The following is a 1045000-nucleotide window of genomic DNA, read 5'->3' on the forward strand; positions in this document are numbered from 1 at the left end:
ACCTTAGGTGAAGCTGACGGACCATACGGTACAACTCCACCTGTTAAAGACCAAACCGTGCTGTTTGTAAACAATCTAACTCATATCTGGTTGTAAAAATTCGTGTCGATTAATCCACCGGCCATTTTAATAGCTCTTTCATAACTGGCAAAGATCAGATTATTATTTAATATTTGTATTATTTATTATATTTATCATTATAGTTGCATAGTTATTATATATTTTTTATTCATTATTATATTTTTATATCTATGACCATATTGGCCCGAATATAAGAAAATGCTTTTTTCAAACTTGAGTCTTGAAAAACAAGGGGTCGTCTTATAATCAGGGTCGTCTTATATTCGGGCCAATACGGTATTATATATTATTATTGTTAATTTAGGTATTTAGTTTACACATTAACATGTTCCAAAATAAGATCAAAATAAATCCATTCACTCCCCCCCCCCATGAAATTGGCACATTTTTGTCAATTCATCACTTTATTGTACAGTGAAGGACATAGATAATATTGCCAAATAGTCAAATGTTGTGCCTTAATTTGATATCACTATTGTCATAAGCATTAAGGGAACAAAAACAGTTCCTTACCTTGTCCTTACTGTGGTAGGGCCTGATGTTGTAGAGACGCGAGGTTGGGAAGAGAGGAGGCGGGTGAGTGAAGAGTTCGCTGCTGCCGCCGCCGCCGCCGCCGCCTCCGGGGAGCAGCATCTGCGCTCACGCACGACATGGACAACACGTGAGCTGAGTGACCCGAGCCAAGCGAGTCATCATGAGAGGAAACGGACGCCCGACCTGCACTTCACCGGACACGCCCCCTTTGAACGCCCACGGCTCCGACTCCTCCCCCAGCAGCTCCGTTCCTGCCGTCTTCCCGCACACTGTCTCAAATCAATGGTACGTTTTGCTCCGACAATGCCGATGATCATAATAATTGAACGAGACGATTACTCACGTTGGAAGCAATTCCTCCAGGAAGCCAAGGTGGCGCTATCATTCAGAATACGACCATCTAAGGGGCGTATGAGAGCAGCCGTTACCATATTGGCCCGAATATAAGACGACCCCGATTATAAGACGCCCCTTTATTTCAATGAGAAAAACCTCATCTTATCTTTGGGCCAATACGATATCATGAGAATTATTATTGTCATCACACTGAACCCCAGTTTACTGTATTTATATCTCAAGGCACCAGTGTACATATATTTACGATGTTCGTTCCTCACCCAGCCAGCATACGAAGGCCTTGGCCACAAGTGCCATGTTCCTCAGGTCCCACACGTAAGGGTAAAGGTCATAGAGCACAGCCCGGTTAGCCCCGCCCACCACACTACAGTGCAGCTGGGCGATGTCCTCACACAGAGACAGGAACCCGGAGGCCCGTTGGCGCCATTCGTCAACCTGTGGGCGCCACGCGCCACCATCACAGACAGGACCAGAAGAGAAGACGTCCAAACTATGAGCTTTTCTACATAGAGACACGGCAACTGTCGAAGGTTTTCGGACCTTGTGAGGTGAGCTCTTCTTGCTGTTGGCGCTGACCACGTGGCAGTTGCTTTTGAGCCAAGTCAGATCTTGGATAAGTTTCTGGGCCGACGGGCCGTGCTCGTGAGGCAGATAATGGAGACCCACCAGCAGCCGCACCTGGGCCTCGCTCAGCAGGCCCTTCCCACCGCAGAGGCCTCGACCCCGGGCCTTAGGTCCTGAAGGAGCTGCGGGCCTGGACGCCGGAACCTGGTGGCTGCCTTGAGCGGGCTGCCTTTTCCCGCCTTCTCGTACCTCGCTTTCCCCTTTGGCCTTGGTGGGTGAGGGGGGGGGGGAGCTTGAGTTGAGAGGGAAGACAGGGAGTTTCGCCACTACGGCGCTCCCTCGAAAGGTGGACGTGCAGTCGGATCTGTCCGGGGTTTTGGATCTAGAGCAGCGCTGATCTGATCGTGCGCTCTGCCGACCTGAGAACATCGTACGTTGGCGAAACCTTCCTAAAAATGACGTTCCGTTATTTGAATCGTACGCGCTGTAGAATATTGACCTGCTTGGAGAGGTTGGTTGAGTTCTTCCATCCAGTCATGCAATGCTGCAGACAAAGCTCTGTCAGGACAATAGTCTGTCTCCTCATCTGAAGAATAAAAACGTCAGCGTTAGTCTACGGGTTCCTCGCTGGCCGGTTGTTGCCTTTTGTCACCTTTTCTCTCCTGGCTTCCAGTCCTGTACCAGTTTGCCAGCGTGTGCAGCGGGATGTAGTTGGCCTCAAACTCGCAGTTGGGATTGAGGAGGAGTCCCCTCAGGTGGCCCCTAAGCCAAGGCTCGCGGCCCTTGAAAGGACCCAAGAAGAGCCGGCGGGAGTCGTAGTCGTTGGCGTGAAGGTTGTCCCAGATGAGCGGCGGCCGCTGAAGCACCGACTCCACCTCGGCCAGACGGTCCACGGATAGTTTCTTTGAGATGACCTTATTACCTGTGAGCCACAGAGGGCACGTTTGGGGAGCTTGGGTCGGGGTCGCCTGGTCCTGATTGAGATACCTTCAAAAAGTGCCTCACCTGTCCATATGACGGTAATGTCGGGAAGCAAATCCTCCCCAACTGTTTGCAGGTAAGGAGACTTCTGCACGCTGGGGGAACACAGAGAACCGCAGTATTCTGAAAGAGCGAGAGGAAGTTCATTCCCGGCCAGCGAAGCTCGCAAAGCGTTTACGTCAGGATGCGTACCGGTGGGGCAGAACAGGAAGACAGGCGGCTCCCCCAAGAACCGATAGAGCTCGTTGGTGACGCTGACTTGAGCGTGCGCGAACGAAGAGAAGGCCTCGCTGTCGGCCTGACACAGCGAGTGATCGATGTCGTCAAAGAGGATGGCAAAGGCCTGGCAACCCAGGTCGGACACCTGGACAGAAGGCAAGTGGGCGGAGTCAAAGCGTGTGAAGCATCGTCAAGATTGAAGTGTGACTTACTTGTTTCAGTTTGCGTTTCAGGAGGGTCAGGTCACACGGGGACGAGAAGACGATGTCCTGACCCGGGGACAGGGCGTAAATGAACCTCAGGCCTCTGGAGTGGGCCTCCGTGATCAGAGTGAGCAATTGTCCTGCGAGGACAGCTTTTCAACATGAAGAAGAAGAAGCGAGACGGGATACTTAGCGCAACGGCAGCTCTTTCTTCTTTACCTTCCTCTTCAGGTGAATAGACTTCCCTCCACAACAGTCTGTGCTTCAGGTCATCTTTTGGACCATACAGGTAAGTGTTCAAACCCCAATTCTGCATCCTAGCACAGAGAAAGCGAAGGATGTTGTTGTCGTTTTTTTTCCATTGGGGACTCACGCACATTGGGAAGTCGTTTATCATGCCGCCCGCTGTCCAGGATTCGTGGAATAAAACATACCCAGCACTTGTGAAGGTCAAATGAAGCTTCAAATCGGCTTCATGGACTAGTTGCTATGCTTTTTGAATCCTCTAAATGGCACGGTTGTTTTAAACAATGAGGTATTGAGAAGTCAATGTACTTTCAGCCCAATGTGCGCCATCTAGAGGAGTAAAAAAAATAAAATAATACAACTGGTTCAGGAAGCTTCATTTTACCGTCACTATGGGCCAGCACCTTGCTCGACACAAAAAAAAAAAAAAAAGCCCCATTTTGCTGAGCTTTATTTGCCCCATAAGGACATTTTATTTGCATTTGTCGTGTGTGCTAGCTTGTATATTACTTTTATCTCATGGCCAGTTACAGTCACTGATGGCAGTTTTGCATACTGCAATTGATGTCCCTCAAATTGTGAAAATAACAATGTTGATTGTCCAATCCAATGTTCTTTACTATAAACAGATTCTTTTTGGAGTCTATGTTCAGAATTGAACATATCCTCTTTACATAAAAACGAATTGTGGTCACAGGTATTAAAACTTCCCCCTAGATGTAGGGTGGCCGCGGGTGGCCATGGCCCCCACCTAGCACCACCACTGAATGTTGACGCATAATCTGTCCTGCCTGCAGTATTGCAACCGTCTTGCTAACATCTGTCAGGTGTTGGCAGGACTGTATTGATCATGGGCTAATTTACTGCAAATGACCTCCTGAATAATGAATAGCATGGAAAACATTCACGCAAACTGTTTCTGTTGTAGGTGGATCTCACTTCCTGAGCAGATGCTCTGATTGCGCAGCCAAGCACCATCCCCGCTCGGTCCCCGCCGAGGCAAACTTACGCAACCCTGAGTAGCTCCTCCGTTTGAGCCTAAAGAATTGGATCTATAAATAACCGCACAGCCCACACTCCACGCCCGGCCGCCGTTACGCCAACACGGTGACGGGAGACACATATTCACGGCTTTAAGTAGAAGAAATGGAAAATGTAGCGAGAGACGTGATTAAGCGTACAGCGTGCCGTTCCACTTACCACTGAAAGAGAAATCTTCTCTGGTCCATAGACCATGGCCTTCCGTAGAAACCTGTAGAAGATGAAACATTTATTTCCACGCAGTAGTCATTTTGGATACCACCGTATCAGTATGCCACTCGTATTCACTCTTCTGAGTACCGATACCAAGGACCGATACCTCCAGTACTTTTGATATGGGATTTAACACTGACAAAAAATGTGAACAGACTTCCATTCGTTGTTTATTATATAGGGTCATTGGAAAGAATTAGCACCGCCCCCCAAGTATTTTTTTTTCCCATTAGATAAATATGTAACTTCTTCAGGCGCATTAAATATCAATCAATGATACTGCCCTAGCGCCAACTACCGCCGACTTGACGTTTTGCTTTAAGTGTCGGTGGCTTGTATCGGCAGCGTCCACGAGTACCCGATACCTCAAAACATGGGCAGTATTGGCCCCGCACAATACCCATTATGCCCGCAAGTATACATACGTACATCAAGTTGTCATTTCTGTTTGTTTTGATCCCTTGACAGTATCTCAAGTCTCATTTTTGCACAGTCAACGAAACGTCATCATTTCACACCATCGTCGCGTGCAGCTTTGCTATTACTCACTGCAGCAAATGAGCAATTCCATCTAAATGAGCAATTCCATCTAAATGTTTCAAGGTTCTCATCCATCCTCTCATCCCATGTTTACCAAAGCCATTATTCATCTCTGGCTACGCGCTTCATCACGTCTGCTATTTTTAGAAACGGGAGCATCTCCAGTGTTTCTCTCCTCCCTTTGTGATGTCGGAATACGTACGGTAGGAGTGTGAACGCGCAGTGTTGACCACACAATACTGCGCTGCTTATATTACCTTTCCTCCGGAAGTTCCATGGAGGGGAGGGGGGAATCTGTGTGTAATGTGCATGCATGTGCAGACCTAATTACTGACAGTACGAGACAAGCCACGACAAAGGAGAGTATTGCTACTATTCGCTACGTGCAGAAACCTAGTGATCAGTTTGTGGTGCAATTTGTGCACCTCCATCCTACTGAGACCTTTTTTTTTTTTTGCGCGTAACGAAATGGCCAACACTAATTGTCTTGGTTACTAGCACTTCAATGCATTTGCATCATCACTATCCCTCTTTGTATTTTATCCATGGCTACCAGCGCCTTTTCATGTCTGAGACCTTCCACATACTATCACAGGTCAGGTGGGACGATCATGCCATGTCTTGGTGCAGGGCTGCATGCGGAGTCAAGGGAGCGACACACAAAATGTAGGTCAAACGGATGGAGAAGGGGAAGAGAGAAGTCAAGCATACGATGTGAGGGATGCTGAAGACCATGGCGCTCACCTTCCACCACGCCGCAAAGAAAGCGCTGCTTCTCCTCCATCCTGCCTCCCTTCCCGCGTCCGAGGCCAGCAGGGAAGCCGTCTTTGCGCCGAATTAACGCTTGAACGCTTCACGCTTCTTCTTCCTCCTCCTTCTTCATGCTCCTTTCCTCACTGTCGTCGCGCTCGCCACTGGATCTCGGTGACGCGTTCAGGTGCTCAACAAAAGCTCGTTCTTTCCTATGCTCGTAGTCGCCTTGCTCGCTGCGCGTTTCCACGCGTGATTCTTTTTGCATCTCAACGCACACACTGTAAAATGAAGACCCGTTAGAATAGAAATGATCAACGAAATGAATTTTGACGTCATTACTTTACTCCTCCCCTTGAGTCGGCAAAGTCTGGCCTTCGGTGGGCGTGGCTTGACTGTAAAGTGGAGAAGTGCACGACTTCCCTTTCCAAGGTGCTGCAAATATTTGCTTGGATTGCCCAACGGAGAGAATTTCCTTTTAAACGTCAAGGTAGGACCAATCCAAAAGTTCATTTCCAAATATCCAAGCTAGAGGCGAGTCAAAATACGCGCCTGATAATTCCACCACAAGCAGGTGAAATGTCACACAGCAGAGCAAACGTTCGCAACATTGGTCATCCGTGCCAGCATGCTGGACTTTGAACAACTTTGAATGTTAGTCAGTGACAAGGAAGTTGCGTTTTGTAACTCGGTGAATGCATACAGGTTGAGCTTTTGGTAACCAGATTCTCGTTCTCACGTGACACCCGAGCACCCCTCATAAATGTGAGCACGTTTTTTTTTTTTCCCCCTGTATCTTTTTGTGCATTTTATTATTATTAATAACAATAGTTCTTATTATTATTGGTGCATTTTATTTATTTATTTAATTTTATTGCGAGTGTTATTTTTCAGGTGCACGGATTTGATTTGCTGTTGTATGTTGACATCTGTCAAGGTCATGGCCTCTCCCAGCACTATCTTGTCAGAGGCGCTGCTCCAGTGCGGCATCTGTCAGGATGTTTTCTCCGAGCCCGTATCCATTCCCTGCGGTCACAGCTTCTGCTTCAACTGCATCACATCCCGCTGGGAGCGCGGCGCCGCCTCCAGCTGTCCCAAATGTGACACGCTTTTCGCTACCCGGCCGGAGCTATGCGAGAACTCTTTCGCCAGGGAAATGTCCGAGCGCGTCCGGGCCAGAAGGAAGCCGGTGGACTCAGGGGTCCAGGAGATGATCCGAGACAGACGTCAGAAGGTGGAGGAGATCAAAAACTGTGTGGAGCTCAGCAAAGTGAGTTTCTATTACGTGTAGCATTGGCATAGTTAAACTATCTGAAGTTCTCCTGGTTTGATTTTTGAATAGTGGACAACTTCAACTTTCATTTATGTCTCCAGGAAAAGGCCAAGTTGGAACTAGAGCGGAGTGCAGAGATCTTTTCTTCTCTGACCCGGGCCCTGGAGAGAAGCTGGTCTGAGCTGCTGGAGACCATTGAGAGGCGGCAGGTTGCAATGGAGCGCTCGGCCCAGAGGCTCATGGCACAGCTGGAGCTGGAGATCAACGAGCTGGAGAGGAGAAGGAGCGAGATGAAGCAGCTCCCTCACACCGACGACCACCTCCTTCTGCAGGTCGGCGGCGATCCCAGTCGGAATTGGCTTGCTCTTTAATTTTTTTTTTTCTATGCCTCAATTTGTGTGTGTCTCAGGGATCTTCAACGTTGTCTTCTAAGTCTCGTCATGACGACGTGGTCCACTCAGACACGTGTGCGGGGATTGTGAGGAGAGCTTTGGACCACGTTGATCAACAACTGTGCCGTTTTTTAAAAACACTTTCCATTCAAGGTCAGGAAATGTTCCCGTTTTTCAGGGGAACTCGTCTTTCGTCCTTCAACTACGTATATTTGTTTTTCCATCCAGAGCATGACATGATGTTGCAGTATGCAGGTGAGCAGATGTCATGACCCAACTTATCTCCGAAGGATGTTAATGACAGTTAAGGTGCTCCTTTGTAGTTGATGTTTATCTGGACCCCAGGACAGCCAACCCGTGGCTGGTTCTGTCCGAAGACGGGAGACGGGTTCAGGATGGAGACGTTGAGCGGGACCTGCCGGACCTGCCTGAACGTTTTGACACCGCTCCGTGCGTGCTGTCCACCGAGGTAACTCGAGACGGAAAGCAAAGAGCGGGACGTAAGAAGTCCAGGAGGCAAGCTGTCTGTTCACGCAGGGTTTCACCACCGGGAGGCACTATTGGGAGGTGGAGGTGGGGGACAAGACGTCGTGGGATCTGGGCGTGGCCCGGGCGTCCGTCAAGCGGAAGGGCTTGGTGACACTCAGCCCGCAAGACGGATTCTGGGCTGTGTGTTTGAGACCGGCCACCGAGTATCGGGCCTGCGCGGCACAAGCACACCTTTTGTATCTGCCCCAGAGGCCAAAGGTTGTCGGGGTGTTTTTGGACGTGACCGACGGGACGGTGTCCTTCCACGACGCCGAGGCCAAGTCGCACATCTATTCCTTTACGCACATTAGCTTCGCAGAGGCCGTGTTTCCGCTTTTCAACCCAGATGTGAGTGACAACGGAAGGAACGGCTCGCCGCTCGTCATCCGGCCTGTTGCAGGAAGCGCCAGTTTAGACAACGTCACCATATAATGTCAACACACTTTATTTATTCATCTATAATATCTAAAAACAAAATCTTATGTTGATGATGCACAAACTCTTTCGTGGAGGACTACAGAAATTAGAAAAGAAATACTGTTGTGAGGCTGAAATCAGTTTATCAGAGTTATTATTCAAAGTAGCTGTCGATGAATTTGATTATCGTTTACCTGTTGATTCATTGATTTATTTTCACACCGCTACTGCCATTCTTTTCCCATCCTTATGCTTCCTAACTGCAAAAAACAAGCAAACAAGAGTGACGTGGAATTATGTAATAATTCATTTGAAGTAATTATTACTCCTATGGTGTTGACTTTTTATTTCATCTTAATTTAATGTCGCTGACTTTGGTGTTTATTTCCAGTTTATATTAAAATTGGAATGCCCGTCCGTCCGTCTTTTGTGGTCCCGTCCAATCAAACCCATTTGCAAAAAGTGTCACCATGGAAACAGACCCCAGAACAGCGCGCCACCCTAAAATATTTCGTCTCGCTGCCGCCAAACTGATCCGGGAGCACGCCATGTAATCTGATTAGTGCACAGGCAGGATTACCCCCTCCCCAGAAGCAGATGGAGCCTTGAGGTGATCACCAAGTTTGCTTTGAGCCAACGAGAGCAGGATGAAGATGGATTAAAACGCACACGTCTCGGAATTGTTCACCAAGCTTGGTGAGTTCCGATATAGCCACTTTTGCGTTTGCTTCTTTTTGTAACGTGACAACGGCAGCACAGTCGTGAACGTGTTTTCATTCCAAACCTCACCCGGGGTTGTGATTGAGGAAAGCTGGTGTGATGTCGCCCATGGTGGACGAGACTTCGGGGGATCTCCCAGTACGGGACGTTGGTCTGATGAGGGGGGGCCTCATGGCCTCAATGCCAGGTTTGTTTCCATTCGTCTAAAGTTGCGAGGTTGCCATTACCGCATTTATGAGCGTGTCTCGTCTGAACAGATGCCGTATGTGATTCAGTCAAGCCATGGAAGAAGCATCACATCATGATTACAAAAGGTGAGGCCACAATATATATATTTTTTTCCAGAAGCTTTTATTGAATGTTGCCGTCTCTCGTCCTTCCAGATCCGCAGCGGCTATTTCGTCTCCCCAGAGAGCAACTGGAGGATCTTTGCCTTAACATGCAAGAAGAAAACGTTGTGCTGAGAAAGCACACACGAGCGCAGGAGCAGAAGATGCGCAGGTGGTCGCCCAAAAAAAAGTATTGAAAACAAAAATCTTAAAATGACCGAGTTGTTGGTTTTGCTCCTCAAAGGATGTCCACCAGACTGATGCGTCTCCGTCAGGCGGGGCCGGGCTCCGGCGGCGCCAAGGAGAAGGACATGGAGGACACGCTGCAGGGGTTGGAAAGTCGTGTGGACACGCTGGAGAGCCAGAAAGTGATTTTGCAAAATAAACTCAGTTTGGCCAAGCAGCACATTCTGGACTTGCGGGGTCGCACGTCTTACAGGTTCAGCAAAGGTAAGCTGCTGTCCTCTCTATGGCAGGGCTTTTTTTTTCCCTATAGGTACCACCGGCCGTTATAACCAAGAAGCAACTCGGGGACCACTGCTTTGACAGAATATTTTGCGCTGAAAGAGGATAGACAGACTATTTATTTGCGTCTCTATGTTTACATTTAACATCATTTGGATGACAAAATTAGCTGGCGAAAAAAGAAATAAAAAAATATTCAAAAAATAAATTAATTAATCAAGTCTGAATAATGGATCAATATTATTATAAATCAATATTATTATTATTCTACAATAATGTTCCATTTCCTATTTCGCGGACCACCTGCAATACCGCTACGGATCACTAGAGGGCCACGCACCACCGGTTGACAATCCTTGCTCTATAGACGTCCTTCCACCAAGTCCAAGGACACTTTGAACTTTCTCACTTTTTCTCCTCCTCAAAGCTACAAAATGTACAGATGTGGATGGCGGAGTCGGAAGGGCGGATCACACAGCCCCGCCCCGATATTGTCCCCCGATGGAAGACACCAGAGGAGACATGGACAAATTGTGAGTGGGGAATGAAATAAGATTTTGCAGCCCCATATACCCGTCCCATACCCCCTCCTCCCTCTTCTCAGCAGTGTGAGCGAGCAGATGAAGACGATGGAGCTCGAGGTGACCGCCCGGACCCTTCGCGACACGCTCCGAGTTAAAGACAAAGAGATGGAGGGAACCGTGAGGGAAATGAAGAGGCAACAGGCGGAAAGGCACAGGTGATGGCATCATCAACGTCGCACTCAGGGTGGCTAATTGTTGGCTGAAAATATTGAATTACGGGAAAACTACGAGGAGTGAGAAAAAAAAAAAAAAAACTTTTGGGTACTTTTCTGCTCAGGATCAACATCAGAGAGAACGTTGACGTCATCTGTTTGCAAAAGGAGCTTTCTGAGAAGAGCGCCACCCTGAGGGTCACGCAGGAGAAGATCGCTGATCTGCAACAGGTGCCGTCACTCTGTCGGCCACAATATCCGTTGCCATAGCAACACGCATCTTCTTCTTTCTTCGCAGGCCTATGAGAAGCAACTGGAGGAGGTCAACGCACACGCTTACAATATCTCGCTGCCGACTTGCATTTATCGTTTGAGCTTTTTTATTTTTATTTTTTTGCAGAGTCAGAAGTCCCTCCGTGAAAGTCAGACTCTTCTTCTGGAGAAAGTGGAAGAACTGAGCGAGGAGCTGAAGCAGGAGCGTCACAGAGCGCTGAGACTGGAGGCTGAGCTGACGACCGCCAGCCTGTCTCTTCAGAACCTGGACAAGGTCTGGAGCCAGCGTGAAGATCTTCATTGGAGGAGCCGTTCAATAGTGCCAATTTTTCCCTTCCAGCTTCAAGAGCATCTTGCAGACCTGGAAGGAGAGAAGGATCGGATAAAAGAAAACTACGACTCCTTACTGGAGAGGTGGGACCACAAAAGATCTTCAGCGTAATGACGACGCCTCATCGCGTTTCTTTCCCTTCACCCAGAACTTTATCGACCTACAACAGCCACGTGGACACACGCATGGAGGTAAACGTGCAGACCGAAGAACCGGAGGAGCACGTCGGCAGGATGGACATCCAGATCCTGGTGGCAACGCTGCAAACTGAGAAGGAGGAGAAAGGCAGACTGCAGTCAGAGGTGGGGAAGCTCAATGAAGAGAAGGAGATGCTGGAGAGCCAACGTGACGGTAAGATGAGTGCTGATAGCAAATGGAAGCCCACCTCTTACTGCAGAGCGTCTTGGGTTTTAGCCAAAGTAAAACATCTGGAGGAGGAGATTCTTCAGTACAAGGAGGAGATATCCCGCCTGCGGAGCAGACTGGACTCGGTCACCAAGGTTCCTAAACAGAGAAACGAAAGACGCACGGCGCAACACGTTCGAAGTCTTTGAGATGATTCCCTCTCTATCTCGTCGTCCAGGAGTTCGACATGAGCGTTGAGGACCTCAGCGAAACGCTTTTACAAATCAAGGTGGGCGAAGCAAACAAAGTCTGGTTCCCCCGAAATTCTCCAGAATCATTCTTATCTCCTCACATGTTCCAGGCCTTCAGGATGCAGCAGGAGAGCAGGGAGGGTTTACGTTTCCTGCGGCCCGACAACGGGAAGGAGGAACCCGAGCCGCCCGACGTCCAAGCGTCGCACGCCGACACCGTGCTGGAGTTGCAGAAAGCCAGGAGCCTCCTTCTGCTGGAGCACCGCATCAGTAAAGACCTTCAGGTGCCTTCACGTGCTCACAACGTTGTGCCCCGCCCCCTTTTAAGCAAACGCCTTTCTACCCGAAGGAGGAGCTTCACATGGTCAAGGAAATGCTGGAGATGGAGAGGAGCCAGCTGAGGACGGCCATGGCAGAGAAAGACAAAGTTTTATCCAAACGAGCTCTTCAGATCAAGACATTACAAGGTGTGTCATCTTCAAACCTTCGTTTCATAGAAAAGCAAAATTCATTCTGTTTTTTTGCGGTCTGAAGGCCAGTTGAAAGCCTTTGCGTACGCTGCCAAGAGTCAAAAAGGGACCGTGCCGCTGCAGTACACGTTGCCCGCCGGAGACCAGGAAGTAGTCCAGACCGTCCAGGAAGACGTTCCCTGTGCTCCTTTGAGGCTCGGAGAGTCCTTATTGGAACTCCACCTTAAGGTAGTAAAAGCTGAAATTGAAAACATGAACGGCTGCGCTGTGTTTCTCATCTGCCGTCTTTCTACTTGAGGCGGCCACCTTCACTCCAGAAGGTCTTCGGCACATGGGCGACCTTCAAGCGGACACGGTGACCTTCTGCACCTACGGCCTTTTGGACTTTGAAGTTCACTCCACGCCGTTGGTAGCGGGCAGCCAGCCCACTTACGGCTTCACCTCCCAGTACGCTTTGACGCCCCGAGATCTGCTAAAGCTGCGGAGCCAGGGCGCCAGGGTTCGAGTGGAGCTCCACCAGGCCATAGGAGGTGTCCGCTTTGTCACGCACGGGAGTGGACACTTGTCCCTCCTGGGGGCCATGCAGAGGAGAGGGGAGCGCGACAATGGCCGTGTCAACATCACAGGTACACAACAAAAATAACAAGAAGTGAACATTTTGGCTAATCAGTTCTTGTCTTAAGGCTTTGAGGGGGAAGTCGTCGGTGTTGTGGATTTCTGGGCCCGTTTGTTCCCGCCCGCGGAGCCCACGGAGGACGTGTCGCTGAAAGACGGTGCCGGGGTCACAGCGACGCAGACAATACCAACTCACACCACCACCTTGGGCTGGCGAGAAGACGGCCACGCAGTAAATCAGAATGTTAACCTATGAATACAAATTTTTAAAAAAGTCTCATTTGTGACTCGTTTGCAGGACTTGTTCGACTACGGCGGCGGGATCCCTAACGAGCTGCTGCTGCTGCTGGACCGTTGCGAGGGTCTCAGCGGGCGATGGCCCGGACTAGTTCCAGACGCATACCTGACCTACAGGCTATACGACCTGCCGCCTCACGTGTCCAAAACGATCGCGGCCACCGCAGACCCGGTATTCCGCGACAGCGCTAGCTACCCGCTAGCAGTCACAACAGATGTGCTGCGCTACCTGCGGTATGCGGCCAGAACGACGTTACAGATGGCTTTTAGGCGGCGCGTCAAAAGTCTACGTTTGTTCTTTTGTGGCCGCAGGTCGAACAGTCTTTGGGTGTATGTGTTTGATGATAGCGATGAGCAGATTCCACCGGCCTACTTGGCGAAAACACCCATCCCGCTGAGAGCGCTGGCGACGGGCAAGGAGATCACAGGTGAGCGTCTTTAGCGATAAAAGCCGACAATTGGCTGCAATGTTGTCCTTTGTAAGCGCCGGGGGATCGGCATCAGGTTCCAAACGTCCATATCGGTTGGGGCCTATGATAAAAGTTTTTTTTCATCTCTAGGCGACTATGTGCTACGTGATCCCGCCGGCGGTCCGCGGGGTACGGTCCGGGTTCTAATGAAATGGAAATATCCCTTTCAACCCCCGGCGGATGCCATCGGAGGCAGCGAGCGGTGGCGGGAAGAAGCGCAAGGGTCACAGAGGCCCATAGCCAAGCCCAGAGTCAAGGTACGGATATCACATTTCTTTCGACTAGTTTGACCAAATGGCTATTCCGTAATTTTAGACGCAGCAATTTGGGCCAGCAGAGCCCAAAACAAGACAGAGGAGGACAAAAGCTTGTGTGAGGTTTCCGAAACGCGACGCCTGGCTACGCTAGCCGGCTAGCGCTCACATCACAAATGCTTTCTGTCGACAGCCCGCCCCCGAGGACGTAAAACCAGTCGGAACCAAGCGATCGGACGAGAGGTCACCCGTCCGACACGACATTGCGCTGACCGCGTCTCCCGATTCACCGCCGACAATGTAAGTCACACCAAGCGCAAGTAGTATATGGACAATTGAACATAACACGCAACACTGCAGATGTCCAGAAACATCTTCCAGAGAGTCGCCGCTAAGAAAAAGTTCTGCCAGTGAAGGCAAGGTAGGAACCGGCAAGAATCGACTCGACTGTAACTACGGCGGCTAAAAAAAAAAAATAATAATGTCTGCACTGTATTCGGATTTTCAGAATATTCCCTCTGTGGATGTGGTGTCAGTGGATGAAGTGGAGGAGCTGGAGGAAGAGAAAAATGAGGAGAGGAGCGAGAGTGGTAAGATCACTCTGACGACTTTCATCAACGCAATCGTGGGAATCACGATTTTTATTGTGCTTTTACTGTGGAGCCGCTGAAGAACTGTCAGAATCTTCGCATACCTCAACCAGCGACCTTCTGATCGTGCCATCCAAACCAAAGAAAAGACGGGTGAAATACATTTCATTAGAAAAGACATTTTAAAAGCATCTCGGCGTAAAATCCGTTTCCCTCCATTCAGGGTAACAAACTGAGAGTGGAGATCCTGTCCTTGACCTTTGAACCCTCTTCGCACGTGGCGCTGGACGATTCGGTGCAGCGCGTCTACGTGGAATACCGGCTGCTGGGCGTCCCCATGGAGACCACCGAGACGCCCGTGTCCCTCCGCAAGCCCAGGGCGGGGGAGGAGATTCACTATAACTTCACTCGAGGTGTGAGCAGGGAAGGGGGCGGAGTCTATGTGTTGCGTCATAGTTTGCTGATTGTCACGTCGCTCTGCAAGTCATCTACGTGGACGGTTCCATGTCTGCTCCACTCAGACGGTCTCTGTACACCATGATGGAGGACAACGACCCCAAGAAGCGCCGGTAACGTATCACACGTTGTTTGAAAAGTGCCAATTTTCTTCACGATTCCGTCACCCAAATTCCAATGCGTGCGTTTGCGCAGGTTAAAGTTCACAGTCGTCAGCGAGCCGATGGACGGGGAGGAGGAATGCGTGGATGTCGGTTACGCTTTTTTGGATCTGCAGGAGCTGCTGCTGACGGGGAGTGACGTCATCGAACGGCAAATTGACAGTAGGCGCTTCTTGGGCATTTTATTTCGCTGCTGTGATGATGTTTGACATTGGCGTGTTTGCTCCAGTTGTGCGTGTGGATGAAGAGCAGGAGGTGATTGGATTCTTAAAAGTGTCACTGGAGGCAGCCAAAGCCCTGAGCGGTATTTATGAAGAGTTTCACCAGCCAGAAGATACCGAGGAAGTCAGCGAGCATGAAGACGAGCAGAAGGAGAGAAATAACATTAAAGTGATAGAAGAAGATGACAGTGACTTCTAAAACACAGATTATTTTTAAACCCTGTGTGTGCCATCTTTGTTCTTGCTGGTTAGTGTACATGAGACTGAACTTTGGTCACTTCACTGTTAATGTTGACGCTTTAATCCCACATAATAAATCGTTTCCAGAGCTAAGGAGAATGAAAAACGGACTGGTTTTCGATGACTTTCATCCTTCTATGCAATCTGTGGCTGTGGTTATGACTTGTTATAGGGAATATAATAAAAAAGGGTCAAACTAAACAATGGCGATGACATGACATTGTGTGATTTCCAACGACCCCTGAAGGCCTCGCAGCCCAATTTTCCAATCACAACCGCACTTGTGGTTGTTGACCAATTTAAAAAACAACAAAAAAGTCGCATAGGCAGGATTGTGTTTTTCCACTGAAGTCATCTTCAACTTTAGGGTCTTACGACACGAAACTCTCGTCTCTTGTCGGATAACCTAAAACGGGACAGAAGAAACTACGAAGCTAACGGACGCTCACTTTAGCTTTTTTGCCCCTCCACCGTTCCCATTATGGTATGTAACGATAGCATCGATGCTCGCGGTCTGTTTAGCATTTTTCTTTTTATCTCTGCCAGTAATTATGAACTTGAATACACAAAAATATCATAAGACATTTTATTGAAAGAGAAAACGGTGTGCGTGTTGTTTTATAACGCTCAAGAAGGAGGAAATGAAGTTCGTGCGCCACCAGCAGGTCAGCCAGCTTTTCCATAACAAGTTCATTGTGGTGTTGGGAGACTCCAGTAAGTCATGAAAAAGCCCAAAAACCGGGCGACCTTCAGCCTATAATTTCAATCTACCGTAATGTCCATTTGTGACCCTAATTAATGTTCGTCTCCCTCTATCTCCAGTTCAGCGGTGTGTCTACAAAGACCTTGTCTTGCTTTTACAGAAAGATGAATACCTCCGCCTGGCACAACTTAAAAGAAAGGCAAGTGATCCCGATCGAGAGATCTCGGTTTAGCGTGTGTACAATTAACGTGTCTTGCCTCCGATTCCTCTCTCAACTGTCTGCAGGGTGAGATGAGTTTTGAACAGGACCGCCTGATGGAAGGAGGTTGCCTCAACTTCATGCACAATGGGACGGGCTACAGGGAGGTCCGGCAGTACCAGTCCCCCCACCACCTGGTCCGTTTTTACTTTGTCACACGTGTCTACTCCGACTACATGAAGAGCATCATGGAGGACTTCTACCGTGGGTTGAAACCAGATTTGGTCATCGTCAACTCCTGCGTTTGGGACATTTCAAGGTAAGTCATAAAGTTATGGTGCTTTTATTTTGGCTTCTTCGTCATACATCTCAGTCGTGCTACGTGCTTTAACCGACCCTCATTGTAGGTACAATTCAAAATGGGAGGCCGGGTACAAGGACAACCTCATAAAGTTTTTTGAAGAACTGCTTTGCGTCCTGCCAGAAGAAAGCTTGGTCATCTGGAACCTCACCATGCCTCTGGGAGAGCGCATCAAAGGGGGGTTCCTGGTTCCTGAGGTACATTCAGAGCAGTAAAACTACTTACAAGGGATCAAATCCGATTTTCTTTGTAAATGAGACAGGGCAGTTTCTTGTCGCTCTGCTCCGAAACAGATCTCGCACAAGGCGGGTCATCTACGGCACGATGTGATCAAAGCCAATTTCTACAGCGGACTCCTGGCTCAAGACTGCAAGTTGGACGTGCTGGACCTCCACTTCCACTTCCGCCACTGTCTCCGGCATCGCGCCGCCGACGGCGTCCACTGGAACGCCCTGGCCCACCGCCGAATAAGCACCCTGCTGGTGCTACACGCCGCAGACGCCTGGGGCGTGGACCTGCCGCTCAACTCTCTCGGTGACGACGGAGTATTGCCCAAAAAAAAAAAAAAAAGAAACGGCTGGTCGTATTCATGCTGACTCGATCCACTTTGTTCTTTCAGCGGACATTTCCGTTGCCCATCTGCTGCCAGGCTTGGAAAGTGAGCGGCGTGTCGGTAAGACACTCATCGACGCCAAATCAGTTGTTTACGCGCTTTCTAAAACGCACATTTGCTGTGGTTCTGTTCCGCAGTGAGGCCGCCTAGAATCAACTGGTCGCCTCGTCCTCCTCTCGGTGACTTTACCAACTTTTACGTGGACCCTGCGGCCCTCCATTATGCCGTTGACTACGCACCTTACTCTCATCATGGCTGGCCCCCGGCATGTGCGTAATGTCTCACCCTGACGGACGTGCAGGTGCGTCGTCCACTCAACAACCCGTGTTCTACTTGTTGCAGATTACCACGAGCCGTTGGTGATGAGGACCAGGCGCGCCAGGTACCAGTACATGCCTTACACCCATCACAGGCCTCATCAGCACTACTAGACTTCAACAAGGTGGACTTTATTCTTATACATGTTTCTGCACATACAGGAATGTGTGCTCAGTTCTCAACCCATGCTCCACTTCCATCAAATTTTAGGAGCCAGTTTTATATTTTCTAGATTCTTGAATACTTTTTAAATGCGCGTTTCATATTAAAGGTACCTTTCCGGCAAAGTAAGCCTTTTTATTTTTGTGCTTATTATGTCTGGGGGAATTCTTCCTGATCAGGGTAAAGTTTTGGACACTGCTTGCTAAATATAGTCAAGTGATCTTATTTAATCTTATCTACATACTGACTATTGAGAAAGCAGACTGTTAAAGATGAAAGATGCTCACTTCCATCCCAAATTACCTTGCAAAGCAGAAAAACAAAAAAAAACGATAAATATTGGAACAATGTTCTGAGGGGGCGTTTAAAAAATAAACGGTTGCATTTTGAATATTAATTACGCAGATAAAGTACATACTTGATTTTAAAACACGTTTCTGGCATTAAAGATGAAATTTAGCCTTAAGTGTCGTACGATTACATTCTTACGGGTTACATGCATGAATATTTATAAAACACAAATTCTACCAAGTGATTTGAATTTTGTACAAAGTATTCATTCCATTTAGTTTTCAATAAGTGGTTCCGTTTTATTAGAGAAATTGTACATAAGACACAGGGAGTGCATTTGGTAGAGTATAAATGCAAAAATGAGCTAATTTCCCCTGTAAAGTTGAAAGAGTGAAAAAGTGTTGACGCCTCATTTGGTTGTTGTAACCAGACAAAAAAAGCGGAAAGTAAGCTGCCTCAGACCATGAGGAGGCGATGCACTTGTTGCAGTTGCTGCTGCGACAGGACCAGACGGTGGACTTGCTCCTGTCCGCGAGTACAAGGAATGGCGACACGACCCACAAACACTGTCCCGTCCGTCTTCTCTCCCTTTGCCTGAGGTTACGAAACACGACCGTTTGTTCATTTGCGCGAGCGTGAGAATGCGTGGATTTTGATCTCACCTTGACGAAAGAAGAGACTGGGAAGGTTGCAAAGTCGGAAGGGGCTTTTGCTCCCGGTTGATTGGACACAACGTGTTCAGCGACTTCACCCTGGAAAGAAAACAAGCATTCAGATGCACTTTCAAGTGTTGCGCATCTCTCTCTCTCTCTCTCTCTCTCTCTGTCTCTCTCTCTCTCTCTAGCTATAGATATATAGATAAAAAACCTTGAGTTTGGCTAGAGCGTTGCTGAGGTTGTGGAGTCTGGTGGTCTGCTCCAGCAGCTGGGCGCTGGCGCTCACTAGAGGAAGATGGAGGGAGACAATGTCAGAGTTGGAGTGGTAGGGAGTGGCCACCAGATGCGTCCACACACCTGACGTCTTCCCGGTGATGTCGACCACTTTGACTTCTGCGCTCAGCTTCAGAAGCGTAGCCAGCAGCTGGTCTGTGCGGCGGTAGATGCCCATATTCAGTCCTTCTGGTGGCACCGAGCTCTCCTTGGTCACTTGGGGCAGTTTGGCTGGGCACAGTGGAGGCAGCGAGGCCAGCTGGGCACTCATCTTCTCTGCCTGGATGGTAAACACACTCTTGCTCAAGCAAATAGAAGCTCCAACCCCCTCGAGAAAAACTCTTATCTCCATTCTCCCAAGGACACCTTAAGTCTGACGTTTTCCGTCTTGAGGCGCTTGATGCCCAGTCTCTGAGCTTCAAGCTGCTGCTGGAGGAGAGGAGAGTCCACCACTTGCAATGGTCCTGCCAGCGATTGCGACATAGCTACCGAGGGAGGATATAAAGTAAGCCGCAATGATTCTGACTTGAAATCATCCAGGCTTCTCAGCTTCTTTAAAAATGTACCTCCTGCTGGTCCCTGAACGGCGGAAGCCATTCCGGAAGCAGGCACACCTCGCAAGCCCTCGATGGTCATCTTGGATTGATTATGGATGCGCTGTTTCAGCTCAGCTTTCTCCGCTTCCAGCTGGTCGATGTCGGCTTGCAGGGCATCCATTGTCTCCTCGAATTCCCTGGCAAAAGGAGCGCGGGTGAGACACTGAGCGCGCCAGCACGGGGGTGGCCCACTCGACAAATGATCCTCTCACTTTTCTTTCTTCTTCAGCAAGTCTAGGTTCTTGTCCAATTTGGTCTGGATCTTCTCCACACGCTCATCCGCATCCTTGGTGGACGTGTCCAGCTTCTTCTCCAGCAGGCTCAGACGGACATTGGCCTCACTCAGCTCTTCTCCCTACGAGACAAAACAAAAACAAAACGATTCTTGAACTTGCGCACCAAGTAAGCCTTTTGGACCTCACCCAACCTTGATCTTGAGGGACTTCTTGAACTCCTTGATGGCTGCTTCTCTGTCCTCTAGCTTCACTCCGAGGCCCTCGGCATCAGTCATCTCGGCTCGGACCGTGGCTGCTCTCAATTCCACGGGAGGACTCTGAGGGAAGAATCGCAAAGTGACCACAAAGTCTCGGATCATTAAAGACCCACCAGGACACACGAGTGCATACCTTTGCCTGTGGTTTGTCCGCGTCGTACTCTCCTTCCTGCATGGCGGTGGCCATCTTGTTCATAGTAGCAACGATGGCGCTGCAGGACTGACGCAGGCACTCGGTGCCGTTGAGCGCGTGAGAGCCGTACACCTGGGCGAGGGACGAAAACCTCCTTTGAAGCCTCAACCTGGTTGCCTCTGCCCCAAATTTTTCCTGACAATTCCTTACCTGCTCCACGGCCTGACACGCCGTGTCCTCCAATTTGAGCGCATTCAGTCCTTCCTGCTCAGTCAGCGGCGCTGACATCTGAGCTCCGGCCGCCGCCACCTCTTGAAGCACCGCCACCACCCGGGTCAGCTGCCGTCTGCACTCGGTCAGCCCCTCGGACACCTGACGGCGAACCACGGCCACTTCTGCTTAATCATTTCTTGCAATGGAGCTTCATTTGAGTTGACTGCCCACGTGTCCTTACCTGTGGTCCAAAATTGAGAGCGGCTGGGGCCCCGACGGCATCGGTTCCGGGCATTCGGCGGCGGATCTTTTTGCAAAACTGCTTGATGTCCGAGCAGGACGTGTCCAAGTCCTTCAGGAGAACAGCCAGCGTGGAGTTCTGCTGACCTGTCGCGAGGAACCCACGCAGACGGGCCACCTCCACTCCCATACAGTCCAGGGCACTTTGAGTAAACTGAGGATCAGAAGGCCAATTCAATCCCTTGCGAAATTCCTGCGAGGTTCACGTCCTAAACATGCACCACCAAAAAGAGACTGGTACCTTAATGTGGTCAGATAGCTGCACGGTACAGTCCTCTTTGTGTTCTGCCAGATGAACACTGTACAATTGCTAGAAGCCAGAGTGAAAATTGCTGAGTAAGTTTCTACTGTCGAGGAAGTGTAGAGCAGCTTCTGTTACCTGGTAATACTTGATGGCCTTGGTCAGCGGTTCCACCTGAACAGTCTCGTCCAACTGGTCTTTGTGCAGCAGGTCAATGAAATAATCCAGAGAGCGCTCGTGGAAGCTCATTTCCGAGTAGAGCGTGCCCATGCGCTTGAAAACCTCCACCGAGCACATACTCAAAGCCCTGCAACCGGACGGGAGAGTTTATTTCTTCATTTATTTATTTTGCTGATGCGGAGATTGACGACATTTGACAACTTACTGTTCATATTTGTGCAAGGTGGCCTGAAGCAAACTCAGCGAGTACACGAGTCCAGAGGCAAAACTGCGTTGTTCTCCTGGAGGCCCTTTGAGAGCGCTGCCTTGGGCCAGGTTCCCGTTCAGATCGAACTTCTCCTGCGCTTGTTTGCTGATCAGCTCAGCCTATGAGGGACGAGCGGGAAGGCTACACAAACGGGACGGACGCGGTGACGGCGTCCGCTTTCGACGGCCTCCCACCTTGCAAATGATCCTGGGGATGAGCAGGAGCACCAGTATGCAGTCGTGGTCCCCGCCGTGACGAAGGAAGGAGTCCGGCATGAAGGAGGTGAGCAGCGCCACCTCCCGGTTGAGCTGAGCCACTTCCATTTTCCTCAGTTCCATCTCGATGGCCTGGTGGACGCACGGCAGTCTTCAGCGCCATGGACTTTGAATCACCGCCGTCCTTGACCTACCTTGGCGTACGCCTTTGTCTCTGCAAACTTGATCTTGAAGTCAAACAGCTCTGCGGGCGGCTGTTGCACTTCGCTACTTTCACTCTGCTGCATCATCAGCTCTTTGTTGGCCTCCTGGCGTGCAAAAACAAACGGCGCTCGGAGCGTCAGGGCGCGGCAACGGCGGCCCCGTCCGGGACGCGCACCCACCTGCAGTCTGTTGGTGAGCTCCCTGTATTTGTTGATGGTCTGCTGGTAATCGGCCACCGTCTCCTGGGCGGCTTCCACCCTCTTGTCCGCCTCACGGACCTTTGCGCCGCTCATGTCTAGCTGCTCCCTCAGCTCCATTTCCGTCTCCCTGGCGTTCTCCTGGAGCTCGTCGTTCATTTCATTGATGGCCTCCTGTTGAAGCAAAGAAGGTTGGCTCGTCACTGACTGACCTTGGCTGTGGACGATATCCGTAAAGCCCGACTGACCAGATCGCTGACGGTTTCTCTCAGCTCCCTGACTTTCTCTTCTAAGTCGAGGTTCCTCTCCGTTAGAGTCTCAACCATCTCCTCTGATCCCAGGGCGGCGTCCACCTGACACACAAAACGCTCAGACACGGAACTCGTTTTGGAACGCGGGTCCGAGCTTCACCTGCTCTTTCAGTTCGTCGACTGTGACTTCGGCCTGCTTGAGCTCCTCCTGCAGTTTTTCCTTCTGAGTCCTCAGGGTCTCCATCTCGGCGTTCTTCTTCTCCATCTGCTTCTGCAGTTTCACGTGCTCCTGTTTCTCAGAGGCAGACAGGTCGCGCATCCTGAGGAGAAGAATTTGTTTCGGTGAAAGGGAGTATTCAAAAGCGATACCTCAGATTGGTTCCTCAACCTATTTACCTGACTAAGGCCTCCTTCAGTTTGCTGTTCTGCTCCTCGAGCTGTTTCACATGGTAACTGGAGGCGGCGCCATCAGAGCCTGCGGGAGGAACAAAGACGCAGATTACCTTTGAGTCGATTCCACAAAGGGACATTTGGGAAACGAGCGTGCAGAGGACAGACCTTTCTCTGAAATGTCGTGTCGAAGGATCTCCAGGTCCATGGACAACTCCTCCACTTTCTCCTTCAGCGTTTCCACCTCCACCTGTAGCGACTCTGCTCGCTCTTCAGCCATCTCTTTATCCAGAGTGGCCATTTCGATGGCATCCGCTGTGTCGGACATCTCCTCCATGTAGCGGTCCTTAGCCTCTTGAGCGTCGCGGGCTTCCTGGAGGAACAACGCTAGCATCAGGTTGGCAAAAAAAATCCACATTTTGATGTCGTAATCAATATTACCCTCTTTGCTTCTTTGAGATTTTTTTGTAGCTCGGCCTGCTGCTCCTGCATTTTGCTCTTCCACTCATGCAGCTGCTCCAGTTGGATCTTGTGCTTCTCCAGCTCCTTCAGTTTGGCCTTGTCTTCTGTGCGCTTGGCTTTCAGCGTTTCCAGCTTCTCCTCCAGATCCTTCACCTGACCCCGCAGTGATTCCTCCTCCTGGGAGTAGCACAGGACACAGGTTGGACCGATTCTTACACCCCAAGAAATAAATTGTAATAAATTATTATTATTATTATATAAATATTGTAAATAAATTGTTGGGAATAGATTTTTTTTTGTTTGGTATCCCTTCCCATTAACCGCAATTAGTGACCCACCTTACTCGGAGTAGCTGGAGCAGAAGTTGCGACGTGAGGCATGAGTGGAGCACCCTGGTGGGGGGACAGGCCCACCTCGCTGACATCACCAGATGACAGATTCTCACGAGAGGCCTGACAAAAGAAGGTGGCGGAAATATGATTTCACCATTCATTTGATTTGGCTAGAGCAAGTATTTGCTCTGCGTGCACTTTTAGTTCATCAAGTACATCCCATCTTTGAGCCAAACGGGCCAAATGCACCCGTGTCCACTGTCGCGCTTCACCACTTCCCGAGATACGTGACGTGGCGGAGCATACCGTCAGCGGCAGGCCGGAGCGGCTCGGGGGACGTAGCAAGAGGGAGGGGAGCGAGGTGGCGGGCGCCAGACGCTTTGGCGTGCGCCACTGCCACGGTACGAGCATAAACAATGTGTTACTATGCGGAAGTGAAAATCGGCGTCCGTTCCGCCCTCAAAACAAAATCCTTCATATGACAGGATGAACTTTGACCATGATCTCACCTTGATAGAACGGCGGGTAGAGGACTGGAGGAGAGGAGGAATGCGCACACGAAACAAGGTAAGAGATTAGCAACAAAGGAATAGCAAACCAGGTGAGTGTCTCTTGACTGGTTAAAGTTAATTAAAAAAAAAAAAAAAAAGCAACATGTCACTTCATGCAACTGTGTCAAAGGACCTCACAAGCTTGCACAAAATAACGTGTGCATGCTTCCACCCAACACAAAGTGTACGTGCAAAATCAACGTGCAAGTCTGAGTGGCCCAAAAAAAAAGATTTTGGAGCCTTGTGCCGATGCATTTTTTTTTTTTTTTTTTAAGGGAGGAGTTTGAGAATATCAATTGTTAAATGAGTGGCGTTAACATAAAGCAAAACACACACACAAAAAGACCTAGAAACATTTCTACCTTCTTGGCGCTTACGGGTGCCTGGAAAATATTTTTTTTAGGAACAAAACAACAACTTGTGTTTAATCAATAAATCATGCGCTAAATGATGATTGCATACCTGTTTACTTGTTTTGGGAATCTCTGGGATATCTGCTGGAGCAAAGTCATATTTCATGAAATTGATTCCTTGTAACTTTTAAAAGTTTACCAATGTAAGACACAAAATGTCCACCTTTTTGTCTGAGGATCCTGGAGGCACCAGACTCGGGAGTGTCGGGAGATGTCGCACTGGAGCCGTCATCGACCACCTGGATCTGCATGCGGAGCGACGCATGACAAATATTAGGTTCAAGACACACACGTTGCCTCATGAGCGCTTAACGCCGTCCATCTTACAAACCTGAGTCTGTCTGACAAATATTCCATGGTTCTCCTCGCAGGTGAAGTAGCGCTTCCCCTGCACGGTGCCGTCGTTCTTGCCTTTGGGCTCGTTGAGGATGACACCTACCCATTTGCCAGAGGCAAACAGGGTCGCTCCAATGAAGGCGACAGTGCCACGCTGGCCTTTTCCGATCACTTCCACCACAGAACCAATCTAGGAGGAAGGAACAGGGCAGGTATTTGGATGAACTGAAGCCTTCATTTTTTTCCCATCAGTGTTTGCAAATGACCTTTGGAGCTTTCCCACTTTCCACAGTTCCCCCGCTGCTCATTCTGCTGATCAATGGGCTCGTTAGCTGGTGGATTGTGGAAATGGAGGACAGAAAAACAATATAGTTAATATACATCCTTACATAAGATGAGACGAGCGATGGTGGTCATTTTAATATTCTTTAAATCATTTGGATCCATTTTCTTAAAATGTTGGGTCAGCAAAACAGCTGATATCATTTGCCAGTCACATGCGGCAGACCACAGTAGGCCGCTTCAAATCTTGTCTCTTGAATTGTCCCAGCTTGCACAAAGACCCCCATTCAAAACGAAGCAGGTCACGCTAGCTCATGTCGCCTAATGCTTTGAACCACAGGGGAGAAACGGGATAGAAAAAACTTTTCATCATACAAGCAGGAGCAAGAATCAATTCGCTTTTTATAAACTTGTATGAATTACACTTTGGTAAAAGTCGTTTAATTTTTCTCTTTTCATCAAGATGGAGACGCAAGATAATCCGAGGTAACTCACACTTCTGAAATGAGGTGAGTCTTTCAAATGGAAACCTTTTTTTTCCCCCCCCAAAGTATTAATTGTGGGGTTTTAGTCAGGACTATTCCGCTGTCTTTCTAGTTACTTACCTGGGGTGTGTAAGAATGCCTCCTATTCATAGCCATGGCAATTCAAATTAAAATAATAATACAAGGTAGTTCCAAATACTCAAATGACTCAACTCAAGTGTTGTTTTTTGTTCATGATGCTTTCCCTTTCCAAGCATTTAGAGGAGTGGCCCAAGTGGCGCATCACTAAACGTCACTATTGAGACGAAAGGGGGGGGGGGGGAGATATTGCACATGTCAACATTGAAACGGCTGTTGAAAATGTTCGTTGACGCTGCAGGGGAGACTGAGGCAAAATCACCAACAACAATTTATGGTGATGAGCTGTATTAACTTGTCACTCCCGTTCTGTCCTGCTCATACTGCGCATGGCAGTGGATTTGGTGTGGTTTCCTTGCCCTGTTAAGTCTGACTGCCTCACCCTTTCACCTAAGTGATATAGAGGTTCGTTTTAGCCGAGCTAGATTGTCAAGGGTGTTATTCACCCTCCATAACCAAAGTGATCTTGGGGTTTATTTTTTAAAATTGAACTCAACCCCAACTGTCATCTGCCAACACAAGGCTTCCATGACTGATGTCGATCAGCAGCACAATTCCATCATAGCTTTCTGTTAAGCTAATGTCAGCATAACCAATGTAACGCTGCACCTTTTTTTCATATAACAAGAGCACTCGAGACACTCGCGGTTTAAAATCACGACTTTTCACACTCACGCTTAAAATACAACCTTTTGGTGTATCACCTAGGAATGTTGATTTCAAGTTATCGTTGCTATTTTTCCTCCTTGTTTTCCTTGGTCGCTTCCTTGCTCCTTTTCTTCTGTTGCCTTTCTTGCGCACTACCGCCACCTTGTGGTGTGGAATCACAATCAAGGAAATTTACACTACAGTAGTTTATCTTTTGTGAGCGCCGTATTACTCAAATAAGATATACAATTACTATCATTTTTGTAGTGTATTTCCACACAATATTCACACAAATTGTAAAATGTTTTATTTATTTATTTATTTATTTATTTATTTATTTATTTATTTATTTATTTATTTATTTGACCAGGTACTGTCTCCTCACTTCCGGTGGTCTGTCATGCACAAAGGTTGATTTGAAACAGCGCCCCTTACAGCGAGCCAATGCATTACACGCATTTATGGCATTTTTGTCTTGTAATTATGTTCAATGCAAAAGTAAATATTATTCTGTCCCGTTTATCCCACTTCACTATTAGCTTTATTTGCGTCACAGGTTGAGTAAATATGCAAGAATCTGTCAAACCATGACTGAGCATTATAATTGCGATCGTGTTTTCCTAAACTAAAACTATAATAAATTGTTTTTGTCCGTTTCGTGCGCGTCTTGTCATGATCTAGAGGCCCAGGCTGAATTGACCAATCAGGCTGCGGAGGAGAGGCTGTGCCGTGTCCCGGTTGGAAGCCACACACACCGGCTTCCACAGCTCCAGACAGATCCGGCCGCGCCGCTCCGTGGTGTGGTGACAAGCGCGTCAAGACAGCGCCTGTCAAACTTGGAACTCTTGAGAGAAAGGTGGAAACGCGTTCAAGGTGATTAACGGTGACTTTAACAAAACTTTGCGTTGTTTTGTTTTTCTTTTTCGAGCTTGAGACGGTTGTTTGTTTGTTTTCAAGCTTACCAAGTTCGAATCGGACTTCCGGGTTTTTCTTGCAAAATAAAGTTACCACCATCGAAATCAAGAAGAAATTTGGGGCACTTTCGCGTTTTATATTAAAAGACTTTTGGACTACGTTCCGGTTTTGCCATTAACTCCCCAGGTAACTTGCAGGTTTCGTATTTGTGGCAGGATGATTTTAAATTCCTTGTCATTTAAACGCTCCGGTATGATTGCAATGCGTATTGTCAGCAAATCGGTGCAAACAAATATTTGCGACGAATTTAAGTCGATTTACTTTCGCAAAGACAAAACTTGTGAAAACTCTTCCAAATAGTTTGGTGTCGAATCAAGGGCGTGGATCTGAATTGTGACACGTTACGTCATTTAGGTTTCATTTCGAGTCTGCACACAGCAGTGATTGAAGTCTTTCAAAACCCCCAAGCGTATTTCGTGCAGTCACTTATTAGTTTGTGCACTTGCTCGATATTATTCCGTTAGAGGCATTTATAAACAGCATCAAAATAAATAGGCTCCCAGCTCACGATTTACACCAAATGACGATAATAATAATTAAAAAAAAAAAGGTCTGTCTAAAGTGTCCCACCACATCAATTCAGCTTATCATATATTATAAATCTCCAATACGTGTTGACACCCAGTCACGATTTAACTTGTGTATTGTTTGGTATTTTAAGGATGTTTCGGCGGTTTGGCAAATTTCTTTTCTTTTGGGAGGAGGAATGCATTGACTTTGCTGCCTCACAGAATTTCGACAAAATTTAAAAACAATTATTGTGTCATTTATAAATTTCTGAAATGTATCATTTTAATGTGTCTGTAAGGCCACACTCATCAAATTCATTGCCTCATCGGAATGTTTTCTGCGCACGTATTTGCTGTTTAGACCATGTCTGACGGAGATCTGGTCAAGAAAATGCTAAGGGTCATCCTCCAAGCCAACAAGGGAGGACTATCGCTGTCCCGCCTGCAGTCCGAGTACAAGGAGCTGACCGGTGAACAGATTCCACATAAGCAGATGGGACACAACCATCTGGACACTCTGCTGGCCAGCATGCCCTCGGTCGTCCGCGTGGACCGCAGCCGCTCTGGGGAGGTGCGAGCGTCCTTGCAAACAGTCTAATCCGGTTGAAGGAGATTTAGAAAACTGAGCCTCGCCGATCAGTCACATCCTCATTGATACAAACAGCCAGCTATCTAATAATGGCTTTTTTTTTTTTTTTTTTTGGTATGTCTCCAGTTGGTGTATTTTGCCTCTGCGGATAAAGAGACGGCCCACGTTGCCAAGGTGATGGCTCGCCAGCGCGGTTCCAAGAAAACTGGGCGGCCCCACGTGGTGAACACCCAGATGAGGGTCAAGCCAACGGCCTTGCTTGTCTTCAACGGTACACTCAAAGTTTTTGGGAGCGTCATGGTTAGATTGACAAAATGAAAATGTCGGAGCTTTTTATATTGCGCTGAGGCGAAAATCTATAAAATCCACAATATTTGTGGGCAGCGTTGAAAGGCACGAGTGTTTGTGAGTAACATGTTCACCGCAATTAACATGCTTTGTAATTCAATCAAATGATCTAATATGAGGTCATCATAGAGTTGCTGCTCACATACTGCCCAGACCCTTCTTAGTTTGGTCCTAACGTTTGCCGTGCCTCCACTAGAGAGTGTGATTCTGCAGAATATACTCGGTGGGGGTAAGGGGGGGGGGGGGGGTCTTGTAGGTGGAAGAGAGAGCGCTATAGGGGAAGAAAACGAAAGGCAGCACAATGCTCGCGTAAGAGCTATCGAGCAAGAATGACAGCGAGCCACGCTGAGAATTAGCCACGAGACAACAGCGGCTGATTCATGCATCAGCCGCTACACCACCCGCAATTTGAATATTCAGGGAGAGTCAGACCTGGATCGGACTGCGAGTTTGCCGACGTGACGCTCGTCCGCTGCTTTTAACATTCGCCGTAGGTACGCATGGCTGTGTCATTGATCCAAGTATTTGGGGTCTCCTGTGTGACACGTGCCGTCTAATTCGATACTGCATCCTCTCAGCGTGTACGTGTGCTTCGATGCAGCAAAACCTCAAACCTCCCTGAGGCAGCCGAGCCACCGCGGACGGAGCGGCGGCAGAGGAGGTGGCGGCGGCGGCGGCGGCGGCGGCCGGGGCTCCGGACATGGAGACCACAGACAATCCCGGGAGGTGAAGGATGGACAGTCGGAGGGCAGGTCCAAGATGGCCAACCAGACCACACCCGGCAGGTAAATAAACCCGCGACTCTTTGGCCAGCCACAGTTGACTCGGAAAACAACCCAGTGACATCATCATCATTGTCCCGCGGCGGTACAATGGGGTGCAAACCTTCCTAATCCTTCTATTCTCTGCTAGATTAACCCATGTAAACCAAACTAGAGTGAATCAGCACATCTAAGGGAGCCCTCTGGAGCTTTTATGTTGACAGCCGTCGGGTTCTATTGCGCAAACCTCCATTCGGTTGTTTGGCAGGAAGTCGTCGAGTCATCACCATGGAAGCAGAAACAAAAACAAAAAAAATGCCGTTCTGGATCTGTCCAATGAAATTTTGTTTGCTAAGACAGGACTGACTTTTAGGTTTGGGCTCCTCACCATGTGACACGGAGCCAGTACTAGCAATTTCTTGGAAAACTAAGACTAAGGTCCCGTGTCCAGGTCGGAAAAGAGGATGACGCTCCCGTCACGCTTTCAGAAGGAGGTACAGGCTCACATTTCCAGAAACACCCAACACACTTGTCGTAAGTCTCCGTTTCGTCTCCTGAGTCGTTATTCAAATAAATCTTCAATCTCGTCCTGATCTTTGTCTGCATCTCAACTCCAGAAACTTCCCATTTGAATGAGAATTTGGACTCGGGCAAAAGCAAAGTGTACAACCCTCAGCAGGTCCAGAGCTGCATCAAGGACATCCTGTCCCTGTACAGCAACGGTTTTTGGGTGTCCAAGCTGCCTCAGATCTACAAAGAGCTCTACAAACAGGACCTGCCAAGCGAGGCCATCCGAGACCTGGAGACCTGGAAGCACATATGCACCGTAAGTTCTTGGGGAATGTCATGCCGTGGTGGTGTGTAATCAGCGTCTTTTGGATTTTATTTATTTTCTTGTCTCTCCAGATCGAGCGAACATGCAGCAGTAACCCGTCTGAGCTGCTTCTCTACCCGGCCAAGGAGCGGACGAGCGGATCCGTTCCTCCTTCAGCTTGTGTCTCTTCTTCCAGCTCCCCACCTGACAAGCCCTCGCAGTACCCCGACCAACGATTACAACAATCCGGCTCACAGCCTCCTTCGTCCTCGTCATCCCCCAGCCCGCCCTCGTCGCCAGGTTCCCTTAGCCCCGAGCTGAAGCAGAAACTGGAGGAACTTCTGCTCAAATATTCCAGCGGGCTGTGGGCCCACGCGCTGCCGAAGCTCTTCCAGGACACTTATAAAGTCAGAACGAAAAAAAACAAAAAGAAAACCACTCCAAACTCCTCATTCCCGTGTGGTGGTGCGCTTGAATGTTTTCTCTTTTCTTGAATCAGACCAAACTGCCTGCGCACGTCCTGGATAACCTTCACCTCCTCTCCGACATCTGCACCGTCGACTACCCGATGCCCGACAACCCCAAGAGGGCCATCTTGTATCGGAGGAACACAGGAGGAGGAGACGAGAACCGTAACAGGAGAAGCTCGTCGGCCAGTGAGGAGGAACAGAAAATGAAGGCGAGACCTTGCGAGCGCTCGGTGCCTCCTCTGCAGATCCCCAAAGAGGAATATCCCTCCGTGCTGGTGGTGGAAGCCACAAACACCAACAAAGTCATTTTGAGGTACATGAGATGTTTTGAAGCGGATGAGGTGGCTCCTTCTCACCGTGTCCTTCTTGGTTTGAAGGTACATCGGTGAGAACTACTCGCAGGCTCAGGAGCGTTTGGAGGATGAAATGAGGGAATTTTACAGCCCGGGCAAGTTCACGCTTTGCTCAGCGCCGCCGTCGGGCCAACTCATAGCCGTCAAAACCGAGGAGGAGGAAGTTCTGAGAGCTCAGGTGTGCGAGCTCTTGGTGGATAAGGTGAAGGTGAGAGGTTAGGAGGTTTTGATTTCAAACACCTGCCCAATTTTTTTTTTTTCTCTTCAAGAATTTCAAATTGCCCCTGCGGCTTTCCAGGTGTACTTTGTGGATCATGGTTTCTCCGAAGTGGTTAGCAAAGGCAAACTTTTCGAGCTGGACGAAAGGTTCTTGAAACTACCTTTCCAAGCCACCAAGAGCAAACTGGCAGGTGAGAGGGAAAATGCCGACGTTTCCTTCGGCATCTATTCTGGAATTTTCTGTGTCCAGGTCTGGAGCCCTTCAGTCAGGAGCCCGCTGTGCTGAAGACTTTGGAGGCCATGGCGAGCGGCCGCATCCTATTGGCCGAAATCCTGCAGAGGGGGCAGACCCCTTTGATGGTCTTGTACGACACGTCGCAGGATGACGACGTTAACATCAACGCCGCCTGCATGAACGCTCTGCAGGACAAGAGCCTCGCCAGTCCCTTGCAGGTCAAAAGGGGGAGGGGCCAACTGCTGCCCACCTTCTCAGGATTTCCAATCTATAAAATCTTTTTGATTTTTTTCCTCAGGTCAACAGCGCTTATATGAATGTGACCGTCACCAGCGTCTGCTCTGATGGGACCATCTACTGTCAGCTCCCCTCCAGAGGTCTGGCCAAACTCAACGAGATCCTCGACAACATCGAGACCTACTTCCACGCGCAGGTGACTTTAAATACGCTCATGGAGCGTGTTGTTGATTTTGTCTGACATTTCAGCCTCTGAAGAGTCTTTTGTGAATGTGTCGCTGGTGTCTGAAATTAGCGGATGGATTGAGATTAGGTTGATAATCTGGATTTGATCCTTGGCCAAGCCACTTAGGCTGTGAGCAGCACGGCCTCACCGCTCTCCTTTAAAGCTTTACGTGGATGTTTACGGAAACGTGGCTCGTCCACGCATTGCAGAGGAAATCTCACCCCGCCTCATTTCTGACTCATGAAATGAATGTTCCTCCCAGGTAACGTCAGAGTTTCTGGTCTCCAGGCCATTCTGCGGCAAAGGATGCGTGGCTCGATACAAAGGCAGATGGGCCCGCGTGGAAGTAAGACTGCGTGAAAAGAAACAAACTGCCCGTATGACAAACTGACAATTTTCTATTTCTTATTTAGATCACAAATCTGCACGGCAGCAGAGTGTTGGACATCCTCTTCCTTGACGTGGGAGTCCAGGCTTCCGTAGAAGTCTTTGAGCTCAGGGAGATTCCACACAAGTTCCTCCGTGACCTCGTGGCCATCCCACCGCAGGTTGGCATGACAAAACAAAACAAAACAAAACAAAACAAAACAAAACAAAACAAAACAAAACAAAACAAAACAAAACAAAACAAAACAAACAAAAAATCAAACAAACAGCAAGTTTGGTCTATCATCGACTCATGTCTAGGCTGTCAAGTGCCGCCTGGCAGACCTCTCTGTCAGCGTAGGATCCTGGAGTCCAGATACTGTCCAGTGGCTTCGGGAGAAAGTTCTCAACACCACTGATTGCAGCATGAAGGTCATTCAGTACTCACGTTTTTTTTTTTCCCCTGACGACGCGGAGTGTAAATGTTCATCATATGTGAAATTTGCACCTGAAGGTGGCCAAGGTGGACAAAAGCAAACAGTGCGTCTACGTTCACCTCTTCACCGACAAGAACTTCCACAACCCAGCTTGTAGTGTCAACCACCAGATGGCCCACTCGGACCTGTTCAAACAGCAACCTGATGTCTATCTGACCAGCCACAGGTGCCTTGAACGCTTTGGAACGACACCTCTGACCATTTCCCCCCTCCACTTTGTCATTCCTTGTCATTTTTGTCATAGTCCCATCAAGATCTCCACACTCGCCGCACCCAGCAAGATTTCGCGCGATGGAGACCTCACCAACGGCAGTCCTAAGTCGGTGGCAACCAAGACTTACCTCCGAAAAATTCCGGCCGGACCCAAAGGACCTGCCGGCAGCCCACCTGGGGCTCAGTCAGGCCCTTCATCCGCTTTCCAGCTGCCACCGTTGCTAACCCTGCCCCCTGCAGGTCAGCATCTCCATTCCTGTCATTTCTGTCTGTACATGACCTGACTTTTTTGGGGGGTCACGTCCAGGGAACAATATGGACGTGTACGTATCAGTGGCGTGCCATCCGGGCCACTTTGTCCTCCAGCCCTGGAGGGATATGTACAAGCTGGTGGTGCTGATGGGGGAGATGATCCTCTTTTACAACCAAACGGACGACAGACCTCTGAGCGTGCAGAAGAATCACATCTACGCCGCCAAGGTGGAGAACAAGTGAGTGAAGCACTTCACAAGTCAACATCACGGAACTTCTGAACGTGTGCACTCTTCCTTCTCTCCGTGCAGCTGGTACCGCGTTTTAGTGAAGGGCGTTCTCAGCAATGGGCTGGTGTCCGTTTACGAGTTGGACTACGGAAAGCACGAGCTGGTCAGCTGCACGCAGCTGCGAGCTCTTCACAAGGAGTTCAGACAGCTGCCCTTCCAGGGAATCACCGCTCAGCTAGCCGGTAAGTTTTGCATCCAAAACCCAACCAAGGCACCTTCCTTTTCACCCGTCTCGGCCCTCAGGAGTGAAGACGAGGCAGTGGTCCGAGGAAGCTTCCATCGTCTTCAGAAACCACGTGGAGAAGAAGCCCCTCGTGGCCCAGCTGGAGGCCGCACAGGAGGCGGCAAACTCCTGGGACAGGAAGCTGATCGTTTTCCTGGTGGACACCTCGCAGCAGGATTGCGACATCTGGGTGCACGACATCATGGCCGAGTTTGTGGACAAACTCCCCGATGAATAAAACTGTGGACAACCTCAGCTTTGCTCCTTGGTCTCCGACAAGAGCTGAGACATTTTTCAAACAATTCCCGGGACTGAAAAGAATGGACATAAGAGACTGAAGGTTAAGTGGAGTAAAATATCGCCCCCCCCCTCCCTGTGGCCGTTTTTGAGACTACATCTAGAACTTGATTGCGTGAGTGCAGTGCCGCAGAAATAGTGTCAAACACGGCTGAGCTACGCCGTTTGAGTCGCGATGGCAATTATTTGCACCCTTTCCAAATAATACGCAGAGATCATTAGAAATTAACCAATGCATGTCAGTTTAAAATGAACGCGCCACATTCCATTTATTTTCTAAATGCTGTTGAAAGCGCTGAGCTGCACTGTTGACTAATTTATTATTGCCTGGAATCTTGCATTTTATTTAACATTAAGATATTGACTTGTGGAATAAAGTCAATGTGACAGAAAATTCTTGTGTGTCCTTTTCCCCCGTAAAAATACCAAAAAAAAAAGCTATTTTGGATTTCTTTATTAAAGTAGCAAAACATACTCAATTTTCTTTACATGTTACGTTAAATTGACTGTATTTTTTTCAGTTATGACAGGCACACAATGTCGTATATGTTGAACTACAAACTTTTGCTCAGTTATTGTTGCAGTGCTGGCTGCTAGCGGATGGAGAGCATCATCACAAACTCTGAAATGAGGAGCAGAGAAGAGACACAACAACTTGATGTGAGTGAGACAAAAAAAAAAAATCAGTCAGCTTTGGCCATTTTCACCTTCAAAGTCAATATTTCCATCTGCGTTGATGTCCAACTCCTTCAGGATCTCCTCCAGCTCTCCTTTCTTCAACTTCTCGCCCAGGAGGCTCTTGGCCGCCTCCTTCATCTCGTCCTGCGTGATCTTCCCATCTCCGTCCAAGTCAAACTTGGCATGACAAAGGTGACTTTAAGGTGTGTGTGCGTTTGTCTAAGATGGTGGTGTCAAACAGAAGCCCACCTGGAGGAATGCCGACTGGAGCTCTTTCAGTCCCAGCATGTCTGCTGTCTCGCCCATCATTCTGGGGCCCATCAGTTCAGTAAAGTCTTCAAAGTCCATCAGCCCGCCCACTAGGGAGGGAAGAATTGCAACATGAGCGGGATCGATTGCAAGTTCTCATCAGCGTGACACAGTGTGAAAGGTCACATGATTAATCAAAATATATATATAAATTGAAAAAATGGCTGTAAAATTTCAGCAAAATATGGAAACAAATTTGAAAAAAAAAAATCTGTGAAACTGCAGCTGTCGACTTTAGTTGTAATATCACAAGCCACCACTTGATGGCAGATGTCTTGAGTGTTCACTGCTCAGACTACTTTTTGTAAAAAAAAAAAAAAAAAAATCAATATCTTTGTTTCACTTCAAAGCTTTTGTTGCTGGCTTTGGATAGAGGATCATTTATATAGGCATTGCAATTTTTTTTCTCAAAAAATTGCATATATTGAGAGCATCCATGCACATATTTCCTCCCTCGCAGATGTGTGCGCACCAGTACGAGTGTTACTTGTAGGGGACCTCAGATTTGGAACAAAATGGATGAAGCCTTAAAGGTCATGCCCTCTCTCTAATTAAAATAAACCCATCATTTTCACTATCAAACCTATAATTAAATCCACCTTTCCATAGTTAGCTGTGTATGTGTGTATAATGAGGTTCTGTCTGTCCATCTGTCTGTCAGTCTGTCCGTCCAGGCCCCGTTATATTATATAAGCTTATACTTAGCTTCACTCGGGGACCCTTTTCCTCACACTATTAAAATGTGTGAAGAATAAAGTTTCATTCATTCCTTCATTCATTGAAATCGTAACAGTATTATACATCTGGTTTGAGGCCTCACTCCTCATTTTGATCTGCTGCACGATCTCCAGCAGTTCCATCTCGGTGGGCATGTAGCCCATGGTCCTCATGCATTCAGCCACATCTTTGTAGTTCAAGTAGCCGTCCTGGTCATAGTCAAACTCCTTGAAGGCTTCCTGCAGCTCTGTAAAAAAAAAAAAAAAAAAAGGCAACAACCTTGAGAGCGTTTCCAGAATTGGATTAGCGCTGTTAAAACTTTAATTGGGCTACTAAAATACAGCAAGCCGGGGTTACCCAAACAATTGTTTTGATTGGCGAGACTTACCGTCTAATTCCCCTTGTGCTAATTCTCTGTCCTGTTGAAAGACAACAAGGACATTTTTCATGTCAAAGCTTTGGTTTTCTGCACATAGCATCCAGCAAGATACATCAGGCACACAGACAGAAGCTGATGGAAATCACCTTTGCTGAAGCTAACCAAGTGTGGCGTTAAGCGGCAGTTAATGTGGGGCTTAACGCACACGGGGCAGTCTTACGGGATCAGTCCGTGTGCTGCTTGACGCCACCATGATGTCTGATGTTCGCAAGCAGCTGGAGTAGTTGTTAAAGAATTTCTTTTTTTTTGGGGGGGGGGGGCATTTATTAAGCGTTAGCATGAGTGGTTAATAGCAGCCTACATGATAAATATAATCTGTGAAAGAAAAACCCTAACCCTAACCCAGAAAATGTGATCATAGAAATCTTGCATTACTATAACACCAAGAGTTTTCATAAATTATTTTTGAGTTGTGTGTTTTTTTTAAGATCCATTTTCTAGCATGCAATTAGGCATAAGCTAACGTCAATGCAACTTTTATGCTATCAAGATGTAGCTTTCGGAATGTAAACTGACAAAAAAAAGCCAATTTAGCGCATGAAAACAACATAAAAAAAATGTTTTTATACGCAATATAATCTGCTAACCAATGTGGCTATTTTAACAAAGTACAATAATAGATCATATTTCTTTTAGGCATCAATATTTTACTTTAGCCAAAATGTTTTCTACTTCCCACTACTGTGCAAATGCTCAAAACGCTTGAAAATAATCAATCCTTTTTGTGTGTGTGTGAAAAGAAAGTTAACTTTGTGTACTCACAGCCCCGAAGACGCTGTTCAGCACAGAGTTGTAGACCTTGTTCATGCTTTCGTTGTTCTTCTTCGACTTTTTGGATGACTTCTTTGGCGTCTCAGACACAGAGCCCGATGGAGAGGCCTGAGACGAGGCCGGTCCACTTTTGCTGTACCCGATGACAACGTACGTGGATGAGCGCTCAAGTCTTTGTGTGTGCACATTATTTGAACATTGTCATTTCCCATTCATTTCCCATTAAGTGATTAAATGAAACATACCCATCGGTTGAAGTGGAGTCTGCAGAAGTTGTTGATGGAGTTCGTTCTCCTACCTTGGACATGCTGAAATAAAAAAGAGAGCTATGTAATGTGTCCCTTGGAGCTTAAACTTTTCTACAATGTCCTTACCTTTATGTGTCCCCTGCAGGGTGAGAAAATGAAGCAGGACTGTGTCCAGAGTTGTTCCTCCTTTCCTGCTCTCTCTGATGTCGTGTCTTTGGCGCCTTGACCTCTTTCTATCCAAGAGGCTTAGCAGCTAATTACCTGGCTGAAAGTGTTGCCAAAGAAAGCAAAACAGGGAGCATTCCGAACCCTAACCTTAACCCTAGCCCCAGCCCTAGCCCTAACCCTAGCTCTAACCCTAACCCTAGCCCTAAACCTAACCCTAGCCGTTTTATGGGGCAGCACACAAGCTACTATGTTGCAATTTTTCCAAGATAAATGACAAGATGTTTGAGGTACCATCAGAATTTGAACTCAGATTGCTGGATTCAGAGTCTAGAGTGCTAACCGTCACACAAGGGCAGCCCTACCTCTAGGCAGACTAGGCCATTGCCTAGGGTGACAGTTGGGGGGGAGGGGGAGCGACTGCAACCACCCAAGAAAAAAAAAAAAAAAAAAATATATATATATATATATATATATATATATATATATATATATATTTTTTTTTATGTGGGTCGGTGATGCACTGGGTAGCACGTCCGCCTCACAGTTAGGAGGGTGCGGGTTCGATTCCACCTCCGGCCCTCCCTGTGTGGAGTTTGCATGTTCTCCCCGGGCCCGCGTGGGTTTTCTCCGGGCACTCCGGTTTCCTCCCAAAAACATGCTTGGTAGGCCGATTGAGCACTCCAAATTGCCCCTAGGTGTGAGTGCGAATGGTTGTTCGTCTCTGTGTGCCCTGCGATTGGCTGGCAACCAGTTCAGGGTGTCCCCCGCCTACTGCCCGTTGACGGCTGGGATAGGCTCCAGCACGCCCGCGACCCCCGTGGGGACTAAGCGGTTCTGAAAATGGATGGATGGATGGATGGATATATATATATATATATATATATATATATATATATATATATATATATATATATATATATATATATATATGCGGTCAGGAAGAAAACATTGTTTTCAGGCGCATACAGTGATTGCAGACATTCGAAAAATCAACCTACAAATATATATATATATATATATATATATATATATATATATATATACACACAGGGACGTGCGGTCAGAGGAGGCTACGCCTCCCCTGCCATCATGATAAGGGGAAAAACAAATTCAATAGTTTTTATTATAAAGTCATTTTCCTTTTCATTTCAATAGTTTTGTATCATTTTGAACCAAAATCGCTGAATTTTTATAGTTATTTTAAAACCGAAGACGGTTCGCTCGGAGGAGCCAACTTCCTGTCTAGCCTCCTCTGAGGATTGCGTAATCACACGGCTGCCTATGTTGACAGGCTATGCCGCTATGCAGTTAGACAGAACTGCTCTCTGTCTTTATGTCGCTGTTTAAGTGTTCAAAAACTGTGGCTATATTAACTAATTTCCGTAGTTAAGCTGGTGTATATAATATCTTGTGGTTTTTGTCATCTGTCTGTAACGTCGTGTTAATTAAGATGAACAAAACGGCTTTGATAAGAGACCTTCACGGAGGCTACAAATAAAGGTTCTCCAGCCTTATGGCAGGGGGTGCTAGTGATCCCGGATGCTTCAAGTTTTTGATTCCATGTGCTTTATTGAGTGTTTTTATGAGTGAAGACTGCTGATTTGAGATTCTAATTAAAATAGTTCAAATTAAATAATGAATAAGCCACGCTAGAGCAGCGTTCCCCAACCTTTTTTGTGACACGGTTAGGCGCTGGATAGTGTTGGCTCGTGAGTGAACGATTCGTTCGAGAGAACTAATCTGTTCAGTGAACGAGAGTGAACGAATCGCTTCCTAAAGTGATTCGGGGTTTTTCCGAACTTTCCGTTCACGAACGAATCGTGAATTGCATTTCCCGTTCACCAACTGAACGGATCTGTGAGTGAGTGAGTGAGTGAGTGAGTGAGTGAGTGAGTGAGTGAGTGAGTGAGTGAGTGAGTGAGTGAGTGAGTGAGTGAGTGAGTGAGTGAGTGAGTGAGTGAGTGAGTGAGTGAGTGAGTGATTTGCATTTCCAGTTCATCGCGAGAACGGATCATTGAGGGAACGAATCCTGACTTTCCCGTTCGCGGACGAGTCAATGGGTGAACTGCCTTCCTTCCCGTGCATCAACGGATCAGTGAACGTTTGACGTCTCCCTCCTGGCGTGAACTATGGAAGCCAGAATGTAGATTTACGATTTGCCAAGGAAAGAAAGAACAACTCACTGAAACACCACTTCCATTATGTTAAAACTTGTCTGGTGTTTATTCCTTGTTTTTATATTCGCCAATTAAAACATAAAAATCAGACATTTGGTTAACTGCTTTATATGACAATATGTATGTGTTTTACGTTGTTATATGAGTTGGTGTCCCCCAAATACGGCACAATGGATTTTTTTCAACCTTTTATTCAAACACAAACACATTCTTGTTTACTTGTTTGTCTGTTGTCTGCCATGTCTTGTCACCGTGGGATAGGGGGGAACGAAATTTCGGTTTCTTTGTGTGTCTTTGGCATGTGGAGAAATTGACAATAAAGCTGACTTTGACTTTGACATTCGGTATAATAACACCATCAACTACAATCCAACAAATACAAAATTAAAACATCAATGTCGGCGTAACGTGTGTCGGTTGGCATAGCAGCAACGCTATCTGTCACTCGTGAATCTTCGCGAACGAACCTGAAAATGGCGGTGTACTTAATAGAGTATCCGAGTGACGTCACAGATCAAACAGCCAATCAGAAAGTGGGGGTGAGGGCGGGTGTGGCACTTTCCACTTTCCGTGAAGCTTTGACCATGATTTTTTATTATTTGATTTGATTTGGGAGGACGATTCGTTGAACGATTTGTTTGAACGAATCTTTTGAGTGAACTGATTTATTTCACTTAAAAGAACTGGAACGCACACCACTAGTGCTGGACAAATTTTACCCGGGGGGGGGATGACGTCAGTGCCTCCGTCACTGGGAAAAAAAAATGTATTCATGATTATTTTCTGTCTAAGTTGTTCTAACTCATTTAAATGCATATTTTTGATATAATTGAAATAATCCACCCTCCATTTTGCAGGCAGGCTTTAACAATTCTATGTTTGAGGCATCACAACAAACACCCACCAGCTTTGGCACACCATGACCACGGCCAAGGGGCTCTCGGGAAAATCTTGCCTAGGGCACCAAATTGCTCATGACACCACGGAAAGTGGTGGTTAATTGTGTGGAAGGTAGAATATGGTTTTATGGAGCAACTCGCAGGAGAATTCTGCCCAGAACAGTGCCATAATAGTTGAGGTTCCACCCAGACTAGAACTTGCCTGTTGTTTGAGATGTCCGTTGTTGAGCGAGGAAAACAAAGATGTGGGGTAACGGTTGCTTCTTTATTGGCAGGATCTCTGGTTGTTTAATGTGCGGCCAGGACACGAGGCATGGCAGCAGATGAGGCAACAGCGCCGTCCCGTGGTCAGAAGCTTTAATACTGCCCGGAAAAGGCGGCACAGCGTCACCTGACCGTTTGGTATCTACGTGTATTGGAAAGTCACTGCCCTGTGTGTGTGTGTGTGTGTGTGTGTGTGTGTGTGTGTGTGTGTGTGTGTGTGTGTGTGTGTGTTGTGTTCGCGCTTTTGACGAAGCAGTCATGTTTATATAAAATAATAAGGCAATTTACACACATATGAAGATGAAAAAGTTTGTCTAAACTAACAGAATATGAACACATTGCTGTTTCTCCCACTTCAGTGTTCAAAATATTTCATTCAACCAAATCCATTGAGAGTTCATTGAAAAAAATGTGCCTTTTGTTTTTAAATTTAGCACCAAAAAAAATAAAATAAAATGGTGGTAGGGATGAACTGAAGAGTTGAGTTGCCACGGTTTGAATCAGTGGAAAAGTGTACGAAAAAAGACCCTGAATCGTAATCAATTGCCTTTATTTTGAAATTTTTGCAACGACAGTGAAAACCCAAATTTTTCTGACAGCAGTGATTGATTAAAACACTGCGATCAGTCATCATAAATGTACGAAGTGGATATAAATCTACATGAGATACAGTGCATTGCAGATGCGGTAACGTAGCGTAGAAATAACGACAGTGAAAACCAACATTTTTCTCACAGCAGCGATCGAGTCGAAAACTGCAATCAGTAATCAAAAATGCGATAACTGAATATAAATTGACAGTGACTTGTAGATGCTGTAACAGACCACAGAAAATGATGGAAAATACTGGATTACCCTTCCAGTGACATTTCTACAGTCGCACACATCATTGGCAGTAACATAGCTCTCTAGTGATTCAAAATTCATTCTTTGTAATCATACACTCTATAGAAGCTTTTTTTTTTTTTTTAACAAGGAGCTGTCAAGTCCCGGCTCGCTTTTTAAAGGCGACGAGGACAAGACAACACGACACGAATAAAAACAAAACCATGAACGATAGCAAGAACCGACTTTGGACTTTCATTCCAGCCTCGAGACTATTCTCGTCTCTCCCGCGCTTACGATTGGGCTCTTTGAAAGCACTGGAATTTCTGTACCTCGTGTTTTGCTCTTTGAGTCAGTCATTTTACAAAAAGGCAGTCAAAGTGAAGTCAAAAAAAGAGCAAAGGACAATCCAAGTCGAGTCGAGTGTAAGTGAACATAGCACGCTCGTTCACATTGCATCTGGACGCGACATCTCGTTGGCTGATAACAGCTAAGCTAAATGCTAAAAACACTTGGGATAAGATAAGTTCTCTCTCCAGGCCTTCGGATATGTTGAGGGCCTAAGCTAGTGATATTTTTTGTCTTTTTATGTTTTTGTGGTTTTTTTTGGTTTTGTTACAATGGTGATACTATTTCTTTGGAGCAGAGTAGGAAGGGCATTCAATCTTTGTCTTCGAGGATGACTTGCTTGCATTGTCAATTTTCTCCATGGGCTCTTGGGCCGTTGGGAACCGACACAGCCAGGCGGACTCTACGGCGCCACCTGTGGCTCCGGTGCGGCAATTGGAAAATGCGCTGTGGGCATTTTGCACATGAAGCTGTTGACTCGGGCGCAGGACATTCGCTTCCATCTTCCAGTCTGAAAGAAAACCATCCATTTCAGTGGAGCGCAAAGCACTTCTTCTTCCCAATGCTCATTGGAGGACGCACCTGCCGTAACACAGCCACGCAGTGTTGGTCGAGGCCGACGCGCTGGATGGGTTCTCCCGCGGCCCAGTGGGTGAAGGTCACCTCGCGGCGGTCCGACCACACCAACGTGCCGGGAAGCGCCAGGTCGTTCAGTCCGGTCCACATGTCGCTGGTTTCTGATGGGAGGGAACAGAGCTCTCATCCGGTTCTCAGATGTCGACGGGGACTGTTAATCAACGGTCGGGATGCGCACCAAGGTGGGAGACATTTTTCACTGAGGCCTGCTCCATCTCGCTGCGGATGGACACCAGTTCGGCACCGAAACCACGACACACCTGTTGCGCATCAGCCCAGTTCTTTTCCTCGTCAAACGTTTTGTAGCAGAACCCGGCAAACTCCTCCCAGTCAGGTGCCGCGCATCTGGGCTCTGCAGGCGAGACCCCGCGTGAGTTGTAGTCGTCATGACAGTTGGCGTGACCGAAACAAATGGTTTTTGAACTCACCCCCGTCCGCAAAGGTATAAGACACACCCAGTGGGTTGTTCAAACTGCAGATAGGAAAGCGGTCATTAGATGGTGGTTCCTCATGGGAGTTTTCTGTGAAAGTTGGCCACTCACTCTCTGGAGGTGAGCCTGTTCCTGGTGGAGCCATAGTAAACGTGCTGCCTGGGAGCGCTCATCACAATGCAATCTCCTCCGATGTCGTTCTGAACGACTCCAGCGTGAATGGCGGCCGCGCAGATGTGCGAGTCCTGCATTTACACAAAGTTGCAATCGCATACAAGACCTCGACCAGCGGGTCAGGCAATCACGTACCTCCGAGTAGACCAATGTTCCAGCGACAATGTATTTGCCACAGCCCGGTGGACAGTAGAAGCTGCAGGAGTTAGGTGCAAGTTGTGAAATTGATGACTGGCCGTCATGGTCATGAACCATCGTGTCGGGTGTGACTCACGTCATCGAATCGGTGAAGCGGACGCTGTTGAACTTTCTGGCGCAGGTGGTCTTATCTGTCGGACAAAAGGCGAGATCATCGCATGTTTTGGGGTTGTCGTTTTGGGACACCAAAGCGGCCGCGGATTGCGTTGCTCACCCTCATGTGGGCATCCCAAGATGTCGAAGCGGAGGCCAAACTCTGGACGATTCTCCAGCGGCAGGATGAGGACGTACTGAGCGAACGCGGGCGTCTCAAGCAGATGGGTCCCACCGCCGACGAACTAGAAATCGAATGTTTCCTTGTTTGTTGTGACAAGATGGGAGGATGAGCTCACGGTCCACTCCATTGGCTCACCTTCCCGTCCGGGTGTTTGGTCCACTTCTTCCTATCGACGCTCAGTCTCATCTCAAGTGGGATGTCCCAGGAGCGAGCATCGGTGCTATTACAGCCCTGGGTCACGATCGCAGTCACCTTCCTCGTGTAGCCGAGGTTCACCAGGATCCAGCTGCCGAGGGCTGGAGGAGGGGGACAAAAGAACGCTCAGGAGGAGACCCAAGTGCCAAGCGGTCAATTTTCCACGCACGATTTTTGGACGGCTTCCAGCAGGACTCCCCGTTGAGGCGGGCTTTTTCCGGGGCGGCGTCTTCCATCGAGGAGGAGGCCTTGAAGGAAGAGTCGGCGACGCTGCCGTCGGCGACGCCCAGACTGTCGAGACACACTGAGGACAGCCAAAAGTCATTACAATTCGGAACGGATGCTTCGAATAAAAATCCGGCCACGGAGCCCCTCGTGGGACTCCTTGCATTGGTTTTCCTGGGAATTTGAGGAGTCCTAGATTCAGTGCAGAGCGGAAGATCGCGAGGCGTGAATCCCACCTTTCTGTTCGCAGCTATAGACCATGTGCAGATATTTGGAGGGGGCAGGGCAGGACGCGTCCTCCAAAAGCTCAATGTGGCATCTTTGCTGGCTGTTGCACAGTTTCCTGTAGCGAGGGACGATGCCTTCCACTGAGCAGGTGGTCTCTGCAAGTCACAACGCGTCGGTGAGTATGAGCATCGACGAACCGAACGAGCATCTGAACGGTCGGTAAGCATTGCTTCAATTTCACGACGTTCCGTAGCAGGCCAAAGTTGTTTGGGGACTTTCAGGAGAAAACCAAGTGAAATACGCTGAATGGGCCTTCAGAGGTCGGCGGACAAATGCTTTCATTGGCCAATGGTGGATGCTCAGCTCTTACCGTCTTCCAATGAGTCGTCGTCGTTGAATGAGTAGTTGTCGTACGAGTCCTCCTGGCAAACGTCGTCACTCCGCCGACCGTAAAAGGCGGACTGGATGCTGATGCGGCTTTGCTTCTGACCCTCAGCCTCGCACACGAGGTCAGCAGAATGCTTGTTGCAGACAAGGATCTCCTTAAAGCCTGCAAAGCGTCGTCGTGTCATTTTTGTCTCTTGTCGTTTGAAGCCAATGTTCAAGGAGACTTACCGTTATGAGGCCGCTGTGGCGCTTTTGGCGTGTCTCCTGCAAGATAAAAGCAAACGACGCGAGTCGGCAAGTTGTGAGAATCGGTCGAGCGTCGCCGCCGCGTCTTACCTCTTTTCTTGCAGATGTAGCCTCTCTTCTTCCGGCAATCGTCAAACTTCCAGCGGTTGTTGCTTGTGAGTAAGGAAAGACAGGATGCACCAGAGGGGTCACCGGGGTCATCTGGAAGGAGACGACAGATGCTCAGCTCCATTCGTCCCAGACAAACATCGATTGGGTTTTGGACCCACCTCCGTCCATGACGATGTAACCAAACGGGGATCCGTCAGTCCATCCGCTGCCGTCTTTCGTGACGTTGTTGTCGAAGCCCAACCACAGAGAGGGAGCGCCCGGCAGAAAAGTGTAGATACCTTTGGAGGTAAATGGTCAACTGAGTTTGAGACAGTCCACGTTGGAGGAATTCAACAGCTCTGATCGCGACCAGACAGACGGACAGCCTACTTTCTATGAATTTCTGTTCTTGTGAGTCGGTGATGCTGAGCAGGTCGCCTCCGTGGCGGAGGCAGTCGTCTCGCGCCTCCGTCCAGGCCTTGGTGGGCTTGCGTTGAATCAGGTAGCAGAAGTCGGAGGAGGATCGCTCCAGCCACCAGCCGCACTTTGCACTCCAGCCTGCAAGCGAGAGTCGAGTCAGTTGAGGGCGAACGGGCGACGAGAGACCACCACATGTCGACTGCCGAGTGGGACGCCCACCTGCCGGCAGAGGAAGAAGAAAGTCTCGGACCATGGCTGGAAGGAAGGAAAAGAGAGGACATGTTAGCACTCTGATGTAGCTTTGCCTTGAAATGTAAAGTGCTTTTCAAATGAAATTTGTTCTTCATGTATGTATTTAAGTGCAAAGTGAGTGGTCGTCATTTGCTGACCTTCTTTACAGATGAATGGCTGAAGATTGGTGCAGGGCCAGTCCTCAAGTTTTCCAGTCTGCGACAAGGCAGCGCAGTCTCCACGTCTGGCCGGCCTGTCTGGGACCCACTCGATCTTGCCCTGCGGACGACACGCCGGACGTGACTTTGGCGCGTTTGGTCTCGCTCGCCACCACCGCATTTGCTCCAAAATGATGAGTCCTCTCTCCTCCCACTCATCCACACTTTCCCACAGTGTGACTTGAATTCATTGGACAATTTCCCTCCACTTAAATCACAACTTGAGTTTCAGACTCAATTTCATATTCTCGAGCGACTTTGACTTGTGAAAATCTGCATTTTAATCACACATGATTAATACACGTCATTTAATTTTATTCTCATAATTTCACAACTTTGTCCTTGTTAATAGCCCATCTGATTAACACCTTCAACGTTTCTCTCTTCTGGTAACATGACGAGCATTCGAACTTTTGACTACTTTTGTAGGCCGCTCGCTCTAAACGTTTGGCTTACCGCAGGAGTTGCGTCGCTCCACTCAAAGTTGCCCTCGTTCTTCTTGAGTCCCACCCAAGATTGCAATCCTCCTACATATGGCGCGTGAGCTTGAGGAAATCACAGAAAGCGAGAAGAGCATTCAAAGGTGTCAGACGTTGGCAAACGCTGGGGGGGGGGGGGGCGACAGCTGGCGTCGGCAGTTTGACCGTGGCGCTCACCAGCCAAGAATTTGCCCTCGTCCCATGAGAGGACGCTGGCCAGGTGACCTTTGGATTCTCGGCAGAACTTGTCGGCATCCTTCCAAGTGCGCTCCATCCTCCCAAAGTGATAGCAAGAGCCCTTGTACAGGAAGTCGCCAGGGTCGCAGAAGGAAGCTGAAGCCGCCGAGAAACACGGATTACAAAACGGCAAGGGGGCGCTGCGGGTGTGAAAAGAAAGGAGAAGCGTGGCTGCCACTCACTCTCCACTCGATGGTAGCCCAATCCGTAGTTTTTGTAGGAACACATCCCTCCCTGCAGGAGGCAGTCTGCAGGAGGACGACGTGATTGCTTTTGTTCCTCCTTTCAGCGTCAACATCGACACGGACGTGCACACTTACCGTCGGGCGACCGCTTGCACATGTAAGCCAGTGAGGATCCGCACGAGCCATGTCTCCACTTGCCAGGCTGACTGTACACACCTTGGTTGACGTAGGCGCAGGACTCAACGTTGGAGCTGTCGGGGAAAAGTGGGGGAAAATGAGACACACATCTGACAAACGGTCCAAATCGGAGGCTTTTCCCATCTTTCTCGGCAAAAGACAATTTTACGTCAATACATGTGCTCTCTCAAATTTCGCAAATGGGTTCCATCATCTCGCCATGTGCCCTGGCTGACAATGAAAGGCCGCAAAGCGGTGACCTTCTTACCTTCCGTCTTGACGCGAGTCCCTGTTGGCGTAGGCCGGGGTCACACCGGTGTCGGACCAAGTCAGCTTCTTTTCTCCCTCTTCAAAAAACTGACACCAGTCCTTGTTGCAGTCCTGCCGAAACAAATCCCGGTTGTCAGTCACCTACCGGCAGCGAGCCAACAGCAGCCTGCGCTCGCGTCTCACCAGATTGGAGAGCCCGATCCAAAAGGGCTCGTCGCCCATTTGCTTCTTCACGAAGCTTTCCTCGTAGGGCGAGACGATGGAGACCAGGTCGCCGCCCTCCCAGAGGCAGTCGTGACGAGCCCCCAGCCAACCGTTGGTGGTCTCCATCTTCTTGTAGCAGTTGGAGCCGTGAGGATTCCATCCGTTTTTGGCGTCACATGATGCCTTGGGATCGATCAATGCTGATAAAACAGCAACGTTAGTTGCCTTGGTCATGTTTCAACGTTTGGTGAAAAGCAGAAATTCAGCAAGCATGAATTTCTGATGGGGCTAATGAACTTTTTGACGACTTGACGGATAAAGAAAAGATACTCAAACGGTTAAAAGAGATGCCTCTGTCAGCAAGAACCGTTCACGATCCGGCCATTAAGACTGATGAGAGCCTCAACGCCTGCATGAAGCTCAACCTCACCGCATATCAACCGGACTACAAAGCCATCAGCAAACCGATGCAGCCCCAGAAGTCTCATTAGTTTTTTTTCTTCCTAGGCTTCAGTATTAAAATGTTATTAAAAAGAATTAGTATACTCAAAAAATCGTTGGTCTTATTTAAAATACATGCATTGTATTTAGCCTATCTTTTTTTTTTTAAATGGTATGGCTCTCACGGTGAATTTTTTTTTTTGAAATGGGCATTTATTTGCTCTGTCCGCCAAAAAGGTTCCCGACCCCTGCTTTAGAAGGACACGGGCATTGAAGGCTATTAGCCTGACAGAATGCAGTCACAAACAGGGCCAGTTTCAAGATGCTGAACGATCTCAAAGAACCAACTCGGGCTGCCACAAGTGATTATTTAGCTCATGGGCTAGTCACCCATGGTCTAGCCGCTATTGAACGGCGAGCAGCTGATCTTTCGCTTACAACCTGAATTCTTTACGCGAGGACAATAAAAAAAGAAGACAAGCGTCGTCATGTCGTTTTTGCCTCGTGTCGCTGGAAGTCACCGTTCACCGAGACTTACCGTCATGAGGCTGCTGCGGCAGTTTTGGAATGTTTCCTGCAAGACAAAAGCCAAAGAAGCGAGTCAGCACGTTGTGAGGATCGGCCGAGCGTCGCCGCCGCATCTTACCTCTTTTCTTGCAGATGTAGCCTCCCTTCTTCTGGCAATCGTCAAACTTCCAGCGGTTGTTGCTTGTGAGCAAGGAAAGACAGGACGCACCGGAGGGCTCACTGGGGTCATCTGGAAGGAGACGACAGATGCTCAGCTCCGCATGCCTCCGCAACGTCCCAGACAAACATCGGTTGGGATTTTGGACCCACCTCCGTCCATGACGACGTAACCCAGCGGGGATCCGTCAGTCCACCAGCTGCCGTCTTTCGTGATGTTGTTGTTGATGCCCAACCACAGAGAGGGAGCGCTCGGCAGTAAAGTGTACAGACCTTTAGAGGTAAATGGTCAAATGTGGAACAGGAGATTGAAACAGTGCACGTTGGCGGACTGCAACAGCTCTGATCGCGAGCGGACAGACAGACGGACGGACGGAAGGACAGAAGGACAGACGGCTGGCCGACCAGCCAACCAACCAGCCAGCCAGCCTACTTTGTATGAAGGCCTGTTCATGTGAGTTGGCGATACTGAGCAGGTCGCCTCCGTGGCGGAGGCAGTCGTCTCGCGCCTCCTTCCAGGCCTTGGTCGGCCTGTGTTGGATCAGGTAGCAGAAGTCGGAGGAGGGTCGGTCCTGCCACCAGCCGCACTTTGCACCCCGGCCTGCAAGCCAGAGCGGAGTCACTTGAGGGCAAACGGGCGACGAGAGACCACCGCACGTCGACTGGCGGGTGGGACGCCCACCTGGCGGCGGAGGAAGAAGAAAGTCTTGGACCTTGGCTGCAAGGAAGGAAAAGAGAGGACACGTTAGCACTCTTCGATTTGCCTTCAAATGTAAAGTGCATGAAATACATCAAAGGCAGGATTATGATGAGGAGAGAGCACGTGGTCGTCATCATCACTTGCTGACCTTTTTTACAGATGAATGGCTGAATATCGGTGCAGGGCCAGTCCTCAAGTTTTCCAGTCTGCGACAAGGCAGCGCAGTCACCCCGTCCGGCCGGCCTGTGCGGGACCCACTCGATCTTGCCCTGCGGACGACACGCCAGATCGATATCTTCTCACACTAGATGTATCCATTTGTCTCATTTCTGAGCCGCATTGTTGTCAACTGCCTGCCAGTCTAAGCCCAATTGGAGTTTCACACTCGAACTTTCCCAACTTTTCGTTCTTCTAATTCAGTCAAACGTTGTCTTTCGTCCTGACTTGGAACTTTTGCCACCCGACGTGACGCCTTCATTCCGGGCCGGAGACAACTGTTGCAGACGGACGGCTCCGAACGTTTGGCTTACTGCGGGTGTTGCGTCGCTCCACTCAAAAATGTGGTCGTGTTTCTTGAGTCCCACCCAGGATTGCAATCCTTCTTTGTAGGGCATGTGACCTTGAGGAAATCAGAAAACGCCACTGAGCACAAGACCAGCATCCAAACTTGACAGATGTTGTTGTGAGACGATTGCCGGCATCGGCGGTTTGTCTTGAAGCTCACCAGCCAAGAATTGGCCGTCGTCCAGTGAGTGGACGCTGGCCAGGTGACCTTTCAATTCTCGGCAGAACTTCTCGGCCTCCTTCCAAGTTTGTTTCATCCCCCAGAAGTGATAGCAAGAGCCCTTGTACAGGAAGTCGCCAGGGTCGCAGTCGGAAGCTGAAGCCGGCAAGAAACATGGATTACAAAACCACAAGGGGGCGCTGCAGGTGTGAAAAGAAAGGAGAGGCGTCGCTGCCACTCACTCTCCACTCGACCGTAGCTGAATCCGTAGTCCTTGTAGGAACACAGCCGTCCCTCCGGGCAGTCTGCGGGAGGACGACGTGATTGCATTTTGTCCTCCTTTCAGCGTCAACATTACAACGGGGGTTCAGACTTACCGTCGGGCGACCGCTTGCACATGTACGCCAGTGAGGATTCGCACGAGCCATGTCTCCACTTGCCAGGCTGATTGTAGAGGTGCACACCTTGGTTGACGTAGGCGCAGGACTCAACGTTGGCACTGTCGGGAGAAGACACACACGTGAAAACGTGCCAATTTGGAGACTTTTCCTTGACACGTGTGCTCGCTCAAATTTTGCAAGCGGGTTCCATAATCTTGCCGCGTGTCCCTCATGGACGCAAAAAGGTGACATGAGCTCCTTACCGTCCATCTTGACCCGAGTGCCAGTTGACGTAGTTCAGCTTCTCAGCGGTGTTGGACCAAGTCAGCCTCTTTTGTCTCGCTTGAAAAAACTGACACCAGGTCTTGTTGCAGTTCTGGAGAGTTCAAACCCGTCCGTCGTCAGTGAGCGAGCTAACAGAAGCTCGCTTGCTTGCGCTTGCGTCTCACCAGATTGGAGAGTCCGATCCAGAAGGGCTCGTCGCCCATTTGCTTCTTCACAAAAGTTTCCTCGTAGGGCGAGGTGATAGAGGCCAGGTCGCCGCCCTCCGAGAGGCAGTCGTAACGAGCCCCCAGCCAACCGTTGGTGGTCTCCATCTTCTTGTAGCAGTTGGAGCCGAAGCGACGCCATCCTTTGTTTGTTTCGCACGTGTGAATGACTGAGGACAGACGGACACATTTTGGGATCATTCCGACGTCATAGCGCCACGCTATTTGCATTCTTCGAGCACCTTGTCTTACCTCGTCTCTTGCAGACGTAGCCGCGCTTCTTCTCGCAGTCGCCGACCTCCGGGCCGCCCTCGCCGCCGAGTAAGGAGTTGCAGCGTGGGCCGGAGGGGTCACCTGGAAGGAGACGGCAGACGCTCAGCGCTCCTCCACGGAAACGGACGTTTTCCGGCCAGGTTTTAGAGCCACCCACCTGCGGCGGCCAACTGGACGGAATCGGGTGAGGATCGGGCCGACCGCTCGCTGCCGTCTTCGACCGTGGTGTCGTTGGTGTCCAACCACAAAGAAGCGTTGTTTGGCAGAAGACCTTTGGGTCAAAGGTCAACACGGTTGAAACATCTCACAGGTGCATGTGCTTAACCGTAATGAAGTGCGGATGACGTCTGGCTCGTGTTCTTGTCGCTGGGGGCCGGCCACAAGCTTTTCTTTGGAATGAAAGAAACTTGGCAAAAAGTTGATGTGAGTCGGTGGTCTCTCCATTTCACTTTCTCCCGCATGTAGTCTTTCATCAAGCGCATCGGACAGCCTACCTTGGACGAAGGCGTGTTCCTGCGAGTCGGCCATGCCGAGCAGGTTGCCGCTGAGGCGGGCGCACTTGTCTCGCGCCTCCTTCCAGGTCTTGGTGGCCTTGGAGTCGATCAGGTAGCAGAAGTCGTTGGCGGGGTTCTCCTGCCACCAGCCGCACTTTGCGCTCTTGCCTGCAAGCGAGACTCGGGTCAGGTCACTTGAGGGCAAACGGTACTTTGCGTATGTGGGCGGCAGGGTGGGACGACCCCACCTGATGCTGATGTCGGCGTCAGAAGAAGCGGAAGAAATTCTCTGGCCTTGCCTGCGAGGATGTGAGAGGGATCAAACATGAGAGAGCGCCAAGAAGACAGAGGGCAAATGACTTGCCGACCTTTTTGACAGATGGATGGACGACGCCCATTGCATTGGGTCGGGTGAGCTTTACCATCAAATGCCAATTTGGAGCAATCAGATGATCTGTATGAATTATACCACGGGACATCATCCTGCGGGGGGAGGACACAGACTCGAGCGGGTTAGTTGTTGCAGTTGTTCCCATGGCCTCCCAGCAAATCCCTTCAAAGTCACTTTATTGATTCGAATCTCTCCAATTCAGTTTCATCACCTCTTTCTCACAATCAGAATTCCGATTGAAAGGTTTCAATGAAAAAAATGTTGCCCTGCAAGACAAGCGGTGGGTGCACTTTCATTCGATCGATCACCATGGTGGTGATCCTCATTGAATCCTCATCGAATGAAAAAACACGTTTGTCTTGCAACACCGCTCAAGGCAAGTCCAATTCAAATCAAACCAAACCATTTGACAGGCAGAGCGAGCGAACGAACGAGCATGCTTGTCCGATTTGTCCTCCTAACTCAAAACAACTTTGTTCCGCTAAAATCCCACTTTTTAACATGACGGCTTCATTCTGGCCCATTGACAACTTTTTGGACCTCGATCTGTTGCACACAGGTAAGGTAGGTCACTTACCGGAGATGATGTGTCGCTCCACTCAAAGTAGACATCGTTCTTCTTGAGTCCCAGCCAAGCCAACCATCCTTGTCCATCTCGTCGCACGTGAGCTTGAGGAGAGCGGAACAAAGACTTGTTGTGAAACATTGCCGGTCCATTGCTGGCCTGCTCATTTTGCCTTGGCGCTCGCTCACCAAACAAGAATTGTCCGACAACCAGTGAGTGGACGCTGGCCAGGTGACCTCCCTCGTCCTTGCAGAACTTCTCAGCCAGTTGCCAGGTTCTACGTGTCCCCTCAAAACGGTAACACGAGTCCTTGTACAGGAACTCGCCAGAGTCGCAGAAGGAAGCTGAAAACCAAGAGAACCTCGTTAGAAAAGCACAAGGAGACGTTGCGGGTGTAGAAAGAAGAAACGTCGCTGCCGCTCACTCTCAACTCGATCGTAACGGTAACCCAAGTCTTTGTAGGAACACGGCCATCCGTCCGGGCAGTCTGCAGGAGGACGACGTGATTGCAATTTTCCTCCTTTCAGCGTCAACATCCCAAGAAGAGACAGACTCACCATCGGGCGACCACTTGCACATGTATGCCAGTGAGGATCCGCACGAGCCATGTCTCCACTTGCCAGGCTGATTGTAGAGGTCCACACCTTGGTTGACGTAGGCGCAGGACTCAACGTTGGAGCTGTCGGGGAAAAGTGGGGGAAAATGAGACCCACCACAAGGCAATTTGGAGTCGATTCTCCTCTTTTCGGATCGAAAGAAAACAAAAGCTGCTCACACATTTTTGGAAAGGCTTCCAAAATGTTCCTGTGCAGCTTGCCGGACACAGAAAGCAAAGAGGTGACCTTCTTACCTTCCCTTTTGACGCGGGTGCCAGTTGGTGTAGTTCGGCGTCATGCTGGTGTTGGACCAAGTCAGCTCCTTTTCTCCCGCGTCCAAAAACTGACACCAGCCCACTTTGCAGTCCTGCCGAAGTCAATTCCGGTTGTCAGTCAACTACCGGTAGCTAGCCAACAGCCGCTAGCCAGCACTTTGGTCTTACCAGATTGGAGAGCCCGATCCAGAAGGGCTCGTCGCCCATCTGCCGCTTCACAAAGTCTTCCTCGTCCGTGGAGGTGATGGAAACAAGGTCGCCGCCCTCCCAGAGGCAGTCGTGACGAGCCCCCAGCCAACCGTTGGTGGTCTCCATCTTCTTGTAGCAGTGGGAGCCGTGAAGAGTCCATCCGACTTTTGCGTTACATGTCGCCTCAGGAATGATTGGTGCTGATGAAAGAGCAAAGTCGCCTTGGTCATTTGTCAGCGTTTGGGGGAAAAACACAAAGTGAGCAAAGAGACAAGAAGGAAGTGGCTGCCAAATTGCGTCACCTGCACGACTGACAATAATACAATATGAGATCAATCAACTGGAACGTAAGCGTTGCGCAGAGGCTGAGATCAACCGGAGTCCAATTCCCTGTTGGCCGTGCACAAAGTTGGTCAATAAAGCCAATTCTGATTCTGAAATCATCTATCCTCAAAAAATCAACAAGGCCCTTTTTTCGTTTCTTCTCACGATCAACCCTTTTCAACATGCTGAATAATTCCAAGGACATGTCAAAGGACGGAGGGAATTCAGTCCACTTCTGTCTGACATGCGTTCGTCCGGCCTCTGCTGTCCTCCCCCCTTGCCTACTCGGAGCAGGGGAGGGAGGGGCGGGCGGGGGGGCGGGGGGCGGGCGAGAGGAGAGAGAGGGCTGCGACCCTGTGTGGGACTCCCACCTGATTCTGATGTCGGCGCCACACGAAACTCGAAGGAATCTCTGGCCTTGCCTGTAAGGACGACGTGAGAGGATCAAATATGAGAGAGCAACCAGAAGACAAAGGGCAAATGAGAGCTCGCGACTTTCTCACCTTTTTGACAGATGGGTGGGTAAACCTCGTCGCAAGGCCACATGCCAACTTCACCAGTCACGAACAATTGGGCGCAGCCGTCACGTTTGTCGTGTCCTGTACGCCACGGGACGTCATTCTGCGGAGGGAGGACACAGCGGGTGGGCGTGACTTGAGCGTGTTAGGTGTTGCAGCTGCTCACATGGCTTTCCAGCAAATTCCTTCAAAGTCACTGTATTGATTGAAATCTCTCCGATTCATTTTCACAACCGCTTTCTCACAATCAGACTTGTTGCCATATTCAGACTGACAAATGTTTCCCTGGAAAATGAAAGGTGCACTTGGATTCTACTGATCACTTCATTGTTTTTTCCATCTCAATGATCATTTGAATCCTCATCAAATGAAAAAACCCGTTTGTCTTGTAACACATTCAAATCAAACCATTTGACAGGGAGAGCATTCTTGTCAGATTTGTCCTCCTAATTCAGCACACCTTTGTTCTGCTCAAATGACACTTTTTAACCTTTGCCCTCTTTTTTGGACCCCGATCTGTTGCGCACTTGTCACTTACTGTGGTTGATCTGTCGGTCCACTCATATTTGCCGTTGGTCCCCTTGAGTCCCACCATATTATAACCATCTCGCGCGTGAGCTTGAGGAGAACAGAACAAAGACTTGTTGTGAAACATTGCCGGTCCATTGCTGGCCTGCTCATTTTGCCTTGGCGCTCGCTCACCAGCCAAAAATTCTCCGTCAACCGGTGAGTGGAAGCTGGCCAGGTGACCTCCCTTCTTCTTGCAGAAATCCTCAGCCGCTTGCCAGTTTGACCGGGGCCCCTCAAAATGGTAACAAGAGTCCTTGTACAGGAACTCGCCAGAGTCGCAGAAGGAAGCTGAAACCCAAAAGAACCTTGTTAGAAAACCACCAAAAGAGGGTGCGGTGTGATAAGAAGCGCCGCTGACACTTACTCTCCAGTTGATCGGAAATGGAAGCAGATTCTTTGCGGGAACAGGTACGTCCATTCGAGCAGGCTGCAGAAAGATGACGGAGTTGCGCTTTTCTTCTTTCAGCGTCAACATTACAACGGGGGTTCAGACTTACCGGTGAGCCGCCGCTCGCACATGTACGCCAGTGAGGATCCGCACGATCCATGTCTCCACTTGCCAGGCTGACTGCTGGACTGCACACCTTGGTTGACGTAGGCGCAGGACTTAACGTCGGCGCTGTCGGGGAAAAGTGGGGGAAAATGAGACACACGACAGGCCAATTTGGAGTTGATTCTCCTCTTTTCGGATCGAAAGAAAACAAAAGCTGTTTTTGAACCTGCGCACACATTTTTGGAAAGGGTTCCAAAATGTTCCTGTGCATCTTGCCGGACACGGAACGCAAAGAGGTGACCTTCTTACCTTCCGTTTTGACGCGTGTCCCAGTTGGTGTACTTCGGCGTCATACTGGTGTTGGACCAAATCAGCTCCTTTTCTCCCGCTTCATAAAACCAACACCACTCGTCGTCGCAGTTCTGGCGAAAGCAATTCCGGTTGCCAGTCAACTACCTGTAGCTAGCCAACAGCCGCTAGCTAGCACTTTGGTCTTACCAGTGTGGAGAGTCCGATCCAGAATGGCTTGTCGCCCATTTGCCCCTTCACAAAGTCTTCCACGGTCTCGTCGGCGAAGGAGACAAGGTCGCCGCCCTCTAAGGTGCAGTCGTAACGAGCCCCCTGCCAACCGTTGGTTGCCTCCATCTTCTTGTAGCACTTTGAGAGGTGAGAAATCCATCCGTGGGCTGTGTCACATGTTGGTCCAGAATTGGTTGCTCCTGATAGATCGGTTAATCCTAATGAAACAGCAAAGTTGCCTTGGTTTGGTGAAAAGCAGAACTTCAGCAAGAATGAAGTCGGCCGAATTGACTTTTTGCCAAATTGCGCCACCTGCATGACTGACTTGGGCGTTAAAGGCCAATTAGCCTGAGAGCGTGAACGTGGCGTTTTTTTTCCATGAGATAAACGGTTTCAAGATGCAGAATAATTTCAGGGAGCGTTACACATGTCTAAAAACGGAGGAAATTCAGTCCTCGTGCTACCACTTGGCCAGGCAAGCTTGTTTTTCTCCTCAAGCGCGGCCCACGTCAAAAGAGTTCGACTTTTTTTTTTTTTAAATTTATTCTCATCCATTGCCAAAAGTTACAAACTAAAATAATATATTCAACAAGGCACATTTTTGTCACGAGATAACACTTTCAAGAAGCTGAATGATTTCAAGGACTGTTGCGCATGTCGAAAAGGGGAAGAAATACAGTCCGCTTGTGTCATTCTGCCGCCACTCGGGGAGAGAACAAGTTTTTTTTTTTTTTTTTAACTCGACTCCTGCCCGCAGGATGGCGCTGGAAGTCTACAAATTCCACTTGCAACTGTTTTCTTTTCATCAATTACCAAAAGCTACTTTGACAAAAAGGAAGACGTGTTGGAATTTCACGTCTCTTGTAACAAATCTTCGTGACTATCGTTTCCTTTGCCCCACCGCCCACACACGCTCCAGTGCAACGTATGTGCCCCCCCCCCCTTTTTTTTTTATATAAGAAAAACGCAATGTGTGGTTGCAAATATTCAAGCCAATAGTGGTGCTGTTGTCTTGCGAACTTACGCGTGTGCACGTCGCTATAAACGCAGACAGACGTTTTTGTTGATTTTGTTTGGAGGGATGGACAAACAAGTGCCACGTTAACATCAAAGTGGATCAAATGATATAGTTGCGTCTGTTGCATGTCCTACTCGATATAAAACATTGTTCGGTGGTAAAAAGAAGGCAGGTAGGGCTCTGGATACACTCCATCTCTATTCAAATGATTATTTGATCACTTATGCTTAGCGCCACATGGAATAAACGACTTTTGTTGCAGACCGGACGGACGTCGTCATTACTCTGAAGTACAACCTTTGCCTATTTCCAAGACAGTATGTGAGGAGAAAAACGGAGTTTGCCTTTCCAACAAAGTGACACGCAATTTTGTCCTCACTGGGGCTCTTTTACTCCCCAAACATATTTGATAAGTGTCTATGTTGAGGACTTGCTGTATAACATCCTCCCTGTGATATTGGGGTTCTCGCATGTTCATATTTAACAATTGCAATCATTTTCTTCTGCTCTGTCACTTCAGTTAAGGAATCCTTCTAAGATTCGTTTCCTCGCAAACTTCTTTATCTCGAGTTGCCGTGCGCATTTGGGCGAGGGAGGGGGGGGGTTGGGGTGGGGTTGGAATTTGCCATTGTGTCTCGCAATCAATGTCAGCTTGTTAAAGAAGCATAAAAATCAGGTAAAAAAGACTCTTTGCGCTCAGAACGCAAAGCTTACGTGCACAAGAGCAAGCGCTGTTACATCCATTTGAAAAGAACTCCATTTGGGTCAAAAAGTGGACCGAATTTGGGTTGAAAATCAAACCAAACTCTTTTGCGCAGAACGGTCCATTTAGTACAAAAAGTCCTCAAATGCCAAAACGCCCCATAGTTGAGACCCATTCACCCAGCTTCCTAAGTCGGTCCAATTTGGAACCCGGCGGCGGATCCGCACTGCCATCCGAAGCGCACACGTTCTTCCAAAGTTATCCATTTTGGTCGATGTACTCACCGTCTGCGCAGCTGTACAACATCCATACAACGCAAGACAGGAGAACCAGCGCCAGGCGCGCGGCCGGCGGGCTCATCATGGCCTCGGCGCTATTGAACGCAGAAATCTCGGTGTGGTGCACGCACTCGTTCCGCTCGAAACAAGGACAGCCGCCCGCTGGACAGGCGCTCAATCGCTCGGCTGCGGCCTCTGCGGCTGCTGCTGCTGCTGCTGCGGCTGCTGCTCGGCCCCCACCTTCGCGAGTAACGCACCTTCGGAAGAGCGCGTTCCCGCGGAGACGCTCTGTACGCGAGCACGTCTTTGAGCGATGCAACGCGATGTCAATTTGGCCACCTTTGTCCAGACTTTGGACACCGCAAGCGAAAAAGGGGGACAAGCTTTGGGGTCACTTCAAGCTACGTTTTAAAGTCAAGCCAAATCACGTGTCAAAGTATTTTTATTTTTTTTTACTCGACATCGGTCAAAGTGGAAACAAATCAGCTCTTGACATCGTCGACTGACTGAAAAGTCAAAAACATTGGCTCACTCAATCAGCCGACATTTTCTGAGCAGGTTGTCACGTAGCAGGAAGGATGGCTTCCTAAAAAGGCACCGGCGCTTTTTAACCAAGGGGGTGTCCGGTGGCGCGCCGGGACCATTTTTCAGCCCGGAGTTTCAAATCCAACCGGCCCAATGGCAGGCGGACAGAATAGTGGAATACCGCCGCCGCCGCGTCACTTGACTCGACTATATTTAAGCGCTGACCATGGGTGTCTATCACAGAAAATAAAAGATGATCCATTTACATCATGAAAATATATCATCACTAGGCTACTGTAGCAGTTGCATTATGGTTTATGTTCAAGATTTTCTTATTCGCCACGTTTGAGCGTGCCAAACAAGGAATTTGACTTTGGTACATCGCAGCCTCTGTTCAACAGTTTGGTGACTAAGAACACTCAGGACGCGTGAAAAATGACAAATATTCCCAAACGTTCCTATTATTTTCCATGGTAAACAGTGTATTTATCTTCTAAAATGCAAGCTAGGAGAGCATCCAAGACTGATATTAGCGTAGGAATTAGCCCGTGTTGTAGCCTAAGCCCCTAACTAAGCCTGGCTCCTGACCATTTTCCTCTGCGGTTGGTCTTCTTGAAGACCTATTTGTGAGCTTGGCACACTTGGCAGCAAAAAGCCTTTCGTGTTCAGCTTTTTTCCGTCCGTCGTTCAATTCACTGGCTCCACCCCTTTGCCTGGTTTGGTTTGATTTTCAGCCTCATCCAGGCATGAAGAAATCTACCCATTTCAGTGAGTGCTGGGGGTGGGTTGTATCGCCCAACTCGACACACCGGGAAGAGAACTGCGATGCAAAACGGGTGTTGTCCTTCCTAATATGGTGACGTTGGAAATGCATTGAATCAAAAGCTAGATTAAAACTTCACTGAAATGATGGCCCTCACCGGCCCCGCATGGGAGCGGCCCTCGACTCTCCCGATTAGCCGGCATGCCATTGGGGGTGTCTCAGGATGCCCCCCACCGCATACACACACACACGCGCACGCACGCACGCACGCACACACACGCGCACACGGACACACACACACACGGACGGAAATTTGCAAGTTGTTGGATTTTCACTTTTTCTGCATTCCCCTCATGTCAGGTTTTATGCATATCACATGAATCACATATCTTAATGCGGCTTTCAACTCAGGCAGCCACAAATGATTATCGTACTAGTTTCACTGGTTAGTTTACCACCGTAGTCGCTATTATATTCTCTCTCGCGTATCACAACAGCGAGCTGCTGCTCTTGCATAACCATTATTTCTGAGTGCTTGAAGTCTTTATGATATGTACAAAAATAAGAAATGACAGCAAGTATAAAAGAACATTCCACTTTGATGGAACTCTGCAGCTTGTACTGGATGTACTCGATGGTGCTGATGACAAAGGTTTCCAGCACAGTGACGCTTGGTTTCATTCAAGGTCATTCATCGGTGCAGCGTCCTGAATTTTACTCTCTGTGATTCCACCATTTGTCTTCTTCAGTGACATACATTCACTCTTGCACGAGAGCACCTCAATGACCGTACGGCTCACTTTTACGTGGCGCATGCATGAAGGCGGCAATCGGCAACAAGCAAATGCCAAAGGTACCCTACTGGCCCGAATACAAGACGAGGTTTTTCTCATTGAAATAAAACTGATAAAGTGGGGGATGGGGTCGTCTTACATTCGGGGTCTAGACAAAGTCTTTTTTCAAACTTGAGTCTCGAAAAAGACGGGGCTGTCTTACAATCGGGGCTGTCTTATAGCCGGGCCAATACGGTAGGTACTCTGCCACCAGGCACAAGACAAGTATCAACTTGGGAGCAAACCTTTCCTTAATATGTACCGGTTAGGCTGTGAGTTAGGTTTCGCTTTTTTTTCTCTGCCTCCACCCTTGTTTCCAGGACATGATGCTCAGGCCCTCTTAGTTTCTTTTCAGGTCATTCAGAGAGAGAGAGAGGTTTCGTTTTCTTTTCTCCGCCACCTCCCTTATCTTGGAGCCTGAATTTGTTCCTGACAGGATGTTGCCGGTAACAAATGTTTCTATTTTCCAGCACTCTCAGGTTGCCTTGCTCTCATTCAAGGTTATCAAAAGGTGCCGCGTCGCCGCCGGGCCAGCACCGTCCCGAACCTTCCTCGATTAGAAATGTTACGCTCTGTAAGTCCACAATTGTTATTTTCAATGACATACACTCACTCATTCACGGGAACACCGAAATGAACTTTTACGTGGCACCTGCAAGATGGCATCGGTTGGCAACAAGCAAATACCAAAGCTGCTTTGCCACCAGGCACAAGACAAGTATCAATTTGGGAACAGACATTTCCTGAATAGACTTGAATCTTTTTCTTCTTTTTGTGCCAGAATGGAATGAGGGGTGCCCAGCTCAGCTGCTGCTTAATTGCAAAGTCCTTTATTGGCCTTTAAAATGAACTCACAACAACAATAAGACAAATAGCACTGCATTTCAGCTCCGCCGCAAAAGGTCAGAAGGTCAATGGCAAACAGGTGTCGCAAATCGGTGTGGGTGTTGATGACAACGAGGCTGGAGAACAAGGTGTCATGTTTGAGTGACTGGACATGTTAAGAGGAAGAACCTGTGCAGCCTTTTTTTTTCTCCATTGCTTGAGTGTCCTTCTCTCCTGCAGTGGTGCAAAAGTGTTTTAGTTGTGCCTGCAGCAGTCTGGAGGGCCTTCTCTTTGGAAGCAGAGACTCAAGCCAAAAAAGGTTGGGCGCTATGCACACCCAGTAACTAATTGGGACATCTAGTGGCGATAGTTGGGATTTGGTTTTTTTTTTTCTATAATATTAGTTTTGTAATGACATCTTTTTTAGCCACGGGCATTTTGGAAAAAAGTGAAAATTGATTGGATAATTTTTAATTGTTTTTTAAGCGGGTGGTAAATCACAATGTCATCAACCATAATATTAGTTTCTGCTCCGATTTAAAATCAAATTCCCAATTTCTTTTTGCCAACAAATCTGTACTATGATTCTCAATGGAGTGCACTTGTTTTTTTTGTTTTTTGTTCATTTTCAAATGGATCGAGAAGTAGCGCAAGGGGGCGGGGGAGCATGCTTCAGCTTAACGGGGTTGTAAGGTGTACAAGAAAGCCAAACTGCTAACCGTTACGCAATGAAATATGCATAACGTGATATGTCCAGAGTACTGGCCCAAACCCCAGTCTGAACCCAAGCCCTAAACCTAGCCCTAGCCCTAGCCCTGTCCCTGTCCCCTAACCCCTAACCAATTCTGGGCAATTCTGGTCCTCGAGGGCCGGTGTCCTGCATGTTTTATAGGTCTCCCTGCTGCAACACACCTGTTTCAAATGATCAGGATTGTTATCCAGCTTCTGCAGACCTTGCTAATTATCTGACCATTTGAATCAGGTGTGTTGCAACAGGGTGACATAGAAAACATGCAGGACACCGGCCCTCGAGGACCTGAATTGCCCACCCCTGCGGCCAAACCCCTATAAACCCTACCTCAACTGGAGTGTTTCTAATTTATGCTACCCTAACCCAAATCACGTTACAAAAACATACTTAACATACAGTCATAATCATAACCTTTATTTTTTGTTTTTGTTTGTGTGTGTGTGTGTGTGTGTTTGTGTGAGCGTGAGTGTGGGGTCGTGTTTTTGTTTCTGTTGTTCTTTTTAATCGTTTTTGTTTTTATATTGTTTTTAAGTTTCTAAAAAATCCATCATTTAATTTATTTTTTTGTTCGGGTCACTGCCAATAGTCCATACTATACCTTTTTTTTTTAAACCCCTTTTTTTTCTTTTTTTTTGTTGTTGCCCAAAACTATTTTGAAGTCCTACTTTGAAACCCTAACCCTGGTGTATGGATTTTTTTTGTTTCTGTAATATTCAGTGGCCATGTAAGTTCTGTTTTGTACCAGTAGAGGGCAGTCTCATCCTATAAGACCAAACCTTTCCATTTTAGCTGTGGCTTGTTAAAATGGATTTTGTGGGCACACAGATTTTCTAGTGTGCAAGCAGCGTGCCGTTGTTATATTTTTGTACGGAGTCATTTTCAGGTGTCCAATTTGCTACTTGGACGAATCAACGTATCTTTTGAAAGGACTTAATTCACACGTAGTATATTTCCTCAAAAGTGAGCGAACAGGACCCTACACCTAAAGTTTTAGCCATATGTTTCCAAACAGTCTCATTGTACTCGTAAAAATGGTTCTCAAGACGTAACGGCGTTTTGTAAACTAGACAAACAGCCATAGATGCTGCTTTAGCTTGAATAATACGTCGATCGCGCCACCATATTGGATGTGTCATTTTGGAGCTTTGGGTGATCACTAGTTTCCTGCTCGGCAATGTTGCGACCCCAACCATAAACCACATCCCATCAACTTCGGAAAACCATGCCTGGACGGGGTAGTGAGTTACGTACCGTAATAAATACGTCTGTCTTTGCATACATCCAAAACGCTCTCATGAGAACCAGGATGGTGGTGGCCATGGTAACTAGGCCCACATTGTTTGGGAAGGATGATCAAGACGCGAACCCTCGTTTTTCTTAAACCGGCTTTGAAAACTACCCACACCCATTCTTACACGTCGCTGGCAAGCACATATTGTTCCTTCGGCTTCCTGCCTTGCATCCTTTTTGATTCCTCACCTGATCTGCAAGCCTCTCCCTCTGCATATGCTTCATAAGTGGTTTTGCCGATGTAAAATATGTTGTTTGAAAGCGTCAAAAGATATCATATGTCATCTTTAAATGAAAAATCAGATAGATCTTGGGAGGTTTGCTACAAAGACTTTTTGAACTTGTCCAGAGCAGTTACAACCTACAAGCCCCTCCAAAAATCTACAACAAATCCAAATACAAAGACATTTATCTGCCGTCCCAATACTTTTGAAAGGCACTCGAGATTTACAGCTATTTATTCATTTCTAACTATTGTCGTTTGTATTGCGGTGAATAGAAAAACAGACCACAGCACACGGAGTAAGAAGTATATAACCAAGTGTATTCCCTCTGTTAATGTACACATATTTGGAGTCATCTCACTGTAACACTTTACAATAACATTTAGAAAGAACAGGGAGATGTTGGGGTGGGTTAGCGTAACAGAAAAGAAAATGTGGCAGCAAGTCTGTCAGTACACAGACGCAAAGAGATAGAAAAAGCAATCATTAAAAAACAGTCAGGTGGGTAAAAGTGACATACGATCCGCCATACAGAAAAAAAAGAAGGACTAAACATAAATGTGATGAACAAGCACATACCCCAATTTGACCAAAGGCAAACCGATAACAAAAGAGCTTTTCCTCATTGCCCAGGATTTTTTTTCTTTTTCGTTTAGCAAACAGGAATGATGGTTAGGAGGGAACACGGTTCTCTTTGTGATGGCAAATATTGAGACATTTCACAAACTTTTTTCGGCTTTTTTTTTTTCTTTTTCTTATCATGGTACATTTGTCTTCTTTTAATAGAGCTGAGAAAATCGGAACACTAGAGTACTTGGGAACTCTCGTCTTCCAGAGAGTCGACAAAGAACCACAAAGGCTGCTCTTCAGTCCAGTCCGCTGCAGAATTCCCATTCTGTCCTTTTTGAAAAGCGAGAAGAGTGACGGCCGCACGGTTCCTGATGCTTCGGACGTCAACAGAGTCATAGCTACACTGTCTCGGCCAAGTCCCCGTCGTTAGCATCATACAGAGCAGAGGGCGACCGGTTGGCGAGCTTTTTTCCCGCTTTGACGGTTGGCATAGAGACAGTTTCTCCGTTGGCCCACCAGGGGGCACCAAAAACACGACACAGACCATCCAAAGGTGAATTTGGCCAACCGTTAGTCTGGAGTCTTCTGCGTTGATATCGCACGTAAAATTGCTACTATGTTTTAGTGGTGTTTTTTTTTTTTTTTTTTTTTTCTTCTTCTTCTCAGAACTCCACGTAAAGAAAAAAGTTGATGTCTTTGTCCTCGATGAATACTACATGCTTGAAACACGGCACAGTTCGCGTGGCGCCAGCCGCCGAGCACCGTAGACATGGCACGAGTGCGAGCGAGAGAGAGGAGAGAGATGGCGAGGACGTGGCACTGGATACTGCTTTCGTGGATACTGGTGGTGCTTCTGTACAGGACTGAAGAAAGAAGTGAACCCAATCGGTTGTTGGCACAGGAAGTAGCGAGAAGTGACTTCCCGGCAATGCTGAAAGTTAGCTTTGCCGTCTCCCTCGAGGAGGGCGGGGATGGCTGGCACAAATGTCGCGTTTCCCGCCTCTCTCGTTCTCTCTCTCCCAAACGCGAGCTGCCGCCGTGCGTCGTGGCGGCGCTCCCTCAAACGTAGTACTCTTTGTCTTTGTTCTTCTTGTTCTTGGGCGCCGTCTTGGTGGCGCTCGGCGGCTTCTCCTTCACCAGGGTGCCGTTGGGCTGCGTGGCCGAGTTGCTTATGTAGTTGCGACTCTGGTCCACCTGGTACGAGCCCTCGTCTCGGTTGCGGTACTTGTACATGGCGTAGAGAAGGATGAGGATGCAGAGGGCGGCGGCCGCTACGATGCCCACCACCATGCCCGTGGTGCTGCTGGACTGCTGCACCTCCACGGCGCCCGGGAGACCTCTCTCGGGGGACGTCGGGTCTAGAGTGGGAACGTGCGGGAAATCGGGAGGGTAGGTTATTCCCGACGCCCTGCGGTGGCCGGGGTCCGACGAGGGCTGGGCCGGCGGCAGCAGCACCTGATCCCGAGTGTTCATTTTCCCGGCCGGGATGTTGTTGCTGCCGCCGCCTCCGCCGGCCGCCCCCTTGCCGCGGGGGCTGAGCTGATCGGGGTCGGCCGTGGGGGCGGAGGACGCGGGCGGGCGGTGGTCGTAAGGGAGGCGCGAGAAATGGCGATCTCGGGGGTTTTGGCCCTCGGCTCCAGGGGGAGGGGGGAGGACGGTCCTGTCGGTGACCAGGGGGGAGTTTTTGTAATAGTCCTCGTCGTCCGACTCGGTCATCTCGCCCGAGCCGTACGCGGACGCCTCCACGTTTTCCTCGCAGTCCTCCTGGTCCATTGGGCAGGGGGGGCGCATGTTGGGCAAGGGGAGGGACTCTTTGGTGGTTTCGAGTAAGGTGAGGAAGGGGCGATAAGTGGTGGGGGGTGCGGGGATTACTGGGTAGCGGGTGGCCATGGAGGGGGGGTCTATTGAGTCCACCGTTATAATGGGCAAGACTATGTCACCTCCTAGGACAAGAAAGAGAGAGCGGAGGGGGCAAGGGGTCAGAAGTCGACACACAACTTGAACATGCCATGAAAACAAAGCATTAGTAGTACAGCACTACAAGTTGACATGATGTTAGTTCTACTCAGTCGGTCTAAGCTAGCTCACAAGTTCTTAAGCACTAACTGCCGACTGAGGTAAACTACTACAAGATGCTAGGACATTGGTTAACCTAAACCTGGCTAACGCTACATGCTATGTCAGTTAAACAAGTCAAAAGGCAGACTACAAGTTAAACTGAACAAACATCAAAATGCACTGCAACTAATCTAGCAACTAAGCTGAGCTAGCACTTCTGATGTGTGTCTGCTGTGATTGGTTGAGAAAGATAGCAAACCACAAGGTTCAGGTCACTTACATCAACAAATTGGCCGCATGATTTTTGCATGAAACAAAACAAATTACAAAAAGAAAGCTGTGTAAGATTGTTCTTGAATAGTGATCAACATCCCCCCTCCCTTCTTTTACCTTCAAACAAATAGCAAACCTCCACGCGTCTTTCTGCCAAATCGTCGTCGCTAATGTGGCTCATCTTGAATTAGCTTAATTTAGAGCTATAGGAGACTTCCAAATAATCAATAGCGTACTAATGACAGCCCCATTCGTCCCTCCCAGAAGCACACGTAAAACAGGTCAATGAGATTCTTAATTAGCAATCGCTAATAGCACTTTTTTAATGATCCAATTTATGATCAAGCCACTCTTTGGTCGTTTGACTTTAGCTAGCCACGGGATGACCGTTCAAGCTCATTTGGTGTCAAATAAAGGAAGCCAATATGGTTAGAACACAACATGAGAGCAGCACATTTTGGGGTGGGTGGGGCGGGAAGGGGGGGTTGGTCATGTCATAGCAACACATGATCAGAAGAAGAAGAAAAAGCATCAAATCACAATTTGCACGGCTTGTTTTTGTTGTTGTTTTTTTTTACTTGGGGTGAATTGGGGGGTCACTCAGAAGGGGAGAAGGGGATGATGGGAAGCCCGCCCGCTTCGGCTCAGCTCAGCTCAGCCCCCCGCCCGAAAACAAACATTTTTCAAATCAGGAAATGCTTTTGTTATCAAGGTTGATGCATTCACAGAAATGTCAGCACACATCCCACCCCACCCCACCCCCCAAAAGGCCTTGTAGAGAAGAGACATGTGAGAGCTGTGAAAGAAACAAACTTCAAGCATATTCTCCTCTCATACTTTACACTTGCGGGAAAGGCTCGTTCCCATGGCAACGACGTTCATTTCCGCCCGTTTGTATTCCCCGGCTCTTGTGTGTTTGCGGGCTGCGTTTCACCTTGACGCCTGAGAGGACAGCCCATCACCTCGGAGGAACAAAAAGACGAGCTGCGCAAAGTACAAGTTGCTCGGGTTACTTTATATATATATATATTTTTTTTTCTTTTTTTCGGTGGCGTGGCGCCGAGTCAGATGGTGTTTCCCGAACGAGACGGTGCCGCTTTGTTTTGGAAAGAGTGTTGATCTGGTGACTCCGCCCTCAAACACACTGAGAGCCCCTCCCCCTCCTCCCCTGTGACCCAAACCCACCGCGCCTGAGGGCGATTCGGGCCCTCGTTACGCAGCTCAGACAGGCCGGGAAACCCGACGGCAGACTTTCGATCCAAACTTGTAATGGCGCGCATAAAGCTACGTTACACGTAAAGAATAATAATGTCTCTCCACCGTTAGCACAAAAGCGATGAAACAGGAGAGACTGTGGGATATTCCGCCTGATTGATTGGGCTTGACTCTCATGATTGGACCTCGGTGGATCCGCACGTTAAGCCGGCATGATGAGACATCTTCTTTATCTGCAGCACGGGCGGTGAAGAGTCACCCACGCTTCTATTTACTCAGAGCAGATGGGCGCTGAGCTGATGCGGCCACGTCGTCCTCCTGACAAACATCGTTAGCGCGCCCGTCGCGCTGGGCCGTTTCAAATATTTACAGCCAAAAGGTTGTCGGGAGTGCGAGGCCTTTGGGTGATTTGGCTGCGATTGGGCCGCAAATGGAAAAATCAAGCACAGCTTGATACCGTCTCGATGACGGCGCTCGTCAGGAGATGTTTACAAATGGCCGCTCATGTGGATGAATGACGGAGTGCAGGGACGTGCGGTCAGGGGAGGCGGGCGAGGCTCTGCCTCACCTGTCATAATAAGTCAGCGTGCCACTTTATTGAGGAGATTCTCAGAGTTGGTCTCCTCCCATCACGCATGCTGAGACGTCGGTAAACGCTCATGGTCTTCATCTTGAATTCCAAGTGCGTGCCCCCCCCCTTCCCCCTCATTAACATTGGTGGGGGTTCCTAGCCAAGGTTTAATTGGCCGATGTAATTACAGCTGGCCAACAAAGTCAAAGTTTAATTAACCTGCCGGGGAGGGCGGGAATTTCACTCTCCGTTCCTGTATTCTATCCCGAGCCACACCACTTGGCACTTAATGAGGTTTAGTGGTTCACAACGCAGCGCTTTCTCCGATTCTCCTCTGCGTCGGTGGCTTCAACTTATTAGCATCCGCTACGCTGCTTTTCTTCCTGCGGTCGAACCTTTCTCTTAGCTTCTGCAGCTCCCGCCACGCAGCGGACTGCGCAAATGTTGAGCTGTCGCTAAATTATTCACTGGGAAACTTCAATACCAGTACGGTTATTTACACTCGTGAAACCGGTACTGAAAGCACTCGCGCTTATGATGCATAAAATTACAATTCAAAAGACCTTGCTGTCGATTCACCGAGTGTCAAATGGCGGCAATACATACAGTACATTGAAAAAAGTCGGTTTCGGCCCGATACCTGGCACAGGTACCACGTGGGTAAATTCCCATGCTGATATGATCTGAGGCACACTTTCAATCTCAGTGTTTTTGCCTCGCTGACATGGATTTTGTCGCCTGCAGGATGCGATAGCGAGCACGTTTGGTATTTGGCCACTAAAACTTCCAAACACCTACAAAGGGATCATGAAAGAGAGAGACAAGCAGCGTAACTTAGCAGTCTGTCTGCTGCCAATCACGACTTGTGTGGGCATATCAGAGAGTTACTTGAGCTTCTCCATGGGAGATTAAGCCCCGGCGTAGCAAACACCTCCGAAAGGAAAAAGAAAATCATTCCAGACTTCAATAAGGAGAGAATCGAGTCTCTATTTCGGTCTCAGACACCTACGGAGCCACCTTGGAGAACGTTACACTCTGAGCTTCCCAGATCTCGTTACCCTTCGTACAAGGGCAAGATGCAGGAAGAGGTGGATGCTGACCGACCGAGCTGCAGAAACCATCGTCTTTATTTGGAACGGGGATGATGGACTTTGTTAGGTTTTCTATTTTCAAAAACTGGAGAGGTTACTAAAATAAAGGAAAAGCGAAATGAATGAGTCAGGTTAAGGTAAAGTCAACGAACCTGACGGGTTCCCCATTGGGCCAGTCCAAGGTGCGTAGCGAGGGTAGCGCAGTCGATTACAAGAACCCCCAAGCCGTACAACCTCACTCGACAGAACGAGCATCAGAACCCCCCGCCGAGTCGACTCACCGTTTCCGGGCTCGCACTCCTCTAAATCTTCGTCATCGCTCGGACACTCGGCGGAAGCTACCAAAACGTCATCTGCATTCTGCACAAATACCAAGAAAGAAGAATTTGATCTTTTCCAGTACAACAAAAAAATCCGTGACTTCGTTCAGAAACTGTTTCCAGCGTCTTGCTAGTTTCTTAACAAGAACTTTATCAAAAAAAAAAAACCCACAGTCCCCTTAAAACACATTGAATTGGATTTGTACTTCCTTTTGTCACAAATGTTGCCCAAAAAAAAAAAAACAGGTTTGCCTCCGAAAGCTTTTATGACATTTATGTCATTTAGATGTGATTCTAAGTCCTACAAGGTTCTGACAGCATATCTCTCGATTTTATTCAAAGTGTCAAAAGGTATTCTTCAAAAAACACCTATGTCGATTTTTCCAAGTTCATGATAGCAACACATGAACATTTTTACCAATTGCCGTGTTAGCTATACAATACCGAATGTATTTCTTGTCACTATTTTTTCGGAAGTCTGGATCAATTGGATTGACGTGATTTCCTGCGGGAAATCATGTTTTGGATTTTGAAATTCTCTGGCAGCATGACCCACCTGCGTGACACTGTCCCGGATGGTGGGCGAGCGCTGTTTCCGGGTGGTGGTGGTGGCCATGGTGGTGGTAGTCTCCATAATGGTGGTGGACATGTCAGCCAGCGGCGTGGTAGAAGTGGTATCGGTGGCGAGCACCGAGGGCACGTCGCCCACCAGGCGCAGGCTTCCCTGCGTCTGCACGTTGGGGTCGCCCTCGGCGGCCAATTTGAGCACCTGCAGCCCGTTGTAGTACAGGCCCGAGATCTGGCCCTGGAAGTGGCGGCCTTTATCGCCGCCGCCGATTTTGATAAACGCTTGGCTGTTAAAAATGGTCAGCTGGCGACCTGAGAGGTTGTGCGGAGAACGGAGGAAGTGGAGGGAATGGACATGACCGAGAGAGAGGAGGGAATGTCGAGAAAGAAGAGTACAAATAAGTCACGAGCACATAAAGTGGAAAACACACTCAACAGCAAAGACAGAAACTCTTCCACCAAGCAGCATCTTTCATGTACATTCAATTAACTTCATTATTAGCTAGCAGAGGACTTGAGCAGAACTGGACTGCTTGGTGGAAAGGTGGCAAGTAGAGGTTCCGTACAAACAGACAGGGGGGGAGGGCACGGGGGGGCTTTCTTGGGAGCAATTTAGGACCACCGTATGGTGCTCGCTGGCTGGACGGTCGACTTGGATTAAGGCGGGGGCGTCGCGGGTCGACCTTGACACTCCAAAGTACACGTGGGGATGGATCTCGTCAGAGCCCAGATGGACTATATTAGATCAGCTCCAGCTTGCTGTTATTGACCTCCAATGCGCCGGAGTCGCGCAATGATAAAGCACCTCTGCCACGGGGGGAAGAGGTGAGACCCGAGCATACCATTCAAATATGGGAGTATGGATAATGGAGGAGGGTTCAAAAAAAATAAAAATAAATAACGTGATGAGGAGGTAATTATAGACGACGAGCCACGGGGCTTTCTCGTGAAATCAATCCACGTGAGGGAAGAGCGAAAGGCATCCAATAGCAATGAGAGGCTGTCATATTTATAGATGATGCAGACTGTGAAATGAGAGAAGCTCGGAGCCCGCCGTCATTTTACACCCCGTGCAGTGCAGTCGGCTCACATTAGTATTTAATAAAGACTAATTTGTCGTCTAAACACACTTGCGATATTGCTTTCTGGTGGCGTTGGAAGCAACCGCCCGCCCGACCGCAAGGTAACGCCGGGCGGGGTTCAATAAGCGCTGTGGGCGCTTCAATCTGCTATTACACCATCTACTGCTGATTACTAAAAGACGGAAAACTGTAGATGGAAATGCTCTATCGATTACCGTTCAATGAGAAAGACAAACTGATTGATAGAGATTTTGATTTGAGCCTCGGTACATCCAGACTGAAAAAGAGGTGGAGCAAAATATCATATGAAGTATTATTGCGCATAAAGTAGTTCCAATCTTTTTTTTTTTTTTTTTTAATCGAGTCCCGGTCTCTGTGGGGATGACCTACTTACTGCCACGTCACGGAACGCACTTGATGACTCTGGAATTGACTGGCTGAGAACAGTGTTTGTTTTGAGCAAGGCTCGGATGAAGTGATCCTTTTATGGCGCAAGTCAAAAACGGAATGAGAGCATTACGAAGCAATTTGGGCTTCGCTCGGCGCATTACGTCGATAAAAAAAAAACGCCAATGCCATGACCTTTTGTGTGTAATATTTGCACTTTGCGACGTAATATTTATTTACACCTTTACTTTTGTGTAGAGCGCTAACAATTTGATTTTGGGCAACCAATCCTCGCCTCCCCTCTCCCTCCCAGATCTTTCATTAGAGCCGACATCCGAATGGTCTCTTTGTTAAAAAAATAAATAAAACAAAAAAAACATCTGACTTAAAAAATAAATAAATAAATAAATAAAAATATATAAATATAAAAAATCTATTAAATAAATATTTTTTTGGAATGTACAATACGTTTATATTTGCGCCTGTAGTTTGCAGTGCTAATATTTTGGCAGCTCACCAAAGAGCCTAATGCGGACCAAATTGAGACGTAAATGCTCTAGATAGCCAATCGCGCGTAGAGGACAAACTAGCTTGCGTCCGTATAGCAAGGAAAGGACAGCTAACAATTTGAGAGCAACCAAAAGTCCTGCTTTCCATTTTCATGCGTGGATTCTGAATGAAGCCCCCGAAGCGTGTCGGAATAATGACATACTTCACCTTGGGGAAATTGCAGGATTGCCATCTTGTAAAGGCTTTTTACATTCAGAACACGAGCTAGCCACAATATTAGCTACACAAGACTCGCATCGGGGAAGAATGCTCAGTCGGACTTAGTGCGGCAGGCCGAGGCCGGGGGCCGAACGGGCCCGGCTAATGCATAGATGGCTTTTGCGAGAAGGTCCGATACCGGCCGCCGAGGTACGCTTGATACTTTTAGCCCTCCACAATCTGCCATGAGGGATTATTTGTGGGAGTGGGGAGATTGGGTGCTTGTCTAACTGGAGCGGTCAGGAAAAAAGAAGAAAAAAAAAAAAAACATCTGGAGGGAGTATTGTGCCTCACTCCCTCTTTCCTTCCCATACGCTCGCGAGGAGGTTTTGACTCTTGAAAGTTGGCCCCGTACTTAATGGCTTTGTGTTTACTCGTAACACTGCAGCCTGAAGGCTTCCATATAAACAAACGCCAACTTCCTCCTCAGATGAAAAAGTCAGTCAGTAGAGAGTACCACGACGGAGGCGGGCGGGCTTCTGACAAAATCCATTACCGACTCTTTTGCCAAGATATTCCCAAAGCACGCCACTCTGTTTTGTAATTAAGAGTGGGACTTTCTTTTTTTTTTTTTTTGGGTGGGTCTTTTTTGTTACTCGGATTTTGTAGTCGAGCACGGCGGATAAATTGCGTCTGACGACCGAGACAAGCGGCTCAACACAGTATCAAGTTAAGAGCGAGAACCCGGGCGAAGCGAAAGAAGCCGAGGGTGCCGCCACTCGCATAAAGTGGGAGGAGCTATTTACGCCTACAATTGATTCGGTCAGCTTTTAACTTATTTGAGATACTTGCTCGTTTTTATCTCCCAAAATGATGTCATGGCATCATCTCAAAGCGCGAGCTTCCGTTTGGCTTTCAAATAGACACAATTCGTAAAAGAATGCCAATTATTTGCTATTATTGTCCCCCCCCTTCCCCCGAGGGAAACCATACCGGGAGCCAAGTTGCTTTTGTCTGAGAGGATGTGAGGAGAAAATGCAGAGGGCAGATGAGGATGACTGATCGCTAGCGCAAAGAGGAGAGCACTGAAAGTTTCTGACGGAACTTTGGAGACTCTGATTTGTTCCCTTCATTACTTCCCCGGAATGGCTGCCGCTTTGGATTTAGTCAGCTGGCAGGGAATGGGAAGGAGACGCTCGGCACGATCTGGATCAGGCCGGACAGGGATGAGATTGGGACTCGGGTCATTTTTTTCTTTTCTTTCAAATGTGCTAATGCTGTGCTAATGCTCTGAGGCACCCGGGGTCGGTCAAAAGGTCGAGGCGCTGATATCATGACGACAAAGCCGGTTGGTAGCAAAAACCTGGACCATTTGGTAATGATCCAAGCTCCTCACCACAATAAGAATCAAAACATTGACACACAAAAACATGCTCCATTTGCTCAGCGGTGAAAACAATAAATGTTAAAGGGACAGCAGTCGGAAATTGGGAGCTGCTTTTCTTTGTTTTGTTTAACCCTCTGAAGACGAAGCACGTCGCTTCTTGGAGGTCTTTTAGAGTCAGTTAGAACTTTGTTAGCTTTTCCTCGAGCCATGGCTCCAATGGGCTTTAGAAGAATTTATAATCGGGTTAAAACTGAGGGCTCAAATCGCTCCGACTTGTCACTGGAGAAGCCCTCAGTGGTTAGTTTGTTAGGTTGGTTAGATTCCGCTTTCATAAATAACCCTTTGAGCTCCGACGTGTTGCCCCGCCCCCTCCCGTCGTATTCAATCGAGTTCACAAATAAGCAAACGCCTCCAGCGATATGCGGCGCGAAAGAAGGGGGGCGGGGCCATTGGTTTATTCCTCAACGCTCTCCTCTGAAGATGAAAGGGAATCATGCATGCACGTTTGGTGGCACGCACAAATCTTTCGGGGAAGCGGGCGAGTCATCTCTTATTGATCCGCCGTTTCGCTCCACTTTCATCTCCCGCGCCGCTCCTGATTGGGATTTGTGTCGGAAGCGGAGGCGACGCCGGGGCCGACAAAGGCCCGCTTTTGTTTCTGTGAAATAAACATGCGGGGCCTTCATCCTGTTTTGCGTGACGCGGAAGGAAGGAGGGAGGGAGGGAGCGATTGTTTGCTTCATTCCGGATGGTGAGATGTTCGTCACTCAAAGGGTTAAACGAGCATCACTTTGAACGGTCCCTTTAACTTTTAGTGACTTTCTGGAGTCATTTGTTCCCTGCGTTCTGTTAATAGTCACATTCATCCAACAAAAGACACAGGGATGACACAAAGAGTCTTTTTTTTTTTTTTTTTTTTTTTAAAGTGTGGTAGAGGGGTTATGTCAGGTTATTTGGGGGTTAGTTCTCCGAAGAGATGCAGTCCAAGTTCAAGGATGCGCTCACAGTGTGACTTTGAATCCCGATTGAATCGTTTTGGAAGACTTAAAAGTTGACTCATTGGTTGGGTATGAGTATGGGAGAAAGGGGCCGGAGCTGCGGAGTCACATGGTTCTGCATCTCTTCCAGAGCGGCGGTTAGCGGTAGATCATTAGTGGAAGTTAAAGTGATTTTATTACCTTTGTCGAGTAGCCACTCGTCAACTACCCGACCGAGGCGGTATGGGATTCTTTGTCTAGCAATAGCCAGGCGCTCATTATCAAAGTTCCCTTTAAGAAATTTGGAGAAAGATTAGGAGAGGTTACAAATAATAATAATAATAATGAGACAAAGAAAATCTGGAAGTTAAAAAAAAGGTTAGAGGTTAGAAGGGCAACATGGCAAATGTTTAGCATCAAAGTTATGTGCGTTCAAGCTTTGAGTTAGGGCAGCAAGAGCTTGAGGAATTTTTCGGGGCTGCTTGCTTCATAAGACGCTAGTTAGCATTAATTTATATGCTTTTCACTCACGGAAGACAGTTTTTTCTTTTATAAATGATTTAGACAGATTGGATTTATAGAAGTGCCCAAGTCTTAAAGCTGTCCCACGTTTAGTACACTTAAATGCATCGGCAGTCACGGAAACACGGCCAGGCCATTGTTAGCATAGCATAGCAACATCATTGCAGGAAAAGTGAGAAAAAAGTGGAAAGTCAACATTCAGCAAGAAAACAGCTTTCATGGTTGTTTCAAGGAAGACATTTTGTTAGTTCAACAGCTCGCGGACGCCCGCCGCCCCTTCTTGAAACGAAATGAGCGCTTCTGCTCGGCAATTAGCGCCTCTCGACAACTCTCGCTCCCGCCGCGCTAACTTCTTTTTATCCCTCGACGCGCTTCAAGCAACCGCGACACGCGGCCACCGGGTCAGATGTCTTAACCGGAGTTGCTGTAAATAATTAAGAATTGTGTGAATGCTAACCAGCACAGCTTCATTTGATATTCTGCCATGTTTTTTTTTTCTAAACTCCACAAAATGATCCAAGCCTTTCAAACGTCTCACGTTCTACATTTCAACTAACTCACAGCATTTCACTTCAGCATGTGCAATTTCTTCAGAAATCACATCCTCTTACCCCCCCCCCCCAAGGAAATTTCAAATCAATCAAAACATCCTCTAATTCAAGGTTGTTGAGCAAGAAGCGACTAATTTTCCTTTTCCGCAAACACCGAGTAGCCCACCCACCCTCCGCTGAAAAATTGCCGCAGTGATCCAAAGTCAGCTGGCTCCCATTCCTGCACTACCCTCTTTTGCTCCCCAGGGGGCTCTCTACCCCCGCCAGCACCATCTGACGGCAAGCCTGCGTCTGTGAGCTCACACGTTGTGAAGAGAAGAATGAAAATTGATGTGGGAAGGAAGGCGGAGGGAGGCGCACAGGTGGTGGGCTACACAGGACGTGATATGAAGCTCTGGAAATTGTTACAGGCTCTTCCTAAGGATCCAGTTCCCATTCAGACGGAAAACTAATTGGGCATGAATTAATTGTGCCGCCTGTTGGGTCTCTGCCAGTTAAAAAAATTTAGATGGCAGTGGGGTTGAACTGCTGCAACAATTTCCAGGTAACGTCCTTAAAGAGCAAGTCAACTTCCAAATTGTCTTTGCGGTAATCTATTCTGTGCAGCCCAGCTCGTTTTAGGATTAATGTTTGGATTGTGGAATATGAATTAAACAGGCACCTGTTTTGATACCTTCTAAAGGGGGCGGCCATTTTGGCACTTGTTGTCGATTGAAGATGACGTTTCAGGGGCCAGAGGTCCCAACCAATCCCGGCTCATCGGTTTTCAGAAACTGAGCTGTGATTGGTTGTGACCCGAGACCTGGCAACTGCGATGTCATCGTCGGTCGACAGCGAGTGTCAAAATGGCCGCCCCCCTGAGATGGATAAAAACATGTACATTTCGCTGCTTAACTCATATTTTGCAAACGAAATATTAAACAAGACTAGTGGGGGCAGATACAACATATTATTGTAAAAAACAGTTTTGTGTTGATTTCCACTTTAACAATGTCTCCTTGGGAAATTTAATACTTAAATCACCCTTCTCAATCCAAAACATTTAACAGAGCATATACGGCTTAAATCCTGGACTTCTCCTTTTTCAGCTAAATTGCACTTCTCCAAATCCTTTTGCCTTTGTCCTGCTGATCCATTCTTTCTTGCTTTCGTCCTTGTCCTTGCCTCATCCCACCGATCCGTCTTTTTTCCTCCTCTTTTTCGACGTCATTTAACCTGGCTCCTCTGTTTTCTTACGGTCATGAATCATCACAAAGCCAAGGGTGCGAGTGTTTGAGGAACAAGTCCGGCTGTCATCTCCACTTTAGGAGCCAGAGGAATAACTCGCCCCTTCCCTGGCAATCTGCCTTCTGTTGGCCGCCCGGAGCAATGGCAGGATTTACCGCCGTGATGGGAGCCATGCTGGGCCCGCATCCCGGCTGCGGATGCTGAGGGGCAGGGCAAGGGCATGCTGATTGACTGGAAAGCACAAAGCCAGGTGAAGGACAGAGAGGAGACGACGCAGAAATTGCTTTTCTGGGATCCGAGCCTTAACGGTCTTGCGAATACAGTGGTACCTTCAGATCTGAAATCGAACGTCCTCCTCATTCTCACACTCGGATTCACTTTCCATATCCTTTCAATGCCCCAGAAGATGCCACGGGTGCGCTGGGGTTCTCTCCGAGGAGCCGGCCGTATATCATGTAGCTCTGCAGGCAGCCAGGTGTCCTTGCGCAGGACACCCACATCGGAAATCCATCAAGCGCGGCGGAGATTACATTGTAGACCGTTGGCCGGCGGCCATCCGGCGGGCTGTCACGGCGGCGGCGGCGGCGGCCTCCCTCCTTGTCAGGCTGGCCTCATTGCCTTCTTGATTTTGGTAACTTTAGATGGATTGCTTTCATCTTCGTGACAGGAATAGAGCAGAGGCTCTGGTGCAAACAAAATGATTCTGGAGCACGGGATATTTGCCTTTCAGGGTTGAAAATGGATGAAAAAGGTTCCAGGCGAGGCAGCGCTTTGTAAACACTCCGCCCACTCCAGCTACGCCCGTACGCTTGCCTTCCACGAACGCACGCCTCTCCTTCCTTAACGACGTGCTCATCTTTCATCTGCGCCGCGCCTCTCAAGCCCACGGCGAGTTTCGATTTATCCATTTATTTTTTTTCTTCAACGGCATCCTCGCCACCTTTCATCTCTGTCTCCTCTGGCGGCACCCCCGCAACTCGTCTAATTTGACCCAAAGCTAGCGTTTCCGCCCTCCATGCCACCTACCGGTCGTCGTGTCTCCCCATCATCTCGGAGCCACGGGCCGATAATTGGACAAATCTTTCAAGTCCGTAGTTGCAGAGCACCAGAAAGCGGACGCAACCAACTCCATGTTTGTCTCCCTTGTACAAACTAAGAGGTCAAATTTGTGTCCCTGAAGACGAAAAAAAAACCCTCACCATGTTATTTACCATTTAAGCTGCACCGCTGAGTGCTTTTACGTTTTTTTTTTCCAAGACAGGAAGTACGTAGTATATCCTCAGGCTTGCCTGCACCTCCCCTGAGAAGGCCGATGGATAGCCGGACCATAATAAAAGGAAAAAAAAAAGCATAGACCAGGTGAGTACATCGCAGGATTTGAAGAAGTCAAGATTTAAAGCGCTGACACTGAGAGTCTGCTTCTGTCACTTTGTCTTCGCAGGAGGTTTAAAAAAAAAAAAAAAGAGCTGGTGAGGGAGCCACCAGTGACACCTGACACACTGGATTAACTGACCGGCTGCTCCTGTGACACTTTTTGTCTGTTCTCTGGCCACAGATGAACGTTGACGCGTGTGCATCACGTCGCGGGGGGAGAAGCGGCGGCGCTATGACCTGACTTGAGGCGACCGACTACGTTGACCCGCTGTCGCTCCAAATCAGCACCTCGGAGCAATCTTCAAAATATTTGGGATTAGAGTGCAGGTTAGGCTGAGTGGCAGGGATGGGGGGGGGGGGGGGACCTTGTCAGCGTCTTTCTTGTGAAGGATAACAGATGTACCCCCCCCCCCCCCCCCCCCGGGAGCTTGTACAGCTCTTAGAATGTGGCCTGCGAAAGGAAAAGAATCCCAAAAGTGACTTTCTGAGAGCGGGCTCACGGTTGTAAAGACATCCCGATGAGAAAACCTTCAGCGGGTCGGACGAGACCGCGGGGGAAAGGCAAATTCACTACTTTTGTTTTAGATTGATGGGAACAATCATTCCTCATGGCGGTATCTTGCGCTCAATCTGGCAACATGGACATTTTGATTTGGACGTTCCACGAGGAGAAAAAAAAAAAAAATGCAATCCTGATAACGATGGAAATCAAATAGTTGCGCGTGTGCTCCCAAAAGTGTCGGCGTGGAGTGTTTTGTTCCACTTAGAGAATCAAATGATGCGATGTGGGTCACAGGAACTGGTTTGATTCGCTTTCCCGTTTTAGCGAGGGAGTCGAGTCTTCATCCGCCGCCCCCCTTGAGGTGTTTGCTCCCCGAATTCTGCTTCTCATGCAACGGCCCGGAAATAGATTGGAGCGTGAACAAGAGGCGCACTTCCAGCCCTCCTTTTCCTTTCCTTGCATCTTCCGGAAACTTCGTGGGCGGGCTGCGGCCTCCAAAAAGCTCAATTTTTGATTCGCTCCGCAGGGGAGCGATTGACAACAACAGCAAAAGGCAATGCTAATGCTAACGCTAACGCTAACGCTTGATACGTTCCAGACACCAATTTGGATTCCTCTGGTGTGGTTTTTTATGTGCGCGACTAAATCCAACCCAAAATGAGTGAGCTCTCTCCGTCTTCCTGCAGCGTGACGGATGAGCGAGGCGAAACACTTTTGTCCACGTCGAAACAAAAGTTTAAAAGTACTGGATCGATCGCTGGCGTGACCGAGGATGTCACATCGCAGTCCCGCTACAACAACTGAATCGAGGCGATGGGGAAAAGTGCAGGACGCAGTCGGTTGACCATTTTGCAAATGTTTTCAAACGGCTAACCCCCCCCCCCTCCTTTTTTTTGTATCGATAACGTCGGGACACCTAGCACGTTTACGTCTTCCTTTGAACAACCAAGCAAGCGGCGGCGGTAAACACAATTGCCAGAGAAATGCAGCGTGCGCCCAAAATAGCCTCGCAAGTGAGGCCTAAATAGAATCGCGCTGCTCGTCGTGACTCATCAAGGATGTGAAATGATCTGCTTTTATCTTTCGGAGCAGGCATGTGCTAAAAGCATTAAGTGCACTTTCCTTTTCGGGTGCGTAAAATGGCGGGCACTCGCACGTTTTGGCTGACCGGGATTCGGGTTTCAAGAGAGTCGGGAGCGATATAGACACGGGCAGGCTTCTTTTTATAAACTCACAATCCAAGCGTGGCCTGGATGCAAACATCTCATCAGTATCATCAATAGATTTCTCCTGCTCACTTAAGAAATGTAACCATGAGTCATAAGAATAAAAACAAGCTTCGAAGAATCAGCTTCAACACCTCGTCCACGTGGGCCAGCGATCGAGTCGGGCAAACCGTTGCATTTCTCCCGCCATTGCGTGCCAAGTCAACGCTTTCCATTCACGTGTAATCTTTGATAAGGCACGACGGGGAACGCCGCTCACCTGACGGGAAGCGCTCGATGACGGGCTGGTTGTCCACCTGTAGCGTGGCGTTCCCACCGCTGCGCGTGAAGCGCACCACGTGGTACTTGCCGTCGCTCACCATCACCGCGCTCTCCTCGATGGCGATGTCGTCCGTTCCCACGTTGAAGATCACGCCGACCCTTCCTCTCTCCTGTGGACAGAAGACGATGATCCGGTTTCACAAAAAAAAAAAAAATCGTCCAAAAATGATTTTGACTTTACGCCCGTCTTTCTTAACTCATTCACTGCCAGCCCAGTTCTTTGACGTCTATAGCCGTCAATGGCAGTGAAAGAGTTGTATCGACTTTATTTTCAAACAAGCAGACCCTGTGTCATGTGACTTTGCTTTAGGTACTGACACCAATTTGTCTTGAAAATCGGAGCTCAAATCGGATCCAGAAATACTCAACTACGATTCAATCGGATTTGTTGCATCAGCTTGATATTCGATTTGAGAATTGTTGAGATGCAGAGTATTCTTCAGGTGGCTGGGGCATGCCCTAACCTTTGCCATCTATTAGCTGCTCGCCGCTTTGAGTCTCTCGCAACTCTCTGCTCACCCCCACCCACAAACAATTCCATCCCCTCGCCATTTCCTGCCATGATTCGGACCAAAGGTCAAAGCCATTTAGGGAGCTGCGGAAGCGGAACGGCGTCTCGGTTGCACTGGTGTAAAGATTATGAGCCATATTAGCACACGGAAGGTCAAACTCATTTGCAAGAGGGGAGGGGTGGAGGGGTCCTCCGGAAGCGTTGCGACATCATCGATTCCGTGTAGCGTGTATATTTTCCGCCTTCCATATTCTCACATTTCCAAGGTGAATTACGAGACGGTTCCCTTGCCGCGCTGCCCCTTTATTCACGGATTAGTAGCTAAATTAAAGCAGCGTGATGCTAACGGAACCATAACGAGCACGTTCATTGAGTAAATAAGCACAGAGGTTGTACAGTACGTTAATGGACGGTGACATCCCAAGCGGAATTACGGGCATCTTAATCCCTATTTGCAGATAAAAGTGTTTATTATTCTGCGGTCAGCTCTGGTTGGGAACCCCGCCGACGCATTCGCCGAATGCTTCCGGGACATTTCCCGGTTCAAGAGTTGGTGAGCTTGTCGGGGCCCGTCGACGTCCGCATCTCGCGGGTCAATGGTCACTGGTCCTTTATAGCTCGAGAGAGGCAAACATTCATATTTAAAAATCTTTTGTTTGGGGCCAGTCTTACTCCCATCTCAAATACATTTGTCACACGGCATGACTCCAAGTATTGATTGATTGATTGTAACGATTTGACTATGCCATCGGCTCAATGTTAAATATAACGTTTGGGTTATCCGGAAACTTTCTGCTGTATTTTAATAGTGGGAAGAGATAGCGAAGTGATCTATCTCGCCTATATCAAGCAGTAGACACTGGATCCATTTTTCCACCGTAGGATGAAAGCCCACCAAGATGGCTCTCCGTTTAGCAGCGCTTGACGGGCACAAATGATCTCAGTCCGTGATGAGGGCCGAACGGCTCAAATGGCAAAGTGCTACTTCGCTTACAGTCGGGAGCCACTTAATCAATAGATTTATGTTATGAACTACCCCGGCCGCAGTCTCGCTGAAACTCAATACCCATCCCGGGACATGAATATAAATATGACCAGAAGGGGGAGGGGTTGGAGTAGCGAGACACGCGGATTCTAAATCGAATGGCAGCTATTGATACCTTTTAGCTGCAAGAATAGAAAAAAAAAATCCTTGATGCGGGATCATCTCCATTAGCGCCCTTCACGCTTAGGCAGCTTAGAAGAATCACAACACCTTTGGCAGGAGAATTAATTCAATCCGCGCTATTAAAACTGTAAATATCAGTCAAACTCGCTCTTCCGTCAGCTTTGTGGCAGATGAGCGTTTGAGTTCTGCAACATTAGCATTCTTCCTAGCGTGATAGCGCCGGTGTCGGGAATATTCCGACGGAGGCGAGCCGGAGCTTTTCTGAGACGGCCCAGCGCTACGTAAGCGTCTCGACGCCGCTTGACGGGCCGGAGGTGTCTACGAGGAATAGCTACGACCAAATCCGCTTCAGATGAAATGAAAAAGCGGTCGTGCCGCGAGGGGGTTCCGCAATGTTCCTTACGTGGTTTCCCGTCAAAAAAGTTCCAATATGACCTTGCACAAAAACAGTGTTAAGGATGGAATAAGAATGAGCAAGCTACGGGCTTTTGTGTGCGTCCTCGGAGATTTCGCAACGATTGCGCAAAGCGGGAAGAGAAATAGTCCGAGGGTTAGACAGAAACATGTTCTGATTAAAAGGAGCTTCAGAAACCTTGATGATCCTTCGGGGATTTTTTGGAGGCGCTGCCATACCTCCGTTTCTGGCAAGGACTAAAAGAAGAAATTTTCGGACGTGATTGATTTCTGGTTTGGTTTAGCGAGGACGTGATTTTTTTTCCGGCCTGATTAAATCTGACGGATTGCCACCACAATTCAATTTGGAAAGTGAAGATGTCGGCAGGTTGAGCTCAACCGAAACAACCGAAGAGGAAAGCGCCGTCGCGTTCATTAGCCGACGGCGCAAGCTAGCTCTCTAACGCCAGTTGTCTGATTTAAGGCTATTCTTAGTTTAGCGATTAATATTTTTGTCAGAACTGCCAAGTGCACTCAGTGAACCTGACGTCTCGGTGTCTTATCGTTTCCCCGCATCTCCTCGGCGAGGGTAATTCTGGCCCGCCGCATCTTATCATCCTGTCAGTACGCAGCCGCCGTGCCTCGCGGCGCACAACAGCCGAGGCGTCGGCTGCCGGCAGAACGGCATCGGGCTAATCTTCCATTCCGGAACGGCGCCGTTACGTAAGGAAGCAAAGAGACCATGTCGCGACGATCGGCTGATGGGAAAATGACGATGTCTGGTCGCAGGCGTGGAGACCCGAGCCAGCGGATGCTTGCGTTCTCTCCCCGCCAACTCATTTGTGTGTTTTGCCATGTGTGCCAGTCACCTTGACGCCGGCCCATATCTCCGCATCTTAATAGCGCGTTATCCATCTGCCTGCCTTCCGTCCCGCGGCAGCAAAGAAAACACGAAATACAAATAAACCGAGGTGAGATCGGTCAGTTGTAAACACACATGGCCGCCAGGGGGCGCCAAAGAGAGATGGATACATTTTACAATGTAAAATTTACATGGACATCTGTATAGACGTCTCACCCGGTTTTAGCGGGTCTCGGCTCCTCGCAGAGGATAAAGAATGTGCGTAAACGACTACTTCAACTATGACAAGTTGTCAGGCACCAGAGAAATGAGACACGCCCCCTAGAGTCCTCTCGTTATTGTCTCCGTAATCCCTTGTAATTAATTTGGAGCTCCAAACTTATTTCCAAATTCCATTTTCCAACAGTGGCATGATTCGTCGCTATCTTCCGGTTGTGCGCAATCTCTTCGTAAATAATTAGCAGGCGCTCGCTTTCACTATTTCCGCGTGTGGCGCAATTCACAGGTGTCTCGTGGGAGTCGACACGAGACGACAACGAAGGCGCTTTGATTGCCATAACAGTGGCGCTATTTTGTTTTGGGGAGCGCGGCACATGTGGAGATGAAGCCCGCTTCCTTGTCATCTTTCATCTCCAGTTTGCACGTTGCGTTTGTCAGGCTAGCGGAAGCTCGTTGAGAGAAGAAAAAAAAAATAAAACCACAACAAACTCAAATGGGAGATGACTTCTTGTTTTCGCTTTTTTTTTTTTTTTCTCCTTTTGATGTTTTTACACTTTGATGGCGTAACAGTGCAGGTAGCTTAGGGCCAGCCGTGCGTTTTCAACTCTGTCGTGTGGCTGAAATGGAAAGGAATGACTGTGACCTTTGCAGGAAATCAAGAGGAAAGTGTTTTCTGTCTCCATTGTTTTCCGCTCCCTGCCTCATTTCCCTTCGCCTGCTCCATCTGCCTTCCTGTCACTCTGCCGCAGAAACAAAAACAACAGCCCGGAATCCTTTTAAACTTGAAAAACTTTCCTCTCTGCCGTATCGGAGCTTTACTTAATAAAAAGTTTACCAAAGTGCTTGCATCAAAACTCATCTCACGAACGACGATCATTCGGACGGAACTTTCCTCGTCGCGGTGAGGCTCAGCGGGGAGACCGCCGAATGAAAAGCAGCTAATATTTGCGCCGCGCTAAACTGAGCAAACATGGATAAGGAGAACACAATTGCTGGCTGCCCGCTGTGTTGTTCTTTCATTTCTCATCACACCTCCACAAAGGGTGGCGGATATATATATATATATATATATATATATATATATATATATATATATATATATATATGTAAAAATAAAAAAATCAACGAGAATAATCGCCTTTGTTCTCGATTGAAATTTGAGCGCTGAGTACTCAGAACACACAAAATAAAAGGTAAAATATAAAAAAATCCGCATGTAAAAAAAAAAAAAATATTTATAAATATATATAAAAAAATACATCTATCTATCTATATATATATATATATATATATATATATATATATATATATATATATATATATATACACACACCTGGGTCTCGCGCAACCACCCGCTGACGCTGAAACATATCAGGTTGTTTTGTTTAATCCATAGGAATCACACACACAACGAGAGAAAGTTGACGAGAAAGTCAGGCAAATGCTAATAATGTTGGCGTTAATTAGCTGCCAATGTGCTTGAGTTGTAAAGGTTAGCACCTGACAAAGATCACAGTCACGCAGTTGACGCCGAATGCATTCTGGGTAACAATGAAGCTAATTGGAGCGCGTGTCAGGATGTCGTCGTGGGAAAAATGTCAACAGAGGACGCAAGGAAGATTGCGACCGTCCTCAGCCAGAAAAGAACAACAAACTTCCCCTGGGCCAAGTTCATTATTCACTTAATTAGAGCGCAGGAGGACTCTCAAATTGGTGTGCCTCAATTTCGCCGCCGTTTTCTTCGCCAACGCTCATGTCAATAAGTGCCTCATTTGCATATTTGACTCAAACAGTACAAATGAAGGAATTGGCCTGGCCGGTCATCTGCAATTAATTGGCAAATGAAAGCTCCCCCGGCGCGGGGTCACATTGCAGCCGTCAAAACAACGACACGACGACAACTAATTGTTTTGCTGTCAATGAATGACTCAAAAGGTCTCACTTTCTCCATTTTCATAATTGCAAAGCCCAATTAGCATAAATAATAACCCAGCTGGCCCCCGTTGATTGTTATCGTCCGTCCCGTCTGCCTTTCGGCCTTTTTGCGTCCTCCCCGCTCGCCGCCGCCGCTGCATCAAGACGGATGACATCCTGTTTGGGTGTATAAATAACCGCGCTGCTCGCTTAATGGCTCTTCATGTGGCAGATAAACGCCGACATTTATATTCATTGCGCTCGGTCTTTGTCTGCGCGTGTCAACGTGCATCGCACGGCAACAAGCCTGCGCGACCTGATCGCAACGCTAGCTCATCGCGGACCACGTGAAAATGCTAACGGGACACAGCGAGTTGGGACGAGGAATCGGTAAATATTGAATTGCCAAGCATTTTTTTTTAAATAAAGAGGACATTTTGAGTGGCAGGCAATTCTGACTAAAAAACAAAGAAACGACCACATTTTCCCACCATTTTTCATTTCCCCAAAGTTGATGTTTTTCTTCTTTATTCCATTTTTTAAAGTGAGCAGCAGTACAACATGAGTTAGTTTCACCCAACTAACCTATTTTGGGCCAAACGCAATGAATATTTTTAGTTTTGGTTTATGACACCATTTTAATGTTTATGGAGTGTAATATTTGATATTTTAGAGCATCTGAAAATGTATTTGTTTTGTTCTATGAAACTTTATGAAGTTTCTTAATACTTCTGTTAAATGAATATGGAATGAGCCCAAGTTGGAGTTTCTAGTCACGAAATGCTCCCAACTGCCTCTGTTTATAGTATGTTTTTGCCCTTTTTGTTTGTGATGCTTGTGTTTGACAGTTTTTAGTTAATTTTTATTTTTAATTTAATTAACACGTTTTATTTTATTGATTTATATGACTTTTTTATTTTGAATTCAATCCATACATTTTGTTTTATTTATTTTCATTACTTTCGATTTGGTTTAATTTATACATTTTATTTCGATTTGACTGTTATATCAACCTGTCCAGGGACTAGAGATGACAATTAGCCTTTGGCTACAATCTGGCATATTTATCTACGTTACATTTGTTCATTCAGTACCGTCCCTAATGTCAATCGTCACTGTTGGCTTCCGTTGTTGGGATTGCCGTTGGCGTTATTTCACGTCAGCGGTGCTCAAAGTGCTAAGACACCCGCACGCACACACAATAGAAACGTGTGTGTGTGTGTGCTATTATTCCCCATATCAATATCTAACATTATCAAGCTAGACCCAAGCAACAGACAAGGATCTGTAGGAGTTAATGGTCCATGGACCGCTCAGCGTTGAGCCTCCGGGCTGCCAGAACGAGCTCACGGGGGGCTCATTGTGATCACGCCAGTGAAGAGGAACAATTTGCAATACGCGACAACTTGTCGCAGCTGGTGATCTGACAAGGCCATCCGTGTGCACGCCAACAAGACGACCATTAAAAATGGGGATGAGTCCATTTAACGCTCCTTTGTCGGTGTTAAAGGTCCGGACACCCCGTGGGTCGTGTTTAAGAAACGTACAAATGGGAAATTCCTTGCCGTGTGTGACGGCGGCGGCCTTCATGGAAACATTGCACATCAAAAGGATGCAAATGCAAACTAATTTATTTTATTCTTCCACATTTGAGTCTTTCATAAAATGTAGATGTGGCCATTCCCACAGGTGCCACATTAGCGGCGCTCGGCAAAACAAGGAAGACAAAAGGCACAGCAGGTCTCCCTGCAGAGCTGATTGGCCATTAATGGGAAGATGGATGTTTTTTTTTTTTCTTCCTCCCACCTCTCTCCGTCAACATTACGACTCTCGCGGGAGGGCCCCAATCCGATGATACATGAACGCTCATCGGGGGAACATTAATGGCGAATGTAACCATTTTGCTGCCATTATTCTCCATAAAGCACAGGTCAGCGCGTCTCGAATGCTCGGCCCGCCGTGCGCCGCGCGGCCGTAAAAATCAGACCGCGGCGTCGTTAGCGCCGAGATGGACGAGAGGATGCCGTGTTCAAGGACCGCGCCAAAATACACCGCGCCGGGTGGGAGTGTCCGTTTTCAGGCCGCCGGGGTCCTTTCCATCAGCGTCACATCAAGGCGTCAGATTGTTTCTCCTCCCGCCGCTCGGCCGATGCCGGCGATTGGAGTCCTGACCCGATGTGCGCAGAAGCGTCTCTATCTCACGCCGGCATCAGACAGCCCATAATGAAAGCCGCAGAGGTCTTCATCTCCCCATCCCTACTTTTCTGACACGGCCTCGTACGTCTTCTTCTCCGCCGGCTGTCTCGGCTCGTGTTTGCCGATCAGTCCGCCGGAACCCCGAGTGCAATCTTGCCCAAAGCGGACTCCGACTCGCTAAATCGTAGCCTCTTAACGAGCTGGCTGTGTGGCGGACAAGTGATGGAGGACATGATCAGCACCGGTGGATGCTCTACTCCATTCCTGTCTACTTTGTGCATCGGAGATGGCGCCTAACCACCTCTTTTTTCCACCCTTCGATAAAATACACCAATACGAGTCATAAATCTTGCCACGGTAATATTATGCACACACGGTTAGCTGCCCAAAAAAAAAAAAAAAATTCCCCTTGCGTCCGTGTATTGTGCTGGCATCGAATGAGACGAGCTTGGGGGATTTGAGAAAAGACGGATCGCCTGGCAGAAAAACATTTGCAAACGTACACGTTGCGCACCTGTCCGTTCCGCAGCATGGAAATATAACTTGGAATATCATAAAGGGGTGAAAAGCAACCATGGGAGAGTTTGCCCTCCAGGAAGGTTGGAGTATAACCACACAATATCATCCTGCCCATCTCAATGGAAGTTCTGACTTCCAAGTTGTTCCGAGTATGAATAAGACAAACTATGGTCATCCTGAATTTCCCCCGGGGATCAATAAAGTACCTCTCTCTCACGCCCCCTCTAGGCAAACTATAAAATTTTGTACAAAGTCTAATATTAGTCATTTTTCATAGAGAAGAAGATGTGACTGTGACTATTGTTACATTGTCCATGTTTTCCACCTCTGGAGCTACCAATGCTAACCGTTAGCATGTCAACAACCTCTCCCATTCATGTTGGCATCGCTTCAATCATACTTCATCTTGAATTTTTTTTAGAAACCAATTTTCTCGGGCGCCACTCCAAGCTTATGTGTCTCGACAAAGTTATTATTTTTTTTTTGGAACCCGAGTACTTGCTTAGAAGTAGCGCAGGATTAAATGAAAGTGGATGCTGCAATGCGGCTCAAATAATCTCCCATAGCACCTTTTTCCTCTGGGCCTTTTTCCTCAATATCGATGTCATCAATGATGCTACTAGCAATTTTCTTTGTCAAGTGGCTCGGGCTTTTCCCCAAAATGATGCTTTTCATTTCGCATATATATGAACAGTTAGCAGTATGCTAATCGTTCGTTAGCGTTGGTGGTGACGAAAGAATATTCGATTTGCTAGCAGGGTCTATGTTTACAAGCGAGTGGTGTCGCCCCGGCCCCGGAAAATGCGGCCGTGTTAGCTTGGCCGCATTTCAACCCCACCTCTGCGTGACGGCGCCAAGCCTCCACTCGCGTTTTGCTTATGTAATAAGCTCCCGCCATCGCTCCAACGCCATCATCGCCGGGGCCCTGACGCTTAAAAGCATTTCAAATGTGGGCAGGAGGAACCGTTTTGAAAAAAAAAGAAGGAAAATAAAAAGCTCGTTTCTCTCGTTCTGCTGTTGTCCTACTTTTAGGGCGGGCGTGCCAGAAAGAAGGAAGAGCGAGACAGAGATGGGAGGAAGGAGAGATAGAGAAAGAAAAGGAGTGTCTGCGAGGATGCGATAATGAAGACAGTTAATTCAGAAGGAGGCGGAGATAACGCCGCGAGCGGCGAGATGCAGTTGTCAGATTTTCTGCTCTGCATGGTTGTCATCCGGGCCGAGGGGTTCGGGACCCGAGCAGGACAGGAGCGACACTTTTAATTAAGGATGCAAAATAACGCTCACTGGCTTTTTTTTTTTTTTTCCAGGTCAACTTGTACTGCGTGGGAGATGCATAAGAGGAGCCTTGGTGGAGCGAAAGCTTTTCTGGCGCTCAAAACACAAGTACAACTTTTCACTGGGCTCCATTTTCTCTTCACGGTTTGTGGATTTTTTTTTTCACTAAATTCATTCACGGGTTGCTCCTTCTAAATTGTGAGCTGCTTTCTTGGAGTAAAGCTGTGGAAAATATTAATTTAATAACGGCCCCAAAAGTCAGATAATCAGTCCTGGTCTTGGAAAGTTTTGATTTTGTAAACCTTAAGACCTGACAGGGCAAAAAAAAATAAATAAATCACATCCATCTCTCGGAACTGCCCCCCCCAACTCACACGCTGCCTTTTGTTTCAGGGCTGTGCCTAAATACTGCACTTTCATCTTTGTTTTTTTCCCCCATCTTTTTATCCGTCAAATCGGCGAGGCACGTGTCGTGCTCCTCAAACTGAATAAGAAATATATATATAAAGTTAGAAAGTCTCTCAAATCGGGCCAGATCAATGGATAAGGCTTGGCAGGCAGAGTTAATGGAATGCAGCTCGTGGCCTAGATTAGGATATTTTTCTTTCTCACCGGGCTACCCTCGCAACACTAGTTGGTATATCGCAAAAAGAAAATCAAAAAGCTTACTACAGTTATTATTTTTTTTGCATACATGCTTACAATTGAAATGTACAGTATTGGTGTTTCTCAAAAAAGGAACGCTCAGCAGTTTGGGAGGAATCTCAAATTGTGCTCGTATGAACGGCAGCCACGTCAGTCCACGGACCCTTCACCGTCCTGACCTGCCATCGAGGACTCATCATAATCGAAGCCATTAAAAAGCCATCATGGAAATGTCAATGCGCTGTAATTTATCTTTATCAGGCTCAGTGGCGGAGGCCATCAAAGCACCTTTTCAAGCTTACGGTCATTAATTTAATAGTCGGCATAACAAGTATGAAGCAAAACATCATCAAAATAATCGACATTCTTGGTCCAGTTAATGACCCGAAAGTCAAGATAGCCATCTATAACTTTCCTTCAAATTGGGTTTTGAAATTAATTCACGTCTACCACTGCCAGAAAAAAATAAATAAATGTAAGTTGGGGCGGGGCGCAAAAAGTGAGTAGCCAGTGTCTAGAAAATCAAGAAGAGAAAATTCCATTTTGGGAGCCCGAACACCGAGCAGCACTTTAAGAGATTAGCCGCTCAATTTGATCCCGAGACAGGACTTTATAAAGTGCACATGTACAATGGTGCCAATCAAAGAGCTCATTACTGGCTATTAATCACAGTTAAGGGAAGCGGATTGCGTAAGTTGACGAGGCTAACGTAGCCGCAGTGACAGAGCACCGACGCTCACCGGAATGGACTTGACAGATCTGGAGCACAGAGATACAGGTTGGGCGGGAAAAAGAAAAGAACGGAGTCAAATGGCACAGAACGGACCGTCTTTTCTAGCTCTCGCTGTATATTTATTGTTTTTAATGGCATTTATATTAATATTTATGTATCAATTACAGAACGTAAACTCAAATTATGCCGAATTCAAATGGTCACTTTAACTCTTCTTGGCTCATCAGTGCGGCACTAATATAGGCTGTTCTTCGCCGAGGAGAACGACTACATGACTCCGCAACAGAAGACGGCATTTAGCGTTAGCATTCAGCTAGTGGACGGAAAAGCAAAACCAAAGAGTAAGTCAAAGCTGACAAATTGCAATTCACTACTTCTGGCAATATTGACAAAATTAAATAAGAAAATAAGCCAAATGTTTCCAGAAGCATTGCAGTTACTCCGAGTTGTGTGCGCTCGCGTTATCAAAAGACACATGACATTTCTACTTACGAATACGATTGCTAAATCCATCGAGTGAATGTTTGGGAAACTCAATGAGAGCTCCATCGCCAGCACTTCCAGGCAGGATGTGCATTGTAAGCGTTCTTGGAAGCAGTAAAGCTTCATCCATCATCTCAAACTCACTTTCGGCCCACGTTGCTTCTTCTTTTACCCCGCCGCACCTGCGGACTCGCGATCCGATCCGGATCGGGACATCGCCGTTGCCTGCCTGCTGTCAGCTTTTATTCAAACGTGTGTGTTCTAAATGCGGCATCTATTAATAGTATCCCGTCCTCGACGTGCTGCTTTGACATTGCAACACTTGCCTTGCTGTGAAGGAAACCTGAATTCTGCAGCGCGCACACACACACACACACACACACACACAAACAGTATAAGCAATTTGTGCCACAAGCCGTCCAAAAATCCATTTATGACTCCACTCAAAGTGGCTCAAAAAGAAAGCTGGGATTAACTACAGCCCAATTAAAAAGTGGACTCGACCCTGTCTAAGTGGAACAAATAAGTGGACTTTAAGTGAACACGCTTGCGGCTCAACGACTTGGCGTGGAGGACATGCTTTGAAACGGCTCAACGTGGTGACCTCTCCAAAAGTGGAAGCTTTGCAGAAGCACAAAGGCAGCAGGACTCGTTGGAGTTTACATGGAGTTCGTTGTCGAATTTGAAATATTTGGTGGGCGGACCTTTTCTGGAGGTCTGAATCGGATGTTGCAGATAAGCAAATCTAAAATTGAAGATAATCAACGAGAACCCACGTGACTTCCCGTGACCCGGATGTTGTCTGATAGCTTGTTGCTAAAGCTAAAATGAACGCGGATTGTTTTGTTGATCCTGCCTCGGCCATTATAAAGCTTCTGAACGCTTTCACCTCAGCAACATTCGGCGCTGCCGGGCACGCAAACACACACAGAGCGAAATAAGATAAATACATAAAAAAAAAAAAGTCCCTGGGCTGAAGATTTATGAGAGCAATACAAGCGATGCTGCGAGTGAACATTATTTGCAGCTTAGCGGTCGGGCGAAAGGTTTAACATTGGCGAAATTGCGCGACGTAACTCGCCATTGTAAACACGACTTCCATTCATGCGTCACTAGCTCCAAAAATAACAAAGAATTCAAAGATTTAGTTTTGAATGCCTGATAAGCGTTTGTAAAGAATTATCGAAAAGACCGAGCGCTCACTTGTGAAGCTTTTCGTGTTTTGCTTCGCCTTTCACGGGTGATTATTAGAGGCATGTTTGGATTCATGCAGGTCTTGTTTATGACACTAAGAGCATATTGATCCAGAACCACTTTGCTTTCACAGGCTGTATCGAGACTTTGAGCAAGGACAAGCATCGAGCATCTCGTCAACTCAACGTTGAAGATGGATTCAGCAATTTAAAAGATCCTTAAACGTATGTTGACAAATTGTAACGGCATTTTTTTTTTTTTGTCTTAGGCCTTCAGCAAAGCATTAATGAACTCATTCACTGAAATCGAATCTTTGACGTCTATAATCGTCAATGGGAGTGAAGGATTGGATATGTATGCGGCACATTGTTGCTGTCCTTTTCTGCATAAATGACATGTTTTTAATCATGGTTTGGTGTCAACAACGCGGATTTCATTGCAAGGTAACATAAGGCCGAAATATTCTCAGCATGCTTTACAAACGTGGTTGACTCGTCTCAGTGCTCGTCCTTTTTTACAAACTGGAAAGAGAATGTGTGTGGTAATCAGAACACGCTCAAATTGGAGATTTGCTAACAAACAAGCAAAGAAAAATGCTACCCAGGCGGAAAACTCAATAGTTTTTTTTTTTCCACGCAGCAATAACGTCAGGCAGGTACTTTGGCTTTTGCTGAAAATGACTGCTTGGTACGGCTCCAAAGGAAGTGAATAGCGCCAGTGATTGTGCTATTCGAAAGCCTAATTGTATTACTGTTGAAAAAAAAAATGGAAATAACAGCTAGTGACGCACTTCAGATTTTGATTTGTTTTCCGTTAGCTTCTTGCTCCATTCAAAATGAATGGACGTAAAAACGAGTCACCAATCTACCGGTTGTTATATGACGAAGAAGGTGAAAACGGTCAATCAGGAGACATTCGGCCATTATTTAAGGTTATGAGCAGGAAGTAGTCAGGCGTTCCTACGCCCATGAATGCAGATGAGACTCTTCCCGCCGGGCATCTAAACGTAATGACTGGCAAAGCGTGAGCGCCGCCGCCCGCCTTCATTAGCGCCAAACGTCCCAAAACATCAAGAAGCCAGAAAGCACGACGCCACTTTGCAAAGTGCGAGCGGAATGTGGCGGAAGCGCCTCAGCTTTCCTCAGCCCATCCATCATGCCCTTTCCAAAGTTTACGAGGGCTTCGTAAAGTGAACGACTGGGATATTTGCTTCTTTCATCAATGGCTCATCTCTTTATGCAAAAAAAAAATCACCCGCATCGCCCGCCCTATTACTTGGTCTGAGAGTGAAAACAACTACCTAAATAAAACACTCCGTGTCAACAGTTCCCAGGCAAGTAGGAGTACTCGCGCTCATATTAAAAAGCCAGCATGGCCTATTTATTGCTTATAAGCCACAAAGCCACAAATAGGCCCCTCTAGTGTGGTATCGCCCGCATTGTAATAGTGCAGAGTTGTTTATAAACAGCAAGAGGGCTTCTCGTAACTTCCCCGGCGGGCCGGCAGGAAGCCAAAAGTCATAAAAAAGTAGCAGCATTTTTATTTTTCCAGGTTTCGGTTATGAAGTGTTTAAAATTAACGACAAGCTAACGCTAGAAGACAAATGTAAGTTTTGCTGGATGGTTTGCAATGGAGCAGGGTCGCTATGGTAACGATAAGGTGTCAAATGACACGATGTTGCTACGGTAACATATAGGCAAGGGCTAAAATGTCGTATTTACTTATTGCTGCCAACACTGTAAAAAGTTGACGTTAAAAGCACTCGGTTCCGAAAGCCTTTGGAAAAACGTTTTCTGACATTTCGTTATCCCGCCCGCCGACGTCACTGTCCGCAGCGATTTGCATTCCAAGATTCTCACACCCGAGGCCAAGAAAATGAAAACGTCAAGGCGATATTAGAGAGGAAAAAAAAAAGGGACGAGCTGCTTGCCCCAGAGGTGCGCTCATACGAGTCATTTAAGACAGAATAAAATTCTTTTTTTAAAAAAAACGACAACGGGGCTATCACCCGTCGCTTCCTGTTGAGCCGAGAATGCGGAATTACGCGGACTGCTGTCGAGCCATCCCGCCGTGCGTCACACTTAACCAACAAACCTTCATTTTTAGCTTTGATCCTGCTTGTAATATAGCTTCGTTTAAATTGTAAATTTGACTTTTCTGAACGGATTCAACTCATTCACTCTCATTGACGACTACAGACGCCAAAAGTCCATTTGAACTTGGCAGGGCAGTGACTGAGCTAAAACACAAAGTAATGAAATGGCCGATCTAAGCTAGACCGCATTTTTGCGACTCACTAGCGCCCCTGGTGGCCATCGTCACCGTGCTCCGCAAACATGAGGACCATGAGAGTCCCAGTGTCAGGTAAATGGACGGTGATGGAAGGCGAGAGTGGCAGGAAAGAGGACAAAGATAAAGGAAGAGGAGCACATAATGGGAAACAGATAAGAAGACTTTCTATCGCGGTGGTGCGCTACTATCAGCTGCGCGCACCTGTGCTCATATTTCTATCACAACGGGAAGGCATCCATCTTGGAGGTCGGGCATACTCTCCTGACTAGAAGTGGATCGCAGTCTATAGGCGTCACTGAAAGCCGAGAAGCACTTATGTGACTTGTCGTCGGACCGCGGCGATCAAAGTAATCACTGTGTCACGGGCAGCCATGGTAACCTCGCTAGCTTGAGGCTAAAAGCCGCTGTATGTTTCGGCCCACGGTTACACACAGATGCCGGTACGTTCTTCGGACGTTCTCTCACCATTTTGTTTGGTCCGCGGTGACATAGTGTAAACGAAAACAAAATGATTACTTTTGTAAAAATGTCCCCCTTCAAGGAGTTGACGCCGCACGCTAGCTAGCTAGCTAGTCTGTCAAAGCCAATGTCTACCGACGTTGGTGCTTTTAAAAGCATAATTAAGAGGACCCAAACACCCGGCGCCGGCTGAAAGGAGTCATTTAGGGGAATGGCTCAGGAGGAACGGCGGCAAATGAAACGTAATTGCGATGGGAGCGGAGGAGGCGGGCCGAGGCACCCGCCTGCGTGGAAGACTGAGCGGCGGGTAGAAACGAGGGGATAAATGAGCCTCTGACGTTTGACAGAGTAAAACAGGAAGTCAGGTGAACTAATGACTAACGGGGGAAGATAAAAGTGGCAGCAGCTCAGCTATCCTTTCAGACGATTTTTTTTTTTTTTGCTCCATAGCAATCTGAAGATTAAGTTGTGTGGCAAACACAAGCAATAACTCACCTGAACAACGTCGGCTTTGCTCATTATGGTCTGTACTATTATTTACTAGCCGGAATTCAAATTGATGCTCCATCAGGGGTCAAAGAGACAATCGAGGGCGGCGACGGTGCGTTTAATGCCACCGGCGTCTCTCCCTTTAATTGTCATTTCAAGTTGTCATTAGCGCTGCTTTTAAATGACCTTTAAGCGTAACATATGAAAGCAATAAAGTCGGACGAACGAGACTAATTGCTGGGCATGGAACGAGGTGTTAATCAGTCTGGACCCTTGCCATGTCAGTGTTGCGTATCAGGAATACATAAATACCACTGATGATACCTTTTTTTTTTTTTTTTTTTTGCTTATCCATAGCAATTTTCACAGATTCAGTTTATCTGCAACGAATCATTTTGGTACATAAAAAAATCAAAAGTCTCAGAACTCAAATGGCGGGCAACAATTGTACATAAGGAACAAATATAAGCTTATTTGAAATATATAATAAAAATAAATAAATCAATTAAAATAAATAAATATATATATATATATATATAAAATCATAAAAAAATAAAATATATAAGCTTATTTCAAACATTTGCAAACGCTTTTGAGCTTTTGCATCGATTTAAGCCCCGCCCCCTCCAGCAATCCAAAACTGAGACTTGTTCTTACCACGTGCAGCTCCAGGTAGTCGCCCAGTCCCTTGGCGCTTTCCACCCTGACCAAGATGGCCTCCTTCAGCTGCGTGCTGAAGCCCACCGCCAGCCGATCTGCCCGCGTGCTCGGCCGGTCATTGGGCGGCCACGTGTACGTGATGAGGGCCCCGCCTCTGCCAAAGATGTAAGTTGTCCCAGCTGTAACACACAGAGCGGGAACAGGAACGTTTACACGAGAGCAATGACGCAAGAGTCAATAATTGATGCTGACCTGTGATTGAAAATCTGTTAAGTCTAACTCATTTCAGGAGACTCAATAGCAAATCGTAACACTCGATTACACTTAATTAGATTGCAGGGAAAAACAGACTTTGAAAAAGCTTTGCACGTCTTGGATAAGGAGTGCTTGGCAAACTTCAAGGCGGTGATGATCTTTTTTTCTGCTTTTAATTTTCCTCACGGCCTTTGACTGGATCATGAGAGGAACAACTGAGAGTCAAGAAATGAGAATCCAGTGGATCTAGTTGACTCAGCTAGAGGATCTGGATTTTATAGACGATCCCGCACTGGTCCAGTCCAGTCCAGACAGGTGTTGGACTAAAACCTGAGAAACAGTGACGTTCTCCAGCACAAAACCTGAAGAACATCAACGTGAGCTAGCGAGAAGCTAAAGCCACCATCTCAGAAGAATGACATCTCCGTCCTCAAAGGGGTAAAGAGTCAAGTCGGCCTGGCGGATTTCAGGAGAGCATTTTTAAAGTCAGAACAGCAGCAATTGGAAAGCTCTGAAAACCATCTAAGGAGGAAAGGAAGCGCGTTTAGCCTTGAAAATAAAATTCTGTCAAGATGATTTGATTTGTGGTAAACACGTACATGTATGCACAAGACTCATCGAACAACCTGAGCTAAATTTATCTTCTAGCCTACACACCAAGCTCATCTCAGTCAAGATGGATCATTTCAACGCACTTCCTTGACACTTTTCTATTTCGACAAGACTTTGAGGGCATCTACTGCACCTTAGGGCCTTTCAGAAAGTGAAGGAAAAAAAAAAAACATAAATAGGCGATGATTTAAAACGGCGCCACTGCTGCCGTGTTGTCGCCGCCACGGGCGTCACGGCACTATCCCCTGCAAAATCTGAAGACGGTTGACCGTTTCAACTACCGCTGACGCAAACGAGGACGGTTCCGCCTCGAAAGCCGTTGAAGTTCTCGGGGTTGAAAAAATAAGGTTCTCGACTTAACCACATGAAGAACATCCTTGTTATCTCCTCGGAGGGCTGCAATCAGAGCTAGCCACGATAGCCGCAGAGCTAGCAAGCCATCAAACAACAGACACAGCAACATCCGCAGCGAGGAGCTACCTGACACTTTCATCATCCAACATTGGACTGATAACAATTTGAAACACGCTGACACTTCCGCCTCTCTCTGCGGAATTCTCCTCTTCCTCCTCCTCCTCCTCGTCTTCGTCGTCCTCCTTCATCCCGGAGTGGCTCAGCCCTTTGCTCGCCTCTTGTTATTCTCTGGCGGCTGTATTATTTCAGTGCTGACTAATTATCGCAGCAAGACAGTGGGGGCTTGGGAAGCTGGGGGGGGGGGCAGAGGAGGGCAGTCATGCAGGAGAGGATGATGAAAGGCAACAAGGTGCAAAAACAGCCAGCGAGCGCTAACGTGACGACGCGGGAGCAAACAGCAGGAGGCGGTGTCAAAAAAAAAAAAAAAAACCAGAAGAGATGAAAAGGGTCCAAAAGGGTTGACAAATAAAAGTGGCATTATTAGTGGCCAAATACTAAAGAGCCCATACTATACTCCCAGAACTCTATTTGTTCAACTCCGCCCATTTTTTTTTTTAACCTTTCACATTTCTCAGCTGAGTCAAATTTGTTTCCGCGTCATAATTCAACACTTAAATATTTAGACAAATGTCGAAGACTGGTCACTTCAAGAATTGATGCCTGTGAATATTGGCATATTGTCTGTCTACAAGTGCTGCACCGCCATTTGTATTCAAATATCTGTCGCTTGAAAGGTTATCACGCCACAGCCAGCAATGCTAATTGTCACTCACTCACTCGTATTTATTCAACTATACGTTAATATTAAGCTAGCAGGGGCGTTCGAAAGTTCTTTTAAATACGACATTGAAATCTCCGAAGCTATAATTTAGTTTGCCAGACAAAGTGCTACCATTTGCCCACTTTATCGTTGACGTCCACCCAAAAGTCTGTCTTGTGCACATGTGACTCGCACGTGCTGAGCACCGTCAGGGAAGTTAATTTTGTCAATTAACAACCCGCGTGCGCGGCATCTGCCATATGTCCCGAGCCTGTCACACTTACCGGTTTTGTGTGTGTGTGGTTCCCTATTCAACGCCGTCACTTTGCTACAAGGGGAACGGGGAATTGGAATCCCATCGCCTCCCCGCGTCCAACCACCTGCTTTGTTGCGATGATTTTTGCCCCCCTACTAGGTTCTGATCATATGTGTGCGTGTTCTCTCCCTAATGAAGCGTGGCGTCTCCGATGAGTAGCATCATCGTGGTGTCACTTTTCTCTCGCAGCTAAACACCTGCCGCTCGGCTTCTGGCAACACCCACCTTAGCGCGTGGAGGAGAAGGCGGAGACAAGGGAGAGGGGGTAAAGATCTTCATTCCCCGTGGTGTCAGAGCGAGATGATTTCAGAACAGAATTTCTCGACGCTCTGGCTGCTTGTCAAACAAAGCGAGTTTCATAATTTGCGAGTCCCCCAACCGATAAAAGCAGGGATCTCGGCGCGGTACTCAATTAGCAATCAACGCTAATTCCACATTGAGGATGAAGACTGGTTTAGAAATAGCGGGGGGGGGACTCATTTTGTGGCAATTAGGCCACATGACGTGCAAGTAAACAAGACAACGCGTGCCAAGGAAAACAAGGAGACTCGCATCATTTGTATTTAAAACAACCACAACGCTTAGCCTTTAGCACGGTAGCTTAGCCTACGGCTAATACACCACATATGTAACTCTTTAAGCATCTGATATTTGAACGTAGGACCGGTGAAGATATTTGTAATTCAAAACAAGGGCACTCACAGTCATTCATTCTTTATCCTCTGCAAGGAGCTAACAGGCGCCAAGACAGACTGCCCCCTGGTGGCCAAGGTGGACAATTCTCTTTAATTAGATCAACTCACTTTTGTTTTTGGTTAACATTAAAGTGCTTTGGTCTTGTTTAAAAAAATAATTTCTTACGCATTAATGAAAAAGTAGAACATAACGAGGAGACCATACGTGTCTTGTTTAAGTCAAATATAGAAGGGAAATCTGCCTTTCTCCACCACTGACCATTTTCATAATGAATTTGTGCTGCACGTCCTTGCAAATAAAGCAAGTATAGCTCTGTCTGACCTTTAGTCTAACCACGCCGACCTTTTGCTAGAATAATGACGGCGATTTCACACCCACCACGACTCCAACTGCCTCCACCCGCTAAAAAAGGGGATGAAAATATTTATTGCTCAAGTTCAATTAGCTCCGGCGCCATTGGCCAGACCAATCAATGTGACCTGCTGTGCCGGAGGATGCTAGATTAATATTTTTATGATGATTTCCCTTCACAGACGTGGGGAAATTAAATGAATAGATAGCAGCAGTAGTTTAGACGAGGCCACAATCACTGCAGTGAGGAACGAACTATATTTTCCGTTTTTTTCACTCAATTAATTGCCTTTCGTCCACCTGCTTTTAAGTTTTAGTTTGCGGTGTTTTACACACTCCGGGGGATTTTGTTCCAAGTGCATGGTGTCCTGCTGAGCGCTGTTCTAATATCCCGTCCATCATGAAGCTAAGCCAACCAAAATATTAGAAACAAGCGCAACGTGCCGTACAGGCAGACGAGCTTTATATAGCTTGGCCTCATTTGCATTCTCTTTCAACGTGGATGCAAACTAACGTTTCTGCGTGGGTTGAAAGCCACTCGACGCCAACATGCCACTGGCAATGTATACATGCCGAAGAAGGAGGCTCTCATATATGCAAGGTACGTGCAATTACAAGCGACACACATTTGCAATTAACTCTTCCGATGACATGCCAGGCAAACGGGCGAGACTGGCAACATCTGCATGAATATTTAAGCAGTACGTGATTAGATTAGTCATTAAGTCTTCTGGTTTCACATCACCATGCTGACCTGCCGATGCATCCTACAAACGCTTGAGGAAAAATAAGAGATTTGGGACGGGGAAGTTCCCCATGGAGCAAATTAAGAGACTATACGGGCAGGGGTGTTGGAAATTTTTGTCAAGGGCTGCATTGTAGTCATCGTGTCCTTTGAAGGGGCATTATGATTATATCATAGGTGTTTAACTCAAGGCCCCGGGGCCAGATACGGCCCGCCACACCATTTTGTGTGGCCCTCGAAGACAAATTTTGCATCAAAATTGTGTCATTACAAATCGTCTTCACTTTTTAAAAATGGAGATATTGTTAGCAATTTTTACTAATGTTCATCTTTTTGAACTTTCTGAACAGTTTTTACGAAAAGTAGTTATTCATCAGCTTGTCGTGTAGCCTATACTGAAAATAATATAAGCCATTGATGGTCATAATGGCCTTTCGAGGGAAACTATGATTACAATGCGGCCGCCGTTAGTTATGAAATCATAGAAGAAGAAAAACTGTTCAGCTATTTAGAAAAAAAAAAAAGCTCGCAAACCAAGTAAAGTTAATTAGCAATTTTTGTATTGATACAAAGTCGATGCACAATTTGTCTTTGGGGGCCACAACCAATGGTGTGGCGGGCCGTACCTGGCCCCCGGGCCTTGGGTTTGACACCGATGCTATAAGGCAACACCTTGTACAATGTCCGAAGCGGCTCTTTGGCAAGTGGGAAATAAAACCCTTGAGAGCGCAGGTTAGAGCAACACAGTTGACTCTAAATTTGTTCTGCTTTGATGAAATGAACAGATTGTGCCTCGGAGCGTTTGGCAGGATAAGGGTTGATGAACGAGAGCAAAGACGGAGAACAGAAAATGCAAAGTGCCGTGTCGGATAGTCCTTGACGCGAGGCCTTTCCCGGAGAGCGAGAACCCGTGTGTCGTTTCGCAGGACTGAGGTCTTCCACATCAAAAAAAAAAGCGGAGGCGGATCAAGTCGGGAGATGAAAGACGGAACATGTCTGTAGTGGATGTGCAAAGTGAATACATCACACGGCGTGCGGATCAGTCCGGTCGGGATTCATGTTCTACCAGTCGACTGCCAACAGATCCAGTTCCTCGCCCATGCCGGATTTGTAAGTTGCTGGTCATTGTGCGGTCGAAATATTTGCAAAATCAGATTGAATATGGAGCCAAAGCTTTTGTAACCACATCAAACTATACCGTAGCCATCTTGATGTAAACGTGGCCACGAGTGTAAAATGAGTTTGTGCCTCAGTAGTCTGAAATGTCGCAATGAATCAACTCCAGTTGATTGTGCTGCTTTTATCTCTCCTCAGCCCATTGCAGTGACCCCAAAGGGATTCCTGGATGCCGGTCTGGGTGGCCCGCCGCTGGTTAAGGGGGGGGGGCAGGGAGAGGCCAGAGTCTAAATAAATGCTTTTTGGCTCAGAGCTCTCCGTTGAACCGCAAATCAAGCTGAAGCAATGATGTGAAGAGACAAAAACCCAAACACCAGGACAGAGCGGTAGATTTAGACCCCAAACTTTTTAGCCAAAGGCTACTTAGCGCGTGTAGGTTTCGCTCTCCTCCCGCCGCGTTTCCTCCCCTTTTCTCACCCCCTTGAACCTTCCCTCCATCCCCTCCGGCCCGTCTTTCGCTTATCTGTTACGTAACCGACCGCTATGTCGGAGGTGCTGAGAGAGGGAGGGGTCCGCCGCTAGTGAGTGAGCTCGGTAAAAGGAGCCCGAATGAGCAGAAAATGAGAACCAACGCGTGTGGTGTGCTCTCAAATGTGCGGCTAGCAAAAGAAACATGCAGGTGGCACATGCCCTCATTTAAAGGGAGAAGAAACTTGAAGATCAGATCGGCAGAATGAGTCCTCTTATCAAGCTAGGTAGGATCTGAGCCGTGAAAAAGGCGTGAGGCTTCTTAAATGACATGACAGCTCAGTTGTGGGCGGGAAGAGAATTTATCAGGATTAAAAAAAAAAAGCGAGTCGCACTACTCGGTGGTGATGTAATGATCTGAAGGTTCATTCAAGGCACAAAAGAGCTATGACGCGTTCTCCAAGGACGATACGATGGGTTACAAACGAGAGCTGAGCTTTGCTAAAAAGAAATGCAGGGAGGTAAACAAAATGGATTCATGTCTTGCCTTGTCAATGGTAACGCATGAATGAAAATTTCCCCATCGTACTCAAACATAGCAACCATTCAAAGCCAATAGTGCAGAGCGGAGACAACGATGTTAAGGCTAGCTCTGCCACCAACTTTGGTCACCATGTCTTCAGCACGCAGAACCAAAACTAACAACATCAAGCACTGTAGTACTTCCTCTTTCCCTTTTTTTTCCCTGTCAACAAATTTAGAAAACTTTCACAGATGTCAAGAAGCATTAGCTTCTGGCGTGAGGCGATGAAGATGAAGGCAAAGACGTGCTAATCCCTCCTCAACGCTCATTGGGAGCTTCCTCACTGGGCACCAGCCCCAACAAAATGCATCCGTGCAGGAGGCTGAACAAGAGCAGCAAAAACAGGTGAACAGAGGATAGCATAGCATAGCATAGCATAGGGCAGGATAGGACAGCATAGCATAGGTAGGATAGCATGGTAGGCTCCCATAGGACAGGACAGCACTGAACAGAATAGGACAGGATAGAATAGGACAGCACAGGACAGGATAGGACAGCATAGCATAGGACAGCATAGGTAGGATAGCATAGGATAGGATAGCACAGCACAGGACAGGACAGGACAGGACAGGACAGGACAGGATAGCATAGCATAGGTAGGATAGCACAGGACAAGACAGGACAAGACAGGACAGGATAGCATAGCATAGGTAGGATAGCACAGGACAAGACAGGACAGGATTGCATAGCATAGGTAGGATAGCATAGCATAGCATGGGTAGGATAGCATAGCATAGCATAGCATAGGACAGCATAGCATAGGTAGGATAGCATAGGTAGGCTCCCATAGGACAGGACAGCACTGAACAGAATAGGACAGGATAGAATAGGACAGCACAGGACAGGATAGGACAGCATAGGTAGGATAGCATAGGATAGGATAGCACAGCACAGGACAGGACAGGACAGGATAGCATAGCATAGGTAGGATAGCACAGGACAAGACAGGACAAGACAGCACAGGATAGCATAGCATAGGTAGGATAGCACAGGACAAGACAGGACAGGATCGCATAGCATAGGTAGGATAGCATAGCATAGCATGGGTAGGATAGCATAGCATAGCATAGCATAGCATAGGGTAAGTTAGCACAGGAAAAGACAGGACAAGATAGGACAGGACAGAATAGAATGTTATTTGAGGACTTGAAGCTGGGGGGGGGGGGGGGGGGGGGACATAGGCTGCCATCGAGGCTGAAAGCTGAATGAAAATGACCAAACCCAAGATATTCATCTTCCTGCGTAGCGCATGGGGCGGGACGGATGACTTGACAGCAGGCGTGAAGCCGGCCTGTTGGGAGCGGGCTGACATTTTGCTCCTTATTTCCTCTCACAGCTGTTCCCGACAAGATGGAGCGCGGGAAAGACCGCGGGAACCCGAGCAAGTAATGGGGAGCTGAGAAAAAAGGAAATGGCAGATTGCCTGGCGCCAGCTTTGCGTCCTCTTTTTGCTCGTGTATTGCCTCACTGGCGTCCTTCTCGCTGGACTTTGCCCAAGTGGACAGAGATGAGGCCATCAAAAGGAGCGAGCAGGAGGGATGGCGCTTTAAAAAAAAAAAGGTTTGCTACAGTGCAGTGGAGTAGAATGAGTCATCGAAAAATGTCCTCCATTTTTTTTTTTAAAATATCGGGTAGAAAGTTCCATATATATTTAGTGTCAAAGACCAGATTGAGATCCTTAACTGGATGTCTTATTAAGCCATTTATACACAACAATTATGAATCAAAGCCCCCCCCCACAAAATAGGTCGTTCTGACACGCAGTACGGATGGCTCCATTACGGAGGCACAGCAAAAACACAAGAGCTTACAAGACAGCAAACAGCAAAAACATCGCCTTAATCTCATTACTTGCTCCCGCCACGGTTACTTTAACCGGCAACTATGGCCTAACATGATAACATTTGAAAACGTCCCCGCAGCTTCAGCCTCGGCACGTCGTTTGAGATGTAAACAGTGCGGGCGGAGGCCGACCGACACCGCGGAAAACAAAAACTCGGGCTTTTCCGCTGACACAACCTCATTGTAATGCAACAAGAGCATTTGCGATGCATCGAGAGGAAGCGGAGGTGGCTAAGCAATGACAAAAATTGGCCTTAATAAGAAATGCAAAATGTTGGCGCCCAGACATCTAACGGTGCAAAGACAACAAAAACAACCTTGACAAAATTGGTCGGTAGCGGAATTATTTATAATATTTGGCTCATCTCAGAGCAGTGGCAGCCATTTTGTGGCCCAAAACTGAAACACCTGCACGGTGTATCTTTAAAACCTGTCCCGCACCCCCGCCCTCGTCTTTTTAATTTGAAATGTTTGCCATCTTGCCGTCCACAGCGCTTCACTTCCTGCCTGTTCTTTGGCCCCGCCCCCATGGCTCCTTCTACCAGCGGGCAGACTTGAGGCCTCATCACCAAACATGGAAACTTTCACTTGCAATTACATCTGCTTTGACAACTTGTCGAAAAAAAAATGCAAATGAGCACTTTATTGCTGCCGTAAGTAAACATGCCGCTCGCTGTCTGTGAAAGTACGCATGAAAGGATTTGGAGGAGGTAATAAAGTCATTTAAATTAAAAAAAAAAAAAGTGATGCATCCATGTCTGGTTAATGTTTCACTTAGCTGCGTCGTCCTATCAAAAGTTTCTGCACAAGGATAACCCTTCGGTGAAGTTAATTAAAAAAAAAAAAAAAAAAAATCTGCCGGCCGCATTACATTTTTCTTCTCCACACGCCACCGGCAAAAAGTGAAAAGGCAGAGCGCTAATTTGAAGCTATTGGAGAGTAAGAGGATTGCACAGAGTGAGGCTCGCTCGAGGCTTAGTGCAGATTTCAGGCCAGTGTGTTCAGTGAGATAGGGGGGGGGGGGGGGGGGGGGGGGTGTCGCCACCGGAACCGCCCGCCCGCTCAAGATTCAAGATTCAAGATTCAAGATTCAAGAGTTTTTTATTCGCCATGTTTGAGCGTGCCAAACAAGGAATTTGACTTCGGTAAATCACAGCCTCTGTTCAACATTTAGGTGACTAACAACAACACTCAGCACATGTGAAGAACGAAAGATATTCTCAAGCATCCCCAGATCTTAAACTCCCAAGAGGGCAAGGGAAAACTCAAAACTCCAGCTATGGGAAATGAGAAACCTTGAGAAAAGTCCACAGATGGGAGGGTCCCTCTTCTAGGATGACCAGGCTGCAATGCATGCAGAGAGGACACATAGTACAAACAGTGTAAACAAAAAAGGTGTGGAAAGCAGGATGTTATTGCACAGTAATGACTCTGAGACTCTAAGAGTGGTGTGAGTTCATCAGAGCGACAGCCTGGGGGAAGAAGCTGTCTCTGTGTCTGCTGGTTTTAGTGTACAGAGCTCTATAACGGCGTCCGGAGGGGAGTAGTTCAAACAGGCTGCAACCTGGGTGCGAAGGGTCTGTTGGGCCCAACGGACCTCATCTACCCATCTCTTTTTTCCAAGAAAGACGGAATGCTACGAAAATATTCTCAAAAATATTTTAGTTACCACAATGACGCAATGAACAAACACGTTTGTCTTACTTAGGCGTGGCCTTGCTCTCAAGATGGCCGGCTCGTGTCAAGACGTTCGAGAAGATACGACAGCAACGTGAGGGCGCCCTTGCCAACACAATGTCAGCGCAGACCAGAGATATGATGCGAGGTTGCCATGACAACGGCAATTCATTTCAGGAAAAAAATGACGAACAGTTACCACTTGAGCTTTGAAAATCTCAAAACGGCGGTATTGCGATGGTCGTATTCTTATATAAGGATGTTTTGAAAATGTGAGCTGCGCGTCTGGTCATAAAAAAAAAAAAGTGAAGACGTTCGAGGAAGTACGAGAATGAGAAACTGTACTCTAATAAAAAGAAAAAAATCCTTAAGGTGATTAGATATAAATAGATGTAAAAGTCAACGCAATAATTGGAAGTGTAATATTTTTGGTACACGATTTTTGGTACGCAATCCCTGACGTGCGTTTTTCGTAGTATTTTGACGAGTGCGAAATCATTTTCAGCGTTTTTATATTCATCCCGTTTGCATTTGCGAGGTGAGGAAGAATGGAGTCCACATGTAGCTCTCAGACTTCCCCCGCAATGCGATGACCTAGTTTGCCAGAATCGGGGCGCTTCCTCTATGTCCAGATATTTGCAGCGCAACACGAGCATATTTTCATGTTTCACGCTGAGACCAGTTTTTTTTTTTTTTTTTCCCAACAGTGGTGTTCATGAGCGAGGCTAGCGTAGACTCATTTATCTTTTTATTTTTTGCTTGCGTCATGTTTTCAGCCTCATCTATCCTCGCTTCTCATTTTGTAGGTCAGCGATGGAGGACAATCGGAAGTAGGAGTCGCAGAATCCAAGAGCTCGCTCGTTGTCGATTGACATTTGCATTTCTCTCCACTGTTCACGACGACGTCCTAGCTTTTTTCGCCCCCGAATGTCAGGTGGAGCCTCACGGCGAGTAATTGTGTTTTTCGTCCGAAGACATCATCATCATCATAAAAGTACGGGCTATGGGGCTTTAAAAAAATGGCGAGGCGTGCTGCTCTCTCGGGGCACTGGAAATACAATTAAATGCTAAATGGGAATAGCAAACGCGCAAATAATTTACAATCCTTGCCGAGCTCGGAGGGCTCGACAATATGAGGACCGCTGATGAGAGCCAATTATCAGAATAGTCTCGCTCGGGTTGCCCTCTTGTTTACCTTTGAAGTGAACAAAAGGACATTGTACTTTTGAAAATACTCTTCGGGTAAAATAAGTCAAATTGGAAGGAGCAGTTGAATTCTGTAATTTATTAAAATACGCTAAAAATCAGTCAAGCATGCAAATATATATTGCTGATGAAATTTATTGTTATTTTGATAAACTGTTACATTATTTCTTTTTTATGATTATTTAAGATTTTGGGGTGGCCAACGGCCCATCATTCCACTAGGTTAGCTCCGCCCCTGCGTTAAATCCCATCTCTAAATCAAAAATAAATAAATAATAAAAAATGATCATACATTTTTTCTAATACATTGACTTAAGAGGGACTGTGATGTGTTCAGAAATCGGACATGGACGCGGCAGAATGTAGACGAAACCACTTTTGCTTCTAAAATCGAATTATCTTCACTCAGCACCATTTTGAAGAGAAACGTGTGGTTTTATTTTCGTCATAACTAGTTCATTGTTATCTTTGCACGTCTAGAAAAGCTGTGAGGTGGCAAACCGATTTATTAAGAGTAGTGACACCTCGTTTTTTCCACACCTTTCTTTCTCACTCCACCCACCTCCTTCAATGTTTTTTTATTTTTTTTCTGGGTGGGCTGTGTCAAATTTCATTTTTAGTATACGCTGTCGTTTGGACCCGGCTGATCTACGCTACGCTCTGCAACCAATTTTGGGATGGGCTCCAGTCTCAATTTTATTTATAGAGCACTTTAACAGCAACCGAAGTCTCTCGACCGGGATCTGTTTAAAATATATCATCCCTCTTCTCTGGCTAAACAAGGTAATATTAGATTTTTCTCAATGTGGTACAGTAAATATAAACGGTCAGAATGCATCACAACTGTGTCGTGATAATGACTGATGAATTGCACGTCTAGGAAAGGCGATTTCATGACGCTTTTATTTCAAGGCACCACCGTGTTCGGTGTGATCTGATCAGCGGGGGAACAAATAGATTTGAGTGCCCCCCCCAGACACTGATGATCGCGATTAAAAAACACCGGCGAATCCCAGCGTGACTCCTCAGATGTATTTCTTGATCTTCCATTTGATCTACATGCCATCCCGTGCATTTCGCCGGAGGAAACATGTGAAGGAAGGAACACGCCGGGTTTTCATTAAACGGGCCGCTGACGGGAAATGACAAGCTCAGCCCTGCTTTTTAATTTAGCCGCTACTGAGGGTTGACGAGACAATTAATTGTGCTTTACCAGACAAACTCTTTGGGGAGCAGGATGGACTGGTTCTGCTTATTTCGCTGTCTTTTTGGCTTTCAACTACTTCTACATTTCTCAACCGATTCAAATTATTCCGACTCGGGCTTATTTGAAATTCAATTACAATTATTTCACTACATGTTTACATTGGAATAATCTAAAAAAAAAAAAAAAACCAATGAATAATGTGAATTTTTTTTGTTCATACAAGAAATACATACTTTATACATAACGAGCTTTTTAATGATCAACTTTTTTTTAATTATTATTTTTTTTTACATTTTTCTGGTCCAAAAGTAACTAGTGTTCTTTATATTTTTTACAATTAAATATTTTCTTGTTTCGAACCAAAAAATGATTTGAATAGTCGTGATTCAAAATAATCGTGATATATATTTTTTTATATTCGAGCAGCCCTAATTCCAACTTCAATATAGTCCATAAATTCACACCTTCTAGACTATTATTTATATAATTATATTCTCTATTATTATAATTATATTCGATTACATATTATATTCGCACCCCCCCTCAAAAAAATCCCCATTCATTAATTCCCAATCAACAATTAATCGTTTCTGCGGTTAATTGAAAAATACTTATTAAATTATATAAAATGATTTTAATAAAATAAATCTGCGCATTCAATTCCGTAATTTGTCATTCAGCATTTCAGGATTCGCGTGCAATACCTCCAGAAATTGCTTCATCTCGTTTGAGAATGATGCAATTGTTTTGCAGACTGCCCCCCCCCCCCCCCCCCCAAATGAAACGATTTGAGTTTTGCTGCCGCTGCACCACCACAGGCCATTCTACATGCACCGTGCTTTGCGCCGCCTTGTTCTCTGCTGCCTTCTCTGGCTCTGATCTCCACGCATAATCACAGATAATCTCACCTCTTCTCTCAATCACTGTGATCTGCTCCGTTTCGTTGTGGTGAGACGAGCGCGAGCCCTCCCGTCACTCTTTGCATTCCAATTTTCTTCCCCCTTCCCGCTCTGCTTGCTATCGCTCGCCGAGCATCTCCAGAGTGAGGTTCAAGTGCCCACTTCCTCTCTAAATTGTCACTCGTACGCTAGAGAGGGAGAAAAAAAAAAACTGCATCTGGGCTGACGCGTTGTATTTGGGCACGCCGATAATAAACTGGGAGTGGAAGGGGATTGGCAGGGGGGGGGGGAGCAATGTCACCGATATTAAAATATCAAGCGAGAGCGTCAGAATGAAAAGCAGCCGCATCTGCTCTACATCAAAGGCCAGGACGGTCAATACGGCACAAATCCCGGCCCGCTCGCCCCCATCCATCCTCCCTCCACCAATCCCATCCCTTTCATCCCCAGGCCAGCCGCCTCCCCAAAACAGAAAGCAAAGGCTCACTTCCAAAAGGGGAGCTGCTTAAAGCTCCGATGGGTGTAAAATAATTAAGGCGCGCGTGGCAGATAATGAGTTTCCAGCATCAGCGGCTGCACGGTATTCCCCCGTCTTATCACCTTCTGCTGTCACTCACTAATGAAGTTGCTTTTTCCAATTACTGCTTCATATTGGAAGCATTTTTTTTTTTTTTTACTGTTTATTTGGAGTGCTGCCTACCTATAAAAATGATGTACACACACATGATTCACCATTAAAAATAATTATGGCTTTGATTTGGAAGAAAAACGGGAAGAATGGTTTGGGAGGGACATAATAGCACTTTGAGTTGATCAAAATATTTCATATGGTTCAAACGTATATTTGACCGCGGCAAAAGTTGCACCAAGATAAAATATGGAGATTTGATGAAAAAAAAAAAGTACATTGTGGAAGAGTGAAGCAACTCATTTAGACTGAGACGTTAATGCTATTCGTTAGCCTGTCTATGGTGTTTTGCGTATTTGTTAGCATCAAGCTAATATGAGCAGTTTTTATTTGATTTTAAACTTCAATTCTGAATGGCAACAAACGAGCAAGTAGTATTTGCTGTTTGGATTTTTGGTGTGGACCATTTTTCCAAGTATCAACGTCTGTCCAAAAATCACTCCACACTTGTTACTTACGATTGAGTCCATTCTTTTTCCTCAAACCCTTCCGCTGAGTTAAAAAAAAAACCCACAATGGTTCTATCTTGAGATGATAAAGGATTATGATAATTACAGCAGCCAGCCTCCAGATAACAACATCAGAGGGGATGAGATTTACTAAAATGCCACATTAGATTAGCCGGTGGCCACTCGCGGCTCGTTTAATCGCCGCCGAGGCAACCCCGTGCGTCTTTGCCTTGCGCGTTACGAATACAACACAGTGCGGAAAGTTTTGTACATTTTTCAACTAAAATAAGAAACGCAACCATGCTATGCTAATATTTGCTAGCTGCTAGTTACCGCGCAGGCCATGTTAGCCTCTTATTTAGTTCTCACTCAGTGGGACTGATAATATTCCTTTTCCGAGCAGTATCCTTCCTGTAGCTATCAATACGAAATTAATAATCTCCAATCGCTTTGATTGCGTTATAATCAACGCTAGCTAGGTGAGCGTGCCGCTACCTGTCCGCCGCTTTGGCAATCTACACTCTGCGTGTCATAGTACAGCGCGCCGAGAGACCCGATTTGTAAACAGGCCCCGGAAAGGTTCTGCCTCCTCCTTGGAGGCTTTCATTCATGGGCCAGTGGCTGCCCATAAATTACAGTTTGGATTAGAATGCAAACACTCGCTCTTATGGCCTTTAAGCTCCCCGGCACACATCGACATGATACAGCTGTAAAGGTTTGCTAATACGCACGCCTGCAGCGTATCGTTGTGTTTTCTTTTCTTTTTGCGAACAAAGCCACATTGATCAGCGATCGAATTAATATACACTCAGAGGGCGGAATTTCCTACCTGGGCCTTCAGCGGGGATTTACCGTCTTAATCCACCTGTTAACGCCGCCACTATCACGTCAGTGCAAATATCCAATTCAACGGCGAAATGGTTTACAGTCAATCTGATCACGTGATAAAAATATTATATTCATTCAAATTCCGCAGCAGTCTTTCCGGGGCAGTCTTGCCTCGGGTAGCCTCCCAGCGACGGGCATGCGAGGTGAAGCGAAAGGCTCGTCTCGATTGTTTGTCCTCTCAGAAGCACTCAGCGCCGCCAATTAAAAATGTCCGCTGGGTGCATTCCAAAAGTTTTTTTCTTCGTGTCACTGATGCCATCTAAACTAAAACTATAGGATGGATTGTGCCATTATAGCACACGCCAAATTTGGAGCGTACCCTCAGGCAAGGAGATGGGTTGTTGAGTCGGGTAAATAAATCATCCAGCTAGTTGGGCTGCGCATTTGCGTTGACTGAGATGACATCAATCAGTAGCTTACGCGGACTCGGATCGGGATATCACCCAAAAAAAACCCCCGAAATTCGAGAAAAATAAAATATCAGCTGAAGCTTTGGAAGTGTGTGATGTTCCCACTCGCGGTCAATTTGGTGTTACTTACTCGTGGTCGGACAGCGATAATAGAATCATGGGCGTAGCCCTCGGATGAGATTACGGATGTCGGAATGCGCGGCGAGTCACAACACAACAGTTTATGCGGCCAATTACGGCCATTGACAGGCAATTTTTGGTGGAGCCGGCAGCCATTAGCGAGCCTTCGCCTCCCGTTAGAGAGTCGGCGACCCCGCCCACTTCACCCGGGGAGAGGGAGTCAGCGTACGATGACCTCTGGCACACTCAATTATGGAATCATAATCCAGGGAGCGGCGGGCACGCCTGACTAACTCCTAATTGCTGCTTTTTTTTTATGTATGAGGTTGACTTAAAGATGGTGCGATGGCGCTTTGGGGAAATCAAGGCCCTTTGCCAGGCCTGTCACTCAAGCGCAATTGCTTCCAACTGAATTCATTTCCATCTTTAAACAGACCGGGTCATCGCCGCGCATTTCCTCAAATTGCCCCTTCCGAATTTGACTAACAGGCACTGTCTGGCATCCGTATTAACTCATTCCCTGCCATGGACGACGTTAGACGTCTAAAAAAATGATTTGAACACAGCTGGGAATGAATGATGAACTTTGATTCGTCTGGCTCCAAACATGCGAGTGTTAATGTTTTTTTTAAGGAGCACAGAAGGAGCAGCATCGGAAAGGTCAAGCTGTGCCATTTTGTGCAAGCCCTTTTCATGAGCAAGCTTGTCGATCAAGGTGCCCAGGCTCAACCGTCGTTTCGGGGGTAGTCACCGCCGGGGTATCCCCCTTCTAAAACCTGACAGCTTGACACGGACAGACAGTAAACACCGTGATTCAAATCCGAGTGTCCAATAAATATCAACTGCGGCATAATTCGGAGGAGGGGCCCAACGCGCAGAATGTCAGCTTCAATCAAATGTGAATGACAGCCTTCGGCGCTGCGATGAAAGCTTTCACCATCTACTCGGGTCTGCTTCCAAGAAAAATGCTCGCCACAGGTTATTTTCTTTTTTTTTTTTTCCTTCTAGTTTCGTCTTATACTCTTATTTTCCACTTTGCTACGGGCCAGCTTGAGTGTAGACACTGAATAATGTGTCAAGTGGCACTCGGCCACCAGAAACCAACCATCTACTACTCGACGATGGCCACTTCAAGCTGGGCTTTGCTGACGACGGCATTCCGACAGGGCGAAATAACGGCGGCGTTGACAAAGTTATACTACTCGTACGAGCGAAGAGACAACAAGAGACAATGGAGGTAGAGTTTCGACAAGAAAAAAATCGTAGGAAATGCTGTTTTGACAGAACCCCTCCTAGAAGTCGGTTCGGTAAGTGGCTACACACACGCATAAATAAATTAAACGCGGAAAGCTCCAAGGCTGGTGACGAGCACGGCCAAATGTGTAATTAAATGTGCCTTCGTGCAAAAGCATGAAGTCATCACTCTGCTCCTTGAAAACACGTCGCCTTGGGTTAGCCGCATATGCAAAGATGCAAAGTGTCCCAGATACAAACGCGGCTAGAAAGTCGACACACCCCCTGTTTAAATGGAAAATCTGAAATCATTTTAAAACTATTGTTTTTCCACCATTCATGTGACCTGCAGTTCAACTGATGGTGGGAAATAAACAGGTTGCATAAGTGTGCACACCCTCTTCTATACCTGGGGATTTAGAATCAAGCAATTACATTTAAACTTGCTAGTATAAGGACTTTTTTTTGGGGGGTCGGGTTTTTATAATGATGTCTTGACAAAAGCGTTTCACCAGAGGCGAGTTAACTTGTTTTTATAGCCAAAGTACAAGTCGACAAAAATACAATGGCCCGCGCAAGGACACATCTACCTCATGCACAATGGAGTACCGATATGCCGAGGTTAAACACTGTCAGCCATTATTTTTCTTTTCCCCGTTCAGCCCGCATTGGGAATTACATTTTGATCCTTCAGAATAACATAATGACAAATACCTCAACCAAGGAGGTTATCTTCATTTATGAGCCATTTTCTTGTTTGCGGAATGACGGATTGAAGGCAAAAAAAGGGTCACACCTGCCGGCCTGATTGCACGCCATTTCCAAACCATTTTGCAGGTTGGCACTAAGCGCCATTGTTGGCGCGTAAAATAAAGTCTTAGCCGCGCGGGGGGACAACACGGTTGCCGAGGAGGCTGAATAATGGGCGCCGGAAAGTCGGCAGCGCTAAATGCTGCCGGGGGAGGGGATGAATTTAGAGCTTGGTTTCATTCACCGCGGGGTGCCGCATAGGCCATTAGCTTTAGCAAGTGGCTGGTGCCCTCTGCATCCGTTACATCTCGTCAAGCGGACGGCCTCTCCGGGATGCCCGCCGGTGTTCCCGCTGCTCTGCGTAAACTCGGTGCTGTTGTCCGGTCAAACATTTGTTTTCTCTAACTTGGCTCTCTCTCAATAAGGAAGGTGCAAATCACAAGCGTAAACAAACACGCGTGTTCACTTAATGAAACAACATTTACTTTTGCCCTGATGAATGCATTACGAGCGCACTTCATTAAAGTGTTGGAACAAGCATAATAAGTCGCGCGCTCGCGCATTACAGTCCAATAAAAACCCGTTACGGCGTTATGAGTTGCTTTTCAATGCATCTGATTTGAAAGATATATTAACAACCGTGTCAGACAAATGGATGTTGAGTATGTTTCTAGCGCAGGAGCACATTTGGCAGAAACGGCTACTCAAAGAATCTGTCGAGATGAATAAGAGCTTGTTTGACGTGAAGAAAATGTGCAAATGTATAGTCGAGCTCAAAACATGACGCTATCTTTTGAATTTTCCAGATTTTTTGGGCTAAAATGTGGCTTCAGAGTGCCTCATTGGTAGCTGCGAGAAGCAAAGAGGAGATTAATTATTAGTATTATTATTAATAAGTGCGACTTGACAGCCAGTGACCGCTTTGGAGCGCCTCGTTGTTGCGGCTTGGAAAACTCCGGGGATTAACCATTTTGTATTGTAAAATAGATGCTTGGATTGACATATTTCCGCAACGCAAATTCCAATTATGTGTTGAAAAAACAAAAACTAAAGTAGCATCCACTTTTCAGGCCTTACCTGTCAAACTCTAGCGTGTGTCCCATTTATCAGATGTTTATTTTCACTTTACGGCGACTTTAAGACTCGGAGTTATACTTCATTTGCAATCGTAAATAGCCAAGTTTTACTTTAGAAATGAAGGTGAAAATATTTACAACGGTTTTTCTTTGTAATGGCAGCGATGTGGAGGGGGGGGGGGGGCAATTGGCCAGCATTTGCATTTGTCGACTCTCCGTGGTGCCTTCACTTCTTTCTTCCTCGCAGTAATCTCCTCCTGTCTTTGTGCGTCTCCTCCTTTGCGTCGCCTTTCTTCATTCCGCTCGATGCGGCGCCTCGCCGGCCTTTGGAATCTCATAAATATGCGAGCGTTGCCGCTACCGTAAAGACGTTAAAGCGCAGCTCAGGAAGCCAACGGTCCCCGTGCGACGTAATCGTACCGAACTACTGTAATCGATGCTCGACGTGCTTTGACGTGTTAAGCGGCGACTTCATTTTCCATTTTTTTTTTTTTTTGAACGATGGAGCTAAAGAAAAACCCATCTTTTTAACTGGGCTGAAAGACCTTTAAAGGTCCATAGACACCTCTTGGAAACCGATTTCGGTATTCTTGCACATGTCAAATACGTATGAGCCAATTGGAAACTAATTTGTAGTGACACATTTGCTTAAAAACACCAGGGAAAAAAAAAAATGCAAGAAGCAGCCTTCCGTTGGCCGACAAAAACGACAACGTAGGAGGAGGCTGGAACAAACAAGACCTGCTCCCATATGGATTCCTAATGCAAGAAGATTGTAAGCAATGCGTAAATTGTGCATTAGGACCAAGTGTCCCATGTTTTGCCATCCAAAGCACTGAATTTTAAACACATCATCAATTGATGATATGATGTAAAAAATAGATCCAAATGATACTTTAGGAGGAAGCATTACTCCTTTCCGAGTTTCTCGGTTTATCCCCACGAGAGCCTTTTGAGTCTGATGATTTATAGATTTTATCGTGAATAATTGCAACAGCGCCAATTTCCTCTCCATTGCCAGCTTGCGTCTGCTTCCACGCCGTTTCCCCGCCGTGCTCCTCCAACCTTGTCTCCTCCGCCTCCTTTCTGCTTCTTTATCTCCGCTTTCTAACCACATCTGTCGTTCTCTCAGCCAAGCCTGAAGAGCAACCTATCTTGGAGGAACAAGCAACATCACTTGGAAACGGAGGGGGAAAAAAAAACCAATCTGGCTTAAACATATTTTATTGAAAGCAACTTGCTATCCAAAGTTTGATTGATGGTTCCATCCATGACGAGCCTAGTTTAACTTCTTACTTATCCATTAAGGAAGTTAAATTCTCCAGTACAGTCATTAGAGTGAAGCCTTAATGACCGTCTGTCACAGCCTACTACCTTTGAAACGTGTGGGAAAAATGAGTTTTAAGACTTGGATAGCCAAATCCCACCTCACACAGGTTTGACAGGTTTTAACGTGGCCAACGTCAACGCCGCCTGCCGCTAAGAGGATCGGACGGCTTTGCAAGTCCCGCACGGGGGCCGAGGAGCAAGCCGAGAAAGAACCTCAAACAGGTTGAACGAGATAGGAAACCTGAAAAAACGATTTTCTACCATGAATATGTTCAAGGGTATCACTTCCTGTCTGTCTGGACAGAATCCGAAACTTGTGACCCCTACCTAATGCGTCATGCTACGCGCTGCTAAGCTAACATGTTAACAGGTTGAACGAGATAGTCGGCTAGGGAAGCTCAAAAACCGATTTTCTACCACGAATATGTTCGTGAGTATCACTTCTTGTCCGTCTGGACAGAATCCTAAAAGTGTCAGACTTGTGACCCCAAGCCAATGCGTTGTCCTATGCGCAGCTAAGCTAACGAGATAGGAAATCTCGAAAAACGATTTTCTACCATGGCTATGTCCAAGGACATCACTTCCTGTCTGTCTGGACAGAGTCCAAAAATTGTCAGACTTGTGACCCCAAGCTAATGCGTCGTGTTACGCACTGCTAAGCTAACATTTTTGCACGGGCATCTTGTAAAGTTTGCAACACCCGAGAATTGGCGTTAAAAATGTTTGCTCCCGTATCATATCTCATCACATTGTGCAGGTGCACCTCAATTCACAAATCAAAGTTGTATTTGTTTGCCTGTCATACTCGAGACATCTCCGCTCGGGCGCGACAACTATTTCAGCAGAACGTTGGCGCCAAAGTTGCGATTACATCGTCAGAGCGGCTGTCAACCGTCAGCGGCGGCAAACAACGACAAGCCCCGTCGAGCTAAAACAAGAGCTAGACTCGTCAAATCGGCCAAAAGTAAATGCGATGTGAAAGAACACGCTTCAAACGTGTCCGTGAATAACCGCCGGTGGCTTTTGCGGCAAGCCGTAGGTCCATTTGCGGCCAAGCGTGCCAAGCATTTTCCCCCCGTATTTATTATTCAAGACAGAAAAAAAGGGAGTGGACACGAGGTCCGGAGAATTCTGCAGTGCGTTCCTCAACCTCCATCCAGCTCAGCTTTGCCTTCCGAGTGGAACGCATCGGTGCCGCACGGAAAATCCATTGGTCAGAATTATATTCCGGAGCTAGAAGCTAGCGCGAGAAGCTAACCTAGCTCATTATTTTGTTGACTGGCTAGAGGTTACTTCCTGTTATTTAAATGTATTTGCCCTGTGAACCAACTTGCCATTTGTTGGAATTGTATCATCAAAGTGGCCATGCATAGTCATCAGAACAAACATCTGGGCCGGGCTCTTTATGGTTTTGTCTGGCGGCAGCCCATTACAAGCGAGGTCGTCCAATGTTAATAAGAAACTCATTGGAAATGCCAGGCAACCGGCGGCTATGGAAAAAAAATATATATATATGAAGGAGTCCCGTGTCATCAGCATAGACGAGATGTTAAGTAACGCGTTGGCCAATAATTGGTGCGGCTTTAAGTTCCATTCATGTTTACTTCTGATTAAATGAAGGAAGGGAGGTCACAATTAAAACGAGGCCTTGCTGACTCCACAGCATAAAATTATAAAGTCGTAAAAGTGTGCCAGGGAGAGAGGGAGTCTCTGCGTTCTGCTGAGACACCATCATTATTTTTGTCACATTGGACCTACTTGAAATGTTATGAATTATTCCTCTGCCCATTTCATCTCCTGTCAGCTCACGTTTCAATTAACAGCAGCGTCGAAACAAATCATACAGAACTCCCCCCAGCCTTGCAAAAATAAAAATTGCCGGCACCTATAACAATGCCATCCAATCAGTCCGAGCGAGCTCAAGTAGGACGAAAGGCGGAGGAAACACAAGGCAAGTGCTGCGATTGCACTCGGCTCTAATGAGGGAACCGGAGAACAAAGATAAAGCCGCTTTAATGCAGCAGTGGGCAGAAAAGAGAGGGAGCGAGGAAGAAAGCAAAGCAAAATGAAAGGAGGAGGTAAAAGGAAATAAGATGGAGGGAGGAAATCTTCTCAACGTGGTGGATAACCTGCAAATCCAGTCCAGTATTCTGGAATTCCACCTTGAATGTAAAGCGAGAGCCGTACCGCAATACGGAAAAGCTTCTTAGAAAAAAAAAAAAAAAAAATGAATCATACGCTTCAGGTGATGCCTTCGTTACGGTTTGATTTGAAAAGTTCTGTTGGGTTCTGCACGGCTGAAGAGCCCGAGAGAGCCAATTAGCAGTGACCAATACGTTGATTGCCGCGATGAGGGAATTCCGCGCTTAAAAGCTCATGGTGTGCTTTGGGAGGGGGCGGGGCTTCGTTTGTGCAGTACGGGAAACACAGGTTAGGCAGAAATGATCGCTTTTGTTTTTCGGGTTCTTCTAAAATAGGAGCGATGTATTTGTCGCGGGCCACAACGTGATTATGTTTTTGATCGGCGGGCCAAATAATAATTGGAATCAAATAAGCTGATTGGAGCACTGTGGTTTCTTTTCTTTTGCTATTTTGTGCAAAATGTTGAAAGCGCTGGACGAGAGGTGGTGGTAGTGGTGGGGGGGGGTCCAGCTTTGTCTCAGCTGGCTCCATCGTCGGTTGCCATGGCAACCACTCGTAGGCTGCCAGTTGGAAGAAAGCCGCCCGTGTTATGAATGTGCGCTAGTCATTGTTCATGCAACGGAGAAACATGGCGTTGAACTTTGACATCATCTACACGGGGGCATTTTTGAAAAATTCTCACTTTTGATCGAGCGCTGATACGCTCGCATCGCAACGGCTTGCAGAGTGCCTTCTCAGATGATGACATGGAAATACGGCATTTAGCTCACGAGCAGCGGCGCGGTTCCATTTCAAATGAAAGTTGACCTTTGGCGGTGCTCGGAGGTGAGCGAGAACACGGCAAACGCGTTGGTGCTGACACGCTACGTTACGCTCTCATGCATCTCACGGGACGCTCTCTGACAGGGCACAAGACACAAAGTGTGCGGCATGACACAGCCACACAGAGACATATGCACTTACATACTGCAGATGTGCTCGCTCCCACCTCGGCGCTAACCGCCCTCCCCCACAAATAAAAAGCAAGGAAAAATTGTGCTGCCTCACGTATGGCCTCACAAAAAAACCCCAAAAAAACTAAAGAAAAATAACCTAAAAAAAACTAAGAAAATAAAAAAAATAAGAATAAATAAAATTAATCAAAAAAATAATACAAAAAAAGATAGGATAAAAAAAAGTCTGGTCTAACAAATGTGGAGGTGCGATTTCAAGTATGGAGATGAATTAATTCTCGCAACTACAAAGTATCGCGTGGAGCCCAACAAACAATTTCTCACCATTAACTCGACTGCAATCGCAAAAGGTCCTGCCGGAGACACGAGAGCAGGAACGCTCAAAGTTAATTGCGCGGCTCGATGGTCCACTTGAGGAAGGTTATTTAGCTGCTAGTGTTGACCTTGCAAGCTCTCATTTTCCTGCCAAACAACAAGGGCCTCCTAATTCCAAGAGGAAGAGGAATGGAGTCCGCTTCGTAAAGGGGGTGGGTGGGGGGGGGGACGACGACAATCCTTTCTGGACGCCGCTGCAACACCCACGCTGCAGACATTCATCAAAGGGGAGGAATTGTTTTGTCTCCACACAAGGGCACAAAAAAATAAAACATCCGAGGCAAAGGGGGGAGACGCACTTGGCGAGGCGGCGGGGGTTGGGCCGCTAATGTTGCGTGACATTCTCTTCATATCGCCGAGCTAGAGGTCACCTCCCCGCGCTGAGAGGAAACGGCGGGAGGGAAATGACGTTTCTCACTGCCAAGCATCAATTTATGCTCCCCGTCCTCCTTTCGACCGGGCTCTCTTTGGGAAATGAGCTTGAAAACGTCAAATTACGGGCAGGAAGCGTGACGTGGATGCTTGCAGCTCAGCATCACGGTGAATATTCAAGCAAACTCATTTTTCAAAACGGCACCTGATTGCCGGCGACGGCCGGCGCGCATCCAGCACTTGACTGATTAATAATCACAAGCAAAGTTGATTTGTGAGCTGCCTCGAAATCGGAGGAGATTGCGGCGCTCGGACATCGGGTCGAAGATGGTGCAAACGATATCGGACACGATGGGCAATATGTGGATGCTAGTGATAGACAAAGCGCAATAAAGAATCCATTAAGTTCCACTTAAGCGGCGGGAGCTAGTTCTTTATTACTCGTCAATAGCACTGACCTTTGCATTGTCTGAATGTCTGCTGGAGAAAAAGCGTTGCGAAGCGCCAAGCTATGACAGTGAAATACAATTATTACCAGGAGAACACTCAGAGAGAGAGAGAGCGAGAGAGAGGGCATTCCGGAAAGGGAAATGGCGCTCCCATGGATGGAGGCGGACCGAGAGAGACCACTCAGCTGCCTCAGCGACCAGCAGAATATGTCAATAAATTAACCCGTCCACTCTCAAACAAAAGCAATGGTGCGATGGAAGAGAAAAAAAATGAACTGAATAAAACCCAGGCGGAAGAAGAAGAAAAAAAAAAATCAACCTAAATTGGAACTCAAAATGTCAGGTTGGATAAAGTTGTCTCAGGCTTGACGGAATATTTTGTCTCTTAAATGAAGCGTGCGTAAAAAGTGCTGGTTGACGCTTGCACTGTCAGCGGGTGGCTGAGCTATTACACAAAGGCCACCAGATAAGCCCCGCCTCCCCCCGCCTCGGTCGGAAGATAAAGGCCCCCCATGTTACGGTTATCATCGCAGACAGATTATACCACCCCGGCCGGCTTCAGCTTTCCCATCTGTAAATCCAAGAGCCGCGTTGGCGCAGGATCGTGCCTCCCTCTTTCAATGCCGCCGCCATTAGAAATGCACCGGCTGCGCTGTGATCAATCTCGTTTACGGCCGCGCCGAGTTATCGCTCTCACTTGACTCCCTCTGAGCCGATATTGACCCGAGCGCTTCCTCAATCCTGAGATGGAACAGGCTGTGACCTTGTCCTCGCCGAACCCAAAGACTCGATTCCACGGATCTGACAACGACGATTGCAAAAACACGGAATATTTAACTCGGTTAAAGACGATGGAAGCACCCCTAAGAATTGTCGGTCAAACGCATGTGCACACAAGTGGTGCGCCGGTGCGCATGAGCACTGCAAAGTCAAGTCATCAGCCATAACAATTGCTTCCGAGGCCCAACTTCAAAATAAAATCATTGTAAGGCACACATGTACACAAGTGGTGCGCTGGTGCGCTACAAAGTCATCAGCCACAATTGCTTCCGAGGCCCGACTTCAAAATAAAAGCAATTGATAGCGGCCGTTTGACGACTTGGCTAGTTCCGGCGGAAACAACATTCGCGGCTAGCTAGCATATTTGCAGTGTTCTAATTCTTTTCACCTCTCTGGTGCTGATTTGAGTATCACGCCAAGCTTAGCCTAATTGCGTCCAGAGCATGTGATCGTTGAGTGGCGCGATGAAGGCCGGATGTGTCCTTGGTTTGCTCCACGAAGCAAGCACGTAGCATGCTCTGGCACACACTTATCCCTGCAGTGAAATGATGAAAGGCTTCAGAGGAGATGGCAGCGGCGCACCATGGAGTGGAGCAGAGTGGCAAGTAGCAGGGGCTCGGTTTTTTTTTTTTTTCTTCCTGGTTCCGTTCCAGTTATGCCTTGACTCATGTCTGCGGCTTCTTCTTCAAAAAAAAAAAAACACCTGGGAGAATATTCATGGCAACATCAGTTTGGACCTCAACTTTGCCTTCACCCCAATTTATTGGATCCACTTTTTTTTTTTTTTTTTTATAATTTCCATCATATTTTACAGATTCTTCCTGCTTGCCAATCTCTGCTATGAAGGCAGCATATGGGGACAGAAGATGAGTTGCGGCGGAAATTGAGGCGACGGATGAGGCGTACGTCAGGCACCGAGTCTTGTCACAGATGTGTCAGCTGGAGACTCAAAGATCCCTGAGCTATGCTAAGTGATTTTTTTTCTCTTATAGTAAAACTTGTGCGGGAGACTCACGGCGAACGAGGAATAATTAAGAAAATAAATCATCCGAGCTGCTCGAGTGCTCGTAAAGCTCGCGCTTAGGACGATAAAGTACTCGAGCCCACCCTATCCCGCGAGCGAGTCGAGCCGCCCCTCCTCGCAGACGGAATAAACAAACTTCCGCACGGACCATCTTGTTGCGACGTCTGGCTCGCAGCGTTCCGTCAAGAAATTTGCATTTTGCCGGTGAATAATTGATGTCAACACAAAGCCAAGCAAAAGCTTTTTTTTTTTCCCCCTTCTATACAATGAAGTGCTACGAGTGCCGAGTCGAGCGGAAAGGCCAACTGAGTCGAGCCGCTTCTTTGGATGAATGATTAATGGCCCTCGCCGCGTTCGCACAATAGGTCGGAAGAAATGGGACAAATAATACTGATAGGGAGCGTCTCGAGCCCTCACTTCCTTTTGTGTCATGAGCCTGCTCTGCTCTTTGCGAGTGAGAGGTCGTATTTGTGCGTGGCAAGGATACTTCCCAGCGCTGAGCTCCAGCGGTGGACGTTCCGGCACGTCCTTCTTGAGCTTCAATAATTCACACATCACAGCGCCCTGTGAAGTTGCGGCAGCCTCGTCTACAAAGCCGAGGTGCGAGGCGGGCTGAAGTCTTTCATGGCCGAAAAGGTGAGCGGGGCCGAGGCACCCGACAAATAGTTTCAGCCGAGGGAGCCGCGCCCATCTGACGACAAACGATCCATCGGTTCGTGACTCACGGCGGGATGAAGAAAACCCGATGAGGGGGCGGATCGTCAACGCCTCGTGCAGGTGGTACGCCACCGGCCCACTTCGCACTCCATTTTAGCAGATTGTAACCGCAAAAATGGAAGACGTCCATCTGCTTCTCATTCGGGAACGCCTCTTGAAATAATCACCCGATGAGGGCTCGGCTTTACCGTCAACAATCGAAACTCAAGTCGGGACACAGCTCCAATCTGTTCTCTCATAACGTCGCGCAGGTGTTGGACGAGAAGGTAGCGTGACGGCAAATGGTAAATAAGAAAAAAAAAAAAAGCAAGCGAGCTTATCGCAAGTGTCCAGGACACCTGAGGCATCCTTTTTTGCTGCTCATCAGCTCGCAGGTGTCCACGCATTGGCTTGTGCGCCTTGTGTGGGGGGGGCGGCAATCATGAATACTAATGGCGCCCCGTGAAAGACTCGGGCTGTGACTTGACTTCAAAAAGGAGACAGTTCGACGCGCGCAAACAAACGGCAGCCGGGAGATAAAGCGGCCATTATCATAACACGGCAGCTTGTCACGTACGCAGCAAACATCGTGAAGGAGGAACATTTGTGGATTTGAGGGCTGACGAGCGTCTGGGTTTTTATTTTCGGGATCAGGACGCCAACACGTGCGGCGGCTGATGTCGTTAGCATTCATGCATGGTTGCGCTAAACAAACAAGACGCGGGGGCTCGCGAGCCCAAACGGTTCTCTCGAATGCGGCGAGCCGGGACGTGGCTTTAAAAGAGGACAAACAAAAGGCAGAGAAAAGAAAAAAAAAAAAGGATCGCAACACCTGCAGAGGGAAATGAAAACAAGAGGTGACTAAAAGCACGACGGAACGCTTAGCATCTTGAACGCTGGCGATTTAGCTAATTGGTGTGAATTAACGTGAAAATACAATTTTTCTCCAATTACCTTGAGAGCATGAGGACGCGTTGCTATGACGACGGCAGCCGGCCCGTAATTAACATCAACAGCAAATATAGAAACGGGATCATTTCCCAGCTTGGCTTGATGTGGATGAGTGGCTGTGGTTACTCTCTTGCTTTTACGTTTCATCTCAAAATACGACGTGTTAATGGCGTGATTATAGTCATTAAGCGGCGAACTGAGTTGGCGTTGCTCGATGTTCTTTTTTTCTATTTTTGTTTTGACTCATCAAAACCCAGCCTCGAATTCAGAGCCAGGTTAGTTCGCTAATAACACATTAGCTCGGGCGCTAATGTTGTGGATGGTGGCTTTACCCCCCACCACGACTACCAAGGACAAACCGACGCAGCCGGCGGTGAAATCCCTTGGAAGCGATCCATGGAACACATCAAAGATTTCCTGAATCCAAATGAGCTATTTAATCCCTTTGGTCCGATGCAGTGGGCCGTTCGGGTCGGATTACCTCGACATGGCAAACATTTCGCTCGCCATCTTCCAATTGGAAATTAGGGTGCACAGTGCATTCATAGTCTTTCATCCTTTTGCATGGATTTTTTTAGGTTTAAATCTTATTCCACATCTTCTATCTAAGGTCCCACAGGGAAAGAAAATTGTCTGTAGATCTCCGATAGACGATTGCATTGCGGCTCGGATTTGACAAAGGGGACATTTCTGTCGCTTTGACAGCGGCTCGATCATCTGTAAATAATTCTGAACCACCTTAAACGGGGAGTTGACCGAGAACCTGGTGGTCCACTTTGCCAAAGCTCCGGTGCTCTTCCATGGAGAGATGAGAACCTTCCAGAAGGACAGCTCTCTCTATAACCTATTGGCCTTAACTTTGGTAATAGAATCATAACGAGCTCACCACTGCGGCTGGAAATGTCATGTCCACACCTGATATTGAGATACACGGTGATTTGAGCAAAGCTTATAAATAGACTTCACTCCAACGCAATTGTATGTTTGTGTGGTGGCGACGGCGTGGGCGTCCCGCTAATCACCGAGCAGACTCCCAGAAATGCCACAGTTCAGCGGTCGACACTCTTCAATTAGCAGTAATCTGCGTGAGGCACTCGAAATTAACGGCTCAGTGGACAAAACATAACAACATTTGGCTGCAGTCTCGTTTTACCGCACGGGACCATATTCTTGTGGTGGATTCACGTCGGAAGCAATTGGGTTCTGATCATCAATTGGCTGTTGGAGATAAATTGTTGCCACTCGACAAATCTGACATTCCAGATATCTACACCTGACATGGTAGCTACAGAACCGTTCCAAAAAGGACAGGGGTCCTCACACATCCGACATTTTGACGCTATCGACGCACAATCCAACGATACGAGGAGAATGATGACAGGTGTTGCACACGACAGAAAGACGCTTGCAACCACTCACGTCCGTTCCCCGAGTCAAGTAGGACTCTCATTTGTGTGCGCCCTCACACAGCCGTTGGACTGGTGTAGAATATGAAACGCACGAATCTGATGCGGCTGTGGAAAACAGCCAAGAGGTCACGCGCGCTGATGCTTCTCGCATCTCCCATGACATGATTGGACAATAATGGGCATAAAATGATGCTGGAACAGGAACAAGAGTGCAGCAGGATGAGGGTGACCGGTGTATGTGGTCATGTCGCCCTTTTTGCCATAGATAGTTTCTTGACGAGCAAATCGCAACCACGGGTCATACTTGGTACGAACTGTTTGGATGGCAAAGAACCAAACGTTAGCCCTCCGGAAGCCGATGGGGCAACTTCGGCCTTCTCTCGGCCTTTTGATTGATCAATAGATGGATGAAGCAATTGCCCGGGCTTATGTACTCAACGTGGAACTCATTACCAACATACATCAAGCCGTTGAAGGCAATTAACTCCTCTCTGACCTGCTAAATCCACAGGTACGGTATTCTCTGAGCGAAGAACCGGGTTCAAAGGCCAAAATGGTCTTACCGTGGCCCCCGCGGGTCAAAAAGGGCATCCGGTTGATGGCGATGGGCACGGTGCCGTGCTTGTTGTGGAAGTGGTGGACGTGGTGGGTGGTGCTGAGGGAGGAGGACACTCTGGCGGCCACGGCCGGGCACGGTAACACCAGCAGGGCCAGCGAGAGCACCAGCCGGAGCAGGAAGGCCGGACTGGCCCAGGCTCCGGGCGAAGCCGCCCCGGGCCTGGGCACTGCCAAGAATCCTCCGTCCACCTGCACTTCCACCTCTTGCTCCATGAGGGCGGGGCCCGAGAGGAAGAGGAGGCCCCTCCCTCGTATACGACACAAACAAGGAAAGAACATCTCAAAGGAATCCGGGGCTCAACATCTCCTGCTCTTCAACCTGGGCAGGTTGGGGAAAAAGCCCCAAAATGAAAAATATCCTTGCTTCAAAAAAAAAATAAAAAATAAATCTCCAAATCTCCAGTCTTGATATCCAAACGTCGTATCCCACCAATGTTCTTCCTAATTTAAATGATATCCAACATTGTTCTTAGAACTAAGCCTCCATTTTATATCCTTGGCAAATGTTATTTTCCGCCGGCCACAAGTCAAGCCTCCATAATGAGGAGAAACATTCCCGTCATCCCTTCGCAACTTTTGTCTGCAGATGGACGATTCTAACGCTGCTCGAATAACCTCGATGGGCTGCGACGCTTCTGTGGAAGCGCGTCGAGAATACAAAGAATCCAGATGTCGGCTTTTGAATCCCAGAAGAAGCTCAGAACCAGTCCGAGATTCAATATGGGAATTAAAAAAAAAAAAAAAAAAAAAAATCAGGACAAGATTCTCAGCTGCCTCCTCGTGCTGTGATTTTTTTTTTAACTGAAACAAAACCAATCAATCAATCTTCGTAACGGAACGCAAAGACCAAGAAAGGACGGTATCACCAGAGGAGTCGCATCAAAGCGCAATCGGCCAATCCTGAGTCTCGGGACGGAGCTCCGTCCTTCCACTTGCCGAGAGAATAATTCCTGCGTTTGCGCTCCGTTTTTTTTTTCCCTCCACCCCCCCTCCTGCTCGCCGGAGCTCTCCAGACGACTCGAAGCTGGTGTTTGTCTCGCCGGAGCTCGCGCTTAGACTGCCGCATTTGCTGTGAAATTCATGCCAATCCGATCCAAAGCTGCGACGGCGAGAGCATCCTTCCTTTTCCCGCTCTGCACACTTGTGCCATCTCGTTTTTTGTTTTTTTTTCCCTCCCCTTGCTCTTCTGGTCAGCTCATTCCCTTCCTCTCCCTTGACGGCTGATTTGCAGGCGGCTCCTCCGCACTGAGTCGGGGCAAGAAAGCGAGCGAAAGGTAGAGAGGGGGGGGGGGCCGGGGAAGGCGGGCTCGGCGAGGTGAACACACTCTCAGCCTTTGAAAACACAAGCGATGACTGTCAGGGAGAGCGGTGTGTGTGTGCGAGGAGGAGAGGGAGGGCGGGAAGAGAGAGAGAGTGGCGATGGAGTGAAAAAGAACGGGAAGATGGGAGGCGCCCCTTCTTTAACATGCATGGGACGAAACGTGAGGGACGCCTGCAGGTCCCGTACAAGCGAGGTCGCACTTGGAAGTTTCATATTGGAAATGTGCTTCACAATGGAACCACTTGATAATTTGTTTTTTTTTTCCCCCTCATGTCGCTATTCGTCGAAATTTATTTGTCGATGTGTGGATAACACTGGGGAACATTTTGAAAAAAAAATTGAGTTGAATTAGATTTTATGATGATTCAAATTGAAATTGGTATGATGATTCCAATTCCATTTTTTTTTCTAGAATGTCAAGTTATTTTTTTATCAGTTTAGTAAAATCCCACTCATTAGATGGAGTAGTAAAACTTGCTATCCGATTATAATTGATTGATTATTGATTACGATTGGACTAGTCACATTTGAGATGCTGATGATAATATCTGAAATGAAACGGAAACGTGGATCCTGTATTTTAAAAACTTGACCTGAGATCAGTTTTGGATTCTGCACCCAAAACGTTATTCTTTTAAACAGGTGTCATACATGACTCAATTAAAATTGTGTTTGTCAGTGTGATCAATATTTTAGGAACAGCTGGTAGGAGGTGTAGCTAGGATTCAATGTTTTTTTTTTTTTTTTTAAAGGCCACACTCTCTCATATTCTAGATTAGAGATATTTATCACAACAACAGACTTGTTCGAAATTCCTGCAGCTCCACATAAAAAAAAAATTCCGACCCATTTTTTCTTCTCTTTGTCATTTGGGTAGTCAAGCGTCTCCTTCTCTGCAACGTCACAGTCGGGCCATGTATTTTATCCACTCTACCGTGTTCTAAGTTTTCATATTTAATATCCCGGAAATTATTTTGACTGATACCTCCAAACAGTTAAATCACTTTGATGCAGAGAGGAGTCATTGCAAAGTGAGGGACGAACAATGGATGCACAGAATAACGGCGATGTGGTGTAGAATGTCCATGTTTAAAAGATTAGTTATGGGATTTGAAGAGGAGCTAAAGTGTAAGTGAGCGGGAGTGCTGTGTGTTTGTGTGTGTGCGTGGGAGAGAGGGCCTTGCAGCAGAGCTGAGCGGAGATGGAGTGAGATTGCGTATCAGATGAATCATGGCCGATAGAGATCTCGGCTGAGACTTGGGAAGGAAGAGCAAGAGAGAGGAAAAATTGCCCCCAAACAATAAAAAAAAAAAAAAAAAACGTCTGCAATGATGGAGGGAAGAGAGTCCGGAATACGAGTGATGGCAAGATGAAAGATCCCCAGGGGAGAACCCGAGGTGCGCTGGTTGCCATCAGGGCCAACGTGAAGTGACACCCGAGGGCGCCGCATCGTCATTTCGCGGCGATGCTGAACTGCTGAACTCAGACAAGGGATTATAATATCTTAAAAAAAAAATACGCTTACGAGCTAGCACAAATGTATGCTCCAATAAAAAAACAAAAAAAAATTGCCTGCTCTGATTGAGCAACAAAACAAGGAATGAAATTCCAAATTCATGATCATATAAATACAAAATGATAAAATGCAAATGACGGCCTCAAGCCATGATCCAAACCCTTGAACATATTTTAAAAGGCCCGTTAAGTCAACCCAACATAAGCTTCCCACTAACAATCTGTAACACGAATCGGTGCGGAAAAAATTTTTTTTTAAACGTTTCTTCAGAATGCGTGCGAATTTACTGCGTTAGGCTAAAGGCGAAGCCATTTTATGCAAAGTAGCTGACAATAAAGTCTTCTATCTTATGTAAAACCGCTTCATAAAAACCAGGCTGTATTGCTTTTCATTAAACAGCGCCGGTATTATTTTTGTATAAAAACAAAAATCTACATGTTGCGTTCAGGGGACGGAGCGAACTGGGACCTCATTATTGGAGAGCTAAACACCTGCTGCCAAGAAGAAAAACAAGGAGCACACACAGAAGCGGAGGTCCAAATGCGGAGGTCGTGTACACCAAATACTCCTTCAGGGACCCTTCAAAGTCCACCGGGAGAACGTGAAGTCATCAAAAGACGACATGATCCCAAACTTTACGTCATTCCGAAATTTCCATTGTCATTTTAGTTGTATGTAGCGCAAAGACGACACAAACAAACAATGGAAGTCGTCAATTTTAAACTCCATTGAGAGGTGTCTGAAAATAAGATTTCCAAGACCTAAAGTCTCCATTTGGAGAAAGACCGAGATCCAAGTGAAATGGGTCGGTGTGAGAGCGAAGCTCTTCTCATGGCCGTCCCACCTGGCTCTAAATGGCACTGCCAATCTTGTGTCAGCTTGGGCGGCACCTCCCTAATTGTCTTTTGGGTAATTACACCAATCTGATACATGTCAGAGCGCAGCTTAGAACTGCTGAATGTTTAAAGAGGACGGGCAGGTGGTGATTAAGATGCCTCATCAGCTCCTTTGCTCAGCCACGCTTGAAGTCGGGCGCTCGAGAAGCAACAAAGTGCTTTCGTCGAGAGGTAGAAGTGACACTTGTTCCCTTTCCGGATGTTTCCCTTGTCGAGAGCAACGGAGGGGGTCACATCCATCCATCCATCCATCCATCCATCCATCCATCCATCCATCCATCCATCCATCCATCCATCCATCCATCCATCCATCCATCCATCCATCCATCCATCCATCCATCCATCCACCCTGACTGCAAATTGCATTTAATTAGATATACACTGATCCCTCGCTACTTTGCGTTTCGTTGATCGCGGCTTCGCTACATCGCGGATCTTTTTTCCAAATTAAAAAAACATTTAAAAGTAAAATAAAACATTTAAAAGTCAAGACAAAACTTCTAAATTGAGGAAACGTGTCTAACCTTTAGGATAATGTAGTATTGCTCCAATTGTTTACATTCCTTTAGAAGTCCGTTTTTGCGTATTAGCACGATCGCGAGTTAGCATATTTCCGCTAACCCGTTAGCTTGCCCAGTACTTCTTGTTAGTGACCGTACTTCGCGGATTTCACTTATCGCAGGTGGGTTTTGGAACCAATTATCCGCGATAAAGCAGGGATTACTGTAGTTCAAATTCATCATTTAAAAAACAAAATTGAAATTGAAAGAAATTAAAAAAAAAAAAAAATTCCTCCCGTTTTAATGAAATAATGAGTAAAAATGGTTAGATTCCATCCATCCATCCATCCATCCATCCATCCATCCATCCATCCATCCATCCATCCATCCATCCATCCATCCATCCATCCATCCATCCCTTAACCACAAGATCCTGACGCTGATCACAGGGAATGAAAATGTCATCTTGGTGTTACGTTTCTCCGTGTCGTACGCAAGGAAAAAAAAAAAAAGATTTCCACTTAGCCTGGGACCTGAGACCATTTCTTCTCACTTTCCATTGTGAAGGTAATAATCAGGATGAATGCTCAAAGGTGGGCGGGGAGGGAGCAGGCTTGCTTAAGCCATCCCATAATAATACCGGTTTCACGGTAATCTCCTGCACGCAGGGAGACATTTTGACATGGATTGCAGGGTTCTAAATACAAAAACGATGCCGAGGAGAGCTGCTCACAAAACCGTGGAAGAAAATGAAAGAAATGATCGTATTTCTCCGGGAGATGGAGCAGCATTTATGAAAATAAAATATCTCATTGAATACAAGCAAAAAAAAAAAAACAAGACAAAGGGAGCCCGGTGTGTATTTGAAGACAATCTATTGTGGTGTCCTTTTAGATAAGCAGCGCAGCAGATTGGAACATTTCCGAGGAACAACAATATGAATTTAGCAGGTCGCCCATTGGGAAGAAAATTGCCGTCATTCAATCAATCCGCAGGCCGAATTTGTCAGGCCTTTTACGAATAATCACAAGCTGCACACAAAGTCGATTAAATGCAGATATTGTCTTACTTTCTCATGAAACTGTTCCGTCCAAACCTTTTTACCACACCGAATCATGACCACAATTTCAAAACGTGCACGGATCGTTAATATGAACGTAAAAAGGGCTTAAGATTGACCCCTGAGGAACACCGCAATTCGCTCACTCCACTTTCATATACAAACTGCGATCTGTCAGTTGCGCCCTGATTCATTTCCACCACATGGCATAAAATCTAACCGATGTTTTCGCCGACTTTGCCGATTCGACGCAAAATAAAACGCGCGCTACATCATTTCGGACAGCTAAACCAGCGCGCATTTGTAAATCAATACGAACCTCTCCTCGCCTTCCCTCCGCCGTGACGTCCCAATACTCTCTTGACGTATATACGATCGGAATCCTCAAGGCTAACACAAACAGCAGCTTTGAAACCTCCAGACTTTATCATTCTCTACCTCTGGGAGGCACTTTTTGTCATAATCCCTTCTTTGGAGTGTCTGAGGCTTCTTCTTATGTCACGTCTTATCTATCGGAGAACACCCTTGGAAAACATTTTACGAGGAAAACATTCCCTCCACGTTCTTCCCTGATGTCGGTCCGTGTGGCTGGAATAGTGGACCGGAACCAGGATTTGGGAGTAAATGTAGCCAGTGACTGCTATCTCCTCAATGTGTCAGGACTCATTACACGGTGTGCACACACAAGACACCCTTCTGCTGGCAGGCAATATTGTCAAGTCACCCCAAATACGCAAAGGGGGGGCCAGAGTAGCACATCTGACGACAGGCTTGCACCTTTTTGTTCCCCGCTGAGTCGCTTTACACTCGTTCCCGATGACATTCCCACGTCCTCACTTTGTTCCGGTGTCTCGAGTTGAAAGAAAATCTGATGTGCATGTGGGCCTTTTGTCAGGAAACTTCTGCGCTACTGACAGCTTGCAGTCAGTGGAGTGAGGCCTTTACAAAACCCCCGACTGGTTTTCTCATAGCAGTCATCAACGGTCACTATGAGTCTTTTTTTTTTTTTTTCCCTCACTAGGATGAATCTTTTTTAACCGCCAGCCCAGATAAAATGGAGTTTTTACGTCTAGAGCCGTCCACGGTCGTGAAGGAGTTAATTGTAACCTCGCAATGCGGACGCTCCTAATTTATCCAAATGCAGCAAATTCAGCATTTCACACAGGGGAAATGAACGAGTCAAAATGTAAGGCTATTTACATAAACCAAAAAAACTTTCCTCTGTGTCGTAGTAAATGAGGGGATTAACATCAATAAAGGCAATTTAAGCAAGACACTCAAAACAACGGTGACAAGGAAAGCAACGGAGAGATATTTCAAAGAGTGCCTCATAAATAAGTTAATGAAGAGTAAGCGTGTCGTGCGAGGAATGTGTCACTGCGGAAAAGCCCGCGTCACAAAGATAGGATGTTGGGAAGGACGTTTTTTTGGCACTTTTGAAGGCTGCCCGAGGCACCCGCCCATTCGACTATTTTTAGTCCTTGCGGTTTATGTTATGTTTTTTCCTATCCCCATACTGTGGCCCTTCCTTAAAAGAGCAAAGCTCGGGAGTTTTTATTTCCTGCGTTTTTCTTACGTTATTTTATTCATTTAGGAAAATTGGGCCATTGGTTTTTCTTTCAGGTTCGTTGCTCTGCACTAGCGCAAATGCAACGACGAGAACTTCAATTGCTACATCACTTTTGTCAGACTTTGAAGGTCAATACATTCCGTTTTGTTCAGTCGTTTATTTTCGGGAGTGCCGCTATGACCTTCTCGATTTGAAAACATCCTTTTTGGCTCCGCCCCCTCCATCATGCTATCGACTGCTCCGGCCAATCAGCAGCAAAATGCTACACTGCGTATTTTAAGTATATTCCTTGGCTAATCTGGACTTTAAATTAGGTACACTTGCTTCATCGAAAATATTTAAGTTATTTGTAATTGTTGTGTGACTCTTATCTGCCACTATTCAGGAAACTGACGATTTCCTCGCGGAATAGGCGGCTCGGAGTACAAATTGTTTAACTCGGTTGCGCGTTTGCATAAAACATGATGCGGCCGGATGCGGGACTCTGCGAAAACATTTCGAGAACAACCCAAGCCCCGCCCGTCATATTCTCTTACATGTGCCGTGCATGACACAATATTACTTATTGATGGGAGACGCTGGACAAGTAAACACATCACATGTACACGCTCAATAATTTAGACGCACTAAGAGGGCTGCGTGAGCATTTTCAAGGTGCGATCCATATTTGGGGATTAGCTTCAGTAAAGACATCCATCTCGACTCCGAGGTGGACGTCAAAATGGAGGATCACTAATCGGACATGATGAGTGGAGACCAACACTTGAAATAATTGCGTGAAGAAAGGCCGGATGAAAAAGATGAGCGATGTGAAATGGTGCGGAATGGAACAAATCGATTAAAGTCGGAATGGTTTTAATTGGTTAAAAAAAAAGTAGAAAAAAATATTTTTTAGCTTTTATTTTGGTTTGAAATAAATAATTTTTGCTGAAATTTTACTGGTGAAATCAGCAAATAAATGTAAAAAAAGTCACTTGTGTGTAATTGTTTTCCTTGTGGGGGGAAAATAAAAAAATAGTTAAATAAATAAATAAATAAAATAGAAATACTGTGATGAAAAAAAATCTTGTATTTATATATCTTGTAATAATTGTATTCCTTGTGGGGGGAAAATAAAAAAATAGTTAAATTAATAAATAAATAAAAGAAATACTGTGATGAAAAAAATCTTGCTAATTCATCCTAATATTTTAAATTTGCAATGGGAATGAATGTTCTGTCCAATGTCTCATTGGGGAGAAATTGGAAAGGAGTGAATCGGATGACAAAATATGACAGTCGATTGCAAGACAAAAAAGTGAAAGAACTAATATTGAGTTTATTAATAATAAATAAACTGAGGCTATCACACGATCAAAGTTGAAATTTCAGCAGGATTCGAACACGGCTAAAACCTAAAAAAGTTGAAATCTTTTCATTTTGTTGACATGCGAGTCTACTTTGAATTTGTTGTCGGGCCACCTCGGAGGGGTCCGACTCTTGGTGCATATTAAATAAATCAATTGAGGCGACTGATCTGGCCTGTTCCTTCTCTTTTGCTTATTTTTACTGCCTCGGCTGACTCAAGTCGCTATCTTTAAATTATTCCATTTGTGATACTGAACTTACTTGCTGCCTCCCTCTTAGTGAGATTTTTTTTTCCCCGTAGCTCTCTCCGCTCATTAAAAAGACAACTTTGATTTGTTTTGGTGGCGACGTTGACGAAATCTTCGAATAGGCTACAATTGAAGGCCGACACCCTCAAAATGCAGCAAAAAATGAATCAGGCTACGTCTATTCGCTGGAGAGTCATCGTGGGAGGAGACTAACCAAGGACAAAGGGGCGGGAGCCGAATCACAGCATCGGTGATTTAGTGCTCCGGCGCCGGGCAGGGGTATTTATATCTCTGCAGCCTCATAGGTCAAAACAATGAATAAATCCATCTTTGATTCGTTGCATTAATGCCTTCCGGACGGCGGCGTGTGAAAAAGAAAAATAAGGACGTCAAGTTGAAGTCTGACACGCCATCAACACCATGACGACCAATTAGCCGTAAGACGCCGGCAGGTGAAAGTGCATCTTTACGCCTTTCCCATCGGCGGCCAATCGGGCGGGGTTTTCCCTCCGAGGACCCGCCGAGTCGCCAGATGGCGTTTACGTCTCTGTTTGTCCGTTTGAGCGCGTCCGCCGGATCCGCGGGGCTTTGGTACACGTGAGAGGACATGCTGGAACATGCCAGAAATTTCACGCTTGCAAACACACACGATGCTCTCGTTAAGCGAGGTTCAATCGCGGGAGCTAGCATTGGCAGATTCCCGTCGCGATTGGTCACCTGGATAGAAGCGGCAAATGGGGACTGGCACAGCATCCCCGGAAGACAAGGTGAGATTTTAATGAGGACATTGGCAAAGCAAAACGAATGCTAATATTTAGCTCTGATCAAAGCCTCGTGGTCGCCGAGTATAATTAAAGTGGCCTTGTGCCCTTGAGTGAGAGTTCCCCGTTATTTGTCCACCAGCAGTCATTATTGTTAATTTCCTAACATGTCCGAGGTTACGCAAGTCATTTAAAGCATCGGTGGAGAACGATTAAAGGCAGCTTGTGAGAAGCACTTGCGGAGGTTCCGTTATTATTCCGTTGCTCGCTGGCAATCTGCTACGATTTGATTTTGAGACGGAGCAGAACTCGAGTTAAATTCAGTCCGCCATTGCACATCAAAGTCACGTTTGCATGAAGCGTTGCCCGCTACCAAATTAAAAATGGTGTGTAAAATGCAGCTGCCATCTTGTGGTTAACTAGTAGAATGCAACGACCTAAGTCGGATATTTTTTTGCATATTATTTAAATAAATTCAAATCAGTGAATATTGAAAAGTCTATACACCGTCTCTTTAAATAATGGATCACTGTAAGGCTTTGGTGCTTGGAAATGTGTCAGCCGCAAAGATTTATTGCGTCCAGATTCATTTCTACCGATTAAATTGCTTTGTCAGCTCATTGTTTTATTTACTGCATCACTCTTAAGACCTTTGAAAAAGAGTTTGTGAAGATAACCTAATAAATTGATATATTTAATTTTAATAAATACATGTCATTTAAATTACTGAAATGAAATTAATTAGTTTAAATATAATTTAGTAAATTTAATGCTTTAAATTAAAATAATTTTGTAGCCGTGTACATGATAGCAAAAATAAAAAAATCCCATCTTGCAGTGTTTGGGTACTGAACCAATACGGAACTTTTTTAATTTCCCGGAAAGTAGTCCTTTCTGAAATTGCCAGGAAGATATGTAGCTTGTCACTGCGGAATATTTGTGAACTCTTTATGTGTAGCTTTGTAAAAAAAAAAAAAAAAACGCATAATGGGGCAGAGCTTGTAAATAAAAATTCCTCTTCACAACATCTAACCTCTTTGCTGGAAAATAAAAACCTCCAAATGCCAACAAGTCGTCAATGGATACGAGTCTTTCATTGCTTCCCACTTCCTTGATTATTGCCGCTTGATCCCGGCGCCAACCCGAGACCGGCGAACCGAGAGCTCCCTCCTCATCGGGCAGACAGCGAAATCTGACTAAGCAGATACTTCCTCGAATGAATTATTCAGTGCAGAAGGAGAATACTGTGATTCACAGTCATAATAGGAGGTCCTGAAATGGCACACGGCGCAGCCTTATCTATATTTCAGAACTCTCATGGCCCTCTCATGGAAGAAAGCGCTGATGGGAAAAGCCCACGCCACGGAAAAACGTCTCGATTTTTAACTCCAAAGTTCCTCTTGTCGGTCCCGACGGGGAGATTCATCTAATATGGAAATGACGGAAGGTGAGGAATGTCACGAGTTTCTCTCTCAAGAAAAATTACATCGGAAGCTTCTTGAGAGGAGAAGAGACTCTCGAGTGGAGCTTGCAAGTGGCGGCGACTATTGTCGGAGTGATACATCAGAAAGCAAAAGCTCGTCTTTTCCACCCACACGGCAAACACTCTCGGGCCTGTTAGCGTCTTCGCTCGCTCGCTCTCTCATTGCGCAGGAAGACCAAATTGTCACCGAGAGGTTTGTGGGAACAAGAGGGAACAAGATGTCGCCGCCGTCTGAGTGCCATCTTCCGCTCGGCAACTTTGCCAGCTTGTTCGCGGATAATTGTCGTACGGAGCCCACCAGTTGTAACGAGCCGGAAAAGTTTGGGTATATTTGCGGGAATACTGAGTGGGCAGAATAACAATAAGCCAGGGGACATTTTTTTTTTTTTTTGGCCGACGTGGGGAATTTAAAATAACCATCTTCTAGTTATTTATTTATTTTTTGCTCATTGAAGTGTTTTTATTTAGGGTCGGGGGGGCGGGGCTAATGAATTGCTATAACAATAAATGTCACATAAGGCTTTAATGCGGACATCATAGTAACTCAATCATGTGACAAAGATAAAGTGCATGAATGAGCTAAAAGACACGTAGGAACAACAAATGTAAAGGCGCATTTTTGCATTACTATTTTCGCAGCGTGCTTCCCAAAATGCGCCAACAAAAGGGAGCACAGAACTAATATAAAGTTCATGAAAATATACAACTCGCCATAACAATAAATCAACAGCCGCTCGCTGCAGAGCTGGCCTTGCGCGTGGTCTCTTATTTATTTATTTTTTTCCCCACTCATTTTGTCGGGTTAACATTAGCGTGACGATGAAATTAGCGTAGCATCTCGGCCGTCGCGCGGCCAGCCATTTGGGAACCCTAGAGGATGCAGTTGAAGACAATGCGGCGGCGGGAGGGTGCCGGTGGTGCGCAGCGGCGTTTCCATGGTTACTACGCAGGGAGCATTTTGTCTGCCAGTCTATTCAGTGAGATTCAATCAGGTATTGCCGCCGCCGCCGCCGTTGCTCTCAGCCAGAAATGATTGTTTGTGATTAACACCGACGACTGCAGATGTGATCTGCGTTCCTCTTTAACGTCCTTTCTAAAGGCATGTGACTTAATTTGTCTTTGAGGCTTTGTTGCCAGCTATTAGGGATTGATTCATATGAAGTCATTATCTCCGTGAGCCAGTTTAAGATTGGCGGGGGCTGTTACGTCAAACATTGTGAATTTACGTGTTATTAAAAATCACAACAGCCGAGATAGTGCTCCCATCGCTCTCAGAGGTCATAATGAAATGGATCCAAATGGACTTTGACGGCAGTCTCACAATCGCAATCCATCGCGGTTTCATCCGCACTTTGATACACTCGTACTCGACCCCAGACTCGTTTCAGGATTCGATTGGATGCCTTCGTTGGATCCAGTCACAGTTCTGATCTCTGGACTGCTCAAAATTCCAATTATGAGATCCATCATTTTATGAACGGGCTACATAAAAGGGGGACCTACTGATTTCAGTAGCGATTAATCGTATTCAATATCGTAGTCTTGCAATTTTCCGTGATTAATTCTACAAAACTACCAAATCAAGTTAAGGTTTGTGATGTCATTTGATTTCTTCCAAATAAATTAGAATTAAAGTAAAGCTTCATTCTGCCATTTAAATTTTGGCGTGTTTTAATGCCAATTTTACTCCGCCCCTTCCTCGTTTAGAGAGGGGGGGGGGGAGTTCGGTGATGATTCTGCATTGACCAACCGGGACTTGTTCCAAGTTGGAGGCCTTGCATCATTCCACTCTCTTGGTGGTTGAACTAACATCGGAAGGGCTGATTTTCAACTGCGGGCTTGTGCTAGCCATTTTGACTTTTGCGATTAAGAGCTTTGAGCAAACTTGGCTTGAAAATAAACAACGCGCGTAAAGTACCGGACAGCACTAAAATGATCAGCGGGTAAATAATGAGACACGTTTCGTAACAGCACTTTCAAACGTTTTACAGCCAGCTTAGTGGAAGACTAAAAAGTCGGTGTAATTATAAAAGCTTTAGAAATGTAGGATCTAGGAACGCCCCCCCCCTTCACACACACAAGCCAGCTGCTAAGGTTGCTAGGCAACAGGAGCAGAGCTTCGGACTGACCATCTTGCTCACCCCAGCTTGCTTTGACCGACCCTGACCAGAAGGAACGACACGAGGCAAAACCTTCCAATGACACAGGTGGCGAAGCTTAGCGCAGCTTTTGCGAGGCAGACGCCCGATTTGTATTCCAAAAGAAAAGCAAAAGCTCGCGTCATTACACCGAGGCGGCGGCGCAGCTGCTATCACTCTCAGAGTGTTCATAACACTTCAGAGTGACAATTCTTCAATGACAGCCAGGTGCTGACATTGATTGAAGAGCTGTTAGCGTCTAAATAAATCCCATTAGCCATCCCGCGCACGACTCCGCCACTGACAAACATGTGACGGCAACACGAGATCCGAGGCAGACGGGAGGAGACGCTAACTGACAGGAAATGTAAGCTGGTCGCTATTTTTTTTTGCGGGGGATCTTTTAAAATTGAAACCCTAACCCTTTTATCAGTACATCAGGGAGAAGAAGACGAGCAACGTTTCGGAAGCTAGCATAATGAGCTCGTATTAGCCTCACTTCGGGGCACAATCAGCTAAATAGCGGCACATCTCCAAGACGCCGTTCCGACGCGGAATGGCAACGACTGCGGAATGGCTGAGCGACGGCCTCCGAGGGTCACCGATTGCTGACGCGCGGGAAAAGTACCTTCGCATTAAAACAGATGCGGCTCGTCAGCTAGCGGGTCCAACTTATTATTTAGCCGTTGATGGCGGGAGGGAAATCATTGGAAAACAAACAGTCGTGCTGAGAAGCTATTAGAGGATGGCAAGAGAAATTTGAATGTTTGAGTAAAATAGAGCGGGCCGCTTGCATAACGGTCGGCGGGCGAGCTATTTCGTGATAATGTTCTCAAATTTTTCTATCTTACTGCCGCGTCAGCCGTCAGCGATCGAGTTCATTGCGGTGTCGACACCAAAAAGAGATGATTAAAAACCAAGATGGCACTCTCGGAGCTGGAGGCTCTTCCGGGCTTAAGGCAGAGATTTATGATGTTGACATCCGACTCGGTTTATGCCCTCGGTCACGTAGGAGTAAGTGGAAAAAGTTTCCGTGATAATGCCGTACATAACCAAATGGAAAGCTCTCGGGCAGTCAAAAGAGGGATTTGGAAGATCTTAACTCGGAACAACTTCATGAGAGAGCGTTGCCTTCAGTCAGACTGTCGCACAATTGATTGTGCGTGGAAACGGGGGGGGGGGAAATGAATCAATTTTTGGCATGGAGTTAACATCCATTTTTTTTGTAGATACTGACTTTTGTTCGTAAAAAAAAAAATTGCGGAAAGAAGAAGGGGCAAATTGACTAGCACCTCAGCCCCCAACCTCCCTTCAAAGGAATAATCGCAGGCAAGTCAAAGTCAGTCAAGCCGGAGCCTCGCTTATGACTAATGAAGTCATTACAGGAAGCCGTGGGAAAGGGAGATCCAGTTGGGCTTCTGCCAGCGAGCATCGACTCCTAATTTGTATCTCAGCGTATCAGTGACGGCGGGGACACGGCTCACGGCGGAACCCGTGAACCCGTCGAGCCGTGACGGGCCGCTGTATGCTCGTCCCCGGGCGAGGCTCTTCGGGCTGTTTTTGGAGTGAGCAAAATTCCAAAATAAAAAAGGCCTCGGCTAAATTGGTTTCACCGCAAGACTGAGTTGTGCTGCGGCGGCGCGGCAACCAGGTGTGAACGGATACTCGGGCTCTCCGCCATCATTTGTCAAGCTGAGACGCTTTCGCCTCAACGAGTTGACGGGCCGAACGGACGGGATCGTGCTGGGATGACGAATAAGTGAAAACAAGCGGGGACCGCGCCCGCTGACATGCTCCGAACGCGTTGATCCGAAAGTAAAGCCGTGAAGGGAGGTCAAGGAATCTTTGGGAGCGCTGATATTCGCTCCGAAAACGTCACGGTGCCAGAGAAGAAAAATAAACAGGCTAAATCTCTTCAACCTCAAGAAGCCTGGAGAACCTCGTCTTGGAAACCTGACACTGTAAATTTTGTGATGGCGGAGAGCGGCCACTCTATTTGTGTATCGTGTTCCGATCTGAAAATGTTGGCCTGGTGGGGGGCCATCGATTTAAATCAGCCAAGATGAAATGGGAGGAGGGGCGGAGAGCTTTGTGACCAGAAGTTGTAAAACATCTCAGGAACGTATGTATTTATGAGGAAGAAGCACGTACAGTGTTTTTTTCATTCCAGGTCCTTTTTCCGAAGTAATTTCCAGAAAAACTCACGAACTTTAACAAAGGGTGGCTTGAGCACAAACGGCAACCATGAATGCGAAAGGCAAACACCGAGCCATTTAGTTGCACGTCGCGGCGCCGGATTTTGTTAGTATTCCATCCGTGTGAGGAATAAAAGAATTGCGAATGCAGGGGGGGCATGTGCAACGTCTTCTTTCAACTGCGCGCAAATTGTCGAGTGCCCTCGCGTTTGCGGCGTCTCCTTCTCTCACGCTCGTCTTGTTTACTCTCTGACAGCCTAATTGGCATGCAATCAATGCCTTACCTGCGCCTCCACAACATACAAAGCCCCGGGAAAAATGAGCAGCGATCCAAGAACCCATTCGGAATCATCAGCTCGCGACGGATGACAATTAGATCCTGTCGGTTCTGGGAATGTTGTGTTGCCGTGTCCGAGGTTGGGAGGAAAATATGTTTTTGTGAATTGCAATGAAGCTCAAGTGCGGGACCGATTTTGCAAACCCCGAATCGTGTTTGCATTGTATCTTTTCCGACCGATACGATTTCGAGAATGAAAGGAACAAAGTCCGGCTTTGCATTTAAAATACACCTACCAATCAAACAGTCGTAGATTCCTGGACGCGAAACCATCAAGGTGCCGGGCCGTGATCGAGTGATGGATCGGCTAAGTAATGGGTGATTAGCGGGGCTCGGCCTGCTGTTGCCTGGGGGCGGATTGTGGGAACGCTGCGGAGGTACGTGCTTGTTGCCTAGTTAGCCTTCCAGCCAGCAACTGTCAGTATTTTATCTGACTGTTAATTACTCGTTACATGTCACTCTTTGGATGATAAAATGGCACAGAGGGGGTAATTGGGATTTTATTGGATCCCAAGTTCCATCTCCGGGGAGGGAGGGAGGTAAAATGGCATATCGTGCAGCAGAAGGAAGAAAGCGCGTAACGATAAGACGAACGGAAGGGTCAAGGCAAATTTTAGAGAACCAAACAGTTTAATTAGGCAACGTGGTCCCATTACTTGTGTTTATGAAATGACTTTCGGGAGTTACTTCTGGGCGCAGAGAGCTCCGACTTACTTTCTGTTTTATTTATCTGATGCGATCGGACTTTTATCCGCCTCTAATTTACGATGCTTCATCTACAACCGCAAGGAGCTATCGTTTTTTTTCCCCCCCCAGCATTCCCTCGGCAAACAATGAGGGAAATGAAGAAAGACAAGGGCGGTCATAAATAAATAAATATGTACGTATATATATATATATATATATATATATATATATATAAAAAATGTATTTATTTATTATTTATATTTGTTTATATTTAGATTTTAATATATATTTTAAATAGACTAAATAAAGAACAAAATAAAAAAATTATATACATATATTAGACTATTTTTGAAAATACAATTTTGTCCATGAAAATTTTTGCAAACATATCGCAGTCGTACTTGTCGTCATTATACTAACGATATATTATTGTGTTTTATGTTCCATCTCACGAACGGTACTTGGCTTCAGCGACGCTTGTTTTTCAACGCGCTCAATAAATTAATCGAGTTGAGTAAATACGTGAACGGCAGCATTAAGAGCGCGGCTGCATGGTCGAGATGGTAAAACAGAAAAACGCTCGCCTCTTGACACGTTCAAATGAGTGTGACGAGCTTCGGTAATTACTCTCCTCCGCTGTAGTTTTGTCAGCAGTCTTTTGTTGCCCCTAACTCTTGAATGTTTATCTAATTTAATGGGACAAAGTCATTTCACATTTGTAACCGTATCAAAAAGCAATTAGAGTGTGACGAGAAGCCGCTGAACAATGTCGGCCATCAATCACGGCTGAGGAAAAAAAAGGCACGAAAAGAGCAACGAGGACATTTTTGCTTGCTTATTTCCCTGATGTGCTGCTCAGCTGAACATGTCATCGAGGTAACAGTTGTAAAGAAAACAAAAACAAAAAAAGGACGATTGAATAAATTGCTAATTATCCGTCTTATTTACCAATTGAAAGTGGCGTAATTATGCACTCCTGCTCGCCACATTGGCGATGAGAGCAAAGAGCAGCGCCCAAGGTGTCATTTTTATTTTCCATCGACTTTCCTTTCACGCAATCAAGATGAATGTGCGCCCACGCCGGCGACGTCTGAAAATTTAATTCATGTGCATGTAAGTGATGGATGGCTTCCACCTTGGGCCCGTATTGACAAGCGCATAACACGGCGGGGACGGTGATTTGGGCCATTATGACATACTCGACTATGGAGCTACTTGGACCCCTGAAAAAAAATATATAATAAGATGGGTTTCAAACGAGCCGCGTTGCATTTTCAAAAATGCAACACTTAACTTTGAAGCAACGACGACCCGAGGCTATTTTGGATCGATTTGAGAGGCAGGACACCGTGAAGAGCGCATCAAGCGCCTCTCAATCTGCCTGCCCCGTCTGACATTTTCTCAGGTTAGGGCATGTATCGACACTCTATTTCCCCCTTTTTCCCTCTGCTATGCTTCCATCTTCTCTGTCTAGCACGTTATTGTACAGGCCATCACCAGGAAGGAGGGGGGGTGGATGCCTCGCTGTCCTCTCAACATGGTGACACTCCCAAACTGCTTCTTTGAGATTCCAGGCACGAAAATATCGGCGTGCAGGGACGGGAGGGCAGAGAGCAGGTAGCCTGGGATTTACCCTGAGGGATTTCGGCCAGATCCGAGCTTTATGATGCGAAGGGGAAATGATAGATCCCGAAACATGAGGGTGGAGGCCCCCCCTCCACCTGCCGTGCTTCTGAACCTCGAGTTCCAGCGTCTTGTCTCCTGGATGGTGAGCTTCATGGGAAGTGGCAAAGGCGGCCATGCATTTTAAAATGCTGTCTCTGTTTTTCAGATCGCTAACTAGCTAGCTATAGCTTTAGCGATAGATAAGATGGATAAGATGGATGGATGGATACTTTATTGATCACCGGGGAGGATATTATTCTTCCTCACCTTCCTTCATTTTTTTTTTGGGGGGGTCCAAACACAAAGACGGAAAAGTGACGCCGCTAAACGGAACTGGCACAAGCCAGCAAGATGATGAAGTGAAGCAGCGCCAAGCACCGCGGCTCTCTCGGCAGGCTTATTTATTATTCATATTTATTTATATGATATTGACGGGCAGCCATCTTGAGATTCTCTTTCAGGTTCAAGTTTCGCAGCTGGCCGTCTTCATTTGGAGCCGGAGCTCCAAACGTATTTTTGTAGCTCGGATTACCAATTTCGCTGTGCGCCAATGCTAATGTCTGTGCCATTAGAGCGGCTGTAAAGTGTTTTTAAAGCATGCCCATTATTCATGCTATGGCCGTTGCTCACTTTGGCTTCACTTCCCTGGACAGCGGCTCGGCCGTCCACCGTGAATGCGTACGATCAATATGCACCGGTTACTTTTTCCTCAGATGACGCAATTTGCCGTCTCCACATGGGTTTGACTTTCCCAAGTCGCTCGTTCCTCTATCGCCGCACCCCCCACGACTTTCTCCTTTATAAATAAACAGCCCGCGTGAGCTAAAGCAACCGAAGCCGATGACTAGCAGTCGCCTTTAAGCCTATGATGAATAATTGAAAGGATTTTTGCCAGGCAGGCATTGGCATCCCGCTGCCACTTAACTGCCTCCAGGACTGATTGCCACACACAAATAAAGCCTCCCAGGAAGTTTCAAAACGTTTTCACGCACCATAGTAAAATATGCAACAATTAAAGAAGTATAGACGCAAAAGTGGAGACAAGCTTTGCGGGTTGTAAATTCCCTCTTGGTTTTGTAATTGGAGCTGAAGCGCTGAACTTTTCGTTCAAGGTACCACCGAAGGATCCGAAGGGGTTCAACAATGTCACCTTAACGCTCGACGACTTCATTCATAGACTTAAAAACATAATTGCGCATTTCTTTCAGGTGCAGCTGTCTTCATTTTCACGTGCAAAGATTTACATGAGTAAAAGCTGCATATTGAAGCAGTCCATCTGGTGATGTTTATTAATGTTGTCTTATGTTCTTATTTCTATTATTATTATTTCTACCTTTTTTGAAATGCATGAAATTTAGTTTGAATGCACATTTTTAGTAAAACAAAACCAAGCAAAGACTACTTTGTGTTTGATCTGAGCCTACCATAAAGCCACTAATTCTATCAAATAAACGCTCTGTACCATTACAAGAAACAATTTTCATTTATTTATTTGAATGGGGAATAATAATGAATAATGAATATAAGAATAAAACCATTCGAAAATATGTCAGATTATAGCTACAAAGTCCCTAGGCAGGTAAATACATAAAATATAATATTCATTTAAAATTTTAATACTTCACAAAGATAATACATCCTCTAGCCTGGTGTGCCTTGTAAATAAAAAAATGTATTAAAAGAAAATAATATCATGAATATAAAGGTTCGAAAAATGTCGTATTCAAAATAATTAACAAAATATCCTTGTGAAATTATGCACAGCAACAAGCGGGACCTGCGTCAGCTAGTCCATGTGCTTTCAAGGACTAAGGTCCCCAATTAGTAGGCGAAATAGGAAAGTGTGTACAAGTGGAATATGTGGAATATTTGAACAGTCGTGCCTCTGCTGTGGGCTGAAAACAGCGTGAATATTTTTTAAGAGCAATATACGTGAGGCAACTTTTTTTCCCTTCCTTATTTGGTCCTTGAGGGCCTAAATACCGTTAATGAAGAGCAAAGGGAAAAGCCGGACTCACCCCATTTTCTTCCTTCTAAAAAGTTTTCTGAGTAAACGTCAAGCGAGTGGTTGCACAAGGCGCTCTCGCCGACGGATCTTCGTCTCCCTTGCAAGATGTCTCAATTAACGCATTTTTTCTTTTTTTTTTTAAATGCAGCAGACAATCCCTAGCGTGTCAAAACTTCAAAAGGAGACGCTCCCTTCCAAAGGACGTCTCGTCTTTGTCTTCCCTCCTTTTCGTTGCCTTCCAACCAGATTGGAAATATGGCCTCGCAATTGTTTTCACCGGCCTCAAATTAAAAGTCGGTTACTTGCGGCCAACTCAGATGAGATGAAGGCAGCCTTGTTTCATTACAACTTTATTGCCGAATTGATCCGAGCCGCGGCGGCCGTCGATACGAAGCCAACACACACCAAACACGAGACGGAAAAATTCTCAAGAAAGGCGCTTTTCTCTCAATTGGAGACGAGGACAAATTTAACATTTGAAACGAATCCAGTTTGAACTGACCTTCACGAAAAGTCACTTACATATAACAGACAACTCCGACTGTTGCAGTCCACCAATATAAACTTGACATTCTAATAAGATAAATCGATTGTTAATCAGTCCAAACCAAGATGGAAATCATTTTCCAACAAACACACCACTGGAGCCTACATGCTCTTTAGGGGGGTGACGGTCCCCATTAGAAAGACCAAACAAGAATGTGTGTACAAGTGGAATACGTAGAGCAGGTGTCAAGCTTATTTTTGTCACAGGCCGCGTTGTCGTCATAGTTTCTTTTGGACCCAAATAAATGTATGAACGCCCCATATTATATATTTATATAGTATAAGCTACAAAACAAACTGACAAATAACTTTTTTTCAAATCAGTCTTTTCGGGCCACATAAAATGATGTGGCGGGCCGTATCTGGCCCCCGGGCCTTGACTTTGACACCCCCGGTGATGCAGAGGAAGAAGATATGAACACTTGTGACTCTGCTGAAAACAATTAAGACCATTAAATATGAAGATATTCAATCCCTTTGAGACGTCATCACAAGCCAGCGACGCGACCCCCTTCCCTTCTCGTCCTCCCACACGCTAGCGACACACAGGCTGATCAAAAGTGAAAAGCTAATGAGACGGAAGTGAAGCCGCCACCCCGCGAGAAGACAAGAGCCAGGGACACAATGGGACGATTGATCAAGCAGAGGGTGGTGAGGCTGCCGATACCGGCGCCTCTCCTGGGAGCATCGTGACAGAAAACACCGAAAGCAATATTAATTATGCACACATTTTGTTTTCAGTCGAAGCACGCGGAGATCGCAGACATGTGTTCCTATGATATTTAAAATGTGCATGCCGATTCATCAAAATTCTCCTTCCTTTCGGCCTGGCTAATTTCCAAAAATGCCGTGACTCCTATCGTTAACGACACAAGCGTGAAATGAAACTAATAAAAAAATATAAAGCCAGTCGGGCTCATGTTAATTAGTGGAACATGCAAACATGGTGAAGCAGCGTTTGGCTGTTATGCCGCACGCAAACATGGCATTGGACATTCTATTATTAATTTTAGTAATCTACATTTATATACCCTACTTTTAAAACTCTTTTGCTTATTTAAATGTTGTACTTTTACTGATGCGAAGCACATTGAGTTACGAAATGCACTCCGTCGATAAATCGGCCTCGTCTTACGATCTCATCAGAGCAGCCGCCTTTTGATTGCAGCATTCCCCTTCTCCCTTCAGGATGTGCGACATGACTGGCAAAATTCATTAATCAAATGTGCATGGGGAAAAGCACTCAAATATAATATAATACAGTCATAAAATGCAGCATATAAAAGAAAAGCCGTCTCCCTGTTGTGTTAGAGTGGAAGTGCTTTTGGGGGTGGAGAAGAAGTCTGCCCTGACTTTTATGTTACAGTCGAACGTTCCTATAATGGATGAGGAAGAAAGTCTTCCACAGATACTCGAATGCATGTAGCCTGTCAATCATTAGCAAAAAAAAAAAAGCTATTTGTTATTTCTCGAAAACTGAGGGGTACGTTCCTTCCCTATGCCGTGAGACTGTTTAACTCTTTCGCGGGGGTTAGGCACTATTTATCATTTATTCATTTGATCTATTTAATTATTAATGATCAATAACCTACGTATATATCTAATCAGATCTCTTCCTCTCTTTTGTTATTGTTTTTGTCGTGCCCAATATTTATGTTGTCTATTTATCTATGTATGTTTATTTTTATATTGTTTATGTATTTGTGTATTTATTTATGTACTCAACTGCTGGCCTCTAAATTTCAATAAATCTAAATAATAATAAATCCATCCATCCATCCGTCTGTCCGTTCAGCTATCTATCTATGTCGCATATCTATGTTGTATCTATGTATATATTTGCTAAGGGTAGTTTCCAAACCCATACTGTGCCCCTCCCTCATAGGAGCACATCTCTCCCACCCCTTTTCTAATTTTCTTTCGATTCTGGTTCCAAAAGGTCAAAATTACCAACTGAATAGAACCAAACCATACCCTGCTGCAGTGAAAGGGGCGGAGCCAGACAAACTGCAGTCTGCTGATTGGTGGATAAAAACAGGAAGATGAGCAGCAGCAAGTCCCACCTCGTTTACCGTGTCACGCTCCCACGCCGAGGATAAGGTTGTATAATTCCGTCTGTGAGACTTAAGCCCAATAAAAGCCTTCCGAGGACACTCGAATCACCACAAGGACGAAACGCGCAAAATTCCACGCAGGGCTTTGCTAGAGGAATCTATTAGAACGACTCCGCGATGGGGAATGAAAGATTATCGCCCTCTTGGAAAGCCGCCATTTATCACCTCATTGGCCTCCGTGTTCACGCCCGCCTCGGCGCCGCCGTGCTCATGCTACGGAAAATCCATTACTGGTCTCGCTCGGCACAAGAGGCAAGATAGTTATAACGAGCAGGAAATATAGGGAGACTTGTGATTCCGTGCAGAAGAAAATGGCCCTAAAGATATTTTACTAATTACTGTGAATCGTTTGCATTTTTTTTTACATTCACATGAGATCCCAAAACGTGAATCTCATTCTCAGCCATATAGATTTAATTTCTTTCTGCAAACCACGCTTAGAAAAAGATGCACTGTTCTTTCGTGATAATGACTTTCTTTTTTAAAACGAGCTAATGGATAAATGTCTGGATATTTTCACCACCATTTCAAGTTTCTTGGTAACGCAATCAATTTTGGCATCTGGAAAGCGTCCAAGGCCACACTCAAGGTCGACGGAAAAGTCCGGGAGATGATTGGATTGCTTTGGCGAATCACTATCGATGCGTCAAGATTGTTCGTCGCTTATGAATGCGACGGAAAAGCTAACATCAGCTGAAATGAGCTAAAATGAGCGAAAATCAACTTCGGAATAAACAGGTGAGAAACTGTCAGCCATTTTAGGCTTGCCAAAGAAAACCCCCGATACCAACACTTCCTCCATTTTGTCTACTTTCAGCACTCGCGAGAGAAATTACCCAGAGGACCAGAGGTGACTATCGGAATCTAAAGAGCGATTCGACTGATAAGACGCACCTGAGATATAATTCAAGCTTGATTATTTGACTCCTCTCCTCTCTTCCTCCCCATTCCAAAATGGAGCCCAGGGCTTTCGTGACGTTTGCATTTGTCTTGAGTGGTCTCAAAGCAATTACCAAGCCTTGTTAGTTGTCCTTTAATGCACTTTGCGGCTTAAAAGCCATCCCCCTTCTTTAATTAAACCCAAGAAGGCACCGCCGCTCTGGATCGACAGCGAAGCAGAAACTCATCAAGAGCAAAGCAAAAAGTTTCGGGCGGGTGAATTCCGAGCCTGTCGAAGATAAAAGGAGCAACTGGGAAGGGATTTTTGGGCTAAGTCAACATTTCCCTTTTCAGCCAACAGACGTGTCCTTTCTTTTGCGTGCTCAAGTGGATGCAAATTGCCAGATAGACGCCACCTCCTCAAAGTGCGCCTTCGTCGCTGCCCAACCGGTCGGCGTGCGAACGATAAAAGCATGCCGAGCAATTACGCCGTGCACTCACGTCGGGTTGAGCCTAACGAGGCGGCCGGTAATTGCAGGGCCGCCTGGAAAATGGTGGCGAAGACGAAGTCGGAGGCGGGAGCATCGCTCATCGGAAAATGCGCTGGAGAGCTCAGCTCGCCAGCAAGACGTCTGATTTAGTTTGCCATTTGAATGATCCGCTTTGAGAGCGTAACAGCCCGTCCTTGTCTGTCCTTGGGTGTGCCTAATATTGTGACCGGCCAAACTGCGTGCATAACAGTAATCAGCGAGGGCACGGAGATGGAATAAATATGGCCGACAGCTGACTTCACGAAATGCGTACTTGCCCTAGCAGACTCAAAGAGCTTTAGAAAAAAAAACTAAATGGGGAATCACCCAAATGGTCTTTCCCCGTCTCCCTGGAGGCCTGCATCTCATCTTCGCTTCTTCTGGCTCACGGGAAAACGTGAAAGAGAATCAAAGGTGAGCGCATGCGCATCATTTCCGTTTTAAGTGGCTTCCAGGAGAATAAGACGCAACACCAAGGGGCTCACTTAGATAACTGCACATAGACAAATGGATCACAGCAGGCCGCTATTGAATAACAGTGGCTTCGCCGCATGTGTGACTGCCCGTGTGGAAAAATCAAGACGTTCCTGATTTTTGCATATAGCGGCCATCGCATATACACTGAGCATTGATCACTGCATAAAGTCACAAAACTGCTGTTATTCCAATCAAATGAGTCAATTGCACTAATTTGCAACGCCATGTTCTCTTCACGCAATAAATATTATTCCCTCATCGGTAAGAGCCCACGCTATCTTTGAGTTTTCTTAACATCGTTTATTTTTTTGCTGTCTGTTGCCAAGACAACACGACGAATGAAAATCCGTTCTTAACTGCTGGATAAAAGTGAAGAAAAAATATATATACTGTTGACGGTGTAATACAAACAAAGCAAAATTGTTGGTTATTAAAAATGCGAACGGGATTCTTCTCTGCCGGATTTAGAAGACATTCGTTTTGACTTTGAAAGGAGAACGTCTTCATCTTAGCACTCATCATTTTGGACAAGCGGAAGCTCGCTCGTATCCTGTGCAGGGAGCTTCTGTGATTTATTTGGGCAGCCCTGCCTCCCTGCTTCTCTGCTCATGAACGACCACAAGCTCGGCGTGCAACCAACACTCTTTATTAAGTCATAAAGCACAACTTCTGTGTGTTTGCCCGCAGTAAGACAGCCAGAAATATGATTTTAGGCGGAATGCGCAAATAAGTGTTTCATAAGCGACAAATAGAAGGAAAATAGAATTGAGCTCCGAAACGTTCCCCGTGTCGGCAAAGACAAAGATGACTCAGAATCATCTGATTTGCGGTCGCTCGTTCATAAATGTCACCACATCGAACATCCTACCTTGAGTTCCAGAGGACAAATCCCGGAGAGCGGGCCGACTCAGACACAATTTGTCATGAGTCAGCCGTCGCCAAGGACAAAAGGCCGAAACGTTTGGCGGGCGAAGCAAAGAAGGCCAGGAAGAAGAAAGAGCCGGCAATAAAGAGAACAAAGCGATGGATTAACCCAGCTCCATTTTGGGGTCAAGTGGATGAAATATGCTTGTGAGGGATCCAAACTGGCAGGGTGGACGCCAAAAGACTCCAAAGCTGTGACGACCCCACGAGGAAGGAAAACGTGTAGTCTATCTAACACACACCTGAAAAATCGTGTGTGTGTGCATTTTCGCAAATGACCCGACTTACCTGGGAGGCCCTCACGGGTCTTTTAACTTGCTTTCCACTTGTGCTTAAACCATTCATGCTATAAATCAGAATGTCAACGTTGCCTGTGGATGTTTATCAGAACCTAGCAAAGCAGTGGTACTACACGTTCCCCGCAGGGCATTGACACAAACACGCAAGAAAAGGAAAGAAGAAGAAAAAAAAAAAGTGAGGGACTCACGGTCATTGCAAAATGAGCCTCCGTAGGACGTCATGCTGCAGTCGCAGTTGAAACCCTCCCATTGCTGGAGACAAACCCCTTGATGGTAGCAGGAGTCCTCCGTACAGGTGGTACTTGGTCCTAAAAAGGAAATTAATATATTAAAAAAATCTTCCATCTTCTCTACGCACACTCGTGGCTGACAATGAGGCACTCTAAAGCGCAGATTCTCAAATCAACACAAAAGCGTGACCTTTTTCTTTGGACTCACTTTTTTTTCCGCCTCACAAAATCGTGCCCCAACACGAAGGTTTGCTCTAAAAATAGAAGCTCGCTGGGCTGGGATTGTTCTGAAACTATCAGCATTAAAAAAAAAAAAAAAAAGACGACGCACGCACACATGCGGACGCTTCAGTGCCAGAGTAATTGGCTAGTCAGTAGAACAGATATCGTCCTGAAAATTCAATTAAAACACATCAATACATGATCCAGGAGATGTGTTCATGCGAGATACTTTATACTTAAAGGAAATTAGTTTCATTTTTCTTTAAACTGCGTGGCTGGCTAATTACTCGGCACACTCATAAAAGTTTCCCTTGGGGTGGTAATTAAACATTGTGTCATATTAAATGGAAGGGGGGGGGTGACTATTGATCAGCCGCCCGAAAAGTCGCAGTCGTCCACATTTCGAGCACAAATATAAATGTTTATGAAAAACAAGGAGGAATAAACAAAATGGCTGTCCTGATAAAAATGGGCTGCTTTTATATGTACACTTATATTTTTATACTTTTTGTCTTATACACTTATATTTTTCTACTTTTATACTAAAAGCCTGTTGATTTTCAACAGCAACTGACAAAAGATAATCTCATGTACTTTCAAAACCCCTTGATCAAGAACTGTGTAAAAGACTCGACAGCAAAGAACATTTTAAGGGAAAGGTTTTCCGTGCGCAAAGCCAGCCTGATCTCTTTTGTTTTACCTTTGGCTGGCAAAAAAAAAAAAAAAAAAGTCAAAAGAGGACAACGGTGTTTGCATGGTAAGAGATGCGTTATCTTTATCAAGGCACCGTGCAGCTTGAGCTGGACTCGCTCCACAGACACGGACCGAATCTCGCCCAAGGCCAGTCGGGGCCCAGTTCGTTAAAAAACAGCGGCTCAGCTCTCTGGCACTGCCGCCCAAGCGTTAATATTAGCATTCGTTAGCATTTAGTGGCTACTGGGAGTTAGCTTTGTGGAGTTCTTAGCTATGTATGAAGTCAAGTACTGTATACCTGTGGGCAGGTAATGAGCAGAAGTACCAACAAATGGAAAATAAAAAAATGTTTGATCAGTGCCGCACTGTTTCAGCCAGTGTGAACCTGGGGGAAATCAAGACTGCGCTCTTTGACGCTGAGTACGCCTTCGAGACGGGGTGGAGGCATAAAAGACGGGCTATTGCCAAAATCCAGTGAGATATCCCAGATTTGAACCGACGGACACATACGGCTGGAGACTGCGACGGAGAAAAAGCAGAGGTAAACACGCAGGAAATGCAAGATTAATGAGGCGAGCGGCGAGGGGGGCGGCGGCATGGCTGAGATTAGCTACTCGGAGAGATTCTTCGCTCATGCAGGTTTTATGGCGCAATAGAGGGGATTTACAGATGACAGGGGCTTAGACTGCAAAGGCTGCCCGCGGGTTTGGGAGAGCATGGGCGTGGCCACGGGTGTATATCAGTAAATAACATCCACACAAGCGCTCGCTGATGCCAGGCTCGGGGGATACGACTCGGGCAGGGGAAAAATAACATTTACTCGGAGTTAATCAGGATGGAATAGGACTGGGACGGTATCAAATCACGCACGTCGTCTTTTATTTAGGCAAGCCACATACCTTCGCAGCCTCGATCCACCTGGCCCACCCTGTGGAGGGCATCTGCAATCATGTCGGGGAGTCTCCCGTTCAGGTCCACGGAGGCCAGGCAGCCCTGGTAGCCATCCCGGGACGCAATTAGCTTGGGCAGATTAGTGTACATGCTCTTGATCACGCCACCGATGTACAGCTCTCCTGCAAGACAAAGTACATCAACATATGCATAATTTAATACAAATTGAGATACAAATGAACAAAGTCATGCAGGTTATATTTCGGACACGTTTTGTTGTCATGAAGCCATGCTAATTGCTAAGCTAACCTAAAATTGACACAGTTAGCATGTCATGTTTAACATCAGAATCGTGCTTGGATCATTGAGTCGACTTTTTACAGAAGTCTGGCTGGGGAAAAAAAAAAATATATATATGTATATATATATATATATATATATATATATATATATATATATATATATATATATATATATATATATGTATGTATGTATAAATTTGGTCAAGTCCTTCGAAATGCTAGCGGCAAAAAGCCGCAAGCCAAACTTTCAACTTGCCGCCCCGAGGAAGCAATGAGCCAAAAGGTCAATTATACGTGGACTTTGTGTAATGGAATAAGTCAATGATGTTTGCAAACTTCTCCCCAGAATTAATGAGGACTTGACACTTCATGTTTCCCCGCCTGGGCCTTACAATCAATATAATGAATTCATTAGTCTGATAGAGTGATGCGGTAAACTCACAGCTGGGGGAACCATTTAGCAAATATGAAATTATCTGTATGGAGTTCATCTCCGAAGAGCAAACGGCGCGGGGCGCTTTGTTCCAGACGCCGCCGCTTGACTGCACAAAGAGGAATTGGGCGAGGGTGTGCGAGCTGCAAAAAAATCTTTTTTGGCAAGCTGCTTTGGTCTTTTTTTGTCAATTGCGCAACAAATTCCTTCAAAGCATCGTTCACCTACATCTAAGGCCTTCTTATACTCGAGGAAATTACTGGAGAGCAATACGGATCCTTGGGCCCCAGTTTGTTTTGAAATGAAGGTTGTTTATAAAGTTAATATTTCATCTGAGCGGACCAACTTTGTGCTCCACGGTAAGAACTGTGCGTTACAGTGATGAGTAACCACTTTCCCCGAGTGTCCCGGTCTGACTCCGCTGTCCGAGCGGTGATGAATGCTCGTGCTGCGGAATAGCGCCGAGCCATCCAAAAGGCACGAGCAATTATAGCCGTGCAGACGTCGCCAGAGACCGAACACCTCCGCGTCTCCATGGTTACCGTAATGACCTCTCATGGGCCGGAGGAGGAAATCGGGAATGCTAAGATTCAGAGCTCAAACAGGCCACCTCGTCTTTGAATGTGCTCGACGGGAATTGCCGTCATCGGTGATCGTTGCTAATTTTATGGGAATGGGCAACTGTGATTTGATCATGAAGTGATGACCTAATTCTTTACAAAGCAACACCAGAAATGGGAGCAATTTGAGATCTATTTATTCACCTTCCCCGAGAATTCAATGACAGCTGAGCGAATGCATAACGCCACGACCACATTGCGTGTTTTGCATTAACTACCGTCTTTGCATTCCGGGGATTTCGCACGACTAATTGGTATCAAGTCTTTAACATGCGTACAAAATGAGCAGAATAGAGAGTGGAAATTAGATTGGCTCCTAATAGCTATTGATCACTTTGCTGTTTGCATTCAGTGAGCAGGAAGCAGTTTAAGGTTTGGACAGCAGAGGAATCTTGCAGTTACCGCTAAATAATGATTCATGTCTTCTTGGTCAAGAGGGTTGAGGCATGTGGCGAGAGAGAAAAATAATAATAAGAAAGCTGGATGGCGTGCGGTGCTTATTTTGACATTAGTCAATCAAGTGGCTGGAACAACGACACCGTGGCCGGTTTTGTAAACATCCATTTTGTCATATTAAAGTGCGGCTCCGGTTCCAGATGATGTTCCCAGCTGGTGCAAGCAAGGCTGAATTTATTCCTCGATTCATTTTTCTTTTTATTATTATTTCATTTCCGCCCATTCAGCGTCATCGGAGAGTCAAAATCCCCTGCGGGCTGTTGTGTTAAAACAGCCTTTGTTTTGTAGCGGGAGAAAAAAAAAAAAACGTACCCTAAAGAAACATTAACTCATTCACTGCTAGCATAGTTAAAATGGACGTCTACGGCAGTGAATGAGTTGATACGAGTGAAGGTTATTTATTAGAACTTTTCAGTGAGTCTTTGAAGGGCTTCAAAATGTGTGCGTCATAACACACTTTCATTCCCACTCCATCAAGGTTAGCATTGTTAAGGAAAATTATAACTAAAATTGACCCAAAAAATGATTCACGAAATAAAATAATAATGAAAAAAAAAAACGAAAACTAACTGGAACTACATCTTATGTTTAGAAGACTAATAACCATTCGTGAAAATATCCTTTTTATTTCCTATTTATTTCAGTATTGCTGCGAACAGAAATAGGAAGGTTTGAGAACTTTTCATTCACTAAATAATCCATATTAAAAAAAACTATAACCAATGCTGAAATTAACAAATATTACACTACAATAAAGGATTTAAAAAATTAAAAAATACCGGTATTAACAAACTTGCTCTAAAAGCAAATTACAGTTGAGTTAAAAAAATAATAAAAATCAACACAAAGTGCACTTTGCTTCTTTGACCGGTCGTTTCCATTTACTTTGCGCTTGCCCATATTTGCCCGTCATAGTTGACCTTGTCGTCGGACATTTCACACTTCACACATCCCTCCACTCGATTCCTTTCCTACCACTTTTACAACCGGCATCGCGGCTCATTGGCGCTAAACCTCCCCCGATGGATATAAAGTAGACCATAACTAATTTTCGCCAGGAGTCCACCCAAAAAAAAAAAATTTGAACAAAGATAGTCACATGAAATGACACACACCGTCACGTTTGCCCTATTCCGAAAACGGCCTCGCCTGCTGATTAACGCCGTGTGAGATCAAACCGAAATTGACGGCAGCACGTGAAACAAACGCCCGCCCGGCGCATCGTCTCGTCCCCGCCCGCAAAGTCAGCCATGTCGGCTGGCTGGAGTTGAGACATTCATAGCATCTGACGGCAGGCGCTAATCCAGCTACGCGGCGTGCGATTTGTTTGGCCATTATCATGCAAATGCGTCGGGCGCTTTGACGGGGCTTCATTACAAAGCCTTCACCTCCGTCATTTGCGATAGCACGCCAGGTGCAAATTGAAGCGCTCTCCAAAAAGGAAATTATACCCAGCTTGTATTACATATCCAGCGCAGGCATGTAATGCGTATTTACTCAGCCACATGTAAACAATCTGATTTTTTTTTGGTAAATGAACGATTTATGTCACGCGTATGTTCGACACACGAGACGATCCGGTTATCTTTGGTGGCAGCGTTTTCTTCTTATAACCTGTTATTCCTTTTTTTGCTGACAAAAAGATAGCTGGAAGCTTATTTTTGTTTTTATTTTGCAAGCAATGAGAAACCTGGGATCGCTCACGCACTCGTACAAAAAGACACACACATATACACACATATAAAGCAACTCTCTACCGGCAAGATAAAACTGGGAGAATTGTTTCTCTTCTTTTGATATACAGGTTGAAAAGCATGCCAGGGAGATTGTGGGAATTGCTATATCTGTGTTTTATTCCCCAGACTGCCGCACGCATTCAGCATATTTCTAAAGATGTACGAAATCGGGAGGTAAATTACTCGAATATGCGTCGGTACATTTGTCAAGAGGATTCCTCGCTCGAGCTGTGTTTATTCTGGAGTACACTTGTCTGCCATTACAGCGGAGGTTAATCTCGTTATTTTTTTTTTAATGGCTTACCTTTGAGGTCCAGGTTGCGGGCTCCGCTGGAGTGCTGCGTCACGGTGCGCGAGTCAATCTTGAGCGTGTGCACGTTATTAGCGTCCCGGGACACCACCACATTGTGCCACTGGTTGTCGTTCAGCGGCTTGTCCGAGTTGCCCTTCATTAGCGACGGGCCGTTGCCGAGGTCAAAGACGTAGTGGACGTACCTGGGGGAAGGGAGATGGTGATGATGATGATGACAACGATGTGTGTGTGTGAAGTCTTCCAAATATAATCTCGCTGCTGTCCTCCGTGCCCCTTCATGCCACACCAATTTGTCTGGAGGTGCTTTAAGATGGATGACGCTTCAGTCTCAATGCCTCCATATTTTCCATGTCGCCCATTTGTTTGTCCTTATTTTAAATTGCACATCAGCCACTCTCACATGTGCTTTGGGGACTCAGCCTTGACATACAGCAAGTGTCATTCCGTCGCTCTCCGGCTGGCTGGAAATATTTCTGCCGGAGTCGAGCTGGACGCAAAAGTAGCCTTTCGTCTTAACTTTGCGAGTGGCGGCTTTTCGCAGGCCTATTTTGGGCCGAGGCGATTTGGGCTGTTGCACTCATGACGACGCCAGCGCCAAATCCTCGCCTCTTTTGTCTGCGTACACGGCTAAATAGGGAACACGAGGAACTCAAAGCCTCTTTCCTGGTATCGTCCTAAAGAGCTTTTAGAGGGAGAACAGCTTCCTGCTGAATGCTCACGCACACTCACCCTTTGACCAGTTCCACCACGATGAAGTCGCTTCCATCGCCAGAGTTGAAGAGCATCAAGCCGTCGGGCGTGGTGGTTTTGAATTGGAAAAAAAGGTGCATGGAGGCGTAGGCCTGCAGCGTGGCCAGCGCCAAGTAGCTGCCTTTGGTTCGGAAGGTCACCGGGTCGGCGATGATGTGGCGCATGCCGAAGCGGGCGTTGAGTTCGCAGTAGGAGATGTCGCCGTTTTTGCACTGGTCCAGGTACGGCACGCCGTTGAAGGCCAGGCCCTGCAGGTGGCCGATGAAGTTGGACGGCACGACAGAGATGAAGCGGCGCTCCGTCATGATGCCCGTCTCGATGTTGTGGAACTCCAGACGCGTGTGCGCGCCGGTCATCTGGCCTACAATCGATAAACATCATTCATTAACAGAACGCAGATAATGCCGGCGTGTTGCTCCGCTTCGGGCGGCGTCTGGGGAAATATTGAGCTTCGGGTTACGCGACAAGAATTATACAAGGGTTGAAAATTCAATATTGCTCAGAACAATATTTAGTCTCATTTGCAGGGAAGGAAATGAGACAAACACCGCAGAATGCGGGGATGTGTTTATCGGTTCGCATTTAGTCAGATTAGCGGATTTTTCCGACTACGAGATGCACGAAAAATCATAATTATTATTATCAGATGCGCGTTATGTGTAGAAATTGCAGTTTTTATTTGCTGGAGCAATGCATGGAATAACTTGCCAAAAAAGACTTTTTCTTTGAGACGGCACCTAAATCAAAAAATGATGGTGGTGGCACAGCAATTAAGTTTTTTTTTTTTTTTTTTGCCTCATAAAGCAGGCAGACCTTGACAGGGTCATCCATTGCTCGCGGACGCGCCGCGCCCTCTTCCGATCCCGTACGTTATTTTCTTCAAGTCTGTCCTCATCCTCTGCTTCAGTCCTTTGCCGAAGGCCACAATATGTGACTCGGCCTCATCTTTTCGACATTTCGTCCTTCCACTTGCTGTTTTGGTAGCGACTCTCCTGCCGAGTTTCCGGGACCGAATCCAAATGAAACATTTGCTCTCGCCCTTTTGCAAACGCGCAACCCACCTTCCACGGTGACGTTGTCGACGGAGAGCTGCAGGCTCTTGCCTCTTCGCACCACCTTCACCGTGTGCCACTCGTTATCGTTCAGCTTCTGGCCCGCAAACAGAGTCTCGGGTCCTTTGCCTGTGGATGAGTGATGGAGTGAAATTACGACATTGCAGGAATTGTGTGTGTGTGTGTGTGTGTGTATATAAGTGTGTGTATAAGTGTGTGTCTGTGTGTGTAGCATCAACACGCAGATGTTTTTTTTTTTTCCTTTCTGGCACAGTCGGTGACAAAGGAAGTAGAGAAAACTCAGATAGGTTCACGCCAGTTTTACAACATACATAGTGGAACATACCAATTAAAAAAAAAAAAATTGTGAAGCAAGATAAAAAAAAAAAAGACTTCAAAATAATGAAAAAACAAAATGGCCGCTACTTCATCTCGTATGTTTATGTCTCCATGTTTATATCTGCGACTCAAGGCCGACGAGGTGGCGCTCGAAAGTGGCTTTCACTTAATCATTTCACCCATGAGAAACATCTCGTGCTCACGCGGATGATTTCAATGCAAGAAACCTTGAGCGATGTCCGAGCGCTTCACCGAACATATTGTCAAATAAATTTAACAAAATTACAAAAGGGGGCAGCCAGGTTGAGAGCAATGATCACCGCTCGCCAACATGGAGGCGAGAAATCACAATGGCACTCAACAACACGAGCCCCGGGCACTACCTGGCGAGACGTCACCGGCCGAGTGACTCACGGCCACAAATGGCGGCAGCGGGAAGGCGACAACAACGGCGGCTGCGTAGACATTTATTTGTCCTGGTCACTCAAGCATATGCGAGCAACATGTCGAGAGCGGAGGAGTCACAGCGGGGGAGGGCGCGAAGAGCCAAGTCAAAAGGTTGACGTTTGCCCGGAGGGAGATGTTGATGCTGCTAAGCTAACGAGACAGTTTGGAGTTCAATCAAGAGCATTCGACAGACTAGAAAGACGTTAGCTCTACAAGTGGCTAAATGATATGCTACTTTTTAGATCCTTTTAACGTGTTGCTTTCCAGGATAGCGAGAAAGCTACGAGGCTTCTTGTGCACTCTTCCCATCCACGTTTTTAAAAGGCGCCATTCTACACATTCTCATTAATATTAACGATGACAGCCTGTCATATTCAGTGAAATGGCCTCCGGGCAGTCTCACCTTGTTTGTTGTCCTCATCACTACTTGCTGCAAATAAGCACGTATTCGATCACTACCGCCCTCTAGTGGCGTCAAGAGGTTGAGCCACTGGCCCTGCTATGACGGCTCCCGAGTGCCAAGTCGACTTCTGGCAGATGGGCCGGTTCTGCATGATGTCACGCCGGGCGACCTGGCAAGCATGCCAGCCACATGCGCGCTCTACTACAATTGAGGAAGATTCAAACTGGAAGGGCAGACGGTGAGCGCGTGAGGTAGTTAATGGACGTTTAGTCCTCACAACCTTCACACGTGATTACGCCAGGTCGGCTGGGGGAGAGAAGGCCAAAACATTCCGTCAGGCCAATCATCGTTGACTCCTGAAGAAGTCTGTACACAAGGCTAAAAGCTAGCAGAGAACGTACAGTGAGCCGAATGAACACTGCAATAGCAGCCATTTTATGCAGATTATGCAAAATATAAAAATACAAACTGCAGTTGTGATTGTCATTCTTCGCTGAGGATCAAGAATCCATGCCTGTGCATGTTGTTGTATTATCCTCCATTTGACTTCAAATACTATTTGTTTAAAGCGTTAAAATACCACAACACAAAGTTAGCCCGTTAGCATTAAGCCAACCATGCTAACCACCATACAGCGCTCGCATCAGATTTTCGTTCACAGGTAAAAAAAAAAAAAATGCCCAAGTGACAGCTTGACTGAAACAAAAACAGAACAGCAAGTCATGGAAATCATTCAAAAAATAAAAACATACCTGCCTCTGCGGATGGCAAACAAACACACGCGCACACACACAAAACAACACTTAGGAAATTAAACGAGTCTCCTTGCAGGCAAACACCTGCTCGACTAAAACAGAGCGTCGGCACGGTCGATGAAAATGATTCTAAAACCTCCCCCGTGGTGGAATGTTTGCATTAATGGCGAGCCACTCTGTTAACCGACTGCCAGATTTGAATGTGCTCCGTTTAAAAAGCAGGACGGCTGGAAATTACACTCGAGTCAGGCTGGAAGCGACCACTGGATGGAGGCAAGAGCGCGGCGGCCATTACTGACCACATTTTTACTGACTTTTTACTGCTTTGAGAGAGTACACACAAGTGACCCCGAAGGACTTGTTACATGTGTTTTTTTGTTTTTGTTTTTTTTCCTCTTGCCACTAACAGCAAAGACCCGCAATGGTTACGTAAGGCTGCACAAGTTAACGCGTTGTTGTCTTAACAAAAGATGGGATTTACCCTGCACGGCTCCAAGGCCTCCTTTTTGACGCTAATGCCATTTGGCTCCTATCTTAAGATATCACATTTGCCATCTCGGGCGCATGGCCGCCGGTCTAATGAAAAGCTCTGTGCTGAATTTGTGTGTGTGCGCAAAAAGCCATCCCCAAACCACTCTGTCAGTAAAGACAGAAGAATTAAAAGAAAAAGTGTTTATCATTGTCAAGTAATTGTCATTTTAGACCACAGGTGTCAAACTCAAGGCCGGGGGCCAGATCCGGCCCGCCACATCATTTTATGTGGCCCGCGAAGACTAGAATTACAAATTGTCTTCACTTTTAATATATATTTTTTGACCAGTTTTTACTCATCTGATTTGAAAACGAGTTATTTGTCAGTTTGTTTTGTAGCTTTTACTGGATATAATTTGAGGTGCTCATACGTTTATTTGGGTTGACAGTCCTAATGGCCCTCCGAAAGAAGCTATGACGACAATGCGGCTCGTGAAAAAAATGAGTTTGACGCCCCTGTTTTCGACGATTGCCACTAGGGTAGTCCTGGGAAAAAAGTGGGACATACTGTACGGGGTGGTGATTGAATAGGAGGGGCTGCTGGCAACCATCGTCGAGTTGGCATCCCTGGGCTAAATAACAGCCGCCCATATCTCCTGCATGCAAATGGCGCCCGCCGGAAGACGTTCTCGGCAGCGCTCAAAAAGCGGAGGGGGGTTAATCCTTCTTCACACACTGCGTGAATCCAACTTGCTTCATGATTTCAGATGTTTCCTCCGCCATCTTGTGAGATGCGATGGGCCGTGACAAAAATGGGCCGTGAAATAAATCAACCAATGCGCTAGCTAGCATGCTAGCGACGGATTGATTGAGTGACATGGCCATTGCGGAACATTCAAATTTTTGTCACATTGTCCAAAAAACAAACATGGGAATGACTTCCATGGGAAGCCAAACGTTTTTTTTAAAACTCAGTATTTGTACTCATTGTATTTTAAAGTAGCAATCTGAGTACAATTTGTATCTGCGGTTGTACCTAATGAAGTGGCCAGGATAGTAAGAAACAAAACGGGACTATCTTAATCCTGCACGTCGGTTGTTGAAAATATTGATCTGAGTATCCGATGAGTGCTTTTCCAGTCATCGAGGGACTCGAGAGGCGGTAAATAGTGATAAAAAGCTCATCTTACACGAACGCGTCGATGATCTTTGAGGCATTTTTGACCTTCATGCCAGAATTGGAGCTTCTTAGTAGACTGCAGGTCAGGCTCAGAATTGTTTTGGATTTTTTAGTGTAGTTAGTTTCGGTTCGACTTTTTTTTAGCGTTTAGTTTTTGTTTACAATTTTTGAAAAGGTTTCCTTTAAGGCAGGGGTGTCAAACTTACATCATAGTCATAGTTTGCTTCAAAGGGCCATTAAAATTGTCAAATATTGTATATATAGTATAGGCTACACAACAAACTGATGAATAACTAGTTTTCAAAACAGAGACTAATAAAAACTGTTTAAATATTTAAAAATGAAATACTGAAATCAAATCAAATATTTAAAAATAATCATTTTAAAAAATGAATGGTCATAAAAATTGTTAATCTCTCTATTTTTTAAAAGTGAAAACAATTTGAAATTTTGGAATTTGAGGCACAATTTGTTTTCGCGGGCTACTTAAAATGATGTGGCGGGCCGTATCTGGCCCCGGGGCCTTGACTTTGACACCTGTGATTTAAGGTGTATTAGTTTTCGTTTATTAATAATTTCTTTTTTTAAATATATTTTGTAAAATACAGTAGAGTAAGCTACAATTCTCAAAAATGTTTTTTAAAATTCTTATTTCATTAGTTTTCCTTAACCACGTGTGTACCTCATGTCTCGAGTTTTACCGTTATCTCTAAATCGAATGACTACACAGTTTATTATATTGAGCCCACTGATTATTTATGACATAAATCTTGCTATTTCCCAAAGGTTCAGTCTCCTCCGACGGCGCAATGATTCGAGAGTTATTATGCAAGGCGAATATTATCGGTCGACTCCATCGCATGTGGCCTGGAGTGTTGGTGAGATCAAATGAGCATTAAATAAAAAATGGCTGGCCTCCATCGGAGCGTTAAATTGCCTTAACAAATCAAAACCCAATTCGAGCGTCTCCGAAATAGAGCACACAAGTCGGACGCTGACGCTTGAGCTCGGTGCAACTTTAGTACATATTCGCCAAAGACATCTATCGGATCATCGGATCTGTCCCCGGGGGAGATCGCGGGTTGCCGTGGCAACAAATTAAACTCACTTCGAGCACAACTGTGACTTTCAAGCTTAGAAAAGCATCACATGGAATGCGAAAATCGGAGGAAAAAAAGTGAAAGCATGAGAATAAAATTAATCTTGATGAAACAGCAGCCACAAAAAGTGAGATTAAAAAAAAAAAAAAAGCCGCATTACAATGCAAAAAGGCCGGTCGCCGAATGCAACAACACAGTGAATGAATGATACATGAATGGCGTTGCATGTATTCGAGGATTTGACTCGGCAGGTGGCGGAGGAACATCACACCGATATCGAGAAGGTGTCACATCGCACCTGGATTGCAACAACCTCCATTTTTGTGATCCACCTAATCCAGAAAATCTGATTTAATCCGTATAGAAGGAAATAGAAAACAATATTGCCCAAGTGAAGTTTGTAAAAAAAGTGTTACAAGTATAACCCATGCTTTTATTTTGAAGGTCTAACTTTTGACAGAATGTGTTAGGCAGATTTTGTCCGAGTTTCGAGCGCAATTGTTTTGAGTTTCTGATAAAACCATAAATTAATTACACATTTTTAAATAATTATTATTTTCATTTTTTTACAGAAAACACTGATAAATGTTTGTGTGTTTCCTGGGGGGTACAGTGCCCCCAAAGCCCCCCCCCTCCCCCTAGATACGTCAATGATTGTAAAATACACATTACACGATGCTTTGAACCAACATTGCTGATTCAAGGCCAACTCTCAATATATCTTAATAACCCGATTGTCCAGATACAAGCAGATCTAGTACAAGGTGTTCTGTCATTGCCTGACATCTAGCGGTAAACACGAGCATTGCACCCTTTGAGCAGCCCAATTTAGGGCCCTTAAAATGCAATTGGCTTCATCCAAGAGAACTTAAAAGAATAAAAACAGCCACTATGTATGTGCAAAGACAAACAAGTGTCGAGTTTTTTTTTTTTCTCCACTCTTGTCACCGAGCTGGCACCACTTACCTGCCAGGCAGCGTCCAATCGTGACAGATGAAAAAAAAAAATCACTTAGCAATTATTCTGCCTGCCAAAAAACAATGCCCGAAAGACCATGATGTGTGTGTGTTACATCTTGTACGATCGTGTCAAGTTGCCCTTTTCTGATAAAATGAGGGACGTTAAAGAATGAATTGAATCTATTCTAAAGATGAACAGTTACAATTATATTTCTCTATCCATAATAGAAATGAGTCCGCGGGAAAAGGCATGCAGTTGAGAAGAAAGTCCGCAGAGTAATTGCGCCATGTAAATGAGGTGTCACTGAGAATGGGATCAAAGGGGAGCAGAAAAGGGCCACCGCACTGAATTTGGATATGATGATACATTTGAGTCATAAAAATGGATAGAACAACTTACTGAGGCTACAGTCTATCCTGATACAATCTGGCGGGGAGAGAGAGTGCAATGGTGAGATCAAATCAAAAGAGCAAGAGAAAGAGAGAGAAAGAGAGAAAAGACATTTTACATCCTTCAAGGTACATTCTGCAGACAAGCAACGAGCGCTCTGGGCCACCATCCGGGGACGGCTCTGAGTCAGGATCACCCTTTCACTTCTTTAAGCCTCCGTTCCGCCCGCTCATCGTTTCCGACAGCCCACGCACAGCGGAAGGCAAGTTTGGACGCCTCCAAAGTCGGCTCGCCTTGTTTCTCATGAGGATGACAGCCTAGTGAACGAATATGCCCGATTTTGTTTGTTTACTTATTTATTTATTTATTTATACATTCATATATATATATATATATATATATATATATATATATATATATATATATATATATATATATATAAATAAATAAATAAAAAAAATTATTTATTTTTATTTATTTATTAGGCGGTGAATCTTAGCGCATTGAAAATGTTACGGTATAAATAGAAAGTGCATCACGGTAAGTAGTAAAAAGTGTGTGGGCGATCGTGAGGAAAGATAGCGGAGTTTCTTGAGTGTGTAAAAAAAACGAGTTGCTCAGAGCGCCATTCATAAAAAAAATAAAAAATAAAAATAGCATTAATTTTTTTTTTGACGTCAAATAACTGTTTTGAATCTTTCATTTCGGTTCGCGTTCAACCATCATAAAGATTACATTTGAAAATTGCATCCCGCGGGATTTTGCCTCATAATAGCTTTACAGTAGCCTTTTATAATTCCCACATCTTTGTATTGTCGCAAGCCTCTGAAAAGTCATTTTCAGACTGGAATGGTTTCGAAATTTTCCGTGCTCTTTGGGTTTGACGTCACGCGCGTTTTCTTGTTAGCTCGTTGTCATAGCGACCAGTCTTAAGAGTTCTTGTGCTTCTCAGAAGAAACCACTGTTTAGCACGCACGCCTAAAAGTATCTCAGAGGAAGACAAAAAAAAAAAAAAAAGAGAAAAACTACGAAAGTGAACTTGGGTAGTAAATCTCGCAGAATGCCGCTTTTAATTGATGCATAAAGAAATCTAATTGTGGCTTGAGGTGTTTTCAGTGTTCTCCGGCTAAATGTAAAAAAAAAAGTGGTGCACTTGCCTCCCGCAGCACGTTTGGAACGCCAGAGACGCAAACCCAACAAGAAAGGGTGATCTGCACATCCCAGCCACTTCATTGCACGCATCTGACAAAGCCAAACTTCATCTTTAGCATTAGCCACGTTCCTTGTTTTGTAATCTTACAAAATAGCATCTGCCCATCGTGCGTGCAGGTGAAAGCGGCTGAGTTGTGCTCTCGAGCTGTCAACCGCGACAGAATAGTGGACGCAAACAGCCCGGGGACCAGCACCGTAGCAGGAAAGGGGCGGGGCTTAAATAAAAGTGAATCAAGGCCATTTACAAATTACGCATTAGAATTTTCAGGAGCAGGACATCGCATCTCTATTTTGGAAGTAAAAACTTATCGAGCTGCGGGCAGGTCCCCCCGACAGTTTGATCCGAGGCCGCAGAAAAACAAGCCATTGAAGGGATGAAAAGTTTCGTGGGTGGGGTGCAAATGGGCAGCAGAAAAGAAAAATGTAGAAGCCAAGAAAGGAATTGATATTTCTCCTCGGTTGCCTCAACTTAAAAAGTTGCAGCATTTTCACTCAAGAAACTGCGAAAACTTTTGGGTAATATTAACTTGCTGCGACGCCGAATAATTCTAATCCAAAATGGAAGGTCTGTGATGTCATAAGAGGAAGGAAAAATGAGAAGAGCAAGAGGTGAAAGTGGCCTGCACAGCTTTCCATCTGGAGAAGGCCAATAAATAGCGTCCATCAGACTGACAAGCTGATTTTGTCGACATCTAGTGGTCAAAAGAGGGACTACTTTTTCCTCTCAAGTGACCACTTGTGCCAGTAGAAAGAAAGGTTAGAAAATAAAAGTGTTTTAAAGGTGACAAAATGAGGGATGGCAGGATGGGGATGAAGGGGCGGGGCAGATGACGGCGGCCTACCGAGGTTGACGGTGAGCTTGACGCGGCCGCCGTCCAGCTCCAGCCGCAACGTGTCAGCCGAGTCCTTGGACGTGCTGGCCACAAGCAGGCCATAGGCGCGCTGGGACATGAAACGCAAAGACACGTCCTCGGCCTCCGTGTGCATTGTGACGGGCATGATGATCTTCAGGTACATGCTGCCGTCATAGCTCAGCACCGTCGCCTCTGCGCGGAGGAGAAAATTCAAATTAGTCTCTTGTATATAAAAAAAAAAATGACCGCAAGACCCGCTAAGCGCTCGAAAAATGAAAGAAAATAATTTAAAAGAACTCCCAACTGAACATTTTCAGCCTTCGAGCAGCTGCAGTAATACATCCAACCACTGGGTGGCAGAAAAAGCTCACCAAGGAAAAAAAATCATCCCTTCAAGAATGAAGACGTTTCATCCTGATATGAAAAGAAAATCTTGCTCAACCCAATCATATCGCCGCTGATTGGACCTCAAACGTGCCATCACTTTTCATGCGTGCTTATGTATAACCTTTTTCTATAATTAGTATCGAAGTCGGCTGTTGATGGATGACAGAGGTCAAGGGTAAAATACGTACTGTAGGTAAATATAACCAGCAGTCATTTTTTTTTTTTTACCACAAATAATGTCTCCACTCATCTATGTCAGCATCAAATTACTTTAGGATCAGCCATTATTTGTATCATAAAATGTTATCACTGTTTCATGTGATGTTTATTTGTTTTCCAATCGGGCTGATTCTGGCAGTATGATAAACGAGAGCAAAAATATTGTGGTGTCACGGTAAAAGACAAATGGTTTAAATAAAACCAGCAATTATTCCCATGTAACACAATATTTTTCATTTGAAAGAAAATATAGAATATTTGGTACATCCATCCATTTTTTGAAGCGCTTATCCTCACGACGATTGCGGCCATGCCGGGTTAAGTGTAAATAAATAAAGGTTCTTATTGGTGAGCTACGTTGAGAACAGACCTAGTACCCGCTGGCACCATTCAAGAAATTTAAAAACATCTTTTTTTTGGATAATTTCCATTAACACAGCAAAGAGCCATCGAGTGACTTTATCTTGCTCCCTCCCTCCTCTTGCGATAAAGTTGATACTTTTTGACATTTTTCTTTGATAGAGATATATGAGATAAAAAAAAAAATCTTGAACAAAACAACAACTTTGGAACACACCTATTTCGCAGTTGGCGCCCAAGAATCCCGTGCTGGTGCAATCGCATATGTAGCGATTCCAGCCCTCTTTGCACAAGCCACCATTGCCACAGGGGGCGCTGCTGCATCGCTTCTGCTGCTCACGAGTGCAGAAGCTGCTCACACCCATTGCGCTCTGGATCTCGGCCAGGCGCCGAACATCTCGGCTCTTGCCGTCGATGAAGAGGTCACGGACGCAGCCCACGTAGCCGTAGTTGAGCAGCGCCGTCCACACCTCGGGCGGCAGAATCAGTTCCGTCTTGGACTCGGGGAGGCCGCCGAGGTACATGTCGCTGTCCAGGTCTAAGATCTCGCTGCCTTCCGGCGAGCTGAAGGGCATACTTCGACTGTTGACCGAGATGGACCCTGAAAGCGGGCGAGCAGAAACAGGCAGCGAAAGTGAGACAGCACATCTGTCTAATGTGTTGCTAAATGGAGGAGAAAGAAAGCAGAATGCAGCGGGGGAGCGGGCCAAGAAAAGCCCCCCACCCCTTTCCCCCCCACCAGCTCCCTTTCTGTGATTAACGGCTCTGTCTTCATTTTCTATTAAAAGCCAATTACGGTGGGAGTAGCGGCGAGATCACACGGCGACAGACGCGCACGCTCCGTCACGCGCTTTCTCGTTTACTGCACGCCATTAGAAGGAAGACGGCGTGCGCGCCCAGCGCCGAGCTGTTCATCAGTCACACATGCAGATGTTTGCCATTTGCGCCCGCAGACAGTTTCGCGAGACCGGCTCCGGGTGTGGAAAGAAACAAATAGACGCAACCGGCGCACCGCCCCAGGCGAGATTTTACAATACTTGGTATTTCCATTTGGAAATATTAATTAGGAGTCGCTTTAATTTTTAATCTACGCTTGCTAGCTGTTCCATGTTCAAGGTTGGTCGTCTGGTTATTGTAAATAACGTGCAGATTCATTCATCTGCACAAAATGCTATTTGGATTAGCCTTTGAATTTGGCTTTTGAGTCAAATCCGCAAGAAAAACTATTAAATGTGATTTGAAATTAATGTAAATAAACGAAATATTTAAAGTAAATAAAAAAAGACATATTTAATCAGCAAAAAAAAAAAATCCCATTCAAAAATTGGAAACGTTCCTCGTTACCTTTCCTGCCTTCTCTCTGGAAGTCCACGTGACACCATTCCCCGTCATTGACCTTCTTGTTGCTGGCCTTCAGCTTAGTTTTGCCCGAGCCCATGTCGATCAGTAAGTACAAATAGCCGTCCAGCAGCTCCAAGGCAAAGTAATCGGTCTTCAGCTCCCTGCCGGGCTTCTGCTCTTTGGGCCCTTGAGGGCGGCCGTGGCTGAAGAGCAGCAAACCGCTTGGCTCGGTGGTGCGGAAGTCGAAGGAGACCGACCCCGTCTTTTTGGTGTTCCACTTGGGCAAGGAGATGAAAGACTCGGGGTTCTCAAAGGTGACCGGGTCCAGGGCGGCCACGTCCTCGCAGCGGAAGACCAGATCGCCGTTCAGGGTGATTTTGGGGTCGCGCTGGATGGCCAAGCGGGAGAGCTCCAGCTTGAAGTCGTTATTCTTGTACACCACCTTGAGGAAAAGAGCGGGAAAAAAAACAATTACTTGAATTTAAAAGTAACTAACCGGACGACAGGTCAGATTAGTACTTCCTCAAAACGGCAGCCGTCTTTGACCTTGTGACGATTCGACGGCACAAAAATTCCACAATTTGCTCGATGTTGCCAAAAATGATTTGCAGCAAACGTCCTTCACGCTTCGGACGACTTCCCACTCGGGACGCCGGCGTAGCTCGAAGGGCCCGGCCAATAACGACGACAATAAGCGCGAGAAGGCGAGGGGAAGAAAGAAAACAGCTGACAGGAACGTCGGCGCGTAATCGGCTTCTCGGCGACGTTCTCCAAACGTTGCCTGAGGCCTCGACGCAGGCAGCCTTTGATGAAAGGTGGCTCCATTGTTCCCACTCAAATTGTGTCTTTGCATTCATCGTGGAGTCGGAGCCACGGGCGAAGGAAATTATCCCCGCTTCGTCTTGTTTTCTTATATTTATTCAACGGCTTGCAGACAGCGCCGGCTGTCCTCCAGGTAACGACGCGAGGCGGCTTTCGCGCGTTTGTGCCACGTGTGAGTTTTCCTCTTGAGATGCTTCACAGACGCAACACACACAAACACACACACGCACACACGATGGGCTAAGACATCACTGCATCTGCGTTTTCCCCAGCTGCGACAACTCTGATGCTGAAAATATTAAAAAAATGGTTTTTTTTCTTAAAAATCTTGCTCTCGACAAATACGGCATAAACTAAAACTAACACTGACACTAAAAATATTTTTTAAAAATATGAAAAAGTGAATTTAAACTCAAGGAAGCAATATAATTATTTAAATTTCATACATTTTGAAATTATTTTAAATTTAAACTAATCGAATTAAATATAATTATTTAAATTTTGTACATTTTGAAATTATTTTGAATTTTAATTTAAACTAACGGAATTAAATGTAATGATTTAAATTTCATAAATTTTAAAATTATTTTAAATTTCAATTTAAACTAATAGAATTAAATAGAATTATTTAAGTTGTAGACATTTTATCATTATTTTACATTTAAATTCAAACGAACTGAATTAAATATAAAAATGCACTTTTATTATTCAATTTCTAACAAAAACTCTTATATGGACTTTTGGGGTACCTAATAAAGTGTCCAACAAGTGGAAAGCATGAAGGACTGAGGATTGACGGGATGTAGAGGGCCGAGGTGAACGTGACCCTAAAAAGATGTTATCACACACATTCATTTTATAAAAAAAAAAAAGAAAAAAGTGCAACAGTGGAAGGAGGCTGTCGCCAGAACGTCAATATGAAGTCAAACAGGAAGGCGGGGTGGAGGCAGTCGGGGAGGTGAGCGAATTCATCCACTGTGAGGAATCAGTCAAAGAAATCAATTTTTAATTTAGGCCACAACCGGGATGGCAAAACCGGTGCGGTGACGGCAGCGCTTAGACCGCGGACTTAATTACACTAAAGTGGCCAAGAGAAAAGGCAAAAGATGAGTGATGGAGAGGTAGCAAAAAAAAAAAAACTGAGGGGGAGAAATGAGAGATAGCAAGGTCACCGTCTCGGGCGGCGACTGCGGCAGATGGTGCTGAAAAAGAGAGAAAAAAGAAAACACACACAAACACACACAGTGTAGTGTGTCCATCTCTTCCGTGGCATAGGCGACCGATCAGAACCTTGAACACTGACCCTGAGTGCCGCTTATCTTCACACTCTCAAAGTCACACGCACAAACACACACACATTATGAGTTCGCGCTTTTTGTGTGCCACACACACACACGCACACACATGAAAGGCGTTCAGTGCCCTCTTTTTCGGTGGGACCTCTGCAGCCCCCGGGGTGCCGCCCAAGCGTGTCAAAGGCGTTTGACCACGGCGGTTGCATGAAAGCCTCGCCACGGGCCGGCATCGCCGATAAGACCAGCTGAAACACACGGACTGCCCCCCCCCCACACACACACACACTCCCACACACACACACACGTCTTCCTCAGTCCACACACAGAGCTTGTTAGAGCTTGACTAGACGTTGAGCCCGGATAGCCGCCTGGAAAAAAACCAAGGTCTGTGTCTCAACTACAAATTTTTAGACACCACTTTTAATTCAGTTTGCCGATTCTGAGTACCGATACCACTCAAAATAAACAACAAATAAAAATATCTTTCTTGCTTTCTTTCTCTCACGCAAACAATAGTATCAGCGCCTGGTATCAGCAGCCTCCACGAGTACCCGATACCTCGACATAAAGCCATTGGACCGATATCGATACCTGCTCCAATCCCAACCTTTTATTTGACCAACTTCCTCATTTCAAATTCAACGACCGATGGTCTTCAATAGCCTCCGACATTACTTCGGCTAAATTCTCCAGCGCCCCCTAGGGGAGGATCCCGCCGACACGCAAGCCGAATGCTAAAAACGTCCTTTTCCGCAAGCATAATGAAGTTAGCGAGGGCGATTACGACGGCGTCCATTAAAAGCGACGGCAAAAGTAATTACTTATTCAATCAGCGCGGCTTTATGAGAAAACGCGGCGGTGGCGGCATGTTGCCGTGCCGCTACACAAGTCATTACCTTTACAAGGGCGTAATACTTTCAACTGTGATTGTGCCTCTTGATAGCTTGTTAAACACAGATGTAAAAGCCAGAAAGGGAGAAAAATACTTTATCTTCTTCTCGGTGAGTTTGTTGACGTGTATATTCCAGCGGCACTTTTTTTAAATGAATTGCAACAAGCGCACACTCGTGGCAGACAACGAGGCGCTCTAACACGACAGGGGAAGATGAGTTCAATCAGATTATTTTTTTTTGTTCTTTGGATTCTTTGGACTCACGTCTTTGAGGCAGCCCATGAAGTTGTTACTGACGGGCGAGCCCGGAAGGTCGGCGGTGTTGGGGCTCCCGCCGATGTAGAAGAAGTCGTCCGAGCCGAGCATGGTGTAGTCCTCCTGGGTGTAGCCGGTGGTGGTCAGGATGCCGTCCACCGAGATGGTTACCTGGCAACAGGCATGGCAGCAGAACAGATGAAGAAGCAGGAGGGGGGATATGGAATCGACAGGAGAGGATTTAGAGTCATGAAGACATATATGTGGGGACAAACAGTTGAGTGGCTGGTTTGTGCCGGTCCATGCTTGTTTTGGAAAAGAAAAAAAAAAGGGTGTTTCCCTTTAGAGTGCAGTTGTGTTCTCTGTATTACGCTTGCTCAACGAGCTTGTTTATTTTATATTTATAGTTTCTTTCACGCACGGTTGCATAGTGCGGCTTGCAATTTTGAATGCTGACGTAGCAAAAAAAAAAAAGCAGATTGCTTCCTCCAACACTGCTTACATGATTCAGTTTGCCCGACAACTTGTTTGTCATGTACGTTGACTGTTGTGTTATCTTTGTTTTGTTTTCTGCACTCTACAGGTCCTTCCCACCCAGCTGAAGGTCACATTTCTCGCTTGTTGTTGCTGCTGTACTTCCATTCGAAACAGAGCAACTCATTTTTATGTCTGCTGTTGCTCCCCCGGCGACTTGCATATCGGGAGCGTGCACGTAGGGGCAAGGTTTTTTTTTTTTTTTTCCCGACCTCCTACATGGCTTTGTGAAGCCTGCGGTGAAAATTTGAGGTGTTTTGTTTGTGGTTGAGTCGCTGATTGCTAAACTGCCAGACACCTATGAAGGCCTCCTTATGAGAAATACATTCAAGCAAAAAAAAAAAAAAACAAAGCAGTCAGCGAAAAGGTGCAAAAACATTGCTGCTTGTCATTATGTCAACGAGGGTAAGGAGTTACAACACATTGTTTTTCAAAACAATAAATACAAGCACTTTTCAGCAAAGCCCTAAAATAATGGTTGAAACTCCACACCTGCAGGGGGAGCCAGTGAGCAAACTATATTTGTAATCAATGCATGAAAGAACAAGGGTTGGCTTACCCAAAAAGTTGGGTCAAATGAACAGCCCATAAACAAATATATAATTAAAATGAAACAATTAAAATGAAACAAATAAAATAAATGATTAAATAAAATAATAAAATGAAATAAATTAAATTAAATTATTAAATTGAATAATTAAAATGAATAAATAAATAAAGGAATACATAAATAAATAAATACTATTTGATGTTTTATGGGTTATTTATTTGACCCAACTTTTTTTTTTAAATCAATAACCCTTCAAATTGGAATAAGTAAAAAACAAACTTACCTTTGCTGGGAGCACATCTGTAAAGAAACTTGTCGTCATACAAACGTCATCAGCAATTATTAAAAAAAGACTCAGAATCAAAGAGCGAGCGAGAATGGAGATTCATTCAATAGATGTCTGGCAGATAATCATTTTGTGGTGTATGTGTGTGTCAGCTCCACATGTGTGTTAGTAAAGGTCCAAAGGGGAGGGGCGGGTTAGGGTTTGTTTGCAATCGGTTAGTATTGTGGTCAGTAAGGGCAAGTCAGACACAAAAATGGCTGTTAGTACACTTGCAACAACGTACGTTAGATTTTTTTTTTGGGTTGGTTACAACTGTTATGAATTAGTCGATAAAATGAGTCACGGATTCTTCGCTCAAACCAAAGCCATGTTTGGACTGGAGGTGTTTGATTTTCATCATAAACGTGTCGTAAAAGAATCCATTGAAAAGGAGATGCACAAGCCGTGCACTTAACATGGAATTATGCAGAAAGATGTCACCGGAGAGCACACGGGTGGCAGGAAGCATTCTTGAGGATGTGCACCACACGGACACGCATGCAACCACCAATACAGGATGGGAACAATGTCATGGATGAACTCAACTCATTTTTTTTTTCTAAAGAAGGGGGGGAAGGGACAGGAGCGAAAGAACATCACCGTCTATTTCACCACGCCAAATTATCTGTTACTAATGAAAGAACATCGCAATTGCACTTGTTATGCAACACATTACAAAGTGGGGAGGGGTCAGTCCTACCTCCCCCGGCTCATAGCCCCCCCCTCCTTTTGTTTCCATGTGTGAGGTCATTGTTGCTTTTAGTCGGTTAATATCAAACAGAACCAAACAAAAAGATAAAAAAACAAAACAGCACAGAGGGGGGAAGGTTGCGGCTAACGTGTTGTGTGGCCGTATTGATTATATTAGAAGAATTGATATATGCATGTATATATGTTAGCCAGGATATATACATTAACATATATGCTCAATGTAATCTGGTCTTTTGAGAAAAGGGCGGAGTCATGCAGAAGTGCACGTTAGTGTTAGTATTAATGATGACTCGCTCGCTTGTTCGTTCGTTCGTTCGCACACAGTCCAGATCTTGCAGCGCAAGACACCAAAAATGCACTGATGGCAGCCCCAGTGAAAGACTATCTATCTATCTATCTATCTATCTATCTATCTATCTATCTATCTATCTATCTATCTATCTATCTATCTATCTATCTATCTATCTATCTATCTATCTATCTATCTATCTATCTATCTATCTATCTATCTATCTATCTATCTATCTATCTATCACGTCTGCTTTGGAGTGCCTCGTTGTTGAAAGTGTCCTCACATCACACAGAGAAAGGTGAAAGAGCAAAGTAAGTAAGTAAATAAGTAAGTAAAAAAGTAAGTAAGTAAGTAAGTAAATAAATAGATAAATAAATAATCTGTCACGTCTGCTTTAGAGTGCCTCGTTGTTTGGAGTGTCCTCACATCACACGGAGAAAGGTGAAAGAGCGAGGTAAGTAAATAAATGAATAAAAAAATAAAATAAAAATAAAAACATTAAGTAAGTAAATATATAAATATATAATATGCATTACTGGCATACAGCCATTAGTAGTGGTGAATAATTTTCAGACCAATTGAATATTTCTGGCGGCAAATGGATGGCTTGCCGTGACACAGCGTTTGGAAATCACTGCAATCGTTGAAAAATCTTTTTTTTTCCGAATGAATATATCAACGTGAGTGAATATTTGTGCTATGCTGACATTCACTGGAGGCGCCATCACGGGATGTTTGTTTAGCCGCTTTACAAGTCTGCTGCGTGCGCTCACGTCTCGGGGGTTGCTCTTGGAGAAACAAATCGGGAGAGGGGGGGGGGGGGGGGGGGAGAACTCCAAGGAAAAAAAGAACCCCAAAATAAAACACTTTTCTAAAGCTCAATTGCAATATATTGGACTATAATTCTTCATTTCTCCATAGGGATAGTTGGGAAAGTAAAGAACCAAAGGGGAGGAGGGAAATTTAAAAAAAAAAAAAAAATTATATATAATTTTTGTAGACCTCTTTTGATGCGTCTTTTCAAAGGTAGGGCAGTACTGGATGGCAATAAACAAAAACATGTTTCAAAATATAAAGGAGGCAGAGTTTGGCAGCTACCTGATGGCGGATTGAACGTTGAAAAGCAAACAGAAGAGAAACAGGGAAAAAAAAAACGGAAGGAAAAACCAAACTAGAAGACAGTTAGAATGATAACTACCATATAATGCAGTTTGTTTACCATAGCGTGTCCGATGCCTGCGTGCTACGGGAGAAAACAGGGAAGGGGGGGAAAGGGGTGAAAAAAATAACCAACCGTAAACTCAGGAGAACACACTTTAAGCCCCGCCCCCCCAAAAAAGTGGACGAAAGCCATCTTCTCTCCAAAAAAACTACGCTACAATACTGTAAAAAAAAAACCAAAAAAACATAAAAGAGTCTATCGAGTTGGCTAACGTGGTAATTAATATCCAAATCAAGAAATAAAGAAAGCAGTTGAACCACTAGGCTACAACTAGCGTAAATCTAGAAAAACAAAGGAAAAAAGGGAAACAAGGAGCACACATTTGTTAGTATGTCACGTTGCAGGTTAAGTAGAATGGTTGACATTCCGTGGATGGCGCAGTGTTAGTTTGTGGAAATCATAACTGGGGAGAGGCCAAACCAAAGCACCAATGAACAGAATCAAACTGGAACAAATTTAGATTTTGTTGTTAGTAAAAAAAGACAAGAGTTAGCAAAATTGTGCTGTATGTGTGTTTGTGTGTGTGTTGGGACAATGCACCGCTATATCATGACTTTTTTTTTTTTTTAAAATAGTAATTTCTAAGTGGATCCTTGATGTGAAGGACAATCATTCAATAATCAATCCAATCGGTAATATGACGATCAACGATTAAAGTAAAGGCGTTATTTGCAGACCTCCTAAAAAAGAAAAAGTCACTGTAGGAGAGTTAGCACATGTTGACAGCATTGCCAGGTACCCTATAGGGAAAGATCATCAAAACACACATTGGCTATAAAAAGTCGACACACCCCTGAATGTTTTCCACCATTAAAGTGAACTCAATTAGACAAATTTTCTTGAATGTGTTTGGGAAATTGGAATTCTTGTGGTTTGGTGAAGGTCAAACCGTATGATGGCGCAAACGACACTGCTTGTTACCGAATGAACAGCATACAAACGGTAAAGAATAGCGATGGGAAGTTCTGAACAGGAAAAAAACTTCAAAAGTTCAGAAAAACTCTACTAGAACATCTGAGCTTTATTTTGGGTGCTGACTCCTATTTAACATGAGTTAAATTGTGATAGGTTATTTCTGAGCAGCTGCAATTTTAAGAGGGTGTGCACACTTATGCAACTACATTATCTCAGTTGTTCATCATTTTTAATTGAGTTGCACTGCTTATAGGCCACATTAACATTGGATTTTTTTTCAACACGCGTTTGAAGAGGGGTATGTAGACTTTTGAAATCCAAATGCAATTTGCCATTTTATTATCATCACTATTAGTCTTTACCGAGTCACACTCTCAGCGATTATCGTCGGGTCGTGATTTCCTTCATCAACGACGAGATGTGTTTTTACGCTGCAAAGAATTCGTTATCCGATCACACGTGTGCAAAAGGCGAGCGGAAACGTCACGCAAAGGCGTCGATGGCGAGAAGGCGGGAAAGACGACGAGCCCTACAGTGAGTTCAGCCGCCTGTCTGCTCAGACGCTGGCTAAAAAGCGACTGGCCCAGTTCTGTCACTTGGATGTTGAATCTCCGGCTTGTAAAGTCACATCGGGGGATTACAAGTCGCCTCTGTTGTGTTTCGCTTAGATGAAGAACAAACTGTTGGCTCCCGTTTCCTCCTTTTGCTTTCGTCTCACATTGCGCCACTAAAACCGTCTCTTGTTCTCTCCGCTTCTCATCAGAAAAGCAAACGACGCGTCCTCAAGCCAAAATTGCCTTTCCCATTTTCCTGTTTGGGGCTTTTGGTGTGGAAGAACAACCCCGGCATCATAATCACTTGCGCTTCACCCGCTCGCCACTAGGCGGCGCTCTAACCCTTTGGTCGTCGAGCAGACCTTCATTTGTTGCCCCTCCCTGCTGAGAGAGTCACCTAATTGCGCATTTTGCTGACAGCTACATCACGCTTATGCAAAATAATTATTACAAAAACAGAGCAAAAGGTGGCTGATGACATTTCGGACGAGAATTAAGCGCTACGCAGACATTTTTTTTCATCATTGGATGACACGAACGACATACAGAAATATGTAAAGCAGATTAAAACATGCACGTGGAGACGAGTTAGGGTCAAAGGGCACCTGGGCCATCTGCTAGAAATTATTTGCACACGTTGGCCGATCCAGTTTGTTAGTTCCGGCTCGCCCCCTCACTCGCGGTTTTAAATGAAATTTATGTTCCAGGAAGATCGTCTTTTTAAATATTCTCGAGGCGTGTTTTTAACAAGACATTTAAAAAATACGTTCAACTCACAATGTGCATCACTAATCACAAATATGCATAATTCTGTAGGCGTAAAAAAAGAGTTTTCAACATTCGTCCTGTTTTCATTCTTCTTTCAAATTTACTGAAATGATACTATGCCGCAATCTAGTGGTGGATTGTGGAATTTCAAGATCGTTTCGGCTCGCGAAAGTCATCGGACTCGTCTCGCTACGCTGATCCAACATCGGCGCAGCACGTAATCGGTCTCTACAGCGCGGATACTTCATCGAGTTTGCCGCAACTTCACTCTGTTTGTTTTTTTAATACGCGCGTGCGAGTGGGCCTGTTTTGGCATTCGGAGCCGCCCGCTCCGGCCATTATTAGCTTTGACAAGCCATTCGTTCCAATTACAATTAGCCTCCAAAATGTGAGCTAGTAAGCACGGCGAGCGTAAGTGAAATTGATCGCGTCTCACGGCCGCGCTCGGCCAAGTGATGAGCTCAGCAGCTATTGGGTGTGTAAGCTACTTGCTACACACACGCCTGAAGGCCACAAAAGCTGGTGAAAGCTCTCAAGCAATCTCTGTCATTTGGTAGAAGTTTGAAAAAGGCGTCGAAAGTGCTACGCTGGCTGACAGCTCTCCTCGGTCAAATGAATTAGAATTGCTTACGTGATTGGAATACAGAAAAAAAAAGGAATGTTTTGTATAAAAACAGAATATAGAGATGCATTTTAAAAATGTACTTGGAATGAATCGTACTCGAAAATTTTAATATTGTATACAAATGGAACTGTGGCGCTCTGCAAGACAAAGCAAAAAATATTGACCCAAACAATCTCGAAATTCTTGGTACTCCAATCATGTTCTAAGAAGACATTTCAATCAGCGCCCTGAAGTGATCAAGAGCCTCGAATCTAAGAACTGTTGTTAGTTTGGCAAAGAGAACAATATAGTCAACCTTGCACACTAAATGTAACTCATAGTGACAGATCAGACAAGCGGAGATAATCGTCGGCGGCAGACAGACGGACGTTCCGTTCCAAGTCGGAAGCCAGCGATCCGAAAGCGACAGAATTTCCGGAGGGATTGTGTGTTTACCTGGCGCAGGTTGCGGGTGACGCGTACGTCGTGCCAGCCGTTGTCGTTGAACTTGCCGTTGACGGGCTCCACCAGGGCCTCGAAGGCCCCGGAGCCCAGGTTGATGACCAGCCAGACGGCGCCGCTCTTCAGCGACAGGTTGACGTAGTCGGCCGACTTGCCCGTGTGGAGCATGAGGCCGTTGCGCTGCAGCGTGCGGAAGGACAGCGTGATCTCGTCCGTGCTGCTCTGGATCGGCGTGAGCGACAGGTCGTAGCAGAAGAACTCGTTGCCCTTGAAGGTTGCTACCGACTCTTCCTTTCCTGGGGGGAGGACAAGAAGGCAAGACATTCAAAACACCTCCAAGAAGAATAAAACCTAAAAATCTGAAAAAAAAATCGAAGTCATCACCCAACATTAGCCTTCAAAACGTCTTAGATGATTCGATGTTCTCTGGGAGTCTCCATAACCGACTTGCGCAATCCTCGTTTAGTTTCTCAGCGCGTGCATTTGTACACATCTCCGATCAAATATCTCCAGATGAAACCAATTAGCCGCGCTGATTGACTGCCATGATGCAGCTCGTATTAAAAATGTCTTCCGAATGATAAATCAGTGTGTTTCAAACACTTTGAGATGAATTGATTTGCATTACAGCAAGAAACAAAATGGGGTGAATAGACGAGGAGCTTCCAAAAAACACAACTTCATTGAGGAACGTCTGAGATCTCAACCCAGATGGTTTGAGATGGTGGACTACCAAATCCGGTTTGTCCCGAACGCCCGTATGGGTTTAAGATCCATTCCGGCAAAATCTCATCTGACAAACAACACCTCTTGAAGGTGTTGCCGCAAGCACAACGGTTAAAGATGAGACAACGTCATCGTTGCCTGGAGGGCAAGCCCGACACGCAAACATTTTAGCTTTTACCACGGCTGAGATGGAGAAGCAGCTTCTTTAAAGTCCCATTGTTTCTCTAAATTGACATTTTGAGCTACGCCAGTCAAGTGTGAATTGACGGAGAAAAGAGCCACGAGAGGAGGAACAGAAAGAGATGGATGGAACGGTGGATGGGAAGGAGGGAGGATGCGGGGCGAGGCGGCGTCTGAAAAACAAAAACCCCTTGAGGGAAGCCTCGTGGCGGTGTTGGCAGTGCAAAAGCAGCTATTTACAATCATAGACTAGCTAAGTATGTTAGCGGTTAGCAGCGTGCCGTTTGCCTTTGTGAGCTGATCGCACATTTTCTCTCATTTGCACCTCTTTATTAAACTAGATAAGACGAAAAGGAGACGGCCACCGTCGTCATTCCGAACAACGGGGAGGTTACATCTCCATCGGCTATTGTTTGCTAACAGCGGCGAGGAGATGTCACTTTAGCCAAATTTAATTAGCGCCAACAATTACCACCACCCTCTTAGGTGTCTTTATATACATTTCGCGCTGACGTGGAGACTTAACGTGATAGCTTGATGGAAGTCAGGACCCGCACGAGAGACGAGGCTAAAGTGCCACCGAGGTCTCAATTAAGCTCACAGTAAGCCTCGGCGACATGGAGGAAACTGCCCATTTGAAATGGAGCTACGCATAATAGCCTCTTTATTATTCATTTACTGTGCGCTGTCTGATTGCGGCGCCTTTGGGACATGGCAAGTCCGTTTAAGGAGGTGGCGAGGAGATGATTGCCCGCACACAATGGCTTCATGGAACCTACGTTGGAGATACTACCATGACAACCAGAAAAAGGAAATTCAGCTCCGGAGATTCAAAACCTAGCTACAAGCGTTTCTACTCAATTAGCTTATTTGTCGGGAAAGCGAGTATGAATGTAAACATTTAGCGATACACTGGGTTTTGATCCTATCTTGTAAATTTCCACTTTAGATGTGACTTTGTGTAACATCTTTTTACACAACACGCACTGGACGGTAAGGCCAAGAAAGCAGCGCCTGTCGCAGATGAGGATCCCGCCCGCCTCGCTAAGTTTCTCAAGGGCCACTTCACTTTCAAAGAGCTAAGATAGAGCGGAGGACAAAATGGCCGCCCACGTAGCGAACCTTTGCTCAGTGACCCGTGCAAATACGCAGAAGCCGGTGGAAGCTGGCGGAAGGCAGCTTGTCTGTTGTGATCCGCGGGTATTTATAAAGTGTCTTCACTTGACTCGCACACAACACCACAACTGGTGGTAATAAAAATAGCACAAAGAAGTATGCATATAATTTTTTTTTTTTTTTAAATCAAGGTCTTCCCCAGTGCAACACGTCTTAGCTTGATTGGAACCCCGTGCGAGACCCTCTTTTGCGAAGATGTCCGTCAATGTTTATTTCGAAAAAGCATCGAAAACCTTTTGTGTTATCACAAAGCCCGGCCGCACATATTTCCCATGACGGGAATTGTGAGTTTTGTGGTAGTGGTGTGTGATACTGATTATTTCGGTATCGCCGATACTTTACAATAATTAAGGAAGATGCATCAAATTGCCAATTACCTTTTTTGTGACATTTGCCTTTTTATGATTAAACTGTTAAAAGCTAGGACATAGTTCACCAATGTCTGCATTTTGTTAATTTCGTTAACTTCATTTTTTTCCCCTCGCTCTACATGATCCACTCCCCCGATTTGCATCCTTTCTTAACAGTAAATATAAATCACTGAAGGTCAAAACATACTAAATAGTGCGAATCCTTTCAAATCCAAGTTCACCTACGATTAAGGCCATCCAAACCTTTTATTGGTTCCGAATAAAATTTTCATGTGATGAATCTTTTTTGATGAGGTACAGTAGATGCAGAGGCGGAGGCTTCCGATCAGGCACCCGACTTAATTGCTAAAACTGAAGTCAACCGACATAGTAACGCGTTCGTCAAAGCCGTGACTAAGTGCGGTGGTGGATGTCATGCGTTTCAAGAGCCTTTGAGTACTCTTGATTGGATTCCGTTTTTTATTTTTTTTTAATTTTCCCTCCTCCACCTTTCAATGTTGCTGCAGGTCACATTATGTGTGTGCCTTTGCGTTGATTTCATCTGTTGATTGACAGCATTTGAAGGTCTTTGCGAGTAGCGAGATTGGCACACATGCTATATTGGCGGATTGGCTATTTCCAATGTCGACGATTAAAAAAATATATATATCTATTTGACTAATTTTATCTTTCAATTTTTTTCACAAGTTTTGGCAGATAAGTGCGATGATGTAAATGATGAGGTGCAGGGAACATATGGAAGAATAGTGTTACGTAAAGAAAGATGTCTTGTCAAATATACTCAGCGGTATTTATAAAAAAAGAATTTGACAAACCTTTTCAACAACAGACATTTCATTTCAGTTTCACACACAGCCTAATGCGAATGTACTAGGAATCTTAATGAAGACCAATTTAAAATAAATTAATAAATACAACAATACAAAAAAAAAAGCAGCAGCAGCACAGTGACAGATCTGAGGATGCAGAGGAGAAAATGAAAGAAAATAACACAATGAGTAGTAGCGTGGAGCCCTTTGTTTAATACTCATTGTAGAGGTTACCGTTCTTTTTGGTTTGTTTGCCTGCCTGTGAAAATCATGCTAAAAATATTACACAAGCACATCTGTGCTATGGCTTGAACAATATTTTACGGATGCAAAAGGAGCCAGGAAATAAATAAATAAAATAATTCAAAACAAATATATATATATATTAGTTTTAAATTATTTAATTTTACATATATATATAAAATGTGACATTTCAACATTTGAACAATTTGACAACATTTTGATTTCATTTTGTAAGCGTACGTAACTCGTCGCCATATAAAATCTTGCCTGCGGTTTGGGGCCCCCCACACTGTTTTCGGTTCTGGTACGTTGAGGTTCATCGCAACACGCCGACACAAACATCCACACGCGCACAATGCGGCGATAACCGGCTGGCGTGATCGGACAAATGAGCTGTTAGTTGCTTACTCTCGGGGGTTATTGACAAGAGAAGCAGCAGTTGTGCCGGTGCACTGTTTGTCTAATAACCAAGGCTACGTTTCAATTTCACATCTCACTGAACAGCCTGCTTAGGCTCGTGAGATTGATATGACATCAGGCTCTGCGAGAGACTCTGTGTGTGTCTGTGTGTGTGTGTGTTGTGTGGTTGAGGAGGGACTCACACAGTCTCACAATCAAACCGGCTGAAATTGACAATACTCTGGCACTCCGCTATTGAATTCCAAGTTCTCACTTTCAGCTGCAAGCTAAAGTTTGAATGTAAACAAACAGCTCGTCCAATAAGACGATAAGATATTACTTTATTTTGTCCCACAAGGGGGAAAGAGCTAAAAACGGTTATAATTTAATTTAGCTAATAGAATATAAAGGAGTGAAACTACTAATGAAGGAGAATGTCAACATGTAAAAGAGTTGCCGATTCAACGAACGATTCAACAAACGATTCCACCAACTCACGTCATGACTGAAATGCCGATTTCTTTTTTTTTTTTTTCAAACGGGCCAGCTTGATGCAGAATTAGCAGTCAATTACAAAATCATTAGTCACTCCAGAATGAAATGGCACATTCCGCGTTTGAATTTTATATAATCGGCTGCCACGACAACAATAATCGAAAGATCCCATTTTAGGTCATTGGCACTGACGGTAGTATGTCACGATGGAAAAAAAAAATCGTTGCTTGCATCTGGAGATGACACATGGGAGCTCGTGGGATGGCGGAGGAGGAGGAGGAGGAGACAATGTCACAGTGTCAGCCATTGCCTGCAACAAGGCTGGGCTGAAGAAGAGAGCAAAGTATGCTAACCTTCCATCACTGCTCGCTTCCTCTCATCCCAACGCCGAGCCTCACAATTCCCTCAAGAAGCATTTCCATCACTTTTCGACATCCCTCAACATGAATATTTGACAAGAGAGAGTCTCCACCTCACTACACACACATTTGATCCCAAGCATCCCCTGACAAGCACAATTAAAGAGTAACAGAAATGAACATTGACTGGATTTGCTTTGAACCCCTTCCGTGTTGTGATCTGATTCAATTAGAGCTCTCTCTCGTGACTCAGTCGAAAAAAAAATTGGAAAATATTATCGCCACCCACAAATAAATCGATTATATATAGATTGTATATATAGATTATATATATAAACACATTTATATATATTTTATACATTTTTTATATTTTTTTATATATTTTATATATTTATTTTTACTGAGAATTTTTTTTGATTATATATAGGTTGTATATATAGATCATATATTTATATAAAAAAATATATATAGTATATAAAAACATTTATATATATTTTATATATTTTTATATATTTATATACATTTTTTATATATTTTATATTTTTTTTTACAGAGAAAATTTTTGGATTGGAAATATTTTCTTGCATCGAATTGAACCGACACTTTTCATCTATTTGATCTTTTTTTACGATTAATTCCAAAATGTTACTTAATTAAATATCTGTGGCAAGCTTCACAGACAAACGATTGTGATTAATTACAGAAAATTGTGCAGTTAACTGATCAAAAATGATAATGGTTCTCTGGAGCACACGATGATTCATCAATGTGTCAAACGGCCGCGATGTAGCAAGGAAGTTTTATTTGAGATTCTTTTCTTTTTCTATTCCTATAAGGCAGCGGTCTCACGGGAACCCGCCACGTTGAATCGAGGCCAGCATCGGTTCACCACCGATCCCTGGATGCGTTGATCATCATTAATATGTTTTTCCCAATTTTCGTGTTCCTCCACAAAAGGTGCACCTAAAGTCAGCTCCCATTTGAACGCTATTTGCTATCTTCAGTGTCCGTTTGCAGCATTCTTGCCGCTCCCCCCTTGGCATGTAATCGTCCCCTCCAAGTTTGCCGCCCGCGCCTCAGCACGCCATCGCGGCGCTACCTTTTCTCGGCGGCCCACTTTCCCCCTCCTGTCACAGCTCATTCTCTCCCTCCCACAGCAGCTGCGTGAAGAACAGGCCGGCCATGCCAAGCGCCATTTGATTAGCCTCGTTCTGGCAGCCGCAGTAATTGTCGGGACAAGTCCTCTCTTTCCTCCCCTCGTCCCCGCCCCCCCCTCCTCCCTTCGTCAATGTATCTCTGTCTTTTCTTCATCAACGCCGCCAGATGAGATGCATCCTCATCAGGCTGTTCTGCATTCGGGTTTTTGATTCCTATCCTCCCACATATTCCAGGATCACAGTTTTTAACACACACACACACACATACACGTTTTCCTATTCTGCAGGGGACTCGTGAAACAACCCGAACCAACGGTCACCCTTCGTGCCGGTTAATGACTTTTATGCCCGGCACGCATCACTTGGAACGAGCTTGAGTGACACGTGACATCAGTGGTCATGACAGCGTGGACTGTGAAGGGGGGCAGAAGGAAGTGACCTGGGGAGACACGATGAGCACACTTCTTTTGTCGTCATCCTTCGCTTACTAAGCCACAACCTCTTGTTCGTACAAAGCAGCAACATGAAGTGACCTCTCCCTTACGGGGCCGGACTCCTCCAGCAGAAAACATTTTCTTGGGCAAATTTTGGATAAATAATTCAGGCTCGGCAAGAGTAACACGTCCGGCTCAAACAACTGAAGCCATCACAAAAAACACAACACGACCTCTTTGGCGACGGGAAAACTTCACCCCATTCATTTTTCAAAGTGGGGCAAGGCGGACATTTCTTTTGTGTCCTCTGTGACATCCAAAATAAAAATCAATGCGTCTTGTCGCCCGATGCATTAAACGCCGAATCGATGAGTAATGTCACAGTCATTTTTCCTCATCGTCCGACCAATGGGATGCGACGAAAATACCTGGCGCCGCCCGGGAGGTTGGAATTGAGACGACGGAGCGAGGCATGCTGGGATTCCTCACCGAAAATAAAAACAACCTCACACTTGCTATATCATCACCTAGAAACACAAACAGCTAGTTAAAGAATTTTACCTGCTCATTATCATAATCTTTGTAACTGAATAAAAAAAAAAATCCCAAAGCTTCTCCGCATCTAAACAATATTACCAAGTAAATGTCCCGTATCCCGCCGCAAAATAATTTCGAATCCAATATAGTCTGAGTTCATAATTCTCAAACGGTGTCAAGAAATTGCGTGGTCGGAAAGATATTCAATCATCATAAAAAAAAAGCGGCGCCCTGCAGGAATTCCCATCGACGGCATCGTGCACACTTTGAGGCCTGCACGTGCGTGGCCGGCCCGACAGAGGGATAAACCAAATCAGCCACACATATAAATTGGTAAAAATGTATGAGGGCATCCCTTCAAAGTGCTACAATCATAAAGCTCAAGCCTGTAATAATCCTCCACTCCTTCAATATTTATGGGCCAACGCTCACAATCTCCCACTTCTCTTTTATTATTTGTCAGCAGAGATGATTCAGCCTCCGGAGGCCTGCTATATACACACACACATGGCGAGATTCGAGAAGGAAAAAGAAAAAAAAAAAAAGCCGAGCGACAGGGGCACGGCTCATCATTGCTTATTACACCGGCTGCATCTCTATCGCTCGCCTCGGGTCAACAAACATCTCAGGAAGTGTGGCAGAGGTTGGACGTGATGGCAGGTAAGCAGCTCTGGCAAACATCTTCTGTTGTGCTTTCATATCATTTGCCTGAGCTAATCGTAACGCGGCAGATTGAGACACGGCGGAGATGAATGGTGACGACCGACCCGGCAGAGGAGCGAAAAGCTTATTTGGGTTATTTGCACTTTTTGCGGCGGCGGCGGCGGCGGCGTATGACTTTTGGTCATGATGAGAAAAGTTGTGTGTGCATTTTCTAGGGAGTCCAATGGAAACCTTTGATTCTTATCAAATGTAGCAGTCAGAAATAAATGAACTGTAGACAACACAGACAGATCAGAAGTGTCGCCCTTCAGGAAGATTGAAACCCAAACTGTAGTTTGAAACCCTAGTTTGAAACCCTAACCTTACTTTAAAACCCTACTTTGAAACCCTAACCCTAGTTTTAAACCCTAACCCTAGAATGAAATCCTAATTTGAAACTCTAATCCTAGTATGAAATCCTAATTTTAAACCCTAACCCTAGTTTAAAATCCTAACCCCATTTCGAGACCTTAACACTAGCTTTAAACCCTAGTTTGAAACCCTAACTCTAGTATGAAGCCCTACTTTGAAACCCTAACCCTTGTTTGAAACCCTAACCTTAGCTTTAAACCTTACTTTGTTTGAAACCCTAACCCTAGTTTGAAACCATACTAGATAGATAGTGAGATAGATAGATAGATAGATAGATAGATAGATAGATAGATAGATAGATAGATAGATAGATAGATAGATAGATAGATAGATAGATAGATAGATAGATAGATAGATAGATAGATAGATAGATAGATAGATAGATTGAAGAAATAAAAGATAAAGATAAAAACAGGTACAGAGAGACAGGTAGCTTTACAGAGTAAACATGGCTGACATCGTGACACCGCGTACCTACGCAAAGTCTGCAATCTAAAACGACGTCTCCTAAAGTGGCCCTGAGAGGAAATGCCTTTCAGAAATGAATGCGTGGTGGGAAGGACGAAATTGAGGACCTGATTAAAACGCAAATGGAGGGGAAAAAAAAATGATTTCCTATTTTGAAGGCCTGCCATAATAGACGGAGAAGGTAATGGGGGGAGGGACGGGGGGGTGCTTGCATTGTTATTTGTCTGGTTGGGGCGTTAAGCTATAGCTTCTCATTATAGGACATTCCCAGTTTCTGCTCCACTATCTCCTTTTGCCACCACAGACGGTGAGGACAGGGACTCCTCGACCAGATTACCAAAATGAAACCATCCTAATCTCTCTTCACAGCTAATTACACCCAGAAGAAAACATTCCAACGCAACCGCATCCTTCCCGTCGGCGGAATCGGCCAAATGACCTTGAAGCTCGTCAAGGAGACGAGCCCGCCGGCCGGGGTGGACTCACTTTTCACGCCAATCAAAGCTCCTCGCTGTGAACCTTGGTGAGTTCAACATTAACCCTGAGTCAGATGGTGAGCAGAAGGGTCACGCCCACGTTTGCTGCCCTCTCCTTGTCCTGCTCACTCATCACCTCCAAAGTCCCGACCCGCTCGCGGTGTTTATTCTGAGCCACCCGGGAAGTGGATGGAATGTCACTTGCTTGACATCCATTAGGTCGGCGTCACCCGTAAATCCTCGCTCACATGCGAATACTTTGCCAACGGCCACATAATTACATTTCAAAGACGCAGCTCGCGTTGACCTCCAGGAGGAGCTTGCCATTGTAAATAACGGGCGCCGTAAATCTTATGCACATGTATGCGCCGGTCGGAGACCCGCATGTAGATTGAATCGAATCTCGGCGCGCAAATGTTATCACGAGGTCGTGCGGGGGCAAGGCCATTCGGGGCGCTATTCTCCACCAATCGGATGGCGGCGATTCAAGATGGCGGCAACGTAGCGCCAAAATGGCTGGTCGCCATTCCGATCGAGTTTAATGAAGCAAACTCGAGGTGAGAAATGGCTTTGGTTAAGACTCTGTTGAATTATTAACAAGTCTACGGGCGAGGTAAACAGATGTGAAAAGAAAATAAATGGTGAGAGATCCCACCGGGGGAGGCCAGCATATTTTTGTATGAAGGCCAAGCAAACGAGTCTAGCCGCCATCTTAGAATTTCGTCTGATTTTGGAACTGGGAGTAAATAGTCCCTGGTCTTCACTGGCTAATCCAGACCATCGCACATAACGAGAACCAGCATGTGAGTGATCGGAGTCTAATTAGTTCCTCTTTTGGGTCCATCGAGCGAGCCCATTTGTTGGCTCATAGGTTCTCGTCTCTGTTCCTGCACCTCAAATGGTTGTTTTACTTCAACATATTCTTGTCGAACAATCTTGTCATTTGTGGCCATTTGATTAATAGAAATAGTCCAATTGTATTTCCAGTCTCGTACAGAAGTCTGTCTCCATCTGTTCATCGCATCACTTTTCAAAAAGAGGCAAATAGATCCAAGAATGGAATCGAAAATGGCAGCAGCTGCTAGCGCGGGCTAATGAGTGAAAAAGGGAACGGGAGGCTCTAATTGAGGACATGTTGTTTTCCAGAGGATGCCACGATGAGTGAAAAACATTTTTTTTTTTTCGCTGTCTCTTCAGCATCAAATTAAACCAAGCCCAGAAGACGTCTTGTGGCACTGGTTCGGCCATGGACTGAAAACGGAATCGGTGGATTCAACTAGCTTAAAACAACAAGCTGTGTTTTGAATCAAATCAAACATGCTGGCTCGAGTGAACGATGTTGGCAAATTCCAAAATGGAAATATTCCAAGCGAATAAAAGACAGGTGTTTGACACGTGTGATTTCAAATGAATCACAAAAGTCCCAAAATCAGAAAGTTTTGCTTTGGTGAGCAAAACATTGGCACCTGCAGAACTGGCTGCATCACTCCCACCGACCGAATAAAACGCAAGCCGATGCCAGGCGATGGCACCAATGCCGTATCACCATGGCGACTGGCTGAGCGGTAGCTCGTGTCGCAGCCAGCGGCGGCGGCAAGCCAATGGGACGGACCCCGACCGGATCACAATGGACCCCACTGGGTCGTCCATTGAAGTTACGGAAGCTCAGCACATTCTAAAGCAAATTCCAAAACATCAGAGTTGAGATCCAACACGGAGACATTGGAATTTCAAAAACAGGAGCGAGTATTGATTTATCACCATCGAGGCTGCCACCAGAACCAGATTGGTACCATCGTTTACGTATACAGCGTTCAAACATGATTGCACATTCCTAATTGCCGCCCCGCTGATCGCCATGGCAACAAAGGCTCCGAGCGTCACGTCAGAGTTGCCGTTCCGTTGTACAATCAGTCTTTCCTCCCCCCCTCGCTCTAATTTCCCTCATTAACTCTGAATCAGATATTGAAAAAAGTAAGTAATGCCCTCATTCATTTTTAATAACGTTCATCTGAGCTTGTCGTTACTCAAACTCCCCCCGCTTCGCTTTTTTTATTTTCCAAAACCTGCCACTGGGAGGGAGTTTGGATTCGAAGGCCGCCGCGTTGACGTTTTCAAACGAGCGGTCGCGTGAAAGTGTGACGGGGAACAAAACCATCCGCCATTCCGACATTCGACCTCGAAGGCGCGGCGGCTAAGAAGGTTGCGGATCGTATATCGCCACATTAATCACAGAAGAGCTCAAGACAGTCTTGACTCATCTACCAGCTACAATAGGCCAAGTATGCCGCCATTTTCCCCGCGCAGACGTACGCACTTGACATCCGTCCTTGCTTTCAACTTGACCTCTGCTTGACGTTAGCGAAAACGCCCCCGCGTGAGGCCGTTCGGCCGACGTGCAGCGTTGCTGTAACAACGCTTCCGAGTGTCGAGTCAATAAAACCTCGGCCGGAGTTCTCGCCGTCTTATCAGGCTCCCCGCAGCCTTCGTCCTCGCTAACGGTCAATAGTTGGAATCCATAAGTGAGCGTCTGATGCAGGCTGAGGTGTCAAGTCGTCCCGGTAGCGCTATTAGCGCCGGTTAGCAAGCGCTGGATGTCAAGTGTTTGGTGTGTAGTCGTGATTCCAAGCAGCTGGCCGGCGCCACGCTGTGTTTCTCGGGAGGCGGCCCACTGAGCACGCCCGCCGCATGCGAGCGGCGTGTTGCAATACGTTTGTGCAAAGCACTCTCGGCTGCCCGTGTGATGGATACGCCTCTTTGTGGCACGGGTTAGAAGGCATCCTTGATGGGAGAGGCCAGCCGTTCATCACTCGCCGGCTCGCGCCACCTCCCAAAGCCCCCCCCCCCGCCCCCCCCAACTATCCATTCTCGCCACCTCATGACAAATTGCTTACACAAGAAATGTGTTCTTGGACTTTTGTGCCATTTTTCCTCCTCCCCCCCACCAGCCTTTCTTCGTCTTTTCCCCTAATTGCTTCTTTTTCTTTCTTTCCCTTCGTCTCAGCCTTAGAGCTGACCATCTCTCATTGGAAGCGCCCTGGTTAACAATTTGCCAATGTTTTTCCATTTACTTTCAATCTACGGCCATCTTTGCTGAAGTAAGCCGAACGCTAACTGTGTCACGAGCTACGCTAAGGGCGAAACTCAATGACAAATCACAACGCTGGCGCTGCGGGGACGGTCATTGCGACCACGGCCCCTCGGGGAACAAGACGACGACTTTGAAAATGTCGTGGAATACCATCGGTAGTAATAATGAAGACGCTATCTCTTGCTTCTAAAACATGGACATGCTAATGCTAACGGTTAAGCATGGACCATTGGCATTAGCATGTCCACAAGATATATAATGAGCCATTTGGGCGGTGCGGATTTAATCTTTGAAACGATCGGGACCATCAACTAGGTGTTCTCAAAACTGGCGGCTGGTATTTTGCCCGACAGCGTACGAAAACGGAATTTTCCATGCTTAACTACTTGACATGCTAATGCTAACGGTTAAGCATGGACCGTTGGCATTAGCATTAGCATGTCCACAAGAGATATAATGAGCCATTTGGGCCGTGCGGATTTAATCTTTGAAACGATCGGGACCATCAACTAGGTGTTCTCAGAACTGGCGGCTGGGATTTTGCCCAACAGCGTATGAAAACGGAATTTTCCATGATTAACTACTTGACTTTAGCCGCGGCAGGCACGTGCAAACGCATCTCGGCAGCCTCCTAAAGAAAGTAGATGTTGATTATGTACACACACGTCCCCCTTATGAGTGGCTGCAAAATCATTTCGTCTTTGTTTACCCACAGCTGACAAAGAATATACCCGGGGATTTATGCGCTTCGTCGGTCGGCGAGTAAGTGCTCCCTCCGCCGCAACTCATCCACTTATCTCGCTGACGAGATGTTAAGTGAAATGCAAGCCGGCTGCGGCGTGGCACCTCGCTGTCGCCGCCCATGCTCGCTATTCGCCGAGCAAAAGGAGCCAAATTAGCCTCCCTCGCAGGCAAAGCAAACGACGTCCGGGATGGGAAGCCGCTACCGCCGTCAATAAGCTCGTTAATGGGGCCAGCTTGATAAACGGACTCATTCATCATCAATTTCCCCGGTAAGGCACGACGGGAACGAATTCTCTCCTCTTCAGGCTTAGGGAGGAGGCCGCCCCGTCCTTGATGATTAATTTGAATATACACAGCTACGTCAACATTAATACTGATTGCTGATTAAGTTCCGATCCATTACGCTCGCTCAACCAAGACGCCGTGGCGCCCCGGCCCACCCTTCCTCTTAATCCATTTATTCCTCTCCATTTTCCTTTTGTCTCGTTTCTCCAGGCGCTTCTGAGATTTGTGCGCAGCCACCCGAGGGACTTGTTGACAGGCTTCCCTTGCACCCGAGGTTAAAAAGTCACACACAAACAACAGTTATCGCTATCGTTTTCCTTGCCAATCATCTCCAAAGCGGACCGCCGTGTCACGTTCTCCGGGTTTATTGTCTGGCGACTATTTCAGGATCAGCGCTTAAACATTCGAGATGCGGCGTAAAGGTCACCAAATAATGGAACCTTTTCCCAACAGAGGAAAGCGAAAGATGGACCAATTAACTGGCATCCCTCAAATCATCCTTAATATCCTCAACTTTCCTTCGCGAGGATTTTGAATCGTAAGCATGTGGAGCGCTCACAGCTCCCGTTCACGCGAGGGGTCATTTAAATCAAGCCGGCGAGAAGCGTCGTCTGAGGTCCCTGTTTATCACGCTGTCACGCCGCAGCCATCACGAGGACCAAAACATGATCTCTTCGCGGCGCCGACGCTTCCAAAAGGGTTCTTCATCTCCGAGGTTAGCCCTCGCCGTGACAGCTCGGCTTTTCCCCGTGCATACAAATGGCCGCCCCGTCCCATCAGGTAGACTGGCGGCAGCGCTCTCGCAGCTGGCTTGGCGGCTGCTGACAAGTGGATAAAGAGCCTCGTGCGGGTCAAAGGGATCAGGATCGCCGATCTCGAGAACGACATATCAAGCAGCTTCGTGCGGGCGGAACGTTTCTCCACTGTTGCTTTGACGATGATGGAGTCAACGAAGAGACGGACAGGTCAAAAAAAGGGAATGACGGACAACCTGCATATAAAGAAGATGTGTTGGAGAAAAAGCAATGCGCCATCTCCATCCAGTGTGAAATTGCCCCTCAACTCAAATGGAGTCCGAAAAGTGTCACGCTTGGGCGTTAACGAGGCAGGTGGGACGCCATTTGCAGATTTGGCGAGAACTTGGATAGCGCTACTGATCACAAACTTAACACAGCCACAATAACACACCTCCTGTCTGGCGTTATGAATCTCCGGTTTGTGCACGCTCCTCGTGAAAAAAAGATGCTCTTCAAGGTTCTATTCAACAGTTAATGGAAGGCAAAACTGTTAATGCTAAAGCTACTCCAGCGGTAATTACGCCGTATTGTGAGCCCTCTTCATTCAACGCCAGCCGCGACGAGGGTTTTGTTTTCCCACTTCGGCGCAGGCTTAGAAGGAACATTTACGACCCAGACCGAGGTTTTTCATATGTCACTCGTCGGCTTAGATCGATAAGACGGAGACGTGATCGCCACATTGCTAGCGTTTTCCGCGTCCGCACTGCCGGCTAATTGAAGGCGGTGATAAATCTCTTTTCGCTCCAACTTTAATTAAGTTGCCTCTTTTAATCACTTCTGTCGACGACGGCAGCGCCTTTCTTTTTACTCCCAATTACTCAAAAAAAAGAATTCTGTGATGGTCTAAGATGGAATCCAAAAGGGATTCGGTCTTAGGGGAGAGTCACTGATGGTTTTGGAAACACAAAAAAAGTGCCTTTTGTTTGTTGCTGCCACCTGCGGATGAGAAAGCCAGCCGAAACTATTCTTCAAATCAGTCTCGCCTCAAAGTGTTCTCGACGTCAAGCGTGCCCGCCGGGAGGCCTCATTAGTTCGGGAACCCTCGCGCCACGCATGGACGCACCGACGCCCGCGTGAAAGGCGTCACGCCACGTCCTAAACATTCGTTCACGGTTGACACGAGTTGAGTCAGGTGAGCGGAGAAAAGACACCGACAGATTGGTGGCGCCAAAGAGACAAAGCGGTGAGCGCGCCGGGGAATGGCGGCAAGCCAAAGGAGCAGCTGCTAACGTGCCAAGCGGGGGCAGCATACCTGATGGGAAGCCGTTTGTTGTGAGTGTAGTCATGCTGACCTCGTTCTCATCATGACAAAAAAGAGCCGACAATCATCTACCACTCAATGGAACGGCCATTGTGCTCCCGCCGCCATGGCCGCATCGAGGCAGTACGAAACCGAAACAATACAATATAGATTGGGCCTCTCAGCTCCTCGCGGAGGATAAAGAATATACAATATGATAGTATAATAGTTCCGTTATATTGAATGTCTAAATGTGCTGCTGCGCTTCGATATGTGCTTCCAATCACGAATCAGAATTAGCATTAAGCTAGCAGGCTAAAGATGAAGCGCAGTAAGTTTTTGTTAGCTCAAAGATCTGTTATTAGCATTTGCATTAAACTAGCAGGCTAAAGATAAAGAGCAGTACGTTTCTGTTTGCTCAAAGCTCTATTATTAGCATTAAGCTAGCAGGCTAAAGATAAAGAGCAGTACGTCTTTGTTTGCTCAAATCTCTGTTATTAGCATTAAGCTAGCAGGCTAACAATAAAGAGCAGTACGTTTTTGTTTGCTCAAAGCTCTGTTATTAAACACCAGGGGGTACAAGAAAGTCATTTCCATCTGATTTGAACATGAAATGGCTGACAATTGGCATTTCCTGGGAAGAAAACTGCACGCCGCCCCCGCCGTCAGCAAACAAACACGCCCCGCCGACACAGAGCGGCTCACACGGAGGCTTGTTTGCAACATCACTTGTCGTGAATAGAGTATCGCAAAGCAAATCACGGCGTTATTGTTGACTTGAAAATGACAATCAGCGCTGTATTGTCGGAGACCTCGTTGAGAATGGCGAAACAATAGCGGCAAGCCTTTTCCCTGAGCCACTGCTGACAGTACAATACATTGTCTAGCATATTATACGTACTCGGGCATTTCTCCAATCGTATTTTGGAGAAGACAAATTGTTACCAACGGAAAGACAAGTCGTACCAGTTCACCAAACAATCAAATGTGATTCATTTTTCTTGCCAAAATGGCTCATCATCATGACTCGAGCCGACACATTGAAGCTATTAAAATGAAGCGCAAAAAACATCAAACACAAAATCTTTGATGCAACGCACCAAAGTTGGCAGGCGTATGTTCCTTGTCACTCATCAAAATGTGTACATGCATGAAAAAAAAAAAATACTAATAAATTACTACATGCATACATACATACATACATACATACATACATACATACATACATACATACATACATACAATAATATTAACAATATATGCACGGACGGACACACACACGCATATATATATATATATATATATATATATATATATACATATATATATATATATATACATACATACATACACATACATACATACACACACACACACACACACACACACACAAGTGTGCGCACACACAGACACACACGCTCACACACGCTCACGCACACACACACACGCACGCATACACACGCACACACACGCACGCACACACACACACACAGAAACACTAATACACACATCCATACATACACACACACACACACATACATACACATACATATAAATGTACATTAGCCCTTTTGGTTCCTCCACTGGCCATATAGCGCTTTCACTCAGCTCTCCTCTTCAAGGCTTCTCATGTCTGTTAAGTCGGCCTAATCTTACAACATCGACTCTGTATTGCGTCTCCTTACGAGTGGCGGACATGGCAATCATCACACCCACTCCTCCTCCTTCAAGCGCCCGCTAACCTCAAATCCACATTAAGTCAAGCTCCTGAGTGCGAGCTCAAGACGGCTGCAAACTAAAAGCGCAATCATCAACGGGGTGTTACGTTAATGCCCCAAAGTGTGCTTCAGGACCAGCATCCCTGCAGGTGTCCCTAATAAAGAGGCCAGTCTGTACTGTATTTCCAGCCAAGACTAATTTGACACACTTGAGCAACACACCAACAACGTGCATTTTCAGTCCCAGCACACGTGCGTGCAGATAAAGATAAGAATGCAATTCCAAAAAGGGGGGGGAAGAAAAATATGGATTACGTCTCAGGAGGAAATCTGCATCCTACACACTGCAAAATGAAGCAACTTACACATGAGGATTTGAACAATTTTCTGCCAATGACACTATCGCAAGCTATTTCCGGACACACGTTTTAATTAAATGTCGCGTTTGCATCGTGAAAAAAAACATAAGTGAATGCTTTCGTCACTCAGTGAATAAGTCTACACCCCCCGTTGCTCAAATACTGTTTTTTTGTGGCTTCAAGACCAAGATAAATCATTTGTAAATATTTTCCACCTAGTATGAATACTGCAGTGACTTTTGTGACATCACGCGTACACTAGTGGCAGTTAAAAGCGGCAAATCCTCCCCCGAGAAAACGTCGAGAAATCGTCTCCTCCCTTTTCACAAGTGACGGCGTGTGTCACAGTCTGCCACGCGATCTCATCTTCCACGGCGGAGCCTCTCGAGCTCCGGCGGCTCCACGTCGGCAAATCAACAAGGGTGAGAGACACAATGAGGCTGAGATGAAGTTGAGGGTGTTACGTAACACTCGTCGGCGTCGTTAATTAGTGACACGGTTGAACTCTTACGAAAATAACATCATTAAACTTTGAACATGTTTTGCTTCCAAAGCATCAAATCGACATAGCGGTGAAGATTTTTTTTTTTTTTTTGACACTTTCCGTAATTTGTTGGGTTCACTTTGCTCCTTTGCAGTATATGTGGAGCTGCACTTTATCGGTGACATTACGATGTCATCTGTCCTTTGGAACATATTGCACTTAATTGCTTGATGATCTCACAGACGGCCAATTTTTTTTTGGTTTTTTAACAAGCACATATGTCAAGCACTTTACCTCAGGGTAAAAAAAAAAAAAATAAGACCACCACAGTGTCCACCTGTTGTGGACAAATATGAGACAATAACGCTTTTGTTCGCATCATAAATCTACAATCGTCATTACGCATGGGCCATAGAATCCAGTTAATGACTCACAATATGAGTGACGCGTCGTTAGCGTGAACTGTGTTCTACGAGGACCTGAAGACGAGAATCCCGATCTAACCGCGAGTGACCCCGACCTTGTGTCCTCCATGTTTGCGCTGATAACACTGGGGGTCCACCGGGCCTCATTAATCACCTCCCTGTGTACCAACTCGACATCGACACGGCAAGAACATGGGCGCGTAAAAAGACATTTTCTCTAGTCCCATGTGGAATCTTCTCATGGAAACACTGAAGCGGCGAATTTAATCATGCGGGGGGCAAAAACTCGAAGAGTATTTTTGGCTGTAAGTTGAAGAGACAAAGAATTGTAAAACTAAATACCAAAACTAAAAAAACTCAAATTAAATAGACGAGTTACAAGCTTATACCCGCTTCAAATGAAACAAAGCAACAAACGCGGCCCGTAGATGGCGCTACAGGTGGATTAAATACAGTATAGGCTACAAAACAAACCGATGACTAACTAATTTTGAAATCAGAGACTCGTAAAAACTGCTCAAATATTTTAAAAAGACTAATGGTAATAAAAAGTGCAAGCAATATCTTTATGTCAATTTATAATTTTAGGAATGATAAATTTGTCTTCGCGGGCCACATAAAATGATGTGGCGGGCCGTATCTGGCCCCCGGGCCTCGAGTTTGACACCTATGCCTTAAATGGTACAAATGAGCATCTCTTGAACGGCTTTTTACCAGTGGGAGGGGTTGAGCGCTTGGACCGGACTCCTCCAACAGTAATTATCGCAGGTAGTTCATTAGCGCCCGCCACGACGGAGACGTGACCGCATGCTCGACGCTCGCCGGCCATTTGTTTGTGGCCCTTTCAATCAGGGCCGGCGGCGAAGACAACCGCTGGCATTTGCATGATAAAGAGCATATTTCTAAATTTATTTTCTTTTTTTTACGAGTCTGACTAAAGAGCGCGTTGTGATGATCAAGGTGATGAAAGCAGTTCATAAATGAGGAATGTTCAGATTCACAGCAGGGATGTTCCTCGCCGTGGCGTGTCTGTGTTAGCTCGGAATAAAGCCGCTTACAGAGCAGAATAATGAATTCCCCAACTGTGGATGAATGCATAATACCAGATGTTGGGACTTTTAAACAAACAGCTCCGAGCGCCGCCACTTTTTGTTTTTGAGGTTTGTCTGACTGTTGCCGTTCTGTAGGGAGAAGGCAGAGGAAAACAATGTGTTCTGCTAAATGTTGCCCTCCGCCCGGCACGCCGCTCCCATCCCCCGCTTTCGCTTCCAAATTGCGGATGCGCGCCTCGACGAGCGTTCTCCCGGGGTGAGCGGGCCAATCCTATTGCGGCGCTCGCACGGCGTTCAAGGAACAGCGAGGAGAGAAATAAAAGGCAAACGAGAGATGCTAATCGTCCACCGGGTGGAGAACGCTGTTTTGGGACGCTGAGACCGGCAGATGCACGGAAAGATGTTTACATCGCTCTCTCAATGTCATTTGATGGCATCTAAAAGGCATGCAGATGAAAATCTCTGCTTTCAGCCTGCCTGACTAAACGTATTTAGCCCCGATGAGCCAAAAAAAACAAAAGAAGACAACCCAAAGCTGCAACAGTCACGACTTGCACAACCAAAATGGCCGTCACGACTTTGAAGAGCAAAACTTTTAAAAGTGAGATAAATCCAAGTTGATGCAAAGAGTTTCTCGCCGTACTAATCCGGCATAACTTTGGGTATCCTCACGCGGCAGACCTCTACATTTGCAACTTGTTTGGCAAACATGCCTTTGACAGCATGTGATATGCATAATTGAATGCTAGCTAATATCTATGTGACTTGTTGGCTCATTACGTGCAGCCAACTGCCTAAAGTTATACGATTATACATTCATAGGGACGATGCCCAAAAACCTAATTACCGAAAAAAGACGTAAGACTGACATCAGCAAAAAAAAAAAAAAAAATGAAAGGGGGAATCGCCGTAGGCTGGACTTTTAAACTGAGCTCATCTTGTCTCCTCGCCATTTTGGAGCGAGGCGTCGATACGTTTCATTAGTCCGTCCGTCCCGGGCCTCTTCCTCGTCCGTGAATCCAAGTAATAGAAAGCTAGTCCGCCGTGACGTGTCAGCACATATTCGCTAACGGCCTCAAATACAGTAAAACACGGGACAGACGTTTGGTGTTCGCTTAGTAAAAGGCAGACACAGGCAGACAGGCAGTGTAATAACCTTGTAAACAAAATTAATGAAACACATAATGGCGGCGAGGCTCAGGCAGTGTGCGCCGCGGAAAATTTACATTTACATTGGAAAGCAATGCAGCTTTGGGCTGGAGGACATCGGGGGGATTTAACGTTGTCACGGCGCATAAAAAACGGTAAACACCCGCCGTGGCCGAGTGAATGGACGTCACCGGATAAGGGAAGAAAATTCCAAAAGGAGACTTTTTTTTTTAAATGACAGAAAATAATTCGGAGGTCCAACTAAGACGGCCTGTCATCATCAGCATCAGTCATGTGACTACTTATGTTTCCCTTGTGTTACTTATATTGTATGTCATATTGTCGTTCTTATGTTTTCATATGTAAAGATGTACATGTTTTTAATAAATAAAAATGAGTAATATAATATAATACAACATAATACAACATAATATAATATAATATAAAATAATATAATATAATATAACAACATAATATAATATAATATTATATCCATCCATTTTTTTATACAAAATATAATATAATATAATATAATATAATATAATAAATAAATCATTGCTAAGGTATAGGCACATTTAAACAAGAAGCCAAAGATGGCTCACGAATAGGAAATGAGAAGGAAATGAATTGTCTTACCGCTTTGAGATGAGTCACCTGAAAGAGAAGAGAGAAAAGAAAGATGAGTATGTCGCCTCAACAAAAAAACAAAGAACATCAGATTCACGGGCACAAGGTGCTGCAACTTCCACACAGGAAACCAGTCAATGAGACGCCTTCAAAAGACCAGGAAAGCATATTTTCTGCGTGTATTTACATTAAAAAATTAACATTCCTCACTTGTGCTAGACAACCAAATGAAATTATTTTCCTCCCTGAAAGAGAGACAGTATATTTAATGGCATGGATAACGGTTAAATTATGACAAGCCCTAATTAGGAACGGGCAATTCAGAAGAGTAAATAAATCATCAACGTTAATTGCGCTCGGCCACACATCCCGTCCGCATGCATTATTTCTCAGCGACCCTTTGAAATACCGACTGTCAGTCAAAGTGTCGCTCAAAGTGGAATTAGCATAGCCGTGCGTCGGTTAAGACTTTTGCTGCACCCTTAACAAATCCTAAGGTCCGACGGCGTGCCGATTTCACGAGCATTCCTGAGAAGAAGTCTTTAGTCCGAAGACCTGGAACATCGGAATCCCATGCCAACATTTTGAGCTGACTCCAAGAAGATTTTGAAGGCTTCAAGTCAGAATTGAGGACTCTGTTTTAATCCAGGCTGTTTTAAACCATCCATCCATCCATCCATCCATCCATCCATCCATCCATCCATCCATCCATCCATCCATCCATCCATCCATCCATCCATCCATCCATCCATCCTCAGAGTCGGGTCATGGGTTAAATGACCCCCACCCCCTCAAAAAAACTATTCACAAAAAAAATATATAAATCACAAAGATGGACTCCTTCCTAACTGCATAACAAGACTGTTTTTCAGAGCGTAATTATCAGTATTTTTGCGTGGTTATTTACAACTTTGCTGCTGCAGCGAGAGGCCACGGGAGGAAGCGGCGTTGCCAGGTAACAGCCACAGAGGCGCAGCCTTGGCGGAGGAGCGCTTCGGTCCCACCGAGCGCCGCTTCCCGGCGAGCTTGAGTGGCTCTCGAGATGGAACGGCGAGGCGCCATCAAAACACCCGGCGCGGCTTTCACAAAACGAGTGCGGAAAGGCCCAAACGGTGGCTTAAAGCCAAAAACCAGTCAAAATGGCGGATGGCGCTACATGCTAACTGCTTACACCACAAAGCTTCGGGGACTCGGTAAGGTTAGGACCGGTTTATGGTTTTGGTGGGGGGGGACGATACACCTCCCCATCAATGGGTTGGTGACAGCTCAACCGGTACACCGATCGGGTTTCCTGTGCTCCCGCTAATCCCTTGGATTGGATGCTGAGGCTGCAGCCTGTTAATTTGCCAAATCCCCTTTTGCTGCTCTTTGCTCATCCCTCTCCTCTGATATCAAGTGGCTCGCAACAGGATGCCAAAGATGGAGGTGGTCCAAAGCAGAATTTGTGTAAGCAGAATCCGAGCAGTCTGTTTTAAATCTTTCCTCCATATTTGATTGCTTATTTTATGAAAAGCCCTTTTGCAAAAGTGTGGCAATGCGTAATTTCAGCCTGCCAGTGTGTGCCCGTCAAATGACACAACACTAAATGCTGGATGTGATTTTTTGTTTTTTTTTCGAGACAACAAAATGGAGATTGCAAAAAGGATAAATAATCAAATGGCCCAAAAGCCGTGTCACTCGGGCTTTGGTATTAAAGTGTCAACCTTGTCATGTTTGTATGTCTGTGAGGCATTTAGAAGGGGACACTACATTTAGGTGCAAAGCTTCTAATGGAGGCTTGTTTAATTAGTGGCGAGTTGAAAGCCTCAAGATGGTGGAAATGAAAATTGGAAGTAGTCCCTGACGATGCTCGTCGGCGGCGCCGTGCAAATTTGCAGAGGTTGAACACTGCAGAGAAAAAAACAAACTCTTTTTGGGGGAGCTAAAAACGCAATTTAAAATATAGATTATTGATGTTTTTTGGCAACAGTGTTGGCAAAGCAAGCAAAACAGTTTTTCCTTCTATTTTGAAATTGTGAGAACAATACAATGGACGGCAGTTCTGTCAACAATTTTCACCTCAAAAAAACTTCAAATGTCCCAATTGAAAAAAACTATTTTAAATATTTTTTAAAAATTCTTGAATTTATTTTCATTTAAATTGGTTTGCTTTCTTGAAATTAATTGAATTGATTTTCATTAAATTTATTTGCTTTCTTGAAGTTTTGAGCTGTTTTTTTTAAATACCTAATTAAGAATCTGTTGAGGGGAAAGTTAGGCGGAGCCAATAAAAACAACAGTTCTACCAAAGACTCTAGTCTGGGATTTCGTTTCTGGTATTTGTTGGAGTGAGCCACTACCAAGACTTCATCTGTTGGATACGTACTGTGCAAAGTTAACAAAGCGTGCTTACAACGCCAACGCTTGATTAAATTATTCATTTGAGAGCGAAGCCGACAATTAATCAGCTGGGTCAACGGGATTAACTGGCTCTCGCAATGAAAGCCCCAGCATGTTTAATTTTTTTGTTTTTGTTGTGAAAAAGTGAAAAAGTTTCATCATGCATAACAATCCAAACTAATGCAGGTAATCTCCTGTCCTCGCTATCGTATTTATTTATTTATTTATTTATTTTTAAAAGGCCATCGGAATTTTCCACAACTCCTTTGGGTCAAGTGAGACATTTACAGACGCGAAATGAAGACGCGAGCTCGGGACGGACACGGCGCTTCCCCGAGGCGTCGTCTTGTGCTAGTTTATGAGTTTCCTCCGTCTCCACGTGGCGTATTTTTTTAATATGCTCGTCCTTCTGAAAATCTCTTTTATTCAATTAGAAGCGTCTAATTTGCGCCTCAACATATTTCATTAGGCCTTCCTCCTCCCTCACTGAGGGGATTAGCTTCTCCTTCCTTTTTATTTACGGCATGCCGAGACATCACATTCCTGCAGGAGGGCACAAGTCAGAGCAATTATTTTTCTGCGGGACTTGAACATCTCAGCCATCCCTCCCCCGTAAGAGTGTTAAATGAGCGGACATTCCGTTCCCTCCGCAGCTATCAATTTAGCTGCAATCTACATTTTCCATACCGAAGCTCTAAAATCCCGGCCGGGAATCGAGTATTCATGCTAATGGTGAATCAATGTGGCGCCAAAGCGCTCATTTTGAACTGTTTTGTAACTTTTAAACGTCTGTCCTATTTCTATTCGGTAATGACGGACGTTTGAGGTGTCCTTGAAGGTTTGTTTGGAATCCGTGGCTGGATTTTGATCTTTTTCTTTTCTTGTAAAGCGAATGCGGCATTTTTTTAAATTTATTTTTGTGAGTCATTAGTCATCCCAACAGCTTTTCTCACCTCGCCGCCTTATCTGCTATATAGCGCCATTTGCTACTATATGTCACCCATCTCACGTGCCCCCCCCCCCTTACCCTCCGGTGGCCTTAATTACAACTTGTAAAAACCCGACCTGGATCCAATTTCCACACTGCCCCCAAGATGAATGCCCCACTGGCCAAATTTGATTAAGTTCAGTTGAAATTACGCGTATCAATGTGTGTGCGCGCCTTTTTTAACATTTGGCAAAGGATGGGAGGAAATAGTCGAATTTATCGGGACTGAAACGCATCACAGAGATGCTCAAAGTCGAACGACAAGTGGAGTCAGCATTCAAAATACAGGCAAGGACAAACGGTCACTTTGATTGGCTGTTAGCTAGTTAACGCTAATCAGTCCATCTCCTGGCTACGGCAACTCCGATTGGACAAACTACATTACGCGTACGGTCACTAAAAGTTCCCCAAAAAAATTCTTAGTAGCAACATTTACAATGCAGCTCAGTGAAATACGGGCTGAAAAGAAGATTCTGTTGTTCTAGTTTATTGTATTATTTCTTCTTTATTCTTTCAGTTCACCTCAAACTTTTGTCTCCATAAAGTAAAGAGAATTACAACTTCCTAAACTTTGAATTGTGTTTTGTTAATTATGTCAAGGACAAAGATGTACTCGGGTCAGATTTGTCTTTGTCAATAGTTTTGCTTTTATAACACATTCCCTTTCTATCCATCTATTTCTTTTGTTAGAACAATTATTTTGTTTATTTATTTAGTTATTTGAAGAGGGACAATGCACATCAGTATCGATACAAAAAAATTAAAAATCTAATATTTTTGATGATAATAAAGTTTTCAATCATTATGGATAATTGTATTTATTGTTTACAGTCTGGGATTTACTACAGGGTCGAAACAGTTATGCCACATTATAAAGTAGAAGATCCTCATTAGAGGTTAATTCTACCAAATTTCGGTAAATTCATTTGAAAATGTTAAAAGTTTTAATAAATCAATGAATCTTTTTTTAATAACTTGAAGGTAGGAACTTAAATCGTCGTCCGCAAGTCCTCAAAATTGGTACCAACAGTTCATTTTATTGCAAAGTTGCAGTTCGAGCCCAATGCTACACCAATTAGCATACATTTGGCCGACAGTTGTAGCACTTTGCCAATGGGACTCAAAACTGCATGTAATTCACAAATGATGATGACGAGATTGTTGTTGTTGTCCGGCGCAGCGGCCCAAAAGTGCTAAACGTTGACGTGATTGGCGCTGTCACTTTCCCCAAGCGAGGCCGCCAATAACGCCTGGGAAACGCCGCGCCTGTTTCCGCCTCACCTAAGAGCGGCGGACCGGCAATGACCTTCACACACCTCGCCGCTCAAGGTCCCGCAGCGCCCGCCGCCGCCCAGGCCTGTCAATCAGCATCAGCCCGCCGACTGTAATTACGCCATTGGAATGGACCCGTCATCTCGCACCAGCCGCGATAATGAACTTGAGATTGGTGATTAGACCAGACGGAAAGGTAGAAACGTTTGAATTTGCTTTCATGTCTTCATTTCGGGGTAAATTCTGTGAAATTCATTAGAAATGAACAAAGAGCTGGTGGATCCATCCTCCTTCACAAAGAGCCGCGGCCACACAAAGTCTAGAAAGTGCCCTCGGTGAGCTCCGAGCGAGATGGCTATCGTGACCTGGACCTAGTCCATTACATTGCGGGCGAGATACGAATCGGGCTCAATACTGCCTTCGTTTTCCCGGCGCTATCTTCAAGGAGATCTACATTAGACCTGCTGGCGGACTATCTCCCAAGCCTCGCTTAATTTCGTTCTCACTATGCATCTACCAGACGTCAGAAATAGAACAAATTTTATGGAAACAAAATGGACCGTGGGTGAATAGAATCTGCAATACCAAACCTGAGATTTTAGAGCTTGTAAGAAAAAGAATAATTTTTTTTTATTTCATTATTATAAATTTATATATATATATAATTTTATTTCATTATTATTATAAATTTGTATATATATATATATATATATATATATATATATATATATAAATTATAAATGTATACGTATATATATATATATATATATATGTATATAATATAACTATATATATCTATATATATAGATATATAAATTGCCTGAGTTCTTTGCGATTAATCACATTCTATACAAAATCTCATAAAAATTCAATAGTGGTTTCCGCCTCACTTTTTATTTTAAAGTATCACCAATTAAATGAAAGTGACATTACGTTTGTTGACATGAGCTGTTTTGACAATGCAGTTAAAGAAAATATTTCCTTTTAACCTCAATTTCAAGCATTTACAGTAACCAAAGCAAACTAAAACTCATTAACACTGCCAGGGCATCATGGTTATTCTCTTTGTTTTATAAATTAAAAAAAAAACTAAAATAATAATAATGAAGATGATGATGCCAACGCAATCATGGCCTTATTGTATAAGCAATAACCGGCTTGTTAATTTCAGAAATAGCTTCTGGGCGACTGTCGGAGTGGCACATGAACACCTCGTAGTCTGCTAACTTTCCAAATACGATGAATGGCTGCTGAATTGGAAACATTAATTTTATATAGATGTGACTAAATCCACCCGCAGGCCGTTTCTTTCTATCTAAAATGTTACGCTAACCTCTTTGAGCCACATAAGCATGTTTATGAAGCACTTATATTAAGAGGCGTCTTTTTATTTTTTAGACGGAACTGTTGGCCGTTAAATAAAAACGTGTTGCCTGCCCAGCATGCGGCGGCCGAAGCGCTCTTCCAGACGGCCAGATAAAGATCAGCGGTGACCAAGGCCTGCGGTTCGTCCTTGCATCGGCGGTGAAGGGTGGCCGCGGCTTTAAGGAGACTCGCCATTGATTTTTCCCCGACCCTCTAATATGACGGCTGACGTGATGGCCCCGCGATCGTTAACGGCGGCCACGGCCTCAGCTAAACACACGCCTGGCTACTTTTTCCGTCCGAGCGAAGCAAGGGCATGCAAAGCAGAAATATTTTCACAAGGGTGGGGGGGGAGGGGGAGCAGGTAATTTGCTAATGTGTCAGATGTTCTAAACAGCTTTATTGATTTTTTTTTCTCCCCCCTTTTTGGTTCAAAGCAAAGCATATTAATCCTGGAAACAAGGTGATCGATAGAAACGGCCGACTGGGCAATGTTCGACGAATAATCGGCCGCTTTCCTCTGTAACTGATTTGTATTTGCATGGGTCCTTCGTCCGAGTTGATTTCACGGATCTCGTCCGAGTGGCTTACGGACTCGACACGAAGCCCCCCTTCGGATCGATGATGACCTAATGTGTGATTTCACGTTCATCTGGTTCATTCTACGATCTGGATGCACGCACGGCCGTTGACAAGATTACGGCTGGGATAAACAGCCAGGGCAGACTTTTATGTGCGGAGGAATGCTGGGGGGGGCGCTATGGGGCGGCTGGCGGCCTTGAAGTCTCGCTGGACCATTTGGATGAACTTATCTTTAACCGTACAGAAAATAGTTTGAAGGGCAAATTTTATTGGCATAGAGCAGGAGTTTTCGACTGGTTTTCTCGGAATATTATTTCGTTTTGCACTATACAGGCTATTTATTTGCATGTGTATGTCTATTTTGGTCATCTCAGCTACATTTGACATAATTTGGATACCCATCCAAATTATTATTATTATTATTATTATCATTATTATATTAATAAATGATTCACAAAATTAGCTGGAAAATAAATCAAGTCTAAATAATAAATACATTTTTAAAAATGTTAAATATTTTCCAGTTCCATTTTCGGGCCACCTGCAATACCGCCACGGGCCACTAGATATATAATATATTATATGTATTAATAAATGATTTACACAGTTAGCTGGAAAATAAATCAAGTCTAAATAATAAAAAACATTTAATCAAAAAAAAAGATCCAAATGTGTATTTTCCAATTCCAATTTCGCAATACCAGAATGGGCCACGAGAGGGCCGCGACCTACTGTTTGACAACCCCTGCCATAAAGGAAACGTAGTTTGATCAAACAGTCAAGTGCTTGGCGGCATTCTACATCCAGCAAGTCCTTTTAACATGCCGTCGGACGTTTTTACGTCTCAACGCCAAAAGTTCGGACTTTGCCACCACGAATCACGCGCCGCCATAATAGAAGAGAGGAAGCTTTTCTTCTTCTCTTTCCCTACAGCAGCAAAGGTCAGAACACTCACTGACTCCTGCTCTTGTTCACTCCTTTCGATTTTATGAACTCAGCTTTGACGCTTGCCTTTTTCTTTTCCCGCGGACAATTTGGACTGAGCGTCCGGTGGCGTCAAAAGGTCAACAAATGAGGAGAGCAAAACTGAGAGAGGGAGACAGTCCTGACTTGGAGGCCAGCAGCACACAAATGTCAACACAGTGTAGCCAATGGGACTGGAGCACGGCATTAAAAGAAAAAAGAAAAAAAAAAGTGCGTTGAAAGTCAGAACAGCAAGTGGACTCGACATGAAAACAGTTCTCGGAAACATCACGCCAACAGCGGGCGTTGTTTTTCTTTCTTCTTTTCTCAAATCCACCAGTGAGCTATCGCGAGAACCTGAACGGGAGGGAGCCCTTTCAAAAGATTGCCAAACAAGAAGAATGTCAGCAGAGTGGTGAGAGGGGGAAAAAAAACTCTGCACATTCTATTTTCAATGTTGGTGGATGAGCAGCAAACAAAGTTTCGTTTTGCTATCGCTGTTGAAGACGCAGACAAGAGTGTTACCTTCGGCCCCCGGGGTGAAGTCATCATGGTCAAAGTTGGTCAAGGGTGAAGGTCCAGGACGTTAGCCATAGGACAGGACAAGTGTGTGGGAGGGGCGGCACATTGGTGAAAAACAACAGAGGGAGGGAGGAGGAGTGAGATGGTTGGAGAACATTTAAGAGAGATGTTTAGGGGGTGGGGAAGAAAAAAAAATGGAGGCATTTGAATGGTACAGAGGAAAGGTCAGGAGAAAAAAAAATCTGTTCAAAGGGCTCAGGGCATCCTCGGGCAAGAAAAAGAGAACCCAAAGAAAAAAAGAAAATGAACCCATACCTTGGTCGTTTAACGTCAGGTGCGCCAGACCTTGAAAAGGGAACAAATAGACAAAAAGAACAGAAAGAGGAAGAAGAAGAAGAAAAAAGAAGGTCATAAAAGGCACGGGAAGAACAAAAGCATTGTCACAACGTTGGACTGCAGTTTGTGACAGACATCCTGGGGCAGACTTGGATGTCAGAGTTCAAACCAAAACAGAAAAAGAGCAGAGAGAGAGAGAGAGAAAGAGAGGGAGCGAGAGAAAGAGGGAGAATACCAACAGAAAACAGGCAAACACTTTTTGAGTGAAGTGTGTGAAGGGTTTTGAAAGAAAAAAAAAAGCATTTTTTTTTTATTTGCCGCAACACCCGAAGGCTGTTGCTCTCACAAATGCTTTTTTTTTTTTTCCCTCTGGAGTACTTATGGAACACAGAAAAAAAAAACTGTTTGGCAGAGAAGGAAGGCTTCAGCTAGATTTGTATTCAAATGATTGGAAGAAGAAAACCAACACGACGAGAAGGTCAGATGCGTTATCTGGAGAAGTCAAAGATTATCCACACGCAGATAATGGCCGCCGCCTAAAATGGAGGCGGCGGCGGAGTCTCGCCAGGAGCGCCAGATAAGCGTTGGCGTCCATCCATAAAGCTCAAACTGCCAAACTAGTTTAGCTTTCTAAAAACACATCTGGAATAAAAACAAAAAAACCTTCAAGGTCATTGTTCATAAGAACTAAAAAAAAAATCAAGACGTAGACTGCAGCCCAAAAGCAAACACTGAATATTTGAAGCTATTTTGTGGACAAAAGGGAAAAATAAACTCCAGGCAAAGGGGGAGGAAAAAAGCCCGTCCTGACGATTGGCTTGTCGGAATCTTAAATCTGACAAAAAGCAAACGCAACTCCCCAAACAAAGCGATTGGATTTGACTTGAGGCGAGACATACTTTCAAGAGTCGCTCGGGCAAGTCAACACCATTCGAGTCAACCCGTCTCGACTCAGTCGATAAATAAGACCGACAGCTCCCCAACTTAAAAAAACAGTAATAGCAAGACCAGCAAGAAAACACAAAACCACAACTGGCCTTTCTCTTGCTAGCAAAAAATGTCACCAAAGATTCTCAAGAACCACCAAAGGTTTTTTTTATGGACCGTCAGGGATTGACAAGAACCATCAGAGCATCAGAATTCAAGCGCCACCGTTGCTTCCGAAGCGTTTTTTTTCTTTATCTGACCGCCGACTGGTTTTCTGTTGGCCCTTAACAAAAAAACAGTCATTCCACAACTTTTTGTTTTTAACCCCTTGCTCATAATCAACTCATTTAGTGCCAGTGACAGTTATAGACGTCAAAGATATTAATTGGGCAAAACCTGCGATGAAAAAATGACAAATATAATTATATATATATATATATATATATATATATATATATATATATATATATATATATATATATATATATATATATAAAATATATGTGTATATATATATATATATATATATATATACATAATATCTAATAATATAATATAGTATAATAGTATAATATAATATAATATAGAAAAATATAATATAATATAAAAAATATAATATAATAAAAATATAATATATAATATAATAAGCTGTACGGTCCAAATGGCATCTATGTTGTCGCGAGGAATCAATACGGGAAGTTCTTCAATGACCTTGTGACCTCAATGACCTCGTGACCTTTGCGTGACGCAACAGATGCGTCAGGTCTCACGGCGACAACGAGGAGGCACTCTCGCCACCGCGTCCCGCAAGCCACGTCCGAGCCCGTCCCCGACAGCGGCATGCTAAACAGCAGCATCCTCCAAGGGCTCTTTGCAGCATATGGCCGCCAAGCTTGACATCCTCTCGCTTAATCTTCCTCTTCGTGCCCCGAATGGAAGGACGGCGCACCATTCACGATGCATTCCGGCATTCAAAGCGTGTGGCCGAAAGGCCCGGCGACAGCGAGGGCAAGTTTGTAAAAGTCACATGGAATAACACAAGGAGGAGAAAAGGGAGAAGTTGCTGCACCCTCGGCGTGTTATAAAATCAAACAGCATCTACAAATCAGCGGTTCTTACTCAGCCCGGGCACCGTTAAAGTTTCATCGTGTAATCATTGTCGTACGTCTGGCGGAAGCCAAAAGGTGCCGGCGGGGCCCAAGCGCCGTTTGTAAGACATTTGTTGAAACATGGTTCCCGTCCAAAGTGAATACAAATTCCTTTCAGCCAACTCATTTATATTGCATATAGTGTCTTTTTGCAGCTTAAGTAATATGCAGACGGCTCAAATTTAAAGTGCTGTAATAATTCACAAGAGTGAGACAGCGAGAGGGGAAATATTGAGAGTTATAGAATCGTCTTAAAGGCTTTGCGTGGCTCCCGTTTTTTTTTTTTTCTTTCTTTTAAATTATTAACAGAGTGCGCCCACTTTCTAAAGTTGACTTCATAACTCTTCACATTGGCTAGTACACTTTATTGGTAAATACACACATGAGATCACAAGCCAACCTAATTAACAAGCTCAAGGATGGGAAATTTGGAGCAAATTTTTATTCTTTTTTAATCGGTGTTTCCTGAGCAGATGAGTAGCAACGATGCTATTTGGTATATGGACAACATACCTGTAAAATACATCAATATACCCGTATTTCATTTCTCATTATGCAGTTCTCTGTATAAAAGATCCGCTATGCTAACACAACGTATTGTGATTTTTTTTTCTTCCAAATTCTCTTGCATAAAAAGGACACACACTGCTCAATATTATGTGAAAGAACACATTTTAAAATTATTAAAATAATTATTATAATTATTATATATATATAATTTAATATAAATAATACAAATATAATTATAATATAAATTTATAATAAGAAAATAAAATTATATATATATAAATTTATAATAAGAAAATAAAATTATATATATATATATATATATATATATATATATATTTAAATTCCAGACCGCTTTGGTGTAAACACGCATCGTATTTTCCGTGTGTTGCCTGAAATTCCAAGGGGGACTATTGACCCCCCCCCCCACCACCCCCACCTCGGAAAGACACTTAAGCTTGGGCGCGCGAGACATTAAATCTTTATGGTCACTTTCCACTTTATGCAGCAGCAACAGCCATCATCTGTCAGGTGTAATGCGCTAAGTTGTTTGGAGACCCTCTCAGCATATGCGCCGCTGGATTTAAAGCTTCCATTAGACGGCACCGGCACTGTGTAATTAACATTACATACGACGGAAACATACGACAAACATTGGAAATGTCAAAGCGGGAGGTGCGTCATGTGACGAGGTTGCGACCTAAACTCAAAGCGAACATCTCATCGGCTCCCAGACATCTCCTAATTAAGCGCGTGACGCAGAGTGAATCACTTTGACGCACACATTTTGTTCATTAAAACACAGCTAATATGTCACAGGATCCGTCTGGAAAAATAAACCTCATCACCCGGAGACCGGCGAGAGGGAAGAGAAGCCAGCAGCTGCCTCTCGCCTCGTAATGAAGCGCTTCATAAATAAATAGGAGCTCCATATGTCGTGCCAGCCAGCGAGGGAAGACTCATTTCGGGTTTTAGCCGCTGGAAGCTAACGCTACGGGGATATTGATGATATCGTCACTTAGGCTAATTTACGGGAGGCAGACGGAAGATTCTCGGCGGAACTAACGGGTTAGCACATCCGGGAAATGAAGCACTCATTAGAACCTGCGTGTGCTTTGTAGAAAAGACAAGTTGTAGTTGGAACAACTTAAAAATGTAAATTAGCGACATTTATGGCGACAATGTTAGCTGGCGCGACAAAGCTAGCAAGGTGGGGTCTTTATTGTTGGTGACGATTGCACGACAGCCGATTTTTACCTCAGCAAAGACGACGAACGTAAAATTCTACTTTTGTCTTCTTTTTGCAGGGCCGAGGAAGCTCCAGTTTATCTCTCACAAAGCAATAAATTCCCCCCCCTGACCTCCATTTTCCTTTCATTGATGAGGTCGCAGCTAATCATGCTTTCCCAAGTGCGACTTGGCCAAGACGACCCACCTGCACTTTCCCTCCGTCCCGTTCCTAATTTTCCACGAACGGCAACACGGCCGCCCTTTCCGCTCAGGCAATTTCATGGACTGAATGCCTCTGATTGCCACTTCTGGAATGGCGCTCATTAGTGGAGTCTGAAAGCGGCGAGTGGGCAACAAAATGCATCCTTCCAATGTCCATTTTCTGTTTTTTTGCCCTCTTTTTGCTCCCCTGGAAGTGGTAATTGCCGTGTCAGACGTGATGGAGAGGCTGACAGGGCAGTTAGCGGGGAGGACGTTCTTCACACTTTAAATACAAAAGCAATCAAAGCATTTCAACTCTGTATGAGCGGCAAGGAGGCAACCTTCATTATGCTTGCCGAGCTTTTACGGGATCTGAGCAGTCGCACCGCATGATGTCCACGCCGGGGTATTTATGCCATGTTGAATTTCGGTGCCGTGGATCGGGTCCATTAGCGGATTGAAAGCGAACATAAATAAAGTTGCCTCGCCTCGCCACGGAGCTTTTCAATCTGACGCACCTACGCGGCAAAAGGCCGGCCAGCCAGCCGGCTGGCGCTCCTCTCAGCCGTGCAAGCTCCAATCAGAAAGACACATTAGCGCACAACGACTCCTCGCCTTGAGCCGCTCTTGATGTTTCATGTTTCATTTTGACAACTCTCTCCCCACCCACAGCCGCTCGCGTTCCACTCCGCTAGCACTGACTAAAATCACGTCGGCGGCTTTCTTGGATATGCGGCCATGCCGTGAGCTTTGCGGCTTTGTTTGTTTGTTTGTTTATTTATTTATGTATTTATTTATCTATTTTATTTATTTATTTATTTATCTATTTATTTATTTATTCTTTTAATTTATTTATTCTTTTTATTTATGTATTCTTTTTATTTATTCTTTTATTTATTTATTTTGATTTAATTTATTTGGATGCCGGGGAGCGGTACGCGCTGGGTAATGATGACAATGACACGTAATGGAAAATTAATGTCTTCCAGCTGGGACAATGCGCTCGGATTTGTGGAGCTGCAGGAGAGCTTCATCTTCTGTGAGAAATACTGAGTATGTATATTAACGTGAAATTTATTTTCAAGTATATAAATATGAAGATTATGGTAGTCTCACATTTTTATATATATTTTTTTTGGTTGCATTTGACTCCCGGCTGGAAAATCACGGATGAAGCCAAGAAAAGAAGTTACTAAAGCATCGGTGTTAAACCCCAAGCTCGAGGGCCAGATGCGGCCCGCCACATTATTTTATGTGTCCGGCAAAGACAAATTGTGTATCAAATTCATGTGTCATTACTAAAATTACTAAATTTTTAATTTTGTTTTCTGAATATTTTAACAGTTTTTAGTTGTCTGATTTAAAAATGAGTTTTGTCAGTTTGTTTTGTAGCTTACACTATGATATAATAGGAGGTGTTCATACATTTATTTGGGTTGTCAGTCATAACGACCCTCCGAAGGAAACTCCGACTACAATGCGGCCTGCAACAAAAGTGACACCCCTGTTCTGAAGCGATGAGAACATTTCACATCACACTGATGACAATCGTGTGTGAAAACGAAGGTGACAACTCGACGCTGACATTCAGAAGCCAAAAATCACCTCAACCAGGAAAAAAATAAATAATCATGCTTCTAATTGGCTCCTATTTTGCACATGCTATAAAATGACGACAGATCCGCGATAATCATAATTGGCTGCAGATTGCCTTTAATTACACAAGAGACATTGATTTTTTTATGCAATTAATCAATCTGCACATCAAATGTCACGTTGGCGGCTTGGGTTGTTAGCTGCCAAGCGCAAAACGCCCCGTTACTGGCCGCTCTTTGTTCATCTACCCTAATTAGTTTGGGAAGACGAGTGCTAAACAAAAAAAAGGACTAAGAAGAAGGAGGAAAAAAATTCCCGTGCATATATTCAGACAAACGGAGGCCCTGAATCGCAGCCAGCGGCGGCAAAGCACAGACGAGCGGGAGCCGATCAGGAGAAAATTAAACGGCACTGAACCTTGTAAACAAATATTCCGACAGCGCTCGACACAATGGCGGCGACGTCTGGTGCCGCTGTTGTGTGAAATAGGCCGGCTCTGTGCAGAATGGTTTTTCACGTATGACGGGAGCACAGGGAAAGCGGCGCCGGGAGAAAAAGAAGCAGACAAATCCACAGTGTCAATTTGTGCAGGGATAACAATATAAAATGCCAGAAAGAAAAAAAAAAAATTCTGAAAGGTTTAAAGTTACAAACACGGGAGCGGTAAGCTGAACCTTGTTGGCATGACGACAGGAGTCAAAGAAATATATTTTTTTTTTGCACACATTGCTGGCCTCATTTTAATTTTCTACAAACTTCCTATTTATTCTGTTTTGGGCATATTTTTATCTCATAAGAATGTCAGCATTAAATGCAGCGCTGCCTCAAAATGCCCCCACTAGCTTAATGCTAACACTTGCACGTTGTCACGCTAGCTTAATAAGAAAATGTCAGCCACACTTAAGGAAACTTCAAGTGTGATGTTTTCAGCTCGTCACTCCATCTGGTGTTTGGTTTCTCGCAATGCTCTCTCACCATCAAAATCATCCGTTTACCTTCCTGATCGCCCTCCTCCGCCACTTTTGGCAGGAGATGAGACGATTTCGACACCGCCTCTCATGAACTCGATGGCACCTGCAGCTGGACATCTTAAAGCGGCTCATACCGGATTAGTGATGCTAAACGCAGATGAGAGAGAAAGCAAAATCCGCCAAAATACGGCAATTTACGCTCAAATATGAGATCATAAACTGAAGACGGGCCCGCACTTGCATGCTGATGATTCCATTTCGCTTTTAGTCACATTACAGAAGAGGAAAAAAAAAGCTCAGTGACCGACTAGCATAACAATAAAAACACAATTATGAAGGAATAAAGTCTGCATGAGGATTAACTTTTTAATCCATGATGCTCCATGAATGCTAATATGGCGGCTGGTGGACCCCCCCCTTTTCGTCCCCCTTTCCTTTACTTATTAGACGCTATTATGTGGCAATATAAAAAGATTAATTATGGCCACAAGACAAGAGTTATTACTTTAGCTCTGCCCTAAGCTCATAAATCCTCCTCCGAGCACGGGCGTAAAGTGTACATCAAAGTGTACATAACCTGCGCATCCAAATCGATTCGATTCGTGATTTCGTTGCGAAAAACAAGATTTTTTTTCCGTCTTGACCGTCGACCTCAACTACCTCGCTCAGGAATCCCAGCCGTGTATAATTACAATATGCCAAGAAGGCGTAGATTACAGTCAATCAATTCCCGCAGACGCTTTTTTTTAATTAAAACTAATTGTCAGTTAAAGGTCGTAGCTGAAGGCGGGACAGAGATTAATAATAGCTATAGTTTAGAATACTCAGATCCCCAGATCAATACGTCTTTTGGAATATTTCATTGCTATCAAATAAGGAGCTAATTGTAACTTTGATTTAACGAGCTGGCAGCTTTTCCGATGGATTTGCATTCATCGAGTGTTTTCCCCTCAAAGCGAAGACGCTCGGGGAGCGGGGTCGACATGACTTGATCGAACCCCCCCCTCCTTCAGCGTCCTACAGATATGGCTAGTCGGCGTTTCTGAACGGGGGCCATCTGTTGCCGCCGCCGTTATTCTCCGGGCGGTGTGCCAAATAAAAAAATAAAAAGACCCCAAAATAAATAAAGTGGTAAGCGAGTGGGTATGTGCGCGCACGGAGCACCCGGGGTGACGGGCGGGGGTCATGCATATGAATGAGCATCTGCGCTTGACAGAGAGCATTCTTGTCCAAATACTCGCACGCGGGAGTGCCACGCAACAGGTGTGTGTTTATGCTTGAGTGTGTGCGTGTGTGTGTGTATCCTTCACGATAATGACTCCAAAGAGGATATCTGGGAGGAGAAGCTAACAACAATCTGATGTTGCAAAATGTGCAATGTGATGCAACCAAAGCCAAAGCGTGTTATCATGTCCAACTTGCAAAATGTTTTTTTTTTTTTGGCTTTCTGCAAACACTTTCATTTAAATTGTTTCACTGAATGTCGTCGGTATTGGTAAGAGTGAATGCCGGGATTAGTTTAAAAAGCAAAAAAAATAAATAAGAGCGGTATCGACCCTCCCTCCCGACTCGTTTCTATCCCCGCAACATGGCCGACGTGCACGTGAGACTGGGAGGGCGCTAGCGTGCACGTGGGCGGCCGGCCGGCCTCCCTTCGTCTTATCTCGCTCCGGCAGGCCACTCTGCCGACACGCACTCCAAAGAGCCCCCTCGTTGTCATTCATGGCTTCACACGTCTTCGCAAAATGTCACCGCCGGGGGAAGGGAAGGGCTGGCGGGTTCGAGGAGGAGTGGCAAAGCGCAAAAACACACAAACTCCAAAGAGGAAAGGGTTCCGAGGCCCACGCAGCCGCCGGTTACCTCGGCGGGCTTTCGTTATCTCGCTGGCGACGATGTCCCACCGCCGCCGCCGGACACGTCAACAACTACTGGAGAAGAAATGGGTTCATTACTCAAGTGCTCCAGTATATTATATATCCTTCATATCCTCTCTCCTGACTTTTTTGAGGCATCTTGTAATCTATCATATCTTATAGTAATATAATCTTAAATTCAATATTTTCCTAAAATCATTCAGCACGAGTCTGCATCTTAAAAAAAAATAAAAATAATCAAATAAATAAAATCATATTTGTTAGACCTCAAACATGCAAGCCCCACACCACCTGAGGAGCTTTGCTGAAACTATGCCGGAATATCCACCGTTGCCAACAAGTGCACAAGCGATTGAGCGCAGAGGAATCTATTTCTGTCCGTAACGTATTCCGGATCATTTGCACGCTCTTTCCAGCTCAGCCGAGGAATCCATCGGCTGTCCGAGCGGCGTTCCGTGCATTAGCGTCAGGTGGCGGCTGACAGCTCGCCCGGGCGGCAACAGGCAGCCGGAGTGGAGGCCATCATAAATAATGAGCGCCATCCATTGCGTTACGTGCGCTGCCTCGTAACAGGCCGAGAGGAAAAAAAAAAAAAAAAAAGGCAGGAAATAACAGAAAAGAACCACAGAATGATGTATGAGCTTTTTGGGGGGGAGAGGGGGCGAGGGGGGTTACCTTCAGCATCCTCTGACTAAAACAAACTAAGTACTTAAAAGCCAAACTAGAAATGACAAAAGCTGTTTATAAAACAACTTCCATTATCACTTTTGGGACTAAAGTGATGCACACGGCTGGCGCTGAGTAGACGGACTATTACTACATGATTTAACGGTTGCCATGGCGCCCTCCGTGTAGGCTCTTTTTGTGCATCATACATCGAGAGAAAAAAATAATTACGATGTTAAGTTTCTCCACCTGATTTTCCAGGAGGGTTATTGTGTTAAAATCAAAGCTGCAGCCCTTTTATGCATTCAAGCCGCCAAACAGGCTTTTGAATAGCAATCAAAAAAAAAAATGGCAACACACAAGTGGGAGTCAACAGGAAGCGGCTACGGCGGGCTGATTGCAAGGCCCACTTTACGCAAACAATAAATCGGAAGTCACGTACGTGTCTCGAAGCGTCCGATGCCGACTGACTTGTTAATCAAAGAGCAGGCGGCCACCAGCAGGAGCAAGTGAAGCGGATTTGATTTAAAAGCGGGCCGGTTGATTGGGCACACGCTGCGTGTGCTCTTTACGCCGCTTTTGTATTAGTGCCCATTACGTATTGATTGGTCAGTGTGAGGGGAGGAAATCGAGAGCTACTTGGAATAAATGCTATGAGAGTCTTTAAGTGGCCTTTATGTAAGAAAGTTTGAGGGGGGCGGAGATCCGAGCTCAAGCAAGACATTTGTAGAATTTTTCAGTTGGACGATCTTTTAGGATCTAATATTTATCCAGATGGTTATTTCATTCGCTTTTTTGGAAATAAATGCTTGTAAGTTACGCCCCGGGCCATTTGGATGAGCGGAGGCCAAGCCTCACCCATCTCGAGTGTGACTGGCTGAGGCAAAACGTTTCTGTTGCAAATCTTGGCAGCTTTAGAGCGAAGAGAAAAGGGAAATGTGTGGGTTGGAATTGGAGATGGCATTATTTTGGGACATGAATGCGGAATCTGGGGCAAAGAAATATTAATCAAGAAATTAAATACGCTCCACGCGGGAATCTGTTCAAATCATGTCCTTAATAGCGGAAGCACGTGCAGCGTATTTCGGCTGGTCAGAAATGGCGGTGCCCGTTATTTGCACAGGGCTAAAAGAGCGTCATCAAATATTTAATAGGTGTCTGATATCACTTCATGTCTGCTTGAAAGAGTGTCGAGAGAGCTGCAGACGGAAAAAAAAAATATATTTTTGTTTGAATGATTTGCATCCACTCAAGGTAAATTTTGACGAGTTAGTATTTAACAGGCAAATTTTTAATGACTTTTGAAACAATACTTACTGTCAAACTAGGAGAATAAGATGTGCATTTAAAGTATCTTAGCCTCTTAATGCTAAAGCTAACATACAATAGGAAACGCACATACGAGGCTTTACGCAAACACAAGCAATGTCATATTACTGGGATATATTCTTTCTCCTCTGCAAGGAGCACAGTGTGTCACCACCAGGGTTGTAAGAGTTTGGGATTTTTCATTAGAATTTGTTTTTATTTCAGTTTGATTTTTTCCCCCCTACGGCCATTAAAAGGTTATTAAGGCAAGAGAAGAGCCAAAAAAAATAAAAAATGGAGCCCTGCAAAGTGTTTCTTCTTACTGGGTTAAATTGTCGCACGCACAGCTCTATAATTCAAAAAGGGGAACTTTGGGCATCTAAAAGCAGCTGCAACTTTGATGACGCTCTCTGGCCGCATCTCGAGAGCCGACGACAGAGACAACGCACCCGACGGGCGAGATGCGACACCAGCTCGGCGCCCCAGAGGTTGAAATTTCAAACTGTGGCTTGTTGTCGCTTTGGAGATTCCGCCACTTGGATGTGCTAATGGCTGCAGCCTGCGGGCAACGCCCTCTCGGTGGTACGACGTGGAAATGAAATTATGGAAATAATTGGCAGCTCAATCAGAGACTTTGAACTCTGACAGAAAATAAATTTAGAAACGCCACGTTTAGTTTCTTGAAGGACTGACGGCTTTCCGGCGAACTCTTGACTCGGCCTCTCGTTTGAACTGCAATGTTTTCCTCGTGGCCACGGTTTTAATGCATCGTTGTCGCCATCAGCCGTGGCACGCAACTCTCGCCGTCGCAAAAGCTCCACCGTGGGGCGGAAAAAAAAAATAAGTTCACAGACAGGACAGCAGACGTTTGGGCGACCACATGAAAAGCGCACCTTTTCGCTTTGTTGCCGGCGAATGACAGATTGCACTTTTGCATAAAGAGCATTTGGACTTTTATCCGCTCTCCCTAGCCGAGAGAAGCCAAAGGGGCCGATATACGCCACTTGACAGCATATAATGAGATCGTTTGAGATTATTATGCAACGCCGCATCCTGCCTGGGACCGGCGAGAAAGCGGACTCGCGAGATCCCGTAAAGCGGGTCCACAAAACACCTTAATAGGCTTCCGAGCGCCGGATCGGGTATGAGTTTATTTGGAGAATGATGACAGACGTTCTCAGTGGAAGGAACCGATAACATTAGCTTAACAAATCAGGAAGCTGCCCAAGCAAAGCCAAATGATTAAAAACAACAACAGGAAATCAGTCTTGTTATTACCTAATCAGAGGTCTCTTTATCGCATAGCTGTGGGGAAGTAACAGCACGGGGCGTGGAAGTGAGTAGGGAGGGGAGGGGCGGGGGAGAGGGGTGGCAGGATGCATCAACCTGTTTCTATGCATGTATAAACACCACAATCTGGGTAAATAATTATTCAGAGAGTTTGTGAATGCTGATTACAAGCGTCCCCCGGTTGCGCGTAATGAGCGGCAGACATTGGCTCATCAAATATGGATGAAATGAATGTTGACGCTTTCCACCGTGGCACTCAATCACGGCCGCAGTCAACTAAAGGTGAGCGGCGCTTACGGGGAAAGCTGGCGAAGCAACAACTCGCTCGAGAAGAGTAACAAACGATAGATTGAACGGGGATGTACTTTCCGCTTAGCTTCCAAACAAATTTTCTCCGGTGACAACCAATCACGGCTCAGCGGTTTTCCGAAGTTGAGCCGTGATTGGTTGGGATGTCGTTTCAGTAAGTGACAAAATGGCCGCCCCCTGCGATGGACAAAATGAGGGAATTTTCTTTAATTCAGATTCCGCAAACAAAAAATGAATCAAAACATTGTTTTTAAACGAATCGGGCTAAACAGAACATATTCTTTTAGGCTTGAGTTCCTCTTTAATCAAATTGAGCATTCAGGCAGAGAGAAACTGGAGGATTTCAAGTAACCACACTTGGAAGTCAACCTGACTTCATATCTGATCTTGGCAATCAAAAACAAGCAAACCCAAAGCGAGTAGATTTTACCTTGAACAAGTCGTGATTTAATTCAGTACTGAGATACGATTGCCAAGTTGAGCCCGGCGTGGGAATAAGACTTAAGAGCCAGCCAATCGTTTCCGGAACGTCCCGCGAAATATCAATGGAAATGAAAAAGCCTGGAATCAAGATTGGTGACTTGAATTTAGTTGAGAGCGAATTAAATGTTCTAGCGAAACGTAGCGCTGCATATATTCCGCCGTGGGGAATACGTGTTAGGGGTCGGGGTTACCCCAGATACGCGATGACCTCACATCGTAATATTTCTCGCCTGCTTCAGCACACAGCGGAAACTCCAGGCTATGTTCTGAACTTGGCATGTTTTCCACGTGCGAGGCTCTGACAACTAATTTGCCCTAACATTTCAGCAAAAGGTCAAGACAAGTTTATGAATAGTGATGGAGAGAATAACGGAAGCAGGTAGCTCTTTGGCCTCGGAGGCGCCCGTCAGTGTCCGGGGTTGGAGTAGTCTGCATCGTCCAAGCTAACTAGTGAACTCGACCTTTGCTTAGTTGACTGAGCTGCAAACATTTTGAACGGTGGTCAAGAATCATCCGTACAAGCGACGTCCTTAATTCACCTCAAAACGGTGGAGATGAGGATAAAGCTGTTTTGGCATCTGCTGAACAAGTCCGCCTCATTTCTGATTACTCATCAGAGGACAAGTGACAGCGGAGGAGTAAAAAAGACAGTTCAGCATTTCATTTTCGCCGAAATGTCGCCTTTTGTTTACATGAACTTGCGGCGAGGACGGGAACCCATATCGGGCCGACCTTGAAATGAGCTAATGCGTGAAAATTGCAGAAAGCAAAGCTGAGCTTGTTAAAACAAAGCCGACGTCCGCGGCGCTGGGAGAGCTTTTATAACCTGCCATGACGTCACACGCTGGAAAATTCCATTCATTAATACCAATCTCAAATGAAAAGAGCGAGAGATTTTCTATTTTGGCATAGAAAAGGGGACCGAGTGTGAGACTGTCAAATAAGAACATCAGCAGGTGTGGGCGGCGTGAGTCTGGCATTTCCCTCAACCTTTGGGCTTCGCAGCGAGACAGAAGGCGAAGGGACGGGCGGGAGGATGAACTTTTTTACGCCGACACAATCTAGCCCTTGTGTCAAAGTCGAAAGCTTTGCAGTCGCTGGCATTTCATGGCATAATTGAATCTGGAAAAGGCCGCAGGTACACAAAAGCAATCGTCGAGCACTCACGGATTACTCGGTGTGAGTTTAGTGTGCGTAAAAATTTTTTTTTAAAAAAGCGAGGCGGTTGCATATCCTCAACTCGTTCAGTACCACTGACGGCTTTACGCGTCAAAGATTCATTTCGACCGGGCTGGCGGTGAACGAGTTAAAAATTCCTCAAATGAATCTTTTGATGGGAAATGCATTGAAGTGATACTTTGATACTCAAAGTCACAACAAGTGTCACCGCTGTTGTTGTCCTCCAACATCTGGCTTACAATGACGATCATCAACATGAGCACAATGTTCCGGAAACAAAAGGGAATTTGGGTTAATACCACAACAACAAGAGTACATTTAATATCGTTGCTGTTCTGTTATCTCTTTCTTTTGCCTCCACGCCAAAAGTTTTGGCTTGACGTTGTTTCTTTCTCGCTGATAAAATAAGCAGAAAATCCTTCGTCTGTTCAAACAATCTCATTTAACTACAGGGCCCCACTCAATCCGTAATCCGCTATCTCCAGCCAACACTGACGGGGAGGGCTCCAGCGTAATGATAAACTGGTTACTGTCCTTCCCTGAGGACGGGATTAGGTTGGAGGTCTGATGACTGAGACAGAAAAGATCATTAGCCTTGATCAGATTGATTAAGATCAGCTCGGCAAGGCCGTGACATCCCTCAGCCCGACGTTAAATCAGACAAGCCGACCAGGGTCGCATTTAATCTGCCGTCGGCCAATCGGACGAGAGCTTTCGCTTGGCCTGCTCTCGCTCGGTCCGACCGTCGTCTGAAAAAAGGGGGAGGAAATGAAAAACAGCCTGCCTGTTTTAGCGCCTTTTAAAATGCATGAATCCCAATCAAGTGAGGAAACGGTTAGCGTCGCATTTGAATAATTGCAGCCGGAAAGTCCAAGGGCTCGGATTAGCCGTGCGGACAGCGGCGTGACCGGCGAGTGGGCGGTGAGGTCGCCGAGCCCTTTCCCAAAACGCCCGGCGAGCGCAAAGCGCTTTTCGGCCGAGTACGAGGCGTTTAAATATCGAGACGACATCATTGGAGGACGCAGATGGCTGCGCTCGCCTTGTTTGCCAACCAAAACGGGTCAGTGTCGCAGGAACATCATCAATCCGCACGGCCCAGCGATCACTTTTCAAAAACACCCTCGGGCTTCTCTACCTCGGCGTCATCAATCTCACGGCACCTTTGAACGTGCGGTCAGTAACTTTAATTAGCCGGAGCGGGTCGAAAGGGGGAAGCCCTAAAAATAGCGACCAAGCGTGCGTCCAATTAATCGCCTTCATAAGCACGGCTTGCGCTGGACCAGTAAAATTCATTCATCGACTTTCCATTCGGGAATTGTAAAAGTTGTTTACTTCTCCGGCTGAGTGTTTTCCTTTAAAAGTGAAAACGCCACATCACGTTTCACGCTCCGTGGAAAAGCGAGTTAGACACGCGGCGTACAAAGCCAGACAACTTCAATATAATCAATGACCGGATCTTTCCAAAAATGGCACAAAAGTCACGTCGTGCTCTCAAAGTATGATTCACACCAGACATTCCGACGCAATATAACTCGATATATTTTTACAACGAAAAAAAAAAAACTGGCCTAGCTCTCCAAATGTTGGGTTCCTTGAACCCAGCTGACATAACTCCTACACACATGCAAAGAATGTAAAAAACAGGAATACATTTTTTCCCACGTCAGAACTAAATGAGAAATGTCAGCTCCGAGTCGCCTGAACTTTTTTATACGCTAGCGAGCAGTATTCAAATGACCACAAGCAAACGGCCCGTTTTGAAAACGAAAACACGCACTTGGTGCGGGGAGCGAGAAATGGTGTTTCACAATTTGACAGGCAATCCATCACCCGCAACTCAACGGGACTCAGACGCTCATTTAAGCGAGTATTTGCCACTCAACTGCCGAGATCATATATAGTTGACGTGACCATGTTGTTTGGGACCGACAAGCGACACAAAATGGAGTCCGGTGCCAAGAAAGACACGAGTTATAGGCTAATAAAAGAGAATCAAAAGTAAATCCTGGAAGGAGAGAAAATAAACGGGAGTAGGGGCTGGAGAGTTTCCACTTGTGTCAGAAACGGGTCAATTTTGGAAGTCACTTCAAACCGCAGTCCACCGTGACAATGCACAAGAGCGTGCGTGAGCGAGCGGCCGCCATCGGCAGCTGCTCGACCGCACGGTCGAGGAAGCAAGCGTCGGTCTTACCTTCGACGACGTACTCCTCAGCTTCAGGGGGGGAAGGAAGAATCCAAAGAGGGAGCAGGGAGAAGAAAGAAAAAAAAATGGACGCATTAGTCACGTGTTTTACAGGGACAGACATGTTTTATAAGCTAGCTAGCTTAGCTCTAGTTTCAGTTAAATCACTTTACAAAACACATTTTTTACTGAGATCAAACGCAGACATTAGCAGCCAAGCTAGCTATCTTAGCCCTCGCTCTAGTTTCAGTCAAATCATTTTTTGAAACAAACGCATTCGTCACATTTCTTACGGAGTTCAAACGCAAACATTAGCAGCTAAGCTAGCTAGCTTTTTCAGTCAATTTACTTTTTGAAACAAACATGAAGGCAAAGTCCATATCATTTCAAGGTTGACTCAAGGTTAATTGGCAGACCTTGCCTCTAAACATTCTTTCCCAAGTAGGAATACTTTTCAGAACTAGCCCGAGGGGGAATATCAGTGCACACCTAGCCCGTTTCATTACTCTGACAATCGGAGTTGTCTTTACCAGCCATTACTTTTATCCCGGAGGTGTTTGCCATTAGAATGGATCTCGCATTGCCCGAGGTCTGAAGACGTGTGTGTGTATGTACGTGTACGTGTGCAAGTGTGTGTGTAAGTGTATTTATGAGTATGTTTGTGTAAGTGTGCATTCACGTGTGTTCATTGCTCTGCCAAAAATAATGGAACCAGTAGAGAGCCATTATTTCAAAACAAATCCTCACAAAGTAGACTTTCCACACATCCAAAACCTACTCATGAAAAGCAACACATCAAGAAAATGAAAAATTAATTAACAATTATTAATACTTAATAATGTTATAAGACTTACTACAAAACTACTGAAATAATACAACTGCAAAAGATTTTGCATCGTTTGATTTTATCAGCTAAGGGAAAAAAAAAAAAAAAGAGGCCACGTGGTATCATTTCAGACTTCTTAGAGAAGAGCCGGACAAATTTACTTTTATCAAACAGAAGCTTTGCTCTGAACTTCATCACACTGTCAAAAACTTTTTCTTGGGTGAAAAGTTAATCCGTGAGCGACGGCCTTTACAGATTCCACATTAAATCTCTACGATAAAGGCAAAAAGAAAAGAAAAACCTGCGCCAGACAAATGTGCCTTTGCGGCTCAGACTTCCTTTTCCAGATAAAGAGAGAAATAAATAAATCAAGTGACTGATTTGGATCAGTGCAACGCAGCACATCCAGGATGAAAGGAGCCAAACGAGATGTGGGGTCAAACCAAGACCATGGCGCAGATGAGAGTGATACCGAGGCAGGCGCTTTTTGTCGTCGGGAAGGAATGTTCCGCTCTAGGAAAATGTTCAATAATTGAAGAATGAGCTGACTTTCACCGACGAGGACGTCAACGTACAGCGATTGGGGGAGGCCACCTGCAGCAGAATTTGGTCATACGTATTTTGTCACCATTAGTGGTGGACAAGCCGGCTGCAGGAAATCCAGTCGAAATAGCTCCATTTGTAGTTTCTGTTGTTAGTTTTCGGGCAGCAGTCCGTCTTTTATTTTTATTTTTTTTTACATTATAAATCTGCTGATCAGTGGATGCTTGGACATTGCAAACAATCAGCACCTTTGGGGACGAGCAGAGTGATAATGGCTGGAATGGTTATGGTGGGATTTAAAAATAATAAAAATAATACATCAATAAAATAATAAAAATAAAATAATGAACGTGAAATAATAAAACAATTTTTAATGTACTTTACATTTAAAAAAAATCTCAGAAAGAAAGAAAAAAGAGAAAAAAGAAAACAAAAAGAAAGAAAGCGAGAAAGAAAAAGAAAGAAATACAGCAGAAAAGAAAGAACCAAAGAAAGACAGCAGGAAAGAAGCAAAGAAAGACAGCAGGAAAGACAGCAGGAAAGAAAGAAAGAAAGAAAGAAAGAAAGAAAGAAAGAAAGAAAGAAAGAAAGAAAGAAAGAAAGAAAGAAATACAGCAGGAAAGAAAGAAGCAAAGAAAGACAGCAGGAAAGAAGCAAAGAAAGACAGCAAGAAAGAAAGAAAGAAAGAAAGAAAGCAAGAAAGCAAGGCAGCACTCCCCCCGAGTGTCAGATGATTGATGGCAAGCAACAGGCTCATAACAGACACGGCGGCCTGCAGTGATGTGGAAAAAGATCAAACTGTATTTCATGAAAAATATTGAAAGGAATATTTTCACAAAGGCTTCCATTTGACTAAATTTGCCCCCGGGCCGGAGACTGCGGGCCAGATGGCCGCATCGCTCTGAAGAAAAAGAAAGAAAGAAAAAATACCTTCTGGTAATCTCTTAAAAGGTTTTCACTGTGGGATTATGAGGACCCACCACCCCGAGATCAATCTGCGCCGACTTGTTGCAACTTGAAACGGATTCTCTTTCCCTTTCATCCTTCGCTTTCCTCGGCAGCCATTTACATTGGGGGAGCTTACGCAAGCCGTAATCAGATTTCCAAGAGTAAATTAATTCTCAGCGTTGTTATACATTTGAGACAAATGCTATTTCCACTGAGCTCCGTTTAAAGTGACCTACAAGCCCTGCTGAAATTTTGCTAAATTCATTTTCCAACGTGAGCGGGATCATGTTCTTTTATCCTCTTAAATCCTCTTTCAGATCTTTCGTTAAATAAATTTACTAACAGACGTAAGCACGCGCGTTTTCTTGCACGAACCGAGCGAATCTCTACCGTCCGATTGTTTGTTGCCGTGGTTACTAATTTATGACATCTCCGGATCTCGATTGGAGAGGAATGTTGTGTAGTGAAGGTCATGGCAAGGGGGGGGGAGGGGCGAGCGTCATGCGGGCAGTCTGGCGGTTTACTGATGATAGCAGCACATCGGTATCGACACCCGGCACTCACCTGGGACGGCGCATCTTATCGTTGCAAAACCGGGGAAGACAGGAGAGATGGGAGTATGCGGGAGATAACCGAGGGGAGGAGGGGGAGGGGATGGGTAGATATGAGACGTTAAGCAGCGGCGCAGTTCGACACCTTGGCAAGACGACTTATCTCCCAACCGAATGAGAGGCAGGGACGGGAATGCCGAAAGAAATGTCAGCGTCTCGCCTTATTTTTGGCTAACTGTCGCTTTATGCGGCACAGACGGAATTGTCGGGATATTTCAAGGACGGCCTAATGGGGTTCGTGGGCCACCACGTGAAGTCATCGGCCACCCAAGGTCAGGGCTAACCAAAAGTACTTTTGTCCCCGTCGAGACGCTAATGTGACATTCTCACATATTTGCTTCATGTGGTCCCGCTAGCAAATAAACGACCTCCAAGAAAGCCTCGTTAATGATCCAACGCAAGTCGGCTAACGATGATGTCACACCCACGTTCATTTGTTGGATATTAACCGAGCCGGAGTCAACGTGGTGAAACGAAAATTGAAAAAAAGCCTAGCGTGGCCGTGTAGCGCCATTAATCAATCAGAATCAATAAGGTTCTCGCGCTGACATGGACAAATAAGACCTCAAACAAATCTGATTGAGTCCCGTCCGTCGCTCGGCTCGGACACGTGTCGAGCAATTTGTTGTGAAGATAAGCCAACAAGAAGATCAACGGCCGCTCGGATAGAAGCCGAGGACAAAACAAACACTAAAAAAAAAAAAAAAAAAATAGAACACCTGACACATTTGTTGATCTCCTCTCTCGCTCTTCTCAGCTCTGTTTATTTGCCGCGTTTTTTGGACCCGGAGTCATCCGTCGATACCCCTCGTAAATTGCCTCCGTCGTCGCCGGCAAACAAAAGCCGATTCACCGGGAATGAATCGAGAGAGGAGCTAAAGACTAAAGGGGCAGATTTAGTGACGATTATCGACCGTCCCGATTGAGTTAGGACTGCTTGGCTCGGTGCGTCGACGATTCTATTGTGGAGAAGAGGAAGACACTCAATTCCTGTTTCTTGTTCTCGGGACTTGTAGACGGAACGAATGGAAACGATTCATGTACGCAACTGAGCCGTTGTAAACATTACACTTGAGTCAAATGAAAGAATCGACAACAACATTTCGAAGCTTTCCAGACAAAGCGAAGTTTCATAAGTTTTTACCGGAATGATCTTTTGTAGCCGAGCCGCCGACGCTGCAAAAATCCAAGTAAGTCCCGATGAATAACTAGTTTTGAATCTTGAGACGAGTAGAAACTGCTCATATATTTTAAAAAGATTAATGGTAATAAAAATGACTCGCAATATGAAAACAATTTGTAATTTTAGTATTGACAAATGAAACCGATGTACAATTTGTCTTCGCGGGCCACATAAAATGACATGGCGGGCCGTATCTGGCCCCCGGGCCTTGTGTTTGACACCATTGCGCTAAAATAACACAACTGACTCTTAGAAAGGAAGAGGAGACCCCCGAAGCAGGTCGAGACCAGATTTGTTAGTAAAACATCAACGTAAGCGAGCAGAAACCTCGGGGAGACAAGCGAGACGAAATTATTGTTTTGTTTCATCACAGGCGCATTCATTTTGTTTTTGTTTTGGAGCCAAACAAACCTTTTGATTTTCCTCTGCAAAAAAAAAAAAAATTAACTTCCCACCTCTGCGGCGGCGGCAAAATAATAAAATAACGGTTGCTGGTTTGTTTTTTTTGAAGTCTAATAAATGTTGCGGGGACTTTGGTTGCTTGTTGCGCAACCGCCGGGGTGACTGCTTTTGACGTCTGACTTTGAAATGACTGAACTTGACAAAAAAGGCCTTGGGATGTTGGTTTCATGTTTTAAGTCATATACTTTCATAGTAATTCAATTTTTTGGGGGTGTTTATAAAGTCAAAAGTTCATTTGGTGGTGCAAAAGTGCATCTAGTTTTAAATTTCAGAATACGAAACCAGTCCAGGAGTAACGGAGGGAAACGCGAGACGTCGGCCAAAAGCGTGACAATGACACGCTGACCTTTTGGAGACGCGTCATCGCCTAAGAAGACACCTCGGTGACAGTTTCGAGCTCGTGACTTTAGAGTTGATTGGCGAGAGGAAAACAAAGAGACAAGATGACACGCTTGCGGCAGCCGCTGAGGCTTCACGCCAGATGCCGAAGCTAAAAAAAATAAAAATAATAATTAATAAAAAAAATCTGCTCTTTTTTTTTTGTCTTGCTCGGATCGGGAAAAAGTGACAAACGATCAGCCTATTTTTGTCAACTGGACCTTGAGCTGTCAACGCTTTGCTTTGTTTGATAAAATAACGGGTCGTTTTTGTTTTTTTTTTTAAAAATAGAGTATATGTATTCAAACCCACTTGTGACTTTTATATTTAAAAAAAAAAAAAAGGAAGTCATAAAAAGGAAGAAGAAGTGGGTCATTCCCATAAAAGCCTTTGAAGCTCTTATCGTCAAATGTAATACACGGAGATGAAATGAGTAGCGCCACGAAGGGAAACACATTTCTTTTTTTTTTTTTTACAATGCACTCTTTCAACTGTTAAATTAGTCTTTACAATTCTGGCTCCTTTTTTTAATGAACTATTATTTCATTCCACGCCAACGCTGTGTACAGTACACTAACAAAAGCAAAACCAAACGGAGGGAATTGTTTTGGGCAGTAAAGAAAAAAAAAACGGACTGCTGTGAGTAAACCACTCTTTAAAGGCTAAAGTCGGAAATCTTGTTTCGGATCCGACTGCCCATCAAATGAGAAAAACGTCTCCAGATTGAAGGCTCGCGTGCTTCTGGCAGATCAGGAAAAAATAATCCATGCTTTTATCGCTGCTAGACTTGATTGTTGCGATGCTATTCTGACTGGAATCCCTCAAAAGAGCAATATACAGCCGGAGATCATTCGTAACGCTGCCGTTGGAGTTCCGACCACAGCAAAGACCACTAGAATCCTTACATTTCCCTTGTGTTCCTTATATTCTGTGTGTCTTATCTATTTATATGTTTGTCATATTTTCCTATTGGCCTGCCTGAGGAATAGGAATGAAAACTAGCTTTGTAGCAATAATCCGGCAAATTCATGTCGGTTTTTATTCTGATGTTTATGTATCAAAATAAGTAAATTCAATATATCAAATAAATAAATTAAACTAAATTAGTTAAATAAAAAGAATTATTAAACAAATTAAATCAATACAGAAGACAGATCAAAATAATTATTAAACAAATTAAATCCATACGGAAGACAGAAACAAATAAATCAATCAAATAAATCAATACACTGCCTCCCAGTCAGTTGTAGAATAGATTTTTAAAATACGATACTGGTTTATAAGTTACTAAATGTCTTAGGTCTGGAAGATATTCAAGAAAGGCCGCTAGAATATAAATCCAAAAGCAGACCGGTTTTAATTCGTAGAGCACAGGGTTCAATGCAAACATGGTGAAGCAGCATTTAGGTGTTATGCTGTACGCAAGTGGAATAAAATGACAACAGAAGTTAATTTTGCCTCAGGTTTGTCCCAATGTTTGTTTTGTTTAGTTATAATGTGGAGCACAACTGTGCAATGTAAATAAAGTCGCCTTGGCTTGCCTTGACTGGAAGGATGCGGACAGCGAGATGTTTATTTCATGCGTTCCGCTTTGCAATCAGATTGCATCTTAATCTGATCCCAGTATGCAATCTGCGGCTGCAGTATTTCCATGAAGGAATCCGCTCATCAAGCTGTAATCTCGTCAAGCCCGGCATCAAATACGTTTAGGTTTTGCCGAAGACACGAAAGATACGCAAGGGTTCAACTGAGTACCAGCTATCAAGTTCAACAATTGTGATCTCTTCAGATTGACATGAAAATCCTGCATAGTCAGCAATTTTCTGGACTTTTTGGGGTGGGGGCTGAATTTTTGAATCAATAGTTGCCATTACCGCTGGCTCCGCCCCCTTTCGTCTCATGAAGATGAAGCTGCAGGGTAAAATGGATTTCTTCTCCTTCACTCTCTCAAGCTGCCACATTTTCGTCATTATTTATGCAAAATTGCCTCCACTTTAATTAGCTCAGACGCCGAACATTATTTTTTCATGCTTTGATGGTTTTTGGACTCAAAATGGGCAAATTTGATACATTCTGTTCAGGCTGCACAAAATATATGCAAGAAACCGTACATGCTGATTGGATTAGAAAATAATAAATACTCCAGAGAGCTCGTCTTTTCTTAGAACACGTCTGCAGTTTTACGACGGCGTGCATTCAGTCAGAGGCGGCCTTGCAAACAGTTGTTCTGTTGACAGATGAACGCTTCCGTCGCTTGTACCTGCCAATTAAAATCTGTCCATCTGCCGTGCGGGATGACTGGCACTTTGTGGATTCAACATGAAGCGTCGGGACAGGCGCAGTCTTTGCGTCACATCCCACACAGACAGCTGGCAATCCCGTCTTTCATTCACAGACCAGATTTTTTTTCCTCTTTTTTCAAAGACGGCCACGTGAATCGTTTTCAAAGGCTTCCATCTTGATCTGAGAAGCGGCTGATCAGGCCACAAGCTAACACAAGCTTACATTTGAAAAAGGTCGGCGCCGAGTTGCTGGAGATGAGAGAAGGCATCATCTTTGACCCAGATTGGCTGATGCCGGACAAATAAAGGCGGCTGGCAAATGTCCACGGAGTCCCTGGAGCCCAGACAGATCGCTTGTAATATGCTGCCGCAGATGTAATGCAACAATTCGGGGTTATTGCTTTCTAGTATCGGCTTCGGCGGTGACCCCCACCCACACACACACACGTGAAGGTCAAAGGCAGACACCCGAGCCGGGAGGTGATTCAATTGCCTCAGACTTGATTACGGTCTTACAGCACCCTTGCGACTGCATCATCAGGTGTCATCCATCATTCATGGCGCTGCCGCTCTGCTTAACGACAAACGCTGAAAGCTAAACTTGCACCCAGTCAATAATGGATGAGCGCGGAGGCGGCGTCCCCTCGTCTTGAGTGAAGCTTTGTCCGGATTAGCTCTGACCAAAGTCGAGCTAAAGCGGCTAGCGTGCGTGTTGATGCGGCCAGCGTGCGTGCTGTCGCAACTAGCGTGTGTGCTAACGCGGCTACCGTGCGTGTTGACGCGGCTAGCGTGCGTGCTAACGCGGCTAGTGTGACCCCGGGATCACCCTAATCTGTGCTCTCTTTATCCTCATGCCAACCTTGAAAGGGCAGCTGCCAATATTGCACCGTTATTATTTTTTGGTTCCACCCCACAACTGTTTATTGTACTTTCATTAGCCGGGCTCCGTCATTCTAATTACGCCGACATCTTTTGCGGGGGATAAAAGTTAATGAGCTTTTATGAAATAATGACTTGACCTTTTTATTTATTCATTTCCACCGACGCTTCCCTCTCCCACGTCTCCGCCCCCCTCCATGTTTGGCGGAACTTCCCTCGCGGGGTCCGACTGGCAAACTGTTTTGATAAGAATTCCGGTGATTTGTCCTCATAACTGATATAAGTAAAATTTGAAATGTAATCGATGCACACTGCATTTCCTCATATTGTGAGCATTGATTGGAACTAAATGACGGGGCGGGCAAAGTCCGCCGGGTCTAAACATCTGGTCACCCTAACGTCAGCTCTGGGGTTCAAAAGATAGCGAACGACTCAAAGAAAATGAACCAGATGTGACTGCAGCCTAATCTCGTTCGTTAGCGTACAAGAAGCCATTTGACTCCGCTCGTTAAAGTTTGCGCTTGAGCACATCTTACACCCCGTGGAGGAGTGATGGTCACCGCTGCAAAAGCGGATGCGTCAGGAACCAATCGAGCTATTCCAAATCAAGCCCCTTCCCAAAACCCCGGGATGGGAACGTGACCCGGGAGCAGACGTGCGCATGCTCCGGTCACAAACAAGGTCCGCAGTGCAGCGTTGAGCCTGCGGCCGTGCCGTGGCACTGCGGCACTTTCTCGGGCTTGAGGCCGTTCATTCCGCTTGAGACGTACACATGATCGACCTTAAGCGGTTCACATCTGGGCCCCCAACCCACCCGGTTCTGCTGCCCGTCAATCTGAGACAACGTCTTTGCGGCTTCTCGTCGAGACAGCGGCCAGCGAAGCAAAGAATACAGAAGGAGGGAATACAGAACCAAGGAGCCGGAAGGAGGGCTATAACGACGTGGCCACTTTTTTTTTTTTTTTTTCTCAGTCTGGTTCGCAAGAGTGAATGTGAAATGGGCTGTAGGCGTCATGCAAAGGGACAGCGTTCGGATGGGTCAGTGAGTCGCCAAATAGGACGTTCCCGCAGAATGCGCTGCGGCACACATCCAGATGGGGGGGAAGGGGGGGGGGGATTATTGGACCATTCTAACAGCAAGTGAAAAGGAAATCTTCCCGCTCTTCTCGAGACTTTCTGCAAGGTCTGACAGCTCAATTGTCTAAATGTGACAAAGTTCATTACGTGCTCTGAATATTCCTTTTCAAGATTCAACTGAGGTAAGATGAAATATACGAGACGCGTAGCGAGACAAGAACACGTTGGGTTTTCTCACTTCACCTTTGCCATCGTTACCGGTGTCAATAATTTAGCTGGATCAAATGCTAGCTCCCTCCGTCCCTGTGACACCAAATTTAGCGGGAATGGCGCTTTTGTTTTGACAGGTTGGGCTGATGGCGGGCCCTTCAGGAAGCGTACCCCGCCCCTTCGTCCCTCCAAAATTTCTTTAAAGGAAAGCGGCTCTGTGAGTGACGGATGTGTCACAGACTTTCACTGCAGTGAAAGTTGACTGGTCGGCGGCTTGCTGCCAAGTCGTAAAAAAAAAAAAAAAGCCAAGAGGACCTCTGGAAGACACACAACAGAAGGGACTTGACTGGTCTGTCACACAACAAGAAGCTTGACGTCGCTTAGATCCAGGTCAGGAAGAATCGGGTATGATGTTATCGTGTTTTAGCCACTAAAGCTTTCGAACGTGCCAGTCAGACTGAGATCAAATTTATTGTAATGTGAACGCTCAAACACAAAAGAAAAAAAAAAAGATTTCCTTCCAAAAAATTAGAGAGTGTCAAACTCATTTTTGTCACAGGCCGCATTGTATCTGATGAACTAATTTTGAAATCAGAGACCAGTAAAAACTGCTCAAATATTTTGAAAAGATGTCATCCAAATTGCTAGAAACATCTCTATTTTTTTAAAGAATGAAGACAATTTGTAATTTTAGTATTGACACAAAAAGTGAATGCCAAATTTGTCTTTACGGACCGCATAAAATTTTGTGGCGGGCCATATCAGGCCCCCGAGCCTCAGGTTCGACACCGAATGATTCAAACACTGCTTATTTCCTCGCTGTCTGTTTTTCTATGCTCGTGCAATAAGTGAAGACATCACATGAAATTTTATGCGTGGCGGTTACAAAAATGAACTAATTATGTTTGTCTTTCTGTATTTGTTTGTTTACGTGCTCGTTTATTTCCCAGATTACGCTGCGTCGGCTGTCACATTTCACGCCGGGGTCCTTCGGAGCCACCGAGGAGTCCAGACTGTTATTTCCACCTCGGTGCTCGTCTACCTGATTGCTGGCCCGCTTGTTTCCCTGCTGCCTGCCACCTGTGCCATGCTATGCGATGCCACACACACAAACACACACACACATGGTGAAAAAGCAGGCCATCTCACAGTGGTGACTTGGCCGGGTAAACACTTCCATCTTCAGCGCTTAGGTGTCACGACGAGGGTTTAGTCTTCCGTTTGTTTTCATGTGACAAACATGTTGCAGATCGCGATTGCGCAACCCGACTTAGTTCAACATTAACACCCCAATGGAGGAGGATAACAGGATAAAGCCAAGGTTGATCCTCCACGAGCGGCTTTGTGTGTTGTGGGATTTGTGTGTTATTGTCATGAAAAGCATCACGGCGGATTTCGTTTCGGCCGCTTCGCGAGGACCGAATGGAGTAAAAGTAAAAGCGCCACGCCGCGATCGAAACCGGCGGGAAGTCGGGTCGACTTTTTTTTATTGATGGCTTTAGCCCGACAAAGCCAAAGATATCAACGTCAAGCAGTCCTCGCCGTTTAATATTGCGGCGAATCGCCGTGCGGGGATGATGTGGCTCCAAGTCCACCAGGAAAAATAATCCACTCCTTGTTCCCGCCATTTCCCGTTTGATGGGTAATGAGATAGCGCCGTTTCATCACACGCCGGTCCGGCGTGATTGTCAGCGGCCGACGGCGGAAATGAAACCACAGGGTCCATTTGGTTTCGCAAATGAAAAAAAAAAAGGGCTCGTTTGACCGGAGGGAACTTTCGGGCTCAGAATTCTGAATTCATGAAAAATGTCTTCACTAAAAACACAATTTGCAAATATAATGACTGACTTTGTATGACTTTGTTACGATGACGGAGTTAATTTAATCCATGGCTGCGCAACAAGCATTGTTTATTCAGACGCCGAGACGCGCGCCTTGTCTAGCGTTAATGCGCGGCTTAGCGTCACGTCGCGACAACAGCTGGCAGACGGCAGTGTCCATTGTTGAAGACAAAAAAAAAAAAAACTTGGCACCGGCCCCGGGCATAACGAGATTAACCCTATTTTGCCGTCAACGGCATTTCCAGTAAAATGGTGTAATTCGCAGCATCGGGGATGACCTCGCCTCCCAGACGTATCGCCTGGCAACAAGCCCGCGTAGCTAGCCAGAGAATAAGACGACAAAAGGGCGACCAGTGTCATCCAAAGCCAAAAATGCGTCAGTCTCCGTCCGGTTTGGCAAATAAAAGACTTTTGCTGAAGAGACAGTCAATATTTACCTTTCCTGGCCAGGATAGGTGTCAATGTTTATGCTAATGTGTGATGAATTGCATTGGCTGTGAAATAATATGGCGGCTGTAAAGAGAGATAAATACTGCGGAAGGAAAGTTTTGGCACCTTAAAGTTTCTGGAAAGTGATTTTTTTCCCCCTAAATTTGAAACCCTCCAGTAACTGCCTATATATAATTGTCTTGAGGCTTTTATACACACTGCAACAACGAGGCACTCTAAAGCCCCGACTGTCACGTGAGACTCCGCCCCCTCGCTCTACCACCTCAGTCACACGCACACACTCGTGGCTGACGACGACGCGCTCTAAAGCAGCCGTCTGATGTCCACGCACTCGTGGCCAACGACGAGGCACTCTAACGCGGTCACGCTAGCAAACTATCCAAAGGGAAAAGGCTTTTTTTTTTTTTGAGTGTAGGTATCAAATCGACCAAAAATTCTCTTGACATGGTCTTGAAGAAACAAACTGCAGTCAAATGTTTATGCTGCCCTGAATGAACAACATTGATAATGAAGTCTTTTTTTTTGGCGCTACTAGCATAACCAGCGTGAGATTTGAGTGACAGCAGCAGAAGCAGTTTGCGTTTTGGCAGTCGGTGCTCATTTCCTTTGTAATTTGGTGACTCTGGCGCCACATTAACACCATAGGCGGTCTTGTCACTTGCAAAGCACATTGATTGAATAAACAAATCTGTCATCAGCTTTGATTCAGGAACCAGATCAGAATGCAAAGAGGCCCCGTCGCCACACGAGCAATCGCGACCACTTCCGCGAGTTTGCCAAGTTGGAGCGTCAAGTGGGTGTCAGGCGCCGCCACGCGAGCGAGACCGCTCGCTCGCTCGCTCCTCCACGACTGACAGCGGGATTTAATTGTATCTGACAGACGCTCGCCCGGGCGGCCGTGCACCTCGGAGCCAACCGAGGTCTCACCTGACAAACTCGCGCGAGGGAAGCGCTGGGCTGGAAAACATTCGATTGACACCCTTGCTGGAGGCCACTCGTTTCCCGCATGGCCGGCGTCCTGCGCGGCGGAATTTTGTCGCATTTTATACAAATCGGGACGCTACCACGGTTGCCATGAAAAAGTAACTTACGGATTCAATGTCAGTTACATGACTGCGTTAGCACGTAGCGTAGCAATCGGCATGTGGCGGTAATCGTGGATAATAATCGTTTCCAAACGTTCATTTCATGCAGTTTGTATTCCAATAAATGTAACAGGAGATAAATCATGTCTGGCTTGAAGAAATGTGCGGAAAGCAAACGCGCGGAACAAAACAAACCAGAAGGTCAATTCCAGGATGACAAAACCACTGAAGGACAAAAATTCCCTATTCGCAAATCTCAATTTGCGTATATCAGGCGAGACCTCGGTTGGCTCCAAAAAAATCTGTCCGATCTGTCAAATCGAATCTTAGCACTCGGTGATCATCTATTAAATTCTGAATGAATTATATATTCATTCCTGCTGTCCACTTGTTTGTCGAAAATGAATAAATACATCACCGAACGGGCAGTCGGCCATCATGACCCGATTTACCGACGCCGAGCCAAGAACACGTCTGAAGAAAAATTAAGACGGAGCCAATGTTTTTTTGTTTTTGCTCCGCTGCTCCGTTTCCAAAGGACAAACGTTTCCCGCAGTCACCGAAGCGCCGCATTGCTATTCAGCTCTCAATTGAGCTTCTATCCGCCACGCGGCAATTTGACACGGAGCGCACAGACAGGCGGAGAGGAAGACGGAAAGTCGAGCAGCAGCAGGAGGAGGCTGAACCAGCAGTGACATCATTTTGCGCGCTATCAAGGCTGCCTTGAACAACAGACGCGAGTGAATTAAGCAGCTTTTGTGAAGCTGCTGAAAGGTTGCTCGGCGCTTCCCACGTGGCAACTTGATCGCAATCAGGGCCGTGCCGTCATTACGTTCTGGCCACAAAGCAATCTGTCCAAAGCAAAGAGAGAAGTTGCTCTTCAGAAAATAAGACATATAGGTGGAAATCACTCGTTCGTTCATCCACCACTTTTATGTATTTATCGATATAGGAGAGAATGTGTACCGTCATAAAATGTGATGTGAGTAAAAGTCTGAACGTATCTAACCGTTGCTGTACTTTTTTTGATATTAAGTTGCTTAAATATGCCAATGAGGGGCGAACGTTTGCAACGGTTGGCAAAAGTAGCCAAAGCGAGTTCACGTCACGGTTTATTCGCCAAACATTCGCCAACGGTTTTAGTGTTTTATTGTTGTGAGGAAATTTTCAATATGTTCAAAATTCCCTTGCAAAAAGAAAATAACTGGTAGACCTGCTATAAAAACAAAAACCAAAAAGAGATTCTTAAATGTGTTTTGTTTCGTTTATCCCCCCAAATAAAAATAAATAATTAAATAAAAAATATCACATAATATACATATAGTATATATAAATATAATAATAATAATAATAATAATAATAATAATAAATAACGGTTGCAACGGTTGGTAAACGTAGCCAAAGTGAGTTCACGTCACGGATTGTTCACAAACATTCGCCAACGGTTTTAGTGTTTTTTTTGTTGTTACGAGGAAATTTTCGATATGTTCAAAATTCCCTTGCAAAAAGAAAACTGGCGGACCTGCTATAAAAAAAATAGAATAAATAGGAGAGAATCTTAAGTGTTTTTTTTGTTTCATTTATCCCCAAAATAAAAGAAATAAATAAAAATATAATCTATGATATAAATAAATTTAATAATATTAATAATGATGAATAAATAATGTAGTGGGATGTGAAAATTTTTCTTTAGGTAGACTCAACGAGTATTTGTATTCCGTTACAAGACAAGGCTGATGGAAAGTGTGCCACTGAACTCCTGTCACATCATGCCAACGCTTTTAGCCCCATTGTTAATCAATGGACTTGAGCAAAATCCATTTCAGAATTTGTCAGCGTGAAACGAATAGGTGGGGAGGGGAGCTAGATGTAAGCGCGGCGGGAGCCAAAGTGCTGACAGTGGTCAAAGGTAAAAAAATAAAGAAATAAAGAAGAGATAAGTGTGGGGGGAGAGAGAGAGAGAGAGACAGAGAGAGAAGTGTCTTGTTGGGAGGTGAAGAAGAGATGGAGAACCCAGATAGCCTTGAGAGGAGGGGGGAGGGGCAGCGCCGGCGAGCTGGATGAATGTGCAGCCGAGGCACAAGCACAGAAGATATGGAAATGGGATGTGTCAGGGAGGGAGGAAGGAGGAGGTCGAAAACGTAAGCGAGTTTGACACGAGCTGACAGCACAGGAGAACTTGAAGCAGCTAAAGAGACAAAAGGCCCGCGAAGAAAAGAAAACCAACAGTGTTTGATATCTCTAAACTCCGCCGTCTGCGCTCTTTCAAAGACTCATCGTGTCACATCTATTTCAACCATTCAATAAAAACGAGTCGTCGAAATAAGATGTGCTCCAAGAGAGTGAATCCTTCCTCTGGGCCCCTTGATGGCTTTAAATGGACTTTAACCTCGAGTCCTTCTTGTACTCCATTGGGCCACCTCACCCCGAGGAACTCGATCAAGTCTGGGATATCGTTGCAAAGCCGAGAAAATACCTCGTACCGCTCGAGCCCGTTGTTTTTCTATAAGATCCCGCAAGAACCTGAATAAAATATGACTTTTGGAAGTCGAGACCGAGACAAGATCAAGAACGTATATCTGGGTGAAAAATCACACACACACAAGAAAAAACACGGTGAGCAGGATCTTTTTTTTGGGCAACAAAAACAAATTCCGCTATGGCATTTGTGAAATAGTACGGTGAAACTGCATTCCAGGAAGAAGGAAGCCCAGGCTGCTACCTTTCTCACTGAAAACTAATACAGGCCTGATCAAGACCAAGCGAGAACTGGTACAGGCCTGATCAGGACCAAGCGAGAACTAGTACAGGCCTGATGAAGACCAAGCGACAACTGGCACAGGCCTGATAGAGACTAAGCGAGAACTAGTACAGGCCTGATCAGGACCAAACAAGAACTGGTACAGGCCTGATCAGGACCAAGCGAGAACTAGTACAGGCCTGGTCAAGACCAAGCGAGAACTGGTTCAGGCCTGATCGAGACTAAGCGAGAACTAGTACAGGCCTGATCAAGACCAAGCGAAAACTGGTACAGCCTTCATCGAGACTAAGCGAGAACTAGTACAGGCCTGATCAAGACCAAGCGAGAACTAGTATAGGCCTGGTCAAGACCAAGCGAGAACTGGTTCAGGCCTGATCGAGACTAAGCGAGAACTAGTACAGGCCTGATCAAGACCAAGCGAAAACTGGTACAGCCTTCATCGAGACTAAGCGAGAACTAGTACAGGCCTGATCAAGACCAAGCGAGAACTGGTTCAGGCCTGATCGAGACTAAGCGAGAACTAGTACAGGCCTGATCAAGACCAAGCAAAAACTGGTACAGCCTTGATCGAGACTAAGCGAGAACTAGTACAGGCCTGATCAAGACCAAGCGAGAACTGGTACAGGCCTGATCAGGACCAAGCAAGAACTAGTACATGCCTGATCTCAACTAGTCTTAATTAAAAAAAACTTATAGTCCTCATCCTGTCTAAGATTGAGACAGACCTTCATTTTCAAAACTACCCAGACCCTTTAAAAGTGGCCTCGGGACCAAGATCAACATCAAGAACTACATTATGAGGCCCTGCTACTCAGGTAGATCTACCAAGATGTTACATACTCAATCACCGCTATCCAACAAAACCCGAACAATATATGTACAATAATGTAACAATGAATGTAGGGTCTTGAAAACTGTGATTGGTTTCTGGAAGACGAAAGATACTTTTTAAAGACAGGTTTGGTCACTTACCTTCCTTGCAGTATTTCCCCCTGAAGCGGGTGTGGGTGCAGTCGCATTGAACCTCTCCATATTGGATCGAGCAAAAGCCTCCATTGAAGCAGGGATTCTGTTTGGTACACAGGTACTCCAGGTCGCTCTGGATGCCCTGGCTGTTCAGCAGGGTTGGGGGTGTCTCTCCCACTTTCAGGTTGGAGATCAAGCCCATGAAGGGGGGCTCGTACTTGACCGTGCTGGAGGTGAGCGCCGAGAGGCGTACGTCGGGCGGGATCCCGCCCACAAACAGGTCGCTGACCACGGCCATCTCCTTGCGCTTGGACTTGACCTCCGCCACTTTGGTCTCGCCGTCCACCATCAGGAGGGTCTCCCGGTAGTTGCGGGTGAGCAAGACCATGTGCCAGCGGTCGTCGTTGACCCGGGTTTCCAGGTGTAAAACGGCCGGCTCGGCGCAGTGGATGGCAAAGCGCAGCTGGAGGCGTCCGCCGGCGATCAGGAGCTCCAGAAAGTCGCAGTTGCCGCCGTCGTCCAGGTAGAGCACGAGAGCTTTGCTGATGTTGCTCTTCAGGCTGAAGCTCAACTCGCCCACCGAGCCGGCTTCCCAGCGGCCGTAGCGGGCCCACTGGCCGGGCGCCCCCCCAAACTCCAGTGTCCTCGCTCTGGAGATCAGGCTAACCAGGGCCAGTGCCAACAAGGGCCACCATGGGAATCTCAAGCCCCTTATCATGATTTAAGAGGTAGGATTTTTTTTTTTTTTGCTGCAGTCAATAGATTTGAAATGTGAGTAATAATTATTCACTCTTGGGAGCTACGTGCGAAAAAGCCGAGCAGGGGACTTTCTTTTTTCCCTCCAAATTTCCTGACGACTCAGCAGTTCTTTCCAGATCTCCCCGATCTAATTCTTTGTCCTTATCCTAACTCTCCTTCGCCTCTCCATCAGTTAGTGCCTCTTAGATTCTGAGGAACGGAATGAAAAATAAGAGACGAGGAAGGGGAGGTTGGGGCGAGTTCTTCTTGGTCTCTCTCGGACCAAAGATCTCCTGATTTCAGTGGACAGCCATTTTGGTCTGGGGCGAGACGAATTAGGTGAGTCCCATCGTGATGGGGGTGAGGCAAGACCTGGGAAAGAGAGAAAGAACAGTTTCAGGTGTATTCAGTAAGTCCATGATGCAAATGAGTATTGTTTGGCCTTGACGGAGGTCGGCCCGATGAATGCGGATCTTAAGACGTGCGAATCACACATCTATGCAGCGGGTCATTAGCGATAGCAAACATACGTAGCCTTGAGTCGGGCGCTAAAGTGCTAAAGTTGGCGGCAATATATTTCTGGCGTTCTTTGGGTGATGCTTATATTAATTGGGAAGAGAAGGCACAATCTTCTGCTTGGAATGTAATTTTTTTTTTTTTTATTTGATGCCATGTGTGCCAGACTGATGGCGCGACAAATGCGTGAGCGATCAAATCTGTTGTTTTGGTCTCAGTCCGTCTGTGTTTGCCGACGAGGCAACCCTGTGACATCCGAAAGCTTTTCCAACGAACGGGCTCAAACTGAATATTTGACTTTCCCGTTTTGCTGACTGGCAAAATTCAAGGACAGCGAAGACCGGAGGCATAACGGCGTCTCTGTGGATGAAGCTCATGATGCTTTGATTGTGCTTGCAGCCCTTACGGAGTCATTTCATTAGGGACTTGAATTCATACGAATATTTCAAATATTGTCGTTTGAATCAAACGGAAAGATTTCAGTCACCCGTCAAAAATGTAAAGGACTAAATCCAGCACGTTCCGTTTTTTTTCGTGCCCTGATGCGTCTCAGCTGTTGCCTTTAAAAAAAAGAAAAGACGGCTCTCTCAGTGGCATCACGAGAGGCAAGTTGAGTGAAAGAGCAGTCTACACACCCTGACCCGACTCCTTGTCAAATCGACGCCTCGAGACTGCTGCACGCTCATGTGAGCGAGAAGCGACCTATTTCCTCCCCCCATCAACCCCGTGGGAGACGTTAGCATAGGGATCACCCCCCCCCCTCCCCTCGCCCATCACTTGAGGACTCTATGACCCAAACTGTCCCATTTCATATCTTGACATCATCACTTGTGGCAAAGTTAGACTTTGTAATATCTGACATGTGTAACAAAGCATAAACACCTCCAGATTTTCTTTCAGACTCAACTCAGGACACTGGAATGATATATCCTCGCCACTCGGCGTTTACTTTGCGCCTCGTTTCCAATTCTCACGTCTACAATGGCTTTGAAAAAGTCCTATTGTAATAATCCAGACAAAGACTAAAGGAACTATAGCTCAAACACATATTTACATATTCATCGGTGTGCACAAGCATCAGTGTGCGAGGATTATACGCATTTAATACACACTTACGACTCGAGCCAGACACACACACACACACTCGGGCGCAGGCAGGAGTCATTAATCCTATCCTGTAAGAAGCTCAGCGGGGAAGCATCCGTCAGCATGAGGCCGCTGCTGCCGCGCTCTAATTAACCAGAGACTCACGTCGAGAAACTTTTAATATTCGGCATGGGCAGCGTGCAAAAAAAAAAAAACATAAGTGGCGTCGGGCAAATTTAGGGTAAAAAAAAGTGCCGCTTAGTCATTTCAGGGGGAAAGAAGTCCTGGCAACAAGAAGGGGAAGATTGTTTTGTCTCACCGAAAATAAACAGGAAAGTGAAACCTAAGGAAAAGAGCCCATCTTCCTTGGGGGAGGTAATAAAGTGAACCGCCAAGCTGGCTTTTGGAGCCCCTCCAGATGCGAGCGAGCTCCAGCGGTTGCTTGGATGGGCCTCGTCATCTCTAAGCCGCCAGTAGAACGGCGCCGCTAACTGCTTTTATCCCCGATGAGGAGATGCTAATGAAGCAGATCAAGAGCTTTAGCCTTGCCGTTAGCGCGGCAGATTAATCTCGACTTTGAGCCGCCGCGAGTCCTCGTCGCTTCGCCGTTGCGGCGACGGTACCTTGACGAGGTGACGGAATACGGTTGTATTGTCGTTTCGGGTGCTTTGACCCCATGGTCAATGTTTAAGAAGGCTAGTTTTCAAAATATAGAAAGATTTCCTGAACGTAGCAGGGACATGACGGATGAATCGCGATTGAGATTTTTCATTGGTGTTCATTTTTTATTGCATTTTGCCTTTTTTTTTTTATTCAGTTAGTTGTAATTTGTTTTTTTAAGAGCAAGTTTTTAGCTTTTTGGTGGGTTTTATTGAGGAAAATGCTTTGAGTCTAGTTTTTATTAGTTTCAGTAATAGTTTTAATGTTCTTTTTTTACTTTTTTTGTTATTTTTTTACTTTATCTTTTATTTATTATTTTATTATTCAGTTAGTTGCAATTCGATTTTAGAGCAATTTTCTTTAATTTAGGGTATTTTTTATTGAGGAAAATGCTTTATACAAGTTCAGTTTTTATTTGTTTCAGTATTAGTTTTAATGCTCTGTTTATTGAGTGCAAGATAAAAAAAAAAAGCTGATTAAATAAAGTAATAAAGTCAACTATGATACTCAAACAACTGTTTAGTCTTCCCTCTTCTGTTGGGAAGCACAGCAATAATAAAATAAATAAAAATAAGAAATAAATAAAAAATAAATACATTTAAAATGAAAGCTCATGTATGACATTAATTGACAGACAAAAAAAATGACATTTTCACCACAATTACCCAAAGTCATTTTCATTTGTATTTAATTTGGTTTAAAATAAAAAAAAAAAAAATAGCTTTAGCTACTTCTCATTAACAGTAACAGCCATCCCTGGATGAAGCGAGGTAACATTTCATCGATTTCTGCCACGTGGGGCGAGGTTTGCATGTGGAATGTTCAAGCGCCATCCAAGGCAGCTGGGGGGCAACTCCGGCATGTTTACACGATGCAACTTTATCTCTCTGCGGAAGATACTCAACAACTTCCTGTTGCGATGTTGTGCATGCGTGAAATGCTCGCTGCGGGCGACGAGGGAATATGGCCGATTAGGTTGGAGTGCGTGGGTGGCGCCATGCTTGCGTGTACGTGCGTGCGCGTGCGTGCGTGCCCGCCAGCACGCGTGTGGCTGTCCTGGTGCCCGGAGATGTTTTGGGTAAAAGAGCACGAGGCTCAGTGGTCAGGCCTTGAGACTCTCCCGCTTCCAATTAAGCAGCCCAGCAGCCTGCGGCTTCGCCGGCCTTATCTGAGCCAAAAAGAGGCGAGGGTTTCAGGGGCGACCGAGTGAGACAGCACGCGGCGAAAAAAGACAGAGAAGGCTGGCGTAGATAACAAGACGACGAACTGACAGAAGGGGGGGGGGAGTGGCGGGTGGCCTGGCGCCTTGCCTGCGCCATATCTTTTCAACTTCAAAAATGCTTTCTTTGGTTCCATCCTTCATCCTCACAATAGTTGAAAATAGCCGCGGAGGTATTTTCATTCAACAGATGTCAAAATAAATGGCTTGAAGTGGCTCGCACTTTACAACATAATCAATATAAAACAAAAAGAATTAAGACAATCAAACTATTTAGCCTTTGGAATGCTCCTCCTAGCGTAATGCTAACACACAATTGAATTTTTGTTGTATTTATAAACAGTGTACATCATAAATCTTGGGTTTTACCTTTACTACTATTATTTACCATTATCGATTACGAATGTCAGTTAAAAAAGTCACATTATAAATAATACACACGGTACTGTAGAAAAAATGAATTCATGTGAAGTCGAGAAAGACTATTTTTTGAATAAAAACAAGCAGACATTTATGATCAGTGAAATACAGACTCATTTTTTCTTCAACAATACGTTTTATAAAGATGATGCCACCTTAAATTCACTTCCGAAAAAAATATTGGCCAAACCAGTCAGTTTTATGTTAAGCAACAAAACAAACTAACAAAGCAGGGTTGTCGGCATTGGCTGAAAGTAACAAATAACTTGTAATCTAACTTGGGTCCTTTTAAAAATCAAATAATCAGTAAAGTCCATTCTAAGATGTTCAGGACGTTACTTCTAAAATCAAGTAATCGGTAAACATTCTGAATATGCGGCCATTTATTCGAAGTCGAGACCGTTGCAGCCAGCACAGAACGGCATTTTCAGCAACATCTACCCGGGGAACGCAAATCGTCTTTATCTCTTGTCTCCTCATAGGCCCCGAAGACAACGACAGGGCAAGCATTCATTTGCAAAAAAAAAAAACCTCACATCGGACGATTGGTGACACTTTGCAGCGTCAGCAGAAGTCAAAAAGCAACGAGAGCAAACACGGCAGGCCTGTGAGGAGAAATGACTCGGGGCCTCAATCGTGCAGCTTTGCGGCGTCCGCTCGGATTTCTGCACGGACACGAGACTGGAAGGTGCGCTCCGTGGACAACGTGTTCCTCGTCACCCCCCCGCAAGACCCTCAGCTCATTACGAGCCTTTCAATTCACTTAGTATCATTCTAACGGTGCCGTATTGATCTGCTCCGAGGCAGAACCTCACTGACACTTCACTTGCATGCCTCCTCTGCTCCCATGAGGAGGCCACAAGCGAGGAGCGATGTGATGAAACACGCATGCGATGTCTCCACTCCCCGCTAAGCAAAAAAAAAAAAAAAAAAAAAAACTGAATTCGTTCGCCTCTCCTTTGGCGGCCGCGGTTCTTAATCCGAGCGAGCGGGAGGGAACATGCACGGGCATGGCGGTGTCGCTTTGTGACTCACAAGAGGGAAGTAGCACGAAGGGGGCTTGAGAAGATGCGAGGTGACACGCAGCTTTGTGTGCGCACATACACATATGGACAGGGAAGACACAAATAGGCAACGATGAAAAACACGATGTGTGTGTGTGTGTGTGTGTGTGTGTGTGTGTGTGTGTGTGTGTGTGTGTGTGTGTGTGTGTGTGTGTGTGTGTGTGCATAATGTGCGCATATTTGCGAGCCGCCGGGCAGACGACGTTGGAGAATAAAGAAATAGATTATGCAAGCAATGCTCACTCTTTCTGGATTTAAAAAAAAAAAAAAAAAAAAAAAGGTAATGCGGGGAGGAATTTTTTGAGCAACCAACCTGAACAAATTGCTTCCACTTTGGGGATACCGACGATGGGAAAAAGCTGAATAGACAAAGAATGGAGAGGTGCCCTCAAGGGGTCTGCTTTGGTTGGCTATTTACAGTTTGCGCTTGAGGCAAGGTTGTTCGAGTTAACAAATATAATGAACGATAAACTGCAATGATAATTTCACAACCATTTTGCGTCCAATAATTATGTCACTGCTGCAAGGTGCTGACAAAGATGCTTAAATTGTTTGTAGCACAAATGCTAACAGCGCTATATTTTTTTTATGCTACGTCAGACATCTAAAATGTCCCGTTTGCATGTTTTTGTCTTTCGTGTCACATCCAAAGTGTCACCGTCAAAGTGACTTTAAGAAGATGTCCGCCGATGGATTTCGGCTTGCAATGTGTCAGGACAGACGGGATTAGAGGCAGCTGTACAAAAAAAAAAAACCTGTCGCTCTCCATCTTGCATTTGTTCCTGTTCTCCGATTCGAAAGTCATCATATTGTAACATGAAAGCTTCCCACCCAATCGCGATCATTGTTGACGGTGAGAACAGAATAACGGCGAGCATGGCGAGGCCGAGAAGAACCGAGCCGGCCCGCCACATCCCGGCTCGGAGACCAAACACAAAGGCTTTCATTTACAGACACGTCCCAGGTGAAAGCTCGGGCTAATTCATGGTCTTGGAGAGAGCAGCTCGGGGAAGGATCAGTGAAGGGGATAGACCCAAAGGCGGTTAAGGGCACGATTTTTCTATACCAGTGGTTCCTTCAAGAACATTTTCTATTACAACGTAACATCAGTTTGGCTTCAAAGTAAGAAAAAAGAACATCGTTGGAACTGGAATGACTCCCAAAGGAAACGTAGTTTATCGTCATGTGGCCCCGACGCGACGGGGTCGTAGTGGAACTACATGATGGTTTCGAGTAAAATCCAAGTGGCTGATCGATGCATCATGAAAATTGATTGGCTGGCCGGTGAGTGAGTGAGTGGTCCTCAAAATAGCCTTGTTGGTGGACAAACGCCGACGCGTGATCTCTTAGCTAATAGTTTACATCCATCTCCTGGTGTACATCACACGTGAATATTTCATGAAGCTCGTTGTCGCTGATTGATGATGTGGTTGCTTTTATCGAGACCTTGTCCGGGGAGATTGATTCCGCCGCTGTGGCTGCTATTTCAGGTGTAATTGCATTTTTATGGCAGACTTTATTTTTCCCCACCTCCGCCAAGAGTGTGATGTTCTTATTACATATTGTTTGTTAGTGGGCGGGATTACGCAAGAGCTACTTTACGATAGGGTAGGACTAAGAGTTTACGTTCGATTTTGACGGTCGCAATTACATATCTGTGCGTTGCATTATCGCCAAAACAAGCGCATTTACTTTGACGTAAGAGCTTCTCTCTCAAAGAGGAAGTCAACCCCCAAATTGTTTTTGAAGTAATATACTCTGTGCAGCCCAACTACTCGAAACACATTGTTTGGATTAATGTTTGGCGGCCATTTTGGTACCTGCTAGCGACTGAAGATGACATCATAGTTACGAGGTGACAACCAATCCCGGCTCACCGGTTTTCAGAAACTGAGCCGTGATTGGTTGTGGCTCAGTTTGTGAAAACTTGTGAGCCGTGATTGGTTGTGACTTGAAAGGCAACTGTGATGTCATCATCAGTCGACAGCAAGTGACAAAATGGCCGCCCCCTGAGATGGATAAAACCGTGTACATTTTGCTGCTTATAACTTATATTCGGGAAACATGATAATCAGAATGATGTGTTTAGACTCATGTGCGCACATACAACATATTGTAAAAAAAATTTTTGGACTTCCTCTGCCAGCCCAGTTAAAATAGCCGTAGCCGTCAATGGTAGCAAGAAGTCAATAGCTTCCAGTCAATGAAGAAAGGACTTGTGATAAGACTCAGGAAGCTGCCGTCACCTGAACAAATAACATCAATGAGTGAATCATTTCTTTCTAACAGCAGAAGGTCACCGACAAAAGCCGCGTACACACAAACGTGTGCAGCGAGTGGAAGGAGGGGACTATGGTGACTTTTGCAGTCCCAGGTGAAGTGGCCCCCCCACTGGGATTGACTCAAGCGAGTCGCGGGCGGCGGCTGGGGCAAAGTCGGGAGAGGACGTCGGTGTCGGAGCTGGTTAAAAATGTATGGCCTGGCTCTCTGTGGCCAGACAATGAGTGTCCTCATTCCTCGCCTGTCACCACTGGGAAATTCACAGCAAGGCGAAGACGAGGGCGGGGCTCAGAATGTAAGCAGTTTGCCGAGTATGCTAGCACTAATTGGAGAGGAGGAAAAAGCCCTCTCCAAGGACACACACACGGCCTCTTCCACACGCACCGAAAGAAAGGAAAAAGGGGACAACAAGGTTTTTCTCGAAGAAAAAAATAGAAGCAACGCGGCGTCGGCTTGCCGATTAAACAATATAAGCTAACGCTAATCGTTAGCATCAACAAAATTGATGAGGACACCGCATGGGAAAATGAATGGATGGCTTATCCAGGTGTTATTTTAGGAATTGGGGGTGACCTCATATTTTCTCAAAACACTTTGGTTTAGCAGATGTAGGGTACGAACGGTTACGTGCCGCACATTTCTTTCCGGACTGTGTTGTGACATATTTGAAGGGAGAAGTGGCAACGAGGCGTTATAGATCCAAATGTTGCTATTCCGCCGCTTCTCACTTCCTGGCGTCTTGCGCCAAAGGCTGATTTTGTCGAGGTGAGGAAGAGTTCATCCGAGCAGAAGTTGATGCGCGTTAGTGCCTCCGACTCCAACACATGGCCCCTTTTCAGATTTGTTCCCGTCTCACGCGCGCACAAAAGACTCCCGCTCGACCGTGCGGAGGTTGTCGCTCCGTGACAAGCGCGACCCTCTCTCGATTCGGAATGCGTCCCGAAAGGCCACGCCAGCCGAGGAGCACTGCGGTGAATTTGCCAAACGGGGCCTTGGCGCTCAGGATTCATGTCGACTCATTATGCAAAAGCGACGAGAGGGATCATCTCTTGCGTGTCATGCAATTATCGGTGTGCCATCTAAATAACTTTCTGCCTATCAACGTACTGTGAGCTACGTAATGTGCGCAGGCATTGCTAATTTGTTAATTATGTCATTAATGTCTTCCCGTGAGATGTTTCCCACCAAATCCGAAACTGTCTGACGACTGATAAATCACACTTAAGGAAGCTGTTCTTTCTTTAAAAAGGATTTCGGGCACTTTTCCCACATACATCCGTAATGTAATATACAGTATAGACGACACAACAAACTAATGAATAACAAATTTTGAAATTAGAGACGAGTAAAAACCGTTCAAATAATTTAAACAGATGCATGGTAATAAAAATCGAGCAATAACAGTGAAGACAATTTGCAATTTTAGTATTGACAAGACAATTTGTCTCCGCGGGCCACATAAAATGATCTGGTGGGCCGTATCTGACCCCCCGGGTCTCGAGTTTGACACCTATGGAGGTTCATTAGCATTCAATGTAAAAAAAATAAATAAATGAGTGTGGTCGAAGATAGGGCTTAAAGCAAGCCGCCAGAGGCAGCGAGAGGGACTTGAAGGTTATACGTCGGTTCTGACCCTGAGGGCATGCGGATGAGGTCTTGACAACTCCGCCAGGGGGTCAAAGAAAAAGTGGAGGGAAAGTTTCATTGAATGTTCTATATTTGAGCATGCTTCATTCAAAGCACTGCGAGGGAACGATTAGTGACGGCGGAGAGACGCTCGGTCAAGGTCTGACCATTACTGTTTCAAGCTTGTAATGGGCTCCATTCATTATTCAACAGGATATTTCAACGAGGTAAACTGAGCGAGAGCCGGGCCGCAATGCAATGCGCGGGCAAGCTGCCAGAGGCGGGAGCCGCGACTAAAATGAACGGCGTGCACTTTTTGGAGTGCGGGCAGGTGGTGTGGAAAACGTCGGGGTCAGCGCTTGTACGTGCAAACGTTTCATTAACCTTTGTCATCACGGAGAGCGATGCAAGCCAAGCCGTCACTCCATACGGTCCAAAGTTTAAAAAAAAAAATATATATAGGATGTCACCAGTCCCCATTAAAATGAATGGAAATACTATAATTGTGTTTGATCGCTCTTGTATTTCATACATCCGCCCGGCGACAACATAATACAGATGTAGCGACACACACAAAGGTGTTTCACAACTGATTCAGTAAGGATAAAATAAAATAAAATAAGATATTTACCTATGAGCACTAGTATATTGTCTGTCTACATGTTGCTTCACCGTTTGTGTTGAACCCTCTTTTGGCTTAAAGGTTCGTTAGCATGACTATGGGGTTTGCCATTGTTTGTTAGCATCAAGCTAAATTGAGAAACCAACGTGAAATTCAGTTTAATTTGACAGTAAATCTCAACTAGGAGTAAAATTTGACATGTCCAAGCCTCTTTTTTTGACGTATTGTCTACGTTCTGGCAAACTGCTGCTTGTTGCGAAGAGCGTTGATTCCAATTCAAAGAAAGTAAAAATCATAATTGCCAGAGAAATTTCACAGGTTGCGTCACTCGTATCTCAAGGCACCGCTTTGTGGATCCTGCCGAGAGCTAATTCAAATGTTATGACCTAAATATTGCAAAGGCGGAATAAATAAATTTTAAGCACACTCCACAGATGTCGCTAATAAAGCGGCTATCTAAGTGGATCACGACGCCCCCAAAAAAAATAAAAATCAACGTACAATGGCCCACGGGGTGGAAGTTGAGACGGCCTCAAACGGTCCGACGTGGGGGAATAAAGAGCGTTTCCTTGAACGTGAGGTTATTTATTTACGAGGGGTGAGTGGGCAATAAAAATGGGAGGGAGTGAATAGATGCAGCAATAATCCTGCAGCGCGCTGTCACTAACAGTTGGCACGGCTTTGTGAGTCCCTTGCCTCCCCTACCGGATTACGCACACAAGCACTCTGACGTCCTCGACTAACAATAGCACAATTTTCAATAATCCTTTTTTTTTCGCCCGTTCCCTTTTTTTTTTGCTACGCTGCCTGACTCGGTCGGTTCCCTTTCACTCTGCTATCTCCCGGCTCTCCTTGTGTATTCCATTTTCTGGTCATATCTAAGACTCAATGATGCAGGTCCGTTCCGGGAAATGGATGTCAGACAAAGCGCGTGGAAAAAAAAAAAAGCAACAACAAAAAAAAAAACATAAGTGAGGAATCAATGTAATTGCTCGGGCTAACAAAAGGGGTTTGTGTTTGGCTTTAATGGCAGACGGGCTTCTGAGGATAATGAAACGTTTTCACATGCTTCGCAACACTTTAATTGCGGCGGGCCGGTTCAAGACAAGCAAAAATAAAGCAAGAGTACTGGTAGGAGTCAATAAATGAAATGTTATTTGGGAGAACTTGTTCAGCAGAAAATAAAGGAAAGTACAAAGTTGCATTTAAGGTTTAGAACTGGTCACTATAGTGGTTGTCTGTTTTTCGCCTTTGAAACGGTCTTAGAAGCATTTGGGATTTTTTGTTATAGTAACTTTTTCGCTTTTGTTTTATTAAATTCTGTTTTTTGTTTTTGGAGGATTTTTTTTCTAAAAATTTCTGAAAATGTGTTAAATTTCTGAAATATTTTGCTTGGTTTTTATTGGTTTTAGTTTTTTGTCATATTTGAAGTATTTATCATTTTGCCTTCATTCTTATTTTGTGAAGTTTTTTTCAATTTGAGGCATTTTTTTAACTAACTTTGCTTTAAAACATGCAACGCTTCATGATAGTTGTGTGACAAAAGGCTAATAAAAGTAGCAGGACTGATTTAACTCCTTTATCTGAACACAAACGTAAAACTTAAGCACATTTTAGGTTCTACACGGTTTTACTAATAAAATGGCAGTTGCAGAAAATCAAACTTAAACCGTCTCCAATGTCCTTAAGTACACAAGAAAGTCATGTTTTGCTTTTTCTTAAGCAGTCAAATTTGGACTTTTTAACTCGATTTCATCAGATGCTGAAAAAAACCAAGCAAGTTTTTCAGTTGATTTGTATTCCGAGCCAGGCTGTTTGCTTTTGCGACTGCCAGAGGAGGATTGAACGCTATTCACGCCGGCGTGCGGCGGGCGACGACCATATGCTACTTGAAACTTGGAGATGAGTGCGATTTCACTCCTTGCCCCACTGAAGGATTAGCTCGCTAAAAATACGCCAGCGCTGGCGCGAAAAAGCAACGTTCGCCCACCCGAAACTTGAATATCTCGGCAAACGTGCCAAACGGCGGCGCCGAACTCAACGGCGTGAATGCTCAGCGAGAACGGAGCCCGAGGAGTCGGACCCCCTGCGGCTTTTCTCATCTCCATGCCGAGGAGGCGGGGGGATTGATAAGGAGAGGTCGGGAGACCCGCCGACCCCAGCTCGTCGCGGCCCGCGTTGGAGCGAGCTAGCGAGCGTCTCTGGTCATGAATTATTCCCGCGTACGGGCCTCCCAGAGAAGCTGAGGCAGAGTTGAGGAGCTTTGACTGACAAAGCCTTTGATCCGCCAACAGCCACGATCTCTATGATCAGAGTTTGCCTGAGACGCAACGCTCCCGACTCGCTCTCGCCCGAAGCTTTTTACCTCGATCCGTACCCGTGCTTTCGGTCCCGGCTACATTTGTTCGTGTCCTTGCGTTGGTTTTACACAAAAGGCAGGGACTTCCTTTCGTCAGGTGAACAGAGACGAACTTTTGGAGGTCCCAAGGTGTTCGGAAAGGATCTTTGTAGCCCGAATATATATTGCATATATCGTGGAGATGGACTCTCGGGGTTCGCTTTTCTGGGCCATGGTGTCAACGCCAGTAAGGACGCCAATTTGGCAAATCGCTTCCTGTCGGGGTGTCTAAAGCTTTTCCTCTAATGGCTGCAAACAGAAAAATAGAAGGATGGAAGGAATTCTTCACTTGGGCAAGACTTGGGCAATAATGCTATTAGGTTGGTGACATTTTTAATTTTTTTTTAATACTCACACATCCTTTTAAATAAATAATGAATAAAATAATGGTGTGTGCCTGGCCAAATTTTATTTTCAGTATATGCTGCGGACCACTAAAAAAAATGGAAGGCAGGCCGCAAATGGCCCCCGGACCATAATTTGGCCAGTTTAGGATATGCGCCTGGTGAAGTCACAATTTGATAGCAGAAAGATGATTGACACCTTGGGCCTGGTCAGACCACGTCCAAGTGGTCTAGTAAAACTCGACGCATCTCATTTATGAAATATCCAATTGCATTTTTTTTTTTTAACTACGAGCGGGATTCCACTATGCCAAGACTTAAAAAGAAGGCAAGCTGCTGCCGGTTGTGACCACCCCCACAACGACGCAGACCTCCCTCTGATCTGCAGATTTACGCCTTCACAAAAAATAGAGCCCTGAATTAAATTGGAAAACAACTAAGCATCCATTCATCCAACACTATCTTCGCTGATCTTATAGCTGGAAGGGGAATGATTTTGCAACACTGTAAATTTGCATTTATTAGCTATACTACAGTCTAAAGTGTTTTTCATGAAATTGTATTGTGCAACTAACCCAAGGGCAAGTGAGATAGACAAAAAAAACACAATATAATGATATTTACAACAATACAGACATTTCCCCAAGTTGTTTTGGATCATATTAGGTCGTTTCCATAGACGTGGCAATGCAGAAGAGCGCTATAATAATGTTGCAATACAAACTACAATCGCAATGAATTTCCTTGTGGCGTTTATGAAGTCAGAGCACCTTTTATTAATTGACTTCATCACGCACGCAAAGGTTTGGCCACACATGAACGGGAAATGATGGTCTACATTTTGCAGATGAGAAAGGGTCAATTACGGTGTAATGCAGCATCGCAGTGGAGTTATTATGTTTATATTGCAAGTGATAAGTCAGGGCTGATGCTGTCGGCTTTTATGACTCCACACCCAGCAGTAGTAGCAAAGCAGTAATAAAACCTGCCCTTCTTTTCCGAGTGTCTTCCTACCCCGCGGGGGAAGCGGGGTGGGGAGAAGAAGAAGAAGAAGAAAAAAAAAAAACAAAGTGCACGAAGAAGATGGGTCCCTAAATGCAGAGCAGCAACAACCTGAATAATTCATTCACTTGAAATTGAGCGAATATAATGTGCAGGATCGTCTGCTGTTGTTTGCGGCCACGTTCAAAAACAAAATGGCTCCCGCCGGCGGCGTACAAAGGGGAAGCTCGCAGCGGGAACCCAGGGCAAAAGTGAGCTGGGATTACCACGCTTAACAGGCACGGAGAAAGAAGACGGAAGAATCGTGAGGTCGATCCGACGACCCCCCCCCCCCCCCCAAGAGAGCGTTAAGCCTATTAGCTAATAAATCGGAAGCAAGGCATAGGTGGTCTAATCAGGCCGACCCGAGATGTCAAGCCTTAAACAATTCATAATTTTGCGATTAAACTCTCCGAGCTTTATTTACACGCCACCGGATACTTGACCTTGACGTTATAACACGAGACACGCATCCGGAATTAAAAATGCTGAATTGCGTGGCGCCATGCAGCCGATAACGACGCGGCTATCGTGAAGCGATTATCCGTGACAGACGGCGAGGCGGGAGGCCGTTATGACTCAGCATAATTGATTTAAGTGTGAAGTCATGAAAGCATGACGTCAAGTTTATACCAACATGCCGTTGTGGGGGGAAAAAAAAAAAAAAAGGGAGGGGAGGGGGGAGTAACATGTCATGTTGGATCTAGAACAGCACCTTGGCACTTGCAGTGAAAACTTACTGTAGCGGGAGGGAAGGGACAAAAAGCAAATTGGACTTTGTCACGACACTTTGGTACGAGGCGTGCGCGTGCCAGGGGAGGCGAACAACACTTGTCAGGGCGGCCGGCAGCCTTGTCAAATACACAAAATTGCAAGGGAAACCTCCAAAGCTGCTTAGCAGCGAGCCAGTTATCCACAGCAGAACGTTAAAAAATGTGAATTTAGAAATTTGGCGTTTGGAGATTTTTTTACTGGTTCGTTTATCACAAACAAATGATTTAGGTTTCATTACCTGACATGTTTCGGCTATCACTTCCGCCTTCATCAGAGTCAACTCTATCAGAAAAATATCGATCAAAAATATCAGGGAAAAAAAAAAAACTGATACAAAAATGAAATGTGACGTGGAAATAATTTGTGATAAAAGAACCAGTAAAATACTTGACAATTGAAAACAAGATGAACATAGTACGATTGATTGATCATTTGATTTTCCAGGCCTAGCTAAAACGACCGTATATTTCTCAAACATATAGGAATGTAACAAAGCTTGATTTGAATCAGAACGTCGTTTTTAAAAGGTGGAACTGCATCAAATCAAATCAATTTGTTCCACTTTAAAATACAGTTTTTTAAAATACATATGGAATCAACTTTTATGAGCGAGATAATTCCTGATACATCTACAGTACTGACAGGTTTGTTCATATGCATGTCAAAATGAGTCAAACAGACCGAATCTTAATCCCACTGAATCAAACCGAATCGTTTCACCTCAAAATCGTCATCGAATTATAATCTATCGTACTTGCCAATTTTTTTCTAATCATTCAAATTTGCCGCAGTTGTGGGCGACAATTCAATTTTCACTTTAAAAAATAAAAACAAGATCTTTGGCGACACTGAAATTCACTGCCATTGACGACTTTAGACGTCAAACGTCTGTTTTAACTGAGCTGCCACTGAATGAGGTATAATAAGGTCACAAGAATGTGTTTTATATGTAGACGACCTTTGGGGACAGTATCTCATTCACTGCCATTGACGACTTTCGACGTCATATGTCTGTTTTAACTGGGCTGGCGCTGAATGAGGTATTATGAGGGCACAAGAATGTGTTTATCTCAATGTAGACACTCGCATGTCCAAAAGTCCAAAAGGGGATACTTTCGAGTGCTACTAATTCTGGAGAGCAGGTACATGACTGGCCCATCGGAGAGGGACGGGAATTAAAAGTGGCACCCGACTTCAAGCCGAATGCTGGCCCATTTCACGCACGGGATGGGCGAAGGCACTCCGAGTTGCATATTTCAACAGGAGATTCTTTGGGCAGATGTCAGTGCCTTCAAAGCGGAGCCCCCCGTAACCATTTGAGACAAGGCCCTCGCCGCTTTGCAATCCGCTAATAATTCTCAATGAAACCAGAGCACGGCGATGAAGGAGGAAGGCTTTTTCGGGACGGTGATTGATTTGAAGTAGTCCCTTGAAAGCCGACGGTCGTGAAAAATTAACAAGGGTGTGTCTGTGGCGGACTGATCATGTATTATTTCAAGTGGAATGAAGGATTTTTCTAGCCACAGCTGGGAATGAATTATGGAGACGCCTGTTCACCCCCTCTGGTGTGTTGAACGGCACTCTGGCTGTTGTTTTTAAATAAAAACCAATCCATTCCACTGATGTGTCACCTCACACAATCTCGGCCGCCTCCTTTTTTGGAAGAGAACTTCAGCGAACGTCGGCTGCTGCTATCTGCCCACCTTTTATCCCAGAGTCTCCTCAAGGAGCGCTGAATGCAGATGAAAAGGTACGCAGGATTCCGACATATTTCCCGAGGCCCCCAGAGGCAATTCACGATTGGCTTCTTAGCGTGCTGAACTTGCCGTTCACAAGGCTCATTGTCCGCTATTCCAACAACGGCAAACATCTTGATATCGTCGCAAGGTCGTCACCAGGGAACTGTCGCGTGTCTCAACACATCCCGGCCGATTATCCCGTCCAAGCCAGGAGCCCGACTGATTCATATCGGTGCATTACAAACATTTATTTGATAACAGGGTTAGTCCAAGTGTCTCCAAGGTGTCCGGTCCACAAAACACACACAAGCTAGCTACCACGACGCATACTAAAACTACTCCTACTTCTATTCCGATTTTGAGACGTGGAGAGATTTGGAAAAAAACGCAATTTAACTCACTTCACCACAAGTTTTGCAGATTGCCAACATTCCCTTAAAAAGAAACTTCAAATTACGCATTTAAGGTGCTTAAATGTGCATTTAGCGTCATGCTAACAAACAAAAGGCTAAATATTAGCATCCGTGCTGCGGCATCAGAACCCTTGATGGATATTTGAACACGATTGGCGGAGCATCGATTCTTTATCTTCTGCCAAGAATGATTATCATTGCCGCTTTGTGAGGAGTTTCCGACTTGACTGTCGCCCATTTTGTTATTATCTTTCCGTGTTTTGTAGCTGGCAGTCTGTCAGGCCTCAAATGTTTTTTCCCGCCACAGTCGAACAGCCGCTCCCTCTTCGGCGTTTGGGCGATTCGCGGCGGGAGGGAGCGGCGACGGAAGAGAACTCGTCGGAGGCGTGGGGCCTCTAAAGCGACGCTGATACGCCCCACGCTGAGCCACAGCGAGCATGTCTGATTGAATAAGACCCCAGAGTGCTATTTGCGACAGCAGCTCACACTCTCGACCCACAAGAGTCCAAATGAACAAAATGATTTTCACCACGTTAGGTGGAGCTGCAAAAAATTAACTCTGGTTGCATTGGAAACGAGACTGACATGTGTTGAGTGGGGTTTGCAAAGGGGGAGGGGCTTAGGTTCCTCAAAGAGCCAATGAGAAGCCATTCAGCATTACAGAGTCACCCGTATGCAAATTAGCTTCGCGCTCGCCTCCCTAAAGAGAACTTTCGAACCAAAATAGCATTCCTCACATTCTTTGATGCAATGAGTCGACGAAAATTGTGAATTTTAGGAGATTGCGACGACCTCACGGGGTAAAAGCGGGAGTTGTTTCCATATCGGTCCTTCAACGCAAGCTTGATTAAAGGTCACATTAGATGGCTGAGGCTGAGAAGGTGAAATAATATTCAGATGGATTGCCGTCCGACGCAACGGCGTGAAAGGCATAAATTCGAGTCATTGAAATGTTAACCGAGCTAAACGTCTCGCCGTCATCGAGCGATCAATTCATTGAGTGCAAATGCTGATGCGGTGCAGTCACAGCAATCGCGCTCCACTGATTCTTGTTTGGACTTTTAATGGGAAAGCATCTCGAGTGTCTTTCTATTAGTTCGCTCGCATCTTCGCCGAGCAAGCGGCGGCGTCAGTGACTTCCTTCGTCCGCTACCGGAAGGCCGAGAGAGCGATTCCGAGGTCTCGCATTTGAAATTACGCTCACGTCCAGCTCAATGTGTGCTATAAAAGCAGATCATTTCCATCATTTCAGAGAGCGATTGTCCAATCATTAAAATTGAAGGATGCCTTGAAGAAAATGGAGCTCGGCCCACGTCAGCACCCCCGCACATGTGAGAAATTTCCGTGGAATGTTCTGGTTTATTATATGCGGAGTCAGCGCCTTTGAAAAAAGATTGAACTTCAAGAACATTACATGGACAAATGTTTTTAAATCACGATTATCGTTTACCCTCGCGATACAAACATTGTAGCTAAGAGTCGCCTCAAAAATACCTAAACAATAATTGAATTATAAATACAAAAAATATTGTTGCGAAATTTTTTGATCATATAGTTTAACATTATAAAATATATAAAGCAATGTGACGAAGTTGTGCAACTGAACCGTATTCGGAATTCTTTTGATCATTTTGCATCTTGTACTACAATTACTTTCAAACAGTAAAATGATTGATATTTTAAAAGTATAAAAAAAATTCAGATGAATTTTTCTCAATGTATACGTTTGTATTGGCTCTTTGTCATGTCGAAATCGTTACGTCGAAATATCATAATTTCTCCAATTACTCAATTACGTAAAAAATATTTTCTGGAATTTACTCAAATACAAAAATAGCCTCATTATATTGTCATATTTTCATTGCTCAATAAATTCCTTGCGTTGTTTCTCAAATTAAAAAAGTTGCTCTTCAAATAGAAGTCATTGATTTGCTCTGAAAATAAAAAAAGCCGTTTTCTCGAGCCTTGTATCACTGCACGACCTGGATTAAGACCTCGGGGTTTCATTACTGGGCCACATTTTTACGATGAGGACACCGGCGGCACTTTACAGCGATGGTCCCCCTGCTACTTCCACATGTACTTACAAACACAGACGACATTAAGGCCACATAGTTGACATTTGAAACACTGCGTGCACAAAAATCCCATCGTCCCCAAACAATGCAAATGAGTCAGAGTGTGAGGGCAGCGCCAGCAGAAGCGAGGACCAATAAGCATCCAATTAGGCCGTTTCCATCTGCACACGCAAAGCAACGCAGCCTACAGGCCAACGCCGGCTGCTTCCTGATTTTGGTCATTAGGAAAATGATCAACGTGCCCGGGGATGACGTGCAGGAGGGGGGGGGGTCTTGTTGCCAAGCAGCGTACCGAGCCAATAAACTTATCGGTCATTGACCAAAGCAAGCAGACTCGAATGGCGAGTAGTCAGCTCGAAATGCTTTTTTTTTTTTTGCCCCCCCAACTGGAGTGAGACACAAGTTAAGCTGTGGTTGGGATGTGACAAAATTCAAACCCACCGGAGTCAAAACACCCCTCGAGCTGCAGTCAACTGGGAGTGGGAGTGTAAAAACAACCCCCGCGGGGGGGCTCGTGGGGGGGACAGGCGGCAAAATTGATGTGGGAGGAAGGAGGATGTCTGTTGAAATCCTGCCAGAGGCACATTTGGAAGCTTTTACATCCCATTCAAAAGAAAACCAAACCCATTTTCTTCCCAAGAGGGAGCGCTCAAAAAAATAATGGATCATACTTGGTGTTAGCTTCGGGTTCTATGCTAGCTAACCTGACCTCTGGAGTGAGGTATTCTCGGACCTCGATTGGAACGCTTGTCCGATCAGGACGCTGGATTTTCCCGTGTGTTGGTGCGCAGAGACGTCTCGTGTTTTAATCCTCATTATGCAGCCGGGTGCAGAACCGTCGTAGCGAGCCACGGTCTACCAAAACCGATTAGCCAATGAGCGCGTCGTTTTTTTTTTTTTTTTAAGCGCGTTTGCTGCCACGCAACACTCGAAAATGGTAGAAAACGTTTTTGGAAGGAAATGCAGATGGGGATGAACGAGTGCCAATTTTTCCACACTCGCTCGGGATTACAGTGAATGCTAAGAAAGACGGCCTGGTTTCCATCCAGATCCAGAACTTCGTCGGGATCCAAGGGAACAAAACAGCAAATTACAAGATGATAGCAAGAGATTGGATTGAGATCGTGTCAGCTGGGACGCAACCGCTGCCAAACACACAGCTTGTCATCATTCTCGTTTGGATTCTCAACATAAAAACCTTTGAGCCCATTTTTTGATTATGTTAGCATTGCAGCTAACTGACCGCAATGGCACTAATGCACGCAGGCTACTCCCCCCCCCCCCCTCCGGTGCAAAAAGTGCATCCACGCGATCCGCTCCGCCGGATAAATGACGGCATTTATTTCCAGCTCTCTAAGTGCTCGGAGGGCCTGGCTTGATGGATGCGTCTGACAGCTGTTCAACTTTCTCCAGATTTACACGGCTCGTGATGAGGAGGCAATCATCGCCGCGTCCCGGGATGCGATCTAAATCAAGCGAGATAATGCAGATTGGATACATTTCGGTCTCGTGTGGGACTGGGAGGAAGGGGGGGGGGGGGGCATCTTTAACGCAAACGCATCTCCTTGACCTCAATTCCCCAGTAATGAGGAGAAAACAGTGTCGCGTTTGAACTCAACATCAGGCCGTAAGCTCGGGGTTAATTCAATTATGAAACCTTCACATACCACTGGGCAGAGGCTGTACAAAAGGCAGCTTAGAACATAATCTTGCCTTGTTTACACAGACGGGGTGTCTCAAAGGCCCGGCCGGGATCCGCCATTGCTCCCTCGTGGCTGCGAGTGGGAAAAAAAAATCATCCAATAGCCGGGATCCATTTTAGTTTAATCGTCCATGTATGTTGACGAAAGTAAAACCTGGAGAGTCTGAGACTGAGAAAATAATGAAGGACAATCATCACTGGCGGAGGTAGAGGGGGGCCGCGGGGGGCATCGTTTGCCCCCTTTAAATAATTCAAAAATAATTATAAAATATATCAAATAATAAAAAACTATTTTTAGGGCAGATGATTGACTTTTTTTTAACAGGAATATTCTTTATTTCCACCAGAGGATCATATAATAAATGTTTATCAGCATTTTCTGAAGAATTTGTTTGGTTTGTAATGGTTGTTTTGCGGGCCCCCTGAGATAACCCCATGGGCCCCCCCTAAAAACAAAACCCTAGATCCGCCACTGATAATCACCCACCATAGAATATAATCGGTTTTGGAATGGCGACGCCTTGTCGACAGCATCGAGGCCTGAGGGATTCTCCGTACTCACACGATTGCCATTTTTTCTCGACCTTTAATGTGGTCGTTGGGCCAAAGAATATTCAGCGCCTTTGCATTTTCCTGAATTTGTGTACTTGTATTGGATTCTTTTCCAATCTGCGGGAAAAATCACACGGGAAGCGTTAAACGTCACGTGTTCGGCCTGCTGCGAGCGTCTCTGCGGCTCCGCCCACTTTTGGAGATTCACAATCGGGAGCCTCTGCAGTGAAACGTTTTGTTTCGCGTTGAGCGCGACACTGCAACTCAGCTGCCTGGTTCTCTCCTCGCCTTTGTCATTCGTTCACGGAGGTGTGTGTGTCCCCCCCCCCCACCCCGTGTGCTTTTGGTACCTCTCTCTCTCTCTAATCAGAATGGATGATAGCTGCAGTGTCCTCGCGGCGTCATACCTCGTCCCACAAGTTGAACGCCTTCACCAACGTGTGGCTCAAAAGTATTGGGACGTCATCATTTAGCATTTGCAAAGATGAGGAAAGAAGGCGTCTCACTCAAGCCGCCGTTGATAAATTTACTAATTAGCAGGTGTGTGCGTGCGAGGAAACGCGCTCCCAAAATACATTGGGGGGGGGGCTTGCTCATTTGCATACACGCAATGTCGAGCCACGTGAGCGGCGGAAAATAACATCTAGAGGTGAACGCTATTAGCTAGCAGCTTGCGCGCAAACAGCCACAATAGCATTAGCGTGCCCCGAAGGGCAATAAAGTTATTAAGCAGCGAGGGGACAGAAAAAAAAAAAAAAATGATGAGCACTCAAGGTGAGTCAATGTCAAAACACTTTTTGCTCAACTTTCTCTCTCTGGATTGGAGTCAAGAGGTGGAACCATTTTTTTTCCCCCCCCATTGCAATCATTTTGCTCAGTCAGTCTCCTTTAATATTATTCACCTCCTCTTTTGGGCCAGAGCTAACTGATTGGAAGCAATACACGCTGCCGTCTTCAATTCACCCTGATGGGTTAGCTTAAATCGCTACTACTAAACTGCAGCGGATTTTAAAATCAAACCACAATAAATACTCCAAATATCCCAGGAACATAGCTGAGAAGCTAATACGGCCTGTTGACACAGGTGAGTCGCGTTTCCTTGTCTCTGATTGGTTGCTTTTTCTCAGGCGCAGTGGTTTGTTTAATAGGTTACGTCACTAAAGATTTTTTCTCATCTAAATGAACGTTAATGCCATTTATCCATCATAAAAAAAACATTGGAATGTGTTTTTGAATAAGGAAAAGACCTCTAAAATTTTACAGATTTTTTTTTTTTTTTTGCTTCAATTCACTAGCAATTATCTTGCATGCTTCAGCGAATATTAGCCATTCTACCCAGAGGATAAAGAATCTATTCGCGTGTCTACTGTTGTCTGCCTGTGTTGCTACACGCACGGCAACATAGATGCTATCCGTTAGCTCATTTGATTGATTGATTTCTTAGCATTAATCTGACCGTGGGAATCCTGCAGCTTGATGAATCACAACTAGAACACAGAGAGAAGACCTGATGCTAAAAAAATTCTCTCAGACAAAAAGCCCCTTTGTTTACCATCTATAACCTTCCTCGCGCCTCTCTCGCTCTCTTTGTATGTAGCAGCTGTCTCTGCTCTGTGCCGCGGCCTATCAGGACCAAGGCGCACAGCTAAGGTGACACCTCGGCTGCTGCATCAGCAAACAGACTTCATCCCGCTTTGTCCGACAGGTGGGACCCCGGGGGACACGTGCTGGCCACTTGGCGCATGCATATGCATGGCGCTCAATCTCCAGAGTAGATTACCTCCACTCACGCAATCGGACATTTCCCGATGAGATCCTAATATAGCTCCATGGAGCACTCAATGTCAAAACGACATACGCACATGTGACCCGGCGGTAAGAGGAGCAACCGAAACATCAAACAGCTCCGCTCAGCACGTTTTTCGCTTCCAGCCTAAATTCTTCGGCTCTCGTGTCTAGCGCTTGATATCAAAAGAAAAAGGGGAGGAAAGCCAAGTGGGACTGGGGAAAGGTAGACGAGTGCGAGACAGCGCGTGTGTGTGTGGGCTCGTCACAAGGAGGACTGAGTGCTGTAAATCAGATATAATCATCGTAGACTTGTCCTACATGGCCTGTAAGATCTTCCCACCGGCTTCACGAGAGTCAATAAAGAAATAGTGGGGGGGGGACAGCAGCTGCGTCTAGCTAGGCGCAGAGGGAAAAAAAAAAAGAAGAAAAGAACAGCTCCACGTCTATGCCTTGATGCTGTCCGTGGTCCTGAAGTCTGACAACGGCAAAATGGGCAGCAGTCAACGCTTACAAGTGCCACTTGAAAATAAAAGGCGGCCAACATTTGACACAACGAAAATACTTCATGGACCCTTTCCAGACCGAAATAAATGGCTACGCTAACTCCAGCGTGTTGCTAGTTTTATCAGAGCTCAATCGTCAAACATTCATTTAGGTGACAGGAGCAATTTCATATGCTGTCTGTGTTCTGATACGTTCCCGGGGATCCATTCTGTCAGAATGGGCCGGACGGAGCATATCTGACGCTGACACCATCTGCGTGACACACACACACACGCACACACACACAGCGTGGGCACCGTGTCAAAGCGCCGCATCATTCCAGGAGCTCACCAGGAGAATGGGAGGTGCGTGTCACCCATACGTGCCAATCGCAAATCACTCTGGCCAAATGGTGCGTCACGGTGGCTTGGAGGAGGCGTTAAGTGCTGAAAAGAATCTTGGACTGCTCGTTCTTGGAACGGCAGGGTGGAAATACAAAGGGGGGGGGGGGGGGGGGTCGAGCTTGGAAACCTGCTACGTGCTAAAGCCCAACAATTAGTAGCATTGATTGGGAGCGTGGCTCTGAGCCCAACACAATTTGGGCTCATTTCATTTGCCAGCCATGAATTGCAAAGCGTGATCTTGTAACATTATCGCGCCATTGATTCTCGGCCACTGATTAACCAAATAAAACACGCTGACTCCAAAATTAGCTTTGTGTTGCATTTTTTTTTTTTTTTTTTTTTTTTGAGCCTGATGATAAAACAAATCCATGCTGGACGCCACTGACGAGGAAGCTTTAACGCAGTCACTCTGCGCATTTTCGCTTCCGGCAGACAAAGTAAAGTGCTGACTCAGCGTGAATGTGGCTCGTTTGTCCCTGACAAACGGGGTTGGAGCATCAATAAAGACGGCGCCGACACGCAAGATTGATGCCGCGGATTGGTTTGAAAAGAAACCTGGCCGTGGTCAGACTGGTGACTGTCTGCATTTTGTACGGCGAGACGGCGTGTTTAAAATTCAGCCAGATTCTCCAGCGTTTTGAACAAATTGTCGAATTTTAAATCTATTTCAGAATTTTAAACACACTTGCGGCCAACAATGAGGCGCTCTAAAAGGGCCACGCCAACCCCAAGCTGATGGTTGTCACGTTGGAATCAAAAGAAAATTATAATAAATGACCTAAATGGCCTTCTCTCTCTGTGACGTGCATGCAGTCACGGTTGACAACGATAATAACGATAATAATTTCATCAAATGACTTTTTTTTTCTATTTATGTCAATTGCTTTTTAAGTGTCTTCAAATCTTTTTTGTAAATGGGTTTGAATGTCAATGTATATTCTTGGGTTCATTTTAATCATCTCTTTTATTCATAATTTTCTTATATTTTTTATTATTATCTATTTATTTATTTTTAAAATGTAAATATTTTTTATTACCAGATAATTGGAAGAAATCCACATTGGGGTTTCCATAAAAAAAATAGAAAAAAAAAACAGCTGTATCAACGCAAACAATTACTCCAAAGTCTGCAATTTCTATCTTGGATCATTTACAATCAAAATATTCCACAATATGTTAAAAAAGAAAAAAAAGAAAAAAATGCCCACATCTGTCCTTTGAGGAACAATGTCCACTAATGGAGATAATTGTTGCACTCTTAAATCCCCCATTCTACTCGTTCCAAGTCTTCAAGTGCTTAAGATGTAAAGGTCAAGTGTCAACGTGATAAAAGTGTTGAAAAACAATTAAAGGCAAAATGATAGCTCTTTATGACTTTGCAGTTTCGATTTGAGGGTTCCGTTTGGTTCTCTGTCAGCAAAACGGTGATGCAAACAAACGGCGCGGTGATGCAAAAGTGCAAATTGCGTGGCTGAGCGATATCCCACAGCAACACTCGGATTAGTTTCAAACGCCCACGCCTCAATTATGAGCGTAAAACTCTTACGCGTGTCCCGTATCGCCGTTACACAACCTGCTCCACTTTGCAGTCGCAAAGCCAATCGCAGCTTCCGAATGTCTTTGCTCATGTCGGACCTGAGCTCCTGCCCTGCACGGAAAAGGGCCTTCCCGAAACTGGCATGGGGGGAAAAAAATATATATCGGTAGATCGAAATATCACGGAAAGATGGTGGTAGCGCCGATTTCTGTTCTTACAAACACGCACTTTCTTCCTTAAATGTGCTTCCAAGAATTTTTCTCCCAAAAGCTGAGCAATAAGCTCCTGCAAATATTCCATCTCAGGCGATTGCTGGAGGCTACAAAGAGCGTCTTCATTAATTCATTGGTGGTGTGTGCTTTTTGCAGGGTTACTCAGAAATGGGAAAAAAAAAAAATGGGGGTCTGAGATTACATATTTGAAGAGGGGGATAAAAAAAAAAAACTCATCAAACATTCAGATGTACTTGCGCGCCACGCTGAATTAATTCATGACCCAATCTTTGTGGAATACGCTAGGATGCAGAACCCGGGATTCTTCCGACGAGTCCCTCAACGGTTCCTCAATTAGGAAGACCAAAGGCGCATTATTAAAAGCGGCGCCGCGCTTTGAACTCAAGTGGCGCCATCACACAACGATTTTGCCAAATTTCCTTTGCGGCCCACGATGGAGGAATAATGAGAGCTGGCTGTCAAGTGTCTGCCGAAGCAACAGGGGGCGCTGTAACCCTTAACTGTGAGGCGGTTTAAAGACAAGCTGAAGTCAGCGGGTAGCCATTTTACAGGAAAAACACGCGACAGAAAATAAGATGAGAGGAATTACAATATTTTTAAATTAGGTGGGATTGCTGATTGGCAATGTAAGATGGCCGCCACTGGCTTCACTTCTGACTACGGCGAATTAGCGGCATTGCTAGTCGGTGGTAAAGAGCGTAAGCCCAGCAGCAATTTGAGGGAACAAATTTGATCAGGGTCAATAGAGGGCGCTAATTGATCTCAAAGAAGAAGAAGAAGAAAAAGAATCAAGAAAATGTAAGCGATTTCAAAATTCATCTGGAACGTCTCAAATTTTGACTCATCAAAATACTAACAAGTGACTGGCAAATAACAGATAGGCCCAAGATGGGGCGTGATGATGCTCTTCAAAATATTGTAAATATGACCACGCAGTATCGCGTTTCCATGTGGAGAAAAGGCCGACATCCAATGCAAAAACAGCCCGTGCTAATATGAACCATAGATTTAACCTAAGCCGGAATTTTGCCGCCATGGCAACCCCCAAGAAGGGAAACCTGATCCAATCAATAAGTCCCCACTGAATCCTCGCCCTGGCTTTCTTCCCTCTCAGCCCCCCCCGCCGTTCTCCCTTCCAGATTCATGCACGCAATCATTCAGAAAACAACGAAAGGTCCTTCAGTGTGCATGATGGGCCTTCCTCGCTGTTTCATCAAAAGGAAAAGTGAGAAGACAAGTGCGGCGGGGGGAAGCTGGGCGGGCACGTCTTCCATCAAACGCCCAACGGAGAATGAGTGGAGTAGGGAGCGGGGGCGGGCAAGGGGTGGGGGGGGGTGGGGAATCCGTCATTTTCCTATTGTGTATATCCTCTCCTTTTTATGCAAGTGTGTGCCTTTATGACTCCCTTAAGCTCCTTTAACCTCTCCTGGCTGGCAAGCCGGACAGATGAGCGGGGAAGATGGATGAGGGCCAGGCAGGGAGCGGCAGAGGAGAGAGTTAATGAGGCAGACTGCATGTCTCTCGGCCCGCCGTGCCAGGGATTACAGCGAGATTACCCAATTCCCATTCTCCATTCCCTCCAATTTTCACACTCGCCATCGACGTGCCCGGATGATGAAAAGATGAGACGACGCAGCCTCCATCGGGCCGAGGCTGCAACTTCCAAGCGTGCATGACTAATACTCAACACTGGAGACCGCCGGGCAGAGAGTCATGGGGTGGTCAAATTATTAGGAACAGATCAATGATACAGGGGGCAGCGCAACTGTATACCGGCGTGTGCCGTCGGTGTTACGCAAATTATGTGTGATTATTCTTTTGGGTCTCAGAAGCTTTCAAGAAAAGAAAAAGGTGCGGGGGTGGCGGGGGGTGGGGAGGGGCAAGGGCAACACGATTTCTTTTTTGGGGAGGGGGGGTGAAGGGGCGTGCGCAAAAGTTGTACGTAACGCGTGCGTAACTGCAAGCAAGCAAACAATATGATTACAGTCCAATGAGGCAGAACCTGTTAGATTACTAGCGTGACAACATACGTAAAAAAATAAAAATAAAAACACAAACGCACGCACACACAAGACACTTTTTTGCCGTCATTGGGCACCGATAAATAACACGTGGCTTCGAAACAGATCCCGGCGTAGATAAACGCACAACGGTGCAGAAAGCGTCACGGTCCCTCCAATCCGACAGCCACCGTAAACCAATTACGCACCGTTTGCGTAATGGCAACCAAAACCAAATGCCGTTGTAGCTCGCACCTCTGTTTGCATTGTCTGCCTTCCCCGAACAACCTGTCATCATTAAACCGCAGCAAAGAATCGAAAAGTCCTTACTTACGTTCCTGCTGCAGTCCGCGCCTGATTATTGTCCAATTTTTGAGAAAAAAAAAACACACACACACAAGTGTGGCAGTGTGTCACGCGTGTCTCCCCCGCGTCTTTATCCAGAGCAGATTTCCACAGCGCCCAGCATCAGCAGGCAGCGCAGCGTCTGTCCTTCGAGACAGATGTGAACGCTCCTGGACGGGCGAAGCGCTCCACCTGCAGCGAGAACCGGATGTGCAGAAAGGACGCGAGTTGGCCGCTGCTTTCAAAATAAAAGCTTGGCAGCTCTTGGAGCTGCTGAGAACTTTTATTGTGTTGGCGTGCTGTTTCTTGGGGTGTCTGGTGCACTTCCATTTACTGCCAGGTGGAGGTGCACACGCGCGCCCCTTGCAGGCTGCTTGATGCTACTGCAGCTAATTATTTATCTCCCCAAGAAAGATACATGATAAAAAAATGATCATTACTACGTATTATTGGTTGTAATAATAAAAATAATAGAAATAATTTGTTCATCTGCGATCTGATGAGGACGAAATAAAATGTGTTCTTTTTGCTGTTTTGGTAGTATAAATATGTAAACAAACCTCACACTAGTAGAAAAATACTAGTTAGTTGGGCACATTTTAAATCGTTTGTGAATGCAGAAGGGGGTGCATAACTTGGTGTTCATATAGATGACCTCGCCCAAAGAGAAATAAGCGCCATCAAGGCTGGAAACATGCGATCGAACGCATCTCGTGGTTTATCGTAGTTTTAAAAATTCAAGGTTTCAATAAGCGCTGATGGTGTTAAGACAGCTTCGAGGCAGATGACAGCTGCCTGTTCATATGTTTATATATGAACTCGCCTAAGGAGGGAGAAATAAGCAGACATTTCTTCCTTAATATTTTTTTCCTTGACACGTTTTATTTCTGGAAAATATAAATGTGACATGCTCCTTTACCGGGCACATCAACTTTCAAACGTAAACTAAATAAAAGGCTGCCTTCCACTTGACTGGATGGTCGATGAGTAGCATTGAACCCGCCTCCACTATTGATACGCGAGTCAATAGCGAGTCTTTGGAGAGCCTTTACATTGCGGCGCAAGCATGGCGCCCGGCGTCAGTGCTCAATGAACGTACGCAGGGGCCCGCCATCAATTATAGGAGGGTGTCAGAGACGCGTTGCTTTTTCCAAACCTAAATATAATACAATCGATACAGGGGCCGTTGCTTTATTTCCACTCTGAGAACCCAGGCATACTGTTGACTTTTTTTTTTTTTCTTTTTCTACATAACGTCTTTCAAAATGACACCGGCTCATTTGTGCAGTGTTGAAGAAACATCAAGTCCGCATCAGAAAGGCCACTCGGCGATGTGAATCGCAGGCAAGTGTGGAAATGCGCTAAGAGCATTTAACAAACTAAAGACATTTAAAAGGAAAGTCGATAAAGAATATGACGAGAATTACTAGCAGAAGGTAGAGCGTAAGAACGTAAGAAATCAATTCATTCATTAATCATTTTCAACTTGGTTTTAAAGCATCGGGGTTAACTTCAACTCCGCTTTTTCCATTTACGGCACAACCGCCAAATGCTGCTTCACCATGTTTGCTTTGAACTCCAGGCGACGCTACTTGACTCAAATCCGCCAACCTCAAAAGGCTGCTTTAGTAGTTTTGGGCTTTTAAAGATGCTCCAAGTGCTTACTCTCAGCAATCTTTTTTTTTTTTTTTATTGCCAACGGTAATTAGCCCGGTTTTGCTTTAATTGTAGGACATTTGGGTTCGAGCAGTTATTAAAGTTATTATTAAAAGACTACCATCCTGAAGGGCTGCTGATGATTAGATGATGCGAGATGATGGCTCCCAACATATTTGCCTTTCATGTGCGCAGCGGTGCAAACATCAGCACATTCTGCAGAAAGCTGTTTGGTGGTGTGGCGCACTTCCAGGTGAGTGCAAATAACATGATATTCCACTCCGTCGTGTTCGGGATATTTTTTTTACGCGTTTCACTCAACCAGCTAGTCCCATCGGTGCAGCCTATGTTGTGAGAGGAGCATTCTTGAGCAAAGAGTGTTGTTATCGCCATCATCGCGGCGGCTGGCTGTTAGGAGACACTTATCGCGTGGTGTGAGGGTAAGCAATTACCCCCCCCCCCTCCCTCCCCCCTCCCAAGATGACAGGAGCACTCACGGCAGAGCGAACAAGCTCACAGTGCCGTCACAACATATTGAAATGACATGGGATGGATGATGCTCCTGACATGAATTTGTTTTCACCGTCAAATGACGGCATCGATGCCTTGCAGAGGGAGGATAAAGAATATATGATCTGGACTGTTGTCTGCATGTCAAATTGAAGTTTTTTTTTAGGTTCATGAAAACGAACAAGAATCAAAACTGAAATTGAAAAGCAAATTTTGGTTGATAAGTGCATTTACAAAAATGAAAACGAACTATAACCAAAAGTACCTGTAATTGGAACAAAATTGTCTTTTATTTATGTTAATTCATTACATAGGTAAACTTTTGGGGTTTATGTTAAACTGTCACTCTAAAATGTTTTTTTATGCCTTATTATTTTTGCCTTCAAAATCTCCAGATGTTGACCACTACTAAAATCAAGACTTACGATATTATACTGTAACCTTTGTTTTTCTTGCGCTCAACAAATATCAACTATCGAAAAATTTAAATTAAATCTAATAAAAACTAGAAGCATTTTTTGAAAAAACTAATGCACCGGCTCTAAAAATAAAATGAATTTAAAAAAAAAAAAAAGTTGAAATCATCAAATCAAAAATCCCAAATTATTACAACCCTGACTCAAATACCAGTTGCTCGAAATGTTTTACATACTTTGTTTCCCAGTATTCGTCACCATTAGCGCTGAGCTAACAATCTAAATGCTAACAACAAAACTTCCGGTAACTTTTTGTTTCCCCTCACAACAACTTAACGCATGAACTCTCCAGGGAGCGCGCTTTGCAAACGGTTGACAACTAGACAATAAAATTGAAGAAGCACCCATCGCATGTTTCGTAAACGGCTCTGCCTCACTCGCCTAACGTGGCGGCGTTCTCTTTTTGCGCCAGCACCTTCCTCAATTCCCTCGCATTAGGCTGGCTGGCTGCCACCGGCAAGTGCGCATTTATGTCAGCCGGGCATCTGCAAAGGAAAAGGATGCTTCGATCCCCGGGGGAAAACAAAGCTCTCAAGCAGCGGGGGGAGAAGGTATCGCCATTGGAGCATTAAATAAGGCAGCGCTCAATGTGCCGTGTGACTTTCTTGGAGGGGAAATGACTGTCCTTTTTTTGCCGCCACCCAAAATGAGTCCGCTGTCTCCGATAAGACTGGAAAGTGACATGTCGCAATAGGTCAACTTCTTAATTTTACACCGTTAAAAGTAAAGTAGACTGGTGCGAAAAATATAATGGACCGCAATGAAAAGAATTTAACCATTTTTGCCACGTTGGTTGCTGCTGTTCAACATACAGTACCTGGCCACTGGGGGCAGTATGGTGCAGCCATTCGGATATGACGTACAAGGAGAATGAATCGCTCTGTAAACTGCAATAATATCGGTTCGTCAAAGATAAAGGACATATGGCTGCGACTATATAAAATCTTTAAGTTTCTCAAAAGAACATAAAGACTCATTTTGTTCGGTACCTTATAATCGGTATAATACGGTAATTCTTGTATTTTTTTTTGTGTGTGTCTGCATATGTTGCTCCGCTGTTTCCATCACTGTTCTCTTCCCTATCCATGGCCTTGTTAGTTAGCATTAAGCTAAACAGACTTGAATAGATTGCGTCGTCGTTTTCGAAATACACCACGAGTAGCTCTCCTATTAGAAAAACCTCCAGAAAAAAAAAAAAATTCTAACTAGGGAAAAGGCAGCAAAATATCCCTAAATAAATAAATAACTTTAAATGCAGCATTCAGTGCAGCCGCTGAGTCTTAATTATGTCTAAGGAAATAAAGATTTCCAGCGGTCTGTGAAAGAAAAATCAATTTAAGATGGCTGATAAAACCTCCCACATTTTGTGTGTGTTTGTGTGCGCGTGTGTGTGTTATAATGAATGCATCGAAACGCTCAGCAATGACTCACAAACCACGGCGCAACTTATTTAATCAGCTGTATCAATTTCTAGTATGACTCGGGAGAGAACTTAGCCCTAACACACATTTATAGAGATTCGCCCCCAGCTACAGTTGACATCAATCAAATCCGGATTGATATTGATACTGCGCAACAATCGTCTCACATGCACATTACCGTATGGCGTCATTTTTTTCTTCATTTCTTTCTTTTTTTTCCCACCTGCATGGCTTTGCACATTTCATCAATAAATTTGCAATATTGAACTCGGCGGGCAATTTGTGTGCCCTGCCTTGCTATTTGCAAATATCATTTAATTTGTCCATTATTGCCCAAACGCCATTTTCCTTTCTATCCAGCAGCTGGGGAGTAAATGAGAAGATGTTTATGTGAGACTGTCACTGGAAATCGCATCCTTATAATTGGATGCGGCGGAACGTTTATTTCTAATGGAAAAACTCAACATGTATGACAATTGGATATTTATATTTTGTATCTCGATGGAGTGTTCTTTATCGTACTTGGGAGCCCACCTCACCTGTCTTATCTGTGAAATGAAGCATTCGTGGTGCAACCGCAATTGCATTTCATTGATTACATTCTTCCGTTTTATTGCATGCACGACGCATTGCGAGAAAACAATTTGTCACAACTCGCGGCTGGGAAGTGGAAATTAATCGCTAATTAATGACGGCGGCAAAACTCGTACGTTTTCACACCGTTGACACGTTCCACAATACAAATTGTTGAAGGAAAAAAAACAAAGTCGTGTTTCATGGTCCAATTTGCGGGAAAATAATGGCAAAAATGGTCTAACACTAAATGAAGAGATCATTTTCAGCAAAATTATAAATAATGTAAATTTCACGTTGCTTAATAATAATGAAATATTTGCAATTTTACTGTCATCCTAAAAGTCTCATAGTCCGAGCCTTGACCACAGCACTTTTGTGAGATCTTATTTCATCTCAACACCTGAGGCGAGCTTGTTTAGCGCCGCCTCATCTTGCGGGTGCAGCTTTGTCTCGCTTCATCCGAGAGGATCACTGAGGATTGGGGTGATTGTTGAAGGCCAGCCAAAGACCTTCAAAGCTTCTGGGAAGTGCACGACGCGCTTGCGTTCCCCGCTCTGAGTCTGCTCACCTTTTCCTGGGGGGATTAGCCACGGAAGGCTTGTTTGGCAAGTCGGCCTCCTCGGGGGGCGGGCGGGCGTTCCGACGCCTTGACGCGAGTCTAAAGGTGGACACAAGCTAATGCTAGTGAGCGCTATCTGCCTGTGCCAAGAGTCCTACTAGCGCAATTTTAAATATGCCATATTTTTGTCCGAATTTCCAATAGCGCCAGCTCACCTGAAGCCCAAGTGGGGGTGAGCGGTCTATGAAATGGACTACAAAAAAAAAAAAAATGGACTACAAAAAAAACCAAAAAACATTATTCGCTGTCATTTGAGCCTGCCCGGAAAATGTCAACATTTCAGCCTACAAGAACTGAGAAACAGAAACCGGGCGACCAACCAAAGTATTTGGGTCAAAAGAAGAAGCCAAAAATTGGGTCAGTCCCTTTATGGTTGTTTTTTTGGCCTGAATTTAATTTTACACCTGCCAGGACTGCAAGAAACAATTGCTTCCTTCCGAGATGATTTGTCGCCGCCGCCGCACGGCGCGGCCACCAGAAGCCTGCGAAAGCTCGACGGCCCGCACGCTCATTGATCTCGCCAAGGCGACGGTCTGTGGCAGCCAATGTTTAGCCCGAGCGCTAATAGCCGTCCGCGGCGAGCCTTGGGAAATTAGCTGTGCAACCGAGCAGGGTGAAGAAGAAGCGCCGGGAACCTCGGCCAGTGGAGGAAGAAGAGCAGTCACGCAGAGGTCAGAGGAATCAATGTCCTGCGAGGACCCCTGGGGGCCTTGATGGAGCGTTAGAGTCTGTCTCACCTGCTCCAGTGGCTGCTGGGTAATAGCCAAGGAGGCAGGGGAGGTGCGAAAGGATGCTAAAGGTCGCTCATAAGATGAGCATGAAAGGAAGTCATTTTTGTGTCATGTGTTCCCCGTTTAAGACACACAAAAAAAAAACATCGCCATTGTTGTGTTTTCGCGCCGGTTCTTCAAAACAGCAGCAGCAGAAACAAAACCGAGCCGAGTGTTAATTTTCAGTCATGTTCCGGAAGAAGCTCTCTCACCTTAGCAACAACAAGAAACGTTCGCAAACTCCTCCACTGAGAAACCTTCCCCCGAGCAAACGAGCAGGGTCAGATCGGGATGGTCCAGAAACCCTGCCGAGACTGACCCTGCTCAGAAACGGGACGAGCGGTGAGTCAGACCTCGCAGTTATAAACAGAAGGAGAAGGTATTGAAGCTTTAATAGGAAGACTTTTTTATCACGCTCCAAAGTGACCTCCTAACAACATGTTTAATGACGCTGACTGATTTGACTAAAACACACACACACACACACAAACGTCCTTCCTTTTCCTGGCACTCAAGTTGAAGTCAGCCACGGGCCAGAGACGACGCTCGTTGCTCTGCTAACCGCGTCACGTTGTTGACATTGCTCCCACGGCGCGCCTCCTTTTTTTACCTTTCGACGGACAATCACCCGTGTCACGCTCGTTTTGGCGCGAATGTCGCCATGATGAGCGGATCCGCCGGCCGCCGATGGTCTTTTGGGAACCTGCGGCACCTTTGTTCTGACACGAGCCGTCTCTTCATATTATTTCGATGTGACCCGGACCGTTACTCTCAAATTGCCCTTCCGCACACACTCATCACCTCTGACTCAACACTTTGCGTCCGACACACACACACGCACGTAGAGACGACTACCCCGCCCCCGCCCGGCTGTCAATCACGGCCCCCCGTGGGTGATTTGGCACAGACCTAAAAACAGACTCACAAGGACATACCGTCACAAACTGCAGTCAAACTGGCACTCGTATGAACTTGATTTATCCAAGCGCCTTTTAAAAAACACAGATTCGAAAGAACCCGGGAAAGTAAAATACAATCGCGAGCATAAATATCGCAACAGATAGCAACCGTCATGATCTCGTATAAAAGTGATTGAGGAAGCAAACAGATGCGCGATTATCCCTCGGCGACTTGGTACCCGGTGTAAATTATTCAACGACGGAGGTATCGTACGCGATACATTTATGGAGTGCTAAAAACGAGAAGGCAATGTGAAATGTATACGACGTGCGGGCGGATTGTCGTCGATGCGATCGCACGTGGAATTCTTTCGTTTCCGAGGGACCGGACCGGGCGCGTTAATCAAAACAGTGGGGAGATTTGACAGCAAAGCAAGAAACAAAATGGAGTCGCCGTGTGCGTGATTGACGGGTACGCAGTTTGTGTGTCTATTTGAAATGTCAACACCTCTTGTGTCAAGACGGACTTGACATCAGTCGCACGTTCTCATTAGGCCTCCCCGCCGAGACATTTCATCCTGAGATGTCGGTCACATCTGTATGGATGGATTGCAATTTATTGTAAGCACACCCCGACTATCATGTCCACAACTTGTGAGTTGATTTTCTCATCGCAAAGATGTTCTCTTGAGGTCTTTGAGTGTGACCCTCAAAGAGCAAACTGAAACTCTGATCATGCCGGACCCCCCACAACTCACAGGCACGGCTCACATCTTACCAGTTTGTGCCACAGAGTCAAAGCCAACCTTTATGCAGGTCATTATTAGATTTTTTTTTTTTTTTCCTCTCCAAGTGTGATTGGCAATTCTATCATTCGTCATTGAGTGGAAATTGGTAAATGAAAACCTTTGTATGCAGGGACAGTGGGCATTAATTTGAAGTCGAGTTCAGCTTTTTTTACTTGCTGTAGTCTGAAGCGATGACCTTTGGATGAAAATGATGATTCTATCAAGTGGAGGGTTAAATTGCAAGGTAGCGTTGGCATTTAATCACCACTATGGACTCAAATGAGGCATGAACTTTTCAAACACCCACATAGTTGACAATGGTTACAGATCGGCTAATTTTGGCAGAGGAAAAAAAAAATAATAAAAAATAAGAAAATCATATACTGTATATGCATATATATTCCGTTTTAAGAAATATTCATCCACGTGATCAAATCTTTCACACAAGAGGGGTGCAAGGAACAGTTATCAAGGTAGAAACATAATCCTGGCGAGAGTTTCCCGGTAATTTCTTGTTCGAACACGATGTAGTGTGACGGTCGTTTTTCTTATACTTCAAACGGCACAGGGAAGAAACGTGCGCCGTGTCTCTCATTACGCCCAAGCTGCTATTAGCTCACCACGCAGATCAATTTTCTGCTCGACCTAATCGGGTTTAAAGAGGTGCGACTCTCCTCTCAGTCCATTAGGCTCATTAGGAAATGAGTGAGAATGCAACGTGAGAAGGTAGTAACCTGAGAGAGCAGCTTGGCCTCACTTTCTCGCTCTCTCGCTCTCTTCTCGTGCGAGATACGAAGCCGCTTGATGACTTCAAGCGTGGACTGTATTCTTTTCATCTTGCCTGGCCGAGAGCGCCAGGCCACAATCCATCTTTTCGGCATGCGTGGCAGAGTCCATGTTCAAGTCCTATCTGCGATTGCTTTAAATTTAGCACGGCTGCAGCTGCGATGAAAAAGCGAGCCAGCCGTGTCATTCCGTCTGAGCGTGAATTCCATTTAAAAAGCATCAAAAGGGGCTTAACACTCAGCGTTATTTTGATCCGTCTTTCAAAAACAACAGGCGACTTCTTAAATGTACGACAGAAAGGAAGGGGAGGAAAACGTAAAAATGTAACGCTCATTATTTCTTGACATAGATTGCGTCTGAAATTCAGAACAGGATGTGATCAAAGTGCTTTCAAACATCCAAATTCAAATATGGTTTTGATAATTGCTTTGGTCTTTGAATGCGAGTTTAATCACTGCTGACAAAGAATAAAACAAGTCGCCGCTCGACATTAGGTCAAAGTCTGCTGCTGTGTTAGCGTTATTAAACACGCAGAGGCGGTGGAGAGAAATGTTTGAAAAACAATTGTTCACTTGCTTGTTTGCGAGAGCAACATCGTGCGACAAAAGGCGCGTCATAAACAAAGCGCGTGAAATTGCCAGGCAAGGCAACTATTCCGTTTGCGCGCGGCAACATTGCTGAGTGCTGCATCATCGTGACTCAAGGTTACAAGGTGGAAACAAAACAAGAGATTTACCAACGTTGAGCTCATTTGTCAATAACGTTTCGAACACTGCAAATACAGCACAGCGATGAGGATCATATCAAAGCCATTTTGCCGCAAAAGGATAGATAGCTAATTAGCCAGCTAGCTAAACTGATTGAGAGCTAGATAAATAGCTAGCTAGCTAGATCGATAGCTAGCTAGCTAGCTAGCGAGCGAGCGAGATAGATCAAAACTTTCCCTCACACTTTATTGCCCATTCATCCCTGCACATTGAACACTTTCTTTGAACACACTATTCTTTTTGTCAAATACAAAATGACCTTGTAAAACATGTGAAATTCAAGCTCTTGCATTTTCATTCCCCGAAATACACATTTTCTACTTTCGCAGCACACATTCAAAGAGTGACCAACCTTTTCTATCATTTATTTCATCTTACTTTGATGTTCTATTTTTATTTTCACAAGTCTTGGGATTTACTGGGCTAACACAGGGCCTTGGGTGACGGATTTTGTGCTCATCATATGAAAATGTGTCCTGATATGACAAACGTTTTTAGAAACCCTACTTCGAATACGCCTCGAACAACCAGAAAATTAATTAATGACAATATATGAATGTACTACCATAATAGCAATAAAAATTGCATTTCAGATCCATTAAAATATTGAAGGAATATCACTTCCGGGAAATCAAGCCTAATTTACCGTTGCCGATGGGATTTTATATTAACTGTCGCATGTAGTGAATAAATGTGCAATGTGTGTCATTATTTTGTTTTTTATGCTTTTAGTTTTATGGTAAACTTCAACTGGGGTGATATTTAACAGTTTAAATCACGCTCAGGCAGGGCGGAAACACACACGTGCAATGTTGAAATGGCAGCTTCTAGACAGGCAGACAGATGCAATCATCTAAGCAGGTATCTCACAGCTACAGATGTTTCTGTAAACGTACCAATCTTTGCGCCAGGTGAACGCATTAACAGCGCATTTGCTAGATGGGCAGAGATGAAAGTATAATTGAAGCACATGGGCCGCGGGGGAGACCGATGGACAGAGAGGCGAGATGGAAAATCGGCACGTAAAAGGCCTGACTACAAAAAAAAAGGGAGCAAGAATAGAACTTGAAAGCGGTCCAGAGAAAATGGGATTAGACTGAAACTGTGAGAACGCGAGATAAGGCCAACAGTAAGTAGATGAACTCAAAACAGTCGGACAAAGTCGGGAAGAAAGAGATAGTGGGATTTGTTGTGGTCCGGAAGCTCGCATGAGCCAACGAAAAAAGTCGCACAGATTTGAATGATGAGCGATCGTTACTCTTTTGGCTATTCAAATTGTTTTGTGGTGTGAAACCTACGGCCCGTGGGACAGAGACGGCACATCCAGAGTAGCTGCTATTTTGCAATGAAAGCACCTGTTGTTACCAAATTGGTCCATTGGGGGCGCACTTACAAACACACACATTAATATGAATATTGCAACATGTCAGTCAACGTGATTTCAAAAAGCTTGTCTCAACCGTTCATTATATCGTCATTTACACTCGCGCCGCTTATTAAAGTTGAGCCGGGAAAAACAAATTTACTAGCTGGGAAGAGGAATCGGGGAAATTCGGTGTAGTGGAGAGGAGCGAGAGGACAGAGATAGCAGTGAAAGGCCTTTCCTCGCCCCGAGGAGGGAGTGAGTCACCCAATCAAGCAAGCTGACTCACTGCGGCCCAGAAACAAATATGGCCGCAAGACGTTATTTGGTCACCGTGGTTACGGGGCACCCAGGTTCCTCCGTGCTTGTGAGGGAAGTGGAGTGGAAGCTCGTGGGGCCAGATTTACATGTATATGACAATGGCTGAGTAGAAGCACAGGCGCTGTAATTGCGCAGCGACGAGCACTTATTTTCGATCTCTTGCCAGCGGCGAGCTACGCCGCTATTGACGGCGAGACGCTGAGTGACAACAAGGCCCTCCTCCCACCGTTCCACCCTGGCCGTGTTTAATGAAATTCCTTACTGTTACAGTTGGGGGGGATCTGTTAAGAGATCTGCTGGGGCCAACAAAATCAATGGTTTCAGTGTGGGCCTAGCGCTTGTCCAGTATGCTCTTCGCTCGGCTAACGTGAATACTCGAAAGTATTCAACTAACTAATGTCTGTCAAATATGTCGCGTCTGAAAATGTGCAAATCGCACGCAAATGAACACTCCCGAATTCCAGAGAATATATTTTGTTTGTTTGTCTGTTGTGAGCCATGTCTTGTCACCGTGGGATAGGGGGGAACGAAATTTTGGTTTCTTTGTGTGTCTTTGGCATGTGGAGAAATTGACAATAAAGCTGACTTTGATATTTTTAAAAATGCACCGAAACATCATTAGGAAGAATTTTCAGAAAATAACATCGTTGGACATTTAACGACCTTTTTCGCCATACGCTTTCTGTGCAAAGCTTTAACGTAAGAATGGTCTTGACCCGTTTGATTGCGGGTCCAGATGAACTCCTTGAACTGGTATCAACAGGCTGATTTGCAGCACATGAATAATTAAGGGTGAACCCAGTGCAGTGCTCTCATTTGAGGGAGAACAAATTATGTTCGACATGAATTTCTTACTAACAGGCATGCTTGTTATTGACACTGTCACCACGGGTTACAATTTACGCACTTCGACGTAGCCACGGGATCAGACTTGTTGATGCAAACAAAATAAGTCGACCTGTTTTTTTCCTCTGTCCTAAATTGGATGGACTTCGGTATTGTTATGATAAAGATGCGATTCGCGTGACAGATTGTTTCTGTCCGTTTCTTGGCAAGAAACGTCCTTCAAAATCCATTGGGCCCATTTATTTGATTAATTTTCTCCAAGAACTCAATTTCTGCCAAAAGTAAGAATCGTGACCCCGCTTATCAGCACAGAGGACTTGAAATGTATTTAATGCTATTCCATAACCTTCAAGTCTATCAGCGGTCACATACTGTCCATTGACTATATTTCTCGCCGAGCGTATTGTACGTCTATTACGATAAGAGCGACAAGTCGAAGCATCCTTTATTGGTCGCGGAAGAAGAAGGGATGAGACTAAACGGAACTGATGTAATAAGAGGTAAGGCCCAAAAAAAAAAAGAAAATTATCAAACTGGTTTAGGGTAAGGGTTCGGCTGCTTAATTCTTTTTAAGAACCAATAGCCTAAAAGTTGTGTACTACTGTCACTGATGATCTGTCCTGTCCTAGCCTAGCCTAGCCTGTCCATTTAACCAGCTAACAATGGCTACGTTCACATACAGTTGATAACATTTCTAAATTCTGAATATTGGCAGTATTCAGGTTTTTAAAATACAAATAAATCCCCCGCAGGAATCTGAACATGTCTATTGGGTTTTTGAAATTCCGAAGAAGACCCTGAATAACTGATAATCGAGTTAGCGCCATCTACCTGCAATTGCTACTGCTCTATCTGCAAGGAATCTTTTTTTTTTTTTGAGACTCCCACTTTGATTGAAGCCAAGCAAGCTGACACTGAGATTGAAGAATACCCCCAGAGTTGCTAACATCTCCACCCATTCAGAAGCCATAAAACGGCTAAGCTCTAAATATCCAATCGAGAGTTGATTGTGTCGGTTTTACAGAGGTTGTGTGACTTTCCCCACCGACGTTCATAAAGGAGGAATCCTCAAGCGTGGGGGAGGGGCGACACTCATCCATCAGCCTCACTGTGCTCCGTTCTTGCCGGCGGCCTGACATTGCGAGCCGTACTTACAAATGGATGTGCCACTCTTGCTTCTCTTCTTCAAACCTCTCCCTTGCCAGACACCCCAAGTTGAAAGACTCAAAATACAGCTCACGCCGCGAGTTGAGATCTATTTTCAATCTGCTGCTGCAGCAGGTAAAGAGACATGTGGCTTTACCTTTTGTCGTTTGATATCTGGGTTTGGTTTCTAGCGTGAGGATTCCTCCTCGGAGGACGTCGCAGAGCGCCGTTTGAATCGCGACCGCGGAGGAACAAGCGAGTACAACAGTTGGATGATGGGGAAATAGGATGGGGCTTTAAGAAAACCGCAAAGATCTGAAAAACATCATCGCCTCGCTCCACCGATTGTCTAGAATAATGACTCGCTTCTTCCCTCAGCACTCTTTAGAATTCTGTCCTACAACTAAATTCTGTAACTTCCCTCTCCGGGGTTCTGCACTTCTGGTTGAACGCTACAGAGGGAATCTGGATCCCCGGCAGCGGCAGATGGTTTGCCAGTTCCTCGTCAGCTGTTCAAACAGCAGCCCCGATATGCAAGTGCGGTGGGCTCACGCGAGCCCCTCGGGCCCTTTTCAGACACTGTCAAAGGCAGCAGAGTGTAGCAAGTACGGTTAGCTTCCAATGGATCTCCAGCTATTCCATGATGTACAAACAAACGAGATCCGATGCGAATGCCGTCTTTACCAAAAGATCAAACTCCAGTTCACCGGAGTTGGAATCGTCTTGAAATTAAAAATCGACGGACATTGCTAGCCGTGCATGTAGCAAGCATCGCTTGCGGGCATAATGCACAGAACAGACAGCACGAGGCTCATCATCAAAAAACCTTCCAGATCCAGGGCTCCTCTCAGGAGAGACAAACCAATTAATACTGGCAGCTAAGTCTTATCTTGAGCACTGAGTACTTTTTTTTTGCTATCTCGCTACCTCATTTTCCCTCCGATCGGCCGTCCGTCATTGGCCTCATTTGCGAGAGCCGGTCTGGTTTTAAGCGCCGGGGGTGAGGCTGGGTGGACGTCTTTTGTGTCTTTGTTGCTTGGGAGATTGAGTGTAATTGCTGCATTCTGGGCTAATTAACGGTCCCACGGAGATAAGCCGGCGAGACGGTCTGAGCTGTATCGGTGCGGATTTGCTGATGAAGGGACATTTGCAGGTGCGAGTGCGAAGCAGCACGACAACCGGTCCGACTTTGGAACGCTACTTATAATTAGAGACATTCATTTTTTTGGGGGTGGAGGGGCAATGTGAAAGGTGAAATATTGCTATTCGTTGAAATGAAATCAAAATATCCCCAAATTCTCGTGGAATACCGAAGAATAACAATCGAAAACTCCCAAGGGAATTGCGATCGTTTGTCGGAGTTCGTACGTTCCCTCCCGGTCGTCAAGAAATGGTTTCGGAGGCCCTTAACGAGGGAAAAGGTACATGAAATTACGTAGCTCATTGGTTTCGACATCAAAGAACCGACAGATCAGAGCTTCTTAGATCTCCTTGAGTCGTCAACAACACACAACGCCGCGCTGGAGTTCGCGGCTACGGCAGCCGGCAGCGCTCGGAATCAGAGAAGCTAATCCGCCGGCGACGACAGAGCCTTAATACGGAGGCCGAGGAGGCGAGGGACTGTGTGCTGAGGGATTATGGGTAAGTAGATGAGCAAACATTAAAAACGCTATCACGGTAAACAATGCTGGCTCGAGCGTTGCCGAGGGAAGTCGCTTTTCTTTTCAGAAGGGAAAGTGAAAAGCTTGCAGACCCGGTTTTTGATAACGTGGCGTTGGCTGACGACCCGAGCCCGGCGGTCATTACCTGGCAAAATTACAGCCCAATGTCAAGGCAATTTTCCGATAATCACCCGAGATAGATACTGCTCTTCTGATTTTTTTTGCCGCTCCACTTTGAAACCAAAACGTAGAGCTGGGTACTCTCGGGCAGCGGCGGCGGCGGCGGCGGCCATTATTGCTCACCTCCATCCCATCAAAAGATTCGATTCCGCAATCAGACTCTTGTACTTGAACAAAGATAAGCCTATTGCTTCTAGACCGCGGCTGTCTCCTTGGCTCGGATCCACTCTGCTATGTTTGTACGTTGCCATAGAAGTCTTTGGGTTGTTTTTGTCAGAACCACCGCCCAACGTGTCAGATGGATTTGGAGAAGCGTCTGTCAGGAGAAAAGTTTTCATCTAACAGCAATGCCTCATTATCAGATGAGGGTGACAAAGCGTCGCTATTTGACAAGCCGTTGCCTCCACAGATTGTTGCGTGAAGAAAGACCACCGCACTACCGCCGCCACACCTGACCCCGCCCCTCCTCCCCCCCTGCGGCATTTGTGTTGACTTGTTCTGCGGCAACAGTTTCGCTTTGCTTTCCATCTCCTCGTTCCACTCGCACTCTTTCCGAGCCGCTGGCTGCGGCCTTTAATCGTCGGTGGCACCTGTCCCCATGAGCCATAATGTCCCCCATCCATCAGCGGGGGGGACGGCGGCGAGTATGGCTCCCAATTGCCTACCCCCCCCTCCCTCCCCTTTCCTCACCCGTCACTGATCCAGGCAGGGGGAAAAGCTGCTCACGCTACCACACTAGAGAGGTCGGGAAGTGTCTGATGAAGAAGCAATTACACAATATTGATCTCGACCTATCTAGAGCTAGACTAGAGCGATCAAGAACCGATGGTTGAGCGGTCCACTAAGACCAGATCTACAAATCACGCGCTATTCTTACGAAAGGAGTCAAAGCACGGAAACCCAAACTTGTTTGTTTTTCAATTCTCTGTCGAGCATGTGAATCAGTTATTTTTAAGGTGGTCGACAATGTAAACGCATTCGTGATTCTGTTGATGGAGTAATTAATATTTTTAAATGATTTTATGGAAAACAAAAAACATTTACAGAACGGGAGTTAGAGTGAATCATTGTTTTGGAAATTTTAGCGGGCAACGTAAACATCACACATGGGTAAACATTCCAGATTTTGATACCGAATCAATAAATGTTCACTATTAGCCAACTTAAGAATGATGTCAGAGGTGTGTATTAAAAAATAAACGATTTTTTTTTCCCCCACAGCATCACGAATGCTAATCACGGTAAACGACGTGTTATTCGCCGCACCGGGTGTCATTAAATGTGTGGGAGGAAGAAAAAGCAACGGCTGACAACATGCCAGCTTGAGATATTTCTCTCCGACAAGGTTTTCCCGATTGTTTTTAATGGAACGTCTATATTTAAACAACAAAGGAAATGTTTGCAGGAGTCATTAAAAACTTGACGCTTTCATTTTACTCATTTTTAGTGTCAGCTGCATCTGTTTGGTCTTCAGTCGGATTCCCGTATCTCGAAACGACGATGGGCCGAGGGTCGGTTGAAGACGGCGAGGTCCCGGAGGTCAACTTCAAATCGATCCGGGCCTTTTGTGACCCTGACTAAAGAATCATCATCATGATTCGGGACATTTTTCCACCGTTGTCAAAACGGACCTGGCCTCAGAAGTGAGCCTTTCCGACGTATGTGCTTACTCACACACATGGGCCGACCCACACACACTTTGTTATCCCTAAGTGGTTGATTTTTTTTTTTTTTTTTTTCTGGCCTGTGCATTTCAGGCAACCCCCCCCCCCACCACCACTACTGTGACCGCAACACTCCTTCGCCGCCGCACTGCGCCTTGTCTCATCTTATTCCTTTTGACAGCGGGGTATAAACACCGAGCCCGAGCTGGAGTAAATGGAAGTGAACGGTGTGCGGCTCGCACGGACTTGATCCTTCTGCGGAGTGCCCTGAAGCCGAAAAGATCCAAAACACTTAAGAAAGGGATAGCTGGCCTGCAGGGGGCACACTTGCGTACATAATTAGTTGACTTCTTAACGATGCGGTTATGTGTCCTCTGAGGAATTTTGGTTGCGGAGTCTCTTTAATTATGAGTCGGTGGGTGAAAATATGGCGTTGTTGGGGTCATTTGCTCGTTTTGTGGCGATCGTCCTGGTAAATGAGGTGACTATGCGGGAATCTCAGTTTGCGGACGACTTTTTTTTTAAGAACTGAAGAAGCCTTGTGGATTAAAAAAAAAAAAAGAATTATTAAAATCAAGAACAGTCCATTTGACATTCATGCAGATTGAATTTCATTCGAACATTTTGGTTCCTTAGAGGTTGTAATGCTAATTGGCAGTATGGGTCTAGCATTAAGACATTCACATTAAATCACTGTCTTGATGGCTTAGGACAAAAAAAAAATTAAGCAGTCCCCAAAATCGAATAGCTCTCGTGAAAATGCGTTCTCACAATTATGTATTATTATTTTGGACTCAACAAGGTGGAGTAAAACACCCAGCACGTGTCGAGCCGTACGACTCGATGAGAGGTTTGACTTTTGCAGCTTTTAAATGTCTTTCCGTTCCCGTCATTGGATCTCATTGAATTGCTGATGTCGCAAAGCGAGCGGCAATTTCCACCCCTCCCCCCCCGGCACGCAATTTCGAGTGGCCCCGGTCTCGACTGCAAATGCACCCTAAGTGGTGTTTTACTCTCGGGCTGGAGACACCTGCGGCTTCCTCACATTTCCAAATGGATTATTAAAGGCGGGCGAGACACGATGATTAAGAAAAGAGCAGCGAGTGACTGGCTGTTCTACATAATGTTGCCTTCAGTCAGGTCTGAACCTGCCGAACTGCTGATGAACCTTTGGTGCTCTCCAAAGCCCATCATATAAAGCATTAAGACCTGAGACGCTTTCAATTGAAATCATATTTCATATCCGGCACGTGTCGCATAGAAGGTGCTCTTCTTTGGAATGTGCCCATCGGGCATATACGCACAAAATGAAATTCATTCTCGAAAGATATGTTGACTGCTTGCGTCACACGTTGAGGATTCAACAGATAAAATAGGCAGCGTTGAGATGATTTGGGTTTGTAACACAAATGCTTCACTCAACAAAGCGACCGAGTTTTGCTCCGGGAAGACCTTGATGAGGAGCAAGCTCATTAAAGCGCCACCCGAAAGGGATGGCGTGAATTGCCGCATTCGATGCCCGACCCTCGGACGAAAGACGCTGCGGTGACATCGATTTTCTCAATGTTCATAAAGCCCAACTGAGAAGGGAGATGAACAAGACAGCCTCGGTAAAAAAATAAAAATACAAGACTACCACCGTAATTGAAGATTTAAAATGCAAAAGTGATTGAGTTGCATTTAGACAAAAATGGAGCCATGTGCTTTTCATTGGGATGTCTCAACTCGTCGGTACGGCACTAATATTATTTCTTGTTGAAGGATCATAGCAGTGAGGCACAAATGCTATTTAGCATTAGCATTTAGCTCGGGGACAAAGAGCGAACTTATGTGACGTTCACAAGCGTGACATAACCTCATTTGACTCCGTTGGAAAAAAAAAAAAACGAGCTGTCTGCTTTGGCATTTGAGCTCTTCCAGTATGCGTTTAATTTTTTTTTTTTTTTGATTGACACTCTGAGAGGTATTAACTCAACGGTATGCTTAATTACAGTATTAAGTTGTAACCTGTCAACGATATTGATAATCAGCCGCCAAGCGGTCGTCCATCGCAGACAAATACATCAGTGTCTCCAACTTGTGTGGATGTAGGCAGGCGGAAACATTTGGGAATAAATTGAGAGCGACCAAGCAGGAAAATAATCTGTTATGTGACATAATTCAAATGCTGCAAAAAGCAAAAGAGGGGGGGGGGGGCGAGGACATCTTGGAGGGGGGGGGGGCTAAATAGTTCTGGGAGCCCGGTGAGATCATGATACTTTCCTCGATCCATTGTAACTGGGGCGCCAAAGCACAAATTCATATCTCTTCAGTTGTTGAGATGCTAAACTATGCTGGATTTCTTTTTGGTCATTTTTTCTATTTTTACTGTGTATATGAAAAAAATTTTTAAAAAAAAAATAGTTGACTTTTCATTTCCCGGCAGTAAAGCCCATCTGCCGTGATGCCTCCGCTTTCGAAAGGTTGAGCGCCGACTCTGGTACGCCACCGAGTCAATTGCGTGCCGAGGTAATCTTGTCAAAGTGGTGCACCTGCAAAGGATATTCCTTTTACCTCGCTTCCGGAATAATGCATAGCAGCGGTTTGCGTACGCACACCGCGTGGACTTAAAAGGAGACATTTACTCCAGCGCTCTTCATCTTCAAAGAGAGAAATACAATAAAAATGGAAGCTAAAGAACTTTGGAGCAGCACGGAGAATGGATGACACTTATTTCGAAGCGCCACGTCTCCTCCCAGTGGTCTTCAGACTGACTGGAACGTAATGAAGACAGTCCATCAGTCCGTCCTTTGCTTTATTTGGCCGTTTGTTTACATCTTGCCCTCTGTGAGCATGTTAAACCAGAAGCGCCGCTTCCTCATAGTGGACATTTATTTTGTTGCGAGAAAAAGAAAATCGTCAGTACACCACTTTGTGTTGAAAACAAACCACTTTAGGAGACACCAAAAGCACTCCGAGCGTCTGTTTTGTGCCACGCTGACGTATCTGAACTGACTTTACTTTGCAAGCTCGGCACTTAGACGCAATGGCGTCGGTTCGCACATGAAAGCCGGCAGCACTCCAGGACAAAAAGGAAGAAACATGAAGAAGGCATCAAACACGCCTCCTCTCGATGTTTAAACGTCGAGCGCCCGGGTTTGATCGTATTCGTGGTTTGTCGTACAATGGCTGCCTCCATTCCGACAAATTCTACTTGGACGTGTGATGAGCTAAGCGCCGTATTTATCGAGAAAGACAAAGGGAGGGAGAGAGAGACATCATCTCGTTGATGGGCAGAGTGGCAACCGAAGTTGTTATTATAGATTATAGTTTGAGAGATTAGATCAGGGGTGTCAAACTCTTTTTTTTTTTTTTTTTCCACGGGCCGCATTGTGGTCATAGCTTCTTCCGGAGGGCCATTATGACTGTCAACCCAAATCAATGTTTGACCACCTCATATTATATTCAGTAAAAGCTACAAAACAAACTCACAAATAACTCATTTTCAAATCAGATGAGTAAAAACTGGTCAAATATTTAAAGATATTAAAAGTGAAGACAATTTGCAATTCTCGTAATGACATGAATTTGTCTTTGCGGGCCACCTAAAATGATGTGGCGGGCCGTATCTGGCCCCGAGCCTTAAGTTTGACACGTGTGGATTAGATCAATTTGGTAAAACCTGAGTAGTGCTGGAGTAAAATCCCCTGTGACGATGTAGTCAGATTCCAGGCAATTCGCCACTGAGATGCTCAAAGTGCTAGTTAAAAGTAGTATCCTGAGTTTCGAAAATGATTAAAAGGTTGGTGCCGGAGGATCTCAGAGCTCGCAAGGGTTCAAACGGCAAAGGGAGTTCTGAAAGATACGAAGGCCTGAGAACATTAAAGCTTTTAAAAACCAGCAATAAAAGTTGAGAAAAAAAAAAAAAAAGAGAAAGGATTTTAAAATTGATTTAATATCCTCCCACCTTCCAGTCTTAGTCAGGACACATTTTACCCAATTCTGTAATTATTATAGACATGCTCTTTTTAGAATGACCAGAAAATAATGCATTAGTGTAATCAATTTGGCTACGGATCAAAGCATCCATTAGCGTCTCCAATAATGAGTCCAAAATATCACCCGAGTTTTTCTCCTGTGATGAGGGATGTAAAGAGTTAAAACTTTCACTCTCTGGGCCTCAGGAGGGATGATTAAAACTTGTGTTTTGTACTGGTTAAGATGGAGAAAAATCTCTGACAGCCAAGATTTGATGTCCACGATACAGTTCAAAATAGCATCCCCAAAAAAAAAACAATAAAGGACCTAAAGTTGAACCTTGCGGCCCACCGCCTGTATCTAAACTCACCATTAACTTTCTTTCAGTGAGTTAGGATAAAAATCAGCATCAGGGAGAACGGTGTTGTCTTGTGTGCCAAAAAATTAAACTAATTCAAAATCTTTAGAGCAAATATTACAACGAAATTTAAAATAAATGAATTAAAATGAAAAAATAAAAAAAAAATTTAAAAAAATTACAAAAATTTTCTTGAAAATGTAAGTCTGGGGCGGGAGTTGCTAAAATTGCTCAAATCTAAACAGCTCTTCAGAATTGGCCTCTCGCCAGTCTAAAATTGTTGTTTGAACTAAAGACAATTATTCATGTCAGTACTATGGCAAATGAACTAGTTGTTGGTGTTGTTCGACAAAAGAAAAACACACTTTAAACGCCAAGATAGTTTTTAGCCGCTCCACTTCGACCGAGAAATCACTGAATAAAACAAATCAATCTGGCCGAGAGAGAGCGTCTCTATTTATCGCCGCGTGACAGAGACATATGTCAAGTGAAGGAAGAGTGCGCAAAAAAGTCATTACCATACGTCACATTAAGCGCGCCGATGGTGGCGGTCTGGTGGGAAGAATTGCAGCCCGTTAAAGAACGACGACGACTTTAAATGTCAAAAGAAAGCCACGGCGGCAAAGCCGAGTGGACTCGTGAATTGTTGTTTTCTTTGACAGAAGCCTTTTGAGCGATGACAGCATGAGTGGTGAATTCGGGAACGTTTAAAAACGCCGCACCAGCGTTTCTAGTCAGCTCTCAAGCAGACGACATCAACGAGGAGAGCGGGACGTTTGTCTCTCACGACGAGCCAATATTTACCAGCTATTTTTGAGGGAACAAAAAGTTGTTGTCTCCTGTGGATTGTGGAAACTTAAGACTTGTTCCTCTTCTGTTTTTTTTTTTTTTTTTCCAAGTTAATTTTATTTCGCCGTCTGGTAACCCCCCTGTTGGTTATCGTTTTTCATATGGAGTGTTCCAGGGTTAATTAAATGAATTTTGTTGCTCTGTACTTGTGACATGGCCAATGAAAATAAATTCAATTAGTCCGTTGGTCCTTAAGGAAAAATCAAAATAGGGAAATAGAAATAAAAACAGAAGGGTAGGGCTGCGTTTGTTTGCGAGAGATTGTTGTGGCATTTGGATGTATGGGGGCGGTGGCGCATCAGTCTGCCACCGCATGCGGCAACGTCGACACTTAGGAGGCTTGATGAGCTGGGAAGCAATTCAAACCTCCCGCTGCTGCAAGTTGGCTGCGAAGGCCTCGGCAAGCTCTGCTTGGTGCGTGGTAGAAACTGTTGGGACGGGTGTTGCCGTTGTGGGACAAAGCGTCAACGGAACTGGAGCGACCCATCCCACAGCGACATTTGGAACGGTTTTTGATTTTCTTTTTGACAGGTTTTTTTTTTCCTGATTCTCTCGACCAATCAATGAACCGCGAGGTGTCTAGCTCCGCCCCATTGGTACCATAAGTTCTACTTGAGGTTTGTTTTTTGTTTGTTTTTTAACACTTTTGATGTACCATGGATACATTTGCAGGAAATAAGACAGATAAACATCCTTGACTCTCCACTTTATCTTCTTCTGTCAAATACGCAGCAAATTGCTCTGCCTGTCAGCCTAATTGCTATTTACAGCAAAACATCAACATGCGCACCAAAAAAAAAAAATCCATCAGGGATTTGTGTGGCAGATTCTCTCTGAAAGTAAAACCAGCATTTTCTGAGGTTGAATTAAAGACGTGCGGCATTAAGATGAAAAGCATTCGGTTTTTAGTCCTTTGTTAGTCATCAGCATGAATCATGGCCCGCTCGGAGGCGAAGGTTCACGTTTTGCCCGAAAGCAGAAGAAGACCCTTGAAAAACGTCTGCAAACATAGTCAAGGAGACGAAAAGATGTTGCAATATGGAAAAATGCCAGCTGGGATGCGCAACGTTTTGTTTTGTTTTTTTTTCTTCACAAAGCCGAACGACAATATTTGCTCATTCATCTTGGTGTTTGGGGACGGCTTTTAGCTCATTAGCATGTTTCACGCGTGTGCGCACGTGCGTCCCTGCTCAATTCTGCCACTCACCTACCTGTGGCAGATTTTCCACTTAACATGATAGAAAACGCCTTTGGCCATGAATAACACATTCACTCACAACCTCAGGCGGAGTATTACATGATCATTTGCCTGTGCTGGAATATGATGATAAAAAAAAAAAAAAAAAATGGTAAAATTACCCTTTGGGAAGTGGCGACGCGCTATGAATTTAAGGACTCTGAAGAGATAGAGAAACGGAGGAGGATACAAAAAAAAAAAAGAAGAAGCTGCAGCAGTCAGTCGTGATTTGTGTTCCCTCCAGAATTGTGGTTGCCGGGAGCCAAGGGAGAGAGGAGCCTGTGCTTATCCTTGGGTGTGTGTGCGTGTGTGTGTGTGTGTGTGTGTGTGTGTCATATGCACGTCAAACTAATGGAGTGTCGCTTGCCCGGCAGTGAGCAGGCATCAATGTGTGATTGCAGCTGTGCATTGAAAGATCTCTAAAACCGAGAGACTCGTCAAGTCCTCGAGCTCCAGCAGCAAACGAGACGCGGCGGTAAGCGTCGCCATCCGAGTCAAACGACGGCTGGCTGGCTGGCTCGCTGCGTCTCGCGAGCGTCATTTAGGCTGGAGTTAACAAAGTGGATGTTCAGAGGAGACTTTCCGAAGAAGCTCTCTCCCCGTGAGGAACCTCGCTCCTCGTGTTGCCTGGCGACAAGGTTGCCAGGGAGCAAAGTTTTGATGTAAAGTCAAGAGCACAATAGCGCAAGTCTTCTCTTCTCAGAACGTTTCAGAAGGTTTTGTTGGATTGAAAATGGAGAGCACTGTAGTGGGGGAACACATCTAATGAGACCGAGGATTTTTTTTTTTTTTTTTTTAGGAGGGTCCTACGCTGATTCTTGAAAGCCAAGGCCAGATGGAGAAAAGCAGCAAACCCGGAGATATTTCATGTTTCGCAGTGGCTACCGTTTTGAGTTTGTGTATTTCTTTCCCCGTTGTGGGTTTCTCTTTGTTTCCTTGAAGGTACTACCAGTTTCTATGACGTCCAAACGGTTGGATTAGAAAAAAACTAAATTGGGTCAAAAAAAGAACAGAAACTTTTTAGGTTATACATTTGACCCAAAAAGTTGGGTCAGTTGCCAAAACTTGGGATTTTTTTTATAAATATATAATAAACAATAACCTTTAAAGGTTAAAAAAAAAAAATTCCAATCCACTGTTTGACTACCACTCAATTTTCTGCATTGACCTAGTATTTAGTTTGAAAAAAAAAAAAGAATAAATAAATAATTCTAATAATATTAATATTAATTTTTTTTTTTTTTTTTTTTTAAGTACAAAATGACCCAATTTTAGGGGTTGCTTTGTACCAAAAAACAAAATTGCGTTAATTAGAATTTCGGCCCAATTTTGACACAAATTTGGTCGTTTTGAACCAGAGTCTAGGCCGAATGAATAACACAAATCAAACCAATTTTTGAGGGTTCAATGAACCCGAAAAGGTGAGTCAAATGATCCATTTTTAATACATAATTTGATCATCTTTCACCCAATTTTTAGAGTGTACTATTCCCAAGTTTGGATCCAATCCTAAGCAATTCCACTCTGAATTATTTTTTTATCTTCACCCCATCACTACCTGCATTTTTAGCCTCGAAGACTGTAAGTCAGGAAAAAAAAAAAAAAATCAGCACGATAGATTTGCAGCCCGGACTCATTCAGCCGCACCGGGTTATATTCAAAGCATTTCCAATTCAAAGAGGAAATAGGCCGAGAAATTTCCTTCCTCGTGCCTCCGAGCGGATCGCCTGCTGCCTTGCTTCATAACGAACGGTGGCGCACTCGAGATCAAGCGTGGACTTAACGAGTAGGAAAAAGGCAGCGTGGAGAACGGAAAACTTGCGCCAAGGCTAATAGCCCGCCCGGCAAGAGTACAGACTGTACGCTACTCAACTATTAATGGACAGCAATTGAAAGATCCAACAAGGCTGAATATGTTCCATAAAAGCTGCTGTTGAAAAAAAAAAATACAAACTAAAACATTTACATGTATATTAGTATTGTTTTTTTTTTTGATAGCACTGTGGGCCAACATTCCACATCCATCAAAAGTGGTTACAAAAACTCGACTGTCACCGATGCCGCCGATCTCTCACATTTGGTCCACCTCCATAACGCCAATTTCGCATTTCAACACCCCACCCTCCAGGAATCTAGCAAAAATACTCCATTTGGAGTGGCACGCCCATCCCAGACTTCCATCCGCCTGTAGCAGCCAGAAGAGTTTGTTGCATACAGAGAGGTTGTTTTGCTAATGCCAGACGCTCCCGGGAGGCCTCGCAATTCAAACGGATGTTCCTCTTGTCTCAAAATCTGCATTTTTCATCTGCTGTAGGCCCCGCTGGATGATCCATAGCCGCCTTGCTCTTCCACTCTAACCGTATTTATTTCTCCTCCCTAGGCCAGACAGATGGGAGTGTTGGAGAATAAAAGCGTCACTATTTACTATATTATTTACTAGCCAGAGTGTTTGGCCCCTTTAGCAGGACAAAACACCTCGTCCTCCTCTTCCTCCTCTTTCTTCTCCTCGGCTTACCTGTGCCACTTAGGATTTACGGTCAACAGCTATCCCCGTTAGAGACGTTTATGAGGTCGATCAAACATGTGCGAGTGCCGCAATACATCACAACAGTCATAAAAGTGCATTGAATGCTTGGACAGTTTTTTTTTTTTTTTTACTGATACTGATCATTCCATTGTGTCCTACAATATAAATTCGCCACTCAATTTGGTGCAATATGATAGTTTTCGAGGAAGGGGAACGCATTTGTCGAGATTTTATACAGCCACACACACAAATACACACACGGAGATTATATCTTAGAGTAATCATGAAAAGGCAACGCATCTTTAATAATCAAGATTATCTGTATCAAGGCCCAAGAAGGCAGCGAGTGTTTTATTTGCATGAGGTCAACTTTGTGTTTCTAAATTGTTGGGTGTGTGTAATTATAGGCAGATTAAAGGCGGGAGGGGGGCTTCCAGAAGAGTCTTTGATAGGATTAAGCGCTCAATTCTTCCATTAATCTGTAACCACACTGTTCGGATTCAAAGATGCTAGTCAGGAGTGCAAACTATTTAAATTCTTTGTGTGTTCATTAATTTTTTTTGCTTCTGCTTCATTAATGTCACCTGTATTGATTTTGGTGTTGGATTTGAAAGTTTTGCTACAATTAAATATTCCGGTCGAGACGCCTCCGTGTCAAATGAATGCGGTCGTACAAATTGGCGCAGCCGGGAGTTCTTTGCCGCTGCGATCTCCGGCACATCACGACGGCGAGAAAGTATCATTAGCGAGCGGTGACTTTTTTTTTTTTTATTTGCTCTAATTGAGCCCTATTATGGAAAAATGAAGTGGAGTTAGCAGGCAAGCAGCAGCGTGCGCTGCAACTATGGCAACCACTAGGGGGAAGAAGAAGAAAAAAAAAACGCCTCACCTGAGTGGATATATGCGGACGGCGGAATAATTTACAGTGGCAGAGTCATTTTTCAGTATACGCAGATTGTAATGCGAGCGGAAAAAGGGAAGGAAAGGAGCGGGTGGCCAAGCCTGGCTCGTTCAAGGGTGGCCAATCATCCAATTATCTGGATAAAACAGGTGGCACTTGGTCGGGAAAGCTCATTAAATCGGCATTCAATCACGGCTCTTTGCCGTCACCGCCAATGAAAGCGCATTTGCCGCTTGCTCTGTTGAAATTCTTCAAACAGAGTCGGAGGAGAAGCTTTTGCCTGACACTGAATAATTGGACGCTAGCATCTCACCCGGCTCGCCGTTTGCTCGTCGTTCCTTGCGCGGAACGGTCGGCAGAAATGGAGTCGGTCCGAGCTCGGCCGGCAGAGCACGACATCCCATCTGTTCTGCCGCCGTCTTTTAATGTGCGTCTTTTCTTGCCGCTTACAAAATGGCATCGTCGCCGCCATTGTGCTCGTTTATGATGTGTGAAAGTTCAGTGGGATTTTTATGGACAAAAAGGTAGGACCTGAACCTGAGGCTAATTTTTTTTTTTTTTTTTTGGTGAGTGGGAATGATGGATAAAAACAAAGGTCGCTTTTTTGTTGCTTTATATTGTCAGGCACCATAAGTCAAGAGAGCCGCCTGCTGTAGCGCAACGCTAATTTAGCTGCTACTGCCCTCGATGGCGTCGAAGCTGCTAGGTTCACGAAGAACAAAAATCGTCCGTTCAGAATGGATTTGAGGTTCGGGAACATTTGAATAGCAATCAACGCCACTTCTTCAACATCGTCATCAGCGTGTGAGGTTCACAACGGTTTCACTCGCACAAGGCAGGAAGCGGGCGGGTCCTTTCTTACGCCGGTAATTCTTCGCGACAGCAGCGAGCCGATGCCATCGCGGCCCGTCACAAACAATCTGCGCTTTTCCCGCTGAGGCCGTCGCTGCCCAAAGTAGATTCTCGCCCAAAAAATATCCGGCGCAGAGGAGTATACATGCAGAGACGGTTATCCGGGACAAATACTTGAGATATTTTTTTTTTTTTAACCGTTTAAGAGGCTAGCAAAGTAGTAGTAGTAATGATAGTCATTTTTCATTGAGGATAAAGAATATATGCTCGAGTGTACTTTTTTATTTTCAGTCTACATGTGTTGCACCATCATTTGTGTTTGAATAGCTGCTGCTTAATGAGTTATAAATTAAATGAATTAGCATGCTAATGGATTTTTTTTTCTTTTGCAAGTGGGCCAATCAAAATCACAGGCATTGCTGTATATTTTTGTCCTGGAACTTTTCTAACAGCTCGTATCACTTTTTGCCCGCACTGAGCAGAAAATAAATGACAACTCGGGACCGATGCATTAAAGGCTGTCATTGTTACACATTTTCTCCTCGTGGTTAACATCTCTCTAACTCCCATTTGAAAATGCCATCAGATTGTGGCATCAAAATCCAGAAACTGTGTTAGGACTGGCTGTCAGGTTGGAACCAAGGAGAAAAATAGATCAATACTTAATTTTCTAGCCAGGAGATATGTTCAGGTGCTAATCGGGTGCGAGCGGGAAAGATGACGTGGAATAGCAAGCAGCTGTCAGCGCTAGCGGTCGTTTTTTTTTTTAAATAGCCGACCATCCGTCACTCTCCAGACGAGAGCATTGGCTCCAAAAGACGCTTGTCCCGGTGAGAATTTTTTTTCAACAATGTTCCGCAATGATGCAAACCAGAGAATAAGGTTACTCAAGGACGGCTCCGTCCGGGTGGCAAGCTAATCAAGCCGTCCGGTCGCCACTCGGGGAATGCGTGCGTGCGCAAATGCAAGCGGACGAGACGAGGTGAGACACACACACACACACACACACACCCTCCCTCCCTCCCTCCCTCCCCCCTGCTTCTTACAGTCAAGTCAAAGCTCCACTCAGACACACGAGTGCATATGCAGCTCCTCCAAAGTGGGAATTAATTAATAGTGACACCACAGCCAGTGCGCGTGCGAGGAGCGCGAGTGGTCATTAAATATTATGCAAAGCTTATACCCACACAGTCAAGCCTATCTCCCTCTCAAAGTCACCTCGAAAATCTTAAGAAGCCCTCAATTATCTTATTCGCCGGAGCTTATGGGCGCTAATGAAGGAAGCATGAAGAGGAAATTAGCTTCGTGGTAGGAAATGGTGGAAAACGGCCAGAGATTTATGGGAGAGCGGTCAAAGGGCGGCGTCTCTCGTGAGGTGATGCGGGGTCGCCATGGCAACGAGAGAGACGCGCTTGTCCTCGCGTCAGAGTAACGGCGAGAGACTCCAGGCCGGCCTTGAACGGAGTGAAGTTTCCTCCTCGTCGTGTTCCTCCGGCAGGCAGCCGCAGTCTTGAACAAAGTGACGTGATGCTTCTAATTGGCTGCCCTATGCCACGGATCACATCACACAACCGACGCCGGGAGAGCTCCGGCCATCGCCCCGTTCCACAAATCACCCACGGGAGGGAGCAACGGACGCACAAAAGCGTTCGCGACTTGATATTTGAGCAAATTGAGCCACCGAGCACAAAAAAAGGTTAAAAGGTGAACATTAAGCGTCCCCCCCCCCCTTTCTCTCCTTCCCGTGCCGGCTTGTGTACATCAAGCCGATGAGATCGTTGGACCTGTGAGCAATTGACTCGAAATTGCACGGAGCAGTCAGACAATCCATCGACCCCCACCATTCCGCAGCAGGGGTCACGCTTGACGGGGTCTTTTATTACCTCAAATTAGGCCTGCGTGTGGGTCCCACAGAGGAGCACATCCATCTCTTTGTCCATTTGTTGCTCTCGTCCCGTTAATTGACTTATTTGGCTCGGCGGCGGATTGTTTGGACAGAGAGCGTTGCCTCCGGCAGGCCCACAAATAACGTCGACTCTTATGCACATTTGTTACAAATCACCAATTCGGGGTGAGGTCAGAGAACAGGAAATAGATCAGAAGGCCGAAAAGTAAGGGGAGGGGGGTTTATAGCGTCAACACTGCTAGCAAAATTTCAATGTAGCCTTACTCTGCTAATATCCGGCCTTCCGCCATTCATAAGGACTTTATGAAAGAGTGTAGTGATAAACTGTGACAGTATACGCGTATCCAGCTTCAAAATAAATAACATGACTATCAATAACCAGATTTGAATGTAGCCTTACTTGGCTAATCCCCAGCCTTTCACCATTCTCAAACATTACTAAATCAGGCGGGAATGACAAAAGTGTGCAGTGATGAATTGTCACAGCAAAACAAATACCCAGCTTCAACAAATTCGCCATTACCATTGTAAACCATGCAAAGTTAGCAATGACTGCTCGTAGCATGAGCTATTTGTGACGTGCTGTTTGTTACTATACAGAGCTAGCAAGTTGTTGCTGCTCTGAAACTGCAGAAAAATATAAATTATACATACACGTTATAAATATAAGTATATATATAAATTGTATATACATATGATATATAAATATACATATACACACTTTTTGAGGGTTAAGATGAGCTAGCCAGGTATAGTTGGCTATTCTATCCTTACTATCTCTATTCTTGAAAAGTCCGCCTTGGAAATATATATTTTAATATGGTCCGATCTTAATTTTGGGGAAATCTCACTGTTTTAGTTTTTTGTGCTTTTGTTTTTTTTTCCCCGTCACTATCATTTCACCTGGTCCTAGCAGGCCCCACCCATCTCCCGTTTCTTTGCTTCCTGCATCCGATTGTCAATTCAAGTCAGCACCACTGAGCTATACTCAAATGAAGTTCCACAGTTCTGTAATTTTGTTCCCTTTCCTTTGATGGCTCGTCAATAACCGCGGATAGATGTAATTCATCGCTCCATTAATAAGCCTGTAAATGCATTTATTGACAGACGGACATGACGCCGAGCTGCGAGGCAATGTGGGGTCAACTCAAAATAGATTTCAAGCGCCCGGCGGCTCATTTGCAACGATTGAGCGACAGTGACGATAGCGATAAAATAAAAAAAAATAAAATAAATAAAAAAAGAACACTAGCCTAACAAGCCCCGCAGATGCAGTGTGTCATTTGCGGCCGTGCTCTGTCTCACTTTGCCGCTTGGGACACACAAATTACCCGAATGAGACAGTGACAGAGGTATTAATCTTAAAATGTTTTTTTTTTTTTTTACAAATCTGAAGCAAACCGTAGTGTGTTTGTGCGCAGTGTTGGTCGGGACTGATGGCAGCTGACAGAAGCATGGAGGTCAGCGTCAGACAGAAAGAGCTCCTCTCGTCTGCTTATCTCGCTTTTCCCTCTCTGATAGCAAATCATAGTCCTTTCCTCAACTCAAGCGAAAGGAGGGGGGGGGGGGGGGGGGGGGAGCCCGAAAGCTGAAAGCTGTCTTCATTCGCTACACACATTCTCTCTCTCGTCTGACTCGGGGGGGGCGGTTGCGCTGGCCTTTAGAAAGGCAAACTTGTAATCTGATAATTAACAATCTGCTAAATTTCTCAATGGGAAAACAGTCATGAGAAATGTCTGCCTCGTGCCCGTGAGTCGGATGACCTTTTGCCGAGGCTTGCGATGGCAGGCGAGGCGACTCACTTAGAAGCATTTAATTAGCTCCGCTCACGGCTGTGTGTGCTGCCGACGAGCGGCGGCGGGAGATGCGGCGAGGAGATAAGCGGCGGGAGGAGGAGGAGGAGAGCAATCGTTGAAAAGTCTACAGTCAATCACTCAAACTCCCTCCCTGCAAAACTGGAATCACTGGAAAGTGACAAATGAGAACGGCTTATCGCCATAGTAACCAACTATCCTCATTAACAGTTTCCGAAATGCATAGATATATACGCAAATAGAAAGACCTATATATAGATATAGAATGTATTGATATCTTCAAATAAATATCCCTATAACTATATACACACACACAAAATAAAATCTACACTCTCGTGTTGTGACTCCCATATCACTCACCAGGCCAAGCCCAACCTTTTAAAGCCACACACATTGAAAGTGACAGATTCTACAGTGTCGAAAATAACGATGGCAGCTACAGTTGGACAAATATAAACACCTCGCATTGCTAACTTATTATGCAAAATATATTTTGCGAAAAATATTTGGTGAAAAATATTTGACAGGCCCAGCCCCTAATGTTTGAGTACAAGAAAGGTCATAGGGGAAGGTCATAAAGCTTTAGAATTTATATAAATAATAAAATGTTTGCTACTATGTAAATTCTCATTTATCGCAAATCCCGCACAATAAATGTCAATCGACTTCATACTAATAAACGGTTGAAAGGTTTAATTGGCTAATAAATCAAATTAAATAAATGATAAACTAATGTTTGCTACTTTGTAAATTTGCATTCATCGCAAATCACGCGCAATAAATGACTTCATACTAATAAATGGTCGAAAGGTTAAATTGGATCCGCACTATGTTCTTTATTTGCGCTGAAACGACAACAGGCTCATTGACCTCGAAGCGTCATTTCTCAACAATCCATAAAAAAAAGGGCCAAAAGAATCAGCCGTGTCAATAAAGCGTCATTAAATTGCCACATTTGTGACGGACAAGCGGCGAAAGTTACGTCGGGCGGCATTTGTATGCAAATATGCGTTTAAGCGTGTCTGCCCTTGTGGGGAAGGTTTAATGAAGGAAGCAAGCTTAGGCAGTAGGTGACATTCAGCCACTGCCTAACCTCGGCGGATAGCTTCCCTGACGCCATTTGCGAATGTTAATTGCTTTTCAGACTCCTCGCTCTCCACCCTTGCCCGAGCAGCGGCAAACAAGACGATCCCGTCGCTGAAATATTGCAGATGTTGTGCGAGCGGCGATTGCGGGGGATTAAAAACGGCACAGGTATTCAATTTACTCAAGTGTGGCTGGTTTGAAAAGAAAAAGAAAAAACAAAAAAAAGGCAGAACGATGTCTCGTCTGCCCATTTACCTTCTTTAGCGTCTCCTGGAGGGAAGAGCGCTGCCAGATTAGCATACCCAATTGGAGAGAAAGCTAATCCGTCCAAATATAATTTAGCAAGAGGGGATCCGGCGTGAAAGGCGACAACCTTGCCTTGCGTGAATTTGGATGAGGTGAGATGAATGAAGGAACGTCTGCGATAGACATCTCTTCTATTTCGGGCGGCCGCTTTGAATTGAGCTAATCCGACAAAGTGTGCAAATGAAAACCTTGTCGCTTATGAGAAATCTTAAATATTAAAAAAAAAAAAAAACACACACACACAGAGATATAAAACGTTTTGATTCGGCCGTGGAAGGAAATTTGCCCGGATCAAAGAGATTAGCAGCAAGAGATTCGGATTATGTCTGACTTTCATGCTCAGTCACTTTTTCCCTCCACATCAGGATGTTAAGAACTCACAGTTTCGCACGCAAAGAGGGGGGGGGGCAGATAAGATTTCGTCAAATCTACCTAAATTCGCTTTTGTTTCTCGGGCCTATTAGAAGGATTGCCATTTGCAAAACGAAACGCTTCAGAGGGCCTCGACTTGACGAGCGATTACGGCTCGGAGCGTCCGCGTGTTTGGCGGCGATAGGATCTCGCGACCCCGTGATTGGCCCGAGGCGGCGATAAACCATTTATGACTGTTGTGAATGCGTGTTAATGCAAGAGGCCATTTAGCGGCGGAATGATGTTTAATGGCCTTTGCTAAGTGGACAACATTGCTTGGTCGCCTTCACGGCTATCAGCTGTTACAGCTAACACCCCCTTCTCTGCTTTTATTAGGCTTTGCAGGCACTCTCTCGGCCACCGGCGAGCAAAAGCCATATAAATGCTAACAAAAGACCATTGATTTTGTTTTCCTCCGCGTGTGTGCGTGCGTGCGTGCGCTACATCAATCTCATTAACATGGTGTGCGCAGGGCAAACGCTGCCACCCGAATGGCCTCCTGTGCAAAATAAGGCAGAGTAGTGAACGCCGGTGTCCATGATATGCAATCATTCGAGCCTATTACAGTGCGAAAGCAAGACCCTCGTAAACAAAGCCAGGGGAGATGGCGAGAGCACACTTTACAATGTTCTAAACAAACGACGCCACCGGTTGAGGTCGAGAAGCCTATTAAAAGAAGTTTCTTTCGGGAATGTTACCATCCCGTGTCGTTAGCCTAATAGCGTAATTGCTGAAGGGTTGTTTTTTTTGTTTTTTTTTTTCATAAAACATAGGGGATGGGATAATATGTTCAAAAACAAGTTGCCTCCATTTAGCATCTTGCTTACCTTTTATCTGTCGAGAAAAATAGTACATAAATTCATCAAAATATTTGTTTTGAAATAATTTTTTAAAAAATAGCTGGAATGAAATTAAATGGATTTAAATTGTCATGGCACATGCACGAGTAGAGAGCAAACAAATTGATTTAAATGTTACGTGTTCAAGCGAAATCAAAACAATGACCAGAGCAGAAGATAGGACATGTTCAAAGATCTCTATACACGTGGCTTGGTAGCTATGGCAACCAAACTAGGAAGGATGCTAATCAATCCGTCCGTCCAAAAAGCCTTTTTTTTTTTTCACAAACCAGACAGTGATTGCCCGCATATCTGCTGATCCCATCCAGCTATCCATCCTCATTAGACAACCTTATCGCCGTTGTTCCACTGCCACGTGCGGCCATGATCAATTCCTCTATCACTTATCCAGGACTTGATCAATCTTGCCCTACCTTTTAAAGTGTGTGTGTGTGTGTGTGTGTTTTACGACATCTAATTGGCCACATTGTCTGGCCGTTATTCAGGAAGGTTTTGACTGAAGAAACAAATGCCATGGAGTCAACTAGCGAGCGCTGCCGCTAGCCATAGGCAGCTTCGGAGCACAAAGCGGACATTACGGTGCGTGGAGCTATGAAAGCAAAATGGATCACCTTAAATGCTGACTCCTAAAACCCAAATCCTTTTTTGTGTTGAAAAAGAAGAAGAAAAAAGTCTTAAAAAAAGTTTCCGACGAGGAATTAACATGCTATGTGCCACTATGTTGCTGAGCTACTTTGAAGCGATAATTAGCATTTTGATGAGGGCTACTCAAGTGGATACACCTTTTGTAGCCTCTCTGCTGCCACGCTTGTCACGAAGAAAGTGAGGGAAGAAGACAAGGGAGGTTTTATTTATTAATAGTCAAGTTCCCCAAAGCTCTGTAAAACATCTCGTTGAGCTCCCCGCGGTGGGCGCTGCGCTTCAAAGCAATTAAAAGCAAGGCTGCCAGCATAGGGAGGCGGCCGGTAAAAGAGACGCAAGACCTGCGGACCGATCTCGCTTTATGAAGGTCCCGAGAAAGCCTGAGGATACGCATCTCGGGAGGCTTTAAGAGTAAATGTCCAGACTGACGAGGTGCGGAGAAGGATTGTTACGTTTGAACGAGCTCCGAGTCACAAAAAGCCCATTTCTTTCTTTCTTTGGTAGTAAGTTTCAGGTCATTGTCCATCTGCACTGTGAAGTGCCACCTGAAGAGTCCTGAAGCATTTGGCTGAATATGAACAGATAACAGTGTTTGGTCCCGGGGCGCTTGTACGCGTGTCACCCTGGTGACTTGGGCCGCCTGGCGTCTTATCTTAAGCAAACAGTCTGCAAGTCGGGTTTTCAAATTGGACAGTGATTTTAAATCGGAGCGGCAAATTGTTATTAAATCTATTTTTTAGCATTTTATCAGCTGCCTAAAGTAAAGCTTGTCCTTTTGCAGCAGCACTTGGAAATTGTAACGCGTGCCTTTGTTACATCTCGGCTGGATTGCTAAATGTATTTTAATTTGGCGTCAGCCGATCCTCCTTCAAGTGTCTCCAGTTGGTCCAAAATGTTTTGCCTCACACAACTCATTCTGGACTCCTTGCACATTTTAGACTTCGTTTTTATTTGTCTTGCTATGGGCTCGCACCTTCCCGGTGTCTCAGCTCCTAACACTTAATACAACTTTATCTAGCACATTTGAAAATCCAAAACCCCAAAGTCCTCTCCTCTGACCACAACCATGTGAGCATCTATCAACAGTTTGTTTCATCCAAGTAGGTTCTGTTTTCCATTTTTCTTTTCTCTCCCCGCCACGCATCATATGTGATTATGTTTGATCGGGGAAGAGGAAAAGGCCCGTTCGGATAACTCCTGAGTGTGCCCGCCTTGAAATTGAGCCATTACGAGGCATCTCTTAGTTTCGCTGCTCGTCTGTGGCTGCCGCTGTCGAGGTGGGTTATGCAGATGAATGCAGAAATCTTCTTCTGGGTTTGTGAGGCTTTTGTAAGTGACGACGTAAAAGCGACCCAAATCTCTAACGTGGGCAATGTCGCTTTAAGCATGTGCGTCATCTGCTTATCCTCACAGGTCTTGTGTGAACGCCTTTGTCAAGTTTGAAATTGAGCAAGGGATGAAGGTCAGTTGGACACAAAAGCAGCAAAAAAAAAAAAAAAAAAAAGATTCCATTGTACAGCATAGAAAGCAAATATGAATGCAATCCGTGCAGCATGTTTGATTTCATAGACAAGTTATTTTCATCTGCATTGTGATGCGACTGAACACATACTGGTCCTCCCCCAGAGACTGGCACGGCTCAACATTGCCATCAAGTGGTCACTTTTAGTCACAACCGCCAAAATGCACCTAGCTATTTAGTCAGGGGTCAAAAGGCCAAGGCTCTCGTTTTAAAACATTTGATTCGTTTGAGTGCTTAAAATGTGCCGATTGTAACAAGTAATTATTTTATCATGTAATTGTATTATGATGTAATGCAAATAGATTGCAACAGAAGAATTGGGTTTGGCGACTAGAAGGCAGAGACAGTAAATAAAGATAAGAACTTCATAGCCTATTCGGTTTGAGTGGAAATATATTGCAAAGTGGTGGGGAAAGACAAGAGGCAAAAGAAAATAACTGGTTCAACAGATTCATGGACACAATCCCAGTCAACAACACAAATCCAGCAAATCGCTTGGCTATACCCCCCAACTGAGGGTTTGGGGGTCGAGATGTCATAAGAATAAAAATCATCCCTCATGCAGCTGAGCAATTGTTATGAACTTATTTTTCATAGTAAATAGTACTTGGTAGATAAAAGTTTAAAACACACTGTTAAGTAAGTTTTCCCATTTTTTTGTTTTTAAGTTTTGACATTTTGGGTTGACTTTTGTGGGAGAAGAAAGAAACAGGCAGCAGAGCCTCCTACCGGAGTATGGGCTGAAGTTGTTGACCGAGAAGGGCATCCTTAGGCTCCTTGCCTTCATTGGCGTCTCAAAATAGGACATCTGGCCTGCATGGAACAAACAACAGCATCATAAATCAATTTCAAGCCAAAGATAACAAGATGCTAACAATAAGCTAGCACTTGCCTTGTACAATTCTTACGTAACCTTCAGACGTTCCATTTCAAAGCACAAGGTCATGTTTTGAATACACATAACATGCTATTCATAAGCAGTTTAGTATAATTGAGATGAGAAAAGATGAGATTATTTTATTTGACATAAAGGGAAATTAAATACATACACAAATCAAGTCAACAATGTCCTGGGAATACACATTATCGTTAGCATATGTTAGCATTGTGGCTAACGAGTGTTCGGAAACTCACCAGTTCATTGGATTTAGGAATAGCATACATAAAAAGGTCTCCGGCACAAAAACAGACCGGTTCTAAAAGCTGTAAGGAAAAAAAAAGTTTCAGTAGAAGAAGGCATTATGGTGCGAATAGTCACAATATTTGCAACTGACCTGGTGGCGGGGTATCTTAGCTTCTCCCCCAAACAACACAGCTAATTCAGGTTACATAGTGGCTAGCTGACAGGTGACAGCTCATTTAAATCGTGTCAAGGTGCGTTCAGGTACTGGTGGGAGTGTGGGGTAAATCGATTTTGTAGCCAAAAATTGACACACAAACGTTTCACACACATTGTGCAGCACATATAGTCTTCTGGCAATTTTTTTTCTGATCGTCCACTTCCATCTGTTCAGCGGTCAAACGACACCTTTGCTTAAATGCATTGGCGTGATCAAGGTCTAAATCTTTCCTCGCAATCAAGGTCTCAGCGAGCGGCAGCTATCAATGTGAGGTTATTTCTATCCCGCTGTCATCGGGACGTAATTAGCCGGCACGCTGTTCAATTTCACTTATTTCAAAAGCTTTTTTTTTTTTTTTTTCCTGGATCGATAATACGCTGCAGGCTGTGAACGGCTGTGACGCAAGGGAGGCGTTGATGCAGTTGAATGGCGGCGGGGGAGGGAGGAGGATCGGAGGGCTATTAATCGACCGGCTAAAGGAGATATTGGGTGTTCTCATTGGAGGTGGCCGCACGCTTACAAGTGCAAAGGAGATCAATCAAAACGAGTATTAGGTCGGAGAGGCAGCTTTACAACATGCCTTCGCTTGTGGATCTTCATCATATGAACCCTCACGGAGATGAAAACGCCCTCATTGATTTTTGTACACGTATATATTTAACGTGCGTAATTACAGAGGGAAAAAAAACAACCTGTTATGATGACATCAGCGTTTCTTTTTATTCTTCTGCGCTAACAGGCAGTGGACAAACACCGTTGCACAGACAAGGAGGTGAACACACACACAAAAAAAAAACTTGAAGAATCTGATTTCTTATTAGGCTGAGGTTGCAGTGGAAGATAAATGAACAGAAATAGCCATTGCAAACATTCTTCATCAAGGCAGCAGCAGCAGCTTTTGAAGCGATTCACAGAGGAATGAGCAGAGCAGATGTTCACAATATGGCGCTTGATGGCTGAAAGCGTCTCTGTGGGGAAACAAAATGCTTTTTTTTTTTTTCACACAGAAAATGGACGTGCAACAACAAACACGCATCAAATACGAGATGCATCAAAAAGTGTTGTCCGGTTATTTTGTTTTGTTTCTGCAAACACGGGGATGTTGAGGGACACGTGACACAAATCTAACTTGGTTCGTGGGTCACACACTTGGGCCCCCGCACCGACAGTTTGCACTTGCGTTCCTCGAACACGAACTGGCACGTCAATGGAGGCCAGTGAAGGTGGTGTTGCAAGTGTTGCAGTAGCGGTAAGCGACCACTGGGTGGGAGCAGTGAGTTCTGTCCTGTGACTTTTTCTGAGCTGTTTCGTCAGCTGAAAACGTGCAAACTTCAAGATGCCTGCAAAGTAATGAGACAAACTTTAACATAAGGAAAATACTATTAAAGATTTTATTGAGTTGTTATTGTTTTAAAAAAAAAATCAATTGCCATATGTGGTTTTAAAAAAGTGTCATTTTGGGGATGTTTTGGAATGTTGGAATATGTTCTGGTGAATGTATCATTGGGATTTAATGTGGATTTTATTTTTTTTGTTTGTTTCTTGTCGGAAACCATACATTTTTGTAACGAGAAAAATAATAGCCCGTCTTTTTTAAATTTTTGGAATACGTTCAAGTTGGAATGATGAGAATCAGTCAAGAAATATGAAGAAGCAAGTCAAACAAGTTAGCGGGATAAGATATAATAAAAGGTGTATTATCCCGTGTATGCGTGCAGCATTCACACACTAAAATAAATACGAGCACACACCGCAGTGTTCCTTCTAAAGGGGCGTGGCCTCCTGAGTGACATCAAGACCCTGCCTCCAGCTTCGTTAGATGACTTCAGTGTTATGTGTGCTGATTCTGTGTTTGACAATTTGTCACATTCCGTCCAACGAAGGTGACGTCGTCTCACCTGTTATAGGTGAACATCAAAAATGCCTTCTTCCACCGCCTCTAAATCCTCCTCGGCAATTGCTGGGCATGAAACAAAGAAGACAGAGCATAAAGACGAGGTTGAGTGCTTTATCAAATTGAGAAAAAAGAAAGGCAGTGCATTGTGGGCCTTTTATGTGTTTATCTTGTCACTTTGTAGCAGTGGCCCGGCAGCGGCGCTTAACCCACCGACATAAAAGCCGCCAGCTGGCACGGCGTGCCAGAGACTTTGGCTTGCGTCTGATGAAAAAAAGAAAAAAAAAAAACCCACACACATTGTGTGTTGGTGGCATCGCCGCAGTGAGCCAATTACATTTCCATTGCAAATGAAGCGCCATTGTGTTTAGGACTAGATCTTGCAAAGGCAACATATGCTGAGAGGGAGACTGAAGTGCCAGAGGGCAGTCCGGACGTAGATGAATTTTACTTCAACTTTCGTAAGGGTGACAGTTCCACCTGTGACTGCTCCAGGTGGCGGTGGAGGTCTTACCGGTGTTCTGGAGGTTCGGTGGAGGGTTGGCAGGTGGCGGGAAGCTGTAAGATCTGGCCTGGAGAGCGGGCGGCGTCTCGTGGCTGATGCTCTTGGTTCTTTTGCGGCACTCGACGGCCAGACGGCTACGACAGGCCTTGTGGCAGTTGACCCCGCAGGCTGAGTCCATGGAGGGAAGGGACGGCGGCAGAGAGAGGTTTCGCAAGAGGAGCGTCGGGCGGGCCGTTGGGAGGAGAGGCAGCGAGAGGCGATGGCGACGAGTCCAGGGGAGGGGTAGAGAGAGAGGGTCAGGCAGAGGGACGGGTGCCGACGGTAGGAAGTTACTGCGACACGTCATGCAGACACAGGAGCAGGCACACAAACACACAGCCAGGCCCACTGGACCCGACAACAACTCCGCAAACGACGGGGAGGCTGAGCCACGGACATTTGGGGATGAACATTTGGACATGTCCATCATGTGTTAAATGGAAAGCATTATGTTCCTGACATGTTGAACAAGTTATTCATTTCAATGATGTCCCTGTAGAGGGCGCTAGAGAGCTCTGAGTGGTAAAATTGTTCTTGGTGGTCGTGATGGTAAAATGAAGCTTCATGAACCAGTTGTATTTTTTTTCCTCCTTTAGATGGCGCACCCAGTTCAACATTGCGCTAAAAGGACATTGACTTCTCAAACCCCTTTATTTAAAACAACCGCGCCATCTAGAGGATTAAAAATATATAGCAACTAGTCCATAAAGCAGATTTGAAGCTTCATTTTACCATCACAACTTGGTGTTTCTGATAAACTTGTTTGTGTATATTTGTCAATCTTACCTTTACACTTGTAGCCCTGCTTGTAGAAGCCCCATATCTTCAAAGAAGAAGAAAACAAAGACGTCTTAGAGTTTAAAAGAAAGCCGAGAAATATGATCATAACACACAGACAGAAGAGTTCTTGTATTGGATCTTCTTAGTTTTGAGGTGAGGGACGCCATCTTGATATTCTGAATTAATGCAGCACGGTAAAACATAAGCACAGGTTGAAGCCGAACATGAAAAAGGATCTCGGTGGGACGGTCGGAGGCGGCCGACATCAAGAGGGATGCCGTAGGGGAGGGGGGGGGGGGGGGGGGGGGGGGGAGGAACGGCAGGGGGAACAATGACATGAAAGCAAGATCACACGCGGGCCCTGGAACATCTGAGGAGGCAGAAAATATCCTGACCTCTTCATACACTTTGACAACACACACACACACGAAACACACACGGTAGGCAACAAAGCGAGGACGGGTGAGCTTTGACCTTTAGCATCCGTGCACACCTACTTTTATTTTTCCTCATTAATTTTCCGTTGTAAAGAAATGGTTTCGCTCAATTTTTGTCTGTTGCCTTTTGCAGAGCAATGATAAGATGTTCTCCTCAACTGCTTCCGCTCAGCAAAGTGAAAATGATGTGTCATAATTATCATTGTTTGGTCGAAAGGAAAGCGGGGCAGAGGAGGATGCGCCGCTGACGTGTACTTGAGTCCTTATCTGGCTCGGCTTCTGTTTGGAGAAGCGCTGTCTCCTGCCAAATCCAAAACATGCCCTTTTGGAATACAATGCTCTTGCTAGAGCCCACTCGCTTGCACGGCAAATGTCAAGGGCCACAAATACGTCATCTTGCATACAATTAGCGCTCTAGCCGGGTTGTGAACTCAAAGAACTATTTATTATTTTTATTGTTGTTGTTATTTAGTTCTTACTTAATGCTTTATTTATGCTATGCAATTTATCTATTACTTTCATATATATATATATGGTTTATTTATTTATTATTTATTTATTTATTACTCTCATCTTTGCTTATTGTGTGCAATGTTCTCTTGAGTTTACGTCTGAAAAAAAACTAACCATTCCACATAATTGCAAAAAGAACAAGCTACTGCACTTAATAAAAAACAATAATTGACCTGCAATTATTTTATTTACGGCTTATTTACTATTATTGTTACTCATTTCTTACTTACTATTCTTATCTGTGTTATGCAATTTATTTATTACTCTCTTCTTTGTTTGTTATTTATGCGCAAGGTACACTTTTGTACTATTTTTGTGGGAGCGACTTGACGCAGAATTTCCTGAGGGAGCAATCTAAAGGGCTGAATAAAGTTGACTCCAAGTCTAATTGGCCCTGAGCTACGAAGGCTGCCTTTTGGAAATCAATTCTGAAAGCAGAAGGTGTCAGGGAGTCATTTGGAATCAAGAAAAAAAAAACTCACAAAGCCGGCGCAGTGCTCGCAGAAGGTGGGCTTGACGTAGGTGGCCTCGGCGAAGGTGTGGATGAAGCCCATCTTGCAGTTGAGGAGCGAGCTGGCCCTCATGAAGTAGTCGATCATCTCCTCTCGGCTGAGTTTGCCGTCTCTGCGGATGGAGGCAGCGCTCGGATTAGCGCAACTCGCTAAAGTCAGGGAACCGACCAACGGCGCTCACTGGTTCTTATCCAGATCTCCAAATTTGCTGAGGTAGGGGAAATTGTTCCTGATGGCTTCAAACTCATCTCTGGATATGTGTCCGTCGCCGTCCGTGTCAAAGTTCTTGAAGACGGACTGCGCGGGGCGTGAAGGTTGGAGATGATCGAGCGAGCGATGAAGAAAGAGAAGTTATCCGATATTTCCGATTACCTCGACCATCTTCTCGATGTGCTTCTTGATGACTGTCGGGTCGGCGTTCGGCTTGACTGACACTGCCAACTCATCCATCAACGTGGACTTCGGGTCGGGAGGTGGAGCGGGGTTGGAGTTCTGCTGCAATCGCAAACATCCGTGTGACTTTTCCACCATCCGGACCTCGAACTACCGTTGCTTACCGCTAACTTGCGAGGTTCCCTCTGCAACGACATTTGGTAGATCTCTTCTTCTGTGTGGTACTGGTCTAGAGACACCTGGGATCACGTGTGCTTATGAGAACCCGCTGAAGGCAAGATGGCGGCTTTGCATCTCCGGCAACCCACCGTCAACAGGTTGAGTAGATCCGTGTTGGCGTCCACGCTGGGCGGCGTGTTCTGAATGGTGGCCAGTTCCTGCAGGATGACGTAGAGCTGTTGCGTTTTGGCCAGGTTGACCCGAGTCTTCTCCTTGTCGGTCCAGTCCGGCAGCGCCACGTGTACGGCGATCAGATCCTTCAAGTGAACGCCCAGGATGGGAAATCGGAAGCCGGAGCTTTCCGAGAAACGTTTGCGGTATTGGCTGTAGTTGCCGCATGACGTCACCAGCTCGATGAGAGCGTTGAAAACCTGAAAAGGATCATCTGTATAACCCCGTCGGAACCGGCGGAGAATTTCAGTGAGACGCACCTTGTTGGTTTCGGCGCTGACGTGCGCCTGCGTGTCTTTGAGGCGTGAAATTGAGCTGTTGCTCAGGCCGCCCACCACCGCCATTAACGTGTTGAAGTTCTGCAGCTGCAGGAGTTTCTGTTGACGAGAAAAAGTCAACAATGTTGCTTCTCCAGTACGAGGTTCAAAGGGGGCAGGGCGACAAAAGTAAAAAAAAAAAAAAGGTTCGGCCCAGTTTGTGCATTAATGGAGCGGCATCAAAGTCGTAACGGGTTGTGAATGGCTCGCCGCGGGGGCCCGTGATGCCCTTCAGCCTGCAAAATCAATCTGCTGGCAGCTGTGTGGGAGGTCCGCCCTACCCGAGAGAGGATCAACTCATTCGGGTCGCTCGTTCGCAAACAGAGCGGAAGGCGGTCCCGCCGTTTACCGAGCACCTTATCAAACACGGACCCAACAAGATTCCGTTTTAGAGAGATTGCATTGGCCCTTGTACCTGCTCCTGCTCGGTGTGCGTGTTCCGAAGCTACCTGCAGCGAATATGCAACCCGACAATTGCAGCCTCAGGGAAAGCTGAGAGAAATGTTCAGGCTCTCGTATCCCTTTGTGCTCCCTCCTGCTCAAATGAAATCAACTCCAAAATCATTTTTGTCCCAGCGTGTGTTCCACCAAACCCACTAATAGGCCACTGATTGTCAATTGGTGATTCGTGGCCCTCTAGGTGTCCGTAGCGGTATTGCAGGCGGTCCGTGAAATTGGGGAATCATTGTTTCTAAAAAAAATAATTGGAAAAGAGAGAGAATTGTTTTTTTAAAAAAAAAAAAAATTCAAAACATTTAAAATTTTCAAATTAAAATGTTTTTAAATTTGAAATAAAATTGATTTATTATCAACTATTATTTATTATTATAGACTTGATGAATTTCCCAGCTAATTTTGTGAATCATTTACCCATCCAAATCACATTAAATGTAGCTGATATTCCCAAAATAGACAAGACTAGATGCAAATAAATAGCCTGTTATAGGTCTATCCTCCTTTGCTGCATAATGAAATAATATTCCGCCAAAGCAGTCGACCCCGAGTTGCTCCTTGGTCATAATGGTCTTGGTCCCTTGGAAAAAAACAGTCGAAAACCTCTTTAAACTGGAAGGCTTTTAACAACATGTGGGATCGTTCTGGAACATTCTTAACGGCAGATGAAGAGGAAGACATACGAGCAGATGGCGAAACAGAATGACAAGACCTAAGGAAACGATAGCATCAGCTGGAGCCGTATCAACGACAGCAAAGCGAAGAGCTGAAAGGATGACGAGGCTCCGTCCAATCAGGAGCACCGTGTAAGGAGATGGGACTAAGATGATTTAGGACACGTGTACAAAAGGAGCTCGAGGGAAAATAAAAAGACGGACCTGTGCGACTCTGATAAAGTGCGAGATGACCGAGGCTCTCTGAGGCGCCGTGGGCTTGCTTAGGACCATGAGCTGGATCCACTGGGAGACGCTGTTGAAAAGCGTGATGAAACGTTCCAGCACGGGGTTGTCCACCGTGCAGCCGTGCATCACGAAGCTGTGGTAATCCTGAAACTAAAAAAAAAAAAAAAAACACACCCGCGAATGAGATCAAACCGAGGTCGATTGCGCAATCCCACCTCATGACGACAGGGCCTGCTCAGCTGACCAGAATCTTGCAGAAGGACTTGTACTCCAAGTAGGTCAAGTGCTCGGCTAGTTCACAGGAGTCGAGGTGGTCGAAGAGCAAGGACATTTTCCTCTTTTTGGACACGGACGGGACGCGCTGGGTCACCTGACGCTTCCATTCGTAAGACGGCCTGTGGGCAAGCACAAGGATTTCATGTTGCCTGCTCCAAGTTCCTTCGTGTAGACCGCTGTAGGGCCGCTGAGGTCGCGCCAAATATTTTACGAGCTTTTACGAGCCGAGAACGATAAAAGAAAACCAGACAGAACATTTTGTGGCTTACACGCTCTCGATGTCAATGAGCTGGCTCTGGCGCTCGTTGCCCTCTGTGCTCAGGAGGTCTTTGAAGTCCTTCATCTGCTCGGTCAACTCCGGGTTCAGATTGAACTCGGCGGGAAACTCAGAGATCCAATACCTGTGGAGCGTAAACGCCGTGCTACTTTTTTGCAAAGACTCCGATCCGATCGGCGCAAACGAAAAATTGTTTCTCACTTGACAAGATGGCAAATTTTGCTTCGGTGATCTGCTGTGCAGCCTTCCTCTTGAGACCTGGCAAAAGAGTCAAGGGGAAAACCTGCCATGCTTCACGCTTGCTGGATATTTTGACAGGATACTTATGGACCAACTTGCCGGCCATGTCAGTCGACGGGATGTACCAAGGGTGCATCATGAGGAACATACGCACCAGCGAAGGGTCCCCCAACGCCCCTTTCTCATCTAAAACAAACACGAACGGAAGGTTGTTGCATGTTCACACCATTTTTTTTTTGGTGTTAAATCAAAAATAAATTACAATAATACTAGAATGATAAAGAATGAACGATAATGGAAAAAATAAAGTCAATGAAAATTAAATACATAAATAATATACATAATTAAGTAAATGTGTAAATAAATTGATTTAAATGGCTGAAATGACCAACCAAATGCTTGGATGCCCGCCTCCACCAGGCACAAACAAACAAATAAATAAATAAATGGCTGAAATGACAAACCAAAGGCTCGGATGCATGCCTCCACCAGGTCGTCCACGGTGGTCGACTGCTCAGACGTGGCGGGCTCCATAACCGCCGCCCCTCCCTCCTTCGCGTGTCACACTATACACACAATACAAAGTTAAATGGCTTCACTTTCTGACCACTCTCACGATATGAATTTGCGGTTCGTTGGGAAAAACCGATAATCGCCAAGCTCCAAGGACAGGAAACCACAAGCTATTATCTCGCCCCAAAGCAGCTGCGGTATACACACGAGAATCTGTCAACCCAAATAAATGTATGAGCACCTCATATTATGTACAGTAAAAGCTACAAAGCAAACTGACAAATAACTCGTTTTCAAATCGGACGAGTAAAGACTGGTCAAATATTTCAACAAAAAAAAAATAAAGATGCACGATTTGACTTCGCGGGCCACACAAAATGATGCGGGGGGGGCCGTACCTGGCCCCCAGGCCTTGAGTTTGACACCTGCGGTATAAGCGAACGAGCTCGATGCTACGTTGCAACGGTATGTTGGCGGCACGGGTACGCTCGTCTGTGGGAACCATGGCAACTGCAGTGTCAATCCTGAAGATGCCCCCACCCCACCAACCCCACCAACCCCACCAACCCCACCCGGTGTCTGGCCATGTGTGGCGCAATGAAGCCTTCCACTGTGCCTTCTTTGCTGCGGAGCAGTGGGAGGACACACTCAATTACAGGCTTCAGCGGCTCCCGAACGCACGCACACACACACGTGCACGCCTCTGCGGGCAAATCGTTAAAAGGAGACAATAAAGTCATATTCCCCCGTACGCCAACAAATAAATGCACAGATGGTATCTTTTTCCAAATCAATGGTGCACAGGTTTGATCGGTAGATTATGATTGTCACAATTTCTTTTTAAAGTTAATAGAAAATGGCTGCAATGTGTCAATCATTGCGGCAAGGGTGAGCTGAATTGAGTCAACCGTTCCTCACAACAAACTGTCGCCAAGCTCCTTTTGCTCTTTGTGCAGCATTTGGCATCTTTGCCCTCACTTGCCGTCCGACAGGTCGTTTTTGCGTCTTGCGCGGTTGCCTGGTGATGGCAAGTCAAGTCCTTCGATCCGGCAGATTATAGAGAGCGGTGGGATGGGGAGTAAAGGCATCTTGACAGGTCCGGTCTGGCTGTGCGCCATCTGCCACCCGGCTGGAAAATGTCACTTCAGCTCTGGATTTTCTGCACCGCCCCACTAAATACAAAACACTCATTTGATTTACTAAAGAGTCCAAGGAGTAACATGAGACAGATGGAAACGCGCCTCGGTTGATGACCCATAATGGGCTCATTTTATTTCCGGTACGTAAATACTTGATGTTCACGTGTGCGGCTATTGATTTGCCGCAGATGTCGATCTTCTCGTAGGCGTTGGATAGCCAAGAGCTTCGGTATGTACCCGGTTCTGAAATAAAAGTCAGGCCTGGCCTGCTGAATGATGTGAACGCAGACGGATAAGACGGCTGACTATGAGAGCTGTCAAAATGTACCGATTAATCGACTAGTCATCGATTATCTAATTAATTGACAACTAATTGAAGAACCGAGTTATCGTTTAGAGCCGTTTTACCATAGAATTGTCCAAATCCTCTAGTATCAGCTCAAAAGTAATTATTATTTTTTTTATTCATTCATGCAAAAAAAAAAAAAAAAAACGATTATCATTTGTGTTTAATCAAAAGAAGACATTTGCAAATATCTGCTTTTACTTTGTAAAACTACAACCATACTATTAGCCAGTTTTAAAAGTTTGGTGATTCAGCCCTCTTATTTATTTTTTATCATTAAACAATACAAATACAATTTGAAGTCAAATAAAACTGTATGCGCTATTCGATTAATCGACGGAATCATGGATTCGTTGGCAAGACTAAGTTTGCTTTGTTGAAGCTGCTTTTTACAGCTCGCCTCTACCCAAACCAGCATCGGGCTCACGCCCACGAATCCAAACTGTGAAGCCCGAGACGATGCGTTGCTAACAATGGGTGACTGTGTCAGGCTTTTGTTTTCCGCTTCCTGCTCAGACTTCTTTCCTTTGACTCTTTGCCCCACAACAAACACAGGAAAGGCGTGACCTTGCGTCCGTGTGTGCGCGTGTGCATGTGTGTGTGTGTGTGTTGACACGAGTAGTATGGATGCAATGTAAAAGACTTGCGTTCTCACTTCCTCTTTTTGATCACAACTTCCTTTGTGAAACTCTGACTGCACTTGGAGTTGTGTAGAAGAACAAATGTGAAATGTGCACATACAGTATGGTTTTTTTTGTTTTTGGTTTTTTACTCTGTTCAAGATTTCAGTCGTTTTCTGCTTGCTCTGCAATAAGGTCGCTTCCTGTTTCTGCTGGAATCCACAAATTGCACTCACAAACGTGAGAGGAAATGTTCACTGTTGCCTTTTGTTTTTGACAGCCATTAAGAGTTATGGATCCCAGGTGAATTGCAAAGCACGCTAGCCGTGGCTTTGCTTATCTAACTTTCTGTGTTTCTTCACCATTTTATGCTTGGATAAGCTCTTGTTGTCATGACAGGAGGATAAATCTCAGAATGACCTGGAAAGTGTTTTTTTTTTTTTGGACTGAGCCTGCACAGCCAATTCTGTTTTATGTTTTGCTGTATTTAAAGAATAAAATTTAAAAAAAATGTTTTAGGGGCAGGAGGGCTTCAATGGTATTTTGTAAACAATAGTGAAATAGATCATTTGTAGCAAATTTAGGAAATAAAAATATACAACATAATTTCTTCTAAACAGAAGTAAAATATATCATTTGCAGCAAATTTAATAAATAGAAATATAAAATATATAGTACAACAGAAGGAGTCATTCAAAGCTAGTTTCGTTTGAATTCTGAGTTTCATTTAACCCAACCCACCTGTTAGCTCCTGTTATTGTTCTTCAACCCTCAAAGCCATGCAAGAATTGCAAGCCTTTCACATCGGTGAGACTTTTCAGAGTTCACTCAACTCAAACTCATCACCTCATCCTCAAGTTCCATCTCACTCGTGCACTTTCTTTGTTCCACCTCGTCTTGTTCGCAGTGAGCAGTGCTGATAAACCAATTCCACAGCCGCTGCCCTTTCGACGAATGAAAGCCAAAGCTCCCATAAGGTCAAGAAATGAGCTGATTGAGTCGTTTGCTCTAACTTCTCTCCGCTCTTCCCTCCTCCGCTTGTATTTTCTGGCATTAAGCGGCAACAATGGAGCCAATTAGGGCCCGAGAGCCCGATAAGTGCAAAGCGGGCGGCGCAGGTGGAGGCGGTAAGCCGGAGGTGATGTTAATATCACGGGTAATTGCACTGCAGCACTAGTCGGCAGAAGGAAGAAAAAAAAGATGGCACCGCTTCAGTTTTTGCATTGGATCATGACCATTTATTAATGACTCATTTTGCTGTGTCTTGTTAATCAAATGCACCCCGAAAAAATGTTGTATGCTTCCTGCAGCTGCCAAAGCTTTAAGACTAAAGATTAGCGCTTAAATCCCACTGCTCTGACGCGAGGAAACACATCGGTGAGCAAAGATGTTGCAAGGGAAGAAATGGCACCCAAACGTTTTTAAAATCCCCTGCTGGGTCCTCATCACAACTGCAGTCTGCAAGCAAGTGGTGCCGAATAAGTTACACACTTTCCACACATATTCAAGTCACCGTGACGTCTATTTTACGGCCCGGCATTCCTCCATCCTCTCGGGTGTTTGTGTGGAATGTCGCCGTGTAGTTCTCGGTGGCAACACACCAATCGTGCTGCTGAGCGAGACGAGTGGACTATTCTGCTCGAATTCAACCCGCAATTTATTCCCACGATCACTAATGCGGCGATTTCAAGTCGCTAGATTGTCGTTTACACCTAAAAGTCCATCTGGAAGTAAAAAATAAATAAATAAATTCGCCTCTTACCTTTAAAAGAAGATAGTTCCCATGCCCTTCGTGTGCAGCCGGAACATTGACACCAACTGTGGAGTGAGCAGGGACATTCGCTCCTCCCCAAAGAAAAAGAAAAAAAAAATGACGATCTTTTGGCTAAAGGCGCTTGAAATTAAACTTATCAGAAGTGCCTGCAGAAATGGCCAAAGCAATATATATATATATATATATTTGTTTGTTTTTTTTTTATCGCATGTTGTCGTTTGGTGCAAAAAGCAGCGAGTTCACGCGAGGATGCGTGTCAGCCGTTGCAGTCATCTCGTCAGCGTGCCAAGTCCTCTCCTCCGGCTGTGTAGTGAGTGTGTGTGCGTGTGTGTGTGCGTGAGTGTGTGTGCGTGTGTGCAGCTCGCATTGCAGCTCCGCGGTCCCGCCTCTTGGCGGCGTCACGTCAATACCCTGCGCCAAGCGGCCGCTGCGTGCTTGTGAGTCACGTGCAGCCCGTCCAACTCATCAAATAAATCAATAACATGTTTAAAAGCCGTAAAAAAAAAACTTTGAGTCGCAATGCGGGTTGACTTCTTTTTCAAACGCTACTCATATAATAATCGTCATATTTCTGATTTTCATGAACGTAGCATACCAAAGTCCGCCTTTATCACAAAGTGAAAGTGAAAACGTAGCTGGCAAAGTAAGCGTGGTGTGACGTTAACTATTGAAAAAATGACTTTGTACAAGGCAAAGTATTTTCTTGATCACAAATTTTGATGCCTTCAGTGTGAATCTACAATTTTCATAGTTGTTAAAAAAACTCTGAACACGCGCACACACGCGCACACGCGTCCTGTTCTGAAAAAATGCAAATCCCATCCATCCATCCAGCCATCCATCCATCCATCCAGCCATCCAGCCATCCAGCCATCCATCCATCTTGCTCTGCTTATCCGGGGTTGGGTCGCAGGGGCAGCAGCTTTAGGAGGGACTCCCAGACTTCCCTCTCCCCAGCCACTTCATCCATCTCAACCCAGGGGATCCCAAGACGTTCCCAGGCCAGCTGAGAGACATAGTCTAGAAATTCTGTCCGTAAAAATGATGAACAGAATCGGTGACAAAGGGCGGAGATTTACCATGGATTGAATTTCAGCATTGGGGAGGTTTTGGCAAACGTCCGGGAGGTGGTCAACGCGATTGGGTGAATTTGATGGGGCAACTTTTTTTTTTTCCTCTACTTACTCGATTTATTATATGATTTACAACTGATTCTCTGATTGAACTTTAGCATTGGAGATGTTGGCAAACGTTTCGTTTGGACGCTCTGGAAGGTGGTCAACGCGACTGGGTGAATTTGATGGGGCAACTTAGCATTTGATTTCATCGCATTGCAAGCGGTTGGCTGAATTTGGTGGTGCGACTTTGCATTGGTGTCGTGTACCGACTCGAAACCACAATAAAGTCTTCATCCCAGTTTGTGTTGTTTCTCGAGGAATCGCGCGCGTGCGGCGCCGCCATCTGGTGGAACAATGCACTGCGGCACCTCGTCACACGATCGATTGAGACGACGAGCAGAGCTCGAATGGCCCGTCGCGATGGGTGAAACTCTCTTGCGTGCACTTTTCAATCTAATGGAAGGGACTTTTTTTTCTTTGTGGCCAAAAGACAGGTGGGATTTACATCGACACTTTCTTGCATGCACTTCTCAATCAAATTGAAGAGACTTTTTTTTTTCTTTTTTGCCAAACGACAGGTGGGATTTTTCCATCGACGTATGTTTCAGCCACTCACACCGTTTCAGAGGTCAGGACTTGGTGTGGGTTGAGAAGCTTGCGGAAGGCGCACAGAAGCTCTTGGCCCTTCTGGCCGCCGCTCGTAGCGTTGACAAACACCAGCAGGGGGCGCAAGTCCTCACTCAGCTGGCTGAGCTGCAGTGGCACTTCAACAGCATCCCATAAGTGACGTTTTGTTGCATTGGCTTTTGTTTTTGTTTTGTTTTGTTTTGGGGGTTTTTGGCACTGGCACTGCTCTGGTCTGCCCAACGCATTTCCCCGCCCACACCCCCGGACGATTGGCTAGAGTATTTATTTCGCCGGGTTTTCTTTGTACTTTTGGAAGCATGCGGGCGGCTGATGAACGTCATGGACCAACACAGTAACTGAATCGTTCTTCTTTTTTTTTGCGCATCTTAAACACAATGGCTGTAAATGTAAAAACATCTTTTTATCATTACGATCAATCAATCAAGAGCAAATAATACATTCTCAAAATAGACGTTGGCTCCATCCCTGACTTCAATGCTCACAAATTACACATCGCGAGATTGTTCGGTTATCAAAATAATGGTCGTCTCCGTGCCTGACGTCAAGGTTCTCACCGGACCGACACGGCTCAGGTGTCGCGTCACTGTAATTCCCGTTTTGGCCACTAGAGGTCCCCCCACTATACTCAAAATTGGTGATGAGATCAGCTCTGGTGTCAAAAAGAAATTAGGAATTTAATTTCAAATTGGAGCAAAAACTAATACGGGTGAAGATATTGTGATTTACCACCCGCTTAAAAAAAACAATTAAAACGGATAAAATACATCTTAAAAGTATATCAAATAAATAAAATATGTCATTATAAAACAAAAATTACAGAAAAAAACAAAACAAATCCCAACTATTGCCACGAGATGTCCCAATTAGTTACTGGGTGTGCAGAGTTCCCAACCTCTTTTGGCTTGAGTCTTTACTTGCAAAGAGAAGGTCCTTCAGACTGCTGCAGCCACAACTAAAATACTTTTGCACCACCGCAGGAAAGAGGGACGCTCAAGCACTGGAGAAAAAAAAAAAAAAAAAAGGCTGCACGGGTTTAAATTGATTGTGTGTTTTGTTTTAACAATTGAACCTCTCTCCCTGAAGTTCTTGAAAATGCAATAGGTGCAAACGTACTCAGTGCTCAAAACATCCTTGTTAGGCCCTTTTTGTGCGAAGCAATGCTGGCTGGCTGGCTGGCTGGCTGGCTGGCTGGCTGGCTGGCTGCGTGTGTTTCATTGCAGGTCACCACGGCTGACAGATGGGGAACGCTAGCGGAGGGCACCGTCTTCCTCTTAAAGTGTCCAGTCACTCAAACATGACACCTTGATCTCCAGCCTCGTTGTCATCAACACCCACACCAATTTGCGACACCTGTTTGCCATTGACCTTCTGACCTTTTGCGGCGGGGCTGAAATGCAGTGGTATTTGTCTTATTGTTGTTGTGAGTTCATTTTAAAGGCCAATCAAGGACTTTGCAACGAAGCAGCAGCTGAGCTGGGCACTCCTCATTCCATTCTGGCAGAAAAAGAAGAAAAAAAAAATTCTAATCTATTCAAGAAACGTCTGTTCCCAAATTGGCATTTGTTTTGTCCCTGGTGGCAATGTAGCTCTGCTATTTGCTTGTTGCCAACCGATGCCATCCTGCAGGTGCCACGTAAAAGTGAGCCGGGCGCTCATTTCGGTGTTCCCGTGAATGAGTGAGTGTGTGTCATTGAAAATAACAATTGTGGAATCACAGAGAGTAAAATTCGAATTGAGGAAGGTTCAGGAAGGCAAGGAGGCGCTGCATCATTGAATGACCTTGAATGAGACCAAGACAACCTGAGAGTGCTGGAAATAGAAACATTTGTTACCAGCAGCAGCCTGTCTGAAATATGTCGGGAACAAATTCAGGCTCCAAGATAAGGAAGGTGGCGGAGAAAAGAAAACGAAACCTAACTCTCTCTCACACACACGCACGCACGCACGCACACACACGCACATAGACACACAGTCGGACGGTCATTTAGGTGCTCTCGTGAATGAGTGAGTGCATGTCACTGAAAAGGACAATGGTGGAATCACAGAGAGTAAAATTCCAATTAATGAAGATTCAGGACAGCAAGGAAACGGTGCACCAGTGTTAAATGAAAACTAAGAGGGCCTGAGCATCATATGCTGGAAACAAGGGTGGAGGCAGAGAAAAGAAAGCGAAACCTAACTCACAGGCACACCGATACATATCAAGGAACTGTTTGCTCCCAAATTGATACTTGTCTTGAGCCTGGTGGCAAAGTACCGTATTGGCCCGAATATGAGACAACCCCGCTTATAAGACGACCCCGTCTTTTTCAAAACTCAAGTTTGAAAAAAGACTTTGTCTAGACCCCGAATGTAAGACGACCCCATCCCCCCCCCTTTATCAGTTTTATTTCAATGAAAAAGTCCTCGTCTTATATTCGGGCCAATACGGTACCCCTATTGAGGGGGGGGAGGGGTACCGGTGTGTTCGGCCATCCGCGGACGAGCGGGGGGTGCTACCGGTATGTTTGGCCATCCGCGGACAAAGGGGGGGGGAGGGTGCTACCGGTGTATTCGGCCATCTGCGGACAAAGCGGGGTGCTACCGATGTATTTGGCCATCCGCGGACGAGGGTGGGGGGGTTCTACCGATGTATTCGGCCATCCGCGGACAGGGTCGGGGGGGTGGTTGCTACCGGTGTGTTCGGCCATCCGCGGACTGGGGGGCGTGGCGGGGGCGGGGCAATGACATACCAGCTCTGCCGAACCCCTGGAGCCGACTCACCGAACCCCTGGGGTTCGATCGAACCCAGGTTCAGAAGCACTGGCATAAAGCCTGACATGTGGGGAACGCAGAAAAAGTGACAATCCAACAAATTAGAAATGTCCGTGTGTGTGTGGGGGGGGGGGGATCAGTGACGTGCGGTGAGGGTTGGGGTTGGTGAGGCACAAACGTACTGTATGACGCGAAGGCACTGACTCACAAGTCAGATTTACAAGCGTACATGGTTGTTATCCCATTCTTGATTAAATCTAATATTTTAAACACACCACTGTACTTTTAAACACACCACTGCCGTATTCTTACCTTTACTTGTAAATGAAGTCTTTTTTAGAGTACCACTCCTTTTGAAACGAATGTGTTGTAGTCCGTCCCGGGAGGAACGTAGTTTGAATTAATCCTCGCAAATCTGGCGTTGGTCTTCCAGATTTGGTTTTAAGATTTCTTGCTTTGACTGACAGTCAAGTTTTGAAAACGGTCTTATCTTCGAGATTCTATCCTCCGATTTCAGGCAAAATAAAGCCAAATAGCAACGCGTTAGCACCGAATGTTGTTGTGTGTTCTTCTTCTCTTTTCTTTTTCTTCTTAATTTACTCTCGCATTTACTCGTGTGGTGGCTCACTATCGCCCCATTTTTGAGGCAAAAGTATTGGCTGCCTCAAGGCACGCGCCTTTTCCCGCTGACTGCAAGCACGCGCCGTTTGCACGCGCTCACCACGGCGTGCGTGTGAGTGGTGCACACGCTCACACGCACGCCCTGAGAGGCACTACCTGTCACTGCCTCAGCCTCCCGTTGTTATTTGAACAAGAAATACAGCTATTTTGACGATGGAAATGATCCAAATGTATAGGAAACACACCAAAATTGCATTAAAAGCATAGACCACAGGACAGCTATCGTATTATGTTTTATTATGTTATTCATTTTTGAACAACTTATGGTGACAGCTGAGGAAACCATGTTGAGCCCTTTACCGCCCCTGGTGGCAAGTTGAGGCACTGAGTGCACGTGCCTGGGGGGGGATCCTGAGACACCCCCAATGGCATGCTGGCTAATCGGGAGAGTCGAGGGCCGCTCCCATGTGGGGCCGGTGGGGGCCATCATTTTATCGGCTACAAATTAATTACATTTTAATCTATCTTTTAATTCAATGCATTTTCAATTTCACCATCTTAGGAACTACAACACCCATTTTGCATCGCAGTTCTCTTCCCGGTGTCTCAAGTTGGGCGATGCCACCCACCCCCAGCACTCACTGAAATCGGTAGAGTCCAAGGTAGCTTGTGCGTCTGGATGACGCGAGTTGAAGGGAAGGCGGTGGGGCCGGCCCATCATTTATGGGCTACGACCCAATTCCGTTGAATCAATGTTTGTTTGTTTTTTAAATCCAACAAAATCCACCACACAATGTCATAGAACACCTTTTTTGCATCAAAGTTCTCTTTCCCGTGCCTAGCGTTGGGGTATACCATTGCATGTTCAACCGCCCGCCCCCGCACTCATTGACGTTGGTAGAGTCGAATTGAGCTTCATGACCGGATGACACTAGGCGTACCAAAGAGGTGGAGCCAGTGAATTAGACGACGGACGGACGGACGGACGGACGGGAAAAAGCGGATAAAGCTGGAATACAAAAACGAAAGGCTTTATGCTGCCAAGTGTGCCGAGCTCACAAATATGTTTTCAAGAAGACCAACCGCAGAGGAGGCTTAGTTAGGGGCTTAGGGTACCACACGGGCTACTTCGTAGGCTACTATCAGTCTTGGATGCTCTCCTAGCTATTCACCGTGCATTTTAGAAGATAAATACACTGTTTATCATGGAAAATAATAGGAATGTTTGGGAATATTTGTCATTTTTCACACGTCCTGAGTGTTCTTAGTCACCTAAATGTTGAACAGAGGCTGTGATGTACCAAAGTCAAATTCCTTGTTTGGCACGCTCAATCGTGGCGAATAAAAAAATCTTGAACATAAAACATAATTCAACTGCTACAGTAGCCTATTTATTATATATTTTAATGATGTATCATCTTTTTTTTATTTTCTGTCATAGTCACCCAGGGTCAGCGCTTAAATATAATGGAGTCAAGTGACGCGGCGGCGGTATTCCACTATTCTGTGCGCCTGCCATTGGGCCGGTTGGATTTGAAACTCCCGGGCTGAAAAATGGTCCCCGCACGCCACTGGACACCGCCTTGGTTAAAAACCGCCGGTACCTTTTCGGAAGCCATCCTTCCTGCTCCGCGACAACCTGCTCATTTGCCTTTTTTCCCAAGCAATCCCCCCCTGATGTGATGAGAAAATGTCGGCTGATTGAGTGAGCCAATGTTTTCGACGTTGTCAAGAGCTGATGCCATTTTGACTGATGTCGAGTAAAAAACACAAAATACTTTTACACATGACTTGGCTTCACTTTAAAACGTAGGTTGAAGTGACCCCAAAGGTTGTCCCCCTTTTTCGCTTGCGTCCCCTCTTTCCCATAGCGAATAAAATCAAAGTGGTGTCCAAAGTCTGGACAAAGGTGGCCAAATTGATATCGCGTTCCAGACGTGCACACGTCTCCGCGGGAACGCGCTCTTCCAAGGTGCGTTACTCGCGAAGGTGGGGGCCGAGCAGCAGCCGCAGCCGCAGCAGCAGCAGCAGCAGCTGCAGCCGCAGAGGCCGCAGCCGAGCGATTGAGCGCCTGTCCAGCGGGCGGCTGTCCTTGTTTCGAGCGGAACGAGTGCGTGCACCACACCGAGATTTCTGCGTTCAATAGCGCCGAGGCCATGATGAGCCCGCCGGCCGCGCGCCTGGCGCTGGTTCTCCTGTCTTGCGTTGTATGGATGTTGTACAGCTGCGCAGACGGTGAGTACATCGACCAAAATGTCTAACTTTGGAAGAACTTGTGCGCTTCGGATGGCAGTGCGGATCCGCCGCCGGGTTCCAAATTGGACCGACTTAGAAAGCTGGGTGAATTGGTCTCAACTGTGGGGCGTTTTGCCATTTGAGGACTTTTTGTACTAAATGGACCGTTCTGCGCAAAAGAGTTTGGTTTGATTTTCAACCCAAATTCGGTCCACTTTCTGACCCAAATGGAGTTCTTTTCAAATGGATGTAACAGCGCTTGCTCTTGTGCACGTAAGCTTTGCGTTCTGAGTGCAAAGAGTCTTTTTTACCTGATTTTTATGCTTCTTTAACAAGCTGACATTGATTGCGAGACACAATGGCAAATTCCAACCCCACCCCACCCCCCCCCCCCTCCCTCGCCCAAATGCGCACGGCAACTCGAGAGACAGAAGTTTGCGAGGAAACGAATCTTAGAAGGATTCCTTAACTGAAGTGACAGAGCAGAAGAAAATGATCGCAATTGTTAAATATGAACATGCGAGAACCCCAATATCACAGGGAGGATGATATACAGCAAGTCCTCAACATAGACACTTATCAAATATGTTTGGGGAGTAAAAGAGCCCCAGTGAGGACAAAATTGCGTGTCACTTTGTTGGAGAGGCAAACTCCGTTTTTCTCCCCACATACTGTCTTGGAAATAAGCAAAGGTTGTACTTCAGAGTAATGACGACGTCCGTCCGGTCTGCAACAAAAGTCGTTTATTCCATGTGGCGCTAAGCATAAGCGATCAAATAATCATTTGAATAGTGATGGAGTGAATCCAGAGCCCTCCCTGCTCTCTTCTTGCCACCAAACAATGTTTCATATCGAGTAGGACATGCAACCGACGCAACTATATCATTTGATCCACTTTGATGTTAACGTGGCACAGACAAACAAGTCCATCCCTCCAAATAAAATCAACCAAAACGTCTGTCTGCGTTTATAGCGACGTGCACACGCGTAAGTTAGCAAGACAACAGCACCACTATTGGCTTTAATATTTGCAACCACACATTGCGTTTTTCTTATTAAAAAAAAAAAGAAAAAAGAGGGGGGGGGGGCAAATACGTTGCACTGGAGCGTGTGTGGGCAGTGGGGCAAAGGAAACGATAGTCACGAAGATTTGTTACAAGAGGCGTGAAATTCCAACACGTCTTCCTTTGCATAGATTGCCAAAGCATCTTTTGGTACTTGCTGAAAAGAAAAAAGAAAGAGTTGCAAGTGGACTTTGTTGACTTCTAGCGCCATCCTGTGGGCAGGGGTTGAGTTAAAAAAAAAAAAAAAACTTTTTCTCTCCCCGAGTGGCGGTAGAATGATACAAGTGGACTGTATTTCTTCCCTTTTTCGACATGTGCAACTGTCCTTGAAATCATTCAGCTTCTTGAAACTGTTATCTCGTGACAAAAATGTGTCTTGTTGATTTTTTGGGTGAATATATTATTTTAGTTGGTTTATTTCATATTATTGTCAGTCATGCAGGTGACGCAATTTGAAAAAACAAACTTGTAACTGGGCATGAAATCTTTTTTTTTTTTTTGTAACTACCGGAGAAAACAGTACGCTTGAATTGTTCGGTACCTGTGTTAAAAAAAAAGCGGCGTGACTTGTCAAGACGTCTTCCTTTGCATAGAATGCAAACGTATCTTTTGGCGATAGATGAAAATAAAAATAAAAAGTCGGATGTGGACTCTTTTGACGTGGGCAGTACTTAAGTAAAAAAACAAACTTTTCTCTGTCCAAAGGTCACAATGAAACAAGAGGAATGAATTTCCTCCATTTTTAGACATGGGCAACAGTTCCTGAAATTATTCAGCATGAAAAAAAAAAAAAGCAATGTTTATGCTCTCAGGCTAATAGTCCTTTAATGCCCAAGTCAGTCATGCAGGTGACGCAATTTGAAAAAAACTCATTTTGACTTCATTCTTGTCTGTTTGCTGAATTTCTCCTTTTCACCAAATGCTGAAAAATGACCAAGGCAACTTTGCTGTTTCATCAGGAATAACCAATCTTAAGACATGTGACACAGCCCACGGATGGACTCTTCACGGCTCCCACTGTTACAAGAAGATGGAGGCAGCCAACGGTTGGCAGGGGGCTCGTTACAACTGCACCTTAGAGGACGCCGACCTTGTCTCCTTCGCCGACGAGACCGTGGAAGACTTTGTGAAGCGGCAAATGGGCGACAAGCCGTTCTGGATTGGACTCTCCAATCTGGTAAGACCAAAGTGCTGTTGGCTCTCCCTTGGTACGCCATTGACAACCGGGATTGGTTTCGGCAGGACTGCGATGAGGTTTGGTGTGAATTTTCGGGAGAAAAGGAGCTGACTTGGACCAACACCAGTCTGACGCTGGACTACACCAACTGGGACACGCGTCAAAAGGGAAGGTAAGAAGGTCACCTCTTTGCGTTCCGTGTCCGGCAAGATGCACAGGAACATTTTGGAACCCTTTCCAAAAATGTGTGCGCAGGTTCAAAAACAGCTTTTGTTTTCTTTCGATCCGAAAAGAGGAAAATCAACTCCAAATTGGCCTGTCGTGTGTCTCATTTTCCCCCACTTTTCCCCGACAGCGCCGACGTTGCTTCCTGCGCCTACGTCAACCAAGGTGTGCAGTCCGATACCAGTCAGCCTGGCAAGTGGAGACATGGATCGTGCCAGTCCTCACTGGCGTACATGTGCGAGCGGTCGCTCGACGGTAAGTCTGAACCCCCGTTGTAATGTTGACGCTGAAAGAAGCAAAGCGCAACTACGTCATCTGTCTGCAGCCTGCTCGAATGGACGTACCTGTTCCCGCAAAGAATCTGCTTCCATTTCCTATCAGCTGGAGAGTAAGTGGCAAGGACGCTTCTTATCACACCGCACCCTCTTTTGGTGGTTTTCTAACAAGGTTCTTTTGGGTTTCAGCTTCCTTCTGCGACTCTGGCGAGTTCCTGTACAAGGACTCGTGTTACCGTTTTGAGGGGACACGTAGAACCTGGCAAGCGGCTGAGGATTTCTGCAAGAAGAAGGGAGGTCACCTGGCCAGCGTCCACTCACCGGTTGACGGAGAATTTTTGGGTGGTGAGCGAGCGCCAAGGCAAAATGAGCAGGCCAGCAATGGACCGGCAATGTTTCACAACAAGTCTTTGTTCTGTTCTCCTCAAGCTCACGCGCGAGATCGGTGGAATATGGTGGGACTCAAGGGGACCAATGGCAAACATCAGTGGACCGACAGATCAACCACAGTAAGTGACAAGTGCGCAACAGATCGGGGTCCAAAAAAGAGGGCAAAGGTTAAAAAGTGTACTTTGAGCAGAAGGGAGTTGTGCTGAATTAGGAGGACAAATCTGACAAGAATGCTCTCCCTGTCAAATGGTTTGATTTGAATGTGTTACAAGACAAACGGTTTTTTTCATTTGATGAGGATTCAAATGATCATTGAGATGGAAAAAACAATGAAGTGATCAGTAGAATCCAAGTGCACCTTTCATTTTCCAGGGAAACATTTGTCAGTCTGAATATGGCAACAATTCTGATTGTGAGAAAGCGGTTGCGAAAATGAATCGGAGAGATTTCAATCAATAAAGTGACTTTGAAGGAATTTGCTGGAAAGCCATGTGAGCAGCTGCAACACCTAACACGCTCAAGTCACGCCCACCCGCTGTGTCCTCCCTCCGCAGAATGACGTCCCGTGGTGGACAGGACACGACAAACATGACGGCTGCGCCCAAATGCACTGGACTGGTAAAGTTGGCATGTATCCTTGCGACCAGGATTACTCACCCATCTGTCAAAAAGGTGAGAAAGTCGCGAGCTCTCATTTGCCCTTTGTCTTCTGGTTGCTCTCTCATATTTGATCCTCTCACGTCGTCCTTACAGGCAAGGCCAGAGATTCCTTCGAGGTTCGTGTGGCGCCGACATCAGAATCAGGTGGGAGTCCCACACAGGGTCGCAGCCCTCTCTCTCCTCTCGCCCGCCCGCCCCTCCCTCCCCTGCTCCGAGTAGGCAGGGGGGGGGGAGACAGCAGAGGCCGGAGAGGAAAAGCAAAGGGAGGGTGGCGGGGTGGGATTCCAAGGCCACACAACTGCTTCCAAATGAATTGCCTTTCACTCATCCAAATAATAATACTACCTATCCACATGTAATCAATTGGGTTACGTGAACATTTGACACACGAAATAGAAAAGCCAAATGGAAAAAAAAGACGGACAGCGCACGCACTACGTTATGGCCGCGTTACTGTTTGCGACGAAAGCGTGTCAGACTGAAGTGGACTGAATTCCCTCCGTCCTTTGACATGTCCTTGGAATTATTCAGCATGTTGAAAAGGGTTGATGACGATCGTGAGAAGAAACGAAAAAAGGGCCTTGTTGATTTTTTGTGGATAGATGATTTCAGAATCAGAATTGGCTTTATTGACCAACTTTGTGCACGGCCAACAGGCAATTTGACTCCGGCTGATCTCAGCCTCTGCGCAACGCTTACGTTCCAGTTGATTGAGCTCAGATTGTATTATTGTCACTCGTGCAGGTGACGCAATTTGGCAGCGACTTCCTTCTTGTCTGTTTGCTCAATTTGTGTTTTTCCCCCAAACGCTGACAAATGACCAAGGCAACTTTGCTCTTTCATCAGCACCAATCATTCCTGAGGCGACATGTAACGCAAAAGTCGGATGGACCCTTCGCGGCTCCCACTGCTACAAGAAGATGGCGCCGACCAACGGTTGGCAGGGGGCTCGTTACGACTGCCTCTGGGAGGGTGGCGACCTTGTTTCCATCACCTCCGAGGACGAGGAAGACTTTGTGAAGAAGCAAATGGGCGACGAGCCGTTCTGGATCGGACTCTCCAATCTGGTAAGACCAAAGTGCTGTTGGCTCGCCCTTGGTACGCCATTGACAACCGGGATTGGTTTCGGCAGGACTGCGATGAGGATTGGTGTGAATTTTCGGGAGGAAAGGAGCTGACGTGGTCCAACACCAGTATGACGCCGGACTACACCAACTGGGACCCACGTCAAGACGGAAGGTAAGAAGGTCACCTCTTTGCGTTCGGCGTCAGGCAAGATGCACAGGAACATTTTGGAACCCTTTCCAAAAATGTGTGAGCAGGTCCAAAGACAGCTTTTGTTTTCTCTTGATCCGAAAAGAGGAGAATCAACTCCAATATGGCTTGTGGTGGGTCTCATTTTCCCCCACTTTTCCCCGACAGCTCCAGCGTTGCTTCCTGCGCCTACGTCAACCAAGGTGTGGACCTCTACAATCATCCTGGAAAGTGGAGACATGGCTCGTGCCGATCCTCCTTGGCGTACATGTGCAAGTGGTCGCCCGATGGTAAGTGTGCACGTCCGTGTCGATGTTGACGCTGGAAGGAGGAAAATTGCAATCACGTCGTCCTCCTGCAGACTGCCCGGACGGATGGCCGTGTTCCTACAAAGACTTGGGTTACCGTTACAGACGAGCTGAGAGTGAGCGGCAGCCACGCTTCTTCTTTCTCCGCCCGCAGCGTCTCCTTGTGCTTTTCTAACGAGGTTCTTTTGGTTTTCAGCTTCCTTCTGCGACTCTGGCGAGTTCCTGTACGAGGACTCTTGTTACCGTTTTGAGGGGACACGTAAAACCTGGCAAGAGGCTGAGGCTTTCTGCAAGAAGAAGGGAGGTCACCTGGCCAGCGTCCACTCACCGGTTGTCGGACAATTCTTGTTTGGTGAGCGAGCGCCAAGGCAAAATGAGCAGGCCAGCAATGGACCGGCAATGTTTCACAACAAGTCTTTGTTCCGCTCTCCTCAAGCTCACGTGCGACGAGATGGACATGGATGGTTGGCTTGGCTGGGACTCAAGAAGAACAATGGCAACTTTGAGTGGAGCGACACATCATCTCTCGTAAGTGACCTACCTTACCTGTGTGCACCAGATCGAGGTCCAAAAAGTTGTCAATGGGCCAGAATGAAGCCGTCATGTTAAAAAGTGGGATTTTAGCGGAACAAAGTTGTTTTGAGTTAGGAGGACAAATCGGACAAGCATGCTCGCTCGCTCTGCCTGTCAAATGGTTTGATTTGAATTGGACTTGCCTTGAGCGGTGTTGCAAGACAAACGTGTTTTTTCATTCGATGAGGATTCAAATGGTGATCGATGGAATCAAAGTGCACCCACCGCTCGTCTTGCAGGGCAACATTTTTTCATTGAAACCTTTCAATCTGAATTCTGATTGTGAGAAAGAGGTGATGAAACTGAATTGGAGAGATTCGAATCAATAGAGTGACTTTGAAGGGATTTGCTGGGAGGCCATCGGAACAACTGCAACAACTAACCCACTCAAGTCGCACTCCCTTTGTCCTGCCCCCCTCGCAGGCTGATGTCCCGTGGTATAATTCATACAGATCATCTGATTGCTCCAAATTGGCATTTGATGGTAAAGCTCACCTGACCCAGTGCGATACCCTTCGTCCATCCATCTGTCAAAAAGGTCGGCAAGTCACGACCTCTCATTTGCCCTTTGTTTTCTTGGCGCTCTCTCATGTTTGATCCCTCTCACATCCTCGCAGGCAAGGCCAGAGACATCCTTCCGCTTCTCCCAGTGCCGACATCAGCATCAGGTGGGTGGGCGTCCCACCCTGCAGCCCACGTGCAAAATGCCATTTGCCCTCAAGTGACCTGACCCGAGTCTCGCTCGCAGGCAAGAGCGCAAAGTGCGGCTGGTGGCAGGAGAACCCCGCCAACGACTTCTGCTACCTGATCAACTCCAAGGCCACCAAGACCTGGAAGGAGGCGCGAGACAAGTGCGCCCGCCTCAGCGGCAACCTGCTCGGCTTCGCCGACTCGCAGGAACACGCCTTCATCCAAGGTAGGCTGTCCACAATCTAATGTGCTTGATGAAAGAATTGGAATCGAGGGAGCACCAAACTTTGCCAAGTGTCTTTCAATCCAAAGAAAAGGACACGAGCCAGACGTCATCCGCACTTCATTACGGTTAAGCACATGCGCCTGTGAGATGTTTCAACCGTGTTGACCTTTGACCCAAAGGTCTTCCGCCAAACGCTTCTTTGTGGTTGGACACCAACGACACCACGGTCGAAGACGGCAGCGAGCGGTCGGCCCAATCCTCACCCGATTCCGTCCAGTTGGCCGCCGCAGGTGGGTGGCTCTAAAACCTGGCCGGAAGACGTCCATTTCCGTGGAGGAGCGCTGAGCGTCTGCCGTCTCCTTCCAGGTGACCCCTCCGGCCCAGGCTGCAACTCCTTACTCGGCGGCGAGGGCGGCCCGGAAGTCGGCGATTGCGAGGAGAAGCGCGGCTACGTCTGCAAGAGACGAGGTAAGACAAGGCGCTCGGTCCATTCTGCCCAACGCGTGTCATCAGATCGGAGGACCGAAATGGCGATGGCTCGTTTTTTGGTCTGACGTCAGTGCTGATGCGGGTGACGCAATTGGCTGAAACGGAATAAAAGGCGAGCTCTGCTGGTTTGTGGCAGACCCTCATTTCGCCAAATACAAAAACCACGGCGCTCTTACGTCACAATAGTCCCAAAACGTTGTACATGTAGCAATGATAATAAAGATCTATTCTATTCTATTCCATTCTATTCTCAGTCATTCAGACATGTGATTGGACCAAAGGGTGGCGCCGCTTCGCCTCCAACTGCTACAAGAAGATGGAGACAACCAACGGTTGGCTGGGGGCTCGTTACGACTGCGTCTCGGAGGGCGGCGACCTGGTCTCCATCGTCTCGCCTTACGAGGAAATCTTTGCGAAGATGCAAATGGGCGACAAGCCCTTCTGGATCGGACGCTCCAATCTGGTGAGGCGCAAGCGAGCGGCACTTGGCTGGCTACCTGGTAGTGAGTTGACTGACAACGGGTTTGGACTCTGCAGAACTGCAACGAGACCTGGTGTCAGTTTTTTCAAGCGGGAGAAATGAAGCTGACTCAGTCCGACACCGCTGTGATGCCGACCTACGCCAACTGGTACTCAGGTCAAGACAGAAGGTGAGAAGGTCACCTCTTTGTGTCCGTTCATTGTCAGGCGGGCGGGGCACACGGCCAGATGATGGAACCCGTCTGCAAAACCTGAGCGAGCGCACAAGGACGACGAGCAAGGAGCCTTCCAATCGGCCTCTTTGTGGGATGTGGCTCTGGCTTTTCACGGCTTCTCCCCGACAGGTCCGACGTTGCTTCCTGCGCCTACGTCAACCAAGGGGTGCACCCCAACAGTCAGCCTGGCAAGTGGAGACATGGCCCGTGCGGATCCTCCTTGGCGTACATGTGCAAGCGGTCGCCCGACGGTAAGGGTGCACGTCCGTTGTGATGCTGACGCACGCTCGGAGGAGAAAAACGCAATCACCTCATTCTCCTGCAGCCTGCCCGGAGGGACGGCTGTGTTCCTACAAAGACTACGGACTCGGCGTCAGTCGAGTGGAGAGTGAGTGGCAGCGACGCTTCTTCTTTCTTTTCATAGCTGCAGCGCCCCCTTGTGGTTTTGTAATCCATGTTTCTCGCCGGCTTCAGCTTCCTACTGCGACCCTGGCGACTTCCTGTACAAGGGCTCTTGCTATCGCTTTGGGGGAATGGAGAGCACTTGGAAGGAGGCCGAGAAGTTCTGCCAAGACTGGAAAGGTCAACTGACCAGCGTCCACTCACTGGTCGATGGCCAATTCTTGGCTGGTGAGCGCCAGGGTCAAACAGCCGATGCCATCTATCGTCCCGCAACGTGTCACCTGGTCTGCCGCGTTTGAATGCGCCTCTTGTGCTCAATTGCTTTTTGTCATTTCCTCCAGCTCACGCGCCACATGTAGGAGGTTTGCAATCTTGGGTGGGACTCAAGAAGAACAAGCGAAACTTTGAGTGGAGCGACGCAACACCTGCAGTAAGCGCAACGGTTTGGAGCACTTTACAAAGGTTGTCACTGGCCCGGAATGAAGGTGTCATTTCGGAAGGCTCATTGCAGCAGAACAAATTTGGACTGAATTAGAAGGGGAAAAAACGACATTTGGTCCGGTTGGAGGAAGAGAAAAATGCCCAACGTTGGGGTTCTTTGAAACTAAGATAGTCCTTCACTGGAAAACTTGAATGAAATGATCAAAGCGCCGAAGTTCACAGGTCAGAGTGGGACTTCGAGGAGAATCAAATGAAAACGGTTTGCGTCTGAAACGCAAATTGTGCTTTGACTGGAAAATAGTCGTAAATTGACGACAATGAGATAGATTTGCTTTGAGAAAATATTGACGAGTGGGAGGAAAATAGGACTTTGGAAAAAAATGTGCTCACGTCTGGCGCGTCGTCCGCAGGACAACATCGAGTGGTTCCCAAACAGGCCGGCCCGACGGGGTGACTGCGCTGCCTTGTCGCAGACTGGACAACTTGAGGACTGGCCCTGCACCAAAAGTCAGCCATTCATCTGTAAAAAAGGTCCGCAAATGAGACGAGCGCTCACTTTGCACTTCACTTCACTCTCATAATAATCATAAGAATATTAAAAATCATCATCATAATTAAATATAATCAATGATTACTAATAAATTAATGAATGCATCAATGCACAAATCAATCAATCAGTCAATCAATCAATTGAACGGACAAGCAAATAAATAAGTAAATACATTCATTTATAATGCACTTTACATTTTAAGGCAAATCTAAGAGTGCTAATGAGTCCTCTCTTTTCCTTCCTTGCAGCCAAGGTCCGAGACTTTCTTCTTCCTCCGCCGCCAGGTGGGCGTCCCACTCGCCAGTCGACGTGCGGTGGCCTCTCGTCGCCCGTTTGCCCTCAAATGACTCGACTCTCGCTTGCAGGCTGGAGCGCAAAGTGCGGCTGGTGGCTGGAGCGATCCTCCTCCGACTTCTGCTACCTGATCCAACGCAGGCCAACCAAGGCCTGGAAGGAGGCGCGAGACGACTGCCTTCACCGCGGAGGCGACCTGCTCAGCATCACCGACTCACTAGAACAGGCATTCATACAAAGTAGGCTGTCCGTAGTCGCAATCAGGGCTGTTGAATTCCCCCAACGTGCACTGTTTCAATCTCTTGTTCCACATTTGACCATTTACCTCCAAAGGTCTGTACACTTTTCTGCCGAGCGCTCCCTCTCTGTGGTTGGGCGTCAACAACAACATCACGAACGACGGCAGCGGGTGGACTGACGGATCCCCGCTGGGTTACGTCGTCACGGACGGAGGTGGCTCCAAAACCCAATCGATGTTTGTCTGCGAGGAATGGAGCTGAGCATCTGTCATCTCTTTCCAGGAGACCCCGGCGACCTCTCTGCTGCGTCCTGTCTTTCCTTTCTCCCCGGCAACGGCCGCTGGAAGTTTGACGATTGCCGGAAGAAGAGAGGCTACATGTGCAAGAAAAGAGGTAAGACGCGGCGGCGACGCTCGACCCATTCTCGCAACGTGCTGACTCGCTTCTTTGGCTTCTGTCTTGCAGGAGACATTCCAAAATTGCCGCAGCAGCCTCATGACGGTACGTCTCCTTCCAACAACGGGAGACAAAACTGACATGACGATGACGGCATTCTTGTCTGTTTGGTGAATTTGTGTTTTTCACAAAAAGCTGCAAATTGACCAAGAGAATTTTGCTCTTTCATCAGCATTAACCGATCGTGAGTCACCATGTGACACAGTCAACGGATGGACTTTTCACGGCTCCAAGTGCTACAAGAAGATGGAGAAAACCAACGGGTGGCTGGGGGCCCGTTACGACTGCTTGTGGGAGGGCGCCGACCTTGTCTCCATCACCTCGTCTTACGAGGAAAGCTTCGTGAAGAAGCAAATGGGCGACAAGGCCTTCTGGATCGGACTCTCCAATCTGGTGAGACCAAAGTGCTAGCGGCCGTTGGCTGGCTATTGCTACGCCATTGACAACGGCTTTGGACTCTGCAGAACTGCAGTGAGACCTGGTGTGAGTTTTCCGAAGCAGGAGAAAAACTGTTGACTTGGTCCGACACCGGTGTGAGGCCGACCTACACCAACGCAAACTCGCTTCAAGACTTAAGGTAAGAAGGCCACCTCTTTGCGTCCTTTCATTGTCAGTCAGGGCACATGACGAGATGATGGAACCCATTTGCGAAATTTGGGAGAGCACATGTATTGACGTGAAATTGTCTTTTGCCGAGAAAGATGGGAAAAGCCTCCGATTTGGACCGTTTCTGAGAGGCGTGTCTCATTTTTCCCCACTTTTCCGCGACAGCTCCAACGTCGAGTCCTGCGCCTACGTCAACCAAGGTGTGCACCTCTCCAGTCAGCCTGGCAAGTGGAGACATGGATCGTGCGGCTCCTCCTTGCCGTACATGTGCGAGAGGTCGCCCGATGGTAAGTGTGCACGACCGTTGTATTGTTGGCGGTGAAAGGAGGACAAAATGCAATCACGTCGTCCTCCTGCAGACTGCCCGGAGGGACGGCTGTGTTCCTACAAAGACTACGGACTCGGCGTCAGTCGAGTGGAGAGTGAGTGGCAGCGACGCTTCTCCTTTCTTTTCACACTGTCCAATGTCCCCTTGTGGTTTTGTAATCCATGTTTCTCGCCGGCTTCAGCTTCCTACTGCGACACTGGCGACTTCCTGTACAAGGGCTCTTGCTATCACTTTGAGGGGGTGATGCGAACTTGGGAGGGGGCCGAGACGTTCTGCGGAATATGGAAGGGTCACCTGGCCAGTGTCCTCTCATGGGCCGAGGGCAAATTCTTGGCAGGTGAGCGCCAGGGTCAACCCAGCTATCGCCCTCCCCCAGCGTTTCCCAACGTCTGACATGTTTGAATGCTCTTCTCGCTTTTTGTGATTTCTTCAAGCTCACGCGCCATACGTAGGAGGATTCCAATCATGGGTGGGACTCAAGAAGAACAAGGGCAACTTTGAGTGGAGCGACGCAACACCTGCAGTAAGCCAAACGTCTGCAAAAGTTGTCACTGGCCCAGAATGAAGGTGTCATATCAGAAGGCAAAAAGTCCAAGTGAGGACAAAAGCTAAATTTTCGCAAAACAAGAGGAACAAAAGTTAGACTTTGGGTAGAATGTTCAAGAAGAGATCAATATTGGAGGTGTTAATCAGATGGAGCAATAACAAGGACAAAGTTGTGAAATTGTGAGAATAAAATCGAATGAAGTGAAAAAAGAAATCATATGTGGTTCAAGTGCAGAATTTCACAGGTCAAAGTCGCTCATTTCTGAGAATGTAAAATTGAGTTTGAAACTTAACTTGTTATTTAAGTGGAGGGAAATTGTCCAATGAATTCAAGTCATGCTGTGGGAAAGTGTCGATTAGTGGGAGGAGAGAGGACTCATCATTTCGGAGCATATGCGGTGGCGGCGAGCGAGACCAAACGCGCCAAAGTCAAGTCTGGCGTGTCGTCCGCAGGGCAACATCGAGTGGGCCCCAGACAGGCCGGCAGGACGTGGCGACTGCGCTTCCTTGTCGCAGACTGGACAACTTGAGGACCGGCCCTGCACCAATGCTCGGCCATTCATCTGTAAAAAAGGTCAGCAAACGACGACCACTTACTTTGCACTTCTCAATAATAATCATCATCATAATAATTAATTAATAAGTAAAATTCATTCATGCATAGTAAAAATTTAAAAATAAATAAATAAATAAATGTTTATCAAATTTCATTTGAAAAGCACTTTACATTTGAAGGCAAAGCTAAGAATGCTAACGTGTCCTCTCTTTTCCTTCCTTGCAGCCAAGGTCCAAGACTTTCTTCTTCCTCCGCCGCCAGGTGGGCGTCCCACTCGCCAGTCGACGTGCGGTGGACTCTCGTCGCCCGTTCGCCCTCAAGTGACTCGACTCTCGCTTGCAGGCTGGAGCGCAAAGTGCGGCTGGTGGCTGGAGCGATCCTCCTCCGACTTCTGCTACCTGATTCAACGCAAGCCCACCAAGACTTGGGAGGAGGCGCGAGACGACTGCCTTCACCGCGGAGGCGACCTGCTCAGTATCGTCGACTCACAAGAACACACCTTCATACAAGGTAGGCTGTCTGTCTGTCTGTCTGTCTGTCTGTCTGTCTGTCTGTCCGGTCGCGATCAGAGCTGTTGAATTCCCCCAACGTGGACCGTTTCAAACTCTTGTTCCACATTTGACCATTCGCCTCCAAAGGTATCTACACTTCTCTGCCAAGCACTCCCTCTCTGTGGTTGGGCGTCAACAACAACATCACGAAATACGGCAGCGGGTGGACTGACGGATCCCCGTTTGGTTACATCGTCATGGATGGAGGTGGGTCCAAAATCCCAACCGATGTTTGTCTGGGACGTTGCGGAGGCATGCGGAGCTGAGGATCTGTCGTCTCCTTCCAGGTGACCCCAGCGACCTCTCTGGTGCGTCCTGTCTGTCCTTGCTCACAAACAATGGCCGCTGGGAGTTTGACGATTGCCGGAAGAAGGGAGGCTACATGTGCAAGAAAAGAGGTAAGACGCGGCGGCGACGCCCGGCCGATTCTCGCAACGTGCTGACTCGCTTCTTTGGCTTCTGTCTTGCAGGAGACATTCCAAAATTGCCGCAGCAGCCTCATGACGGTACGTCTCCTTCCAACGACGGGAGACAAAACTGACATGACGATGACGGCATTCTTGTCTGTTTGGTGAATTTGTGTCTTTCACAAAAAGCTGCAAATTGACCAAGAGAATTTTGCTCTTTCATCAGCATTAACCGATCGTGAGTCACCATGTGACACAGTCAACGGATGGTCTTCTCACGGCTCCAAGTGCTACAAGAAGATGGAGAAAACCAACGGGTGGCTGGGGGCCCGTTACGACTGCTTGTGGGAGGGCGCCGACCTTGTCTCCATCACCTCGTCTTACGAGGAGAGCTTCGTGAAGAAGCAAATGGGCGACAAGGCCTTCTGGATCGGACTCTCCAATCTGGTGAGACCAAAGTGCTAGCGGCCGTTGGCTGGCTATTGCTACGCCATTGACAACGGCTTTGGACTCTGCAGAACTGCGACGAGGCCTGGTGTCAGTTTTCCGAAGCAGGAGAAAAACCGCTGACTTGGTCCGACACCGGTGTGACGCCGACCTACGCCAACAGGGACTCGCGTCAAGACGGAAGGTAAGAAGGTCACCCCTTTGCGTCCTTTCATTGTCAGCCAGGGCACATGGCGAGATGATGGAACCCATTTGCGAAATTTGGGAGAGCACATGTATTGACGTGAAATTGTCTTTTGCCGAGAAAGATGGGAAAAGCCTCCGATTTGGACCGTTTCTGAGAGGCGTGTCTCATTTTTCCCCACTTTTCCGCGACAGCTCCAACGTCGAGTCCTGCGCCTACGTCAACCAAGGTGTGCACCTCTCCAGTCAGCCTGGCAAGTGGAGACATGGATCGTGCGGCTCCTCCTTGCCGTACATGTGCGAGAGGTCGCCCGATGGTAAGTGTGCACGACCGTTGTATTGTTGGCGGTGAAAGGAGGACAAAATGCAATCACGTCGTCCTCCTGCAGACTGCCCGGAGGGACAGCTATGTTCCTACAAAGACTACGTACTGGGCTACCATCGAGTGGAGAGTGAGTGGCAGCGACGCTTCTCCTTTCTTTTCACACTGTCCAATGTCCCCTTGTGGTTTTGTAATCCGTGTTTCTTGCCGGCTTCAGCTTCCTACTGCGACACTGGCGACTTCCTGTACAAGGGCTCTTGCTATCACTTTGAGGGGGTGATGCGAACTTGGGAGGGGGCCGAGACGTTCTGCGGAATATGGAAGGGTCACCTGGCCAGTGTCCTCTCATGGGACGAGGGCAAATTCTTGGCTGGTGAGCGCCAGGGTCAACCTGGCAATGCCAGCTACACCCCCCCCCCCCGCATTTCCCAACGTCTGACATGTTTGAATGCTCTTCTCGCTTTTTGTAATTTCTTCAAGCTCACGCGCCATACGTAGGAGGATTCCAATCTTGGGTGGGACTCAAGAAGAACAAGGGCAACTTTGAGTGGAGCGACGCAACACCTGTAGTAAGCCAAACGTCTGCAAAAGTTGTCACTGGCCCAGAATGAAGGTGTCATATCAGAAGGCAAAAAGTCCAAGTGAGGACAAAAGCCAAATTTTCGCAAAACAAGAGGAACAAAAGTTAGACTTTGGGTAGAATGTTCAAGAAGAGATCAATATTGGAGGTGTTAATCAGGTGGAGCAATAACAAGGACAAAGTTGTGAAATTATGAGAATAAAATCGAATGAAGTGAAAAAAGAAATCATATATGGTTCAAGTGCAGAATTTCACAGGACAAAGTCGCTCATTTCTGAGAATGTAAAATTGAGTTTGAAACTTAACTTGTTATTTAAGTGGAGGGAAATTTTCCAATGAATTCAAGTCATGCTGTGGGAAAGTGTGGATTAGTGGGAGGAGAGAGGACTCATCATTTCGGAGCATATGCGGTGGCGGCGAGCGAGACCAAACGCGCCAAAGTCACGTCTGGCGTGTCGTCCGCAGGGCAACATCGAGTGGGCCCCAGACGGGCCGGCAGGACGTGGCGACTGCGCTTCCTTGTCGCAGACTGGACAACTTGAGGACCGGCCCTGCACCAATGCTCGGCCATTCATCTGTAAAAAAGGTCAGCAAATGACGACCACTTACTTTGGACTTCTCAATAATAATCATCATCATAATAATTAATTAATAAATAAAATTAATTAATGCATAGTAAAAGTTAAAAAACAAATAAATAAATAAATAAATAAATGTATATATCAAATTTCATTTGAAAAGCACTTTACTTTTTAAGGCAAAGCTAAGAATGCTAACGTGTCCTCTCTTTTCCTTCCTTGCAGCCAAGGTCCAAGACTTTCTTCTTCCTCCGCCGCCAGGTGGGCGTCCCACTCGCCAGTCAACGTGCGGTGGTCTCTCGTCGCCCGTTCGCCCTCAAGTGACTCGACTCTCGCTTGCAGGCTGGAGCGCAAAGTGCGGCTGGTGGCTGGAGCGATCCTCCTCCGACTTCTGCTACCTGATTCAACGCAAGCGCACCAAGATTTGGGAGGAGGCGCGGGACGACTGCCTTCGCCGCGGAGGCGACCTGCTCAGCATCGCCGACTCACAAGAACACACCTTCATACAAGGTAGTCTGTCTGTCTGTCTGTCTGTCTGTCTGTCTGTCTGTCTGTCTGTCTGTCTATCCGGTCACGATCAGAGCTGTTAAATTCCCCCAATGTGGACCGTTTCAAACTCATTTGACCATTTACCTCCAAAGGTCTGCGCACTTTTCTGCCGAGCGCTCCCTCTCTGTGGTTGGGCGTCAACAACAACATCACGAACGACGGCAGCGGGTGGACTGACGGATCCCCGTTGGGTTACGTCGTCATGGACGGAGGTGGCTCCAAAACCCAATCGATGTTTGTCTGCGAGGAATGGAGCTGAGCATCTGTCGTCTCTTTCCAGGAGACCCCGGCGACCTCTCCGCTGCGTCCTGTCTTTCCTTGCTCACAAGCAACGGCCGCTGGAAGTTTGACGATTGCCGGAAGAAGAGAGGCTACATCTGCAAGAAAAGAGGTAAGACGCGGCGGCGACGCTCGGCCGATCCTCACAACGTGCTGACTCGCTTCTTTGGTTTCTGTCTTGCAGGAAACGTTCCGAAACCTTCGCAGCAGCCTCATGACGGTACGTCTCCTTGAACAGTGGCTTCAAACGACACGAGACAAAAATGACGTGACGACGCTTGCCTTCTTTTTTTATTTTCCTAGCGTAAAGAATTCAGGTTGTAAGCGAATGAAGGTTGTGCAAGATCAGCTGCTCGCCGTTCAATAGTGCCTGTACCATGGGTGACTCGCCCATGAGCTAAATAATCATTTGCGGCAGCCCGAGTTGGTTCTTTGAGATCGTTCAGCATCTTGAAACCGGCCCTGTTTATCTCTTGTGACTGCGAATAGCCTTCAATGGTCGTGTCCTTCTAAAGACTTGTCAGTCGCGGATTGCCAGTCAAGCAGGCGACGCAATTTGGCAAAAACTGAATTGGGTCGAGGGACTGCATTGTTACCTGTTTGCTGACTTTCTGCTTTTCACCAAACGTTGAAAAATGAGCAAGGCAACTAACTTTGCTGTTTTATCAGCATTGATCGATCCCAAGGCATCGTGTGACGCCAAAAACGGATGGAATCCTCACGGCCCCAACTGCTACAAGAAGATGGAGAAAACCAACGGGTGGCTGGGGGCCCGTTACGACTGCTTGTGGGTGGGCGGCGACCTTGTCTCCATCACCTCGTCTTACGAGGAAAGCTTTGTGAAGAAGCAAATGGGCGATGAGCCCTTTTGGATCGGGCTCTCCAATCTGGTGAGACGCGAGCGCAGGCTGCTGTTGGCTCGCTGCCGGTAGTTGACTGACAACCGGGATTGGTTTGGGCAGGACTGCAACAAGGACTGGTGTCAGTTTTTTGAAGAGGGGGAAAAGCAGCTGACTTGGTCCGACACCAGTATGACGCTGAACTACACCAACAGGGACTCGCGTCAAGACGGAAGGTAAGAAGGTCACCTCTTTGCGTTCTTTCATTGTCAGGCGGGGCACAGAGAAAGAAGGGAAAACTGTTTTGCGGGTGTGTATGTTTTTATTATGACTTTTCTCTACAGCTCCAACCTTCAGTCCTGCGCGTACGTCAACCAAGGTGTGCACACCTCCAGTCAGCCTGGCAAGTGGAGATATGGCTCGTGCGGATCCTCCTTGCCGTACATGTGCGAGAGGTCGCCCGATGGTAAGTGTGCACGTCCGTGTCGATGTTGACGCTGAAAGGAGGACAAAATGCAATCACGTCGTCCTCCTGCAGGCTGCCCGGAGGGACGGCTGTGTTCCTACAAAGACTACGGACTCGGCGTCAGTCGAGTGGAGAGTGAGTGGCAGCGACGCTTCTCCTTTCTTTTCATAGCTGCAGCGCCCCCTTGTGGTTTTGTAATCCATGTTTCTTGCCGGCTTCAGCTTCCTACTGCGACCCTGGCGACTTCCTGTACAAGGGCTCTTGCTATCACTTTGGGAGGATGGAGCGCACTTGGAAGGATGCCGAGAAGTTCTGCCAAAAATCGAAAGGTCACCTGGCCAGCGTCCTCTCATGGGACGAGGGCAAATTCTTGGCTGGTGAGCGCCAGGGTCAAACTGCCGATGCCAGCTATCCCCCCCCCCCCCCTCCTCCCAACGTCTGACACTTTTGAATGCTCTTCTCGCTTTTTGTGATTTCCTCAAGCTCACGCGCCATACGTAGGAGGATTCCAATCTTGGGTGGGACTCAAGAAGAACAAGGGCAACTTTGAGTGGAGCGACGCAACACCTGCAGTAAGCCAAACGTTTAGAGCGGCCTACAATAGTAGTCAAAAGTTCGACTTTGGCAAGAATGCTCGTCATGTTCCAAGAAGAGATAAACATTGAAGGTGTTAATCAGATGGGGTATTAACAAGGACAAATTTGTGAAATTGTGAGAATAAATTCGAATGAAGTGAAAAATAAACCATATATGGTTGAAGTGCAAAGTCGCTCGTTTCTGAGAATATAGAATTGAGTCTGAAACTCAAGTTGTGATTTAAGTGGATGGAACTTGTCCAATGAATTCAAGTCATACTGTGGGAAAGTGTGGATTAGTGGGAGGAGATAGGACTCATCATTTTGGAGCAAATGCGGTGGTGGCGAGCGAGACCAAACGCGCCAAAGTCACGTCCGGCGTGTCGTCCGCAGGGCAAGATCGAGTGGGTCCCAAACATGCCGGCCGGACGGGGTGACTGCGCTGCCTTGTCGCAGACTGGACAACTTGAGGACTGGCCCTGCACCAATCTTCAGCCATTCATCTGTAAAGAAGGTCCGCAAATGGCGACCACTCACTTTGCACTTCTCAATAATAATGACAATAATAATAATGATAATGATAAATAAATAAGTCATGAAAATAAGTAAACAAATGTATGTCAAATTTCGTTTGAAAAGCACTTTACATTTTAAGGCAAAGCTAAGAATGCTAACGTGTCCTCTCTTTTCCTTCCTTGCAGCCAAGGTCCGAGACTTTCTTCTTCCTCCGCCACCAGGTGGGCGTCCCACCCACCAGTCGACGTGCGGTGGTCTCTCGTCGCCCGTTCGCCCTCAAGTGACTCAACTCTCGCTTGCAGGCTGGAGCGCAAAGTGCGGCTGGTGGCTGGAGCGATCCTCCTCCGACTTCTGCTACCTGATCCAACGCAGGCCAACCAAGGCCTGGAAGGAGGCGCGAGACGACTGCCTTCACCGCGGAGGCGACCTGCTCAGCATCGTCGACTCACAAGAACACACCTTCATACAAGGTAGGCTGTCTGTCTGTCTGTCTGTCTTGTCGCGATCAGAGCTGTTGAATTCCCCCAACGCGGAATGTTTCAAACTCTCGTTCCACATTTGACCATTCACCTCCAAAGGTATCTACACTTCTCTGCCGAGCGCTCCCTCTCTGTGGTTGGGCGTCAACAACAACGTCACGAAAGACGCCAGCGGGTGGACTGACGGATCCCCGTTTGGTTACATCGTCATGGACGGAGGTGGGTCCAAAACCCAACCGATGTTTGTCTGCGACGAGGCACGGAGCTGAGCATCTGTCGCCTCCTTCCAGGTGACCCCGGCGACCTCTCCGCTGCGTCCTGTCTTTCCTTGCTCACAAGCAACGGCCGCTGGAAGTTTGACGATTGCCGGAAGAAGAGAGGCTACATCTGCAAGAAAAGAGGTAAGACGTGGCGACGCTCGGCCGATCCTCACAACGTGCCGACTCGCGTCGTTTGCTTTTATCTTGCAGGAGACACGCCAACAGCGCCGCGGCCTCATGACGGTAAGTCTCCTTGAACGATGGCTTCAAACGACACGAGACAAAAATGACACGACGATGCTTTGGCAGGCTTTAAGGAGATCCTTGTCTGCAACAAGCATTCTGCTGACCTCGTGTGCGAGGCTGAGGGTCAGAAGCAAAGCCGCATCAGCATCCAGTCCGCCTTTTACGGTCGGCGGAGTGACGACGTTTGCCAGGAGGACGCAGACTCATACGACGACTACTCGTTCGACGACGACTCATCGGAAGACGGTAAGAACTGAGAATCCACCATTTGCCAATGAAGGCATTTATTTGTCCGCCTACCTCAGAAGGCTCATTCAGCGCATTTCACTTGGTTTTCTCCTGGAAGTCCCCAAACAACTTTGGCACGCTCCGGAACGTCAGGAAATTGAAGCAACCGTTCAGATGCTCGTTTGGCTCCTCATTCCAGTGCATCGATGCTCATACTCACCGACGTGTTGTAACTTGCAGAGACCACCTGCTCAGTGGAAGGCATCGTCCCTCGCTACAGGAAAATGTGCAACGGCCAGCAAAGATGCCACATTGAGCTTTTGGAGGACGCGTCCTGCCCTGCCCCCTCCAAATATCTGCAGATGGTCTATAGCTGCGAACAGAAAGGTGGGATTCACGCCTCGCGATCTTCCGCTCTGCACTGAATCTAGGACTCCTCAAATTCCCAGGAAAAACAATGCAAGCAGTCCCACGAGGGGCTCCGTGGCCAGATTTTCATTTTACGCATCCGTTCCGAATTCAAATGACTTTTGGCCGTCCTCAGTGTGTCTCGACAGTCTGGGCATCGCCGACGGCAGCGTGGCGGACTCTTCCTTCAAAGCCTCCTCCTCGATGGAAGACGCCACCCCGGAAAAAGCCCGCCTCAACGGGGAGTCCTGCTGGAAGCCGTCCAAAAATCGTACGTGGAAAATTGACCGCTTGGCACTTTGGTCTTCTCCTGAGCGTTCTTTTGTCCGCCCCCCTCCAGCCCTCGGCAGCTGGATCCTGGTGAACCTCGGTTACAAGAGAAAGGTGACGGCGATCGTGACCCAGGGCTGCAATAGCACCGATACTCGCTCCTGGGACATCCCACTTGAGATGAGACTGAGCGTCGATAGGAAGAAGTGGACCAAACACCCGGACGGGAAGGTGAGACAAGGGAGTGGACCGCGAGCTCATCCTCCCATCTTGTCACAACAAACAAGGAAACATTCGATTTCTAGTTCGTCGGCGGTGGGACTCATCTGCTTGAGACGCCCGCGTTTGCTCAGTACGTCCGCATCCTGCCGCTGGAGAATCGTCCAGAATTTGGCCTCCGCTTCGACATCTTGGGATGCCCACATGAGGGTGAGTAACGCAATCCGCGGCCGCTTTGGTTGCCCAAAACGACAACCCCAAAACATGCCACAAACTCTCGCCTTTTGTCGGACAGATGCCATGACCTGCGCCAGAACGTTCAACAGCCTCCACTTGACCGATTGGCTGACGTAAGTCACACCTGACACGATGTTTCATGACCATGACCGCCTGTCGTCAATTTCCCAAATTGCACCTACCTCCTGCAGCTTCTACTGTCCACCGGGCTGTGGCAAATACATTGTCGCTGGAACATTGGTCTACTCTGCGGTACGTGATTGCCTGACCCGCTGGTCGAGGTCTTGTATGCGATTGCAACTTTGTGTAAATGCAGGACTCGCACATCTGCGCGGCCGCCATTCACGCTGGAGTCGTTCAGAACGACATCGGAGGAGATTGCATTGTGATGAGCGCTCCCAGGCAGCACGTTTACTTGGGCTCCACCAGGAACAGGATCACCTCCAGAGAGTGAGTGGCCAACTTTCACAGAAAACTCCTATGAGGAACCACCATCTAATGACCGCTTTCCTATCTGCAGTTTGAACAACCCACTGGGTGTGTCTTATACCTTTGCGGACGGGGGTGAGTTCCAAAACCATTCGTTTCGGTCACGCCAACTGTCATGACGACTACAACTCACGCGGGGTCTCGCCTGCAGAGCCCAGATGCGCGGCACCTGACTGGGAGGAGTTTGCGGGGTTCTGCTACAAACTTTTTGACGACAAAATGAAATGGGCTGATGCTCATCTGGTCTGCCGTGATTTCGGTGCCGAACTGGTGTCCATCCGCACCGAGGTGGAGCAGGCGTGGGTGAAAAGTGCCTCCCACCTTGGTGCGCATCCCGACCGTTGATTAACAGTCTCCGTCGATATCGGCGAACCGGATGAGAGCTCTGTTCCCTCCCATCAGAAACCAGCGACATGTGGACCGGACTGAACGACCTGGCGCTTCCCGGCACGTTGGTGTGGTCGGACCGCCGCGAGGTGACCTTCACCCACTGGGCCGCGGGAGAACCCATCCAGCGCGTCGGCCTCGACCAACACTGCGTGGCTGTGTTACGGCAGGTGCGTCCTGCAATGAGCATTGGGAAGAAGAAGAGCTTTGCGCTCCACTGAAATGGATGGTTTTCTTTCAGACTGGAAGATGGAAGCGAATGTCCTGCGCCCGAGTCAACAGCTTCATGTGCAAAATGCCCACAGCGCATTTTCCAATTGCCGCACCGGAGCCACAGGTGGCGCCGTAGAGTCCGCCTGGCTGTGTCGGTTCCCAACGGCCCATGGAGAAAATTGACAATGCAAGCAAGTCATCGAAGACGGAGAATTTAATGCCCTTTCTACTCTGCTCCAAAGAAATAGTATCACCATTGTAACAAAAAAAAACACAAAAAAATAAAAAACCCCAAAAAAATGTCCCTGGCTAAGGCCTACAACATATCCGAAGGCCTGGAGAGAGAACTTACCTTATCACAAGTGTTTTTAGCATTTAGCTTCGCTGCTATTAGCCAACGAGATGTCGTGTCCAGATGCAATGTGAACAAGGGTGCTATGTTCACTAACACTCGACTCGACTCGGTTTGTCCTTTTCTCTTGTTTTGCGCGCGCTCGACTTAACTATTGACTGCCTTTTTGTGAAGTTACTGAGTCAAGGAGCACAACGCATTGTTCAGAAATTCCAGTGCTTTCAAATCGTAAGAACGGGAGAGACGAGAATAGTCTCGAAGCTGGAATGAAAGTTTGAAATCGGTTACTGCTATCGTTCACTCTTTGGTTTTTATTCGTGTCGTGTTGTCTTGTCCTCGTCGCCCTTTAAAAAGCGCGCCCAGACTTGACGGCTTTTTGTTTGATTCTAGTTCAAAAGAAAAACTTCTGTAGATTGTATGATTACAAATAATGAATTTTGAATCAATAGAGAGCGATGTTCCTGATGCCTGCGACTGTAGAAACGTCACTGGAAGGGTAATCCAGTATTTTCCAGCATTTTCTATGGTCTCTTACCGCATCTACAATTCACTGTCAATTTATATCCACTTCTCGCATTTTTGATGACTGACTGCAGTTTTCCACTCCATGGCTGCTGTCGGAAAAATGTTGGTTTTCACTGTCGCTCTCTCGACGCTACGTTATCGCATCTACCATGTCGATTTGTATCCACTTATTACATTTTTGACGACTGATTGCAGTGTTTTAATCAATCACTGCTGTCAGAAAAGAATTGGTTGTCACTGTTGTTGTAAAAATTTCCAAATAAAAGCTATTGATTACAATTCAGGGTTTGGCCTTTTTTTCGCCGACGTTTTTCGATTGATTCAAACCGTGGCAACTCGACGGCTCGGTTCATTCTACCGCAAATCTTTGCTCAATTTAAAAACAAAAAGCACATTTTTAAATGAACTCTCAATGGATTTGCTTGAATGAATTTTTTCGGAACACTCGTGCACGCCTGTCTGGGACTGTTTGATTCATCTGAACCAACCCGTATTTGAGACTTGCCTGTCTGGGACCGTTTGATAAATCTGAACAAACTCGTATTTGAGACTCTTGACATCAGAGGCTGGTTGACAAAACAAATACTCAACAGGCACCTATTTATACAAGTAATCACTTGGAAACAGTCATTCCTGCGGCCTCTTGGAAAAAGAAAAGAAATCAATCATACAATTGGTCCCTTCCGGCACTGACAAAAACACAAAGAGTATTGCTTGAGTTAGGGTGAAAATGACACACATGAGCTTGCTGTGTTTCTACGTTGGCCAATCTTCATATTGTCAATGATTCTGCCCGCAGTTGGGCCGTTGCCGCACTCGAAATTGGATTTCATGTTTCTCCAAGTGCGTTCTTTCGCACAAACTTGTCAAACTTGAATTTGACAACCCGCCTTCGTTTGTTTTCTCCCAGTTTTAGAGAACTAGACTGGACGCCCTAAGTGAGAGCTTCGATGCCACTCAGCAGTGATTGAAATCTTATGAAAAGAATCTAATTACATAACTTTTGCCATGCTCCTTAATTTGCAATAGTCCCAATAATGTAGTAATATTCAGGAGACTAGACAATGTTTTTTTTCTGAAAGATTACCCACAATTTAATTGCCATTGCTGTGAAATGTTAATTATTCATTGCTCATACTCCCCTGTACAATATTTCATTCTTAAATTTAGGCTTAAAAGAAACATGCTAAAATTCAAGATATTTGTACTCAAGCCCCTGCATTGACGTTAGACTTTTGGATTTGATTTGTTTACATTTGGTTGCTTGATTGCTTGATTGATTTTTGTTTTTTTCGGAGAGCGCAATGCTTGGTCCTTTACTGAGATATTTATTGTTTAAGATGTCAATATGAAATCTTATATTCTTCGATTGGCATTCCTTATTTCCCTTAATGCCAGGGAGGTCACTTGCGCGTTTATGTGCAGCTCCACGGTCCCGCCTCTTGGCGGCGTCACGTCAATACCCCGCGCCAAGCGGCCGCTGCGTGCTTGTGAGTCACGTGCAGCCCGTCCAGCTCATCAAATGAATCAATAACATGTTTAGAAGCCGTAACAAAAAACGTTTTAGTCGCAATGCGGGTTGACTTCTTTTTCAAACGCTACTCATATATAATAATCGTCATATTTCCGATTTTCGTGAACGTAGCATACCAAAGTCCGCCTTTCTCACGACGTGAAAGTGAAAGACGACTTGAAAAGGGAGCTGGTAAGGTAAGCGAGGTGTTGCATTTACTCAAGACTACTGCGAACCGTTACGACTTTCGAGAGGTGAGGTACGATGGCTTTCTGTGGACTGATTTTGCCAGAATGGCCAGACAGGACGGGGAGACTCGGAGTTTGCTGGAGAAATGCCTCAGGGCAGCAAACACCCCCGCCACTCAAGTCACGGAAGCCGAGAGGCACATCTACTGCAGTGTCAGAGGTTCGAGACTCGACGGCGCTGTTGTGACAGAGACAAGACTGATTTAAATCTTGTCCCTTCCTTTTGCAGATTCCTTGCGTGAGGAGTTGGCTTTGCTTCTCCAAGAGGCCGAAGAGATGAGATGGCCCTTTGTGCCCGAGAAGTGGCAGTACAAGCAGACCATCAGCTCCGATGACAAGAGCAACTTGAGCGAGCTCGTCGGCCAGCATCTACCTCAGCTCTTGGTGATGGCCCCGCGCTGGTGCTGACGTGCCTGCGACCGATCTGACACCTTTTGCTGTGTCACCAGAATATCCTGGAGGCCGCCATTGTGGCTCAGGAAGCCCAAGCGGCGCTCGCCGTGATCTTTTTGGTGGATCGCTTTCTCTACTGGATCGACGAGTCTGGGCAATTGTTGAAGATCAGCAAGCTGCTTCACAAACGTTACCCGGACGCCCCCGTAGCCCCTCAGTTGGTCATACGGCAGGCCCGGGTCTACCTCAACTCAGGTAATTGTGACTCGGGTCAATTCGCTTGAATGATTCGAATCACTTCTCGTCTCCTGTAGGCAAATTGCAGAAGGCCGAGTACATCCTGAGCCATCTTATTATCGACAGCGGGGCCACAGGTGAGTTGAATGTGCGAGCGCCACGTAAGCCGAATGAATCCCGTCTCTCGTGGTTTTTTGGACAGGATGTTGGGTGTACCGTTCGGAAAGCGACCGTGCTCTCGTGCAGTCTGTCAGCCTGCAAGTGCGCGGAATGGTTTTGCAAAAACTAGGTCCGATTTGTTTCCCCGTCACCATCGGAACGTGCGTTTCCGTCATTTTGACACCTGTGCTCGTAGGCCTGTGGCTGGAGGCCGCGCAGCTCATCTGGGCTTCTCTGCTTGGTTACTCCACGTTACCTCGGCCAGATAAAAAGGTGAGGGAGGGAGAGCTGGTTTGGGGACCATTCCGGATTAACCCCGGCCAGCTCTTGTGGTGACCTCACAGGGTATCGGGACCTCTCTTGGCATCTTGGCTAACATACTGCTGTCCATGAATGACAAAGACTTTCACGCCTTTAAGACCACCCCGGACATCGACTTTGTGAGTTTTGCTTTTCATGCTGCTTTTACTTACGTATTATATTGGAATATATATATATTCTTTATTATTAATATGAATGTTAATGTTTTCATTTGTAACCAGTCTTATTTATTCATTAATAACGAATGAATTCAAATAATAATTCAGATTTTATTATTTATTTTGTTTTTGTATGCAGTCGTTGCTCGGCGACGCAAGCCATCGTCTTCTCTCCGCAGCCAAGGCGGCCAAAATGGCGGTGGCGTACAGCCAGTACACGTCGCTTTACGTGTTGACCAATGCGGTGAGTTTCATTGGCACGATAGTGCAGGTGTACCTAATGATGCGGCCACTGAGTCTTCGTTTTATTGTAGACGGCTCAAGGGACCTGCTTGTTGTCGTACAGTTTCTCGCTGGCGTGCCCCCCCGCCGAGAGGACATTGTTCCTCTTAGAGGCCAAGGAGGCATTTGAAGTGGGCCTCCTCAGCAAAGCAGAAGGCGAGGTGGTCACCAGCAAGCAGGAGCTGCACACCTTGATCAAGGCGGCGTATTCGCTCCTTGTCACGCACAAATGGCTTTATGGAGCCTCTGAGGCCGTGACGCGGAGCACGAAAGTGTGCCAAGAAGCTTTAGCTCGTTTTTACCACTACTCCCACCCCGACACTGTCGACAGAGACGCCTTTTGCGCCGAAATCATGCGTCATATATCTCGAGTCAAGCTGGAGTTGCAAGTGGAGCCGTTCGTCAATTCCGACAGCCGCTCTTTTATCCCCGACACCTTCCGCAATGTCAATGACATCTTGGTCGGGTTCACTTCCGACGACTTCTCCAGTGTGCTGCAGAGATTTCAGAAGTATCACTTGTCGCTCTGTACAACCGCTGACTTTAAGTCTAACGGCCAGCAGGTGGATGTAGATGGAGCAGGAATTTGCATCACGGCATGCGGGACCACGGTGGATGTTCTCGACACTGAAAGCGTCGGCGAGGCCGGTAAACCTTCGAGCCAGTGCGCTTCTGATGTTTCCGAACTGCCCGACCGTAGCAGCAGTGTCACGAGCGCAAACAGCCTCAGCTCTTCCTGGAAGAGGCTCTCCGTGACGAGTTCTGGGTCAGGAAGAAGCGCCGTGGGCCATTTTTCCTCCAGTGTCTCCAGTCACGGGTCTGACAAGTTTGAAATAATACAAGCCGATATCCCAACGGCAGACTCGGATGACAACGATCCAGATGGACTATCCTTATCCCAACTGATACTCAGCAGCTCACTCAGCAACAGTTTTGGCTCCAAGTCGTCATGGGAGCACATTTCGGCAAGCCTGGGTTCATCTCAGTCTGCGGGAATCCACCAGCGCGCCAAATCGTTCGAGTCCAGCGGGAGTGTTTTACTCAGGACACCGCAGGATTGCGCAGATAACGATCCAGAGTACGACAACACCGGGTGGGAAGTTTTAGGCCTGCCCAAAGCGCTAGAGAACTTTAAAGCGGATGCTGGGAATTGTAGCTCCACAGAAACCTCTACGGACGATTGTCATGGGACAGCAGAGGAATCGATATTTGGTCCCCAGACGTGGAACCTTGGGTGCAACAGTTGCCTCAAGATCCACAGCCTGGTTCATGTTGCTCCTGCGAGACAGTACTACTTGTCCCAGGAGGACTACCGCAGTCTCCTGGCTGGAGTCTGCCACCAATGTCTGCTGAAGAGACTGAGGAGCGAGAAAGAGAAGTTCAAACTCAAGCGCTACGGCACGACCCATAGTAAGTGTCAAGAGCGGCCGTCGGGCCGGGCCGTATCACTAATGGCAACCACTTGCTCCTCCCACCAGATGCTCTACATTTAAAGTTCTCCAAGGCATCGGGATTGTGGACCGCGAGGGAGACCTGTGTCCATATCGGCGAGTCAATGGGCTTGCAAGGCACGCACAGAACTGCCATCTGGGTCCAGTTCTTACACCAGGAAGAAAGGCTGAGCAGGTCCGCAGAGAAAATGACACACTGATTGCAATATTTTCTGACTCTGCGACAATCCGCAGTTACGTTGGAAAGGACTACCGGAAGCCGACGCAGATCCAGTTTCACCTGAGAGATGTGGAGAGGCAGATGACGGCCCAGTATTACGTGACAGAATTCAACAAGAGCCTCTACGACAAGGAGGTCATGGCCCAGATGTTCTTTCTGCCCTCTGAGGCCCTGCTGGTAAGCCCAAATGATGCCCAGAAGACACGCAAGACAGAACAAACATTCTCGTCTGAGCAGATTTTGGACGGTGATGTCATCGCGGGCTGCATCACCGTGGAGCCTTTCATGCTGGGCCAATTTGTCAAACTCACCAACAACATCAAAAAGAAGAACGACAAACTGCCCGCGACGGAATACGGCCTGGCCTTCGGACACTTCACCTACCTGCACTCCGAGTGCCAGGACGTCGTCGTGGACCTACAAGGTGCCGCATACAAAACCGGGAACGGGTGTCGTTATGAAATGACAAACACCGTTGCTGTCCTCACAGGGTGGGTGACGGCCAACGGTAAAGGGTTGACGTACCTCACCGACCCCCAGATACACTCCACCAGAACCCCTCGCGGCCCGTCCAACCTGGCTAGCAGAGGTATTGCTACCTTCCTGCGGGAGCAACACGGGCCAGAGTGCAACAGCGTTTGCCGGCGACTCAACCTGCCGCCGGTACCCCAACAGTCGTCGTGAAGCTGCTGTCATCCAATCAAATCTTCATGTTGTTTCTGAGTTCTTGACAATAATCAATGAAACCAATAAATAGACCATCACGGACTACAAGCCCGCGCCGAGGAGCTGTGAGGGCGACGTCCGTCTGCTGAACGATCTTAACCGCTTCTTTGCTCGCTTCGACGCCCAGAACAGCACTTGCCCGCTGAAGACCACTCCCCCCCGCCCCCACACACGAGCAGCCCCTGCGCCTCTCTGCCGACAGAGTGAGGAGGGCGCTTGCCGCTATTGACACCCGTAAGGCGGCGGGCCCTGACAACATCCCAGGTCGAGCGGTGAAGGACTGCGCTGGGGAGCTGTCGGGTGTCTTCACGGACATCTTTAACGTTTCCCTGCAGCAGGCCATCGTCCCCTCGTGTTTCAAGGCTGCCACCATCGTTCCTGTGCCGAAGAAACCTGCACCGTCCTGCTTCAATGACTACCGCCCCGTGGCACTGACGCCCATCATCATGAAGTGCTTTGAGCGGCTTGTCATGGAGCACATCAAATCCGTTCTCCCCCCCACCATTGACCCTTTCCAGTTTGCGTACCGTGCCAAGCGGTCCTCTGAGGATGCCATCTGCTCTGCCCTCCACTCAGCCCTCACCCACCTGGAGAGAAAGGACTCGTATGTGAGGTTGCTGTTTGTGGACTTCAGCTTTGCCTTCAACACCATTGTGCCGCAGCGACTCGTCTGCAAACTCGACGAGCTGGGCCTCAGTACCTCCCTCTGCAACTGGCTACTGGACTTCCTCCGTCAGAGGCCTCAGGTGGTGCGTGTTGGCGACAAAATCTCCGCCAGCGTCACGCTGAGCACGGGGGCCCCCCAGGGCTGCGTGCTCAGTCCATTGCTCTTCACCCTGCTGACGCATGACTGCACTGCGACCTACGGCGACAACCGCATAGTGAAGTTTGCTGACGACACGACTCTGGTGGGTCTCATCACGAAGGGCGACGAGACTCGGTACTGGTCGGAAGTTGACCTTCTGACCACGTGGTGCAGGGACAACAACCTCCTGCTGAACGTAAACAAGACCAAGGAAATCGTTGTTGACTTCCGGAAGGGTCACACAAAACACCTGCCGCTGATCATCGACGGTGCTGTGGTGGAGAGGGTGAGCTGCACCAAGTTCCTGGGGGTGCACATCAGTGAGGACCTCTCCTGGTCCGCAAACACCGCGTCACTGGCAAAGAAAGCTCAGCGCCGCCTGTACTTCCTGCGGAAGCTCAGGCGTGCATGTGCTCCTCCGGCAGTCCTGTCTACATTCTTCCGTGGCACCATTGAGAGCGTCCTCACCAGTTGCATCGCTGTCTGGGGTGGCAACTGCACTGAACAGACCTTGAAGGCCCTGCAGCGCATAGTGAATACGGCTGGTAAGATTATTGGCGCTTCGCTCCCCTCCCTGAAGGACATTTACACCTCCCATCTCGCCCGCAAAGCAACCTCGATTGCGAGTGATGTGAGTCACCCGGCTCACTCTTTGTTTGACCTTCTGCCCTCTGGGAAGAGGTACAGGAGCCTGCGCTCCTGCACCACCAGACTCGCCAACAGCTTCTTTCTCCAGGCTGTTAGGACCCTGAACTCGCTACCCCCTTCTGCGTAGCGTGCGGCACTGTTGCGCTATTTTTTCTGGACTGTCTGCTCTACGCTCACTTGCTAATTTTTGCTCCTCTTATTTATTTATTGTTGTGTTATTTATTTATTATTTATTCAGCACGTTGTTGTTTACTTGATTGTCTATTGTGGGCCATGTCTTGTCACCGTAGGATAGGGGGGAACGTAATTTCGGTTTCTTTGTGTGTCTTTGGCATGTGGAGAAATTGACAATAAAGCTGACTTTGACTTTGAAATAGATATGTAAATACACACGTAAATAAAAATATAATAATATCATATGAATAAATAAATATAGCATCAATAAAAATGGTGATTACTCAGATGTGAGAACTACTTACCTCTGTGTTAGCCTCGCAAACAAACACATGACCGAGATGTCGTCTGACTGGTTTGAGACTGCAGGAATCTTCAGGCTGACTGAACAAAAGTCACCTGGAACGTGACCTGAATACACATCAGACGTACCGTAAAACACACGCTCACAAGTCGTCATGTGATTCCTTTATCAGCGATGATTGACCTCAGTGTTATCGTGTCACGCTTCCTGCTAGTCATGTGATTCCCCAACTCATAAAATGTAGACTCTGACTGCATGCTCATCTAGAACATCACAGGTGGTGTGAGGTGGAAAAAAACATCCCCTTAAACCTCACCAAATATATGCTAGCTTTGAGCGCAGTTCTATTTAGTCCCTCACGTGTACTATGTGGGTGGTTTGACTCACAAGCTAGCAATCAATGCAAGAAAGCTAGCAATAACGTTCATAACAGTTATGGCGCCCTTCGATTTCAGTCATAAAAAAGGATCAGCCACTGAGGTCAGAAAACTAGCGAACAAAGTCACTAGCTAGCAATCAAGTAAGCAAGTCAGCTAGCAATAACATTCAAAACAGTATGACATTGTATAGTTTGAGAATGGCCACTGAAGTTGCAAGAAATTGTTGTTGTTGGTGAAATAGCCGCCAAACTCACAAGCTAGCAGTCAATACAAGAAAGCTAGCAATAAGGTTCATAACGCAATGGCATTGTATTGTCACAAATCGGGGAATAGAGGACCCAACAGCAGAGAAACTGTGGCTCAGTCCAGACATAACTTAAATGAAACAAAACAAGGCTCTACTCGTCAAGAAAAAGCTGAAGAAACAGGACGTCAAAAGCAAATAAACACAAGACAAAACAGACTTGACCGTGACTTGGGGAGCATACAAAGACAAAGATCATACCGGGCAGATGATAACGACTCAACAAACACTGACCTGAAAGGAGGGAACAAATTGACGGATAACGAGGAACACCTGGATAAAAGTGGCTGAGGGATCTGATTGGAAGACAAAAGGGGCGGGGCTAATAAGAACCGGTCGATCTTGTACAAAGAAAAACCAACGCAAGGGAACGTAACACTGACAAAAAGCGACAAGAAACATTAATCGAAGTCCAAATCAAAACCAACTAAACATCATGACTTTTATTAATTTTTTTGATGAATACAAAAAATCAGCCACTGAAACCTGTTCTAACTTTGAAATGATATTTCCATAAAAGACATCTTTGTTCACTCTGACTTGATGTTCACACTTCAACAACACGCCTGACTTTTTTGCCCTCTCATGACCCACTACTGAATGAATAAATTAGTTTCAAACGTGTAAACCATACATCATCGATCAAAAGAAGACAAATAAAATAAAAAGCAAAAAGAACGTGAAAGTCATTTCCATTTATATAAATACTAAGTCCAAACATAATACAATAACATGAACAGAGTTGACTTGTCTGAAAATCAATACACACAAGCTAAATATTTGCAATTAGAAGCAAAATATGTTTCAGTATGTGTTGTGCAATATTGTGACTCATTTTTAACAAGGCAAGGTGGCCATTAAACAGCACAAAGAGGATGACCCTTCTCCCGGTTTGACTGCGCTTATAAGGAACTAACTCGATCTATCTCGCTCACTGATGGTTGCGACGGCGCCGTGTGAACATGCAACTTTTTCTCCTGCTCGTGTGCTTTCTGGCAGCATGCGCGGCTCAGAAGCCTCACCCGTGCGGTAAGTTCGTCCGATTGCTTCCTTAGGTGTACTCGCTTCAACTTGGTTTTGCTTCTTCCAAACAGTGAGTCCTTCTCTTCTGAGCGGCCAATTGTCTGTGGTATGTCTGTTCTTTTTTTTTTTTTTTTTTATCTCGGTGTTGTCAAGACGCATGATAATCTCACTCTTATCCTTTTTTGTGCAGTCCACACAGAACGAACAGCTCTGGGCTTTCGCCCGCTTCCTCTACGACGCACTGGGACAAAGAATAAGGCTCCAAGAATTCGGATTTTACCAGAATAAAACTTTCACCTACGATACCCTTCTTCTCTATAGAGAAGTGAGTCATGTAACAATAGTGAATCTCAAAAATATAGGAAGCGAAAACCTGAACTTGTCTTTTGTTCCTTCAGGGCGTCATGTACGAGATAAACAAACGCGACAAGAAGTGCATGAAAAGACCCTTGCAGGGTGACTTCCACCCCATGGAGGTCCCGAAAAACGCCAGCCTTTTGGGTCAGGTTGTCGTGGGGAGCTCCTCAGTCCCGGGTCAGGGTCTTCTCGTCAACACATGGACGGGCGAGTTTCCTGCCAACGGTGAGTCGCCCGACTGGAGATGAAAACATTACCCCCAAAAAAACTTCAATCATCCCACACGTGGCCACGCCTTCTCATTTTGATTCTGCAGCACCTTACTTGTTCACGGTGACTGAATTTGGTTGCGTTCCCGTCTCCACGGCCTTCAAAACTCAGCCGTTTGGATGGATAGTGACGAGGCAAGTTGTGTTTTCTGTCGCGGGGATTTGTTCGGACGATTGCGACTGAGGTTGACTGTTTTTGGTTCAACAGTTTCTTCAACAACGTCATCGGAATTTCCGATCCCAACAAGCTCAATCCTCCGAGCTTCTGCCAAGACGCGGAGGAGGATGAGGAACCGGTGAATTTTGTCAGCTTGCTCCAGATGAAATCAGTGCAAGCACAAGTGAATCACTCGCCTCATCCGTAACCGGAATGGTTCTGTTACACCGTTACGCAAATTTAGCGGATGATTCGAATACACTGCTTCTGTTTTGTTTTTTTGTGGTCATCAATTATTTGTCTGCTGTTTGCTTGTCAATAAAAGAACATCAAAACAATAATTAAAAGAATGAATTTGCCTCAATATTGCACAAACAGGCTTTATGACTAAAGTGATATTGTTATTACTTTTGCACCGTAAACTCAGGCAGTCCAATATGAAACCCTGAGAGAGTCAGGGTTGCACATGAGGGTGAGGGGTCACTTGATAGCAGTAGTAACAAATTGCCCTCAGTTCTCCCACTTCCTGTACTGCGACCGGAGCACCCCGCGCTTCCGTCTCCAGCCACGGCAACCTGGCATCGGGATCCTCGTCCGAGAATTGGAGCAGAGAGCCCGTGTGGCGCAGCGCCTTTAAACACTGCTTCAACATCAGGCCGGCGCTCCTCTTCCCCTCCTTGGACTTCAACATGGCGTCCGTGGTGCCTTTGTCCACGATGAGGTCCACGCTGCCGGGGGGAAAGTGTTTGTGCAGCTGCGTACAGTCCAGCTCCACAAAGTCCAGCTGGGAAGAACAGTTGCCAGGTTGAACAGCTTTAGCTCGCACGTGCTCCTGCATGAGCCGTACGGCCACGGGAGAAATGTCCACGCACGTGACTCGAACCGGCAAGGGACATCGCTGGTAAATGGACGGACCCAATGCGGAAGTGCCGCAGCCCATATCCAGGACTTGAAGGCTGGCATCGGGACCGGGCCTGCTCTGTAGTGCGGGCATGATGAAGTTATGCACTGCCTCAAAACCAAAGAACCACTCAAAGTTTTTCAACGGCTTTCTACTGTTTTCAGCGTAGAAGCGGTCCCAGGTGGCTTTTTTGTCCATGTTTTCAATCATTTGAGCTAGACAGAAGAACAGACAGGCAGCTTATTAACTTATCATTTGTGCCATACTAACTAGTCAATGTTACAAACAAACTAAAGTATTAATAGAGAACAGAGAGCAACGCAAGTTAAACAAAAAATTTGTTACATGTGACACACACGCAACTCCGGGGAACACAAACATACATACCACAAGGTCCTTATAACTTCATTCATGTAATGATTTTTGCTGTCATTTAATTCCGTTTCATTGTATTTATATATTTATTTTTGGTCAATTTTCTTCGATACATAATTTGTATTTAAGACCAAAAGTAATAAGGATAATAGAAAATTCCCATCAATTCAAGAAAAAATTGATATATTGGTATCGCGATATGTAAGTGACTAAAAACGAAGTATTATGATTATTTACAGTTGACCGCCGATATTCGCGGGGACCAGGAAAATCCGCGTATAACTGAAGCCCATTGAAATGCATGAGGTATATTGTGTAAAAGGGGTATATTTGTATTGTATATATTATGCTTTTTTGTTGTTGTTTTACGTTAAAGTAAAACACGCGTTTAAAACGTGCTGCACTTCCGTCAACAGCAACCCACGTACTTAGCATTTGGCCACAAGTAGCATTGCACGAGGAGACGTCACAGCAACAAAAACAACCAAATGCCCCAAAATTGGCAAAAGTAATGCCAATTTGGGATAAAACGTACATGTTAGAGAAGAGTGAAGTCGCAAACATGCTGAAAATATCCTCGAACTTGTCAAAAATGACTTTGAGAGCGGCGCCATGGCTTCTTGTAGTCGGACCTCCTGAGCTGCTGTTTGACAGGAAGGATCACGCGGATAAAAATATAACGGACTACAAAATCCGCCATTTTCAGTTTGGTCCGTGAATAGACGATCTTCGGTGCCGGTCATTATCATGACGAATAACTTGATTTTCTTCTATGATAGGAAGCGTGTTGCCTTCACGCAATAAAAAAGCTAGCTCTGCTTTTTACAAAATTAAAGTTTCTGTTTTTCAAAATATATAGTTTGTTTTTAGAGTAATGTTATATCCTTTTATATATTTTTATTCCTATTTTGCAATCATTTCTCTTGTTGCTAATAGAAAACATTCCAAAATAACAGGAAGAAAATCACAAAAAAACATATATACGTACGCCAAGAAACCAAAAAACACAGTATCCCATAGAACATATTTTTGAAAAATATGTCCAAAATATAAGCGCCCCACAAAAATACTCAAGTAATTGCAATTGTCTCTATGTACAGCACTAGCAGAACACAACATTACTTAAGCTAGTGTTTTTTTTTTTTCTTCAACTATGCATTAGGACCAAACTGCACACAGTACAAGAAATAAGATGTAAATCCCTTTAATAAAACTCAAAATAAAACGCAGTGTAACAAAGGAAAAGAATCCAACAAAGCAAGTCGATAACATTTACAACCACAAAAGAAACCTGTACAACTCTAAATGCCTGGAGTCACTTCTATTTTCTCAAACATGTTTTTTTTTTTTTTTAGATATTTGGTGATAACTTGTGGAGGGGCGAAGTGGGGGGGTACCATGATGTGTACTTGGAACTTTTTCTTTTTTTTTTTCGCTTAGGACGCACGAGTGTCATCTCACATGGCGAGTAACATTCTGCTTCATCCGCGTTTTGTGTGTGTTTGCTATTTGTATAGGATGTCGTAATGGCCCGGTCTGTAGAGGAGGAAGATGCGCGGGTCACCGCCTTCAGGAAAGACGTGATGGTTGACCGTCCCTCCTTCGCCCCTGTCCATGTACTCCACGAGGATGGATAAGTTCAGGGCCTGGGCTAAGGCGATGATGTGAATGTGGTCGCTTTCTTTTGACATAGGCTCCACCTCCTGGGAAGGCGGAGAAGGGGAGCACAGTCAGGAGACGTCATTTTCTAGAAAATGTCAAGAACGATTCTTCAAATGGAAGTTCACTGTACCTGCTGACAAAATTCCTTGACCGAGCGGCCTCCCTCGATGAAGTGCTGGAAGAAGCCGTGCTCCCGCTGCAGGTAGCCCGAGGTGAGCAGTCGCAGATACACCACCACGTAGTCTGACACGTTCTGGTCGTTGAAGGATCTCAGCAGCTCCTTCAAGCTGGGCTGCTTCTCACACAGCTCGATCAGGCTCATGAACTGGCCGCACAGTCAGGACGCGATTTAGGGAATTGCTGGAACAGAGGATCGCTAGCATCGCTAACTCACAGTGTGGTGAAAGTCCTCGATGGTGAACTCGGTGAATCCCTCGTTAACCAGGTCCAGTTTGCTTTTCGCTGCAACCGCTTTAAACCTGAGCAGGGAGTCGACAACATGTACGCGATTTTTTTTTGTGCTAAAATAAAAATGTAATTTGGAATAATATAAATGACCACCATATAGGGCAACAACGTTAGTAAGTGAAAAACAGCAACAGTTTTTATTTATTTGAGCCAGTGGAAAATCCAAAACACTTCACAAAATTTAAAATAGTTTGTTGAGATGCCCAAATTAAAATGTTCTCATACTTTGATGAATTTCACTATCACTCAACTTTATATTAAAAAAAAAAAAAAAGTATCACTCACTTCTGCAGTTCTTTGCTGTCATCTAGTAGAGACTCGAGATGTGCAAAGCCAAAGGCTCTGTAGAAACAGTTGCCGTCTGGTCTTGTCTTGCGGATATATGAATATTTTTTGTACAAATCCTGCGATAAAGCAGCGAAAAAAAAGGATTGGCATGGACATCAACGGGGACACATGGGTGATATTTCACCCACCTTGATCTTGAGCTGATAAACTGTGTCTTCTTCGGAGTACTCCCTCTGCAGCACGGACAGTTCCTTTCTTTCTGACACTAGCGGGTTACTGTTGGCTATCTGCATGGCCAAGCATGAAATTGACAACAATAACAATAATAATTAATTGGAATCCATAAACGTGGGGGAGGGGGACACAGCATCTTCAGGTGAAATCCTCACCTCCTGTTGAATTCTGTCCTGCTGCGCAATTATGGCCTCATCATACGCCAAGCAGTTCACACCTATTACAGAGGGCAGAGTCATATTTGTATATGAATTTCTATAAAAGTCAACTAAGTCAATGTAGCAGTAAGCTAAACGACTTAAATGAGAATGACGTGACATGGAAATATGTTTATTTACAACGTCTGTAAGCTCAAAAACAAAACACGTCGCCCTCCCCTATGTCGTTTTGTTGAAAGTTCAGTACATCGCTTTAACGTTGATTTTATGTTCAAAACCGCGAGACTGCACGTCGCCTGACAAAGTGGCCAAACAAGCGTTTTCTTTGTGCAGTAATTTTAGCATTAGCCAACGAGCTATGGCCCCTTTCTAGTTGGACGCTGCATGTCAACCGCTTTGTCTGACGGAAGGACACCAGCCAAAAAGCGACAAAACCACTCGCGTTGCAAGTGACTTGAACCTCCACGACCGAGAGGGTCTCGCTGCATGTTGTCTTGTGTTTCCACTTTGCTTTTCTCACCCTCCATCTCCCCCTGTGATGTTTCTTGCTGCTCCTCCGCCATCTTAGTTGTACGGATCAGTTTCCTGATTTTTTTTCCCCCCATAACTTTATTGCTCATGTACAAAGGTACAAAAAAAACCTGTGACGTACACCGTTCGGCGCGGTACAAGAAAAAGTCGTATAGATAAAATAAAACGTATCGTACAGCACTTTGAATACAATTTCGTCATATTTACCATAATCACACGTAAAAGTGCAATTTTAAGTGGTACACAAACAAGGCTACATTCTCGAGGCTAATCGCCCGGTACCCAAACATGCAAGAGATTATTCAGCAGGTATAAAAGTGTTTATAAGATGTAACGCGTCACGCCTTCTGCACTTCCCAATATCACCGCTAGAGGGCGCTAAAGACAAGGAATACAAACTATACTGTATTGCCTTTCAATGTGGGTATGGCCAAAATAAACTGTTTTTAGTCCAATTTTATACAAGGGGGGAATTCAAAACACAAAAGGTTGGGGAATTTTTAAGTTAAGCTACAACACATATTTGTAACACAAGTCACATACTAAAGTAAGCAAGTTTCATGTGGGCATATCCCAAAACCCACAGGTTTGTAGTCAAATTGCATTCAAATAGTGTTAAGAAAAAGAAACACAAGATTATAGAAACAAAAATACAAGAGTGAGACAGAATAATACTTCATGTTTGCCAAATTTGGAGTTCTTGCTATGGCACATATTTTGGAACAGATGCACAGTAAACAATCCTGAAATCATCATGTTCCATCTGCATTTTCTCTAGTCCAGTACAAGTTTGTTGCCGACTTGTCCTTGAAACACTTTTTTAAGCGTAAACTGCTTCTTTGCGGATTCCTACACGATCTGGGCCTTGTGCACCAGGGAGGCATGCGGGCTCAAAGCAGTGTGGCCTGTCTCCTGTTTGAACCTCTTGGTGCTATTTGTGAGTTGGCTATGCACCTCAGACACCTGCGAGCGGCTCCTCTGGCTTTCCTGGTCATCAGGATGCTCCCGACTGGCGGGCCCCCCGAGGCCCTCATCCACCTCGTCGTCGTTGTCCGTCGTGGAGGGAGTGGTGTAGTCCGGGGAATGGTGGCGCAGGGACCTGACGGAGCTCCCTGGCCTTGACCATTCCTCCTTTTGCTCCCTGGTGGACTTGATGGGCAACGGTGTCGGCACGCGACAAGGAAGGAACGTTCCCTGCTACAGACGTACACAACACACACAAATGCACAGTTGTAGAATCTAGTTTCATTTGCGCTGTAAGCGATATCGGTATTTAGTTTGGAGTTAACTGTCAAACTAAAGACGTAATAAAGATTTCACACATTGTCTATTTAAATATGAGATATGTTTCGTTTTTAAAACATCATTGGTGGCTACGCTAAAGCTACTGTAAAATCCTATTGAAATGCTAATGGAAAATTAGCATTGAGTTTGGTGACTTCTACTATTCTCATTAGTATTTATTTTTCTTTATTTAACTCGGTAACGGAATTATTTTCCGACTGTTACATCAAATTATGTTTAAAGTTGAATTTTCAAGAGTTCAAGGAATTTTTATTGCCGTCCCAACCCACATTTCCACGCATGGCTCAAAATACAGTACCCGAGGTCCCAGGTTAGACGCTAGACTTGTGAACATGAAACTAGAACAACAAAATAAAATCAAATAAACATGATAAAAATGCGTACTATAAATAACTGTGCTTATTATTCTTTCCCCCTATAATCGCCTAGCGTTAATCAAATGTCATTCGACTGTCTTGCTCACCTCATCGTGGTCCATGAAGCTCTCTCTGACCTTTTGCGAGTTGAGTAGGACCGGCCGACCCAGATTGTCGTACGCACCCCCTCCCCCTTCTCCTGCCCTCCCACCCATGATCGTCGAATGGCTCTCACGACTCGGGGCCATCTCCTAAACAGACACAGAAGATGATTTGCTAACCGTTTTCTTCAAGCGACACTGGCAAGAGAACTCGACCGGGGTTTCTTGTCATGCAGTTGTTGTTTTTTTTTTGGTGGAATATGACAATTTTGAGTGGTTCTAACTACTCTCAGAGTCAGAGAAAGGAATAAAAGGAGCATCAAGTTTGATCGCTGTGACGAGCAGACTGACCCCGAGGGACGACAAGGTTCCCTCCACCCTCAGCGGGATGCTCTCCTCCGTCTGCAATGACAGCAAATAGAATTTTATACTTGCTGGCAAACTTGCTGGAAGTTCTCCCGTCAAACTTTGCCGTTCCCTCAAGAGAGATAAAGCAATGCCTCCTTCCCTGTCTCATCCCGAGTGCTTCATTATGTCTTCAATTCATGTCAGACAAAGAATCACTGACTAAAATCTGACGGTTTTGTCTCCCGAGCAGAATTGGGTCGCGTAGACGGATGGGGAGAAAAAGCGGGATTGTGTTTGTTCTGTGTTGTAGGGGAGAAAAGAATCATTCAGTACCGCTCCTCTGGCATCTGTGCTGACCGAGTTGATCCTCCTCAAAGAAGCTTGCCAAGACAGAGTGCTTATTTCCTCCCTGTGTGCAATCAAAGACGGTGAGATGAGTTCTCCGCTTTTTGTAGAAAGTATTCCAAAAAATATCAAAACTAACTGTACTGAAAACCCCCAGAATATTATGAGCTTGTTCCATACTTCTTCTCGGTCAGTTCCCTCTTGAGCCTCTTGTTCTTTTTCTTGTGGTGACAGGTGACGGTGATGATGACGACCAGCATCAAGAGGAGCAACGCCGCAGCTATCACACCCACGACAACCATCGTCATCGTCTCCGTCATCGCTTGCCTCAGGGGAAACTCTGAAGTAGGGAAGGCGGCAAGTGGTCGAAACGAGGGATAGATGGACGGGGGCGGGGGGGTTCAAAGCCTCGACTGTCGAGGTCTACCTGACACGATAATCTCCACCTCCGCCACGCCAACGCCAACGTCATTCTTCGCCACGCACTGGTAGGTGCCGCTGTCTGATTGGCTGAGGGGCCGCCTGAACGCCAGGGTTCCGTTGGGGTGAGGGGTCAAACCCTCGGGTAAAGCCTCACCATCTCTGCAAATAAAGAAACCACAAGTCGTTACTGTCCAATCTCATTCTTTCCACATCTGTGGTTCTTTAAGGACAATGAGTCCAAACTTCTGGACGGAATGTGGACGTATTTGGAAGTAACCAAATTCAAACTCAAGTCTGAAGTGTTAAAGGGTTTTACTTTAAATCATTTGTAAAAGGCTTCAAAATAAACAAACAAAATAAATAAATAATGCTCGTCCACACCCAAAAAGTATGAATGAATGAACGAATAAATAAATTAATTAATTAAAAATGCTCGTTCAAGCATTATTTGGATTTATTTGGAAGTAACCGAATTAAATCTCAAGTCTAGAGTGTTCGTGTTCTGAATAACATTAATAAATCATTTCTAAAACGCTTTAAAATAAACAAAGAAACAAACACCCAAAATAAATTTAAAACAAAATAAAACAAACAAACAAACAAACAAATAAATAAATAAATAAGGCTTGTCCAAGAGCAAGTACATTTTCTGTTTCCTTTTATGCAACATGCAGTTTCCGAATGAGCATTTTCGAAACAGTCAATGACTTCATCCATTCTGTTCCCCTTTTCCATCAGTCGTCTCGCTCACACACTTTCGGTTCCCTCCGCAATGTGGGCTACCTTTCCCTTTCCTCGCTCGAGGTTGCGTCACCCAGACGCCTGTTGTTGACAAAACCAACAGGTTCGGCCCGCCTCATGCTCGATCGTATAATCGCTAATATGTTGTTGTTTAGGTAGTATGTCAAAAATGTGTGTTTTAAACTGCTCAAAGTTGTCTTCATCGTTTGTAGCGATTACACATTCAAAGGCTAACGATAACTACGATGACGGGCGCGGTAAAAAACGAGTTCACACCCCTGACTTAAAGTGACTTGTACATGTTGTTTTCTCTTAAACGTAACAACATCTGCCACACCCTGATGACTGATATTAATCCCATAAATTGAGCAAACACACGATGACTCGAGTACGACGGGTTCAATGCGCGAGCAATCTGCCACTGTTGATATGTGGCGTCATCACGCTCGGAGTTACTGGAAAAATAACCGACCAGACGCTGAGTCAACAGTTATCTTGGTGGGTACCTGGCCCAGGTGAACTGCTGCGGTTTCGGGTTTCCTCCACTCGTGCAAGTCAGGGCTGCATGCTCCAGGCCCACATACCAGTCCCCGTTGTAGCCCGTCACCTCAGAATCGGGAGGAACTGGGAATGATACGTGCAACCATGAGTAAGGTTGACCTGATTTAGTCGTCCACTTTTCGATCCCACTCACAGTGTACGACCAGTTTGTTTTGGTGCCTGCGTGGGCCCGTTGTGAGAGTCGGATGCCACACCAGACAATCCAGTTTCTTCCCGTTCATTTTTCTCAGAGGGTGCAAGGAGAAGTAGGTGGTGACAGCCCCGTTGGCCCAGGAACGGTTGATAGACTGACCGTGTAGCTCAGTGTCCCATGACAGCTGCGGCGGCGGGCGGGCCAAAGAGCGGCACGACGCCGCCTGCCGGTATGACTGTCCCTCGACCAGAATCACGGGCTCCAGGGAGGAGATCGGGATGGCTGGAGGAGAAACATGATGTCAAATATTTCTGTTAGAATCCCACTTTTTGGAAAATATGCTAAATATCTAACGTTGGCGAAACGAGTCAATAACACTGGTCCCAACATTGACCCCTGTGGGATGCCACGTGTATTTGTATCGACAAAGTGACGAGAAACTCACTCCAGACCATGAGGGTCACAATTTGGTCGAAGTTTCCAAACGGGTAAGAGTTGATGTGGCACTTGTAGCGCCCCTCGTGCGAGACATCTGTGCTGAAGACTACCAAAGACGAGTCCTCGGTCGGGATGCTGCTGTTAAATCGCACCTGGCCAGACCACGCTCCAAAAGCTGGAAACAATAAATATTTAACGTCATTGTTTCATGACACCTTTAAAAGTTGAAGAGATTTGTTTACATTATTGTGGTCATTTGAATGATTTATATCATTTTTGGGGTCAAATTGTTCAGCCCTACTGGTGCGTACCGGTCTGGCCGTCAATGTGGTGAGCCGTGATGATCTGCTCCCAGCCCTCTGGGGTCTCCTTGTACCATGTGACCTGCACCACCAACTCCGTTTCTCCCGGCCGGAAGCGGCAGGGCAGGACCGTCTCCTTTTCGGCCAGGGAGAAGATGGAGTCGTTCGGGGGCCGCTGGACAAATTCTCCTCCGCTCGCTGCAATCAAGAAGATTTTTTTCCAGAGTAATGCTATGAAACTAAGACAATAGACCGCATTGAATCCGTTATTCCAGTTCCATGGAGCAAATATTAGAATTTAGGTTCTGATGGTGTTTAGGTCAGCAGAAGTCTTCCTGGCCTGTAGGTGTCCCAATATTTTTGCGGAACAAGACTAGGACTCAAAGACCATCACGGCTTTGCGCTACCAGTACAAGTGAAATATGTCGCTTGACAAGTTACACGAGACAACGTGTCGTAGCGCATCGTGTCTGGACACGGCAGGAATTAACGACAGACAAAAAAAAGTGTCGTGTGTGCGGCCTGTTTACAAAATGTCTTTGCTGTGCTGAGATGTCACGTGACCCAAACCTGCATCAAACGGGATGACCTCTGTGTGGTCGATACCGACCTTGGATTTGCTTGGCATCATCTTTTCCGATCACAACTGCCTCTACAAATGTGAGTGTTTCGTCACACTGAGAGAAGCAATGATTCACAACGCCGCATTGTGAGAACGGGACAGCATGCGTCAAGCCGAGGAGCCGTGATTCATGCATTTCCCGTGAGCACCGGTGCTCACCACCTATCAGTCTCGCGCCTCGTGTGGAATCCACCGACATATTACTTCATCGTTTTTTGTGTCCATGTGGAAGACAAGGCATGAACACGTTTAATAAATGGGTTTGACCAATGAATCGGCAGGTATTAGCCACCTTAATAATCGGCAAAAATCGGCAATTTTTAAGGACCGATTATGCAGGCTTTTTTGTCGTCGTTTTTTACAACCCTACACTAACACCTTGATTATTCACCCCATTCAAAAAAATCCAAAATATGAAAGAAAATTGAAAAAAAGTGCATATATATATATATATATATATAAACACAGTATATCACACACAGTATATCATACAATGTGACTGTTGAGGGTTTTTTTTTACGCAATAAAAAATTGGATCAACAGCAACCAGTTTTTCCTGATACGTCAGGCAGCAGCATGCCGTTGTTATTTTTTCTTGGCCTGTCAAGAAAGGCTGCTCCACTCAAATGCGTTTTCTCGCCAACGTCCCAAGCGCGAGTACTTTATTGTGAATCTTTAATGACGAGGGGAAACAACATCTTTTTTTTTTTGTTTCCATAATTTGTTTGCGTCGTCGAAAGACGATTAAGAGCATATGTTCAATGGAAGAGGAAATAAAGATCCTACGACAAAGCAAAAAAATGTTTCTTACCAGAGATCCGGGCAACCAGGAGACACAACAAGAGTCCTCTGATCCAGGATGTCATCCTCCCAAGACTTGCTGCACCACTTGAGCAAACAAATCATCAGCCTAAGCTGTTGAACGCAGACATGCTTCTGGTTCCTTGAGTCCAAAAATAGTACATCGAGTTTTAAGATTCGGTCCCGTTTCTGTGGTGGTTTGTCACACACATGGTGAGAGCAGAAAGGCTCACCTGTCAGGGATACACCTGTTTGCATTAGTTGCTCACTCGTGCTTCCACCTCCTCGCCACAAGTCAACTTTCCGGTTTGGCCGAGGCCACAGTTAATACCGCATGCGCTGGTTTTTACTTGCTCATGCCCGGAGGCTGCAAACGAGACACATGTGCCGGCAAACAAGGCACAAAATCTGCCACCTTTTGGTCTGTGTGAACACCTTCTTTCTTCAGTCATAACAAAGTTCAGTGGCACATTTGTATCTTAATTATTGAACGCTTGTTTAATATTTTTTTTAGATTCAAAAACTGGATGCATTTCAAGGAATCTGATCAATTGTGAAGGTTATTTAAGATTTTACAAAAAAATGTGTCCTAGCACTGACCCTTGCGGGATGCCACACACAATGTTCTTCTAGCTTACAAGTGCCTTCTCACCAAATTGAAAATATTGATTGTAGTTTTCAGATAATGATTTATATATCACCATTATCGATTTTGCGTTAGGACTGTAGCCATAAATTTGTGGATTTCCGCCAGTTTTAAAGATCTTCACGTCTTAATATTTGTCACAGGAAAAATGACACTTATCACTGAGATGATTTTTATACAATTTGTAGATCATGCCAGTCAATGCATGTTTGAAAGTTTACTTTCTATTACATAGTTTGCACCCCAGTTGCTCATGCTAATAGTTTGCACACCGGCTAGATGCTAATGCTAATGGTAGGGTGCTTTGAGCATTGCAGCATTCTCTTTTTCTCTCTATGTGTTTATTTTGCTTTCTCAATTTCATTTTGGTTTTATGCAACAACTTTGAGAACAAACAGGAAGCTCTGTATTCTTTGAATATTCGGAATATTGTAAAAATAAAACACATTTAAATTATACTCACAATACCCATAGGCATTTATTCTTAATACTGCGTAAACTTTACAAGGCTTAATTGGTAACTTTTTTGTGACCTTAAATATATATTTCTAGCAGGTTATACTACCCCTAGTGTCCAAGGCGTGTACACCATAAATAGCCCAATAAATTGAAGCAAAAAAAAAAAGTGGTATTGAATCACGTCTCTATTTTTTATTCATAACTGCCCAATAGAGTAAATCAAGAACAAATTCTCAAAACGTGTGACGCAACATTATTTTTCATTGCCTCCGAATTTGCATTGCACCTAAAGCTCGCCAAAATAAGCGTAGGATAAAAACTTTTTTGTGACGCTAAATATATATTTCTACCAGGTTATACTACCCCCTAGTGGCCAAGGCGTGTACACCATAAATAGCCCAATAAATTGAAGCAAAAAAAAAAAAAAAAGTGGTATTGAATCACGTCTCTATTTTTTATTCATAACTGCCCAATATAGTAAATCAAGAACAAATTCTCAAAACGTAAGTGACGCAACATTATTTTTCATTGCCCCCGAATTTGCATTGCACCTAAAGCTCGCCAAAATAAGCGTAGGATTAAAATTACGATTGCGGTCTCCTTTCCTCGTCACTTAACGCTGTCAATTACGGCATATGTGTCCTGGGCATGAGGAGTCAAACCCTGAGAAGACAATGAGCAACAAGTCAATGTGTGGGTGCCAGTAGCTAAAATTTTTCATAGACTTACAGTGTAGATGGCTTCTTGAGAACTCTATCAAAGACAGAAAGGGGAGGGGGCATGTTATCAAAAAAAAAAAAAGATACATTAGTTGTACATGTTTGTGGGCAGAATTTTACCTGCTTGATATTTGCATTCCCCTTGGCATGCTTCTTAAAAGTGCTGATCTGTAGGTCGAACATTAGAATTTACTCATTAGCTTATCATGTTAGTTAGCATTAAACTATATCTTTCACCTTTATTTGTAGGCATAAAACTCCTCCCCTCCCCCTTTTAGGTTTCTTTCACAATCACACAGGAAGTGAAGCCACATCCACAGGCACACTGGTATACTTTTATTTTGGGCTGGCCGCCTATTTATTTGAGTGTGACTTAATTGGGATGCTTTGAAAAGGACAAGGGGGGGGGGGGGGGGATGCTAACCTTGAGTCTGCAGTAGAGCGCAGTCAGGATGATGCCGTACAAAAACAGAAGACCGTCCAGCACATAACAGAGTTCGGGTTCGCCCAGAGCGGCTACAGGAAGAAGATAAAAATGTTGTTTTTAGATGAAATTATGATACAGGTGTTCCTAATGAAGTGTCCAGTGTGGTTGTATTTTGGGGGAGCTCAAATAATGATTAAAGTGGGATCAATTAAAATATAAATTAATGACGTACGTATAGCAATGTTAATTTACGAAACAAAGCGAGTTTTGACTTTTCTAAGTTGAGGACAAAACAAGACAGAAATTTATTCTGTACATTTTCCTGACAGCAAAACTTACAGATATTGTGATTCACGCATTTCAAATTTGATCAAAATTTTAAAATTTTCAGTTCATCCAACTGTTTTTGCTTTTTAGGTCTTGTAGCCAAATTGAAAGGAAATGAATCAGTCGTCACATGACGGCAGTGACATTTGTCTTGGAAAAAGCTTGACTGCTTGTTACTTTTGAATCGTGGCTGGCTAAAAACAAACTAAGTCAGTCAGTCGAGTCTTTTCACCCCTCTACCAACCATAGACAATCACCAACTTTTTTGTTTTGTCCACAAACGATGCCTGATGGTATCAGCTTCTTTTCGCAAATGAGAAAATAGGACAAAATTAAGTTTAACGACGCTTCGCAAACGCTCGTCGCCATCGGTAACCAAAACGCACAACACTCCGCAACTCACCAGCTCGCCCGAAACTCATCCACAAGGGAACGGCCGCCAGAACCGGACTCCTGCGCCACGAGGCCATGGTTCTATCCGGTCCAAAACACGAAATGACACGACGAGTTTCCTGCACAAGAATGACAAAGTGCAAAAAAAAAAAAAAAAAAAGCCTACCAAAAAAAAGACAGCAGAGAGGGGGAAGTTGTGGTCTGAGGGCCAAGTCCGTCTGTCTCATATCTGCTCAGGCCACTCCCTCTTTTGAAGACCAAACCACAGTAAAGTCAAACCTTTTTTTTCTCACATTAGAAATGAGAGAGTCTTCTTTTTGATTGTGACCATAAACTATTTATTAGGTATTTATACATCACAGAACATCAGGTGAGCGGGTCAGAGCTTAGCGGTCCACCTCCCCAAACACGATGTCCTGCGTACCTGTCGAGGGGGGGGGGAGGAAAAAAAAAAAAAAAAGTTGCGGCGATAGAGTCGGAGGCAGCTTTCGTTGATGATGTCGCTTACCAATAATGGCCACGACGTCTGCTAGCATATGTCCTTTGGCCATTTTGTCCAGACCGGCCTAGTAGAGTGCAAACAGTGTCAGTTATCGATTTATCAGCAACTTTGGCAAAGTAAATTCAAAAGGAAGCAGGAAAGAAGAAGGAGACGTTGTATAAATAAAAACAGCACGGTCAGGACTTGAGGAAGTCAGCGTGGCCTCCAGCAAGCAAGTGCCGCTCGATGCCTTTTTAAATATTTCAGCGACGTCTTACCAGATGGGCGAATCCGGGCGCTTTAATCTTGCAGCGGTAGGGTCTGCTGGAACCGTCCGACACCAAGTAAACACCAAACTCCCCCTGGTGAAAAGAAAACACGCAAATAAATGCGAGTAAGCAGGAAACATCACAATTGCTTTGTTTTTTTTTTTACTGTTTGTTTGTTCGTAAGCAGATGCACAAACAAGGCAACTCCTTTTCGTTAAAGGAAACTACACTTGTGTAGTCTGCTTGGGACAGTGTTTGTTTGCCAAAATTTGGTTCAAAGTGAAGTTATGCTAGTTATTGGAGCATAAATACGAAGTCTGCTAACCTGTGTTATGGGTTTGGCCGTGTGATGGAAGCAATAACGTGTCAAACCACTTATTGGTGCTATTGTTTATAGTTTATATATATTATATATATATATATATATATATGGGCTAAAGAGTTTATTATACACGATTATTTCAATAATCACCAGTTAAAGCCGCTCATTTAGATTCGTTTCAAATTCAGTAATAGAGCAACAGACAAGGAATTTTCATACGACTCAGACCGGTTGAGTGAAGTTCAAGTCAATCTTTACGTTTCACAGATAAAAACACACGACGAGGTTGAAGCGTTCTCACCTTGGGGGCTTCCACTGCGGTGTATGTGGCCCCCGGGGGGACCTGGTAGCCCTCCGTGTAGAGCTTAAAGTGGTGGATCAAGGACTCCATGGACATCTGGCAAAAAGCAGCACACATCAGCATCGCCTCCGCCGGCCGTGCTTTGCGCTCGTTGGACTCACCTTCATCTCAGATCTCTTGGGCGGAGCCACCTTGGCATCGTCCACCTTGATCTCGCCTTCCGGCATCTTGTTGAGGGATTGGTGCATGATCCGCAGCGACTGCCTCATCTCCTCCACCCGGCACAGATAGCTGCACGAGACGCGGGTGAGCCGAGGAGTACCGAAATGGAGAAGCGGAGGGCTCTGTCGTTCACGCACCGATCGTAGCAGTCGCCGTTGCTTCCGATCGGGACGTCAAATTCCACCTCGTCGTATTTGTCGTACGGCTGCGACTTACGAAGGTCCCACTTGATGCCAGAACCTCTCAGCATCACACCGCTGACGGAGGAGCAAGAGCGTGAAAATACAGTACGGCCAAAAGATTAATTGGATTTATTGTGCTGGTTGAAAAATACATGAAAAAAAATAGTAGGTCGCAATATTAACGTAGAAAAAATAAAAATGGTTCCGCTCTGACCTGAAGCCATAGTTGAGTGCTTCCTCCGCAGTCACCACACCGATGTCAACGGTGCGGTTCTTCCAGATTCGGTTATTCGTCAACATCTGCAAAAATGGTCGGCAGGTAATTCAGCGTCGTCGCCGATGTCGCATCGCATCTCCAAGACGTGATAACGCACCTCTTCCACCTCATCGATGCGAATGGAGAAGTTCTTGCACCACTGGTAGATGTCGTCCATTAAGCCCAAAGGAAGATCCTGCGACACGGCGAGAGAGTCCGCCAATCAGCGCTCAGGCGCCATTTGCACTTTGATTTGCTTCGGTTACCTGATGAACACCGCCAGGGCGGACGTAGGCGGCATGCATTCTGGCTCCGGACACTCGTTCGTAGAACTCAAACATCTGAGAAGAGGGAAGTCGGAATGTCAAGCGTCTCGGAGTCTCCAATGGAGCGTGTTTTCGACCGCCACCTTCTCTCTCTCCTCGAACATCCAGAAGAACGGGGTCATGGCGCCTATGTCGAGTGCGTGAGTGGTGATAGCCATGATGTGGTTGAGGATGCGGGTCATCTCCCCATACAGAACTAACATTTTGCAACAGAGGAGCAATTGAGTTGCAAATTCTGCATCCAAGGTCCGTTTTGTCAGATGTCACCTCTGATCCACTCAGCACGAGGTGGCGCCCTGATGTTGAGAAGCTTTTCCACAGCCAACGAGTAGGCCTGCTCGTTGCACATCATGGAAACGTAGTCCAAGCGGTCAAAGTAGGGTAGAGCCTTTGGTACAAGGAGGAAATCCGGTGTTTTGACTCCAAATCCTTTCTTTTTTTTTTTACATTCCAAGAGTCGTACCTGCAGGTAAGTCTTGTACTCGATGAGTTTCTCCGTGCCGCGGTGAAGCAAGCCAATATGGGGGTCACACTTTTTAACAGACTCGCCGCTGAGCTCCATTACCAGGCGCAGCACTCCGTGAGCGGCCGGATGCTGTGGGCCAAAGTTGATGGTCAGGTTGGACACGTCCTTCTCGGCCGGAGGATCCTTGTCTAGCCAAACAAATGCAACGCTTGAAAAATAATGAAGGGAACATACTTGGCATTTCCGAGAGTGAAAATGTTACCATTCCATGGGGGTGGTTTCCAGTTCTTATTAATAGCAGTGGGGTACATCACCGCGCCGGCATATTGCTCAGTCCATTCCACATCTGGCTGCCACTGTTTCTCCCTAATAATCAACATAAATGTGTGACTACGTTGCAGTAAAGCGATTAGCTTGATGGCTAGGTGGCTAACTATGGAACTTCTATTGCAGCTACGCGCGTTCATTCGTATTAAAATAATGCCATAAGGATATATATATATATATACATATATATATATATATATTATTTTTACAGTTTACAGGTCAAAATGCATAATTTCGGTATTCTGCGAACGTTAGCATTTGTGTGAGTCCAGTTTTGCAGCACAATAACAGGAAAATGTGTTCGATGTAAAATTCGTGACATTTAGGCTTTGCTCTTACTTACCTGCTTTGAAAGACAGCGCAGCAGGGACTCCCAATATGATTATTTTTTGGATTAAAGATTAATTTTGCTGAAGGACGTCCTAGTTTAGTAAGCGACCTCAACATCGTGGCCGCCATCTTGGCTGTCAAGCCAGCGCTGTTGAGTGACGTCACACAGTTTCTTCTTCGCTGGTCATATGCGGCGAAATAAAGCACACGACTGCCACCGACTGGTAATGTTTGCAAAATCGAATCAAGTCAAGCAGTATTGTTTGTATTTTTTTTTTAAAGTGACACGTCACCGTGTTATATTGTGTAAAGTGACAGTCAAATATGTAGTCAAAAATAAGGAAAGACAGATTACTTATATTTTTAATTAAAAAAACAGTGCTTTTATTTATGTAATACTGTGGAAAAATAATTACATACATTTTTAAAAAATATTGAAGGTAGAGAAATTAAAAAAAAAGTTCGATAACATACTTTTAACATTTTTTTTTTCCTGCTACGGAACAGTACAATAACATAAACATTGGGGTTTTCTAAAGTCAAAGACACAATAATACAGGATACAGTCCTACCAGAGGTATAAAAGTACTAGATCGTGAGAGAAATGATAGACGTATATTGAAACACACCAGCATACAACAGTCCCACGCACACATGAGTCAGAGGCGGTTTGGAGTATGCATGTATCCATTCACACATCTATACAAACACACTGTACAAATTGATGTGCGTGCCAATGCCCACACACTCCATCTTGACTTCTCTCTCTCTCTCTCACACACACACACACACACACGCACACACACTTACTACTACATGTCAATATTGTAGACAGCCTTCACGGAGCCTCGCCATACACATTCTCTTCCGGCCCTTTTGGCAGGCAGACGATGAGAAAGGATAATGTTCTTCCGATAAGGCCACTCAGTTCTAAACCCCACGTGTGTGTTTTTCTCATCGTCCGCACCAGTCTTTTAGTTTAGAGCTCGGGGGTGGGGAAAAAGGCCCAAGCTGAGGAGAAAGTCTTAAAACAAGGTCCCTCACCTGGTTTGTAAAGCAACAGTCGCCAATAGAAGGAGCTTCTACTGCATACTACTGTACATGGTCTACGGTGAAGAACAATATGAACACTTGGCACTAGGTTGTTGGTTTTTTTTTTATACACTGGTATACCCTTTTTGATGGCACAACTCCTCCGACATTTGGTCCATACATACACATCATTTTATGTTTGACATTGACAAAAATAATTCTGTAATGTTAAAAAATAGAATACAAAGCTCTAGTCATGTGTGCAAAATTAAAAGACGACAGATATAGAAGAGAGACGTCCAAGCATGAATACTGTTGATGCAGTGCAAAAAGGATGATGACCTTCCTACGAACAACCACTTTCCCCCGACGAATACGTAGGGGATGAGCCGGTCCCGATACCGATATTAGTCATCGATACTTAAAGCAAAAAAATCTTCCTCGGTGCTACGTTGCAGCCGTTTAACACATCGGTGAGTCATCATGTGCGCTGGGAAGGCAGAAATTGATTCGAATTAATTGTCATTGTGTTCATTCAAATTTTACGAGCCATCAAGTGGTATCGGGACTTGGTATCGGTGAATAAAAACCAGAACCGGTACCGAACTGAAAAAAACAAAAACCGTGGTATTGAGCATCCCTACTACTAAGCATGATGGGAAACGTTGGACAAGAAAAGATGGCAGCCATAAACGACTCCCGCCCTCTGAGGTTTCTCCCAATCACATGTACCGTGTCAGACTTTGAACGAGTCGCGCCTCCGCCAGAGTTCGCAACCCTGCGCCGTTCTTTCACCCCGTAGTGGAGCGCGATTCGTTTTGCCCTCGAGTTGTGCTGCTTCGTGGAAACTCAAGACGCAGTCCGGCAACCCAAAGCAAAAATCCTCGTCGTCCATCCTCGTCATGATTGTGACTCACGCCGTCCGCTCTCGCCGAGTTTCCAAACACGTTGGCCAGCGCGCAGTCGGCCGCCCACACTTTTGTCTGCCTTTTCCGGCACGCGCGTGTGCCGTATTCTGTTCACCGGGGCGTGTTGGTGTGTGCGTGTAAATATGTGTGTGTTGGTTGTAGCTGCAACGCCATGTCGAAGACACTCCTTCGTGCCGCCGGAGCGCTTTCACACGTGAGTCTGCATCCGCTGCGTGTGCCGGCTGTGGGAATAGTCGGAGTGTTGCGACGTGTAGGAGAAGCGAGTGGAGCTGCCGTACTTCCCGAGTCCCGTGTCCGCGCCTGAGGGAGCGGGGCCTCCCGGACCCACGCCCACCCCTGGCCCGGCCACCCCCGATCCCACCCCGTACATCTCATAGGAGGGGCCGGCCTCCAGCGGGGCCAGGCTGGATGGGGCGAAGCCTATCCGGTAGGTCTGGTAGTGCGACGGGTATCCGTAGTTGTCGTACGCTAGCTGGGAGGTGGAGTCCAGCAGGCCACAGTCGCCCGGGAAGTCGCCGGCGGCGCCGGCGGCGGCAGGGGCCGGGTTGCTGGGCGCCTGCTGGCTCTGGCCCCCGCGGGTGAACGTGTTAAACTGCGCGTAGCTGATGTGGGACAGTCTGGAAGGGGGGCGCGGGTCATAGCAGGCCTGGGGGCGGCCCGGGGAGGTGAGGGGGCCCGGCGGGCCGGGCGCACCGCCGCTGGCCGTGGCGCCGGAGCCTCCCGCGCTGCTGCCGCTAATGGACGCGGCACCACCAGGGGTTCCCGTCGGGGAGCGGTAGTCGGAGTAGTGCACGGTGGAACGGGAGGCGGGACGGCCCTCGTCAAGCGTGGAAGCTCGTACGTTGTAGTAGCCGTTGGTGGGATCCTTGGGAAACAAATCAAAACAGTGATACTTAATATTTTAGTCTTAAACGTTTTCACAAAAGTTGATTTCTGTTAGCGTGTTACACGTCCAAGGTCCGTTTTTAGTATTTTTCGTATTTTAGTACTCAGTATTGGGGGCCCAGAAAAAATGCATATGTAAAATTTCTGCTGTATTCAAATTGATTGTGTTCCTCCAGACATTTAGACGGTTTTACAAATCCAATGAAGGTTTGATGGTGTCGTCAAAGAAAGTTCTCCTTCATAGTAACTGCGTTCAAATTCCCCTTCCGCGGCCAGGGGGCTCAGCAGCCCTCAACGTCTGATCCTAGAACCGCCCCTGGCTCCGAGCCTCGCTCTGATTCAAATGGATGAATCAGAGTGGAATCTCGCCAACAAACTGGGCGAAGGAAGACTGACTATTCCTGACACGAGTCTTCCATCTCATCATCTCTCACGTAACCAGACGCCTCACTGGGCCATTGTTTCACAGCGCCGGTGCTTTAGGCAGTCGAGGGAGGGAGCGGTGGGGTGGGGGAATGAATCCCGGCTGTTGTCGGGGTGATCTAACCACCTCCCGGGGTGGATTCATGTCTGCGTTCCTTTAAGACGATCCGACTCGCCTTCCGACCGGAGGCTCGGCAGCGCGCGTTTTGACAGCTCCATGAAAATCAAGTAGATTCATTACCTCGGCCCAACGCCCACAGGCGCAAAATGCAGAAAAGATGCACGCCGGCTCGACTTCTCCTTCCATGTGGTGTTGAATAATGAATCATAATAATAATGACCAAAAAAAAAAAATGGGGAGGGCTCACCTTCAGGTCGTACTCCTGGCGGGTGTCCAGGGTGTCGCTGCGCAGGTCCGACTTGAGCTCGATGTCGTCCTTAAAGGGCTGATTGGAGGGAGAGAAGGACACAGAGGGGAGAAACTAAACGGTCAAAGAGGAGAACCAAACCAAAAAAAGGAGAACAGGAAGTGAGGGAACCAAACGCGACACAAAAGAAGAAAATGGAATTAGAGGTAAAGGAGAAGGCGCGGGGAAGCCAGGTTACGCGCGAGCGCGCAGCTCACCGAGTACATGGCCTTCACCATCCGCGAGGCCGTGGACACGCTGCCCGTGTCTTCCTCCAAGCTGTGGCTCTCCTTGTTTATGGTTTCCACCTTAATGTCCGGCTTTCCCAGCGTCACCCCTCGCCGACCTGGAGGCACAACCATTGCAGAGGTGGAGCTTGTTTGGGTTTTTGGGGTTCATGTTTGTTGACTCACTGCCTTTGCGTTGACGGTAAAAGATGAGTACGAGGATCAGGAGGAAGATGAATAAGAGGATGGTGGAGCCCACCGTGCCAGCGGCGATGATCCCCACCGGGACCTCCTCTGTAAAAAAAAAACCCACAAAGCTCACTTGAGATTTTGATGCTCCTCTTCATTTTTTTTTAGATCATTTGGATTTTGTTGACGTTTTGAAATCACAATTTTTTCAAACGCACCCGCTTCTTCCAAGGTGATGATCATCGTGCCGGGCCCGAAGGAGTTGGAAGCCGTGCAGTTGTAGGAGCTCAGGAAGTCGGACTCCATCACGTTGTTGATGGTGAGGGTGGAAAGGACGCCGCCGCCCTCGGCCGACGTTCGGCTTTGCTCCACCGTGTAGCGCTCCAGAAGCGTGCCCTTCTCCTCCTCCCACACGTTCTCCTTCCACGCCCACACCTGCACGCCATCGCAAACTCGCTTGATGGGATGCGGACGAGCAAAATCTCACCCCGGGTTTACGACCCCTTTCATCATGCTCGAGTGACCCTAACCTCTTTATCTAACGACATGCGTGGACGTGTCAGAAATATATTCACGCTGCACGCCGAGGGATGGGGATGGGTGGGGGGGCAAACTTGGAGTGAGGGGACTTGTCCTCCATCTTTAAAGGCACTAAAAGCAGCTGTATTATTCAGCATATAGTGTATCGAGGCCAGTTAATTATGCATGAGAGCCCACATGTTCCCATAATGTGCCCACTTGTTCCGGAAAAGGAGATTCTTCCCGTTGTGGCGTTTACTGGGACAACTGTTCCTCCCGCCGTCCTTTTTATATTTTATAAATCTTTTCTTGTCCCGAGCTGCGGCGGCCGCATTAGGGGGGGTGGGGGTCCGCGTCGCCAGTCAGGACGCATCCGTCAAATGATGCCCGTGCGATGCAGCTGAGCGGAGAAAGCATCCGGGACGCTTTTCTGACGCACGAGCTAAAATCGGACCGGCTTAGTGTTGCTTTGTTGATATATGGGATGGAGGAGGATTTTTTTTTTTTCCCACAGAAAGAAGGGACAGTGCCTGAAAGCAGGAGCGGGGTCATGGTGCGAAATGGCACAGAGATCCCCCGAGGCCAAAAAATCTAGATTTGGATCGGTGCCGAATTGTTCACCTTCACCCCCTGCTTGTTTTGAAGAAAAATGTCTGCAGCATTTTCTATTCGGGCTCCAGAGCTTTGGAATGCCCTACCAATGGATATTAGAACTGCTACCTCAGTAGAAACATTTAAGACACGTTTAAAGACACATTTCTATGATATGGCCGATTCGGCTGGAGTTTGTTTTCGCTCCCTCAAAACAATGCAACTGCGGCATGCAATTCTGAACTTTTTCCCTCAAAGGCAGTGGCGCAGCTAGAATTTTTTTTTCCTGGGGGGGGCATAGGGCTCCATTAGATTTTTTTTTTTTAATAACCCAAATAATTCTTCAAAAAATTCTGATTAAGATTCATTATGTGTTTTCTGCGGGGAATGAGCGGAAATATGGAAAAAATGTCCCTGAAAAGTTGGAAAATACCAAAACGGCAAAGAAACCTGGGATCCAAGCTATCTCCACCAGTGCTCAAAAAATCATTATTGTTCAAGTATGTTTACATTCCCTGAAGTTCATTGAGTGTATGTCACATCACATTTACGTTGCACGTTGTTTACACAAAACCTCAACTGTAAATTTGAACAAAAATAAAAATGTGTACTTTTTAACTGACATTTTTGGTTGTTAGCATCGCCTTTGGATATTTTCCAAGCCTTCACAAGTATCAAACCGATGCATCCCGTGTTTAAGCGAGAAAACGGTTTGAAATACCACAAAAATCAATCATGGCTGACAGCATGTCAATGTTCCTCTCCTCAAATGGAGAAAAAGTAGAAGTGATGAACTGACTTTGAATCAAAGGTGGACGGGTCAGCGCTACTTACAATCTTATCTGGTGGGGGCGTGCTCGCGATGTAGCATTTCACCTCGCCTCGCTCCCCTCGCACCGCATACTGGATGGCTTTGCTGGAGATAATGGGCGGGCCTGCGTAGGGAAAAGGCAGACAGGCGTTTTAAGCACAAAAATCAGATTTGGACTTGAAAATGCTTTTGTCATTTCCTGACCGTTGACAGTGAGGGTGACCTCCGTCTCTCCGACGCCAATCCGCGGCACGATGGCCTTGCACACGTACTGGCCTGCGTCGGCCTGGCTCACCGACTTCAGGTACAGTTGGTTGCCGTTACTCAGGACCTGCGTAGCGAGCGCACGTCACACGACAAGCCGATCCCGAGTCCATTCATTTCACATGATTTCGCATTTGCTCTTCTTACCATGTTGGAACCTTTCTTGAACCACGTGAGAGTGAGCGGAGGGTTCCCGGCCCATTTGCAGTTAAGGGTGACGTCGGAGTCGACGTCCACCGTTTTGGGTTGAGGCTCCACCAAGAGAATGGGACCAACTGGAGAGGTGGAAACAAATGTCGGAAAGGGAGGTCGCGGAAGGAGCTAGCGTAAGGTTGAGACACTCACAGTGAACGTCCACGAGGATGCTGACGTTGGTCTTTCCCACCGCGTTGAAGACCAAGCATGAGACGGGTTCGGTGAAGAAGGAGTGGTCCGCTTTGGTGGTGAACACACTCTCCCTGGCACCCTGCAGAACCACGCCACCTTTGGCCCACCTAAGCGACACCGGAAGGAACTACTTTCAACCCCTTACTTTGTCAAAATTGTCTATTTAGTATTTTTTCCGACCACTCGGTTGAATAAGATACGAGGGATTAATAATAAAACATGAATATAACAGATTTGAAGAAACAAAATAATTGCCCTCCATAGTGTTTTTCAAGAAAAATGTTTGCTGTTGGCTATGAGACAATTCCATCATGAAATAATTTAGTTTTTGATCGCGTAAAACCCTGAGCTAACATTAGCTAGCTAGCCAAGATAATGATACTTAATATGAATAAAAATCTACATTAATCTGTAGTTGAATACATTTCAGGCTATAAGCAAAGGAGATGAGTCAGTATTTACATTAATACGAAAGTTTTTCTTGTTGTTGTTTACATAGCATAAAAGCCTGAGCGAAAACTAGCTAGCTAGTTAGCATCATTTTTATGTTTAATGTGTAGTTTTTAATTTTGTACTTAAGGATATTTCACGGCATATGTATTTCTAGTTCTGTACTTAAGTACCAAGTGCGAGGACTTAAGCGACCACGACTGGATTTTGAGTTAGACACCCTTATATTAGCAAAAGGAACTGACCTGTAGCCCATAATAGGGGGATTAGCATGAGCCTGACAAGTAAAGGTGACCCTGTCGCCCTCCAGGACCGAACGAGGTTCGATGGACAAAGTCACTGTTGGAGGATCTGTGAGACGCAGATGGCTAAAATAAATTCTTGTTCCTCGCAAAATCAGCACAGTTTTGTTTTTGTGTTTTTTGACTTTTTTTGCTGAAAGGACGGTTAGCGTGCTTACGATGCACATTGAGCGTAACGGTTGTGCTCCTGCCCGCGGGGGCGGCCAGGTTGGAAGCCACGCAGCTATAGTTCCTCCCCGTGTCCATGTCGATGGGGTGGATAGGAAGGAAGCTGCGCGTGGTCACCCTCTTGCGGTCTGGAAGAACCTCCTGAAGCCATTACAGAACAGGTCAAAGGTCACATTCGTCTGCGCGTCTTTCGTCGTTTGGACTCACGGTGGCGCTGACGGCCCCGTCTATAGGCAGCCCATCTTTAAGCCACTCGATCATGGAAGGTGGTTTAGCACCCCGGGACACACAGCTGAGGTTGTAGGACTCCCCCGCGTTGAGCAGAACCTCCGGACCGCCGTCGATCACCGGGTCATCTGGAGGGACTGCACAAGGATGGGGGGGGATTGTGATAGCAATCGGCAAAATACTAAACAACAACAAGGAGGAAAAAGTACTGAGGACGGTGAGCTTGGCCCTCCTGGACCTCAAGGCAGCATCGGGGGCCTGGCACTCGTACAAGGAGTCGTCAGACAGGTCAGCTGACAGGATCTCGAGGTTGTACTGGCCCAGCTCCTGGACCCGCAGGACTCGGTACCGAGGCCAGGCTAGGAAGACACATCTCAAATTTAAATCCTTGAAACATGAATGAATGAATGACCCTCATTTCAATTAATCCTTGTATTTTGTGATGCCCACACATCCATCACCCCCCCCACCATGTCCGCCAGCTGTGCCTCAGCTGCACATTCTCACCAAGAGGTGGCATCGACGCGCTCGGTCACCAAGCAGTAATGTATTTATTTACTTATTTTTGGGGCACTCAAATCGACTCTACGGCACGGTGCACACAATTTGCTGCTCAGACGGAGGCGAGAGCGTGAGACGGGAGCGAGAGCCCGAGTTGTTGGTCCGCTCGCCTCACAACCTTGTGTGTCCTTGCTTGTGCTCGCACGTGCGTGTGCGCCTTGTTTAGACATACATGCATTTGCATGTGTAATGTGGAGGGCAAGAAAGCGTATGAAAAGACCACAGAAGCCACACACACACACACACACACACACACACACACACACACACACGACTACACAAACACAAGTATGTTTTATACATAAATGCTACAATGGTGGTTGTGTACTACAATCCAGCTTTGGCGATTTGGATTTTTTTGAATCCTGATGTGACAGCCAACATGTTTTAAACAATTTAAATTGGGCAGGGTCGTTAACAACCCTCCTTTCTTTGCTGTGTCAAATTTACAAGACATTTATTTTCATTTTATAGAGACTTTTATGTCCTGGAAATTTGATGTAAAAAAAAAAAAAAAAAAAAGCAGAGGGAGGTTATAAGGGTGACTTTGAAAAGTACATAAAACCGGGTTTGGGCCAGATGCGACACTTCTCGTGAGCTTTTTATGCGTGCGAGGTTTATGTCTTTGCAATCAAATTGATTGAGTGCCATAAAGGTCCCGAGAGCGCCCCGAATCGTAAACGACTGGGCAGCCTGGCGAAAGGCGACTCCTCATTTGCATGCGGCTGGCGCGTGGCACGCTTGACGTCTCACCCCGCAGGTCCTCGCCGATGCCAAGCGCGAGCCCATCTTTGGTCCACTGAACAATGCCCGAGTAGTTGAAGACGACGCAGGACAGGATCACCCGCTGGCCCCGCACCACCGACTGGTCTGCCGGTTCCTGGGAGAACCTCGCGGTCCACGCTTGAAGGGGAGCAGAAAAAAAATAAAACACAGGAGTGAGTGGCCAGATGAACCTTTGAGGAAACGTTCATTTCACCCGTGGTTTTATATCAGGCTAATTGACTGCGCTGCGATGGAATGTCGTGATTGCCATCTTTCGTCCATTTTGCGTGGAAATCAAGACCGAGCGTCTCATGCTGACTCAGTCGAGAGGATATCAAAAGGCAATTTCAGCCTAGGGTGTCTCTCGCTCTCTCATCCCCCTTTTTTCTTGTTTTGTCAAGTCTCGGAAGCCCCGCCCCCCTCGTGCCTCACCGTCGCCCCGACCTCACCCCCTTCTTGCTCATTCCTCCCTGTGAGTCATCTCGCAGGCTTCCCGAGCTACAGTGGCCATCATTGTTTGCTCGCTTCGCCTGGACCCCGCGATTATGCCCCGCCAGATGAACCCGAGTGTTGCTGCCTCATGTGGAAAATGGAGCAAATCAAGAAAAGAAAAAAAAAGAGAGAGAGAAACACTATTGTGTGTCTCTTGGATGTCAAGTTGTAATTAGCTGTCCCTCCAGGACAGGACTCCCGCACGGCGCGTCTCGTTATTATTCACTCATTATTATCGTATTCCAGTAGTTCCATGTCAAATTTCGACTTTATGTTTGTAGCCATGACGCCTTTTTTTTTTTCCCCCTCTGTTTCTCCTCCTTGCTGGTTGGAAGGGGGTTCGAGGCGCACTGTCACAATTCGTTTATCACATTAAATATCAAGCCTCCGGCACTTTCTCTCTCCCTCCTTCAGTCGTCATCGCCTCCCACTGTTGCCGTTTCACTTTATTTGACCGCCCAACCAAATTCTCCACCCCCTCCCTCCTTCTTTTCGTCCCATTCCCTCACACTTCTCCCTCGGAGGCCTCCAGAGTTTCTCTGAAGGGCTCCCATCCCTCTCTCACGTTTGACCATTTTTTTGAACCAACTGCCATATGCCTGGCCCAACCCAAGTCACGACCCTCACTCCTCATTCTCCTCGTCGGCTCGCTTATTCCATATTCGAGGAGACTGGCTGTGATTCGCCGAGGTGCATTATGCCCACTAATGCGAAAGAAGGCAGTCATGCAAAAAGGAAAAAAAAAAAAAAAAAAAGGAAAGAAAGACTCCTGCACCAATCACAACAATAGCTTCTGACAGTGCTGCACATTAATATTCTGAAGATAAAGAAGATGTGCGAGGCTACACGCAGGAACGGAGAGGAGGGAATCAGATGCAGATGGAGCTCTGCGGCATGCATACCTCGAATAATTCAACACTGAGCCCAAAAAGGAGAACCGAAAAAAAAAAAAAGATAGGAGCTTTTCATTTGCCAGGATGAAATGAGACACAATTTCCATTTAAAGTCATGCATCACAATTTGATGCTAATTAACAGCACGTGAAGGGCGGCTTCTTTACACAAAACAGCACGAAAAGCCGCTTTTTATACACGCACGGGCTGATCCCCCCCCCCCGCCCCCCCTTTTCCTTTTTTAACGAAGCCGCAAAGTCGACGGCGGCCCGAGGCCAAGCAAATCCTCCCTTCAGCTACCTCGGCGAGGCCAGTTGGAGGTATTCCCTCAACAGTAAACCGCAAATGTAATCCAAAGTCAGCGGATGAACAATCTAGAGCGAAAAAAAAAAAAAAAATTCTGACTCATTTCAACATGTGCTCCTCGCCTTCTCATTTCCATATTATCCACTTAACACTTGTCAACACCACAAAGTGTGTTTGTTTGTTTTCATTCGAGGTGTTAAAAGACAAAAAAATGGAGGCACGGCGTACGCAGCGGAACTCGTAGTCGTCCATGATGTGGGTTATGCTGCAGTGACAAATATAGAGTGTGTCCTGATTTCCTTGAGTCACTCGTGGCCAAGATACCAGCGGAGGGCCCCGTCCACACAAAGAGGTCGCGCGCACACAAAAAACACGCCGCCGCCGCCGCTAGCTGGCGAGCCACTTCCTGTGGACGCACGCAAACACGACCGCAGTCCAGCCCAAACGTGTAATCGACACGTTGAGGCGGTTTGCTGCTCCTTACTGCTGTGAAATGCTGACTTTTGGGGAGGAGTGGAATTTTCAGATCCAAAAAAATGCCAAAAAAATCACTTCATTTGGTTATTAGGGAAACACAAACAAGGCAGTTTGTACCTCAAAGCATCTTTCCTCATAGAATTGAATAGAAATGCTGTTAATTTGTTACAGCGGCGCTGGAAACTAAAAAGTATAACGTGTGGTGTTTTTTTTTTTTTTAAAGACAAACACATAATAGTGTAAGTTGTAAAAACATGCAGTAAATAGATGACATTTCTTTTCTTGTTCATTTTAATGCCTGGGATCAGTAAGGTGTATTATGTGATGAAAATACAGAGAAGGAAATGTGGAAAATTTTGTTGCTATGAGAACAAGTGAGTTTGGTAAATAATGAACAATGCCTTGATATCAGCTAAAAAACAAAACGCTGATGATTTATTTTAGATGTACTAGACATTTAAAATAAACAAGAAGCAGCATGTCAGTATCCAGAGTAATGTTATTTTTTTCTTCGCAGAGGATAAAGAATACGTCAATATTTCACTTGCAAATTAAAGCAAAAAAAATCATCTGAACTTGCATCTTTCATGGTGTGCTGTGAGAACAAATACGTGTCTTGGGAAAGATATTTTTTGGAGTTCCTCCAGCCCAGTCATTGCCAACGTAAGCATCGTTTTGACGCCAGCCACAGCCTGTCAAGCGGACCCGACCCAACGCCGGCACGCCATCACCAGGTGACTCACATTAGTGAGACGCCACGGGCCTCCGAGCTTCAACAGCTAGGCGTTTGTACCTGTGAACTAACAAGAGGGTACAGCAGATGCATGCAAAGACATCTGGAGCTATTTTTAGCCTGCGTGCTGTCGATTTGCCCCCGCATACCCCGGCGCTATGCTGCAAATGTCAACGCTCGCTTGATTTCAACGTTCCTCTCCAGGCTTGCGTCACCTCTTTCTCTCCGTAAGAGTCAAACGGCGCTCGCGTGGATTCCTACGCATCCGTCGCATCGTCTTTGTCTCCGGCCGGCCTCCTCCCTGCTCCCATCCATAAAGTCTCCCTGCCTGTCTCTTGCTTGCACCTCCCCGTCCCATCCAATCCAGCATTGGCTGGATTACAAAATCGGGTCACCATAGCAACAGATGACGTTGGAAATTAGCCAGCCCAAAAAGTTTTTGCACGCCGGTGTGCTCACCAGCGTATTTGGTGGTCTGACAAAGCCTTTCTAATGAATCCGGAACAAATATTCAACTACGTTAAGCCCTCCCTTCAATCTCTCTGGCGCTCATCGATACACTACAAATCAATTCTGCGATGTGCTCGATTCAGCGCAGCCGGCAGCGGCGTGCGGAAAAACGGAGAACAAAGAGACACGGAGGTCCGCAGACGGCGCCGTGGAGGGCGATGACATCATTGTTTCAGGACAGAGTTGCAATCCTCGACATCGTTGAGTCACCCCGACGTGTTGATCGAAAGCTTCGCGTCGCAAGGATGACGGTTTTTGACAATTATTCCTTCTGCTGTAAAATTAAAAGCCAAAGTAATATAAAATAAATCATAATAATAACAATTATTATTATTATAATCCATTGTTGTAAATATTAAAGGATTGTTTTTTTCATTATACATATTTCTAATCATCCAATTAGGAGTTATAATTGTCAAATCATCTTTTCCCATTGAAAGAAATGGAAATACCATTAATCCGTTCCCGAGGATTTTGTACCATTAATCCGTTCCAAGGAATTTTAAGTGAGTTTCTTTTTTGGGGAAAATCTGTTCTCTTCTGTTTGTGAAGTGATTTAAGTTCACTGCACTTTGCTTAAGCGCAGTTTGCTCAAGCTACTTTCACAGGCTCGAAAACATTTTCCTGCTTTGGTTTACACGATTCACGTGGCACGCACTTTCTGCCTCTGTTAATCTGACTACGGGAACTCAACCACATGTTTCCTTAACAATATGGCCGCCCGCCTGGATGGCCATAATAACTCATCGCCATGGTGACGCTATACGGGGACGCAATAATGGGGGAGCCTATGATGTGGAGTGGAAGGGGGGGGGGGCAGTGAAAGGAGGCGTCCTACTGTGCGCACTCCCACTCAAAACACAAAGGTGAATCTTGGGCTGCGTGTGTGTGGAATTTGGGGAGGGGGGAGCAGGTTTTGGACAAAGACGATGTCTTTTGTTTGCCGCATTGTCCGCCCGCTCGCTCCTTTCCTCTGTCATCTTACCTCATAAGCCTCCTTTTTACAAGCAGACGGCAACCTCCCTCTCTCTCTCTCCCTCTCCGTCTTTTGTCAATGACTCCATTCCCTTTCCATCCCTTTTTGTCCTCCAACTACCTTTCTGTTCCCACCACCCTTTTTTTAAATTTTATTTTTCTACCGTTAACAGCATCACCGCAAGAAAAAAGGAGCATTTTAATGTCATGACGGCATTCGAGGCTCCCACCCATTCTTTAGGGTGAAGTGCGCTACAGTATGTGTGCGTGGCAAACCTCTGCCGTTACCATGGCGACAGCCCGTGAGGACCACTGACACAATGATAGAAAAGTGTGGCCATGGCAACTCCAGGATGACGAGAGGATAATATGATAATTTGGCCACGACGCATCTGACACATTACGGGCACATGAATATGCCGGAGCTCAGGAAAAAAAGCCGGGAAGCCGCTGGTAATCCGCTAGCGAATCGTAGCCAACGTGGCTGGCGGCTGACAAAGACTAGTGTGCGGTAACTAAGGGCAACCCTAAGTAACAATGGTCGTTCTCTGGACACGCTTGGATGTATACGCACGAAGCGGCGCGCCTCGTAGCGCCGCAGTCCATGCTATTGCCAATCGATCGCTTGGGGTGGTGGTTCCCGATTGATTTTGAGCATTGAAAGTCACGTTAGAGCGGAATGCTACTCACAAAGAACCCAAATGGGTTGGACAATTAAAGATTTTTTGATGTGATGAAAAACATTTTCATGTTAGCGCCAGTCCGAGAGCGGGAAAACGAAGCATTAGCCTTGTTAGCTTCAGTCGCCGCTAGCCTTACAAACACAGTTCAAACATCAATTTTCGATTGGAAAACGAGATGGCAAAAACATTTAAAGCATTAAACATCGATGCAGATGGAGTAGTAAAGTCGACTCGCGGACTAGTCGACAGATCGGTTCTACCCGTAGTAGCCTGCGGCCTTGTTCTAAAATTAGCACACGGGTGATGGTACTTCATTTGAGAATGTAAACACGTTGAGACTTTTGCATTTTATACTCTTATTAAATCATTGTTGAGAATTATGTCGAAAACATCAAAACTAGCTTCCATTTGCAAAAGTTTAGGGACCCCTGCTCTCAAGTCACTGCCCCCCCAACCTCACGCGATGGAGCGGTGTAAACATCGGTGAGCGACGGAGTACAGCGTGACTATTTTATAAGTGACATCCCGTCGATAAATGATCTCTCCCAAGGTCCGCTTTAATTGAATCCAGTGCAATCTAATTTCATTGGTATGTACTGTCGCTAGTTGCAATGTCATCCGTCACGGGGCAGCCAATAAAAGCCCGGGGCCTCGACCTCGGCGACCTTTTGGAGCCGAGCGAGAGCATTCGTATGGAAAATCTTGCCAACAACGCCGTGCAAAGCCGTCTTCAAGGTGAGAGCTTCTTTGCTGATGGAAGCGGGCTCAATGTCAAAGATTGCGCAAGACTCCACTCGCCGCGTCTTGTGATGGCTTAGGAATTAAATTAGCGACACAAACTTAACTTAGTGGTGCGGACAATTTTTTTTTTGTGGCCAGGGGATGAAAATCTGGAATAAGTAAGAGGAGCAGAAACAGTTTGTGCGTGAGGTCCCTGGCAGTCATCCTGTAATGTGATACTCTGGGGATGACCAACGGTTTTTGGCAAGGGGGGGGGGGGGGGGGGGGGGGGGCTTCCTGTTTGAAATTCCCATCCCCAGATTCCTTCTGAGGACCTTTTGAGAAGATCTGGAATCTGATTTGATTGTCGGTCCCATTCCTCGTAGCCAGCGGCATCTTCAACGTACTTCCGATGGCGTGCGGTGTTTTCAACGAAACAGAGATGACTTGCAAAACACGTAAAAGTCCATTCGTCGGGAAGTTAGAGTCAAGGTAAACGTGACCTCCAGGCACGATTAGGTCGGCGAGGCAGAAAATAAATAAAGCATGCGCACGGCATTTTTTTAATGACCGCCGATGACGGGAGCGCTGGCTTGTTATTAGTTGCGCAACTATCGACCCCCCCCCCAGTGGGTTGTTGTGAGAAGTGTGGAACCGATTTGGGTGACCCCAATGTTACCGTCAAGGGAAGAAGGATAGAGTGAGACAAATACGCGCCACCCTCCAACCCGCCTCTCTCCCCTCGTCCCTGGTGAGGAGCCGAAAGTGGGAGAGCGCCGAAATGAAGTGACATCATCAGTGTCAACCGCATTCCTGCAGGGGGGGGGGGGGGGGGGGACTTTTGAGGTTACAGCACCTCCACCCAATCCCCTGTTCTCGTCTTCAACACGCACTCCCGTCCTTTCTCGAACCCTCCACTCCACCAAGCTCATTTCTCATCTTGCGTTCGCAGTTTTAATTCATGTGCTTCGTCTCTGGACGAGCCAGATCCCCCCCTCCCCATCTCATAACCCCCAGCCTCCCCGCCCCTCCCCTCTCGTCTTTCCCCTCTCCACCGACCAAAGGAATGCAAGAAACACATCTGGAAGCCATTAGAGAGCCAAAGAGAGGAAGGGGTAGATGGAAAGAGAAGTGGGGGCGTAAGGAGAAAGAAAGAAGCCCGAGTGGAAAAAAAACAAAAGGGGAATGTTACAAGTCACTCGTGCAAATCGGGACGGGGCCCATCCTGGCGATTACGGCGCAAAGCCGCCTTTGAAGAAGCAATGGCAACATGTTCGATGTGAATGAGCAGGGCAGTGGAGCTCGAGTAATGGTTCCTTTCTCTTTACAGCCCCCGCCGGCTCCCCAACACACAGAACTCTCCACCCCCCTCTCGACGGAGGAGCCCTCCAGAAAACCTCAACCACCTCCGTCTAATCGCTCTCAATCAGGCTTCAACCACCTGCCCGTCAACAATCCGCCTTTTTCCAAAACGGGGTCCTCACTGTAGAATGTCACCCTGGACCGGGTGGTGGGGGGGGAGGGGTAGGGGGGGGGGTTCAGTCAGATGTGGTTAAGTGTGCCTCTCTTGCTTGAGGGACTCTGCATAAAGAAACCTTTTTAAGGGGCTGTGTTGTTTTTCTTTGCCTCTTTCTTTTTATAACTCCGATCGCCTCCAGCCTGTCAAACACCCCCCCCCCATCGCATTATTGGGGCTTTAAAAGCCGAGGATCTCGGAGCTGTTGGTTTTGCTTCGACCACAAATTCGATCATCGGTAATCTGACGCGTCGGTGGGGTTTTCCGCTGAATCGTCGCGAATGGGATTTACCTTGACGGAACATTGTCGTACGAAGAAAAAAGGCTTTGGACCAACAGGTCGAAAGGATTCAGGTCGATTCAGACGTAAGCGGGCTCCAAATTCTGTTTGGCCACATTTCTGTCTCCACTTCAGTAATCTACTCTCCACAACGTCTGAGCTGACTTGTGTCCTTCTCAGCTACAAAAAAAACACACAAACCAGAATCTTGGGTCACCGCAAGCGGCTCTATGAAGTGAACCACGACCGTCCAGCAAGTTCCTCGGGCCCATTCAGGAGCTACTGTCACCAACTACGAGCTGATGTGACCAGCAAGAAAACACAGCAAAACCATGCTGCTCTGTCCTCAGCTTCCCGTTCCTCTGATCACCTTGGTTGTAGCAGTCCAGTTTTCTGGAAGCCCCCTCCTGCCCACCAAAAGTCTTTCACCACATTATTCTCTGCCTATGTCTTCTTAATAAGCATCCTTGCTAAACTATAATCACAAACTGATGAGGCTAACAATAAGCATACATTCGAGTGCAGTGCCGCAGGTCAAAGCTCTGCCTCGTCCTTAAAAGTGTTCTACAGAAGCCTGTTTGCCCCGATTGATTATGCAGTAACGCATTAAGGGGCTCCTCACCTTGTATGTCGTTTCAAGGCCGGCGACGCTGAATCAATCACTCCTCGACAATCGCATCCTTACAACTTCCAAAATTACGAGCCGCTCCGTTGATAACCACCCAATTGTTAATAAGCCCCCCGAGCAGCCTTTTGCTGCCATGTTTAAATTGCACACTGTGAAATATTTTAAAAATATTTTACATCCCTGCACGACGTCATCCCCGCAACATTGGGCTATCGCGGGAGGGCAAACGTGTGTGTTTGGAGAGTGATAATGGATGACACGCTTGCGGACAATGTGTGTGTGTGTGGGTGTGTGTTTGTCATGTGGACATAAGGGTGGAAAAACATGTGACGTGAACAAAGGGGTGCGTGTGTGGCACTGGTGAAAAGGATTGTGTCCAAATGTGGATTCAACAGCATGGATGGGTGCTGCACCTAACCCACCCTCCACAATTCAGGTGGCAGACACAGTGACATCATCCCTTAACAGAACACGCCCCCCCCCTCCCTATACCTATGACGATAGACAATGGCACGCACATTGGTACCTTCATCAAACAGGTTGCATTTACATGCTCCTCATCTTCACAGCCTTTGTCTCCTAGCAACTGTGACTATTTAATACCTGCTACCACTACAGGTAAAAAAGAAAAGGAGGAGGAAAAAGTAAGGAGGGGGGGGGGGGGGGGGCAAGCGACTGTTTCGTTGTTGCCGCTGCCGCGTTTTATGATGCACGCAGGTAAGGAGGACACGGGAAAGGAGAGGTGAAGAGAGGCGAGAGCAGTGACAAGACAAGCACAGCTGATCAATCACACTCATTCCCGTCACGTTCACGGTTCAGTGCCGGCGTCCGAGTGGGGAGGTTGCATCACTCACACATCTGCAAAGGTCATTCATGCAACGTTAGGGCATCGGCATGCATGGCTTGAAAAACAAAAAAAAGGAATGGAAAAAAAGAGAAGAAAGCGTGGCCTCCCCCCCCACACACACACACAAACTCCCCAAATCGCTTCCAATTACGTCACACAGAATACCAACAGTGCCTCGTCCGTTGTACATTTATCCTCGTTTCCATTTGACGCGGCCCAAAATGCATCCTTACCAGTTTGTAAAGTCAGCAGCAAAGTGAGGAGCAGCAGCAGCCTCTGCATGGTTCAGCCCACCAGGAAGAATAAGTCCAGTATGGGGCCAAAACTCCGTGAGGACGGCATCAAAAAGGCAGAGCTGGACGGGACAGTGAGAGAAAGAAAAGCAGCACTCGTCGCCTGTCCTCGATGTTGCTCAGCTCTTACTCGGCTTTTACACCATTCCGCTGCTTTTTTTCCTCTTCCCCTCCACCTCTGCTCCCTCTCTCCTCTTTCCACTGTGGCGGCAGTCCGCTTACTGCTGCGCACGGATCGACATCAAGTCATCGGATGATCCATTAGTTTCCGGTAACACTCTTCAAAATAAAAGCGAGAAACCACAAACATTGAATGTGTAGAAGAGGGGATGGGCAAATTGGGAGCACATATAACCAACCACGCATGACAAAAATGCCATTTTAAATATAAACAACATAGGCGCAAAATACGTGAAGAATAAAATAGCGAGAAAGGTTCTTGTTGTGTTATAAATCTCCTTCAAATATGACGTAGATTCATTGTCATTCCACAAAAAAAATAATAATAAAACGGCTTGTTTGCAGAGCTCTCATTGTCGTATTATAAACAGCCACTTCCCGTCTTGCATTCACTGCAATTTGCCCAACTTGACGTCATATCCTCATTAGAGGCGCATTCCTCCTCGCTCTCTCGCTCTCCGTCTCTCTCTTTCAGTCTGTCTCATTCTTTGTCTTCTGTCTCTGTTTCACTGTCACCGTCTGCGAAAATGTAATGAAATTCTAATTATTCTTTGATTCTAGTTTTAATAAAGAAGCTGGTGACCGCTTTAAAGAACGACATCTGGATAGTTTGTGTTGTCACAGCAACATACGCAGATGATCTTTGGGGATGTTTGAAAGTGTTTTGGGGGTGAATTTATTACCCTGGTCTACAACGTGTACTGTGGAAATAGAATGACTAATAAAGTTTATTTCAAAATAAAATTATCGCCCCCCCCCCCCCCCTTGTGACGTCATTGGAACCACATCATGAAACCCAAAGAGATGATGTCGAAACTTGGGTGAAATCTTAGCAAGGATAACCAGATGAGTCCACTGTCCACCAATGACGAGTCGTGAAGAATGTTTCAAAAGTTTCAAAACTGATTTCGTGTTTAATTGTGCTCATATCGAGAAGATACGTACGTGCACGTTTTGGTCAGCCACCTGAGTGTCGAACATGATGCTGGGGCGCCGCCTGTCGTCGTCTTGCTGCTCATGCAAAGACTGAATCTGGACTCTTGTTCGTTGAATTTGTTTTAGTCTATTGGATTTCAAAAATGGAAAGAAATTACGAAAGTATTTTTTTACTATATTCTCATTTATTGAGATAATTGCAACAATTGTATTTTGAAGTGGACTAGTATATTTTGTATCTTAGTGTCAATTCTATGAGAAGAATAGACGACAAAGCATCTTTTTACGGAATTCTACTCTTTTATTCTATTATCTCATCATTTTAATTATTTTACGTGTAGATAAAAAAATAAAAAATATTGTCGGACTATCTTTCTATTGGCATTACTCGTGTCCATCACGGCAACCTACAGCATGCAAACGTTTCATCAAAAGATGCAGCCCAAATAAAACAAAGGGGGCAAGCTCAGCGACTCCCAACGACCCATCTCTGCCGGGACTCGAACCCGGAGCCTCTGGATTAGAAGTCCAGCGCGCTATTCCATTGCGCCACAGAGACTGCGTCAAATTGACAGCGCTAAATCACGTTTTGTACGCAAGCGCGTCCGAGGCATCCACTCGCAGCATCAGGACCATTCTGAGTCGCCATATTTGTAGTACCGCAAACGGCCACTAGAGGGCCTCGTGTATTAACGGAAAGGCAGAAAGATGACTTGTTTTCTTTCTTTCTTTCTTTTTTTAGCGACTCCTGCCTATAAAACATGCAGAAAATTCAAAACAAATCATAAAATAATGAATCCCAATTCGCTATAGAACATTCAAATGTGTCGTGTATGGTTGTTGCTGTTGATCTGTCACCACACTGATTTGGCACTCCTCTTCCAGGAAATTAAGGCTGAAAAGTCTGTCACTCTAAAAGGAAGACAAAAATAATTGAATACATTTAATTTAGTTATTGTGTTTCCACTACTTGCTACACCCAAATTATGAGAATTACACATAGTCTATTTACTGTTTAGCTTCAGGCTGACAATGCAAAATACTCTCTTACGTTCTCCTGAATCGTATGGTCAATGTATGTTTTCAAAGCGCAAGATTACAGAGTGGTGGAATTTGATATTTCACGGTGCTGGTCACATTTTAACGTAATTTCGATCTCTTTGTGTGTCTTGGCATGTGAGGAAATTGACAATAAAGCAGACTTTGACTTTACCTTGTTGTTGTGAATATCACTGAGGAAATCCCGAAGTTGGGGCACGTTGCTGAACATGACTTCCCGATTCCTGCACGGGGCAAACGCGATGATGAACAAACAAGCTACAGCACGTCGTTTTTGAATGTTGCCAGAATGTTGCTTTGAGCCACCTTCTGAAGCACACGCACGCCAGCGATGCAAAGCCGGCACACAGCAGCGGGATGATGATGATGGCGGCGTGCAAGATGGCATTGGCATCATGGTCCGCCTCTGCCAGGGAAGAGCACGCTGTTTACCCGAGCGGACCAGGTTTCCGCAAAATGTGTCACGTACCAAAATACTTGATTTTACTCCATTCAGAGTCTCCGCGAAGGCTGCATACTCTCAGGGTCATACGGTACTGACAGTGAGAAACTCGGCCCAACAGTAGCCATGACACTCCCTGGACCATTTGAGTCTAAGATAAGATGGGCAATTTTTGGGAACGACACGGCGTCTTTCATATTATTGCGCTTCCTCTTACCTTTTCCTTATCACACTCAGTGTAATTGATCACAAATTTCCACTGCGGTAGTCTTAAAACATCCGGAGGAGTCCAGCTCACGTTGAAATAACCTGGGACTTTGCTAACGCTCCAGTTTAGGGGATGCGGTGTCACTGAGGTGGGAAAGAGAGTTACACGGGTCAAATATCGACAAAAGAGACATTTGAGATGTGTGACGACGTCGCCACCTAGCACGGGCTTCTCCTGAAAGGTGTTCTCGACGAGACCCCCGTTCAGGGTAGCGTTAAATAACATCAGGATGGACTCCTGGGCTTTGGACTGCAGACAGCAGCCCGTCCTCATGCCATTGGTGAGCGTGTAGCGCGGACACTCTGACAAGGACATGACGCCGGAGGCCACGTCCTCCACCTCGTTCGCTAACCTTGCGCGGATGACAAATGACTTAGTGTAATCACAGCATGCTTACTAAGCAAAGAGGCGGGGAGGTGAGGTAGGGGGTCATACTGATAATAGAAAGCGAGATCCCGAGGAGAGCCGAGAGGCACCCAGGAGCACTGAGTCAGCGCCGACGAGATGATGCTGCACTGCGCATTACTCACCAGCTCTGAGTGGGAGAAGATGAATAATAATCATGGGTCCGAAATGTCCCGAGAAGGGTTTTTTGCGCTCTACCTGGATATGTGACATTGAGGAAAGAAGGCTCGCTATTTGTGTGGTTGCAGGTGGTCTGAACGGAGAAAAACAGGGAACCCCCCTCCATTGCCAGGTTGTAGACTGAAGGAGGTGATTGATGAGTCTGAAATAACAACAAATTCATCTTTTTATTTATTTGCTGCAGAGGTGTCACGGTGCTTTTTCAGGGTCAAAAGGCATCTCAACAGTTTTGCCAACACACACACACACACACAAAAAAACGCTGACTCGAAATTCCGTCATGAACTTACACTCTATTCCTCACTGTTGTGCTCTGCTGTTCTTTTCAACACATTGTATTCACAGTTTGGTGGCAAACGCTCGTGTCCCCACCAAAGTTGTGGTTCAAAGTCACTCAGCCAACGAAGGGTGAGGTTGCCCGGTGGCAGGAGCTGACATGAACAGAAGAGAGGACAGGATCGGGGAAGTAAAACGCACATAAATAGAACCTGAACCTCTTTAGGATGTGACTGTGATTGCAATATGTTTGGAAACTTCCTCTCGCTGTCGCCTTTGGGCCACCAAAGGCCCCTTTGAGTCGCGAGCGTGGACAAAGAAAAGAGTTAAACACGTTCAGGTAACTTCATGTGACGTCACTGAGGGGAAACGCTGTCATTGTAATAATGCTAACAATAATAATAATGACACTGTATTATAGGATATAAATGTGCAAATTCACTTTCTTACCAGTTTGTGTTCGTGACTCAACAGCAACTCAAAAGTAAACTGCTACGGATAAGACTAAAAGTTTCACAAATATCCTCAGCTGGAAAAAAAATAAATCACAACAATGAGATTAACAAATTCAGTCGCGTCTTCATTGAAACATTTTTCGAAGTCGGTCAATAGATGCGTTTAGGCTTCCAAGTAAAGGAAAGGCACAATCATTTGGCGAAATGAGCGGAGTTTCTTCGACCAATGTATTGACCATATAGAATAGAATGCCCTTTATTGTCAGTTTATTATACTAATTAGATATTATAGAATTACAATTATAGCATTAATTAGGCATAGTATATGTTGAAATCGACCAGGGAAAGTACATTTAGCGCAAGCGTTCGAATACATTGCTAAATTCCGAGTGTCCTTGAAGTTAACATACTGCGCAGCGTCCTGTGATTGGAAGCGAGTGAGAGACTCTCGGCCTACGTGGCGGCCACATTGGTGGGGGCAACGTTCGCATTAAAAGCAATGAAAGTAAATCGAAAATAAATCATAACTTGCTTATTTCGCAACATATTTTCACCAGGTTGATTCAAAATTTATACATAAATGTTGACAACTTTAAAACGTGCTTCCAATACAGAACATTAAAAAAAAAGAGCCCAAAAAAATAAATATTACCTCGCAATTCCAGAGATGCAGTTGCAAAGTTGATTATTCCTTTGAAAAGCACTTTAAACGTGTAAGTATTAGAAGTTATGTGTTTGCAAAAGCTATTTTTTAAAACAATGTTTCCTTGAACCTCTAGTACGGTGGATGGTGCAATGTATAAGCAAGATAACAGGCTTAAGACAAGTCCGATTATCTTGAACGTTGTAGTTTGTTTTAGCTGATCAGTTTTTCACATACAAAGGCAGACTACAATTTGTTGTGTACAGTGATACCATTTAAATATATAAATGTCAATAAACTCTTTCCTGAGTTGAACAAGTCAAAGTGCAAGTTGGACAGACAGCGACGACACATTTCTGAAGATCTCTTGTTTTTGTCTCTGAGTGTGTTTTGTCCACATGTAAACTCTTTCAGCAGATTTTTTTTTTGTTTGCTTCCTCCTTCTACAACGGTCAAACATGACAGCTGCGAACAAATCCACTTATGGTGCGGAACAACGCCGCCGTTCTATGCCTTGACTGGGAGTAAGTAGTCTTTGAGGATGATACCGTCCATTTCCTTGTTGTCCGACTTGGACCGTTTGAGCCTCTCGTCAACACGGGAGTTCATCCTGCCGGTTGTGTTTTATTACTTTACAGGGGTTGATGGTTTCGTGAGCTGCCATAATTTTACACGGTTGTATGGCTTCTGGCACAGGCGTGTATAAATTTGTGGAAGCCTTAAAACAAAAAGAACAAAGTTAGTGCTTTGGTTCTTTCGAGCACAATGGATTCAAATCTTTTTATAATTACTTTAGTTTCTGTGCTTCCGCTCATCATCATGTCCTTTAATATCCCTGATGGATCGGGTATGACGGGAAAGAGAACGGCGCTGTGCCTACAAGGACGACACAATATGGCAGTTTGAGAAAGAACGTTGGAGACTGGTCTCGACACGAGATTCGCACGTCCCACCTCCTGAGGCAATAACAGGCCAAAAGGACGCCAGCAGACAGGACGACGGCGACGCCGATGGCCACTGCTGTAGGTGATATGTCGGGCTTGTCCACTTCTGTGGCAGAAAAGAAAACAATCTAGATGCAGTAATAATCTCGATTTAGATGGAGAGACTTTGAATCTATCTGTGTGTGTGTTTCTTGTTGAGTGGTGTGATGTTAATGTGTTTGACCATTTTAAATAAATAAATAAATAAATATATATCATAAAAAACAAAACCCTACATATACACACACACATATATATATATATATATATATATATATAATATATACACACACACGCACACATATATAATATAAAACCTATATTATAATATGGCATATATATGATATATATATATATATATATATATATATATATATATATATATATATATATATATATATATATATATATATATATATATATATATATCAGCTCTCTCAGTTAGTCTCATAAATGTGTAAATCTGACTCACCAACTACAACTACAACTTCAGTGAAGTCGCTTTGTACTTTTCCGCAGTAGTTGTCAATTGTGACTCGTGACCGAAAGTCATAACGGCAACTTCTATCGTAGGCAATCTGCCTCGTCTCTCCGTGTGGAATGAAGCTCTGGCATTTCTAGGAGATCGGCATCAACGGGATGAAAACATTTGGTATGAAAAGATTTGGGATGAGGATTTTTCTTTTCTTTTTGGCTTTCCCAAAAGTACCTCGGGTTCATGGCATTTGCTGTAGCACAACTCGTAGGTCCAACTGCAGTCTTTGAACACTTCTGGGGGTGTCCAGCTCAGGTTCAGCTTGTCACCTTCCACGCTTACATGCAGCTTTGGGGGGTCAACCACTGAGGAAAAGCAGCAGAAGTGTTCGGAACATTCCCATTGTGTCCGTTTGACATCCGTGCAACGAATGGCTGACGGACCTCGCTGAGGTTTGAACGTCTGCATCGAAGCGTTACTTCTCAAGAGCATGCAGATGTCTTCGGCGACAAAGTCGGCACTCAGGTAACAGCCGTCCCTCGCTCCGTTGCGATAAGGCTGTTCGCACTCCTTCAAACTTTGTCTGGTTTCTGGAGAGCTGCCACAAATTCTGTGACGAGAGGAAAAATGCATCAGGCGCTTGATCCAAAATGATTTGTATCTTTTTTCCCTCACCTGTAAGAGAGAGTCAGGTTGACAGAGGTATCACGTGGGATCCAGGAACAATCCGTCATCTCTGCCTTGTGTAAACATTTGAAGTCTTCCACCAGCTGAGCTGTTAAGTCCAAAAAGCAACCAGTGATTAGAAGGTAACACCCTCAAGATGTCGGGCTGTTGTCTTCAATCGATTTGTCATCTCTGCTAGCTTTGATGTCGACTTACCGCTAATCACGTAGCATTATGCTACAAACGTGTCACGTGAAAAATAGATCTCAAAATATCAATGACATCATCAATCTTAATATAGTCGACCATGACAAATGTTGTTCAACCCAAAATGTTTGTTTGACGCTGCAACACAAAGCTCAAGCATCACAGATGACAGATGATGATTGTGTAATCCGACGAAATTTCAACATTGTGACTCATTTTTACCGCTATCGTTATGAATGGATATTGATAGATGAATTAAATTTTTAAAAAATGGATAATGAATGGATAATGAACTTCATTAAAGAAAATGCGCCAGATGTAGCTTCCAGTCGAAATAGTAAAAAATCTAAATTGTTTGTACCTCGAGGTTCCTTGGTGTCAACAATGGCGATGTTAGCGGTTTGGCTCTCGTTCTTTCCGCAGTTTCGCAGTCCTTCGGTTCGGACTTTGAAATTCCAGCCAGAAGAGCCAGCTTCATCCGTCAGAAGAGTCTCTGTAAAATTTGTCCATTCTGTGGAAGACTGAAACGATAAATAACACAACACACATTTGAGTTGTGTAACAACGCCGGGGTCTTAACACAATTTGTTTGCGCAACTTACATTGTGCGGCCCGTATCGGTACTGCACAACACAGCCGTCCAACAGCTGGTTGGGCCTCTGCCAAAACACGTTCACCGTAAATGGGTCGAGCCACCGGTACGATAGCCCCGTCGGTGGAGGAAGCTGACCTATTTTTTGGGGGGGGCAAAAACGTTAAAAAAACAATTTAGGTCGTGTCAGCAAAGATGGCAAACAACTTGGAAATGGGGGCGGCGTGAGATCGAGTGAGTCAGGAATGTTCTGGCGATGTTTTTTTTCATCCAGGAAGTGTCAGATGCTCGGGGACTGCGAGAACACATATTGTAACTTGGATTTATTTTTTCTCGCGCTTTTTGACAGGGGCTGTATTCATATGGGACAGAAATGGAACACTTAAATCTTTATAGCACGTCTTATCAAATTGTTAAAACATGACGGATGTTTTCCTCGGTCAGGCGAGGACGGCAAAGTGCGCAATACCAGGTGTGTCAATTGTAAAACTTTGATAGCATAAACGCGATAATTTCTTTCATAAGGGATAAAAAAACGATGTCAAGATTTTGCTTCAATATATGTGGCCGACATTTAAAATGTGTTTTACCTGCTTGACTCAGCGCAATCGGCAGGAACGAGTGGAAGACGACGGCCAAAATGAAACACACGCTGTCCTCATGTTGTTGCCGCATGTTTCGTACGTCGAAGTCTTCGCTCTTTAAATGTTGTCCGATTTTAAGTCGACGAGGGACTGGAGAAGGAAAACAGGAAGGCAAAAGCACACGGAGAAGGGTTAGAAGGTGGGTGGGAGTGCGCGAGAAGTGACGGCTTGTTCATCCGTTTCGTTTCCCAACTGCGCCGCCCACACAGGCGCAATGCCAAGAATTGCACTTTTGCAAACATTACGCAGTGGTTGAAACCGCATTTGACGTTGTCATTGTGGCTTTACTAAAATGTTTAGTCAATTTTTTTTTTAAATATGCATTTTTATTCGCGTTTTGTTTACTGGCTGGATTTTTACATGGGGAATAGATTCATTTAAAAGTCTGGTGAGGGGAAAATGACGCATTGATTGAAACCGCATTTGACGTTGTCATTGTGGCTAAACTAAAATGTTTAGTCGATTTTTTTTTTTAAATATGCATTTTTGTTCTGTTTTTATTCACGTTTTGTTTACTGGCTGGATTTTTGCATGGGGAACAGATTCATTTAAAAGTCTGATGAGGGGAAAAAGACAAACAAAGATCCTGACCCTGGAATGATAAGCATCAAGCACTTGTAGAATAATTTAACAAGCCACTTGGCATCTTGTTATGAGAAGAAAAGAAAGGCTTTTGTTTGATTTGCTTTAATGGGGAGGGGAAGCCTGTACAGGAACACACGTGACAAGCAGCTCGCTACTGTATACAATGCGTTAAAAATAAGGCAATGACCACACTTGGTCTCCAAAGTCCAATCAATATGTGACAAATATAAATACAAGCACAAACACAGAATGAAATAGTGATGACCAATTTATGTACATCTTGATGGCTATTTTTCAGTGTAGCACTTGTGAAATACCGTTTTAAGAATAGCATACAAGCTCCCCTGTAACTCTCCCACGAGCCCAGTCTTGCACGAATACATGTTGACATTTCGAGCAACTCTTTAAACATGACCCGTGTGTTTACGTGACTGGCAGATAAATTGTTGAATAGCAGTCCAGGCGTGTTTGCAGCTTTGTCAATGTGAAGCAAAATGGTGTCCTGCATAGATCGGAACGGCACACAAGGCAGTCCTGTAATGTGGCGTCATTTGAAAAGAAGGGAAAAAACAAAGCAGTGCATCTGAGCATGACTCCGACTCGACATGCTGCTTTACATTCAGTCACGGCTTGCATCCGGCCAGGGTGCAGCCTCGCGTCCTACGATTGTTTTTAATCGAGAACGTCAACCGAGGTCAGCCGAGGTGCCGCTGATGGCGCGGAACACGTTGAGGGAGTTCTGCAGAAGCGAGCGCATCATGCCCTCCTGGTAGATCTGCAGCCAAACGTGAAAGAAAACATATGGATGTGAAGTTAATAATCAAGTCACAATATTGCATTGAAAGTATTTTTTTTTTTATATATATTTGTATATATGTAGCCCTTACATATTGTACAATTGTATCCCTATATCTATAAGACATATAAACTACATACAGAACATATATATACATATATTTTCTATATCCAGTTTGTCTGATGTATGAGTCGTTGCAGTTCAATTTTACATTTGCACGCTGCAGAATTGTATGTTTATTTTACCTGTCTTCCTTAAAGCTGCCGGTTAGCACAGTTAAGGGGGGGAGAAAAAAAAAACCCCGAGTTAGACCAGTTATTCTTGACACATGGGAGGATGAAGTGATGTGTCAATCATAGACTGCAAAAATGATTGCGCACACACAAACTTGGCATGACTTTGGTGACATTGCAATACAGGAGGGGGGGGGGGGGGGGGGGAATAAAACAACATAGAGTCTTTTCTGCACTGTTGCTAGAGCTCTCTCCGCTCCAAGCGGCGATATCTGAGGTCCAGCGTTACCTGCTCGTGGATGATGTCAGAGAGCTCCTTCACCATGTCTTTGAAATTGGCCTTGAGACCCTCGTGGTACTCAAACTGGTCTTCTTTGATGAGACGCTCATTGATATCCAAAGCCATGCTGCAGGCTTCCACAAAACGCCTACGGGAAGATGCGACGAAAGAAGAGGAGCAATTAACGATGAGTGAGTGACCCATCTGCTGGGCGACTTGCCTGAAAATGTCTTTGAGCTCTTTCACTTTCTTGCCAGACTGGTTGGACTTGCTGTCATCCAGAAAGGCTCGGGCGTAGGCCATGGGGCCGGCGTTCACCTGAAACGACAATAACCTGCGTCAACACGTGACGATTCGCCCCGAGCTGACGCCGGCGGAGCCGTTTGACCTGCACGGAGACGCAGCCCTGCAATTTGAGCTGTAGTTGGATCATGTCCACTTCGGTACCGGAACACAGCTTGCGCAGCTCGGCCGTGCGCGACCTCATCTCGTCGATGGCCACGTCCACCGGCCGCAGGTCCACCTGCTTCTCGCCGATCACCTCCACGCGCTTCTTTACGTACGGGAAGGTGTTGACGGCTGAGGGAAACCGAGAGAGGCGCAGAGTCACACGCTATCTAGAGGAAAACAACAGATAGGAAGTCTCCCGGGGAAAACGCTAATTCGATTCTGGTGGCGGGCTAATGGCCATGCAGCCATTTGCGCACTTATGCAGACAGCGCATTTAAACCACACATCCACGCCCTGATTAAGTCGATATTTGTACTGTACTTGTGAGAACGGTTTTCCTCTTGCACTGCTCCTCCACGCCGCCGTGCTTCTTGCCCGACAGCGTGTACGGCGTCTCAAACACGAAGCGATTGATGTTGTGGCACTTCTCAAAATCCGTCTTCTTCTCCGGCGCCTCCTTCTCCTCAAAGTAGGGCTTGACAAAGGTCACCTGCACGTAGGCGAACTTGGGGTCCAGATCTTTGGGGTTCACCTGTGAGGAAACGAGGGCGTGTTTTCGGCGGGACTTAACTGGCGAGGAACTACGAAGGCACCTTGTTGGAGTCTTGAATGATCTTGACATTTTCCGGCCCGAATTTTTCCCCGTAGAGCGTCAGAAGTCGCTGGGAGATTTCGGAAAGCCCGGTGAGTTTGGGCTCTTTGTAGACGTACTCCTTGCCGTCCTCCTCCTCGAAAAAGCCCTGCGCAAAAAAAAAAAAAAAAAAACGCACACTGGATTGGAGATGTAACGAAATTTAAAGCGGTGGTAGAATGCGAGAGAGTGAAAAGGAAAATAAATTGATTGAAAAAGGCATCCTGTAATGTTACATAAAGAAGTTGATGTTTTGAAATCCTGCTGTTGCGCTTCTTGTTAGAGAACAGGAAGTTGTGCAAAAAGTTAGAAGCATTGACCAATTCGGTCAAGTGAAGTTTTTTTTTTGGTGAGGAGTGTATGTATGGGTATTATATTATTTTATATTAGCTATTATATTTTATTGTAATATATTATTAGCAAAATGTTTTTTTCTTCTTGTAGTTTGATTTGGTTATGTTTTTGGGAGGCACTTTGTTGCAGCATTTAATTCAGAGTCAAAAAGCAACTCACCTGTCCATAGAAGGCAACTCTGAAGTAGGTCCCGAGCAGCCTGCGACCTGATTGGATGACCTCCATGACCTTATTGTAGGCTCTGTGCAGTGTGTTGTACAGTCGGCTCAGTTTCTGCAAGGACGCGATTGCGTTGCATGGGCGGGACTTTGTACACGACGACGTGCCGCAATATTGCCGTTGGGTTACCTCGTAGTCGTGGCGCTTCTCGTAGACGGGGATGGCCAGTTTGGCGATGTGCGTGATCAGCTCGTAGCGCTCGGCCTTCCACAGAGCCTCCACGCAAACCTCCAGATGCTCCACCAGGACTTCCTGACCAGAAGGGACAAATCAAAATGATTCATTCCAAGACGGTCGACGGTCGGCGCTTTGTCAAAGAACCTCTGTGTAATAGACGTCTTGCATCCCCGTGTCTTCCTTCATGGCGGCTTCCTCCTCAATATTAAACGTCACCTTCTTAAATGCGGCGAGGCCGCTGGGGAACAACTCTTGGAAAGCCAAGGCAAAGAGGAAAAAAAAAAAAATTCTCGTTACGCCACAATGACGTTTTGAAAAGATTTTCAGTGGGCGTTTTGTCTCACTTTTTCTGTGCAGGTACTCGGCAATCAGCGCCGCCACGTGAATGTGACACATGGCCGCCTGTGGAGACAATCGCGTGATGTGAGCGGGATGGCAGAAACGTCGCAGAACTACACAAGATGCAATGTGACCTCGGAGAGATCGTTATTCTTCAGGTGCGCGCGGGCCATGCTGTCCAGCCAGGTCCGCCTCAACTCGGGGGTGCTGGCGTAGGAGCGGGCCAGGCTGTACTGCAGATCCAGCAACATTTCCGGGTCTTTCTCGTGCTCCCTCATCTGGGCCGTGGCCATCAGCACCGTACGGATGCGCTTGGTTAGACCTTTGACTTCGGAGGGGAACCCTGTGGACTAAAGAAGTTGACGCTGACATCATCAGTTGCCTTCAAAAAAGTAACTTAGTTGCTATCCTGATTACTTCAAAATGAACTAAATTGGGGTATGAATTGCTTCAGTTCACATTGTGACGTTGCAAAGTAATCAGATTACTTTGTTGAGAGGCGCGTTAGCGGCTACCTTCATGGCCTTGTCGCTGTTAGCAAAATTGTTGATGATGGAGAGCGACTCCTGGAAACGCGAGCTGCCGCTGAGCGCCACGTCGGAGATCAGCTGGCTCACCGCGATGATGATCTGGCGAGAGATGAAGAGGAGAGAAGGAGAAAAGTGGCCGGGCCAAATGCACACCTGGCGCTCGGGTTTTACCTGCAGATGCGTGCGCAAGAAGGTCTTCCTCTTGGTGTACTCGTAGTTGTTCCTCATAAGCAGATAAAGCAGCCCCGAGGCTTCGGCCCTCAGCGAGGCCATCTTGGAAACGCAGCATTTGAGCACCTCGCAGCACAGAAGCTCGCAAAGGGTCACGCGACCTTTGAACAGCACCGAGGGGAACTGACAAGAGAGCATTTGGGGCAAATTTTAATTTTAAATGTGTGCGTCTCGACTCAAAACATACGAGCGGTAGCGAATGACAGCGACGTTCGGAGCCGACCTTGTTCATGAAGGCTCGCAGCGCAGCAAACACGTGCTTGAGGGCGGCTTCTGATTGGCCCACTTTGAGGAAGGTCAGGTAAACGTCAAACACCTTCCTCATCAGAGCGTTGTGGCCGTCGCTGTCTGTCAGCTGGGTCTGACGAGACCACCGGCAAAATATTAGAAACAGCTCTTGATGTGATGTGTGTGTGCGTTCACCTTGAAGCACTGGATGAAAAACGAAAGGACATCCAGGACACTCAAGCAGACCTCGGTGGAAATATTGCCCTCAAGCAGAGCCTGGTGATGGATTTCCGCTTCGGAGGCCCCCGTCCCTGAAACACACACACATGCACAAACACGTTTGAAAGATTACAAATCAAAGTGATCACTAAGTTAACAACTCTAATCGTGAGACTGCTTGCCTTTATTTTTACGTAATATCAACCTTTCCAACCAAATATTTAGGTCGACTACATCTGATGTTTATTTGAATACAGCTTAAATTTATTGCACAGGAGCAGGAGAGCCTTGGAAAAAAAAAAAAAAAAAAAAAAATCAGATATTAAATTGCAATATTTTTTTTTGGGGGGGGGGGGATCACACTATTTATTTTATTATTTAGATTTTTAATGTATTTATTTATTTTATTGTATTTTTAATTTCAAAAAATATTTCTGCTTTACTCAAAAGGCTTTATGAAGCTTTGTTCCAGACTCAATCGTTGGTTTCCGCACAAATTCCATTCCATGTGATAAGTGCCACGCAGCAATTAATCAGCAGCATGGAATGTGTGGAAAACATGAGTCAGCATGAACTTCAACCTTCTGCTTTGCTACGTATCACCTTTTTTATCCTCCATTGCTTTGGATCTTATCAGAGTGCGACACAGGCACAAATAAATTAGAGAGTGAAGCCGTTTGTCACCTATGTTGAACGTGAGCGAGGCCTCCATGGTGCCAAACTGGTTTATTTTGTTCTGGATGACGCTGGCTCGGTTGCAGCGTATGGCCGGCATGGTTTGCGACTTTCTGTCAGGAGAGAACAACTTGGACGCGCACGCCTCCTGACTCCTTGACAGAGCACACAAAAAATAAAATGGGGTAAATTAGAAATAAAGTTTTGCGGCTAAGCCTTACTATGACATCTCACCTGCTGATGTTCCTTTTGCCGATGTAGCGAAATTGAACCAGACAGATCCTGCGACGCAAGTACGTGCAGTTTTAGCGAAGCAATTTCATTTTGTTTACCTTCTTCTGAGGAGCTACTCACTCAAGCAAACTGAGAAAATTCATAACGTCTTGAGGGTTAAGTTTGTTCCAATAGGCCATGAGAGTGTCTGCGGACAAAAAGCAATCGCAGTTTACGTTTCGTGGTTATTTTTAGCGTGTCTCTTTGTGCGGCGTGTCGCCCGTCACTGACCTTCTGACAAGGTTTTGGCTACGTGTAAAAAGGTGAGCAGGAGGCCCTTGATCTCGTAAATGCCAAGTCTGCTCTTGGGTGGCCCGGGACTGCTGCTCATGGTAGAGCCTCGTCTCTGCAGCTGCACAAACAAAGGGGGGGGAGAAAAAAAAAAAATATGACTTGGAAATTCTATGTTGACATAATCAACTGAAAACAGAAGCTAAGATGCAAATGATATTCAAAACATTGCGTGTGAGTCTGTGTGTTTCATCGATGAAAAAAAAAAAAGACTTGAAATTCTATGTTGAAGTAAATCATGAAGCTCAGCTGAAAACAGAAGCTGAGATGCAAATGAAAAGAAATGATATTCAAAACATTGCGTGTGAGTTTATGTGTGTTTCATTAATGATTAACAGCACTGCAATAAAAAATAATAATAAATGACGTCATTTGTCTCAAACAAATCTAGGTTAGATGTTGCTGGGGCAACGCCATATACAGCAGCTATAAAAAAAGACCTCACGTCAATGCTATCTGGCGTCCCAGGATCTATAAACAGAGATCCTCGGGAGTCTTCCCTTCTCACGACATGGCCGTTAAGGACGGGTAGGCCTGGTAACGACAACAAAATCTATCAGCAACCAAAATAAACAATCATTGAATACCTTTGGCTGCTTTCCCGGTATTGACTCACTGTGGTCTTTCTCCAGAGCAGTGCTGGTCCTCCTGCTGTCCGTTGAAGAGCTTGACACGAGGTCGTCTCTCGAGCCCTACGAGCGGCGTGTGCGCTTTGTATAAATAAGCTTAAAAGGTTCTGAAGTGATCCATTTTGAACTCACGCTGATGTTAGGAATGTGCGGCTGGGCAGACAGTTGCGTCAAGTTTTGGAAAAGCAACTCAAACAGCGGCAGGTAGAGCAAGCAGATCCTGGCTTGCTGGTTCTGAAATAAGAACGAAAAAAAAAAAAAAAAAAAAGACATTGACAAGAGTAGAAACGAGGATGAGGTTGATTTCCATCAGGCTGACCTTGAAGGCCGTGTAGCGATCGTCCATGGCGTGTTTGATGAGCAGGTTCTTGAGCGTGCCGACGGACAGTTGCCGGACCTCGGGTCCCAGCTGCAGGGCCGCAGCCACGTCTCGGAGGAGCAGGCCCACCAGGAAGTGGTTTCGGCAGTACTCCTCGGTCAGGCTGAACTCCAGACTTTGATCTGCGATGAGCCCAGAGATGGTAAGCAGGTGAAAATTCAGGTTGAAAACAAAATCAGTGTAGTAAGCATTTAGCAAAGGCTAAATTTTCAAGAAGTTATGTGCAAGTCCTCTTAATGTTGTTGTTTTTTTTTCCCCTCACATAAAAACAATGCAACAAGAAGAAGAATTCAGCTCTATTATACATTTCCTGACACAGGAAATGTATAATTTCACAAGTTTGATGAGCAGAAATCTAAAGAAAGGAAGCAATCGTGTGCAAGGCCGAAATGCTGCGTTAATATCAGAACAGGCAAGTGCATCCAGGAAAAATCAAGCACCCGCTGGAAATGAGATCGAAGCCAGAGTGATTGATAGACGTCATCGGGGCAGAGCTACTTTGAGATAAAACCTCAGCCTAACAACAAAAGTCCGATGTGTTGAACATGGAGAGAAGAGTCCGACATGAAGCGTTTTTGAGCCGTGCCAGAACTACCACTGGCCCTGATTTAAAACAATATTTTAAAAAAATCCAGAATTATACTCTACATGTACTCTCAGTGGCCAAAAAAGGACAGAAGATCTATAAGATCTAAAATACATACTAATTAATAAATATTTATAAATAGTCATTTAAAGCAATAAAAAAAAAAATAATAATAAATGAATGTGTGGGTTTGTTTTTGGACCAAACAACGAAGCATGTAGACCCGGTGGCCAAAATGCAAAGCGCACAGATAAGTTCATAAAACTCTCATCATTGAAAAATTACATATTAAATGTGTTGACTTCATTTAATTTACTTATGAAATGATCAGTTGATCGACAGTCATGTAAACGTCGGAACCCTGTGTAGACAAAATAGATTTGTTTGGAGTGTGAGTGGATTCCCGCAGAAGCAAAGCTCATTTCTTCTACAAGGCAAAAAGCATCGATTCAGCATCGGCACCGTGCGCTCGGCGAGCGGGGGTTAATGGAGGCGAGAGTGCGGGGTGCAGAGAGTTGAAGGAGGCGCCGGTGGTTGCGCGCGGCGGCAGGACGGCGCCGTCAACATCACCTACCTACAGGGCCAAAAAGCTCCGTCGCATACGGAATAAAATCTGACCACAAGCAAGAAACAAAAACAAACACAGACGGCAAGGGTGTTGGGTACAAATGAAAAAATCGGGGAAGGGTTTCATAATCCATGCAGCATTGAGATCAAATTGAGATGAGACGCTGGCTGCATTTGGTGGCTGTTTAAAACACCAAAAGCATCCTCCATTTTGTTGCGTTAACAAAAGCATCCTCCATTTTGTTGTGTTACATTCAAAAGACATTAGGCGAGCGGGACTGTTAATAGCTCGTTGTGGGGATGCGGGTGAGGAAAAGGGGTGTGGCTTTCGACCCGAGTGGAATGTTTTTTTTCCTTACCTTGCACCCTCTGCAGCTTGGTGCGCCCAAAGGCCATGGGCAGGTTGAGTGGGATGAAGTGCTCGTGGTTGCACACGGCCGTCAGAAAGTCAAACTTCATTTCCGTCAGCACCTTGCGAGGAGACAGCGGTGTTGGCGAAGCCGCATGTTCGCTGCGAGAGATTGGGAGCAGGTGTACCTTGGGATCCTTGAAGCTGAAGTGGCACATGTAGTGGTTGATCAAACCAAAAGCAAATCCCCGGTTCATGAAGGTCAGACACCTCTGAGGAGCGAAAAGATGATGTGAAGCTGGAGGAGGAGGCGTGTCGCTAAGCCGCGTGCGTACCTTGATCAAATTGGCCAAGCTCAGGTTGACGCAACGGGCTTCCTCGGGGATCTCCGTGTGGCGGATCGTGATGTGAGGCATGATGGACAGCACCAGGGATTGCAGCGCCTGGTGGAAAGTGTCCGGGAAGCGCTGGGCTCGGGGCATCTGGAAGCATAATTGTGTCAAATTGGGAGGTGTGGACAAGCAGGATTTATCAAAACCCACCTTCATTCGCTGGTCCTCTTGCAGGTACTGGGCCATTGACTTAGCCATTGTTTCAAAGAAGAACCAAGAATACTGCAGATAAAGATGGGGTCGACTGTGAGAAAGGGATTTCCAATACAAGTCTGCCACCTGCTGGTCACCGTTGCTGCAACAGCTCTCACCTTGAGCAGTTTGTTGCTGGTGTTAAAATCTGCCGTCTGCTTGAGAACGGCTGTGACCGCCGTGGCCAGCACCTCGTGGCAATATGGCGCACTCCCGGGGGCGAGCACGTACTGAGAAGAAGAAAAAAAAAAAAAAAACATTTAACGTCTTGAACACTGCGTCCACAAAGCAGCCATACCTTCACAAAAGAGCGCAGGTAGTTTTCCAGGCCTTCCTCGTGACACTTGGATACGATATGTATGATGACGCTGCAGGGACGGAGAAGGCCATCGGATTATCAAACGATGCACGGACGCATTCCGCGCAAACGAGCGATGAACTGACCGGAGAGAGTTGACAGCAATTTCTTGGCCTTCCTTGGCGGCTGCTGAGAGCACTTCAAAGAGCTGCATGAGCACAGTCGGCAGGAAGTGGACCATAACGTGCGTCTCCATGGCGTGTAGGCACTGAGGATGGAGGGATGGTGAAAGTAGAAGCCAGAGTGCACGTATTCACAAGAGTCTGACCTTTAGGTATTTGATAAGCTCCGCCCGGTTGTCCTCTGAGGTGCTCTTCATGAGTTGGCAGTGCAGAAAGAATTTGTGGAGATGAAGGTCCTGTGGAGGGAAGCGCAAACTATAGCAAACCATCAAATGTCCTTCTTGCCACACTCTAAAAACTGTTGGGTCAAAAAAAGAATCTCATTTGGGTTTATTTAAGCCAATTGCTGGGTCAGAAAGGCTGCTTGGGTCATAATAACAATGAAATCTGAGCCAAGACCAACAACCCATGAGTTGACCCAAGTGTCTTTAGAGTGAATGTAGGTCTTTGAAGAAGCAAATCTTTCACCTGAGCGTATATCGTCGAGACAACTCGGCTTCTCATTTTGAATAGTGGTTTTGCATTTTCCACCCACTTGATATCCGGATGGGACTGTGGAGATTGTCGACAATTAATTTTTCGAAATGAAGCAAGACGCAAATGTTTTTTGCCACAAACCTTTCTGGTGTCCTGACCCAGATAGCCGGCAGGCAGGGTCGCAGCGACAGGTAACTGGAGTTCTGTGGACTGCATCCTGCCGTCTTTCAGCAGAGGCAACCAGGAGTGGCCAACTGACGACACACGGAAATGATGAACAACGGCAACGATTGCAAAATCATTATAAAAACAACTTACCCAGCGACTCCACAGCCTCTCTTTTCTTACTGCTGGATTCACAGCTGATATGGTAAAAGGTGAAGAGGATGTGGTGCTTCTCGTGCAAATGGACAGGTAACTCCATCTTGACCTGTGGATCATTTTCCAGTTACTATAGCTGAGAAAACAGCTGAGCACTTTAAGCTAGTGTCAGGTACCCCGGGCTGAAATATGGGCTCGTACTGGCACCTATTGAATTTCAATTTTGAAAAAAAACAATACAAATTGCAAATAAAAGACTCTGAGAACACTTGACAAAATACACAAAAACACACACTACTGTGATTAGCAGGCATTACACGTGCAAAAGTGTGCTCCGTGTGTTGGGGTGAGGGGTGGAGTCAGACCCCTCCCCACCCAAGTTAAAATTTTATACAGCTGCCATATACAATGTCCACAAGGGGGCAGCAAATCGGAGAAATAAAGGCAAAACAAGAAATAAAGCGTGACAACAGAGATCAACAATTTGAGTCGGGATTCCGCGAGACTTTAGACTCATCACATCTTTGTAAGTATTGTAAAAAAAAAAAAAAAAGGATTGTTTTGGTTCCCATGATTTGAAGCAGGTCGTGTGTTTACGTGCGTGTCTGTCATGGGCGCAAAGGGTGGGGCGGTGTGTGTGTGTGTGGAAGGGGGGGGTCTGAAGATCTTAATCCTTTTGATTTTGGGGCCATATGGGGCCTTCTGCCTTATCTCGACTCACTCTTTCACTCCATGCATGTGCGCGAGTGTGTGTGTGTGTGTGTGTGCTCACAGTAAAACAGATTAATTGGATAATCTCAGCGACAGCATGGCAGTTCCAAGGGAATTTGAAGGTCAAAGATCCTTTCTAATTCCTCATACAAAGGCATAATAAATGGTGTGGGGTTTTTTTTCAGAAGCATCTCACCTCATCGTAGAATTCTGGACTTTGGTTGTGGTGCAGGACAGCAGCATAAGCGCTGCTGGTGAAGAGAGAGTCCCCTGGTTTTCCGTAGATGCACTGAAGCACAAAAATACTTCACTGAGTGAGTGAGAGAATTTACGGCTCAGACTGAATGAATCAATAACATGCCATTCATCTTCCGCTTTTCATTGTGATTGGGTTGACATGAGATAAAAAAGAGAATTAGGAGAAGCTTCTGTCTTCCGATTTAAGAAGATGGAAGAGATGTACCGGGAATGTGTTGTTTAGTATCAGCATAGAAAAATTGCAAGACTTGAGTGGTGACAAGAAGTCTGATGAGAGGCCAGATTACCTGCTTCGATATGAGGGTAAGGGGCGGGGCTTCAGATGCCGCCTCGTATCTTATGTGCCAGTGTTTTCATACTGTCACGGTACATGAGGTCAGAAAAAAAAAACGAGACGAGCACAAACAACAATTTGCCGTGCTTTGATGGCAGTTTCCACCCGCAAGTAATTTGACATGGAGAAGGAACCACCGGTGAGCCTTCATTTTGCCCTCTTAATCATTGTTGGCCCCTGAAGGGAAATGCTGACTTGCCACTTTTGCATTCTAAGCTTGTTTTCTTTCACAATTCAGCAAGAAAAATCCTTTCGGCGGCGCTCACCTTCAAGGGGGTTGCGCCCTCTTCATCTGAATCCCGGAACTGCACGCAGACGGCGATGTTTCTCGCCTAGCGGAGGTAAAGCATCCGTGTGAATCTTCACAGAGGAGGTTTTATTGCGAGAAGGGCAAACCTTGGTGAAGCTTTTCTGGTTGTCGTATTTGAGTTGCAGAGGGTAGACGTAGAGTTGGTTCTTGTAGGTGGTGAAGGGGTAGTTGTACTTGGCCTCCTCAGGCAGGAACTCCTCCACTTCCACCGAGACACGCTCGCAGCTGTCTTCGAAGGGCTTCACGGGGATGTAAGCGGACGTCACCGTGTCTGAGGAGGGAAACATTTACAACACCTTTCGTGTGCCTTTTGTTGTTTTGTTTACATTCCAACGGCAGGAATCGCGTACGTGTCGCTATTCTCTCATCGAAATTGCGGAGCTTGGAATTCAAACATATTCCAGATGACATCAGGTGGGTGTGAAAACTTTTTTCAAAGCCTGGGACAACGTAATTCTTATTGTGACTCTGTCCTCCACATTAAGATGGGGGGGTGTCACATTTTTGGAGGGTCAGACATTCCAATTTAACTGGAGGTCAAAACATAAATAAATAGATAAGTAAATAAATAAATAAATAGCTGTAGAATGAAATAAAAAATAAATAAAAAGATAGAAAGACATAAAAATAAATAAATAAATGACATAGCAAGAAATATAAATAAAAAAAAAAAAACAAATAAAATAAAAAATAAATACAAAGACAAAGAAATATAAAAATAAATAAATAGGGAGATAAATGAATGATAAATGCATTCCAAATAATGAAAACAGTTTTCAAGTTCAGCATACAACTTCCCTCTCAAGACGGAGATTGTGTAAGAGACAAAACAACACAACAGCAGTGCACTGCTGCCTCAATGTAGATAGCGTTGCACCATTCCGGACGAGGGTGTGACAAGAACCGCGACTGACTTCAATACACTGTCTTATCTGCATTTCCCTCTCATACTAAGCTTTTTGTCTGGATAAAAGATTATCCCGATGCAAAAAGAGTCTGCTTGCGGTGTGTTGAGAAAAGGAATACATACTTGAAAAATCCGGTGGGACGCACTCAATGGTGACGTTCAGCTGTCCGGGGATGGTCTGAAGCTTGCTCTTGTCGGGTCTAGAACCAAAACCAAGAAAAAAATGAAAAGGGAAAAAAAAGGCAGATATGCATGGGGAATAAATGATATTTAAAGCTAAACGAGCACAGGACTATCCATGACCCACTTCCTGGTGTCAGCCAAGAGCTTGATGATGTCATTCGTGGAGATTTTTCCGCTGTCCTGGCGGTAAAGTGGCGAAAACTTGCCGTCCATGTCGAGACTGCCCTGAGCGTCCTTGAACACCTGCCTGGTGAGGTGACACATAATGGCAACTTTGCTCATCTCAAACTTATTGATGGGCCTCGTGGTCATGTAATTTGGCAATTTGTTGACGTCTTACTTTGCAGCCCAAACAAAGGGCATCCTGTACTGGCCCAGGCGTTGGCACGTCTGTTTAGCCGCCTTCAGGACCTTCTGAGCGGTCTGGCGTGACACAGAGGGCGTGGTGAATATTTTTATTTTTCAGACTGCGAGGCATCCTTGAAATCGACGGCGGCCTTAGAATTAGGTCATGGTCGAATTGAAGTGAAATCAAGTTTGACTCATTCGCTGCGCTCATTGTGAAAATGAAGCTTCATGAACCGGTTGTATTTTTTGACTCCTCTAGATGGCACTGTTGTTTTGAAGAAAGGGATTTAATAAATGGCTTTTAGACATTTATTAAAGAGAGTGCCATCTCAAGGGCTGGATAAATACAACTTGTTCAGGAAGCATCTTGAAGCTTCATTTATATTCTAAATTATAACCCAGTGCATCTAATACATGAAGGTTTCTAAAAATAGATCTGTTCATTGAGGCCTCACCTTATCATCTAGAGCACCTTAGAATCGAATACAAATCACGGTTCAACGCATTTGAGGGTAAACAAAGACCTTGTTGATGTCAGAAGTCTTTATGTACGGCTCGGCACAATTGGTGATGCCATTTTGTAACACCTTCTCCACACGGGCCACCAGAAAGATATCAGCATGGGGGTGGGTTACTGAAAAAATTGCCTGGAGAAGAAAAAAAGATGTCACCATGTTTGCCTTGAACAATTTATGCATGTTTGTACCTGTGTAGGGAAACGCAACAGTGCCTCCGACACTCTCTGAAGAACAGGCAGGCAGTCGCCCCTTCCCGAGTCGCAGCTCATGAAAGGCCTGCCTCCTCCTCCGCTGCCTCCTTCTGAATCCGAGCAAGGCGAGAGCTGGCCGGCGGTGTCGCTCAACATCTCCTTCACACAAGGCGGGTTGAGGTCCACGTGGAAGTCGCCAGAGATCTTACAGTTCTTGGAGATGTCAAAAAGAGCCAGGCTTATGAAGAAGGGCTCCACCTGCAAATGAGCAGAGGGAAGGCTCAGGGTTGTTCACCTTTCAGGCCCACTTAAAATCTTAAAATCAGTATATTTTCCAATCGAATTCGAGTTTCATTCATTTTTGGCTGAGAGCCAAGTGAGATAAATAAAGCAAAAGAGCGATGGCGCACATTGGTGAGGACGCCGTCGCCCTTTTCGCTAACGCAGCCCTGGAGACTGAAGGTGAGATCGTGGCAGCCGACCACAATGCGGCGACCGAAGCGCTCCTCAAACGGCTTGACGTCCGGCTCGATGCCGGAGAAGTCCAGCCTCTGTGGAGAGGAGGAGGAGAAAAGATCAGCTACGAGCAATTAAATAAATAACGGGGCGAGCATCCACTCTACCTGTGTCTCAGGGTCCAGGGAAAAAAGTTTTTGCCTGCCTTCGTTTCGGTTCATCTTATTGAGCTGGTCCGTCTCTCTTGCGTACTACACACACAAACACAAACAGGTTGAGAAGAAACCAAATGAAGCAGTTCTGGAATCTGTATTATGAAGACATTTAAAAAAAAAAAAAAAAAAAAAACCCAACGACAATTAACCAACAATGCAAACCGCGCCCAAACTATTTATTCGTCTATTTCGGTACCTTTGTGAGTTCAGGTTGTAAGTTCCTCCCCAGACCTTCTGGCTGGCTCTCACTTTTGCCTTGGCTGCTTGTGTCATCATCTGATTGGTCGGCACAGTCAGTCATGAAACAGATTAAGAGGACTCCATATTCATTTCTTGTAGGGCTGAACAATTACACGTGTTTACATTTCATTGTCTCATGAAGGATAAAAAAAAAAATTGAAGCGATCCATTTGTGTGACCAGTGGCGGCGCTAGAGGGGCCTCGTCTCACCCAAGGAGCCGTCCAGGGACTCCCCTCCGTTCCTCCTCTCCTGGCAGGCCTCGCTGCTGTTCTGCAGGGCCTGTTTGAGGGTAGCCACCCACTCCTCCATCTCTGCTTCGCTGTCGGCCGCCAGAAAGTGGCTGTAGCGCTCCTGCATCTTCAGCTCAAAGCCGTTCCGCCGCATTTTAGGGCTCTGAAATCGGGGGGGATAATTTTAACAAGGTGGAGGGGACAGAATTTACACTCATATTACAGATGAACAGCTGAAATGAAAGATGTCGGGGCGGTGGGGGTTAATCCACACAAGTAGCCAGGAATAAATGACAAGCTTTCCCATCGGAGCCATTAGCCTGAACAAGTCTCCTCCCATCCATCTCGTGAGTAGCCTCATCCAACAAAAAGCTTTCTGGCAGCACACCACACCACACGCGTGATAAAAAGCAGACTCCAAGGCCCTTGTGTCAAAAAAGAAAATGGCTCCAGCGACCTGAACGACATCAATGCACGAGTCCAGGTAGATGGAGCCTTTGGTTTCCTTGCAGTGCTTCTCATCCTTATACGAGTTGAGGATGTAGGAGCCGTCTGGGAGCTGGGACAGGTCGAAGTATCTTCTCTTGAACACCTGTAAGGATGACGATTGCGGCGTAAGGTTTGTTGTGATTTTGCGTTTGACCGGCGGCGGTGACTCACCCGCATGGAGACAGACAGGCTGCTGTTAATGTTGGCTTTCTGGAGCCAGCCCTGCTTCATGATGCCGCCCCTCAGGGAGCACAGTGACGACGTGTCCTGCCGCAAACAAAAGTCAGCACACTTTTAGGTTGGATTAAAAATTGGAAGACAAAAAATCTGGATTACACTGGTCAAAAGATGCGGAGTATTAGATATGCAAATAAACCTTTGTAGATGGATTGCTCCCAAATAGGACCTTGGTTTGTCTGTAGCACATTAGGTAGTAATAATAATAATAATACACAGTAATATTTATGAATTAAGCAACAAGTACGTGGATTTTTTTCAAAAACATCATAATTAGGCTTTAGAATGCGTGGGAACATTTGTATTACGCAATCTTGTATAGGTCAAACTTGTGGCACAAATCATTTGAGAATTGTTTTTGACTTTATTACACGCTATCTAGTGAATGTTTTTGTTCAAATCTTGCTTTTGACCAATATATTTAAACACATAAAACTTGAAAAAAGTTTCAATAAAAATGTCAAATAGAATTTCAGAATTTTCAAAAAAATAAAAATCCAATTGCTCTAAGAAATCACGATTTTAAAGAACAATTCAATCTGAAACGAAACAAAAAACTGGTACAACCCGTATGATGAAACAAGGAGTCCATCTAGGCGTCTCCCATTTATTTTCTCCAATTTAAAGCCTTTCGCCGTCCAAATCCATGCGCATCCGGCCAGAGGGCAACAAGGGGGAGGATCAATAAGAGCTATTTATAGAACCTTAACAGAGGGCTTCTGGTTTGTCGGCCCTGTCCGACTGCACCCCCCCCCCGCCTCCCCTTACCTCGTCTTTGGCATCTTCATCGACCTCAAACACGTGAGCCGCTAGCTTGTCTGCCTTCAGGCCTTTGCTACGGAAACAAAGAGAGGGAGAGCGTGCTCTCAGTTTTCACTTCAACCACCAAGCCAACTTCCTCGCCACCTCACCTCGGTAACATGCGGAAGTCACCAGAATAAGCCTCGTATTTGTAGTTGATGACATGCCAGTCGGTCTTGTACATGGTGATGCACTGGCGGACGCAGAAACAAAAACACACACACGTAATAACGGGAGCAGGAAAATTCTGCCCTTTGACAGTGACACACACGCCTGGACTAAACTTTTGTTGTTGTTGAAAATAGGGCCTCCTTGCATATGTTAGAGGAAGCTCACCTAAGTCAGTTTTAATAGCGCCTTGTCGAGCGGGTGACAAGGAAAAGACGGATCAGTTTAACAGAGCCTGGCAGACGTCTGCTAAAAATCACACAACTTGAAAATCCTGCCCCACATGACTCATAAAGCTTCGCTAATGCCAAACGCTTTACTTCAATCCCCATGATTGAAAGTCAAGTAATGTTCTTTGACTTCCGGTCTCTTAGCTAGCGCAGATTTTACGAGTTAGCGCCGCGGTACCTTTTTGGCAAACAGACTCCCGGCTTCCCGCTCTGCATTCTGGGGCACGGAGGGAACCACGGTTCGCCTCTGTCGGGATATTTGGGACTCCTGCGTGAAAGCACACACACAAACCAAGTGAGTGGAAAACATAAAGTACAAGCGTCACAAAATTGTCTCTGGGTCACAGCCGTTCTCGGAATAAATCAAAACACATGTGCTGTCTGGCTGCGTTGACCTTATTTTAGAGTTTGGAAAAGTTTGGAAGAAAGTTTGGAAATAATTTTTGGGCCAATTTGGACTCCAAAACAGCAAACTCTATGTTTGGTTTTGGAGCAAAAACGGCTTCATTGGTCGACGCACGATTTTCACAATTGTACACAATGGAGCCAAAACGTTATTACGAATGGAAATGTGATTTTCCGTACAGACGAGGCTCATTTACATTTTGAGATTTTTAGCAGCGTATGGCTCGAGTCAGGTCGATAGCTTTTCCCTCGTGCCACATTGGTTGCCATCCGCTGCCGCTTTAATTTCATTTATAAGACAACGCCTCTTCCCGGCTCACAGAAACAAGACATCACCGAAACATCGTCGACGGGGCACAGCAGCAGGTCTCGTTGGGGGTCGCTGTGGATCTGAGCCTTTCTCTGGAATACCACGGCCTCGTAGTCCAAAGGCTCGATGAACTTGGGTTGCTCCTGGGGGGGGGGGGAGACAGTTAAGATTTAAAATCTGCCCTCAAGTCACAACAAAGGTTCATGTCTGAAATATGAATAAGGAGACAATGAAACACAGGAGGAGATTATAACTTCCACTTTTTGAGATTTCTAATGTAAAAAAAAAACAACCTTGTCAAATAAAGTGCCTGAAAATGACAACACAGTGACTCAGGTAACAACCAATCACAGTTCACCTGCGAGTTTCATCTCGTGATGTTTGCAAGCTGAGCTGTGATTGGTTGATACCTGAACCCTGGGAAAACTGTGATGTCATTTTCAGTCGGCAGCGAGTAGCAAAATGGCCGGTGGGTTTTGCTATTTCATTAATTTTTCACAAATACGATATTAATCAGAATATCGTGAGAGAAGATCAGTTCAAAACTTTCGGTTGGGTAATTGAGACAGTAACTCTAAAACAGCCCAACGCTTCCACGCTTTTTCACATGTTAGTAACACTGACAGCAAGAGTCTGCTGAGGTCGGCGCACACGCTCGGGCCCAAAAGCAGCAGTTCTCCTTCCTGTCATGTGCAACAAGCTCAACCACAGAGCCGCAAGTCACGGGCCAGCTTTGAGCAGCACCAGCAGGCCGGATCATGTTACACGCAAGACGCGGATGGGTCCAGGGGAGGGAGGGGTGCAGTCAAAAAAGAGTTTTAGACTTTTCTTTACATACTTCTTTCCAAACAAGCAGCATATAATGCAAAGGGCACTCTTCATCCATGCACAGATTTGAAGATGATATCAGGGGAGCTTTCCCAGAGGGCGGCAACAAGCGTGTTCAAGCAAGTGAGCAGATGAGCATGCCAGACAAACCTCCGCCGCCACAACAAGCCAAAGAGCGAGTCAGTGTATGAGCAGCAGCAGCAACAACAAAAACACCAGCAAAATCTCATTTGTTGCATCGTGTAGAGTTTTGCCTGTTACCAGTCCTGGAACATTTCTGACACACTTTGTACAATGAATCTCATTGTGCATGCGGACACATGTAAGTGTCCGGTGAATGTCATGATTCACCCCAAAAAATACCCCATAAAAAAAAATCTAACTAATACTAAAAGTAATGAAAAATAAACTAATAGACTAAAAAACTAAAAAACTGAATTTAAAAAAGAAGAGTAAAAAACTTAATAGAAAATTAATTATAATGAAAAGTCCTAAAATATCATAACCCTGGTCCGGAAACACAAATGGCACGTCGAGGCATAGCGACAGGCCACAAAAATGTCCCCGAGAAGCAAAAAGAGAAGCCACTGATGTCACAGGAAGTACGCTTCAGGGAATTCCCACCAAATCTTCTCAAAACTGCACCCGAGGAACTTCATGTCAAATCAAATCAAACAATAGCACATGTGCATCAACTTGATGTAGCTCAACTTTACTACACCGGTACAACATTCTACAGCAGAAGACAAAAGGGTGCACTTCCCAGCTGATCAATAACCAAAGCATTGCTTTTGACACATAGTGGAATTAAATCCATACAGTCACAGTTCTGGGCCAGAAGGGTTCTTCTAAGATTGCCTCAAGGCACTGACCACTTAATCCCCTCATGACTGCAGCAAGCTATGGCTGCTATAAACACATGTGGGGGAAGAAAAAAAAAAAAAAAAAGCTACGTATGAATGAATGAGTGCATGGTCACGCAGTGGTGCTCTGCACCATGTGGCTGAGTCCATCAGACATGACGAGGCAGGAATGTCCAATCCAACCGGCGGACAAAAGAAGCTGCACAAGATTGGAGGACATTCGTTGTGTTTCAATGCACTTTAATGTATTGGACATTTTTGTTCCCGTCCGTTCGATTGTACTTCAACGCACATTTTTAAAGTCCGACGTACAAGTGACAAAAACATACGTATAAATGTGCTGCTTATGACTCACTCTTGGTGTAATAGCTTGGCAAGAAAAAGACAACAAAAATCTTTTTGCTTACCACCGGGTCCACGGAGCTCCTCACCGCCTCAGACACGCTCTGTCGGACTTCCGCTGCCGTCCCGGGTTTGCTCAGCCTCTTGGTGAATTTCCGAACCTCAGACATAGTGACCCAAAAGATTTCGAGATGTATATATATCCACAACGCGTGTCCCGGCGGGGCCAGATGTGGGCCAGCCAGCCAACCAGCCAGCCAGCGGGAGCAGTTTGACGTCGCGAGGCGGGGCGGCCGCTTCTCGTGATGCTGATGAGAGGAGGCCAACAGGGGGCGTGGCCAAGTGGGATGCTTTACTCACACTCGCTTCCGGGTCTCGTGATACGTAACTACTTCTGGTTGTCTTTGGGAAAATCTGTCAAAAAAATAAGAAATACTTGAGGAAACATGACTTTACTATACTAACAAAACGTATCGGAAATATGTCGGGAGCGGGGGTGAATTTCAGTAAATATTTCCCTGAATGTTCTCTTGCTGCCCTCTTGTGGTTGTTTTTGCTCACTACATGCAATTCAGTGTCTCACTGTCGCCAACATTTTTACGTTTGTTTTTTTCCCCCCTTGGATATATTAGCAATGTTAACCAAGTTTTTGAGGCAAGACACATCTTATACTTTAAAAAAAAAAAAAACTACGGCACAGCACCAAACAAAAAAGGTAAATACATGGTTTAAATATATTGAAATTAAAAGATAATTTTACTCACTAATCTGTTATAAGTGAAATCTGGGCATGTACAGTTGAATAAATCTATTGTTCCTTTGTATGAATGACTTTGGGAACAAGTGTACACACAAATCGACTTTTTACTATCAAAAAAAAATTAATCGTTGCACGTTCGTTTCCATGAACAACGAAAAATGGCATATAACTGACACCCACCGAATTTTTGTGGGATTAAAATAAATGACACCCTAAACATTTCCCTCAAAACATTCAATGTACATCAAATTAATTTTAAATATTGGTCAGGGAAAATTGGATGATCTTACACTAATGTTCAGTATAACCATACTATAATACCACATCAAATTTAAAAGGCAGCCCACTCTTGTTGAATGTTTATTTAGTCAATGTGGGGAACAGGGAGAAAGTATACAGTGTAACTTCATGAACAAATATTACAAAGACAGACTCAAATTCTATATAAATATATTAAAACAAGTCAACATCCTGAAGGCTTTTCATGATGTTACCTTTGAATGTTTGTTAACCTCAGGTCAGGGAGTCTCATCACTTGTCATTGTACTTGGTAAATTCCTTCAGAGCCCATTTTTGAATTTCAATTTGCTCTTGTAATTTGCCATACTGCTGAGCCAGGGCCTCAAATTCCTTGCCCAAGATCTCAAAAGAGGACAACTTTGACTCCAAAGACTGTTTCTCTGCCCGGCAGGTTCTCAGCTCTGACTCCAAATTTTTTCTGCAATTCGGGAATAACAAAAAAAAATAATATGCATCACGTTTCTCAAAACAAAGCTGTTACATGCAAGACTCAATATAACAACTCCTCTTGCCTTATTTCTTTGTGGGTAGAAATCGAGTCAACTGTGTACGTTTCCAGCTTAATTGCAACCAACTGAGACCTAAAAAGGATGAATGAATAAACAGATGAATTTTTTTTTTTTTTAAATTAAACCAGGCAAATGTATTAAAAGATTCAACCCATTACATGATTGTTTCCAAGACTAATTCGGATTTGCCCTCAAAGTAGCCCAATTTCTTCCTGTCCAAATCGGTTTGTGTCTTCAAGCGGGTCTCCAGGATGAAAGACTGAAGGAGCTGGATACATTTTGTCATCTCCTGCAGGGGGTAAATACCACGCTAGATGTTTTCATTTGTGCACTTTTTCAAAATACAAAATGTACTATATGCATCTTACAGAAAGGTACAGTTGTGTCTGCCTTTGGAGGAGAACTGTCTTTTCACGGTTGCTTTGCTTCAGATCTTCAACCTTGTTTTTGTCTTTATCCAGTTGTGCGGACAGATTAGACAACTTGCAGTGATTCAGAGAGTCGCTATGATTCTCTAAAAATAAATAGCAAAGGCCACACTCTTAATAGCTACACAAGAAGCTAACAGGATGATCAACTGAAGTGTGAAAAAGGAAACAGACCCCATTCAGGTTGATAGTAGAGAAGAAAATTAAAACACTTTTTCTTGAGATGTTCCTCAAGCACTCCATATACACGCTCCTTCATATTTTGTATATTCTGTGAATTACAAGAAACATTAGCACAAGGAAAATGAAAGTCAGTGTGTTTTGATCACATACTTTCTCAGAAGGCATGAGCGCCATGACGTCTTGGGGGCTCAAACCCAAAATGGAGGGCCGGTCCATTTGGGTGGTGTCGCTGGGATCCAGCTGTCTTGCACATTGGGCCACAAGAAGGCATTTTTCCATGGTCTCGTAAAACTGGTTCATAAAGTACATGCGTTAGCTGCATGGAAGATTCCTGCAGGAAATTGACTCACAATTGCTTGCTCAAATCGGGATGTCTGTTAATCGTGTACCATGTTCTCATCAGGTGGCACACCGGCACGATGCTTCCTGATTTTGTGGTCTTGGATCATCTCTTGAAGCGCTCTGTGGATGCTCTCAGACTGCAGCCAGAGTCGCCGCTGTGGCAGCAGTTTCTGCTTAGCCTGAAGAAAAAAAAAAAAAAAAGAAATACCAAAGATATAACAAACTAACACTTTGCAGGGACTAAAACATACTGCAAATGTATTTGATTCCCTAAATGCCAGATCATACCCTCTCCAGCTCAGTTTTTAGTGGGGCACTGAGTCCAGTTTTATCTACACGATGTGCAAGACTGGTCAAGAGTTCACAGAACTTGGGGTTTTGCCTCAGGTCCTCCTCTGTCATGTCACATAGTAGAAACGAGGCCAAAACTGTGCGAAAGTCCAACAACATAGCGTTATCTCGTTAGCAAGCGTGACTGTATCTCATACGAGACGGTAAAAAAAACAAACAACACGTGTTTGTTTTCTCACCCTGTTTATGCAGATTGTCCTCGCTTCCAAACGTCAATACTCCGGATTCCTCGCTCATTTTTTGACAGAAATCAACTTTTTTTTCAGCGGTGTTATGGAGAGGGAAGAAACTTCCGTATTCAAGTAGCGCGCCCGAACCGTAAGCCTTCCAATTGGCCAAACGCTGGACTGGCTCACCTCTCGCGAGAAGACGCGAGAATGCAACACTCGCGTGAACGTTTTTTAATATGTGAAAAATATGTATGGGAAGAGGACTTTCAACTGTTCAAATTGCTTGTATTGGTTCAATTATTTTTATTTGTAATTTAAATTTTGTTTGCGTTGTCCTTCTGTATTCTTTTTTTCATGACAAGGTGTTCCAATTTTTGCACTACAGTGATAATAAATTCTATTCTATTCTATTCTATTCTATTCTATTCTATTCTATTCTATTCTATTCTATTCTATTCTATTCCATTCTAACTACGATCGGAACTGGCAGATCTTCAAATATCTTGTACTCTCCAATCCCCTATGGAGGTAGATTGGGGTCAAAAGTGAGGTCAAACGCGTGGAACTCGAAAAAAAACGATTTGAACCTGGAAAAAACATCCAAATCTGAAAAGAGATGTGAATCTGAAAATATAAACTGAAAAAAGAACTCGAATCTTGAAAAATAAATGGAGGTGAAACCTGAAAATAAATAATTTATTCAAAGCAAAAGTTCAACTAAAAAAAAAACTATTTTTATTTTGAATATTTTTTCAAGTGTCAAACTCAACACGTTTATTTTCAGTTTCAAGTTATATCTTTTCAAGTACCAGTTTTGTATTTTCAAGTACAAAACCTTTGACCCCAATCTACCTCCCGTATTTAAGCCGTCCGTTCCTTGGTCGAGTGTCTCTAAAATATAAAGTAAAATGATCCTTATTTACGTAACGTATGAAAATGTACTTTGGGAAAATCGTTGTACACCCTGTTTACCTTTTCATAATATAAAGCCTTTTACTCCTTGAATCATTTGATTCAAAGACTCTCGACCAATCATAGAGCAGACTTCCTTAATGGGCGGAGCTTAGTTGGGGGTTTGAGGTCATTCAGCCCCTCACTGATTCACTCCATCGGCGTGAGTAGGAGAGGGCTGCTAGCTCCACGAAGGTGCCACCCAGCGCACCGCAGACGGTTCTTTTCGGGGAGGGGAACGTTCGTGAATATTACCCGGCAGGTTAAGAGACCGGCTCTTCCACAGTTATTCAACAGCACGACTGCGCCACACTTGAGGCACGGAGGCTACCCGCGGCTAGCTCGCGACTGACTTGCCTGGGATCAAGGTGTTGATAGTAGCTAGCCTGGCAGCTAATTAACCGTCCTGCCGGAGCGTCGTCACCGTGCTTCCCAACGGCACGTCGACACTAAGCCGCGGGTCCGTGCTCTCTTCTACGCCGGCGGCATTGAGACGAGTGCCGAGCCGAGCACGTTGCTCCGTAAGTGGCGCCTGCGTTGATTTAGTTGACACCATCACACCCATCTCCCTCCCCTCAGCCCCTTCTCCTCCTACCTCTCCACCCGAAACACTGGACATCCACAAGCGGCCGGGGAGCGGCGAACTGCCGGCGAAGCTGGGGGGGCTTTCGTTACCCGACGCGCACGGAGTCGTGGCGACTTCAGACAAGCACAGCCGTGGGGAGCTACCGACGAGTATGGACGGGCTGGCCGTGGAAGTTCGCGGCTCGAATGGGGCCTTCTATAAGGTAACCTGGCTCCGGTGTAGCTCTTGCTCGCCACAAACAAACTTTTGCCCATTCTAATAACTTAACATGTTTCAAGTTGAACCTGGCAAAGCCGTCACGCGGTCACACGGGTGATATTAACCCGAGTCGAATGGGATTTTCTTGTCAAACGAGGATGCTTTGGCGTCCCGGCACGATTGGTCATTGTGGGGTGGGCAGCTAGCACGAGCTAGGTGCAGCTAACGCCGAGCTAGTTGCAATTCTCATCATGCTTGTCAACGTGATTTGTGCCCACCTTCGATTCGGCCACACGACGATCCCGGTCACGGGTGTCTGTGGCTTTTTTTAAAAAAGTCTGATTTCACGGACGTGTTGCAACTGTGTTATGAGGGGATGCTACGTTTCAAGCTAACGAAATCAAAGTGTCGCTTTCAGTTTCAATTCTGCCGAATGATTAAGACGCGTGGTCACGTGTTTTCATTTTACCACACGGGCTGTCTTTGTGGAAAACACAGACACGTTGATTCCACTAGAGAGGTCACTTTCAAAGGTGTTTGTAAAGTGATTTCGATCCTTTTTGGAATTGAGAATAGTGTGTGAGGGCACTAATATATAATCCCTCATTGCTTTTGTAGTCGTAGGTTTTAGGGTTTCGCTCTCAGTGTATGTCTCTGGATCCTTCCTGCCATGTGCTCTTGAGCACCTCAGCGTTGTTGGGGGTTCTGCAGGCCCCTCGCCTAAATTTACACTCCCTCCGTAGGCTCACCTGTCATCGGCTTTTACCGGGTGACAGTTTGGCCCTGACGCTAATTAGCCTACTTTAGTGAACGATGACTCAGTTTCCGATGTCACTGTGACTTTACGTCGAGGTATATTCGGTCACAAGTCCGACAATACGTTGCCCGTGAACGTCTCCCGCATAACGGCCGTGGAGCAGCTGTCTCACTTGATGATTTACTGTCTTGATCACCACGTAGTCCCAAAATGTGGCGGCTGACTCGAGGACTCGGTGTCATCGTGACAACGGCCCCCACCTTTCGAGTCACGTCAGCTTACGGCATTGACAGTCGTCAGTCTGACGTGAATCTTTGAATGAAAGTATAGATATGTTTCAACCTTTGCAGACTGTGGGTAAATGGCAAGTCATTTGTCTCCTGGAGTAAGCCGGGTACATTATCCGGCAGGTGACCCCACGACCGCTTACGCCCCTTATAGGGTCGTGTCACAATGAGAAGCACGCCGTAGCCACGCCTACCTCTTTGCATGTGTCTCACCATTGCTCAGCATGCGGGGGGCGTCTGCTGAGGTTTGCCACTGCAAATGTTAATTTTAAACCATAAAGAACCTTCTCTTCATATGTCTTGACTGGATGCCGCGCCTATTGTCGACCTGCGGTCTCGTGGCGAGAGTTTGGCGTGTGACGTTTCCACGCTGACAAATATATCAACCCAGGAGCTTGTGTCACCGCTATGTCTGGGCATTTTTAAAAAATATATGTATATATTTCTACAAGCCAAATGTTTATACACTGAATCAAAACATCATCCACATCTCTTTGCCCCTAAATTTGACTATTTCTGTTTTGATCCCCCCACCCCTAATCTCTTAGGGGTACATCAAGGATGTCCACGATGACTCGCTCACCATTGTTTTTGAAAACAAGTAAGTTTGAATCCTTCGATCGTGTGTAAAAGTGGTGATTGAGTTACCGGGACTGGTTCTGGCCAGTCCTTTAAGCGCTCACTACAAAATGTTACTCGTCGCCACCTGTGCTTGGAATGCAGCTGTCCATACACATCTCAAGCCGTACTACCCCCCCTAACCCTAACACCCCCCCCCCCCCGATTCGTGGTTGCTTTCACAATCTTTGCCCTACCCGCGTCACCAGCATCCTCCCACCAGCGTACCCTTTTTATCTACTTGGCTCCGAGTGCGGTGCCCCTAAAAATAGCGGCTGGCTCAAAGTATGCGGGATTGGCAGGGGGGGGAGGGGGGGTGCATGGCAGCCCTGTGCTGTTTTTGGGAAAGCACCCCCCAGCCCCCTTTTACTTTCTCAGCGAGCATGTTAGCTCAACTCAGGCTTGAATGAAACACGTGGTGGGAGTTCATCAAACCTTTGCTTATTTCTTGAGACGGTCATAAACACATTTCAATCACCCCGATGGCGTAATTTATTGAATTTTATGGCAGCCACACAATTTGGAATCCTATTTAGTGTGAAGGCCACGATCCAATAAAGTTTGCCCGTCGGCTGGCTCCGTATATATTTTTTGTTGTTGTTGATTAATATTGTGCGAATTCGCTTGTTGTTGTCCACCGAAGCTGGCAACCAGAGCGACAGTTACCCTTCAGCGACGTGCGGTTGCCACCTCCGACCGATTACAACAAGGAAATTGGCGAAGGGGAAGAAGTGGAGGTGAGCAAGGCCTCCGCCCGCCATTCAAATTTCTACTTAAGCATCATCATTTGATTAGCATCCGCGAATGGATGAGATGTCCTGATTTATTTTCTGTCCTCATAGGTTTACTCTCGGGCTAATGAACAGGAGCCATGCGGCTGGTGGCTGGCCCGCGTCCGAATGATGAAAGGCGAGGTGAATAAAGCGGCGCTTCCATCATTTAGCGTCTTTGAATGGCTGCGCAAAGTATTGCGTTGACTTGAGAATTTTTCTTCTTTGTCTTTTTTTTTTTAAGTTTCTGAGCTATCTACATTTTTTTTTTTTAGACATCTAAATAGGACAGTGGTGGACTCACACTTCATGAAATTCTCCCTATTGTAGAATTTTGTAACTAGTTTCAACGCTATTAGAATAGCAAATAAGTTGGGTTTTTTTGTTTGCTTTTCAGTTTTACGTGATCGAATATGCGGCGTGCGACGCCACTTACAACGAGATTGTCACAGCAGAGCGCATCAGGCCGCTCAACCCCAACAGTCCTTCCTCGCGAAATTCCTTCCACAAAGTCACCATCGCTGTGCCGGAGGACCTGAGGGATATGTGAGTGTGTCTCAACGGTTTTTTTCCCCGTATTGCCGGAGGAGATGCTGACGTCTTCCCAGCGCCGCTGAGTCTCTCTTTTGTCATCGACAGTTGTGCAGGCGAGAACATCCATAAAGACTTTAGGAAAGCTATCGGAGCCAACTGCATCTTCTTCAGTGCCCAAACGAACGAGCTCATAGTGCTGGTTTGTACTTCTTCGAATTCGGGTGACCATGAAGCCCGTATGACGTCCCGCATCTGTAATCCTTTTTGTGTTTTCAGTCTACGAACGAAACCACAATAAAGCGCGCCACCCTCCTCAGCGACATGCATTTCCGCAGCATCCGTACGAAGCTTATGCTCATGTCCCGTAACGAGGAAGCCACCAAACATTTGGAGGTAAACCACACGGTGAACTTGCTTTCTGCGTAAGAGCGCCCGGCCGTTTTGTTTATTCCTCCCGACGGCACCGTTTCAGACGAGCAAGCAGTTAGCTTCGGCGTACCAGGAGGAGGTTCGAGTCAGGGAGGACCTGATGGGGCTCGCCATCGGCTCCCACGGGGCCAACATCCAGCAGGCCCGCAAAGTCCCCGGCGTCACCGCGATCGAGCTGGAAGAGGAGAGTTGTACCTTCAGGATCTACGGAGAGGTACGACGATTGGCTTCCAGAGTTAGACTTTGCCCTTCCATTTGACGTTTCTTTTGTGTGACAGACTCCGGAGGCGGTCAAACAGGCCAGAGAGTACCTTGAATTCAAAGAAGACTACTTTCAGGTACCCAGGAACCTTGTAGGTGAGTGAGAGTACATTCCCAAAGGCGCTCGCGTTGCCGGCGACCACGCCCGACCCCGCTCCCTGATCCCACCCCGTCTCCTGCGCAGGCAAAGTCATCGGCAAGAGCGGCAAAGTCATACAGGAGATCGTGGACAAGTCGGGCGTGGTCCGCGTCAGGATCGAGGGGGACAACGACAAAAAGCTTCCCCGTGAGGAGGTAGGCAGGCAGGGGGCAGGCAGGGACGACACTGCCGGCGGCAAAGAGGTGAATGAACCGTTGCGCTCAATTTTGTTTTTTTTTAATCTCCCCCGTCGATGTTAAAAATAACAAATGTCTTACGTGTGCGCCAGGGTGTAGATGTTCCATGTGCTTTCTGCTTTCACACTGGCAATGTTTTACGTTGGCTCTTGGCTGCGAGCTTCACATTTGCACATGATTCCCACTGACGGTTTGCTCCGTTGCTGCTCCCGAAGCTTCCTTTGCCTCGTTTTGTCCCAAGCCGCATCGAATAACGCCCTTGCGTGTTCGTTCACGTCCTCAATGAAAAAAGAAGACGCGCTCATCGATGCTGCTCTTTGTCTGTGCTTTCTCCGAACCAGGGCATGGTTCCCTTCGTGTTTGTGGGGACGAAGGAGAACATCAGCAACGCTCAGGCGTTGCTGGAGTACCATGTGTCTTACCTCCAGGTGAGCCTGACTGACATGCGCTTCCCTCTACCGGAGATTTTAATCTGACACGGGTCGCCTTTTTATTCTATTTTTTTTAAGTTGGCAGGCGGGCGGGGGGCTTCGTAACTAAGATCCCTCGTATGCCTCCCCTGCCCATCAGCAAACCTGCTGAGTGCGCCACGTTTTGTCCTTACCTCATGTGCTTTTATAAATAGCCCTCTCTGGGGTTGGGTGACCGGCATGCTGCGAGTTTAGATTACACCTATCTGGACCCTCGGCGTCCAAAATTAGCAGCTGACATCCCCCAGCCCCTCCTTGTACCTCATTCCCTTCAGTTCATCCCACCTCCCTTGAAGTACAGCTGTCATTGGCAGACAGCTGTCGCCGTAGACGTACGCTAGACGCCGCCGCGTTCCTCGACTCCGCCCACCGCTTGGGTTCTGAAATCAGAGCGGCAGCCATATTGCGGCGCTTGACCCATACACGACGGCGTGACAGACATGTGTTTGCTGACAAAATGGGACTAACATGCACGCTGTAGTTTGTACCCTATTTATTTTTTATTCATTTCTTGTCAAAATATAGACCCAAAGGAAAAAAAAAAAAAGCTCAACTCAGGCAAAAAAAATTCTTTATAAATATAATATTTTACATTAAACTGTGAAAGTCAAATTAACTGGTTGATTAAATGATTAAGATTAAATGAGCATCTTTTCAAATGAAATGTGCTCTGTAGGGCTGGGCAAATCGTGTGAATTTCATATCAGGCCATAAATAATTGTAGAATTTTTTGTTTTTAAACTATTTAATTTAGGAATGATCGTGTTGGATATTTTAGTGCAAGTGTTTCTTTTCCTGCAAAAAAAAAAAATCTAGGTTTACGTATTTACACTTCTACTGATGTAATATCTAACACACAAACCTGTTTTCCAGGAGGTGGAGCAGCTGCGCCTCGAGCGTCTCCAAATTGACGAGCAGCTCCGCCAGATCGGGGTGGGCTACCGCACGACTCAGAACCGAAGCGCACCCGCCGGAAGCGACCGGGAGAAAGGCTACCTGACCGACGACAGCAGCAACTCGCTGCACACTTCCCGCACCTACGGGGGACGTGGCAGGGGCCGCAGGGCCTCCAACAGCATGCACTCTGGATATGGTACGGAAGAAAAGCGTCACTTTTTCTTTGTCATCTATATTTCCATCTCCGTGAGGTGAAAGTGAGAGCACTATTTCTCCGTAGGCACAAACTCTGAGCTGTCCAACGCCTCCGAGTCGGAGGAAGTGAGCGAGCGCGACCAGCGGCCCCGCGGTATCGGCGGCGAGGAGCGAAGCTCAAGGCGGGGCGGTCGAGGCCGGGGCGCCAACTCTGGACGGGGACGCGGCGGGCCGGCGTCCAAACCCTCCAACTCCATCAGCTCGGGTAGCTCGTCTGCTGCAAAATCTCGTTTTAAACGCAGACTGCGTGTCGTGGCAAAACGGCTGTGCTTTGCCCTCTCCAGTGCTGAGGGACCCCGACAGTAACCCTTACGCCCTCCTGGACGGGGAGGGAGAGCTGGCCGACACGGACGTCAGCGAAGGCGTCGGAGGAGAGCGCCGGAGACGCTCCCGACGCCGCCGTAACGACCAGGAGCCCAGCGTGATGGACGCCGCCGCCGAGTCTGACGGCCAGGCCGGACCCAGTGAGAACGGGCTGGGTGAGAAACTCGCCGGCACTTGCTCAACCCTGCTGAGACTTAAGGTCCCAAATTCATTTTCTTATTTGTACATTTAGATGAAGAGGCCCGACCCCAGCGCCGCAACCGAAGCCGCCGCCGCCGCAACCGCGGCAGTCGCCCCGAGGGAGACTCGGCTAGCTGCGATCGGCAGCCAACTGATAGTGGTGAGCTGAACGTGTTCGATGCCACTTTTTTTTTTTTTATCAAACCGGTACTTTTGATGCATAAAATTTTGATTAAATCAATGACTTTTGCAAAAAAGGTAATCTGCAAATTGCTGGTAAAAAGAAAAAAAAAAAGTCGTATAGTGTTTGATGTATGTGATAAGAACAATCGGCCGCTTTGAGCGATCGATCGGCCATTAAAGACTTGGATCGCCTTTACCGATCACACACTTTTTCCACATCCCTACGAGTTTGTTCCTGATAATGAAACTGTCACAAGGGTGCATTGGTATCTGCCACCATCGCGAGTACTCGATACCTTCTAAACTATTTTAATGATTTAGTGACCGTCGCTGACTACATATCCCGTCCGGAGTCCCAGAGCAGACAGAACCTTCCCTTGAAGGAAAACCACACTGGTCCCGAACCCCCCAAGGTACAGTCAGAAAATGCTTACAAATTACAAGTGTCAAACCTTCAACCAGACCCTGTTTGGTATCTTTATTTATTTTTATTTTTTTCTGCTCACAGGAGAACGGGACCAGCAGCAAAACGGACGAGCAAACGGCTTCTAAGCGTTCACCCAGCAAAGGCACGACACCAGCCGGCGAGACGGTAACGTTGGTCAACGGCGTCTCGTAATGAGTCGGCCCCACCCATCGCGAACCCAAGTCTCGAGCAAGACTCCATGGCAAACTGTCCCTGCTTGCATTAACGTAAACCTTAAACAGATGAGTGAAAAGTACCTGACAAAATTCCTGAATCCATACTATGAGAGTGGAAAAAAAAAATATGACGCATCTTCTTGAAAACCCACGGTGTATGCTATATCCTATCTATCAGTACTTAGTGCTTATTTAAAAACACAAACACACACACACAAAAAAGTAGCTTGCCAAAAAAGAACTGGTGGATACGACTTGAGTTTTAAGGAAAAAACCGAGACACAACAAAAAGGACTAGATTTTCTCGTCTCTCTTCTGTTGGTTTCCTTCATTGTTTATCACTGGTTTGGACTCGGCGGTCTCGGACGCGTCTCTTAACAGCGTTGACGTACGGGCGTCATCTGCGGCGAGTGACACACAAGCGGAGAGTGCAATGCGTCGAAGTGTTCATACTCACAGGCTGGAAATATTGATAGACATTGTGCCTTGAATTTGAAAAAAAAAAAGAAAAAAAACGTTTTTTGTTTTCGTCAGGAGATGGGAGGCGGTGTTCCGTTTTTTTTTTTATTTTATTTTGGTCGCAAGGAGAAAACTGACTGACTTGAGGGAGTGATGGAGTCACAAGAGTGAGGAAGATACAGAACTAGGGGGAGTGGCTGGAAGGGGGTGAGGGGCAAGGTAGGTGCCAAATACCTGATTTCAAGGCACTTTTCCTCCTTCCAAACAGAACGGACAAAATTGCGGTTTCGAGCGGAGTGACGTAGAAACAGGAGGCCCGGGAAATGTAAACGCAGCCCGGGCCTCGCAGCGACGGCAGTACGAGGTGATGCGTCGCCCCCCTCCTCCCCTGTTTTGACATCCAAAGTGTCGGCCGGGGCGCCTTTCGAAACGTGACAAAACTGCAGACTTCAACAGTAGACCTAAAAGAGAAGTAGCCGTTACCTTCCAGCCACAGTCTCGACAAACCGCGGCCGCCCGTGGATCCAGATGCGCACGTGAGGCGACCACCTTCTTGGGTGGGGGTGTATGCACCCATTGGGCAAAGCCTGGGGGACTAAGAACTGTGGGATTGGGACAGCTAAAAAAAAAATGAGACGAGAGCCACGCGTGCGAACACAAACATACGCAAACTAGGCGCAAGAAGCGGTAATTGCCCATCTGGGAGTCCCTTTCGGGTTGGAGGAAGACCAGGACCCCCTCGGTGGCTCTCTGCTCATGTTATTGTTGTCTTGGTTACCGCTCCTTTTTTTTGTTGTTGTTGTTGTTGCTATTTCCACATCTTAGAAAATACAAAATAAAAAATGGAAGTGAAATCAACCCCACCTCTGGAGATGACCTTTTTAATTTCTCTGTCTCGTGGGTTTGCAGTCTATTTTTCTAACTTGCATGACTCGACGGCTAACCATTCGTAGGCGGCGCCTGCCCCGTGCATGCCAAGAGGGGGTTGTCGATCCCACTTACAAAGCCATCGGTTTCATCCAATAGAATCGCTGCTAACGTACACACTGAATGTCCGAGTAGAGCGAGAGAAGGCCGGTCGTCTGTATCCCGGCTCGCAGCTTCCAGAGTCTCCCGGGCAACATTTGGGCATAACGGTAAAGCATCCACATTGACCAAAGGTTTTTAAGAGGCGGACGAACGGAAATGCGGTTGCATCGAGACGACTCTGATGCTGCTTGTTTGACATTACTGCTCACCTGTGTGTTGTGTTTTTAACAGTGTGAGAGAGCACTTGTACCTATTTTTGGTTTCAGTTGCATGTGTGCGAGTTTGTGTACATTTATACCTCATTGTGTGAATACTGTATCCCCTCATGTATCTGTAACCCTCACGTCCCGTTGAAAGACTGCTGGCTGCACTTTGTATGTGTACGCACGTGTGTGCTGGTTGTACAGTTCACTTCTCTTGTCAGATTTTGTCTCTGCATTCGTGTACTGATGGCAATAAAGGACTTTTCATTATTTGGTACACATGTTTGACAAACTCACCCTTTTTTTTTTCCACCCCTGGGTCTGGGGTTTGAACTGATGTAATCATTATTTTAATCTGCGAAGACAAAAGACTGTTAACAGTAGGAAACCAATTTCAGTTTGGGGAACTTCATTTCGATGAATCACAGCAAGCATTTAGGTTTTTCAAATGATCACAAGGAAAGTTTATTGTCCCTGGGTTGCCTTTTTTATTGAGTTATCTTTTTAACAACAGGCCCACTTCAGTGATGCTGCGTGTATTCCGTGAAAGAGCTTCAGTTTAATGAAGTAACTAATAGACTAATTTCATTTTGGCACAAGAAACCCCCTTCAAATTGGAGCATCAAGAAGTCAAGACTGCTTTGATTGCCAGTTGCGTGTGCTGCTTTCTCCTGGACAAGAACTGGAGGCAGATCTCACCTAACATTGAACACTGAGCCACAATAGTGATATGAATAATGAATTGACATTTTTATACGCATTTCAAATTCACCAGGCTGTTGCAACAGCACCCCTGACTCACTTTCGGCACTATTTATTTATTTTTAGGAAAAAAAACCTATATTTAGTATATATATATATATATTCCATTTTACCTGTTGTATGCCAAATTTAATCTCTGCTGATTAACAAATGACCTGTAACTTTTACATTACATTCTATTTTGGCATGACGTTAACAAAGAATGTGAAGACATTCAACAACAAAGCATCAACGCAATTTACGTGCTTAACTGTAAATCACGTTGTGAGAGAATTATGCAATCCACGTTGACGCAGGCGTTTGTGTCACACATGGCGACTTTCCGAGTCGCCTTTGAAAGTATTATTGCCCGGAATAATGTAGTGAGGTTCAACGATTTTGTTGCTAATGTGCTACGCCGTGTCTCCAAAAGTCGGAAATGACGCACGAACAAGGCGACGATAATACTTGGTGCTTGACCAATGACATGCGCGATATTTTGAAAGACACGTTAACCTGCCAATAAGATTTAAGAATTTTATTCCCTCGCCGGTGTGCGCCATTTAGTTCCATATTCCAGCAGTTTCCACTCGGTGTTACCGCGGGCTGTCGAAGACGACTGGAAAGTACGGTTTCTTTATCATTTTAAACCTCTTCTGTGTTTAAATCGAATCCCATGCTGACCCTTTTGACTTATGATTTATAAATCCTTGGGAATTAGTTAGCCTTTAGCCATGTTTCGCGCCAATGTAGCATGATGCTAATGTTAGCTTGCTAATAGCAACCGTTGGTGGCTTGCTAATCAGGAAGTGGCTAACGTCTTAGCCGCTTTATGGCTAGCATGAGTTCTCGCGCGTGAGGCGAATTGTTAAACAAGCAAATACACGCAAAAGCTCGTCTTGAATTTTCTCGATTGTTAATCTGTGACGTTTTGCGCCGCAACTTGTTAAGTTTTCGAGGTCGATGTTCACTCTTGCCGTCTGTTCCACGTGTAGGGCCAAACCCCGGTGCAACAATGGTGAAGCTGTTCATTGGAAACTTAACCGAGGAGACGACTCGGGACGAGATCGAAGCTCTGTTTACGCCGTACGGCACTATAACAGAATGTGCCAAGTACAAAAACTACGCCTTTGTCCACATGGATGACCGCAAGGCCGCCACGAAAGCCATCCGCGAGCTCAACCTCTATCAACTAAATGGCAGACCTATGAACGTGGAGCCCAGCCGAGGGAACAACCAGGGCCCGGTCAAGATCCACATCGCCAATGTGGAGAGGGGCTTTGAGAAAGAGCTGAGAGAGCTGTTTGAAGAATATGGCACAGTCTCGGAGTGTGCTATCGTGAAGAATTTTGCATTTGTTCACATGGCCAATTCTGAAGAAGCCATGGATGCCATAAAGGGCCTGGATAACACAATGTTTCAAGGTAAGCCATTTAGATTTTTGCAATCACAAAGTTTTCCCTCCAAAAGAAAGCTGGAGTTGAAGCCTTTGTTGACTGACTTCTTGACTCAGCCAGTGGTACCTTAGCTTAAACTTTTACATGATAGCACGTTTGTACTGTGAACTTAAATTTTTCAGTGACACAATGTTCGATAATAAAACATTATTCACGGTCAGAATGTGAAGCCTCGTTTAACATCTGTTCTTCACTTCGACCCCAGGACAAAACATCCATGTGCAGCTTTCAAAAAGCAAGCCTGCCTGGGCTATGGGAGAGGAAGATTACGGTCCGCCACCCCCTGGTAGAGGCTTTTACCCGCCTCATCCTCCTCACCCTCCGCGCTTCCATCCCGAGCCTCCCTACGGGGGCCGCATGTCTTCGTACCCCCCTCCGCCCCCGCCGCCACCTCCTCCGAGGCGCCCAATGTACCCCGACCGCGGCTATGGCGAGCGTGAAGGCTACGGAGGTGGGGTGGTGGATTATTATGAGAAATTCCGCGCCCGTCCTTACGGCGCTCCAGGCTACGACGATAGGCGCCCCGGGGCCATCCCGCCGCCGCCACCCCCACCTCCACCTTCAGTGATGGGACGAGACCGCGTCGGCATGGGCTCCCACGAAGGCTACGACCGACGGCCTATCCCCCCTGCGCCCTACATGCAGCGCGACCGCAGCCCCATCAGACGGGCTCCCCATCCTCCCCCGCCCGCTCCAGCGGCCGGAAACGGGTACTCGTACGAGCGCACCCGCTTCACCCCGCAGATGAAACCTCAGCAGTATGCGGCACCGTTCCCCAGGAACAACTTCACGCAAAGCGGTCCTGTCGCTACGCCGGCGCAGCCCACCTATACCAGCTACCCAGCCCCCGGCGTTTAACGCGGAGGTGAGTACAAGATCATTCACCCTGACCTCAAGTTCCTCAAACAGGGTTTGCGTGAGAATCATCGAAACTAAACTAGCTTAAGACTCGTTTGAAGTCAAATTGCGCTTTCGACCATCACCCGGCGAATCTTCCTGAGCTCTAACCGCGGCATCCATTCGGTGCTAGCGAGCGTTCCGAACGATGCTGTGATAAAAGCAAACCAATCTTGCGTGGATCTTGAGTCGAAAGCCCTTCCTTGACGTGTGGTATGCTCTCTCTCTCCAGGTTTAGAATATGTCAAGAACGCCGTCTGCTGATGCGCAAGGTGCTATACGCTCCCCCCCGCTCCCGCACGTCTATGGTGGATTGCGTTGCGTTCGCCGGAGACTTACTGGAAGATACTCTATTGCGGACAGCGACGTTCTTAAAAAAAACAAAACACAAACCAAGCAACCATGCGATTCTTTGTTGCATTCACGTATATTTCTGAGTTGTCAATGCCTTTTCTGTTCCTCTGTATTACTCTTTAAATTCTTAGTGTTTGGGTTTCAGTGCTTAGTTCGGTGTGGCGCATTACAACACTGCTTTTCGGGCTCTTTCACTTGGCCACTCGAATAACGCCATTAATACTATTTACTAAAAATGGGATGTTTGTGTAGACTGGTTTTGGTTTCCCAGTAAGTTTAAAAAAAGAAAAGAAAAAAAAAGGCGTCGAGTGTTTCTCCAGACACACATACACTTGTGGGACGTTTTATAAAATAGATTACTCGTCCGACCTGTACGCATGTCAAATCCAAATTTTAGTTTTCTCCTTATGATTTGCCCGTGTGTTTTCTGTTGTCCCCCTGCGTATCTAGCAACGTTGTGTATGGTTCTAGTTAGATTGCCTTTTTTTTTTTCCCCCCCCTCCCTCCCTCTCGTTTGAAGGATTTTTAATAAACAAATGAAACCAAACGTGACAAGTTTTAACTGTCAAGTCATTGCTCGTCGCAAGCAGAGATCGTAATCGCGGCATGGAGACGCGATCACTATCAGGCCTCATCGGTTTGAAGCTCGACAGCGGGTAGGTGTGGTCAGCCCCGATGCTGAGAAATGACTTGTTTTCTTTCAACTCAATTCTGAGCGCACGTTTTCCGAACTCCGAGCTTTGGCACCTCATAAAAAAATAAGCATGCGATTCGAAGAGGCTCTTTTAATGATCTTTCCGCATATGATAATTCTCAGTACTGCCGGTCACCTCTGAAAACGTTTTTTTTTTTTTTATATGTGACAGTTGAGCCCTTTATGGATTTTGCTTTGGTGTTCTCAGTCTTTGCTCTTTTCAGGTTGTTAGACTCGCCCGGAGACTTCGAGCTCATGGTAGGTGATACTTGTGACGAGCCACATGGCGCAGAGAGCTCAGTTTCCGTTCGCTCCATACTACTGTACGCCGCAATTTAAAAATAAAAAAATGTTGGTTGATTTTAAAAAAATAAATAAATATAAATGGGCTTTTCCTTTTTATTTTGTCTGCAGGCCTGTCTACTGCCTCGAGTCTGCGGTTTTTGAGAGACATGCACTGAAAGCAACTCAGGAGACGAGATGACCTCACAAGAGAAGCTTTTGGAGAGACTTTTTGGCCATTTGAGACATATGCCACTCAGGGATGACAACGCCACACATTTCAAGTTTGGAACTTGCCACAGCCACTTTTTATCAGGAAATAGCCACTCAAACCCTTTTTTTGTATTGTATATATTTTTTTAATAGCTTTTCGTGCCTCGCCTTCAGAGTGAAAGACTTGACCGTGAAGTAAAATTCATCCTGGGATAACTTTCAATCGACACATTTCTGTATTATATTGCATCCATGGACAATGTTCACATTTTAAGGTTTGATAAAAAAGAAAAAAATTATGATTCCTCTTTGTTCTCTGTAGATAGATGTGATTAAAATCAGTCCTGGTAGGTGTGGGATTTTCCCCCCCGCCACTTGAATGTTAGAAATAATGATTACTGTTAAAGAAGTGAAAACATAGGCATACTTGAGTATAAAAATAGTTACAAGAGCTTTAAAACTTGTTCTGTACAAAAAGAGCACAGTTTCTTGTTAGTACAATACAGGAATGATTTAAAAAAAAAAAACTACAGTGTACCAGAAGTGGCGAGCGACAGTGGGTTGTCAAGTGATCGGAACATGGGCTCCTCTTCGGTCTCTATAGGGACCTGAACTGGTTGCTGAGGTATCAAATGTGCGCCCGTCTCTATGATGGGTAAGGTACAGGGATTGCACGTGCCCGTCTCCCTGGAAGGAGGCACGGGCAGCACCTCCAACTCCACCTCGAAGCTCTGCTTGGCCTCACCAGCCTCCCTGATGATCAAAATCTCATATTCGCCGAACCGGACCAGGGTCTTACTCGGGAGATCCGCCCTTTCCAAGAAGTTCAGGCATGTGCCGTTCACTGACACTTTGACCGTCTGAGACAAGTTCTGGAGGCTGAACAGCATTTCTGGGCTCTCAGGTGTGCGGTAAGCTTGCAGGGCCAGTTGTTTGCGAGACACACGCGGGTCAGCCAGGGCGAAGGTGCAAGACTGGGCATCCCGCCCCAAGCGCACAGATTCATCTGCCAGATGTTTGCTTTTGTTGCCCAATGGAAGCAGATGGTAAAGACCTTTATAGTGCTGCTGTGGGTGGTAAAAGCTGATGTGGAGACATGTTAGGAGTTCCTCTTCCGTCTCCATTGTCTGGGACACATTCATTGTACAGAAATCTGAGGGAAGAGTTGATATGAGGTAAGAGCTAAGAATCAGATCAAATATTTGCGCTGAAAAAGTTGGTCTTACCTTAAGTTGTCAACTATATGAAGACGTCTACAGCGTTGAGAATAGCCAGAAATACTGCCACACAAAAATTCAACTTTTTGTGAAGAGGATCTTGTAATCCCTCCCGATGTCGTCACCCATAGGGGGGGTTGGCTGGGTAACTGCGTATCATGTCTGAATTGTCAACAAAAATGTCCGCGATACAGACAAGGGAGGGAAGGCAATTAATTCAGATCATGAAGAGATGAATAGTTACAATCTATTCGACATGGAGCAGAGACTTTAACTTCTGCCTCACCCATAGGAATTCAATCAATACAAAATGTTACGGTCTCTCATAAACCAAAGCGAAAATAATGGGAAGTCCGCGATTGCGCAATCTGGAAGTAACAGTTCTGCATGAAACCAACCTGAAGTCGTTCATACTCGTTACTGAGTTACATCACAACATACACGGTAAACGACACAGGGTTAGTCGAGACTGAAATATTCATGACAATACACAAAATTATTTGATAAAACGTTACATTGAAGAAGCCATTTCCATCACCCGAACAATAGGGGGCAGTGTAGGTATGTCCGCCCCAGTCAGAAGCGGAAGTTCAATTGGCACTTCGCCGGTTTCTGCTCGGGTCTCCTAACAAAAGGTAGGCGAGACTTTAAGATGTATTCTAATGCTTTCACGTGTATTTCTATTCAAACAAAGTTTTTTTTTGCAGGTTATCGTTTATGGGCTGGTTGCTCGTGTCGTTATTTATTTATTTTATTATTTAAAGACGTTAACTTGTGCCATTAGCACGGTAGCCGAAGCTAACAGATTCAGTGAACCTGAGAGTGGCGTGCTATTTCTAAAACAATTATAGCAATAAGCTAATTGTAGCACAACAATCCTCACGGCTGATGTAAACAATCGCTATGCCAATGGGAAACGTTTTACGATGTATAAAGTTTGAATCTCGATGTAAAAAATTTGCCCCGGGTTGAATGAATGGCAGCCATTTTGCGTAAACAAAGGAGCCATTTACACTCTAAAACGCTTAATGTCATCAAGCTTAACATCGATTAATGTCAGAAACCAATTGAAGGGCGCGCGATCGTTTTCTGAATCCACATGCTAATCTTTATCTATGTCCACATAAATGTCAACAATGGCCCCCAAATTTAGGAATTTATGGGTTTTAAGTGTTTTCTTCCCCGATAAAATAATAAGCTTAACATCACTTGATGTCAGAAAACTGCGATCAATTGTTACCAAAATCTATGTGGACATTTCTATCATAGCTGTATAAATAACTAAAAATATCAAAGCTAACACATTGGCATTTTGGATTTTGTGGGGATTAACAGAGATTTCTTACATTAAGTGATGTTAAGCTTTTCTCTATAGCGAACGTCAATGGGGTCCTTAGCAATTTTCAGACATTCGGCGTTCAGTTCTTTTTACACTTGGATCAAAACATATTTTTTATTGTGCTCATCTACCAACGAAAACATCCTTCATCACAAATTATCCATGTGGTCACGCTGTCATTGCGCACGCACTAGTGGAACACACAATTTTTTTCCTCCCCATTTGTTTTACATTTAGAAACAGGTCGTTTTAACATGGTGAAGATATTTGTCGGGAACCTGCCCCAAGAGGCAACGGAGGAGGAAATCAAGGCCCTCTTCTTGGAGCACGGCACAGTCACCGAATGTTCCATCGTCAAAAACTTCGCTTTCGTCCACATGGATGATCGCAAGGCTGCGACGAAAGCCATCAAGGCCTTGCATCTCCACAAGCTCCACGGCTCGCAGATCAACGTGGAGGCCAGCCATGGGAAGAACTACGGCGCGGTCAAGCTGCACGTTGCCAACGTGGAAAGGGGAATGGAAGAAGAACTCCGAGCGTTGTTCGAAGAGTATGGCAAGGTCACGGAATGTGCCATTATTAAGAATTTTGCTTTTGTGCACATGCCGAATTCTGATGAGGCCATGGATGCCATCCAGGGAATTGACAATATAGAATTTCAGGGTAAGTGCTTCCTATCACAGTGATCGTTATCTGTGTTTACCGCTGTTTTTGTCACACTTCACCCCCCCCTTCTGTTGAATGCAGGTAAACGCATCCACGTGCAGATTTCCAAAAGTCGCCCCCGTGACGAGCAGGAGGACTACCCTCCTCCCCCAGATGGTGGCGGGTTTTGGCCCCCGCCTTTCCCGGGAAACAGGCTGGAGCCTCCCCCGCCGGGCTTCATGAGAGGTCGCCCCATGGGCCCCGGTTACCCCGCCCCTCCTTTGCCACCCCCGCCCCCGAGGCGAGCCATGTACCCCGAAAGTCCTTACGAGGGTGATCACGGCGGTTACGGCGTAGTCGATTACTATGAAAAATACAGAGCCCGTCCTTACGGCATGGGTCCGGGTGGTCCACCGCCGCCCCCTCCGCCGCCTCCTCCCCCTCCCGGCGTCTCGCGCATGAACTCGCCGCTTGACCCGTACGAGCGTCGGCCGCCGCCTCCCCCCCCTCCTCCGTCGGCGTACTACGGCCGAGATCGCAGCCCCCACCGCAGAGCGCCAAATGCGGCCTCTCCTCCGACCGGTAACGGCTACGCCTACGAGCGCTCCAGTATCGCTCCCGTTTCCCGGGTCCCGCCGTACGGACTTCCTCGGCCCAGGGACCCTTATGCACCGCGACTGCCGCCTCCGCCCCCGCCGCCTTCACGCTACGATTATTAAGCGAGGCCCCGGCATTTGAAGTTAAGGTGAGAATAGTCGGGAATGTAAAAGCCGAAATGTAAACGCGTACCGTTCGGTCCCTGCACAATGTAGATGTCACGAAGCGAGCCGCATGTGGAGGGCGTAAACTAAACTCTTGGAGAGAGCCGCTCTTGTCCGTGTGTCCGGTTTAACGCCACGGCGAAGCCACGCGATTCCGGTTTGAACGTGCCGAAGCACAGCCAAAGCACACGGTGTTTCGGGCTCTACGCCAACACCCTTCACTCTTATTTGCTCTTTTTCAGGATCGTCGTTCGCCTTCCTTCGTCGCCTCTCGCCACCATCGGATGTTCGTGGCGCTATCTACTTCCTGTCTGCGGCGGAGCGCGTTAATGTTCCCCTGCATTGCAAAGGAACTGAAATGCCGACGTCCTCGTCGATTTTTTTCTTTCCCCACGTTTTGCTCCACTTTTTACACAAATCCCCTCCCTTGATTGTTTCATTGTGATGTAGAAAATTGTAATCCTTGCAGCCGAAATCGTTTTCTTTTTAAATTAGCTTCTAATATGTGACATTTTAGTTACCGGGTCTGAGTCGAAACTGTGAGTGTAAATGTCGACGCGCCTTGGTATTAAATGCGGAGCGGCACTCGACTCTCGACAAAAGCGACTCCCGTTGACGTCGAAACCTGAACGTGCTTAAAACCGCTGCTCGGAGCGCTCCTGTACCAACATACCCTGTCTGTGCACTCTTGTAAATTAAACCCAGCAGAAAAAACACTCAGAGTGGCCCTTAAAAAAATGTGATAATCCCGGCGATCCATGTCCTCGTAAAAATGTTGTACGAGCTGTTGTCATAAACCCCAAAATAGTTCAGCAAAGGCCTCGCCTCCGTTTGTATCCCCGCGCGCGGCAGCCCCGTCACCAACCTCTTATATGTGTGTGTATGTGGGGGGGGGGCAGCAATGACAAGACAAAAACTTCCAAAAGCAGGTAAGTCCAGGGGCATCCACATCTGCTGTAAGTTTCAACCATTTCTACTATTTGTATTCTCTTTCCAGTTGAGGTCCCTAACACTCGGGGCCCAAATATTTGTAGAGACTTGAGTATTTTGTTTTTGTCTTTTGGAAACATCTTCAAATTGATTGCTTGGGCTCACTTTTTTAACAGCTACTTTGGATTCGTTGCTAATTTTCATTTAGGAAATGTTTCATTAGTAGGAAAAAATGCTTTGTAGTTTTACCTGCACGAATAAACATTTTTAAATATATATAAAAAAAACATGTCTGTTGTCATTGTCTTAAAAAGAGTCAAAATTTATATTTGAAGGTGTCAAGTTGATTGCATGTCGACCTGTTCTAATACAATTAAATAAAATATAGTGCCGTAAATATCTTGATTGTAAAGGCTTTTTTTCTTGAAAGCAAAGTATTATGTGAACGTGACACGTGTAAATGTTCTCCTATAATCCAAAAATGTTCAATCAAAATACAAAATCAGACGCCTTTGTTAGACTGATGCAATTATGCCATGTGTCCACAAGGCGGCAGAATCCTCTAAATTTGCGGAACGCGGTCAGATGACGTCAGCAGTTTCGAACACCTCTTCACACGGATTTCGGTATGATGTCGCTGAACTCCAGCAGTTCTTCTTTTAAAAAGACAAATGTGTATACGTGCTCGCGTGTGTTTTTTAACTTAAGATGGGGGGCAGTTTTATTTTGCTTCAACGTTTACATCGCCAACTGTTGGAACATTTTAATTATTCAGCAGTCGGACGTACTTATGTGAAACGTCAAATTAAGTTCACGTCGTTTGGCTATATCGTGTTTTTGGACATTCTAAAATTCCTCACTACAGCGGCATCTTAAAGTGAGAAAGTCAGACGCCGCTGCGAGCTGACGACCCGACAACCACTTTTGGCATCAATTCTTTTTTTTTTTTTTTAACTTTCCACTGCTAGATTGGGCTCGCTTTCAAATGAATGTACTTCCTGTACGCTGCAAGTCATCCAACCACAAATGGGCCGCATGTCTTATTTCGTTGACCCTTGCAAACAATGTTTTAAAATGGAGCAAGCTTTGCTCTCAAAACCGCGTCAACATCCTGCTTAGGGTCGCTGAGAACCACACAGGTTCCATGAAAGACATTAACGACTGTTACTAACTAAAACAAAATACCTCTTTACAATAAATTCATCCGCTGGCATGCAAATGTCCTCACGTCATTTATTCTTTTGCATTAGAATCATGAATAAAGGCCAGAACCATTTTCCAACATTGTCCACTCTTTGTTTTATTATAAGACTCATATCTTACAATGCAATCGGGTATTAAGCGCCGATGATGTTGATCAATCTGCATGTTGGAGTCGCAATCCGGAGTAAACGCTCTCCTCCGGGCCCCTTTGTCTCCTGCTGTTGGACGATCTCATTCTGAATTCCAGAGCCACGTACGGCAAAGCGGGGTCATCCTCGTTCTGTGGGGAGTTGGATTTTGTACGTGAAAAATGTGTGTTTATGCGTTTCAAAGAATCTAATGGACCAACCTCGTCCGTATTGCCGTCCGGTACTTTTAGCTGTGACATTTTCCCTGTTAACAGAATCAAAAGACAATATATTTTTTTACTCCACGTGCTATGAAAAGAACATTGAGTCCAATACCTGAGAACTTGTTGTCTTTTTGTCTCATTTTGCAAAGGAGGACCGTAAGACAGACAATGACGAGGAGGGACGCAAGCAGAGATGCTAGCAGTATATAAAAGGGGATCTTTTCACCTGTGGAATGAATGCACACCATGTGAGATTTAAAAAAAAAATTCTGGAACTTTTCAGGTCTAAGACTTCACCTCTGATTCCCATTTTGGACCCCTTTCCAAACACAATCTCCCCACAGGAGGCCACGGCGCAGTAATACGTCCCGGCGTCGGACAGTGTGACGTCCCGCTTGGACAGCATGTAAACGCAACCCGAGTCCGACGCCGTCACGCACCCGCTAGTGTTCTCTGAGTGCGCGTAAATCAAGTGGGAGTCGCCCGAGGCCTTTCGGAACCAGTAGACCATGTGTCCCCCGTCGCTGGTTCCAGGGTGCATGGTGCAGTTCAGGGTGGCGGACCCACCCGGGGACACTGTGATGGACGTCGGATGCTGGAAGACGGACAGGCGACCGGATTCTGAAAGAGAACTAAAAGCTCAGAGCGAGGAACCACGTTTGGTAAGTGTTCATCATTGCCTGGAATTTGACTGACAGGTTTTCGCCTATTTTTTCCTCCCCAATTTGGTTGTTTTTCTTTGGGCGCGTTTTTTTTTTTTTTACATTTTAAAATGGTTTTTTCCCAAAAACAACCACAATCTCAGTCACTCAAAAATGAATATAAAATACAAATTAATTTTTACCCTCTAATAGCCGTTGGGATTTACTTTTTGTCGGCAATTGATATTTAGGCGAGTTAAACGCCGAAAGAGACGCCATACCTTTTACAAGCAAAAAGATTGCACTCTCAAAGGTTATGATATTGAGTTGGCTCTGGCCGCAGTAGTACATGGCCGTGTCCGAGAGCTCCACGTCAGAAATGCTCAGATGGAAGAAATTTTCTCCGGCGTGTGGTTTTATCCGCTCGTGGCTCTGAGAGATTTGCCCGTAGATGTAGAAGGACAAAAGAACTTGCGGAGGGTCGCCTGCCACCTGCTTGTACCAGGACAGATATTTGGGGCCGGGCTCAAAGTAGCAGGGCAGGGTGACATCGTCACCCAGACTGGCAAAACGCACACTCGCATCTGAAACGCGCACAAAAGCACGTTAGAATGGCTTTGCGATTAAAAATAAAAAATATATAATTTTGTAATGACGGAACTTACGTGCTCTAAAAAGAGCAACCAACAGCACGCTGAGCTTGAACATCCCGTTCTCCGTTGAGACTTCTACCTTAATGGCGGTGTCACCCAAGAAGGGCTTGATATGAAAAACAAGCCTCTTCCTCCAGTGGAAAAAAAAAATTTCTTCTCGGGTCAAAGGCGTTGCAGAAGTTGTGTCGTATGAGCTCGTGCAACAATCTTCAAAATGTAGCCGAGTGTCTGCGTGCGCTTTGTTTTTTCAACATTTCAATAGTTTTGTGGGCTGGATCCTTCTATTCACTGCACAGATGACCCGGACAACACTTAGTTGCAATTATCTTGCAGTGCAAAGGCCATTTATTCATCCGAAATGTCTTCAATTGAGTTTTTCAGTACATAAAAGCGATTTCTGCCCAATTCCAACCAAGGCAATCGTTGCTATTTTTTTCCAAAATGTTATTAGTTTTTGTGACACCAGAGATTCTGCTATCTTAAACTTGCAATGTTTTTGTTTTTTTGTTTTTTGAAAAAATAAATTGTCATATTAAAAAAAAAAGTGCATGCCTACATATCAGTGTTGGCGTGACACACACACACACACACACACACAATTAACAAATACATCAAGTTTAGCTTCGGCCCACTTAAAACCCTGAACTAAATGTGACCTCAAAAATATATATTGTAGTCTGGCACAAAGAGTACTTTATTCACGCAGTACTACTACTTCACCACCCCCCCCCCCCCTAGAATATACAGTAATTATTTTTTTGTCAAAGGGGTCTTTGGAATCTGGCAAAGAAAGCCTTCAGGCAACAAGCAGATTATTTTGTCCACTTTCCTTGTCTGGATCCGGATGAGCTCTGCTGCTCCCAGCTGTCACTTTGCCAGCGTTTTGGCCTCGCCCGGAGCAAGGCAGCGACCTTCTCAGCTCCAGCCGCGCGTCAGCGCACAGGAAAATGTAGAAGAGGGGATCGAGCATGGTGTTGAGACTGGTCAGCCCGTAGCACAGGCGGTAGAGCAAGAAGATGGAGCGCTCCAGCGCGCACGGCTCGTCGGCCTGCAGCAAGGACGCGAATCTGTAGCCGCCTACCAAGTGGTACGGTCCGAACACGACGATGAAGTTGACCGTAATGACCACCAGGACTCCGACGATCTTGCGACGCTCGTGGGCCGACAGGGAGGGAGAGTGGCGCAGGGTGACCCAGATGTGGGCTGACGTGTAGCTGAAAGTCAAGTAAGGGAAAAAAAAAAAAAAAAAAGAATAACACATGATTATAGGATGTAAGTGTTTGCGTGTTCAGGCTTACCCGAGTATGGCGCACGGCAACAGGAAGCCCAGAGCCACAGTGGTGATCTTGAAGTGGGCATAACGGGGGCTGACAGGATACTGCTCCAGACACAGTCGCCGCTCCGAGTCAAAAACGGATGGCAAGAGTCCAGAAAGGCAGAAGAGGAACGTGAGCGTCCACACCGCCAAGCCCGACACTGCGGCCACCCGGACCGTCCTAACCCTGCGGCTGCTCAGCGGGAACACGATGGCCAGGCAGCGGTCCAGCGCTATTAGGCACAGGAACATGACGCTGGCGTAGACGTTGACGTAGAACACGTAGCCCACCAGCTCGCAGGTCAGCTGACCGTACGGCCAGCGGTGGCTGCCCTGCAGGTACAGGATCCACAGGGGCAGGGTGAGCAGCTGCAGGAGGTCGGACAGAAGCAGGTTGAGGATGTAGACTCGCTGGCATCCGCCGCTACCCGAGCGACCCAGGTGGTACAAGCCCCAGAGCGACAGCAGATTGCAGGGCAGGCCCACGGTGAAGACCAGGCCGTAGATGCAAGTCAAGCCCTGGACGTCCGTCTCCAAGGGGAGGCCGCAGCTGTCGTTGGACATGGCGAACGCCGCACGCCTACACGCCGCTTTGCCATTCGAGAATACAAACTTCTGAGATATTCCCGCGGAGGCCAGATTTGGGTTTTGTCTGCCAAGCATCCATCAGGGGACAAACAGCCCCCGCGGCACCGGGAGCAAGAACATCACCTTCAAGCGAACGCGACGACTTTCTTGTCGCTGGGTGACCTGCGCTCAACAAGTGCTGGGAACGCGGCGTCTGGGCCGACTTTTGTCCATTCTTTGATCGTTTCCTCCACAGGAAACCAACGTCTTGGCTTTTACGGGCAACATCCTGAGATAGGAGAACGCCTTTTGGGCTTGGGCAAAAACATACAGAAGCTACAGGTCACGCTACAAGCTGGGAAATCTGACGTTAAACGCGGGAATGTATGTATGTACGTTCGGATTTCGGGAGTTTGCAATATTCGGAGGGTTCAGACAATTGATATCAATGTGAGAATTGTTTCCTGGCACATTAACAACTCAGAGTTTTTAGTTTTTTTATTGTCTGTAAAAAAATGTCTGTAATTTGAAAAAAATTATCATGACCTCGATATGGACAAGGTTATGGGATTTCATGTTCGAAATGTTACGTACTTTGCTGGAAGGGAAAACACAATTGCAATTGTCCTGGGGAAGAATGGCTGTGTGGAGACAATTGGCTTCAGGAAGTATTTTTTAAAAAGGAAAGCTTGTTCATGTCCAATCGCTCATTTTGCTCCCTTGAAAATGCCACCAGACTGATTTATTGATTAAAAAAACAAAAAACAAATCCGACATAATGACTAACAACAAACCGACACCCCTGTCCCAGCATATAGAGACCAACTTGACCTGGTCACCTTTTCTACGCTAACGTCGCTCTGCATTTTGATTCCCCAGGCAGCGGCAATGTCGGGTTCAGTGGTCAAAATGAAACGAGTGTATACCGACAACCAATATCAACAATCAGAATGTTTCATTCGCGTTTCATCTTTCTACCGAACCGCCGACAGCAGACGGTCTTACACATGAACATGGAAATCCACGCAAAAGTCGCGACGACAGCGGTGATGAACAGAACCACGTCCAGGCAGAAGTAGGAGTACCAAGGCAGGCTGTACCCGACTGGCCGCAGATGCGACGCTCCTCCGTGCCTGGTGACGTACTCGATCCAAAAGATGGCGGTCTCCAACGGAGGCATCGGGCGATCGTGGTGGAGACGAGAGAGTCGGCGCATGTTATCGCGGTAGGTCGGATTCTCCAGGATGTCCCTGAGAGCTTCCAGGAAGCCTTCCACGGTGAGCGATTTGGCCTCCACCACTCGGGCTGCCCCACGCACCTTCAGTCGCAATAGGTTGTCAAACTGGTCAAAGAGCAGCGGCAGACCCAGAACCGGAACCCCGTGGTAGATGGCCTCGTACATGCCGTTGGTACCTCCGTGAGCGACAAAGGCGCGGGTTTTGGGGTGTCCCAAGAGGTCATTCTGAGGCAACCAGTCCACCAACAAGGTGTTGTCGCCCAAGGACGAAGGCTTCTCCCCCTTGATCCTCCAGACCACCTTCTGGGGGAGCTGAGCGAACGCAGCGGCGATGGCTTCAGTGACATCACGGGGCAGGGCCGACACCAGCGTTCCCAAAGACATCACCACCACCCCGTGCTCCCCCGAGCTCTGCACGAAGGCTTCCAGATCCGCAGGCAAGGGTTTGGCCTTCTCACACTGGAAACCCCCCACGTAGAACACATTTGGCATGGTCGGCCGCGGGAGCTCAAAGATAAAATCTGACCTCACCAGCCAGATATCCGCCGCATGCTCCAGGGTGAACAAGTCTGTTTTGGGTGGAAAGTGGCGCCGGAACAAATCTGCATAAACCGGGTTTATGTAAAAGTGGAGTTCAATGAGACTGTAAATGTAATGTAGCATGTTCTTAAGCCTTCCCGGGAAATCCATCTGATCGTCCAGCTCACTTCCGGACACGGGGACGTAGGAGAGCGGGGAAGGGGCCATGGCAAAGTGGCTCTCGCCATTATTCATCCAACGCACGTTGAAAACCATCGGCAACTTGAGGTAATTCCCCAGAAGCACCCCCACCGTCAGGCCGGGATCCGTCAGCATCACATCAAACTTGGCCTCTCGTAGCTTTGCAACGAAAGCCGGGTTGTCCAACATCTCGCCGGCTGCGTCGGCCAGAATTTTATGTGCGGTCGCCAACAGGTTTGTGATCAAGCGCTGCTGGTAGAAGGTCGTCAAGAAGCTGGCGGACCGGCGGACCTCGAGAACATCTAAGAGCAATTTATTGTAGTAGTCCTTCTTGTTGCCGTCCTCCAACATGCGGGCGGTGATAGAAGTGTAGAAGGAAGCGTTGGTCGGGATGTACCAGCTGTTGGGGGAGTGCAGCACGGTGAGTTGGTGTCCTCTGGAGTGAAGCTCTTTCAGGATCACCTCCATGTTGATCCAATGGCTGCCGTCCACCGGCACCACCAGGATCCTGCTGCTGTCCGTTCCAGCCGGCCATAGCGACAGGAAGCCCAACGCTGCAAGGAGCACTGCCATAGTCTTGGGAAGTTCCCGGGAGAGACGATCTAACTGCACGGGGAAAGTATGTCTTTTTAGCCACACAAAATTTTAAGCAGCCTATATTATCGGTATTTTTCCGGCATTCTCCATTGTTTTTTTTATGGAAGTACAAATTTGAGTGGAAACTATTTGCCGACCACTGGCAAGATCGGAAGAATATCACAAATTGCATGTCGTCCATGTCCTAATAAGCTAGCAGAGCTAGCTGAGCAGAGCAGTCACACATTTTTTTCAACTTCATACACAAAATGAGTCAGAGTGTCTACAACCTCCATGAGGCACATGGAACTTTGTCCCTGCACGCCCCTTTCCGTTATTATTTTCCAAATGACTGAATGATCGAACCCACAATAGTATCAAGCGGGTAAATTGTGCAAAATGCTCAGGTAGCTCACCTTTGTTGTTTTTAAAAAAAAAACACACTTTTACTTCCCGACTCTGTGATTCCCTGGAACACCAAATACACAACCTGCCAGGTCAGAGTCCAAGGTTGAGAAAGCAATCACTCATGTGACATGTGACGAAATTCGAACAGTGAACGCGAGAAGTCCCACTCGTTTCTATATCGTTCATCATGGACAACAAAAAAGAATGAAACAATTTTTGTCACACTTTTATGTGAGGCATTAAAATTTGTCCTTCCAAGATATCTTTGTGGGCTTTGTGCTCAGACATCCATGACTTAATGTTTAACAGCACCTCCGCATAGATGCTAATTACTAGCCCGCGAGCCTATGGTGTTTCTCATTATTTGTTAGCAGAAGCTACACTGAGTGCTTGCTTTGAATAAACGAGTAATGATCTTTGTTTGACGAGAAGGTAAGCTTCAGCTGAGAGTTGCAGGAAAAGCCTACAAGAACATCCGAATTTTCCTTCGGGTTAATCAGATGCATTTGAACTGCTGTAACTTCCATTTAATATCTTCAAACTTGGAGCAATATATTGACTTGAGTTGCATGGAAAATTCCATGCAGTTTCTTGAGGCCTTAATGAGACCAGGAGAAAGTGCGACGGGAACGGCAGTAGCGCAGGAAATCCCAAAGTCACACGCAAAACAAGGAAAATAACGCGAGCAAGAAAAAGTACGCTCCAGTGATGTTCTCAAGGTCCATCTGCAAGCTAAACTCTCGGGACACTCGCCAGTCCACCAAGGCTTCCTTCCTGCAATTGTCCCACACCTCACGACGGTGACACATTTGATTCCCCGGGTGCTCCTCCGACAGACGCTTTTGTTTGTTTTCTCAGCGGCCGGTCATTTTGCAGCCATTTCACACGATGCTCGCCGTTCACGGAGACAGCTTTGGAAAGTTCCGCGACTTCACTCTTGGATTCCAACACACTTAAGTGATTTCTTTTTTTTTATTTCAGTGCTTAATACAAACAAAACAGAAATATTGACATTCATTGGAATCTTTCATCTTCATTACAAATATTTTTAATTAAACCTGACTATGATGTGCTCTATCAAAACAAGCTTATCTTTTTTTTTTTTTTTTAATTTTTCAACGACGTGACATAGGTCAGGTCTCCAGATTTACTCTACGTGACGTATATCCTAAAGTTCAATCAGCTGTTAGGTGACATTCCAAGAGTGGTGACGTACTCGGACTGCATCAGATATAGATAAAAACACAGAGTCCCAGAATGTGCTCACGGCTCGAGCGATGACGCAAGGGATGAAGACCTCGGGCATTTTTTCAAGGTGCCATGTTGACGAAGGTGATAGGGTTTTTTCTGGTTTGGATTTCCCGGGAGATTTGGCACCAGGTGCACGGGCCGCAGCAGCAAGCGTAGATGCAATCGCTGCAAACTGTACCCTGTGGACGACAAAATGACACTACAAATTGAACCGGGACATTTATTGCTCAATTGTGCAGTTGATAGAAAAAGTCTACACACCCTTGTTTGAATACCAAATAAATCAGACTCAAAAGATTCATTTAAAAACTGTTTCCACCATTAATGTGAGCAATTTTCTTGACAACTGATTCGATTTTTTCCCCCCCAAAAGATCAAAAAAAAAAAAAAAAACAACTGAGATAATATGGTTGCAAAAGTGTACACACTCTCGTAACTGGGATGCAACTTTTGCTATTTTGAACCGTTCATAGTTCCCTCCACTTTGTTTCAGGCGTTTGTGCCAAACATATCTTTTAGAATTAAAATCAAAAATGCTTTCATCACACTTTTAATGATATCTTTTAATCTTGAACTGGGTTTTTAAATTGCAAGTAGGGAGGAATTATCAACGGTTAACAATACGTCAACTATTCCGTTGCGGTTGTGTGAGTACCTGAATGCCGTAGCGTTGGCGTACGGACACCCGAAGGGCGGTGGTCATGGGCGGGATGATCCCGAAGGCATCCAGCAACGGCAAACAAAGACACTCACCGGCGTCGTGCGACGTTTTACACGTGAAGCACGGAAGGCACCAGAAGGCAAAACAACCTGGGTAGAAAAAAGAAGATTTTCACTAAAACAGTGGCCATACAGTTCCACTTTTCAAGACTTGTCAAGACTATCCAATTCTTTAGGCATCTGGGCAAATTCATTAATTTCTCGCCCTAGTTCCTTTCTCTTATCACGCCCGCATGGTGGCGCTCATTAAGTGTTCACGTCACGTAGCGCCTTTTATCATCTAAAGCATCAAGGACAGCTGAACTAACCGTGCCTTAACCCTTCCCCGTAACGCCTCATCTCCAATATGAAGCCTCTGATAGCATTCTCGGCGTTCAATCATGTCTAGCCATCATCGGCTGCACACGCAACACACTCGCTCACATTGTGGCAGGTCGTCGAAGCAGTCGCAGATGTCCGAGCTCCACTGGTTGTTCAGGCTGGTCATGGTGGTCATGGTGAAGGGTTTGGGTTGGTTCATCTGGTAAGACATAGCTGCGCTATCTGCCACAAACAAATGACCACAATTGTGAAAACAGCCAACGCTAACAATTAAATTCAACTTGATATTCACCGCCAACCCATTTTTGACGTCTATAACCGTCATTGGCACTGAATGACTCAAATAGGACTCAAGTTTTCACCAATATGCGAGCATTCCTAGTATTCCTTGGTAGTAAAGATGAAAAGCAGGACAACTTACAAGAGTGGAAGTCGTACGTGTTCCTATCGTAGGAGGCAGTGACTGATGCACGAGTCTCCACACGGTTCTTATTTTATAGACGGTCGTGTCACAGTAACTGGTCGGGCCGGTCCAATAGCGTGCGATAATGAAATCGTACAGAATGGAGCCGACTGATTCTCTTGATTAGATTACCGTTATGCAAAACATATTGAAAGGTGTCAAAAGGAAGCCTGATGCTTGACATATTTGTTCTTTTTTCATTAACGTCATTGTTTATATTCTAATCATTTTCTTCAGGATCAGAAGAGATTTGTGCTGACAATCTGAAATTCACATAAGAAAAAAACATTTTTTTGTTTGTTATTTCTGACCTGCTGATCAGAAAAGACAAAGACTTCCAATAGATGGTTAAATCTCTTCATACCTCCTTCGTTCTGCTGGAGTACCACAAGGCTCAATACTGGGTCCTCTTTTATTCAGTCATGTCAATCAATCACCAAATGCTTGCAGAACTGATTGTGTTGCCTCCATTTGAATACAAAACAGCAAACAAAAATCATTGTTTTTCTCCCGACAACCAGCAGAGGGAGAGCAACGAGGAGTCTTTGTGGGTGGAGAAAAAAATGGATTAGTCTTTTCCCAACTATACCATTTATTCATTTAACTTTGCCAGCAGCAGAAAGTGACGGACAGAAATTTCGAATCCTCTTCCAGAAGAAGGCAGAAGGTTTAAATACTGTTGAAATTCACACAAGAGAAATGTTTATTTTATTTTTCGTCTTGTCTTGTTGCCTTGTCCCGAGAAGTCTGCCCTGTGGTTCAGACCAAGTGCGCTCCCTGCAGGGGAGTCAATGCCGTGTATTTGTCCGAGAAAGAGGAGGAGGACAAAGAGGAGGCGGCGTGAAATGCAGCTCTTCTTTTCAGCTCTCTGGAGATCTGGAGCCAAGATAGCGGGTAGCAGCAGCATCCATACAGGCAGTCGCCCCACACGCTCCCCTGGAAGAGAGCACGAGTGGGAGGATCCAGCCAAAGGTGAACATTTACCTGGACTCAGACAGCATTATAAATCCTCCTATATTTGGATGCAAAGCAGACACATGCTTCAAGTCGATGAAACTATTAATGTCATTACGATGCACGTACTGAGTTTGATATTCATTTTCATTTATTTTTCATCTCAATCCTGCAAAGTCTGAACGCTTGCTCCGCGGCCCACTCCGCCTCCGGAGGTGCCAACATTATCAACCACCTTCTTCTTTCGTGGCAATGCTCCAACTCTACAGCAAAGCCGCCCCCACCTGCATCTTTGTTTCTCAATCCTAGCCCAGTCCGGACTCTAAAAGTCACTGCCAGCCATCTTAATCTACATTAGGACGCATTTCTCAATTAGAATTTATGTAGTTGGGCGGAATCTTAAGGACAAAAACATCTTTGGGCTGTAGTGGAGCTGCGAATATTGTAAACTATGTCTCAACCTCAATGATTTAAAAATTGCCAATGAAGATATGGCTTGACGTGTGTGCGTACCTTTATGCCGTATTTTTCCCTGACAGAGGCCCTCACGGCGAGGGAGGCCGGGGGTACGCAGCCAAGACAGTCCAGCAGCGGCAGAAGGGGACACAGGCCCGCCTTCCTGGCCACCTTACAGGTGAACAGTGGCAGGCAGCACAGTGCAAAACAGCCTGCACAAACACACCCAGTGGGGTCATGGCACGATGATGTCATCAGACCCCCCTCCAGCCAGGTACACTTACAGTCTCCCACGTCTTGATGGCAAGCACACAGGCCCGTGCTCCATTGCGCCCCCTCCTGGGTACGCCAACTTTGCGGCTGGACCCCGACCACATGACGAGACATCTCAAATCATCTTTTTCATGTTGAATGAAACCGACCAGCTTATTGAAAAAAAAAAGAACTCTATAATATTCTACTTGATCAAATAGTTTGCGCATCAGGATTTATTGCTTCAATTCATTTCCTTGCCCTTTCTGGAGTACCAGCCTTAGCCAATGGGTGGCAGTATAATACAGTTATGCAGACACCAGCAAAGAAGACTTTCACAACTACTGTAACTGCATTAATGTCAGTTTTTCACAGAGGATATCAGCTTTATCGCTGGTGTCACAAAATGTATTCAAGTTTTACACGTTATTTTGACAAAATAATATAAGGTGTTGGAAATACAGTGCTCTCTTTGACGATGCAATGTTCATGACTAAACAAGGCAACATTTTAAGGACATGCTAACTACTATCTTTACTTATTAACACACAAGCATTTCTTTAGGCCTCCAGTAACATTCGGGCTCTGACCGGAACTCAGCAGACCCTGTTGACTTTGGTCAATGTTTAGCTCAAGAGTCTTCCATCAGTCATCTTTTGGTGAAAACAAAGCAAGTGGATGTTTAATAGAAAAAAAGCACACCTTACCTGACTTGCATAATCCTTGGAAGTCTGTGTTCCTTTTTGACCACTTTATGTCTTTGTGCTTGTTTTGGTGTCCACACAACATGACACTGTTTTGGGATAAACAACAGCCAGTTCCCGTGTGACTCTGCTGAGCCAAACACTTTGCTAGTTTCTTGTTGGGAACTCTCCAAAGTGTGCAAATGTTCAGATTGTTCACACCTTCAGATGTGTCTGTTGCTCACGTGGATACTGCATACTGTAAAAAAGACTTTTTTTTTTTTGTCCTGGAGCGTAAAACAGTAATTTAAGTTGGAAGAATTTTAAAATATAAACTATTGACAGTTATAGCACTAGTATTAGTTAGCACAACAGAGGGTTTTATCCAAAGCTTTAAATTTTGTGGCACATTTTTCATGATTAAATAAAACCGCTGGTCAAACTCAAACTTAAAGGCCACAAACTTTGATAATAGTTTCAGTTGGGCGATTAAACCAAATATTTTAAGATTGTCTATTGTGAAAATTGGCTGTCTTACACTTACATTTATTCATGTATGATCCCCCGACTTAAACACAAAAAAGACACTAAGCAAAATGATTTAGAGCAAATAAATTGCTTGCTTTGTTTTCCTAACATTGATATTAATAATTCACATTTTAAAGTTGTTCCAACTTTCATGACCGTTTCATCCCCCAAAAGTGCAACTTGTTTTTTTTTTACTGTCTGGTCAGGTGACAAAAGCATCTCATGATTTATAGATGCCGATTGTCAAGGTGTGCCGCTCATTGGCTGAGGCTGAGTCACGCTCGTCGCTGTGACGTAAGCAACTACGCATCACCTCCTACAGTTAAAGTTTGTGCTCAATGACAGCAGGCGTCAGCAGCAGTGTGGCTTGCCCACATCGTCCGCTCAACGACGCGCACATTTTGGGGAGCACCGGGAAGATAAAGCGGCCGGAAAAGCCCACAGCAGAGAGGCTCCTTTAAATAAATCCACTCTCGCCTTCTCTTCTGCGGCGCGTCGAGCAAGTGTGAGAGAGGGAGAGAGGGAGAGAGAGAGAGAGAGAGAGAGAGAGAGAGAGAGCCCCAGTAAACAACAACACGGCTGTGGTGAGGCTCCTTTCATTTTTCGGCGATTCGTCACTGCGGCTTCAGAAGAGGAGGATATGGGTAATTATTATTCGCCATTGAATCTTTGTAAACAGATAATGTACTGATGGAGCGCATTTGAAGCAAGATTTTAAAGGAATGTCGACTGGGTGCTTTTGGTTTGATAAATTGTGTTTTTTTTCCCCCCAACTTTAATTTTAGTTAGTTCGATAGGCTAGAAGGTATTCGCTGAATTTATCTGAACGTGTTTATTATTTGAATTCACAGCCCAGAATTGAATCGTGAGAGCTCTTCCGGAAGTGAAGCTCAGCAACAACAAAGCTCGACTTCTTTGGCTGTGGGGACATCTAGCGGCTGAAATAGTCGCTGCGCCTCCTTGCAGACATGTTTGGCGCTTCTGGCGTCCCCGAGCTGATCCCGCCGGCGGGGCCGCCAATGCAGCCTGGACCCGGGGGCCAGCACGGCCAAGGCAGCGGGCCCAATGGTCCTAACCCTCAGCGGCTTGGCCAGAGGGCCCCCAAGCTGGGACAGATTGGTCGCTCCAAGAAAGGTAAGAGTCAAAGAGTGAATTGCTCTCTGTGGATTTCAAGCAACCGCATAACAGAGCTTAACACATTTGTAGACAGATAATAGAAATTCACAAATATATTCTTTATGCTCTGTGAAGAAAGACGAATATTAGCAAGCGAGAGGTGTGCGATGTAGTGATGTGGGTTCAATCCTGACCCTTTTGTCATTTTAGTGGACTTGGACGACGAAGTACTGGACGACATCATGAACAACAACGGCCAGTGTCCCGTGTCTCTCCCCATGTCCTGAACCAGGAGACCTCCTTCCCAGTGTCTCCATCTCGGCCTGCGGTCGTCTCCAAGCGATGGCGCAACTTGGCCCGCAGAGGGCGCCGGCGGGAGCCTCCGCCCACATTGTAAAATACAAGCAATTGATTTCACCTCATTTCAGACTTTTGATGGCGCCGCACATCCCGGGAGGTCTGCGGCGACCTGCCGACTGAGCTTCGGAACGAGTGCCGGTGAGAAGATGCTGGTTCTGCCCCCTCTTGTGACGACTTTACAGCATCTGGTTGTCCAATGGCTAACCTCCATACTGCTAACACTGGTAGTGTGCCTACTGTATAACCCAGTGAATGAAAGTTTGTTATTTATGACATGAGAACATGTTTTTTTTGTTTGTAAAATGTGAAGTTATGTGCTTTCAAAGAAATCATTTCTAATTGCTACTTTGTCAACTATGAAGTTGTTTGCACTTTGTGGGGATGCCCGTGACGCGTGTTCTTTGCATGGAGCATCTCTTTTTTAAGGGCTACGTCGTCATACTTTTGACACCGCACCGCTGTTGCCTGCATGCTGAGCTGCCCGTGGCTGGATGAGCCTGTACAGTCATGAATGTTTTCGAGTCCCCTGCCATGTTCTTGTCAATCTACTGGAGGTTACGATTTACTCAAGGAGCTGGTGGAAACAAGCTTGTGATTTGCTGTGACAATCACACCCTGACAAAAAGCACCAACTGACTATTAGGATGATCATTATTGTTGTACTGAGATGCTCATTCTTGTATAATGTGACTTTTGTTTTTTTCTTTCTAATTTTTTGAGGGGGGGGGGCTGTGAAATTGTAACACTTTAAAAAAAAATGTTTATTTGATGTGGACTTTGTTGGCTGTTTGCATGAAAGTGGACAACTTTTCAAATCTGCATCCGGGGAAATAAACGTATCTTTATGGAGGATATTGTGGAAAGAAACCATTTTTGACCATGGCGACGTAAGAAGCGACTGCTCTTGTTGCCAATTTTGACTTATGTTTTTCCCTCTTATTTTAGCAAACAGACCACATGAACAAAATATGTTACAATGCCTTTATTTTTACATACTATCAGCTACAACTCAGTTTGTCTTGTATGTATATAAAAAAACAATAATTCCACAAAACACAACACCAGCCTAGAAACCTGGAATCTAAAATCCATCCTACGTTTGGCCAAATAAATAGCTTCCAACCTAATGGCTGATGTGTGACTATAGAATAAATGCTAGGTCTAACATGTATGTGCAAGGGTGGACAATTCTGCAGTCACCATCCGCCAACTTTTTTTTTTACGATCTAATAGTGCACAGGTGTCAAACTCAAGGCCCGGGGGCCAGATACGGCCCCGCCACATCATTTTAGGTGGCCCGCGAAGACAAATTGTACATCAAATTCGTGTGTCATTACTAGAATTGCAAATTGTCTTCACTTTTAATAATACCTTTTTTTAAAAAAAATATTTGACCAGTTTTTACTCGTCTGATTTGAAAACTAGTTATTTGTCAGTTTGTTTTGTAACTTTTACTGTATATAAAATAAGGTCTTAATGGCCCTCCGAAAGAAGCTATGACTACAATGCGGCCCGCGAAAAAAATGAGTTTGACACTATTAAATAGTGTATAGCATTTTTGCTAGCACATGTTGACCACTAGGGCGGGGCGTGACACTGCTGCGTCATAATCAAGCAATTTTGCATAAAGTCTCACTTTTGCGCTACCGTGACGGCCCACACACATTTTCACTCGGATATCTTTGTATAATTCTGACATTCAGACATATTCCTTATTGCTGCTGGCTGGTCCGGAGCGGGAACTAGCTGCTGGGACGGATGGGTACTTGGACACCTGTTTTTTTCTTGGACAAGAAGCAGCTAACATGGCGCCGCCCAAGACGTCGAGGAGGGAACCTCCCCACGCGATGAAAATGGCGGCGCCGAACTCAAACCTGCGGCATCAAGTGGATTGGTATGAAAAACCAAAAAAACAAAAAACAAATATGTAAATAAAAGTACAAACGTAGCTTACTTGGTGTTGACAGGAGTGTAGGGGTTATAGAACGCCCGGATCACGTTGTGAGCAAACCAGGAGCAAGCCACGATGGCGCACAGCCCTAAAAAGAGGTAAAAAAAATATATTTAAGTTGCAGCTCGACCTTGTGTTGGCCAATTTACAGTGCCCGTATCCCAATTTTTATGTGTTTTATTGAGTTTGTACTTCTATTTTGTTCTGCCTCCCGTTAATTGTGGGTGCACTACTACTACTACTACCACAAGACGGCGCACTATTTTATTTAAGGACGTAATCTATTTGAAAGAAGAAGAATGTGTTTCAGTTCAGAGATTTGATATAAGTCAAAACGCCTACAGAAAACAAGTTCATTTTATAATGGACATTTTTAGACTTGATTATTGATGTAAATTGTGAATGAATGTGAGATGATAAGGTAAGTTTGTCAGATTTTTTAAATAGAAACACGGATCCGCACACTGTATTTCAATTATCGCGGCTCTTGCTCTCTCAATATATGATGTGTTTAAATGTGTTTGTATTATTCTGTAAAACACGAATACTTTATTATAATGCAAAAAAATCGACATCACATTTTCTATATTTCTATGTATACTTTTTAAGACCATTGTGTTATGCCAATGCAGATTATGCATGTGAGGTGGAGGTTTTTTTTTTGTCCGTGTGTGTGTGTGTGTGGGGGGGGGGAGGGGGGGGGCAAGGTGTTGCCATCCTGCCATTCCTCTCTGTAGATGTAGATATAGAGCATGAGTACTTGAGCCATTTTTGCAGTTCTCGAGTTGGATGTCATTGAAAGGAGCCGTCCAACTCACCTCCCACTAACAGTATGATCCCTCCCGTCATGGCGGTACGGGCCTTGCGGAGCTTGTCGCTCGCTCCGCATGTTGTGCACTTCATGCCTGTGCAGGCCACGCCCAGGCCCGCCACGGACACGATGATGCCCACGATCATCAGCGCTCGGGTGGCTTGAAGAGAACCTGGAGAGGATCCAATTTTGTTATGAAGAAAACTTCTGGACTGGCCCTCTAGACGCTGAACAAAAGCTGCTTTTATTTATTATGTGTGTGCTCAGCGAGGTTCAGTGCCAGTCGGGCGGCCTCAGTGTCAACTCTTCCTAGAAACGAAACCCCGGGTTACAACGCTGTGGCGCCACACTTTGAAATACGACTGTCGGCTCATCATTTGCCAGCGCTCCCCCCTTTCCACCTCCTATAAAGCATTACACGGCAAACCTTCCTTTGTCTCCGTCCACCTCGAACCAGTCTGTGCCAGTCCGGCCCAGCCTGGCCAGCACAAACAGCACCCTCCTGCAGCGAGGGGAGCCGAGGTGCTGTTGCAGGGCCTCTATTGTTTGAGAAGGTCCTGGTGAACCTTCTGGAAGTGGGTAATGGACCAGCTTCCATTTAAGGTCACTGTCAGAAAGCTATTTATTGAATTATAGTTTTCACTTCAGTAATAAGTGATCACTGATCCAAATCAGTAATTGGATCAATCTATCCGGTCCATTTCAAAATGTTGCTCTTTGTGATGTTCAGTGCCAATCCCCTGCTGTTCTGGACCGACCCACAAATCTGCCTATAAATGACGTCCATTGAAATGCATTGGGAAAAATTAAGAACATTTAAGCAACCGAAAAAGATCTCCTAAAAAACACATTCAGTACATAGAAAATGATGGGGGGGGGGGCAAAAAAGTTATTGAAAATGATTGGGAAAAAATCGGCAGGACAGAAACCAGTCCCTGATGTGAGCAAGAATGTGTCTGCTGTAATGTCTTGCATTCAGTGACATTATTGATAGATCAGCAAATTGTGACAATATCACCGATTTTGCAAAAGTATTTGCCGATCTGATTCAACCCATCAGTACAATAGACCGCATCATAAGAGGCTGGTATAGAAATTGAGATCCGCCTTGGGCGGATGCTACATGTCTCCATGTCAAAGTGCCAAACCTTTTTGGAAAAACAATAAACACCATCCACATAAAAGTATAATCTCAAAATACTGGCGTGACAACTCACTGTCAAGCTGCAGGATGGAATCGTAGATCTTGCACTGGAGCTGTCCCGTACTCTGGAAGGCGCAAGACATCCACAATCCCTGGTACATGGCCACCGCCGTGATGATGTTGTCCCCGATATAGGCCGACATCTTCCACTGGGGCAGAACGGTGCCGATGATCAGGCCCACGATGCCGGTCAGCGACATGAAGAACCCCAAAAGTTGAATCCCCGAGTTGGCCATTTGTCTTTCCCCTAAGGAATCGAGGCCTCTGTCCTAGAATGTATTCGATTGTGCGCAAGCTCTATGCAAAAAGGGAGTACGTGTGTGTGCTCCGAGGGGTCTTCTTGGGGATAGGCATGCAAGATGTGTGTGTGTGTTGTTGTCATGTGTGAAGTGGCTGCCGGGAAATGTTCCCTCCGCTTCCAAGCGACGCAACAGGTTGCCCCGATGGATTCTTTTTTTGTCCTCACGTTTTCATGCTCACGAGGCATTTCAGAGGGTTTGTTTTTCTGCCCCCCCCCTATCAATGCGTAAAATGTGTAGTGACCCAGAATTGCCCCCCCCCCCACTTCCTCCCCCACACATACAATTGAATACCTCAGAGCTGATTTACAGCACATCTCCGACAATGATATTCTAATGAGGGGCTGCAGGAGAAAGAATGCGGAAAGGCAATTAGGAAGACTGACATTTCAGCCTTTCCTGAGGTAACATTTTTAAATAAAAACATCCAAAAGTAATGACTAATGATAATTTCAATGATTTTATACTCCAAGAAGATTTAATTGTTCTGCTCATCATTATTCTTTGTAGGCATTGATAGAAGAACAAAGACGTACTATTTATTCTAAAAGAACAAACTTGTGTGAATTCAGAAATTTGATGTTGCTTTGTGCTGACGCTGATTTTTTTGAGTGCCTCGTCGTCAGCCTCGAGTGCACGGATGTCATGGACAGAAAGGCTTACGAGGGGATCATTTTTCCCCAGCCATCAAATCACTTTGGGTTGGCATGGACGCTTCAGTGCGCCTCATTGTTGGCCATTGGAAATTGACGTGACAACCTGGTCCAGCCAGCGAAGACTTTAAACGACTTGATTTAGAAATTACGTGGAAGCACAAGAATGATGTTAGACCAAGTGGCATCCATTTTTCCAGATTGTAGTCGTAGTCTTTGATTGACAATTGAGCAGGAGTGCTTTCACTTCTTCACTTCTCGTATGTCTAACTTTCCTCAGCTTGATTTCTCATACGGCACATTAGTTGGGAATCTTCTTTCGCAGATATTCAAAGGTCTTCCCCCAGCTTATTTTGCCTTCCAGTGACTCATCCTGACCTTTTGTCTTGCTTTCTACTGCACCTCCGGCGGGAGATGCCTTATTGTTGCCCTGGACGTTCCCCATTTGATGTCGCCTTTCCACGTTAGAAGAGATGAAGCGGAGGAGGGATTGTGGACAGTCTGGGGCCTACCGATGCTGTCGCCATTGGTAACCTGATTTATTTGATGACCTTGACTTGCAAGGAACACGAAAACAGTGCATTGCTCTATCAAGCCGCCCCCCCCCCCCCCCCCCCCCCCCCCGGACTTCTTCTTGCACTCCACGTTTCGCTTTATTAGAGCAGTAAAGACACATTTGACTCACTGGTTGAGAACGTTGTTGAATGGCCAATAGAAGAAAAGCTAAATCAGCCCACAGACAAGAACTTTGAGCATTCTCACATGCAAGGGGCTTTTCCCTCCCTCACATTTCTCTGGCCTCCTGGTCCGAAGTGCACAAGAAGGCGGGCTATTCCGACGATTGAAGTCCCACAAGTGTCCTTGGAAGTTAGCGAGGCATTAACAATAAAGTGCCCACGCATAGCTTTTCCCTGAAAGAAGAAAAAACCCCAACCTTCATACCAGTTGTTTTGCTCCTAAAAGCTTCTTATGCAACAAGGCCCAACTTGAGTGGATTAGCAGCAGGACAGGGACTGGTGGACTGTAGAGTTGTCCTGCACGAGAGGGGCCTTCTTTTGTCCGCGTCAAAAAAAAAAAAAAACACGTTTGCCTGCATTTGTGCGTGCACTGCGCAGCGTGTCTCGGACCCTTCGCTGCACACCAGCAAGCCTGAAAATAGGTCGCTGACATCACAAGCGCTCTGTCAGCCAATTATGTTCCTGGAGTGAGTTGTTGTGCACCAGAAGTGAATATAAAACAAAGATTTTTTTTAATACAAATAATGAATGAATTGATTGAGGTTGACAATATCTATTTGTCAACCAATGGGACTTTTCCAGGATCATCAAAAAGTCACATGTTCTCTTGAGCTGTGTTGGAAATGAAAATGAATCCATCTGGAGGCTGTGGTCTTATGGACGCTTGACAATTTGACGCCCTCTTATGGGAATGGATTGTCAGGTGTGTAGTTGAAACTGGCGTCCAAGAACATTGCCAAAGTGCCCAGAGTGGTGATGATAACAAAAAGCCACAGGAAGAGACGATCCACCACCAGGGCGATGAACTGCCAGTCTTCTGTCATCTGCATGCAGACACATGATCATAACAATCATCAATTTGCATGGTTGAACCTGGTTGGAACATGTTTTGCTCCTCAGACCAACAAATTAGAGTATGGAAGAATGGTGACATCATCATCTGCCCGGCCCTGTGAGGACGTAATTGACATGGGCTAACACAACTTATTTTGAAGGCCCTGGACAGATTAGACTGACATGGCAACAGAGGCTGAAATCCGATCGGACCAAAAAAATCTCAGATAAGAAGGTGCTGGAAGCAGTGCTTCTATGAGAAACTCCGAAAACTAGGGAACAGACTGTTGGGAAGAACTATTCATGGATGAAATATTAGGACCGAGGTCTTGACGAATCACGTTTCTCACCGAATCGTCGATATCTTGCTTCTTCAGCTGCTCAGCCATGTACGTGACGGCAGCGATGGCCGACTTGAGGTTGGGTGGAAGGATCAGACAGAATCCGTCTGTTTCTGGAAGCCTTTGGAGCCGCACTGGAGTCTCGCATCTAGGAAATCACAAGACGTTTCCTCGATGATCACTTGAACTAAACAACTCTTAATGAGTCGAAGAGTAGCTGACCCAGCTACCTTCAAACATATTTTCTACTTTCAACCGGGCAAAACTGAAACTCCAGACATATTTTGGATACATGTTGTTGACCCCTGTGCACAAAAGCATGTGCGTCACGCTGAGTGACAACAGCAGCAAACTCCTCAACCACAAGGTCAAGTCTGAACCTCTGACCTCCGCATACACTCGCGGAAGTCGTGTGAGTGGCTTAGGAATGCTGTGACAACATGTGCTGTAAGACAACAGAACGGGTAAGCAACGATCCTTACGACAGATAAATAATAACACAATAATCCCCATAAATGCTGTGCAAAGATCGCCGCCTCGCTTTGAACGGCCCTGAGAGATAGAGAGAGGATGAAGGAATGAACTTGAGTGTGACACAGATTGCCACCACGCAAATCTTCACACGTCCTCAGCAGGATTAGACCCTGATGCCCAACCAAAATGGCAGCTTAAGAGCTGGCGGCTGTGGCTGGATCGTGGGCGGGGCTTAGCTTGACTGTCAATAGAGGATGTGAGTAGCAACAGCAAAGTCGACTTAATGCTACTTTGTATGACTTTACCTGCCTCTCCAAGGTATAACAAGATCGGGGTTGATCTTGCGGAAAAAGTACTCCCCTCCGGGCTGTCGTCCGTTGAAGCTTGGTGGGGGTGTTTGGTCACAAGAATCCTCCTTCAAAAGACACTCGTCTTGCTCGGGCCTGGTCATGCCGATGTACTTGGGCAGGAAGTTGATGAAGATCTAGAAGTTCAAATGTAGACATCAAAGTTCCTGGCAAATGGAAAAGTTAGGAACCATTCCAAATTGAGGGTAATTTTTTTGGAAAAATTCTGGAATTTTGCAACCTAAATCCTATTAGATGTTCTGGATTTTTATCATATTTATTCACTCTGGAGTAAAAACCAGAGAGGATAAATGGAGATGGTTCGGACACGTGCAGAGGAGGCACAGTGGATCTACTGGTAGGTGGATGCTAGAAATTGAGCTGCTAAGCATCCGACTTACACTGCGAACCCAGCTGGGCATGATGTGCGTGCTGGGTGTGCGGTGGTGCAAGTTGAGGACGACCACACTCAGGATGACGGAGAATGTGACCAAGATCATGGTGAACATCACGTAGTTGACGATGATTGGGATGGCCAGTGAAGTCTCTGGGACTCTGTCAGCCAGCAGCAGCATGAAGACAGTCAAGGCGATGAGAACCGAGATGGAAAGGGTCATCTTTTCTCCTAGGAACCAAGCGTGACAGACAGCGAAGCGCTTTGACGTCAATTTTTTTTTGTAGACCAGAACAAGACAACTTGTTTCACACCTGCTCCGGGTGGAAGGTAAAAGACAAAAATAGCCAAAACGCTCGTGAGAATGCAGGGAACAATGATGTTGATGATATAGAAAAGAGGTTTCCTCTCAATGATCAAGTAGAAGGTGATGTCCTCATACAGATCCTCCTTGACGTTCTTTCTCGAAGGTTTGTGGCATATGTTCCACTCGCCGTTCTCTGCGCCACGACAGGAAATGAAAATGACCAAAAATGACTCAGGAGATGCAAGCCAAATCCGTCACCTACCCGTGAAGGCATTCTCGTCTATGACTATCTCCCGGATCTCCTTTCCGTTATCGTCCAGATAATACTGCAGATCGACTTCCGAGGCATCGTAGGTATACGAGCGGAAAACCATGCTGCAGTTTTGCCAGTCGAAGGGGAAATACGCAACCTGTGGAAGAGTTTGATGGGTAACAAGAGCGACGAGAACGCAGACTGTCGTGACCTGAACAAGCAGACTCTACCTCGATGGAGCAAGAAGTACGGTAGATGGCCGGCGGGAGCCAGTTGACTGTCCCGTCATTGTACACCAAGACGTTGACGTATAAAGCTACGTCAAATTGACCGTCGTTGCTGCGGAGATGACAGAAGACGCGTGACGTTTTCTCCGAGTTATTTGAAACAAATCGAGCGGACACTCACTTGTTTATGAGGTAGATATCGGGGCGCCACACCTTGTTTGCGGGAATCCTCAAAACGTCGATGTTGTCGTACGCCTTTGGGTCCCACGACAAGCGGTAGTCTTTCCACTCCTGCCGACATGTCACATTTTGACCTTGATGCTACAAAGTTAGGATCAGGCTCGTGCGGAATAGCTGCTTTCTCATTTCTCCACATTGTGAGTGGAATCACGATTCTTCATTTGTACTTTACATTCAAGGACCCCAATTTCGAATTCTCATTACCGCCAAGCAAAAGACGAAGTGAGAATGAAGGTAAAACTAAAGTGGGAAATCATTTGTGCTGCATGAAAGGTGACAAGTGAACTTGGCTGGAGTGATTATGCGCGTTTGTACCCTCATACCAGATTCATGAACACGTTGGTCGTCATCTCGCCATTCTTCTCATTCTGCAGTCAGGTAGACACACACATGCGAGGTCAGCCATTAGTCATTTGTGACTTCATTTGCATGTTTGCGTGCGCTTACCAAGCTGACGAGCTGGGACAAAGTCATTCCGACCCGCACCATCACTTTCTCCTCCCAGTACTGAGCTGGTCGTACCTTCAAGTTGTAGTTCTTGAATATCTCCTCATGGAGCCTTCGCTCCGTTTCTGAGGCTCCTGGGCCAACGCACATAATAAATGACTGATGCTAATGCTAGTTAATCATGAAGATCAGAGCGTCACATCATTGGCAACATTAAGTGGTTGATCTATATGCAACCTTGTGCCCGGTTTTGATTTATTTTTCAATGAACCACAAAAACGTGGCGTGATTGTCATGGAAACGCCAGATTGCTACTGAGGCCAACAAAAAAAAAATGAGAGGGTGTGAATAACAAACTAGGAGTCAACTATTAACGCTTAGTTTGACAATGTGGACGGACATCCAAGTATGTCCTCTGATAACAGACCGGACCTTCCTCCCAAAAGTGTGCCGCGACATGATGAGGGGCAGACAAAGAAGGACAACCGGGACGTGCAGAGCGAGTGGTCAGCAGGGCAGGTGCTGGTGGCGTGCGGCGGGTCGCAAAGGTGACTGAGCTAATGTAATTGATATGCAGCAGGGGAGGGGGGGAGCCGGATCAAAGGGATGTCTGGGATACCAGCGCCATCCGGGCCCCAAATAGACTGATTATCAAACAATGATGTGTTAATATGTTTTATTGGATGTACTAGAGAAAATCGTCTCGAAATGTTTTGAATTAGAAATTCATCATTTTTGCTCATTTTCTTTTACGGGCAAATATTATTTCATGGAATCAGTAGAAATCCAGCACTTGTGGTTCTTCCTGTGGCTGGAAAAGTCAGATTGAGACAAATGCAGTCATCTCTTTACCTGCTATGACTGTCTGCGCTTCAATGACAGACATTCACACTCATCATGAAAGAATCATACACCGAGTGTTAAGAGGTCGCGCTTCATTAGCAGATTCGGAGGTGGATGAGTTGCTCTATGCTTCCAACATTAAGGAAATAGTTTGGCAAAGGTCAAAGAACCGCTTTAGGATGAACTAGAGTGGAGGCATTGCCATCCTTGCATCGTTAGGAGTTCTAAAATATGCTGAAGGAACATTTTTGAAAGCAATAATGTTCTTACCGGTCAAAGAGAGGCAAAGGTAAACGATAACAAGTTGGTAGGCTTTCCGATGAATGTTCATTATGTTATTTGGTCCACTCATCTTCTTGCGGTAGTCCAAAGACCCCATGAACCTCCAGAGTTCACCCCTGTGCACCTTCACCCAGATGGATGCGGCTCTCCAGTAGCTCCACTTCAGAAAAGTCAACACTTCCACTCATCTATTTGGCCCCTGTTTTGCAGCTCCAACAACGATCTCCCCGTACGATGCGTTTGCCCTCTTTGGATCATACCTCAACAATGGGGAACCACGGCCTGATTGGGTACTGGTGCTGGGAGTGACGAGAGGCTGGAATGTGTTTGTACTGGGAAGCCTTTGGAGCAGACACCTGTTGGTGCGCACCAATCTGAGAATGTTGTATAGTGTGGGGACAGTTGGAGAGGAACAAAGAGGAAGTGGAGGGGCACTAATTCTGTGATGGGGATGAAGGACTAGCGGTGGGTTAGGCGCCATGACCATGGAGATATTTTTGGGCAGAAGTGCGTGTCGGTTGGGTGAACCGAATATTAGGTATTTCCTGAGCCTCAATAAGACTTCAAGGTGCCTTTTTGGCTAGTACAAGTATGTTCCGGAGCCGCATCGACGGAACCTTTAACCGGACTACGCCACAGTGATTACATTGCGTTGTCTGTCAAGAAGGCCTCGTGTTCTACAGAATAATAATACGTTCAACTTTGAGCTACTGTGTCTTGGGTCAGAGTCTCACGTTTACCTTGCAATGGTCAGGGTCTCCGGAGGGAAAACATAAACAGGTCATTAATCAGCCACAGGTTGATGGCGGCTAAGGGAAAAACATCTCCAGCTCCGCCAGTTGCCTTGTGGCTTCTGCCTGTATAAATACTTCAAGGACATAGGCTCCTTGTGGAGCCACTTGCATGCGCTTTGCTGCCACAGTTTCAGGACCTCACGATCAGCAAGCTAATCTCCCCGGTGCGGCGAAGGCGCTACCGGCTTCTTTACTAAGTCAATTTTAGATTCGTGATTGGGTTTTCCATCTTCCAGGGAAGTCCATGCGTATAGATAAACCGGTGCCACAATGTCTGTGTATATGCTTGCAAGCATTCTGTAAGGAGATGAAACCTTCTGCGTTATCTCCGATCTTTATTGAAAGTATTGTGAACAAAACAAACATTTGCAGGCGACGTACAGTTCGCTGAGATGGAGAGAACAAGGGAGAGAAAAAATAGCAAAAGGTCCCCTATACAGTGGGAATTCCACAGGCTATTCACAGCTGCAATGTAAGAATAGCCTCCCTGTACAAACACACACAAGTGCTTTAAATACAAAGAGGATTAGTTTAGGCACAGGAATATCCATAAAGCATGTGACACACTGCGGCACATTGTGACACATGGAAATGAAAGGCTGGGTCATTGTGGCATCTGCTGTGCCTCATGCGTTTATTTGTTGACACCACGTCGGAATATTTACGCCAGGCCGGCGCACAAAAACATGCAGGAATATTTTTAGCATTGAATCGAACGAGTGGTTCGTTAGCACGTCTGCCCCGCAGGTCCGAGGTTCCGAGTATGAATTTGCAACCAGGCTTTCCTGAGTGGAGTTGGAGTTTGCATGTTTGCTGAAGTTGTGGCTGCTCATCTGTGAAGTGTCAAGATGTTCATTCATATGCATGCAAAATTTGTCTGACCAACGTTTCCACACGTCAGCGGAAGAAACAAAGCTCAAATCTAAATTTTGCTTTCCAACTGCGGTTTAGAAAGGGTCAGTGGGTGCACGATTGAGGCTGGCCTTAGTAAAAATCGCTAAGGTGCCCACGGTGGTGAAGATGACAAATATCCAGAGGAACATGCGGTCCACCACCATGGCCACGTACTGCCAGTCTTCCTTCAGCTGAGAAGCAGAACCAGAGACGCACAGTTACAAATTTTGCATCAAAAGTGAGACAATTCCGATTGGTGCAAATCTCACAGCTTCGTAGTCCTTTTCGGCCTGCAACGCTTCAGCGATGTACGTGATCGCCTCGATGGCTGATTTGAGTTCGGGGGGAAGTGAAAGGTAGCTACTGGGCCCGTCAATAAATTTTTTTAGGTTGGATGTTTTGCCCTCTGCTTGGAATCTGCATACAAATACACAGCCTCAACATCTAGATAGAAATATCTGGCCTGCTTTTACTTTTCCCGGTTTCCCCGTTTGACCACTGACCACCAGAGAGCAGTGTGGCTCTCCCTCTCATGCAGCCTGAGCCTGAAAAAAAAAAACCTTGGTATTCACTTCAAATGCTCGATGAGTTTACAATGCAGTGGTGGTCCTGGCAAAGAGGCTGTGACCTCTGTGAGCTAAGGGGAGGATATGAGAGGGGGGCCTTCTCATTTTGGGGCGTAGCGATAAGGGGAGAGGAAGAGAAGAGACTTGTTGGTTTTTCCTCTTTTGGTTTCCTCCCATCAGTGCTCAAAGTAGCACCTCAGCGAGGCGTAAATTACAATTCATTAGACTAATTCAACTAAAACTGGCGGTGTCTGGTGCCAAGACATGCACTAAATCCAATTAAGTGTGTGTGTGTGTGTTGTGTGTGTGTGTGTGTGTGTGTGCGTGCCTTGGGACATAGTGCGGCCTCATCAAATTGCTCTTACAGACCCTTACCGGGTTGACCTTTTGCTCTTCGCACTCATTATAATGCTTTTTGTCTACGATAATGAAGAGGTATGCAGAAATGACGGTAACCTCATTGTTAATGGGCGTGGCCTCACCTGTTGGGTTTAGGGAACAAGATGGAGGAGTCTGGCTTGCGGATGAAGTACTCGTCGGCGGCCTTGTTGATGGCAAACAATTTTTTCTCCCGCTGAGCAGGCAGCATTTTGAGGGCCAGGGGCACTTCCACTTTGGGGCGCAGCATGCAGAGGTACGGGGGCAGCATATGGATGAAGATCTATGAGAACGGAAGAGGCTTTACCTTTATTTGGACCAGGATTTATGGGCCAAATAAGATTTAATTGGCCTGCATTTTCCTATTAAGACCGGAAGCATTTGTCAAAGTGGTGAATTTGTGGTGAGCGAGAGAACCCATGACAACAAGCATGCTGGGTGATGTGATTCATCTTCTCGACAGTTGGCTCTCAAGGTTACCTTGAGTGACGCTTTGGAGGATCTTCTCATTACATGTCGTAATAAGATAAAAAAATATTTGGATGTAGGAATTTGGATGTGAAAAATCTTCGACTTCAGGAGTCGGCGGGAAAAAGGCTTTCCCCGCAGTTGGTCACATGGCGCGCACTTACCTTGCGGACCCACATGGGCATCATGTGAGTGTTGGGCGAGCGGTGGTGCAGGTTGAGCACGACCACGCTGAGAATGACTGAGCAGGTGACCAGGATCATGGTGAACATGATGTACTTGACGATGACGGGAACGCCCAGAGAGGTCTCTGGAATTTTGTCCGCCAACAGCAGCAAGAAGACTGTAAGGGTGAGCAAAACGTTGATGGAAAGGCCCATCTTCTCACCTGGCGGGTAGAGGAAAATTGACACGATGGCGTTAGTCCAATAATCTCAGCCAAGTCATAATTGGACTTGGGCAAAGTCATAATTGGCGTCAGACCCGTACCTGCATCAGGGGGCAGGTAAAAGTTGAAGATGGCAATGATGGTGATGAGGATGCAAGGGATGATGATGTTCAGCACGTAGTAGAGCGGCTTCCTCTCGATGATCAGGTAAAAACTCATGTCTTCGTACAGGTCCTTGTTCATGTTTTTCCTGCATGGTTTGTGTCTGATGTGCCACTCGCCGCTCTCTGGGGTCACACGGTCAGTATATTAATACGACTCTAAGTTCTATTTATAGAGCACTTAAGACCTGTGTGGAAGCACAAACAGGTTTTAAGAATGGATAGCAAGGGTGCTTGCCTGATGGCCATTAGGAGGTCATTCTGTATCGTAGTCAAGATGACGTCAATCAAGACCGTTATTGAGACGAGACAGTATCAAGGCCTTTTGAGGTCGAGACGGGGAAAAGCCAAGAGTTTTGGACATCGAGATTGACACGAGACTTTTGAAGATCAAGACTGAGATCTAAGACTTTTGCAGATCAAGCACGTCAACACCAAGATTTTTGGAGGTTAAGACCAAGATAAGACCAGAACTTTAAGAGATCGAGACCGAGACAAATCCAAGACTTTTGAAGATCAAAACAAGACCAAGACAAAACCTTGACTGCATGTACCAAAGAAAAATCACACAAGACCAAAGTCCTCTTGATCTCTCAAACAAGATGTTTCGAGAGGCAAGTGTTGCACGTTGCCTCACCGCTGAAGGCCTGGTCCAGTTGGATCTCCCGTATCTCGTTGCCGTTTGCATCCAAGGCGTACTGCAGTTCGATCTCGGTGGAATCGTACGTGTAGGAGCGGAACTGCATGCTGCAGTTCTGCCAGTCGAAGGGGAAATACGTCACCTGGGCGGGAAAAGAAACATTTTGAAGTCCAGTCGAGGTGTGTTGTCAGCCATGAAGGTTATTCTCACCCTAACGCCACAGGAGCTCAGGTAGAGTGCGGGTGGAGTCCAGGTCACCCTGCCGTTGCTATACACCTGAACATGAACATGCAGCGCCACATCAAACACGCCATCGTTGCTGCAAGACAACAGAAACATTTTGAGGAACGAGCAAAAGGACAACATATGCATGACGTGAGCTGCTTTACTTGTTGATCAGGTAAATGTCCGGCAGCCACACTTTGGCAGCGGGAATACGCAACACCTCAATCCCATCATGCTCTTTGGGATCCCATGACAAATTGTAATCCCTCCACTCCTGTTGGCAAAGTTCCTATTAAAAAGTGTCCAGATGGAAGGCACGCTATGAACAAGTGCTTACCAAATTCATAACGACGACAGTGCTCATTTCTTCATTTTTCATATTCTGGAGGATATGACAAATTAGAAGTCAATGGGTTGAGTATTCATGCATGTATTATGTGTGCCTCTGTTGGACTGAGCCCGGACGGCTATTTAAAACACAGCGAGGAATGTCAGGCGGACAGCTGACGGAGGGGAAGGACGCTTACTGGAACCGACTCGACTTATTTTGCCATGTAAAAATACCATCGGGTATTGCGGTTCTTTGCATCCGTTCAATGGAACTCACCATTCCAACAAATGAGGAGAGGGTCATACCCACTCGGACCACCACTCGCTCCATGGGGGTTCGCGCAGGCCGGACCTTGAGGTTGTAGTTCGCCAAGACCTGCTTGGTTAGCGCCTGCTCGACATCTCCTGCTCCTGAAATGTTTAAACAAACAGGTCGTACATGTGTGAAACACAAGTTGGGTCATAAAACTTATTTTCCTTTTAGGAAGAATTAGAGAACGGAACCAATGGAAAGGGTATCTTAATCCTAATTAGTGAGAACATCCAGACCAGAGAGAATATAATAGACACGGTTACCCATTTTGAACTTTTTATGAAGCAATCTTTGGTGACTTGAAATGAGGTCAGAGCAAATTATAGAGCAATTATATAATTGTCAATTCAGCATTTCTTAACTTGAACTTTTTTTACTGCTTGACAGGAAGGTGATGGGAAAGACCGCGACCATCAGACCTCGTAAACAAGGACATGTCAAACCTTCGAGGAGTTCTGGTGGGTCTAGACTAGAGTAACCTAACGGTGCCAACAACTGGTCTGGATCCAACCATGAACACGAGTCAACTCGTCGAGGAGTTCTGGTGGGTCTAGACTAGAGTAACCTAACGGTGCCAACAACTGGTCTGGATCCAACCATGAACACGAGTCAAGTCGTCGAGGAGTTCTGGTGGGTCTAGACTAGAGTAACCTAACTGTGCCAACAACTGGTCTGGATCCGACCATTGAGTAAGTGACCCAGATTTCTTATGTTGTATATGTTTAAAGAAAATGGTGGCTAAATGGTCGAGCTTGTTTAATCAGGATATATTTCATTACGGCAGCCTTCACAATGGTTGGTTGAAATGTTTTCTTAATCGTTTAAATGTTTTCAAGTTTTGTTTAAATAATACACGGGGTCCTCGGTTTATGACGGTCACGAGTTACGCTGTGTTTACGACCCGCGTCTCATATTTCAAGCCTTTTTTCCGGCCTAAGCGGTTTTGTGTCGTAAGCGTCGTCAAGGCGTCGTAAGATTCGTAACCCGTGCGGGAACTAGTCGGTTCCTGCGGCGAAAGAATAAACCGCGATATAGGCTGTGGACCGAGGAAGGCGGCGTTACCCACTCACATGGTATACGCCATTTTGGACTATTGCGTCATCTCTCTCTTGCGACGGCCGTTCCAGTGTGCAAGCCAACCACAGGAATAAAGGTAAGGAATTGTTTTCTCATTTTTTTTTATTCCTGTACTGTTTCATTTTATTACTGTTCCGATTTACCGATTTAGGAACGGATCAACGTCGTAAACCGAGTACCCCCTGTATAGGGCCTACATTTTAGAAAAGACATGTTATTTGATTACTCCGGGGAAATAAAACCTTGCGTAAGACCCCTTTTGCCAATAAATCACCACATAACCTTCGAAATATTTCACAAGATGAGCGAATAGAAGAAAGGGATCATCAACTAATCCTCTCGGCACAATCTCTTCAAGTCATCCAGTGACTTGGGTCCTCTTGTCTTTAGCCCCCTCCACATGTTTTCAATGGGGTTCAGGTCTGGGTACTGAGATGGCCATGGGAGGAGCTTCAATGTAAAACGAAACAAATGGATGGCTGCATAGGCGGCCTTGTGATTACGCAATCCTCAGAGGAGGCTAGACAGGAAGTTGGCTCCTCCGAGCGAATCGTCTTCGGTTTTAAAATAACTATAAAAATTCACCGATTTTGGTTCCAAATGATAAACTATTGAAATTAAAAGGAAAATGACTTTATAATAAAACAATTGAATTTGGTTTTCCCCTTTTCATGATGGCAGGGGAGGCGTTGCCTCCTCTGACCGCACGTCTCTGATACATACGTATAGAGTACATACGTACTACATACATACACAGACGCACACGCACACAGACACACACACACAGACACACACACACAGTACAAGCTGACGAGTGTTGCTTACCTCCCAGTGAACTCAGGCTGCATATGCCGCACACCAGCAGGAGCAAGTCTGCGCTTTTCATAGTGACAGAAACAACAAAACTCCAAATCAAAACAAATGTTTGGTTTTTTGTCCAACCCGTCTGCCGTCTTTTTTGCTCCCGTGCAATTCCCGTGGAGATCTTTAGTGTGACTTTTAGTCCGAGTGGACTGTTGTTGTCTGTCAGTCAGGCCGGACAGGCCATCTGCTGACTGCTCCAATTACGACGGACAAGGGGGAGGCGAGATTCTGTGTGTGTGTGTCTATCTGTCTATGTGCGTGTGTTTCTGTGTGTATATATATGTCCTTTCCGGCCAGTAACTGCCTATATTGCTCATTTGGTCCCGCCTTTATGGCTGGAACCGTTTCCACTCTTTGGGGAAAATATTCTACAAGCTATTTGAGCAAGATTTTCTCTTTGTAATGATCTCAAGACTTTTATGGACATCGAATCAGGACACGGTCATGCCAGTCTGGGCCTTCTTTTCCAAGCAGACAGCCCGTAAAAATAAATGAGAGATGTGGCGCTTAGCGCCGACCAACAACATGCCAGCATCATTTATGATCCGCTCCGGCCACCATTTGGTCGGCGGCCAATTTAATTAGCATAGAAGCAAAAGTGTTAACAGTCAACCGGCGAGGAGTGCATCAACAATAGATCACTCGCGTTTTATCGGTGGAGTTAAATTGGATTGTTTTTTCGGGATCATACGCATCAGCAACAAGTGTTGACGTTATCAGTGGAAAATCAATTTAACGGCGTCAGACACACTTAATTCAATTAAGAACTCTGCCGCATTATTATCGTCTTTTTTGGGGGGGGGATGAACTGAATCTTAAATTCCTATTCTACTTTTATCAGAATTAAAAAAAAAAAAACTCTGACCACCAATGTTACAATCATACAAATATATTAGTTTGTTTTATTCAATTATATTCTTGACTTTATGTAAGTTATTATAGAAATAAATGCATATCATATTGCAAATGCAGGGTGAAGATTTGAAGGGGTTAGCCGAGGCCACGAAGGGCTTCAAGAGTAAATAGAGGCCAAAGTTCCTTTCTGTCCAGTAAATGATTTGGCGCATGCAAGCTTGTTGTCTCGTCTCGGTGTGTTTGGAGCTCCTCAACACACTTGTGTCGTTCTCTCTTGAAGGAAATACGTCTACACAGAGATCGTGGATATATTTTCTTGCCCCCCTTTGTATACAAAAATAGTGTCCTTGTAGCTTTGGACTGCTGGAAGACTGAAGCTTCCATGTCTTCATGATCGGATTTGGAAGACAATGATTTCCTGGTGTAGTATAAAGAACAGCGACAAAAATAAAATCCTTTGTGTGGATGGACGCGGGATTCGATCAAGGTCGACAGCAAGTTAAGGGGAGGTGTGCGGGTAAAATCCCGTGGCGGAGGTTGGTCAGTTCTTCTGTACTTGTTCCAGGTGAGGAATTAGCGAGACGCCTCGGAGGGACCACAATAACCTTGCGATTTTTACTAAACACCCAATCGGACACACGGACTTTGTGCTGCGTATGCTTTGGGGAAGGAAAATCATTGTGTGTGTGTGTGTGTGTGTGGGGGGGGGGGGGGGGGGGGGGGGGGGGGATCTGGCTAGGTGGCTGCATGTAAAGGTCACTATATGTAAAGTATGGAAGCTGGCACAGTGCATTGCAGCTACCATGTCCAACAATCACAAGCTCTACATTCCACACCATATTGAGTTCCGATAATAATTGTTATGATAATGAGAGTGGGCTGGAAGTAGAAGAAGAAAAAGGACAGTGTCACTCTTTTGTCAGAATCACCCCCCCACCCTGCCTCCCCCCCCCCCCCACCAACTGTTTTTTTTTTTTTTTTTGGGTGTTTTCTGCTGCATTGCAGATGTGGCGAAGGGACTCCACCGCAAAGTAACCCACACGCAAGGGCACATACAAATCAAAGCCACTACACGTGAGCTTGCAATATCAATATTAACAACCATCCCTCGTGCTACCCCTGTCACAGACATGGTGGTGGCTGCACCAAGTTAATGGTGTTTATACACACACACGCACACACACACACCCTCGCCACATACAGTATCCATATAGATCCCATCCAGTTTAAGTATTAGCGATGTGGAAACTTCCCTCGCATCCTGGGATGACCCTCACTGCGGTCTGCACTCCCCAGGGAGGAGAGTACAGTACTTGTAAAGTCTAGCGTTTAACCCTCGCCCGTATTGATGCTTTAAATAAAACACCTAAAGCAAAACTCGTGTGCTCTATTCATGATACAGCAGTGCCTTGAGTGTGACAATCATCTTTCCCAATTGTGTGAATTGAAAGGAAATGGCATTTATCCACCTTGGCCACCTGGGGGCAATCGAAAGGGCAATTCATATTGGACGCATGATTTTCCTGTCTGGATGCCGATGCAGCAGCCAATCATATTGCAGAGGGGCGTGTCCTGACTAGAACCCAAATGGGATGGATGCATATAGTTCTTTGCAGAGGATAAAGAATACAGATTGACTGTCCAGTTCTTAAGCAACATAGATGCTAATCATTGCCTATGTGAGCATTAGCCTTAAGCTAGCAGGTACATGGCTAAACTGTGTTGTTGTTTCAAATACGCTTTTTTATTTTTAATTTGGCATTTAACTTCAACTGGGAGTGACATTAAATCGCTTGACGCTTTTTTTTTTTTTCTCCCAAGACTTTTTACTTATTCTATCTGACAAGTAGGCTGTAAATCGAGTCAATCGTTTCTCAAGGCACCGCTGTATACTTTTTTTGGCATCAAAACCCAGAGGTAACGTTTTAGCTACAACGATTCTTGCCTCTTGATTTAACCCTGAAAACAAAGTTCTTTTTTTTTTTAAATAATATTGCAATATAGAAATGTCCCAGCCCTTAGAATGACGTAGTTACCAAAGATGATTTTTTTTTCACAGTTAAATCTTCCGCACCTCCACCCAAGCAGTATCTCCAATCTCCGTATCTCATAGTCTTAATTCTGTTCTCGCAGCGGGCCCGTTTAATTAAACATTTGTGTAATTACTTTGTGAAGAATAGTCAAACATTTAATGGACTTAGTGATCCATAGGGGATGACTGGTCAAACATGGCAACCTGAAGGTCTATTTAGCGATTTAATTAAGGTCTTAAGCACTTCCGCCCGGTGTGAAAGCGGTGTTTTAACAATTACCGGCTTGGAACAAATGTAACAATTATGGAAATATTAAATGGGTTCAGTTCATCGCAACTTTTCTCTCCTTATATCTCCCTTTGCTTAAAAGTGAGAAGATATTTACTTGTGTAAAGATGGAATTAATTATTGCTGTTTTTGTATTTTTTACACAATAGTGGATTAATGGCTATTATTAGGGGGCTATTCATTTCATGTGTGTGTTTTTGGGAGGTTGTGATCAACATCATAAAAAGTGAAAAACTGAGTACAAGTCACAAACTCATCAAATCACACCAGTTGTGGATGGAAGATACACACACACACACACACACACACACACACACACACACACACGCGCACACACAGGGCTTCTTAAAAAGTTGCTGACAAGCACGGAAGACGTTGATGGAAGCAATCAAATTAAAACAGCATTCCACCATTGCACCCGTGATGGTAAATGCCAGGAAGACTTTTTGCTCAGCTGCTGGACCGACTTGGGGGGGAGACGGCGCTTATGGCAAGAAGGGCACACCTCTTGTTGGAGTTATTGCTTCCCATATTGTAGTCACACAGAGGTTAGGACGTGAAGGTCGACAGGGAGGTTATTTTCCTCAGTGTCCAACTCTGTTTAGGCGTCCCCCAGGGGTCCCCCTCGATCCCGTCCTCATTTTTGTCAGCGCTAGGACGACGAGGTTTTGGTTTTGCTTTGAGGGTCTTTCTTGTCGTTATGGTGCACAGGCGAGTCATTGGAGGTCTTGGGCGTTTTCCTAGGCGGACTCTGCTCGGCGACGTCGTGTAGAGACGGCTCTCTGTACATGGCCACTGTGTAGGAAGTAAGAAAAACAATTCATTTGTGGTAGGACCTGAAATCGCCTCCGAATCTTTGCTACCTTCAATGAGTTTGGGTAGAAAATGTGCGGCGCCCTTGGTCTTCTTGACGCGATTTCCCTTCATGACCTGCCCGTCCCGGTTAATGCCGATGTACCAGGCCCGACCCGATTGCGTCTGTCTGTACAGGATGGACGAGTAGGTCACGTAGTAGTTCTCGAACACGCATTCTTTGAACTTGCACTCTGGCGTGAAGTGTTCCTGGAAGACACGCACGCAAAGGTGATAGGTGAAGAATAACACATTTGAGGTACGGCCAACTGGAGGGAAATGGAGCCCACATTTCATCCTGACAGGGTTACTAGACCGAGATCCTGATACCGGGATGCCATTACTTATCCTGCGCTTCACGTGTAACAAACAACGGACTTAGCCCACCCCTCCCCTCCTTCTCCCTCGGATGGTCCAGCAAGCCCACTTTCGGCCTTCAGTACACAAACATTTAAACTGTGACAATATGTCAACCAGCGGTACATCCGCTGCAAAGTCTTGCCCTTCCTGCAGCTCCCACGGTTTCCCTCTCAACGCCCCGTTCCGCTTATCCTTCTTCACGGCATAGCGGCTACGCCACACCCCACCCGCCCGACCGCATCCTTCCGTCATGTTGTAACCTTGTCGGGGAACAAACCAATTTACAGGATTGATTTGGAGCCTTGATGTGACGCTGAGCAGAAAAGACCTGAATAAGGACTTTGCTCTCTCTCTCTTTCTTCTCTCCCTCACTCCTTTCGCATTGACGTCTGCTCCTGGAGCTTTTCTTGAAGCTTCGGTGGAATATCTACACCTGGACAGTACAAAGATAAAATCCCCTGTCCTCTTTTTGCTAACAACTAAGCGTGAGACTAGCAAAGAGAAGAAGTCAACCCCCTCACCCTGGTGGCTGTCAGTTGCACTACTTTGTGTGACATCACACTCATTTAAGTTGCCGCATTATTTACGAGGTGGGGGGGGGGGAGCACATCTGTCTGCCGAGCTTTTACTCTGACATCACGCCATCACGCCAATCTCAGAATATCCTTCTCGGCAAAGGATGAAAGGTCTCTTGGTCACCCCTCGTCAGCTTGATCTTAGCCCGTGCTACTTCGAGCCGACTTGAACTTGCTGCTGCACTTCCTCGACTCTTCAGTAGAGGGTGCTCCAAACTTGCAGCAACCTACCACATCGGCACAGTCCCCAGGCTTGTTTCTGTGCAACTTTTTTTTTTTTTTTGCAGCAAAAGCATGCAGGTGTTCACTGAAGCTTCCCCTCGAGTTGCACCTGTTTGAGAACACGCACGTCGTTACACAACTCCGCTCGTGCGCCAACCACGTGACCCGAGATCGCTCACTTGCAACGGCACGAGAGGCGATGGCGAGAAAAAGAAGAGGGGATAAAATAATTTACCACAAGGCCTCTGGGGAAATGGATTCAGTGTAAGATCTCTGCGAAACGTCAATAAACATTAGGCAAGAAAAAAAAATGGATTACTCTTTGATTGGACACAAGGAAATGTAAGCTAACTTTGAAGTCGCACACATTTGTTGACCACGTTCAAGAGGACGAATGTATTTCCCGGCATCAATAAGGCGCTTGCGAATTATGTGAATGTTTGCTGACTAATGCTTTAGTATTCAAAACGGGGCAGGGCAAACTTTGTGCTCAAGCGCCACATTAAAACATTTTTACAAAATAAAAATGGTTTGTTGCCTTAAATTCTGAGTGACCTCAACTTTTTTTTCCCTTATTTTTTTTTTTTACAGTGCAGCTCGTTCGTGAAACTTAGAAAAAAAAAAAACATATGCACTGGAAATAGTAGAAAAGAAATTCTTCTGTTATTTGAATCTCCCTCATTTACATGACAGGCGGTAATGAGAACAGCTGGAGAGGTGCACGGGTGGTCAAGAAACAGAGGAGGGGGCGGGCGTCCTCACCTTGACTACCAGACCCTCATTGAGCATTTGGGGCATTTCCAAAGGGAACACGAATTATTCGCCCCCTTTCTTCCCCTCGCCACATTTCCCCTCATCCGTCACATGGCTTCTCATCTCCTTCCTTCAGGCCATATGGGTCTTGCCACTTGAGAGGAGACACATTAGAGACGAGGTAGTGTGCCTAATGGGGGTCTCGGTGCTGGTGGCGGGCGGGGTTGGCGTGGTTGTTAATTTGCTTGATTTAAAAGAAAAAGGAGAATCTGAATATTGACTCCGGATACGACTGTTTGAAGAACATTTTTGGTTGAGCTCCACAGTCTTGTTTCATTGAGGTGTTAGATGTGGAGGATGGGAAAGGGAATACGACTGGGGTACCTGCCTGCCAGCTTCCAGAGATTTTTTTTTCTTCTCCCCCAACATGAGTCTCTTCTTGAAGGGAGGAAAAATGAAAGGAAGGGGAGCAGAAGGATGCTGACTCAAAGGAAAAAGAGACTCGCAGTTTGTGATATGATGGCAGGGATGAGAAGGAAGGTCACAAAATAAATCTATTTTAAATACATAAATATGTATATTTATGTGTGTGTGTGTGTGTGTATTTCTCAACCTCCTTGCACATTTCCAATCTCAATATTAAGTCCCAAGGGGCAAAGCTGTGTTCATTGTTTTCAGAGTTTGGAGTTTTACAACTTTTTCCCCTTGTGGTTTGGATGGTGGAGGCCCCGCTACGGGTCCGACCCAATTATGTCTTCCTGCCTCTCTGTGTTTATACCTGACTGCACATGTGGCTTTGCTGAGGGCATGCAGTGGGAAGCCAAATTGACCTGGGTAGGCAGAGTGTGTGTGTGTGTGTGTGTGTGTGTTTTATCGTACAGTTTAACACAGCATGACCGCCGTTCCCCCTCCTCTGTCCTCTACACACACACGCTAGCAGCAGCCACACATAATTTCCCTCTTGTCTCTTCCCAGGAGGCTTTTCCACACCCCGCGTTTAATAAAATGGGCCACCGTGTCCTCAGCTGAGCGCTATTCATTTATTCATTTCATAACTCTGGTAACTGGTGTCGCAGCAAGAGGCCGACTTGTTTTCAATGATTCGTTTTCAATATTGTGTTCCGACTATAAGAGGGCTGATTAATTTTGAAAAATAATCAAAATTTCCCCCTTATATTAACATTACAATTTAATGTGATTTTTTTTTTTCTTTTCTCAAGGTCATCTTGTGTTTTTTCGACTCAAATGATAAATTAATCCATATTAGAATAATCAATATCCAATTTGTTATACATGAATGTTAATGTTTTACATTTTAAAATCAAATAACATTTGTATTAGTGTTCACTCCAGCAACCTCGCAAAATTCACCCAAACAAATTTGTGATATGAAAATGGCATTCTTCTTCATTTCGTGTCAATTTCTGTTCAATTAATTGTTCCACCCCGCCCAGTACAAATTAGCAATCGAAATTCAATTTGCTAATCGTATTGCTCATATGTCAAAGGCGTAAACTCGTCGGGCAGGACATTGAGTGTGACCCTGACAAGATGGTAGAAAGGAGAGCACAAGGACAGCGATGAATAATAAATAAATAAATGCATAAATAAATAAATAAATGAATAGATAAATGAATGAAACACAATGCAGCTGACACAATGCTGTTGTCACATCCCTCCAAGCTAAAGTGCTTGTTTGGAGACGCTCGTGGAAAGGGAAGTAAAGTGTTGAATAATTCACCCGCTGTTTGCAAATACGTGCATGCGCATTCACTGACGTCTTGTCGCTTAGCCGATGCACCTCGGCTACCGTCCATTTGTTACTTGACTTCATCACAAGCAAAAGTGTGAATAGTCCCAAATGCTGCTTTAACCCTTCTTTCTTGTCGCATTGAAAGAACACGTAGGAATAAAAGCTACGCGGCTATGTTGCGCAACTTTGTAAACTGCAGTATTATTTTTCGTAGATCAAGAAAATATCTTTGAGTATTGTTCAATTGTCTGTCTACGTGTGATGTGTTGCTGCACCGTTTGTGTTCGAATTCCCGTCGCTCAACACTCATCTAATTGTTAACTTGGGCCTTTCCCATTATATATTAGCTAGCGATCTTTTCTGAGGCAAAGTTTTCTGGTTGAGTTGAATACACAATGTGTGGATCTTGGAGGTTTTTTTTTTGAAAAATGTTTGCAACGACGCCCCTCCGCACGGTGTCCGCATGGGCCGAATTTTCGCATCGTGAACCTGCCGAGATTTCTAAACCACGTAGAAGCTTTCGTGTGGAAAACATGGCGGACGAGCCAGCACTGTTAAGTTTTTACTACTTTCTTTGTTTTGATGTTACGTCTGCTTCTTTATTTTGTCGTAAACATTTTTTTTTTCCGCGTGCGACACCGGCATCTCTGCACTTTCTTATCCCAGTTAAGCTATCAAGTGTGCCGGTTGAACAGGACACAATGTTAGTTTTAGCAGCGTAACCTTTCCCTTAATGAGGTTGCACTGCTCGGATGGTCAGCCCGGACCGATGACTCGTCTTCCCGCATTGCGGAGCCAGCGCTCACTGAGGCTCTTTTGGATTCATCCTGGGGCGGGGGACAACATACTACTCGCACGTTTCCAGCCGCATGAAGAAAAATGCCTCCCTCCTCAATTTCCTTCCTGCAGCTTTGCCCTCTAGCTTTCATTTGGCGGCTTACACTTGCAGTGAGTAAGAGGCGAGCGAGCAGGTTGTTTGAGGTCGGGACGGGAAACAAAAGCCTCCCCGCACATCCGGCTACCCGCCTTTCCCTGTCATCTCGCAGGGATTTTCTCAAACCTTTTTTCTGCAGGGGTACTTTCCCGTGTAAGATAGAAGTGGGTCACCTTGGCTCTGTTACGATAAAGCCTATAGCGATCTTTCGCAACTGTGCAAAAATGAATGTAGCGGAAATAAATATCACAATCGTTTTCTGGTCTTGACCGAGTCAAATTAGTTTCTTGTTTTGTTCCATACTTGATCTTTTTTTCCCCTTTTAATAAGTTAAAGGACAACCTCAGTCTCAACTGTTTTCCTCAACGTTTTTTTTTCCCGTCTTAAGGTCGGATCTTATCTAGACTTGGAGCTTTCAGATCTAGACCTCGGACTAGGACTGGATAAAGGTGGACTATAGACTAGAGCCCTGACGAATGCACTGATTTGTGAGTGGCCCATACCGAAGTGTAGAGGTAGCCCTCGCTGTTCATGGCCACGTAGAGCCCCGTCTTGGTGCTTTGGATGGCCACGATGCGGAGGCCCACAGGAATCAAGTTGAACTGCACTGTTGAAAACACACGCAAACAAAAAGATCAGAAGGTGGGAGGAATTAAAACACCAGCTGTAATCGACGACGGGAAATCCAAATTTTTTTTGTATTTTTTATTTATTTTTTTTGCACAAGGATCATTCGAAAGCCATTCCATGAGCACGTCAATGCCCTCAATTACGTGTGCGCATTCTCAAGTGAGGGATGGATGGGTGGGTGAAGGATTTTTTTTTTTCCTTATCCTGGAAATGAAATATGGAATACTAGCAAGTTTCCAATCAATTTCAAATCGAGAGTTGCACCGGCATAATAAACGGAGACAGAAAGTCAATCGTGGCTTCAATGAGGGCGGGGGGGGGAGTTTGGGGGTCAGCGTAACTTACTAGGCAAATGGGAAATGCATTGAAGTTTTCCATTCACTGAAATAAAGCGGCCGATTGTGGTAAATGTGGGCTCTTGTTGAAGGAGCCAGCACCTCAGCCAGCGCACGTGTCCCTCCTTGTCTTTCCGGAGGGGCTCGGCTTCTATTTGCCTCATCGATCTCTGCATCTCAAAGAGGCGCTCTTGCAAATGAGCCAAGTGTCACAATGGGAGGACAAATAGAGGGGAGAGCGCAATGGCTGGGAAAAAAAAAAAAAAAAATCCAATGTAGGGATCCAGGCTTTCTTTGTACTGTAGCCTGCCTTTCAAGTCCCGCTTTGACTTTTGTTCGGCCCTCAATAGTTTGCTTTCTTCCACAGTAAATAAGGCCTCACATCTACATCATCGTCACCATCATCACCATTCCTGAATAAACACTCCACCTCTGTTTTATTCAATTCGCCTGGGGAAAAAATAAAAGATTAAAAAAAAAAAAAAAGCGCTTGTTTACTTTTATTTGTTGTTCCCCCGGGGAGAGGAAATGAGAGGGACGGGAAGAAGGTGTTGCCAAATCAATCCCGCCAGTCAATTTGAGGCCTGGAGATCATAGAGACAATAAATAAGCAAGGATGGCGTGGAGTGGAGGTAGAATGGATGGGAGGGGGGGAGGGGCTGGCAGCGAGACACAAAGTTAAGCGATGCAAATGGCGGGATTGTGCGATTTTGCAGGTTGCATTGTGCTACAACTGAGTTAGATGTGAAATCTATTGCAGTGACAGTACAAGTGCAGTGCTGCCTTGAGATCAAACTTGACTAGCATAATGCTAACACACAATGGGAAACGCCTTAGATGGGCCAACACAACTAGCATTACTATCACAGTAGTTGCAAACCTGTAAAAAAAACAAATCGTAGCAACACATGACGATATACTTTATAACAATGCTTATTCTTTATCCTCTGCAATAAAATTACCGATATTACTGCAGCTCTTCTGTTAAGTTTCTTAATTTGTACTGTTGTTTAAAAAAATTCTGTTCAAACATGTTGCCTTTCTGTATCATTTCTTATTTTCTGATATCAGTAATTGGGCAATTTGCAAAAATAATGGATATTAACAATTGATCAATTGATCTCTTTCAATCAAAGCAAAACATTTTACAAAATCATTACTACAAGTCAAAATATTTCAAATCAGGACACATTTGATAACATGTTGCTGTTTTGGGGGGGCTGGAACAGATGAACAGATGAACAGATTTCCATTCATATGAATGGGAAAGTATGATTTGAGTTGTACTATGGTATTGTGGTGGATTCCACGAGACACAGCAGACGCCCCATTTCACTTCAGGTCGTATGCAATTCCTCAAGCGCTCACTCTCACAGTCCTCGTCTTGTTCCTCGCAGTTCTCAAAGCTTTTAAATTCTCTTGTGCTGAATGATATCAAGCACAGGGGAAAGTCGGACAAAGAGACTCGGATGGTGGGTTGGAGAGCGAGCGAGACGTGTTGCAGAGCAAAGACGCAGATAAATAACATTTCCTTCCAACAGCGGGAGATGCTAATTAAAGAGGATAAAAGTCAGAGGACGCCGCCGCTCCTCATGGCTTTCTGATCTACACGCTGAGACTCAATATGGCTTTCATCACCCCAATCTCGCTTTCCTCCCGTCTTTCTTCTTTTGTCTTCCCACATTGTGCACCCGCCTGGTTCCTGCCGCAACAGAGTCGTTTGGGGTCAAATGAAGTAGAAAGCTTAATTGGCCGTGGAAAAACATTTGCAATGCGATTATAGTATTATGCTCATTATACAATCAGCGAAAGGTGGCGTCTGGTGGAAAGACGTAGCCTGGCTAACGCTAGCACGTCAACAAAAAACTCAATCTGGTGCCTTGAGGGATGCAACTATTTACTCGGGAGAAACCCAGCAACTTACTTAACATAAAAAAACACTTAACATAAAAAATATTGATTCAATAATAATAATTTAATAAAAATACATGATAATTTCATAATAATCATTTAAGGAGATTTCAAAAATACTGCTTCATCTTGTGTGTGGTAGAAGCCTCGTATCTTTGTTGTCAATCTCCAGATTCGTCTATGGAAAGGCAATCCTGTCCCTCGGGTCCTTTTTGTCCACGTCCCGCCCGCACTGGCCAGGCAGTCCATGAGGGGAGGTGACAAATAGAGTCCGACAGGTGTCCCCGTGTTTTTGGCCCGTGAAGAAGGGATTGCCTGTGTCATGGTCAGGCGGCGTCACGACACCATCCAAAGTTCTCGTGTTACGCAGTGTTGATTGATACCCACTCGCTGTGTCACTTGCTGAATAATTCTTCGGTGGCGCTTGAGCACCTAACGCCTGTTTTTCTTCATCAGACTCCAGAAGTACGACATGACAAAGACCAATTTCAGCGTCTCTGAATCTGTTTTTCTTACATGCCTACCAAGTACGACAGCCTTTTCACTTTTTGGTCCACTTGACCAATTCCAAACCCCCAAGTAAACAAAGTCCCCACTCAGCAAACAACAGCCTGCCAATGTTTACGTCACGTAAAAAGGACAAGCGGCGGCCCCGCAGCCAAAAACGTCTTAATGAATTGCTAGAATGTAAATTTCACCCGGGCGGCCGTTGCCCCTCCCGCCGGGCTGTAAATCTAACAATTGTGCCAACTTCATGTTTTGCGTCCAAATTGGTGTCGTGACAGAAAAATACTGTGTTGCCACATCAGTGACATCCCATAATAGTGACCCGGCCGGGAAATCAGGACGCTTTTGGTCGTGTAGTGTCTTATCAGGATCAAACCAGGGTGCCCTCATGCATTGATTGGGACCTTCTGATATCGGGTGTGTTCTCCAACTTGAATACTTCTCCCCACCTTTTCTCGAGTGTCGATCAGTTTACCAACACGTTGAACCACCCCACGACGTCGGTATTAGGGAGTATTGACTTACAGAAGGAGCTGCTTTCGTCCTTTGTGCCTTCCATGGTGCCGTTCGGCAGCATTTGAAGGTAGAAGCCGTGTCGGCAGTAGAGCCGCGTGACGATGCCCTTCAGCTGCGGCTCTGCGAAGCAAACACACGAGGGAAGGGTTAAGCGGATGCACGCGAAGGAAAGCCCAAGTTGTGATATTCGCACTGGGAACTGGTCCAATAGTAAAGACGTCGCAATATGTACGGGTCGGCGAGACGGCGCGTCGCCGTTTGCCCTGCGTCGTCGAGCCGATCAATGTGTACCCGTGGCGAGAAAGCAAGATGTGAGGAGTCTCTGTCAACCGATGCTTGCAGTGAGTGGGGCAATCAGTCAATGCTAACAGGATCTCAAAATATCTACAATCTGTCTTTTATTTGGACTATTTCCTCTATTCAATGACAATCGCACCATGTTTGTGTAGTTCACGATCAAGTTGCTGGTTGGAGTCCCAAAACCCAATAGGGGCTCTCAGTTTTCAATAGAAGCGCGGCACAAAATTGCTTGGTACGCGGCAAAGAGTCGCCATCTGTAAATTTTTCGGTCCACTTCAGCTGCGTAATCCACACCGGTGTTCATGATGTTTTGGCGCATTGGGATTCTGTTTCGCAAGGAGCCAATTTGCGGCCGAAATATGAGTTGTGCGTGTCTAGTCTAAGGGCGCTGCAACCTAAAGAGTGGAAGATGTATTAGAAGAAGCGCCGGTGCGCAAATGTTCCCGCGATCAACTTTTAATGAGGAGCATCAACTATGAATGAGAACAGAGAAATACGGGAGCCGCTGGCAGTTTGCCCTTCGTCGACAGCGGGCTTGTGTGGAGGCGTGTGCGCCTAACCCTTTAATTGAAACGTAGCGCCATGTAAAAATGAAAATTCTCACGCTCTTATTCAGCACATCTCCAGCAACAAATATCATTTTCAACACCCTCCTTCATTGTGCTTGAAAAATTAATTTGCAGTCTGTCCCAGAATCTGTCCGCCAACAAATAAATCTGATTGGACACCACGATCTCAGCGGCAAGACTGAATTTCTGGAAGCCGCTGTGGATAAAAACTCATGCATCTGTGGTTGGATGGCCGGACGCAGAAGGTCAAACTGGAGTGTGGTAATCTGTAATATCCTGAGAGTTAATCCCAAATTAAGCCTCAAACCACACATGGGGCCATGTGCCGCTTAGCACAGCTGCCTTGCATGGTGTAACCCCGGGCGGTGGGCGGAGCCAGTTGCTGACCTTCACTACGCTAATCCTGTAATAACCCTGTACCTGAGCATCTCAAAGGGGATATCAATCCAAAATGAATCAAATTCCAGATAAAATCTGTTCTTGACAAATCTATAAAACGGATGAAAATGGATTGAGAAGCGTCTTTGGTCTGTCCGACCGGCGACGCTAATTGCTTCCCACAACAATGTGCTTCTCGGCGCAAACGCTGACGTCTCCCAGCGGCTTCCCATTTGCGCGTTCGATATCCATATGGCAACGCAACCTCCTCCGTCAGCGCCTGACATCTTGTTCTTGCCGCCGACTGACAGCGCACCGTCAACTCTCGTCAAGAAGTATCTCCACGAAGCCGATTTAATTTACACCGGTGGGGATGCGGAACGCCACGTCACGTGTGCTTTCTTTATGTTCCGTATTGTTTAAAAGTCAAACTCGGCCATCCGACGTCTTTTCGTCGCCGCCGGAAAGGTCAACACCGTTTGGGAAAGTCCTGCTCGACTGCGGCCACGTGCGACTTGCAGCAACCACTTCCTGCCGCTTTTCCACAGTTAATAAGCTTGTTACTCCCGACTGACTCCAATATTTTCTCTCTCTCTCTCGCTCTCTTGCTCTCTCGCTCTCTCACCATAAGCACGAGAGGCCCCGGGCTATTAATCTGTGGATACACAGTATGGATTTTACAACTGCTAGTATTTCAACTCTCAGCATTTATGGCATCAAATAGTGAATGCTTGAAGCTAAATGAATGAATGAATGAATGAACGACATCCCCTATTTTGAATGTGGAACATCTGGAGTGATGAGAAGAAATGTGAGGGAGAGTCTTTGCAATTGATGATTTTGAACTAATTGTGATTGGAAGAAGAGTGAGTGAATGATTTAAAAACAAAAAATGACTTCTCCTCTTCTTTGCTCGCTCGATCAGCTCCGCCCCTTGCAGTTGCTTAACACTTGACTCAGTGATGAAGTGCAGTCAAAACCCAAAGTTTGCATCTTGAGAAGAATTTGAACAGTCCAAAGGCATGAATGATGCACACAAGGTCAAGAAAGATGACATGTTAAAATATCTCAAATAAATAAACACTGAGGAAAGCTGCTTGCACACTGGCCGGAGGCTTGGAGAGTGTTGTTGTTTATCTAATAGGATTACCATGATCACATTTATTTTTAATTTCCATTTCATCTTCATCTGAGTGTTTACAAAGCCTTTTTAAAAAGACTTCTTTGTGGTATGGAAAGATTCTGCGTTCCATCTGAGCTGGACACACGGGATGAACCGAGCCGCAGACTTACACCCACTTCAGATCAACGGCGGGAGCTTAGTAAATTTTGATTGTCAACAAATGCTAAATGGTCAAGCGAGTATCTAAAAGTGAATGGACTCTTAAACAAAAACAAATGTGAAGGCAACATTGAGACGACGGGGTCAAACAGTACTCTGAGAGTGATTGATTTAAAGCTTAAAACAAAAACAAAAAAGGACTTTAATGATCGAGTCTGAGCGACAAAAGAAGCCGCTGGAGACGAAAGCGCCCGAGAGCGCGTGTGGGGAGGAAGATAAGCCGCCGGGATAAAGAGTGAGATGGAAAACGAGATGAGAGAGAGAAGACAAAAGCGTACATCAAGAGGGGGAGCCAAGACGCCGTTGGTGACGGGAGGGGTTGAGAGACGACGGCATGTGCCTTCAAAGTGTGTGACGTCACGGGGACTCGGTTCTGGAACTGCCGTCCGAATTTCAACCATCGGCAAAAGCATCGAGGACCAACAAAATAACGCACAGAGCTTCCTTGGCACTTCTCTTTGACGCTTCATCAGGATCTCCTCTTCCAGCCACTGCCGGACTGTGGAGTTTCCCCATCAATCAAGTTGAAGAGCAGGCGTTTTCCTAACAGACAGGAGATATGTCGAAATAGAGTAGAAATGGATTTGAGAAGGTTGCATGTGATTAGATAAGTGCCGAATGGAAGGCGAAGGGGAGGAGATGATATCCGAAGAAAGTGGCACGGGAGACACGAGGCCAAGGACGACCAAGGTCGAGGAGGTCCGAGACCGAGGCGAAGATGAAAGCGGCGCGAGGGGATCCATCTCCTCGCTGTTGTAACACTCAAAGGAGTCAATGAACAGGAACCACAATTCCCACCCATTCCGAGTTTTCTCTCCTTTCTTCAATCCTTTATTTTTTACCCCACCTCCTTTGGTAGCGTCCAACGCTCAGCCGTTTAAAGCAATGTTGTACGTCTCCTCTTCATACAGAGTGCCGACTCCTACCAAGATGGATGGCAATATTCCCATCGAGAGCCGTTAAGGGGCAAATACAAACCAATTTCCTGTCAATAGATGCTCCCCAGATGACACTTGAAGCGCACGACATCATCACTCACTGGCACAAGTGACGGAGACAAAGTGGCACAATAACCATGCAGATAGAACTCGCAGGTGTCGTTACAGATCAGGAGGGTGCGGCATCTTGTTGGACTTTTAACCCAATGGGCATTAAGTCTTGGTTAATTTCTGCAGAAACACTTGTGAGGTGGTATAGTTCATTGGTGGAGCCCGGAGGTTGAGGGTTCGATCCCCAGCCGTTGTCTCCAAGTGCTGTTCTGAAAGGACGGGCTTTACTTTTGCCAGCGTTGTAAGATAAATGTCAAAAAGTTAAATTTAAAAACAGCACCAATTTTCCTGTCCAATTGAAAATCGCTTCCTTAAGATGGAACCAGTAGCAAAAATAATGAAAACAGCAGGGGTCTCAAAACGGAACCCTGTGGAACACCATGCAACACTTGGGTAGGGTGTGACTTTTGAGAGGATTCGGGAAGATGATCTAAATTTTGTGAGGTGTTAAACGTTTTTAAATTTTAGGAAGATTTTTTTTTTTTTTTTTTTTAGTTCGATTCGACACCATTTTTGCTGATATGACTGATGCAATCATTCCACCCAACAGTGCTGATACGAAGAGGTCTCTGATAGGGCTAATGAGACATGCGGTGGTACCTAATGTTTTGGCTGACGAGTGTATGGCCTCGCTCATCTCCCACCTCTCTTCTCCTTCTGCCCTGCTTGGCACAATGCTGAGCAAGCACTTCTTCCTCCCTCATGTCTCTCTCTCTTTCTTCTGTATGCTCGCTCTGTCATAGCCTCTCTCAGAAGCCACAGCAGTGGAACATGGAGCACAATGCTAATCAGGCTACATGCACACGCGAACACATGCGCACGCGCGCACACGCACGTAGGAGCTTAACGAGTGTCAAGAGTCGTCACAAAATTGAGGCGACACTTTCTCTCCTCTCTCCCAAATGAGGTAATTAAGAAATGCCTAACGAGAACTTGTGTGGTTTTGTTGTTGTTTTTATTTTGCTGCAGGTCATATCACTTTCATCGCTTTCATTTGCAAAGTGAACAACCGGCCGGTTGTGCTGAGCGATGTGCCGCAATACATCAGTCAAGCCCACGGAAATGTCAGCCGTGTCGCGCAAGGAAGCGTCTGATCGTGCCTTTGTGGTTAATTGCGCTCTTATTAGATTGCGTGATTAGGATTTTGGGCTCATTTGTCTTAATTTGTCTTTTTTTTTTTTTGCATTCTCTTGCTTTGTCTTCATTCATTTTTTACATTTTAATAGCTTCACTTGTGACCCGCAGATAGTGGCACACTTGATTTGCATAACTGGAAAATATATACAGGGGGTGTTAAAGTAGGTATAGAGTTTTTGTTAAAAAAGAAACAACAGCTTTATTATGTCACACTTAATTTACCAACTAATTTGCTGCTCGTCGTGTCCACTTTTAGTAAACGTGTACTTGAGTAGTTTTGCTATTTGATCATTCCCGTTAGCAAAACGGTTAGCACGGTTTTGCCATCTTCGCCTGCAATTATCATATGTTTCTCTATTTTTCACGACTACTTCTCTTTATTTAGTGACAAAAACTCTTGTCACAGTTGTATCTTATTTGCCGTAAATCTGAAGATTAGTGACTTGGAGGTGCTGTGAGTGTTAAGGCGCAATAGCTAGCAGGTTAGCTTAGCACCAAGGCTTCCCGCAGTGGGAGAATGGATAACTGTTCAACGTGGACACAGTGTCTTTTTATTTGAACAAGAAGGAGAAGAAGAATACATTTGATTTATATAGCGCTTTTTTGGGGGGGCATAAAGAACAGCAATTTTGTTTTTAACAATTCAAGCACCCTCGTGCTAAAGTCACTCATGAACGTTATCTTAATTTGTTGGTAGAGGCTAAATCTATAAAATAGACTAAGTCCACTAGATTTATTTTGCTCTGACTGCGTTTGTCCTCCGAGTACAACCGGATTTGCAATAATGTTGCGACCTGACTGTCATAATTAGTCGTACAATGCCACATAGTTCTAGGTAGGACCACACCGAGGAAACCCCCAGCCCCCCCCATAAAAAAAAAAAAATCTCAAGCATGTTTTTTTTTTTTGTCTGCCCAATCTGTGTGTGGCTGCCTGTGTAATCATATCCTTTGCACCATAGGCTCCCAGTGCAATCTCATGCATCGCTACTCTTTAATTAAACTGATTTGCAGAGAATTTCTCCTCCAGTCCGACCCAGCTTCATTCAAAGGCGTGCAGATCCGCATCGATAATTGCATCGCAACAACAGCTGTATTAAAGTTCGTTCGTTACTCTCGTCGCCGTTCAAAATGTCCCACTCCGCACCTCAAGCGCGCACTTGTCACAACTCCAGTGGAGATCGATGTTCCCCCCTCGGCGGTGTGCCAGCAAAGGCTCCCGCTAGCTCCCCCGGAGTGCCCCCCCCCCGCCGCTCGTCGCACGCAATCGGACGTCAGCGCCGAGACGCACGCTTCCGTCCCTGCCAGTATTCCCCGTCTTCCCTCAGTGAGATTAATCTTAGATATATACTTCGGCAGGAAACCACAACATGACCCTGAGGATGTGTGTGTGTGTGGGGGGGGGGGGGTTAGTTAATATTTGAAGCCACTGTGTCCACACTGAGATGGAACTGTAACATCATTTCCTACTTATATAATATTGCACAGAAGTGTAAAGTGAAGTACAAGTACACTTTTGTCAAAGTGGGCTGATTTTTCTTTTCTCCAGCTTGCAGATGACGACACGAAACATTATCAGAATACATTTTACAATCAAGGTGTACCCCGCAAGTGAATTCAAATAAAAAAGGCCCATATCGTCGCCATTTCCACCTCGCTACTTTGGAACGGCTTTCAGCTCCCGCCTCTCTATTGGCCCATCTCGCCAAGATGGATCTCCTTTCCTTTGCACCTTGGACGCCTCTGTTTGTGTCTCTCTCTCGGTGGGGAAGGTCAGCTTTGGGGACAACATGGAGCCTGACTCCCGTTGTCAATATCTCAGCTTTTTAAAAACCACCACAGATGTGTTGCCATGCTCAGAATGTACAGCAAAGTTGTTGGTGGGAAAATGTTTTGGTGTTAAGGTTTGAGTGGTCTCCGCCGCCCTCACCCCCTCCTGCCCCATCAAAGAAGAAAAATGGACATTTGCTAAGTTTCATTATGAGAATTTAATGCTATGCCATCCCCTCCGCCTGCCTGGGCGTGTCCTTATGCACATCATGTGAAACAATATTTCCATTATGCAAAAACGTGGGATCAAGAAGGGGTGAAGATTGAAGCTGCTTTATTTTGCAGCGGCCCACGTGACCTTTGCTGAATGTCAGCACCCGAGCGCCGGGACGGGCCGTGGTGTCCCACTTCAAAACGGCCAATAAAGCCGAAACGCTTGAAAAAATAATGATGATCCATTTCAGGGAAGGGCTATCCTTCATGACCCAATGTTCCCGAAGGGCCTGGCGGCAGCTCCCTCTCGCTTTGCCCTTTTGTAGCCGCTTCTATTCTCCTATCTGGCATGAAAATGCCTCCTGGTTTGATTTAAGAAAATAATGATGAACAACTGAAAATACATCAAAGAACTCGAGTCGTTAGTTTGCAAAGTCATGGTTGGATTTTGTAAAATATTTGCAAGAGCTGCAAGTTAAGTCTCCACCACCAAGGCAGAGCTTTAATGACCGACTAAGGGGGTGCACCCCCCTGCCCCCCCCACCCGTCCACTTTCCCTTCGCCGCGTCTAATTACATGATGGATAATTTAATGGCGGAGGCCCCAGTTTTGCAAGAAGTTCTGTCGCCTGCTCTCACTCTCGTCTGCACGCAAACGAACTTCTGAGCGAGAGAGCATTGCGGATATTTTCTGTGCGTGCGTGCGTGCGTGTGTGTGTGCGTGTGTGTGTGTGTGTGTGTGTGCGCATTCACCATCAGACGGCTGCCACAGTCTGTCAAGTGAAGGACGTGTCACGCACCTGTGCGCTTGGCGACTACGGGGCGGAACTTGTCCTCACGAGGATTTAGTGAAGTTAGGGTTTAGTTTTTATGGTCAAGAAAATAATTCCCAGTAGAAACGGGACGTGTTTTGTGGGTTCCGTGCAAAAGCAAGCTTTGTCAAAATATTCCATGGCAAAATATTGAGTTTTGTTTTTGAGCGAGGTTTTCTAATCTTATTTCATACTATAGCCTGTGATAATATTTGACTTGATCAAAACAGTAATTGCATACTATAATCGAAAGATTATAATTAATTACAATTTAATGCGTTGCATTGTACTGCTCCTTCTGCTGTGCCCATTTCTGCCTTCGGGGGGCAGTGTAAAACTGTCACACAGGGAAAAAAATATGAAGAAAATGTATCACTATTCTCAGTAAGTTCCGATATTTGTTTTTCCACTGAGTATAAATGCCTGTGAGTATTGTTATATTGTCAGTCTACATGTTTTGCGCAACCAAATATGTTGGTGTTTAAAATGCACCGGTGTGAGAAAACTACCCCCAAAAAATACGAGTTGTATTGTGAATGGTCACCCAGTACAGGTCTGCAAACCTGTCGTAAATATTCATCGTCCAGCGTTTTGTTTATTTTCAAATGCACTTACATGCGCTTCCCGACTCAAGTAATAGACGACGGTTTGGATTGAACATTGATACGCATTTAAACGTGCTTACAGTATGTCTACATTATTCAGGGCGATGCATCTATGTACTTGCCAGACGTGCTATAAGTGCAGAGATGCAAGCGTGCGTGTTTAAATCTTCCAGAGTTCCACAGGGAAGGAAGACAAGGGGAGGGAAAGTCAAAGAAGGAAGGAAGGCCATGCAGTTAGTAATGATTTTTCTTTTTTTTTTTTTTTCTTTTTTTCGTAATCACCTTCGAAAACATTGCTATGCATTGGCCAGTCCCAGCGCGCCGGCTGCCAGCAAATCCGACACCTCCCCTGGGTGCCACGGTCCTCCGTGATCAAAGTAAATGAACCCAAGCGGGAAGGCACACACGCATCAATTTCCGATCGGGACAATTTTCTTCGATAGATAATGAGTGACCGGACGCCATGTGTGTGTTTGTGTGTGGAGAGGTAAACCGGCACTGAAGTGGACAAAGATGATGTATGAGTTTGACAGTGTCGGGCTGGTCAGGGACAATGTCACGTTCATGACCAACACACCGGCCGTGTGTTGACGTGGATGAGCGTCGACGTGCCCGCGTGTCACTGAAGCGCCATCGTTATGTGACACACGTCTGCGCACAAACCATGCGGCAAATTGATTGCATATAAAATGCTAATGCGGGCTTTACTACCCTGATCTTGAACGGTCAGCATTGTCTAAAGGGACTGCGATGCCGTGGATCGCGTAGGATTCGAAGCGCGGCAACGCAACTGTTGGGTCAAACGTAACCCAAATTGTGTATAACGGCAAAACCGGTGCTGGGTCCAAAAAGGAACCCAGGAAATATTCTTATTTCTTCCTCTGTGGAGACGTACAGTGATTTCAAAATGAAATACTTTTAAATTGAACTCTGGAATATAATTCATAAGAGATGAAAACTTTGGACAGAATTAGTTTGACTTAGTTCAGGAACATAAAATGTATCTATATTTCTTTTAATATTCTTTTCAATTTTACTTAAGCGTGATAACCTTGGTGTCGAGGTGGCCGGTTAGAGAAAATCTGCAAAATAAACGTACGATAGACTAAACTGCGATGTAACCCAAAAAAAAAGACAATTTTATAAAACGCATCGTTCTTTCTTGTTTGTCATTGTCATTGTCTTGGCCTCTATTCAGCTTAATGGGTCATTATCACCACCAACTGGTATTTTCCACGTAAATTGAAGTCGAGCGCATGCAGTGAAGCTTACTGCCGCCATTTAGTGGTGGGGGTCTGAAGCACACTCAATCCTCTGTAACTTAAAGATTCTGCCTCAAAGTTTTCCTACTTATCTGATAGCAATGATTGATACTCTCCCCGGCCGGTTCCCTCAAAACATTCTGCGGCAAAACAAACCATCAATCAATAAGCCCAACGCCGTTGGTGGAGGAGGCGCGTTCATCATCACAAACGCTAAACATTTGCATCAAACGCAGCTTCTTTAACAAGGCGCCGGGGAGCGTGGCGCACGACACAAGGCAGTCTTTGTCGTCGTATCGTGCGACTGTTCCTAATATTGCGGCACGCCGCTTCCGTCGACATTGCCACGCTGTTTTGCACCGATCCGTCCGCAACGCCGCCGCCATCATGGAACACAACAGCTGCGGGATCCGTGACGTGGAGCCCCAAAACCAGACGATTTAACGCGAAAACATAACTGGCCCGATAACCTTGAGAAGAGAAGCTAATAGAAAAGGCCACTTGCTCCCCGGTGTGGTTCTGCGCTGCGGGCCGCTCTATAGAGGCAGTAAATAGGCCCAGTTCGATGTGTGCCCTCCAAACGCATTATCCATCGATCGGTGTGTGTTAACGACGGGAGATGATGAATCACCAAACGGGCAGGGACGGGGCGAACCGGCTCTGCTCGGCCGGGATCCGAACCGGCGCCGTTACCCTGGGGTATGCGGTCGCACACCGACTCCAGAGGACAACGCAAGCTATTTCGGTTTGGCTTTGATATCCAATAGGGGGCTTAACATCCTCATTAGATCATATCGGACGCACAAGCGGGAGGGGCGACATTATCTCCCCTCTGCACCCGCTTACTCAATTATCATGGCAGCCCGTCATTTGTTTGTGTAAGCGCGTCAGTCTGCTGAAGTATTAGTTTGGCACGATGCGAACGCTCATCGGAATGCCTTTGTGTGTTTTCGGGAGGCCGCACGGGTCAAGTCGACCTTGGGATAAGACGAGCGGGTTGGCGGTTTGCAATTGCGTAATGAGAGAAGGTATGTGGGTCAGGCCAGGACGCACCAGCACATGGACCACGCGCATCCATCACTCACCCGGCTCCCATTGCTAAGGTGGAGGTGGGCAACCTCTACGGGTCGGTACGATCCACCTGACGCTATTTAGAGGCCTCCATTATTTGGCTCCAAATCGGTTGATTTAAAAAAAAAAAGGTCATTAATTTTTATTCGACTGTAATTCAATAATTGACTAAATATGAACAGAAATCAATAAAAAACATTTACTTTATTAAAATGTGCGTTAGTCATGAATTCATTTGTGAAATTCGAATATAACGCATAAGTTTGAATTTTAAAGCCATTTAAAAAATGGTTGAATTACTTATCTCATGATATAATTTGGAATATTCATCATAATGATTTTAGAAAATATTGGTAAAATGTTCCATTATATAGAAATTAAATAGATTATTCTGTGAAATTGCACATAAAGTAGTTCAGAAAAATTATGGATAAATATCCTGTGATTATTATTCATTGGAATTATTATTATTATTATCAGATATTTAAACATGTGTACACCCTTAAAAGCTGGGTTAAAAATGGTGGGTTACTGTTTTATCCCACATTGGATTATTTTTAATTCATCAGTTTTATCATTTTTAAATAATGTTATAATTCCCATATTGTACAGCCACAGTTGAACATTTATTTTAACCTGATTTAATTCTGATGGCCCAAAAATCAAATATGGTTCTCCCTCCCTGGGTTTCGTAGAAGACGCGCACTTGCACGTATGCATTGGCACATCAACAATCTGAAATGGCTGACCAAACTGTCCGTGACGTCGGAGCAGACTGCTTTGCCTGCGTGATGACACCTCAACCAAAAAATTAGAAACAACCCTCTCTCTCGCTCGCTCTCTCTCTTTCTCGCACGCAGGCACTCACGCACACGCACACACACAATCCAGCTCGACACGGAGGTCTCCGCGGTGTCATCCACACCCACACGTGCACGGCCTCCTTGAGGAAATGATGAAGATGCACATTGCCATACGTGGTACTTAACGCAGACCCCATCAGCGAAGCGGTCAACCTGATAATGCTTCTCGAACCCCGGCCTCCGCACTCAGGTCCCGCCATTACCATAATAAATCCATAAGTGTGTGAAAAACGCCGACAGCAACGTTGGCCGCAACAATGGCTCCGTGTCAGCCTCGCCACCCGTCCCATATTTGATGACCGTAATCATGCGTGGCAGATGCTGCTTGCTCACGTAAATATCAATGTGAACTTTAGGTGCGCATCGGACGCCCAACGCTGGAAAAAACTCCATCGAAATGAATCGACAAAAGATACAAATCACAAGGCTCTCAATAACGACGATTCGTTATTCTAACTGAAGACCGTCATCTTATTCCCTTCTGTTGTATCACCTAACCTTTACCTCTATTTTACCGCTTCCTCGAGAAGGTGAGCTCACTTTGCTGGAGCCAGAGCTTCTTTGTGGCCACAAATTAGCATTGTCGTCATGTGATTTTTCAACTCAACGGGACACACTGCTTCTAGTCTGGCCCAAGTGTCGATTCAAACGACTCCGTGGAAAATGTTGCAGTTGAGCAAAACGTGGCATTGAGCGAGAGTGACTGATTGTGCAATTAGCATGCTAACGCTTAAGACAAGTACGGATGAGGTGCAAGTTGCCTCGAGGGTTGTAAAAGTCGTACGCAAGCGATCGGGCCCCCAGGGACGACAAAGAAGGCTCCCGCGGTCACGTGGATTTATATAACGGACTTGTCACGCTATGACTTAATTATTGAGCTGAAGTAAGCAGCAAGCAAAGCAGACACAACACAAGTTGGGACAGTGGATTTGCAGACTAGACTGGAAACGATCCCGGTCCAGCTTGTGTGCAGCTGAGAGAAAGACAGGCTGGAAGGATTCCCAGATTGAGATTCAGATCTGGCCTGAAAATTACAGCATGGATGTCCTCTGCACTCGGGGATTAATTTGATTTCTGGCCTGAGACCATCACCAAAATGCTGTATGAAACTGACAGACATGGAGCGGAGGAGGTCTAAAAAAAAAAAAAAAAAAAAAAAGTGGCGCTCACCTGGTCTTTTTTCCATTTTCCTCCCTCGACTGCCGCATAATCGGACCTTGGATATCAAAATGAGGATTTGCTTCTGGCAAAGCGACTTGTTGCTTTTCGTGCACGGCTTTCGCTTGCTGGCAATCTGACGGTTGGTCTGGGGGTCCTTGACCTCCCGACGCTGTCGAATGAGGGAGCTGGCAAGGGCGGCCATTTTGCCAGCGCAGGCCCCGCTGGCGGCCTTGTGGCGCCCGGGTGATGGGGGGTACCGTGGGCCACCCCCCTGCCCGTTCACCCAGGGCGACGGGGCAGCGCTACGGTTGTCTCGAGCTGATGAGCTGGAGGGAAATGGATGAAAGGCAAGAAGAGGCACACCCTCAAAAAGCACACAACTGTAACGGAGGCTTGTTGACGATCCCGATCTGGCGAGCCTCGAATGGATTCGTTTGCCTTCTTTTGTTTGGGCATGCCATGTTCTTATCTAAACCAATCCATCAGTTCCACTCCAGTCCAGCCTGTCTCCTTGACCTCCGGGGGAAGTTTGCCTCCAGCATTCGCCCAATTGCGGAATCCTTCAATCGCAACTGTCAACTGTCCTCCTGTCCGACTCGGTGACGGACGGCGTCAAGACGTCCAAGAAGTGCACAAGAAGATGAGACCTGAGGTATCAGCTCGGAAAGAGGAAGCTGCCTGACTTACTCCCCCTTTCCGAGTCCTTCATGCCGTCCTGAGCGGGCGATTGAGGAGACGTGGTAGCGCTCCATCCGAGCATCCTTCCAGAGGTGACATTCAAAGAGTGGACGCGAGAGGAAGAAGAGCAACGCCGACCGTGTCTAGCCCACCATGTCGGATCGAGCTCTCAAAGTCCCTCCGCCGAGTGCGAGCGGAGCCTTGTGTCCTTCAGCCACGCTCGCTGCCTTGCAGCTGGCAGAACGAGGGATGAATGAGTGGAATGAGACACAGCGGGGGGAGAGTGAGAGCAAGAGAGCGAGCGAGAGCAAGAGAGAGAGTGAGGGTGGGTGGAGGGAGTGGCTAGTTGACAGGTATGCAGTCGCCACAGTGGATTGGAGGATCTGCTTCTAGATGGGTCGGGTTAACGGGAAGAAGGAAAGGTACTTCTCATTATCAGAGAGAGAGAGAGAGAGAGAGACCTCCCTGTCTCTTTCTCTCGCTCTCTCACCGTGACCCCGCATCTCCCAACATGACGCATTTTCCCCCCCAAGGCATTAATTTCATGCACTTATACTCAAGCAACAGGTGAGGTGGGGTGAGTCCGTTTTATTGATACAGATTGGATTTCATATACGAAGAAAACATAAAAACAGAATTAAAAGGGAGCTGAATAAAATGACGAAAGAACGTACAGCGCACCAAAAAGATTTTGTCAATCTTTTAAATTTAAAAAATGATTGCAAAAGTATCATTTGAGGGAGACTTTTTGTCTCCTTCCAGCTGTGCAGCATAATCGCTAAATGCTGTTTCACCATGTTTTTCTTTTTTTTGGGGGGGGGAACTCTTGCTTTCAACGATTGCCCAGAGTCTGCAGACTTCCGAGTCCCACTTGGTTTAGATTCAATCGGAAGGTCTTCATCTGTATATTTCTGATCCTAATATTGGGACAAATCCACTCACGGTAAGCAGTGAACATTCAGATATTTTCTCTCAATTTCAAACATTAGATATTCCAAACACTTTTTTATTTTATTTACAGTACGTCTCCGTATTGTAACAAGAGTATTTCATTTCCCCGTCAATCTATTTGGAATGAAAAGGTGTCCGGTTCACCGTCCCAACTACAACCAGTACTTCTTTGGTCACAAAATCAACAATTGAAAGTGTCACAACTCTGGCACCGAGTCTGCGTTTTATAGCCGAGTATTGCTGCTTCCACTATATTCACGCTCGAGAGACGATGATATTCCTGCGCAGCCGCTCTGTTTTCTCGGCTCTCGCATGCTTAGCGCTCTCGACACAAAAAAAAAAGGGCCAGGCGGCAAAACAGAGTCTGAGCGGCTACAACGTGCATGTTATGTTTTGGTTGACGAGCTCATCTTTATTGTCTTGCTTTGAGGTGAGCTGTTTTTTTTTTTTTTTATCTTCTGGGTGTTGCCCGGCTTATAAATCCGTCAACACTGGCGCATACGCCCGAACGTTAAACAGTGGCCGTGATGTCGGCCGGATGCTCATCTGTGTGCTTGCGATCTTTACGGTAGCGAAAGCACACGCGGCGTCCATTAAAAATACTTCTGTCATGCGTCTCGCCGCGGAACGAGCCAAGAACAAGCTTGCGGAAAGGCATCGTAGATCCGGCAAACGTGCAAACTGCCAACCAAATGATCATTAACCGGACCGTTGCGTTTGTCAAAGCGGAAAGCGCGAGGGCCAAATAGGACGCGTACCTCCGCACGATTGTTGACGTGCGCTCCCCGACTGACACGACATGAAGGGACATGCGAGAGGTTAATGCAGATTTGATTTGAGTTGGGAAAAAAAAAAAAAAGATTCTGACATCATGACCAGAGACAGGAACATCCTGGTGAAGGGAAGATGACATAAGAGGAAATGAAAGGAGAAGAAGAAGATGTGTGTACGGTTTTTCTTCTTGGGTTATTTCGAGCAGCAGGCCTCCAGAGGCCCATCCCAAATTAGGGTAAAGGTCGACCATGTCACTCCAAGCTAACGTCCAGCTTACTTTGACATTTTGTTTTTATTGTTGTTGGAGTTGAAAATTACAAACGAAGAATTTTTTGGGGCGGGGGGCAGCATTGAAGTCGTCATTGCCGCAAATTGCATCCCCCAAAATATTCTTTTTGCCAAAGGGGTGCGGTTGGAGCGGGGGCGGCTTAGAATCGACCCGCCGCCAATGGCGCGGCCCACTAAGTCGGCTAAAACGAATGCGAGCGAAAGGAAGAGAGAGAGAGGCAGCGAGGCTGGCAGCCAACGAGGACAAGCCTGGAAAGAATGGAGCCGCTTCCACACTGGAGCTGCGGCGCCATATCGCAGTGAAACAAATTGAGATTAGCTTTCGGTGAGCCGCCGAGGAGAAAAGCGGGATGGAGCAAGAAGTGCGGCCTGGAGATTGGAGCCTGAAAAGTGCTTATTATTATTCGGGAGAGGAATCTTCTCCTTTGGACTAGATTTTTTTGTTGTTGTCAACACATACTTGTTTTTTTTTTTGTTTTTTTTTATATAGCAAAACCTTAATGAGTACTCAATTGTCTGATTTATACCAGGACGGGGCAACTGCCAGCAAGCCCGCTTAATGATGAATAAAAAACTACTAGCAAAAAAAAATAAATCTGTAAATGTGCAAATCTGAACTGCAAAATTGACTGCAGTTTTAAGTTGTCATAGCAGCATTCACCACTAGATGGCAGATGTGTTTTAGTTGCAATGTGACATGCAGGACAACTGCAGCATCTTGGTAATTTGACAATTTTGAGTGAGTTGATTCTTGTGGGGGGGGGGGGTACAAAAGGGATTTTCTACTTTTTTTTTTTTTAGCAGTTTTGTGCCGTCATTTTTAGGCAAGTGAGCCAATTGTCTGTGTGCTTTAAAACCTTTGTTGGATTAGCATCGTGCACCTTTTATACATGCAACAAAAATGTGCCATCAAAAATGAAATCAAGTCTGTTTTGTCCATTTTTAAAATGGCAAGATTGAAATAGAGTATGCTGTCCTATGTGTAAGTAAAAATGTAAACGGCCTCCAGCATTTAAGCTGCCCATCCCATATCTAGATTTTTTTTTTCCTCAGTTGAACTCACTTCCCTACCGCAGAGTTCGATCCGGAAGGCAGGCATCGACAATTATCTCTGCAGGACGACACGCCTGCTCGCCGGGAGGCAATCTCTTCCGCATGGCCCGATTGACAGCTGATCTGCCCCGTAAGGCCTACGTGGAAAGTGGCCACTCGAGGCTGACCAGTTTGGCAGCCGAATGTAGCGATCGAACTCCGACCGAGTCAATATCTAATCTCGTTGTTGCTTGTCATCCATGTGTGCCAAATCCTGTGAGGAACACATCAGTCGTTTTTTTTTTGTTTGTTTTTTTTAATAGCATATAGTGTACCTAATGCAGTGGCTCATTCGTCGAGAGGACATAATGGCTAACGAGGAGAGCCTCAAATCACCCGCAATTATTTTGCCCGTAATGACACTGACTTGGATGTGCTCGCCCTTGCGTTGCTGTAAATCTCCGTGGCGAGCCTCTCCGCTTTGCATCCTTCGAGCGGAGTACGAGCGAGGAGCATCTGTCGTCTGACGTCGCACCTTTGAACCCAAAACACATATTGAAGCCTATCTCAGCGTTTGCGCTGTCATGGTTGTCACGCATGCTAGCCGTGTTGCCAGGGCCAGTGTCTTTATTTTCTCGACCTTCTCTTTGCGTATTTTTATGTCGGTCTAACCTTTTGGCTAATGCAGAAAAAAATATGCGATTCTTCTTGCCGTGCTCCTGCGTGAATGTTCGCTGCGGGCGTGTGGATTTAATTAAACCCTGCATAAATGCACGAACACGCGGCAGTGGGACGCCACTCGCGCGACTAATACGGCGAGCCGTGAAATGCGGCGAGGTGCGATCGCGCCGCTCGGCAGCTTGCACTTTTGACAGTGTCTTTGAAATGAAGTCGTTTGCATCAACTAGGGAGCTTCATTTGGATCAGCAGCACCTTCTGAATAGACTTGAATTTTGGGTATTGTTTAAAAAAAAAACCAAGAAATTCTTCTTTGAAGGCAGAGAAGCTTTTTTGGAGTTTCCTTAAGTAGTTTACGCACAATTGTGCTGACAACCAACAATAAAAGTACGATGATCAGTTTTGCTAGTTACCTTGGAAATATGACTTTACTGATTACATGGTGTAAAAAGTAACTTCACGGATTACTTCCTTTTTTTTTTTTTTTTTAAGTTACTTTAAAAGCAACAGCCCTGCTGACTATAAAGAATATTTTTGGTACTTCATCGGCGAGTTGAAGTAAACCGATATTTGCCAAGTCTGATGACGTGACGGGAAAAAATGAGATTAGTTTTGATTGGAAAACATTTTGGAAATAACCGATATCACCGCCCGCCAGCCCGCCGTGTATGATGCGGTCGTTTATCCGCCGGCTGTTTGAGCGTAAGAAGGGTAGTCGTCGCGGTCCTGCGGCCTTGCGTGTGTCCAAGGTCTGCGGTGATTGATGTCCCTCCTCAGGCTTGTGGGCTTTGGGGATGGCACATGTGACCTCTGCAGATGCGAGTACATCAGCAACTCTCGCCCCACCTGGAGGAAGTCTTGCGCGACCTTCTCCTGCAGCGAAAGGACTACCGCGCTTATCTTCCGACTCCTCGACATTATAAAAAATGTCGGACCATCCCGCCCCTATTTATTCATGGCGTCAGAGCAAAACTGTGGATTACTCGGCAAACACAATAAATTCATAGTGGTCCACCTTTTCATTTGAAAGAGGATTTCGGAGAGACAACGTGTGGATGTCCGGGACGACGGCACGAGGATTAGCAGCAAACTGATGAGAACAGCACAGCGCGGTTAAACAAATCAGGGACAAGATGATGCATGCTCTCAGGCGCTCATTGAACGCCTCGCGTCACGTCACACAGCTGTTTTACTCGCGGCTTTATGTCGCCTCGATAAATACTAGCACGGCCGGGCTGTCGTTTTAGCTTACAAATCAAGAGATGAGCACAGGAGCCTCCCTGTTGCCAAGGTGACGTCACAACGGCGAACCGCTATCGTGTTAGCCGTGAGATGTGATGTCGTAACATCAGACAATCTGAAGAGAGGCGTCGATGTGAAATTAGTCACATCTGCGTGCCCAGTGTCGCTCACCCCGCCCCTCCCCCGGGGGGAGAGCTCGTGAGCTGTGACAAATGACTTTACAAGTGATTGGGGTGTGATTATTGATTAAGGGAATGATTGATCCAGTCATTGACCTCTACTTAAAAAAGGTGCTTAAGGTGACAGATAACTGCATTAAGGTCTCCCCGCAAGAATCTGTAGAAGATATCCCGCTTTAGCACCGAAACCTTTGTTTAGGTTTGTCGTGCGTTTGCTCGACATCATCGTTAGGAACACTCCAACGCATGAACATGCATAAAATAAATATTTCACAGTGAATGTGCTTTCTCGAGTGACGAGGAAATTTTTTTTTTTTTTTTTTTTCCCCCCTTTCCATACACATGTATGTGTGAAGAGCATTGTGCTCTTAGCTCTGCTGTCCTGTAATTGCGTTACGGTGCGCGCTCGCGTGTGACGCTTCGGTTTTCATAACACTCGTGTTTTGTTTGTTCTGTGTGTGGGAAATGCGGGGATCCATCACTATGAATTGATTGCTCGCGTACAAACGCATGTGCTTCAAATTTCAAACAATTATGCAAAAACCGTCAATATTTTATTCATTGAACTTGGCATCCATCGACATTTTGTCATCTGCGAAGAAACAACACAGCTTACATTTGCTGCTTACCTTAGCTCGATGTCAATAAAAGCTGGAAGGGTACTGTCTGTGCGTGCTTGTATGCGTGCGACACACACACACACACACACACACACACACACACACGAGTGTGACTTTCCGCCCGGGGGGGGGGCAAAAGTAATGACGTCGACTTCAAAGATACGCCGTCCTCCGATTCTCAACGACTGTAATTACACGCAAGTTTAATTAATGTGGGAACACGGGGGAGGAGGGAAAAAGAGGACGATTAGAGCAGCGCACTCTGAATTTCTTTGCACTGGCAAAAGTCGACTCCCAGGAATCTCTGGCGGATCCCAAATATGCCTTCCACTTTTGCAACTTCTCCATCCATCTGTTCCTTCCGTCTCATTCGTTTTCTTGCTGGCGGTTTTATGCGTCCCTCTCCACCACTCTGCCCGCTCGCCTCTTCATCATATCCACGACACAACAATCAGCCCGGGGCTATTTGCCAGCGATTTGGTGGGATTCTTCCATCGCAAATCCATCCAAAAACAAAAGCCACCGGCAACCACAACTTCTTCATTCATGCAGCGAGTAACGTATAGGTGGTAACTTATATCCTTCAGACCTAGTTTCTCAGTGACAGGCAGCCGAGTGTTATCCGCTTTCAGCCTGACCTTGTTCCGACCGTCATCACACACAGGACTTCAAGATCCAGAACAATTCTGAATAAAAGAGGCTTCAAGTATTTGTTACTTCTGGTTGAAGTTAACTGTCAAATCAGATGAAAACAAATTGCACTTTGTGTATTCAAAACAACCACATTTTGCCCAAGTCTGTGTAGTTTAATGCTAACAAATAATGCTAACAAATGATTCTGGAAGCAACACGTATTTAAACACAAATAATGTAGAAAGCTAGCAAAAGCTGTAGAGGCATACGTTCATTTTTTGTGGGGGTCAAAATGAGTTAACATTACTGCGGCTGCCTGCACGAGTTGTGAAATTATTTGTTTGCATCACACTGCCTCCAAGTGTCCAAAACGAGCATAGCAGGAAAAGCCGCTCAATTGAGGGCAAAACTTTCAACGCCATTCAAGTGTGGCACCAAAAGAAGAAGACCTCCCTTTCAACCTTAGTCGGGTTCATTCAGTCCGGCTCAGAAGATGAGGCATTGGCTGAGGGAGCATAAAAGAAAATACATTCAATGCATTGGCATTTTTTCAAAACAGGAAGCGGAAAATTTACAAGCTGGAGCGTCATTGGCTGAAATGGAAGAGGAGCAAGAGGCGATTAGGAATCGCCACAAACGGACCAAACATTTGTGTCGTCGTTCACCGTGTTGGCTTTTGGGACGCTTGGCGAAGAACACCGCCGCTATCGCCACCAGAGCCAGGACCAGCGACAGGACAGCGACAGCCACCGCCTTCTTCCTGTCCTCCAACTCCTTCTCAAGCGAGACACGTGAACTACTGTCGGCTATCCCCACCACAGACGCCTTCAAGTTCCTGAGATCTGCAATCTCCGGGGACCTGAAGTGGACCGGCCGTCCTCAAGGACTCTGTCCGGAAGAAGGCCCGGCAGAGGTTTTGTACTTTCTCAGACAGCTCAGGAAGTTCAAGCTGCCACAGGAGCTGCTGAAAACCTTCTACACTGCCATCATCCAGTCTATCCTCTGCGCCTCCATCACTGTCTAATTTGGATTGGCCACTAAACAAGACAAGCACAAATTGCAACGGACAATTAGGTCTGCGGAAAAGATAATCAGGACCAACCTCCCACCATTCCAAGACTTGTACCTGTCCTCCAGGACCAGGAAACGCACAAGTGACCTCCCTGGCATTAACAAAAATAATGTCAAATTGAGAATATAAGATTTAATATTGACTTAAACGATAAAGTTCTCGGTAAGAAAAAAAAATCAATCAATCAAATGAAAACAAATCAGATCCAAAGGTCTAACGTCAATGCAGGTGCTTGAGTACAAACACGTTTCTTTTAAGACTAAATTTAAGAATGAAATATTGTACAGGGGAGTATGAGCAATTAATAATTAACATTTCACAGCAATGGCAATTAAGTTGTGGGTAATCTTTCAGAAAAAATACATTGTCTAGCCTCCTGAATATTATTACATTATTGGGATTATTGCAAATTAAGGAGCATGGCAAAAGTTATGTAATTAGATTCTTTTCATAAGATTTCAATCACTGCTGAGTGGCATCGAAGCTCTCACTTAGGGCGTCCAGTCTAGTTCTCTAAAACTGGGAGAAAACAAACGAAGGCGGGTTGTCAAATTCAAGTTTGACAAGTTTGTGCGAAAGAACGCACTTGGAGAAACATGAAATCCAATTTCGAGTGCGGCAACGGCCCAACTGCGGCCAGAATCATTGACAATATGAAGATTGGCCAACGTAGAAACACGGCAAGCTCATGTGTGTCATTTTCACCCTAACTCAAGCAATACTCTTTGTGTTTTTGTCAGTGCCGGAAGGGACCAATTTTATGATTGATTTCTTTTCTTTTTCCAAGAGGCCGCAGGAATGACTGTTTCCAAGTGATTACTTGTATAAATAGCTGCCTGTTGAGTATTTGTTTTGTCAACCAGCCTCTGATGTCAAGAGTCTCAAATACGAGTTTGTTCAGATTTAACAAACGGTCCCAGACAGGCAAGTCTCAAATACGGGTTGGTTCAGATGAATCAAACAGTCCCAGACAGGCGTGCACGAGTGTTCCGAAAAAATTCATTCAAGCAAATCCATTGAGAGTTCATTTAAAAATGTGCCTTTTGTTTTTAAATTGAGCAAAGATTTGCGGTAGAATGAACCGAGCCGTCGAGTTGCCACGGTTTGAATCAATCGAAAAACGTCGGAGAAAAAAAGACCAAACCCTGAATTGTAATCAATAGCTTTTATTTGGAAATTTTTACAACAACAGTGACAACCAATTCTTTTCTGACAGCAGTGATTGATTAAAACACTGCAATCAGTCGTCAAAAATGTAATAAGTGGATACAAATCGACATGGTAGATGCGATAACGTAGCGTCGAGAGAGCGACAGTGAAAACCAACATTTTTCCGACAGCAGCGATGGAGTGGAAAACTGCAGTCAGTCATCAAAAATGCGAGAAGTGGATATAAAATGACAGTGAATTGTAGATGCGGTAAGAGACCATAGAAAATGCTGGAAAATACTGGATTACCCTTCCAGTGACGTTTCTACAGTCGCAGGCATCAGGAACATCGCTCTCTATTGATTCAAAATTCATTATTTGTAATCATACAATCTACAGAAGTTTTTCTTTTGAACTAGAATCAAACAAAAAGCCGTCAAGTCTGGGCGCGCTTTTTAAAGGGCGACGAGGACAAGACAACACGACACGAATAAAAACCAAAGAGTGAACGATAGCAGTAACCGATTTCAAACTTTCATTCCAGCTTCGAGACTATTCTCGTCTCTCCCGTTCTTACGATTTGAAAGCACTGGAATTTCTGAACAATGCGTTTTGCTCCTTGACTCAGTAACTTCACGAAAAGGCAGTCAATAGTTAAGTCGAGCGCGCGCAAAACAAGAGAAAAGGACAAACCGAGTCGAGTCGAGTGTTAGTGAACATAGCACCCTTGTTCACATTGCATCTGGACACGACATCTCGTTGGCTAATAACAGCGAAGCTAAATGCTAAAAACACTTGTGATAAGATAAGTTCTCTCTCCAGGCCTTCGGATATGTTGTAGGCCTTAGCCAGGGACATTTTTTTGGGGGTTTTTATGTTTTTGTGTTTTTTTTTTGTTACAATGGTGATACTATTTCTTTGGAGCAGAGTAGAAAGGGCATTAAATTCTCCGTCTTCGATGACTTGCTTGCATTGTCAATTTTCTCCATGGGCTCTTGGGCCGTTGGGAACCGACACAGCCAGGCGGACTCTACGGCGCCACCTGTGGCTCCGGTGCGGCAATTGGAAAATGCGCTGTGGGCATTTTGCACATGAAGCTGTTGACTCGGGCGCAGGACATTCGCTTCCATCTTCCAGTCTGAAAGAAAACCATCCATTTCAGTGGAGCGCAAAGCTCTTCTTCTTCCCAATGCTCATTGGAGGACGCACCTGCCGTAACACAGCCACGCAGTGTTGGTCGAGGCCGACGCGCTGGATGGGTTCTCCCGCGGCCCAGTGGGTGAAGGTCACCGCGCGGCGGTCCGACCACACCAACGTGCCGGGAAGCGCCAGGTCGTTCAGTCCGGTCCACATGTCGCTGGTTTCTGATGGGAGGGAAAAGAGCTCTCATCCGGTTCTCAGATGTCGACGGGGACTGTTAATCAACGGTCGGGATGCGCACCAAGGTGGGAGACATTTTTCACTGAGGCCTGCTCCACCTCGCTGCGGATGGACACCAGTTCAGCACCGAAACCACGACACACCTGTTGCGCATCAGCCCAGTTCTTTTCCTCGTCAAACGTTTTGTAGCAGAACCCGGCAAACTCCTCCCAGTCAGGTGCCGCGCATCTGGGCTCTGCAGGCGAGACCCCGTGTGAGTTTTAGTCGTCATGACAGTTGGCGTGACCGAAACAAATGGTTTTGGAGCTCACCCCCGTCCGCAAAGGTATAAGACACACCCAGTGGGTTGTTCAAACTACAGATAGGAAAGCGGTCATTAGATGGTGGTTCCTCAGGGGAGTTTTCTGTGAAAGTTGGCCACTCACTCTCTGGAGGTGATCCTGTTCCTGGTGGAGCCCAAGTAAACGTGCTGCCTGGGCGCGCTCATCACAATGCAATCTCCTCCGATGTCGTTCTGAACGACTCCAGCGTGAATGGCGGCCGCGCAGATGTGCGAGTCCTGCATTTACACAAAGTTGCAATCGCATACAAGACCTCGACCAGCGGGTCAGGCAATCACGTACCTCCGAGTAGACCAATGTTCCAGCGACAATGTATTTGCCACAGCCCGGTGGACAGTAGAAGCTGCAGTAGATGCAAATTGTGAAATTGACGACTGGCCGTCATGGTCATGAAACATCGTGTCAGGTGTGACTCACGTCAGCCAATCGGTGATGCGGAGGCTGTTGAACTTTCTGGCGCAGGTGGTCTTATCTGTCGGACAAAAGGCGAGAGTTTGTGGCATGTTTTGGGGTCGTCGTTTTGGGCAACCAAAGCGGCCGCGGATTGCGTTGCTCACCCTCATGTGGGCATCCCAAGATGTCGAAGCGGAGGCCAAATTCTGGACGATTCTCCAGCGGCAGGATGCGGACGTACTGAGCGAACGCGGGCGTCTCAAGCAGATGAGTCCCACCGCCGACGAACTAGAAATCGAATGTTTCCTTGTTTGTTGTGACAAGATGGGAGGATGAGCTCGCGGTCCACTCCCTTGTCTCACCTTCCCGTCCGGGTGTTTGGTCCACTTCTTCCTATCGACGCTCAGTCTCATCTCAAGTGGGATGTCCCAGGAGCGAGTATCGGTGCTATTGCAGCCCTGGGTCACGATCGCCGTCACCTTTCTCTTGTAACCGAGGTTCACCAGGATCCAGCTGCCGAGGGCTGGAGGGGGGCGGACAAAAGAACGCTCAGGAGGAGACCAAAGTGCCAAGCGGTCAATTTTCCACGCACCATTTTTGGACGGCTTCCAGCAGGACTCCCCGTTGAGGCGGGCTTTTTCCGGGGTGGCGTCTTCCATCGAGGAGGAGGCTTTGAAGGAAGAGTCCGCCACGCTGCCGTCGGCGATGCCCAGACTGTCGAGACACACTGAGGACAGCCAAAAGTCATTACAATTCGGAACGGATGCTTCGAATAAAAATCCGGCCACAGAGCCCCTCGTGGGACTCCTTGCATTGGTTTTCCTGGGAATTTGAGGAGTCCTAGATTCAGTGCAGAGCGGAAGATCGCGAGGCGTGAATCCCACCTTTCTGTTCGCAGCTATAGACCATCTGCAGATATTTGGAGGGGGCAGGGCAGAACGCGTCCTCCAAAAGCTCAATGTGGCATCTTTGCTGGCCGTTGCACATTTTCCTGTAGCGAGGGACGATGCCTTCCACTGAGCAGGTGGTCTCTGCAAGTTACAACACGTCGGTGAATATGAGCATCGATGCACTGGAATGAGGAGCCAAACGAGCATCTGAACGGTCGGTAAGCATTGCTTCATTTTCATGAAGTTTCGTAGCAGGCCAAAGTTGTTTGAAGACTTTCAGGAAAAAAACGAGCGAAACGCGTTGAATGGGCCTTCAGAGGTTGGCGGACAAATGCTTTCATTGGCCAATGGTGGATTCTCAGCTCTTACCGTCTTCCAATGAGTCGTCGTTGTCGTCGTCGTCGTCGTCGTCGTCGTCGAATGAGTAGTCGTCGTACGAGTCCTCCTGGCAAACGTCGTCACTCCGCCGACCGTAAAAAGCGGACTGGATGCTGATGCGGCTTTGCTTCGGACCCTCGGCCTCGCACACGAGGTCAGCAGAATGCTTGTTGCAGACAAGGATCTCCTTAAAGCCTGCCAAAGCATCGTCGTGTCATTTTTGTCTCGTGTCGTTTGAAGCCAACGTTCAAGGAGACTTACCGTCATGAGGCTGCTGCGAAGGTTTCGGAACGTTTCCTGCAAGACAAAAGCAAACGACGCGAGTCGGCACGTTGTGAGGATCGGCCGAGCGTCGCCACGTCTTACCTCTTTTCTTGCAGATGTAGCCTCTCTTCTTCCGGCAATCGTCAAACTTCCAGCGGCCGTTGCTTGTGAGCAAGGAAAGACAGGACGCAGCGGAGAGGTCGCCGGGGTCTCCTGGAAGGAGACGACAGATGCTCAGCTCCATTCCTCGCAGACAAACATCGATTGGGTTTTGGAGCCACCTCCGTCCATGACGACGTAACCCAACGGGGATCCGTCAGTCCACCCGCTGCTGTCTTTCGTGATGTTGTTGTTGATGCCCAACCACAGAGAGGGAATGCTTGGCAGAGAAGTGCGCAGACCTTTGGAGGTAAATGGTCAGATGTGCAACAGGAGTTTGAAACAGTGCACGTTGGGGGAATTCAACAGCCCTGATCGCGTCCAGACAGACGGACAGCCTACTTTGTATGAATGCCTGTTCTTGTGAGTCGGTGATGCTGAGCAGGTCTCCTCCGTGGCGGAGGCAGTCGTCTCGCGCCTCCGTCCAGGCCTTGGCGTGCCTGCGTTGGATCAGGTAGCAGAAGTCGGAGGAGGGTCGGTCCTGCCACCAGCCGCACTTTGCACTCCGGCCTGCAAGCGAGAGTCGAGTCACTTGAGGGCAAACGGGCGACGAGAGACCACCGCACGTCGACTGGTGGGTGGGACGCCCACCTGGTGGCGGAGGAAGAAGAAAGTCTTGGACCTTGGCTGCAAGGAAGGAAAAGAGAGGACTCATTAGCACTCTTAGATTTGCCTTAAAATGTAAAGTGCGTTATAAATGAATGTATTTATTTATTTTCATGACTTATTTATTTATCATTATCATTATTATTATTATTATTGAGAAGTGCAAAGTGAGTGGTCGCCATTTGCTGACCTTCTTTACAGATGAATGGCTGAAGATTGGTGCAGGGCCAGTCCTCAAGTTGTCCAGTCTGCGACAAGGCAGCGCAGTCACCCCGTCCGGCCGGCATGTTTGGGACCCACTCGATCTTGCCCTGCGGACGACACGCCGGACGTGACTTTGGCGCGTTTGGTCTCGCTCGCCACCACCGCATTTGCTCCAAAATGATGAGTCCTATCTCCTCCCACTAATCCACACTTTCCCACAGTATGACTTGAATTCATTGGACAAGTTCCATCCACTTAAATCACAACTTGAGTTTCAGACTCAATTCTATATTCTCAGAAACGAGCGACTTTGCACTTCAACCATATATGGTTTATTTTTCACTTCATTCGAATTTATTCTCACAATTTCACAAATTTGTCCTTGTTAATACCCCATCTGATTAACACCTTCAATGTTTATCTCTTCTTGGAACATGACGAGCATTCTTGCCAAAGTCGAACTTTTGACTACTATTGTAGGCCGCTCTAAACGTTTGGCTTACTGCAGGTGTTGCGTCGCTCCACTCAAAGTTGCCCTTGTTCTTCTTGAGTCCCACCCAAGATTGGAATCCTCCTACGTATGGCGCGTGAGCTTGAGGAAATCACAAAAAGCGAGAAGAGCATTCAAAAGTGTCAGACGTTGGGAGGAGGGGGGGGGGGGATAGCTGGCATCGGCAGTTTGACCCTGGCGCTCACCAGCCAAGAATTTGCCCTCGTCCCATGAGAGGACGCTGGCCAGGTGACCTTTCGATTTTTGGCAGAACTTCTCGGCATCCTTCCAAGTGCGCTCCATCCTCCCAAAGTGATAGCAAGAGCCCTTGTACAGGAAGTCGCCAGGGTCGCAGTAGGAAGCTGAAGCCGGCAAGAAACATGGATTACAAAACCACAAGGGGGCGCTGCAGCTATGAAAAGAAAGGAGAAGCGTCGCTGCCACTCACTCTCCACTCGACTGACGCCGAGTCCGTAGTCTTTGTAGGAACACAGCCGTCCCTCCGGGCAGCCTGCAGGAGGACGACGTGATTGCATTTTGTCCTCCTTTCAGCGTCAACATCGACACGGACGTGCACACTTACCATCGGGCGACCTCTCGCACATGTACGGCAAGGAGGATCCGCACGAGCCATATCTCCACTTGCCAGGCTGACTGGAGGTGTGCACACCTTGGTTGACGTACGCGCAGGACTGAAGGTTGGAGCTGTAGAGAAAAGTCATCATAAAAACATACACACCCGCAAAACAGTTTTCCCTTCTTTCTCTGTGCCCCGCCTGACAATGAAAGAACGCAAAGAGGTGACCTTCTTACCTTCCGTCTTGACGCGAGTCCCTGTTGGTGTAGTTCAGCGTCATACTGGTGTCGGACCAAGTCAGCTGCTTTTCCCCCTCTTCAAAAAACTGACACCAGTCCTTGTTGCAGTCCTGCCCAAACCAATCCCGGTTGTCAGTCAACTACCGGCAGCGAGCCAACAGCAGCCTGCGCTCGCGTCTCACCAGATTGGAGAGCCCGATCCAAAAGGGCTCATCGCCCATTTGCTTCTTCACAAAGCTTTCCTCGTAAGACGAGGTGATGGAGACAAGGTCGCCGCCCACCCACAAGCAGTCGTAACGGGCCCCCAGCCACCCGTTGGTTTTCTCCATCTTCTTGTAGCAGTTGGGGCCGTGAGGATTCCATCCGTTTTTGGCGTCACACGATGCCTTGGGATCGATCAATGCTGATAAAACAGCAAAGTTAGTTGCCTTGCTCATTTTTCAACGTTTGGTGAAAAGCAGAAAGTCAGCAAACAGGTAACAATGCAGTCCCTCGACCCAATTCAGTTTTTGCCAAATTGCGTCGCCTGCTTGACTGGCAATCCGCGACTGACAAGTCTTTAGAAGGACACGACCATTGAAGGCTATTCGCAGTCACAAGAGATAAACAGGGCCGGTTTCAAGATGCTGAACGATCTCAAAGAACCAACTCGGGCTGCCGCAAATGATTATTTAGCTCATGGGCGAGTCACCCATGGTACAGGCACTATTGAACGGCGAGCAGCTGATCTTGCACAACCTTCATTCGCTTACAACCTGAATTCTTTACGCTAGGAAAATAAAAAAAGAAGGCAAGCGTCGTCACGTCATTTTTGTCTCGTGTCGTTTGAAGCCACTGTTCAAGGAGACGTACCGTCATGAGGCTGCTGCGAAGGTTTCGGAACGTTTCCTGCAAGACAGAAACCAAAGAAGCGAGTCAGCACGTTGTGAGGATCGGCCGAGCGTCGCCGCCGCGTCTTACCTCTTTTCTTGCAGATGTAGCCTCTCTTCTTCCGGCAATCGTCAAACTTCCAGCGGCCGTTGCTTGTGAGCAAGGAAAGACAGGACGCAGCGGAGAGGTCGCCGGGGTCTCCTGGAAAGAGACGACAGATGCTCAGCTCCATTCCTCGCAGACAAACATCGATTGGGTTTTGGAGCCACCTCCGTCCATGACGACGTAACCCAACGGGGATCCGTCAGTCCACCCGCTGCCGTCGTTCGTGATGTTGTTGTTGACGCCCAACCACAGAGAGGGAGCGCTCGGCAGAAAAGTGCGCAGACCTTTGGAGGTAAATGGTCAAATGAGTTTGAAACGGTCCACATTGGGGGAATTTAACAGCTCTGATCGTGACCGGATAGACAGACAGACAGACAGACAGACAGACAGACAGACAGACAGACAGACAGACAGACTACCTTGTATGAAGGTGTGTTCTTGTGAGTCGGCGATGCTGAGCAGGTCGCCTCCGCGGCGAAGGCAGTCGTCCCGCGCCTCCTCCCAAATCTTGGTGCGCTTGCGTTGAATCAGGTAGCAGAAGTCGGAGGAGGATCGCTCCAGCCACCAGCCGCACTTTGCGCTCCAGCCTGCAAGCGAGAGTCGAGTCACTTGAGGGCGAACGGGCGACGAGAGACCACCGCACGTTGACTGGCGAGTGGGACGCCCACCTGGCGGCGGAGGAAGAAGAAAGTCTTGGACCTTGGCTGCAAGGAAGGAAAAGAGAGGACACGTTAGCATTCTTAGCTTTGCCTTAAAAAGTAAAGTGCTTTTCAAATGAAATTTGATATATACATTTATTTATTTATTTATTTATTTGTTTTTTAACTTTTACTATGCATTAATTAATTTTATTTATTAATTAATTATTATGATGATGATTATTATTGAGAAGTCCAAAGTAAGTGGTCGTCATTTGCTGACCTTTTTTACAGATGAATGGCCGAGCATTGGTGCAGGGCCGGTCCTCAAGTTGTCCAGTCTGCGACAAGGAAGCGCAGTCGCCACGTCCTGCCGGCCCGTCTGGGGCCCACTCGATGTTGCCCTGCGGACGACACGCCAGACGTGACTTTGGCGCGTTTGGTCTCGCTCGCCGCCACCGCATATGCTCCGAAATGATGAGTCCTCTCTCCTCCCACTAATCCACACTTTCCCACAGCGTGACTTGAATTCATTGGAAAATTTCCCTCCACTTAAATAACAAGTTAAGTTTCAAACTCAATTTTACATTCTCAGAAATGAGCGACTTTGTCCTGTGAAATTCTGCACTTGAACCATATATGATTTCTTTTTTCACTTCATTCGATTTTATTCTCATAATTTCACAACTTTGTCCTTGTTATTGCTCCACCTGATTAACACCTCCAATATTGATCTCTTCTTGAACATTCTACCCAAAGTCTAACTTTTGTTCCTCTTGTTTTGCGAAAATTTGGCTTTTGTCCTCACTTGGACTTTTTGCCTTCTGATATGACACCTTCATTCTGGGCCAGTGACAACTTTTGCAGACGTTTGGCTTACTACAGGTGTTGCGTCGCTCCACTCAAAGTTGCCCTTGTTCTTCTTGAGTCCCACCCAAGATTGGAATCCTCCTACGTATGGCGCGTGAGCTTGAAGAAATTACAAAAAGCGAGAAGAGCATTCAAACATGTCAGACGTTGGGAAATGCGGGGGGGGGGATAGCTGGCATTGCCAGGTTGACCCTGGCGCTCACCAGCCAAGAATTTGCCCTCGTCCCATGAGAGGACACTGGCCAGGTGACCCTTCCATATTCCGCAGAACGTCTCGGCCCCCTCCCAAGTTCGCATCACCCCCTCAAAGTGATAGCAAGAGCCCTTGTACAGGAAGTCGCCAGTGTCGCAGTAGGAAGCTGAAGCCGGCAAGAAACACGGATTACAAAACCACAAGGGGACATTGGACAGTGTGAAAAGAAAGGAGAAGCGTCGCTGCCACTCACTCTCCACTCGATGGTAGCCCAGTACGTAGTCTTTGTAGGAACATAGCTGTCCCTCCGGGCAGTCTGCAGGAGGACGACGTGATTGCATTTTGTCCTCCTTTCACCGCCAACAATACAACGGTCGTGCACACTTACCATCGGGCGACCTCTCGCACATGTACGGCAAGGAGGAGCCGCACGATCCATGTCTCCACTTGCCAGGCTGACTGGAGAGGTGCACACCTTGGTTGACGTAGGCGCAGGACTCGACGTTGGAGCTGTCGCGGAAAAGTGGGGAAAAATGAGACACGCCTCTCAGAAACGGTCCAAATCGGAGGCTTTTCCCATCTTTCTCGGCAAAAGACAATTTCACGTCAATACATGTGCTCTCCCAAATTTCGCAAATGGGTTCCATCATCTCGCCATGTGCCCTGGCTGACAATGAAAGGACGCAAAGGGGTGACCTTCTTACCTTCCGTCTTGACGCGAGTCCCTGTTGGCGTAGGTCGGCGTCACACCGGTGTCGGACCAAGTCAGCGGTTTTTCTCCTGCTTCGGAAAACTGACACCAGGCCTCGTCGCAGTTCTGCAGAGTCCAAAGCCGTTGTCAATGGCGTAGCAATAGCCAGCCAACGGCCGCTAGCACTTTGGTCTCACCAGATTGGAGAGTCCGATCCAGAAGGCCTTGTCGCCCATTTGCTTCTTCACGAAGCTTTCCTCGTAAGACGAGGTGATGGAGACAAGGTCGGCGCCCTCCCACAAGCAGTCGTAACGGGCCCCCAGCCACCCGTTGGTTTTCTCCATCTTCTTGTAGCACTTGGAGCCGTGAAAAGTCCATCCGTTGACTGTGTCACATGGTGACTCACGATCGGTTAATGCTGATGAAAGAGCAAAATTCTCTTGGTCAATTTGCAGCTTTTTGTGAAAAACACAAATTCACCAAACAGACAAGAATGCCGTCATCGTCATGTCAGTTTTGTCTCCCGTTGTTGGAAGGAGACGTACCGTCATGAGGCTGCTGCGGCAATTTTGGAATGTCTCCTGCAAGACAGAAGCCAAAGAAGCGAGTCAGCACGTTGTGAGAATCGGCCGGGCGTCGCCGCCGCGTCTTACCTCTTTTCTTGCACATGTAGCCTCTCTTCTTCCGGCACTCGTCAAACTTCCAGCGGCCGTTGCCGGGGAGAAAGGAAAGACAGGACGCAGCAGAGAGGTCGCCGGGGTCTCCTGGAAAGAGATGACAGATGCTCAGCTCCATTCCTCGCAGACAAACATCGATTGGGTTTTGGAGCCACCTCCGTCCGTGACGACGTAACCCAGCGGGGATCCGTCAGTCCACCCGCTGCCGTCGTTCGTGATGTTGTTGTTGACGCCCAACCACAGAGAGGGAGCGCTCGGCAGAAAAGTGTACAGACCTTTGGAGGTAAATGGTCAAATGTGGAACAAGAGATTGAAACAGTGCACGTTGGGGGAATTCAACAGCCCTGATTGCGACTACGGACAGCCTACTTTGTATGAATGCCTGTTCTAGTGAGTCGGTGATGCTGAGCAGGTCGCCTCCGCGGTGAAGGCAGTCGTCTCGCGCCTCCTTCCAGGCCTTGGTTGGCCTGCGTTGGATCAGGTAGCAGAAGTCGGAGGAGGATCGCTCCAGCCACCAGCCGCACTTTGCGCTCCAGCCTGCAAGCGAGAGTCGAGTCATTTGAGGGCAAACGGGCGACGAGAGGCCACCGCACGTCGACTGGCGAGTGGGACGCCCACCTGGCGGCGGAGGAAGAAGAAAGTCTCGGACCTTGGCTGCAAGGAAGGAAAAGAGAGGACACATTAGCACTCTTAGATTTGCCTTAAAATGTAAAGTGCTTTTCAAATGAAATTTGATATACATTTATTTATTTATTTATTTTTTAAATTTTTATTATGCATGAATGAATTGTATTTATTTATTAATTAATTATTATGATGATGATTATTATTGAGAGGTGCAAAGTGAGCGCTCGTCTCATTTGCGGACCTTTTTTACAGATGAATGGCTGACTTTTAGTGCAGGGCCAGTCCTCAAGTTGTCCAGTCTGCGACAAGGCAGCGCAGTCACCCCGTCGGGCCGGCCTGTTTGGGAACCACTCGATGTTGTCCTGCGGACGACGCGCCAGACGTGAGCACATTTTTTTCCAAAGTCCTATTTTCCTCCCACTCGTCAATATTTTCTCAAAGCAAATCTATCTCATTGTCGTCAATTTACGACTATTTTCCAGTCAAAGCACAATTTGCGTTTCAGACGCAAACCGTTTTCATTTGATTCTCCTCGAAGTCCCACTCTGACCTGTGAACTTCGGCGCTTTGATCATTTCATTCAAGTTTTCCAGTGAAGGACTATCTTAGTTTCAAAGAACCCCAACGTTGGGCATTTTTCTCTTCCTCCAACCGGACCAAATGTCGTTTTTTCCCCTTCTAATTCAGTCCAAATTTGTTCTGCTGCAATGAGCCTTCCGAAATGACACCTTCATTCTGGGCCAGTGACAACCTTTGTAAAGTGCTCCAAACCGTTGCGCTTACCGCAGGTGTTGCGTCGCTCCACTCAAAGTTTCGCTTGTTCTTCTTGAGTCCCACCCAAGATTGCAAACCTCCTACATGTGGCGCGTGAGCTGGAGGAAATCATAGAAAGCGAGAAGAGCATTCAAACGTGTCAGACGTTGGGAGGGGGGGGGGCGATAGTTGGCATCGGCAGTTTGACCCTGGTGCTCACCAGCCAAGAATTGGCCATCGACCAGTGAGCGGACGCTGGTCAGTTGACCTTTCCAGTCTTGGCAGAACTTCTCGGCCTCCTTCCAAGTGCTCTCCATTCCCCCAAAGTGATAGCAAGAGCCCTTGTACAGGAAGTCGCCAGGGTCGCAGTAGGAAGCTGAAGCCGGCGAGAAACATGGATTACAAAACCACAAGGGGGCGCTGCAGCTATGAAAAGAAAGAAGAAGCGTCGCTGCCACTCACTCTCCACTCGACTGACGCCGAGTCCGTAGTCTTTGTAGGAACACAGCCGTCCCTCCGGGCAGGCTGCAGGAGAATGAGGCGATTGCGTTTTTCTCCTCCGAGCGTGCGTCAACAATTCAACGGACGTGCACCCTTACCGTCGGGCGACCGCTTGCACATGTACGCCAAGGAGGATCCGCACGGGCCATGTCTCCACTTGCCAGGCTGACTGTTGGGGTGCACCCCTTGGTTGACGTAGGCGCAGGAAGCAACGTCGGACCTGTCGGTGAGAAGCCGTGAAAAGCCAGAGCCACATCCCACAAAGGGGCCGATTGGAAGGCTCCTTGCTCGTCGTCCTTGTGCGCTCGCTCAGGTTTTGCAGACGGGTTCCATCATCTGGCCGTGTGCCCCGCCCGCCTGACAATGAACGGACACAAAGAGGTGACCTTCTCACCTTGTGTCTTGACCTGAGTACCAGTTGGCGTAGGTCGGCATCACAGCGGTGTCGGACTGAGTCAGCTTCTTTTCTCCCGCTTGAAAAAACTGACACCAGGTCTCGTTGCAGTTCTGCAGAGTCCAAACCCGTTGTCAGTCAACTCACTACCAGTAGCCAGCCAAGTGCCGCTCGCTTGCGCCTCACCAGATTGGAGCGTCCGATCCAGAAGGGCTTGTCGCCCATTTGCATCTTCGCAAAGATTTCCTCGTAAGGCGAGACGATGGAGACCAGGTCGCCGCCCTCCGAGACGCAGTCGTAACGAGCCCCCAGCCAACCGTTGGTTGTCTCCATCTTCTTGTAGCAGTTGGAGGCGAAGCGGTGCCACCCTTTGGTCCAATCACATGTCTGAATGACTGAGAATAGAATGGAATAGAATAGAATAGAATAGATCTTTATTATCATTGCTACATGTACAACGTTTTGGGACTATTGTGACGTAAGAGCGCCGTGGTTTTTGTATTTGGCGAAATGAGGGTCTGCCACAAACCAGCAGAGCTCGCCTTTTATTCCGTTTCAGCCAATTGCGTCACCCGCATCAGCACTGACGTCAGACCAAAAAACGAGCCATCGCCATTTCGGTCCTCCGATCTGATGACACGCGTTGGGCAGAATGGACCGAGCGCCTTGTCTTACCTCGTCTCTTGCAGACGTAGCCGCGCTTCTCCTCGCAATCGCCGACTTCCGGGCCGCCCTCGCCGCCGAGTAAGGAGTTGCAGCCTGGGCCGGAGGGGTCACCTGGAAGGAGACGGCAGACGCTCAGCGCTCCTCCACGGAAACGGACGTCTTCCGGCCAGGTTTTAGAGCCACCCACCTGCGGCGGCCAACTGGACGGAATTGGGTGAGGATCGGGCCGACCGCTCGCTGCCGTCTTCGACCGTGGTGTCGTTGGTGTCCAACCACAAAGAAGCGTTGTTTGGCAGAAGACCTTTGGGTCAAAGGTCAACACGGTTGAAACATCTCACAGGCGCATGTGCTTAACCGTAATGAAGTGCGGATGACGTCTGGCTCGTGTCCATTTCTTTGGATTGAAAGACACTTGGCAAAGTTTGGTGCTCCCTCGATTCCAATTCTTTCATCAAGCACATTAGATTGTGGACAGCCTACCTTGGACGAAGGCGTGTTCCTGCGAGTCGGCGAAGCCGAGCAGGTTGCCGTTGAGGCGGGCGCACTTGTCTCGCGCCTCCTTCCAGGTCTTGGTGGGCTTGGAGTTGATCAGGTAGCAGAAGTCGTTGGCGGGGTTCTCCTGCCACCAGCCGCACTTTGCGCTCTTGCCTGCGAGCGAGACTCGGGTCAGGTCACTTGAGGGCAAATGGCATTTTGCATGTGGGCTGCAGGGTGGGACGCCCACCCACCTGATGCTGATGTCGGCGTCAGAAGATGCGGAAGGATGTCTCTGGCCTTGCCTGCAAGGATGTGAGAGGGATCAAACATGAGAGAGCGCCAAGAAGACAAAGGGCAAATGAGAGGTCGTGACTTGCCGACCTTTTTGACAGATGGATGGACGAAGGGTATCGCACTGGGTCAGGTGAGCTTTACCATCAAATGCCAATTTGGAGCAATCAGATGATCTGTATGAATTATACCACGGGACATCATCCTGCGGGGGGGGGGGGGGGCAGGACAAAGGGAGTGCGACTTGAGTGGGTTAGTTGTTGCAGTTGTTCCGATGGCCTCCCAGCAAATCCCTTCAAAGTCACTCTATTGATTCGAATCTCTCCAATTCAGTTTCATCACCTCTTTCTCACAATCAGAATTCAGATTGAAAGGTTTCAATGAAAAAATGTTGCCCTGCAAGACGAGCGGTGGGTGCACTTTCATTCGATTGATCACTATGGTGGTGATCCTCATTGAATCCTCATCGAATGAAAAAACACGTTTGTCTTGCAACACCGCTCAAGGCAAGTCCAATTCAAATCAAACCAAACCATTTGACAGGCAGAGCGAGCGAGCGAGCGAGCATGCTTGTCCGATTTGTCCTTCTAACTCAAAACAACTTTGTTCCGCTAAAATCCCACTTTTTAACATGACGGCTTCATTCTGGCCCATTGACAACTTTTTGGACCTCGATCTGGTGCACACAGGTAAGGTAGGTCACTTACGAGAGATGATGTGTCGCTCCACTCAAAGTTGCCATTGTTCTTCTTGAGTCCCAGCCAAGCCAACCATCCATGTCCATCTCGTCGCACGTGAGCTTGAGGAGAGCGGAACAAAGACTTGTTGTGAAACATTGCCGGTCCATTGCTGGCCTGCTCATTTTGCCTTGGCGCTCGCTCACCAAACAAGAATTGTCCGACAACCGGTGAGTGGACGCTGGCCAGGTGACCTCCCTTCTTCTTGCAGAAAGCCTCAGCCTCTTGCCAGGTTTTACGTGTCCCATCAAAACGGTAACAAGAGTCCTCGTACAGGAACTCGCCAGAGTCGCAGAAGGAAGCTGAAAACCAAAAGAACCTCGTTAGAAAAGCACAAGGAGACGCTGCGGGCGGAGAAAGAAGAAGCGTGGCTGCCGCTCACTGTCAACTCGTCTGTATCGGTAACCCAAGTCTTTGTAGGAACACGGCCATCCGTCCGGGCAGTCTGCAGGAGGACGACGTGATTGCAATTTTCCTCCTTCCAGCGTCAACATCGACACGGACGTGCACACTTACCATCGGGCGACCACTTGCACATGTACGCCAAGGAGGATCGGCACGAGCCATGTCTCCACTTTCCAGGATGATTGTAGAGGTCCGCACCTTGGTTGACGTAGGCGCAGGAAGCAACGCTGGAGCTGTCGGGGAAAAGTGGGGGAAAATGAGACCCACCACAAGCCAAATTGGAGTTGATTCTCCTCTTTTCGGATCAAGAGAAAACAAAAGCTGTCTTTGGACCTGCTCACACATTTTTGGAAAGGGTTCCAAAATGTTCCTGTGCATCTTGCCTGACGCCGAACGCAAAGAGGTGACCTTCTTACCTTCCGTCTTGACGTGGGTCCCAGTTGGTGTAGTCCGGCGTCATACTGGTGTTGGACCACGTCAGCTCCTTTCCTCCCGAAAATTCACACCAATCCTCATCGCAGTCCTGCCGAAACCAATCCCGGTTGTCAATGGCGTACCAAGGGCGAGCCAACAACACTTTGGTCTTACCAGATTGGAGAGTCCGATCCAGAACGGCTCGTCGCCCATTTGCTTCTTCACAAAGTCTTCCTCGTCCTCGGAGGTGATGGAAACAAGGTCGCCGCCCTCCCAGAGGCAGTCGTAACGAGCCCCCTGCCAACCGTTGGTCGGCGCCATCTTCTTGTAGCAGTGGGAGCCGTGAAGGGTCCATCCGACTTTTGCGTTACATGTCGCCTCAGGAATGATTGGTGCTGATGAAAGAGCAAAGTTGCCTTGGTCATTTGTCAGCGTTTGGCGGAAAAACACAAATTGAGCAAAGAGACAAGAAGGAAGTGGCTGCCAAATTGCGTCACCTGCACGACTGACAATAATACAATATGAGCTCAATCAACTGGAACGTAAGCGTTGCGCAGAGGCTGAGATCAACCGGAGTCCAATTCCCTGTTGGCCGTGCACAAAGTTGGTCAATAAAGCCAATTCTGATTCTGAAATCATCTATCCTCAAAAAATCAACAAGGCCCTTTTTTCCTTTCTTCTCACGATCGTCATCAACCCTTTTCAAGATGCTGAATAATTCCAAGGACATGTCAAAGGATGGAGGGAATTCAGTCCACTTCAGTCTGACACGCTTTCGTCGCAAACAGTAACGCGGCCATAACGTAGTGTGTGCGCTGTCCGTCTTTTTTTTCCATTTGGCTTTTCTATTTCGTGTGTCAAATGTTCACATAACCCAATTGATTACATGTGGATAGGTAGTATTATTATTTGGATGAGTGAAAGGCAATTCATTTGGAAGCAGTTGTGTGGCCTTGGAATCCCCCCCCGCCACCCTCCCTTTGCTTTTCCTCACCGGCCTCTGCTGTCTCCCCCCCCCCTTGCCTACCCGGAGCAGGGGAGGGAGGGGCGGGCGGGCGAGAGGAGAGAGAGGGCTGCGACCCTGTGTGGGACTCCCACCTGATTCTGATGTCGGCGCCACACGAAACTCGAAGGAATCTCTGGCCTTGCCTGTAAGGACGACGTGAGAGGATCAAATATGAGAGAGCAACCAGAAGACAAAGGGCAAATGAGAGCTCGCGACTTTCTCACCTTTTTGACAGATGGGTGGGAAAACCTCGTGGCAAGGCCACATGCCAACGTCACCAGTCCACAGCAATTGGGCGCAGCCGTCACGTTCGTATCCTGTACGCCACGGGACGTCATTCTGCGGCGGGAGGACACAGCGGGTGGGCGTGACTTGAGCGTGTTAGGTGTTGCAGCTGCTCACATGGCTTTCCAGCAAATTCCTTCAAAGTCACTGTATTGATTGAAATCTCTCCGATTCATTTTCACAACCGCTTTCTCACAATCAGACTTGTTGCCATATTCAGCCTGACAAATGTTTCCCTGGAAAATGAAAGGTGCACTTGGATTCTACTGATCACTTCATTGTTTTTTCCATCTCAATGATCATTTGAATCGTCATCAAATGAAAAAACCCGTTTGTCTTGTAACACATTCAAATCAAACCATTTGACAGGGAGAGCATTCTTGTCAGATTTGTCCTCCTAATTCAGCACAACTCCCTTCTGCTCAAATGACACTTTTTAACCTTTGCCCTCTTTTTTGGACCCCGATCTGTTGCGCACTTGTCACTTACTGTGGTTGATCTGTCGGTCCACTCATATTTGCCGTTGGTCTTCTTGAGTCCCACCATATTCCACCAATATCGCATGTGAGCTTGAGGAGAGCAGAACAAAGACTTGTTGTGAAACATTGCCGGTCCATTGCTGGCCTGCTCATTTTGCCTTGGCGCTCGCTCACCAGCCAAAAATTCTCCGTCAACCAGTGAGTGGACGCTGGCCAGGTGACCTCCCTTCTTCTTGCAGAAATCCTCAGCCGCTTGCCAGTTTGACGGGGGGCCCTCAAAATGGTAACAAGAGTCCTTGTACAGGAAGTCGCCAGAGTCGCAGAAGGAAGCTGAAACCCAAAAGAACCTCGTTAGAAAACCACCAAAAGAGGGTGCGGTGTGAAACGAAGCGTCCTTGCCACTTACTCTCCAGTTGATAGGAAATGGAAGCAGATTCTTTGCGGGAACAGGTACGTCCATTCGAGCAGGCTGCAGAAAGATGACGTAGTTGCGCTTTGCTTCTTTCAGCGTCAACATTACAACGGGGGTTCAGACTTACCGGCGAGCGACCGCTCGCACATGTACGCCAGTGAGGACTGGCACGATCCATGTCTCCACTTGCCAGGCTGATGGCGCGCACCTTGGTTGACGTAGGCGCAGGACTCAACGTCGGCGCTGTCGGGGAAAAGTGGGGGAAAATGAGACACACGACAGGCCAATTTGGAGTTGATTTTCCTCTTTTCGGATCGAAAGAAAACAAAAGCTGTTTTTGAACCTGCGCACACATTTTTGGAAAGGGTTCCAAAATGTTCCTGTGCATCTTGCCGGACACGGAACGCAAAGAGGTGACCTTCTTACCTTCCCTTTTGACGCGTGTCCCAGTTGGTGTAGTCCAGCGTCAGACTGGTGTTGGTCCAAGTCAGCTCCTTTTCTCCCGAAAATTCACACCAGTCCTCATCGCAGTCCTGCCGAAACCAATCCCGGTTGTCAATGGCGTACCAAGGGCGAGCCAACAGCACTTTGGTCTTACCAGATTGGAGAGTCCGATCCAGAACGGCTTGTCGCCCATTTGCCGCTTCACAAAGTCTTCCACGGTCTCGTCGGCGAAGGAGACAAGGTCGGCGTCCTCTAAGGTGCAGTTGTAACGAGCCCCCTGCCAACCGTTGGTTGCCTCCATCTTCTTGTAACAGTGGGAGCCGTGAAGAGTCCATCCGTGGGCTGTGTCACATGTCTTAAGATTGGTTATTCCTGATGAAACAGCAAAGTTGCCTTGGTCATTTTTCAGCATTTGGTGAAAAGGAGAAATTCAGCAAACAGACAAGAATGAAGTCAAAATGAGTTTTTTTCAAATTGCGTCACCTGCATGACTGACTTGGGCATTAAAGGACTATTAGCCTGAGAGCATAAACATTGCTTTTTTTTTTTTTCATGCTGAATAATTTCAGGAACTGTTGCCCATGTCTAAAAATGGAGGAAATTCATTCCTCTTGTTTCATTGTGACCTTTGGACAGAGAAAAGTTTGTTTTTTTACTTAAGTACTGCCCACGTCAAAAGAGTCCACATCCGACTTTTTATTTTTATTTTCATCTATCGCCAAAAGATACGTTTGCATTCTATGCAAAGGAAGACGTCTTGACAAGTCACGCCGCTTTTTTTTTAACACAGGTACCGAACAATTCAAGCGTACTGTTTTTTCCGGTAGTTACAAAAAAAAAAAAAAAAGATTTCATGCCCAGTTACAAGTTTGTTTTTTCAAATTGCGTCACCTGCATGACTGACAATAATATGAAATAAACCAACTAAAATAATATATTCACCCAAAAAATCAGCAAGACACATTTTTGTCACGAGATAACAGTTTCAAGAAGCTGAATGATTTCAAGGACAGTTGCACATGTCGAAAAAGGGAAGAAATACAGTCCACTTGTATCATTCTACCGCCACTCGGGGAGAGAACAAGTTTTTTTTTTTTTTTTTTTTTTAACTCGACTCCTGCCCGCAGGATGGCGCTGGAAGTCAACAAATTCCACTTGCAACTGTTTTCTTTTCATCAATTACCAAAAGCTACTTTGACAAAAAGGAAGACGTGTTGGAATTTCACGTCTCTTGTAACAAATCTTCGTGACAATCGTTTCCTTTGCCCCACCGCCCACACACGCTCCAGTGCAACGTATTTGCCCCCCCCCCCTCTTTTTTCTTTTTTTTTTTTAATAAAAAAAAAAATGCAATGTGTGGTTGCAAATATTAAAGCCAATAGTGGTGCTGTTGTCTTGCTAACTTACGCGTGTGCACGTCGCTATAAACGCAGACAGACGTTTTGGTTGATTTTATTTGGAGGGATGGACTTGTTTGTCTGTGCCACGTTAACATCAAAGTGGATCAAATGATATAGTTGCGTCGGTTGCATGTCCTACTCGATATGAAACATTGTTCGGTGGCAAGAAGAGAGCAGGGAGGGCTCTGGATTCACTCCATCACTATTCAAATGATTATTTGATCGCTTATGCTTAGCGCCACATGGAATAAACGACTTTTGTTGCAGACCGGACGGACGTCGTCATTACTCATAAGTACAACCTTTGCTTATTTCCAAGACAGTATGTGGGGAGAAAAACGGAGTTTGCCTCTCCAACAAAGTGACACGCAATTTTGTCCTCACTGGGGCTCTTTTACTCCCCAAACATATTTGATAAGTGTCTATGTTGAGGACTTGCTGTATATCATCCTCCCTGTGATATTGGGGTTCTCGCATGTTCATATTTAACAATTGCGATCATTTTCTTCTGCTCTGTCACTTCAGTTAAGGAATCCTTCTAAGATTCGTTTCCTCGCAAACTTCTGTCTCTCGAGTTGCCGTGCGCATTTGGGCGAGGGAGGGGGGGGGGTGGGGTGGGGTTGGAATTTGCCATTGTGTCTCGCAATCAATGTCAGCTTGTTAAAGAAGCATAAAAATCAGGTAAAAAAGACTCTTTGCACTCAGAACGCAAAGCTTACGTGCACAAGAGCAAGCGCTGTTACATCCATTTGAAAAGAACTCCATTTGGGTCAAAAAGTGGACCGAATTTGGGTTGAAAATCAAACCAAACTCTTTTGCGCAGAACAGTCCATTTAGTACAAAAAGTCCTCAAATGGCAAAACGCCCCACAGTTAAGACCAATTCACCCAGCTTTCTAAGTCGGTCCAATTTGGAACCCGGCGGCGGATCCGCACTGCCATCCGAAGCGCACAAGTTCTTCCAAAGTTAGACATTTTGGTCGATGTACTCACCGTCTGCGCAGCTGTACAACATCCATACAACGCAAGACAGGAGAACCAGCGCCAGGCGCGCGGCCGGCGGGCTCATCATGGCCTCGGCGCTATTGAACGCAGAAATCTCGGTGTGGTGCACGCACTCGTTCCGCTCGAAACAAGGACAGCCGCCCGCTGGACAGGCGCTCAATCGCTCGGCTGCGGCCTCTGCGGCTGCTGCTGCTGCTGCTGCTGCTGCTGCTGCTGCGGCTGCGGCTGCTGCTCGGCCCCCACCTTCGCGAGTAACGCACCTTGGAAGAGCGCGTTCCCGCGGAGACGTGTGCACGTCTGGAACGCGATATCAATTTGGCCACCTTTGTCCAGACTTTGGACACCACTTTGATTTTATTCGCTATGGGAAAGAGGGGACGCAAGCGAAAAAGGGGGACAACCTTTGGGGTCACTTCAACCTACGTTTTAAAGTGAAGCCAAGTCATGTGTAAAAGTATTTTGTGTTTTTTACTCGACATCAGTCAAAATGGCATCAGCTCTTGACAACGTCGAAAACATTGGCTCACTCAATCAGCCGACATTTTCTCATCACATCAGGGGGGGATTGCTTGGGAAAAAAGGCAAATGAGCAGGTTGTCGCGGAGCAGGAAGGATGGCTTCCGAAAAGGTACCGGCGGTTTTTAACCAAGGCGGTGTCCAGTGGCGTGCGGGGACCATTTTTCAGCCCGGGAGTTTCAAATCCAACCGGCCCAATGGCAGGCGCACAGAATAGTGGAATACCGCCGCCGCGTCACTTGACTCCATTATATTTAAGCGCTGACCGACAGAAAATAAAAAAAAGATGATACATCATTCAAATATATAATAAATAGGCTACTGTAGCAGTTGAATTATGTTTTATGTTCAAGATTTTTTTATTCGCCACGATTGAGCGTGCCAAACAAGGAATTTGACTTTGGTACATCACAGCCTCTGTTCAACATTTAGGTGACTAAGAACACTCAGGACGTGTGAAAAATGACAAATATTCCCAAACATTCCTATTATTTTCCATGATAAACAGTGTATTTATCTTCTAAAATGCACGGTGAATAGCTAGGAGAGCATCCAAGACTGATAGTAGCCTACGAAGTAGCCCGTGTGGTACCCTAAGCCCCTAACTAAGCCTCCTCTGCGGTTGGTCTTCTTGAAAACATATTTGTGAGCTCGGCACACTTGGCAGCATAAAGCCTTTCGTTTTTGTATTCCAGCTTTATCCGCTTTTTCCCGTCCGTCCGTCCGTCCGTCCGTCCGTCCGTCCGTCGTCTAATTCACTGGCTCCACCTCTTTGGTACGCCTAGTGTCATCCGGTCATGAAGCTCAATTCGACTCTACCAACGTCAATGAGTGCGGGGGCGGGCGGTTGAACATGCAATGGTATACCCCAACGCTAGGCACGGGAAAGAGAACTTTGATGCAAAAAAGGTGTTCTATGACATTGTGTGGTGGATTTTGTTGGATTTAAAAAACAAACAAACATTGATTCAACGGAATTGGGTCGTAGCCCATAAATGATGGGCCGGCCCCACCGCCTTCCCTTCAACTCGCGTCATCCAGACGCACAAGCTACCTTGGACTCTACCGATTTCAGTGAGTGCTGGGGGTGGGTGGCATCGCCCAACTTGAGACACCGGGAAGAGAACTGCGATGCAAAATGGGTGTTGTAGTTCCTAAGATGGTGAAATTGAAAATGCATTGAATTAAAAGATAGATTAAAATGTAATTAATTTGTAGCCGATAAAATGATGGCCCCCACCGGCCCCACATGGGAGCGGCCCTCGACTCTCCCGATTAGCCAGCATGCCATTGGGGGTGTCTCAGGATCCCCCCCCAGGCACGTGCACTCAGTGCCTCAACTTGCCACCAGGGGCGGTAAAGGGCTCAACATGGTTTCCTCAGCTGTCACCATAAGTTGTTCAAAAATGAATAACATAATAAAACATAATACGATAGCTGTCCTGTGGTCTATGCTTTTAATGCAATTTTGGTGTGTTTCCTATACATTTGGATCATTTCCGTAGTCAAAATAGCTGTATTTCTTGTTCAAATAACAACGGGAGACGAGAATCATGGAGGCTGAGGCAGTGACAGGTAGTGCCTCTCAGGGCGTGCGTGTGAGCGTGTGCACCACTCACACGCACGCCGTGGTGAGCGCGTGCAAACGGCGCGTGCTTGCAGTCAGCGGGAAAAGGCGCGTGCCTTGAGGCAGCCAATACTTTTGCCTCAAAAATGGGGCGATAGTGAGCCACCACACGAGTAAATGCGAGAGTAAATTAAGAAGAAAAAGAAAAGAGAAGAAGAACACACAACAACATTCGGTGCTAACGCGTTGCTATTTGGCTTTATTTTGCCTGAAATCGGAGGATAGAATCTCGAAGATAAGACAGTTTTCAAAACTTGACTGTCAGTCAAAGCAAGAAATCTTAAAACCAAATCTGGAAGACCAACGCCAGATTTGCGAGGATTAATTCAAACTACGTTCCTCCCGGGACGGACTACAACACATTCGTTTCAAAAGGAGTGGTACTCTAAAAAAGACTTCATTTACAAGTAAAGGTAAGAATACGGCAGTGGTGTGTTTAAAAGTACAGTGGTGTGTTTAAAATATTAGATTTAATCAAGAATGGGATAACAACCATGTACGCTTGTAAATCTGACTTGTGAGTCAGTGCCTTCGCGTCATACAGTACGTTTGTGCCTCACCAACCCCAACCCTCACCGCACGTCACTGATCCCCCCCCCCCCCCCCCCCCACACACGGACATTTCTAATTTGTTGGATTGTCACTTTTTCTGCGTTCCCCACATGTCAGGCTTTATGCCAGTGCTTCTGAACCTGGGTTCGATCGAACCCCAGGGGTTCGGTGAGTCGGCTCCAGGGGTTCGGCAGAGCTGGTATGTCATTGCCCCGCCCCCGCCACGCCCCCCAGTCCGCGGATGGCCGAACACACCGGTAGCAACCACCCCCCCGACCCTGTCCGCGGATGGCCGAATACATCGGTAGAACCCCCCCACCCTCGTCCGCGGATGGCCAAATACATCGGTAGCACCCCGCTTTGTCCGCAGATGGCCGAATACACCGGTAGCACCCTCCCCCCCCCTTTGTCCGCGGATGGCCAAACATACCGGTAGCACCCCCCGCTCGTCCGCGGATGGCCGAACACACCGGTACCCCTCCCCCCCCTCAATAGGGGTACCGTATTGGCCCGAATATAAGACGAGGACTTTTTCATTGAAATAAAACTGATAAAGGGGGGGGGATGGGGTCGTCTTACATTCGGGGTCTAGACAAAGTCTTTTTTCAAACTTGAGTTTTGAAAAAGACGGGGTCGTCTTATAAGCGGGGTTGTCTCATATTCGGGCCAATACGGTACTTTGCCACCAGGCTCAAGACAAGTATCAATTTGGGAGCAAACAGTTCCTTGATATGTATCGGTGTGCCTGTGAGTTAGGTTTCGCTTTCTTTTCTCTGCCTCCACCCTTGTTTCCAGCATATGATGCTCAGGCCCTCTTAGTTTTCATTTAACACTGGTGCACCGTTTCCTTGCTGTCCTGAATCTTCATTAATTGGAATTTTACTCTCTGTGATTCCACCATTGTCCTTTTCAGTGACATGCACTCACTCATTCACGAGAGCACCTAAATGACCGTCCGACTGTGTGTCTATGTGCGTGTGTGTGCGTGCGTGCGTGCGTGTGTGTGAGAGAGAGTTAGGTTTCGTTTTCTTTTCTCCGCCACCTTCCTTATCTTGGAGCCTGAATTTGTTCCCGACATATTTCAGACAGGCTGCTGCTGGTAACAAATGTTTCTCTTTCCAGCACTCTCAGGTTGTCTTGGTCTCATTCAAGGTCATTCAATGATGCAGCGCCTCCTTGCCTTCCTGAACCTTCCTCAATTCGAATTTTACTCTCTGTGATTCCACAATTGTTATTTTCAATGACACACACTCACTCATTCACGGGAACACCGAAATGAGCGCCCGGCTCACTTTTACGTGGCACCTGCAGGATGGCATCGGTTGGCAACAAGCAAATAGCAGAGCTACATTGCCACCAGGGACAAAACAAATGCCAATTTGGGAACAGACGTTTCTTGAATAGATTAGAATTTTTTTTTTCTTCTTTTTCTGCCAGAATGGAATGAGGAGTGCCCAGCTCAGCTGCTGCTTCGTTGCAAAGTCCTTGATTGGCCTTTAAAATGAACTCACAACAACAATAAGACAAATACCACTGCATTTCAGCCCCGCCGCAAAAGGTCAGAAGGTCAATGGCAAACAGGTGTCGCAAATTGGTGTGGGTGTTGATGACAACGAGGCTGGAGATCAAGGTGTCATGTTTGAGTGACTGGACACTTTAAGAGGAAGACGGTGCCCTCCGCTAGCGTTCCCCATCTGTCAGCCGTGGTGACCTGCAATGAAACACACGCAGCCAGCCAGCCAGCCAGCCAGCCAGCCAGCCAGCCAGCCAGCCAGCCAGCCAGCCAGCCAGCCAGCCAGCCAGCCAGCCAGCCAGCCAGCCAGCCAGCATTGCTTCGCACAAAAAGGGCCTAACAAGGATGTTTTGAGCACTGAGTACGTTTGCACCTATTGCATTTTCAAGAACTTCAGGGAGAGAGGTTCAATTGTTAAAACAAAACACACAATCAATTTAAACCCGTGCAGCCTTTTTTTTTTTTTTTTTTTCTCCAGTGCTTGAGCGTCCCTCTTTCCTGCGGTGGTGCAAAAGTATTTTAGTTGTGGCTGCAGCAGTCTGAAGGACCTTCTCTTTGCAAGTAAAGACTCAAGCCAAAAGAGGTTGGGAACTCTGCACACCCAGTAACTAATTGGGACATCTCGTGGCAATAGTTGGGATTTGTTTTGTTTTTTTCTGTAATTTTTGTTTTATAATGACATATTTTATTTATTTGATATACTTTTAAGATGTATTTTATCCGTTTTAATTGTTTTTTTTAAGCGGGTGGTAAATCACAATATCTTCACCCGTATTAGTTTTTGCTCCAATTTGAAATTAAATTCCTAATTTCTTTTTGACACCAGAGCTGATCTCATCACCAATTTTGAGTATAGTGGGGGGACCTCTAGTGGCCAAAACGGGAATTACAGTGACGCGACACCTGAGCCGTGTCGGTCCGGTGAGAACCTTGACGTCAGGCACGGAGACGACCATTATTTTGATAACCGAACAATCTCGCGATGTGTAATTTGTGAGCATTGAAGTCAGGGATGGAGCCAACGTCTATTTTGAGAATGTATTATTTGCTCTTGATTGATTGATCGTAATGATAAAAAGATGTTTTTACATTTACAGCCATTGTGTTTAAGATGCGCAAAAAAAAGAAAAAAAAAAAAAGAACGATTCAGTTACTGTGTTGGTCCATGACATTCATCAGCCGCCCGCATGCTTCCAAAAGAAAACCCGGCGAAATAAATACTATAGCCAATCGTTCGGGGGTGTGGGCGGGGAAATGCGTTGGGCAGACCAGAGCAGTGCCAGTGCCAAAAAACCCCCAAAACAAACCAAAAAAAAAAAACAAAAACAAAAGCCAATGCAACAAAACGTCACTTAAGGGATGCTGTTGAAGTGCCACTGCAGCTAAGCCAGCTGAGTTAGGACGTGCGCCCCCTGCTGGTGTTTGTCAACGCTACGAGCGGCGGCCAGAAGGGCCAAGAGCTTCTGTGCGCCTTCCGCAAGCTTCTCAACCCACACCGAGTCCTGACCTCTGAAACAGTGTGAGGGGCTGAAACAAACGTCTATAGAAAAGTCCCACCTGTCGTTTGGCAAAAAAGAAAAAAAAAGTCTCTTCAATTTGATTGAGAAGTGCATGCAAGAAAGTGTCGATGTAAATCCCACCTGTCTTTTGGCCACAAAGAAAAAAAAGTCCCTTCCATTAAATTGAAAAGTGCACGCACAAGCGACCGACATAAGCACACTCAGATCAAGTGTAACCTGCAAATCACCAGGCGAGCTATCAATCGATTGATCAATAGCTTTATTTTCATTCTATCTGTTTTAGGCTCAATGTTTTCTTTTCTGTCCGTTTTTGATACGGCTGAACGCAACGGTCGCTAAATGTCTTGCGTTACGAAAGCTCTCCCGAGGCCATTTGCGATACATAATAAAATACATCAATTTTATAATATTTAGGAGGCCGTACAATGATTTTCTCAGAAAGATTCGATTAAATTTTATTTGCATTATTGTGAAATGTTAATTATTAATTACATACTGTCCTGTATAACATTTGGTGACTGTACGATGGCTTTTCCATAGTTCTTCCTTTGCATATTTATGCTGGTGTACAGCACTTTGATTTGTGTCCATTTTTTCAATTTTCCAAATGTATTAACTTAAACTTCCAACAGTTATAGCCATGTATTCACATCCGCTATAAAACTAGGTGAAGTTCACTTAACGGCACTAACACTCTCATCTTAAACGATCGCTGTGGCAAAGCTTTTGTAAACAATTTGCGGTCTTTCGAATTTCGTTTTGGATGACGAGGGTAAGTTTTGCCCCAGCTGTTGTGGCGCTATAGGACCTTGTATCGGTCTTGTAGCGCCCTCTATTGACTAGAATATGATTTGCAGTACTGCTGTGAACTGTCCTCCCTTCTCATGAAATCCATCATCAATAATAACTTAATAACTAGATGTTTTGTGATTCAAATGGTCTTTATTTATTGATACTTTCAGCTCAAAGTGATCAAGCCCTCCGAATCAAGTGATAAAAATAAATACATTGAATCAGTCATGTTACAGCCCAAAGTGAGAACAATCATAATTAGCACTTTAGAGATACTAAAATGAACGTATCGAGTTTAGTAGTGCGAGTCTAAAAAGCAGCAAGATGACCAAGAAAATAGCGCCGAATGTACGCCGCACGATTTTGTCTTTGTACTGAAAATGCACCGCAGTCGACATTCTGCACGCTTTGGTAGTCACCACGCACACACGCACACACGGTAGCTTAACAATTCAACAGTTAAACACATCCAACTTGTAGAGAAACAGCAGCTTTGTTGCAAGAAAACAGATTCAGTCTTGTAAACTTGTGCCTTTCTTCACCCCGTATAAAATCAAGTCATCACATAGAAATTATTTTACTGGATGAGAGAAAAGACACGACCTTGAGAGAAATGACTTTTGTTTTGTGGGGGTGGGGGGGACAAATGCTGTGGCCGCTTCCTGTGTGCGAGTTGGTCTTTGGTACTTTCCGTTGTTCATCAAAGCGAAAGAAGAGCTTCCGTTTGGCAATGTAAGGATTCTCGGCCCCTGAGAAAGACGACCACAAGAGAAACGTCGGTGGACGTTAGCGAGAAGGGACGCGGAAGGTTCTCTGCCGTTACGTTACATTCGGGTCCATCATTCGCACGCTGTTCTTGCTTTCTGATTGTGAACATTACACGCTGATCATAAAATGGAAAAAGGATCAAGAAGAATCTCCCGTCCCGGCGGGGACATTTTAGGCCCCTATTTTTTGGAGCGTATGGAATTTAATCGGCCCGAGGCAACACTGAGGCCTCGCCGGCATGCCCCCGTCAGCGTCGTTAATGTCGGCTCGTTTGGAGACGGCACTTGTCTTGGCTCCAGCCCGGCGGGATCCGGGCTTGTGGACGGAGTTTCGGTTCCTTCGTCCATCTTCAAGCGACGTTAGTAGAACTTGTCGTCGATGCGGAAGTGCGGCCGGGTGACGTCGTCCGGGTTGAGGAAGACCGAGATGGATTTGCCGGGGTTCTCGATGACCAGCTGTTGCAAACGCTGGGCCAGCTTGTCCTCGGAAGGCGAGATGATGCCGTTGACGGGGTGGTGCCCCGGAGAGCCGTTGGCGCTGCTAGCCAGCTCCTTCTTGAGCTGGCCCGCCTGGCGGGCTTGGTCCAGAGCGGCCCGCAGGTGCTCGCTGGGATCGGAGCGCACGTGGGCTAGTTTCCGGGCCACCAGGAGCGCCTGGCTGTCCGTCAAGTGCTCCAGCATGTTGCACTGTGGCAGGAAGTAGTTGGGGCAGTTTTTACCCAGGATGCAGTGCGCCAGGTCATCCAGGAGACCCAGAAAGAGACGGCCGGGCGTGTCCGAGTCGAGGCAGGACAGATAGGCGGAGGGAAGTCGATCGCAGGCCCAAAAGAGAAGCGTGCGCAGGTGGTAGAGGCTGAGGCCTGCACGGGGACGGGCCAGGATGCGAGACAGCACCGCCTTGGCGGCTTGGAAAGCTTGGGCCATAGGGAACGGGATGCACTTCTTCAACTGGACCTGGATTACAGAACCCAGATGGATGGATCCTTTTAACCCTTATGACCGAGTATCTTTTCTATATATATTTATTTTTTCTTTGAGCACAATAACAAATACTGAATAGTACCTCGCTGCGGGAGAAGGCGAGCCGCCACTCCCGGTCGGGCCGCCCACCCAGCGGTGAGCAGTAAGGAAGCAGGTAGAAGCCCGCGATGGCCTCCTCCTCTGTGATTTTGCCGTCCCAAAAGTGATTCGCCGTCAGCCAGCCTTGAGCCACGGCAGGCCATCCCCGAAAGGACACCACAGGCAGGAGGTCGTACAGCACCCTGCTAGAGCCCGCCTGACCGAGGTCGGGAAACTGCTCGGTCATTTGAAGGAGCCCGACTCGGTTCTACGGCAGTCCCAATGAGCCCACGACCGTACCTGAAGGATGATGCTCACAAGCGGTCCGTTCCTCTCCAGTCGCTCCGGGGTGGGGATGCCCCTCTGGGGGCTTCGGCGCAGCTCGTCCACCGCCTCGCTCACCACCCCCCAGAACCAGTCTGTCACCAGGGTGGGGGAGAAGTAGCACCCATCCAGAGACTGAGGCGAGTCTAGCGACAGGATAGAGCCTTTTCCTACGCCAGGAAAAGGAAGGGATGGTGAATACGAAATTCCTTCAGCTTAGCCTTGCGCCTTCTCTTTACCCCTTTCCCCCTCTTCCTCCTCATCTTCCTCAGCAGGAAGTCCGCTCTCCTCCTGGCAGCAGACGCTCCAGCGGGACAAGATGTTGGAGTCGCACAGGCGCAGGCTGAGCCACGAGTGGCACGGCGGCGAGTGTCTCATGTCCAGCGTGACGGGCTGGTTGCGGTCGTGGAGCTTGAGGGCCGGCACCAGGAGGGTGAAGTCCAGGTCAAAGTCGGCACCTTTGGCATAGTTGCCCAGGTCCTCCGGATTCAGGTCCAAGACGCCCTCCCGTGCACCTCCGGACAGCAGCAGGTATTCATTGGCCACCGGGAGGCGCTGATCCACCTTCTGGACTAAACCTGAAGAAAGAATGGCTTTTTTTTTCCCTCCCCCAACTTGAAACCTCACAAGGATGAGCAAACGGATTTGACGCACCTAACATGTTGAAAATGAAATCTTTGGCCGTGTGGACCTCCAAGGCGGTCTGGTCGCCAAAGCCACCCTGCTCCAGTAGGACCAGCTCCGACACTTGAGTGGACAGCTGCTCCAGGGTCGTGCCCGAACGGAAGTCCACCTCGGAGAGCTTCTTGCCGGGCGCCGGGGAGCGAGGCGACACAGCGCTCATCAGGGACTCCATCTGGACAGCACTGAGGGTTTCAAACAAATACAAAAGACAAGCTCTTGTTTTTGGAAGGTCTGGAAATAATCTTTCTAATGCAACATTGGATTAATTGAAAAGGGTTTTTTTTTCTTTTTAAATTAATAAACGACAGTTAATTTTGGTTTAATGTTCATCCCATTTTAAAAAGACAGGACATTGTTTCAAATTGAGAGTGCAGAAAATCAGCTGAAATATTGATCAATCCTTTCCGAAGTGAAAGCAGACGTTTGCAAATGTGTCATGCTTAATTAACTCTGTAAAATTTAATTAGTCTGCCTCCTTGGAGGTCGGAGACTATTTACTTTACTGAGGGTAAAACTTCGAGGACTTTAATGATAAACGAGGTGTCAATATTTTATATAAATTGGTTGTCAAATCAATTATTTATATATCATTATTTATAAGCAAAAACATGTTTGCACATTTAAATACTCATTGGTACTCTGGTGCTTTTAGGCTAGAATTTAACGTGGGACATTTCAACCTTTTGGTGCATTCGCAAATTCAAACCTAAGTCATCTCAAGTTTTTATTGTTTACTCGACTGTGATTCGCATTGGTGGACATGACATCAAACTACGTGAGCATCGTAATATCCGAGCGAGCCACCACGCTATGCAATAGGAGTTTTCAAAAGACAGAAGTGCAACGTCAGCAACACGATTCGACTTGTAAACACGGCCTCTGCCCCTTCTTAACTTGCTAAATTAGCAAAATGGCTAAGCTAATCTCAAAGCTAATTAGCCCTCTTGGCATGAGTGCACTCTGGCTAATGTGGCTACTTGCTAATAGAGGCGTAATATGCGTGACATAATTGAAGAGAATGGTGTCGACAAACCACAGTCTGCGTTTGACTTGATCCACAGCTGCTCATTTCTTTTATCAGCCAACTTAGCCACCTAGCATGCTAGCTAACTTGACAGGTGGGGGGCGGGGGTGACACGGGCGGGGGTCCAAGTGGGCAGTGGGAACCCTCCAAGCCTCACAATCACGCAAGAGCCAAACAAGAACGCAACCTAAAGCTGGGAAGGAAGCACACCAGTCACACGGCAACTTCCTCGGCGTGGGGTGCTTCGCTGCCTGCGTCTCAGTCCGCCCTGGTCAGCTGTCATCTCCAACAAGTCCTCGATGAGCGCCGCTCGGTTAGAAAACGGCTTTTCCTGCTCGCTCCCCGGGAGAATCCAGCCCAGGGGGATTAAGCGGCGGAGGGTGGCACGCAAGCAAGCTTCTGCTGCTGCTTCTGACTGAGAAGGCGCTCCGCTCCGCGAGGTGAGGCTCAATGCGTGCGCAGGAATGCGTGGATTGGCTCCCACCTCGACTGTTGGTCATACACAATATAATTACGGTCAAACCAGGGATGGACAACTTAAATGTTGGAAGGGGCTTCATTTTTCGCCAGCACTTCCCAATCAATGAGATATATGGCAAAATATGTGCAGACTTGATTTTTTTTTTTAATTGGACCAATTTACGTGTATTAAAATTTCACGCTCAAATACGTGTATAAACGGCCAACTCAACATCAACTAACTCATTGCTCCATCCGGTTGACGCCCACCCCAAAAAGGTTTCTAATTACCAGTAGGTGCCACAAGGTGGCAGCAAAACAATTTTCTATGTGACATGGCTATAGCCCAACTACATGAAGCTCCTCCCCTCACTTCCTTGTCCCCAATGTGCCACAGTTTGACACAAAAGCGGTATTTTATTATTATACATAGCTTGGCTTAATTTATGTACATGCTTTTTCCCTAGAAAATCTAGAGACAGGTGTTCTACACACTATTCTACCTGTACCAAACTTGTGGAGGGGATTTATTTGTCATTTATTGTTGGTGCGCACACGCTTAGGTCATCATCCCTGAGCTGCAGCAAACAGAGGCCAGATGATTGGGAATATAAAAGCTCACATTGGTGTCCGCTCAAGTGAGGAATCATCAATTTGGAAGCTTGCTGGCGCTGACCATCATTTAAGTAGCTGCATGAGGAGCTCACGATCATCATTTGAGACGGGGTGGGGGGGAAGTTGTAGTCCTTAGGGTGTAACTGGAAGATATGGCAAAGTGCAGATGTGCATATGAGATATGAGGCTTCATTTGGCTCCCCGTGCATCTTATCTTACCTAAACCACCCTCGAAGTCTTACTTTAAAACCTGACATTCACTCAGAAATTTAGGTGAGCACATCCACTTAAATTGTTCCGAGTAAGTCATATTTTTATTCCAAACATCAAAGTCTATACATGCATTATTACATTATAAACACGCACACATCCAGCAGGTCAGAGAACGAGCGCCAGCCAGCCCGCAATCATCGCCATGCCTCCCATGGGGGCCACCTTACGAAGGCCGGGGTCTCCCGTCATGGCCTGGTGGTAGAGCGATCCGCAGAACATCCCCATCCCGGCGATCAGAAGAGTGCCGGCCTTTGTTATGACGAAGAGAAGATACGTTAGGATGGTATGGACCAAGATGATGTTGACAGTTAGTGAAGAGAGCTCCCACTTGTGCAATATTCATGACCAACTATGCAGTGTCGTACAAGCTCCAGACAGCTTTTTTTTCTTTTTGGACAAAAACAAAACTTTAGGATGACGCCACATGTTGTAACCCCTGGTGAGGAGCTGTCACTTTATTCAGCTTGCACACCAGAATTCCCATCACCTATTTTGCACATTGAAGGCAAATCGACTTATTTCTAGTTTCTTGAAAAGTTAACTCACAACTGCAGGTTTGCTGGAGTGAGCAGCACCCAGCAGGGCCAGGCTGTGGTAGAAATGGTACTTGTTAGCTGTTTCAAATAGCTGCACAAATACACAGGAAAGAGCGGTCAGACTAAGTTTGTCCATCTGAAAAAACAAATTGTCAATAAAAGAAAGCATCATACCACTCTTTGGTAATCATCAGGGTCACTGTGTTTAAAACCTGCAAAGATAAAGTGAAACAATATGTGAAGCCAACTACAGCCAAAAAACAAGTCGCAAAATTGGATGATATGGAATTCCTACCATGCGCCCCATATGCCCCGAGTGCCACTGCCGAAGCCCCAGAGAGAGCAGCGAGGCGGCGGACAACAACAGCGGTCATGGTCGCTTTGTTTTGAACCTCCCGAGCACAGGAAGTAGGCAAAGCTGTTGCCTTTACGTAATTCTGTTTTGCCAAAAAAAAGCCATACGACCCCGTTGCAAGTCGGTTGATTGTTTACTGTTTTATACTTCCTGTTTTAAGTTAAGAACTAAATCAAGATAAGTTATACCTCCCACTCATGAAAACGCCCACGCGTCGGACATTAACATTGCAAAATTGTAATTTTACGAGGTCTTTGAACGCAACAACATCGCACCGGGAGAACTTACTTCCGCTTCCGCTATTCGATGACGTTTAAGGTAAGTATGCAAGGATTTCATAAACGCCCCATTATTTTAGGAAAATTCTATCTTCATAGATTCAAATTTATGTGTAAGAAAATAACTTCAATTAATTCATTTTATTTTGTTTCAATGCGAACTTAATAGCATAGTTTGAATTCAGATTGATGTTTTACTACACTTTTTTTTTTTTTTTTTTTTAGCCAAGTTAAATGTATTCTTTCGTGCAATGGTGCCAACTTTAATTCACACGATCTCAAAGTGCACGTAACATTAAACATTTTTCAATCAACGTCACTCAGTTAAAAACGACCATTATCTGTCCTGGACATTATAGGGAATGCAATCACCACATTAATAACACCGTGTGCTTTCTTTCAGAATTCACATTTGAAATGTATTAGTCATAGAATGGCAGCATTATAGAAGCCCACGTTCCTCCGTGTGTATGAACATTTAATCTTCCAAAAACTGCCACAGCACCAAAGAAACGGCGCACACGGTTTATCAGTGTGCATGTGTTTGCCAATTAGGGACAAATATTGCTTGTAACCAATTATTGACAAACTAATTCCTGCGGAGAATTTACCAGAGGGAGGCGCTGTTGCGCTTGTAAGCGTGTCAGCATGGAGAGAGCCCCAGTGTCACCAAGCGTCGTCCTCAGGTGACTTTGAAACAGCAAGACCAAGCAATTCAATTAACACATTTTAATGAGAGCAGGATTAGTATCAAGCCTGATATGAGTCACAGGCCGTCACTGTTGACTGTTAACCAAGCTTGCGGAAAAGCTCCTTTTTCCAACTATTCATTTTCTCTACGCTTAAAAAAAACAAAAAAAAAACAACAACGCTAGAATATGCTTTTCTTTCATTGTAATGACCAATCTGGGGCTGATTTGAAAATCCAACTCCCATGTTATTTTTATCTATAACGATTAATAATAAACTTTATTATCAAAGTCAAAGTCAGCTTTATTGTCAATTTCTTCACATGCCAAAGACACACAAAGAAACCGAAATTTCGTTCCCCCCTATCCCACGGTGACAAGACATGGCCCACAACAGACAAACAAGTAAACAAGTATAACAAAAGCGTGCTGAATAAATAATGAATAAATATCATATCAATTATATCAATGTTTATATTTCAACAATACATTTGTTCTCCAAACAAATGTAATGCACAAAGGTGAACAAAAGGTTGAGCCACTTTGTGCGGCAAGCCAATACAATCCAAATCCTGGCCTTGTTTTTTATGTTTTGTGAGTTATGGCGACTTGGAAGACGTTTAACCCGACAAAGCGTGTCACAGCTGTTCACGTCAGAGGTTCACGCCATTCGTGCCGTTCCGAAGGAATTCGGAGGGGACGCTGCGAGAGGCGACAGAGACGGGCCTGTCCACTGACATTTTGTCTCGCTACTCAGGCTGTTGTGAGCTCAAAGCCGACACCGGTCATTGGCATAAACACAAAGTCACACGCAGCGGCCCAAAACGAACTAAATGTTCAACAGAGGCTGTGACGTACCGAAGTCAAATTCCTTGTTTGGCACGCCCAAACATAGCGAATAAAAATTCTTGAATCTTGAAAACGGCCTTAGGTATGCAAATTGTCACGTCAACTAACTGATCTACGTTTGACTGCAAAATGGCTCATTGGTGTGTTGTCCAGTGTCTCCGCAGTTACCTTGCAGCAAGTCACTTAGTTACTTTAGCGAAGTTACTGAGCCTTGATTTTCATAGTTTTTGAGTTAGATTACGTTACCGTAATTGCTGGACAACAAAACGCAACTCAATATAAACCGCACCAGCTAAAATTAGGGGAATATACACATATATATATATATATATATATATATATATATATATATATATATATATATACATATATATATATATATATACATATATATATATATGCACGCGCACACATACACGCACGCACGCACATACCTACTAGACAATATTTGTAATATTTCATTCCTCTCACTTCAAATAATTGTTATGCGTGCACACACACACACACGCGCGCGCACACACACACACACACACACGCGCGCACGTGCACACAGGCACACGCCCTCAGTTTCAGTTCCAGAAGGCTCCCCATGTCGCCGTGCAGGCTTAATTAGCAGCCTGCTTAAGCTCATCCGCATGGCTCTTCAAAGGAGATCAATGCAAATAGATGCCATTTCGCTACTGGCATCAATTAAACCCAAAATGTCCATCTTCTAGTTTTGGAAACTCAAGGGCTTTTTTTTTTTTTTTTTTTTTAAATCATGGGGGAAGCAATGTATTTTTTACATAATCCAGTTTAATTTTTACGCCAACTCCCATCTCGGAAGCGATGCTGTAAGTTCCATCGGCTATATGATGACGAGCCTGCCTAAAAAAATCTGGTTGTTTTGGAATTACAAATAATCTGTCATTGCTTCCCGGCGTACCTTGCGAGAAGGCTGAACCCAAAGTAAGCTTTGATGGTTCCTAAATTCACAAATGAGCAAAGATATTGATGAGGCGTGTCGTGACCAGTGCGGCTCCCTCGTTTAACGCGGCGCCGCTCAGTCGGTGTAATGGAGGCGAAAACGAGGGCAAGTTTTACATCCCCAGCCGCAAGCTTCTATACATCCAAAGTGCTTCAATTAACCGTGCGCTCGGCCTGAATATTTTTATTTTTCCTTTATTTCCTTCTTGAAATGAGCGCACCCTCAGATTTGTCTTGGCTGCACTTCTACGAGGCGGCGATAAAAACCAAGAAAATGAAAGCATCCAGCCAATTTAATACATTAAAAGTCATTCGTCAACTTTGCTGAGCTAGGCTGTTGAACTGGAAAAATTTGTTCACGGGCTTGAGAGTACAGGAAGAAAAGTTCAGTTATATTGAGATGGGGAGGGGGGGAGTGATTACGCAACCTTATAAACATATTAACTAGTCAGTTTTTTCGCGTTTTGATGGCGGTGGGGATGTTCGTTCCTTTGTGGGCGTGTCATGGATTCAACTCGGCGAAAGGTAAATGAGGCTGGCAGAAAACCAGCTTCCTGGTAACGCGCGGGGCACATGGGGCTGAAAGGTTAATGCTTTTTAGAAGATTGCAGTGACCAGCATTTGCAAACACAAATTACCCAATGGAGGCTCCAAATTGAGCTGTCAAGGTCTATTCTCAGTGGCGCTGCGTGAGTTTTAGCGCCGCTAAATAGACCTTGAAACATAAGGGGTCTCAAACTAAGGGCTGGGGACTCTGGAGGATCCTGAAGTCATAGCTTGGAGGTCCTTTCTGTCCATCTATCTATCTATCTATCTATCTATCTATCTATCTATCTATCTATCTATCTATCTATCTATCTATCTATCTATCTATCTATCTATCTATCTATCTATCTATCTATCTATCTATCTATCTATCTATCTATCTATCTATCTATCTATCTATCTATCTATCTATCTATCCATCCATCCATCCATCCATCCATCCATCCATCCATCCATCCATCCATCCATCCATCCATCCATCCATCCATCCATCCATCCATCCATCCATCCATCCATCCATCCATCCATCCATCCATCCATCCATCCATCCATCCATCCATCCATCCATCCATCCATCCATCCATCCATCCATCCATCCATCCATCCATCCATCCATCCATCCATCCATCCATCCATCCATCCATCCATCCATCCATCCATCCATCCATCCATCCATCCATCCATCCATCCATCCATCCATCCATCCATCCATCCATCCATCCATCCATCCATCCATCCATCCATCCATCCATCCATCCATCCATCCATCCATCCATCCATCCATCCATCCATCCATCCATCCATCCATCCATCCATCCAAGCAGCCACAGTGGAGCATTGAAGCGTCGAAGCTCCGTACCTCCGAGCGGGGGCGGCGGAGGGACGGCGGTGGGCCGTTTGGACTCAGCTTTCTCCCAGGCGACCCGTTACCATTGCGATGCTCGACCCGATTCTATCTTGTGGAAGGACATCGCCGTATACGGTGCCTGGTCACGTGCTCTGATGGGATCTGTGTATAGTCCAGATTCTTTCCTCGGTCTTCTGGAAGTGATGTGAACAGGTGTACCGACTTTAATGATATGATGATTAAAAAAAGTCAATCTCAGATGATATCAATTCAACCTTAGCAGGTTTGCCTGTCCCCTTGGCTGTTTGGCGCCTTGCTACAGTGACAAAAGTGGACCATCCCTACTGTGCTATCTGTGGATTACGAAGCAGTGAGTGATATGGCCCAATACCCCTCCCCAATCTTCGAAAGATTTTTATCTGGACTTTGAAGTGAACTCGTCTTATCTAGACTTTGAAGTCAAAAGGCTTGATTTACTCAGAACAGCTCGTTTTTGGATCTGCAAACCTTTCGTGGATCAGGCCCTAAGTGTGATCTGACGATTAGGGGCGTCCATGTCAGGTTGTAAACCCGGCGACTGGTGGCGGAGGCCGACGCTTGGCTGCACTGCTGCCTGTGTAATCACACATGTGCTTGTGTTGCTTCCAGAGGCGCAGGTGCCGCCAACACGCAGCTTTTACCATCTGCGGTGATGAGTTCAGGAACTGAAGCATGCTGAAGGCGATATGATCATCCCTCGAGGACCAAGATGTTTGTTTATGTATGTATTTATTTATTTTCTAATTTATTTATTAATTTTTATTTTCGTTCTCATTTTATTTTTTATTCATTGCACTTGAATTTTTTTTTATTTTTTGGAAAAATACGAAATGGACATCTGTTCCTTTAACGACATCTGATATCACATCGGAGCAAATGCGAGTGGCTGGTGGCGCTAGAAAGAAGAAAAATATAAGCGATTCCTCAGCCCGAATGGTTTCCATCCGCCCAAAGGATGCTGAGGCTGGATCACACGCTGTCGTATTGAGGTCATAGGCAAGCGTTGCCATGGCGACCCGCTCTCGCTCGGGAGGAGGACACTGCGGCGCGTGCACCGCACGGCGGGGGCGTGCCCAGCGAAGACGCGCACGTCACGGGGGCGCGAGCCGAGGCGGTTCACCTCAGCGGCAGGCAAGCACTGACCGCCAGTCGATCAGGAAACTGCACAGATTTCTTTTGGACCCTTCTGGCGTTCCGTCCTAGAAATTGGCGACGACAACGACGACGCGGAGGACTAGCAAAACCGAGCTGAAGCTGAATTGATTGCAGGTGGCTGCTCGGCGATGTATCCGCAGACGCGTCCACGCCGCTCGGCGGTTCTGTTGTGGCTCGACCGGGCCTCGAATTATTGAGCCCGATGTGGACCCAGCTGCCAGGCGGTGAAACGATGAACGAATGTGCTGCCGTCTTGCTGGAGGAGACGACGGAGGCTGAGCGTGCACGGATACGTAGAGCCTCCTGCTGATTATCCCCCTTTTTTTTTTTTTTTTTTTTTTTTTTTTTTATAAAAGACCCATTTTGATTTTAGTGTATGGGTTCAGTCTCCGGTGTCATTAGCCCGGTTCGACTCAAGAAGGGAGGGACTGCTGTCATTTTTTTTACTGGTGGATTCATCTCCCCCTCCTTCATTTCTAAAAAAATATATATATATTTGGACTTTTTTTTTTGTAGACAGTTTATAAACGCTTCTGCTTGAATGGACTTTTTGGCAAGCGGAGGACACAATCCGAGGAGACAAGAAAGGACATCAGTGAGAACCTGGCTCTCCACCAGCACCTGGGGGTCCCAAATTAACAGGTAGGATCAAGTGTTTCACACATCTTCATCGTGTGGTCTCTTTTCTGCTTCTACTGTTAAACCCACACGTGTGTATGTCCAAGAAAGGCTTGCCCGAATAATTTGTGCAATGATTACTCTAATATTTCGGGACGTGTTGACATCTGCCTCTGGCTTCATAGTGAAATGTGTTTCACGCAGTCTTCTTTCTATTCATTCACTTAAATGCAAATTGCCCTGGTCCAATGTTCATCAAGGTGCACACTGCGGCGACGTGTGTGGCACGCTGCTCGTCTTTAACGTCCACGCAGAGCTCGTTTCTTGCCCGCATGAGGAAACTCAAAACAGGAAACACCACAGCTCTGAGGGCACTGTCCCCTAAAACGCAAGCACGCAGCGCACAAATCGATGCACGGCGGCACAAAGAATGGGCCGCATTGATATGCCAAGCAGGCTGCTGTCTGTTGTGGCCCGCTCGGATCAACGGGGGCATGCTAGATGACAGGATTCAGCAGGGACAAGAAGACCTCTGTTCTCATCCGCAGCCTGGCTCTGCTTAATTGGCACCCCCCCCCCTTTTTTTTTGCTTTAATGCAGCTCACCTGCCCTGCCTGGATGGTTACCGCGGCTGTGAGGACAAAAACAGCCGAGTCGAAATCCTTGAAAAAGTCATCAAATGTTAAATCGCAATATTGAGTGGAGGGAGAAATGTAATTAGATTTTCATATATTTTTTAAATGGGTCAGCCAACGTTTGGACCGGGTGTGGTTTCCCCCAAGGTCCTCATGAGGATCCCACGGGCCTGTTCTAAAAATAACTCACCACTGCTTGGATATTGTGATTTTCTCGCTACATTGTGGGAATAATCGTTTGAAAATTTAAACAGCGTTGCATATTGAGACTTAGCTTCTCCCAACCTTGTTAAATCGTTAACATGATGAGTGTCTTCACTTAGAGCAATATCGTAATTATTTATAGCATAAATTGGTTGCCCTTTGCATTAATCAATACTCAAACACTGAAGCGCTTTCATTTTCAAAAAGGTTAGCGACCCCTGGTTTAGACCGTTAATATAACAACACTCGCAGGCATATATTCTTTATCCTCACTAAAAAAAACCTTGGTTGTTTTGGTGTGGAAGCTGCAATGATTGTCCTCAGAAACCATATTAGAGGTGAAAGACCATTTGGTCTATTTTTGCTTTGCACAATAAATATTTATTTTATCGCTCGGCCAAGACTAGAGTGCTCCTTCGCATCATGTAAGCACTTGACGTGCACGCTAACACGTTAGCCGTTAAATGAAAGCGCCTTGCTTCTTCACCCTTCAAGACAATATGGATTTGTGAGACTTAAGTGTGCAGCCAGCGAGGGCCTTTGTGTTTATCGCCTTTGGTCATCATTTCTCGCTGCTTTCCGTGCTCCCTGCGTGTTTGTCCGCCGCTTTCATCGGCTTCCAAAATGAGCCTCGACTGGCTTGTTGCACTGCAGTTTTGCAAACTGAAATGTTGGAGAGACTCGAGCGTTGTCCGTTGAATGGATGTTTTTTACGGGAACGCATTTTTATTGGACGCTGCTATGCCCAAGGAATCGCGGTGGCTTTTTCCTAGAAAAGAGAAAGAGCCTACGGCGAACGACAGAAACAATCAATTGAGCGCTTCCAGGAAAGTCGCGAAAGAAACATCTGATTCAATCTCCGTTGTCCGGCGTTTTATTCGAATTCGCTCATCCTGTCAACGGTGGCTTCGTTAAGAGGGTGGCTTGAACTCTCCGCTGTTCTTTTCTCGCCACCCTGGCTCCAAGCGGCTGACACCGGCCAGGATCAATGAACATTTGTTGGTCTTCTGCTCAAAGAGATAAACACGTGCAGGCAGCGCCACGGACCTCCGACAATCCTGCAAGAAGCATTTCGCGAAAGCGTGACACAGATGCCGAGGTGGCAAGCGGCTGCCGAGATAGCCGATGGGATTGATTGACAGTTGGAAGACCCCCGAACCCCGCCACCACCCTTGAATCGATGAATCGAGTAATCGACAGCTCTTTTAATAATCGTTTAGAGCACAGGTGTCAAACTCAAAGCCCGGGGGCTAGATACGGCTCGCCACATCCTTTTACGTAGCCCGCCAAGACAAATTGAATTCATGTGTCAATACGAAAATTGCAAATCGTCTTCACTTTAAAAAAAACAAAACATTTTTTAAATATTTGAACAGTTTTTACTAGTCTATGATTTGAAAACGAATTATTCATCGGTTTGTCTCGAAGCTTATACTGAATATGAGGCGTTATGGACATTTATTTGAGTTGACAGTTATAACGGCCCACCGAAGGAAACTATGACTACCATGCGGCCCTCAACAAAAATTAGTTTGACACCACTGGTTTAGAGCATTTTTCTTTAACCTACAGCATATGCGGCAAACCCAAGGCCCGGGGGCCAGATACGGCCCGCCACATCATTCTATGTGGCCCGCAAAGACAAATTTTGCTTTGTCATTAATAAAACTAAAAATTGTCTTCACTTTAAAAAAAAAAAAAAAAAAAGAGATATTGCTGGCAATTTTTATGACCATGAAATATTTGAACAGTTTTTACTCATCTCTGATTTCAAAACTACTCATCGGTTTGTTTTGTAGCCTTTGGCAATCATAATGGCCCTCCGAGTAAAACTATGACGCCACAAAAATGAGGTTGACACACCTTGACGTACAGAAAGTCAACACGAGTAGGGAAGGAGAATTTTGGGTGCCAGTCCGAGCTCCCATTTGAATACATCCAAGCTGCAAACGGAACTTTGAAATAAAATATTAGAGCCTTCCTGCCTTGTACGTTTTCACCACCTTAGTTTTAATTTTACGCTGCCACCCCCTCAACGCACCTTGAGCTACATTAAGACTTTGCATCAAACAATTAGCTCATCTCAAGCCCCTCATCGATGCGTCGTAGTGCCGCCGGGCTTCCGCTGTCAGGATGTCAGACCATAATGAAAGCGATAGGCCGGTTCTCACGTCGAAGAATCAGCTCGCCTCCTTTCGGGGAGCCAATTTGAGTGTATGCGCTTCGGCGCGTCGGCGGCTGACAGTGAAGAACGAGCGCCTCGGCGTCAGTGTCCAAGTTTCACGCTCAGCTGATGCCGAGCAGCCCGTGATGCTTGTTGTCACTGTCGCAATCGGCGGAGGATGAACAGCGACACGCGTGTGCGAAAACACGCAAACACGCCAGAGATGCTATCTCGTTTTTTTTTTTTTTTTGGGGGGCATCCGCTTGAAGGAAATGCACATTTTGTTTCGGCCTTGATATTTGCTATATGCGTGTCCGCCGTCCCTCAGAGAAAACAACTCGTGTCGGTTGAACCATTAATCTATGGCGCTCGGAGGCCGGAACATGTCCTTTGGTGACAAATGTTACCCAACGCCAGACGGCTTTTCAGCCCGAATCTGTTTTGCGCAGGTAGCAGTCGGCACGTAAATGTCAGCGGCTCACGCTGAACTTTACTGCGCACGCCTATCTACTTGGCCCGAAGCTTTATCACTCCGGTGGGAAAAATGAAGCTCGCGCCGTGTCCTTCATGAGTCACATCGGCACAATCTTTACCTGAGGTTGAAAGACCAAAAAAAAAAAAAAGCCGACTGTAACGCGGGCGAAGTAAAAGGCGTACGGACTCGCAGTTTAGAATTAGAGGAAGAAAGATGCGGGCTGTTGTCGGCCTAATTAGCCCTGCTAAGGGAGTGTAACCTTGATCACACGCTGGCGGCAAAGCAGATTGCCTCGCTGGGATGCGTGTTAGCGCGTATCGCCGGGAAACAGCTGCTAGGATTGGACGGGGACGCCGAGGCCGGCCGCTCGCTAAGCGGAGTGGTCGCATTCTTGCTTGCTGTTGAGGGTGGAGACGCAGGGAAGAAAGCAAAGTCGAGCTCCCTTGGCGCCAAAGTAAAACCACCTCGTTCCATTTGGGCTCCCACTCCGGGGATTTGGAGGCAAGGAATGGAGGAGACTATTTCAAAGCCTGCAAATTAGGATTTTTTTTTTTTTTTTTTTGCTGCGTGTGTGGGTCTGATTTCTACTTCCACCTCATACACTTTAATCTGGAATAAACATTCGGAATGGGGACCGGGGTTTACATCCTGGGTGCCACTATCCCACCCACTCATTTTAAACACTGCAAGTCAGCAGGATTTTTTTTTCTGCTTTCTGCTTTCACTTGAATCTGGAATAAACATTCGGAACGGGGACCGGGGTTTACATCCCGGGTGTCCAAATCCGGTCCTTGAGGGTCATTATCCCACCTAGCCATCTTAAACAGTGCAAATGAGCAGGAATCTTTTTTTCCTGGTTTCTACTTCTATTTTAGTCTAAACATTCCTTGAGGACCACAATCCCACCTCAATCATTTGAATCTGGTGTGTTAGAGAGGAGGTCCAACACCTAAAACACGCTTGAAAGACCCGAGTTGGTCTTAATCCCGGACAACCGATGCGAAACATGATCTTCCTGACACTTCCTCTTCCTTCCCATTGAGAATTTTGTTGATGTGTAAATATGGGAATCGATCCCCCCCCCCCCCAAAGGTCTCTCCAAGACCGCCCCGTGGATTGCCTCCTAGACAGCTTATTTTTACAGGACTTTGACAAATCCAAAAGAGGCAACGCCGTATTGATCCTCCGGCTGACATCATCACTAACATGAACAATTTCCTCCTGGGAGAATGATTGGGTGGCACCGGTCCATTTCATTTCGGTTTGCGGTGTCCACGGTTGACTCGATGTGCTCAAGATGTAAACGGTTGTCCCGGTTCTCCCCGGCCCTTCCCCTTGTGCCACTGGCCCTCTCCACTTAATTAACCCATTGATCAGGGCGCACATAAATTACCCTTCGAGAAAGGCCTTTAAAGAAGACTGCCGTCTCTTCACGCCTCTCACTCTTCGCAATTTGCTGCCGCGGTGCCAGCGACGTCCCTCGGCCAAACTCAGTTGTATCGTGATTTGCAGCACAATATATTTAGTGTCCGCCCCCTCCTTCTTCTTCTCAAAGACTGAAATGGTGGACATGGGATTCGAAGCAGTTAGGAAGTTGGGTGGAGGTCAATGCTGCTCTTGTACAAGCCCCTCGATTCATTAGGCTCACATAGCGCAACCTTTTCATGGCGGCCCTCATGTGGCTCAAAAGCTTCACCCCCCTCTCTTCCTTCCTCTCCATCTTTTCTTTTTGGCCTGTGCCTGACTCGAGTGGGACGCCGTGTCTCTGCTCGGAGATTTGCTCAATTAGGAGGATCTCGGAGGTCATTGTCGTCAAAGGCCCGCCTCTGTATTCAGGCTCCATCCTGCTTCTTGCCTCTTTTTTTTATTCCTGTTTACATCCAAATCTCACGGAAATGAGTGGATTAGATTTAAAGCACTGCTGGAAAATGTATTATCAAGGCAATTGTACACCCAAGACATCCAATTTAAAAAAAATAGTAAGATAATCGTTGAGGGACTGGCAAAGCTGTGCTGTTTTGACAGTGAATTAGAGCTGACGTTAGCTTGCTAAATTACTGAAATAAAACGGAACCATTCATTTCATACAAAACTGTAAAAATGACTTCCAAAATTGACTTCCAAAAAGTGAATTACTCCCCCGATAATGCAGTTCCAGTCAGGTTCTACATCTCACTTTAGGTTAGCCCTTAGCATAGCTCTTCTGTTTTCTGTGTAGCTTGGAGTTTAGCGGCGATAGCTAGCCAGTCACATCTTGTTGTTAGCTTAGCGCCTAGCATTCGCTTTGTAGTTCCCAAGCACCATTGATCAATTAGTCAATAGATATCAAATGTCTACCTGCATATACCCCTAAGCTAGTTGTTTAAAAAATAGGATGAAAACTGCGTATATGCTAGAAGAACTCCTCACTGGGCTAATTCGGGGTTAGCGTGGATACCATTTAAAGCTTCTTTCCTTTGAGACTGATGTCAATTTGTACACCTAATCAAAACCCCTGTTGTGATGGATTCTTTGTATCTTTCTCAACTTAGCATTATTCTCCCCGATAGCATAAAAACACACACAATGCCACACGCATCCCATGTGGTCGCCATTATGAAAGAAAGTGAAGATTCAAAGATACGCAATGCCCGCAGGGTGTAGGAAAGCGGAGCATGCCCAGGAGGTGCTGGATGCTCTTCCTTCTTGCTCACGCCGTGTACCGACCGCTGTTGCTACGGCTCCTGGGAAACGACTCATTTTTACGCTCTCACATTGTACGAATGTTAAAGTATGTGTATTTTCTTTACGCCGAGCATTTTTTGTGTCACCCGCCGCTGTTGCGTGGATGATGATGGCGGAAATGTTCTCGGGGAGTGTAGAGCGCTTTTTTTTTTTTTTTTTTTTGTCGTCTGGGCACATTAAGTCGCTTAAATGGCTCTCTCCGGCTCCAGCGGCTCGGCCTGTCACGCGCACGCAGGTTTACTAGCCTCGGGTGCATCTCGCTGTCGCTGTCACTGCGGCATGAGGGTAAATATGTTTTGGGGAATAATCGTCTGTGCCGAGTGCCTCCCCGTTACCCCCGGAGTCTTGCCTCGCTGTTGCATTTGGTCATGTCAGAGCCTTAATTCAAGGTCAGTCACGACAGATGCGGATTTGCAAGCCCAGCGCCGAGAACAAGTTGAAAATGACTCTTCCGGGCGTGAGAGGAAAGCGCTCCCTGGGGGGGGGGTTAGGGTTAGGGTTAGTTAAGACTATCAATAAGGCAGTGGTGTCGCTCTATGGTGAACATGCTCAAAAGCTTTTAGACAAAAGCTTTTAGACTTTTTAGTTCATCGGCCTCCAGTTTGCCGTGGAATCGATTCTAAAATCATGCGACGTGCACTATAAATCATTGACTGGCTTATGTCTTGAATGCATTCTCGCTTGGAATATTAGCCCTGTCGGGTTCTGGGTCAGTCGACTCGGGTTGATTACGAGAGCCCGGAATTCAAAGCAAACGTGGTGCCGCAGCATTGAGGTGTTATGCTGCATGCAAATAGAATAAGATACAAAGAGAGCTGCTTTAAAATCCGGATTAAAAATTATGCTCCCCATACTTAAGATCTTCTGATGCATTTCTATAGTCAATTTTTTGAAAATCATGTACGCCATTCAATAATTATGAAGATCTTCTGATGCATTCTGGAGTCAACTTTTTGAAAATCATGTACGTTATTTAATCATTTTAGGAAACTACCTTTTTTAAAATGAAATCCCTGCTTCGTTTTTAAATGTCTTAAATTCTTGTTTTTTTAAATGTCCTAAATTATTCTGCCTTTAGATCTTGTATTTTGCCTTCACGTTTAATTTTGTAACTAAGAAGCAAGTTGAGCGTGAAATGCAGCGTATAAGCAAAAAAAAAACGCCTCGTTTTAACACCAATGGTGCAGCAATACATTTTGACACTCACTATAACACTACTCCCATTCATATGTTCTTTATCCTCTCTGATGATCTGAGAGGAGGCAGCTCCTAGAGCCAGATTAGTTAGCATGTCGCTAACCCCAGCAGAACAGTTTTGCCCTTGAAGTGCTACACGTAAAGGTTCCCTCAGGACCATCCCATAGTCCCAGTGCCTGGATGTCTCTTTTCTGTCAGGACTCCACTCATGCATGCATCAGTGTTTGGAGCTCTTGAACAGTACGGGAAAAACCTGCCTGAAAATGAGGACAAATCCCTCGCCGCATTTACCTCATTCGTCATCTGTAATTTAATCCCATGTTAGTTACATGTTTAACTAGAGGTTACACGGACGTGGGGATGAGCAATGGCTTTTAGGAAGGGGGGGGGGGGAGCTTTCTGTTGCATTAGCGCTCAGCCGCTCACCTCGAGGGAAGCTGGAGACAGACCATGGAGGAGATGACGGGAGGAACTTGCGAGGTGGCTTAAAAATGAGCACGTGCGGGATGGCAAAGGGAATGCACGATGAGGGAGCGTAAAAAGAAAAAAGAGCTGAAAGGGAGAGTTTTGGTGCATGGGTGGAAAAGGAGAGAGGGGGGGGGGCGAGGCTGCGGCAACAAGATGAGACTCTTAAAGCGAGAGGGAACGGACAAAGCTGCAATGCTGGATAAAAGCCCACAATGGAGATTTGATACTGTGAAAGAGACAGAGAGAGTGCATTAGGGAACAAAACTATGAATGATGCATCAAAGGTTCCATCGTTTGAGTTATTGGGGCTGAGGCGGCGCGCGGCGCTTGAAAGGAATTTCATAAAAAAAAAGAAAAAAAGAAAAGAAAGGCGCGTGTCAACACGAGAGGAATGAAGGATTACCAAGATTGGTAGAAAGACCAAGAAAAGATTGAGCAACGGGAGAATAAGTGTGCGTTAGAGGGGTTATTCCTGGACTTGCAGAAAAGTGGAGGATACAATAGATGGAGAGAGGGAAAATTGTGTGTGTGCGTGAAAGAACACGGGTGTGCATTGTGAGAGAAATTGCATGAATAAACTTGGTAAACACCAAGAGAAGTGTGTGCGCGTTCACGTGTGTGTGTGCGTGTGTGTGAGAGAGGGAGAGAGAGGAAAAAAAAGTGGGAGAACACCCTTGGTTTGTGAGAGAGCGAAAGTGAGAGATAAGTTGATTAGAACCCAAGATAGGTCATTACTCAGTCAACCTCTTCTCCCTATGGATTGATCTCGTTATACACACACACACACACACACACACACACACACACACACACACACACACACACACACACACACACACACACAATTGCAATTTGAGGATTTTTGTCTGTCCCACGCTAATCTTGCAAGTTGCCTGTTGGCAGACACCGCTCCACCACGAGACCGCCCGGCGCTACCTGCCCGGCTCGCTAAGTAAAAAAGCCGCGTGTGAAATGCGCCTCGAATGGTTGCGAGACGGTGAGCTCGTACGAGCAGACCGCTGTTCAGGATCAAGGCAGATTGCCCGATCCAACTTTTGTTACACATCTTTTCATCACGTTCATCTCTCAATTTTTCTGATAACTCCGTTCCAGGGCGTCTAAAACCAAATGATACGAAAACCAAAACAGGGAAGCGTTCCGTTGATGTTGCCGGGCAGATGGAGACTGCTTATTCATGAGAAAGTTTGTTTTTTCGTGTGTGTGTGTGTAAAAAAAAAACGAGTAGAAAAATCCAGAAACTGAGGTTCCGCTATATTTTTGATCTGGTATCTTTGCGTTTTGGATTGCATGTGAGACTCTTAAAAGACTGAAAGAGACAAAGTCATGCATACAAATTGCAAATGGAGGATCCTTTCAGACGTACGTCCCTATTTTTATACACTGCCTGGATATAATAGAAGAGCACAGTAGATCCCCTCTTAGCCCAAGGGCACCATTCAAGGACATCTCCAACATGCACTTAAGCATGCTATGTGCTAGCAAGAGCTAGGACACACGTACATGCTTTCGGAAGCTGGCCCAACCCGTCTGACGGAGAATCGCCCGAATCTTTTTTACAATTCCCGCCATTTTATCCCAACACGAGCACACCACACGCACGTCATTGCCGCTGCTCTGCATATTCATCATCAGCGGGTCGTGTGCCAAAGCGATGGCAGCACTCCACGTCTCGCAGCAGGCTAATGCGGCCATTTAAATACCGCTTTGACCCCCACCCCCACCCTCTCCCACGGCACCTCCCTCTGCTTTCTGTCTGCTCCAATTTACTATACACGGACATGTAATGTGCATTTAATGTCATTTGGAGGCAGACAGACCTAAACGGAGAGCAGCGCAAAGGCCAATCGGGAGTCGTTTCTCCCGCCAAAAGAGAGGGCCCGCAAGGTCGCCCGCGGGGAGGGAGTTGACGTTGAGGACGAGAGGAAGGAGGAAGTGTCCGAGGGGGAGCGGAGGTGAGGTGAGGCGCCCTGTGGCGGCCTTGATGACTCAGCGGTGGAAGCCTGCATAATCGGAGGAGCGCTTTGGGCCTCCGCCACTCACATGAAATATTCAGTGAGACATTTTGGGTCGACTTGGCGGGGACAGGCGAAAAGGCCAAGCGTGTTAAAATATATGAAACTCCACTTTGTAGCGACGATGTGTGTCTTTAATTGGATTGACATGGATTAAGTATTCGAAACAAGGATGGGCCACTTCGATGGTGGAGAGGGCGTTAATTTGTCATCAGTGCTACTCTTGGGGACACAAAGCACTCAAACGTCACGAGGTACGATGTTTGTTCTGCATAATCGTTCCCTCCAAATTTGACCCTTGCTCGTACAGCCCAATATAAGCAGCTAGTGTAAACGCAACTATGATGTCTGCCCTCTAGTGGTGGTTAATGATATTACAATTCAAGACGTCATTTAAAAATATATGTTTTATTTTTTTGGATTTGAAAAAACCCCAAACCCACATAAGATTCGACAAACTCACATGCCAAGCTAACAGTTATACTAAATCTGATATTGTTTATTGCCAGACAGATTCATTTTGTTGCTTGCATTTGTTTGAAAAAAAAAAAATCTAAATTAAATTGTAATCACAGCATTGGAGGAAACAAAATATTAATTCATTCTTTTTTGATGATTCGTCATCAATTTTGCTTGGAAATGTAGATCAGTGCTTGTCGCTGCTTGTAACAAGCAGCAAGATATTTTTATTGTCAATGCGTTATTCCAATAAATGGACAAAAATCTCTAGGCATTTTGGAAAGGTTAGAGCCTCTTCTATTTGCTTCACCGACGGACTCTTTTGTGATACCGCCGGGCTCTTTGTGAAACATTTTGGATGTCGACTTTACCTACGATGCCTCTTTATTTATAGAAGCGCGGCGGCGTTGGTCGTTTGGGAGCCTCGCCGACTCCGACGTGTCGGGGCTCCGCCGTGAATAGTAAAGACGGCGTATCGGAAGGAGAGGACAAATGCAACGCGTTTTGCTTCATCAATCCTCCCGGCCTGCCGCTGCAGGCTGATGCATGGCCGCTGCACGTTGATGGCTCCCTCGCCATTTATCTCAATCAACGCGCTTGTCTGTTAGCCATCCAGCTTAAGAAACCTCGGCGAGTCAGACAAATGAGGAAGACACAGCAGGTTTATTAGGACAATAAAACACGTTACAAGCGCCTTGTTTTACAAATGGTTCACGGTGGTGCTTTCAAAGTTGAGAGAGTGTAGCAGACAAACAAGTCCTGGTAAAGTGAGGAGGGGGGGGGGGGGGGGGGTGGACAAAAAACAAAACTTCGGAACATACATGAGAGCTGTTAACAATCTGGCCATATTTGAAGAGTTAAAAAGATGATGACATTTATAAAATGAGGCTGGCATCCTGGCTGTCAAATGAGACTAAAAAACAAATACATAAATAAATGACTAAATATATAAGTAAATAAATAAATGAAATAATAAACGAAAGCACAAATGAAAGAATAAATAAAGAAATAAATGATTAAATAAATAAAAAAGCCCCTGTCATGGTCTTTCGCAGCATGACTTTGGTGCAATACAACTGACAACGAGGCGCTCTAATGTCAACAAACTGGCTGTTACGTTGATTCCCCTCCGTGACTTGCTAGCACTTGCAGCTGACAATGAGGCACTCTAGCGTTGATACTATTTGTAGGAAAGATTTTCAGGCATTTGATCCCCCCCAAAAAACTGAAATGGTGAAAAACAGTTCACCTCTATCATCGCAACATACTTTGCCCACATGTCATTTAATTGACAAACCAGTTTGACAGCCTTTTATTGCTCACTTCTTCATGCCCTGAAGTCCGTAATCTTGTACTTTCGTCTTTAAGGAGAGCGACGAGAGATTATAAAACGGTTTTGCACTCGTGGGCCGGTCAAATTCAGGCTCAATCTAATAAACACGCTTCGCTATCAATGCTTTTCTTCTCCCCTCATGTTCTGCGCCGACCAGCTTAAGCTGCAAAAAATATTGGAAAGCGTCCCCAAATAGGAGGGAGACGAACATCTTGGTGTGGCGCGACGTTAGAAAGATGCCTTGTTCATTTGCTGCTTGGAGACGGAGCAAGACTTTGAAACGACAAGCCTTGTGCGCAGGAGCGTGCGTCCGGAGCGATGGGCCTCATGTGTCCGCTGAACCGCGAAGCTGCGGAAGTAGAAGAGGAAGGAAGGGATGAAGCGCTGTGGGGGTGGGCAGTGTTCAGGTGGTGCTTGCTGACAGATTAGCGGCGAATGATGAAAGTGCTCACACGAGATTTAAAGCTATACTCCAAGGTGAGCGAGCGCTTGTAGGACAAAAAGGACTGACAAGGATTTGGAGGGGGATGAGATGGCAAGATAGGAGCGTGAGACAACATGACACGTACAAGAACCTCGCTAAGTCCCTCCATTTTGATGTTACTTGTCACTAGCTTGGAGTAAATGCATATGCCTTTGATAAATCGTCTTCTTCTGGTAAAAGCTCACCGAACAGCGATTTGGTCGTTTTAGGTCAAGCGAGCTTTTTTTTTTTTTTTTTTTTTAACATGCCGTCATGTCATGTTTATCACGATCGCACGTTTGCTACTGACGACAGTGACAAAGACAAGTTTTGCCAGTTACCTTGAAAAGTAACTCGATTACTCGACTTCAATAATAACGTACCTAAGGAGAGAGCTTCCCGAGAGTCTCATCAGCCCATTTGTAAAATAAAAATAAGTCGTCGGGATATTACGTCATTTTTGTCGTCGCTGGCATATAAAGAGGTAGAAATATGCCGACAAATGCTCTCCCAGTAATTTCTCAACATCAAAATGAAAAGCCAAGATTCACTGCCCAATCTTTGTCTTCTACTCAAAAACTGTGCTAATCTATATATATATTAAAAAAAAAAGTCAATCATGATATTGGTTTACAAGAGGTGAAAAACACCTGACAAACGTGCTCACCCTAAACCACAGGTGTCAAACTCGAGGCCCGGGGGCCAGATACGGCCCGCCACATCATTTTATGTGGCCCGCGAAAACAAATTGCGCATCAAATTCGTGTCATTTCTAGAATTGCAAATTGTCTTCACTTTTAATCATATCTTTTTTAAAAAAAAATATTTGACCAGTTTTTACTCGTCTGATTTGAAAACCAGTTATTTGTCAGTTTGTTTTGTAGCTTTTACTGGATATAAAATAAGGTCTTAATGGCCCACGGAAAAAAGCTATGACTACAATGCGGCCCGCGAAAAAAAAAGAGTTTGACGCCCCCGCCCTAAACTGTTGGATTCCAGTTGACGGCTTAGGACAAAACACTAAAGCTTCAATCGTTGCGTTAAATTAGCATTGGAAGCACACACAAGCACCTCGACAGAATTCAGGTGCCCCCTGCTGCGGGCTCTTCAAATGTAGGTCAGCCACACGCCAACACTGCGGGAAGCAAAAACCAAAGCCAACTAAAATACCCAAATATGACCGATGGTGAAATATAAAATCGTGAGGGTAAATCGGGTGGACGGCGGGTGCGTCGGGCCGCCGAGCGAGCCGATCCCGGTACGTGTGCGTGTTCGGAGGTTATATAACTCATCACGCTGCAATGCTTGGCACGTTGCGTCTATTTATAGCAACAGTTTGAAGGAAGTGTGACACACAGACACACAAAAAAGCCTCAGCCAGGCTTTGTGGGCGGCGCGCAGTCAAATAGGAGCTTTGTATTCCTGTGTTGCGCTCGTGTACTCTCAGCGGATAGAATTTAGGTACGCCTGCACAGATCCTGTGCCACAAATTCTGCTTATGAAAATAATAATCACTTTTTAATATATTTACATACAGTAGTGCCCAAGGATTCTTAATAAGGGAAATAAATTGCTCATATGTATTCATTTAATAAGACTGCAAGGCTCAAGCTTTGCCTCATGGTCCGTTAGCTTATTGCTAACGCTGGTTAGTATATCACAGGTGTCAAACTCGAGGCCCGGGGGCCAGATACGGTCCGCCAGATCATTTTATGCGGCCCGCGAAGACAAATTGTGCATCAAATTGGAATTGCAAAGTGTCTTCACTTTTAATAATATCTTTTTTATTATTTTTTTAATATTCGACCAGTTTTTACTCATCTGATTTGAAAATGAGTTATTCGTGAGTTTGAAAAAAACGAGTTTGACACCCCTGTTAATCACTCTTTTTGTATTTACAGTGGTGCTATTCTAGGGGCCCAAGAATTCTTAATAAGACAAATAATTTGGTCATAAGTATTCATTTAATATCACTAAGAAGCTTAAGCTTAGCCTTTTGGTTCGCTAGCTTATTGCTAACGCTGATTAGCAGTCGTGTCGTACTGCGATAGATTGAACACAAATGATGTCGTAACATTGCTCACAATCGTATCTTCTTGATCCTCTGCAAAGAACTCATTTGAGAGCTGAGCTGTTTTTGTTCTGCACCTCCATCTTTTTTTCTTTTTTTTTGATGTCACACCCTGCGTCTGTATTTGTGCATGGTTGTGTGCGAGTGTGACTTCCATTCTCCTTTGAAGCATGAGGAGACGATGCTCGCCGCCGCCCTCCCCGTTCACACTTCGACTCCCATAAAGGAGTCAATTCGTCAGAGACGTCAGGGGTGCTAACAAACAGCCGACCTCTTGCGCAAAGAGAGATTTTACAGGCGTGTGTTTGTTGAACATGTGGAGGTGCTAAATTTAAATTCAGACCGGAAATCTTAATCCAGTGCATGGGGTGGGGGGGTGGTGGTGGTGGGGGGGGGGTCCTCTCTTCAGTCGACTGTATAATGGACCAGTTTATTTGACAGCTGGCCCCGTCGCAGTGGCCGCAGCTGTCGCCGTGGCGACCGGGTCAGCCAAGTTAATTGTTCTCCGCGATGGTCTATCTCACACGAGCTCGGGCACAGAGTCATCCACGGTTAGCCCGCTAAGCAGAATTTTAACCTTTTAATCGGCGACCCAGCACCCAGCGCCGGAATGTCATCGGACTTCCTTTTTGATCCTTGCAGAACCAACACAGACTCGGTGTTAGAGAGGCGGTGGCTAATGTCAGGTGGCTAATTAAAGTCTGCTCGCGCATTAATTACGGGCCAACTGCAGCATCGGCGGGGCCTAATTGACGCGTCGCCAACCTTTGCTCGGCAGCACTTCCTGTAAGTTGGCTGCTTGTCGGTAGAGTGACTGTTTTTATTTAAATTGAAAAGTATAAATATGCCAGCTCCTTTATATTTTGCAGTAAAGTATTGGTCAGATTGTTTGAGAAGCTTTACTGCTGTGATGGGACGTCACTTGAGTATCTTAATCTTCCCATTGAAGCCTTTGACGAACCTTACGTTTTCATTACCGTAATTCGCGGAGTATAAACCGTGACTTTTTTCCAAAATTTTGAACCCTGCGGTTTATAGTCAGGTGCGGCTTATATAAGATTTTTTTCGTGATTTTTGTGATGACTTGATCACTTTTATACACTCGTAAAAAGACCACTGTTGTGCCGCTTATAGTCCGGTGCGGCTTATGTAAGAAAAAAACTAAAATATCCCTGAATTTTAGCTGGTGCGGCTTATAGTCCGGAAATTACGGTAGTTTTTATATTTGTTTTGACTTTTGTTTTCTAAGTATTCAGTTTTCACTAGTTTATAGAGCAAGTTTGTTAGTGTTTATTATTATTATTATTATTTTTTTATTCGTTTCAGTGTTAGGTTTGTTCTTTGTTTTTTAATTAATTCATCTGTCCGTCTAAATCAAGGCTGTCAAACTTATTTTTGTCGCAGGCCACATTATAGTTACGGCTTCCCTACAAGGACTGTGAAACCAAATGAATGTTTAATCATTGCGTCATATTGTCATATATTACCCAAAGATAGATTACTAGCTTTGAAATCAGATATCAAGGATAACAGTTTGTTCAATTATTGTTCAAGTTTTTAAAAGATAAAACGTTATTACACATGGAAAATATTTTGGTGCAGATTTTAGCCGTGATCATTGAAGTTGACGGACATCATTTGCTTTCACGAGCCACATAAAATGATTTCAGATCTGGCCCCCAGGCCTGGACTCTAACACTGGTGGATTTAAATGATACCAGAAACTAAAACAGAAATAAGAAAGTGTGTTGCGACGTTTGTGACGAAAAGGAGAAAAACAAGAATCCAAACAAGTAGAGAAAAAAATTAAAAACCCTGCTAATTTGGCAAAACAAACGAGCCCCCTCGCGAGTGTAAAACACATCATGCGAGCGATACGCAAACGAGGGCTTGATGTGCCTTTGAGCAAGCTCGCCAGATGCTGCTGAGTTTGGCGGCCGTTTGGGGGGGGGGGTGGCAGAGACTGGGCTAGACAGCAGGAGACTCGAAAATGTTGTGTGATTAACGTTGTGGAGTTTGCCAACTGGCGCGTTTCGCCTTGAGGTGTGGATGGTGCAGTAATGGGAAAGAAGAGGCAACACCCTTTTAACCCCAAAATGAAATATGAGGAGGCTCTTATGTAAAATATATAAAATAAATAATGTAAAATATTATACACAAGCGGTACAGAAAATGGATGGATGAATAAAAAGCTGATGTGGCAGTTTTGGAATCAGTCATTATTTCATGCTTCATTCAATTTGTTGCGCTACTACTTCTGTTGTGCCTGCTTTGACCACAAGGGGCACTATAATTATGTCATACAGAGGAGTCACGACTATACTGTGTTTTTTTTTGTTTTGTTTTTTTGTTAAGGATGAGGACATGTAAATGTCCGTTGCTTCTATTACTTTATATATTTTATATTATAACACTGCTAATTGTTAGCATTTCAATTATCTTTTACCTTCTTTGGTAAAAGGTAAGAAAGTACAAATAAGGCATGCTCAATGTTTTTTTTTAGCCCAGTGTATATCTGATATTTGGCAGAATAAAACTCAGATCACCGATTAATCGAAGGATTAATTTCAAACATACACACCGAACTTTCTTTTTGTCCCTTAATGCTTAAAACAAAGATGTGAGTTTATATCCCAATAAAGTAATTTCCCTTAAAATTGCATGAAATTAATTTGCGCAATATTTGCGTACATACTTTAGAGTGCCCAATTCTCTTTCCGAATCTTTCCGAATCTTTCCTCTCGTGTTTTGACGCTAAAAGCTGGGATCTTGGATCCGCCAGCTTCGTCCCCGCCTCATCAATCACTTATGCTTGCCCGCTGCGAGTACACAAGCTGGATCAATTCTGCCTGCTAAATTAAGCCAATTTACATCGAAACCCTCAGATGCACTCTGCAAGTCTGGAGTTTGACTCAGTGTATTATAAAATATAGCACTCACTTATTTTTGTGGTGGGGGGGTATTTTTTTTTTCCACTCTGAGGGAATGCAGAGAGAAACAAAAGCAGGTGCTGCAGATGCATTCAGTAAGTCCTCCCTGACAGTAGTTGGCGCTATCCTGTGGCATTTTGATGCATCGGTACATTATTATTTGCGGCTGAAAGAAATTTGATCTTTTTTTTGTGGTAAATTAACTTTTATAACGTCAAAGTATGAGTGAGTAGAGTGACATCCCTACTCGCAACTTTTAACTCGCAAGATATTCCACTGGCAAAGCAAACGGAAGACAACGGCCTTAAATTGCTCCGGTGCAATTACGCACTTCTAGATTAAGCAATTAAAGCCAGATCGTAAAGCACAAAGCGAGCGTCGCCATCGGAAAAGAGCTCTAAAAATTGCTGTGAATGGCTGTTCCCGCGCCGTTACGTAAGCGGCCAACAATGTTCTGATGACACTGTAATCTCCCGCGTGCATTTGTGACGGGCCGTGTCACATGAGGATTTGCACTCAAGATTACATGAACGCCTCCGAGGCGCTTGTGCATGCACAAAAAAAACAACAGTGACATCACCTCAAAGGGTTAACAACATATAGTCCAGTCCTTGTGTAGGTTACAGCAGGACAAGTTCAAATAAGTCCAAATGAGAGCGGTGGTGCATAAAGTGAACTCACTCTGCGGGAGGTTTCCTAAGTCACATGACACCGTACCAATGGACGGATTTATTTTCAGCACAGTTCTGTGCGCCGAAAGCATTTTCCTTAAATGAACCCAGTTAAGTACATCTGTCGCGCGTCTCCTTGTCATGGAAGACTTTTCGGAACTCACCTAATCGCTGTTTTGTATTCATGTGCTCTTGTATCTCCACCAGGACAGGACGCAAAGGGATGGAACGTAACAGAACCACGACTGGGACGGCTTTGGATCGTATTCAGCACTGACGTGGCAGAGGCCCGCCCTCCGAAATCCTGCCGCACCCCCTTCCACATGACCTTCACGGGGCGGCGCTTGTCGAGTCTGTCACCCTTGGACTTCTACGTTTTGATTATTCCATAAGCAGCCATGCTTTTATTTCTACTTGCAAGCGAAGGAAAAAGACAAAAGTCCCTAATGGCAGACTGGTGCATGCACTTGGGCCTCACCCTCCTCTTAAATGCGGCCTGCGGTCAAAAGGTGGAGCCCCCCAAGCATCCCGTAGTCACCACAAACTACGGCAAGCTCCGAGGGATCAAGAAAGACCTCAACAACGAGATCCTGGGCCCGGTGGAGCAGTACCTGGGCGTGCCCTACGCCACCGCGCCCATCGGGGACCGACGTTTTCAGCCGCCCGAAGCCCCGGGCTCGTGGCAGGAGATCCGCAACGCCACTCAGTTTGCCCCCGTGTGCCCCCAAAATGTTCACGGGGTGCTGCCCGAGATCATGCTGCCTGTTTGGTTCACGGACAACCTGGACGTAGCGGCCGGGTACATCCAGAACCAGAGCGAGGATTGCCTCTATCTCAACGTCTACGTGCCCACTGAGGATGGTGAGTGCTGGGCTGCTGGGTGGGAGGGACGAGGGGTAAAGTGGGCGGGGACTGACTCTGTGCTAGGCCCTCCCTCCCCGGCAGTCGGTCCAATCATCATTCGTTCACTCACAGCACTTGAATGCGGTTGAAGTAACTGCAAAGCTGTGATTGGCCAATCGGTCTTAAAGGGGAGGGGCTTAGCAAAAAGTCATAAATGAATGACGTTTCATATTTCTCTTGGGTTTTTTTTGGATCATGTGTGCTTCTTACAAGACCAGCGGTACCTCGACGTACATGTTTTTGAACATCTACACAACCAGATCGGAATGATCACTCTCTTCTTTGGAGCGTTGATCCAAATCCAAATCAAAGTTTCATGTTTGACTTGTTTTCCAAAATGAAAAGATGTCGTATCTGATTGATGGCATGATGGCAGCCCAAGATGATGGTTTTCTGGAGTTCTGGTAACGTGTTGGTGGGGGTCATCCCGCCTTGACCACATTTTTTTTTTTTCCCCACTGTTTTTTTCTTCGTCTTTTTGGGAGCCAAAGTGCCTTAATAGCATTCCGATTCATTTTAATTGGGAAAATTGATTCAATTGAATTAAGAGCTTGGTTATGGGACAAATTAAACTTGTAAGCCAAGGTACCGCTGTATGTGGACAAAAATATTGGGTCATACCTCTAACAATCAATTATTAGATGGAATAGACACCCCTTAACTTGCCGCCATATATTCTTTATTTGTCTTTCAATTTTTTTATCAAACATTTTGAGGAGTTCATTTTCTGTCCTGTCAGTCCCTAACTGGGTCACCACAATAGTTTACTGTCACTGGTATGACTTAAAACATGGTCATGAAAGGTCAAGCCGCCTCCACTTTTCGATCCATCAATGTTCACCAACATTGTGGATTTTTTTTTTTTTTTTAATCTACGTACCACAAGTGTGCGAAAAACATTTCCATCTTGTCCGATCGGAAGAGTTCGCATCTTTCTATTTGACTTCTTTCTTTTGAGTGCTAGCCGGCACTTTTTTCCTTCTCAGAAAAGTCTTTCCCGTGGTCTTTTTTCATATTTGATTCTCAATCATATTTATTATTTAGCCTTTCGTTTCTTCATTTGTATTCACGCTGGGTTTGAACGTGACGGGAGATTGCCAATCTTGCTTCAGACATGGAGTCCGGAACGTATTAGGACCTTGTGTAGGTTCTGAAAAGCAGAGTCAGTGGTTTTCCTCATAAATCATAGCAAGGGCTGTTCATCTGGCTCCTGCAGAGTCACGATGGATCGATGGGAGGGAGGGGGTGGTCTGCATGAGGGCGGGGGTCGTTCCCAGCTAGCCCCGAGCATGAAGGCAAAATGTGAGCTTCCATTAGCACACACGACTTTCACTGGAGAGGGCTCGGAAGTGTGAATGACCCACTTCGGAATGTAAATAACAACAAAAGCTGACCACTGCGTTACGAGTTAAGGTGCCCCGGATTCGAATTCAATTTGTAAATCTAACAGTACGGGAGTAGTACGTGTGTCAGCATTTCTGATTTTCTATGACCCTTGATCTGTTTTTGTTGTTTGGTGCTTATTTTGTCCCATAAGATGGTAAATGATCAACGTGTGCTTTTGGAAATGGCCGGCGGTGAACGAGTTAATTAGTTCTCCTTGATTGAGCGTGGAGGGCAGTTCTGCCAGGCGATGCTCCGGAATGTCAACTTGTCATCCCGGCCTCGTTAGCGCCGGGCTTCCTGGGCGTGGTTGCCGCCTGTGCGCTCGTAATTATTCCATCCGCAGCGCCATCCATCTCCGTGCGTCAACCCACATCACACGCCTCTTGCAATGTTTCAATTTCCTTTCGAGATCCCTCGGGAGCAGCTCGATGCTAACGCGGTAACGGAGGCCCGCGGCCGCGCCGATGCTCGCTACGACGTTGCCGGGGAGATGTGTCGATAAGCGAGAAGTAGAGAAGGAAAAAAATACAAATACTTAAAATATGATCTATGCCTGCCGATTCCCCCAAACCGACAAAAAAAAAAAAAAAATCTCTTCTCCTTCTCTTGCTAGTCTTGGTCGAGAAGAAAAATGCACAAAATGGATTTCTGCATTAGTGTGTGAAAGCCCGTCAAGAAGCAAATGAACAACATTTTGCCCGTTGACAAATTGATTAATTCCAGAACTAAATCCACTAACCATTTCCACGTCTTGGGAACTTTGTTGCTGAAACTCCATTTAGTTGAGGGAGAGCTTCTCCTGTCCTGTGTGTCTTCCTGCATTATGTCAGACACGACTTCCTGATCCTCCCCTCATCCATTTAACTCTGAATTCTTCTTGGAGATGGAAACCAATCAAGCTTGGAGAGAGACTTCTCTTTACAAGTGGACTTTATTTGAACATTAGTGAAAAGCTTGAGTGTGTCTGTTTCTTTTATGTTTTGTCATGGATCACGGTCTGGCTTAGTGGACCCCAAGTTGAAAGGAAGAAACTCTTGCTCGTTGAAGACTAAAAGGGTTTGTCGCAGTTGTTCTGACTATCATTTGCATAGCAGTGAAAAAATGATTTCTTAAGATGGAACCCAAAGGCAAAAAATGAAAACAGAAGGGGCCCCGAAATTGAACCCTGTGGAACACCATACGGCAGTAGGGCAGATTGCTGTCAGGCATCAAAATGTGGTCTTACCACCTCGCGCCAAATGAACTTTAGCACAGTTGCCAAGATTTTTAACAAGTTACGTCCTGGGGGTGGAGCTTATGGCACGCGGCCGTTTGTGGGCTTTGTCCTGCGCGTGCTCCATTTCGCAAGTCGACTCGCAGCTTCCCGATCGCCGACGGGTGAGCGGTGGAGAAAGTAATATGACTTGCTTGCTCATCTCAATGATCCATTTAGGCACTGCGGAGTGAATTGACTTTTCAGCGGCACTTAAATAATCACACTATCTGATTTAAGTGCGGGGTGCGAGAAGTACCTCTGATTGTGTTCTATTAAAGATCTCAGGAGTGTTAGCAGCACCGTGTCGCACGCTCCATTTATCCCAATGACCGAACGTATCTCCTTAATACTCCATTTCAGGCACGGATTTGTGAGAATAATAATACCCGAGTTTGATTCAGTCTGTCAGAGAGCTACTGCTTTCAAAATGTGTTTATGATTATGCGTGTCGTTCGCAATAGTGTCAAACACTTTGAATCAACGCCAGCATTATTATCCTTGTCACGCAGGTCTTGCGTTCCATCTTATTAAGATGGTGCAGGTGTTGTCCCCAGCTGCCTGGTCAGCGCTTTTCAAGCAAGTGCAATCGGCCATCTTGCTGTGGACTGTTGATTCAGCATGAACGTACAAATGAATCAAATTGGACAAAAATAAAAGTTTATTGTGACGCTTTCAAGTCCTCACGCAACCTTGAGTGGAAAACATTCCCCAAAATATTTATATATATTTTTTTTATTTTTTATATATATATTATATATATATATTATATATATATATATAATATATATATATAATATATATATATATAATATATATATATATAAAATAAAAAATATACTCCAATTGTGTATTTATATATATATATATATATATATATATATATATATATATATATATGTATATATATATATATATATATATATATATATATATATATATATATATATATAAAATAAAAAATATATTCCAATTGTGTATATATAAAAAATAAAAAAAATATTCCAATTGTGTGTATATATATATATATATATACCCGATTGGAATATTTATTCCATATCCTTGAAATTTAGTCATTCCAACAGTGACCATGTAGTTACAGCTCATTGAGCTACCGTATATTATTATGGGATGCTTTGCTATACATACAGCACTCGTCTTCCACACTCAAAGGGCCGTTTCTTCTTCCTTTCTGATCTTTCTGGAACTGAGCATGATGGTGGCAGTGAATGCAAATCGCCCCCTCCCCCCACTACCCCACCCTGAGCTCCTTACCTCACACACATAAATAGCCTGCACCTCCCACAGTGCTCAATGCAGGGGAGCCTTTGAATCCTTTCAGCACCACGGACAGCGCATACCCAGATACGTAGATATCGGCGGGAGGGAACTGATGACAAATGACAGCTATAGAAGGATAAAAAAAAAAGAAAAACAGCTTGTTTTGAGTTCCCAGGGCACATTTTGTTCAATTTGTATTATAGCTACTTTATATTGCGATTCAGCACCATGGATAGCGCATACCCAGATTCATAGATATCGGCGGGTGGAAACCTCAAACTGTCAAATGACAACTTTACAGGAACTCAAAAAAATAAAACACCAGCTTGTTTTGAGGTCCCAGGCAACATTTTGCTGACTTTGTAGTATAGCTACGAATCAACATTATACTACCTAAAGAAACGAAGATGCGAATAAAATGACGATAAAAACAAGACAACCACAAAGCTGCTGCAGCCGAGTACTCCCAAAAAACGTTTTAAGCTTTCACCGTGAAGAAAACGTCACACAAACAAACGACGGCCATGCAAGAAATAAAACTATAAGATGAGAGTAGTTTTGCAATACGGCGACAAAACTTCCCACCAGAAGCAGACGACAAGAAATCACCGCAAAGTGAATGTGAGCTGTTTTTCATTAAGAAGCCGTAAGTGTAGCCTGTTCTCGTGGGAATGGACAGACCAAATAAATTTGTCCGGCGATTGGATTATTTTGGTCCACTTTATGAGAAATGTCTATGTGCAACTCGTGTTATTGCTTTTAGTACGCCTACTCCAAGGTCCAAACGCTCCAAACTTGGTTCAACCCCACAGAGAAATAAAGGAATATAAATGCTAATTTATTAAAGTGTACCTGTGGTGCTCAAAAGGGGGAAAAATTGTTTAGCAAGAAAAACTGTATCTTTGGTTGCACTTGTTAGAACAAGCTCATAAGAGCTCTATGAACTATTTTTCAAGAGATCTTTGGGGCGGCCATGTTGCTTGGAAGAAGGTTAGCCGTGACGTAGCGGCGTTGAGTCATTCTTGCAATTTTACAGCGTCATACTGATGGAAGGTAAATAAATAATCTGATGTCGAATGAGGAAGGAGGGTTAGGCTAATATGTGTGTATTTCGCCTCCACTGATTAAAAATGTCAATATAACAATTAGCGCTGCATAATATAAAAAAAATATTAATACTCCGATATTGGCCTATTCAATATTTATACATTGAGCTTGCTTATTTTGCTGGCAAAAAAATAATAATTATAAATTATTATAATTATTATTTAATAAATTATTTTGTTTAATTCAATATAATTTTTCATTATGTAATACAAATGTCGATTCTTTGTTGAATATTGCAAAAATATTGCTATATTGAATAATATATTATGTAATATTTTCCAATATTATGTGGAGAGATAAAATGAATGGAAAAATGGCGTCATTGTGTGTTGGCGATGGCAATGGATCTTATTTGCAGTCAGTTTTGGTGTGGGCGAAAGCATGAATAGCGAATCGTGCGTTTGTGCGCGCCGGTTTCCACGCTTCGAAAATGGCTTTAACCTTCACGCCGACTTGATAATTACCACTCTGTAAATGTCATTCCGTCAGCTTCCCCGTCACTCGGCGCGTCTTCCTTGTTTGCTTTTCGCTCACACCCGGTTTCACACGACATGGCCGCCAATATCATCTGTTTACGTTTTGGCTTTTTTTTTTTTTTTTTTCGCCCTCCTCGTTTTCAGTCCAGGATTTAGACTTCCCGTCTCCTTTCTGCCCTTGAGCAGATAGTCATCAATGGGGGTGGTGTCATCTGCTTCATTTAAAGGCTGAATACCTGCACGGCTTAACGTTTTTTTTTTTTTTTTTTTTTTCTAAATGGATTTGACCCAATTTTTTATGGACTGATCTTTAGGCTTATGTCGTGAAATTGGTCTTGGCGGGTTTTCATAATCCTCCAGATAGACAGACATCATTCCATTCAATCCATTGTGTAGGAAAAGAAAAGTCTCTTTACAAAACAGATTTGCTTCCCAATTGAAAAGTGTGTCTAAATTTTTATTACTGCGTGACCGCTAAAATGGAAGTTTCCTAGAAACGTCGATTATAACGTTTGCGTGTTGTGATTTAAAAGCAATGCGTTGATGGAGAGCGCCGTCAAACATTCTCATCAGCTTCTTTAAACGGCATCGTCGTCTTCCTATTTCTTTCTTTCCCTTCTTGATTCCCACCGCTCCTCGTCTCAGACACTCGTTGCAATGTCAATCAAACTCCATCGAGTGCTCGTCTTGTCGACGTGTCGCCAAGCCGGTGAATGTTGCTTGATTAAACGACTCCTTGTGCTACATCACTCACCTTTTGCAAAAAAAAAAAAAAACGCGAGACAAAACAAATAGCTAGACAGAGCTTACAAATATTTTTACATCGTAATTGTTATGTATACATAAATGACATCATGTATATCATATATATATATATATATATATATATATATATATATATATATATATATATATATATATATATATATATATATATATATATATATATATATATGATATACATGATGTCATATATATATATATATATACATATATATATATATATATATATATATATATATATATATATATACATATATATATATATATATATATATATATATATATATATATATATATATATTCAGTGTATATATGGTATATTCATAACTGGAAATATAGGGATATATACTGTATATATGTATATAAATGTATACACATGTATATGTATATATATATGTATATGTGTATATAGTATGTATCAATGTATTTATATGTGTATATTTACATATGTATATAAATGAATATATACATACACACACACACACGCAGGTTTACAATATACATGTGTATATATTTCTATATGTATATATATGTATGTATATATGTATGTATGTGTATGTATATATATATATATATATATATATATATATATATATATATATATATATATATATATATATATATATAGACACACACGCACACACACATACATACATATACACACACACGCATATCTACAATAACGTAGAGAGAGAGAGAGAGAGCAAGATAGAGAGAGAGCGAGCTAGAGATAGATATATAGATATATAGATACACATGCACACAAAATCACTTACTCATTTGTTGTCGTTTTCTTTTAAGGTAACATTCGAAGTTTACGTCCAATTACCAATTGATTTTCTTGGTAGTTTCCTTCCTAAAAGCAGCCAGTGGGCAGACAGGGTCAAATGAAGAATTTTTTTTTTCACCTGCGCCCCTTAATCAGTCGCTCTTGTTGCGTTACGTAATTATTGACCGACTCTGTGAATAATGACAGCGTGTCCCGTCGGACGTGGCTTTTGTTTTTTTCCGAACACGACAGGGATATCGTTTATTCGCTGTGCAGCGGTGTAATTGAAGGTTTTTGGTTTTGTGGTTGACCGCGTGGCGCTATGGCGTACTAATTGACGATTGTTTTGCTCTTTGTGGATGTGATTTCACCGCTTAAATAGCAGCTGTGCGGTTAAATTGTTGCCGATCAAATCAGCTAATTTTCTGCTACACAGCTTTTCTTTTTTTTTTTTTTTTTTTTGGAGAAAGGGGGATTTTTTTTGTTTGTTTAATTGGGAGGTAGGAAGCCTTAAAAACTGTAATCACCTCAGTTGGTAGACACGCCCATCCTGATGCAGCTGCACCAATCGGGGATCGGGCTGGAGCACATTTCTCCCGCAGGAGGAGAGAAGCAAAAGAGGAGATGACGACATCATCAGCTTTCTTGATCTTGTGTCTTTTCTTGTGATGAATGTGTCTGTGATGCATTTTGTTTTTGTCCTCTTTTGAAACAACAAAACACAACAACAACAACAAAACACAAACTGCTTTGTCTTTTTTGCTCTTGCTTCTTTTCTTATTTTTTGGTATTCTTTTTTTGTCTTTTAATTTTTTTTTAAAAACGTTTTTTGCCAGTAATCTTTTTTGAATTTTCTCTTTTCTCTTTTTCCCCCCCTTTTTTTCTGAACCCTAGGTCCGCTCACAAAAAAACACGATGAATCTGCAGCCAACAAGCCTCGAGACGAAGGTATTTTTGATGCATGTTTTGCCTTTTTTCTTGTTTCCAGTCTTTTTTGGGGGTGTGTATGGAAAACACACACACACGCACACACACATACACACGCATAAATATGCTGACTTGAATCAAAAGCCATCGCTAGGACGAACTCCATCTGGGAGTCATTGTGTGTGTTTTCCATCCTCATCACCTTTTCCCAAGCGACCTTGAACGCATCGCGCCACCTTTGTCCCCAAAATGCAGATGAGGCCCATCATGATTGGGCCTCAATCCCTCAGCCCGAGGGTGAAATTGCCACCGGAGTCCGCCAATAAACCCGCCGGCCAATCATATCAGGTTGGTTCAAGGGGGGCATCCAAGGACTTGTTTATCTCCTCGCTGCAGCACTGGAGCTGATCTTATCATCGCTCTTGTTCCTTGAAGGCATTTTTTTCTTCTCAGGTTTTATGAGGGGCAATCTTTTTTTTCCTCTTGGGCAAGTTTGAGGCTTTTTGCTGGGCGGCAAATGGATTCAGAACAGATTTTAACCCCAAGATCGGACTTCATGGGGGGGTGTTGCCATGGTTACCTTGAAAAAGTCACTTAATTAGGATTGACTTTACGTAACTTGATGACTTGATTTTGAAAGTAACTCAGATTAGAAGTTGTTTGACTTTGTCTTCCTATCCTCCATTGGGAAATTTTATGTGGTCGAAACATGACATGACGCATTCGTGACGTTGGAAATGCATATTACGAAATCCCATAATGAGCGTTTCCTTTTCTTACGTATGTGTTTGATAGTTATTTGTCGTGTGTCTTTAGCGTTCCTCCAGTAATTTTTTTTTTTTCTCTGTAAATCATCGTGTAGTTTTGTTCTGAAGGAAAACCGAGAGCAAAAAATATCTGGTTCGATTCCTGACCTTGGAAAATCACTGTCACCGATTACTTGACCGATTATTATTATTAGTCTCCGCTGTAAAAAAACTGGACGGAAAATGTTGTCGTGTTAGAATGTTGTTGTTTTTGTGTGAAATCATATTTTGCTGCGATTATAAATTTGGATCCTCTACGCTATTTTGTAATAACTCCAAAAGGTCATCACGAGGCCGGTCGCGGTTATCACACTCATCACCTCAACGAGCTGCGTTGGTTTCCGACTTTGTCGCCTCCAGCCAACAACTCCCGACCGCGTTTTTAAACGAGCAACCTTATCGAGCTTCGGCGTCGGCGCGGCTCGTGCGTCCTCCGTCCAACAGAAATAATGACAGTCTAGTGAAGTGTGGGAGGTTAGCATTTAGGAATTAATTAAAGTGCAGAAACTAATGACCTACTCCATCTGCTAATCTGCAAACTGTCAACTGGGACTCCCTGAGGTATAGATCCTAACAACGTGGAAATCCCCCGGCAAAAATAAATAGGAAATAAAAAGACTCTTTGATTAATTTGTTTTGCTTTTAACATCGTAAACGAGGTTGCGTCACGGCCTGATTATTTTATTTACAAACGATCGCCGGGCCTTGACTCGTGCGGCGCATGCGTGTGGCTTTTTCCAATAACAGCTGCCGGCGATAAGAATAAGACGCATGCGACAGTTTTAATTACACTGTGATTCTCGCATCATTAAGACATGCTTCTATTTCTAATAATAATCATTTGATCAAATCCCGTCAAGCGATGCAAGTTTATTTGTAGCACAACACTCTTATCGATGGCAAATACATATTGGGTGACAGCGGCAAAGAAATTCAAATGAGATTCATTTGAAAGATGATAATCAAGATAAACCTTCATGCAAGATAAAGGAGAAGATTTTGATCTCTTCATTGTCAATCAGTATATAAGTGTGTGTGTGTATGTATGTGTATATCTATATTTACATATCTATATCTATATATATATTTATTTATATGTGTGTGTGTATATATATATTTATATGTGTGTGTATATATATATTTGTGTGTGTGTATATATATATTTATGTGTGTGTGTATATCTTTATCTATATCTATATCTATATCTATATATATATATATATATACACATAGAGATATATAGATATATATACATATAGATATATAGATATATACACATATATATGTATACATATATGTCTATGTACTGCGTGTGTTTGTATTGCTGTTGCTGTGCTGCGTCGCCACGGCAACAGAGCTCTTCGAGATCCTTTTTACTAGCCTACGTGACATCAGGGCAATTTTCATGTGACAAAAGTTGACATGGTATATATACACACACACACACACACATATATATAGATATATATATTTTTATTTTTTATTTTTTTTATTCTTTTATGGAGTGCTGTTTTTCTTACATTCTCCTTGTGTTTGCTCCTGATTGGATAGTTACTGTCGCAGCAGTGTCCCAATTAAGGCTGCATTGTTGCATTGGAGAAGGAGAACTCTGACAGCCTCTCTTAACGAGAACACTGGCGCCGACAGTCGAGGCTCCCTCTTCAGCCAAATGGAAAATACATGAGAAAGCCACAATGTGGCCTTTTTAAAAGGCGCACTAATCAGCATCTCGAATGTAAATGGTGCACACTCGACTGCAACTTATACATTAGAGAAATGGATTTTTGCTTAACGCCCTGAGAAATTCATCGAAGTCTTACAATATTGATCAAATCTTTTCCACGTAGGAACAGGCAAGCTTCCGTGCTGGTTCTCTGCCATTTTAGACCTCAGAGAGGGAGGACGAGAAGGTTGCATGAGGACGGCGTCATGCCTCATTGCGTCGTCTGCATGTCGACGCAAGCAAATGAGCAAAGTAAGAGAAACGTGCTCATGTGCGCCCTTCGTCTAATTTCAAAGCTGCTTTCTCTATCGACTACGTCAAATCCAAAGTGCTCTGTAGATCTTTCTGGTCCTCACCTTGGTGTTTCAGGGATGTCATAGGAAGGTGTAGCTACTCCCTAAAACCTGTCGCGGTTCTTTTGAGACTGTAAGTAGCGGGGTGTCGCCCTCGCCGAGCCTCAAGCAGTCAGTATTTTTTTTTGTCTATTTGTCTCATTTTCCCACAAAATTCTCATGGGAACCTCCTTCGGGATTGAAATGAAGTTGGTAAATAATTAAAAAAGCATTTTCATCCCTCATTATCGACCGATAAGCAACTCGGCAAGATTCCGGTTTCCAAGCGTTTGGGAATATTTTCCATTACGGGCTGAAAATGTGATTTAACTCGGCTGTCACGCGTGCTTAGAAAGGCAGAATCCACGGATGAAAGGTTTTGTGCGCGAACAAAAGTTAAGCGGGCGGACGTGAACGAGCGGCGGGGGGGGGGTCAGCGTGAGTCCGAGAGGCTTAAGGCTAAAAGAAAGCAACCCGAGACATGCAAGGAAAAGGAGGTTAAAGGATGGGAAACAACTACGCTGGCCGTCTTTGTTTTTTGTAGCGCAAGGAGGGGAGGGGAGGGGAGGGGGGAGTCACCCCCATCCGCTCAATTTGTGGAGTTCCGTGAGGAGTGAGAGAGAGCGCCGCAAAATAAAAATCTGCCGTCGACAGTGGAACAAAGATGGAGGGTGCTAATTAGGTTGAAGTTGAAAACAACATAAACAGTTCCAGTATAATGGCAATTTAAAACATTGTACGTTCCATAACATGACGAAATATTTCACTCACCAGAGATCAATCAGGCTGAAATATGATTAAAAAAAAAAAAAAAAGTAGTAAGTGTCGGTAAGCAGAGCTCACAGCACTACCTGTTTGTTTGGCTTAAATGAACAAAAAAACGGGGAGGAGACAAGGCAGCTCCGGCTCCTGCTGGAGGCTCCGTAAACAAGCAGATATGGATCCAGCACCATGGGAGGCCAGCGAGAAAGCGGCGCAAACACTTCAGCGCCAAGGTGCGCCACAACTCGTGTTCTTCAAGGTGTTATCGAGACTCATCAGAGTGTCGTGCTATTCTTGCCTGCCGCTCCCTATCTATCTATCTATCTATCTATCTATCTATCTATCTATCTATCTATCTATCTATCTATCTATCTATCTATCTATCTATCTATCTATCTATCTATCTATCTATCTATCTATCTATCTATCTATCTATCTATCTATCTATCTATCTATCTATCTATCTATCTATCTATCTATCTATCTATCCATCTATCTATCTATCCATCTATCCATCTATCCATCTATCCATCTATCCATCTATCCATCCATCTATCCATCCATCCATCCATCCATCCATCCATCCATCCATCCATCCATCCATCCATCCATCCATCCATCCATCCATCCATCCTTCTGTCCTTCTGTCCATCTATCTATCCTTCTGTCCTTCTATCTATCCTTCTATCCGTCTATCTATCTATCGATCTACCTATCGATCGGTCTGTCTGTCTGTCTGTCTGTCTGTCTGTCCCTCCGTCCATCCGTCCGTCTGTCCGTCTATCCGTCTATCGCTCTATCTATCTATCGCTCTATTTATCTATCGCTCTATCGCTCTATCTGTCCATCCATCCACCCAACCCAACCCAACCCAACCCAACCCAACCCAACCCAACCCATCCATCCATCCATCCACCCAACCCAACCCAACCCAACCCAACCCACCCATCCATCCATCCATCCATCCATCCATCCATCCATCCATCCATCCATCCATCCATCCATCCATCCATCCATCCATCCATCCATCCATCCATCCACCCAACCCAACCCAACCCAACCCAACCCAACCCAACCCAACCCAACCCAACCCATCCATCCATCCATCCATCCATCCATCCATCCATCCATCCATCCATCCATCCATCCATCCATCCATCCATCCATCCATCCATCCATCCATCCATCCATCCATCCATCCATCCATCCATCCATCCATCCATCCATCCATCCATCAACCCATCCACTTTGTATATGTGCTTGAATATCAATTTGCACACACACAGTCAACAACTGAATTGAAATTTTGCAAGATTCCACGCCTGCGTTGCGCCGCCTGCACGTGTTCTTAGATGGTACATTTGTATTTGATTTTTAAAGGCCAAGTCAGTTTATATGCCCATTAAACAAAGTGACATCCTCTTTAGCTTCACCTTAGCAGGCAGTGTGTCTGAAAATGCACTCTCGGCAGCGTATCCACACACACTCGTACATCTACGATGCAATCAGTCCGGCCGCCCCCGTGATCCATTGTGCTCTAACGATTGGTCTTTAGGCCGGTGCCGCGGCCTGTGGGCCAGCTCTGCCACTGTGCATCTCATCAGGGCCCATTCATCAGCGCACCTCTGCTCCTCCATCACCGTGGCCTCCCGATAACCCGCATGCATGTGACACGGGATTTCGGGCTGAACGGAAAAATGCACCGTAACTTTGAGACTTCAGCCTTAACTTGACCTTTGAACTTGCATATCCAACTGTTCAATTCTTTGCGATTGTTCCCTAACAAAGATGGATGCAGCAATCAATAATATGAATCGTTCTATGCGGAGGATAAAGAACAGAGGTGCTGCACCGTTTGTGTTCAATCCGTTGCTTAAAGTGTTCAAGCGCTGCCACATGGATGCTAATTAGCGTTAAGCTAGCAGATACGTTGTCGTATCTGTACGCTCGATGCTCATCAGTCACTAGTCAAGCAGCAGGATGGCAAGGGGAGTAGGAGGTGGCATCCCGGGGCTTGTCGGTGGGTGGTATGCTGAACACGAGTGTTGGCCTAATAGCGCCGTTGTCTGCCGTTCTGCTCCAGAGCATCCGACTCCTCGGGGTGCCAGCCTTCTGCCATCTAACGCCGTCCCTCCCGCTCTTGTTCAAGTTTGCCGAGCCGAGTTGGCGTGTTCAGCCTCGTTGATCCTTGTTTACTCTTCTCCTTTTGGATCGCTTTCATCTGGAGAAGTTCTTAAGTCCCAGGGCGATTGCCTCAGACTGCCAAATGTTTGTGTTTTCTATCAAAAAATGAGATCAAGATTCTATAAGTCATTTGAAATCTTTTTCCCCTGATTAATATAACCTTTAATCTGTACAATTCAATTTAGATAAAAACTTTTTGAAAGGGAAGGGAAGATTAGACAACTTGCAGAAGTGTACACACCCTCGTGACTGGGGATGTGGCTGTATTTAGAATGCACCAATTCAAAAGTCATGTTAAATTTGAGTCAGGACACACCTGCTACCGGATTAATACAGTTCGGCTTTTTTAGTAGGCTTTTCCTGTCATTTAAAAATATTGAAAGGTTAACAATAATTTCATATGCATTAGATATACAGGACAAACTAGGAGAAAATAAAAATCTAAAATAAGTTATTTTAATTTGTGTATTTTATTTTTGGGAAAATGAAGCTTCAAATTTGCTTCATGAACCATGTATTTTTTACTCCTCTAGATGGCACTGTTGCTTTGAAGAAAGAGGTTTAACAAACAGCCTAGGTGCTTTAAACTCAATGCGGAACAGAGCGTGAAAATACAACTGGTTCACGAACCAAATTTGATGCTTCATTTTTCCATCGCTAAAAATAACATGAATTCCCAAGAGGAAAATTTCAGGAATTTTTAGCAAATACCGAACCATCTGAGCTGTTCTGGTTTTGTACGAACACCACGATGAGCACAGTGTCGTGCAAATGCGCAGCCACACGCTTGGCTTGAAAAGCTCGAAAGCAGCTGCAGGGGATCCGTCTATCAAGCGAGCCGATCGATCTTATTGATTTGCAAACGGCTACTTGAGATGCATCGTTTGCAGAGAACAATATGTCACCGTGTACGGTGAGTCAAAGGGCCATGTCCAAAGTGGATACTCAGCGTCAAGTCCATTGCAGGCATTTCGGGAATACTGTCCTGGCTCCGCATCACATCAATGAAAGTGGCTGATGTAAGGTTACTATGGCAACGGCTTTTCTCCTCATTACGAGCCAGCGTCTCATTGAGATGATTTCAAAAATGTAACTATGAGGCTTCTACGGAATTTGTTTTTGCGTCATCTTGTCGCCGTCCTGCCCAGCGCGTAACAATAGATACGTTTCCTGAAAATGAATCGCTTGGGAATCGACCTAGAAAGATGTTGACGTAACCGTCCTTGCAGCTCAGCGTTTGCATTTGTGCGGAGAGCCGAGGCGGGGTGAGGGCTGTTATGGAAATTTCGGATGGAAGCACAGCTGGTGATCTGTCACGAACAAGGACGACAATGGACGGAAGACACCCAACATTTGATGTTCCTTTTTTTTCTCCTCTTCTCATTCTTTGTCTAGCAAACATAAAGGCTCATGTTACCTTTTCCTGCCATTTTCTGCGCTTTGCTTATTTTCGTGTTTTTTTTTTCATGTCTCGCCGGCCTTGATGTGAAACGATAAATTATCAGAGCTGAAAAGAAATACATCAGCTTGTTAAACACACTTGGAGGAGAAGTTCAAAAGGAAACATTGGCTTGTTTGTGCAGTTGTTATCGACAACTGAAATGACCTCAAGCTATTTTTTTTTTCCCCCTCCAGCAACCGTGAGGAATAGATGCGTGTAAAAAATACAAGAGTATTTTTTTTTTTTCCCCAGCATCCCTCGATGGTAGCGATGGTGCACATCACTTGACAATCAACAAAACTGCTTCCACTGTGTTATTTTAAATTACACCAAATTGTTGCTTTAAAAGTACTCGTGCAAGTACTTTGTGGTAGCGCTGCACTCCTCAAGTGTTGATCCTCATCCAACCTTACAATTTGTTCTTATTATCAAAAGCAACATGTCATCAAAGACAATACAAAGAAGTATCATTGACCTTATTATGAATGATTGCTTGGTCTTTTTGCAGATATTCGCGACCGCAGAAAGAAGCCGGTGATGCTCTTCATTCACGGCGGCTCGTACATGGAAGGCACCGGAAACATGTTTGACGCCAGCGTCCTTGCCGCCTACGGCAACGTCATTGTGGTGACTATGAATTATCGTCTTGGTGTGCTGGGTGAGTCATGAGGCCTTTGTATTGATTGTTCTGTCTAACAGTTTAGATTTTTTTTTTTTTCTTCATTCTAAATTGAGGTCTGAAAATATTTTTTCCGCTTGCAAACGAGAAGCCAAATGTGCTTGCTTCAAACTTTTGATCACCCCCAGCTGAAATTTTACGGGAAACTGACAGAAACAAAAGTGGACTGAGCATTGTATATATTGTGCAGTTTGAAAACTAAACTATTCTTGTCCAGTTAAACCACCAAGCAATTTCGAAATGATCACACAAAGCAGCAACGTAGACAAACTCAACTCATCTCAAACGAGGTCAATAGGACCAAACACCAAACGTTGTGTTTTCTTTTTATTTGAATTCAAAAAGTTCAGTTCCATTCAGGCTTTGATTTCCTCCAGACAGGACACAAATGCCCTTCAGGTCTTTTTGCTTCGCGGAACTTAAATCTGACTGTCATCCACATATACAATGAAAACTGCAGGGGCCCTAAAGTTGAACCCTGTGGAACACCAAATGACAGCGGGACAGAATGGAACTCAGAGCAATAAATAAAATAACAGAAAAGCTAAAGCAAAAAGAAAAACAGCATAGAATAATACTCAGCAGCAGGCAGACGTGCAGGCAGGCTCGTGATCCCCGGCGTACGTGCGCGTCGGGAATTGTGCAGCGTTAAATACGTAACAGGCCGCCCGGCGCCTGACCTCAACGCTGCTCGGCTGCCGTGGTGACAGACGTCACGAAAACCCTCGTCCGAGGGAGCGCGATGAAAGCGAGACAACGCATCTATTTGTGATCAATGGCGGCGGGAGCGGAGGGCATTAAAGCCCGCACACACCAAGATGAGGGTGACAGATGAGAGAAGTGATGGCAGGAGAGAGATGAGAGGGAGGCCAGAGAGCAGGAGGGGGGCGGGTGGGTGGATTTTGCCTGCGATGCTAAAAATAAAACCCGCAGAGCCGCTCCGGCGTGCGGCAGAGCCCACGTTCTTGAGGTGTATGTGTGTCTGTTAGACATTCTTGCATCTTCGGATCCCCGGGCAGTGCGACGTGCAAAATGGAGGTTTGAGAATTGATGGTTTTCATTTTCACACCAACGTGTGCAAACACACACACACAGTCTTCATTTGCTAGCGTTCGTTTTGGCTGCGCTGCTTCCACTATGCCAATGTATTTTTTTTAATCCAATCAGATTTCAGCGTCCATGTGTTGCCACACCAGTCCAATCTGTGTTGCCCGTTATAACTTCAACTATATTAAAAGTGCGAGTTTTTTACCAAATTTCAAACTCGTCCTCATAGGGCCAGAGCTCTGGCTCTTAATGACATCAGTATTTTTCTGTCCTGTGATTGGTTCGTCACAGCTGACAAGCAAAACCTCGATAGCAAACTGTACATATTTAATCATCTCTGGTGAGTATCGAGGTGTTTTATTTTTTTAATAATTTCATTATATTGTTACGTAAATATTGACTGCTCGAGATGATTTTTTGTGCACTTTTGCTTGTGTAGTACTGGACAGCATTGTGAGAACAACCTGACATGACCAGAGACATTTTCGAGACACCCAGGCAGAACAATCTAAGTACATTGGCTATGACACACACGCACAAAATCGATCAATACACACGCACACACCAAAACAAACACAATACACCTGCACACATAACATGCTAAATTCTTAGTCTCCATAGCAACCCCCGCAAGAATTGATGTGACAAGTGCTCTCCACTTAATGAGCGGTATGAGACACGAGTCTAGTACCTATTGTGGCCCTAAAATGCAAAACAACAAAAAATAACTAAACCCACAAACATGAAAATTTAAAATATCAAAGCAAAAAAAAAATAGCAATAAAATCACAATAGAAAATTAAAAAACACAAAAGCAAAAAAATCATCACATAAAAAGATACAATAGCAAATGAAAACACACACACCAAAATGACTAATTAGAAAAAAAACCACCGGATCAAATCATCAATCATCCAGCAAATCTAAAAACCGCAAAAAAAACCAAAAAGCAATCACAACAGTAAATCAAAACTGTCAAATGCTCTTTCATATTTGCGCTCTTTGAGATCCCGTTGTGTTTACTTATTTGTAGTTATGTTTTGCACTTCAGGCCCCCCGTAGGGTATTACACACACACACATGCACGCACACACACACGTGTGCTGTCAAAAGTCGTACTTGTTCAGTTTTGACATTTTCCTCACCGCCAATCAGCCGATCCCCGCAGGCGCTCACTCAACGGCGCGTTTGTGAAGTTTACAACTTTGCTTGCCGCTCATCAGCGCTCCTTCATCGCCGCTCTCCATCGTCCCCCCCCCCCCTCCTGGTGGCCCACTTTTTCGCTGCGGGCGCTCTGACAAAAAATGCCAGTTACGGGACCGATTAGGCGGACGCATTTTTCTCGTGTCAAAGCGTTGTCGGCGGGGAGCTGCCGGCCGCTAATAGCCGGGATTGATCATCATTACGCTGAGATGACAGCGCCTTGAGTCATCATGCATCGCTCCCGGGATGCCCGTGAGATGACGCCCCCCCGCCCCCCAGGGGGATGGCACTGTTATTTAGGGGATTCTCTCACAAGGCTCTCGTGTAATGTAAACAAGCGGAACGAGTACATGGAAGCCTCAAACTCCACAGAGGGAGCCGGAATTAGAACGCCCCACTGCGAGAGGCGGACGCGCTAACCGCGCTCTCTGTTTTGAGTTCATCCCGAGGGTGATTGACGAGGTTCGTCCGTCGGAGCGAGCCTTCATGCGCGAGCGATTTCCCCGCAAAGTTAGAAGCGTGAATGGTCGCCCGTTGCGCCGCAGGTAAACAACATATGGCAGTCAAGATGCTTCGGTGCTGCCCAAGTTAATGTCTCACTGCAGGACGGGACTTGCTTTCTGTTGTTTTTTGACATTGGGTACACCAGCAGCTTAACGAGCAAGCGTGCTGGTTGTAATTGGGCCACAGCGTTGTCATGAATGGCTGCCAATAGAAAGCCTTGTAGTGAGTGATTCATGAAATGTCTGCTAACAAAACTAAAAGGAAGTGTTTTGGATAATATTAGCTAACGTCATTATTCGCTTTACAGTCAAAATGTGAAAGTCAAAATGGTGATTTCGGCTTCTCTCGTTTGTAAAAGCATTATTTTAAAAAAAGTGCCCAGTGGCACGCTGTGTTATTAATTTCCCGACGTTGTGAAAGTAACCCGAATGCACCATGTTAGCGTAGCGTGTACGTGATTGTGCCGAGCGTGCTTTAAACTTTTTAAAAACATCCCGGATAGAGCTTAGTGTCCAACTAAGCACACGAACAAAATAATGACAGGTATTTTATATTTACATATCCAAGTTTTGTTTTTGAAAACATCACCGGTGCTAATGCTAAAGTCAATGTGAAATCCCATTGACATGCTAACTACAAGCGAGCACGGAATTCTGTGAGTCATACTCCTTCAAATAACGATGATCCATACACAAATATTTATTCTTAGTCAAGCCATCATCAGCTTGAATATGGATCTCAGTGATCTCAACCCCACTGACAGTTGACATCAGAACCCGAGACGCGTGCCAGCGGCCCTCCAGCAAATATCTCCTCTTATCTCTGCGTCATTTCTCATTTTACCGCCTCTTGCTCGGCCCATTACTCCGCTCTTCGACTTTTTTTTTTTTTTTTTTTTTTTTTTTTTTAACGTGCGTGGCCAGTTTACACGCCGCTGCATCCATCATGTATGTTCCACGTGACATGGCATGGTTCTACGCGGGAGGCTTTGTACTGGGCGGCAGCCTCGCCATTGCATCTTTATCGGCCCATCAAATGCGGCAGAAAGAGCACCTGAGGCTATGGGAGTATTTGCACGCAATGACTCATGTCATGCACAATACTTAAAAATACACAGATACTACAGACTTTGTGTTTTCCAGTCCAAAGAACACAAAAAAAACAAAGCACCGTCTTACAATGTGACTTTGAGGAAGGGGGGGGGGTTAGCTTTTCTCCAAATGGCCTTTGAGCAGATGTGGGTGTCGGAAGCAGCAAACGGGACTTGGCACCTGATCTGACTGCTTGGCAGTCTTCCTTTCCCTTCCTGCCCTCCATGTCAGGCCAGTCAACGTGACGCAGGACTGCAGGCCCGGCGATAGGAACAGCTCGGGATTCTTTTGCAGATCATACATGCAAAATAAATGAAACCCTGTGTGCATTTAAAAAAACGACACACCTTTGTGCCAGTGCCAGGTTTTGTGATGTAAAAAGATGAGACCAAGATAAATCATTTTCGTTTCCCTGCATTAAGGTCACCTATAATCTATACAACTCAAGGATTAAAAGCAAACAATGTGGTTGCGTAAGTGTACACACTCTCATATGACACGCCTGACAATTAAGTGCTTTGGATTAACCTCAAATCAATTCCAGATGTTTGTTTGACGACTATTTTGATCTTTTCGTATATTTTCTATGTGATTATGAACAGCTTCAAAATGTTACCAAAAAAAACTTCAGTCTTCTGAAAAAATAGTCAACTAGAACATCTGAACTTTATTTGGTGTTAATCAGAGACAATTAAAATTAATAGAATACAATAGAATAGATCTTTATTGTCATTGTCACACAACTTAAAAAGTGCCAACCGATCAAAATAAAAATAAAAATAGATTAAAAAGATAAATACAAGCTAAAAATTTAAATTAAATTAAAATATTGGCGGGTGTGTGCTGACTTGAATTCTGAACACTATCATCCGAGTTACGAGAGGGTGTGCGCACTTCTGCAACCACAATCGATTTGGGATTTGCTTTCCCTCTTGAAAAGACAGAATCACGTTCAATAAAGACAAACATAATATAAGCCATTCTGATATGTTTTTGTTTCACATCGCAAAAGGATGACATACATCTGAACAAGGGTGTGTAGACTTCTTCTATCCGCTGTATTTGGAGACTATGGAACATGAGCAACCTCATTCCTGACAATTGCAGATTCGCGCCCACTGTTGATTTATGCATTAGATCCAACATATGGATAATGCATGAAGCAAACGTAGCCAAATACTGCCCGCCAGCATTCGTGTGTGTGTCAAGTGCTCAAATTCCTTCCGGCGTGCTCTTGGTTTTCTCCCACTGTCTTTGGAAGGTCTGTTTGCGTATACATGTGGAAAAGGATGCGGGAAAACTGTTTATTTCATTATATAGTTTAAAAAAATTCACGATCGTCTGCGAAATTAGCTCTCGCTGCTAAATACGGAAGTGGGCATCAGCGTCAACAAAATCGTTATGAAATTTAAATGTGGATGGATTGTCCTCGTGGGCAGTGGGGAAGGGAAATAAAAGTTTCCGGTGAGATGAGACGAAGGTTTGGTGGATGCGTCGCGATGGAGGGAAGGCAGGAGTTGGATCATCCCGCCCGGTGAGATTGGAAAAGGACGAACGCGGGAAGAAAACGGGATGGCAATCAGCTCTTCTCGATTGCCTCAGGTGTCCTGCGGGAGACATTGATCCGGAACGGAAGTGTCACGGAGAGACCGAATTCATGAATGCCGAGGAGGTCGCGAGCCGCGATGGAACCCGAGTCCAATAATTAGTGGTGCGGCCCGTTTCTGCTCGGGAACTGTAAATCCTGGTTTGTTTCCAGCGCAGGTTGTGGAGGCGGACAGAAGGACAATGGAGGACATCGGCGTTTTGTGTTCTTTCTGGTGACCACACCGTGACGAGATGGAGATATAGATATTTAGAAATTTTGATTTTTACATATATAGAGAGAGAGGGATGGATGGATGGATGGATGGATGGAGGGAGGGAGGGAGGGAGCGATGGATGGATGGATGGATGGATGGATGGATGGATGGATGGATGGATGGATGGATGGATGGATAGATGGATGGATGGATGGATGGATGGATGGATGGATGGATGGATGGATGGATAGATGGATAGATGGATAGATGGATAGATGGATAGATAGATAGATAGATAGATAGATAGATAGATAGATAGATAGATAGATAGATAGATAGATAGATAGATAGATAGATAGATAGATAGATAGATAGATAGATAGATAGATAGATAGATAGATAGATAGATAGGCTGACAATACATACATTGATACATTCATTGATACATACATTGATTCATACGTTGATTCATACGTTGATTCATACATTGATTCATACATTGGTTCATACATACATACATAGACATACACAAGTCTGTGACATGAGCTCATCCAGCCGCGCCCGAGTCACTTTGGCATGCGGCTGACCCCAGCATGACAAAAACGGATGTTGCGGAGCTCCCTTCCTTCCCGTCACCTCTATCTCCCCCGGTCAAGGTTGCTCATGAATTATGAATCCGTCGAAATCATTCCCACCACCGATCCATGATGCAAATGTTGTTGTTGGAATGTGTGGAAAAAACTAATATGGGTTTAGCCTGCTTGATAGTCACCGCAGATGATTACTCTGCTTAAAAATAGACGCAGATGATGGTGATTTAATTACACCAGAGGGTGTGTGCGCGTGTAAATGTTAATTATGTAACGAAAAGACGCCCTCTAAATGGAAGCTCTGCAGCTAAGCATGTCGTGAGTGCGCCTCCCGTCTACCGTGTGTGAATTGAACTCCTGAAATAAATACATTTCTTAAAATGTTTGTAAGAGCCGCAGTTTAGACGGCGATGGTGTCAGTGTTGAGAGACGGTGCGTGTCATCTGTCAAAGTTGCGTCACGGCGTGTCCTCAGAAACCCTCAGCGAGGCCGCGAGGCTGACAAATTGCATCTGTCTCTCGTCCAGATGTTTACGGGAAACGTCGGTAAAAATGCCTCTCGGGCAGGTTCTCACTCAAAGTGAGAACAAAGCATTTCTGCTCGGACATCCCCGGAGCGAGTAGAGGAAATCTTTCAAGTCGTTAATTATCTTAACGCGGCGTCCTGGAGATGTTAAAACCAAAAGGTAAGCGTCTTTTAATGAGACGGCCCAAAGTCCTCCATCTCGTCGCGGAAGCCGACAGCTCTGCGAGGACGCGACACCTCGACTGTAAGACGCGAGGCCACAAAAGCAATCAGCGTGTCCGTATTGTCGTCGTGTCGCTTTGCTTGTTTCATCAAAGCGCCATCTCGGCAGAGTGTGGCGGGCCACTTGTCTCTCAAAGCATCTGCTTCATTTGGAAGGGACAATAGAAGATGTTTGCAGCTTGTGTGCGAGAACAAATACGACCTGCCAGACATATGAAGTCGGGCTTAGCTTGTCTATCTTGCTGCTCAAAAATTCTTGTTATGAAGTCTCTGTACGTGTGAACAGTTGTCTATGCTGCCAAGCATATATATATATATATATATATATACTTTTTTTTTTTTGCACATATATATTTACATGCATATTTGTCTATATAGTATACTACATGCATATACTGTAATATATGTATGTATTTAATTTATATGTGTGTGTATATATATGTATACATGTGTGTATATATATATTATATATATATATATATATAATATGTATCTATATATATATTTATAAAATAAATATGTATATATATATATATATACACATTATATATTACATTATATATATATATATATATATATAATGAAGAGGACAAGCTAACTGTGGCCCGTGCGCGAAAGATCCAGATATATATATATATATATATACACACACATACATTACATTTTATATATATATACATTATTTATATATATATATGTATGTATGTATTATATAAAATAAAATAAATATGAATATATATATACACACATTATATCTATATATATATGTATATATATACATATATATACATATATATATGTGTTTAGATTCCACTTTGCATTCATTGAGGGAGCCTATGGCAATGCGACTTGTTTTGTTGATTGTTTTTGATGAAGTAACTGCCCCCCCCTCCCCCCACTGGTTTGCACTCCACTTTTGTCACAGACCAATCAATCCCCTACTCTATCTTTAATGGGCCCCCATGTCATTCTCTGATTATAATCAGAGAAGGAATGGGTTCTGGGGCTAAATGAGGGATGGTGAGAGGTAATTAGCAGACTAATAACTCCAAGTCGTGACGCGCCGAAAGAAAAGACAGATGGAGGGATTGGTGAACGAGTGGAAGATGGAGGGTCGATGAAAACGACAGCCGCCGAAACCCCATTATCGTTAAAAGGAGGATAAACTATTTATGCTAATACACATTGTGTAATTAATATAGAAAAGAGACATTATTATATTCTTTCATGGATCACAAATGTATAAGGCTGCAAAAAAAGTTAAAAAGTGTCGCATCGCTTTAACCTTGTGTGTCGACTGGAAATCACATATTCTTTATCCTCTGCGTAGAATGAGGAAAATGTTTTTCCCCTCATTTTTAAACCCAGTTTTTGCCGTGATGTGTTTATTAAGGTGGCAGACTGAGAGCTGTCCGCCTGCCAAATAGGGAGCCAGCTTCCCCCTGATAACTTTAATCAGCTCCGCGAGGATGCCAAATAGTGAGCAGCTCTGGCTCGGATGAGTCCGATTGTTCTGAGCTTGGGTGATTTTTGAGATGGACGCTTGTTGGTTTAAATTTGATAGTTCAATAACTTCTGTTCCTCTGCCGCCGACCTTTTGAGATCTTTGGGCAAAAAAAAAAAAAAAAAAAACACTTGTGGCTTTGGTGAAAATGAAACCTCTCCGCTTCCGGGCTCAAGTGTAATGAATCTTCTCCAGCTCGGCATCAGATTGGAATCTAAAAAAATAAAAAACATTTCTCTTCATGTGCAACATCTTTTATAAACTTTTAAGGCAGCTGCCTTGATTTAAATTCTAAATCTGAACATTGTATATTTTCGTCTGAGCTGCCTCGCTTGCATCTTTTTATGCCGCGCTATGAATTATTCATCAAGGCCCTTTCTACGTCTTTGATGGCAGTCGGAGTGTCAGCCCGGCGCTACCTTTCAATATTTCACCAAAGTTCTTTTGACTCGGCACGTTCCTTTCATTCCGAGTCGTATTTTTAACACTTTCTCAAGCTCGGGTGTGACTTGAAGTGTCACCGCGTCTGTCGGGTATCCGTTCATTCACGAGGAATAAAGGCGGCCGGGCGCCTCGGTTCCGGGTCCTTGTTCTCGCTTTTGGCGCCGGCCGGTCGATCGATTGCACTCCAACTCACGTTTACGGCCTGACAATGCATTTAATATCCTTTACGGTGACGGCGACTGATTTACGGCGTCCGCTTTTGACGTGGTTTATTGGCCACCGACTGTACGCCGGCCAGCTGAAATGACGTGAATAGCACTCGGCGGAAAGACGGCTTATTCGGAAGCGTTCAGACGTGGTCTATTTGCTTCGCCGCTCGTAGATAAACGCCCGTACAAGATGTCTGACAGGTGCTCTCGCTTTGTGCGCCGCAAATTGCTTGCTACGTTGCCCATTGTCCTCGGCCGGAAGACTTCTTTGTTATCGTTGCTTTGTCCTTCCGTGTGCCCGCACGACTTTCATTTGTCAGCGTGCTAAGCAGAGCAGGTCAATCGGTGACGTAAATTTGACACTGATTTGACAAAAGTTTAATTGTCATTTCATTGGAATCTGTTATGGTTGTTATGTTTGAAGCATTTATTTTTTTTATTTAATCACAATACATATGTACTGAACAACAGAGTATACAGTCTTGCTAGCTAACTGCTAGCTAGCATTTCTGCCCAATGAAAGGCCGCTAACGCATACATGCTAACGCTGCTACATTGCTAGCATGACTTATTCATGAAGGCTGTATTGGCAAAAACGAAATGTTATCCGTTTAATGTTGTAGATTTTGGCTAATGTTTAATTGTCAAGGTTATGGAATCTGTCGAGAAGAGACTTGTTGAGGAAGGCTTGTGGTGTTTAAATCTGTTTTTTTTTTCATCACAAACCATATGCACTGAATGATAGTGTAGTCTTGCTAGCTAATTGCTAGCTAGCATCTCCACCCAATGAAACGCCACACACTAACATATACATGCTAACGCTGCTAGATTGCTAGCATGACAAATCATAAGCGCTGGTTATATATATATGTATATATATATATATATATGATATATTAACATTCCACCAGGGGTCGCTGTTTCTGCGTTGACTATGTGCTGGTTTCGTCATGAATTTTACATTTTTTTTTTGATCGCTTGGTTTTCAGCAGGATTTATGACACTCTAGTTTTTTTGTTAATCAGAAGGAGCCCAGCCGTAAATGATCAGGCATCATTTATGCAAAGCAGATTAGGCTGACGTGTGACTCATGTATTTGTTTTATTTGGACAGCCACACAAAAGCTGCTCGCTGTTCATGTGCTGGCATGGTTGGCAGATGAGGAAAGACTTGTCACACTTTTTCAATAAAATGTGGCAAAAGGCACGAATGACACAAACTGGACAAGATCCAAGCTCAACAAAATGCAGCCAACTTTGAGCTGGTGGTGGAGGAGTTCCAAAATCTAGGCCAGCTCTGTTCCAAGTTTTGCCGTATTTCATTAGGACCCCGCGCAATCGCTACGCTCGACTTTTAGTCACCACACATGATCGCCATTCTTCATTTATCCGGTGATGAAATCGGTTCAGGTGACGATGCGGACGATCCACTTGGGAGCTCGAGCTCGCTATATGTTCAGCTCACACACATGCAAACGTGTGTGAGGTCTGTTGGGAGCTGGCCTGCTTCCGCTCGCACATACGTTGTGCAGCTTGAGAAGACGTAAAAAAAACTTAAAAGGAAATCCATGGAGAGAAGATGGAAGCACACAGCAGAGGAACGCGCCGTCGTTTTTATAATCCTGCCGTCTCTCTTTTAGCCTGAGAGATGCTTCCTCGTAAATATGCGAGGGCTGAACGATTTTCCAAAATAATCCAATTGCGATTTCCCCTTATATTACGATTTAATATGAGATCTTTTTTCTCAAACGTTCTCTTCCTATGTATTTTTTTAACAAAAATAAATGAATAAATAAATAAATGTTTATATAGTTATATATAAATAAATAAGTAAATAAATAAATAGATAAATAAATAAATGGATAAATAAATAAATAAATAAATAAATAAATAAATAAATAGATAAATAAATAGATAAATAGATAAATAAATAAATAAATGTTTATATAGTTATATATAAATAAATAAATAAATTATAGTAATGGAGGAGGTCGTGAGGAAACGGACGCAGGTCGTCATCAGGGTTTCTTCAAGGTTCCAAATGTTTGTTGTGACAAAAAAAAAAAAACATTAAAACTGTTGGCAAACATCTGGTGAACGTTTGCTACCTTAAATAAGTCTTGACATTAAAGTACGATCATCTTTATTTTTTTTTTTTATACGTTTGGTATAATAAATTGATGGTAGGTACAACTGAAATGGAGCAATGTCTAGGAATTTCAAAAATATTTTTTATTTTTTTAAATGTCCTGAAAAGTGGCCATTTTTGCAATACGAGGATTCCATCCAACACATTTTAATTTCAAGGGTCATCATTATAGATGTGTGCAGTGTGTGCGGTCAAAAGTGCAAATAGAGAACGGTTCAAGAGGCAAAAGTATATTTGCATGGCACACGAGGTCTGACCTTTGTGCCCGCTCTCTTGGAGTCAGATGAAACAGTGTTTCTCTGTCCGGCTCTCACAGAACACCCACTATCCCCCTTTACCTCTCTCTCTCTCCACCCTGTCTCCTTTTTTTTTTTTTTCTTCTATCCGCAACCATTTTAAAGACTATTCACGCCAGGCTTTCATCTCGGTCACTTTTGTCCGAGCGTCTTGTCAGATTAGGATGAATGTGCTCGGCGAGATGCGCTCGAGTGAACTTCTGCGGGTGTTCTCTCGTACTGCTTCCGCCGTCAATGCTTTGTTCAAAGGAAAATAAGATTGCGTCTCTTTATTGATGTTTCATTTTATGAACTCGGGGGATTGTAGCACGCCTCGTCTGAGTGCTAGACCTTCACTGTATGGATTTAATGGGCGACCTTTTGCGGCTCACCTAATGAAGAGTAATTAACATCCATAAAGGGATGAATAGAACATATTGTCTTGTTTAGTGGACTAATCAAAGATATTAAGTAGCGATTATCAAGGCAAATGTCAAAGTACAGCAGACAAACTTTGAGGACTGTTAGACATTAAATTTGTTTGAGGAACAGAGTATGCAGTCTTGCTAGCTAACTACTAGCTAGCATGTCCGCCAAAAGAAACGCTACAAGCGCACAAACATTGCTAACATGATTTATTTATGGAGACTTGATTGCCAAAAACCAATCTGTTTGATTTTGTATATTATGGAATGTGCAATCAATTAAAATATGCTAACGCTGCTACATTGCTAGCATGACTTATTAATGGAAGCCATATTGGCAAAAACAAATCAGTTAGCCCTACACAGACTTGTCTGTGATTTAGGGCTATATAAAAAAAGAAGCTTGACAGTTTGATGTTGTATATTTTGGAATGTACAATCAATTAAAACATGCTAACGCTGCTACATTGCTAGCATGACTTATTTATAGAGGCCATATTGGCAAAAATGATTCTGGTTGTTGTATATTTTGGAATGTACAATCAATTAAAACATTGTAAATTAAAACACCGTCATGAAGGAGAGGCTTTGTGATTCCTTCTTTTTAACATTTGTTGCTAACCACAATTAAATAACTGGCAATAGTCTCCTTGGTGAGAGCCTTGCTACAAGCTTGAGTATTTGTGCGCAAATGATTGACACATCCCTTGGTCCCTCTGTTTGAACTATTTTATAACAGCAATTGAAGTCAGGGCCAGACGATCTTGAGATAAAAGCTAGAATTTCTTCCCACTTTGTACCAACGTGGGCAGGTTGAAAAACAGACAAAAAAGGGTTCGAACATTTTAGATGACAGATAACACGGTGAGAAGATGAGCTGAGGATTATTGAGTCCTTCCATGGGTTGGTCGTGTTTGGGGTTTGAGTGAGGACGGCTGACCAATCGCGGCCTTAAATTTATTTTTGCTCCGAGGGCAGGTTGTTCCACTTCCTGATGCTACGACCTAGCGCTACCGTTTCCACTCAACGATAGTTTTTGCCAAATTTGTGGGTTCTGACACCATGCCGCTTCGGTTTCTGTCTGCAGGTTTCCTCAGCACCGGCGACCAGTCGGCCAAAGGCAACTACGGCCTCCTGGATCAGATTCAGGCACTGCGCTGGCTCAACGAGAACATCGGTCACTTTGGCGGCGACCCGGAGAGGATCACTATTTTTGGATCGGGAGCTGGAGCGTCCTGCGTCAACCTCCTCATCCTCTCACACCACTCGGAGGGTAAAAGCGTCTTCCCAAACGTTTTGGACACTTCTAATTGAGAAACTAAATAGTCCGAGTTGCTCTGGAGTTGAGCGTTTGAAGCTAACTGCGTCAAATTTGAACTCAAAGCAGTGCTGACTTTTGATCCGGTCTGTGTGCCCCGTCCGTGGACTGACGGGGGACATTAGCGCGCATTACCTGGCCCACGCTTCTCTTAATGGTCCGTTGCACTGAGCTTTTGCCCCTCCCCCCTCCATCCATCTCACCTCCTGCTCGCCATTTAGCGGCTACACAAACACCCAGAGGCTTTTTGTGTTATAGCGAGAGGCCCGTGGAGGAATCTACTGTGTTCTGGAGTTATATCTAAGCCGCAATCAAACACTCTTTTCAGATTTTTCAGCTAACCACCTTTAAAATGTTAGCTTTTCTGTATGTTCGCAGCTAATGTTAGCGCCGTACTGATGAGCAGAAAGAGCTGGTGAGACATGGCAATGAAATCAGGTGTAGTTTGTAATAATAATAATATGATACCACTGATTGCTTGACAAGACAGATGAACTGACAGTTTTTCCTCAACCCTAAATGAGCCAAGGCACATAATTTATATTTGAAAAATCTCATTGCACACCAACAACAAAAATGACTAAAATAATGATGCCCGTTAGGTTGATTATCTGCTACGGAAAATAGAAAAAATACTCATGGTAAAAAAAAAAAAAAAATGACTTAATGTGTTGTGGCACGGCGGTTAGGAATCACTGGACGAAGAGAGGCCCCGCCCCTTTCAGCTGCAATTGTATGCTAACATGTATTAACCCGTTGTCTCTTTTTGTGCCGCTCCTCTTTCCTTTAAAAACAAACAAACCAATGTCTTCTTCATTGTCATCACGTCATCGTCGCCATCGTCCTCGTCTCCATCATCAGCTCCTTTCGATGCTATGTGTGTGTTACCCCCCCGGTTTTCTCCGCCGGCGTTGCAGGTAAGGAGTTCCGTCAAGCATCCGCCATCATGTTCCCAATAAATCGTGAGTCACCGGAGGGTCAATAAATGAGGCGTGTTTTCCAAAAGCAACCGTGGTTAAACTGGCAATTAAATAAAAGAGGGCGTCTCACAAAGAAGAACCGGTTTTGAAGAATAGCTCCCGTCTGCTTCCATATTTCCCTCTCGGTGTACGGTAATTGATTTCTGAGGGAAAGGGGGCTCTGCAGCCGTGCTTAATAATTTAGCGGCCGGTGCTCAGACGCGGCGAGGCGGGAAGATGAAGAAGAAGAAGAAAAAGAAGAGTGTTGGGGAAACGAACGATGCAGGCGGACCCCCTAATGAGCCACTTGGGCAGTCCAAGCGACAGAACTCGCGTCGGACAGACTTAAGGACGAAGAGGGAGAGCGACCGCCGCAGTCTTGACACTGCCTTTCCAAATCCTCTCGTTAGCATCGCTTACATTATGCCGCATGTGAAGCGCCATCTGGGAGAAGATTTGAAAATAAATGCAAATTGGCGGATAATTCTATTCAATGTGTCAGTGAAGTCGACAACATTCAAGGTTTTTTTTTTTTCTTCTTCTTCCCAGGCCTTTTCCACAGGGCCATTGCCCAAAGTGGAACCGCCATCTCCAGCTGGTCCGTCAACTACCAGCCCCTCAAGTACACTAAAATCTTGGCTCGCAAGGTGGGCTGCACCTACTCCGAGACGGCTGACCTGGTGGACTGCCTGAGGCGCAAGAACTTCAGGGAGCTGGTGGACCAGGACATCCAGCCGGCTCGCTACCACATCGCCTTCGGCCCCGTGGTGGACGGCGACGTGGTGCCAGACGATCCCGAGATCCTCATGCAGCAGGTAATGAAGATCATCTAGCCGTGACATGGCCGGCGTGGATCATTTCAATTCCGCCCTCGGCCTCTAGGGGGAGTTCCTCAACTACGACATGCTGATCGGCGTCAATCAAGGCGAGGGGTTGAAGTTTGTCGACGACAGCGAGGACAACGACGGCATCTCGGCCGCGGCGTTCGACTACACCATCTCCAACTTTGTCGACAACCTCTACGGATACCCCGAGGGTAAGAAAAATTGAAATAACAATGAAATTAGGTGGGGAGAAGATGAGCGATTAAAGAGGTCCGGCATACGCGGGAGTTAGCCCATCTTGAGGATTATCTTTCACCGTGGTAGGTCTCTGAAGCTCTTTTGAAGCTCTGTGGGTGCTAATAGCATCTCGACACCATCCGAGAGTGTGGCAGCTTCAAATCACAGCGCTGGCAGAACACTTCAAGCTTCCGTCAAACAAAGAAAGCCGCTTGGATGATGCGCTCGCGCTTTCAGAAACGATTGGCTTTGTCGATGATCGGTCTGTTTTTTCTTTCTTCAGGAAAAGACATCCTGAGGGAGACCATTAAGTTCATGTACACAGACTGGGCGGACAGGGACAATGGCGACATGCGGCGCAAGACCTTGCTAGCGCTGTTTACGGACCACCAGTGGGTGGCGCCGGCAGTGGCCACCGCCAAGCTCCACGCCGAGTTCCAGTCACCCGTTTACTTTTACACCTTCTACCACCACTGCCAGACCGAGACGCGGCCCGAGTGGGCCGACGCCGCCCACGGAGACGAGATACCGTATGTTTTCGGTGTGCCCATGATCGGTGCCACCGACTTGTTCCCGTGTAACTTCTCCAAGAATGATGTGATGCTCAGCGCCGTCGTCATGACCTACTGGACCAACTTTGCCAAGACCGGGTGAGCATTGTTGCTTTTCAAATTCCGACAGAGTTGAACTCATCTTCGACGTCAATGTGTCCGTCGATTTTACAAAGCAAGATGTTCAGTGCCGTGACCTTGACGTTCTCTCGTTGGTCCTCCGCCAGGGATCCCAACTTGCCGGTCCCGCAAGACACCAAATTCATCCACACCAAGCCCAATCGCTTTGAAGAAGTCATCTGGACCAAGTTCAACTCCAAGGACAAGCAGTACCTCCACATCGGCTTGAAACCTCGCGTCAGAGACAACTACAGAGCCAACAAGGTGGCCTTCTGGTTGGAGTTAGTCCCGCATCTCCATAATCTGCACGATGAGCTCTTTTCAACCACCACTCGCTCACCCCCCGGCCCGGGCCCAGGCACCCCCAGAACCAGAACTACGGGCCCGCGCACCACCCACCGCCCTTACCCTACCTTCTCGTACGACCCGGAGCCCGACAGTTCGGAGCGTCCGCCCCCGGTGCTCTTCCCCGGCGACACCCGCGACTACTCCACGGAGCTGAGCGTGACGGTAGCGGTGGGAGCGTCCCTCCTCTTCCTCAACATCCTGGCCTTCGCCGCCCTCTACTACAAGCGCGACAAGCGGCACGAGATGCGACGCCACCGGCTCTCCCCCCAGCGGGGCGGTCCCGCCAACGACCTGGCTCACAGCCAGGAGGAGGAGATCATGTCCCTGCAGATGAAGCATTCCGAGCACGACGCTCACCACGACATGGAGCCCCTGCGGCCCCACGACATCCTGCGGCCCGCCTGCCCGCCCGACTACACGCTGGCGCTGCGCCGGGCTCCGGACGACGTGCCTCTGATGACCCCCAACACCATCACCATGATCCCCAGCACCATCACGAGCATGCAGCCCCTTCACGCCTTCAACACCTTCCCCACCACAGGCCACAACAACACTCTGCCCCACCCTCACTCCACCACCAGGGTATAGTAGGCGCTGAGCCAACACAGCAGCGCCACCCACAGGCCAGGAAGACTGGCTGTGCTTCGAACAACCTACAAAGGGGGAGGGACTTCTGGACCTGTGACTCTCCGAGGACATCTCCACCACCTCCGAATTACGCCGCCCGGCTCAAGAGTGTGCGGCGTAACGGGCGAGCTCTACGTTTTGGGCCAAACGGCTCTTCTCAAAAAGTGTCGGGATGTTTTTCCAAGCAGCCCCTTGCCATTTCTTGAAGGGAACTCTCGCCTTTTTTTTCCCCCTCATTTGAATTATTCTTAAGTATTATGGTGTCGCCTACTGTTTCATCCCCTAATGTGTCTTTCTATTTTTTTTTTTTTTTTCCTACATCGGTATCTGCTTTTCCCAAACCCTTTTCCAGTGTTTGTAAAAGGGGGGTGGGGTCAACTATGAGAAGTTTCTGTATCGTATACTTTGATTCAACCAGCATTCTCGGTGCCAAGTTAGTGTTTGCATACTCATGAAGGGCAAAAAAGAAAAGGAAAAAAAATACACAATATTTATTGTCCACTAACAAATGTGTTCTCATGACAAAGTGCCAAACTGGCCCTTGATTGTGCTTTTTGTTTCTTTCACTGCTTGTGTCTTGTTCAGTTGTTGTTTTGTTTTTTTTTGTTGTTTTTTATGTGGAATTGCATTTTGTTGAAAATATAGATATAGAGAAAGTATATACAGAAAAAATATATCGTTGTATATGTGTACAAAGGAGAAAGTCTATAATTGGGTATTTTGCGCTAGGGGATCTATGCATGAATTTTATTCAAAGGAGGGTCATGGGTAAGGGAGGGGGGGGGGCAATACAGTCGCACATTTCCCCCAAACCGACAAAAGCGCTTCACCTCCCTACATCAATTGGAGAAAAAAAAAAAAAAAGCGTGAACGCGGTCGTCATCTCGCCCGTCTCTGGCGTGGATTTTCATTTTCATTTATTGTTTGCTTCAAGTGTGCGAGGTCCGACTTAAAGAGTGTGCGTGATATCGTCGCGTGTTTTCACCATAACTCGGCCCTTCTAATTACCCCATCCTGACCTTGGAAGGTCAAACCAAACTTAAAATGGCAACTCTTAAGCACACGGACGGGTGGGTCGGCCTGCCAGGAGTAAAACAAACGGGGGAAACCTTAAAGCAGCAACATGGGAAGTTGTCCCGATTTTATTTCCCTCCCGTTTTGTCACCGGTGCTGTCGTAGCTCGTGTGCTAGCTTTTAGCCCGTTTCTTTGATTCCGTCTTCGTTGTATTCTGATCCACGAAGGGGTGGCGGAGGTCGAGCGCTGGAGTTTTGCAAGACACGTCGTGCACAATGTGGAAGAGAGAGAGAAAACGCCTTTGTGGTGGAGTCGATGATGACTGCCGTGGAAAAAAGAGACTTTGGAGGAAGCCTTAAATCACAAAAGGGGGACACGCTGAGCTGACATTTCAAGGCATGGCCAGCTTTGTATCTTCTCCGTTTGCCAAGATGAAACTTTTGCTAGGATGTTCGATCCACGCTTTTGTACCCCTGTGAGGTCAAAGTCGGTGAGGGGGCGGGCCACGAGGCGAACGGACTGCGACACTACCTGAAGCAGAAAAAAAAAAAAAAAAAAACTGCGCTCCGGGCTGTTCTTCTTGTCAATTTTATAAACAGCCGCTGGAATCAGACTTGCAGTGTGCAAAGAAGACGTGAGATGGCTAAAGGACTTCCGCAGACAAAAATGAATTAAAAAGTGTACATTTTTAAATGTAAGAATCAACCAGATAAAATATTTGTAAATATTAAGTTTCTTGATAGTTTTTTTTCCCTTTATTTTTATTTTTTTTTAGGGGGAAGTGAATGAACAAAATGCCCAAATTATGTGATAACCTTTGACAACAGGTGCAGTTTGCAAAGAAAGGGCGGCCATGCTACTTTGTTTTGTCCTGTTCTCATCGCATTTTTGACCATGTGAACATTCTGTAGCATCGAGACACTGTAGCAGAAATTCATCATGCTGGTTTTCCAATTCAATTCAAAAATCTTATTTGCCAACAAGTTTCATATTATTTTTATTTGTTCACTTTAAAATTACATACACAATGTGCTGAGTACATACATTGATGTGAAAGTAAAATTTGCCGTTTTGTTTTTTTTCGCCCCACAAAATGGGAAGTGAAAGGAACCCGCCGTTGGTTCACCTTGCGACAAGGCCCTCGATTAGCTCACTTCACATGTTTACATGAAGCCACTTTAATGTGGGTCCGACATGAGGGCTTTGATACCATAAGATGCCTCACACACTCACATGATTACGATCATACAGCGAAACTGTCAGCACACAATTGCCTGTTCCAAGTTTATTATGCTAATAGTCAAACAAAGTCATTTGTTGGAAGCCAATGGCACACGCAAGCACACAATAGCAAACACACACAGGCACATGAACTTCCTGCTCCGATTCCAAAGCAAAGTTGCACCTGTTGTCTATTTTTTTTCCTTGTCTTTTTTTTTTTAATCAGAAACCCAAGATTTGACAAGAAAACATTTGTTAGAGTGGCATTTTGAAAAAAAAAGGTGCTAAAATTTAGAGAAAGGTATTAAGGTGATAATCTTTCTGTTTACTTTAGAAGTTATTATCCACTGTATGCTGTGATACTGATCTGGAAAACATTAAAGTCATTCATAGCCAGTGTGTGCATCTGATGTCTTTATTGAAGCTGCTATTCAAAAATATTATTACTAATCAACATTTTAAAGTGCACCCAACTAATGTCAATTTTGAGGGAAAGCCACCCAAAAAAATTACCTTCCTGCAGACATATTCAGATTTATTACAACATAGACATGAACTGTTCATCGTTTGACAACTCTGAGGCCACAAGGTGGCGCCAGACGTGAGAACCGGAAGTGTAGTTTTAAAGAATTATAAAAAAATATTAAGTGTAGTTTTAAAAAATTCTATTTTTATTACACGCTTGCGTAGCGTAACATGAGTTTCAGTTTTCTTTAATATTATCACTTGCAATAAATTCCCCATATTCAATCTCACTGTTAATTCAGTAATTTAAAAACATTTTTGGTGGATTGTGACAATATGCTACCACGCTACGCAATAACTACAAACAAATTATTAACTATTATCTGCCACAGGTAATAATTAATTTAATGTCAATTGAAAAGCAAAAAACGGACTTTTATCGACCCACGTGCGCGTCGGTGACGCCTTATTTGGTCCACTTCCTGTTTTGGTCTACTTCCGGGTCACGGCTACAATCATGGACCACTTGGCCTAAGATGCTACTGTGCTCAGCGACGTAAAAAGAGCCAATTTACTCTCCAATTATCATCCGGAGGTAAGAAATTACTCTTTAATTTGATGCGAAATGATTGGTTGAGAAGAAAACGCATTTGTTAGTGATTGTTTGCCTATTTTGCGTGCCACCATTAGCTTTCAGGGCTGCAATCTGTCACAGTAGTGACGTCACATATAGTGGTGATTCCATTTTTGTCCCAATTCAGTATTTCGGTTGGATATGACCGAGCCTCGCAATCCGGGGATGTCATCCCTCCCCGCCGTCGCCGCCATGCAACCCTCCGACAGCCCCTGTGCTGTCGACATTGACCCGGTGGAGTACACGCTCCGAAAGCGACTCCCCCGTAAACTGCCCAAGAGGCGCAATGACGTGTACGTCAACATGAAGACGGACTTCCGGGCGCAGCTCGCCCGCTGCCAGAAGCTACTGGACGGCGGCAGCGGCCACCGAGAGATCTGCGTGCACGGTCTGGGACTGGCCATCAACCGGGCCATTAACATCGCGCTGCAGCTGCAGGCCAGCAGCCAGGGGGCGCTGCAGCTGGCCGCCAACACATCCACGGTGGAGCTGGTTGACGACCTGGAGCCGGAGGACCCCGACGAGGCCGCCGAGCCCCTGACGCGAACGCGCAACAATTCGGCCATCCACATCAAGGTTTTTTACCCTGATCCTTTGTGAAGATCCAAGAAGCAGTTGGAAGACTTCTCCCGAGTTGCATGCATGTACGTCAAACATTTATTTATTTGGAGGACTGAATCTGTTTTGTACAGAAACGTTCAACTGCCACATTTAGGCAAAAATAAGTATAATATGTTAAAGTGGCAGCAATACCATATTTGCATGCCCCCCTCCCCTTATTTTTTAACCCTAAATTGCTTTTCATATACAGCCAGTGTACAGTGATTCTTGTATCGCACCGCGTGTTGTATTGAATGTCCACTAGGTGTCAGTAGTTGACTAGCTTCACATATCTTCGATTTTCCTCAAGAGCCCTTAACTTTTGCCAGTGGAATTATTGTGATTATGAACTACAAATAAAAATAGCTCTAAAACATTCAGCGATTTATGAGTTTTATTCTTAATCCCCGCAGTAGTGCATTTACGGAAGTGTATGGCATTCACTTCAGGGATCTCTTTTTGTTTTTATTTGTGTGTGTGTGTCTATATATATATATATATATATATATATATATATATATATATATATATATATATATATATATATATATGTGTGTGTGTATATATAATTTCTGTTTCATGGAATTTTTCTTTTCCATTTTTCCCCCTGGTATTCGAAAAATGTATTACCAATGTTAGGGAAAATATATAAAATCAAAATTATCCTAAGATACACAAAAAAATATGGTGAAAACCAAACTTGAAAAAAAATTCAAACAAATGTGTATGCATTACGCTGCATAAATGTGAAAGCGACACTGTTTTCAAATCAACTTAGTTAATTTGCAAGCAGGAAAGACGAGGACAGACCGCTTGTTTCTTTCGTTTCTTTATCCAAGAATAATATTTTGTATTTAAATAGCAACTTTTACAGTGATTGGACTGGTAATGTGAAAACAGGAAAGGAAAACATGTGCAAACATCCTCAAAAAGCATCTCATACTTGCGCAACAAGTCAAAAAATGAGGAAAACAACAAGGAAAAAATGTCGCCCGGTTTGGAACAGCTGACCATCCATTTTGCCTAAATGACGCAGATTCTGGGGATAGACTGCTTTCCCGCTCGTGGGTTAACTCGCAGGATGTTTTTGTTTCTTTTAGCAGGCTATCACCGTGCAGACTCTGCCTGATTGTTTGTTAGACAGATAATGACGGAGCATTTTCAAAGTTCTCATGTGCTCCTCAATGAACTCTGGCTGCCCCGTCGTCTTCACTTTGAAAGAATGCGATGGCGCGAAGCAAACGGTGGCTTTTCCAAACGTCTGTCGACCACGCAAAAGATAAACGTTGAAAAATACAAAGCTCAAAAGTAGAAAATCTGTATAAATAGTCATTACGCAATGTTTACAACAAAAAAAAAAAAACATACGCAACACGGTCACTGAGTAAAAATAAACACGAGACGAAATACGTGTGAAGGCCTCGTTCACGTTTTGAAGAGAATTATTCTTTGGGTTCCCGTTCCGTATTTCACTTTCGAAAGGTTAAACTGTCAGGGAAGAGACAAACACACCCGCGTGCAGTCCTAACTGGCACATACACAAAAGTGCAAGAGCCACGCTTCTTCCAAAAAGCACTATTGTGGTCAGCGGATGTCCGCGAGGACATTTCAAGGTGCCGATCTCGCCAGCTCTGAATGTTCTTTGCCCTCATTTAGCTGAGTTAAAAAAAAAAAATGGTTGTGGGCGTTGTGCTTTTTTTTTTTTTCTTAATTCCACACCACGTCTAGCAGCTAGCAAGTAGGTCAACAGAGGGAAGGCCTTTCTCTCGCCTCGGCCCAAAGCGGCTAAAGCTCAGAGTGGGGAGACGGGTCGATCAGCTGACGTCTTGCTGACAGGCCTGCGCGTCTGTGAGAAGGTGGTGCACTTTGCCGCGCAGGAAGTTAACGTACGCTTGGAGCAATTCGGCCGCCGTGGACGCCCGCCATGTGTTCTCCGGACCCGCCGAGCTCTCCGGAGGCGTGTAGTCCTTTCAAAACACAAATCAACCCCCGTGTAAATGCGTCTTTCAAAGCCAACAGTTGTAAAACACGACAAAGTTAAATACAACTGAACTGTACGTTGGTAGTGATTCCTTCATTAGCCACTAGAGGGCACATGTGGTTAAAAAGTGTGTTTCTCCTTGTGTCGCGAAAGCAGTTTCCACTCTTCTGGCAAGGAGTCTATGGGAATCCTGGAGCATTTTGTTTTAGGTCAAAGGTCACTAGTGTCGAAACCGCTCCGTGTTTGGTGTTTGCCAGGCTTTTTCCACCCCATCCAAGCAGGCCTCCATGGACCTTGTTTTGTTTGTTCCCTGGGGCGCAGTCATGCTTTGCCCAAAATTTTCCCACAGAGCGTTTGATTGTCCAAAATATCTCAGTAAGATGGCGAAAAAAAAAAAAAATTGATGCTGTATTTGTAGCTTAAAGGCCTGTTTTGAGAGCCTGGCATCATCAATAAAACTGCTAATAGACCAAATGTAGATGTTTTTGAAGAGCGGCCTGTGTACCAGTGCGAGGAATTTCATTGAATAGGAGAACAATTCGGCTCTTGTTTTGAAACACAAAAAAAGCTCAGTGTTTGGCAAAAAAAAATGGAAAGGTCACTGCACAGCGAGCACTCCAGTCCTCATTTGTAGCGATAAAAGTAAGATCGGGGCTCACCGACATGATCGATTTGACCCGAATCATTTTTGGTTGGTTTTTAAAGCAAACACGGTGAACTAGCATTTCGCTGTTATGCTGCGCACAAGTGGAATAAGATGCCAAAAAATCAAATTAAACGGAAATCTCAGCCCACATTAAAAACTGCTTCCCTCCTGAAACCTTCAGTATGATTAAGGCCTTTTTTTTTTTTTTTTTTAAATCACATTTTCTAAAATGTTGTTTCGTTCAAGGCAGAACGAGTGTCCCCCCCCGACTCACCGGGATGTTGAGGCGGTGCAGCACGCCTTTGACGCTGCGCACGTTGCTCACCAAGTTGTCGATGTGAGTGTGCAGCGCCGCGTTGGTGACGGAGCCGCGTAGCAAGCTGAGGGCCTGCTGCAGAAGCCACAGGCCGCACTGCACTTCCTGGGCTTTCTCGGCGGCCTGATCAAAAACACAAGTAAGACACCTGGAGGAGGTCAACGCAAAAAAATATATATATATCAATGGATATCTTACATTTTTCCTCTCCCAGACGTCAAAGTCGACTGAAGTTTGGGGAATGCTGACGGACTGGGAAAGGGTGCATCCATCCCGGCAGGAATTCTAAGGAGGCAAAAGCAGGATTGATGCAACGGAACGGCCGCCGTTGACCCTTGGCCGGATCGCAATCACCCACCATGGCGACTTGGGCGTCTTTGGCTTCTTTGATGAAATGGTTCAGGACCCTCAGGTCGCAGATGGGCCTCAATGGGGATGGGAGGCTTGGGCAGGTCCACTCCAACACCATCAACAGCAAGGCAAGTAGTCCTGGAAGAAAAACGATCATTTGAGATGCTTCTTGTTTGCGGGATTATTCTTGTTTCTTTTGATAGGCAGCTGAAAAATTGTTCCCCAAGAAACATAAAACAAAAAGAATACACAAGCTGCATAACTTAGCCTTTCAGTCTGCTATCTTAATGCACACAGTGTAGCAACATGTTGACCTCAGTGTCAAACTCAAGGCCCGGGGGCCAGATCCGGCCCGCCACATCATTTTACGTGGCCCGTAAAAGCAAATGTGTCAACTCAATGTTTTTTCTTACAATATCAAAACTGTAAATTGTCTTTATTTTAAATAACAATGAGATGTTGCAACAATATTTTTCTTACTATTACACGTTCAAAATAAATTGAATTTTTTTTTTTTTAAACTGGATTTTGTTGCATGCATGTGATATGGGGACCCATCCATTTTTATTTAAGTCATTAATGGCCCCACGAGGGAAAGCATGACTACAATTTATCATCCACAAAGAATATTGGTGCCGTACCGATGATCTGAGAAGATATTTTGACCTCGCGTGCTTCTTTCTCTATAACCTTTTAATTAAAAAAAATTGTTTAACTCGATTTATTATGTAATATTTATAATATTACACTGCAATTTATTCTCATTAAAACATGACAACAATTTGCAATGATGTTTTTTTTAGGAGGACCTACTCATACCATTTTCATTTATTTCATTCTAGATTTTGGTTTGGGAAGAAAGTCATGCAATTTTGCCAGTTTTTATGAAATGCTGATACAATGGACGATTTGAGTCCAGATCAAATGGCTGTCTATGAAGCGATGCAATTGCACGCTGATCCAACCAAGGAGGATTTAAGCCTTGGCTGGAGGTCTGAGCTCTACTCTGCCGTGAAATTGTCGCACACATGATTGATTCTTACGCTGCGTAACCGAAACAGACCGGTTGCAACGAGCCACATTATCCCCACGAAATGTGGCAGGATTTTTGCTGTCATGTGAGCCACATTCTGTTTATTGTGTTGCAGAGCTGACGACCACTCGTTAACTCGGACTTGGCGCTGCTATCCACAACCGGACAACCAGACTTGTAGTAAGTCAGCAAATCTTGGCTTAGTTTATAATTAGGCCTGATTTAAAAAAAAATAATAAAATGTTGACCCCCCTTGATCCCAATATTGTGATTTCGAGGTCCTCATATTCCGAATTAGGCTGGTTCACCTCTGGCTGTTAGCCTCCACGCTAAATGAAGTCTCCCGCAATTCTCGTGGCGGCTGCACCATGATTGTGTTTTTTCGTGAGAGGTTCACCGGGTGTGCTTGGCAAATGAGAGCAGGTCTCCTGTTGTCTTGTCATGTGGGCACTCCGCCTGGTCCTTGTGTACCTCGAGCTGAATGCACTCTTTCACTGCAGCCCCAGTGTGACGTTGATACAGGATCATCAGATGAAGGCGAGATTAAATTTGAAAGACTTGGGGCACAATTTGCCCGTCGTACCCAGAAATGCAATCCCTTTTTTTTTTTTTAGCTTTAATTTTACTTATATATGCGGTGATTGTCAAGAACTTGCAACCAAAATGCCAAAACCGACTAGTCGACTTCAAACTAGGGTCAACTAGTCTGCACTATGTCCACCTGTATATAAAACAGTAAATAGTGACTTTAAGTTAACTAGTCTGTGCTATATGTCCATCCATATAAAATAGAGCAACAATTTAATTTCAAACTTGACTCGACTAGTCTCACGGTAAGCCCGACTAGTCTGCCATTTGACCATGCTCAACTAGTCTTCATTTTGTCCATTCATGTGAAATACTTTGACTATAACTTACAAGTACTGCATAACAGAATTTTGAGTTCAATAAGTTCAATGCTCCTAAGATTTTATTACACGTATTGCAACATAAAGTAAAACTTTTTGTAACACACACGTCTTTTCGTGTTTAGCTTGCAAAACCTTTTTGGACAAAATTGTGAAGAAAAACAAATTTCTTAATGAATGCAAGTTTCGAACTTTCTAAGTGGACTTTAAAATGTATGGGTGTTTTTTTTGCATTGAGAAGCAGGCACTCTACGACTTCAATTTATTTGTGCATGTCATTAAGTTTCATTGCACAGACAGTTTGATCTATTTTGTTCATTTTTGTTAACCCTTTTGATCCTTGATTCAAATTCATCCGCACATGCCTTTTGGAAGTCTTGAACACAGAAAGAAAAGGAGATTTGCCACAATTTTGGAAATATGTAAAAGTCTGATCAGTGATTCGGAGAGAAGGCACCCAGTCCCCACTCTTAATGATTGATGAATTCATTCAGAGGGTCAAGACTTTCTTGAACGTTTACGACGGTGGCAGAGATGTGTGCAAATCATTAGCCTCCTTTGCAAACACAACAAGTGTGTGACTCCACCGTGAGGATTAACTTTGACCTCTGCACCTCCGCCTTGCCTACGTGAGAATGTGCGGACATGCGTTATCACCTCGCGTCGGCGGGGGAATTTAAGCGGCCGACGTGGATCGAATCTATTTTGAAATTGAAGCCGCCTTCACAAGTGGCTTTGGCCAGACGGTGGCAAGCATCCCAGAAGCGCCGAGATGCGCACGTGAGGTTCTGACCGCCTGGCAGGTTCACCCACTCCAAATGTGAGCGTGAGCCAAGGGGGAGATGGCATTTTAACGAGCGTTGCCTCCTGACCTCGTTCACCGAGGATGACCGGCCGGCGGGCGCAAAGTCAGACGCGTCTCGGCCGAGAAGGATTCCCGAGCGTAACCTCTGCACGTCCTGAGTACGTGACAACTTTGTGATCTGCACAGTCAGCGTCCACAACTGACTCGACGTGCGTTCGTTTGAAATCTTTAGACCTCGATATTCATCTTTTTGTAAAAAGCGCAGTGGGTACAGGAGTGAACCTTGAGGGACTCCACCCGTATTCCTACCAGTCCTGCTTTTAGGATTAATGCATCTTTAGAAGATTGCCGTTTGACAGCTTTTCACAAGTATCGTCAAATTCCACAGACTTTGTAGCGGTGGAATGTGTCGAGGTCGGCATGTTTTCGGGAAATAATGTCACTTTGCACTTTGCAGCTGAAGTAGTTGGCCTCGCTATACATTAGGTTGCGTGGACCCCTCACGTGTCTTCCGGGTCCAAAATGGATCATTGGATCATCTCCTTATCAACTTGCATTCTTTGACATTATTTTTTTCCGGCCAGTTTAGATTTGTTTCTTGCCAAGGAGAATTATGTTCAATCAAATTAGGGAGTATCATTTGAATGATCAACCTCAATGAACTTTTAAGAGTCGTCCTCATCTCTAGGACATTCTTGATTTCTAAATTGCCGGTTTTGTGTTTCCCTGCAGAGATTCCCCAAAATAATCTTCCGAGAAAGTCACATTGAAACTTTGCTCCTCTGCACAACTTAATGAAATAATAAATCCCAATATTCAGTGTTCTCCAATGCAAGCAAGCCTTTGTGTGTTAGTACGTCACGGTAACTAACTTGGGGGAAATTCTGGTGCAATTGTGTTCCATTAAAAAGACTCAACAAATCGCTCAGTTTTCACTATTCGAACAGTCTTGGGAATCTGTTGTTCGTACTGCTCACGTGATTCAAAACGACTGCAGCGGTCATAGCATAAATTCACAAGTTGCTTTTTTTTTTTTTTCCCGAAACATGAATGAGCGTCCAAGCGACAATGTCAATAATTCCCTATTTGCGCACACATGTTGTATCTTGCTTGGTCAGGACATGACGCACCTGATCGGACAACATGACGAGGCTCTTCTTCTTACCTCTACCGGTGTTCTGCAACATTCGCACACGGCTGCCTCATCTTTCAACAGCATTCCAGCAAATGCGCATCAATGAAGCCAGCGGCCAGAAAAGTTGTCACCTCAAAAAAAAGCTCCGTGGCGAGGAAGTCTGACCGTGTCATGGAGAGAACGAGACCCCCTCCTCCCTCCCCCAGCAGACCGCGTTTGCATCACCGCTTGGCTGTGGCCAAAGCTTTTTATTTGCCTCAGCACCCCACCCCACCCCAACCCACCCGCCTCCAAACCCTGCAGCCACCCAAAGGCGCAAACTGTGAGGGCGAGGACGTGCGTGGCTTTTCCCCCCCGCAGCGCGTGGAGAGGGGGGGAAAAAAACTCAAACTAATCCTAACTCACCGGGAAAGTCCATGGCGGTGTCCGCATCGCTCACCTCGCCCTCGGCCCGTTAATTGGAAACGAGGCTCTTCGAAGGATCCTCGCCACTTATCCGGTAGGTGTTTCTAAAAAGTCTTCCCTTTTGTTTTTTTGAAATAATTGATGCCCAAGGGGATAATGTTGCATTGTCCGCGCGTGACAATCTCACTGCCCCCAAAAATGTTTTCTCTCATTGTTAAAGGCTTTCGCTCTTTATAAAGAATGGCTCCCAAAAGGTAAATAGTGGCTCACGAAAAAGGTGCGGAGACTTCCCATCCATTGTTTGGGTGCTTTCCATTTGCTTACGCGAACTGTTTTGTTTTTCCCAATTTATTTTTCAAATGAGTCTGGAGAGCTGACAGTCCATTTCGGATGCACCCTCCCTGCCCTTTAAATAGGACTCTTCAATTGCTCTTTCAAAAAACATGTAAATGCACTTCAGTGGTCTTTTCTTAACCCACAAAATATTTCTTTATGCTTTTTAAACATTACAATGTATTGAGCGTTTTAAAGTTGGGTGATTCAACGAAATGTTTTATGTTTTGTCGTTTTAAAAAATGTTTTTTTCCACAGAAATGAATCGACAGAATTGTCCCCTCAACTTGAAGTGAGTAAAAACAACACAGAAAATTACTTTGGAGCAATTAACTACTTGTTAGTGTAGCTGTGCTAACTAAAATTGTTACCATAAATGTCTTAAATTTATATTTTAAAAATGTTCCAACTTAAATGATAGTTTTAGCCCCCCAAAATATTTTTTTTTCCAATTGGACAAGGAAATGAAGATGAATGATGAATACTGAGAATTCAAGGCAGAAAAAAAATCTGTTTTCATAAACATCTCATCCGTCACTTAATATCTTCCGTCTTTGCGGTTTGCCTCCTTTCTAACTTTTTACATTTCTAACTTAAATCCAGTCTGAACCATCCGACCCTATTTTCCGCTACAGGAAGAGGCAGAGGATTCCAAGAATCGTGTCCATGGTTGTCTTGCTAGTGTGAGCGGGCAGTGTTTCTAAAATAGGCGAGACATGATATAGCTACCTTGTGATATGACGACACAAACGACCCACAGTCACACGCGAGAGACAACGTGGCTGTTTTATCGGCTGCTTGCTTTATTTATGCCACGGAAACAGTAAAGAATGAGAATCAAATCCACGTACGCCAACATTAAACCTCGTCGCCGTGCCCCTGGTGGAAGCGCTGCTATTAAAAGGCATCGATCGTTCCGGGAACTTCCCTCTGTGTAGGATGCTGTTATGCAGGAGGGGAGGGGAGGGGGGGGGGGGGGGGGGGGTGCCTGCGGGGTAATGCAATATCACGCACACTTCAGTGACGCAAGTCGTCCACAGCATATAGTCATGATGATTCATCGAGATAGTGACACAATGCAGGAGTTGACCTTTGTCAACGACGGTTCACGTTTGATTGACACGGAAGGGTCACGACCCCGCAGTTTAATTTCAACAATAACCTTCCAGTTCTAATTTGTGGAAACGCACGCACACGTGTGCGTCTCGGCAGCTTTAAAGCGCAACTGCCGCTGCGTTGAAGTTAAGGAGACAATGTTGACAGATTGTTGCAGTTGTTTGCTCTCGCAGCGAGCTGTTTGCTTATGTCTGAGCCAGCGTGGGGAGAGGGAGACGAGGTACGTGCCGTGAGCCATGCTTCGTGATCAGAGGGATTGGGGTGGGAGGTGACGGGGAAGGGAGAGGGGGGGGCGGCGTGGGAGCGTTGCGGTCATGACACGTTAGCCCCGCATTCATTGCGTTAATTGGATTGAAGTTCGTCAGGGGCTAAAGCTGACGGCTTTGCGAGCCACCTCCGGCCCGCTGCCGCCGTTCCTGTACGTCTCCATTTCTCATCGGCAATTGTGGGCTCGGAGCCAGTTAGGACTCTGGCGCGACACAAGACAGGAAGCTGACATAAAAGAATGGAGGGGAGGGGCGAGGGGGGCTTTTAGGGACACCGGAGCCGAGGTAGGAGCCGCCGACTGGGAGCCGGAATTCCTTGTTTCGCCTTCTATGCGTCCATACGGTGACCTTGCTGTGATCCCTCGTCAATGGCCACATGTGAGTGGGCGGGGGGCATTTCAGGACAAGAATCAGGTCGCTGTGATTTCCCTGAAGAGCCAGAATCTCGCCCTGGCTACTACTTTATAATGGTTAATATAGTGGCTATACTGTATGATGTCGTCAATACATCAAACGATGGTCACTCGGGCTTGAACAGACTCCAACTTGAAGTCGACTAATCACTTAGCATCTCGTCTTACCATTAGCCCATTTTTCATGTTTCGATGTCAGTCTGTCAAAATTCATCGCGATACATAACATTGGGTTGTCGGGTTCACTGACACCATTGACTAATCGACTTCAACTCGGCTTTCATCACATTAGTGCCGACAGCCCAAAAAAAAACTCTTCACGGTCGGTAGAAAAACATTGATTTGTATTGATACAAAAACAGCAGCATATCATAACATGGTTGTACCGTAATACTACTTTTGCCTAATCGACTTGAACATCAATTTATCGACCTCTATTCGGCTGTCATTGAGTTATGAAGCAATGACCAAAAAAAAATCATCAGTCGTGCAGCCTTTTATGGTCACTAGAAAAAAAAAAAGAAAAAAGACGGCTTTGTTTGTATTCGTTGTGTAAAATGTAATTAGAGGCGCCCGAGTAGTGTTCCAAAACATCCTTGGCGTCCATGCGACAGACAAATTTGAGTAGCGCCACTTCCTCGTGGTGGAAGCTCGTCAATTGTCACACATTTTCCTTTCTCGACTTCCTCTAAACACTCGAGCTGTGACCTGTGTTCTTCACATCGCTAGAGTGGCTATTGACTGAGTATGGCACTGAGATTACACGTTATGAGAGAGTTCTGTTTAACATCTCCAAAGAACAAACAAAACACTATTTGATGAGCCGTGTCCACAATTATAGTCAGAACATGTCCAAGTCGAGGAAATCATGGCAATGATTGACTTGGATTCTTCGAATGACTCATTCAAAACAGACCTGTGCCCCCGAAAATTGTATTTTTCATTTTTATAAATGACATGCAATTAAAGCTCAGTCAGTTATTGGTGCTCCAAAAACATGAAATACACAAGTAAAATATATATTTTGGGGATGTTTTATGAGACGATGCTGTCAGTCAAACTTACACAACAAGCAGTTTGAATGACATGCTAGCCTAGCTCTACCATTACATCCGGATTGCACCATTACTCAGTTTTGTTTTTACACTCAGGAAGAACTTTAGAATTAAATTGGTTTCAATTTGGTTGGAGAAGCTCTCCCTCTCCAGACAGGGCATAACTACACGTGCGACACAATGCACAGTTATTTAATGCTTTATTTATGCTCCAATGGAAAAATGTACTTTCTATGCTGTTATTATTGTTTTTTCAGGGAGCAATTCAGCGGGAGCTTCATGAGTCAGTTTCTCTTGCATGCACAAACCCATGCCAGGGGATGAACCGAACCAAGGTGCTGAGGGGCCGCCACATTGGCCACTACACTGCTCCCCCCTGCTGGAACTCCAGAGAAATGCAAAGTTGGTGCAAACACCTGGGCAATATTTAATCAATTTCCATGATTACAATGTGGTTATACTTTTTGTGAATTTCTTGTTCGTCCGTTTTTGTTTAATCTGTAGGCGACACTGGTTTATTACAGTTAAAGAAATGGCTTGATGACACTTACCGCCTACATTAAAACTTTTTTTTTCAAAGAAAATATAGCTGATAAACTAATAATAATAATGAAACGGTAATTAAGTTTTTATTTTGTAACCGATAATTATGTTCTTATTTTGTAACCGATAATTATGTTCTTATTTTGGTGTTTTGACGTCATTTTAGGAACAAATATTCGCCGGAGTTTTGCTACAAGGACACGGAAGAAGAATACAGTTGCACCAAAACAGGAAGTCATTTCCGCTTTTCAGACTGAGAAAACACGGTAGAGTCCTTTAGACCAGCGCAATCACACGTCGAGAGGAGAGATGGAAATTGATTGGGGTGGAAGCGCTACTGGAAATGTAAATGTTATGACGAAAGTGACAACTCTTTTGACGAACGTCCACACTGATCTGCCGCTCCCTATTGCAGAGCCTCTTAAAACGAGCCTCGTTGAAGGGGACTACCAGTACTACCACTATGGTTGCGATGGACAAGATGACAGAGGTTGGGGATGTGGATACCGCACCATCCAGTCTATGGCTTCCTGGCTGGGGTCTAATGTGAGACCTCAGGTCCAAAACAAACCTCCACCAAGCATCCCAGAGATCCAACAAGCCTTGGTGTCTATGATGGACAAACCGAGCTCATTTCTGGCTTCCAAGGAGTGGATTGGGACTTTCGAAGCCTCTCTGGTGCTCTCTTATTTTTATGATGTTCCCTGTAGGTTGGTGCACGTCAGAAGCGGAGGAGCAGAGCTGGAGCAGGTCGCCGTGGAGACGCTCCATCGGCACTTTAGCAAACACAGATGTCCTGTTATGATGGGCGGAGACAGGGACAACTCGTCAAAGGGGGTGATGGGGGTGTGCACTGGGGCCGCTGGGAGCTATCTGCTGATCGTGGACCCCCACTACTATGGAGGTCAGCTGGAGAGGGGAGAGGTGCAAAGACGAGGCTGGGCAGCATGGAAAAAATTGTCGTCTTTCAATCAATCTTCTTTTTATAATCTCTGTTTACCTCAGATTGGTGGAAGCATCACTTAAACTAGAAAATGGAACATGTGTGGGGCCTATTTATTGAAGTAAATAATGTAAAAATTTTGTTCAGTTCAATTGTTTCTTTGAAACGTAATGTTAATTTAAAAAATGCACAGTTGACAGTGAGAAAGGAATTACAATACACCCCGAATACCACCAATATGAATGCAACACTGTTTAGGTTTGGTATACGATTTAAAATAGCATATCAAGTACAAGGACAAGATTCAAAATAGTTGAAATACCTGCGACATTTTAGGTTGCTTAATATGTCAGCAAAAGTCATTATCTTGGTTTTTCTCACGCCAGCTTTCGTAATACAATCTGTAAATTGTAGAATTTGTTCGTTCTCCGAAGTTTAAGTAATGATAATAGTGTACTTGTTGATCAACAGTGCCCTCTGTCGACCACAAATCGCTACTACAGGACTAGCCTTTGGTCATGTTAATCCTTTGATTTTGTTCTTTTTTTTTTTTTTTAGCCAGATAAAATTGACCTGTGCGCAAGAAGTTGGAATAAAAACAAAGTATACAATGCCGATCATTCATTTGCTGCAGTGTTTCTTAATACCCAGTTTGAATTAACGCAGTTTAAAACTGCTGTGGCAAATGGGGTAAAAATACTTTATTCGACTTTAAATTCATTTTTCAGATTCCTGTACACCTGTACTACTTACTTTCCTCTAAGTATGAGTACTATCTCACTCAGACATACTTGAGTTTTCTTCCAGAATAGCAGCTTTAGATCTGCTATTAAGAAAACCACATCACTATACGCGTGGCAGGTAAATTGAGCACTCAAAATTGTCCTCTAGTGGGATTATGTGTGTAACTTGTTTGTTTTATAAAATATTTAGAGGAATCTTATATTGTCTGATGGGAATGTCGCCCCTACCAACATGGCGGCCGCATAATCACGTCTGTCTTCATATATGACTTACCGCGTTACAACGAGAAATGAATCACTTCACAGCGCGACATTAAACTTTTTCTCTGGTGTGGTGGCAATACATTATCGTAAAATCAGAACGTATATGTTTAATAGTCTTTGTCTTTCCTTTTTTCACACAAGTATTTGATTACAGAATCGAATGCGAGTACTTTCGCCACCTCTGGTTGGCCCGCCGCTGGTCGGTGTGCTGTCACGTGGTATCACAAGAACGGCCATGTTTCCGAAACACAAACAACAAGACTAGAAGGCAGCACACACACACATACACATACACGCGCACACACCGATGCGACCGTTGGAGGAAAGCGAGGAAGAACAAAAATACGACATTGGCCACGGAGCACGGCTTCCCGGGAGTACCATCGTGTCGAGAGAACGCGTTGACGAGTGTTCGCAGAGCGATGCGTGCAGTAAATCGGCTGTAGGCGACGCAGCCTGGCTGGTGGTTGCGATTCGAAACAAGTGAAGGTAAGCCGCGCTCCGAGTGCGCCTGGTTCCTCATCGCCAGCTAGCGAGGTGGCTAGCTTTAGCCGCCGCGCTGTTAACATGGCGTTGCGATACACTGCTGACTTTTTGGGGCTCCACGCGCTTGCTCTTTTATTTCCCTCTCCTCCCTCGCCCTCGTTTGGACTTTGCAAACGAGCGTTGGACGTTGTCGAGCTGGCGTACGAGCAGGCCCGAGGAGCCCGACACTCCGCCCCCCTTTCCGCCATCATAGTTGCTGGTGTCATTTGAACCTAAAGAGGCCTCGGCCATCGACGCCGAGCTTCAATGCTACTAGCTGCGCACAAATGGCTTTTTGCGCGATAACAACACCCTCACTCGATCTATGCCATCGATTCTTTCACCCCCCCATCAAATACTAGTTTCACAACACCAAACAATGTGCATCGCGTGAGTCACCGCGAGGTATTTGGTGGACGTTGCTGCTAGCTGTTTATTTTGCCACTAGTTCCCATTGAAGGTGCACCAGAGAGTGAAATCGGCTTTTAACGCCGCGTTTTGAAGTCGGAATGCTTTGCAGAAAATCATGATCAAATACAAATGCGATCAAAAAAAGATGGCAAGCATCGAGATTGAACAAAGATATTTTCGCACTCAGTTGTGCTAAATTGTAAACTGCCTGGAAAGTCACTGTTACAATTAATGTAACCCAATCAGTCAATGTCATTTTTTTAAAAATATACCTGTACATACATTGATTAGAGAAAAAAATCAATCGCTCCAAATTCACACTTAATGTTCTTTTGATATCTGTAGTTCCAAGTGAAAGCAAATTTGCAAACATATTTCCAAGTACTGTGCTGTCAAATTGACATAATGTCCTGTTTTTGTAAAAGGGTTAAAGTATAAAATCGTTTTAATAAATCTGATTAATTCATTTTGAAAAAAATGCATTGTACTGTAATGTGGTTGTGGACCGTGTCGGGATCATATTTTTTTACAAGTCGATGGTAGGTCTTATTTTTTTAATGATTATTGTCCAGTCTAAAGTGTTGAAAGTCAGGTGAAAAAAAAATTCCAATACAATGTTTATAAAAAATCCATTTGGAGCTAGTCCAAACAAATGATGCAACCACAGTAATAAATCACTTGAAAGGGGCATAGTCCTGTAATGTGTGCTCTCATTGTCAACAAAGCTAATAAAACAGAGGTACTTAAGATTATCACAAGAAAAGTTGCGTCGGTTTGCTAGCCGACAATTGTGGAACCAAGCTGTTTGATAGCTGATTTAAAAAAGAGCGATGAGCAAAATCTGTTAAGGATTGGCTAACTGGATTTTTATTTTGTTGCCGTAACATTTTTTTAAGAAAAATCGCTATGGTCCAAGAGCATTATAGAGGTCTCTCCTCATTTAAATACAATTCTTGGGCTTCTGATTTCAGTGCTGGCCTGGAAATAAGTAGTTCATTTATTTATTTATTTATTTATTTATTTGTTTGTTTGTTAATCATTTATTCTGTAATAGTTTGTGTGTATTCGTCAGATAAACTGATGCCTTACGCTCAAAAAATATGAACAGGCTGTAATGCATCAAGGCGTTGCTTATCAGTTCTTTTTCCTTTTCGTTCTTTTCCAGTGTCGCAAAGGAAAGGAGGACAGGAAGTCAAGGCGTTACCTGGAGGCTCGTCTCCACCAGTCCACATTTTAGCGAGCGAGAAAGGCGCCGAGCTAAGGGAAGGAAAGGAGGACGAGCACGGGGAAGACGAGTGCGAGTCGCATCTGCTCTCGGCAGCTGTTCAGCAGCCTGTTTTCTTTTTCTTTGTTTTTTTCTTTAGGGCTGTGATTTTTTTTTTTTTTTAACGTTTGCTTTTTTTTTGACGAACAGGTTCAGGTTATACGTTTAAATGTGAGATCAAACTGCTGTAAAAAAGTCAACAAAAAGATACAGAGCGCAAGAGAAAGAACGAAACAAATACTAGCTATTACTCTATTTTTGTTCCATTGATAATTTCCAAAGTTCCTTTTTTTTCTTTTCTTTCTTCTTCAATGTTTTTACAACCTTAACGGGCTGTGAGTAGCAGGAGCTTCCATTCTCCAATCTTGTCGTCAAAGCCCTTCCTTACCAAGCACGGACTGATAACCTGGTACCCCTCAAGCACCTACAACTGGCAGCTATTCTTGTGGATGTGTATTTTTTGAGGTGGGAGGGGGGCGCCCTGTGACCACAGCTTAAGCACCACTCGGCCTTCAAGTCACCCCAAGCCTAACGAAACCAAGCCAGCTCCAGCCTGGTCCTGCCCAGTCCAGCCCCGCTCGCATATCTCTGGACGGGGTGAGCTTCTACGCGTACGTCAACAACGCAAACGTATGACGCTGACCACGATGCTTTTGCTTCGCAGATACTCACTTCTGTGTGGACGTGAGGAATATGACTGCTGAGACTCTCAATTTCGGCCCAGAATGGTGAGGCGGCGCCCGCTAACAACCGCAATAATGCAAATAATGTGTCTTAAAAAAAAGGAAATTTTGTGTCCAAAAATGGTTCAGAATATTGCAATGTCGATATTTGGAAGCTGACTTTTTTAATTTAAGATTTTTTTTTTCTGGTGGCCAAATAAGCAGGCTCAATGAATATGTATCGTTATTGAGGCTTTTATGGTTCTGGAAAGAACGAAGGATGCATGAATTAGTAAAGTGAATTGAGGGTTGATTTTTAAGTCGCCACCGAGGCTTCGTCACTTCCATTTCCGCTGGCGTCCTCCTCGCCAGTGGATGTTTGCGCAGCGATTAATGGGAGGTGTAGCTTGCCATTTGGTCACACTCCATTTCGTGCTGCGGCGAGCGTTCCTGGTCCACGGCCAGACGGGGGAATATTTCTCTCGCTCGCTCTGCACATCTGCAGCCGCTTGCCTCTCACTTCGGGCCCTCTTTCCCTCTGCTCTTCCCAAAAAAAAAAAAAAAAGGCATCATGATTTGAATAGGTTGCTAAAGTGTAATAATCAGGGAAAAAAAAGATGATGAATGTTTGATTAATCTCGTGAGGATCTATTTTTTTTTTTTAACCCAATTGGCTTTGTGCTCTTGTTAACACCCTCTTCCACCACCACCACCTCTCAGAGGTACATATGGTTTAGATGTGGGCCTGTGAGTCAATAAAGCTCCTCTGAGAGGCAAGTGAATGGAGCCATTGTTCAGCTCCCGGCCTTGGAAGCCGGTCCTCCTCCGAGCAGCGTTTTTTTTTCCCCCCCGCCGTCAAATTGGAAAGCTAATATATTACAAAGCAGAGTGCATTCATTCCAGTGTGGGGGGTGACACTTGATTTGTGACAGAATGTGAAGTCAGCGATGGTTCTCTCTCTGTGTGTGTGTGTGTGTGTGTGTGTGTGTGTGTGTGTTTGTGTGCGTGCTTTTTGATCATTGGGATGAAAACGTTCGCAGTTGCATATGAGCACATTTTTCTTGAATTCTTAAGGTGATCTTGTTTATTGTCTCACAACTGATTTTTTTTTTGCATGTGTTGGTTAAAAAATAAATATGAGAAAAGAAAATGGCGAAGGAATTACAATATTGATTGGGGTTATTCTTGACTCAAACCACAAATTGACGCCAATGTTTCTCTGCCCCTCCCAACCCAGGCTCCGTGCACTGTCCAGTGGGGGGAGTGTGACGTCCCCCCCTCCTTCCCCCGCCATGCCAAAGTACAAGCTGGCCGACTACCGCTACGGCCGAGAGGAGATGTTAGCACTTTATATCAAAGACAACAAGGTCGGTTGCGCGTCGTAATGCGCTGGCTTTGTTTCGGGGTCTCCGCTGGTCCCCTGAAGGCAGGCTCCATTGTCGTTGCGCTTAGGTCCCAGAGGACATGCAGGATAAGGAATTTGCTGCTATTCTGCAAGATGAGCCCATGCAGCCCCTGGCACTGGTGCCTCTCACTGAGGAGGAGCAGGTCAGGTTCCGAACTCAAACGGCAGCGACACGCCAAGGTGAGCCTCTCCGTTGGCTGACATTCCTGACATTCCTCGCCCGGTTCTCCCCCCCCTCGCAGAGGAACTTCTCCATGTCTGTGAATAGTGTGGCTGTCCTGCGGCTCATGGGAAAGGGGGCGGGCGGAGCCGCCCCTGCCGGAGCGGTGCGAGGACGAGGCGCCACTCGAGGCAGCAGAGGTGCGATGGCGAGAACGATTTGAAATATCGCAAAGTTAAAAACAGACGACAATAACAAAAATGCGTTGGCAGCTATTTGGGGAAACGGTCAAGTGTCCGTTTCCCTCGTCTTTTTCCAGAATCTCGGTGGAGCTCGCTTCCGATTTAGATGGCTTTGTCACGTGCTTCAGTGTGTGTTTGTGTGTGAACAGGGCGGGGCCGCGGGGAAGGTGGATTCTACCAAAGAAGTATTGAAGATGCTGAGGTTGGTTTCGGGCGAAGCTCTAGAGAGATACATCGTAGCCAGAGCTGGGACGACCGGTAAGGAAGTCTAACAAAATAAATAATAAAAACTAAACAAACCAAAAAATATATCTATATTATTTAATTTTAATTTTTTAAATTTTTATATATATCTATCTATATAAAACGTCCTAATTATTTTTTTTGCAAATTGTTTGTTATTCACAGGAATAAATCTGAAATGTTTCTTCTTTGATGTAGCGCATTTTAAAAACATTGAACAGGACTATTTCAGCCCTTTGCCAGCCTGCCATTGATTTGCTTCCTCGGCCCAATTTCAGCGGTGAGCGTCGATTTGAGAAGCCGCTCCGACGGGAGGTGGGCCGCCCAGGCTTTGAGGAGTCCCCCGGTCCCGGAGGCTCTGGAAGGAAGGAGCACGCAAGGGCTGACAGCGATAACTGGCGTACGCTCCGGGAGGAGCAGGAGGGGGAGGAATGCGAGCCGGGAAGTAATTGGAGACTCGCTGGACCCCGCAGGGACGGTACGATGAACGCAAACACTTTGGATTTCCACACGTGCGTGCGTCATGAGGTCCGAGCCGGAGTGATTTTGTTTTGTCAGATGGCGGTCCCCGCTCAGCAGGCTGGCGGGATCACGGCTGTCCAGGTGAGAGTCGTCGTCGCAAGTTCGACTTTGACTTCGGGGGTCCCGAGAACCAGGGCGGCCGCCGGCGCGCCGGCAGCGACGGGCCGGAGGACGACAGGGACGGCCTGCCCGAGTGGTGCATGGATGAGGAGGATGGAGGAATGGGAACGTTTGACTCCTCTGGCGCCTTCATGCCTATGAAGGTGAGCGTGAGTTTTGTTTCCGTTTTAACCGTCGGTCGAGCGTACCGCTGAATCTTTCCGTTCCCTCGGGTCGCCGTCACGCAGAAGGCTGGCAAGGAGACAATCCTGGAGGACGAGTTGGAGTTCAAGGGCATTGAGGAGGAGGAGGAGGAAGAGGAGAGTCTTCCTGACATGGAGAGAAAGAATGGTGACGGAGACAAAGACAAAGGTGAGATTTAATCCGGTGATCTGCCGCACAGATGTTGTCGCTTGTAGATTTTAATCGCTTTTTTTTTTCTTCTTCCCCTTCCTCCAGAGAGTAAGGAAGCCCCGTCAGCTGCAGTCGATGGGGAGGCAAAGCCGGTGGCGCCTTCCTCCTCCCCTCCCGCCCACTGTGCCCCTCCATCCCTGGAGCCCCCGCCCGGCAACAGTGGCCCAACAGCGGACGCCGCTCAGCTGAGCAACAGCCTCCCTTTAAAGGACAGCAGCCCGCCAAGTGAAGGTACGAAGCCGAGAGCAGCCAGAGAGGCTCATGTTGACATTTTGGTTTGATATCCAATCTGTTTATTTGCGGCGATTGAATGTCTTGTTTACTGAGACAGCTGCTCTCGCTCGATCCGGCGGATGCACTGCTCCGCTCGGCTGACGCGTTCAGCTAAAATTGAGGAGGTGGGAAAAAAAAGAAAAATGAACTCGAGTCCATTGCTTTTATTTGTGTGTCAGATTTGGTGGCTCTGGCCGTAGGCTCCAAGTCCCAGGTGAGCCCAAGCTCCGCCTCCTCCTCAGCGCTGCCTCCACCACCGCCATCTTCCGCTGCTCCCCTCCTCCCCTCGTCTGGGGTCGGAGACACCGAGGATGACGAGGGCATGAAACATCTCCAACAGGTCTGCGTCTCTTCTCAAAAGACTTTCTTCCGGCACGCTTCCACGTGGCGCCGACTCAGCATTTTTGCCCGATTAGGAGGCGGAGAAGATGGTGGCGTCGCTGCAGGACACCTCTTTGGAAGAGGAGTGTTTCACGCAAGCTTTGCAGCAACAGCAGCAGCAGGAGAGCAGGAACACCGCAGCCGCTCTGCCTCTGTCGCACGAGGCCGCCATGAAGTGGTTCTACAAGGACCCGCAGGGGGAGATTCAGGGTATCGCTACGGACGTGGATATGCGCACTCGCCAACGATGACGTAAGAATTAAAAAAGAATGCCAACTCTCGGCTCAGGTCCGTTCACCACGGTGGAGATGTGCGAGTGGTTCCAAGCCGGCTACTTCACCATGACCCTCTTGGTCAAGCGGGGCTGCGACGAGGGCTTCCAGCCCCTGGGCGACGTCATCAAGATGTGGGGCCGCGTGCCCTTCGCCCCGGGGCCCTCCCCGCCGCCCCTGCTGGTGAGACAGCCACCACCGACGCAGCGCCCGCAGCCCAGCCGCGGGCCCGCCGCGACTGTGAGTCAGAGCTCAGCCAACATAGACCATGGGAAGGGGTGGATGCAGAAGGGAGGGAAGATGGTAATAGCTCTCCATCTTCTAAGGCACAACAAACATCCCGTGCATGCCGAAAAGAGTCAGCGTTTGCACTCGCAGACGCTCGCCTCGCCTCGCCACCGCCGACTAACGAGTCCTCTGTCCTCCTCCGCCGTCAGGGAAACTTGGACCAGGAGCGTCTGAAAAAACAGCAGGAGCTGGCAGCGGCAGCTCTTTATCAGCAGCTCCAGCAGCAGCAGTTATTCCAGCTCATTAACAGGTGAGTGGCGGCGCGCCCCGGGCTGCTGCCGCCGCCGGGCGTTTGCTTCAGTCGCTCTTTGTCGCTCGGCAGGTGCAGTGAGCAGGGTATGATGCCTTCGATGAACAGGTCGATGTCAGTGCCAGATACAGGGTCCATGTGGGACATGCATACCTCAGCTTCACAGCCGTCAGGTGCGCGGTGGTCTTCAGAGCCGGGCAAACGTATAGACGGACACTGTGCTTCAAATGCTCTCCCGTACCTTCACGCAGGTGGTGAAGCCAGTCTTTGGGACATAACAATGAATCGTTCTACTCAGGGTCCAACTCTGGAACAGCTTCAAAAGGTTTGCTTTGACGACTTGCTTGATTTTATTCGCTCTATCTTGAGTTCGTTGTTCATGGTTTGGATGCCTTTCGTCCAGCTCCAGCAGGAGAGGCGAGAGGCTGAACTCAGGGCGAAACGGGAGGAGGAGGAGCAGCAACGCAAGAGGAGGGAGGAGAAGAGGAGGCAGCAGGAGGAGCAAAAGAGAAGGGAGGATGAAGAACTCTTCAGACGCAAGCAGGTGACCGATTTTTCCGTTGGTCCCCGCGTCCGTTTCTCCCCACCCCGCCCCACGCTCGACAGCCATAACAGGTTTCCCGTGTCTTGTCCGGGTGTCGTCAGCAGCAGGATCTGATTTTGAAGTTGCTGCAGCAGACTCCCCAGCAACAGGGGCCGGTCGCAGGCGGCTCCAGCTGGAGCGGGGCTTCTTCCGCCTCGCTCTCCAAAGCGGGGAAGGCCCTCTCTCTGCTGGAGATGCAGCAGGAGACCGAAAGACTTCTCAAGCAGCAGCAGCAGCATCAACAGCAGAGAGCCCAGCAGCAGAGGGAGCGGGTATGCAGATATCTCCCATGTCTGCATGGAAAAGAAAAAAAAAATGTCCGTAAAGCGCAATGTCATTTGTTTTGTCTCTGATTTGCAGCACGCGGGCATGTCGATGGGGAGTTCCTCCATGGGAAGCCAGTGGGGAGACGGCGTCGGCATCTGGGGTGGGGCCGGAGGCATGGAGGGCAAAAGCGGCGGCATGGGCATGTGGGAAGAGGCGGTGAAGAACCAAGCCAGCCTGCGCGGCAACGGCAACAATAACTTGGGCCTAAAGAACAGTCGCAGCAGCCCTTCACTCAGGTAACGTTGTCCTTGGGCTGCTTTTTGTTTTCCGTACCGTTCCACTTATCTCGTTTGTGCGGGTGGGCCCCTCCAGTGAGCAGTACATGATGCGTCGCAAGCGCACGGACGAGGAGGAGAAGCTGCTGAAGCTGTTGCAGGGCATGAAGCCTCAGGACGGCTTCACCACCTGGTGTGAGCAGATGCTGCACGCCCTCAACACCTCTGCCAGCAACTCCTCGTCTCTGGATGGTAAGATTGCTCCCGCCGCCGTTCGGGTCCAAGGCGGTTGCGACACTTTGCTCCTCCCCGTCGCAGTTGCTACGATCGTGGCCTACCTGAAGGAGGTGGAGTCTCCCTATGCAGTGTTGGACTTCATCCGCTCCTACCTGGGGGACACAGTGGAAGCCAAAGAGTTCGCCAAACAGTTTCTGGAGCGACGTGCCAAACAGAAAGCCAACCAACAGAGACAGCAGCAGCAGGTAAACCGGGAAGGTAGACTCGACGGCAGCGTTGACTCGACTGAAATGTTTTTCGTTCTCGGTGGTCTCAGCTGTCAAAGGAAGTGGCTGGCCTGAACATGAACTTCCCACTGCAGGTAAACGCCAACGCTGAAAATGTTGCCAAGGACGTAACGTTTGTACCCTTAGCTTGACGTGCCCGCCGCGGCGCTCTTTTCGACAGGACTCGATGCGAGGTATGAACGCTAGCACCCTGCAGTCCATGTTCCAGGCCAATCACATGAGCAAGGCTGGTCTCTATGACAACCAAGGAGGGAAGATGAAAAAAAAACAGCCCATGATGCTGCACTCTGATCCCAGCATCTTAGGTACAGTACGTCATCTCATTTTCTCGTCGGGGTCAGGCCTTCTCAACTTTACCTGATTTATAGTTTGGATTCATACGCAGGATTCGGATTTTCTTTTCGTCGCATATCAGGTGTCATGACGGAACGGCACATTAAGAGCCCCCAACTATTTAATTGAAATTTATCAAAAGCCAAAGTCTGCTTTATCGTCAATTTCTTCACACGCCAAGACACAAAGAAATCGAAATTACGTTCCCACTATCCCACGGTGACAAGCCATAGTACACAATATACATACAAGTAAACAACACAAAAAAATAAAAACAAGAAGGCACAAACAATGAATAAATAAGAGTGATGAATAAATAATAAATAAACAAATAACACAAGAAATCATTTCCTTATATTCAAGCTTTGCGTGAACATCGATGGTCAACTTTTTCCAAGTTTATTGTGGGTCATTTTGAACGCCCTATATTTATGCTCCCTGGATATTCGGACACCCCTACAAAATGATGTAACCCCCCCTAATAGTCCACAGCACATGAGAACATCAGGGGCCCTGAAATTGAACCCTGTGGAACTGTGATACGTTGTTCATTTGTTTCTTAATAAGAAGTCTACTTTTTTTTTTTTTTTTTAAATGACATCACAATACATTGATTGCCTGTGCCTTCTCCCGCCCGCAGGCTACTCATTCCACAATACGGCTGAGTGTCTGAGCCTGAATGAGATGGAGATGGTGGAGGATTACTGATGTGACGCAGCGCAGCAGCAATAGCTACCTGAGGCCTTCTTGTCTTTTAATCAGACAAACCTGATGATGAATGTGCACTGCTAGGGGAACCCGGGGGCTGGGGGAAGGGAGCAGGCCCAAGAGGAGGTAGGAGGCGGACGGGGAGGTGTCGTTGTGGGCGCCACTCCTCTTGTGCTTGTGACACAAAGGGGCTCCCTGCTGCACCAGTTGAGCAGGGGCGACGGGGGGTGGGGGGTGGGAGGGGGCGAGCGTTTCAAAGAAACATGGGTATCCTCTGGCACTCAACATTTTAAGCACCTTATACTGAACTAATGCACTTTATTGAGATGGGATTTGACTTTTTTTTTTTTCCGTCTGTGTGTGTGTGCGTGCGTGCTCAGAATCAGTGTGCATGCGGTATGTGTGCATCACAACTGGAAGTGTTAACACGGGCGGGGGGTCTTGGGGTGGGCGGGGGGTGAGCGTTTCAAAGTCGGGGACCTTTAAGTTGAGAGCAAATCCTTTTTCTCGAAAGACAAACACTGTTGATATTTCTGTTTTGCATTTTTTTACGTTTATATAAAAAAAGTAAAGCTATTGAAAAGTGGATTATAAAAACTTGAAGATTTGCACTTGCCTAAAAAAAAAAGAAAATCCTAAAAAAAAAAGGGGTTAGTCGTAGAAGTGGATATTTTTGTGAATGACTGTTGTGTGAATGGTTCTTGTCTGTAATACACCAGTGTGCACAATGTCTTTTTTTTTTTTAAGTTGCTTACCAATATGTGTGAGACGAAAGTGGCCATTCTTGAGTTGTTGTTGTTTTTTTTGGTTCATGTTTATTTTGCGTGTGTTGACTAAGAGAAAGGGCAAATTGCACAACAAATCCTTTCTCTTAGCAGCTCTTTCTCACCCCCACTTTGGTGACAAACTCTTGTTGTCTTTGAATGACTTGGGAATCACAAGTGACGAAGATGACAAGCTTGTGTGCGTATGTGCGAGTTGTGTACGCGAGAGCGGATTGTTCATTTACTGTCGAAAGAAATGAGTCGAGACTACAGGTACTCATTTTCAATAATGTGCTTTTTTTTTTGTGCGTGTGTGTATGAATGCACATTTGTGCCTAAGAACTCGGGTGCGTGGCCATTGAGACATTAGCTCTTTTTCAGAGTGAGTGTGTGACGTGTGTCAGTGCTCAGCACAGTGTATGTCAAGTGCGTGTGTTCATATATATATATATATATATATATATATATATATATATATATATATATGATGTTTCTAGTTCGATCTGGGGGTGATCACGTTGCCTTTTTTAGCTCGAACTTGTGAATGAAACGTTGGGGGGGGCAAAAGATGCAGCATCTTCACGATGCATGTAAGGTTAGCATTGTTACTTGTTCGTTGTTGCAATTTGATAATGACGAGTTTTCTTTTTGTATGAGAAATATATACAAATATATACATTATATACAAAGTTTAAAAAAAAGTATTTGGACTAAGATAATGAGCACTTGGGGCTGCTATTTTTGTTGTTGTTTTTTTTTTTCCTAAGTTGTGATACTTTTTTTTTTTCCTGTTTCATTCTCGCCATGTGAAGTGTATTTCTTTCTTAAGAAAATCTTGAATGTATTCCAAAAAAATGACAAGAAACCCGTGCTGATATTTTTTTTCCTCAGAAGATTTCAAAAATGGAAACAAAAATACAAGGAAGCTTCAAAGAGGAGTGTTTTTTTTGTTGTTTTGTTTTTTTAAGTACACAGACAGTGGAGGAGAAAAAAGAACTGTGGCAAGATACAGTTGAACACACTGCCTCTACAATCCTGATCGTACTAATGGTGACTAAGAATCAAAAGAAAGGACTATTTCTATTCCATACTGGAGCTTTGGTTGTTTACAAACCACGTGGATATCAGTGGGTGCATTTTTTTTCCCCTCCCTCCCCCTCATTTTTTTTTTTTTTTACCCCCATGTAAAATGGGCAGGGTTTGCAAGGACGCTTCTGCCGTCGCCGACGAAAAATGGACAATATCTGCCTAACTGGAGCTTTTGGACATTGCGATGCACAGTTGGGGAAATCCAAGGATTGGCCTCCATTATTTTTATTTTTTTTTCTGTGTGCGTGGAATGGAGTGCAGGGCGACGCCAGTCGGAGAAGGAACTGAAAGGCAATACGAGTCTTGGGCTCAGTCCTCGCCAGCACTCAACCCTGCCCTTACCGACTCACCTATGCACTTTTGTTCAATTCAAGCTGTGAGGTACCATTTTTGGGGACGGGAGCACAACGGGAGGATGATGGCATCACTGAAAAAAAGAAATTTCCCAAAATGAACTGAAAGACTGGAGCCTCCCGTACATAAACCATATTTTTCTATCATCTTTCAGAGTAGATTACAAGACGGCTTGTGAACGGATGAAGTAGAACTCATGACGCGACATTTATGTAGAAGTGAATGACTTTTTTTTTTTCTAAGAGAAAAAAAGAACTAAAAAAAAACTTTAAAAAAAAAAAAACATCCAAACCCCTCCCCCTGGAGTTAGACAACTCCAACAGGACTCTTAGCAAATGGATGTTGCCATGGCTACAGGATTGAACCATATGAGGTCCAAACCTTTGGCACTGGTAAGAACCCGGATCTCCATGTTGACATCTTGCCGTTTACTCAATGTAACTCACGTTCTGCTCACAGCAGTTTGCCTGCGTGCCGCTTCTTGCCGCATCCGACCCGGCGAACTCGAAATTGCGGACGAACAGAGCCGACGCGAGGACAGCCGATCCGTCTGCGAGCCATGACCATCGTCACCCACCTCGGACGGCCGACTCCGAAGTGGGTCCTAACCAACCAGCAGGACCTGTTTGGATGGCAAGGACAAAAAAAAGCCCGTTTGGGTTCGAGTGGATATGGAGCCTCCACAAAGCCTTGCAGCTGTGCATTAGGCTGGACTGAAGACTTGTACACACACACACCTCACACACATGCACACAAAACACACACAAGACTTTGACATAAGTTAACATTTTGCTCCATGTCACACTGATTCGCCACACACAGTTCAATTTGGGGCTTTGTGAATACTGTACATATTGGTGTTTTTGAGTTTTCCCCCCCTCACAAATTTTGCTTTAATTCTCCAGTTCAACATGCCTTAAAACTGTACAGTCCAATCCTCGATGGTTTCACTGACAAAAGAATTTCAGTCGAACAAAACGGCGCAACAACTTTGCGCTTTTGTGCCGGCCTGTCTGGTTATCTCAAGAACAGAAAAAGCAACTTTGCTTAACCATCGCTTATGTATAGATTTTTGGGCTGGTGGTCGACTGCTCCCCTATTTTTTTTGTTTTCTGTGAAGAATAGTAATGTTTAGATGCGTGGCTGGTGCAGACTGAATTCAAGTGCAAAAGTCTGTACTGTTTGGAGCTGAGCTGAAAGGACGGAAGGTAAATCCATTTTGTTGCCGCGTGACCAAATATCAATAAGCAACATGTCAACCTTGAAGCCAAATTAAACCAGATCATTGTTCAATTTAGATTAAGGGTATGGAGGTATATAGTTTTGCAGAATTTGTACATTTAATGCTTTTGGATGATTATTGTGTGTATCGTGTATTTGATGTATGATCAGATTTCATAGATGCTGCCATTTCCACTAATTGCAGATTTACTTTGAAATAACAGCAATGCAGTTTGGCTGTTAGATTTGTCTTGTACTGGAACAGATTAGTTTGGACTAAGCTAAAATGGATTCATTAGCCAGTCTATCAGGTGAACAAAATTGATAGTTAAGATAAAGCACAGGCCAGTGTTTCTGATCGGTCTTTAATCGGTGCAGCTAACACCGCCGATTTTAAATATGCATATCTGATCATCTGGTTGTATTTGGCATTTCTAAATCAAAACACCACACTAACGAGGTTTTATAAGCCAATCAGCTCAGCTCCTTTTGTATTAGACGATGAACGTTGCAGCGAAAATCAAATTTAAAAAAAAAAAAAATCTCTGCATTATGTTCTCTCTGCTCTCACTAGTCTGAATAAACAAGATTTTGCCTTTAGACCAGTGAGGGTGGGTAAATAGATCATATTGCAAATAATGTTTTCGACGTGACTTTCGCTTTAAAAGATCATATATTATTTTTGGTGAAAACAAAGCAACTGAAAGATGTATATAATTCGGATTGTTTTGTTTGTAGAACAAAATAAATACTAGCAGTTAGCCACTGAAGCTTGTGTGACTGAATACATCTGTCGCTTGAGAAATCACGCACACCAAGCTAGTCTCGCGAGACTTGACGAACGCATGGCTACCCACCACAAATGGCACCTTTCGCTCAGAAAAAAAAAAACACCCGAAATAGAATTAAAGTGAACTAACGCTGCACGATCCTCGGTACAATCCAGTGAAACCTTCGCCTCAACCAGGAAGGAGTATTTAAACTGCGTTTTACAAGATTAGAGGCCGGGAAAAGCCATACATAAATTGGGTGAGTAGAGGAGTGTTCGAATGCTAATGCTAACGTGACGTATTTTGTTATTTGCGCCAACGTTTGAAACAAATGAAAGTGGGCGAATTTTTGTGGTTGGATTTTAGTGTGCACAGCATGCTTGAGACTAACGTGCTTGATTTTGCGGCAAATAATTTAAATTTTAAGGTATCAAAACAAGCACAATGGGCGTAGCTTTCATAGCTACAGGTGGGGTTGGATGGCCCCAGTTGTTTTTCCTGGATTATGAATATATGTATTAAATCTATATAGTAAATAGTACTTGGGCGCGCCGTTAAAATACGTCATTCCTGTCGCATAATTAACGTCTTTGTTAGTTTGAATAAATAAATTAGATTAACTTTATTATTTTTATTTTGTTTGTTTAAGATAAGTACCGTATTATTTCTCAAAGGGTGAACTCAAGTACAATTTAAAAGTAGTAGTTCTCCATATAACTTAAATTAGAGCGAATAAATTTTTTTAAATCGTAAATTTTAAATGTCAACAAATGAAATGCAATTTAAAAAAGGAACGAAACATAAATGCGCAATGTATGTTTCCCCAACATCTCACTTAAAAAAACAAAACATCCAATAAAATAGAAAATTCGAATAAATTTATCATTTATGTCTTTACACCTGTGAAATTTCAACATTTTACCTTAACAGTGATGTCTAAAACTGACTGTTGGTTGTGCAACACATGATTTTTATCTAAACTTAAAAATAGATGCAATAGAGTACGATTGCAATGTTCTTTCTAATAAAAATAAGTCTTGAGTTCATCTGTGTTATAATGCATGTGGTCTCTTTGGATGCAGGCCTGTGGGTGCTGTAATGTCCTCGCCTGTCAGCATATTTCGAAAGCCATACTGCAGGAGGCAGGCAGACCACATCTGTGCGTTTTTGACAACCCTCCGCCAGAGAGCAAAAAAATCATGACTGACGCGGATATTGGCCCTGAAAGCGCATCGGTAGAGGTGCAGGACACAGAGTCAAACAACGAGCCCCCCCAAGAGGCGGCAGTCGGCCAGGAGGATCAGGACGAAGGCGGCCTCACCCCTGCTAAACGTCCCCGGCTGGCTGAGGAGGGGCAGGGGCTGTGCGAGGACTTCCAACCAGCACTCACTGACATGGAGCAAGAAGACCAAAGTAGAGGAACTTTTCTCATTGTTTGGCGTCGGGCCGCTTTTTACCTGGAAATATTTTCTGGTCTTAGCGACAGGAGCCTCCCTGCACGTCACAGATGAAGAGGCGACGACTGCGGGCGGGGGCACCGAGGAGCAGCAGAATATCGATGGTGGCCATGATGGAGAGATGCAGCCTGAGGAGGACAAGTCTGAGTCTGCTGACGGTCCCAATGAAGCACAGCAGTAAGTTGAACCGAGCAGTACTTTTCTGTGGGTTTGTATGAACACGACTCATTTTCTTGTCTGTCCTGCAGCCTTCCCTTCGACTTTTCCCAGACCCCCCAGGTCCTGACGAGTGCCTGGAGTGAATACTGCCATTTCTCAGAGAATTACCTCAAAGGTTGCAAATGGTAATTAAAATTACCGATCAATTCCGCCGTATCCATTTCCGTGTGTGACGTAATCAAAGCGACTCGTCAGGGCCCCGGATGGTTCTTGTATCCTAAGCAACAGTGCGGACAATGTGCTCCGTGTCTACAATCTTCCTCCAGAGGTTTACACCTACAACTGGGATGCCCTGCCGGAGATGGTGAGCATTCCTTAGGTTCGATATTTTCTTCTTACCGTGGCTTACAGAAATGTTAAATATACATTGAAAGACTAAAACATCTTTGTCATTAGTGATGAACACTTAAATATAATGTTTGTCATAATGGTGATACTTATAGCAAAATATTCTTCTTGTTGGTTCTTTATTTGAAACAAATAAATAAGTTTATAAAGTCAGGCATCGCCCGTCAAACTCATTAGAATTCCTCTACTGCCCTCCTCAGGCCAAAGTTGGTATTGCAACCTCAAGTAACCTTGACTGAATGTCAATTACAGTCTTTGTAAAGGCAGAAAAATAATGCCGTTTGGTTTTAGACAATTAAGTGAACACTGACCTTCGACCCCCCCCAACCTTTTTTTGAATAGAGTCCAGTTCTGAAGATGGCTGAAGGAGACACCGTGTATGACTACTGTTGGTACCCCAAAATGAATTCACTGGAGCCCCACTCGTGCTTGTGAGTGCTCGTCCGGTTTCATCCGCGACCTTTGCGGTGAAATGCAGACAAAATATTTGCGTGCTCTTTTTTTTGTCTTTTCTGCCTCCATGCGAGGATCCTGATAAGCTCGTGTTGTTTCGGGCGGCGCTCCAGGCGCAGCAGTAAAGCGACATAATTGGCCACTTCCCGCCACTGAAATAAAGCGGCGATGTCGTTGCGGCTAATTTGCTTTGCGCTAATTAAACGGCAGTGATGTCGTTTTGGGCTTTGCGTGATTACACTCAGCTGGCAGTCAGACCTTCTAGAATGGGGTTTTGATTCACAGCAAATATTTAAAAAATAATAATTTCATGACCTGTCGTCCACAGTTTTGCTAGCAGTAGCCGCGACAACCCGGTCCACATCTGGGACGCTTTCTACGGCGAGGTGCGGGCCAGCTTTCGTCCCTACAACCACCTGGACGAGCTGACGGCCGCCCACTCGCTCTGCTTCTCCCCCGACGGCTCGCAGCTCTACTGCGGCTTCGACAAAACCGTCAGGGTCTTCTACACCGAGCGGCCCGGCAGAGACTGCGAGGAACGCCCCACCACAGGTCGGCCGGAAACCCAAATTAAAATGACGGAACTCGATACTAGTTTGTGCCGGCGGTAAATTGTCTTTAATCAAACGACATCAGCTTGCCGAAGGTCGCCGAACTGTTTGACAGCGGCATCGAGTGAACAGACGGCACCCTGGCATTTCGCATTTCGTCTTCAAGAAAACGTCCTATCAAATTGTCTGTGCACTCACGATAACTTTGGCATTATTCCAAGCACCCTCTAATGATGCGCCTCTCTTTGTTTCCAGCACGTTTGTTTTTGATAATGGCGGCAATTTGCCGCACTCTTCTTGACTGACGACGCTTTGGCCAAAACAATCTGCCGGCGTCTTGATGTAACTTTGAAGCGGTAGTTAGCATAAATTGCGTTGCGGTTAGAAGTCTTTCTGATGCTTTTTGTCCTTTTTCCATGATGAAACCCGCAGCGAAAAAGCAAAGCGGCCAGAGCGGCATCATCTCCTGCCTGGGCTTCAGCCCGTGCCAGTCGCTGTACGCCTGCGGCTCGTACTCACGCTGCGCCGGCATCTACTCCTGCCAGGACGGCTCCCTGCTTGCACTCCTGCCCGCCCGGCACCACGGGGGCCTCACTCACCTTCTCTTCTCGCCCGACGGCTACTACCTGTACACTGGCGGCCGAAAGGTACGCGGGACGGCCCGACTGAAAACGCCCAAAAATCATTCAATTCTATCAGCTGCCATTTTGAATTTTTGAACGGGAACGATTGCCAGGATCCCGAGATCCTGTGCTGGGATCTCCGAGAGCCCGGTCAGGTGGTTTTCTCTCTCAAAAGGAACGCGGGAACCAATCAGCGCATCTACTTCGACCTGGACCCGTAAGTGTCCGTCTGTCCGTTCGCCGTCACGCAAAACGCCCCTCCCACTCGTGTTTGTTGTACTCTGCCAGGTCGGGCCGGTACCTGCTGAGCGGGGGCACGGAGGGGGTGGTGTCGGTTTGGGACACTCGGAACCCTGCGGGTGGCGAGGAGCTGCTGCAGCCTGACTTCCAGTTCCAGGCCCATTGGGACTGCGCCAACGGCGTCAGGTACCCGCCTCCCGCACATTCATGGCAAATTAATTCCTGTAGTAAAAAAAAAACCCATACAGTCTATCAACTTGTTGAGTTTTCATATTCATAATCATTCAAGTTCATTTTTGGATATTTGTTTGGATTTGGATAAATTTCTTATTTTTAATTTTATATTTATTTATTTATTTTGGATAAGCTATTTTATTTTTAATTTTATATTCATTTATTTATTTTCCCCCTTGTGTGTGCGCAGTATCCATCCGTTCCTGCCGCTGGTGGCCACATCCAGCGGCCAGCGGCAGTTCCTGTGGCCCAGCGACGGCGAGGGAGACTCGTCGTCCTCGTGCTCGGACGCCGAGGGAGGCGACGAGGCCGCGACCTCTGCCGCCCGCGCCGATAACTCCCTCAACTTGTGGTGGGCCGGACCGTGCGGATCCCCCGAGGCCCAGGAACAGAGTGAGGAGGTTTCAGAAATGCAGAGCTGAACTCAGAATTTCATCAGGCGAGACCGTGCCAACCGCAAAACGTTTTCCTCCTACGAGGAGGCAAGTGAGGACAATTGGGCGAGAAGCGTTCTATTTTTATTCTTATATTTTTGGATGTGGGTTTTTTTTTTTTTGTATGAAGTGCCAAAAGTGTGCAACTGATCATGTGAGCTTTTTGGTAAGGTGTTGAAAATGGCTACTTATGCAAAACATATTTAAAAGCAACAAATTTGAATCGTCGTTCAAATTGGCGGCCACGGGCTGTCAAGAGCACACAGAAGAAACAATTTTAGCCGACTGCCTGAATTATTTCCGATACTTTTCCGACCGATGGGCAAAATGAAATCTAAAATGGACATAAATTGGTAGTTCGGATTTCCAAAGGAGTATTGAGGCTAACGTGGAAAAAGAGAGTACTTTATTATCAGAAAAGAGAAGTCTACTTAAGTATTTTTTCCCTTCAAGATTTTCTTGTATTACAACATGAATGTCAAATTCTGTGCATGCTTTTATTCTTAGAAATATGCAACTTTATTTGTGCAGTTTACAAATTTATTCTCAAATATACAGTCTATTTTTGCTTTTTCAAATACTCCAGTCGTAGCACTCGCTGTGAGACGTGCCGTTTGCTCTCTCCTGATTTTGAAAGCAATTAAAGAGCATCGCGTCAATGCACTCCGAGCGGGCCGTATTCGAGGCGTCTGTCGACCTTTACGTTGGAAATGTTAACCCGCCACTCGATGCTTTCACCTTTTACCCACCACGCCATAGTCGTGGTCCTCTGGAGTCACGGCTCGGATGAGGGTGTGTGGGGGGGGGGTGCTGCTCTGCGGCGGATGTTGCTTAGCAACCGTCACCGCCTCAGGGGAGGTTAGAAGCTACAAAGAAAAATGAAGGGAGGTGTAATCAAAGATGTTGCTGAGGTCACACTCGGTCGCTGGACACTACATTAGGTACACTTACCCAACCATTGGCTCCAGGCGCCTATTTCGAAAACAACCGTCATAGCCACCTTGAGGAAAAATAAAATGGAAACCTTTGTTGACAGCTTTTTTGTTGATTTTTGTGACCCTCTTGTTGCCAGTGCTTGTGTTTGTGTGTGTGTGAGTGTGTGAGGTGCAGCTCACGAACACACAGGAACAGACTGATGCTGAAGGATAAAGATGTGCAGCTTAGATCTATCAGCTACGAGGCTGGTGAGGGTTATGTGTGCTCATACTGACTCACACACACACACATGCGTGTAGCAATCTCTGTGTGTGTTTCATTCCCATCAAGGTGTGTGTTTTGCTGCTGGAGCTCTTTGTGCTGCTGCACTCATCTTGCTGTGGATGAAAGTCAGCAGGAGACATTTCTGATTTTGTGTTATTTGTATGTGTGTGTGTGTGTGCTTGTGTACAAGACACAAGCCCCTGCAGTCAACCGGGAGGCGATGAAGTCGTGGAGGAGAGTTGAAGGTCGGCCCACTAAAGGAGGCCAACAGGCAGTAATGTGGAGCACCATCATGTTGTGTGTGAAAAAGAAAGAAAAAAAACAGTGGATTGAATTCTACTTAACCGATTTAATTAAAATGTGTCACACCAAAGTTGAATTAAAAATGTAGCTACAAAACTTGCTTCCTGACCTACCACCTGCTTGCGATCTGTCTGTGGCCTAAAATGGCGGCAGTATTCAGTTTGTCCACATGGTGGCAGTAGCATCCCTAATTTGAGAGTATTTTCCAATTGAACCCGGTGTGGGTTCATTTTGGTAAATTCAGGACCTTGCGGGCACCCAAAATCAATTAGCATGTTTTGTTTTGTGCGTGTGTTACTCAAGATTGAGCATCAGCTTTCTCTTATTGGTTTTAGACTCTGTATATGTTTTCAACAGCACGCACGATGAGTTAATCTCACGTCTTTTTTTATCCACTTTTTGAGAGCGAGCTAAAAAGCGTTGGCGTGTCTTTTTTGGATGTGTGGCGGAGGGGCGCTCTTGCTCTTCCATCGACGACAAATTGATGTTTTTCCCTTTTTAGTAAAGTAAAACGCACCTGGGCTCTGCGGTCCGAATGAAGAAGTGTGTGTAAAATAGATACTTTACGACTCGCGCCCTGTTTTTTCTTTCCTTTTCTTTTTTTTTAATTTTCTGTCTTACGTCTGGCTGCATTGTGCTGTGTCGGTGAGTACCGCCTACCAGTCGTCAAACAGGGATTTTGGTCCCTAGTTCCACGTGAGTTTTCACTCCCCCCCACCTTCCCTGCTCGGTTCCGGTGTTCCGGCCCTGGTCCTGTCGGTTCTGCCAGTACGCGGCGAGCCTCCGTGCAGGTCGGACCAATGTCGCGATTGTGACGTCCTCGTGTTTTTGTGCCAACCAGTCGTTGAAACATTTATTGGACCCAAGCTCGCTTCGTAATCCTTTTTTTCTTCTTCTAATTAAACTACCCAGCAAGTTTTTATTCCCCCCAAGCAAAGTGAGGATGCTTTTTTTTTTAAACTCTTGAAATAGATCCTTCCATTTTACCACATTTGGATTGTTTTCATATTTCGTTGAATTCTCAAATTGAGCATTCGTGGATGTACAAGCTGTCTGGAAGAATTGTGATGTGCACCGAATGGACTTGATGAGCGTGGAGATGTGGAGCCCGGTGGCACATTTTTAGCCTTTAAAGCGGCTTGTATTTTTGTTTTTGGGAGAAAAAAAAACATCATCAAGAAAATTTTATGCGTATTTTGGCTGTTGTGTGTTGCATGAGGCGTCGGGGCAAGGTAATGGGAGAGGGTGCACACACAACAAGGGAGCGTTGTTCGAAACTGAGACAATTGAGGCACAAGAAGAAAAACGCTGCTGGCTTGTGATTCATTTGACAACATTGGATTCGCTGGAGTTCTATTTGCGTCCTGGACCGAAGCCATTCGTGTGTGCGCGCAAGGAGCACTAATGGCACATTAAAAGTCATGGGAATGCTGCTGAAATAGACCACAAAGGTTTCTTTTTTTATTTTTTTATTTTTGAATTTTCATTGATCTCAATGCATACCGGGCCCACGAGTTTCTGACTCCCCTCCACTTTTGGAAGTCTTCTTTTTCATTTTTTTGTTTTTGGCAGCATCACTTGTGGACCCAATTTGGAGATGGCGCGTCCATGGAGTGTGAATGGATTGTGGGTCTTGCTGGCGTTTGTACTGGATTTACTGGGAACCACCGCCAGCAACATGGAACCCATCTACTGGAATTCTCTTAACGAGAGGTAAGGATGCGGAAACCGGTACGCATTTTGGGTCCAACGTGGTTCCATTTCTTTTGAGTTTGCCACCCGTGGTGACAAAAGTGGAATCAAAAGTCCTTTTCTGTCGTGCCAGTGAGTTCAAATGTCATGTTTAGCATTTAAAAGCAATTGATGACGGAAGCTTTGAGGGTCACAAATAGACCGCCTGCTTTTAGAGAGAGGAAAAAATCTCCCCTCCGGCAGGTGAAATTCCTTTTGAATGCAACAAGTAAGGAGTGGAATATTAAAAAAAAAAAAAAAAAAGTTCTACAAAGATTCTTACTTTTTATTTGGAGACAGTCGAAGACCTGTACAGTCTGATGACATCCAGTCCAATATCTTTTATCAGAGTCTTTAATCATTTGGATATCAGCTCCGTCCGTCGCAGTCTTTAAAGAAAACCAATATTAGTGCCGTACTGATAAGATATGAGAAGTTCCAAGAACAATACATCCATCTTTTCGTCTGTTATGTGTCTGACTCAGAATGGCATTATTCATTCAAATGGGGAAAAAAAAGATGATTTGAGATATTGATTCAGCTCAAGGCACCACTGAACTTCTAAAAAAGCGAGCGAGATGTGGGAATTTGTTATCAACGCGAGTGCACTTGTCTGTATTTCTTCTCGAACCATGAGCAAATCCTTGAATGCATCTTTGAACATTGCTGCTGGTGCCTTCAGACTGTATCTTAAATTTGCACTTGGGAACTGCCTTTTTTTTTTTTTGTGGAACTGTGTGCTGGAGGCAACGGCCAGTCTGGCTTCTCCCCTTGCCGTGCGGGATGCAACAGTGTACGGGAGCCCCCCCCCCTTCTACTGTGGAGCCAGGCGTGAAGCCTCTAATGAGGGTTTTTGTTGTCAGCAGTGGGTGGATTCAGCCCATAGGGTTGGATGGGAAGCCAAGTTTGCTAGGCCGTTGGGGGTGGGGAGGGGGATTTTTGCATTTCTGGCAAAGCTAACTGCTAGCAGGCTTTTCTGGCCTTTACAGGTGTCTCCGTGCTATTGTTCTCCAATGGAGTTTAGTGTAAGGTGGCCTGGATGGCAATTAGTGGCGGTACGGGGCTTTGACGGCGTACTCTGAGTCATCTGCAAAGGGTTTTGCTCATATATGCAAAGTACAAAGCCTGTTGTACGCCATTGTGTGCCTTCACAAAGCTTAGCATTCATACTTAATCAGCTTAGTCTGTCCTTCACTTTATTTCTTTTTGACACACATCCATGCACTTTCTGCCTTTCCCTTTCCATACTGTCATGTTTTAGAGCTGGGGAGGAAAAAAGAAAAAACAGGAAGTATTTGGATTTTTTTTATTAATCTTAAATTAATTTTCAGGTATCCAGAGTGTTGATTTTCGGATGACATTACTTTTACTACTCTGCCGCTATTGGCACAATGTCGGAAAGATGGGTTGTCTGTTTTCTGTTCGTAGTGTTAACAAAGCTGTGTTTAGCCAGAGATGGGAAAAATCTTGCCACAGTTTGGCTTTAGCCACAGGTGCTTGAGCTCATTCGACAAGTAAACACGTTTGTTTACCTGCCGGCGAGTAGACGCACCTGTGGCTAAAGCCTGTGTCTGCGTTTAGCTAACTTAGCTGGCGTGTTGTCACATAAATGTTGAACCGAAACTCTCCCTAGTCGAAAAATTCACAATTTTCCGACATTCATCTGTGTAATCTGAAAAATCACTTACAAATCAGGGGATTTTTTAATTTGATTAACATTAATTGAGCTTTTTTGGGGGGTCATGTTAGCAAAGCTGGCATTTAGCTAAAGAAGCTAGAATTTTGATTGTATAGATGTTGAGCCAATGCTCCATAGTCCCAATCCCTAAAATATCTGCCCGATTTGGGAATTTTTTTTTTTTTTTTTTTGCATTTCACAACATTAGCAATGCCATTGTTTTGCTAACAACTTTAGCGTTTTGATAGCATCAAAGTTGAACTAGCTAGCTTAGGCTTTAAAAATAAAAACTTTTTTAAAAAATTTGTTCATTTTAACCGTTTACTTGTGTAAAAGGGTTACATTTACTTTAACCACTCTTTTGTTCATTATCAGCAGCCACATAAATATCAAATATTTACTTATATCGAAGGAAAACATATATAGTGTGTTAGTCTGCCACGTAATAGGGAATGATGTGATCTTACCGGGCAACCTTTAATGACTCACTTAGATGATTTCCCAGAATGTGGCGAAATAGATTGTTGAGATGATCTAATGGGGCTTCTCGTTGCCCCCCTGACTTGATGTGACGTGCATTGAGGATCTTAACAGTGAAAGGTCGATTACTTTCTTAAATGGATGCAAAGGGAGTCTTTTTTTTTTTTCAAGTCGGTGGTCTCATCACGCATGTTGTAATACAACAGGGGGGGGACTGTTTCGTTTCGTTTAATCCCCCTCCCTCCTGCTTCCAGTTCCTCAATAATTCATTAATCGCCTGCTAATTGGCACCAGATAAAAGACAAGCTAACTAGGCTAAGTGTTCCTACCGTAAACAACAACGGCAGAAAAATGAGAGTGAGGAGATTTTACTCGAAATCTTTTTGCCTGAGTGGGAAAAGTGTCATAAAAGGTCGCAAAAAAAAAAATCTAACTGTAAATAAACAGGAAAGAAGATGTTCTGTACAAAAAAATAGGTTAATAGGTTCGGATATTCATAACTATTTACAGTCTGTTTGTGGTTTCATCAGTGCATCATATGTAGAGGTGTTCCTAATAATTTGACCGGTCCTTAAACCAAACGGACCGTTATCTTGGTCACGTTTTTTGTATTGCTTCCAATAGGATAGGTGTCCCTAATGAAGTGGTCAGTCTGTGTGCAAGTGGTAGTTGAAGCACTTTACAGCTTTACTGCCTCGTAGTGTGAAAGGGTGTCACTGTGTCACGCAAACACATAAACACACACACACACACAAAACACACACACTCGTCCTAAGAAGGATCATCCAATCCTCCTCGCAGCTTTTTTTTTTTGTGAATGTGATTTTTAGCAAAGAAAAATAATTATCTGTAATAATGTACTTTATAAAAACATAGACTAATCGCATAATTCAATAAAATGTATAAATTGAAACAATTTTTACATTGTGACTTAATGCTGCAATCCAATTGATTGTACTGCTCCTTATGCTGTGCCTGCCTTGACCACCGGGAGGCAGTATAAGACACAAACAGAGAAGAATAGAAATTTTTCTTTTTTTATCTCGGTAAGATGCTGTGACATTAAGTTGTGGGTGGGACTGAGTTTAAATCAAGTTGCGTTTTAAAAAAGTGGTGTATGGGAAAAAAAGTTTTGTGTGGATACAAGTTATTTTTCATAGAAATGTGTTTAAGCCTGTGGGTGTTATCGGTCTGTGTGTGTTGCACCACCGTTTGTGTTCAAATCTATCCATTGCTTCTGAAACTGCGATGATCAATGCTAACCGTTAGCATGTAAGTGGCATTTTACATGGTTTGATAGCATTAAGCTAAGCAGGCAAAGTGCTATGGTTGTTTGAAACGCATAGTAAACCTTTACTAGGAGTGGAAATAAACAGTTTGAAGCCACTTTTCTACAGGGGGGGTTATTGTGCCCGTCTTCAACCGCAACCCTCAGCGCTTCTGCAATATTTAAAGATGATAGAGCGAAGATAGCTCGGAGAGGAAATGCGGTCGGGTAATTCTGCTCGGTTCAGATGGAGTAGACAGACAGAGTGACTGATTGTCTTCGGGTCAGAACCGCAGCGAGCCGCTTCCTGGCCACATGCGAGCGGGTAAAACCTCCCATTCCTCACGGCTGACACCTCTCGCCACGTGCAGCCCGCAGGAGGTTCGACCCGGTGAAATCCGGTAAGAACTTTTTGGGCCGAACTAGCACTTTGATCAGCTCGGCGTGAAGCCCTCAGCGAACTGGCAGCTCTGGAGTTTCTATAATAAGTTGAGGGGAAGAAAGTTGAAACGCTTTAACCTACGTGTCTTGTAGTCTGACATGTAACAGGGGGGAGAAGTTGTTGCCATGGTGACCCATCATTTATGTTAACGCTCTTTAATGGACCTTCGTCAGACGTACACGGACTTGGATGCCTTCTGCTTGACCAAGCTCGAGAAACGGAGAAAGCTAAAGTGGTGTATTTTTCAGAGTCAAACATTATTGCGCAATCCGGATTTTACCATGTGTTGTAATTTATCGCAAAAAACAAAAAAAAAAATCACGTCGCGGAACCTAACTCTCGTTTCATAAATATCTCAAAATATTATTGTTATTATATCGCGAACGTCTCCATGGCAACGCGTTGATGAGCCAGTTTACCTCTCAGCCCCTCTCATCCTTCGGCAGGCTTTCTCAAACGCTTGCCCGTTTGTGTGTGTGCGCACGCACAGTTGTAATTAGCGCTTAAAAGAACGCGGCCCATCTGGCTTTGGCGTTAGCCCGCCGTTGTTACGCCGCGACCTCGGAAAGCTCACGCTCCATTTCCTGCACTAAATATAACCTGAATGAAACCGGTGTCATAAATACGATATTACATTTGGGAGGTTTGTATGCGGCGGTGCTGGGAAAAGCGAAATCACATGATGGTTACGGGCAATTATGTTGTTGTGAAACTCTTCACGGCCTCACGACAGCTTCCTCTGTGTTGGAGTGTCTGAGCAAAGATGTTCACGCATTTCTTCTTCTGCGATGACTTCAACTGCTTTACAATTAGCTTGAAAAAAGTCACTAAGTTACTTCACTGATTACTTGATTTTAAATGGAACTTAGTTGACTCATTGACTGCCATTGACGAGTCAAAAATATTATATTATATTTTTATTGACAGTGAATGAGTTAAGTGATTACTTGATTTACTTGATTTTTAAAAGTAACCGGTACGATACAGACTAACGATACCTCTCGAACATTTGATTTATAAAATTTTATTTAAGTTTGTGACCCAAAAAATGATTCCTGAAGTCTTGATGATGATTCGTCATTAGCGCTAACTTCAGCGAAGAAAAACATTTTGCCTGAAGCATCATGGGCTGGTATCGGAAGCCTCCACGAGTTGCCGATACTTTAAAAATAATAATAAATAATAAATGGGTTAGGACCAAATTACAAAAATACTACTTTTTGTGTACTCTAGAAAAAGTCATCACTGGCCTGGCTCACCACAATTTTGTCTTTCTTTTCATCCCGCCTCCTTCTATCCCCACGCAAAAGAATGCTGTTACAAAAGGTCAAAGTGGGCGGGGTTATCGGAGGTCTCCTCCTTTGGGGGGGGCTTGATGGATGTGTTACAAGCCTGCCAATTCCTTTTCGCTTCTTCCACAGCAAATCTTTGGCTAATTTGTGTGAACTGGCATCCGAAACGGAACTCTCATGAACTTTTCCCGCAACGTGATGACGAAAATGCGATTCAAACTCCAGCGGCTCGCTAATCGAACGACAGCGGCCTTCTCGGAGCGCGGGTTTGAGTGCTTGTCGAGCGTGGGTGTGAGGACTTGTATACGAGCCCGCGTGGGCTGTTTGTGTACACTGGGTTCCCCTTGCCCCCCCCCCCCACAGTCTCCCCCGCCACTGTCATTACTGCTCCCGTTATTTGCAAAACAAGGCAGACAAAGGCAGTTTTGGGCGTGAAAACCACAGAAAGCAGCCAGCACCACTTGACCCTATCAACCAGTGATGAGGTGAGGTGGAGTGGGGGGGTGGGGGGCTTGTAAAGCCAGGGGAGAGATAATCCCTCTAGTAATGCCCCCCCACCCCTCGCCATGTTCTAACGTGGCGCGCTTGGCTGTCAATCACTCAACAAAGCTGTCTGTAAAGGGATTAGGACTCATTGGACTGTCCCTACAACACCAGCCCCTCCCCCATTGCTTTTTCACCCCTTAATTTTACCTCTGCTTCAGCCCCCCCCCCCCCGATATTTTGGTTGCTATGGGAACAATATCACGTGCCTCAATTTTGCTGTCAGAAGTTTGTTGCTCCTTTCCTGTCTATCTCCCGCCATCTTGGTTGTTTTTAGTGCTTGTTTAACCTGAACCGGTTGGCCGACCTGCATGCCGATTGTTTATTTTTCGTTTTTTTTTTGCATGTCATTTGCCTCAATCTGACCAGTTTGACCGGTCGTCGTACGGCTACGGGTTAATCTGCTCCAATCTCGTGCATAATCTAAATACCGGCTGAAAGTTGAGGTTTGACTTTCTGTCAATAATGCCATTTTGAAGTGAAGGCGGATTAAAACAGGTTTTTCCAACCTTCATTGACCTAATACACGTACCTTGATTTCCGAGTGACCCGATTTACAAGATTTTCAAGACGCTAAATGGTGTCAGGAAACTTCACAACAAGCAGCTTGAAGCTTCGACTTCCCATTCGCATTTACTATTTGATCAACTTGTATAGACCTAGCTTAATGCTAACACAAAATGCCAAATGCTATAGACTGGCTAAGGAAACTAGCATTGATGTCACGGAAGCTATAACTTTTTAAACAATGGATATTTGATCAACTTGTATAGAGCTAGCTTAATGCTAACACAAAATGCCAAATGCTATAGACTGGCTAAGGAAACTAGCATAGATGTCACGGAAGCTATAACTTTTTAAACAATGGATATTTGATCAACTTGTATAGAGCTAGCTTAATGCTAACACAAAATGCCAAATGCTATAGACTGGCTAAGGAAACTAGCATTGATGTCACGGAAGCTACAACTTTTTAAACAATGGATATTTGATCAATTTATATAGAGCTAGCTTAATGCTAACACAAAATGCCAAATGCTATAGACTGGCTAAGGAAACTAGCATAGATGTCACGGAAGCTATAACTTTTTTAAACAATGGATATTTCATCAGACACTTTTCAGCAACACATGGAGAGACAATCTAACAATACGCAAAGGCATCTATTTTTTATCCTCTATGTAAAACGACTAACTTATTAACTGGTCATCTTTAATGACTTCAAAATGAAATCCCGACGGTTGAGAATCACTGCTCTGTAACACGGAAATGCAAGTAATGTTTCAGTCTGAATGCAAGCAAAGGCCGCTGGGAACAGGTTCTGGTTTTGAAAGAGTCCAAAAGATGCACCCACGGGGGCTCCTGTGACGCCCCCCCACCCCCTCCCCCCTCTCAACTCCATCCTTCTCACCGGTTTCTTTGTCACACTTGTGTCCATCTCTTATCTGGCCTTCCTCCTCCTCCTCCTCCTCCTCCTCCTCCTCCCTTTTCAAAGCCTGTCGTGCTTTCTTTGAATGCACACACGCAGGCAGGCATCCACTCCTGAAACGCCGGCATATAGTCGAAGGAATAATAGAATACTGAGATAAAGCGTCAAAGTGGGGAATAAAAGGATAAGGCAAGCTGAGAGGGATCCAGAAGCTTCATTTTATTAATCTACTTGGAGAAAGAAGGGGGGAATTTCTCTCACCCTCCTTCTTCACTTCCATACTGGCACACAATGGGGTGATTGGTGAAGGGGAGGTAGATAATCCATCCCGTGCTCCAAACTGCCAAATTAACCCTTTGGTAGCCGTCTTTCCGAGTTACGTCCACACTTTGTCTTTGCTGAATCTTTGTCCTGGTTTCCCAGATTATAACGGTATATTTTTTTGATATATTTGAAGATTCAATTTATAGATTACTTTTATATAACGTTCAAATTTTTCTTTAAATTAAAGATTGTGACATAGTTTGTTAATGCTTTTAAATACTATGATATATTTTACAATACTCTAATCAGTAGTGTTTGCCAATTGGTCACCATGACCTATCTCAGTTGGATGGGGTACAAGAACATTCCAGATGTCTTCTGTTGGAGTGTTTGTTGTGAAAAGTGAGGTCTAGTTAAGGGCCAATAAGTGTTGTGAAATATTAGGATGGGCTGAATTGGGGAATTAGCCATAACGATATTTATATCTGTATGCGACTTGTTAAAAAAATGAGTAGGAAGAAGTTCCACTTTAAATTCATAATTGATGTGACCAAAAAAATCTCTTTTTTTTCATTTTTGTAACAAAAGTAGGAATTATATTTAACGTATTTCCAGCTAGTGGGTCAGATTCTTGTGGTGTCATATCAGTGAACCAAAATATCAGCAATAGTCCTCTGAACATGCATCGTAGGTCGGCCTATACTCGTAAATCTAAAAAAAAAAAAAAAACATTCAATTTTGTCCATATTAAATCAAAATAGTCAAAGCGTAAACGTATTTCTGAACTTTTCCAGTGCTCATCACCCTCGTAAAGTAACATCAGAATGAAAACAAACCATTAGCCATGCTAGCTAGCTTGTTAGCATCCTCAGTAGTGAGTCTCTCATTTATTGAACCTTAAACATTCAATTTTGTCCATATTAAATCAAAAAAGTCAAACCCTAAACGTATTTCTGCACTTTTTCGGTGCTCATCACCCTCGTAAAGTAACATCAGAATGAAAACAAACTGTCAGCCAGGCTAGCTAGCTTGTTAGCATTCTCAGTCGTGAGTCTCTCATTTATTGAACCATTTATGGGCACGCTAAGTCTCATAGCTCATGTCAAGACATCATCATAGACGTTCTTTTAGATCTGCCGGCGTCCTACAGGCGTGACATCACATGGCGGCCCATGACGCGACGTTTGCGCTTGGCAGCTAGCTCCCCTGTTGAAATTGGCCGCGTATCCCTCCCTCATCTGGCACGGGAAGAAGGGAGCGCGTCCCGCGGCGAGGGATTAACGCTGATTTACACCGACCGGCATGCACACACACAAACATAAATACACACAGACACACGCGCTGGTCTTGTTGGCGCATCTTGAAGAAATGCAAAGCGCTTTTTCGCACGAGTTGCTGGCAGTGCATCGGGGGGGATACTATGACTTGGAGCTTCAGGGGTCTCAATTTCGGGGGGGGGTCCAAGGATCCGTATAACTCATTCACTGCCATGGTTGTTGTTTTTCTCAACTGGAATCCAACAGCAGTTATTCATCGAGCACTTTTTTCAAGGAATAGGCATGGAAAAGGTCTTGCCATTTTTTTTTTTTCCCCCCCGTTTTATCGTGTGTCATTTGCATTGAATTATTGATTGTGAATTATCTGAGCTGGACCTCCAAGGGAGCCCAGATTGAGAACCACTGGTGGAAAGCGAGGTCGTGTGTGTGCGTGAGCTAGTCGTGTGAAATGCGGTTTGTGTCGCGGCCCTGTTGACACCGCAGCAGCTCCTGCGTCTTCGCAGATGTGCGTTGCACACTGTGTCTTTGTCCTGGAAGGTGGAGGGCGAGGAGAGAGAAGGGGGAGAGGGGGCAGGGCTGCCCTGGCCCGGCCCTCAACCTGATTGAAAGGTGTGTCTGGCCTTTAGCCTCTCATCTGGTCGCTTCGCACACAGTTTCACACGCTGGGCGGGCCTGGAAACCCAATTCTGTCTTTTCTTCTCGCCTTTTCAAAAAAAAAAAAAAAAAAAACCCCTCCAGCCAATTACGGCCCCCGCCATTCTCCCCTTACTCTCCACCTTCCTTAACAAGCAATCTTGTTAATGTCACTGTGCCTATTTCTCCTCCCATCTTCTCCTCTGCCTCCGGTTCTCTCACTTTCAGGAGAACACATGTTGAGATACACAGAAAAGCCCCAACGTCCATCTCAAAAATGGACTCGCCCGCTAAAAGCCACAATCCGCATATGCTCTAATTGAAGGCCATTATAAAAGCACTGTGGGGAAATATCCTTTATATTTCTATATATTTAAAACGTACTGAAGAAATGTGCCGTATATTTTGGATGACTGGCATTCCACTTCATTCCAGTGGGTAAAACAAATTGACTTACCGCAGCGCTGACCCGGTTGTTTGTTTAGCGACGCACGGCCGACGGGCTGGCGAAGCCCGGACCGAATCCGCACCGCAGCCCCGACGCTTCCCGTCAACCGTATGCGCCGAATAAATCACGTCCAGCCGTCGAGCGCCGTAAATTATGCAAAGGCTTCATACGTGGAAACAGTGTAATTCCATGTTGAGTGTGAATTAGCCTCCGTTTTGCCCTCAGGCGCATTTCTCACTCAACCTCAAGGCCTCATGGGAGATTAAAATGCCAAATGCCGTTCAAGATGGACCTGTGATTTTCATCCAAGTCATGTTGAGAGGCCAGCGGTACCCGAACCGTGTCTGTCCCGATGATTAAGAATTGTGACCATTGATTGAAATAAGAACGTCCACATTACTACACGTAAATGTACCCATTTAATGATAGACGCACCCATTAGCCTATTTATATTAGCCGTTAGCCTGTTTACATTAGCCGTTAGCCTATTTACATTAGCCATTAGCTATTAACATTAGCCATTAGCCTATATACATTAGCCTTTAGCCTAGTTAGATTCTGCTTCTGGTATGGTATTTACAACACAGCTAATGTTGCGGTAAAGTAAATGTAAAATTAAACAAAATTAGACATACACATAGTTTTTAGCAACCTTGCCAAAGGGAAATGATTCAAACAATTCACCAAGTACAAAAAATGAGGATTCAAAATGGCAAAAAAACAAGTCCTTCTCTCCGCTCTCAAACAATGTGATAATGTGCGAAGCCCCGCCCCACTTTGCTTAGCATCTTGCTTATACCTTCTCATGACCACTTGTTTGATCTTCGAAAATGTATCCGCCTAAAACCTCCGGTGGCTTTGCTACGGCGCAACAACGAGGCGCTCTAAATGCTCCTCCTTCAATTGAGTGGGCAAATTCATAAAGGGATGCATCACGTCGCAGGAAACTTTGAACCCGGTGATAAGAGTGCACCGGGAGGACAGACGTGCCGACTAAAAAAACAAATCCGAAGTTGAAGGAATGCGCCCCAGGCTTAACCTGCAATTAGCAAGCTATGAATACTAAGTCGGCCGCGACGTCGCAGACTGCCGCTCGATGCCGTTTGACCGCCGACCGCACGCACGGTCGGGGGCTCCGCCTTTCATTGGCGGCGCGAGCAACAGATGAGGCCGCCTCGGCCAATCGGGCGGCGGATGAGGGTTGCGGGGTGACAAAGCGCTGGCCCGGGCCCCCCTCCTGTTTTTTTTTTTTTTGTGAGCGTTAATCTGCTTTGTGTGCCTGCACGCAGCATCAGCGCTCAAGCGAAGGCCGTGACCTCTCACACCCAGCGGTGGGGATGGGCCGGGGGGGGGGGAGCCCGCCTTCAACGCTAACCGGGGTTCAAGCTTTCGCACTCTGTCGGGTCGTCGCCATAGCGAAATTAGCGCTTTCATACCTTTGTTGCCGATACTGATGACATGGTGAAAGTGAAAGTGTCGGATGGATGGATGGATGGATGGATGGATGGATGGATGGATGGATGGATGGATGGATGGATGGATGGATGGATGGATGGATGGATCTTCTGCAACCCGTTGGCCATCCTTCTTTTTGCCTCCTCCGCAATGTCGCATCGATGACACTCGTCGCTCTCGGCTGTCAATCACCAATTTCAAAACGGATCAGCTCTTTCCCCTGTCACACCTTAAAGAAAAAAAAAAAAAAACACAGCTGCGTAGACGTTAGCGGTACGGCTACACAACATCCTGGGAGAGCCCGTCGAACAAAGGGAGCACTAAAAAGTGTATTTCAACACCCTTTTTAGATTTCGTCTCCGTAATGATTTGGGCTTCTCCAACTTGTCATGTATATTTGACAGTGTGTTTGCGTGCGAGCCCAGCGGAGGCTTCCTTTCCGCAACGCTCCCCGCTCGGGAGCCCGGAGGTTGAGAATGAACACGCACCCATCTGCGCACGCCTCCCCAACCGAGCCGGCTGTCTATTTATTCCTCGATTCATCCGATTCTTTATTTATTTTACACGGCCCTTCCGAATGCAAATAGGGTTTGTATACTCCCCGCCGAACTGGGGCGCAGCACGGGACCCACGGTGTGTGTGAGTGTGTGTGAGTGTGTGTGGGAACCAGTGAGCAATAGAGCCAAAGTCCTTATCTGTCACCAGAGAGCTGCCTGGCTCTCTCTCAGCTGTCAATCATCCAACCCTGGAGACAAACAGTCAGCTTCAAACAGAGGCAGAGAGGTTTGCGGGGGAGGCAGTGAGGATGAAGGGATGAAGGCCTATCGGAGGGGAGGTGCGGATGAAGCAGGGGGGGAGGCAGGTGTGTGTGTTAGAGGATGAGGGGAACTATAGGAATCACCAAAAGGTGCCTTCCTGGAAGCAATACACCTGTGAAGCGCTCCAGGAATTAGACAGCCCCCACCGCCCCATTACTCTCAAGCACGGGTGACTTTTTCACACCGCTTTTAAGAGCTAAAGTGGGTGAGAAGTGGCTGAAGCACACTCCCACGCTTTGCCCGACACACACACACACACACACACACACACACACACACACACACACACACACACACGTGCACACATTCCAACACCGATAGCACTCGGCAATATCTTGACAGGAGTGGATGGTATTTTTTATGACTTGAGGCCGCTCACTTTTAAATTTTTCTCTCTGGTGATTGCACGCTGGCTAAATGGCACACTGCCCTACTCAATCAAGTCCGTTCATAACAAGATGAAATCGTCCATTGAGCGAGAAGCAAACGACGATAACTCGGTCAGAAACTGCTAGCATCCTAAGCGCTTAAAACTTCCGTCAAATCAGAACAAGAAGGAGGTTGAGGGTTGGGGGGGGGAGTATGGGGGGAAGGCAACTGAGACTTTGAGGCCCAAATGGCTTCAAGATGCTGACGTCCGACTAGCATGACAAACTAGAAGCGCGCGTTTAGCGCCGTGCCCGTGCTAGCAATCAGTAGGGTTAGCGCCGATTTGGTGTACCTAATGAAATGACCTTGAGTGTAGTGCCGTAGAGTTGCAAGAATGCAATACGTGTGATTAATATTGCGTTCATTTAATGAAAATTGTAACCAACCCGGAGCTATCAACTTGCAATATCACTGGCTTTGGCTCCGCCCCTTTAAAGGCACTCAACACTTCAACGTGTGTGACTTTTGTCTTGGTTACACTTTATAAAAAGCGTCGTCATGGAATCTAGCTTTCAAGTGCAAAGTGCTCTTTTGCGAGTTTACATCCCACAAGTCTCCTGGCGCATATTTGGCGGTCTCGTGGGACCTCCGATGGATTACGGCGCTCCCTTGACACTCTGGCCCCGACCGAGCCCGACCCGAGCTGAGGCGTCCTTAGCTAAAGTTTCAAACTCTTTAGACCCTGTGGCCTCTGAGGGGCATACAAACACACACACACACATGCACACACACCGGCAGGATCAACGTCTCACCTCACAGGCTATTGGACGATTCCTGTGTGTGTGTTCATGTGTGTGTGTGTCCATGTGTCCACATATGCGTGTGCGTGCCCCAACACTGTCGAGCACAGGGTGACCTAATTAAATTAGCGGGGTGGTCGGCCTGAACGAGCTGAAGCTCAAAGACTCTTCACACGCCAGCTGCCGCCATCCATTTAAGTGTGTGTGTGTGCGTGTGTGTGTGTGTTGACCCCAGCTACACACTTCAACTGGGAAACCCTCAGTGGGGCTTTTAAGTATGGATACACACGCGCACATTCTCACACACACGCACACGGACCCGCATGTCAGGACCCGCAGTGCTCCATCAGCACACACCTCCACTAGAGCGGCTTAATGGGACCAATCCAGACTTGTATAAATCATCCACAGGAAGAAAAGAAAAAACTAAACGGTGATCGCCACAATAAAAAAAAAAAAAAAAAGCAGATGTGGGCAAAGCAGTTTGGAAGTTGTGTGACCACCAAGCAGACGCGGTTGAAAATTCACTTCCAGGTGACCCGCGACGACGCAAAGACAATTTATGCCGTCTTGGACCTCACATGTCTCCAGCAGCGTCGAGATCGCTGAGGAAGCGTTATTTTTTCTTTCCATTTGAAGAAAAACGTGAAATGACTTGAATACAACCGAACTGTGCTTGGGCCAGAGTCAAAATTTCAAACTTCAGAAATAATATCAAACAGCGGGGTGACTTGACTTTATTACACAAACTTGCTGACTTTTTTTTTTTAATCCAGTACTTGATAAATACACCAAATATGAGCAGAAAACTAAAGTCAAATAAAAGGAGCTTTTTCGAAGAAATACAAACTAATGGAAACTGACAGCCCCTTTAAAAATCTAATTAAAACTAAAAAAAAGAATAAAAAAACAACTATAATGCAAAACTGTTCTCATCAACATCTTCACACTTTTTTTTCCCAGTTTTCACCGTTCTTGACTTATCTTATTTATTTCCTTTTTTCTCAAGCTTCAATTCAAGCGATGACGTCAGGTGTCGGGTGTTGATGAGATGCCGAGCACGGAGCGTCTGCGACGCCGAGAGTGCCAAAGAAGCTGTGAACAAAAGTTCCGAGCTGCGGATGCGGCGGCGGGAACATGAAAAAAAAAAAAAAAAAGACACCAGCGCAAAAATTAAATCAGCAAGGGGAAGAATGCAAATGAGGATGATGATGGAAATGACAAAAAAAAGTTTCTCCTGACCTGAATATGACTGCCCCCCTCCCCCAGACATCCTCCTCCCTACTTTGCTTAGTTAGCTTGACACAAAGAAAAAGTTAGCTTGACGCGGCTTCACCTTAATGCGACGCGCTCATCTGCCGCATTGTGGCCGACGTCGGGCGCCCCCCTCAGCGGGAAAACCGCGACATGGGAGCTGAAGGGCGGGCGTGAGTGTGTGTGTGTGTGTGTGTGTGTGTGTGTGCTCTTTGCAAATGCCAAAGCATCCAGCAAGACTCCGACCTGCAAGTGTGCTGTGATTTTGACTAGATTTGACACAGACGCTGCAGCGCTCCCAACCGCCTCCAGTCAGAAAAAAAAAAAAGTGTGTGTGATGACAAGGGCACATTTACCTTCAAAGTCCCTTGGCGCCATCTCACTATTTTTTTTTTAAGCTGTCCTCCTGAGCAGCTTGCTCGAAGAGAGTTAGGGCTGAACAATTAATCAAATGTGGAAGATAGTGATATGCGTTTTTTTATTTTAGTGCAAAACATCAAGAAACCATTCAAATATGTTTGGGATTTTAAATTTTATTTTGTGGGGGTTGTTTTTATCAAATCAGTTTCCCAGCTGAATCTTGAAACCTACCAAAAGAAAGACTCAATTCATTTATTTCAACTGAAGTACTTTTGATCTGTTCACCAAAAACTCGGGTTTCTGAGCAAACATTTCTTTTATGAAAAAGTTCTCAAGCAGAAGAGCGATTGAATACAACCTGACTTTTTTTTTGGTGACACCTCAAACTATAAACCAAGAAAAACAGGAAAGTGAAAAGGATTGTGAAGACAAATTAGTAATTTCTTGACAGATATTTAACTAAAAACATGCGTGTCTTGGATTTAACCACTAGCTGTTTTTTTTTTAACTTGACATCGGCCATTCCTGCCAACTGCGTCATCTTTTCTCTATCGCGACCTCCCACACATTTAAATCCTTTTCTGCATCGCCAGATGATTCCCGCCACCTCCCGTTTGTGCTCCCTTTCTCGCTGGGTCGCCTGCCCGCCACATGGAAGCTGTTAACGGCGCTGTCGTCGCTCGCACTCACCACTAACATTCCTGCGGGCTTCGCGGCGCTGGCTGACTTTACGTCAACCTCTGGCGCCTCTCCGCTAGTCCGCGCCGCTAGCCTGGCCTCGCTCGCTGACCCTCTTTCGCACTTGATGCTGTGTAGAAGATCTTTTGGCAAGTGCTTTTTGTTCAGCGTAAAGCAGAAGTGCTCCACACAATTCCGCGTCTACAATTATGGACACAAAATAACATAGCAACCGACTTCTGAGCTGTCGTTCGCCGACACCCACGTCACTCACCGGGCAGGCCGTGAGACTTAAAGTGCTCAACAAGAAAATTCAATGTCATTATTATAAAACACTACACGCAAATTATTTTTTTTGTGTGTAGCCGCTGATGGTTATACCTGTCGTGTAACGTAATGTAAGATTGTTCATCGTACAATAGAAACGTTCCGAGGGATCCGGGCCAAGCCTCGACTCTCATCAATTTCCGTGACTGCTGCTTCAAATGTTGGTCCATCACACTCAAAGAGCACTTGTGCTCTTCTTCTCCAGGGTATATGCTTCTTTAATGAAGACACTAATAACCATTATGGATATTTCAAGCCGCCTGTCCGGCGCGCCCGCTAATGGACAGCCGGGCTGTCCATTCGGAATAAAACGACATTATCGTCATGGATTATTCAAACGAAAAGAAAAGTTGTAGTTGTACTAAGAGTTCATTAGTATAATATATGATATAATATATTTTATTTTATTATATATATATATATATATATATATATATATATTGTATATTATTATATAATATAATTTATTTTATTTTATTATATATATATATATATACATATATATTTAAAAATATGTATATATATATATATTTTTTTTTTTTTTCTTTTTTTATAATAAACATAACCTCGTCCAAGTTCCTGTAATAAAATACGACTTGCTTGAAATCTTGCAGTCAGGTAAAAACCACATTTGCGGAGGAATAACGAGTGTTGTGTCAAAGAGGAAGGAATTGAATGTGTGTTGTTGGTATGTATTACATATTCCTTCGCATCTGTTCCCCATTACACTTCTGTGATTGCTGCAGCAAAACATTGGAAAATGCTAGCAGCTGCTTCTTGCTTCGTGCCGTTTCTCCACTTCAGCCAGTGATCCGAGCCAGCGCTCAAGCCTGGAATAATATTTCTCCTCAAAGTCGTGGTTTTTTTTCATTTGCCCCTTTTCATCCTTAAGGCGGACATTTTATTGTTATTATTATTACTCCAGGAGATGGAGAATCATGTCAGAAAGTTAATTTAAGGATGTTTGCTTGTGTCAGCGTTTAAAAATGACGTGGGAGCTGGCTTACCCACAAATGAGTGTTCCAGTCAGTGACTATTTTGTTTGTAGTTTTGCAATATAATGGAGAAAATGCCAGATTTTCCATAATGTGTCTCATTTATTGAAGTTCAAATTGATGAATAGACTTGTTATACATTATTACTCGTTTCTCCTGGAGCAGATCGCTCTCCTACCCAATTCGTCGCTCCCCTGCTGTGCATTTGACACTGTGTGTACATTGAATGTGTGTGTCTGTGTGTGTGTGTGCGAGTCTGAAATTACACCATGAGATTAGAGTGGACAGCTTTATGTGGTCGGGACGCTTTAAATCAAACCCGCCATAAGAAAAGATCATTTATCGTTCCGAAGAGAATCCTACTTTGTTGACTCCGCCTCCCGCCAAGCTGTGATGCGTTCAAGGATGAGGAAGCTTGACGTGGCCTTTGAGGTCACGGGATGGTTCCTATCTAAGTGTGGAAAGAATGGAATTTGATTTTACCCATCTTGAGTCTTCTGTCTTGTTTTTATTACTGGAAAGTCTGGTAATTAGGATCGGGGGAAAAGGGTGGAATTTTTGAATCTTTAGGGGCCTCGTCATTCTGCCTTGCGGAGTCTCTTTTCTTAGTGACACACATTAATTCTGCTAAAATGAAAACACACAACTGATGGCACCTGTGTGCCCGGCTCGAACTCCACAATGGTCTCAGATTGCCTTTGTGGAATTTTGGAAATGTTCAAGCTGTCCGTCACGATGATATGCAGAGAAGAGGACACACGAGCGCACCTTGCAAATGTGTCAAGTGGACGGGGAGGGGCAGCTGCGAGGCGGGGGCGGGTAGACACTCATGGAGTCGGGGGTCTTGGAGGTCAATGCTTGGGTGAAAAAATGATGTTTCTGCCCAAAGAAGAAAAGCAAGCCCCTCCTCTTTTCTAACCCCCACCACCTCCAAAAACTCCATCAGTGTCACCTCTGCCCCCCTCCTCAACCCTTCCCACACCACATCGCGTTTCAAAGTGCGGCCACATGAATGGCTCCATTGTTGACGACCGAGGGTAGAAAAAAAAAAAAAAAGAAAGGCGAGATAGAGAGTGAAAGGAAGCCCAAACGTTGCTCAAGATTCTGCTCAGACTCGGGAAAGTTGATCTTGGAATTGAAAATATAAAAATCTGTCTTTACACCGGATATAAAAATCTATAAACACATCGATCCATAGATGGATCATAGATATCATAGATATATAGCGATAGACAACCTTTTGATACATAATACATCGAAGGAAATGAAACCGCTTCTGTTTTTAGGAGAGCAGTCGGAGGCAAGTTTGAGACGCCAGGGAATAAATCGACAGTACTTCCCGTCTCACTATGGACCGCTTCCAAGTCGTGTTTTGTTCACGGCGGCCCGAAAGATGGCCGCCGTCGTTGCCGGGAAGATGGTGTAATAGTCTTCGCATTGTTCCTCTTTGGCTTTCATTCCGAGGTTGTTCAACTTTTAATTTTTCCCTGACAAGCTCAAATTGTCAGACCTCCCTGCGGCTCCGTCGTGTTGTCATTCAAATTTTTTGTGACGCTCGCGTGCTTTGTGACGGTTTATATGTAAGACACGAGGCCCCGAGATAGAAGGAGCGGCGGAACCGTTTGGGCTCCCTTCGGCTTTCCCGTCACGCAGTCTGTCGAAACCTTTTGACGTTTTCATTCTATCTGCCTCCATCGAGTCACTTTATTAGGAACCCTTCCACGTGTTTTTCTTTCCGGGTCCAGGAATCTAACTCGACTTCCTTCCCGTCCCCCGACAGGTTCCGAGACGATAAGGGCTACGTGCTCTACCCTCAGATCGGGGACCGGCTGGACCTGATCTGCCCGCCGCTGGACACGGCCCGCTCCACGCCCGAGTACGAGTTCTACAAGCTGTACCTGGTGTCGTCGCGGGACCAGGCGGACCGCTGCGAGGTGGCCGGCTCGCCCAACATCGTGCTGACGTGCGACGAACCTACGCGGGAACGCCGCTTCACCATCAAGTTCCAGGAGTTCTCGCCCAACCTGTGGGGCCACGAGTTCAAAAGCATGCAGGACTACTACATCATCGGTAAGCGTGCGCGCGTCGGGCCGTTGGTTTGCTGCCGCGCTTGAGTTCCGATTGAACCCGACCGTGTTTGTTTATCGTACTGATGGTCGTTGAGATTATCGGAGCTCCTTTGCCAGAGGTGGGAACTCAGTCATGTAGTTTCCATGCAAGTTTTGAGTTTTCACAATCAGTTGACTTTATTTATTGCATAAATGTATGGATGGTATTTTTATTTGTTGTCAGTGCAGTTCACATGTTGGCCACACAAAGTCAAAGTTCGGTTGAGTTATTTTGCTCAAAAGTGGCGATACACGAGTGACTCATGTCAAGTCAGTCGGCGTCCGTCGTGTCGGCGCCGTTTATTGTTATCGTCTGACTCGCCAGTCACCACAAAGGATGAAAACACGCTTTGCTTTGGTCGATTCGGAGCAGATTGTTCGCACCCCTCGGGGGGACCCGACGATGAGGTCATTGAGGCAAGTCGGGCCCCGTGCGGTCATATGGGACGGAACATTCCGGAAGCCGAAGGGGTGCTTTGTTTTACGCTTTCGTTTTCACACAGGATACAACAAAGAGTTCGGGAGTGAGACTTGTTTGGTTGTCGCCTCCTACGCAGCTCGCAGGCGGGCGGTTAGGATGCGCTCAGGTGCACGCACGCTATGTGTCTTCGCTTCCTCTCATCTGTGTTAAGCAGGAAAAAAAAAGTGGAGCAAAAGGAAATTTGCTTGAGTAAAATGTAACCATTTGGGCCAGACCTTTACGGATTTTTTTAGGCGGATTCCTGTCGTGGCATTTGGCAGAATAAAATCCTGATTGGCCGATTTAAAAAAAAAAAAAATACTAAAAAAAATAAAATTATAATTATATATATATATATATATATATATATATATATATATATATATATATATATATATATATATATATATATATATATAATTATTATATTTTATGCTTATTTATTTATTATATTATTTATTGTTATTATTTATTATTTTTATTTTATTTATTATTTCATTTCATTATTTATATTTTTTATTTTATATATAAAATTTTTATATATATATAAAATATAAAATTTTATATATTTTATATATTATGTATATGTGTTTTCAACTAACAATATTTCTGTGAACTGAGACAAGCGACTTTACAAAGTCAGAGTCAGTGGTCGCTATATTTAGAGACTATTTTTCAAACAGGCCATGCGCGAGTTTAATTCAGTTGAATTTATTTCTGTGGAAGTTGATGCAAGTTAATGTTGGCGTGAAAAAAAATCGTGCGGGGAAAAAATAGTTTCAAAGCTTGTTTGCTATCAGGAGAAATAAAGCCAATCCCACAAGGGGGAAGAAAACAAAAGCAGGTCTTGTTTTGAATAATGACATTTTCTTTTGTTGTTGTTTTTTCTTCCTGTAAGATGAGGGGAGCAACTGCTTGAAATCAGAAATCGGATTTTGCGAAAAAGATCGGAGATTTCATTTAAAGGCCGTATTGCCCGGGCTCTGGTGTGCGATTTAAAAATCGATTGAACTTGATTTGGTCTTTCCCAGAGCGGGTCGGTCGACATTTGAGGCCTTTATCATCTTCACACGCACACACAGAGCACTCAGACGGATCGATTGACAGTTCCGGTCTGATCGATGAAGGCTGGAGGTCACCCAACCCCCTCACCCCCGACTTGTATATGCGAGGAAGCGAGCGGAGTAGCTTAACGCACACAACATCTAGCGCTGATAACTTATTGATAACTATATGCAAGCTTTAATTGGCAAGGTTCTTAATGAAGAACAGCGCTTACGGTGTCTGCTTTAATGAAGCCGCAACGTCGCTAATAACCGGCTCGTTTAATGGCGCGTTTAAAGAGCCTTAGCTACTTCCTTAGCGCCGGCCATTAGAGAGGGACACGCGCCCGACATCAAGCATGTGGATCGAATCGCCAAGCACGACGTTGGACAGATTTTGTTGTATAGAAAGAATATATTTATAACATGCATGTTCTTCCATCTTTAATACTACAGTATTTATTTTTTTTATGGGCGTGCAGTAGCCACACAAAAAGGGGCGGAGTTTTAGTGAGCCAGTTATCTTCCTTCCTGGTTTGAAAAATCAAATCGCATTTCAGTTTGGATCACCATTGTAGTATAAATTCATGTCTGTAGTGGAACGCTTAAACTAGCATACTGGAGTTAGCATAGCGCTTAGAATCTTGAGGGAACTTAATTCCGCACAGCTCTCTCAAAAGGAAAGGTGAAGACTGATCGCTCCACATTTGGGAAGGAACGTCGAAATGTTTTTTTTTTTAATTTTTCTGGTCCAGGGGGAATCTCAAAACAATGAAGGAGTAAAATATCACAATAATCAACACAAGGAACAGAAGCCGCGCAAAGGTCAAAGGTTGCCGAGAAACAGGCATGAGTTTTTAATTAAGAACCTGCTGTGTCGCAAAAAGAAACACTTTTTTCTTTTTATCTAAATAATTGACTAAAGACTAATTATATTCTGAAAAGATTTATGGTCCGTAATTTCCTATCGACAATTATGATCAGGATATTTTGAAATCGGCGCATGAAAAATGAACGCTACGTCCGGGCTAGCTATGCTGCTACGTGATCATCGCTGACAAGTACTAATGGGTTCATTTACAAATCGAGTCGTGCTTGTGGTGTTGGGAGGGATTCTCATCTAATGACTTTGTTTTGGAAGGTCACTAATGTATTACAGATGCCACTGCTTTGTAATCAGATTACTCCAATCCCATTAAAAGTCATTCTTTTCTTCCCGCACCCCGGGGAGGGGAGAGAAAGAGCGGCAAAATTGATTAGTCATACTCACTGATGGATGTTTTCATTCATAACATGAGGTCAGAGTTTATGTAAGCCTGCGTCCTCGTCACACGCACACATTCGAATGGAGACTCGACGAGAGCGGATTTTGCTGCCTGACTTTGTGGATCGCTTCCATTTCGGTTTTTTTTTAGGTGTCAAACTCATTTTTGTCGCCTGCTGCATTGTAGTCATAGTTTCCTTCGGAGGGCCATTATGACTGTCGACCCAAATAAATGTTATGAACGTCTCATATTATATGTAGTTGAGCTAGTTCTAAAATTAGAGACTAGTAAGAATTTTAAAAGATAATAAAAATTGCTCAAATTTTTCAAAAGTGAAGATATTTTGCAATTTTTGTATTGACACATAAAGTCGATGAACAATTTGTTGTGGCGGGCCAAATATAATTACACCATGGGCCAAAATTTGGCCCGCGGGCCAGAGTTTGAGCCCCCCCTGATATAGCACAAAGATGCCGACGCCCACGTCACTCACCGAGCCAAGCCCCGCCTTTCACTGCCCGCAATACAAACACAAAAAGTATCTTATTGCTCATAAGTGCTCGAATAATCGACGGACTGTGCTGATATTTGCTAGCTGCAGCGCTAATTAGCCTGCTGTTTTAGGCTCTTCCTGAAAAGTAATCCGTAGAAATGTATCATTTCTTCAAATGGCTTAAAAGGTGACACACTCATGCGTATGCAAACGCACACCTCGCAGTGAATGATGGCCGTCTCACAGTCAACATACATTTGACCTTGTCTGCATTTGTGTGTGAGTTTGCATCCGTGTGTGTGTGTGTGAGCTCCTTCACTCCCTCAACCTGGCTGCCACTCTCCCACACACACACTTATCTTCGCCACCGCTAACGAATGCACACTCACATCGGCGCACACGGGGGCCTTCTCTGATTATATGCACACACACACACACACACACACACACACACACACGGACGGACGGGTTGCTGTAAACATCCTCGGAAAAGCTCTAAAAGTTTGGCGACTTGTTGCGAGCAGGTCACTCACTGCGGGACTGCAGTGTTGTTGTTGCATGCTGAGACAGATGGTGTGTGTGAGAGTGTGTGTGCGCGCGAGAGTGCTCGTGTGCACGCGCACAGGTTTTTTTGTCGACGTGTTTCGTGATTGCGCATGAATGCGGACACCGCCGTCTGTCTCCCCGCGTGGGCGTGAATGATCCAGCGACCGAAAAAGGACTCCCAGCCGGGCTTTTTATGCAGCGGGACCCCCGGGGCTGCGCGGAGAGCCCGGTTCTGGCCGTCACGCGCCGTTCCACGTAAACAACAAGTTTAAAATGAATAATAGACGAGTGAGAGAAGTCTAAAAAGCGGATTGTTTGCATCTGCGTGTTTTGAAGTGATTAATTGCGGGTGTGCGGTTTAATTGTTTGAGGTTGCGGTGTGTGCCGACAGCATCGGCGGCGTGTTCAATAATGCAGAGGCTGCCGCTGGTTTATTTATCAGGGTTAAGCTGAAATAAATGGCACAAGTGGCGGCTAAGGATGGAGTTTGGAGGGATGAGGAGGGCGAGGGTGAAGGTGAGTGGCAGATGAAGAAGTGCAAGTGCAGTAGACAAAAGAGGAGACGGTGCGGTGGGAGGAAATCTGCACTGCGCACTAAATGAGCGGCGCCCACCACCTCCTCGCCGCGCCATGCCGCGGTGAAGCATGCGCAGGTGCGCGCGAGTGTTTGCGGAGGCCCGACAAATCTATAGCTGTTGAATTTTTCATCGCGCCGAAAGCTTTTTGATTTGTAGACGCTTAAGTGCTAGGAGAAATGGAAAAAGGTCAAAATGACCTCAGCGTGGAAGTTAAATCATGACCGATCATTTGATCAATTTGTTTGGCCAACTTCTTGTCGGTCTTTTTGGAAATGGGTACATTCTTTTGAAGACATTTGGGTTAGACCATTTCAAATGACATTGCTTGGCTGTCCTCACCGTCAGCGGCAAAAAAGTAGTGGTGCTTCGAGATCGTCACACTCACATATTCTTTATCATCCGCAAAGAATGACTAGTATTACTACGGCTCATTGAGGACATTTGATACTGCCCCCTGGTGGGCAAAGCGCACTCACAAGAAGGAGCATCCGTTTCCATTGAACTGAAGCAAAATCTAAATGTCAAAACCAGCTTTTATGGGAAAATCAATCCACATTTTCTTGCATGCTGTTTCAAAAGTGATTTTTGAGTAAAGTTAAACTCTTTCCACTGCCAGCCATTTTCGAAAAAGAGAAGCTATTGAGCGGCAGCTAATTTAGAGCATTCTGACTGATCTTTCAAGGCTCTAAGAGAATTATGTTTAATGACTTTGTGAAGTCCGGTTCATTTATTAGTAATCATCAGTAGAACATGGGTTGGTTTCACCCAAAATTACCTATTTGGGATGAAGAAATGCAGAAAAGAAGCTGGCCAAGACTCTTTTAAGCCCATTAAAGAAAAAGTCGTTGGCGCTGCTCGTTATGATTCTCATTGAAGACATTTCACGTCAATGAGTTAATCAAGATCTGATTCAAAAGAAAAATGTTCATGTTTTCGTATTGCGGGGGAAACGTGACCTCCTTGAAGCTATTAGGATCCAAAATGGAAGCTCATTGATTTCAACAGTCTTTGCCCAGGTGTCTTTCTCAAAGTCCTTTTCACTTGAAAGCACGTCTGCGGTCTCTCTTGAGCATTAGAAGTCATTCATCATCATCGCCAATCCCACTTTCTTCCGATGGCTCCGTTCCACGCTCGACTCACTGGTCTGGAAAAACGGTTATTGAAATTTCAAGGCCAAGTTTCTTCATCGCAAATGACAAATATTGCCTCGGCCGAGCCGAGCATTCCATCCTGGACCTCCATGAATCTCACTTTATTTTATTTGATTCCATTTTTTTTTTTCATTTACTGCCCCCCCCCCATCCAACCTTCCTCCACCCCGCCCTCACAAAATCTTCCATCAGCAATTTGCCGGCCCCAGCATGCAATGCGTTTCTTTGCGCTTCAGCGAACATTTCCAGTTCTTCAGGCAATACGTTCATCTCTCATTTGTGAAAGCTAAAGTTAGAAATAGAATCTGAAAACCGCCATTATATATCCTACAACGAAGCACTGATCGTAACTCGTGCAGGTGTACCTAATATCGCGCGACACCAATGAGGCGTTTGGGGGGCTGAGCTGAAAGTCGGAGGTTTGAGTGATGAAGGGGTGAGAAAAGATGCAAAATGAAACAACAAAAAAAATCATGTGTGGCGAGTGTAAGTAAGAGAAAGTGACAGATCGCCGAGCTGATTTAGGTCAGCAATCAGAGCTCGGCTACTGTCGGCTTTGAGATTGTGGCGTTGTGTGCGCGTATTAAATTGGGAGGGGGGGGGGGGGGGGATGCGTCGCTCCCGCTTAAGGTCACACACACACTCAGACAATTACACACTAAAGAATCCCTTCTTAATTGGATAGGGCCTGGTTAACATTGCGTGATTCATTTAACCTTCGTGCACCGTGTTGCTCTTTCTCTCTCTCGCCCGCGCGCATGCACGCAAACATTTCTCAGCGCTAAAAGAGACAAAAGCGCTATTGTGCGCAGCCAACCTTCTGCTAAGCCATCAAATGTGCAAGCGCAGCGAGAGGCGGGCGGGTGTATAAAACAAGCGCACCTCGCTGGTTGACCTCTGCCATTCGTAGACGGCATTAGCTCACTAATATGGCGCTTGATTTAGTGGACAGGATCACGTAAACGTGACCTCTTGTTGCCCAAGCGGCAACTTTATGGAAAAATGCATGTACACACGGAGATAATGTTGTTATTCACACTCATTATTGTCTAAAAAAACAGACTTTCAATCTTGAGGCAATATAATGCCGCATGCCTCTTCGCAGTTTAATGGAAGAGGTGGAGTTTTACAACGGGTGTCAAACTAAATGCCAATTGGTTTATTTTCAGGAATTTCGCTTGTTTTATGTTGCGAAAAACAACAGAATGATGTGGGGACAGGCCAGTAGTATTGATGTGTTTAAAATTTAGAATTTAGAAGTTATAAATGCCTTAGCCAGTTGTGCTATCAGGCTAACGGCATGTAGCTTAGCGCCATAGCGGCTGTAGCTTCCATTGTATCTCGTCCTTATCGTTCACGGAAATTATGAATGCTTCTTCTCTATGATGGCAGGAACAATCATCCTAAAATAGAATTTTATGGTAAATAAGACATACGTGCCAAATAGATAAAGACTGAGTCGTAGCGCGAGACATGATGGAGCGGGAAGGTCCACCGTTCAAAGAAACAAGGACAAACAATTGGCTACAAATCCTTTGGAGTCGCCGTTTAAGCGTCCTAATTGCTTCCAAACTGCACAAAGGATGTCATTATCACATTGCATATGTGTGCGTGAGCTTCATTAGCTGTTGACTCGTCCTCCACTAATCTTCATTGTTGTCTTGAACGCTGGCTATGTTTCACCCCAAACGGCCGCACCGCCAAGGTCACGACCCCTCGAGCCCGTAGCTGGCCAGAATATCTCATTAGCGTTGTTGTTACCGGTAATTGTTTGTTGTTTTTCGGATATGACTATTCATGGCAAAATGCGGGAGGCGTATGATCTAAATTGGAGGCCTTGGGGGAGGTCTGCTGTCTCTCTTGAGTGTTCAGATATTCTCAGTAGATGCCAAATGAGTCCCCCCCGGCTCCTCTTTAGGCGGCTTAACGTCCGTATTAGCGCACATCTGCTCTTGTTCCGTGCACTTATTATATATTGATGAAGTTGAGGCTGGATAATTGAATAGCACCATCATGGAGGGGTCTCCTTTCTCCACTCGTACTTCAAGTGGATTGAGGGGGGGGCGGAGCTAGAAGTAGGCTTGCCACCCACATGCGTTTTGTATATGCATGCGTGTGTGTGTGTGTGTGTGTTCACAGTAAGACCAATCTAGATCCTAAAATGGAAGCTCACCATCGGCTTAATATATGCAATTAAGAAGCTAATTAGAGTAATTAATTCAGCCGGGCCGGGGCCCAGTCTGGCCCCTATTCACTGCATTGGAGCCGCCATAATCCTTCACACACACACACATGGAAGAACACACACTCATTATGAGCAGCCTCTTTGTGCGCTGCCAGAGAAGTCGGAACCGAAGAAAGAGGCGAAAATAAAAGAGGGAGAAAGTGAAGCGTTGGGTGCGGCCTAATGAGTGAAAACAGTGTGCTAATTCATCCGCAGCGCCCCCCGCTGCTTTTGGGAGGCGCTGCGAGGGGGGAACAGTCGCTGGTGTAGCCAGTGGCATCTTATTTAATTTTTTCCTTTTTTCGCATTGGAGAATGGCTGCTCTGTTTGATTGCTTTAACCTTTATTTATTCCCTCCGTTCGTGTTCCACCTTGCTTGGAAAGTCACCGTTCCGTTCTGGCAGGTCTGTCTTGGGTTGATTTGAAGTTTTAATAAAGATGGAAGTGCTGTTTTTATTCTACTTTACAACGTAAAAAGGCAAACAGTGCGGTTTGTTATTATTCAATGATTGATACACGTGTACTAGCGTGTCTCGCTAGTTGGCCGGCCCGACTTTGTTATTTTTGGAGCGCAATTAGGAAGCGTGTGATGAGGTGCAGATCAGCCCGGCCGACAGGCAGCTTCTACGTCGACTTGATGGAGGAATTTGGATGAAATAAAACCACCTGGAGACCAATTATCATGTTGTTTATTCTACGATACGCAATACGCGAGCGTAGCTTTTTTTTTTTTTAAATGACCCAACCTAAAATAAAAAAAGCAATATTAATTTTTGTGTGCTGCAACAGTTCTTCCATTTCCAGCCAGTCGAAGGCAGATATTTCCCATCTGTCATGTTTGGCATAAAAATGGCTTGCAAAAGAGCAGTGAGCAACAACTTTTGAGGCGTTTGATCCTACGGGAGCGTGTCTGCTGTTTCTCACTTGACCTTGTGTGAGGCCTCACTCAGGTGCTCAAGTGATGAAATCGCACTTTGGCTGTCGGTAATTGCGAGGCTTGCTCGGCTGATTCCTGACGTCGGGTTGAGATTTTGATGCTTGAGGAGAGCTTGAAATCAGTGGTGTTTTTTTTTATTTCATATTTTTTTAATCACTCACTGTTCTTTAAAATCTCACCTCATCAGTGCGGCGCTAATATGCACTCAACACAGAGGATAAAGAATATATGACTGAGTAGATCCTGTCTGTCTATATGTGTTGCTAGCAGGCCCGCAGATGCTATTTAGCATTAGCATTACGCTAGCGAACCTAAGGGCTAAGTTGAAAAGTGAATTTCAACTAGCTTATTTTGAAATAATCAGTTTGCCAACCTGCTGCTTATTGAGAAGTGAGTTGACAAACCCGTAGACAAACTCTGAAAATTGAAGACAGACCGATGCATTAGCTGCGCAAACACACTTACACTTACACAGACGCACACATAGAAAGAAGAAAAACAGACAGATTGCCATATAGCTTGAACACACAGTTTGGAGCAGCCTGCTTTAATCGCAGGGAAGCTCAACAAACATGGCTGTCATCACTCCCTTTCTTTTACTGTTACACACACACACACACAAACGTACACACAGATAGTATATAATTGCACTGTGCCTTCCGCTGTCCATCATCCTGCCCTTCATATTTGGCCCTCCTTCTTTCCACTTTCTTTCTCTCCAATCTCTCCCTGCAGCGGTATGCAGGCACACACGTCAAGATGCATTATTTCGCCTGGCTGCTTCTCATGTATGTGTGCGCGCGCACGTGCTTTCCTCCTTTTGGAAACAATAATAACGGCAGGCGGGGAGGGTAAGCCCGGGCAAGAGAACGCAGACTGGACTGTTGGAGATTAGCAAAACATCTCGGAATTGGACCGACCGCATGTGCAACAACAAGGAGAGCCGTTAACACAACGTGTGTTCCTTCCCGCAATCCAAAAACATTAAATGTCGCAAATACTCCATCGGTGTTAAATATTAGTGGGAATGAGCTAACAAGCGTGATGGCTGAATATTAGCGGCGGAGTTCACGTCATCACTCGGTGCTGCTTTTGCTCCTTTTTTTTTTTGTTTTTACGAAAGGCTAAGCTTTCATGTCAGTGCAGGAACGCTTGAGTAAACAGCAGATGTTGATGAGGGAGGTCCAGATCGTCTTGCCTTTAGCAGGGTTTTGTGACTTTTACAACCTTGGTGTTGGAAATGCTTTTTTGGAAGCTGTAACATCTAACATGTCTCCCCCGCCACTGGGGAACGGGATAGCTTGTAAAGAAAATGAAAACCACTTTCAGATCTGTCGCTAACGCTACGAAAACACACACTAGCAACGAGAAGAGGCTCGGACTAAAGTGAACGTGAATGGAGTCAGAGCTCCTGACTTAAGCCACGCCCCCAATACTACAGCGTGTGTGACTTTTGGCTTACTTATTGATAGATCTCGCAAATCCTCGAAGCTTTGTTAAGGGAGCCACAAAGCCATTTGGCAAATTAATTTGACTAGTGTAATCAAAAGAATATTTTGTTTGCACGAGCGAGTGTACCTAATGAAGAGGCCAGTGAAGGATATCTAGCTTGCTCTGTCACATTTGCACCCTCAATCCCTTCTGCATCTTAATTTAGAAGCCCCCGCCCCCGTCTTCCCGCTTGCTTTCCCTTTTCCCTCCTGATGCATGTCACAGATCGTTCCTCCCTTCAGACCCGCGACCCACTTCCCAAGAAGCAGACTTTCGTCCTTCACCTGGATATGTGCTCCAAATATCCTTGTTATTTATTGAGCTTCATCAGCCACAACGTTGACTCTGACAGCTTGGGAATGTTTTTTTTTTTGTGTTTGTTTCCAAATAAATGCAAAATCGGATCAGCGGGGTTTTCGCTCAAAGGTCCCTCATCCCGCCTCGGCTCCAGCGTTTCTGTGGGCCTGACGCCAATGCTTTAAGCTATGCAATGACAGACAATGTCACAGAGGAGGGGCTGCATGTGTGTGTGTGTGTGTGTGTGTGTGTGTGTGTGTGTGTGTGTGTGTGTGTGTGTGTGCGGTGATGACAGTCTGACAAGTGACGAGGGATGTGAAGCTTGGAGTTGGGTGTCACTGTCTCCCGTTTTTCCCCCTCGCTGCGCTCAAGTGACATCGCAGTACATCACCAGAAGATGTTTGTGTTTATGAAGGAGGCGGCTCACAATGGCACCACCAAATGTCTATTAACCACTTCAATAGACGCACATAGCATGAATTGTGTTTCCATCCATCCATCCATCCATCCATCCATCCATCCATCCATCCATCCATCCATCCATCCATCCATCCATCCATCCATCCATCCATCCATCCATCCAGACTGCAAATTGCATTTAATTAGATATACAGTGATCCCTCGCTACTTTGCGTTTCGTTTATCGCGACTTCACTACATCGCGGATTTTTTTTTCCAAATTAAAAAAACATTTAAAAGTAAAATAAAACATTTAAAAGTCAAAATAAAACTTCTAGATTGAGGTAATATGTGTGTAACCTTTAGGATAATCTAGTGTTGCTCCTATCCTTTACATTCCTTTAGAAGTCCGTTTTCGCGTGTTAGCACGATCGCTAATTACCGTATTTCCGCTAACTCGTTAGCCTGCCAAGTACTTCTTGTTGGTGAACGTACTTCGCGGATTTCACTTATCGCAAGTGGTTTTTGGAAGCAATTATCCGCGATAAAGCAGGGATTACTGTAGTTTAAATCACTTAAAAAAAAAGAAATTGAAATTGAAAGAAATAAAAAAAATATATATTTTTTCCTCCCCTGTTTTAATGAAATAATGAGTAAAAATGGTTAGATTACATCCATGTGAGTACGCCCGCTTTGTTAAAAATTAATTTCCGGGATGCTTCGGTGCAGAAGGAAGTGATCCGCCTCAAAGTTAAGTGCAGATTCCATTTGGAAACACGAGGCTCTGACTTCCACCTGACATTCCGTCCCTTCACTTGCATTTTCTGCTGACTAACTCCACCAATCTGCATATGCACACCGAACAAGACGTGCCAGTGTGTCTTGTTTACATTTCCAGGACGTCTTCGTTTGAATATGTCTGTCCACGTCGACTCACTTCTCACACTTGCCGCTTGTTTTCCATGATGGATTTTGATGATTTAAATCCTGCCGTGTGGATTCTTGGAGCAGCTTGGGACTAAGAAGAAGAAGGAAAAAAAAAAACACATAAGCAGGAGACGTTGGGGAAGAAGAGCTTGACCCATTTCTTCCAGCCCTCCAGTCTATTGGCTGAAGTGATGGTGGTGTGCGTGTGTGCATGTGTAGGAGGTCATGGAAGTAAATATATGTCGCTTCACTTGCAAGGTAGACTGCAGGACATGTAGTTTGAAGCGCACACACACACACACGCTCAAGAATGCCCTCACTGCCCCAGGATGGGAGCGATGACCCAGTTGTGCAGAACATCGCTTGCGACTGTCCTACATGGCCGCCACTTGGGTGACGTTACGTCATGCATCCAGCCAGCCGCTCACTCGGACTCTTTGTGTTATTTGGCTTCTCGAGCTGTGGTTTTATTTGGTCATAAAGAATATATATATATGCCTGCGAGTATTGTTAGATTTTCATCTCGAATTTGCATTGAGTTACTTAAAGTAGTTGTGAAACTCTTCTTAGAGCAGGGTTAGGGTTAGGGTTAAAACTTATTTTTGTCGCGGGCCGCACCACAGTTATAGTTTGCTTTAAAGGGCCATTAGAATTGTCAACCTAAAATAATAAGACTAATAATAATAATAATTAAATAATTAAAATTAATAATAATCAAATATTTAAAAATAAAAATTATTAGGAAAAATGAAAAGTAATAAAAAATGCTAACAATATCTCTATTTTTTTAAAAGTGAAAACAATTGGAAATTTTGGAATTGACATATGAATTCAATGCATAATTTGTCTTCGCGGGCCACCTTAAATGATGTGGCGGCCCCCGGGCCTTGACTTTGACACCCGCGTCTTAGAGGGTTCAGTTCAAGTCGTACTCACCGAAAAGAGCCGCAAACTGTTTAATTTATTACATTCCATTTGATTATATTAGCGCTGTACGATTTTATTGCGCAACATGAAATAGTACCATTGGCCTTGTGCAAAAACACGTTTTTGTTTGGACAGCCCTGACTTTGGCAGGAGCGTTTGAGTGAGTCTTGCTTCTCAGACTAAAGATTTTTAACAATGTGTTCTCAGGAGCATATTCCGAAACATCTGTGACCTTTTTGCGCTCGTCGATGAAACATTAGCCGATGGTGGAACATTAACATACGCAGGAGCTCAAGCTGAGCCGTAACGTGCTGTGACACTGATTTAGTTTGAAATAAACAGCGGCGTGACTGAATTCAGTGACGTGGGGGCCTCCAGCGGTGGTTCAACGCAAACCTCACATCAGCGCTCACTTTTTGGTGCGCAGTATGTGTGAAATCGGGGAGGATTGCGTGACTCGTCTCTCCGAGTGTGTTTTGGTGGGCATGTGACGCATCATGTGGCTTCCAACCTGTGACTATGAAGTCCTATCCGAAATCCTCCACTTTGCTTTGATGCATTCATGAGTTCTCACTGAATGAAAGTTATTCGGAAAAGTTGGCATTCTGTGACTCGTGTAAAGTCCATAAAATCAAAAAATATTGAGGTGAACGTTATATTTTCTGCAGTGGAAGTGGGCATAAGTACATTTTGGATGTCCATAAAATCAAAAAATATTGGGGTGAACGTTTGCTGCAGAGGAAGTGGGCATAAGTACATTCTTGGATGTCCATAAAATCAAAAAATATTGGGGTGAGCGTTAATGTTTGCTGCAGTGGAAGTGGGCATAAGTACATTTTGTTAAAGATTGATTCCAGTTTTCGACTTTAAAAAGGAAGTCAAGCTCAAAATTTTCTTTACAATAATATGTTAGATGTGCTCCCACTAATGTAAACACGAAATTCTGATTGTTTTTGGAATATGAGTTAATCCAACTCAGGGGGCGGCCATTTTGCCACCTGCTGTCGACTGAAAATGACATCACAGTTGCCCGGTCTCAGGTCACAACCAATCACGGTTGAGCTTCAGAAAACTGATGAGCCATGATTGGTTGTGACTGGCAACTGTGATGTCATCTTCAGTCGACAGGAAGTGACAAAATGGCTGACTCTGGACATAGATATAAACAGGCAGATTTTGCTGTTTAATTCATATTCCATAAAAAGAAAACATTAATCAGAGCACTATATTTCGACCAGTTGGGTTGCACAGAACCGATTAGTTGGAAAAAAATTGAGGTTGACGTCTCCTTTAAGCTTTTTATGCCGAGACGAAAACCTCCATAAAATCCTAAATACTGAAGCAATCATTTTAATATTTCCAGAGGGTGGAAGGGGAACTGAGTAGAGATGAATTTTTGTGACGATTGATCACAGCTGAAACATTTAAGGCTTTTTGACTGTTCCACCCATTGCAGGAAAACATGAGGAAATTTCACCCTGCTCTGGAAGAAGTAATGTGCTGTGTATTGAAGTTGGAATGCAAGAAAAAATAAGACTTTTTTTTTTCCTACTCCACCATGTGGAGACCAAATAGTGCCTGGTCTGTTTCAACCAAAATTCCGTTTCCCCGCAAACTAATGGCCTATGATGGCTTCATTAATGCTCACGGTTGAGTTTTCAAGCGTCAGCAGATTTATGAAAACGTTTGAGATGTTTTTTTTTTAAAAAGGGTGGGTAAGGGCAGTCACGGAGCGAGAACGTGAGAGAGACACAGAGAGACGCTCGGCTTGTATGCTCTTCATCATGGATGTGACACACATGGTACTCTGGAGAGGGAGCAAAACAAATTTAAACAGGAAGGCAACTGTAAATTCTACTCGGCTGAATGCACACAGATGCACGCACGCCATCCACTTGAGAAGCTAAGTCGCTTTTGCAGAAGGCGAATTTGCACAGATGGGAGCGCTCTGCACAGACACACACTCGAGCACGCTGTGAACTCGCAAAACTTCGCAGGAAACCGGCCGTGCGGCAACAAGCGAGGCAAGTGGACCCAACGGGCCGGATCCAGGAAAAGAAAAAAAACGGAGACATGATTAGTCGGAGGCAGACCGGCAGGCTAAAAGCATCATGTGTAGGAACAGAAGGGCAGCTGGAGGTGACATGAGTTTAACAATAATCGGCGCTTTTCATAATAATCGTAATTAGCTGGAGTTTTGGACCGGAAAATCTATTCTTTGAGCCCAATTGAGAATCTGTTCTCAATTGTATTACCTGAATTAGTAAAGGGTAAATAAACTGATTGCAATTGTGCTTTTCGGCAACAGAACAAAGACTCTCCACGCTTCGCTTTTTTTAGCCAAAAGTCGATATGAAATGATCATACCTAATAATGTAACTTGTGGCATTTTAATTAGCTTTTACTTATGCATGATTATGATGTTTAATGAAATTTATGATGTTATTCAACAGCGGTTAAAGAAACACAGCAAAATGTGGAAGCTAATGACTCGCTCTCTCTCTCAATATATCTACTTTGTATACTTATAAATATATTTTTTTGTTTGTTTCCTCTCCTGGCGTCTGTGTGCAATGAAGCCTGACTTCACTGATTTGTTTTTTGTGCTCCGAGAGACATCCTTCCTCTCGTCGATCCTCTGGCGCGTCACATCCCCCCCATCACTGCTCATCATTGTCTCAATTACTCATCCCTCCCTCGTCTCCCTTCTTCCTTCCCCGCTTTCCCTTTCCATCTCATCTCAAAATCGCAGCCACGGGCGGCCATATCTTTTCTCCGTTTAGGCTATTATTCGTCGCTGACCAAAAAAAGAAATACACTCCCAAGACGTTGTAGAAAGTATGGCCACAAACTTTTGGGCTACATTTGGCTTTTGGACTGGAACTGTGTCTGTATGTGAGCTTCAAGTTAATTTATTTTGCTCCCAGTTGAGATTTACTGACAATTTTTCATTTTATGTTTAAAAAAGACAAGTGTCCGCTAGCTAATGCTAACGCCTAGGATGCCAATTCCATTCAATTCAATGACATTTTGGCAAATCTTGGTTAATTCTTTAAGCTTCAAGTTACTTTATTTTGCTCCCAGTTGAAATTTACTGTATGTTTAAAAAAAACTACGTGTCTGCTGGCTAATGCTAATGCTAACACATAGCATGCCAATTCCATTCAAGTCAATGACAGGAAATCAACGACTGGCCACTTTGCCCACCCTTGACAGCGTCTCTCCATCATCACGTTGACCTCTTGCGGCCGTCATATCAGCAACACCTTGTCACGGCCAATCACGTCTCGCGACCCCGGCGCGCCCCGCACGGCCTCGCCCACGCCATGCTCGCCTCCCTTGTGCGCCTTCCCTCCGGGTGTCGGAGGACATTAGTGTCAAAGTGGCTGAGGTTGAGTTGACAGCTCCATTTAGTCCTCCTGGCTCATCACTTCAGGATTTCAACAATCTCACCTGCCATGATAGTTTGGTGTTTATTATATTTCCTCCTTTGCATCACTTGGAATCGGAACTTGGCGACGGCGAGCGTGATCCCGTGAATCTATTTTGAGCTGGAAATGCACTCTTGTCGCCTTCTTTGCGAAAGTATGCTTCATCTGTTGACCCCGGGCCACGCTGCATTCCAAAGCCTCCTCGTGCTTTCACACTCTGCATTATGTAGAAATCGAGGCAAGGAGGTGTGACAAGTGAAGTTGCATCGCCTTCACACCTCCCTTTCTTTCGCTCGCCTTCCTTCCTTCCTTCAAAACGTGCTGATGGCTCGCGTGAGGACAAATAACGTTTTTGGAAAGAAGGACGGGGCGGATAGAGTTTTTTTTTTTTTTTTGATGGGCGACTGAGTGCACTTGTGGATGGTTGAGGTGTGTGTCTCACTTGTGAATTTATGAAAATACGCATAAATGAATAAATATATGAAAATTAATCTGGCTTTTTAAAGAATTTGCTCAATTTGATCTTTTTAAAGAGCCTGTTGAGTGAAATCAGAGGTTTGTCTAAATATTTAATAGTCATCTAAAAGTTATTTCTGAAAACCGCCATTTTAGAGCGCCACGTTGTCTGCCATGAGTGCACACGTGTTATGATTGTCCAAAATTGCCTTATATGTATATATTTTTTAAATTAATCCATTGTGTGTGTCAAATTTACTCTCATCAACTTTATTTATAACGCACTTTAAAACAAGTGCTTACGACGTGCTGTACAGCAAGCAGAAATCAGACAGATAAAAATCAAAGGCGGTTAAAACAATATGATTACAATAATATCCAATATGATATGATTCACTTGAAGTTTTATATATTCATGTGACCCTTCAGAGCTGTTAACCCCTTTATAGCGGAGATAAATTTGATTTAATTCACTCTCGCTCAGATAAAATGAGCCAAAGTGGTACTGCGGCTTGCCTTTTTTTTTTTTTAACACTATAAAGACATTTCTGTCCTGGGGTCTTTTAACGGTCGACAATTACACTTTCTAAATCTCAATTCAAGGTAAAAATGCCAGACGCAAAGCTCGGTATTAATCCAGCGTGGCTTGTCCATCCTCCACCATCGTCGGCGTCGCTGCCAAAGTGGTCGAGTCCAAGCGACGCCGGCGGCGTCGTTAATGGACGCCGGCGAACGGCTTAAAATGAGGACTTATTAAAGTGCCGCTCGCCTTTTGAGTTTGACATTTCAAAGTTTCAAGTCTGGCTTTTAAATTGCCGCTTCTGCAAATGTCACTTGTCGGCTCCCCGGGAACGTTGGAGGATACGAGCGGAATTTATTGTTTGAAATAGCGAGACGTCGCGCGACTCGAGTGGATGCTACAATTTGTCGCTAACGATGCCATCTTGTCTTTTGTGTCCCCCGCAGCTACGTCAGATGGGACACGCCAAGGTCTGGACAGCATGAGGGGAGGAGTTTGTGCCACACAGGGCATGAAGGTGGTCCTGAAAGTGGGGCAGAGTGAGTCCTATATTCTCTTATCAGCCCCCATTCTCTTGGTTAGCCTTCCCGCTAGCTTGTAGGTGGCTCCTCTCAGCGAGCTTGTTAAGAGCCGAGAAGTGTCGGATCAGTCGCCTCTAACGAGGACCGCTGACTCCTCTTGCACTTTGGCGCTTTTAACGACTCGCTCGCTGATTTTCCCGCACAACTCACTACCTTACAAACATGGCCATGACCCAGCGGAATTTTTGTCGCCGCTATTTAGTTTGAGAGAAAAAAAAAGAAGAGTTTTCAAACAGAGTTGCACATTCCGGTGCATAATAGCAACCTGTCCTTCACACGCTTGTATTGTGTCGCCGCTATCAGCCGGCGGATCTGCTGAGTCGGCAGAAACGGCTCTTTTAACACGATCCTTTGTGTCACAAGCTAATCTGGTTTATAATAGTTTTGGTTGTTTTATTGAAATTAGTTTAGATTTTTTCTTGAATTTAGTTTGATACCTTCAGTTACTTTTAGATATATTTAGGGATACAATCTAAATGAACCCCCTAAAGGTAATTTTATTTTGGTTATAGTAAATTTGAAAAAGTCAGATGCAGTTTCAGTGAGTTTTCAGTTTGTCTTTATTTTACTTTGTTAACAAAAATGTTTGTGTTATTTTGTTCATTTTTATCAACTCGATTCATCTCAATGACAAGTCGATTGCATTTAATTGCGCTTTCGGTAATTATTCGCAATGTCTGGATGTCGTAAATAGTTGCAAGGAGAAGAACGCCACATCACAAATATGTCTAAAACATGTGGTTGCATTTTTTTTTTTGTATTCAGCAGTAGAGCATGTGCTGGTTTGACCAAAAACACCGGTTTTTGACTAAAGAGCGTTGAAAAAGGACCTTTTTGTGAAAACGTTTTCCCCCACCTTCAATTTATTGTTTAGAATCATTTTGAGAAACCAATATCCGCCAATATCAGGATCTCCACATGGATGAATATCATTCACTCAAGATGTTATTTCTGTAGTGGTTCGCAAACTGGTAGGCCTTCACCTTGGAAAAATCCCCCCCACTGTCATTCTCTCATCTCATTTGTGTTTCAATTCTTCATCCGAGCCCTCGGTCCACTCTCCACTTATTCTCTCCATCTTATCAGTGGTGCTGCTGAAAGGTCACGGCCGCGTTGTTTGTCGTCTCTCGCCGCGTGCGTGCGCTCGCTCGCTCGCACTCCATCGACTTATTTCACGGCACATCTCTCTCGCTGCTCCCTGTCGCATTTACTTGCGACTCACTATTGATCCCAGCAGGCGCCTCTGCCCTCAGCTTGTTGCTATATTGTACTTCATGCTAGCTCCATTCAAGGTTTTAGGCTAGCTCTGTATCCATCATTTTGCTAAAATAAAGGAGATAGTCCCGATTTCATGATTTGTTCTTTAATCGCCATGGCGGCGACGACCCGACGAGGCAGATGGGCGAGATTTAGCGAGCGCAGATTATGAGCCGACCTGGCCTTGTTGCAAAAACTCATATCCTCTCCCCCTGGAATCGTTTCCTTCGATGACATCACAGTGCCGCTCTATGACATCATCAAGAAAGGCCAAACAAAATATCACGAAATGTAATGAAGAAGACAATGTGATGAACACCCGTCCCTCCTTCTGACAGGTCCATATGGGCTGCCTCCCAAGAAGGAGCCAGCTGGACGTTCCACCAACCGGAACTCAGGTAAGCGGCGAACCAAATGGAGATGATCGGCAAGATGGATGCAGGGAATAAGAAAGACAACAATAAGCAGCAGCAGCAGGGAGCGGGGCTTAGGGGGGGACAGATGGAGGATGTGCAGCCGTGACATCTGCGGATCTCTATTTAATTCCATATATTTTCTCTCCATCCGCCCCCCCCCACCGCCGGTCTCGGCCCCTCGGAGCTAAGTGCCGCGGGCGGCCAGTGGATGGCTAATAGCTACATTGGGTAAAGGACAAAAAAAGACAGATAGCGAGAGTGGGAAGAGGGAGGAAGAACGGAGGGGCGGCAAGGAGCCAGGGCCAGACCAGAGGCAACATTTGAGAGAGTTATTACTGTCATTAGATGCTGCAGCCTGGATGGGAGAGAGGGTGGCTGGCGGGGGGTAAGGAGGGAGGGGAGGGGGGGGTGGGTGATGGAGCTGACACGAGCGTGAGGCACGGGAGGTGGAGTGAGACGAGAATAAGTAAAAGGCAAAGAGACAATGGAGATGAGCCATACTTGATGGCCTCGCTCGTCAATGGACGCTTGATTAGGGACACCCTAAGCGGTGCTCGCTGAGGATTGTTGTCTTGGATTGAAGCTCATTAGATTGTGCAGAGAAGGTCATTTTATCAAATAATTGGAAAGGTTTGGTCCCTCGCTCTTGGAATTGAGATTTGACAAGCGATTGTTTTTTCGTTTTATAGGTTACACTTTGGCAAATGAACTCTGAAATGTGACGTGAAATGTCGTGAACGGTAATCCTAACGTGGAGGGCCGATGATGTCATTTGCCGTCAATGGAATTTTTTTTTTATGGGGATGGGTAGAAAAAAGAAATACACACACACTGAAAAAGAAGAAGAAACCTCTTTTGCGTGATGAAAGACGAGAATATAATTTTTATTTTGGTCATTTCTGTTTTGTAAGTCTTGAAAGATCAGTCGGAATTCGCTCAATTGACTGACACGTTTTTTTTTTATGAAAATAAAAATGGCTGTCACTGGAAGCATGAAAGAATTCACCAGTTCAATTTAACTTACCAAACACGTTGACTTGCAGTCTTTTAAGCATCCACGATGACAAATCCCAAATTGCAGCTTTTTTGCAATTTCAAAATGTCATTTTACGACACCGCGATGTCCATTTGAATGGGATTAATTGTTCAGCCTCACTTATGACGACGTTCCCGTCTTGACCTTTCGTATCTGAACCCTTTGAAATCGGCATTAGTTCCCGTCTGTGAGCCACATACAAAGAGCTTGCCGGCTTTTTTTTTTTTTTTTCTCTCTCTCAGTGAGTGGGGAAAGAGCAAGAAAAGAGAGGGAGAAAGGAAAATAGGTGTAGAGGTGACAGAAGAGGTTTTATAATGCAGAGAGCCAGTGAAAGGTGACAGTCATAATGGAGATGGAGAATGAGGGATGTCATTTAATGGAGAGAGGAAGAAAGGCCAGCATTAGCGCTATGCTCGCCCTCAGTCCAGCACAACGAGGCGCGCTGAGCTCCGTCATTACCGTTCCAATAAAGCCAAGACTGAGAGAGAATATGGGAGAAAGAAAAACGGGGAACGCGTGCCAAGAATAACATTCGGCCAATCACAAGGCGGCGACGTGGGGCGGCAACCTCAACCAGCTAGCCGCTCGCAACCGCTTAACGTGCGGTAACACGCGCCGTATCGTTCACCTGCCGCTTCCTCAAATGATTCCCGCTTCGGAAGGACGGACGGGCAGCTTGACGGACGCCCCACTGTGCATGTGTGTGTATGTGGTCAAGGCCCATAGCAGAGTGGTTCTGGTCACATGGCCTGGTGGTAGCGCTAAGTCAACACTGTGTGTTACCTTGATTATACATTGCGGCTTTGCCGCTACCTCAATGTCAGGGTGTTGAAAAGTGCTACAGTCCGAAGCCCGTATTTTGGTTCCCCTGTTACACGTGCTCTATATCTACATCTCCATCTCATCTACATCTACATCTATGTGTGCCAATATCTATCGACTGTATATCTACTGTATGAATATCGATATCTACTGTACATCTATATCTATTTATCGTTATCTGTGTATCTATATTTATATATCTATAGCGATAGTAGATAACTTTACTTTTGCGCTCTTTCTCTCTCTCTCTCTCTCTCTCTCTCTCTCTTTCTCTCTCTCTCTCTCTCTTTCGCTCTCTTTCGCTCTCTCTGTCTCTCTCTCTCTGTCTCTCTCTCTCGCTCTTTCTCTCTTTCTCGCTCTCTCTCATTCGCGTTCTCTCTCTCTCTTTCTCTCTCCTTCGCTCTCTTTCGCTCTCTCTTTCGCTCTCTCTGTCTCTCTCTTTCTCGTTCGCGTTCTCTTTCTCTCGTTCGCATTCTCTCTTTCTTTCTTTCTTTCTTTCTTTCTTTCTTTCTTTCTTTCTTTCTTTCTTTCTTTCTTTCTTTCTTTCTTTCTTTCTTTCTTTCTTTCTTTCTCTCTCTGTCTCTGTCTCTGTCTCTGTCTCTCTCTGTCTCTCTCTGTCTCTCTCTCTCTCTCTCTCTCTCTCTCCCTACTGTATATGTGTGTTTTGCTAATGTTAGCACCTAATGTAGCATTTTCTTTCTTCCAGGGAACTCAACCCATTCAAGAGGACCCAACACCTTCGGGGGCGGCGAAGGCGGCGACGAGAACGGCCCGCTGCAGCCGTCCAACATCGCCCTGATCGCGGGCGCGGCCGGAGGCTCGGCTTTCCTGCTATTGGTCACGGCCGTCATCTGCGCGGTGTGCTACAGGCGGCGACACGCCAAGCACTCGGACACCCACCACCCGCCGCTGTCGCTGTCGTCGCTGACCAGCCCCAAGCGGGGCGGCGGCGCCGGCGGCATGGGCAGCTCCAACAACAACGGATCCGAGCCCAGCGACATCATCATCCCTCTGAGGACGTCGGACTCCGCCTACTGCCCGCACTACGAGAAGGTGAGCGGCGACTACGGACACCCCGTCTACATTGTGCAGGAAATGCCGCCGCAGAGCCCGGCCAACATCTACTACAAAGTATGAGAACTGGACTCTCCGGCCGTGGACTCCCGGAATCGCTCCAAGCCCCGCCCCCAGCAAGCTCCAACATCTCCCCCCCCCCTCCCCTCACCCTCTCACCTGCCACCATCCAACCATGATCAAACCCCACAATCACACTTGTGAGTGTACGTGAGGGTTCGCCGGCTCACCGGAGCACGCTTCGAGGAGATTTCCGGAATGCACCTGGAAGAAGGTGAATGCGGCTTTTGGACTTTCAAAAAAAAATCAAAAGGACTATATTTGAAAGCAAAAAAATAAATAAAAATCAATCGATAAAAGCCCAGACAGTGCTGAAGAACTCCCAGTTGCCACACCTGCCTAGAAGCCAGCAGCCCGCCCCTCAGAGTGCCATCAGCCAATCAGAGACGGGCCCCGCCTCTTCACCGCCAACACCTTTAGGAATTCTCAGTGCAAAAAGAGGAGGGGCCTCTCGGACTCGGCCTCTGGAGGTCACGTGACTTGACCCGGGGTCCGAGGAGGTGTCTGAGCAGTCGGGCCGCGCTGACGCTCAGACTCTTGTATATTTTAATAAAACGTGTGCGTGCGTGCGTGCGCGTGTGACATGGACGTGACTGTGCTCTTTAGACTTGTCTTAAAAATACCAAAACACAAAATAGTGAGCGGATATCACAATAAAAATCCAACAAAGTGAGATTTTTTTTTCTATGGCTATCAACACTTATAGATGATATATATAAATATCCAGTAAATAGATGTTTTGCTTTTATTTTCTCTGATTTTGTTGTATTTTACCAGCTAAAACCACACCTCTGTTGCTAGCCCTTTTTCTATTTTTCACAATTTACCGTAGTACAATCTGCCTTTTATATGCATTTAATCCCACTTTTTTTTTTTTTTTTTTTGGCCACATCCCCCCGCCTCCCCCCCACTAGGGTGTTTGTATATTTTCATAGCTTCTCGTTTGATGATAGTGTTGAAGTTTAGACCTCGTTCGTGGAAGTGTTGAGGTAGAGCCATCTATGATCGCTTTTGTTTTTGTTTTATTCCAAATGTTTTTTTTTTTTAATGTGCTAAGGAGGAGGGCAAAAAGAGACAACGCAGCGCAAAAAAAAAAGGAAAGGACTGTGAGGAAATTGCACACTTAAGAAAAAAGGAAAGACGGATGATGAAGGAGCCAGATGGACGTATTTGGAGTTGAACTCATGCAGCGCACACAACACCAAATCACATCACGAGTGGTGCATTTCAAAAGTACTCCTCTTGTTGTGTTGCATTATTTGTGTACACACACACACTCGCTAATGACTGCTACACTGATTGCATCGTTACACACACATCTCCGCCAATTTGTTTTCAACCAGTGTGTGCGTGCGTGTGCGCCAGACACATGACGGCCAATCGAGGCGTCATTTGTTCACGTGATTAGCGGTAAAGTCGTTTTGTGTTGCTCAGACATGTTTGTGGCTTATGTGTAAACGGGGTTGACACGCACACACACACACACACAGGACACAATGTTGCATTCAGAGGCGCCGTTGAGCGCACACATGCTTAGCAGTAAAATTGTTTTGTGTTGCGCAAACATTTTGTGGCTTTCTTGTAAACTGGTTGACAATGACACACATTCACACACACTCACAAAACTACAATACACACTCGGCAGCGTTTTTTTTTTGTGTGATCCTTCCTTAACTGTATTTTGTATCGGTACCTAACATCATCTACATTTTGTATTAAGATGTGCTTTAATTGTCACATTCGCCCATGTTGAAGATTTTTGTCAGCACGGTTCTGGCCTACATTTGACGGTTTGAAATTGAGTTAAAAAGATGAAACTTGGGAAATGAGGGAGGGGGGGCTCTTTTGTACAACTGCAAAGTTGTGTTTTGTTGTTTTTTTATGTACACTGTTCCGTCTTTTGTCGATTCGAACACGCAGAGAGAGTAGCGCACATGCCCTCCGAGGCCGCGTTGACAACTTTTGCAACGTGACTTGTGTTATGTACAAAAAATGGCTGCCACCTCAACGGGGGGGAGGACGGGGAGGGTGGGGGACGCAGAATAACAAAGCATCCCCCTCGGACTGCCATGTTTTTTTCATGTTTTCACGTGGATTTGAGTGTCTCACTGTTTGTGTTTGACCTCTGGGTGAGTGTTACCTGCAGGAAGGGAGGGGAGGCGGGGCCATCACCTTTGGCTAGTAAAAACGTACGTGTGTTTGTGCCATGCGGCCCCTCAAATGTGACGTGTTGTATTAGAGACGCCTCCCCGCGAGGTGTGTGCGCGCGTGTTATCTCCACCTCTCGGCCATTGTCTCCTCATCACGGCGACCCCTGCAGTGTACCCCCGCTCCACCCTCCCCCTCCCTCTCCCGCCGCTGCCCGCAACGTACCTCTGAAGAGAGGAAAAGATGAGTACATTCCTGCTTTGGAGAAAAAAACAGTTGAATAAAAAAAAAACAAATGTTTAAGCACCACTTTTGCGTGTGATGTGAGGTTGATTTTTGTGTGAGGGTCTTTTTTGTTTAGTTAGTGTGTGGGCGTGTGTATCAGAGGCCCGCCGGCTCTGCCTTTTAGAAGAGGTTCTCTCCTCTTATCGGCACTATAGACTACTCACAGCGGGGTTCCTTTTGGTCGCTCGCTTAATAGCATTGCCATCACACACACTAAACTCTCCCGCGAGTGTTATCAACAACTTATCAAACCCGCTTTCGTTAGTGTTGCCCGGCAACCTATTGACAGACCTGATTTCATTCTCCGCCCCCCCCTTTTTTCCCCCTTTAACCCCATCTATCCGTTGCCATGGTAACAGTTGTCATCTCTTTCAAAGTATCCTCATTTGCCACCAGGGTGGGCTTCAGGGTGACCACTTTGATCGATGGTGTGTGTGCGTGTGAGAGTTGATTACCGGCTGTCTCATACACACACATACACACGGACACACACACACACACACACACATGGCCATTGACTTCCAGCTACACGAACATCCTTTCTTGTCTACTGATGGACACACACCGGTATCAATCCCGCTTTAGAAAAGGATGTGAACATCTGATGCCCAGTTACCATGGCGACCAGGTGTTTGCATCCCGCATGGCGCCTGTTCGGGAACTTTGTTGCACAAAGAGGGTGGCCGCTATTTCAGCGTTTGATGACCTCCAAGAAGACAAAGGCTTTCTGTTTTAGAAGTTGGAAAAGACCCCAGAGAAATTGTGTGGTGCAGGACAGTAATTTATTTAAAAGCGAAACAACAAAAAACATAATTTCGGTTGCGCATTCTTGTGGCAAAACGTTCTCATCCCAGCATGTCAGTCATTTTTGCGGCATGACCCACTCACACCATGATATTTTTCAACTAAATTTAATTAGGAATTACATCTGCTATCTATAAAATTGTGACAGCATCAGCAAGAAAAAACATTTTAAACATGTTTCAAACAAATAAACAGTCGTATTTCTTGAACAGACTTGGTGTTCCTGAATCCGATGAACTTGAACGCCCGCTACAAACCACGTGATATTGTCTTCGTTCCTGATTGGCCGAATGAGTTTGACAGCCTGAACATCTGACACCTAGCATAACTACTAAACGTTGCATTTAACAACGATTATTTGTTCACTTTTGCACACAGAATGCATTTTATGTCAAGATTAGGAGGGCCAAACGGCAACTAAAACCGTCCAAGCGACATTTTGAACTGGCCCTGACGTAATTTGGCCACGCTCAGCTGTAACCGATTCAAACGAGGTAGGTGGGAATTCTTAATTGAGACTTTCCATTGTGCGCGTTCAGCAAAGTGCACATTTGCGGTCTAATGATCCTGAACTCCAAAATTCTTTTACAGCTCGCTCCCAATTAGTTGAACAAAACATTCAGTTTGATTGACATACAAAAAGTTCAACTCGTTTTGTTTTCCCACCCTAAAATCTAATCGTCCGCAACTGAATGGGAACATTTTTAGATCCGTCATCCTTCATTCACTTGAATATCCAGTAAATAGATGTTTTGTTTACGTGCTTGGTTAAACAACTCCTCTACTGTTTGACGTTTTCTTTTTCACAGCCCACTGAGCTCATCACGCTCGCCTGTCACCTTCGCCTGATTGATGCCACAAATCACGCAAGGTAGGCAGTAGGCACTTATTTTATGTTTGAGCTCTCAAAAAATAGTGAGGCGTCTACTGTCAATGACAAGAGGTGTTCAAATGACGTGTCCCGGGGCCATTTGTGGCCTGCTAAAAGTAACATAAATTATTGAAATAAATTATATGGCTGCACTGTTGTTAGTTATTTGAAAGATATTACCAGTACATAATTTTTTTTTAAACCAGATTGCAGCTGATTCAAGCTTAAAAACAAAACCATTTGGCCATTTGTGGCCTGCTAAAAGTAACACCTTACTCCAATAAATTATTGAAATAAATAATATGGCTGCACTGTTGTTAGTTATTTTGCTTGAAAAATATTTTAAAAAAATAAAGTAAACCAGATTGCAGCTGATTCAAGCTTAAAAACAAAACCATTTGTCAATTTTATGTTAAGGAGCGGTTGTCTCCATCTTTTGAATTCCACCAAAGTATTTATAATCGAATTGAGTTACTTTTATAGTCAAGCAACTTTTTCAAGATAACTGCAGCAACACCGCTACTAACTTAGCGCCACGTTGTCGTAATTAGACGAGGAAGAAAAACAAAAGAGCGCCAATAAGCTTGACTGTAGCACAAAATCAATGCTAATAGCCTTCCCGGAATGGCTCGCCGCCGCCGCTAATCCAATGCTGCAATATTGCCCTCAAAGAGGAACGAATGCTAATCTAATGGCTGTTAAACCATAATGAGTCCTCGCCGGGTTCTTTGCGTCGGGCCTTCTAAGGAGGTCCTGTTTCGACTGCTGCGGTCGCCTTATCATTACATGCTCATCATTACCGCCGCTAATCTGTTCTGCTGCCTGCACACGCGCACGAATATTAATGTCGCTGCGTTGTGATAGCGACGTATACACACCTGCGTGCTTTGCGCGCTTCATCGAGCGCGCCGCGGCCCGCTTCCCTAAACGCTCCTCGGAGGAAGGCAAGCGGCGCCAAACCAAGCAGTTTTAAGTCAAATCAATGGAGAGATTATCCGCCCAAATTGGAAAAGCTTCAGCTGCTGGCACGAAACGTCAGGAGTCTTGGCCCGATACGGTTGCCATGGCGATGCCGAAAGGTCAAGGATGAGTGTGGAGTAGAAAATGACAATATTGAAAGCAACAGGCTGCAGACCAAGTTGACTAAATACGCTGGAATTGCTTGAGAGTTTCAGGAATGAATTAGTTTTGAAGATGGCCCACGTTTACTGTGTAACTCGATGGAGCTCTGATTTAGTTTGATTCAATACGCAACTTTCAGGAACAATGGCGGATTACGTTCAAAGCTCCTGAGCATGGAATTTGTTTTTCAGGGAAATCTTCTGCTTCTCACCATCGGCAACAAGTGGAGATAAAGAGTATGACATGTTGCAAAGTTCGCCACGGATGACAAGGTAGGTTGCATTGATTGTATGTTTATGGGCACAAACTTTATTTAAAACTGACAAAGACAATGTTTGTCTCAAGTTTCACTTTAAATGTCTTGATCTATCATGTTTCAAATATATGTTTTTCAAAGTCATCACCTCATGACAAAGTAAATAATGAGGCAAATGTGATTTAGCTCATGAAATGCCAACAATAACCCGAATGAAAACATTCAGTGCCAAGGACGAGTTGAGACGTCTTTGTCAATGAGACTTTTAATTTAGTCGGAAAATATGAAACACGGCATGTATTAATGTGTGTAAAGCATTGAAGGTTTTGTGTGTCACAAATGGGGAAAAAAAAGTACAACAAGGATTTTGAAAATATGACGCTGATGTCGTCACAAAAACAGCCACGGCAAAGTTAGAAAATGCGACTTTCCAAGAACGAATATGGATATGACCTCGTTAGTCTTTCCGCTTGCCGTTCTGATCGCACATGACGACGAGGCTTTGTGGATGAGCCGTGCTGTTTTCCTTCTTCTTCTCATTTGTGCATTCTCGCCTTTGCTCATAATACATAGCGGGGCGCCCCAAAAAAAATATGCAGAGTGCGTCATCACACACCCTCGCTGATTCCTGACATGCCTCTATGGCTTCGCTAGCACGAGGGAGAGGAAAAAGAAAACAATACGGGCGCCTTTCGTAGAAACGCTCATTTGTTGCCCGTTGCTCAAATCGAAGGTATTGCGCAACCGAGATGAGAGCTTGCACGGCGAGTTATTTCTCATGTGAATTTCAAAGTTGAGTTCCCACCTGTGCGCATTTGCACCATCAAACTGTGTCGTGAGAGCCTTTCCTTGAAAAGTTCAAAGCGCATCCCAGCCTCAAAAGGCATCTGATGGAATTCTCATTCCCGGCCGGGAGTGCGAGCGTGATCTGCGGCAGCGGCGCCACGCCCTTTCTGAATGGCGGCAGAGGTGAGCCGCTGCCGCTTTTTCACTCCATCAGGAAGGATTTCACAGCGCAGAGGCCGCCGCAGCCTACGATTAGCCCAGCCGGGTCACGCCGGCGAATACATTTGAATAATTTTTCAACTCGCTCGCCCCTTCAGCTTGACAAGTCCCTTAATCTTTTGCACTTTTTCGATATTTTACGAATAAATGATCACCTGCCAGTGTCGGATCGTGTAAGAACATGGAGAGTAGGGATGAGGGGGCACGATTTTTTAAATATTTTGTTAACCCTCTTCCGTAATGATTTGTCTCCTTTTTTGTTTTAGCAAAATATGGATGACTGTTATTTTTGTTTATTGCTTGTGTTTATTGAAAAAAATATATACGAGAAGAAGACATTGGAAAAAAAAAATCACATACTAGATCGCGATTGTAATATTCAGGAGGGGGAAAATTATGCGTATTTTCCCAGCATGGGGAGTCAACGGCTTTTTCAAATTGCTCTCGGTTTGCAATGTTTGCGAGGCGGCGCATGACGGAGCTTGGCCCACAAAGCTGTCCGTGCGCCGCTGCGATATGCTCCGAAAAAAAAAAAACCCCGAAACGCCGTTTTATTAATACGCAGAACAAATAATACACGCCTGATTTTAAAGTATGCGCGGAGCCGGCTTTAAAATTGCGCTGAAACAACAAATAAAAAAAAAAACATCATCACCCGAGTGACATTTATGTGAAATCTTTCTCCCCGACCGCTCGTGTTAACATTGTTTATCATCAAACATGCGAAACAGAGTGTGAGAGAAAATAAAACACGACCTCCCCCTCCCCTCCCCCAAAGTCTGCGCCCCCTAAAAGTGACGCCTCGGCAGAAAGAGACGAAAGTGAATGAGTCCCCTTTCGTCTCCCCCCCCCCTTTTTTCTCTCCCTTTATTGAGGCAGCTGCACCCTTTGACCTCGACGTTTGTGGAATGTGTGTGTGTGAGGAGTGTTGGGGGGCGGCTGAGTTGGTGAATTTGGGAGATGGCGGCCGCGGAGAGAGAAAGGGAGGGAGAGAGGGAGGGCGAGTACAAAAGCTGTCAGGGCGCAACAATGAGCAAGGAGAATGCTGCGTGTCCAGAGATGCACTGAGCCGTGTTAGTGTGCGAACTGGGCAGGGTGAGGGCACACGTTTAAAAAAAAAAAAAAAAAATTTAAAAGGAGAGCGAGAAGGGAAAAGGAGGTGAAAGAAGCTCGCAGGAGGCTGTTTGTTTTGTCGAGCAAGACTACGAAATAGCGAACTTCCGTTGCCAAAGGAAACCGAACACAAAACCCAGTATTAGTGTGTCTGTGTGTGTGTGTATACGTGCATGTGTGTGCACCAAAAGGGGCCTTGTGTCCTTATACACTGTACCAGTGACATCACTCAGGCTTTACCTTCACACCGTTCTCATTAAGTTGATGAGTTCGTGTGTGTCTGTGTGTGCGCGAGTGCTTGCATGTTTTCAAGTTTGTGTCAGTGTGTCTTTTGTTGGCCTGTGAGGTCTTGTGTGTGTGTGTGCGGGTCACGATATACTCACATCAGGAACCAGTGTACCGACAACAACGTTTGTTGCGCTCTGTTTCAAAAAAGCCGGTCTGAGAGGGTTTGTATATGCAAACACACATATACAAAACACGGAAACGCACACAAACACGACACTGACGCACAATCGTATTGATTCAAGGGTGCGAGTTATTGAAAGTGTTTGGTAACAGCGGCTTTTGCCGCGAGGTGCCTCGAAAGACACAATGACTAAGATTATGGGGAGTCACGGCCACCTGAATGTGCACACATGAACGCACAACGTGCACACACACAGACACACACACACATACACAACGAACTGTACACTGCTTGCACATAGTTAATGCATGAACATGAGCACATCCAAACAAGTGCACTTATGCACACACACACGCGCACACACACTGCAGGCTGGAGATCACACATTATGCACACAAAAACACACAAACGCACAAAACCTCACACTCACCTACACTTTAGGTATCATCAACATTGCACACAACAGCTGCCAGGCTCCTTACTGGAGAAAAAACGACATGAGCTCTTCCTCTACTATTTTCTCCCTCTGTCACCCCCACAATGCCCCCCCCCCCCCCCTCACACACACACACACACCGCTGCCCCCCACCCCTCCCTCCCCCATGAGCGTGTGCGGCACATTGCGTTACATCGAAGCCGAGGAGGGATGAGACGGTGATGGGTTATTTCCTGTCTTGCTGCACATGTGAAGGTCCCTCCGCTCGCCTTCATCATTTCGTCTGTCAGATGCACTGATAGCGCTGTGCCACACACAGACACACACACATACACACACACACACACCATTCCCCCTGTTTTCGCAATTTCTCTCCCTTGGTCAATTAGAAGACATGCAGGAGTTTGTTTACAAACGTCGCCATCGGGGAACGCTAATACTCCCGCCCCCCGGAGACACGAGTGATGTCATAGCGAGCCGTTTTCTCAAAGTTAAAGATGGCGGCGCTGGAGGTGCACCTGCAATTTGAACGTGTACGGGTGTGTGTGAGTTTGTGTGTGTGAGCGGGAGAATTTCAAGGCTTTCTTTTAGGCATTTGCTTTATTTTGTCCTCTCTGCGGGCACGGTAGAGGGAATTTCATTATGCAAATTTGCAGTCGCTGCTGATGAGCATGGCCCCGGGCTTGCGTCTTACACACACACACACACGAACACACACATACACTCCTTGTTGAGCCTACAGACATCAAAACACGCGTGACTGTCTGTGTGGGGCAGTCACGCGTGTTTGTTTGCATCTGTGTGTGTGTGTGTGTGTGTGTGTGTGTGTGTGTGTGTGTGTGCCTGCCTGGAAGAACCTGTTTAATTTACAAACTATTCTGTCTTTATTCTGTACCTTTATATTCTGGTAGGTAGGCTTCTCTATACACACACACACACACACACACACACACACACACACACACACACACACACACACACACACACACACACACTCACACACACGCAAACAGATGCGCAATTCTGTTACTGACATTGATGCAGTGACGTCAGGAGAACATGCAATACACATGCTCACCAAAGGTCAAATTACACACACATACACACTCACTCTCTGATTGATACACAAAAGCCGAGCCCTACCCCATGTGGATGTGACCCCGTGACCCCGCTGTCATACACAGGGCCCATCTGCCACAGAGAAACTCAGAGGGAGGGTGCTTGGGTTTGGTGGGGGGGGTACGTGAAGAGGTCGGGGTTGAATGGGGGGCCGGTACACCAAAGTTAGAATAGAAGAAGAGAAGAATGCGTCTTCATGGTACATTTTGAGTCGGGACCTGGCACAGATGTGGTTTTGGGGGTGGGGGGGGTGGACAGTGAAGAACATGTTTGCCTTTCAGCCCCGGGCTTGTCTTTCCACTGCCTCCTTTTCAACTCGCCGTCCTCTCCGGCCCGGCTACGGTAAATAAAGCCAATAGTCATGGAAGCGAGCTGACTACTGTCCTGAATGTGGAACAGATGAGGGACAGAAGGGGAACAAAGACATCAGGGCCACCACCGCGGGTGGCGTTGAATGGGGGGGGGGTACTCGCTTCTAACGTAGGACTGTAAAAAGTGTGCAGCTGGTGAGTCGGTTTGGGGGCTTTGAATTTTGAGGTGTGCTTGGAAATGGAAGGAGAAAAGCAGAACGTGTCATGCGAGCAAGACAAAGTTGAAACGACGCCGCTTAGGGAGCTTGATTTGAAAGCTCATTCATACAAAACAAATTCTTCTTTACGCAAGCATCAGTCCAGTTTCAAAGACTGCCATCTGGAGGTGATTGGGGATATTACAACTTAAAGTACGACTCCTGGATATTCAAATGTTTTCCTTTTTTTGGGATATTTTTTCATATTTTAGATTATTCCTGATTTTCTTTTCTTCTCCCATTTTTTGGGGTGATAACCTACATAGCACCATTTGCTCTTTGACCCCAGCTGTCTGCAAAACAGCCTGTAAAATTTGCACCGTAAAGTTTTTAAACTCTCACTCCGTTCCATCGTTTTACATGTCCGGCCGCATTAATACTCACTTTAACGATATCCGGTGAAAATGTCGCTTAATTCCATAAATCTTCCTCATGCAAATGTCACAAAAGAGGCGACTATCATCTACGGGGAAGACGCCGTTCCAATTTACATATTCGCCAGTCTTGACTGCATCTGATTATACCGGCGCCACATCGAAATAAACGAAATACCCGAGGTAGTTTTGAAAGGAACAAATGAACAAGAGGAAATGAAGTCCAAACTTTAATACAATTAAGATGTTCCCCAGATTATTTCTCAATTGGAGTCCAAAAAAAATATCCCGGAGCGCAAAAGCCGTTTTTTTTTTTTAGAGACGCGCTAACTACATATTGTCTGTAAAGTGTTTTTATTAGCGCCGTTGCCGTTTCCGTCACGAAATAAGATAACTGTGTTAGAATTTGCGAGCACAATAATAAATATGGACTTTTTTATTTTTGTGATCCGCCGCTAACGTCGGATGTCATTAGATTGCGCAGGTGCTTCAGACAAAACGGCGACGCGGCGCTCGGGCTTTTATTGCGTCTTAAAAGGCTTCGGCTGACGCGTAAGTAACATGCAAAGCAGGTTTGTCTGACAGATGAGTTGTATTTCCATTAGCATATTTCCGCGCCGGTTCTTAAGTAGCCTCCGCAGAGAAGACTGATGGAAGTTGATGTGCTCCACAAAGGCCTTAAATTAAAATAGCGCCTCCAAACGCAGGCGCAGCGTGTCGCGGCCTCCGCTTTTCGGCTCGTAAGCAGCCGCTTATTTTCCATTAGAAAAGCATTTCTGTTCATTTGCCAGAATTGGAAGTTGATTAGCCGTGACAATTAGACAGCAAGTTTGTCGCTAGCGTAGTTACCTCACTCCGAGAACTTTGACGGAATCCTCCTACGACACGTCTCGTTTCCTCTTGCCCCGCGGGCGCTAATTGCTAATGGCCCGTTTCCAGACTTTACATTTGATATACGTACTGGGGGGGGGGCGTTCCGTCCCCGTTTGGGGCCCGCTTGGCGCTAATCCCGCTTTGAATGTACTGTATGTCTTTTCGTGTCGCCATTGTGTAGAAAAGAGCGGAAAGGAAGTGTATAGTACAAGGCTCACGCTTTCACTGACAGGAGTTGAATAGAAGCCGGACATGGGCTGGCAAAATTCTCCAGATCCTGGTCACCATCACACTTAGGAGACCATGCGGGGGCAGGGGGCATGGCTGCTTTAGAGCGCCTTGTTGTGGGCCGCAAGTGCACACGTTATTTGCACTTAACTGAAGGGGAAGTCTCGGTTTCCATGGTGACCATGTGCCTAACCCTAACCCTAACCCTAACTACAAATCATTTTGGGATGTCGTATTTGTCGTATATGAAATGCATATTTTATGTAGAGCATAATTAAATGACTTTTTTTGGTGGTGTTGATAATTTGTTGGCTGTCTGTGTGTGCTAGCGAACGGCCCTCAAACGGGTCAAGGGCCCACTGTTGAAGACCCGCTTCCTCTATCCCTGCAAGTGACCCATTTAACCATTATCTTTTTTTTTCTCATTTTAATATGGGTCAAAGATTTAGAAAACAGTTTTGGTTGGACACAAGTGATGGCTAAAATGGATTAGCAGTCAGCTAGCACACACACGCACGCTCCCAGTACGAGAAATAGCCCGACCCCGCCCAATCCCGAGCTTGAAACTCTAACCACCCCCGCCTTCCAAAATATGAGCATTTTTCTCGAAGAGTTGTCCTCGTGTTCTTTCCAAGCCTGTTCTCGATACCGTATATGAAATATCGAGCGCTTTTCAAAAGACAATGGCCCGCGTTGACACGCGCACACACATACAAAACACCGAGTCTAGCGATTTAATTAAGCGCTACGTGAATAATTCAGTTTGCGCCTCCGGGCTGGAGATAATTATAACGATTGGGATAATAATGTTTGTTTTTTTTATTGTATTAAGACGTCAATATCTCTGGCAGTGCAGATACTCGCCGCCATTTCCCAGCGAAGTTTTCATACGATGTCAGCGGCGGTGTGTGACCTTGGCCGTAGCTCGGGCACGCCGGCTCCCAGTGGAGCTATCAAAGCTTTCAGTGCACACTTGAGCTGATCAATAATATATAATGTGATTACAGCTGTCCTCTACTGTGTGGCTTCCATCAAGTTCTGATTAGACGGTGATTGCCTATTCTTCAGCGGACGTATGGAATCAGCAGTCTATTGGTTGGGGTTGTGTAACCTTTGATGAATGCGTGGGAGACGTAATTGGGCCGTATTGTTGGCCAGGCGGCCAGCGCAATTTTTTTTTTTTTCCTCTTTTATTATTGTAATTTGAATCATTTCTGGAGAGGATTTGAAATCTGGATTCTTCATGGAACAATTCGGTGGGGATGACGTGGGAAGCCGCAGAAGATGTTTCAGGACTTAAAAGTCAACTCGCAAAACTTAGTTATGAAGATAATGATTGCAAACTTTCTAAGCTTGAATGCTACGTTAATTTTATTTTTTATTTTTACGTGTTTTTGGAGCTAATGTAGACAGCACAGTTGTTTTTAGCCGACCCACTCGAAACATTGACAGTATTTCCCGCAATTTTTTTTCCTTCCTCCATTGTTGTTGATGTGGATTGGTAATGACATCATCGACGTGCTGAAAACATCACACGACACCTAAGTGACCTCACTCCCTCAGATGGAAATGCAAACCTGTTCCATCACGACATTTGTTGCATGCCTTTAGCGAGTGTCCTGGATTTTCGTCGTTTATTCTTGTCTGAGTCCCACGAGCGACTCGACGGCCACTTCATTAGGGACACCTCCACCGCAATCTAATGCAGTCACTGGAGCATTGAGGAGGCCCTGTCGAGTGTGTATTTCAAGCATCGATCACTTTCTGTCCAGACACCCGTCCTCTTGGGGAGCCCAGGCCCACAGAGGGCCTCTCCTTCTGGGTTTTCAGGGGGGGGGGGTCCATCTGCGAGGCTGGACATCGAGTCGGTGAGAGCTAATGGATGGCGCACGCGCATTCGGACAACAGATTGGCCCAGTGTGCGTGTTGGAAAGTTGAAGAACTTCCAACTGCCTCTTGTGTCCCCTTAGCGTCCGCCTCATTTGATTAGTAGCCTGAAGGGGCCCTGTCGATCAATAAATGACTTTGGTGGCCCCCCTTCTACAGCCCCCCCTCCCACCCACCGACTCCCAACACACACAAAGACACACACTGTCTGCCGCACTCACACTAATGCGACAAACTGCGGCGCAGCTCATTTAGGCCAGGACGTCAATCATAGGGACAAGCCCAGTCTGGCTATGTAGGACGTCTGCCGGTTTCGGGGGGGGGGGAGCTGAATGCGATATTTTGAGTCCATCTGGTACACAAGATGATGAACTATAACTTCCTGTTCTTTATGATCCATTCAGTTCATGGAGTGTAAACATGAGCAGGTGGACGCATGTCCATCATCTAGCGCTCAATAGATGATCCATTTAGCCTTTTACATTGAAAACCTTAATTGGCTTAAAGCTCACGCACACACGCACGATGATGTCACCACCCATTGTGAGCGCGACCTCCCACTGTCCGAATATTAGGTTAACCGCTGCGCTCAAGGGCACTTTGACACCCCGTGCCGACAGAGCCGCCGGCGTTTTATCATCCAGAAATGTTCCGGCGCGCTCCGCTAATTAGAGCCGTCGTCGCACGACCACCCGCCGCCTCCTGAACTCCATCGAGGATGTAAGTGCAGGACGGTGGAGCCACTGGCTATCCGGGGTAGTGTCTTTAAAAATATATATTTTACGGATTTATAAAATGTCATGACAAAAACATTTTCACAGATGTTTTCAATCTGCTGCAGTATAGCGCCAACTACTGCCGAGGAGGACTTGGATGTCAGATTATTATTAATTTATTTTTTTGGTATCGGTAGCTTCCACTAGTACTCGATGTCATAAATGAAGGCCATCATTGGGCCAGAGCTCGCCCAAACAAAATGGAAGCGTGGCCTTCCACGTGGCGCCCGTCCACCTACGCACTCCAGGAAGCCTTCCTCGTGACCTCACGCACAGCGCTGTCACTCAGCCCGAGGCCCCGCCCCTCCGCACTGCCATCCCACGCAGTCGTCGGTCACCGCCACGTGCCAGTTAACCTCCCTTAACGAGGTGCAGCGGCGGGTCACGTCGCCGGGCTTTATGTCCGCCCACGCCGACTCGGGTTGGTGTAATTGACTTACTGATGGACTGTCTGGGTAGACGTGGTGCTTGGCGAGCGAGCGTGGGCGTGGGAAGGATTGCGGCGAGGAGAAGGTATGGCTTGGCTTTCAGACGGTTGTAATCGTTGCTAATTGGGGACTTCCATGGCTCCACTGTTCCAATGTTTATGTCCAATCAGATTCCGCTCTCTGATTGGTTGCTCGGAGCTAGCCGAGTAGAACAAACAAAATCGCAACCAGGACAGATTTCTCCGATTTCTGACCGGATTCATATCAGGGAATTAATTTTCCCACACCTTTCCACACAAGCCACGCCCCCTTCCCACCTGTGCTGTGCTTCTTCATCCATCCAGTTGGAACTGATGTGTAACCGACGCCGATGATGGACACTTATTTCCTCACTTATCTTTTCCTTTCCTCCTCAGTGAGTGTCTGGGAATGTCGGGGAAGGCGTGTCCCCCCCCCCCCAACACCCCCCCCCCCCCCTCCCCCTTCGCTTTTCAGTGCCGATCATCTTGTGTGAGCAGCAGCTTGACTGCACCGCTGTTAATTTCCCTACTCCCAGCATTAATTAGGAGTTCATAAATTAAGGAAAGGGGCGGAAGGAGAGGTGTTGTCATCAGAAAAAAAAAATTAATTTCTCACTCCGACACACACTGAAGGGGAAGGGGGGGGGGGTTCTGCACAATGAGGATTTATTTGCCTTGGAGAGCTGATGTTGATGTTTTGAACGGTGACGCATTCAGCATTTAGATTCTTTCCATAAAACGCCGCATTCCGAGGGTTGCTAATTGGTACGCACGCACTCCGGAATCCTTTAGCTGCCATTTGCGGCGGGGGGAAAATGTACGTTTCGTCTGCAGCGGGCGCGACAACGCCGTCCGTGCCTTTACTGCGCCGACGTGTTGAGTGTTTTGTTAGCCTCTGGAGCTTTAGCGCTAGCCGCGCGATTTATGGAGGTGCAGTTGCGCAATGACCTCGACGGATGAGGTCGAGTCTCACTCGGTGCTACTCGCAAACGATTCTCACGTTTCGTTTCTCAACTTTACAGCAGTTGCCTGTTCTTCTGGAACACACACACGCTCGTTCAGAGTTTGCATCCGTCGGCTCCCGGGAGTTTTACTCGCCATTTCCTGACTTCAGGGAGCTCCAACGCAATTAACGGACCTCAAGGTCCTCTTGGGTCGGCGGGATAAGATATGACCGATATTAGTGCTGAACGTTGTTTACAGTGATAGATTGCGTGCGCAGTTTCGAGTCAATAAGTTATGATAGCGCCAAGAGGACACTTAGCGGAGAAATGATGTGCTAACTACGCTAGTTTGTTTGTTTTTTAATATGCAGACATTAATTTCCCTCGCCACTCTTTAGACTTTCCAATAAAAGCGTGATTGGCCCAGTGGACTCGCTTGGCCGGCCACTTGGGCTCGAGGGCCTTTTGGGTCGGCCCGCTGGCTAGCAGGCCAGGCTTTGGCGGCGGTGGGCCGTCTGCTGCTTTTGGATGGCTTCTCCCTCGGGATTACATGTAGCGTGGAAAATGGAGACGCCAGGTCTGCCGAGGTCCCCGTTTAGTTATTGATTCGGTTTTGTGTGTGTGGGGAGGGGGGGTCATTCTCCGCCATGGGTTTAAGAGTGACATCTGGCACAGAGTAAAGTCACCACCAAGTTTTTTGTTTTGAAAATTCAGCTCGAGTTCATTTTTAGAGCAAGGTTTAGTTTTTGGAAATTTTAGTTGACTTTTTTCTTCGGATTTAGTATTAGTTTTTTTCGCTACAATTCTCAACCAACTATTTGACCATCTTTATTCTGTATGTATGCGCAGCAATAACAAATTAAAGTAAAATCAAACACGAAAGCCGATGATATTAATTGACAAAGATGAAAACGACGGACATTTTTTACTGTGATTATCGTAAGATGTAGTGTTAGTTACTTTTCATTCTTTTAAAAAAACAAAATTCCGTCAATTTTTTTTTTTTTTTACCCAATTTCAGTTTATCTCTTTGGATTTCATGAACTCGAATAACCTCGGTGGTTGCACGTTCTTAAATTTTAGCCACCGAAGGCTTTCCAAACTCTGCCTCCATTTTGATCGTGTCCTTGACCGAGATGTTCCCTGTGAAAAGTGCTTTTAATTATGAAGGGCGCCGCCCTGCAGGCTGGCAGAGCTCCAAGTGGACAACCACTCACTGCCCCCCTTGCACACGCACGCAAACACACATACACACACTAGCCAATAAAACGTGATCACGTGTTAACACACACTCACTGGTTAATGCCTCGATTCACCCGCAAGCCACTCGCCGTATTTATGTGCGTCAACACAACTCGGGCGATGATGCGCACTCACTGCAGCAGACCCACGCTGTCGTCTGACACGCATGACACGCACATCCACAAAGACGCACACTCTTGGGCAGGCACACAAAGGGGTCCCGGGCGCACACACGGGCCCATTTGCGGTATTTCTTCCATTCAGCGTATCCCGTCCAGCTGTCAGCGAGCTGTCAGTGTGTTGTGTTGCCAGACGAGTGGCCCCGCCCCCTCGCCAACAATAAAACATGCCTTTAAAATGTCACCAGCTCCCCAAAGAGCCCCGGCAGAGGCAACTAATCGATTCGCATTAGTTGTTCAATTGACTTTGGCTTGAACTTAACTCTAAGACTCCGCCTCGCCTCTCCTCCTTCCCTTTTTTTCTTCTTTGCTTTTCTTTCCTCTCAACTTTTCTCCTTTTTTCTTCTCCTGTCCTTTCTCTCCGTTTTTTGTTTCCTTTCCTAAGTATTACGGGTAAAACAAGTGATCTCTGCGCACTTTTGCAGTTGTGTGCGTGTTTTATTTTTATTTATTTTTTTTTGGTTGTGTTGAAACACTTTCGTCACGTCAATCTGGGCGTACGGTGTCCCGCAGAGCGCGCCCTTCTCACTTATCTGGCCCGGCGGTGTTTTCGCAGACGCTGCTTGACACCCAGGACCCCCTCCTTTGGCTCGGGTCAGAGGGGAGGAAAGTGGAGAATATGAGGAAGGGCGAGGGTTAAGCCCAGAGCCAAAAGGAGTCCTCCCTTAATATGGCCGATCATCCCCTTGTGCCTTAGCCTAAACAAATATGGCTGCCTCTAATGAACAACACATATGCATCTTGGACCCATTTGGTCAAATGAACGTCATTGCCAGTTTTTTTTTTTTTTTTGGGCCTTGTCACACACACAAATAAGCAAAGCGGTGCCACGCATGGCCAGAATATGCAAGTTGCCAGCTAGCAAGACGACGGTAGCAACGACTAGTGTTAAGCAGATGGGACATTTTTTTTTTTTCCCCCCTTCCCTTTCCTTTTTAGAACTCCTAATTAGCACTTTGGAGCGTGTGCAGGCTGTCCACATGTGCATATTTTGTGGCACACACGCACCACACTGCTGTATTTTGACTGACTGTGTGGGTGTTGCGCCGCAATAAAAGTCCAACTAAGGGCGCCACATGGGAGCGTTTACCCGGCGACAGACCACTTCTGTCTAATTAGTGTTAAAAAAACACTGACTCTTCGGCAAGTACACGTGTGTTGCTGCTCGTTTGTGTTGTTTTTGCATTGTCTGCTTTCAAAGGCCACGCAGGTCAATCTTGATTAGCATCGGCTAGTTCCAGTTGGCCGTGGGGGCAAAAGTATCGAAACCGTCTCCGAGTACTTGTCGAAAAGTCGGAGTGACTCAACTCCGACTTAAGTCAAAGTAGAACCGAGTTGGAAATGTATTTCAATATTCAAAAGTAATTTCAGTCAAGTCTGCTAGCTTAATGCTAACACACAATGCTAAACCGTATCAATGGGCTAATAAAACTAGCATCAAGATTGCAGTGTTATAACAAAAAAGAGAACTAATATCAAAATTAAACACATGCAAAAACGAAACCCTCCTCTGCTGAGGTGAAAAACGTGACCTTCGCGTTCCCGAAAGGTGCCGAATAACGCAGCACCTCGCCGGACCCGATGGCAGCACATAATCCGAACAGGAAATTACAGCGGAACGCAAGGCTTTACGGCTACTTGGAGACAGACCATTAGATGCTTGAATAGCATCAGACAAAAACCACCTTGGGTAGATTGAACGCTCGCTGCCGAATTTACTTCCTGGTGAGGCGTAAACAAGAGTTTAATTAAGAAAACAAGCAAACGTGTTTGTAAACCGCCGTTTACGTGCAATAATGCAGAGTATTCCAAAAGAAGCATCAACTTTTTTTTTATTTTTTATTAATGCGTATTTGTTGAGTGTGTGTTTTGTCCCATCGGGGTTTCTCATCTAAGCCTTGACATTTTCCGACAATATTGCAGCGTTGAGCCACCTTTAGGTTTCCATAAGTCAAGCTAACACCGGGGACAGAAAAACACGTGTGTGTGTGTATGTGTGTGTGTGTCTTCTCACATTATTACTCTCCATTGTGTGTGTTTGTCATGCGTCATCCCCCCATCGCATGTTACCCCCGCCGCTCTCCCTCATGTTAGTCATCTTTTTTCATCACAACCACACGGCAGCGTAAAACAATATATCCTTATTTGTTATGGTCGACATGTTTTTTTTTTTTTTTTTTTTTTCTCTGCTTCATCTGTCCTTTCGGCCATCGGAATCACAAACGGCCACAATCGAAATCCCTCCCGCTTTAATGTTGTAGTTAAAGTTCTTTTATAGGAGGATTAATGGGCTTTTTCGCTGCGGTATGCAAATAGCGCAAAGTCCCCTTTGCCGAAAATTAAAACAAGATACACTGAATTGATTTACTGATGAATTGGCGAAACGAAGTTCACGGTTCATGGAGTGCTCCGGCTACATTTGCATCGGGTATTCTATTTTTATTAGGCTTGAAATCCCATTGAGGATTGTTAACTTAATAATTAATATCAGTATTTTTGTCTTACCAGAGATGCGAGGCGTTTAGTATCTATTATGTAACAATGGCCTCTTCACCGCCAACACGTTTGACAGAGAAAAAGTCATTAAAATGGATGCGTGATGTCATGCGTGCTTGCTTGCATATCTCACTGCTTTCTGCTAGTAAATAGTACGACAGAACTGTGTGTGTGAGTAGTAACAAAAAAAAAAAAAAGCTTTCGTTTCCTCTAGCGACCATCCGAAGCGTTCTGATCCGGCATGTCTAATAAATCTTCTCGCCGCGCTTTCATAAATCTCAATCGTGAGCTTGCGTGGACATAAAAAAAAAAAATATGAGGGTTCCTCGTGTGTGGCTTTCTTCATGGAGGATGCATTTTGCAAGAGTGTGATGTATAATGTAGCGTGGTGTACTTAGCGGACCCGTCGGCATGCATGCGGCCATGTTTTCAGTCGTTCGTTAATATGCGAGAGGAACAGCTGACGTGACTGATGGCCGTGTTTTCTTCTCAATGATAGCTAACAAAATAGCTAAAGTAAAATCGAAGAAGAAAAATTCTAATTATCGGGTAATGGGAAGGATGCCGATACCAGCCACCAATACTTAAAGGAAAAAAATTTACTTAATTTACTTAATGGCCTTTATTTACATATCTTGCACGCAATAAAAGCTCATTTAAAAAACACATAAGAACTATATACACTAAATAAATTAAAGCATTTGCAAAGAAATAAAAACTGCTAAAAACTAAAAATGAATTTTAAAAAATAAAATTAAGTGAACAGCTGCAACTAAAAGTATTTTTTGTTTTCAAATTTTGCTGCTAGTCTTTTATTTACACATGTGTGTAAGCTAGCTACTAAGCTAGCTTGGAAAAAATTTGCATAGCACTTGCTTCTACGAGCCAAATCCTCATCCAATGGAGGGCCAAATGTGGCCATCGGACTTTACGTTTGACACACCGGTGACCTCATCAAACAACTCAAAACAAATCGAAAAGTGCGCAGTTGAGCAACGAATCCGTACGACCGCAGGCGGCGCCGTTCCAAGTGCTGTGTGGTCCCGTTACTCCCCGGGCTGGAGATTGTGTTACCGCCGGCGAGTCACGTGCAATCAGGATGCAAATGTGAACGAGTCCTAAAAGCCTTCAAGTTGAACATGAGCGCAAAACGGGCGGAGGGGTCCGAGGGAGCGGCGCGGGAAGAGCTGGAGCATAAGCGGTTCCAATTAGCAGACACGGGCCCGTTAATTAGCGCCATTAGCAACAGCATGCTGGCTTGATGCTCCATGTGCTTGTTTGTGAGTGCGTGCGCATGAAAAGTGACTTGTGGATGGGCGGCAAACTACACAGAGACACATTGGAGTGCAGATGTGGCGTCCATTTGCATTTTTGTATTTTTATAAGAGCATTCGCACTCCTGCTCACGCAACATGCACTCAGTGCTGTTGTCAAGTAGGCACAATTAACCCTCAGGCCTTTTACAACCCTTTCAGTTTAGCACATAATCTGTCATTTTTAATTTTTTTTTTCTTTTAATGCTTTTTACTACAGCGTACAATTTTCATGATTAATTTATTTCCCTCAGCTTCTGTAAGTGTGTTTTGGAGTAAAAGTAATTGTTTTTCACGGAGGATAAAAGTTCTGTTTGTAAAGATTGCAATATTGTCTGTCTACTTGTGTTGCTGCACCGTTTGCCTTCAAATATCCGCCACATAGCCCGTCAATGGAGTTCCCCGTTATGTGTTAGCATTAGCATTAAGATAGCAGACGTTAAGGCAGGTATATTGTTGTTTTAAATACAAAATGTATGAACATGAAATTTCTCTTTGTGTTGGAACATGATACGCCAAAAGTATTGGAACGTGTGCGTTCAATCACAGTGAAGTGAAAAGTGACCAAATATGGACATTTGGTTTCCCCTTTGCACCTAGTTCACCTTCACCTTTTCATTTGCTTTTCGCTTTGCACTTAGTCTAGCTTCCCCTTTTCTTTGCACAAGAGCTTCAGAGTATGTCATTGATGATGTTGGCCCAGACGGGTCACGTCGGGTCACAACCGGGCCTACGTACATTTCAAACATCGCCTTCTCACAAGCAAACACCGCTTGGAGAGCAAAGGTGGAACAAAAGGAAAAAAAAAAAAATCAACATCCTCCTCTTGCATGGCAGCTCATTATTTCCCTCTAGTGGCTGGACGCTCTTCTTCTCCCGGCGCGCGTGTGTGTGTCAGCACGTAAATGCAGACAGCGTCTGTCCCATTATGATGAAAAGGCGAGAAGGAGGTCGTCAGAAAGAAGGTCATCCTGCTAGCTATTACAGAGGAAAAAAGAATAATGAGTCGTTTCTGCCAATAAAAGCACCGACGAGACGAGCCCGCGTAAACCAAACTGCGACGGCGTTCCGGCGTCTAAATGAGACACCGTTGCAACCTCATAATTAACTTTCACTGAGCCAAACAGGAAGCGGCGCTCCCAGGTTGTACAAACCTTCAGTTTATATTTATCGTGGAGTGGTCGTGGTCTTCCTGACGTTTTTAATTGCTTCCCACGTAAACAGTAATTGCAACATTTTGCAGCGTTGAGTCATTAACTCCCAAATATATGGATCCCCCGTTGAGGTCCACGCCCCTCAAAATAAACCCAAATTACACACTCGCATCCTCAAATTTGTCTTTGAATTTTATATAATATATGATGTAATTAATAATAAATAATAATAATAATAAAAAATACAAATAAATAATAAAACAATATAATAATATTTATATAATTTGTAGTATTTGTGACGTTGCTTTAACTCAAGATACCGAGGAGCTGCTGTCGCAAATGTCGTATGTCGTTCTATTTTGCGGCTAACTAAATTAGCCGCATTTTTTTTATCTTTAAACACAACACTTTAACTGGCAAGTACCGACAATTTTAGCTAAGTCAATGAATAGCCAAACAAAAAAATATATATTTATAAAGGCTGTCTGTCGAAATGTGAGTTAGCAAGCAGCCAGCTTCCCGAATAGACATCATGAGTTCTTCCTTGGCTCGTTCTCCAGCCAGCTATAAATGTTTACTCTGTATATATATTGTGTAATTCCACGAAAACCCAACATTGTGTCAAAGGCTAATACATATTCAGTGCTTTACATAGTTTGGAAAGGCGAGCCGGCTGCCTCTGAGCTACATCGTTCCAACTAAGCCCGCAGAGAAAAGGGTTAGGAATTAAGTCAAGGAGAGATAGTCGTATTATAAAGTCTCCGAAGAGCAAGATGATCGAGAGAAAAAAAAAAAAATCGCTGCATCGGGCATGTGCGCGACACCTACAAATCTCACACAAGTACATCGCCGGCCGGCTGTCGACGGCGGGCTCGCAGCGGGGCGCTCCGTGCTGAGTTGGCGGATTGCAAATGAGATGACTGACGCAACGGGAGAGCAGACAACAAGATGTACGCCTCGGCTTCGGGAAAACAAAACAGTGTTGACAAAACTTTGAGTCAAGGTGCATGATTTAAATAAAAAAAAATAATGTCAAAGCCACAGAAAGATGATGCACGCACACTCGCGATGCACAACGAGGCGCTCTAAAGCATCGTCGATTTACGACTCGCATTTACACTTTTGTCCTCATCAAATTCGAGTTTGGACCGGTAGTTAAAAGCGAGCTCGTTGGTAATTACGTAAACACGCGTGACGGTGACACAATAAAGCGGCTTTACTACGTCTGCAGTTCCTGACGCGGCCGCCCCGGGACGAGGGAGGGCGGGTGTCGTAAAAGAGAACGGCGCCGTAAAAGCCGATCGCTGTCTGATGTCATCACATCAGCTTGGAAAAAGGCCAGATCCTCCTTGTGGGAATATGATTTATTTTGATAATTCGCCGGACTTGTATTTGTTCCGCATTTCCAAACCCATCCCACACTTATTTTGTTTTCATCTTCACTTCTCCTCATTGTCAGCGTCTACACCTCAGCATCCAAACGCACTCTGACCCGCTCGACCCGTTCATGATGTCATCCGTTCGTCATTGATCACCTATCCAGATATCTCCGAATCGGGTCACTTCTTGACTCCGAAAGAGTGAAATCATCCTGACATGTAAAAACAGAAATGAAAATGATGTACAACGATAGCTGAAGAATGGCGCTCTTGCTTCAGCGTTGCACAACACACACACACGCACACACACACACTTCGGCACACGTGTTGCATGAGCGCTAAAAGGGCTGAGCGATAAATGTGCTCGCAGCTCCGTGGCCTTTAAAATGTCTCCAGTTTGTCATTTAGTGACGAGGACGTGAACTGAATGGGGTCGCGACTCAAACGGAATACCAAGGGAGTCGAGGATGTCGAGGTGGGGGAGGAGGAGGAGGGAGGAAAGAAGAGAAGGCGGATAAGAGGAGAGGACACCAGGGAGAATGACTGGTAAATAAAAGCACGGCTGATGTTTGCGGGAAGGATGTCGAACTGTCTTGTTGTCGTCGGCATCGTGCTGAGAGCCGCTATTTGCCAGATTGAACGAAAAAGAAAAACTGCCAGTGATGAGTCGTTCGGAAGATTCCGACTCACTTAACAGTTAGCTCTGCCCAACTAAACGAATTACGCCGTTTGTTTCAAACAGATACTTAAACGTTCAGTCTGCTAGCTTAATGCTAACGCTAAACAGCATCTATGTTGCAGTCCTATGACAAGAAGAAGAACAACTGACAGATGATCTCGCATCTGACTCTCTACTGCCCTCTGTCGGGCAAAGAGGAACAGATTAGTAGCGTTTCCATTCATTTCAATGGGAAGCGGTGATTTGGTTTGGGATGCTTTCAGTACAATTGAACATTTTTGGCACACTTCTTGTCTTTGTGACCTCATATCCCGTTAAAAACACATACACAACATGCTTTTCTAGGGCCCGTTCAGCCACATGCTGAAACGTGACAGAACGCCCCCCAGCTGGACTCTGATGAGGGCACTGGACCCGCTGTGCCAGTGGGCCCTTATTTGCATACAAATCAACGCCAAGCAGTGCTCACGTGCACACACACAATCACACACACCTCGCCACATCCTGACGTGGATGCAGAAATCATGTCATCTGCCCTTTACACACACAGGCTTGTGGTTAAAGCAGCACTTGTGGTGTGTGAAAAAATTGTCTTGGCTTGTAGACCCCCAAAAACATCCCCAAAAGTGCCCTAATGGAACATCAATATTCTATCTTGTCTTTCGTATAGAGAGGAACACGTATTTGGTTTTGTTCCACGATGGCCCCTCGCGCGTGGTTACGAGAGTTGAGTTTGACACCTGTGCATTATTGGAAGAACATTAAAGTGACAAGAGCATCTGACCTCTGTCACATACAAAGTGAAGAGCGAGAGGGTGGGCTGAGGAAGACGAAAGATGGCGAGATGAAGTTTGAGGAAGGGGGGGCAGAATAAATAATCCCCTTTAAAGGTCGCCGTGGTTTTTCTTGGAGGGGAGGGAGGCGGTTACAAAGAGGAAAGAAAAAAAAAAAGCACCAAGATTTATATGTTAGTGAGGGAGCAGCACTTAAGAATTCTCCATCATCGCCACGGCGACTGGTCACCAGGCAACCGGGTACACAATGGCTGCGGTCGCCGTGGCAACAGCTCGCTCTCCCTCCGCCGGGCGGACGAGAGGGAGACGGAGGGAGCCGAGGGGGGTGAGACAGGTAGACAGATGGAGTGACAGGGGGAGGAGAGCGAGACGGAGGGCCGGAGGTGAGAGGCAGCCGCTCGAGGGGGAGGTGTGAAGACGAAAGGAGGCGCATTGCACCTTGGCAGGTGCGCCGCGTTGGCCAAATGAGTGCAAAAAGCAGAGTGCGAAATGTAATGAGCGATGAATGTCGCGCCATATGTGACCCGGCGCCGGGGGAACCTCGGCTTTCATTTTTCACTTTTACGCATGGCCGTTGATTTGAACACAATCGTTTATCCCGCCGGACATATGCTGCTTTCCCCTCAACTGAAATTGGGCATGTTATAAAAATAAGAAAACAAATCGGATTTTCCATACAATGAATCTCACTTGTGAGTGAAAAAAAAAGTGAGAAATTAAAAGGATGCTTTCTCTGAGTGCGCACAACGAGGCGCTCTATTTTTCGTGGGACTGATTTCCTAAATTTAAAAAAAAATCTCATGCTAAAAACTAAATAAGTTTGTTGAGGTGCTACATCTTGATGGAGACGTTTCATATTAGGGGGAGGAGCTAACTCCAAGTATTATTCAGGAAAGAGAATTATCCGCGGATTTCCATGTTTTTTTTCCGTCTAAAGAATTTTGGTGAATCATGTAAATCCGTTGAGAAAATTATTTTTTATATATGGGGCGGAGCGGCCGGCTAGCTGGCCGGGCAACTTTTTCACATTTGCCATTCTCATCCCTGATAATTGTAAGGCAGACTTCCATTTTGTTATCGTGATTCGGAGCCCAACACGAAGAAATCAACATAGCTTGACGAGTGGCGCGTCAGACCGGGCTGGCTTGGCCGAACGTTTTGCGGTGATTCACAAGAGCAGCTGATGTGACAGCTGACGCTGCATATTCATGGCGGCGACGCCCACATGCGCGGTGACGCCGCAGAACCAACGCCATTCATTGTAAAGATAAAAGTGGCAAGATGCGGCTCCCATCGCTTCTGGGAAGATGAGGTCGGAGTGGGTTCAGGGGAATTTTTGGCCCCGCGTTTGTGAGGTCAGTCGGAATTGTTTCCTCGTTGGGATGATGGAAAAGGATTCAGGCGGATGGGGGGGGCGAGATTTCTTGTTGCTGTGTCATCTGTTGCGCTTCAAAATAGTCAATTTGGACAGAGTAGAAAGTTAATTGTTTTAAAATGTCTGGAGCAAAAGTGGGGGCGGAATCCTCACATCTCCAAAATGGCCAATTTAGGCTAATTAGAAAACGCTGATTTGCATTTTTCTCTAAAGCCTTTTCCGACACTTGAATTTATTTAATAAAGTGTAAAAATACCAAACAACGTTTGGAGAAGCCAATTGCATCGATTAGTGAAAAAAAAAAAATATCCAATTGACCGTATTTGGATATCAGAGGCTTTTTGGTCAACGAAGGTTAGCTACTTAATCAATGAACGACTGGCATGAGCGCAAAGAATGATTGACAGACGCTAGTCGGCATCCGCATCGCTCCCAATTAGTCCGTCTCTAATTCCACGTTGCGCATCAACACGATTTAGTCGTTAACACCTCCGATAAGACTTACCGAAGCCTTCGGGCTCAACAGTACAGGAATGTTGTAATTGTATGTTTGGAAAGTTGCATCTCAGTTTGGATATGTATCTGTGTGTGTCTGTGCGTGTGTGTGTAGTCTTCTCGATAAGGGGTACAGATACGTAGAGCGAGGGTGAGATTGTGTGTGTGCGTGTGTGTGAAGGGGGGGTCGGGGGGGCTTAAAGCTGAAGCTGTAAATCACTTAACCTGGGGCTAATGGGTTTACGAGCTGTATTACACACACACACACGCACACACACACACACGTGTCACAAACACAACTTGTGATGTTCTTTAGGTGGCCTAAACACAATGGATGTGTTTCATCAGTTTGTTCTCATTCTTGAGTCTCTGATTGTCTTCCTCCATGCATGTGAATACTAAAAATAAAATAAAATAAATAAAAATTTAAGCCGCTTTCTAGCACAAATTCATGAGAGAGAAAAAGGCGGAGAACCTCACGGTGGAAGAGTAGCAACAGCTCCACTTACGTGATGATGGGGTGGCTGCGTTGTTGCTACGACAACAAGCAGGAGGTAGAGGGGCTTGTTTGGCAGAGATGTCATTTTCTTCCCGTCGCCGCAAATCCGACGTGTCAGCCGGCGACTCGTTGGATTTATCACGGGGAGAAAATGGCGGACGAGGACGGCTGCTGGAGACGGCTCGGTTAGCTCGGATGACACCGTATGTTCGTCGCGGGGAAAAAAAACTCCGGCGACGCCTCCTAATTCTGTCATTAATCAATCCAGGGTTGGACGCGATGAACTAAAGCAAGAGATGGTGAGCCATCTGTTGCCAACTCTAGTTTTTTCTATTCTTCTTGCTGGTAGGCCCGGATTGGGTAATTTGTACGTTCCGGTGAATTCCTGCCAGGCTAGACTGCAATGTTCACCAAGGATTGGCAACTTGATTCAAGGTAGTCTACGATTTTTGCGGAATTTTTTTATCCCCTCACAGTTTATCAGCATCTTTTTAAGATTTTTTGGGGATTTGGATTGCGAATGCTAACGTTAGCCATTAGCCATATTATTATACCATTGACTGTCTACCTTTGTTGTTGTTAAGTTACAATCATTTTTTTACCAAAATTAGCAAAATGCAATACAACTAGAAATGAACACAAAAATGCAAAAATGAAAGGCTCCTGTGGTGGTCGCTGCCATCTTAACTTATTCACTGCCAACCCATATCTTTGACGTCTATACCCGTCAATGGCACTGAATGAGTTAAAGTTCGCATCAGTTGAAACCTGCAGAGAAAAGAAACCCAGAAGCTAGCAGCAGACTGAAAGGGAGATGAAACGTCAAAAATGCCAACGTGTTCCCGTCAGCTTCCTCCAACAAAAGGATGGCCGCCGGCTATTCTTGTACGCCATGTCGACGTAGATCTCAAATGTCAATATATCGTGCCGAGCGCTTCCGGGCTATTATTTGTGCGGTCGCGTTTTTTTTTCCCCGGCCATCAGTCAAGACGCTATCGCCGAGGAAGTCTGAAAATCAATGCATGTCTTTAAAATTTGACGCCATCCGTGGCCGAAATGATTCATGACGCCAATTGGAGCGAAACAACATGGCGTTAAGCAGCCTCGCTCATTCCCGCACCGACGGACGCTCGTTTGCCAACGTAAGCAAAGATCCGGCTTGGGCGTCCAAGCTGTTGCCGATTGTTGTCCCTCGTTGTTTTTTTGTCACCGTCGCTCATTCCGGATGGGATTAACGAGATTGCGCCTATTCAGACATGAGAGAGAGACGGGCTACCGAATGTTTAGTGACGAAACGTCTGTAGGGGTGAACGGCGCTCTCTTGTTGCATTTGGCCAGGAATCAGACTTCCCCTCTGGCTGTTTCCGTCAGCCTGTTGCGGCCCGTTGCCGTAACTACTCAAGGGCCAACTCCGTCGGCGGTAGCTGGAGGCTTCGGGCTGTCGATCGGTGATGTCATGAGAAGAGTCAAACTGTGCCTCCAGGTGTGAAAATGTGGGAAGGAATCCAGAACACATCACGTTGAGCTGGCTGCTCATGCCGGCGAGCTTCCCTCAACGCTAAGCCCAAATGTCTGGCCCGAGCCAGGGCACATGTCAGTCATTAAAAGTTGAATCCTTCCAGTGTACGCACATTGGAAATATTTTGGACGATTGCAGAAAGTAATCTCGTTTTTTTTTTTTTATTATTATTATTTTTTTTGTGCGTACAGTGGAGAACGAGTGGGACATTTAGACAATAAAAATCGTTTAATCGTTCACAATGATCGATATCACAAGAACATGTTAAAACATTAAAATAAAAAAAGAAAAACATTTTTTGGGAACACAAATTTTGTAAATTACTTTTGGATCAAGCAAAATTTTATTTTATTGATTTATTCATTTATTTATTCAAAAATAATTCAATTAATGGTTCGTTTTTATAAAAAACAAAGTAATTGCAATCGATTTTTTTACAATTATGCCAATTTGTATTAATAATAATAATAATAATTATAATAATAATGATAATAATAATAATAATAATAAAACAGGCCAAACTGCAGACCTCAAAAGTCATCGATTCAAATTTAAACATTCCCACATAGACAGAAAAAAAATAAGAACAAAGTCTCCACTATTCATTTTCTCCTCAAACTATTCTTTCGTGTGTTGAGTCATTGTGTTTAAAAAGTATGTTCTAATCTAGTAAGTTCTTCCACGCTGACACGGCATTCCCTTGATTTATATCCGCCGAAGTTCCCGGCCAACGACCGCGCAATCATCTTGCAGCGTCACTTTTGCGAGCCGCCAGCAGCAGCAGCTCGCTCGAATGTCAAATCGCGACTGTCGGATGCGCCGTCAACGATGTCGTCAATGAAGACGCAAAAGGGGTCGGCGGCGGGAGCGGACCGATAGAACCGTTTAAATCCCGGGCCAAAGTATCGTTCTCATCGGCGCTCTCCTGTTGCTTCTGGAGATAAATTGAGGGCTGCTCTGCTCGCTGGCGTTTTATTGCCTTCCAAGAGAGAGCAGAGCAGAAGCGGAGTTCTGGAAGAAGAAGAAGGAAGCCTCGGATAAATATTCCCGCTCGGCTCACCGGCGCTATTTGATGCCGTCGTCTCTTAAGAGGACTTTGGCTTGCCATTAAGTCTTTTTCAGGCTGCGGACAAGCTAAAAGGAATTTAATTCAATCGCACACACGCTTCCCTTAAACAAAATCGAAACGGGGTCCTTCATCTTTTGAAAACACGTGCGGTTTTGAAGGACGTTGATGTTTGACTACATCGAAACAGACAAAGCCACAAATTCCGAATGGGATTTGTCAGCGGCTACGTAAAGAGATTAGCGTTATGACAAGCAAGTACTTACAAGAGGGAGCTTTTAAATTCAATCATCCGAAAATGAGATGACTTATTTATGTGTACTCGAAAACCATAAAAATAGAGCTCGCTCATCGTTTAGCTCATCTGCATGGCTGACATTCTCTTTCTAGTTATTTATGCCCCAAGAGTTTCGATACAGCCAATTCTTAGTTGGAATTATTTTGAAAAATAAACCAATTATTTCCCCTCTGTGTATCGTGAGTGCAATTCAATTAGCGATTTTTTTCCCTCGTGTATTTTTTAAACAAATGCAAGTAATAAATATATTAAATAAGCAAAATCAGATTTTTTTTTCCACAATTTTTTAATCTGAAATGCAAATAAATTTACTGCAACAATAATTTGATTAGATTATTTTCATTTATTTTTTATTGAGAACTATCCAATTACAATATTGGACTGTTATTCTTAAGCACTCATCCCATCGAGACAGTATTCGAAAAAAATCAAATATCCAAATTAACAAACGCATCGACCAAAATGAAGCGGAAGTTGTTTTTTTCCGAATGGTTGGCAATTGCGACGAAGATTCAAATCTGATTAATCGTTAATCTGTGCAATTTCCCTGACTGCACTTCTTAAGCACTCTAAGACACCATCTGAAAAAAATTAAATCTCCAAATTCACCATAATGAAGTGGAATTTTTTCTTTTTTTTTTTTCTTTCTCAAATATTCGGCCATTGCAACTTCCAATCCGATGAATCGTTCATCTCCGCCTCCCATGCAATTTCCCTGTGGAGTTGCGGCGTGCCCGTGTGCTAAATCTCCTCTTGCGTGTGCGCTTTCTTGTCGTGTCTAATAATAGCAGGCCACCTGCACTTGAAGCGAGATGGCAAGTCAACCTGCAAGCTTCCCCGCCGTGCGCTCGCCCAAATGTTCCGCCGCTGATGCGAAACACGTGTGATGCGTACTCGCCGGAATGAAACGTGCCAGAGTGTGTGTGTGTGTGATCCGTTAAACTGCCCAAATCAAGCCAAGGAACGGACGTCCTTACCGTCACCTTCCGCCCGCACTTGGACCGGCTTTTATTATTCATGGAGACCACAAAAAAAAAACTTTCCTCCAATGCTCCCCCCCTCCCCTCCCCTCCCCTCTCTATTTTTAAGGTAATTTATTTTGCTTATTGGCTGCGTGTTTCGTTGGCCTCCGGGGTTTTCGGCGGACGTCTTTATTGACATTGATTCGGGATGTGTTCATCGTGCTTTAGCGAGCAAAGCTGTACTTATTCACACGCCGTGACGCCATAATGACACCGGTCCAAGAGAACCAAAGCGGCTGATAGCCAATCTGAGCTTCTAATTAAGTTTCCAGGCCTCTCACTTTGGCTTATTTGCAGCGATAAACAATCAAAGATGAAAATAGCGCTTTGGCGCATCATCCGCCGGACGACTGATTTGAGATTTGCCGAGTCACACGCTGGCTTGTTGCCTGCTGCCCTTGCTCGGGAAAGTAATCCCCTCCCTTCAAAGTCAAGCGTGGACCCGGGAAGCACGCGGTCAGAATTGTAAATAAATCATCCAGTTAGGCCCAGACATGCCAGCAAGAGGAACACACACACTCGCACACACACACACCATTCAATGATTGGTGTGTCCTGAGCGTATAGACGAGGCCAGCTGATGAATGAGAGTCTGTGGTTTAATGAAGTGTGTTTATTAGGCGGCCATCGGTGGTTAACAACATGCACGCCAAGTTGAAGGCCTGAAAACGTGGGAGTGGGAACAAAGCAAGAAAATGAATGACAATCAAAAAAAAAAAAAAATCGGTATATCGCTTTACATCCCAAGACAGTCTCTCTCTATCGTTCTCATACTCGCTCCATCAAGTTGTTTGCAACTCTACAAGTTCCACCAAAGGCCATTTTGACGTATTTTTATTTTGGAGCGCAGACGGCCCCGACGCCATAAATCACGTTCACATCCGTCAGCGGCAGCACGTGTCAAATAACACGGCCGACCAGAGGCCCCATTCGTCAAGATGCTGGATTTTGCTGTCTGTGTGTGTGTGTGCGGGGAAAATGCTAAAAATAATGGAGCAAAAAGCAATCAAAACAAAATATACATGACAAATGTTGAAAAAAACTTTACTGACTAGGCGACTATTTCAGAAAGCCTTAAGTAGGGGGTTGCAGTATATATATATTATTTCGCTTAGGTCGGGGTCACGACGACTTTTTTTCCATAGTCAGTGTTTTGTCTTTTTTTTTTTTTTTCCCGTGTTAAAAGTCAGCTTTATAGCGAGAGCCCATAAAAACACTCTTTTAAAATGGGTTTTCTTTTCCCTTGCTGTAAGCTTTAAACTTACCAAAAACATCTTTTTAAAGTATTTTTTAGTGCCTACTTAACCCCACAGACTTTTTCAGCAATTTGGCTAATATTGAACAGATCATCAAAAAAAGAGGCTTTGGGCTGTTATTCTTCAAACTAAAATAAAAGCAACCCGGAAGATTCTGCAGAAAAGGCTCCGCTATCCAATGCTAATTACTAGCATCTACTTTGCTATGCTTTAATCTGTAATGTCGACAGACAAAATAGCGGTATTCATTCATATATTCTTTATCCTCCGCATAGAACAACAAATATTAGTGCCCGACTGATGAGCTCAAGTACCGTATTTTCCGGACTAGAAGGCGCACTGGACTATAAGGCGCACCTTCAATGAATGGCCCATTTTAAAACTTTGTCCTTATATAAGGCGCACTATTAATACATCATGTCAGATTTGTAATCCAAATCAAATCATTCTCCATTTTATCTTTTTTATTTCAACTTCAGATGCAACAGATTACTTTATAATCACAAAATAATGATCCATAATTTAGGAATTTGGTCCATATATAAGGCGCACTGGACTATAAGGCGCACTGCCAGCTTTTGAGAAAATTTTATGTTTTTAGGTGCGCCTTATAGTCTGGAAAATACAGTAGGTTTTATAATGCCAACCGAAAAGTTTTGTATGTCCTGTCTGTTTTGATGATGGCTTGTATATTTCAATAGAAAAAGATGATTGGAGATAGTTTTGAGGATTGAGGGATGTATGTTCTGTAAAACGTTTTGTTGCCGTGACAGCTGTTGCAAAAGCGCAATATAAATAAAGATGTGTTGTCTCGTACATCCTTGGTCAAAGAATAAATTCAATTTGGATCTCAAGGCGCTGGTGTAAAAAAAAAAAATGAACTTTGTGTGGTCCAACCACGCAGCCTCACATTAAGCCTTTTCTCCGTGCACTATAGCTCTGATTCAGACGGGCAAATAAGCGCGAGCCGGGGAGCTCTGATGAGGTCGTTGATACGATGCATGAATGCGGACACAATGCTGAATGATTGCTAATCACAAGCGCTGAGGGATGGCGGGCTGCACAGCGAGGGCCAAAAGTGGTGATTGGGCTTTGGACAAAAAGAACCCAAAAAAAAAAAGCAAGGATAATGGAGGGCATGCATGTGGTCGTGAACACACACACACACACACACTCACATACACACAAGCACGCGTAAACATCATGGGCCAGAGCTCAAAGGCCTTCCAATCAGCAGCAGCCATGATGAGATGAGAGGACCTCACCTTGTTCTCAAAACAAGTCAAATCACAAGTTAACAAAAAACCCCTGAGACCCCCGCCCCTCCCCAAGAGTTATTCTGAGGCTGTCAGCGTTAGCACACACACATAGTATACGTATATAGTATGTATAGTGTATGTACGTGTGTGTATATGTGTGTACATATCAATCGAGATGAATGACGGAATTCGATTAATTGTTCAGCCTTGTCTTCAAGGTTGCAACCACAATTTTGAGTCATTGAGCACCTGCCTGCGTTTTAGTCAGCACACACACACACTCGCACACTCACTATTGTACACTCCCACCTCTCTGAATTACCCGACATTGCAGGTGGGAGAGACTCCATTACCGAGTTGAACTCTAACCCCGCCTCGGCTGCCCGGCCAGAGAAGTGTGTGTCTGTGTGTGTGTCTACGCGGGTGTGTGCGCTGCATGAGCCCTCCGCACTAGGCTCGCTGGATCTTTTTGGAATTCTGGGGAAGTATTTCTATTTGTCTGATCAAGGAGCCGACTGGTTCTCAAACTGAGGTCCCTGGACCACCTGAGGTCCACAAGTCGTAGTTAGCTAGCTATCGGTAAAAGTATAGAATATATATATATATATATATATATATATATATATATATATATATATATATATATATATATATATATATATATATATATATATATATATATATAAATAGACTATATAGATATAGAATATATAGATCTAGTAATTGAAACTAACTGAAAAAGTAACTGAGGTCGTAACTGGTTTTTTTTTGGTGCTCCGAGTTTATTCTTGCGAAATATTTATGGCAGGTATACGCAGAAGTAAGCCACCTACATTTTATTTGATTAATATTTCAGACATGATGGGGATAGCAGCGGCGGGCTGGGGGAAAAAAAAAATGAAAGAGTGATAAGTTTAAAGGCATGACGAATGTATATTTTTGCAAAGCGAGCCTTTAACAAAATAGAGAAGCGTGTCTGCGGCTGCCAAAGGTGTGTGACTGACAAGTCGGAAATGGGAAGCTAGAATAGCAAACGCTTGTTTATTTGACTGGCTGAGATTGGAAGGGAAAAAAAATCAAGACACAGATATCAGACATTTGCGTCTAATCGGAAAAGCAGCTGCGAGCCAAAATATGTAACATGGTAACTCCCCCCCTATCCTTCTTTTGACAAATGTCTAAACTTTTACTTGCTTGGACTTCGTCCCAAAAAATAAGTGATGCAAGAGCTACATTCATATTTCTTCACCTTTGGAACCCTGAGATATAATTGACCTGATTATGTTTGAAACTATAAACATAAAACAAAGAAGACGTACACGTTTGTATTGAAAGCAACGGCACAACTTTGTTGATGCTCAGCAGTTTTCGAAAGCTGAGCTGTGATTGGTTGGGACCTGAGGCAACTGTGATGTCATTTTCAGTCGGCAGCAAGTGGCAAAATGGCCGCCCTCGAAGATGGATGGATGGATGGATGGATGGATGGATGGATGGATGGATGGATGGATGGATGGATGGATGGATGGATGGATGGATGGATGGATGGATGGATGGATGGATGGATGGATGGATGGATGGATGGATGGATGGATGGATGGATGGATGGATGGATGGATGGATGGATGGATGGATGGATGGATGGATGGATGGATGGATGGATGGATGGATGGATTTTACTGCTAAACTCCTATTCCACAAATGCCATATTAATCAGTTAATTAATAATATTAATTACACTAATGGGGGCACAAGCAATAGATTATTGTAAAGAACATTTTTGGCTTCCATTTTAATGACAAGGTATTGTAAATTGTCATTCACTTTTATTGTTCTAAACGTCAATGGAAAGTTAGTTTCTTTCATCATTTAGCTTTTTTTTTTTAACTTAATCGGTCAAATAATCGTCTATCAAAATATTATTTTGCTCCTGCATGACGTAAGTTGCTGTTTGTTCTTTCATCGCACCTTTTGTACCCGAGCGGTAGGCAACATCTGTAGCACGCCTGCCAAAGATGCAGGCAGAATCGGCTTTCCATCGTGCACGTGTACCAAAGAAGAGAAAGACAAACGGTGTAGGGGCGCATCCATAATGCATCGGTCTTCAATGAGCGCGTATGCGTCAGTGTGTGCTGTCATACATCGGACGGGCTGCGCTCGCAATCAGTCGTCATGGTAATTGGGATGCACTTGTCACGAGGATTTTCTCAACATGTGCTTTTTTATGACGCGTGTTTATCCTATGTACCGCATGTTCTAGTATAATAGCAGCGAGTCTAGAGGTGTGATTAATCCACAATTTATCGTTTAGCGGATTGATCGATAATTGTTTGGATAATGATTATCATTTAGTGACCTTTGTGTATTTTCTGCATTGTTAGTTATTAGAATGTTCAATTTCGTAATAAAGGGATGGAAATTAAAGCATGTTTTGAAAAGATCGGATTCGTCGATTAATCGACAGATTAAAATCGACGATCAATGTAATGGTTAGTTGCAACCCTGTTGCCTGACAACATGTTAGCTAAGGCCAATCTGATGACTGAAATGACGAACTTTATGAAACACCTGTAGGATCAATAAACGCCGAACCGATTGATAATCGGCCGGCCAATTTAATCAGGAAATATTAGCTCTTTTTTAATTGCCGATTTTTGCGGAATATTTTAACAGACAATATAAAGCAAATCACCTGAAATTCAAACATTCCCCAACCCCCAAAATAGAAATTATTTTTCTGTATTTGTTGTCAAAATGAATACTTAATGATAGTTTTATCTTGTATTCAAAACTGAAATTATTTTTCTATATCTCTCGTCAAAATGAATACTTTACAATAAAGTTTTATCACGTATTCAAATGTTCATTTAGCGACGCAGGATTATGCATTCATTATCCACTTTTTTAACGAATCGTCCGATTAATCTGTTATCTGAATTTTTTCTCGACCAAATAGCAAAATTGCTTCAAAAATTCCATATCAGTTGGTTACTATCATCCATCAATACTTTCCATTTTCACTTCCTATTGGTGTCATGTTACGATATGATTTTTTTCCAGCCGCATTCTCCCTTGCTTTTCCTTCCACTTCTGCTATCTGTATTCCTCTGTGTGTAAGTGTGTGTATATGTGTGTTTGTGCGTGTGTTGCGTTGACATTTTAGCAGAGTGCCAGCCCGCGGTAATTTCCCCGTAGACTGTCTGCTATCTGCCCGCTCCTCCGCCGCCGCGCTATCCTTCCATCGGGGTTCGCCTATACGATCGTCCATACGGCCGGCCACCTCCATTTTGTCAACATGACCTCAATACGACTCGTCCAGCGCCGTCCGCGGGGTCCTTCTGTCGTCCTGTCTGTCGCTACGAATCTCACTCAGAACCCAACCGTGGACCGCCGTGACCTTTGTCGGACACCACCGCGTCGATGACGAACCGACGGAATCGTTTGTGTTGGATTTGATTGCATTCAAAACAATTCAGCGTTAACTTGACAGGTAGAGAAACGCATGTATCGCACGAAACATTGTTTACGCTCCGATTTCGATCGATGCCGCTTGTCTATCGGGAGCGAGCCTGCACACCGATCCCCTGCTGTGTGTGTTGGTGTGTGTGTGTGCGAGCCAGGTGTAGATTAGCAGGCTGGGGCTCGGGGACTGTTCTCGGAACACAGGCACTCATGTGGGTGGTGGGTCCTGTATGGGGTTAATTAACAATGGATACACACACACACACACACACACGTGGAAAAAAAAGCCTATCAGTGTGGCAACACCTGTGGCTGTCGTGTGTATCTTTGTGTGATATCTCACGTTCTGAGCTGGAACATATCCCCCCCCTCATAGCCGCACCCCCCCCTTTTTGTGGCACAATACTACACAATTGCAGAAAATGAAAATACACATCACGCGACAATACCGAGGCGGCCAGGCACTCTTCTCCAGGGCTTTTGAGCATGGCTGTCACTGTGGCATGTTGTGCTTCACAAAGCCAGGCCGCATCACACTCCTTTGTGTGGAGACCAGACAAAGGTGCCATAGCGCTGATGCAAATGCCCATCCAGATGCCAACCACAATGCACACACACAAATGTTGCCTTCTACACAAATGTACATGCATGAACACACAGCACTAAGGTTTAGCAAAATCATTTCATGAAGGCATTTTGTCAGAAAAGTATCGCTCAATTAAATTCTTTAAAGTTAAACCCACGAGTGTAACAGAGTAGTTTTGAGTTGTAATAAAAGTGTTCGCCACTAGATGGCAACATGATTTTGATTGCATCACAGTCTCAAAACGACACAAAATAATTTCTTTTTTCAGACTATTGAAACGTCATTTGAAGTGCATGAATAGTGACTAGAGGTGATGAGTTGTCAAGCTGCTATTTTGCGTTGACGTTCTGTCTTTAGAAGGGAATGTAAATGTATGCGCCCTTTACCTTTTCCGCCTGGAGCTAATCGCATTTAGCTCGCGGCCTCCCCATACTAGCCTCTCGTTAGTTCGCCTTTTAGTCGTTTGGCACGTCATGCGACTGGAGTGGCCTCCAGCATTCGTGGCCTGAAGCGCTCGGGGGAACGTACGAGCCGCAACCCCGGCGCCTGAGAATTATCGTAAAACAAATAACGTTGTCACTGTCGAGATCTGCGCATTGTGAAAATATTTGATTCCCAGCGTTCCGCCTTCTTGCCAAAGGTGACGTTACGAGCGCTTTATGGATGCCGTAACGAGCTCGGGCGGCGATCGGCACGCTATCGAGTGTACGTCTGATCTCCTAAATCCGTCACGCCCGGTGACGGGAACCCCTGGCTCCAAAGTCCATCCCGATGAGCCGTGGCGCTCTCTCCGCTCCATTTCATTTCTCCAGCCCGGCTAGCGCATATGAAAAAGCGTATATTATTTCTGCGGGGAGGGCCCGGCTCCAAAACGGGCTGCTTTATGAGCCCAGGCTGCGGCGACAGGTGGTCGGGCTTTAATGAGGGAGAAGGCCAAAGGCTGTGGCGAGCTCGCGGCTCGCACGTAGGCAAGGCGGCAAAGGTTGAGATTGTTTTCCAGCACGTCGCTGTCTACTCTTCCTGGGCAGTTTTTGCATTTGGATAGCAAATGAAACACAAGCTAATAAAGGGAGCAGAGCGTCAATAAAACCAACATACTCAACCAATTACTAGACAGGTGAGGCAGATTTTACATGACCTCCTGCTACTTGATTAACAAGAAAAACCAAGATGATCATTTCTTCGCTTGTATTCACATCACACGTTTCTGAGAAATAGTCGCATATCACTGCCATTGACGGCTAAAGACAATAAATATCAACTTTAATTGGGCTGGCAGTGATTTAGCACAAAACACACTTGCGTCGAGGGATGTGTTATATCACTTTTGAGTATTCAGTGATGCCAACTCCCGATGGATGGAGTATTTTTGATACATAAAGGCACAGATAATACATAACAAGTCGCATTGTTAGCTTAACGCATGCTTGCGCCGGCTAGCATTAGCGGTATTTGGCTGTTATTAGCCATACTTCGGATTTTAAAAAGAAGGGATAGGCTAGCATTAGCGCTAATTGTCTGTTATTAGCCATGCTAATACTAAATAACTAAATAACTTTGGATTTTAAAAAGTCTGCCAATGCTGTTGAGGGACGAGGGTCTGAAGCACTTTCTCAAGACAAAAAAAATCAAGGCACCGGCATCTCAAGGCACAGCGGAAACGGCAAGCACTTGTAGCTTGGCAATTAGCACTTAGCACTAACTCAGCACTTCTTCACTTTTGTGTTTTTGCGCTTCCAAAACAACATCTTTTTGTTTTTCCGTGTCGAATTTTTCAATCAAATTTGCGTACAAGCGTGTCAGTGAGTCCGGGCTAACAAAATAACCGCTATGGAAATGAGGCAGCGAGTCTTTCCGTCTCTCTCAGGTAATTATCCTGTTTACGGGCTAAAACGTGCACGTGTGTGCATCCAGGTGGGCGGCGGCGTGCGATTGGTTGACTGTGACAAATGACGTCTTCATTCTGTTCACACTCATGAAGAGATGAGAGAGCAAAAGATCAACATGTACGTCTTCGCCCGTGATTTACTGGAAGTGTGAGGGCGGATGGCGACCAACGCACACACACTCGTTAGTTTAGTTATCCACTTTAAGGAGTGTGTTTTGGTGTGGAGATGTGAGCAATGGGAGCTGACAAGCATGACAAGTGATGTCTCTATCCAGCTGCTTTATAGGCTGTTGCACTCTATGTGTGTGTGTGTGTGTGTGTGTGTGTGTGTTCCCGGGTCATAGCGGCCCCAGGCCTTTTGGACCCGCTTTGGAACAGGGCGGGATGGAAAGGGAGCCGTTGTTACAATTCACACTCCAGGAATGTCTGAGCTCCTGACTTGTCTTCTGGGAATTTCCTACCCTCGCTGGCTTCCTCACACTTGATTATCTTTTGCCTCCATCACCCCCGAGGTGACATGCGGAACGGAGGGGGAGGAGCCTCGCCACACACCTGGTTTGCTTTTGCAGAGAGAAATACGAGAGAAAGAAATAAGCCGAGTTGAGAGGCGGTCATTTGATCCCACCGCTGGGATATTTGAGATTTATAGTCTTTTTTCAACCGTTTTATGATATTCTGTGTGTGTGTGCGTGTTTTTTTTGCGTGTGTGTGTTCGTAACAACACTTCAGATCTCAACAACATTTAATGGTACATTGACTATAGAGCTGGACCACTATGTTGTTTTTTTTCTTTCAGGGTGAGACCGATAACATATTTAGAGGCAATATTCTTTTCAGTAAAAGGAAAAATATAGTTGTCAAAAAAAAAAAAGCAGTTAACAAGGTCAGCAGCATCTCTTAAAAACCTCCCTGAAGTTAACACAGCTTTTTATTTATTTATTATAAGCCATCAGATTTTTTTTTCAAGACTTTGTTAAAATGCCAAATATTGGTGGCAATAACAATAACAGAGGTTAACAAGTTTTAAAAAAAATTTTTAAATCAGGCAAATTTTTTCACCCCCCCCCAAGTACCTGAGGTTTTCATAAAATTAAGATTCATCAGCAGGTAGCAACACATTGCGTTTAGTTTTTATAGGTCAAATTTATAAATGAAAAATTAGATTTTGATGCACTTGACAAACAAAAGTAAGACATTTCCAAAATCGGCATCAAAATTGCCTTTAACATACTTACAAAATGTGTTTTTCTTTGATTAAAATATGTTGTTGACTAGTAATAATTCCTTGTATGGGAGTTAAATATGTTCTGCCATTGAAATGAATTGTAATCCCATTAATCCGTTCTTTTTTTTTTTTTTTTTTTTTAACTGAAAGAAGAATCGATAGGCAGGCAAATGGTAAATCCCAAATGATAGTTTCGTCTTTAAAAGGGGAATGTTTGAACCAAAGAGAATATTTTGCCCATCTGCCGCTGCGGAGGACCTTGCATTTGAAGACGGCGAGCCCGCATTGATGTTGAGTGCTCCAGTCGGATCGCCGTGTTTTCTTTGTGCTGATAAGTGCCTGGGCCTTGGGCACTTGTGTTTTAATTAGCAGCGGGCTGTATGAACAGCGAATTGCACGCTATATCTGTCCTCCTGCTGAATGGTCGGCGGATAGAGAAAGAAAAGGGCAAAATGGCCGAGGGTGGTGGGGGGGGGTTCAGCTGAGGAAAGAAAAGTGCAAGAAAATGGCGTCGGATTTTAGGCATTAAACGCAGAGGCTGTGTTCGGCATGGCTCGCTTATTCTCGACCGCCTAATTGGTCAATTATCACTCGTGCGTTTGTATAATTACAACGCGGCAGCCGGTGGAACGTCTGCGATGCATATCGAACAAATTAATCTGTTAAAATTTTCTTGTTTTAATAGCAATGTACGCGCATTGTTTTACGAAATAAATGCAAACATCGTGACCTTCAAAGATTAAGAGTGCCTCGTCGTCTGCCACGAGTGTGCGCGCAAGAGAAATCAAAAAAGGAATTTTGAAATCTCATTTCATATTCGTCCTTTTAGTCATTCCAATTTCCAAACAGGCTTCTCCACTTTAAAGGCATTGAAATCCAAATCACTTTTTTCTGTGTTTGGCAATTGCAGCGTTGGATATTTTTGATTGCTCACCGCACTTTGCAACATCACAACAAAACGGTCAACTCACTCGGTAGTGATTTGGAACACAGCCAAAGTATTGATTTGCACGTCGCCCCGCTTCCTCCCACTTTCATTTCTTCGCCATTTGGAGTGCGGCGAGGACGGATGGAGGACATGATGGAGAGCAGGAAAGGAAGCGCTCGAAGGGGGGCGTGACAATTCAAGTGCGGCTGGAATGGGGAAAAAGGGAGCTTTAATGGTTGAAGACCAACATGAAATGGACATAGGGGGAGATAAGAGAGGAGCAAAGGATGCTGGGAGGACTAAGGTGCTCTAGAAACGGGGGTTGTGGTCTGCGTGCTCGCCCCCCCACCGCCTCCAAAAGCGCTTGTTATCTCTATTAGCACCTGCTGGGCTAACGAGGGCCCCGCTTCTCGTTGCCAAGACAACGCTTTGCCACCCTTCGCTCATTCCTTATATAGACACACACACACACACACTACCTTCAATCTCAAGCCGCCCTTCCCACCGCTGCATACCCTCCACAGAATAAAAGGAAAGATAGGAAGAGGGTGGTGTTTTTTGTGTGTCTGTGTGTGTGTGTGTGTGTGTGTGTGTGTGCTTGTGAGTGAAGGGGAAATGCTGACAATATAAAGTGAAGGTGTGTTATGAAGCTTACCTATTTAATGACAATTAAATATTAAATTATTTGTTTCTTCTTGTTCATTTCCATTTTTTTCTCTTATTAGCATGTGGCTAATTAGCGGTGCCAAAATGTAAATCAGTCAAAACATATTTTATTTAAAAAAAAAAAATGCTTGCATCAACTCTGCTAAGATTTCATCAGGTGGTCTGGAGCTTTACTTGGATTAATATTCTCCAATGAATCATTTCACAGGTGGCAGCGAAGGCGAACCGCTCGGACGCTTTAGTTTTGCCAAGCGTCGTGCGTTGCGCCTTTTTACCCCAAGTGCTCATTGTCACTCCTTTACGATGCACTCGCCACCCAAAAAAAAAAAAAAGTAATTAAGATCCAGTTCATGCCGGTGCACCTCTTTAATTAAACTGGCAGATGAAAAGAAAAAGATGGCTCAGCTCAATGTTTAGTTTAACAAAACAAATGGCTGATAATAGCGCTTGTGTTGGACCTAAAATGGGCTTGAAAAAAGGAAATCCATGCAAAGCTCCGTCAGTTTCTGCCTTAAATGTCAAGTAACTGCACTCCAACATTCACCCGTCCTTAATCTTCCCCCACCCTCTCGCCCTGATCCTCATGCATGCTGGCTTGATTTTTGGCCGCCTCGGCGAGATGGAGAGCCAGAGAGCCAAGATGAGCGGCTGCGGCGGCCAAATGACAGGGTGCTCGGACACGTTCTGGCTTTTCGGGCCTTCGCTGCGGTGGAAAATGGATGTGGGGGCGGGGGGGAGTGTTAGCACGCAAGCTGTAAAAGGGAAAATAATATTCTAGCCCCAATGTGGGATGTTTTTCTTGATATCACCAAGGTTTGCTCAGACCAACCGTTTAGAGGATGGAAAAAATTTGGCACGATTATTAGCCAGCCAGGCAAATTAGGAATAAATAAGTTGGTCGAAACGGACTCTTTGCTACTAGAATTGACGTTACGTGCTGCTGGTTCTGAAGGCAACATTAAGACACTAATTGGACAAAAAAATAGAAAAAATTAACATCGACATTGGAGTACGCTTGAATGAATCAGTAGAAACTGCAAAAGTGTCAGGTTGTCGACATCGCTTAGTGGCTAGCCGCTAGCTGCTAATGCTAGGAACAGGCGCCGCACTAAAATATCAGCATTATTTTTTTAAGCATATTTAATTATTGATTTCGTCATTTTAGGAGGATAATGTGTTAATGGTGGCATTTTAACTCCAACTGACTATTCAATTTCTTTTGTTAAGACGATTCAAATCAGCCACAAACCATTTAAAAAGAAATGAAAGCCACAGATTTCTGCGTTTTACTGTATTTCGTATGCGTAGCCTTGCTATGGCTAGCTTGACAAACAATAAAAAAAATAAACTTGGCAGAAGGAAAAACATTGATCATTATCTTTTCAATAGAGGCCCTCAAATGACTCGAGGACTCGTTTCACCCCGAGTTGCGAAAGACCGGATGGCTGCACTTTGGATTGTTGTTGTGATCTTGTGTTTCCAGGCATTGCGTTTGCGGTCCCAATTGTGTATTTTTATAATAGTTGTTGAAGCAGCTGCTGCTGTTGTCTGGAGCTTGTTGTTGTCTCACACACACTACTACTTTTCTTCTTTTTGTGTGTGCGTAAATGGCCAGCTGGACGCTCGACCAGTGGCCCTGCGTCCGCAGATAGGCCCGAGATGGATGCCCGCTGCTCTTTTGTGGCGGGCGAAAGAAAAGACAAGTGAGTCAGCAACCCCCCCCTCCCCGCCACCTTCCTTTCGAGCATTTTATGTCCGCAAACATTTTGTTCTTTCTGCTGCTGTGATTTGTGGCGACAGCAGAGAATGGAACAAAAAGAGGGGACGAGAGTACACGAGCAGCCTTAATGCGGCGAGGCACGTCGGGCTGCGGAGCGCCACCCAGATGGACCGCTCTTTATATTGAATGAGCCAAATCTATACAATGAAATATTAATGGCGACAATTTGCGACTTGTGTACATCACCGAGCACAATTAGCGCTGGAGTCACTCTGGCAGAGCACAGAAAAAAAAAACAAAACCTCTGGGGACGTTCGGGAAATTTAGTTGGACCGACATTTGAAACGTAATGTTAAGTTTTCATGACACTAATTTAAGGAAACGTTCAAACTTGGTGGGCCTGAATGATGGAAAAGATGGACACGAACGGTGTAAATGAGAGCGTGTAACAGAATGCAAACAATATCGGCGAGATAAAAAAAAAAAATGGCTTCCTCCATTACGTCGCTAATGATGCCTCCGTTGTGCTAGTGCGGTGTAAAACCGGTTAGCGAGGCAACGTGTGATGAACGATGGATATGGACGGAATTGAGTACAAAGAGTGAGTTGGGTGCAGTCATAAAAAACACTGCGGCACCATTTGCCGCCTCGGGCGCCATAGTAGCGCTAGCGATTCTAAGCTAGCATGAGCTCAAGATGACATTAGCCACGGATGCTATATTGTTAGCATTACTTCTTTGGAATGGAGTGTTGCTATAGAACATTTGACCAGTTTGATGTTTCATATTTTGGGGAATGTACGGAAAAGTTTACGTGCTAATCGCGCGCCGCTTTTTCTCAATTGTTCGGTTTTCTGCTTGGCTAATCTCATGCCGAGTTTTTGGCGCTTGGCTGATGAGGATGAACATTTAATCGGCTAGTTTCAGCAAGTTTCCCGAAATCGAGTAAATCTCAGATCGAAGTATTTGTACTTGATTACTTGTGACCGCCGGGAATGCAGTTGTCTAACACAACAGTGTCAAGCTTCACTTGATTCCGTTCAAGCATAAACCCACCTGAGAAAAATCATATCTTCAAATTAATCTCCTCTCTGCACGCTCGGGTGAGCGCGGTAGTTTTGCGGCCAGCCACAATCGGCGTGAGGGATCTGCTTACGCTAGAGCGGTTTGTTTGATTTTAATTTTTAACACCCTCCCCACCACCACCTCCTCTCCTCTTTTCTCCCATCGCCCTCATTACCTTTTACGTGATTTAATCAATTATTCATGGCCTGCATTGACGAGCCGCCGGGATGCACAACAAACACTTGAGGAGCGCTCCAGCATTGAAGCGCCGGCGCCCCTCCGCAAGCGGGAGCAGACGAGGCCTCGCTTAGGTCCGCGAGTGTCTCCCGAGGACCCTCGTGGAGGCGAGGAATAGACCAAGGCAAGGCGGGAGATGTGGAGATGCGAGGAGATGAGAAGTGGGCACTTGGAAGGAGCGAGCAAGGGGGGGGAGAAGGTGAAAGAAAGGCAGGCGGCAGAGGGCAAACACAGTTGAAGCGCCTGCGATCAATAATGTGCCACTTTTTTTTTTTTTTATGGCGGCGTCTGCTGCGTGGCAACACAAATGAAGTCCACGTCCACCATTGTCCTCTCATATTGGAGCTCCTGAGCGCTGTCTGGGCTTCCAAAAAAAAAAAGCAAAAAGGACTAAAGACAAATAAAACACTGGTGAAATAAAAGTTGGCTGGCAAAGGATATTGTGGGAAAAAAAAAAATCAAATGACCTTCTCGAAGTTTCATCTCACTAATGGTTATTTACCTTGCTGGAAAAGGGCTTCACTTTCTCACCAAAGAGAGGAGGGGGGGGATAAGGAAATATATCAGTCATGTCGGTTTCCCTGGCGACACCTGCTCAGAGGTTTGGCCAGGAAGGGATATAAAAAAAAAAAAAAGAATTACATGTCAATATTTGTTCCCTTGCACTGAATCAGATACATTACATTCTCTTTCGCTAAAGCCAATTCTGCGGTTTTGTGGAGGATTTGTAAAGGAGGGGCAGGGCGGACAGGGAGGATGACCAAACGGCCTGAGAAGGGAGGACAGTGGACTTTTCCCAGAGAGGAACTTGGCAATACAAACAGCCAGTCGAGTCGCCGCCGCATGTTCGTTTGTCAGCATTATGCTCGAAATAACAACCGTACTTTGCGTGTCCATTTTAAAATAGGGTATGCATTCTGGTTATCTTATAAGAACTTGAGATGACCTGAAAGTATTTGGAGAAAAGGTCGTTCGACTTTTCACCACGTAAACATCGGATTTTGTCACTTTCCGATTTCACAATAGGCGATTCGATAGTTTTCCAATCGATTCGAGGATGGTTCGATTCGTACAGATTCGATTCACTTTGACTCAATGGGATTACGATTCAATTTGGTATGGTGTGGCTCAGTTTGAGAGGATATAATTCTTTACTTTTATTTTTTATTTTCACTTTACCAAATACTTTTTTATGGTCATTTTAAAACATTTGATTCAACTCGATTCAACATCCTGTCAAATCCATCCATCGAAATGAAAATTGACGTTCCGTATCTCGCACAGCTCTGTCATGCTCCAGCAATTATTTTCCACGCCTGACAACCTTCTCCCCCGATCTGACCCATCCCGTTTAAAAAGAACAAGCAAACAAATAAATGAGCTGCCAAGGCAAAGGCTAATGAACTTCCAACGATCTGCAATTGACAGCCTCGCACGCCGGGACTCAATAGTTGATCGGGTTAACCCTCGGCGCGCTGCCCGCACCTCCAGGGTGTGCGTCCTTTACGTTTTCGTGTCAACGCTGATGACAGCGGCTAATTAATTGGCAAGCCGGAGAGACTTCCGAGTCGCTGCCATCTGTTTTTACACAAATCCGTACTGTCCGGCTCGAGCATCGGTCATCGAGGGCCGCACGGCAGGAGCGGCCCAGCCTTAGATTTAATTACCCGTGTGCGCTCATGCTGCGTTAGCATTTGGACGCTACATGAATATTTTCCGGCGAGTATTGTTTTGTTGCCGTGTCGCAGTAGCAATTGCATCGTCTCATCATCGTCCACTTTTGTCGCCGATTGTCTCAAGTAGCAATTTTCTCCCGCCACCAAAGATGTTAGATTGCCAGATTAGAGATCATCGTCGTTGGTTTACATCCCCCGTTACAAAGGTTAATTACTGTCGCGGCTAAATTTGGCAGCTCGGTATTCAATCCTTGCTCGCCGTCATAATACTTGAACAAGATTTACGTCACTTCAAAGCATTTGGTAATCCGTGCGCAAATTTTCTCTGATCATATTTGTTTTGGCTGTAATCTGGAAAAAGATCCGATCAATTCCTCCTGTGAGTCTGGTTCTAATTCATATCCGGCCTTTTTATTTCCAAGGGTTCGTCTGCCCGCTTTGGAAACTTCCTGTCTGGGTTTCAGCGCTAAAAGCACGCAAAGGTTCACGTTATCTTTGGCTGGTAATCCTTGGGATTAAAAAGCACATGAAGATTAAATGCATCAAGTCCAGATGTGTTTTTTCTTTCCTAAACCGAGGTCCGAATGGTTTTTTTGAGCGAGTCGCTCCAAACGAAAGCCATTTTATGAAGATTTCACTGTCAAGTCGTTCAAAGACGATCAAAGGCTTATTAGCGTCTTTGGTGTGAAATCAGTAATCTGTGATGGATTATATTATGTAAACATCCCTTGATTGCATCTTGTTAAGCATCCTGGTGTTTTTTTGGTTTTTTTTGTGTTTGTCTTAGTGGAGCAGAAGAAAAGACAAACTCCCTAAGGGATGTTTGTTTGAGAAGTAATTAATTTTGGATTGGCCACAACATTAGGTACAGCTGGACATTTTGATTTTTAATAAAAGGAAAAATGAGTAAATCATATTTGATGTCCGTTTAGCGGAGTGGGTCAAAATTGGGGTTGGATTTATATTCAGTATGTAAAAAAAAAAGTGTAGCTGTGATTGGCGTCTTAATTTGATTTGAAACGTGGAAAGTATTGATTTTTTAAAAAATTGGCACACCACAGGGATGCGTGTTAACAACCCTAAAATTTGTCAGTGATAAACAAACAATTTTAAAAGGTTTTTCAGTTTTACAGTCCCAATTTGAAGAATGTAAAATCTTTTCAACAACCAAAGGGTGTTTAGCTGCCTTCATTCAGAGTTTTTGGATAAAGTTGTTGAAAAGACAAAAGTTAATTCCATCGTGACGGTGTACAAGTTTGTCAGAAGGTTTTTTTTTTCTTTTTCTGTCTAATCTGTCAGAGCTGTGCATGTCAATCCCGCCGTAAATGCGTCGTGGCAGTGACGTTCGCCTCAGGCGTCGCGCGTTGACACACTCGGGTCAAGTCGAGACACCTCGGAATTATATGAGCGCGTCTCTTTTTAGGCTGCTTTGTAACCTTGAGAATGTGACGTCGTTCTTCTCATTTGAAACGCGGCCTTCAAAACCTGGCCTCGGGGGTCTCATTTGGATGCCGCATCCCAGCCAACATTTGACCTTTTCAAAGCCCCAAATGCCTTTTCCTCGCTCCACATGCTCATTTTCCCCAAAGGATATGAATTGCAGATGGCGGCGAGCTTTTGGAGTTATCATTTACATTTTTCCCAAGTGTTGCCGTTCACTTTCAAACTTTATTTTCTAACCTGAGGCTGGCAGAAAGAGAAAGCAGACATTTTATTCTTCCCCTCCTCACACTACCCTGTGAGTCAGCCTTCCTTTTCGCCGCCTCCGCGAGACGTGCCAGACATTCCCGAGTCTGTTTAGTTGTTGTGGAGATGTTTGAGGAAATGGATGCATTCTCGCGTGCATATTTGTGCCGGCATCCCAGCTAATGAGACCCCCCCCCTCCCCCCCGGGTGTGAACGTGACTGCTGCAGCAAGCCAGAATCTCAGATAATATTAAGATATTCTGTCAGAGAGACAAAGTGACCTGTTCAGCCCTCGCTGACATTTTGAAGGAAATCACTTTTTTTGGCCTCTGCCTTGAAAGGGATTTTGCACGGCAGCAGGCGAGGCACGCGATTCCAATCTCGGTAATACGCTGATAGACATCCTCCCTGAAAGACGCCATTTGACTTCATATTGCTGTTAGCCGCACAATACCGGAAGATGCACGCCCGGCGTCGCAAGAGAAAGCAATCATCCCATACTGAGGGGGGAAAAAATAAAAAAATCCTTCACCAAACCCAATAAGGTGTTTATTAGTCATCGGCAAGAAGAAAACGGAATCTTACAACAGACGAGTTAGTATGCTAATTTGTCGCAAGGAAATAATCCGCCTGCTACCAGCAGCATTTTCCACTAAAGAGCTCAGCTTAAAAGCAAACAAGCGATGACAGGCAAAGATGCTTTGTTGCCATTTTATTCTTAGGGAAAAAAAAAAAATTCAACCTATAGAATCGTCTGTGTGTGTGTGTAGGTGTGTGTGTGTATATATATATTCAAATATGTGTATATGAATGAATTAATCTTTATTTCGAACATGATTTAAAGAATAAAAAAAACAACTATGTACATCACTGTTCGAAAATGATATATGTCTATATATATATATATATATATATATATATATATATATATATATATATATATATATAGATATAGATAATTTTATTTATTTGTATATATATATATATATATACAAATATATATATCATTTTATATATATATATTTTTTATATATATATATATATCATTTTATATATATATATATATATATATATATATATATATATATATATATATATATATATATATATATATATATAAAGAAAAACAAAGACTCCCTGGAATGTTTTGTGATTGGCACACTCATTTGGAAGCGCAGGTGTGCATGCATGTGTATGTGCATTAAAAAAAAAATAAAAATAGGTGTCACATGCCAATCAGGGTACAATAGTTGGGCGGTCCCTGGTTCAAAGGTGACAGTAGTGCCCCATCTGGTTGAGAATACACTGTTAGGTGTCGCTATAATTAGTCTAGCCAAGCATATGGGCCCCGATACAATGTTGGAGCGCTGATTTGTCACATGACACCTTCCTTGGAGCAGATGGATGTACTCCCTCTTTCACGTCTAGCGGGGTCGTGACCTTGCGTGAGCGGGTTCGCACACCGGGGAAGCCATGGACGGGCCAGCAATATGCCGTAGAGGAAGCGGAATTTGCTAGTTGAGTGTTAGCTCCAAATGCTAAAAATGTTAGCATTTCTATAAATAGTATTTGATTATTAGCTTTTTTTTTTTTCTACTGTCCACAGGGAGAACGGGGCCTTTATTTTTTTGTTCCGAGAGCACAATTAATCCGAACCCGACGGCAACGTAATGACTCGACATTCTTAAATTCTGCCACGTTTTGATTTGCACCTAATTTCTCCCAAAGCGGCGCCAAACCAAATAAATGTGCTCAGTTAAAAATAAATGTCATGCCGAAGAAAGAAAAGAAAACAAAAATGGGTCAAGATCAAGAAATGGCGGCGATGTTGAGGAAGAACAAATATATTTATCCACCCCCTGTTCTCTGCGGAAAAACAACTTTACTCTGCCGTGTGGAGCGGCGCGGCGCGGCGCGGCGCAGTGAGCTGATTAGACTTGTCAAAGACACCTACGCCACATCGCCGGCAAAAGTCACATGAAATGAAAATCCTTTTAATTGGATTAATGTATTATTAGACAAATGCCACTCGCCGGCTTCCTGTTACGCAGTTTAACCTTGCAGCAGCATACAATCTCAGGCGCACTTTTTGATTAGCTGTATTTTAAAACGATGGTAAATATAATCTCGTCAGGATTGCATTTTAAAGGTAAATCGCACAATCCTCTGACTAGAATTGTTACCTTGTAGCACTATTCAGGACTCCGTCAATAATTAACACTCCAATAAAAGAAATGATACGACAAGATGGCGCCAAATCCCTACTTTCGCCTAAATAAAGCCCTTCAACTCACTTCAATACAGTTCTTTAGCATCAGAAAGGCGCCAGAGATCTTCTTTTGTCTAATCAAAGCTCCCCAACGCACTTCAACATACCAAAGTCCTTCTTTTATTGCTTTGGCCTTGGCAGGGAAACAACAAGTTTAAAATTTGCGGCTGTGCTTCATTTTCTGCATTTGATTTTTACCAGTTCACCTTAACAGATTTTTTTTTTTTTTTCCAAGAACGCCAGCCAGCATTTGCCCGATCAATACGGCATCAGCAATCTTCACCTGTGATCTTTCTCCTCTTATCAAGAGAGATTAGCTTCCTCGCACCACACACACATTTCCTATTTGCTTCCCATTTACTCCTTCACACACACACACACACACACCTTCAGCTGTCAGCACATAAATGAAGATATAAGCACTCGGCCCCTTCTAGCAGTGCCGCTTAATCCCACCCTGCCATCTAATGTGGATGGACACGCGCTGATGGAGGAAGACGTGCTCTCACAAACACACAAACTTGAGCAAGCACGTCACATTGTGTGCCCAAACAGTCAGCGGTGGGAAGTCATTGAGTCGAAGTCGTTTTCTTAATTTGGCCCACCAGATTCAATTTTTTTTTCAAAATGAAGCTCCTCAACTCAGTGAATTGTTTTCTTGGCATAGAGCTACCACCAGATGGCGCCAAAGCAAATAATATTTTAGAATTTTAAATCCGGCAGCATAAATGGCTTGACTGTTCCATATGTGACTAGATGGAGCGTCTGGTTTGGTTCCTCTGTGACCACCTGCCCCCCCCCCAACCCAACCCCGCCCTCACCCCATCAGCGAGGGCCTGCCCGCCGTCGCTTCCATCTGCACAGATCAGTTAATGACTGGCAAGCTTTAATTAGCACACAGTCGACAATTAATGCAACAGAGGGAGAAATTTCATTTCCAGTCACATCCTCTGATTAGAAAGTGCTGCAACAATATCGTTGCATATCATTTGCCCGTAATTGGGAATACCTCCCGGCATATTTCGATTTGTGTGTGTGTGTGTGTGTGTGTGTGCTTTATTTATGCTTATCAGTGCTGTTAAAAATCAGTTTTTGGGCAACAAGCAATTTAATAAGTCAGTATTTACAGGCCAGCAATCAGATTAAGCGGAAGGACAAACTCTTGAGATAATCTGATATTGCGACTAAAAAATGACATGGGGCCTCTTCTGGAATTATTGCTATCGTGTGTTTTAATAAGTTTACATATTTTTAGTAGGACATTAAATAAATATATCTCATCTGGTTTCTGTTTTGAATTTTTTTTTATCCATGGCAGGCGGGTCTGGAACATGTCCCTTCAGGATTCACCGCAGTCTCATCACCTCTGTTTCTCGTCGTAATCGTCGTTGCATAACAGAGACGGATCGGGCACCAGATGTGCAAAATAAATGTTTACACGTTTTGGTTACGAACGTACTATTTATTATTAAGAAGGTCCACTCTCGCAGAAGATTTAACACATATGTTCCAGCCTGCTCCTTGTATGACATCACCGGCTATACCGTACAAGCCCCCACTGTGTGAATAATGTCCTGCCGGCAGCCAAGCTAAACAGTAAAGTGAGGATGAAACCAATCAGCAGTCCCGCTTACGCATCGTTATTCTCGTCGGCACGCCGATAAACGGGCCGGCGCGGTTTTCGTACCGCTGATCCACAGGCTCCTGCGCGAGTCTCCTTTTGGTGCTTTTATTGCTCCCCCAGGTGCCATATCAGCAGTGGCGTGTTTATGTTCACAACAAGATGAAATAGGAGAGTGTTGACGTACACGCACGTCTGGAATGGCTTTTATTATCGGGTCATTTGAAAGAGCCAGTGCAAACAAACATGTGGCACCATTTTTTTTTTTGTCAAAAATATGTTGTCTCGGTCAGGATCCCTGAGGCACCCCCCGCTTTTGTGTCGCCCTAATTGACATTTTGCCTGTTGACTGTGCATCCTTTCAATGTTCCACTCTCCTTAATCACTTTTTCCCCACTCCATGTTTATCATGGATTTTCCACGTCTGATTTAAATCCCCCCCCCCTTTCGGTCTCCGTCCTCTTGAGTAATTGCATTGATGGCCAACAGTGCTGATAATTAATTATGCAAGACACCAAAATTGAGGTGAGCGCCAGGGATGAGAGGCGCTGGTGCCAAATGGTCCACTGTATGGAGGGGCGGGCGGCTGGAGAGGATTGCGACGAGGTCTTTTGGGGCGGGGAGAGGAAGGATGCCAGATGGGAAACAGAACAAAGGGAAGAAAATGAGGAACGGGAGGATGACGACGGGGGGTGGGTTGAAGAACGGAACAAGTGAGAAGTTACGTTTGTAATCGCGATTGGCCCGGACGACGATCGGGGAATTATGCGAATGCGTGCAAAAGTAAAACATGAGCTGCACAGATGGGCTCCTTATGGATCCGGCAAAGTGTTGAAAAGTAGCGTTCGATTATATGATGCACTCTGTTATCGCTGACGTAGCTTACTGTACTGCGAAGCTCATGCAAGGAACCGGTGGAAATTCAGTAAAACACATCGCTATTAAAAAAAAAAATCTCATTAATAAGTCATAAAAATTCAGGTTTTACGCAACATAAAGGCGGAATTCTGCCTTGAGGAAAAGAATTTACACAAAAGTAGGGCAATAATCAAAAGGTCCTAAAAGTCATAACAACAAACCACTTTAACATGAATACGAGTATTTTTTTTTCATATATATTATAAAAGCCATCCATGAGTTTGCCGTTATCTTTCAAGAAAAGTCAAGTGAAAATAAATGTCTAAAGTTTGATACACCGCAGAAAGGAGTTTTGGAAACAGCACTGAATGATTAGAATATATTAATAAAAGATTTTAAAAATATTTATAAAATATTAAAAAATATTTATAAATTATTTAAAAAATATTCATGAAATATTGAAATGCCAAATATTTAAAATGAAGCATGAAAATCATGACAAGTCAATCCCAACAGGTCGTCACGAGACGTTTTCATGCCCAGACAACGAGGCACTCTAAAGTGGCCGCACCACCTAAATATCCGCCTAACTGAATAATTATCGTCAATGTATTTCGAAACAAATCTCTGAATCTCATTTGTTTTTCTGCTGCAGCTACCAAAGTGACCATTTGGTGCCACCTTTTTGCTCCTCCCTCACCGTCTTCCTCCATCTTGTGCGGTTGAAGTGCGACTAATTAAAAGCTTTTAATCAGGACTCCTAATGAGGTGTAATCAGGGCCTCGGCATTCTTCGCCCGCTTGCTCGGTCGGGCTTCTGGAGCTGAACACGGGCAGCTTTCGATTGTCTCCTTTGCATTTATTCCCCCACCTGATAAGATAGCGGCTGTAATAATGTACGCCTGCTCCCCCCCTCCCCCCTCCCTCCTCATCCACCTGCTTAATTAGAGCTGCCCTTTCCCGCCTTCTGTCCACCTGAACCGTCTCATATGTCGGGATTAGCGCACGGCAAAAGTAGGCGCAGGAAAAGGAGAATCATTAAAGTCGTCATTACGCACCAAAGCTTTTTACAAGCGCTCGTTTTATTCTGATTATGACTTCCCCCATTGTTCCGCAAGAAGGCAAAGGGAAATGGGATCCAACTGTAAAAAGAGTGTGTACAATCTTACCCAGACAGAAAATGTAAATGGTTTTGAAAGTGGAAAGCGGCGAGCAGCGGGAGGCCGCCAATGAAACGCTTTGACTACGGGGCGTCCGCCTGGCCTTTTTGTCGCCGCCGTCGTTTAAAACAAGAACGAGCGAGGCGCGCAGGTATGCGCTCGCGCTAGGGAGCTGGCATCTAATCGCAATTAAGATGGCCGCCCATTTTCTCCCCGCGAGCCTTTTTGGAATCCTGACAGAATTATGACGCCTTTTGTTCCACACAAGCTATTAGGCTTTGGAAAGGAAGTGGTTGCCTTGACGACCGTCAATCAGGCCGCAGAATGAGGGCTATTTGCTTGGGGGGGGGGGGAGTGAATCATCTATTTTCTTTCAATCTGTCGCTTTTGTTGCCGGAGATGATGCCCTGTAGGCAAGTCGATTCAAAGTACAGTACGCTGACCACATTATTAGGTACACCACAATCGAAATCGAGAATGTTGTGGCGCTAAACAAACAAGACTAATGTTGAAAAGACAAATCATCTGAAAGAAGAACATAATTGAGGGCCATGCCGGGTCACTTAAGGCAAAATAAACCAATCGGCTCTGTTTTTGCATACAAAACAATTTGGCCCCCAAATTGATTGCACTGGCGTGAAGATCTCAAAAGAGTGCATTTGCACATTGTTGTGACGCGGCGCCAAAGAATAGACTGCGCTCATCACTTGAAGACAATGCCGGAGATGATTGGTAGCCTCCATCTTGTCATATTTAATTTCCCCATATCCATATTTGGGATAATTACGGCTTGCTGTAATAATGATGCGCTGTGCAGCACGGACGAGGGCACTCTTGTTTGTTGCATTTGGGTTTTATGTCTCGCAGTGGTTTCGACATTGAATTATTGATGTATAAATGATGACTTGTCGAGTTTTTATGCACGGCGAAGAAAGAAAAAAAACGCACCGATTGTGGCCATTTTTTGTCGGAATTTGCAGATGGGCGAAAAGGAACTCAATTCAGGGACGTTTAAAAATAAATGAAACGCGGCCGCTTCCCAATGCACCTGTGACCACTGCAGGATTTTTTTTGTTTCTCGCCAAGCCTCAGCGTACATCGTCCTACCTTGCCTGATGCAATTTTGATGAAAGCAAACATGTGCTCCGAATACATTCAAATGATGTTGCGTCAAGTGGGACAGGCGTACCGAAAGCCAAGCGCTAATACCATCACAGCTTGACCCTTCACCTTGACAACGCCGTATATCTCCCGGCGCCCTTGCGGAGGTAATGAACTGGCGCGGCGGAAAAAGCGGGAGGCCAAATCCCTCCATCTTGAGCTTTGCTGGAGCCGATAGCCGAGCAGCTTACGTGGAGGGAGAGCTTTGGTCCGAATTGGCGGGAGAGTTGATGAGATAATGACAATGTTGACATTTGGGTTCCGTCGGCCTCATGTTCGCAAACACGCGGCGCCACCTGTTTATTTCGCAAGATCCACATTTTTATGTGCTTGTCTTTAGCTGGAGCCAATCCCGAGTTACAAGATAATTTTTTGGAATATATTTTGGAATTTTATACGCATCAGAACTGGCCGTCTGCCAACAACTGTGGGATATATAAGTGTGTGTGAGATAGATAGATAGATAGATAGATAGATAGATAGATAGATAGATAGATAGATAGATAGATAGATAGATAGATAGATAGATAGATAGATAGATAGATAGATAGATAGATAGATAGATAGATAGATAGATAGATAGATAGATAGATAGATAGATAGATAGATAGGAATTGGTGAGTACCGATACCATGTATCAGTATCGATACTGATATCAAGGTATCGGTACTCGCATCCTTCTGATAGTCATTTCAGGAACTAGACATTAGAAGATTAGAAAATTGCAGTTTTAAGGAAATTTATTGAAAATTATCTTTCATAGTTTTTTAAGGAGAAATGCTAGTGGTATCGGCACTTAGTATCGGTATCGTGTGCTAGTGTGCTTATTGGTTTGGCTTGGTTTGGATTCAAATTAGTTTGTGCTAGCTTGTTATTTATGCTAGCTAATAAGCCAAATGAAGACTGTTTGCTGCTTGTGACAAAAATATTTCTGAATACAGTTCTTTAATAATTACTCAGTGGATGTCCAAAGAGCTGCAAGCAGAACTAAAGTGACGGCTTGATGCAATTTTCTCAGTCCTCAATACTCCAGCGTTCCTGTTCACGTCCTCCACTCGCTAATAACGTTTTCCCAACGTGAACAAACACTCCTTCCACCGCCACACACACCTCCATCCAGCCTGTGCTCCGTCTTCTGTCTGTGTTCCAGCCCATCAGACATGACAGCACCAGCTGGCTCCTGGCAAAATGCACGTCTGAGAGAGTGTCAGCTCTTCCTCTTGAGGGTCCGCATTTCCGACGCTCGGATCAGTCACGCTGACTTGTAGGTGTGGCAGGTAGCCGAAAACCACCGAGTAGGTTTTCGAGGAGCGATGTTTAATTTCGAAAAAAAACCCAGACTTGCTCCGAGCGACTCATTTCTTCATATGTGGGCGTCGACTGCAGATGTGTGGCCTCGCTTTTGTAGTATTGTGAATCTGCCCTCAAGTTTTGGGACTTTATCATAACATCGGAAAAAAAAAAAAACATGATTCCACCTTACTGGATAAATAAAGACCCGTTTCCTTCTGTTTTGTCTGCTGCGTGAACTTCCACGGGGGCTTTGCGAATCATTTAGCACCGATTGGCAAGATTCCAAATGAATCGCAGATGTGCGTGTGATTTTGTTGATCCCTCACCCGTCCTACCTTTCCACTGCTGTCCTCCCTCTTTCCCTCACCGATCAAACACTTCATTCCATCTGTCCACTCAAATCTCGGCCGTTGCCCTTCAACATTTTGCCCTAGTTTCATCGAAGGAAACAGACGTACTACCTACAGGGTAGCAAAACTCATCCCTCCGCTGCTTGGATCCCACGTGAAATGTGTATTTTCAGGATCCTCAAATTAGACTGCCCTATTTTTCCATTGTTTCTCCTTTGCATCTTTTCTCTCTTTAACTTGGAACAACGTCATGCGAATTGATGAATGTAACAGCTTTTAAAGAGGTTTTAAAGAGATTTCACACTTGCGGAGTCCCTCAGGGTTCCCCTCTTGAGCCCATACAGTTCCCCGTGGACACATACTAATTCAGGCCGACTGTTCCGTTTCAGTACGGATGTAATTTTATGCTGACAAAATATATCCCCCAAAAAAAAAAAGCTGATAGCAGCATTGTGACTTGTTTTGGCCTTGAGTAAAAAAAACAAAAAAAAAATATGGACTGTCTGTCAGTAACGGTATCCTTTCCGCTGCACACTATTTATTCTCTTCAAAATGTGGAGTGCATTTAAAAAGCATCAGAAATAGGGGAGAGTAGGAGTTGAAGCGGAGGAGGTGACAAACTGCAGAGGAAACGGATTGACAGGCAAGAAGAGGAAGGTGAGAGATGTAATTGAGAGGATTGGGTCTACTTTACGCCTCGTCTGGGGCTTCCCCTTTTCAGGAAAGGAACCAAAAGCGAGACGTGCGAGTAAGAGACTACCACAGGTGGGAGGAGGATAGATAGTACATCAGCTGCACGGGATGTTGAAAAAAAAAAAAAAAAATAGAAACAAAGAGAGTTCAGGGAAGCTGACCTAATGTGGCGTGAAGCGGAATAAATGGAGGAGCAAAGTGGGCGGGAAGATAAAGTCAAATAAATGTGGCTGTATGTGCCAATATGGAAGCACCGCTTCAGGCCACCCAGCAGAGCTCATAAAGGTTTTTTTTTTTTTTTTGCCCTTGAGCCACCCGTCTTTAACCTCCACAACGGCCTAAAATGTTCCCTCGCAGCAACGTAAGCAGATAACGCCGCAAAGACAAGCGCGAGAAAACTCAATCGATGCTCAGGCGAGGCGGAGGCAAGATGAGGGCAAGCTGGCCGGGGTGCCGGCCAGGCTAAATGGAAACGGGGCGGTCAGGAGCATCCACTTACAAATCCTCCACTCGGCTTCCACGAGGGCTTTCTTCTTGCTAAACGTTTCCCCCGGGGGCTTGTCGCAGGAGCTTTTCATGAATCACCTGCGCTGTAATGCCGTAATGGCGCGCGGTGCTCATTACCGACAACACCACCCGAGGGGGGCGGCCAGGCGGGGTGCCGTCCCAGGAAGAGATGACGAAAGCGTTCATGTCTGGGATGTCAAGGTGCCGGCCTTCGTGAGGCTTCGCTAACGTTAAATGCTACGCTAATGCGTTTCGTTTTGACAGTTTGAAACCAACAGGAACGAATGATGAAAATAATCTAATTAGTATCATCTTTTTCTTGCTCAATATTGCAATTGCGATGATTTTTTTTCCAAGGTCTTCCTCTCGTTACATTTTTTAAACAAACGCGAGCAATAAACTCATCTGGATTACAATGACAAACCATTTTATGACCTCGTTGCACAAATAATGTTCGTTACAAAGCACACAATAACTTGCTTTGCCGCAAGAGATGGGAGCTGTTTGAAGTTTGACGAGTTGATATGACTTCAGGCGCATGAGTAGCTACAAAAAATTCAAAGCAAGAACAAATATTAAGCAACGGTGTGTTTCGGTAAAACAAACAGAATGTCAGTTAGGGAGTTTGTTTTTTCTTTTGTTGGGCTTTACGATATGAATAACTGTTGATTGTGTTCATTTCAATATAATTTGAATGTATATTGAATATGTATTGTTTTTAAGGATATATATATATATATTTTTTTTTTTTTGGCTTTGCGATATGAATAACTGTTGATTGTGTTAATTTCAATATAATTTAAATATATATTGAATATGTATTGTTTTTAAGGATATATACAGTGTATATATATATATATATTTTTTTTTTTTTGGGCTTTACAATATGAATAACCGTTGATTGTGTTAATTTCAATATAATTTAAATATATATTGAATAAGTATTGTTTTTAAGGATATATCTATATATCTATATATATATATATATCTATATATATATATATATATAGATATATATGTTTTTTCGTGGGGGGGGTCATGAATGTAACTAGATTTTTCCTCTAAATTTATTTTCCTTCATTCCAACGTACGTCAACACAAAAACAAAATGTCATCTCTGACTCCAAGACAACTTATCAAGAACATCTTAAAATCCCAAGATGGCCGCTCAGTGATGACACACCGTTTAGCACATCATATTAGCCAATATCCAAAGCGAACTCTGTGGCGCAGTGAGTTGATGAATTGACCAAGCGTGCATTTCACGCGGCGTGCTTTCAACAAGATGGCGTGGCGTCGCTCGGGCTTCCGAGACCCTCGTTTACCTCCGACGCGCTTCCCATTGTGTGTCCTCTTTTTCTTTATTGTTCCCGTTCCATTCAAGTGTGACATTCGCAAGCAAATCCACTTCACCGTTAGCTTGTTGCTCTGGCCTTTTCTGGAAGCATTCGGGTGCCTGGCGCTCTTCAACATGATGGCTGGCAAATGTGTTTTGTTTTGGATATTTGTGTTTTGTTTCCAAAGAGGCGAGCGTGCGTTCCAGATAGCGCCGCTGCCGATGGCTATCTTTTTTGGAGGCAGCTCTATCGATTTGTCCGTGCTAAATAATTGCTGGGGTCTACAAGCTGTCATGTTCGGGGGATGATTGCTGAGCTGTGGTGCTCCCCAGCAGTTATCTTCCCAAATTCCCCTTTCTGATCCCTCTTTAGCCTCCTTAGTCTATCTCTACATTTATCGATTGGGACCTCGGTGACTATTCCTGTCCTGGTTTTTTTTTTCCCGTAGCGAGTGACATTCGGGGCCAGGAAAGGAAAATATGCGGAGAATACCCAATGAGGACACTCGGAAGGGTCAAAGTTATTATTTGTCTTACGTCAACGGCAGTGTGGCCTGGAGCCCAGCATGGTTTTTGTTTTTTTTGTCCAAAACAAAAAGACGGGCGATTTTGAACTTGTCCGCTAAAAAAAAAGTTGAGCAAAAATAATGATGACTTCTGAAGGACTGATTTTAAAAAAAAAAGAAAAACTGTGAGAAGAACACTAGTGACCTCACTTGAACGTTTGTGAGAACTACAAAAGTTTGTGCCGTTCCCCTTGCGTCTATAAAAACAAAATAAACATGGGTGGATGCAAAATTTTTAGTTGGGCAATCAACTAAATATTTAAAGTTTTGCTTATATGAATTTTCCCTGTACCGTTTTTTCGACAAAAAAAATAACAGTTAACCTAACTGACCCAAACTTAAAATTTCGTAAACACAACTCAGCAAATTGTTTTGAACTCGCGCTAGCATCGTTGCCCTAAATATCAAGAAATCATATTTCCGTATTTCCGAAACCGTATCAGCCCCAAAAAATGCAAGTTGTGTTTTTTTTTGTCTACTTAAGCCCAACTTAAAAATAAACACAGCATGAAGTGAGTCAGAATGGCCTCATGCCCTTCAACGACGTTCCTGTTCAGAGAAGTTAGTAAAACGCAACACTTCCTGTGGCGCCCGTAGCTAAAAGCTCGACAGCGGAGAAGCGGGGATAAAAACCTGAATTATTAACTGTAGACTCGAGTGAACCAGACTCGCTCCTGTCGGCCAAATTTGGGCGGGTGGGGAAAAGAAAATCCCTTTTTCTAATGTTTGCACACATTTTTTTTTTTTTTTTTACACTTACTGGACTCCCATAAATTCCTTGGTGTTAATTATTCCCTGGCTGACAGTATTAAGGTTGCCACGGAGGAGACGGAGTGGAGGAATGTAAACAATGAAAAGTTTACTACTCTGGGAACTTTGGCTGCTATTTACACCCCAGAAAGTTTTGAGCAATGAAGCAACACATTGAGCCGAAATTGTAGACTCGCAACAAAACCCCAAAAAAAGTTAAGACCATGGTTCGGTTTACATATGTGTGGCAAGAGATGTGAAGTTTTTATTGTTGGTATATTGAAAATCATCACCAAGAGTTTTGTTGAATGGGATTTTTTTGGGTGGAGTTTTTTTAGTGATGAAATTGTTGAATTTTGATTCATCAAGCTTTTTTTTTTCAAGAAAATTGTTCCTGAGGTGAATTGAATTTCAAATGGGAACAATCTGAATCAGTTTGGTTAAATATTTCATTGGTAATAAATGCGGAATATTTCTTTGAAAATATTGATTTTCGGGGAAAACAATGAATTTTAAAATGAGAAAAAGTAATAGCCTGAGAGGAATGAATTTTTGTAATATATTAAAATTGGAATGATGTGAATCGGAAGAATTATGTCGAAGTAGATGCATGCCAAAATTAATCGCTGAGGTGGCCCGAATCTGGCCCGGGCGCCTCAGATTTGACACCAGCGTATATATATGTGTGAGCATGACTCCATCTGCTGTATCCATTCGAAAAAAAAAGACAATTTAGCAATATTTCATTGTGCGCACGCTCCAGTGGGAGGGGGAGCGATCTGGATGATGTGCCATCCTAAATAATGAAGTAACAAGTGTCCAGACTGTCTCCCTGGTTGTCATGCCGAACAGCTGCGCCCGGAGCGCTCCACTTCGTTCAAAGCTCCGCGCACGCTTCAGATCCGCCCCGCCCACCGGTCGCACGTTGGATAAATGCGTCCGACTTTATTTTTTACCGAGAGAGCGCCTCCAAAATATACCCCATGCGGCGCCGGTTATTATTAAAGACGGAGGAGTCAGACAAGGCTGTCAAAATGATGTCAGAGCTTGAGTCAAAAGAAATGGCTTCTTCTCCATTTTCCTGATAACTTCTGAGGAAAAGTAATCTAGCATCTCTAGCTTTCCACAATATTTCTATGGAAGCCAAAGACGGCGAGATGTGTTAAATATATCCTCCACGCGTTCCTTTTGTGCCACTTGTCTCCATCTTTTTTTTTTTTTTCTAGAGCTTTTGTCATTGTTTATCATGCACCTAATCTCTTCCTCCCACAAGTCTGCTTATCTGTCTCCGTTCTCGCTCTTCCCTCTCGTCGCTTGTTATTTTCGTGTAAAGCCCGCTCGAATGAAAACGGACAGCCGGTCATCGCGAAATCAAAAATAAAATAAAGAATTTAGTCAATAAGCACGACAAGCGAGGGCCAAGTCCCAAGATAGCGCCGCTCCTCTTCTTTAACCTTTGAGAAGAGCTTGATGAGGGAAGGCTTCATTGATTCCGCTTGGGTTTGAGGTCATTGCCAAGTGAGAGGGACTGGACATCTCTTTGTGGACCGAGACTTTGATGCCAGACAGATGCCAATAAAAGATCACTGTGCGAGGTAAATGAGAAAAAAAAAAATCAAAGAACTTTTGTCGACGAGACAGAGCTGCCACTTTGGATAGCCTTCAGAAAAGAAATTGGAGAGAAAAAAAAAAAGAGGAAAAAGTCACTGTCATTTCGGACTTTTCGGGAGTTTTTCGTTTTTGCGCAGATTTTCTTAAGCCTCTGGAAAGTCAGAGAAGGTTTTGGGAAAGTCACGTTTTGCGTTGTTGTTGTTGTCAGTGATGGAATTAAGCAGACTATGTAAGTCATTAAAGGCCGCTCTGATTGATCTCTTACTAATTGTTAGCCGTCAATTTTCATTTTGAAATAATGACAAGGGGGCATCACATGACTCCATAATCCTCTTCTGGTGGTTTCCTTCCTCTTGTTGCCGCTTCATATCTTCCGAAGAGCACGTAGGCAAGACCCAGCTGGACGTCTGCCCCCGCAACCCGGAAAAACGGCGGGCGGCCCGTCTGAGTCGCGGTTGGCCGGCTACTGATGCTCGTGTCAGTGCATTTGGGTCAGGAGTTAGCAAGGCCAAGCCAGGATGTTTTGAATTGTTGTCAGCTAGCTAGACAGATGTTCGCGTTAATTGTAGTAGCGATTAGCGGACACTATTGTAGTTTATTCTGTTATAAATTGTTACATTTTGATGTTGTTGTTTATTTTAATGAGGAAAAAAAACACTGTCATTTTTTTTTACACTGCATTAATTGGATGGCTAATGTGTGACTCTTTCTGGTGTGCCTGCCTCGGCCACCAGGGGGCAGTATAAACTGTTCAGTGAGATATCACAAATCCTCTCAGCTCATCAGTGCAGCACTAATATGAGTCGTTCTCCGCAGAGGATAAAGAAAGTAGATGCCACTTAGCATTAGCAATTGTCTAGTGTCCTGATATGCTAAGCTTAGTGGTTGTGTTAAATATACAAGGTGTAATTCTCTTTCCGTTAAATATTTTGTGTTGTGCGTCACCACAAGAAACTAGCTCCCACACATTTTCTTTGCTTCCACTCACATGTCTCATTTATTCATAAGAGGCTGCCCTGCCTCTAAATTTGACTTAGCACACGTCGGATTGAGTGCAGGGGAAGCGTGAGTGAAGGTGTGACAGAGACCCTAAAATGGACGTCAGCAAAACCTGCTCCTCCGGGTGGCCCGCTCTTCGTAACCTCGTCGTGAACCGACAGAAGACACTTAGCCCTCGGTTGTGGGCCAACAAGCAGCTTCTCTTTTTTCTTCGTAGCTGCCTTGTTAGCGGGCTCACCGCGGCCCCAAGAACACGTTTTTGACATTAACGTCAGCACTTTGCGGGGGAAGATGGGGAAGCAGCTTTAAACATCACGGACACGACTGGGCTCGGCGGACACAGTTTTTCGACGCAAAAAAAGGAAAGCGGCTGGAAGATTATGTAACCACATTACAGTGTCGTCAGAGATTAGCTTTAGCTAACAAGGTGTTATTGCTTTACTGCAGCTCGCGGACCCCGCTAGCTTAGCATGGTTTTAGCGTAGCGTGTATTAGCATAGCACGTGTAATTTGTTGGTTCCACGTGGCATCATTTCACCTCAAATTTGAGAGCCTGGATGTTTGTGTTTATTAAACTCCTTAGTCAGCTCATGGTTTTGTTAATTGCGTAATTCTTGGTACTTAGACTGGGCTTTTTGTCGGTTGTCGATTCCGCTTCACAGCGACAATAAAAAAAGTCATTAAAATAAAACAAATAAAATAAAAAGTAGAGTAAAATGTAATTAAAATAAAAAAATAAAATAAAAAGTACAGTAAAATAAAATAAAATAATAATCAAAAATTCTGATAATAAATATGGTTGACAGTCATAACGGCCGGCCGAGGGTAACCGAGACTACGACGTGGGCCACGACAAAAATAAAAGTGTCGCTTCTGCTCTCTCTGAATGCAGATGCGACACCCCTGCGACAACTTTCGCTTTTCCAACACTCCCGTCTGGTTCCGGCAAAAAGCATCCGGCTCATCTATGCAAAGCGGCGCCTCGGCCATCGGCGTGAGCTAAAAGCCCGCGCGCGGCCACCACGCCGAAAAGCGACACGGCTTTGAAAGCTTGAGAGGGCTGATGGTGTGAGAAAGGTTTCTTTGAAAAGTGCGGCCTGAAATGGCGTCGCCCCCCTGCTGGGGCCGCGCGCTTGCGATCGCCCACGTTGGACATGAAGGGCCGCCATTAAAAGAGCCAGAACACGTTTGTAGATTGTCGGGCTGGAAGGAACCCGAGGTGAGAGATTCGAACCTGTGACATCGCAGTTGATTCAATTAGACTCGGTGGAGTGCAGATGAAATAAATGACCACCAGTCCAAATCAAACAGTTTGGTGTTAAGGGGATCCGATATTCTGCACTTTGATCGGGTCAGTGTGGCACTTTAGGGTGAACGCTTCCCCTCAGAGTACAGCTTGGCCCATTAGTCGATCAATGTGTGCGTATGTATAGTTTTTTTTAGTTGCTTTTGTGACGTCGGCAGGAAATGTTCTGTGCAACGAGTCGTATGGTATTATTTTTCATATTGCATTTCTGCTCAATTTGGCCCCAAGTAGGCTTTTATCAAGGCTTCCATCAAATCGTCGAAATGAAATTTGCTTCCCATCAGTCCGAGCCAGGCGGTTTTATCCGATTCCACCATTTTGGCGTCTGCGTCAGTGTAATTGATGTGCCCGGGACATTGTGTGCTGGCAAAAGTTCTGCGTCGTTTTAGAATGCAGACTTTGATTAATTTTTGATTTTTTTTTTTTAATGGCTTAATTATTTTTTGTGATTAATTAACCAGCCTTTTTAAACACATGAATATATTAAAAACAACGTTAAAATGTAACGCTTTGATTCGGTAGTACTAATATTCTCTCCAAAGCAGCAGAAACTATCTATGCTAATTAAATTTAATAACAACATCTCATCAGCAGCGTCGAAACGATTAAGATCTGTTGTACATCCCATTAATTAAATCCACGTGATATGTATCTCGGTACACGAGTCGAAGCAATTTTAAAATAATTCGATTCAGTTAATCGAAAATTTTTTCCGATTTCAAATTTGTTATAGTGACCATGAACTGGCCATTACCTTAGGTAAACCTCAAGACCACTCAACATGCAGCACTCCAGTAGAATTCAATTCAAGCGTTCTTTTCTCCTAACTTGCCTGTTAGCATGAGCTTCCTGTTATCCCGCCGTGACTTCCTGTTTGATCTCTCCTGCCCCCGTAGCAGGTAATAGAACAAGCATCGGTGTTTCAGCCACGAGATCCTCAACATGTCTTTTCCCGCCACGCTCGATCCCCCCCTTAACGCCCCCGTGAGACTTTTGAAGGAAGCTGCTTAGGGGGGCGGAGCCAATCAAATAGCGGACAGTCTGCCGTCGCATCCAACATTCATGCTCGGCATCAGAGAGAAAAGGGCAGGAAAAGAGCACCTTTTTTTTTCCTTCCCTCGCAAATAATGCAGCGCCGCATGAGCATTCATAGCCAGGCCTGCCCTCGGAATTCTGAGGGTCTCACAAAGGCTATTATTGCGCAATCCGAGGGATGTTGCCGTGCGGGAAAGATGTGTCACATCAAATGGCTGATGAGGGTCGCCGAGGATGGGACGTAAAAGCGCTTTACGGGAGAATGTTATAACAGGACATGGACACGTTATACATTTTTTACAATTTTCCATTAGCATGTGCATTTTTTTTTTTTCATAAGAAGCAAAGCCAAGGTCATGTGGTTCATTCCAAGATGTGCCCTCCCCCCCCCTTCCAGCGACGCCTGTCATGGCGAGTGGCCCCCGTCGCCACATTGGGAGAAACCCGACTGTCGCCGCGCCGACTTGCTGTTAGAATTCTGATCAGACAAAAAAAAAAAAAGAGGTGGCGAGGTCACAGGGCATCACTCTTCCATTATTCATCATCCGCTTGCTGTCTGCTAGTCCTCCTCCTCGTGTCGTCCACTTTGTTCTGCCGGCTCGCAACAAGGGCAACCGTCAGCGTTTGCCCATCTCAATTTCCCGACCTCGGAAGAAAATAAACATGGACTGAGAAAGGAGTCCGAAAAGTTGCGCTGGACTAGTCTATGTTTAACGACACAAATGGGAAGCCGGAAAAGAAAAACATTGTGTCTCGAATCTGGATTCTCTGGACTGTCATGGCATTCTTGAGCCTAATGTTCTTCCCGGTGTTAGAACGCTTTGACGGAACACACGTTTAAAAAAAAAAATTAAAAAACAACGTTATGACACAAGCTGGTTGAAACTAGGGACTCACCTGTATAGACTTTTAATGCTGATTATAGTCCAATAACCAGATGATTAATTTGAAATTAAATGCAATAAATAAATAAAAAAAATTAAACATTTAACTGTAATGTGTTATTGAGTGAAAATTCAAAAAATTTTTTAAAACTGTCTCTAATCGATGATGATTATAGTCCAATAACCAGATTAAATGCAATAAATAAATAAATAAATGTAAACATTTAACTGTAATGTGTTATTGAGTGAAAATTCCCCCAAAATTTAAAACTGTCTCTCATCGAAACATCATGACATGACAAGGACATTCTCCTTCATTTCCCATCGCAAAGCTTCTTTGTGCATAAAAAACAAAACAAACAATTTGAATTTCTAAGCGGCCTTGAACTTCAACTGATGACAATCAGTAGATGAACTCCTTGAGTTTGGAGATTTTTTTTTCCCCCCCCTTCCCAACATGTAAAATAAGTATTTCCTGTGGTGGAGCACTTGGAGCAGCTCCTCGTGCTTTTAAGGCACAAAAGACCCCCACCCCCCACCCACTCTTCCCATTTGCCCAAACAAGGGGCCCTCCATTTGCACCTTGTTCTGGTTAAAAGCTCCCAGTAAGAGGTTTGCAACACAAGGCTCCTGAGAGGCCACACAGACGGCAAACATCTCAGCATTGGCTCCGCCACCATCATTTATTTACACTTTGTCGCCAAAACTATTTTTCACAATGAACCTTTTGCTTTCCAAAATGCATACCCAAATATTTTTTTTAAAAAAATGTCCGAATCACATCCGTGCACTATATTTGCCGTCGCAGTAAATCGTCTCGCAGCCCATATGAACGTTATTGATCAATGTCAGCTATCCCCCCGCTTTCTAATATCGGGGCTCCTTTATTGCAGCCCGTCTTTACGGAGTGACAACTGAGGCCAAAGTCTGCAGAGTTTCAATAAAGCCGCCATCGCTTGCGGGCTTTCATACGTCCGAACCGAGGGAGAACATATCGGTTCCGCAAAGACAAATAGTTGGGCCGGCTATTGACTGGGCCTTTTTATTACTTTTGTCTGCAACTCGCTTTTTATTTTTGGGGAAAACTCTCCTGTACGCTGTCTGGATTTGAAGTGGAACTGAGAGTGTGAAAGTATTTTTGATGTTTACTTCTACTTAGAATTTGTAAACAAAACAAAAAAAAAAATTCCAACATAATATATCATGTCATGAAAATTATACAACATAGCAAGTCATCCGCTATTGTTGCGGACATTTAATTTCCACTTCTTACGTACCTCAAGAATTTTTTCAAGAATTTTATTGGCCATGTTTGAGCATCCCAAAAAAGGAATTGACTTCGGTACATCTCAACCTCTGTTCAACATTGAATGAATGTTCTTTTGGTTTTGTCTCAGTTAGCCGCATTAGCCGGCTAGCATTAGCCGCTAACTAATCGCTAACGAGCACATAAGGGCGTGTCGTTGGCTATTTGCGTACTCTAGTGACTGTGTGGAATTGATGTTAAAATTATTTAAAGAGGTGTACTATTTGGCTAATTAGGCTAATATGGACCGGATGGTTCCCAGGTTAGTTCTGATTGGGCGTCGCCATCCTCACTTTTTATACCGTACTATCCGTCACCTTGGCTGAGTGTGTGTTTTTGCGCCGTTCACAATCTCCCGAGAGCACAATGTATTCATCGTGGATAATTCCAAAGACTTTTACGTGAAGGACCTGAAGCTGTGTAAGTCTTGTGTAAATCTAATTTTCTCTGGGGATGACAGGAAAAGCCTTCGCGGGTAGACCACTTCCTCCCCAAATCCAAACACTGTCGCGACGGTGTCCTTTCAGATAATGACGAAACCCCGGTGCGACACGTCATGGAGCCCTAAATGAAAGAGATGTGCCCCATTGAGCCCTGTAATGAATGTTCTGACATTGAACATCTCAAGGGGGAGGAGTGGGAGGAAGGGAGGGAGGGAGGGAGGGAGGGGGTGGCTAATTTCTAAGAGCACATTTTGATAGCGAGCATGAGGCTGAAGGTCACTTTGGGTGAAACGTGGCATTCGAATGCCTTTGTGTTCTTTCTTCTTGTGCATCATTTAGCTTCATCTCCAAAAACTGTATAGAGGAGCTTCACAATGTGGAGCAGAGATTGCTTGTCTCTTTCTTACACACACACACACACACACACACACATTAGGGCAGCTGATAAGAGCTTTTGTAGATTTTGGGATAACGACATCCCTGAATACCAAGTGCCTAAAAGAGACCCATGGGAATTAATAAAAATGTCTCCTATTATCTGGCCGCAACGCTTTCACAAAAGCCGACTCTTTTGTGAATGCCTCCATTTAATTACGTGTTGCAAATAATCTTTTTTTTTTTTGTGGTCATTTTTGTGTCCTCATTATGCTTGTGCTTTTTATCAGTTTGTTCCATTTTGTTCTCCTTTTATCCCTTTTTCGATCATATTTACTTTCTCTGTGGTTGTCCTTTCTTGCTTGCTTCCACGCGCAGGTGGCAGAGCAGATGCGACGTTGCAACCCTCGACGCTGGCGAGAAGTGAGGCAGGTGAGTTCTTCTCAGAATCCACCTGTTTTCTGTACAACACAAGAGCTTAACAACTGCTTCCTGTCTCCTAATGGATTCCCGAGAAGCAAAATTGGAAGGCCTTTCAAAAATAAATTGTGAAGGAAGATGAATGCATCAATTACAATCAGAACTAAATTCACATCATTCGTGAGGCTGAAAATGTTCTTGTTTTTTTTTGTCTTAGCTTGTAGCCATGATAACAATATGAAATCTTTTTTTTTTTTAAATATTTTTTTTCTAATTTTCTTCTTTTTTGCTGAAATATAAACTAAAATAATCCTGAGTCACATTAACTATGCCACAGAGGCTTAAATGTGACAATTTCTTCTCGCGATGTCCGCTAGCTTAATGCTAACATATAATGCAAATCACCATAGCCAGGCTAACGGATATTAGCATTGGTGTTTAGGTTATTATATAAAAAAAAGTACTACAAAAGTACCAGAATGTTTTTGTGGCACATTTAAGTGTTAGAAATATATTTTGACATTTTTATAGTAAAAAAAAAAAATAATAATAATAATGCCAAAGTCACTATTCTGTTTTACCTTTGTTTTCACTACACGCACATTTTCTCCACTTTTTGGTCGGAAGCCGTTTTTGCTGAAACCAAGTTGCAAATTACAACTTGCGTGTAAAAGCCATTTCAAGGATTTGCCTCTTAAAAAAAAAAAAAAAAAAATCAAGGTGGCTGCTGACGGCTTTAATTATTATTATTGTTCTTTTGATATGATCTCTTCTTCCAGCTCACTGCAGTGTTGCGGTGATGGTTGAATTCTCATGCTAATTATCGCAATCAGTCCACACAAGCGCAAGCTGCACCCACACACAGCGCTCGCTACCTGCTCCCAGCTACGTGTTCATTTTCCCCCTCCTGGATAATCACGCCGAGATTGGATAATCCTGACACAAATCCTTTTCATTCCCTCAGCCCGCCGCAAATTCTCATGTTTGCCATATCGTTTTATGCCCACAATCAAAGGTGCTTTTTTTTTTCTCTCTCTCAGAGGATTCCCAAATGTGGCTTGAGGGGTAAACATCTTTCTAGAAACTTTCCATGTTGGTCAAAGTGAGGTTGCCTGGTGCGTTCATACGGAAGCAGAGAAAAGCGTGGTCACGTGACTTCATTTTCGACTGGCGGTCTTCACACGGTTTTATGGCCCGCATATTTACATGAAACAAATCCCTCCAAAGTAGTGAATGATCTCTTATGATCTGGCAAAGTGCTCCTTTGTTTTATTTTTTGTTTCCCGCTGTGCACCTTCCTCTCAAACAAAAAGCCAGTCTGATTATTTTTGGACCACGAGATAACAAGATCTGGGGTTTTTTTTTTCCCCCACACGCCGAGGCTGGCAGCCTGAAAGTTGTTTGATCTACAACCACAGGGATGCATTTTTAATTTTGCGTATATTCTCATCATCGTAGCATTTTTCCTATTTTGGATTATTTCCTCAAGCTTTTGAAGTGACACTCTCTCGACACCCATTGCTGCTTGTTTTAGTTTCTGAACTGAGACTAAAACCGTGTGTATATAAAACAACCCCAACTACCCTCATGCTAATGCTAATTAGCATTTTTCTTGCTGTGCAAAAACCGCGCGTAGAGTCGGACAAACAATCATCTATTATTTATCCTCCGCGTAGAACAATTGATATTAGTGCCGTACTGATGAGCTGAGCGGACAGAAGACGGAGAGTTATGAATCATAAAATACTTTGATTGTATTTAATGACGTGGTGTTTTTGTCAAATGCGGGAATATAGAGTCTACTTTTTCCTGATTAGAATGCACTGTACCAAAAAAAAAAAAATGGAGGAAAATGTGTCAATGTGTCGCTCGTTGAGTGATACTATTATTTAATATAGTGGAGCCGAGAAGGTCGAATGGACTTTTGGAGCATATTGTCCTTGAAAAGTGAGGACCATAATAATTTTTTTTATGATGGCAGAAGCAGTGAAAGTGTGATAGTCACAGAAACATGAGGATAAGAAAAAAAAAAAAGTCCTGCCGGGCTTTTTATATGTGTGTGCATGTTTACGTCGCTCCCCGAGGCTCCGTGTTCGTCTCTCGAGGGAGGCCGTCCAAAAGGTCACCACGACGGGCTTTTGATTTGGGATTCTCTCTTCCAAAATGCTTCCTGCCGCTGACTTTTTCTTCACTTAATGAGCCTTCGCTCCTCGCCACCTCTCACCTTTTCCTTTCACCTTCTTTCATGTGTTTCTCTTTTTATTTGTCTTCTGCACATTCCACATCAGCTCAGGAAGGTGAAGCTTGCCGGTGTGTTCAGTCCCGAATAGTTTGCAAGTCCTCGAGATGTCAACATGCTCATTTTCTGCCAAGTGGAGCCTCATTCCACTTTCTCGTTGCCATTTAACTTTTTATCCCAAGTACCACCAAGAAAGGTCTTCACTAATTCAGGTGCCACTAGCAAGACCTACATGAAGCTACGGAAAGATTTTCGACCGAAAGCAGCACAGCAAGGTCATTCGAGTTCACAAAAACTCAAAACAACATGCTTGTTCCCCAAATTAATTCAAACTAACTTGAACTGGATCTTTGTTGTTTCCACTGCTGGCAATTAGTTTTAAATTTCAGATTTTTAAAATGATTTTATTATTATTTCAAAATTAGAAATCAAAATTATTGTATTATTTCATGATTATTTAAAATTTTCCCCAAAATGATTTTCCCTCTAGTTTGTTGATGGCCTAATTGAGCAAATGTTTTAAATGGTATTTTTTTGTTGAGTTTTTATGACGTAATACTAACAATAAGAACTTTGTCAAAGTAACTGAGAACTTTGGCATCAACTCAAAGTGAAAGGGGAACAGGAAGCAAAAAAAAAAAAAAAAACCTGCCTAAAAGAAGACAATGTTGTATCTTGCCGGTTCCTTTCATATGCCATCATGCCGCCGTGACTCCACAACAAAACATCGCTTGTAATTATGTCAACGCGGCAAGCTGACAAGCGTTGTTGTCGCCGTGCACTTTACCTGCCTCAAAACTGTGTCGGGCTGACTCCAAAAAAAATAAAAGGCGGCGTTCGTATTTTTAATTTTTCTTAAAAATCTTCATCGCTGACAGCAGGAACAGGCTGCCGGCTTGCCAGTTTAGTCTGCTTCTCAAAAGTCGTGCACTACAATTGCCAGAAAATTGGCATATTTAGTGGGATGTTTAAAAAGAAAGGGAAAAAAAAAAGCAAGCGGAAGCTTTTGTATTGTGTGCCATTATGTCACCATGGTTTCAACCATCTCCTTTCCATTTTGCTCCTTTTCTTCATGTCTGCTTTGATTGCATCTTCTAGTCGCTGAAAGGCTGCAGGCCAACAAGTTTATATATATATATATATATATATATATTTTATTTTATTTTATTTTTTTTTATTTATATATATATATACATTTATTTGATTTTTTAGATTCGGTTGCAACCCGAAAAAAAAAATGGCAGTGATTGCTCTGTAACGGCCGTTGAGCTGATCATTCTTCTGTTGCTTGCCCCCCGGTGCTCTCCAGATGGGTGCTTTTCTTATTTTTACTTTGTTTTCAGAGAGGCTATTACATGCTGTCTGACACCTCTTCCTTCCCTTCTGCCGGAGATGCCTCGGCTGTCGTCTGCTTGTTTTTACAAAGGTGCGGCAAGAAAGAAATTCCAGATGATGTGCGACTTGCCGTCGCTGATTTTGGGGATAAGTGATAGAGGAGACAAAAAGGGGAGGGGGGGGACATATGCTGTCTCCATCTTCCCTTCTCGTCTTTTCAGGGGCCGCGGAGGACAACGTGATTATGAACTCCTAAGCTGCTTAATGCTGCCGTCAAATGAGAGCGCCGGCTCGGCTCAATTTCCTGCGCGTTGACGCCGCCGGCCGCCGCCACCGCCTCCCGTTCTGCCCCACGTCGCCCTCTCACGCACGCACACCGGCACGCACACGCACGACGTGATGGATTAAAGCGGTCGTGGGGGAAATGAAAGGTGGAGCTCACATTGCGCAAATCACATTGACTAATTACACTGTATGGCCAGTGAGTGAGTGAGTGAGTGAGTGAGTGAGTGAGTGAGTGAGTGAGTGAGTGAGTGAGTGAGTGAGTGAGTGAGTGAGTGAGTGAGTGAATGCATACCAACCACTTTTCTTTATCACTCAATAATGATTGCCAATTATCGAGTGAATGGCGAGCAGGACGAGACCCGTTAAGTCGTGCCCTGAATGTTCTTATTTTCTCCAAATCTTATTCTCCATTTGTATGCTTCCAATATAGTGAGAAGATTTTTTCCCCAAAGAGCCTTTTGTGTCCAAGGCAGGGGTCATAAAGGCATGCTGGCCCCGTCCAACGCCGCAGGGATGAACTGGAGATTAGCGCCACTCTGGTCAACATCAGTTGAATTCCCTGAGAAAAGTGTTCGAAATTGATTTTTTTTTTTTTCAAGTGGATGCTTGTGGATTTAAACACAAGTATCACACATCTCAACTGAGGTTGCTACGGAATACGCCGCTGGGTCCCGCAGTCATGGGAAACCTTTTGCTCGCTATAAATCTTGTTTGCCGCATTCTACTTGCGTCACCCCAGAGAAACATCAAACAATCCCAGAGTTCAATTGCGTGTCACTTAATTCAATCATCACGTTCGGTATCTCGATCATACCTAACCCCTTGGATCGAATCGAAATGTTTGTTTTTAACTTTTATATTTTGTCTGTTTCCAACATTAGGAAGCAAACCTTCCATGAAATTGGTTCCCCAGAAGTTTGCACGCCACGGGAGAGGAGGGGGGGGTCGGCTGGTGCTGAAAACTTGCAAAAGGTGAGAACTTATGTTCTTTTCAACTGCCGACACACGTTAAGTTGTCTGCGCTCTTTCAACTTTTCCCCTTCTTGCGGATTTTTGATTGCCACTTGAAACAAGAATATAAACGACACCTTGGATTGTCTTGCTCTAAGTCACAAGTTGATGACTTGGCCCGTTTTTTTTCGAGCACACACACATGCATGGGCGCTCCGCGCTGTGTGCACCGGCAATCGACCTGATCCAACCAATTAATGGGAACGCTTAGTTCCCGATCAATGGGTTAATGTTGGGGTGGGGAGGGCAGAGCAAGGAAAGAGGGACATTTGTTTCCCGGTGGAAGTTTCACAACCAAAACAGTTTGCTTGCAATCCTGTGAAGAAATAGGAACAGCTTGCTTTCCATGTGTGTGTATGTGTGTGTGTGCAGCCAAGTGATGCTAAGTCGCGTTAACACATCAGAAACACGCTAGAATGATTTTTTTTTTTAAACTATCTTTAGTAAGTCTACAAAGCAGTTAAAGACTCTTGGTGATAAAGGAGCAACAAAGTGCAAGAATGGGCTCTCGTACTTTTGGGGGCACCAGTAGAACTTGAAAGTGTTGATCACACAGCACCTTCCCCTTCAAAAAAAAAACAAATGAAATCAGGTGTTCACCCTCCCCGAGGACCAAAGTGTTTCTTTTACTGTTTATTTCCTCACGTCTCTGTTTATCAAAGATAAACAGATGCGTACGAAAATAAATCTAATTTCCCTCAAAGTTGCAGAGGCCACGAGCAAAGAAAAATTTCAAGCCATATGACGTAGCTCCAAAAACAAAGTGCGGCGTGCGCACGAATCCGCACGTCAACACGCTGACGTGTTTACAATGTGGCAAAGGTAGGGTAGGATAGCATAGCATAGCATAGCATAGCATAGCACAGCATAGCATAGCATAGCACAGCATAGCATAGCATAGGATAGCATAATATAACATAGCATAGGATAGCATAGCAGAGCAGAGCAGAGCATAGGATAGCATAGCGTAGCATAGCATAGCATAGCATAGCATAACATAACATAACATAACATAACATAACAGCATAGTATAGCATAGGATAGGATAGCATAGCATAGGCTAGTATGTCATAAGATAGCATTGTATAAAATAGTATTGCATAGGATAGCATAGCATAGCATAACATAACATAACAGCATAGGATAGCATAGCATAGGCTAGTATAGCATAAAATAGCATAGTATAAAATAGCATAGGATAGCATGGGATAGGCTAAGCTAGGCTAGGACGTACTTTGTATGTGTCTAGGTGTTTTTCCGGTTCAATAAATGGCTAAAACGGGTCTGCAACTCAGAAACTTTGGAACGCGCAGCATCAAGGTATGCCTAAATTGAGCCATGCAGACTTTTTGCCTTTTGACGCCAGAGGTTAAAATAGATCTGTCTCACAGGTTCCCTCTTGTCAAGGCGGTTAATCTAATCATCAGTAACCAGATTACGTGGAGTTTAAATTGACCCCGTGCAGCCACGGGACTGCGCTTCTTCTGACACTTGTGCTTATCCAATCAATTGCGCGTCGACGCCGTATTGCAAAACCAGTGGTAGCTCGGCAGTTGGAAACGGCGCTTGCCACTTGTTGTTTGCCACCCGCCTGTCACCGTCGCAGCCTCCCGTTTCCATGACGACCGTCACATCTCAACCCGGGTCTTCGTGAGGAGTTGGAAGCGGACGCGGAAAGCAATCTGGAAAGCGTTTAACTTCATCTGATGCATTTATGCTAATGACAGATCCCGCGCACGCACGCACGGCGACACGCACGTACTTGTTTTTGAGTCGCTTGTTCCGTGGCAACAGGTGTCAGATGTGTTCAGCGCCGCCCACTTCATCTCATTTTCGTACCGCTTGTGCCACTTATGTCAGCCGCCGCAATGAATGTGCGATGCTGTCAGAACACTTTATCGTTCCCTCCTTATCTCCACACGCACACGCACACAAAACACAGCGCACGCAACGGTTATCTGTCATCTCTCCTGTGGCCATTGCGTGGTCTGCCTTGTCCAACCTTATCTCCCTTCTTGTTGTTTTTTTTCCGTATTGCTCACCACCTCCTGTCCAGGATTGTTTTGCTTGAAGGCCCAACGTTTGTACATTTTAAAAGGAAAAATCATTTTCATATGTGGCAGCATGGTTCCACGTCTGCCTTGATAAACAATGAGAAAATGGATGGATGATTTGTTCCTCTGTATACACGCATGTATCTATTTATATAGATATATGCATATATATTTATGTATATATTTATATAGATATATGCATCTCTCTCTCTCTCTCTCTCTCTCTCTCTCTCTCTCTCTCTCTCTCTCTCTCTCTCTCTCTCTCTCTCTATATATATATATATATATATATATATATATATATATATATATATATATATATATATATGGATTTTCAAGGAATTATCCTCCATTATTATCATCATCTTATTCATTCCTGTAGTTAACTTGACCTTTCTCTCCTAAACAGCTTTGCCTCCTCCGCCTCCTCCTCCTTGTGGCTCCCAAGGAGAGTCATCAGACGACCCCGGTCGGGTCACGGGGGTTCAGAGGTCACCCGGCCAAGACGTCCACGTGCCCGTGTCAAAACACCAGCTGGTGCAACCATCTCGGGTAAGTGTTGTTTGTTTGGAAACTTGAAAGGGCTCTTTCATGACTATTTACGATTATATTCCAATGAATGTTGATACCAAACTATAAACAATTAGAATTATAAAAATATGCAGATAAAATCTCAAACTCCTGGTAGAACATTGCTATTCAAATTGAATGGAAAAACAAAATTGCTATTTTCCTATCAGACATATTTTTTGACTCGGCTGCATGTGAGTTTGAAGCCGGCGCATTGCAAATCATCGTACACACGTGGATTTATATCCAATCCGCAACGATTACAATTCTACCCACGAAAAATGACTCAAGTTGTACAAGAGTGTGTCACCTCGAGTTATTATTGAAGCAGGCGGGGTTTAAATTGCAACAGACTTGCATCAGCAGATTTGCAAACATCTTGCCGGTGTGCGGGTTTTTTTTTTGAAAAAGCAGGTTCGAAGAGCAACTCCCACCCTCCCTTCTTTTTTTGCCTTGAAAGGATAACCAAGTTAGAGAAAGCATTGAACATCTGACGCCAGCGTCCCGCTGCAAAATCCCCCGGCTTCCGCCTGTAGAATTTCGATGGCGAGCGTAGCAGGAAGTAATAGAGATAAATGCGGCGTGCCTGCGAATCCATCACGCCGCTTCTTCGCTCCGAGTCGGTGCATTGGCCCCATGAGCCCGGGTTGAAATGGTTTCGCGCACACATACACAAAATGGTGTTTGTTCTCATCTTGGCTGCTTTCCTCGCAAAAGTAGTCGACGGTCACGTTGGCGCGGCTTTGTATGACACACGTGTGCCATACTGATGTGTTTGCTCACATGACACGTTTGAATCAGCATGTTCCGACACGCCAACGCCGCCACCGCCTCCTCACCGCTATGACAACCTGGTCATTTGATGTCAATATGTCTGCCATTCCTCCTGCGTGTCATCTCGAAGGAGCTGTTCCAATATGAATTGCCTTGAGATAACTTTTTGTTACCACTGACGTTAAAACGAACTGTATGGAATCGGACACGGTTTCTGAAGATGACATACGACCGCCAAGCCTCAAGCCGTGTCCTAAGTGAGCTTCGATTGTCACCGAGTCTTTCTGAGCTAGCTGCTCACCTGCTAAGAAATAACTTTTGGAATCAGCATCCCAATTTTAGTTTTAATCAGCGTTTTTTTTTCTTTTCAAAAATAGTTCCCTGGTGTTCCTATTGAGAAGAGCAGTGTAGGCAGCAGAAGAGGTCATGTGCTCAGTCAATTGTTTTTTTTTGTGTGTGAATTTATTTGTTATGAAGTATTTGAAGTGCTCTTCCCGTATTTTTTTAAAAAAGCCACTTGGCACATTGCTACTCACAATCATCACACAATTGATAGAAGTGTCGCTACGTTATTGCAAAACAATCCCGCTTCTCGTATTTTTTTTTTTTTTTTTATTATAGTACTGAAGAGAGTCATGACCCTGCACTCGTGTTACATGGATTGGAAGTTAGTCAACTATAATTTCCCAAAATGGTGATTGGCTAGAAAAGTGCAGCACGCAAATGGACTCCAGCATGAACTTTCCACTTGATGATCATATGGAACAAGCCTCGAGCTTTGCTGAATGTGGTTTGTGTTTAGTCATTGTTCAGCGACTGGAATCCTCCGTCGCTCGCTTGTTCAAAGTAGCATGAGGAGGTTACGCGAGGCCAACTTTAGCTACGCTTTGCAAGCTAACGCTAGCCCTGCTTCAGACTTGCTATTAATTAAACACAGCTGTCCCGCCTCTGCTAGCAAACAATGTCTTAGCATAGTTTCTCTTAACATTATTATCTCCATACCACACTTTAGCTACGCTCCGCAAGCTAACATTAGCCATGCTCTGCAAGCTAACGTTAGCCCTCCGCCTGCTGCTATACGGGAGGCGGGTTTCAGACTTGCTATTAATTAAACACAGCTGCCCCACCTCTGCTAGCAAACAATGTCTTGGCATAGTTTCTCTTAACATTATTATCTCCATACCGCACTTTAGCTACGCTCTGCAAGCTAACATTAGCCATGCTCTGCAAGCTAATGTTAACCCTTTGCTATACAGGAGACCAACTTTAGCTACGCTTTGCAAGCTAACGTTAGCCCTGCTTCAGACTTGCTATTAATTAAACACAGCTGTCCCGCTTCTGCTAGCAAACAATGCCTTAGCATCGTGCCTCTTAACATTATTATCTCCATACCAGATTGACTTTATTGGAGTTCCAGGAAGTGGCTTGGAAAGGCAAAGCTACTCTTTTGCTAATGAATGCTTTCATCCACTTGCGTATTTGAATGTTGTAGGTCACAAACGACTCTGTTATTTGATTATAATGCAGTATTGTCCTCAATGTTGACAGTAATTCCTTACTTGGTATGTTATTCAGGTTTCCCCTTGTCTCCACTCAGAGGACAAAGTCAATATTCCTCCAGTTTTTTTTTGTTTTTTTTTACTTTTCTGCATATGTTTAGCCGTGTTGGCCAAGCTGACCTGGCCGTGCTCTTCAGGCCACATTGCCGTTTTTCTTTCATGCGATCGTACTTAGGAGGAAATTGGACGAAAAACATGAACCCAAAACAAATCAAGCCTCAGGCATGAAGGCAAGAAGAAAAAGTCCAGATGGGCAAATGTGCGCTGCGTTGGGTCAGACCCAATCAGGACTTGGCTGTGAATCAAAGTGCACTCCTGCGGCATCGCAAACAAAAAGCCCGGTGCCAGTTCATGTTGGTTAACACTTTAATAAAAACTTGATGCTGTGAAAATGCGCTGTTTGCTGAGATCTCCTGATGGATTTCTGGTTGTTGAACGAGAAAGGGAAGGATAGGGCAGCAGCTTCTAACTTGGGGATTTTTCAAACTGGTTTGCCTCACACAAACTATGTCATTCTGGTCTACTAAAAAAATAATATGGAAATGGAAATGCCATTCATCCGTACCAGCCTTCCCCCCAAGAAACATTTTTTATTAAAACATTGAGGAAATGTGTACTCATATTTCAAAAACTATGAAAAAAAATTGAAAACATACACATAATTAAGTAGAATATAAAGAATGAAGCCATTTTCATTTTTTGCTTCATTTCATTGTGCTTCTCCTTCTGGTGTGGGCCTCTTGGCCACATGGGGGCAGTATAATACAGATGGAAATATATGGAGATGCTCTGTGGCTTTTTTCCATTGTTAGTATTGAGCTGAACTGACTTTTCCAAGGCAAAGCTATGTGGTCACTATCAACACACACATGGTGTGGTTCTCTTTGTTTTGCTTTTCGTCTCTTTGTTCTTCTTTGTATTGGGAAGATTTACGCTGTATCCCTGGAATGACTCCTTGGAATATATGAAGGATTATCATCGGGGCCCTTTGCCTCCTTTGTTTGCTCCACTTCACTTTCACCTTCCTCTCCTCTGCCGCAGCCAACTTTCAGACGGCGAGGTTGGCGAGACGCGACGATTAGCCACGCTCCGCTGCTAATTGCGATTAGCGTTACTTAAAGCCGTCTCATTTCATCTGTTGCTAATTAATTGAATTCCGAGCCTTATTTGACGAGCCGAGGTGTCACGTTGGCTTAAAAAAATCTAAGCGCTTGTGTCCGAAGTCATCAAGCCCGAACCTTTGCTTTGCTTTGTGTCTTTTTGGTTTAACTTGAGAGACACGTTTCAGCTTTAAAAAAAATATGTATGACCTGATTTGACCTCATAGCGAGGCAAGCAAGGTGTTTCTTGTCACATCATGCTCTCAATAAAAATATACAAAATAAAAAATCGCTTTAACCGTCCCCAACAGTCATTAAAGTATTCCTTAACACATCACTTGCTTGTATTCTTGGTCCAAGCGCTTTATTTTTCGCTCCCAGATAAAATTAACTGTAAAGATGACACAGAATGGAAGAAAATGAAAAATTGTATCTTCAAACACAAAAATGCTCAACCAAAATGTAATTCAGACCAATATAATCCACTAGCTTAATGCTAACATGTAATACAAAATGCTATGGATGGGCTAACAGAAGTTAGCATAGACTAATTCTAAACCTTCTAAATCTGGACTGTAAAACACATTTTGAAACAAATTTGATTTGTCAAAATAAGATAGTAATGGTTTACTGTGGATCTTTTGGTGCATAGTCGTGATTTCCCCCAAACCTCCCTCAGCCCCTCAGTGAATATAGTACCCTTGAGAGCCATTGGAGCCAAAATATATAGGATAATATTTTCGCACATAAAGTGTTGATTAAAAAGCTGCGGGGCTTACTCAAAAAAAATATATATATGTTGCCAAAAGGTCATGTTGTTCATTTTTTGTGCCTGGAAAAAAAAGATAGAAGCCAACGTCCAGATGCTGGCCAGGTTGTGACGAGTTACCCTCCAAATTCCTTTCGCAAGCTTTTCCCCTGCATGCCGTGCCTTAACTCCCAATGAAATCTATCAAATCCACAGATTGGCACGTGGATCTGGAATTTTGAGCCAGGGATAGATTGCTCTGAATTAAATCCCTAGAAGGTGAGCGGGGAGCGAGCCCCATGTTTGGCCAATGGTGGGAATGTGCGTTCTCTAGGTATGTTGTTGCCGCCGTGCAAACCAGATGAGATGTGAGGACCACCTGGGTTAGAAAAAAAAAAATAGAAAAAAAAAAAAGTGGACTTTCTCCTGTCGGTATCGCTAAGCACGGCTTGTTGGCACGTCTTTCCCCCGCCGCTCTCAGAGAACCGTATGAGGTTAATCCGACTTAGTCTGCAGCCCAATCTAATGAGTTGGCCCGCTCCCCTCCCTTGCGTCATTGCACGTTTAAGCTCCGTACTGGGATACTCACACTGGGAATTGTAATGCGCTGTCATTAGGAGAAGATTTAGCGTCATTTTAGGATCGGTCGATCGGCTGGAGAATATAATTTCTGTAGATATTGTGCGTGAATGTGAAAGCTGGAACTGGAATGAAATCGATGTGAATTGTAAAAAAAAAATATATATATATATATATATTCCTTCCAAGTTATTTTTAAACAGCCAACAGAAATCTATATATATTTATATATTATATATATATATATATATTTTTATTATTAGGTTCATTCTTGGATTTTTAGATGGATAGATAGATAGATAGATAGATAGATAGATAGATAGATAGATAGATAGATAGATAGATAGATAGATAGATAGATAGATAGATAGATAGATAGATAGATAGATAGATAGATAGATAGATAGATAGATAGATAGATAGATAGATAGATAGATAGATAGATAGATAGATAGATAGATAGATCTATATATATAGAAATTTTGTAATTCTGGGAAAATTATGAAATATAAAAAATGAACGGAAATTTTTTTTATAAATATATATGTGTATATATATTTTTTTCCGTTCATTCTTGGATTTTACAAGGGAAATTTTGTAATTCTGGAAAAATTATGAAATGTGTAAGAAAATTCCCCAAAATAAGATGAACCTTTAAGTTAGAAGCGTTTTAAAAATGTGAATTTGTAATACGTCCTCAAAAATTTGCATTATGAAATAATGAAAAATGAAAACTCATTTCCAAAATGTGCTTCATTACCCGACCTCCCAAATTATGTTTTTGCAGCGTTCTCATTTTCCAATCGGCAATGAGAGTCGACTCTCTCCTCTGCATGAGCAAAGCGACGCCTCTGGTTAGCCAAAGCCAGACTGCATTAGCCGCTAATAGCTCGCAGATGACGCTTCAACTCATAAATGTCATTTTCCTCTCGGTGATTTAAGTGTATATCCGTTTACATTCTTTCAAGATTTATACGTCTTTGAATAGCTGCCCAAAAAGAGAATCTTACCATACCAAAAAGAGTATAAGTGTTTCCCAAGTTGATTAAATGAAAGATTTATGTGGGACAAAAGTGAGACGAATGAGCGAGACGTTCTGCTGCGCACGTATAATCATTCACTGATAACTTTCACAGTTTCTTTGTCCACCTCTTCAACTTCGGCCATCTCTAGCAAACTTCTTCTTCTGGTCCTCTTCTGAGTCCTTATTTTTTGCTTCTATTGTTTATTCATTGCAACATTTATAAATAAATTACATTTGATTATCCAGATCTTTAAAATCATTTAGTCTCAGTCCAGTGATCGAAGATAGAAAAGAAAAAGTGTCTATGCAAGCATATTATCCAGCACTGGCCTTAAATGCTCCTAATTATTAAGGCAACGGCTGTTTGCTGACTCGGCAGTTTTATCTAAAAAGCGCTGACTGTTGACTCACCGATGTCAGGGCGACGCCAAAGCAAAGACAATTGTCCCCGTGACCTCGGTGTGATCGATACGACGACATTACCAGCCGTGCCGTCTCTGTGGACACACACTTTGTGCCTAGTTAAAAAAAAAAAAAAAAGGTTTTCTGGAGTCCTGTATTAGGTGGGATTTTATCAAACTTAATATATTCAAAAAATAAATCAACTTTTTGTTCTTGAATGTCTATGTGGCAAAAAAAGCGAATCGTGGAGAGTCTCCGACACCGAAATACCTCCAAATTTAGTTTCCTGAGAAAATTGGATATTGTATTTTCCCTTGCGCTTGACATAATATGCAAAAGATTGCTATTGTAGTTTTTGTACGAGAACTGTTTGGAATATTTTTACGGAGTTCCAAGCAACAGTGAAAACATATCTCAACGTACTTGAATTACAATAATGAACAAAATGGTTCAATGAACGCCTCTCTGGGTGTGTCAAAAGCTCGCGTTTACCGGAGAGCTGCCCGGGGGATGATTGGCAGCAGGTGGGTTTTCAAATGAAAGTCTTGCACCATGCACTGATACATTTTCAGATCCCCCCCCCCCCCCCCCCTCGCTGCGCTTCTCAAGAGACGTATGCCAAATGATGAAATTGAGGAGTCAAGCGGGCCAGTGTCGCCTGCCCTGTGGGCTGCATTCGCTACATCTTTTGAGAAAACGCAATCTGATGCGCTCCGTGTTCCTTTCGCCTTGACAGTCGTTTGCGGAGAGCCTCCGGGAGCTCCGCAAAGCAGCGACTAATGTCTATGTTTGAAGTGTTACAAGACCGTCATAAAGATGCTATTTGTTGGCTTGTCTAGGGCGTTTTATGTTATTTGTTAGCATTAAGTTAAAACTTTTTCGTTGTTTGTTAGCATTAAGCTAAAGAGGCCTTTCTACTGTGTGATTTACCAAACAGATGCTATTTGTTAGCTTGTCTAGGGCGATTTGTGTTGTTAATTAAGTTAAACCTTTTGTGTTGTTTGTTAGCATTAAGCTAGAGGGGCCTTTCTACTGTGTCATTTACCAGACATACCGTATTTTCTGGATTATAAGGCGCACCGGACTATAAGGCGCACCATTAATGTATCATGTCAGATTTTTAATCCAAATCAAATCATTCTCCATTTTATCTTTTTCATTTCAATTTCAGACGCAACAAATTCCTTTATAATCACAAAATAATGATCCATAGTCTTTTTGATTCATGATTCAAAGTCTTCAGCGGGCCACTTATGATAGATTTCATGAAACAATGCTTCGGGCCAGTTTAAATTTAGGAATTTGGTCCATATATAAGGTGCACCGGACTATAAGTCGGCCTTTGAGAAAATTTTAGGTTTTTATGTGCGCCTTATAGTCCGGAAAATACGGTATGCTATTTGTTAGCTTGTCTAGGGCGTTCTGTGTTGTTTGTTAGCATTAAGCTAAAGCTTTTGTGTTGTTTGTTAGCATTAAGCTAAAGGGGCCTCTCTACTGTGTCATTTCCCAGACAGAAATGAACGTATTAAACAGCTCTTGATTCGACTCCCATTAGACTCCAAGAGGTGTATCACCAAGCGGATTTTACACATCTCTTAAAAGTCGGGCTTTAAACTTTATTCCCGCTGTAGCGTAATGTCCTTACAGCAAATCTTCTTTGGAGGCGCCGACGATCGTCGGTGCCTCCTCGCTGATCTGGAGCAGGTCTCATCAAGGCCACCAGCGTGGGTCTAATCTGCTCCCGCTAGCGACCTTTTTCCCAGCCGCCGTGTCGGCGACGAGTCGGAGACGTGCCGTGACTCATCCCTAATAGTGGAGGTGCTTTTCCGCACTTTCTCCTTCCTACTTCTTTTCATTTGCTGCAAACGTTTTGGGACACTTGCCGAGCTGATCCACTTTTATTAGCTCGTAGAGGACACTTGATTGTGGGTTTTTGTCAGAATACTTTGCAATCAGACTCGACGTGTGCAAACGAGTCCTTGGTGCCAGATAGGCAGGTTTGGTGTTTGTTTGTCTTCTCTGCTTGTCCCTCAAGATCCCTCCCAGCTCCCAATGTATTTGTTTTGTCTTAGATCATCCCCTCACACTAAACTTCGTGAATTGTTGATCGGCTGGGCGGCTCGCACTTTGATGCCGGCCTCTGGGAAGAACGAAAAATAATCACCATTCTCTGTATTTATTTATGACTCTTCGGGGACTTTATTAGTGATATTTTTAGCCTGAGTAAGATAAAATGCTTGAAATGCATTTTGCTGTGACGTTCAAAACACGCCGAGGCCTCCCAGAAGATCGAACAGGAAGTGCACGTTGCTGCACGGGCACGTCGATTGTAAGAGCGCGGGGACGCTAGTCCTCGGTCGGTTTTGGAAATTTCATTTGAGTCCTCGGTGGCCTGTGGCAGGAGTGCAGACTGGAGGCGCTCTGTTTTGTCGAGGCTCCCGCAAGCAACACTAAGTGATGAAACTTTTTGAAAGAGTCCTCCTAGGTTCAAGGCTCTCACAGGACCAAAGGGAAAACAAACAGGGATAAGAGTTGCAACCGCTCTCTAGCAAAATAGGCGAAGAAGCAGAAAATTATTTTAGCCTCAGGCTAGATACACCTTTGGGTGGATGTCGAACGTGGGGGGAGACAGACGTCGAGTATATCAAAGTTTGACTTTCAATTGAAATCATATTTTTGAGCTTGAACTTGTACTTTTTTTTTTTTGCATTCCGTAAAACAGGGGTTGTCAAACTCATTTTTTTTTCGCGTGACACATTATAGTCATAGCTTCTTTCGGAGGGCCATTAACCCAAATCAATGTATGAGCACCTCATATTATATAAGTAAAAGCTACAAAACAAACTGACAAGTAACTCGTTTTCAAATCAGACGAGTAAAAACTGGTCAAATATTTAAAAAAAAAAAAAAAGACATTATTAAAAGTGAAGACAATTTGCAATTCTAGTAATGACACACGAATTTGATGTGCCGTAAAACAATCCAAATTACGAACAATTGCGTGAAAAAAAATGTCTAAATTCAAACTAAGATTGCCCCCAAAATACCTTAAGAGGATAATATCCAAGTAATGAGTTACAAGCAGTTAAATTCCAATTAGTCATGTGACACTGATGTTAGAAGGAATGCAACCTGTTTTTTTCTTCAAATTAAGAGTAATTCAATTGAAACATGAAGCAACTTGTGAATTCCCGCCCATTTTAGTGCAGCCAGAGGATGACGACTGACCGAGTGGCGTTTCTGTCCAAACATGTGGCGTTGCCGACTTATGATCAGACCGCCCTCCCCCTTTCATGCTCCATATTTGTCTTCGCACCTAACCCTCTTCCAAAGGTCTCCAGTGTTAGTGTTTGAATTGGTTGCGGCAAACTAGCACACGCCGGACCTTTCCGTCTGTCACTACGCCGCCGTTCTCTCAGGGTCAGACACATGAGACGCGCCCGAAAGCCGTATTGTGGTTTCAAAGGCTGTGAAAAATGCCTGCCAGGTGACCGGCTCCATGTGGTCCAAAGCTTTTTGGTGCTTCTTGAAGTGTTAAGACTTAGAGCCCCCACCTCCCTCCAAAAAACATCTTGAGTGTGTGGAGGAGGTCTGAAGCTCAAAAGGATATTTGACTTTTTCATTTCCTCAAGAGTCAGGCTGTGGTTTAAAAAAAAAAAATAGAATTTGATTGAAAATTGAATCGGACTTGAGTGAATCGTTATATCCCTAGTAATGAATCAAATGTTTGATTCATTCATTCGTTTGATCATTATCAAACGAAACACAAACCACCTAAATCCAAAAAATGAAACTTTTGCAGTTGCTCAATTCTTCTCCCGGGTTTGTGTGACACAAACAAACAAGGACACTCAACGCAACCTCAGCGTGACTCCTCCCGCGATCTCATTACAGCCGTACCCCGGAGCCACAAATTGGTGCCTAATTGGCGACTTGTCCAAATTGACTAAAGCTCATTTGTGGATGAGATTATTTTTACCCTCTCCAACTTTTCCTGCCTCCGTTTTTTTTTTTTCTGCTTGGCCACCGGTTAATTGTAAACTGCCGTGCGTCGCTAGCGTCCAATAAATTCGCCTAGGGGCCGAAGCGCCGAGTCGTAAACAAGTCGTCCAGATGTCGTGGTGGAGTTGTCTCCCACTGCGGGATATAAAAAGTCGACACACCCCTGTTGAAAAGCCACTTTTAGATTTTAAATCCAAACTTGTCGAATGCGTAACATTTAAAGTTCAGCTGTTCGAGTAGATTTAAGTTGTGAATCGGTCGCCAACCGGTCTAGGCTTAACCTCTCGTCCCAAGTCCGTGGGGGGGCAATTGAGAAGCAATTCATATCGGGATGCGCTGACTAAATAATCCAATCGATAACATTTTGCCCAAATTGAAGCGTCAATATCAGCGTTGACAGTGTCCCGCTTGTCTGGGCGCCGGTTGGAAGGGTCAAAATGATGTTGGAACGTGATTAAATAAAAATCTGTTTTTACTCTCTTATTTTATTTTTTCTCCACTGCGTCGGCAGAAAAGGATTTAGTGGAGACGACAACTGTCGTCCGTCTTGTTCAGTTAGCCTACGTGCACGTGTGTGTGTGTGTGCGTGTGTGTGTGTGTAAATCAATTGTAAATGATTGCACCTCTCAATAAGTGATGGCCGCGTCTGGACCAAGGGGAGATGATTAATGATCAGACTACGGATATTATGAGTAAGACACACTGGGATCTTATCGCACACACGGACGCTGGCACACGCAATGAAGGTGAAGCAAGAAAGGGAGACATCAAAGTTAGATTTTTAGCGCCGTCTTTTGCTTTATTTATCGCGTGACATTTAGCAAGGAGTCGACGCTATAAACAAATTGCGACCAAACCACGCCCGCCTTGTCAGCCGGCCAATCAAACGGCACTTTTACGAGCTGGAAAGCGGCGAGAATCTTTTTTATGCCTGGGCAACGAACGGCATGAGCAAAAAAACAAAATTCGCTTTACTTGCAAAAGTACGCACACCCCTTTTTACATTTCGGCTTGTTCCGACTGCAAATTAAAGTATTTTATTTCAATTACATGTGAAAGGCCAATGCAAAATGGATGCCTCCCCAAATCAAAATGTGAAATCCACAGATGGACTCTATTTACTCACAAATTGGCACGAAGGCAACAGGATGCCGAATTCTTTATGCACGCCACATTTTTCAGATTTGTATCATGAGAACAAAAAAAACGTTTTTTGTTCGCGGCTGTAACAAACTGCGGAACGGTTCAAAAGGGACGACTACAAGCCACCGCGTTTTCTCCTCTTTTATGATTTGCCTAACGACATGGAAATGCTTCAAAAGCCAAACGGCAACTTGTTGTTTCTATTGACTGGCGTTCAAGCTGAGCAGGAGTAGATTGGCAGATTTCCCAGGATTACAACCTGCACGCAAAGCCAATTTTCCTAACGACTTGCGCCTCTCGTGTATCAACACAGCGGCTCGCAAGTGCAAAATGGTGGCACAAAGAGCTCCTGTCAAGCCCGCTGCCCAAATGGCTGTTTTGTGCTGTCACTCATTTGCTCCCCAAACATACACTTAAGCGCCTCCACTCACCATCTTTTAATATCTTACCACATAAAGCCCAAATTCTTTTTTTATATCCTCGGTCCGAGGAGTCTTCCCTAAACACCAAATAGTTGCAGACCATTGTGAGACGTCGCCCCCGATTCACCTTTGAAGGCAACTTGGACCTCGCTAGCTTTCGCTCCCTGCGATATCTCTTCATTAGCCCGCCTCTCTGGTTGTTATGTTGTGTTGTTGCGTTATTGTGTTGCACTGTCAGACAAATGGTGGATCTGACCTCTCGCTCTCTCCAGAAAGATGATAGCCATTGATTTGTGTGTCTTCATTGCAAAAGGAACCCGTTTCAACCTTGCACGCAGTGTGGCTCAATATTGCCATCTAGTGTTGGACAAGGGTGGAATTGTGGCTGAGGGAGGAAAGTCAATTGGCCGTTAGGAATTGAGGAATTGAGATGCTCAGAAAGATCTAAAAAAATCGCATCTGCAATTCGAGTCGGTGACATGGTGTGTTAGTGGTCAGGATGGCTGCCTCGAGGTGCTGAGGTTTTGGGTTTGAATCCCGCCGTTGAAGATTGGAAATTGGACATAGTTGTGAGTGGTGGGAAGAAATCACGATGGGCATGACAGCAAATAACACATTTTCTGATTGGCTGTCATGATTAGGATTTTGGATTTGCTGCTGTGATTAGTTTGGAGCTTTATTTTGTGTCTTTTTATTTTTTGATATGATTTGTGTGCTTGACTGTCTCATGGTAATTATGAGCGTTTTCCTAGCTTGCCTGATACTTGCTGTGTCCATCTTTATCCTCATTAGGCGCCGTTGCACGTCGTGTTGCGTTCACTGACATGAATTCGGCCCGACGGTTCCTACGGGTTATGTGGGTCACTGCCACACCGCCTGTGGTAGTGTGTGTGTGCGTGTGTATACAAACAGTATGCGTTATGTCTGGTTCAGTTAAGGGTCAGGAAGTGTTTTGTGTAGAAAAGGCCCTAAAGTCTTTCGTTGTTCTGTCATGTGCTGTAAGCATTTTTTTTACGTTCGTTTGTATTTCCGTACGATATTGGAAAGCGGTAAATGACGATTTTTGTTGGGTTGTGTACGTTACACAAGGATATTGTTAGTAGTTGAAAGTTAGGTGCCGTACTTTGTCTTTCAGAATAAAAGCTTTTTGGTGTCGCACTTCATCGACAACTATTTTGACATTCGCGCTATTGTTAACTTCAAATCATATTCGGTTTCTCTAGTCCTCGGTAAAAGAAAAATGAATATTTAAATTTGGGTTTTAATCAAAATAAGACATTTGGAAACTTCTGAATTTATTTTGGAAAACAATGAAAGGGCTTTTATTTTTGGGGGGGCAAAAGGGCAGATGCTTGAGCACCACCTAGTGGCTTTGTGTGCAAGTGCCTGCCTGTAAACACTCATCCCTAGCAAAGACATAAGAAGTGTCATCTGTTTTTTTAAAAAAAAAAACTCTGAATCTCTACCAAGTTTGGGTGAAAAGAGAAAGGTTATTATTCGAGACAGGAGCAAGAACCCTGCAGTTATTTTAAGCGTCGCTCAAGTGCGAGCAGCCTTGGGTGCTGATTTGAAAAAGGAAGGCCGCTTCCCTTCACCCCCTCACGCTCGGCGCCGCTTGAGGTCAAGCGGCGTATTTCTTCTCAGTCAAGGGCCTGGCTCTCTTTTTCTTGCTTGCTTCGCCGCTCTGCATCTCCGCCGCTGCTCCTTTTTTGCGCTTCCTTTCCGCCATGCAGACAAGTATTCGCCGAGCTCGGATGATGCTGCTGATTTTTTCCGGAGGAAAATATGCGCCTTGGCGGAACAAAGGTTGCGGGACAATGCTTGTGTGTGCGTGCGGCATGAATGCGCTACACGTGTTTCCTTGAGCGCTCATACGAACAGCATGTGTGTGTGCGTGTGTGTGTGTACTTCACAGACGCTCATGTGATTCATGTGCGCGAGTTGTGTGGGATCACATCCAAAGCTCGGCATTGTGTGCGCCTCTGCATGCCTTTTCATCCACCTGCGTGATTCCACCCCCCACAACCCTATTGCTACATGTGTGTGTGTGTGTGTGTGTGTCGATTCATCAGGTGTCACCCCCCCCCCCCCCCCAGCCTGGGGTGTCTGCTTGTGTGATACACACAGAAAGCTGCTGCCGCTGTTGGCATGGCGACGGCAAAGCAGCACCATGATTGTGATTCGAGGCTACCATGGTTTCCCAGCACGCCTGTATGTGTGTGTGTGTGTGTGTTACTACGGGCCTCTCTTTGTTGTTTTTCTTCTCAGAACAGACAAAATAACATGTATTGTATTGTGTTGTGGGTTGTGATTGTTTTCAATGGTCTTTTCTAACACATATAAACAAGCACACGAACACACACTTCATTGAACAAGTGTGTTTGACTCTATTTGCACCTCCACTAGAGCAACGTAGGTTGGCTCTTGACTTCCACTCAGGCTTCAATGCAATGTTTTTTTTTTGTTTTATTTTTGACAATGTGCCAGCCACAAAACAGTGCTCGCAGCAGCTGTCGTTTTGAGATGTTGTTATATCATGTATGACAATTTTATCATGTGATTTCTATTTAGGGCAGCACGGTATTCTAGTGGTTAGCACGTAGATTTTGTATTTTCATTTTTTAAACACTACTTTCTACTTAACATGTTTTATAATCGAACGTCGGAAAAAATCGTTTAATTTATTTTTTATGTAAATTTTGAAAGGTTCACATTAAGAAAACCAAAAACATTCCAGGGTGGAGTTTGCAGTATATCATTTGAGAAACCACCGCGCCCGAAGAAGAACAACCAATCACAAACTAAAGGCATGACGAGATGCGAATCATTTGGAAGTCGTGAAATGCGGTGACTTTTAACCCAGCCATCATTTTTGATCATCATCAGTCTCATAAAATGTAAAAGTATCTTTTTTTTGCGCACAATGATACAAATCAGAGCGAGCCTCATTTTGTAGGCTTCATCGCCAGAAAGGCGACAAGATAATCCAGATGGATACGCTGCTTGTTACGACGTCAACGATGAAATGATGATGAAACAGACGGTAACGGGAGCACGTCGGAGGCGGTCCGTGGAGACAATCGAGATTTTTTTTTGAAGCAATTTAGTGTTTTTGAATGCGCTGACTCAAACTGGGATTCTCGAGAGCCGTTCGAGATCACCTGTTTCTTCGTGCCGCGTAATCGGAGTCCCTTTGCGGTCACGCGGGCTTTGTTTGAGTCGCTTCCCTCGGCTCGCCTCCCTCCAGCTTCCCGTCGAGCGTGCTTTCGCGCGCTCTGTCTTCGTGCTATTTTTTGCCTCGCTTTGAATGCACGCTGATTTCTAAAGTGTATCTGGCGGAATTATCACCGTCTTAATGAAACATCCCGGCTTCTTTTATGTGGAGAGCTCAGGCAATCAGCGGGCGAGATTGAGCTCCTACACGCTGATAGAGACGGCGTATCGGCAAATCAAAGCGATGGATTCAATTAAAAACATCCGGCGTGCCTTTTTGTGTTAGTCACTGACTATTCCTTTTTATATATATATAAGATGACATCCTCTTTTAGACGTTACTAACGAGGCCTTTTGGCCTTCACTTGATTTGTCAATGAAAAATAATGGAGGTGAGTTCCAGAGGTTGGAAAGTTGCTGACTCGACAAAAATACAAGATCAGATGAGTAATCAAACCGAAGAGTGACAATAACGGCTATGACGAATGTGAACGATAGCACCGCGTCGTGACGAGGCACTCGAAAGGTGCATGACGTCATACTTTCTACTAGTTGGAAATATTTTGGTGGGCCACTGATGGGCTACGCTAAGGATGGACAACTTCAATACTGAATATTATTGAGGTATTATATTTGTCCTGCATAATATTCTAATGCCACAAAAAAAAATTCTATTTTCTTTATTATTATTATTTATAATTTATTATATGATTATTTTATATATATTATATATTATAATGTTCTATTTTCTTTATTATTATTATTCGTAATTTATTATTTTCTATTTTATTATTTTATTTTTTAATTAATTTTTTCCTGATTTTCTGTCTGCCATCTAGTGGCGATTGGTGGTATTACAAGTCAAAACTACAGTTGACCCAATTATCTGCATTTTGACACCACATGTTGGTGAGTGACATTTCTGCACTCTTCAACAATTTTTGCATCTAATTGGATTGAATAAAGGTGCCAGTGAGGTCATTACAATCCACTTGCTTTGGGGCCAGTTCGTCCTGTGACCAAGCTGATCCTCATCTAGTTTGCTGCATCTTAAATTTTGACTTAGAAGTGACATCAGCATTGTGTGCGAGTGTGTGTGCATGTGTGTGTGCGCACTTTTGTGTGAGTAGTTTCACACAGGCTGCATTATTTATGCAGCTGCGCTATTGTGCCTCCCAACTCCTCGTTTCTCCTCGCTGTGATGAGCAGATGGGATTTTTTTTTTTTACGTTACGTCGGGAGGGGGCGAGGTAGATGAAGTCGTATATCGCACACAATCACACACTTAAGTCTATTTTTAATCTTTTTTTTTTGTCACCCTCATTAGTTCTCGACGGTTCTTTTGTTCTTTGACACCACGTCTTGTCTATCTATACCTTTTGGCGCTTTCTCGAAGGTTAGCGGTCATTTCATTAGGCACACTTGCACGGATTAACAGAGAGTCAACACGCGAGAGCTGCACGGGAAGACGACAAATATGTAATTGAGGCTCAGCGGTGCTTCGAGCCTTCCTCCTGTTCGTCGTTTGACTAATAGGCTGAATTTGTTGTTATCAGCCTTCACTTTTCATTTACAATAAATACCCCCCCCCCCCCCCCCCCCCTCCACGTCCAGAGGCTCCCTCCTCTTGATTGCACATTATCACCCTCTGCTCTGACACGGACGTGTTGCAGCATTTATCACACTTATCAGAGGGCGTCATCAACATGAGGATCGCCTTTGCTTGTCCCCCAAGGGGGCGGGGGGGTTGCATTTGTTACACACATACAAACACCAAGATGTATCCGGCTACTCGGTCGAAACGCGGCAAATATTTCCCCGGTGGTTTTCCGGTTTAGCACGGCACCCGAGGGTGCACTCCAGCCCGATCCTGTTTAATTGAGTGTGTCTCATCATCTGTAATGGGCCTCCCTTCCCAAGCTAATCAGTTTCAAGTGCTCCTATGCATGCTTGCTACCAAAGAAGTTTGTGTGTGTGTTTTTTTTTTTTTTTCTTAAGGAGTCCAGGTGGGCCTGTGAGTTCTTTACATCATGTTCACACAAATACTTCCCCAAAAAAAATTTAATTAAAATATGTGTGAATGTGTGTGATAAATAAATAGATAATTAATAAATAAATAAATAAATAAATAAATAAATAGATAGACAGATAAATAAATAAATGTGTGTGATAAATAAATTGATAATTAATAAATAAATAAATAAATAAAATTAAATAAAACAAGTGAGGGAATATTTTGCCTTACTTTTTTTCTTTTGGTTAACTTTGAAAGCCAAAATGTATGACTTTAATAATTGAAATCAATAACAGCTGAACAGCATATTTGTTTCTCCTTTCCGACACACTCGTGATTTCTTTGCCATGTTTAGATTCTGCCTGCCTTCTTTTTCCCCCACCTCTCCACATCCCCTTTCGTTTCACACTTTACCTTTTCCCCCGCTCTTTTTCCCGTCCCTCCATCTTTCTTTGCCTGCCATCTTTTCCTTCATCTGACTCAACACCTTGCACTTTGCATGTCTATTTCGGGTCTCCATCATCTTCCTCTCCCCGAGCCAGCATCACCTCCCCCTGGTTCTCATTATCTGACTCCCTCTCCTGTCTGCGTCTCTGCATGGATGTCTTTCTATTCCTGAACCTGTGCCACCCACACACACACACACACACACACACACACACACACACACACACGTGCACGCAGGTGCAAGGTTTGAAAGGCGCTCGCACCCTTGTGCTGTCATTTTCTCCCGCTCTGCTGTCTTCTGCCTCTAGGAGCTTGAAAAGGACGCCAAAGCGGCTCAGTGCAAGGAGGGAAGCTAACTGCATTATCAAGCTTCCACCTCCCTTTTTTTTTTTGGGGCATTTCGAGGATTTGTGGTTGCAAGAACCTCCAAAGTATTGCCCACAACAAAAAATATTCAATTAGGTTGAGCGATGACGACTGACATTTAAGTGACCAATTAGGATATGACACGCTCAGTTTCGGGAACCTTTTGATGAAGGGTTTAAAATTCCCATAGATGTGCTTATTTTCTTTCATGTTGACTTCTTGTAGATGTCAAGCCCAGTACTTTTCTCTAATAGTGTAAGAGGATGAAAAAGGTTTGAGCTGCGAAGCTTTTGAGACCGCTAGCTGCGCTTCAGCGCACTTCCTGTCTAGAACGAGGCGAGAGAAAGCAACGGGGCGTCCGCGTAATGATGTTGTGCGAGTGTGCGTCTCCACTCGATTGTGTGATGTCCAAAATGACCGCCGATACTTGACTTCCAATTTCAGCCGACACTCCACCGGCGTCGCTCGCTTCTCTCCTCGTCCGCCGCCTTCTCGGCAGATCTCTCAATCTTCTCACAAAAGCCTCGTCTTGCCCGAAATGTCACGCTGGAGCTTTGGCTTCTCCCGTGTACATAAAAATGGGGCCGCCGCCTGTCGGAAAAGGTCACGTCGTGAGGCACGCAAATGTGTGGATATCGGGCTTAAGGGTGAAATTCCAAATGAACTGAAATTGTATTACAAGCGTTCCAGGTGGATTTAATGTGACCTGTAAATTTGTGATGCTTAGCTGTTCAATGTTTCAGTACATTTAGCGTACAGTTGTTGGTATGAGGACTAGCGCAGTAGCTTTGTTGGCGTAACGTTAGCAACAGGTATCGCTAGAAGAATCGTGTCATAGATTCATAACGTTTGTTAACATGATTTCAGAAGAGATTAGGTAACTATCTCAACAAGGAAAAGTAATTGCGAACGCTAAATGACACAAAATAAACACCGATTAAGCTGGCGCTTCTTGCTAGCGCTAGCAAGTATTGCTAGAAGAATAGTGCCATAGATTCATAACGTTTGTTAACATGGCAGAAGAGATTACGTAAATATCTCAACAAGGAAAAGTCATTGTAAATGCTAGCCAACTCGTATAGCTAACGCTCAATCACACAAATTAAACACCGATTAAGCTAGCGCTTCTTTCTAAAATGTTTACAACTTATTTTATGGACATGTGCATGATGCCGAGGCAAGGCGGAAGATAAAATTGGAGCTTTTCGTGCTAGCCTGATTAGCTAGCTAACAATGTTACATTTTAGAATCCCAAATTAACACCAACGTCGGTCGTATCCTTCTCATCTGACCCATTTCGCTTGAGCAATTGTCCAGAACGTCTCGGTATCAAGAATAAGGTCGGTAAAGTGGATCAGGCCTCCGAGGGATGATCCAAAGCCCTCAGAGAGGTATTCTGCACCTGGCTGCCGTCGGTGTTGTTTTTCCATCCGCCTGTGCTGTGATGTTCAGCCACCCGTTCATTATCATCAGCGTGAGCGCAGAGCCGAGCCGCAACCCGAAATGCCGGCGCCGACCAGCAGCGGCTCGCCGCGTTCATTTTGTCATCTCGTGATCTCGTTTCACCACCTCCTAATTGCTTTTCGCATTCTTTTGAATTCCTGCTGCCATCTCTTGATCAGAGATGTTTGTCTGCGCAGTGTTCTCCTCACTCCCCGTCACCTGCCCCCCTTTTGCCGGCTCCCAGCTGTGTTGTTTGGGACGCCTCCAACATCCCGCCATCTGTAAACGCCTCACCCGCCGGCATTCGTGCCGCGGCGAGCTCACCTTTCATTTGCTTCCTATTTTGGGGGTGTTCACGCCTCGTGCTTATCGTCTTTCTCAGCTTTATTCAATTACTATTCCATTATGTCTCCTTGACTCTCCACAGCACTTGAAGTTCCCGTGGGGAAGAAAGCAGGAAACAGAAACCAATCAGCATCCAAAGAGCTCGGATAGGATGTGACAATACAAACAATAGCGGTTAAGGGGCAGACTTTGTGTGCTTGTGTGACTTAGTTGACGTTTGAGAGAAGGCTGGCTGACTCCAAAGTGCATTGCAGTAATCCAGTTGAGATCAGCGCAGAGATTACGGTTTTGATGTGTTGCTATGCAAAGAAAGACTTCATCTTTTTTCGATATCTTATGGCAAGGCAGGGCAGCTTTAGACCTCAGAGTATTTCCTTTCTGTATCCAGGACCTAAATTATTTATTTATTTGTTTGTTTATCTTTATATTTTTTATTCTTTTATTTATTTTTTGTATTTTATTTATTTCTTATTTTATTTATAGACCCATATCGGAATTTTAAAATCGTTTCCACAGGTGAGGTGAAAGGCGGAACTTACCTGATGGTGGGATTTGTAGTGATGGCTGAAGTTTGGTGTAGTTGTCGTGTATGTTAGCGTTAGCGTTAGCGGCTTTATCAATGTCTTACCGACGTTCACATATTTCGTGTTCTCTTTTGAAATGCAGATTTTCAAACCGAAATTTCAGACCTAGCGACTCTGATGATCGTCTCATTAGAGTCAAAGTAGCATGTTGCTCTCAAGGGCCCGCAATTAGACCGAGTCACGTCAGAGCGAAGCCTTGATGAAGACGATTAGACGGCCGGGCGCGACGGAGGCCGCCATCCGTCAGCCGGCCCGGTCCCCCCCTCCACCCCTCCCCTCCGCATCCATCACCATTACCACCAAACTTTGCCTCTCCCGGCAAGACTCATTCCACCCTGGCAGCTTTATTTCCATCCTCACTCTTCTGCATCCATCTCATTTCCTGCCATGCAGTTATATATATTCTGGGATAAGTGCTCTCCATGAATCTCACACCTGCTTTCTCCCTCCCCACCAACTTCCAAACTCTCTACGCTGCGTCTCCTTTGTGTTCGTCCGTGCGTCTATTCATCCCTCCCTCTCTCTCGTCTCCTTCCTTCCGTTTTGTCTTCCGTCGTCATGCTTCTCCTTTAATAGGCTCTTTTCTCTTATTGCCCCCTTATCTTCTGCAATTTGACTCGCATCACCTCACCACCATCCCTCATCCAAATCGTAGCGCCATTCTCATCAGCGTCGCCGTGTTTTGCTCCTCGGAAGGCATATGAAAGGCGTTGGAACACAAAAGTTAAAAGTTCCCGTTCTACTTGTCGTTTCTTTTCGGAATTTGATCAGTTATATTTGATTCTCTCGCGTAATATTGGATTGGAATTGTTTTTCCTCTTTCCGCGATGTTTGAAGGAGTGATTTTGTGCCAGGCTCAAAAAAAATCATAACCGCAATTATTGGCATATTGTATCGCTTTAATTATGTGAAGCACAATGACTCACTTTGTGTATATTGTTTGTTTGTATTATGCTGTCCAACAAATAGACAGTATAATGACATCATCAAGTGGCCCTAAAAAGAAAATTAGCATCATAACATTAGCAAGATACATGAAAAGTTGGCATAATTTGACACAAATTCCACTTCCTGCTATCGTTACCATATTAGCAACAAATAGCTTACCACTGTTGCCAATGCTAGCAAGCTAATGTGGCTAACTGATCTTACTGCATGATACGAAGAGACTTATTTTTGTCATGAGCTTAGTCCTAAAAAGAACATCAATAAGTGAAAGTATTTAGAAGTTAGAAGGCAACTTAGCTTTTATTTAATTGATGTGCTGCGACCGCGTCGGAAACAAGAAATGTAACAACGCGACAACTTTATTTCTCATGTGTGAGAGTCAACAACATCTGGCTCGTCTCAACCATCTCCATTCGAAGACTCTTATGTCTATTTTAGCGATGGCCTCGAAGCTGACGCTCTCTCGTCTCGCCCTGTTTTCCCGCCAGCCGCCTTTTCCATCTCGCCACAGTCGAATTACCCTGATTACGATTGTAGCGGTGATGATAATGATAAGCAGGGTAAAATGACACTCTCTCCATCTCCCTCACATGTCCAGCACCCGGGAGATGATGATTGACTCCACATCTGCCCTCGCCTCATTTTTTTCCTCCCCGCCCCGCTCAAGCTCTTTGTTTCTTTTTTGTCTCACTGGGGAAGCGTTTTTTTTTTGTTGTTTTGTTTTTTTACTTCCCTTGTGCTCTCCTCGTAACCCTCTACCGCTCTCATCTAGTCCTTTTTGAGTCTTTTTCAATTTCCCAGCACTCTTTCATCTGTGTTGTTGCGACCTTCCCTCCTGCATCTTACCTCGGCTACTTGCCCCCCCCCCCAAACACACACACACACATCCGAAAGCCCCATTTCTCCTCCTCGGCTACCCACTTTGCTCCCTCTGTCACAAAGCAACATGATCCATTTCCTTTCAGGCACATCTCATTCAGTACATAATTATAGAATTGCTGTGTCTCTTGAACATGTGAAGTGGACAGCACAAAATGGCCTCCTTTAGCGGCCTTTCATCACTGGCGCTTTTCATTATGTGCCTGTTTTCCTTGCTCGCCGTACAAATAAAAGTGCATTCACCTTATTGACACTAATGCACTTTCGAGTTCAGAAAATGTACAAAAGTTCATCAAATGCGGCTTTTTTTTCTTCCTTCCTGAACGAAACGCAAGCTACAAAAGTACATTTGTGCAGTAAGCCAAGCATCTTTCAATATTACATGACAAGCTTTGTTGTTGAAATAAACTTGTCGATATTGAGCCAAGGCACTTATTTACCATCTGACAAAGAGTATATACTGAAAAAAAAATCATTTACGCTCAAATGTATTTGCTAAGTGAATGCGAGGCTGTTTCGTTTTATGTATCTTCTGCCATCTAGTGGAACATCTTTGAATTGCGCTGCCTGTCATGACATGTCGCTGACATAGATAGATGAATAAAAATACAAGATAATTTGGGGACTGATTAAAATGACAAAAATTGGGGTGTTGTCAGGCAATGTTGGTGCACTCTGTAGTCAACAATTTAAAAAATAAATTAAATAGAGATGCAAGTAATTTTTTTGTGGTTTTTTTCGCACTGGTTCCGAATCTGACATTTTTTTCTAACATATTAAGTCTTCATAAAAATAATAGTAATGATTTAATAAGAAATACATAATACAATAACATCTAATTATTAGGGTTAGGTTCAGAAAAAAAATCTGAAACGTCATAACTATAAATTTCAATTGCCAAAATCTGTGTTGCGCAAGCTTTTGTAGGTCAAACTTAAAAACAAAAAATGAAAATACAAAGAACAAAAGTAGATTTTTTTTTTTAAATATGGGTCAAAAAGAAATTTAAGGAACAATAAACCATCTCCGATTCAACCATGCTGTAAATACTATACACTATGTAATCCAGAATTCTCTCATTTGCTGTTAAAAGGTAATGACTCATTTAAAATGCATTAGGGACACATGACATTTTGAGCATTGCTATTGTTGTTATGGCGTCATCGGTGCTAGTGAAAGGGCAAAAATGGCCTGCGCTATTGCTCATTTGTTAACTTAAGGGCCAAGCAATTAGATATTGGGCCGCTTTTGTGACATTTCGCAAAAGAAAAGTAGCCATTTTAAATGAAAACTCCAACGATACGCTCGTAACTATACAACACTGCGTTGAGTCAATATTGTGGGGGAGTTTCATTATCTCGTAAATGTCACGTACATTTTTTTTTCTTTCAAACGCTGCAAAGCTTGTTCTGCTTTTTTTTTTTTTTTTAGTAGCACTTAAGGCACACATTGAAAAACAACCACCACTAACACAGTAGTCCTTCATATTTTTCTCTTGTTACAAACTCCCCCAGCATGAGGATCGATAGTGCCACATCGCCATGGAAACAACATGGATTGACGCGCCATGGAACGGCATCATGCGAGCAGGTGTTGCGATGCGTTTGCTTTGTTGAAAATTAAAACGTCTTCCCTGCAAAATCCTACCCCAAAAAAAAAAATCCTCTCTTGGAACATTTTGTGACAGTCCCAAAACTCCCCCTGCTATTTTTATCTCAAATAAATGTGGTATTGAATGTGACAGTCACTGTGATAGCACATCAAATATTCAGTGTCCCAGACTGTGAGGGCCTCGTGTTGTCTCTGAGTGGAACAAACAAGCAGCTTTGTGCCAGACCAGCGTCATCAAAGTGACGTTCCGAAGACATTTGGAATGCGTTCGTCTCTTTACGGTGCTCTTTGTTGATTTTTTTTTTTTTTTTTCGGCTATTCCTGCGTCAGATCGTTTGAGATTCGATCGTTTGCTTTCCACTTGGAACTTTCCAAAGTAAACAAGGTGAAGCAGCAGTTAGCTGTTATGCTGCGCACACGTCACAAGTCAGCTGCAAGTATGAATGTTGGGTTTTTTTTCACTTTATGGTCATTTAAAAAAAAAAAAAAAGGTTATTTTGTTTATTTTGCTTTTAAATGACTGGAAATATTGAGTTTGCAAATGCATTTAAATAACTGGTGTCAAAAGTCAAGGACCGGGGGCCAGATTTGGCCCACCACATCATTTAATGTGGCCCTGTGAAAGCAAATCGTGCAACTTCTATGAGCCTCACTAAAATTCATACCAAAAGATTTGTTTTTATCATTTTTGCAGTAACGAACAATAATTAACAAACTTCTATCCTTGAGATCCGATTTCAAAGCTAGCAATCTATTATTTTTTTGTGTGCAATATGATGAGACGATTAAACTTTTTTTTTGTTTCACTGTCATAACAGCTATCTGAGGGAAGCCGAATGTAAAAATAAGTTTGACACCCCTGATTTAAATGTTGCCTTCTTTTAGGGATTTGGAAAAAGCTACCTTTGTTCTCTTTGCCTTTGAATGTCTACAGCTTTTTTGTTTGTAAACGCTTTGAGGTTTGGTGAGGCACACTGAGTTGTGCTTTATAAATAAAGTTGCTTTTTGTTTTATATACAAATGTCCCAAAATGGCGGCAAAATAAATGACATGTAACGTGTTCGTTTTTGACATCAAAAGGGCGGGGCTGGTGTCGGAACAAAAACTTAACTCAAAATATCTTATTTTTCAACTTTTTCAAAGTGGATTACAGCAGTCATTTGGCTCATGTGAGATGAAATCTACAATAAATATATCTCCCGCTGTTAGTCGACCTCTTTTTCTAATGAGTTTCCGCATGGCGAAAGAGCAGATGTGATTTGTGGAGAACGAGTCGTTTCCTCGAGTGTCGTAAAAAGTAATGACGTGAAACGTGAAATATGTCCGCCCGGGCGGCGCTGCCGATTCTCACTCTGCCCACATTTTCCATCCTCATGATCTCAACGCTGCAGCGGAGGAGCGCTTAGATAGACGATAAGAAACCCATAAAGGGATTTTTTTTTTTTTTTTTTGTCAGGGCGCAAACAGCAGGCAAGGTGAGAAAACAGAAGAATCTCGGCAATCCTTTTTGATTAGGGGCTCGTTCAAGATGCTAATCTTAGAGGTTACCTTTTGTTTTTCTCTACGGGGAAATTTTCATATGAAGTTTAAGAAACTTTGTTCGGAATATCGTAAACATCAAATTGTTTGACTTTGGTGAGATGATGAATTTGGGGTTGTCTGCTAGCTGTAAACTGTGATAATCAATTTTTTTTATTTATTTTTATTATTTATTTATTTATTTCCAATTTTTGTTTAACGTAAATTCGGGTACGTTAAAGTTCAAAGTGACTATAATGTTACAGTGGCTTTTAGTGACGTAAATTCTTTTATATAATTATGTTAATTATGTTTTTTTGGGGGGGTGAACACGTCTCCTTTTTAATTAATGAATTTTGATTTTTTTATTCAGTTTTTCTGTTTTGACAGCAAAACCAAATAGACAACAACGTGATATAGTTACAACTTTACACAATAAATGACATCACTGCATATGATGAAGAAAATGTTCAGGTTGCCCGGGCAGAAGATTCCAAAGCGTGGGTGGGGTCTTGCCAATGAATGTTTTATTTATTTAGTGTTTAATGACAGTAATTAGTGAGACTTTGTGAAACTTGTAGAAAGTCTGAGAACTTCTGACATCAAAAATGAACATGTTCACGTTATACAGTCCAAAAAATATATCTTCTGTAAGTGTGGACACACGTCGCGAGGCCCACTGATGATTGAACTTGCGAATGAGTCACCTCTCATTCTCCATCCCGAGGTCGCCATTGTTCTCACCCCCTCTTTTCAAAGTGCACTTTGTCTCCACAGGACCTTTCTTCCATCTTTTTCTCCGGCCATTTTCCCCCCTTTTTTTTAATACCAGTGTGAGCCATTCAGACACTTGGTGCTCTTTGCTCTCGCTGACCTTTCCCTCCCACTCTTTCTTCCTGCCGTCACGTTTTTTGCTCCGCTTGGTTGCCCTCGCTTCATTCGACGGCGTGTTCACAAAGTAGCCGCAGCTTGACATTTAGTGGAGGACAAATGAGTGGAGGCAGTTATAGATTGCCACCGCGACGCTCCCGAGGGACGCGGATCGGGCTAATGGCGACATCGTCTGCTCCCCTTTGGCCCACCGATAATCGATAAGCATTTCTTTCTTTGGCCCATCCTTTGTTGAACACAAGTCCAAGTCCAATACGTCAACGTTGGCTGATGCGAGTGTGCACATTAGAGAGTCGCCATTAAATAATTCCAAACAATGTCTTCAAGTGGAAGTCAAACCAAAACTTTTCTTTGCAATAATATGTTCTGTGGCGTCCGAGTGTTCTGGTTAATATTCGATCTGTGGAATATGAATTAAACAAGTGAAATCCACCTGATATTATCCATCTTAGTGGGCGGCCATTTTGCCATTTGGTGTCGACTGAAGATGACATCACAGTTGCCTGGACTCAAAGCAATAACCAATCACTGCTCACCAGTTTTCAGAAACTCAGCCGTGATTGGCCGTGACCTGACACCTGACAACTGTGATGTCATCTTCAGTCGACAGTGGCAAAATGGCCGCTTACTGATTTTGCTGCAACTTAATTCAAGTTATCGGCCCGATACCAAGACCTGATATCGCTACAAGTTATCGGCCCAATACTCGACTAACCTGGAAGGTCAAAAGATTTGAAACATTGACAAGACTGAAGAAAAACACGAGAGCTCTCCAGTGGAACCCGCATGGAACTGTTTCATCGAAGTTAGCGGAAGTCTGTCACTCACCTTCTTTCTTGTTCCCAGTCCCTCACGGGCAATTACATTTGACAAAGCGGAGCGACATATTAATGCGAGCAGATATCTTTTCCTCCCCCTCGGCTCGCCCATGTTTACTTTCTACTCTCTGCCTTTAATGCAGTCAGCCGGTGCCATTCGTGACTTTGACAAAAGTTTGCCTGCTTTAAGGGCAGGCACAGTCTTACTTCTCGCTACTTTCCACCTCGTGACTCCCTCGCGCTTTAAATCACCTTGGGATAATTCGCCCTCCGGTGAGCCACCACATCCAGTGTCAAATGTAATTGGATTTTTCTTAAGAACAGAAGATTAAAAACGTATCTGATGATATACGACTGTTGCAAATGGCGGAAAAAAAAAATTGAACTTTCTGTACCGTCGGTGAGTTTTCCGGCATGCCGGGGCTCTCGTGAAGGTGATTTATTTGTTAGAAGAACATTAATTCACAGAGATTCCAAGCAAGGTTATTAACAAAAATTAATGAAATAACTAAAATTAAGATAAAAGATACGTTTATGTTAACAAAATAAAAACAAATGCTTTGGAAAAGTTAAAACTACATATTACATTTTTATAAAACAACAATTTATATCATATATGAGTTTTGTGCTTCGGTTGCAATGTTGATTTTGCTTATAATTCCACAAAAAAGAATCAAGTCGTTTGAGAATTGTAATTTATTTACTTGATTACAGAAAGTGACCTATTTTTTTATTTGCTCTAGTTAAATGTATTATAAAAACTAATACCGAAGCTAATAAAATTAACCAAAACAAAATATTTTAAAAAAAAAACTACTCCAAAAACTCATTAAAGTGAATTTAAAAAAAAAACTTAAATAAAAACTAACGATAACTCCCAAACTATTAAAAGCGTGATTCCAAGAGGGTCTGCTAATGAACAGAAAGTGCCTGTGAGTGATTCAAAATAATATCCTTTTTTATTATGGGTTTTATTGTCAGGATAAAATAATTACAGCTGAGAGTAAACATAAAAATGATAAACAATAGTGAACGTTAACTCAGAGGAAGACGAGAAAGACCTTTGGTGTAATTGTGGACCTGACGCCCTATCAAGCGTTCTCTTTCTCAACTTTCTTTGTTTTGTCTCCGCTTAATGGCTCATTTGGGTTAGACAAAGTGCGCTAACATGAGAGCGTTTGATTGATTTGGCTTTTTTCCGATGAATCCTTCAGCGTGCGTATTGACCCGCTGTGTGGCTGCTCATCAGCGTGATGATTTATCATCCCAGCGGAGGCCCGGCTGACTGGCAGTCACGATACTTTGTTGCCTCCCAGACACGCCTCGCTGTAACTGGGGAAATGTCACAGCTTTACATCCGGCAAGTCAATTTGAACTTGTTTTTGTTTATTGCCTTGATCTTCTTTGTCCTCCCTCCCTCTTTGCCTGAGATGTCACAGTAATGCTATTGCGCTATCAAGATGAACGATGCTAACTCGGGAGGATGTAATTACAGTTACATGTCACATTAAACGGCTTGTATTGTGAATTCAGAGATTGTTGGGAGATAGATGCTGAAAGCTTTCGAGTGCCTTGGTGTCTGCCATGAGTGTGCGTACGTCGCACACGAGAAAGCAGAGGAGCGAGGTAAATAAAATTGTTGGCGATCGAATAGTAGCTTTAGAGTGCCTCGGCACGGTGCGGAAAAGTCACCCAAAGGTTTTAAGCGGATAAAGCTTCTAATTAGGGTATTTTATGGTGATTTTTTTTTTATTATTCTCTTCCTCCAGAGCTGGCCAACTAAGGCAGTCGAGAGGAAGAGACGTGCAGCACTGGAAAAAAAATAAGATGATTCATTCAAGCCACTGATCCTGTTTTCTCAATGGCGCAATGTAGCTACTGTTTATTTGTGGTGCCACCAGCGTTCTTGCCCCCCCCTCCAAAGTATGTGTGACGTCATTATTGGATATTTTTACATTCACATTTGCAAGGTTAAAGAAATAACGTGTTGGAACATTTCCAGTGAATGCAGCTTTGGCTGGGTGATGACACATTTTGCTGTCTTCGCCGGCCTCCCTTCTGCTATTGACAAACTTTCAGCGCCATCAAGTGATCAGCTTTTGAATTGCAGCGTTGTCAATTTCAAAACAAGGTTGAGATTCGTGGGCACTTAATGGCTTCTTTTTTATTATTCATTGGATTATTATGGTTTAATCATTCACCAGAAATGTTTGCAAGCATCCGCCGCCACTTCACGTCCTTTCTTGTCAAACACTCAGCGGTGTACTGGTAATAGAGGAGACAGATTTTTTTTTTTTTTTTACACTTGAAAAGGGGAGATATGAAATCATGGCCTTGAATGAAGACAAGTGAATAGAGGGCGAGTAATCCTGCCACGTGACATAATAATACTCTCTATTTAAAAATAATTTCAAGTCTGCAGTGTACTTCACTCTGAAGTGTTTAGATGAAGATTTGTAACTGACTGGACTGATGATCATTTGCCCAGTATTGTTGAACCCAAGTAGTGTTTGATGGAAATAGGCAAAAATAACACTTCCTATAGTGTTTGTTTCTGATAGAAAAGAAAATAAAAACGCATTCAAATTATACTCGAACCTAAACCCCTAAAACTGTCACGCATTACACAATTGTGTTGCTGTAACATTCTCTACATTTAATATGTAGAGTGTATACATTTCTCCAGTTTTCTCACAGTTCAGTAAGTTCTGAATCCATATCTGCGTAATTTCAAGTAAAACTGTCATTATGACCAAATGGTGCGTTCAATGGCCAAGTGGCATACGGTAATCCCTCGTTTATCGCGGATAATTGGTTCCTAAAACCACCCGCGATAAGTGAAATCTGCGAAGTACGGTCACCAACAAGAAGTACTGGGCAGGCTAACGAGTTAGCGGGAAGATGCTAATTCGCGATTGTGCTAACACGCGAAAACGGACGTCTAAAGGAATGTAAACAAACATTTCGAGCAATACTACATTGTCCTAAAGGTTAGACACGTTTCCTCAATTTAGAAATGATATTTTAACTTTTAAATGTTTTTTTAATTTGGAAAAAAAATCCGCGATGTAATGAAGCCGCGATAAACGAAACGCGAAGTAGCGAGGGATCACTGTAATTGAATGTTATTATTGGACTCTGTTCTCGCTCAGCAAACAGCAATGCGAAATATCTTGTCGCAACTTTTATTGAGTTTCTCGTGGTCGCAGTGCTTAAACAAGGACAAAGAGGAAAAGCATATTAACAGTAAGTGTGTTTAAATACAACCTTAGTGGTCTTCTTTCTGAATGGGTGGAAAGTGTGGTTGCGACGCTAACGTTAGCTTATTATTTAGCTTATTAGCTTAGCAGGTGCTAACGTTAACTTTGGCATATTGATACGCGTTGTTATTTCGTAGTTTCATTTCCTAAGCGATATGTTTTCTACTAAAACGTTTAGCTTTGCTAGTTCATAGATTGATTGCAAATACTTCAAACTTATTTTTGCTCTCTTTTCAATCCAATGATGTTATTTGAGCTCTGTTCAGTTGTCTATCGTGATTTGGAGTGCAAGACATTTTCCTAACATTGAATTGTATTTATTTAGATCTCATATCAGACAAGACTCACAGAATATTTTAATATGTTTTACTAAAATAAAGTGTCATGATCTTAATTCAGTAAATTCAATATAATAACAAAAGACAAGTCTTGCCTTTATTAATTTGTTCTTTTTAACAGATTTTTACTCGTATTGTCTTGAGGTCTAACAAGTCCCCACTGGTACCATGATTTTTTCTTTTCTTTTTTTTTCTTTTTTTTGGGATTTCTCCAAACGCGCCCTGCTAAGTCCTCTCAAAAAAAAGAAAATATGTAATTAACGGTGACAGTCAGTTTTAGTGGTACTTGAGACCTTGACTTTTTAAACACATGGAACTGTCCAAGCGGTTATCATCCCATTCCCTCACCCACAGATGTCTACAGCTGCATCAAACAAGGAACAAGTTTTGGCTCAGCTCAAGAAGGATCTCCGCTCGTTGCTTGTGTCATCCAAATACGGCTTGGACGCTAACCAGCTGATGCGCGACTACGGCAACATGCTGGGATACCCCATTCCGCTGCAATTGCTGGGCTTCCGGAATGTTCTGGACATGGCCACAGCCATGCCAGACGTGATGTCTGTGACTTACGGCATCAACGGCTGTCGGGTCTTTAAAGGTAGTTGACCGTCGATCGTGTGACGCTTGTGAAGTCTGTAGTCCCGAGTGTACGTCTGTTTCTTCACAGCCGTGAGTGACAAGTCCACCATGCATATTGAGCAGCTGGTGGCCAAGCAGCGTAGCAAAAAGAAGAAGAGTACCGTCCATCATCAACCAGCACCCATCTGGTACCACCAGGGGCGAAACGTTTTTCTTTCGCTCGATACTTTTAGGGCGCAGCTACGAATCCTCCTCAGTCAGGTAATCTGGTGCTTGATGTTAGATGTCCCATACCACATTTTTTCAGATTGACACCACAGCCTACAACTCTTGAGTACTCACCAATACCGATACTAAATTACCGATAAAACTATTTAGTGCAAAGCTGTGCCATTAAAACGGTGATTGTTCCAGGGTCCGCTCAAGTTGTGTAGCTTGAATTGCAGCTACAAGCGTTGCTTTGGCCACCCGGTGATCCCCCACAACTTCGGTTTTAACACCCTCAAAGACCTGCTTGAAGCTGTGCAGGATCTGATCTTCATCCAGCCCATCAACATGAGCTATATTGTCTGCCTGAGAGACAATGTGGTGTCGATGAATCACACTGGATTGTACTTCACGCCCAATTGGGTCAAAACAAAGGCGACCAAACGCTCACACAGCCGCGGAATTCCGACGCGAGGAAAACCGTCAGGTGTGTTCTCTTGCTGGGAATACAGGAAATGATTTATGTTTTCTAAATTCAACTCCCCGCTGTTCTAAATTTTCACCAAGAGCCACTGACGTGTCTGCCCGCGGCGACGGAGAAGAAAGATGGAGAAGCAGATCCAGATCGCGATCAGAAACTGCCGCTGGAGGTTTCGTGCTTAAAATACAAGCAGCGGATTCTTTTTATTTGCTTGTCCTTGTTTGCGCATCGGATTTGAGAATTGTGTCCCTTGTTGCTTGGCAGAAGCCTTCGGGCAAGAATGGGCCTCTCATCGAGAATAGTCACTTAACTGTGCAACCAGCAGAGGGCGACAAAGGACGCTGTACGGTTGTGAGCTGTGACGCGGTTCAAAGAGGTACAGAATGTCCTTTGTGTTTTTTTACACTGCCGCCATCATATCACTTGACTGAGATTGGTTACCACTCACAATTTTTCTTTTGACTGAAGGAGTGAACAGACACATACATAACTTTTCCCCGTTTAGTCGATTCAAGCCAAGTGGGAAACGTTGGCCACCCTGTTACGAACGCACACGAGGACAACTCTTCACCTTGGGAAGGCAAAATCATGGCAGAATATGATCGCTGTCCAACGGAGGCCCATCGAGAAGAGACCAGTGAGGATTCACTGATTCCAGAGAAGGTGGGTGAGATAATATTGTTTGTTCCATAATGCTATTTAGCGGTGAATGACAACACGTCTTGTTTTCATGTCAGATTGCTGAGAAGAGCACAGAAGTTTGTAGCCACCATGCTAAGATCCGAGACGTGGCTCAGGACGTGGCCCTGGATGTCCTTTGCTGTGAGCGTCTCAAGCGGCCAACGCAGCGCGCCGCTCGCGAGATCACGGCCGTCCAGGTGGAGCATGTCGAGTCTCCGGGACATTTCTACATCAGCTTCTGCGAGAGCGACGAGTCGCAGGCGTTGCTGGACATGATGTTTGAGATGAGGTGAGCAGCTGTTTGTACGCACGTTAATGAGCGTCAATTCCCACCGTCGTCACCATTCCGTTTCCTCCAGGCGATTTTATACCCGTCCTGATGTGTTTGAAATCTATCGACTCCCACGGAGATTCGTCCGACGGGGTCAAGCCTGTTGCATGTCGGAGGCGGGCCTCTGGTTCTACCGAGTGGTGATACAGCGAGTTGTCAGCGCCAGTCAGGTGGACGTCTTCTATGTGGACTATGGCAACACCACCAGGGTGGACTCGGACAAGCTGAAGTTTCTCAAGTATGATGACCGGGGGGGGGGGGGAATGCAAGCCTACTAGAAGTCTGAAAATGTCCATGACAAATAAAGTCTAAGGGAACTCACAATCTATTTTTCACAGGACGTGCTTCTCCATTCTCCCGGCGCAAGCAGTCCCCTCGTCTCTAGCTGGAATCAAACCAAAAACTGTAAGCAAGACAGCGTCCCTCCATCCATTTATGATCCAGTTTATCCATGAGCTGGGACTGACAGCATGTTTTTAATTCTACTTTGACTGGAATCAACATAATGTGTGCTTTCATTCTGTTCCAGGGCAGGTGGAGCCCAGAGGCCACGGCTTCCTTCCAGAGTCTTTGCGCCAATCACGTGCTCGCGGGCGCCCTCAAGTGTTACGCCGGAGACGTGCTGCAGGTCTACCTTTGCGACACACGCACAAGCGAAGACGTCTACGTCCACACCGTCCTGCTGAGCCAGGGCCACGCCGTGGCCTGCAGGCCCTCGGACAGCGCCGGGGTTGGTCGCCGATATTTCTGTCGGGGTTTCTTTGTCGAATCTCTCGGCTAATTGTCGTATGGCTCGCTAAGCAGTGTGTCGAGGACAATCCATTCACGTTGTACCTGGGCGACAGCGCGGTCGATCTGCAAGACGTGGAGAAGATGACGCTGGATGATCTCAAAGACGCCGCCACCACCAAAGAGAAGGTTTCCCCTCAAATTAATGATAATAATAATAATACCAGCGATCTAAAAGAGGATTTGTTTTTTCAGGTTGATTTGGACGAGATGCCCGCCTTGGAGCCCATTGTGGAGGAGCAGGTCAGCGCTCACTTCCTGGTTTGATGATAGATGTGCTTGGGTTCTCTTTTCTAATATTGCAAAACATCATTTGCTACCCCGCCAGTACTCACTATGCGTAAATTTGAGCAGAAAGCTCAAATCTATTTTCCTTTCTTGTCAAAGCAAGGGTGCTTACTATTGTGAGGAGATTCCAAACAAGCTGTGGGACACCTTAAACATTTGAACGTCCTCCTAAGATCTGTGACTGCTCCAAAGGTATACACACACACACACACACACATGCACGGTTATTTTATAGTCATTGTGATGCAATGTTTTCCTCTGCTGTCCAGGTATTCAAGTCACTGTTCTTCTGGCAGTTCTGTTTGTGGCCTGACAATTGAACCCTGTCTTATTTAATTGTTGGGCTATTTCAGTTCCTAACATCACTGCTATAAAAGGAATTGCTTTGTATGTTTGACTGTTTATATATTTTTTTAAATTCAAAGCATTGTTTTTTTTTTTGTAATGTTAACATTGTGACATTAAAAGACAAAAATGTGTATGTTCCATATCTGCATCCCATTTGTGATGATACTGTGCATGTAGGTTTTGATCACTAAAAAAAAAAAAAAAAAAACACTGTAAAAAAAATCACAAGACCCAATTTATTTGGTATAGTTTTATATTGATTTAATAAGACTCAATGGTGTGACATTTGCTCCAAAGTGCCATATTATAGCTTCTTCTAAATATAAATGACATCACAAATGCCAAGTGAGTGATCGCTTCCCAAACAAGGAACACCAATTCGCGCTACTGCGTGGCATGTTCAGAATCCCGGAAATGAGAGTGTTACGTATTCAACTTTTTGTAATGATTTTAAAATCACGTGAAGAAAAAAAGACTGTGAAGAGGAGACTTTGATATGTGGAAACAAGCCCAAAACTCGAAAACGAGCAAATTTTATTTCTGCCGAAGTTGAGTAAAAATCCCTTTCGGGAGTGGAACGTCTGAAGTCGGAGTTGCGGAGGAGTACGTGAACGCCTCGCGCTTGGACGGCGGGCAGAGCGACGTAATTCTTTACGTAAAAGCAACATGGATCTGGAATAATTTCAGTCCCGCATTCTGGGCGTCTATCGGCCGAAGCAGAAATCACATCCCGCTCATTATATCTGAGCGCCGATTCTTAACAACGAATAACTGCACCCTGTTTTGACCGCGGGTCGGCCGGTACTGTTGTCAGTTAGCATTGTTAGCACGGAAGTCATTGTCGTCCTCGGCGGCTACCTCGCTCGGTCGCTCCCCGGCGGCGACAATCAGGCGTACGGACAAAAAGACAAGAGTTTCCCGGGGGCGGTGACGGAGCACACGACGCGGCCGCGGCAAAATGGGGGTGAGTGGAACGAGCTGGCACAATGCAAGCGCTGTGTGATGCTGCCGCTGCCTTTGCTTGTGATGGCGTTAAGAGTGGAGAGAAAGCGAGAGAGAGAGAGAGATGAACTTGATGAGAGGGGGGACAGGAAGAAAGGTTCATGGTGGTCGTCTACTTAGCATGCGGGCTAACACAAAGCGAGTACATGTTCGCTGTGAACACCGTCCTGCCCCTCACGTAGCTCCCCTAGCCGCGTTAGCGCCACCGCTGCTTCCAAATTGCCAACCACTAATGCAAATAAAGCCTGGCTGACTGCACCACTGCTGTGCTTGGTGGCGGCGGCGATTTCCATCCTCCACTTGTACTCTGCGTTAAACCCATCCACGTGGTCCCACAGATTCCGAGCTTAAAGCTGAGTTAGTGGTCTTCTCGGTAACATTGCAACTCTTACGGGAAAATGCTCAATGTAAAAAAATTAATAAAACGTGTGTCAGAATATCCGAAAAACCAAAATTCACACTCTCGACTTGTACCCACTTGAACCTGAAACAATCAAAACGATCTCCCCAATTCTTAGAATTTCATGGGTGTTAAGCGTTTTCCTCAACAAAAAAAAAAGTTCGCTCATACCACAAAACTGCAATCTCTGCGGAAATCTCCACTGGCTCTTTTGATTTGCAACAAATATAGCAGTATATATAGTTTAATGTCCATAAATCTAAACATTGAGTAGCGTTTTTAGACTTAGGTTAAGCATTGTAGATTGTCCCCCACTTGCTGAAATGAGATGAAAAATCACAGCGCTTAAAAGTTTGCCCACCAAACCCAGAAAACAGGTAAGCCACGATTTGTCAATACCTGAGCCCTTGAGCACTGTGATGTCATTTTCAGTCGAATAAGACTAGTATGGCAGCATACAACACGTTAAGGGGGGAAAAAAATTGGTCTTGCATTAAAACTGAATTTCCCTTGTGAATAAAATGTCTACTTCTTATAAACACATGACCTACTTTGCTTGTTAGTCAGCTACTCAGCTCAGTTACACTCAGATCGCTCTCCCATCTCATCATCCTGTTTTGATGGTCCCTTCCCAGAGGAAATCCAGCCGAGCGAAAGAGAAGAAAGCGCGGCGTTTGGAGGAGAGGGCAGCCATGGACGCCGTCTGCGCCAAGGTGGACGCTGCCAATAAGGTGACTTGATTGGGGAGTGGGGCTTTGGGGGTGCTCGGTGGCTGCTCCACAGGTACATTGTTACCAGCCGCACCCCATCAGAAGATCTTAACTAAGGTTTATTAATACAGCACTTTAAAAATTGCCACAGCTGCATAGTGCTGTGCAGAAAGTTTAGAGCAATGCAGGACCAAATAGACTTACGGAGAGAGCGTCTTTCTTCTGTCATCAGCATAGTTGTGAAAGAAAATACTGTTTTTCTAAGATGGAACCCAGAGGGCAGCAAATACAAAGGAAACTGCAGGGGGCCCTAAATTGAACCCTGTGGAACACCATACAACAATGGGGCAAAGTGGGACTCAATGCAATCAAGACTCACACCTGCCGTATAGAAACTAAACCACTCAGGAGCACTACCAAAATCAAAAGTGGCCTCTAGTAATGTCTGGAAAACGTTGTGCCATCTTCTCCTAGCTCGACGACCCGCTGGATTCCTTTCCAGCCTTCAAAAAGTATGACAGGAACGGGTATGTATTGATTTGATGTACGTCGCTCCATCCGCAACGCTTTTGTGGTCCTGAAAAATGGATATCCTCCCATCCAGACTGAACCTGCAGATCGAGTGCAAGCGAGTGACGGCCCTCAACCCGTTGTCGGTGGAGTGGGCCTTCGAACTCACTCGAGCCAACATGCAGACACTGTAAGCATGGAATTTGGGTTTGTTTGTTTCGAAAGCGCCAAAGTGAAAATTGACTCCTGCGCCGCCAGCTACGAGCAGAGCGAGTGGGGCTGGAAGGAACGCGAGAAGAGGGAGGAGATGAACGATGAGAGGGCGTGGTACCTGCTGGCCCGCGACGGCGACTCGGCCCCCGTGGCCTTCTCTCACTTCCGATTCGACGTGGAGTGTGGGGAGGAGGTGCTATACTGGTAGGGCGCCGTTTCTTGTCCTGGTGGTCGTGATGTGAAGATGAGGTGAATATTAACTTGTGAACGCACTGCAGCTACGAGGTGCAGCTGGAGAGCCGAGTGAGGAGGAAAGGACTGGGCAAATTCCTCATTCAGATCTTACAGCTCATCGCTAACAGGTGGACGGCGGGAAAAACGTTTGCGCCAGCGCCTCCACTCGCGCATTGTTTATTGCATCTCACGTTTTGCTGCGTTTGCTCTCGGCAGTACGCAGATGAAGAAAGTGATGCTGACGGTGTTTAAACACAACCACGGCGCGTACCAGTTCTTCAGAGACGCTCTCCAGTGAGTACGCCGTCAGCGACCGAGAGCGTCGTGGCGCCGGTCTTGAACCCCCTCCGCTCCCCTCGCAGGTTCGAGATGGACGAGACCTCGCCGAGCATGTCCGGTTGCTGCGGCGACGACTGCTCGTACGAGATCCTGAGCCGGCGAACTAAACACGGCGAGGCGTCGGTGGGTCACAGCCACGGCGGCGGCCACTGCGGCGGGTGCTGCCACTGATGCTTCGGCCTCGAAAGGCAGCGAGGGGCAAAGTTGTGCGAAAGTTTGAGCTGCCACCTTTCTTTGTTCCGGGCCACGGAGGGCGGAGTTTTTGGTCCCACGTCTCGATGTTACAGAGTGACATTTGTGTTTTTTTCTGCTGTAAAATTGACATGCAGTGTGAGCTCCTGTTTGTTTCGTCCCCTTCCGTCATTTCCTTGCTATCCATGACAACAAGCAATTGTTGTCTCATTGTCACTGAGAAAGATTAGAAGCCAGGCGAGCCTTTGCGAAACATCACGTCGTGATCTCGGTGAGTTCTGCCTCATCGCGGCATCGCTGTAAATGCACATCCTGCCTTTTGATTTGTTTAGCATGTGCTCCGTGACGATTGAACGATTCTTTCTATGAGTTTGTCTTAAGTACGAAAAGTGTGCCACAAAAAAAAGCTGCTTTTGAAACTTCGCAGCAGCTCGATACTAAATCCTCTTTAGGCTCACAGGGCAGTTTCTTACATGGAACAATCTCACAGGAACTTGCATTACGATAAGTCATTGCCAACATGCCTTTTCAACGACAACCGCACCCCCGAAAATCCCAGGCTTTAATTTTGAATGAGCGAGAAGTAGCTGGTATGTTTACAAAGCCGACAGGGTAAAAGCGTTTCGAGTGCTTGTGGCATTCTGTTTTAACAAGAAATCCAAGTTCTTGTGAATAATTGTAGTTGCAATCAAAATAGAGCCCAGGACAGAATCCCCTGAAAATATAAGTAAGTGGTGTTTGTAAAAATTGACACCCCCCCGACACACCTTCCAAATAATCAATTTTATGTACTATGACTCCTAATTTGTTACTGATGTGTAGCTACTATTATGACGAAACTTTTTCTTGATCTCTTCTATCCTTCTGTATATAACATAAATGTGCTCTTATGGATCCCACGTTGAAGCAAAACACTTTTTGGAACATGAAACTTTCACGTGAACTGACTTGATGAAACCTGAGACTGATACCTACTGATGCAGCCATTCACAATCATGTAAGGGAACACAAAGTCATTCCGCCTTGTCAGTGTTTTGTTTGTATCCTACACATCCAATAAAGCTGTTTCTCTTTTCTTAAGACACCCTTTTATTACTTATTTAGTCATTATCAATAAGTTAATGTGAACGGCACTTAACTTTCAGGTAGACTGTTTCGCTGGGACTTTTTAACGTGTGACACCCTACCCGGAAGTGGTTGAAAAAAAACAATCCCAATGAATGGGTTTTCTCTTGAAGGGTTTCGTGACACAAATGATGTGAAGTGTTCAAGATTTTGCAAAAAGCATCCGCTAGGATCATCTCTAAGTACGTACATACGTAAACGTGCTTTTATTTTGTGCAAAAACGTCCTGCCAAGATAGCTTTCGCAAGCTAGCTAGCGTTAGCGATGATGCAGTTCGCCACCCGTAACGTCACATTTGTTTATTTACTCATTTTGCCGTGGTTCTCTTTTACCTTTCTGAACTTCGTCTAGATTTATTGGAACGTTTCATCATGTTTCCATCCGTTTCAACTGTTCTTATTGCCAGTCATTTTACTCTGCAGTGGAAAGCGAATCAGCCAATTGAAATTCGTCTTAAGTCATTTGATTGTGTACCTAATAAAGTGTCCTCTCCACATTGTGATGTTTAGGCTACGATGGCCACGAGGATGAGGCTGAAGCTGAAAACAGTGTTTGTGCTCTACTTCCTGGTCTCTCTGCTGGGTCTCATCTATGCCCTGATGCAGCTCGGTGAGCAGACTTCAGATTCCTACTGGTCTATCTTGTTCCAGACCACATGCTGAATGGATATGCTTGTACTCCCCAGGTCAACGATGTGACTGCACAGAACACGATATGCCCAAAGATCGAACAATATCTCGACTGAGGGGGGAGCTGCACCGACTTCAAGAGCAATCAAAGAGGTTGGAAGCCAGCAGGCAACCCCAAAAAACAACTTCCCTGACTACCATCTTTGTCATCACGCCGACTTACGCCAGGTAGCCCCTCCTGCTCCCTTCATTTGTTTCAACTCAACTTACAGATGACCTTCTTGTGATGTTCCAGGCTGGTGCAAAAGGCTGAGTTGACCCGCTTGTCCCACACGTTCCTGCACGTGCCCCAGCTCCACTGGATCGTTGTGGAGGACTCCCAGCACAAGACGCCGCTAGTGGGACAACTCCTGGCCAAGTCCGGCTTGGCCTACACGCACCTCCATGTGGCCACTGCCAAGGAGCGCAAGCTGCAGGAGGTGCAAATCTTTCACAAATGCAATTTGAGTTCAGGTTTGGGTACAGGTGATACTAAACCCAACATCTACACCCTTCCCTTCCCAGGGGGATCCGAGCTGGCTCAAGCCTCGCGGTGTGGAGCAGAGGAACGAGGGCCTGCGCTGGCTGCGGGAGGACAGGAAGGTCCAGACGGTCGGACACAGCCAGGAAGGGGTGGTCTACTTTGCCGATGACGATAACACCTATAGCCTGCAGATATTTGAAGAGGTACGCACGCTGATGCATACCTTGCCTGTAAGGTACCGTTTGGGTGGCACAGTTGGAAAAGAGAAATGTCTCCCACTTTTGGGCTACCACTGATGATGTTGTCGTCTCAGATGAGGAGCACTCAGCAAGTGTCCGTGTGGCCCGTGGGGCTGGTCGGTGGGATGAAATACGAGAAGCCCGTAGTGGAGGGAGGAAAGGTTTGTCTCTAACTCAACAACGAAATGTGACAAATACAAAATGAATAATATCAGTGGATCATTCCAATAATTGAAAGACTTACTGAGTAACATCAGAAACTCTTTTTGGTGGAGGCACCATGCCTATATGTGAAATCATCCATTTTGCCGTCGTTGCTTTGCAGGTGGTCCGCTTTCACGTCGGCTGGCGTCCAAGTCGTCCCTTCCCGATGGATATGGCCGGTTTCGCCGTGTCCCTCAAGCTGCTTCTTGCCAACCCGGACTCTCGTTTTGATGGCAACGCGCCAATAGGGTTCCTGGAGAGCAGTCTCCTGCAGGGCCTCGTCACCATGGACCAACTGGAGCCCAAAGCGAACAACTGTTCCAAGGTGAGCACTTTTAGGAGGATGCCCTTAAATATCCGAATGCTGCAATATTTTTATGGTTTCGCAGGTGCTTGTGTGGCACACGCGTACGGAGAAGCCCAAGATGAAGCGTGAAGATGCTCTGCAGGCTCAGGGTTTGGGTTCCGATACGATGGTGGAGGTCTGATAAGAACGGACGCACACACACAATGGGGAGTCGACCGAGTACGTGCTGTTGGGACTCCCAGTGGAGCTCCGGTTAAAATTCATGCATGGCTTTCTTCTTTTGCATGCCATCCACACTGATGCCTTGAAATAGAATCTCTTTGTGTCCCCATCAAACAAAGTCCAGTAGAATCCAATCAGACAAGACGTCTAACTCACATGAAGCTCCAGTAATAAACCAAGAGTTCCCCTGAGCATCGTTCAGTGCATAAAATAGAACAAATGGAGATGAGTGATGGCTGTGTGTATACAATGTGTTATTTATTTATTGCTGTAATATTTGCTTCTTGCATTGTATGTCATGTCATTGACAAATAAAGTAGGTCAAATGTTGCTGTTTTTTGATGAAATTTCTATTAGGTGTATTTTGTTTGGTTTTGTTCAAGTGGAAACATACACATGGAAGTCCAAGCTACCACAACAACGAATATCAGGTACATGCAATTTATGTATCAATTTAATTATGAGTTTTGAAGGTCTTAATGTTACAGTAAATGACTAATTTTTGCTTGTGCTTTATTGACACATTTTAGGTTGGTGGAAAGCATCACTACCTCAACTGCAATTTCAGTCTGCTTGACGGTCGTCATGGAGATCTGATTTCACGACGGTGAGATTTTGTTGTGTCTACCTGAGCTGTTCGCATGTGGCCGACACACGTGTGTGCACACAACGCCCAACTCCCTGTGTTGACATTTGTCATCTAGTGCGTAGGTGTGTGTTTGGGGCGGATCGCCAATTCCAACCTCCCGAGTTATTCATTTGCCCACGCACTCACATTTTTTGGGACATTTTGCTTTTATCGACAATTATTTACATTCATTCACGTCATTTGTGGTGAACCTCAGGTATTTTAATTGTATTCCTCCAATTACAAAGAAAGACACGCCTTCTCAAAAGTCGGTCAGCTCAGAAACACGTTTCGCCATTTAAAGGCACACAAACATTGAATTGACTTGTCCTACCTCCAAACGATCCCAACCAGGAGATAGCGTTGAAGATTGTATAACTAATCTCTCCCACCCAGTCCCGCCCCCTTTGCTTTTTCTCCAGAGGTGAACACAAGAGAAGCGCACACAGATCAAACCAGGAGGATGACAATCAGCAAAGAGTCCAGGAAAAGTTCTGCGCGGGGTTCCCTCCGAGCCCCCAAGTTCCTGGACAAATCCGGCGGCTTCTACGACCGCCTGGATGAACCAGAAAGTGCCCCGCTGACAGACAATTTGGTGGCGGACTCAGGGAGTGAAGTGGACGACGGTGAGACCCTCATGCGGCGGACACCCAGCGGCAGGTGGAGGAGAAGAAGCTCCAGGAGGAAGCAGAAGCAGGCGTTACCTCTGGAGAGCCCCCAGGTCTTGGAGGGACACCAGGCCCCCGACCGGGGGGACCGGCTCACGCACGTTCCTTCCCAGGAGGATGCCGACGACCGGGTGCTGATCCGAGACAAGACAAGGATGAAGAGGGAGCAAGAGGTAGTCATGAAGGTGGTCAAGAGGAATTCGATGAAAGCATATCGTAAGGTGAGACACAATCCTCGGACTAGATTTGAACATTTTTGGAAACGCCTTAGACAATATGGTAGAAAACTTTATTTCATTTGTTCAATAAAACTGTCGACAGAAGGTTCCCCGCCAACAAACACGATCCTTGGTGGAGGTAATAAATAAATTCCATCCTCGCATGAATGCCCCTTGGTTAAACGTTAAACCCTCAAAGGTTACGTAAGCCTCTTTTGCGGAGGAAGGTTTACAAGACTGGACTATGAATCTGTGCCCTTCCATGTGGAGTGGGGCGGAGGTCTGTCAGCCATGTACGGCCAACTCTTATCTTGATGTCACTCACGCTCAGTGACGAGCAAATCATTCACTTGAACTCGCATTCATCGTTCTTTCTTTTTTTTCCCCCCTCAGGCTGTCGACCGAGCTTTTCGGAGAGGCTGGGAGGCGTTTGTGGCCAACATCTACAGCGTGACCCTCACGCCTGTCAATCCGTCCCAAAAGAAGCATCAGCATAATGTCGTGCTGGCCGAGTTCCAGTAGAAGCTCAGCGATAACGATTGATCTAATCATGATGCCGTATCTCCCAGTGATGGCATGATGCTGATTATTTATTGGAAATTATTTGTTCATTATGTCAGGTTCACTATTTGGAGTTTTTCCGCAGGTTTAGCATGATGAAAACACAAAAGTGTCGATGTGTAACCTTCAAAAAAAGCAATGACTTAATAGTGGACCCATTTTGTCATTTATTTCAAGAGAGACATTTATATCTGACTGTAGCCACTTGGTGTTCCGGTGGACTTTTTTTTTTGTCCATGAGGGGCAAAATGGAGAGATAAAACCATTGATTTAAAAGCAATTTGTTTGTTGTTGTTTTTTTATATGTTAAGTGTTATGCAATGTTAATTTGGTCTTGATGGTTTATAAAAAGCATTGACTGCTTGTGCAAACATTGAAGATTTGCATTAAATAGGTGATGCAGAAAAGAGAGTTATGATAATAAAAAGGGTGAGGCTATGTTTAAATCTGATTACATATTTTAGTTTTATTACTTGATCGATAAGATTCTCTTCACATTGTCACGTTAAACATTGTCCTCCACTCCGCTGTCGTTCATCCTCTCATCCGATAGATGGCAGTAGTTCGCTCCCGTCCAAAGAGCTTTAGAAGAAAAATGTCCTTCCTGTTGATACATGCGACGTATTTCGACAATTATGTCAGTTATATGCACATAAATATATAAACAATACTTCTGTGACGACTCTAGCAAAAAAAAAAAGTTCTACCATCAACCATTTTTCGGCCAGCGTTGGGGATAAAAAAAAAAATGTTGAGGAATGGGCGGAGTCACGTGGTGTGTGCGTATATAAACCGGAAGCAGCCATCTTTTCGTCCTCTTTCTTGGCTTCCGTACGCCGAGGTAAGAAGCAAATTGCCTTCTTTTCATTGTGGGTTCCCCCCACAAGTAGTTTTAGAATCCATTTAGAATTGCATTATTCCGATGGATACTTTATCTAACATTGCAGAATTATTTTATTTGCTCAAAGCTGGCTTCGTGTTGGCTGGATTTCAGTGGGCCGATCGCGCACGTTTCTCGTCCTGTATACTTGTTATAATTTCGACTTATACATTTTTTTGTTAATGGCCTTATTTATATATCTTTAAAAATGTAATCTAATTACATTTTTAAAGCGTTACCTCGGGGTTTAACCTTTTTGGCTCGTTTTGACTTTCTTTCCATCGTCTCTATGATGATACTTTTCACAGACCTGTTCTGACTGACTGTGATTGTACTTTTTTATTCTGACGTGAGACAAGTTTTTGGGAAAGAATTAAAAAAAAATGTTATTTGGTGCCATTTTACCAGCGTGTAGTCCACATGGTTGAGGCTAAAGCTAGCACCTCGTGCTTCTGTCTTGCAGATGCAGCGTGTTGGAGAAGCTACGTTAGCATCAGGTATTGCTGCTTTTAAACTTGGTACACAAATATTTAAATGATGCAATGAAGCATTATTCAATGAGCCTTTTATGTTTTCAGATGGAGAGAGTGCAAGAAGCCGATGGTATTTATTACCACTTTTTCCCCAGTTGTACTAATGATTTGCTTTGATTTGTCATGCTGCAGTGATGTGAACTTTGAACTCTCTCACTGACTCGACTAGATGATAATGTATTGAATTCTGAGTTGCATGGAGCAGTTGTAAACGCAATGTTAGACTATAAACTGTTTTAATGCAAATTGTTTGTTTCCCCCCTTGCAGGATGGTCTTCTGATGTAAAGGTAATTTAAATTTTTTTTCATAAAATTACCATGGCTGCTGTGATGAATTCTAGAACTCTCTCTGGCTGAATTGGTCTGACGATATTCAATTTATGATTCTGAGCAGCTTTCTTTGACTCCTATAAAGTTCAATTTTTAGATTATAACTTTCCCTTCTGTTTGCAGATGGGAAATAATTTCTGGAACTGTTGGGTCAGACGTTGACCAACTGACAAGGTGTGGCTTTGATTTGATAGGAAATGTACATTTGCTGATTTGAAATGATGATTTTTTTGACAAGCATATGGCTGAAATCCATGATGCCAAACTGGATTCTGATTTTATCTGGCTAGCAGACGCTAAATCTCATTGCACGAGTGCGCTTGAACTGAGATCGTTTTCTTCTCTTGTGGCAGCTGCAAAATGGCAAGAGGCACGACGCCGATGCCGCGTCAAACGTAAGTACTTGAATTACTTTTAATGGGTGCAATGATGAAGAAACTTAGCTCACTTTGATTTGCAGTGAAACGACACGAACTCCTGAGCACCCGCCAGGCCTCTTTGTACATTTACCCATACGAGAATCGAACAGAAACTAAAGTCTTTGTCTTTCAACAGGTTGAAGGTGAGTCGGTGTGCAAAAGGCTCATTGGTGCTTGTCTGCTGAAAGTGATGAGACAATATTGGAATCTCGTTCGTCTGAGTACTGATGAGAAACACTAATCTGACAGCAATCGTAATTGATCAGTCACAATTGGAAGTGACCCTTGCCTAACCTAACTTTTTTTTTTTTTTTTCGCGTTTCGACAGGTTTGACGATTTGGTGCACGGCAGCCACCAGGTGAGTAGTAAAGCACACGTAGGTCAACATGGTCAGTGAGTTTCCTTGGTGATGTCACACACGCACGTCTTACGCCATGTGTTGACGCCAGACCTGTAAAGGGGAACCCACTGGTGTTGCCATGGCAAGAAGGGGACAGCTTGTTGGAGTTTCCAACAGTCTGAAAGGAAACTTGCTGTACCGTGTTAACTCGCTTCTTGATGTCAAATGTGGCTAATGAGTGTTTTTTCAGATGGCAGGCTGGAGTGACATGTCACCTGCTGGGACGTTTGAATTGCCTTCATCAGCCACGTTTGTATGTTTTTTTTTTTTTTATATGTATATATTTTTTGGTTCGCAAGAAGTGATTAATCATGTTACCGCCCCAGTCTGAAATTTCATGACTGATTGGTCTTGTATGATCTTGACTAAAAGAAATGTTTAAATGATTAAGTACGTTTCTGGCAATGACTGGAATTCATTTTCTTCCGCAGACTGGAGTGTGACTGCTTTGAAGATTTAAAAATAGTGCGTCGCAAATTTTCCCTCATATGAAACACATTTGAATAAAATTGAAGAAAAAAAAATCCTAACCTGTTTTGTTTTGGGTTTTCACTTTTGATTTATCAAGGGACAGTAGTCAAAAACATTTACTCTTATCTAGACTTTTCTGGTTAAATTTGTATTATGAAATATTTGATCATTTAGATTTGGTCAATTAAAAAGTAAAATCTACTAAGGTTGATCAACTTAATTCATGTACAATCACTGCCTTTTAGATGTATTTAGTCACATGGCTGAAACTGACTTCATTCAACATCATTGGACTTAACTGCTTCACTATATTTCCACAAATGCAGTTTTAATCATTGTCATGTTTATGGACAGGCAGGGGTGTAGAACATACTGGACAGAATATTCATTTTCCCTTAAAAGCAAATATTGGGTCTACTTGTTAAAAAAAAAAAAATAAACTTGTGTACTACAGCCTAAACAATTTACAAAGTATTGTCATTTAAACATAGGAAACTTGTGTGCTCAAAGTCCAATAAGTTAACATTTCAGTCAGCATTGAAAAGTCTGGCAGAAATATCATCCAACAGCCAGTCCATTCCTTCCAGAAGGTTCTGTCCCGTCACTGCGCTGCATCCCATAATGCACCAGTGATGGTTCTTGATGTCATCCAGGCCCAATGTCTGAAAGTAAAACAATCGTATCCATCCTCTTTACACAATGGCAGAAAAAATAAGGCTTACCGCTTGAATTGCTTCTTCTGACAAGGCACCAGGTAGATCTTGCTTATTTGCAAACACCAACAACGTAGCGCCGAGTAACCTCTGCGTAGCACAAATGTCAAATCAAATACAGATTGAAATCGAGCACAATATAGGTGGTACCTCCTCCAGCAGCAGCTTGTGGAGCTCCTGCCTGCAGTCCTCCATGCGTTGTCTGTCCGCGCTGTCCACCACCCACACGAGACCATCGGTGCGCTCAAAATAGTTCCTCCAGTAGGATCGCAGCGACTTCTGTCCCCCGACGTCCCAAATGTTCAATTTGTAGCTACAATCACAATAGGAGATATGTTAAATTGGGCATTCTGACGTCACTGACAGAACACCACAGATGATTTGATGCAATCTGTGACCCAGATGATTGTCTAATCCAGATTTCTTACTCTCTGTGCTCCAACGTGATGATCCTGAAGCCCAACGTAGGTGGGATGGTGCTGATGTCCTCGCCATTCAACCTTTTTACGACGGTGGTCTTTCCCGCGTTGTCGAGACCTCTGGACGAGCCAAGTCAAGGAGGAGAACCTACTCATCCACATTGCTATGCTAATTCAACCCTAAACACAAATGCTTCATCGAGTGTTGATACAAGAAAGCGTTAGCATCAAACAGGATACAGAATCAGTAGTCGCATCTCCCGCTCTTTCTGCTTCATCTTCTTCAGAATTGTCAGCAAACCCATCGCGATGCCGTCCTGCTGGACCAATTCTGGATAGTATTTTTATTTTAGAAATCGCTTATTTTCTTTTTGGCGTGATGTTTTAAGTTGCTCGCGCATAGACGCGGAAGTGGTAGACTAGGGAACCGCCCTTACGCGACGTCTATTGGTCAAATTGGCACTTGGAGCACGTTCATTGGTCAAAGCTTTTCCGGCTGCCCCACTGAGGTTGGCCAATGTGAACGACGACTTTTATGTTGCGTTCGGAATACTGGGAACTTTGTCTTCCTTTAGTTGCATTCACAATGGGATTGGAATCAGGAAAATGTGACTTCAAAAAGGGTACCGGTTACAACAACGCTAGGTAACTTAAGAGATATTACTATTTTTTTCCAAATACAAGTTTTTTATTTGGATTTTTCCCCGTTGTCATTAAATCGAGCATACTCACAGTAATGCATGTGTCGCGTTTCTAATGAAAAAATAGATTATATTTTATTGCTTATTGTTATTTGGGAGTTAAAAAAAACTACAGTGTGCTGACGTGCATGGCTTAATTCGACACACAAATTGGATATAATGACGTTGACACAACACGCTTCTTTTTCTATCCCCACGTCCCAGTCGTTTCCTTTTTAGCTGAGCATTTGGCGTCCTTTTGTACACGTAACGGAAAGCGTGACGTTACCGTTACGACTTGAAAACAAGTGGGCGGAGCCACTCGGAGTGGCGGATTAACGCCGATTCTTTAACGCCTCTTCATTTAAAATAAAGAGAAAGTGAAAGCGGAATTTGGGTGCGTCACCCAGTCAGTGACCCGCTAAGGGATTCCAGTCCAAGACTGGAGAGTTCTATGGTCAGAAGCTGAACGTTCGATCCTGAGGTCCAACTCGATGGTGCCTGCACCAGGACGTCAGTGCACCTGGCTGGGTCATTGGTGTTCCCCCTCCCTTGATGGACGCAACAGAGGAGAGCACACCGGGGTCTGTAAGTTCTCCTTCTCTTTTGTAATAAGACAAATTGAACGGATTCACATTCATTCTTTTTGACAAATTAAGTGTTTTTTTTCTACTTAACTTGATTTGCTGGTCATCTTAAGCAAGCTGTTGTCATGTGAGAACTTTCAGTTCTTTCCACATCCTTCTACAAAGATGAACCCATAAACATTTCATCCTGTTTCCTCCCACATTCCAAAAATATGCATTCCAATTTAGTACTCCAAATTGCCCATAGGAGTGAGTGCATGTGCGGAATGTTATTCGTCTCTGTGTGCCTTGCGATTAGCTGGCATCCGGTTCAGGAAGTCCCTACGACCCTTTTGGGGGACAAGCGATATTGGATTGGTATTGATTGAGCAATGTGCTCGTAGCTGTTCCTAATATTTTGGCATGCTCTGTCGAATAAAAAAAATGTATCAAAAAATCAAACAATTGAGACCCCTGTAATTGCCTACCAATGCCACAAGATGGCAGCAAAGCACTAGATTCGTGACTTCAATACATTTCTGTAAGGCAGCAAAGCACTACTTTTATCCAAAAGAAGCTCCTCAACCAATCCAAATTGAACAGATGCTTTTTAAAACACCGTATAAACTATTCGCATATTCATATATGCTTTCGACAAATCCGGCCTTTGGCGGCTGCGCTGCGATCTTGTTGGCAGGAGTGCGAGGCGGTGGCCAACAAGAGGGGCACCAAGAGACGGCTGAAGAACCGAGACGCTGCCCGGAAGAGCCGCCAAAAACAAACAGAAAGGGCGGACGAACTCCACCAGGTTTTAAGCAATTGGCTTTTGATTTGCCTTGTCAATATGTCCACCGCAGTGTGTGTGTCTGTGTGTGTGTGTGTGTGTGTGTGTGTGTGTGTGTGTGTGTGTGTGTGGTGGGGGGGGGTGTAGGGACGAGCGAGGCCATTTCTTGTAAAGCGTATGCTTTAGAAGAAAGGCTGTCGCTCTCAAATAGCACCACCCTTCCTTCCCCTCTCTCTCTCTCTCTCTCTCTCTCTCTCTCTCCACACACACAGATGACATAATTAAAAGATTATTTAGTCAAAGAAAAGAACAACATGTACTATAAGTGTGGGGTAGTGCAATCGTCCACTTAGAGCACCCAACCTTTTTTTCATCCACCTCACACCTTTTCATTGACAAAAAAAAATCTCGAGGCACACTATCACAATTCAAAAGAATCAATATGACAGGTTTACTGTTTTAGACTAGTGCCATAAATATTGTAATAAAAATCAACATGACCGGATTTTGTGTTTTAGACTAGCTCCATAAATATTGCAACAATAAAATCAAAGTCACCGCACCAAGGTAGTTAAAGCGTCGCTATTATCAAAAGCACCCGGCAGCACAGATCTAAACTGAACGTGTGCCGACGCACCACAACATGAAATCTCAAGATTCGCCAATTAGCCACGCATGTGCCATTAGGAAGTGGCTGACCAGGTCATGTGACCAGTGGTTTGGCTCTCCTGATCTGTAATTGATATTAGACAATTTCCCACGGCACAGCTGAACATCTCTCACGGCACACCAATGTGGTTGGGAAACACTAACTTAGAGAAGTTGACATTCAAAAGTTGTGGTGCGTAGTTTCATCCTCAAATTTCACCCAAAACCCCAACATGACATTTTTGTAAGAGTGTAGTAATCCCCCCCAAATACTTTAAGTAACAACCAAATATTTATGTATTAAAGCTTGGTGTACAATGTACGCTGTACGTAATACCAGTGAGGCATATGCAGATATGGTTTTTGTCCACTTGGGGTCGCCATTCTCACGCTTAAGAGTAGGATTGTGTCTGTGCTTGAATGCGTTTTCGGACTTTATTTCTACACGCTTTCAGCTGATCATAGCGAACATCCGTTGTTGTTTTTTTCTCCCCTCTCTTAGGAGCTCCTGACTCTGGAAGCTTCGAATTCCGCCCTGGAAAAGGAAATCAAAGCGTTAAAAAAAGAGATCCGTCACTACAACAGCGCCCTGGAGCGCCACCGGCCCTTTTGTGTCCTCCGAGGTTCCGTGCAGGTGGACGCCCTCCAGACTTCCACGTCTGTCACCTCCAAAGCGGAGCTTGGTGAAAACCCTCATCCAATGCCCTCATCTGATTTAGTCCCTTCCTCCCTGTTTACACACGCTCCTCATTCGCTGTTTAGCAATGACGCCCACATAGAATTGCCCTCGTCCACCTTCTCCACGCTTCAGCCCGAAGACATCCTCTCAGTCACATCTGAAATGTTTCCCATTGAAGATCCAGGAGCGCCGCCGCTCGACCCGCATAAATACGAGAACGCTTTAATATCGGCGCACACCAGCGGCGATGGGACCTCAAAGCCGAGCCAGATAACGCTCGAGTCCCTGCCGTGTTCGATTCCCGTTGCGCCCAACGCTCCAGATGGATTTTTCCCTTTAAACACACCTTTGGTGGAGCTGTACCCGGAAGAGCTGTCGCTGTCTAATTTCCTGGAGGAAAATGATTGGATTCTGAGTGCGGACAATAATCCCACCACTCTTTAAGGTAAAAAAAAAAAAAGGGCGTGGTGGTCTTTTTTTTGGCCCAAGTACCCGTGGAAACTACAGGATTATGACACGGGGCCTATTTACTTTCACTTGTGTTCACTTGTGTTATTTCCTTTTTTCAGGCGGGGGGGGGACACATTCTATGTTCATTTGCATATTTATTTATTTAATCTCAATGAGTAACACTGGCTGTCAACTGATCCACTGATTTCACAGTTATTTTTTGGTGCAATTTTCGCAAAGCAGCTATCGTGACTGAACTAACTAAATGAAGAGTAATAAAAATGGCTTGATTAGAAATAATAGATTTCTGATGCTTCATTTTAAAGGTAAGAGATAAGTGAGCATTTTCAAACTAGTTTCTGAGTAGGGTTTTATAGTAGGCTTAAGGTTTCAGACTACAATTAGGGCTTCAAAGTAGGGTTTTAAAATGGGGTTATGGTTTCAAATTAGATTTTCGAACTCGGTTTGGAGTTTTAAATTCAGGCTTTCAAAGTAGCGTTTTAACTTACATTTAGAGTTTAAAATTGGGGTTTTCATTAGATTTATTTATTTTGTGGTAGAGGTCTTTTTGAAATATGCTGGGAACAATAAAAAAAAGTCATTGGCATTTCATTGCTTTAGAGATTTTTATTGTATGTGGTCAATGAATTCGGTAGCGCCCTCCAGTTTGAGACGCAGACTGACGCCATCTTGTGGTCACAAGTGGTTCTGTCATAGGATGTACGTATATTGTACATCATTACAAAACGTGTAATTTTTTTTTGTAACTAACAAAAGCTGTTCTGTACATGGTCATTTTTTCAATCAAAAAACAGGAACAAGGTGATGTTTTTTTCATTTGTGATGTCATGATGACTTTGCTTTGAGGATTTGTCCCTGAACTAAGAACTGAACAAGTTCGTTAAGTACGGTTTCAAACTAGGGTTAGGGTTTTCAACTAGGGTTTCTAACTAAGGTTACGGTTTTAAACTAGGGTTTCAAACTAGATTTAGGTTTTCAAAGTAGGGTTTCATACTAGGAACAGGGTTTCAAAGTAAGGTTTAAAGCTAGGGTTTAAAACTAGGGTTAGGGTTTTAAAGTAGGGTTTAAAACTAGGTTTAGGGTTTCAAAGGAGGTTTTAAAACTAGGATTAGGGTTTCAGAGTAGGGCTTCATATTAGGGTTTGGGTTTCAAATTAGGGTTTCATACTAGGGTCAGGGTTTCAAAGTAGGGTTTAAAGTTAGTTTGAACCTTAGTTTGAAACCTAGTTTGAAACCCTGGTTTAAAACCTTAACCCGAGTTTGAAACATTACTTTGAAACCCTAACCTTGTCATTTTTTAACAAATACATACATGTTTTATTTTTATTAATTTATTTTTGGCAAATTAAAAAGTGAGAACAGAGTAGGCAATCAGTGATTTGTAACAAAACTGGCCAGAGTTGAATCTTTCAACCCAGCGCTCCACTATTCCACATGCAGTATGGCGGCAAAATTGACCAAAGTTCAGCAATCAAGCTGGGTTTATGGATATTTTCAATGATAAAAGCCCTCGACGGTCACGTGATTTCACGGAAAGCCAAACTTTAATTTACGTTGTAGTTACGCAGCGCACCAGGGGGCAGCGCTGTTTCAACTAGTGGTTTATTTATTTATATATATATATATATATATATATATATATATATATATATATATATATATATATATATACCACTAGTTGAAACAAATCATATATATATATATACACACGCACGCACACGCACAGTCATATGCGGGAGTCGAACTCATGGTCCATGCACACAAGACAGTCGAGTGTACCACGACACTCAGCCATCCCCACGCCCAGTTTATTATCATACTGACTGACGTTTTTGCCAGGCTGAACTCCGATTGGCTTAAGAGGGACATAATGCAAACGCGTCCTGCGCTTCGCTGTTGTTCCGCGTTCGCCTCTTGGACGACGAGTCGCAACTTTGACCGAATACCCTGCTTGACGAAAATCGAAAAACAACTTGATGTTTACAATGAATTTACTTGCATTTGTTTTGGCTGTGCAAATTTACAGCGTGACGCCTGGTAAGTAGGACTTTTCGGTTTCTTATCCTAAAGATTGACGCTCTTGATTTGGAAGTGACGCAGTCATTATTGTTTATTGCTTTCGTTTTCGCCACTCGTCTGTTGAGTCGTTATTTTAAGTTCTTTCACCTGAACGCCCGTTTTGTCACAGTCATACGGGAATACATTGCTATTATTATAAATGTAATAAAGTTGGAAAACTTGAAAATGGCACAAATCAAAGTGATGTGCCCCAGCATAAATATGCAATCGATGAAATATGGAAAAGCCGCGGCACAAGAATAAAATGTTGTACAGGGGAGTCTTTGCAATTAATAATTAACATTTCACAGTCATGGCAATAAAATTGTGTCTAATATTTCAGAAAAAAAAACATTGTATAGCCTCCTTACATTATTATTTCGATAAGAGTCATCATGTCTCCGTAAATTATATAAGGCAGTTCTTTTGTTCAGACAAGTGACATTTATTTAGAATCTAAATAATCTAAGTGAAGAATCTAAGTGGTTCCCAAACTTTTTCAGACTAGCGCCCCCTTGGCTCCCCAGTGAATTCCTAGCGCCCCCCCCCCTGTCAGCAAAGTCAAAGTCTCTTATATTGTCAATTCCTCCGCATGTCAAGACACACAGGTAACATCTAAAAGTGATTCACTTGTCTGAACAATAGGATTGCCTCATCTCATTCGTGGATTTTTTTTTTTACAAATTAAGAAGGTTGGCAAAAGTTACGTCATTCGATTTCGTTCCTCAGTGGATGTCAGTCACTGCTGAGGGGCATCGAATATCTCCCTTAGGGTGTCACACTGAAATCGAACATATTAACAACCGAAAGAAAAAAACATAGGCAGGTTGTCAAATTCGAGTTTGACAAGTTTGTGCGGAAGAACCCGTTTGGAGAAACATGACATTTCCAATTTCAAGTGCTGCAAAGTTCCATCTGCAGGCAGAATCATTGAAAATATGAAGATTGATTTGATCATGTGTGTCATTTTTGTGTTTGTCTTCCAGTCATTCACACGATCAATTATTTCTCGACGGCCTCTCAAGTTGCAAAGCTACCAGAGTACTGGAACGCCGCGTATGTTGACGGCGTTCAGATTCTGCACTTTGACAGCAACCACAGGAAAACAAAAGCGAAACAAGACTGGGTGGACAAAATCACAGAAGATGATCCGCACTACTGGGAGACAGAGACGGCGGGCAGTATTCGTGACGAGCAGGTCTTCAAAGTCAACATTGAAATCGCTAAAAAGCGCTTCAACCAAACTGGAGGTTTGTTTACGTCCAACCTTCTGCTCGTCAAATGACACTTTTTTTGTCACTGCTGGCTTCTCTCTGATCATCGTCCTCGCTGAATCTTGTGCGCCATCCTTTCAGGTGTTCACATGCTTCAGGTGATGCATGGCTGTGAATGGAATGATGAGACTGGGGAGGTTGATGGTTGGGAGCACTACAGTTACGATGGAGAAGACTTCATATCATTTGAGCTGAAGACGATGAGCTGGATCGCAGCACATCCGCAAGCTTTCATCACCAAACTCAAGTGGGACCAATTGGACGGGGACAATCAAGTCAAGAAGCATGTTCTCACTGAGGCGTGTCGTTCTGAGTTGAAAAAGCATGTGAGCAACGGGAGGGACTTCCTGACCAGAACCGGTACATTGTCCTCTCACGCCTTCTCTGCGTCTTTCGAGCTCACACACAATGTCCATCTTTGACGCTCTTTCAAGTTGTTTCTTTTCCTCCATGCACATCCTCCACTCTTCTCTCCATCTTTGCGCGCAGAGCTTCCCAGGGTGTCTCTCCTGCAGAAGACGCCTTCCTCTCCAATCACCTGCCACGCCACGGGTTTCTACCCCAGGACGTCGGACCTCTTTTGGAGGAAGGACGGCGAGCAGATCCACGAGGACGTGGAGATGGGGGAGACCCTCCCCAACCACGACGGAACCTTCCAGACCACGGCCGACCTGAAAGTGGAGCTGACGCCCGCCGCGGAGGGCCGCTACGAATGCGTGTTCAAACTGGATGGCGTCCGGGAGGAGATGGTCACCAAGCTGTACGCCAAAAGCATCCTGAGCAACGCGCGCATCCAGGGTGAGCCACGCGTCGGACACGGCTCGGCGTCACGCCCACAGTCGTTCACGTGTCTCGTTTCCTTGTGAAGAAGAGGAAGACAGGAAGAAGGCGGTGGCCATCGCTGTCCCGCTGGTGGTCCTGGCTCTGGTGGCGATGGCGGTGGCGGTGGGGGTGTTCCTGGCCAAGCGTCCCAAAAGCCAACAAGGTGAACGACGACACAAATGTTTGCTCCGTTTGTGGCGATTCCTAACCTCCTCTCGCTTCTCTTCCATTTCAGCCAATTACGCTCCAGCTTGTAAGTGAGACGTTTTCCGCTTGCTGTTTTGAAAAAATGCCAATGCCTTGAACGTATTTTCTTTTATGCTCCCTCAGCCAGCACCTCATCTTCTGAGAAGGATTGAATGAACCCCACTAAGGTTGAAGGGATGTCTTCTTTTCTTGGGTGCCACGCTTGATTGAATCATCACATTCCAACTTTATGAAATACTTGGAAATGTTTCTTATTTCAAATTGAAGTGCGACAGTTTTTCAAGTGCAGTGAATTGTAATTGTATTTACTTCACTAGTTCTTCCAAATACCGCTAGAGAGAGCCAATATCCCACAAGTAATATCCGCATCACGCGTTGCTTTTTTTTAAGTGCTTTTTTGTTAAGCGAGCTACTGATTAATTTGATACAAGTGTGAGTATCATTATAAAAATGTGTGAAATGAGGTTTCTGGTCACTGTATTGGATATATAATTTGGCAAGGATAAGCAAGAAATTGATGATAAAGAACACGTCTTTTTTCTGTTGTCTTCTAAAAAAAACATACAAAACACATTCCTATTTACAGAAAAGTCCATGTGGAGTTTGTTTTTGATATTTTTATTTTATTTTTGATGTGTATTTTGATCAATAGACAATTCAACTTTAGCAAGTAAACGCATATTTACATACTTGAGAAGCAACAAGTTGAAGAAAATCTTATAGTTCCTGCCCCCTTCCACATAATAATAAAGTAAAACAAGATAATAAGTGCAAAACTTCATCAAGTACAAACCAAACACCTCACGAGAAAATACATACAGAACCAGACAAGAAATAACTCAATTCATAATATAAAGCGAAATGTCGACACTTATGGCTGTCCATATAATCTTCTTGTTCTGTCGTTATAGATTTTTTTCAATTGGAATATATTTATACAATACTTTATCTCATTGAAAAAAGAAGGCACGAATAGAAATCGATGGAACTGAAATTGAAAGGGTGCAGGAAAACAAATTTCTTGGGGTTATAATAGATGACAGGCTGAGTCGCTGAGTCAAACTATGGAGCAGTGTAAGTGAGGAACTCAAGCAAAGTCCAAATATCCACCAGTTTAAAAAAAAATTCAAAAATGTTTTTTTAGCGGGTACAAGGACTAAAAATGGCAGATGGCTACATAAAAGCAAAAATAAAACAGACTAATAAATTGAAAGTGTCAATCAATCAATCAATCAATCAATCATTTGGCTTTTTAAATCCACATACAGCTCCACAGTGACTTAAATTTGGCACTTTAAAGTGTTATTGATTGTATTTGATTTGTATTCATTTCCCCCCTCCTTTTATGTTTGAAAAATGTTCGGAATAATGACTCATCATCATCAGTTACGCATTCAAATAAATCATCGATTGTCATACGTTCAACAGCTCTGCATTTCAAGTCACAGCCAACAAACAGGCCCCTCCCCCCTTCCCCCTCCCTTCTTGTAATTGCCTGCTACACCGCTAAACACAACTAGCACGTCCCAAACAAGGGTCCGAAGAAGGCACCGGCGGCTCCCCTCTCTTCGGTGGAGGAGGTCGATGATATTAAAAAGGCGTTGGACTTCCTCACTGAAGAAGTCTCTGCTGTCAGCCTGGAGCAGAAAGCTATCCGTAAGCTGGTTGAGGAGCTTAAAGCTCTCCGCATCCAGAATGAGGAAAAGGAAAAGAGAATCACCTTCCTGGAAAGCAGGGTTGCCGACCTGGAGCAGTACACCAGAATTAACGATGTGATCATCAACATCAAAGCCCGGTCATACGCCCGAGCATTGGCCGCTGACGAGGGAGGGGAGCCCGGTGATCTGGATGTTAGCTCCACGGAGCGACAGGTGGCTACTTTCCTGCAGTCCAAGGGGATACAGCTGGACTGCGACAACATCGAAGCTCGCCACCCTCTGCCCAAGAGGAGCCCCGGGGACAAATCCGCTGTCATCATGCGGTTTGAGATCGCACTATTAAAACAAGGAAGAAAGTTGAGAGGAGCCGACATCAATGAGCACCTGACCAAGCGCGACGCTGATATCGCCCAAAAAAGCACGCTAGCTACCTGAAGAAGCAGAAAAAATTTCAACACACCTGGACTACAAATTGTAAAATATTTATCAAGCTCAATGGATCACCGGAGGGAGCAAAAGTGCTGATGGTAAGAAGTACCGAAGAGCTGGACCGATACCAATGATGATCATGCAGGACTGTAAGGTAAACGCCACTCACAACCATAACACACACCGAAAGAAGTCAAGCATGTACACTTGAAGACAACAGGAACATAACTCCGAGGATTAATGAACACGACAATCATTTCAATACACTGACCACAGTTCACTGGATATGGAACATGATATAGACCCGGATAACAACTTCTTCAACTCAATCAACAATAAGAAAAGACAGAGAATTTATCAGACAAAGAACTAAAGAGTCAGAAAATAAATACAAACAATATAAGAATAAACTAACTCATATTAAAAGAGCTGCTAGAAAAGAATACCATCATAAAATATTAAATGATCACAAAAATAACACCAAAGAAATATGGAATATAATGAATACTGTCATAAAAAATGGCTCTCAAAAAAATTAATTATCCTAAATATTTTATTATCAATAACACTGAGAAGTGGCTAACAACTTTAATAAATTCTTTGTAAGTGTGGGACCTGATCTGGCCAAACACATTCCAGATCCAGTAACATCTGAGGAGCAGTGGAATAGTTTAATAGACAGGAATCTGAGCGCAATGTTCCTCAAAGCAGCGGATGAGAAAGAAATGATAAAGATCCTTTCCCAATGCACAAACAAGACATCCAAAGACTGTGATGACATTGATATGACTGTTGTAAAACGAGTGAGTGATTCATCATTACTATCGCAATTTTCTAAAATACTGGAAAAACGTTTCAATGACCAACTGGACAAATTCATAGATGAATATAAATTACTCACTGAAAGTCAATATGGATTTAGATCCAACAGAGCAACATCACTGGCACTAATTGACTCAGTGGAGGATATAGACCTAATAGACCTAAAACAATATACAGCTGGGATATTCATAGATCTAAGAAAGGCATTTGATGCAATAAATCATGAAATATTCTTCAATAAATTACAGCGGTATGGCGTCAGGGGGAAACCATTAGAGTGGATCAAGAGCTATTCAACAAAAAGGCAGCAGTTTGTGAAGTTGGGTGACACTTGTTCAACGTGTTTGGACATTACCTGTGGCGTCCCTTAGGGGTCAGTGTTGGGCCCTAAACTTTGTATGTTATATATAAATGATAGATGCAAGGCGTCACATATTTTGAAGATGGTTTTGTTTGCTGATGACACAAATATTTTTTGTTCTGGTAGTGATTTACACACCTTAACAAGACTAATAAATAATGAATTAAGCAAATTAAAGGTATGGTTGGACAGCAATAAATTATCCTTAAAGTCCCAGAGACATCTTTTTTTCCTTCTTCTTCCAATTAGAACGGAATTTGATAGAATGTATAAAGAGAACACATTTGTCGCATTGGAAATTAAAAATGGACATCGATTACTAAGAATAAAGCTAAAATGAAATGCCAGTTTATCGATCGGGTTCCGCACGCAGCCACACAGGTGGCGCCATGACTGTGACGTCACAAATTGTGCATCCGGATCTCAACAAACCCAAACAACATGGCGGATGATAGCGACAGCTCCGTCTCTAGCGGCAATATTAGCATCTTTTTATCCGATTCAGAAACCTCTTTTGACGCAGAAACATTAAAGTTACTGTACTTTACATATAATGTTTCAAGGAAATAGATAAAATAAATACCGGTGAAATAGTATTGGAAAACAAATTGCAAATATTAATAATAAAAGTCCATAACATATGTAACATTAGTACCTTGAGTCTTGGTTTTGGTCTTTTTCCTGATGTTGGCTTGTACTTTTCTATTTACAAGTTTGGGTGTGTCTGTCTGGCTCACCTGTAATATATACAATGCATCACATTAATATCTGTAAAGTAGATTGCATATAAGTATTAACAAAACATTTGCACATAAATGATAAATATAGATATATTCTTGTGCTATATGTTTAGTATAGTAATTTCTTTGTTATCTAACAATTATACATAATCTTGAGAAAACATCAGAAATTCCATACCTTAAACAGATCAATCTTAAACAGAATGCCACATATTTCAATTACATGTGCTTCATTGATTTTATACATTTATTCTTGTTGGAATGAGCCTTTACAAGACAGTTATTTTTTGATAATATTTTGGGCTGGAGAAGGTATTTTTCCAAGGGTAAAATTCCCCATTTGCAATAAGTGATTTATTTTACCCTTGTAGTACAAAGTGTTGTACTTGTGTGGGTATTATAAGGTACCTAGGTCTCATAAATGGTTTTATAGCAGCCCGGCTGGGGGTGGGATGGAGGCAGGCAGGTGGGTTGTGCAGGCATGTCAAACCGCTACCGCTATCCATTAAAAGTTAAAACAAACCAAAATTGCAAAAAATTCAACAAAGGCAAAGCTCTCAAATCATATCTTTAACACTGCGCCTTTGAAAGATTTCACTGATAAAGGTGCATTATAAATGCTGTATTATTTTATAAGGGGGGCATTAGAAAATTTGAAGCAATTTCTGGGAATTTCTGTCTATTAAAATCCTGTCTCCAAGGACCATATCCAGTCTAAATTCCCAACTCTGGGAACTGAGAAGGATGTCTAAAAAATTCATAATATTCATTTATTAATTATTTCCTGATGAGTGATGTCTGCAAAATATTTATTTATTTACTAGTATTATTCTTGGTACAGAGGCCTGACTTAAATTAGGCGAGGTCACGGTCGTTGGTCTTGAAAAAATTGTTGGGACAAAATCCTTTTTGAGCACTAGCTTGCACCGTGTACTTATGCCAAGTTTGTCTTATTTAGTCAAAGAAAAGAACAACATGTACTATAAGTGCGGGGTAGTGCAATCGTTCACTTAGAGCACCCAACCTTTTTTTCATCCACCTCACACCTTTTCATTGACAAAAAAAAATCTCGAGGCACACTATCACAATTCAAAAGAATCAATATGACAGGTTTACTGTTTTGGACTAGTGCCATAAATATTGTAATAAAAATCAACATGACCGGATTTTGTGTTTTAGACTAGCTCCATAAATATTGCCACAATAAAATCAAAGTCACCGCACCAAGGTAGTTAAAGCGTCGCTATTATCAAAAGCACCCGGCAGCACAGATCTAAACTGAATGTGTGCCGACGCACCACAACATGAAATCTCGCCAATTAGCCACGCATGTGCCATTAGGAAGTGGCTGACCAGGTCATGTGACCAGTGGTTTGGCTCTCCTGATCTGTAATTGATATTAGACAATTTCCCACGGCACAGGTGAACATCTCTCACGGCACACCAATGTGGTTGGGAAACACTAACTTAGAGAAGTTGACATTCAAAAGTTGTGGTGCGTAGTTTCATCCTCAAATTTCACCCAAAACCCCAACATGACATTTTTGTAAGAGTGTAGTAATCCCCCCCAAATACTTTAAGTAACAACCAAATATTTATATATTAAAGCTTGGTGTACAATGTACACTGTACGTAATACCAGTGAGGCATATGCAGGTATGATTTTTGTCCACTTGGGGTCGCCATTGTCACGCTTAACAGTAGGATTGTGTCTGTGCTTGAATGCGTTTTTGGATTTTATTTCTTCACGCTTTCAGCTGATCATAGCGAACATCCGTTGTTGTTTTTTTCTCCCCTCTCTTAGGAGCTCCTGACTCTGGAAGCTTCGAATTCCGCCCTGGAAAAGGAAATCAAAGCGTTAAAAAAAGAGATCCGTCACTACAACAGCGCCCTGGAGCGCCACCGGCCCTTTTGTGTCCTCCGAGGTTCCGTGCAGGTGGACGCCCTCCAGACTTCCACGTCTGTCACCTCCAAAGCGGAGCTTGGTGAAAACCCTCATCCAATGCCCTCATCTGATTTAGTCCCTTCCTCCCTGTTTACACACGCTCCTCATTCGCTGTTTAGCAATGACGCCCACATAGAATTGCCCTCGTCCACCTTCTCCACGCTTCAGCCCGAAGACATCCTCTCAGTCACATCTGAAATGTTTCCCATTGAAGATCCAGGAGCGCCGCCGCTCGACCCGCATAAATACGAGAACGCTTTAATATCGGCGCACACCAGCGGCGATGGGACCTCAAAGCCGAGTCAGATAACGCTCGAGTCCCTGCCGTGTTCGATTCCCGTTCCGCCCAACGCTCCAGATGGATTTTTCCCTTTAAACACACCTTTGGTGGAGCTGTACCCGGAAGAGCTGTCGCTGTCTAATTTCCTGGAGGAAAATGATTGGATTCTGAGTGCGGACAATAATCCCACCACTCTTTAAGGTAAAAAAAAAAAAAAGGGCGTGGTGGTCTTTTTTTTGGCCCAAGTACCCGTGGAAACTACAGGATTATGACACGGGGCCTATTTACTTTCACTTGTGTTCACTTGTGTTATTTCCTTTTTTCAGGCGGGGGGGGACACATTCTATGTTCATTTGCATATTTATTTATTTAATCTCAATGAGTAACACTGGCTGTCAACTGATCCACTGATTTCACAGTTATTTTTTGGTGCAATTTTCGCAAAGCAGCTATCGTGACTGAACTAACTAAATGAAGAGTAATAAAAATGGCTTGATTAGAAATAATAGATTTCTGATGCTTCATTTTAAAGGTAAGAGATAAGTGAGCATTTTCAAACTAGTTTCTGAGTAGGGTTTTATAGTAGGCTTAAGGTTTCAGACTACAATTAGGGCTTCAAAGTACGGTTTTAAAATGGGGTTATGGTTTCAAATTAGATTTTCGAACTCGGGTTGGAGTTTTAAATTCAGGCTTTCAAAGTAGCGTTTTAACTTACATTTAGAGTTTAAAATTGGGGTTTTCATTAGAATTATTTATTTTGTGGTAGAGGTCTTTTTGAAATATGCTGGGAACAATAAAAAAAAGTCATTGGCATTTCATTGCTTTAGAGATTTTTATTGTATGTGGTCAATGAATTCGGTAGCGCCCTCCAGTTTGAGACGCAGACTGACGCCGTCTTGTGGTCACAAGTGGTTCTGTCATAGGACGTACGTATATTGTACATCATTACAAAACGTGGTAATTTTTTTTGTAACTAACAAAAACCTGTTCTGTACATGGTCATTTTTTCAATCAAAAACAGGAACAAGGTGATGTTTTTGTCATTTGTGATGTCATGATGACTTTGCTTTGAGGATTTGTCCCTGAACTAAGAACTGAACAAGTTCGTTAAGTATGGTTTCAAACTAGGATTAGGGTTTTCAACTAGGGTTTCTAACTAAGGTTACGGTTTTAAACTAGGGTTTCAAACTAGATTTAGGTTTTCAAAGTAGGGTTTCATACGAGGAACAGGGTTTCAAAGTAAGGTTTAAAGCTAGGGTTTAAAACTAGGGTTAGGGTTTTAAAGTAGGGTTTAAAACTAGGTTTAGGGTTTCAAAGTAGGTTTTAAAACTAGGATTAGGGTTTCAAAGTAGGGCTTCATATTAGGGTTTGGGTTTCAAATTAGGGTTTCATACTAGGGTCAGGGTTTCAAAGTAGGGTTTAAAGTTAGTTTGAACCTTAGTTTGAAACCTAGTTTGAAACCCTGGTTTAAAACCTTAACCCGAGTTTGAAACATTACTTTGAAACCCTAACCTTGTCAATTTTTAACAAATACATACATGTTTTATTTTTATTAATTTATTTTTGGCAAATTAAAAAGTGAGAACAGAGTAGGCAATCAGTGATTTGTAATAAAACTGGCCAGAGTTGAATCTTTCAACCCAGCGCTCCACTATTCCACATGCAATACGGCGGCAAAGTTGACCAAAGTTCAGCAATCAAGCTGGGTTTATGGATATTTTCAATGGTAAAAGCCCTCGACGGTCACGTGATTTCACGGAAAGCCAAACTTTAATGTAGTTACGCAGCCCACCAGGGGGCAGCGCTGTTTCAACTAGTGGTATAAAAACCACTAGTTGAAAAAAAATCCTATATATATATATATATATATATATATACGCACGCACACACACGCACAGTCATATGCGGAAGTCGAACTCATGGTCCATGCACGCAAGACAGTCGAGTGTACCACGACACTCAGCCATCCCCACGCCCAGTTTATTATCATACTGACTGACGTTATTGCCACGCTGAACTCCGATTGGCTTAAGAGGGACATAATGGAAACGCGTCCTGCGCTTCGCTGTTGTTCCGCGTTCGCCTCTTGGACGACTAGTCGCAAGTTTGACGGAATACCCTGCTTGACGAAAATCGATAAACAACTTGATGTTTAGAATGAATTTACTTGCATTCTTTGTTTTGGCTGTGCAAATATACAGCGTGACGCCTGGTAAGTTGGACTTTTCGGTTTCTTATCCTAAAGATTGACGCTCTTGATTTGGAAGTGACGCAGTCATTATTGTTTATTGCTTTCGTTTTCGCCACTCGTCTGTTCCGTCGTTATTTTAAGTTCTCTCACCTGAACGCCCGTTTTGTCACATTCATACGGGAATACATTGCTATTATTATAAATGTAATAAAGTTGGAAAACTTGAAAATGGCACAAATCAAAGTGATGTGCCCCAGCATAAACATGCAATCGATGAAATATGGAAAAGCCGCGGCACAAGAATAAAATGTTGTACAGGGGAGTCTTTGCAATTAATAATTAACATTTCACAGTCATGGCAATAAAGTTGTGGAAAGCGTTGTGTTAAAAACATTGTATAGCCTCCTGAATATTATTTCATTATCATTATTATATTCATTTCATCATCAAGATTCATCATGTCTCCATAAATTATATAAGGCAGTTCTTTTGTTCAGACGAGTGACATTTTTTTAGATGTTACCTGTTGACAGTTTGGACTGTGAGGAAGACTGGAGACACAATCGAAACTGTCAGCAGGTAACATCTAAAAGTGTTTCACTTGTCTGAACAAAAGAATTGCCTCATATTAGTGGATTTTTTTGTGTGCAAATTAAGGAGAATGGCAAAAGTTATGTCATTAGATTTCTTTCAACAGTGGATGTCAGTCACTGCTGAGGGGCATCGAATATCTCGCTTAGAGCGTCACTGAAATCGAACATATTAACAACCGAAAGAAAAAAACATAGGCAGGTTGTCAAATTCAAGTTTGACAAGTTTGTGCGGAAGAACCCGTTTGGAGAAACATGACATTTCCAATTTCAAGTGCTGCAAAGTTCCATCTGCAGGCAGAATCATTGAAAATATGAAGATTGATTTGATCATGTGTGTCATTTTTGTGTTTGTCTTCCAGTCATTCACACGCTCCGTTATATCCAGACGGGCTCTCAAGTTGCAAAGCTACCAGAGTACTGGGAGGCCGGGTATGTTGACGGCGTTCAGATTGTGCACTTTGACAGCAACCACAGGAAAGCAAAAGCGAAACAAGACTGGATGGACAAAATCACAGAAGATGATCCGCACTACTGGGAGAGAAATACGGCGAACAGTATTCATGCTGAGCAGGTCTTCAAAGTCAACATTGAAATCGCTAAAAAGCGCTTCAACCAAACTGGAGGTTTGTTTACGTCCAACCTTCTGCTCGTCAAATGACACTTTTTTTGTCACTGCTGGCTTCTCTCTGATCATCGTCCTCGCTGAATCTTGTGCGCCATCCTTTCAGGTGTTCACATGCTTCAGATCATGTACGGCTGTGAATGGAATGATGAGACTGGGGAGGTTGATGGTTGGGAGCACCTCAGTTACGATGGAGAAGACTTCATATCATTTGAGCTGAAGACGATGAGCTGGATCGCAGCACATCCGCAAGCTTTCATCACCAAACTCAAGTGGGACCAATTGGAAGAGAGGAGTCAATACAGCAAGAATTTCTTCACTGAGGTGCTTCCTTCTGAGTTGAAGAAGCACGTGAGCAACGGGAGGGACTTCCTGACCAGAACCGGTACATTGTCCTCTCACGCCTTCTCTGCGTCTTTCAAGCAATGTCCATCTTTGACGCTCTTTCAAGTTGTTTCTTTTCCTCCATGCACATCCTCCACTCTTCTCTCCATCTTTGCGCGCAGAGCTTCCCAGGGTGTCTCTCCTGCAGAAGACGCCTTCCTCTCCAATCACCTGCCACGCCACGGGTTTCTACCCCAGGACGTCGGACCTCTTTTGGAGGAAGGACGGCGAGCAGATCCACGAGGACGTGGAGATGGGGGAGGCCCTCCCCAACCACGACGGAACCTTCCAGACCACGGCCGACCTGAAAGTGGAGCTGACGCCCGCCGCGGAGGGCCGCTACGAATGCGTGTTCAAACTGGATGGCGTCCGGGAGGAGATGGTCACCAAGCTGTACGCCAAAAGCATCCTGAGCAACGCGCGCATCCAGGGTGAGCCACGCGTCGGACACGGCTTGGCGTCACGCCCAGTCGTTCACGTGTCTCGTTTCCTTGTGAAGAAGAGGAAGACAGGAAGAAGGCGGTGGCCATCGCTGTCCCGCTGGTGGTCCTGGCTTTGGTGGCGGTGGCGGTGGGGGTGTTCCTGGCCAAGCGTCCCAAAAGCCAACAAGGTGAACGACGACACAAATGTTTGCTCCGTTTGTGGCGATTACTAATCTCCTCTCGCTTCTCTTCCATTTCAACCAATTACGCTCCAGCTTGTAAGTGAGACGTTTTCCCCTTGCTGTTTTGAAAAAATGCCAATACCTTGAATGTATTTTCTTTTATGCTCCCTCAGCCAGCGCCTCATCTTCTGGGCCGGACTGAATGAACCCCACTAAGGTTGAAGGGATGTCTTCTTTTTTTGGGTGCCACGCTTGATTGAATCATCGCATTCCAACTGTATGAAATATTTACATTATATATATATATATTTTTTTTATTCGCTGATGGGAGCGCAACCGGACCCCCTGCAGTTTGCCTACCGCCCTGGTGTTGGGGTGGACGATGTAGTGATTTATTTACCGCACAGAACACCGCTTCGCCCGGGAGGATCATGTTCTTCGATTTCTCCAGCGCTTTTAACACCTTCCAGCCGTCACCGCTCAGGGTGAAGATGGGTGTGGACCAGCGCCTGCCTGGCTGCACGGACGACAGACTTCCTCACCGGCAGGCCGCAGTATGTGAGGTTACATCGCTGTGAGTCTGACGTGGTGCGCTGGAGCACAGGTGTCCCCCAGGGTACGGTGCTCTCTCCTTTCCTTTTCGCCCTGTACACTTTGGACTTTACCCACATATAGAAGTTCTCCGACGACACGGCCATTGTTGGATATGTTTCGAAGGGGAACGATCTGGAATACAGGACGGTCATCAAGGACTTTGCCAGCTGGTGTGAGCACAACCAGCTTCAGCTGGACGCCAGCAAGACAAAGGAGATGATTGTGAGCTTCAGGAGGACAGCACCCCACTTCACTCCGGTGAACATCCAGGGATCGGACATTGAGGTAGTGGAGAACTACAAATCCCTGGGTGTTGGCCTTAACAACAGACTGGACTGGACTGATCACACCCACGCCCTGTACAAGAAGGGCCAGAGTCGCCTCCACCTGCTGAGGAGACTGAGGTCCTTGCAGGGCTCTCCTCAGGACCTTCTATGACTCTGTGGTGGCCTCAGCCAAATATGCGCAAATGAAAAAATGCTTTAAAAAGGCGGGGCTTATTGTCTTGAAACGGATTAAATTTTTTCCATTATTTGTAATAGGAAAAATAGATTCGGAATTCGACCGATTGGCTTCTCGAACCGCCTTCTGGAACGGATTGTGGTCAGAAACCAAGGTTTGACTGTATTTTTGCTATTCTTGTTAAAATCACACTTACATGTGAACTGGAATAGATGATAATAAATTATATTTATAACGCACTTTACATTCGGAGGAATCTCAAAGTGCTACATGGCAAGAAAAAACAAGAAAACAAAGCAAGGACAAGTGTAAAACAACTGGACGACGTTTTGGATGTACTGAAGGCTCTGGAGGCTCTTGCTAGGGATCCCGATGAGGAGAGCGTTACAATAGTCTAACCTTGAGGAGATAAAGGCGTGGACAAGTTTCTCAGCATCCGTCAGGGTAAGTGTGAGGCGGAGTTTGGAAATATTCCTGAGGTGGAAGAAGGAGGTTTTGCAGATGTGTTTTATGCGTGACTCTAGGTTGAGTTGAGGGTCCACTTTCACACCCAGGTTGGTGACAGTGGCTGAGAGGGGGATAGTGTGACCGGCGAATGAGATGCTTGTTAATGGGCAGGTATGGATCTGACGGGGAGTGCCAATTAACATGGCTTGGGTTTTGTCAGTGTTGACTTGCAGGAAGCTGAGATTCATCCACGCCTTTATCTCCTCCAGACGCAGGGAGAGGATGGATGAGGGAGATGGAGGAGACTGGATTGTGGAGGGCGGGGAGGTCGAGTTTGAGGTATAGCTGGGTGTCGTCCGCATAACAATGATATGAGATGCCGAACTTCCTGATTATTTTGCCGAGGGGTAGCATGTCGAGAGTGAAGAGGGTAGGACCGAGTACAGATCCCTGGGGGACACCGGAGGTGACAGTGTGAGTGTCGGAGTTTTTCCCTCCCAGGGAAACGTACTCGGTTCGGTTCGAGAGGTAGGACTGAAGCCAGGTTAGAGCAGTGCCAGAGAATCCAGTGGAGTGAAGTTGGCTATGGAGGATATTGTGGTGGACAGTGTCAAATGCAGCTGACAGATCCGACAGAATGAGGAGTGACGGGGAGCCTGCATCGGCAGCCATGAGAAGGTCGTTGGTGACCCTAACAAGGGCTGTTTCGGTGCTGTGGCCAGAGCGAAAACCCAATTTGAAATTTCTCAGCAATTTTATTGCAGGGGAGATGAGTGTGAAGTTGGGCAGCTACCACTTTTTCCAGAACCTTGGAGAGGGACGGGAGGTTAGATATCGGTCTGTAGTTGGCAAGGTTGTCCGGGTCAAGTGAGGGTTTTTGGAGCAGGCGGGTAATGATGGCTGTCTTCAATGCAGGGGGTACAGAGCCAGACTGGAGTGAGAGGTTGATGACATTGGTTATGAGGGGACTAATGGCTGAGGTTTGTTCTTTAATGAGAGCTGTGGGAAAAGGGTCCACGGCACATGTGGAGGGTTTCATCTTTTTGATGATGTCCTCTACCTCCGACTGCGAGATAGGGGAGAAGCAGCGGAGAGGCTGGACTGTCCCGGGTGGAAGGAAGGGGGGTGGAGGGGCCAGAAGAGGAGAGGAGCTGGGTGCTGATGTTGTCAACCTTAGCGGTAAAGAAGGTCATGAAGTTATCGCCCAGTTGACTTCATCAGACGCAGCTCACTGGTGTACCAGGGGGCTGAGCGTGAAAAAGTTTTGTTTTTTGGGGGGGTGTGGATACCTAAAAGTTTGGCCAAAGAGTTATTGTAATGGTCCACTGCCTTGCTGACTGATGGAAAGCTTGCAGAGGAGGAGGAGAGAAGCTGGAGGTCCTGTGCTATAGTGTCTCGGTTGATGTTTTTGAAATTTCTGAATGAGATTTGCCGCTTGGGTTTGGAGTGGGGGCTTGGGAAAGGCAGTTCCATTTGAATACGTTTGTGGTCAGACACACCGACCTCGTGAACTTGAAGGTTGCTTGTAGGGTCCAGGCGACCGTGAGCCGACCGCGCCGGCCTCACCAACACCGTCCTCTCCTTCCTCGCCAGCTCCGCCCGACAGGGCTTCTCCGCTCAACTTATGGCCCTTTGCGGTCCCGGCAACTGCGGCCCGACCGCTCCAGCCTGCACACTAAAACCAAATGCTAAAAATAAATTTAATGATGGCTAACAAATAAATAAATAAATAAATAAATAAATAAATAAATAAATAAATAAATACAAACACTAAAACGAAACTAATTCTGGTGGAGAAGCGGCGAACAAACAGCGCCAGCGTCCTCTCCCCAGATTACTTCCTCCAAATGTTCAAATAATAAGACATAGTGAAAGCCAAATTGAGCAAATTGGCTATTTCAAAAGTGTGTGTCAAACTGGTAGCCCTTTGCCTTCATCAGTACCCAGGAAGTAGCTCTCGGTTGAAGAAAGGTTGGTGACCCTTGCTCTACACCATGCGTGGCACCTGATACAATTTTGTTTCGTCTCTGCTAGCGGCACTTGTCTTTGTCCTTGTTTCTTATTTAACCTTTTTTGAAATTTTGGCACTCGTTTGCGCTGCTGTAACAAGTAAATTTCCCCGCTGTGGGATGAATAAAGTTCTGTCATCATCATTTAGAAATGTTTCTTATTTCAAATTGAAATGCAGCTGATGCACTTTGTTTAAAACGGGCTGTATCAAAGTCAAAGTCAAAGTCAAAGTCAGCTTTATTGTCAATTTCTCCACATGCCAAAGACACACAAAGAAACCGAAATTTCGTTCCCCCCTATCCCACGGTGACAAGACATGGCTCACAACAGACAAACAGTAAACAAGTATAACAAAAGCGTGCCGAATAAATAATGAATAAATAACACAACAATAAATAAATAAATAATTAAGAGGAGCACAAAAAGAAAAAAACAAAAAAGAGCAAGTGCGCGTACAGCAGACATTCCCGAAAATAGCGCAACAGTGCCGCACGCTACGCAGAAGGGGGTAGCGAGTTCAGGGCCCTAACAGCCTGGAGGAAGAAGCTGTCGGCGAGTCTGGTGGTGCGGGAGCGCAGGCTCCTGTACCTCTTCCCAGAGGGCAGAAGGTCAAACAAAGAGTGAGCCGGGTGACTCACATCTCTGGCAATCGAGGTTGCCTTGCGGGTGAGATGGGAGGTGTAAATGTCCTTCAGGGAGGGAAGCGAAGCACCAATAATCTTACCAGCCGTATTCACTATGCGCTGCAGGGCCTTCAAGTTCTGTTCAGTGCAGTTACCACCCCAGACAGCGATGCAACTGGTGAGGACGCTCTCAATGGTGCCACGGTAGAATGTAGACAGGACTGCCTGAGGAGCACATGCACGCCTGAGCTTCCACAGGAAGTACAGGCGGCGCTGAGCTTTCTTTGCCAGTGACGAGGTGTTCGCGGACCAGGAGAGGTCCTCACTGATGTGCACCCCCAGGAACTTGGTGCAGCTCACCCTCTCCACCACAGCACCGTCGATGATCAGCGGCAGGTGTGTTTTGTGACCCTTCCGGAAGTCAACAATGATTTCCTTGGTCTTACCGACGTTCAGCAGGAGGTTGTTGTCCCTGCACCACGTGGTCAGAAGGTCAACTTCTGACCTGTACCGAGTCTCGTCGCCCTTCGTGATGAGACCCACCAGAGTCGTGTCGTCAGCAAACTTCACTATGCGGTTGTCGCTGTAGGTCGCAGTGCAGTCATGCGTCAGCAGGGTGAAGAGCAATGGACTGAGCACGCAGCCCTGGGGGGCCCCTGTGCTCAGCGTGATGCTGGCGGAGATTTTGTCGCCAACACGCACCACCTGAGGCCTCTGACAGAGGAAGTCCGGTATCCAGTTGCAGAGGGAGGTACTGAGGCCCAGCTCGTCGAGTTTGGAGATGAGTCGCTGCGGCACAATGGTGTTGAAGGCAGAGCTGAAGTCCACAAACAGCAACCTCACATATGAGTCCTTTCTCTCCAGGTGGGTGAGGGCCGAGTGGAGGGCAGAGCAGATGGCATCCTCAGAGGACCGCTTGGCACGGTACGCAAACTGGAAAGGGTCAATGGTGGGGGGGAGAACGGACTTGATGTGCTCCAAGACCAGCCGCTCAAAGCACTTCATGATGATGGGCGTCAGTGCCACAGGGCGGTAGTCATTGAAGCAGGACGGTGCGGGTTTCTTCGGCACAGGAACGATGGTGGCAGCCTTGAAACACGAGGGGACGATGGCCTGCTGCAGGGAAACGTTAAAGATGTCTGTGAAGACACCCGACAGCTCCCCAGCGCAGTCCTTCAGCGCTCGACCCGGGATGTTGTCAGGGCCCGCCGCCTTACGGGTGTCAATAGCGGCAAGCGCCCTCCTCACACCGTCGGCAGAGAGGCGCAGGGGCTGCTCGTGTGGGGGGGGAGTGGTCTTCAGCGGGCAAGTGCTGTTCTGGGCGTCGAAGCGAGCAAAGAAGCGGTTCAGATCGTTCAGCAGGCGGACGTCGCCCTCACAGCTCCTCGGCGCGGGCTTGTAGTCCGTGATGGTCTGAATGCCCCGCCAAAGGCTACGTGCGTCCTTGCTGTCCTTGAAATGGGTGGAGACCTTGCACGAGAACGCCTTCTTCGCTTCTTTGATGCCTCGGGACAGGTCGGCCCTCGCTGTCCTCAAGCCAGCCTCATCCCCTGCTCTGAAAGCCTTGTCCCTGGCCCTCAACAGTCTGAGGACAGCCCCCGTCAGCCACGGCTTCCAGTTCGCGCGAGTGACGACGGATTTCGAGCAAGTCACATCATCGATGCACTTCGTGATGTAAGAGGTAACAGAGTCAGTATATTCCTCTATGTCCGTCCAATCGTTGTAGGTGGCTGCCTGCTTAAACATGTCCCAGTCAGTGGTGTCGAAGCAGTCACGAAGTGCATCGGAGGCACCCTCAGGCCACACTCGAACCTGCCTCCGAACCGGCCTGGATGCCTTTACCAATTGTCTGTATGCGGGCAAAAGCAAAACGGTGAGATGGTCAGAAAGCCCCAGATGGGGGAGGGGGGTGGCTTTGAAGGCTCCCTTTTGCGCCGAGTAGACCAGGTCCAGGAAGCTGTCTCCACGTGTTGGAAAAGGAACATGCTGGTGAAGCCTCGGGAAAACAGACTTCAGGTTGGCATGATTGAAGTCTCCAGCGAAGATGGTGAAACCGTCAGGGTGCGCCGTTTGCTGTTCACTGACGGCCTGGTACAGTTCGCCAAGCGCCGCGGTCCTGTCTCCTTCGATGTTGGAAGGCGGGATGTATACCGCGACTAGCAGAATCGCGGTAAATTCCCTCGGCAGATAAAAAGGACGGCACTTAATGATCACAAACTCCACAAGCGGCGAGCAGTGCTTACATACCATCACAGAGTCCCGGCACCATTCTTCTCGGATGTAGACGCATATTCCACCTCCTCGCGACTTTCCCCCTCGTACAACGGCACGGTCCGCCCGATAGCACGCTAGCCGCTCCAGATGCACCGCAGAGTCCGGAATGTTGTCACTCAACCAGGTCTCGGTGAACACGAGCACACAGCAGTTCCGCACCGTCCGGTTCGTAGACCTCAGCAGGCGAACGTAATCCATTTTGTTGTCCAGCGATCGAACATTCGCCAGAAGAATGGAGGGCACCGCCGCGCACTGCCTGGCAATCTTCTGGGTGTCAGCTCTGGCTTTCCTCAGAGCTGCAAGTGTTTTGTCACTGGGGTTGGCTTTGTAGCTGAGGAGGGCTGATCGTTTACGTGAGATGGCCGGTTCAAGATTCATGATTCCCGCTTCAAACCAATCTGGGTTCATCTTCGTTCTTATTCCAAAGGAGTCGAGGGCAGTTGTGTATATTGCACTTCGCATGTGATTCCATTTTTCTTCTGCACTGCCAGTTGAGCATTTGTTAAGGGCTTGTTCGATGTTAACAGCAAAGCTTTTAATTAACTGAGGGTCCTGGGTCTTGGTTGTGTTTATGCGAGGCTGGCCCTTTGGCTTTGATCTATGAGCTCGTTTGGGTTGGAGGCATACTTTACTAGCGACCAAAGCATGGTCTGTATCACAGTCTGCGCTGTGATAGCTGCGAGTGATGTTGACGCAGTTGAGGAAGGATCGTCGAGTGATAGTGAGATCCAGTTGATGCCAGTGACGAGATCTAGGGTGCCGCCATGACACTCTGTGGCTGGGCTTTGTAAAGAAGAACGTATTTGTGATGCAGAGATCATGAAAGGAGCATAGTTCCAACAATCTTTGCCCATTTTCGTTCACCTTGCCAACTCCAAACTGGCCAATACAGCAGGGCCGAGAGGAATTGTCCCAGCCAACACGAGCATTGAAGTCTCCCAGCAGGACCAGGTGCTCAGATGCAGGTATTTCCCTGATGAAAGTCCCAAGCTCGTCGTAGAATTGGTCTTTTTCCTCTTCTGATGAGGTGAGTGTTGGGGCGTAGGCGCTCACGATGTTTACAAGGCCGGACGTGGTGGTTTCAATGCGCATGATGAGGATGCGGGCGGTGCCCACTGTTGGTGGCGTGCAAGCAGGCAGGAGGGAGTTCCTCACTGCGAAACCTACACCATGCATACGATGTTCCCCTGGGGCCTTTCCTTGCCAGAAGAGTGTGTGGTCTTTCTCTCTGATGCTGCCGTTGGATAATAGCCTGGTTTCTTGCAGTGCAGCAACGTCGATGTTCAGACGTGTCAGCTCGCGGTTGATGACAGCTGTCTTTCTAGCATCGTTTATCTGTTTCGGGTCATTGGTGATCCCTGGACATGAAGTTCTAACATTCCATGTTGCCAGTCTAAGCGCTGGCGGCTTTGATTTATTTTTATTATTGCTTGGTGCATGGATTACAGTCCGCCGTTGGGATTTTATCCAAGCTCCAAGCACCCATTGAAGCAGACGGACTGTGGCGGGTCAGCACCTAATTGGCTAGGGGCTGCCCAGCTTAGGCGGGCGGTAGCTGACCAGTGGGATGCGATGATCCCTCCCACCGTTGGAGACAACCCGTAGCGCCTGAGCTGACGCCAATTGGCTCAGGCTTAGAACTCGTAACTGCTGTCTCCCGAATTGTTTCTGTCACTAAGACAGCGACAATGAGTGACCTATCCAAGGCACAGGCATGGGCATATTGTATGGAGACCTTGGGTTGCCCGGTCGTCAAGATCCCCCTCTCGGCTTTGTTGGTGTGGTCCAGAGAGACAGACAACTAAAGAGTCAGAAGATAAATACAAACAATATAAGAATAAACTAACTCCTATTAAAAGAGCGGCTAGAAAAGAATACTCTCACAAAAATATTAAATGATCATAAAAATAACACCAAAGAAATATGGAATATAATGAATACTGTCATAAAAAATGGCTCTCAAAAAAATTCATTATCCGAAATATTTTATTATCAATAACACATATGCAAGAAGTGGCTAACAACTTTAATAAATTCTTTGTAAGTGTGGGACCTGAGCTGGCCAAACACATTCCAGATCCAGTAACATCTGAGGAGCAGGAATTTCGATTTCTTTGTGTGTCTTGGCATGTGAAGAAATTGACAATAAAGCAGACTTTGAAAATTGTATCTAATCTTTCAAAGAAAATCATTATATAGCCTCCTGAATATTATATAAATAATAAATACTCGAGTTGTTCGAATTGTTTTATTCTTATTAATTTATTTTTGGCAAATTAAAAAGTGAGAACAGAGTAATCAGTGATTTGTAAAAAAACTGGCCATAGTTGAATCTTTTCAACAAGCGCTCCACTATTCCACATGCAATATGGCGGCAAAAATGACCTACGTTCAGCAATCAAGCTGGGTTTATGGATATTTTCAATGATAAAAGCCCACACGGAAAGCCAAACTTTAATTTACGTTGTAGTTACGCAGCACCCCAAGGGGCGGCGCTGTTTCAACACGTGGTTTATTTATATATATATATATATATATATATATATATATATATATATATATATATATATATATATATATATATATATATATATATATATATATATATATATATATATATATATATATATATATATATATATATATATATATATATATATCTTTTCAAGACACGCACGCACGCACACGCACATAAGACAGTCGAGTGTACCACGACTCAGCCATCCCCACGCCCAGTTTATTAACATACTGAATGACGTCATCGCCAGGCTGAACTCCGATTGGCTTAAGAGGGATGGAATGGAAACGCGTCCTGCGATTCGCTCTTTTTCCGCGTCGCAACTATGACCGAATGGCCTGCTTGACGAAAATCGAAAAACAACTTGATGTTTACAATGAATTTACTTGCATTCTTTGTTTTGGCTGTGCAAATATACAGCGCGACGCCTGGTAAGTTGGACTTTTCGGTTTCTTATCCTAAAGATTGACGCTCTTGATTTGGAAGTGACGCAGTCATTATTGTTTATTGCTTTCGTTTTCGCCACTCGTGTGTTCCGTCGTTATTTTAAGTTCTCTCACCTGAACGCCCGTTTTGTCACAGTCATACGGGAATACATTGCTATTATTATAAATGTAATAAAGTTAGAAAACTTGAAAATGGCACAAATCAAAGTGATGTGCCCCAGCATGAATATGCAATCGATGAAATATGGAAAAGCCGAGGCACAAGAATGAAATGTTGTACAGGGGAATCTTTGCAATTAATAATTAACATTTCACAGTCATAGCAATAAAATTGTGTATAATCTTTCAGAAAAAACATTGTATAGCCTCCTTACATTATTATTTCGATAAGAGTCATCATGTCTCCGTAAATTATATAAGGCAGTTCTTTTGTTCAGACAAGTGAACATTTTTTTAGATGTTACCTGTTTTGACTGTGAGGAAGACGGGAGACACAATCGAAACTGTCAGCAGGTAACATCTAAAAGTGTTTCACTTGTCTGAACAATAGGATTGCCTTTTTTTTTGTACAAATTAAGAAGGTTGGCAAAAGTTACATCATTCGATTTCGTTCCTCAGTGGATGTCAGTCACTGCTGAGGGGCATCGAATATCTCGCTTAGGGCGTCACACGGAAATCGAACATATTAACTGAGAAAAGAAAAAAAATAGGCAGGTTGTCAAATTCAAGTTTGACAAGTTTGTGTGGAAGAACGCGTTTCAGAAACATGACATTTCCAATTTCAAGTGCTGCAAAGTTCCATCTGCAGGCAGAATCATTGAAAATATGAAGATTGATTTGATCATGTGTGTCATTTTTGTGTTTGTCTTCCAGTCATTCACACGCGGAATTATTTCATGATGGCCTCTCAAGTTGCAAAGCTACCAGAGTATTGGGAGGCCGCGTATGTTGACGGCGTTCAGATTCTGCACTTTGACAGCAACCACAGGAAGACGAGAGTGAAACATGACTGGGTGGACAAAATCACAGAAGATGATCCGCACTACTGGGAGAGAAATACGGCGGGCAGTATTGATGCTGAGCAGGTCTTCAAAGTCAACATTGAAATCGCTAAAGAGCGCTTCAACCAAACTGGAGGTTTGTTTACGTCCAACGTTCTGCTCGTCAAATGACACTTTTTTTGTCACTGCAGGCTTCTCTCTGATCATCGTCCTCGCTGAATCTTGTGCGCCATTCTTTCAGGTGTTCACATGTATCAGACGATGTACGGCTGTGAATGGAATGATGAGACTGGGGAGGTTGATGGTTGGCTGCACTACAGTTACGATGGAGAAGACTTCATATCATTTGAGCTGAAGACGATGAGCTGGATCGCAGCACATCCGCACGCTTTCATCACCAAACTCAAGCGAGACCAAGACGACGGGTACAATCAATACACTAAGAATTACGTCACTGAGGTGTGTCCTTTTGATTTGAAGAAGCACGTGAGCAACGGGAGGGACTTCCTGACCAGAACTGGTACATTGTCCTCTCACGCCTTCTCTGCGTCTTTCGAGCTCACACACAATGTCCATCTTTGACGCTCTTTCAAGTTGTTTCTTTTCCTCCATGCACATCCTCCACTCTTCTCTCCATCTTTGCGCGCAGAGCTTCCCAGGGTGTCTCTCCTGCAGAAGACGCCTTCCTCTCCAATCACCTGCCACGCCACGGGTTTCTACCCCAGGACGTCGGACCTCTTTTGGAGGAAGGACGGCGAGCAGATCCACGAGGACGTGGAGATGGGGGAGACCCTCCCCAACCACGACGGAACCTTCCAGACCACGGCCGACCTGAAAGTGGAGCTGACGCCCGCCGCGGAGGGCCGCTACGAATGCGTGTTCAAACTGGATGGCGTCCGGGAGGAGATGGTCACCAAGCTGTACGCCAAAAGCATCCTGAGCAACGCGCGCATCCAGGGTGAGCCACGCGTCGGACACGGCTCGGCGTCACGCCCACAGTCGTTCACGTGTCTCATTTTGATTCCTTGTGAAGAAGAGGAAGACAGGAAGAAGGCGGTGGCCATCGCTGTCCCGCTGGGGGTCCTGGCTCTGGTGGCGATGGCGTTGGCGGTGGGGGTGTTCCTGGCCAGGCGTCCCAAAAGCCAACAAGGTGAACGACGACACAAATGTTGGCTCCGTTTGTGGCGATTCCTAATCTCCTCTCGCTTCTCTTCCATTTCAGCCAATTACGCTCCAGCTTGTAAGTGAGACGTTTTGCTCTTCCTGTTTTGAAAAAATGCCAATGCCTTGAACGTATTTTCTTTTATGCTCCCTCAGCCAGCACATCATCTTCTGAGAAGGATTGAATGAATCCCACTAAGGTTGAAGGGATGTCTTCTTTTTTTGGGTGTCACGCTTGATCGAATCATCACATTCCAACTTTATGAAATACTTGGAAATGTTTCCTATTTCAAATTGAAGTGCGACAGTTTTACAAGTGCAGTGAATTCTAATTGTATTTACTTCACTAGTTCTTCCAAATACCGCTAGAGGGAGCCAACATGCCACAAGTGATATCCGCATCACGCGTTGCTTTTTTTTAAGTGCTTTTTTTGTTAGGCGAGCTACTGATCAGTTTGATACAAGTTTGAGTATCATTATAAAATGTTTGAAATGAGGTTTCTGGTCACTGTATTGGATATATAATTTAGCAAGGATAAGCAAGAAATTTATGATAAAGAACACGTCTTTTTTCTGTTGTCTTCTAAAAAAACGTACAAAACACATTCTATTTACAGAAAAGTCCATGTGGAGTTTATTTTTGATATTTTTATTTTATTTTTGATGTGTATTTTGATCAATAGACAATTCAACTTTAGCAAGTAAACGCATATTTACATACTTGAGAAGGAACAAGTTGAAGAAAATCTTATCGTTCCTGCCCCCTTCCACGTAATAATAAAATAAAACAAGATAATAAGTGCAAAACTTAATCAAGTACAAACCAAACACCTCACGAGAAAATATATACAGAACCAGACAAGAAATAACTCAATTCATAAATATAAAGCGAAATGTCGACACTTACGGCTGTCCATATAATCTTCTTGTTCTGTCGTTATAGATTTCTTTCAATTGGAATATATTTATACAATACTTTATCTCATTGAAAAAAGAAGGCACGAATAGAAATGGATGGAACTGAAATTGAAAGGGTGCAGGAAAACAAATTTCTTGGGGTTATAATAGATGACAGGCTGAGTCGCTGAGTCAAACTATGGAGCAGTGTAAGTGAGGAACTCAAGCAAAGTCCAAATATCCACCAGTTTAAAAAAAAATTCAAAAATGTTTTTTTAGCGGGTACAAGGACTAAAAATGGCAGATGGCTACATAAAAGCAAAAATAAAACAGACTAATAAATTGAAAGTGTCAATCAATCAATCAATCAATCAATCAATCAATCAAGCCTTTTGCTTTTTAAACCCACATACAGCTCCACAGTGACTTAAATATGGCACTTTAAAGTGTTATTGATTGTATTTGATTTGTATTCATTTCCCCCCTCCTTTTATGTTTGAAATATGTTCGGAATAAAGACTCATCATCAACAGTTACGCATTCAAATAAATCATCGATTGTCATACGTTCAACAGCTCTGCATTTCAAGTCACAGCCAACAAACAGGCCCCTCCCCCCTTCCCCCCCCCCCCCCCCCCCCTCCCTTCTTGTAATTGCCTGCAACACCGCTAAAAACAACTAGCACGTCCCAAACATGGGTCCGAAGAAGGCACCAGCGGCTCCCCTCTCTTCGGTGGAGGAGGTCGAGGATATTAAAAAGGCGTTGGACTTCCTCACCGAAGAAGTCTCTGCTGTCAGCCTGGAGCAGAAAGCTCTCCTTAAGCTGGTTGAGGAGCTTAAAGCTCTCCGCATCCAGAATGAGGAAAAGGAAAAGAGAATCACCTTCCTGGAAAGCAGGGTTGCCGACCTGGAGCAGTACACCAGAATTAACGATGTGATCATCAACATCAAAGCCCGGTCATACGCCCGAGCATTGGCCGCTGACGAGGGAGGGGAGCCCGGCGATCTGGATGTTAGCTCCACGGAGCGACAGGTGGCTTCTTTCCTGCAGTCCAAGGGGATACAGCTGGACCGATACCAATGATCATCCTGCAGGACTGTAAGGTAAACTCCACTCACAAGCATGACACACACCGAAAGAAGTCACTTGAAGACAACAGGAACATAACTCCGAGGATTAGTGAACACGACAATCATTTCAATACACTGACCACAGTTCACTGGATTTGGAACATGATATAGACCCGGATAACAACTTCTTCAACTCAATCAACAATAACTGCAGTTACTATACTGAATTTAATGGAATCAATAAAGATAGCAAACTGTCCATTCTACATATTAACAGTAGGAGTCTGTATGCCAACTTCACAAACATTAAGGATTATCTTCATCACTTTACTCGCCCATTCAACATGATTGCAATAATGGAAACATGGATCAACACAGTAAAAGAGCTGGAGGGATATGACTTTATACACATAGATGGACCAAACAAAGGTGGAGGAGGAGTTGCGCTCTATGTGGAAAAGACATTAAACGTCAGGGTGATATGTCAATGGTAGTGTTGGATTTTGTCCACAATTTAGGGAGTGCGTTATCTGCGCCTCACGGCAAAAGCCTTTGCCAATCACCTGTTATCCAATTTACTCACTGCGTGCTCGTTTGATTTCTTCAGATTTAGGAAAATGCAAAGACACTGAAGCAGAAATTAGACTTACACAGATTGGTTGAGTTCAATCACAATTCTTGTTCAAAAAGCTCTGTTTTCAGGAAAGTACAATACAGCGCTGGGCCCTTCAAGAGCGGAAAGTCTCCATTCAGAAAAGGCAAAGTCCAAGGTTGTTAGATCAGTTTTATATTCAGTAGCACATTGTGGGCCGGGATTGATGGGCGATGAGTCTTCGGGGTGGGGCAAGTTCGAAGGAGAGTCTGCTTGCATAGGAGTGGTGCTGATTATGGGCGATTCGGTGTGGAGGTGGGGGGCTGTTGGTGTGTGTGTGTGGAGGGGGGCTGTTGTCTTCCATCACGTCTTTCGGGCTTGGCGATCATCTTTGGCCGAGTTCTCGGGTGGGGGCTGTTGTCCTCCCTCCCGTCTTTCGGCCTTGGCGATCATCTTTGGCCGAGTCTTTGGGTGGCTCCTTCTGGCACCTGCTGGTTTTATGTCCACGTGACCTTCCTGTGAACATTCTTCTCCAATCTTGGACATACACTGTCGTACTGCTGGATTCTTTTAATTTTGTCATTTTGTACGAAATTATGTTAGCTTTTGGCTGTGACATCATTAATCTATTGCTGTTCTTTTGATACATCATGTCTTTGCTTATTCTTAGTTTAATCATGCTTCCAACCGTATCTTTTCTTTGTTAGGCAAACTATCTCCCTCTGTGCAGAGTGTTCAGTAGTAATCAAAAACTGGCGTCTAGCATTAGTCAAAACATAAGATACAATCAAGTACTGAACGGTCAAGACGACTCTGGCCGTGTCCATGATTCAGAGAAAAACCATCAGGCATGCATTACACAGTTCCTTAAGGGTCATTAAGCTGTTTAGGCAATATATCAAAAGTCATTTGTTATTTCAAAGTGCTCAGAAATATATCAGATCATAAAGTTATAAAAACCTTTCTCATCACCACTTATCAAAAATGTCTAGTTATGTCTTCTTTATTGATTTGGTGTGTAGGTATAATTATATGCTTAAAATGTTTTTTTTATTTATTTAATATGTGAATATACTTGTCTGCTTATGTACTTTATTCAATGAGGTTTGAGCATATCTGTTTTTGTAGCTAGGCAGAACTTTTTGTATTTTGACCCCATTTCCTGCAGTAGTTAACAACAGATTGAAATGTGTGGAACATTTTTATTCTGGTATCATGCAATGTATATCTCACTAGTGTGACCGGGTCAGGTTGGTGCGGGATCGTTTGGGCCTTGGTCCATGAACGTAGACTCATTGGCACCAGACACATCTGGTTTCCATGAGCAACTGACAACTAGCCTGAACTTGTATCCAAAAATCACGAGACCAACCAGAATAACTTCTCACTGTGCCACTCTTTTTGATAATATATTCACAAATGACATTATAAACAGCACAATAAGTGGGTTATTAGTCAGCGGCATCAGTGACCATTTGCCAGTTTGTATGGTTTTTGATGACAACTAAAAAATGACTCAACCGGCCAAAAAACTGGAATACAGGTGTTGTTCCTCCTTGGTGGTGAGGAGTCGTTCCTCTTTATTCCGGATTTGTGTGTTGTTCTGTCTGAACTTCCCAGCTAGTTTCCTGGTGGTCATGTAAAGTTCCTTGAGATTGTTTTGTGCTGCTGCTTCCTGTGCTTCTTTAGCCAGCGCCTCAATGTAGTTTTTCTTATCCCGTTTGGCACTTTTCCTTACTTCCTTGTTTGCTTCCTCGTAGTCCTTGTGGGCTGCGCATGTATAATAGTTTCCGTATCCCCGGTCGAGAGAATCGGACGAATCTTAGCAATATTACGAAGGTGAAAAAACGCAATTCTGGTTATATTCTTAATGTGCTTTTGAAAGGAGAGCATTTGGTCAAATATCACCCCGAGATTAGTTACAGTATCGCGCAGAGTGATAGTCTATCTATAGTTATAGTGGTTTCCTTAAATAAGCGTTGATAACGAGTTGGACCAATTATCAACATCTCAGTATTATCCGGGTTAAGACGAAGGAAGTTGAGAGACATCCATTGCTTGATCTCCGAAAGGCACGCCTCGATATTACAACGATCCCGCGGATCTATCATCGATAACGGCATATATAATTGGGTGTCATCGGCGTAGCATTGAAAACTAATATTATATTGACGTAGTATGTCCCCAAGCGGAATCATAAATATTAAATAAAATTGGTCCGAGTACCAATCCCTGTGGGACACCACGCGTAACATTATAGAGCTCAGAGGACGTATTGCCATGGACCACTCGGTGCGTCCTGTCTGATAGATAGGAATTGAACCAGCTTAGTGCTGACCCTGAGATACCAACACAACTTTTAAGACGCCCTAATAAAATATCGAAGTCTACAGTGTCAAAGGCAGCACTAAGATCGAGTAGTAACAATACAGACGACGTATTTGAATCCATAGCTATGAGGAGATCGTTAGTCACTTTAGCAAGTGCTGTCTCTGTGGAATGATTAGCTCTAAAACCAGACTGAAAAGAGGCATATCGATTATTGATGAGCATGTAATCAATAAGCTGCTGCGCTACTACTTTTTCAAGAAGTTTTGCGATGAATGGGAGGTTTGAAACTGGCCTAGAATTACTGAGACAGTCCGGGTCAAGATTTGCTCGCTTGAGTAGCGGTTTAATAATAGCGGTTTTAAAGGCTGTTGGCACTATCCCAGAGGAGACAGACAGATTGATTATATTTAAGACGGACGGTCCTAAAATTGGAAATAATTCTTGAAGTAGTTTGGCTGGAAACGGGTCGAGTAAACATGTTGTTTGTTTAGCCGCACTAACCAATTTTGTAAGCATTTCAAGGGACACGCTTTTAAAATTTGAGAGGGTTATCGCATGATCCCCAGCGCTAGTAACCGGCGGAGCGATTGGAATGGTATTCTTGATCTCGTCCCTAATGGATTCAATCTTTTGAGCAAAAAATGTCATAAACTCGTCAGCTGAGTGGAAGGAGCTATCGGGGGTCGGCTGGCGTAGTGTTAGCTTTGCCACTGTATCAAATAGGTATTTAGGATTGTTTTTGAGATGAATGACTTGCGAAAAATAACGAGTTTTTGCTAAGATAAGCGCATCTTTATATTTCAGGAGGCTGTCCTGCCATGCCTGATGGAAAACCTCAAGTTTGTTTAAACGCCATCTGCGCTCATGCTTTCTACATAATTGCTTACGCGTACGTGTTTCAACTGTAAACCACGGAGTAGGCAATCTACGGCGAGTTTTCAGACGTAGCGGCGCCACAGAGTCGATGGCATTTAACAATGTCGCATTGAACTCATTTGTAAGATTATCAATAGGGCCGATGTATGCGGGAAATATGGCGGTTGCCGGCGACAGTGACTCGGATAGCGCAGTTACAGTCATGGAGTTAAAATTACGGCTGCTATAACTCTGATTGCTCTCTTGTCTTTGACAAGGAACTAAAATTTCAAATGTTACTAACTAATGATCAGACAAAACTGTGGTGTATTGCAGTACTGCTATATTTGAGGTTGCAAGTCCTCGGGATAATACCAGATCTAAGGTATTTCCATTCTTATGCGTTGCTGCCTGTACGGCTTGCGTAAAACCAAAGGAATCAGTTAAAGTCTGAAACGCCAAAGTAAGTGGCTCTGACGGTAAATTCATGTGGATGTTGAAATCGCCCATGATAATTATATTATCCGCATTTGTCACTAGATCAGCCACGAATTCTGAAAATTCATCCAGGAAGCCAGAGTAGGCCCCGGGTGGACGGTAAATAACAGCAAGATAAAATGACGGTAAAGCGGTGGACCGGACAGTGAGAACTTCAAACGTTTTAAATACGTTATTCGAACGAGGCCTAAATCTAAGCTCGGAATTTGAGATGAGGGCGACGCCCCCACCCTTTCTTCGAGGACGGGCCACATGCGAGCTCACAAAATTTGGAGGCGAGGCCTCGTTGAGCGGCAGCAGTTCATTCGGTTTTAACCAGGTCTCGCAAAGACCAAAAACGTTTAGATTACGTTCCGTGATGAGGTCATTAACGAGGACCGCTTTCGTATGAAGCGATCTAATATTCATAAAATCGAGTTTAAGTGTAGTCGGTCGATCAGAGTGCGTATCTATCGAAGGATTTTTCCACGAGATGCGAGTAAGATTGTGTTCTCTAGGCCTGACGTCACCTCTCAAAAGTTTATTAGCGCGGTAGCGTTAGTGTGTTTACGTGTACTGTAGCACTATTCAAACTGTCCCGCTCGAGTCTACACGAGGAGCTATGTGCATGCTGGGAGTCTAGCCTAGCGCTAGTTAACTTTAACTTAACAGACTCCAAACCCATCCTAACAGGTGGTCCAATCACCTGTGACCCCGGCCTGATCTAAAGTGACCTGTCATGAGTGGCTCAAACAGTAATCTATATTCCTAGAAAGAGTGAAGGCCGTCCTTCCTCAGAAGGTCGGGGCGGCCCCTGAAGGAGGACCAGTTATCTATAAAATACAGTCCCTGCTTTTTACAGAACCCAGCCATCCATCGATTAAGGGAGACTAATCTACTAAACCTCTCATCAGTGCCTCTCCCAGGCAGGGGACCCGAGACAAATACTCGATGCTGACTCATCTTTCTGGCGAGATCACAAGTCCTCGCTATGTTTTTTCTTTATACTGTACTGTATAGAAGTCTGGGGTCATAATTATATAAGCACAATATATCCACTTATTATTTTACAAAAGAAAGCAATACGGGTCATTCATGGGGCAGGATACAGGGATCACGAAAATTCATTATTCTTACAGTCAAAACCCATCAAACTCAAAAGGTATCGTGGAATTCCGGACAGCACAAATACTTTTCAAAGCAAAAAATAATCTGTTGCCAACTAACATTCAGAATCTTTTCACTGGAAGGGAAGGGGGTCATCATTTAAGGGGAACATTTGATTTCAGGATAAGAAAGGCCCGCACTACAAAAAAAAACATTCTGTATTTCAATTTGTGGAGTTAAGCCATGGAATACTTTGGAGGGGACGCTCAGGGAATGTTCAAACATCAATCAGTTTAAAGAAAAGATATAAAGAAGAAATTATTTTTACAAGGTACAGAAATGAGGGCGTTTGAGTATCATGGGGTGCTTAGTATTTATTTATTTACGTTTCTGTGTTGCTTTTTGTTTGTCATTGTGTTGTTCATGCTGTTTTATTTATTTTTTTTTTTTATCATTCAGGTATCTTTGTTTTGTATTTGAGCTATGTATGTATGTTAAATGTTTGTGTGTGAGATATATGTATGTATTAATATTGTGTAGGTATATGTTTAGTGTTCTAGCGATCAGCAGGTGGATTTAGTAATTTAGTATTTTGTTGGGATAAGTGAGGCAAAATGATTTATGGCTGGGTATTTAGGGATTATTAAAAGGCGGGGGATTAAATAAATTATACTTCTTCCCACTCCTTTTCAGGCATGTGAATATGATTTATGGTTTTCTTTGTGGTTGTATCTTGATTGCTACTCTTTTAGTTTATGTATGTATGTATATGTGTATGTATGTATGTATGTATGTATGTATGTATGTATGTATGTATGTATGTATGTATGTATGTATGTATGTATGTATGTATGTATGTATGTATGTATGTATGTATGTATGTATGTATGTATGTATGTATGTGTATATATGTATATGCATGTATTTTTTCTTGTCTTTTCATTTGTGGACAGTAATCTAATTTTTTTTCCACGTTTGAAATAAACGAAACGAAACGAAACTTCTTAAACAGTAAAGATCTCCATAAGGGACCAATCATTGCAATATAAGAAATAAAAAAATAATAAAATCTAACTTCTATATCGAACTGAAAAAATCTAACTTCAACGCAGGTGCTTGACTACAAATATAACGTCTTAAAAAAGGAAGGGCACCATTCTTTCTTTTTCATTACAAACTATTTTTGTTGCTGTTTTGGTAAATATATCAATTTTATAATTTTTTAAATGTCGATATTCGAAGCAAACATGCAACACACGGTTTATTCATTTATTCATTTATTTGTTACAACACATGCTGCAGGCAGTCCTGAGTGACGTCATCGCTGGGCTGAACTCCAATTGGCTTACCTGAGAGGTAATCGAAGCGCGTCCAGCGCTTCGCTGTTGTTCCGCGTTCGCCTCTTGGACGACGACTCGCAACTTTGACCGAATACCCTGCTTGACGAAAATCGAAAACCAACTTGATGTTTAGAATGAATTTACTTGCATTTGTTTTGGCTGTGCAAATATACAGCGTGACGCCTGGTAAGTAGGACTTTTCGGTTTCTTATCCTAAAGATTGACGCTCTTGATTTGGAAGTGACGCAGTCATTATTGTTTATTGCTTTTGTTTTCGCCACTCGTCTGTACCGTCGCATTTTAAGTTCTTTCACTTGAACGCCCGTTTTGTCACAGTCATACGGGAATACATTGCTATTATTATAAATGTAATCAAGTTGGAAAACTTGAAAATGGCACAAATCAAAGTGATGTGCCCCAGCATAAATATGCAATCGATGAAATATGGAAAAGCCGAGGCACAAGAATGAAATGTTGTACAGGGGAGTCTTTGCAATTAATAATTAACATTTCACAGTCATGGCAATAAAATTGTGTCTAATATTTCAGAAAAAAAACATTGTATAGCCTCCTTAAATTATTATTTCGATAAGAGTCATCATGTCTCCGTAAATTATATAAGGCAGTTCTTTTGTTCAGACAAGTGACATTTATGTAGATGTTACCTGCTGACAGTTGCGACTGTGAGGAAGACGGGAGACACAATCGAAACTGTCAGCAGGTAACATCTAAAAGTGTTTCACTTGTCTGAACAAAAGGATTGCCTCATATTATTAGTGGATTTTTTTTTTTTTTGTACAAATTAAGAAGGTTGGCAAAAGTTACGTCATTCGATTTCGTTCCTCAGTGGATGTCAGTCACTGCTGAGGGGCATCGAATATCTCGCTTAGAGCGTCACACTGAAATCGAACATATTAACAACCGAAAGAAAAAAACATAGGCAGGTTGTCAAATTCAAGTTTGACAAGTTTGTGCGGAAGAACGCGTTTGGAGAAACATGACATTTCCAATTTCAAGTGCTGCAAAGTTCCATCTGCAGGCAGAATCATTGAAAATATGAAGATTGATTTGATCATGTGTGTCATTTTTGTGTTTGTCTTCCAGTCATTCACACGCTCAGTTATTTCCTGACGGCCTCTCAAGATGCAAATCTACCAGAATACTGGAAGGCCGCGTATGTTGACGGCGTTCAGATTGTGCACTTTGACAGCAACCACAGGAAAGCAAAAGCGACACAAGACTGGGTGGGCAAAATCACAGAAGATGATCCGCACTACTGGGAGACAGAGACGGCGAACAGTATTGTAAATGCGCAGGCCTTCAAAGTCAACATTGAAATCGCTAAAAAGCGCTTCAACCAAACTGGAGGTTTGTTTACGTCCAACCTTCTGCTCGTCAAATGACACTTTTTTTGTCACTGCTGGCTTCTCTCTGATCATCGTCCTCGCTGAATCTTGTGCGCCATCCTTTCAGGTGTTCACATGGTTCAGGTAATGAGTGGCTGTGAATGGAATGATGAGACTGGGGAGGTTGATGGTTGGCAGCACCACAGTTACGATGGAGAAGACTTCATATCATTTGAGCTGAAGACGATGAGCTGGATCGCAGCACATCCGCAAGCTTTCATCACCAAACTCAAGTGGGACCAAATGGACGAGTTCAATCAACTCGTGAAGAATCACTTGACTGAGCGGCTACCCTTTGAGTTGAAAAAGCATGTGAGCAACGGGATGGAGTTCCTGACCAGAACCGGTACATTGTCCTCTCACGCCTTCTCTGCGTCTTTCGAGCTCACACACAATGTCCATCTTTGACGCTCTTTCAAGTTGTTTCTTTTCCTCCATGCACATCCTCCACTCTTCTCTCCATCTTTGCGCGCAGAGCTTCCCAGGGTGTCTCTCCTGCAGAAGACGCCTTCCTCTCCAATCACCTGCCACGCCACGGGTTTCTACCCCAGGACGTCGGACCTCTTTTGGAGGAAGGACGGCGAGCAGATCCACGAGGACGTGGAGATGGGGGAGACCCTCCCCAACCACGACGGAACCTTCCAGACCACGGCCGACCTGAAAGTGGAGCTGACGCCCGCCGCGGAGGGCCGCTACGAATGCGTGTTCAAACTGGATGGCGTCCGGGAGGAGATGGTCACCAAGCTGTACGCCAAAAGCATCCTGAGCAACGTGCGCATCCAGGGTGAGGCACGCGTCGGTCACGGCTCGGCGTCACGCCCACAGTCGTTCACGTGTCTCGTTTCCTTGTGAAGAAGAGGAAGACAGGAAGAAGGCGGTGGCCATCGCTGTCCCGCTGGTGGTCCTGGCTCTGGTGGCGATGGCGGTGGCGGTGGGGGTGTTCCTGGCCAAGCGTCCCAAAAGCCAACAAGGTGAACGACGACACAAATGTTTGCTCCGTTTGTGGTGATTCCTAATCTCCTCTCGCTTCTCTTCCATTTCAGCCAATTACGCTCCAGCTTGTAAGTGAGACGTTTTCCGCTTGCTGTTTTGAAAAAATGCCAATACCTTGAATGTATTTTCTTTTATGCTCCCTCAGGCAACGCCTCATCTTCTGAGCCGGACTGAATGAACCCCACTAAGGTTGAAGGGATGTCTTCTTTTCTTGGGTGCCACGCTTGATTGAATCATCACATTCCAACTTTATGAAATACTTGGAAATGTTTCTTATTTCAAATTGAAGTGCGACAGTTTTTCAAGTGCAGTGAATTGTAATTGTATTTACTTCACTAGTTCTTCCAAATACCGCTAGAGGGAGCCAATATCCCACAAGTAATATCCGCATCACACGTTGCTTTTTTTTAAGTGCTTTTTTGTTAAGCAAGCTACTGATTAATTTGATACAAGTGTGAGTATCATTATAAAAATGTTTGAAATGAGGTTTCTGGTCACTGTATTGGATATATAATTTAGCAAGGATAAGCAAGAAATTTATGATAAAGAACACGTCTTTTTTCTGTTGTCTTCTAAAAAAAACATACAAAACACATTCCTATTTACAGAAAAGTCCATGTCGAGTTTATTTTTGATATTTTTATTTTATTTTTGATGTGTATTTTGATCAATAGACAATTCAACTTTAGCAAGTAAACGCATATTTACATACTTGAGAAGGAACAAGTTGAAGAAAATCTTATCGTTCCTGCCCCCTTTCACATAATAATAAAATAAAACAAGATAATAAGTGCAAAACTTCATCAAGTACAAACCAAATACCTCACGAGAAAATATATACAAAACCAGACAAGAAATAACTCAATTCATAAATATAAAGCGAAATGTCGACACTTACGGCTGTCCATATAATCTTCTTGTTCTGTCGTTATAGATTTCTTTCATTTGGAATAAATTTATACAATACTTTATCTCATTGAAAAGAGAAGGCACGAATAGAAATTGATGGAACTGAAATTGAAAGGGTGCAGGAAAACAAATTTATATACGTTGAATCATTAGTTAATCGGATAAACTGAGAAAGGGGAAGGAATCTAAAAAGGTATGCTTTTTTTCAGTTTGTTGGTTTATTGTTTGTTTGTTGTACGGACTTACATATGACACTTTAGTGTTATATGTTTTCTTATTTATCTTTTTACGTTTTAAATATGTTCGAAATAGATATAAATCAATCAATCAATCATTTTGCTTTTTAATCCCATATACAGCTCCACAGTGAGTTAAATATGGCACTTTAAAGTGTTATTGATTGTATTTGATTTGTATTCATTTCCCCCCTCCTTTTATGTTTGAAATATGTTCGGAATAAAGACTCATCATCAACAGTTACGCATTCAAATAAATCATCGATTGTCATACGTTCAACTGCTCTGCATTTCAAGTCACAGCCAACAAACAGGCCCCTCCCCCCCCCTCTTGTAATTGCCTGCTACACCGCTAAAAACAACTAGCACGTCCCAAACATGGGTCCGAAGAAGGCACCAGCGGCTCCCCTCTCTTCGGTGGAGGAGGTCGATGATATTAAAAAGGCGTTGGACTTCCTCACTGAAGAAGTCTCTGCTGTCAGGCTGGAGCAGAAAGCTCTCCTTAAGCTGGTTGAGGAGCTTAAAGCTCTCCGCATCTAGAATGAGGAAAAGGAAAAGAGAATCACCTTCCTGGAAAGCAGGGTTGCCTACCTGGAGCAGTACACCAGAATTAACGATGTGATCATCAACATCAAAGCCCGGTCATACGCCCGGCCATTGGCCGCTGGCGAGGGAGGGGAGCCCGGTGAACTGGATGTTAGCTCCACGGAGCGACAGGTGGCTACTTTCCTGCAGTCCAAGGGGATACAGCTGGACCGATACCAATGATCATCCTGCAGGACTGTAAGGTAAACTCCACTCACAAGCATGACACACACCGAAAGAAGTCACTTGAAGACAACAGGAACATAACTCCGAGGATTAGTGAACACGACAATCATTTCAATACACTGACCACAGTTCACTGGATTTGGAACATGATATAGACCCGGATAACAACTTCTTCAACTCAATCAACAATAAGAAAAGAGAGAATTTATAAGACAAAGAACTAAAGAGTCAGAAAATAAATACAAACAATATAAGAATAAACTAACTCCTATTAAAAGAGCTGCTAGAAAAGAATACTATCATAAAATATTAAATGAGCACAAAAATAACAAAGAAATATGGAATATAATGAATACTGTCATTAAAAAAATGGCTCTCAAAAAAATTAATTATCCTGAATATTTTATTATCAATAACACTGAGAAGTGGCTAACAACTTTAATAAATTCTTTGTAAGTGTGGGACCTGATCTGGCCAAACACATTCCAGATCCAGTAACATCTGAGGAGCAGTGGAATAGTTTAATAGACAGGAATCTGAGCTCAATGTTCCTCAAAGCAGCGGATGAGAAAGAAATGATAAAGATCGTTTCCCAATGCACAAACAAGACATCCAAAGACTGTGATGACATTGATATGACTGTTGTAAAACGATTGAGGGCATTTCGAAACCATTAACATACATCCGTAACCTATCATTTCAGACCGGTATATTTCCAGATAAAATGAAAAGAGCAAAAATCATACCTTTGTATAAAACTGGGAACAAACACCGCTTCACAAACTACAGACCTGTATCATTACTGTCGCAATTTTCTAAAATACTGGAAAAACGTTTCAATGACCGACTGGACAAATTCGTTTATGAATATAAATTACTCACTGAAAGTCAATATGGATTTAGATCCAACAGAGCAACATCACTGGCATGATGAACGCAATAGACCTAAAACAATATACAGCTGGGATATTCATAGATCTAAGAAAGGCATTTGATGCAATAAATCATGAAATATTCTTCAATAAATTACGTCGCTATGGCGTCAGGGGGAAACCATTAGAGTGGATCAAGAGCTGTTGATGTTTGGACTTTACCTGTGGCGTCCCTCAGGGGTCAGTGTTGGGCCCTAAACTTTGTATGTTATATATAAATGATAGATGCAAGGCGTCACATATTTTGAAGATGGTTTTGTTTGCTGATGACACAAATATTTTTTGTTCTGGTAGTGATTTACACACCTTAACAAGACTAATAAATAATGAATTAAGCAAATTAAAGGTATGGTTGGACAGCAATAAATTATCCTTAAAGTCCCAGAGACATCTTTTTTTTCTTCTTCTTCCAATTAGAACGGAATTTGATAGAATGTATAAAGAGAACACATTTGCCGCATTGGAAATTAAAAATGGACATCGATTACTAAGAATAAAGCTAAAATGAAATGCCAGTTTATCGATCGGGTTCCGCACGCAGCCACACAGGTGGCGCCATGACTGTGACGTCACAAATTGTGCATCTGGATCTCAACAAACCCAAACAACATGGCGGATGATAGCGACAGCTCCGTCTCTAGCGGCAATATTAGCATCTTTTTATCCGATTCAGAAACCTCTTTTGACGCAGAAACATTAAAGTTACTGTACTTTACATATAATGTTTCGAGGAAATAGATAAAATAAATACCGGTGAAATTGTATTGGAAAACAAATTGCAAATATTAATAATAAAAGTCCATAACATATGTAACATTAGTACCTTGAGTCTTGGTTTTGGTCTTTTTCCTGATGTTGGCTTGTACCAACCACTTTTCTATTTACAAGTTTGGGTGTGTCTGTCTGGCTCACCTGTAATATATACAATGCATCACATTAATATCTGTAAAGTAGATTGCATATAAGTATTAACAAAACATTTGCACATAAATGATAAATATAGATATATTCTTATGCTATATGTTTAGTATAGTAATTTCTTTGTTATCTAACAATTATACATAATCTTGAGAAAACATCAGAAATTCCATACCTTAAACAGATCAATCTTAAACAGAATGCAACATATTTCAATTACATGTGCTTCATTGATTTTATACATTTATTCTTGTTGGAATGAGCCTTTACAAGACAGTTATTTTTTGATAATATTTTGGGCTGGAGAAGGTATTTTTCCAAGGGTAAAATTCCCCATTTGCAATAAGTGATTTATTTTACCCTTGTAGTACAAAATGTTGTACTTGTGTGGGTATTATAAGGTGCCTAGGTCTCATAAATGGTTTTATAGCAGCCCGGCTGGGGGTGGGATGGAGGCAGGCAGGTGGGTTGTGCAGGCATGTCAAACTGCTACCGCTATCCATTAAAAATTAAAACAAACCAAAATTGCAAAAAAATCAACAAAGGCAAAGCTCTCAAATCATATCTTTAACACTGCGCCTTTGAAATATTTCACTGATAAAGGTGCATTATAAATGCTGTATTATTTTATAAGGGGGGGATTAGAAAATTTGAAGCAATTTCTGGGAATTTCTGTCTATTAAAATCCTGTCTCCAAGGACCGTATCCAGTCTAAATTCCCAACTCTGGGAACTGAGAAGGATGTCTAAAAAATTCATAATATTCATTTATTAATTATTTCCTGATGAGTGATGTCTGCAAAATATTTATTTATTTACTAGTATTATTCTTGGTACAGAGGCCTGACTTAAATTAGGCGAGGTCACGGTCATTGGTCTTGAAAAAATTGTTGGGACACAATCCTTTTTGAGCACTAGCTTGCACCGTGTACTTATGCCAAGTTTGTCTTATTTAGTCAAAGAAAAGAACAACATGTACTATAAGTGCGGGGTAGTGCAATCGTCCACTTAGAGCACCCAACCTTTTTTTCATCCACCTCACACCTTTTCATTGAAAAAAAAAAAAATCTCGAGGCACACTATCACAATTCAAAAGAATCAATATGACAGGTTTACTGTTTTGGACTAGTGCCATAAATATTGTCATAAAAATCAACATGACCGGATTTTGTGTTTTAGACTAGCTCCATAAATATTGCCACAATAAAATCAAAGTCACCGCACCAAGGTAGTTAAAGCGTCGCTATTATCAAAAGCACCCAGCAGCGCAGATCTAAACTGAATGTGTGCCGACGCACCACAACATGAAATCTCGAGATTCGCCAATTAGCCACGCATGTGCCATTAGGAAGTGGCTGACCAGGTCATGTGACCAGTGGTTTGGCTCTCCTGATCTGTAATTGATATTAGACAATTTCCCACGGCACAGGTGAACATCTCTCACGGCACACCAATGTGGTTGGGAAACACTAACTTAGAGAAGTTGACATTCAAAAGTTGTGGTGCGTAGTTTCATCCTCACATTTCACCCAAAACCCCAACATGACATTTTTGTAAGAGTGTAGTAATCCCCCCCAAATACTTTAAGTAACAACCAAATATTTATATATTAAAGCTTGGTGTACAATGTACACTGTACGTAATACCAGTGAGGCATATGCAGGTATGGTTTTTGTCCACTTGGGGTCGCCATTCTCACGCTTAACAGTAGGATTGTGTCTGTGCTTGAATGCGTTTTCGGACTTTATTTCTACACGCTTTCAGCTGATCATAGCGAACATCCGTTGTTGTTTTTTTCTCCCCTCTCTTAGGAGCTCCTGACTCTGGAAGCTTCGAATTCCGCCCTGGAAAAGGAAATCAAAGCGTTAAAAAAAGAGATCCGTCACTACAATAGCGCCCTGGAGCGCCACCGGCCCTTTTGTGTCCTCCGAGGTTCCGTGCAGGTGGACGCCCTCCAGACTTCCACGTCTGTCACCTCCAAAGCGGAGCTTGGTGAAAACCCTCATCCAATGCCCTCATCTGATTTAGTCCCTTCCTCCCTGTTTACACACGCTCCTCATTCGCTGTTTAGCAATGACGCCCACATAGAATTGCCCTCGTCCACCTTCTCCACGCTTCAGCCCGAAGACATCCTCTCAGTCACATCTGAAATGTTTCCCATTGAAGATCCAGGAGCGCCGCCGCTCGACCCGCATAAATACGAGAACGCTTTAATATCGGCGCAGACCAGCGGCGATGGGACCTCAAAGCCGAGTCAGATAACGCTCGAGTCCCTGCCGTGTTCGATTCCCGTTGCGCCCAACGCTCCAGATGGATTTTTCCCTTTAAACACGCCTTTGGTGGAGCTGTACCCGGAAGAGCTGTCGCTGTCTAACTTCCTGGAGGAAAATGATTGGATTCTGAGTGCGGACAATAATCCCACCACTCTTTAAGGTAAAAAAAAAAAAGGGCGTGGTGGTCTTTTTTTTGGCCCAAGTACCCGTGGAAACTACAGGATTATGACACGGGGCCTATTTACTTTCACTTGTGTTCACTTGTGTTATTTCCTTTTTTCAAGGGGGGGGGGGGGGGGGACACATTCTATGTTCATTTGCATATTTATTTATTTAATCTCAATGAGTAACACTGGCTGTCAACTGATCCACTGATTTCAGTTATTTTTCGGTGCAATTTTCGCAAAGCAGCTATCGTGACTGAACTAACTAAATGAAGAGTAATAAAAATGGCTTGATTAGAAATAATAGATTTCTGATGCTTCATTTTTAAAGGTAAGAGATAAGTGAGGATTTTCAAACTAGTTTCTGAGTAGGGTTTTATAGTAGGCTTAAGGTTTCAGACTACAATTAGGGCTTCAAAGTACGGTTTTAAAATGGGGTTATGGTTTCAAATTTGATTTTCGAACTAGGGTTGGAGTTTTAAATTCAGGCTTTCAAAGTAGCGTTTTAACTTACATTTAGAGTTTAAAATTGGGGTTTTCATTAGATTTATTTATTTTGTGGTAGAGGTCTTTTTGAAATATGCTGGGAACAATAAAAAAAAGTCATTGGCATTTCATTGCTTTAGAGATTTTTATTGTATGTGGTCAATGAATTCGGTAGCGCCCTCCAGTTTGAGACGCAGACTGACGCCATCTTGTGGTCCCGAGTGGTTCTGTCATAGGATGTACGTATATTGTACATCATTACAAAACGTGGTAATTTTTTTTTTGTAACTAACAAAAAGCTGTTCTGTACATGGTCATTTTTTCAATCAAAAAACAGGAACAAAGTGATGTTTTTGTCATTTGTGATGTCATTAAGACTTTGCTTTGAGGATTTGTCCCTGAACTAAGAACTGAACAAGTTCGTTAAGTATGGTTTCAAACTAGGGTTAGGGTTTTCAACTAGGGTTTCTAACTAAGGTTACGGTTTTAAACTAGGGTTTCAAACTAGATTTAGGTTTTCAAAGTAGGGTTTCATACGAGGAACAGGGTTTCAAAGTAAGGTTTAAAGCTAGGGTTTAAAACTAGGGTTAGGGTTTTAAAGTAGGGTTTAAAACTAGGTTTAGGGTTTCAAAGTAGGTTTTAAAACTAGGATTAGGGTTTCAAAGTAGGGCTTCATATTAGGGTTTAAGTTTCAAATTAGGGTTTCATACTAGGGTCAGGGTTTCAAAGTAGGGTTTAAAGTTAGTTTGAACCTTAGTTTGAAACCTAGTTTGAAACCCTGGTTTAAAACCTTAACCCGAGTTTGAAACATTACTTTGAAACCCTAACCTTGTCAACTTTTAACAAATACATACATGTTTTATTTTTATTAATTTATTTTGGGCAAATTAAAGTGAGAACAGAGTAGGCAATCAGTGATTTGTAACAAAACTGGCCAGAGTTGAATCTTTCACCCAGCGCTCCACTATTCCACATGCAATATGGCGGCGAAGTTGACCAAAGTTCAGCAATCAAGCTGGGTTTATAGATATTTTCAATGATAAAAGCCCTCGACGGTCACGTGATTTCACGGAAAGCCAAACTTTAATGTAGTTACGCAGCCCACCAGGGGGCAGCGCTGTTTCAACTAGTGGTATATATATATATATATATATATATATATATATATATATATATATATATATATATATATATATATATATATATATATATATATATATATATATATATATATATATAAACCACTAGTTGAAAAAAAATCCTATATATATATATATATATGTATGTATGTATGTATGTATATATATACGCACGCACACACACGCACAGTCATATGCGGGAGTCGAACTCATGGTCCATGCACGCAAGACAGTCGAGTGTACCACGACACTCAGCCATCCCCACGCCCAGTTTATTATCATACTGACTGACGTTGTTGCCACGCTGAACTCCGATTGGCTTAAGAGGGACATAATGGAAACGCGTCCTGCGCTTCGCCGTTGTTCCGCGTTCGCCTCTTGGACGACGAGTCGCAACTTTGACCGAATACCCTGCTTGACGAAAATCGAAAAACAACTTGATGTTTACAATGAATTTACTTGCATTCTTTGTTTTGGCTGTGCAAATATACAGCGTGACGCCTGGTAAGTTGGACTTTTCGGTTTCTTATCCTAAAGATTGACGCTGTTGATTTGGAAGTGACGCAGTCATTATTGTTTATTGCTTTCGTTTTCGCCACACGTCTGTTGCGTCGTTATTTTAAGTTCTTTCACCTGAACGCCCGTTTTGTCACATTCATACGGGAATACATTGCTATTATTACTGCGAGGAAGACTGGAGACACAATCGAAACTGTCAGCAGGTAACATCTAAAAGTGTTTCACTTGTCTGAACAAAAGGATTGCCTCATATTATTAGTGGATTTTTTTTTTTTACAAATTAAGAAGGTTGGCAAAAGTTACGTCATTCGATTTCGTTCCTCAGTGGATGTCAGTCACTGCTGAGGGGCATCGAATATCTCGCTTAGGGCGTCACACTGAAATCGAATATATTAACAACCGAAAAAAAAAACCATAGGCAGGTTGTCAAATTCAAGTTTGACAAGTTTGACAAGTTTGTGCGGAAGAACGCGTTTGGAGAAACATGACATTTCCAATTTCAAGTGCTGCAAAGTTCCATCTGCAGGCAGAATCATTGAAAATATGAAGATTGATTTGATCATGTGTGTCATTTTTGTGTTTGTCTTCCAGTCATTCACACGCTCAATTATTTCCTGACGGGCTCTCAAGTTGCAAAGCTACCAGAGTACTGGTACGCCGGATATGTTGACGGCGTTCAGATTGTGCACTTTGACAGCAACCACAGGAAAGCAAAAGCGAAACAAGACTGGGTGGACAAAATCACAGAAGATGATCCGCACTACTGGGAGAGAAATACGGCGGGCAGTATTCGTGAGGAGCAGGTCTTCAAAGTCAACATTGAAATCGCTAAAAAGCGCTTCAACCAAACTGGAGGTTTGTTTACGTCCAACCTTCTGCTCGTCAAATGACACTTTTTTTGTCACTGCTGGCTTCTCTCTGATCATCGTCCTCGCTGAATCTTGTGCGCCATCCTTTCAGGTGTTCACATGCTTCAGAAGATGGTAGGCTGTGAATGGAATGATGAGACTGGGGAGGTTGATGGTTGGCTGCACCACAGTTACGATGGAGAAGACTTCATATCATTTGAGCTGAAGACGATGAGCTGGATCGCAGCACATCCGCAAGCTTTCATCACCAAACTCAAGTGGGACCAAGACGACGGGTACAATCAATACAAGAAGAATTACTTCACTGAGGAGTGTCCTTTATATTTGAAGAAGCACGTGAGCAACGGGAGGGACTTCCTGACCAGAACCGGTACATTGTCCTTTCACGCCGTCTCTGCATCTTTCAAGAAATGTCCATCTTTGACGCTCTTTCAAGTTGTTTCTTTTCCTCCATGCACATCCTCCACTCTTCTCTCCATCTTTGCGCGCAGAGCTTCCCAGGGTGTCTCTCCTGCAGAAGACGCCTTCCTCTCCAATCACCTGCCACGCCACGGGTTTCTACCCCAGGACGTCGGACCTCTTTTGGAGGAAGGACGGCGAGCAGATCCACGAGGACGTGGAGATGGGGGAGACCCTCCCCAACCACGACGGAACCTTCCAGACCACGGCCGACCTGAAAGTGGAGCTGACGCCCGCCGCGGAGGGCCGCTACGAATGCGTGTTCAAACTGGATGGTGTCCGGGAGGAGATGGTCACCAAGCTGTACGCCAAAAGCATCCTGAGCAACGCGCGCATCCAGGGTGAGCCACGCGTCGGACACGGCTCGGCGTCACGCCCACAGTCGTTCACGTGTCTCGTTTCCTTGTGAAGAAGAGGAAGACAGGAAGAAGGCGGTGGCCATCGCTGTCCCGCTGGTGGTCGTGGCTCTAGTGGCGATGGCGGTGGCGGTGGGGGTGTTCCTGGCCAAGCGTCCCAAAAGCCAACAAGGTGAACGACGACACAAATGTTTGCTCCGTTTGTGGCGATTCCTAATCTCCTCTCGCTTCTCTTCCATTTCAGCCAATTACGCTCCAGATTGTAAGTGAGACGTTTTGCTCTTCCTGTTTTGAAAAAATGCCAATGCCTTGAATGTATTTTCTTAGATGCTCTTGAAATGTTTCTTATATCAAATTGAAGTGCGACAGTTTTACAAGTGCAGTGAATTCTAATTGTATTTACTTCACTAGTTCTTCCAAATACCACTAGAGAAAGCCAACATGCCACAAGTAATATCCGCATCACGCGTTGCTTTTTTTTTAAGTGCTTTTTTGTTAAGTGAGCTACTGATCTATTTGATACAAGTTTGAGTATCATTATAAAAATGTTTGAAATGAGGTTTCTGGTCACTGTATTGGATATATAATTTAGCAAGGATAAGCAAGAAATTTATCATAAAGGACACGTCTTTTTTCTGTTGTCTTCTAAAAAAAAAACATACAAAACACATTCCTATTTACAGAAAAGTCCATGTGGAGTTTATTTTTGATATTTTTATTTTATTTTTGATGTGTATTTTGATCAAGAGACAATTCAACTTTAGCAAGTAAACGCATATTTACATACTTGAGAAGGAACAAGTTGAAGAAAATCTTATCGTTCCTGCCCCCTTCCACATAATAATAAAATAAAACAAGATAATAAGTGCAAAACTTCATCAAGTACAAACCAAACACCTCACGAGAAAATATATACAAAACCAGACAAGAAATAACTCAATTCATAATATAAAGCGAAATGTCGACACTTATGGCTGTCCATATAATCTTCTTGTTCTGTCGTTATAGATTTTTTTCAATTGGAATATATTTATACAATACTTTATCTCATTGAAAAAAGAAGGCACGAATAGAAATCGATGGAACTGAAATTGAAAGGGTGCAGGAAAACAAATTTCTTGGGGTTATAATAGATGACAGGCTGAGTCGCTGAGTCAAACTATGGAGCAGTGTAAGTGAGGAACTCAAGCAAAGTCCAAATATCCACCAGTTTAAAAAAAAACTTCAAAAATGTTTTTTAGCAGGTACAAGGACTAAAAATGCCAGATGCTACATAAAAGCAAAAATAAAACAGAATAATAAATTGAAAGTGTCAATCAATCAATCAATCAATCAATCAATCAATCAATCAATCAATCAATCAATCAATCAATCAAGCCTTTTGCTTTTTAAACCCACATACAGCTCCACAGTGACTTAAATATGGCACTTTAAAGTGTTATTGATTGTATTTGATTTGTATTCATTTCCCCCCTCCTTTTATGTTTGAAATATGTTCGGAATAAAGACTCATCATCAACAGTTACGCATTCAAATAAATCATCGATTGTCATACGTTCAACAGCTCTGCATTTCAAGTCACAGCCAACAAACAGGCCCCTCCCCCCTTCCCCCTCCCCCCTCCCTTCTTGTAATTGCCTGCAACACCGCTAAAAACAACTAGCACGTCCCAAACATGGGTCCGAAGAAGGCACCAGCGGCTCCCCTCTCTTCGGTGGAGTAGGTCGATGATATTAAAAAGGCGTTGGACTTCCTCACTGAAGAAGTCTCTGCTGTCAGGCTGGAGCAGAAAGCTCTCCTTAAGCTGGTTGAGGAGGTTAAAGCTCTCCGCATCCAGAATGAGGAAAAGGAAAAGAGAATCACCTTCCTGGAAAGCAGGGTTGCCGACCTGGAGCAGTACACCAGAATTAACGATGTGATCATCAACATCAAAGCCCGGTCATACGCCCGAGCATTGGCCGCTGGCGAGGGAGGGGAGCCCGGTGAACTGGATGTTAGCTCCACGGAGCGACAGGTGGCTACTTTCCTGCAGTCCAAGGGGATACAGCTGAACCGATACCAATGATCATCCTGCAGGACTGTAAGGTAAACTCCACTCACAACCATGACACACACCGAAAGAAGTCACTTGAAGACAGCAGGAACATAACTCCGAGGATTAATGAACACGACAATCATTTCAATACACTGACCACAGTTCACTGGATATGGAACATGATATAGACCCGGATAACAACCTCTTCAGCTCAACTAATTGACTCAGTGGAGGAAATGACTAACGCAATAGACCTAAAACAATATACAGCTGGGATATTCATAGATCTAAGAAAGGCATTTGATGCAATAAATCATGAAATATTCTTCAATAAATTACGTCGCTATGGCTTCAGGGGGAAACCATTAGAGTGGATCAAGAGCTGTTGATGTTTGGACTTTACCTGTGGCGTCCCTCAGGGGTCAGTGTTGGGCCCTAAACTTTGTATGTTATATATAAATGATAGATGCAAGGCGTCACATATTTTGAAGATGGTTTTGTTTGCTGATGACACAAATATTTTTTGTTCTGGTAGTGATTTACACACCTTAACAAGACTAATAAATAATGAATTAAGCAAATTAAAGGTATGGTTGGACAGCAATAAATTATCCTTAAAGTCCCAGAGACATCTTTTTTTTCTTCTTCTTCCAATTAGAACGGAATTTGATAGAATGTATAAAGAGAACACATTTGCCGCATTGGAAATTAAAAATGGACATCGATTACTAAGAATAAAGCTAAAATGAAATGCCAGTTTATCGATCGGGTTCCGCACGCCGCCACACGGGTGGCGCCATGACTGTGACGTCACAAATTGTGCATCCGGATCTCAACAAACCTAAACAACATGGCGGATGATAGCGACAGCTCCGTCTCTAGCGGCAATATTAGCATCTTTTTATCCGATTCAGAAACCTCTTTTGACGCAGAAACATTAAAGTTACTGTACTTTACATATAATGTTTCGAGGAAATAGATAAAATAAATACCGGTGAAATTGTATTGGAAAACAAATTGCAAATATTAATAATAAAAGTCCATAACATATGTAACATTAGTACCTTGAGTCTTGGTTTTGGTCTTTTTCCTGATGTTGGCTTGTACTTTTCTATTTACAAGTTTGGGTGTGTCTGTCTGGCTCACCTGTAATATATACAATGCATCACATTAATATCTGTAAAGTAGATTGCATATAAGTATTAACAAAACATTTGCACATAAATGATAAATATAGATATATTCTTATGCTATATGTTTAGTATAGTAATTTATTTGTTATCTAACAATTATACATAATCTTGAGAAAACATCAGAAATTCCATACCTTAAACAGATCAATCTTAAACAGAATGCAACATATTTCAATTACATGTGCTTCATTGATTTTATACATTTATTCTTGTTGGAATGAGCCTTTACAAGACAGTTATTTTTTGATAATATTTTGGGCTGGAGAAGGTATTTTTCCAAGGGTAAAATTCCCCATTTGCAATAAGTGATTTATTTTACCCTTGTAGTACAAAATGTTGTACTTGTGTGGGTATTATAAGGTGCCTAGGTCTCATAAATGGTTTTATAGCAGCCCGGCTGGGGGTGGGATGGAGGCAGGCAGGTGGGTTGTGCAGGCATGTCAAACCGCTACCGCTATCCATTAAAAATTAAAACAAACCAAAATTGCAAAAAATTCAACAAAGGCAAAGCTCTCAAATCATATCTTTAACACTGCGCCTTTGAAAGATTTCACTGATAAAGGTGCATTATAAATGCTGTATTATTTTATAAGGGGGGCATTAGAAAATTTGAAGCAATTTCTGGGAATTTCTGTCTATTAAAATCCTGTCTCCAAGGACCATATCCAGTCTAAATTCCCAACTCTGGGAACTGAGAAGGATGTCTAAAAAATTCATAATATTCATTTATTAATTATTTCCTGATGAGTGATGTCTGCAAAATATTTATTTATTTACTAGTATTATTCTTGGTACAGAGGCCTGACTTAAATTAGGCGAGGTCACGGTCATTGGTCTTGAAAAAATTGTTGAGACACAATCCTTTTTGAGCACTAGCTTGCACCGTGTACTTATGCCAAGTTTGTCTTATTTAGTCAAAGAAAAGAACAACATGTACTATAAGTGCGGGGTAGTGCAATCGTCCACTTAGAGCACCCAACCTTTTTTTCATCCACCTCACACCTTTTCATTGAAAAAAAAAAATTTCGAGGCACACTATCACAATTCAAAAGAATCAATATGACAGGTTTACTGTTTTAGACTAGTGCCATAAATATTGTAATAAAAATCAACATGACCGGATTTTGTGTTTTAGACTAGCTCCATAAATATTGCCACAATAAAATCAAAGTCACCGCACCAAGGTAGTTAAAGCGTCGCTATTATCAAAAGCACCCGGCAGCACAGATCTAAACTGAATGTGTGCCGACGCACCACAACATGAAATCTCGCCAATTAGCCACGCATGTGCCATTAGGAAGTGGCTGACCAGGTCATGTGACCAGTGGTTTGGCTCTCCTGATCTGTAATTGATATTAGACAATTTCCCACGGCACAGGTGAACATCTCTCACGGCACACCAATGTGGTTGGGAAACACTAACTTAGAGAAGTTGACATTCAAAAGTTGTGGTGCGTAGTTTCATCCTCACATTTCACCCAAAACCCCAACATGACATTTTTGTAAGAGTGTAGTAATCCCCCCCAAATACTTTAAGTAACAACCAAATATTTATATATTAAAGCTTGGTGTACAATGTACGCTGTACGTAATACCAGTGAGGCATATGCAGGTATGATTTTTGTCCACTTGGGGTCGCCATTGTCACGCTTAACAGTAGGATTGTGTCTGTGCTTGAATGCGTTTTTGGATTTTATTTCTACACGCTTTCAGCTGATCATAGCGAACATCTGTTGGTTTTTTTTTCTCCCCTCTCTTAGGAACTCCTGACTCTGGAAGCTTCGAATTCCGCCCTGGAAAAGGAAATCAAAGCTTTAAAAAAAGAGATCCGTTACTACAACAGCGCCCTGGAGCGCCACCGGCCCTTTTGTGTCCTCCGAGGTTCCGTGCAGGTGGACGCCCTCCAGACTTCCACGTCTGTCACCTCCAAAGCGGAGCTTGGTGAAAACCCTCATCCAATGCCCTCATCTGATTTAGTCCCTTCCTCCCTGTTTACACACGCTCCTCATTCGCTGTTTAGCAATGACGCCCACATAGAATTGCCCTCGTCCACCTTCTCCACGCTTCAGCCCGAAGACATCCTCTCAGTCACATCTGAAATGTTTCCCATTGAAGATCCAGGAGCGCCGCCGCTCGACCCGCATAAATACGAGAACGCTTTAATATCGGCGCACACCAGCGGCGATGGGACCTCAAAGCCGAGCCAGATAACGCTCGAGTCCCTGCCGTGTTCGATTCCCGTTCCGCCCAACGCTCCAGATGGATTTTTCCCTTTAAACACACCTTTGGTGGAGCTGTACCCGGAAGAGCTGTCGCTGTCTAATTTCCTGGAGGAAAATGATTGGATTCTGAGTGCGGACAATAATCCCACCACTCTTTAAGGTAAAAAAAAAAAAAGGGCGTGGTGGTCTTTTTTTTGGCCCAAGTACCCGTGGAAACTACAGGATTATGACACGGGGCCTATTTACTTTCACTTGTGTTCACTTGTGTTATTTCCTTTTTTCAAGGGGGGGACACATTCTATGATCATTTGCATATTTATTTATTTAATCTCAATGAGTAACACTGGCTGTCAACTGATCCACTGATTTCACAGTTATTTTTGGGTGCAATTTTCGCAAAGCAGCTATCGTGACTGAACTAACTAAATGAAGAGTAATAAAAATGGCTTGATTAGAAATAATAGATTTCTGATGCTTCATTTTTAAAGGTAAGAGATAAGTGAGGATTTTCAAACTAGTTTCTGAGTAGGGTTTTATAGTAAGCTTAAGGTTTCAGACTACAATTAGGGCTTCAAAGTAGGGTTTTAAAATGGGGTTATGGTTCAACTTAGATTTTCGAACGAGGGTTGGAGTTTTAAATTCAGGCTTTCAAAGTAGCGTTTTAACTTACATTTAGAGTTTAAAATTGGGGTTTTCATTGGATTTATTTATTTTGTGGTAGAGGTCTTTTTGAAATATGCTGGGAACAATAAAAAAAGTCATTGGCATTTCATTGCTTTAGAGATTTTTATTGTATGTGGTCAATGAATGCGGTAGCGCCCTCCAGTTTGAGACGCAGACTGACGCCATCTTGTGGTCACAAGTGGTTCTGTCATAGGATGTAGGTATATTGTACATCATTACGAAACGTGGTAATTTTTTTTGTAACTAACTAAAAGCTGTTCTGTACATGGTCATTTTTTCAATCAAAAAATAGGGACAAGGTGATGTTTTTGCCATTTGTGATGTCATGATGACTTGGTTGCTTTGAGGATTTGTCCCTGAACTAAGAACTGAACAAGTTCGTTAAGTACGGTTTCAAACTAGGGTTAGGGTTTTCAACTAGGGTTTCTAACTAAGGTTACGGTTTTAAAATAGGGTTTCAAACTAGATTTAGGTTTTCAAAGTAGGGTTTCATACTAGGAACAGGGTTTCAAAGTAAGGTTTAAAGCTAGGGTTTCAAACTAGGGTTAGGGTTTTAAAGTAGGGTTTTAAAACTAGGTTTAGGGTTTCAAAGTAGGTTTTAAAACTAGGATTAGGGTTTCAAAGTAGGGCTTCATATTAGGGTTTAAGTTTCAAATTAGGGTTTCATACTAGGGTCAAGGTTTCAAAGTAGGGTTTAAAGTTAGTTTGAACCCTAGTTTGAAACCCTGGTTAAAAACCTTAACCCTAGTTTGAAACCCTGGTTAAAAACCTTAACCCTAGTTTGAAACATTACTTTGAAACCCTAACCTTGTCAATTTTTAACTGTTTTATTTTTATTAATTTATTTTTGGCAAATTAAAAAGTGAGAACAGAGTAGGCAATCAGTGATTTGTAACAAAACTGGCCAGAGTTGAATCTTTCACCCAGCGCTCCACTATTCCACATGCAATATGGCGGCAAAGTTGACCAAAGTTCAGCAATCAAGCTGGGTTTATAGATATTTTCAATGATAAAAGCCCTCGACGGTCACGTGATTTCACGGAAAGCCAAACTTTAATTTACGTTGTAGTTACGCAGCCCACCAAGGGGCGGCGCTGTTTCAACACGTGGTTTATATATATATATATATATATATATATATTTTAGACGCGCGCACACGCACACGCACACGCACTGTCATATGCGGGAGTCGAACTCATGGTCCATGCACACAAGACAGTCGAGTGTACCACGACACTCAGCCATCCCCACGCCCAGTTTATTATCATACTGACTGACGTCATTGTCAGGCTGAACTCCGATTGGCTTAAGAGGGACATAATGGCAACGCCTCCTGCGCTTCGCTGTTGTTCCGCGTTCGCCTCTTGGACGACGAGTCGCAACTTTGACCGAATACCCTGCTTGACGAAAATCGAAAAACAACTTGATGTTTAGAATGAATTTACTTGCATTCTTTGTTTTGGCTGTGCAAATATACAGCGTGACGCCTGGTAAGTTGGACTTTTCGGTTTCTTATCCTAAAGATTGACGCTGTTGATTTGGAAGTGACGCAGTCATTATTGTTTATTGCTTTCGTTTTCGCCACTCGTCTGTTGCGTCGTTATTTTAAGTTCTTTCACCTGAACGCCCGTTTTGTCACAGTCATACGGGAATACATTGCTATTATTAGAAATGTAATAAAGTTGGAATACTTGAAAATGGCACAAATCAAAGTGATGTGCCCCAGCATAAATATGCAATCGATGAAATATGGAAAAGCCGAGGCACAAGAATGAAATGTTGTACAGGGGAGTCTTTGCAATTAATAATTAACATTTCACAGTCATGGCAATGAAATTGTGTGTAATATTTCAGAAAAAAAAAACATTGTATAGCCTCCTTACATTATTATTTCGATAAGAGTCATCATGTCTCCGTAAATTATATAAGGCAGTTCTTTTGTTCAGACAAGTGACATTTATTTAGATGTTACCTGCTGACAGTTTCGACTGCGAGGGAGACACAATTGAAACTGTCAGCAGGTATCATCTAAAATTGTTTCACTTGTCTGAACAATAGGATTGCCTCATCTCATTCGTGGATTTTTTTTTTTTTACAAATTAAGAAGGTTGGCAAAAGTTACGTCATTCGATTTCGTTCCTCAGTGGATGTCAGTCACTGCTGAGGGGCATCGAATATCTCCCTTAGGGTGTCACACTGAAATTGAACATATTAACAACCGAAAGAAAAAAACATAGGCAGGTTGTCAAATTCGAGTTTGACAAGTTTGTGCGGAAGAACCCGTTTGGAGAAACATGACATTTCCAATTTCAAGTGCTGCAAAGTTCCATCTGCAGGCAGAATCATTGAAAATATGAAGATTGATTTGATCATGTGTGTCATTTTTGTGTTTGTCTTCCAGTCATTCACACGCTCAATTATTTCATGACGGCCTCTCAAGTTGCAAAGCTACCAGAGTACTGGTACGCCGTGTATGTTGACGGCGTTCAGATTGTGCACTTTGACAGCAACCACAGGAAAGCAAAAGCGAAACAAGACTGGGTGGACAAAATCACGGAAGATGATCCGCACTACTGGGAGACAGAGACGGCGGGCAGTATTCAGGCTGAGCAGGTCTTCAAAGTCAACATTGAAATCGCTAAAAAGCGCTTCAACCAAACTGGAGGTTTGTTTACGTCCAACCTTCTGCTCGTCAAATGACACTTTTTTTGTCACTGCTGGCTTCTCTCTGATCATCGTCCTCGCTGAATCTTGTGCGCCATCCTTTCAGGTGTTCACATGTTTCAGGTAATGAGTGGCTGTGAATGGAATGATGAGACTGGGGAGGTTGATGGTTGGGAGCACTACAGTTACGATGGAGAAGACTTCATATCATTTGAGCTGAAGACGATGAGCTGGATCGCAGCACATCCGCAAGCTTTCATCACCAAACTCAAGTGGGACCAAGACGACGGGTACAATCAATACCGCAAGAATCTCTTCACTGAGGTGTGTCCTTCTGAGTTGAAGAAGCACGTGAGCAACGGGAGGGACTTCCTGACCAGAACCGGTACATTGTCCTCTCACGCCTTCTCTGCGTCTTTCGAGCTCACACACAATGTCCATCTTTGACGCTCTTTCAAGTTGTTTCTTTTCCTCCATGCACATCCTCCACTCTTCGCTCCATCTTTGCGCGCAGAGCTTCCCAGGGTGTCTCTCCTGCAGAAGACGCCTTCCTCTCCAATCACCTGCCACGCCACGGGTTTCTACCCCAGGACGTCGGACCTCTTTTGGAGGAAGGACGGCGAGCAGATCCACGAGGACGTGGAGATGGGGGAGACCCTCCCCAACCACGACGGAACCTTCCAGACCACGACCGACCTGAAAGTGGAGCTGACGCCCGCCGCGGAGGGCCGCTACGAATGCGTGTTCAAACTGGATGGCGTCCGGGAAGAGATGGTCACCAAGCTGTACGCCAAAAGCATCCTGAGCAACGTGCGCATCCAGGGTGAGGCACGCGTCGGACACGGCTCGGTGTCACGCCGACAGTCGTTCACGTGTCTCATTTTGTTTCCTTGTGAAGAAGAGGAAGACAGGAAGAAGGCTGTGGCCATCGCTGTCCCGCTGGTGGTCCTGGCTTTGGTGGCGGTGGCGGTGGGGGTGTTCCTGGCCAAGCGTCCCAAAAGCCAACAAGGTGAACGACGACACAAATGTTGGCTCCGTTTGTGGCGATTCCTAATCTCCTCTCGCTTCTCTTCCATTTCAGCCAATTATGCTCCAGCTTGTAAGTGAGACGTTTTGCTCTTACTGTTTTGAAAAAATGCAGATGCTTTGAACGTATTTTCTTTTATGCTCCCTCAGCCAGCACCTCATCTTCTGAGCACGATTGAATGAACCCCACTAAGGTTGAAGGGATGTCTTCTTTTTTTGGGTGCCACGCTTGATTGAATCATCACATTCCAACTGTATGAAATACTTGGAAATGTTTCTTATTTCAAATTGAAGTGCAACAGTTTTTCAAGTGCGGTGAATTCTAATTGTATTTACTTCACTAGTTCTTCCAAATACCGCTAGAGAGAGCCAACATGCCACAAGTGATATCCGCATCACGCGTTGCTTTTTTTTAAGTGCTTTTTTGTTAAGCGAGCTACTGATCAGTTTGATACAAGTTTGAGTATCATTATAAAATGTTTGAAGTGAGGTTTCTGGTCACTGTATTGGATATATAATTTAGCAAGGATAAGCAAGAAATTGATGATAAAGAACACATCTTTTTTCTGTTGTCTTCTGAAAGAAAACATACAAAACACATTCCTATTTACAGAAAAGTCCATATGGAGTTTATTTTTGATAATTTTATTTTATAGGTGTATTTTGATCAATAGACAATTCAACTTTAGCAAGTAAACGCATATTTACATACTTCAGAAGCAACAAGTTGAAGAAAATCTTATAGTTCCTGCCCCCTTCCACATAATAATAAAATAAAACAAGATAATAAGTGCAAAACTTCATCATGTACAAACCAAACACCTCACGAGAAAATATATACAAAACCAGACAAGAAATAACTCAATTCATAAATATAAAGCGAAATGTCGACACTTACGGCTGTCCATATAATCTTCTTGTTCTGTCGTTATAGATTTTTTTCAATTGGAATATATTTCTACAATACTTTATCTCATTGAAAAAAGAAGGCGCGAATAGAAATCGATGGAACTGAAATTGAAAGGGTGCAGGAAAACAAATTTCTTGAGGTTATAATAGATGACAGGCTGAGTCGCTGAGTCAAACTATGGAGCAGTGTAAGTGAGGAACTCAAGCAAAGTCCAAATATCCACCAATTTAAAAGATGTTCAAAAATATGTTGTTTAGCGGGTACAAGGGCTATAAATCCCAGATGGCTACATAAAAGTAAAAATAAAACAGAATATTGAATTGAAAGTGTGTAGATTTATACGTTGAATCATCAGTTTATCGGATAAACTGATAAAGGGGTAGGAATCTAAAAAGGTATGCTTCTTCCTACTCCTTTTCGAGCATTCTTTGTGTTTGATTTTTTTTCAGTTTGTTGGTTTATTGTTTTTTTGTTGTACGGACTTACATATGACACTACTGTTATTTGTTTTATTTTTTATCTTTTTACGTTTTAAATATGTTCGAAATAGATATCAATCAATCAATCAATCAATCATTTTGCTTTTTAAACCCACATACAGCTCCACAGTGACTCAAATATGGCACTTTAAAGTGTTATTGATTGTATTTTATTTGTATTCATTCCCCCCTCCTTTTATGTTTGAAATATGTTCGGAATAAATTCGGAATAAAGACTCATCATCAACAGTTACGCATTCAAATTAAATCATCGATTGTCATACGTTCAACTGCTCTGCATTTCAAGTCACAGCCAAAAAACAGGGCCACTCCCCCCCCCCCCCCCCTCTTCTTGTTTCTTCTACGAGGGAAATAACAGAAAACGACAATATAAGAACAAATAATCAATTACTCTTAAGGAGTAGTATTGACTTCTTAAACAATAAAGATCTCAATAAGGGACCAAGCATTGCAATTTACAAAACAAAAAATTAATAAAATCTAACTTCTGTATCGAACTAAAAAAATCTAACTTCAACGCAGGTGCTTGACTACAAATATAACGTCTTAAAAAAGGAAGGGCACCATTCTTTCTTTTACATTACAAACTATTTTTGTTGTTGTTTTGGTAATTGCATCAATTTTATAATTTTTTAAATGGCGATATTCGGAGCAAACGTGCAACACACGATTTATCTATCTGTCCGTCCGTCCGTCCGTCCGTCCATCCATCCATCCATCCATCCATCCATCCATCCATCCATCCATCCATCCATTCATTCATTCATTCATCCATTCATTCATCCATCCATTCATCCATTCATTCATTCATTCATTCATTGCAACACACTGCAGGCAGTCCTGAGTGACGTCATCGCCAGGCTGAACTCCGATTGGCTGACGTGGGACGTAATCGACGCGCGTCATGCGCTTCGCTGTTTTTCCGCGTTCGCCTCTTGGACAACGAGTTGCAACTTTGACCGAATACCCTGCTTGACGAAAATCGGAAACCAACTTGATGTTTAGAATGAATTTACTTGCATTTGTTTTGGCTGTGCAAATATACAGCGTGACGCCTGGTAAGTACTTTTCGTTTTATTATCCTGAAGATTGACGCTCTTGGTTTGGAAGTGACGCAGTCATTATTGTTTATTGCTTTCGTTTTCGCCACTCGTGTGTTCCGTCGGCATTTTAAATTCTTTCACCTGAACGCCCGTTTTGTCAGTTATACGGGAATGCATTGCTATTATTAGAAATGTAATGAAGTTGGAAAACTTGAAAATGGCACAAATCAAAGTGATGTGCCCCAGCATAAATATGCAATCGATGAAATGTGGGAAAGCTTACGCACAAGAATGAAATGTTGTTCAGGTTAGTCTTTGCAATTAATAATTAACATTTCACAGTCACGGCAATAAGTTTTTTTTAACCCTAACCCTATACTACGGATTGTAATGTTTTTAGTTTAAAGGACTATTCAACGATTCATAAACTAGCAAAGAGCATACGCAAACAACATTGGTGGATGATTTCTGTGATTCCTGATATTTGGTGGATTTACTCTTCCTCGGCCTACACACCTGCAGTGCTGGACCAGCCTGAACCAGAGACAAATGCAGTCTGACTGAGAATATTCAAGGATCCCACTGCACTAAGTTCATCTCATCCCGAACCAGCGGATCAACATGTCCCGGGGCAACAAAAAAAACCATCAGTCGTGATGGAGATTTTGTCACCGTGGAGGCATTGAAAGAGATGATGGCTGAACAGAAGGAGTTCTATGTGGAAATGCTCAACAGACAAGAAGCAACCTTCATGAACTTCACCAAGATGATCATGGAATCTACAACTGCAAGAATCGACGGACTCATGAAAGAGCTTCAGGAGGTCAAATCTAGTCTTCAGTTTTCGCAAGGCCAAATTGATGACCTGAGAGAGATTGAGAAGGAAGTTGGCTCTCTTGAAACACAACTGCAGGCTCTGCCTTCTCAGTCTACAAACGATCAAAACAATGACATCATTTCCAAAATTGACTACAGAGAAAATCAGAGTCGACGAAACAATGTCATTACTGATGGTCTACAACAGGACAGTTCCTCTGAGTCCTGGGCAGACAGTGAGCAGAAGGTCAGAGAGTTCTTGTGCGCCAAACTGAAAATTGACTCTATTGAAATCGAAGGAGCCCACTCTACTGGATCTGTGAAACAGAACACTGGAAAACCAAGGCCAATGGTTGTGAAATTCTGAAGCTACAAAGACAAAGAACTCATCATGACCAAAGCGAGAGCCCATCTTAAGAACACTTCAATTTACGTAAATGAGGACTTCTCTGATCTGTTCAGGAAAAAGAGAGCTGACCTCATTCCTGCAATGAAACAAGCCAGGGAGAATGGAAACGATGCTGTCATCAATTATGACCGGCTGGTAATCAAACCACGGAAGCCACTGCAGGACTGAATCCATGTATCCAAATATCAATGATTTATTTTTTTAACTTTTTTTTTTTTCTCCCTAACAGGTTAACATGACATCGAACATTTGATATAATACTGACCCGGACACAAACTGTTTTTCTAGGTTCTATTGGTATATCTGACTACTATTCTGGGAATGAATTTAAATCCTCTGTCACCCACCAAAGTATGAACAGTGATTTTTCCATCATTCACTTTAATGTTTGCAGCCGGAAGGCAACTTATGGCACTTTAGCTCTATGTTTGACTAGTCTTGATTTCTCTTTTAAAGTAATTGGATTAACTGAAACTTGGTGGAATGATGACACTGCTGAATTGTATAAATTGAGTAACTACAGCCATATTTATAGATACAGAAATGACCAAGTGGGGGGGAGGCGTCTCCTTATAGCTTAACTCTAACATGGTATTTAAAGAGCGATCTGACATTGAAAACTATTTTGTGTCTTCTGCTGAAGCTGTCTTTGTTGAAACGAACCAGTCCATTGTCGCATGTATCGACAGACCACCTAGCTTAGGGGTCGGCAACCTTTTTTACTCATAGAGCCATTTGGGACCGCCCCCCAATAAAAAGAAAGCACCTGGAGCCACAACCCATTTTGACATCATTATATATATGATGCATGTACTATATATTATGCTATGTACAAAAAACTATTGCATTTATGAAAATGAAATCAACAAACTGCTGCAGAGAACACAGAATTTTATTTCTGCATTTTACACTTGGTTGATGCTTAATTTCAAATAAAATACCCGGTGTCTATTTGAGTCCTCGTATTTAAGAAATAAAAATCCAAACTTACCCAACCCACTGAGCAAAAAATGCAAACAGCCTGCAGTCACCTGTCCTCTTATTTATGAGATAAAAATCCAAACTTAGCCAAATATTATCCACCAGCACAGAAGGAACAATGCAAACCAAAAAAATGCGCAGTCTGCTTCTGTCAGTTGTCCTCCTGAATTAAAAAAACGGACTACTTCACTTAATATATAGTTACGTATTTATGTCACTTTTATAGTAGTGTGCTGGAAAAACGCCGGCTGCCAGACGTGAGGGACGCCAGGAATTCGAATGTCGCACATCGGCGGATGTGACGCATATTTTGGGCGGTAAAAAAATTAAAAAGGTTTAATTTTAATGTTACAAGTTTACCATAAATCTTGAAATTCAGAATTATATTTTAAAATGAACAAACTAAAATAAAATTTAATTTTTATAAAATACTGATTATTTTCCAAAGTCACAGGGAGCCACAACAGAAGGATGAAAGAGCCACATGTGGCTCCGGAGCCATGGGTTGCTGACCTATGACCTAGCTCGAGCCTGATTTCAAAAGTGACTTAGCTAAGGTTCTTGACACCATTTCTGAAGAAGGGGAAAAGAAAATGTTATTTAATGGATGATTTAAATATCAACATTATAGAGCACCTGAAGGATAATCGAACGAAGGAATTTATTGATACAATGTCTTTTTATCCTATGATATCAGTTCCAACCAGAGTGACGGAGACGTCTGCCGCTCTGATAGACAATCTTTTTACGAATGAGTTAGGTGTAAGCTGTAAATCAGGGGTTCTGTGCATGGAGGTTGCTGATCGCTGTCCAACTTAATAATATCCAAGAAACACATTGAGCTAACATCAAAAGCTTGTAAATATAAGAGAACAGTTAATGTCACAAACACAGCTAAATTTAAGTCAGTGATCAGCATCCATGGACCGATACCCTTCAATCTGTAGACCCACAAGAATCTCACACAATGTATCTCTCAAGCTGTGTTTAGATTGGTGTCTTCCAAACCTCATCATAACCCCTTCAAAGCATGGAGAACGTCAGCCATCATCAAATCTGTAAATACTAAACATAGATTGTACAAACAATATCTTCTTCGTCCAACACCATATCTGTCCATATCTGGTTATACTGACACACTATATATTTTATAACCCTATATTTATAATTAGCACTCTAGTACCGCCTGCAAATATTTGTTCTACTGCACCTTATTGTAAATACTTAGCCAGTCATATCCCTCATGTATTTTATCCCGCATAGTATAACTCACCTCATATTTACCTGATTGCACTGTACCTACTGCTCAGTATTCGTTTAATCTAATTAATCATGCTCAATTGAAAAAACGATAGAAACAAATTAAATCATATTATTAGAGGAGCTAGACAACATTATTGCAACAAAGAGCTTGCTAAACATAAAAATGACATGTTGTGGAAAACAATGAACTGTATCCTCAATAAAAACAAAAAAAGCAAGAATTCAAGGCTAAAGGAGGGCTCATTTCTGACCCTCAAGAAACAATTTCAAGACATTTATCTCAGAAGTTGGTCCTACTCAGGCCTCAAAGATCTCACATAGTAACCATAATCCCCTCGAATTCATGAATTCTCCTATCCTAGACCATATGAATTTCTCAGCTGTTTCTGAAGATGAGGTTCGGAAGACACTCGCGAGTCTGAAAGATTCTTCACCAGGTTGTGACAATACTGACCGTAAATTATTGAAAACCATCCAGGAACATATTGTACAGCCTTTCACTCATATTTTCAACCTTTCATTAGACCAAGGAACAGTTCCTTCTGAACTCAAAATAGCCCAAATTGTCCCAATTCATAAAGACGATGACCCAGACATTTCCGATCATTATAGACCTATTTCTGTTTTGCCTGCTATATCAAAAATACTTGAAAAACTTGTTTACCGTAAATTAATGGCACATCTCAACAAATACAATATTTTATATACACACCAGTAATGGGTTCAGGAAAAACATACAACTTACATGGCCCTCTTACATTTAGTAAATGAAATATATAGTGCGAGGAATAGAAAGGAAAACACAATAGGTATTTATCGAAGGCATTTGACACGGTCAATCACCATATTCAATTGCAAAAACGGTATCGTATTGGAGTAAAAAAAGAATGCGCTTCTCTGGTTCAAGAGTTATCGACAAGACAGACAACAGTTTGTATCCTACAATGGAACCAATTCTGCCTTACTTTATATGCAATCCGGAGTGCCTCAAGGATCGATTCTTGGGCCTTTGTTATTTTTGATACACATTAACGACCTGTCAAATGTCTCAGATAAACTGTCCGAAATTTTATTCGCAGACGACGCAAGCGTCCTGTACTCTCACAAAGACCCCAACACCGTTATAAGGGTCGTAAATGAAGAACTTGGTAAACTTGCGGTTGACTTAATATTAAAAAAAAAAAAAAAAAAAACGTCATACGTTTTGGTCTCAAATCTCATATATTTAACAAATCGCCAGCAACATATATTGACAACATCCCTACGTGTGTTCTACACGATTCCTTGGCATTATGATTGATGGATCATTGTCCAGGAAATCTCATAGGCTAGAGAGGGTCAAAGATTTACAATTCGTTGCCACTATTTTTATGGGACTTTTCTTCTCACCAATTTAAGAAGGCTCTGAAATCACTTCTCTTCCAACCCTGGGCAAATTACGGCCCGCGGGCCACATCCGGCCCTTTGTGCGTCCCTGCATGAGGCCAATCGTAATTTAAAAAATAAATAAAAATTAGTGTCGTAAGTACAATACAACTATTTCGCTTTTATTTTGAAAGGCGTCGCACTTCCGTGTAGCGTCCGTGTATGTGAGCTGTGCGTGAAGGTGAACAGTGCAAAGTAATGCTGCCCGAGAAACGTGTGCTGACCCTCAGAAAAGAAAAGTTGACAAGGAGCGCCGTGTTTTCAACAAGACATGGACTGCCAAGTATTTCTTCACAGAAATGAAAGGTAAAGCCACAACTCAGGTTTTTCATGTGGCCCCTTGTAAAAAGTAATTGCCCACCCCTGATTTATGGTTTCCTTTGTGGTTGTATCTTGATTGCTACTCTTTGAGTTTATGTGTGTATCTATGTGTGTATATGTATGTATGTATGTGTGTGTGTGTGTGTGTGTGTGTGTGTGTGTGTCTGAATGGCTAACCCAAGGGCGTACGATCCTGATCCAGAAGGATCCTTCAAAGGGTACAGTCCCATCCAACTACCGGCCAATCACCTGCCTCTCCACAACATGGAAGCTGATGTCGGGCATAATATCAGATAAGACCAGCGGGCACATGGATCAATACGTGAGCACTGCTCAGAAAGGGATTGGTAAAAATACCAGAGGAGCAAAACATCAGCTCCTGGTGGATAGAACAGTCACCCAAGACTGCAGAACCAGACGTACCAACCTGAGCACTGCCTGGATTGATTACAAGAAAGCATATGACTCAATGCCACATACTTGGATCACTGAATGCTTGAGGCTGTACAACATCAATGGGACTCTGAGAACCTTCATCGCCAACTCGATGAGACGGTGGAAAACCACACTTGAAGCCAATGGCAAGCCGCTTGCACACGTGACCATCAAATGTGGTATATACCAAGGAGACGCTCTGTCCCCAATGCTGTTCTGTATAGGACTGAACCCCCTCAGCCAAATAATCAACAAGACGGGCTATACCTTGGAATTCCACAGGCAAATGGCAACCTTGACGAGGAAACAAGGAAAGCAGCCACAGCCAAATACCTCCATCGAGTAAGGCAAGTCCTAAGAAGTCAGCTCAACGGCAAGAACAAGTCCCTAGCCGTTAACAGCTACGCCCTACCAGTAATCAGATACCCTGCAGGAATCATACGGTGGCCAAAGGAGGATATACAGACCACAGATATCAAGACACGGAAGCTCCTAACCATGCATGGAGGGTTCCACCCCAAGTCCAGCACCCTGAGAGTGTACACTAGCCGTAAAGAAGGAGGCCGAGGACTAGCGAGCGTGAGAGCCACTATCCAAGATGAAACATCCAAGATCCATAAGTACATCAGGGATAAGGCCCCAATGGATCACGTGCTCAGTGAATGTCTCAGACAATGGGCATCAAAGGAAGATGAGGTGCTGGAGGGACCATCATGGGAGGACAAGCCCCTACATGGGATGTACCACCGAAACATAGCTGAAGTGGCTGATATCCAGAAATCCTACCAATGGCTAGAAAGAGCTGGTCTGAAGGACAGCACAGAGGCACTGATCCTGGCTGCACAAGAACAGGCCTTGAGCACCAGAGCAATAGAGGCCCAAATCTACCACACCAGACAAGACCCCAGGTGTAGATTGTGCAAAGAAGGTCCTGAGACAATCCAGCACATAACTGCAGGGTGTAAGATGGTGGCAGGTAAAGCATACATGGAGCGCCATAACCAAGTAGCTGGAATCGTGTACAGGAACATCTGTGCAGAGTATGGACTGGAAGTCCCAAGATCCAAGTGGGAAACACCTCCAAAGGTGGTAGAGAATGACCAAGCCAAGATCCTCTGGGACTTCCAGATCCAGACAGACAGAATGGTAATGGCGAACCGTCCGGACATTGTGGTGGTGGACAAAGAGCAGAGGAAAGCCGTTGTGGTTGACATAGCCATCCCAAATGATGGTAACATTAGGAAAAAGGAACATGAGAAACTTGAGAAATATCAAGGGCTCAGAGAAGAGCTGGAGGAGGCCTGGAGAGTGAAGACTTCAGTGGTACCTGTGGTCATTGGAGCACTAGGGGCAGTAACCCCCAAACTGGAGGAGTGGCTGAAACAGATCCCAGGAAAAACATCTGACATCTCAGTCCAGAAAAGTGCAGTACTAGGAACAGCAAAGATACTGCGTAGAACCCTCAAGCTCCCAGGCCTCTGGTAGAGGACCCGAGCTTGAAGGGAAAAAGAGACCACCCACGGGGGGTGAGGATTAGTTATATAGATAGATAGATTGATTGATTTTTTTAAGATGCACGCACACGCACAGTCATATGCGGGAGTCGAACTCATGCTCCATGCATACAACAAGACAGTGGAGTGTACCACGACACTCAGCCATCCCCACACCCAGTTTATTAACATAATGAGTGACGTCATCGCCAGGCTGAATTCCGATTGGCTTAAGAGGGATGTAATGGCAACGCCTCATCCGCTTCGCTGTTGTTCTGCGTTCGCCTCTTGGACGACGCGTCGCAACTTTGACCGAATACCCTGCTTGACGAAAATCGAAAAACAACTTGATGTTTACAATGAATTTACTTGCATTGTTTGTTTTGGCTGTGCAAATATACAGCGTGACGCCTGGTAAGTTGGACTTTTCGGTTTCTTATCCTAAAGATTGACGCTGTTGATTTAGAAGTGACGCAGTCATTATTGTTTATTGCTTTCGTTTTCGCCACTCGTCTGTTGCGTCGTTACTTTAAGTTCTTTCACCTGAACGCCCGTTTTGTCACAGTCATACGGCAATACATTGCTATTATTAGAAATGTAATAAAGTTGGAATACTTGAAAATGGCACAAATCAAAGTGATGTGCCCCAGCATAAATATGCAATCGATGAAATATGGAAAAGCCGAGGCACAAGAATGAAATGTTGTACAAGGGAGTCTTTGCAATTAATAATTAACATTTCACAGTCATGGCAATAAAATTTTGTCTAATATTTCAGAAAAAAAAACATTGTATAGCCTCCTTACATTATTATTTCGATAAGAGTCATCATGTCTCCGTAAATTATATAAGGCAGTTCTTTTGTTCAGACAAGTGACATTTATTCAGAATCTAAATAATCTAAGTGAAGAATCTAAGTGGTTCCCAAACTTTTTCAGACTAGCGCCCCCTTGGCTCCCCAGTGAATTCCTAGCGCCCCCCCCCCCTGTCAGCAAAGTCAAAGTCTCCTTTATTGTCAATTATGCATGTCAAGACACACAGGTAACATCTAAAAGTGATTCACTTGTCTGAACAATAGGATTGCCTCATCTCATTCGTGGATTTTTTTTTTTTTTTACAAATTAAGAAGGTTGGCAAAAGTTACGTCATTCGATTTCGTTCCTCAGTGGATGTCAGTCACTGCTGAGGGGCATCGAATATCTCCCTTAGGGTGTCACACTGAAATCGAACATATTAACAACCGAAAGAAAAAAACATAGGCAGGTTGTCAAATTCGAGTTTGACAAGTTTGTGCGGAAGAACCCGTTTGGAGAAACATGACATTTCCAATTTCAAGTGCTGCAAAGTTCCATCTGCAGGCAGAATCATTGAAAATATGAAGATTGATTTGATCATGTGTGTCATTTTTGTGTTTGTCTTCCAGTCATTCACACGCTCAATTATTTCATGACGGGCTCTCAAGTTGCAAAGCTACCAGAGTACTGGGAGGCCGCGTATGTTGACGGCGTTCAGATTCTGCACTTTGACAGCAACCACAGGAAAGCAAAAGCGAAACAAGACTGGGTGGACAAAATCACAGAAGATGATCCGCACTACTGGGAGACAGAGACGGCGGGCGGTATTGGAAATGAGCAGGTCTTCAAAGTCAGCATTGAAATCCTTAATAAGCGCTTCAACCAAACTGGAGGTTTGTTTACGTCCAACCTTCTGCTCGTCAAATGACACTTTTTTTGTCACTGCTGGCTTCTCTCTGATCATCGTCCTCGCTGAATCTTGTGCGCCATCCTTTCAGGTGTTCACATGTATCAGACGATGTACGGCTGTGAATGGAATGATGAGACTGGGGAGGTTGATGGTTGGCAGCACTACAGTTACGATGGAGAAGACTTCATATCATTGGAGCTGAAGACGATGAGCTGGATCGCAGCACATCCGCAAGCTTTCATCACCAAACTCAAGTGGGACCAAGACGACGGGTACAATCAATACACTAAGAATTACCGTACTGAGGTGTGTCCATTTTGGTTGAAGAAGCACGTGAGCAACGGGAGGGAGTTCCTGACCAGAACCGGTACATTGTCCTCTCACGCCTTCTCTGCGTCTTTCAAGCTCACACACAATGTCCATGTTTGACGCTCTTTCAAGTTGTTTCTTTTCCTCCATGCACATCCTCCACTCTTCTCTCCATCTTTGCGCGCAGAGCTTCCCAGGGTGTCTCTCCTGCAGAAGACGCCTTCCTCTCCAATCACCTGCCACGCCACGGGTTTCTACCCCAGGACGTCGGACCTCTTTTGGAGGAAGGACGGCGAGCAGATCCACGAGGACGTGGAGATGGGGGAGGCCCTCCCCAACCATGACGGAACCTTCCAGACCACGGCCGACCTGAAAGTGGAGCTGACGCCCGCCGCGGAGGGCCGCTACGAATGCGTGTTCAAGCTGGATGGCGTCCAGGAGGAGATGGTCACCAAGCTGTACGCCAAAAGCATCCTGAGCAACGCGCGCATCCAGGGTGAGCCACGCGTCGGACACGGCTCGGCGTCACGCCGACAGTCGTTCACGTGTCTCATTTTGTTTCCTTGTGAAGAAGAGGAAGACAGGAAGAAGGCGGTGGCCATCGCTGTCCCGCTAGTGGTCCTGGCTCTGGTGGCGGTGGCGGTGGGGGTGTTCCTGGCCAAGCGTCCCAAAAGCCAACAAGGTGAACGACGACACAAATGTTGGCTCCGTTTGTGGCGATTCCTAATCTCCTCTTGCTTCTCTTCCATTTCAGCCAATTACGCTCCAGCTTGTAAGTGAGACGTTTTGCTCTTCCTGTTTTGAAAAAAATGCCAATGCCTTGAACGTATTTTCTTTTATGCTCCCTCAGCTAGCACCTCATCTTCTGAGAAGGATTGAATGAACCCCACTAAGGTTGAAGGGATGTCTTCTTTTTTTGGGTGCCACGCTTGATTGAATCATCACATTCCAACTGTATGAAATACTTGGAAATGTTTCTTATTTCAAATTGAAGTGCGACAGTTTTTCAAGTGCAGTGAATTCTAATTGAATTTACTTCACTAGTTCTTCCAAATACCGCTAGAGAGAGCCAACATGCCACAAGTGATATCCGCATCACGCGTTGCTTTTTTTTTAAGTGCTTTTTTGTTAAGCGAGCTACTGATCAGTTTGATACAAGTTTGAGTATCATTATAAAATGTTTGAAATGAGGTTTCTGGTCACTGTATTGGATATATAATTTAGCAAGGATAAGCAAGAAATTTATGATAAAGAACACGTCTTTTTTCTGTTGTCTTCTAAAAAAACGTACAAAACACATTCTATTTACAGAAAAGTCCATGTGGAGTTTATTTTTGATATTTTTATTTTATTTTTGATGTGTATTTTGATCAATAGACAATTCAACTTTAGCAAGTAAACGCATATTTACATACTTGAGAAGGAACAAGTTGAAGAAAATCTTATCGTTCCTGCCCCCTTCCACGTAATAATAAAATAAAACAAGATAATAAGTACAAAACTTCATCAAGTACAAACCAAACACCTCACGAGAAAATATATACAAAACCAGACAAGAAATAACTCAAATCATAAATATAAAGCAAAATGTTGACACTTATGGCTGTCCATATAATCTTCATTTATGTCGTTATAGATTTTTTTCAATTGGAATATATTTATACAATACTTTATCTCATTGAAAAGAGAAGGCACGAATAGAAATCGATGGAACTGAACTTGAAAGGGTGCAGGAAAACTAATTTCTTGGGGTTATAATAGGTGACAGGCTGAGTTGCTGAGTCAAACTATGGAGCAGTGAAAGTGAGGAACTCACGCAAAATCCAAATATCCACCAGTTTAAAAAATTTTTCAAAAATATGTTGTTTAGCGGGTACAAGGGCTATAAATCCCAGATGGCTACATAAAAGTAAAAATAAAACAGAATATTGAATTGAAAGTGTGTAGATTTATACGTTGAATCATCAGTTTATCGGATAAACTGAGAAAGGGGTAGGAATCTAAAAAGGTATGCTTCTTCTTACTCCTTTTCGAGCATTCTTTGTGTTTGATTTTTTTTCAGTTTGTTGGTTTATTGTTTTTTTGTTGTACGGACTTACATATGACACTACTGTTTTTTGTTTTATTTTTTATCTTTTTACGTTTTAAATATGTTCGAAATAGATATCAATCAATCAATCAATCAATCAATCAATCAATCAATCAATCATTTTGCTTTTTAAACCCACATACAGCTCCACAGTGACTTAAATATGGCACTTTAAAGTGTTATTGATTGTATTTGATTTGTATTCATTTCCCCCCTCCTTTTATGTTTGAAATATGTTCGGAATAAATTCGGAATAAAGACTCATCATCAACAGTTACGCATTCAAGTTAAATCATCGATTGTCATACGTTCAACTGCTCTGCATTTCAAGTCACAGCCAAAAAACAGGGCCACCCCCCCCCCTCTTCTTGTTTCTTCTACGAGGGAAATAACAGAAAACGACAATATAAGAACAAATAATCAATTACTCTCAAGGAGTAGTATTGACTTCTTAAACAATAAAGATCTCAATAAGGGACCAAGCATTGCAATTTACAAAACAAAAAATAATAAAATCTAACTTCTATATCGAACTAAAAAAATCTAACTTCAACGCAGGTGCTTGACTACAAATATAACGTCTTAAAAAAGGAAGGGCACCATTCTTTCTTTTACATTACAAACTATTTTTGTTGTTGTTTTGGTAATTACATCAATTTTATAATTTTTTAAATGGCGATATTCGGAGCAAACGTGCAACACACGATTTATCTTTCTGTCTGTCCGTCCGTCCGTCCGTCCGTCCGTCCACCCATCCATCCATCCATCCATCCATCCATCCATCCATCCATCCATCCATCCATCCATCCATCCATCCATCCATCCATCCATCCATCCATCCATTCATTCATTCATTCATCCATTCATTCATTCATTCATTCATTCATTCATTCATTCATTCATTGCAACACACTGCAGGCAGTCCTGAGTGACGTCATCGCCAGGCTGAACTCCGATTGGCTGACGTGGGACGTAATCGACGCGCGTCATGCGCTTCGCTGTTTTTCCGCGTTCGCCTCTTGGACAACGAGTTGCAACTTTGACCGAATACCCTGCTTGACGAAAATCGGAAACCATCTTGATGTTTAGAATGAATTTACTTGCATTTGTTTTGGCTGTGCAAATATACAGCGTGACGCCTGGTAAGTACTTTTCGTTTTATTATCCTGAAGATTGACGCTCTTGGTTTGGAAGTGACGCAGTCATTATTGTTTATTGCTTTCGTTTTCGCCACTCGTGTGTTCCGTCGGCATTTTAAATTCTTTCACCTGAACGCCCGTTTTGTCAGTTATACGGGAATGCATTGCTATTATTAGAAATGTAATGAAGTTGGAAAACTTGAAAATGGCACAAATCAAAGTGATGTGCCCCAGCATAAATATGCAATGGATGAAATGTGGGAAAGCTTACGCACAAGAATGAAATGTTGTTCAGGGGAGTCTTTGCAATTAATAATTAACATTTCACAGTCACGGCAATAAGTTTTTTTTTAACCCTAACCCTATACTACGGATTGTAATGTTTTTAGTTTAAAGGACTATTCAACGATTCATAAAGTAGCAAAGAGCATACGCAAACAACATTGGTGGATGATTTCTGTGATTCCTGATATTTGGTGGATTCACTCTTCCTCGGCCTACACACCTGCTGTGCTGGACCAGCCTGAACCAGAGACAAAGGCAGTCTGACTGAGAATATCCAAGGATCCCACTGCACTAAGTTCATCTCATCCCGAACCAGCGGATCAACATGTCCCGGGGCAACAAAAAAAAAACATCAGTAGTGATGGAGATTTTGTCACCGCAGAGGCATTGAAAGAGATGATGGCTGAGCAGAAGGAGTTCTATGTGGAAATGCTCAACAGACAAGAAGCAACCTTCATGAACTTCACCAAGATGATCATGGAATCTACAACTGCAAGAATCGACGGACTCATGAAAGAGCTTCAGGAGGTCAAATCTAGTCTTCAGTTTTCGCAAGGCCAAATTGATGACCTGAGAGAGATTGAGAAGGAAGTTGGCTCTCTTGAAACACAACTGCAGGCTCTGCCTTCTCAGTCTACAAACGATCAAAACAATGACATCATTTCCAAAATTGACTACAGAGAAAATCAGAGTCGACGAAACAATGTCATTACTGATGGTCTACAACAGGACAATTCCTCTGAGTCCTGGGCAGACAGTGAGCAGAAGGTCAGAGAGTTCTTGTGCGCCAAACTGAAAATTGACTCTATTGAAATCGAAGGAGCCCACTCTACTGGATCTGTGAAACAGAACACTGGAAAACCAAGGCCAATGGTTGTGAAATTCTGAAGCTACAAAGACAAAGAACTCATCATGACCAAAGCGAGAGCCCATCTTAAGAACACTTCAATTTACGTAAATGAGGACTTCTCTGATCTGTTCAGGAAAAAGAGAGCTGACCTCATTCCTGCAATGAAACAAGCCAGGGAGAATGGAAACGATGCTGTCATCAATTATGACCGGCTGGTAATCAAACCACGGAAGCCACTGCAGGACTGAATCCATGTATCCAAATATCAATGATTTATTTTTTTAACTTTTTTTTTTCTCCCTAACAGGTTAACATGACATCGAACATTTGATATAATACTGACCCGGACACAAACTGTTTTTCTAGGTTCTATTGGTATATCTGACTACTATTCTGGGAATGAATTTAAATCCTCTGTCACCCACCAAAGTATGAACAGTGATTTTTCCATCATTCACTTTAATGTTTGCAGCCGGAAGGCAACTTATGGCACTTTAGCTCTATGTTTGACTAGTCTTGATTTCTCTTTTAAAGTAATTGAATTAACTGAAACTTGGTGGAATGATGACACTGCTGAATTGTATAAATTGAGTAACTACAGCCATATTTATAGATACAGAAATGACCAAGTGGGGGGGAGGCGTCTCCTTATATCTTAACTCTAACATGGTATTAAAGAGCGATCTGACATTGAACACTATTTTGTGTCTTCTGCTGAAGCTGTCTTTGTTGAAACGAACCAGTCCATTGTCGCATGTATCGACAGACCACCTAGCTTAGGCGTCGGCAACCTTTTTTACTCATAGAGCCATTTGGGACCGCCCCCCAATAAAAAGAAAGCACCTGGAGCCACAACCCATTTTGACATCATTATATATATGATGCATGTACTATATATTATGCTATGTACAAAAAACTATTGCATTTATGAAAATGAAATCAACAAACTGCTGCAGAGAACACAGAATTTTATTTCTGCATTTTACACTTGGTTGATGCTTAATTTCAAATAAAATACCCGGTGTCTATTTGAGTCCTCGTATTTAAGAAATAAAAATCCAAACTTACCCAACCGACTGAGCAAAAAATGCAAACAGCCTGCAGTCACCTGTCCTCTTATTTATGAGATAAAAATCCAAACTTATCCAAATATTATCCACCAGCACTGAACGAACAATGCAAACCAAAAAAATGCGCAGTCTGCTTCTGTCAGTTGTCCTCCTGAATTAAAAAAACGGACTACTTCGCTTAGTTATGTATTTATGTCACTTTTATAGTAGTGTGCTGGAAAAACGCCGGCTGCCAGACGTGAGGGACGCCAGGAATTCGAATGTCGCACATCGGCGGATGTGACGCATATTTTGGGCGGTAAAAAAATTAAAAAGGTTTAATTTTAATGTTACAAGTTTACCATAATCTTCAAATTCAGAATTATATTTTAAAATGAACAAACTAAAATAAAATTTAATTTTTATAAAATACTGATTATTTTCCAAAGTCACAGGGAGCCACAACAGAAGGATGAAAGAGCCACATGTGGCTCCGGAGCCATGGGTTGCTGACCTATGACCTAGCTCGAGCCTGATTTCAAAAGTGACTTAGCAAAGGTTCTTGACACAATTTCTAAAGAAGGGGAAAAAAAAGTTATTTAATGGGTGATTTAAATATTAACATTATAGAGCACCTGAAGAATAATCGAACGAAGGAATTTATTGATACAATGTCTTTTTATCCTATGATATCAGTTCCAACCAGAGTGACGGAGACGTCTGCCGCTCTGATAGACAATCTTTTTACGAATGAGTTGGGTGTAAGCTGTAAATCAGGGGTTCTGTGCATGGAGGTTGCTGATCGCTGTCCAACTTAATAATATCCAAGAAACACATTGAGCTAACATCAAAAGCTTGTAAATATAAGAGAACAGTTAATGTCACAAACCCAGCTAAATTTAAGTCAGTGATCAGCAAGCATCCATGGACCGATACCCTTCAATCTGTAGACCCACAAGAATCTCACACAATGTATCTCTCAAGCTGTGTTTAGATTGGTGTCTTCCAAACCTCATCATAACCCCTTCAAAGCATGGAGAACGTCAGCCATCATCAAATCTGTAAATACTAAACATAGATTGTACAAACAATATCTTCTTCGTCCAACACCATATCTGTTCATATCTGGTTATACTGACACACTATATATTTTATAACCCTATATTTATAATTAGCACTCTAGTACCGCCTGCAAATATTTGTTCTACTGCACCTTATTGTAAATACTTAGCCAGTCATATCCCTCATGTATTTTATCCCGCATAGTATAACTCACCTCATATTTACCTGATTGCACTGTACCTACTGCTCAGTATTCGTTTAATCTAATTAATCATGCTCAATTGAAAAACGATAGAAACAAATTAAATCATATTATTAGAGGAGCTAGACAACATTATTGCAACAAAGAGCTTACTAAACATAAAAATGACATGTTGTGGAAAACAATGAACTGTATCCTCAATAAAAACAAAAAAAGCAAGAAACTATCTAAAGAATTCAAGGCTAAAGGAGGGCTCATTTCTGACCCTCAAGAAACAATTTCAAGACATTTATCTCAGAAGTTGGTCCTACTCGGGCCTCAAAGATCTCACATAGTAACCATAATCCCCTCGAATTCATGAATTCTCCTATCCTAGACCATATGAATTTCTCAGCTGTTTCTGAAGATGAGGTTCGGAAGACACTCGCGAGTCTGAAAGATTCTTCTCCAGGTTGTGACAATACTGACCGTGAATTATTGAAAACCATCCAGGAACATATTGTACAGCCTTTCACTCATATTTTCAACCTTTCATTAGACCAAGGAACAGTTCCTTCTGAACTCAAAATAGCCCAAATTGTCCCAATTCATAAAGACGATGACCCAGACATTTCCGATCATTATAGACCTATTTCTGTTTTGCCTGCTATATCAAAAATACTTGAAAAACTTGTTTACCGTAAATTAATGGCACATCTCAACAAATACAATATTTTATATACACACCAGTAATGGGTTCAGGAAAAACATACAACTTACATGGCCCTCTTACATTTAGTAAATGAAATATATAGTGCGAGGAATAGAAAGGAAAACACAATAGGTATTTATCGAAGGCATTTGACACGGTCAATCACCATATTCAATTGCAAAAACGGTCTCGTATTGGAGTAAAAAAAGAATGCGCTTCTCTGGTTCAAGAGTTATCGACAAGACAGACAACAGTTTGTATCCTACAATGGAACCAATTCTGCCTTACTTTATATGCAATCCGGAGTGCCTCAAGGATCGATTCTTGGGCCTTTGTTATTTTTGATACACATTAACGACCTGTCAAATGTCTCAGATAAACTGTCCGAAATTTTATTCGCAGACGACGCAAGCGTCCTGTACTCTCACAAAGACCCCAACACCGTTATAAGGGTCGTAAATGAAGAACTTGGTAAACTTGCGGTTGACTTAATATTAAAAAAAAAAAAAAAAAAACGTCATACGTTTTGGTCTCAAATCTCATATATTTAACAAATCGCCAGCAACATATATTGACAACATCCCTACATGTGTTCTACACGATTCCTTGGCATTATGATTGATGGATCATTGTCCTGGAAATCTCATAGGCTAGAGAGGGTCAAAGATTTACAATTCGTTGCCACTATTTTTATGGGACTTTTCTTCTCACCAATTTAAGAAGGCTCTGAAATCACTTCTCTTCCAACCCTGGGCAAATTACGGCCCGCGGGCCACATCCGGCCCTTTTTGCGTCCCTGTCCGTCCCTGCATGAGGCCAATCGTAATTTAAAAAATAAATAAAAATTTGTGTCGTACGTACAATACAACTATTTCGCTTTTATTTTGAAAGGCGTCGCACTTCCGTGTAGCGTCCGTGTATGTGAGCTGTGCGTGAAGGTGAACAGTGCAAAGTAATGCTGCCCGAGAAACGTGTGCTGACCCTCAGAAAAGAAAAGTTGACAAGGAGCGCCGTGTTTTCAACAAGACATGGACTGCCCAGTATTTCTTTACAGAAATGAAAGGTAAAGCCGTGTGCCTGATTTGTGGTGCACAGGTCGCTGTGTTTAAAGAATAGAATTTGAGTCGCAAGCCCAACAAGGACTTTTTATCAAACTTCACACCCAGCGATGCAGCGGCTTTGTCATTTGAGGAAAAATTAAAGAAGTTAATTATTAATCAGTACAATTTATTCTTTTTTTTTTATTTGACCTATACACCACAATTTCACATAGCTTACTATAAATATAAACAGGATAATTGTATTCTTCTAATTACCAGTACCAACTATTTAAAATAAATAATTTAGTGCATTTTACAATGGAAGAAAATTGAGCAGGTTTAAGTTATCGTAGGTGTGGCCCTCTGACACAACTCAGGTTTTTCATGTGGCCCCTTGTAAAAAGTAATTGCCCACCCCTGATTTATGGTTTCCTTTGTGGTTGTATCTTGATTGCTACTCTTTGAGTTTATGTGTGTATCTATGTGTGTATATGTATGTATGTATGTACGTGTGTGTGTGTGTGTGTCTGAATGGCTAACCCAAGGGCGTACGATCCTGATCCAGAAGGATCCTTCAAAGGGTACAGTCCCATCCAACTACCGGCCAATCACCTGCCTCTCCACAACATGGAAGCTGATGTCGGGCATAATATCAGATAAGACCAGCGGGCACATGGATCAATACGTGAGCACTGCTCAGAAAGGGATTGGTAAAAATACCAGAGGAGCAAAACATCAGCTCCTGGTGGATAGAACAGTCACCCAAGACTGCAGAACCAGACGTACCAACCTGAGCACTGCCTGGATTGATTACAAGAAAGCATATGACTCAATGCCACATACTTGGATCACTGAATGCTTGAGGCTGTACAACATCAATGGGACTCTGAGAACCTTCATCGCCAACTCGATGAAACGGTGGAAAACCACACTTGAAGCCAATGGCAAGCCGCTTGCACACGTGACCATCAAATGTGGTATATACCAAGGAGACGCTCTGTCCCCAATGCTGTTCTGTATAGGACTGAACCCCCTCAGCCAAATAATCAACAAGACGGGCTATACCTTGGAATTCCACAGGCAAATGGCAACCTTGACGAGGAAACAAGGAAAGCAGCCACAGCCAAATACCTCCATCGAGTAAGGCAAGTCCTAAGAAGTCAGCTCAACGGCAAGAACAAGTCCCTAGCCGTTAACAGCTACGCCCTACCAGTAATCAGATACCCTGCAGGAATCATACGGTGGCCAAAGGAGGATATACAGACCACAGATATCAAGACACGGAAGCTCCTAACCATGCATGGAGGGTTCCACCCCAAGTCCAGCACCCTGAGAGTGTACACTAGCCGTAAAGAAGGAGGCCGAGGACTAGCGAGCGTGAGAGCCACTATCCAAGATGAAACATCCAAGATCCATAAGTACATCAGGGATAAGGCCCCAATGGATCACGTGCTCAGTGAATGTCTCAGACAATGGGCATCAAAAGAAGATGAGGTGCTGGAGGGACCATCATGGGAGGACAAGCCCCTACATGGGATGTACCACCGAAACATAGCTGAAGTGGCTGATATCCAGAAATCCTACCAATGGCTAGAAAGAGCTGGTCTGAAGGACAGCACAGAGGCACTGATCCTGGCTGCACAAGAACAGGCCTTGAGCACCAGAGCAATAGAGGCCCAAATCTACCACACCAGACAAGACCCCAGGTGTAGATTGTGCAAAGAAGGTCCTGAGACAATCCAGCACATAACTGCAGGGTGTAAGATGCTGGCAGGTAAAGCATACATGGAGCGCCATAACCAAGCAGCTGGAATCGTGTACAGGAACATCTGTGCAGAGTATGGACTGGAGGTCCCAAGATCCAAGTGGGAAACACCTCCAAAGGTGGTAGAGAATGACCAAGCCAAGATCCTCTGGGACTTCCAGATCCAGACAGACAGAATGGTAATGGCGAACCAACCGGACATTGTGGTGGTGGACAAAGAGCAGAGGAAAGCCGTTGTGGTTGACATAGCCATCCCAAATGATGGTAACATTAGGAAAAAGGAACATGAGAAACTTGAGAAATATCAAGGGCTCAGAGAAGAGCTGGAGAAGGCCTGGAGAGTGAAGACTTCAGTGGTACCTGTGGTCATTGGAGCACTAGGGGCAGTAACCCCCAAACTGGAGGAGTGGCTGAAACAGATCCCAGGAAAAACATCTGACATCTCAGTCCAGAAAAGTGCAGTACTAGGAACAGCAAAGATACTGCGTAGAACCCTCAACCTCCCAGGCCTCTGGTAGAGGACCCGAGCTTGAAGGGAAAAAGAGACCACCCACGGGGGGTGAGGACAAGTTTTTTTTTTTATATATATATTTATATGCGAGAGTCGAACTCATGGTCCATGCACACAAGAGTCGAGTGTACCACGACATTCCGCCAAACCCCACCCAGTTTATTAACATAGTGTAGGACTGAGTGACATCATCGCCAGGCTGAACTCCGATTGGCTTAAGAGGGATGGAATGGAAACGCGTCCTGCGATTCGCTCTTTTTCCGCGTCGCAACTATGACCGAATGGCCTGCTTGACGAAAATCGAAAAACAACTTGATGTTTACAATGAATTTACTTGCATTCTTTGTTTTAGCTGTGCAAATATACAGCGTGACGCCTGGTAAGTTGGACTTTTCGGTTTCTGATCCTAAAGATTGACGCTGTTGATTTGGAAGTGACGCAGTCATTATTGTTTATTGCTTTCGTTTTCGCCACTCGTGTGTTCCGTCGGCATTTTAAATTCTTTCACCTGAACGCCCGTTTTGTCAGTTATACGGGAATGCATTGCTATTATTAGAAATGTAATGAAGTTGGAATACTTGAAAATGGCACAAATCAAAGTGATGTGCCCCAGCATAAATATGCAATCGATGAAATATGGAAAAGCCGAGGCACAAGAATGAAATGTTGTACAAGGGAGTCTTTGCAATTAATAATTAACATTTCACAGTCATGGCAATAAAATTTTGTCTAATATTTCAGAAAAAAAAAACATTGTATAGCCTCCTTACATTATTATTTCGATAAGAGTCATCATGTCTCCGTAAATTATATAAGGCAGTTATTTTGTTCAGACAAGTGACATTTATTTAGAATCTAAATAATCTAAGTGAAGAATCTAAGTGGTTCCCAAACTTTTTCAGACTAGCGCCCCCTTGGCTCCCCAGTGAATTCCTAGCGCCCCCCCCCCCCCCCCCCTGTCAGCAAAGTCAAAGTCTCCTTTATTGTCAATTCCTCCGCATGTCAAGACACACAGGTAACATCTAAAAGTGATTCACTTGTCTGAACAATAGGATTGCCTCATCTCATTCGTGGATTTTTTTTTTTTTACAAATTAAGAAGGTTGGCAAAAGTTACGTCATTCGATTTCGTTCCTCAGTGGATGTCAGTCACTGCTGAGGGGCATCGAATATCTCCCTTAGGGTGTCACACTGAAATTGAACATATTAACAACCGAAAGAAAAAAACATAGGCAGGTTGTCAAATTCGAGTTTGACAAGTTTGTGCGGAAGAACCCGTTTGGAGAAACATGACATTTCCAATTTCAAGTGCTGCAAAGTTCCATCTGCAGGCAGAATCATTGAAAATATGAAGATTGATTTGATCATGTGTGTCATTTTTGTGTTTGTCTTCCAGTCATTCACACGCTCAATTATTTCAAGACGGCCTCTCAAGTTGCAAAGCTACCAGAGTACTGGAACGCCGCGTATGTTGACGGCGTTCAGATTCTGCACTTTGACAGCAACCACAGGAAAGCAAAAGCGAAACAAGACTGGGTGGACAAAATCACAGAAGATGATCCGCACTACTGGGAGACAGAGACGGCGAACAGTATTAGAAATGAGCAGTTCTTCAAAGTCAACATTGAAATCGCTAAAAAGCGCTTCAACCAAACTGGAGGTTTGTTTACGTCCAACCTTCTGCTCGTCAAATGACACTTTTTTTGTCACTGCTGGCTTCTCTCTGATCATCGTCCTCGCTGAATCTTGTGCGCCATCCTTTCAGGTGTTCACATGATTCAGGTAATGAGTGGCTGTGAATGGAATGATGAGACTGGGGAGGTTGATGGTTGGGAGCACCACCGTTACGATGGAGAAGACTTCATATCATTTGAGCTGAAGACGATGAGCTGGATCGCAGCATATCCGCAAGCTTTCATCACCAAACTCAAGTGGGACCAAATAGACGGGTTCAATCAATACAAGAAGAATTACCGTACTGAGGTGTGTCCATTTTGGTTGAAGAAGCACGTGAGCAACGGGAGGGACTTCCTGACCAGAACCGGTACATTGTCCTCTCACGCCTTCTCTGCGTCTTTCGAGCTCACACACAATGTCCATCTTTGACGCTCTTTCAAGTTGTTTCTTTTCCTCCATGCACATCCTCCACTCTTCTCTGCATCTTTGCGCGCAGAGCTTCCCAGGGTGTCTCTCCTGCAGAAGACGCCTTCCTCTCCAATCACCTGCCACGCCACGGGTTTCTACCCCAGGACGTCGGACCTCTTTTGGAGGAAGGACGGCGAGCAGATCCACGAGGACGTGGAGATGGGGGAGACCCTCCCCAACCACGACGGAACCTTCCAGACCACGGCCGACCTGAAAGTGGAGCTGACGCCCGCCGCGGAGGGCCGCTACGAATGCGTGTTCAAACTGGATGGCGTCCGGGAGGAGATGGTCACCAAGCTGTACGCCAAAAGCATCCTGAGCAACGCGCGCATCCAGGGTGAGCCACGCGTCGGACACGGCTCGGCGTCACGCCCACAGTCGTTCACGTGTCTCGTTTCCTTGTGAAGAAGAGGAAGACAGGAAGAAGGCGGTGGCCATCGCTGTCCCGCTGTTGGTCGTGGCTCTGGTGGCGATGGCGGTGGCGGTGGGGGTGTTCCTGGCCAAGCGTCCCAAAAGCCAACAAGGTGAACGACGACACAAATGTTTGCTCCGTTTGTGGCGATTCCTAATCTCCTCTCGCTTCTCTTCCATTTCAGCCAATTACGCTCCAGCTTGTAAGTGAGACGTTTTGCTCTTCCTGTTTTGAAAAAATGCCAATGCCTTGAACGTATTTTCTTTTATGCTTTCCAGCACCTCATCTTCTGAGAAGGATTGAATGAACCCCACTCAGGTTGAAGGGATGTCTTCTTTTCTTGGGTGCCATGCTTGATTGAATCATCACATTCCAACTGTATGAAATATTTACATTATATTTATATTTTTTTATATTCGCTGGTGGGAGCGCAACCGGACCCCCTGCAGTTTGCCTCCCGCCCTGGTTTTGTGGAAGACGATGTAGTGATTTATTTACCGCACAGAACACCGCTTCACCTGGGAGGATCATGTTCTCCGATTTCTCCAGCGCTTTTAACACCTTCCAGCCGTCACCGCTCAGGGTGAAGATGGGTGTGGACCAGCGCCTGCCTGGCTGCACGGACAATAGACTTCCTCACCGGCAGGCCGCAGTATGTGAGGTTACATCGCTGTGAGTCTGACGTGGTGCGCTGGAGCACAGGTGTCCCCCAGGGTACGGTGCTCGCTCCTTTCCTTTTCGCCCTTTACACTTTGGACTTTACCCACATCCAGAAGTTCTCCGACGACACGGCCATTGTTGGATATGTTTCGAAGGGGAACGATCTGGAATACAGGACGGTCATCAAGGACTTTGCCAGCTGGTGTGAGCACAACCAGCTTCAGCTGGACGCCAGCAAGACAAAGGAGATGATTGTGAGCTTCAGGAGGACAGCACCCCACTTCACTCCGGTGAACATCCAGGGATCGGACATTGAGGTAGTGGAGAACTACAAATCCCTGGGTGTTGGCCTTAACAACAGACTGGACTGGACTGATCACACCCACGCCCTGTACAAGAAGGGCCAGAGTCGCCTCCACCTGCTGAGGAGACTGAGGTCCTTGCAGGGCTCTCCTCAGGACCTTCTATGACTCTGTGGTGGCCTCAGCCAAATATGCGCAAATGAAAAAATGCTTTAAAAAGGCGGGGCTTTTTGTCTTGAAACAGATTACATTTTTTCCATTATTTGTAATAGGAAAAATAGATTCGGAATTTGACCGATTGGCTTCTCGAACCGCCTTCTGGAACGGATTGTGGTCAGAAACCAAGGTTTGACTGTATTTTTGCTATTCTTGTTAAAATCACACTTACATGTGAACTGGAATAGATGATAATAAATTATATTTATAACGCACTTTACATTCGGAGGAATCTCAAAGTGCTACATGGCAAGAAAAAACAAGAAAACAAAGTAAGGACAAGTGTAAAACAACTGGACGACGTTTTGGATGTACTGAAGGCTCTGGAGGCTCTTGCTAGGGATCCCGATGAGGAGAGCGTTACAATAGTCTAACCTTGAGGAGATAAAGGCGTGGACAAGTTTCTCAGCATCCGTCAGGGTAAGTGTGAGGCGGAGTTTGGAAATATTCCTGAGGTGGAAGAAGGAGGTTTTGCAGATGTGTTTTATGCGTGACTCTAGGTTGACTTGAGGGTCCACTTTCACACCCAGGTTGGTGACAGTGGCTGAGAGGGGGATAGTGTGACCGGCGAATGAGATGCTTGTTAATGGGCAGATATGGATCTGACGGGGAGTGCCAATTAACATGGCTTGGGTTTTGTCAGTGTTGACTTGCAGGAAGCTGAGATTCATCCACGCCTTTATCTCCTCCAGACGCAGGGAGAGGATGGATGAGGGAGATGGAGGAGACTGGATTGTGGAGGGCGGGGAGGTCGAGTTTGAGGTATAGCTGGGTGTCGTCCGCATAACAATGATATGAGATGCCGAACTTCCTGATTATTTTGCCGAGGGGTAGCATGTCGAGAGTGAAGAGGGTAGGACCGAGTACAGATCCCTGGGGGACACCGGAGGTGACAGTGTGAGTGTCGGAGTTTTTCCCTCCCAGGGAAACGTACTCGGTTCGGTTCGAGAGGTAGGACTGAAGCCAGGTTAGAGCAGTGCCAGAGAATCCAGTTGAGTGAAGTTGGTTAAGGAGGATATTGTGGTGGACAGTGTCAAATGCAGCGGACAGATCCGACAGAATGAGGAGTGACGGGGAGCCATGAGAAGGTCGTTGGTGACCCTAACAAGGGCTGTTTCGGTGCTGTGGCCAGAGCGAAAACCCAATTTGAAATTTCTCAGCAATTTTATTGCAGGGGAGATGAGTGTGAAGTTGGGCAGCTACCACTTTTTCCAGAACCTTGGAGAGGGACGGGAGGTTAGATATCGGTCTGTAGTTGGCAAGGTTGTCCGGGTCAAGTGAGGGTTTTTGGAGCAGGCGGGTAATGATGGCTGTCTTCAATGCAGGGGGTACAGAGCCAGACTGGAGTGAGAGGTTGATGACATTGGTTATGAGGGGACTAATGGCTGAGGTTTGTTCTTTAATGAGAGCTGTGGGAAAAGGGTCCACGGCACATGTGGAGGGTTTCATCTTTTTGATGATGTCCTCTACCTCCGACTGCGAGATAGGGGAGAAGCAGCGGAGAGGCTGGACTGTCCCGGGTGGAAGGAAGGGGGGTGGAGGGGCCAGAAGAGGAGAGGAGCTGGGTGCTGATGTTGTCAACCTTAGCGGTAAAGAAGGTCATGAAGTTATCGCCCAGTTGACTTCATCAGACGCAGCTCACTGGTGTACCAGGGGGCTGAGCGTGAAAAAGTTTTGTTTTTTGGGGGGGTGTGGATACCTAAAAGTTTGGCCAAAGAGTTATTGTAATGGTCCACTGCCTTGCTGACTGATGGAAAGCTTGCAGAGGAGGAGGAGAGAAGCTGGAGGTCCTGTGCTATAGTGTCTTGGTTGATGTTTTTGAAAATCTGAATGAGATTTGCCGCTTGGGTTTGGAGTGGGGGCGTGGGAAAGGCAGTTCCATTTGAATACGTTTGTGGTCAGACACACCGACCTCGTGAACTTGTAGGTTGCTTGTAGGGTCCAGGCGACCGTGGGCCGACCGCGCCGGCCTCACCAACACCGTCCTCTCCTTCCTCGCCAGCTCCGCCCGACAGGGCCTCTCCGCTCAACTTATGGCCCGTTGCGGTCCCGGCAACTGCGGCCCGACCGCTCCAGCCTGCACACTAAAATCAAATGCTAAAAACTAAATTTAATGATGGCTAACAAATAAATAAATAAATAAATAATTAAATAAATAAATAAATAAATAAATAAATACAAACACTAAAACGAAACTAATTCTGGTGGAGAAGCGGCGAACAAACAGCGCCAGCGTCCTCTCCCCAGATTACTTCCTCCAAATGTTCAAATAATAAGACATAGTGAAAGCCAAATTGAGCAAATTGGCTATTTCAAAAGTGTGTGTCAAACTGGTAGCCCTTTGCCTTCATCAGTACCCAGGAAGTAGCTCTCGGTTTAAGAAAGGTTGGTGACCCTTGCTCTACACCATGCGTGGCACCTGATACAATTTTGTTTCGTCTCTGCTAGCGGCACTTGTCTTTGTCCTTGTTTCTTATTTAACCTTTTTTGAAATTTTGGCACTCGTTCGCGCTGCTGTAACAAGTAAATTTCCCCGCTGTGGGATGAATAAAGTTCTATCATCATCATTTAGAAATGTTTCTTATTTCATATTGAAATGCAGCTGATGCACTTTGTTTAAAACGGGCTGTATGCATAGTTTTGAGTCAATTCTAATTGTATTTACTTCACTAGTTCTTCCACACACCGCTGGAGGGAGCCAACATACCACAAGTAATAGCCGCATCACAGTTTGCTTTGTTTAATTGCTTTTTGCTAAGCGAGCTACTGATCAATTTGATATATATTATACCTCGAGAATGTCGACTGCGGGGCATTTACAGTACAAAGACAAAATCGTGCGGCGTAAACTCGGCGCTATTTTCTGGGTCATCTCGCTGCTTTTCAGACTCGCACTACTCAACTCGCTACGTTCATTTTAGTATCTTTAAAGTGGTAATTATGATTGTTCTCACTTTGGGCTGGAACAAGACTGATTCAATGTATTTATTCTTATCACTTGATTCTGAGGGCTTTTGATGGATCAGTTTGAGCTGAAAGTATTCAATCAATAACGACCATTTGGATCACAAAGCATCTAGTTATCAAGTTATTTTTGATGATGGATGTCATGAGACGTGAGGACAGTTCACAGCAAGTACTGCAAATCATATTTTAGTCAATAGAGGGCGCCACAAGACCGATACAAGATCTTGTAGCGCCACATCAGCTGGGGCAAAACTGACACACGTCATCCAAAACGAAATTTGAAAGACAGCAAATTGTTTACAAAAGCTTTGCCACAGTGATCATTTAAGTTAAGAGTGCTAGTGCCGTTAAGTGAACTTCATGTACCATATCAGCTAGCTTTATAGTAGACGGGAATACATGGCTATAACTGTTGGAAATTTAAGTTCATCAATTTGGAAAATTAAAAAAATGACACAAATCAAAGTCGTGCACACAATCATAAATATGCAAACGATGAAATATGGAAAAGCCATCGTACATTAGTGAAATGTTATACAGGAGAGTATGTAATTAATAATTAACATTTCACGATAATGGAAATAAAATTGTATCTAATCTTTCCAAGAAAATCATTATATAGCCTCCTGAATATTATATAAATAATAAATACTCGAGTTGTTCGAATTGTTTTATTTTTATTCATTTATTTTTGGCAAATTAAAAAGTGAGAACAGAGGAGGCAATCAGTGATTTTTAACAAAACTGGCCATAGGTGAATCTTTCACCCAGCGCTCCACTATTCCACATGCAATTAGGCGGCAAGTTGACCTACGTTCAGCAATCAAGCTGGATTTATGGATATTTTCAAAGATAAAAGCCCTCGACGGTCACGTGATTTCACGGAAAGCCAAACTTTAATTTACGTTGTGGTTACGCAGCCCACCGGGGGTGGCGCTGTTTCAACTAGTGGTTAATTTTAATATATATATATAAATGGATTTTCAAGACACGCGCGCACGCACACGCACACACACGCACAGTCATATGCGGGAGTCGAACTCATGGTCCATGCACACAAGACAGTCGAGTGTACCCCGACACTCAGCCATCCCCACGCCCAGTTTATTATCATACTGACTGACGTTTTTGCCAGGCTGAACTCCGATTGGCTTAAGAGGGACATAATGGAAACGCGTCCTGCGCTTCGCTGTTGCCCCGCCTTCGCCTCTCGGACGACGCGTCGCAACTTTGACCGAATGGCCTGCTTGACGAAAATCGAAAAACAACTTGATGTTTACAATGAATTTACTTGCATTCTTTGTTTTGGCTGTGCAAATATACAGCGTGACGCCTGGTAAGTTGGACTTTTCGGTCTCTTATCCTAAAGATTGACGCTCTTGATTTGGAAGTGACGCAGTCATTATTGTTTATTGCTTTCGTTTTCGCCACTCGTCTGTTGCGTCGTTATTTTAAGTTCTTTCACCTGAACGCCCGTTTTGTCACAGTCATACGGGAATACATTGCTATTATTATAAATGTAATCAAGTTGGAAAACTTGAAAATGGCACAAATCAAAGTGTTGTGCCCCAGCATAAATATGCAATCGATGAAATATGGAAAAGCCTACGCACAAGAATGAAATGTTGTACAGGGGAGTCTTTGCAATTAATAATTAACATTTCACAGTCATGGCAATAAAATTGTGTCTAATATTTCAGAAAAAAAACATTGTATAGCCTCCTTAAATTATTATTTCGATAAGAGTCATCATGTCTCCGTAAATTATATAAGGCAGTTCTTTTGTTCAGACAAGTGACATTTATGTAGATGTTACCTGCTGACAGTTGCGACTGTGAGGAAGACGGGAGACACAATTGAAACTGTCAGCAGGTAACATCTAAAAGTGTTTCACTTGTCTGAACAATAGGATTGCCTCATATTATTAGTGGATTTTTTTTTTTTTTTTTACAAATTAAGAAAGTTGGCAAAAGTTACGTCTTTCGAGTTCTCTCCTCAGTGGATGTCAGTCACTGCTGAGGGGCATCGAATATCTCGCTTGGGGCGTCACACTGAAATCGGACATATTAACAACTGAGAAAAGAAAAAAAACATAGGCAGGTTGTCAAATTCAAGTTTGACAAGTTTGTGCGGAAGAACGCGTTTGGAGAAACATGACATTTCCAATTTCAAGTGCTGCAAAGTTCCATCTGCAGGCAGAATCATTGAAAATATGAAGATTGATTTGATCATGTGTGTCATTTTTGTGTTTGTCTTCCAGTCATTCACACGCTCAATTATTTCTCGACGGGCTCTCAAGTTGCAAAGCTACCAGAGTACTGGGAGGCCGCGTATGTTGACGGCGTTCAGATTCTGCACTTTGACAACAACCACAGGAAAGCAAAAGCGAAACAAGACTGGGTGGACAAAATCACAGAAGATGATCCGCACTACTGGGAGAGAAATACGGCGGCCAGTATTGGAAATGAGCAGGTCTTCAAATTCAACATTGAAATCGCTAAAAAGCGCTTCAACCAAACTGGAGGTTTGTTTACGTCCAACCTTCTGCTCGTCAAATGACACTTTTTTTTTGTCACTGCTGGCTTCTCTCTGATCATCGTCCTCGCTGAATCTTGTGCGCCATCATTTCAGGTGTTCACATGCTTCAGGTAATGAGTGGCTGTGAATGGAATGATGAGACTGGGGAGGTTGATGGTTGGGAGCACTACAGTTACGATGGAGAAGACTTCATATCATTTGAGCTGAAGACGATGAGCTGGATCGCAGCACATCCGCAAGCTTTCATCACCAAACTCAAGTGGGACCAAATAGACGGGTACAATCAATACAAGAAGAATTACTTCACTGAGGAGTGTCCTTTATATTTGAAGAAGCACGTGAGCAACGGGAGGGACTTCCTGACCAGAACCGGTACATTGTCCTCTCACGCCTTCTCTGCGTCTTTCGAGCTCACACACAATGTCCATCTTTGACGCTCTTTCAAGTTGTTTCTTTTCCTCCATGCACATCCTCCACTCTTCTCTCCATCTTTGCGCGCAGAGCTTCCCAGGGTGTCTCTCCTGCAGAAGACGCCTTCCTCTCCAATCACCTGCCACGCCACGGGTTTCTACCCCAGGACGTCGGACCTCTTTTGGAGGAAGGACGGCGAGCAGATCCACGAGGACGTGGAGATGGGGGAGACCCTCCCCAACCACGACGGAACCTTCCAGACCACGGCCGACCTGAAAGTGGAGCTGACGCCCGCCGCGGAGGGCTGCTACGAATGCGTGTTCAAACTGGATGGCGTCCGGGAGGAGATGGTCACCAAGCTGTACGCCAAAAGCATCCTGAGCAACGTGCGCATCCAGGGTGAGGCACGCGTCGGACACGGCTCGGCGTCACGCCCACAGTCGTTCACGTGTCTCGTTTCCTTGTGAAGAAGAGGAAGACAGGAAGAAGGCGGTGGCCATCGCTGTCCCGCTGGGGGTCCTGGCTCTGGTGGCGATGGCGGTGGCGGTGGGGGTGTTCCTGGCCAAGCGTCCCAAAAGCCAACAAGGTGAACGACGACACAAATGTTTGCTCCGTTTGTGGCGATTCCTAATCTCCTCTCGCTTCTCTTCCATTTCAGCCAATTACGCTCCAGCTTGTAAGTGAGACGTTTTCCGCTTGCTGTTTTGAAAAAATGCCAATGCCTTGAACGTATTTTCTTTTATGCTCCCTCAGCCAGCACCTCATCTTCTGAGAAGGATTGAATGAACCCCACTAAGGTTGAAGGGATGTCTTCTTTTCTTGGGTGCCACGCTTGATTGAATCATCACATTCCAACTGTATGAAATACTTGGAAATGTTTCTTATTTCAAATTGAAGTGCGACAGTTTTATAAGTGCGGTGAATTCTAATTGTATTTACTTCACTAGTTCTTCCAAATACCGCTAGAGGGAGCCAACATGCCACAAGTGATATCCGCATCACGCATTACTTTTTTTTAAGTGCTTTTTTGTTAAGCGAGCTACTAATCTAATTGATACAAGTTTGAGTATCATTATAAAAATGTTTGAAATGAGGTTTCTGGTCACTGTATTGGATATATAATTTAGCAAGGATAAGCAAGAAATTTATGATAAAGAACACGTCTTTTTTCTGTTGTCTTCTAAAAAAAACATACAAAACACATTCCTATTTACAGAAAAGTCCATGTCGAGTTTATTTTTGATATTTTTATTTTATTTTTGATGTGTATTTTGATCAATAGACAATTCAACTTTAGCAAGTAAACGCATATTTACATATTTGAGAAGGAACAAGTTGAAGAAAATCTTATAGTTCCTTCCCCCTTCCACATAATAATAAAATAAAACAAGATAATAAGTGCAAAACTTCATCAAGTACAAACCAAACACCTCACGAGAAAATATATACAAAACCAGACAAGAAATAATTCATAAATATAAAGCGAAATGTCGACACTTACGGCTGTCCATATAATCTTCTTGTTCTGTCGTTATAGATTTTTTTCAATTGGAATATATTTATACAATACTTTATCTCATTGAAAAGAGAAGGCACGAATAGAAATTGATGGAACTGAAATTGAAATGGTGCAGGAAAACAAATTTATATACGTTGAATCATTAGTTAATCGGATAAACTGAGAAAGGGGAAGGAATCTAAAAAGGTATGCTTTTTTTCAGTTTGTTGGTTTATTGTTTGTTTGTTGTACGGACTTACATATGACACTTTAGTGTTATATGTTTTCTTATTTATCTTTTTACGTTTTAAATATGTTCGAAATAGATATAAATCAATCAATCAATCATTTTGCTTTTTAATCCCATATACAGCTCCACAGTGAGTTAAATATGGCACTTTAAAGTGTTATTGATTGTATTTGATTTGTATTCATTTCCCCCCTCCTTTTATGTTTGAAATATGTTCGGAATAAAGACTCATCAACAGTTACGCATTCAAATAAATCATCGATTGTCATACGTTCAACTGCTCTGCATTTCAAGTCACGGCCAACAAACAGGCCCCCCCCCCCCCCCCCCCCCCTCCCTTCATGTAATTGCCTGCTACACCGCTAAAAACAACTAGCACGTCCCAAACATGGGTCCGAAGAAGGCACCAGCGGCTCCTCTCTCTTCGGTGGAGGAGGTCGATGATATTAAAAAGGCGTTGGACTTCCTCACTGAAGAAGTCTCTGCTGTCAGCCTGGAGCAGAAAGCTCTCCTTTAGCTGGTTGAGGAGCTTAAAGCTCTCCGCATCCAGAATGAGGAAAAGGAAAAGAGAATCACCTTCCTGGAAAGCAGGGTTGCCGACCTGGAGCAGTACACCAGAATTAACGATGTGATCATCAACATCAAAGCCCGGTCATACGCCCGGCCATTGGCCGCTGACGAGGGAGGGGAGCCCGGTGAACTGGATGTTAGCTCCACGGAGCGACAGGTGGCTACTTTCCTGCAGTCCAAGGGGATACAGCTGGACCGATACCAATGATCATCCTGCAGGACTGTAAGGTAAACTCCACTCACAAGCATGACACACACCGAAAGAAGTCACTTGAAGACAACAGGAACATAACTCCGAGGATTAGTGAACACGACAATCATTTCAATACACTGACCACAGTTCACTGGATTTGGAACATGATATAGACCCGGATAACAACTTCTTCAACTCAATCAACAATAACTGCAGTTACTATACTGAATTTAATGGAATCAATAAAGATAGCAAACTGTCCATTCTACATATTAACAGTAGGAGTCTGTATGCCAACTTCACAAACATTAAGGATTATCTTCATCACTTTACTCACCCATTCAACATGATTGCAATAATGGAAACATGGATCAACACAGTAAAAGAGCTGGAGGGATATGACTTTCTACACATAGAATGACCAAACAAAGGTGGAGGAGGAGTTGCGCTCTATGTGGAAAAGACATTAAACGTCAGGGTGATATGTCAATGGTAGTGTTGGATTTTGTCCACAATTTAGGGAGTGCGTTATCTGCGCCTCACGGCAAAAGCCTTTGCCAATCACCTGTTATCCAATTTACTCACTGCGTGCTCGTTTGATTTCTTCAGATTTAGGAAAATGCAAAGACACTGAAGCAGAAATTAGACTTACACAGATTGGTTGAGTTCAATCACAATTCTTGTTCAAAAAGCTCTGTTTTCAGGAAAGTACAATACAGCGCTGGGCCCTTCAAGAGCGGAAAGTCTCCATTCAGAAAAGGCAAAGTCCAAGGTTGTTAGATCAGTTTTATATTCAGTAGCACATTGTGGGCCGGGATTGATGGGCGATGAGTCTTCGGGGTGGGGCAAGTTCGAAGGAGAGTCTGCTTGCATAGGAGTGGTGCTGATTATGGGCGATTCGGTGTGGAGGTGGGGGGCTGTTGGTGTGTGTGTGTGGAGGGGGGCTGTTGTCTTCCATCACGTCTTTCGGGCTTGGCGATCATCTTTGGCCGAGTTCTCGGGTGGGGGCTGTTGTCTTCCCTCCCGTCTTTCGGCCTTGGCGATCATCTTTGGCCGAGTCTTTGGGTGGCTCCTTCTGGCACCTGCTGGTTTTATGTCCACGTGACCTTCCTGTGAACATTCTTCTCCAATCTTGGACATACACTGTCGTACTGCTGGATTCTTTTAATTTTGTCGTTTTGTACGAAATTATGTTAGCTTTTGGCTGTGACATCATTAATCTATTGCTGTTCTTTTGATACATCATGTCTTTGCTTATTCTTAGTTTAATCATGCTTCCAACCGTATCTTTTCTTTGTTAGGCAAACTATCTCCCTATGTGCAGAGTGTTCAGTAGTAATCAAAAACTGGCGTCTAGCATTAGTCAAAACATAAGATACAATCAAGTACTGAACGGTCAAGACGACTCTGGCCGTGTCCATGATTCAGAGAAAAAACATCAGGCGTGCATTCCACAGTTCCTTAAGGGTCATTAAGGTATTTAGGCAATATATCAAAAGTCATTTGTTATTTCAAAGTCCTCAGAAATATATATATCAGATCATAAAGTTATAAAAACCTTTCTCATCACCACTTATCAAAAATGTCTAGTTATGTCTTCTTTATTGATTTGGTGTGTAGGTATAATTATATGCTTCAAATGTTTCTTTTATTTATTTAATATGTGAATATACTTGTCTGCTTATGTACTTTATTCAATGAGGTTTGAGCATATCTGTTTTTGTAGCGAGGCAGGACTTTTTGTATTTCGACCTCATTCCTTCAAAAGCTATACGGGTCATTCATGGGGCAGGATACAGGGATCACGCAAATTCGTTATTCCTACAGTCAAAACTCATCAAACTCAAAAGGTATCGTGGAATTCCGGACAGCACAAATACTTTTCAAAGCAAAAAATAATCTGTTGCCAACTAACATTCAGAATCTTTTCACTGGAAGGGAAGGGGGTCATCATTTAAGGGGAACATTTGATTTCAGGATAAGAAAGGCCCGCATTACAAAAAAAAACATTCTGTATTTCAATTTGTGGAGTTAAGCTATGGAATTCTTTGGAGGGGACGCTCAGGGAATGTTCAAACATCAATCAGTTTAAAGAAAAGATATAAAGAAGAAATTATTTTTACAAGGTACAGAAATGAGGGCGTTTGAGTATCATGGGGTGCTTAGTATTTATTTATTTACGTTTCTTTGTTGCTTTTTGTTTGTCATTGTGTTGTTCATGCTGTTTTATTTTTTGTTTTTTTTTTATCATTCAGGTATTTTTGTTTTGTATTTGAGCTATGTATGTATGTTAAATGTTTGTGTGTGAGATATATGTATGTATTAATATTGTGTAGGTATATGTTTAGTGTTCTAGCGATCAGCAGGTGGATTTAGTAATTTAGTATTTTGTTGGGATAAGTGAGGCAAAATGATTTATGGCTGGGTATTTAGGGATTATTAAAAGGCGGGGGATTAAATAAATTATACTTCTTCCCACTCCTTTTCAGGCATGTGAATATGATTTATGGTTTCCTTTGTGGTTATATCTTGATTGCTACTCTTTTAGTTTATGTATGTATGTATGTATGTATGTATGTATGTATGTATGTATGAATGAATGTATGAATGAATGAATGAATGAATGAATGAATGAATGAATGAATGTATGTATGTATGTATGTATGTATGTATGTATGTATGTATGTATGTATGTATGTATGTATGTATGTATGTATGTATGTATGTGTATATATGTATATGCATGTATTTTTTCTTGTCTTTTCATTTGTGGACAGTAATCTAATTTTTTTTCCACGTTTGAAATAAACGAAACGAAACGAAACTTCTTAAACAGTAAAGATCTCCATAAGGGACCAATCATTGCAATATAAGAAATAAAAAATTAATAAAATCTAACTTTTATATCGAACTAAAAAAAATCTAACTTCAACGCAGGTGCTTGACTACAAATATAACGTCTTAAAAAAGGAAGGGCACCATTCTTTCTTTTTCATTACAAACTATTTTTGTTGCTGTTTTGGTAAATATATCAATTTTATAATTTTTTAAATGGCGATATTCGGAGCAAACGTGCAACACACGATTTATCTATCTGTCCGTCCGTCCGTCCGTCCATCCATCCATCCATCCATCCATCCATCCATCCATCCATCCATCCATCCATCCATCCATCCATCCATCCATCCATTCATTCATTCATTCATTCATTCATTCATTGCAACACACTGCAAGCAGTCCTGAGTGACGTCATCGCCAGGCTGAACTCCGATTGGCTGACGTGGGACGTAATCGACGCGCGTTATGCGCTTCGCTGTTTTTCCGCGTTCGCCTCTTGGACAACGAGTTGCAACTTTGACCGAATACCCTGCTTGACGAAAATCGGAAACCAACTTGATGTTTAGAATGAATTTACTTGCATTTGTTTTGGCTGTGCAAATATACAGCGTGACGCCTGGTAAGTACTTTTCGTTTTATTATCCTGAAGATTGACGCTCTTGATTTGGAAGTGACGCAGTCATTATTGTTTATTGCTTTCGTTTTCGCCACTCGTGTGTTCCGTCGGCATTTTAAGTTATTTCACCTGAACGCCCGTTTTGTCAGAGTTATACGGGAATGCATTGCTATTATTAGAAATGTAATGAAGTTGGAAAACTTGAAAATGGCACAAATCAAAGTGATGTGCCCCAGCATAAATATGCAATGGGTGAAATGTGGGAAAGCCTACGCACAAGAATGAAATGTTGTTCAGGGGAGTCTTTGCAATTAATAATTAACATTTCACAGTCACGGCAATAATTTTTTTTAACCCTAACCCTATACTACGGATTGTAATGTTTTTAGTTTAAAGGACTATTCAACGATTCATAAAGTAGCAAAGAGCATACGCAAACAACATTGGTGGATGATTTCTGTGATTCCTGATATTTGGTGGATTCACTCTTCCTCGGCCTACACACCTGCTGTGCTGGACCAGCCTGAACCAGAGACAAAGGCAGTCTGACTGAGAATATTCAAGGATCCCACTGCACTAAGTTCATCTCATCCCGAACCAGCGGATCAACATGTCCCGGGGCAACAAAAAAAACCATCAGTCGTGATGGAGATTTTGTCACCGCGGAGGCATTGAAAGAGATGATGGCTGAACAGAAGGAGTTCTATGTGGAAATGCTCAACAGACAAGAAGCAACCTTCATGAACTTCACCAAGATGATCATGGAATCTACAACTGCAAGAATCGACGGACTCATGAAAGAGCTTCAGGAGGTCAAATCTAGTCTTCAGTTTTCGCAAGGCCAAATTGATGACCTGAGAGAGATTGAGAAGGAAGTTGGCTCTCTTGAAACACAACTGCAGGCTCTGCCTTCTCAGTCTACAAACTATCAAAACAATGACATCATTTCCAAAATTGACTACAGAGAAAATCAGAGTCGACGAAACAATGTCATTACTGATGGTCTACAACAGGACAGTTCCTCTGAGTCCTGGGCAGACAGTGAGCAGAAGGTCAGAGAGTTCTTGTGCGCCAAACTGAAAATTGACTCTATTGAAATCGAAGGAGCCCACTCTACTGGATCTGTGAAACAGAACACTGGAAAACCAAGGCCAATGGTTGTGAAATTCTGAAGCTACAAAGACAAAGAACTCATCATGACCAAAGCGAGAGCCCGTCTTAAGAACACTTCAATTTACGTAAATGAGGACTTCTCTGATCTGTTCAGGAAAAAGAGAGCTGACCTCATTCCTGCAATGAAACAAGCCAGGGAGAATGGAAACGATGCTGTCATCAATTATGACCGGCTGGTAATCAAACCACGGAAGCCACTGCAGGACTGAATCCATGTATCCAAATATCAATGATTTATTTTTTTAACTTTTTTTTTTCTCCCTAACAGGTTAACATGACATCGAACATTTGATATAATACTGACCCGGACACAAACTGTTTTTCTAGGTTCTATTTGTATATCTGACTACTATTCTGGGAATGAATTTAAATCCTCTGTCACCCACCAAAGCATGAACAGTGATTTTTCCATCATTCACTTTCATGTTTGCAGCCGGAAGGCAACTTATGGCACTTTAGCTCTATTTTTGACTAGTCTTGATTTCTCTTTTAAAGTAATTGGATTAACTGAAACTTGGTGGAATGATGACACTGCTGAATTGTATAAATTGAGTAACTACAGCCATATTTATAGATACAGAAATGACCAAGTGGGGGGGAGGCGTCTCCTTATAGCTTAACTCTAACATGGTATTTAAAGAGCGATCTGACATTGAAAACTATTTTGTGTCTTCTGCTGAAGCTGTCTTTGTTGAAACGAACCAGTCCATTGTCGCATGTATCGACAGACCACCTAGCTTAGGGGTCGGCAACCTTTTTTACTCATAGAGCCATTTGGGACCGCCCCCCAATAAAAAGAAAGCACCTGGAGCCACAACCCATTTTGACATCATTATATATATGATGCATGTACTATATATTATGCTATGTACAAAAAACTATTGCATTTATGAAAATGAAATCAACAAACTGCTGCAGAGAACACAGAATTTTATTTCTGCATTTTACACTTGGTTGATGCTTAATTTCAAATAAAATACCCGGTGTCTATTTGAGTCCTCGTATTTAAGAAATAAAAATCCAAACTTACCCAACCCACTGAGCAAAAAATGCAAACAGCCTGCAGTCACCTGTCCTCTTATTTATGAGATAAAAATCCAAACTTATCCAAATATTATCCACCAGCACTGAACGAACAATGCAAACCAAAAAAATGCGCAGTCTGCTTCTGTCAGTTGTCCTCCTGAATTAAAAAAACGGACTACTTCACTTAATATATAGTTATGTATTTATGTCACTTTTATAGTAGTGTGCTGGAAAAACGCCGGCTGCCGGACGTGAGGGACGCCAGGAAATCGAATGTCGCACATCGGCGGATGTGACGCATATTTTGGGCGGTAAAAAAATTAAAAAGGTTTAATTTTAATGTTACAAGTTTACCATAATCTTCAAATTCAGAATTATATTTTAAAATGAACAAACTAAAATAAAATTTAATTTTTATAAAATACTGATTATTTTCCAAAGTCACAGGGAGCCACAACAGAAGGATGAAAGAGTCACATGTGGCTAGGTCATAGGTCGGCAACCCATGGCTCCGGGATGGGTTGCCGACCTATGACCTAGCTCGAGCCTGTCTGATTTCAAAAGTGACTTAGCTAAGGTTCTTGACACAATTTCTAAAGAAGGGGAAAAAAAAGTTATTTAATGGGTGATTTAAATATTAACATTATAGAGCACCTGAAGAATAATCGAACGAAGGAATTTATTGATATCAGTTCCAAACAGAGTGACGGAGACGTCCGCCGCTCTGATAGACAATCTTTTTACGAATGAGTTGGGTGTAAGCTGTAAATCAGGGGTTCTGTGCATGGAGGTTGCTGATCGCTGTCCAACTTAATAATATCCAAGAAACACATTGAGCTAACATCAAAAGCTTGTAAATATAAGAGAACAGTTAATGTCACAAACACAGCTAAATTTAAGTCAGTGATCAGCAAGCATCCATGGACCGATACCCTTCAATCTGTAGACCCACAAGAATCTCACACAATGTATCTCTCAAGCTGTGTTTAGATTGGTGTCTTCCAAACCTCATCATAACCCCTTCAAAGCATGGAGAACGTCAGCCATCATCAAATCTGTAAATACTAAACATAGATTGTACAAACAATATCTTCTTCGTCCAACACCATATCTGTCCATATCTGGTTATACTGACACACTATATATTTTATAACCCTATATTTATAATTAGCACTCTAGTACCGCCTGCAAATATTTGTTCTACTGCACCTTATTGTAAATACTTAGCCAGTCATATCCCTCATGTATTTTATCCCGCATAGTATAACTCACCTCATATTTACCTGATTGCACTGTACCTACTGCTCAGTATTCGTTTAATCTAATTAATCATGCTCAATTGAAAAACGATAGAAACAAATTAAATCATATTATTAGAGGAGCTAGACAACATTATTGCAACAAAGAGCTTACTAAACATAAAAATGACATGTTGTGGAAAACAATGAACTGTATCCTCAATAAAAACAAAAAAAGCAAGAAACTATCTAAAGAATTCAAGGCTAAAGGAGGGCTCATTTCTGACCCTCAAGAAACAATTTCAAGACATTTATCTCAGAAGTTGGTCCTACTCAGGCCTCAAAGATCTCACATAGTAACCATAATCCCCTCGAATTCATGAATTCTCCTATCCTAGACCATATGAATTTCTCAGCTGTTTCTGAAGATGAGGTTCGGAAGACGCTCGCGAGTCTGAAAGATTCTTCTCCAGGTTGTGACAATACTGACCGTGAATTATTGAAAACCATCCAGGAACATATTGTACAGCCTTTCACTCATATTTTCAACCTTTCATTAGACCAAGGAACAGTTCCTTCTGAACTCAAAATAGCCCAAATTGTCCCAATTCATAAAGACGATGACCCAGCCATTTCCGATCATTATAGACCTATTTCTGTTTTGCCTGCTATATCAAAAATACTTGAAAAACTTGTTTACCGTAGATTAATGGAACATCTCAACAAATACAATATTTTATATACACACCAGTAATGGGTTCAGGAAAAACATACAACTTACATGGCCCTCTTACATTTAGTAAATGAAATATATAGTACGAGGAATAGAAAGGAAAACACAATAGGTATTTATTGAAGGCATTTGACACGGTCAATCACCATATTCAATTGCAAAAACGGTATCGTATTGGAGTAAAAAAAGAATGCGCTTCTCTGGTTCAAGAGTTATCGACAAGACAGACAACAGTTTGTATCCTACAATGGAACCAATTCTGCCATACTTTATATGCAATCCGGAGTGCCTCAAGGATCGATTCTTGGGCCTTTGTTATTTTTGATACACATTAACGACCTGTCAAATGTCTCAGATAAACTGTCCGAAATTTTATTCGCAGACGACGCAAGCGTCCTGTACTCTCACAAAGACCCCAACACCGTTATAAGGGTCGTAAATGAAGAACTTGGTAAACTTGCGGTTGACTTAATATTAAAAAAAAAAAAAAAAAAAACGTCATACGTTTTGGTCTCAAATCTCATATATTTAACAAATCGCCAGCAACATATATTGACAACATCCCTACATGTGTTCTACACGATTCCTTGGCATTATGATTGATGGATCATTGTCCTGGAAATCTCATAGGCTAGAGAGGGTCAAAGATTTACAATTCGTTGCCACTATTTTTATGGGACTTTTCTTCTCACCAATTTAAGAAGGCTCTGAAATCACTTCTCTTCCAACCCTGGGCAAATTACGGCCCGCGGGCCACATCCGGCCCGTTGTGCGTCCCTGTCCGGCCCGCATGAGGCCAATCGTAATTTAAAAAATAAATAAAAATTAGTGTCGTACGTACAATACAACTATTTCGCTTTTATTTTGAAAGGCGTCGCACTTCCGTGTAGCGTCCGTGTATGTGAGCTGTGCGTGAAGGTGAACAGTGCAAAGTAATGCTGCCCGAGAAACGTGTGCTGACCCTCAGAAAAGAAAAGTTGACAAGGAGCGCCGTGTTTTCAACAAGACATGGACTGCCAAGTATTTCTTCACAGAAATGAAAGGTAAAGCCACAACTCAGGTTTTTCATGTGGCCCCTTGTAAAAAGTAATTGCCCACCCCTGATTTATGGTTTCCTTTGTGGTTGTATCTTGATTGCTACTCTTTGAGTTTATGTGTGTATCTATGTGTGTATATGTATGTATGTATGTATGTATGTACGTGTGTGTGTGTGTGTGTGTGTGTGTGTGTGTGTGTGTGTGTGTGTGTGTGTCTGAATGGCTAACCCAAGGGCGTACGATCCTGATCCAGAAGGATCCTTCAAAGGGTACAGTCCCATCCAACTACCGGCCAATCACCTGCCTCTCCACAACATGGAAGCTGATGTCGGGCATAATATCCGATAAGATCAGCGGGCACATGGATCAATACGTGAGCACTGCTCAGAAAGGGATTGGTAAAAATACCAGAGGAGCAAAACATCAGCTCCTGCTGGATAGAACAGTCACCCAAGACTGCAGAACCAGACGTACCAACCTGAGCACTGCCTGGATTGATTACAAGAAAGCATATGACTCAATGCCACATACTTGGATCACTGAATGCTTGAGGCTGTACAACATCAATGGGACTCTGAGAACCTTCATCGCCAACTCGATGAGACGGTGGAAAACCACACTTGAAGCCAATGGCAAGCCGCTTGCACACGTGACCATCAAATGTGGTATATACCAAGGAGACGGTCTGTCCCCAATGCTGTTCTGTATAGGACTGAACCCCCTCAGCCAAATAATCAACAAGACGGGCTATACCTTGGAATTCCACAGGCAAATGGCAACCTTGACGAGGAAACAAGGAAAGCAGCCACAGCCAAATACCTCCATCGAGTAAGGCAAGTCCTAAGAAGTCAGCTCAACGGCAAGAACAAGTCCCTAGCCGTTAACAGCTACGCCCTACCAGTAATCAGATACCCTGCAGGAATCATACGGTGGCCAAAGGAGGATATACAGACCACAGATATCAAGACATGGAAGCTCCTAACCATGCATGGAGGGTTCCACCCCAAGTCCAGCACCCTGAGAGTGTACACTAGCCGTAAAGAAGGAGGCCGAGGACTAGCGAGCGTGAGAGCCACTATCCAAGATGAAACATCCAAGATCCATAAGTACATCAGGGATAAGGCCCCAATGGATCACGTGCTCAGTGAATGTCTCAGACAATGGGCATCAAAGGAAGATGAGGTGCTGGAGGGACCATCATGGGAGGACAAGCCCCTACATGGGATGTACCACCGAAACATAGCTGAAGTGGCTGATATCCAGAAATCCTACCAATGGCTAGAAAGAGCTGGTCTGAAGGACAGCACAGAGGCACTGATCCTGGCTGCACAAGAACAGGCCTTGAGCACCAGAGCAATAGAGGCCCAAATCTACCACACCAGACAAGACCCCAGGTGTAGATTGTGCAAAGAAGGTCCTGAGACAATCCAGCACATAACTGCAGGGTGTAAGATGCTGGCAGGTAAAGCATACATGGAGCGCCATAACCAAGCAGCTGGAATCGTGTACAGGAACATCTGTGCAGAGTATGGACTGGAAGTCCCAAGATCCAAGTGGGAAACACCTCCAAAGGTGGTAGAGAATGACCAAGCCAAGATCCTCTGGGACTTCCAGATCCAGACAGACAGAATGGTAATGGCGAACCAACCGGACATTGTGGTGGTGGACAAAGAGCAGAGGAAAGCCGTTGTGGTTGACATAGCCATTCCAAATGATGGCAACATTAGGAAAAAGGAACATGAGAAACTTGAGAAATCTCAAGGGCTCAGAGAAGAGCTGGAGAAGGCCTGGAGAGTGAAGTGGTACCTGTGGTCATTGGAGCACTAGGGGCAGTAACCCCCAAACTGGAGGAGTGGCTGAAACAGATCCCAGGAAAAACATCTGACATCTCAGTCCAGAAAAGTGCAGTACTAGGAACAGCAAAGATACTGCGTAGAACCCTCAACCTCCCAGGCCTCTGGTAGAGGACCCGAGCTTGAAGGGAAAAAGAGACCACCCACGGGGGGTGAGGATTAGTTATATAGATAGATAGATTGATTGATTTTTTTAAGATGCACGCACACGCACAGTCATATGCGGGAGTCGAACTCATGCTCCATGCACACAACAAGACAGTGGAGTGTACCACGACACTCAGCCATCCCCACACCCAGTTTATTAACATAATGAGTGACGTCATCGCCAGGCTGAATTCCGATTGGCTTAAGAGGGATGTAATGGCAACGCCTCATCCGCTTCGCTGTTGTTCTGCGTTCGCCTCTTGGACGACAAGTCGCAACTTTGACCGAATGGCCTGCTTGACGAAAATCGAAAAACAACTTGATGTTTACAATGAATTTACTTGCATTCTTTGTTTTGGCTGTGCAAATATACAGCGTGACGCCTGGTAAGTTGGACTTTTCGGTTTCTTATCCTAAAGATTGACGCTCTTGATTTGGAAGTGACGCAGTCATTATTGTTTATTGCTTTCGTTTTCGCCACTCGTCTGTTGCGTCGTTACTTTAAGTTCTTTCACCTGAACGCCCGTTTTGTCACAGTCATACGGCAATACATTGCTATTATTAGAAATGTAATAAAGTTGGAATACTTGAAAATGGCACAAATCAAAGTGATGTGCCCCAGCATAAATATGCAATCGATGAAATATGGAAAAGCCGAGGCACAAGAATGAAATGTTGTACAAGGGAGTCTTTGCAATTAATAATTAACATTTCACAGTCATGGCAATAAAATTGTGTCTAATATTTCAGAAAAAAAAACATTGTATAGCCTCCTTACATTATTATTTCGATAAGAGTCATCATGTCTCCGTAAATTATATAAGGCAGTTCTTTTGTTCAGACAAGTGACATTTATTTAGAATCTAAATAATCTAAGTGAAGAATCTAAGTGGTTCCCAAACTTTTTCAGACTAGCGCCCCCTTGGCTCCCCAGTGAATTCCTAGCGCCCCCCCCTGTCAGCAAAGTCAAAGTCTCCTTTATTGTCAATTCCTCTGCATGTCAAGACACACAGGTAACATCTAAAAGTGATTCACTTGTCTGAACAATAGGATTGCCTCATCTCATTCGTGGATTTTTTTTTTTTCACAAATTAAGAAGGTTGGCAAAAGTTACGTCATTAGATTTCGTTCCTCAGTGGATGTCAGTCACTGCTGAGGGGCATCGAATATCTCCCTTAGGGTGTCACACTGAAATTGAACATATTAACAACCGAAAGAAAAAAACATAGGCAGGTTGTCAAATTCGAGTTTGACAAGTTTGTGCGGAAGAACGCGTTTCCAGAAACATGACATTTCCAATTTCAAGTGCTGCAAAGTTCCATCTGCAGGCAGAATCATTGAAAATATGAAGATTGATTTGATCATGTGTGTCATTTTTGTGTTTGTCTTCCAGTCATTCACACGCTCAATTATTTCTATACGGGCTCTCAAGTTGCAAAGCTACCAGAGTACTGGGAGGCCGGGTATGTTGACGGCGTTCAGACTGTGCACTTTGACAGCAACCACAGGAAGACGAGAGTGAAACATGACTGGGTGGACAAAATCACAGAAGATGATCCGCACTACTGGGAGACAAATACGGCGAACAGTATTGGTGCTGAGCAGGCCTTCAAAGTCAACATTGAAATCGCTAAAAAGCGCTTCAACCAAACTGGAGGTTTGTTTACAACCAACCTTCTGCTCGTCAAATGACACTTTTTTTGTCACTGCTGGCTTCTCTCTGATCATCGTCCTCGCTGAATCTTGTGCGCCATCCTTTCAGGTGTTCACATGCTTCAGGTGATGCAGGGCTGTGAATGGAATGATGAGACTGGGGAGGTTGATGGTTGGGAGCACCACAGTTACGATGGAGAAGACTTCATATCATTTGAGCTGAAGACGATGAGCTGGATCGCAGCACATCCGCAAGCTTTCATCACCAAACTCAAGTGGGACCAAAACAACGAGTACAATCAAGTCAAAAAGAATGAATTCACTGAGGTGTGTCCATTTTGGTTGAAGAAGCACGTGAGCAACGGGAGGGACTTCCTGACCAGAACCGGTACATTGTCCTCTCACGCCTTCTCTGCGTCTTTCGAGCTCACACACAATGTAACATCTTTGACGCTCATTCAATTTGTTTCTTTTCCTCCATGCACATCCTCCACTCTTCTCTCCATCTTTGCGCGCAGAGCTTCCCAGGGTGTCTCTGCTGCAGAAGACGCCTTCCTCTCCAATCACCTGCCACGCCACGGGTTTCTACCCCAGGACGTCGGACCTCTTTTGGAGGAAGGACGGCGAGCAGATCCACGAGGACGTGGAGATGGGGGAGGCCCTCCCCAACCACGACGGAACCTTCCAGACCACGGCCGACCTGAAAGTGGAGCTGACGCCCGCCGCGGAGGGCCGCTACGAATGCGTGTTCAAGCTGGATGGCGTCCGGGAGGAGATGGTCACCAAGCTGTACGCCAAAAGCATCCTGAGCAACGCGCGCATCCAGGGTGAGCCACGCGTCGGTCACGGCTCGGCGTCACGCCCACAGTCGTTCACCTGTCTCGTTTCCTTGTGAAGAAGAGGAAGACAGGAAGACGGCGGTGGCCATCGCTGTCCCGCTGGTGGTCCTGGCTTTGGTGGCGGTGGCGGTGGGGGTGTTCCTGGCCAAGCGTCCCAAAAGCCAACAAGGTGAACGACGACACAAATGTTGGCTCCGTTTGTGGCGATTCCTAATCTCCTCTCGCTTCTCTTCCATTTCAGCCAATTACGCTCCAGCTTGTAAGTGAGACGTTTTGCTCTTCCTGTTTTGAAAAAATGCCAATGCCTTGAACGTATTTTCTTTTATGCTCCCTCAGCCAGCACCTCATCTTCTGAGAAGGATTGAATGAACCCCACTAAGGTTGAAGGGATGTCTTCTTTTTTTGGGTGCCACGCTTGATTGAATCATCACATTCCAACTGTATGAAATACTTGGAAATGTTTCTTATTTCAAATTGAAGTGCGACAGTTTTTCAAGTGCAGTGAATTCTAATTGAATTTACTTCACTAGTTCTTCCAAATACCGCTAGAGGGAGCCAACATGCCACAAGTGATATCCGCATCACGCGTTGCTTTTTTTTTAAGTGCTTTTTTGTTAAGCGAGCTACTGATTAATTTGATACAAGTGTGAGTATCATTATAAAAATGTTTGAAATGAGGTTTCTGGTCACTGTACTAGATATATAATTTAGCAAGGATAAGCAAGAAATCTATGATAAAGAACACGTCTTTTTATCTGTCTTCTAAAAAAAACGTACAAAACACATTCCTATTTACAGAAAAGTCCATGTGGAGTTTATTTTTGATATTTTTATTTTATTTTTGATGTGTATTTTGATCAATAGACAATTCAACTTTAGCAAGTAAACGCATATTTACATACTTGAGAAGGAACAAGTTGAAGAAAATCTTATCGTTCCTGCCCCCTTCCACGTAATAATAAAATAAAACAAGATAATAAGTGCAAAACTTCATCAAGTACAAACCAAACACCTCACGAGAAAATATATACAAAACCAGACAAGAAATAACTCATTTCATAAATATAAAGCGAAATGTCGACACTTACGGCTGTCCATATAATCTTCTTGTTCTGTCGTTATAGATTTTTTTCAATTGGAATATATTTATACAATACTTTATCTCATTGAAAAGAGAAGGCACGAATAGAAATTGATGGAACTGAAATTGAAAGGGTGCAGGAAAACAAATTTCTTAGGGTTATAATAGATGACCGGCTTAGTCAAACTATGGAGCAGTGTAAGTGAGGAACTCAAGCAAAGTCCAAATATCCACCAATTTAAAAGATGTTCAAAAATATGTTTTTTAGCAGGTACAAGGACTAAAAATGCCAAATGGCTACATAAAAGTAAAAATAAAACAGAATATTGAATTGAAAGTGTGTAGATCGAAATGTCGACACTTACGGCTGTCCATATAGTCTTCTTGTTCTGTCGTTATAGATTTTTTTCAATTGGAGTATATTTATACAATACTTTATCTCATTGAAAAGAAAAGGCACGAATAGAAATTGATGGAACTGAAATCGATGGAACTGAAATTGAAAGGGTGCAGGAAAACAAATTTCTTGGGGTTATAATAGATGACCGGCTGAGTCGCTGAGTCAAACTATGGAGCAGTGTAAGTGAGGAACTCAAGCAAAGTCCAAATATCCACCAATTTAAAAGATGTTCAAAAATATGTTTTTTAGCAGGTACAAGGACTAAAAATGCCAAATGGCTACATAAAAGTAAAAATAAAACAGAATATTGAATTGAAAGTGTGTAGATTTATACGTTGAATCATTAGTTTATCGGATAAATTGAGAAAGGGGTAGGAATCTAAAAAGATATGCTTCTTCCTACTCCTTTTCGAGCATTCTTTGTGTTTGATTTTTTCCAGTTTGTTGGTTTATTGTTTGTTTGTTGTACGGACTTACATATGACACTTTAGTTAGTATGTTCGAAATAGATATCAATCAATTAATCAATCAATCCTTTTGCTTTTTAAACCCACATACAAATTTTGGTTTCTTTGTGTGTCTTTGGCATGTGGAGAAATTGACAATAAAGGTGACTTTGACTTTGACTTTGATACAGCTCCACAGTGACTTAAATATAGCACTTTAAAGTGTTATTGATTGTATTTGATTTGTATTCATTTCCCCCTCCTTTTATGTTTGAAATATGGTCGGAATAAAGACTCATCATCATCAGTTACGCATTCAAATAAATCATCGATTGTCATACGTTCAACTGCTCTGCATTTCAAGTCACAGCCAGCAAACAGCCCCCCCCCCCCCCCCCCCCTCCCTTCTTGTAATTGCCTGCTACACCGCTAAAAACAACTAGCACGTCCCAAACATGGGTCCGAAGAAGGCACCAGCGGCTCCCGTCTCTTCGGTGGAGGAGGTCGAGGATATTAAAAAGGCGTTGGACTTCCTCACCGAAGAAGTCTCTGCTGTCAGCCTGGAGCAGAAAGCTCTCCTTAAGCTGGTTGAGGAGGTTAAAGCTCTCCGCATCCAGAATGAGGAAAAGGAAAAGAGAATCACCTTCCTGGAAAGCAGGGTTGCCGACCTGGAGCAGAACACCAGAATTAACGATGTGATCATCAACATCAAAGCCCGGTCATACGCCCGAGCATTGGCCGCTGACGAGGGAGGTGAGCCCGGTGAACTGGATGTTAGCTCCACGGAGTGACAGGTGGCTACTTTCCTGCAGTCCAAGGGGATACAGCTGGACCGATACCAATGATCATCCTGCAGGACTGTAAGGTAAACGCCACTCACAACCATGACACACCGAAAGAAGTCACTTGAAGACAACAGGAACATAACTCCGAGGATTAGTGAACACGACAATCATTTCAATACACTGACCACAGTTCACTGGATTTGGAACATGATATAGACCCGGATAACAACTTCTTCAACTCAATCAACAATAACTGCAGTTACTATACTGAATTTAATGGAATCAATAAAGATAGCAAACTGTTCATTCTACATATTAACAGTAGGAGTCTGTATGCCAACTTCACAAACATTAAGGATTATCTTCATCACTTTACTCGCCCATTCAACATGATTGCAATAACGGAAACATGCATCAACACAGTAAAAGGGGCGGACTTTGAGCTGGAGGGATATGACTTTATGCACATAGATGGACCAAACAAAGGTGGCGGAGGAGTTGCGATCTATGTGGAAAAGACATTAAACGTCAGGGTGATATGTCAATGGTAGTTAACAACAGATTGGAATGTGTGGTACATTTTTATTCTGGTATCATGCAATGTATATCTCACTAGTGTGACCGGGTCAGGTTGGTGCGGGATTGTTTGGGCCTTGGTCCAGGAACGTAGACTCATTGGCACCAGACACATCTGGTTTCCATGAGCAACTGACAACTAGCATGAACTTGTATCCAAAAATCACGAGACCAACCAGAATAACTTCTCACTGTGCCACTCTTATTGATAATATATTCACAAATGACATTATAAACAGCACAATAAGTGGGTTATTAGTCAGCGACATCAGTGACCATTTGCCAGTTTGTATGGTTTTTGATGACAACTAAAAAATGACTCAACCGGTCCAAAAAACTGGAATACAGGTGTTGTTCCTCCTTGGTGGTGAGGAGTCGTTCCTCTTTATTCCGGATTTGTGTGTTGTTCTGTCTGAACTTCCCAGCTAGTTTCCTGGTGGTCATGTAAAGTTCCTTGAGATTGTTTTGTGCTGCTGCTTCCTGTGCTTCTTTAGCCAGCGCCTCAATGTAGTTTTTCTTGTCCCGTTTGGCACTTTTCCTTACTTCCTTGTTTTAAATACGTTAATCGAACGAGGCCTAAATCTAAGCTCGGAATTTGAGATGACGGCGACACCCCCACCCTTTCTTCGAGGACGGGCCACATGCGAGCTCACAAAATTTGGAGGCGAGGCCTCGTTGAGCGGCAGCAGTTCATTCGGTTTTAACCAGGTCTCGCAAAGACCAAAAACGTTTAGATTACGTTCCGTGATGAGGTCATTAACGAGGACCGCTTTCGTATGAAGCGATCTAATATTCATAAAACCGAGTTTAAGTGTCGTCGGTCGATCAGGGTGCGTATCTATCGAAGGATTTTTCCACGAGATGCGAGTAAGATTGTGTTCTCTAGGCCTGACGTCACCTCTCAAAAGTTTATTAGCGCGGTAGCGTTAGTGTGTTTACGTGTACTGTAGCACTATTCAAACTGTCACGCTCGAGTCTACACGAGGAGCTATGTGCATGCTGGGAGTCTAGCCTAGCGCTAGTTAACTTTAACTTAACAGACTCCAAACCCATCCTAACAGGTGGTCCAATCACCTGTGACCCCGGCCTGATCTAAAGTGACCTGTCATGAGTGGCTCAAACAGTAATCTATATTCCTAGAAAGAGTGAAGGCCGTCCTTCCTCAGAAGGTCGGGGCGGCCCCTGAAGGAGGACCAGTTATCTATAAAATACAGTCCCTGCTTTTTACAGAACCCAGCCATCCATCGATTAAGGGAGACTAATCTACTAAACCTCTCATCAGTGCCTCTCCCAGGCAGGGGACCCGAGACAAATACTCGATGCCGACTCATCTTTCTGGCGAGATCACAAGTCCTCGCTATGTTTTTTCTTTATACTGTACTGTATAGAACTCTGGGGTCATAATTATATAAGCACAATATATCCACTTATTATTTTACAAAAGAAAGCAATACGGGTCATTCATGGGGCAGGATACAGGGATCACGCAAATTCGTTATTCTTACAGTCAAAACTCATCAAACTCAAAAGGTATCGTGGAATTCCGGACAGCACAAATACTTTTCAAAGCAAAAAATAATCTGTTGCCAACTAACATTCAGAATCTTTTCACTGGAAGGGAAGGGGGTCATCATTTAAGGGGAACATTTGATTTCAGGATAAGAAAGGCCCGCACTACAAAAAAAACCATTCTGTATTTCAATTTGTGGAGTTAAGCCATGGAATACTTTGGAGGGGACGCTCAGGGAATGTTCAAACATCAATCAGTTTAAAGAAAAGATATAAAGAAGAAATTATTTTTACAAGGTACAGAAATGAGGGCGTTTGAGTATCATGGGGTGCTTAGTATTTATTTATTTACGTTTCTTTGTTGCTTTTTGTTTGTCATTGTGTTGTTCATGCTGTTTTATTTTTTGTTTTTTTTTATCATTCAGGTATTTTTGTTTTGTATTTGAGCTATGTATGTATGTTAAATGTTTGTGTGTGAGATATATGTATGTATTAATATTGTGTAGGTATATGTTTAGTGTTCTAGCGATCATCAGGTGGATTTAGTAATTTAGTATTTTGTTGGGATAAGTGAGGCAAAATGATTTATGGCTGGGTATTTAGGGATTATTAAAAGGCGGGGGATTAAATAAATTATACTTCTTCCCACTCCTTTTCAGGCATGTGAATATGATTTATGGTTTTCTTTGTGGTTGTATCTTGATTGCTACTCTTTTAGTTTATGTATGTATGTATATGTGTATGTATGTATGTATGTATGTATGTATGTATGTATGTATGTATGTATGTATGTATGTATGTATGTATGTATGTATGTATGTATGTATGTATGTATGTATGTATGTATGTATGTATGTATGTATGTATGTATGTATGTATGTATGTGTATATATGTATATGCATGTATTTTTTCTTGTCTTTTCATTTGTGGACAGTAATCTAATTTTTTTTCCACGTTTGAAATAAACGAAACGAAACGAAACTTCTTAAACAGTAAAGATCTCCATAAGGGACCAATCATTGCAATATAAGAAATAAAAAAATAATAAAATCTAACTTCTATATCGAACTGAAAAAATCTAACTTCAACGCAGGTGCTTGACTACAAATATAACGTCTTAAAAAAGGAAGGGCACCATTCTTTCTTTTTCATTACAAACTATTTTTGTTGCTGTTTTGGTAAATATATCAATTTTATAATTTTTTAAATGTCGATATTCGAAGCAAACATGCAACACACGGTTTATTCATTTATTCATTTATTTGTTACAACACATGCTGCAGGCAGTCCTGAGTGACGTCATCGCTGGGCTGAACTCCAATTGGCTTACCTGAGAGGTAATCGAAGCGCGTCCAGCGCTTCGCTGTTGTTCCGCGTTCGCCTCTTGGACGACGACTCGCAACTTTGACCGAATACCCTGCTTGACGAAAATCGAAAACCAACTTGATGTTTAGAATGAATTTACTTGCATTTGTTTTGGCTGTGCAAATATACAGCGTGACGCCTGGTAAGTAGGACTTTTCGGTTTCTTATCCTAAAGATTGACGCTCTTGATTTGGAAGTGACGCAGTCATTATTGTTTATTGCTTTTGTTTTCGCCACTCGTCTGTACCGTCGCATTTTAAGTTCTTTCACTTGAACGCCCGTTTTGTCACAGTCATACGGGAATACATTGCTATTATTATAAATGTAATAAAGTTGGAAAACTTGAAAATGGCACAAATCAAAGTGATGTGCCCCAGCATAAATATGCAATCGATGAAATATGGAAAAGCTGAGGCACAAGAATGAAATGTTGTACAGGGGAGTCTTTGCAATTAATAATTAACATTTCACAGTCATGGCAATAAAATTGTGTCTAATATTTCAGAAAAAAAACATTGTATAGCCTCCTTACATTATTATTTCGATAAGAGTTATCATGTCTCCGTAAATTATATAAGGCAGTTCTTTTGTTCAGACAAGTGACATTTATTTAGATGTTACCTGCTGACAGTTTCGACTGTGAGGAAGACGGGAGACACAATCGAAACTGTCAGCAGGTAACATCTAAAAGTGTTTCACTTGTCTGAACAAAAGGATTGCCTCATATTATTAGTGGATTTTTTTTTTTTTTTTTTACAAATTAAGAAGGTTGGCAAAAGTTACGTCATTCGATTTCGTTCCTCAGTGGATGTCAGTCACTGCTGAGGGGCATCGAATATCTCGCTTAGAGCGTCACACTGAAATCGAACATATTAACAACCGAAAGAAAAAAACATAGGCAGGTTGTCAAATTCAAGTTTGACAAGTTTGTGCGGAAGAACGCGTTTGGAGAAACATGACATTTCCAATTTCAAGTGCTGCAAAGTTCCATCTGCAGGCAGAATCATTGAAAATATGAAGATTGATTTGATCATGTGTGTCATTTTTGTGTTTGTCTTCCAGTCATTCACACGCTCAGTTATTTCCTGACGGCCTCTCAAGATGCAAATCTACCAGAATACTGGAAGGCCGCGTATGTTGACGGCGTTCAGATTGTGCACTTTGACAGCAACCACAGGAAAGCAAAAGCGACACAAGACTGGGTGGGCAAAATCACAGAAGATGATCCGCACTACTGGGAGACAGAGACGGCGAACAGTATTGTAAATGCGCAGGCCTTCAAAGTCAACATTGAAATCGCTAAAAAGCGCTTCAACCAAACTGGAGGTTTGTTTACGTCCAACCTTCTGCTCGTCAAATGACACTTTTTTTGTCACTGCTGGCTTCTCTCTCATCATTGTCCTCGCTGAATCTTGTGCGCCATCCTTTCAGGTGTTCACATGTTTCAGACGATGGTAGGCTGTGAATGGAATGATGAGACTGGGGAGGTTGATGGTTGGGACCACGTCAGTTACGATGGAGAAGACTTCATATCATTTGAGCTGAAGACGATGAGCTGGATCGCAGCACATCCGCAAGCTTTCATCACCAAACTCAAGTGGGACCAATTGGAAGAGAGGAGTCAATACCGCAAGAATTTCTTCACTGAGGTGCTTCCTTCGGAGTTGAAGAAGCACGTGAGCAACGGGAGGGACTTCCTGACCAGAACCGGTACATTGTCCTCTCACGCCTTCTCTGCGTCTTTCAAGCAATGTCCATCTTTGACGCTCTTTCAAGTTGTTTCTTTTCCTCCATGCACATCCTCCACTCTTCTCTCCATCTTTGCGCGCAGAGCTTCCCAGGGTGTCTCTCCTGCAGAAGACGCCTTCCTCTCCAATCACCTGCCACGCCACGGGTTTCTACCCCAGGACGTCGGACCTCTTTTGGAGGAAGGACGGCGAGCAGATCCACGAGGACGTGGAGATGGGGGAGACCCTCCCCAACCACGACGGAACCTTCCAGACCACGGCCGACCTGAAAGTGGAGCTGACGCCCGCCGCGGAGGGCCGCTACGAATGCGTGTTCAAACTGGATGGCGTCCGGGAGGAGATGGTCACCAAGCTGTACGCCAAAAGCATCCTGAGCAACGCGCGCATCCAGGGTGAGCCACGCGTCGGACACGGCTCGGCGTCACGCCCACAGTCGTTCACGTGTCTCGTTTCCTTGTGAAGAAGAGGAAGACAGGAAGACGGCGGTGGCCATCGCTGTCCCGCTGGTGGTCCTGGCTTTGGTGGCGGTGGCGGTGGCGATGGGGGTGTTCCTTGCCAAGCGTCCCAAAAGCCAACAAGGTGAACGACGACACAAATGTTGGCTCCGTTTGTGGCGATTCCTAATCTCCTCTCGCTTCTCTTCCATTTCAGCCAATTACGCTCCAGCTTGTAAGTGAGACGTTTTTCGCTTGCTGTTTTGAAAAAATGCCAATGCCTTGAACGTATTTTCTTTTATGCTCCCTCAGCCAGCACCTCATCTTCTGAGAAGGATTGAATGAACCCCACTAAGGTTGAAGGGATGTCTTCTTTTCTTGGGTGCCACGCTTGATTGAATCACATTACAACTGTATGAAATACTTGGAAATGTTTCTTATTTCAAATTGAAGTGCGACGGTTTAGTAAGTGCGGTGAATTCTAATTGTATTTACTTCACTAGTTCTTCCAAATACCGCTAGAGGGAGCCAACATGCCACAAGTGATATCCGCATCACGCGTTGCTTTTTTTTAAGTGCTTTTTTGTTAAGTGAGCTACTGATCTATTTGATACAAGTTTGAGTATCATTATAAAAATGTTTGAAATGAGGTTTCTGGTCACTGTATTGGATATATAATTTAGCAAGGATAAGCAAGAAATGTATCATAAAGAACACGTCTTTTTTCTGTTGTCTTCTAAAAAAAACATACAAAACACATTCCTATTTACAGAAAAGTCCATGTGGAGTTTATTTTTGATATTTTTATTTTATTTTTTATGTGTATTTTGATCAAGAGACAATTCAACTTTAGCAAGTAAACGCATATTTACATACTTGAGAAGGAACAAGTTGAAGAAAATCTTATCGTTCCTGCCCCCTTCCACATAATAATAAAATAAAACAAGAAACTTCATCAAGTACAAACTAAACACCTCACGAGAAAATATATACAAAACCAGACAAGAAATAACTCAATTCATAAATATAAAGCGAAATGTCGACACTTACGGCTGTCCATATAATCTTCTTGTTCTGTCGTTATAGATTTTTTTCAATTGGAATATATTTATACAATACTTTATCTCATTAAAAAAGAAGGCACGAATAGAAATCGATGGAATTGAAATTGAAAGGGTGCAGGAAAACAAATTTCTTGGGGTTATAATAGATGACAGGCTGAGTCGCTGAGTCAAACTATGGAGCAGTGTAAGTGAGGAACTCAAGCAAAGTCCAAATATCCACCAGTTTAAAAAAAAATTCAAAAATGGCGGATGGCTACATAAAAGCAAAAATAAAACAGGATAATAAGTTGAAAGTGTCAATCAATCAATCAATCAATCAATCAATCAATCAATCAATCAATCATTTGGCTTTTTAAATCCACATACAGCTCCACAGTGACTTAAATTTGGCACTTTAAAGTGTTATTGATTGTATTTGATTTGTATTCATTTCTCCACTCCTTTTATGTTTGAAATATGTTCGGAATAAAGACTCTTCATCATCAGTTACGCATTCAAATAAATCATCGATTGTCATATGTTCAACTGCTCTGCATTTCAAGTCACGGCCAACAAACAGGCCCCTCCCCCTCCTTCTTGTAATTGCCTGCTACACCGCTAAAAACAACTAGCACGTCCCAAACATGGGTCCGAAGAAGGCACCAGCGGCTCCCCTCTCTTCGGTGGAGGAGGTCGATGATATTAAAAAGGCGTTGGACTTCCTCACTGAAGAAGTCTCTGCTGTCAGCCTGGAGCAGAAAGCTCTCCTTAAGCTGGTTGAGGAGCTTAAAGCTCTCCGCATCCAGAATGAGGAAAAGGAAAAGAGAATCACCTTCCTGGAAAGCAGGGTTGCCGACCATCATCGCCCGGCCATTGGCCGCTGACGAGGGAGGGGAGCCCGGTGATCTGGATGTTAGCTCCACGGAGCGACAGGTGGCTACTTTCCTGCAGTCCAAGGGGATACAGCTGGACCAATACCAATGATCATCCTGCAGGACTGTAAGGTAAACTCCACTCACAACCATGACACACACCGAAAGAAGTCACTTGAAGACAGCAGGAACATAACTCCGAGGATTAATGAACACGACAATCATTTCAATACACTGACCACAGTTCACTGGATATGGAACATGATATAGACCCGGATAATAACCTCTTCAACTCAATGAACAATAACTGCAGTTACTATACAGAATTTAATGGAATCAATCAAGATAGCAAACTGTCCATTCTACATATTAACAGTAGGAGTCTGTATGCCAACTTCACAAACATTAAGGATTATCTTCATCACTTTACTCGCCCATTCAACATGATTGCAATAATGGAAACATGGATCAACACAGTAAAAGGGGCGGACTTTGAGCTGGAGGGATATGACTTTCTACACATAGATGGACCAAACAAAGGTGGCGGAGGAGTTGCGATCTATGTGGAAAAGACATTAAACGTCAGGGTGATATGTCAATGGTAGTTAACAACAGATTGAAATGTGTGGAACATTTTTATTCTGGTATCATGCAATGTATATCTCACTAGTGTGACCGGGTCAGGTTGGTGCGGGATTGTTTGGGCCTTGGTCCAGGAACGTAGACTCATTGGCACCAGACACATCTGGTTTCCATGAGCAACTGACAACTAGCCTGAACTTGTATCCAAAAATCACGAGACCAACCAGAATAACTTCTCACTGTGCCACTCTTTTTGATAATATATTCACAAATGACATTATAAACAGCACAATAAGTGGGTTATTAGTCAGCGACATCAGTGACCATTTGCCAGTTTGTATGGTTTTTGATGACAACTAAAAAATGACTCAACCGGCCAAAAAACTGGAATACAGAAGAATTAAAACACAATAAACGCATTGAAAAATGGTTTAATGTCACAAAACTGGGATACTATATACAATGAAAATAACATTAACTGTGCATATGAGGAATTCTTGCCAATTTTCAAAAGGTTATATGACAAATACTGTCCTGTCACAGTAAATAATAGGAAACTAAATTATGGAGATCATCCCTGGATCACAAAGGGCTTACAAAATGCCTGTAAAAAGAAAAATACACTTTACAGAGAATTTATAAGACCGAGAACTAAAGAGTCAGAAAATAAATACAAACAATATAAGAATAAACTTCTTCCTTCTCTTTCTTCTTGAAGCCTTTGCATTCCTTTCAGAAGATAGGCCATCGATGAAGAGTTTCCACCCTCGTCTGTCTTGTGTCATTTTCTCCAGCTGTTTCCACGACAGTCCCATCTTCTTGACATCCAGCTCTGTGCTCCTTCTCCAGATGTTTTTGGGTCTCCCTCTGCTTCGTTTGCCTTGTGGGTTCCATGTAAACGCCTGCTTGGTTTTAGCCATGTTGTTTTTCTCAGGGTATGTCCTATCCAGCTCCACTTCCTCCTCAAAGCCTGTATCTCTATTGTTTCTTGTTTGGTGCGGTCCCATAGGCTGGTGTTGCTGATGCGGTTGGGCCAGAAGATCCTGAGGATGCGTCTTAGGCAGTGGTTTGTGAAGGTTTGCAGTTTGGCGGTGATGTGTTTGGTGGTCCTCCATGTTTCTGATCCATATAGCAGCACTGTTTTGACCTTGGAGTTGAAGATTTTGAGTTTAGTATCGATTGAAATAGTTTTGGTTAGACATCCCTGTTTCGCTCCAGTGAGCACGGTGAATGTTTTCTGTGTTGGTCCCTGGTGCGGCACTTGGCGCTGCATGTCCTGATATGAGCTTTTGACGATGTTGATGAACTTACGGGGTATTCCGTAATGTGCCGTTAAGCTCCATGATAGCTTCCGGTCTACGCTGTCAAACGCCTTTTTGAAGTCTATGAAATTTACGTAAGCCGGGGTGTTCCATTCTCTGGATTGTTCTATGATGATCCTAAGGGTAGCAATTTGGTCAATCCATGATCTTCCACTTCTGAAAGCAGCTTGATTTTCTCCGAGCTCCTCGTCAACTCCTTTCCGTAGTCTTTCTAAGATGATGCGGCTTAGCGCTTTGCTCGGTGTTGATAGCATCATGATGCCTCTGTAGTTTTGTGCTGCTGCTTCCTGTGCTTCTTTAGCCAGCGCCTCAATGTAGTTTTTCTTGTCCCGTTTGGCACTTTTCCTTACTTCCTCGTTTGCTTCCTCGTAGTCCTTGTGGGCTGCGGCCTTTCTCGCTCGTGTCTTGCATTTGTTTAGTGTATCCTTTTTGGCCCTCCTTTCTTCTATCTTTTTTCCAGGTTGACAACCAAGGTTTATGGTTTGTTGTCCTTTTCCCTAAAACTTCCAGACAGGTCTCCTTCCATACACTTTTCAGGCTCTTCCAGTATTCCTTCACTGGTTGTTCTTGCAGGGCTTGAAACCTGTTCTGGAGGGTGGTTCTACACAGCTCAGTTGTTCTAATGTCCCGGAAGAGCTGGATGTTGTACTTTGTTCTGTTCCCAGCAGGGGTATTGCGGAGTTGGAGTTTTGCAGCCAGTAGGTGGTGGTCCGATCCAGCGTCTGCCCCCCTCTTTGCTCTCACATCCAGGAGAGACCGTCTGAACTTCCGGTTGATGCATATGTGGTCAATCTGGTTTGGTTGGGAGGTATCCAGGTGGCTTTATGAATGGGTTTATGGTACATCAATGAAACGTTATAGAGTTTGTTGGCTTCCGTCAGTCTCGAGAGACTATGGATTATGTGCCTTGGTGGTCATTGGTTGCCGGACCTGCAGTTCCTTCTGTGACTGAACAGTCCAATTCTGGAGCCGCATGCCCTGTTGCAGATGTCACAGCTAAAGGCAGTAGAGTTTCGGGGTAGCTGAGCATCTCTTCTGTGTCTTTGAGCCCTTTTCTCTTCCATTTTCTTCTCTCTGTTCTCTTCCGTTTTCTTGATGACTGATTTGGTAACGGCTTTCCACCCTGAGCGATCTGCGGCCAGTGTCTCAAATTGTGCTGGTGCGATGTTGCCCTCCTTCAAGCTCCGTTTACAAACATCTTTGAAGCGGAGAAGTGGTCTTCCGAGTGGTCTAGAGCCAGAGGCGAGCTCACCATACAATACGTCTTTGGGAAGTCGACCATCTTGCATACGGGATACATGGCCGATCCACCGCAGACGTCTGTTTGTAAGGATGGCAAACATGCTGGAAATTCCTGCTCTGGTCAAGACCTCTTTGTTGGAAACGTGATCCTGCCATGAGATGTTGAGGATTCTTCTTAGACAGCGCTGGTGAAAACTGTTCAACTTGCGTGCCTGATGACTATACAGCGTCCAGCTCTCGCTCCCATACAGAAGTGTATTCAGCACGGAGGCCTGATACACTGAGATCTTGGTTTTAATGGTGAGCGAGCTATTTTCCCACACCCTCTTTGCTAGGCGGGCTAGCACCGATGAGGCCTTGCCGATTCTGCCATTGATCTCTTTGACGAGGCTGAGACTGTTAGAGATGTTGGAGCCAAGGTAGGTGAAATCTTCGACCACATCGAGGCAACAGTCGTCAATTGACATGTGAGGGGTAGAGCTGACACCTTGGGCTAAGATGTTCGTCGTCTTTATGCTGATTGTCAGACCGAACTCTCTACAAGCATGGGCGAAGGCATTTATAAGGTCTTGGAGGCCGGCTTCGGTACGTGATGTCAGTGCCGCATCATCCGCCAACAGCATTTCACGAATGAGAACTTTGCGCACGCGTGTTTTTGCTCGAAGGCGGGGAAGGTTAAATAGGCTGCCATCACTTCGGGTGTCCAGGTACACCCCTTCTTCGGATGTCTCGAAGGCATATCGTAGCAATAGTGAAAAAAAGATGCCAAAGAGAGTTGGGGCAAGGACGCAGCCTTGCTTTACCCCACTTGTAATTGGGAAGGGTTCCGATTTTAATCCATCGCACTGTACAGTACCTTTCATATCCTTGTGAAAGGAGACAATCAGTCTCAGCAGTTTAGGAGGACAGCCAATTCTGTGCAGGAGTGTGAACAGACCCGTTCTTCTGACCAAATCAAAGGCTTTCGTTAGGTCTATGAAGGCGATGTACAGTGGTCGTTGTTGCTCACGACACTTCTCTTGCAGTTGCCTTAAGGAGAAGATCATGTCGATGGTGGATCTCCCTGTTCTAAAGCCACACTGGGATTCTGGATAAATCCGTTCAGCCAGTGGATAGAGTCTGTTTAGTATAACTCGGGCAAATGTCTTTCCCACGACAGAGAGTAGGGATATTCCGCGATAGTTGTTGCAAACACTTCTATCGCCTTGGTTCTTGTATTGTGTGATGATCTTGGCATCTCGCATGTCTTGAGGCACGTTTCCTTCATCCCAGCACTGTAAGAGTAGCTTGTGGAGATGCACGAGGAGGCTGGTTTGTTTGGCTGCTTTGATGACCTCTGGGGGGATGCCGTCATTTCCTGGGACTTTACCGCTGGATAGGGAATCGACAGCCTTATACAGCTCCTGAATAGTGGGCGGTTCATCAAGCTCTTCCATGACAGGTGGGTTGCGATGATCCCTCCCACCGTTGGAGACAACCCGTAGCGCCTGAGCTGACGCCAATTGGCTCAGGCTTAGAACTCGTAACTGCTGTCTCCCGAATTGTTTCTGTCACTAAGACAGCGACAATGAGTGACCTATCCAAGGCACAGGCATAGGCATATTGTATGGAGACCTTGGGTTGCCCGGTCGTCAAGATCCCCCTCTCGGCTTTGTTGGTGTGGTCCAGAGAGACAGACAACTAAAGAGTCAGAAAATAAATACAAACAATATAAGAATAAACTAACTCCTATTAAAAGAGCAGCTAGAAAAGAATACTCTCACAAAAATATTAAATGATCATAAAAATAACACCAAAGAAATATGGAATATAATGAATACTGTCATAAAAAATGGCTCTCAAAAAAATTCATTATCCGAAATATTTTATTATCAATAACACTGAGAAGTGGCTAACAACTTTAATAAATTCTTTGTAAGTGTGGGACCTGAGCTGGCAAAACACATTCCAGATCCAGTAACATCTGAGGAGCAGGAATTTCGATTTCTTTGTGTGTCTTGGCATGTGAAGAAATTGACAATAAAGCAGACTTTGACTTTGAAAATTGTATCTAATCTTTCAAAGAAAATCATTATATAGCCTCCTGAATATTATATAAATAATAAATACTCGAGTTGTTCGAATTGTTTTATTCTTATTAATTTATTTTTGGCAAATTAAAAAGTGAGAACAGAGTAATCAGTGATTTGTAAAAAAACTGGCCATAGTTGAATCTTTTCAACAAGCGCTCCACTATTCCACATGCAATATGGCGGCAAAAATGACCTACGTTCAGCAATCAAGCTGGGTTTATGGATATTTTCAATGATAAAAGCCCACACGGAAAGCCAAACTTTAATTTACGTTGTAGTTACGCAGCACCCCAAGGGGCGGCGCTGTTTCAACACGTGGTTTATTTATATATATATATATATATATATATATATATATATCTTTTCAAGACGCGCACGCACGCACACGCACACAAGACAGTCGAGTGTACCACGACTCAGCCATCCCCACGCCCAGTTTATTAACATACTGAATGACGTCATCGCCAGGCTGAACTCCGATTGGCTTAAGAGGGATGGAATGGAAACGCGTCCTGCGATTCTCAGTTTTTCCGCGTCGCAACTATGACCGAATACCCTGCTTGACGAAAATCGAAAAACAACTTGATGTTTACAATGAATTTACTTGCATTCTTTGTTTTGGCTGTGCAAATATACAGCGCGACGCCTGGTAAGTTGGACTTTTCGGTTTCTTATCCTAAAGATTGACGCTCTTGATTTGGAAGTGACGCAGCCATTATTGTTTATTGCTTTCGTTTTCGCCACTCGTCTGTTGCGTCGTTATTTTAAGTTCTTTCACCTGAACGCCCGTTTTGTCACAGTCATACGGTAAACATTGCTATTATTATAAATGTAATAAAGTTGGAAAACTTGAAAATGGCACAAATCAAAGTGTTGTGCCCCAGCATAAACATGCAATCGATGAAATATGGAAAAGCCGCGGCACAAGAATAAAATGTTGTACAGGGGAGTCTTTGCAATTAATAATTAACATTTCACAGTCATGGCAATAAAATTGTGTCTAATATTTCAGAAAAAAAAACATTGTATAGCCTCCTTATATTATTATTTCGATAAGAGTCATCATGTCTCCGTAAATTATATAAGGCAGTTCTTTTGTTCAGACAAGTGACATTTATTTAGAATCTAAATAATCTAAGTGAAGAATCTAAGTGGTTCCCAAACTTTTTCAGACTAGCGCCCCCTTGGCTCCCCAGTGAATTCCTAGCGCCCCCCCCCCCCCCCCTGTCAGCAAAGTCAAAGTCAAAGTCTCCTTTATTGTCAATTCCTCCGCATGTCAAGACACACAGGTAACATCTAAAAGTGTTTCACTTGTCTGAACAATAGGATTGCCTCATCTCATTCGTGGATTTTTTTTTTTTTTTACAAATTAAGAAGGTTGGCAAAAGTTACGTCATTCGATTTCGTTCCTCAGTGGATGTCAGTCACTGCTGAGGGGCATCGAATATCTCCCTTAGGGTGTCACACTGAAATTGAACATATTAACAACCGAAAGAAAAAAACATAGGCAGGTTGTCAAATTCGAGTTTGACAAGTTTGTGCGGAAGAACCCGTTTGGAGAAACATGACATTTCCAATTTCAAGTGCTGCAAAGTTCCATCTGCAGGCAGAATCATTGAAAATATGAAGATTGATTTGATCATGTGTGTCATTTTTGTGTTTGTCTTCCAGTCATTCACACGCTCAATTATTTCCAGACGGCCTCTCAAGTTGCAAAGCTACCAGAGTACTGGGAGGCCGGGTATGTTGACGGCGTTCAGATTGTGCACTTTGACAGCAACCACAGGAAAGCAAAAGCGAAACAAGACTGGGTGGACAAAATCACAGAAGATGATCCGCACTACTGGGAGACAGAGACGGCGGGCAGTATTAGAACTGAGCAGGTCTTCAAAGTCAACATTGAAATCCTTCATAAGCGCTTCAACCAAACTGGAGGTTTGTTTACGTCCAACCTTCTGCTCGTCAAATGACACTTTTTTGTCACTGCTGGCTTCTCTCTGATCATCGTCCTCGCTGAATCTTGTGCGCCATCCTTTCAGGTGTTCACATGTTTCAGGTGATGTACGGCTGTGAATGGAATGATGAGACTGGGGAGGTTGATGGTTGGCAGCACTACAGTTACGATGGAGAAGACTTCATATCATTTGAGCTGAAGACGATGAGCTGGATCGCAGCACATCCGCAAGCTTTCATCACCAAACTCAAGTGGGACCAATTGGAAGAGAGGAGTCAATACCGCAAGAATTTCTTCACTGAGGTGTGTCCTTCATATTTGAAGAAGCACGTGAGCAATGGGAGGGAGTTCCTGACCAGAACCGGTACATTGTCCTCTCACGCCTTCTCTGCGTCTTTCGAGCTCACACACAATGTCCATCTTTGACGCTCTTTCAAGTTGTTTCTTTTCCTCCATGCACATCCTCCACTCTTCTCTCCATCTTTGCGCGCAGAGCTTCCCAGGGTGTCTCTCCTGCAGAAGACGCCTTCCTCTCCAATCACCTGCCACGCCACGGGTTTCTACCCCAGGACGTCGGACCTCTTTTGGAGGAAGGACGGCGAGCAGATCCACGAGGACGTGGAGATGGGGGAGACCCTCCCCAACCACGACGGAACCTTCCAGACCACGGCCGACCTGAAAGTGGAGCTGACGCCCGCCGCGGAGGGCCGCTACGAATGCGTGTTCAAACTGGATGGCGTCCGGGAGGAGATGGTCACCAAGCTGTACGCCAAAAGCATCCTGAGCAACGTGCGCATCCAGGGTGAGGCACGCGTCGGACACAGCTCGGCGTCACGCCGACAGTCGTTCACGTGTCTCATTTTGTTTCCTTGTGAAGAAGAGGAAGACAGGAAGAAGGCGGTGGCCATCGCTGTCCCGCTAGTGGTCCTGGCTCTGGTGGCGGTGGCGGTGGGGGTGTTCCTGGCCAAGCGTCCCAAAAGCCAACAAGGTGAACGACGACACAAATGTTGGCTCCGTTTGTGGCGATTCCTAATCTCCTCTTGCTTCTCTTCCATTTCAGCCAATTACGCTCCAGCTTGTAAGTGAGACGTTTTGCTCTTCCTGTTTTGAAAAAAATGCCAATGCCTTGAACGTATTTTCTTTTATGCTCCCTCAGCTAGCACCTCATCTTCTGAGAAGGATTGAATGAACCCCACTAAGGTTGAAGGGATGTCTTCTTTTTTTGGGTGCCACGCTTGATTGAATCATCACATTCCAACTGTATGAAATACTTGGAAATGTTTCTTATTTCAAATTGAAGTGCGACAGTTTTTCAAGTGCAGTGAATTCTAATTGAATTTACTTCACTAGTTCTTCCAAATACCGCTAGAGAGAGCCAACATGCCACAAGTGATATCCGCATCACGCGTTGCTTTTTTTTTAAGTGCTTTTTTGTTAAGCGAGCTACTGATCAGTTTGATACAAGTTTGAGTATCATTATAAAATGTTTGAAATGAGGTTTCTGGTCACTGTATTGGATATATAATTTAGCAAGGATAAGCAAGAAATTTATGATAAAGAACACGTCTTTTTTCTGTTGTCTTCTAAAAAAACGTACAAAACACATTCTATTTACAGAAAAGTCCATGTGGAGTTTATTTTTGATATTTTTATTTTATTTTTGATGTGTATTTTGATCAATAGACAATTCAACTTTAGCAAGTAAACGCATATTTACATACTTGAGAAGGAACAAGTTGAAGAAAATCTTATCGTTCCTGCCCCCTTCCACGTAATAATAAAATAAAACAAGATAATAAGTACAAAACTTCATCAAGTACAAACCAAACACCTCACGAGAAAATATATACAAAACCAGACAAGAAATAACTCAAATCATAAATATAAAGCAAAATGTTGACACTTATGGCTGTCCATATAATCTTCATTTATGTCGTTATAGATTTTTTTCAATTGGAATATATTTATACAATACTTTATCTCATTGAAAAGAGAAGGCACGAATAGAAATCGATGGAACTGAACTTGAAAGGGTGCAGGAAAACTAATTTCTTGGGGTTATAATAGGTGACAGGCTGAGTTGCTGAGTCAAACTATGGAGCAGTGAAAGTGAGGAACTCACGCAAAATCCAAATATCCACCAGTTTAAAAAATTTTTCAAAAATATGTTGTTTAGCGGGTACAAGGGCTATAAATCCCAGATGGCTACATAAAAGTAAAAATAAAACAGAATATTGAATTGAAAGTGTGTAGATTTATACGTTGAATCATCAGTTTATCGGATAAACTGAGAAAGGGGTAGGAATCTAAAAAGGTATGCTTCTTCTTACTCCTTTTCGAGCATTCTTTGTGTTTGATTTTTTTTCAGTTTGTTGGTTTATTGTTTTTTTGTTGTACGGACTTACATATGACACTACTGTTTTTTGTTTTATTTTTTATCTTTTTACGTTTTAAATATGTTCGAAATAGATATAAATCAATCAATCAATCAATCAATCAATCATTTTGCTTTTTAAACCCACATACAGCTCCACAGTGACTTAAATATGGCACTTTAAAGTGTTATTGATTGTATTTGATTTGTATTCATTTCCCCCCTCCTTTTATGTTTGAAATATGTTCGGAATAAATTCGGAATAAAGACTCATCATCAACAGTTACGCATTCAAGTTAAATCATCGATTGTCATACGTTCAACTGCTCTGCATTTCAAGTCACAGCCAAAAAACAGGGCCACTCCCCCCCCCTCTTCTTGTTTCTTCTACGAGGGAAATAACAGAAAACGACAATATAAGAACAAATAATCAATTACTCTTAAGGAGTAGTATTGACTTCTTAAACAATAAAGATCTCAATAAGGGACCAAGCATTGCAATTTACAAAACAAAAAATTAATAAAATCTAACTTCTATATCGAACTAAAAAAATCTAACTTCAACGCAGGTGCTTGACTACAAATATAACGTCTTAAAAAAGGAAGGGCACCATTCTTTCTTTTACATTACAAACTATTTTTGTTGTTGTTTTGGTAATTACATCAATTTTATAATTTTTTAAATGGCGATGTTCGGAGCAAACGTGCAACACACGATTTATCTATCTATCTGTCCGTCCGTCCGTCCGTCCGTCCGTCCATCCATCCATCCATCCATCCATTCATTCATTCATTCATTCATCCATCCATTCATATATTCATTCATTCATTCATTGCAACACACTGCAGGCAGTCCTGAGTGACGTCATCGCCAGGCTGAACTCCGATTGGCTGACGTGGGACGTAATCGACGCGCGTCATGCGCTTCGCTGTTTTTCCGCGTTCGCCTCTTGGACAACGAGTTGCAACTTTGACCGAATACTCTGCTTGACTAAAATCGAAAACCAACTTGAGGTTTAGAATGAATTTACTTGCATTTGTTTTGGCTGTGCAAATATACAGCGTGACGCCTGGTAAGTACTTTTCGTTTTATTATCCTGAAGATTGACGTTCTTAATTTGGAAGTGACGCAGTCAGTATTGTTTATTGCTTTCGTTTCCTTCACTCGTCTTTTGCGTCGGCATTTTAAGTTCTTTCACCTGAACGCTCGTTTTGTCAGAGTTATATGGGAATGCATTGCTATTATTAGAAATGTAATAAAGTTGGTAAACTTGAAAATGGCGCAAATCAAAGTGATGTGCCCCAGCATAAATATGCAATGGATGAAATGTGGGAAAGCTTACGCACAAGAATGAAATGTTGTTCAGGGGAGTCTTTGCAATTAATAATTAACATTTCACAGTCACGGCAATAAGTTTTTTTTAACCCTAACCCTATACTACGGATTGTAATGTTTTTAGTTTAAAGGACTATTCAACGATTCATAAAGTAGCAAAGAGCATACGCAAACAACATTGGTGGATGATTTCTGTGATTCCTGATATTTGGTGGATTCACTCTTCCTCGGCCTACACACCTGCTGTGCTGGACCAGCCTGAACCAGAGACAAAGGCAGTCTGACTGAGAATATCCAAGGATCCCACTGCACTAAGTTCATCTCATCCCGAACCAGCGGATCAACATGTCCCGGGGCAACAAAAAAAAAACATCAGTAGTGATGGAGATTTTGTCACCGCGGAGGCATTGAAAGAGATGATGGCTGAGCAGAAGGAGTTCTATGTGGAAATGCTCAACAGACAAGAAGCAACCTTCATGAACTTCACCAAGATGATCATGGAATCTACAACTGCAAGAATCGACGGACTCATGAAAGACCTTCAGGAGTTCAAATCTAGTCTTCAGTTTTCGCAAGGCCAAATTGATGACCTGAGAGAGATTGAGAAGGAAGTTGGCTCTCTTGAAACACAACTGCAGGCTCTGCCTTCTCAGTCTACAAACGATCAAAACAATGACATCATTTCCAAAATTGACTACAGAGAAAATCAGAGTCGACGAAACAATGTCATTACTGATGGTCTACAACAGGACAATTCCTCTGAGTCCTGGGCAGACAGTGAGCAGAAGGTCAGAGAGTTCTTGTGCGCCAAACTGAAAATTGACTCTATTGAAATCGAAGGAGCCCACTCTACTGGATCTGTGAAACAGAACACTGGAAAACCAAGGCCAATGGTTGTGAAATTCTGAAGCTACAAAGACAAAGAACTCATCATGACCAAAGCGAGAGCCCGTCTTAAGAACACTTCAATTTACGTAAATGAGGACTTCTCTGATCTGTTCAGGAAAAAGAGAGCTGACCTCATTCCTGCAATGAAACAAGCCAGGGAGAATGGAAACGATGCTGTCATCAATTATGACCGGCTGGTAATATACCACGGAAGCCACTGCAGGACTGAATCCATGTATCCAAATATCAATGATTTATTTTTTTAACTTTTTTTTTTCTCCCTAACAGGTTAACATGACATCGAACATTTGATATAATACTGACCCGGACACAAACTGTTTTTCTAGGTTCTATTGGTATATCTGACTACTATTCTGGGAATGAATTTAAATCCTCTGTCACCCACCAAAGCATGAACAGTGATTTTTCCATCATTCACTTTCATGTTTGCAGCCGGAAGGCAACTTATGGCACTTTAGCTCTATGTTTGACTAGTCTTGATTTCTCTTTTAAAGTAATTGGATTAACTGAAACTTGGTGGAATGATGACACTGCTGAATTGTATAAATTGAGTAACTACAGCCATATTTATAGATACAGAAATGACCAAGTGGGGGGGAGGCGTCTCCTTATAGCTTAACTCTAACATGGTATTTAAAGAGCGATCTGACATTGAAAACTATTTTGTGTCTTCTGCTGAAGCTGTCTTTGTTGAAACGAACCAGTCCACTGTCGCATGTATCGACAGACCACCTAGCTTAGGGGTCGGCAACCTTTTTTACTCATAGAGCCATTTGGGACCGCCCCCCAATAAAAAGAAAGCACCTGGAGCCACAACCCATTTTGACATCATTATATATATGATGCATGTACTATATATTATGCTATGTATAAAAAACTATTGCATTTATGAAAATGAAATCAACAAACTGCTGCAGAGAACACAGAATTTTATTTCTGCATTTTACACTTGGTTGATGCTTAATTTCAAATAAAATACCCGGTGTCTATTTGAGTCCTCGTATTTAAGAAATAAAAATCCAAACTTACCCAACCCACTGAGCAAAAAATGCAAACAGCCTGCAGTCACCTGTCCTCTTATTTATGAGATAAAAATCCAAACTTAGCCAAATATTATCCACCAGCACAGAAGGAACAATGCAAACCAAAAAAATGCGCAGTCTGCTTCTGTCAGTTGTCCTCCTGAATTAAAAAAACGGACTACTTCACTTAATATATAGTTATGTATTTATGTCACTTTTATAGTAGTGTGCTGGAAAAACGCTGGCTGCCAGACGTGAGGGACGCCAGGAATTCGAATGTCGCACATCGGCGGATGTGACGCATATTTTGGGCGGTAAAATTTTTTAGAAGGTTTAATTTTAATGTTACAAGTTTACCATAAATCTTGAAATTCAGAATTATATTTTAAAATGAACAAACTAAAATAAAATTTAATTTTTTATAAAATACTGATTATTTTCCAAAGTCACAGGGAGCCACAACAGAAGGATGAAAGAGCCACATGTGGCTCCGGAGCCATGGGTTGCCGACCTATGACCTAGCTCGAGCCTGATTTCAAAAGTGACTTAGCTAAGGTTCTTGACACCATTTCTGAAGAAGGGGAAAAGAAAATGTTATTTAATGGATGATTTAAATATCAACATTATAGAGCACCTGAAGAATAATCGAATGAAGGAATTTATTGATACAATGTCTTTTTATCCTATGATATCAGTTCCAACCAGAGTGACGGAGACGTCTGCCGCTCTGATAGACAATCTTTTTACGAATGAGTTGGGTGTAAGCTGTAAATCAGGGGTTCTGTGCATGGAGGTTGCTGATCGCTGTCCAACTTAATGATATCCAAGAAACACATTGAGCTAACATCAAAAGCTTGTAAATATAAGAGAACAGTTAATGTCACAAACACAGCTACATTTAAGTCAGTGATCAGCAAGCATCCATGGACCAATACCCTTCAATCTGTAGACCCACAAGAATCTCACACAATGTATCTCTCAAGCTGTGTTTAGATTGGTGTCTTCCAAACCTCATCATAACCCCTTCAAAGCATGGAGAACGTCAGCCATCATCAAATCTGTAAATACTAAACATAGATTTTACAAAAAATATCTTCTTCGTCCAACACCATATCTGTCCATATCTGGTTATACTGACACACTATATATTTTATAACCCTATATTTATAATTAGCACTCTAGTACCGCCTGCAAATATTTGTTCTACTGCACCTTATTGTAAATACTTAGCCAGTCATATCCCTCATGTATTTTATCCCGCATAGTATAACTCACCTCATATTTACCTGATTGCACTGTACCTACTGCTCAGTATTCGTTTAATCTAATTAATCATGCTCAATTGAAAAACGATAGAAACAAATTAAATCATATTATTAGAGGAGCTAGACAACATTATTGCAACAAAGAGCTTGCTAAACATAAAAATGACATGTTGTGGAAAACAATGAACTGTATCCTCAATAAAAACAAAAAAAGCAAGAAACTATCTAAAGAATTCAAGACTAAAGGAGGGCTCATTTCTGACCCTCAAGAAACAATTTCAAGACATTTATCTCAGAAGTTGGTCCTACTCGGGCCTCAAAGATCTCACATAGTAACCATAATCCCCTCGAATTCATGAATTCTCCTATCCTAGACCATATGAATTTCTCAGCTGTTTCTGAAGATGAGGTTCGGAAGACGCTCGCGAGTCTGAAAGATTCTTCTCCAGGTTGTGACAATACTGACCGTGAATTATTGAAAACCATCCAGGAACATATTGTACAGCCTTTCACTCATATTTTCAACCTTTCATTAGACCAAGGAACAGTTCCTTCTGAACTCAAAATAGCCCAAATTGTCCCAATTCATAAAGACGATGACCCAGACATTTCCGATCATTATAGACCTATTTCTGTTTTGCCTGCTATATCAAAAATACTTGAAAAACTTGTTTACCGTAGATTAATGGAACATCTCAACAAATACAATATTTTATATACACACCAGTAATGGGTTCAGGAAAAACATACAACTTACATGGCCCTCTTACATTTAGTAAATGAAATATATAGTACGAGGAATAGAAAGGAAAACACAATAGGTATTTATCGAAGGCATTTGACACGGTCAATCACCATATTCAATTGCAAAAACGGTATCGTATTGGAGTAAAAAAAGAATGCGCTTCTCTGGTTCAAGAGTTATCGACAAGACAGACAACAGTTTGTATCCTACAATGGAACCAATTCTGCCTTACTTTATATGCAATCCGGAGTGCCTCAAGGATCGATTCTTGGGCCTTTGTTATTTTTGATACACATTAACGACCTGTCAAATGTCTCAGATAAACTGTCCGAAATTTTATTCGCAGACGACGCAAGCGTCCTGTACTCTCACAAAGACCCCAACACCGTTATAAGGGTCGTAAATGAAGAACTTGGTAAACTTGCGGTTGACTTAATATTAAAAAAAAAATAAAAAAAAAACGTCATACGTTTTGGTCTCAAATCTCATATATTTAACAAATCGCCAGCAACATATATTGACAACATCCCTACATGTGTTCTACACGATTCCTTGGCATTATGATTGATGGATCATTGTCCTGGAAATCTCATAGGCTAGAGAGGGTCAAAGATTTACAATTCGTTGCCACTATTTTTATGGGACTTTTCTTCTCACCAATTTAAGAAGGCTCTGAAATCACTTCTCTTCCAACCCTGGGCAAATTACGGCCCGCGGGCCACATCCGGCCCGTTGTGCGTCCCTGTCCGGCCCGCATGAGGCCAATCGTAATTTAAAAAATAAATAAAAATTAGTGTCGTACGTACAATACAACTATTTCGCTTTTATTTTGAAAGGCGTCGCACTTCCGTGTAGCGTCCGTGTATGTGAGCTGTGCGTGAAGGTGAACAGTGCAAAGTAATGCTGCCCGAGAAACGTGTGCTGACCCTCAGAAAAGAAAAGTTGACAAGGAGCGCCGTGTTTTCAACAAGACATGGACTGCCAAGTATTTCTTCACAGAAATGAAAGGTAAAGCCACAACTCAGGTTTTTCATGTGGCCCCTTGTAAAAAGTAATTGCCCACCCCTGATTTATGGTTTCCTTTGTGGTTGTATCTTGATTGCTACTCTTTGAGTTTATGTGTGTATCTATGTGTGTATATGTATGTATGTATGTACGTGTGTGTGTGTGTGTGTGTGTCTGAATGGCTAACCCAAGGGCGTACGATCCTGATCCAGAAGGATCCTTCAAAGGGTACAGTCCCATCCAACTACCGGCCAATCACCTGCCTCTCCACAACATGGAAGCTGATGTCGGGCATAATATCAGATAAGATCAGCGGGCACATGGATCAATACGTGAGCACTGCTCAGAAAGGGATTGGTAAAAATACCAGAGGAGCAAAACATCAGCTCCTGGTGGATAGAACAGTCACCCAAGACTGCAGAACCAGACGTACCAACCTGAGCACTGCCTGGATTGATTACAAGAAAGCATATGACTCAATGCCACATACTTGGATCACTGAATGCTTGAGGCTGTACAACATCAATGGGACTCTGAGAACCTTCATCGCCAACTCGATGAGACGGTGGAAAACCACACTTGAAGCCAATGGCAAGCCGCTTGCACACGTGACCATCAAATGTGGTATATACCAAGGAGACGCTCTGTCCCCAATGCTGTTCTGTATAGGACTGAACCCCCTCAGCCAAATAATCAACAAGACGGGCTATACCTTGGAATTCCATAGGCAAATGGCAACCTTGACGAGGAAACAAGGAAAGCAGCCACAGCCAAATACCTCCATCGAGTAAGGCAAGTCCTAAGAAGTCAGCTCAACGGCAAGAACAAGTCCCTAGCCGTTAACAGCTACGCCCTACCAGTAATCAGATACCCTGCAGGAATCATACGGTGGCCAAAGGAGGATATACAGACCACAGATATCAAGACACGGAAGCTCCTAACCATGCATGGAGGGTTCCACCCCAAGTCCAGCACCCTGAGAGTGTACACTAGCCGTAAAGAAGGAGGCCGAGGACTAGCGAGCGTGAGAGCCACTATCCAAGATGAAACATCCAAGATCCATAAGTACATCAGGGATAAGGCCCCAATGGATCACGTGCTCAGTGAATGTCTCAGACAATGGGCATCAAAAGAAGATGAGGTGCTGGAGGGACCATCATGGGAGGACAAGCCCCTACATGGGATGTACCACCGAAACATAGCTGAAGTGGCTGATATCCAGAAATCCTACCAATGGCTAGAAAGAGCTGGTCTGAAGGACAGCACAGAGGCACTGATCCTGGCTGCACAAGAACAGGCCTTGAGCACCAGAGCAATAGAGGCCCAAATCTACCACACCAGACAAGACCCCAGGTGTAGATTGTGCAAAGAAGGTCCTGAGACAATCCAGCACATAACTGCAGGGTGTAAGATGCTGGCAGGTAAAGCATACATGGAGCGCCATAACCAAGCAGCTGGAATCGTGTACAGGAACATCTGTGCAGAGTATGGACTGGAAGTCCCAAGATCCAAGTGGGAAACACCTCCAAAGGTGGTAGAGAATGACCAAGCCAAGATCCTCTGGGACTTCCAGATCCAGACAGACAGAATGGTAATGGCGAACCGTCCGGACATTGTGGTGGTGGACAAAGAGCAGAGGAAAGCCGTTGTGGTTGACATAGCCATTCCAAATGATGGCAACATTAGGAAAAAGGAACATGAGAAACTTGAGAAATCTCAAGGGCTCAGAGAAGCTGGAGGAGGCCTGGAGAGTGAAGACTTCAGTGGTACCTGTGGTCATTGGAGCACTAGGGGCAGTAACCCCCAAACTGGAGGAGTGGCTCAAACAGATCCCAGGAAAAACATCTGACATCTCAGTCCAGAAAAGTGCAGTACTAGGAACAGCAAAGATACTGCGTAGAACCCTCAACCTCCCAGGCCTCTGGTAGAGGACCCGAGCTTGAAGGGAAAAAGAGACCACCCACGGGGGGTGAGGACAAGTTTTTTTTTCATATATATATTTATATGCGAGAGTCGAACACATGGTCCATGCACACAAGAGTCGAGTGTACCACGACATTCCGCCAAACCCCACCCAGTTTATTAACATACTGTAGGACTGAGTGACATCATCGCCAGGCTGAACTCCGATTGGCTTAAGAGGGATGGAATGGAAACGCGTCCTGCGATTCGCTCTTTTTCCGCGTCGCAACTATGACCGAATACCCTGCTTGACGAAAATCGAAAAAGAACTTGATGTTTAGAATGAATTTACTTGCATTGTTTGTTTTGGCTGTGCAAATATACAGCGTGACGCCTGGTAAGTTGGACTTTTCGGTTTCTTATCCTAAAGATTGACGCTGTTGATTTAGAAGTGACGCAGTCATTATTGTTTATTGCTTTCGTTTTCGCCACTCGTCTGTTGCGTCGTTACTTTAAGTTCTTTCACCTGAACGCCCGTTTTGTCACAGTCATACGGCAATACATTGCTATTATTAGAAATGTAATAAAGTTGGAATACTTGAAAATGGCACAAATCAAAGTGATGTGCCCCAGCATAAATATGCAATCGATGAAATATGGAAAAGCCGAGGCACAAGAATGAAATGTTGTACAAGGGAGTCTTTGCAATTAATAATTAACATTTCACAGTCATGGCAATAAAATTGTGTCTAATATTTCAGAAAAAAAACATTGTATAGCCTCCTTACATTATTATTTCGATAAGAGTCATCATGTCTCCGTAAATTATATAAGGCAGTTCTTTTGTTCAGACAAGTGACATTTATGTAGATGTTACCTGCTGACAGTTGCGACTGTGAGGAAGACGGGAGACACAATCGAAACTGTCAGCAGGTAACATCTAAAAGTGTTTCACTTGTCTGAACAAAAGGATTGCCTCATATTATTAGTGGATTTTTTGTGTGCAAATTAAGGAGAATGGCAAAAGTTATGTCATTAGATTTCTTTCATCAGTGGATGTCAGTCACTGCTGAGGGGCATCGAATATCTCGCTTAGGGCGTCACACTAAAATCGAACTTATTAACAACTGAAAGAAAAAAAACATAGGCAGGTTGTCAAATTCAAGTTTGACAAGTTTGTGCGGAAGAACCCGTTTGGAGAAACATGACATTTCCAATTTCAAGTGCTGCAAAGTTCCATCTGCAGGCAGAATCATTGAAAATATGAAGATTGATTTGATTATGTGTGTCATTTTTGTGTTTGTCTTCCAGTCATTCACACGCTCAGTTATTTCCATACGGGTTGTCAAGTTGCAAAGCTACCAGAGTACTGGGAGGCCGCGTATGTTGACGGCGTTCAGATTCTGCACTTTGACAGCAACCACAGGAAAGCAAAAGCGAAACAAGACTGGGTGGACAAAATCACAAAAGATGATCCGCACTACTGGGAGAGAAATACGGCGGGCAGTATTCAAAATGAGCAGGTCTTCAAATTCTACATTGAAATCCTTAAAAAGCGCTTCAACCAAACTGGAGGTTTGTTTACGTCCAACCTTCTGCTCGTCAAATGTCACTTTTTTTGTCACTGCTGGCTTCTCTCTGATCATCGTCCTCGCTGAATCTTGTGCGCCATCCTTTCAGGTGTTCACATGTTTCAGTGGATGTATGGCTGTGAATGGAATGATGAGACTGGGGAGGTTGATGGTTGGTGGCACCTCAGTTACGATGGAGAAGACTTCATATCATTTCAGCTGAAGACGATGAGCTGGATCGCAGCACATCCGCAAGCTTTCATCACCAAACTCAAGTGGGACCAAGACGACGGGTACAATCAATACGCTAAGAATTACTTCACTGAGGTGCTTCCTTCTCAGTTGAAAAAGCACGTGAGCAACGGGAGGGACTTCCTGACCAGAACCGGTACATTTTCCTCTCACGCCGTCTCTGCGTCTTTCGAGCAATGTCCATCTTTGACGCTCTTTCAAGTTGTTTCTTTTCCTCCATGCACATCCTCCACTCTTCTCTCCATCTTTGCGCGCAGAGCTTCCCAGGGTGTCTCTCCTGCAGAAGACGCCTTCCTCTCCAATCACCTGCCACGCCACGGGTTTCTACCCCAGGACGTCGGACCTCTTTTGGAGGAAGGACGGCGAGCAGATCCACGAGGACGTGGAGATGGGGGAGGCCCTCCCCAACCACGACGGAACCTTCCAGACCACGGCCGACCTGAAAGTGGAGCTGACGCCCGCCGCGGAGGGCCGCTACGAATGCGTGTTCAAACTGGATGGCGTCCGGGAGGAGATGGTCACCAAGCTGTACGCCAAAAGCATCCTGAGCAACGCGCGCATCCAGGGTGAGCCACGCGTCGGTCACGGCTCGGCGTCACGCCCACAGTCGTACACGTGTCTCGTTTCCTTGTGAAGAAGAGGAAGACAGGAAGAAGGCGGTGGCCATCGCTGTCCCGCTGGTGGTCCTGGCTCTGGTGGCGATGGCGGTGGCGGTGGGGGTGTTCCTGGCCAAGCGTCCCAAAAGCCAACAAGGTGAACGACGACACAAATATTTGCTCCGTTTGTGGCGATTCCTAATCTCCTCTCGCTTCTCTTCCATTTCAACCAATTACGCTCCAGCTTGTAAGTGAGACGTTTTCCGCTTGCTGTTTTGAAAAAATGCCAATACCTTGAATGTATTTTCTTTTATGCTCCCTCAGCCAGCGCCTCATCTTCTGGGCCGGACTGAATGAACCCCACTAAGGTTGAAGGGATGTCTTCTTTTCTTGGGTGCCATGCTTGATTGAATCATCGCATTCCAACTGTATGAAATATTTACATTATATTTATATTTTTTTATATTCGCTGATGGGAGCGCAACCGGACCCCCTGCAGTTTGCCTACCGCCCTGGTGTTTGGGTGGACGATGTAGTGATTTATTTACCGCACAGAACACCGCTTCGCCCAGGGAGGATCATGTTCTTCGATTTCTCCAGCGCTTTTAACACCTTCCAGCCGTCACCGCTCAGGGTGAAGATGGGTGTGGACCAGCGCCTGCCTGGCTGCACGGACGACAGACTTCCTCACCGGCAGGCCGCAGTATGTGAGGTTACATCGCTGTGAGTCTGACGTGGTGCGCTGGAGCACAGGTGTCCCCCAGGGTACGGTGCTCTCTCCTTTCCTTTTCGCCCTGTACACTTTGGACTTTACCCACATCCAGAAGTTCTCCGACGACACGGCCATTGTTGGATATGTTTCGAAGGGGAACGATCTGGAATACAGGACGGTCATCAAGGACTTTGCTAGCTGGTGTGAGCACAACCAGCTTCAGCTGGACGCCAGCAAGACAAAGGAGATGATTGTGAGCTTCAGGAGGACAGCACCCCACTTCACTACAAATCCCTGGGTGTTGGCCTTAACAACAGACTGTACTGGACTGATCACACCCACGCCCTGTACAAGAAGGGCCAGAGTCGCCTCCACCTGCTGAGGAGACTGAGGTCCTTGCAGGGCTCTCCTCAGGACCTTCTATGACTCTGTGGTGGCCTCAGCCAAATATGCGCAAATGAAAAAATGCTTTAAAAAGGCGGGGCTTTTTGTCTTGAAACAGATTAAATTTTTTCCATTATTTGTAATAGGAAAAATAGATTCGGAATTCGACCGATTGGCTTCTCGAACCGCCTTCTGGAACGGATTGTGGTCAGAAACCAAGGTTTGACTGTATTTTTGCTATTCTTGTTAAAATCACACTTACATGTGAACTGGAATAGATGATAATAAATTATATTTATAACGCACTTTACATTCGGAGGAATCTCAAAGTGCTACATGGCAAGAAAAAACAAGAAAACAAAGCAAGGACAAGTGTAAAACAACTGGACGACGTTTTGGATGTACTGAAGGCTCTGGAGGCTCTTGCTAGGGATCCCGATGAGGAGAGCGTTACAATAGTCTAACCTTGAGGAGATAAAGGCGTGGACAAGTTTCTCAGCATCCGTCAGGGTAAGTGTGAGGCGGAGTTTGGAAATATTCCTGAGGTGGAAGAAGGAGGTTTTGCAGATGTGTTTTATGCGTGACTCTAGGTTGACTTGAGGGTCCACTTTCACACCCAGGTTGGTGACAGTGGCTGAGAGGGGGATAGTGTGACCGGCGAATGAGATGCTTGTTAATGGGCAGGTATGGATCTGACGGGGAGTGCCAATTAACATGGCTTGGGTTTTGTCAGTGTTGACCTGCAGGAAGCTGAGATTCATCCATGCCTTTATCTCCTCCAGACGCAGGGAGAGGATGGATGAGGGAGATGGAGGAGGCTGGATTGTGGAGGGCGGGGAGGTCGAGTTTGAGGTATAGCTGGGTGTCGTCCGCATAACAATGATATGAGATGCCGAACTTCCTGATTATTTTGCCGAGGGGTAGCATGTCGAGAGTGAAGAGGGTAGGACCGAGTACAGATCCCTGGGGGACACCGGAGGTGACAGTGTGAGTGTCGGAGTTTTTCCCTCCCAGGGAAACGTACTCGGTTCGGTTCGAGAGGTAGGACTGAAGCCAGGTTAGAGCAGTGCCAGAGAATCCAGTTGAGTGAAGTTGGTTAAGGAGGATATTGTGGTGGACAGTGTCAAATGCAGCCGACAGATCCGACAGAATGAGGAGTGACGGGGAGCCATGAGAAGGTCGTTGGTGACCCTAACAAGGGCTGTTTCGGTGCTGTGGCCAGAGTGAAAACCCGATTTGAAATTTCTCAGCAATTTTATTGCGGGGGAGATGAGTGTGAAGTTGGGCAGCTACCACTTTTTCCAGAACCTTGGAGAGGGACGGGAGGTTAGATATCGGTCTGTAGTTGGCAAGGTTGTCCGGGTCAAGTGAGGGTTTTTGGAGCAGGCGGGCAATGATGGCTGTCTTCAATGCAGGGGGTACAGAGCCAGACTGGAGTGAGAGGTTGATGACATTGGTTATGAGGGGACTAATGGCTGAGGTTTGTTCTTTAATGAGAGCTGTGGGAAAAGGGTCCACGGCACATGTGGAGGGTTTCATCTTTTTGATGATGTCCTCTACCTCCGACTGCGAGATAGGGGAGAAGCAGCGGAGAGGCTGGACTGTCCCGGGTGGAAGGAAGGGGGGTGGAGGGGCCAGAAGAGGAGAGGAGCTGGGTGCTGATGTTGTCAACCTTAGCGGTAAAGAAGGTCATAAAGTTATCACCCAGTTGACTTCATCAGACGCAGCTCACTGGTGTACCAGGGGGCTGAGCGTGAAAAAGTTTTGTTTTTTGGGGGCGCGTGGATACCTAGAAGTTTGGCCAAAGAGTTATTGTAATGGTCCACTGCCTTGCTGACTGATAGAAAGCTTGCAGAGGAGGAGGAGAGAAGCTGGAGGTCCTGTGCTATAGTGTCTCGGTTGATGTTTTTGAAATTTCTGAATGAGATTTGCTGCTTGGGTTTGGAGTGGGGGCGTGGGAAAGGCAGTTCCATTTGAATACGTTTGTGGTCAGACACACCGACCTCGTGAACTTGTAGGTTGCTTGTAGGGTCCAGGCGACCGTGGGCCGACCGCGCCGGCCTCACCAACACCGTCCTCTCCTTCCTCGCCAGCTCCGCCCGACAGGGCTTCTCCGCTCAACTTATGGCCCTTTGCGGTCCCGGCAACTGCGGCCCGACCGCTCCAGCCTGCACACTAAAACCAAATGCTAAAAATAAATTTAATGATGGCTAACAAATAAATAAATAAATAAATAAATAAATAAATAAATAAATAAATAAATACAAACACTAAAACGAAACTAATTCTGGTGGAGAAGCGGCGAACAAACAGCGCCAGCGTCCTCTCCCCAGATTACTTCCTCCAAATGTTCAAATAATAAGACATAGTGAAAGCCAAATTGAGCAAATTGGCTATTTCAAAAGTGTGTGTCAAACTGGTAGCCCTTTGCCTTCATCAGTACCCAGGAAGTAGCTCTCGGTTTAAGAAAGGTTGGTGACCCTTGCTCTACACCATGCGTGGCACCTGATACAATTTTGTTTCGTCTCTGCTAGCGGCGCTTGTCTTTGTCCTTGTTTCTTATTTCACCTTTTTTGAAATTTTGGCACTCGTTTGCGCTGCTGTAACAAGTAAATTTCCCCGCTGTGGGATGAATAAAGTTCTATCATCATCATCATTTAGAAATGTTTCTTATTTCAAATTGAAATGCAGCTTTGTTTAAAACGGGCTGTATGCATAGTTTTGAGTCAATTCTAATTGTATTTACTTCACTAGTTCTTCCACACACCGCTGGAGAGAGCCAACATACCACAAGTAATAGCCGCATCACAGTTTGCTTTGTTTAATTGCTTTTTGCTAAGCGAGCTACTGATCAATTTGATATATATTGTACCTCGAGAATGTCGACTGCGGGGCATTTACAGTACAAAGACAAAATCGTGCGGCGTAAACTCGGCGCTATTTTCTGGGTCTTCTCGCTGCTTTTCAGACTCGCACTACTCAACTCGCTACGTTCATTTTAGTATCTTTAAAGTGGTAATTATGATTGTTCTCACTTTGGGCTGGAACAAGACTGATTCAATGTATTTATTCTTATCACTTGATTCTGAGGGCTTTTGATGGATCAGTTTGAGCTGAAAGTATTCAATCAATAACGACCATTTGGATCACAAAGCATCTAGTTATCAAGTTATTTTTGATGATGGATGTCATGAGACGTGAGGACAGTTCACAGCAAGTACTGCAAATCATATTTTAGTCAATAGAGGGCGCCACAAGACCGATACAAGATCTTGTAGCGCCACATCAGCTGGGGCAAAACTGACACACGTCATCCAAAACGAAATTTGAAAGACAGCAAATTGTTTACAAAAGCTTTGCCACAGTGATCATTTAAGTTAAGAGTGCTAGTGCCGTTAAGTGAACTTCATGTACCATATCAGCTAGCTTTATAGTAGACGGGAATACATGGCTATAACTGTTGGAAATTTAAGTTCATCAATTTGGAAAATTAAAAAAATGACACAAATCAAAGTGGTGCACACAATCATAAATATGCAAACGATGAAATATGGAAAAGCCATCGTACATTAGTGAAATGTTATACAGGAGAGTATGTAATTAATAATTAACATTTCACGATAATGGAAATAAAATTGTATCTAATCTTTCCAAGAAAATCATTATATAGCCTCCTGAATATTATATAAATAATAAATACTCGAGTTGTTCGAATTGTTTTATTTTTATTCATTTATTTTTGGCAAATTAAAAAGTGAGAACAGAGGAGGCAATCAGTGATTTTTAACAAAACTGGCCATAGGTGAATCTTTCACCCAGCGCTCCACTATTCCACATGCAGTTAGGCGGCAAGTTGACCTACGTTCAGCAATCAAGCTGGATTTATGGATATTTTCAAAGATAAAAGCCCTCGACGGTCACGTGATTTCACGGAAAGCCAAACTTTAATTTACGTTGTGGTTACGCAGCCCACCGGGGGTGGCGCTGTTTCAACTAGTGGTTAATTTTAATATATATATATATATATATATATATATATATATATATATATATATATATATATATATATATATATATATATATATAAATGGATTTTCAAGACACGCGCGCACGCACACGCACACGCACACACACGCACAGTCATATGCGGGAGTCGAACTCATGGTCCATGCACACAAGACAGTCGAGTGTACCCCGACACTCAGCCATCCCCACGCCCAGTTTATTATCATACTGAGTGACGTTATTGCCAGGCTGAACTCCGATTGGCTTAAGAGGGACATAATGGAAACGCGTCCTGCGCTTCGCTGTTGCCCCGCCTTCGCCTCTCGGACGACGCGTCGCAACTTGGACCGAATACCCTGCTTGACGAAAATCGAAAAACAACTTGATGTTTACAATGAATTTACTTGCATTCTTTGTTTCGGCTGTGCAAATATACAGAGTGACGCCTGGTAAGTTGTACTTTTCGGTTTCTGATCCTAAAGATTGACGCTCTTGATTTGGAAGTGACGCAGTCATTATTGTTTCTTGCTTTCGTTTTCGCCACTCGTCTGTTGCGTCGTTATTTTAAGTTCTTTCACCTGAACGCCCATTTTGTCACAGTCATACGGGAATACATTGCTATTATTATAAATGTAATCAAGTTGGAAAACTTGAAAATGGCACAAATCAAAGTGTTGTGCCCCAGCATAAATATGCAATCGATGAAATATGGAAAAGCCTACGCACAAGAATGAAATGTTGTACAAGGGAGTCTTTGCAATTAATAATTAACATTTCACAGTCATGGCAATAAAATTGTGTCTAATATTTCAGAAAAAAAAACATTGTATAGCCTCCTTACATTATTATTTCGATAAGAGTCATCATGTCTCCGTAAATTATATAAGGCAGTTCTTTTGTTCAGACAAGTGACATTTATTTAGAATCTAAATAATCTAAGTGAAGAATCTAAGTGGTTCCCAAACTTTTTCAGACTAGCGCCCCCTTGGCTCCCCAGTGAATTCCTAGCGCCCCCCCTGTCAGCAAAGTCAAAGTCTCCTTTATTGTCAATTCCTCCGCATGTCAAGACACACAGGTAACATCTAAAAGTGATTCACTTGTCTGAACAATAGGATTGCCTCATCTCATTCGTGGATTTTTTTTTTTTTTACAAATTAAGTAGGTTGGCAAAAGTTACGTCATTCGATTTCGTTCCTCAGTGGATGTCAGTCACTGCTGAGGGGCATCGAATATCTCCCTTAGGGTGTCACACTGAAATTGAACATATTAACAACCGAAAGAAAAAAACATAGGCAGGTTGTCAAATTCGAGTTTGACAAGTTTGTGCGGAAGAACCCGTTTGGAGAAACATGACATTTCCAATTTCAAGTGCTGCAAAGTTCCATCTGCAGGCAGAATCATTGAAAATATGAAGATTGATTTGATCATGTGTGTCATTTTTGTGTTTGTCTTCCAGTCATTCACACGCTCAATTATTTCGAGACGGGCTCTCAAGTTGCAAAGCTACCAGAGTACTGGGAGGCCGCGTATGTTGACGGCGTTCAGATACTGCACTTTGACAGCAACCACAGGAAAGCAAAAGCGAAACAAGACTGGGTGGACAAAATCACAGAAGAATATCCGCACTTCTGGGAGAGAAATACGGCGGGCAGTATTCAAAATGAGCAGGTCTTCAAAGTCAGCATTGAAATCCTTAATAAGCGCTTCAACCAAACTGGAGGTTTGTTTACGTCCAACCTTCTGCTCGTCAAATGACACTTTTTTTGTCACTGCTGGCTTCTCTCTGATCATCGTCCTCGCTGAATCTTGTGCGCCATCCTTTCAGGTGTTCACATGCTTCAGCGGATGGAAGGCTGTGAATGGAATGATGAGACTGGGGAGGTTGATGGTTGGGAGCACTACAGTTACGATGGAGAAGACTTCATATCATTTGAGCTGAAGACGATGAGCTGGATCGCAGCACATCCGCAAGCTTTCATCACCAAACTCAAGTGGGACCAAGAGGACGGGTTCAATCAATACAATAAGAATTACTTCACTGAGGTGTGTCCTTCTGAGTTGAAGAAGCACGTGAGCAACGGGAGGGACTTCCTGACCAGAACCGGTACATTGTCCTCTCACGCCGTCTCTGTGTCTTTCAAGCTCACACACAATGTCCATCTTTGACGCTCTTTCAAGTTGTTTCTTTTCCTCCATGCACATCCTCCACTCTTCTCTCCATCTTTGCGCGCAGAGCTTCCCAGGGTGTCTCTCCTGCAGAAGACGCCTTCCTCTCCAATCACCTGCCACGCCACGGGCTTCTACCCCAGGACGTCGGACCTCTTTTGGAGGAAGGACGGCGAGCAGATCCACGAGGACGTGGAGATGGGGGAGACCCTCCCCAACCACGACGGAACCTTCCAGACCACGGCCGACCTGAAAGTGGAGCTGACGCCCGCCGCGGAGGGCCGCTACGAATGCGTGTTCAAGCTGGATGGCGTCCGGGAGGAGATGGTCACCAAGCTGTACGCCAAAAGCATCCTGAGCAACGCGCGCATCCAGGGTGAGCCACGCGTCGGACACGGCTCGGCGTCACGCCCACAGTCGTTCACGTGTCTCGTTTCCTTGTGAAGAAGAGGAAGACAGGAAGAAGGCGGTGGCCATCGCTGTCCCGCTGGGGGTCCTGGCTCTGGTGGCGATGGCGGTGGCAGTGGGGGTGTTCCTGGCCAAGCGTCCCAAAAGCCAACAAGGTGAACGACGACGCAAATGTTTGCTCCGTTTGTGGCGATTCCTAATCTCCTCTCGCTTCTCTTCCATTTCAGCCAATTACGCTCCAGCTTGTAAGTGAGACGTTTTGCTCTTCCTGTTTTGAAAAAATGCCAATGCCTTGAACGTATTTTCTTTTATGCTTTCCAGCACCTCATCTTCTGAGAAGGATTGAATGAACCCCACTCAGGTTGAAGGGATGTCTTCTTTTCTTGGGTGCCATGCTTGATTGAATCATCACATTCCAACTGTATGAAATATTTACATTATATTTATATTTTTTTATATTCGCTGGTGGGAGCGCAACCGGACCCCCTGCAGTTTGCCTACCGCCCTGGTGTTTGGGTGGACGATGTAGTGATTTATTTACCGCACAGAACACCGCTTCGCCCAGGGAGGATCATGTTCTTTGATTTCTCCAGCGCTTTTAACACCTTCCAGCCGTCACCGCTCAGGGTGAAGATGGGTGTGGACCAGCGCCTGCCTGGCTGCACGGACGACAGACTTCCTCACCGGCAGGCCGCAGTATGTGAGGTTACATCGCTGTGAGTCTGACGTGGTGCGCTGGAGCACAGGTGTCCCCCAGGGTACGGTGCTCTCTCCTTTCCTTTTCGCCCTGTACACTTTGGACTTTACCCACATCCAGAAGTTCTCCGACGACACGGCCATTGTTGGATATGTTTCGAAGGGGAACGATCTGGAATACAGGACGGTCATCAAGGACTTTGCTAGCTGGTGTGAGCACAACCAGCTTCAGCTGGACGCCAGCAAGACAAAGGAGATGATTGTGAGCTTCAGGAGGACAGCACCCCACTTCACTACAAATCCCTGGGTGTTGGCCTTAACAACAGACTGGACTGGACTGGACTGATCACACCCACGCCCTGTACAAGAAGGGCCAGAGTCGCCTCCACCTGCTGAGGAGACTGAGGTCCTTGCAGGGCTCTCCTCAGGACCTTCTATGACTCTGTGGTGGCCTCAGCCAAATATGCGCAAATGAAAAAATGCTTTAAAAAGGCGGGGCTTTTTGTCTTGAAACAGATTACATTTTTTCCATTATTTGTAATAGGAAAAATAGATTCGGAATTTGACCGATTGGCTTCTCGAACCGCCTTCTGGAACGGATTGTGGTCAGAAACCAAGGTTTGACTGTATTTTTGCTATTCTTGTTAAAATCACACTTACATGTGAACTGGAATAGATGATAATAAATTATATTTATAACGCACTTTACATTCGGAGGAATCTCAAAGTGCTACATGGCAAGAAAAAACAAGAAAACAAAGCAAGGACAAGTGTAAAACAACTGGACGACGTTTTGGATGTACTGAAGGCTCTGGAGGCTCTTGCTAGGGATCCCGATGAGGAGAGCATTACAATAAGGAGATAAAGGCGTGGACAAGTTTCTCAGCATCCGTCAGGGTAAGTGTGAGGCGGAGTTTGGAAATATTCCTGAGGTGGAAGAAGGAGGTTTTGCAGATGTGTTTTATGCGTGACTCTAGGTTGAGTTGAGGGTCCACTTTCACACCCAGGTTGGTGACAGTGGCTGAGAGGGGGATAGTGTGACCGGCGAATGAGATGCTTGTTAATGGGCAGGTATGGATCTGACGGGGAGTGCCAATTAACATGGCTTGGGTTTTGTCAGTGTTGACTTGCAGGAAGCTGAGATTCAGCCACGCCTTTATCTCCTCCAGACGCAGGGAGAGGATGGATGAGGGAGATGGAGGAGGCTGGATTGTGGAGGGCGGGGAGGTCGAGTTTGAGGTATAGCTGGGTGTCGTCCGCATAACAATGATATGAAATGCCGAACTTCCTGATTATTTTGCCGAGGGGTAGCATGTCGAGAGTGAAGAGGGTAGGACCGAGTACAGATCCCTGGGGGACACCGGAGGTGACAGTGTGAGTGTCGGATTTTTTGCCTCCCAGGGAAACGTACTCGGTTCGGTTCGAGAGGTAGGACTGAAGCCAGGTTAGACCAGTGCCAGAGAATCCAGTGGAGTGAAGTTGGCTATGGAGGATATTGTGGTGGACAGTGTCAAATGCAGCCGACAGATCCGACAGAATGAGGAGTGACGGGGAGCCATGAGAAGGTCGTTGGTGACCCTAACAAGGGCTGTTTCGGTGCTGTGGCCAGAGTGAAAACCCGATTTGAAATTTCTCAGCAATTTTATTGCGGGGGAGATGAGTGTGAAGTTGGGCAGCTACCACTTTTTCCAGAACCTTGGAGAGGGACGGGAGGTTAGATATCGGTCTGTAGTTGGCAAGGTGGTCCGGGTCAAGTGAGGGTTTTTGGAGCAGGCGGGTAATGATGGCTGTCTTCAATGCAGGGGGTACAGAGCCAGACTGGAGTGAGAGGTTGATGACATTGGTTATGAGGGGACTAATGGCTGAGGTTTGTTCCTTAATGAGAGCTGTGGGAAATGAGTCCAGGGCACATGTGGAGGGTTTCATCTTTTTGATGATGTCCTCTACCGCCGACTGCAAGATAGGGGAGAAGCAGCGGAGAGGCTGGACTGTCCCGGGTGGAAGGAAGGGGGGTGGAGGGGCCAGAAGAGGAGAGGAGCTGGGTGCTGATGTTGTCAACCTTAGCGGTAAAGAAGGTCATAAAGTTCTCGCCCAGTTGACTTCATCAGACGCAGCTCACTGGTGTACCAGGTGGCTGAGCGTGAAAAAGTTTTGTTTTTTGGGGGGGTTTGGATACCTAAAAGTTTGGCCAAAGAGTTATTGTAATGGTCCACTGCCTTGCTGACTGATAGAAAGGTTGCAGAGGAGGAGGAGAGAAGCTGCAGGTCCTGTGCTATAGTGTCTTGGTTGATGTTTTTGAAATTTCTGAATGAGATTTGCCGCTTGGGTTTGGAGTCGGGGCGTGGGAAAGGCAGTTCCATTTGAATACGTTTGTGGTCAGACACACCGACCTCGTGAACTTGTAGGTTGCTTGTAGGGTCCAGGCGACCGTGGGCCGACCGCGCCGGCCTCACCAACACCGTCCTCTCCTTCCTCGCCAGCTCCGCCCGACAGGGCCTCTCCGCTCAACTTATGGCCCGTTGCGGTCCCGGCAACTGCGGCCCGACCGCTCCAGCCTGCACACTAAAACTAAATGCTAAAAACTAAACTTTAATAATGGCTAACAAATAAATAAATAAATACAAACACTAAAACGAAACTAATTCTGGTGGAGAAGCGGCGAACAAACAGCGCCAGCGTCTTCTCCCCAGATTACTTCCTCCAAATGTTCAAATAATAAGACATAGTGAAAGCCAAATTGAGCAAATTGGCTATTTCAAAAGTGTGTGTCAAACTGGTAGCCCTTTGCCCTCATCAGTACCCAGGAAGTAGCTCTCGGTTTAAGAAAGGTTGGTGACCCTTGCTCTACAACATGCGTGGCACCTGATACAATTTTGTTTTGTCTCTGCTCGCGGCACTTGTCTTTGTCCTTGTTTCTTATTTAACCTTTTTTGAAATTTTGGCACTCGTTTGCGCTGCTGTAACAAGTAAATTTCCCCGCTGTGGGATGAATAAAGTTCTATCATCATCATTTAGAAATGTTTCTTATTTCATATTGAAATGCAGCTGATGCACTTTGTTTAAAACGGGCTGTATGCATAGTTTTGTGTCAATTCTAATTGTATTTACTTCACTAGTTCTTCCACACACCGCTGGAGGGAGCCAACATACCACAAGTAATAGCCGCATCACAGTTTGCTTTGTTTAATTGCTTTTTGCTAAGCGAGCTACTGATCAATTTGAGATATATTGTACCTCGAGAATGTCGACTGCGGGGCATTTACAGTACAAAGACAAAATCGTGCGGCGTAAACTCGGCGCTATTTTCTGGGTCATCTCGCTGCTTTTCAGACTCGCACTACTCAACTCGCTACGTTCATTTTAGTATCTTTAAAGTGGTAATTATGATTGTTCTCACTTTGGGCTGGAACAAGACTGATTCAATGTATTTATTCTTATCACTTGATTCTGAGGGCTTTTGATGGATCAGTTTGAGCTGAAAGTATTCAATCAATAACGACCATTTGGATCACAAAGCATCTAGTTATCAAGTTATTATTGATGATGGATGTCATGAGACGTGAGGACAGTTCACAGCAAGTACTGCAAATCATATTTTAGTCAATAGAGGGCGTCACAAGACCGATACAAGATCTTGTAGCGCCACAACAGCTGGGGCAAAACTGACACTCGTCATCCAAAACGAAATTTGAAAGACAGCAAATTGTTTACAAAAGCTTTGCCACAGTGATCATTTAAGTTAAGAGTGCTAGTGCCGTTAAGTGAACTTCATGTACCATATCAGCTAGCTTTATAGTAGACGGGAATACATGGCTATAACTGTTGGAAATTTAAGTTCATCAATTTGGAAAATTAAAAAAATGTCACAAATCAAAGTGGTGCACACAATCATAAATATGCAAACGATGAAATATTGAAAAGCCATCGTACATTGATGAAATGTTATGCAGGAGAGTATGTAATTAATTAACATTTCACGATAATGGAAATAAAATTGTATCTAATCTTTCCAAGAAAATCATTATATAGCCTCCTGAATATTATATAAATAATAAATACTCGAGTTGTTCGAATTGTTTTATTTTTATTCATTTATTTTTGGCAAATTAAAAAGTGAGAACAGAGGAGGCAATCAGTGATTTTTAACAAAACTGGCCATAGTTGAATCTTTCACCCAGCGCTCCACTATTCCACATGCAATATGGCGGCAAAGTTGACCTACGTTCAGCAATCAAGCTGGGTTTATGGATATTTTCAAAGATAAAAGCCCTCGACGGTCACGTGATTTCACGGAAAGCCAAACTTTAATTTACGTTGTGGTTACGCAGCCCACCGGGGGCGGCGCTGTTTCAACCAGTGGTATATATATATATATATATATATATATATATATTTATATATATATATATATATATATATATGGATTTTCAAGACACGCGCGCACGCACACTCACACATACGCACAGTCATATGCGGGAGTCGAACTCATGGTCCATGCACACAAGACAGTCGAGTGTACCACGACACTCAGCCATCCCCACGACGTCATCACCAGGCTGAACTCCGATTGGCTTAAGAGGGATGTAATGGAAACGCCTCATACGCTTCGCTGTTGTTCTGCGTTCGCCTCTTGGACGACAAGTCACAACTTTGACCGAATGGCCTGCTTGACGAAAATCGAAAAACAACTTGATGTTTAGAATGAATTTACTTGCATTCTTTGTTTTGGCTGTGCAAATATACAGCGTGACGCCTGGTAAGTTGGACTTTTCGGTCTCTTATCCTAAAGATTGACGCTCTTGATTTGGAAGTGACGCAGTCATTATTGTTTAATGCTTTCGTTTTCGCCACTCGTCTGTTGCGTCGTTATTTTAAGTTCTTTCACCTGAACGCCCGTTTTGTCACAGTCATACGGTAATACATTGCTATTATTATAAATGTAATAAAGTTGGAAAACTTGAAAATGGCACAAATCAAAGTGATGTGCCCCAGCATAAATATGCAATCGATGAAATATGGAAAAGCCTACGCACAAGAATGAAATGTTGTACAGGGGAGTCTTTGCAATTAATAATTAACATTTCATAGTCATGTCAATAAAGTTGTGGAAAGCGTTGTGTTAAAAACATTGTATAGCCTCCTGAATATTATTTCATTATCATTTCGACAAGATTAAGCATGTCTCCGTAAATTATATAAGGCAGTTCTTTTGTTCAGACAAGTGACCTTTATTTAGATGTTACTTGCTGACAGTTGCGACTGTGAGGAAGACGGGAGACACAATTGAAACTGTCAGCAGGTAACATCTAAAAGTGTTTCACTTGTCTGAACAATAGGATTGCCTCATATTATTAGTGGATTTTTTTTTTTTTTTTACAAATTAAGAAAGTTGGCAAAAGTTACGTCTTTCGAGTTCTCTCCTCAGTGGATGTCAGTCACTGCTGAGGGGCATCGAATATCTCGCTTGGGGCGTCACACTGAAATCGGACATATTAACAACTGAGAAAAGAAAAAAAACATAGGCAGGTTGTCAAATTGAAGTTTGACAAGTTTGTGCGGAAGAACGCGTTTCCAGAAACATGACATTTCCAATTTCAAGTGCTGCAAAGTTCCATCTGCAGGCAGAATCATTGAAAATATGAAGATTGATTTGATCATGTGTGTCATTTTTGTGTTTGTCTTGCAGTCATTCACACGCTCAGTTATATCCAGACGGGCTCTCAAGTTGCAAAGCTACCAGAGTACTGGGAGGCCATGTATGTTGACGGCGTTCAGATTCTGCACTTTGACAGCAACCACAGGAAAGCAAAAGCAAAACAAGACTGGGTGGACAAAATCACAAAAGATGATCCGCACTACTGGGAGAGAAATACGGCGGGCAGTATTCAAAATGAGCAGGTCTTCAAAGTCAACATTGAAATCGCTAAAAAGCGCTTCAACCAAACTGGAGGTTTGTTTACGTCCAACCTTCTGCTCGTCAAATGACACTTTTTTGTCACTGCTGGCTTCTCTCTGATCATCGTCCTCGCTGAATCTTGTGCGCCATCCTTTCAGGTGTTCACATGTTTCAGGTGATGGAAGGCTGTGAATGCAATGATGAGACTGGTGAGGTTGATGGTTTTGAGCGCTACAGTTACGATGGAGAAGACTTCATATCATTTGAGCTGAAGACGATGAGCTGGATCGCAGCACATCCGCAAGCTTTCATCACCAAACTCAAGTGGGACCAAAACAACGAGTACAATCAAGTCAAAAAGAATTACTTCACTGAGGTGTGTCCATTTTGGTTGAAGAAGCACGTGAGCAACGGGAGGGACTTCCTGACCAGAACCGGTACATTGTCCTTTCACGCCGTCTCTGCATCTTTCAAGCAATGTCCATCTTTGACGCTCTTTCAAGTTGTTTCTTTTCCTCCATGCACATCCTCCACTCTTCTCTCCATCTTTGCGCGCAGAGCTTCCCAGGGTGTCTCTCCTGCAGAAGACGCCTTCCTCTCCAATCACCTGCCACGCCACGGGTTTCTACCCCAGGACGTCGGACCTCTTTTGGAGGAAGGACGGCGAGCAGATCCACGAGGACGTGGAGATGGGGGAGGCCCTCCCCAACCACGACGGAACCTTCCAGACCACGGCCGACCTGAAAGTGGAGCTGACGCCCGCCGCGGAGGGCCGCTACGAATGCGTGTTCAAGCTGGATGGCGTCCAGGAGGAGATGGTCACCAAGCTGTACGCCAAAAGCATCCTGAGCAACGCGCGCATCCAGGGTGAGCCACGCGTCGGACACGGCTCGGCGTCACGCCCACAGTCGTTCACGTGTCTCGTTTCCTTGTGAAGAAGAGGAAGACAGGAAGAAGGCGGTGGCCATCGCTGTCCCGCTGGTGGTCCTGGCTCTGGTGGCGATGGCGGTGGCGGTGGGGGTGTTCCTGGCCAAGCGTCCCAAAAGCCAACAAGGTGAACGACGACACAAATGTTTGCTCCGTTTGTGGCGATTCCTAACCTCCTCTCGCTTCTCTTCCATTTCAGCCAATTACGCTCCAGCTTGTAAGTGAGACGTTTTCCGCTTGCTGTTTTGAAAAAATGCCAATGCCTTGAACGTATTTTCTTTTATGCTCCCTCAGCCAGCACCTCATCTTCTGAGAAGGATTGAATGAACCCCACTAAGGTTGAAGGGATGTCTTCTTTTCTTGGGTGCCACGCTTGATTGAATCATCACATTCCAACTTTATGAAATACTTGGAAATGTTTCTTATTTCAAATTGAAGTGCGACAGTTTTTCAAGTGCAGTGAATTGTAATTGTATTTACTTCACTAGTTCTTCCAAATACCGCTAGAGGGAGCCAACATGCCACAAGTGATATCCGCATCACGCGTTGCTTTTTTTTAAGTGCTTTTTTGTTAAGCGAGCTACTGATTAATTTGATACAAGTGTGAGTATCATTATAAAAATGTGTGAAATGAGGTTTCTGGTCACTGTATTGGATATATAATTTGGCAAGGATAAGCAAGAAATTGATGATAAAGAACACGTCTTTTTTCTGTTGTCTTCTAAAAAAAACATACAAAACACATTCCTATTTACAGAAAAGTCCATGTGGAGTTTGTTTTTGATATTTTTATTTTATTTTTGATGTGTATTTTGATCAATAGACAATTCAACTTTAGCAAGTAAACGCATATTTACATACTTGAGAAGCAACAAGTTGAAGAAAATCTTATAGTTCCTGCCCCCTTCCACATAATAATAAAGTAAAACAAGATAATAAGTGCAAAACTTCATCAAGTACAAACCAAACACCTCACGAGAAAATACATACAGAACCAGACAAGAAATAACTCAATTCATAATATAAAGCGAAATGTCGACACTTATGGCTGTCCATATAATCTTCTTGTTCTGTCGTTATAGATTTTTTTCAATTGGAATATATTTATACAATACTTTATCTCATTGAAAAAAGAAGGCACGAATAGAAATCGATGGAACTGAAATTGAAAGGGTGCAGGAAAACAAATTTCTTGGGGTTATAATAGATGACAGGCTGAGTCGCTGAGTCAAACTATGGAGCAGTGTAAGTGAGGAACTCAAGCAAAGTCCAAATATCCACCAGTTTAAAAAAAAATTCAAAAATGTTTTTTTAGCGGGTACAAGGACTAAAAATGGCAGATGGCTACATAAAAGCAAAAATAAAACAGACTAATAAATTGAAAGTGTCAATCAATCAATCAATCAATCATTTGGCTTTTTAAATCCACATACAGCTCCACAGTGACTTAAATTTGGCACTTTAAAGTGTTATTGATTGTATTTGATTTGTATTCATTTCCCCCCTCCTTTTATGTTTGAAATATGTTCGGAATAAAGACTCATCATCATCAGTTACGCATTCAAATAAATCATCGATTGTCATATGTTCAACTGCTCTGCATTTCAAGTCACGGCCAACAAACAGGCCCCTCCCCCCTCCCCCCTCCCTTCTTGTAATTGCCTGCTACACCGCTAAAAACAACTAGCACATCCCAAACACGGGTCCGAAGAAGGCACCAGCGTCTCCCCTCTCTTCGGTGGAGGAGGTCGATGATATTAAAAAGGCGTTGGACTTCCTCACCGAAGAAGTCTCTGCTGTCAGGCTGGAGCAGAAAGCTCTCCTTAAGATGGTTGAGGAGGTTAAAGCTCTCCGCATCCAGAATGAGGAAAAGGAAAAGAGAATCACCTTCCTGGAAAGCAGGGTTGCCGACCTGGAGCAGTACACCAGAATTAACGATGTGATCATCAACATCAAAGCCCGGTCATACGCCCGGCCATTGGCCGCTGGCGAGGGAGGTGAGCCCGGCGATCTGGATGTTAGCTCCACGGAGCGACAGGTGGCTACTTTCCTGCAGTCCAAGGGGATACAGCTGGACTGCGACAACATCGAAGCTCGCCACCCTCTGCCCAAGAGGAGCCCCGGGGACAAATCCGCTGTCATCATGCGGTTTGAGATCGCACTATTAAAACAAGGAAGAAAGTTGAGAGGAGCCGACATCCATGAGCACCTGACCAAGCGCGACGCTGATATCGCCAAAAAAAGCACGCTAGCTACCTGAAGAAGCAGAGAAAATTTCAACACACCTGGACTACAAATTGTAAAATATTTATCAAGCTCAATGGATCACCGGAGGGAGCAAAAGTGCTGATGGTAAGAAGTACCGAAGAGCTGGACCGATACCAATGATGATCATGCAGGACTGTAAGGTAAACGCCACTCACAACCATAACACACACCGAAAGAAGTCAAGCATGTACACTTGAAGACAACAGGAACATAACTCCGAGGATTAATGAACACGACAATCATTTCAATACACTGACCACAGTTCACTGGATATGGAACATGATATAGACCCGGATAACAACTTCTTCAACTCAATCAACAATAAGAAAAGACAGAGAATTTATAAGACAAAGAACTAAAGAGTCAGAAAATAAATACAAACAATATAAGAATAAACTAACTCATATTAAAAGAGCTGCTAGAAAAGAATACCATGATAAAATATTAAATGATCACAAAAATAACACCAAAGAAATATGGAATATAATGAATACTGTCATAAAAAATGGCTCTCAAAAAAATTAATTATCCTAAATATTTTATTATCAATAACACTGAGAAGTGGCTAACAACTTTAATAAATTCTTTGTAAGTGTGGGACCTGATCTGGCCAAACACATTCCAGATCCAGTAACATCTGAGGAGCAGTGGAATAGTTTAATAGACAGGAATCTGAGCGCAATGTTCCTCAAAGCAGCGGATGAGAAAGAAATGATAAAGATCCTTTCCCAATGCACAAACAAGACATCCAAAGACTGTGATGACATTGATATGACTGTTGTAAAACGAGTGAGTGATTCATCATTACTATCGCAATTTTCTAAAATACTGGAAAAACGTTTCAATGACCAACTGGACAAATTCATAGATGAATATAAATTACTCACTGAAAGTCAATATGGATTTAGATCCAACAGAGCAACATCACTGGCACTAATTGACTCAGTGGAGGAAATGACTAACGCAATAGATCTAAAACAATATACAGCTGGGATATTCATAGATCTAAGAAAGGCATTTGATGCAATAAATCATGAAATATTCTTCAATAAATTACGTCGCTATGGCGTCAGGGGGAAACCATTAGAGTGGATCAAGAGCTGTTGATGTTTGGACTTTACCTGTGGCGTCCCTCAGGGGTCAGTGTTGGGCCCTAAACTTTGTATGTTATATATAAATGATAGATGCAAGGCGTCACATATTTTGAAGATGGTTTTGTTTGCTGATGACACAAATATTTTTTGTTCTGGTAGTGATTTACACACCTTAACAAGACTAATAAATAATGAATTAAGCAAATTAAAGGTATGGTTGGACAGCAATAAATTATCCTTAAAGTCCCAGAGACATCTTTTTTTTCTTCTTCTTCCAATTAGAACGGAATTTGATAGAATGTATAAAGAGAACACATTTGCCGCATTGGAAATTAAAAATGGACATTGATTACTAAGAATAAAGCTAAAATGAAATGCCAGTTTATCGATCGGGTTCCGCACGCAGCCACACAGGTGGCGCCATGACTGTGACGTCACAAATTGTGCATCCGGATCTCAACAAACCCAAACAACATGACGGATGATAGCGACAGCTCCGTCTCTAGCGGCAATATTTTTAGCATCATTTTATCCGATTCAGAAATCTCTTTTGACGCAGAAACATTAAAGTTACTGTACTTTACATATAATGTTTCGAGGAAATAGATAAAATAAATACCGGTGAAATAGTATTGGAAAACAAATTGCAAATATTAATAATACAAGTCCATAACATATGTAACATTAGTACCTTGAGTCTTGGTTTTGGTCTTTTTCCTGATGTTGGCTTGTACTTTTCTATTTACAAGTTTGGGTGTGTCTGTCTGGCTCACCTGTAATATATACAATGCATCACATTAATATCTGTAAAGTAGATTGCATATAAGTATTAACAAAACATTTGCACATAAATGATAAATATAGATATATTCTTATGCTATATGTTTAGTATAGTAAGTTCTTTGTTATCTAACAATTATACATAATCTTGAGAAAACATCAGAAATTCCATACCTTAAACAGATCAATCTTAAACAGAATGCAACATATTTCAATTACATGTGCTTCATTGATTTTATACATTTATTCTTGTTGGAATGAGCCTTTACAAGACAGTTATTTTTTGATAATATTTTGGGCTGGAGAAGGTATTTTTCCAAGGGTAAAATTCCCCATTTGCAATAAGTGATTTATTTTACCCTTGTAGTACAAAGTGTTGTACTTGTGTGGGTATTATAAGGTACCTAGGTCTCATAAATGGTTTTATAGCAGCCCGGCTGGGGGTGGGATGGAGGCAGGCAGGTGGGTTGTGCAGGCATGTCAAACCGCTACCGCTATCCATTAAAAGTTAAAACAAACCAAAATTGCAAAAAATTCAACAAAGGCAAAGCTCTCAAATCATATCTTTAACACTGCGCCTTTGAAAGATTTCACTGATAAAGGTGCATTATAAATGCTGTATTATTTTATAAGGGGGGCATTAGAAAATTTGAAGCAATTTCTGGGAATTTCTGTCTATTAAAATCCTGTCTCCAAGGACCATATCCAGTCTAAATTCCCAACTCTGGGAACTGAGAAGGATGTCTAAAAAATTCATAATATTCATTTATTAATTATTTCCTGATGAGTGATGTCTGCAAAATATTTATTTATTTACTAGTATTATTCTTGGTACAGAGGCCTGACTTAAATTAGGCGAGGTCACGGTCGTTGGTCTTGAAAAAATTGTTGGGACAGAATCCTTTTTGAGCACTAGCTTGCACCGTGTACTTATGCCAAGTTTGTCTTATTTAGTCAAAGAAAAGAACAACATGTACTATAAGTGCGGGGTAGTGCAATCGTCCACTTAGAGCACCCAACCTTTTTTTCATCCACCTCACACCTTTTCATTGAAAAAAAAAAATTTCGAGGCACACTATCACAATTCAAAAGAATCAATATGACAGGTTTACTGTTTTAGACTAGTGCCATAAATATTGTAATAAAAATCAACATGACCGGATTTTGTGTTTTAGACTAGCTCCATAAATATTGCCACAATAAAATCAAAGTCACCGCACCAAGGTAGTTAAAGCGTCGCTATTATCAAAAGCACCCGGCAGCACAGATCCAAACTGAATGTGTGCCGACGCAACACAACATGAAATCTCGCCAATTAGCCACGCATGTGCCATTAGGAAGTGGCTGACCAGGTCATGTGACCAGTGGTTTGGCTCTCCTGATCTGTAATTGATATTAGACAATTTCCCACGGCACAGGTGAACATCTCTCACGGCACACCAATGTGGTTGGGAAACACTAACTTAGAGAAGTTGACATTCAAAAGTTGTGGTGCGTAGTTTCATCCTCAAATTTCACCCAAAACCCCAACATGACATTTTTGTAAGAGTGTAGTAATCCCCCCCAAATACTTTAAGTAACAACCAAATATTCATATATTAAAGCTTGGTGTACAATGTACACAGTACGTAATACCAGTGAGGCATATGCAGATATGATTTTTGTCCACTTGGGAGCACCATTCTCACGCTTAACTGTAGGATTGTGTCTGTGCTTGAATGCGTTTTTGGATTTTATTTCTACACGCTTTCAGCTGATCATAGCGAACATCTGTTGTTGTTTTTTCTCCCCTCTCTTAGGAGCTCCTGACTCTGGAAGCTTCGAATTCCGCCCTGGAAAAGGAAATCAAAGCGTTAAAAAAAGAGATCCGTCACTACAACAGCGCCCTGGAGCGCCACCGGCCCTTTTGTGTCCTCCGAGGTTCCGTGCAGGTGGACGCCCTCCAGACTTCCACGTCTGTCACCTCCAAAGCGGAGCTTGGTGAAAACCCTCATCCAATGCCCTCATCTGATTTAGTCCCTTCCTCCCTGTTTACACACGCTCCTCATTCGCTGTTTAGCAATGACGCCCACATAGAATTGCCCTCGTCCACCTTCTCCACGCTTCAGCCCGAAGACATCCTCTCAGTCACATCTGAAATGTTTCCCATTGAAGATCCAGGAGCGCCGCCGCTCGACCCGCATAAATACGAGAACGCTTTAATATCGGCGCAGACCAGCGGCGATGGGACCTCAAAGCCGAGTCAGATAACGCTCGAGTCCCTGCCGTGTTCGATTCCCGTTCCGCCCAACGTTCCAGATGGATTTTTCCCTTTAAACACGCCTTTGGTGGAGCTGTACCCGGAAGAGCTGTCGCTGTCTAACTTCCTGGAGGAAAATGATTGGATTCTGAGTGCGGACAATAATCCCACCACTCTTTAAGGTAAAAAAAAAAAAAGGACGTGGTGGTCTTTTTTTTGGCCCAAGTACCCGTGGAAACTATATATATATATATATATATATATATATATATATATATATATATATATATATATATATATATATATATATATATATATATATATATATATACACACACACACGCACGCGCACGCACACGCACACACACGCACAGTCATATGCGGGAGTCGAACTCATGGTCCATGCACACAAGACAGTCGAGTGTACCCCGACACTCAGCCATCCCCACGCCCAGTTTATTATCATACTGAGTGACGTTATTGCCAGGCTGAACTCCGATTGGCTTAAGAGGGACATAATGGAAACGCGTCCTGCGCTTCGCTGTTGTTCCGCGTTCGCCTCTTGGACGACGAGTCGCAACTTTGACCGAATACCCTGCTTGACGAAAATCGAAAAACAACTTGATGTTTACAATGAATTTACTTGCATTCTTTGTTTTGGCTGTGCAAATATACAGCGTGACGCCTGGTAAGTTGGACTTTTCGGTTTCTTATCCTAAAATTGACGCTCTTGATTTGGAAGTGACGCAGTCATTATTGTTTATTGCTTTCGTTTTCGCCACTCGTCTGTTGCGTCGTTATTTTAAGTTCTTTCACCTGAACGCCCGTTTTGTCACAGTCATACGGTAAACATTGCTATTATTAGAAATGTAATAAAGTTGGAAAACTTGAAAATGGCACAAATCAAAGTGTTGTGCCCCAGCATAAACATGCAATCGATGAAATATGGAAAAGCCGCGGCACAAGAATAAAATGTTGTACAGGGGAGTCTTTGCAATTAATAATTAACATTTCACAGTCATGGCAATAAAATTGTGTCTAATATTTCAGAAAAAAAAACATTGTATAGCCTCCTTACATTATTATTTCGATAAGAGTCATCATGTCTCCGTAAATTATATAAGGCAGTTCTTTTGTTCAGACAAGTGACATTTATTTAGAATCTAAATAATCTAAGTGAAGAATCTAAGTGGTTCCCAAACTTTTTCAGACTAGCGCCCCCTTGGCTCCCCAGTGAATTCCTAGCGCCCCCCCCGTCAGCAAAGTCAAAGTCTCCTTTATTGTCAATTCCTCCGCATGTCAAGACACACAGGTAACATCTAAAAGTGTTTCACTTGTCTGAACAATAGGATTGCCTCATCTCATTCGTGGATTTTTTTTTTTTTTACAAATTAAGAAGGTTGGCAAAAGTTACGTCATTCGATTTCGTTCCTCAGTGGATGTCAGTCACTGCTGAGGGGCATCGAATATCTCCCTTAGGGTGTCACACTGAAATTGAACATATTAACAACCGAAAGAAAAAAACATAGGCAGGTTGTCAAATTCAAGTTTGACAAGTTTGTGCGGAAGAACCCGTTTGGAGAAACATGACATTTCCAATTTCAAGTGCTGCAAAGTTCCATCTGCAGGCAGAATCATTGAAAATATGAAGATTGATTTGATCATGTGTGTCATTTTTGTGTTTGTCTTCCAGTCATTCACACGCTCAATTATTTCCAGACGGCCTCTCAAGTTGCAAAGCTACCAGAGTACTGGGAGGCCGGGTATGTTGACGGCATTCAGATTGTGCACTTTGACAGCAACCACAGGAAAGCAAAAGCGAAACAAGACTGGGTGGACAAAATCACAGAAGATGATCCGCACTACTGGGAGACAGAGACGGCGGGCAGTATTGGTGCTGAGCAGGTCTTCAAAGTCAACATTGAAATCCTTCATAAGCGCTTCAACCAAACTGGAGGTTTGTTTACGTCCAACCTTCTGCTCGTCAAATGACACTTTTTTGTCACTGCTGGCTTCTCTCTGATCATCGTCCTCGCTGAATCTTGTGCGCCATCCTTTCAGGTGTTCACATGGTTCAGGTGATGTACGGCTGTGAATGGAATGATGAGACTGGGGAGGTTGATGGTTGGCAGCACTACAGTTACGATGGAGAAGACTTCATATCATTTGAGCTGAAGACGATGAGCTGGATCGCAGCACATCCGCAAGCTTTCATCACCAAACTCAAGTGGGACCAAGAGGACGGGTTATATCAATACAATAAGAATTACTTCACTGAGGTGTGTCCTTCATATTTGAAGAAGCACGTGAGCAACGGGAGGGACTTCCTGACCAGAACCGGTACATTGTCCTCTCACGCCTTCTCTGCGTCTTTCGAGCTCACACACAATGTCCATCTTTGACGCTCTTTCAAGTTGTTTCTTTTCCTCCATGCACATCCTCCACTCTTCTCTCCATCTTTGCGCGCAGAGCTTCCCAGGGTGTCTCTCCTGCAGAAGACGCCTTCCTCTCCAATCACCTGCCACGCCACGGGTTTCTACCCCAGGACGTCGGACCTCTTTTGGAGGAAGGACGGCGAGCAGATCCACGAGGACGTGGAGATGGGGGAGGCCCTCCCCAACCACGACGGAACCTTCCAGACCACGGCCGACCTGAAAGTGGAGCTGACGCCCGCCGCGGAGGGCCGCTACGAATGCGTGTTCAAGCTGGATGGCGTCCGGGAGGAGATGGTCACCAAGCTGTACGCCAAAAGCATCCTGAGCAACGCGCGCATCCAGGGTGAGCCACGCGTCGGACACGGCTCGGCGTCACGCCCACAGTCGTTCACGTGTCTCGTTTCCTTGTGAAGAAGAGGAAGACAGGAAGAAGGCGGTGGCCATCGCTGTCCCGCTGGTGGTCCTGGCTCTGGTGGCGATGGCGGTGGCGGTGGGGGTGTTTCTGGCCAAGCGTCCCCAAAGCCAACAAGGTGAACGACGACACAAATGTTGGCTCCGTTTGTGGCGATTCCTAATCTCCTCTCGCTTCTCTTCCATTTCAGCCAATTACGCTCCAGCTTGTAAGTGAGACGTTTTGCTCTTCCTGTTTTGAAAAAATGCCAATGCCTTGAACGTATTTTCTTTTATGCTTTCCAGCACCTCATCTTCTGAGAAGGATTGAATGAACCCCACTCAGGTTGAAGGGATGTCTTCTTTTCTTGGGTGCCATGCTTGATTGAATCATCACATTCCAACTGTATGAAATATTTACATTATATTTATATTTTTTTATATTCGCTGGTGGGAGCGCAACCGGACCCCCTGCAGTTTGCCTCCCGCCCTGGTTTTGGGGAGGACGATGTAGTGATTTATTTACCGCACAGAACACCGCTTCACCTGGGAGGATCATGTTCTCCGATTTCTCCAGCGCTTTTAACACCTTCCAGCCGTCACCGCTCAGGGTGAAGATGGGTGTGGACCAGCGCCTGCCTGGCTGCACGGACAATAGACTTCCTCACCGGCAGGCCGCAGTATGTGAGGTTACATCGCTGTGAGTCTGACGTGGTGCGCTGCAGCACAGGTGTCCCCCAGGGTACGGTGCTCTCTCCTTTCCTTTTCGCCCTTTACACTTTGGACTTTACCCACATCCAGAAGTTCTCCGACGACACGGCCATTGTTGGATATGTTTCGAAGGGGAACGATCTGGAATACAGGACGGTCATCAAGGACTTTGCCAGCTGGTGTGAGCACAACCAGCTTCAGCTGAACGCCAGCAAGACAAAGGAGATGATTGTGAGCTTCAGGAGGACAGCACCCCACTTCACTCCGGTGAACATCCAGGAATCGGACATTGAGGTAGTGGAGAACTACAAATCCCTGGGTGTTGGCCTTAACAACAGACTGGACTGGACTGATCACACCCACGCCCTGTACAAGAAGGGCCAGAGTCGCCTCCACCTGCTGAGGAGACTGAGGTCCTTGCAGGGCTCTCCTCAGGACCTTCTATGACTCTGTGGTGGCCTCAGCCAAATATGCGCAAATGAAAAAATGCTTTAAAAAGGCAGGGCTTTTTGTCTTGAAACAGATTAAATTTTTTCCATTATTTGTAATAGGAAAAATAGATTCGGAATTTGACCGATTGGCTTCTCGAACCGCCTTCTGGAACGGATTGTGGTCAGAAACCAAGGTTTGACTGTATTTTTGCTATTCTTGTTAAAATCACACTTACATGTGAACTGGAATAGATGATAATAAATTATATTTATAACGCACTTTACATTCGGAGGAATCTCAAAGTGCTACATGGCAAGAAAAAACAAGAAAACAAAGCAAGGACAAGTGTAAAACAACTGGACGACGTTTTGGATGTACTGAAGGCTCTGGAGGCTCTTGCTAGGGATCCTGATGAGGAGAGCGTTACAGTAGTCTAGCCTTGAGGAGATAAAGGCATGGACAAGTTTCTCAGCATCCGTCAGGGTAAGTGTGAGGCGGAGTTTGGAAATATTCCTGACGTGGAAGAAGGAGGTTTTGCAGATGTGTTTTATGCGTGACTCTAGGTTGACTTGAGGGTCCACTTTCACACCCAGGTTGGTGACAGTGGCTGAGAGGGGGATAGTGTGACCGGCGAATGAGATGCTTGTTAATGGGCAGGTATGGATCTGACGGGGAGTGCCAATTAACATGGCTTGGGTTTTGTCAGTGTTGACTTGCAGGAAGCTGAGATTCATCCATGCCTTTATCTCCTCCAGACGCAGGGAGAGGATGGATGAGGGAGATGGAGGAAGCTGGGTTGTGGAGGGCGGGGGGTCGAGTTTGAGGTATAGCTGGGTGTCGTCCGCATAACAATGATATGAAATGCCGAACTTCCTGATTATTTTGCCGAGGGGTAGCATGTCGAGAGTGAAGAGGGTAGGACCGAGTACAGATCCCTGGGGGACACCGGAGGTGACAGTGTGAGTGTCGGAGTTTTTCCCTCCCAGGGAAACGTACTCGGTTCGGTTCGAGAGGTAGGACTGAAGCCAGGTTAGAGCAGTGCCAGAGAATCCAGTTGAGTGAAGTTGGTTAAGGAGGATATTGTGGTGGACAGTGTCAAATGCAGCGGACAGATCCGACAGAATGAGGAGTGACGGGGAGCCATGAGAAGGTCGTTGGTGACCCTAACAAGGGCTGTTTCGGTGCTGTGGCCAGAGCGAAAACCCGATTTGAAATTTCTCAGCAATTTTATTGCGGGGGAGATGAGTGTGAAGTTGGGCAGCTACCACTTTTTCCAGAACCTTGGAGAGGGACGGGAGGTTAGATATCGGTCTGTAGTTGGCAAGGTTGTCCGGGTCAAGTGAGGGTTTTTGGAGCAGGCGGGTAATGATGGCTGTCTTCAATGCAGGGGGTACAGAGCCAGACTGGAGTGAGAGGTTGATGACATTGGTTATGAGGGGACTAATGGCTGAGGTTTGTTCTTTAATGAGAGCTGTGGGAAAAGGGTCCACGGCACATGTGGAGGGTTTCATCTTTTTGATGATGTCCTCTACCTCCGACTGCGAGATAGGGGAGAAGCAGCGGAGAGGCTGGACTGTCCCGGGTGGAAGGAAGGGGGGTGGAGGGGCCAGAAGAGGAGAGGAGCTGGGTGCTGATGTTGTCAACCTTAGCGGTAAAGAAGGTCATAAAGTTATCGCCCAGTTGACTTCATCAGACGCAGCTCACTGGTGTACCAGGGGGCTGAGCGTGAAAAAGTTTTGTTTTTTGGGGGCACGTGGATACCTAGAAGTTTGGCCAAAGAGTTATTGTAATGGTCCACTGCCTTGCTGACTGATAGAAAGCTTGCAGAGGAGGAGGAGAGAAGCTGGAGGTCCTGTGCTATAGTGTCTCGGTTGATGTTTTTGAAATTTCTGAATGAGATTTGCCGCTTGGGTTTGGAGTGGGGGCGTGGGAAAGGCAGTTCCATTTGAATACGTTTGTGGTCAGACACACTGACCTCGTGAACTTGTAGGTTGCTTGTAGGGTCCAGGCGACCGTGGGCCGACCGCGCCGGCCTCATCAACACCGTCCTCTCCTTCCTCGCCAGCTCCGCCCGACAGGGCCTCTCCGCTCAACTTATGGCCCGTTGCGGTCCCGGCAACTGCGGCCCGACCGCTCCAGCCTGCACACTAAAACCAAATGCTAAAAACTAAACTTTAATAATGGCTAACAAATAAATAAATAAATACAAACACTAAAACGAAACTAATTCTGGTGGAGAAGCGGCGAACAAACAGCGCCAGCGTCCTCTCCCCAGATTACTTCCTCCAAATGTTCAAATAATAAGACATAGTGAAAGCCAAATTGAGCAAATTGGCTATTTCAAAAGTGTGTGTCAAACTGGTAGCCCTTTGCCTTCATCAGTACCCAGGAAGTAGCTCTCGGTTTAAGAAAGGTTGGTGACCCTTGCTCTACAACATGCGTGGCACCTGATACAATTTTATTTTGTCTCTGCTAGCGGCACTTGTCTTTGTCCTTGTTTCTTATTTAACCTTTTTTGAAATTTTGGCACTCGTTCGCGCTGCTGTAACAAGTAAATTTCCCCGCTGTGGGATGAATAAAGTTCTATCATCATCATTTAGAAATGTTTCTTATTTCATATTGAAATGCAGCTGATGCACTTTGTTTAAAACGGGCTGTATGCATAGTTTTGAGTCAATTCTAATTGTATTTACTTCACTAGTTCTTCCACACACCGCTGGAGGGAGCCAACATACCACAAGTAATAGCCGCATCACAGTTTGCTTTGTTTAATTGCTTTTTGCTAAGCGAGCTACTGATCAATTTGATATATATTATACCTCGAGAATGTCGACTGCGGGGCATTTACAGTACAAAGACAAAATCGTGCGGCGTAAACTCGGCGCTATTTTCTGGGTCATCTCGCTGCTTTTCAGACTCGCACTACTCAACTCGCTACGTTCATTTTAGTATCTTTAAAGTGGTAATTATGATTGTTCTCACTTTGGGCTGGAACAAGACTGATTCAATGTATTTATTCTTATCACTTGATTCTGAGGGCTTTTGATGGATCAGTTTGAGCTGAAAGTATTCAATCAATAACGACCATTTGGATCACAAAGCATCTAGTTATCAAGTTATTTTTGATGATGGATGTCATGAGACGTGAGGACAGTTCACAGCAAGTACTGCAAATCATATTTTAGTCAATAGAGGGCGCCACAAGACCGATACAAGATCTTGTAGCGCCACATCAGCTGGGGCAAAACTGACACACGTCATCCAAAACGAAATTTGAAAGACAGCAAATTGTTTACAAAAGCTTTGCCACAGTGATCATTTAAGTTAAGAGTGCTAGTGCCGTTAAGTGAACTTCATGTACCATATCAGCTAGCTTTATAGTAGACGGGAATACATGGCTATAACTGTTGGAAATTTAAGTTCATCAATTTGGAAAATTAAAAAAATGACACAAATCAAAGTGGTGCACACAATCATAAATATGCAAACGATGAAATATGGAAAAGCCATCGTACATTAGTGAAATGTTATACAGGAGAGTATGTAATTAATAATTAACATTTCACGATAATGGAAATAAAATTGTATCTAATCTTTCCAAGAAAATCATTATATAGCCTCCTGAATATTATATAAATAATAAATACTCGAGTTGTTCGAATTGTTTTATTTTTATTCATTTATTTTTGGCAAATTAAAAAGTGAGAACAGAGGAGGCAATCAGTGATTTTTAACAAAACTGGCCATAGGTGAATCTTTCACCCAGCGCTCCACTATTCCACATGCAGTTAGGCGGCAAGTTGACCTACGTTCAGCAATCAAGCTGGATTTATGGATATTTTCAAAGATAAAAGCCCTCGACGGTCACGTGATTTCACGGAAAGCCAAACTTTAATTTACGTTGTGGTTACGCAGCCCACCGGGGGTGGCGCTGTTTCAACTAGTGGTTAATTTTAATATATATATATATATATATATATATATATATATATATATATATATATATATATATATATATATATATATATATATAAATGGATTTTCAAGACACGCGCGCACGCACACGCACACGCACACACACGCACAGTCATATGCGGGAGTCGAACTCATGGTCCATGCACACAAGACAGTCGAGTGTACCACGACACTCAGCCATCCCCACGCCCAGTTTATTATCATACTGACTGACGTTTTTGCCAGGCTGAACTCCGATTGGCTTAAGAGGGACATAATGGAAACGCGTCCTGCGCTTCGCTGTTGCCCCGCCTTCGCCTCTCGGACGACGCGTCGCAACTTGGACCGAATACCCTGCTTGACGAAAATCGAAAAACAACTTGATGTTTACAATGAATTTACTTGCATTCTTTGTTTCGGCTGTGCAAATATACAGAGTGACGCCTGGTAAGTTGTACTTTTCGGTTTCTGATCCTAAAGATTGACGCTCTTGATTTGGAAGTGACGCAGTCATTATTGTTTATTGCTTTCGTTTTCGCCACTCGTGTGTTCCGTCGTTATTTTAAGTTCTCTCACCTGAACGCCCGTTTTGTCACATTCATACGGGAATACATTGCTATTATTATAAATGTAATAAAGTTGGAAAACTTGAAAATGGCACAAATCAAAGTGATGTGCCCCAGCATAAACATGCAATCGATGAAATATGGAAAAGCCGAGGCACAAGAATGAAATGTACAGGGGAGTCTTTGCAATTAATAATTAACATTTCACAGTCATGGCAATAAAATTGTGTCTAATATTTCAGAAAAAAAACATTGTATAGCCTCCTTACATTATTATTTCGATAAGAGTCATCATGTCTCCGTAAATTCTATAAGGCAGTTCTTTTGTTCAGACAAGTGACATTTTTTTAGATGTTACCTGCTGACAGTTTCGACTGCGAGGAAGACTGGAGACACAATCGAAACTGTCAGCAGGTAACATCTTAAAGTGTTTCACTTGTCTGAACAAAAGGATTGCCTCATATTATTAGTGGATTTATTTTTTATTTTTTATTTTTTTACAAATTAAGAAGGTTGGCAAAAGTTACGTCATTCGAATTCGTTCCTCAGTGGATGTCAGTCACTGCTGAGGGGCATCGAATATCTCGCTTAGGGCGTCACGTGGAAATCGAACATATTAACAACTGAGAAAAGAAAAAAAAAATAGGCAGGTTGTCAAATTCAAGTTTGACAAGTTTGTGCGGAAGAACGCGTTTCCAGAAACATGACATTTCCAATTTCAAGTGCTGCAAAGTTCCATCTGCAGGCAGAATCATTGAAAATATGAAGATTGATTTGATCATGTGTGTCATTTTTGTGTTTGTCTTCCAGTCATTCACACGCTCAGTTATTTCCAGACGGCCTCTCAAGTTGCAAAGCTACCAGAATACTGGAAGGCCGCGTATGTTGACGGCGTTCAGATTCTGCACTTTGACAGCAACCACAGGAAAGCAAAAGCGAAACAAGACTGGGTGGACAAAATCACAGAAGATGATCCGCACTACTGGGAGACAGAGACGGCGGACAGTATTCAACATGAGCAGGTCTTCAAAGTCAACATTGAAATCGCTAAAAAGCGCTTCAACCAAACTGGAGGTTTGTTTACGTCCAACCTTCTGCTCGTCAAATGACACTTTTTTTGTCACTGCTGGCTTCTCTCTGATCATCGTCCTCGCTGAATCTTGTGCGCCATCCTTTCAGGTGTTCACATGCTTCAGGTGATGCATGGCTGTGAATGGAATGATGAGACTGGGGAGGTTGATGGTTGGCAGCACTTCAGTTACGATGGAGAAGACTTCATATCATTTGAGCTGAAGACGATGAGCTGGATCGCAGCACATCCGCAAGCTTTCATCACCAAACTCAAGTGGGACCAAGACGACATGGACAATCAAGTCAAGAAGCATGTTCTCACTGAGGAGTGTCGTTCTGAGTTGAAAAAGCATGTGAGCAACGGGAGGGACTTCCTGACCAGAACCGGTACATTTTCTTCTCACGCCTTCTCTGCGTCTTTCGAGCTCACACACAATGTCCATCTTTGACGCTCTTTCAAGTTGTTTCTTTTCCTCCATGCACATCCTCCACTCTTCTCTCCATCTTTGCGCGCAGAGCTTCCCAGGGTGTCTCTCCTGCAGAAGACGCCTTCCTCTCCAATCACCTGCCACGCCACGGGTTTCTACCCCAGGACTTCGGACCTCTTTTGGAGGAAGGACGGCGAGCAGATCCACGAGGACGTGGAGATGGGGGAGACCCTCCCCAACCACGACGGAACCTTCCAGACCACGGCCGACCTGAAAGTGGAGCTGACGCCCGCCGCGGAGGGCCGCTACGAATGCGTGTTCAAACTGGATGGCGTCCGGGAAGAGATGGTCACCCAGCTGTACGCCAAAAGCATCCTGAGCAACGTGCGCATCCAGGGTGAGCCACGCGTCGGACACGGCTCGGTGTCACGCCGACAGTCGTTCACGTGTCTCATTTTGTTTCCTTGTGAAGAAGAGGAAGACAGGAAGAAGGCGGTGGCCATCGCTGTCCCGCTGGGGGTCCTGGTTCTGGTGGCGATGGCGGTGGCAGTGGGGGTGTTCCTGGCCAAGCGTCCCAAAAGCCAACAAGGTGAACGACGACACAAATGTTTACTCCGTTTGTGGCAATTCCTAACCTCCTCTCGCTTCTCTTCCATTTCAGCCAATTACGCTCCAGCTTGTAAGTGAGACGTTTTCCTCTTACTGTTTTGAAAAAATGCCAATGCCTTGAACGTATTTTCTTTTATGCTCCCTCAGCCAGCACCTCATCTTCTGAGAAGGATTAAATGAACCCCACTAAGGTTGAAGGGATGTCTTCTTTTCTTGGGTGCCACGCTTGATTGAATGACATTCCAACTGTATGAAATACTTGGAAGTGTTTCTTATTTCAAATTGAAGTGCGACGGTTTTATAAGTGCGGTGAATTCTAATTGTATTTACTTCACTAGTTCTTCCAAATACCGCTAGAGGGAGCCAACATGCCACAAGTGATATCCGCATCACGCGTTGCTTTTTTTTAAGTGCTTTTTTGTTAAGCGAGCTACTGATCAATTTGATACAAGTTTGAGTATCATTATAAAAATGTTTGAAATGAGGTTTCTGGTCACTGTATTGGATATATAATCTAGCAAGGATAAGCAAGAAATTTATCATAAAGAACACGTCTTTTTTCTGTTGTCTTCTAAAAGAAAACATACAAAACACATTCCTATTTACAGAAAAGTCCATGTGGAGTTTATTTTTGATATTTTTATTTTATTTTTTATGTGTATTTTGATCAATAGACAATTCAGCTTTAGCAAGTAAACGCATATTTACATACTTGAGAAGGAACAAGTTGAAGAAAATCTTATAGTTCCTGCGCCATAATAATAAAATAAAACAAGATAATAAGTGCAAAAGTTCATCAAGTACAAACCAAACACCTCACGAGAAAATATATACAAAACCAGACAAGAAATAACTCAATTCATAAATATAAAGCGAAATGTCGACACTTACGGCTGTCCATATAGTCTTCTTGTTCTGTCGTTATAGATTTTTTTTCAATTGGAATATATTTATACAATACTTTATCTCATTGAAAAGAAAAGGCACGAATAGAAATCGATGGAACTGAAATCGATGGAACTGAAATTGAAAGGGTGCAGGAAAACAAATTTCTTGGGGTTATAATAGATGACCGGCTGAGTCGCTGAGTCAAACTATGGAGCAGTGTAAGTGAGGAACTCAAGCAAAGTCCAAATATCCACCAATTTAAAAGATGTTCAAAAATATGTTTTTTAGCAGGTACAAGGACTAAAAATGCCAAATGGCTACATAAAAGTAAAAATAAAACAGAATATTGAATTGAAAGTGTAGATTTATACGTTGAATCATTAGTTTATCGGATAAATTGAGAAAGGGGTAGGAATCTAAAAAGGTATGCTTCTTCCTACTCCTTTTGGAGCATTCTTTGTGTTTGATTATTTTTTACCAGTTTGTTGGTTTATTGTTTGTTTGTTGTACGGACTTACATATGACACTTTAGTTAGTATGTTCGAAATAGATATCAATCAATTAATCAATCAATCCTTTTGCTTTTTAAACCCACATACAAATTTTGGTTTCTTTGTGTGTCTTTGGCATGTGGAGAAATTGACAATAAAGGTGACTTTGACTTTGATACAACTCCACAGTGACTTAAATATAGCACTTTAAAGTGTTATTGATTGTATTTGATTTGTATTCATTTCCCCCCTCCTTTTATGTTTGAAATATGTTCGGAATAATGACTCATCATCATCAGTTACGCATTCAAATAAATCATCGATTGTCATACGTTCAACTGCTCTGCATTTCAAGTCACAGCCAGCAAACAGCCCCCCCCCCCCCTCCCCCCTCCCTTCTTGTAATTGCCTGCTACACCGCTAAAAACAACTAGCACGTCCCAAACATGGGTCCGAAGAAGGCACCAGCGGCTCCCGTCTCTTCGGTGGAGGAGGTCGATGATATTAAAAAGGCGTTGGACTTCCTCACTGAAGAAGTCTCTGCTGTCAGCCTGGAGCAGAAAGCTCTCCTTAAGCTGGTTGAGGAGCTTAAAGCTCTCCGCATCCAGAATGAGGAAAAGGAAAAGAGAATCACCTTCCTGGAAAGCAGGGTTGCCGACCTGGAGCAGAACACCAGAATTAACGATGTGATCATGAACATCAAAGCCCGGTCATACGCCCGAGCATTGGCCGCTGACGAGGGAGGGGAGCCCGGTGAACTGGATGTTAGCTCCACGGAGCGACAGGTGGCTACTTTCCTGCAGTCCAAGGGGATACAGCTGGACCGATACCAATGATCATCCTGCAGGACTGTAAGGTAAACCCCACTCACAACCATGACACACCGAAAGAAGCATGTACACTTGAAGACAACAGGATCATTAGTTACTATACTGAATTTAATGGAATCAATCAAGATAGCAAACTGTTCATTCTACATATTAACAGTAGGAGTCTGTATGCCAACTTCACAAACATTAAGGATTATCTTCATCACTTTACTCGCCCATTCAACATGATTGCAATAACGGAAACATGCATCAACACAGTAAAAGGGGCGGACTTTGAGCTGGAGGGATATGACTTTATGCACATAGATGGACCAAACAAAGGTGGCGGAGGAGTTGCGATCTATGTGGAAAAGACATTAAACGTCAGGGTGATATGTCAATGGTAGTTAACAACAGATTGGAATGTGTGGTACATTTTTATTCTGGTATCATGCAATGTATATCTCACTAGTGTGACCGGGTCAGGTTGGTGCGGGATTGTTTGGGCCTTGGTCCAGGAACGTAGACTCATTGGCACCAGACACATCTGGTTTCCATGAGCAACTGACAACTAGCATGAACTTGTATCCAAAAATCACGAGACCAACCAGAATAACTTCTCACTGTGCCACTCTTATTGATAATATATTCACAAATGACATTATAAACAGCACAATAAGTGGGTTATTAGTCAGCGACATCAGTGACCATTTGCCAGTTTGTATGGTTTTTGATGACAACTAAAAAATGACTCAACCGGCCAAAAAAGTGGAATACAGGTGTTGTTCCTCCTTGGTGGTGAGGAGTCGTTCCTCTTTATTCCGGATTTGTGTGTTGTTCTGTCTGAACTTCCCAGCTAGTTTCCTGGTGGTCATGTAAAGTTCCTTGAGATTGTTTTGTGCTGCTGCTTCCTGTGCTTCTTTAGCCAGCGCCTCAATGTAGTTTTTCTTGTCCCGTTTGGCACTTTTCCTTACTTCCTTGTTTTAAATACGTTAATCGAACGAGGCCTAAATCTAAGCTCGGAATTTGAGATGACGGCGACACCCCCACCCTTTCTTCGAGGACGGGCCACATGCGAGCTCACAAAATTTGGAGGCGAGGCCTCGTTGAGCGGCAGCAGTTCATTCGGTTTTAACCAGGTCTCGCAAAGACCAAAAACGTTTAGATTACGTTCCGTGATGAGGTCATTAACGAGGACCGCTTTCGTATGAAGCGATCTAATATTCATAAAACCGAGTTTAAGTGTCGTCGGTCGATCAGGGTGCGTATGTATCGAAGGATTTTTCCACGAGATGCGAGTAAGATTGTGTTCTCTAGGCCTGACGTCACCTCTCAAAAGTTTATTAGCGCGGTAGCGTTAGTGTGTTTACGTGTACTGTAGCACTATTCAAACTGTCACGCTCGAGTCTACACGAGGAGCTATGTGCATGCTGGGAGTCTAGCCTAGCGCTAGTTAACTTTAACTTAACAGACTCCAAACCCATCCTAACAGGTGGTCCAATCACCTGTGACCCCGGCCTGATCTAAAGTGACCTGTCATGAGTGGCTCAAACAGTAATCTATATTCCTAGAAAGAGTGAAGGCCGTCCTTCCTCAGAAGGTCGGGGCGGCCCCTGAAGGAGGACCAGTTATCTATAAAATACAGTCCCTGCTTTTTACAGAACCCAGCCATCCATCGATTAAGGGAGACTAATCTACTAAACCTCTCATCAGTGCCTCTCCCAGGCAGGGGACCCGAGACAAATACTCGATGCCGACTCATCTTTCTGGCGAGATCACAAGTCCTCGCTATGTTTTTTCTTTATACTGTACTGTATAGAACTCTGGGGTCATAATTATATAAGCACAATATATCCACTTATTATTTTACAAAAGAAAGCAATACGGGTCATTCATGGGGCAGGATACAGGGATCACGCAAATTCGTTATTCTTACAGTCAAAACTCATCAAACTCAAAAGGTATCGTGGAATTCCGGACAGCACAAATACTTTTCAAAGCAAAAAATAATCTGTTGCCAACTAACATTCAGAATCTTTTCACTGGAAGGGAAGGGGGTCATCATTTAAGGGGAACATTTGATTTCAGGATAAGAAAGGCCCGCACTACAAAAAAAACATTCTGTATTTCAATTTGTGGAGTTAAGCCATGGAATACTTTGGAGGGGACGCTCAGGGAATGTTCAAACATCAATCAGTTTAAAGAAAAGATATAAAGAAGAAATTATTTTTACAAGGTACAGAAATGAGGGCGTTTGAGTATCATGGGGTGCTTAGTATTTATTTATTTACGTTTCTTTGTTGCTTTTTGTTTGTCATTGTGTTGTTCATGCTGTTTTATTTTTTGTTTTTTTTTATCATTCAGGTATTTTTGTTTTGTATTTGAGCTATGTATGTATGTTAAATGTTTGTGTGTGAGATATATGTATGTATTAATATTGTGTAGGTATATGTTTAGTGTTCTAGCGATCATCAGGTGGATTTAGTAATTTAGTATTTTGTTGGGATAAGTGAGGCAAAATGATTTATGGCTGGGTATTTAGGGATTATTAAAAGGCGGGGGATTAAATAAATTATACTTCTTCCCACTCCTTTTCAGGCATGTGAATATGATTTATGGTTTTCTTTGTGGTTGTATCTTGATTGCTACTCTTTTAGTTTATGTATGTATGTATATGTGTATGTATGTATGTATGTATGTATGTATGTATGTATGTATGTATGTATGTATGTATGTATGTATGTATGTATGTATGTATGTATGTATGTATGTATGTATGTATGTATGTATGTATGTGTATATATGTATATGCATGTATTTTTTCTTGTCTTTTCATTTGTGGACAGTAATCTAATTTTTTTTCCACGTTTGAAATAAACGAAACGAAACGAAACTTCTTAAACAGTAAAGATCTCCATAAGGGACCAATCATTGCAATATAAGAAATAAAAAAATAATAAAATCTAACTTCTATATCGAACTGAAAAAATCTAACTTCAACGCAGGTGCTTGACTACAAATATAACGTCTTAAAAAAGGAAGGGCACCATTCTTTCTTTTTCATTACAAACTATTTTTGTTGCTGTTTTGGTAAATATATCAATTTTATAATTTTTTAAATGTCGATATTCGAAGCAAACATGCAACACACGGTTTATTCATTTATTCATTTATTTGTTACAACACATGCTGCAGGCAGTCCTGAGTGACGTCATCGCTGGGCTGAACTCCAATTGGCTTACCTGAGAGGTAATCGAAGCGCGTCCAGCGCTTCGCTGTTGTTCCGCGTTCGCCTCTTGGACGACGACTCGCAACTTTGACCGAATACCCTGCTTGACGAAAATCGAAAACCAACTTGATGTTTAGAATGAATTTACTTGCATTTGTTTTGGCTGTGCAAATATACAGCGTGACGCCTGGTAAGTAGGACTTTTCGGTTTCTTATCCTAAAGATTGACGCTCTTGATTTGGAAGTGACGCAGTCATTATTGTTTATTGCTTTTATTTTCGCCACTCGTCTGTACCGTCGCATTTTAAGTTCTTTCACTTGAACGCCCGTTTTGTCACAGTCATACGGGAATACATTGCTATTATTATAAATGTAATCAAGTTGGAAAACTTGAAAATGGCACAAATCAAAGTGATGTGCCCCAGCATAAATATGCAATCGATGAAATATGGAAAAGCCGAGGCACAAGAATGAAATGTTGTACAGGGGAGTCTTTGCAATTAATAATTAACATTTCACAGTCATGGCAATAAAATTGTGTCTAATATTTCAGAAAAAAAACATTGTATAGCCTCCTTAAATTATTATTTCGATAAGAGTCATCATGTCTCCGTAAATTATATAAGGCAGTTCTTTTGTTCAGACAAGTGACATTTATGTAGATGTTACCTGCTGACAGTTGCGACTGTGAGGAAGACGGGAGACACAATCGAAACTGTCAGCAGGTAACATCTAAAAGTGTTTCACTTGTCTGAACAAAAGGATTGCCTCATATTATTAGTGGATTTTTTTTTTTTTTTTACAAATTAAGAAGGTTGGCAAAAGTTACGTCATTCGATTTCGTTCCTCAGTGGATGTCAGTCACTGCTGAGGGGCATCGAATATCTCGCTTAGAGCGTCACACTGAAATCGAACATATTAACAACCGAAAGAAAAAAACATAGGCAGGTTGTCAAATTCAAGTTTGACAAGTTTGTGCGGAAGAACGCGTTTGGAGAAACATGACATTTCCAATTTCAAGTGCTGCAAAGTTCCATCTGCAGGCAGAATCATTGAAAATATGAAGATTGATTTGATCATGTGTGTCATTTTTGTGTTTGTCTTCCAGTCATTCACACGCTCAGTTATTTCCTGACGGCCTCTCAAGATGCAAATCTACCAGAATACTGGAAGGCCGCGTATGTTGACGGCGTTCAGATTGTGCACTTTGACAGCAACCACAGGAAAGCAAAAGCGACACAAGACTGGGTGGGCAAAATCACAGAAGATGATCCGCACTACTGGGAGACAGAGACGGCGAACAGTATTGTAAATGCGCAGGCCTTCAAAGTCAACATTGAAATCGCTAAAAAGCGCTTCAACCAAACTGGAGGTTTGTTTACGTCCAACCTTCTGCTCGTCAAATGACACTTTTTTTGTCACTGCTGGCTTCTCTCTGATCATCGTCCTCGCTGAATCTTGTGCGCCATCCTTTCAGGTGTTCACATGGTTCAGGTAATGAGTGGCTGTGAATGGAATGATGAGACTGGGGAGGTTGATGGTTGGCAGCACCACAGTTACGATGGAGAAGACTTCATATCATTTGAGCTGAAGACGATGAGCTGGATCGCAGCACATCCGCAAGCTTTCATCACCAAACTCAAGTGGGACCAAATGGACGAGTTCAATCAACTCGTGAAGAATCACTTGACTGAGCGGCTACCCTTTGAGTTGAAAAAGCATGTGAGCAACGGGAGGGAGTTCCTGACCAGAACCGGTACATTGTTCTCTCACGCCTTCTCTGCGTCTTTCGAGCTCACACACAATGTCCATCTTTGACGCTCTTTCAAGTTGTTTCTTTTCCTCCATGCACATCCTCCACTCTTCTCTCCATCTTTGCGCGCAGAGCTTCCCAGGGTGTCTCTCCTGCAGAAGACGCCTTCCTCTCCAATCACCTGCCACGCCACGGGTTTCTACCCCAGGACGTCGGACCTCTTTTGGAGGAAGGACGGCGAGCAGATCCACGAGGACGTGGAGATGGGGGAGACCCTCCCCAACCACGACGGAACCTTCCAGACCACGGCCGACCTGAAAGTGGAGCTGACGCCCGCCGCGGAGGGCCGCTACGAATGCGTGTTCAAACTGGATGGCGTCCGGGAAGAGATGGTCACCAAGCTGTACGCCAAAAGCATCCTGAGCAACGCGCGCATCCAGGGTGAGCCATGCGTCGGTCACGGCTCGGCGTCACGCCCACAGCCGTTCACGTGTCATTTTGTTGTCTTGTGAAGAAGAGGAAGACAGGAAGAAGGCGGTGGCCATCGCTGTCCCGCTGGGGGTCCTGGCTCTGGTGGCGGTGGCGGTGGGGGTGTTCCTGGCCAAGCGTCCCAAAAGCCAACAAGGTGAACGACGACACAAATGTTGGCTCCGTTTGTGGCGATTCCTAATCTCCTCTCGCTTCTCTTCCATTTCAGCCAATTACGCTCCAGCTTGTAAGTGAGACGTTTTGCTCTTCCTGTTTTGAAAAAATGCCAATGCCTTGAATGTATTTTCTTTTATGCTCCCTCAGCCAGCACCTCATCTTCTGAGAAGGATTGAATGAACCCCACTAAGGTTGAAGGGATGTCTTCGTTTCTTGGGTGCCACGCTTGATTGAATCATCGCATTCCAACAGTTTGAACGATTTGGAAATGTTTCTTATTTCAAATTGAAGTGCGACAGTTTTTCAAGTGCAGTGAATTCTAATTTAATTTACTTCACTCGCTCTTCCAAATACCGCTAGAGAGAGCCAACATACCACAAGTGATACCCGCATCACTGCTTTTTTTTTATTGCTTTTTGTTCAGTGAGCTACTGATCAATTTAATATATATTGCACCTCGCTGTTTCTCTAAAAGTTGGATGTGTTTACTGCTGAATTGTTAAGCTACTGTGTGTGCGTGTGTGCGCGGCTGCAGCTCCACCCTCCCGCCTCTTGGCGGCGTTACATCAACACCCCGCGTCAAGCGGCCGCTGTCTGCTTGTGAGTCTCGTGCAACCCATCAATCAAAGTCTAAACCAGTGGTTCTTAACCAGGTTCTAAACTGACCCTAGGGGTTCGGCAGATCCTCCACTGCAGAGGTCCCAAAACAACTGATTTATAAATTCTTGATAACACATATCTGTACTAGTTTTGCAAAGGCAACAGTAAAAGTCACACTGATTTGGAGGGATGTCATTTGTTGTTCTTTGAACAAGGTGCTGGTCATGCACGGCTCATTTTATGCACCAGTAAAAAACATCTATGTCTTGAATTTGAATCTTGCCATCCCGGTTGCCAGCCCAATCTACAATGAATATTAAATTCAATTACATTTTCTTTGGTCTCATCTGATTTCACTGTCTTCTGCGCTGAACATTTTTGCTACCTAAGTAGAGTGGAATATGGACCGCCAGTGCCTTTTAAGAAGCCATGGAGACCTGCATTTGGCCCCATAGCCCAAAACGTGACATGTCAACCTGCTGCTCATTTGACTTTTTTTGCAAGCAGCCCTTATGTGACAAAAGGTTGTTCCTCTTTTTTGCTCGCTTCCCCTCTTTCCCATCCCGAATCAAATCAAAGTGGTGTCAAAAGTCTGGACGAAGGTGGCCAAAATAATATCGTGTTCCCTCAGTCAAAGACGTGCACACGTAGAGAACGTCTCCGCAGGAACGCGCTCTTCCAAGGGTGCGTTGCTCACGAAGGTGGGGGCCGAGCAGCACCAGGCAGACGAGCGAGCGAGTGGCGGTCGCTTGTCTTGAGCGGAGCTAATGCGTGCACCACGATCTCTGGTGGGCTTCCGAAGCCATGATGACCCCGCCGGCTGCTCGCCTGGCGCTGATCCTTCTGTCTTGCATTGTATGGATGTTGTACAGCTGCGGAGACGGTGAGTACGTCAAACAAAATGTCCAACTTTGCGATTGTTCTAATCTTGATGATAACTTTGGAAGAACGCATGTTGGTTCGGATGGCAGCTGCTGGTTTAAAAATTCGACCGACTCAGGAAGCAGGGTGAATTTGTCTTAACTATGGGTTGTTTTGGCATTTTAGACGTTTTTTTGTACAAACTGGACTGTTCTGCGCAAAAGAGTTCGGTTCGATTTTTTTTTTTTACCCAACTTCGGTCCACTTTTTGACCCAAATTGAGTTGTTTTAAAGTTGATGTGACAGCGCTTGTTCTTGTGCACGTAAATCTTGTGTTTTCCTTTGAGTTATCTGAGTCTTTTTTTTTTACCTGGTTTTTTTTTATACCTCTTTAACAAGCTGACACTGATTGCGAGACAATGGCACATTCGGACCCGACTCCCCCCTCCCTTCCCTAAATGCGCACGGAAATTCTAGAGAACGAAGTAAACCGAATCTGAAAAAGAGTCCATAAATGAAGTGATAGAAAAGAAGAAAATGATTGTAATTGTCAAATATGAACATGCAAGAACCCCAATCAATATCTAAGGGAGAATGAAATATTTTTCTCCTCACATACTGCATTGGAAATGTGCAAATTTTGTACTTAATAGTAATGACGATGCCCGGTCTGCAACTAAAGTCGTTTATTCAATGTGGCGATAAGCATATAAGTGATCAAATAATCATTTTGATAGTGATGGAGTGTATCCAGAGCCCTCCCTGTTCTCTTTTTACCACCAAACAATGTTTCATATCGAATAGGACATGCAACAGACGCAATTATATCATTTGATCCACTTTGATATTAACGTGGCACTTGTTTGTCCATCCCTCCAAACAAAATCAACAAAAACGTCATTCGGGCTACAGTCTGTCTGCGTATATAGCGACGTGCACACGCGTCAGTTCGCAACACAATAGCACCACTATTGGCTTTAATATTCGTAACCACACATTGCGTTTTTCTTATTCCAATAAAAGGGGTTTATACATTTGAACGTGTGTCAAATGTGAGGCAAATGGAAAAGTCGCGCTCCAGCGCGCTCTGGTGGAGGGGCAGAAGAAGTGATAGTCACGGAGATTATTCTGTAGCTCTGTTACAAGAGGCGTGAAATTCCAACACGTCATACTTTGCATAGATTGCCAAAGTATCTTTTGGTAATTGATGAAAATAAAAAATAAAAAGTTGGAAGTGGAATTTGTTCACTTCTAGCGCCATCCTGTGGGCAGGAGTTATATCATAATAATAAAAAAGCTTTTCTCTTCTCTCCCCGAGCAGCTGAAAGACAGAAGTGGACTGAATTTCCTCCGTTTTTAGACCTTTGCAACAGTCCTTGACATTATTCAGCATCTTGAAACTGGTTATCTTGTGAAAAAATGTGCCTTGTTGATTTTTTGGGCAATATATTATTTTAGTTAATTTATTTCATATTACATTATTGTCAGTCATGCAGGTGACACAATTTGAAAAAAAAACCTTGCAACTGGGCATGACATTTTTTTTTTTTTGTAACTACCAGAAAAAACAGTAAGCTTGAATTGTTCGGAACCTGTGTTAAAACAGAGGCGTGACTTGTCAAGATGTCTTTCTTTGCATAGATTGCAAACGTATCTCCAAACGCTGAAAAATGACCGAGGCAACTTTGCTGTTTCACCAGGAATAACCAATCTTAAGACATGTGACACAGCCCACGGATGGAGTTCTTACGGCTCCAAGTGCTACAAGAAGATGGAGAAAACCAACGGTTGGCAGGGGGCTCGTTACGACTGCGCCTTAGAGCGCGGCAACCTTGTCTCCATCACCTCCCAGGACGAGGAAATGTTTGTGAAGCAGCAGATGGGCGACAAGCCCTTCTGGATCGGACTCTCCAATCTGGTAAGACCGAAGTGCAAGCGGCTGTTGGCCTGCGATTGGTACGCCATTGACAACGAGTTTGGAGCAGCACAACTGCAACGAGACCTGGTGTCAGTTCTCTGGAGCGGAAGACAGGAGGCTGACTTGGCCCAACACCAGTGTGGCACCGGACTACACCAACTGGGACCCACGTCAAAACGGAAGGTAAGAAGGTCACCTCTTTGCGTTCGATGTCAGGCAAGATGCACAGGAACACTTTGGAATCCCTTTCCAAAAATGTGTGAGCAGGTTAAAAACAAGCTTTGGGGTTTTCTTTGGAACAGAAAAGAGGATATATTATCTCCAAATTGGCTTGTTGTGTGTCTCATTTCCCCCCACTTTTCCCCGACAGCTCCAACGTTGCTTCCTGCGCCTACGTCAACCAAGGTGCGTACACTCAGCCTGGAAAGTGGAGACATGGATCGTGCGGATCCTCCTTGCCGTACATGTGCGAGCGGTTGCCAGGCGGTGAGTCTGTCTCTTCTCGGGATATTGACGCTGAAACAAGGAAAAATTGCAATCACATCGTCCTCCTGCAGACTGCCTGGACGTATGGCCGTGTTCTTACAAAGACTTGGGTTACAATTACAGTCGAGTTGAGAGTGAGTGGCAGCCACGCTTCTTTCTCCACCCGCAGCGTCTCCTTGTGCTTTTCTAATTCGGTTCTTTTGGGTTTCAGCTTCCTTCTGCGACTCTGGCGAGTTCCTGTACAAGGACTCTTGTTACCATTTTGAGGGGACACATAGAACCTGGCAGGAGGCTGAGAATTTCTGCAAGAACAAGAGCGGTCATCTGGCCAGCGTCCACTCACAGGGTGACAAAAAATATTTGGCTGGTGAGCGAGCACCAAGGCAAACTGACCAGGCCTGCCACCCACCCGCAATGTTTCACAACAAGTGTTTGTTCTGCTCTCCTCAAGCTCACATGCAAGTACTATATTATTCTTGGCTGGGACTCAGCCGGAGCAGTGGCATATATGAGTGGCGCGATAGATCAACTACAGTAAGTGACACGTGTGCAACAAATTGAGGTCCAAAAAAGTTGTCATTTGGCCAGAATGAAGCTGTCATGTGAGAGGGCAAACGTTAAAAAGCAGAAAAAAGTTATCCTGAATTAGGAGGAAAAATCTGACAAGAATGCCCTTCCTGTCAAATCGATTTGAATTTGACTTGAGTTATGTTACAAGACAAACAGTTTTTTTCATTTGATGAGGATTCAAATGATCATTTGGAAAAAAAACAAAAAAACAAGGTAATCAGTAGAATCAAAGCGCACCGTTCGTTTTACAGAGCAACATTTTTTTTCATTAAAAAGTTTCAATCTGAAAATGAGAAGGGGCTTGGAATATGGCAACAATTCTGATTGTGAGAAAGAGGTTATGAATATGAATTGGAGAGATTTGAATCAATAAAGTGGTATCTGAAGGAATTTGGTGGGAAGCCATCCGAGCAGCTGCAACACCTAACGCTCAAGTCACGTCCGCTGTGTCCTCCCTCCGCAGAATGACATCCCGTGGGATCCAGGACGCAAATATGGTGACTGCGGCCTATTGGCTTTCCCTGGTGAAATTGTGATGTTTTCTTGCAACCTGGATTACCCATCCATCTGTCAAAAAGGTCAGAAAGTCACGACCTCTCATTTGCCCTTTGTCCTCCGGTTGCGCTCTCATATTTGAACTTCTCACATCCTTGCAGGCAAGGCCAGAGATTCTCTTCCGCTTCTTCCGGCGCCGACATCAGCATCAGGTGGGGGAGTTCCACGCAGGGCCGCGTTTTGCCATGGGCAATACGGGCGACCCCTCTGGGCGCACAATACTCTCGAGAAAAAAACAAATCTCCCGTTTTCTAGCTCAATCGCTTCCATCTCAAATTTGTTCAATGGGCACCGGGGAGCGCCGTGATGTCAATTTGCTGCTGTGAGTCGTGTCGGGTCAGGTCGGGGTTCTTTCGTTCGTTTTTTGTGCCTGCGTGCGTGTCAGAAGAGCAGTCGAAAGGGGGGACAGTAGAGGCCAGAGAGGAAAAGCAAAGGGAGGGTGGCGAGGGATTCCAAAGAGATTGTCTTTCATTCATAAAAATAATATTACTTATCCACATGTGTAATCGATTGGGTTATCGGAATTGGCTTTATTGACCAACTTTGTGCACGGCAAACAGGGAATTTGACTCGGGCTGATCTCAGCCTTTGTACAACGCTTAACTTCCAGTTTCTTCTTCTCTTATTGTAATATTGTCAGTCATGCAGGTGACGCAATTTGGCCAAAACTGAATTCGGCCGACTTCCTTCTTGTCTGCTCGCTCAATTTGTGTTTTTCCCCAAACGCTGACAAATGACCAAGGCAACTTTGCTCTTTCATCAGGACCAATCATTCCTGAGCCGACATGTAACGCAAAAGTCGGATGGACTCTTCACGGCTCCCACTGCTACAAGAAGATGGCGACAACCAACGGTTGGCTGGGGGCTCGTCACGACTGCCTCTGGGAGGGCGGCGAGCTTGTCTCCATCACCTCCCAGGACGAGGAAAAGTTTGTGAAGCAGCAGATGGGCGACAAGCCCTTCTGGATCGGACTCTCCAATCTGGTAAGTGCTAGCCGATGTTGGCTCGCTACTAGTAGTTGACTGACAACCGGGATTTGGCCCGCTATCGGTACGCCGTTGACAGCGGGATTGGTTTTCGGCAGAATTGCGACGAGGACTGGTGTTGGTTTCTTCGTACGGGAGGAAGGAAGCTGACTTGGTCCGACACCAGTATGACGCCGAACTACACCAACTGGGACTCGCGTCAAGACAGAAGGTAAGAAGGTCACCTCTTTAGGTTCTGTAAGGCAAGATGTACATTTTGGAACCCCTTTCCAAAAATGTGTGAGCAGGTTAAAAACAAGCTTTTGTTTTGGTTTGAACAGAAAAGAGCATAAATAAACTCCAAATTGGGTTGTTTGACAGATGCGAGTCTCACATTTGTCCACTTTTCCCCGACAGCCCCGACGTTGCTTCCTGCGCCTACGTCAACCAAGGTGTGCCCGCCTACAATCAGCCTGGCAAGTGGAGACATGGATCGTGCAGATCCTCCTTGGCGTACATGTGCAAGTGGTCGCCGGATGGTGAGTCTGTTTCTTCTTGGGATGTTGATGCTGAAAGCGGAAAAGCGCAACCACGTCATCTTTCTGCAGACTGCCCGGACGGATGGCCGTGTTCCTACAAAGACTTGGGTTACCGTTACAGTCGAGTTGAGAGTGAGCGGCAGCGACGTTTCTTCTTTCTACACCCGCAGCGTCTCGTTGTGGTTGTCTCATGAGTTTCTCTTGGGTTTCAGCTTCCTTCTGCGACGCTGGCGAGTTTCTGTACAGGGACTCTTGTTATCTTTTTGAGGGCAGGAACCTGACTTGGCTAGCGGCTGAGGATTTGTGCAAGAACAAGAGCGGTCACCTGGCCAGCGTCCACTCACTGCATGGCGGACAATTTTTGGCTGGTGAGCGAGCTGACAAGGCAAACTGAGCAGGCCAGCAATCGAGCCGCAATGTTTCACAACAAGTCTTTGTTATGCTTTCTACAAGCTCACCGGCCACTAGGATGGTTTTCTTGGCTGGGACTCCGCCGGAACAATGGCATATATGAGTGGCGCGATAGATCAACTACAATAAGTGACACGTGTGCAACAGATCAAGATCCAAAAAGTTTTCAATCGGCCACAATGAAGCTGTCATGTGAGAGCAAAAGTTAGAAAGTGTCATTTGAGCAGAACAAAGTTGTGATGAATTAGGAGGACAAATCCGATAACAATTCTCCCTGTCAAATCGATTAGAATTTGACTTGAGTCATGTTACAAGACAAACAGTTTTTTTCATTTGATGAGGATTCAAATGAAGGAAAAAACAAGTGATGAGTAGAATCAAAGTGCACCGTTCATTTTTACAGGGAACATTTTTTTCTTTGAAAGGTTTCAATTTGAAAATGGGAAGGGGTTGGAAGATGGCAACAATTCGGATTGTGAGAAAGTGGTTATGGAAATAAATTGGAGAGATTTGAATCAATGAAGTGACTTTGAAGGAATTTGATGGGAGGCCATCGGAACAACTGCAACACCTAACGCTCAAGTCACGTCCGCTGTGTCCTCCCTCCGCAGGTTGACGTCCCGTGGGCTGATCCCAAAAGATCATATGACTGCTCCAAATTGACGAGTGACGGTGAAGTTTCCATGGACACTTGCGAAACCCTTCGTCCATCCATCTGTCAAAAAGGTCGGAAAGTCACGACCTCTCATTTTCCCTTTGTCTCCTGGTTGCTCTCTCATATGTGATCCCTCTCACGTGCTTACAGGAAAGTCCAGAGATTCTCTTCAGCTTCCTCCGGCGCCGACATCGGCAACAGGTGGGCATCAGGTCCCACCCTGCAGCCCACGTGCAAAATCCTGTTTGCTCTCAAGTGACTCGAGTCTCGCTTGCAGGCAAGAGCGCAAAGTGCGGCTGGTGGCAGGAAAACCCCGCCAACGACTTCTGCTACCTGATCAACTCCAAGGCCACCAAGACCTGGAAGGAGGCGCGAGACAAGTGTGCCCGCCTCGGAGGCAACCTGCTCGGCGTCACCGACTCGCAGGAACACACCTTCATCCGAGGTAGGCTGTCTAATGTGCTTGATGAAAGAATCCATGCGGAAGAAAGTCACATCGAGGGACCACCGACTCAATTTTTGCCCAGTTTCTTTTGTTACAAAGAAAAGACCAAAAATAAGTTTGTGGCCAGCCCCCACCCACAAGGACACGAGCCAGACGTCTCCCGCACTTCATTACGGTTAAGCGTTTCGCACATGCACTTGTGAGATGTTTCAACCGTGTTTACCTTTGACCCAAAGGTCTTCTGCCAAACGCTTCCTCTTTGTGGTTGGACGCCAACGACACCGTTGTCAAAGACGGCAACAAGAAGTCTGAGAAGTCCTCACCGAGTTCTGTCCAGTTGGTCGCAGGTGGGTCTAAAACCTGGTTGGTATGGAGGAACACTGAGCATCTGTGGTCTCCTTGCAGGTAACCCTGGTGACCCCTCCGGCCCATGCTGCAACTCCTTACTCGCTGGCAAGGGCGGCCGGGAAGTTGGCGATTGCGAGAAGAAGCGCGGCTACGTCTGCAAGAGAAGAGGTGAGACAAGGTGTTCGGGTGATTCTGCCAAATGGGTGTCATCAGATCAGAAGACCAAAATGGCGATTGTTAGTTGTTTTTTTTTGTCTGATGTCAGTGACAGGCTGAAACTGAATGAAGGCGCGGTCCGCTACTTTGTCGCATATCTTAATTTCGCCAAATGCCGAAGCATACAAAAAACATGGCGGTATGACGTCAGAATAATCCCAAAATGTGTCCTCAGGCATTCAGACATGTGATAGGGCCAATGGGTGGCGCCGCTTCCGCTCCAACTGCTACAAGAAGATGGAGACCACCAACGGTTGGCTGGGAGCTCGTTACGACTGCGTCTTGGACGGCGGCGACCTGGTCTCCATCACCTCGCCTTACGAGGAAATCTTTGTGAAGGAGCAAATGGGCGACAAGCCGTTCTGGATCGGGCTCTCCAATCTGGTGAGACGCAAGCGCAAGCAAGCGGCAGTTGGCTTGCTACTGGCAGTTGACTGACAACGGGTTTGGACTCTGCAGAACTGCAGTGAGACCTGGTGTCAGTTTTCCGGAGCAGGAGAAAAACTGTTGACTTGGTCCGACACCGCTGTGACGGCGACCTACGCCAACTGGGACTCGCGTCAAGACAGAAGGTAAGAAGGTCACCTCTTTGCGTCCTTTCATTGTCAGGCGGGACACACAGCGAGATTATGGAACCCATCTGCAAAATTAGAGAGAGCGCGCACACAGCGAAAAGCGTTTGTGGGATGTGTCTCTGGCTTTTCACGGCTTCTCCCCGACAGCTCCTACGTTGCTTCCTGCGCCTACGTCAACCAAGGTGTGCACAGAGGCAGTCAGCCTGGCAAGTGGAGACATGGCTCGTGCGGCTCCTCCTTGGCGTACATGTGCAAGCGGTCGCCCGACGGTAAGGGTGCACGTCCGTTGCGATGTTGATGCTCAAGGAGAAACCACAATCACCTCATTCTCCTGCAGCCTGCTCGGAGGGACGGCTGTGTTCCTACAAAGACTACGGACTCTTCGTCAGTCGAGTGGAGAGTGAGTGGCAGCGATGCTTCTTCTTTCTTTTCACACCCGCGCCGTGCCGTGTGGTTGCGGTTTTCCAATTGGTTTCTTTTGGTTTTCAGCTTCCTTCTGCGACTCTGGCGAGTTCCTGTACAGGGACTCTTGCTATCACTTTGGGGGGATGGAGAGCACTTGGAAGGAGGCCGAGAAGTTCTGCCAAGAATGGAACGCTAACCTGACCAGCGTCCACTGGCTGGTTCAGGGCCAATTCTTGGCTGGTGAGCATTAAGACAAACTGCCGATGGCGTCTATCGTCCCCTAGTGTTTCACAATGTCTGACACGTTTGAATGCTCTTCTTGTGCTAAATTGCTTTTTCTGATTTCCTCAAGCTCACGCGCCGTATGTAGGAGGTTTGCAATCTTGGGTGGGACTCAAGAAGAACAAGCGAGACTTTGAGTGGAGCGACGCAACACCTGCAGTAAGCGCAACGGTTTGGAGCACTTTACAAAGGTTGTCACTGGCCCAGAATGAAGGTGTCATTTCGGAAGGCTCATTTTAGCAGAACAAATTTGGACTGAATTAGAAGGGGAAAAAACGACATTTGGTCCTGTTGGAGGAAGAGAAAAATGGCTCAACGTTGGGGTTCTTTGAAACTAATATAGTCATTCACTGGAAAACTTGAATGAAATGATCAAAGCGCCGAAGTTCACAGGTCAGAGTGGGACTTCGAGGAGAATCAAATGAAAACGGTTTGCGTCTGAAACGCAAATTGTGCTTTGACTGGAAAATAGTCGTAAATTGACGACAATGAGATAGATTTGCTTTGAGAAAATATTGACGAGTGGGAGGAAAATAGGACTTTGGGAAAAAATGTGCTCACGTCTGGCGTGTCGTCCACAGGGCAACATCAAGTGGGTCCCAAACAGGCCGGCCCGACGGGGGGACTGCGCTGCCTTGTCGCAGACTGGAAAACTTGAGGACTGGCCCTGCACCAAAAGTCAGCCATTCATCTGTAAAAAAGGTCCGCAATTGATGATGACCACGTGCTCTCTCATCATCATAATCATACCTTTGATATTATATAATGCACTTTACATTACATACATTACATTAGCAAATCTAAGAGTGCTAATGAGTCCTCTCTTTTCCTTCCTTGCAGCCAAGGTCCGAGACTTTCTTCTTCCTCCGCCGCTAGGTGGGCGTCCCACTCGGCAGTCGACGTGCGGTGGTCTCTCGTCGCCCGTTTGCCCTCAAGTGACTCGACTCTCGCTTGCAGGCCGGAGTGCAAAGTGTGGCTGGTGGCAGGACCGACCCTCCTCCGACTTCTGCTACCTGATCCAAGGCTGGCACGCCAAGGTCTGGAAGGAGGCACGAGACGACTGCCTCCGCCGCGGAGGCGACCTGCTCAGCATCACTGACTCACAAGAACAGGCATTCATACAAAGTAGGCTGTCCGTAGTCGCAATCAGGGCTGTTGAATTCCCCTAACGTGGAGTGTTTCAAACTCTTGTTGCACATTTAACCATTTACCTCCAAAGATCTGTACACTTCTCTGCCAAGCATTCCCTCTCTGTGGTTGGGCATCAACAACAACGTCACGAACGACAGCAGCAGGTGGACTGACGGATCCCCGCTGGGTTACGTCGTCACGGATGGAGGTGGCTCGAAAACCCAATCGATGTTTGTCTGCGAGGAATGGAGCTGAGCATCTGTCGTCTCTTTCCAGGTGACCCCGGCGACCTCTCTGCTGCGTCCTGTCTTTCCTTTCTCACAGGCAACGGCAGCTGGAAGTTTGACGATTGCCAGAAGAAGGGAGGCTACATCTGCAAGAAAAGAGGTAAGACGCGGCAGCGACGCCCGGCCGATTCTCACAACGTGCTGATTCGCTTCTTTGGCTTTTGTCTTGCAGGAAATATTCCAAAACCGCCGCAGCAGCCTCATGACGGTACGTCTTCTCGAACGGTGACTTCCAACGACGGGAGACAAAAATGACATGACGACGCTTGTCTTCTTTTTTTATTTTCCTAGCGTAAAGAATTGAGGCTGTAAGCTAATGAGGCTTATGCAAGATCAGCTGCTTGCGGTTGAGCTATGTTGCGATTTAATGGTGACTAGTCTATTAGCTAAATAATTAATTGGGCAAAAAACTGAATTCGGCCGACTGCATTCTTGTCTGTTTTCTGAATTTGTGTCTTTCACCAAAAGCTGCAAATTGACCAAGACAATTTTGCTGTTTCATTAGTATTAACCGGTCATGAGTCACCATGTGACACAGTCAACGGATGGACTTCTCACGGCTCCAAGTGCTACAAGAAGATGGAGAAAACCAACGGGTGGCTGGGGGCCCGTTACGACTGCGTCTGGGAGGGCGGCGACCTTGTCTCCATCAACTCGTCTTACGAGGAAAGCTTTGTGAAGAAGCAAATGGGCGACAAGCCCTTCTGGATCGGACTCTCCAATCTGGTGAGACCAAAGTGCTAACGGCCGTTGGCTGGCTATTGCCACGCCATTGACAACGGGTTTGGACTCTGCAGAACTGCAGTGAGACCTGGTGTCAGTTTTCCAAAGCAGGAGAAAAACTGTTGACTTGGTCCGACACCGGTGTGACGCCGACCTACACCAACAGGGACTCGCGTCAAGACGGAAGGTAAGAAGGCCATCTCTTTGCGTCCTTTCATTGTCAGGCGGGGCACACGGCGAGATTATGGAACCCATTTGCGAAATTTGAGAGAACACACGTATTGACGAAAATTGTCTTTTGCCGAGAAAGAAAGGGAAAGCCTCCGATTTGGACCGTTTCTCGGGTGTGTTTTTTCTCATGACTTTTCTCGACAGCTCCAACATAGAGTCTTGCACGTACGTCAACCAAGGTGTGCACCTCTCCAGTGAGCCTGGCAAGTGGAGACATGGATCATGCGGCTCCTCCTTGCCGTACTTGTGCGAGAGGTCGCCCGACGGTAAATCTGCACGACCGTTGTATTGTTGGTGGTGAAAGGAGGAAAAAATGCAATCACGTCGTCCTCCTGCAGACTGCCTGGAGGGACAGCTATGTTCCTACAAAGACTATGTATTGGGCTACCATCGAGTGGAGAGTGAGTGGCAACGATGCTGCTTCTTTCTTTTCACACCTGCGGCGTCCCCTTGTGGTTTTGTAATCCATGTTTTTTGCCGGCTTCAGCTTCCTACTGCGACACTGGCGACTTCCTGTACAAGGGCTCTTGCTATCACTTTGAGGGGGTGATGCGAACTTGGGAGGGGGCCGAGACGTTCTGCGGAATATGGAAGGGTCACCTGGCCAGTGTCCTCTCATGGGACGAGGGCAAATTCTTGGCTGGTGAGCGCCAGGGTCAAACTGCTGATGCCAGCTATCGCCCCCCCAGCGTTTCCCAACGTCTGACACGTTTGAATGCTCTTCATGTGCTCAATCGCTTTTTGTGATTTCCTCAAGATCACGCGCCGTATGTCGGAGGATTCCAATCTTGGGTGGGACTCAAGAAGAACAAGGGAAACTTTGAGTGGAGCGACTCAACACCTGCAGTAAGCGAAACGTTTAGGGCAGCCTACTAAAGTGTTCACTGGCCCAGAATGAAGGTGTCATATCAGAAGGCAAAAAGTCCAAGTGAGGACAAAAGCCAACTTTTAGCAGAACAATTATCTAGGAGGAACAAAAGTTAGACTTTGGCTACAATGCTCATCATGTTGTTCCAAGAAGAGATCATCATTGAAGGTGTTAATCAGCTGGAGCAATAACAAGGACAAAGTTGCGAAATTATGAGAATAAAATTGAATGAAGTGAAAAAAGAAATCATATACGATTAAAGTGGAGAATTTCACAGGTCAAAGTCGCTCATTTCTGAGAATGTAGTGACTGTAAAAGTTTGAGTCTCAAACTCAAGTTGTGATATAACAAGATGAAAATTGTAAAATGAATAGAAGTCATATAGTGGGATAATGTTGACAAAATGTTGATTAGTGGGAGGAACAAAGGACTCAAATGTGATGGCAAGCGAGACCAAACGCGCCAAAGTCACGTCTGGCGTGTCGTCCGCAGGGCAACATCGAGTGGGCCCCAGACGGGCCGGCGGGACGTGGCGACTGCGCTTCCTTGTCGCAGACTGGAAAACTTGAGGACCGGCCCTGCACCAATGCTCGGCCATTCATCTGTAAAAAAGGTCAGCAAATGACGACCACTTACTTTGCACTTCTCAATAATAATAATAATAATAATAATGATAATAATAAATTCATTACTTTTTCAAATTAAAAATAAATCACTAAATAGATGATAAATTTCATTTAAAAAGCACTTTACATTTTGAGGCAAAGCTATGAGCGTTAATATGTCCTCTCTCTTCCTTGCAGCCAAACTTCGAGATCTTCTTCCTCCGCCAGCAGGTGGGCGTCCCACTCGGTAGTCGACATCTTGTAGCCCGTTTGCCCTCAAGTGACTCGACTCTCGCTTGCAGGCCGGAGTGCAAAGTGTGGCTGGTGGCAGGACCGACCCTCCTCCGACTTCTGCTACCTGATCCAACGCTGGCACGCCAAGGTCTGGAAGGAGGCACGAGACGACTGCCTCCGCCGCGGAGGAGACCTGCTCAGCATCACTGACTCACAAGAACAGGCATTCATACAAAGTAGGCTGTCCGGCTGTTTGGTTGCGATCAGGGCTGTTGAATTCCCCCAACGTGCACTGTTTCAAACTCCTGTTGCACATCTGACCATTTACCTCCAAAGGTCTGTACACTTCTCAGTCCAGCATTCCCTCTCTGTGGTTGGGCATCAACAACAACGTCACGAACGACAGCAGCAGGTGGACTGACGGATCCCCGCTGGGTTACGTCGTCACGGATGGAGGTGGCTCGAAAACCCAATCGAGGTTTGTCTACGAGGAATGGAGCTGAGCATCTGTCGTCTCTTTCCAGGTGACCCCGGCGACCTCTCTTCTGCGTCCTGTCTTTCCTTTCTCACAGGCAACGGCAGCTGGAAGTTTGACGATTGCTGGAAGAAGAGAGGCTACATCTGCAAGAAAAGAGGTAAGACGCGGCGGCGACGCTCGGCCGATTCTCACAACGTGCCGACTCGCGTCTTTTGCTTTTTTCTTGCAGGAAACGTTCCGAAACCTTCGCAGCAGCCTCATGACGGTAAGTCTCCTCGAACGGTGACTTCCAACGACGGGAGACAAAAATGACACGATGATGCTTTGGCAGGCTTTAAGGAGATCCTTGTCTGCAACAACCATTCTGCTGACCTCCTATGTGAGGCTGAGGGTCAGAAGCAAAGCCGCATCAGCATCCAGTCTGCCTTTTACGGTCGGCGGAGCTGGGATGTTTGCTTGGCGGACCGCAACTCATCCAATGACGGTACGAGCTGAGAATCCACCATTTTGATGGTTCCTCTGACGGCTCATTCAACGCGTTTCACTTGGTTTTCTCCTGAAAGTCTCCAAACAACTTTGGCACGCTACGGAACGTCATGAAAATGAAGCGATGCTTACAAACAGTTCAGATGCCAGAATGGCTCTGTACGCACAAACAGAAAGATGCTAGTTTGGTCGGCTTTGTTTTATTGAACTCATTCAGGTGCTTCAATGCTCATCAGGCCCATTCATGTGTTGTAACTTTCAGAGTACTGCTCAGTGGAAGGCATCGTCCCTCGCTACAGAAAAATGTGCAACAGCCAGCAAAAATGCCACATTGAGGTCTTGGAGGACGAGTCCTGCCCTGCCTCCTCCTCCAAATATCTGCAGATGGTCTATAGCTGTGAACAGAAAGGTGGGATTCACGTCTTGCGATCTTCCACGCCGCACTAATTCTAGGACTCTTCAAATTCCCCAAAAACAATGCAAGGAGTCCCACAAGGGGTTCCATGGCCAGATTATTTTTTTAAGCATCCGTTCCAAATTCAAATGACTTTTGGCTGTCCTCAGTATGTCTCGACAGTCTGGGCATCGCCGACGGCAGCGTGGCGGACTCTTCCTTCAAAGCCTCCTCCTCAATGGAAGACGCCACCCCAGAAAAAGCCCGCCTCAACGGGGAGTCCTGCTGGAAGCCGTCAAGAAACCGTACGCAGAAAATTGACCGCTTGGCACTTTGGTCTCCTCGTGAGCGTTCTTTTGTCTGCCCCCCTCCAGCCCTCGGCAGCTGGATCCGTGTGAACCTCGGTTACAAGAGAAAGGTGACGGCGATCGTGACCCAGGGCTGCAATAGCACCGATACTCGCTCCTGGGACATCCCACTTGAGATGAGACTGAGCGTCGATAGGAAGAAGTGGACCAAACACCCGGACAGGAAGGTGAGCCAATGGAGTGGACCGCGAGCTCATCCTCCCATCTTGTCACAACAAACAAGGAAACATTCGATTTCTAGTTCGTCGGCGGTGGGACTCATCTGCTTGAGACGCCCGCGTTCGCTCAGTACGTCCGCATCCTGCCGCTGGAGAATCGTCCAGAATTTGGCCTCCGCTTCGACATCTTGGGATGTCCACATGAGGGTGAGCAACGCAATCCGCGGCCGCTTTGGTTGCCCAAAACAACAACCCCAAACATGCCACAAACTCTCGCCTTTTGTTCGACAGATAAGACCACCTGTGCCAGAACGTTCAACAGCCTCCGCATCACCGATTGGATGACGTGAGTCACACCTGACACGATGTTTCATGACCATGACCACCTGTCGTCAATTTCCCAACATGTACCTTCTGCAGCTTCTACTGTCCACCAGGCTGTGCCAAATACTTTGTCGCTGGAACATTGGTCTACTCTGCGGTACGTGATTGCCTGACCCACTGGTTGAGGTCTTGGATGAGATTGCAACTTTGTGTAAATGCAGGACTCGCACATCTGCGCGGCCGCCATTCACGCTGGAGTCATTCAGAACAACATCGGAGGAGATTGTATTGTGATGAGAGTTCCCAGGCAGCACGTTTACTTGGGCTCCACCGAGAACGGGATCACCTCCGGAGAGTGAGTGGCCAACTTTCACAGAAAACTCCCCTGAGGAACCACCAGCTAATTATCGCTTTCCTATCTGCAGTTTGAACAACCCACTGGGTGTGTCTTATACCTTTGCGGACGGGGGTGAGTTCCAAAACCAGTTGTTTACCTCACGCTAACTGTCATGACGACTACAACTCACACGGGGTCTCTCCTGCAGAGCCCAGATGCGCAGCGCCTGACTGGGAGGAGTTTGCCGGTTTCTGCTACAAAACATTTGAGGGCAAAAAGAACTGGTCTGATGCGCAACAGGTGTGTCGTGGTTTCGGTGCCGAACTGGTGTCCATCCGCAGCGAGATGGAGCAGGCCTCAGTGAAAAATGTCTCCCACCTTGGTGCGCATCCCGACCGTTAATTAACAGTCCCCGTCGACATCTGAGAACCGGATGAGAGCTCTGTTCCCTCCCATCAGAAACCAGCGACATGTGGACTGGACTGAACGACCTGGCGCTTCCCGGCACGTTGGTGTGGTCGGACCGCCGCGCGGTGACCTTCACCCACTGGGCCGCGGGAGAACCCATCCAGCGCGTCGGCCTCGACCAACACTGCGTGGCTGTGTTACGGCAGGTGCGTCCTCGAATGAGCATTAGAAAGAAGAGCTTTGCGCTCCACTGAAATGGATCGTTTTCTTTCAGACTGGAAGATGGAAGCGAATGTCCTGCGCCCAAGTCAACAGCTTCATGTGCAAAATGCCCACAGCGCATTTTCCAATTGCCACACCAAAGCCACAGGTGGCGCCGTAGAGTCCACCTGGCTGTGTCAGTTTCCAAGGGCCCAAGAGCCCAGGGAGAAGATTGACAATGCAAGCAAGTCATCATCAAAGATGGAGAATTTAATGCCCTTCCTACTCTGCTCGTAATAAATAGTATTACCATTGTAACAAAAAAAACCCCCCACAAAAACATAAAAACCACAAAAAATGTCACTGGCTAAGGTTGCGAGAAGTCCTAGAGAGGGAACTTGTCTTATCATGAGTGTTTTTAGCATTTAGCTTAGCTGTTAGCTTAGCCCGGTGTTTCCCAACCAGTGTGCCGTGAGAGATGTTCAGCATTGCCGTGGGAAATTGTCCAACATTAAATACCGAGCGCATTGTAAACAGGATCGCCGAACCACAGGTCAGTTAACGCAAGGCCTGGTCAGCCACTTGCTAATCGTGCATGTGTGGCAAATCGGAGAATCTTGAGATTTCATGTTGTGGCATCGGCACATACAGTGTTGCTGTTAGTGTTGGCTCGTGAGTGAACGATTCGGTCAAAAGAACGATTTTCTATAGTGAACGAGAGTGAACGAATTACTTCCTAAAGGAGGGGTGTCCAAGTCCAGTCCTTGAGGGCCGCAGTCCTCCATGTTTTCCAAGTTTCCCTCGTTAAACGCACCTGATTCAATGATCAGGCTCATGCAGAACGTGAGGATGAACTGATTATTTGAATCAGGTGTGTTTAACGAGGGAAACTTGGAAAACATGGAGGAATGCCGCCCTCGAGGACTGGACTTGGACACCCCTGCCTTACGCTGAGTGCCAAAAGTCCCAATGATCGTGAGCAGCAGGGGGGGAGCCCCATTTCAACCCCTTACACTGAGTGCCAAGCAGGGAAGAAATGGGTACCATTGTTATAGTCACTGGTATGACTCGGCAGGGGTTTGAACCCACCACCTCCCAATCTCAGGGCGGACACTCTCCTCTTCGGCCACTGAGCTGGTAAACGCTTGTATCGTAGTATAACACTTATAGTCGTTTTTAAATAACGTGTATACCTATATACGCCTAAATATTGTTATCCAATATATCTACTGCAATTTCGCATTAGATTGCTGGTTTGAAATTTGCTTTTAATATTATTATTTTTAATAAACATTTATGTTAAAACTTGTCTGGTGTTTTATTCCTTGTTTCTTTATTCGCCAATTAAAACATAAAAATCAGCTTAACAATATGTGTAGGTACACCTTCAATAGGTTCACTACACAAGGTTTAAAATAAATAAATAAATAAAGGGTTAATAGCACAACAAAGTAATTTTTCCGCACCTGGGATTGAACCACGGTTAGAGCTAAGGTTAGTGTTAGAGCTAGGGTTAGGGTTAGAGCCTTGGTTAGGGTTAGAGCTTGGGTTAGGTTTAGGGTTAGAGCTAGGGTTAGTGCTAGGGTTAGGGTTAGAGCTAGGGCTAGGGTCAAGGTTAGAGCTAAGGTTAGGGTTAGGGTTAGAGCTAGAGCTAGGGTTAGGGTTAGAGCTAGGGTTAGGGTTAGAGCTAGGGCTAGGGTCAAGGTTAGAGCTAAGGTTAGGGTTAGGGTTAGAGCTAGGGTTAGGGGTTAGGGTTAGAGCTAAGGTTAGGGTTAGAGCTAGGGCTAGGGTTAGGGTCAAGGTTAAAAAAAAATCTATTTTTTTTAAATATCATCTAAATGAAATCTATTGGAGGTTAGAGCTAAGGTTAGGGTTAGAGCCTTGGTTAGGGTTAGAGCTTGGGTTAGGTTTAGGGTTAGAGCTAGGGTTAGTGCTAGGGTTAGGGTTAGAGCTAGGGTTAGGGTTTGGGCTAGGGTTAGGGTCAAGGTTAGGGTTAGCTAAGCTTTCATCCTCCTCGTCCCTACTGCCCATCAACCACTGTCCCGGCTGTGGGTAAACAGCTCCAGCTATGGGTAAATAGTGAAGACCTCAATGGTGAATGATGGCTGACCTAAGGGGTGGCGTCACAACGGCTGGGAAGGCGGATGAAGGCTGCAGCAGAAAAGGGTCACCAGTTGTCTTGGTCTCCTTGCCACTGGACTCTGACCCTGATCTGTCAAGAACAGTGTGGTGTTCCTGCCACACAAAAACCACATAAATAGGAAGAGGAAAAAGAGCTTTCCCTCGTCACTGGAACAAAGCGAAACGTTATTTTTACCTATGAACGCTGTTCTTGACAGATCTGGGTGGTGACTGTCTGTGCACCAGTCTCCCCACTCTAAACAAAGTCACGCACAGGCGTCTTTTTCAGGGAATCCACCTTACATCCCGGATTAAAGTCCTGTGGCAGGATTGTGGTCTGTCTGTGAAGATTATTATATTGGGAGATTTCAATGCCAGAGTGGGCCGTGACCACCACCTCTGGAAGGGCACCATATCATCACCAATACCATCTTTCGCCAGAAGAACAAACTGCCACTCTGGCAAAATGACATTACCTGCACAGCAAAGAGACAAGCTCACTCCAGAGCCAAGGCTGCGGGTGAGACAGATTAAAAACTCCTGGTGGACAGAAAGGGCACTGGAAATCCAGAGTTTGGGTTCCTACAGGAAGGTGGACTAGAGCTCCAGCACCACCTCCATTCCCTCTTTCTGAAGGTCTGCTTCCCCTCGGAGCACAGGGATGTTCTTGCCAACCGCCTACTGCCACTGTCTGAGGAAGTTCTCCTAGAATCGCAGTGCGGTTTTCGCCCAGCTAGAGGCACTGCAGACATGATTTTTACAGCACGCCAACTCCAGGAGAAATGCCGTGAGCATAAACAGCTCTGTTCAACCTTGAGGAGAGACCACAGATGGGAGGGTCCCTCTTCTAGGATGACCAGGCTGCAGAGAGGACACATAGTACAAACAGTGTAGACAAAAAAGGTGTGGAAAGCGGGATGTTATTGCACAGTAATGACTCTGAGACTCTAAGAGTGGTGTGAGTTCATCAGAGTGACAGCCTGGGGGAAGAAGCTGTCTCTGTGTCTGGTGGTTTTAGTGTACAGAGCTCTATAACGGAGGGGAGTAGTTCAAACAGGCTGCAACCTGGGTGCGAAGGGTCTGTTGAGATGTTACTCGCCAATCCAAACCAGACAGTGATGGAGGTGCAGAGGACAGACTGGCAGTGTAGAAGGTCTTCAGCAGCTCCCGCGGCAGGTTGAACTTCTTGAGCTGTCTCAGGAAGTGGCCGGTCCATTTCAGGTCCCGAGAGATTGTGGTTCCCAGGAACTTGAAGGTGTCTGATGAGACTTCATGGCTTTCATAGACCTGACAAAGGCCTTTGACCAGGCCCTATGGAGCATCCTTCTGAGGTATGGTTGCCCCGATAAATACGTCCGAATACTGCGTTTTCTGGGGTCAAACAGGGATGCATCATTGCACCCACCCTGTTCTCTGTCTTCATTGCCGCCATACTCCACCTCATCAACGAAGAACTACCACACGGAATCCCAATTTGGTACAGAACTGATGGCTCAACCTTAACAGGTTCAAAGCCAAAACCAAGATCAAAACCACCACAGTTGTGGAGCTCCAGTATGCAGACGATAATGCCATTGCAGCACACTCTGCAGAAGACCAAGCTCCTGGTTCTCCCCACCTTACTTTATGGGGCATCATGGACAACCTACAGCAGGCACAGACGCACAAACATCAGCGTTATGGAGGAAGCCAGGATACCGAGCATCACCACTTTAATTAATAATGCAGCACCAACTCCGATGGACAGGACATCTCATCCGCATGGCTGACACCCGCCTCCCCAAGATGTTATACTCAAACCCTAACCTTGACCCCCCCCCCCCTAACCCTACACTAACCCTAACCCCTAACCCTAGCTCTAACCCTAACCCTGGCTCTAACCCTAAACTTAGCTCTAAACCTAACCCTAGCTAAGGAAGTGTATCATTATATGGTTGGCCCGAGTGAGATTCGAACCCTGTTCGCTGGGGTGAAAGCCACTACCCTATGGAAGCCTTGAAAGCGGTGTTCTATTGTTATGAAGAGAGGGGCAGAGCTGTCAACAGATCACCACCTGGTGGTGGGTTGGCTCCGATGGTGGGGGAAGATGCCGGTCCGACCTGGCAGACCCAGGTCTAACCCTAACCCTAGCCCTAACCCTAACCCAAGCTCTAACCCTAACTCCAACCCTAGTCTAACCTTAACAGGTCTAACCCTAACTCTAACCCTAACCTTAGCTCTAACCTTGACCCTAACCCTAGCCCTAGCTCTAACCCTAACCCCTAACCCTAGCTCTAACCCTAACCCTAACCTTAGCTCTAACCTTGACCCTAGCCCTAGCTCTAACCCTAACCCTAACCTTAGCTCTAACCCTAACCCTAACCCTAGCACTACCCCTAACCCTAGCTCTAACCCTAACCTTAGCTCTAACCTTGACCCTAGCCCTAGCCCTAATCCCTAACCCTAACCCTAGCTCTAACCCTAACCTTAGCTCTAACCTTGACCCTAACCCTAGCTCTAACCCTAGCTCCAACCCTAACCCTAGCTCTAACCCTAACCTTAGCTCTAACCTAACCCTAGCCCTAGCTCTAACCCTAACCCTAGTTCTAACCCTAGCTCTAACCCTAGCTCTAACCCTAACCTTAACCTTAGCTCTAACCTTGACCCTAAGCCTAGCCCTAGCTCTAACCCTAACCTTGACCCTATTCCTAGCTCTACCCCTAACCCTAGCTCTAACCCTAACCCCAACCCTAACCTTACCTCTAACCCTAGCTCTAACCCTAACCCTAGCACTAACCCTAGCTCTAACCCTAACCAAACCTCTAACCTTAACCCTAACCTTAGCTCTAACCTTGACCCTAGCCCTAGCTCTAACCCTAACCCTAACCTTAGCTCTAATCTTGACCCTAGCCCTAGCTCTAACCCTAACCCTAACCCTAGCTCTAACCCTAACCCTAGCTCTAACCCTAACCTTAGCTCTAACCTTGACCCTAACCCTAACCCTAGCTCTAACCCTAGCTCTAACCCTAACCTTAGCTCTAACCTTGACCCTAGCCCTAGCCCTAATCCCTAACCCTAGCTCTAACCCTAACCTTAGCTCTAACCTTGACCCTAACCCTAGCCCTAGCTCTAACCCTAACCCCTAACCCTAGCTCTAACCCTAACCCTAACCTTAGCTCTAACCTTGACCCTAGCCCTAGCTCTAACCCTAACCCTAACCTTAGCTCTAACCCTAACCCTAGCACTACCCCTAACCCTAGCTCTAACCCTAACCTTAGCTCTAACCTTGACCCTAGCCCTAATCCCTAACCCTAGCTCTAACCCTAACCTTAGCTCTAACCTTGACCCTAACCCTAGCTCTAACCCTAGCTCCAACCCTAACCCTAGCTCTAACCCTAACCTTAGCTCTAACCTAACCCTAGCCCTAGCTCTAACCCTAACCCTAGTTCTAACCCTAGCTCTAACCCTAGCACTAACCCTAACCTTAACCTTAGCTCTAACCTTGACCCTAACCCTAGCCCTAGCTCTAACCCTAACCTTGACCCTATTCCTAGCTCTACCCCTAACCCTAGCTCTAACCCTAACCCCAACCCTAACCTTACCTCTAACCCTAGCTCTAACCCTAACCCTAGCACTAACCCTAGCTCTAACCCTAACCAAACCTCTAACCTTAACCCTAACCTTAGCTCTAACCTTGACCCTAGCCCTAGCTCTAACCCTAACCCTAACCTTAGCTCTAATCTTGACCCTAGCCCTAGCTCTAACCCTAACCCTAACCCTAGCTCTAACCCTAACCCTAGCTCTAACCCTAACCTTAGCTCTAACCTTGACCCTAACCCTAACCCTAGCTCTAACCCTAGCTCTAACCCTAACCTTAGCTCTAACCTTGACCCTAGCCCTAGCCCTAATCCCTAACCCTAGCTCTAACCCTAACCTTAGCTCTAACCTTGACCCTAACCCTAGCCCTAGCTCTAACCCTAACCCCTAACCCTAGCTCTAACCCTAACCCTAACCTTAGCTCTAACCTTGACCCTAGCCCTAGCTCTAACCCTAACCCTAACCTTAGCTCTAACCCTAACCCTAGCACTACCCCTAACCCTAGCTCTAACCCTAACCTTAGCTCTAACCTTGACCCTAGCCCTAGCCCTAATCCCTAACCCTAGCTCTAACCCTAACCTTAGCTCTAACCTTGACCCTAACCCTAGCTCTAACCCTAGCTCCAACCCTAACCCTAGCTCTAACCCTAACCTTAGCTCTAACCTAACCCTAGCCCTAGCTCTAACCCTAACCCTAGTTCTAACCCTAGCTCTAACCCTAGCTCTAACCCTAACCTTAACCTTAGCTCTAACCTTGACCCTAACCCTAGCCCTAGCTCTAACCCTAACCTTGACCCTATTCCTAGCTCTACCCCTAACCCTAGCTCTAACCCTAGCTCCAACCCTAACCCTAGCTCTAACCCTAACCTTAGCTCTAACCTAACCCTAGCCCTAGCTCTAACCCTAACCCTAGTTCTAACCCTAGCTCTAACCCTAGCTCTAACCCTAACCTTAACCTTAGCTCTAACCTTGACCCTAACCCTAGCCCTAGCTCTAACCCTAACCTTGACCCTATTCCTAGCTCTACCCCTAACCCTAGCTCTAACCCTAACCCCAACCCTAACCTTACCTCTAACCCTAGCTCTAACCCTAACCCTAGCACTAACCCTAGCTCTAACCCTAACCAAACCTCTAACCCTAACCCTAACCTTAGCTCTAACCTTGACCCTAGCCCTAGCTCTAACCCTAACCCTAACCTTAGCTCTAATCTTGACCCTAGCCCTAGCTCTAACCCTAACCCTAGCTCTAACCCTAACCCTAGCTCTAACCCTAACCTTAGCTCTAACCTTGACCCTAACCCTAACCCTAGCTCTAACACTAGCTCTAACCCTAACCTTAGCTCTAACCTTGACCCTAGCCCTAATCCCTAACCCTAGCTCTAACCCTAACCTTAGCTCTAACCTTGACCCTAACCCTAGCTCTAACCCTAGCTCCAACCCTCTAACCCTAGCTCTAACCCTAACCTGAGCTCTAACCTAACCCTAGCCCTAGCTCTAACCCTAACCCCTAACCCTAGCTCTAACCCTAACCCTAGCTAGATGAGCTGCATCCACTGCATGATGGACAATGGATCATGCACTAGTCTCAGAACGGTGTTCTAAAACTGTTCTATTTTTCCGTAATTTGCATTTTGGAAAACACCAGCTATTTTTTGCTAACCCTAACCCTAGCTCTAACCCTAACCTTAGCTCTAACCTTGACCCTAGCCCTAGCCCTAATCCTAGCTCTTACCCTAACCTTAGCTCTAACCTTGACCCTAACCCTAGCCCTAGCTCTAACCCTAAACCTAACCAAAGCTCTAACCCTAACCAAGGCTCTAACCCTAACCTCTAACCTGATATAGTCGGACTAGCCTCCACGCACAGTTTGGGCTCCGGTACAAGCCCTCTCTTCCACCCTGGAGTTGCCCACGGTGAGAGGCGTCGAGCAGGTGTGGGTACACTTATTGCCTTCCTCCGCCTTCGGGTCCTGACTGTTGTTTGTGTCTATGCACCAAACGGCAGCTCAGAGTACCCACCCTTCTTGGGGTCCCTGGAGGATTCTAAAGATTCAGTTAACTTGAGAACTGGAATGCACATCACTAGTACAAAACAGTGCAAGCAATTGTAGACTGCCGGTCGAAATACCCGACTCGTTAGTGACTCGGGCTCTTGCTCGATAAGAACTTGGTTCAATCCCAGGTGCGGAAAAATTACTTTGTTGTGCTATTAACCCTTTATTTATTTATTTATTTTAAACCTTGTGTAGTGAACCTATTGAAGGTGTACCTACACATATTGTTAAGCTGATTTTTATGTTTTAATTGGCGAATAAAGAAACAAGGAATAAAACACCAGACAAGTTTTAACATAAATGTTTATTAAAAATAATAATATTAAAAGCAAATTTCAAACCAGCAATCTAATGCGAAATTGCAGTAGATATATTGGATAACAATATTTAGGCGTATATAGGTATACACGTTATTTAAAAACGACTATAAGTGTTATACTACGATACAAGCGTTTACCAGCTCAGTGGCCGAAGAGGAGAGTGTCCGCCCTGAGATTGGGAGGTGGTGGGTTCAAACCCCTGCCGAGTCATACCAGTGACTATAACAATGGTACCCATTTCTTCCCTGCTTGGCACTCAGTGTAAGGGGTTGAAATGGGGCTCCCCCCCTGCTGCTCACGATCATTGGGACTTTTGGCACTCAGCGTAAGGCAGGGGTGTCCAAGTCCAGTCCTCGAGGGCGGCATTCCTCCATGTTTTCCAAGTTTCCCTCGTTAAACACACCTGATTCAAATGATCAGTTCATCCTCACGTTCTGCATGAGCCTGATCATTGAATCAGGTGCGTTTAACGAGGGAAACTTGGAAAACATGGAGGACTGCGGCCCTCGAGGACTGGACTTGGACACCCCTCCTTTAGGAAGTAATTCGTTCACTCTCGTTCACTATAGAAAATCGTTCTTTTGACCGAATCGTTCACTCACGAGCCAACACTAACAGCAACACTGTATGTGCCGATGCCACAACATGAAATCTCAAGATTCTCCGATTTGCCACACATGCACGATTAGCAAGTGGCTGACCAGGCCTTGCGTTAACTGACCTGTGGTTCGGCGATCCTGTTTACAATGCGCTCGGTATTTAATGTTGGACAATTTCCCACGGCAATGCTGAACATCTCTCACGGCACACTGGTTGGGAAACACCGGGCTAAGCTAACAGCTAAGCTAAATGCTAAAAACACTCATGATAAGACAAGTTCCCTCTCTAGGACTTCTCGCAACCTTAGCCAGTGACATTTTTTGTGGTTTTTATGTTTTTGTGGGGGTTTTTTTTTGTTACAATGGTAATACTATTTATTACGAGCAGAGTAGGAAGGGCATTAAATTCTCCATCTTTGATGATGACTTGCTTGCATTGTCAATCTTCTCCCTGGGCTCTTGGGCCCTTGGAAACTGACACAGCCAGGTGGACTCTACGGCGCCACCTGTGGCTTTGGTGTGGCAATTGGAAAATGCGCTGTGGGCATTTTGCACATGAAGCTGTTGACTTGGGCGCAGGACATTCGCTTCCATCTTCCAGTCTGAAAGAAAACGATCCATTTCAGTGGAGCGCAAAGCTCTTCTTTCTAATGCTCATTCGAGGACGCACCTGCCGTAACACAGCCACGCAGTGTTGGTCAAGGCCGACGCGCTGGATGGGTTCTCCCGCGGCCCAGTGGGTGAAAGTCACCTCGTGGCGGTCCGACCACACCAACGTCAAGTGGAGGCTGTTGAACGTTCTGGCACAGGTCATGGCATCTGTCGGACAAAGGTTTGTGGCATGTTAGGGGTTGTTGTTTTGGGCAACCAAAGCGGCCGCGGATTGCGTTGCTCACCCTCATGTGGGCATTCCAAGATGTCGAAACGGAGGCCAAATTCTGGACGATTCTCCAGCGGCAGGATGCGGACGTACTGAGCGAACGCGGGTGTCTCAAGCAGATGAATCCCACCGCCGATGAACTAGAAATTGAATGTTTCCTTGTTTATTGTGACAAGATTGGAGGATGAGGTCGCGGTCGACTTCATTGGCTCACCTTCCCGTCCGGGTGTTTGGTCCACTTCTTCCTATCAACGCTCAGTGTCATCTCAAGTGGGATGTCCCAGGAGTGAGTATTGTTGCTATCACACCCCTGGGTCACGATCGCCGTCACCTTTCTCGTGTAGCCGAGGTTCACCAGGATCCAGCTCTCGAGGGCCGGAGGGGGGCAGACAAAAGAACGCTCACGAGGAGACCAAAGTGCCAAGCGGTCAATTTTCTACGTACGATTTCTTGACGGCTTCCAGCAGGACTCCCCGTTGAGGCAGGTTTTTTCTGGAGTGGCGTCTTCCATTGAGGAGGAGGCTTTGAAGGAAGAGTCTGCCATGCTGCCGTCGGCGATGCCCAGACTGTCGAGACATACGGAGGACAGCCAAAAGTCATTTGAATTCGGAACGGATGATTCAAATAAAAATCTGGCCATGGAGCCCCTTGTGGGACTCCTTGCATTGTTTTTCTGGGAATGTGAAGAGTCCTAGATTCAGTGCAGAGCGGAAGATCGCGAGGCGTGAATCCCACCTTTCTGTTCACAGCTATAGACCATCTGCAGATATTTGGAGGGGGCAGGGCAGGACTTGTCCTCCAAAAGCTCAATGTGGCATTTTTGCTGGCTGTTGCACATTTTTGGGTCACTAAATCAGCTGACATTTTCTGATCACTTTTGTCACATCAGGGCTGCTTGCAAAAAAGTCAAATGAGCAGCAGGTTGACATGTCACGTTTTGGGCTATAGAACCAAATGCAGGTCTATATGGCTTCTTAAAAGGCACTGGCGGTACATATTCCACTCTACTTAGGTAGCAAAGATTTTCAGTGCAGAAGACAGTGAAATCAGATGAGACCAAAGAAAATGTAATTGAATTTAATATTCATTGTAGGTTGGGCTGGCAACCGGGATGGCAAGATATTTGCTGGCAACTGCCCTTCCTTGCCACCCTGTAAAACCGCCTATGCCAAAACGCTGAATTGGAAAATTGAAAAAAAAAGTCGAATTGGAATTGAAAATTGGTACCTAACAGTGTCACAAAAGGTAGGGGAACTGGTGGGTTTGCAGCTTCGTAATCCATTTCCCTTCAGATACAACACGACACGATGGTGGCGTTTGGTGTTTACTTCCTTATTGTTCCTCGCACACTCTCATCTCGATGCCTGCGCTTTTTGGCGCGCTTCTTCAAGTTCACTTCCTGCTTCCGGTTGCCGCAAACAAGGTAAAAACTAACGTAAAGTGTCCACAGTAAATTAAAGAGAAAACGTTACGTCACTGCAGTAAACACAAAATACGGCATAAGACACTGAACAAATAACACAATGACATAAATAATATAATGAGAGCACAAATAACTCAACAGAAACGCTGCTCTAGTGTGGCTTAGTCATTATTTAATTAAAATCTCATATCGGCAGTCTTCACACATAAAAACACTCAATAAAGCACTTTGAATCAAAAACTTGTTTTCGATCGTGCGTACCACTCCGTTTGAAAAGATATGCTCCAAAGTCCCGTTGTCCGAATCAAACCTTTTAACTCCGGAGTAAAGGAAGACTCAGAGTCCACCTTTCTTTTCCTTGGGCCACTGATATTAATGGAAGGATTTCAGGGAAAGGTTTGTGGGTGGCTTGAACGTAGAACTGTATCTGAATGCTCAGCGTGCAAATTACGAGAATGCTAAATTCGGCACTGATTGAAATCAAGCGCGCAGAGCGCCGGGTCTATACTATTGAGTACGTACAAGCACTTGTGTGACACGGCTTCCGGGAGTGAATGCACGGGCGGGCGTTTCCCCATCTACTGGGGAAACACAGTCATTGCAGGGAAAATGACCCCAAAAACCCTAATTTGAAACCCTAACTCCAGTTGGAAACCCTAGTTTGAAACCCTAACCCCAGTTGGAAATCCTACCTTGATGCCCTAAACTAGTTCACAACCTAACCTTAGTTTAAAACCCTACTTAGAAACCTGACATTTATCCCAAAAAATATGGAAACTCTTCTAAGTTTATGATTATTTATTTATTATCTATCATTAACAGGTGGTTTCTTCCTCCAGCGAAGCGGTCAGCACTCATAATTGTTTTTAATTTCTTCAAAATTTACATCACACTCAACTTGTCTTGGGCATTTTTTCCAGTGTTCTTTTAATATACTTTTGAAAATGACAACAATCATCTCTTCATCATGACAATTTTTAAAGTGTACTGCAAAAAAAAAAAAAAATTAACACCCTCATTACATCGACATCAATGTTTCCAATATCTGGCTGGACCCGCCCACGCTATATTGGCTTTAAGCACCATTCAAGAGCAGACACATTCTTATGAGACGCCCGGCCGGACACCCATCCCCCATGAAAACACAGGCGCAGGGTGAAAGGGGGTGCAGCACATGCCCTGGATAGGAGAGGAGGAATGCATGTGCTGATGGGAGTTGCATGGGATTGGGGGGGGTGCTGATAAGCTTTGTGGGTGGGGAGAAAGTGGAGTGAGGGAGGGAGAACCGGGCCAGACAGCACTATGGACTCAATTAGAGTTGAGTTGAGACAAAGACACCGCTTGCTTCCAGGAGAAACACTGAGGAGGAACATATAGCACAACGGAAGCCCAAAAAGTGAAGTCCACAGAAGAAAAGCAGCAAAGGCAAGCAGGAGGAGCAGCGAGAGGTCCATTGGACCCTCACACACAGCGACAACGTGAGTACATGGCATTATTCAAAACGCTAGGAACTTTTTTTAACTAGGCAAGTAGGCACCAGGTGGTGCAAATTCTCTGGCAAACTCTTTACAAAAAAGCTAAAGTTGTTGATTAATTGATACATTTTGACAGCTCAGTTTTTTTGGCATTTAACCTAACCATGTTCGCTGTGAGGGCCGGTCTGAAATTGCGGGTGGGCCAGAACTGGCCCCCTGGCCGTGGTTTGCTCAGATCGCTAGCATAGACAGGTGACACAAAATAGAAAAAAGACTTTCCCCCCTCCTCCGTTCGTCAAGATGATGTTTCCTTCCTACAGTCCACCATGAGTATGACTGGCACGCTGGAGAAGGGGGCGCACCATCAGGTCCTGGATCTTTCTGAGGAGCTGCCGCCTCACCATTACCCTCACAGCAACCACCAGTCTCTGGCCTCCACTCCTGCGGTGGCGGGAGGGGGCAGGGAGACGCCCTCGCGGGTGGTAGTGCCCCCACCTTACTCCGCAGCCGAGGGCGGGGCGGGTGGCGAGACCCCGCTGGAGCTACGGGGGTCCCTGGACTGCTGGGCCTGCTCGGTTCTGGTGACAGCTCAGAACCTTGTCATCGCCGCCGTCAATGCCTGCCTGGCCGCGCTGGTGTTTGGTAGCATCTTGACGCCAGCCATCGTCATGGTATTCTTCGGGTTCCTCTGCCACTCCACGGTAAGTAAGAGGGGAAACTCGTGTCCAGACCAAGAATGGTTTTACTTTTCCTACTCGGAGGCCTGGTCGCCGATGATGTAAGGGATCTTCTCATCACATGCATTTCTTGAAAGGATTCTTGGGAGACCAACAGGCCCAGTAAGCTTTAGTCAAGACGGTCACGGTTCAGCGACTTTCTAATACAATGGCCTTTAATGAGTGGACTTTTCTTCTACGTTCCTCTGGTTAGACTTCATGTGACAGCGGCTTAGTGGAGGATTAAGGCGGACCTGGCAAGATGGAAAAAAGAAAGTTAGAGGAGGTTATCACCAGACTACCTGGTGGTGATATTCCACTCGTTGTTTTTTCTCAGCTTTGAAGACGCAGATAGCACATGAAACCAAAAAGTAAGCAGGCTTGCACGAGACAATTCCTCTGCATCTACTCAGGTGTTTTGACTCTCCAACTGTCAGAAACCTTGTAATCAGCCGCGCTCACCCTCTCTCCCCCAAAAGGTGATTGATGCCTCGCTTCAACTCCCGACATTCTCCTCCGTCACGTCACGATAAGGATGATTCAGTCCTGCTGTCTTCTCTCAAACTCCCTCGTTTGTTTACACTTACCACCATCCCACCTTTGGCTCGAGTGAGCTCAACTTTAGAAAGGGTTTCTATTTTCGTGTCACTCACAAATGCTGTCTTCACTTAAAGGTGCGACCCCACGGGACGAGTATGTACTGCTCCGACCTGCTGACGGACGGAGGCTGCGTGGCTCTACTGGTGGTGGGCTTCCTGCTGGTGACGCCTCTGCTGGTGCTGGCCTTGGCCGCATACTGCCGCCTGGCCAGGCACCTCCAGCTGGGCCTGTGCTTCATCCCGTACAGCCGGGCCGTGTACAAGAACCTACCGGCCAGTCAGCATCGTGGACTGGGGGGTTGCTGCGGAGGCCGGGATGGGGTGGGTGGCGGGGGCAAGGGAAAGGTCTGGGTATGAACTTTTTTTTTTCTTTTTTTAAAGTAAATGAATGAACATGGATGCATAAATACAATGTCAGCTTCTCATGAAGGTACACTATATTTTTTGTTGCGTAATACAGAATTCATACACTGCATGCATTTCGTATTGTACCACTAACTACCAGGTTGCACTGACAATAAACATTTGTCTAAAATAGATTGTTAAAGCTTTTCTCTCTCCTGGTTAATTAAAATAATATACAGATAGCAAAGCGTTAAAAAAAGAAAAAAGACATTCTGAAAGACCGAGGCTTTAAAAAAAAAAAAAAGGTAAGGCAGTTACGATAGTTCCATTTCCGGCCACAAGATGGCGACAGCCTCGCTGAAAACTGCGGAGCTGTTGCGTTGGAACAAAAAAGATAAACAAAATGAGGCGGCATGAGCAGAGAAAAGTGTACAATGTCATTTGTTTTTCTTTGGTTCTGGTCCTTTTTGAGGAAAACCATATTTATTTTTCCATCACTGCTGACACTGGATGCATAACATATTCAAACAGAGTGAATATACAGGATATTTGCCATTTGCCACTCCTCTAATTTTAATGTACACGTCTGCCCACCCCTCCTATCCCGGTAAATAAAAATGGTGGATAGTATCATGATTCTGGTAGAATAATTACACTTTAGATTACAAATCAAAAAGACAAATCTATAGACATGTGGTCATAGTAGTGGTTCTAAGTCCCAAAGCTTTCGCCATCCGGGCATCTGTTTTATCCTTATTAATATATTTGGGAAATTCAGCAGTCCATCCTTAAGAGCGCACGCTAAAAAAAAAAATGCTTATGTTGCCTAGGAAACAAAAAACAAACAATAACAAAGCACTAAGAGCATTTAGGGGGTGTCAGCAAAAAACTATGTACAGCAATAATTAACATTCTATCAGACAAGAGTGTGTGGTGTTGAATTACAAAAAGTGAAAACAAAATAGTTTTCAGCCCGGGAAGTGATTTAGTTTGTTATATTTATTCCCCAAAAATGATCAGTGCAAAATATTTGAAAGGTGGCCTCATTCAAGTCATCCAGAACTGCTGCTGGTTGGCCATGCGAGGGGATTTGTGGAAAAGAGAGCTGCTTTGGTTTATGCAGCTCGTCTCGTAGTAGCACCGGTGAGAAGAACACAAACAACATACATGTTGACTGAAAAATAAAGTTGCATATGTCGTAACTGTAAGAAGAAGCGAATGTATTGTGCCGTTACGTTTGTTGTCGTTAGAACTGCAGGGTGCAGTCTAACACAAAATGACACTTCTCCTAAATAATACTGTCGCCGCAGTTGCAGGAAAATGCTGCATCTGATGAATGCATGCATAAAGAATGAGTACACGTGAATGTTAGCCAGTCGTTAAAAAAAAAAAAAGCAAAAAAAAAGCTTTTAAACATTTGTTTTTTTTGCATGTGCTGCAGTTAAAACAGCTCAGACCCATATTCAAATTTTAGGAAGTAACCAGCATCCAACAAGTGATGCAGAACCCAGCAGATGCAAAGGCGGAAGAGTCGGCACGCTCTGAGGTAGCCGAGAACGAGTTCCACCCCCAAAACCATGCTCACGGGAGCAAAGACATAGACAACACAAAACACATAACGTAGCACCATGGTCAGTGATAATCTGGAGGAGAGTAGAGCCCTCCTCTCATCGACCCCCCCCCCCCTCCCACCCCTCCCGATATGCCATTCTTTCTGAAAATTATGATCGAGCAGAGGAGGCTCATTTTCAGTCACATGTTCTTGCTCTTGTAGTTTTCTTTTCCTCTTTGGTCGCCTCTTCCCTACAAGACCTTGCTGCACACTTGGCAGCGGCTGACTTTGGAGCGCTCTTGGCCTCCCTTCAGGGTCTCCTGGGCTGGCGAATAGACAAACTCTTGGTTGGGATCCACCGTGGTCAGCCAGAAGCTGTACTTGTTGGCAAAGTAGTGGCACGTGCCCTTGGCACCGTTACACTCGATGAATGGCGTCGCCCGGAAATCCTCCAGGCACGAGCCGGGGGAAACCAGGGATTGGCCGCCGCCTTCGGCCCCGGCCGCTGTGTGCTAAATCCGGAGAAACATTTTGTTTGTATCAGATAAATAAAAACAGGAAAAAGTTTAGCCTGGGTCGTTAGTGGAAGTTCCATAGAGTATATTTGTACTTTGCTGAAAAGGCTGATCTGAAATGCCACAAGATGGCGCTGAAAGGGAAAGTCATACGTCTCAACTTAATATGAGGGCAGAGCTATATTTACATCGAGCTGTTAGCGGAAGCTCTGGAGAATCTTCATCGCATTTGCGCGGTTTTTTTTTCTGCTGAAAAAGCTGAGCTACGATGCTACAAGATAGCATCACAGCACTGTAAAATAGGATGGGGGGGTGGTGACCACATACATTTCCTGCTGAAATATTTTTTAAGCAATTTATTTTTTAGGCAATTCTTACCATAAGGAAGGAGTAGCCTATCCAGAGACTCCTCCAGCCCGGGGGGCAGTTGGGGATGGTCAAGTCCTGACTGTGGACCGCCACCGCCTGTGATGGCGCCTCGCACACTGAACATCTGGGGGCGGAAAAGAATTGTAAAATGTAAGAGGGAGAATTCCAAAAATTCCAAAATCTAAATCGCAAAAGCGCTCGATACCTGCTGATGTAAGGCCGAATCTGATTCTGGGCCACGGGCATCATGGGAATGGGCGCGGTGGTGGAGAGCCAGTACGATTTGTCGTTGCGGCTGGCGTAGTAGCACACCTCGTTTGGGGAGCAGTAGATGAACGGGATGGTGCTGAACCTGGGGAGGCAGGAACCCGGCTGACCTGGGAGGACAAAGACGAGACGTGTGGTTTCCAGCAAAGGTCAGCGGATCTGGCGCGTTTTCATACCGAGGTCCTGGTTGTGTGCCTTCTCTTGACCCTCCACATAAAGCAAGCTGTAGCCGTCCCACAGTTTGGCCATGCCCTGAGGACACATGGGAATCTGTGCGTTCTGGCTATGCTTCACCAGAGTGTAGCCAATACTGATGCTGCGGCCCACCGAGCCGGGACTACCGGGTCGACCAACAGCCCCGGTAGGGCCTGAGGAAGAAAATGCAAAGAGGTGATTTTTGTGTATCTTGCGCAAAGTGAGTAAAAAAACAAAAGCAGACCTTGATCTCCAGTGGCTCCGGGAAAACCAGGAGGACCAGGGTCACCAATTGGTCCAGCTGAACCAGCGGAACCAGTGCGGCCCAGTTTACCAACAGCGCCTGGACGTCCCTTCGGACCTGAGGAATAAACGGTGAAACCTTGATTTCAAAGGAATCAACCAAGCAACGGCTGGAAACTCCGAAAACATGTACCTTGGGGCACAGGAATTAAAAATGCTCCTGTTTTGTAAATATTCACCTGGGCGTCCAGGCAATCCAGGCTGACCGGGCCCTCCGGGGAAACCACGAGATCCAGGGTTACCTACAGGACCGACGTCTCCCACAGGTCGCTCATACGGTGGAATTCTCCCGGGCAGTGTGATACCGGGGCGACCCTTTGGACCCGCCGGGCCTGAGCAGGAAGGCGACGCAAACCATTATCAACATGAACTAAAGTCTTGCTCCACATTTGTCAAGTTTCGAGTCCCCTTACCTCGGAAACCTTTGGCTCCTTTGCCTCCGTAATAGCCAGGGTCACCTGAAAATCCTTTCAGACCTGGAGTGCCGCTGAATCCAGTATCACCTTGGAGTCCTAGAAAGTAGATTTCATAGTGTAAAAACGACTCCCGGTGACAACAAATAATAATCACAAAGAAAGTATCAAAGAAGTCCAATTCTACCTTTGAAGCCAGGACTGCCAGGGAGTCCGGGGCTTCCGGAAGGCGCTGGTTCTCCTTTCCTGCCAGGGGCTCCAGGGAAACCCGGGAGTCCGGGATCACCTCTTTCTCCCTGGTCCGTACCTGGACCGGGTGGCCCGGGAAGGCCTGGAGGACCAGTCAAACCTGAAGAAGAGAAGCGATGAAGGTGAGACAGGAAAAAGCCAAGAGGGTAGAATTAAAGATCTGCACTTACCAAACTCTCCATCGAGGCCAGGGAGGCCGGGATCTCCCAAGGGTCCAGGAATGTCTGAACCGACTGAATTACCGGGGAGTCCAGGTCGACCTGGAAATCCATTGACTCCAGGACCACCTGACACACAAGGCCACACCCCATTATGGTTCAGCCCACCTAAATGTAATCTGTCCGTCAATTATTCCCCATGTCTGGCTTGGGTTGTCTAACCTGGCGCTCCTCTCTCTCCCTTTGATCCTGGGAAACCTGGTGCTCCAGAGTAAGAGACGCCTCTCTCGCCCTTCAACCCCGGAACACCAGGGGCACCCTGTCGAGTTCCGGCACTCACCCCTGTAAAAAAAAAAAAAAAAAAAATGAGTGTACAATTAGCAAACAAAATCAACTCCTAGCATTGAGAAAGCTAACTACCAGGTGTCCCAGGAAGGCCTTTAGGTCCACGGAGGCCATTAAGTCCGTCCAAACCAGGAGCTCCAGAAAGACCTGAAAAAACCCAAGAGAGTGTCTGTCCGGCATTCATTGTTTTACTCAAAAAAAGAAAAACAAAAGCTGAGTTGTTGTCTGACCTTTAGGTCCAGGGCCTCCAGGGCCTCCGGGCAAACCAGGGGTTCCATCAGACCCACTTCTCCCGGGGAAGCCAGACTGACCTTTGGGACCTGGGTAACCAGGTGAACCTACCGACATAATATATGTTGGTAAATAAAAAAAAAAAAGGGCCCGTTGAAGAAGAATTCCATCCAACATGGCAGCCATCCGTCGTCACGCTCACCCATTATTCCAGGCTGTCCACCTTCTCCAGGTCCTCCCTTGGCACCAGGGAAACCGGGACTTCCAGGAAAGCCATCATCACCGGGAGCACCAGTGTTGCCACGTCCACCTTGAGGAACACACCTTGCGGTTGGTTAATCAATGCGAGGTGATTGGAGCCTTGTAGGTGGCACCTTTCCTTCAAGTTTTACCTGGATATCCTGGATCTCCAGGCTGCCCTTTCTGGCCAGGACCGCCGGGATAGCCATACGACTCTCCAGGCTGACCTGAGGAATACAGTTTGTGATTTAAATTAAATTAAAGTAACAAATAAATATTAAAAAAACTCAAATATTCAAAGCTTTTGTGTGTCAGGTGAAATTGAACTCACCCTTGGTACCAGGAATACCGGACGGTCCAGGATTGCCGGGGTTACCAGGGTATCCGTCATCTCCCTGTAAAGAAAACAAAGTTCAAACTCACCGCCTCAACTTCTATGCAGGACTCTACTTACTCGGCATGTTCAGTTGCCCTTTTTTCAGGGCGAGAAGAAAGTTTTCACCAATACCAATACTGATACCACCAATACTTTTTCAAACTTAAAAATTCAATTAGCACATTTAGAGATAATTAAGAACAAAAACCTTGCTTTGTATTCGACGCACACGGTGATTTGTCAGTGTCAAGATATGGCATTATAGCGCCCACTACTGGTGAGGAAGACTTGCTCAATTTCAGACTTTTTTTCTTTTTTAGGTTTAAACATTGGAAGACATTATTGGCACTTGGCAGCCTCCATTAAAGTAAGGCCAGTATCAGCCCGATACCTTGTATTAGTACTCGCCCTTCCCCACTCCTCACTAAGCCAGAGATATTCAGCTTTGCGAAAAATTAAAGAATGAAACTTGTCCAAAACCTTTTTTGTGAATCATATTGGAGAGTTTTTCCTTACTCTTGCTCCAGCGGTGCCGGGGAATCCCAGGATTCCGGCTTCGCCTTTAGGACCAGGGCCGCCGGGAAATCCAGGCTGTCCGGGGAAACCAGGTTGTCCTGGCAGCCCTTTACTCTGTTCAGCAAAACCCGGAAGTCCAGGCAGACCCTGACGACCCGGCGGACCTGGAAAACCTTTGTCCCCTGTGGAAAACAATGGCAGTATTGCGACTGACTCGTCTCATGCCAATGGAACCAACCAATGTAAGTATACCTCGGGGTCCGATGAAGCCGGGAAGGCCGCTGGGTCCTGGAATTCCAGGGTCCCCTCTAGGCGCCTCCCCGCCTATAACTTGAGGGCCGCGTGGGCCTGCGGGACCGGGAAACCCTGATTCACCTAAATACGAGAAGAAAAAAAAAAGAGTTTTTTATCTCTGAAACTTTCACATACTGAAATGTGACTAGAATGAATACACGACTAAAAATATAAATGCAACACTGTGAACCAAATATGCAACAAAACCCAGGCGTGGTCACCTTCATCCCGGTTTTGGACACACTACCTTTCGGTCCAGGATAACCGGGCCCTCCAGGAAGTCCATCTCTTCCTGGCCCTCCAGGTCCTCCTTTCCCCCCAGGATATCCCGGATTCCCAGGACGTCCTGGTGATCCGGGGAAGCCCGTCACGCCTGGGAAACCTCGTTCGCCTGTGTAGAAAAAGAAAACATGCTGTTTGCTTTTTTTTATTTTAAATGACGAGCAATGTCATCAGAGGCATACCTTTCCTTCCTGGTATTCCTGGCACTCCTTCCCTTGTTCCTGGTCCTGGAGGTCCAGGGGGTCCCCTTAACCCTAACGAGCCCGGGGTACCGGGTAGTCCTGGAGTGCCCTTCATACCAGCAGGTCCTGGGAAACCTGGGTCTCCTCTCTCTCCCTTTCGACCAGGAAAACCTGGTGGACGATGGACCGCGTTTCATTATTATTATATTAAATGATCATTATTGGGGGTGAAGCATGGAGAAACACGCCCTTGGTTATAAAAGCAATCAAAAGCACTCTTCAAAACTTTTAATTGTCTGAAAATGTGCTTTGTGTTTTCGATCAGCCTTTCCAAATAAACTCACCTCCAAGAATTTTGCATTCTTGCACACACATAGATTATGAATACACACACGTTGCAGAGTATGGCTGCAATTGCACTCTGATTGGAAAATACACACTTATGATCATCCACGTTATTGATTAAAATAAATTGAACTAAGTTGGTGATTTCAGATGTAAGTATTGAAAACCAAAAATTGTAGTGCAATTCCAGACTAAATTAGCATATTCAAACCATCAAGGAGTAACTAAATTCTACCATTCGATTCTTAAAAAAAAGAATTTTCTAGCTGTCCCACCAGGTGACTGGGACGTGATGAAAAAGTCCTTTTTTTAAGAATGAAGCTTTGTTGAGTTTGTGGTCACACAAGCCGAGTGCAGAGAAATTGGCAGAACAACAACTGGAACGTCTCGGTGCACTACAAATGTTAGTGCTAGTTGCAATAAAAAAAATAAAAAAAAAGAACAGCTGGAAAGAAGAACACTTCCAAATGTCTTGCAGCTAAAATGTCCACAAAGTTGCTCATTCAATTGAGCGGATGCTTTCATGGACATTTTGAGCCGGAACATGGATGTGCGTTGGGCCGTTGATGGAAGCAGCAAAAGATGGAGCGGATTGCTACATATGCGGAAAAAAAAAAAGGGGGAGTATCTCACCTTGACAGCCTACATGGAAGGAGCCAACACCAAGAGGAAACAGGCGGAAAGGATGGATGGAGGTGACGATGTGGGAAGGAGGGAAAGAAAGATGGAGGAAAGACACAAGACGTGGGAATATCAACGCAAAGGGAGGGAGAAAATCTTTCGGGTGAGTTTGAACACGACAAAACGCGTGGTGTGACGTCTGGTTCAAAAATGGAGAGAATCAACAATCAGGACAAAGTCACAAAATATCATTTGCTCGTCTAACATGTAACTTTTTCTTCACCTGATGAGCCGCTTTGGCCCTTGCTGCCATCGATTCCCGGTGGACCGGGGATTTCGACGGTTGGGTCGCCCGGGAGGCCGGCAGGACCAGGAAGCCCAGGATAACCGTCCACTCCGCGCTCCCCCTTAAGCCCAGGAACACCCGAGCGCCCATCCAGACCTGATCAAACAAAAGTGGCGACTGAGTTACGGTATTCATGGGACTCTAACGCCATCAGCGTGACGCACCGGGCGATCCGGGCCCTCCTGGTGTGCCAGGCTGGCCCTTATCTCCGGGACTTCCGGGAAAGCCATCCTGTCCCGGAGGCCCCCCGGTGGCTCCCAGAACTTCTCCAGGCTGGCCTTTGGCTCCGGGGCGTCCCGGGACGCCATCCTTCCCCCTGGCCCCATCAAAACTCCGCCCCGGGATACCGGGGACTCCGGCGTCCCCTCTGGGTCCGGGAAAACCTGCGGGAGGAAGCAAGATCAATGAATGGATTGATAGCTTGGTTCAATTAAAATTGGATCAGTTCTTTTCAAGTGGTGGCTTGGAGGGACATTTTGGACGAAAATTACATACGGTGGTCAAATTCTGGTCACACACACACAAGAGCTATCGGAGCAGTGATTTTGTGAAACGGTTAAGAAATAGCCAAAACATTGTGCAATCCAAGGGTCACGAAAGGTCATATTCAGTTTATGGCTAAAGAGCTTTTTAGGTTCATCCTGAACTTTAAGTATGGCTGGCTGGCTGGCTGGCTGGCTACCTTGTGGTCCAGGCTGTCCTCCATAGCCTGGGTCTCCTCTCTCTCCTTTGCCACCGTCTAATCCCGGACGCCCGGGGCCTCCCGGTGAGCCCGGTTGACCTTTCGTACCTAACAGATACAAACAGCTGCCATGAGACTTTGTCGTGGTTTCACGTCTCTTTACCAGTAACTTTTTTTTTATTTTTACCTGGCTGTCCAGGTACACCGGGAAAACCGGGTAGTCCGACTTCACCGGGTATGCGACAGGGAAGAACTTGGCCTGCCAGCAGTCACACACAATTAGCAAGTGGACCCACAAACAAAAAGTGATCTGAAAAGAAAATAGTTTTGAACAGCGACATGTATCTCCACTCACAAACGGTTTGTTGACACTCTCCATTCACGCCATCACTACTTTTCAAACACAACTCATTTCTGGTCTTTTACTCCCTGCAAGTCATTTTTTGCTCAGCATTTTGTTTCAGTCTTTGGGAGTGGGCGCGTATAAAACTCCGCCGGGCCCGTTACGCTGGCCGGCTGATGACAAAAGTTCATTACCCACCCGTTCCCTCTTGGCTGTCAATAACCTCTTCGCAGCCGTTTTCACCTGGACAGATGCACGTGCACGAAGAGCGATGGAGAGAAAGAGAGAGAGTGGTAGAAAATTGCAGCAGAAAAAGCCAGTCAGGGTCATTTGCATGCACCAAATCATGTTCATCAAACAAAACATGAGCAAAAATCAGCAATCAGTTCCATTGGATGACTTGAGGCTCATCGGGTTAAAGGCAAAAGCACATTTCAACGCTCGTCCAAATGCTTCCAAACAGATTATTGCACTTGTTGCGAGAGCAATTCGACGCTTGTCTCTTTGCTCCCGCCCGTGACAATAACCTTTCATATTAAAGAGCACAAAAATGGCTTGTTTAGCATTAGCATTGCGCTATGACAGCACACAGTCATTTCCGCAGATAAGCCAACTTTGTGTCGTTTGACCTCGGAGGACGAGAGACTTTAAATCCTTTATGAGACTCTTTAAAAGCACAGGTGTCAAACTTATCCGGGCCGCCACGTCATTTTTTTGGTGTACACCAAAGCTAATCAAGTGTGTCCTGTTTGTTGCTAACTCTCCACTTTCATGTATGCTAGTATTTGAGTTGTTTGTTTGCTGAGGTTTTTTTCAAATCCATACAGAGCTTAGTCCAGGGTTGTGTTTTTCTCTCATCGGTCTTATTTAGACACTTTTTCACATACCGACAATACAAAATATGTACGCAAGATGCAGGTGCTACTGTTGGCCACTTGGGGTCGCCAAACTCACGCGACACTGTGGTATCTGTATCTTTGAACGTGAGCAACTTTCAAAGGCTTGGCTCGGCCTGGTGAGTGCAGTGGGAAGTCAGCAAACTTGAGCGGAGAGTATAAATATTGTGATAAAGTTAAAAAATCTGAGAAATATGATAATAAAAAAATATAATGAGGTGATTTTGAATTGCTAATATTTTCACAGTTCCCACAGACCCCTGCTGGGAAATTCGACCCACCCAAAAAAGTTTGACACCTTTTTAAATGTCATAATACTAATAGTTGAGTGACTCCAAATCAAATTGTTATCCACGTCCTCTGAGGCTAAAGGAGCACAGCGGCTGTTCAGGTTTTCACTCTCATCACAGTGCAGCAATCAATGCACTAACAAAGCGCTTTATCAACGAGAGAGATTATAGAGCAAGTGTAGAAGCTCATTAATGGAGACCATTAATTGTAACGTTAACAGCTTGCTGCAGCAGCCGAGGCGGGAAGGGCAGGAAGCTGCTTTTGGGAGAGAGAAATCCTTCCGAGGTTTTTGGGTGACTCCACGAGGTAGGCGTGTAACCCTCCTAAAGTGCTTGGGCGTGGTTGCTACGGTAACTACTGAACCAAGAGGAGGGCAACGCTCGGATGTTTGATTCACATTTCGACCTGTTGGGAGAATATGACACACGGACGCTCAAGCACTCAGGTATCGTCCGTCTGCTACCACTTACCTTTTGGTCCTGGCAAACCTGGCGTCCCCGGCAGTCCCGGAAAACCGGGTTCCCCGGGTTCTCCTCGGAAACCGGGCGTACCCACAAAGCCGGCGCCGGGCTCGCCGGGCCCTCCAGATCGACCCTTGGCACCCGGGAAGCCCGGGAAACCTTTCTCTCCGCGTGAGCCGATGCCGACGTCGCCCTGGAGAGGAGATTTACATTTCATAATGTTTATCAAGCAGCTTCTTTGGATGTTTTGATTTTTTACTGAAGCACTCACTGGGGGCCCGCGAGGTCCGGGGAAGCCTGGTGATCCGTCCCTGCCTGGTGTTCCTGTTTCTCCTGTGGGCCCTCTGGGCCCAGTTGCTCCGAGTTCTCCCTTTACTCCAAAACCATAGTTGGTGTAGTAAGACGCTCCCTTTTCTCCCTTGCGGCCAAAGAAACCACGTTCACCAGCGCGACCCTGAGGGAAGATCACAATTTGTTTGGGATTGGGCCGGACTAGTACACGGACATTTCGGTTCGAACTTTACTCACAGGTGTTCCCTGGCCCCCAAAGCCAGGTGAGCCGGGGTCACCGGACTCCCCCTTTGACCCTGGGAAGCCGGGGTTGCCCGGGGTGCCCGGACGTCCAGTAGGCCCGGGCAGCCCTGAGGAGCCGCCTCCGATACAGTTGCAGTCACCGGGATCCCCTTGTGGGGTGGACGGGACGGGTTAGAAGAGCAAAAGTATCCGTTAGTGCTCAGCAGCGGATTCATCGGTGGTTTGTACCTCTGAAGCCTTTGTATCCTTGGTTTCCCTGCGGTCCACGGGAACCAGGCAATCCCGGGACCCCCGGGATGCTGGTTCCAGGTGAAACTGCAATGACACGCGCACGTTTAACTGAGAATCAACAGGAGCGACTTTATAAGCCTAGAAATGGCATGGCTTTCCGATTTCACACTGTTTGCTAATGAGCGCATAATCAGGGAACAAAATGTAAATCAGCAATGTCAATTCTGACATTAGGTCTTGAAATAAAGACTTTTCCAGGGACATGATGAGCGAGTAGAACGGCGCAGCTTTGCGACACAGTGTGAAATCGGGGTTAGTCGCTGCTCATTGGCCACGACAGCTTTGACAGGCTTAAACTGCAAGGTTATTTTAAGCAGTAGATTGTTTCTTTTTTTTAATTTCAATATAACACAGCTTTACATTAAGCATGAACAAAATTCACTGATTTTACATTGCTACATTTGGTGAAAATGTGATTTGTGTTTTTTTATTTTGCAATGACTGCATGAATATAATGAATGCAAACAGGAACTGTTGCTGCATGTGTCCTTCCTACTTGCAAGTAAAATCAATGAATTATGTTCACTGGCGACACCCTGTGGCCAAAGATGAGAAAAGCAGCTTGCAGTCAAAAGACCAGTAAGCAAAACTTACCGCTCCACCTTGCACAGAATCAAAAGAGTTAAGCTATCGCCTGCTGAAAGTTGAGTTTGCTGGGCTGCTTTCTTATCGATTTATTCGCCCAGGCGAGCAAAAATATTGCCATTGTGACCATGGCAATATGGCTGCCGCCCGGGGGATACCTGAATTTGACTGACCAGTGGGCCTTTCCCCCTCGGGATAGATGACGCAGGGCTCACCGGGTCGGCCTTGGAGGACAGTAAAGTCAGTCAGCCGGGATTTCTGTCTTGCAGCTGCACTTACAACTGGCTTTCATGCCTTGAATTCATTGGTTTTATAGCAAACGTAACGCCTGCCTGCTGCATCCCTAACACGAGGTTAATGCAATCATCAACAGAAAACTTCACAGTAAAAAAAAAAACAAACGTGATGATCCGCACCTATGATGAAAGAGAATTTTTATGAACCGGTCGTGTGTCAACATACTGGGTGTCCCCTGTGATCCGGGTGGTCCCTGAGGTCCGGGAGGTCCCGGGATCCCTGGAAGTCCAGGGGAGCCAGGGAGTCCTTCGACGCCATAGCCGGGTATGCCGGGGCTGCCTTTCTCTCCCTTTGGGCCCGGGGTGCCTCTGAAACCCAAAGTGGGACGGCCTCCTGACAAGAAACCAAAGACAATTTATCAAAATGACGACATGCATACTTCTAAGAGTGGTCTGGGCCATGTTACCTGTATCGAAGCCCCCAAGACCTGGTGGGCCTGGCGGGCCTGGAAATCCAGGAGGTCCTTGGTCACCGGGAGGACCTGGAAGCCCGTTAAAGCCTGGCTCACCCGGTGGTCCTGGGAGCCCAAGAAAATATTTGGAGGAAAAACATCAACAGTACAAGCCTAAACAAAATCGTAGTTAAGTCTTTCAGGTGCACTGGACTAGGGTGTTTGTTTTCCCGCCGACATCTTAAGGAACGTAAACCGTCGGGCTTTTTACCTTGAATAGATGTACTAGGACCGCCGACAAAAGCAGGAGGTCCTGGGATTCCGGGGTCTCCCTGGTCTCCCTAAAAGACATTCGCCATTGACAACTTTTTGCTTAAATGAACAACCCAAGCTTGACCGTCTAAAATTAGAATAATTAAGGAAGTTGCAAAAAAATGAAAACCTTGCGTCCTACCTTGGGTCCGGTGTATCCGGGTTGTCCGGGGAAACCTGGAGTTCCAATGTATCCCTGTGACATAACAGATGTTTGATTGAGCTCAGCCAATGAGGTAAAACAATCCAAATAAATGTGAATGTCTACCTTTTGTCCTGGTAGGCCAGGAGGTCCGTTAAAACCCGGAGGACCCTGAAGACAACATAATAAATAACAAACAAGACGCATAATACTCTCAATCTCGATTGAATATGAAGACGTGAAGTTCTTACTCTTGCCCCTGGGTATCCGGGTATTCCTTTCTCTCCGAATTCGCCGCGGAAACCAAAAGGACTCTGAAGTTGAAGAAAAACCACAAATGTTGACAAACCCAAAGTTGTACAGACAGCCTTGGAGGACGAGCACTTACAGGGAGGCCGCGGTTCCCAGGGAAGCCACGGACCCCCTTCAGGCCGGGTTCACCCTTACAAAGTAGAAGAAAGAAAAGTCAGCTTGGATTGAAGTCACGTTAAAACACCTGTTAATTAATTTCAATAATTATTGCAGAAAATGTGAAAAGTCAGACAAGTGGTATCATTTCCTGTAATGAATACGCCGGATCTTTCTTACCTTATCTCCTTTATAGATGGTGAGGGTTTGCTCGCTTCTTAGAGACCCGTCACCTGGAGTACCACTCGGTCCCGGAAGCCCCAAGTCACCCTGGAGACCAAAATAGATCGGATCAAGAGAGATAACCGGATGGACGGATTTTTAATAACATACCTTGTCTCCTTTTTCGCCTTGATATCCGTCACTACGACTCCCCTGAAACAAAAGTTGCAATTGGAGAGGTTTCAAAAATGACAAAGTCACGCAGATTGCTTGTTTGTGGACTTACCATTGGCCCTGGTGGACCTGGAGGACCAGGTGGTCCCTGAAAACAAACAACACAACCTCACTCAACATTTATTTCACAACACAAGAAAGGGGGGGGAGCAGTTTTCTCGACATACGGGATATCCCTCCGGCCCGGGTGGGCCAGGGAAGCCGAGTGGGCCATCGGGACCTCTGGCGCCCTGCAGCGACAAAGACATTTTCAAATTTAGATGAAGATGGGGAACACAAAATGGGGGAATTGTTGTAACAGTACAAAATCTTACAGGTCGACCGTCTTCTCCTGGAAGGCCAGGTAAACTCTGAAACAAACACAAAGTTTGAGAAGGCTGCGCAAAGATACTTAATATGACAAAAAAAAAAAAAATGCAAGAGAAAATCAGTACAGACTGTCTTTCTCACTGTCTGAATTATCTGGCTATCTCTGATTCCAAGAGTTGTTCAAATATCAAATAGCAGCTACTTTGCTGCCCTCTGGTGGCCATAAGCAATTACTGCAAGCTATGACTCATGAAATATCCTTAACAATTTTGCCAGGTGGTTGACACAACTTTAAGAAATTGTCAGTGAGAACTCACAGTGACGCCATCATCAGTAATGTATCGAGGTTCTCCTTTCTGACCCTTTGGCCCGATGGGTCCCTGGGGAAGCACCACAACATCGTTACTGAGTACTAGGTAAAAAAAAACAGAAAACAGAGCGAAACAAGCGGATCGGTCTTTACTGCAAAACCAGGTAGTCCGGGCGCTCCGGTGCCGTAACCAGGATAGCCGGGCTCGCCTCTGGTCCCGTTACACCCGTCCAGTCCTGGTTGTCCTCGGCTACCTTGCTGACCAGTGTGACCCTACGTTCACCGGGAAAAATCAAAACCGAATACGGTTTGGTACTCGTCCATCCCAAATCATTTACTCTTAGATTTTTTTTATTCTTGCATTGTGCCTACTTACAGGTACGCCATCATTTCCTTGAAATCCTGGTACTCCCATTGGTCCCTGTTGAATCAATCAAATCAATCAATGACATGATAACATTTTGTTGAGTTTTAAGATATTTCCTTGTATGTGATGAACAAGATGGCAACTGTGTCAAAGTCTACAACACCCACTTTGTCTCCTTTCGGGCCAGATGGTCCTTTCAAGCCAATGTGGCCCTTCTCGCCTTTGGGTCCCGTAGGCCCCAGGCCGCCACGGGGCCCCTCTGGCCCACTTTGACCAACCTCCCCCAGGGGCCCTGGACGACCCTGAGAAGAAAGAAGATAAGGTCATGAGTTTAGTGTTGTTATCAAGTGTAACCCACGTTACAAATTATTGAGGTAAGGAGGGAAAAAAAGTTTTAGCTATAAAAATCTATAAATGAATACAAATCAAAGAGTAGCGCTTTTCAGTGTGCACCTCTACATTTTCACCACACGGTGGCAGTAAAATGCAATGAAAATCTCAATGTGCGCAGACAGACAGACAGACAGAGACACACACACACACACACACACACACACACACATCAAGATGATTGACACTCAAACCCATTAGTCCCCATTTAAGGAGGTGAGCGGAAACACCAGAGACGGAAGGAGGAAGGTGAAGGGCGTGTCAGATGTCAGCGAATTTGATTGCAGAGATGAAAAAAAAAAAATCAACTTGAGGCCTTGATATATTGTTTAAAAATACTACATTGAATGCATATTGACGTAAAGCGCAATAGACCGCTTGCATCCACTTTGTTTTTACTCTTAGGTGAACCTCCAAAATCATGTTGTGACAACTAATAACGAGCAGACAGCGATCCCGCCTTTGACTTGACCAGCGTGGGCGTGCCGGAGGCCTCGGGGCAACCGTGTTGACGTGATGAGAGGGTTTGCGCGAGGTAAAGTCAGCCCTGTCAGCGCCGTCTGGATTCCATCTTGCCTCCACACCTGGTTTCACACGGAGGAAACCAGGGCAGGAGTGCCACTTTCTCTCACGCCAGGCCTTCCGGCTTAGGCGCGGGGTCACGTTTGATTTGGAAGGCCAAGTACTAGTTGACATGGGGAGATGGATAAACATCTCAAAGGTGTGCTGTGAGATTCCTTGAATGTAAATTATTAGCCTTGGCTTAACGAAGGTTGGGAGACCCTGCTTTAAGCAGACGAGTCGGGCCGTTTGGAAGCGGTCTGTGTTTTCGTGCCAGAGAGTCAACGTTCCGGTCAGCCCTCAGCGGACCTTCCACCCTCATCATCTTCCAGCAGAGTGGTCAGTTTGTAGGCCCAAATCCCCTCCTGCACAAAGGGCACAAAGGGGCCTATTCGGGGCGGCTAAGCTCTCTGGACTTAGCGCTCCCATCGAGGTCCTGCCTCACTTCCTGGAGCGGGAGAGCGCTCGGACAGATAGTTTCGGGACGGACGAGTGTGTGTGTGAAAGTGTGCGTGTTGTCCTGGATGTCCACCCTCAGGCCGTCGGGGGGTTTAACCGCTCGTATTGTTCTGGTGGCGGGGCGAAGATTTAACTGTCACACTGCATGCTCACTGTAGGATAGTGATGGGGGCAGAATTTGGTGCTGGTGATTTTGGTGGAGGGGAGATTTGGCAAATGAATGGGTTTGGTGGACTATGGGGGTGCAGGCTCAGAGCAAAATTCCAGCTGTGGCACCTTGACCTTTAAACTCTGCTGGAAAACGGACGCACAGATACAACAGATAATAAATGACAGAAAAGATTTGTCTGAATTTCACCGAGATGACGAATATTTTTTTTGATGAAGCGCAATTTGGGAGCGAGATAATTATGATGATGTGCTCATCATGGCCACTAGGAGGCAGTGTAATATAGTCACGCAGAGCCAAACGCAATACATACTCATTTTTTGTCTACGTGTTGCTGCAGGTTTGTTTGAAATATCCCTCGCTTCTAAAACAGCCACTATTGATCACTGCTAACTGTTAGCACGTCAATTCCGTAATGATAGCTGGCAAACAACTAAGCAAACTTTCCAAAGTCAACATTGAGTACATGAATGTCATGTTTGTTTTAATTGACACGTCAGGTCACGTCTTGACAACCTACATTTCGTTTCACGACACAATTTGTCAGCTTTCCCCAAACATTTGAATACTTTTACATATTGAATACGTTAAATATTTCAAAATGTTGACGCTGACCCGTTTCGTACCAGAACAATTTAATTTCCAAAACACCTCGGATCACGGGATAATCTTATAGGATAATCTTATAAAACATGAAATAATCTGGCATTTGTGAGCTTGCAAGCACCGATTTAGACATAGCATAAATATACGCGCGCAGAAATATAATTGCACAGACACGAATATGCGCCCCCGAATTGTAAGAGTCAAGGAGTGCCTACATGTTTAACGACCACACTCAACTTCTGTGGAGTTCGGGAGCTCTGAATGGATCGTAAATTGCCGATATCAGCGAGAGCCTGCAAAATCACTGCTAATAAGCAGTCTTGCGCATTCCTGCACGTGTGTAAACTTTTGCGTGCGTGTTTGTCTTGAGAAAGTCAGAGGTGATTTCAACTCTCGTGTCGACATACGCCTTTTTTCTAAATTTCCATTCAATGCACGCTCAGCCCTACGTCATCTTTTCCCATTCATTGCAACGTTTCTCAATGCAGAGGGAAAAGTTTTCAGAGACGCTTGAAATGACGTTTCTAATAGGTTGCAATTCCGGAGTGAGCCACGCGAGGGCGGTAGAGTGCATCAGAAGAGGCCATTCAGCAGGCAGGAAAAGCCACTCTGCATTTTGCTGCTTGATTCTTTGCGTTTGCGTGCGTGTGTTAAATTACTTCACACATTTTTCCTCCTTTCAGGATCACACTTACACTGGCACACACAATTACTCTCTCACACACACCTATTCGATTGCTCTCTCACTAACATTCTATGGCACACACACGCACACTCTCACACACTCTCAAACTCATTCCCTCACATACTCACACATGCATTTTTTTTTTAATAGGATTTATTACATAATAGACCATCACACACACTCTCTCCCCCCCCTACACACAATCACAATCGCTCAGTCACGCGCATGCACGCGTACACTCTGTCTCTCCTATGCGGAAGTGTGTATGTGTGTCTGTCATCGTTTTCCGCCATTTCTACACACACGAGTGTGTTTATAAGGGACATGAAGAAGAAAAAAAAAAGGCCCATAACCTCAAAAGGCTGATAACATGCCATGGAGGGGCCCCAACTGCATGCGTCTGAGCCGGGAAAAAATGTTTGGATGAAAGGCTGCGGCTGATAAGACTCCCCTGTACATTAGTGTGTACATCACGACACAAACGACACACAAACACACAGAAGAGTAGCCATGCATATAGCTCACACACACAGAATGAGCGATGGGGCGGTCATATTGAAAGTAGATCAAAGTCATCATTCATGCTTGCCTGGTGCTGCTGCCAACTTTCATTATCTGGATGCAATCGGAGCCATTGTGTGCATGCGGTTAATACGGCAAGCCTCACTCTTGCTCTTTTTTTTTTTTTGCTGCCTTTTGCACCCAAAAACTTAGACAGCTTACAGAACTCTAAAGAGATGCTGATTTATATCGAGGGAGCCTATAGAGAGGTTTTATTGCTCTTACGCCCTTATTTTGAAGTCCCCCCCCTCCCCTCATCCATGACGGTCTGTTTAGTCTTCTTTAACTCTCCATCCTTGTGTCAATAAATGCAAAGGCTTAGTTGTTTTAACTTGGCGCAAGTTATTTTGCTGGGGCGCTTTGGTTGACTTCAAGAATGATCTCTTAGGCCTTTGCTGTTCACCCAGCGGGAGAGGATGTTTTCAGATCAAATGAATCCAACATGGCACCCATAGTATAAATAAAGATCTAAAGACCCTCTTCGGAAGGCAAAGCCCCCTCGGCTGTTCATAATGAGAAGCCAACAGCACATCTGGATTGCGTCTCTTTGGTGTGTTTGGACATCACCTGGGGGAACGGACCCTCCCTCTCCCAGGCATCAGCAATGGATTCACAGCTAATGTCACCACGTTAGCCCCCCCCCCCCCCCCGTTAACTGCCTAACAAAAACTTTTCAAACTAGCTAGCTGCTTTCGAGTATAGCTGAGTGAAATGACCTTAAAATAAAAATGTCAGCTGTTATACAATTCCCGTTCTGGGATTTGATTGATTTTTCCTGATACTAAAGAAGCTTTTAAAAAACTAAATAAAGTAAAAAAAAAAAAAAAAAAAATAAAGAGAATATGTTTCCACTTTTTAAATTCAAGTTTTTCCAGCATGGCTTGAGTGTTAGAGCTGTCCCGCCAAGTGCAAATTAAGCCGCTTGTATAAATAATATATATTGATATAGGAATATAAATATAAATAAATAAAAGAATAAAATAAAAACATGTAAAAATAATATAAATACATAAATATCTAACAATAATGTAATCATTTCTGACAATGACGGTTAAAGGTAAGTTAGCAACAGGAGCCATATCATTTCGCCTCAAGTGGTTGGGCGTCGCTGTTATTTAACAAAAGTGGTGTATAGTGGCGAGCGGGTACAGTAAGTGTAGCCTTTCGCTGTCACACGGTAATTGTTGTTGCTGGATGTGAACAGCAAAAAAAAAAAAAAGACTCACCCTCGCTCCCTTTTCTGGGTTGCACCTGCATCCTCGGCTGCAGTCCAAACCGAAACACGGCTCGTTGGAATTGTCCCCCTGCGCACACAAACAAGTGGACAGCTCATTTTCCGTTCGAGATTTGATCGCCGTCGTATCGTTTTTTTCCCTCTGCTTCACACAGCATCCTATGAAGCTTTTGCATCTTATAAACTCGCAGTGAACTGCAGATTAACCTCAGGGTGGCATTCCTGAGAAGGCTCGCAAACATCACACAGCGCTTTCAGACTTGATCGGAGGCATAAAGAAGGCTTTGATAAGCTGACATGTGAGTGACAAAAGATCATGTGAAGTATACATTAGGCCTCTGTTCACGTTAGGCCTCACAGTGAGCGGCTGATGGCTGAAAATGTCAATTTAAACTCCCCACCGAGAATTTGAACAACACCTCTGTATGAACGTATGACCCGATGTTGTTTCTGAGTCCATTTGGGGTCAAAGGTGGCCCTCCAGCATGATCTGGGGATGAAAGGAGAGGTGGAGGGCACTGGTGGGACATGCTGGTGGGATGAAGGTTATGAGAAAATAAGGTGGCAATGTGTTTTTGGTCTTTATAACAAGCTGGGTCAAGACCTTCTGGACCCCCATAAGTCAATGTAAGCTGGTCTAGAACGCACATAAAAAGGCCTGGGAAAAGAAATGGAAGCTATCAGTTCAGGAAATATGAGTTTTTAACCGCTAATTGACTTGAGATACAAGCTGGTAATTGTGAGCAATTTTTCCAAATTTACTGACAATATATTCTTTATCCTCTGAGAAGAATGACTGATATTAGTGGCGTACTGACGAGCTGAGTGTTGTTGATAAAAAAAAAAATGTTCACCCTTTATAATCAAGGATATCATTGATAACAAAAGATTGAAGAATAAAATATAAACACAATTACAAACTGAAAGTACATTTTGCATTTCTGAAAAACAAAATTATAACACAATATTATGGAGTCCTTGTGTTCCTCATCAAAATACACAATACAACCATTTTCTTGCTGTTTTGGGAAGGAAGTTGTAACAGATTAATGACAAGTCAATGTTTTGGGCAAGTTAAAGTGCATTTTAATGAGTTTAAAAGGATTTGTCTTTCTATATTGGAGGGGGGGGGGGTCATTTCACATTTGAGAGCAACAAGGTGTGTGTTTGTCCCTATTAACAATTACCTTAAGATTACTGGCATGTGACGATGGAAGGGGAGCGGATAATATGCAACGAGGAAAAGTTTGGCACAATGCCTGGGTGGTGGTGGGGGTGGGGAGGGGGCGGGATCAGCGGTGCAGGTCCGAGCCTCGCTCCCTCTGATCTCCTCAACTCTTCTAATCACGATGACAGAAGGAGGCCAAGAAAATGAGCCTGGGAACGGAGACTTTTTGGGCTCACAGTCAGAGAAAACCGGACGCAGGAATGTTGATTTCACGTCCTTCCTTTTTTGAAAAACAATATTACTTATTTTCTAAGCGGCACCATTTGATCCCCATACGTGCAAACAATTCCTGACGTAGGACGGCTGGGCTTATGTCACATTGTCCTCGGAGTGATTAGCGAGGCCTGAGGTGGGGGTTAGGGACGTGCAAAAGACACTGATCCTCATCCAGGTGCTGCTGTCCACACCCGGACTTGAAAGTGAAGGATCAGACGAGCAAATGGACGCTAAGCCCCGCAGAACCTGAGGCAGAACACACTAAATGTATAAATCCGGATGTATTATTTATCCTTAAAGTTACAGCATGTTTTTTTTTTCCCTTTTCTGATATAATACTTATAAGATTAACTCATTCAGTGCCATTGATGGTTATAGACATCCAAGGTTGGCAGTGAATGAGTTAATAAAAATAAAATAAATGGCATTCCAAATTCTTGGAATGCAGTAAAATGCAAATTATTGATGTTGCCTTGATTTTTTTTTACCATTGTACACCTTTCATTCCAACGATTGAAACAAATCTGTCTGCTTGAGAGGCAACTCGGGCATCATGTTGACTAAGAACAAAATTAAGCCAATATTTTTCCCGCTGATAAATTTCCTGATAAAACACTGACACGACTGAGCAGGCCTCCCCTACGTTTGTCATCTTTATGCTCGGCATCATTCAGCAGGTGATGAAGCCATCCGATCTATCTGCTGTGCTTGCTCGCGCTCTACTGTCCAAACAGTCGTGCGTGGAGGACGCTGAGCATGTCTTCTGCCGCTTCTTCTTCTAACATCTGAGCGGGAGCTTGAGGATGACAGCCAATGCCTCAACTTGCCCGCTTGCTGCTATAGGCTCTGCAGATGTTATCATGATGTCTCAGGTTACCCCACCCACAAAAAAAAAAAAAAAAGTCGCCGAGCCATATAGCGAGTATGTAGCATGATGAGACATGAGTGTTTATTGTGGAAGGGAGGGGGGGAATAAAGATGATGGAATTCCTTATTTGGAAGTGAGGTTAGAAGGTGAAGGCTGTGATTGGGAGGGAAGTGTTTCTTTCAATTTCTCTGCAAATTTGTCAGTAATTTGCAGTGTAGGTCTGTTTAAAGCCAGATTGTTACGACATCTTTAATGTCATAGAATTGATGCCCTAGTTTTCTTAAGATTGGATTTTTGACAATTTTCGTACTCTAAATTTTGTCACCGGGACTTTGTGTTTGTTTTTCTAAAAATTAGTGATTTGGCCGTTTATTTTCTGGAAGGGATGAGCGTGCATCCCAAAAAATACCGTAAAAGTTGTGTATCATGAAAAAAGGATCAAATTTTGACAAACTCAAAACTAGCTTGAGGCTAGTTAATAGAGTTGTTAAGAAAATCAATCTTAAAATATGAAACAGATATTCGAAAGATTAGAGAAAATCCAATTAGAATTACCTGTAAAAAAAATGTTTTCATTTCAGGTTCATGTGGAAATTTCACCCAAATGATTTTGCGACTATGCAATAAAGACAAGAAATGTGCAAAAAAGGGAAACCATCAGCTTTGATCGTCCTTTCCTCCCTTTTCTCAAATCTCCCTTATCACATCCCTTCCTCTTCCTCCTCTCAAACCTCATCCTCCTCTTCTTCCCCGCTCCGTGTGTGACCCTGACATCCGCGGCGGGAGATTAACCAGCTGTGTTTGGCCGTGTGGCGGCGTTCCCGCTTTACTGTTTATTCCATACGCAGGCTCGCGTGCGTCCCAGTTCCCGGAAGCGGGGCCACCCAGCACGAGTCGCGTTTGACAACAAATGTTTGACGCCGACCTGCTGTCGCACGGAAAAGTATAGCTACATGACTCGCACCACCAAACACCTTCAATCCAAATTTCAACTTTGACCCAAATATTGTGTTTAAAAAAAAAAAAAAAAGACATGATAATTCCATTGCCAGGAGGATCAAACATTGCTATTAGACAGGATTAGCAAACAACCTGCCCGGCCTTGCTCACACTCTCGCCGCTCCATGTGGATGCGCCTCTGTAGTATTTCAACTATTCCAACGTGATTTTTGGAGCCCAAAATGAAGCAATGCGAGAACGGGCATGCCGGATAAATGCTTGTGTATTTTATGTTTCCACTAAAAGTGCTCGAGTAAGTTCAAGCAGTGCGTTCGCCGCCCAAGGCAATTCAATCTTGTTTGAAGTACAAGAGGATAATAGATTTTTGTTTCTATCCAATCATATTTCAGCCTCTGTGTGTTGCCATGTCAATCAAATCTGCCCTGAGCATCACTCATGTAACTTTATTAGCGAATAGTTTCATTAGCTAATCCTGACAATAAATCTCGCATTTTAGCACACCTGCTTGGCGGAATTACAGTCTCAGGACCATTTGGAAGTAATAAAAAGAGTGTTCATCTAAATGAATCATGTAAATGTTGCTACTATCTGTGGATTTATGGCCCCGCAAGTAAACATGCCTGGTCTGTTTGAGCATCGGTCGCTAACGTTTAGCTAACGGTGGATTATTAGGCCGATGAATCAAGCTCCTCTTAACACTGTTGATAAAACAAACTTTAATTCCAAGCATAAATGTTAAGACAGGGCCTGACTAAACAGCAAGTGCGAACATTTCCCCGAGTCTACTTCTGTGAAAGAATATAAATCTACAGAGGAGTAGATTTTATTTCCAATTTGTGGTGAAGACAACAAGATGTACGATGCGCTATATTAGCCCATTAGCGTAGCACGTTGTTGACGTCAACGGGATACAAAATAATAGATGGCAAACTTCTTCCTTGCATCCTTTCCTTACATTTCCCCGATTTTATTTTGTAGGGCAACGTTAAATCCGACACAGCCGCGGTTTCTTTGCATTATTTTTTTTTTGGACACAGTTTCGTGAAGCGATGTGTTGTGATAACTACCCCCGCTTTCTCCCGCATCTCTGAAGGGGGGTGGGGGGGGGGTCAAGGGGGGGGGGTGCGTCTGAACTGAGGAGGCGGACAATAGAGACGAAATGCACCAGAGGCGTCAGACGCGGGATGAAAAGAAAGTGTAATGGCAGACAGATGGGACTGAAAGGAGAAGAAAAGCGGAGGAATTGGTGACACTGCCACCTCCAACGGGAGGTACGGTTTCACTTGCGTCTCCGATTTACTCCCCCCCGGGAGTTGGGAGTGTTTACAATGATGAGGGAAGCCGTACAAGTATTCGGGCACTACAGAAGAACAACAAAGGGATGGAAGCAAAGTCGTCCCAAAACATTTGTCCCAAAACAAGACTTTGCTTCCTCGGACCATGCCTGACCCGCTGACCTCGCCAGAGCCTATTTTTAGCAACGAACCCGCCACCCCTTTCTTCAAAAGTGTCATTTAAAAAAAAACAAAAAAAAGGACGGACACCAGCCGACACATTTTCCGTGTATTTCCGACTGATCTGTGTGTGCGATGCCGCCCCGCACGCACACACTGACGAATTCCACACCCGCCGGTGGAAAGTAAACACACATTTCTGGCACTGCCGCCACACACCGTACAGATGTTCAGTGGGCTTGTTATCGGGAGAGCCCACCGCCGCGAAAACCCCCACTTTGGCCACTGGGGGCGACAGAGAGGAAATTCGAGTTACAGCCACCATGGCTCATTTGATGTCTCTCCATGACTT

At 45.0% G+C, this 1045000-nt stretch overlaps 80 protein-coding genes, 9 long non-coding RNA genes and 4 other non-coding genes across 221 annotated transcripts in view; 54 read left to right on the forward strand and 39 right to left on the reverse strand.

Annotated features, from left to right (window-relative positions):
- LOC148403268 (protein O-GlcNAcase) overlaps window positions 1-6364 on the reverse strand; it is a 9296-nt gene extending 2932 nt beyond the window's left edge. The window contains exons 1-14 of one of the 5 annotated variants that reach the window (XM_088394002.1): window positions 5724-6364; window positions 4386-4437; window positions 3159-3256; window positions 2949-3079; window positions 2710-2881; window positions 2542-2640; window positions 2189-2458; window positions 2036-2122; window positions 1513-1955; window positions 1233-1407; window positions 959-1015; window positions 799-884; window positions 595-714; window positions 1-40 (exon numbers count right to left, since the gene is read on the reverse strand). The exon at window positions 1-40 is cut by the window's left edge and continues 305 nt beyond it. In XM_088394002.1, coding sequence (XP_088250128.1) covers window positions 1-40; window positions 595-714; window positions 799-884; window positions 959-1015; window positions 1233-1407; window positions 1513-1955; window positions 2036-2122; window positions 2189-2458; window positions 2542-2640; window positions 2710-2881; window positions 2949-3079; window positions 3159-3256; window positions 4386-4437; window positions 5724-5763 — 1870 coding nt within the window. In that variant the 5' untranslated portion in view covers window positions 5764-6364. Of the gene's footprint in view, window positions 41-594; window positions 715-798; window positions 885-958; window positions 1016-1232; window positions 1408-1512; window positions 1956-2035; window positions 2123-2188; window positions 2459-2541; window positions 2882-2948; window positions 3080-3158; window positions 3257-4385; window positions 4438-4868; window positions 5103-5723 lie in introns of those variants that run through there. The other 4 variants (XM_088394011.1, XM_088394018.1, XM_088394027.1 and 1 more) reach the window with 4 other exon arrangements.
- LOC148403269 (E3 ubiquitin-protein ligase TRIM21-like) lies at window positions 4904-8760 on the forward strand. 4 transcript variants are annotated; one of them, XM_088394049.1, is made up of 7 exons: window positions 4918-6219; window positions 6667-6999; window positions 7104-7334; window positions 7412-7547; window positions 7623-7649; window positions 7718-7863; window positions 7932-8760. In XM_088394049.1, the coding sequence occupies exons 1-7, from the start codon at window positions 6040-6042 to the stop codon at window positions 8352-8354; spliced, it is 1476 nt and encodes a 491-aa protein (XP_088250175.1). In that variant the 5' UTR covers window positions 4918-6039; the 3' UTR covers window positions 8355-8760. The 4 variants fall into 4 exon arrangements, with proteins under 4 accessions (XP_088250196.1, XP_088250186.1, XP_088250165.1 ...); XM_088394070.1 differs by having other exon boundaries at window positions 4904-6219; window positions 7412-7649; window positions 7740-7863; window positions 7932-8172; XM_088394060.1 differs by having other exon boundaries at window positions 4906-6494; window positions 7412-7649.
- A 137-nt stretch (window positions 8761-8897) lies between these two features.
- On the forward strand, window positions 8898-15656 carry rpgrip1 (RPGR interacting protein 1). 3 transcript variants are annotated; one of them, XM_088393876.1, is made up of 30 exons: window positions 8898-9246; window positions 9317-9373; window positions 9443-9560; window positions 9633-9838; window positions 10281-10386; window positions 10458-10592; window positions 10715-10820; window positions 10888-10911; window positions 10990-11136; window positions 11203-11276; window positions 11342-11544; window positions 11608-11693; window positions 11777-11827; window positions 11900-12073; window positions 12139-12256; window positions 12324-12487; window positions 12558-12885; window positions 12943-13106; window positions 13173-13405; window positions 13484-13599; window positions 13732-13898; window positions 13957-14013; window positions 14089-14195; window positions 14256-14316; window positions 14404-14485; window positions 14559-14638; window positions 14709-14898; window positions 14970-15054; window positions 15137-15264; window positions 15332-15656. In XM_088393876.1, the coding sequence occupies exons 1-30, from the start codon at window positions 9159-9161 to the stop codon at window positions 15520-15522; spliced, it is 3846 nt and encodes a 1281-aa protein (XP_088250002.1). In that variant the 5' UTR covers window positions 8898-9158; the 3' UTR covers window positions 15523-15656. The 3 variants fall into 3 exon arrangements, with proteins under 3 accessions (XP_088250002.1, XP_088249986.1, XP_088249995.1); XM_088393860.1 differs by having other exon boundaries at window positions 10888-11136; XM_088393869.1 differs by lacking the exon at window positions 13957-14013 and having other exon boundaries at window positions 10888-11136.
- A 158-nt stretch (window positions 15657-15814) lies between these two features.
- Window positions 15815-18048, forward strand: fam113 (family with sequence similarity 113). The gene is made up of 9 exons (XM_088394101.1): window positions 15815-16047; window positions 16196-16277; window positions 16386-16465; window positions 16552-16784; window positions 16873-17023; window positions 17120-17360; window positions 17446-17499; window positions 17577-17708; window positions 17782-18048. Exons 1-9 carry the CDS (start codon window positions 16045-16047, stop codon window positions 17868-17870), a joined length of 1065 nt encoding a protein of 354 aa, XP_088250227.1. The 5' UTR covers window positions 15815-16044; the 3' UTR covers window positions 17871-18048.
- A 435-nt stretch (window positions 18049-18483) lies between these two features.
- LOC148403272 (dynactin subunit 1-like) lies at window positions 18484-26620 on the reverse strand. 10 transcript variants are annotated; one of them, XM_088393915.1, is made up of 31 exons: window positions 26488-26620; window positions 25160-25225; window positions 24889-25083; window positions 24721-24802; window positions 24607-24641; window positions 24507-24527; window positions 24103-24126; window positions 23900-23986; window positions 23600-23713; window positions 23241-23438; window positions 22968-23172; window positions 22806-22884; window positions 22570-22729; window positions 22407-22511; window positions 22141-22332; window positions 21952-22065; window positions 21737-21889; window positions 21501-21661; window positions 21254-21422; window positions 21116-21184; window positions 20816-21028; window positions 20572-20733; window positions 20362-20493; window positions 20163-20288; window positions 19948-20090; window positions 19706-19872; window positions 19506-19624; window positions 19224-19419; window positions 19078-19151; window positions 18873-18962; window positions 18484-18804 (listed from the first exon to the last, which is right to left on the reverse strand). In XM_088393915.1, exons 2-31 carry the CDS (start codon window positions 25199-25201, stop codon window positions 18667-18669), a joined length of 3765 nt encoding a protein of 1254 aa, XP_088250041.1. In that variant the 5' UTR covers window positions 25202-25225; window positions 26488-26620; the 3' UTR covers window positions 18484-18666. The 10 variants fall into 10 exon arrangements, with proteins under 10 accessions (XP_088250041.1, XP_088250052.1, XP_088250011.1 ...); XM_088393926.1 differs by having other exon boundaries at window positions 26503-26615; XM_088393885.1 differs by lacking the exon at window positions 26488-26620 and adding an exon at window positions 25781-25887.
- A 521-nt stretch (window positions 26621-27141) lies between these two features.
- Window positions 27142-34714, forward strand: tdrd7b (tudor domain containing 7 b). Its single transcript, XM_088393981.1, has 20 exons — window positions 27142-27319; window positions 28292-28501; window positions 28646-28790; window positions 29469-29652; window positions 30080-30162; window positions 30246-30454; window positions 30535-30849; window positions 30942-31225; window positions 31290-31473; window positions 31564-31675; window positions 31735-31937; window positions 32018-32152; window positions 32445-32528; window positions 32596-32730; window positions 32870-32980; window positions 33063-33211; window positions 33290-33498; window positions 33566-33749; window positions 33822-33982; window positions 34044-34714. The coding sequence occupies exons 2-20, from the start codon at window positions 28295-28297 to the stop codon at window positions 34259-34261; spliced, it is 3312 nt and encodes a 1103-aa protein (XP_088250107.1). The 5' UTR covers window positions 27142-27319; window positions 28292-28294; the 3' UTR covers window positions 34262-34714.
- Window positions 34715-34759: 45 nt separating this feature from the next.
- On the reverse strand, window positions 34760-37748 carry LOC148403274 (calcium-binding protein 2). Its single transcript, XM_088394112.1, has 8 exons — window positions 37609-37748; window positions 37480-37542; window positions 37226-37367; window positions 36413-36443; window positions 36128-36271; window positions 35248-35357; window positions 35028-35175; window positions 34760-34942 (listed from the first exon to the last, which is right to left on the reverse strand). The coding sequence occupies exons 2-8, from the start codon at window positions 37539-37541 to the stop codon at window positions 34914-34916; spliced, it is 666 nt and encodes a 221-aa protein (XP_088250238.1). The 5' UTR covers window position 37542; window positions 37609-37748; the 3' UTR covers window positions 34760-34913.
- A 3775-nt stretch (window positions 37749-41523) lies between these two features.
- On the reverse strand, window positions 41524-58582 carry LOC148403275 (macrophage mannose receptor 1-like). Of its 4 annotated transcripts, none has more exons than XM_088376127.1 (56): window positions 58301-58577; window positions 56275-56513; window positions 56086-56198; window positions 55781-55902; window positions 55648-55710; window positions 55416-55571; window positions 55252-55331; window positions 54699-54816; window positions 54567-54617; window positions 53851-54071; window positions 53662-53774; window positions 53369-53490; window positions 53236-53298; window positions 53000-53155; window positions 52824-52915; window positions 52224-52338; window positions 52104-52154; window positions 51856-52023; window positions 51519-51632; window positions 51341-51442; window positions 51050-51258; window positions 50864-50976; window positions 50598-50719; window positions 50463-50525; window positions 50221-50376; window positions 50027-50115; window positions 49645-49765; window positions 49479-49514; window positions 49230-49397; window positions 48950-49069; window positions 48759-48869; window positions 48651-48686; window positions 47651-47871; window positions 47466-47578; window positions 47156-47271; window positions 47018-47083; window positions 46776-46931; window positions 46576-46664; window positions 46060-46180; window positions 45890-45925; window positions 45641-45808; window positions 45430-45549; window positions 45251-45361; window positions 45143-45178; window positions 44898-45077; window positions 44536-44682; window positions 44244-44378; window positions 44015-44175; window positions 43817-43940; window positions 43679-43733; window positions 43540-43600; window positions 43342-43475; window positions 43228-43271; window positions 42978-43151; window positions 42746-42900; window positions 41524-42674 (listed from the first exon to the last, which is right to left on the reverse strand). In XM_088376127.1, exons 1-56 carry the CDS (start codon window positions 58377-58379, stop codon window positions 42567-42569), a joined length of 6513 nt encoding a protein of 2170 aa, XP_088232253.1. In that variant the 5' UTR covers window positions 58380-58577; the 3' UTR covers window positions 41524-42566. The 4 variants fall into 4 exon arrangements, with proteins under 4 accessions (XP_088232253.1, XP_088232261.1, XP_088232281.1 ...); XM_088376135.1 differs by lacking the exon at window positions 58301-58577 and adding an exon at window positions 58028-58051; XM_088376145.1 differs by lacking the exon at window positions 41524-42674 and having other exon boundaries at window positions 42695-42900; window positions 58301-58582.
- Window positions 58583-63804: 5222 nt separating this feature from the next.
- nrxn2b (neurexin 2b) lies at window positions 63805-307022 on the reverse strand. Of its 9 annotated transcripts, none has more exons than XM_088392174.1 (25): window positions 306792-307022; window positions 306652-306720; window positions 306247-306330; window positions 241785-242888; window positions 225286-225306; window positions 209385-209414; window positions 201008-201025; window positions 180118-180419; window positions 176818-176841; window positions 173196-173357; window positions 169926-170364; window positions 168799-169182; window positions 167604-167807; window positions 165559-165585; window positions 159514-159633; window positions 158432-158813; window positions 157694-157884; window positions 153851-154024; window positions 151995-152114; window positions 96444-96625; window positions 80373-80544; window positions 74913-75002; window positions 70160-70482; window positions 69565-69643; window positions 63805-65433 (listed from the first exon to the last, which is right to left on the reverse strand). In XM_088392174.1, exons 4-25 carry the CDS (start codon window positions 242494-242496, stop codon window positions 65135-65137), a joined length of 4455 nt encoding a protein of 1484 aa, XP_088248300.1. In that variant the 5' UTR covers window positions 242497-242888; window positions 306247-306330; window positions 306652-306720; window positions 306792-307022; the 3' UTR covers window positions 63805-65134. The 9 variants fall into 9 exon arrangements, with proteins under 9 accessions (XP_088248300.1, XP_088248238.1, XP_088248292.1 ...); XM_088392112.1 differs by having other exon boundaries at window positions 63805-66018; window positions 306792-307016; XM_088392166.1 differs by lacking the exon at window positions 74913-75002 and having other exon boundaries at window positions 63805-66018; window positions 306792-307019.
- Window positions 228840-236423, forward strand: LOC148403277 (uncharacterized). 2 transcript variants are annotated; one of them, XR_015861762.1, is made up of 3 exons: window positions 228840-229394; window positions 234813-235080; window positions 235626-236423. It is a non-coding gene; the product is annotated as an uncharacterized LOC148403277 (long non-coding RNA). The 2 variants fall into 2 exon arrangements; XR_015861772.1 differs by having other exon boundaries at window positions 234813-235065.
- A 530-nt stretch (window positions 307023-307552) lies between the features above and the next one.
- LOC148403278 (RAS guanyl-releasing protein 2-like) lies at window positions 307553-319690 on the reverse strand. Of its 3 annotated transcripts, XM_088392200.1 has the most exons (18): window positions 319166-319689; window positions 318145-318576; window positions 315250-315351; window positions 314869-314971; window positions 314747-314803; window positions 314538-314669; window positions 314237-314387; window positions 313969-314142; window positions 312581-312697; window positions 312239-312520; window positions 312095-312169; window positions 311910-312032; window positions 311719-311834; window positions 311508-311649; window positions 310082-310118; window positions 309266-309424; window positions 308756-308817; window positions 307553-308197 (listed from the first exon to the last, which is right to left on the reverse strand). In XM_088392200.1, exons 3-17 carry the CDS (start codon window positions 315317-315319, stop codon window positions 308759-308761), a joined length of 1797 nt encoding a protein of 598 aa, XP_088248326.1. In that variant the 5' UTR covers window positions 315320-315351; window positions 318145-318576; window positions 319166-319689; the 3' UTR covers window positions 307553-308197; window positions 308756-308758. The 3 variants fall into 3 exon arrangements, with proteins under 3 accessions (XP_088248326.1, XP_088248327.1, XP_088248318.1); XM_088392201.1 differs by lacking the exon at window positions 318145-318576 and having other exon boundaries at window positions 311910-312029; window positions 319166-319690; XM_088392192.1 differs by lacking the exon at window positions 318145-318576 and having other exon boundaries at window positions 319166-319688.
- Window positions 319691-321326: 1636 nt separating this feature from the next.
- LOC148403279 (uncharacterized) lies at window positions 321327-324284 on the reverse strand. Its single transcript, XR_015861751.1, has 2 exons — window positions 324010-324284; window positions 321327-322437 (listed from the first exon to the last, which is right to left on the reverse strand). It is a non-coding gene; the product is annotated as an uncharacterized LOC148403279 (long non-coding RNA).
- Window positions 324285-326339: 2055 nt separating this feature from the next.
- LOC148403280 (uncharacterized) lies at window positions 326340-349881 on the forward strand. Of its 3 annotated transcripts, XM_088394364.1 has the most exons (80): window positions 326341-326553; window positions 328577-328794; window positions 328860-328966; window positions 329150-329274; window positions 329345-329407; window positions 329484-329639; window positions 329724-329803; window positions 330239-330356; window positions 330438-330488; window positions 331191-331411; window positions 331477-331583; window positions 331767-331888; window positions 331960-332022; window positions 332103-332258; window positions 332343-332434; window positions 332903-333017; window positions 333097-333147; window positions 333228-333395; window positions 333575-333685; window positions 333762-333863; window positions 334139-334347; window positions 334422-334534; window positions 334709-334830; window positions 334905-334967; window positions 335054-335209; window positions 335323-335411; window positions 335833-335953; window positions 336221-336256; window positions 336338-336505; window positions 336600-336719; window positions 336788-336898; window positions 336971-337006; window positions 337134-337354; window positions 337426-337538; window positions 337733-337854; window positions 337927-337989; window positions 338077-338232; window positions 338330-338418; window positions 338895-339015; window positions 339223-339258; window positions 339340-339507; window positions 339636-339755; window positions 339836-339946; window positions 340019-340054; window positions 340182-340402; window positions 340474-340586; window positions 340781-340902; window positions 340975-341037; window positions 341125-341280; window positions 341388-341476; window positions 341953-342073; window positions 342291-342326; window positions 342408-342575; window positions 342707-342826; window positions 342895-343005; window positions 343078-343113; window positions 343563-343783; window positions 343856-343968; window positions 344077-344198; window positions 344271-344333; window positions 344420-344575; window positions 344682-344770; window positions 345167-345287; window positions 345475-345510; window positions 345592-345759; window positions 345868-345987; window positions 346059-346169; window positions 346239-346271; window positions 346338-346520; window positions 346743-346889; window positions 347047-347181; window positions 347251-347411; window positions 347486-347609; window positions 347695-347749; window positions 347828-347888; window positions 347953-348086; window positions 348157-348200; window positions 348277-348450; window positions 348528-348682; window positions 348754-349881. In XM_088394364.1, exons 1-80 carry the CDS (start codon window positions 326475-326477, stop codon window positions 348859-348861), a joined length of 9195 nt encoding a protein of 3064 aa, XP_088250490.1. In that variant the 5' UTR covers window positions 326341-326474; the 3' UTR covers window positions 348862-349881. The 3 variants fall into 3 exon arrangements, with proteins under 3 accessions (XP_088250495.1, XP_088250490.1, XP_088250502.1); XM_088394369.1 differs by lacking the exon at window positions 348754-349881 and having other exon boundaries at window positions 326340-326553; window positions 348528-348733; XM_088394376.1 differs by lacking the exons at window positions 343563-343783; window positions 343856-343968; window positions 344077-344198; ... (7 more) ...; window positions 346059-346169; window positions 346239-346271 and having other exon boundaries at window positions 326342-326553.
- Window positions 343171-357767, reverse strand: LOC148403281 (uncharacterized). Its single transcript, XR_015862188.1, has 3 exons — window positions 357425-357767; window positions 357243-357348; window positions 343171-345276 (listed from the first exon to the last, which is right to left on the reverse strand). It is a non-coding gene; the product is annotated as an uncharacterized LOC148403281 (long non-coding RNA).
- Window positions 351101-357224, forward strand: alpk1 (alpha kinase 1). Of its 12 annotated transcripts, XM_088394451.1 has the most exons (15): window positions 351105-351312; window positions 351408-351523; window positions 351593-351747; window positions 351813-352011; window positions 352071-352130; window positions 352196-352282; window positions 352349-352425; window positions 352497-352592; window positions 352771-352875; window positions 352946-354323; window positions 354392-354539; window positions 354599-354761; window positions 354822-355008; window positions 355075-355247; window positions 355338-357224. In XM_088394451.1, exons 2-15 carry the CDS (start codon window positions 351409-351411, stop codon window positions 355377-355379), a joined length of 2985 nt encoding a protein of 994 aa, XP_088250577.1. In that variant the 5' UTR covers window positions 351105-351312; window position 351408; the 3' UTR covers window positions 355380-357224. The 12 variants fall into 12 exon arrangements, 11 of the variants coding, with proteins under 11 accessions (XP_088250592.1, XP_088250514.1, XP_088250541.1 ...); XM_088394433.1 differs by having other exon boundaries at window positions 351104-351312; window positions 352196-352425; XM_088394459.1 differs by having other exon boundaries at window positions 351106-351312; window positions 355075-357224.
- Window positions 357768-358806: 1039 nt separating the features above from the next.
- epdl1 (ependymin-like 1) lies at window positions 358807-360081 on the forward strand. Its single transcript, XM_088394501.1, has 6 exons — window positions 358807-358954; window positions 359020-359054; window positions 359139-359273; window positions 359347-359530; window positions 359622-359709; window positions 359783-360081. Exons 1-6 carry the CDS (start codon window positions 358888-358890, stop codon window positions 359937-359939), a joined length of 666 nt encoding a protein of 221 aa, XP_088250627.1. The 5' UTR covers window positions 358807-358887; the 3' UTR covers window positions 359940-360081.
- A 14-nt stretch (window positions 360082-360095) lies between these two features.
- Window positions 360096-361695, reverse strand: cskmt (citrate synthase lysine methyltransferase). Its single transcript, XM_088394488.1, has 2 exons — window positions 361543-361695; window positions 360096-360847 (listed from the first exon to the last, which is right to left on the reverse strand). The coding sequence occupies exons 1-2, from the start codon at window positions 361619-361621 to the stop codon at window positions 360186-360188; spliced, it is 741 nt and encodes a 246-aa protein (XP_088250614.1). The 5' UTR covers window positions 361622-361695; the 3' UTR covers window positions 360096-360185.
- A 500-nt stretch (window positions 361696-362195) lies between these two features.
- Window positions 362196-364441, reverse strand: otub1b (OTU deubiquitinase, ubiquitin aldehyde binding 1b). Its single transcript, XM_088394551.1, has 7 exons — window positions 364338-364441; window positions 363815-363876; window positions 363614-363712; window positions 363423-363541; window positions 363064-363148; window positions 362800-362994; window positions 362196-362710 (listed from the first exon to the last, which is right to left on the reverse strand). Exons 1-7 carry the CDS (start codon window positions 364435-364437, stop codon window positions 362513-362515), a joined length of 858 nt encoding a protein of 285 aa, XP_088250677.1. The 5' UTR covers window positions 364438-364441; the 3' UTR covers window positions 362196-362512.
- On the reverse strand, window positions 364407-371954 carry LOC148403286 (nectin-4-like). The gene is made up of 11 exons (XM_088394524.1): window positions 370835-371954; window positions 369411-369599; window positions 369107-369274; window positions 368662-368943; window positions 368474-368591; window positions 367231-367385; window positions 366984-367143; window positions 366792-366867; window positions 366462-366512; window positions 366117-366260; window positions 364407-365545 (listed from the first exon to the last, which is right to left on the reverse strand). The coding sequence occupies exons 1-11, from the start codon at window positions 370887-370889 to the stop codon at window positions 365198-365200; spliced, it is 1746 nt and encodes a 581-aa protein (XP_088250650.1). The 5' UTR covers window positions 370890-371954; the 3' UTR covers window positions 364407-365197.
- A 410-nt stretch (window positions 371955-372364) lies between these two features.
- Window positions 372365-374019, reverse strand: fcer1g (Fc epsilon receptor IgFc epsilon receptor Ig). 2 transcript variants are annotated; one of them, XM_088394560.1, is made up of 5 exons: window positions 373806-373997; window positions 373073-373164; window positions 372769-372816; window positions 372659-372682; window positions 372365-372592 (listed from the first exon to the last, which is right to left on the reverse strand). In XM_088394560.1, exons 1-5 carry the CDS (start codon window positions 373870-373872, stop codon window positions 372539-372541), a joined length of 285 nt encoding a protein of 94 aa, XP_088250686.1. In that variant the 5' UTR covers window positions 373873-373997; the 3' UTR covers window positions 372365-372538. The 2 variants fall into 2 exon arrangements, with proteins under 2 accessions (XP_088250686.1, XP_088250696.1); XM_088394570.1 differs by lacking the exon at window positions 372769-372816 and having other exon boundaries at window positions 373806-374019.
- Window positions 374020-374106: 87 nt separating this feature from the next.
- ndufs2 (NADH:ubiquinone oxidoreductase core subunit S2) lies at window positions 374107-377457 on the reverse strand. The gene is made up of 14 exons (XM_088394536.1): window positions 377291-377457; window positions 376883-376986; window positions 376618-376808; window positions 376422-376542; window positions 376238-376350; window positions 376095-376169; window positions 375947-376024; window positions 375787-375872; window positions 375528-375647; window positions 375330-375459; window positions 375169-375264; window positions 374555-374638; window positions 374304-374361; window positions 374107-374219 (listed from the first exon to the last, which is right to left on the reverse strand). Exons 1-14 carry the CDS (start codon window positions 377404-377406, stop codon window positions 374182-374184), a joined length of 1410 nt encoding a protein of 469 aa, XP_088250662.1. The 5' UTR covers window positions 377407-377457; the 3' UTR covers window positions 374107-374181.
- Window positions 377458-377632: 175 nt separating this feature from the next.
- Window positions 377633-396025, reverse strand: kirrel1a (kirre like nephrin family adhesion molecule 1a). 2 transcript variants are annotated; one of them, XM_088384916.1, is made up of 15 exons: window positions 395709-396025; window positions 386404-386553; window positions 385299-385448; window positions 385069-385226; window positions 384852-385002; window positions 384637-384742; window positions 383900-384048; window positions 383702-383829; window positions 383495-383621; window positions 383314-383414; window positions 381588-381804; window positions 381367-381474; window positions 381172-381299; window positions 380915-380992; window positions 377633-380103 (listed from the first exon to the last, which is right to left on the reverse strand). In XM_088384916.1, exons 1-15 carry the CDS (start codon window positions 395755-395757, stop codon window positions 379426-379428), a joined length of 2478 nt encoding a protein of 825 aa, XP_088241042.1. In that variant the 5' UTR covers window positions 395758-396025; the 3' UTR covers window positions 377633-379425. The 2 variants fall into 2 exon arrangements, with proteins under 2 accessions (XP_088241042.1, XP_088241032.1); XM_088384906.1 differs by having other exon boundaries at window positions 380915-381028.
- Window positions 396026-397369: 1344 nt separating this feature from the next.
- On the reverse strand, window positions 397370-397443 carry trnar-ucu (transfer RNA arginine (anticodon UCU)). The gene has a single exon. It is a non-coding gene; the product is annotated as a tRNA-Arg (tRNA).
- An 8-nt stretch (window positions 397444-397451) lies between these two features.
- Window positions 397452-400074, reverse strand: LOC148403291 (uncharacterized). 2 transcript variants are annotated; one of them, XM_088369602.1, is made up of 10 exons: window positions 399965-400074; window positions 399529-399669; window positions 399257-399380; window positions 399089-399188; window positions 398812-399005; window positions 398603-398736; window positions 398413-398521; window positions 398250-398349; window positions 398098-398167; window positions 397452-397796 (listed from the first exon to the last, which is right to left on the reverse strand). In XM_088369602.1, the coding sequence occupies exons 3-10, from the start codon at window positions 399342-399344 to the stop codon at window positions 397692-397694; spliced, it is 900 nt and encodes a 299-aa protein (XP_088225728.1). In that variant the 5' UTR covers window positions 399345-399380; window positions 399529-399669; window positions 399965-400074; the 3' UTR covers window positions 397452-397691. The 2 variants fall into 2 exon arrangements, with proteins under 2 accessions (XP_088225728.1, XP_088225719.1); XM_088369593.1 differs by having other exon boundaries at window positions 398413-398536.
- Window positions 400075-400209: 135 nt separating this feature from the next.
- Window positions 400210-404384, reverse strand: LOC148403292 (interleukin-13 receptor subunit alpha-1-like). 2 transcript variants are annotated; one of them, XM_088369579.1, is made up of 10 exons: window positions 404126-404384; window positions 403546-403673; window positions 403305-403464; window positions 402746-402845; window positions 402514-402680; window positions 402305-402435; window positions 402068-402212; window positions 401566-401659; window positions 401404-401488; window positions 400210-401330 (listed from the first exon to the last, which is right to left on the reverse strand). In XM_088369579.1, exons 1-10 carry the CDS (start codon window positions 404208-404210, stop codon window positions 401205-401207), a joined length of 1221 nt encoding a protein of 406 aa, XP_088225705.1. In that variant the 5' UTR covers window positions 404211-404384; the 3' UTR covers window positions 400210-401204. The 2 variants fall into 2 exon arrangements, with proteins under 2 accessions (XP_088225705.1, XP_088225697.1); XM_088369571.1 differs by having other exon boundaries at window positions 401566-401662; window positions 404126-404382.
- Window positions 404385-404850: 466 nt separating this feature from the next.
- Window positions 404851-424956, reverse strand: dock11 (dedicator of cytokinesis 11). Of its 5 annotated transcripts, none has more exons than XM_088369549.1 (54): window positions 424703-424956; window positions 422631-422747; window positions 422068-422157; window positions 421602-421684; window positions 421459-421525; window positions 420625-420720; window positions 420422-420556; window positions 419944-420127; window positions 419690-419769; window positions 419446-419529; window positions 419233-419373; window positions 418820-419080; window positions 418638-418760; window positions 418106-418188; window positions 417890-418012; window positions 417706-417782; window positions 416762-416946; window positions 416632-416697; window positions 415970-416062; window positions 415060-415171; window positions 414733-414995; window positions 414411-414500; window positions 414229-414350; window positions 414083-414152; window positions 413904-414014; window positions 413743-413814; window positions 413536-413682; window positions 413389-413472; window positions 413211-413322; window positions 412859-412897; window positions 411639-411820; window positions 411452-411553; window positions 411307-411382; window positions 411136-411224; window positions 410631-410751; window positions 410481-410547; window positions 410361-410408; window positions 410136-410281; window positions 409428-409543; window positions 409228-409365; window positions 408945-409127; window positions 408759-408872; window positions 408378-408593; window positions 408249-408306; window positions 408049-408155; window positions 407857-407979; window positions 407668-407781; window positions 407117-407263; window positions 406845-407055; window positions 406462-406652; window positions 406294-406391; window positions 406083-406221; window positions 405806-405820; window positions 404851-405539 (listed from the first exon to the last, which is right to left on the reverse strand). In XM_088369549.1, exons 1-53 carry the CDS (start codon window positions 424805-424807, stop codon window positions 405815-405817), a joined length of 6207 nt encoding a protein of 2068 aa, XP_088225675.1. In that variant the 5' UTR covers window positions 424808-424956; the 3' UTR covers window positions 404851-405539; window positions 405806-405814. The 5 variants fall into 5 exon arrangements, with proteins under 5 accessions (XP_088225675.1, XP_088225666.1, XP_088225685.1 ...); XM_088369540.1 differs by lacking the exon at window positions 405806-405820 and having other exon boundaries at window positions 414733-414816; window positions 414883-414995; window positions 424703-424955; XM_088369559.1 differs by lacking the exons at window positions 405806-405820; window positions 412859-412897 and having other exon boundaries at window positions 414733-414816; window positions 414883-414995; window positions 424703-424955.
- On the forward strand, window positions 416391-420240 carry LOC148403294 (uncharacterized). Its single transcript, XR_015857213.1, has 3 exons — window positions 416391-416504; window positions 416604-416706; window positions 418828-420240. It is a non-coding gene; the product is annotated as an uncharacterized LOC148403294 (long non-coding RNA).
- Window positions 424957-425744: 788 nt separating the features above from the next.
- haus4 (HAUS augmin-like complex, subunit 4) lies at window positions 425745-427855 on the reverse strand. Its single transcript, XM_088366642.1, has 9 exons — window positions 427690-427855; window positions 427448-427587; window positions 427207-427338; window positions 426968-427108; window positions 426809-426905; window positions 426575-426720; window positions 426365-426495; window positions 426210-426278; window positions 425745-426115 (listed from the first exon to the last, which is right to left on the reverse strand). The coding sequence occupies exons 1-9, from the start codon at window positions 427745-427747 to the stop codon at window positions 425929-425931; spliced, it is 1101 nt and encodes a 366-aa protein (XP_088222768.1). The 5' UTR covers window positions 427748-427855; the 3' UTR covers window positions 425745-425928.
- An 892-nt stretch (window positions 427856-428747) lies between these two features.
- Window positions 428748-438326, forward strand: fxr2 (FMR1 autosomal homolog 2). Of its 2 annotated transcripts, none has more exons than XM_088366114.1 (18): window positions 428748-429152; window positions 429211-429419; window positions 431008-431060; window positions 431721-431814; window positions 431920-431991; window positions 432245-432393; window positions 432487-432580; window positions 432658-432774; window positions 432854-433024; window positions 433089-433167; window positions 433256-433413; window positions 433749-433835; window positions 434751-434970; window positions 435055-435234; window positions 435314-435508; window positions 435586-435693; window positions 436038-436129; window positions 436225-438326. In XM_088366114.1, the coding sequence occupies exons 2-18, from the start codon at window positions 429369-429371 to the stop codon at window positions 436333-436335; spliced, it is 2031 nt and encodes a 676-aa protein (XP_088222240.1). In that variant the 5' UTR covers window positions 428748-429152; window positions 429211-429368; the 3' UTR covers window positions 436336-438326. The 2 variants fall into 2 exon arrangements, with proteins under 2 accessions (XP_088222240.1, XP_088222310.1); XM_088366184.1 differs by having other exon boundaries at window positions 433256-433365.
- An 872-nt stretch (window positions 438327-439198) lies between these two features.
- Window positions 439199-442986, forward strand: LOC148403297 (RNA-binding protein 4.1-like). Of its 4 annotated transcripts, none has more exons than XR_015855428.1 (5): window positions 439199-439416; window positions 439786-440214; window positions 440453-441112; window positions 442417-442515; window positions 442607-442986. XR_015855428.1 is itself a non-coding variant. In XM_088367035.1 (5 exons), exons 2-3 carry the CDS (start codon window positions 439806-439808, stop codon window positions 441103-441105), a joined length of 1062 nt encoding a protein of 353 aa, XP_088223161.1. In that variant the 5' UTR covers window positions 439199-439416; window positions 439786-439805; the 3' UTR covers window positions 441106-441112; window positions 442417-442450; window positions 442607-442986. The 4 variants fall into 4 exon arrangements, 3 of the variants coding, with proteins under 3 accessions (XP_088223161.1, XP_088223077.1, XP_088223007.1); XM_088367035.1 differs by having other exon boundaries at window positions 442417-442450; XM_088366951.1 differs by lacking the exon at window positions 442417-442515 and having other exon boundaries at window positions 439200-439416.
- On the reverse strand, window positions 442810-444236 carry tifa (TRAF interacting protein with forkhead associated domain). Its single transcript, XM_088367720.1, has 2 exons — window positions 443914-444236; window positions 442810-443840 (listed from the first exon to the last, which is right to left on the reverse strand). Exon 2 carries the CDS (start codon window positions 443827-443829, stop codon window positions 443215-443217), a length of 615 nt encoding a protein of 204 aa, XP_088223846.1. The 5' UTR covers window positions 443830-443840; window positions 443914-444236; the 3' UTR covers window positions 442810-443214.
- rbm4.3 (RNA binding motif protein 4.3) lies at window positions 443699-447976 on the forward strand. 3 transcript variants are annotated; one of them, XM_088367318.1, is made up of 4 exons: window positions 443699-443862; window positions 445481-445906; window positions 445991-446633; window positions 446892-447976. In XM_088367318.1, exons 2-3 carry the CDS (start codon window positions 445498-445500, stop codon window positions 446605-446607), a joined length of 1026 nt encoding a protein of 341 aa, XP_088223444.1. In that variant the 5' UTR covers window positions 443699-443862; window positions 445481-445497; the 3' UTR covers window positions 446608-446633; window positions 446892-447976. The 3 variants fall into 3 exon arrangements, with proteins under 3 accessions (XP_088223444.1, XP_088223349.1, XP_088223527.1); XM_088367223.1 differs by lacking the exon at window positions 443699-443862 and adding an exon at window positions 444089-444539; XM_088367401.1 differs by lacking the exon at window positions 443699-443862 and having other exon boundaries at window positions 444546-445906.
- An 885-nt stretch (window positions 447977-448861) lies between these two features.
- Window positions 448862-450629, reverse strand: LOC148403300 (uncharacterized). The gene is made up of 6 exons (XM_088367516.1): window positions 450441-450629; window positions 450057-450359; window positions 449432-449755; window positions 449247-449360; window positions 449132-449175; window positions 448862-449062 (listed from the first exon to the last, which is right to left on the reverse strand). The coding sequence occupies exons 1-6, from the start codon at window positions 450481-450483 to the stop codon at window positions 448937-448939; spliced, it is 954 nt and encodes a 317-aa protein (XP_088223642.1). The 5' UTR covers window positions 450484-450629; the 3' UTR covers window positions 448862-448936.
- Window positions 450630-450767: 138 nt separating this feature from the next.
- On the reverse strand, window positions 450768-452653 carry LOC148403301 (G protein-coupled receptor 4). Its single transcript, XM_088366766.1, has 2 exons — window positions 451727-452653; window positions 450768-451642 (listed from the first exon to the last, which is right to left on the reverse strand). The coding sequence occupies exons 1-2, from the start codon at window positions 452404-452406 to the stop codon at window positions 451225-451227; spliced, it is 1098 nt and encodes a 365-aa protein (XP_088222892.1). The 5' UTR covers window positions 452407-452653; the 3' UTR covers window positions 450768-451224.
- A 137-nt stretch (window positions 452654-452790) lies between these two features.
- ugt5g1 (UDP glucuronosyltransferase 5 family, polypeptide G1) lies at window positions 452791-455369 on the reverse strand. Its single transcript, XM_088366283.1, has 2 exons — window positions 455260-455369; window positions 452791-454873 (listed from the first exon to the last, which is right to left on the reverse strand). Exon 2 carries the CDS (start codon window positions 454838-454840, stop codon window positions 453266-453268), a length of 1575 nt encoding a protein of 524 aa, XP_088222409.1. The 5' UTR covers window positions 454841-454873; window positions 455260-455369; the 3' UTR covers window positions 452791-453265.
- Window positions 455370-456209: 840 nt separating this feature from the next.
- On the reverse strand, window positions 456210-458264 carry ponzr4 (plac8 onzin related protein 4). Of its 2 annotated transcripts, none has more exons than XM_088367891.1 (4): window positions 457965-458264; window positions 457646-457765; window positions 457158-457312; window positions 456210-456681 (listed from the first exon to the last, which is right to left on the reverse strand). In XM_088367891.1, the coding sequence occupies exons 2-4, from the start codon at window positions 457752-457754 to the stop codon at window positions 456562-456564; spliced, it is 384 nt and encodes a 127-aa protein (XP_088224017.1). In that variant the 5' UTR covers window positions 457755-457765; window positions 457965-458264; the 3' UTR covers window positions 456210-456561. The 2 variants fall into 2 exon arrangements, with proteins under 2 accessions (XP_088224017.1, XP_088224042.1); XM_088367916.1 differs by having other exon boundaries at window positions 457646-457768.
- A 140-nt stretch (window positions 458265-458404) lies between these two features.
- On the reverse strand, window positions 458405-460501 carry LOC148403304 (cornifelin homolog B-like). Of its 3 annotated transcripts, none has more exons than XM_088367748.1 (4): window positions 460376-460501; window positions 459701-459841; window positions 459474-459628; window positions 458405-458942 (listed from the first exon to the last, which is right to left on the reverse strand). In XM_088367748.1, the coding sequence occupies exons 2-4, from the start codon at window positions 459801-459803 to the stop codon at window positions 458766-458768; spliced, it is 435 nt and encodes a 144-aa protein (XP_088223874.1). In that variant the 5' UTR covers window positions 459804-459841; window positions 460376-460501; the 3' UTR covers window positions 458405-458765. The 3 variants fall into 3 exon arrangements, with proteins under 3 accessions (XP_088223874.1, XP_088223972.1, XP_088223903.1); XM_088367846.1 differs by having other exon boundaries at window positions 459701-459813; window positions 460376-460430; XM_088367777.1 differs by lacking the exon at window positions 460376-460501 and having other exon boundaries at window positions 459701-460366.
- A 692-nt stretch (window positions 460502-461193) lies between these two features.
- Window positions 461194-463207, forward strand: LOC148403305 (uncharacterized). The gene is made up of 3 exons (XM_088367951.1): window positions 461194-461523; window positions 461731-462013; window positions 462206-463207. Exons 2-3 carry the CDS (start codon window positions 461848-461850, stop codon window positions 462280-462282), a joined length of 243 nt encoding a protein of 80 aa, XP_088224077.1. The 5' UTR covers window positions 461194-461523; window positions 461731-461847; the 3' UTR covers window positions 462283-463207.
- A 115-nt stretch (window positions 463208-463322) lies between these two features.
- Window positions 463323-466732, reverse strand: cldn7a (claudin 7a). The gene is made up of 4 exons (XM_088367684.1): window positions 466335-466732; window positions 465125-465289; window positions 464310-464394; window positions 463323-464229 (listed from the first exon to the last, which is right to left on the reverse strand). Exons 1-4 carry the CDS (start codon window positions 466555-466557, stop codon window positions 464055-464057), a joined length of 648 nt encoding a protein of 215 aa, XP_088223810.1. The 5' UTR covers window positions 466558-466732; the 3' UTR covers window positions 463323-464054.
- Window positions 463944-514329, forward strand: LOC148403307 (uncharacterized). 3 transcript variants are annotated; one of them, XR_015856101.1, is made up of 4 exons: window positions 463944-464249; window positions 464323-464404; window positions 478544-478845; window positions 512786-514329. It is a non-coding gene; the product is annotated as an uncharacterized LOC148403307 (long non-coding RNA). The 3 variants fall into 3 exon arrangements; XR_015856127.1 differs by lacking the exon at window positions 512786-514329 and adding an exon at window positions 508896-509015; XR_015856083.1 differs by lacking the exon at window positions 512786-514329 and adding an exon at window positions 490055-490138.
- On the reverse strand, window positions 467996-473242 carry chrnb1l (cholinergic receptor, nicotinic, beta 1 (muscle) like). The gene is made up of 11 exons (XM_088366401.1): window positions 472988-473242; window positions 471875-472008; window positions 471751-471795; window positions 471369-471478; window positions 471191-471299; window positions 470970-471117; window positions 470715-470900; window positions 470408-470631; window positions 469965-470143; window positions 469195-469333; window positions 467996-468834 (listed from the first exon to the last, which is right to left on the reverse strand). Exons 1-11 carry the CDS (start codon window positions 473094-473096, stop codon window positions 468694-468696), a joined length of 1524 nt encoding a protein of 507 aa, XP_088222527.1. The 5' UTR covers window positions 473097-473242; the 3' UTR covers window positions 467996-468693.
- chrnb1 (cholinergic receptor, nicotinic, beta 1 (muscle)) lies at window positions 474151-480326 on the reverse strand. The gene is made up of 11 exons (XM_088366518.1): window positions 480059-480326; window positions 478121-478254; window positions 477851-477895; window positions 477678-477787; window positions 477499-477607; window positions 477286-477430; window positions 476589-476774; window positions 476264-476487; window positions 475736-475914; window positions 474957-475104; window positions 474151-474878 (listed from the first exon to the last, which is right to left on the reverse strand). Exons 1-11 carry the CDS (start codon window positions 480117-480119, stop codon window positions 474741-474743), a joined length of 1479 nt encoding a protein of 492 aa, XP_088222644.1. The 5' UTR covers window positions 480120-480326; the 3' UTR covers window positions 474151-474740.
- On the reverse strand, window positions 481924-506091 carry fgf11a (fibroblast growth factor 11a). The gene is made up of 5 exons (XM_088367617.1): window positions 505161-506091; window positions 492631-492741; window positions 489226-489329; window positions 484137-484335; window positions 481924-484068 (listed from the first exon to the last, which is right to left on the reverse strand). The coding sequence occupies exons 1-5, from the start codon at window positions 505351-505353 to the stop codon at window positions 483926-483928; spliced, it is 750 nt and encodes a 249-aa protein (XP_088223743.1). The 5' UTR covers window positions 505354-506091; the 3' UTR covers window positions 481924-483925.
- A 119-nt stretch (window positions 514330-514448) lies between the features above and the next one.
- On the reverse strand, window positions 514449-534944 carry LOC148403311 (secretory phospholipase A2 receptor-like). Of its 4 annotated transcripts, XM_088365777.1 has the most exons (68): window positions 534696-534944; window positions 532458-532675; window positions 532286-532392; window positions 531987-532102; window positions 531854-531916; window positions 531622-531777; window positions 531458-531537; window positions 530908-531022; window positions 530776-530826; window positions 529852-530072; window positions 529680-529786; window positions 529375-529496; window positions 529241-529303; window positions 529005-529160; window positions 528829-528920; window positions 528212-528326; window positions 528082-528132; window positions 527834-528001; window positions 527541-527654; window positions 527363-527464; window positions 526874-527082; window positions 526688-526800; window positions 526392-526513; window positions 526255-526317; window positions 526013-526168; window positions 525823-525911; window positions 525281-525401; window positions 525031-525066; window positions 524782-524949; window positions 524568-524687; window positions 524389-524499; window positions 524281-524316; window positions 523933-524153; window positions 523749-523861; window positions 523433-523554; window positions 523298-523360; window positions 523055-523210; window positions 522862-522950; window positions 522265-522385; window positions 522012-522047; window positions 521763-521930; window positions 521508-521627; window positions 521329-521439; window positions 521221-521256; window positions 520551-520771; window positions 520366-520478; window positions 520136-520257; window positions 520001-520063; window positions 519759-519914; window positions 519566-519654; window positions 519049-519169; window positions 518844-518879; window positions 518595-518762; window positions 518375-518494; window positions 518196-518306; window positions 518091-518126; window positions 517821-518024; window positions 517446-517592; window positions 517154-517288; window positions 516924-517084; window positions 516726-516849; window positions 516586-516640; window positions 516451-516511; window positions 516253-516386; window positions 516139-516182; window positions 515889-516062; window positions 515657-515811; window positions 514449-515585 (listed from the first exon to the last, which is right to left on the reverse strand). In XM_088365777.1, exons 1-68 carry the CDS (start codon window positions 534772-534774, stop codon window positions 515478-515480), a joined length of 7854 nt encoding a protein of 2617 aa, XP_088221903.1. In that variant the 5' UTR covers window positions 534775-534944; the 3' UTR covers window positions 514449-515477. The 4 variants fall into 4 exon arrangements, with proteins under 4 accessions (XP_088221903.1, XP_088221984.1, XP_088222152.1 ...); XM_088365858.1 differs by lacking the exons at window positions 529241-529303; window positions 529375-529496; window positions 529680-529786; ... (3 more) ...; window positions 531458-531537; window positions 531622-531777 and having other exon boundaries at window positions 534696-534943; XM_088366026.1 differs by lacking the exons at window positions 518844-518879; window positions 519049-519169; window positions 519566-519654; ... (7 more) ...; window positions 521508-521627; window positions 521763-521930.
- A 2018-nt stretch (window positions 534945-536962) lies between these two features.
- Window positions 536963-540007, forward strand: LOC148403312 (uncharacterized). The gene is made up of 2 exons (XR_015859386.1): window positions 536963-537263; window positions 538840-540007. It is a non-coding gene; the product is annotated as an uncharacterized LOC148403312 (long non-coding RNA).
- A 1350-nt stretch (window positions 540008-541357) lies between these two features.
- Window positions 541358-545586, reverse strand: tmem102 (transmembrane protein 102). 2 transcript variants are annotated; one of them, XM_088380508.1, is made up of 6 exons: window positions 545296-545586; window positions 544032-544243; window positions 543617-543955; window positions 543354-543547; window positions 543058-543288; window positions 541358-542948 (listed from the first exon to the last, which is right to left on the reverse strand). In XM_088380508.1, the coding sequence occupies exons 2-6, from the start codon at window positions 544231-544233 to the stop codon at window positions 542355-542357; spliced, it is 1560 nt and encodes a 519-aa protein (XP_088236634.1). In that variant the 5' UTR covers window positions 544234-544243; window positions 545296-545586; the 3' UTR covers window positions 541358-542354. The 2 variants fall into 2 exon arrangements, with proteins under 2 accessions (XP_088236634.1, XP_088236643.1); XM_088380517.1 differs by having other exon boundaries at window positions 543058-543270; window positions 545296-545585.
- LOC148403314 (uncharacterized) lies at window positions 541987-547144 on the forward strand. Its single transcript, XR_015859382.1, has 2 exons — window positions 541987-545525; window positions 546534-547144. It is a non-coding gene; the product is annotated as an uncharacterized LOC148403314 (long non-coding RNA).
- tmem256 (transmembrane protein 256) lies at window positions 546066-547580 on the reverse strand. The gene is made up of 5 exons (XM_088380531.1): window positions 547264-547580; window positions 547143-547180; window positions 546979-547059; window positions 546526-546681; window positions 546066-546302 (listed from the first exon to the last, which is right to left on the reverse strand). The coding sequence occupies exons 1-4, from the start codon at window positions 547340-547342 to the stop codon at window positions 546538-546540; spliced, it is 342 nt and encodes a 113-aa protein (XP_088236657.1). The 5' UTR covers window positions 547343-547580; the 3' UTR covers window positions 546066-546302; window positions 546526-546537.
- Window positions 547581-552395: 4815 nt separating this feature from the next.
- On the forward strand, window positions 552396-607553 carry nlgn2a (neuroligin 2a). Of its 4 annotated transcripts, XM_088374942.1 has the most exons (10): window positions 552396-552806; window positions 553209-553334; window positions 571345-571998; window positions 579989-580042; window positions 587778-587927; window positions 601025-601210; window positions 602764-603029; window positions 603097-603250; window positions 603559-603925; window positions 604054-607553. In XM_088374942.1, the coding sequence occupies exons 3-10, from the start codon at window positions 571536-571538 to the stop codon at window positions 604880-604882; spliced, it is 2469 nt and encodes an 822-aa protein (XP_088231068.1). In that variant the 5' UTR covers window positions 552396-552806; window positions 553209-553334; window positions 571345-571535; the 3' UTR covers window positions 604883-607553. The 4 variants fall into 4 exon arrangements, with proteins under 4 accessions (XP_088231068.1, XP_088231060.1, XP_088231078.1 ...); XM_088374934.1 differs by having other exon boundaries at window positions 552396-553334; XM_088374952.1 differs by having other exon boundaries at window positions 552396-553334; window positions 571350-571998.
- A 508-nt stretch (window positions 607554-608061) lies between these two features.
- Window positions 608062-609232, forward strand: pop7 (POP7 homolog, ribonuclease P/MRP subunit). The gene is made up of 2 exons (XM_088382445.1): window positions 608062-608217; window positions 608384-609232. Exon 2 carries the CDS (start codon window positions 608398-608400, stop codon window positions 608854-608856), a length of 459 nt encoding a protein of 152 aa, XP_088238571.1. The 5' UTR covers window positions 608062-608217; window positions 608384-608397; the 3' UTR covers window positions 608857-609232.
- Window positions 609233-610519: 1287 nt separating this feature from the next.
- On the reverse strand, window positions 610520-616248 carry epoa (erythropoietin a). Of its 2 annotated transcripts, none has more exons than XM_088382234.1 (5): window positions 616062-616248; window positions 612158-612288; window positions 611998-612084; window positions 611758-611922; window positions 610520-610823 (listed from the first exon to the last, which is right to left on the reverse strand). In XM_088382234.1, exons 1-5 carry the CDS (start codon window positions 616081-616083, stop codon window positions 610671-610673), a joined length of 558 nt encoding a protein of 185 aa, XP_088238360.1. In that variant the 5' UTR covers window positions 616084-616248; the 3' UTR covers window positions 610520-610670. The 2 variants fall into 2 exon arrangements, with proteins under 2 accessions (XP_088238360.1, XP_088238436.1); XM_088382310.1 differs by having other exon boundaries at window positions 616027-616248.
- Window positions 616080-621720, forward strand: ufsp1 (UFM1-specific peptidase 1). Of its 4 annotated transcripts, none has more exons than XM_088382041.1 (4): window positions 616080-616530; window positions 617028-617061; window positions 619877-619954; window positions 620329-621720. In XM_088382041.1, exon 4 carries the CDS (start codon window positions 620472-620474, stop codon window positions 621186-621188), a length of 717 nt encoding a protein of 238 aa, XP_088238167.1. In that variant the 5' UTR covers window positions 616080-616530; window positions 617028-617061; window positions 619877-619954; window positions 620329-620471; the 3' UTR covers window positions 621189-621720. The 4 variants fall into 4 exon arrangements, with proteins under 4 accessions (XP_088238167.1, XP_088238055.1, XP_088238126.1 ...); XM_088381929.1 differs by having other exon boundaries at window positions 616082-616530; window positions 619877-620021; XM_088382000.1 differs by lacking the exons at window positions 616080-616530; window positions 617028-617061 and adding an exon at window positions 618178-618529 and having other exon boundaries at window positions 619877-620021.
- Window positions 621721-622340: 620 nt separating this feature from the next.
- On the forward strand, window positions 622341-636411 carry gigyf1a (GRB10 interacting GYF protein 1a). 6 transcript variants are annotated; one of them, XM_088381357.1, is made up of 26 exons: window positions 622341-622601; window positions 624214-624909; window positions 624977-625040; window positions 626212-626341; window positions 626427-626522; window positions 626622-626739; window positions 626931-627039; window positions 627303-627502; window positions 627583-627809; window positions 627894-628017; window positions 628105-628290; window positions 628512-628672; window positions 628749-628923; window positions 629002-629288; window positions 629423-629523; window positions 629596-629696; window positions 629775-629848; window positions 629927-630067; window positions 630169-630378; window positions 630467-630669; window positions 630746-630900; window positions 630967-631130; window positions 631202-631246; window positions 631333-631477; window positions 632146-634812; window positions 634880-636411. In XM_088381357.1, exons 3-25 carry the CDS (start codon window positions 625006-625008, stop codon window positions 632211-632213), a joined length of 3255 nt encoding a protein of 1084 aa, XP_088237483.1. In that variant the 5' UTR covers window positions 622341-622601; window positions 624214-624909; window positions 624977-625005; the 3' UTR covers window positions 632214-634812; window positions 634880-636411. The 6 variants fall into 6 exon arrangements, with proteins under 6 accessions (XP_088237483.1, XP_088237561.1, XP_088237718.1 ...); XM_088381435.1 differs by having other exon boundaries at window positions 629602-629696; XM_088381592.1 differs by having other exon boundaries at window positions 629002-629225; window positions 629602-629696.
- A 58-nt stretch (window positions 636412-636469) lies between these two features.
- Window positions 636470-642005, forward strand: wrap53 (WD repeat containing, antisense to TP53). Its single transcript, XM_088381843.1, has 11 exons — window positions 636470-636670; window positions 637494-637824; window positions 637892-638045; window positions 638117-638212; window positions 638283-638391; window positions 638778-638866; window positions 639217-639440; window positions 639872-640086; window positions 640176-640279; window positions 640351-640488; window positions 640727-642005. The coding sequence occupies exons 2-11, from the start codon at window positions 637611-637613 to the stop codon at window positions 640956-640958; spliced, it is 1575 nt and encodes a 524-aa protein (XP_088237969.1). The 5' UTR covers window positions 636470-636670; window positions 637494-637610; the 3' UTR covers window positions 640959-642005.
- Window positions 642006-642771: 766 nt separating this feature from the next.
- On the forward strand, window positions 642772-687969 carry efnb3b (ephrin-B3b). Of its 4 annotated transcripts, none has more exons than XM_088377803.1 (6): window positions 642772-643118; window positions 644046-644186; window positions 662794-663083; window positions 680713-680805; window positions 682443-682502; window positions 685085-687969. In XM_088377803.1, the coding sequence occupies exons 2-6, from the start codon at window positions 644071-644073 to the stop codon at window positions 685513-685515; spliced, it is 990 nt and encodes a 329-aa protein (XP_088233929.1). In that variant the 5' UTR covers window positions 642772-643118; window positions 644046-644070; the 3' UTR covers window positions 685516-687969. The 4 variants fall into 4 exon arrangements, with proteins under 4 accessions (XP_088233929.1, XP_088233919.1, XP_088233909.1 ...); XM_088377793.1 differs by lacking the exon at window positions 642772-643118 and adding an exon at window positions 643186-643924; XM_088377783.1 differs by lacking the exon at window positions 642772-643118 and having other exon boundaries at window positions 643186-644186.
- A 1077-nt stretch (window positions 687970-689046) lies between these two features.
- On the forward strand, window positions 689047-797046 carry LOC148403323 (tudor domain-containing protein 5-like). Of its 5 annotated transcripts, XM_088379598.1 has the most exons (22): window positions 689047-689243; window positions 689559-689620; window positions 690934-691014; window positions 755239-755292; window positions 758863-758945; window positions 759076-759285; window positions 760021-760111; window positions 762614-762756; window positions 793557-793800; window positions 793870-794042; window positions 794196-794475; window positions 794556-794638; window positions 794734-794845; window positions 794975-795132; window positions 795207-795439; window positions 795510-795719; window positions 795820-795886; window positions 796011-796211; window positions 796286-796399; window positions 796466-796513; window positions 796662-796750; window positions 796828-797046. In XM_088379598.1, the coding sequence occupies exons 9-21, from the start codon at window positions 793557-793559 to the stop codon at window positions 796716-796718; spliced, it is 1980 nt and encodes a 659-aa protein (XP_088235724.1). In that variant the 5' UTR covers window positions 689047-689243; window positions 689559-689620; window positions 690934-691014; window positions 755239-755292; window positions 758863-758945; window positions 759076-759285; window positions 760021-760111; window positions 762614-762756; the 3' UTR covers window positions 796719-796750; window positions 796828-797046. The 5 variants fall into 5 exon arrangements, 4 of the variants coding, with proteins under 4 accessions (XP_088235724.1, XP_088235734.1, XP_088235709.1 ...); XM_088379608.1 differs by lacking the exons at window positions 689047-689243; window positions 689559-689620; window positions 690934-691014; ... (3 more) ...; window positions 760021-760111; window positions 762614-762756 and adding an exon at window positions 792442-792594 and having other exon boundaries at window positions 794196-794474; window positions 794579-794638; XM_088379583.1 differs by lacking the exons at window positions 689047-689243; window positions 689559-689620; window positions 690934-691014; ... (3 more) ...; window positions 760021-760111; window positions 762614-762756 and adding an exon at window positions 792443-792594.
- Window positions 797047-797386: 340 nt separating this feature from the next.
- On the forward strand, window positions 797387-801586 carry naa40 (N-alpha-acetyltransferase 40, NatD catalytic subunit). The gene is made up of 8 exons (XM_088379622.1): window positions 797387-797870; window positions 798944-799039; window positions 799493-799545; window positions 799623-799718; window positions 799787-799945; window positions 800020-800103; window positions 800192-800269; window positions 800338-801586. The coding sequence occupies exons 1-8, from the start codon at window positions 797865-797867 to the stop codon at window positions 800483-800485; spliced, it is 720 nt and encodes a 239-aa protein (XP_088235748.1). The 5' UTR covers window positions 797387-797864; the 3' UTR covers window positions 800486-801586.
- Window positions 801587-801663: 77 nt separating this feature from the next.
- Window positions 801664-804085, forward strand: b3gat3 (beta-1,3-glucuronyltransferase 3 (glucuronosyltransferase I)). Its single transcript, XM_088370981.1, has 8 exons — window positions 801664-801813; window positions 802141-802240; window positions 802317-802488; window positions 802556-802739; window positions 802825-802986; window positions 803097-803183; window positions 803348-803551; window positions 803616-804085. The coding sequence occupies exons 2-8, from the start codon at window positions 802147-802149 to the stop codon at window positions 803712-803714; spliced, it is 1002 nt and encodes a 333-aa protein (XP_088227107.1). The 5' UTR covers window positions 801664-801813; window positions 802141-802146; the 3' UTR covers window positions 803715-804085.
- Window positions 804086-804777: 692 nt separating this feature from the next.
- LOC148403326 (uncharacterized) lies at window positions 804778-808923 on the forward strand. Its single transcript, XM_088371051.1, has 11 exons — window positions 804778-805272; window positions 805663-806671; window positions 807174-807207; window positions 807289-807313; window positions 807512-807531; window positions 807697-807747; window positions 807927-807968; window positions 808034-808135; window positions 808321-808351; window positions 808584-808646; window positions 808825-808923. The coding sequence occupies exons 1-2, from the start codon at window positions 804847-804849 to the stop codon at window positions 805789-805791; spliced, it is 555 nt and encodes a 184-aa protein (XP_088227177.1). The 5' UTR covers window positions 804778-804846; the 3' UTR covers window positions 805792-806671; window positions 807174-807207; window positions 807289-807313; window positions 807512-807531; window positions 807697-807747; window positions 807927-807968; window positions 808034-808135; window positions 808321-808351; window positions 808584-808646; window positions 808825-808923.
- On the forward strand, window positions 807995-808059 carry LOC148403327 (small nucleolar RNA SNORD29). The gene has a single exon (XR_015862728.1). It is a non-coding gene; the product is annotated as a small nucleolar RNA SNORD29 (small nucleolar RNA).
- On the forward strand, window positions 808395-808520 carry LOC148403328 (small nucleolar RNA SNORD22). The gene has a single exon (XR_015862723.1). It is a non-coding gene; the product is annotated as a small nucleolar RNA SNORD22 (small nucleolar RNA).
- LOC148403329 (small nucleolar RNA SNORD31) lies at window positions 808688-808758 on the forward strand. Its single transcript, XR_015862717.1, has one exon. It is a non-coding gene; the product is annotated as a small nucleolar RNA SNORD31 (small nucleolar RNA).
- Window positions 808924-809171: 248 nt separating the features above from the next.
- On the reverse strand, window positions 809172-810858 carry arl2 (ARF like GTPase 2). Of its 2 annotated transcripts, none has more exons than XM_088371062.1 (6): window positions 810729-810858; window positions 810237-810327; window positions 810006-810116; window positions 809728-809890; window positions 809587-809667; window positions 809172-809526 (listed from the first exon to the last, which is right to left on the reverse strand). In XM_088371062.1, exons 2-6 carry the CDS (start codon window positions 810299-810301, stop codon window positions 809392-809394), a joined length of 555 nt encoding a protein of 184 aa, XP_088227188.1. In that variant the 5' UTR covers window positions 810302-810327; window positions 810729-810858; the 3' UTR covers window positions 809172-809391. The 2 variants fall into 2 exon arrangements, with proteins under 2 accessions (XP_088227188.1, XP_088227198.1); XM_088371072.1 differs by having other exon boundaries at window positions 810237-810313; window positions 810729-810838.
- LOC148403331 (uncharacterized) lies at window positions 810082-814107 on the forward strand. 2 transcript variants are annotated; one of them, XM_088370989.1, is made up of 3 exons: window positions 810082-811260; window positions 811940-812050; window positions 813177-814107. In XM_088370989.1, the coding sequence occupies exons 1-3, from the start codon at window positions 811171-811173 to the stop codon at window positions 813795-813797; spliced, it is 822 nt and encodes a 273-aa protein (XP_088227115.1). In that variant the 5' UTR covers window positions 810082-811170; the 3' UTR covers window positions 813798-814107. The 2 variants fall into 2 exon arrangements, with proteins under 2 accessions (XP_088227115.1, XP_088227125.1); XM_088370999.1 differs by having other exon boundaries at window positions 810546-811264.
- A 1585-nt stretch (window positions 814108-815692) lies between these two features.
- Window positions 815693-819397, forward strand: LOC148403332 (class I histocompatibility antigen, F10 alpha chain-like). 2 transcript variants are annotated; one of them, XM_088370820.1, is made up of 7 exons: window positions 815693-815860; window positions 816868-817131; window positions 817237-817515; window positions 817645-817953; window positions 818024-818140; window positions 818213-818230; window positions 818308-819397. In XM_088370820.1, the coding sequence occupies exons 1-7, from the start codon at window positions 815800-815802 to the stop codon at window positions 818334-818336; spliced, it is 1077 nt and encodes a 358-aa protein (XP_088226946.1). In that variant the 5' UTR covers window positions 815693-815799; the 3' UTR covers window positions 818337-819397. The 2 variants fall into 2 exon arrangements, with proteins under 2 accessions (XP_088226946.1, XP_088226937.1); XM_088370811.1 differs by having other exon boundaries at window positions 818024-818230.
- A 301-nt stretch (window positions 819398-819698) lies between these two features.
- LOC148403333 (uncharacterized) lies at window positions 819699-824925 on the forward strand. Its single transcript, XM_088371012.1, has 2 exons — window positions 819699-820425; window positions 823999-824925. The coding sequence occupies exons 1-2, from the start codon at window positions 820402-820404 to the stop codon at window positions 824617-824619; spliced, it is 645 nt and encodes a 214-aa protein (XP_088227138.1). The 5' UTR covers window positions 819699-820401; the 3' UTR covers window positions 824620-824925.
- A 1529-nt stretch (window positions 824926-826454) lies between these two features.
- Window positions 826455-830108, forward strand: LOC148403334 (class I histocompatibility antigen, F10 alpha chain-like). Of its 3 annotated transcripts, XR_015857464.1 has the most exons (7): window positions 826455-826631; window positions 827563-827826; window positions 827932-828210; window positions 828332-828640; window positions 828709-828909; window positions 828987-829429; window positions 829531-830108. XR_015857464.1 is itself a non-coding variant. In XM_088370849.1 (6 exons), the coding sequence occupies exons 1-6, from the start codon at window positions 826568-826570 to the stop codon at window positions 829013-829015; spliced, it is 1146 nt and encodes a 381-aa protein (XP_088226975.1). In that variant the 5' UTR covers window positions 826455-826567; the 3' UTR covers window positions 829016-830108. The 3 variants fall into 3 exon arrangements, 2 of the variants coding, with proteins under 2 accessions (XP_088226975.1, XP_088226987.1); XM_088370849.1 differs by having other exon boundaries at window positions 828987-830108; XM_088370861.1 differs by having other exon boundaries at window positions 826458-826631; window positions 828709-828819; window positions 828987-830108.
- Window positions 830109-832832: 2724 nt separating this feature from the next.
- On the reverse strand, window positions 832833-836427 carry LOC148403335 (uncharacterized). The gene is made up of 2 exons (XM_088370540.1): window positions 833051-836427; window positions 832833-832985 (listed from the first exon to the last, which is right to left on the reverse strand). The coding sequence occupies exons 1-2, from the start codon at window positions 836397-836399 to the stop codon at window positions 832936-832938; spliced, it is 3399 nt and encodes a 1132-aa protein (XP_088226666.1). The 5' UTR covers window positions 836400-836427; the 3' UTR covers window positions 832833-832935.
- Window positions 836428-838023: 1596 nt separating this feature from the next.
- On the forward strand, window positions 838024-841778 carry LOC148403336 (major histocompatibility complex class I-related protein 1-like). Of its 3 annotated transcripts, none has more exons than XM_088370748.1 (7): window positions 838024-838172; window positions 839061-839324; window positions 839430-839708; window positions 839838-840146; window positions 840222-840338; window positions 840411-840428; window positions 840506-841778. In XM_088370748.1, the coding sequence occupies exons 1-7, from the start codon at window positions 838109-838111 to the stop codon at window positions 840532-840534; spliced, it is 1080 nt and encodes a 359-aa protein (XP_088226874.1). In that variant the 5' UTR covers window positions 838024-838108; the 3' UTR covers window positions 840535-841778. The 3 variants fall into 3 exon arrangements, with proteins under 3 accessions (XP_088226874.1, XP_088226883.1, XP_088226865.1); XM_088370757.1 differs by having other exon boundaries at window positions 839430-839613; XM_088370739.1 differs by having other exon boundaries at window positions 840222-840428.
- A 7258-nt stretch (window positions 841779-849036) lies between these two features.
- LOC148403337 (class I histocompatibility antigen, F10 alpha chain-like) lies at window positions 849037-852803 on the forward strand. The gene is made up of 7 exons (XM_088370967.1): window positions 849037-849205; window positions 850124-850387; window positions 850493-850771; window positions 850901-851209; window positions 851280-851396; window positions 851469-851486; window positions 851564-852803. Exons 1-7 carry the CDS (start codon window positions 849145-849147, stop codon window positions 851590-851592), a joined length of 1077 nt encoding a protein of 358 aa, XP_088227093.1. The 5' UTR covers window positions 849037-849144; the 3' UTR covers window positions 851593-852803.
- A 109-nt stretch (window positions 852804-852912) lies between these two features.
- LOC148403338 (uncharacterized) lies at window positions 852913-858278 on the forward strand. Its single transcript, XM_088371041.1, has 2 exons — window positions 852913-853351; window positions 856995-858278. The coding sequence occupies exons 1-2, from the start codon at window positions 853328-853330 to the stop codon at window positions 857613-857615; spliced, it is 645 nt and encodes a 214-aa protein (XP_088227167.1). The 5' UTR covers window positions 852913-853327; the 3' UTR covers window positions 857616-858278.
- A 1306-nt stretch (window positions 858279-859584) lies between these two features.
- LOC148403339 (major histocompatibility complex class I-related protein 1-like) lies at window positions 859585-885243 on the forward strand. Its single transcript, XM_088370930.1, has 7 exons — window positions 859585-859749; window positions 860356-860619; window positions 860725-861003; window positions 861125-861433; window positions 861504-861620; window positions 861693-861710; window positions 883736-885243. Exons 1-7 carry the CDS (start codon window positions 859686-859688, stop codon window positions 883762-883764), a joined length of 1080 nt encoding a protein of 359 aa, XP_088227056.1. The 5' UTR covers window positions 859585-859685; the 3' UTR covers window positions 883765-885243.
- Window positions 863392-867361, forward strand: LOC148403340 (uncharacterized). Its single transcript, XM_088371020.1, has 2 exons — window positions 863392-863533; window positions 866437-867361. Exons 1-2 carry the CDS (start codon window positions 863510-863512, stop codon window positions 867055-867057), a joined length of 645 nt encoding a protein of 214 aa, XP_088227146.1. The 5' UTR covers window positions 863392-863509; the 3' UTR covers window positions 867058-867361.
- Window positions 868915-872910, forward strand: LOC148403341 (class I histocompatibility antigen, F10 alpha chain-like). Its single transcript, XM_088370974.1, has 7 exons — window positions 868915-869072; window positions 869984-870247; window positions 870353-870631; window positions 870761-871069; window positions 871145-871255; window positions 871328-871345; window positions 871423-872910. The coding sequence occupies exons 1-7, from the start codon at window positions 869009-869011 to the stop codon at window positions 871449-871451; spliced, it is 1074 nt and encodes a 357-aa protein (XP_088227100.1). The 5' UTR covers window positions 868915-869008; the 3' UTR covers window positions 871452-872910.
- LOC148403342 (class I histocompatibility antigen, F10 alpha chain-like) lies at window positions 872993-885243 on the forward strand. 9 transcript variants are annotated; one of them, XM_088370611.1, is made up of 7 exons: window positions 873573-873740; window positions 882292-882555; window positions 882661-882939; window positions 883069-883377; window positions 883453-883563; window positions 883636-883653; window positions 883732-885243. In XM_088370611.1, exons 1-7 carry the CDS (start codon window positions 873680-873682, stop codon window positions 883758-883760), a joined length of 1071 nt encoding a protein of 356 aa, XP_088226737.1. In that variant the 5' UTR covers window positions 873573-873679; the 3' UTR covers window positions 883761-885243. The 9 variants fall into 9 exon arrangements, with proteins under 9 accessions (XP_088226713.1, XP_088226705.1, XP_088226699.1 ...); XM_088370619.1 differs by lacking the exon at window positions 873573-873740 and adding an exon at window positions 880678-880901; XM_088370601.1 differs by lacking the exon at window positions 873573-873740 and adding an exon at window positions 881118-881282.
- A 736-nt stretch (window positions 885244-885979) lies between these two features.
- On the forward strand, window positions 885980-905203 carry LOC148403343 (major histocompatibility complex class I-related protein 1-like). Of its 3 annotated transcripts, XM_088370726.1 has the most exons (7): window positions 901440-901601; window positions 902526-902789; window positions 902897-903175; window positions 903305-903613; window positions 903684-903800; window positions 903873-903890; window positions 903968-905203. In XM_088370726.1, exons 1-7 carry the CDS (start codon window positions 901538-901540, stop codon window positions 903994-903996), a joined length of 1080 nt encoding a protein of 359 aa, XP_088226852.1. In that variant the 5' UTR covers window positions 901440-901537; the 3' UTR covers window positions 903997-905203. The 3 variants fall into 3 exon arrangements, with proteins under 3 accessions (XP_088226843.1, XP_088226852.1, XP_088226834.1); XM_088370717.1 differs by lacking the exon at window positions 901440-901601 and adding an exon at window positions 885980-886112 and having other exon boundaries at window positions 903684-903890; XM_088370708.1 differs by having other exon boundaries at window positions 903684-903890.
- On the forward strand, window positions 886122-897518 carry LOC148403344 (class I histocompatibility antigen, F10 alpha chain-like). Of its 3 annotated transcripts, XM_088370651.1 has the most exons (7): window positions 893790-893943; window positions 894960-895223; window positions 895329-895607; window positions 895737-896045; window positions 896116-896232; window positions 896305-896322; window positions 896399-897518. In XM_088370651.1, the coding sequence occupies exons 1-7, from the start codon at window positions 893880-893882 to the stop codon at window positions 896425-896427; spliced, it is 1080 nt and encodes a 359-aa protein (XP_088226777.1). In that variant the 5' UTR covers window positions 893790-893879; the 3' UTR covers window positions 896428-897518. The 3 variants fall into 3 exon arrangements, with proteins under 3 accessions (XP_088226759.1, XP_088226777.1, XP_088226766.1); XM_088370640.1 differs by having other exon boundaries at window positions 896116-896322; XM_088370633.1 differs by lacking the exons at window positions 893790-893943; window positions 895329-895607; window positions 895737-896045; ... (1 more) ...; window positions 896305-896322; window positions 896399-897518 and adding an exon at window positions 886122-893612 and having other exon boundaries at window positions 894960-895071.
- Window positions 905204-905310: 107 nt separating the features above from the next.
- LOC148403345 (uncharacterized) lies at window positions 905311-906836 on the reverse strand. The gene is made up of 3 exons (XR_015857494.1): window positions 906378-906836; window positions 905539-905753; window positions 905311-905455 (listed from the first exon to the last, which is right to left on the reverse strand). It is a non-coding gene; the product is annotated as an uncharacterized LOC148403345 (long non-coding RNA).
- Window positions 906837-909027: 2191 nt separating this feature from the next.
- On the forward strand, window positions 909028-920985 carry LOC148403346 (BOLA class I histocompatibility antigen, alpha chain BL3-6-like). Of its 4 annotated transcripts, none has more exons than XM_088370894.1 (7): window positions 909028-909182; window positions 917780-918043; window positions 918149-918427; window positions 918558-918866; window positions 918937-919047; window positions 919120-919137; window positions 919215-920985. In XM_088370894.1, the coding sequence occupies exons 1-7, from the start codon at window positions 909122-909124 to the stop codon at window positions 919241-919243; spliced, it is 1071 nt and encodes a 356-aa protein (XP_088227020.1). In that variant the 5' UTR covers window positions 909028-909121; the 3' UTR covers window positions 919244-920985. The 4 variants fall into 4 exon arrangements, with proteins under 4 accessions (XP_088227020.1, XP_088227010.1, XP_088227000.1 ...); XM_088370884.1 differs by lacking the exon at window positions 909028-909182 and adding an exon at window positions 916601-916772; XM_088370874.1 differs by lacking the exon at window positions 909028-909182 and adding an exon at window positions 916601-916772 and having other exon boundaries at window positions 918937-919137.
- Window positions 920986-925014: 4029 nt separating this feature from the next.
- LOC148403347 (class I histocompatibility antigen, F10 alpha chain-like) lies at window positions 925015-927872 on the forward strand. 2 transcript variants are annotated; one of them, XM_088370797.1, is made up of 7 exons: window positions 925016-925183; window positions 926104-926367; window positions 926473-926751; window positions 926873-927181; window positions 927252-927368; window positions 927441-927458; window positions 927536-927872. In XM_088370797.1, exons 1-7 carry the CDS (start codon window positions 925123-925125, stop codon window positions 927562-927564), a joined length of 1077 nt encoding a protein of 358 aa, XP_088226923.1. In that variant the 5' UTR covers window positions 925016-925122; the 3' UTR covers window positions 927565-927872. The 2 variants fall into 2 exon arrangements, with proteins under 2 accessions (XP_088226915.1, XP_088226923.1); XM_088370789.1 differs by having other exon boundaries at window positions 925015-925183; window positions 927252-927458.
- A 454-nt stretch (window positions 927873-928326) lies between these two features.
- LOC148403348 (uncharacterized) lies at window positions 928327-971023 on the reverse strand. Its single transcript, XR_015857493.1, has 3 exons — window positions 968535-971023; window positions 966369-966642; window positions 928327-929015 (listed from the first exon to the last, which is right to left on the reverse strand). It is a non-coding gene; the product is annotated as an uncharacterized LOC148403348 (long non-coding RNA).
- On the forward strand, window positions 928891-972703 carry LOC148403349 (uncharacterized). The gene is made up of 3 exons (XM_088371028.1): window positions 928891-929270; window positions 970423-971044; window positions 972556-972703. Exons 1-2 carry the CDS (start codon window positions 929247-929249, stop codon window positions 971041-971043), a joined length of 645 nt encoding a protein of 214 aa, XP_088227154.1. The 5' UTR covers window positions 928891-929246; the 3' UTR covers window position 971044; window positions 972556-972703.
- LOC148403350 (class I histocompatibility antigen, F10 alpha chain-like) lies at window positions 934837-950688 on the forward strand. Of its 2 annotated transcripts, XM_088370838.1 has the most exons (8): window positions 934837-935005; window positions 936028-936291; window positions 936396-936674; window positions 936804-937112; window positions 937188-937298; window positions 937371-937388; window positions 937467-937510; window positions 949656-950688. In XM_088370838.1, exons 1-7 carry the CDS (start codon window positions 934942-934944, stop codon window positions 937493-937495), a joined length of 1074 nt encoding a protein of 357 aa, XP_088226964.1. In that variant the 5' UTR covers window positions 934837-934941; the 3' UTR covers window positions 937496-937510; window positions 949656-950688. The 2 variants fall into 2 exon arrangements, with proteins under 2 accessions (XP_088226964.1, XP_088226956.1); XM_088370830.1 differs by having other exon boundaries at window positions 937188-937388.
- Window positions 939691-958366, forward strand: LOC148403351 (major histocompatibility complex class I-related protein 1-like). 2 transcript variants are annotated; one of them, XM_088370958.1, is made up of 7 exons: window positions 939691-939757; window positions 955845-956108; window positions 956214-956492; window positions 956622-956930; window positions 957001-957117; window positions 957190-957207; window positions 957284-958366. In XM_088370958.1, exons 1-7 carry the CDS (start codon window positions 939706-939708, stop codon window positions 957310-957312), a joined length of 1068 nt encoding a protein of 355 aa, XP_088227084.1. In that variant the 5' UTR covers window positions 939691-939705; the 3' UTR covers window positions 957313-958366. The 2 variants fall into 2 exon arrangements, with proteins under 2 accessions (XP_088227084.1, XP_088227082.1); XM_088370956.1 differs by lacking the exon at window positions 939691-939757 and adding an exon at window positions 954681-954837.
- On the forward strand, window positions 947112-950688 carry LOC148403352 (class I histocompatibility antigen, F10 alpha chain-like). 2 transcript variants are annotated; one of them, XM_088370686.1, is made up of 6 exons: window positions 947112-947265; window positions 948180-948443; window positions 948549-948827; window positions 948949-949257; window positions 949328-949534; window positions 949612-950688. In XM_088370686.1, the coding sequence occupies exons 1-6, from the start codon at window positions 947202-947204 to the stop codon at window positions 949638-949640; spliced, it is 1152 nt and encodes a 383-aa protein (XP_088226812.1). In that variant the 5' UTR covers window positions 947112-947201; the 3' UTR covers window positions 949641-950688. The 2 variants fall into 2 exon arrangements, with proteins under 2 accessions (XP_088226812.1, XP_088226823.1); XM_088370697.1 differs by having other exon boundaries at window positions 949328-949444.
- LOC148403353 (class I histocompatibility antigen, F10 alpha chain-like) lies at window positions 962249-966033 on the forward strand. Of its 2 annotated transcripts, XM_088370672.1 has the most exons (7): window positions 962250-962414; window positions 963345-963608; window positions 963713-963991; window positions 964113-964421; window positions 964492-964608; window positions 964681-964698; window positions 964776-966033. In XM_088370672.1, exons 1-7 carry the CDS (start codon window positions 962351-962353, stop codon window positions 964802-964804), a joined length of 1080 nt encoding a protein of 359 aa, XP_088226798.1. In that variant the 5' UTR covers window positions 962250-962350; the 3' UTR covers window positions 964805-966033. The 2 variants fall into 2 exon arrangements, with proteins under 2 accessions (XP_088226790.1, XP_088226798.1); XM_088370664.1 differs by having other exon boundaries at window positions 962249-962414; window positions 964492-964698.
- Window positions 971374-975108, forward strand: LOC148403354 (class I histocompatibility antigen, F10 alpha chain-like). 2 transcript variants are annotated; one of them, XM_088370944.1, is made up of 7 exons: window positions 971374-971550; window positions 972556-972819; window positions 972924-973202; window positions 973332-973640; window positions 973711-973827; window positions 973900-973921; window positions 973994-975108. In XM_088370944.1, exons 1-7 carry the CDS (start codon window positions 971487-971489, stop codon window positions 974016-974018), a joined length of 1080 nt encoding a protein of 359 aa, XP_088227070.1. In that variant the 5' UTR covers window positions 971374-971486; the 3' UTR covers window positions 974019-975108. The 2 variants fall into 2 exon arrangements, with proteins under 2 accessions (XP_088227070.1, XP_088227068.1); XM_088370942.1 differs by having other exon boundaries at window positions 973900-973917.
- A 3956-nt stretch (window positions 975109-979064) lies between these two features.
- LOC148403355 (class I histocompatibility antigen, F10 alpha chain-like) lies at window positions 979065-983135 on the forward strand. Of its 2 annotated transcripts, XM_088370778.1 has the most exons (7): window positions 979065-979231; window positions 980161-980424; window positions 980530-980808; window positions 980938-981246; window positions 981322-981438; window positions 981511-981528; window positions 981606-983135. In XM_088370778.1, exons 1-7 carry the CDS (start codon window positions 979168-979170, stop codon window positions 981632-981634), a joined length of 1080 nt encoding a protein of 359 aa, XP_088226904.1. In that variant the 5' UTR covers window positions 979065-979167; the 3' UTR covers window positions 981635-983135. The 2 variants fall into 2 exon arrangements, with proteins under 2 accessions (XP_088226904.1, XP_088226896.1); XM_088370770.1 differs by having other exon boundaries at window positions 981322-981528.
- A 3751-nt stretch (window positions 983136-986886) lies between these two features.
- LOC148403356 (BOLA class I histocompatibility antigen, alpha chain BL3-6-like) lies at window positions 986887-990209 on the forward strand. 2 transcript variants are annotated; one of them, XM_088370918.1, is made up of 7 exons: window positions 986891-987065; window positions 987984-988247; window positions 988353-988631; window positions 988761-989069; window positions 989143-989253; window positions 989326-989343; window positions 989421-990209. In XM_088370918.1, the coding sequence occupies exons 1-7, from the start codon at window positions 987005-987007 to the stop codon at window positions 989447-989449; spliced, it is 1071 nt and encodes a 356-aa protein (XP_088227044.1). In that variant the 5' UTR covers window positions 986891-987004; the 3' UTR covers window positions 989450-990209. The 2 variants fall into 2 exon arrangements, with proteins under 2 accessions (XP_088227035.1, XP_088227044.1); XM_088370909.1 differs by having other exon boundaries at window positions 986887-987065; window positions 989143-989343.
- Window positions 990210-990345: 136 nt separating this feature from the next.
- Window positions 990346-1007115, forward strand: LOC148403357 (macrophage mannose receptor 1-like). 5 transcript variants are annotated; one of them, XM_088370499.1, is made up of 56 exons: window positions 990346-990756; window positions 992435-992652; window positions 992720-992835; window positions 993023-993138; window positions 993210-993272; window positions 993350-993505; window positions 993590-993672; window positions 994172-994286; window positions 994365-994415; window positions 995027-995247; window positions 995349-995461; window positions 995647-995768; window positions 995838-995900; window positions 995981-996136; window positions 996222-996304; window positions 996791-996905; window positions 996985-997035; window positions 997112-997279; window positions 997516-997626; window positions 997685-997795; window positions 998019-998227; window positions 998303-998415; window positions 998566-998687; window positions 998756-998818; window positions 998908-999063; window positions 999176-999264; window positions 999687-999807; window positions 999946-999981; window positions 1000063-1000230; window positions 1000325-1000444; window positions 1000513-1000623; window positions 1000696-1000731; window positions 1001029-1001249; window positions 1001321-1001433; window positions 1001622-1001743; window positions 1001816-1001878; window positions 1001965-1002120; window positions 1002235-1002323; window positions 1002838-1002958; window positions 1003149-1003181; window positions 1003253-1003420; window positions 1003521-1003640; window positions 1003709-1003819; window positions 1003892-1003927; window positions 1003994-1004146; window positions 1004411-1004557; window positions 1004713-1004847; window positions 1004917-1005077; window positions 1005152-1005275; window positions 1005360-1005414; window positions 1005489-1005549; window positions 1005614-1005747; window positions 1005818-1005861; window positions 1005938-1006111; window positions 1006189-1006343; window positions 1006412-1007115. In XM_088370499.1, exons 1-56 carry the CDS (start codon window positions 990678-990680, stop codon window positions 1006517-1006519), a joined length of 6459 nt encoding a protein of 2152 aa, XP_088226625.1. In that variant the 5' UTR covers window positions 990346-990677; the 3' UTR covers window positions 1006520-1007115. The 5 variants fall into 5 exon arrangements, with proteins under 5 accessions (XP_088226625.1, XP_088226635.1, XP_088226617.1 ...); XM_088370509.1 differs by lacking the exon at window positions 1006412-1007115 and having other exon boundaries at window positions 990346-991934; window positions 1005152-1005414; window positions 1006189-1006391; XM_088370491.1 differs by lacking the exon at window positions 1006412-1007115 and having other exon boundaries at window positions 1005152-1005414; window positions 1006189-1006391.
- A 7256-nt stretch (window positions 1007116-1014371) lies between these two features.
- On the reverse strand, window positions 1014372-1017824 carry LOC148403358 (lactadherin-like). Of its 4 annotated transcripts, none has more exons than XM_088394326.1 (7): window positions 1017570-1017824; window positions 1016621-1017284; window positions 1016330-1016451; window positions 1016100-1016252; window positions 1015902-1016025; window positions 1015676-1015824; window positions 1014372-1015607 (listed from the first exon to the last, which is right to left on the reverse strand). In XM_088394326.1, exons 2-7 carry the CDS (start codon window positions 1016721-1016723, stop codon window positions 1015500-1015502), a joined length of 759 nt encoding a protein of 252 aa, XP_088250452.1. In that variant the 5' UTR covers window positions 1016724-1017284; window positions 1017570-1017824; the 3' UTR covers window positions 1014372-1015499. The 4 variants fall into 4 exon arrangements, with proteins under 4 accessions (XP_088250452.1, XP_088250468.1, XP_088250444.1 ...); XM_088394342.1 differs by lacking the exon at window positions 1017570-1017824 and having other exon boundaries at window positions 1016621-1016712; window positions 1017113-1017467; XM_088394318.1 differs by lacking the exon at window positions 1017570-1017824 and having other exon boundaries at window positions 1016621-1017472.
- A 749-nt stretch (window positions 1017825-1018573) lies between these two features.
- Window positions 1018574-1020635, forward strand: LOC148403359 (transmembrane protein 88-like). The gene is made up of 3 exons (XM_088387668.1): window positions 1018574-1018786; window positions 1019104-1019484; window positions 1020174-1020635. Exons 2-3 carry the CDS (start codon window positions 1019110-1019112, stop codon window positions 1020453-1020455), a joined length of 657 nt encoding a protein of 218 aa, XP_088243794.1. The 5' UTR covers window positions 1018574-1018786; window positions 1019104-1019109; the 3' UTR covers window positions 1020456-1020635.
- A 248-nt stretch (window positions 1020636-1020883) lies between these two features.
- Window positions 1020884-1045000, reverse strand: part of col4a6 (collagen, type IV, alpha 6) — a 51131-nt gene continuing 27014 nt past the window's right edge. For 3 of the 5 annotated variants that reach the window (XM_088387185.1, XM_088387268.1, XM_088387110.1), the window contains exons 6-51: window positions 1039915-1039992; window positions 1035425-1035559; window positions 1035267-1035311; window positions 1035044-1035163; window positions 1034898-1034960; window positions 1034586-1034621; window positions 1034439-1034501; window positions 1034324-1034359; window positions 1034209-1034250; window positions 1034056-1034145; window positions 1033856-1033909; window positions 1033719-1033781; window positions 1033594-1033638; window positions 1033468-1033521; window positions 1033285-1033354; window positions 1033029-1033139; window positions 1032788-1032955; window positions 1032499-1032549; window positions 1031678-1031764; window positions 1031444-1031598; window positions 1031187-1031369; window positions 1030925-1031108; window positions 1029466-1029510; window positions 1029112-1029183; window positions 1028925-1029032; window positions 1028407-1028625; window positions 1028180-1028338; window positions 1026931-1027101; window positions 1026714-1026857; window positions 1026425-1026547; window positions 1026173-1026354; window positions 1025612-1025675; window positions 1025433-1025507; window positions 1025243-1025350; window positions 1025040-1025147; window positions 1024885-1024956; window positions 1024687-1024806; window positions 1024477-1024593; window positions 1024245-1024406; window positions 1024058-1024156; window positions 1023824-1023976; window positions 1023586-1023702; window positions 1023323-1023514; window positions 1023085-1023256; window positions 1022889-1023003; window positions 1020884-1022507 (exon numbers count right to left, since the gene is read on the reverse strand). In XM_088387185.1, the coding sequence (XP_088243311.1) occupies window positions 1022247-1022507; window positions 1022889-1023003; window positions 1023085-1023256; window positions 1023323-1023514; window positions 1023586-1023702; window positions 1023824-1023976; window positions 1024058-1024156; window positions 1024245-1024406; window positions 1024477-1024593; window positions 1024687-1024806; window positions 1024885-1024956; window positions 1025040-1025147; window positions 1025243-1025350; window positions 1025433-1025507; window positions 1025612-1025675; window positions 1026173-1026354; window positions 1026425-1026547; window positions 1026714-1026857; window positions 1026931-1027101; window positions 1028180-1028338; window positions 1028407-1028625; window positions 1028925-1029032; window positions 1029112-1029183; window positions 1029466-1029510; window positions 1030925-1031108; window positions 1031187-1031369; window positions 1031444-1031598; window positions 1031678-1031764; window positions 1032499-1032549; window positions 1032788-1032955; window positions 1033029-1033139; window positions 1033285-1033354; window positions 1033468-1033521; window positions 1033594-1033638; window positions 1033719-1033781; window positions 1033856-1033909; window positions 1034056-1034145; window positions 1034209-1034250; window positions 1034324-1034359; window positions 1034439-1034501; window positions 1034586-1034621; window positions 1034898-1034960; window positions 1035044-1035163; window positions 1035267-1035311; window positions 1035425-1035559; window positions 1039915-1039992 (5091 nt within the window). In that variant the 3' untranslated portion in view covers window positions 1020884-1022246. The remainder of the gene's footprint in view (window positions 1022508-1022888; window positions 1023004-1023084; window positions 1023257-1023322; window positions 1023515-1023585; window positions 1023703-1023823; window positions 1023977-1024057; window positions 1024157-1024244; window positions 1024407-1024476; window positions 1024594-1024686; window positions 1024807-1024884; window positions 1024957-1025039; window positions 1025148-1025242; window positions 1025351-1025432; window positions 1025508-1025611; window positions 1025676-1026172; window positions 1026355-1026424; window positions 1026548-1026713; window positions 1026858-1026930; window positions 1027102-1028179; window positions 1028339-1028406; window positions 1028626-1028924; window positions 1029033-1029111; window positions 1029184-1029465; window positions 1029511-1030924; window positions 1031109-1031186; window positions 1031370-1031443; window positions 1031599-1031677; window positions 1031765-1032498; window positions 1032550-1032787; window positions 1032956-1033028; window positions 1033140-1033284; window positions 1033355-1033467; window positions 1033522-1033593; window positions 1033639-1033718; window positions 1033782-1033855; window positions 1033910-1034055; window positions 1034146-1034208; window positions 1034251-1034323; window positions 1034360-1034438; window positions 1034502-1034585; window positions 1034622-1034897; window positions 1034961-1035043; window positions 1035164-1035266; window positions 1035312-1035424; window positions 1035560-1039914; window positions 1039993-1045000) is intronic. The other 2 variants (XM_088387432.1, XM_088387344.1) reach the window with 2 other exon arrangements.

The sequence above is a fragment of the Syngnathus floridae genome, chromosome 1 (assembly GCF_059516105.1).
Source record: "Syngnathus floridae isolate MCC-2025c chromosome 1, RoL_Sflo_1.0, whole genome shotgun sequence".
Lineage (NCBI taxonomy): Eukaryota > Metazoa > Chordata > Actinopteri > Syngnathiformes > Syngnathidae > Syngnathus > Syngnathus floridae.

Excerpts from the sequence above, each read along its gene's own strand:
- gigyf1a (XM_088381357.1), top strand. The coding sequence starts at position 625,006 with ATGACTGCTGAGACTCTCAATTTCGGCCCAGAATG. Across the intron at positions 628,924-629,001 it reads CCCGCAGGGGGAGATTCAGG|GTCCGTTCACCACGGTGGAG; the intron begins GTATCGCTACGG and ends CTCTCGGCTCAG. Across the intron at positions 629,289-629,422 it reads TGCAGAAGGGAGGGAAGATG|GGAAACTTGGACCAGGAGCG; the intron begins GTAATAGCTCTC and ends CTCCGCCGTCAG.
- b3gat3 (XM_088370981.1), top strand. The coding sequence starts at position 802,147 with ATGGCCACGAGGATGAGGCTGAAGCTGAAAACAGTGTTTGTGCTCTAC. Across the intron at positions 802,489-802,555 it reads ATCACGCCGACTTACGCCAG|GCTGGTGCAAAAGGCTGAGT; the intron begins GTAGCCCCTCCT and ends GTGATGTTCCAG. Across the intron at positions 802,987-803,096 it reads GCCTGCAGATATTTGAAGAG|ATGAGGAGCACTCAGCAAGT; the intron begins GTACGCACGCTG and ends TTGTCGTCTCAG.
- LOC148403355 (XM_088370770.1), top strand. The coding sequence starts at position 979,168 with ATGTTTACAATGAATTTACTTGCATTCTTTGTTTCGGCTGTGCAAATA. Across the intron at positions 979,232-980,160 it reads AATATACAGAGTGACGCCTG|TCATTCACACGCTCAGTTAT; the intron begins GTAAGTTGTACT and ends TTTGTCTTCCAG. Across the intron at positions 981,529-981,605 it reads AGCCAATTACGCTCCAGCTT|CCAGCACCTCATCTTCTGAG; the intron begins GTAAGTGAGACG and ends ATGCTCCCTCAG.
- LOC148403340 (XM_088371020.1), top strand. The coding sequence starts at position 863,510 with ATGATCATCCTGCAGGACTGTAAG. Across the intron at positions 863,534-866,436 it reads TCATCCTGCAGGACTGTAAG|GAACTCCTGACTCTGGAAGC; the intron begins GTAAACTCCACT and ends CCCCTCTCTTAG.
- tifa (XM_088367720.1), bottom strand. The coding sequence starts at position 443,829 with ATGAATGTGTCCCAGACAATGGAGACGGAAGAGGAACTCCTAACATGT.
- arl2 (XM_088371062.1), bottom strand. The coding sequence starts at position 810,301 with ATGGGTTTGCTGACAATTCTGAAGAAGATGAAGCAGAAAGAGCGGGAG. Across the intron at positions 810,117-810,236 it reads GAGATGCGACTACTGATTCT|AGGTCTCGACAACGCGGGAA; the intron begins GTATCCTGTTTG and ends TGGCTCGTCCAG. Across the intron at positions 809,891-810,005 it reads ATCACGTTGGAGCACAGAGA|CTACAAATTGAACATTTGGG; the intron begins GTAAGAAATCTG and ends TTGTGATTGTAG.
- LOC148403341 (XM_088370974.1), top strand. The coding sequence starts at position 869,009 with ATGTTTAGAATGAATTTACTTGCATTCTTTGTTTTGGCTGTGCAAATA. Across the intron at positions 869,073-869,983 it reads AATATACAGCGTGACGCCTG|TCATTCACACGCTCAATTAT; the intron begins GTAAGTTGGACT and ends TTTGTCTTCCAG. Across the intron at positions 870,248-870,352 it reads GCGCTTCAACCAAACTGGAG|GTGTTCACATGTTTCAGGTA; the intron begins GTTTGTTTACGT and ends CCATCCTTTCAG.
- LOC148403291 (XM_088369593.1), bottom strand. The coding sequence starts at position 399,344 with ATGGAGGGGGGTTCCCTGTTTTTCTCCGTTCAGACCACCTGCAACCAC. Across the intron at positions 398,737-398,811 it reads TCAGGAGAAGCCCGTGCTAG|TGACACCGCATCCCCTAAAC; the intron begins GTGGCGACGTCG and ends TTCCCACCTCAG. Across the intron at positions 398,350-398,412 it reads GAGTAAAATCAAGTATTTTG|AGGCGGACCATGATGCCAAT; the intron begins GTACGTGACACA and ends CTTCCCTGGCAG.
- LOC148403334 (XM_088370849.1), top strand. The coding sequence starts at position 826,568 with ATGTTTAGAATGAATTTACTTGCATTCTTTGTTTTGGCTGTGCAAATA. Across the intron at positions 827,827-827,931 it reads GCGCTTCAACCAAACTGGAG|GTGTTCACATGCTTCAGATC; the intron begins GTTTGTTTACGT and ends CCATCCTTTCAG. Across the intron at positions 828,211-828,331 it reads GGACTTCCTGACCAGAACCG|AGCTTCCCAGGGTGTCTCTC; the intron begins GTACATTGTCCT and ends CTTTGCGCGCAG.
- LOC148403350 (XM_088370830.1), top strand. The coding sequence starts at position 934,942 with ATGTTTACAATGAATTTACTTGCATTCTTTGTTTTGGCTGTGCAAATA. Across the intron at positions 935,006-936,027 it reads AATATACAGCGCGACGCCTG|TCATTCACACGCTCAATTAT; the intron begins GTAAGTTGGACT and ends TTTGTCTTCCAG. Across the intron at positions 936,292-936,395 it reads GCGCTTCAACCAAACTGGAG|GTGTTCACATGTTTCAGGTG; the intron begins GTTTGTTTACGT and ends CCATCCTTTCAG.
- tdrd7b (XM_088393981.1), top strand. The coding sequence starts at position 28,295 with ATGTCTGACGGAGATCTGGTCAAGAAAATGCTAAGGGTCATCCTCCAA. Across the intron at positions 30,455-30,534 it reads CCTGGAAGCACATATGCACC|ATCGAGCGAACATGCAGCAG; the intron begins GTAAGTTCTTGG and ends TTGTCTCTCCAG. Across the intron at positions 33,750-33,821 it reads GCCGCCAAGGTGGAGAACAA|CTGGTACCGCGTTTTAGTGA; the intron begins GTGAGTGAAGCA and ends CTCTCCGTGCAG.
- LOC148403301 (XM_088366766.1), bottom strand. The coding sequence starts at position 452,406 with ATGCTTGGCAGACAAAACCCAAATCTGGCCTCCGCGGGAATATCTCAG. Across the intron at positions 451,643-451,726 it reads TTGCCGTGCGCCATACTCGG|CTACACGTCAGCCCACATCT; the intron begins GTAAGCCTGAAC and ends CTTGACTTTCAG.
- LOC148403357 (XM_088370491.1), top strand. The coding sequence starts at position 990,678 with ATGATGACCCCGCCGGCTGCTCGCCTGGCGCTGATCCTTCTGTCTTGC. Across the intron at positions 1,002,121-1,002,234 it reads CGAGGGCAAATTCTTGGCTG|ATCACGCGCCGTATGTCGGA; the intron begins GTGAGCGCCAGG and ends GATTTCCTCAAG. Across the intron at positions 1,003,820-1,003,891 it reads CTACATCTGCAAGAAAAGAG|GAAACGTTCCGAAACCTTCG; the intron begins GTAAGACGCGGC and ends TTTTTCTTGCAG.
- pop7 (XM_088382445.1), top strand. The coding sequence starts at position 608,398 with ATGACCGAGCCTCGCAATCCGGGGATGTCATCCCTCCCCGCCGTCGCC.
- cldn7a (XM_088367684.1), bottom strand. The coding sequence starts at position 466,557 with ATGGCCAACTCGGGGATTCAACTTTTGGGGTTCTTCATGTCGCTGACC. Across the intron at positions 464,395-465,124 it reads GATCATACTGTTAGTGGGAG|GGCTGTGCGCCATCGTGGCT; the intron begins GTGAGTTGGACG and ends ACCTCTTTTTAG. Across the intron at positions 464,230-464,309 it reads TACACTCCTGTCAACACCAA|GTTTGAGTTCGGCGCCGCCA; the intron begins GTAAGCTACGTT and ends TTGATGCCGCAG.
- LOC148403353 (XM_088370664.1), top strand. The coding sequence starts at position 962,351 with ATGTTTAGAATGAATTTACTTGCATTCTTTGTTTTGGCTGTGCAAATA. Across the intron at positions 964,422-964,491 it reads GAGCAACGCGCGCATCCAGG|AAGAGGAAGACAGGAAGAAG; the intron begins GTGAGCCACGCG and ends TTCCTTGTGAAG. Across the intron at positions 964,699-964,775 it reads AGCCAATTACGCTCCAGCTT|CCAGCACCTCATCTTCTGAG; the intron begins GTAAGTGAGACG and ends ATGCTCCCTCAG.
- LOC148403305 (XM_088367951.1), top strand. The coding sequence starts at position 461,848 with ATGTTTGGCGCTTCTGGCGTCCCCGAGCTGATCCCGCCGGCGGGGCCG. Across the intron at positions 462,014-462,205 it reads GATTGGTCGCTCCAAGAAAG|TGGACTTGGACGACGAAGTA; the intron begins GTAAGAGTCAAA and ends TTGTCATTTTAG.
- LOC148403304 (XM_088367748.1), bottom strand. The coding sequence starts at position 459,803 with ATGTCTCGTCATGTGGTCGGGGTCCAGCCGCAAAGTTGGCGTACCCAG. Across the intron at positions 459,629-459,700 it reads CCATCAAGACGTGGGAGACT|GCTGTTTTGCACTGTGCTGC; the intron begins GTAAGTGTACCT and ends GTGTTTGTGCAG. Across the intron at positions 458,943-459,473 it reads GGGAAAAATACGGCATAAAG|GGGAGCGTGTGGGGCGACTG; the intron begins GTACGCACACAC and ends GCTCTCTTCCAG.
- LOC148403336 (XM_088370739.1), top strand. The coding sequence starts at position 838,109 with ATGTTTACAATGAATTTACTTGCATTCTTTGTTTTGGCTGTGCAAATA. Across the intron at positions 840,147-840,221 it reads GAGCAACGCGCGCATCCAGG|AAGAGGAAGACAGGAAGAAG; the intron begins GTGAGCCACGCG and ends TTCCTTGTGAAG. Across the intron at positions 840,429-840,505 it reads AGCCAATTACGCTCCAGCTT|CCAGCACATCATCTTCTGAG; the intron begins GTAAGTGAGACG and ends ATGCTCCCTCAG.
- otub1b (XM_088394551.1), bottom strand. The coding sequence starts at position 364,437 with ATGAGCAATAAAGTTATGGGGGGAAAAAAAATCAGGAAACTGATCCGT. Across the intron at positions 363,877-364,337 it reads ATCACAGGGGGAGATGGAGG|GTGTGAACTGCTTGGCGTAT; the intron begins GTGAGAAAAGCA and ends CCTCTGTAATAG. Across the intron at positions 363,713-363,814 it reads AGGACAGAATTCAACAGGAG|ATAGCCAACAGTAACCCGCT; the intron begins GTGAGGATTTCA and ends TTGGCCATGCAG.
- kirrel1a (XM_088384906.1), bottom strand. The coding sequence starts at position 395,757 with ATGCAGAGGCTGCTGCTGCTCCTCACTTTGCTGCTGACTTTACAAACT. Across the intron at positions 386,554-395,708 it reads GCTGCTGACTTTACAAACTG|CGTGGACCGCGAGGTTCTCC; the intron begins GTAAGGATGCAT and ends CTCCCCTTCAAG. Across the intron at positions 381,029-381,171 it reads TGGTGAAGGCCATGTACTCG|TTTCTCCCCTCTGTGTCCTT; the intron begins GTGAGCTGCGCG and ends TTGACCGTTTAG.
- LOC148403326 (XM_088371051.1), top strand. The coding sequence starts at position 804,847 with ATGACAATCAGCAAAGAGTCCAGGAAAAGTTCTGCGCGGGGTTCCCTC. Across the intron at positions 805,273-805,662 it reads CGATGAAAGCATATCGTAAG|GCTGTCGACCGAGCTTTTCG; the intron begins GTGAGACACAAT and ends TTCCCCCCTCAG.
- LOC148403344 (XM_088370633.1), top strand. The coding sequence starts at position 892,261 with ATGTGGTATATACCAAGGAGACGCTCTGTCCCCAATGCTGTTCTGTAT.
- epoa (XM_088382234.1), bottom strand. The coding sequence starts at position 616,083 with ATGTTGCAGAACACCGGTAGAG. Across the intron at positions 612,289-616,061 it reads GTTGCAGAACACCGGTAGAG|GACTACTTGCCTTGCTGTTG; the intron begins GTAAGAAGAAGA and ends TTTTTCTTCCAG. Across the intron at positions 610,824-611,757 it reads TGCACCGCCTCAACATCCCG|GACTACACGCCTCCGGAGAG; the intron begins GTGAGTCGGGGG and ends GTGTTTTGAAAG.
- wrap53 (XM_088381843.1), top strand. The coding sequence starts at position 637,611 with ATGACTGACGCGGATATTGGCCCTGAAAGCGCATCGGTAGAGGTGCAG. Across the intron at positions 638,867-639,216 it reads CTGGAGCCCCACTCGTGCTT|TTTTGCTAGCAGTAGCCGCG; the intron begins GTGAGTGCTCGT and ends TGTCGTCCACAG. Across the intron at positions 640,087-640,175 it reads TGTACACTGGCGGCCGAAAG|GATCCCGAGATCCTGTGCTG; the intron begins GTACGCGGGACG and ends AACGATTGCCAG.
- LOC148403300 (XM_088367516.1), bottom strand. The coding sequence starts at position 450,483 with ATGTTCAAGCTCAGCGTGCTGTTGGTTGCTCTTTTTAGAGCAC. Across the intron at positions 449,361-449,431 it reads GTCCAAAATGGGAATCAGAG|GTGAAAAGATCCCCTTTTAT; the intron begins GTGAAGTCTTAG and ends TTCATTCCACAG. Across the intron at positions 449,176-449,246 it reads AAAAGACAACAAGTTCTCAG|GGAAAATGTCACAGCTAAAA; the intron begins GTATTGGACTCA and ends TTCTGTTAACAG.
- nlgn2a (XM_088374934.1), top strand. The coding sequence starts at position 571,536 with ATGCTTTTATTTCTACTTGCAAGCGAAGGAAAAAGACAAAAGTCCCTA. Across the intron at positions 571,999-579,988 it reads CTACGTGCCCACTGAGGATG|GTCCGCTCACAAAAAAACAC; the intron begins GTGAGTGCTGGG and ends TCTGAACCCTAG. Across the intron at positions 603,251-603,558 it reads CCTCTACGGATACCCCGAGG|GAAAAGACATCCTGAGGGAG; the intron begins GTAAGAAAAATT and ends TTCTTTCTTCAG.
- LOC148403339 (XM_088370930.1), top strand. The coding sequence starts at position 859,686 with ATGTTTACAATGAATTTACTTGCATTCTTTGTTTTGGCTGTGCAAATA. Across the intron at positions 859,750-860,355 it reads AATATACAGCGTGACGCCTG|TCATTCACACGCTCAATTAT; the intron begins GTAAGTTGGACT and ends TTTGTCTTCCAG. Across the intron at positions 861,004-861,124 it reads GGACTTCCTGACCAGAACCG|AGCTTCCCAGGGTGTCTCTC; the intron begins GTACATTGTCCT and ends CTTTGCGCGCAG.
- LOC148403335 (XM_088370540.1), bottom strand. The coding sequence starts at position 836,399 with ATGCATGGTGTAGGTTTCGCAGTGAGGAACTCCCTCCTGCCTGCTTGC. Across the intron at positions 832,986-833,050 it reads GCGCATAGTGAATACGGCTG|GCAACCTCGATTGCCAGAGA; the intron begins GTAAGATTATTG and ends CTCACCCGCAAG.
- chrnb1l (XM_088366401.1), bottom strand. The coding sequence starts at position 473,096 with ATGGGGTCTTTGGACTACCGCAAGAAGATGAGTGGACCAAATAACATA. Across the intron at positions 471,479-471,750 it reads CCAACGTGTTCATGAATCTG|GAGTGGAAAGACTACCGCTT; the intron begins GTATGAGGGTAC and ends ACATGTCGGCAG. Across the intron at positions 470,632-470,714 it reads TTACCTTCCACCCGGAGCAG|GAGAAAAGATGACCCTTTCC; the intron begins GTGTGAAACAAG and ends CTTGGTTCCTAG.
- LOC148403358 (XM_088394326.1), bottom strand. The coding sequence starts at position 1,016,723 with ATGTGCAACAGCCAGCAAAAATGCCACATTGAGCTTTTGGAGGACAAG. Across the intron at positions 1,016,452-1,016,620 it reads CTATAGCTGTGAACAGAAAG|TCTGGGCATCGCCGACGGCA; the intron begins GTGGGATTCACG and ends ATGTCTCGACAG. Across the intron at positions 1,015,825-1,015,901 it reads CTTGGAATGCCCACATGAGG|ATGCCATGACCTGTGCCAGA; the intron begins GTGAGCAACGCA and ends TTTGTCCGACAG.
- rbm4.3 (XM_088367318.1), top strand. The coding sequence starts at position 445,498 with ATGGTGAAGATATTTGTCGGGAACCTGCCCCAAGAGGCAACGGAGGAG. Across the intron at positions 445,907-445,990 it reads TGACAATATAGAATTTCAGG|GTAAACGCATCCACGTGCAG; the intron begins GTAAGTGCTTCC and ends TGTTGAATGCAG.
- tmem102 (XM_088380508.1), bottom strand. The coding sequence starts at position 544,233 with ATGGAGTCCCTGATGAGCGCTGTGTCGCCTCGCTCCCCGGCGCCCGGC. Across the intron at positions 543,548-543,616 it reads GGAGGAAGAGGGGGAAAGGG|GAAAAGGCTCTATCCTGTCG; the intron begins GTAAAGAGAAGG and ends TTCCTGGCGTAG. Across the intron at positions 543,289-543,353 it reads TTGTGAGCATCATCCTTCAG|TTTCCCGACCTCGGTCAGGC; the intron begins GTACGGTCGTGG and ends ATGACCGAGCAG.
- haus4 (XM_088366642.1), bottom strand. The coding sequence starts at position 427,747 with ATGAGCGAGGAATCCGGAGTATTGACGTTTGGAAGCGAGGACAATCTG. Across the intron at positions 427,339-427,447 it reads TAAAAACTGAGCTGGAGAGG|GCTAAGCAGAAACTGCTGCC; the intron begins GTATGATCTGGC and ends TTTTTTCTTCAG. Across the intron at positions 427,109-427,206 it reads TGCCACCTGATGAGAACATG|TTTTACGAGACCATGGAAAA; the intron begins GTACACGATTAA and ends TTTATGAACCAG.
- LOC148403311 (XM_088365777.1), bottom strand. The coding sequence starts at position 534,774 with ATGATGAGCCCGCCGGCCGCGCGCCTGGCGCTGGTTCTCCTGTCTTGC. Across the intron at positions 529,497-529,679 it reads GACCCACGTCAAGACGGAAG|CTCCAGCGTTGCTTCCTGCG; the intron begins GTAAGAAGGTCA and ends TTTCCCCGACAG. Across the intron at positions 519,915-520,000 it reads CGGCGTCAGTCGAGTGGAGA|CTTCCTACTGCGACCCTGGC; the intron begins GTGAGTGGCAGC and ends TGCCGGCTTCAG.
- LOC148403342 (XM_088370587.1), top strand. The coding sequence starts at position 879,550 with ATGTGGTATATACCAAGGAGACGCTCTGTCCCCAATGCTGTTCTGTAT.
- efnb3b (XM_088377803.1), top strand. The coding sequence starts at position 644,071 with ATGGCGCGTCCATGGAGTGTGAATGGATTGTGGGTCTTGCTGGCGTTT. Across the intron at positions 644,187-662,793 it reads TGGAATTCTCTTAACGAGAG|GTTCCGAGACGATAAGGGCT; the intron begins GTAAGGATGCGG and ends GTCCCCCGACAG. Across the intron at positions 663,084-680,712 it reads GCAGGACTACTACATCATCG|CTACGTCAGATGGGACACGC; the intron begins GTAAGCGTGCGC and ends TGTCCCCCGCAG.
- LOC148403351 (XM_088370956.1), top strand. The coding sequence starts at position 954,774 with ATGTTTACAATGAATTTACTTGCATTCTTTGTTTCGGCTGTGCAAATA. Across the intron at positions 954,838-955,844 it reads AATATACAGAGTGACGCCTG|TCATTCACACGCTCAATTAT; the intron begins GTAAGTTGTACT and ends TTTGTCTTCCAG. Across the intron at positions 956,109-956,213 it reads GCGCTTCAACCAAACTGGAG|GTGTTCACATGCTTCAGCGG; the intron begins GTTTGTTTACGT and ends CCATCCTTTCAG.
- LOC148403275 (XM_088376127.1), bottom strand. The coding sequence starts at position 58,379 with ATGATGAGCCCGCCGGCCGCGCGCCTGGCGCTGGTTCTCCTGTCTTGC. Across the intron at positions 47,272-47,465 it reads GACTCGCGTCAAGACGGAAG|CTCCAACGTTGAGTCCTGCG; the intron begins GTAAGAAGGTCA and ends TTTCCCCGACAG. Across the intron at positions 47,084-47,155 it reads GTGCAAGCGGTCGCCCGACG|ACTGCCTCCTGCAGGGAGGG; the intron begins GTAAGTGTGCAC and ends GTCCTCCTGCAG.
- ufsp1 (XM_088382041.1), top strand. The coding sequence starts at position 620,472 with ATGGAAATTGATTGGGGTGGAAGCGCTACTGGAAATGTAAATGTTATG.
- cskmt (XM_088394488.1), bottom strand. The coding sequence starts at position 361,621 with ATGGCGCCGCTCTCAAAGTCATTTTTGACAAGTTCGAGGATATTTTCA. Across the intron at positions 360,848-361,542 it reads ACTTCACTCTTCTCTAACAT|CTCAAATGATTGAAAACATG; the intron begins GTACGTTTTATC and ends TCTTCTGTCTAG.
- LOC148403280 (XM_088394364.1), top strand. The coding sequence starts at position 326,475 with ATGATGAGCCCGCCGGCCGCGCGCCTGGCGCTGGTTCTCCTGTCTTGC. Across the intron at positions 339,259-339,339 it reads TCTTCTTCCTCCGCCGCCAG|GCTGGAGCGCAAAGTGCGGC; the intron begins GTGGGCGTCCCA and ends TCTCGCTTGCAG. Across the intron at positions 347,412-347,485 it reads CCAAACACCCGGACGGGAAG|TTCGTCGGCGGTGGGACTCA; the intron begins GTGAGACAAGGG and ends TTCGATTTCTAG.
- fam113 (XM_088394101.1), top strand. Across the intron at positions 16,278-16,385 it reads TGTGGTGTTGGGAGACTCCA|TTCAGCGGTGTGTCTACAAA; the intron begins GTAAGTCATGAA and ends CTCTATCTCCAG. Across the intron at positions 17,709-17,781 it reads TCATGGCTGGCCCCCGGCAT|ATTACCACGAGCCGTTGGTG; the intron begins GTGCGTAATGTC and ends TACTTGTTGCAG.
- LOC148403343 (XM_088370708.1), top strand. The coding sequence starts at position 901,538 with ATGTTTACAATGAATTTACTTGCATTCTTTGTTTTGGCTGTGCAAATA. Across the intron at positions 903,176-903,304 it reads GGACTTCCTGACCAGAACCG|AGCTTCCCAGGGTGTCTCTC; the intron begins GTACATTGTCCT and ends CTTTGCGCGCAG. Across the intron at positions 903,891-903,967 it reads AGCCAATTACGCTCCAGCTT|CCAGCACCTCATCTTCTGAG; the intron begins GTAAGTGAGACG and ends ATGCTCCCTCAG.
- epdl1 (XM_088394501.1), top strand. The coding sequence starts at position 358,888 with ATGCAACTTTTTCTCCTGCTCGTGTGCTTTCTGGCAGCATGCGCGGCT. Across the intron at positions 358,955-359,019 it reads TCAGAAGCCTCACCCGTGCG|TGAGTCCTTCTCTTCTGAGC; the intron begins GTAAGTTCGTCC and ends TCTTCCAAACAG. Across the intron at positions 359,055-359,138 it reads TGAGCGGCCAATTGTCTGTG|TCCACACAGAACGAACAGCT; the intron begins GTATGTCTGTTC and ends TTTTTTGTGCAG.
- nrxn2b (XM_088392112.1), bottom strand. The coding sequence starts at position 242,496 with ATGATAAGGGGCTTGAGATTCCCATGGTGGCCCTTGTTGGCACTGGCC. Across the intron at positions 157,885-158,431 it reads GTGGTGGAACTGGTCAAAGG|GTACGTCCACTACGTCTTTG; the intron begins GTGAGTGTGCGT and ends CCCTTCCCCCAG. Across the intron at positions 152,115-153,850 it reads GGTGGATCGAGGCTGCGAAG|GACCAAGTACCACCTGTACG; the intron begins GTATGTGGCTTG and ends TTTCCTTTTTAG.
- tmem256 (XM_088380531.1), bottom strand. The coding sequence starts at position 547,342 with ATGACCGCTGTTGTTGTCCGCCGCCTCGCTGCTCTCTCTGGGGCTTCG. Across the intron at positions 547,181-547,263 it reads CGGGGCATATGGGGCGCATG|GTTTTAAACACAGTGACCCT; the intron begins GTAGGAATTCCA and ends TTATCTTTGCAG. Across the intron at positions 546,682-546,978 it reads ACTCCAGCAAACCTGCAGTT|GCCGGCACTCTTCTGATCGC; the intron begins GTGAGTTAACTT and ends GTCATAACAAAG.
- LOC148403278 (XM_088392200.1), bottom strand. The coding sequence starts at position 315,319 with ATGGAGCCCGCCACGTCTGAGCAGTCGACCACCGTGGACGACCTGGTG. Across the intron at positions 314,143-314,236 it reads AGTCCTTCTGCAAGATTCTG|TTTCAGGATTACCACAGCTT; the intron begins GTCAGCTGAGCA and ends TTTTTTTTTTAG. Across the intron at positions 309,425-310,081 it reads GCAGGGCTACAAGTGTAAAG|CCTGCGGGGTCAACTGCCAC; the intron begins GTAAGATTGACA and ends CCATGGACTCAG.
- LOC148403272 (XM_088393885.1), bottom strand. The coding sequence starts at position 25,816 with ATGGCTATGAATAGGAGGCATTCTTACACACCCCAG. Across the intron at positions 24,803-24,888 it reads TATTTGTCAGACAGACTCAG|ATCCAGGTGGTCGATGACGG; the intron begins GTTTGTAAGATG and ends CTCCGCATGCAG. Across the intron at positions 22,512-22,569 it reads TCGACGAACTGAAAGAGCAG|GTGGACGCCGCCCTGGGATC; the intron begins GTGAAGCTCGGA and ends TTTGTGTGTCAG.
- LOC148403297 (XM_088367035.1), top strand. The coding sequence starts at position 439,806 with ATGGTGAAGCTGTTCATTGGAAACTTAACCGAGGAGACGACTCGGGAC. Across the intron at positions 440,215-440,452 it reads GGATAACACAATGTTTCAAG|GACAAAACATCCATGTGCAG; the intron begins GTAAGCCATTTA and ends CTTCGACCCCAG.
- LOC148403269 (XM_088394039.1), top strand. The coding sequence starts at position 6,040 with ATGATCAACGAAATGAATTTTGACGTCATTACTTTACTCCTCCCCTTG. Across the intron at positions 6,220-6,666 it reads ATTTCCTTTTAAACGTCAAG|GTCATGGCCTCTCCCAGCAC; the intron begins GTAGGACCAATC and ends ACATCTGTCAAG. Across the intron at positions 7,864-7,931 it reads CGTGCGTGCTGTCCACCGAG|GGTTTCACCACCGGGAGGCA; the intron begins GTAACTCGAGAC and ends CTGTTCACGCAG.
- chrnb1 (XM_088366518.1), bottom strand. The coding sequence starts at position 480,119 with ATGAAAAGCGCAGACTTGCTCCTGCTGGTGTGCGGCATATGCAGCCTG. Across the intron at positions 477,896-478,120 it reads TCTCCTCATTTGTTGGAATG|AATATGAAAAATGAAGAAAT; the intron begins GTGAGTTCCATT and ends CATATCCTCCAG. Across the intron at positions 477,431-477,498 it reads TGAGCTCCTGTGGCGTTAGG|GTGACGTATTTCCCCTTCGA; the intron begins GTGAGAATAACC and ends TTTCCCGCCCAG.
- LOC148403347 (XM_088370789.1), top strand. The coding sequence starts at position 925,123 with ATGTTTAGAATGAATTTACTTGCATTTGTTTTGGCTGTGCAAATATAC. Across the intron at positions 925,184-926,103 it reads AATATACAGCGTGACGCCTG|TCATTCACACGCTCAGTTAT; the intron begins GTAAGTAGGACT and ends TTTGTCTTCCAG. Across the intron at positions 926,368-926,472 it reads GCGCTTCAACCAAACTGGAG|GTGTTCACATGTTTCAGACG; the intron begins GTTTGTTTACGT and ends CCATCCTTTCAG.
- ponzr4 (XM_088367891.1), bottom strand. The coding sequence starts at position 457,754 with ATGTCTTACCAGATGAACCAACCCAAACCCTTCACCATGACCACCATG. Across the intron at positions 457,313-457,645 it reads CTTCGACGACCTGCCACAAT|GTTGTTTTGCCTTCTGGTGC; the intron begins GTGAGCGAGTGT and ends TTTTCTACCCAG. Across the intron at positions 456,682-457,157 it reads GCCAACGCTACGGCATTCAG|GGTACAGTTTGCAGCGATTG; the intron begins GTACTCACACAA and ends TGTCGTCCACAG.
- LOC148403331 (XM_088370989.1), top strand. The coding sequence starts at position 811,171 with ATGGTGCCTGCACCAGGACGTCAGTGCACCTGGCTGGGTCATTGGTGT. Across the intron at positions 811,261-811,939 it reads ACAGAGGAGAGCACACCGGG|GAGTGCGAGGCGGTGGCCAA; the intron begins GTCTGTAAGTTC and ends TCTTGTTGGCAG. Across the intron at positions 812,051-813,176 it reads GGGCGGACGAACTCCACCAG|GAGCTCCTGACTCTGGAAGC; the intron begins GTTTTAAGCAAT and ends CCCCTCTCTTAG.
- naa40 (XM_088379622.1), top strand. Across the intron at positions 799,546-799,622 it reads AAAAAGTATGACAGGAACGG|ACTGAACCTGCAGATCGAGT; the intron begins GTATGTATTGAT and ends CCTCCCATCCAG. Across the intron at positions 799,946-800,019 it reads GGGGAGGAGGTGCTATACTG|CTACGAGGTGCAGCTGGAGA; the intron begins GTAGGGCGCCGT and ends AACGCACTGCAG.
- dock11 (XM_088369528.1), bottom strand. The coding sequence starts at position 424,807 with ATGTCTGAGGTTCGGAAATTCACCAAGAGGCTGAGCAAACCCGGGACG. Across the intron at positions 412,898-413,210 it reads CAAGCTGCAGAGGGTGCAAG|ATTTTATTCCGTATGCGACG; the intron begins GTAAGGAAAAAA and ends GCTTGTGGTCAG. Across the intron at positions 408,307-408,377 it reads AGAATAACGATCTCTCCGAG|GCGGCCATGTGTCACATTCA; the intron begins GTCACATTGCAT and ends TTGTCTCCACAG.
- LOC148403333 (XM_088371012.1), top strand. The coding sequence starts at position 820,402 with ATGATGATCATGCAGGACTGTAAG. Across the intron at positions 820,426-823,998 it reads TGATCATGCAGGACTGTAAG|GAGCTCCTGACTCTGGAAGC; the intron begins GTAAACGCCACT and ends CCCCTCTCTTAG.
- LOC148403352 (XM_088370686.1), top strand. The coding sequence starts at position 947,202 with ATGTTTAGAATGAATTTACTTGCATTGTTTGTTTTGGCTGTGCAAATA. Across the intron at positions 948,828-948,948 it reads GGACTTCCTGACCAGAACCG|AGCTTCCCAGGGTGTCTCTC; the intron begins GTACATTTTCCT and ends CTTTGCGCGCAG. Across the intron at positions 949,258-949,327 it reads GAGCAACGCGCGCATCCAGG|AAGAGGAAGACAGGAAGAAG; the intron begins GTGAGCCACGCG and ends TTCCTTGTGAAG.
- LOC148403323 (XM_088379598.1), top strand. The coding sequence starts at position 793,557 with ATGTCTACAGCTGCATCAAACAAGGAACAAGTTTTGGCTCAGCTCAAG. Across the intron at positions 795,440-795,509 it reads GACATGATGTTTGAGATGAG|GCGATTTTATACCCGTCCTG; the intron begins GTGAGCAGCTGT and ends CGTTTCCTCCAG. Across the intron at positions 796,400-796,465 it reads CCGCCACCACCAAAGAGAAG|GTTGATTTGGACGAGATGCC; the intron begins GTTTCCCCTCAA and ends TTGTTTTTTCAG.
- LOC148403356 (XM_088370909.1), top strand. The coding sequence starts at position 987,005 with ATGTTTAGAATGAATTTACTTGCATTTGTTTTGGCTGTGCAAATATAC. Across the intron at positions 988,248-988,352 it reads GCGCTTCAACCAAACTGGAG|GTGTTCACATGGTTCAGGTA; the intron begins GTTTGTTTACGT and ends CCATCCTTTCAG. Across the intron at positions 989,344-989,420 it reads AGCCAATTACGCTCCAGCTT|CCAGCACCTCATCTTCTGAG; the intron begins GTAAGTGAGACG and ends ATGCTCCCTCAG.
- fgf11a (XM_088367617.1), bottom strand. The coding sequence starts at position 505,353 with ATGGCCGCCCTTGCCAGCTCCCTCATTCGACAGCGTCGGGAGGTCAAG. Across the intron at positions 489,330-492,630 it reads GGACGAAAGCAGCTCCTTCT|TGCAGTTCAACTTGATTCCT; the intron begins GTAAGTCAATAC and ends TGTTTTCAACAG. Across the intron at positions 484,336-489,225 it reads AGGGCTACCTCTACACTTCG|GAACACTTCACGCCAGAGTG; the intron begins GTATGGGCCACT and ends CGTGTCTTCCAG.
- rpgrip1 (XM_088393860.1), top strand. The coding sequence starts at position 9,159 with ATGTCGCCCATGGTGGACGAGACTTCGGGGGATCTCCCAGTACGGGAC. Across the intron at positions 9,374-9,442 it reads TCACATCATGATTACAAAAG|ATCCGCAGCGGCTATTTCGT; the intron begins GTGAGGCCACAA and ends TCGTCCTTCCAG. Across the intron at positions 10,387-10,457 it reads AGAGGAGACATGGACAAATT|CAGTGTGAGCGAGCAGATGA; the intron begins GTGAGTGGGGAA and ends CCCTCTTCTCAG.
- LOC148403332 (XM_088370811.1), top strand. The coding sequence starts at position 815,800 with ATGTTTACAATGAATTTACTTGCATTTGTTTTGGCTGTGCAAATTTAC. Across the intron at positions 817,516-817,644 it reads GGACTTCCTGACCAGAACCG|AGCTTCCCAGGGTGTCTCTC; the intron begins GTACATTGTCCT and ends CTTTGCGCGCAG. Across the intron at positions 818,231-818,307 it reads AGCCAATTACGCTCCAGCTT|CCAGCACCTCATCTTCTGAG; the intron begins GTAAGTGAGACG and ends ATGCTCCCTCAG.
- LOC148403354 (XM_088370944.1), top strand. The coding sequence starts at position 971,487 with ATGTTTACAATGAATTTACTTGCATTCTTTGTTTTGGCTGTGCAAATA. Across the intron at positions 972,820-972,923 it reads GCGCTTCAACCAAACTGGAG|GTGTTCACATGGTTCAGGTG; the intron begins GTTTGTTTACGT and ends CCATCCTTTCAG. Across the intron at positions 973,641-973,710 it reads GAGCAACGCGCGCATCCAGG|AAGAGGAAGACAGGAAGAAG; the intron begins GTGAGCCACGCG and ends TTCCTTGTGAAG.
- LOC148403349 (XM_088371028.1), top strand. The coding sequence starts at position 929,247 with ATGATCATCCTGCAGGACTGTAAG. Across the intron at positions 929,271-970,422 it reads TCATCCTGCAGGACTGTAAG|GAGCTCCTGACTCTGGAAGC; the intron begins GTAAACTCCACT and ends CCCCTCTCTTAG.
- LOC148403274 (XM_088394112.1), bottom strand. The coding sequence starts at position 37,541 with ATGTCCAAGGTAGGAGAACGAACTCCATCAACAACTTCTGCAGACTCC. Across the intron at positions 36,444-37,225 it reads TGAACAGCGTCTTCGGGGCT|GACAGAGAATTAGCACAAGG; the intron begins GTGAGTACACAA and ends GTCTTTCAACAG. Across the intron at positions 34,943-35,027 it reads TGGAAATATTGACTTTGAAG|AGTTTGTGATGATGCTCTCC; the intron begins GTGAAAATGGCC and ends TCCTCATTTCAG.
- ugt5g1 (XM_088366283.1), bottom strand. The coding sequence starts at position 454,840 with ATGGCAGTGCTCCTTGCAGCGTTGGGCTTCCTGTCGCTATGGCCGGCT.
- LOC148403292 (XM_088369571.1), bottom strand. The coding sequence starts at position 404,210 with ATGCGGCAACAACATGAGGACAGCGTGTGTTTCATTTTGGCCGTCGTC. Across the intron at positions 402,436-402,513 it reads GACGTTCAAACCTCAGCGAG|TGGTTGACCCCCCAAAGCTG; the intron begins GTCCGTCAGCCA and ends GCTTTTCCTCAG. Across the intron at positions 401,331-401,403 it reads GCGGAAGCACAGAAACTAAA|GCTTCCACAAATTTATACAC; the intron begins GTAATTATAAAA and ends TTTTGTTTTAAG.
- alpk1 (XM_088394388.1), top strand. The coding sequence starts at position 351,409 with ATGGCCAGACAGGACGGGGAGACTCGGAGTTTGCTGGAGAAATGCCTC. Across the intron at positions 352,012-352,070 it reads CCGGGTCTACCTCAACTCAG|GCAAATTGCAGAAGGCCGAG; the intron begins GTAATTGTGACT and ends CGTCTCCTGTAG. Across the intron at positions 352,876-352,945 it reads TTTACGTGTTGACCAATGCG|ACGGCTCAAGGGACCTGCTT; the intron begins GTGAGTTTCATT and ends GTTTTATTGTAG.
- LOC148403359 (XM_088387668.1), top strand. The coding sequence starts at position 1,019,110 with ATGAGTATGACTGGCACGCTGGAGAAGGGGGCGCACCATCAGGTCCTG. Across the intron at positions 1,019,485-1,020,173 it reads GGTTCCTCTGCCACTCCACG|GTGCGACCCCACGGGACGAG; the intron begins GTAAGTAAGAGG and ends CTTCACTTAAAG.
- ndufs2 (XM_088394536.1), bottom strand. The coding sequence starts at position 377,406 with ATGGCGGCCACGATGTTGAGGTCGCTTACTAAACTAGGACGTCCTTCA. Across the intron at positions 375,873-375,946 it reads GCATCGATGAGGTGGAAGAG|ATGTTGACGAATAACCGAAT; the intron begins GTGCGTTATCAC and ends CCATTTTTGCAG. Across the intron at positions 375,460-375,527 it reads AACGGCGACTGCTACGATCG|CTATCTGTGCCGGGTGGAGG; the intron begins GTGCGTGAACGA and ends CGTCTCGTGCAG.
- LOC148403346 (XM_088370874.1), top strand. The coding sequence starts at position 916,709 with ATGTTTACAATGAATTTACTTGCATTCTTTGTTTTGGCTGTGCAAATA. Across the intron at positions 918,867-918,936 it reads GAGCAACGCGCGCATCCAGG|AAGAGGAAGACAGGAAGACG; the intron begins GTGAGCCACGCG and ends TTCCTTGTGAAG. Across the intron at positions 919,138-919,214 it reads AGCCAATTACGCTCCAGCTT|CCAGCACCTCATCTTCTGAG; the intron begins GTAAGTGAGACG and ends ATGCTCCCTCAG.
- LOC148403286 (XM_088394524.1), bottom strand. The coding sequence starts at position 370,889 with ATGACATCCTGGATCAGAGGACTCTTGTTGTGTCTCCTGGTTGCCCGG. Across the intron at positions 369,275-369,410 it reads CCACATTGACGGCCAGACCG|CTTTTGGAGCGTGGTCTGGC; the intron begins GTACGCACCAGT and ends TATTGTTTCCAG. Across the intron at positions 366,261-366,461 it reads GAACCTTGTCGTCCCTCGGG|GAGATGGCCCCGAGTCGTGA; the intron begins GTCAGTCTGCTC and ends GTGTCTGTTTAG.
- fxr2 (XM_088366114.1), top strand. The coding sequence starts at position 429,369 with ATGGACGGGCTGGCCGTGGAAGTTCGCGGCTCGAATGGGGCCTTCTAT. Across the intron at positions 431,061-431,720 it reads ACCATTGTTTTTGAAAACAA|CTGGCAACCAGAGCGACAGT; the intron begins GTAAGTTTGAAT and ends TGTCCACCGAAG. Across the intron at positions 432,775-432,853 it reads AAGCCACCAAACATTTGGAG|ACGAGCAAGCAGTTAGCTTC; the intron begins GTAAACCACACG and ends GCACCGTTTCAG.
- fcer1g (XM_088394560.1), bottom strand. The coding sequence starts at position 373,872 with ATGGCCTCGTGGCGCAGGAGTCCGGTTCTGGCGGCCGTTCCCTTGTGG. Across the intron at positions 372,683-372,768 it reads GGAATGCAAATATCAAGCAG|AGTTCTCAAGAAGCCATCTA; the intron begins GTAAAATTCTGC and ends TGTCTTTGATAG. Across the intron at positions 372,593-372,658 it reads CTCAAGAAGCCATCTACACT|GGTTTGACTCCTCATGCCCA; the intron begins GTAAGTCTATGA and ends TTGTCTTCTCAG.
- LOC148403337 (XM_088370967.1), top strand. The coding sequence starts at position 849,145 with ATGTTTAGAATGAATTTACTTGCATTTGTTTTGGCTGTGCAAATATAC. Across the intron at positions 850,388-850,492 it reads GCGCTTCAACCAAACTGGAG|GTGTTCACATGGTTCAGGTA; the intron begins GTTTGTTTACGT and ends CCATCCTTTCAG. Across the intron at positions 850,772-850,900 it reads GGAGTTCCTGACCAGAACCG|AGCTTCCCAGGGTGTCTCTC; the intron begins GTACATTGTCCT and ends CTTTGCGCGCAG.
- LOC148403338 (XM_088371041.1), top strand. The coding sequence starts at position 853,328 with ATGATCATCCTGCAGGACTGTAAG. Across the intron at positions 853,352-856,994 it reads TCATCCTGCAGGACTGTAAG|GAGCTCCTGACTCTGGAAGC; the intron begins GTAAACTCCACT and ends CCCCTCTCTTAG.